The sequence below is a fragment of the Schistocerca cancellata genome, chromosome 3 (genome assembly GCF_023864275.1).
Source record: "Schistocerca cancellata isolate TAMUIC-IGC-003103 chromosome 3, iqSchCanc2.1, whole genome shotgun sequence".
NCBI classification, from domain to species: Eukaryota; Metazoa; Arthropoda; class Insecta; order Orthoptera; family Acrididae; genus Schistocerca; species Schistocerca cancellata.
Window position 1 is genome coordinate 810,012,271 of NC_064628.1, and position 824,293 is coordinate 810,836,563.

The 824,293-nt window shown below is 42.3% G+C and overlaps 2 protein-coding genes, 1 non-coding gene and 1 pseudogene across 4 annotated transcripts; 1 reads left to right on the top strand and 3 right to left on the bottom strand.

The window, feature by feature from the left end:
* Nucleotides 1–2,183: 2,183 nt before the first annotated feature.
* On the top strand, nt 2,184–200,574 carry LOC126177083 (uncharacterized). 2 transcript variants are annotated; one of them, XM_049924330.1, is made up of 15 exons: nt 2,184–2,316; nt 5,451–5,528; nt 45,397–45,491; nt 72,282–72,353; nt 72,446–72,586; nt 75,339–75,414; nt 91,969–92,156; nt 116,621–116,765; nt 116,842–117,066; nt 136,742–136,881; nt 148,236–148,368; nt 164,111–164,333; nt 173,867–174,056; nt 190,361–190,390; nt 200,431–200,574. In XM_049924330.1, the coding sequence occupies exons 1-15, from the start codon at nt 2,305–2,307 to the stop codon at nt 200,480–200,482; spliced, it is 1,800 nt and encodes a 599-aa protein (XP_049780287.1). In that variant the 5' UTR covers nt 2,184–2,304; the 3' UTR covers nt 200,483–200,574. The 2 variants fall into 2 exon arrangements, with proteins under 2 accessions (XP_049780287.1, XP_049780288.1); XM_049924331.1 differs by lacking the exon at nt 190,361–190,390.
* Nucleotides 169,414–169,530, bottom strand: LOC126177562 (5S ribosomal RNA; annotated as a pseudogene).
* Nucleotides 200,575–263,368: 62,794 nt separating the features above from the next.
* LOC126176587 (uncharacterized) lies at nt 263,369–805,213 on the bottom strand. The gene is made up of 33 exons (XM_049923748.1): nt 805,205–805,213; nt 804,167–804,441; nt 777,905–777,999; nt 746,251–746,420; nt 693,053–693,273; nt 600,092–600,294; nt 566,854–566,969; nt 552,012–552,201; nt 536,442–536,597; nt 516,844–517,162; nt 491,620–491,834; nt 479,861–480,082; nt 476,845–477,110; nt 474,344–474,506; nt 462,898–463,038; nt 458,559–458,777; nt 426,101–426,295; nt 415,389–415,631; nt 415,211–415,232; nt 413,908–413,947; nt 410,168–410,183; nt 397,286–397,322; nt 386,180–386,468; nt 372,752–372,949; nt 355,081–355,287; nt 342,606–342,851; nt 330,319–330,702; nt 322,922–323,395; nt 310,854–311,134; nt 301,316–301,570; nt 297,870–297,996; nt 271,954–272,057; nt 263,369–268,076 (listed from the first exon to the last, which is right to left on the bottom strand). The coding sequence occupies exons 1-33, from the start codon at nt 805,211–805,213 to the stop codon at nt 267,851–267,853; spliced, it is 6,324 nt and encodes a 2,107-aa protein (XP_049779705.1). The 3' UTR covers nt 263,369–267,850.
* On the bottom strand, nt 432,948–433,021 carry Trnai-uau (transfer RNA isoleucine (anticodon UAU)). The gene has a single exon. It is a non-coding gene; the product is annotated as a tRNA-Ile (tRNA).
* Nucleotides 805,214–824,293: the final 19,080 nt, after the last annotated feature.

The window sequence follows — 824,293 nt, forward strand, 5'->3', positions numbered from 1 at the left end:
TTATCATTTCTGTAGAAACATTATTCATATGATATGGACACCTTTCCTTCATCTGCAATGATAATATGACTGTGGATTGGAGCTTCTCTGTGAATGAAGTGGGTGTATTAGATCCCCATTGGGTTTAATATTTTCTGTAATTGAGTATTTAACAGGTTTTTTTTCTTTCTTCATTTGGATGCCTGCTAAGTAATAGTACATAAAATACCAAAATCAGCATTTTCAGAATCCATGCTGGCTGGCATTGAGGAGGTCATTCTGTTCAAGCTCTCAAGATCCCTCGTTGTGTTTGAGCTCAGAATATGTTCTAAGATTCTACAACAAATTGATCTCAAGGATACTGAACAGTAGTTTTGTGGAACACTTCTACTAGCCCTACCCTAATTGCAGAAGGGCACATGACCTGTGCTTTTCTCCAGGAACTGACCTTTGTTTTATGGTTGAGAGATCTACGATAGATTATAGATAGAAGGGAGTCTAACTCAGCCACAAATTCAGTAAAGAATCTGACAGGGATTCCATAAGGGCCTGGAGCTTTGTTCAGTTTTAATGATTTGATCTGTTTCTCAACACCACTGCCACTAATACTTATTTCATTCATCTTTTCAATAGTACAAGGATTAAATTGGGGAAATTTTCTTAGGTTTTCCTTTGTGAAGGAACATTTGAAAACAGAGTTAAGCATTACTGCTGTTGCTTTCCTACCATCAATTTCAGTTCCTTTTCCATTTGTTGGTGTCCCTAACAACCTTCACGTATGACCAGAATTTCTTTGAGTCTTGTGAAATATCATTTGACAGTATTCTACTACGGTAGTCACTGAAGGCATTATGCATTGCTCTTTTGTCTGCCAAATGCATTTCATTCAGCATCTCTTTATCTATAGCCTTACACTTTGTTTTACACTTGTTATGCAGTAATCTCTGCTTCTTTAGATGTTTCTTTAGAGAGACTGTATACCATGGAAGTTCCCTCCCATTATGAACTGTTCTACTGGGTACATATAAATCCAGTGCATGGTTAACTTTTGTTTTAAACGTGAGCCATAGTTGCTCTACATGCTCCTGACCTGTACTGAAATTTTCGGTGTGGATAACTTCAAAGAGGTCAGGGTTGCGTGTTTTGCCATTAGATCTGGTATATTTTCATCATGAGTGGGGTTCCTAACTATCTGTTCCAGGTAGTTTTCAGAGAAGGCATTCAGTAATGTTTCACAGGATGTCTTGTTACACCCACCACTAACAAAAATGTAATATTCCCAATTAATTGTTGGACAATTAAAGTCTCCACCAATGATTACAGTATGATTGGAGAACTTACATATAACTGAGCTGAGGTTTTCTCTAAAGTGTTTGGTTACATCAGGAGATGAGTCTGGTGGGCAATAGAGGGATCCAATTTTATGACCACCCCTGACACTGAGTCTTTCCCAAACACTCTCCCATACAGCTTCAATTTCTATCTTGGTGGATTTGAGTTTCTTGTCTACTGTGACAAATACACCACCTCAATTTCCCATTAGACCATCCTTTCGACATACACTTAAAATTTGCCCAAAAATCTCACTGATATAGACTTCAGGTTTCAACCAGCTTTATATACTTAGTATTATGTGAGCTTCTGTAATATTTTGTTAGCAATACATCTGAACACACTGGACTCTCACGTTGGAGGAGTAAGATTAAAATCCATGACCACTCATACAGATTTATGTTTTCCACTGTTCTCTTAAATCACTTAAGGTGACATCCAGAATGACTGCACTGAATAGGCCTCAGCCAGTCCCCTCCACCATTCTCATCCATTGTGAGCTTACACTCCATTTCTTATGACTTTGTTGTTGGTGGGATGTTAAATCCTAATATTATTTTCCTTCCATTTTTTCATGCTTTTGGAGTTTAGTGGCCTGTGATGTTCAGTGAATAGAGGTGCACATGGGAGGCAGTGGCTTCCATAACCATTACGTGGCTGGAGATGGTGCAGCTACTCAGTGGTTGCTGTTGTCTTTCACTGAATTAGTAAGTTGTTTGTTGCTCTGTGGCCAGTCTACCTGACAGGACCTCTCTCTTCAGCATTTTGTTGCACATAGCAGTTTACTCACAGCACTTACTATTCATTTTCTGGTACATGAAAAGCCCAGTACTTACGTGACCTAGAAGATAGAGTATCACATCAATTGGCCACTTGCTGTCTGACTGTGAGCAAGTGAGTTGATGTTGCACATCTTGTCTACCTTTCAGTTGCCCATCAGAGCAACAACCAATATGAGATTTGATGACAGTTTAGTCACATGAGCTATTTGTCATGATGACTGAGGTAGGAACACTCTCTCTCCAACACAGCATGTATCTCCTTTTCAACTGATTATGAGTTAAGAACATATTTGTGTGTGTGTGTGTGTGTGTGTGTGTGTGTGTGTGTCTGTGTGCGTGTGCATGCATATATGTTACTAGCTTTCAAACAAATACATTTGAGCCATGGTGCATTCATCATAAACCTACCCTCATTCCCCTGAACCCTAAAATGGAAACATTTATTTGCTACCAGTCCCTCTGACAAAACATAACTTGACACCCTAATCCCAGCATTGGAGCTTGCCTCTTCAGTTTATACCACCATCCAACTGTGACCCTCCCATCTCCCATATAACCCTCCTTAGTTACCTTCCAGGAATTCCTTACCTCCAATTTGGCCTCACCATCATTCCCCAAGTGCCTTGCCAAAAACACACACCTCTCAACAGAAGACAGACCCTGATTTAATCATCCTCCCTGCAGGAAAAGGCTCTACCACTTTTGTGACGAATCACAGTGACTACCTGACAGAAGGGATCTGCCAACTGACTCTCCACCTTCAAGCTTTGCCATAGTGATTCCCTCCCAGAAGTTCAACATAATCTCTAATCTCCCAGAATATTTCCCCTGAATCCATCTCCCTCCTCACCTCAACAACTCCCCACATACCCACCTTATAATTGCTTCCAGAAATCCATAAACACAACAATCTTGGACAGCCAACACCCAATAGCAGCTAGTTCCTATGCCTCCACTGAATGAATCTCCAGTCTTGTCAACCGACAACTCCAACTGATTGGTTGTACCCTAGCCTCTCATATTGAAGATGCAAACCACATCCTTCACTGACACTCGACCACCCCCACTCCAGTACCACTTAGTTGCCTACTTGTCACTGTTGATGCCATCCTCCTGTGCACCTACAGCCCCCTGCCCATGCTCTTGATGTTACTGAACACTACCTCTGATTATGTCCTTCCAGCTCTATACCCAATACCTCATTCCTTATACACTGAACCTGCTACATCCACACACACAACTACTTCTTGTTTGAGGCAAAGATATGTACACTAATCAGTGGCACAGCCATGGACATCTACATGGCACACTCCTATGCCAATCTGTGAACTATTTGTAGGAAACCTTCCTAGCCTCCGAAAACCCAAAATACCTCGTCCAGTTCAGGTTCATTTATAATTTTTTTATGTTCTGGACTTATGACCAAGACACCCTATCTGTATTCCTCCACAGCCTCAACACCTTTTCTCCCATTCACTTCATCTGGTCCTTCTCAGCCCACTGTACCAACTCTCTGGATGTTTACCTCCACCTCTCTGATGACTCCATCCATACCTCTATCTGTATCAAGCCCATTAACCATCCAATGTACCTGCATTTTGACAACCACTCTACCTTCCACACCAAAAAATTGCTCCCATGTTGCCTGGCCACTCATGGATGTGATATTTGCAGTGATGAGGATCCCCTTGCTGAAGGTCTCACAAAAGCCTTCACATACAGGCACTGTCCCTCAAACTAAGTCAAAACAGATTTTTTATGCCATATTCTCATACTCCAACCATATCCAAGAACCAGTTTCAAGGAGCCCTTCTCCCCCCTCATCACCCAATCTCATGCTGGATGGAGCAACTGAACTATGTTATTTTCCAGGGCTTCGACTATCTGCCATTGTGCCTGGAAATTAGGGACATCCTACCCATAATGCCTCCCATGATACTGAAGTGATATTCCACACCCAACCAACCTGCACATTATCCTAGTCCATTCTTATGCCACTCCCTGTCTCATCCCCTTGCCAGAGGGATCATATTCCTGTGGAAGACCCAGGTGCAAGACCTGCTTGATTTACCCACACAGTGCATCCTATACTAGACCTGTCACAGGCTTATCCTACTGATTAGAGGCAGGGGCACCTGTGAAAGCAACCAATGACATACACCAGCTCTAATGTGATTTCTGCACAGCATATTTTGTGCTCATGACCACCAACCAGTTGTCTACCAAATGAATCACCACTGCCAAATTGTGGCTAAGAGTAAAGTTGACCACCCAGTGGTGGAGTGTGGTGCTGAGCACAACACACTCAAGTTCAATGGCTGCTTCACAAACCATGTCATCTGCACCCTTCCCCCAATAAGAGCTTTTCTGAACTATGTAGATGGGAGATAACTGTTGCAAAACATTCTTTGCTCCTATGATCACCCAGACTCAATATCCACTAAACTACTGCACCCATACTCTCCACCCTACAGTCTCTCATACCTGTTCCTGTCATTCCCTTCCAGTTCACTTGCCCATGACACTGTCATCATGTGCTGCACAAAATCACTGGCTCTATTACCCATGTGTCACATTCCTATCCTGTGGACCTGTTGCATCTCTCTCCCACATTCCTATCCCACACACTTATTGCATCCCCATGAGCCATCAACCACACTTCTTCAAACCATGTTCCTGCTTCCTGTGTCTTTTCTCCCTCTACGCACCCCACTCCATGCAACCTGACACAACCTGTCACCCCAGTGTACGTGACTAACTGCAATCCTAGCATGGTGTGTTCAATTGGCATCATGTAGCTGGTTTTTGTGTGTGTGTGTGTTTGAAGGATATTTCCAAAAGCTAGTCAAGTTTTCATTCTTTCTTTTTTTTTGTTTATGCCTATCAGGGATCATCACTTCTAGTGTTTGGTGAGCTGTCTCCTCATTTACATTCTGCCACAGCATTCCTTATCATATTAATATTCTGTAGGTTGTAGCTGTTTGAGCAGTATAATTTTATAAAGCTTAAATACTTCCATGTAAAATGTATGTTTGTCATTGTATATACATTAACAAGAATGAGCAGCTGTATATGCTCTTTATACCTTACTGGTATGCAGAGCTAAATGGATAATACTTTTAGTTTGTATGGATTTTAAGGCAAATAACAATGTCAACTACAGCTTCCATCATTCTTTGTGAGCTGTCTGGAGAACTGTTTTCCATCTGTAATCAACAGAACAAATCAATGTGTTTTACTGCGGAATTGCATGATATATTAAGACTGCAAACAACTGATATCTTACATGTATTATTACTCTATGAATTTTATCTAAATGTGTTTATCAGGTCATGTCTTGATTGGATTGTTTTTCAGGTTTTGGAAGATTTGCTGAAGAAATTAGGCATTGAACATGTGGTCTGGTGCAAGGACAAGGTTGGCAATTATTTTGAGGTAAGCATTTCTCTTTCTTTTTCAGACTTTTAACTGAAGTTTGTCAGGCAATATCTGTGGTTAATCAAGTTAACTTAATGAGCTGTTATGTTTTATGCATATTATATGAGTGAACATTTGATTTCCCTGTCACTGAGCTCTCCTGACCAACTCATTTTGCTGTTACTGCTTCTCTACTGACACGACAATACTACCAGTGGGTCCACCTCCCTGAACACCAAGTGATCACTTCTGCATTGTATATTGGTATCCAGATATTTTTGATCAGACACTGTATCTCTCCCGTGGTTGGTCAACACCTGCAACAGAAGTACGGAGACTCCTCTCTTATATTAAAGATACCAGCCATTTACTAGTTTATCTGTAATCTGTGCCCATCTTACTCCCAATGCACACCTTGCTTGTCACCATTGATGCCACCTCCCTCTATACAACATACCTCATGTGCATAGTCTGTATGATGCTGAACAGTACCTCAAACATACCCACCTGATTCCACAATTTTTGATGTCCTTTCTGCTCACCTCAATCAACTTTCTGCTTACCATCAACTGCTTTACCTTTAAGGAGTGGAATACAGGTATATCAGGGTATGACCATGGGAAACAAGATGGCTCCTTCCTGTGCCAACCTTTTCATGGGTTACTTGGTGAGGGCTTTGCTGGGATCCATAAGCCTTTCAGTCCTTTGTTTAGTTTAGATACAGTGATGACATTTTTGCCATACAGACTAATGATGAGACTGACCTGTCGAATTTTTTGGAATCTCTAAATACTTGCTCCCAATTAAATTTCACATGTTCCTATTCCAAACCCATGCCACTTTTCATGATGTTGACCTCACTCTTGCTGATGGTCAGCTACACATTTCTTTCACATTAAAGCTACAAATAAACAACAGTACTTATATTGTTACAGTTGCCATCCTTTCCGTGACTCATTTTTCTGCCCAAACGGCCTTGAGATTCAAGGCAAATGTATTTGTTCATATGTTGACTCTTTACAGCAATTCTCACTCCAATCATCACTACACGTTATTATCCCACCAGTCTAGATGGCCCATGCCACCCAGTCAAATCCTGTTACTGCATATCCCTCCAAAAAACAACTTAGGATTACACCTTATTACTCAGTACTGTCCTGATCTTGAATGTATTAATCAGCTACTTTAAACAGGGCTAGGACTTCTTATAATTGTGCCCTGGCACGAGGTCCATTCTGTTGGATATTTTACCTTCATAATCTAGAACAGCTTCTTGTCACCTTATGCTCCTTCTGTAGCCATTTCCCTGCCCTGTGGTACTTATATCTGCGACGATTCCCACTGAAAGACTTTCCTGATGCACCCTCCTACAACCACTTAAATTTATGTTAAATTCTGTTGTACCTGCATTTCTTTTCGATAATCATTCCCTTTCCTTCTCATCCTGTCCAATAAGTCTCCCATGGCATGTGATTTTGGGTGACTTATCCACAACTCTTGCCATTTCCTAAACCTTATCTGTCTCTTTTCTTCATCCCTCCTTTTCTTTCAACCCTTCTGCCAGAAGGATGAGCAGCCAGCTTCAAAAGCTGATGCATTTCCACATCTTTTATGTATGTTCTGCTACCAACTGTTGAATAGATTTTCTTTTGCTAGCCCACCTAATCATCTGTGTTTCAATTATATCCACACAGCCCATAACTGAAACTTCCAAATAACTGATACAAGAAAATTTTATTTTTATTTTTTTAACTTCTTTCGGTACTTCTAATGTATTTTCCATATTCTGTGAAAATTATTCTATCACTTCTCTTCCAAGCAATTATTTTTGTTTGGCTGATTTATTTTTATGTTCCCTTTTTCCATGTTAGCCCTTTCTCTGTACTTTATATACTTTAGTTTCTTTTTTCAAAGAATGGAAAATCCAGGATGGAATGTAACAATATTAGAGAAGGAAAGTTGCTACTCACCATATAGCAGAGATGCTGAGGCATGATAGGCACAGCAAAAAGACTCACACAGTTTTAGCTTTCGGCCATTAAGGCGTTTGACAAAGGTGTGGTTTTGGTCTAGTTCACTCATGACGTACCCAAATTTGGCAAGGTTGCAGGTGACGTTACTGCTTAGGAAAATCACGTTACTTGTCTGAACCAAATCAGAGGGCCACAGGGCTGAAAGTGTGGCAGCCTGACCAACAACCATTGAGTGCTTGTTGCTGCTCATGTAACAGTATGAGGTGTTGTTGTGGTGACACCTGGTGCGCGCCAGTTTTCTTCAGCTGGCTTCAAGTGGGCAGAACTCATGTATGTGGGACATGCCAGTAGCTCAGTTTTCAGATTCTGGTTGCTAAGTAGCAGTTCTCCTGCTGTCTTTTGCACTTTGTTTGTGTGGTTACCATCTTGTTTTACAGCTAAGTTCTCATAACAGGGGAGGGAAGCACACACCAAAAATAACACAATGCACACAAAAAAATAAACATTCAAAGTTCCATGTAGTGTCCATGCATGACAACAGCCAAAATACAGAATTGTTCATTCATAAGACAAAGTTTGTCAGATCCAGTGTCAGTGGCAATGGGGAACACAAAAAATATAACAGAAAAGTTTATGAGCCAGGAATACAAATTGAAAACTGTTCAGACAAAAGACTCAAAAATTTATTTGCCACAATAACTGTTAAAAGCATTGTCGTAAGTTACATAGAAAGTTTTATTTATTAACTAATGACTTGTTTCAGACAACTCATCCATTATTAAATCACCCTCAAGAACAAAATAAAGTAGAGGCTGTGATCCATAGCAATGAAGGCTTAACAAAATACAAATATTGTTGGAAGATAGATAACATACCACACACATTACTCTTGCATTACAACCAAACATGCATTGCAGGCTACAAAACATGTAAACATGGCTCTATTCAATGTGGCAATCTTGCACAAATATTGCTGTGTGTCAAAATTAAACTGATACTGAGGAGTACCTCCAGTGACCAAGTAAGCTGAGCCAGAGGCCTCCAGTGGCAGATGGATCAAAGAATTGGGTTTTTTACTGTAGTACAAATATCTGTTTACTCAGTTGTTGGTAAAATACAATCTTGACAAGTTGTGAACAGTCTGCATTGATAAAATATTATAAAATATAAAATATAGTACATCAGGAGCTACAATGTAATGCATGGTGTACTCTAAAACTATCACACAGAGAAACAAGGAAAGGCTTCATAGTAAATCAACTACAATACAAACAGATTAATCAAACATAGCCTGATATAAGGCTTCTGTATAGATATTGATACTGAGGTGTACCTCTAGCAATCACATAAGCTAAGCCAGAGGCCCATAGCGATGGCATGCTGTAATACAAATAACTGTTTACAAAATCATTGGTTAATACAATCTTAACAAGTTGTGAACAGTCTACATTGCTAAAACATTATAAAATATAAAATAAAGTACTTCAGGCACTATGACGCCACACATGGTATACTCTAAAACTATCACACAGAGAAACAAGGAAAGGCTTTATAGCAAATCAACTACAATACAAACAGATTAACAAAACATAGCTTGATATGAGGCTTTTATATAGTTTGGGTATGTACGTCAAATGCAAACGGAACAATAAATTATCCTAAATACAGAAGAAAATATATAAAAATGATAATTAGATAATAATAATAAAATAAAAAGGAGGATTGTTGTAGGCAATAGAACCATTCTGCTAACAGTACAAAGCATAAAGACATATAATTACATAATTACTGTTGAAGCAGAACTATAAAAGTTAGTGAGAGTTACAAAGGAATATAACCCCCTAACTATGACATTTACATAAAATGCATCTCATACTGTACAACAGCATTTTTATATGACACTATATGATAAAATTGCATGTGTTACATAGTGTAAACCTGCTGTGTGCCCAAACATGTGTGGAGAAGTAACATTATACAGGAGAGGAGGGGATAACAATATACATGTACAATACGTATGGTTAAGGTAAAGTGACACATAATCATAAAATGGAGTTGCAGACCGTGTACTCATAGATTTGCAAAGTATAGCACCTACTGTACTTTTATTTTACACATTATAATGTTTTATCAATTTAGACTGTTCACACCTTGATAAGGCTGTATTTTACCAACGATTCATAAATTGTTATTTTTACTACAATAAAAAGCCCCAATCCTCTGATGCAAACCACTACTAACGGCCTCTGGCTTAACTTTTGTGTTCACTGGAGGTACCCCGGAGTATCAGTTTACATTTTGACATCCAACAATTTTTATGTGTGACTGCCACATTGACATGTTTTGTAGCCTGTAATGCATGTCTGGTTGTAATGAATGACTTATGCACAAAGTATGTTATCTACTTCAGGAAGTATTGGTATTTTGGCAAGCCTTTATTGCTATGTATCATAACATTTGCTGTACTTGAATGTTCAGAATGTTTGATAATGAATCAGTTGTCTCAAACTGGTCATCATTGAATAAATAAAACTTCTTACACAGCTTAAGATGGTTCTTATAATAGATATTGTAATCACATAAAAGTTGCTGACCTGTTCAACCCCAGCATACTCAAGGTACAGAAATTAGTTCACTAATAAGCCACTGTTCTTATGTGAGGATGTAGGTGCTATAGACAATTGGCAGTTCACTTTCTCTCATAACAATGAAAATTCATCACACCACATGTTAGCCTACAGATCATGTTAGGGTCACCAGTAAAACAGTAATATTTGGGTATCACCACTTCCAACTCAGCCATGTGGTGAGCCAGATATACTGCTGCATCCATGCACTATGTCCTGCAAGGAGGCCATAATGATGATGTGGTGACAGGAACTGAGAAAGAGGATGTTTATCAAATGTACATTTATTCCTCACAAATTAATACACAGCCAACTGATGACTGAGTTCCGTTTGTAAATACACTCATGATCGCATGGCTACAGTGAATGCTGTTGGCACAAATAGCTCACTCTTGTCGCATGCCACAGTGCTGGAGTACTGGTTCCTGAGGGTGTGTGCTCCACAGTGTTATGAGAGTATTGCCTGGTCGCATGATCATGGGAGAACAACAGGTTGTGTCTCACTCGAAAGTGAATGACTTTTTGCTTGAACCACTGGGCACAGTGTCTTTCACAGACACTAGAAAATGACACAAACAGCACGAAATTAAAGTCTCATGGAAGTTGGTGAGGAGTTTGTGGTAAGCTTGACTAAGGTGCATGATATAGTGGCTCAGCTCACACTGCTCATGTTTGTACACACCACACTATAGCCAAAAGTTCACATAATGGTAAAGCTTGTTTTGAGACAACTATGAACTGCCATTTTGCCATTCAATGTTTTTCTGCGGTGTGGCTACTGCAATCACTTTATGAAGTTGTAGTCCTTTTTTAACACTAGCACTGTGGCTGTGTAATCTTGAAACAGGGCCCATGTTCAAAAGAAGTTGAAGTATTTGTGTTATAATCTTCTGCTCCAAGATCAACATGAATCTACTCATCATTTGTTCCTGTCTGGTGCATGTGGTATGCTGTTCAACTTAATTTATGATATCATCAGAAGCATGCTAGATGGGTGAGTGTGATACTCATTGTACAGCAATTAAACACCTGATCATTATATTATGTACAAGCTGAAAGATCAGAAGGTTTGGCCACTGTACTGAAATGGAACACCATCACAATGAGACAGACATATTCAAAATGCAAATAAATTTGCTATATTTATTTTTTTAGAAGGTTGCCTAACTAGGATCAGTTGTAGGACAGTAATTTGGTTGCAAGATTCAAATCAAATCTGAATGTAATAATTTATTTTATTCACTCTAAGACAAGATTCCACGAGAACTGAATCAGTGCTCAGTAAAAACTATTAATAACATGGTGGGATTTTTTTTGCATTTTTTCTTATTTTTAAAAAATTATTGTGATTTCTGTGTAATTACTTTTGATTTGAAATTGATGTAATCTGAATAAAATAGTTGTTTTGTTTTTTAAATTTTATAAACCTTCAAAATAAATGAGGTGGTTCCGTCAAAATACTGAAATTCTTAAAAAGTTCCATCAGTGGCAAAGTCTTTGAGCACCTGGTGTATTGCAGTGAAACTAGTAGAAATTAATTTAAACAAAACCAAAATACATTCCCCAAAAGGTCTTATATTTAACACATATTTGGTGCACTAATTTACAAGTCTGACCATGTGATCAATTTAGTGAGATGCAGTATCTTGGTGACACATTCAGTGAAGGTGGCATAATCCAACTTGTACAGCACTTCTTAAGACAATAACATCCATTACACAAATATCATTAAGCTCGCTTGCACTCACTTGGCTCACACTGGCAAATACTCCAGGACATTATTCGCAGCCGGTGGCAGGCGAGATCTCCCAAAAACATCTGCAGCGCATACCACAACCACACAGAACTTTAAAAGAAAAACAAACAACACTCCTCCTCACTTCATTCACAGTAAGTCCACTCTCAAACCATAAATGCATAAATTTGTGCTCTCCTAAACTCTTAAACAAGTTGCCAGGACAAAAGCTTTCCCCCTAGAAAGAATGAATCCAACGTGTCACAACATAAAATATACAACACATCTTATATGGACCAGACATCAAAGGAGAAATAAATGAGGTCCTGTAGAAAATAAACACTAAATCCTTAGTGGGATAATGCCTTATGTTTTGGTTAACCTTAGGTAGCCTTCTTAACACTGAAATAAACTACATCAACACATCTTGACACAATTGCTGACAGTTCTTGGCTGTTGCACTTGTGCATTCTTATCTAGAACATTTGTAAAACATATATTATAGTAATACAGTTAAGGATTCTTTCTCCATGTTGATGTGAAATTAAATTGTATTTGCACACAGACCCACACACCTCAAATCATTGCATGGAATGTTTAAAAATATCCCTGCTGTACAAAACTGCTCATTCTTGTCAGGCTGGTCAAATGCAATCTGCAGCTGGATTTCTCAGTTCTGTACCGACAGGGAAAAACATTGCAACACCAGAAGATAGCCTCGTGGCATGACCGCGTGGTTAGAGGTGCCATGTCATGGATTGCGCGGCCCCTCCTGCCAGAGGTTCGAGTCCTCCCTCTGGCATGGGTGTGTGTGTTGTTCTTAGCATAAGTTAATTTAAGTTAGTTTAGTAGTGTGTAAGTCTGGGGACCAATGACCTTAGCAGTTTGGTCCCTTAGGAATTCCCACCCATTTGAACATTTTTAAACACCAAAAATAGTTAATGTAGAGTAATGAAATTTTTAGAATCCATTTGTCTAGATAACATATTTAAGCGATTAACATTGCAAGGCCACAGGTTAATGTAAGTATGAGATAAGCCATTGCAAATGTGAAATGCTGGTACATTAATAACCAGAGTAACCATAGAATGTTGACTGCAAGCATGCAGATGGGCATGCATTGTGTTGTACAGGTGTATGGACATCAGTTTGTGGGATGAAGTATGTAATCTACCCCCTCCCATTACAATATCCCCCTCACATAATTTGGAAATAATGCATTTACAATATTATGTGACTTACTATAAGGTTTGCCAAACAGTGTACAAAATGATGCCAGAAGATAGGGTACAGATACAGAAAATCAGATTTTCAGATCTGTGGAACATTCTGTCACAAGACAAATGATACCAAGTGAAAATTATAGTATAACAACACTGAACTATAGAAACAAGTGCAGAGTCAATGTAAATTACTAGAATTACAAATTGCAAGTTTACATCTATAAAGTCACACCTTCAGAATCATCAAAAGAGAAGAAAAAAAGTCAGATCCTAAGTGTACGACGAGTGAGCTGATGTGAAAAACTCACGATGACTGGTACAGACCAAAAGAATATACTCAATCACAAGTAGGAGTATAGCATAAAATCTATCAACTACATAAACCAGAGTATGTAAGGATACGTTGACTAATGAAGGTGAAAATAATGAAAAAATATTAGGACCTATGCTTATGATGTGGGGACCGACCCTTGAATCCAGACCACACCGGGTACACACCAGCAGAAATGTTTTGACACAACAAAATAATAAAGTTCATAATCATATACCAAAAAATTCAGTCATATGTATAGATAATTGTAGGAAACTTATAGTCTCAGTCAATAGTTGCACACTCTCCCCCTGAGTACACACACACACACACACACACACACACATTCGTGATGACAAGTACACAGAAGAGAATTGAGCATGAGTTTGCACACAACTCAAGTTCCACTGAGATACAATAATGCAGTACTGAGGATAAATACAGGTAATCAGAGTCATAAATAGCTTTCAATGATGACATAATCGATTAGCTTGAGGACCAAAATCGCTGCATGAGATCAGAAATGTATACATCTTGTTATACAGTCTATAGTCGTAAATGTCTTCTACATTATTTGCTAATTGTTCATTCAAACTAACCTATGTATATAGAAGCCTAGAAGGTTGATTTAAAATTGATAAAAAATATATACTGGATGTTGAGATAAGAAAATTCATGGAAATGTACAGCTGCTAACCTAACAGTGACTAATTTTATCAGATTCTGATAATTATTTACAACATGGTTCAGTATCATCTGTCATAGAACATCAGTCTTGCACAGCATTATTTAAAGTTACATAATGTATTAGGAAGTTAATTCCCCTACTTGCCGGCCGCTGTGGCTGAGCGTTTCTAGGTGCTTCAGTCCGGAACTGCGCTGCTGCTACGATCACAGGTTCGAATCCTGCCTCGGGCATGGATGTGTGTGATGTCCTTAGGTTAGTTAGGTTTAAGTAGTTCTACATCTAGGGGACTGATGACCTCAGACGTTAAGTCCCATAGTGCGTAGAGCCATTTGAACCATCCCCTAATTGAAAAAGACATATATTTATGTGGAGTAATACTGTCCATAGCAGTGACTACTTTTATAAACAAATACAGGGTGTCATTAACTCCAGGAACACTTTTGATTATTTATTGCACAAGAACCAAACATTTTATAGATATCATACATATGCCATTTTGAAGAGAAGCCCTGAAAGTTTTTTTCATGTATACCGCCACAGTGTAGTTTGTTAATTTGCTGATAGTCAGTGCTAGTGGCAAACGTGGCGAGTTCAGGTGCGGAGCAAGCTTTGTATCTGTTGGAGTGCAACAAAAACAAGTGTGCTACAGCTGCTCAATGGATGTTTAGAACCAAGGAAGGCCATTTACCTCTGGCACAACAAATTCATTATGACGGGTTGTTTGTGCCCAGCAAAGAGAGCAGGAAGTGAGTACCACAGTCAATGATGCCATGCTGGGACGGGTATGGCAAGAATTTGATTACCGTATTGACGTCTGCTGGGTCACTTATGGTTTGCATATCGAATGTTTCTAAAAAAAAAAAAAAAAAAAAAAAAAAAAAAAAAAAAAAAAAAAAAAAAAAATAATAATAATAATAATAATAATAATAATAATAATAATAAAAAACTTTCAGTCTCTCTTCAAAATTCGATATGTATGACATGTGTACAATGTTTAGTTCTTGTGCAATAAATAACTGGAAGTGTTCCTGGACTTTATGATCACCCTGTAGTTCCACAAATTCTTCATATAGAATAATTTCTTGTCCAACAATTTACAAATTTCAGTCACAAGACTCACATAGTTGACAGATGCTTGAGTACACTAGCCAGAACCTATGACCTCTTGTAAGTGAACTAGTTCAGCAAGGGAGCAGCCATACAGGAATGTGGGAGTGGATCCACCCACATCTCTCAGTTTCCTCCCTAGATTTCTCATCACATGTTCCAACTTATAGGTAACTTCCTGTCTAGCTTTCACATTGAATCTTGAAACGTTGTTTTGTGTACTAAGTATGCGGTTCAATACCTGCCTCACAGTACACAGGATTTACTGCAGAATGGATTAAAAAGTGTACACATATGAAACTTTAAGATTCTATTCCTAATATTTACAATACGTATGAATAAAGCAACTCTTCACTTAGTTTACCAAACATCCATGACTTTACCCAAGAGAGTTCGTGACAATTAAATTTTATTATTTTCTGCAGAGTACACAGGAATAATAATAATATTTAACACTAATAGCATTCTAAGATAAGAAATTTATTACTATATATTTAATGACACTGTCCCATTTCAAAACTGTAAAAGGATCTACTCATTTAGTCACATGGAATATATGTATCAAATTCTAAAGCACAAATCTGTTACAAAACAGAATTATATAGTTGTATGAACCTGCAAACAGTGTATATTTTTGAAACTTCATTATTCTTAAAGTCCACAAATACCTGATACCATTCCTCCAACAACATCACTAACAACACAAGTCTCATCTTCATCAAAGTCACTTATCTCACCTACTTTCATTTGCAATAAGCCATGAGTCTCAGACTTACCAACCTCAGTTCACATCAAATATAGTCATCACCTGATTTACATACATCAATAACACTATTTTACGACCAAGAGAAGAAATCATTAGTACATACTACACTCCTGGAAATGGAAAAAAGAACACATTGACACCAGTGTGTCAGACCCACCATACTTGCTCCGGACACTGCGAGAGGGCTGTACAACCAATGATCACACGCACGGCACAGCGGACACACCAGGAACCGCGGTGTTGGCCGTCGAATGGCGCTAGCTGCGCAGCATTTGTGCACTGCCGCCGTCAGTGTCAGCCAGTTTGCCGTGGCATACGGAGCTCCATCGCAGTCTTTAACACTGGTAGCATGCCGCGACAGCATGGACGTGAACCGTATGTGCAGTTGACGGACTTTGAGCGAGGGTGTATAGTGGGCATGCAGGAGGCCGGGTGGACGTACCGCCGAATTGCTCAACACGTGGGGCGTGAGGTCTCCACAGTACATCGATGTTGTCGCCAGTGGTCGGCGGAAGGTGCACGTGCCCGTCAACCTGGGACCGGACCGCAGCGACGCACGGATGCACGCCAAGACCGTAGGATCCTACGCAGTGCCGTAGGGGACCGCACCGCCACTTCCCAGCAAATTAGGGACACTGTTGCTCCTGGGGTATCGGCGAGGACCATTCGCAACCGTCTCCATGAAGCTGGGCTACGGTCCCGCACACCGTTAGGCCATCTACCGCTCACGCCCCAACATCGTGCAGCCCGCCTCCAGTGGTGTTGCGACAGGCGTGAATGGAGGGACGAATTGAGACGTGTCGTCTTCAGCGATGAGAGTCGCTTCTGCCTTGGTGCCAATGATGGTCGTATGCGTGTTTGGCGCCGTGCAGGTGAGCGCCACAATCAGGACTGCATACGACCGAGGCACACAGGGCCAACACCCGGCATCATGGTGTGGGGAGCGATCTCCTACACTGGCCATACACCACTGGTGATCGTCGAGGGGACACTGAATAGTGCACGGTACATCCAAACCATCATCGAACCCATCGTTCTACCATTCCTAGACCGGCAAGGGAACTTGCTGTTCCAACAGGACAATGCACGTCCGCATGTATCCCGTGCCACCCAACGTGCTCTAGAAGGTGTAAGTCAACTACCCTGGCCAGCAAGATCTCCGGATCTGTCCCCCATTGAGCATGTTTGGGACTGGATGAAGCGTCGTCTCACGCGGTCTGCACGTTCAGCACGAACGCTGGTCCAACTGAGGCGCCAGGTGGAAATGGCATGGCAAGCCGTTTCACAGGACTACATCCAGCATCTCTACGATCGTCTCCATGGGAGAATAGCAGCCTGCATTGCTGCGAAAGGTGGATATACACTGTACTAGTGCCGACATTGTGCATGCTCTGTTGCCTGTGTCTATGTGCCTGTGGTTCTGTCAGTGTGATCATGTGATGTATCTGACCCCAGGAATGTGTCAATAAAGTTTCCCCTTCCTGGGACAATGAATTCACGGTGTTCTTATTTCAATTTCCAGGAGTGTACATCAAAATTCCCACACCTCTCACATTCTGGCTTGTGGTTAGCACCATTATTAAATATAAAATTCAAAAATGTCACTGTTATTATTCTCTAATTGTAAACACAACTTGGGTGTCCTGTGCTTGTTATGTTTCCTCACCCGAAAACTGTGGACCTACATTGAGGTGAACTGTTGTTTCCCAAGTAGTTACTTCTATGATTGTTTCTTGTATTACAATGCCCATGGTTATCCCCATTATTCCTATCCTACTGAAGTTCGGGATTTCTCTCTCTATTGATCCTGATAGAAGTTACCCTTATCTCTGTTTATGTGACTACTGTCGCTACGATTTCTATCATTTCGATTATTATGGTAATACTTCTTTCTACTGCCCCATCCAGCCTGCCAACATATCATAAAAACTGTTCAAGACAATCATCAGGTCCTTTTATTAAATCCCACTGCAATCTTTCTGGTAGTCTCCTTTTAAGTGCATCAATCAATGTCATTTCATCAAATGGTTTGTCAAGATGCACTGATTTTTTAAGTTGGTTCTTACAAAACTCTTTCAAAGTGCCATCCCTATTCCTATAATTAGGACAATTCAAAAATTCACTTTTGATTCTCCCCTGTTCAGCTTCTGACCAAAATTTATTTAAGAAACTTTTCTCAAAACTCTGATATGTTTCCCAATGACTTAAATTTAAATTTACCCATTACAGAGCTTCACCTTCAAGAAATATTTTAACAAATTTAATTGTCATTTGTGCCTGTCACAATTCTCTCTCTGCAGTGGTGCAGAAAATAAACTGGATTTAATTATCTGATAGAAAACTTTTGATAGGACTGTTGGACCTTGCAATACCATTGTTTGCTCACAGACTTTGGTTTAGACAAATTTCCTGAACTAAAACAGTTACATTTGTTTGCATATTGTTTCCTACATTTAAATTTTTTTAAACGGGTGATATTTTGTTGAGTTTTTTCCGCTATGGTCTTCTGTACTCTGATGTCATAAACAGTTTTTGATTGTTTTGCCAACTCAGCTACAAACTCATTTTCCAAAAGAGTAAATTTATTTTCTAAAACATCAACTTTTCCATACACACTTTTTAACCCCTCTGACAACTCATTTTTTAGCTCTGAAACTTGATTACTAAGTTGATCTATCTGATATTGTACACTGTCCAATTTTCAATTGTTATTTGTCTTCATTTCCTGTATTTTTGACAAAATTAACTGCAAAATATCAGTTTTTACTGTTTTTTTTTTACTGACTACCATTTCACTCAGCTCAGACATGTCCTGACTGGATCCTACAGCTTTCATTTCTACATCACTCTTGCATTTGTCACTATTCATTTTGTTAACAAGCACATGAGTCCACAAACAAATCAACTTCACAAATAATTTGTTCTTATCTTTCCTTTTTGATGTCCCTGGTTGTACTTGTAAAGTCCTCTTCCGTTTCTTTTATCTGGTTCATCATTATTAGTGGTACATCATCACTGTTGGTGTGATTTTGCTTTGTGGGGCAGCCTTCGGTTTTTGCTTCATGTGACTGAAAATTTATTCATACATAAATTGTACACAAAATAAAGCACTTTCTTTTGTGTAACAGACAAAACTTCGTTATTAGTCAATTAATCATGCATGATGCCCCTACTTGTAATCTACCCCCTCCATCCTTGTTGCTTCTGTTGTTCGCCAATGTGCAAAGCCTTTTCTGAAGATTTGACAGGGGTGAGATTACAATAAACTTTCTAGTTTACAGGTCATTCCACGTCAAGTGTCCTAAAATAAAAAATGGTCCACACTCGACCATCTCAGATTTGGTTCAAAACTTGTTTTTGTATACATATGTATGTGTCTGGTCAATATGCAAAATTTTTGCTCAATTTTTATAGTGGTTCCAGAGCTAGGGCCACCTTAGTGGACCCATACCAAGTAACAAAGTGCACAGTGTGAAGAATTCGGTTACCTTGGTTATAACTTTGTGCATCTTCTGTGATACCTATCACTCTGAATTTTTGTATCCCAGTACAACTTTTGTTGCTGAATGCAGCTAAAGCATTCAAATTCCTTAGAAATGACTATCCATTATGCTACATGGTCTGAAAGTGCCTCGTAAAATTTATTGTGAAAGATTCAAGCTCTACTTTAACCATCCTTTACTATAAGGGAAGGCAGCCGGAACTTTGATTTTTGGGTTGCAAGCCAACAAACAGATGCTCACTAGACTACACCAGTATTCACATTTATGAGTAAATAGTTCTGATTTTATTGGCCCATCTCTTAAGTGTCAAATTGAAAACTGAAAATTTCTAATACTTTCAGGATCAGTTTTCTATATTGCTATCAACTCTGATCTTCTTTTTATTGACACCATTGAAAAGAGTACATTTTTTGCTACAAGGCACTTAAAAAAGTAGAATGCTAATTTTCCATATAAGGCTTTTAAAATAAATGAAAAGAAACCTAAGCTGTTATGCTTACAGTGTGTATTATCCTGTTGGCAGCTGCTGTGCTGGAGAGTGTCAAGGCACTTGTGATTTGTTAGTACTAATTATTTGCAGCAGGATACTTTTGTTCCTCTGATTTGGAGGTACAACTGTTTCATATATGGGTTCCAGAAACTTCTGGTAATTAGATATGCAGGTATTATTGTTTTATAACACAGGCATGGGTTCCAAAAATTTCTGTAAATTGAGATTCAGATATTTCTGTTTTATAACGCATGGCATGGATTCCAGAAACTTCTGGAAATTTGATGTGTTGCTATGACTGTTTTATAACAGATTCCAGAAACCTCTGGAAATTTGATATGCTGGTATGACTATTTAATAACAGGGCATGGGTTCTGGAAATATTTTGGGTATTTGATATGCAGGTATAACTGTTTTATAAAGCAAGTCATGGATTCCAGAAAATTATATGCAGGTACAGCAGTTTTATAACAAGGCACTAGAAACTTCCGGAATTTTCTGCAGTGTTCTGGAATGTTCTCCAGTATTCTCATTTTATACATTCACACTATATAAGATGTAATTTGATTTAGGCAATTTCTATGCAAATTGTCAATCATTGTATCATTTGTGGTTATTACCTGTGAATGTTTACCTTGCAGCTTGGTTGATTCCTTCAATCCATTGTTGAATCATTGCTGAAGCTACAACTTGTTATGGATTCAAACAATGGAAATATGGACCTAGAGCAGTGCACCATTGGACAAATCAACAAGTCTGTGTGTTATTCAACTAATTTCACCAAGAAAAAATGCCTTCTGATGTCAATTAGTGACTTCTCTGAGGAGGATAGCAATTTGCTGATTTGTCAAATTAGATTTAAGCTTGACTGTGATGCCAAAATATGTTTACATCATGAAGCAGGACTGTTGACCAGATTTCAGTATCTGTAGAAATCATGCTGTAATCCATGTCAAAAGAAGAATCACGTGTTCAATAGAGGTCTGCGTCCTATTGATTTTGCAACAGCCGACTTTTGAAACTACTTACAACATTGATGTTGAGCCTGGACAGAAGATTTGCCCTGCTTGTACAGTTGACATCAATGCAAAAAAGGCCAAGCCATTGCCATCTCTGATGATGGCAATGGCTTGGCCTTTTTTGCATTGATGTCAACTGTACAAGCAGGGCAAATCTTCTGTCCAGGCTCAACATCAATGTTGTAAGTAGTTTCAAAAGTCGGCTGTTGCAAAATCAATAGGACGCAGACCTCTATTGAACACGTGATTCTTCTTTTGACATGGATTACAGCATCTGATGAAGATGATGCTACAGTTGCTTCAGAGCACTTGAACTCTAGCTTGACAGCAATTGGTGTGCCACCACTAAAATTTCATTGAGTTTTAAACCAGGAATATAGTGGATATGCAAAATGAAAGATAAGGCAAGTTCAAATGGTTGTGCCTACGAAAATTGCTGAAACTGGTGGGCTTGAAGTAGATGATATCATAGAACATACCAGGTTAAAAATGCCATGATTGCTCTTCGTACAAAGTGCTCATCAATGAATTGAAAGCAAAGCTGGAGGTGTATTCAGTTTCTGAGACAATTACTATTTTAAATTTGGCCCCTAGCAGTTGGAGCATTAAAAAACAATGGAAGAATTCAATGTGTCTAAGCAAACAGTGTAAACTGAAACCAGATCCAAAGCAAGGAAAGGCTTTGCAAGAAGATATTAAGGAAAGTGTAGCAAAATTCCATGACAGCGATGAAGTCAGCCGAATCTGCCCTGGAAAAAAAGGACTTTGCCATAAGGACACCAGCTGGCCCAAAAGTTCATATGCAGATAAGTCTGCTGCTTTGTAACTTGAAAGAAGCCTATCAAGAATATTGCAGACAAAATTTACCAGAAGTTGGCTTTTCCAAATTTTGTGAGCTCTGGCCAAAGTGGCGCACCACAGTTGCTTCAGCAGGAACACACTCAGTTTATGTTTGTACAGCTCATCAGAATGTCAGGTTGATGCTAGAAATGACTCCAATTAAGGATGTCTACAAGAGTTTGTTAGCCAAAATGGTTTGCAACATGGGTTCAAAAGATTGCATGATCCAATCATGTGACCAATGCCCTGGGTTAGAAGTCTTGGAAAGATTTGTAGAAGCTGCATTTGAAGGGAATGACATTGATGAAGCAATTGAATACAAGGAATGGATACACACTGACTGAGATACCCTGTAGACAAAGCACTCAATGATGGAACGATTTATCCAAAACATTGTGACCAAAAATTGTGAATGTCTCGCCCCATGATTACATAGCAAAGCCTCAAAGCAACTACCTAAAAGAAACCAAAGAAAATCTAGAATGTGGAAAGCTGGTTGTTCAGATGGATTTTGCAGAAAATTATTCAGTTATTGTGCAGTACACTGTACAAGGCTTCCGTTGGGAAAATAGTCAGGCCACATTACATCCCTTTGTTATTTATTACAAGGCTCTGACTGGAAAGATTGAGTCTCTTAGCTTCTGCATCATCAGTGATTGCTTGTGACATGATACAGTTGTACTTTTTGTTTTCTGCTCCAAGCTCATTGATCACATGCGAACCCACATTCCAGTGCTGAAGCACATCAGCTATTTCAGTGATGGATCAGCTACCCAATACAAAATTTCAAGAACTTCATTAATCCATGTCAGCACTACAATGACTTTAGTATCAGTGAAGAATGGAACTTCTTCACCACAAGCCATGGAAAGTCTCCATGTGATGGTATTGGAGATACAACAAAGTGATTAGTAACAAGAACAAGTCTCCAACTGCCACCTTCAGATCAAATTCTAACACCAAGTGATCTATTCTGATTTTGTGATTAACAAGTTCACAGAATAAAATTCCTTTTTATCACAGAGGAAGAAATTGATGCTGCAAGATGTTTGCAAGAAAGGAGATTTGAAAATGATTGCATGGTTGCAGAGACCAGAGAAAACCACTGCTTCAGACCAGTCAATGAAAAACGGTTACAAATTAGCAGAGTTTCAAATGACACAGCATCATTTATTGCAAGTGTTGATCAATCAGCATACTTCTCGAGTGTTCTAATTGACAGCGTCCAATCTGGGCAATACATAGCCTACATTTATGACAGCAAATGGTGGATTGGAAACATCTGTGACACACCATTGGAAGTACAAGATGCCTTAGTCAGTTTCATGCATCTGCATGGTCCAACTAATTCATTCCATTGGCCTCTAGGTCAGGACACCTGCTGGATCCCAGAGCAGCAGATAATCGACATTTTGGTAGATCCAAGTGTCAATTCCATAGGTCAGAGTTATACTTACCCATCAGAGGTGCTGAAGAGCATTGAAGAGAATTTTAGAGCCTTGAAAATGGTTTCATGAACTCCAGCAACAAATTTACGATTCTTGGTTCATTCTGTGAAATTATTGCTTTTTTATGTTCACAACAATGTTGTTTATTTGCTCAGTTTTGTATGCCATTCATTAAAGTTATTCTGTGAAGCACACAGTACATGCAAAAGCTAAGGCATCTTTGAAGCTAGTTTAAAAACCTGATATGGAAAATTACCATTCTACTTTTCATGTTCCTTGTAGCAAAAAATGAGCTCTCTCCAATGGTGTCAGTTAAAAGGAGATCAGAGATGGTGGCCATATTAAAACCTGGTCCTGAAAAATGCTGTAAATTTGCAATTACCAATTTGACACGTGAGACACGGGTCAATAAAATCAGAAATATATACTCATAAATGCTAATACTGGTGTTGTATAGTGAGCACCTGGTTGTTGGCTAGTGGCTCAAAAAACTAGGTCATTACAGCTTTTCCCTTATAGTAAAAGATGCTTAAAGTATGACTTAAATCTTTCACGATAAATTATACAAGGCACTTTCATACCAAGTAGCTTAAGGGATAGCAATTTCCGAGCAATTTGAGTGCTATAGTTGCGTTCAGCACTAAAAGTTGTACTTGTGAACAAAAATTCAAGATGATAAATGTCAAAACAGATGCACAAAGCTATACCAGAGTTGGACAAATTATTCACCCCATGCACTTTATGATTTGGTATGGCTAGCTCTGGAACCACTGATAGAATTGAGCCAGAATTTTGCAGAGTGACCTTTTGAAATTTCACATTAACAAAGCCAAAATTACATTGTTCACCCAAAATAAAAAATATGTCCAATCACGTCAGAGGCATACTTACTATTTGACTTGAGTCTGTGGTAATAACAGTATTCCAAAGGGTTTACAGTTTATCTTGTCAAATTAATTGCTATTAGTTTCAATTATTATTTCATAAATGAATACAGAAATAATCATAATAAACACTACTAGACTGCATAATTAATAATAGAAATTCTAAGTGTGCCAGATATTCTGTAATTTCAAATAAAAAAATTTTAACCATACATTCAGAGCTAGGAAGCAGGAATAGCACAATGGGGTGTAGGGCTTTACGTCAGGAAAGAAATAGAACCCAGCGTAGTTGCAATAAGGTATGTAAACGAATGACTGATGTGGATAGATTTGACAGTGTCTAGCAAGAAAATTAGGATTGTGTCAGTATATTCGCATTGTGAAGGGACAGATCAAGATAAGATGGATAGTTATTATGAGGCACTCAGTGATGTAGTTGTTAGAGTAATGGACAAGGACAGTGTTCTGCTCATGGGTGATTTTAACCCCAGGATTGGAAATCGAGCAGAAGGGTATGAAAAGGTTATGGGTAAATTTGGAGAGGATATGGAGGCCAACAGGAACGGGAAACAACTCTTGGATTTCTGTGCCAGTATGTTTTTAAACATAAGAACATTCACCGGTATACTTGGGAAGGCAGGGGAACCAGATCTGTCATTGACTATATAATAACAGATCAGAAATTCAGGAAGGCTGTGAGGGACACACGTGTATTCAGGGGATTCTTTGATGACACTGATCATTATTTAATCTGCAGTGAAATTGGGATTGTTGGGCTGAAAGTGCAGGAGGTCAGGTCCATATGTAGGAGGATAAGAGTGGAGAAACTTCAGGATAAGGAAATCAGGCACAAGTACATAACAGCGATCTCAGAAAGGTACCAGTTAGTTGAATGTAGTCAATTACAGTCATTGGAAAAGGAATGGACAAGGTACAGGGACACAGTACTAGAAGTGGCGAAAGAATGTCTTGGAACAGTAGTGTGTAAAAGTAGGATGAAGCAAACAGCTTGGTGGAATGATACAGTCAAGGCAGCCTGTAAAAGGAAAAAGAAGGCGTATCAAAAATGGCTACATACCAGAACCCAGGTAGACAGAGAAAGTTATGTTGAAGAAAGAAACAAAGCCAAACAGATAATTGCAGCATCCAAGAAGAAATCATGGGAAGACTTTGGAAACAGGTTGGAGACTATGGGTCAAGCTGCTGGAAAACCATTCTGGAGTGTAATTAGCAGTCTTCAAAAGGGAGGTAAGAAGGAAATGACAAGTATTTTGGACAGGTCAGGAAAACTGCTGGTGAATCCTGTGGATGCCTTGGGCAGATGGAGGGAATATTTTGAAGAGTTGGTCAATGTAGGTGAAAATGTGATCAGTAATGTTTCAGATTTCGAGATAGAGTGGGATAGGAATGATGATGGAAATAGGATCACATTTGAAGAAGCGGAAAAAATGGTCAATAGATTGCAGTGCAATAAAGCGGCTGGGGTGGATGAAATTAAGTCGGAACTCATCAAATACAGTGGAATGTCAGGTCTTAAATGGCTACACAGGATAATTGAAATGGCCTGGGAGTTGGGACAGGTTCCATCAGACTGGACAAAAGCAGTAATCACACCAATCTTTAAACATGGAAACAGAAAAGATTGTAACAACTACAGAGGTATCTCTTTAATCAGCGTTGTGGGTAAAATCTTCTCAGGTATTGTTGAAAGGAACGTGCGAGTATTAGTTGAGGACCAATTGGATGAAAATCAGTGTGGATTTAGGCCTCTTAGAGGTTGTCAGGACCAGATCTTTAGCTTACGGCAAATAATGGAGAAGTGTTATGAGTGGAACAGGGAATTGTATCTATGCTTTATAGATCTAGAAAAGGCATATGACTGGGTTCCTAGGAAGAAGTTATTGTCTGTTCTACAAGATTATGGAATAGGAGGCAAACTTTTGCAAGCAATTAAAGGTCTTTACATGGATAGTCAGGTAGCAGTTAGAGTTGACGGTAAATTGAGTTCATGGTTCAGAGTAGTTTCAGGGGTAAGAGAAGGCTGTAACCTGTCTCCACTGTTGTTCATATTATTTATGGATCATATATTGAAAACAATAGACTGACTGGGTGAGATTAAGATATGTGAACACAAAATAAGCAGTCTTGCATATGCGGATGACTTAGTTGTGATGGCAGATTCGATTGAAAGTTTGCAAAGTAATATTTCAGAGCTAGAGCAGAAATGTAAGGACTATATGAAGATTAGCATCTCCAAAACGAAAGTAATGTCAGTGGGAAAGAAATATAAACGGATTGAGTGCCAAATAGGAGGAACAAAGTTAGAACAAGTGGACGGTTTCAAGTACTTAGGATGCATATTCTCACAGGATGGCAACATAGTGAAAGAACTGGAAGCGAGGTGTAGCAAAGCTAATGCAGTGAGCGCTCAGCTACGATCTACTCTCTTGTGCAAGAAGGAAGTCAGTACCAAGACTAAGTTATCTGTGCACCGTTCAATCTTTCGACCAACTTTGTTGTATGGGAGCGAAAGCTGGGTGGATTCAGGTTACCTTATCAATAAGGTTGAGGTTATGGATATGAAAGTAGCTAGGATGATTGCAGGTACTAGTAGATGGGAACAATGGCAGAAGGGTGTCCACAATGAGGAAATCAAAGAAAAACTGGGAATGAACTCTATAGATGTAGCAGTCAGGGCGAACAGGCTTAGATGGTGGGGTCATGTTACACGCATGGGAGAAGCAAGGTTACCCAAGAGACTCATGGATTCAGCAGTAGAGGGTAGGAGGAGTCGGGGCAGACTGAGGAGAAGGTACCTGGATTCGGTTAAGAATGATTTTGAAGTAATAGGTTTAACATCAGAAGAGGCACCAATGTTAGCACTGAATAGGGGATCATGGAGGAACTGTATAAGGGGGGCTATGCTCCAGACTGAACACTGAAAGGCATAATCAGTCTTAAATGATGATGATGATGATGATGATGATTCAGAGCTAGTACATATTGATTGTAACAACGAAAGTAAAGTAATTCCTTTTCATAAATTTTAGCTTGAAGTATAACATATTGCGTATAAAATTATATGAAATTTTTCAGAAAAACAGCTGAGATAATATTAATTTGTCTAAAATTCGAAAAATATTACTGGCATCAACTACTACTGTTGAGGAAAAGTAATGCTAGAGGAGGATGTACCTTTACAAGTTCCATGGCTGTTGCATTTGGTTGGTCAATACAGGGACGATGTTTTTGGACGTATACACATACAAATTTTTAACAGAATCTGAGATGGGTGAGTGGGGACCCCTAGGACACTTGATGCGGAATGGCCCTTGCTTATCTTTTCTTGTAGAGTTGGCTCCAATTATTCTTGTCTAGGGGTCTGATTCTTGAAGCTGAAATTCTCACATTTTAGGTTCTCATGGTTCAATTGATCTAAATAATTTTGTAGATTGTCGTTGCAGAATTTTTGTTTTTACGTTAATTTATTTTGTCATATTTTTGTATATCACACAGTTTTTTGAATTTTCACATTAACAAAGCCAAAATTACATTGTTCACCCAAAATACAAAAATATGTCCAATCACATCAGAGGCATGCTTACTACTATCTCATTCTGTGGTAATAACAGTATTCCAAAGGGTTTACAGTTTATCTTGTCAAATGAATTGCTATTAGTTTCAATTATTATTTCATAACTGAATACAGAAATAAACATAATAAACACTACTAGACTGCATAATTAATAATAGAAATTCTAAGTGCGTCAGATATTTTGTAATTTCAAATAAAAAAAATTTAACCATACATTCAGAGCTAGTACATATCGATTGTAACAATGAAAGTAAAGTAATTCCTTTTCATAAATTTTAACTTGAAATATAACATATTGCGTATAAAATTATATGAAATTTTTCAGAAAAACAGCTGAGATAATATTGACCTGTCCAAAATTAAAAAAAAATTACTGGCATCAACTACTAGCTAGAGGAATTGAGCTGACCAAGGCAATATGTTGACACTCTATAGAGCATGGTGAGTTACAACAGTGGTGTGTGGGTGAGCGTTATCCTGTTGGAAAACACCGTCTCAAATGCTGTTAATGAATGGCAGCACAGAAAGTCAAATCACCATACTGACGTGCAAATTTGCAGTCAGGGTGTATGGGATAACAACAAGAGTGCACCTGCTGTCATATGAAATTGCTCCCCAGACCACAAGTCCAGGTGTAGGTCCAGTTGTCTGTCCCACAGACAGGTTGGTTGGAGACCATCAACTGGCCTCCTTGTAACCAACACATGGCCATGCTGGCTCCAAGGCAGAACCAGCTTTCACTAGAAAACATAACAGACTTCCATTTTGCCCTCCAAGGAGCTTTCACTTGGCACCACTGAAGTCGCAAGTGGCCATGGTTTGGTGACAGTGAGATGTACGCTACAGGGCATCTGGCTCAGAGCATCCACTGAAGTAACTAATCTGTAACAGTTTGCTATGTCAGTGTGGTGACAACTGCTGCTCAAATTGCTGCTCCAGTTTCAGTACAATGCAACAGAATCATGTACTTAACATGATAGTCTTCCCTCTTGGTAGAGTCACATGGCCAGACAGAGCCCGGTGTTATTACAACTCTACATTCCCATGACAACCACTGCCAGTAATCATGTACAGAGGATACATTCCTCCAAGTCTTTCTGCAATATTGCAGAAGGAACATTCAGCTTCTTGTAGCCCTATTACATGAGCTCGTTCAAACTCAGTGGAGTTTTCATAATGGCATCTTTCTTACCTTCAAGGCATTGTCGACTAGCATCAACTCACCACATCTAATTTCAAAGGTAGCTAACCCTTGCGATCGTTACAGTTTGTATTTAAAGAAAACCTGTTTTGCATCCTCTTAATGGCATTACTAGTGCCTCTTATGCAACTGGCATAAAATGAGAATAGTCATCATCTTTCATCTGTAGAAACATGTCTACCAACTTTTATTTATGTTGTATGACTCCTTCTTGGTGCTACGATCTTTTCCCGTCTGTGTATTATCACCACTGCTCCATTTTCTCCTTCTCTTGGCTGCCCTTGCAAACCAGCTTCCTATCGATCTCCCTCTTCATAAAGTCTACACCTCTGGTTATGTCAGTTCGTTCTCTGATTTTGAGACCTACTATTACTGTTGCTCTCTCCAACATTCCCATTCATGTGCTAATTACCCCACAAGTTTCCACGTTGGTGTCTGTCTGATGTAGAGTCCACACTCTTCTCTTCTTACACACACTCATCATGGTCAGTTAAAATTAAACTGAATGTCTCCAGGTCATTCTTCTCAATGCAAATGAGGGATTTATTATTCTATGCTTGTATTATGGTTATGAATAATTGCAGCATGTCCTCAGTATTGTATGGGTGGTCAACTGATTCTGTTTTAAAATCATGTTGAAGTTTGTTGCATAAATTGAAATCATATTGTTATGAATGGCATAGTGTTTATGATACTCAGGTGCACCCAATTTTGCTCTGCAGGCAGACCGGTACAATGTCATAATTTCTGATTCAAATTCTTCTAATGTTGTGCAACTTATTATCGCTGGCAATACCTTTGCAATTACTTCATTACTTGTGTGACTGCTAATGAAGTTTAATTTCCTCTGAACTGTCCAGAAGTTCAGTAGACTGTCCATAAATTGTGCCATCCATGTTTTGATATCCAGGTCTCCGCTTGTGGTATAAGTAAGACATTTTCTCAATAAGAAAAAATGTTTATAATTGAAGTTTTTCCCATTACTGGCCATAAAGACTAATGCTGTGCTTGATTCTCTCACACTAATCCTCTTTGTTACAAATGATGGTAGGCCACTAGACTGCAAACTCTTGGAAATGTTTCACTCATTATTGTGCCTCGTTCCAGTGTCTGCTATCGGCATTAATGGCTCTATGATTTGTGGTCACTCTGTGAGTGAAATGAACACCTCTGTTTGTGCAAATTATACTGGTTCTGTCGTCTCTGGTACTGTTCACTCCTCCAGAGTTTGCAGTTTTTGACTTAATGATGTACTAATTTCTTCTGCCATTTGATATTGATACATTGCTGTACTGATTTCTTCTGCCATCTGCACCCTTTTTGAAAGGGAGGTGTTGGTTTCATCTCCTTTTCCAATCTTGATTCTGCCTGGAACAGCCCAGCCATGTTGCTGTCCACAGTTTTTGAAACTTCAACAATCCTTTCATCAACTTATTTCAACTGGGAGTCTAACTTTCTTTCTACCTCTGCCATTTTTTCCAAAATTCTTTCTTTCCTTCTTTGCTTTTTTCCTGTCTGCCTTGGCTTTTTGTGTCTCTCTCCTGTGCTACTTTCCTGTCTGTTTCTGCTTCTTCTAACAATTGTTTGAACCCATAATTCCTGAACATAAGCTGCTCAGAACTGCATTTGACACTGTTTTGCAAGCTACACCATACCACACTGCTTAGTTGTTAGTGCAGTTTCCTGTGTTTCAGGTAATAGACTCCTGCCAGTGTTTCTCCCTGAAAAAGTTCCGACATTATTTCCAACAGCTCTGTTGAACCATCCTACCTAGTGTTTTTTCTACCTCTCTAGGGCAGTCTTCTAGCACAATCCATATTAAACAGTGTAACTATAAAATCTGCTACTCAGCAAACAATCACTAACATCTAATTAGACACAACTAAAAAAACTGAAACACTCAAGAAAAATACACTCTCAAGTCAATAATATCTTCACAGGCAGCCTAATCGGATCCCCAAAAAAGTGGTCACATTACAAGCAAATAAAATACAGTTCATGCTAGGAATGGTGCAGCTGCTGAATAGTGTGCAAGTGAGACAAAATGGGGACCACAGATGCACTCACTACACTCCGTCTTCAGGCCACGAGTGGCCTACAGGGACCATCCGACCGCCGTGTCATCCTCCGTGGAGGATGCGGATAGGAGGGGCGTGGGGTCAGCACACCACTCTCCCGGTCGTTATGATGGTGTTCTTGACCGAAGCCGCTACTATTTGGTCGAGTAGCTCCTCAATTGGCATCACAAGGCTGAGCGTACCCCGAAAAATGGCAACAGTGCATGGCGACCTGGATGGGCACCCATCCAAGTGCCGACCATGGCCGACAGCGCTTAACTTCGGTGATCTCACAGGAACCTGTGTATCCACAGCGGCAAGACTGTTGCTGGGATCACAGATGGTTGCTACAATTGACTTTGCTTTCTATGATGTGTCTCACTGTGCCTTTCTGACTGCAGGACATCAGATGATTGCAGAAGCATCCTGGATAAGGGTCAACATAAAATGTTTGCATAATGATCTGCTGGATCAGCATGGACATCAAATGTACTCATCATTTATTTCTGTCTGGTGCATGTAGTATGGAATCTGAGTTTACATATGTTACCATGAAAAGCATGCTAGACAAATGAGTGCAATGCTTGTTATACATAAATTAAACAGCTGATCATAATATTTTCATATAAGCTGCATACCGTATTTACTCGAATCTAAGCCGCACTCGAATTTAAGCCGCATCTGAAAAATTTGACTCGAAATAAAGGAAAAAAAAATTTCCTGAATCTAAGCCGCACCTGAAATTTGAGACTCGAAATTCAAGGGAAGAGAAAAGTTTTAGGCCGCACCTCCAAATCGAAATAAAGTTGGTCCATTGTAATATGAGACACAATTTAGGTCGAATGAATGACGATACAGCTACAGTAGTTTGGTTCCAGTCGTAAGCTTAGCAGTTAAGCTTTACCACGTAGCCATTGCTATGCGTCAGGCGCTCCGTCTGTATTTATACGGGTACCCTTCCTTTTTCACGTGCTTCGTCTGGTTTGAATCGATTGCTTATTTTGCTTTGATCTGATAAATGCTGTTTTCTTTGTTATAGGTGTTTGCGTCACTCTTAAGCTGAAAATGCATTACTGCACTGTGTCATGCATTGTTTGTCGCATTCTGATACTGCGGGTTTACGGCCTGTCGCGGCTCGCGGCATGGCTTGCTTTTGTGTGCGCTACCGCCGCGTACAATAAAAAGAAGAGAGAGGAATCGTCTCATAAGCGAAACAATGAAAAGACTGCTATTTGTTGTTACTTATACTGCTGCTTTCTTTGATAATGATCAACAAGAATCAAATAATAGACTGCGTATGATAGAACATGTTCTGAACGAGAGTTAGGCGAAAATTTTTCTCCGTTTGAAAATCTTTGCGGCCGCTTCTTTATTACATCAAATTCTGCACAGAAATTAGAGTCATCTTAGATTTAAAAATCTAAGTCACTTGCCATGCTTCATTTCTGGCTGTATCACTATTAGGCATAAGAATAATACGAATATAAACATGAGACGATACGTATATTCTTCCGCGTTTGCTGTTGTCTCACTCTAGTTTCGTGGTTTATTAGGCAGACAGGATTTAAATGATATAGCAGAAAACACGAAAGAATACATGGCAAAATGTTTATATTCATATTATTCTTATGGTGAAGAGAATACTGTATGTGATTCAAATTTCATCAGGTTCCTATTAGCAACCATCTCTTCTCACAGATAGGAAAAAATTCAGAACGTAGAGTTGGCCATATTGACAAACATCCCAAACAGTCTCGCCAGTCAGATTTTCGTAGTACACTGAAATTGTGCTACATTCGAAGATGAACAATACGGAATTTGTATTTACTTCGTTGGATAATGTATGAAAATGCAGTGGTCAAAAGTCACGGCGGAGAAAAAAACCTCGTCTTCCACTTTTTTTAAAAAAATTATTTACTGACGCAGAGGTTTTGGCGCCAGTATTTATCTTTGTGCCTACAAAATTGCCTGCGTAGGGCTACATATATTCGATGGCAGAAGTTAGTTGTGGCGGCACGTACCAACATTTTTCATAACTTCCGCTTGCTTTGCACTCAATTCTAAGCCGCAGGCGGTTTTTTGGATTACGAAAACCGGAAAAAAAGTGCGGCTTAGATTCGAGTAAATACGGTAATCAGAAGGTTTGGCCTTTGTAGTGAAGCAGAACACCACCGGAATGAGATAAACAAATTAGAAATGCAGACCAGCTGAGTATATTTATTTTTGTAGAGTGTCCCCTAACTCTCCTCAGGGAGTCACACCTAGTGATACGTGGCTGGCGACCACGGGGCCCCGAGCTAAAAAAATGGCAAAGCAGTAGGTACAGATACAATACCGGGAGAAATACTAAAATGCTTGAACCACAATGGAATAAGAGAAATATTGAGGTTATGTAATAAAATATATGACAGTGGTGAATGGCCTGAGGACTTTTTGACAACAGTAATGATTCCATTACCGAAAAAACAAGGAACCAAGAAATGCAGCGAGCACAGGACAATCAGCCTCATTTCACATGCAGCCAAATTGATGTTAAGAATAATTAATAAAAGACTTGAAAAAGTAATAGAGGAGAATCTCAGCGAGGAGCAGTTTGGCTTTAGACAGAATACGGGCACCAGAGATGCAATAGGGCTCCTACGAATCTTGGGAGAAAGGTTTATTGAAAAAGGAAGAGACCTATATATGTGCTTCATCGATTTAGGAAAGGCATTTGACAATGTGGTTTGGGAAAAGCTGGCGACTATTATGAGGGAAAAGAGAGTGGACTGGAAAACCAGAAGACTTATAAACTCATTATACCTTAATCAAAAAGTTTCAGTTAAAGTGAGAGGAGAAAGTACAAACCGGATCAGACTAGGGAAAGGAGTAAGACAAGGATGCTGTTTATCACCTACTCTTTTCAACCTGTACTTGGAAAATATGATTGACCAATGCTCATTAGATGACAAAGGAGTAGAAATTGGAGGAAGAAGAGTAGGGTGCTTGAGATTTGCTGGTGACATGGTCCTTCTAGCCACAGAGGAAAAAGAATTACAGGATTTGGTGGACACCATTGCAACCAACAGAAAAAAATATGGAATGAAAATTAACACAAATAAAACAAAAGTATTGGCAATAGGAGGAAATAAGGAAATAAAAATTGTGCTGAATGGAGAAACACTAGAACAGGTGCAAAATTTTAAGTATCTTGGAAGCAGGATAGACACCGACTGGAAGTGCACCACAGAAATTAAAACAAGGATAGCAATGGCAAAAGAGGCATTTTATAAGAAAAGGAGAATCTTCTGCAGCGGTCTGGACAGGGAACTCAGAAAGAGACTCATAAAATGTCTTGTATGGAGTGTTCTTCTATATGGCGCTGAAACATGGACTATGAGGAAAAAAGACAGAGAAAGGCTGGAGGCTTTTGAGATCTGGACATGGCGGAAGATGGAAAGAATAAGTTGGATGGACAGAGTAAAAAATGAAGAGGTACTGAGAAGAGTGGGGGAGAAAAGACAGTTACTAGATGTAATAAAGAGAAGAAAAAGAAATTGGATCGGGCATATATTAAGAAAGAATGACGGACTGATAAAAACAGTTTTGGAAGGTTATGTAGAAGGGAAAAGTAAGTGAGGAAGGAAGAGATTCCAGATACTGGACGACATGATGGACGGTACAACATACAGCAGCCTTAAGAAGGAAGCAATGGATTGCAGAAAATGGAGAGGCAAAGGACCTGCTAATATAGCAGATAACTGATGATGATGATGTCTCCTAACTAGGTTCAGTTGTAGGACAATACTCTGATTCTGAGATTCAAACCAAGTCTGAAGTAATGTCATTTTACTTACTCTAAGATCTCAATGCAAACCACATTATGACAGGCAATAAGTTTCCAATGAAATGAACATAATGTCTCATAAAACTGACTGAGTAATTGTTCCATACAATGATCACAAAGTCATATAAAATACTGAAACACAAAACTCTCTATAAGCTAAATTTAATCAAGAATGTCCTGCTAACACTGTGGGAAGATGTGTAATTTATATGGAACACTTCTTGGGAAACACTACCAGCTTTCCTAATTTGTGCAGTTTGCAAATGCAGAGTAAATGACACTGAGGACCAGGAAACAATACAGTTAATCAGGCATAGCTAATCCTGCAAATTTTGACCTACTCAGGAAATGGCTTGCGCTAAAGTGAAATACAACACTTACTCAAAACTTGGCGAAAGTATGCTAGATTGTGCTGATCACCACCAGATCAAAATCACCCTAATTGGTGTTGGTGAGCATGTGCCACACTCGGCACCAGGACCAGAAGTCTCTCCTCCATGGCCGAACTGCAAATCTCCAAAATTATCCTCCTCTAAACCTAACTCCCCACTTTTTAGGAAATTCTGTGTGGCAGTGATGACTCACAGCTACTGCTAACCTGACCAAAGAAATGTTGCTTTATTTACAAATCAAACAATGGAAAACCCAGGAAGGAATGTAACAATATTAGAGAAGGAAAATTGCTACTCACCATATTCTTTGTCAATAATAGGCGCACGCATGGGCGCGAACACACACACATACACGCACACACATACACACACACACACACACACACACACACACACACACACACACACACACACACACACACACACACACAACACTGCAGTGTGAGGCAACTGAAACCACACTGTGAGCAGCAGCACAAGTGCATCTTGGGAGTGGTGACTGGGTGGGCTAGGTGGAGGCTGGGGCAGGGAGGGGGAGGGATAGTATGGTGGGGGTGACAGACAGTGAAGTGCTGCAGTTTAGACAGAGGGCAGGGGAGAGGGGGGGTAGTAGTGGAAAAGGAGAGAAATGAAAAGACTGGCTGTGGTGGTGAAATGACGGCTGTGTAGTGCTGGAATGGAACCCCCACCCAGTCTTTGTATTTCTCTCCTTTTCCACTACTTAACGCCCCCCCCCTCCTCCCCTTCTGCACCGCACCCCTGCCCTCTGTCTAAACAGCAGCACTGCACTGTCCGCCACCCTCACCATGCTATTCCTCCCCCTCGCTGCCCCACCCTCCTCCTACCCCCACCAAGTCACCACTCCCATGATGCACTGGGTCTGCTCCATGATGCACTGGTACTGGTGCTCGCAGTGTGGTTTCAGTTGCCTGAGATTGCAGACACGTGTGCGAGTTGCATTTGTGCGATTTTGTGTGTGTGTTATTGATTATTGTTGACAAAGACCTTAATGACCGAAAGCTATAATTGTGAGAATATTTTTGTTGTGCCTATCTGCGACTCAGCATCTCTGCTATATGGTGAGTAGCAACTTTCCTTCTCTAATATTGTTGCTTTATTTGCATGAATACAATGGAACCTTGCAGAAATTTCCCATCTTTGCTTACAGAATACAAGAGGTTGGTATTGGGTGTTAGCGATGTTCCACCCATTGGTCAATCCATTTGCACCAAGGCATGGTGGCGGGTAAGATGCATTTGATTGAATAACAAAATCTGGAGTGTAAGGCTGAGTGCAGGCAGGTGAATTTGTCATACTCATTGATATGCAAGTGTCATACAGTGGTTTAGTGGCAGACTGCCTTCAAAAGAGAAAACCACAGAGGATTTCTGCACCCAGTTTCCACAAACTGCAGAGCCATGGGGACCCACTTCCCTTCTCTAGAGCCTCTATGACTGACTTCCTGTGGTCAAGCCAAACCATGGTACAAATAGCTGTGGCCAGCTGTTTCTAACCAAAAAATGTGAAGCCTTCTTTCTGAGTTAGCAAGCCATTTAGTCTTCTCAAAAATATCAGTGAAATAAGTAGAAAAATAATCAAATATCACACTGTGATATGTGACTCTCATGCCACAACATGTATACGAAATCATACACTTTTTTTTAAGTTAATGTGTTGAGTCACAAGTATATCTTAAGTGGACAATGCTGGTGGCCGATTTTTGTACAATATTATGGACTTGAACTCTCCTGAAAATGTTACATAACTATTATTTGATCACTTGCTGATCACAAACTTACTGTTTTGGGATGGGATGAGCTGTTGAAAGACTGACATATGAACATATTGTGATTGCCTAAACTGCATTTTGAGGGTTAAAAAATACCTTTTTTAGATTTTGCTAATCCAGATGGACTACATATTATGATAATAATCTTGTTTACAAAATATGTGATGGGGTCAGGAAACACAAAAGATCATGGAATTATATTATGCATCCATGTTTGGATTAACTTATTTACATGTGCCATATTTAGATTTACAATCATTTACACCACTTTTAACAAATTCTTACTTAATGGCTTAATTAACTAATGAAGGGCTTTACTTGTTCCAGGAAATGTAGGGTGACAAAGCATGGTGGTATGGTAGCAAAAGCTAGAATCTAACAAGTACAATGTCTAAATTTGCAATGGAGAGTCTAGGTATTTTTGAATTTTAACATTATCTGTTAATTAGTGTCAGTAAACTCGAAATACATTACTATAAAGTCTGGATGTGGATCCTTCTAGTAAGTTGTGTCACCATTATCACATGTAGGCCTATCTATTAACTCAAAAAATTTTCCTCGTGATGTGCTGTAGTAGTATTTTCAAGGGCAAAACTTTTAATAATAATGGTTTTAAACAAATCTAATTACATCTTTGCAATCTGCTGATCTGAGACTGTAGCTGGCATAATAAAACTGAATGGGATCTGGTGTAAATAATAAATGGATAAATTCCTGCCCACACTATGCGACAACGTGGGGTGCTTGCTGTGTGATGCAAGCTGCCAAATTAATGTCTACCTTCCTCAGAATAGCGTCAGTTCACCACCTGTTACTCTGCATTCGAAGATACTATGTAGATGATGTGAAAAGCAGCGTTGAAGAAAACCACCATCCATATTTAGGATTGCAAAGTCCACGTAACTACAGTAACAAAATAAAGCTGTAAATCTCTAGTAATAATGGGCAAACGTGGATACTTCCTTATTTTGTTGAAAATGTCTACTTTGATTAATACAGTCAATACTCTGCTACGAAATGAGTTTCACACATGGTCTATTTCAGTGGATTCTTCAAATGAAGATGTTCGCCAAAAATATTCTGTAAATGCATACTGAACACACCATGCAGAATTCTTTACAAAGGCCAATGTTCACCAAAAATGTTATGTAATTGCATACTGAACACACCATGCAAAATTATTTAGAAAGGCTGATAGTTTCACATGTGGTTTTCTGTACAATAAACGCTCCAAAATCTCCCAAACTTCACAGAACTGTCCGTAACTGCATCTGCTTGAACAGCAATATAAAACAAACGTGATATAACAGTCATTTCTTCATCTTACAAATAATTTTTTTGGACATGTCTAATATGACCTTCTCGTCTGGCAGCTAGTCCATGACTGACTGAATGCCGTTGCTTTCAGGGCATATAACTCATCCCAATGCATGGGAAAGATTGGTTCAAATGGCTCTGAGCACTATGGGACTTAACTGCTGTGGTCATCAGTCCCCTAGAACTTAGAACTACTTAAACTTAACTAACCTAAGGACATCACACACTTCCATGCCTGAGGCAGGATTCAAATCTGTGACCGTAGCGGTCACGCGGTTCCAGACTGTAGCACCTAGAACCACACAGGCACTCAGGCCGGCGCACGGGAAAGACTTTACTCTCATTGATTGATCAAAATGAACAGCCAATCAGATTAATCTTTCATGATTATACTCGCTCTCAAACTGCTTCACTCCAATCAACATTAGCAGATGCATCTACATCATTTCATGCTGTAAGTATTATCGAAATGTTCCACAGAACTAAACAAAATGAAAACTAAGAGAAAACTATGCTTGAAATATGCTTTAGGACTTATTATTCTCTTACCTTTCTGGCTGCCATATTACAAAAGCAAACACTAATAGACATATGTCATACGCCAGATAGGGGGATTCACAGTTTTTCATGACATCCAGGTGGCATAACACTTGCTAGTTACGTAAGGTGTAATACAATATAGAATTGAAATTTGATGTATGTTCCATGTACACACTCACATTCACTCTCATTTACTCTCACTGTAACACAAAATATAAATATTAGCTTTTAAACTGTTATTTCCATTATGAATGAAAAATTATCAAAAGTTTAGAATTGAAAATCTTTATAAAACAAATCGGCTCACTAAGAGTGCTACTACTGTTTTAAAATAACAAAAGAAATATAAACTGTTTTTATGGAACAATCAGTACGCCGGGAAAGCTTTAAACATCACAATATAAACTGTTATTGTTACTATCTGAATTTGCTTTCTTAATAGGTTTTTTATATATCTGAAACTATTATAGGTAGTGATATCAAATTTTGACACAAAGCTTGTCTGAATAATAGAAGGTTATGTGCCAAATTTGGAACAAAACAGCTAATATTTAACGTAGTTATTTAGTTTCTCAGGCGAGGTGAATAAGTGATTTTAGTATGCGCCACAGTGACATTCTCACAGTCTGCTTTAGCGACAGGTGGGGCCATGACGCATACTGCAGGCCACATGCCGGCTGCCACTGAACGCTACTATACTGCAGACTTCCAAAACAGCTTGCCATAAAGTAACAAACTTACTGCAAAAATCTGCAGTTGCGTAATATCTGTGATGCTACAACTACAAATACATGTCATAGAAAATCAGAATCAAATAGTCATTAAAGAAAAAATTAATTACTGGCACAGGTGTAGTAAGAGCTGATGGAAGATTCCACCTTGCTCTGTTTCAACAACTTTCCAGTGTGGCTATCAGTTGCTAATACTTCTTCTAAACCATCTGTCCATGTAAAACACCAATGTTGTTGACCACAATACATTTTTGGAAACAATCACAAAGTTGCTGGAAACTGTTAGAGAAGAGTTCTTATGAAATCAAGTGAACCACTGATGTCACACACATTTAGGCATCTGTTAAAATATGAATGCAAACACCAGCACACTGACATGATTGTGGTTGGCTGACCTATTTAGTTTATTAATAAGTTAGTTATATGTTCCATAGATCATATTCTCAATAAACATTATGTTGTGGAACATCTGAACAGAACTATTTCGTAAATGAATAAATGTACGGTGAGGCTGTAATAATACTCCAAACTGCTTAAAGAGATGTCTGTAAGATGTACATGTGTGAACCTCACATATATTTCTAATGATGTCTTTTGTGCAATAAATACTACTGTGAACTGAACTGCTACCATTAAGTACCATGTCCTCTGACCATAATCGGATCACACACATTTAAATAAAACATCTAGCATTCTACAAATTCAGAACACTTCATTAGCTTACCCAAATCTTTGTAAACCATAGTATTAAAATGTATTGCTAATTCCCAGTTTCTGCAATAACAGTGCCAGAGACAGTCAACAATTTTGTGCCAGCGTCTCTTGCACTTACTTAATGTTGTATGTCGTTATTCTTGTTTACAGTCAAACTGAATTCGATACATCATCAGCACAGTTTTATTTCCATCCTAGAACCATTTGATCCCCCTACAATCACATATTATGATCAAGTCTTCAGTTACATACCCAGTGAATGATCTCTGTTATCATTTTATTTTTTGCTAAATTAAACACTGGTAGCAATCTTCACACTCATTACATTTAAGTGACTACTGCAAGCAAGACTGCATGAGCTTAGTGTGTTCAGTGGTACTCTGGACAGATATTCTGAGTTTTCTGTAAACTGCTTTAATCAAATCTCATGATGGTTTCTTTGAAGAGGATATCCCCGAATTCCTACTTTATCCTCCACCAATTCAAGCTTGTGCTCTGAAATATTTTCAAAATTTGCAACATTGCAGGAATAATTAAAAATGAATGTGATTTAACATATACTGTTAAAAACAAATGTTTCAATGTACATTGAAACATCACCACATGCCTTGTATCATTGTTTTGTGAAGGTGATAAAATATATGGCAGAAATCTCCTCACTTCTTGACACTGAATGAAACATGTTCTAATGGTGTCTGTGAAATGTCATTCTAAATAGTTCATAGTATAGTTCAAAGCTGTGCTGTATTATGTATGAGCTAACAACTGTATGTTAGCTGCTAATCAGTGAACTTCCAGACAGGTTCAACTGCTAAATTGTTATGTGAATGGCGGGTATATATGCCCCAGGACAACAGGGAAATCCAGGAAAAACCTGGGAATTTATTCATCTGGGAAAAACCCAGGAATTTTTTTAGAATTCTAGGAATTTTTCATTATTTTGATTCTCAGAGAAAGTTTTGTAATTTTGATTGTTATGAACTGATACTGTAACAATGAATTTTCCTTTAGCCTGCTACTATAGAATAATAAAAGATAAACATGAGAATCACACAAAAATAAAACTTTAGTGGGAATAAAATGAGCCATTTACAACAACAAAACACACTGCATACACAAGTGTCTGCCAGCAGCAAAATAAATTTTGGGACGAAGACCATGTAATACACTGAAGAGCCAAAGAAACTGGTGCACCTGCCTAATATCATGCAGGGCAATGGCATGGACTTGACTAATGTCTGAAGTAGTGCTGTACGAAATTGACACCATGACTCCAGAAATCCATAAGCATATGAGGGAGTAGAGATCTTTTCTGAACAGCATGCTGCAAGGCATCCCGAATATGCTCAATAATGTTCATGTCTGGGGAGTTTGATGGCTAGTGGAAGTGTTTAAACTCAGAAGAGTGTTCCTGGAGCAACTCAATAGCAATTCTGAATGTGTGGGGTGTCACATTGTCCTGATGGAATTGCCCAAGTCCATCAGAATGGACAACGGACATGAATGGATGCAGGTGGTCAGACAGGATGCTTATGTAGTGTCATCTGTCAGAGTCATATCTAGACGTATCAGGTGTCCCATATCACTCCAACTGCACATGAACAGTCCCCTGCTGACATGCAGGGTCCATAGATTCATGAGGTTGTCTCCATATCCATACACGTCCATCCATGCAATACAATTTGAAACTACACTCGTCTAACAAGGCAACATGTTTCCGGTCATCAACAGTCTAATGCCAGTGTAGAAGGATCCAGGTGAGGTGCAAGGCTTCGTGTCATGCAGTCATCAAGGGTACACAAATGGGCCTTTGGCTCCAAAAGTCCATATCGATGATGTTGCATTGAATGGTTCACACACTGACACTTCATTGATGGCCCAGCATTGAAATTTGCACCAATTTGCAGAAGGGTTGCACTTCTGTCATGTTGAATGATTCTCTTTAGTTGTCATTGGTCCCATTCTTGCAGGATGCCAGAGATTTCATGTTTTACTGAAATCCTTGTATTCACAGTACACTCATGAAATGGCCGTATGGGAAAATTCCCATTTCACCGCTACCTCGGAGATGCTGTGTCCGATGGCTTGTGTGCTGACTATAACACCACATTCAAACTCACTTGAATCTTGGTAACCTGCCATTGAAGCAGCAGTAACTGATCTAACAACTGCACCCGGCACTTGTCTTATATAGGTGTTGCCGACCCCAGTGCCACATTCTGCCTGTTTGCTTACCTCTCATATCTCTGTATTTGAATATGCGTGCCTATGCCAGTTTCTTTGGCACTTGAGTGTAGTTTGTAACAACAAACTGCTTTCAATGAGCATGACACCACTATTGTTTACGTTTCCAATAGACCATTGGAAAATATTGGGAATGGTGGTTTGAGAAGCCTTTCTTTCAAAGTTAATTTCATTTTACGCAGGATGAATTATGTTAAATGTGAGAGTATGTGATGAACTTCTTAAATCAAAGAGTGTTTGACTCTCATTCTAAACTTAACACTATTAAGACCAGCCAGTTAGAAAAATTTTGGACCCAGAAGACAAGAATTTTATGCCATTATTTAAAATTTTACTTATTGCAGTCAGTGTTTGGTTACTTTTTGTTGCTTTCATTAGATAGTGTCTGAGCCTTAGTTGCAGCTGGTCTATAATACTTTTCTCCTGAGCCTTAGTTGCAACTGCTTTACAGCATTTTTCTCCAAAAGAAACCTCAGCTTAAATGATTTGATATTTAACTCCAAGAGTGGGTTCATGCTTTCACAGAATGTGTGACAAGCTTGTTGGGTCGTCATCATCATCCTCTGTGCACACAATATTTGTTAAGTAAATGAAAGTTAATAATGTAATTCACATCATGTAGGGTTGTTGCACACAGAATTTTGCCCAACAGTGGTCCAGAACGCTTGGAAAACAGAGGATAATTTATGATTTAAATGGTATGGAATCATATTGTAATGTTGCTATAATTATCTTCACAACCAATAAAGTAGAGGAAATAGTAGCAAATAGAAAAAACATTCAAGAGTTGAGATGGGTTCGAGCATGTGACCTTCTGGACCTTCTGCACTGCAGACTACAACGCAACCTCTGAGCCTTCAAAATTAATGAAGCAGAGTTATGGGGTTGCTTTATTTAAAAATGCTTGCTTATGTTCTACTTACCAACACACATGGAATTGTCATAACAGTTTAAGGATTTGTGCAGTAGTTAAAAATTTAATACAAATTGCATAGTTACTGCTATCCGAGATGAAAGAGAAAATATACAAGTGAGGTTGAACTGTTATTAGCTGCTGTCAAAATTCCCATACTTAACTGTTCACTGCAAATATTTTGAATTTTCCTTTCTTACTCTGCTGCTAAGTGCCTATAAAATACCTTTGAACTAATCTCATAAATTATGAGTCATCTCCCAAGAGCTGTTATGAGATTGATCATTAAGGACACATGGTAGTCAGTAAGTTCCTTAACCTAACTTTCCAGATTGAAAAAAAAGTATTTTGAGCATCAGTGGTGTGGGAATGGCATAGTAACATATTTACTTGCTACTTTCTGTGTTAATAAAACTTTTTGTGTTATTGCAATTGGTTTGTGCTAAAAACAAAAGCAATGAATCATAGTGCCACTACAGTATAAACTGAATATTAAAGCTGAACCTGACTTTGAACTGTGAATTATGGCCAGTACTTCTTGGCTATATGATCTAGGATTAATGTTTATACAATGCAAATTTCCGGGTTAAGCTTGATCTAAGACCATTTCCATTTAACCTAAGGTTAAATGCCTTATACAATGCCCCAAGGGCCCTATACTCTGAATATCTGCTGTCACTGGCTGTGAGATCAAATGGCATGAGCTATTACTGGCTCACAAAAGCACATAGTAATCTCAGTTTCGGTATGTTGGAAGCTACCATGCTGTATTGGGTGGAATTTGTATTTATACTTTCATAATATGAAAATAATTAATGGAAAATCTCATATAAAGATGTGAAACAAATACTAACAAAGAGATAGAGGGGCTGGCCAGTACTTACCTCAGCTCAGTACAGCCGATAGATACACATAAAACATAAAACAGAACCGAAAATTACATTCCATTACATTACATTACAATTTTCGGTTCTGTTTTATGTGTATCTATTGGCTGTACTGAGCTGAGGTAAGTACTGGCCAGCCCCTCTATCTCTTTGATAATATGAAAATATGCAGTGCAAATGTTGCCATGCATCAAAGATCTTTCCAAAACCTTTTTTTCACTAATATACCATAAAGTTCAATGCTGGTGTTTAAAAGCTTTACCATTCAGAGGACTGATAAGTATCGCAGGTCCGAGGGAAATAATATTGTCACTTAACATGGGAAAAAATTTACTTTAACCTGAGGAAAAAGTATTTTAACTGGGAAATCTGGGATTTTTTTTCTCGTCTGTGTATACACCCTCCAGTGGCTGGACAGCTGTTTGTAACATCTTATGAGCACTGTTCTCTTGGCAAACAGCTTCAGAAATGCTATGACATAAGGTTATCATTTGAGCTTTGTAGCTTTGAGTGAAACCATTGGCAATTTAGACCATCACACCAGATCATCATTTTATTAATAATGCACTTCAAAACATGGACTTTTATGGTCTCTCACACATACCCTTTTTGTTTCTTGCTTTGAGTTTCCGAGTTTCCAGTGAGGTCCATATTGTACTGTGGTTTGTTTACTATACTACAGTTTTTGGGAGCATTAGTGTATCTCATGTTATTGGTGAGGGGGGGGGGAATCTTTGGATTTAGCCAGTATAGCTTGTCTTTATTTCATTATAGCTTACATCTTTCTCTTGCATGATCCAATATTCATGACAGTACTTTGTTTGAAAGAACATAGTTCAATAATTTTAAGTATAGAAAGAAATTTTCATCTCTAGTATTTTGCTGGGAAGATGTACAGAGATGGTAGCATAAAATTTGGTTAGTGTCTAACGGTATATTGGTGTAAAAATTATACAACATAAAAATTGAAATCAAACTATTTAATGTCTTTCTTGAAAGGTATTTTATATATTTTTTTGTATCAGGAGACAATAAAAAATATTCTTTTGTGGTTTATACAATTGCAGGTCTTCTTTCCCTTGGGGGCTGGAGATCCAACAGAAAATTGTTTGCATTGTCTTACAGAACTGGGTATTGGAAAAAAACACAACTCAATTGTGAGGTGAGGCTATATACAGCAACATCTGATTAAGATTATTTGCTTAGAAGAAAATGTAGACATCTTTAAAATGCTTGATTTGGTCCCTGTGCCTCATAGAGATGTATGTCTTTTGTTTCAGTCAGTATATAAAGTCTTAACTGACTACTGATTTCATGTTTAAATAACTGTACTTATTTACTGGTTCTAAATGTTTAGTTTTAGGATAAACCAGCCAGACACATGTCAAAAATCATATTACCATATCTGGCATTTCTAATCCATTCGTCATTCTGTGTGAGACATAGAACAACTCAAGATCAGTTAACCAATTTTAGAGTTTATCTTTTACTGTTAGTGAAAGGAACTGGACAAGTAATACTAATACCAGGTATAACCCCATTTCTTTGTCTTTTACTGTTAGTGAAAGGAACTGGACAAGTAATACTAATAACAGCTATAACCCCATTTCTTTGGTTTTTGTTATCTGGTTCATCTGCAGCTCACTAACATTGTAATTTGATTTTCCTTCTACTATAACATCTCTGACAGTATTCTGAAATGTTGATACATTTCAATTGATTTTGGTGATGTGTTCAACTTCTATTCTGTCAGAACTTGGGAACATCCAAAACCTGCTTCAGGTGTACAGAACTACTATTGTATGGAGCACTTATGTGTGTACGAAGAAACAGAACCAAACATGCATTTTAACTGGAAACAGACAATTATATTAATGGAATCCAAAAATATAAGCAAGAGGTGTGTAATTAAAGGTAAAACACAAATGGGAAGGCACAACTAATCCACAAAGATGATTTTATGAAAAGGAAAGTTGCCACTCACCATATAGTGGAGATGCTGAGTTGCAGATAGGCACAACAAAAAGACTCTGCCTATCTGCAACTCATCATCTCTGCTATATGGTGAGTGACAACTTTTCTTTTCATAATATTGCTACATTCCACCCTAGATTTTCCATTGTTTGATTTCCATAAAGATGATTAATTTTTGTAGGGTGACAGTAATGAACAGTAAAAAGTTAATCAAACTCTCATTGGGAGATTGAACAATGGAAAATCCAGGATGGAATGTATCAATATTATGAAAAGGAAAGTTGCTACTCACCATATAGCGGAGATGCTGAGTCACAGATAGGCACAACAAACAGACTGTTCCAAATAAAGCTTTCGGCCTGTAAGGCCTTCATCAAAAAGCAGACGACAAAAACACACACACACAAATATGCAGCTTGTGTGTGTGTGTTTTTTGTCATCCACTTTTTGATGAAGGCCTTACAGGCCAAAAGCTTTATTTGGAACAGTCTGTTTGTTGTGCCTGTCTGCGGCTTGGAGTCTCCCATATGGGAGAACTTTACAGGGCCACTTGAATAAGAAAAGCAAGTGCACTGCATATACTGTGCCTGCAGAATTTCTGTCCATATTATTTTATTCTGCAGCAGCAATTACATGAAGTTTATTTCTAGCAAAATCTTTACCTTAAACAATGGAAACTCCAGGTTGGAATGGCAACAAAGTAAGGAAAAGATAGGTTGCTTCTTCCTGCAAAGACGACGCATTAAGTTCCACACAGGCACAATTAAAAGGCACTTGCATATTAGCTTTTGTCCATATCCATTATCAGCAAAAGAAAGAGAAACACACACCATTCATTCACAGAAGCAAGCACAACTCATGCACACATGACCTCCAACTCAGGCAGCTCAAACCAAAATGCAACTACCATTTGGAATGGGAGCAGCAATGTGGAGGGGACAGGAAAGGGGAAGGGAAGTGTGTAGATGGGGGAGAGAAGAAAACTGTCTGGTGGAGTGTGCAGGGACAATGGCTGCCAACAGGCACTACCTTGGGAGGCTGTGGGGCAGAGAGATGATGAAAATGGAGTGAACAAGGAGAAGAGTGGGGAAAGATGAGTAGTTGTGTTGGCAGAGGGCAGTACCCAAAGAGATGAGAATAGGGAGGAGTTGATAGGACAGAGGGGGTGGAAACCGATAGGTGGAGGGTGTGGGAACAGTATGTTTCCATAGGTTGAGGCCGGGATAATTTCATGAGCAGAGAATGTGTTGTAAGGATACCTCCCACTTGCACGTTTCAGAACAGCTGATTGTGGAGGGAAGGATTCAGTGACACAACCATTGAAATAAAGCATGTTATGTTAAGCTGCATGTTGTGCCACAGACTGGTCTACTTTGGTGTTGGTGACAGTTTGGTGGTGGCCGTTCATCCTGGTGGACAGCTGATTGGTAGTCATACTAATATAAAGCTGTGCAATGATTACAGCAGAGCTGGCATATGACGGCTGCTTTCACAAGTGGCCCGGCCTATGATGGGGTAGGATAATCCAGTGACAGGAATGGAATAGGAAGTGCTGAGTGGATGGATTGGGCAGGTCTTGCAGCTAGGTCTTCCACAGGGGTATGATTCCTGTGGCAATGGGCTCAGATTGAGGGTGGCATAGGAGTGGACTAGGATGTTGTGACATTGGGTGGGTAATGGAACCATTTCAGGAGGGATGGGAAGGATCTTGGGTAGGATGTCCTTCATATCAAGGCTTGATGACAGCTAATCAAAGACCTGGCAAAGAAAGTGGTTCAGTTGTTCCAGTCTAGGTTGGTATTGGGTGATGAGGAGACACTCCTTTGTGGCTGGTTCTTGGGGTGATGGGAGGATTTGGTGTGTGAGGGGAAATGGCACAGGAGATCTTTTTGCGGACTAGGTATGGGGTATAGTACTAGTCTGTGAAGACCTTGGTGAGGCCCTTAGCATACTGGGCGAGGGAGTGTTATTATCACTGTAGATATGCCGTCCACCAGTGGCCAGGTTCTATGGGAGTGGTTTTTTGGTGTGAAAGATACCATAGCTATCAAAATGCAGATACTGTTGGTGGTTGATGGGTTTAATGTGGACAAAGTTGTGGATGGAGCCATCAGACTGGAGGAGGTCAATGTCCAGGAAGGTGGCATGCCCAGATGAAGAGGACCAGGTGAAATGGGTGGGAGAGGAGGTGTTCAGGTTGTGAAGGAATTAAGATGGGTGTCGTGGCCCTGAGTCCAGATCATGAAGATATCAGCAATGAATGTGAACCACACTAAGGGTTTGGTGTTTTGGGAAGCTAGGAAGTGTCATGCGGGTACCCATGGCTATGTTATGGATTTTTTTATATATCTTCCCTTTAAAATGGAAGTAGGAGTTAGGATAAAGTTAATAACCTGTGTGTGGAATGAGGTCCTGGGTTTGGAGTCTGAAGGACGGTGGGGAAGGTAGTGTTCAGTAGCGATAAGACCATGGGCATGAGGGATCTTTGTGTATAGAAAGGTGGCATCAACAGTGATGAGTAGGGATCCAGGAGGTAAATGGGTGACTGTGATGGAGAGTCAGTGAAGGAAGTGGTTGGTATCTTTGATGTTGGCGGCTAGACTATGGGCAGTTGGTTGGAGGTGTTGGTCAATTAGGGCTAAATAAGGGGATTGTTGGATTTGTAGATTTTGGAAAGCAAGTAGAGGGGGGAGTGTGTGGGTTTTTACAGGGGTGAGGTTCTGGGAAGGGTGTAATGTTTTAAGCATGGATTGTAGGCTATGTTGGACTTCTGGGATTGGATCATTCTGGCAGATTGTGTAGGTGGAGTTGTCAGGTAACTGTCAGAGGCCTTCTGCCAGTTTTGTAACTGATAACAACAGTGGTGAAACGTTTGTCTACAGGTAGGATGATTAGCTCAGGATTAGTTTTGAAATTTTGTATGGCTATTCTTTCTTCTGCTGAAAGGCTACTATTCTGAGGAAGGGACCTGGGAAAGGGGCCTGGTGAGGCCATGTTGGAAGTAAGGAATTCCTGGAAGGTGACCAGTGGGTGGTTAGATGGGAGGAGGATGGGGGGAGGGGGATGAAGATCATGGTTGGATGGTGGTATGAACTGGGAGAGGCAGGGTTCTATGTTGGGATTGTGTTGGCTTTAGATGGAGCACTTGGAGGCAAAGAAGTGTTTCCATTGCAGGGATCAGGTGAAGGAGAGTAGATCTTTGACAAGTCTTTGATAAATGAGAATCAAACCCAGATACTTTCTGTTCCAAAGTGTGCGCTCTAATGCAGTGTGAAACATCAGTTCAGAAGGCAAACTTATGCTGTGGCTGTGCTATATTCTGCCATACATGTGTGATATAATTCTGCTCAACTCACCATGCCTTTCATAAGTCCAAGCTTGGCTGTGACGTTTTGATCTGCTCCAGGCTGATTGGTTCAGATAAAAAACCGATTTTTTCATCATAACTTACATATTACACAATAAAAATGAGTTCTGATGTAACATAACAGACAATTTTGGCTGCTACATGACAATGCTTGAAATTATCCATCCCTTAGCATATCAGTCATTTTACTCTTATCTACCTTATAAGGTTTCTTTGTGCATTTCAAGTTTTCATATTCGGTTTGTCTTTGAGACATTATCCCCAGCTTTACTAACATGTATTGGAAGTTGAACTACCTCTCATTCGCAGTGACATGACAGGTTTTGTGGGGGGTGACTTCCATCAGCAAACACTGCCAACAGAACATTGTTCATCTTATTTTTGATGCTTATTTAGAAAAGTTTCTTGAAACAATGGATTAATTATAATCAAAGCCAGAGGCCAAAATAGCTTGCTTCCGACAACCAGTTATGCTTGAAAGATTATGATTTAATTTGTGTTAAAGTGTCAACAAAGACATATAACTTTCACAATACTTTCCCAAGATGAAATCCATTTATAGTTTGGTAATCCTCAGATATGTATGATTTACAAGACAGTAGCAATCTGTTTGATTTTTATTTTAATGTTTTTCTAGTGATTTTTACTTTTGTATGCTTTTGGCCCTTCCAATTCCGTGATCCTGATTCAGACAAAACATTATAATCACAATTTGCATGTGACCAGAGCAGGTTATTTGTGAAGGAATCTCAGTGTCATTTGGATATATTGAATTATCTGTATTATTATTCATCAGTGAACTTAAATTTGCACGATAATTTGAATCATCGGACATATCATAATTCTGATGTAGAGCTTCTCTGACACCAAGGGAATGGCCTCATCAGCCAGTAGAATGAAGTCAGTAGACACAGCTACAGGATGAACCTTCTTGGCTGTTGCTTCACTTGTATGGGAAGTTGTTGTGGTTAGTCTTGGCAGACACTTTAGCAGATGACAGATGTAGGTATGTTTCCAAGATGGTGATGAATTGTATTTGCCAAGGATGAAGATTGCAACAATGAGTTACTGAGGCAACAAGATATTTCGGTGTTCTTATCTCATGTTGTTGTTTCTGTACCGAAGAATAATAAACCAAGATTATTCAAAGTTTGTGGTTATTATTCATAAAGTTAAAAGATCACCTCAAACATACATATGAATTTGTGGACCTGCAACTCTGGACAACAATTGATTTCGAGTTTAAGTAGACCTCACACTTTCTTCCATGAATCCTACTCCAGTGAGGTATACACAAGAGCCTCTATAGAGTTTAAGGGGAGCTGGAATGCACTATCCCAACAATGTTAAATTTAGTGATTTGGCTTCCCTGTATTTCAGGAACCACTGTAGCCATTGACATGAAACTTTTACAGGACATTAAACTGTATGTTCCTAGTCTACTGCACTACAATAATTTCATTTTAACCACTGCTTTCGGAAATACAATTTTTTAATTACATGGTAAAAATTTTGTGTACTTTTTTGTACATTATCCAAAATAATTTTAATTATACATAACATTATGTTCTTCTTTTAGTTCAGTAGACTCAGGATATGTATGTTATTATTCCCTGAAAATTTGAATACTCTACTCAAAGTGATTTCTGAGATTTAGGGAAAAATGCAACAGAAAACGTAAATTTTCAGGAATGGCTTCTAAAGTTTCAAAAGACTGTAACTCACTTAATATATGCTTAATTTTTTGTTTTTAGTCATTCAAAAGCACCCTGCACCATACTATATATAATCCTCTTGATCTTTTTCCACGTTAATTCTTCTTTTCTTCTTTCTGGACTCCTTAGTTGCCAACTGTGCTGCCTACTCTGCTTTATCAATGCAAACCTTGTCCATCCGTTAAAGTTCTCTGATGCAGTGTGCTCCAGGATTAATTTCCATATGCTGTAGCACTTTTACCTTTCCAATAACAGCAAAGCAATACAGCATCACTGACCCCTCACTTTAGTGTCTTCATTCCAACAAAAACATTTTCTGGTAAGCGAGTCTATATAAGATTATTGAACGACTCATTGGGATTTTGAAGCTGACCATGCAGACACTTCTTTAGTAATTCATGACTTGCCAGGTCTCTGTAAATAGGTTTTATGATATCCATGACTACTGCTGGGATGGAATATTTATGGCTGTATGAACTGTTTCAGTACTGGGCATTGCATTAATTGCACCATGAATTAAGTCCAGGTGGGAAAAGGTGGTGTACTGGTTTTTCATCAGTTGACAGTCTGTGGAAGAAGGTAGCCCATCCTGCCTGCTTCATTTTCAACAAATCCTCGTATTATTTCTAATGGCCATCCCATAATTCTGCTGTAGTTCATCAATCATTTTGTCTGTCAGCCTGCCCCTCATGGTTTTACCATCAGAAAGTTCTTGTGTCACAAACTTTGTTTCAACTTCCTCAACCTGGTGCCCCTCCTCTTCTGGACATGACCTTTATAAACCACAGCAATCCACAGCCTTCTGTATAAAAAATTAGCATGAACCATGGACCTTGCCATTGGTGTGGAGGCTTGCATGCCTCAGTGATACAGATGGCCGTACCGTAGGTGCAACCGCAACGAAGGGGTATCTGTTGAGAGGCCAGACAAACGTGTGGTTCCTGAAGAGGGGCAACAGCCTTTTCAGTAGTTGCAGGGGCAACAGTCTGGATATTGACTGATCTGACCTTGTAACACTAACCAAAACGGCCTTGCTGTGCTGGTACTGTGAACGGCTGAAGAAGGGGGAAACTACGGCCGTGATTTTTCCTAAGTGCATGCAGCTTTACTATATGGTTAAATGATGATGGTGTCCTCTTGGGTAAAACATTCTGGAGGTAAAATAGTCCCCCATTTGGATCTCTAGTCAGGGACTACTCAAGAGGATGTCATTATCAGGAGAAAGAAAACTGGCGTTCTACAGATCAGAGCTTGGAATGTCAGATCCCTTAATCGGGCAGGTAGGTTAGAAAATTTAAAAAGGGAAATGGATAGGTTAAAGTTAGATATAGTGGGAATTAGTGAAGTTCAGTGGCAGGAGGAACAAGACTTTTGGTCAGGTGAATACAGGGTAATAAATACAAAATCAAATAGGGGTAATGCAGGAGTAGGTTTAATAAAGAATAAAAAAAAAATAGGAGTGCGGGTAAGCTACTACAGACAGCATAGTGAATGCATTATTGTGGCCAAGATAGAAACAAAGCCCATGCCTACTACAGTATTACAAATTTATATGCCAACTAGCTATGCAGATGATGAAGAAATTGATGAAATGTATGAGGAGATAAAAGAAATTATTCAGGAAGTGAAGGGAGACGAAAATTTAATAGTCATGGGTGACTGGAATTCGAGAGTAGGGAAAGGTAGAGAAGGAAACATAGTAGGTGAATATGGATTGGGGCTAAGAAATGAAAGAGGAAGCCGTGTGGTAGAATTTTGCACAGAGCATAACTTAATCATAGCTAACACTTGGTTCAAGAATCATAAAAGGAGGTTGTATGTGTGGAAGAATCTTGGAGATACTAGAAGGTATCAGATAGATTATATAATGGTAAGACAGAGATTTAGGAACCAGTTTTTAAATACTGTCAGATGTGGACTCTGACCACAATCTGTTGGTTATGAACTGTAGATTAAAACTGAAGAAACTGCAAAAAGGTGGGAATTTAAGGAGATGGGACCTGGATAGACTGACTAAACCAGAGGTTGTACAGAGTTTCAGGGAGATCATAAGGGAACAATTGTCAGGAATGGGGGAAAGAAATACATCTGAGGGATGACGTAGTGAAGGCAGCAGCGGATCAAGTAGGTAAAAAGACAAGGGGTAGTAGAAATCCTTGGGTAACAGAAGAAATACTGAATGTAATTGATGAAAGGAGAAAATATAAAAATGCAGTAAACGAAGCAGGCAAAAAGGAATACAAACGTCTCAAAATGAGATCGACAGTAAGTGCAAAATGGCTAAGTGGGGATGGCTAGAGGACAAATGTAAGGATGTAGAGGCTTATCTCACCAGGGGTAAGATAGATACTGCCTACAGGAAAATTAAAGAGACCTTTGGAGAAAAGAGACCTACTTGTATGAATATCAAGAGCTCAGATGGAAACCCAATTCTAAGCAAAGAAGGGAAAATAGAAAGGTGGAAGGAGTATATAGAGGGTCTATACAAAGGGCAATGTACTTGAGGACAATATTATGGAATGGAAGAGGATTTAGATGAAACTGAAATGGGAGATATGATACTGCATGAAGAATTTGACAAAGCACTGAAAGACCTGAGTTGAAACAAGGCCCCGGGAGTAGACAACATTCCATTAGAACTACTGACAGCCTTGGGAGAGCCAGTCTAAAAAAACTCTACCATCTGGTGAGCAAGATGTATGAGACAGGTGATATACCCTCAGACTTCAAGAAGAATATAATAATTCCAATCCCAAAGAAAGCAGGTGTTGACAGATGTGAAAATTACCGAACTATCAGTTTAATAAGCCATGGCTGCTAAATACTAACGCGAATTCCTTACAGACAAATGGAAAAACTGGTAGAAGCTGACCTCGGGGAAGATCAGTTTGGATTCCATAGAAATGTTGGAACACGTGAGGCAATACTGACCTTACGACTTATCTTAGAAGAAAGATTAACAAAAGGCAAACCTACATGTCTAGCATTTGTAGACCTAGAGAAAGCTTTTGACAATGTTGACTGGAATACTCTCTTTCAAATTCTAAAGGTGGCAGGGGTGAAATACAGGGAGCGAAGGCTATTTACAATTTGTACAGAAACCAGATGCCAGTTATAAGAGTTGAGGGGCATGAAAGGGAAGCAGTGGTTGGAAAGGGAGTGAGACAGGTTTCGCTGGCTCTCTTTGCTTTGTTTTATTATTACTCGCGTAACAACTAATATATGAGATAAAATATGTTGCTACGAAAAGAGCCCTGAGACACCTTTTAGTGACGCTGTGCTGTGACTTTCTTTGAATCATTAATTTTCAACAAAACAATATATATTATGTTCTTATTGTTCTGGATCTGGCTTTCTATTAAAGGAACATTTTTTTTGTTACTGTAACTTGCCATAAAGTTCAACATATCTTCCTGACTTTACAGTTATTGAGAAGGTTACTGAAAATTATTTCGTTATCAATACTGATGTTACAGTACACAATGTTTGTTGAACATCAAAATTTTGCAGTGGATTTTTGTTAACAGTAAAACACCAATAAGTACCATGTCTAACATGAGAACATGAGACTATTATCATAGAAAAAGATGTTTTTACTATAAGGTTTGCCAGACCAGAACTACGCACAGCAAGATTTCTTTTATGTTATGAAGGTAAATTATCTTTTTGCACTGTTAATAATATATTATCAGCAGCCCGAGTCAACCTGTAAAACACATCATAAAATTTGCTGCTCTGCTCTGCAATTCTGGAAGCTGAAAGAAATAATTTTAGTTTACTATTACCTGTCTGCTTCTTTGCGGTAGGATTGGTTTCATTTAATGCAGTTTGAATGCGCCACGGCAGCGGCTCGTTCGTTCGTAGGGCAGCTCTGCACCACGAATAATATTTAAATAACTGAATATGTCTTAAAGGGATGGGATAAAATGCCAGGCAAGCTTATTACAAATCATAATGCAAGTTTTCACTAAGTAACTCTATTTAGATTAGGAAATGAGACACTTAAAGTAGTAAAGGAATTTTGCTATTTGGGGAGCAAAATAATTGATAATGGTCGAAGTAGAAAGGATATAAAATGTAGACTGGCAATGGCAAGGAAAGTGTTTCTGAAGAAGAGAAATTTGTTAACATCGAGTATAGATTTAAGTGTCAGGAAGTCGTTTCTGAAAGTATTTGTATGGAGTGTGGCCATGTACAGAAGTGAAACATGGACGATAAATAGTTTGGACAAGAAGAGAATAGAAACTTTCAAAATGTGGCGCTACAGAAGAATGCTGAAGATTAGATGGGTAGATCACATAACTAATGAGGAGGTATTAAATAGAATTGGCGAGAAGACGAGTTTGTGGCTCAACTTGACAAGAAGAAGGGACCGGTTGGTAGGACATGTTCTGAGGCATCAAGGGATCACAAATTTAGCATTGGAGGGCAGTGTGGAGGGTAAAAATCATAGAGGGAGACCAAGAGATGAATACACTAAGCAGATTCAGAAGGATGTAGCTTGCAGTAAGTACTGGGAGATGAAGAAGCTTGCACAGGATAGAGTAGCATGGAGAGCTGCATCACACCAGTCTCAGGACTGAAGACCACAGCAACAACAAATTAGATATTGAGGTAACGCACATAAAAATTTTTACATTATCAACTGGTGTAGAATATATTTAAAAAATAAAATACTTCCCATGTGTGTTTATAAGTGATATATATATATATATATATGTATATAATTTTATTCAGAAAATTGCACAAAATCCAAAAATGTGAAAATTTTTTTTCCGTTCTAACTCCCCTTGAAAAGGGAAAGGTATGAGCAGATTGAAACTTCAAGGTTGGCTCTGAGGCATGTCTTAATAGCTCATATGACAAGAGAATTGTCCATGATAGATAATAATCTGAATTATAGTGCTGTTCAGTTAAGCTGTTTTAACCTTTCAGGAAGTTTTAAATGTTCTGCTTCCTAAACAGAGGTTGTGTTGCATTATAGAAAGCAGCAAATAAGATTTGGCCTGCTGTATCACACTTAATAAACTGCAAAAAATTAATTAATACCAGGTATGCTGAGAAGTCTCTCTTAGTTCTTATACATACAACTATCAAAATGATAACGCAACTGTATGTAGATGAAGTATTAGGATTCGTAAACACCAGTGACATTGCTCACTGTAGCTGTCAGCATCATCAAACAACTGTTGCACTATATGATACAAAAGGCATGATGGTTATTCAATATATATAAAGGTGTATATACAAACAAAGTGATACTTGGTTCAAACTTCATTGTGAAATGAGATAAAAATCCAAAAATGTGAAAAATTTTGTTCCATTCTAACTCCCCTTGAAAAGGGAAAGGTACAAGCAGATTGAAACTTCAAGGTTGGCTCTGAGGCAAGTCTTAATAGCTCATATAATTTTCTCTAACTACAACAATATGAAAACAATAAACACCATAAGGGTGATTAGTATCCTGCATCATTAAGTATAAATAGATTTGTGAAATCTATTACTTCTTTCCTTATAATTAAGTAATTAATAATCATCTGCTCTTAGTTGCTTTTTTCTAATAATTTTCATAGATAATTGTAAGTTGGATGCTAGTTACATTGCAGTAAGGAATTCATATGCATATCACAAAGGCTGTAACATGTTCCACCTAACCGCATCTGATTTTATGGGTTAACTCATCAAGCAGTAAAAATGCTCAAAGTATGAATCTTTCAAACTATTACTGAAGATTTATTTAACAATGATTTATTATATTGTTTGATGTTGAGTGTATTGTAGCTTCATTGTCATTTTTAGTGTTCAGCACAACATTAATAGTTCAATAATTTTCATGCAGCTTTACATCAATCACTTTCCCAAATTGTACCAAGAACTCTTCAACAATAGTACATTGCTGTATTATCATTGATTATCATACTCTAATTTCCAAAATATTTATTTATTTATGTATTTGTTGAAATACACAATTGTACAGTCCAAGTTCTACATCACATTCCATAGTTTACCATCTTATTGTTAGAAATTTGCCTTATAACTGTCAGGTGGATGTTGTGCACTTGGAACTGTAAGAAAGACCATATACACTCTGTGTTATTCAAATTTGAAGCTTTTGTGTACACTTAAACATTTATGGGTTTGAACAATGCATGGGAATTTACTATCTACATTCAGGTTCTTTAATACTAGAACGCATTTATAGGCTAACAGTTTATGAATGAGCTCCTCCTCATTATCACAAAGCAAGTCTGTATCTTGTTATATAGCTTCATTCCTGTATGTTTAAAACCTACATCTAGGTTTCATGGGAATAGATAGCTGTTCTGCAACAAAATGTATGTTGTTGTTTTACATTGCAGATGAGACTGAAGGAATGTCTAGTAAGAAGACAGTGGTTATTGTCTGCAAACTAATGTTTTTGATTTGCTACTCTAGATAGTTTGGTGCATAACTGTTCAGTGTGTTACAAGTTAGTTTGGGATCCAGTTGGATTCATAGAAGCCTAACAGTGTCAGACTCATTTACTTAGACTCATTTACTTTTCCATTTAGATTGTGCAGGAGAAATACACAGTTTCAGTCATGCTATTGTTTAGGATAAGCTTCTTATTGTAGAGCCATAGGGTGCCATCAGCATACTTTATGGACTTGCGAGCCAAGAAACGAGACAATTCATTCGTGTGCACCAGTAAGAAGAAGGGTCCAAGAAAAGAGCCTTGCAGCACACCTCTAACAACTGATATGGCATTTGGGCTTTTGATGGCTTTATTTACATTAGCCTCATGAATTCTGTAAGTCAAATATTATCCAATTATTGTTGGTTCATTAGTCTTGATATCATAGCTCTGTGGCTTATTTTGAGTATATCGTGAGACTCAATGTCACGTGCTTTGCTCATATCTAGTAGTAACACAAAAGTGAAGGAACTGTTCTCAAAGACATTGAGAATATCTGTAACAAGAGGTTGTAGCATATTTACTATTTATAAAACTGGTGTACAACCAAAGAGCAAAGAGGGAATCAGATTGTTTTCCTCAAAATAGTTGCAAGTTGTAATTTAATACAACTTTCTATTACATTCCCTATAATAGATATGAGGGATATAGGACAGCATCTTTCAGGTCTGCTTTTATCCTCTTTCTTGTAAACTGGGATGACAATAGTAGCCTTCAGGGCCTCAGGAAATTTTCCAGTCTTGAAAATATTATTGATATCAGAAAGGTAAGAAGATCTACAGGAATGACTGTTCATTTCAGGCTGGTGTTTCAGATGGAATAGAGATGTTCACTGTAAGAGTTACCTTAGTTTGTGACCACTTTTTATACAGTTGACACGTAACCTGTTTCCATTTAGAATGTAAGTTATTTAGGTGAAGTATCTTATAAGTGAGGAAGCATGGAATAAACCGTGTTCCTGTAACAAAACAGCAAGAAAAGGCGTGTGTTGGGTAAAGTGTAACAGGAAATTCCATTACTCGTGTGTAAATTCAACAAATAGAGTGAAAAGCTGGAAATGCAGTGATTGTTTTCGTACTGACAGTGATGATATGGACAAAATCAAAACAGACCCGTTAAAGATGTGTGTGTGTGAAAAGTTACAGAATGAACTCAGAATAGTAAGAAAGGAACTTAAGTATTCGAAAACAATTATATGTTTGCTAACAAACGAACTACAGAAGCGAGAATCAGGCAAGATAGAAATGTGCAAAAACTACAGATTTGATGCACCCAACATAAATCATGATTCACAACACAGTGTGCATACCACAACACAGAACACAGTTCAAAAAGGAAATCAATCTATGGGTGCAGCAATGAAAATGCAAACCTTTGCTCCTGAGAGTCAGTCAGTGAATAGGAGACCAAAAATATTCATTGGCTCAGATAGCCTTGGCAGAGACTGTGCAAGAAACATTTTAAACTTAGCTTCAAATAAATATGATGTTGAAGGGAAGGTGATACCAGGTGCCCCCACTAGTGTAATACTAAAAAAATGCAATGATCTCTATAAGTTGACAAGTGAAGGTTTTGCAGTTATCTGAGCAGGGGCTAATGATGTAGCAAAGAATGAAACCAAGTTGGCAATTCGTTCACTACATAAAGCCTTGTCAGCATTACAAAATACAAATACAAAAGTGATTGTAGTTGGTGTACCACATAGACATGACCTGCCTGAATGGTCTTGTGTAAACCAAGAAATTCAATCTGCAAACAGAAAACTAAAAAAAAAAAAAAAAAAAAATAGTGAAAGGCTTCCATAACACTTGTTTTATTGATACTCCTAGTAACAAGGAGCTTTATACAGCACATGGACAACACCTTAATGCAACTGGTAAAGAACTAATTGCCACAAGGATTTGTGAATCAGTGGAAACAAATAGGAAAGTGTACAAAACAGCAATAGAACTTAAATGGAAGGATACTGAAGTCTCAGATAAAGAATCAGTGAGAATTGTTATTGACACAACTCCAGCACAAATAACAACAGAATCCTTAAAAGTGAACTCTGTTTGTGGGGAGAGGTCAATTACTCAAGCAATAAACTTACCCAAGAGGACAGTGCAAAAGTTTGAAGAAGCAGCAAATGAGGTGGTGGGAAAGAAGGCACCATATAAGAAGAGAGACCTACTTGCAAAAAGAAGAACAGCAAATCAAGCTCAAGGGATGAGAATACCAACACGTGGAGTACAGCAGTCAACCCGAAAAAAGAAACCACAACCGAGGGACCAGGATTTTTGGTGGGATCAGCAGTGGTTTCACAGATGAAAGCAGTTAACAAAGTGAGTCATCAAGTGGATGAACAGGTATGTGACTATCATAACACACATGATCACAGTGCATCAAGATTAAAGACATTAACGGAACCTACAACTTCAAATATAAAGTCAAATTGCTCTCAGAGGAATATGGACAAAGACAAACTACTTACTTTTCTACAAGTTAACATACGTTGTATTAGAAATAAAATTTTAGAATTAGAACATTTATGTAACACTGAGCATGTAGATGTTATATGTGTATCTGAGCACTGGTTAACACAAGAACAAGTAAATATGTTCATTCCCCAAGGGTATGTTGTGGGAGACATGATATGTAGAAAACAGAGAAAGAATGGTGGGGCAGGAATTTTTGTCAATGAAGGAATAATGTTTTCCAGAATTGATGTATCTACATACTCCTCAGAGCTAGATGGGGAGTTTAGTTGTGTAAAACTAATGAATGAAAATATAGTGGTAGTTAGTCTATATAGGTCGCCAGATGGTGATGTAAATTTGTTTATTGAAAAATGTGAATTAATAATTAAAAAAATATTGAAGACTAAAACGAGAATTGCTATATGTGGCGATTTCAACATAGAAATGGTAAACACCCAGAGACCAGTTGCTAGGACATTTTTGAATATGCTAAGATCATTAGACCTCTATTGTACAAATAACTGTGCCACATGTAAGAATGCCTGTATAGACAATATTATTGTGAATTTCCATAGGGAGGATTTTACAGTTAGACTTGCAGAAAGTGGACTTGCAGATCATGAGCCATTACTCCTTACCCTCTGTAAGAGGCAGACAGTTAAAACTGAAGAATCTAAAGTAGTAGTGATACGAAGACAGAAGGAAGAGTATATAAATATGTTTGTTGATAGATTAGGAAGTGCAGATTGGGACTTTATATATAATTGTCAATCTGGAAAAAGGGAAGCTGAAATTAGATATCCAAATGAAATGAAAAAGAAAAGTCTGAACTGGTTCACACAAGAGCTAGTAGAAATTAGAGGAAACTTGTATATGCTGTACCAGATGCATAAACAAGCCTCTAACCATGGGGCAGAACAGAGTGTGAACATTCATAGGTCATATCTGAAATGCAAAAAATACTAGAAAGCTAAACTTCTTCTGGCAAAAAAGCAAGCAGTGGAGAACTATATAGAAAGAGCTCCCAATAAATGCAAGGCAGCCTGGCAAATAATAAAACAAGAGAATACACCGAAAGGTACAGAAACAGCTCTGCTTGATCCTGAAGAATTAAATGAGTACTTTTTAAACTCAGTTAAAGAAATAAGTAACAGTATCAAAGCAACAAATTCATCTGCAATGAACCTTGTTGGAACACCACTGCCTGTTAACCTGGCATTTCAATGGAGGGCTGTCACACCTGCTGATGTTATAAAAGCTGTATCCAAATTTTGAAGTTCTAATAGTATGGACTGTTATTGGTTATCAAATAACATAATTAAAAAGACAATACACTCAATCGCCAAACCATTAGCTTATATTTTTAATAAATGTGTAGAATTTGGAGTTTTTCCGGATGCACTCAAGGTATAAAAAGTTGTCCCAGTTTTTAAAAAAGGAGACAAACATCTCCCCCAAAGCTACAGATCAGTCTCCATTGTTCCAATATTCTCAAAGGTATTTGAGGCGCTGATACACACACAAATAAGCAACTTCTTTGAAAAACACAATATCCTATGTAACAATCAGTTTGGCTTTCGAAAGGGGAAGAACACAACAGGGGCCATCTTGGAAATCATTGACCAAACCTTAACAGCTTTTGAAAATAATAACATGGTATCACTGGTATTATGTGACCTAAGCAAAGCTTTTGATTGCATTCCTGTTGACATACTACTGGGAAAACTAGAGTTTTATGGGGTGAGAGGGAGCACTTTATCTGTGATAAATTCTTATTTAAGCAACCGAAAACAATTCGTTTCAGTCAGAAATTTAAATTCTTCCATCATGGAAATCAGCACAGGTGTACCACAAGGGTCTATCCTTGGACCCTTCTTCTTCATCGTCGCAATTAATGATTTACATAAAAATATAGCTCACCCTGTTGTGTGTTATGCTGACGATACAACACTACTTACCACACATCAGAACATTTCAGATCTGAATAACCTAACAAAAGAAACACTAGATAAGGCCCTGGACTGGTTTGCAGCCAATAAGCTCCTATGCAACCCTGACAAAACACAACAACTTTTAATGGGAACATCAAATGAAGTAGGCAATAAGTCGGTAAAACTCTTAGGTATTCACATTGACTCAAAACTATATTGGGAGGAACATGTCAATCATGTATGTGAAAAAATATCTCAGGTGGCATACCTTCTCTTGAAACTAAGAGAGGTAGTGAGCTTGGAGTACCTCAGGGTGACATACTTTGGGCTATTCCAGTCACATATTTCATGTTGTTGTGGTCTTCAGTCCTGAGACTGGTTTGATGCAGCTCTCCATGCTACTCTATCCTGTGCAAGCTTCTTCATCTCCCAGTACCTACTGCAACCTACATCCTTCTGAATCTGCTTAGTGTATTGATCTCTTGGTCTCCCTCTACGATTTTTACCCTCCACGCTGCCCTCCAATGCTAAATTTGTGATCCCTCGATGCCTCAGAACATGTCCTACCAACCGATCCCTTCTTCTGGTCAAGTTGTGCCACAAACTTCTCTTCTCCCCAATCCTATTCAATACCTCCTCATTAGTTACGTGATCTACCCACCTTATCTTCAGCATTCTTCTGTAGCACCACATTTCGAAAGCTTCTATTCTCTTCTTGTCCAAACTAGTTATCGTCCATGTCTCACTTCCATACATGGCTACACTCCATACAAATACTTTCAGAAACGACTTCCTGACACCTAAATCTATATTCGATGTTAACAAATTTCTCTTCTTGAGAAACGCTTTCCTTGCCATTGCCAGTCTACATTTTATATCCTCTCTACTTAGACCATCATCGGTTATTTTACTCCCTAAATAGCAAAACTCCTTTACTACTTTAAGTGTCTCATTTCCTAATCTAATTCCCTCAGCATCACCCGACTTAATTTGACTACATTCCATTATCCTCGTTTTGCTTTTGTTGACGTTCATCTTATATCCTCCTTTCAAGACACTGTCCATTCTGTTCAACTGCTCTTCCAAGTCCTTTGCTGTCTCTGACAGAATTACAATGTCATCGGCGAACCTCAAAGTTTTTATTTCTTCTCCATGAATTTTAATACCTACTCCGAATTTTTCTTTTGTTTCCTTTACTGCTTGCTCAATATACAGATTGAATAACATTGGGGAGAGGCTACAACCCTGTCTCACTCCTTTCCCAATCACTGCTTCCCTTTCATGCCCCTCGACTCTCATAACTGCCATCTGGTTTCTGTACAAATTGTAAATAGCCTTTCGCTCCCTGTATTTTACCCCTGCCACCTTCAGAATTTGAAAGAGAGTATACAGTCAACATTGTCAAAAGCTTTCTCTAAGTCTACAAATGCTAGAAACGTAGGTTTGCCTTTTCTTAATCTTTCTTCCAAGATAAGTCGTAAGGTCAGTATTGCCTCACGTGTTCCAACATTTCTACGGAATCCAAACTGATCTTCCCCGAGGTCGGCTTCTACCAGTTTTTCCATTCGTCTGTAAAGAATTCGCGTTAGTATTTTGCAGCTGTGACTTATTAAACTGATAGTTCGGTAACTTTCACATCTGTCAACACCTGCTTTCTTTGGGATTGGAATTATTATATTCTTCTTAAAGTCTGAGGGTATTTCGCCTGTCTCATACATCGTGCTCACCAGATGGTAGAGTTTTGTCATGACTGGCTCTCCTGAGGCCATCAGTAGTTCTAATGGAATGTTGTCTACTCCCGGGGCCTTGTTTTGCCTCAGGTCTTTCAGTGCTCTGTCAAACTCTTCACGCAGTATCTTATCTCCCATTTCATCTTCATCTACATCCTCTTCCATTTCCATAATATTGTCCCCAAGTACATCGCCCTTGTATAAACCCTCTATATACTCCTTCCACCTTTCTGCTTTCCCTTCTTTGCTTAGAACTGGGTTGCCATCTGAGCTCTTGATGTTCATACAAGTGGTTCTCTTCTCTCCAAAGGTCTCTTTAATTTTCCTGTAGGCAGTATCTATGTTACCCCTAGTGAGACAAGCCTCTACATCCTTACATTTGTCCTCTAGCCATATGGTCTTATTTCATATGGTCTTATTATATATGGGGGCACTCCCCTCACATCAAAAACATATTGAAATTATAAAAAAAAGTCGTACGTATAATATGTAAAAGAGGTCATAGGGAGCACTGTCATCCTCTTTTTTCCAGACTCAGAATACTTACAATTATAAATTTATACATCTATGTGTCTGTACTCTATATTAAAAATAATATTTCAGAATTTATTGCCAGAAAGGAAATACACGAACACAACACCAGGGCGAACGGTAATTTAAACATACCGTGCCACAGATTAGCGAGAACAGGAAATTCCCACAAAGTTAACCCACTCAAAATGTTCAATAAACTGCCAATTCATGTTCAATCTATGGATACAAATTCTTTTAAAATTAAGTGGTACAGCTGGCTGTCAGATCATCCATTCTATGACATTAAAGAATTCTTTGAGATGCCTGAGGAGAATAAGACTGTCTGTAGTTAAACATATTATTTTGTGCTGTGGTTAATCGTGTGTAATTACAAAGTTTATACTATAAACAATAAAATACCATATTATATTAGATTATAAGATAGCTTGTTGTGTTAGCTTTTAAAAGCTATCCTTTGTAATTTGGTACACTGTCATGCTTCAAATGTATTTATAATGTATTGACAGAAGTTTGTTTTGTTATTCTGTATGTACTAGTACATCTTGTATGACGAAGCCAATATCATTGTAAAATGGTCTATGGTGAATAAAATTCTTGAAATTCTTGAAATATGGAAAGTGCTTCCATATGTCACATTGTTTGGTGTGGATGTAGTAGAAACTTCACACATAGTGTTGTTTATAAAGAATTCATTTAATATTTTTGGTGGTATCATAGACTGTCAGTTTTTATGTTTCCCTGCTGTTCTAGCCCAAGAACACTGCAACTTTATTCCATGAAAAAGTATAAACACATAAGAGACAGAGTACATACAACAGACAACACACAAGTGGCTGGCAGAGCCCCGTGGTCTCGTCTATATAGTCATTAGTTTTAACAGGGAGTGCAGCTGGTTGGCTGCATGCAACTGTTGTCATACTAACAGACTGGGTGATCTCCAATGGCCAAATCAAGAACAACCTTCATGTGTGAACTGTGAAGTAGCACACACAAAGATTTGATAGTTACATCACTCCTCTTCCATTGCAAAGAAGTGAGCACTGTGCTCATGTACATTTCTTCTGTCATCATTGTTGGTTGTTGGGTCATGTGATGTGCTGCCACCAGTGTGTAGAGTTGGAAGTGGTATTAATGTGGGCAGGTGTGGTGCCCAACCCCTGTGAGAGAGCATATGGTAGGACAGGTATCACTGGCATGGCTTTCATTTCCATGTCTAAGGCTGCTGAACAGGCGGCACTGGCTGCATGAAGTTGGTAATGGCAGAGGTGTCAGTGGTGACAATGCTGGGACTGGTGTCCCACCTTGGCCCATCACAGCTGAAGGGGGCACCCACTGCAGAGGAGACAGTTGTGAAGGCATCAACAATGGTAGAGGAGAAGCTGAGGGCACCGACTGCATTGTAAGAGTCAGCCAGGCATATGGAGGACACGACGGCATAGCTGCCCACTTGAAATCATAGCTGGTCAATATGTTGTGACAGCCTCCCCTCAGAAGTGCAGGTGATGTAGAGGTGATGGCCATGGTGGCTCTCAATTACTGTTGACATCAATTTCGGTTGGTGGCCAAAACACAAACCCAAATAGCTGTGCCAAGTTTGAAGTGTTGCAGCGCCAGTGTTGGCAGATGTCCTTGCATCGATTGAAGCAAATGTAGGAGAGTCTCGGGGAGGCCATGTAACAACTCTGCTGAACTCTTATCTCCAAAGGGGTACACCTATAAGAACCGAGGAACTGGTCAAGAGCCACTTCACATGACACATCCAAAATGTATTTTTTTTTATCTGAGTCTTAAATGTTTGTACTAGTCATTCTGCTTCCTTGTTTGAGTCATGACATGGTTAAAACCGCTTTTGTTCCAAATCCTTCAAATTCCTGAGACATGAACTGGGGGCCATTATATGTAACTAACATATACAGAAGATCTTCAATTGTAAAAATTTTTGTAGAGCTGAAACTGTTATTGCCACAGAAATAGACAGACAACACACCACATACAGAAACTTAGAATATGCATCAATTATAACAAGTCTGTAAAAATTCAAAAAAGATCCTACTAAATGTACATCAATTCATTCCCAAAGCTACTGTGGAGATGGCCACAGTGGCAAAGATGTATGGTGGACACCTGATGGGTGGCACACTGTGGGCAGGTTGCAACAACTCATGTTATTTCCCTATTAATGTCTATCTGAAAAAAACATGTCTGCATGCTAACACCTTTGCATGAGAGACAACCCAGTGGTTCACCTGTAATAAGTGCATAACCTCAGGCCGAAGGATGGACAGGACTACGATCCAAGGAGTGGTGCCCTCTGTAGCTAACAGCAGAACTCCATCCTAAACAGAAAGATGATTTTGAGTGTAAAAATAATTTCTTAAAAGATCAGAAGTACAGCCCAAAGATTTATCCGGCCAGCTGTGTTTTACAAAAGAAACAACTTTACATAAAATAGAATCTGTGGCTCCAATTTTAGTGCTAGTAATAGGAAAACCAGCAAAAGCATTCTGAGCTTCCATGTCTAAATGGAAACAAAGGAATTCTTCTTTATCAAACTGTGGATATATATCAATCAGCAGATGTGATAGGGCATTAGCAGTTGCATGTTGCATCGTAGGTCGAAAATATATCTCATAATTGTAATGTGACAGGAAAAGAGCCATTCCTGTAAGTGATGTGCAGCTGTGTCTGGAAAGGATGACAAAGGATTAAAAAGAGATAGCAGTGGTTTATGGTCTGTGATCAGGTGAAACTTGGACATAGAAAAACATGAAATTGTTTTAGAGCATACATGATTGCTAAACATTCTTTTTCCATCTGAGAATAATGCTGTTGCTCTGAATTTTAGAGTTTAGAGGCATATACAATAGGGTGTTCTGATCTGTCCACATACAATGTCAAGGTCAAACTGAGAAGCATCTGTAGCTAACACCAGGTACTGGACTGGCTGAGAAGTGACCAAATAAGGGGCCAACTGCAGCTTAGATTTCAGCAACTTGAACACCCAGTCACAAGCCAGGGACCATTGGAGAGGAACATTGTTACATAATAATGCATTGAGTGGTTGTGCCACAGGATCAGTGTGTGCTATGAATTTGTGGTAGTACACAATTTTTCCCAAAAATGGCTGTAATTCCTTGATGGTCGTGGGGTGTGGTAATTCCTTGATGGCTGGGGGGTGCAGTAACATGGCAATAGCATCAATATGCAGGTGCCATGGTTTAATGCCAGCATGCAACACTTCAGAACCTAAAAACATAATAGATGGTTGAAACAACTGTGTCTTGTCCAAACTGCACTTCAACCTTGCAGACTGTAAAACAGAAAATAGAGTAGGAAGGTTCTGCAAATGTTCCTCTGCAGAGACACCAGACACTGCTGTCATCTAAATATGTGGTGAAGTGTGGAACTTATGCAATAAGTTGCTCTAAAAAGTATTGAAAAATGGCTGGTGCAATTGCCACACCAAAAGGCAAGTGCTGGTATTGATAAAGCCCAAATGGCGTATTGATAACTAGAGGACATTTAAATTCCTCACCAGATGGTACTTGTAAATGTGCATCTGCTAAGTCAATCTTTGAAAAAGATTTTGGTAACAGCCCATCACAGCTTAGTAAAGGATATATATCAGTGATTGAATGTGCATTCACTGATTTTTAAAAGATCAGCACAGAGGTATAATTTACCTGTCGGTTTGTGTACTAACTCCAGTGGTGTTGTTGGAAGAAATAGGTCAAATAACTTCAAGGAATTAAGGATGGTCTGATTCTGCTTTTCTTGGTCCCCTAAAGTTACCGTCACTGGGCAGGTCCAGAAAAAATGGGGGCGGGAAAACTGTTTCATCATAATATGAGTTTTAAATTCTGTTGCACAACCCAGTTCTGGAGAAAATAAAGAGGAAAATTCAGCACAGAGAGCATCTAACTGTTGCTATGGAACCTGACTGGAAACCAAATTCACTTCATCATCGATGGAGAATCCAAAAAGTTTAAAAGCATCCAAACCAAACAGATTTTCAGTGTAACTTCGTCCACAAATAGGAATGCTAATGAACGAACCACAGCCTTTTAAGTCACAGGTACAGGAAACAGACCAAGAATGGGAGCCAGAGGGAAGAACCCAAATCCACATAAGTTTGAGAATGCACCAACAATAATGTTGCATCCATGTCCACCTACATGTCACACTTCAATGTATAACTTGCTTGGAGACTCCATCACTGCTGACACAGTGTTCACATCTACATCCATACCGTCCTCACTCTGGTTTGGAAGAGAGTTACACACAGAAGCAATATGTCTTTTTTTTATGGCACCTATAACAAGTTGCCCAGTACTTGGGGCATGTTGTCCATTCGAGTTGAATGAAGCAGGACGGGCATGACAGCAGTTGGACATGAGGCTGTTGCTGTTGTGACATGGACTTTTGTTGTCGCAAACGATGATTAGCTATACGGCACTGAGATGTCCATTGGTCTGCTGCAATAGCTTCTCCATTACCTTATGGATTGACTGAAGGCTGGGAGGGGTGAGAGGAACTGATTTCTGGAACTTTGGACAAGGTTTATGTCTACCTGCATCTTATGAAACTTCAAATGACTGAACTACGTTTAATACTTTGGTAAGCATAGGATTTTCACTTTGTAGATCTTGCTCATGAGCTTCCCTATCAGGAGCAAGAAACATGACTGCATCTTAAACCATATGACCTGCCTATGATTACTTATGAACATTTGTCATAAAATTACAACAATGACTAAGTGCATGTAGTTCTGCTGCCCATGCCCTATATGACTGTTTTGACTGCTTTTGACAATGGTAAAACTCAACACGAGCAGCAATAATGTGAGTACATTTACAGTGATAGACACACATCTGATCTAAAGAAAGACTTGAAGGTTCTTGTAAGGGGCGAGCTGACACAACAACTGATACACATCAGTTGAGATCCATGACAAAAAAGAGCCTTGCACAAGTTTACACCTGTTACCCCAAATGCCAGGAAACATTGTCACAGGCATTTTTCATAAGTGTCCCAGTCTTCTGTCGCATTGTCGTACACAGGGAATGGCAGCACATATGTTGTGGATGGCGCTGCACGTTGTACCAATGTAGCTATTAAACTGGAAATAGCAAATTTTTGTGCCTGCTGTTGCTCAAGAAGAGATTTAAGCACTGCCTTCATGCAAATTAAGCACAAAGGACCAATCACTGAAATAGAACATGTGAAGTCAAATACCATACTCATTGCCAAAGTTTTCTAACCCAAAACCACTGTAACTTTATTAGATGAAAAAGCATAAACACATTAAAGACAAAGTACATACAACAGACAACACCCAAGTGTTCTGCAGAGCCTTGTGCTCTACCATATATAGTCATTAGTTCTAACAGGGGGTGCAGCTGGCAGGCTGCACATACTATTGCTGTCATACTAGCAGGCTGGGTGGCCTCTAGTGGCTGAATCAAGCACAAACTTCATGCGCAAACTATGAAGCAATACACATGCAAATTTGGTAGTTACAGCAACTGCTATTGTATTTATTACCTTCCAGGCAGCTTTGCATTTGTTGCCAGAATTTTCAATGAAAGCATCATTGGCTCTATGTGATTTTCTGTCTGTACTCTGGTCCTGTACTTTCTATTTTTTCCTATCTTCTTTGTATCTCTGCTTCAATCATAGGTTACAAGTTTTAGCCATTTTATGTGGACAACAACAATGTTTCTCAGGTTAGGCAGTTCAAGTGTGAACCACTTGTTCTGCTTTTTTGGTATGCTGTACCATCTGTTTACACCTTTTTGGTTATTTGTGAGCAACAGTTTTAATAAATAAGTTAAAAGCATTACATTGTCATAACAATTATATACTGTATCCCACTCAAGTTTTGACAGTTTTGACAGTTTTTGTCTTAGGTGTGTGATGTTGCCTGGATATATCAGTCTGATCCTCTTAATGTGTTTGGGTTGCTGAATAGAATGTTTTCACAGTTGACCATCAATTACAGGCTGTGGCAGTCATATAACATTGGATCTCTCCATACAGATATTTGTCTTTCATCAAACTGGAGATTAAATTATCCAGGCATGCATCTTATTGGGCTGGCTTGTCGTTCACACTCTACTGCATACATTAACCAGTATATTTTCATGTAAATATCTCTTACTGGTTAAACTGTCAGATCTCAGTTTAGCTGTCATAAGATGTTGCATTAGACATGTTGCTTTTAAACACTCAGTATTTGGGTTGATTAAAAATTTGTTTGCAATACCAGTTTCATTTCAGTAAACTGTTACCTTCAAAGATAAACTTTGATTGCTGAGTCTTTCATCAAAGCATAAGGAAGAAGAAACAATAAACAGAAATGGTGGGAATGTTTTAAAAATCTGTATTTCCTGAAATTAAATGAGAATGAAGTTTGTGCATGTCTCCTTATAAAATTGCATTAATCTTTTTGAATGTGAGAGCTATTAGCACTTGTGATGTAAGTAATGTTGTCATCTGACTCTTTTGAATACCTAACAGTATCACTGTAGTATCTTTATAACTTTCTATTCAGAGGCACTGCATATAAAATTTTAATCATTGATATTGCTATGTGCGTCCTTGTGACACTGTTAATATTAATTTGATTTTCATACTTAGGGTTTACACCAAGTTCATTGTTAGATGATAGTCTTTTATGATATAAACTATTTCTAATTTGAAGCTTCATGGCAGATTAAAACTGTGTGCCAGACTGAGACTCAAACTCGGGACCTGCCTTTCGCAGGCAAGTGCTCTATGAACTACCAAGCACAGCTCACAACCCATTCCCACAGCTTTGATTCCACCAGTACATCTCCTATCTTCCAAACTTCACAGAGGCTCTCCTGTGAACATTGCAGAACTAGCACTCCTGGAAGAAAGGATATTGCATAGACATGGTTTTGCCACAGCGTGGGGGATGTTTCCAGAATGAAATTTTTATTCTGCAGCAGAGTGTGTGCTGATATGAAACTTCCTGGCAGATTAAGACTGTGTGCTGGACTGAAACTTGAACTCGGGACCTTTGCCTTTCATAGGCAAGTACTCTACCAACTGAGCTACCCAAGCACATCTCACGACGCATCCCCACAGCTTCAATTCTGCCAGTACCTTGTTTCCTACCTTATAGACTTCATAGGAGCTCTCCTGCAAACATTGCAGAACTAGCTTTCCTAGAAGAAATGTACAGCACTTGCCCACGAAAGGCAAAGGTTCCTGAGTTTGAGTCTTGGTTCGGCACACAGTTTCAATTTGCCAGGTAGTTTCATATCAGTGCACACTCCACTGCAGAGTGAAAATTTCATTCTGGTATTTCCGATTTGCTTAAAAAATTAACATCCTGATAACCTGGATTTATATATTTTAAACTGATTTATATAAAAATATTAATCTGATATTTTTTGTTAGTTGTCAGTTACATCAGTCATACCACTAATATCTGTGAAATTACTTTTTCTGAAGTTTCTCCCATCTGGTTTTATATTTTATGTAGGCAGTATTCATAGTGACATTCTTTTTCTTATCACCATAATATATTAATTACACATATTTCATCTCATTAGCACATGAAAAGAAATATTTATTGCTGGAATGGTAAGTTTCAAGAGCATTTTTTCTTTTTCTTTTTTTTTTGTTATAAAGTTTAATTTTACCTAAAAGTTATTGTAGAGTTCTATATCCTTACTAAATCCTTAACTTTGATTTCTGGCAAACTTAAAATTAAAAATAAGTGTTGAAGAGTGACTTATAAATATTTTTTCCCAACAGTGTTGTACCCTCCAATGTTTTCTACCATGGGATGAATGACGGAACAGCGGACTTTAATCCGGATGACACTGTGTATGTAAAATCTTCAGCATTCATTACTCTAGCTGCTGCCTTGCGACTTAAGTGTATTCTGATTCCATGTTTTTTTTTTTTGTTTTTTACAGTGGTGAATTAATACCCAAGAAAAACTGGAATAATTTTGTGCAATCAGTTCGCTCAAAGCTTACTGTGAAACAGGTAGTTGACGGTGTAAGGAATGGAGCAGAATTATCCTTTGATTATCTTTTATTGGTGCTGACAGCAGAGTAAGATATTCAGTATTTTGTACATTTCTATTTTTAGTTGTTTCATAAAATGTAATGTAAGGTTTCAGTTGTATTAAAAGTTGACAATATCTTTTAATTAATCTGAATTATCTGTTACTTCAACATACATATAGATCAAGACACTTTATGGTGCATAATTGCAGTGGTTCATATCAAGCAGTCTCTTTCTCATTTCATTTAGGAACTTCTACTTTTTCCTGCACTACCTTGTCTTTAAGGACTTGTGCTAAACACACAAAAAGGGGGAAGAACAATTTTACAACCTGCTTCAAATACTATTTTTTTGTGTATTAGCAGTGTAGTCATAGTTCCTCATGGCTCTGCTAAGAGCCATGAGAAGTCAGACACTTTGTATCAGTTTAGATACTTGTCAAATAATTCATTCACAACTATCTTGTATGACCCTTTTATATTGTTGGTGATGATGCATGTGTTTTTCTGCCTTCTGGTAATTAGCCTGTTGAAATCTGTGTTTACTGTTGTTACTTGTGTGAGTACACACACACACACACACACACACACACACACACACACACACACACACACACACACACACACTCTATCTGTATAACTACAGTGTGCAGGCAGAATGCACTGTGCTGGGACTGCAGTTCTGCAGCTTGACTGGTGTGATGGATTGTATCAGGTGTGTCAGGTGAAGTGGGTGAGGGTAGAAAGGAGGTGGGAAGAGGAGGACGGTTGCATAAGGTGGTTGGCAGCTGAGAGGCAGGCGGTGCATGGAATAGGTATGCAGGAGGGAGAGGCAGCAGTTGCATGGATGGGACTACAACAGTGATACTGGCACTGATGAGTTAGTTCGAGCAGTGCACAAAGATGCAAAGATGACAATAACATGGCGTGGTGGGTTGGGAGGTGACAACAGAGCAGAGTAAGGGGAGACTGCTGTGAAGAGGCTGTGGACACAGGATAAATAAAGACAAGATTCCTGTGATAGGGTAGGGTGTGTGTGGAGCGGGGGACTAGCAGAGACTGAGGCCAGGAGAAGTATGGGAATGTATTGCAGGACAATTGGCACTCCATAGTTCAGAAAAAATGCCTTGGAAGCAAAGGTCCAGATGGCAGGTGTTGCAAAGCAGCCACTGAAACTGAAAATGTGCTCAGCAGCAGTTTTGCCACTTGGTGGTCAGTTCAGTTCGAGTCCACAGTTTGGCAGTGCCATTAGTTCAGATGGGCAGCTGGTTGATGGTCAAGCTCACATAAAATGCTGTGCAGAAATTACACTAGAGGTGGTATATGACATGACTGTTTCACTGGCGGTTCTGCCTTTCGTTGAGTAGGGAAGCCTGTGATGAAATCGGAGTAGGAAGTGCTGGGTGGAGGTATCAGACAGCACTTGCTGTGGTCAAACTTTCACTAAGGCCCTCAGAGACATGCACAATCCATTCTGGACTGAAAAAGCTCAACCACAATATTTACTAAGACTTCCACTATCTATAATAGTGCCTGGAAATGAGGAAAATCATAGCACAAACCTTCTGTGGGCACGGCACTTGTTGACAACTTAATGCCTCTTCCATTCGTTTAGTTAACTGCTATTTCTGGGAAGTTCAACCCTTCCTTCTCACACATTTTCACACCTTCTTTCTTGGGATTAATCCAGTTTGTGGTGACTAACAATAAAGAGAGATGAATACTTTAACTCTGTTGCGAATCCATGGGCTTTTAATTGTAACACTTTTAATAATCACATTCACAGTACTCTTTTTATGATATAATTTTGTAACTCATTTATTGAGAAGCGAACATTGCAAATTTGTCCAATTTAAGACATTCATATGTGCTAAATAATATTTTGACAGAAAGTCACCTCATAACATATAAAACAATGGAAAATCTTAGAAGGAATAATGACAATATTACGAAAAAGATATATTGCTACTCACCAAAAGAGGAGATATTGAGTCACAAACAGGTGTAAACCTGTGCTAGTTCATACATTCATCCACTTATCCCCTTCCCTCCACACACTCCAGAACAACACACAACTAATCTGTCTCCTTTCTTCCCCCCTCCACTACTTCTCCCGCTCCCTCCTCCTAAACCTCCCAACTCCACCTAGCAGCCCTACACTAACTAACTATCCTATCCTCACCACATCCTAGTGCTACACCCTCCATCTCTCCCCCCTACTATACCTCCCCCCTTGCCACCCCAGCCTCCTACTCCCCCCCCCCCCCCCCCCCACACACACACAGATTGCTTCTCCCATCAAACACAGTTGCTTGCAGTCAGGCCTCAGCGGCCAGAGACTATGAGTGTGTGTGTGTGATGTGCTTGTGTGTGTGTGTGTGTTTTTTTTTTTTTTACGTTAGAAGAAGAACTTCTGGCCAAAAGCACACACATATAGCAGCATTTTTGTTGTGCCTATCTGAATTTCAGCATCTTCTCAGTATGGTGAGTAGCAATCTGATTTTTTTTTTTTCTAACTTCAAGTCGTTCTGTGCCCCTATCTTATTCTGGGCAGCACTGTACATCTTCATGTTAGAATGCAAGTTAAGTAAACTGCAGTCATGAGGAGCTCAGAATTGGTGACACTTGGTTCCAGATTGTGGGCTCCTGTCATAAAATGCACTTATTTCTCCTTTTATAATACTGACGGGTACTGAAAGCTTGAATGGCAAACACTGAAGCAAAATGTCATTATATTTTTTCCATTGCTGTCATTCCATAATTTTACACAATTTTCACCTGCGACATTTGTATCTTATAGCATAATTGCTGCTGTTGGCCTACTGGAGAACAACTCTGTCAACATTGTAGCAGCTATGCTTGTCTCGCCACTTATGGTGAGTATTTATGGTAGATGTTACCTGTTAACAGATTTGAAATTTAATATATTAATTAATAGTTCTGGATAAATAATTCATGTGGAAAAAATTATATGATTTTATGTTGGCAGTATTACAGTTTTTCTCTACTAATATTTTCACATTTTTCCCACCTGGAAACAGACATTTAAACATTTTTGGAGTTTCATGAGGTGAGTGATAAGTGCAGTAAACTACACAGAAAAAAGAAACATTTATTTCTCAGTCTCAAACAGCTCAGTACTTGTGGTCCAATAATGTTACAATTGTTTTATTCTCTCAGGAAATGGATTCATTTTCTGTGTAGCTTAATATTAATTTGCAGTACAGACACCTTGTCATTCATTAAGAATAACAAAATTCTGCTGCCTTAGCTGGGTTCATCATCATCATCATCATCATCATCATCATCATCATCATCATCATTTGAGACTGATTACGCCTTTCAGCATTCAGTCTGGAGCATAGGCCCCCTTATACAGTTCCTCCATGATCCCCTATTCAATGCTAACATTGGTGCCTCTTCTGATGTTAAACCTATTACTTCAAAATCATTCTTAACCGAATCCAGGTACCTTCTCCTCGGTCTGCCCCGACTCCTCCTACCCTGTACTGCTGAATCCATGAGTCTCTTGGGTAACCTTGCTTCTCCCATGCGTGTAACATGACCCCACCATCTAAGCCTGTTCGCCCTGACTGCTACATCTATAGAGTTCATTCCCAGTTTTTCTTTGATTTCCTCATTGTGGACACCCTCCTGCCATTGTTTCCATCTACTAGTACCTGCAATCATCCTAGCCACTTTCATATCCGTAACCTCAACCTTGTTGATAAGGTAACCTGAATCCACCCAGCTTTCGCTCCCATACAACAAAGTTGGTTGAAAGATTGAACGGTGCACAGATAACTTAGTCTTGGTACTGACATCCTTCTTGCAGAAGAGAGTAGATCGTAGCTGAGCGCTCACTGCATTAGCTTTGCTACACCTCGCTTCCAGTTCTTTCACTATCTTGCTATCCTGGGAGAATATGCATCCTAAGTACTTGAAACCGTCCACCTGTTCTATCTTTGTTCCTCCTATTTGGCACTCAATCCGTTTATATTTCTTTCCCACTGACATTACTTTCGTTTTGGAGATGCTAATCTTCATACCATAGTCCTTACATTTCTGCTCTAGCTCTGAAATATTACTTTGCAAACTTTCAATCGAATCTGCCATCACAACTAAGTCATCCGCATATGCAAGACTGCTTATTTTGTGTTCACATATCTTAATCTCACCCAGCCAGTCTATTATTTTCAACATATGATCCATAAATAATATGAGCAACAGTGGAGACAGGTTGCAGCCTTGTCTTACCCCTGAAACTACTCTGAACCATGAACTCAATTTACCGTCAACTCTAACTGCTGCCTGACTATCCATGTAAAGACCTTTAATGCTTGCAAAAGTTTGCCTCCTATTCCATAATCTTGTAGAACAGACAATAACTTCCTCCTAGGAACCCGGTCATATGCCTTTTCTAGATCTATAAAGCATAGATACAATTCCCTGTTCCACTCATAACACTTCTCCATTATTTGCCGTAAGCTAAAGATCTGGTCCTGACAACCTCTAAGAGGCCTAAACCCACACTGATTTTCATCCAATTGGTCCTCAACTAATACTCGCACTTTCCTTTCAACAATACCTGAGAAGATTTTACCCACAACACTGATTAAAGAGATACCTATGTAGTTGTTACAATCTTTTCTGTTTCCATGTTTAAAGATTGGTGAGATTACTGCTTTTGTCCAGTCTGATGGAACCTGTCCTGACTCCCAGGGCATTTCAATTATCCTGTGTAGCCATTTAAGACCTGACATTCCACTGTATTTGATGAGTTCCGACTTAATTTCATCCACCCCAGCTGCTTTATTGCACTGCAATCTATTGACCATTTTTTCCACTTCCTCAAATGTGATCCTATTTCCATCATCATTCCTATCCCATTCTACCTTGAAATCTGAAACATTACTGATCGTATTTTCACCTACATTGAGCAACTCTTCAAAATATTCCCTCCATCTGCCCAAGGCATCCACAGGATTCACCAGCAGTTTTCCTGACCTGTCCAAAATGCTTGTCATTTCCTTCTTACCTCCCTTTCGAAGACTGCTAATTACACTCCAGAATGGTTTTCCAGCAGCTTGACCCATAGTCTGCAACCTGTTTCCAAAGTATTCCCACGATTTCTTCTTGGATGCTGCAATTATCTGTTTGGCTTTGTTTCTTTCTTCAACATAACTTTCTCTGTCTACCTGGGTTCTGGTATGTAGCCATTTTTGATACGCCTTCTTTTTCCTTTTACAGGCTGCCTTGACTGTATCATTCCACCAAGCTGTTTGCTTCATCCTACTTTTACACACTACTGTTCCAAGACATTCTTTAGCCACTTCTAGTACTGTGTCCCTGTACCTTGTCCATTCCTTTTCCAATGACTGTAATTGACTACATTCAACTAACTGGTACCTTTCTGAGATCGCTGTTATGTACTTGTGCCTGATTTCCTTATCCTGAAGTTTCTCCACTCTTATCCTCCTACATATGGACCTGACCTCCTGCACTTTCGGCCTCACAATCCCAATTTCACTGCAGATTAAATAATGATCAGTGTCATCAAAGAATCCCCTGAATACACATGTGTCCCTCACAGCCTTCCTGAATTCCTGATCTGTTATTATATAGTCAATGACAGATCTGGTTCCCCTGCCTTCCCAAGTATACCAGTGAATGTTCTTATGTTTAAAAAAGGAGTTTGTGATTACTAAGCCCATACTGGCACAGAAATCCAAGAGTTGTTTCCCATTCCTGTTGGCCTCCATATCCTCTCCAAATTTAACCATAACCTTTTCATACCCTTCTGTTCGATTTCCAATCCTGACGTTAAAATCACCCATGAGCAGAACACTGTCCTTGTCCTTTACTCTAACAACTACATCACTGAGTGCCTCATAAAAACTATCCATCTTATCTTGATCTGTCCCTTCACAATGCGAATATACTGACACAATCCTAATTTTCTTGCTAGACGCTGTCAAATCTATCCACATCAGTCGTTCGTTTACATACCTTATTGCAACTACGCCGGGTTCCATTTCTTTCCTGATGTAAAGCCCTACACCCCATTGTGCTATTCCTGCTTTGACTCCTGACAGGTAGACCTTGTATTCTCCCACTTCCTCTTCTTTCTCACCCCTTACCCAAATGTCACTAACAGCTAAAACGTCCAGCCCCATCTTACTTGCAGCCTCTGCCAGCTCTACCTTCTTCCCAGAGTAGCCCCCATTGATATTAATAGCTCCCCATCTCATTACCATTTGTTTGCCAGGTCGTATCTTAGGAGTCCCTGGTTTGTCAGTTAGAGGTGGGACTCCGTCACCTCCAAAGGTCCGAGGCATTTTTCTCTGATTGTTGCCAGCATCATATTTGAAGTACCAGGGAAGAAGGTTGCTAGCCTTACTTGCCCTGAGTCCCATTGGATTTTACCCCTAACGGCTGAGGGACTAACCGGTGGATTTGGTAGTCTTTGCCGTATGAGCACAAAGGTGACCACGACTCAGAATATGTCCAAGATGCCCAGCCTTATTCCAAAGAAACTGGTATCCCAACTGTCGGGACCACTTACTTGGCCACTTATACGTTGCCCGTGGTTCATGAACTAGGACATGACTACAGGAACCCACACCATGAACCACTTAACTGGGTTAGGAAACAAAAAAGGTCATGGGCCAAAATAAGCAGAATATGGTAGCTAGGGAATTATTTTATATTGAACAAGTATTGTTCTGCAGTTTGCAGATATTGGAGATACATCATATCCAATTCTTCTGTAGCCCAGCTCATGCAGTTTTGCTACCTCCGTGGTTGCCACATGTACAAATTCTTTGTCCTGATGCCAAAGCTGTTTTTTGTGTCTTAGTATTCATTGCTTCTACTTTAGTTTTGGAAATGTTACAGCAATATTGTATAGTAAGAGCCAATCAATGTTTGACCCATTTTTTTTTTTTTTGTAGTAAAAGTTGTTTTTGTAGTCTTCAGTTGAAGACTGGTTTATTGCAACTGAACATGATAGCCAGTACTGTGCTAGCCTCTTCATCTCTGTGTAACTACTGCAATCTAATCTACTTGAACCTGCTTACTGCATTCATGCCTAGTCTCCTTCTACAATTTTTATTTGCATTCTTTCCTGATATACCAAATTGATTGTTCCATGATCCTTCAGAATGAGTCCTATCAATTGATCCCTTCTAATAGTCAGGTTGTGGCATAAATTTCTTTTTTTCCCAATGTGATTCAGTACTCCTCACCAGTTATTCGATCTACCCATTAAATCTTCAACAATTTTCTGTAGCAGTGCATCTCAAAAGCTTCTGTTCTCTTCTTGTCTCAAATGCTTGTTGTCCATGTTTCACTCCCATGCAAGACTACACCCCACACAAAGACCTTTAGAAAAGACTTCCTGATACTTAAATATAAGTTACATGTCAACATATTCCACTTTTTCAGAAGTAACAGTATTATGAAAAGTAAAGTTGCTACACACCATATAGCAGATAGGCACAACAAAGAGACTGTCACAAACAAATAAAGCTTTTGACCATTAAGGCCTTTCAACAATAGACTCACTCTCTCTCTCTCTCTCTCTCTCTCTCTCTCTCTATCTCTCTCTCTCTCACACACACACACACACACACACACACACACACACACACACACATCATGACTGCAGTCTCAGGCAACTGAAACCACACTGTGAGCAGCAGCACCAGTGCATGATATGAGTGGCAACTGGGGGAGGGGGTGGGGGGGGTTAGGAGGAGGCTGGGGCAGGAAGGCCAGTTAGTATGGTGGGGGTGGTGGACAGTGAAGTGCTGCAGGTTAGATGGAGGGTAGGGGAGGGAGAAGTAGCAGAAAACGAGAGAAGTAAAAAGACTGCGTGTGATGGTGGAATGGTGGCGGTGTAGTGCTGGAGAGGGAACAGGGAAGGGGCTGAATGGGTGAGGACAGTGACTAACAAAGGTTGTGGTCAGGATGGTTCCTGGAACATAGGATGTATTGCAAAATTCAGAAAAGCCGGTGTTGGTGGGAAGGATCCATATGGCACAGACTTTGAAGCAGTCATTCAAATGAAGAATGTCATATTTGGCAGCGTGTTCAGCAACAGGGTGGTCCACTTGTTTCTTGGCTACAGTTTGTTGGTGGGTATTCATGTGGACAGACAGCTTGTTGGTTATCATGCCCACATAGAATGGAGCACAATGGTTTCAGCTTAGCTTGTAGATCACATGACTGGTTTTACAGGTAGCCCTGCCTTTGATGGGATAGGTGATGCTTGTGACTGGACTGGAGTAGGTGGTGATGGAAGGATGTATGGGACAGGTCTTACATCTAGGTATATTACAGGGGTACGAGCTATAAGGTAAGGTGTTGGGAGCAGTGGTTGTGTAAGGATGGACAATTATATTGTATTGGTTTGGTGGATGGTGGAATACCTCAGTAGGAGGCTTTGGAAGGATAGTGGGCAGTACATTTCTCATTTCAGGGCACAATGAAAGGTAGTTGAAACCTTGGCGGAGAATGTAATTCAGTTGCTCCAGTCCTGGGTGGTACTGAGTTATGAGGGGAATGCTCCTTGTGGCCAGACAGTGGGACTTTGGGAGGTGGTGGGAGACTGAAAAGATAAGGCACGGGAGATTTGTTTTTGTACAAGGTTGGGAGGATAATTACGATCTGTGAAGGCTTCAGTGAGACCTTCAGTATATTTCAAGAGGGGCCACTCATCACTGCAGATGCGATGATTATGGGTGGCTAGGCTGTACGGAAGGGTCTGCATGGTACAGAACGGGTGGCAGCTATTGAAGTGGAAGCATCACTGGTGGTTAGTAGGTTTGATATGGATGGAGGTACTGATGTGGCCATCTTTGAGGTGGAGGTCAACATTTAGGAAGGTGGCTTGATGGGTTGAATAGGACCAGGCGAAACAAATGGGGGAGAAGTTGTTGAGGTTCTGGAGTAATGTGAATATGGTGTCCTCACCATCGATCTAGATCACAACGATGTCATCACTGAATCTGAACAAGGTGAGGGGTTTAGGATTCTGGGTTTTTAGGAAGGATTCCTATAGATGGCCCTTGAATAGGCTTTCATATGATGGTGCAGTGCGGGTACCTATAGCCGTACCCCAGATTTGTTTGTAGGTAATGGCTTCAAAGTAGAACTAATTGTGGGTGAGGATATAGTTGGCCATGGCGACTAAGATGGAGGTTGTTGGTTTCGAATCTGTCAAGCATTGGGAAAGGTAGTATTCAATAGTAGTAAGGTCATGGGCATTAGGAATGTTAGTGTAAATGGAGGTGGCATCAATAGTGATGAGCAGGTCACTGTGTCTTAAAGAGACAATAATTGTGGAGAGTCATTGGAGGATGGAGGTTGGTATCTTTTATATAGGAGGGTAGGTATGGATAATAGGTTGAAGGTGTTGGCCTGCAAGAGCAGAGATTCTCTCAGTGGGGGCACAGTAACTAGCCACAATGAGATGTCCTGGGTGGTTAGGTTCATGGACTTTAGGAAGCTTATAGAAAGTAGGAGCACAGGGAATGGTAGGGGTGAGTAGAGAGATGGACTCTGGGGAGAGGTTCTGGGATAAGCCTAAGGATTTGAGTAGTGACTGGAGATCCTGCTGGATTTCTGGAATGGGGTCACTGTGGCAAGGTTTGTGGGTGGAAGTATCTGACAGCTGGCAGAGTCCTTCTGCCAGGTAATCCTTGCGGTTCAAAACAACAGTGGTGGAGTCTTTGTCCATAGGTAGGATTATAAGGTAGGGATCAGTTTTTAGATGATGGACTGCAGTTGTTTCTGCAGATGTGAGGTTAGTTTGCATGTTAAGAGATTTGGGGAATGATGGTGAGGTAAGGTTCGAGGTTAAGAAATTTGGGAAGTTAACAGGGGGTCATTTGGGGGCACAGAGGTGGATCACGGTTGGATGGAGAAGTGAACTGAGTTAGGCAGGGTTCAATATTGGTCTTTGGTTGAGTCTGATTAGTAGCATTGTTGGCAAAAAAAGCATTTTTCACTGTAGGGACCAGGAGAGGGACAGAAGATCTTTAACAAGCCCTGCATGATTGAATTTGTGAGTGGGGAAAAAGGTGAGGCCTTTGGAAAGGACTGATATTTCTGTGGGGCTAAGGCTTCTGGAGGAAAGGTTCATGATTGTGTTAAGGGTCTGTTTAGGTTCTGGATTCTGTGCAGTGGTGGGAGGGAGTTTTGGAGAGTGGTATAAGTGTAGTAGGTCTGCAAGACATGGTTTGTCAGCCATGAGGGGATGTGCGGGAGGTTTGGAGGTTGTTATAGAGGCGGTGGACAGTGGTACTCCAATGCAGTAGTAGGAATTGAGCAGAATGGAGAGCACTAGAGGTGGCTTTATTCATGCTGCTCAAGTTCCTGCAGGGCAAGAATTTCAATGTGTGTCATGGGTTCCAGGAATTTGGGATTGCATAGCAGGAGAATTTTGTGGATGAAGAGATGGTACTGTAAGGAGGTTTGGGCCTGGTTGATTTGGTTTTGCAGGACTATTTTGGTGAGTGCTAAGGATTGGTGGAATATGATCAGATGGAGGTCATTGTGGCAGTCAGAGATTGGTAATTTGATGGTAAGGCCATTTGGGGGTTTTTCATGAGCCAACCAACAATGCAGGTATAGTATGTGGGATTGGCATCTGGCTAGGGATAAGGAAAATTTTCTGTATTAACGCAGCTGGAAGGAGCAAGGATCCATGGTGATGGAAAATATGCCAAAAATCATGTAAATAATGTAGAATTATGTCTGATAAATTTCGCAAAAATACTCTCAAATATGTGGGAAAAATCATGAGAAGAATGAAACAGATGCCAGAGGTGGAAACAAGATGAAATTTGAGGGAGTCAATGATAGCAAAAAGTGTGAACTCACTAAAATTGGCGAGATGTCATGAGGATCAAAGTGGAGAATAAATTATAGATATATTACTGTTGGTAGCAGACCTGAGGGTGGATAAGAGTGAAGAAGGGGGATGGCAGATGTGACAGGATGAGGTGGAATTTTTTTGACTTAGATCTTTCAGTGCTCTGTCAAATTCTTCACACAGTACCATATCTCCCATTTCATCTTCATCTACATCCTCTTCCAGTTCCATAATATTGCCCCTTGTACAGACCTTCTATTAACTCCTTTCACATTTCTGGTTTGCCTTCTTTGCTTAGGACTGGTTTTCCATCTGAGCTCTTGATATTCATACAGCTGGTTCTCTTTTCTCCAATGGTCTCTTTAATTTTCTTGTAGGCAGTATCTATCTTACCCAGAGTGATAGATGCCTCTACATCCTCACATTTGTCATCTAGCCATCCTTGCTTAGCCATTTGGCACTTCCTGTGATCTCATTTTTGGTATGTTTGTATTCCTTTTTGCCTGTTTCATTAACTGCATTTTTATATTTTCTCCTTTCATCAATTAAATTCAATATCTCTTCTGTTACCCAAGGATTTCTACTAACCCTTGGTTTTTTTTACCTAGATGATCATCTGCTGCCTTCCATCCTTCAAACCTGCACATTCTTCTTCTACTATAGTTCTTTCCACTGTATTTGTCTATCATTCCCTGAAACACTCTACAACTTTCGGTTCTTTCAGTTTAGCCAGGTCCCATGTCCTTAAATTCCTACCTTTCTGCAGTTTCTTCAGTTTTAATCTACAGTTCATAACCAATAAATTGTCGTCAGAGTCCACATCTGCCCCTGGAAATGTCTTACAGTTTAAAACCTGGTTCCTAAATCTCTGTCTTACCATTACATAATGTATCTGAAATCTTCCAGTGTCTCCAGGCCCCTGCCACATCTACAACCTTCTTTCATGATTCTTAAACCAAGTGTTAGCTATGATTAAGCTATGTTCTGTGAAAAATTCTACCAGGTGGCTTCCTCTTTCATTCCTTACCCCCATTCCATATTCACCTACTACTTTTCTGTCTCTTTCTTTCCTTACTATCGAATTCCAGACCGCCATGGCTATTAAATCTTCATCTCCCTTAAGTAGCTGAATAATTTATTTTATTGGATCATACATTTCTTCAATCTCCTCATCTTTTGTGGAGCTAGTTGGCATATATACTTGTACTACTGTGGTAGGCATGGGCTTCATGTCTATCTTGGCTACAATAATGCATTCACTATGCTGTTTGTGGTAGCTTATCTGCACTCCTATTTTTTTAATTCATTATTAAACCTAAACCTACATTACTGCTATTTGATTTTGTATTTATAACTCCATATTCACCTGACGAGAAGTCTTGTCCCTCTTGTCACCGAACTTCACTAATTCCCACTATATCTAGCTTTAACCTATCCATTTCCCTATTTAAATTTTCTAACCTACCTGCCTGATTAAGGGATCTGACATTCCATCCTCTGATCCACAGAATGCCAGTTTTCTTTCTCCTGATAATGACGTCCTCCTGAGTAGTCCCCACCTGAAGATTCAAATGGGGGACTATTTTACCTCTGGAATATTTTACCCAAGAGGATGCCATCATCATTTAACCATGCAAAAAATTTGCATGCCCTTGGGGAAAATTACAGCTGTAGTTTCCCCTTGCTTTCAGCCTTTCACAGTACCAGCACAGCAAGGCCGTTTTGGTTAATATTACAAGGCCAGATCAATGAATCATCCAGACTGTTGGCCCTGCGACTACTGGAAAAGCTGCTGCCCCTCTCCAGGAACCACACATATGCCTTTCCTCTCAACAAATACCCCTCCCTTGTGATTGCACCTATGGTACGGCTACTTGTATCGCTGAGGCATGCGAGCCTCCTTACCAGCAGCAAGGTTCATGGTTCTTGGGAGGTGGGGGGATATACAAAACTGTATGAAGTGGTAAATTAAATGCTTGGTGCCAAACACTTCATAAACACGATTTTACCTGCTCCCTGACCCTTTGCAATATTTTTACATTGTATGTTGCACGTTAGGTTGCTAATGAGACAAAATTATACACATGAGTAAAAATGAATGTTATTTCATTTGATTTTACTTACATAACACAAAATTATTTTTATGTAGTGATTTCACTATGTTGTTGGATGTTGTCTCATTATTGAGCTAAAAATTGTAAGACACCATTCTAAAGTGAAAATTTGATTATGAATTAAAAAACAAATCAAATAGTAATATTTTGTGATATATGAAACATCTTGGAAGAATGTCTTTCTTAAGTGTCACAAAAGAATGCCTTATTTTCAAAGTAGCTAAAATTTTTCAGGCTTGAATGACCTAGTGTAATATTCCTTGAAATGCTCATATCCTCAATTAACATTGGTGACATATGCAAAATACAGTTATATCTTTTGGCCAAAGTGGTTGAAGTAAAATTCTCTTTATTTGCTCTCTTCTAATCTCTTATCACCTTCCTTGGACATTCTGTGATGGCATTTCTTGTTTCAGAACAAAGCAAAAACTCTAGGAACTCCAAATGAACTGTGTAAAATAGGACAGACTGCCAGTTTTTCATAGGAGTTTAGTCTAAGAATCAAAATCAAGATGTGGAGCCACTCACTGCAAAGGCCAGCTTGCCATAGATTCCATAGATTGTTGGCAGGAATTTGAAAATTGAAAAGTTCTTCAAGAGTTATGGCATTAAGTGCAGAATTAATTTTCATTCTATATTGAAATGAATGCTGATTTGAAACTCTGTGGCAGATTAAGTTTTTGTGATGGACCAAGGTTTGAACCTGGATCATTTGCCATTTATGAACAAGTGATGTACCAACTGAGCTAGCCAAGAACAAATCATGGCCCACAGTCACAGCCTGACTCCCTTCAGAACCTTCTCAACTACCTTCCAGACTTTTCAGAAGTCCTTCTGCATATTTTGCAGAATTAGCACTCCTGGAAGAAATGATATTGTGGAGAACTGGCTTAGCCACAGCCTAGGGGATTGCTTGCAGAATGAATTTTCAGTCTGCATCAGGCATTGATTTGAAAGTTCCTGACAGATTAAAACTGTCTGCTGTACCATGCACAGTGAAAATTCATTCTGGAAAAAATCCTTTAGGCTGTCTCCAAGCCAATTCTCCGCAATCTCCTTTCTTCCTGAATTGTTAGTCATGAAGATACACAGTAGAACTTCTGAGAAGTTTGTAAGGTAGTAGAGGAGGTACTGGTTGAAGTAGGGCTATGAGGGAAAATTTTGACTCATAGTCGGATAGCTCAGTCGGTGGAGCAGTTGCTTGTGAAAGCCATGGGGTCCAGGATAGAATACTGGTCTGACACATAGGTTTAAACTGACTTTAAGTTTGGTTTTCATTTACTGGCAAAATTCAGGTACCTGTTATGTTCAGTTAAAAATGAACTTGTCCTTATAAAATAGAGCATATAGAAGATTCCATGCTAGTGCAGAAAGTCCTTCATTTAACAGATATGTTGCCCTTTGCAGGAATGCTGAGCTGAATTCCATCAATAGATACACATAAGCCATTCTGACAAATCAGCATACAAGGGGCATTCTATGTTTTATGGGAGAACTGAAGATTTATCTTCAGCATCATTGTTCTGGGATTGTGTTAGTTAGGAAGCCATAGTACCTTTATGGCAAACATGCTAATTTACAAGGGTGCAGGATTGACATCTAGTGCTGTTTGCCATTAAATTAAAACTGAAGAAACAGGAACCTCTGATTACAGATCTGCTGCAGCTCATTGCAGAATTTTAATTTGGCTTTTTTTACCACAGCAATGCCCAGTACCACAACAATTGCACATGTTGCACACATGGTAGGCCTCTCCTGGGCTGCCAGTAGGGAGCACTGTCTTGAAACTCGAAGTACTTTTTTGTGCACACATGATTCCTGTTCATAGGCCCAATAAATCTGGACACTGCTGAGAAAATATCACCTGTCACATCTTGTGGCAGTAAATGCTGCAGGCAACTGACAGTGACAAACAGTTACTTCTGTGAAATATTGTGGGACTTAGCATTATGGAATCTGGCAGCAAACAAGAAAAGCATATTCACAACAATCAACCAGAAAAGCCTGAAAAGTCATAGTATGATTCTGTACCAAAGAGGCCTTTATCTTGTGTTATTACAGTAACGTCATTACTTACTGTATTATTAAACTCAGTTTGCACATTTGCATCTGTATATAAAATATCTTAGACATTATCAGTCCAACAGTTGCTGTGTATGTTCATTTTTTAAAATCTACTTCATTTGGATTGAATAACTTGTTAAATGATGATGATTCGTTGAAACTACAAAGGCCTTCATACTCAAAATTAGCCCAAATCTATCTCAGAACAACCTTTCGCTGAAAACAAGAGTGTTCCAAAAAGTAAATCTCTGGACCACTCACTGCTACTTTTCAGCTTTTTCACTTGAATCATGGGAAGAAATATGGTGCTACAGGAACTAGGCTTGTCACATCCTATATCTTTCTGTTCTGACAACTGGGAATTCTTTTCCAAGATCTTCACCATCTCATTCAAATGCTACAGATACCAAAGTCCTATCAATTATACCTCTTGCATGAAGTGTAGACTGGTGTACTATTACTTACTGATATAGCCATATTAAAACAGTTACTTCAAAATTCAGTAGGAGAAAATTCAATCTTTCTGCCACGTTTTGTCGCCAAGACTTATTCTTGTGTGAAACTTTGACAATATGTGTTTTTCTTATCAAAATTGTTGCGTTCTATTTTTAGATACACTAAGACAAGAAAAGAACAATATCTGAAACCAATAATGAACAAACATAAAGTAAAGTAAAAATTAACCAGTACAAGACTGCAGCTCCACCAACTGAACAGCTTCAACTTTGAGCAGCTAGTAAGAGACTGAGACAGAAATATAGACATCTACATCTACATCTACATACGTACTCCACTGTATGGTGCATGACAGAGGATAACTTGTACTACTACTAGCAAATTCGTTTTGTGTTCAACTTGCAGATAGAGCAAGGGAAAAACAACTGTCTATAAACCTCTGTAAAACCCTAATTTATCTTACCTTTTCTTCGTGGTCCTTATGCAGAATTTCTGTTGGCACCAGTAGAATCATTCTGCAGTTGGCCTTAAATGCCAAGTCTCTAAATTTTCTCAATAGTGCCTCATGGGAAGAACATCATTGCTCCTCCAGGGATTCTCATTTAAGTTCACAAGGCATCTCTGTAAGACTTGTGTGCTGATCGCACTTACCAGTAATGAATCTAGAAGCACACATCTGAACTGCTCTGGTGTTTAATCAGACCTTGTGGTGATCCCAAATGCTCAAACAGTACTCAAGAATGGGTCATTCTAGTGTTCTGTATGCCACGCCCTTTATAGATGAACTACACTTCCCAAAATTCTTCAAATAAAATGAAATTCACCTTCCCTATTACTAATCTGATTCCAATTTCATACCAATTTGTAATATTATGCCTAGATATTCAATCAATGTTATTGTATCAAGCAGCACACTACTAATGCTGTATTCAGATGTCACTGTGTTGTTTTTTCCACTCATCTGCATTAACTTACATTTTTCTATGTTTAGAGCAAGCTGCCTTTCATCACACCAACTAGAAATTCTATCTGTGTCATCCAATAGCATCTTATAGTCGCTCAATGATGACGCCTTCCCATACACCACAATGTTATCAACAAATAACCATGAATTTTTCTCACCCTGTTCATCAGATCATTTATGAATATAGAGAAAAAGAGCTGTCCTATTGCGCTTCCATGTAGCACTCCTGATGATACACTTGTTTGTGAACACTTACTGTCGAGGAGAATGTACTCTGTTCTATGACTTCAAAAGTCTTTGAATCACTCACGTACACTATGCGATCAAAAGTATCGAGACACCTGGCTGAAAATGACTTACAAGTTCCTGGCGCCCTCCATCGGTAATGCTGGAATTCAATATGGTGTTGGCCCACCCTTAGCCTTGATGACAGCTTCCACTCTCACAGGTATATGTTCAATCAGGTGCTGGAAGGTTTCTTATGGAATGGCAGCCCATTATTCATGGACTGCTCCACTGAGGAGAGGTATCAATGTCAGTTGGTGAGGCTTGGCACAAAGTAGACATTCCAAAACATTCCAAAGGTGGTCTATAGGATTCAGGTCAGGGCTCTGTGCAGACCAGTCCATTACAGGCATATTATTGTTGTGTAACCACTCCACCATGGGCCATGCATTATGAACAGGTGCTCGATCATGTTGAAAGATGCAATTGCCATCCCCAATTTACTCTTCAACAGTGGTAAGCAAGAAGGTGCTTAAAACATCAATGTAGGCCTGTGCTGTGATAGTGCCACACAAAACAACAAGCGGTGCAAGCCCCCTCCATGAAAAACATGGCCACACAGAACACCACCACCACCTCCAAATTTTACTATTGGCACTACACACACTGGCAGATGACGTCTACCGGGCATTCGCCATACCCACACCCTGCCATTGGATTGCCACATTGTCTACCATGATTCGTCACTCCACACAATGTTTTTCCACTGTTCAATTGTCCAATGTTTACACTCCTTACACCAAGCAAGGCGGCGTTTGGCATTTACCGGCTTGATGTGTGGCTTATGAGCAGACGCTTGACCATGAAATCCAATTTTTCTCACCTCCCGCCTAACTATCATAATACTTGCAGTGGATCCTGATGCAGTCTGGAAATTATGTATGATGGTCTGGATAGATGTCTGCCTATTACACATTATGACCCTCTTCAACTGTCTGTGGTCTCTGTCAGTCAACAGACAAGGTCGGCCTGTATGCTTTTGTGATGTACATGTCCCTTCACTTTTCCACTTCACTATCACATCAGAAAGAGTGGACCTATGGATGTTTAAGAGTGTGGAAATCTTGCATACAGATGTATCACACAAGTGACACCCAATAACCTGAACACGTTTGATGTCCGTCAGTTCTGTGGAGCACCCCATTCTGCTCTCTCACAATGTCTAATGACTACTGAGGTCGCTGATATGGAATACCTGGAAGTAGGTGGCAGCAAAATGCACCTCATATGAAAAATGTATGTTTTTGGGGGTGTCTGGATATTTTTAATAACTAGAGTATGTGGGAAACTAATCCTTATGCTTGGACCTTCATAAACAGTCTGCAGTGGGACATCATGTGAAATTCTGTCTGGAAATCTAGAAGTATGAACTCTGCCTGTTACCTTTCACTGATGCTTTGCAGGATAATATATGAGAAATAGCCAAGTGCCCTAAATCCATTCCGATTTTTAGGCAGAAGCTTTTTTGTCTCAAGGAAACTTATTACATTTGAATTAGAATGTGTTCAAGAACACAGCAGCAAGATGGTGTTAAAGGGTAGTCTTGTGTAATTATGTTAGTCTATCCTTTTACCTTTCATACATAAAGAGTGACCTGCACTTGTCACCAGTCACTTGGAACTTGACGCTGGCTTGGATTCGTGGCAAGATCTTTTACTAAGGTGTAACAATGGAAGTTGAATGCTTTGTGCAGCGATCTTCTTATGAATGCATGAACTTCCACTAACTTTTGCCTTTGAACATTTATAACTTCTTTTTTGAGCTGAGAGAGCAACAATCTCTGCTTTCTCAGCATTTTCCGAATTTTATGATTAAACCATAATGGATGCTTTCTATCCTTGGTCCACTTACATGGTACAGATCTCCAGAATGCGATTTACAATCAGTTTAAATTTTGCCCACAATTCCTCTATGTCCATTCATTCTCTAAAAGAGATGCTAACAACTGCTTACTTGCTTTCTCCAGCATAAATACTTTCCTAGCCTTCTTGATAGATTTATTAACTTCAGTAACCATTGTCCCTGTAATGGCATTATGATCAGTAATCCCTGTCTCTGTACTGACTCTGCTGTTAAGGTCAGACCTGTTAATAGCTACAAGGTCTAAAATATTTTTGTGGATCCAGGTTCTGGGTGACTTTTAAGAACTCTCCCCATTTCTTAAACTTCACCAGTCCCTTTCCTTCACCAGTCTTCTTTCCCCTGCAGAAGAAGATGAGCCACTTGCTCTGAAAGCTTGCAGATTTCATTTCCAACAATATAAGGAAAAGATAGATTGCTACTTACTGTAAAGATGGATGGGAATGTTGGAAATGGCAGTCATGCGTCTGAGGTGTGCTTACTTGTGTGACTGAATGTTTCTGTGTGTTTCCTTTTCAGATGAAGACTGTGGCTGAAAGCTAATGTTTAATTATCTTTTAGTTGTACCTGTTTGCAGCTTAATGTGCCATCTTTATGGTAAATAGCAATCTATCTTTTCCTTATGTTAATGACTTCCTAAACTGGAGCTTTCATTGTCAGATTTCAGTAACTTAATATGTGTGTTCTTCTGCCACCACTCGGTAAGTAAATTTTTTATCTATCCAATTACAGTTTATTTTTACAGTAATACCCACATTAAATTTTTGATAGATAAATTAATTCGCAACACATATTTTATTTACAAAAGGGTCCTGTTATGGCTATGACTTTTGGTACAATCATAGCTGACTGGAAACTCTTCAAGATTGGTTTACGCAGTGAAGCTATTGGGTTACTTCTGTCTACACTGTTTGGATTTATTTTTGGCCTTCTACTTGGTACAACAGAATCACCTTGGGGATATGGGGACTGGCCAACTGAAGAAATGAAAGGCAGGTATGTGTTGCTGATAGTAATGATGCCTAGAAAAATCTGATTTATAGAAAGAATGTATATGGTCCATATGTTTTACTTTGTGCTCACAGATAAATAAATTGTTGTACAGCCAACATACTGAGTGAGTTATCAGACTGATTAAGTCACTGAACTCACATTTGGGAGGTGTGGGGTTCAGTCCCCTGTTCAGTCATCCAGAATTACTTTTTTCTGTTGTTTCCCTGTATCACTTCATAGTTAGTTTGAAAAGTGTCAGATCAGTTTTTTTCCTCACCCTTGTTAAATCCAAACTTGTCTGTCTGTAAGGAGTTTACCATCCACAAGATGTTAAATCTTAAACTTTTGTCTTCTTTTTACATGTAGCATAATATTTGCTAACCAAATACATTTCAATTTTCATTACATAAAATTAAGAGGTGTGAAGACACAAAACACATAAACAATTAATGGAAAATCTCATATAAAGATGTGAAACAAATACTAACAAAGAGATAGAGGGGCTGGCCAGTACTTACCTCAGCTCAGTACAGCCGATAGATACACATAAAACAGAACCGAAAATTTACATTCCTAGCTTTCGGAACAAATGTTCCTTCATCAGGGAGGAGAGAGGGGAAAGAAAGGGAAGAAGGGAAAGGAGATTCAGTTACTCACAACCCAGGCTATGAAGCAACAGGGAATTTTCCTTTCCCTGTTGCTTCATAGCCTGGGTTGTGAGTAACTGAATCTCCTTTCCCTTCTTCCCTTTCTTTCCCCTCTCTCCTCCCTGATGAAGGAACATTTGTTCCGAAAGCTAGGAATGTAAATTTTCGGTTCTGTTTTATGTGTATCTATCGGCTGTACTGAGCTGAGGTAAGTACTGGCCAGCCCCTCTATCTCTCTATTAGTATTTAAAACACATAAACAAAAAAAAATAATCTATAACACATGATACGAGGTATAAAAATGTTTTTGCATATGGTTTGCATTCTCTTCTGATTTTTGCACTATTAAATTTTTTTCATGTGATGTTTACCTAAATACATTGATTGTTTGACATGTACAAAATATGAAATTTGGAAGTTGAAGTAATTTAATTCAGAGGAGCTGAGAGAAAAGATGGAGTGCTGATACTTCTTCTCAGATATAAATCTGAGGCTTTACCTTGATACCACCTAAATTACTTTGAAATGCTTAAGTAAAAAAATAGTTTGCTTGATAAAACTGTAAAAATTGCAAGGAGACAGAATATCTGGCCAGAACTTTTTTCCAGGGGCAAAATTTTGAATACAGCTGACAGATTACTGAAGTGTTAATAAAACAGCAACAGTATGAAATATCTATAATTATTGCAGTTACTTATGTTTTTGATTAGTGATTTGCATGGTATATCACAGTTGCCAGTAAAGAAAGTGTTTACATGTTGACTAAGATCATTTGTATTTACATATAAATGTATACGGACCATTTACGGATAGTTTTCTATAGTATTAGGAAGTAATTAATTTAATATCTGGTGTAAGTAAGTAATTATTTTTTCATACCAAAGCTACAAACCTATAAATAAAATTTCTATCAAACAGAAAGATTTTTCTTGAAGAAATTTTAAATTTTTCTCCCAAATTTAGCTCTCCAGTTTTTCTTAGAAGTTTACAGTGGCATCATTATTCACATCTTCCTGAGATTAAGTCAGACTGAAGACTGACAGTAATGAAGTTTATCCTTCTTCTAGGTTTATAATTATGGTCATTGTTATTATTTGTGAAATCAGATTAGTTATATACAAGTAAATTCCTGAAAAGAATATGTTTCACTCTGTTGCTGTTATTAACACTTTGAGGTCCTGCCACCTAGAAAAATTTTGGGTCCAGATAACCAGGCAGCTAGGCTATAATTTTAAATGTTACTGGCAAATTTGTGTCTGGTGTATGTTGAAGGGTAAAACACACTAAGAAAGAACAAGCTTGAAGATCTGTTTTTCATATTTATTTCAATTATTTAATAGATTAAATATTTTACGATAATGATGGCTTACAAAAAAGTGTAAGGTGAATTCTTGAGCAGTTTCACAGGTAACAGGGTTTTATATGGAAATGGTTTTCTGAATACAGCGTTGTAGCTGGCTCTATCTTCAGGGTTAGTTGCACGGTGTTAAGAAGCCTATGCCATTAAATAATTATGCAAAGATTATTGTTGATTATCACCAAATGTTGTTATTACTGTACAGGGTGTTACGAAAAGGTATGGCCAAACTTTCAAGAAACATTCCTCACACACAAATAAAGAAAAGGTGTTATATGGACATGTGTCCGGAAACGCTTAATTTCCATGTTAGAGCTCATTTTAGTTTCGTGATCAAATTGTAAATTTTCACAATCAACATGTGTGGGCTGACAAGAATCTACACGCATTTGTGCAATCACATCATCAACACAGATTTTCTGTGAATGTTTGGGCAGGCATTGTTGATGATGTCTTGATTGGGCCACATGTTCTTCCACCTATGCTCAATGGAGCACGTTATCATGATTTCATATGGGATGCTCTACCTGTGCTGCTAGAACATGTGCCTTTACAAGTACGACACAACATGTGGTTCATGCACGATGGAGCTCCTGCACATTTCAGTCGAAGTGTTTGTACGCTTCTCAACAACAGATTCGGTGACCGATGGATTGGTAGAGGCGGACCAATTCCATGGCCTCCACGCTCTCCTGACCTCAACCCTCTTGACTTATGAGGGCATTTGAAAGCTCATGTCTACTAACCCCAGTACCAAATGCAGAGACTCTTCGTGCTCGTATTGTGGACGGCTGTGATACAATACGCCATTCTCCAGGGCTGCATCAGTGCATCAGGGATTCCATGCGACGGAGGGTGGATGCAAGTATCCTCGCTAACGGAGGACATTTTGAACATTTCCTGTAACAAAGTGTTTGAAGTCATGCTGGTATGTTCTGTTGCTGTGTGTTTCCATTCCATGATTAATGTGATTTGAAGAGAAGTAATAAAATGAGCTCTAACATGGAAAGTAAGCGTTTCCGGACACATGTACACATAACATATTTTCTTTCTTTGTGTGTGAGGAATGTTTCCTGAAAGTTTGGCCGTACCTTTTTGTAACACCCTGTATACTTCTATGCAATGTATCTTCTGTATCTTAAAGACCATATGTGATACACTGCAACATAAATCTGTAGAAAATTATTGAATGAAAAATTGTGTTAGCTTATTGGGAAGAATTTGGAGCCAGGAGCTATGAGATACACTAGTTACACGAATTTTAAATAAAATGTAGAAGTATGTTTAGAAGAATTGCATCTTGTGGAGATTTGAGATAACCATTGAAATGTGCTGAGATGGATAGAAATGAGTGATAGTAACTTAAATAGTGCAGGCTGAACTTTGTAACATATTCCAATGAAATGAATAGCACCATCTCCATGGCAACAACTGCTTTGTTGCCATCAGGTCAGAATGGTATGAGAACATTTAAGAGGCAATCACTTATTTCATACTGAGTAGTTGATACGAAAGTAGAAATGCAGAATGTGATAGCATGAGGTTATTGCTGATACCATTAGAATGTTATGTGTTCTAGATGTCCATTGTATCAGTCCTTCAAGTGGTTGATAATTCTTGATTACTGCACCTCTTGTCTAGGTGGTTGTGTAGTTGAATAATGTGTTACAGTTTGGAAAGATGAGAAATGTTACAGTTTTGAAGGATGAGAAAGTAATGGAGGGGCTTTCTACACAAAAGTTGTTAAGAAATGTACCCACCAAGACAACACCTGTAAAAACACACACACACACACACACACACACACACACACACACACACACACACACACACTCTGCATAAAACAAAAATTATTGGCACTTCATATGGGACAAATCGCATGCTAGACTTGCAGCTGACCAAAGAGACCCACAATTATTTTAAATTTATTGAGTCTCAGTGGAGGTGTACTCTTAGACATGTTTTTTACTCAATGTTCTATTAAATTTTAAGTGAGTCCCATTAGGTACTGTATAAAATAACTCACAGATACATCCAAGCTAGGGGACTCTCTTTGTTACTGTGTGGCATTCACTGAGAGTATGCACAAGACCTTTTTATGAAATAATCATTATTTGATGCAGATTTTTGTGCTCTAGAGCAGATGAGAGTTGTAGTAACACACGCAATTGAGAATTATAAAAAAATTAATCACTTTTATGCTCAAATCATGAACACATTCAGTACATCATCCTTGTATATAGCTGAATTGGTACTGGTTTCACATGCAATGATCCATGAGTGGAATGAAGTTAAGAAGAGCATAAACCAATACAGAATGACGCAGAAGCCACTCTGCTGTGGATTTAAATGGAAGACATGTAACATTTCCACTAGGTGGCACTGGGTGGTGGCTGCATGCAGCGTTCTTGTTGCACGGCTGTCAGCATTGCCTGAAAATGCCACCTCCTGGCAGCTGAGGTTAACAGCCATGCTCCAGCATCCTGCTGCACTTTGATGGATGGAAAGATGCCATTGCGATTGAGATGTTAATCACGGTTTACCACTGCTGTCTTCTTTTTTCAGAAGACATGTAAGCTAGTGCCAACTCAGTGCCCTGCCCTCCCTCACTCCCCCCCCCCCCCCCTCCCCTCCTGCAGCATGCGATGGCACTTGGTGCTCAGGAAGACAACTCCCAAGTTTTCTGAGGCACTGCTGGTGGATGACCTCTGTGCTGCAAAGAGCCCTGTGTCAGCCTGTACTGGAGAATAACGCCAGAAATGACCCAGACAGTGATGGCATTGCTGTGGGCAGGTGCCCATAGGTGGGTCACTGGCTGTGGGGGTGGGATGGGAAGGCATGGGGGCTGGTACTGAATCAGGATCCGTTCCCTACTGTCCATGTGGTGCCTCTAGCTGCCGACCATACTCAGCCCTTGGTGGACTGGTGGAATGTGAGCAAGGCATAATATTATATGGGGGCAGAACCAGTAGCTGGGCCATTGAGAGGGGATGTGACTGAGGTACTGATGTAGGAAGAGCAGATGATCTCAGTATGTGCAGAGGCAGCAGAGCCTGGTCCTGCAGTCAGGGGCAGAGTTAATCGCAGTAGTGGCTCACTAGCCTGTCTTCCATCTGCAAAGTGAAGACACACCAACTGCACTGGCTGCAGATGATTGCCAGAATCCAACACTCACAGTGATCATAGTGTGAGCCCAGTCCAGATTCCTAGGCATGTAGTGCCTCATCAGAGGGACCATGGGAGGTTTTGGTGTGGAGAGCAGTAGATTCAGTACCATGCATGGTTAAAAAAAAATGGCTCTGAGCACTATGGGACTTAACATCTGTGGTCATCAGTCTCCTAGAACTTAGAACTACTTAAACCTAACTAACCTAAGGACATCACACACATCCATGCTCGAGGCAGGATTCGAACCTGCGACCGTAGCAGTCGCGCAGTTCTGGACTGAGCGCCTAGAACCGCTAGACCACCGCGGCCGGCGTACCATGCATGGATGGCAGCCATGAAGTAGCTCCACTGGACTATCCTCACCAATGGGCGTGGAGCTGAAGGAACTAAGTAAGTGTGTGAGTATCTTGTCCACAGGGCCGTTGCCAATATACCTCTTCGTCCATATCTTAAAATTACCTATTTGACTGAGGATAGAATGAGGGAGCATGAATATTGTGAATATGGTGATGGACATAAAAATCTGATCAAGTCTGAGGTATGAACAGTGAACCATTGTCAGTTATCGGGGCGCAGACGAGGCCTTTGATGGAGAAGATCCGAATGAGAGCCTGCACTGTTGCGTCTGCTGTGGTGGAGCAGCGGGTGACAATCTACAGAAATTGGGAGTAGGCATTGACCACCACCCAATAAGCATCGAAGAAGGGGTTGGTGAAGTTCATGGATCACTCCCAAGTCTGTGATGTATCAGGACATGCCAAATAACTTTGCCGGGGAGAGGCTTGGTGACCAGCACATTTAGGACAAGTAGTGATTAAATGTTCAATCTCTTGATCAATTCCAGTCCAGTAGATATGGCAGCAATCCAGCATTTTTGTGAGCAGGATGCTCTAATGACCCAGATGCAGAAGTCAAAGAATGTCGTGTTGGGGAGCTGCTTAGATTAGATTAGATTAGATTAGTACTTGTTCCACAGATCATGAATACGACACTTTGTAATGATGTGGAACGTGTCAGGTTAATAAAAGAAGATATTACAATAGACAAAATATTACATGACACTTTTTTTTGGAGGTTAATTGCCATTAAGAAATTCTTTTAATTTCCTTTCAAATGCTATATGGCTATCTGTCAGACTTTTGATGCTATTAGGTAAGTGACCAAAGATTTTTGTGGCAGCATAATTTACCCCCTTCTGAGCCAAAGTTAGATTTAGCCGTGAGTAGTGATGATCATCCTTTCTCCTAGTGTTGTAGCCATGTACACTGCTATTACTTTTGAATTCGTTCGGTTTGTTAATAACAAATTTCATAAGTGAATATATATGTTGTGAGGCTCCAGTGAAGATTTCTAGCTCTTTAAATAAGTGTCTGCAGGATGATCTTGGATGAGCTCCAGCAATTATTCTGATTACACACTTTTGTGCAATGAACACTCTTATACACAATGATGAGTTAACCCAGAATATGATGCCATATGAAAGCAGAGAATGAAAATAGGGGTGGTAAGCTAATTTGCTCAGATATATTTCACCAAAATTTGCAATGACCCTAACAGCATAAGTAACTGAACCCAAACGTTTCAGCAGATCCTCAGTGTGTTTTTTCCAGTTCAACCCCTCACCAATGCATACACCTAGAAATTTTGAATATTCTACCTTAGCTACCTATTTCTGTTTGAAGTCTATATTTATTAATGGTGTCATTCCATTTACTGTGTGGAACTATATATACTGTGTTTTCCCAAAGTTTAATGAGAGCCCATTTGCAGATTTTCTGAAAAACATCATTTACAATTTCACCAGTTAATTCTTGTCTGTCGGGTGTGATAGTTATACTTGTATCATCGGCAAAAAGTACCAGCTTTGCATCTTCATGAATAAAGAATGGCAAGTCATTAATATATATTAAGAACAGCAGAGGACCCAAGACTGAACCTTGCGGCACCCCATTCTTGGTTGTTCCCCAGTTTGAGAAATCACGTTTTTTGCAAATTATGTGAACTGTTTATTTCAAGTTTCTGCACTCTTCCCATTAGGTATGATTTAAACCATTTGAGTACTGTCCCTCTCATACCATAGTACTTGAGCTTATCTAGAAGTATTATATGATTTACACAGTCAAAAGCCTTTGATAGATCACAAAAAATCGCAATGGGTGACTTCCGGTTACTCAGAGCATTTAATATTTCATTAGTGAAAGTATATATAGCATTTTCCGTTGAAAAACCCTTCTGGAAACCAAACTGACATTTTGTTAAAACTTTATTTTTACAAAGGTGTGAAGCTACTATACAATACATTACTTTTTCAAGAATTTTGGATAAGGCAGTCAGAAGAGAGATTGGGCAGTAGTTGTTGACATCAGACATATCCCCTTTTTTATGCAGTGGTTTAACAATGGCATACTTCAGTCTATCTGGGAAAATACCTTGCTTCAGATGGCTATTACATATGTGGCTAAGACTCCCACTTATTTCTTGGGAACAAACTTTTATTATCCTGCTGGAAATGCCATCAATCCCATGTGAGCTTTTGTTCTTGAGAGAGTTTATTATCTTCCTAATTTCAGATGGAGAGGTGGGTGGAATTTCAATTGTATCAAATGGTGTGGGTAAGGCCTCTTACATTAACTGCCTTGCTTCTTCTAATGAACATTTAGATCCTATTTTCTCTACAACATTTAAAAAATGATTATTCAAAATGTTTTCAACTTCCGGCTTGTTGTATATCAAGTTTCCATATGCTTTGATGGAGATGCCATCATCCTGTACTCTTGGTTGTCCTGTCTCCCTTGTAATAATATTCCAAATTGTTTTGATTTTGTTATCAGAGGTATTAATCTCAGACATGATACACATGCTTCTGGACTTTTTAATAACCTTTCTTAATGTAGCGCAGTAGTTTTTATAATATTTGGCTGTTTCTGAGTCATTACTCTTTCTTATTGTTAGATACAGTTCCATTTTGTGGTTACAAGATATTTTTATTCCTTTAGTAAGCCAAGGTTTTTTGAATAGTTTCTTATAATTAGATTTAACTACTTTCTTGGGGAAACATTTGTCAAATTCTCTTACAAGTGTATCATGAAATAAGTTATATTTTAAATTAGCATTGGGTTCCTTGTACACCTCATCCCAGCCTAACTGCTGAAGATTTTCTGAAATTTCTAATTGTTGAGTCATTAATTGAATGCACAACTGTGGAGGGTAGTTTTGAATTACTGAATGAAACTATGTCGTATACTGTAACTGGCTGAACATCATGATCAGAAAGCCCATTCTCAACAGGACAAGAACAACTACCCGTGGAACAGCATTTTTTGTGGACAGGAAAATAACACTATTGAGGAGAGTGAGTCTGAACTTCAACAGAAAATAATTGATGATGGAATCTGATGCACAAGGCAGATGTTGCTAGGGCAATCCATTGTTGAATATGTCATCGCACTTCATGAAGAACAACTTTGGCAACAACAGCTTGAGTGATGTGAGAATTGGTGATAGGGAATCCAATACACTCACCATTGTGCTTCATCATTCAGATAAAATTGAAGTACTTCATTCTGATTGAAACCAAGGTCAGGTCCCATTGATAAATGTAAAGAGCATCTGCATTTGAATGCTGAGCCATGGGGCAAAAATTAATCTCATAACTATACTAAGGAACAGGGTCCACAGTTGAAGCCTATGGGCTGTCTTGTCCAGTAAGTGTGCTGTGGGGCTAAAGAGAGGCACTAATGGCTTGTGACCAGTCACCAAACGAAACTTAACACTGTATAGAAACACATGAAACTTCTTGACAGCATAAATAATAGCGAGAGCCTCCTCTGCTTGAGAGTAATTCTTCTATGCAATGTTAAGCATATTCAATGAAGAAACAATGGGCTGTTCTGAACTGAGAGCATGGTATTGAGACAATACAGCAGGCACACCTTACTCTTGGAGCTACAAGCTGGAGTCCAGATATATGGATGGCCAAATATAGGGCAGAACACAAACCATCTCTCAGCGTCTTGAACGAGTAGTCACAGGTAGGGGTCCATTTAGGTGCTGCACCTTTCTTAACGTGATTTAGGGAATATGAAACTGAAGGTGCCTGTGGAAGGAACTTGTGCTAATATGCAACTTTACCTAAGAATGCTCAAAGGTCCTTCACATTTGTGGTCCTGGGAGGGTTACAATAGCCGATATATGGTTGTCTGTTAGTTGAATCCCTCAACGAGAAGTAACATGCCCCATGTATTTTATAGAGGTTGGAAGGAATGTGAATTATCCAAATTTCACTGAAGACCTGTGTCATGCACAGACAAAGGTTACAAAGATGGTCCTCAGTGGCAGGACCAGTAATGACAAAGTCATCAATGTAGTTGATACAACAAGGAATTTGTTGAGTAAGCTTCTGCAAATAATTTTCAATAATGATTGTCACACTTGTAATGCTGGAAACAAAGAGGTCATACACCATATTAACAATAAGAAGCTGACATGAATCTTCATCTAGTGACAGCTGTAAATATTACCAACAAATCTAGTCTGCCTGACAGCTTCATCATAAGTTCAGAGTACGTATCGACCATGGACTGTGAAGTAAACATCGCATTATTAAGTCTCCACAAAGATGGAGTTTGGCCATCACCTTCCTATAAAGACTAACAGTGTAGCCCGTTGTCTAGATGACATGGTTTCCATGACTCCTAAAACTGTCAGTCTGTCTAATTCTTCTTCCATTTGAGCACGAAGTGTAAATGGTACAAACCTGTTATGAAAAAAATGTGGTCCCACCATAGATTTGAGAGTGATGTGCCTAGAACCACCTCCTTTGTACTTCACTGTTGGCACTACACATGATGGCAGGTAATGCTTGCCAGAAATTGACCAACCCTGAACCCTTCTATTGGCATGTCACCGGGTGTAAGTAATTTGAAATAGTAATCAGTCTTGATGGCAAATTTTTATTAAAACTTAAAAATAATGTGCCAGGGGTAACAAATTTCAATCATATCTAGATAATCATCAGACCATATCTCATAATTTGATGAGCAGAAATGACAAGCAGAGCAGTGACAAGTGTAAGAAGACACCCCCAGCAACTGCTCAGACATTATAATAAGAAGCACATACTGAAAATCCCATGTCTCATTGGACTCTTCCTCTCCATGTTGTCACCTCTTTGTTGAGGGATAAACTCATGTTTTTGTGGAAAAAATGTGACTGGAAGCTGTGTTTATGAAAGACAATTCTCATTCACAGCATACTTCCTCTCTGTCTTTATGAAAGGATGATTATTTATTCTTAGTTGTTTACTGATAGGACATTCTATAATGATGCATAGTTTCCTGGTTTGGAATCAGTCCTCCAAACTGATAGCACACAGATTTCAGTTTATCATGTTTTAAATGATGTTATTTTATATTCGGACAGACGAATTTACCACAATTCTGCCCTTTTTTTTAAACAAATGATGAGATGATGTTTAAGATGTTTTTTTAGCACATTTTAGAACACAGAACACATTTATAGCTTTACTGTTCGAGTGGAATTGTGAATGTGCATATGAATGTGAATTAAAATGGGAGAGAGTAAGTACAGTTTTTAATGAGTTTGTACTGTACACCTTTTCATGTTTAGACATTCTTAACAACATTTCTCTGAAAAATTTCAGAAAGGGCAATAATAACCTAAATAGTGATGAACATACTAAACTCTCTATATATCTGTATCTCTATCCATACCTCTCTCTCTCTCTCTCTCTATCTGTCATTCTCTCTCTCTTTAACTATGGTCATTCTATCTTGAAATTTTAGTCTGTATTTATTCATTATTTCAGTTAGAGGACTTTTCCACTGTTACTGAGGTATACATTAAATAATTAATTGCTTTGGTGGAAAACTGAGGAGTTTCAACTCACCAGTTCCATTTCTTGTTGCTTCTGTATGTGCTACCTCAGTGAGAACAACAATCTTTATGTCCAACATAATTATGTCAATTGTACTGAATGGGTCCAGTGGAAAATGGTGTCTGGGATGTGTAAAAAGAATGTACATTTTATTTAAATGTAATATAATGGATTGACTGAACTTTATGAACTATTATGGTGTTACAATGTTAATATTAGTTATTTGTAGAATTTTCTGTAACATCATCATATTCTAACTGTCTTAAAACAATGTGATAATTTACAAAGCCTAATGCCTTTGCTATATCACAGAATATTGTATATTCATTGTCTAATGAATTAAGTAGGCCTGCATTGTCACTGTATATGTTTTACAGTTCACAGTCTAGATAATGTTAAATTAAGTAAAAGTTGGCCAACAGATCCACCATGTTACCTACAAGATATGCCCCGGCAGGTTGTTCAATATATATGTACTCCTGTATTGGTCTCCTTCCTGTACTAATGTTAAGTATCTGAAGCTTTTTTGGAAGTTTTTTTGTCCTAGTATCCTTTTTGCCATTTTTTGTGAAAAGAGAAATATTGGGAATACCAAAAGACAATGAATGCATGTATTATGAAACCTCTTTAGTATGTTCAGTAACTAATGCCAGATATTAGTACTATAGCAGATTCGTATATTGTGAAAATATTATCTCAGTATGTTGAGTGCATCCAAAAATTTACTCTGTAACCCATTAGTGGATGAAAATATGCAGAATAAACTAGTTAACTAACTTTTAAATCACTTAATTGCAGTTATTATGGAAAGGTGCTTCATTAATTCTAGGAAGTAGGTTTTCTCTTTAAGATTGTGGTCTATCAATTGTTTCAAAAACTTAATACTGTCTATTTCTTGTATTTGATTGTTCCAATAGGCTATTTCAATTGATTGTTGAGTTTTGTGAGAAATACTGAATTGTATGCATTGAGTATTGTCAAACTGTAATGAGTGTCCATCTACTTAGAATTGTGTAAATATTTTTGAATATTTCATTAGCTGCCTTTTCAGTAAGAAGACTGGTACAAATTTTTTTTCATAGACTTGTATCATCTGCAAAGTGTACCACATTTATATCTTCTGGTGGCACCAGGTGAATATCATTTATGCATATCAGAAACAACAGACAACCCCAGTGGCACACTGAGTGGGTGTTGTCATGTGATTAATGTGGAACTGATGCAAACTGCTTTTGCCCTAGTAATGAGATAATGGCTGTGACCCTGCTGTGTATATTGTTCCATAATATTTTAACTTTTGCATGAGGACATTATGTTTCACACAGTTTCTCTCTGTGTTGCATGAAAAGGGTGCCCCATCTGTGGAGTGCAATGTGTTCTGCAGTCTCAGCTACTTGGACCTGTAATACCTCCGTAGGGTTTTCCACACTGGCATTTCCACCATGATGTGTGTGATGGGACTGATCTCCATGATTCTGTCCACCATTTGTGTGACATATGCAAGTCATCAGTACACAATATTGAAATCTTCTGTGCATCTGCCAAGAGATGTGTAGATCATAGTCCCATGATGCATTTCCCATTAATGTACAGAACTCTCACAGTAATTGTGCAGGTCTGAAATACACAAGTTATTATATGTGTGAGTTACAGCTCTTTATAAGAAAGGGTATGAAAAATGCTGTGAAACTTCTGTGGCAATAAAAATTATGTAGAGTGGTAATATGTAAACAGTATCTTAGTAGTTTGAGTGCAAAAAGACATATGATCAGTCACAGTTTGTATTTTACAAGGTTGAGAAGGCAATTTACATATGCAGTGACACTGCAGGCCTACTTAATTCATTAGACAATTAATTATATGTTATTGGTATATTCTGTGATATAGCAAAGGCACTAGGCTGTGTAAATTATCACATTATTTTAAGACAGTTAGAATATTATGATGTTACAGAAAATGCTTTGAAATTGTTGGTCTTATCTCTCAAATGGAAAACAATGGGTGTCAGTAAAAAAGCTCTTAGAGCAATTGTTGCATGCTAAAAGGTATCCTATTATGGCAAGCCCTTACAATCTGTCTTTACAGATATTATTAAAAATATTACAAGAAACTCAAAGTGTGAAGAACAAAATATGCCAATGAAAAAGAACAGCAACTGATGAGTGGAAATGCAACCAAAATTTTAACAGTGGAACATATGACTCATGTGTCACTATGAGGCAGCCTGAATAGGTGAGCAAGAACAGCCAAAGATGTGTTCTGTGAATATTACAGTCAAACACATTACATCTTGTCCACATTTTACTCCATCAGCTCCAGTGCAGTGATTTTCAAAGTGAGTTACAGTTTCCAAAAGATGTCTACAAAAACTGCAAAGTGATTCAAAATTTTTTAGGAGATTTTGTTTATGTATAAAGCATTATTTATAAACCATGGGCAGACCACTCTTCCCAGTATGCAATACTGGTCAGTTGAAAATGGGTAAAGAGTGAACTTGTTTTGTCAACATGTGATGTAAGCTTTTCATGAATCACATTGCTGATCCCTGCTTTATTGATGGGACTGTAAATAGCCACTAGTATCTACAGTTCTTAACAAATATAGTATTGCAACTATTTGAAGATGGCCCACTAGACATATGCAATTCATATGGTCCCAACCACATGTCCCACCCATCCTGAGCAGCTGATTATAGATATTCTTAACAGAACAATTGGTGATTATTGGATATGTTGTTTAGGAAACACAAAATGCCCATGTTTCATGAGAATTAACATATCTGGACTTTTATCTGTGGAGGAGAATTAAAAGAAGAGGGCTGCATGGAAATACCAATGATTCTTGAAGCCATTAAATAAAGTATGACATAGACCTTGTGCTGTGTTAAGTTCAGATAAAATTTATTCAGTATTGTCTGTCCATAATAACTTTATAGCATGGATAAGTGCTCAAGGTCAGCATTTTGAGCACTTGATATGTCATTTGACTTGAGTTGGTGTTGTTAAATTATGTTAGGTTGTGCTGTAAGTAGGACAAATCAAAGGATATAAGGCAAAAAAGAGAAGAAAAATAGTAGTGCAAACATACAACATTACAGACATACATAGCATACAATATTAGAATATAATTTATAATTATATCTTTAAATAACTTATAGCTCTACAAATTCATTCAACTTATATGTAGTATGGTTTATGAGGTATTGTTTCAGTTTCATCTTCCATGTATAAGGGTTCTCAGTGTTGGTTCTTATATTCAGTGGAAGTGTATTGTAAATTCTTACTCCAGACTTGATAACTCCTTTCTGTACTATGCTAAGAGTTATTGAGTCTCTCTGAAAGCTTTGCTTCTACCTTGTGTCATAATTGTGAATGTCACAGGTAGTTTTGAAAGTTTTATTGTTATTGATTACTAGTATCCTTAATGAGTCTATATACTGACTTGTGTCAATATTTCAAGGGTCTTGAACAGGTGCCTACGGGATGTCTTATTTGTAATACCAAATATCAACATAACAACTAATTTTTTATAGTTTCAAAACATTTTCCTCTTTTGCATCATTTCTGTAGAGTATTATACCATATAAGAGAAGGGACTAATATAAAAGAATGTAGACAGTATGACATTCAGAAGTTTGGGTCAGACTGGGGAGTGTGTATGGCTATCCAAATTGGCATACTGAAATTTAAAAATTGATATCTCCTCCAATACTAAAGTTAAAATGTTGAAACTTGAGACTATTATGTAGAACATAGTGTGTGATATTATGTATAATTTTTTATAGTATAATGTAAATGGGCAGATAAAAAAATCTACTCACCAAGTGGCTGCAGTAGAACACACATACAAAAGGATTTAACTTTTACAAGCTTTCGGAGCCAGTGGCTCCTTCTTCTGGTGGAAGAGTTAAAGGGGAAGGAAAGGGGTGAAGGAAAAGGACTTGACAGGTTTAGAGAAAGGGGTACAATTTAAAAAAGTCAGCCAGAAACTCAGGTCTTGGAGAGACTTACCAGATGGGATGAGAAGGAAAGACTGATTGTTGGGGAATGCACCAGACGAGATTTGAAAACCTGAGAGCTTAAAGATGGAAGACAGGATGCAAGACAGAGATTGCTACTGAAACATCATGCACAAGTCAGTAAGAAGGAAAAGCTAAATACATTGTATCAAACAGAAGTGTGAGGGGGAACAGCGAATAATAGACAAGTCAGAAAATGAAAGTTGTAGAAAATGAAACTAGAGTGAAGAAAGGAGTAGTTACTGAGAATAAATTCTGAGATGGGAGGAATTAATGTAAATTAAAGCTAGGTGGCTGACAAGACCCAAGGACATGTTGTAAGAAGTCATGCCCTGAAATGAGATCCATTCTGTATGAGATTTTGCCCACCACACCTAGAATAACTTTTTGTCACCCTCCCAATCTCTGCAGTATCTCTGCTCCTTCTGCATCCATCTCTCCACCCTATGGTTCCTACCCCTGTGGCTGTCCCCAGTGCAAGACTTGTTCTATGCACCCATCTACCACCACCTCTTCCAGCCCTGTAACTGGTAAAACATATCCTATCAAAAGGAGAGCCACCTGTGAAACAACATGTCATATACCAGCTGTTATGTAGACTCCGTTCAGCCTTTTACATCGACTGTTAAGTCAGGATGAACAGGCTTAGGCAGAAGGCGTATACAGACAACACACAATATCTTATTGGTTGCAGACTATGCTGTACAACATAACAGTCATGACATTGATGCCTGTTTAACTACCTGCACCATGTGTATTATTCTGTGTTAAAGTATTATATTTTACAAATTCAAAAGCATAAGTGAAGTCACAGAAAATCCCCACAGAATACCTTCTACAGTTCAGTTAGTCTAGGAATTCTTTTGCGAGACTGAATATTACCCTCTCTCTCTGGTTGATAGCCCTTTGCATAAGCCAAACTGGGAGAGTGTTAGTGAGCCCTTTCATGTTAGGTGTTCATATACCATTTCAAATATTTTTGAAAGAACAGGCAATGGAGAGATAGGTCAATAGATATTACATGTTTCTCAACATCTGTGTGTATTGGCACCACTGTAGCAATGGAGAGATAGGTCAATAGATATTACATGTTTCTCAACATCTGTGTGTATTGGCACCACTGTAGCATGTTTTAATCAATGGGCAAATACTCCAGGTTTCATAGATGGGTCATATAAATAACACAATATTTTACTGATTAGTGATCTATTTGATATTCTGTCATACTCGGAAGAGATGGTACGTTTTAGGGATCTGATGTTTACAATTTCGTTGGCTGTTATGGATTTCAAGTTAAGTGTTGTTGGTGTATGTTGGGTAAGATTACATAGTTTCATAGCTTCTAAGGGAGGCTGTGTGTATTGCATTCCTATATCTTCAATTACAGAGAGGAACAAGTCATTTAATTCTGAAGCTGCTCTTTTCAGATTATTGTTATGTGTTCCATTTTCCATGACATTTGCTGCACCCCATTCTAATTTTTGCCCCTATTTCTTCCAGATTTTATAATTTTCTACATGGGTTCTGATTGTTTGTTTGCCCTGTTTAATCTGCTGTGCATAATATATGTTTTTGCCCTTCCTGATTACGCACATGGTTGTGTACGTTTAATTTAGTAGGGCAGACATTTGTGGAACCTCTTCTTGTGATGGTGAGACAGTGATTTGTGTAGCTGTTATTGTGTTACTATTAGATCAAGCTCCTAGAAGGCTATTTCTAATGCCACAGAAATTGGTGTTTAGTTTCATTAGAAAAACTCTGTCATATTCAGCTGCTATGTTAAAATTTCCCTACATACATCAGAAAATTCAGCACACTGTCTGCTATAACTTTGTGAAAACTCTATCTTAACACATTCATGCTCACTGAATATATCTGATGTGGCCTATTTTCACTGCTTCAACCCCTATGTCCTCCTTACTGAAATTTCTTGTGAACATTAAGTCTCTCTTTCAAACCAACAGCTCAGTTCACTGAATCAGTAATGTAAATAAGGTAAGCTGTAGTGACTTAAAATCACTTACGGTGATCCAAAAAGTCATTCATTAGCCAGGAATAAACATTTTAATGGGTCTCCAGAATCTATAAAAAGGTTAGCTGCTAATAAAATAAAGTTTAGGAGAAATTTACAGGACATAATGGTGGTTATTTTCTTCTGCTTCATTGACAAATTTCTTAACAGAACCACTGAATATATATTTTATTGACAATATCAATTAATGTGTGTGCTGTGTAATATCTGACTCCTGCCCATCTTCAGTGATATATCTAAACAAACGTGATAAACTGTTTTCTCACATCCCCTTTCCAGCTAAGATCCAGCATATGCTCCCGATTCTCTCTGCTAAGGTCCAGTCATGTCTCCACTTTACCTACGCTGAAGTGCCAAAGAAACTGGTATAGGCATGTGCATTCAAATAATGAGATATATAAACAGGTAGAATATGGCACTGTGGTTGGCAATGCCTTTGTAAGACAACAAGTGTCTGGCACAGTTGTTAGATCAGTTACTGCTGCTGCAATGGCAGGTTATCAAGATTTAAGTGAGTCTGAATGTGATGTTATAGTCAGTACATGAGTGATGGGACACAGCATCTCTGAGGTAGCAATGAAGTGGGGATTTTCCCTTATGAGCATTTCACAAGTGTATCGTGAATATCAGGACTCCGGTAAAACATCAAAACTCGGACATTACTGCAGCCAGAAAAAGATCCCGTAAGAACGGGACTAACAAAGACTGAAGAGAATTGTTCAACATGACAGAAGTGCGACACTTCCACAAATTGCTGCAGATTTCAATGCTGGGCCATCAACAAGAATCAGCATGTGAACCATTCATTGAAACATCATTGATATGGGCTTTCTGAGCCGAGGACCCACTCATGTACTCTTGATGACTGCACGACACCAAGCTTTATGTCTTGCCTGGGCCCATCACCACTGACATTGGACTGTTTATGACTTGAATCATGTTGCCTGCTCAGATGAGTCTTGTTTCGAATTGTATCAAGTGGATGGATGTGTACAGGTATGAAGACAGCCTCATGAATCGATGGACCCTGCATGTCAGCAGGGGACTGTTCAAGCTGGTGGAGGCTCTGTAATGGTGTGGGGCATGTGCAGTTGGAGTGATACATCTAGATATGACTCTGACAGGTGACATGTACATAAGGATCCTGTCTGATCACCTTCATCCATTCATGTCCGCCGGCCAGCTGGACAAGCGGTTCTAGGCGCTAAAGTCTGGAACCACGCGACCACTATGGTCGCAGGTTCAACTCCTGCCGCGGGTATGGATGTGTGTGATGTCCTTAGCTTGGTTAGGTTTAAGTAGTTCTAAGTTCGAGGAGACTGATGACCTCAGAAGTTAAGTCCCATAGTGCTCAGAGCCATTTGAACCATTCATATCCATTGCGAATTCAGACAGACTTGGGCAATTCCAGCAGAACAATGTGGCAACCCACTACAGAGTGTGTCCAGGAACACTCTTCTGAGTTTAAAAACTTCCACTGGCTATCAAACTCCCCAGACATTAACATCGTTGAGCATATCTGGGATGACTTGCAACATGCTGTTGAGAAGAGATCTCCACCCCCTCATACTCTTACGGATTTATGGACAGCTCTGTAGGATTCATGGTGTCAATTCCCTCCAGCACTACTTCAGACATTGGTTGAGTTCATGTCACATTGCGTTGCAGCACTTGTGTGTGTTTGCATGGGCCCTGCACGATATTAGGCAGGTGTACCAGTTTCCTTGGCTCTTCAGTGTATAACCAGCCTGCATAGCTGTTCTAATTTGTCCTCTTAAATACTACATGCTCTGAAGTGGTAGCCAGTGATAGGCTTGATGTTACTTTAAGGTGAAGTGTGAGGGCATGTGAGACCTGGCTTATGTTGACATACCATTAGTGTGTCATTACGCTGTCAATTCTTGATTTGATGTTGTTGTATTATTTATGACTTAAAGTGTGTGATATCTCTTGCAAGTAATATATGAATGTGGTTAATTGTAACACTTTCTTTGGGACACAGTATTTAACATAAACAGCTTCTGAAATAAGCAAATAACAAATTAGTCCATGAATCAAGCAGTAACAGTTCTTGGAGCATTATCTTTCAGAGTCACAATAGGACCTATTGGGAGATCACTCCAGAGTAGGAGGACAAGGTCCCAGGCAATTAACTAGTTAATATATATTTCAAAGTTCCATGTAGGTGAGAGGTGGTGGAATCACAAGTTCAGGATCTTGTGACAAACACATGGAAAAAATCAGCACTGCCATGTCTACTTGTAGAGATGGTGGGATAACAGAAAATTGAGGCTGTGGCAGTTGCCTTCTATTTGGCATGCTATGTACACTCATGTGAACTTGCAGTAATACTGTATTTCTGTCACAGGCACTTCACATTATGTATGTGGTGTTACACATATTGATAGTTTGTATTATTCAGTTGCACATTTGTCAGAGTTATTAAGAGCCTCTAGCCTTGAATCAGTGCGTAGTGCCGTCACCACCTCAGTGAAGGAGATGACACACTGGAAGTGGGCAATAGATGGGTGATGTAATGACAGAAGGCTCCTAGGAGACATCTGAGGCTGCCAGTGACACTGCTTCTGGATCTGGAGCTTCTTTCATAAACCCAGAGATATCTGGAAGTGGTGGTGCTCCTGCAGGGCCAGTACATCCCAGTGGTTCAGCTGTTGGTAAGGCCAGATCAACTTACAGTTGCTTATCTCATAGCTTGCAGGAAGGAAGAACCAAGTGGCCATCCTCTGAGATTTATAAGTGAAGAAAACTATGGTGTGGCTGCAGTGGTGAAGATGGTGGATTTACAGATGAAAGAAGCCACAGCCCAGGTTGCCTCACAGCTGGTGTTGCTTGTGAAGTTGCCACAGCATCCCAAAGTGATGTAGCTACCAATACCATCTGGCAGATATGCTTTGCCATGGGTTCCAGGATCTAGCCTGGACTGTACCCAAATGTATGTGCCTACACCAAGACACTCATGTGGAGTGGCATGGCAGTGTCTTCTTTGTGTTCTGATGGTGTACACAGGAAATTCAGAAGCAAGGGTGCCCATGCAGGATCTTGACCACTGAAGTTCAACGACCTGTAAGAAAGTAACAAGGTGTTTAGCACTGAAGCCAATTTTGTATATCCTAAGGCTTTCTGCTTTTGCAGGTGTGAACAGTGAGCCAATTTGAGGCTGGATAGAAAGGGGCTATGGTAAGATGGCGACCTTTGGAAATTGTCTTCCATGAATTAGGGATTATCGTCAGTCACCAGCCTGTGGGGTGCTATCTCCATTCCAAAGACTCCACCATGGCTACCATTGTTATCAGCTGAAGGCATACAACATACAGGAAGTGTGAAAAAAGGTCCATGACAATTAAACATATGTCTCCCGGCAAAGAGCCCATGAAATTGGCATGAACCTTGTTCCAGGGCCAATAAACAGAATATTTGAAATTTGCAAAACAGGAAACCCAACAACAAAGGCTATGTGCTGTGTGCTCTGACAATGTGACCTTTGGTTACAAAAAATGACACGAGCAGCTTATGGTTGGTGATAAGATAATACCTGTGACAATATGAAATCTTCAAAATATATGGACACCAAAAATGATAGCCAGTGCTTCCATTTTTTTCTGAGAGTAATGCACCTGAGTGTGAGTAAGTACCTTTGACACAAATACAAGTGGCCTTTCCATTCCATCCTCTAATTTATGGATCAGAACCTCCCTTAATCTGTGTGGAGATGCACCTAGGGGCAACACTAATGGCAAATGGAACTTGTAAGTCACAAGACTGCAAGGCTGATTGGAAGGGTTCAACTTCTGAAAAGCATGATTGCACTCTTCAGACCATTGGAAAGGTACAATTTTTATGTAGACGGATGAGTGGACTTGATATGGAGGTTGCCTGGGAAATAAATTACATATAATCATTCATTTTTCCTAGGAATACTTGGAGATTCTTAATAGATTTAGGCACAGACATATTCTGAATACCTTTGACATATTCTGTGGTGGGATGAAAGTGTTTTTCATTGAGGGTACAACCTTTATAAATGACTAAAGGCTGAAAGGAGGCACATTTTTACAAGGTACACATAAATAATATCTGTGTAAGGATTGCAAAAACAAAGCAGAGATTGCACAGCATCCATGGTATGACCAATGACAAGAATTTCACCAAAGTTATTGACGCAGTATGGAATTTTGGCAGTAGTCTGTTCAAGAAAACTCAGGAAAATTATGTGGGCACTAGCCATGTCAAAAAGCATCCTGCTATAGTAATGCAGGGTGTATACGCGAACAAGGAAAAAAATTCCCAGATTTCCCAGTCATATGCAAAATGCCATGTTATTCACAACATTTCAGCCAGGGAGGGGCCAGACTGTCTTCAGATTTGTATGAGGACTTCCTCATCACCAGTGTTGTAACCCTCACTTTGGGCCACAATGTTTATTAACTTAAACAACTTCTCTAACATGTGAATGTCCATGAATCAAAGCAGAAACAGTTCTTGGAGGGATATTCATCAGAGTCACAAGAGGAACCCTTAGGAGACTGCTCTAGAGTCGAAGGATGATGTCTCAGTGTGACTAGCTGGTTAACATGTATTTCATAAGCAAAGTTCCACATAGGCAAGAGATGGTGGAAACCACAAGTTCAGGATCCCTTGTACCAAACACATGATAAACAATCAGCACTGCAAGTCTGCTTACGAAGGTGGTTGTATAGTAGCAAATTGAGGCTAAATGGCCTTTTATTTTGCCAACTCTGAACACTCATGTGAGCAGCCTATTGGCGATGTTACAAGTATCGGTATGTTTGTGTGATTAATTTGCACATCTGGCAAGGTTACTGAGTGGTTGACTGTTTCGTACTTGTAACAGAAATATGTATGAATTAAGGTAAAATGAATGAGTGAAGGAAAAATAATTCTGTTTCTATCATAATGGGAGATATTAAACACATCAATCTATTTAAACAGTTGTCTACATGGTTTTTGTGAGTTATTGTTTTCACCCACTATATTTGCTCTCACTTCTAACCATGTTTAAGTGTCCTTGCATATATGTACTTTGTTTTCTTGATGTGAGCAGCTTCTTTTTTGTTACCGTGGTCAGCTGACTTAACTTTGTGACGATTTCCAGTTCTTGATTTTCTGTTAATATACGAGGGCTATCCACAAAGTACATTACATTTTGGAATTAAAAATAAATAAAGTATTGGAAATTTTTTTTATTATATACAGATGGAAGCCACACTTAAATACTACTTTTCTACATAGGTGCCATTTAAATTAAGGCACTTATCGTAGCGATGGACGAGCTTGGAAATTCCTTTGTCATAAAATTCGGCCGCCTGCGCCTTCAACCATGTAATGGCTGTCTTTTGGGACAGAAAAGGTGTGATTTTTGTGGATTTCCTGGAAAGAGGCACTACAATAAACTCTCAAAGGTATTGCCAAACTCTGCACAACCTCAGAAGAACAATACAAAACAAGCACAGGGGAAAGTTAGGCTCAAAGATCTTGCTGATTCACGACAACGCCCGGGCCCACATGGCAAATGCCACTCGTGAAGTGGAAGTTGTTTCCTCATCCGCCGTACAGTGCCGACCTGGCACCAAGTGACTTCCACTTAGTCCCAGCAATGAAGAAGTGGTTGGCTATGCAGCGTTTTGATGACGATGCACAGTTTCAAGAAGAGGTAACCACGTGGTTGAAGGTGCAGGCGGCCGAATTTTACGACGAAGGAATTTCCAAGCTCGTCCATCGCTACGATAAGTACCTTAATTTAAATGGCAACTATGTAGGAAAGTAGTATTTAAGTGTGGCTTTCATCTGTATATAATAAAAAAAATTTCCAATACTTTATCTATTTTTAATTCCAAAATGTAATGTACTTTTGTGGATAGCCCTCGTGTATGTCTTTTCGGTACATCTCATTCCATCATGCAACTCAAATTTAAATCATCATCCACTTTTTTTATTATCAGAACTTGTTTCAGGACTGTGATTGTCAGACTGTATGGCCAAAGGACTCTTTATTATGATTTTTGTTGTATTTCCCAACTTGCTAAGAACTTTATAAATCTTCCTGAACTTTAATACTCATTGTATTTCTTCTAAAGATTCCAAAATCTTTTCCCAGCTCTTCATTTGAGCTTCTTAAGTCTTCTCTTCAAAATCTTGTATCTTGATTTTAAAAATTCTTATGTAATCAAAGCAGAAACAGTTTTTGGAAGGATATTAATCAGAGTCACAAGAGAAACCCTTAGGAGACTGCTCCACAGTAGAAGGATGATGTCCCAGTGTGACTAGCTGGTTAACATGTATTTCATAAGCAAAGTTCCACACAGGCAAGAGATGTCATCAGGTTGTCTCTTATTGTGGCTCCACTGCATAGTGCATTCTAATTATATTTAGTGAGCATTCACTTAATCATACATTATTTCTTGGGATTAATGTTGTTCAGCCACTGTTCTGGGATTTGATGGTTTTGACCTTATTAATGTCACATTCGTGTTTTATTTGTTGTTGGACTATTCTCAGTATTGGCCTTGTATGCCTGCACTTGTAATTCACTCATTCCAATTGAAGTTTTGAATCCTGTTTTACCCCTTGTCAAGACAGTTATTTAATCTGTTGTTCAGTTACCTTAGCTGAATGTGATAGGACTGCAAGATCTTTCACAAATGCTAAACAATCTCTGCATATTCTGACTTTGTGTCCTTTGAATCCAAGTCAGTTTTCAGTCCTTTTTTTTCTTAGAGGGATTTTTCTTAACTCCAGCATTGTTGCATTATTTTCAGAGTTGTAGAATATTTTTGTGCTATGCGCCAAAGATATCTTTGCCCATGTCATATGTAATAATTTGGCAAGCAAATAGAGAAAAACTGAGCAATAAATATTTTACTAAAAAATAAATACTGAGCACTTCTTATATGCTGAAATATTTGGGACTCCAATATTTCATTAACGGAAGACCAGTGCAAAAATTCCTTTTCAGTTCCCAGGAAGCTAAGTACACCAAATATTTTTAGTTTTGCTATGAATTCTGCATAATTAACTTTTACTTGCCAAGTTTACTAAACTTACCCTCTCAGCTTCTCTTTTCTTTGGGTCTCAATCAAAAAAGGTATGTTATTAGAAGCTAAATCTTCATTTAGATTTTTTTAAAATAGTGATGCTGTTCAAATTCTTCAGTTCTTCTGTTGCTGATGGACAGTTGCTGTCAATATCTAATAATTCAGGTTTTGTATTTATATGGTTTCAAATATAAACCAATGTTGTACATTCATGCTGGCTTTTGAACATGACTTTTTAATGTATTTAGCTTTTGAAATCCATGGACTTTTTTTCAGAGGGAACTATCGTTCTCTTTGGGTTGGTGTAATGTGGGCTTTACCTTCAGGGACTGGTGTTGCCTTAGCATTACTTCAAGGCAGCGCTGGACCACTGATTGGTGTTGCCATTTCTGCATCCTTGCTGCCACCAGCTGTAAATTGTGTAGGTATTTTTTCCTGTTATGTACTCTTGTGTTAAATTATTAGACAATATATATAATCTATTTTTTTCATTCTAGGGCATTATGTGGGCACTAGCATGTACTGTGGTGAATGATAAAAATTACACAGTGCTAGTTCTCCAGGGTGAAGACCCATCACAGCCCAACTTCACATCGGGATATGAACCAATATATTACCCTGACAGCAAAGCAAAAGAACTGTCTGTCATGGGAATTATTAGTCTGTGTCTCACTTTAATCAACATTTGTTGCATATTTATCTGTGCAATACTTGTTCTGAAGGTGAGTTCATCGTTCAGGTTAAATTTGTCCGTCATTATGTCTTACATAGAGATATTCAGTTTTCTGTATATTAATTTTAAGCCTTTATATATCATAGGCTTACTCTTCTCCAGCTTTTCAATAGATACTGAAAGTGTACCCACTTTTTTCAACCCAAATGTTCTTCACAATTGAAAAAACTCTCTAAACTAGAAAAGATATACCAGGCAAAGATGTCACAAACTAAACCATTTTAGAAATATTGCAACATGAAATACCAGTCTTTTGAAACACCTTAAAATTGATTTCCAATTTTCAGAATTGATTTCCTTTTCAGAACTAGAACCACATTCTACCATTTGGTTTATAATTAACTGGTTCAACAAAGTGCATTCATTAAGTAGGTTATCAATATTTATGGAATCTTTTATAATTTTGTTAACAACCTGTACACTTTCTTCTAAATCAGACCAGATAATTTCAGTTCATAAATTTATCGACTGAAAATTTCTAACTTTAACAAAACTCATAAGTATTGGGTACTAGGATTATTAAAATTGTCTACACTTGAGAATAATTTTTGTTCCTGAATGTCAACAACATAGGAAAAGACAGATTGCTACTTAGGATAAAGAAGACAGGTCAAGTTGGAAACAGACACAATTAAGAGACACATATAGCTTTCAGCCACAGCTTTCCTCAGTAAAACACACACACACACACACACACACACATACACACACACACACACAATGGTGTGTGTATGTGTCTCTCTTTTACTGATGAAGGCCTTGGCCAAAAGATATATGTGAATGTATTTTAATTGTGCCTGTCTACAACATGACATGTCTTCCCACCTGGAGTTTCCATTGCTTGTTCCTGAACATCAGTATTTTCTTTTAGAGTACATAGAAATTCTTTGGTAGGAGATAGCATAAAACATTAAACACACATTTTCTATTGCTAAACAGGAGGCGAAAAATAAATTGAGATAAAATGATCAAAAACATGTAAATGAGTTACTGTACACATGGTAACAACATTAGCACATTGCACCCGTTGGCATGCTAAATGACTAAATGAAAAGCTGTGGTGGACCTGATAGCGACACCTCCCCATCCATATCAGTGCTTACTCCTGGGTTAGCTGAGAGAGGCACAGCTGTAAGAGAAGTTCTAAAAATGTGATGTCAAACAAACAGGTCTAAAATTTAAAAAAAGTCCTTACCACTCAAAGTTCCCAAATGCCAGACATTTTTGCAATCCTGGAGAAATCTGCAATTTCAGACAGCACTAAGAAGCCTGAAGTGTCTGAGCTAATGCTGGACATGTGGTAAGCCTCCTTCTGAAACACACAACTTTTATTTCCACTATCCTCACAATTATCATGGTCATTCCCATATTACTAAATTTCCCTGTACTGAACTTAAGGTATGACCTAAGTATATCTTGAAGAGAGTTAATGGCATTAGGCAGCTTCTTTGCAGTGCCTTTGAGAACAAAAATTCTGAGGAAACTTCATTCACAATCTTCACTGTGCTAGCACCTTTCATATAAAATTGTTTAACAGTTTCATGGGGGTACTCAATAAGCCATTATTTTTCAGACAGCTTATCTTAGATGTTGGAGCCATGTTATAGGTCTTTTGCAAATATGTAAATGATGTGTGTGGTCATTCCTCTGAGGAGATAAATAAAGAGTGAAAAAATTCATTTTTCATAAAAAGACACTGTCAAAGCAAGTAATGTGTTATAACAAAGGAAAAAATAATAAATTAATGGTTCTCATTAGATGACTACATCACTTGGTGAATCATATATCATTGTAAAATGTGGGAACATTTATTTTACAAGAAGATAGAGTGGCTGGCCAGTACTTATTTTCAGGAGCAAAATTTTAGTACTGTCAATAAAAACACTTAAAAGCAGAAAAAATTATTCAAAGCTTTTGGAATGTTTTACATCTTCCTTAAATGAGGAAGAGGTTGAGAGGAAAATACCTATTGTGATGACACAGGCAAACATTAAGGAACAGCTACAGAGAGAATAGGAGATCAAAGGTAGATACTATGCCAGCTTCAGCTCAAACATGATAGAAGGGACACAATAAGAAGTAAAGGTGAAGGATAGTGAAAAGTTACTGAATAAATCATGAAAATCTACCTTCAGAAAATTGGGAGTTTTCTTCCAATTCTTAGTGAAATTATTCATTTCTCTTCCTCTGTAATGCATCTTCATTTCTCATTCTGTGGTCTCTAAATTGAATCTGGCATGGTGCTTACCTTTGACCTTCTACCTCTCTGAAAACTCATGTGGTCCCTATACCACCTGCATGGAGAACTCTGGTCTTGGAGTGTAGAACTTTATGCATATGTGTAACTTCCTGTTGCTTGCTTCATACACCATATTGTAATTAGGCAAAAACTTTTGACTGTTCTGCGTATGATGAGAATTACTTACTTATTTCTTGTTACAAACCTAATGCCATTTGAAGTCTTACTGCCTTGTTTGATGCCTATAAAATTTCAAGGGATTTCCTCCTCACTTTACTTCTTTTTGATCTATATCAAGAACTTCAGACAGTTGTAAAATGAGTGTCACAACTCAGATGAGATTAATGTTCACTTCATGTTTATTGTTTGTAAACATTTTGGGTGCAATATTTTTAATTTGAGATGTAATATTTGTAAGGTAATATTATAGGTTTTACAACACAGATCAGTAAGCTTCACATTCTGTATTTGGTTTCATATTGTTCATAAGTGACAAAGACAGATTAACATAGATGTTTGTGTAGTGATTATTGTTGAGCACCATCTGTCTGTTGAACATGATGAAACCAAAACACAGAAGGACTTCATAGTGCTGAACGTAAGATGTGTAGTGTCCATCAGTGTAATGAAGTAGATGAACACTGTAGCATACATCAAACACTGTAGAATGATTAAAGCATAAATGTATTTACCTACAGTGTATTCAGTATAAAGCGTACATAACTATGTATAATGTAGTCTCTCTCTCTCTCTCTCTCCCTCCCTCCCTCCCTCCCTCCCTCCCTCCCTCCCTCCCTCCCTCCCTCCCTCCCTCCCTCCCTCCCACCCCTTCCCTCTCTACCTTTGATTTCCTATTCTCTCTGTAGCTGTTCCCTTAATGTTTGCCTGTGTTGTCACAATAGGTATTTTCCTCTCATTTTCCCACTTAGTAGTAGTTATCAGTATTCACTAGAGCAATAGCATTGTGCTAGGTTTGTAAAGTTCTCACCGGCATCATGTTAGGTTTGTAAGATATTGTTGCACTTCCATCTTTATGCTTGGTGTGCGAGTAGACTGAACGTAATCTGAGGCTGAGCTCTTAGTGCAGTGATTGGAGACATATGTAGCGCTACCTGACAGCGTATAGTGAGAGCTCTATAACAGCAGCTTGCTGTGACTAATTTGAATGATTATTCTACAGAGATATGAGTGAAGCATGATGCACTGTTTCCAGTTGATGAAGGCACTGCTGATACCGCACAATGTGCTGCATTGAAAACAAGTTACTGACTCAAAACTGACATAGACGATCACAATTTTGTTGCTGGGCTGTGACTGACTGCAACTTTGTGCTTGACACCTGTTTACAAACATGCAGACATTAAAAACTAGCCTTTTCCTTGTAGCTTTATCTGCAAATGTGTTCGGCACATATATAATTCAAATGTACTCCTTCCCCTCTCTGTGTCCACTTCTTCCTTGCTTTCTCTGTCCACCTCCTCCTCCCACTTCTGTCTGTCTCCTCTTCCCCATACTCTCAGTCTCTTCCCCCTCTCTTTGTCCATCTCCTCCATCCCCTCTCTCTTTGTCTATTTCCTCCACCCCCTCTCTCTTTCCATTTCCAACTCCCCCTCTCCCTTTTTCACCAGACCACCACCCCTCTACATCTTCTATCTCCCTCTTATGCATATCCCTTTGTACATTTCCTCCTCCACCTCAATCTGTCCATCCCCTCCTCTATACTTCTCACCTTGTCCCCAGCCATGCTCATAGGCCCCTGCAACACAGTTCAGTAACGCAGGCCAGACTAGTCCCACAACATGCCTGTCAGACAGGTTAGGCTACAAGTTGGGGCCTGCAAAATTGTTTCTTTCCCCAGATGTAGGCTGCCCTGTGAAGCAGCTTGGCAGGCCGATACTATTCCCACACAACAAGCCTGTTGTGAGGGGCAGCCTGTATGCCAGTGGCTGAATTTTTTTTTCATATCTCTGCACCTGTTGGAGTTAGGAGGCTATAAACCCCATATTGCTTATAACTGTAAGGCCTGTTGTTTCTCTGGCAAATTTGGTTGAAATTGATTCAGGGTTTTGGGAGGAGATCCTGGAAAGCTATTAAATTTTGGATATTAGTGTAATTTAATTGATGAAAGGAGAAAATATAAAAATGCAGTAAATGAAGCAGGCAAAAAGGAATACAAACGTCTCAAAAATGAGATCGACAGGAAGTGCAAAATGGCTAAGCAGGAATGGCTAGAGGACAAATGTAAGGATGTAGAGGCTTATCTCACTAGGGGTAAGATAGATACTGCCTACAGGAAAATTAAAGAGACATTTGGAGAAAAGAGAACCACTTGTATGAACATCAAGAGCTCAGATGGAAACCCAGTTCTAAGCAAAGAAGGGAAAGCAGAAAGGTGGAAGGAGTATATAGAGGGTCTATACAAGGGCGATGTACTTGAGGACAATGTTATGGAAATGGAAGAGGATGTAGATGAAGATGAAATGGGAGATACGATACTGCGTGAAGAGTTTGACAGAGCAGTGAAAGACCTGAGTCGAAACAAGGCCCCCGGAGTAGACAACATTCCATTAGAACTACTGACGGCCTTGGGAGAGCCAGTCCTGACAAAACTCTACCATCTGGTGAGCAAGATGTATGAGACAGGTGAAATACCCTCAGACTTCAAGAAGAATATAATAATTCCAATCCCAAAGAAAGCAGGTGTTGACAGATGTGAATATTACCGAACAATCAGTTTAATAAGCCACAGCTGCAAAATACTAACACGAATTCTTTACAGACAAATAGAAAAACTAGTAGAAGCCAACCTCGGGGAAGATCAGTTTGGATTCCGTAGAAATACTGGCACACGTGAGGCAATACTGACCTTACGACTTATCTTAGAAGAAAGGTTAAGGAAAGGCAAACCTACGTTTCTAGCATTTGTAGACTTAGAGAAAGCTTTTGACAATGTTGACTGGAATACTCTCTTTCAAATTCTAAAGGTGGCAGGGGTAAAATACAGGGAGAGAAAGGCTATTTACAATTTGTACAGAAACCAGATGGCAGTTATAAGAGTCGAGGGACATGAAATGGAAGCAGCGGTTTGGAAGGGAGTAAGACAGGGATGTAGCCTCTCCCTGATGTTATTCAATCTGTATATTGAGCAAGCAGTAAGGGAAACAAAAGAAAATTTCGGAGTAGGTATTAAAATCCATGGAGAAGAAATAAAATCTTTGAGGTTTTCCGATGACATTGTAATTCTGTCAGAGACAGCAAAGGACTTGGAAGAGCAGTTGAACGGAATGGATGGTATCTTGAAGGGAGGATATAAGATGAACATCAACAAAAGCAAAACGAGGTTAATGGAATGTAGTGGAATTAAGTCGGGTGATGCTGAGGGATTTAGATTAGGAAATGAGACACTTAAAGTATTAAAGGAGTTTTGCTATTTGGGGAGCAAAATAACTGATGATGGTCGAAGTAGAGAGGATATAAAATGTAGACTGGCAATGGCAAGGAAAGCGTTTCTGAAGAAGAGAAATTTGTTAACATCGAGTATAGATTTAAGTGTCAGGTAGTCATTTCTGAAAGTATTTGTATGGAGTGTAGCCATGTATGGAAGTGAAACATGGACGGTAAATAGTTTGGACAAGAAGAGAATAGAAGCTTTCGAAATGTGGTGCTACAGAAGAATGCTGAAGATTAGATGGGTAGATCACATAACTAATGAGGAAGTATTGAATAGGATTGGGGAGAAGAGAAGTTTGTGGCACAACTTGACAAGAGGACATGTTCTGAGGCATCAAGGGATCACCAATTTAGTATTGGAGGGCAGCGAGGAGGGTAAAAATCGTAGGGGGAGACCAAGAGATGAATACACTAAGCAGATTCTGAAGGATGTAGGTTGCAGTAGGTACTGGGAGATGAAGAAGCTTGCACAGGATAGAGTAGCATGGAGAGCTGCATCAAACCAGTCTCAGGACTGAAGACCACAACAACAACAACAGTGTAAAAGGCAGAAAAATTAAAATGTACAAAGATGCAATTGTTAATGAACTAAATTTGTTCAACCAAAAGCTGTATGACTGCAAAATGGCAGAATAGTAGGTACTGTTTCATGAGAGAAGTTTTTAGGTACACTGGGATTTTCAAACACTGTCAAGAATTTACTGAAAGTTATATTTTCTTACTGGCATATTTTGTTAACTGACATGTTATTTTAGGAATGTTGCATCTTTTGGAAGCAGAAAAATTGAGGCTGCAAAACTGTAATACTGGATTTTGGAAAGAGTTACACTCGACTCTCGCTAATCTGGCCCTCACTAGTCTGCGCTCTCAGTAATCCAGCGCACATCCAAAAACATGTGCACAATGAATTATCATGTGCAACGATGCTTAGTTAAACAATGCTTTATATACTGTATCTGAAATTTTTTTACAGTTTTCTTTACAGTTTGGAATTATGTCTTCTAAAAGGAAACATGTTACGCTAGACCTCAAGCAGAAACTCGAAATTTTAGATAAGTTAAATTGAGGTTCTTCACAGGAAGCCATTGCTGCTGAGTTCAGTGTTGGATGAGCAACTATTTATGATGTCAAAAAGAAAGACATCATTCGACAGTATTCAATACAAATGGATAGTGACTTGGGAAAATGGAAGATTATGCAAAAGAGTGAGAATGAAGAACTGGACGTAGCTAGCTGTTTATAGATGGTTCATATAACAATGCAATAAAGGGATTCCAGTCAGTGGCCTGATTATAAAGGAAAAAGCAGCTGCATGTAACAAATGACTTGCCAGTAGTAACTTGTTTGCAGCGAGCAAAGGTTGGCTATCAAACTGGAGAAAAGAACATGGCATTCGGCATCTGACAGTCACTCAGCTTATGATAACCAAGATACAGAAGATAATAGAGGAACAAGATTTAACTGCTGATGCCTTGTATAATGCTGATGAAACAGGACTCTTTTAGAAGATGCTTCCTTCAAAAATATTAGCTGCCAAGAACAAGAAGGAAGCTCATGATTACAAGCAACAGAAACAGTGTGTGTTGTAATCCAAATGGGAGTCATAAACTACTGCTTGTGGTGATTGGAAAATTTCAACATCCATGTTGTTTTCAACACACTGACATAAATACTCTACCAGCACAGTATTGCACTCAGAAGAAAGCATGAATGGACAGACAAATATTCTCTCAGTGGTTCCATGAAACATTTGTACCAGCAGTGAGAAAAGAGCTAAAGAAGGAAAAGCTTCCACAGAAAGATATCCTTACAATTGACAATGCTCCCAGTCATCCTTCAGATGTTTCTCTAAAGTCCAATGGTATACATGTACCAGCACTCTTGCTCCCACCCAATGTGACAGCCCTAATTTTGCCCATGGACCAGGGAATTTTGGAATCAATTAAACATCATTATCAACATTCACTTCTCGTCTCCTTGCTGAATGAAAGTGACTCTCTCGAGACTATGCTGAAGGTGTGGGAAGCAATTAACATACATTATGTTGTTTTCCAAGCAGCCAAAGCATGGGATGAAGTGGAGAATGCTACCATAATGAAGAGTTGGAGTAAACTGTGGCCATCCATTGATGCCGAGTTGAACCCAGTAGTGAGTGACAATGATGAGCCAGTCAATTTGGAATTGTCAATTACTATGTACACTGACATGTTCCACAACCTTCCATGAGGAGAAGAAATTGATGATGAAGATGTTACTAAGTGGCTGAATGAGGTGTACTGTATATGGTCAGGGAAGGGGGGAAAAGGTTGTTACATATGCCTCGTGACAAAGGTGTGCAGGAGGCTGAGCGGTCAGGACTTGGGAGTGGGCATCCAGGGCTGCCATTAAATGACAGCACTGGAAATTAGATACAATAAAGAGAATATATTTCAGTGTATGACATACAAGGGATGCACCTAGGATCATAAGTTACCAGGTGTAGGCCAGTCTAGGAGGTCGAACAATTAATTGAAATGGGCAACAGAAGGGGAAGCGGTTCATGTTGACTTATGTTGGAGGCCAGTCATGAAAAGCAGAGGCAGAGGCTCTGCATTCCGAAAAGACATCTGTTCTACTCGAGGTCTGGATTACAAGAGAGAGAGGCAACTGTGTTCTGCACTGCAGAACACTCCAGTGTCCACGCATGTGACATGTATCCCACGCATGCTATTGGCTAAAACCAATGGCATGAATTCACTAGCAGCTTCAGCAGAGGTCTCAGGGCATCTCTTGTCAATAGCTTTAACTGGACAGAACTGCCTTGGTTTTGAAAGACAGGCAACTTGTGTCATGTAGGCACAGCATAAGTTGCTCTAGGAGTAAACTTGTAAACATTTGACTGGGGATTTGCAATAAATTTTTTAAACCAATTCCCTAAAATATTCCTTGACTGACTGCTACCATGTACATTCCTTCCTCCTTCCAGAGAAGTGGTGACAAACATTGTTTACAAAACGGCATCTGTCACTCTCCGGAAAGACAGTTTGCCCTAATAGGGGCCTTAATACTATGGGAGGGATCTGTTACAAGATTTCATTTAGTGTATGTAAGTGGGAGGGGACTTACATGCAGTCAAGTTTATCAAATTTCATGAGTTAATTATTCATGAGTTAATTATTCAAATTTTGTGCAGAAATACAATGTCTGAAATCATTAGTATAACAAAATACAACGGAAAACCGACGATTATAACAAAATATTTAATTCTATAGTAATCGAAGTACTTAAATAAGAAATATGATAAATCGACTTACTGCAGAGGATTAACACCTGGCTTGGTTGGAATTGGATTAAGTACATTTGAAAAAGAGTAATAACCTTAGTAAAATCTTGCTATGTCATCTGACTATTTTTGAGGGTAGTAGTTGCACAAAGTTGCTGAGTCTACGAAATATTAACACATTTTAGTAAAATGGAGGATTGATGTACAAAGTACAAGAGATGGGGTACCATAAAACACATATAATACAAACCTTATCCATGTTAAAATACAGAGTACAAAGCCTTTTCTTATATTAACAAAACACTGAAATTAAGGATGAAGTCAGGGGATAGCAAAGACTACACATTTAAATTACCTCTCAGGATAATATTCCTTATGCACATCACTTAATTTGTCATGTAAATTAATTAGTTAAAAGTGGGGCAAATGCAAATTAATGAGGTTGAAATGTGAGCAAGTTGTGGTCTGAATGGTTGAGAACTTCTCAGTCGTCAATAGTTTCAATTTTTTCTTAATAATATGACTCAACCACAATGTTTTACAAATCTGTTATGGTAATTATTAACAAACTGTTCTATATAGTAAAATTACAACTATAAAAACTGAAGAACAAGACCAGAACAGCCCTTGTTCGAATGCCAATTGCAAATGAGGACTGGTTACAGCCTTATTTTTTCGTCTAAAACGGCAATGTGCAAGAACAATATATGTCCCATCAACTGTTTTTAGAGTTTACTATTTTCAGATTATCATGGGACTGTCATGTGACATAAAATGAGCATGTAAAAAACAGTTATAGACATGGAGAAACACACAGGCAAAACTCTAGAAAAGGTAATTAAAATGTGTGTTTGCAGTGAAAAAACAGCTAACAATATCCTCATACTTTTCATAAAATTTCACATAAAAAAGGGAAAGAATGCAGTGAGTTTATAATCAGTTCATTAAATATGAAAAGATTCACATCTAGAATGTGGTTCTGTGCGACAGAAGCTCACACACTGTTTGTAAACAAACTTCGATTGATGGGAGAAGAGCACATGGCTTGCCCGGTGGGGAAGGAGAGATAAGCTTCTGTGACGTCAACAAACTTTAATGGCGCTTCTCTCTAGTAGGGCAATAGAGGGGATATTATCTGTGGTGCAACACACATGATGTGGGAGGGGAAAGAGCACAGAGGTAAGCACAAGGGATGAGAAAGTGTGAGAGGTGTGAAGGAGAAGAGGCAGTGGCACTTTCAGCACTTGGCACAGCACAGGTGTGCCTGCTAAGGTAATCTAGAAGAAAATGTGTTTTGAAGCTCAGCTGGTGGCATGTACCAGTGGCATAATGCAAAGTATGCGTAAAAACAGAGAAAGACAATGCTGGATAACAGATGGTCAAACACTGGTAATGATCGGCAGAGAGCGACACCAAATTTATACGTGAAGAGATCCTAACTGTTATAGGGCAAAATCAAATGCATGGCAGCACAGTAAACAACATTTAAGAAGGCTCAGTTAAGATTGTTAGTACAAAATGTGCATTAATTCTTAAATAGGTATTGGACAACAGAGTGCATCTCTGTGTTGATTTTCAGCAAACACAGAATTCATAAAACGCTGGCCATCCATTATAGGAATTGGTTGTCTGCATAAAGACTACAACAAAGTTGCCTCAAGATGATGAAAATTCTGACATGTAATGGTTGGAGTGTATGACAGGGTACTGCAGGACTTAATATATCATTCACAAGATGTAGGTAAGAAAAAAGTAAATGTTAATTTCATGGGAAACAGGTCAGGAAAGTTTTGTAAAGAGAGACTGAAGGGAAACAATCAATTTGGCAGACATGAGAGTTAAACTCACATAATCATTTTTAACCCTTAGTGACAGCTTGAAAGAAAACAGGCAAATAAATGCTTGTAAACTGTGAATGGACTTAGTTCATCTGCAAAGCAGTGGAACATTAGTTCCAAAAGTTAGATGAAACTTCGAAGTATCACAATCCATTGAACAATAAAAGACAAATAGAACAGACACCACAAGGTTTGCCAACAAAATGAAAAGTTCAATGATGTACGCTTGTAAAAAGTAGCATCGTAGAAAAACTTTAGTAAGATAAACTTGATGCATTATTTTGAAAGAAAAAACAATATCTTAGTCAATAGAAGAGATCTACAAGTGAAATACAGTACAACACCAAAATTCTGCAACAAAGCTGAATAATGCAAGTAATTTAATTCACCGCATCATAAAGACCTATACAGTAGTTGAGAGACGGCACCTTTAAACACCTCACATTCTTCAAAATACCTAAACTTCCCACATAATACAAATACTGTAGGTGTGCACCTGGACCATCCTTCTCATACAAAATTGTAACTGTTACTTATGATGACTTAATATTTATACTCTATATAATACTCTCCATACATTGTCACTCACAACTTATACAATAAATGACTTATAAATCATATTAAAATTAGACTTACTTACGGGGGAAGATGAAGAATAGGGAGAGAAGTGGTAGTGTTTGGGTGCGTGACTGGCTTATCACAAGGTGACAGCTGTGCTAGTCCATGTGTTTGCACCATGCTCTGCTTATAGTAAGTGTTCACTGGTAACATAACATGCAATTTAAATGACTCCAAAACTGTGTATCAACTGGAAACTCGCTGCATGGTAAAATGAATCATGGCTAATGGTTCTGCTCTGATCTCTGTGGTGGCAGTATAAAACAGACCATTTAACATAACCCACAACAACACACACAGGAACTCTTGCCTGTACATAATTATCTTTAACCACATGACCATAGGACCTTGTGCCTGCTCACAAATAACCTCAATAAAACAACCTATTACATATCTTCATATCAACAAAACTTTGCTGCCCTCCAGGGGTAACAACTGGAAGTCATCAATCCTCTATCATCTTAGAGGGATGGAACCAATCAATTCTCTTTCCTCATTATAACTTTTATTATGGTAAATCATGTAATACATCATAGCTTCAAGCATTGAGTTAACCAACCGAGGAACTACCACTTACGAAACACAGATGGCATGGACAGAAAAAGAATAAATGGCCAGGAAAGAGGATGCAGAGGGACAAGAAAGAAAAGGAAGAGAAGGTAGAAGAAGTTCATTCCTTTCGTTCTGCAATCTGACATGTCACACAACGTCCTATCACTTTCGGCAACACAAGTGCTAATCGTGTAATTATGACTGTGTACGTGCTCGGGGCCTAAAGTCGCCTAATCCCAGTAGTAAACAACAGACATCACCAGGACCGTCAAACTGCAATGGTTTGTTGCTTTTCTTACAAGGCCTAAATACTGATTTCACATCTGTGGTCTTGCAATAAAAACGAACTCTCATCAAGGTAAAAAGGTTTAGTGCACCATTGATTTCAGAAACGTTGCAGATGCGGTATGATGCCACAGGGCGTTACAGAGCCCTTAAAGCACTCGTGTCCGTGGAGCAAGGAGAAGGAACCTACTTTCACCATAGGGTGGAGAAATGATGCTCATAGGAAAGATGAAAGGAAAAAGAGTTGATCATAACACGAAAACGAAACAGAACAGCTGGGAGACTTTGTGGTTGCCTAACACATTGTGCAAGCTGCACTTCCCTGGAGATTAACTGATAGATCTCAAAAAAAAAAAAAAAAAAAAAAAGAAAAAAACTAATTTATAGTAATCAGACTCACAGAAATTCAAAGTTCAAATCGTCCTAGGTAAAGACACCTCCAAAAAACAGGCAATAACTGCATAAGATGCAAAATTTAGCTGTTTACTATAATTTACTGATCTCTTCTCCAAACAAATGACTGCAAGTGCCTCACTACATGCCAACATTCACAGTACAGTCATTGTGTCACAACGTGCAGAAGCAGCGGCTAAGGACCGTACGCACTGGTACCCGCATAGCAGTGGTGTGGATGGCGGGGTGTCTGGCTACACGGCGCTGAAAGAACACGCCCCCAGTGTTGAGGCCAGGACCCAAACACAGATGGCAATGGGGAACTGACCGGTGGCCAACATGGGGCAGCAGGTGGTTGGCGGCAGCGGCAGAGAAGCCACACCAACTGTGAACAGTGCACCAGTGCGCTCAGCGAGCCACGGCACTGGTGAGGATGCATTGCACATTTTCCTTTCGTGCTTCCACGCCCAACTCAGAGTCAGCTGACGGTGACTGAGAAGCTGGGCCAGTTGGACCATCAACTGAGGTCAGAACACACAAATTAAGCACGTGGCTGTGAGGTGTAGCTCGCTGTACTGAGCGTGCAATTGATGCTGCGGCACGCTGTGAGAGGCAGGCAGTAGACTTACCCCAGGTGCTGGTATGTACGGATGCAGCATTGGAGCGGCACCGTAGCTGATGCTCTGCAGCATCCAGGCTCGGATCGCAGCGGAATACCAGTGGTGAATACTGACCGACCACACAATGTCAAACATGAACTAAAAGTAAACGGCTACCCTATGGACTGAAAGGTGAGAATGATTCACAATTCTGACACCAATGTACTGTATATGGTCAGGGAAGGGGGAAGAAGGTTGTTATGTATGCCTCGTGATGAATCTGTGCAGGAGGTGGAGCGGTCAGCACTTGATAGTGGGCATCCAGGGCCCCTGTAAATGACAGAACAGGAAATTAGATACAATAAAGAGAATATATTTCCGTGTATGGCATACAAGGGGTGCACCTAGGGTCAGAAGTTACCAGGTTTAGGCCAGTCTAGGAGGACGAACAATTAATTGAAATGGGCAACGGAAGGGGAAGTGGTTTATGTTGACTCATGTTGGAGGCCGGTCATGAAAAGCAGAGCCAGAGGCTCTGCCTTCCGAAAAGACATCTGTTCTGCACGAGTCTGGATTACAAGAGAGAGAGAGGCGACTGTGTTCCACACTGCAGAACACTCCAGTGTCCACATACGTGACCTGTATCCCGTGCACGCTACTGGCTAAAACCGATGGCGTGAATTCGCTAGTAGTATCGGCAGAGGTCTCAGGGCACCTCTTGTCAGCAGCTTTAACTGAACAGAACTGCCTCGGTTTTGAAAGACAGGCAACTTGTGTCACGTAGGCACAGCATAAGTTGCTCTAGGAGTAAACTTGTAAAGATTTGATTGGGCCTTTGAAATAAATTTTTTAAACCAATTCCCTAAAATATTCCTTGACTGGCTGCCACCGTGTACAGAGGAAAACTGTGATATGGACCACACTTTAACAGATGAAGGAATAATCAAAAGTGTGCAAGAAAGTAATGATGAAAGTGATGAAGAAGAGGACACAGGAGGAGAGAGCATGAAGATTTCTCAGACTGCTGGTGCTGAAGCTGCCGTGTTCTTCCTAGAGTACATTATGCAACAACCAGATACGTGCAGTACTGATGTAGAGCTTTTAAAGCAGTTGTGTGATAAAGCACGCCACCATCGCGTATCACCATTGGGACAGTTAAAAATTAGGGACATGTTTCATAGTGAGTGATACGACTGTATAATTATGTACTGTATACACTTGAGGACTAAGTTTTCTTTGAAAATTAATGTATTTTTGGACTTAATAAAGTACATCCTCTATGTTTTAAAACTGTATCCTTCAGTTTAATAAAGTACAGTACACTGTGTCCCCCATGTTTTCAAAATAAATAAGAAACAAAATAAAACGATATAATATATTTCAGACACTCAATAATCTTGCACTTCCGCTAATCCGGCACCCATATATGCCAGGAATGGCCGGATTAGTGAGAGTCTACACTGAGTACATTTTAAATTTCGAATACAAATAAGTCTTGAAATATTAAGTTTTCTGAAAAATAAAATTATTTGTTTGAAAGGGGAGAATGAGGGCATTGAAATAAATTATCAAAAAGCAAACAATTATTAGCAGGGTTGAGTTTTGATGTGCACATGGTTTACAGGTATCATAATATTAGAATTTCTGTAAATAAATTATTTCTACATGAACTGTGTCTACCATCAACAAACTGTGAATTATCCCATGAATAATAAAGTTTATTGAAATACTGGGTGAATAAGAATTTGGGATTTTTTGTGCACATGGTATGTATATTACGTGTACAGTGGAAATCAGAAAAAAGAAGAAAAATTATTTAAGCAGTTGAATTATAGCCAATGGAGCTACTCTACCTTACTATGTCTCATGTTGACTAAAACAGTATATGAAGCAGGGAACTATTAGACAGACAGAAGATTGCAATGCTACATTAGATGCTCCACAAAGAATCAGAGTAATTCCATTCTCCACATAAGCTGAGAATTTTACATTTTCTCTTGTTTTCTGAAATTGGTAGCAGGAAAACATTGTTAACTTATTTAATTACAATTATGAAAGCACATTCAGTGTAGTTAATTGACATGTATGTGCAATACTGCTCCTGAAATCCATTTGCTGTCACATTGTACATGTATGTCTGTTGTCAAAAAAGACCAAATTTAGTACCCAAGGGAGGTGATTATCCTTCTGAAAACATGACATTTAATGTCATGTTGAGAGAAATACATTGTACATTTGAAGCACATGTTTCTATATCACAAAGTGGGATCAAAAGTGGTGGTAGGCAATACATCCCTTCAGACATGAAATACATAAAAATGTTCTTCACTTTGCGTTCAGAAGTAGAATCCCATGTGTAATACAAGTTTTTCCTTAAGAAATACTTGCATATCATGAATCATGATGTTGAGTATGTTCAAGGTAACACTGCTTTGTTACGAATGGTTGACTTTCCAAATTACAAGAGCATAAAGTTTCGGGTAATATAGTGTCTATTTTATCGATTTGTGCTGCATCTCATAGTGGTGTTTTGCATGACAGTGGGGTTGGTGACTAAAGCACGTGTGGAAATAAAGCAGAAACAGTTTTCTGGTCAACCTGCCAATGTACAGATCACAATCAAGTTTTGAAATGATGCAGCAGAACTGGTAGCAATTCTTTCACTAATTTTGAAACAGTTCAGTATGTTCTTCTCCATAAATACATTCCTGGAAATTGAAATAAGAACACCGTGAATTCATTGTCCCAGGAAGGGGAAACTTTATTGACACATTCCTGGGGTCAGATACATCACATGATCACACTGACAGAACCACAGGCACATAGACACAGGCAACAGAGCATGCACAATGTCGGCACTAGTACAGTGTATATCCACCTTTCGCAGCAATGCAGGCTGCTATTCTCCCATGGAGACGATCGTGGAGATGCTGGATGTAGTCCTGTGGAACGGCTTGCCATGCCATTTCCACCTGGCGCCTCAGTTGGACCAGCGTTCGTGCTGGACATGCAGACCGCGTGAGACGACGCTTCATCCAGTCCCAAACATGCTCAATGGGGGACAGATCCGGAGATCTTGCTGGCCAGGGTAGTTGACGTACACCTTCTAGAGCACGTTGGGTGGCACGGGATACATGCGGACGTGCATTGTCCTGTTGGAACAGCAAGTTCCCTTGCCGGTCTAGGAATGGTAGAATGATGGGTTCGATGATGGTTTGGATGTAGCGTGCACTATTCAGTGTCCCCTCGACGATCACCAGTGGTGTACAGCCAGTGTAGGAGATCGCTCCCCACACCATGATGCCGGGTGTTGGCCCTGTGTGCCTCGGTCGTATACAGTCCTGATTGTGGCGCTCACCTGCACGGCGCCAAACATGCATACGACCATCATTGGCACCAAGGCAGAAGCGACTCTCATCGCTGAAGACGACACGTCTCCATTCGTCCCTCCATTCATGCCTGTCGCGACACCACTGGAGGCGGGCTGCACATTGTTGGGGCGTGAGCGGAAGACGGCCTAACGGTGTGCGGGACCGTAGCCCAGCTTCATGGAGATGGTTGCGAATGGTCCTCGCCGATACCCCAGGAGCAACAGTGTCCCTAATTTGCTGGGAAGTGGCGGTGCGGTTCCCTACGGCACTGCGTAGGATCCTACGGTCTTGGCGTGCATCCGTGCGTCGCTGCGGTCTGGTCCCAGGTCGACGGGCACGTGCACCTTCCGCCGACCACTGGCGACAACATCGATGTACTGTGGGGACCTCACGCCCCACGTGTTGAGCAATTCGGCGGTACGTCCACCCGGCCTCCCGCATGCCCACTAGACGCCCTCGCTCAAAGTCCGTCAACTGCACATACGGTTCACGTCCACACTGTCACAGCATGCTACCAGTGTTAAAGACTGCGATGGAGCTCCGTATGCCACGGCAAACTGGCTGACACTGACGGCGGCGGTGCACAAATGCTGCGCAGCTAGCGCCATTCGACGGCCAACACCGCGGTTCCTGGTGTGTCCGCTGTGCCGTGCGTGTGATCATTGCTTGTACAGCCCTCTCGCAGTGTCCGGAGCAAGTATGGTGGGTCTGACACACCGGTGTCAATGTGTTCTTTTTTCCATTTCCAGGAGTGTATTAAGTATCTGATGTAAAAAATTGACATGAGCTCAGACTTGGAAACTATTCTCTTTTGTGTTGTAGTGACACTTAGTTTCTCACCTAATCACAATATAGTGACCATAAAGTACAAGCATATTTGGTCATGATGCTCAGACAACCAGAGAGAGGCATCCAGCTTTAGTGAGGATCACAGCACCTTCCCCTCCATATGTGTATCCTCTGCCCCTCAACTTGTATCCTCTGCCCTTCAACTTGGGGTCTGAGTTAGCTGCCCATCCTTCCAACTTCCCCCACCCAATCCTTCTTTTTACCCTAGTGGTGGAAGTAAAAAATTCTGAAAGTCTGGTGTAGTTTCTTCTATTTTTAAGTATTTAATTAGCAGTACTTGAAGATTTGTATTCTGAAAATAAGTACTGACCAGTCATTGTGTCTCCACATAATATAACAGTTTCTTAATTTCATTTTCCTGATGATGTATCAGAAAATTATTTTGTTGGACTAAAAGTAAATAACAGAGCAGTTCAACATTTGATGATCCAAAGAACTATGATAACTATTGTACCCTTAGAAGCAACTCTGCAGTGACCCTGTTGTGTAGTTTGTTAATCTGTCATCTTTACATCTTGTATATTACTTGTTGTATTGTTTCCTTCACACCGCATGTGCTAGTAGTCTGGCAGCCAGGACCAAGAAATGCACTTGCCATATTTGCATTCTTTATTCATGCAACAGTGAGAGGTAGTTAATTTCTCATGCAGGCAGGGATGTTAACAGATTGTGTACTCACTTTGAAAATCCGTTACTCATCTCAAAAAGTGTTTATTATTAATTGTCATTTTATTTGAGTTGAGTGTATTGCTGTACAAACATTGTTTTATGTTGTGAAGTAATACATATTGAAGTACTCTGCTAAGTATTGTATTTCCCAGACATATATAGCCTGAAACTGAGCTTTAAAATCTGCATGTACAACATAGAATGAATGAAGTAGAAAAAATTATGGTAATGATCCTATGAAAAAAAAAGTGGATTTATGTACAAGTATACTTTATCTTGTGTGTAGAATGTAGCAGATATCATAATATGAAATGTCATTACCTGATACTTTAATAGTAAGGTGAGTAATCTGTCATATGTATAAGAAACATTGATGATCTCTAACACCAAGGGAAGAACTCTCTTCTTAAAATTTGAGTGTGAACAGGTAAATATAGTTTTGAATGAACTGTTCGAAGGTATGTGTTTTGAGTAATTTGCACCAAAAATTAACATGAACAGAGAGGTTGCGTAAGCACCATGGGAAAAGTAATATCAAATAACTGCCAAGGAGATGGGTGGACATGAAAGTAGATTGAAAGCTTGGTGTTTGAAGAGAAAAAGAAGATAAAGGAACAATGTTTTGTTTCTGAGAAGCAATGAATCTGTTTTTAAAAATGATCAAATTTCAATCTACAAGATTCCAGAAAGGTACATATAGATTTAATCTAATGAGATAGGCTCATGTTAAGGTTGTTCTGGTATGCCTTACATTATTACAGAACACAGTTTCAGCTATAGACTTTTAGCTGGGTGGAATATACAGAAGGGTTGGAATTGGATACAGATGAGTGTAGTAATGCTTTCATGGCTGTCACTTAGCCTGTTCATTTTACCTTCACATCAGTACAGATATTTGGATAATTTTCCCCTGCCAGTACATGCCTTTTGCTCTGTGGATACTTCATAATCATCCATACCCACAAAACATTTCCTGATCCACTTCCTGTAGATGACACTCTTGGGTAGGTGTGTTTGGATATGCATCATAGGGGAAGTGGCCTGCAATGCAACTTGCCATATGCATGATGAAAAGAAAATGACTTAATTGCTGTATACTGTTACATGAGAGTGAAAGAACATCAAATGCTCCCAGTAAAGAATTGGTTAACTCAATATATTTGTTCACTGAAACCTGTGTAAGGCTTATTTTTTCTTATAATATGTCATCACAACTGGTGTTTGCTTAATTCGTGTCATTTTGAGATGTTACTTCATTAATTCCAGCTTTTGTAGCTCACTGTTATTATTTCCAGCTTATGGTATCACTTATCAGAATTGTGATGTTAATATATGTGAATGTAATGAATTAGTGCACAAATCACTACACAAATTAACGTTATTCATTTAAAACTCAAATTGAGAATAATAATGATTCATAATACTATAAATATCATGGCTGTACAAAGCAAACAAACTAAAAGATATATTTATAATTCAAAGAAATGTTCAACATCTATTTTATTGCTTTGTTGGTTAGCATAAACTGTGTATCTTTAGGTGAAGGAGGTAGCTGCACCTTATACATCATCACCAGACCTGCGAAGGTTTTGGGAACATGATATACGGATGGCTAGAGACGTTAATAGAGGGACTGTGGATGGTGCAAACACAATGAATTTCAGGAATACTAACAAAGAGTGAGTATCATTTCAGTAGCACTCTTTACTTCATTGTAAATGTAATGAGATATAGGAAGTTACTGAAGCATTAATTACCTCTTTCAGATATGAACCCATTAATCTCCAGAACCTGTTGACAGCTACGTTAAACATTTAGTTGTTTCATCATGATAACTTCTTTGTGCCTTCTTAAGTGATCAGAATTTTTTCAATTTTCCCTGTTAATGACTAAGTATATTACACTTCTGAGGTTTAGTTGTCAAATGAAATTTGTAGCACAATACAGAGTAACCTAGGAGGAATGCTCAATAATTAGGAATGTGGTAGGAAAGATCATTTGAAGCTAAAGAGTCTGGTAAACTTGGGTGCTAAAATACAGGGCATTTCAAAATTAATATACTGGTTGTAAGGCGTTGTAGCATTTATTATGTTCAACTTACAATTGTAAATAATACACTATATGAAAGAGCAACTCAAACAGTTTTGTTTGTATACTTGTGCACAATTGGAAGAGTATGGAATGACAAAGAGTGACTGAAAAACATGTTGAATGGGTGCGAGTCTTCCACGCTCAGCCCCAAGAAATATCCCTGAGGATAGTTTATGGGCCTTTCTTTTTTGGTGAAACAACTGTGACTGATGTTTTTTATCTTGCTACAGCTATGGCCCATGCCTCAATGGGAAGAAGCTGAACAACACATCTTTATTTGGGAGCAAGATGGTGTGCTGCCTCACTGGCATAACTCAGTACGCGACTGGTTTAACGACGTTGTATCCGACCAGTGGATTGGGCGCAAGGGGCCAGTTGACACAGCATTTTATGCATGACCTCCAGGTTCACACACAATCTAATGTGATCATGTGCATGTGCCTCTGATACCAGCTGATCTATCCGACTTCAGGAACAGTGTTATTGCAACAGTTACTCCTTACACATTGATCAAGGTTTCGGAAGAACTCGCCAACGACTCGGTGTGTGATCAGTGTTCACACTGAATAATTATAAGAAATACTGTTTGTGTTTCTCTTTCATTTGGTGTATTATTTATAAATGTAAGATGAATGTAATATGTGCTACAAAGCATTAAAACCTGTATATTCATTTTGAAACACCCTGTATATGCAGTAAGAGGTATGATCCCTTCTTCATCTTTGATACTGTGAAACAAATCGTTTCTATTGCTAGCTCTTTGCTTTCCATACTTTGGGAGGAGGTATCACGGACCAAACCAAGAAAAAATTTTCAAGTAAACATGGCCTCTAAAATACATACCTCAGGAGTTATGAGCCCTTGTTCAGTAGAAGAGATTTGTTTCACTGTAGCAAAGTTGAACAAATGCTCATAGTTCTTAAGCTATGCAATTTAGTCCTCATTCTTACTGAACACATTTTTCTTGTTTTGAACCATACTATCATTTCTCAAAGTATGGAAAGCAAAGAGCTTGCAGTAGAAGCAATTGGCTTCATAGTATTGAAGATGAGGAAGTGACCATAGCTCTTAAGGTATACAGATAGAGACCATGTATACTATACTTTTTTGCTGCTATATCCCTGAATATTGGCCGTTCCTCCTGAGACACTCTGTATAAAACTAACTTGATTATGTGTGAAACTAACACGAACCTCTAACCTAATCAAATGTTTTGTTAATATTGTCTGCTCAGTCAAGCAGAAGAATCTGTTTAGATCAAATATTCCCGCATCTCATTACAATTTATCAAACCCTAATGCTTTATAGAATCAGATCAATATCACTAAAAGTGAAACAGTGCTTGCAAATTATAACAACATTTATCATGTGCATCTCTAATCTGAAAGCATGTACTTTTAACTAACTCTGGTAAAAAAACTGCTACTGTATTTACTGTAAGTGATCATAGTTTATGACCACTTATGCTGTAATACATCAGCCCTTGTGTTTAACACATGTAAAAGATTTAATATTACAGTTTAGCAGTGAGATCGCTGTAGCAGTGTTGTGGTACAGTCACTACAATAACTGGCATGCTGTCTCCACTCTCACTGTAAAGGCAGGTTCACATCCAATGGCTAGATTTCATTGCTTATTTGATTGTATCCTGCACACTTGTCTCTTTCAAGATGTTAAGTGAGGCGGTGACTTTGAATTTAAATACTGGTGATGGATGTTACTTTAGTAATCTTTTTAACCTCTATGAGGTGCTTTTTAAAGCTTGCTTTTGTACTGAGTGAAGTGTGATTTTGGTACAAATCTGATTTCTAGCACTTTTAGCCTTTGGAAAATTTTGTTTTCATTTTTGTCTTTTATTTGTATTTTTATCTTACCTGTATTGTAGAGTCATGTTGACTGCATATATAAGTTATTTTTTATCTTTCATTTTTTCAGTTTTCATATGTCTTAGTCCCTTTAATAAAGTCTAGTTCTTTCTTTGTTTATTTATTCATCTGACAGTTTGGGATATTTTCTATTTGTATTTTTGCACCAGCCTCTTTACTGTTAGTTGCTAAATTAATCAGTTTCTATATTCAATGATACATCATTATGTGCTAAATCTGCTTTGATTTCATTTTGTTTTGATAGTGTACAAGCACCAGCACAAAACCTCACACTTATCTTGACATTTAGAATGTATGTAAAGTTGTTTTGATACGTTTTTGTGGTATAGTTTTGGAAAAGATGTATACATGACATAATTTGGTTTTGGTATTGTTACAATGAAATTCCCACAAGTGTGCATGAAGCGAAGACAAAAACATTGTAACATAAGGTATGGTACAAACAAAAAGTTAGATGCACAATGTAGTGCAGCTGGCCATCAAGACATGTTAGTTTGCTGCTACATAATGCAACTGTGCTAACTCAGTGAAATGTTTCAAAGTTGTTCTCTAGTATGCTAAATTTCAAGACAAAATAAGTAATTTTTTCCTGTTGTGAGTAGAGGAGTGTTTCCTCATTAAGGAAAATTCAGAATCGTCTTTGTGATGTTTACAGTACAGTGCAACTTGGTCCAAGTCAATGAAAATTTTTTTGGGAACTACTTCTTAAACTGACCCTAAATGTTAAGATCCACAATGAATTTTATAAGCTGGGCATGTTTGTCATTTGTGTGTAATCTGCAAAATACTTTACACAATCTCTATGACCTTTTGATGATAAAATTACTTGATTAAGCAATGACCATCATAATTACAGTGGCCACCACAAAAATAGGCAGCTCAAGGTCATACCTGCTGTGTGGTGTCTTCAGACATGTAACATTGTGATTTGTCCTCTTCACAACTTTGTTACCACATGCACACTGCAGCAGTAAAGGAGATCAGCATCAGCTGAATATTCAGAGTTCCCTTGTGATGTTATGTGATTTCCATTGTCCATATAAAGTTGCTTTGACTTGTGTTTTGCAGTGAGTGAAATGCAAGAGAAATGGCCTAATTGCAGTGCTACACCAGTTGATGTGCATAAATAATGACAGGACAATTGAAAGCAAACTAAGATTATTGTATCGAACATACTGAAGTTCTTTTATTGATCTGGCCAGCTGTGAGGAAGCCAGGAATAATATAACCAAAAGTTAGTGTGTAGAATTGTACTTGGTTATTATGACAGAGGAGGGTTTCCAATGACTAGTAAAATACTGGGCGATCTCCATGAAAAAATTAATTGTTCTGGCTCAGAGATCTTTATTCTTCATCTTTGCTTCTCACTTGGTTTTCAGTTTAGAAAATGCAGCAGTACGATACAAGAATGATGTCTCATGTGCTATCAAAACTAATTTTACACTTTTCTTAACAACTTTGTCGCTGGGAGTTTTTACAAAGCTCAAAAGAACATAAATTCATCAGCACTGATATTTCTAGTACACAGACAAGACAGTTCCACACCTCTTATGGTATTTCATTTTGTTTTATCTCAGAATGCTTCTATGTTTTCAAGATAAAATATGTATCACATGCATTTACAAACTTTGAGAATGTTCATATTTTTATTTTAGTTGTTCAGATGGGATGCAAATTGGTAGATGTGCATATACAGATTTATTCAAGAGAAACAACTTCACAAATTGAACAAGTCAGTAACATGTTCGCCCACCTCTGGTCCTTATGCAAGCAGTTTCTTGTAATGGCAGTGATTGATAGAGTTGTTGGATGTCCTCCTTGGGGATAGGGTGCCAAATTCTGTCCAATTGGCAGATTGGCAGATTGGAAGGTCCTGCCCATAATGCTCCAAACATTCTCAATTGGGGAGAAACCCAGAAACCTTTCTGATCAAGATAGGGTTTGGCAATCATGAAGACAAACAATAAAATCTCTCACCAGTTGGTGTTGGCATTATCTTGCTGAAATGTAAGCCTAGGATGTCATACCATGAAGGGCAACAAAACGGGACATAGACTGCTGTACTGCTGTGCTGTAGGGTGCCATGGATGACGACCAAAGGCATTCTGCTATGAAATGAAATGGACCTCAGACCATCACTCCTGGTTGTTGGGCCATATGCTGGGTGATGGTCAGTTTGGTATTCTGCCGCTATCTGAGATGTCTCCAGACACATCATTGCTGGTCATCAGGGCTCAATTCAAATCAGGACTCTGCACAGAAGTCAGTTCAACTCCATTCGATGAGATTTCAGGCCTAATGTGCCAGACACCACCGAAAATTGGCTGGTTGGTGTACAGAGGTCAATAGTAGTCAGTGCAAGGGGCACCATGAGCTCAGCCCCCTTTCTGTAAGCCACCTATTAGTGATTCTTGTGGTTACCGAAGCACCAGTTGCATGTTGGATCGATGGAAATGATCAGTCAGGGGCCTCTCTGACAATTGCTCGGTCCTCTCATTCTGTCATCTCTCTCGGATGACCGCTTCCTTCTTGATGCTATGTTTGGCCGTGGGTCACCCATTCCTGCCATCGTCAAAAAGTAACATCTCTATTATTCAAATGTCAGGTGATCTATTGATTACTCCAACTGGCTTCTTTAGCCCATCTACACATTCTCTCCAAATTCTGAAATCTTCATGTATTCTTCATGGGCCTGTCTATGAGGCATAGATACTTGCCAACTGAATACATGAAATGAAATTTGCAAAGACCTTACGCCCTGGTATCACCACGCCCTTGCCAACTGCATGCTGAAACTGTGCTGAAGCATCACACATTCATCCATCGGCAGCATTTTCTGCTGATATCTGTATGAATATCAATTTATGACCAATTTGCATAACACCTTCATGGTGTGTCATATTTTTGTCTTAGAACGTATGTTAGCGCTTCTGCTTTTTTCACAGACTGACATAAAAAAAAATCTTGAAAGTTTCTTGTAATGCTAGTTGTTATCTTGGTTTTTTTGTTTTTTGTAACAACTTTCAAGAATTTTATTTTGGAAAATACTCCATCACATTCTAGATTAAAAATAGAGATGTCTAATATTTTTTCAGACAATTATCACTAACTGGCAATGCTGTAAAATTATAAGATCACCTTGACGTGTCATCTTTCATGGTGGTTATTAAGGCCTAGGCTCATGTTTTGTAATCTTTTTTTCCTTTGGAGGGCATCAAAGTACGTTTCAAACTTTCATGGCACACTTACATATGATTTTTTTTACTAGATATAAACAACCAAAGACATAAAGTACATACAATACATTTTTAAAAATTATGGAACAACTATGAGATACAAATGTTACAAATTTATTGCATAGGCTCATGAATATGAATAAATTTTTTATGTTCTAGATGTTTTATTTGCAGAAGAATAGAAGATATCTTGCGATACACCTGACACTGATTTCAATGTATTGTGACACGGTGGTTCAGAAATGCCTGTCTAGGCCATGACAACCTTACTCACTGTTTCAGGAAAGCTAAATCAATGCAGTTCAATGAGAGCACAGTGAATTACACTCAGTGATATAGATGTATGTTAGTTGGATGTTGTATGCAGACATATTAAAGCCACACTTGACAAATAATTATGGTCATATAATGATGCCACTTCAAGGACAGAATTCCACAATGCACAAGGACTGTGTGTTGTGACCTGCTGGTCAAATTCTTGGTCAGAATCAGCATGTGCCATCAGCGCTCCAGACACAATATACTTACCTTTGCTCCCAGTGTTCTTGATAATGCTGAACAGCATAATTTGTGTCTTCATGATTTATTCATTGTTCTTGTTTCACATATTTCTCAGGATCACGAAATTTGCAACAAAAGTGCCAACATTGCACAATATCAGAACATATGGTGCATTTACACAAAATGTCTATTTCCTAACACATTACATTAACTTCTGTCCTTCCCGACTTAAAGATGGTGCACTCACTTGGAGGTCAATACAACTATTACATTTTAATCTCTTTATGCCAGTCACTAATAAATATTCATATTTATATTAAATATAAAACAGATGTTGGTAATTTTCAGGTAATATTTCTACATCTTTGTAATGATTTATAACTAAAAGAATATAATTTAGTATTCTTGCTTTTAACAGTGCAAGGAACTTGATTTGGGCAGTTGTTTTAATACTCAGAAAGTTCAGAACACATTTTAATGTTGACTAGTCTCTGAAAAGACTTTCCAGCTTCTAGATATTGTTTCAGTTTTACAAAAAGTCCATATATGTTGTCAGTAGAAATAGAGGTGAGAATTATGTGTGCTACAGAATTTAGATTTGAAACATAATTTACATGTTTAATAATTTGATTTTAACCCAGGTCAACAGTTTCAATGGGAATTAAAATGCACTGTGTTTGCTCCAGCCTCTTAAAATTCCTAATCGGCTATAAATTATCAAAAAATAATGAAGTTTTACAAATATGTAACTTTTGAAGTTAAATGTTTTGTCATATTATGTATCAGTTTGTATTCTGTAATTGGTTGATTTTTCCCATTTTTTACATGAGATGTGGTCATAATCAAAGTAAATTAAATATTACCTACCATTAAATTCGTTCTCAATTTAAATATTTTTATGTCACAAGTATGGTTGTAATTACAATTCGCTAGAAAATCTTCTTTCTTTTATTAACTAATGAGAACACAAACAGGTGTCAGAAATAGTACCATGATGTTTGTTTCTTAATTTATGGGTGTTGTATGCTAATATTTGAGAGTAAAAACTCCTATTGGAGTTCCCCAGACACAACAAACAGTGATGTACTGTCTAATTTGTGACCTGAGTCAGTATTGCAGTATCTGATGCACAGTGTATAATATTGTAGTATTCAGTGTCTTGAGCTGCTCCAAGAGCACAGAGCTGGGTTGAGCAGTTGCACAGCATTAGACAATTGGTGAAGACAAGTGGCAAAGGTGCAGTGTGTGTTGCAGTGGAGAATGAAAATGTTTTGCTTGTTGAAATTTCACCCAAGATGACCTGTGTGTAGCTGTTGTGTACAGACTGGACCTGTTAACCTACATCATGTAGTACATTTTGACATTGACAGACGGAGGCTAGGTTTTCTCCAGTAGGTTCTATTTATTGTTTTTTGACAGTTTGAAATAAATTCCTAAGCATGAAGACTTCATCTTAGGCAAATAGCATTTAGTTGATGCCTTACACATCCACAAGCATATCAGTCCATCATAAGGCATTGTTATCTGGTGTGGCTAAAATGCATTCAAGAGCTTGTATGTTGACTCGTTATTGTTCCTTCATGTAAATATGCTGTTTTATAATGAATATTTTCTATTGTCATCTTTTCATGCTCCTTGTGACCAGGTTGTGATTTTTTTCTGCCAGGTATGCAGTACCTCAATAACTGGTATCTCAAGAATTCCAGTCAGTTATTTGATACTTTCATATATTTTTTTCCAAAAATCCATATTTCCTTCACCTTTAGCATGTGTTTACACTTAACTCATATTCTAGAAATTAGTGATTGACTTCTTGTAAATACAATCTTCTTTGCAATTTCACACATTTGGTATCATTTCTTGTACTATAGTGCCCATACTAAGAAAAAAAGAATATTCCTCTTATTGCACAATGCTTTGGACAAGCATCTATCAATCAACAGCTGTGCTACAGGTATGTCTTCTTCCACAAGCTCTTTCCTTAAGTGAGATCAATATTACAGAAAAGATACATCTCCTTCCACTAACAGGATAACATTGGATAATAGCTAGACCTTCTCTGCTTCAGTCTTTCAACACTTTATTCCATTACAGTTTGCCTGTTAGATTTTTGTAGATGATATTGTCAAGATGCTTGTTGAAGAAACACTTTTTCATTTGTTCAGACATTAACACGTTCTCTTAAACTCATTTTCCCTAGTCCCACTTTCCCTGATAAGTGAGGTATCTAAGTGTCAGCCTCTTGTTCTACCTTTTCATTGACTTTATAAAAATCAACAGCTACCATCTCTTCTACACAATACAGTTCCTCCCATAAAACAAAGAATGCTCACAGAAACTGCTTATATAGTTGTGAGTAGAATATACATACAGACTCGTCATACTGTGTTATTCTATTTCGTGAAAATTCTTGCATAATTAAAATTCTTGCATCATTACAATGTGATGGGGGGTGGTTGTGGTAGGAAAAACTATCTATCACCAGTGCTTTGATTACCTTTTGTCATGTTTTGCAGTGAGAGATACCCTGCACAAAATCCTCATCACAGTCTTCAAAGTGGTTTCCTACCAACCAAATCTACATAATATCATTATGCAACTTTGCTCCAAACCATCAGGCCATGGTTAACATTTCTGAATGAAAACCTCTGATGTTCATTTCTTACAATTGATATATGAAAGATATAGCTACAAAAAATACCTAAATACTGTGCACTGTTTCCTAAGTGTGTAAGATAAAATATTATGTTCTCCATTGTCTTAATATCATAATACATATTCATTAATTCTGCATACTTCCCTTAGTGAAACCAGACTTCAGTACATGTTACAGTTTATTATTTCCTTGCACTTTGGCAGAAAATAGAACTCTTCTCCTTGTAGTCAAATCTGCTCTTAAGTATGATTTTCCTTTGAACATGGATATTGTTAATACAAACATGAATCAGTAACAATGATTTAATTTTCTCAATTTGTGCATAACATTTTAATGCACTGATTTCATTCTTTTTATTTATTTATTTATTTTGCATGTTAGAGTGAGAAAAATATGTACCTGCAGCACACTAGCTTGCAAGACAGGAAGGTGAGGCAGGTCTTGATTGAATGTGTGTAGCAGATAAATGATCATGACTTTTGCAGCGGCCAGCCTGAGTGTGTTTGTTATGGTGTTTCCCATTGTTGTTTAAGCAAATGCTGGACTGGTCTCCAATTCCCACCTCAGAAAGTACGATACACAAACAGTTAAAATATGTTCACACTTAGAAGAAAACTTACACAATCCACAGACAGTTGCTGCACAAGACTTCCCTCCCATAGGCTACTGATGACTGTGACGTCAGGGAGGGCATCTGGCCTCAAACTTAAATAAAATAAATTTGCTAAATTGTGAGTACAGCAGATCCTGTACAAGATGGAACTTAACACTAAGAAGAAGAAGAAGAAGAAGAAGAAGAAGAAGGAGGAGACCAAGAACTCTCATGGATATGACGGGGTTTCTAGCAGAATACTGAAGTATTGTTCTATGTATGTTAGCCCAGTTCTCAGCCATATCTGTAACTTTTCCTTTATGAGTGGTCGGTTTCCTGACCATTAAAGTACTCGGTAGTGAAGCCACTTTATAAAAAGGGAGACATTGATAATGTTGACAATTTTAGACCTATTTCTATGCCATCGGTGTTTGCTAAAGTTATCAAGAAGGTTGTATATACAAGGTTACTGGAGCATTTAAATTCACATAATTTGCTGTCAAATGTTCAGTTTGGTTTTAGAAATGGTTTAACAACTGAAAATGCTATATTCTCTTTTCTCTGTGAGGTTTTGGACGGATTAAATAGAAGGTTCCGAACACTAGGTGTTTTCTTTGATTTAACGAAGGCTTTTGACTGTGTTGACCACAAAATATTACTGCAGAAATTGGACCATTATGGAGTAAGGGGAGTAGCTTACAATTGGTTCGCCTCTTACTTTAAGAACAGAAAGCAAAGGGTAATTCTCTGCAATATTGAGAGTGGTAGTGATGTTCAGTCCCAATGGGGCACTGTTAAGTGGGGCGTTCCCCAAGGGTCGGTGCTGGGGCCGCTGCTGTTTCTTATTTATATAAATGATGTGCCTTCTAGTATTACAGGTGATTCAAAAATATTTCTGTTTGCTGATGACACCAGCTTGATAGTGAAGGATCTTGTGTGTAATATTGAAACAGTAACTAATAATGTAGTTCATGAAATAAGTTCGTGGCTTGTGGAAAATAATTTGATGCTAAATCACAGTAAGACTCAGTTTTTACAGTATCTAACTCACAATTCAACAAGAACCGATATTTTGATCGGACAGAATAGGCATATTATAAGCGAGACGGATCAGTTAAAGTTCCTAGGCGTTTGGATAGATAGTAAGCTGTTGTGGAAAGCCCATGTCCAGGAACTTGTTCAGAAGCTAAATGCTGCTTTATTTACCATTAGAACAGTATCTGAAATAAGTGACACTTCAACACGAAAAGTAGTCTACTTTGCATATTTTCATACGCTTATGCCGTATGGTATTATTTTTTGGGGTAATTCTTCGGATTCAAAAAGGGTATTTTTGGCTCAAAAATGGGCTGTTCGAGCTATATGTGGTTGTAAGTTTGAGAACCTCTTGTCGACCCCTATTAAAAAATCTGGGAATTCTGACATTGCCCTCACAGTATATATTTTCTTTAATGTCGTTTGTTGTTAGCAATATTAGCCTATTTCCAAGAGTTAGCAGTTTTCACTCAGTTAATACTAGGCAGAAATCAAATCTGCATGTATAATGCACTTCCTTGACTCTTGTGCAGAAAGGAGTGCAGTATTCTGCTGCATCCATTTTCAATAAGCTACCACAAGAACTCAAAAATCTTAGCAGTTGCCCAAACTGTTTTAAGTCTAAACTGAAGAGTTTCCTCATGGCTCACTCCTTCTATTCTGTCGAGGAGCTCCTGGAAGAGCTAAAAAATTAAGCAAATTCCAGTGTTACATTGTTGATTTTCTTCATTTAAACTTAAGACTTGTCACCTGAATATGTTTTTTTATATTTCATTTTATCTGTTTCTAATATCGTGTTATAATTTCGTGTATTGACTCGTTCCATGACCATGGAGACTTCTCCTTAATTTGGTCCCACGGAACAATAAATAAATAAATTTAAAAAAATAAATAAATAAAGAATGAAGAAACTGTAGCAGCCCACTATAAATTAACAACTTGATACAGCATTATTAGAAATGTCTTATGAGAATCTTACAGGCTAAAATACCATTGACTTAAATTATCATACTGGTTAATCTAAAATTTAATGCAGGTTTATGGATGGCCTTAACAAACTGCCACCAGAGAATTTGGGTGCAACACTGGAAGCAGCTGTTCGAGAAGCAATGGATGACCCTACTTTCCGCAAAGTAAAAAGACTCAGCTACTCACGAACTGCAGCAGATGTAAGTATATACTTGCAGTTCAGTATGTCATATTTAACACGTAATTTGTTGTGATGTTATCACTCCACAGTATGTAGTGCTTCAAATGGATTAATGAATCAAATAAAATGTCACACATAATATAAATATAAGATTTAATTAATTCTTATACCATACATAGCAGGTTACACTTTCAGATGAGAACAAAGTTTTTTGCAACAGCGTTGTTGTATAAAACATTTTCAGATTTCTTGGCTTATTGATTCAGGGTAAAACCTCAAAGTTTTGGTGGTTGATTATCAAAACTGGTACTGTGGTGGCCTTATGCAGCCCATAGATGTCTTCTAATTGGTCGGTAGTTACGTCTGCGCTGGTGGCACCACCACCCTCGCTGTATCGTAAATAGTGCTACAAATATCTCTGGCTCCTCTCTGCATCGCGAGCTTGCTGAAGGTTTTCTGACACGTTCTTATTTCTACAGCCTCTTTAATTATAGAGTACCAGTATGTGGGAGCCTGGAGCAAAACTTTTGTTGCATCAAACAGTATTTTATGTTTGTTTGTGATGCTGTGCTCAGCAACTGCAGATTTCTTCAGTTCTCAATTTTTAATATGCCATTGATGTTCGGCACAGTGGTCAGAAATGGTCGCAATGGACTGACTGATATAATTGCATCTGCACTCACATGGGATGTTGTAAATCACAGGAATCTTGAGGTTGAGACTGTCCTTAACGGGGTGTAGCATCTGCCTTATTTTATTAGGAGGTATGAAAATATATCTGATACCTCATCTCCCTAGGGCTCTGCCTATTTTGGTGGATGTGATACTGCAGAAGGAAAGGAATGTAATTGGTGGCTCATCACATGAATGTTCATCCTTTCCACATTTACTTTTCATGGAGAATGTTGACTTAATAACATGTGACCCATCCCTGTTCTTTCAGAACACATACTTCACATGATTAATTTCAGAATCCAAGTGGTTCTTGTCAAAAACAGTTTTTGCTTTGTGTACTGTTGTATTTAAGGCTGCTCTCTTCTGCACTGGATGGTGAAAACTCTGGGCACTAATGTATAAATTGGTGTGCATTGGCTTGCAGTACACTGAGTGGTTGAGATGTCCATCCAACTTTCAGTACCAGAACATCTAAAAACGACAGCCTTCCCCCTTTCCCTGACTTGATGGTGAACTGGATGTTTGGGTGCATGCTGTCTGTGTGTTCCAGGAAGTTCTCAGGAGCTTCTACACCATGTCATCAACATAACAATAAAATGAATATGGATGAATGGGAGCTGATTTTAATGTTTGTTCCTCAGAATGTTCCGTTAAAAAGTTGGCCATTGCTGGAGACAACGGTGAACCCATAGCGATTCCATCTGTCATTTCATAAAATTCTCCACCATGCAAGAAGTAGGTGCTCACCATAACATGATGGAACAAATTTTTGTTTCAGGACGAAAATGCTCCACCAACAGTTTCAATGGCCCCTCCATATGAACTCTTGTAAATAGTGAGACCATATCCAGACTGACTAAAATATAGTTTGAGCCAACTCTAATTTGTTTAATTTTCTCCATGAACATCTGAGAGTTATTGATGTGATGTTTGCAGTGGCCAGCTGTTGGAATCATCAACTTAGTTAAATATTTGGCCAGCCTGTTGGTAGGAGAACCAATAGCATTAACAATTGGACACAGTGGAATACCTTTCATGTGGACCTTACAGTTGACCTCAATGGAATACATTTCTTGGGGACTTTACGTAATCAGAACATCCTAGGAGGTTTATGAGCTTATGATCTTAGATTTTTGATGACAGCCTCTGGTATACCAGAATTCTTCAGGAGCTGTATTGTGAGAGATGCTGCACCTATTGTGTTCATTAGTGGAGTGGAACAGCCAGTGCAGAGTCTCTTACAAGGTACTGTCAATGACTTATGACTTCCCATAAGTCAGCTAAGCCAATGAAATCTAATGTCAGCAGAGCAGAGAGAGAGGGGCTTCGTGCATTGCAGAAAGATGATGATCTTGTGGTACTTCCTGCTGACAAGGAAAATGCCATGGTTGTTCTTAATACCACTGAATATCACTGCAAAGTGGGATCGTTATTGGAAGATAGCACTTACAAATGCCTAAAATGGGAACCAGCTGTGTCATACAGTAGAAAAATGGTGGAGCTCCTGAAGAGTTCTGGTCTACCAGAGGATGTCATAAAAAATCTTACAGCATGAGCTCATAGATCTAGGTTGTACAGATTACCTAAAGTCCACAAGTGAGGTATTACATTGAGGCCAATTGTTAGCACCACTATTTCTCCTACCTACAGGCTGGCCAAATATTTAACTAAGTTGATGTCTTTGAAAGTCGGGCACTGTGAACATCACATCAAAAACTAGATTTTAGTCGGGTTGGATATGGTCTCACTATTTACTAAAGCTCCTATGGAGGACACACTGAAACTGTTGGCAGAGCATTTTCCTCCTGAAACATTGTTCCAACATGTTATGGTGACCACGTACTTCTTGTACGGAGTAAGTTTTATAAATGATGGACAGAATGGCTATGGATTCTCTGTTGTCTCCAGCAATGCCCAACTTTTTTATGGAAGATTTTGAGTAATGCACATTACATTTGGGTCTCCTTCATCCCTCTTAATATTATTGTTAGGTTTATGAGCTCTTGAGCACTTCCAGGAACACATGAACAGCATGCACCCAAACATCCACTTCACCATCAAGACACAGAAGGAGGGAAGGCTGCCATTTTTAAATATTCTGGTAAAATAAAAGTGAGATGAACATCCCAGGCCCTCAGTATACCATAAGAGCCACCAATTGCACTCCTTCCCTTCTGCAGAGCTACATCCAGCAAAATAGGCAGAGTTTGGGAAGGCGAGGTATCAGGTCTGTTTTCCTATCTCCTCCCAACTGCTGTGCAGAATGTCGTCATGTTAAAAATGGACAACTGGAGAAATCTGCAGTTGCTGAGGACAGCCTCACAAACAAACATAAAATACTGTTTAACAAAGTTTTGTTCCAGGCTCCCACATACTGGTACTTTATAATTACAGAGGCTGTAGGAATGAGAATGCGTAAGAAAACCTTCAACTGTGATGGCAGATATAATCTTTGAGGTGCGTGGAAGTGAGCTCTTGATGCAGAGAGGAGCCAGAGATATTTGTTGCAGTTTTACATAATGGCAGGACTGGTGGCACCACCAGCGCAGATGGTGACACCATCTGAAATAGCATAATGTAACTACTGGAAGTGAAACATGGATGATAAATAGTTTAGACAAGAAGAGAATAGAAGCTTTTGAAATGTGGTGCTACAGAAGAATGCTGAAGATTAGATGGGTAGATCACATAACTAATGAGGAGGTATTGAATAGAATTGGGGAGAAGAGGACTAGAAGAAGAGATCGGTTGGTAGGACATGTTCTGAGGCATTGAGGGATCACCAATTTAGTACTGGAGGGCAGCATGGAGGGTAAAAATTCTAGAGGGAGACCAAGAGATGAATACACTAAGCAGATTCAGAAGGATGTAGGCTGCAGTAGGTACTGGGAGATGAAGAAGCTTGCACAGGATAGAGTAGCATGGAGAGCTGCATCAAACCAGTCTCAGGACTGACGAAAAAAAAAAAAAAAAGAAACTACTGACCAATCAGAAGCCATCTTTGGGCTGTGTAAGGCCATCATAGTAGCAATTTTGACAGTCAGTTGCTCGTGGCAAAGATGATGGTGGATATTGTTGAAACCTCAAGGTTTTATCCTGAACTGATGCAGTAAGAAATCCAAGAATGTTTTGTATTTCACTTTCAGATACTGCAATTATATTAGTGATATAATTCTTGTACATATGACCAGAAACAAAAGATGACAATTTTGGTATCAGTGGTAAAGCTTAAAAATAGGCTAAGCAATATTTTCTGTCTTCTAATATATTTGTTCACTGCAAATGACCTATACTGTTTTACATCTGTGTGACATGCATTCAGTGAGATTATTGACACATTCCTGAGAAGACTCACTTGTACTCATGAGAGGTGTTGGCTTAGCTACAACATTGTCACCTGACTGAATTCCATTTGGGAATACATACATTCTGATAGCATTGTAAGTATAACTTGACACATGGACATTGCAGCTGCTGTGAGAAACAGGAATTATCCATGTCTAAAAAATCCCTCCTGAATGGTTTTGGCACCCATTGGCACTGCATCTGCTGTGAGAAACAGGAAGTATCTAAAGATGCTGGTAGCATTGCCAAAGCCTTTGTGGTGCTGGCCATGTTGCTGTGTTCAATCAAGGCATCATGATCTTCAGGCAGATTTGTATGTACTTTGTATCATAAGCCCTCATTTCTAACCTGCACCTCAGGACTAAGAAAAGGCTTCTTACAAAAGATATGGATTACTTCGCTGAGCTTCTGCCATCTTAGTGTCTCTTCCTTGACTTCATTGGGGGTATGCAGCAAGTGAGTTAGGATTCAGAATGGCCAAAGCAGCACTTTAATCTAAAAATCTGTACAAGTTCCCCTGTGTTGTAGTTTATGGGTCAGTGGTTCATGTTATAATATTAACGGTCCTCATCCTCGATGTTCAAGATGCTTATGTACGCCAGCTGTCTTCCTTGTTCTTCTGGTGATCAGCAGTTTAAAATAATAATCTTGAGCATTATCAGACTGGAAGGGAAATAAAGGTAATGCCTTTCACTCACAGACCAGAAAGAATGGCATGAAAATGTTGTTTGTTAAGTTGTTGCATTGTATATGAATATCACAACTTGCAGTATCATGTCCCTGTTTCTCTTTTTGACACTAATGTACATTGAGAGTATATCTGCCAATATCTTATTAAAGCATTCTGTAAAGCCATTTGTCTGTGGGTAGTAGGCAGCTTTCATCCCAGGACCAGTTGCATTGCGAAGCTATTTCTGACATCAATCGTGTCCATAACACTATTCCACAGTCAGAGATTATTACACGTTGCCCACCTTGTTCCAAAATTATGTTGTCAATAAGAAACGTGGAGCATCAGTAGTCAGTATAGCTGACAAGGTAGTCATTGCACACTGTTATCCATTTATTCATGTTTGTCAATTTGAGAAACCTCCCCAAGAGGTCCAGTCCAAACCAGTGGAATTAAGCAACTGCAGGAGGACTTGGTACTAGACATCTTGAGGGTAACTGAGACACATGCTTCTGTAGTTAACATTCCTTTCAGTCTCTTACATAATGTCTGACAAACAGTAGAGACTCACCAATTATATCTGCTTCTGATTTTGTAGGGGTCTTTCCATGTCTCAGATGACCTAATGTCAGAGCATCATGAAAATACAAGGTATACATAGTTAAAGTTCCAGTTTCAAAATGATGTAGAAACAAAACCACAGCTCAGAATAATGTCAAATTTGAACAGCATGTTATTGATGCAGGGGGAAATATCATGCGGCAAAAGGTGATGAATAGATGATGCTGTAAGCATCAGAATAGGCACACAAGCATATATCCCCTCATGGGCTCAACATTTGTTTTCTGAGTACTGGCTTAACAACCCCGGGGTTCCTGAGCTGAGGACTGGTAAGCACCACTAGTCTCCTGTCACATAAGCTCTGGGCATGCTTCAACAATCACTGCATGGTGCGGCAGTGGAATGTTGTGTGTCACAGGGAATGGGGATCTTGGCTTGACTGCCTGGATTTTGAAGATGATGAAAACCTCTATAAAAATGCCTCAATCTCAAGGCGTGCTGCACACTGATGAGATGCATGGCTGTTGAGATGGAACAATTGTTAGCGAGCAACCTCTGGGAAACCTGCCATACATCAGTTGTATAAGGCTTACCTAGGCACATGGGGATCTGTCTAGGTGGACTTTCAGTTCCATAGCTGCTCGTGGGTTAGAGGGAATCAATGGAAGCTTAAAATCAGTCAAGGGCTTGTGAAATGGGACCCTGTTGGTAGAAACATCCAATTCCCAACAAGTCAAGAGCATCCAGAAAGAACAGTGCCTCGGGGAGGACACAATAGAAAGTGAAATGTACAACACCTTGAACTATAGCAAAGGTGTTGTGACTTGCAGGAATCTGATTGATGTTCTTCGAGAAGAACTGAGAGCTGATTGGTCCCAGGAAGGTGTTGTTGATGTACGGAATATAATGAAATGGGTGGATGGCGATCTCATGAAATTGGACTCATTTACACTGACTTCCTGCAGCACAAAACTTCCGGATCACATTAAGGAGGGTTTCCTCTGCCTCTGCATGCAGCCTTATTTGTCTTACCCGATGCGCTGTTTTACCTGCAAGTGCTTTGGGCACTCCACCTCTGGTTGTATGGGGGCAGCCACTTGTGACAAATGTGGTAAGGCCACCCATGAAGGTGTTGGTTGTGCATCTCCTCCAAAGTGTGTAAATTGCTCTGGCGATCACCCTGTCTGGAGTAGGGACTGAAATGTCTTCTTTGAAGAAAGGAAGACACAGGAAATTAAAACAACTAGACATATTTCATGTGAAGAGGTAAAAAAGATCTATAACACCATGCAGCCTCCAACATTTGCTACCTCCTTTGCATCCACTCTTAAACAACCAGTTCCAAAGAACGATGCTGCTATCCAAACAGAGGTTGCTAGTGTCAGCGCTAGCACCTGCATTTGCCAGTGCACTTTTTCTACTGCAATTCCTTCACATCCCACTCCCAAAACAACAGACAAGTCTGTTGTCGCTAATGTTGTGGAGCTCCCTGCACCTCCAAAGGTTCAGTCTGGTCCACTGTCCAGTGTTGGCACTACCATTGCTGCAGTTTTGAAGTCTACCCAGGGCAAAAAATCAAAGGAAAAGCATCCACCACTGACAGAGTCTGGAAGTAATCAGTCGAACAATGTGGACATCTTACTGTATGATGTCTCTCTTGACTCTTCCCTAGAAATAATGGAGCTTGATATCGGACTGGGGAAATTATCTCACCCCACGACTGAGCCTCCGCCTATTACTTGCTCCCCTCACTGGTGTAACGACAGGGTGAAAGTGTAGCCCCCATGATAGATGGCTTCCATATCACAGTGGAACATTAATAAGTTCAGGATAGGTGGAGGAACTGAAACTCCTAGGAGAGGAAGGCCCTCTGTTCTTGTGTTTACAAGAGACACATTTTAAAGTCACTGACTCCCCTGTGCTACATGGCTATACCCTTCACTGAAAGGATGACCTGACTGGGGACAGAGCCAAGGGAGGTATTGCTGTGTTTGTCAGTAACATGCATCACTCCTCTGCTCTCTCCCTTGCTACTGACCTCCAAGCAGTTCATATTCGAAGTTCATATTATCAACTCTGAGATTGCAATAACAGAAGAACAGGAAATGAGTAGCCATCAGGTGTACCCTGGGCAATGTCAGAAGACGCTACAAAGTGCACTGATGGCAGATCCTTTCACAGCTGGTCTCCATTCAAATGGCCTGCATTCTGACCGGTCTTTCTCAAGCCCATTTGTTTTTATTTCCATAAACATTGAGGAATTTTCCTGAGAGAAAGAAGCTTTAGCAGCAAATTTATGCCAAAAATATACATGTGACAGTCTGTTAGTCCAGGAAACACTCAGGGTAAGTACTAAAAACAGTCCAAGAATTGCCGGTATGGAATTAATACTGGAAAGGCCTCACGACTAATACAGCAGTGCCACCTTTGTCAGACCTTATGTGAATATCACACAAGCCCCACTGATTGAAGAATACAACTTCAAGCTCCTCACAATGATGTGTAAAATCGATCTACAAACCACCCGATGCCAATTTTAGCATTAAAACACCAGCCAACTTCAACGATCAGGATGTGAACTTTGTCATAGGTGATTTCAATTTCAGAAGCACATCACTGGGACACCCAGATACCAACACAAACAGAACTAGTCTAGAAACATGGGCTGAGGCTCATGACCTACATCTGATCCATGATCCGAAGCTCCCACCTTCTTTTAACAGTGGCAGTTAGAAAATAAGGTACAACCCAGACAACATCATTGTTTCTTCAAAGGTAGCTGTACAATGTATGAAGACTGTAGGAGAGCCCATCCCCCCGTACCCAACATAGACCAGTCATATGCACTGTGAATCCTGTAGTCGCACCTGAAGAGGTACCATTCAAGAGGAGGTTTAACTTCAAGAAGGCTGACAGGCAGAAGTTTATGAAACCATCACCAAATGCATCCAACAAGTTTCGACAAAAAATATTCTGAGAGGATGCAGAACTCGGTATGTTCCAGGCATGTCCAGTGATGACAAACTGTTGTTAGGAAGATACCAAACTCTCTATGAAGAGGATCCATTTGCAGAAGAAACGATCCAAGCTGGTGAAATGTTGCTGCAAGCCATTTCAGCAGCTCGCAAGACCAAGTGGAGTAACCTGCTTAAAAACCTGAGTGGTGACCCTGTAAAATCACAAGACAATTTTAAGAGTGTGACTCCTGATAAAGTGGCAACCTAGCTCCTGGAGAATGGCAAAATAAAAGGAAGGACTCCCAAAGAAGCTCTTCAGTGCATCCCATAAACAGAGCATTATTTTCTAAGGGGTCGCTTCACCATGGCTGAACTCAAAGCTGCCATCTCCAGCTTGAAGATGCATAAGGCTGCAGGTGTCGATGACCTTAGAGTTGAACAAATCAAGAACTTCACCTGTAAAATGATGGAGTGGCTACTAAGCCTAATGAACACACGTGTCGCCACGCTACACCCCCCCCAAAATGTGGCAGAAGTCTCGAGTCATTGCAATACTTAAGCCTGGGAAGGAACCAAACAATCCAAAAAATTTTCAACCTATCTTCATTTTATGCCACACCTTCAAGATATTAGAATGGCTGCTACTTAACCGAATCAGTGCCACCCTCAAAGTGAAGTTTATCCCACACCAAGCAGGCTTTTGTGCTGGCAAATCAGGCTGCAGTCAGATCTTGAATCTAACCCAGCATATCAAGGATGGTTTTGAGCGTGGTGAGTTTACTGGAGTCGCTTTTGTTGATATAACAGCTGCATAAGACACTGTGAACCATAGGAAACTGTTAAAAAAATGTATGACCTTACTAAGGACTACCAACTAACATCTGTTCCTTCAGAACATCTGTTCCTTCAGAACAGAAGATTCCAAGTTTCATTACAGGGTAAGAGGAGTAGATGGTGAACACAGAAGAATGGTCTCCTCCAAGGCAGTGTGCTCGCTCCAGCACTGTACAATATCTACACAAATGATCAGCCAATACCAGCAAGTACTAGGCTCTTTATCTATGCTGATGACACAGCAGTAGCTGTTTGGGGACAAACCTTTGGCACCATGCTAAATTTGAGAGATTCAGTGTGTTTTCTGGGCCTCATTTTTAATTCCAGATTGTCATGGTTGCCACACCAGAGAGACCTGAATGCCAGTACCCTGAGAGCACTGAATATCTTAAAGTGCCTTAGCCACAGGTCTTGGGGAGCTGACAGGGCACATCTCCTCCAGTTTTATAGGGCTTTAATGCATTCATGGCTGGACTACGGGTGCATGGTGTATGGATCAACAAGGCCTTCCTATTTGAAGATCATTGACACTGTCCACCATGAGGGGCTCCGGGTGCCACAGGTGCTTATTGAACCAGTCCCAAATTCAGCCTCTGCAGCCTCTGTGACGAGGCCAAGGAACTGCCACTTACCATCCAGTGTAAGCTGTTCCTGCTGTGCTAGGCATGTAAGTTCCTCACAGCTCCGACTTCACCCACACACCATACTGTTGCTCATCCGCCTCTGGAATGTCTTTTTTGCTACCCTCAGTGAGCCACAATGCCGATTAGCATCTATGTGCAATGTGTGCTGGCTCCTCAGAGTGGAGCCAGTATGGCCTCAAATCCAGGATTTTAACCGTCTGTCACCCTGATTACTGAAAAGACTCAGAATGATTTTAGATTTGGTGCGGTACAAGAGAGATTGCACTCCTGCTTTCATTTTTAATGCAATATTCTCTGAAATTTTATCTGAGCACCGCAACTATGTAGGTGTTTTTAGGGATGGGTCGTAACAGTGGGATTCTGTTGGTTGCTCTGTTGTTTTCACGGATCATGTCCTCAAGGTCCGACTGCCTCAGGTATTTACTGTCTTTGATGCAGAATTGTCTGCAATCTTTCAGGCACTGGAGCAGATGAAACATTCTTCCAATGCTAAATTTCTTGTGTGTTCCAATTCTCTAAGTGCCCTTCACTCACTGAATTATTTGTACCCAGCAGATAAAGTAGTCCAGACCATCCAGGATGCCCTCCCCCAACTATAATCACAGGGGAAGGAGGTGGCTTGCTGCTACCAGGGCACATCGGCATTGCTGGGAACAAAAGGGCAGATCTAGCAGCCAAGGAGGCATGTCTTGATCCTCAGATATTTCCTGCATGCTATCATTTCACTGTTGATATCAAGGGTCTTGCGTCAGTGGGAGGATGAGTGGCTGGAAGTTAGCAACAATAAGCTCTGTTTAGTAAAGCCCACAACATGGTTATGGTGTACATTATAGACTGGACAAGGCTCTCCCCACATGTCTTTGCATAGGCCATAGTCCTATGATGCATGGCTTCTTGCTCCAGTGAGAGGACCCTCCAATGTGTGGTGCTTCTGGTGTACAGATCACTGTGTGTGCCACATTTTATTGGACTGCATTTTATTTTCTGACAGCAGGCTGCAGGTGATCTGTCAGTGGACCTGCAATCTCTTTTAGGTAATAATCAAGTGAATGTGGTTAGGGATTTAAAGTTTTGTGAATTGTCCAACATTTTTACCAAGATTTTAAGGAGAAGGTTTTAATTTGTTTACAGGGTGATTGGCTCACCCATATTTTACGTAAGTGGCCAGATGGTGACAATTTCCTGTGGCATCTTTTTAGCTCCTTTCTCATTTTACGTATGTTTTTGTCTCTTGTATAGCATCTTCAGTCTTTTCCTGCTGTCTTTGCATGTATGACCACATTTTACTAATTTTTTCCACATTTGTTTCTTTTAATGTGTTAGGGCACTGATAACCTTGGCATTGAGTGCCCGTAAGCACCAAACACACACATAATATGCACTAGCAGATGTGTGGCAGGCTGTCGTTCCTCAGTTTGCTTCTGATATATCCAACTTGATTGTCTCCAAGAAGGATCATGTGCTGCTGGTAAAGTTCTTTCACACTGATGTTGAGTGTCTGCCAGCAGCCCTGCAGTAGTTCTGGACACTCAAGGGCATGAAAAATGGTGTTGGTCCGATGTCTGCTAAGGATCTGGAGAAAATGGTTACAAAATTCAAAAAGAAAGGTTCCTTTGAAGTGCATTGTAGCAGAGGGAGAAAAGCGGTTGATCTGATGCCTGTCAAAGATGTGGCCACATCATTGCAGGAGGTGTCAAATGGTGGTGTGCAAACATACAGCACACAGGAAATTACTCAAATTTTGGTCATGCCTGTAATCAGGGGCATAAAATCCAACAAAGCATCCTGCATTGCAATCCATATAAAATCACCCATGTTCAGGAGCTGCTTCCTGCTGACCTGCCAGCAAGACAAATGTTGACTCTGGAGTACCTTGCTCACATGGAAATAGGCAGTGAATGGCCATGGAGCATTCTGTAGACAGATTAAGCTGATTTCCATCTTTTAGGACATGTCAGTATGCAGAGTTGCAGACTATAGGCAACAGTAATCTACACACACACATCAGTCAGTACTAATTCATTCTACAAAGCTGACAGCAGTTGACAGCATTGTTTATCATAGGGCTGTATTTTTTGGAGGAGATGAATCCCCTTCAGTTCTTTTATCTGTACAATCACTGGTAAATACTGTGAGAATATTTTGCACACCAACATCATTCCAACACTTCAACAGCATGGATGAGTGGGAAAGTCATTTTTATGCAAGGTGACACATTGCACAGCCAGTGAAGTGGATGCTGCAGAGGCATTTAGGAAATACTGGAATTGTTAGCTATAATTTCCCTACAGCCTTGCCATACATATCACCTGATCTTAATCTGTCGACTTCCAACTGTGTGGTCGTCCAAAAAATGTGTTCAGAGCTCCAACTACAAACTGATGGCACACATGTACTATGCATTCTGAACGTGACCCCCAAGACACTATGATCTGTTGCTGAATGTGCTGTTTCTCAATTTCAACTTGTGGTAGAAAACAGTGTACAGCGTATCAAACATGCTTTGTGCCAGTCTCACAACAATAAAAACCGATGTTATTTTGCTTTTTATGTGGTTTTTAGCCTCAGGACTATTAAAAACCGATTTTTCCATCCAAAGTGCTACTATCGTGATTTGATGGAAGATCTTACCTAACTAACAGTGCTACAACTGTTGAGTGCCAAATTTGTGCAGACATGCACATTGAACAGTACAGTGGTGTAATGTCCAACTCAAATCATCTTGCATATCATATTGCAATTCACTTATCATTTGTAGCCAACCCATTTAGGTTAAGAAGCTTACAGCACCGTCTATTGGTAAAATTTTCCTTAATTTTTTTTTTCCTGCCTGTGAAGTTTCTCTGTGCATCAATAAATAATATGCTAGTCAAATGTGACGTCATTATGAGCAGTGGTTCTAGTTTGTATGGTGTTCTGAAACTGGAACTTAAGTTATGGACTCCTGTACTTCTATGTGGCTGACTGTAAATGAGCTGGGATAATGAGCAATCCTTTCAATTTTATTGGATTGTAATGTCTTTTATACACTGTTTCATGTATCAGTCTGAATTCTGTTTTGACTACTTCTTCCTCCTCTAAGATCTTTGTGGTCCATCACTAATACTGGATTTTCTCTTTATTATGCTGCAGTGCTCATTAATGCAGTGATGACTTAGATATCAACAGCACAGTAATGTTACTCCAGTTGATTCTGTAAAAGGCAGTTCATATCCTTATTCATACATGTACTATTCTGTGTTTTTGTTGATTACTGTGACCATGTTCCTGAAACTTCAGTGCCCATGTCAGGAGCATCCTCAGGCTTGTCAGCCAGCTCAAAGAATGGTGGTTAGTCACAATAGTGAACAGTCTGCCTTATAAATGAGGTCAGAACTTATAGGTAGACACTCTTCCTCAGCCTAGAATAACTATTGTTGGACTTGGAAGCTATTCTGGATGTGTAAACAATCACTCTCTCAGCAGTTTCCATAGCCATTAGCATCGCTGTATTATTCTGTCTTGATATCCTCTTCAAGTGCAGAGGAGTCAGAAAATCTGCTACAGTTCCTACTTTTTCTGCATCAGGACAGACTGTTACTGTTAACTAGGTGCTAATTCCTGGGAAGTAAAGAAGCACTTTCTTGGTTTCAGGCGAGGTCTTGCATAATGGACACACTTCAGCATAGCAGACAAATTGCTCAGATGCTCTTTATATGTCTTCGAGAAAACAACAGTGTCATCTAGATAGATTTTGAATAGGCTATCCAACATGGATTCAGAGGTGGCTGGAGCATTGCATAGACCAAATGGCATAACTTGGAACACATAGGGCCATCAGGTAATATGAAAGCAGTCTTTTCCCAGTCAGCCTCATCAACCTTGATCTGCCAGGGGCTAGTCTGCATTTCCATAGTTGAGAAGCACTTCACTCACTTAAGGCAATCCAAAGTGTCATCAGTTTGTAGCAATAGGTGTACATTTGTTTTGATGATTTCATTCATCCATCAGGAACTGACTTAAAAACGCTTATATTTTTTCATTGTGTATATGTCGTGTTAGTGATATGAGGTACTAACAGTCTTTCATGACTGCCATCTTTCTGATTCACTAGGACCACAGGAGAAATCCAATGATATTCTGTTGACTAAATAATGTTGTCTTGCATGTTTTCTCCACATCCCGTTGAATTATTTTTCATTCAGCTGTAGACACTCTATATGGTCACTGACTGATGGAGGGATGATACCCGATGTTGATATGGTGTTTCACATTGAGTTGTGTGTTTTGCTGTAACATCACAGTGGACTCGAATCCATCTGTAAATCAATGGGATGTAGCTAACACTTAACGAGAGTCGCATTTTGATCAAACTTGGATCTATTGGATGCTCAATAATTCGGCAGTTGTTAAAGGTGCCCATCTGTAGAGACACATACATTAGCACACTATGTCCAGGATTCTGCCAAGTATGCCAGCCCTGGACAGAATCCACCCGGAAGACTAACAGTGATGGCTGGTGAGTCAGCCTGCTGGAATGTAATTTTCAGGTGGTTTCTCACATTCAGCTAAGTGAATACTGGGCTGGTAGACATGTCCCACTTCACTTACACAATTAATAAACTTTTAGAACATGGTATAACACTAGACAGACAGATATCATACACAAATTCATCCCAGGGGGGAATGTGGAGACAGGAAAGCCATCCAGCCACCCTCTAACACTAACATTGCAAACTCAATTAATTAACTTGCCAACCCTGTGGAGGTACAGGATAAAGGCCAGGGCAGCGTCATGTTTCTTCATCAGTCCCAATGATCTGTCCTTTCTGGGATGTTCCCACTGTCCCTATCTATAGGGATGAATTCAGGTTGTTCATGGCAGGTAGTTAATCAGAGCTGTGCTTGTCCATCTTCAGTTGTTATGATTGTTGTTGGTATATAATTTCTTCTGTGAGGCTGAGTAACTTTTTGCATTAAATTAGAGTTTCACAATTTAACTGAGTGTCTACCCACTGACTCCTTGACTGTGGAGTATTTGTGTCTTCAGTGATAGATAATTGCACAAACAAAACTTTTGCTGTGTGAATTTGTTGTATTAGTTCATCAATCTTAGATTCCAATCTTCCATAGTCTGTGACTGCTTGTGATGCCTGCAAGAATACCCATACAAGGATAACATTATGATAGCATTCTGGTAAAACTACAAATTTGAAGAGCTGTGTTCTATAACTGATAGTTATTGTCACAACATAGTCTCCTGTCATCTGGATGTAATTTATGTTGGCATTCTTCAGCAAAATGATTTTTGAATCATGAAATGTAAACTTCTTTAGATGGTGACAGTAGGGATTCAGTACTGCAAAAAGTGTCACCTCAGAATTCGCTAATGTCTGGAAAGTTAGTTGTCATTGAAGGTGATTTCCCAACATCTTGGCAACTGTTGCCCATGGAAAATGTCTACACTTGGATACCTAGTGTAGTTTTCATGATATTGAAAATTTAGCAAGATACTGGAAACTATGACGCAGTGGGGAACAACTGTGGCTTGTTGGAGAATGACATTGACCAGGCTCTGGCAATGGGCTTAGTTCTGTAGGCCAGCTGTAATCATCTGCAGTTATCTGGTGAGCAAAGATTTGACCTGTTGTTGCGTTATTGTCACTGAACTTTTTGTTCTTCTTCTTTCTTTCTTTTTATCTTTCTTTCCTTAGTGTGACATATGACACGTCCAGGGTGTCCTTGACGGAATCATGGTGTGTGTCATGATCCATCTTCCTGATTATTGGAGCTGTTATGAGACATTAACAAGAAGTAGAGATTGTTAGCTCACCTACCATACCTTCATTTTTCTTCAGAGCATGTAAACACTAACATACACACTCATTTATGTTGTCCAGTTATTGCAACCAGACATTTGATTTATGTCCGTATCAACCTCTCAGTGCTTCCCCTGTGTCCATAGTAATTATCTTTACTGAACTCATTGTTTGTATTACAGACATATATTTTTGAGTATTGTATTAAATCCAGACTTGTCATATTGTGTGAGTGAAATAATGTAGAAGACTGTATCAAGTTTTTCTGATCTTCCAGCAAGTTACTCATTCGCTTGGGATAGGCAGTACCAACAAACGTCGCAGTCATGTAAGTGGAGATCCAGAAACACCATTCAGTGACCCTGCTACACTGGACCAGCTTATCCAAACACTTGTGGGCCAGCAGAAAGCTGCACAGGGTCGGACCAGTCGAGGACATTCAATGCAGCAGTCTGTGAGACGAGGGTCTCATTCCAGTCACGATTTGCAAAGTCCGCCAGGTTAGTTAAGCAAATGTTTAGTCCATATTCATATTTTCATATGCACGATGAACATATTGTTGTTAATTTTTATGAAAGAACTATATTTGGAGGTAACACTATAATGAAGCTAATTATGACAATTTAAAATCATTTCTGAGTAGTATGTAACATGTTTCAGTCTGTAGCAACTTTAATACTGACAAGTCTTGATTCCACAAGGCACTGGAAACATTGGGAAATCATGAGACCCCATTACTGTTCAACAATTTATGAATATTAGCTAGATCTGGGACTGTGTTGGAGCATCTCACTTTATCTCCCCCAGTAACCATTTATTTTCTCCAGATCATGCTGTGCTTTCTTTCCTTATCAAGAAGTTACTAATAGTTTATATGTTCAGCAGAAAAATTGTGTGATGTTTATGTGAAAGCTAAGCTAACAAGAAAGTCATTTTCTACTTTGTGACAAAGAGTAACAGGACCACTTGAAATAATACATGCTGATATCTGTGCAGAGATAGATCCCCCAATGTTTAATGGGTACAGGTATTACATGGCAGCATTAGATTTCATTTATTTTTGTGACTTATTTGTTAACAAGATTGCAGGATTTATGATAAAATATGTGTTAGAAAGTGAAAAATCAGTTCATTGTGAAAGTGTCAAAAATAAAATGTGATAATGAAGGTGAATATACCAGTCATGAGTTTAAGGATTGGTACAACAGAAAAGGAATTGTGCTAGACTATAGCATTCCTTATAGTACTCAAACCACTGGGAAAGCAAAGAGACTAAGTCTGTCAAAATGAACAAAGCAAGAGGTTTGATCTTCGATAATAAACTGAAGAGGGAGCTATGTGGAGAAGCAGTACTCACAGCTACAAATTTAATCAATGGGTGCCCAACTTTCAAAGTGCAGCACCAACAGAAAAGTGGTTTCATAGAAGACCAGATCTGTCATGACTTCATTCTTTTGAAACACGATTTTTTCCCAAAATCTAGGGCATTTGAAGAAACTAGATGAAAGAAGTAATCCAACCATTTTTGTTGCTTGTGCTCCATGTAGCTACAGACTGGTGCAGAAAGAAGAAATACAGTTGTGTAAAGAGATATCAAATTTGAGCTGAAAGTGCCAAAGAAACTGTACAGAAGTATCTCATTATTGGTGAATATAATGTAATTGGGTGGATAAAAAATCTAAGCGGCAGCAGGAGAAGACACATACAAAGAGTATTAAAGTTTGCAAGCTTTTGGAACAGATGGCTCCTCTTTGTGGCAGAAGGGTTCAAGGGGAAGGAAGAGGGATGACAAAAAACAACTGGATGACAGAAAAGGACTGCAGAGGTTTTAAAAAAGGGGTAGATTTTGGAAAAGTTGCTCTGAACCCTCAGTCAGGGGAGACTTACCATCTAGTAAGTGTCCCCTGACCCAGGGCTCCGGGCTACTTTTCTAAACTCTGTCCATTTCCTAAACCTCATTAGGCCTTTTCTGTCATTCCTCTTCCTTCCCATTCAACCCTTCTGTCAGAAAAAGGAGCCATTGGCTCCAAAAGCCTTCAAATTTTAATACTTTTTATAAGTTTGTTCTCCAGCCACTGCTTTGTGAGTTGACTTTTTATATATTCAATTGCACTACACTATATTTTCAAAAATTGATTATTGTCATTATCAGTGAAGTAGCAAATAACACTAACAATCAAGTAAAAGAAATTCAAGATCAAGGAAATGGAGGAGAAGAAAATCAAGAAGGCAGAAAGTGCGTTGAAGAAAGAAGATACTACAATTTTAGGTATAGAACCAAATGAGTGCCTGGAGACAGTGTCTATTTGTGTGTGACTTGTGCTTGTCTGAATATGTGGATGTTTTCTGCTTTGGCAGAAGGACTTTGCCTGATAGTGTAAAATTTTACCAGTCTTTCTCATTGTGTCTGTCTGTGACTTAATGCCTTCTCTATGCAGTGAGTACCAATCTATCCCTTTCATACACCTACATCTACATACATACTCCACAAGCCATCGTATCGTGTCTGGAGAGTTTACTGATCTCATACAGGTATGATTTTATGTTCCTTGACTGAAGCACATAGTGGAAATTTGTACCAAGGCCAGTAATCGAACCCAGGAAGAAGGGGGCAGCAGTGAGGGAGGCATGCCAGGGTAATCTGTGGAGTGAACCCCTGTGCCAAGGCGGCTTAGTGGCTAATGCGCCTGCCTCATAAGCAGGAGAGTCAGGTTTGATTCCAGCCTTGGTACAAATTTTCATTCACCAATTCAGTCAATATACATAAAACCATATCTGTATGAGACCAGTAATGTCTCTGAAATTGTCTCATTTCATTTGTAAATTAAATGATTCTAGACCATGTCTGAAAAATGCTGTAGTCTTCATTTTATCTAATTCACCGAAGCTGTATACTTCTGCACTTGTTTTTGTATCCATTTATATCTTTATTTGTATTGATGGCACAACAGCTTCTTGACCACTCTTTGTGAGCATCCTGAGAAAAATCAGGCATGTTTACCATCAATAAATCTAATATGGTACTTTTTGTCATGGCTGGATTTTCACACTTCATCTTCCAGGTAATTTTTTGAGTAAAAGTTGTGATAGTTTTACATGAAGTTTTCTTGTATCTACCATTTGTGATATTGTAATTTCACAATCTACTGTAAGGTGTTAAAAACATATGTAATGACACGGTGATCAGTCCTTTAATTGCAATCACCTGACAGACATTTTGTGCCCTGCCCGCAGCCAGCTGGTGGAAGTATATTTCCCCTCCATTGCAAGGCCTTTGTTTGTGTAGAACTGTTGCACAGGTAGCACTTGACTATTAGATAATGGGATACAGTGTATTGAGTGAAAGTGTTTCAAGTGAAATGGCAAAATCCAAGTATTCTGTTCTCTAAAGAGTATTCATGCGTAGAGAATCAGCATGTGCCACAATGAGATTATTTCAAGAGGAATCTCCTGATGTTCAAGTTCCTAATTGGAGTACAGATCATCAATTGATAAATACATTTAACGAAACTGGAATTGCTCTTGATGGGAAACATAGACAACCATGTACAGTACTCATAGCAGAAACTCTCGATACCACTGGTTGCACTGTAGAAAGGTCTCCTAGAAAACCAGTTCAACATATTTCTCAGCAAATGGGAATTTGCTAAGGCTGTGTTCAAATGTCTACAAAGTTACTGAAGTTACAGCCCTATAAAATAATTGCAGTGCAAAGACTTAAACTGGGTAGGCCTGCATTAAGATTGCAATTTTGTGACTGGATTTTGAATGGGTGCATGACAGGGATATTGTCCCTCACCTAGCTTTATTTTTGAATGAATCATGGTCTCACCTAAGTAGGTATGTTAATTCACAAAATAACCATTACTGGAGTTCTGAAAAGCCTAATGTAGTATTGAAGGAATGCATTCCCAGAATCTCCTTGTGTAATAAATATGCATATTTGCTTTTATTTTTAAGTGTTTATGTTAGAAATAATTTATGTGACAAACTGTAGTTTTATTAGAACCAAAAAAATACAAACGCTCCAAAAATATCCGACAGATGGTGCTTCATCTGATCAGAATAGCAATAACTGGCATAACAAAGTAAGACAAAACAAAGATGATGTTCTTTACAGGAAATGCTTAATATGTCCACCATCATTCCTCAACAATAGCCGTTGTCGAGGAATAATGTTGTGAACAGCACTGTAAAGCATGTCCGGGGTTATGGTGAGGCATTGGCGTCGGATGTTGTCTTTCAGCATCCCTAGAGATGTTGGTCGATCACTTGCAACTTCAGGTAACCCCAAAGCCAATAATCGCACGGACTGAGGTCTGGGGACCTGGGAGGCCAAGCATGATGAAAGTGGCAGCTGAGCACACGATCATCACCAAACGACACGCGCAAGAGATCTTTCACACATCTAGCAATACTTTGCTTTTTTTTCCTTTTTTTCCTAATAAAACCCCATGTCATTCCAAGCATGTGTGTCAATTTGTACCTCTCTATCTACATTATTCTGTTGTTTATTAAGTTTTCAAATTTATACTGACTTTTCGATCACCCGGTATTTACTGCAGACCTCTTGGCACCTGTGCTGTGGGCACAGCAGCAGTCCATGCTGGTCAGCTGCATACTGTGAATGTGGTTACATTAATGATTTATCACCCTGAGTTATGGTATAACATATAATGTTCATTCTAATGTACTGAGACATTTTTGATGTTTCCAGTTACTTCTGCCAGTGAGTTTAATGTCTGATAGAAGGATCCAACCATGGCTTGCAACTTACTCTTGGTAGTTAGTATTTTAATTGCAACATTATATGTGGATTAAGTTTCTACCTCAATTTATTTAAGTTTTGTAAAATTCTGTTTTTAGGTGCCTTGTACTCCATGGAAGAGGTTTTGTTATTATTATTTGCATTGAAATTGTGTAGTGTCACACAAAGCTTTCTGTCTCATTTGAGCATTGTTTCTGATCTTCCACAGCTCTCTGAGTATCGTTCTGTCTTCAGTCCATTTTATCCCTAGTGTCTTTGGGTCTTCATTCCCTGATCTGACATTCCACTTGTGTATCTTGTCTCTGTATATGTTTCTGTCTTCAGTTTATGTTGCATCAATTTGTGCTTTTTCTATTTCAAGTTTAGGTTGTGTGATTCATGGTGTTGTTGAATTGACCCTTTGTGTGTGTGTGTGTGTGTGTGTGTGTGTGTGTGTGTGTGTGTGTGTGTGTGTGAGTGTGTGTGTAAGAAATCTGTTCATGATTCGTGTTATGGTAGCTGACTTGCCTGAAGAGCCTTAACCTTCTTTTTCTGGCATCTGGTGCTAGATTTGACTTCTTCTCCGTGGGTTTCCTAAAGAGTAATCTAGATCTCTCTTCTGTCAGCTTTGGCACTCCGTCTTCAGGCCACAAGTGGCCCATCGGGACCATCCGACCGCCGTATCATCCTCAGATGAGGATGCGGATAGTTGGGGTGTGTGGTCAGCACACCGCTCTCCCGGTCGTTATGATGATTTTCTTTGACCAGAGCCACTACTATTCAGTCGAGTAGCTCCTCAATTGGCATCACGAGGCTGAGTGCACCCCGAAAAATGGCAACAGCGCATGGCGGCTGGATGGTCACCCATCCATGTGCTCGCCACGCCCAACAGTGCTTAACTTCGGTGATCTCATGGGAACCGGTGTATCCACTGTGGCAAGGCCATTGCCCTGTCAGCTTTGGGCCAAGATTTTTTTGCATGATTTTGCATTCTTACTTTAAAATGCATTCCATGTTGCTTTTCATACGGAGTGACAGTGTCTCACTTGCATACAGTATGTCATGCTTGATTGCTGTGTTGTACTGTCTGATCTTTGTGTTAATGGACATGCATTTCTTATTATATATGTCCTGTTTCTTGCTGTATGCTCTCTCCATTATTTGTCGTCAATTCTTCTGTGAGATCTTTTCTCATCCAGTTGGTTTGAGGGCTTTAGCTATGTATTTGAAATGTGCAACTCTGGTTATCTTTTTGTATTTTGTATCTAATTTTTGTATGTGAACAAAAGAATTCAGACTTCTGGAAAGAGATTTGCAGGCCAGATTTTTCTGCACGTTCTTTTAGTACTTCTGTTTGTGTGTTTGCTGTTGCTTTATTATCTGGGAATATGGACAGGTCGTCTGTAATAGCTTGGTTTGAGATTTCCTAGATGTCCTAGTCATGACGGTTTCCAGTGTCCTTTTTCACATTCCCTCATTACTTTGTCCAGTACTAGGTTGAACAGTAGTGGGGATAATCTGTTGCCTTGGCATACTCCAGTTTTGATCATGAAGGGATTTGGGATTTCACCCGTGAATTTAACTTTTGATTTTGTGTCAGCCATTGTCTGTTTGAGTAGTCATAGTGTTTTGTGTTGAATCCCTGTTCTTCTGAGATTTTGAACAAGGATTGACAGTCAATAGAATCAAATGCTTTCTTGAAATCTATGAAGGTGCAAATAATTGGAACATCCCTGATGACCTTGTATTTTACATGGGGGGTTCAATAAGTAATGTAATACATTTGTTCTCAGCCAATTTTGTAAATTGGAATTTGGTGTGGGACATTGTGGAATATTCCCACTTCAGCCCCTGTAGTTTCAAGAAGTTCTGATAGATGGTGGCACTTTATGTATCCATCAAAATAGCGTCTTTAACAGAGGCGTGCTCCAAGCAGAGAACTGTCATTCAGTCTCCTTTGGCGGAAGATAAGAGCACCGCTGATATTTGTGTGCATCTGCAGAATGCCTACAGAGACCTGGCAGTGAACAGAAGTGCGGTGAGTCATTGGTCGAGGTGTCTGTCATCATTGCGACAAGGTCGCACAAACCTATCTCTTGCATGCTGGCTGGAACCACACAGCTGTTACTTTGCAGTGTCGGAATGTGCAAATACCCTCAGTCGAGGTGATTGATGGATTACAATCAAACACCTCACTGCACAACTGGACATATCCATTGATAGCATTTGATACAATCGTCCGCCAGTTGGGGCACCAAAACGTGTGTGCCCACAGAATTCCTCATCACCTAGCAGAAGACCATAAAGAGCAATGAAGGCCCACCTGTGCAGAATGGCTTGCATGTTATGAGGCTGCTTGTGACAATTTTTTGTCAAGCATTGTTACAGGTGACAAAACATGGGTTCTTTACTTTAAACCAGAAACAAAATGGCAATCCATGGAGTGGAGCTGCACCATGTCTCCTGTGAATAAATGTTCAAAGCCATACCCTCAGCCAGTAAAGTTATGCCAGTGGTCTTCTGGGACCCAGAAGGGATTATTCTGTTTGATGTCCTCCCTCATTGTCCAATGATCAACTCTGAATTGTATTATGCTATTCTCAGGAAATTGATTAAACTATTTCAGTGTGTTCATCACCACAAAAATGCAAATGAACATCTCCTCCTGCGTGACAATGCAAGGCCTCACAGATGTTTGTGCACCCGAGAGGAGCTCACGAAACTTTATTGGATTGTTTTTTGTCATCCAGCCTACAGCCCATATCTCACACCTTCTGACTTCCATCTGTTTGGCCTAATGAAGGATGCACTCTGCAGGAATCAGTACGTGGATGATGGGGAGGTTATTGATGCAGCAAGACATTGGCTTAAATGTTGACCAGTAAAATGGCACAGTGCAGGCATACAAACCCTCCCAGTAAGGCAGCTAAGGCCACCAGATTGAACAGAGATATGTTGAGAAATAGTAATTTTTAGCCAAAAGAGTGGGGACTAATATAATTTATTGAAATCCTGAATAAAACCAACCTGATGTCAGAAAAAAAAGCATGACATTTTCTATAGAACAATCCTTGTACAACTGCTTTCGGATTGAAGATTAGTTCTGTGCCTGAATGACTGGGGTGGAAGCCTGCCTGGTTTTCACCAATTTTGTGTTGTAATTGTTCTTGCGTTCTCTGGAGTAAGCAAGCTGAGAAAATTTTGTTGGTGACTTGTAACACGGAGATCCGTCTGTAGTTGTTCACATTCATTCTCTCTCCTTTCTTGTGAGCAGACGGATAAGTACACACTTCCAGTTGTCAGTAAATCTTTTGGTTTGCCAGATGGTTCTGATCATTTGTATAAGTTCCTCTACAGATTCTGATCTGAATTTCTATAGTAATTCTGCCGGCTGTGATGGCCATGTGTTTCTAGGTGCTTCAGTCTGGAACCGCGTGACCGCTATGGCCGCAGGTTCGAATCCTGCCCCGGGCATGGATGTGTGTGATGTCCTTAGGTTAGTTAGGTTTAAGTAGTTCTAAGCTCTAGGGGACTGATGACCTCAGATGTTAAGTCCCATAGTGCTCAGAGCCATGTAGTAATTCTGTGATGATGCCATATTCACAGAATGTCCCGTTATTTTTGGTTTAAATATATATTTTGTGGATCTCTTCACATGTTGGTGGAAGTGATACTGGATGAGTGGAGGTGCAGTCCTGTATTAGAAATATTGTTTCAGGTTCAGGAAATTAATATGCCAGTTCCTGATAATTCTTGTAATTAGTTAGTGTGAGTTTTGCATCTTGCTTTGTGAAACATAAGTTCTGAGGTGTGTACCTGTGGACTTTTCTAGTAAAAGTCATATAGAATTCTCTCATGTTGTGGTTGCAGAAGTTTTCTTCTATAGCACTCAGTTGATCTTTCATGTACTTTATCTTGGTTTGACTAATGAGTTATACAGCCTGATTTCTTAATTCATTAAACTGATATAGGCTTTCCAGGGATATTTTAAAGTTGTATTCCTGGGAGCTTGTTTGTGTGTTTCTAGTGCATTTTCACATTCTGAGTCCCACCAAGGATGTTCAGTGTTCTTTTTCCATGGTACTAGTTCTTTTACTTTATGTCTGATCTTTGTATGGAATTCTTCCCATTTTTTCTTGTTATCTTCCCTATTCCTGCTTTATGTTGGATTCTGTAAACTTTTGCATATCAGACTTCTCTATGTGTGTTCTTTTCTGTTGGATTTTCTTCAATGTAAATTTGATTTTGATCTGAAATAGGTAGTGGTCTGAATCAACATTTGCATCTCTGCAGCCTCCTTCTGGACTGCATAGGAAATCAATGCCTACATAGTCTATTTGCAATTCGTCTATCTGCTGTATAGGTTACCTTCATGTTTTTTTTTTTTTTTTTTTTTTTTTTTTTTTTTTTTTTTTTTTTTTTTATGTCCATCCTTCTGATTGGAGGTTTAAAGGACTTCAGCCATTCATTGATATAATAAAATGGAACACCTACAACCGTCCTTATGATGTTATTTATTATATGACTACCAATTTCGGTGCTTCATGTACCACCTTCAGGTCTTAACTGTCGCTGAGGGGGATAACTCATGTCTTATACACAATTGCATAATTTGCCAACATGTATGAACTGGTTTAAGCAGACTAACTGTAACAACAATGTTGTGTCTCCAATCATCAACTACCAACTGAGTCAGTTGGTAGTTGGTTGGAGACACAACATCGTGTGTCACCGCTGGATTTCTTCCTCTGAGGCTTCATCAAAGACTGTGTTTGTTGTGCCTCTACCAAACAGTTTAGCTGACCTGAAAAATTGAACCTTTGCAACTGCCGTTGCATAAGTTATGTTCAATTTGTTGATGAGTGTGGGAAGAAATCGACTACCAGTGGGATATTATCCACATCCGAAATGGAAGTCGCATCAAACCAAAATTACACTTGACACTTTCATGTGAAACTTGGTGTTGTTTTCTACAAAATGTCACATCTGACAATCTGTGAGTTATCTCAATAAATTTCTGTGTCATTCCAAAGTTGTAAAGTCCTATTTGACTCATTCTGTATAATTACGTAGAGAAATTCTATACAAATGCAAGCTGCAATTCTGTCTTCTGTTACTTTTTACTTTCATTTTTAGCTGTTGTCAGTTTGACAATTAGTAATACAAACAAGTCTCTATGAGTGATTTGAATGAGCATGGAAGCAATGAGTCTACAAACGTATAGATACATTTTAAATCATTTGAAAATGAAATGCATTTCTAGCTCATTTGTTTCTTTTTTTCCAGCACAAACCCAGTCACCTGTGATGAGTGTCAATCTGGGACTGCCAACCATAATGGAAAATTCCAATGCAAGGGATTCATCAAAGAGGCACTCGAAAGTGATGAGCATTGTTCAGTCCATAAGAGATGTCCCACAGAGATTAACGCAGCCACCACCATCAGAAGAAACAACAAGTCTCACTGACAACATTCAGTAAGAATCATATTCTTGGTAGTTGTATCCATTTGAAGTTTTTATGTTGTAGATGCTTTAGGCATGAGTGACTACTCCAGAACTTGTGTGTGTTGGAGTACTGACTAGTAGTATCAAAAGAAAAATTCAGTTTCAAAAACTAGAAAATTATGAAACAGAGGTACTAGCAAACAATCACCTTCATTTGATGGAGTGTTTAGAACTGTCAATAGACTCATAACAGTACATAAAAATATTCTACAGCTTTACAGCTTTCGTAACTATTAGTTCTTTTGTCAGGGAGGACTGAGGGATAGGGTAGGGAATGTTAAAAAAGGGATGATGAGAGGGACCCACATGTTGTGAGGTTTAGATCAGACAAACTTTGTAGCAAAGGTCTGGAAGAATGTAAATACTGTAAGAGTAAAGGAGACCATTCATGAAAAAGCATAAATGTTGAGTTGTTAGTAAGCACACACAAAAAAGAAAACTTGCTAGCTTTTGGAATAAACCTTTTTCAAGCTAGAGTAAAAGTGTAAAAGTACACACACACACACATACACACACACAACCACACACACACACACACACACACACACACACACACACACACAAACACAAAAACCATCACCAGCAGCAACAACAACAACAACTAGAAACTCCTGTGTTCCTGCATGGCACTGGCTGGACACATAATACCAGTGTTGCATTTTGGTAGGTGGACTGGGGTGGGCTGCAGGTTGTGTTGGATGGGTTGGGTAGAGAGGGAGAGAGGCAGGAAGCAGGGTGAGGGTTTGGGATAGGTGGCTAGGAGCTTGGGGCAAGGGAGCCCATTTTCTGGCTAGGAATGTGGGAGGGATGTGTGGCAGGTGCATAGGCTATTCATGTCATGCATGGTTGTTGGAGGAAATGAGGAGCGAAACATGCTGAGAGTGATGTGGGGATGTGAAATGGAAGAGGGTGACAGAAGGGAGGGACGGGAACTGTTGTATGGAGCATATGGGGACAGGGGGTTCTTGGAGAATGAGGCCAGAACAGTTACAAGAGTCAAGGATGACTCCCATCTGTGTAGTTCAGAGAGGCTGCTGTTAGAGTGAAGGATCCAGTTGACACAGGTTGCAAAGCAGCCACTGAAACTGAGTATGTTATACTCAGCTGCATGTTGTGCCACTGGGTGGTCAATTTTGTTCTGGGCCACAGGTTGGAGGAAGCCATTTTTCCTGGTGGACAGCTGGTTGGTAGTCATATTGATCTAAAAGGCTGTGCAGTGATTGTAGCAGAGTTAGTGTATGGCCGCTGCTGCTTTCACTGGTGGCACAGCCTCTGATGGGGTCGGATAAACCTATGAAAGGACTGGCATAGGAAGTGCTGGGTGGATGGATTGGGCAAGTCTTGCAAATGGGTCTTCCACAGGGGTATGATCCCAGTGGGTGTGGCATAGGGATGGACTAAAATCTTATGGAGGTTTCTGGGAGATATAACACCACTGTAGGAAGGATAGGAAGTATATTGTGTAGAATGTCCTCATTTCGAGTCATGATGAAAGATAATCAAAGTCATGGCAAAGGATGTGGTTTACTTGTCCAGGGATGGTTCAGCTGTTTCACTCCAAGTTGATATTGGGTGAGAAGAAGGGCATCTTCTGTAGCTAATTCTTGGAAATGGAGAGGAATGGGGGTGTGTTAGGATGTGGCACAGAAATCTGTTTTCAGGCTAGGTTTGTATTGTGGTGTCTGTGAGCCTTCATGCGATCGTTAGCATACTGGGCAAGGGAATTCATTCTTGTAAATCCAGATATGTTGTCCATGGGTGACCAGACTGCATGGGAGGGTATTTTGGTGTAGAGGGGATGCCAACTGATAAAATGCAGATACTGTTGGTGCTTAGTGGGATTAACATGGCCAGATGTGTGGATGGAGCCATCAGAAAGATGGAAGTCAACTTCCAGGAAGGTGTCACATTAGGTTGAGGAAGACTAGTCAAAGCAGATGGGAGAGAAGATGTTGAGGTTGTCAAGGAATGATGATAGGATGTCTTGGCCCTGAGTTTAGATCACGAAGGTATCATCAATGAACCTGAACCAGATTAGGTGTTGGGAGGCCTGGGAGGCTAAGAAGGTTTCCTGTAGATGGTCCATGAACAGGTTGGCATAGGAGGGTGCCATAAGGGTGCCCAAATTTATTTGTATATGTTCCCTTCAAAGGAAAAGTAGTTGTATGCCACAATGTAGTTGATAAGATGTATAAGAAATAAGATAGTGTGTTTGGAGTCTGAAGAATGTTGGGAAAGGTAGTGTTTGAAATGGCAAGCCCGTGGGTGTGATGGATGGTGGCATCAACAGCGATGAGTAGGGACCCAGGAGCTAAAGGGACATAGATGGTGGAGAGTCAGTGAAGGAATATAATAATATGGGAGGTTAGACTTCATGCTGTTGGTCGGTGTTGAGTTGATCCACATGTGGATGCTGAAGAATAGGTGCGTGCTGAGACACAGAGCAAAGTAATTAGGAGCAAACATAATATGTATGTCACTCTTCACTTTACTGAATGTTAAGCAACAAGTCTGCAGAGAATCTTCACCTTGTCTTTTACACAGGTATCTTCATCATGAATAGTCACTCTAACAGAGAAGCAAACTTGTAACACTGTGAAGGCTCCAAGTGAACACCATGATTAGACTGGCTAGCTCAGTGGTGGTGCTACTAGTGCTTGCAGAAGAGGGAGTTTCTTCAGATGGGCTACGGATTGGCTGGGCAGTCACGTGTTCCTACCAACATCTGGATGTAGAATGCCTGACATGGTGTTGATAGTGTACTTTAACACATACCCCTTGCCCACTCCCACAAAAAAAAAGAATACTAAACTTTGTCACTGTCTACTGATACCGCCAGAAGCAGTGTCAAGGTCTGAGCAGCGACTGATGAGGCAGAATCTGAAACAGCAGCTGATAACAAGCCCCTGCCCATACCCTGGCATTTGTCTTGTGAATGGCCAAAAACAACCGCCAAAAAACCAGGCATAGGATTTACACATCATCTTCTGTTGGTGAAGGATGGTGACTGAAAGAGTCCACGGTGGCCAACAGGAAGGTGGCAGGACGAAGGGGGCCCACCTCTGATGGCTAGGGTTTCTGGCACTGTGGTGACAGCAGTGGTGCAGTGTTGATGGCCGTTGGTTCCCAGTTCAGTGCTAGCAGCATGGGACATGAGAGAGGTGAAGGTGGCTGAGGCTGCTGGTTTCTCCTAGGCACCAAATTTGCAAATAAAAACTTGTGACAGATGTATGTAGGCCACACAACCAAAGCTGATTCTGATTGCAGTTCCGCAGCCCAGTGAAAGAATGGCCAAAGACTTTGCTGATAATGGCTCATTCCCAGCACCTGTCTCTGCCAAACACTCTGAAAAAGATGACATCATTAACATTAACTTTAGAGCACTGCAGAGGATGACCAACTGGTGTGCAGCATGCAGCAACTGCAGCAGTATCCTATGTCAGCATCTACGCAAAATTTCTGCCAGTGACTTGCCGTTCTGTGGCTGGGCATAGTATGGTGGGAGGAAGGACACCAGTGCTCGCATCTGCATAAGAGAAGTGAGTAATTTGTTCATCTGTTGCTTGAATGTTTGGATAAAGTGTTCTGCTTCACCATTAGATTGAGAGTGGAACAACGCTGACATGACATTGTTAATGCTATTAGTGCCACAAAATTGCTGAAATTCTGCAGATGTGTAATGGGTTCCAGCATTTCTGGTACATCTTCAGTACAAAAAGTCAATGTCAGAGTCTTGATAGTATTAGCTGTCATAGTGGATTGCATGGGCACCCAAAATAGAAACTTGCTAAACGTGTCTACCACAATAAGCCAACAAGTATTCCAGTAGGGACCCACAAAGTCTTTATACAGACACTGCCAAGGTGATGAACTTGGGCCAATCAAAACATTTCTGAGTGGACCAGCCTGTCGTTCTGCACATGCCAGGCATTGTGAAGTCAGTTGTTCAGTTTGAGTGTCCATACCAAACTGTGTGCAATGGTGTCGGTCAAACTGTTTAGTGTCCTTGATGGATAAGGTGAAGAATTTCCTTCTGATGCAAATATGGCACAACCACTCAGGACTGTTCATTTTCTGTGTGTAATAACACTCTGCTGAACAGATAATTTATGCCAAAGAGCAAAATAATGGTGCACAACTGGATCACTAATCTGGTTAAATGAATGTGGCCAATGATGCAGAGATGCTGAAACAAAATCTTGAGATTGGAGTCTACAGCTATTGTCTGAACAATCCATTGGTAGTTGATGGGAAAAGCATCAAGTGTCTCATTGTCGTGAACATCAATGTGGAAACTTATCTTCAGAAATGTCGAATGTTGAATCAGCGATAACTGCAAGGTGAGAGAGAGTGTCTGCATTCAAATGCTTAGCCCTCGACTTGTACACAATTTTGTACTAATAATTTGAGAGGAGGAGAGACCATTGCTGCAACTTTAATGCTTTGCATGGAGGTACTACCTTGGTAGGGCTGGACAAGAGATGAGAGGATTTTGATCTGTCACCATGTAAAATTTTCTGCCATATAGGTATCAGTGGAATGTGGCCACCCCACATATGACAGCAAGAGCTTCCTCATCAATCTGTGAGTCATTGCTCTGTGCCTTGTTGAGGAGTTTGAATGCTAAGGCAACTGACCTATTCAGTGATCCCATGAAAGAACAGCACCAGTGCTGTAAGAGGATGCATCAACTACAGGCAAAACTGGTTTAGTGGGATTGAAATGTATCAAACAATAATTGCCCAGTAAAGCATCTTTTCTTTCTGAAATGTGACCAGATTGTCCACTCATACTTGAAGATGATGCAGTGCAGCTGCAATCTGTGCCATGTTCAGAATGAGCTGAATGTAGTAAGTCAGTTTACCCAACTCTGTGTGAAAGAACAGTTCCAGTCGTGTAGGAGGATGCATCAACTGTAGGTTTGACTAGCTTAGTGGGATTCACTGATATTCCTAGGATATTGGACATTGTGTCTGTTAATCACATATCCTGAATATTCAATCTCAGTCTGGAAGAAGGAGCACTTGTCTTTATTACAGTTTAACCTAGCACCTGAGAACACTTGAAACAATTTACTGAGATTGGAGAGATGGTCATTGTGAGTGTGAACCAAAATGATGGGAAGATATTCATTGGAAGTATGACCCAAAATAACTGTGTCATTCAAATAGTTCAAATAATAAGAAACTGAAGCAGTCAACTGTGAAAAATAACTTTGAAAAATTGCAGGTGTGGGCACACTGCTGAAGGGCAACCTCAAAAATGTAAATTACCACAGGTGGGTGTTGGTCACAAAAACTTGTTATGACTGTTTCACCAAGAGAACCTGCAAAGAAGCATCATGAAGATCAGTCTTGGAAAAGAAGTGACCTGCATTAAGTTTGTCTGCAAGTTCCTCGACTGTGGCAGAGGAAAACAGTCAATCACAGTCTGTGGATGCACTAAAGGTGATGCCCACTGACTGGCTGCTACAGAGGAAATCACACCATTTTCCTGTCAGAATAACAGTTCTTCTGCCACTTGATCTCAGATAGGATGAGGGATGGGCTGTACTTCATAAAACTGTGGCTGTGCATTGTCTTGGATGGTACTGTGAGCATTAAATTAGTAGCTTTGCCTAGGTTATCTTGAAAAAGTCACTAAATTTGTAACACAGTTCAACTATCATGTCAATAGGCACAAAAGAGTCCACAGAGATGCACTATCTTGAATATGCAAACCAAACAAATCAAAGGAATCCAGGCCAAACATGTTTTCTTTGTTACGTGAGCACAGAACCATGAATGAAACTGTCTTGGCAACGTTATGAAAGGTGGCTGGTAGGTTACAAGTGCCTAATACTTAGGCTTGCCTAACACTTCATAAATGCTTCTTTTCAACAGAGTAACTGAGGCACCAGTGTCCAGCTGCATGTGTATTTTGCATATGGCAATTTACAGAGTGGCAAACAATTTATGTTCCTGATGCTTACTAGAAGAAGTGTGTAACTTCTTCAATGCTGTGTTATACGAGAGTCACTATTTGGCTTTGAAAAATTGCATTGACATTCATTGACTGGGACTTTGGATAACATGCAAAGTGCATATTGGGCTTGCATTTTTTGCAAACATGAAAATGATTGTACTTGCCACAGTGATAACATTTAGCATTGTGACAGGGGCATCCCTAGTGTTTGTGTGCTTTGAAACACCAAGGGCATGGTTTAACACTGCTAGTCTTCTGTCTGGCACAGTGAATCTGTTTACGGTATGTCGCCATCTTGGATGAGAATTTGTGTGCTGCAGTGCACGAGCTATGAGCACAACCTGTTTAGTACTACTCTGTATGGCTCATTTAGGAGGGAAATCAAAGCCAACTACTGCAGTGTCATACAAATGCTGAGGCTCCTCTAATTCCAAAACCTGTAGGTCTTATATTGCAAATATATAGGCTAATGCCAAAGTGGTAGCTTTTGCTGTGGTGGAGGACACTTGTACCACACAGTGTAAATGTGAGTAGGTATCTGTTACTACCATCCATATACACTGTAGAAAGTTCCTCATGAAGTGTGAGTGAAAGTGGTCCCAGTGACTCTGTGGTAGTGGCTACGAATGACACTGCTGTTGTGGTGATGACTGCCACATAGCATACACCTTTCAGCTTGCAGTTACTAAAGTGATGTCTTGATTAATAAATTGCCTGTATACATACTGGTGAGCAACTTGTTTGCACAGAGTGATAATAGGTATTTGGCTACCTGCTGCCTTGTTCAAAAACCTCGATGGTCTTTATCTGGGATGCCTGCTGTTTGATGGTTGTCAGTGGGAATCTATTAAAGCTGATTCATTATCCCCAGAGTTTCATTTGATAACTGCCTCTTGTAAATTCTATACTTCTGAGTAGTTATTCAGACCAACAAATCAAAATATTGTGCTTGTTTACTGCATCAAATACATAAAATGTGGCAAGAAGCTTTTATTTTTGCCAGCATTTTGGAAGCAAAAGTTTAGTGGTGTGTTTTGTCCTTTGATGTGAACTACTGTATCTTGTAAGCCTACAAACACACTTGTTTTCATAGTAATTTATGGACAGACAATCATACCATGTGCAATCCTTGAAAACCTTCTGAACAGAGTTGTTGTGAATCTTTGGGGGTCATTGTCCCGCTTGTTGGTTACATTTCCAACTTGCACCATGCCCTTTCAAGACTTTTTTTTTTATCATTTACACTAATATGTTATTCACATTGACACACTTTCTTGATCTCCACATAATAATAATATTTTGAGAACAACACCACACTGGTTTGTACTATTTTTTAAACTTGCATTGTTTTTGTATAAACTGACAGTTAAGTCAACAGCATAAACTGACAGTTAAGTCAATAGCTAAGGCAAAGTTAAAATATTTCTCTGAAAATTTGAATCATAGTCGAGTTTAGGGGAATAGCACAAATTTACAGATATTTAATATCACTTTAAAATCCACCTGTATTGACACTATGTAGAACTGTCTAAGTTATTTGTTATTCTGATTCTGTCTCAGTTGTTCACTGGTTTGATTTTTTCCACTGTTTGTAGTTGGTATTCCTGGTAGACACCTCATTTAAAGAATGACATTTTCTGTTCTCTTGGAGATGCATAAATACATTGTAATCAAATCTCCTGTGTGTCCTTTTTAATCATTAAGTGATGCTACTCCTGTTTTAGTTTTAGATCTCACAAACTCCTTTATTTAATTATTTTTGCACCTTATGTTAGTGTGGTAATGTGCTTCTAATCATAGTAATTATATACTAGTGTTTTTATTGTTAAGTGAATTTACTACACTAAATGTTGTTTATATTGTGCCAGTTGATAAGAAAACAAATTCATAGGTTGCTTTTTAATACAACCTACAAAATATTTAATTTGTGGATATTAACTTATTCATGCATAATCCACAGCAGTTGCTATTCTTGATTTGGGTTAGCTTGATTAAGAGTACTGTTTGTGTAGTTTTCTTAGGAAGACACTATATTATTGTTTAATAAATTATACTGATGGATAGAAAATATGACTGTGTGTCCAGATTGAGAAGAAGCTGGCCAACATCTGCAAACAGAAGCAACTCACAATAAATGGAGCTGCTAAAAGATAGACTCTTGGGACATGTGTGTGAAGTACTGCAAGTTTTCCATTTATCATCAGCTTGCTGGCAATGCTGTCCAATTACCAGCAAATGAACAGTTATCTTCAGTGCAAGCACACATCACAACTGTGCTGACAGCCTTGTTTAGAAGGTGTGTGATGTGAGAAACAAAGGAGGTACCATTGTTCCTTTAGGGATACAGTCTGGCACATTGTCCAGTGGTGCTAGTGAATCTGGGTTGTTCAGTTCTACTTCTTCTTCTCCTCCTCTTTTTTTGTGGGGGCTATTCTTGTTGCAAATGAACATTCAGAGGGTAATAGAATTTTTTGATCCTTTAGTTGTATTCAGAGGGTAAGGGCAAAATAAAGTTTTGTCAGTGATGGGTTTGTGTGACCAGTATACAAGAACACTTGCTGATGAAATGTTAACAATCCACTTCAAGTCACACAGCTGTCATTAGGAAGAGAATACGGGGTCTGTTCAAAAAATTTTGGAAATTTGTCCACAAAATTTTTCTATGCTTACCTTTTACTTATTGTGCATGATTGCCTTCAAAATACTCTCATCCACAATTTATACACCACTCTCAATGCCATTTCCTCTTCCAGAAACAGTCTTGGTATGTTTCTTGCTGGATCACATGAAATGCCATCTGCAAATTTTCTTTTATCTCGTCTATTGTTGCAAATCTTCATCCTTTCAATGGGGTTTTGAACTTCAGAAATATAAACTTTGGAAATAAAAAAAGTCTGCAGGGGCCAAGTCTAGAGAGTAAAGAGGATGAGGAAGTACAGTTATTTCTTTTTTTGTGCAGTAGTCATTCACCGACAGGGATAAATATACGTGTGCGTTATCGTGATGCAAAAGCTGTGAATTATCTCGCCATATTTCAGGCCATTTCCTTCTCACATTTTCTCACGGGTGTTGTAACATGTGTCACTAGTACCATCAATTAGTAGTTTGTCCCTATGGCATGAATTTATAATGAGTTAATCCTTCAAAGTCAAAGAAAACTATCAGCATGGCTTTGACATTTGACCTGACCTGGTGAGCTTTTTTTGATGTTGGAGAACCTTCCCCAACCCACTATGAAGGTTAAACCTTGGTCTCAACATTGTAACTGTAGACCAATGTCTCATCAACAGTTATGATTATCTTAAGGAACATCTTTTCTAATTTGTGAGATGCAAAAGCTCTTCACAGATTGCGAGGCAAATGTCTTTCTAGTCTTTACTCATAGCATTGCTCCTCTAACTGTGCCATCTCAAAATTCGCAAACTGTGTGACACAATGTTTTACTCAATACAGCACTGAACAATAACTAGCAGACATACAACAATGAAACTTTTTGGAGTAACACATTAAACACGGCATGTGCAGGGATGTGAACTGCATTTCATTCCATCTTATCACTGGCAAAAAATTACTAATGTTCCAGAATTTTTTGAACATACCTCTTTTTTAACATCACTGAGATATGTTTCCCACAGACAGAGCAGGATAGAATTTGTGTGTACACTGTTGTGTCAAGTGTAAGTTGGTTTTTTTTAACTAATGGTTATCATCCTATAGCGCTCATGAACTGTGCATGAGGAAGGGAAATGCAAATGAATTTCTTGGTTACAAATTTTGTTGTTCAGTAGCTGTCTGTCTCTCTCTTCATTCTCATTTTATCTACAAAGTAATTTTACTAGAATGAATTATGCTGATATGAAGAGGTTTCACAGTAGATCACAGATGTTACACCAATTCTAGGCACTGAATGGGTTTTTCTGTTTTCTTTGTGGAGATACAAACTTGATATTCCACTTCATGATTTTTGTCAAAGTTTTTACTGTAGATTATCTGCCTTTTCTGGTTATGTGACACAATTAGAGACTCCCTTGTTAATAAAACTATGCTACTACATGTCCAGTGCGTGCAGATTTTACATATCATCAAACTTTCCAGACATTCCATGAAGACAATTACAAAACATGTCTCATGAGACTGACAAGTGTTAAACCATGCAAGAACATCAGAACTCAGAATGGGACTACCATTTATTGACTTAAAAGATCTATAAATGTTCATGTCTTCTAAATGATTGATGTTTATTGTATGTAAAGACCAGATTAGCATGAGTCAAGTCACTGGAACTCCTGACAATGAAAGTGAGTAGAACCCGCAATCACTGAAATGTAAATCACTGTAGAGTATGATCCATAAAACATGGAAGTATATTTTGACAGGACACCAGAACAAAAAGCTGCTTTTATTGAATATATGAAGGATATTTCAATTACTATCATGAAGCACACTTTTTGTTCATGCTTACATTGCTGGTGATGAATGTAACAGTTTGTTTAAGGGGCATGAGATGTTTGCTAGTATGACAGAAGAAGACATTTGAAAAAAATTATAAGCTTGCATGATCAATTATTATTTTGAAAGCCTTGTGTAAATATTTAAAAGACAATACCAGAGAAGGAAAGTTGCTACTCACCATATAGCGGAGATGCTGAGTCGCAATAGGTACAACAAAAAGATTCGCACAATTATAGCTTTCGGCCATTAAGGCCTTTGTCAGCAGTAGACACACATACACACACGCACACACACACCCACGCAAACACAACATGCACATATGTCTGCAATATAGTTTCAGTTACATTTGGGTGAGTGTGTGTGTACGTGAGTGTATGTGTGTCTACTGCTGACAAAGGCCTTAATGGCCAGAAGCTATAATTGTGTGAATCTTTTTGTTGTGCCTGTCATGACTCAGCATCTCCGCTATATGGTGAGTAGCAACTTTCCTTCTCTGGTATTGTTACAGTCCATCATGAATTTTCCATTGTTTGATTTTATTTAAAAGACAAAGTAGTCCTGAAATGGAAAAAGAGTACTCTAATACTGCAGTATATGAAATAACTACTCCGACAGATGAACACTGCTTGAAGAGACAGTTATGTAATTTTATTTCATATTCTCGCTTGTTACTTTTTAGGGTGCTAAACACAGTCTATGCATCAGTATTAATGTAAACTGCTGTATTTTTCCTGCGTACAATATTAGTGTGGAGTACATTGTCAGTAGTGTTACAAATAATAGTGGGAAAATATACTAGTATTCCATTCTGTGTATCTGAGTTATTTGCCACATAATATGCAGTGGAAGTTTTCTGTGTATTATTTGGGTTTGTGATGTACAAAATAAGTACTAAATCTATGAATGTCAACAAATATAACCTATACTCATAAATTTTAACCTTAAAGTGTAATGTTAATGTGTTTACTTGCCACAGATTTTTTGCACTATACTGTGTTCAGTGCTATTTTACAGGCATTCTTGCAAAAAGATACTGTTTTGTGTTGCCAAAATTACTTTTTAATTGTTATGATGTGATATATATGAACTGTTAATGAAAACTGTTTGTATATAATTTTCATGCCCTTCTGGGACCATGACACTGTGCTGTTATAAGCTTAAGTAAAATACACATTGTAATTTTATTAATAAAAGTTAAAGTGAAATTACTCCTTGTAATTTTATTAATAAAAGTTAAAATGTACTGCATGTTATTAGCATTGTTAATTCTATCAAACATGTAGTGTTACAGAAAGCTTTCTGTATTGGAATTCTTATTTTGGGACAATGTAGATATATTTCAGTCTGTCATTTAAATTGTAGTTGTGATGTTATGAAACATAAATGAGGGAAGTTTAGCATTTACCATAACAGTGCAGTGTGATCCAATGAGATGGCTGTCATTACACATTCTTCAGTTAATCTGCTGTTAATTTTGCATTCCTTGTGCTCTTTGGTGTGTTACATGACATAATTATTTTTTCCTATAACCATTTGTTTTGACAATTTCAGTTTTAATATTAAACATATATAGCATCAGAATGAATATGCATAGGTTGAAAGAAAGTTATAAGTAGTCTTGAGTAGCAGAAAACATATTGTCTGTTGTTAAGCGTACTTGAAATTACTGCTGGTAACTAGTGGTGATAGTTGTGTTCATTATTATAGAGCCAAAAGCAATTATTTTGATGTCTACTATTACAGGCAGTTAACATTCCACTTGACCATGAGTAACACACTATAATAACAAAAAGATTTAATTTAGAGCGATGCATTTTGAGACTATTTTCTCAGATTTTGTGAATCTCGGTGAATGTGTTTATGAACGCCCATTCCTTTTTGTCTTTGTATTTTGAGGGATGGAAGTGGTGACTGACCCACTGTTGTTGATCATTCATCACCATATGGGCATAGAAGACCATCTAAAAACATCAAAATACCAATTAATTATGTAAAGGTTATCAACACATGCTCAGTACATATGAGGAAAATCATTGAGGAAGATGCAGTGACAGTCAGTGAACAAGCAGATGTGTATGAGAGTCCTTATTTTTTCAGGTCAAATATAGTCAATTTAGACTAAGTAAGTCTAGATGCAAAGCAACTCAAGATCTGCTGATAAAGTTTCATGGCTGCAATGTTATTTGTTAGTGTCATAGAAAAATGACTGACTTATTTGAAAAAAAAAGGTATTATTTTCCTTGGCAAAGATAAACAACTACCACATTACAAAATGATAAATATCATTGTGTATGTGAATTGAGACAGTTGGTGGTGCTCTCAGGGTAAATTTATGAACTAACAAGATCATGTTTCATATGTTTCACACAGTGCTCTCTGAAATCCATACTGCACAAATAATGAGATCAGTGCTTGTTTGATCCCAAACTATGTAGAAGAAATGTGACTGAAGTTTGAAAGAATAGTTGACCACACACTGGATAAGTATGTACCTAGTAGAACAGTTTAAGATGGGTGGGACCCTCCTTGTTTTACAGCCAGTATAAAGAAACTTACATAGAAAGAGTAACTTCTTCTTAATAATAGGTATAAAACAAATTTCAAACACAATTGGCCATCAAGAAGGCAATGTATGAAGCATTTAGAGATTACAACAGCAGAATATAATTGAAAAATCTGTCGAAAATCCAAAGAAATTCTGATCAGTGGTACTAAAGTTTGTGCAGAGATGCTCATGGATGAGAAAGTGAAAATGAGGGTAAGAAAGCAAAATCAGAAATATTGGAAATACTGGACTCTATTTTCTAGTTTCCCTTTAATAGACAGATGCATTGCCATTGCACCATTTTACTTCCTGCACCATTGCAAAAATGAGTGACACAGCGGTGTTCAAGGGTGCTGAGAAATAGCTAAAATCACTGAAATTAAACAAGGCTCCAGAACCAGGTGGGATCCTTGTTAGATTTCATAAGCAATTATCAACAGAGTTAGCTCCAATTTAAACCATAATATACAGCAGGTTCCTTGAACAAAAAACTGCTCAGGGATTTGAAGAAAGTGCAGGTCACACCTGTCTCAATGAAGGCTAGCAGATATGATCCTCAAAACAACCCTCCAGTCTCACTGACGTCCATGTTTTGTAGAACCATAGAATATATTCTGAGTATTCAACTTGAACCTCCTCCATGCCAACCAGCAGGGATTCTGGATTGTGTGAAACCCATCTTGCACTTTTTCACATGACATTTTGAAAGCCATAGGAAGAAAATAGGTAGATGCGATGTTCCTTGACTTCTTAAAAGTATTTGACTCAGTGCTATATCAACATTTATTGTCCAGAGTGCAATGATGTGGAGTATTAAACAAAGTTTGTGACTGGGTTGAGTATTTCTTGGGAGGCAGGACACAGCATGTAGATTTGTATGGAGAATCATCAACAGAAATAGAAATAACTTCAGAGGCACCTCAGAGTACCGTAGTATTTTGGGACTCTTGTTCATATTGTATATTCATGATCTTGCAAACAGTATTAACAGCAACCTCTATTATTAGAATAGCAGCCATTCAGAATTAGAACCAATCAACTCATACAGATATCTGTGTATAACAATTTGTAGGGATATGAAACAGAATGATTGCACAGAATGGAAAGTCCAGGATAGAATAACAACGATATGGAAAGGATAAATTGCAACTCACCACATAGAGCAGGCACTGAGTCACAGATAGGCACAAGGAAAAAGACTACTAAAATATTAACCTTTCAGACAAAGTCCTCCCTGAAATCCTCCTTCTGAACTAGAAAAAAAACAACACATTCTCACATTTGCAGTCAGGCCCAAGAGATCAGAGACAATGGTCATGTATGTATGAATTGTGGGAATGTGTGTGTGTTTTCTTCTATTTTAGAATGATAAATTATCCTGAACGCTTAATATTTTAGCATTCTTTTTCATTGTGCCTGTGTATGACTCAGTGCCTCTTCCATGTGGTGAGCAGCAATCTGTCCTTTCTATATTGTTGTTAATGATTCAATCATAGGCAATGCGAGAGGCAGACTTTAGCTCACTGGTATGATACATGGAAAATTCAATCAATTTACAAAGAAGAATGCTTATAAATCACTTGTGTGCCTCATCTCAGAATACTTCTCAAGTGTGTGGGACCCATACCAAATAGGACTAATGGGGGACATCAGATGTGTACAATTATGGCTGTCACCAATTGTCACAGGATTGATTGATTCATGTTAGAACATCACAGATATGTTGAAAATATGAAGTTGGCAATCTCTTGAAGAGAGATGCAATTTATCCCTTGAGAGCATAGTTACAAAATTGCAAGATTGAATGTTGTATAAATATAGATTACATTTTGCTTGGAAACATCCATTTAGAACTTGGTTCTGAGCATTACATCTTATCTGATACTAAATGCATGCTTGTCAGATCATGTTGTATGCAACTCACAAACGAGGACAAACAAGCAATAACAACTGTCCTTTATACTCAACTTATTCTGTTTACACATATTGTGATAATTTCTTGTTTAGTTGAGTGATTGTTTCTATGTGTCACGGACATTAAGTCAACATCTAGTTTGTTCTTACACCTTCATCTTCATGCAAAATTGCGATATTCTTGAGCTAAAATTCATTATCTTTGGTTTCCTCAAAGTACTCAACTCTGGTTTCTCTGTCACCCCTCCTGTTTTGACCCAAAAGAGTATGGTGTGACTACAACATGAATTTTTCTCAATTGGTACAGGAAATCCTTATAAAATCTGTTTGGCTAATTCTCTTTTATATTTATTGAGAAATTGCCTGTTTTCCCTAGTAGAAGTCCATTGTTAGTAAAATAGTCAAAATTATTGTGTGGAATACTTGCAGAGAGGAGTAAAGAAAATCTCCTCACTACATAGTGGAGAATTGATTGTTGGATAAACATGTAAATAAGAACATGTGTTATACAGCACTGTAGTTTCCAAACACATTCTTCTACAGAGTGTGTGCCCCCCTCCCCACACACACACTTTTTTCTGGTACTGCAAGCTGAGTGGGCAAATATACTATTCATAGAGGCTGGTGTTAGGGGTGAAAAATCCAAATGTATGAGCTGCAAAGCAGCCATTGTAGAACAACAGGTTGTGTTCGAAAGTGTCAAAGTGTGTTACACAACTACGGTACATGGTCAAACTTGTTCTCAGCCATGGATTTGTGTGGTTACTTACAGTGATGGACAGACAGTCATACCCTCTGTAATAAAAGAGCCCTGCAGTAATTATAGCAGAATTGATATATGACATAGCTGCTTTCAAATAGGCCATGCTGGATGGCTGCATGGGAAAGGTCTTGAACATACCTCTTACACATATTTTGAGAATGGATTGGAGGCCTGGTGATGCTAGTACTGATAAGGATAAATCAATGTTTAGCAGCCCATGTAATATCATTTTAGAAGAGGTTGGAAGGATTTTTAATTCAAGTTATTCTATTGGAAATTGCATTGGATTATACTTCATGCTTCCTTCCAGAAGAAGCAACAGTAGCTTCATTTTTATGAAATGATCATAGAATATGAATATCTGAAGTATTTTCACTGAAAGTATTTTAGGGTACAGTTCTGTATGATGATACATATATGATTCTTCAAATACACTTTCTGATGTGAGTATTCCAGTTACATAATTCTTCACATTCCAAAATCACAGAATATGTGCCTCACCATGTGACTATTTATAATCTCTGTCATACAATTGTATAACTATAGGTTTCACATATTGATATTTTGGTAGATTCTACTGAAGTACAGATGTTTCCTGATATTAATAACTTTAAAAAAATTTGTTTCTGCCCACAGATTAAGGAATCCCAACGCTTATATTCCAGAGTAAGTGACTCATCCTGAATTTTTGACTTCTGCAATAGTGCCTATGGTGTTACAGAAATCAGAAACATGACAGTGGATTAAAATACTCATATGTGTGGACAGTTTTCAGCTGTTTTATCAGATTTGTACTACTGAAGATTGTTTTATAGTATTTTTACTCTTGTATATTCTTCTCTAATCCATTCACTGTTGTTTTCTAAACAAACAGAGTGGTTCAGTAAAATGGGCATAATGCAATGTTTCAAACAGAAAAGATGAGAAACCCCACTATTCTTAACTTACGACTGTTATCTGTTTGCATAAGTACAGCTAGAATAAATTGCTGAATACATCTTTACTCTTCACTGTTATGCTTATAACAAACCTTTTAGGCTGTGGAATGTAAGAGGCAGGGGCCTGCATCTCTGTGCTTTAACTACTGTGGCAGTTAGTTGAGTTTTCTCCATAACTGTTTCTGTATTAAATATCAGGCCCCCGTGATAACTGTCTAACCACTTTTAACAGTGAGAACAGTCTGTGATAAACGAACTGGTAAATGATTTCACACAAGTGCTACATATGAAAAAAATATGATAATCATCCATAATTAAAGTTCTGATTGACTTTAAAGATATGACCATTCTGTACTGAACAACTTTGTGTATGTACAAATTAAAAGGTATATTGGAAGGTATATGTAAATGTGAAAATGTGAATGTGTTACTACTTTTATGAGCAAAGCAAACAAATAAATATGTGATAAATTTATATATACACTTTATAACAAATAAATTCTGTTTATTTAAGTGATGGAAGGAATGAGTATGTATTTGTGTAATTAATGACTGTGATTGTTAGAAAAATGTAAGTACAGTATAAGTCTTTTTATTTCTGATTAGCTCATCGTGGCTTTAAAGCTGAATCTTTTGTCAGAAGTAATCATGTTATTGTATAATGACCTTGAGGTGGATAGAATCACCTTGGTTCAGAGCCTGATTCCTTATTACACACTTAAGTTTCCAAAAAATTTTTACTGGTGTCATGGCTCTGCCTAATTTCCCATAATGTTAAGAAATTTACCTAAAGTTGCAATGTCTCATAAACATCCTGACAAGTTATTTGCCTGTAGGGTGCTGTGGCCATGCTGATTTTGCTATTTTGTTTCAGTGACTGCTTAAGAAAAGATCATTGTGATTTTCTTGAGGATATGAGTATGGGTTTTTGGAACAATGCTGCTGTCTCCTCCTCCTTCTCCTCTCTCTCTCTCTCTCTCTTTCTTTCTCTCTCTGTCTCTCCCCCCTCCCCCTCTCTCCCTTCCCCTCTCACTCTGCATATCAAAGTGAGAGTCTCGGATTATGGATGGCTCATCTGATTCAGTAAAACTGAGTATTGGCGAAAGCATAATTTTAGCCTTCTTGTGAACATTTTCAGCTCAAAACTATATGTAATTCCTAGCTACTGAAGGAGACTTTGAATGATTTCATTAGACATGCTTGCATAACTCATTTGCAGGGAAGTGACATGAAAGGCAAGTATTTAGGTTAAAGTTCTGGTTGGCAGACAGTTACAATTTGTCAGGGAAATTTACATGGTCAGGAATTCTGTAGTATCAGTTAACAATGTTATTGTCACTAAATCTCACTAAATCTGGAACCCTATCCTGCAACAATCTGTCTTCTAGTTGATGACAAAGGAAGTTTGCATGATAGAAAAACTATACGTTATTTCAAAAGGTTGTCAGTCTTACATGTATAATGGCAATGGCACTCATAATCCAGTTATAAACTTACAGTAATGTGAGTAATACAGTCCTCCAATTTTCATAATTATTTTGGAACTTATCATCTAATAATGATTGTTTAATTTGCCTCTTCTATTATCTTGAGTATTTCTTTGGATTTTCTTAAATTTAATATCTTATGTGTGTCATTTGCACTTTTCTTTTTGATTTTTTTCCTCAATAAATCCAACCTGCTTTGCACTTCACAAGGCTAAGCAACAATCAAATATGGGTATATCTAGAGTTTTCTCCTATGATAATTCTTGATTGTCTTTGTTGATTCTACTATTTAATATAAGAGTCATTGATTTTCCTGTGAGATATTTTGCTTTGAGTTTCTTCTGTTGTATAATATCAGAAGCTACTAGTTATTTTTCTCAAAACTTTTCTCCGTTCCCATATTTGTGTCAGTTTCAGCTTTTAAGTTTACATCTTTTCTTTATTTTTCCTTCCATGTTTACTGATGTAATCTTTCAAATGTCCCACATTTAGTTACTTAATTACATGTTCCATAGGTAATTTGAATGATTCTTCTATTAAAATTATGTGGAATGAGTTAGTTTACAGCAGGATATGAATACATGATTAGTGTTAACATTAATAAATACATTATTATTTTTAGTCCTACTCATGCAACTCTCCCTCTCTAGGAGGAGTTATCCAGAAGAAATGATTCAGAATTAGATTTAAAATTTGCTTCACTATCTGTCAGACATTTCATGTTATTGGGCAAATGATCAAAAACTTTTTTGTTGCTGCATATTGAACTCCTTTGTGAGCCACTGACAACTCTAACAATGGGTAATAAAGGTCATTTGACCCTATAGTGTTGTAGGTATGGACATCATTGTTCATCTCAAATTATATTGGATTATTTATGATGAATTTCGTTAGCAAAGTATGTATTGTGATGGTGAGTTAAAATGCCTAGCTGCATGAAAAGGTACCAGCGTGATGTATGTGGGTAAATTATTCTAACTGCTCACTTTTGTGCAATCAATACTTCCTTTCTAAGTTTAAAAACCAGTTTTGTTTTATGAAAAGATTCACAATATTTATGAACCTCATGAACATTTTTGTACAGCTTTCATGCCTTCAATACAACTTAAGTTGAATTGTTTTTTTCTGTTGATACCACATCATTTATATTGCATGATTACAAACTGTTACATCAGTAACATGAAGTCTTGGTGCAGTACACAAATAGTGATGCTCCTCTGGTTGTTATATTTGCTACATTGATTGGCATATAATTAATACAAAGAAAATCCTTAGAAACTGTTCTTGAAATATATATTTCCACAAATATGCTGTTGTACTTTTTTCATATTGCATCTAACTCTAAAATCTATTTTTGTTTATTACATTACTAACAGAAACTAATTTTTTTTCGACTGCTGTACTACCAAATATGCACATTTTCAAGTATTCAGGCCTTTTTTTTATTAAAACAATTCCATTATCCAGTTATGTGTGCCAGACAGTGGAATTTCCAGGTTGGAATACCAGCAATATTATGAAAAAGATAAATTGCTATTCACCATAAAGAAGACACAATGAGTTGCAGATAGGACAGTGAATACACATTAAGCTTTCGGCCACAGTCTTATTCAGAAAAAAAAAAAAAAACACAAAAACATTCACACAAGCAAGTGCTTGTTTGAATGTATATGTTTTCTTTCTTTCCTGAAGAAGGATTTAGGCCAAAGCTAAGTCTGTAATGGTGTTTTTGTTGCGCCTGCCTGCAACTCAGTGTGTCATCTTTACAGTGAGTAGCAATCTATCCTTTTCCTAATATTACATGTATCAGAAGCAGAAATCAATGAGCACACACACTATGTGTGACATTTCTGGGTACCCAGAATGTGGATAACTTAACCTAAAATTCAGGTCTGCCTGCTTTCCACTTAGAGTTTTCTCTCTTTGTGTTGAGTTGCAAACAAGTTACCTCTCATACTTTCAGTACGTGATAGGACATAATCTTCCGGAGCCGGCCGGTGTGGCCGTGCGGTTCTAAGCGCGTCAGTTTGGAACCGCGTGACCGCTACGGTCGCAGGTTCGAATCCTGCCTCGGGCATGGGTGTGTGTGATGTCCTTAGGTTAGTTAGGTTTAAGTAGTTCTAAGTTCTAGGGGACTGATGACCTCAGTAGTTAAGTCCCATAATGCTCAGAGCCATTTTTGAACCATTTCTTCCGGACAAAGCAACTAAGTAGGAAAAAAGCATTTATTCTGAAGAAGTGTGCAATAAGAATATTGTGCCAAGTATATAATCAATCATCTTGAAGAAGCCTCTCCAGGGGCCTGGGTATTCTTAAAACTATGCACCAAAGCATATACTCCCTAAGGGTATTTACAGTTAATAATAAGAGTGATTTGGGATTAACTGCTATTCACAAAAAAATACTAGAAATAAAAATGATTTTCTTGTAGACTATGCATATTGCTCTAGGGTTCAAACTGAAGTTTTATACTTTGGTGCAAAAGTTACCAGTAGACATATGGTTGGAAACTGAAAATCTCCATATATCCATAAACAAAGCAAAAGAATACTGCATTAGCCACTACTTCTATAATTTATTAGACTATTTTGCGTTTAGGCATGTGAATTCCATGTCACTCTAATATTTGTTGTAACAATACAAATTCTGACATTGGCCACAATTGGGCACTGAAATGAGTGCAGTGGTGACAAGTGAAAATTTGTGCAGACTGGAACTCAAACCTGGATTTTCCACTTCACACAAGCGGTCACCTTAACTGCATATTACACACATCTTGAGTTTGCCAGTATATACAGAACTGATAGTGACCTGTGTAAAGGTCCATAAATACTTTAAGTATAGTATGAAAGTTCTGACCAAATGTAAATAACTTAGGAGTAAAGAGACCACTCTCTGAATAGCAGAAGCATTGAGTCACTGACAGGCAACACGAAAGAAAAAGAAAACTTGCTAGCTTTCAGAATAAATCCAGTGCCAAGCTGGAGTAGAAACACACACACACACACACACACACACACACACACACACACACACACACACAAATGTGCCACTATATTGTGGCAGTTGGGCACCAATGCCAAGACTGCATTTCAGCAAGTAGGCTCGGGCAGGCTAGGGAGGGGGTTGTGTCAGGTGGGATGAGTAGAGGGAGAGAGAATGGGTGGCAGGAAGAGAATTTAGGGGTGGGTAGCTAGTGGCTCGGAGGGAGGCAGCAGGTTTGTAGCTACGAATGCGGGCATGGGAGGTGGCAGGTGCATGAGATAGGCATCTGACACACAGGTACCAGAGCTGGATAGGTGTGGCAGAAATTACTGTGGATATGTGGATTAGGAAGGGAGGACAGGTCATAGGAAGGGGAAAGTTTTGAGTGGAGGTTGTGGGGACAGTGGATTAACAGAGATTGACACCAGGAGTGTCATAGGAGCAAAGGGCATGTTGTAAGCACAACTTTCATCTGCACAGTGATGAAAAATGTGTGGTGGAGGGAAGGTTCCAGATGGCCCAGACTCTGAAGCAGCCATTGGAGTTGAGCATTTTATGCTCAGCTGCATGTTGCACCACAGGGTAGTCAACTTTGATGGTGACCACAGTTTGGCAGTGGCCGTTAGTTCTAGTGGACAGCTGGTCATTGTCATACCAATGTAAAAAAAACTGTGCAGTGATTGCTGCAGAGTTGGTGTATGACATGGATGCCTTCAGTCTTCAACTCGATGTTGCCTATAGCGTTATACACAGTCGCACTTGAGCGACAATAATGACAATAGCGGCGCCCCATTGTGAGCCATTCAATGCTGTTGTATCCGTACAGCTCCAAGCCAGAGTTGTGGTGATATCAGCTCCATGAGGCTATTTCTAGCCCAGCGCCAGCCTTATCAACCTCAACTTCCCACCAGTTGCACAACCAGAAATGAATTTTTCTCTATCAGGGGCTTAGTAGTACTAGGGTCTGTGATGAGAACCAGTCAGTTCAAACTTTCTTTAAGTGGTTGTGCCATCTTTAAGCTGTTTCCTAACTGAACACAACATGTCTTTAACTCTAAGTACCTACGTTAACGATATATGGCTCTTAAGTAAGCTCTTAACAAAGAAAGTTATTGGTAGAGTCATGTTAATAGTTAATGATGAGTAATTTAGATGATCTTCTGGATAGTGATTTTCTGGTTAGTGATGTTTTGTCAGAAGATCCTGGTGTACCTGCTTAAACATTGTCTGGTGACTTCTTTGGTGTTCATGTTCATAACAGAGATGAGTATGGTGGTCATATACACAGTTTGCCTTCTACTGGTGGTGATATGCTAGTTGAATGTGGCCAGTGTGATCTGGAGAGATACCTTGATGTGTATCAGCCTTCTATGTCTGGTGTACATTTAAGTCAGTCAAGTGTAAAAGATGGTGCCTGCACATCTGGGTCATGTGACATGGGTGTTGTCCATGCAGGTGCAGAGTGCACTCTGATAGCAGCTTGGGTGAAGCTGCTTGGGGTCAGAGTGCCTAGTATTACTAGGCCCATGATGGAGAAAAATTCATTTCCGGTTATGCAAGCAGTGTTTGTGACTTAACTCTGTGTTATCGTAAATAAAGTGTTGACCTTAAATAAAAAGACTACACAATGATCTTGCCAAAAGCCAAGCAGCAATTCTTCTTGGTGTTTTAGCTCTCTGGGGTGCTCTCTGTGTCTCTGGGATACCCCTGTGAACATGTGTGTCTCTGTGTGCCATAACTCATTAACGTAGGCACTCGGAGTTAAAGACGTGTTGTGTTTAGTTACGCAACTACTTAAAGAAGGTGCAAGCACGTAAAGAAGGTGTTAAGGTGGTTGGGCTGGCCAGTTCTGGACATGGGCCATAGTATTACAAGGCCCGTGATAGAGAGAAACTCATTTCCTGTTACACAACTGGCAGGAAGTTGCACTACTGGGTTGTCAACTTTGTTGGTGACCACATTTTGGCAGTGGCAATTAGTTCTAGTGAACAGCTGATCATTGTCTTACCAATGTAAAAAACAGTGCAGTGATTGCTGCAGAGTTGATGTATGATATGGGTGCTTTCACCAGTAGGCCTGCCTCTAATGTGGTAGGATAAGCCTGTGATATAACTGGAGTAGGATTTGCTGGGTGGGTAGATAGGGTAGGTCTTGCACCTGCATCTTCCACAGGAAAGGCAAGGACTTGCAATGGGAGTGGCATAGGGATGAGAGTAAGTTGGGTAGGTGATGGAATATCATTTTAGGAGAGGTGGGAAGGATCTTGGGTGTGATGTCTCTCATCACCCAATATCAGCCTGGACTGCAATAACACAACCATCACTGGACTGGCACAACTAAACCACATCCTTCAGAAGGACTTTGATTATCTATCATCATGCTTGGAAATGAGAGACATCCTTACCCAAGAAACTTCCTATGTCTCTAAAGTGATATTCCATCACCCAACCAACCTACACAACATCCTTGTCCATCCCTGTGCCACTCCTATTTCAAATCCCTTGCTAAAGGTTTCATGTCCCATTGGAAAACCCAGGTGCAAGATCTGCCCAGTCCACACACTCACCACTTCCTACTCCAATCCTGTCACAGGCTTCTATCTCACCAGAGGCAAGGCCACCTGTGGAAGCAGCCATGTCATGTACCAATTCTGCTGCAATAACTGCACTGCTTTTAATGTTAGTATGATGATGAACCAGCTGTCCATCAGAATGAATGAGCACTGCCAAACTGAGGACAAGAATAAAGTTGGTCACCCAGTGGCATAACATGCAGGTGAGCACTGCATGCTTGATATCAATGACTGCTTCAGATCCCGGGTTATGTGGAACCTTCCCTCCACCACCAGCTTTTCTGAACTCCACAGATGGGAGTCATCCTTGCAACACATCCTTCTCTTGAGTAACCCTTCCGGCATTTTCTTCATTAACCCACTGTCCCCACACACCCCACTCAACAATTTCCCCTTCTCTGTCCTGCCATCCCCTCCCAATCCACATCTGCACATCACTTTCAGCTGTGGTAACCATGCATCACATGCCTAGCTGGTACATCTACCATCCCTCCCTCCCTACATGTTCCTAGCCCACATACCTACTGCCTTCCTCTGAGTCACTAGCCACCAAAACCAAACCCCTCTCTTTGCCTCCCGCCTCTATCTCCCTCCACCCACCCCATTCGGCACAATCCCCACTCCACCACTCTGGTCCACCTGCTGAATTGCACTCTCGGCATTGTGTATCCAGCTGGCACAATGTACGTGTGTGTGTGTGTGTGTGTGTGTGTGTGTGTGTGTGTGTGTGTGTGTGTGTTGTAGCTTGACAAAGCATTTGTTCAAAGATCTGGAAAGTTTTCTTTCTGTTTTTTGTGTGTCTGTCAATGACTCCTTCACTGAGTGATCTCAGTGATCTCCTTTACTCCTAAATTATTTATGTAAATGCTTTATTTGAAGTATTAGACAAGGACAACTGCAGAGTAGTATTAGTATAGGAGAAGGAGCAGCAGCATTTTTCAGACTAGGTATTTTCTCCTAATGTATATTTATATATAAAGTAATAACATAATTATCAGTGTGAGTAGACTGGAATTAGTCACTATTTGTTCTTGATATGCTTTATGGAAGTAGTCTGCATTGACTTCTTCTTCTCTTCCACATATAACATGAACTTAATCCACATTTCTGAAGGCTCTCCTTCATGATGGAAATGATGGAATTTATAGAACATAATATGTGAATGAATTAAAATGCTTTTATGATTTTCTTTTTCTTATTTGTTATGATACTGAACTTATCAGTATTATTTCACATGAGAACAACATGACTCTGGCACCAAGTACAATAAGCAATAATCACTGGATTCTGTGAGGCCAAGGTACCTTATATGCTACATGGCTTGCATTGTTGATATACTTTTTATATTTCATTGAAAGCCATACATTTAAAAGACTCTAGGCTCTGTTTCACTTGAAAAAGGACAGTGACTAACTTGACATACTGATTGGGAGGGGATAAGTAGAATGCAATAAATAGTTGCAGTATTGATTGCTTTATTTTTTAGGAAAGAAAATATGGTGACAAAAATACAATTTTTTACCTGACATTAATATGCAGTATTTTGAAGCTCATTATGCACAAATTACAACATTTAATTACTTTGAAAATCAATCAAAGATCAAGTTAAAAAAAGAATTGAATGCATGCATCAGATCATATCGCAAAACACAGCAACATGAGTCTGAGTTGTTCTTCATCCAGGAGGAACACAGATATCCCATTCTCTCACAAGAGTTATAAAATTATGGAGTGAAAACATATCTTGCTGTTAGCCACTTACATAAAACATTGCAACTATCATTGATTAAACTCTGCTATTTTTATTTTCTCTGTTTCTGTGAAATCAGGTCATAATTTCATTTTCCTCCTCCCAGTTCACAATTTCCTCTGCCTGCTCCCAGTAGCTGAATTGTCCATGTGACAGAATGTCAATCCTAAGGGCCTGGGTTCAATTCCTGGCAGGGTGGGAGAGTTTCTCTGCTCAGGGACTGCCTGTTGTGTTGTCTTAATCATCATCATTTCATCCCCATTGGCACGCAAGTCGCCGAAGTGGTGTCAAATCTAAAAGACTTGCACCTGGCGAACGGTCTACCCATTGGGAGACTCTAGTCACATGACATTTACATTTACAATTTCCTCTGTCTTTCAGACTTTTTACTAATTGCAATATTGTTAAGCTGTGAGGAAGGAAAATTCTATCAAAAGTTTTCTAGTATTTTCTCCTTCTCTTTTTATCCTCAGCATAAAATTTTGTTAAATGGTATTTTGTTATTATTCTTGTTGTTATAATTACATTTGTAAGTGTAAACTACTCTTCAGTTGTCACTGTTGTGTGTCAAATGCTTGGTTTTGTAGCTGCAATGTAATACACTTTAATAATTCACATTTCATTTGACTGCAGTGTAAAATGTAATGTAAGAGGTCAAGCTACAGAGCAAATTGTTGAAGAGTAAGGAATTTACTTGATCTTGTACTTCATAAATCTTGATGAGTGTAGAAAATTTTTATAGTTTTGTTACAATGATTAAATATTTAAAGTATGTGGAATGAGAATACTGGGCAAGAGAAATGTTTTTATTGTCTTTTTTGTCATAACTTTAATTTGTCTGCCACTTGATTTTTTTTAATGTGATCAGTAATATTATGTCTGGTGTGTATGTTTCCTCTAACAGTACTGGGGTAGATAGTACATAGTCCTGTGACATACTGCAGAATTTCATGATCCATCCTTGGCCATTTCAGATTGCCAGAAGAGGACTCTATGCAGGACATCCCCTTGAGAACAAAGCTGTGATTGAATAATGGAATAAAAAGACTATAACTATGTAGTAGCATTGTACTGCAAGCAGATATAAATAAATGTATTTTTTCATTCGTTAGACAGTAGACTACACATTAACAATTTCATTATAGTATTTGCGAAAGGAAACTGGCTCCCAGTAAAATAGCCATCTTTAATACATATATGTGGCTGCTTATGGCACCACCCCAAAAACTAAATAAAATATTTAGATAAAATGGAATCTGCTTTAAACAATTATTCACTCATTCTCAACATTCTTTATCTATAGTAACAACTTCTTCTGAAAGTCTATGCCTCCCTCTTGGTTGTGATTTCCTTTTATATATGTATAAGATATTAAAATTTCCACAAATATTCAAAATCAATTTCAAAAACTTCTAAAGTGCTTTTTCCACAGTTCACTTCATTAAGTAGTTTGAAAGGTCCATGTACAGTGGAACCTCATTCCCATTATGAGCATTTTGGATAACAAGCAAAACAAATTGTAAAAAAAGGACGCACTTAATGAGCAACATTTTGCATAATGAGCGATGACGATTTAGTGTGATGTCACCAGCTGTTTGCATGCGAAGGCAGAAATATTTAACAATATGAACACCTTTCATTGTTGGCAGTGGCATATGAACTGTGTCTTTAGTACATTCTGCAGTCTGGGTGTAGTGCTCTTTCTGCTACCATATTAGTGCAGCTTGTGCTCAAGATTTTTTTAAATTTCTTTTCACAGAGCATTTTTGTGTGTGCAAATTTTAATAACCTTTGTAGAAATGTCCTTGAAGATAAATCCACGAGAAGATGAACATAAGAGAAAGAAAATTACTTTAGAAATGGAACATAGCATTATTGAAAAACATGAATGTATTTTGTGATCATTGCTGATTTAGTACATCAACAAGGAAAAGATTAAGGAGATAGATGTTTCAAAGGGAGTGACAAAAGTATCTAAATAACTGTTTCATATTCTGGATGATGTCGAATGGTTGCTGCTTATATGGATAAATGAAAATCAATTACAATGTGACACTATTAACATCATTTATGAGAAGGCAAGAATGATTTTTGCCAGCTTCATTAAGAAGACATCAGGATTATCAATGGCCGAAGAAGTGTTTAAGGGAAGAAGTTTAAGAGAATAACTGGCATCCACAGTGTTGTGAGTCACAGTGAAGCAGTCAGCTCTGACACAAAGGCAGCAGAGAACTTCATCAGAAACTTTAAGATGCTCGTAGATTCTGAAGACTATCTGTGGCAGCAGGTTTTTAATTGTGATAAGACGGGTCTACTCTGGAAAAAGATGGCAAGGTGTGCGATTATAACAGTAGAGGAGAATATATTGCTCAGTCACAAGCCAATGAAAGACGATCTCACGCTGCTATCCCATGCCAATGCAAGTGGCGATTTGAAAATTAAACTGCTGCTTGTTTACCATTCAGAAACTCCATGAGCCTTCAAGAAGTGTAAAGTCCAGAGAAGCTGGTTAAATGTGCTGTGGAGGTCCAACAAATAAAAAAAAATTGCTGGAGGTGATTTTTCCCGAGGGCATGCAGCTTTATTGTATGGTTAAATGATGATGGCATCCTCTTGGGTAAAATATTCCAGAGGTCAAATAGTTCCCTATTCGGATCTCCGGGTGGGGACTACTCAGAGGCCATCATTATCAGGAGAAACAAAATTTGCGTTCTACAGATCGGAGTGTGGAATGTTGGATCCTTTCATCAGGAAGATAGGTTAGAATATTTAAAAGAGAAAAGGATAGGTTAACGGTAGATGTAGTGGGAATTAGTGAAGTTCGGTGGCAGAAGGAACAAGACTTCTGGTAAGGTGAATACAGGGTTATAAATACAAAATCAAATAGGGGTAATGCAGTAGTAGGTTCAATAATGAATAAAAAACAGGAGCATGGGTAAGCTACTATGAACATCATAGTCAATGCATTATTGTAGCCTAGATAGACATGAATCCCATGCTTACCACAGTAGTACAAGTATATATCCCAACTAGCCCCACAGATGATGAGGAGACTGAAGAAATGTATGATGAGATAAAAGGAATTACTCAGATAGTGAAGGGAGACGAAAATTTAATCATCACGGGGAACTGGAATTTGATAGTAGGGAAAGGGAGAGAAGGAAAAGTAGTAGGTGAATATGGAATGGAGGTAAGATATGAAAGAGAGAGCAGGCTGGTAGAATTTTGCACAGAGAATATCTTAATCAGAGCTAAAACTTGGTTTAAGAATCATGAAAGAAAGTTGTATATGTGGAAGAGGCCTGAAACATTGGAAGGTTTCAGATAGATTATGTAATGGTGAGACGGAGATTTAGGAACCATTGTTTTAAACTCTAAGACATTTCCAGGGGCAGATGTGGACTCTGACCACAATCAATTGGTTATGAATTGTAGATTGAAATGGAAGAAACTGCAAAAAGGTGGGAATTTGAGGAGATGGGACCTGGAAAAACTGAAAGAAGCAGAGGTTGTAGAGGGTTTCAGAGAGAGCATTGGGAAATGATTGGCAAGAATGGGGGAAGGGAATACAATGGAGGAAGAATGGGTGGCTTTGAGAGATGAAATAGTGAAGGCAGCAGAGGATCAAGTTGGTAAAAAGACAAGGGCTAGTAGAAATCCTTGGGTAACAAAAGAGATATTGAATTTAATTGATGAGGGGAGAAAATATAAAAATGCATTAAGTGAAGCATGCAAAAGTGAATGTTGTTGTGTTGCTGTGGTCTTCAGTCCTGAGACTGGTTTGATGCAGCTCTCCATGCTACTCTAACCTGTGCAAGCTTCTTCACCTCCCAGTACCTACTGCAACCCACATCCTTCTGAATCTGCTTAGTGTATTCATCTCTTGGTCTCCCTCTACGATTTTTACCCTCCACGCTGCCCTCCAATACTAAATTGGTGATCCCTTGATGCCTAAGAACATGTCCTACCAACCGATCCCTTCTTCCGGTCAAGTTGTGCCACAAACTTCTCTTCTCCCCAATCCTATTCAATACTTCCTCATTAGTTATGTGATCTACCCATCTAATCTTCAGCATTCTTCTGTAGCACCACATTTTGAAAGCTTCTATTCTCTTCTTGTCCAAACTATTTACCATACATGTTTCACTTCCATACATGGCCACACTACATACAAATACTTTCAGAAATGACTTCCTGATGCTTAAATCTATACTCGATGTTAACAAATTTCTCTTCTTCAGAAACGCTTTCCTTGCCATTGCCAGTCTACATTTTATATCCTCTCTACTTTGACCATCATCAGTTATTTTGCTCCCCAAATAGCAAAACTCCTTTATTACTTTAAGTGTCTCATTTCCTAATCTAATACCCTCAACATCACCTGACTTAATTCGACTACATTCCATTATCCTCGTTTTGCTTTTGTTGATGTTCATCTTATATCCTCCCTTCAAGACACCCTTCAAGACACCAAAAAGGAATACAAACGTCTAAAAAATGAGATTGACAAGATGGTTCAAATGGCTCTGAGCACTATGGGACTTAAGATCTGAGGTCATCAGTCCCTTAGAACTTAGAACTACTTAAACATAACTAACCTAAGCACATCACACACATCCATGCCTGAGACAGGATTCGAGCCTGTGACCGTAGCGGTCACGCAGTTCCAGACTGATGCGTCTAGAACCACTCGGCAACACTGGCCGGCTAAATTGACAAGAAGTGCAAAATGGCTAAGCAGGGATGGCTGCAGGACAAATGTAAGGATGTAGATGCCTATATCACTAGGGGTAAAATAGATAGTGCCTACTTGAAAATTAAGGACACCTTTGGAGAAAAGAGAACCACTTGTTTGACTATCTAGAGCTCAGATGGAAAACCAGTCCTAAGCAAAGGAGGGAAAGCAGAAAGGTGGAAGGAGTGTATAGAGGCTCTATACAAGGGAGATGTATTTGAGGACAACATTGTTGAAATGGAAGAGGACATAGATGATGATGAAATGGGAGATACGATACTGTGTGAAGAATTTGACAGAGCACTGAAAGACCTAAACTGAAACAAGGCCCCAGGAGTAGACAACATTCCATTAGAACTACTGATAGCCCTGGGAGAACCGGCCCTGACAAATCTCTACCATCTGGTGAACAAGATGTATGAGACAGGTGAAATACCCTCAGACTTCAAGAACAATATAATAATTCCAGTCTCAAAGAAAGCAGGTATTGACAGGTGTGAAAATTACCAAAGTATCAGTTTAATAAATCATGGCTGCAAAGTACTAATGAGAATTCTTTACAGACAAATGGAAAAACTGGTAGAAGCTGACCTCAGAGAAGATCAGTTTGGATCCCGTAGAAATGTTGGAACATGTGAGGAAATACTGACCCTATAAATTATCTTAGAAGATAGCTTAAGGAAAGGCAAATGAACATTTGTAACATTTGTAGACTTAGAGAAAGCTTTTAACAATGTTGACTGGAATACTCTCTTTCAAATTCTGAAGGTGAAGGTGGCAGGCATAAAATACAGAGAGTGAAAAGCTATTTGCAATTTGTACAGAAACCAGATGGCAGTTGTAAGAGTTGAGGGACATGAAAGGGAAGCAGTGGCTGGGAAGGGAGTGAGACAGGGTTCTAGCCTAACCCTGATGTTATTCAATCTGTGTGTTGTGTAAGTAAAGGAAACAAAAGAAAAATTTGGAGTAGGAATTAAAATCTATGGAGAAGAAATAAGAACTTTGAGGTTTGCCAATGACATTGTAATTCTGTCGGAGACAGCGAAGGGCCTGGAAGAGCAGTTGAACAGAATGGACAGTGTCTTGAAAGGAGGATACAAGATGAACATCAACAAAAGCAAAATGAGGATAATAGAATACACTCAAATTAAATCAGATGATTCAGAGGGAATTAGATTAATAAATGAGACACTTAAAGTAGTAAAGGAGTTTTACTATTTGGGAAGCAAAATAACTGATTATGGTTGAAGTAGAGAGGATATAAAATGTAGACTGGCAATGGCATATTTGTTAACACCGAGGATAGTTTTATGTGTCAGGAAGTCATTTCTGAAAGTATTTGTATGGAGTGTATCCATGTACGGAAGTGAAATATGGATGATAAATAGTTTAGACAGGAACAGAATAGAAGCTTTCAAAGTGTGGTGCTACAAAAGAATGCTGAAGATTAGATGGTTAGATCATGTAACTAATGAGGAGGTACTGAACAGAATTGGGGGAAGTGGAATTTGTGGCACAACTTGACTAGAAGAAGGTATTGGTTTGTAGGACATGTTCTGAGGCATCAAGGGATCACCAATTTAGTGTCGGAGGGCAGCAGGAGAGTAAAATCATAGAGGGAGACCAAGAGACAAATATACGAAGCAGATCCAGAAGGATGTAGGTTGCAGTAGTTACTTGGAGATGAAGAAGCTTACACAGGATAGAATAGCATGGAGAGCTGCATCAAACCAGTCTCTGGACTGAAGACCACAACAACAAACAATAGAGATGAGTCTGCCACTCCATGTCTTTCATGTTATGGACAATGCTCCTCCCCATTCTCCAGGCTTACAAGACCACCTCCTTGAAGAATTTCAGTTTATCAAGATCCAATTTCTGCCTCCCAACACCACTCCTTTACTCCAGCCTATGGATCAGCAGATTATTCCTAACTTTATGAAGCTCTACACTAAAGCGCTCTTTGAGCATTATTTTGGATTGACTGAAGCTACTGATCTCACTCTCAGATAGTTTTCGGAATATCACTTCAACATCAGTGTCTGTGTCAAGATGATCCAAAAGGCATGGGAAGGGGTCACCAAGAGTACTTGCCCTTTTGCATGGAAGAAGATAATCAGTACCTGTGGAGTCTGTAGTCAATGAGATTTTGCCTTTGGCCAAGAGCATGGGGCTAGAAGTGGATAACAATGATATCAATGAGGTTGTGGAAGATCATAGCCAAGAAATGACCACCAAAGAGCTATTTAGTTGCAGTTTGTTTCACAGCAGGAAGTTACGGAGAGGAGTTCTTCAGAGGAGGAGGAGGAGGAGGTAACAGCAAAGCATCAGTCTTCTGGCACAATAAGAGAAATGCTAAAAACATGGGAATCAGTTGCATCACACCTTGAAAATCATCACTCCAGTAAAGCAGTGGCTAAATGTGCTACAAATTTATTTGACAACAATGCTGTGTTGCACTTTTGCCAAGTGTTGAAGCATTGGCAGAAATGAATGACTGTAGATAGCTTCCTAGTAAAGAAGAATTAGTTATGTATCATTAATAATAAAGTACATAATACTGTATGTATAATTTTCTTTGAATAAATGGCATGAAGAAGTTAAAACTTGTAGCACCTTTTCTGCATGGAAATCAATATTGTATTTTAAATTAATTTATATGGGATAAATTGTGTCACTTAATGAATGTTTAGCACTGTGAGTAAGATTCTGGAACAAATTATGCTTTTTGTGTGAGGTTCCACTGTATTTCAGGGCACCACAACTATCAACAAAATGAAAATATGGAACACAGCTGTTCCAGCTTGGGGCCTTCCTGCAGTCAGCTGGATACCTTTGGACACAGGTGAAAAGGGGTGCACAAACAGCTCATGTAGGGAACCATCGCAACTGTTTGCCTCAACCAATCATCCACGAAAAGAGATGGATAAATGGCTTGCATATATGAAGGGCAAGGCATAAATGCGTAGCCTATACTACTTATGCTTGCCCATGGGAGAGCCGATGAGTAGTCATGGGTGTCTTGGCCTGATGGGAGGGTTTTGGAATAGCCTGATTTAAAATATTTATTTAATATGATTGCCTAATATAAATCAGTCATTTATAATTTTAAATTGTGCTCTCCTGCAGGCAGTTTACCAGGAAAAGATGTTTCACGAAACAAAAAAGAGAAGAGGAAGACTGTGCACAATGGGCTGTATGTGCTTCATTATGTGACACATCCATCCATACATACATACTACATACATACTTATGAAGTCTGTTAAAAATAATTCTGGAACATTCCTAATCTTGTGCCAATGGTGTGTTGGAGTGGAATGTGGTTCACATCCCTGCACATGACTGTGTTTAATGAATAGCTGCAAGAAGTTTCATTGTTGTATTTTTGTTAGTTATTGTTCAATACTGTACTGAGTAGAACACTGTCACTCAGTGTGTGAATTTCAAGCTGGCAGAGTTAGAGGAGCAATGCGTCTGCATTAAATATTGCATGAAACTCAAGAAAACCTTAACAGAGACACACCAAATGATGCAAGAAGCCTAAGATGATGAGTGCTTGAGTGATACTTAGTGTTAAAAATGGTTCACACGGTTTAAAAATGGCCAGACGGAAGTTAGAGATGACCCTGTTCAGGGCACCCTTCGACATCTACCGACAATGCTCATGTTGGGAATCTCAACAAAATTGTGCATACCAATTGAAGACTCACTGTCTGAGAGTATGCAGAAGAATGTAACATTTCAGTTGGATCATGTCATGAAATGCTGAAATAGCATCTTGGAATGCACTGTGTTGCTGCCGAGCTTGTCCAACAGCTCATGAGTGAAGACCAGAAATACCTCCCCTTTGCAATCTGTGAATATTTTTTGGATCATGCAAATGAGAAATAGACATTATTTAAGAGAATCATAAATGATGGGACATGAGTCTATGGTTATAATGTTGGGACCCAGGTGCACTCTTCACAGTGCGTCAGAAAAGGATCTCGAAGCCCAAAAAAAGCTCATCAGGTCAGGTCAAATGTCAAAGTCATGCTGATAGTTTTCTTTGACTTTGAAGGATTAGTTCATCATGAATTCATGCCACAGGAACAAACTGTTAATTGATGGTGTTATGCAGATGTGTTGCGAAATGTACTGTATGGAAATGGTCTGAAACATGGAGAGAGAATTTGTGGCTCTTAGATAATGATAATGCACTTGCACATTCATCCGTATTGGTGTGTTAATATTGCACAAAAAATGAAATCATCATCCATACACTTCAGACGTGGCCTCTGTAGCATTTTTTTTATTTCCAAAGTTAGAAACCCTGTTGAAAGGATGAAGATTTGGAGCAATAGACAAGATAAAAGAAAATGTACAGATGGCATTTTGTGTGATCCAGCAAAAAGCATACCAAGACTACTTCTGGAAGTGTAAATGACATTGGGAGTGATCTGTCAATTGTGGAGGCAAGTATTTCAATGAGGCCTTGCACAATAAGTAAAAGGTAAGTGTACAAATATTTTGTGAACAAAGTTCTGGAATTTTTTGAATCGACCTCGTACATATGTACATGGTACAGTACAAAAATGAACTTACCAGATAATTTACGAACAACTCCAGCAAAATGGTTAGTGATGATAGTGTCTCGTAGCAATAACTTTTAGCAACATGTTACTGTTTTTCAAGGTGTTATTTACAGAATGTGATGAACAACAAATTAAAATTATGTTTTGAAAAGGATGTGGTTGATTTCCTTTCTCTTCAAGTGCTCAGTCCCTAAAGCTCTCTTCATTGACTACATGTTAAACTCTAATCTTCTTTTCTTGAAATTGAAATGTAAACTCTAATTGCAAACTTGTCCCATTCCTCCAAGATTTTTCAAAATTTTCGGGAATTAGTCCAGATCCACTACTCAAAAAATAACTTATGAAATTGGAAGTGGATAGTACTGTAGCCAGTCGCATTTATTATTCTTCCTACTGCATGTTTTGAAAGACTATACATTGAACATGAGATGTATTTATCTCAGTTAATAAGGCATGGGTTATGTGTACATACAACTTTTTGATAACCACATGCTCTGTTTTTCAATGGTCACAGGTTGTTTTCTATCTACATCTACATGATTACTCTACAGTTCACAATTAAGTGCATGGCAGAGGCAACAGCAACAAGCTCTTTCTCTACTGTTCCACTCTCTAACAGCATGCGGGAAAAATGAGCACTTAAATCTTTCTGTGCAAGCTCTTTTTATAGAAAGGGTATGTAAAATGTAAAACTGGCAAAATAGCCTGTGATAGGGAAAGACAGTGGAATGGGTTATCCAGCAGTCATATGTACTCTAAATTCACGTGTTATTAGTTGACATAAATAAACCTGTCCAAAACAAGTGTCAGGAAGAATAATAAATGGTTCTGCCTACAGTAACTGTCCTAAAATGTTTCCTTTTTAACTTACTCATTATCTCAGTTTTTCTTTCACAAAGACTTCCCTATGGATGGAATTATGATACCTGAAAAACTAATGTGTTGGTATTTTCTCATCTGCGTTGATCAGCCTAGTACTCTGACTGTATCGTCCTTCAGGCAAAAATGCCATGATATTTTGCATTCACTCTCTTTTATCCTTCCCTCTGCCTATCCTGCTTTCAATCCCAAGACCCTCAGATTACATCATTGTGGCACATTCATGTGTGCACCAACTTCTATTGCTGCCCTGTCACTCCAATTATGCTATGCAGCAGAGGTAGAACCATATGTAATGGTTGCCATCTCTCCTGTCACCATCACTGTGACTAATGAATAGTGCATGGGCACGAGTATCTCGGGTATCCACAGTGATGAATCATCTGTGTCACCCACTTGTAAAGAATGTAGCTCAACATATTATATTTGTTCCTATCCCATTCAACCTCCCTTCAGTCACCTGTCTAGTCTGCTAGGAAGAGTTCTTTATTCTGATGAAAATGTTTTTAGCAAGTAATCCACTGATGCAAGCAAAAAATTGAAAATATATAAATATTCAAAACTAAGTTATATTCATGTCTAATTAGCTACTCAAGAAATCAAGTGCAATGTGAAACGAGATAGCAGTACTCTGTGGGCAGAGATATAATTGTACACACTTTGCAAATCCTTATTATCTTTATAAAAAGCATTATGCATTATCAGTAACCCTCTTTCATACTTTGTGTAAGGACTGTTATTACTCTACATAAGTGTTTTTCAACCTTTTTGAATATGTGACCCCTTTCCTAGAAAAAATATTCTGGCGACCCCCAGAACCATAATAAACATATGTCAGTGATTTTAAAGGCAACATATTTAATTTTCTTTCTGTTAATAGTATACCAATCACGAAATCAAGTACAATGTGAAAAGAGATAGCAGTACTCTGTGGGCAGAGATATAATTGTATTTTTTGCCGCAGTAGAGGTATGGGGATGAGAAGGGGTCAGTGGAGGCATAGTCATGCGTTTTCGATCACTACAATCAATTGTCTGAGTATGCCAGCAAGTATGGACATGATTATGGTCTTTGCACTTTTTTCTCCAGTGACCGCGACCCACTGAGCGAAGCTTTGTGACCCTCCAGGGGGTCATGACCCACAGGTTGAAAAACACTGCTCTACATTAATCATGGACTGTAGGGGCATCAGCAAAGAACAGGACTCTAGTGTTTCAGCTATTGTACTATAGAAGGATGATGGAAATTAGGTGAACTGATGCAGTAAGGAATTAGAAGGCAAAGGCAATAATGTGGTAAACACCAACAACAAGAAGTTGCAGGATGATAGGACCTGTGTTAAGACATCAAGGAATAATTTTATCATGTTAGAGGAAGCTGTGGAGGGTAAAAACTTTATGGGAAGACAAACATTGGAATACATCTAAACAGATAATTGATATAGGGTTCAAGTGCTACTCTGAGATGAAGAGGTTGGCACAGGAGAGTAATGTGTGATGAGCTGCATCAGAACACTGATGACTCAAAAAGTTAGTACACATTGAGAACTTGTTCAGAATATCGTAGTATACAAGTAGTAGATGAACAGTGTAGTTATCAAAGCAGCAGCTTCTGCTGAAAGTAGTAGATTCCACAATAATTATGTAAAACATTATTTTGCTTCATTTTGAAATGGAAAACAGTATCTTTGGAAAAATATAAAATTTAGATATCTTAAACAATAATAAGTTACAATTTAATCTAAAGAAGTACTAAACGATTCCCACAGCTCTGTGATGATAAGCATTTTGACTCACTGCAAATCTCAGCCCATTGTGATATGTGAATGAATAAGTGAATGCTATACACATTATTCTATAATTTTTGGGGCATGTATCCAGGACATTGTCACTCCCTCTTCTAAAATTTAGGATAGGAGACTTCCAGCAATTTGTGGAATTTCAACGTTTTTATTGGCAAAAGGACCAGAAACTTTATTTAATCTTGATATTTCCTGTCTTGGTTGTATCCACTTTTGAGTTACTAGTGACTAGTTTTCAATGTATTTTTCAGTTTCAGACCATTACCTTTGTAGTACTCACGTGGTCAGTGAAATAACCTCATAGCATTGTACATTTTTAGCTATTATCACCAGTTCATATTTGAATATTCTGTGTCCTTGGTGCTACTAGCTACTATACATTGAGCCATCAGTTAGCAAAACGTTGTTTGGAGTATTTGACAGGTGCTGTGTGAATTTGTTATGTACTCTTGTGCCCTGTCATCACACTAAAGTACTCACTGTGCTTCCAGCATTTGGGTTGGTGGCTGCCTGCTGAGTGTGAAACCACACCTGTCTATTCTCAGAGACCTAAAATTTGTGACACAGAGCTACAGTGTAGAGTTCTATGCTCCTGCATCACAGGTGACTTAGTTGATGCAGTAATGTCTGTCATAAATAAGGTGTAGGTATCGAAGATAAAAATGTTGCCAACACCGACATCTACATCTGCATCTACATGGATACTCTGCAAATCACATTTAAGTGCCTGGCAGAGTGTTCATCGAACCACCTTCACAATTCTCTAATATTCCAATCTCGTATAGCGGGCGGAAAGAATGAACACCTATATCTTTTCGTACGAGCTCTGATTTCACTTATTTTATCGTGGTGATTGTTCCTCCATATGTAGGTTGGTGTCAACAAAATATTTTCACATTTGGAGGAGAAAGTTGGAATTTCATGAGAAGATTCCCTCACAACAAAAAACGCCTTTCTTTTAATGATGTCCAGCCCAAATCCTGTATCATTTCTGTGACACTCTCTCCCATATTTCACGATAATACAAAACATGCTGCCTTTCTTTAAACTTTTTTGGTGTACTCCATAAGTCCTATCTGGTAAGGATCCCACACTGCACAGCAGTATTCTAAAAGAGGACAGACAAGTGTAGTGTAAGCAGTCTCCTTAGTAGGTCTGTTACACTTTCTAAGTGTCTCGCCAATAAAATGCAGTCTTTGGTTAGCCTTCCAATTTAAGTTGTTTGTAATTGTAATACCTATGTATTTAGTTGAATTTACAGCTTTTAGATTAGACTGATTTATCGTGTAATCAGAGTTTAACAAGTTCCTTTTAGCACTCATGTGGATGACCTCACATTTTTTGTTATTTAAGGTCAACTGCCAATTTTTGCACCATTCCGATATTTATTCTAAATTGTTTTGCAGTTTGTTTTGATCTTCTGATGACTTTATTAGTTGATAAATGACAACGTGATCTGTAAACAACCAAAGACTGCTGCTGAGATTGTCTCCCAAATTATTTATACAGATAAGGAACAGTGAAGAGCCTTGGGGAACACCAGAAATCACTTCTGTTTTACTCAATGACTTTCTGTCACTTACTACAAACTGTGACTTCTCTGACAGGAAATCACAAATCCAGACACATAACTGAGACGATATTCCATAAGCACACAACTTCACTATGAGCTGCTTGTGTGGTACAGTGTCAAAAGCCTTCCGGAAATCCAGAAATACAGAACTGATCTGAAATTCCTTGTCAATAGCACTCAACACTTCATGTGAATAAAGAGCTAGTTGTGTTTCACAGGAATGATGTTTTCTAAACCCATGTTAACTGTGTGTCAATAGACCATTTTTTTCTAGGTAATCCATTATGTTAAAACACAATATATGTTCCAAAATACTGCTGCATATTGACATTAATGATATGGGCCTGTAATGCAGTGGATTACTCTTACTACCTTTCTTGAATATTGGTGTGAAGTGTGCAACTTTCCAGTCTTTGGGTACGGATCTTTCATCGAGCTAACGGTTGTATATGATTGTTAAGTATGAAGCTAATGCTTCAGCATACTCTGAAAAGAACCTAATTGGTATACAGTCCATACCAGAAGACTTGCTTTTATTAAGTCATTTAAGTTGCTTCACTACTCCGAGGATATTTACTTCTATGTTACTTATGTTGGCAGCTGTTCTCGATTCGAATTCTGGAATATTTACTTCGTCTTCTTTTGTGAAGGCATTTTGGAAGGCTGTGTTTAGTAACTCTGCTTTGGCAGCACTGTCTTTGATAGTATCTTCATTGCTATCACACAGCGAAGGCATTAATTGTTTCTTGCTGCTAACATACTTCAGTTACAACCAGAATCTCTTTGGATTTTCTGCCAGGTTTTGAGACAAAGTATCATTGTGCAAACTGTTATAAGCATCTCACATTGAAGTCCATGCTAAATTTCAAGCTTCTGTAAAATGTCGCCAATGTTGTGGATTTTACGTCTGTTTAAATTTGGCATGTTTGTTTCATTGTTTCTGCAACAGTGTTCTAACCCATTTTGTGTACCAAGGAGGACCAGCTCCGTCGTTTGTTAATTTATTTGGTATAAATCTCTCAATGGCTGCTGATACTATTTCTTTTAATTCAAGCCACATCTTGTATACACTTACAATACTAATTTGGAATGAGTGGAGACTGTCTCTCAGGAAGGCGTCAAGTGAATTTTTATCTGCTTTTTATAATAGGTATATTTTGGGCTTATTTTTGGAGGATTTGGGGATTACAGTATTCAATATTGCTATGACAACCCTGAGTTCACTAATCCCTGTATCGGTTTTGATGCTCATTGTTAACTCAGTATTATTTGTTGCTAAGAGATCAAGTGTGTTTTCACAACCATTTACTATTCGCGTAGTCTCATGAACTAAATGTTCAAAATAATTTTCAGAGAATGCATATAGCACAATTTTGGATGATATTTTATGTGTACCTCCAGAATTAAAAATGTATTTTCGCCAACATATCGAGGGTAAATTAAAGTCACCACCAATTATTATCGTATGAGTCGGGTACATGTTTGAAATCAAACTCAATTTTTCTTTGAACCTTTCAGCAACTGTATCATCTGAATTGGGAGGTTGGTAAAAGGAACCAATTATTGCCAACAATGACCTCTGCCTGTACTAATTCACAGGAAGCATCTACTTCAATTTTGCAACAAGTTAAACTACTTCTAACAGTAACAAACATGCTACCACCAACCGTGTTTAGCCTCTCCTTTTGGAACACCGAGCATCAGTGCTTTCTATTAGTGCTTGGAGCTCTAGTACTTTCCCAACACAGCTACAACAATTTACAGCTGTATGGCAATGGTTCCTAGATCTACGTCCTTCCTGTGTCCGACCTGCACTCTTTAAGACTGAAGCCCTTTTTGTGTTTCTCCAAGACCCTCTAACCTAAAAACCGCCCAGTCCATGCCAAACAGCCCCTGCTACCCGTGTAGCTGCCTCCTGCATATAGTAGACGCCTGACCTATTCAACAGAACCTGCAACCCAACTACACTTTGGCACAAGTCCAGGAATCTGCAGCCTACATGGTGGCAGAACCATGTGAACCTCTGATTCAGACCCTCCACTCAGCTCTGTACCAGAGGTCTGCAATCGGTCCTGTCGACTATGCTGCAAATGGTCAGCTCTGCTTTTGTCTTGCAAGCAAGACTGGCAGCCTTTCCACTTCTTTTAGCCGCTTGAAACCAGAGAGAATCTCTTCTGATCCAATGTGACACACATCATTGGTACCGACATGAGCAACCACCTGCAGTTGGCTGCAACATATGCTCTCCATGGCATCCGGGAGGACTCTTCCTGCATCTAGAATGACTCCATCCATTATGAACACGGAGTGCACATTGGTTTTCTTACCCTTCTTATCAGCCAAGTCCCTAAGGGGGCCCATAACGTGCCTAACCTTGGAGCTCCCAACTACCCATGATCCCACCCTCTGTGATTGCCTGGATCATGCAGGCTGAGTGGTTTCCTCTGAAACAGGAGAGGCCACAGCATCTGGCTCAGCAACAGTGTCAGCCACAGACAGCACCTGGAAACTGCTTGTCAGACCAACCAGGAAGGCCTCAAATTCGGCCACCTGGGAAGTCTTTCACCGCCTGCTTCATCCCGGAGCGACCCCCCACTCAACCACAAGTGAGCGGTCAGCCTCAGTGCGAGCAGTAACTGGGTTGGCTACTAGTGAGGACCAATCAGAGGACTTGGACATGCTGGATGTCTGTTGGATCCCCACGGCTGGCCCACAACAATGGTGCCCATCTGCTGCATCCTCAAGCTGTGTAACCAAAGCCATCACAGCCTGAAGCTGAGAGTGAAGTGCCACCAACTCGGCTCACATCCGCACACAACAATCGCAGTCTCTGTCCATACTAAAGACCATGGAAAACTAAACTATGCAGATAAACAGACTATTGCCATGTGCTGCACAACTCTACTGTAGACCCTGATGAAAACGTAGGATTTATATGCAGATATTCAGAAACCTAACTACTGAAGCCCTCATGTGAAACTAAATAATTTGCCCATGATTAGGATCTCGTAATACATCAAAAAATCGGTTTACTTTCCAACACAAATGAAAATGCGAGAACAGTGAATATTAGATATTAAATTTACATTCAGAAACTCAATAAACTAAACTATTAAAGTACACAGATCATACACTCCTGGAAATGGAAAAAAGAACACATTGACACCGGTGTGTCAGACCCACCATACTTGCTCCGGACACTGCGAGAGGGCTGTACAAGCAATGATCACACGCACGGCACAGTGGACACACCAGGAACCGCGGTGTTGGCCGTCGAATGGCGCTAGCTGCGCAGCATTTGTGCACCGCCGCCGTCAGTGTCAGCCAGTTTGCCGTGGCATACGGAGCTCCATCACAGTCTTTAACACTGGTAGCATGCCACGACAGCGTGGACGTGAACCGTATGTGCAGTTGACGGACTTTGAGCAAGGGCGTATAGTGGGCATGCGGGAGGCCGGGTGGACGTACCGCCGAATTGCTCAACACGTGGGGCGTGAGGTCTCCACAGTACATCGATGTTGTCACCAGTGGTCGGCGGAAGGTGCATGTGCCCGTCGACCTGGGACCGGACCGGAGCGACGCACGGATGCACGCCAAGACCGTAGGATCCTACGCAGTGCCGTAGGGGACCGCACCACCACTTCCCAGCAAATTAGGGACACTGTTGCTCCTGGGGTATCAGCGAGGACCATTCGCAACCATCTCCATGAAGCTGGGCTACGGTCCCGCACACCGTTAGGCCGTCCTCCGCTCACGCCCCAACATCGTGCAGCCCGCCTCCAGTGGTGCCGCGACAGGCGTGAATGGAGGGACGAATGGAGACGTGTCGTCTTCAGCGATGAGAGTTGCTTCTGCCTTGGTGCCAATGATGGTCGTATGCGTGTTTGGCACCGTGCAGGTGAGCGCCACAATCAGGACTGCATACGACCGAGGCACACAGGGCCAACACCCGGCATCATGGTGTGGGGAGCGATCTCCTACACTGGCCGTACACCACTGGTGATCGTCGAGGGGACACTGAATAGTGCACGGTACATCCAAACCATCATCGAACCCATCATTCTACCATTCCTAGACCGGCAAGGGAACTTGCTGTTCCAACAGGACAATGCATGTCCGCACGTATCCCGTGCCACCCAACGTGCTCTAGAAGGTGTAAGTCAACTACCCTGGCCAGCAAGATCTCTGGATCTGTCCCCCATTGAGCATGTTTGGGACTGGATGAAGCGTTGTCTCACGCGGTCTGCACGTCCAGCACGAACGCTGGTCCAACTGAGGCACCAGGTGGAAATGGCATGGCAAGCCATTCCACAGGACTACATCCAGCATCTCTACGATCGTCTCCATGGGAGAATAGCAGCCTGCATTGCTGCGAAAGGTGGATATACACTGTACTAGTGCAGACATTGTGCATGCTCTGTTGCCTGTGTCTATGTGCCTGTGGTTCTGTCAGTGTGATCATGTGATGTATCTGACCCCAGGAATGTGTCAATAAAGTTTCCCCTTCCTGGGACAATGAATTCACGGTGTTCTTATTTCAATTTCCAGGAGTGTATAATAAAATTCGCTCATGGTTAGGAACTCATAAATGTCACAAAAGTGGTTACTTCCCTGTTGCTGCATCTGTCTCGATCGGCTACTACTGCCTGACCGAGTATAAAAAAAGCTCAAAGTTGCTGAAAGAACCACAAATCTGCATTGCTTATTAGTCAAGTAGTTGATAGTTCATATTGGTGGCAGGTGACTGAATGTCAGGCAGTAAAGACTCAACAGATTTGTCTTTGAGAGCAAGGAGCTGGTATGAAAGGTTTCCATGTATTTTCTAAAAGAAGGTCTCCATCCTGGATGATCAGTTTGTCAGACAGTTGTATTTCCATATTTTCTACCCAGTAGAATGCAAAACTGGTGAGGGTGAGGTCATTATTTGAATGCTGGCATCATTCATGAGTGTCAGAGTCAAATGCGGCTTTCGAGTTCAGTGCACCACTGTATGTAGGTTGTTCTGCATAACATTTACCATACTTGCTTAGAATTTTATAAACTCCCACCTTTTATAAATGCAGATCATCTGATACAATATCCAGGAGGACTATTGTCTTGAGAGCAGAAAGAATTTTTGCAGTACCTTTTCCCACATATGAAAGCATAGTTATAGCTTTGGATTACTCTCATATTCCTGTTGTTGGTAGTGTGACAGTTTGACATGTGGTGCATCTTTAACCTGATGTTGTGAATATCCATTTTCTCGAATACAGTCTCTAGGTGAATCAGCTTGCTGCAGAGGCTATTAGTATTAGACATTTTATACATTTAGTGAACTGAAGTTCTGACAACACACAGTCTGTGAAGCATGATGACACCTGCTCTTCTAGAAGCATAAATTTGTTTGGGTGGACTTACTTCATAAGTCCAAAAACTTTTGAGACTAGATGAATAAAAAATAGAGAAAAATTTAATACTTCAGATGTTCTTCATAGTCCTGTCCACTTGAGTGCAATGCACAGAATATACATACAACCAGCGCTGAGTTTCTGAGGTTATGATCAGGAATATGTTCCCTCAAACTTTTTTAATCATCAGAGAGGGGGAAAGTTACATTTTATTTCTATTAAAAGGCAGAAAGATTGTACCAATGACATTATTAGTAAAAGCAGATAATGATGATAGATTTCATCTGTGTCTGGGGCATTTGTAAACAGTCTGTTGGTAGTCCTTTTAGATGTCATGGTAGCTAATCTAGCAGCCTTTCCAAAACATGAATAGAATATCAACCTGTATAATATTACTGAAGTCACTCCATGTGTGAATTTTAAGAGTCACATAAATAAATAAGTCTTATGCAGTGGTGCATAACATTGTTTGTTCACTTCTGCATTCAGTGTTGATGAGATTAAGGTGAAGTGTGGAACTTTATTAGAGTTTCAAAGTAGAAATGAACCATAAGGTTACATGGGATTTCTCATCTGCACCGAGTAAAAAGATTAACTTGTTTTATGGTGGTGATGAAAGTGGAAGAGGAGATGAGACTAAGGAAAATAGGGAAACTGCATACCAGTATCCACCAATGAATGTGAGGGAAGATTTTCACAAATGAACCTTGTTTTAACCCCATTAAGACCATCACAGCACCTGAAGAATGTTGTCAACTTGATGTTCATCAGACTAGTGGGACCCCCTTTACAACTTTTCAACTCAATTCTCTGAGTGGAAGCCTGGGTGCTGAAAGGACAACACCTGGCTACAGACAGCAAAAGTAAGGAGCAGAAACAGGAGAAATATGATAGTGACATTCTGATGCTGATTTGGAACCTGCTTTAACCCATTGAATGCCAACTGGCTGCCAGTGGCAACAGCAGAACCATACACCTGGCACCATGTGGCCACCAACGGCTACAGCAGAGCCTCACTCTACATGCCATGTTTCTGGCCGGGCCTGGCAGTGGACTATCTATCACTAAGCATGTGACTGTCTATGTGTTAAACAATGAGGTTCATTAGCAAAGAACGTCTTTTAATTTTAATTCTAGATATTAATTATAAATATATATTATTTGCTTACTTTAAGGTACACATTAAAATAATGTTATAATTTCTTACAGTAAACACTTGTAAATCTTAGACTCAGAGTATCACTTAACTTCTTTCCACAAAACCAACATTGCATACAACCATATGAAACTGTAAAGTTCTACAATGACATGTGTTCTACCACAGTAATAGGTTGAGAGAAACTTGCACATTTCATCATATGATAAGCTGACCAGTTCTTGCAAAGTTGCAAGTTGAAACAACAACTGATACATATGTGGCAAAATCCCAGAAAGAAAGAAATCCCCACACAGGTTTGCATCACCCATGCAAAAAACCGGGAAATGTTGGTGTAACCGTGTCTAATAGGAGTCCCAATCTTCAACCAATTCATAATATGCCAGAAAGGGTGACAGCTGCAGCAATAGGAGAGTAATATACTGTGAACACACAGATGCCACTCAATTGAGAGTGGTGGCTAGAACCTGCTGTTGTTCTGTGAAAGCTTGCTGCTAGGCAATGAGATGTTGGAGTATTACTTAGACAAAGATGTTTGTTGAGCAACTTAGCACTGACACTAACATGGAGAAAACATAATCCTCACTTGTCATCAAGTTTGTTGCAGCAAATACAAACATGATGTGTGGAACATACTGTAATACCTTATAAGGCGACATGTAAGATAAAGGTTGTGCATAGCACTGACACATTGACCATACAACAGTAAAACAATGTAAAGAATAGACTGAGCAATTATTTGTGATCACGTAAATAATGTTTTTTCCTTTAGCAGCTCACCACAGTGTGCCAGGGGGCCAACCCATGTGAACTCTATAAGTGGGTCTGTGAACTGTATGGATGCATGCTCACTTGTATAGCATGTATCATGAGTGAAGGTACATCACAATATATGTTGCTTACTGATAAAACTGAACCAAATCGCTAGAAGTATGAGAACAACAAAATGATCTACAAACATCCATACATTCTTTAAACAGCCTACTTGTAATAAATAAAACATTATGCTTTTGGTAACATAAAAAGAAGCAAACTTTATAATAAGTGTAAACGTGCAAGATAGAACTCCTTTATTTCATTCAATAAATTCCCTTTATCAGATGTACAATGTCTTTTAATAGTGATAGTTCTTGGAAAGGAAAAAAAAGATAAGCCAACTAGTAGTGTAAAACAGGTTTATTAGAACTGTTGTCCTAGGTTTTAATAATTATAAAATTATCTTCTTCAGAAGAAAATTGTAGAAACCTAGAAATTATTCTCTAAATGACAGAGAGCAGCACTCAGTCATTGTTTCTGTTCTAGCTTTATTAAAGCAGATTCAGATTTTGGCTAGTAACTAGCCATTATCAATGCAATATTTCAGAGTTGTTGTTCGGCAGCTGTAGATGTACTAGGGCAGGTATAACAACTCTGAAATACTGCATTGATAATCGCTAGTTACTAGCCAAAATTGGGATGTGTTTGATAAGGCTAGAATGGAAACAATGACTTATTGCTGGTCTCTATCATTTTGAAAGTTAGGTATATCACAGTAATTGGGCACATTCTACTTTTCTAATGGAAAGTAATTTGACATAAATTTTTACAAATTGGTTACAAAAGGTTCAAATAAAACAAAAACAGCAAATATGGATGTTATATCCTAAGAGTACATGGTTATCTGATTACCATGATTTGTTATTTTATAGTTTTTCACCTGAATTTTTACCTGACAAGAGCGAAAAGGCATTATTCTAACATACAGTTTCAATATAATATGTAACAAGTGACTGTGTACCCTTGGTTTACAATATTTTATAGACACTTGCTGTTTTTGTTTTACTTGAAGCTTTTGTAACCAATATGTAATTTCTAGGCCATTATAATTTCCTCCTGAATAAGATTGTTGCAACTCTATAGTCTGAATGCACACAATCAAGCACATGATACCAGTCCACCATGGGCAACCTAGAGAGGCCGCTTTGCAGCCTGGACAAATGGCACAGCAAGTGCTGTGTCATGTGCACAATAGCCCAATATAAGCCTGTCACACTGGGCCCTCTGTCTCACTTAGGTTTACTTTCTTATTGTATGTTGTCTGCCTCCAGTAGCTGAGAGGTCAGTGCGACAGAATGTGAATCCTAAGGGGCTGGGTTTGATTCCTGGCTGGGTCAGAGATTTTCTCCACTCAGTGACTGGGTGTTGTGTTGTCCTAATCATCATCATTTCATCCCCATCAATACGCAAGTCGCCGAAGTGGCATCAAATCGAAAGACTTGCACCTGGCAAACGGTGTACTCAATGGGAGGTCCTAGTCACACGACTTTTCTTTCTTTCTTTTTTTTAATTGTATGCTCACCTGTGAGACTGTATATTGATGTGTTCTATAAATATGAGATGTTTTACTGTTATATAGTTCATTCAGTGCTACTGCAGATCTCTTCATGCAGAAGAAGAATAAAAGTTGGTTGGTGTTACTTCTGATATTGTGTCTGTACAACCTCACAAAATACTTGGCGATGAGGATGAGGTTCTACTTTATGTGTTTTGTTTTACTGGTTTGATATGCAGCCAGTATGTCACTGGAAGAAGTGCTTCAATCTCTGTTTGAGCAATGGCAAGTTCTCAGTAACCAGCTACAGGCTCTTGCCATGACACTAAACAGTTTGGTAACCTCACTGACACACCAGTTTCCACCACCGCTGATGCAAGCCCAACTGTTACCTCAATATTATGAGTCTGTGAAAGACTGGGATGCATATGAAAAAATCTTTTAGTAACATTTTCTACCTTTTGGGGTTGCTGACCCCCAACTTGTGCAATGTTTTATTTTTGTCATGGATTTATTCTTGTGTGTATCACCTTTAATATCAGCTAGCTCCTCTTCAGGAATGACCAGTCTATCTTTTGATGGAATTTGTCAGTTGATCTCTAAATATCATTGTAAACATATTCATGTTATTGCTGCTCACATTGAGTTCTACTGCTGTCGAAAGTAGCTGCAACAATTGTACAGAACTTGGGCAGTGGAACTCCATGGTCTTTGCTGTCAGTGCCAGTTTTTTACTGAGGCCCACTGGGACTCACATGTTGATGGTTTGTGATGATATAATATGCCCAGCCGCTCATGTGGAAATTTATAAATGTGCTTTACAATGTGAAAATCTCTCACTCATGGATGTTCTAAACTTTGCTCAGTCTTTTGAAGTATCTAGGGTAGCAGCCAGTCAGACAGAAGTGTGGTGTGAAGTAGCCAATATTACTTCCTCTTCTCCTCAACTGCCATCAGTTAGCTCATGGGGCGAAGACGACATCATGGCCGTGCAACTGTGTTCTCCATGCTGCATGGGGCAGTGCCATGCTAAGCAGCAGCAGTAGTCAGCATCACAACAGCAGCTGCATGCTCCTCTTCCATTGTGCCCTTAATTGTTTTGTTCAACATGAGTGGTCTGCAGTGCCCAAAGCATTGGGCAAAGTGCAACCATCGTAAAAAAAAAGGGATGTATTGTGTCAGTGTGTAATGCTCAACCTCCTCCTCCAGACTTGAACACGGATGTGAACAGTGTTTCCCAAGTGATGGTACCCCAAACAAACTCTACATTGAAGTAGAGTTGAGTTGAAAAGTTGTAAAGGAGGTCCCACTAGTCTGATGAACATCAAGTTGACAACATTCTTCAGGTGCTGTGAGGTCTTAATGGGGTTAAAACAAGGTTCATTTGTGAAAATCTTCCCTCACATTCATTGGTGGATACTGGTATGCAGTTTCCCTATTTTCCTTAGTCTCATCTCCTCTTCTACTTTCTTTTTGTCTTGTAGTAGTTGATGCTGTCTCAAAATTTCCTTCTATGGTTCATTGCTTGTCCACAGCAGCTACAGTCCCAGCCCCCTCAAGGTTTTTTTTGTTCCATAGAAGGATTGTTGAATATTTTTGTGACAGATAACAGCCTACAGTTTGCGTCTCAAGATTTTGAAGATTTTTGTACAAAGACAGGCATCTGGCATGTTATGGCTCCTCTCTCTCATCCCCAGTACAATGGAGAGGCAGAGTGGCTGATTCATGCATTCAGAACCCAGATGGAAAAATATGTCACTCCACCTTCTCCTGAGGAAGCCCTGGATAGGTTCTTGAGTTCATATAGGCTCACTCCTGTTGGTGATTATAGCCCAGCGGAGTTACTTCATGGCCACTGGCCCTGTATGCTGCTTCATCTGCTCTAACCAATAGCCAGCCAACTGCCAGTGTCTGCCTCAAAGCGATTCCAATCCTAGCTTCACACTCTGGGTCCACAGGTTTGGCCGGTGCCCTAAGTGAATACCAGCAGTCATCCATTGCTGCTGAGGCCACTGCCTCTGTGTCAGGCAGACCTCCAATGGCTTGGTATCATGACATTATGACCAGCTCTGTCCATGTATGGCCGACCACACTCTGGAGAGCCTTCTGCTCCTGTGGCAACATCCATCATCTGTGACAGCCTCCATGGCATGGTCTATACCTCCTCCAGCTCCAGTACCATCTTCACTTTGGGTGCTGCCAATTCCGGGTGGAGTAATCAGTCCTGGGCCACTTATATCTCTGCAGCTCCTGTCATCACCAAGATTGCTGCCTTCTCCATTGCCAGGATGTGGATATAAATACAGCACCATTATCAGCAGTGCTCCCTTATAGCCTCTCATGGGGGATTGGGAGCCACACCTGTCTGTGGCCATTCCATTTTAGACATATTCTCCTGTGACAGCACTACACCTGCTCCAGCAGTCATCAATTATTGATGAAGACATTGACATCTCCTCATTGAACACTTTTCCCTGAGGGAGAAGGGGTGTTGTAACCCTATAGGTAACCGTATAGTGTGAGCGCATTTAACCAAACAGTGCATGGCTAGAGAAGTCGCCTTCCAATGTGGACAGATGGTGCAGCAAGCACTGTGCCTTGTGCACAACAGCCCAATATAACCTAAGCATGCTGGGCCCTTAACTTCATTCATATTTACTTGCTTATTGTATGTTCACCTATGAGACTGTATATTGATATGTTCTATAGTTAGGAGAGTTTGTAGTGTTGTGAACTTCAATCAGTGTTATTGTGGATCTCTTCAAGGGGAAGCATAATAATTCTTGGTTTGTGTTACTTCTGATGTTACGTCTGTATGACACTACAATGAAGACAATTTTGTAATTATTGAAACTTAGATTGAAGGTTCTAATAAACTTGTGTTATACAGCTGGTTGGCTTATTTCTTGTCTTTTGAAGACTATCACTCTAAAGTTGCTGTTTACAGCCAAGTTCAAGATTTAGATGCATGTTATCATGGAGTCTTCAGTTCTAAGACTAGTGGAACGCACTACTCCACAGTAGTTTATTCTGTGCAACTTGTTCATCTCTATATAACTATTGCAACCTACATCCATTCAAACTTTTTTACTGTACTCCAGCTGTAGCCTCCCTTTACAATTTTTATTCCTCCACACTTACTTCCATTACCAGATTGATGACTGCTTGATGCCTAAAGTTGTGTCCTCAAAGCTGGCCCCTTCTTTTAGTTATATTTTGCCATAAATTTCTTTTCTCCTCAGTCTGATTCACTATCTCTTCATCAGCAATCTGATCTTCTCATTTAACCTTCACCATTCCTCTACAGTACTACATTTCAAAAGCTTCTAATCTCTTCTTTTATTGCTAATGTCAGGTTGCATTTTATATCCTTTCTTCTTCAGCCATCGTAAGCCATTTTGTCAGCCAAATAGCAAAACTCATCTTTTACTCTTAGTATCTCATTTGCCTAACTGATTCTATCAGCACCAGTTTGTGTGTGTGTGTGTGTGGGGGGGGGGGGGGGGGGGATGCAGGAATATCTTAAACAACTATGCATACATGTACTACAGCACACAGACAATGAAGGACATACAGAAACTTGGTACAAAAGCATGCACCAAAATTCTGATATCGGATAACTACCAGTTTCCAGAACTTTAAGAATTGTATCTGAGATTACTTGCAGAAATCTTGACACAGTTCAGAAAACACACATCAATGGAAGTACATTAAAGAAACTTGTAAACAAATAAGTGGCTCACTAAGAAGAAAAAATATCTGTGAATAAACATAGCTGGTGTTAGTAGACATGAATGTGAACGCAACAAATGCTAAGTTCTTGTAAGAAGCAGTGAAACACCAACAGCTAAAGTTATGCACAGCTCTTTTAGTTTCACTGTTTAAAACTGATATAGTTTTTTTTTTTCTCTTGATTGATAAGCTCTACATCTTTCCATTTTGCAGTAATTATTAAACAAAATGTTGAGACTTGTCCATACAGTGGAGATACACAACTCTACTTGTGAATGCCACAGGATCTATCAAAAGTTCTTCATTGGCCAGAATGAAATCAAGATTTATTCTTATTTGCTGCTCATTGTTTGATAACTTGCATTGTTTTAGAGTGTAGTGAAAAGCAGTTATAACATTTATGAGGTAGAACAGTTTTTCCATGTTGTGACTTGCTTACAGGTGCAGTTATTGCTGTCCCTGTTCTCCAGTATACTTCATGTATATCTTACAACATTACACCTCATAAAAAATGAAAATGCCAACCTGTGATATGAAAAAAATACTTTGTTGTATCACTGCTGAAACTTATACTTTGAATCAGTCTTAAACTGTTACATAATTTCATCAATTTATTGACACCAGTAAATGGTTAAAAAGGTATCTACATAATACAGAATGTTTATTAAGAAAGAAATTATCCATCTTGATCTTGAATATCTACTTTGTGTGCATATCTTCAGTGGTTCTGAATTTAAAAATGTGAACATTGTTGTTCTCATCTTAATTAGTGGCATTGCTAGTGTTGTGTAACATGTTACTTTGGTGAAATGATGTGTTGCACAATGCATACCAATGAATAACGATTGTTGTTGTTGTTGTGGTCTTCAGTCCTGAGACTGGTTTGATGCAGCTCTCCATGCTACTCTATCCTGTGCAAGCTTCTTCATCTCCCAGTACTTACTGCAACCTACATCCTTCTGAATGTGCTTAGTGTATTCATCTCTTGGTCTCCCTCTACGATTTTTACCCTCCACACTGCCCTCCAATACTAAATTTGTAATCCCTTGATGCCTCAGAACATGTCTGACCAACTGGTCCCTTCTTCTTGTCAAGTTGTGCCACAAACTCCTCTTCTCCCCAATTCTTTTCAATACCTACTCATTAGTTATGTGATCTGCCAATCTAATCTTCAGAAACGCTTTCCTTGCTATTGCCAGTCTACATTTTATATCCTCTCTACTTTGACCATCATCAGTTATTTTGCTCCCCAAATAGTAAATATCCTTTACTACTTTAAGTGTCTCATTTCCTAATCTAATTCCCTCAGCATCACCTGACTTAATTCGACTACATTCCATTATCCTCGATTTGCTTTTGTTGATGTTCATCTTATACCCTCCTTTCAAGACACTGTCCATTCCGTTCAACTGCTCTTCCAAGTCCTTTGCTGTCTCTGACAGAATTACAATGTCATAGGAGAACCTCAAAGTTTTTATTTCTTCTCCATGGATTTTAATTCCTACTCCAAATTTTTCTTTTGTTTCCTTTACTGCTTGCTCAATATACAGATTGAATAACATCAGGGAGAGGCTACAACCCTGTCTCACTCCCTTCCCAACCACTGCTTCCCTTTCTTGCTCCTCAACTCTTATAACTGCCATCTGGTTACTGGACAAACTGTAAATAGCCTTTCGCTCCCTGTATTTTACCCCTGCCACCTTTAGAATTTGAAAGAATTCCAGTCAACATTGTCAAAAGCTTTCTCTAAGTCTACAAATGCTAGAAATGTAGGTTTGCCTTTCCTTAATCTTTCTTTTAAGATAAATCTTAGGGTCAGTATTGCCTCACGTGTTACAACATTTCTATGGAATCCAAACTGATCTTCCCCGAGGTCAGCTTCTACCAGTTTTCCCATTCGTCTGCAAAGAATTCAGTTTAGTATTTTGCAGCCATGGCTTATTAAACTGATAGATTGGTAATTTTCACATCTGTCAACGCCTGCTTTCTTTGGGATTGGAATTATCATATTTTTCTTGAAGTCTGAGGGTATTTCACCTGTCTCATATGTCTTGCTCACCAGATGGTAGAGTTTTGTCAGGACTGGCTCTTCCAAGGCCTGGCTTTCCCAAGGCTGTATTTTGCATCCATGACTTATTAAACTGATTGTTCGCTAATTTTCACATCTGTCAGCACGCGCTTTCTTTGGGATTGGAATTATTATATTCTTCTTGAAGTCTGAGGGTATTTCACCTGTCTCATACATCTTGCTCACCAGATGGTAGAGTTTTGTCAGGACTGGCTCTCCCAAGGCCGTCAGTAGTTCTAATGGAATGTTGTCTACTCCCGGGGCCTTGTTTTCACTCAGGTCTTTCAGTGCTCTGTCAAACCCTTCACGCAGCATCATATCTGCCATTTCATCTTCATCTACATCCTCTTCCATTTCCATAATATTGTCCTTAAGCACATCACCCTTGTATAGACCCTCTATACAGGGTGTTACAAAAAGGTACGGCCAAACTTTCAGGAAACATTCCTCACACACAAAGAAAGAAAATGTGTTATGTGGACATGTGTCCAGAAATGCTTGCTTTCCATGTTAGAGCTCATTTTATTACTTCTCTTCAAATCACATTAATCATGGAATGGACACACGCAGCAACAGAATGTACCAGCATGATTTCAAACACTTTGTTACAGGAAATGTTCAAAATGTCCTCCGTTAGTGAGGATACATGCATCCACCCTCCATCGCATGGAATCCCTGATGCGCTGATGCAGCCCTGGAGAATGGCGTATTGTATCACAGCCGTCCACAATATGAGCACGAAGAGTCTCTACATTTGGTACTGGGGTTGCATAGACAAGAGCTTTCAAATGCCCTCTTAAAGAATGTCAAGAGGGTTGAGGTCAGGAGAGTGTGGAGGCCATGGAATTGATCCGCCTCTACCAGTCCATCGGTCACCGAATCTGTTGTTAAGAAGCGTACGAACACTTCGACTGAAATGTGCAGGAGCTCCATCGCGCATGAACCACATGTTGTGTCGTACTTGTAAAGGCACATGTTCTAGCAGCACAGGTAGAGTATCCCATACGAAATCATGATAACGTGCTCCATTGAGCGTAGGTGGATGAAACTAAAATGAGCTCTAACATGGAAATTAAGCATTTTTGGACACCTGTCCACATAACATCTTTTCTTTATTTGTGTGTGAGGAATGTCTCCTGAAAGTTTGGCAATACCTTTTTGTAACACCCTGTATACTCCTTTCACCTTTCTGCTTTCCCTTCTTTGCTTAGAACTGGGTTTCCATCTGAAGTCTTCATGTTCTTACAAGTGGCTCTCTTTTCTCCAAAGGTCTCTGTAATTTTCCTGTAGGCAGTATCTATCTTACCCCTAGTGAGATAAGCCTCTACATCCTTACATTTGTCCTCTAGCCATCCCTGCTTAGCCATTTTGCACTTCCTGTTGATATCATTTTTGAGATGTTTGTATTCCTTTTTCCATGCTTCATTTACTGCATTTTTATATTTTCTCCTTTCATCAATTAAATTCAGTATTTCTTCAGTTACCCAAGCATTTCTACAAGCCCTCATCTTTTTACCTACTTGATCCTCTGCTGCCTTCACTACTTCATCCCTCAGAGCTACCCATTGTTCTTCTACTGTATTTCTTTCCCCCATTCCTGACAATTGTTCCCTTATGCTCTCCCTGAAACTCTGTACAACCTCTGCTTTAGTCAGTTTATCCAGGTCCCATCTCCTTAAATTCCCACCTTTTTGCAGTTTCTTCAGTTTTAATCTACAGTCCATAACCAACAGATTGTGGTCAGAGTCCACATCTGCCCCTGCATATGTCTTACAATTTAAAACCTGGTTCCTAAATCTCTGTCTTACAATTATATAATCTATCTGATACCTTCTAGTATCTCCAGGATTGTTCCATGTATACAACCTTCTTTTATGATTCTTGAACCATTAGCTATGATTAAGTTATGCTCTGTGCAAAATTCTACCAGACGGCTTCCTCTTTCATTTCTTAGTCCCAATCCATATTCACCTACTATGTTCCCTTCTCTCCCTTTTCCTACTCTTGAATTCCAGTCACCCATGACTATTAAATTTTCGTCTCTCTTCACTGCCTGAATAATTTCTTTTATCTCCTCATACATTTCATGAATTTCTTCATCATCTGCAGAGCTAGTTGGTATATAAACTTGTACTACTGTAGTAGGCATGGGCTTTGTGTCTATTTTGGCCACAATTATGCATTCACTATGTTGTTTGTAGTAGCTTACCTGCACTCCTATTTTTTTATTCATTATTAAACCTACTGCTGCATTACCCCTTTTTGATTTTGTATTTATAACCCTGTATTCACCTGACGAAAAGTCTTGTTCCTCCTACCACCAAACTTCACTAATTCCCACTATATCTAATTTTAACCTATCCATTTCCCTTTTTGAATTTTCTAACCTACCTGCCCAATTAAGGGATCTGACATTCCACGCTCCGATCTGTAGAACGCCAGTTTTCTTTCTTCCGATAACGACGTCCTCTTGAGTAGTCCCCACCCAGAGATCCGAATGGGGGACTATATTTTAAAGCTGCATACACTTGGGAAAAATCACGGCTGTAGTTTCCCCTTGCTTTCAGCCATTTGCAGTACCAGCACAGCAAGGCCATTTTGGTTAGTGTTACAAGGCCAGATCAGTCAATATCCAGACTGTTACCCCTGCAACTACTGAAAAGGCTGCTGCCCCTCTTGAGGAACCACACATTTGTCTGGCCTCTCAACAGATACCCCTCCATTGTGGTTGCACCTACAATACGGCCATCTGTATCGATGAGGCACGCAAGCCTCCCCACCAACGGCAAGCCCATGGTTCATGGGGGGGAGGGAATGACGAGTACCACTATAAAATATTTATTTTCATAATGAATCACATAATCTACTGTTTAGATATAAGTTTTATTTATGTGTGTGTGTGTGTGTGTGTGTGTGTCATGACTAGATGGATTCAGTGCACCTGCTATCTGGGATGACGATAAACATCATACTATGTTTGTCGAACTGCTGGTCTTGTAGTTTATTCCATGTTGCCTGGTCCTCCCTCTCATGGTACAAGCCATGGAGGAAGAGTGGTCGTGACTATGCCTATCACATCACAGGGATAAGAGAAAACTTGTTATATACTGATTGAATTGGAATCTGTTAAATAAGAGAGACCATTTGTGAACTTAGTTCTTATCAATACAATTGTGATATTCCAAAATTTGAAACAACTAATGAATAATCACTGTATGCAAGAGCGGGATGTACAATAAATTGATTACACTAGCCAATGTAGTGTCTCCTGGCCAGTCGTCATAAAAAGCGTGTTATAGAATTTTTTCCGTGTGTGTAAGACCAGTTAACTTGTACCAATATAGTGCCATGCACATGGCGAAAGAGAAATAATTCAAACACAAATAAACATGACCAAATGAAACAATACAGCAAGACTGTGTAAACATTTCACGAATGTATTATGTGTGTATGTAGAACATTCATAATTATTTGATGTTTTATGCATTTTTTAGCTTTGAATCCATGATATATTATTATCTTGTTAAATGAATTAGTGATTATGATCTGTGCCTCAGATAAAAAGGGCAATTAAGCACATGTATAAATAGTAAAAAGCATTGTAATAATCTCTCTGTTCTCTTTGGGTTTCGTTATGCATAAAACTTGCGTGTTAAGCAAGTGTATATGCTAGCCATGAGTCTTTTGTTCATGAAGCTTGAGATCTGCCATTAGGCAAGTTGTTGTAAAAAGGTGTGTAAAATTAATGCATTTTTGTTTGAATATATAGAGTTTGAGCAAATATGTTTTTGAAATAATTTGTAAAGTTGCTAGCCATTTGTCCCATAAATAATTTAGACATTTTCAGCATTTAATTTAGTGGAAGCTGCTGTACCAATCTGCGAGGGCAATAGCCGCAGATTTTTATTTCAGGCATCGCAGTCACCTTGCCAGTAAAGTGAGGTAACATAATATTTAACATTTTCTTACAGCTTCCAGCAGTGCCGGCAGACTATATCATATTATTCAGTGCATTTCTCAGTTTGATTTGGAAGGTGCTGTGTGACATGTCCTATGTGGCCGCAAAAAATATAACGAATAACTGTGTTATGACTATCATTTTCACATTTTGTGGCAAGGTCTGCTCTGTGAAACTGAAGCAATATTTTACATTTTTTCCCTGAGATAAAGAGAATGCGGGCTAGCTGTGCGCCTATTCTAATTAACAGTATTCAAAAATCCACTGCATAACATAAACAATATTCAGTGCTGTAATGATCATTTGAATTTCATTACTGACTTTTCTAAATATGATGCGGGGTAGTGAGTTCAGATACAGTTTTGTTTCTTTCTTGATTACGTTACAGTAGCAAGTGAATGTTCCCTACATGATTATCCAGAGCAGATGTGGAAAAGCAATAATTTGATCCACGGTGTGCCACACTTATGATAAAAGTGTTTATTCCCTCTCCCACTCCATGTCTGAAATTAACATACACTCCTGGAAATTGAAATAAGAACACCGTGAATTCATTGTCCCAAGAAGGGGAAACTTTATTGACACATTCCTGGGGTCAGATACATCACATGATCACACTGACAGAACCAAAGACAGAACATGCTAAATGGGGGACAGATCCGGAGATCTTGCTGGCCAGGGTAGTTGACTTACACCTTCTAGAGCACGTTGGGTGGCACGGGATACATGCGGACGTGCATTGTCCTGTTGGAACAGCAAGTTCCTTTGTCAGTCTAGGAATGGTAGAACGATGGGTTCGATGACGGTTTGGATGTACCGTGCACTATTCAGTGTCCCCTCGACGATCACCAGTGGTGTACGGCTAGTGTAGGAGATCGCTCCCCACACCATGATGCCGGGTGTTGGCCCTGTGTGCCTCGGTCGTATGCAGTCCTGATTGTGGCGCTCACCTGCACGGCACCAAACACGCATACGACCATCATTGGCACCAAGGCAGAAGCGACTCTCATCGCTGAAGACGACACGTCTCCATTCGTCCCTCCATTCGCGCCTGTCGCGACACCACTGGAGGCGGGCTGCACGATGTTGGGGCGTGAGCGGAAGACGGCCTAACGGTGTGCGGGACCGTAGCCCAGCTTCATGGAGACGGTTGCGAATGGTCCTCGCTGATACCCCAGGAGCAACAGTGTCCCTAATTTGCTGGGAAGTGGCGGTGCGGTCCCCTACAGCACTGCGTAGGATCCTACGGTCTTGGCGTGCATCCGTGCGTCGCTGCAGTCCGGTCCCAGGTCGACGGGCATGTGCACCTTCCGCCGACCACTGGCGACAACATTGATGTACTGTGGAGACCTCACGCCCCACGTGTTGAGCAATTCGGCGGTACGTCCACCCGGCCTCCCACATGCCCACTATATGCCCTCGCTCAAAGTCCGTCAACTGCACATACGGTTCACGTCCACGCTGTCGCGGCATGCTACCAGTGTTAAAGACTGCGATGGAGCTCCGTATGCCACGGCAAACTGGCTGACACTGACGGCGGCGGTGCACAAATGCTGCGCAGCTAGCGCCATTCGACAGCCAACACCGTGGTTCCTGGTGTGTCCGCTGTGCTGTGCGTGTGATCATTGCTTGTACAGCCCTCTCGCAGTGTCCGGAGCAAGTATGGTGGGTCTGACACACCGGTGTCAATGTGTTCTTTTTTCCATTTCCAGGAGTGTATGTGTGCTAGTGTGACTCACACAGCCAAAGAGAAATATTTATCCAACATTACTCAAAGTTACTTGCTTTTATGAAGAAAGAATTACTAAGTAAAGACAGTGTAATAACATTGAATCAGAACCATAGCAGCTTGTTGCAAATAATTTTGTGTACTGCCATCAGCTCTCAGTTTCAGTTTTATATCAGTCTGAACATTGCAAATCCAAACATTAATATCATAAAGCAAAGTTACTAGTTACCATGTACCAACGTACTTGCTGCTACACATATATAATCATATCTAAATAAATAAAACCACAAGCTGAATAAAATTAATTTCAGTGGTAAAAAAGGTGAGAGGTGGAGTAAGGGAGATGGAATACCAACAAAATTCTTTTCTGTAACTGGCATGAAAACAACCAGTCTTTAAGTTTTTTGGTGTGCTGATAACAAAAATGTCATTGAAAATGTAAGATTAGCTCTTATATTGAAGCATGACAACTTCACATTGTTACTTATATACACTTATGCATGTATTTATCTTGGTGTTATACTTTGGAGGAAAGTCACTGAAAGCACAACCACTTTGCCTGGTGTTTGTAGTTTTCTGCTGTTGATTTTCTAAGTAGTGTCCAGTGGTAATCGGCTAACAATGATGCACTGCACTTTCCCTCTTATCCATTTCCATGTCCAAAATTTTCTGATGGAAGTGTTCTCCATGATCATCAGTTACAACACCACAGTTGTTAGAAAATAAGTCAAAGTGGGAATCTATAAAATGGAACTTTAAGGACATATTGTATCCCAGTCCAATGTAGCAGTGCAACAGATTTGTGACAGAATCCTTATAGTTTTATTTCCTAGAAAGTTTGTTGACACTGGGACAAAGACATCACAAACTATATTTTCATAACCTGTCAGGATTGGGTTGAAATGCTCATCTTTGTACAGTCTGTGTACCTGGGAACCCACAAAAATATCCCTGTTTTATTTTTGCCTCGCTAAGATGTGGAAATTTCTTGCACAATTAGAGAAATGCTTCTCCAGTTTTGTCCATGGCCTTAACAAACTATAATCCTTACAGTACCTTCACAGGTTCTGTGGAGTTCTTGACGTGATGTTGGTGCTGACCTGTGAGAGGATTTAGCAGTTGTGCCAAATGTTTGGCTATGGTGTATATCAGCGAGTTTACTGTGTTCAGTACAGGCTGCAGTGGAACCCACTCTTTATGTATTTTTAGGAGACCATATAGTCATGGTGGTGTTGGTCCCTACAGGAAAAGCTTTCTGATTGTGTTGCTATCTAGTCCTGAGCTGTTGAGTAGATTGATGGTCATATGTGCCCCATATGTCAACACATTCTTCCCCACTTGTTTGTATGCTGTGTTTTGCACTAAAGTTTGAATCTTCTGCCAGTAACCTTCTGATTACAGTGGCACTGTCACATTCCCTTTATCTGCTGCTAAGACCAACACATCTATGTCATCACACAGGGCCAGTAGCACCCTGTGCTCTGCTGCCAAAATGTTGTTCTTTGCCATTCTTGCCTTCTCGGGAACCCTGCATATTTCCCTTCTCACTTCTTCAACAGCCTTCAAAGGGAGTCCATGTATGGCATGCTCAATAATGCTGATAATATCATGTTTCAGTAATGTTCTTGGAACTAGAGTGAAGTTTAGGCATTTTCACTTCATGAAAATTGTTGGCTCATCCAGTTCTCTATTTGTCAGGTTGATGACAGTCTTAGCATTGCTGGTTTTGTCTTCCTGCCATTGGGTCCCTGTTAGTTGGAGGAACTTGTCACACTGTTTCCTGGTGGCTTTCTTCTTGTAGAGCTCACTGCTTGCGTCAGTGTTGTCATCCATCCACTCCCATGTATGTGCTGGGAAACTGGAAGCGAGGTACAGGTGTTGAGTGAGCAAATCTCTTGCATTATTGTTAAGTTCCAGTCTGGTAACATGGATATAATTCCATACAAAGGTCAAACTTACTTGTCATAATATGCATCTTGTCCTTGTCATGTTCACAGGAATCAGTAAGTTAGCAAACTGTGGCCTAACTTCATTATCCTGACAGTGTACCAAGAAGAGCAGTCTACTGAGCAACTTCACCTTCTTCATTCATAGTTTTTACAGCATCTTGAAGCTGCACTGGATATCCTCTCTGTAAGGGCATGATGTATGTGATTGTAGGCTTTCTTAGCATATTCTAATGATAGCATCTTCTCAGGTGATCAGCTGATTGGTGGCATCATCTTGTCACACTCATCATATTCAGGCAAAGTGTTGGGATGCTGTGTCCTGCATATTTGTATAGCCACTGAACCACTGACCCCTTCAGATTGGATGCCAATCACGCACTTCCAGAAGATGGTGCTGTGCTGGTGGTGGGGGACCATGCGCAGCTCTTTTGTGGGTGGCGGCAAGTCCCATTGTCTGTCCATTCTGCCTGCAAATGCCACCACCTTCAGAATGCAGTGATCCTGTCACATTTTTCCATTACAGAATTCCATGCTGTGCTGAATTGAAATCCTCTACCCCAGTTTATTAGGTTGTTGTGTAGACATATTTCAGCCACCTCTTTGACTACTGAGCACCAGAACCCATTAGCACTGCAGAACTTCTTCGTTTGTTCAAAGTTGAAGATATGTTCCTCATGGAGGCTATGCTCTACTACTGTGGACTTGTCTGCTTGTCCAAGTCAAATGTTTCTAATGTGTTCCATGTGGCATTGTGAGATGCATCGTCTGTGTCTGTCTGATGTACTGCAACACACATTCACACTCAATGCTGTTTATGCCCAGCTTCTGTAGGCCCAGCTGGTCTTTGGTTGAGCCAAACATGTCCTTAATTTTCCAAATTGCGTGGGAAATGGACTTTATTTGATATTTCTCCATTAAAATATAGCATCATTAGGAAAGTGTAGTGACACTTTGCTCTCGTCAAAAAGGCAAAAAACAAACAGTTATTTGCATATACAGGGTGTCCCAGCTATCTTGTCCACCCAAAATATCTCAGGAACAGTAACAGCTATTGCCATGCATATTATTCATTTCGGGCCTCTTGATAAGTATGGAAGTATGATTACGCATGTCAATCACATCGTGATTACGGGCAGCATGGGGTTCACGCCTGAGCCTCAGGACGTGCGCTAGCAGTGCATGTCGGGTGTTTCAAGCGTCAACTTCGCGTCTTAATATCTCGGGATGTAATGGGAATATTGCAATGCAATCAACGCCATTGTGTATGTGCTTTGTCATGCTATGGGTTGCTGAAGAAAAAATATAGGAGGTCCATTTAAAAAAACATAAGTTTGTGTTAAAAAACACATATGCTTTCGTTTTAGAATGTTTCCAAATATGTACATTCATGGGCCCCAGGCCTACATTGATACCGGTGAAAGTCATTTTCCAATAGCTGTTATCGTTACAGAGATATTTTGGGTCGACAAGATAGCTGGGACACCTGTAAAATGCAAAAATCAAGTGATGAAAGGTATATCGTGTATAAAGTACAACTACTGGCTACACGAAAAGTGCACGAAGGTAAACCTGAAGTTCATCATTGATGATAATTCATGGACATGCCAAGTTTGTTTATGTGCTGAAACAGCCAAACTTTTAAATAAAGTAGACTCAAAAAAATGAAGTTATAAAATTGCTACAAGAGGATACTGAGGCGTTAAAAACAGAAAATATGAAGATAAAGAAAGAAAATAATAAGTTAATACTCGAACAGTCCACAGGTGCACTGCCAGTCCATAGTGTCCAACAGGCACAATATTTCGGCGATCAGACATCTCGCCATCATCAGGTGCACTGACGAACTGAGCTCCTAAGGGCGGGCGGCTGTCCTAAATCCCCTTCCCCTGCAAGGCATTCTCTCCGCGATCCGCGCCCGTGGCCACGTGTTGGCGGTCGCTGAGAGGCTGGCGTTGGCGTCTGTGGTGGCTTCGGTGTAACTGTCTCGTCTGCCCTGGTTGCTCATTCGTTTTCTTTGCTGAGCCTCTTTTTAATTAGACTCAGTGCTGGTTCACATGCCTTGCTGAGGTTAAAGTTGCGATCTCTGCTGATGAGTCCATCCCTGTTACGAATTTTGATAGCCTCTCTAACAATGCTGTCTCAGTATTTAGATGTCTGTGCCAAGACCCTGGTATGTTGGTAGTCCATTACATGATTTTTGGACAAACAGTGCTCTGTGACTGCTGACTTGTTGGGGTACGTAAGTCGAGTGTGCATCTGATGTTCTCGGCAACGATCTTTGATGGTGTGCACTGTCTGTTCAATGTAAGTCTTCCCACACTCACAGGGAATCTGGTATATGTCGGCCTTCCGCAAACTGAGATCGTCTTTGGCACTTCCCAATAATGCTCATGTTTTATTGGGCGGGCAGAAGACAGTTCCTACTCTGTGTTTCCTCAATATTCATCCTATTTTCCCTGATAGTGTGCCAGTATACGGTATATAGGCGGTGGCTATCTCTCCCTCCATGACTTCGTCCATCTCCACATGCTGCACTGTAGAGGTGGGGCAGAGAGCGCGTCTGATCTGCCATTCCGAGTACCGGTAACATATCCCATGCTCCATATGAAGGCTCGAACTTCAAAAACAAAAACCCACTGCCTCTAATGAAGACACAAAAAAGTCAACAGGTCTAACATCAGCAGATAAATATAAGTGGAAGGTGGTGACATACACCAAAAGAAGAAAAAAGCCAACAGCTGTACAAAATAGCGAGCTTCTAGTAATAGGAGATTCGCTATTGAAAAATTTTGCTGACCCCAATTGCGAAATCAACATCCGACCTGGAATTAGAGTGCAACAACTCAGCAAACATTTCAAAAATATTGCAAAACAAGCAGCTACAGAATACAAATGAAATTACAAAGGTGTTTTTATACATGTTGGAACAAACTTGTTTAAACGCAGCAGCGAAGATGAATTAGTGAATGAAACAAGAAACATGATTTGTGCAGCAAGAAGTCTTTATGAAGGATCCAGGCTCATACTTAGCAGAATTGTAAAAAGGAGGTCAGTGAGTGACAAAGACATATCCAAAATAAACAGTGCCATCAAACAAGAGTGTGATTGTCTTGGTGCTATCTTCATAGATACAAACAAATTCCTGTGTGAAAATTGTCTGCGAAAGGATGGCGCACATTTAAATAGATTACATTCAGTAACACTCAGCAGAATGTGTGCAGATGTTTGTGAAATCATTAGAAGCAATGGAAACTAACATTGTATAGTGGGGGTGAAAAATCAGGAAATCTGATATTCACAAAAAAACCGTGATACTAACAAAAAATAATATAGGACAAAAACAACCATAGAATCAGGATATTCAATTATAAAAATAATGCACCAGAATATACAATACATAAAAAATAAGGTAATCCAATTAGAAATAATGCTAAATGAAGAAACTCCTGACATTCTAGCTCTGACATAACATGGTCTAAATGTAACAGCTAGTTCATACAGGAGGAATAGTATGGGTGGTGGAGCTGCTATACTAACCCATAAAATGTAAACAGAAACCATATAAAAAGCCTTGAATTATGTGAAAAATATAACATTGAAAATGTAGTTGAAGTGACAGGCCAAAAAAATAGTTTTAAGTAGTTCCTAACTGTACATCTTAAACATATACAGACTGCCAAAAGGATGCATAGAAATGTTCATTGAAAACATAGGAGAGCTCTTACATATCATCCTAAGCAAGAACTGTGCACTTGTATTACTAGGTGATCTAAACATAAACACGTTGCAAGACACCAATGACTGTAGGGAGCTCCTAAACACAATGAAAACATATGGCTTATACAATGCAATAGCTGCTCCAACAAATACAACTGCAAACTGATGTACTCAAATAGATCACTTCTTCACAAATTTAAGGGACTCTTAGTACACAAGTGAAGTTATAAAAACGATCCTGTCAGACCATGATGCAATAAAAATATGTCTAAATCATATTACCACAAATGAAACCACATCAAAAATATGGGAAAAAAGAAGCTTAAATGAACAAAACTTAACGGTCCTTAGGATAAAACTTGAAGGAGAAGGATGGGAAATACTGGAAAAAGACACTCCATCAGTGTATCATAAAGTGACTCATTTTATTGACACACTTTCCTACCATCTCAATATTACATGGCCAGTAATAAAAGCTAAAGCCAAAACCACAAATAAAAACAAAAAATGGATAACAAAAGGCATTTTGATCTCTAGGAACAAGATAAAAATGATGCATAGAGTGTATAAAACTAGCATTGATGAAAACTTTAAAGAGTACTACAGAAAATATAAAAGAATGTATGCTGAAGTACTGCAAGTAGCCAAACTACTAGAAGTAAAAAAAGTACATAAATAGTGCTGATAATAAAAGCAAGGCTTGTTGGTCTATTATAAATACAAATCGCAAACCCTCGAACTCACAGGAACACAGCAAAATACAGTTCATGATCATCAAAAAAACTATAACTGAACAGAATAAAATCATACATCTCTTCAAAGACTATTTTGCCACAGCAGGCCAAAAACTAAAAGAAAAAAACAAATAATAAAAAACACAATAACACCTGGAAAAACATTTATTAATCCCCAGGGAAAAGCAATGGTACTTTTCCCAGTGACAGAAGAAGATAATAAAAAACCTAAAACAAACAAAGTCATGTGAAATTGACGGAATATCAAGCATAGACATTAAACACTGTATGCAGAAACTCAAGAAACCTCTTACACAAATAATCCATTCATCATTCGTGGACGAAACTTTTCCAAAGTGCTTAAAGACAGCACTGATAAAACCAATACATAAAAAGGGGAATTAATACAATCCAGAAAATTATAGGTCTATAGCTCTTTTACCAGTCATATCAAAAATATTTGAATGAGCTAATGCACAGAGACTCGTTGCTTTTCTGATGAAATATGAAATAATCAACAAGAATCAGTTTGGCTTCCAGACAGATAAATGCACCATAGATGCAGTAATAGACCTCATCGAAAATGTCATAACAAACCTGGACTCTAAAAATAAATGTGTAGGTGTATTTATGGATCTAACAAAGCCATTCGACTGTGTATACCACAAAACTTAGTAGAAATATGAGGAGTATACAGCATAAGAGGAAATGCAGGAGACTGGATTCTCTCATACTTGACACAGGAGCCAATATAATGAAATTGCAAAAACTTCTGGTGAAAAAATAAGATTTAAAGCAAGAATTTTATACTTCTCTGTGCTACGAGGTTCCATTCTTGGGCCAATACTCTTCATTCTATACATAAATCACATCCCAAATATGATTAGGTATGGTAGTATAGTTACCTATGCAGATGACATAACCCTTCTATTCATGGATGAAGATGCAAGAAAGCTAGAAATGAAAGCCAATGTATAAGTAAATAATGCCATCCAACTATTTCCTGAATTAAAACTGCACAACAATATTACTAAAATACTTTGTGTAAACTTCAGACTTCAAAACTTTCACAGTGAAGATATCAGTGTATGCATAGATGAGTGCATAGAAGAGAACACCAAATATATAAAATTCCTTGAGATAATTAGCCATGAAAATGTAAACTGGGGTAAGCCTGTAGAATATATAAGGGGGAAACTTAGCACAAACCTATATGTGCTGCACAAACTCAGCTATCTGAAAGAAACAGGCATTATGAAAACAATATACTATGCTTTAATTCATATGACATTAAGTTACAGCGTAAGTCTGTGGGGAGGTACCTCGAAAACAAACATTAACAAAGTATTTAAATTACAAAAAAGAGCCATAAGAATGATAGCCAACCTTAAATGGAAAGATTCATGTAAACCACCATATAAAGCTCTCAAACTACTAACATTACCCAGTATATACCTATAAGAACTCCTCTGTTGGACAAAATTCAAACATTCTGCCAATACTAAAGATAACAACACACAACACAACCATGACATAAGAAAATGGAACATCTTCCATGAGCCTACACACAACACCACAAAATACAAAAAAACCCATCATACGATGATCCAAAAGCCCTTGAAAAACTTCTTTCATTCTTGAGGAAATAAACAATAAAAATATTTTCAAAAAATGTCTAAAAAATTTTCTAATAGAAAACTGTTATTACAGTGTTAATGAATTTATGTGCACTGCAGTTCAAAACAATTGCAATAATAGCAAAAGAAAATTGTACAAAATCTAATTTAATATGAAATAGCTGTAGAATAATTTTCTAATAAATTATATTTTGTTAAACAGTAGACAGAAAAAATTATGTACCAGTCAGTGCATGAAATGAAAATATATCTTAATCCATACAATGTACTTTGTCAAAGGATAAATAAATAAATAAATCTTGGCTTTCAGCAGCCATGCATATGGCAGGAACATTACATTTGGCTTCTTCTTCTTCTCCTTCTTCTTCTTCTTCTAGTTTGTGTTCCCTCCTGTTATCTGCTGTTAAGGTGTGCCTTATTTGCATATCGTTGTAATCATTTTTGCGGAAAGTATTCCGCAGATGCTGTAACTCATTTTGGTAAGGTCATCCTGTTGCAGGTGGACCTGGTTATGCACTAAAATGATTAATACTGAGTTGTGTTGTGCTGGATGGTGGAAACTCCAGTCATTAAGGCCAGGGTCTGTACACATCTTCTTCATGCAGACAAAGTGTCCCAACATGCCATCTGGACTTCTCTTGATCAAAATGTCCAAGAAGTTTGGCTTCAATTCTCTTATATCACCATGATGAATTTTATGCTGTTGTGTATGCCATGGGAATTATTTAGGAACTTACTGAATCACTGCAACAAGAGAAAGCCCTCACTCAGCTGATCATCCAAGAAAATTTTATCATTGAAATCTGTTGCTGAAGATCAATGGCCAAGCCAAGATTACACTCCAGTGTAAAATCAGTTGCTAGCAATGCAAATCAAGATTGTTGAAAAGAGTTGAGTAGTTCGTGAACAATTATTAAATGCTTTGACTATAATTATGATGGAGAAGAAAATAATTAGTCCTCAGGTCAGACAATTTTGATGTGAACTACAAAGGGCTTTGATTCTATTAATGTCAAGAAAAGTATACAACAGCAGTTGCAGCTGCAGTTCATCCATCTGCAGCAGGACAGCATCAACAATGCACCCATTTCCTGTGAAGCAATATGGCCTACATGCCTATTCAAGTACCCTTGGGAATCTACACATGGAGAGACTCTAGCAAGCTTATAAAATCTGAGTTGATTAGTTTCCAAAAGTTCTTTTTTTTGTGGTGCTGTTTGTGTTGTGGGATAAACTGCAAATGGTTTCATAACCAGAGTTTGTGGGTGTACTACAGCAGTGTAACTAGCCTTGTTACACTACTAAGCTGAAACTAATTAAACTTGTGTTATTGTAGATGCTGAATGCCCATGGTGATGAGGAAAGTGGATGCAGATAGCCCCACTTGTTTCAGAACATTTGTTGAGCAACTTTCTAATGATATAAGAGTTAACTGCCACACTCAGATAAACTAACACAACACTAGAGAATACTAAATCTGAATTGAAAAATGAAATGTAAATGACAAACACCAAACTAGTGAGTGCTAGAGCCATAGTAAAAAATTAAATAAAAATGACAAATACCACACTAGAAGGTCATATCAACGAATAGTGTAAGGAAAAGCAAGAAATAAAAAACAGCATATTACAGTTAGAGATGATACTTTCCACCTTACCAGAGGAAATATTGAAACAGTGTGATTTAGTCTGAAATGACATGAATGAGAATTTAGAGGTGTGAACAAGAATTTGAGACAATTAAAAGGATTAAGTGAGCAGGAATTAACACAATACCTGATGAAACCTGAGGCACACAAGTAAGGTTGAGAGCATTCAAACAAAGCAAAGATGAAGATAAAGCCACTATTCAAGGCTCTACATGTGATCATTTGGAAGGGCAAGTAGTTGACTTCACTGATAATAAAGTGTGATACATAATTGAATCATCTGTAAACACACTTCATTCTAATGCAGAAACAAGAAGAACAAAGTGTGAGCTACCAAAAATTTGGAACAAAGTAACTGGCTAAGGAAGGAATCTTTCAAGGGTCACATAATCTAAGCATTGATACCACAGCACAGATGGAGAGGTTGAGGAAAGAAAAGGAGAAGGATATTGGTGCCCTAAGGATGGAAGTTTCTGAAATAACAGATTCCTTTGAAGTAGATTGTAAGTAAACATTTACATATCCATGAAAGTGTACAAAAGTATACCATCCTTGGAAACCTAGTTTTGGAAAGTATTTAAACTGAAATGAGTATGCTGAGAAACATGTAAGCCTTGAGCACACTCTGTGTCAGGAGAGGTGATACAAGTGGATGTACCAAAGCAAATTGTGGTTTTAATTTTTATTATGAGGAGTATTTGAACAGAACTGTGCATCTAAATGGAGCACTATTCTGTGAAGTTGTTTTATGTAAAATATTATGCAGTTTATTATGTGTGGTAATAGGAAGGTTTATTTAGTAGTGTATGCTGCATAATTTTAAATATGCTCCCATGTGTAGATGCTTGTGATAAATAACAAGAAGTGAACTGTACAGTGAAAGAGTTAGAAGCCTAGATTCAATTTATGTCTATTGGCATGTCTGAGTGCACCACAGTACATGTCTGATGTGATGTGCCTCTCAAAAACCAGTATCTGAACTGCAAGCATTTTTAGTTAGTTTACAAAGCTGGTTAAGATTTTTAAGATTTTATTTACTCTTACCTGAGGCAATGGCATTATCTATACAGTTATTTGTTCATTGTTGAAGACAAAGGATAGTGAGAGTAGTGTTAAGATGAATTTGTGTAACATTAGCAAAATGCGGAAAATGCAGGTGTTTAGACATAATCACTGATTCGGGGACAAGGTATAAGATTAAAGTTAAGTTTATACCTCACATAAGATACAGATAATTCATGTAAATGCACATAGTTACTAGACTGGGATTTAATATGTAATGGTATTTCATTGTAGAGAAGAATTTTTTCATAGTGTGCAAGGCACCTTATGTTATGTGAATCTACATCATTATTGGTTATATAAATGAAAGAACATGTCACTTTGACCTAATGGCTGTTAGTAATGGATAGGATATTTATATTGAAGTTATTTAATCATAAGTGTGAAGCCTTGTTTATTGCTTATTTACTGTTAGCTGAAAGAATTATGTGAGAGATACGAAGATTTATATGCAGTACAGCCCCTGTAGTCCACCACTTTTGGGTGCTAGAGTATGGGGTGGAATGCAGGAAGGTTGTATTATCAGAAAATACAGAAAAATACAGATTTACACTAAAATAAACAACCTTTGAACTCAAAAATGACTACTACATGTATGTATATCATTCTATACAGTAAAAACATTGCAATAAACTGCACAAGTGCTGTTATTACTACATAATAAACAAGAGCAATGCTGTACAGTATGTATTTACCGTACTATACAGTACATATGTACAGTATTGTAAAAATTGAAGGTAGCCTATACACTATTAAAAAATTACTTCGGAAGAGAGCCAGTTACATATTTTTGTGTAGTAGATGAAATTCTAGATTTAGCTGCAGTGTTCCTCCATTTCTCAATACACAAAATGTCCACAGGTGTTTCCACTGACTTCTGTTCAATGTACTAAAGGGCAATATCAAAAGCATTCTTGGAATCAGTGAGTGAAATCCAGGTAGGTTGTTCATAATCATCACCATCTGAATCTTCGTTGACAGTTTCTTCACCACTGATTTTTTTTTTTTTTTTTAAAGAGAGAGAGAGAGAGAGAGAGAGAGAGAGAGGCAATAATCTGGTTGTCACTGAGCTCTTCACTGGCTTCACAGTCTTCTGGACAATCCACTCCTCAACTTCACTGGCAGGGACATTCGATTATATAGTTTGCAAATTTTTAACAATTTCCTGTGTGTTGTTGTTTTGCTCACCTTTGATCTAGTCACTTTTGGTCTTAACTTGCAGCCAAAGCTTATGCCAAGATTTTTGCAGTGTGTCAGTTTTAGTTCCTCTCATGTCTTTGCAATCACATACATAGTACCTTTGACATTGAGGTGTTCCATAGCTTCAAGTATGTTACAAGCTTCTTGAGACTTTTCTGAAATTGAGATGACGTACAACCTCTTCAACCATTCTGTCACTCCCTGATAGAGCAGATAAGTGATGTGATATTTGGTGGAAGGAAGATAGTTTTTATGCCCTCTTTCACTAAATCCTCCTCATATGGATGTGATGGTGCATTATCCAATAGGAATAGAGCATGAATAGGGAACTTTTTTTGTTTCAAGTATTTTTCAACCAATGGAATAAATTCATTGAAAACCAAAGATTTGAAAAGGTTGCAGACCATCCAAGCAGATTTTTATTGTGGTAATAAATTGGGTAGGAAAATAAGTTAACAGTGTTTTTCAATGCCCCAGGCTTCTTACATTTGTCAATAATTACCAGGAGAAGCCTGTATGTACTGTCAAAGAAAACTGTGAGGATATCCGCATGGGTACTAAAAGAAATCTGATAGATTTTGGGTATACAATAAATTGCACAAATCTAAGGGCTGTCAATTTGACTAAATCCCCAGGAATTACAGTTATGAGCATCTTAAATTGGAAAGACTACATAGATAATATTATGGGGAAGGTGAAACAAAGACTGCACTTTGTTGGCAGAACATTTAGAAGATGCGACAAACCCACTAAAGAGACAGCTTACATACACTTGTCCATCCTCTGTTGGAATATTGCTGCTCAGTGTGGGATTCTTACCAGGTAGGGTTGATGGAGGACATGGAAAAAGTTCAAAGAAGGGTAGCTCGTTCATGTTATCACGCAATAGGGGTGAGAGTGTCACTGATATGATATGCGAGTTGGAGTGGCGGTCACTGAAACAAAGGTGGTTTTCTTTGTGATGAGATCTATTTACAAAATTTCAATCACCAATGTTCTCTTCTGAATGCAAAAATATTTTGTTGACACCCACCTATGTAGGGAGAAATGATCTTCATAATAAAATAAGAGAAATTAGAGCTCGAACAGAAAGATTTAAGTGTTCCTTTTTCCCACACACTATTTGAGAGTGGAATGGTAGAGAAGTAGTATGAAAATGGTTTGATGAGACCTCTGCCTGGCACTTAAAGTGTGAATTGTAGAGTAACCATGTAGATGTAGATGTCAGTCTTACTGCAAGGAACAATGACTGGCCCATCTTTTTTAAGTTTTATTCCTGCCACAGTTTCATTTGATGCAGATGGTGTTTTGTATGGTAGTATTTTATAGTTTAGACCTGTCACAACTGTGTTATAGACTTGGCAAGGTAACAGTTCATTTTCTTTGACAATTTTATGAAACTTCACAGAAAACTCCTTATTCACATTGGCATCAACAGATAGTTTTTCACCAGAAACTGAAATGAACCAAATGCAATGACAGGTTTTCCAGTGATGAATCTAGCTTTCACTATTTGTGAACTCACTTCTGGCTTCTAGTTTTTTATGCAAAGTTATTGCCTTTTCTTTTATAATGAGCCCAGATAACAACATTCCTTTTCTTCTTTCTTGTTGGAACCACTTCCACAATGTGTTGTCAAGCAGTTCCAGTTTATTAAGAGTGTTTTCACCATCTGTCATCATGATTCAATATATTTTCAATTTATTCTCCAATCTTTTACTGTCATGATGTCTACATTTAGTTCCTTGGCCATTTTTTGCAGTGATTCCCTTTTGTCCGGTCTTTGTACCACAGCTAATTTTTCATTTAATGAAAAAGTAACATGTTTATGTTTCACTCCTGACATGTTGAAAAAACTCACATGTGTACAGTATGCACAATGTAAAATAAATATGTAAAGTATTGAAATGAACACAGAAGAACAATGTCATAAAACCACTGAACAGTAAGCACTGAAAACTTCACAGTGCAGTAATGGACAAAAAACACGGGCAACGACAGCAATGATATGAGAGATGATGGAGCCCTAAAATGGATAAGTGATAACAACAACCACCTGTAAACAACAATACAGTAAACAACATTGGTGCAATGGGGAGTGAGTCACCATCATGAGTTGGGGTAATTTTGGCTTGAGCACGGGTGCATCTTCTGAAGTGGCGGACCAGATGAGAGTGGACGAGAGGGGTTCAACCGTTTTGTTTTATGAAACACATGACCTGGGTACAGATGATCCTGGAGTTTCAGGTTATTCTTAATGAATTATCTCACTTTTCAGGTTTATTTTCCCCAGTAGGAGTGTTGAATAAAAATTTTGTAGGAGAATCATTGTTAAGATATTTTTCTTGGCCTGAAATAAAAAAGATAGCAACTAGTGAACTATAAGAAAAAGTAGAAATGAATTTAAATAAAAACACAGTATGTCAAGTGCAAGAACATAATTTAAAAGTAAGCATCCCTAATTTTAAACTCAATGACATGGTGCTAGTGAAAGTCTTTAATCACAGTTCACAATTAAAGAAAGAAATGAGCGAGTTTTTCCATCATTATGAAGGTCCTTACAAAATTATATTGATTCCACATTCAAAGCCTATTTTCTTAGTAAATCCTTTGGTTGGGAAAGAAAAAGGTCTCTATAATATGTGATCAAAAGAGGTGTGTCATAAGAAACATCCCTTCACAGCTAACATAGTTTTACATTAGTATGTGGCAAACAACATAACTTAACAAACTTTAGTCAGCAAATAGACTGCAGAACCTAGATGAGTTATTGCCTTTTCCTAATGGAGCTGGATGTTAGGTCCATTACTTTTGATGGAGGGATCAAGGAGAATAAACTTTCAGCTATGAGGTGCAAGCATCATGGGATGACATTCCAGGTATGATTGTTGCAGCACATAATAGGAGGACATTTGTTGAAATGTACAAAAGAAGGACATTGAGAGTTACAGTAGTGAATGAGTATGTGCAGAGAAAAATGATAAATATAGCACAGGAGACAGATTAAAAACTGGGTATGCATACAGACTACGTTAGGAATAGGTTTCCTTGATATAGATGTATAAAAGGACAAGATAGTGGTGTAAAGGCTATCAACAGGATATTGTACCCTAACCTGTATGTATCTATGGTGTGATGAAAAGTATAGGTGGACCTAGGGCAGGCGGTTGATCAATACCTAAGAGAAATAGGACAACATCTAAACAGGGACACCATTATTGTGGATAATTACATGACTGTGTAGAGATAATATTTTTGTGGAAACAGGTGTATATTGACAGTTACTACATAAGTTGGTAACATTAGTTTCAAAGTTCCTGCAAAGTAGATCGTTACAATGTTCCATATGTTAATTTAAAAATGACATAATAAAAAGGCAAGTCTCTGAGTGTTGCATGCTACCCTTCAGGAATGGGAAGGTAGGGTGACTGATCACAGAATGCCCATTAACAGATGCTTGTTAATTGTTTAAAATATGTAACTCCTCTGATATGGTGGCAATTTACGAATGCTGAAGCTGTTTGATGAGGAAATTGGCCTCTGACAATGAATGTGACATTCCCTGTAACATCTACTCAGGATAAGATCCCAGTACGTCTCTGTGAGTTTTTTAGTGTCTCATATACTACTCCTAGAGGAATCTCTCTCTTTTATTTTTTATTTTATTGAAGATGTTAAGCAATACAGTATAGCACACATACAGTGATTTCCAAAAGTTCTTGAAGCAATATATTTGAGTAGATGAAATAGACACTTAGACTAAACAGCTACTTGGACCATAAGCCCTGGTAATGAGTAGTTCACAAGAGAAAACATGAAAATATTGTAAGACTGGGTAATGATCCATATGGATTCATTATCTGAGCACCTTTACCCATAGTAAATGAATGATTACCTAGTAGAAATGTTAAGAAACTTAACCAAAGTGCAATTAAGGAAAATACATATCTATGACCAATGGTTCACAAAGTATTATGAAGCATTCCACAGTTAATAAACATGAATAAGTATATGTATGAAGATGGTATCTGTTCTTTCGGACAGTATCTGTCCTTTCGGACACGTCCGAAAGAACAGATACCATCGGTGACCATGCAGCTCGTTAAATGAAATTACAATGAAATGTATACCTCTAGCTGCATACAGGTGTTGATATAAGTCAACGGGGACAGTTGGAAATGTGTGCCCCGACTGGAACCCAAACAGGGGATCTCTTGCTTACATAGCAGACGCTCTATCCATCCACCGAGGACACAGAGCATAGTGCACACTGTAGGGTGAGCCTTAACTATATGTATATGAAGATAGTATCTGTTCTTTCAGACATACATAGTTAAGGCTCACTGGCCCTTTGACCATCTTCTTCTGTGCAGATGCACAAACAGTGCCTGAACTCTTACGGGAATCGGCAGTAAAGCCGCAAGTAATGAGTATAATAGGCAGGGGCACTATGAATATAGTGTGGGACAATAAGTTGCGAATGTGGGTCTCACAGGAGGCATGCCAGAAATAAGTCCCTGCAGTCGCACTATCCTCTGTGTCCTCGGTGGCTCAGATGGATAGAGTGTCTGTCATGTAAGCAGAAGATCCCAGGTTCGGGTCCCGGTCGGGGCACACATTTTTGACTGTCCCCGTTGACTTATACCAATGCCTGTATGCAGCTAGGGGTATTCATTTCATTGTAATGAATAAGTATATTTATTGCAAATGAGACACAATGTAATGTCAGCTGTGATTGTACATCAAAGATGCACTTGACATTGATGCTTGTAGGGTCAAGGTTAAAGCTAGTTTTGAACTTCAAATATTTATTGTTTGGTTAGCATTTCACAATGATGATGACATCATTCACCTACGGGGAGGAGTCTATAGTGCAACATATTACTTTGGTGAAATGATGGGTTGCACAAGCATTTTTCAAACTAACAAATCATAAAAAAATTATTTTCCTAATGAATCAAACGATGTACTGTTTGGATGTACATTTTGTTCACGCACATGTGACATGAATGAATGGACACAGCATATTTTTAAGTGAGGATGACAATAAACATCATACCACCTCTATACAATCTGCTCGTTAGGTAGTTTATTCTATGTTGTTGAGTCCTATCATGGAGATATTGCGTGAGCTTTGGAGGAAGATCAGCCATGACAATGCTTATGATGTCATGGGGACAACAGAAAATTTGTTATATACTCATTCAATTGGTATCTGTTAAATAAGACAGTCCGTTTGTGGACTTAGTCCTTATAGATGCAATTGTGGTGTTCTGAAGGTTGGAATAACTATATAATTAATGGTTGCTGTACACAAGAGTACAATATACAACGTGTTGATTATCAGAAGAATTATATTTCTTTTGACAATTGGATTTGGATTTTTACTCTGAACTTCCAGCAGTAAAAACAGAACTTTGAGAAACGAAGTTTAATTGGAAGAGGTTGGCGAGTGTGCTGAAATAGTAATTGAGCAAGATTGAATAATAGGAAGTCTTAGCCCCTGATCTGACTCTACTTCAGCTTACAATATCACAGTAGAGAACCAGCAGAAGGTTGCACCAGGAACACAGCGCTACTTCATCATGCTAAATATTAACACTCTACTACTAAAGATAGCACAAGCCCCAGAGGCTACTACGAAGCACAAAAACACAGTTTGATTTAGCAAATCACCAACAAACACCCCTACATATCCATGAGCCATACAGTGCAACTGTTTACTTGGAGCATGTGACATGTAACAGCTGCGAGATTTTACAGTTTAGGTCGCATTCATTTAAAGCAGGTGTACAGGGTATGTTTTACTACATACAGTGCTGACACCTTTTGCCATACAACAAGCATTCCCTACAACAAAGAAAATGTAGATGGACAAGTGGGTTATGAGAGGAAACAACTCAGTAGAAGAAAGGAAGAATTTCTCATTCAGTGAACCAAGCAGCTAGAAGTCACACCTATAAATCCCAAACCTGGAAATGAAAATTTTTAAAATTAATTAATTAATTATTTTTGAAGGATACATATAACTTGTAAGCAGTCTCCTTTGTAGACTGACTGCAGTTTCCCAATATCTTGCCAATGAGCCACAGTATACCACATGCCTCACCTATCAGCAAGCCTACGTGATCATTCCATTTCCTGTTCCTATGAATTGTTGCACCTAGTATTAGTAGAGCTGACTGATTCCAGTTATAACTGATTGATGTTGTAGTCATAGGATACTACTTTTCTGAGTTTTCAGTTTACAGTTTTACATTTCCAAATATTTAAAACAAGTTGTCAGTCTTTGAATCTCCTTGAAGTATAATCACATTCTTACTGGATATTTGTCAAGCTTCTTTTTTAGACAGTGCTTCATTATAGATAACAGCATCATATGCAAAAAGTTTGAAATCACCACTAATATAGCCTTCCAGATTCAGAATTGAGTTTTATACTTTGCTGCAAAAGTACATATTAACTTGCCGGAAGACATCAGACAGGACATTAAGAGAGTAAAGAAAGAGATTTAAAAAAGTGTAAGAATACCTCATTAGAGACTTTTTTTCTATTTGGAATTTGTAAATTCATATAGCTCTAGTGTTTGTATTAAACAGCTGTAATCTTTGTCAGTATAAAAACAGCTGCTTGTGGTCTGTGTAAAGGAAATGCATTGTTTGAAATACTAGATAAAAACAGCAACTGAGTAATATCAGAGGAGTAGTAGTGTTTGTATTTTCAAAATGGCTGTATTTTTCCCTAACAGACATATATAAAATGAACTTGAAGTAATACTCATAATTATAATTGTGTAAAACTACTAATAATAAGTATTCTTTACAGATGTAGCCAGCACTGCATGTGTCTGCTTGTTAATACACAACTTGCGTCTTCCACATCTCTGGAGCTCTCCTTCATGTTGATATTGATGGAACTGATGTGTCAATGATTTAGTAGTGACACAGCCACCCTAGTTTTGTCATATGACTGATATTTGTTATAATGATTTGTTTCATTTTCCTTTTACTAGGTAATCAAATTGTTTGCAACAATTGTAAGGTGAACCAATATTGTGAAAAATGCACACAAAATTACTTGGCTACACAGAAAAGCGACAATTGATGAAGTTATTCACAATACAAAGTGTTCAAAATTTTAATTCTGCCAGAAACTGATCTCAATTTGATCTCTATTCAGTGCCTCTAGATAGGTTCTTGATATTATGTTGTTTAACTAGTGACAATTTTCATTTTACTTGGGTATTTTCTTGTTCTTCTTCTGCTTCAGACTGGCCTACTAACCACATTACTATGCCAACGCCAGTTATGCCAATACCAGTCGGCGATGTGGATCTCCCGCATCGTCCCCTACACTTCTCGGAGTATGGGTCCTCATCTTCATCATCATCATCACCAGTTAAATATTCCAGTTACACATGAGTTCTCTAACTTATTTTTACAATTCTAGCTGCAAGCATGATAATTTATTCAATCCTTAGTTATACATCTTGAAGGGTTACCTGCACATCATTGTTGTCTACTTTCTGAATTCCATCCATGTTGCTTCCATGCACTTTGGTGAATATTACTGTAGTTTGAAACATCCGTGGTGATAATAGGATTTTGAGTTCTGACCTTCCTTCCTGCCATTTTTAATTGAATGGCTACTATTTTCCACATTACCACTAAGATACATTAAACAGACAATAATGGAAAAAGAATAAGAATTAATAATGGAAATGGAGAGGCAATACCTGCTCGCAATTCACTATATTATTTAATATAATTGGATGGATAAAAACTCTACTAGCCATGTGGTGGCAGAAGAACACACACATACATATAAAAAAAGTATTACTCATGCAAGCTTTTGGAGCCAGTGAGTGCTTCTGGCAGAAGGGTCGAAGGGGAAGGAACAGGGTTAAAGGAAAAGGACTGAAGAGGGTTAGTAAAAGGGTAGAGTTCAAAAAAGTCACCCAGAACCCTGGGTCAGGGGAGATGTTCGAGATGAGATGAGGAGGAAAGATTGATTGTTAGGGACTGCACTGGATGAGATTTGAAAACCTGAGAGCTTAGTGGTAGAAGATAAGGTAATCTGCAAGACAGAGATTACTGCTGAAACATCATGCATAAGCTAATAAGAGCAGTGATATCTGCCTTCATATCACCCTGTCTTCCACATTTAAAGGGAATTAGAACAGAATTTTTTTCCACATTTTCTGATTTTTATCTCATTATAAAATTTGCAATTTTCCAAATAAAATGATGTATATATCACTTATAAACTCACATGGGAAGTATTTTATTTTATTTTTTTAAATGTAATCTACGCCAAGTGAAAATGTTGAAATTTTTACTTGAATTACTTCAAGATCTAATAAAATCAGTAATTTTTATGCAGAAGGCTGTGGATTGCTGTGTTACAAAGGTTAAATTACCATTCGTGTTTGCATTGGTCATGTCCAGAAGAGGATGGGCAGCATGTTGAGGAAGTTGAAACAAAGTTTAAGAGACAAGAAACTTTCTGATGGTAAAACAGGCTGAGGCAGGCTGACAGACAAAATGATTCATGCAGCAGTATTATGGGATGGCCATTAGAAACAATACTGAGGATTTGTTGAAAATGAGGTAGGCAGTATGGGCTACCTTCTTCCACAGACTGTGAACTGATGTAAAACCAGTAAACCACCTTTGCCCTCCTGGACCTAATTCAAGGCACAATTGCTACAATGCCCAGTACTCAAACAGTTCATACAGTCATAAACATTCCAACCCAGCAGCAGTCATGGATATCATAGAACCTATTTACAGAGACCTGGAAAATCCTGAATTACTGAAGAAGCGTCTGCATGGTCGAACTCAAAATCTCAATGAGTCATTCAGTAATCTTATATGGACTCGCTTACCAAAAAATGTTTTTGTTGGAATGAAGACACTAAAGTGGGGGGTCAGTGATGCTGTTATTGCTTTTAATGATGGCAACATTGGCAGGGTGAAAGTGCTACAGCACATGGAAATTCATCCTGGATCAAACTGCATCAGAAAAATTGATCGGATGGACAAGGTTTGCATTTATAAAGAATAGCATGCAGCACAGTTGGCCACTAAGGAGTCCAGAAAGAAGAAAAGAAGAAAAAACTTGGCAAAATATCAAGAGGATGATATGCAGTATGGTCCAGGGTGCTTCTGAGTGACTAAAAATAAAAAATTAAGCATATATTGAGTTACAGTCTTTTGAAACTTTAGAAGCCATTCCTGAAAATTTACATTTTCTGTTGCATTTTGCCCTAAATCTCAGAAACCACTTCGAGTTTTTCATAGAGTAATAACATACATATCCTGAGTCTACTAAACTAAAAGAAGAACATAATGTTAGGCATAATTAAAATTATTTAGGTTAACATACAAAAAAAGTACACAACATTTTAACCGTGTAATTAAAAAATTGTATTTCCAAAAGCAGTGGCTGAAAAGCAATTATTGTACTTCAGTAGACTGAGAACATACAGTTTAATGTCCTGTAAAAGTTTCATGTCAGTGGCTACAGTGGTTCCTGAAATACAGGGAAGCCAAGTCACTAAATTTAACATTGTCAGGATAGGGCATTCCAACTACCCTTAAGCTCTCAGGTTTTCAAATCTCGTCTAGTGCAGTCTCCAATACTCAGTCTTTCCATCTCATCCCATGTGGTAAGTCTCCCCTGACTTAGGATTATGGGTGACTTTTTTTAAACTCTACCTCTTTTCCTAAGCCTCTCCAGTCCTTTTCCTTCATCCCTCTTCCTTCTCCTTCAACCTTTCTGCCAGAAGAAGGAGCCACTGGCTCTGAAAATTGGTTTGACTAGTACCTTTCTTTTTTATGTTTGTGTTCGCCTGCTGCTGCTTGGAGAGTAGATTTTACTATCTATCCAATTACATTACATTTTCAACAATTAATTTTTTTATTAGCATATTATTTGTTATGTACAACTCACTTTTTAATTTTTAGATGTGATAAAATATTTTTTTTTCTTTTTTAAAAAAATTTAATGTGCTATTAATAAGAAGTTAAATATGAGGCCACTTTTGGTATGAAACATAGCAGAAATTGATTTTCTTCATGTAGTTTTGATCTTATGTGAAGTAAAAACTCACAAAAAAATGAAATACTGGTAAGGTTTGTCCTTTAAGGTCAAAATGAAACAGATGTGAGAGGAACCTAAAACGAGTTCTTTGAAATAAGAAACTAATGGTTTCAAATGAACATTAGCTTTTTTGGATAGAAACTAATGGTTGCAAGAGGATATTTTGTTTAGGGATATAAACAACAAATCTCTCATGGCAAAAAACTGAGGTCATAGCAAGTGATCAAAGTGATGACTGCTAATCTCACGGCCTATATAATAGTGGCACATAAATTGTTTCAGCACTTTCTCAAATACCTCTGTAGTTTGTTGTACAACATAGGCAGACAGGATCCTGCCAATCAGTTCCTTTTCAGTTTCTTCTGGGGTTTCATACAATAATGAGTTAATGTAGCTGTATAGTTCTGATTTATAGGAGTAAGATCCAGAATTGGGGAGTATTTTTTCAAAACTCGATTAATGAAAAAAGTAAATTTTTGTGGTAACATGTCTTTCACATATCATACTGAAATACTAATTACATAAACAACATAACATTTACACACAGCTTTTGTAGGCACAATTGCAATTGACAGTTTGAATTTTCCAAAATTTTCATTGTTTATTTCAGAATGGATGGACAAAGTTTCCAAGTTTTTTTTCAAAAGTTGATAAACAAGTGAAGATGGAAGTTAAATGTTTTGTTAGTGTAGACATTCAAACTGATTTTTTCATTTGTTTTTTATCTTTTACATTAGTTGCAAAGCTACTTTATAGTTCATTTTGCATAGGAATGCAATATAGTACTACAATATGATTCTTTGGAATCATAGCTCTCCATAAATGATTGACAAGCAGAAGTGCATGATAGCAACAAATGCTACTGAAATACAATGCAAAATACTGGCTGCAACAATACTAAACTAAAAATCTAGTGATAATTTTCAACAGTGTCCTTCTAAAACTCTTCTGCTCCTTCTGGTATGTTAAAATACCTGATAAGTTTTAAGACATACTTTTTTCCCTTGCTGACAATGTTCTTCTTTTTCAAGGTAGCAGCTTTCATCACACCCTAGCTGCAGTTTATGGATTTCTGTACTACAGCCTCTATAGGGTTTCCATTATAAGTGTCTGATACTGATAAGAATACTTTCTTCTTAGACTTTTTGTAAGCCTTCACTTGCTGAGAACTTACTTTTGAAAGGCATCTTAGATTGTAGGGCTTTCAGTGTGCTGGACTTGAGATCCTCTGCAACCTAATCTTTATTTAGTATTTTGGTGATGCTATGTTGATCCAGCACATTACAGTATTTGGTCAGTGAAAGAATATCTTCCTTTTTCTGGTAGTCTTTATCCTCTGTATCAAACACTTTGCCACGATTATAGTTGTCAACACGAATAGGGAAGTAATGCACAAGCTTATTAAATTTTCTGCTTTTTTACACAAAGGCCATTAGCGTGCACATCAATACTGTATTTTTATTTAGACTGGTACAGGAATCAAAAAATAAATTTTGTTGCTGGGATGCCTCAAGGTTTCTAGAAAATCCAACGGAGTGGAGGCTACTTGGCTGTGTACTTTTGGTCCTTTGGTTTGAAGCCAAGCTTAAAAAGCAGTCCTTTCTCTTTTCTGTGACCTGGAATGAATCATAATGCACAAATTGTATAGCCAAACCTGTCTTGAGTAGAATACTTCACCAACAGAGAGCTCTGGCATCGACTGATTTTGTATTATATCAAAACATACTCTAACCACATTTGGATTTTCCTCCTCCATTATTGAATAAAGCTTTTTTTGTATGAAGTTTGTGCCTCATATGGTTTGTTATCAATTGATTATTTTTATTCAGATCTTGTTCCTTTTGAGAGCCTGCCTTTGGACATCCCCTATGAGGCTTGAAATGTTGCGGCATGTGCAGGTACTGCCACCTTTTTTCCCTATGCTCTACTTTATTCTTCCCTTTGTCTTCTTTTCTGATATTTGTTTTCCCTGACAAAGCTGGCTTGAACTGAGCAATAACCGAGAGCTAATGTTGTTGTGCAACCTCTAAATTATCTCAGTTGTTGGTACTGGCAACTAGTACTTGGCTAAAGTTTGCATAAAAATCTTTCACAATGATGTCCTGTATTGTTATTCTCCATTAACACCACTCAGAAGCAAAGCACAGTTTGCATTTATTGATTTTTGCTTTAAATGGCTGAGAGAAAATATCGAGGTTTGCAAAAACTTGTAGATTGCACCACCTTATAACAACAGCAAATATCAGCTTTTGGTGAAACTGTTTCAAGAATTCATGTGTGGCAACAAGCTTGATTTGCAACTACAAAAATCTAAATTTTGGAAAACAGTATTTATTGGCTTTTGAAAAACTCTCCTCAACTGTGCTATTCACTGGACAAGACCTCCCTCTCTAATCCAAGGATGTGGTTATCTTTTGTTTAGGTGTAAACAGACATTAATATCAAAGTAGAGGGGTGAACTGTCATGTTGAAACACATATTCTTGTGGTATATGAGAAGTACAGTCACCAACACTTGTGGCAGGACATCTTGAATGAACACTAGGTAGCATGCGTGATTAAAATGGGATGTTAGCAAACAAAGTTCTGTTATTATTTGTATTTCCATGTTAGCAGTCACAATGCAAGAGGTAGCAGAAAAATACAAATAATTATTCCACACAGTCACAGTTCCTAGACTTAGCCAGCGTGGCCACAATAAATTAAGGTTATTTTGTATCTGTATGTGTGTGACAAAACAGTCAAACCATCACTGATGGCAGAAAATACAGCTATACTAGCCAATAGTGGCTTGACAACAAACAGAGGAACTGAACCCATGAAGAGGGAACAAATCTTGATGTATAATTCAATCTATGGGTGAGCAGAGAGTCCAAACATCACGTAGAGACAAGCAAGGAGTGAAACACAACATGATTGGTGCAAGCAAATGAATAAACTAAGAACATTGAAAACAGAGCACAGCATGAGATGGAAGCCAGGTCCGATTTGCTGGTTGTCAGTGTAAAAACTGCCAGGCCAGATCTATAGCCGCCACCTGTCCCAACAGTGAGACAAAAGGTTCTGTTAGTTGATCTTGTACAATTCCATTACAGACAGTTGAAAACATCATCACAATTGAAACAGACCTAGCTGTGGAAAGAACAGCACTACAGTAGTTCTTGGTCCCATTAGCTGGACACTTTGTTTATTATTTGGGTGTAGCTGATGCTCAACCAGTACGCACCATATTGCATTCTTTGAAGTGTACACTTCACAGGTTAGTTGACATTGGTGAATCTTATCAGACATGTTTCAGCACCTTCTACTCCAGTTCTGCTGTACAAACAATTCTTTGTTAAGATTCTTGGCAAACTCTCTGTGGCTTGAATGACATGGTTTCTGTCTGGCAGAATAAATTTCTTAATCAGATTGATGATTGTTGCTAAACTTAACCTGGTACATTTGTCCAGCATTTATTCTGCAGCCTCATAAATTAACTACACATCTGGAAGGGTATGTAATGATTAATGTCTCATCCCTGACAACCAATCATGATGTGTAAACAAAGAGAAGCTCCCACATGGACTCATCTCACAAAGGGTTGCGTTAAGCAAAGTATATTCACAAAGGAGACCATATGAACTTCCCCTCATTGATTTGATTCATACTGAGAGGGTTTGCTGGGCATGACTAGAACTTCAACATATGTAAACCAATTTTGAGAATGTAGAGTATGAAAATTTCAAGCATCCTTATATATTAACAGAATTTTCCATCAGTTCTTGGTAGAAAAACATTATAATAAATAAAAAGCACCAGTTTGCTTTTATTCTACAATATTACTTTTATTGTTAACTGGTTTTTGGCTTACAAGGCCATCTTCAGACATTTACTGAGTAAACAATAAAAGTAATATCATCCTTATATACTTTGTAGGGCCACTAGTATTCCAGGAATCTGCAGACGAATGAATAAGCAATTAGTTTAATAAGGGTGAAGTTTCTAGGTCAAATATGGCCACAGGTACCTTTTTTTTTTATTGTCACGTAATTCTAACAATGGATTTATTATGATTGTACAAATTACCAGTATTAAATGATTCAGTTATTATGTACCTGATATTTATGTTCATAAAATATACAAAAATTGTCTTAACAGTATTATAAATAAGACAATGATGCACAATAAATTTCAATCACATCAGTACAGTCATTTTATTTATATTATACAGGGTGAGTCACTAACTATTGCTACTTAGAATAACTCCAAAAGTATGATAGTATCTGAAAAGTTTGTGGCACAAATGTTGCATGGGATAACAGGGGCCATAATATGACATAGGTTTTTTGTTGCTACGTGGGGTCATGTCAGAGATATGATCAACTTTGTTTCTTTAAAGTGGATGCTATAGTTTGGTACTTATTTTCTGATAGTGGCTATCAAGATGAATCCAATGATGTGTATCAATAAGGTCCCTGAAGGTCAAAAAGGTGGCATGAACATCCATTTACAGAAGGTGTTCAAAGTGATGACCATTGGTATCAGTCCAGTGCTGCAATCTTCTTATCATGGATTGAGTGGTATTCCTTATCACTTCAGCACTTATCAAAGCACATACTCTGACAATTCTCTCTTGTATATCATGCAAACAGTAAATATTCGCTGAATGGTGCGTTTCCATCTAACGTGCCACTGACATGTAAACACCATTCGATGGTTTCACAATATAACACTAACAGGAACGGTAAGACTAGTATTGTCAAATCAAGCGAATGTGAATGATGTATTCCTTCGAAGAACAAGTCAATATGCTTCTCATTTATGGAAATGCCAATGAAATTCAGTGAGAGCTTGAGACTTACACACTGAAAGATATCCTCATTGTACTGACACTACACGTCGTAAATTTAAATATGTGTATGATAAACTGAGAACAACTGGGTCTTTAACACATGGGAAACATATCCGGCAAATGGAAGTTACTAACGTGGAAACGGAAATTGTACTCTTGCCACTGTGGTTCGAGATCCTTGTGTTAGTTCACGTCAAACTGCAAGGGAATCTGGCATGAGCCAAAGTAGTGTTGTTTGTGTTCTGCATCACGATAAATATCATCCTTACCATATCAGTCTCCACCAAGAATTAATTGGTATGGATTGTATGCATCCCACTGAATTCTGCCAATGGGCTCAACTTCAGATTTAGAGGGATGACACATTTATTAATTTGATTTTATTTACTGAGGAGGCTACATTCATGAACCATGGAAGTGTTAACTTGCATAACATGCATTATTCGGCAACTGAAAATCCATGTTGGCTGCGGCAAGTTGCACACCAAAAACCATTGTCGGAGAATGTATGGTGTGGGATTCTGCAGGACAGAATTATAGACCCCTATTTCATTGAAGGAAATCTTAATGGTAGGAAGTACACCACAATAAATTGTTGGATTGGATGTGGAGGAGATGCGTTGAGGTCGGCTTGTTCGTGAGACTTGATGCCTCTGGATTTTTTCTTGTGGGGATCCATAAAACACATTGTTTATAAAGACATTCCAACTACATCTGAAGATATGCAAGAGACAATTGTCAGAGTATGTGCTTCATTAAGCACTGATGTAATAAGGAATACCATTCAATCCATGATAAGAATATTGCAGCACTGCATTGATACCAATTGTCATCACTTCGAACACCTTCTGTAAATGGACAATCATGCCATCTTTTTGACTTTCGAAGACCTTACTGTTACACATAATTGAATTTGTCTCAATAGCCACTATCAGAAAATAAGTACCAAATTATAGCTGCCCATTTAGAAAAACAAAGTTGACCTCCATATCTCTGGCGCGACCCCACCTAGCAACAAAAAACAAACGTAATATTATGGCCTCCGTTGTCCCATGCAACTTTTGTTCCATAAACTTTTCAGCACCTATCATACTTTCGGAGTTATTCTTGGTGGCAATAGTTAGTGACTCACCCTGTATTGTGGTGTATAGCATGTGTAGCGCATGATGAATTTTTTCAATGCGTTTGTTGCAAAACAAACTTGGTTTACATTCATGAACAGTTCTCGGTCTTCACACAATTTCATGGCATACCACACACATTTAAATGTATCACGGAATAGTGGTGCAGATAGCTCACAAAAAAAAGAAAGCATCTGGTACCAGCACTGAGTTTCGATCCAGCGACTGCGCTTATGGAACTAAGTGCTTGCTTACTAGGTTGTGGACTCCTTGGACACTTGTGACCCTACAAAGTACATGAGCCCCGGCGGGGTAAGGGATTCTCCCTGCCTCGTGATGACTGGGTGTTGTGTGATGACCTTAGGTTAGTTAGGTTTAAGTAGTTCTAAGTTCTAGGAGACTGATGACCATAGATGTTAAGTCCCATAGTGCTCAGAGCCATTTGAACAAAACTACATGAGTATGCCTAAAATTGTCAAACTGGAGTTCCTCAAAAACAGTTGAGAGTTGTGTCTTCATCTTTACACATGTTGACGTCTTAAGCGTTACCTACACGTCTTGTCAGTATATATCAAATCAGTGATGGGAAGTTTGTACAGTCCCCATGTCAGACAATTGTATATTATTTTTCAAGTTAAAGCCATCAGTGTCAATGCAACAGGTAGTTGTTTCTTATTAACTTGAAACATATCCAGTTTCCAGAAATTTCACACACTTAACTCATTCAGGACCTTCACCCCTTCAGTTGTTCATTTCTGATCATCTTAAAAAACTCAGTTTGAGATCATCTGCCATCTGTATAATTTTAACCCTAAAGGTTTGAAACAATCTGTACATTCTCCCGATTATAATTTTCATGTGCCACTGTAAGAATGGACTCATTTTAATACATTTAAAACTCATAAATATGTTAATAGCATCAGTGTAATAATAATTGTAATTTTTATAAAAAGGAAAGTAAGATTGTTATTACACATTCTGTTGACAAAAATCATTAAAGACAGAGTACAAGCACAGATAGGGATGGAAATCAGCCTTTGAAAGGCACCATTCTGACATTCACCTAAAGGGACATCGAAAAATCACAGAACACCTCAGGCTGACTGGAGAGGGATCTGCTGTCTTCTGAAATATTAGTCCAGTACCTAACTACTTTGTCACTTTCTTCAGTAATTACAGTTTTAACATGATACTAGAAAATCCTGGGTGGTACATAAATTATAGACTAAGGAATGGCTACTGCACCAGGACAATGTAGTCAACTTGCACAACACAGCCATTTGTGTGTCTGTACGTGTTTTGTTTGTTAGCTCTGAAAGATGATAATGTCTGAATGCTCATAAACATTTTTGAATCTTGGTTATGGGTTTTCGAATGTTCTACACATCAGCTTCTTCCAATAATTACTATTTCACAATGTAAATATCATAGAATTTGAATTGCAATTCTCTGTGAAAACAACTACTCTTTTAGAACAGGGTGTCTTTATATAATAAAGCACATTTGAGAACTTTCAGTCATTCCTTATCCTTTGTAACTTTATTCTGTTTCTATTCAGCCCTGGAGATTATGTAATTTTTGAGCTGTAGCAGTGACAAAGCAATGAAATAATTGTTGCGATAGCAAAATCGCTTAGGCGGAACATAGCGTTATTTTGTTTCAAATGTGTTGGAATTTTACTAGTAGTATAGTAACCAGTGTACAATATGAAATAGTTCTTGGCTTATGATGATGATGATGATACAAAGTTCAAATAATCAATAATCAAATAACAGAGTGACTGGATAACGAGGTGAAAAACATATGACTTTTACACAATTTTAGCATGAAATACATGTAATTCTTGCATTTATTTATTATAAAAACAGGACAAATTGAAAGATTTAGTATGATGATCAAAAATTGTTTGTTATGTCTTTGTTCATAAAATAAGCAAAAATTATTTCTGAGTAAAATACAGAACATTTTTCTCAGAGCAAATGAATAGATATAAAACAGATATTATTAACAACAATTATTTACAGCTGCAAATTTATTATTGTTACACCAAGAATGAGAAACTGAAGAAATTTTATGGCTTTTACAAATGTCATTACATCTGAATAATGTGCATAACAAGAGGATGAGTTTATGAAACTTTTATGAATGCAGTATGTGCTGAACATTATTTTCACTGATAAGATAAATATATTTATATCTGAATTTACAAAAATCTTAAAAATCTGTCCACACGGAAGTATTGCTGCAATAGAGATTTCAAAGTATACTGTTCCGTAGCCTGGCACGGTGCATATTTCTCTTCAAATATTTAGGATTTATGGGAAATCTTAGCACTTGTGGAACATTTTTCTTGTTTGAAATTAGTGTAGAATTTCATCAACATATTCCATAACAAGGATGAAGGCAGATTAATATTTACTCTGCCTATAACTTATTAGCAACAAGGTTAATAATGTGTGAACTCATGTTGTGCTTTTTATCACAGATCATTTTGAATCAGCACCTGCTATATGATTGTTCAGACCGTCACAGTGAAGAACAAAGGTACCTTTTCTCTGCTCCTGTTTTTGAAATTTTCTTCGTAGTCTTCAATTACGTAAGTGTAATTGATTACTATGTATAATATTGTAACCATTATTACTGATAATGTTGCTACCCGTATTAATTAGTAGATGATAGATTAATGATGAATATTTTTCACAATTGTGTGCCTGACAAATCACAATGCACTAGAGCAAGATAAAAACTTTCTATCAGCCTATCTAGAAGATTTATAGCTATTTTAAAGTGACTTTGTACAATTTTCATAAAAATAGCATATTAGTTTCTGCCTACCATATAATAATAAGAGAAAATTAGAGCCAATTTGAAGAAATATCTATCTCAACTGCTCTCATGAGTATGACAGCTGGGTTCTTATATCAGAAATCCTTCCATCTAAAGGCTGCACATGTTTGTCAGTTTATGAATGAGATGAAAGTCTAAATCTGAAATAAAATGTAAGATTCTATGCCTTCTGGAAAAAGAATACAATGACCTAAATGTTTTCATGAAATGGGATGTAGAGACTGGAAAATGAATTGAGAGAGTAGAGGGAAGTACAGTGGTCTATTATGTAAGTGATGAATTATGAATATTTATCTACAGAAAATCACAAGTACTTTAGCACAGCATACAATAACACTTTCTATCAAAATGGAACTTGCAGTAGCTTACATACAAGTCGTAGTTAAGAACAAGATTGAATTGCACCTCACTACAGTCAACAGTTTTCTCCCGGCAATCTTTAAAGGTTTGTATTTTAGCAAAATTTAAACATGATGAATAAGCATCCTGATCTGTAAAAACAAAATTAATTAGTTACCATGTTTTCAGTTTTATTAGTTATTTATACGTGATTTTCCTAGGGTCATAATTATTCGGAAATTGAATATTTATGCACGTTTTAATTTTTGTTTAATTTTTTGAATTTATTTATCTCAAAGAAATTACCTTTGCTCAGATGATCTGCTTTTAGCATATCTTTCATATATGTAATTGAGGACTTCACCAAACACATGTTAATTTGCGAGAGAACATTTCAAAAATTAATCTCTTGCTTTTTTGGAACTGCTCAGTTCAAGAAATAACAAAAATAAGTTTTGTAAAGAAACAGATAGCAGTTTCTGGCATTAAGTAATACAATATTCAAGAAAAATGTAAGAAATCATTAGACTGCATGGCACCAAAGGAGCACATAATTTTTTTAACTGGGATGAAATGAATGAGATCTGTACAACAATTTTTATTATTATAAAAATTTGTTATCCTCAAATGACTAGTTTCTGAAGTTCAGCTGGACTGATATCTTGAGAGCATAATTTATAAACAGAACAAAAAAGACAATGATGTAATGGATTATAGTGATCATATTCCTTATACAGTATATCCATGAAATTCATACTGAATCCATGATACTATTACATAAATATGTTGTAAATGAATTTGACATCCAGTATACTTAGTAAATATGAAACAATACATGATAAAAATGAAATTTTTAACTGGACAAAGTTCCTGATTAATAACAGTGTCAAGTATTCAAATAATCCACAGCTTTGGTGTTCTCCGCTAATGAGCAGTAGTCCCTGAGCCCAATATTGAATGCCACCAGTACTTAAAATGAGATCAAAACATCAAAGAACAACAATAGTACTCACAAAATACCTAGTTTCAGACACACTTGAAGTTGCTCTCTGGATGCAGCTCAATATTGGCAAAGGAACTATGACTGCAGAAATATGCTGCAGGACAAGCAAGACCATTAGTTTTAAACACAATCATTATAGCAGAGTTAATACCACAATAATTCACTTTTTTGTCAAGGCATAAATATCTTGTAACAAAATTAAATATATATATTTCAAAAAATCTTTTTTTCTCTTACTCCACAATTGATTGCTTAGCCTCTGGCAAAATGGAACTATACAAATAATCTTCTCACAGTTTGAAAATGTGTATATATCACTATGAATTTAGGTAAAAGTGTAAGAAAGCTGATGTAGATCACAGTACAGAGTGCAAGTATTCAGTTGCTATCAATGAAGTGAACGAGAATGACAATAAAGGTTAGTTTTTATCATTGCTCATCACAGTAGAATTAGAAGAAAAAAAAACTGATATTCAGTAATGCAGAAGTTCCTGTGTTTCACCTACTAGAATTGATAATGCTAGCAAATGGTTTATATGGATGTACACTGACTCTGAAATTCTAAAAGAAACAAGTTCACAAGCAAAAGTACTAAGCTTGACTGTGACTCAAGCATATACCTGAACAGATGAAAAGGAAAAGGAGTTGACTATTATCATGAACACAACTTGGGTATAACTGATAACAAAGGAAAGACATATCAAGCTTGGTCCACTCTCTTTTCTGGTCCGCACTACTCATACTTTGATTTTTGCGGAGAGGCACAAATACCCACAATGTGTTGCCAGTGAGCAATAACTCTAACGAGGATAATTACTGGTATGATAGATGTCATACCATGTATTTTAGTGCAGGAACACAGTATTTATTCATGAGAGACCAGAACTCCTTTGAAATAGGATATAGAAAACTCAGTCTATAATTGTCAGTGAAGTGCACAGGTTTATTGTAATCACTACTAGCTTAACTTAGAGTTCACTTCATAAACTGTGGTACCAGAGAACAGTTGCAAGCAAATTATATCAAAATAATTTTTTCTTCAAAAATAATGCTGTGACTTCTCTCAGACGACAGTATTGCTTCAGAATGGAGTTACGAAAATAATGAAGGTAGGAGCAGCACCACTGTAGGACACATAGTGCCTGAAAAAGTTTTTATACATTTTTCTCGCTATGCTGTTTTCACTCTTTTCCATGCTGATAGCTCGAACCACACAATCCACTGATGTATTTTGACAGTCGGTCCAGGAAGTTTGCAATGTTCCTGTTGGATTACATGTATTTATATAGAGTGCTGTCAAGCTGAGAAGGTTAATAGAGAAATGCAACAAGGAATAGAAAAAATACTGTCTTCTTTTTCACGTGGAAACATAATTTGCAATGATTAAATGACAATTGCTTTTGTGCCGATACAATAAATGGTATCATATTAACGCTTGCAGCTGTAGCATTGTTGATGTAAGTTACATAAAAATGTAAAAGGTTTGACCATCTTACCAAAGACATCACAGTTCATTGCCTGACAAAGTAAGAGCAAATAATGCTGATGATTAGTTTTATAGTAGCAGCAGTGATGCCATTTTGCCACACACATAACCTGTTAATAGAGAAGAGTTCCATGGACTAATTGTAACACTTCAGGCACCATCTGCACTGTGTCGATGAGGTGGTCTTCCTCTATAGAGATTGGCAGACACGACTGGTTGCTGGTGTGCCAGTAGGCCACGGTGGTTGCCGCACCGAGAGTCGGCGCTGCTGACGTGCAGTGACCCTCTCCCCTACGTTGTCACATCAGTTGCTCTGTCCGTTACAATTGTGTCCACCACAGTTGCTGTGTCCACCACAGTCTGCCACTGATGCTGATGACACAGAGCTTTGGCACTAGCAGTCAGGCTTTGTGTCACCACATCATCATGAACACAAGTTGTCTGTTTATGGAACTGGTAACCTGTCACTGTACCTCCAGCTTTGTCCATTACTGATGCCACTACTCTATAACTGGTCTGCCATTGTCTATCCATGTGTCATTACAACAATGTGATGCTTTGTGCTGGTGGAGATGTTCTGCTTATATGCAGGAGACACATCCTGTATCATTACTATGTCTTTCAGAGGCACTGGAAACCCCCAACATAGCACGAGATCCTCCCTCTGCACTGTCGTTTCAGATGCTTTATAAATGGTTGGTGCTGCTGTCCACAATCAGTGGCACCATTTGTGCAATCATATGTTGCCACATCACTTATGTGCTGTTAGGTGATGTGCATAAGCAGTTTTAAGTCTGCCCCCACCACATCAGTTACTATGCCCACCACTGGCACTGGTGACTCGTAGTTGTGGCACCAGCAAACCACCTTGGCGGCGCAGCCGGCGGTTGCGGTGGTGCCCGTGGCCGCTTGCCTGCAACTGTCCATAGCTGCTACTTTTGTGCAACAGTGGAGGCTCCTCTTCATCCAGACTGTCCGACGGGCTCACCAGACACTCACGTCGCTTCAAGCTCTGCTCTAGACGTCGCAGGAATCTACACAAAGGACACATTAATTTTTAAAATTATTTTACCACTCCTATTACATAAAGGAATAGTAGACTTATTTGTTACTCAGTTTAAGATGCAGATCCAGTGTTTAGTCATTGGGTGGAGGGGGGGAGGGATTTCCTATTGTCTCTCTCCACACCAAATACTATCCCCACCCCATATGTACAAGTGATTCAAAAGTCGCAAGACTCTGTTATTTGTGCAGATACTGAAAAATGATACAGGGCAAAATTGTTGGACATATGTTTTAAATCATGACCTCAATATTAAATTTGTATTTTTTTTCATTTTATCAGTAATCAATAACAATGTCCCCAGTACACAAATCAGGAAATGATGGAAATAGTTGTTATCCAAGGTGAAGACATGAGGAAGATGCGGAGGAACATCATGGACAGCATCCCGATCAACCACTCCCATATCATGTAACCATTGGTCATTTACTGGAGCATTCAAGGCAACAGGCAGTATCCATGATGATTGACGGTCTGGGCAGTCACGTACAGCAACAAATAATGCCACCACATTTAGCATACTGGCTAAGTTAACAGGCAGTTCGCCATTGTCAACAAGAAACGTGGCTCAAGAATGTGGCATCTGTCAAGCATCCATGTCCACAATATTATCCAGAAATAACTTCCATCCACATCACATGCATTTTCTCCAGGAACTTCCTGAAGGTGACAAAGATAGATGGGTGCAGTTGTGTGAGTGTTTTACAGAAATACAAATGCACCAGCCATACCTAGAAACTGATATTCTTTCAGTGACGAGTACTGTTTCCATCTGAACAGAACAGTGAATACATATAAAGTTGTTTAGTGGGCAACTGAGAACCCATACATTCCCGTAGATGCTCATCATCAGACTGATTCAAGGCTAAATTTGTGGTGTAGCATATGGAGTGATGTTCTCATCAGTCCCATATTTCTTAACAATAAGCTCACTGCTGAACTGTACAGGGAACATCCTGAGATGGCACTTCTGCCCTATTTGAATAATCTACCTCTAGCAAAATGATGCAAGTTTTTCTTTCAGCAAGATGGAATGCCACTGCAGTTTGGATGAACAACTCACAAACTGCTGAATGAAGTTTTGCCTGAGTGTTGGATAGGTCAAAGGGGTTTAGTGGGATGACCACCTAGGTGACCAGATCTGATACCACTTGAATTTTTTCTCTGGGACCATCTCAGATCTGTAGTGTACACAAACAGGCCCCAAACACTGTAAGAAAAATCAGAGGAGCCTAGACAGCAATAACATCCTTGGTGTCACATGAAGTGTGCAAGAGTTTCATGAACTGTATTCAGATGTGCTACCAGCAGGACAGCATTCAATTTGAACAATTCCTGAAGTAGTGTCGAAGCGATGCAGTAGCAGGATATGGCAGTTCATAATTAATTTGTTACAATTTGCCACTCCCTGAGTTTGGTACAGTGATTGTCAATTTTGTTGTTTAGTCATTAATAATGTATGGATTTGCACTGATTTGTTTGTGTTTGTTTCAGTTTGCAGTTTTGAAGTTTTTGTTAAATTTGCTATTTCAAGCAGCCTATGGTGAATCTTATTTCACAACAATTAAGCTCGTGATTTAAAACAATGTATTTCAAACAATTTTGCCTTCTATTGTTTTTCTGGTACCTGCACAAATAACAGAATTGTCCTATGTTGTTGGATTCTTGAATCACCCTGTATAACTTGCCATCTCAACTTTTAATGTACCACAGATACCTATGATTTTAATAATAATAGTAGTAAAAAAATACAACATCTTTAATATCAAACAATGGAAACTTCAGGTAGACATATCAACAATGTAGGAAAAGACAGATTGCTACTTAGCATAAAGAAGTACATTAGTTGCAGACAGGCACAATTAAAAGACACTTACATAGAATCTTTGGCAACAGCCTTAATCAGCAAAAGAGAAACACACATCATTTATACACACAAGCAAGAACACCTCATGCACACTCGACCACCAATTCCAGCATCATAGACCGGAATGCCTTCTTTAAAAGACGATTGTTGATACAGTGTGACTCAGCAATAGATGCAGCTTGAAAGGTAGTGACTAAACACAGGAAAGTAGAGAAAAAACATACACTGAGAGTAATGCTGTAGAGAAGAGTAACAAAGAAAAACATCACAGGGTTGTAGGATGGAAGAAAATCTGTCAGCAGTGCCAATCAATGGAAACTCCAGGTAGGAATATCGACAATGTAGGAAAAGTGGATTGATACTTATCGTAAAGAAGACATGCTAAGTTGATGGTCATGTGTGCATGAGGTGTGCTTGCTTGTGTGTGCGATGGTGTGTGTTTCTCTTTTGCTGATGTTTTAATGTAATAGTACTAAATTATTTGGTTGCAAAAACACAAGTAAAATGTTTTGATAATATAATAATGTGTTTAAATTGTTGCTTAGTACACCATTTTAAAATAACTCCCACAAAACTGCAATTTAGAGAAATGTGGTATCTAGAAAGCATACATCTGAAAATTTGAGAAGTACATGTGTCATGCAGTTGATTTAAGACCTGCAATAGCAACAATTTCTATCAATATTATCAGCATCATAATTTACAAAACTTAAAATGAAACCACCATTATCTGTATGCCACACTTAGCACTGCAATCCAGTCTGTAGGCTTCAGCTCTGCAAGTGTGAAAATGATGAAATTTGGTTTCTTTAAATCGTTTCTGCATATGCTCAGGAAGTCAGCATTTCTGTTATTTTTTTCTGAGTGGAGTGTCTTTCCTTACTAAACTCCTTACAGTTTGCAGCTCCTATCTATATGACAACCATACGCCTTCCCTACCTCCTCCCTCACACTCCTCCTTGGTTTTACATTTGGTCAATCTCATATTCCGGGGATCCCATTCACGATATCTTGCAATGATGTGTAAGGTATCAAATAGCTCACAAAAAGGATACTACAGAGGTGTCAGCTGAGACTGGTCTTTTGGGATGGAGGTTTGAAGCTTAAAGGAAGGGGGAAATGTCTATAGCCATTCTACTCCATGATGCCGCCACCATGAGGCTGTGATGTGTCATCTCTGCTGTGGGTTGTCTGATTCTTGTTTTGATCCATGCATAATTTTACACTCTTCTAGGATGTTCAGAACATAAGCAGTTTGTTCATACCAGCTCATGCTGAGGATGCTGTATTATTTTACATAGTTTGAAAACCAAAAGGATCTCACTCTGGGATTCTGTTACAAATGAGCACACACAAATTACATTTTAATATTAAATTATTCACACAGGTATATGCAACCAACTGCATGCCACTGAATACAGTCAGAAGGTTATCAGTAAACTGAAAAACAGCTGTGGCTTCCCCCAGTAAGCTGATAGGCTGACTGGTGCCCAATCCATATATTCTACCTGTCAGTGATTATTTATTATTGGAAAACATCTACATATTGTATCAAAACTATAAAATTACAAAGAAACAGAATGGCTGGCAGGTATGTATATTTATGATGCAACATTTCATTACTGTCTACAGACACATTTAAAAGTGTACTAAATCTCCTTCCTCATGGAGGATGGAGGGATAGGTTGGGGAAGGTTAGAAAGGAGTGGAAGGTCATTTACATTTTGGGTGAAAGACACCCATCTGTAGAGAAGATGAGCTTTACTCATGTCCTATCAACAGGTATGTCCCTTTCCCTTGGAGCTCTGAATGACCTGCCCTTACTTTCCAAAACAGCCACATCAAATATTATTTAACACAGGCATACATAATTTTTGCACTTAGCAACAATGCCATTTTGAGAGACACTGTCATCTTCTCTTGGAGGTATGATAAAATCAAGAGATGGATTTCTTCTGTTACAAACATAGTTGTACCTTACCTAATCTGATGACCGATAGTACGCAGTCGACTGATCTTCTTACTGGACTTAGGCAAGTCTTCCCCTCTGAGCAAGGTCTTAGGCAACATCTGGCTCATTACGTCCTGTTAACAGAAAAAGTAAAGAAAAAGCTGAAGTATGTTACTAGAGACAAATTACTTTCATAAGAATTATGTTCTAAACAGCTACATTTCTCATTACTACCATACAAGAGCTGAAACAGTTGGGTGTATAACAAGCAGGGTACAGGTGTAGGCCTTGATTAGTCTGTTAATAATATAACTTTAGCAGATTTCAATACATTACTGACAGTACAATAATCTATGAGAATGTAACAGTTTTCAACGTCATTGCTTGTTTAATTAAAGCTTAGGGAGCGGAGGAAGCATTGCTTTTTTAGATTAGCAGCCTACATTGCTTAGTACTTCTGTGCTCATTAATATGCACTGTAATTAAAAAAAGAAAAACAAGATCAGCAGACTAGAATACCAACATTTTGGAATTATTTCAACATACATTTCATTAACTATTATAAGGTATGCAATGCGAGGTAATTACTTTTTTCTCAAGCACGTAGGTCTACCTGGGGAATATCACAATTATTTCCATTAACAATTCTGGATTCTCTTATCATAACTGCTGTGAAGACACTGAGGAGCTAAGCTACTAGTATTAGAGAGATAATCTAAATGTGTTTCAGAAAACTGTTTTTAAGTCCTCATCTAGGCAAAACTAAATCTACACAAAAGGCAGGAATATGATCATTGCAACTTCCCAGCAGATTAAAACTGTGTGCAACATCACAACTCAAACCTGGAATCTTTTCATTTGGTGGGCAAAATGACCAAGTTATCCAAGCACGACTCATGACCTGCCCCCACAGCTTTACTTCCGCCAGTATCCCTCCTACCTTGCAAACTAGTCCTACAAGATGTGCAGGAGAGATTCTGTGAAGCTGTGAGGGTGAGTAGTGCTTGGACAGCTGTTAATAGAAGGTTTGCCCCCCAAAGGGAAAGGTCCAGGTTCGAGTCCTATTTAAACATATAGTTTTCATCTGTTGGAAATTTAAAATCATCACACACTTTGGTGCAGAGGGAAAATTCATTCTGGAAATATCATCGTTACTTAGATTCGAAGTCATGTCATGTCTGTGGATTCTTTCAGTTTGTTTTCTTCAAGCACAGTTTGTGTCTGAAATATGAAAATATTAGTTATATTACACGAACACATTATTTGAATGCTGTGAATTTGTCACATTAATGACACAAATTATGCTAAAATAACATATCAGTATTCTATTAGCTGGAAGGTGAAAGAAATGTCTTTGCATTCACAGTAACATTGAAATATGTCTTGTGTATTATTTTTTCTTAAAACAAACTACTTTTGACTTGCAGTTACTCTCCATTATTAATACTGTGAAATCAGGTCTGGTACGAGAACATTTTGCCAAACAAGTGACTTATCACTTGGTGACCCCCCCCCCCCCCCCCTTGCCCCCTGCACCCTCATACTCTTTCAACCATGGTGGCCATTTTTACTACTAATTGTGATATGTGTTGTATACCAATCTTGCACATTACTAAATTTGTGCTTGAGACCCCAAGCAGCTGTTTGTGTTGTGTGGGCTTTAAACCAGCCCTGTGTGCACTGGTACCTTGATTACCCAGTTGCAGCACAAAGCTATTCAGTTCCATCCAGCATGCATCACTTTAACAAAAATAAAATTTTGTGAATGAACATAAAAGTTGATAAGCAGATCTCATTCATGGGAATGAGAGCACAACATGCTCCGAAGTGGAAGAGACACATACAGGTTTCATGTGGGTCATAACTGCAACTCTTTTCATAAGGAGCAATCAAATGGAGATGTGACAGATGGAAAAAAGTAAACTGTTTATTATTTTAAAAATAATCGCCATAACTGTTTATAAACTCATCCCACTGTGAGACAAGATGGTCAACAGTTCGCAGTTGCCTTTGGAAACACAACTGTATCGAGGAGTGCACCTCTTCATCCAAAGGAAATCTACGACCACAAATGTCTTCTTTCAGGGCTCCAAAAATATAGGAATCACACGGAGTGATATCAGAATTGTGTGTACAATGTGTAAGGGCTTATCAGTGAAACTTCTGCAACGTAGTCTAAATAACCTTGGCAACATTCACATGTTGCAAAGTTTGTTTTAAATATAAGGCAGATTTTTTGCAGGGAGGCCCTTACACATCATCCATACACTCCCAATCTCTCTCCATGTGATTTACATATTTCTGGAGTCCTGAAGACAGACATTCATGGCAGTCAATTTGCTTTGCATGAACAGGTGATGCCTGTGTAGAGTCATTGTTCCGTTGGCAACTGCAAACATTTTTCCATGATGGCTCTGACCATCTTGTCTCACAGTGGTATAAATGTATGAACAGTTATGGTGATTACTTTTCAAATAATAAACAGTTTACTTACTTTTTTCCATCTGCCATGTTTATATTTGAGTGCCCTTTATACATTAAAAAATGTACTGCAATCATACCTAAGTAAACAAAATGAATAACACATAATGTTTGAGACTACAAATGCTGTCACAACCACTTAACTGAACAGACTATTCATTTCAAGATGTGGTTCTTTTATATTAGAATGTGATATTGGTTTATTATTTTGATGTGAATTCCACACATGTCTGACTTGTGTACGAAATGGTATTTTAGTAACACACTCTGCGAAGTGTCAAATGTTTTCATGTACAATTTGGGTCAGATAATACAAGCTTCCGGTGATTTATCTATTTCACTTTGGGAGAATGTGATTCCCTTTCTTTATTCGAAGTATGTTTAGTATAAGAAACTGTGAACTCATTTCCACTCACAGCAAATTTGTATCCATATAAGCTAACATACATATGTTGCACTGGGTACATGCTGTACCAGAATGACTTCTTTTCTTTGTATTCCGTTTGTGGTTTTACAGTATGCCGAAAGTACAGTTACTATGATATCTTTCACTTCTGTATAGGCACGAATTTCTGCACGCGATTTATAGTGAGAGAAAATAATTTATTTCCAGATTGTATTGAAATGAGGTTTCACGGGATTCATTTGTCATGAAATCTTGCAAATATTACGCCATTTGTCGTTACTCTGTTTGCAACTGAAAATGCGAACTGGCACTGGGATCCGAAAGATTCCAGCAGGGTTGTACCTGAATTTCGAGATGTTTTACTTCATGGTAACAGTAAAGGGGTTTTAGATTTAAGCTTTGTTTTGTATGGGAAATTGACTTTCATTTTATTTCTCATGTTTCCAAAATTTAAATTGTGCATATTATTTTCAACACAAACTTTGTACTTCAAAACATTTGGTTCAAACTTTAAGCTAACCCATCTGCTAATTAATGTTTACACAATATATTCTAATCTCTGAAATGCACATATCCCTGTGAATGATGCCATTTATTCTTTATTGACATACTATCCTTCCTGTTTACAATCTCTTTCCTGTAAATTCTATTTTTCGTTATATACAGACTTTCTTCTTTCAAACCAATCACAATTAAGTTATTATATTTATCAAGAACTTCATGTTTTTCTATGATTTTAATATAACTAATCAAATCTCGCACCATGTCTTTGATGTAAAATACATTTTTCATTGCAAGTGGAATTATGTCATCACTAACTGGAAAATAACGAATTATATTTCCTATTTTTGTTTCTTGCAAAAGCTTTACCCCCCAACAACATTTACATTCACAGGCTATTTTACAGTTAATCTCTCAGAAAAATAATGTCCTATATTAGCAACATGAACTGTGCAATTACTGTCCAATAACTAATCCATGTATACATCCTGGGCTGTACCTCCATTACAAAACTCCACCTACCAGTCCCGTTGTGTGATTGTTGATCATTTGTGCAATACCGTGAAATGGCTGATGGGTAGCAGAGTAAGATTTAAACCTAACTTAAAATCATTTCATCTGGACAACTCCTTCTATGTCATGCAAGAATTTCTATTTTGGAACTGGTAACCTGCAAAGTAGTGGCACGAATAGGGATAAAAAATAATGTCATTAATAATGTACCATATTGATTCAGTCTTCATCATTTCAATAGAAGAATCATTCAGATGTTCTGTGGGACATGTAACTAACTAACAGACATGATAGCCTCAGTGCCCTTGATGATGATCTCCTCTTGCGCCACACTGCTCACCATATCCATGTGACCAGTTATTGTCTGTTGATTATTTTGCTCATGTTGCCAACTGCCGCGACTGCCTCCTCGACGATGTCCACCACATGTCCATGAATTTGTGCTTGTTCCCGACTGGTGTTTTTTTTTTTTTTTTATTATTTATTTTGGTTTCACCACCCAGACTACAGAAAATAATTTTTAAACTAAACAAAAAGCAACAAGGCACACAAATATATGTTAATAGTTGTTACTCACAGCTGTGCTCATGCATCAGTAAAATGAAATGAAATGTGCATGTAGCTTTATTGGCTGTGAGACCCTAGTTGGGTTGATTGGACACTTGCTGAAGATTTTTTATTTGACTCCACTTTGGTGACTTATACGCTGATAATGATAATATTATGATGTGTACAACACACACACTGAGTTGTGAATGGAAAAAATCCGAGCTGGCTGGAAATCAAACCTGGGACCCCATGATCGAGAGACAGCAATGGTAACCACAAATCCATTGTTTCCCAAAATCTTTCCTCTACCAAGAAACACAATGAATTACAATGTTATACAAAAGTTGGTATATGACAAATCACTATCAAAGCATCCTTTAAATTGTTGCATTATTATATTTTTTAAATTAAATAAACATACAATAAAATAAGCTGTTGATGTGAATCTTACATGCCTTCGGAGATAGAGATATGTGATGCTAAGCAACTAAAATGTGTCATGCTCATGAGAGATATTAGGATGTAAGTATGGATTAAACACATAGAGGTTTATATAAGTATTGTATTCGTTATGTTGAATTATATTACATAGAACATATCAAACAATAAAAGCTTTTTCACATATATGATAAAGTTCAACAGGCAAAGAGTAAATAGCTTTTTCAAAGGCTAATTATTGTTCCATATTTCGTGTTATAGTTTTCAAATAAATAAATATGTTGTACCACAAACTTTCTAAAGTAACCTGTGTTCTTCCTTAGTGTTCAAGCTATCTCCATACCAGATTCCATCTCAATCAGTTCAGTGGTTTGGACGTGACAGAGTTACTTCACATTTGTAGTATTAGTATGGATATGGATTACAATATAAACATGGAATTTTGTACCCAATCTTTAGCGCTGTCTGTAAATATGTGGGTGTCGTTAAGACATCCGCCAGGAAAACCATACACATCACAACTTAAAATATGGTCTGTGGTCTGTTCCATTCCATAGTCACACTTGGGATCTTTGGCAACTGTTAATTGTCTGCATCGTCTAAATCCAATTTGCAATTGTTCAGTGTAGTCAAATGCCTCTGTGGCAGGTCAAAGCTGGCACTTGCACTGTTGGGCATCAGGCAGCTCTTCATGGCTATCCGCTGTTACTCTATTCCTTGGATGTTCCTTTGTCCATGTTGAAGGATTTCCTGGTTTGCCACATCTGTAACACTACTGCTCCTGATAGCTCATACTGGTTTTGTTTTTAGTGAGAAATGCACTGGATTTTACACCTTCATTTCCACCATTGTCTTTATACCCATAATTTGAATTTTACTTTTAATATATTAAACTGTCTGATCTTCTTTCAAAACATCGATTATGTCCTCGATATAGTTCAAAGATTCCAGCAAGGTTCTCAACTAGTAGCTTACCTTCTCCTTTTCTGTCACCGTCGTGCCTCCTAATTTTAATTCGTACACTGTTTTTTCAAAAATACAGAAGAATGTTTTACTTTGACTATAGTCTTTTAACCTTTATTTATCCAGCATGTTTCTGTAAACAAATGGCAGCACTGTTTGCTTATCATTCACAAATTCCAACTGATTGTTCGAACTCGGATTTTGTTCATCACAAATATGAATGTCTTCCATGCTCGTTTTTGCTATTGAAGCCACTTTATAGCTTTTCTTCATTTTCAGACTCATTTCCTTCATCCATTTCCAGTTCCTGTAGTCGTCTCCACCAAACACTATCTTAATGTCAGCCACGTCCAATTTCACAAAGTGCACTTCATGAATAACGATCTTTATCTTAGTTCACAACTGTTCTCTGCTTTTTCGAATAACTGTTTTCTTTTTTTTTAGTTAACAACTGCAGACTGCTACCATGTTAACAATATTTATTAACAACAAGGTAAATAAAACATACAACAATCTTTACACTGAGAATATTCTCTCAGAAAGGGACTGACTGACTGACTATTGTATGTATACTCAATGCTGAGAAGCCTCTCAAAACTGTTGATTTTCCCAATATAAATGCACCATATTTCAACAATTTTTAAAAAGTTGTGCTCCGTTTCCTTAACCTTCTTCCTTTCACATTAGCAATGCCACAGTGATGCAAAGTTTCAATAGCACATGTTTTGCACACTGTCCAGGTGGAATAAACTATGATCGAGGATGATCGTTTTACATGTTCATACCTGCATTTTCAAGTTTTAAGTATGTGTTAACTAACTTCTGTTTGCAAAACACTGTGGTACTGTACCATCATACAGACTTTTACACTTAGAATGACTATTTGTTTAGTGTCACGCTGAGACGGAAACTAGCAAAACATTATATGAAAACCCTTATTTTCATTAAAAATAATATGTAAACAGCAGTTGTAACTATACTAATGTGTACCCAGAATAGCATTTCACTAACAAAATTTTAATTGTAGACGTTAGTTTTCGTGAAATACTTCAGATTTTGGCAAAATGCCGTAGAGATGATTTCAGAAAGTTAGTGGAGAAGGTCTTAAGAAGATGAAGAAGATGTAGAAAAAAAAAAAATGTTGAGAAGTTAAATGAAGGAAATAACGGCAGAAGGAGAAGCTTTATGACATGAATTATTATTTATCGAGACTGGGAATGTATGAGAATAGCAGGAATACAGGTTTAGCTATAAGCGATTACTACAGAAACAGTCGAGAGTACAATTTTCAATAACACTCTTTGATATTGTTAGCTACATAATCTCTTATAACTCATTCAACATAAACAGCCTGACAAAAAAGTAAAACACTCAAAGACATGTTTTGATTACAGTGTAACTGGCAACGCATACACACCATCAGTGGGTATGTAAGTGATTACAGATGAAATTCTCGGCGGCAGGTAGAACAGCTACCACATTTCATTAGCGATATTAATGTTTAGTGGCATTACCACGCCTTGTCGGATGTGCAAGAGCGCGAAAAGTGTCAGATGTTAAGTGATAACTGTGAAGGACATGGAAATTCCGCGTAGTTGTGTGGGACTGCATTAGCAGCACCTGACAGGGTTTAAAAAGGAACTCATTGTGGATCTCCAATGGGTCGGCTGGTCGAATAGTGTATTCTACAGATTTGTGCGGCATTTGGATGGGACAGAACATGGTCCGATATTGGGCTACACTGGAACGTGAGCGCAGGCATACTAGTCGTCAGGTTTCCAGTAGACCACAATGGAGGATTGCAGCATTGTGCTCCAAGAACATAACACCTCCACATCTGCGTCTGTCGGCAATTAATGGGCTCTTTGCGACATTATGTGTCATCCTGTACCATTGGTCAGAGGCTAGCAACAGCTAGATTAGTGAATTATCAGCCAATGTGTAGGCTGCTGTTAACACCTCAACACAAAGTGATGCATTTGGAATGCTCCTTCTGGGTGCTTCACTCTTTTATCAGGCAGTGTAATGTTGTCACTTCTAGAGACAAATACTCTTATGAGAGTCATACAGTGTGTTATGATGTATAGACCCATTACATAACACGAAATAATGTCTAAAAGATAACGCCAAAAGCGTTCTAAATGAAAGTGCTTGCATACTCTTGATATCTGTCTAATGTCTTTCAGAAGACTGAATGACTGCTGTACATGCCTCGGTAGACAAGGTCAGTGAAGCACATTTGTGATATGGTACTAAATTCCAGAATAGGTGTTTCGATTCATGGCAGTGGACGAAAATTCATCGCCATTATGTGGCCAGAAGAGAGAGAATATCATTGGTGGTATATAGTTTCTGAACATGGAATTATGCACCCGATGAAAGGAGTATACTGGAGCACACTTATATGTGGTACCCGAATACAATAATAATATTAAAGAAAATAAAATGAAACTAATATATGATTTTATAAATTATGCATGCTCTGATAGGCTTTATAATGTGGATCGCTGACTGTGCACGACTGCAGAGCCAAAGATACAGCTTCTGGTCTGAGATAGTAGTGTTGGAGTAAGAAAGCGCTGGGCACATAGGATAGTTGTGTGTGAGTGAAAGAGTATGGAGTAGGCAGTTTTTGTGGTGTGCTCTGTGAAGCCACCAAGTGTCAGATTAATGCAGGAATTACGAGAACATGGAAGCAGAAGTCTTCATGCAAGCAAGGTAGGGATGTTAAATAATTATGATTTTCGGTTTGCCAGGCTGTTAGTATAGATGAGTTGGCTGATAATTTTTAATTGTTGAGTAACCCCAGAATGTACGTAAACTGATTGATAAAAAGGCTAGTTAGGTATTTCACTTTTGTAATGCTTCTAAGATTTGTTAACAAGGCTATATGTAATTTGATGATTTACATTTTTGCTGCATTAGTGAGGCTAGATGATACTTGCTGTAAAAAATGTAATTGTTTGTGGGTCAGTTAGTTGTTTTTGGCCAATCTAACTTCAGGTGTCAAATGTTTTTGAAAAGCCAAATTTAACTTGCAGTATAATTTCAAACAAATCAGTGTTAGTAATTCATCACAATCAGTACCGCCTTCCTGTCCAGGTGACATATTTTTCAAAGAAGTAGGAATTTCTTAAATGTTCTCGTTTATCAGTCAGAAGAACTTCATGTGCATTTCAAGTATTATGGCCAGTATTGCATGCTGCTGAGCCTGTAGATAGTGTTCATACTTTCGCTGCTTTAGAGGTAAGATAATTTAATTTATTGTTATGTGTACAAGGACCAAGGTTATCAGTTTTGAACAGGGCTGGAGGATTCAGTGCCTAAGGGGCTGAATGTGATTTTGCAGTTACTGTATTTCTTTATTGGTATTGGGAATTGCATTGCCCAACCAATGCATATAAAGTTTTTGCTAACAGCAACACAGAGTAAGCACACAACTAATTTTGCTAACAGTAACACTGAGTAAGCACACCACTGGGGTACATGAAAGGAACCACTACGAAGACTGCAATAAGAGAAGATCAAGAAATGAGTAGCATTCTGCTGTACCCTGGGCAACGTCAGAAGACGCTACAAAGTGTGCTGACAGCAGATCCTTAAGCAACCGGTCTCCATTCAAATGGACTGCATTCCTAACATGAATAGCACATTAGCCTCATTGACTGAAGACGACAACATCGAGCTCCTCACACTGCTAACTCCATTCTTCTGTGTAACATCGGTCTACAAACCACCCGATGCCAATTTCTGCATTAAAAAACCAACCAACTTCAACGATCAGGACGTAAACTTTGTCAAGGGTGATTTCAATCACAGAAGCACATCATGGGGATACCCAGATACCGACACAAACGGGACAAGTCGAGAAACATAGGCTGAGGTTCATGACTTACATCTGATCTGATCCGAAGCTCCCACCTTATTTTAACAGTGGCAGGTGGAAAAGAGGGTACAACGCTGACATGTTTGTTTCTTCAAAGGTAACTGTACAGCGTCTGAGGACTGTAGGAGAGCCCACCCCCTGTACCCAACATAGACCTGTCATATGCACTGTGAATACTGTAGTAGCGCCTGAAGAGGTACTTAACTTCAAGAGGGCTGTCTGGTAGTTCAGTGAAGAGCTTGACTCAAAAGTAATAAACATTCCACCGCAACTTGAAATGTACGTAACCTTCATCAAATGCGTCCAACAAGTTTCCGAGAGGATGCAGGACTCAGTATGTTCCAGGCATGTCCAGTGACGCAAACTGTTGTTAGAAAGATATCAAACTCCCTATGAAGAGGATTCATTTACAGAAGAAACGATCCAAGCTGGTGAAATATTACTGCAAGCCTTTTGAGCAACTCGCAAGGCCAAGTGGAGTAACCTGGTAGAGAACCCAGAATCAGAGCATTATTGTCTTAGGGATCCCTTCATCGTGGATGAACTGAAAGCTACCATCTCCAGCTTGAAGATGCATAAGGCTGCAGGTGTCGATGACCTTAAAGTTGAACAGATAAAAAACTTCGGATGTAAAACGATGGAGTGGCTACTAAGACTAATGAACACGTGTCGCCAAGCTAATCATCCCCAAAATGTGGCGGAAGTCTCGAGTCATTGCAATACTTAAGCCTGGGAAGGAACCAAACGATCCAAAAATTTTTCGACCTACCTCATTTTTATACCACACCTTCAAGATATTAGAACGGCTGGTACTTAACCGAATCAGTGCCACCCTTGAAGTGAAGTTTTTCCCGCAATAAGCAGGCTTTAGTACTGGTAAATCATGCTGTAGTCAGACCTTGAATCTAATCCAGCACATCGAGGACGGTTTTGAGCGTGGTGAGACTACTGGAGTCGCTTTTGCTGATCTAACAGCTGCATACGAAACAGTGAATCATAGGAAACTGTTAAAGAAAGTGTATGACCTTACTAAGGACTACCAACTAACGTCCCTTATTAGCATCTTCCTTCAGAACAGAAGATTCCAAGTTTCATTACAGGGTAAGAGGAGTAGATGGTGAACGCAAAAGAACGGTCTCCCCTAAGGCAGTGTGCTCGCTCCAGCACTGTACAATATCTACACTCCATCCCAGTAAAACTCAAGTGAGCGCCTTCCACTTACGAAACAAAGAAGCGCAGTAAAAGCTCGGTCACTGGTCGCATTGGGATACTGTGCTGGTTGGCAGCAGCTGGGGAGCCAATCCGCACCTCCAAAGGACTTCTGCACTTGCGCTTTGAGTATCAGCTGCTGAGTATGCTGCTGCTGTGTGGAACGCTTCAGCTCATGCTAAGCAAGTCGATATTGCGGTCAACGATACTGCAAGGGTCATCTCAGGATGCTTGAAGCCAACAATAGTCCGATTGTTGGAATAGCCCCACCCAACATCCGGAGGGCCACTGCTGCAGACAATGAGAGAACAAAGCAGGAGAATGACCGCCGACATCCTCTGCACGGTCATCAGGCAGCAAGATCCCGCCTTAAATCCCGCAAGGTTTGCGCCACTGGAGGGAGCACCAGAGGCAATTCGTCTTGCAACATGGAAGAGCTCACTGCCCGTAGACGTCTCACCAGAAGAAGAACTAGATCCTGGCGCAAACCTACAATACTCTGTATGGAGATCCCTCAACCGCCTAAGAGTTGGCGTTCTCCGATGCAAGACCTACCTGAAGAAATGGGGAATTCTTCCAGTGAGCGCTGACACCTTTTGTGACTGCGGGGCTGAAGAAGACCCAAGCCACTTACTTGTATGCCTCCTCCTGGACAACCCCCTGCACAATACGAGATGCTTACGAAGGAAATGACAAAGCTATCGCAGCTGCTATTTTTTGGAAATGCTGACCGGGCATGGAAATGAATGAATGAGCACACCGCTTGCAGTTACAACACGCTACACGATAGTTTGAGTAATGTATCCATTCTACGGTTCAGACGTTCATTCAACGTAATCTAAAGAAGTATTTTTTTAAAGAACGTTACTCTTGAAACTTCCTGGCAGATTAAAACTGTGTGCCCGACCGAGACTCGAACTCGGGACCTTTGCCTTTCGCGGGCTGCGAAGAGCAGGAGAGCTTCTGTAAAGTTTGGAAGGTAGGAGACGAGGTGCTGGCAGAAGTAAAGCTGTGAGTACCGGGCGTGAGTCGTGCTTCGGTAGCTCAGATGGTAGAGCACTTGCCCGCGAAAGGCAAAGGTCCCGAGTTCGAGTCTCGGTCGGGCACACAGTTTTAATCTGCCAGGAAGTTTCATATCAGCGCACACTCCGCTGCAGAGTAAAAATCTCATTCTGGGAACGTTACTCTTGGCGACAGCTCTCGCACTCGTTCGTTTTGTGAAAGCTTTGATGTTAAAATAGTCAGGTGGATATATTCTGTTCTCTCTACCGCTCTGTATCAATAATAGTAGTTAGATACTTTATGGCGCAACGCAATTTACTTAACTTGTACAAAATTTCTTCCACAGTTCATCGACATTCTTATGCCCCGCCTTGTTTTCCATTACTCTGATTGTTCAATATTTTTTATCTTTGACTTTGTACCCTGTGTTTCATTTACGATGCCGCGCAAAGGTGTTAAGGCTCCGGCGCGTAATCTGACAGTTAAAAATACCGAAATGGACGAATTTACGATTATTTACAGCAATGTTAAGAATGATAGTAACCACTCTGCGGTGCAACAGTTGCGAAGCACCACTGAAAACGTGATTTCCGCTTTACAAAATAATGTACAGTTTACTGATAATATGATTTCACTTAGTTTACCCTCTGCTCAGACTGTCTATTCCGGAATAGCGGACAAAGCTGAGGTAGATTTTCCTAACTCGAAGGTTCCAGAACAGTATTTTTTAACGAATCAATGAACATTCCAATTCTTGCACAGTCCATCAGAATGCCAATAGTGTGTCTGAGGACGCAGTAGTGCAAAGTACTGTTTTTAAAAATTCATCACATTTCATGAACGGTAATTATGGATATAATGCAACAAACGAGACGTCCATGGTTGTAGATGATGTCTCCACAACACGAAGCACAACACAGTAATATGGAAGCGATGCTTCAAAGTCTCATGCACTTGTTCAATGAACGATTTAATAACAATAATGAAATGATGGTTAAACAGAATAACAAAAATGATGAACAGTTGGCTAGCATAAACTAACTTGCAACAATAATGTGAACGGACTGCAAAGAGTGCGTGACACTGATACAAACCTTCTCAAAATCTACAACATGAAGGATGCGACTATAAACATTTCCTATCTGTAAAGAAATTCAACATGTTTAGAAATAACAGCACAGACCTGCATTCCCTTCCATTGGGTGCAGCAATTTTCATTTTCGCTGCCACCAAACTAGCCAGTGACGCATAAGCTGGAATTTATCTGTTGCCTCTTAGAGGGAGAAACTTCGATGCTTATGAGAGCCATAGCAAACAATGTCACTCCGTCGAAGAATCCAAAATGCATTTCTATCTGCGTATTGGTCGGAAACGATTCAGCGAGGCATTAAAGACCAGCTTATCAGTTTACCCCATTGAACACTCCTGTTTTCCCAATATCACCCAGTTTTTTGAATATATGTTCCAACAAAACCAGTACCTTACCGAACCGTATAGCCAATCTACGCCCATACAATTATGCATCTCTTGCCGGCCGCGGTGGTCTAGCGGTTCTAGGCGCTCAGTCCGGAGCCGCGCGACTGCTACGGTCGCAGGTTCGAATCCTGCCTCGGGCATGGATGTGTGTGATGTCCTTAGGTTAGTTAGGTTTAAGTAGTTCTAAGTTCTAGGGGACTGATGACCACAGATGTTAAGTCCCATAGTGCTCAGAGCCATTTGAACCAATTATGCATCTCAAAACCTCCGTGCTCATTACGAGTTCCCCTTCTCACCGGACAGCAAAAAGAAAGTATTTCGGCATTCAGAGACATTAGAATTATTAGAAATTCTGCAATACGACTACTCATTTGTCAATAAGTACGTTAATAACAGCAATCAAGGTAACAGCTCATTCCGTTACAAAACAGCTCATTCCGTTACAACGACCCCATTCCATAACAAGAGAAATAAAAGATTTCGTTTCGATAACGATTTTCACGGACATTTTAAAAAGAGACAACATTTTGATAACCAGTATGTTCAGCAGCAGCAACAATATCAGAATTGCGACGCCAACAGTTAGTTTCCAGCCGCAATTCTTGCCGCAGCCGCAGCAGCCCGGGAATATTCAACAACAATACGGTCTACAAGCTCAAACGAAAGTCAATGTGCCACCGCCCAATAATTTTACGCAACCGCAAGGGAATAATTTCTCCCACAAAAGCCAATGATCGCAGTCACATCGAAACGATCAACGGCAAAGTAATTTTCACCACAAATATAAAGGGAATAACCACCAATCTAAGTGTAATTCGGCAACAACAACTTTCATCACAATCAGCTTCAGCAGTCTCAGTTCATTCTTAATGAACCTAATGTTCGTTTCCATCCGCCGCAGCTATCTGCAGACCAAAACAACCGCTGAGTATAAATAATTGATCTACCATAGCAATCCTCTGCCACCAATCAGCGCACTAGTAATACATGACTAGAAACTACCGACGCTGTTCAATTGAAAACGAATTGTGTCATTCTGCTACAGCATGATACCGTTTAGTAAAACGTCATCACTTTCGACGACATAAGAGAAACACTTTTACAAGAGAGACGCCAAACTCAAAAGAATAATTCCAATCACATAGTTGAAATTAAAATTGGCTTGTATTTATTTTCTGCAGTGATCGACTCGGGTTCACCTGTAACAGTGATAAGTGAAACAGCACGATAATACCTGTTCTACCTTTCCACTTGGCAAAACGAAAGTTTGAGGCGCGGTCTCCAACAAGTGAGCAGATGTGGAACTGTAAACACACCTATATTTTTTACTTGCTGATTACACATTTCATGCTAATTTCTGGATCGTTCCCTTCTTAACAACCGACGTCATCCTTTGGATTTCCTTGTGGAACATGTCGTTGTTATCAACTTTAAGAAGTCATTGGTTACATTGATCTGATTTGCGGCAACTAGCTGTCACGTTTCATAATACTTCGTCAGCTGAGGAACAAGACATTAACAGAGCAGAGGTCACTTCAGCATCTATGAATACTACTTGGCATACAAAATTTTTTACAGACACGTTTTTCCGCAGTAACACAGTAACAACATCCCTGATAAATTTGACTACCACGTTGTCGGCGGCTGTGGCCGAGCGGTTCTACACGCTTCAGTCCGGAACCGCGCTGCTGCTACGGTCGCAGGTTCGAATCCTGCCTTTGGCATGGATGTGTGTGATGTCCTTAGGTTAGACAGATTTGAGTAGTTCTAAGTCTTGGGAACTGATGACCTCAGATGTTAAGTCCCATAGTGGTCAGAGCCATTTGAGCCATTTTTGACTATGACGTTGTGCAGACGATCAACAGTAAGATAAATGAATGTAAAGCTTCGACCGAGGATGAACGACAACAGTTGCAGAATATCTTTCTACAGCACTCTGAAGTATTTAACAATGTACCAGGAACCATGTCCAGTTCTGTTTACGAATTCCAAGTAAAAGCGCATAATACATTTAACGCAAAACGTTATTCCATTCCGTTCATCTACAGAGATCGAGTAAACCATAACTTCAGGCAATGTTAAACCAAGACATTCATTCAACCAGCCGTTAGTCTGTATATTAACCCTCTTCACATTGTTAACAAGAAAGATGGCACACTTCATCTTGTGTTGGATGCACGGCTCACTTCGTCTTGTGTTGGATTCACGTCAGATCAACAAAATCATCATTACTGAAACCGATCATCCGCAAACGCTGAAAGAGCTCTTGCGAAAATTTCACGGAACGTCAATATGTTCTAGTTTGGACCAAAAATATGGATTCTGGCAAATTCAACTGCATCGTAATTGCAGAAAATATGTTTCGGTAACTGCTACCAATTTTGTAAATTGCCTTTTGGTTTAACAACTAGTTCCTCTGTATTCATCCATGCGATGAATAATATTCTTCCCAATGAATTAAAAGACAGAATCACCACAGACACTGACGACATTCTAATTGCAGAACCTTCTTCGTCGGAACATAATTCTGTTATTCACAAGCTACTGCAAACTTTTCTTACAGAAGGTGTTGCCGTGAACCTCAGTAAATCTCATTTTGGCAAGACTCCCATTTAATTTCTAGGTCACGTAATTTCGGCAGACGTCATAACGCCTGAGCCCGACAAACTACAAGCAATCCGTGAAATTTCAATTCCACCTACCAAAAAATAACTTCGCAGCTTCCTCGGTTTGATCAAGTTTTTCGCTGTTTCATACATCACTCTGCACTAGATACCCCTAGATTATGTCATCTTACTGGTAAAAATACTATCTGGTCGTGGGATGCCCAAGAACAGACCAAGTTTCTCAATCTAAAAAAATGCTTTACTTCACGCTCCACTTCTATCACATCCTCACCCGAGAAAAGATTTTTCGATTGCTGCAAACAGCGCCAAGACTGCTCTTGGTGTCCATATATTTCAGGAAATAGAGGAAAGTGGTGCAACTCTAAAGAAAAACAACCCGTTTGCTAGTCGCATCCTCACATCTGCTGAAAGAAATTATTCTATCACCGAACTCGAAACAATGTGTTGTTTGGGCTTTCACTAAGTTTCGTCACTTGCTCTACGGCGGGCACGAACGGCATACACAGATCACAGAGCAATTCAGTTTCTTTTATCAGCTAAATTCACACATGACAGGCTTAGTCGTTGGAAACTTTATTTGCAGGAATTTGATTTTACGATTGTCCAAACCCCAGGAACCCAAAATACTGTAGCAGATGCACTTTCACGCTCACTGTCCAGTAACCAGCAAGAAATCGCCGCTAATTTCTGTCAAATTAATTTCAGCCTTCTCTATATTAAACAGGTAACTTTTGAAAATTTTATTTCAGCATCACTAAAAGACATCGCTAGGGTGCAGAGCAAAGACGACGTCTGGAAAGAGATCAAATGTCTGTGGCGTGACACGAGCCAGACAACAATCAGAACGAGCACAATAGCATTCTGTTTCGCCGCGCTCGCCCTGGCATCGATAATTGGACTCTCTGCGTACCTGAAGAATTTGTCAATAAATTAATCTGGTATACACACTTGAACTACCCCATTGTGGTGCTCGCAAATGCTTTTTGTCGTATGAAAGAACTGTTATTTCACAAATATGGAAAAGCGTATTCGATGATTTTTGGTGACTTGCAGAATTTGTCAAAAAGCTTAATCTTCTACAGTATCTCACATTGCCCCTCTGTGCCCCACTGAACCCATGAAATTAAGACATAAGGCAGCTGTTGCTCTATATGGATCAATTCCAAGAATTAATTAAGGTTTCTGTTACATATTCGTTGCTGTAGAACTAACTTCGAAATTTGTATTTTTCACTCTGTTACGAAAAGCCATTGCTACAACTATTTCTAAAGCTTTTACGAAACATTTTTTGCCTCATGTTGGACATGTTAAGAAGTAATCTCCGACAGTGGACCGCAATTTCGATCAGCATTAGGGAAGCGCACACTGCAAGCTAGCAATATTACAGCCATTTTTATCTCCAGACACCATGCTTCTTCCAGCCCATCAGAGCGCGTCATGAAAGAGATTGGAAGACTCCTTTCACAAAAAAACATATTAACTGGAACAAGCACATTTGAGATTTTCAAGACGTCATCAATTCCCTACCAAACGACTCCATCATGCTTTCGCCTTATCCTGTGTTGAAAAATCTAGATCCACCTAACAAAATTCGTGATATAGTTTCTTTTCCTAGTAAAAGAAGATTACGTCACCATGAAATTATAGACATCGCACTTAAAAATATAAACCGTGCAGCACAACGCCGCATACGTCAACACAAACAGGTGTCACTAGCAGGAATTTCGCATAGAACAAAGAAGTGTTGGTACACACTCACTATGTTTCCAACAGAGGAAAACGTATAGTTCACACTGAAACTTTCCGAACGAGAAAATCGTGAGGCATTCATCACATCAGCAACATCAAGCACTTTATAGAATAACGTAGCTAGATAGAATTTGGATGATCTCATACCACAACTACTTATTTTCGGCCTTTCAGCCTGATAAACAAAATATTTTGATACTTTTCAGGAACAATATTTGGAATTAGTCTTGCAGAAGTCGTTATTTGCACTACCAACAAATTTCAGTTTATTCTTATTTTGGTTCTACATGCGAGTCCACATACCTATAAAACACACCAAACCTTTTACTTGACACATTTCTCATTCTTATACAAATTCTATTGGCACCGTACTTTGTTTTCACATTTCCTTGATTATTTAGTTTTAATTTAGGAGGCGACATGCCCGATAGGCAGAATCTTGAAGGTCGGCTCTCTATAAGCATAGGCATTGCACATTCTTCTGTATTCGTAAGCATGTGCATGAAAACAACAATTGAAAGAGACACTGTTTATTTCGACATGTGTCCAGCGGATCGCAACCCTTGGGTGGTCTGGCCGCTGCAAATTGTAACTCATACTTTTTTTCGTAATAAGAATTTGTGTCCTTCTGTATATTGCCTCTATGTATCTTATGTTCATTTATTTCTGATGCCATTTTGTCTTTATTTGTACCATGAAATGTGGTATTTTTATGATACTATGCTACTCCACTTTGCCATTATTGCACTCCTTAAGCGAGATACTGTTACTACTGACATTTATGCTATTGTCTCATGAGATATTATTACTTTTTTTGTTAGGTTAGTCACTCTTTGTATTTTACCGATGTTGCATGACAACAGTGTAGCTAACAGTAATTGTTCAAAACAACGACCGGAAGTCTCAATGCATGTATTCCAATGGTACATGCAGTTCTGCCACTCTCTCTCAAAGATCACACATGTTTGTTATGCACTGGAACATGCACCAGATGTTAAACAGCCTACATCCCTGACCGCCAAACATTTTTAGTGTACACAACTTAGCTTATAGCACATGTGATACATGATGAGTGCATGCATCGCACCGGAGCATTAACCTGTTCCACACGGACGCCACTGTCCCAGGTGCAGTTGTCTATTGCATTAGACAGGTCCTGATGTGTTGATGGTGAGTTGGGTTACAATGCACAGTGCATCACGCATAGTCAAAGATGGAACATTACTTGTCTGGGCAGTTTGCATAAATGTATTTAACGTACGATGCAACAGGATGTAGTGCCCATAAAGCAACACACATATACTGAGAACTCTTTCCCAGTAGATGTCATACTAACTGGAGGAAGTTTATTTCTGTGGATACCAACTTACAAGAGACCGGATCGTTCATGCCACAAGGAGCCAGTCAAGGTTCACCCGAAGACTATGAGAGGATGCAGTTGGATCGTATGGCCGAACACCCAGTAACAGGCACCCGCCAACTCTCCCGTGAAATGCACACTTTGAAGGACACAGAGTGGAGAGTTCTGGTGGAACAGATATTACATCCCTATCGTAAAGAACATGTGCAAACCCTGGGACCAATGGATTATGAGCCCCATGTTCACTTCTGTCAATGGATTGTCCACTGCAGTGCTATAGTGCCGAACTTCATACTGTTTGGGTTGTTATTTATGAGTCCTAATTCACCTGTGATGGTGTTTCCAACAGCTGCAACAGCAATGTCTGGAGTGGGGACTATTCCCATGCCACCAACATCAGCGGTCACCAGCAACTATTCTCTGTCAATGTATGGGCGGGCAGTGTCCAAAATTACCTAAAAGGACATTATTTGCTGCCTCCCCATTTGACTGGTCCACATTACCTGATGTTCCTGAGGTGTGCCGCCACAGTTATTGGAGACTGTACCCCTTGTTGTCCGCTGAAGAATGTGGTTACAACATGACGGTACACCAACCCACTTCAAAGTCAATGTCTGTGAGCACGTGAACAACATGTACCCTCATCGTTGGAGTGGAAGTGGAGTTGCTGTCCATGGCCAGTGCGATCGCCAGATCTCATTCCTCTGGAATTTTTCCTGTGGATTTACGACAGACGTTGAAATAATGAAACCCCCATTGGACCAGATGAAGACCTGCTTGCTAGGGTCCAGGCTGCTTGTTTCACCCGGGATCTTCGAGAGACTGCGGCAAAACTTAATGCACCATTTCCATGCATTCACTGAGACTGGCGGTCGTCACTTTGAACAATTACTATGAGCTACGTTGTTACTATGAGGCATACGTTGTGTATGTCCATAACAGAATAAACATGCATTTCCGACCATTGGTTCCCTATCTAAATATAATGGGTTGTGGACTGAATTTGACCCAAAACGTTTGAGACACACTATTTCAGTGTTCAAAGAGATGTCAGCTTTGCTTTCAGCAGCTGCCGTTACAGTGGCATTTCTTTGACAGAAAGACAATATTATAATAAGACCTTGGAAGTAGCTTCGATCTTCAAAGAACTCTTCGGAAAGCCAGATCTGTGGTGAAAGCCTTCCGAGTAAACATTAAAAATTACTTGGACATAATGAGAAGCAAATAATAAATGTATTAAAGTGGAACAGTATTATTACTTTTCTTTTAAGAAAAGTTCCTCTACGTCAGTCATCATGAAATACCAAATCTAAAAATTTTTAAATTCTCTGTAGACTTTAGTTATTAGAAATATTTTGCTCGAAGGAGAATTTCAGTGCACATGTATACGAGATGTGATAAAAAAGTAAAGGGAATTTTTTAATTTTACAAGCTTTATGAGTCGGATTTTCAGATTTTTTTATCTCGCTGGTACATATGATCCTGATGTATGTTTGCATTTTCAGCTGTTTTGAGTATTTAGCTTGATGCTGACAATGCCGGCCGTTGTGGCCGTGCGGTTCTAAGCGCTTCAGTTTGGAACCGCGTGACCGCTACGGTCGCAGGTTCGAATCCTGCCTCGGGCATGGATGTGTGTGATGTCCTTAGGTTAGTTAAGTTTAAGTAGTTCTAAGTTCTAGGGGACTGATGACCTCAGAAGTTAAGTCGCATAGTGCTCAGAGCCATTTGAACCATTTTGAGCCATTTGTTGACAACTGGAAAGGTTATACTCGCTTTCGAGTTCTCGGTGAATTTTTACTTTCGAAAAAGATGGATCAAAGAATTTGCATAAACTTTTGTTTAAAAAATAGAATAAAGTGCAGCACCACATTCGAAATGTTGACTATGGTTATTGGCGAATCTACTATGCCTAAGACAAGAGTTACGAGTGATATAAACAACGTTGAATACGACGGTGCACTGGACGCCCTAGCACATCAGTTACTGATGACAAAGTGGAAGAAGTAAAGAAAATGGTTCTCGAAAGTTACCGAATCACCATCAGAGATGTTACTGATGAGTCGGTATATCTTTTGGCCCATGCCAAGCAATTTTATCGAATTTTTTGAGCATGAAACGTGTAGCAGAAACGTTTGTTCGGAAATTGTTGAATTTCGACCAAAAACGATGTTTCGTGGACATCACTCAGAAGTTCTGAACGGAGTCGAGAGCGATCCAGAACTTCTAAAGAAGACTATCACAAGTGAGAAGACATGGGTATACGGATATGACGTCGAAACCAAGGCCCAAACGTCCCAACGGAAACTGCGTGATGAGCAGAACGGAAAAAAAATTCGACAAGTTTGATCACATGTGAAGGTTCTTCTTACTATTTTCTTCGATTATAACAGCATAGTGCATCATGCGCCTAATGGCCGTACGGTCAATAAGGAATATTACCTGGAAGTTATCTACCATTTATGTGAAGCAATCCGAAGGAAACGACCAGAATTGTAGCAAAACTTCCTTCTATTTCCGAGGCTGAAGAGATCCATGAAAGGACGTCGTTTTGCCACCATTAATGAGATAAAAACAGAATCTCTGAAGGAGCTGAACACCATTACGAAAAGTGAGTTTCAGAAGTTCTTTCAAGATTGGAAAAAGCGCTGGCACAAGCGCATTATACCCGAGGAGGACTGCTTTGAAGGGACAAAGTTGATGTCGCTGAGTAACTAAAGATACTTAAAGAAAAACAAAAATTCCCGTTACTTTGATTACTTCTCGCATGTTCCGTCATGTGAGAGGCTATGATCAAATCCATGAAACGATGAAGTTCAGGCGTACGTATGTACAACCGGCTCGCTGGCGGCACATCGCTGTAGCTACAGGTTTGATCACTTGTGCAGAACCCGTGTTCTGTATGGGCTGGGTGGGAGGCAAGTGATGGTTCATCACAGCTCGGTATTCTAGCGATGTGTGCCAGTGGGGTCGATTGAGGAACACCGAACGTTTCTTACTAGAAACTGAAATGCACACAATTAATGCTCTGCAGTAACAGGCCTAATCATTTTAAAGTTTGTTGTGAACCTGCTTTCGGCTGTATAGCCCATCTTCAAACAATTTAAGACTGAGCAGAGAGTCTACTCATCAGCGAGAGCTTCTAGCTGTACAAAGGCAATTATTTCCAAAGATATGTGACACATAAATTGTACATCTATATGAAAAGCACTACACTGAAACTGTCTTTCCTACACGAAGACCGCTTTTTTTCAATTTTTAAGTGCTCAGCCTAAATCTAATGGAGAAGTGAGAATGTATTTTGTTTTGCTTTGTTATAAATTGTAGTTGAAAAATGCGCGCAGTACAAAATACGTAAATAAACACGTTTTTTTCCCACTAATTACCATATGCCTGTATAATAATTTCCACCATTGTAGTTTAGTCGGTGTGAGTTGATCTCTGACAGTTGCAGGCCGCACCTTCGCAGCCAATGTACCGCAACCAATAACGTAGCGCTGTTTTATAAACGTGCCTATGGCCAAATTTCAGCGTAATCACAGTTGTGTATATGGCCGTCAGGGATCATCACGGAACGATGCAAACGTGTGAATGCACCTTTTCAATAAGACGTTTGATGTTTGCCTATAGGACTTTGCTATTAACACAGAGCATGCGTTCAGGGCAGTTTCCTCTTACCGTGCGTATCCCTCGCTCTTCTGATAGTGGACTTCTCATGGCGTGACCATACTACCTTTAACTTACAGCGGAGGGTAATTTTTAAGGTGATGATAATTTAAAAGTCATTTGTCCAAATGAAGAATTTCGCATTCTGTACGTAATTAATTATCCTGTTGTATTAAACCTATAGAAATTGCTTAACTGGATGGTCAAAACAGCCGGTTAAATATGTCATTGTAATTAGCAGCACCAGTCCTCTGTTAGCTTTGGGATTTCGAACTTACAGGGAAACCTACCCAGAGAATACACTCCGCTTTGATCGGCTTTGAGTACGTTATAGTGTTGAGCAAAGCAAGTGAGGCAGATTTTGTTATATCTCACCGTACGGCCGTTAAGGAGGTGAAACACACTCAAAATTGAATTAAATATTTCTGAATGAATATCGTTGAAAGGGTAACACATATGGGAAAAAAATCAAATCAAAGTTCCATTGTTTTTAACGTACCGGTATGCTTCAATATTGATAGATTGATCCAAAAAATTATTTTTTTCGAAATCCCTTCTCCTCCACAATTTTGTTTTTCATTTTGACGTGTGAGTAATAGTAAAACACATAGCAACACCAACACCAAATTCAATGGTAAAGGATGAGTGGTATTCCAAAGACGAATTTTTCAGAACTAAACTAGAAATACCTGTGCATTCAGCATTTTTTTGACCTGAACAATTTTGTGCCTTTCTCATTATTGTACAGATTTACAATAATGTTACAACAGTATTGTACAAACAGTTTCAAATATAATATAATTACATATGAAGAGGTTGCAAGTTGAAAATAACAAAGACACACCAAATGTATAAAATAAAACACAAATGCAACACAAAATATTTTATATTCCATAAAATTAAAAGAATGTACAGGATGTTACAAAAAGGTACGGCCAAACTTTCAGGAAACATTCCTCACACACAAAGAAAGAAAATATGTTACGTGGACATGTGTCCGGAAACGCTTACTTTCCATGTTAGAGCTCATTTTAATACTTCTCTTCAAATCACATTAATCATGGAATGGAAACACACAGCAACAGAACGTACCAGCGTGACTTCAAACACTTTGTTACAGGAAATGTTCAAAATGTCCTTCGTTAGCGAGGATACATGCATCCACCCTCCGTCGCATGGAATCCCTGATGCGCTGATGCAGCCCTGGAGAATGGCGTATTGTATCACAGCCGTCCACAATACGAGCAAGAAGAGTCTCTACATTTGGTACCGGGGTTGTGTAGACAAGAGCTTTCAAATGCCCCCATAAATGAAAGTCAAGAGGTTTGAGGTCAGGAGAGCGTGGAGGCCACGGAAATGGTCCGCCTCTACCAATCCATCGGTCACCGAATCTGTTGTTGAGAAGCGTTCGAACACTTCGACTGAAACGTGCAGGAGCTCCATCGTGCATGAACCACATGTCGTGTCGTACTTGTAAAGGCACATGTTCTAGCAGCACAGGTATAGTATCCCGTATTAAATCATGATAACGTGCTCCAATGAGCGTAGGTGGAAGTACATGGGGCCCAATGAAGACATCACCAACAATGCCTGCCCAAACGTTCACAGAAAATCTGTGTTGATGACGTGATTGCACAATTGCGTGCGGATTCTCGTCAGCCCACACAAGTTGATTGTGAAAATTTACAATTTGATCACGTTGGAATGAAGCCTCATCCGTAAAGAGAACATTTGCACTGAAATGAGGATTGACACATTGTTGGATGAACCATTCGCAGAAGTGTGCCCGTGGAAGCCAATCAGCTGCTGATAGTGTATGCACACGCTGTACATGGTAAGGAAACAACTGGTTCTCCCGTAGCACTCTCCATACAGTGACGTGGTCAACGTTACCTTGTACAGCAGCAACTTCTCTGACGCTGATATTAGGGTTATAGTCAACTGCACGAAGAATTGCCTCGTCCATTGCAGGTGTCCTCGTCGTTCTAGGTCTTCCCCAGTCGCGAATCATAGGCTGGAATGTTCCGTGCTCCCTAAGACGCCGATCAATTGCTTCGAACGTCTTCCTGTCGGGACACCTTCGTTCTGGAAATCTGTCTCGTTACAAACTTACCGCGCCACGGCTATTGCCCCGTGCTAATTCATACATCAAATGGGCATCTGCAAACTCCGCATTTGTAAACACTGTACTGACTGCAAAACCACGTTCGTGATGAACACTAACCTGTTGATGCTACGTACTGATGTGCTTGATGCTAGTACTGTAGAGCAATGAGTCGCATGTCAACACAAGCACCGAAGTCGACAGTACCTTCCTTCAATTGGGCCAACTGGCGGTGAATCGAGGAAGTATAGTACATACTGACCAAACTAAAATGAGCTCTAGCATAGAAATTAAGCGTTTCCGGACACATGTCTATATAACATCTTTTCTTTATTTGTGTGTGAGGAATGTTTCCTGAAAGTTTGGCCGTACCTTTTTGTAACATTCTGTATACACTAACATATTTATCTGGGAAAGACTTGTTAAATGACTCATCATGACAATTAGCACTGAAGCGGACAGATACCTGGTGCGCATACAGCGATATAGAGATATTTCTAGCTCACTTATGACAAATGTATCTTTGGAATACAACTTCGCTATATACGACTGAATTTGGAATTAACGATGCTATACATTTTGCTATTAGTCAAATGTCGAAACGAAAAACAAAACAGTAAGGAGGCAGGGGATTTCAAAAAAATGGCTTTTTCGACAAATCGGGGTAGCTGTTGTAGCGTACATTAAAAAGCATAGAACATTTATTTCAAATTTTTTATGTCTATTACCGTTTCGAGGGTATTCATTCAAAAATTTTGAATAAAGTTTTTTCAAGGGGGTCGTTCACCTCCCTAACGGTCGGAAGGGCACGTATAAAAAGAGATGTGTCTCTTATTTTGCTCTACAGTACAACATACTCAAAGCTGATCGAAATCGAAGTATACCCCTTGGGTAGGTTTACTTGTGAGATATAACACTGTATCGAGTAAAACTGCAGAACGTTAGATAGCTGTCGTTTTTATACAAGTGAGGGACATAACAGAAGTAGGGTAGTGTGTTCAGATAGCGAGGTACATTACCTCTCCCGTGTCTTCGCCGGAAGCTTCTATGGACAAGCGCCGGCCCTCATCAAAGGAGCCGCCCGACCAGCAATGCCTCTCCGGGCACAACGCCTTTTCCGACGACGACAGCCGCAGCGTCATCTCCCTGAAAAATTAGGAAAAAATGACAGTGAAAAGTGGCAGACAAGAAACTGAAAACAAATGCAGTACTGTTGGAGACAGCTGATCAACTTGCAACGAAATTATCGCGAATAATGCTTGGTCCATCCATTCTACGAGGAAATATTCTAAAAATGTTCTACACTCCTGGAAATGGAAAAAAGAACACATTGACACCGGTGTGTCAGACCCACCATACTTGCTCCGGACACTGCGAGAGGGCTGTACAAGCAATGATCACACGCACGGCACAGCGGACACACCAGGAACCGCGGTGTTGGCCGTCGAATGGCGCTAGCTGCGCAGCATTTGTGCACCGCCGCCGTCAGTGTCAGCCAGTTTGCCGTGGCATACGGAGCTCCATCGCAGTCTTTAACACTGGTAGCATGCCGCGACAGCGTGGACGTGAACCGTATGTGCAGTTGACGGACTTTGAGCGAGGGCGTATAGTGGGCATGCGGGAGGCCGGGTGGACGTACCGCCGAATTGCTCAACACGTGGGGCGTGAGGTCTCCACAGTACATCGATGTTGTCGCCAGTGGTCGGCGGAAGGTGCACGTGCCCGTCGACCTGGGACCGGACCGCAGCGGCGCACGGATGCACGCCAAGACCGTAGGATCCTACGCAGTGCCGTAGGGGACCGCACCGCCACTTCCCAGCAAATTAGGGACACTGTTGCTCCTGGGGTATCGGCGAGGACCATTCGCAACCGTCTCCATGAAGCTGGGCTACGGTCCCGCACACCGTTAGGCCGTCTTCCGCTCACGCCCCAACATCGTGCAGCCCGCCTCCAGTGGTGTCGCGACAGGCGTGAATGGAGGGACGAATGGAGACGTGTCGTCTTCAGCGATGAGAGTCGCTTCTGCCTTGGTGCCAATGATGGTCGTATGCGTGTTTGGCGCCGTGCAGGTGAGCGCCACAATCAGGACTGCATACGACCGAGGCACACAGGGCCAACACCCGGCATCATGGTGTGGGGAGCGATCTCCTACACTGGCCGTACACCACTGGTGATCGTCGAGGGGACACTGAATAGTGCACGGTACATCCAAACCGTCATCGAACCCATCGTTCTACCATTCCTATATCGGCAAGGGAACTTGCTGTTCCAACAGGACAATGCACGTCCGCATGTATCCCGTGCCACCCAACGTGCTCTAGAAGGTGTAAGTCAACTACCCTGGCCAGCAAGATCTCCGGATCTGTCCCCCATTGAGCATGTTTGGGACTGGATGAAGCGTCGTCTCACGCGGTCTGCACGTCCAGCACGAACGCTGGTCAAACTGAGGCGCCAGGTGGAAATGGCATGGCAAGCCGTTCCACAGGACTACATCCAGCATCTCTACGATCGTCTCCATGGGAGAATAGCAGCCTGCATTGCTGCGAAAGGTGGATATACACTGTACTAGTGCCGACATTGTGCATGCTCTGTTGCCTGTGTCTATGTGCCTGTGGTTCTGTCAGTGTGATCATGTGATGTATCTGACCCCAGGAATGTGTCAATAAAGTTTCCCCTTCCTGGGACAATGAATTCACGGTGTTCTTATTTCAATTTCCAGGAGTGTATTTACCGTGAATGAATCCTTCCATCGACGGTTTACTCTCGCGGCTCCAACCAAAAGAAATTTCAGGGTTGTAATCGTTTGCTACGCCTCTCAGATCTTGGCATTCTTATTCTTCTTTTTCTTCTTCACTTCCTGTTTTATGCTATTTATTCCCTGTACCGGTTCTCATCTTTTCCGTTGTTTTGAGGGTCCTCATTTTCCTTCCTCTTTGTACCCTACTAGCCATTAAAAGTGCTACACCAAGAAGAAATGCAGATGATAATCGGGTATTCATTGGACAAACGTATTATACTAGAACTAACATGTGATTATATTTTCACGCAATTTGGGTGCATAGATCATGAGAAATCAGTACCCAGAACAACCACCTCTGACCGTAATAACGGCCTTGATACGCCTGGGCATTGAGTCAAACAGAGCTTGGATGGCGTGAACAGGTACAGCTGCCCATGCAACTTCAACACGATACCACAGTTCATCAAGAGTAGTGACTGGCATATTGTGACGAGCCAGTTGCTCGGCCACCATTGACCAGACCATTTTCAATTGGTGAGAGATCTGGAGTATGTGATGGCCACGGCTGCAGTCGAACATTTTCTGTATCCAGAAAGATCCGTACAGGACCTGCAACATGCGGTCGTGCATTATCCTGCTGAAATGTAGGATTCGCCGGGATCGAATGAAGGGTAGAGCCACGGGTCTGAAATGTAACGTCCACTGTTCAAAGTGCCGTCAATGCGAACAAGAGGTGACCGAGACGTGTAACCAATGGCACCTCATACCATCACGCCGGGTGATACGCCAGTATGGTGATGACGAACACACGCTTCCAATGTGCGTTCATCGCGATGACACCAAACACGGATGCGACCATCATGATGCTGTAAACAGAACCTGTGTTCATCCGAAAAAACGACGTTTTGCCATTCGTGCACCCAAGTTCGTCGGTGAGTACACCATCGCAGGCGCTCCTGTCTGTGATACTGCGTCGAGCGTAACAGCAGCCACCGTCTCCGAGCTGATAGTCCATGCTGCTGCAAACGTCGTCGAACTGTTCGTGCAGATGGTTGTTGTCTTGCAAACGTCCCCATCTGTTGACTCAGGGATCGAGACGTGGCTACACGATCCGTTACAGCCATGCCTGTCGTCTCGACTGCTAGTGATACGAGGCCGTTGGGATCCAGCACGGCGTTCCGTATTACCCTCCTGAACCCACCGATTCCACATTCTGCTAACAGTCATTGTATGTCGAACAACGCGAGCAGCAGTGGCGCGATACGATAAACCGCAATCGCGATAGGCTACAATCCGACCTTTATCAAAGTCGGAAACGTGATGGTACGTATTTCTCCTCCTTACACGAGGCATCACAACAACGTTTCAGCAGGCAACGCCGGTCAACTACTGTTTGTGTATGAGAAATCGGTTGGAAACTTTCCTCATGTGAGCACGTTGTAGGTGTCGCCACCGGCGCCAACCTTGTGTGAATTCTCTGAAAAGCTAATCATTTGCATATCACAGCATCTTCTTCCTGTCGGTTAAATTTCGCGTCTGTAGCACAACTTCGTGGTGTAGCAATTTCAATGGCCAGTAGTCTAGTATAAACGACGTTGGATTCAAATACAAACGCCTGTTTTTGTTGCCATTATTCAAGTACTTTATGTCCGGTTGCAGTTCCACTGCCCACGATGGATTACCAGAGACTGTGTAATGTATGTCGTAAGGGGGGCGGCGAAGTACCTGGCGGAGTCGAGGCTCTCCGAGGAGGAGGAGGTGGAGGCGGGCAGCTGTGACACGCGCGTGCGCGCGCGCTTGGGGCTCTGCTTGCGTCGCTCCCTCAGCGGGACGTCCAGCAGCTCCGGCAACGGACTCTTAGCGCGCGGCGGCAGCGACGGCAGCGGCTGCGCCAGCGGCTGCGCGGGCGACGTCGAGCATCCCGGCTGGGCACCGCTGCGGTGCCGGTGGCGGCGACCGCCGGATCTGTCGCGACAACATCTGCTGCACGCCACGTCCACGTCACACGAGGAACGTCATGTTTCTTTGCTCTTGCTCTCGTCTTGATGCCATCAGCCAGAGAAGTGGTTCGATGCAGTTGTCAAGGCTACTGTAAACTCGTGCAACCAAATATTAGTCTTAAGGTTAAAAGAAAGCTTTTGACAATGTTGACTGGAATACTCTCTTTCAAATTCTAAAGGTGGCAGGGGTAAAATACAGGCAGCGAAAGGCTATTTACAATTTGTACACAAATCGGATGGCAGTTATAAGAGTCCACGGGCATGAAAGGGAAGCAGTGGTTGGGAAGGGAGTGAGACAGGGTTGTAGCCTCTCCCCGATGTTATTCAATCTGTATATTGAGCAAGCAGTAAAGGAAACGAAAGAAAAATTCGGAGTAGGTATTAAAATCAATGGAGAAGAAATAAAAACTTTGAGGTTCGCCGATGACATTGTAATTCTGTCAGAGACAGCAAAGGACTTGGAAGAGCAGTTGAACGGAATGGACAGTGTCTTGAAAGGAGGGTATAAGATGAACATCAACAAAAGCAAAACGAGGATCATGGAATGTAGTCGAATTAAGTCGTGTGATGCTGAGGGAATTAGATTAGCAAATGAGACACTTAAAGTAGTAAAGGAGTTTTGCTATTTGGGGAGCAAAATAACTGATGATGGTCGAAGTAGGGAGGATATAAAACGTAGATTGGCAATGGCAAGGAAAGCGTTTCTGAAGAAGAGAAATTTGTTAACATCGAGCATAGATTTAAGTGTCAGGAAGTCGTATCTGAAAGTATTTGTATGGAGTGTAGCCACGTATGGAAGTGAAACATGCACGATAAATAGTTTGGACAAGAAGAGAATAGAAACTTTCGAAATGTGGTGCTACAGAAGAATGCTGAAGATTAGATGTGTAGATCACATAACTAATGAGGAGGTATTAAATAGGATTGGGGAGAAGAGAAGTTTGTGGCACAACTTGACTAGAAGAAGGGATCGGTTGGTAGGACATGTTCTGAGGCATCAAGGGATCACAAATTTAGTATTGGAGGGCAGTGTGGAGGGTAACAATCGTAGAGGGAGACCAAGAGATGAATACACTAAGCAGATTCAGAAGGATGCAGGTTGCAGTAAGTACTGGGAGATGAAGAAGCTTGCCCAGGATAGAGTAGCATGGAGAGCTGCATCAAACTAGTCTCAGGGCTGAAGACCACAACAACAACAAAGGTTAAAAGAGCACACTGGTCGCTTTGGAGAGCCATAGATGCTCTAAAACTAGTACCAAGTGAGGCAGTCATGTGATTCTCCACTGCTAACGCAACTGTTGAATACAGTTTCTGATCAAAAGTATCGAGTGTGCTGATGTACTCTGGTGCCAATACACCATGCACACCAGCACAGCACAATACAGCTCCCCACAGTCGTTTAATGAACAAAGTAAGAGCATATGGACTATCAGACCAATTGTGTGATTGGATTGAAGAGTTCCTAAATAACAGAATGCAGCATTTCATTCTCAATGGAGAGAAGTCTTCCGAAGTAAGTGCGATTTCAGGTGTGCCGCAGGGGAGTGTCGTAGGACCATTGCTATTCACAATAAACATAAATGACCTTGTGGATAAGATCGGAAGTTCACTGAGGCTCTTTGCGGATGATGCTGTAGTATATCGAGAGGTTGTAACAATGGAAAATTGTACTGAAATGCAGGATGATCTGCAACTAATTGACGCATGGTGCAGGGAATGGCAATTGAAGCTCAGTGTAGACAAGTATAATGTGCTGCAAATACATAGAAAGAAAGACCCTTTATCATTTAGCTACAATATAGCAGGTCAGCAACTGGAAGCAGTTAATTCCATAAATTATCTGGGAGTACGCATTAGGAATGATTTAAAATGGAATGATCATATAAAGTTGACCGTCGGTAAAGCAGATGCCAGACTGTGATTCATTGGAAGAATCCTAAGGAAATGCAATCCGAAAACAAAGGAAGTAGGTTACAGTACACTTGTTCGCCCACTGCTTGAATATTGCTCACCAGTGTGGGATCCGTACCAGATGGGGTTGATGGAAGAGATAGAGAAGATCCAACGGAGAGCAGTGCACTTCATTACAGGATCATTTACTAATAGCGAAAATGTTACGAAGATGATAGATTAACTCCAGTGGGAGACTCTGCAGGACAGACGCTCAGTAGCTCAGTACGGGCTTTTGTTGAAGTTTCGAGAACATACCTTCACTGAGGAGTCAAGCAGTATATTGCTCCCTCCTACGTATAACTCGCGAAGAGACCATGAGGATAAAATTAGGGAGATTAGAGCCCACACAGAGGCATACCGACAATCTTTCTTTCCACGAACAATACGAGACTGGAATAGAAGGGAGAATCGATAGAGGTACTCAAAGTACCCTCCGCCACACACCGTCAGCTGGCTTGCTGAGTATGGATGTAGAAGTAGATGTAGATGCGGGGTAAAGGTTGCGAGAAGATCGATAGAGGCCAATGACAGACTCGCAGGAAACGTGCCGCCAATGCCCTCTCCGCCGCCAGTATTTAGGTCGCCACCGCGGATCGGAAGGCCGGTCTGTCGCACTGAGTGTGTTCCAGTGTGCTATCCAGCGAGTCACTGAGGTTTCGCAGTCACAGCCTCTAGCTCAGAATCAGGCAGCACATAACGACCCGAATAGTGTACATCGCAGTCTTGTACTTCACCAGCACTAAGGCTAATGTGGACTATTACAGAGAGGTTGTTCCACACAACAAATAGCTTAAGTTAAGTAGATTTCTTATTCTTAGGAATAAAGAAACCAGTTCATATGTGCATGAATTTTGTGTTATAGAAAGACGATAGTGGCCTCCAATCAACGTCGTCTCCTTGCTTCCCTTGGTACAAGCCTACAAGAGACAAAGAGATGACGTAAGGTCCAGACACCCATATGCAATGTGGAACCGACTCCCGGACGTCACGAGGGGTATATCTGCAAGTATAAAAGGAGTACTGCGTTGTCACTAGAGAAGTAACAGCAGGAGAAAGGATCTGTTAGGAGAACTCAATAACTCCGAATGGTAACTAGTCATTTAATGTCACTTAAGCAAAAAATCCGTCAGACACATTTGTACCCTTCTTAAGCTGCCCAAGTCGACTGTTGTGACTGTGAAGCGGAAAAGCCAATGGAAAACCACCGCTAAACACAGTCCATCGAGACATCATGGATGGACAGGGACCGTCGAGCATTGCTGCTTGGAAAAAATCGCGTGATAACAGCGGAAGGAATCATCCGTGCGTTCAAAAGTACTACTAGTACTCCAGCTAGGACAATGATTGTGTGCAAGGAGTTAAAAAGAAGGGGATACAAGAAGGGTATACAATGGTCGAGCTGCACCTCATAAGCCACACTTTTTTGTAGCCGTTGATAAGCAACACTTGAGGTGGTACTGAGAGCGAGGCCAATGGACAGTGGATGACTGGCACGAGTGGGCTGAAGTGATGAGTCGCGTTGTATCCTGTGGCAGCCCGAAGCAGCAGTTTGGGTTCGACAAAGGCTTGGAGAACGTTATCAATCACCATGTGTAGGGCCAACAGTGATGTCGTCCTCTTACTGTGCCTCGGAAAACATTAAAGACAGGCGGGTGTAGACAGTTTTAATAGCATTGTGTACTGTGTACAATGGAGAAAAACTTCGGAGACGATGATTGTATCAGAACGACAATGTTCCCTGCCACAGAGCAGCATCCGGAGGTGATGGTTCGTAACTGGTTTCGGCTGTTGAGGAAGAATGGCCTATCCTTTTCCTCAGGCATTCAGACATTTCATTGAAAGACTCCCCAGCAGGGTTAAAATAGTCATAAAGGTGGACTAGCTACACATTAATGTCCACTAATAGGTATCTGGATACTTTTGATCACATTATGTGGTAGCCAGTCCCTTGTAAGGCATTAATACAGATAGACAGATTGACACGATGCCGTGACAGAATGACAGAAACGAGCTGTCTTGTTTGGAGGTACCCGTGAATGAACTTGCCCGATTGTTGGTTTTCAATGGGGACTGTCCATTTTGTCTAGAAAGAATTGATGTGCCACTTGCAGCCGTATAACACGGAGTGACAACAGTGGTCGTAAACAGATCCTAGGTGACAAGGACCAGAGACGTGTCTGACGTGTTACCGACAACAAACGGCTGCAAACCCCAAAGTAATTGCTGCTTCAATAAATGAAGGTCATTGTTACCAGTTTATGAGTGAGCATCGCGAAGGGAATCACATGGAATGGACATTTGAAGTCGGGTCATCGTTAAAGGCCCATAAAATTTCATTTTTCAGTGGGGCAAACAACACAGATACTGGAAGCGTGTACTGTGGTTCGACGAGTCACTGTTTTGTTTCTTTTCAAATAATGCAAGGCGATGATAGCACAAACCGCTCAGTGAAGCTTTTAACTCGCAGGGCATACAAAACGTATTTTAGGGTGGAGGTAGTTTTGTGGTATTTTGGGGCAGTTTTTCGTACCTGGGTCCACTTTTTTAGCTTACTATCAACGTGAACCATGATGTTTATTTCAGCATTCTTCGTGACGTACTGTTGTCGTTTCTTCTATATCTTTATGAAGAGTATGCTAAAACATCCCTGTCTTCTAAGATGAGGAAAGCTATGTTCACAGAATGGCAGTCTATCGTTACTCGATAGGACCGTTAAATCACCTGGCCTTAATCCCATAGAAACTGTCTGGGACTATTCAGAATAACGGGTGAAATGGAGGAGCCAACACCCCCATTATTCGGTAGTTCTGCGAGAACTAATGACCAACAAGTAGCTTCAGCTGAAAATGGCATATCTGAGGAATCTTGTAGACAGTGTCCCTTGCCAAATTGAGGCCATTATCAATACAGAGGTAGCGTTAAACAATATTAGCGTGAAAATATCTCGTGTAGTGGCTAATTTTTTGTCCCATGTGCTTATCTTGTGTAATTGTCTGAATATCTGCAATGCTGCTACACCGTGAATACACTTCAACCTGCTTACTGCATACAAATCTTTGTGCCTTTCTATTACATTACATTACATAAATACTTATTCCATAGATCATGAATTCGACCTTTCGTAATGATGTAGAACATGTCAGTTTAACATAAGTTTTCTTTAGACGATGTAATTTTTTCCTTTTTTTTTTTTACAATTACTGCTTCATATGTAGAAATTCATCTGCCGAGTAGGCTTTGTCATTCAGAAGTTCTTTTAATTTATTTTTAAATGCTGGTTGGCTCTCTGTCAGACTGTTATGCTATTTGGTAAATGACCAAAGATTTTTGTCGCAGCGTAATTCACCCCTTTCTGTGTCAAAGTCAGACTTAACCCAGGATAGTGAAGATCGTCCTTTCTTCTAGTGTTGTAGCTATGCACTTTGCTGTTATTTTTGAATTGGGATGGGTTATTAGTAACAAATTTCGTAAATGAATATATGTATTGCGAAGGTACTTGAATATCCCGAGTTCCTTAAATAAATGTCTGAAAGATGATCTTGGGTGGACTACAGCTATTATTCTGATTACTCGCTTTTGTGCAATGAATACTTTTTCTCTTAACGACGAATTACCCCAAAATATGCCATATGAAAGCATTGAATGAAAATAGGCATAGTAGGCTAATTTACTGATACGTTTACCACCAAAATTTGCAGTAACCCTAATAGCATATGTAGGTGAACCTAAATGTTTCAGTAGATCATCAATGTGTTTCTTCCCACCCAGAAATTTTGAATATTCGGCATTAGTAACAGACTTATGTTCAAAATATATATTTATCAATTGTGTTCTGTCGTTTACTGTACAGAACTGTGTATACTCTGTTTTCACAAAATTTAATGAGGGTCCCTTTGCAGAGAACCTCCTAAGAATTTTCTGAAAGACATGATTTACAGTTTCCTGAGCCAAATCTTGTTTATTGTGTGTGATTACTGTACTTGTATCATCAGCAAAAAGAACTAGCTTTGCATCTTCGTGGATATACAGGGTGGTCCACTGATAGTGACCGGGCCAAATGTCTCACGAAATAAGCATCAAACGAAAAAACTACAAAGAACGAAACTCGTCTAGCTTGAAGGGGGAAACCAGATGGCGCTATGGTTGGCCCGCTAGATGGCGCTGCCATAGGTCAAACGGATATCAACTGCGTTTTTTTAAATAGGAACCCTCATTTTTATTACATATTCGTGCAGTACGTAAAGAAATATGAATGTTGGACCACTTTTTCGCTTTGTGATAGATGGCGCTGTAATAGTCACAAACGTATAAGTACGTGGTATCATGTAACATTCCGCCAGTGCGGACGGTATTTGCTTCGTGATACATTACCCGTGTTAAAATCGACCGTTTACCAATTGAGGAAAAGGTCGATATCGTGTTGATGTATAGCTATTGTGATCAAAATACCCAACGGGCGTGTGCTATGTATGCTGCTCGGTATCCTGGACGACATCATCCAAGTGTCTGGACCGTTCGCAGCATAGTTACGTTATTTAGGAAAACAGGAAGTGTTCAGCCACGTGTGAAACGTCAACCACGACCTGCAACAAATGACGATGCCCAAGTAAGTGTTTTAGCTGATGTCGCGGCTAATCCGCACATCAGTAGCAGACAAACTGCGCGAGAATCGGGAATCTCAAAAACGTCGGTGTTGAGAATGCTACATCAACATCAATTGCACCCGTACCATATTTCTATGCACCAGGAATTGCATGGCAACGACTTTGAACGTCGTGTACAGTTCTGGCACAGGGGACAAGAGAAATTACGGGACGATGACAGATTTTTTGCACGCGTTCTATTTAGCGACGAAGCGTCATTCACCAACAGTGGTAACGTAAACCGGCATAATATGCACTATTGGGCAACGGGAAATCCACGATGGCTGCGACAAGTTGAAAATCAGCAACCTTGGCAGGTTAATGTATGGTGCGGCATTATGGGAGGAAGGATAATAGGCCACCATTTTATCGATGACAATCTAAATGGTGCAATGTATGCTGATTTCCTACGTTATGTTCTACCGATGTTACTACATGATGTTTCACTGCATGACAGAATGGCGATGTACTTCCAACATGATGGATGTCCGGCACATAACTCGCGTGCGGTTGAAGCGGTATTGAATAGCATATTTCATGACAGGTGGATTGGTCGTCGAAGGACCCTACCATGGGCCGCACGTTCATCGGATCTGACGTTCCCGGATTCCTTTCTGTGGAGAAAGCTGAAGGATAATTGCTATCGTGATCCACCGACAACGCCTGACAACATGCGTCAGCGCATTGTCAATGCATGTGCGAACATTACAGAAGGCGAACTACTCGCTGTTCAGAGGAATGTCCTTACACGTATGACCAAATGCATTGAGGTTGACGGAAATAATTTTGAGCATTTATTGCATTAATGTAGTATTAATTTACAGGTAATGCGTTCTCAGAAATTATAAGTTCACGAAGGTACATGTATCACATTGGAACAACCGAAATAAAATGACCTGTTACCAACTGTTCGTCTAAAATTGAGAGCCATATGTTTGTGACTATTACAGCGCCATCTGTCACAAAACGAAAAAAGTGGTCCAACTAAAACATTAATATTTCTTTACGTACTACACGACTATGTAATAAAAAATGGGGGTTCCTATTTAAAAAAACGCAGTTGATATCCGTTTGACTTACGGCAGCGCCATCTAGCGGACCAACCATAGCGCCATCTGGTTTCCCTCTTCAAGCAAGACAAATTTCGTTCTTTGTAGTTTGTTCGTTTGACGCTTATTTCGTGAGATATTTGGCCCAGTCACATTCAATGGCCACCCTGTAGAGTGGCAAGTCATTAATGTACCGGGTGATCAAAAAGTCAGTATAAATTTGAAAACTGAATAAATCACGGAATAATGTAGATAGAGAGGTACAAATTGACACACATGCTGAAACGTCCCCTTAGAACAATTTATACAAGACTGTGCTTAAACTGACACACAATATTTTTAGCGCAACGCAATCGTATTTACCTTAATAGTCATAATATATATAGCAGTTCATGACATCCATTCTTACAAATGTACTGTTTCTGATGCTCTCAAAAATCCGCCATCTCACTTCCCCACATCCACTACTGCTGGCGGGTCACCTCCAACTGCGCAACGCTACGCGCTGTTAACAGCCAACTGCCCAACGCTACAATGGCGAGTATTACAACAACGCCAACCAGCCACAGACTGCACACAGCACAGCCAGTGATTTTCATATAGAGCGCTATATGGCGTTCCCAACATAAAAACCTAAACAGCCTATTTACAATGCTTGGAATGACATAGGGTTTTATTAGAACCAAAAAAATACAAAAGTTAAAAAAATGTCCGACAGATGGCGCTTCATCTGATCAGAATAGCAATAATTAGCATAACAAAGTAAGACAAAGCAAAGATGATGTTCTTTACAGGAAATGCTCAATATGTCCACCATCATTCCTCAACAATAGCTGTAGTCGAGGAATAATGTTGTGAACAGCACTATAAAGCATGTCCAGAGTTATGGTGAGGCATTGGCATCAGATGTTGTCTTTCAACATCCCTAGAGATGTCGGTCGATCACGATACACCTGCGACTTCAGGTAACTCCAAAGCCAATAATTGCACGCACTGCGGTCTGGGGACCTGGGAGGCCAAGCATGACAAAAGTGGTGGCTGAGCACATGATCATCACCAAACAAAGCGCATGAGAGATCTTTCACGCGTCCAGCAATATGGGGTGGAGTGTCATCCTGCAAAAACATCATATGTTCCAGCAGGTGTTTATCAGCTAGGCTGGGGATGATGCGATTCTGTAACATATCGGCGTACCTCTCACCCGTCACGGTAGCAGTTTTGCTGTCCAGCGCCATCCGTCGGACATTTTGTGAACTTTGCTTTTTTTTTTTGTTCTAATAAAACCCCATGTTATTCTAAGCATATGTGTCAATTTTTACGCCTCTATCTACATTATTCCATGGTTTATTAAGTTTTCAAATTTATACTGACTTTTTGATCACCCGGTATATTAAGAACAATATGGGAGCCAAGACTGAACCCTGTGGGACACCTTTCTTGAAGACTTCCCAGTTAGAAGAACCTGCTGATTTTTGCAGACTATCCATACTGTTAATTTGAACCTCCTGCGTTCTTCCAGTTAAAAATGAGTTAAACCATTTGTGCACTGTCGCAGACTACAGTTTCACCCCCCCCCCCCCCCCCACACACTTCCCTCCACTGTTGCCTGTGTACTGACCTCCTGGGGCGCAGCTCTGTGGCGTGAGCGCCGGCCGTGGCGCACTCGTAGAGGCCGTCCGAATCGCCGCGCGTCAGCCTAGCGATTCCGGAGCCCACGAGGCCGAGGGCGAGGCTGTTGGCGGCCTTCTCGCTGAGCGGGCTGTCGCTGCGCGAGCTGACGGGCGACGGCGACTGCTCCTGGCCGTGCACCACGATGCTGGGCAGCTGCAGCGACGACCGGCTCGCGCTCAGCCCCAGCAGCGTCTTCCCGGACTCCACCAGCTCCTTCCCGATGAACACCTGCCGGCACCACCAGGCTCAGTGTCGTTGGCCTTGTACGTAGGGTCGACAAAAATTTGGGAACACCAAAAACGCAACACATTACCATACCCAGTTTTGTATAGGAAGACCACTGAATTCAAAACAGCTTCCAGTCGTCAGGTACTGTATGGTTTTCAGGAGAATCATAGACCACTGTTGCCTCAAAATAACGGTAAGTTCAAGTAACGATGATGAAGATGAATAGCGACCACGCATCCTTCTCTCCAAAGTGGACTGCAGACACTGAGATCTGATGACTATGGTGGCTAGGGAAATGCGATAATTCATACTCGAGCTCGCAAAATTAGTTCTGTATGATGCGAGTGTGTGAACAGGGGCCCTGTCACTTTGGAACATACGTTTTGGAATTAAAAATAAATAAAGTTTTGGAATTTTTTTTATTATATACAGATGAAAAACACACTTAAATACTACTTTTCTACATAGTTGCCATTTAAATTAAGGCACTTATCGTAGCGATGGACGAGCTTTGAAATTCCTTCGTCGTAAAATTCGGCCGCCTGCGCCTTCAACCACGAGGTTACCTCTTCTTGAAGCTGTGCGTTGTCATCAAATCGCTGCATAGCCAACCACTTCTTCATTGCTGGGAATAAGTGGAAGTCGCTCGGTGCCAGGTCGGGACTGTACGGCGGATGAGGAAACAACTCCCTCTTAAAAGATTCGAGAACTTCACGAGTGGCATTTGCCGTGTGGGCCCGGGCGTTGTCGTGAATCAGCAAGATTTTTGAGTCCAACTTTCCCCTGCGCTAGTTTTGTATTGCTCTTCTGAGGTTGTGCAGAGTTTGGCAATACCTTTGAGAGTTTATTGTAGTGCCTCTTTCCAGGAAATCCACAAAAATCACACCTTTTCGTTCCCAAAAGAGGTAACCACGTGGTTGAAGGCGCAGGCGGCCGAATTTTACGACGAAGGAATTTCAAAGCTCGTCCATCGCTACGATAAGTGCCTTAATTTAAATGGCAACTATGTAGAAAAGTAGTATTTAAGTGTGGCTTTCATCTGTATATAATAAAACAAAATTCCAATACTTTATTTATTTTTAATTCCAAAACGTAATGTACTTTGTGGATAGCCCTCGTAGAATCACTAATGGGCAACAATCATTGTGTCACAAGATGGATCTGATCAACCCAAACGGTCACATAATCCTTGGCAGCATTTCGACCTTGCAGGGTAACTATGGGGGCCTATGGAATACCACGATATGGCTGCCAAAATCATCACTGAACTACCACCATGTTCTATCATAGGACGTAAACTCGGGCAGAAGTTGGAAACAGTGCATAACAAGATTCATCAGACCAAATAGTTTTCCTCCATTGCTCCATAGTCCAGAATTCATGGCTCCAGCACCACGGTTTCCTGTTACCTTCATTTGCATCACTGATGAGTGGTTTTGGAATTCCAGCTCGCCTTGGATTCCCAGCTCCTTTCGTGTTGTTTTGGTGGTGTCAGGGTTCGCGAGAGCGACATTCAGTTCTGCACTGACTTCTCCAACTCTCGTCCTTTTATTTCATGTCGCAATCCTCTTCAGTGTCAGTCCGTCATCACCACTCAACACATTTTCGTTCGTGTTGTGACTTAGCGGATCTCGATTTTAGTATTTCTATGTATGTGATATAAATTTTCAGTACAGTACATCTTTAAACACCAAACACTTTGGATATGTAGGTCAGCGATTCTCAGCTTGTGGGGCGGGTCGCCGTAGGAGGGCTTGATAACACTATATGCAGGACACGAGGTTACCGCAAAGATAAAAATTTGAATTCAAAAACTGATTAATTTACTGAAGAAAAGCGAAGTAAAACACATTCTGACATAATAAAAAATTAAAATTCGCATTTACACTGATATTATGCACTTATAAATAGAACTGAATCACTATTGCTCAATGAATTCAATAATTAACTATTCAGTTCAGCATTAAATACAAGTTTAGTAATTATTAGTGTCTCCCTTGAGCCTGGTTTGCAGGGAAACGTTTTTCGAAGGCAGCAGCCATGCTACTTTCCCTTTTCCCCCACATCCCCCCGAGGTGATCCATCAACTTTTCACCTGCTACGTTTGTGACAAAGGGCAGAAGAGGGCTATCGATTTTGCGTTTGCCAATGCAGCGGATGAATGTTGCTAAACAGCAATAAATTTACCTATTCTTGGTACTTTGAAAGGTTTGTAACTTTGTAGCCTCAGCGCCAAAATACTCAAAATACATTTTTATATGTATTATTGTCGTCGTACGGAGAAAGAGGGGGGGGGGGGGTCGATAAAAATTATGATAGAAAATTGGGTCGTGAATACTGAAAGCTTGAGAAACGCTGTCCTAGGTTACAGAAACACCCACCATACGAGCACTAACAATTTATCCACCTACGAATGCACTGAGCTGTGACATGATGCACTCATAAATAAGCAGCACACTGTTCTGACCACGTCTGACATTTTCAGTCAGTTGAGGACATTGCACAAAAGCCGTTCGTGTTCAAATACAACAGCACAATCTGCAGGCTTGGCTAGCGTCTCCATTTGTGTTCAGGCATGCATTTTTCGCTGTGTTTCCATATTTTTCTCGACGCCGAATGGTAGTCATTAAGTTTTAATTATCGCATCGAAAAATCAAGTTAACTAAAATCAAGTACATATCTGCAGTACTAGTACACACTGAAATCCACAGATCATGGCACTCTAGCTCGCCACTAAAGGAGCGAAAACAAAATAACGCAGCCCGTTCATAAAATCGAGTATCGTGAAGCAATTCGTTTTCTAGACTTTAAGGGGAACAATTCTGCAACAGTACATGCTGAATTGGTAAAAAAGGTACGGAAACAATGCACCTCCACATTACAGGGTGCAGACGCTTCCAGTGGCGACGAAAACGAGTTTCAGTGACGAAGGACGATGTGAATCAAGGCCGCCCATACTTGCGGTCAGGGGAGGAGGGGGAATACATCTCAGGGAAAGGAAAAAAAAAAAAAACGATATTGTGCAGATTTTAGCAGGGTCAGAACTGGAACTTTTTGATGACTGCTTACAAATCGCCATTCGTCTTCCAAAATGTTAAAAATGCACCATATCCGCAGGAATAGCCATCTCTAAAAATTATCGTATATTCGCCCTTGATTTGACTGGCCGGGATCTGCAAGAGAAGTGGATGCCACGGTACTCGAAGACCGGAGTAGCACAATCGAGACGATGGCGGAAAATTAGTCAAGGATCAGTCTTCAGTATCTTTCATGATATTTTGAACATGGCGAAGGTCGCCATTCGCTTGGGTCCGAGACGGCTGACAATCTTTCATAACGTGCGCCGAACCGAGACAGCATCGGAAACGTTGAACCTGTGTCAAGCCATTACAGATAACTTCTTTATCCGCTTAATCACACGGACGAATGCTGGGTGCACCACTATGACCCACCGAAAAAGTAGAAGACGCAAGCACCTTTGGACAAGGTAATATTGAACGTTTTCTGGGACTGCCATGGTGTGGTGGTATCAGATTATCCCCGTAAGGGGAAGGAAGTTATGAAGAGGAAGTATCGTGAGAAGCTGTCCAAGGGGGTGTTTTTGCCTCATGGCAACACGCAGCTCATTCTGGACAAGACACAGTCCTACATGCTGCTTCTTTGGACTGCCAAGTTTTACTTTACGCTGCGTATTTTGCTGACATGGCACCAAGTAACTCCCTCCACTTTCCTCAGTTGAAGAAATCGTCGTTTGGTAGATATTTACAGAATGATGACGAAGTGAAACGTTCCCTAGACACCCATAATGCAGACGTCTACAACGAAGGTCGCCGCCAGGTCACTCATTGTTGGAAAAAAAAATGAGACCTACTGACAACATCAGCAACTTTCATGCTCAAAGCTTCATTTTTTTCCGAGATGGTAATTAAATCTACAGGGTGGGGAGGAGGGCGCTTCCAAAAAATGTGTGCGCTGTTTGTAATGCAATAATTTCGAAACAAATTAACATATATTTACGAGTCTCCCACATTTACCAATCTCACACAGAAGTGTAGTGTAAATATTTTATCGTGGTAACATAGTACTAGCAGTTCACGCCACACACGCGCGGTTGGTAGGAGTGGCGCGGTGAGCCTCTACAGTGGAAGACAGTCTCGTAGGAACAATGCCTGAGATGGGATGTGACGAGGCGCATTTCAAAAATGGTTCAAATGGCTCTGAGCACTATGGGACTTAACTTCTAAGGTCATCAGTCCCCTAGAACTTAGAACTACTTAAACCTAACTAACCTAAGGACATCACACACATCCATGCCCGAGGCAGGATTCGAACCTGCGACCGTAGCGGTCTCATGGTTCCAGACTGAAGCGCCTTTAACCGCTTGGCCACTCCGGCCGGCCAGGCGCATTTCAGACTTAACAATATTGTGAACCACCACAATTGTGTCTACTGGGTTCATGAAATCTTCTCGTTATTGTAGGTGAACAAGGTAATGAATCTACAGGGGCTTCATATGTGGTGTGGTCTGTCTTTACATTGTTTCATTGGTCCCTTCTTCTTCGAGGGTGCTTTCTCTTGATGTGCTACAGATAAGGATTTTGCTTGTTATTCAGACTCTGTACGTAGATGAGAAATCGCGGAGAAAAATCCACGCAAACGAAATGCGGAGGTGGTAGCAGCCAGTCGATTTACTTCGATTGATCCCTTCCCTATTACACAAGGAGAGGCACCAGCAGAGACGAGCAACGCCTCTGCAACAAACGCAGGACCTGCAGAAGTGACACAAGATCGAACTCCACCTCGCTACCATTTACCTGTCAGGCTGTATCTCGATGACACAGTATCCAGACAATGAAAAGGTTGAACGTGTCCTACTGAGTACACAATTTGCTCTGCCATCTCTCCCCTAGGGGGCAGGGACGCTGTATCTCCATACTTGTCCTAGGATGATATCTATAAGGCCGTACAGCCGAGGTGCACCAGTTGCTGTGCCAGCGGGTGTCCAACGACGGCACCAGTACACCAGCTGGTGGACACCAGTAGTAAATAAATATATCGGTTGCCATAGACACACAGCCGATATGTTTACAAGCTTTACAGATAACGGCGGCGCCAGCATCAACACCACTGGTGCCTATATCGACCACCGGCACACAGCGCACCAATGGAAGACGACACCATTGTGGACCACGAAATGGAAGAAACTGTGCCACACAAAGCGAGGAAGAAACGAAACAGGAAAACTAAACGAAAAATCCACAGGATGACGAGTTTGAGACGGTGCAATATAAACGCCGCCACCACCGGCAAAAAATCGCGGAGAAAAATCCACGCAAACGAAATGCGGAGGTGGTAGCAGCCAGTCGATTTATTTCGGTTGATCCCTTCCCTATTACACAAGGAGAGGCACCAGCAGAGACGAGCAACGCCCCTGCAACAAACGCAGGACCTGCAGAAGTGACACCACTACACCGCAAAATACCGCCAATTACCGTATACTCTTATTATACGGAAAATCATGTACAGTTCAATGTAACCTTCAGACAACAGCTAAAAGGTTCACTCAAAGCAATTTATATGGGAGACAGGATTAAGTTCCATTTGGAATCTCATGAAGATCATCAACGGGCAACGGACTTCTTTAAACAATACCAACTTCCGCTTTTCACCCACCAGCCCTCTGAGACAAAGGAAATGAAAGTGGTAATTAGAAGACTACGTGCGTCGGTTCCAGTGGTGGAAGTGACCCGGGCACTACATGTGAAAGGCTTCCCAACAACAAGGATACATCAATATAATACGAAGAAAGAACCAAACAGCGACTTGGTGCCAATGCCAGTCTTCGTTGTGGACCTTCCCAAATCGAAGGAAAACAACAAAATCTAGAACAGGCAGTATCTAGTGTATACAAGGGTGTGAACTCAATCATACCGAGACAGAAATGGGGCAAAAAAATGTAAGAAGTGGCAGAGATTTGAGCACACAGTTAATTACTGCTCGTTGCCAGCATGTTGTGTCCGATGTGCAGGGTTCCATGCGTCGAAAGAATCCACAATGCAGCCTATAGAAAAGACAAGATGCGCAAATTGTGAAAAAGACCATGCAGCTTCTTGTAAAGGCTGTGAAAAATTCCAACAAGTACGCCGCAACACCAAGACTAGGTAACCTAGCCGGCCGGTGTGGCCGAGAGGTTCTAGGAGCTTCAGTCTGGAACCGAGCGGCCGCTACGGTCGCAGGTTCGAATCCTGCCTCAGGCATGGATGTGTGTCATGTCCTTAGGTTAGTTAGGTTTCAATACTTCTAGGGGACTGCTGACATCAGATGTTAAGTTCCATAGTGCTCAGAGCGATTTGAACTAGGTAACCTAAGACACCAAAGCAAGTACAGACGATATAACCGAAGCTGGTGTTTGTACAGCCAAGCGGCACCGCCCCAGCAGACGCAGGCCCCACCACCGACGACAACACAGTCCTCAACTTCCAACACAACTGCTACAGCCGCAAGAGGCTGGCGGACAACAGTAACCTATCATGATTCATTCCACAGCCACCCAGGAACCCAGGAATCAGCAGCCGTTGCCTCAAGCCAAAAGTCATCGCAAAGTATTATGAATTAATTTTCAGTAGCTTTGACAGACATCGCAGCACAGCTCTCAACGCTCCAGCAGAAAATCATATCCGTTCTCGGCTTGGTGGAAGAAATAATCCAAGCGTTCGTGCCGCCTTAAATCGCCGCCACAAATTCCAACGAGACACCTCCGCTGTCTTAATTGGAATGTCAACGGTATTCGTAGTAAACAAGCGGAACTAAACGACTTCATAACATGACACCGCATCGACGTTGCGATGGTGATGGAAACCAAGCTTATGGACACAGTCGTCTTCCGTCTCAGTAATATGCAGACGTACAGGATGGATAGGATGGTCTGGAGCGGAGGCGACACGGCGATTTTCGTGCGAAATTCGAGACAACACCATATGAAGACACTACCACCGCTGGAGACTTTGGAAGCTACAGCTGTAACGGTCCACACAGCAGTTGGAAATATTACGTTGGTGGCACGGTACATCACCCCAAACCGCCGGCTCATTCGAGAAGATCTACTCACAATTTTCGACATATACCCAAAAATTCTTGTAGCGGTGATTTAAACGCCAAACACACCACCTGGAACTCTAGAAAGAACAACCAGAAGGATCTCACACTTTTCGAGCTTCAGGAGGATCTAAACTGCGTCTTTCACGCACCACTACATCCTTTCAGGATCAGTCACTCCTGGGGGAGGGGGTAAACAGATGATGTCCTCGACATTGCGTTGACAAAAGGGATTGATCCAAACGTACAGCTGTGCACCATATCATCAGACCACTAGCCAGTCGTACGAATCATCAGCCGCGGTAGATTGGTGACCCTACCCATCAACCAAACGGAGATAAATTGGGATCAATTCAAGAGGTACCTAAAAAATAAAGTTAGGCCTATACCTCTACATACGACAGCTAATACCAGCAAGGCAGTATAAACTTTTAACAACGAAGATCCAACAGGCACACTGGAGAGCTGCAAACGTCGCAGTGTTAGCTGACCCACAATTATCCGTCTTCCCAGGCCACTGGGAAGAGCTGAAGGCGCTACTCAACAAACAATTGATTGAGATATAGAGACCTGACTGACAGAATGAAGACAACAGACGTGGGGAAACATCATGACCTAATTTTTTAGGATTTGGTGTATGAATTCCTAAGGGACCAAACTGCTGAGATCATCGGTCCCTAGACTTACAGACTACTTAAACTAACTTATGCTAAGAACAACACCCACACTCATGCCCGAGGGAGGACTCGAACCTCCGGCGGTAGTGGCCGCGAACTCCGTGACATGGCGCGTATAACCGTGCGGCCACACCGCGCGGCGTGACCTAATTTGTTTCACAAACAAGAGAAGAGAGGAAGCTTGTAAATCGACTTCACAATCAGTTGCCAGCTAAGCGAGCCATTGCGGAACCAAACGGATTAATAAATGATGTGCAGGTTCGAATCCTGCCTCGGGCTTGGATGTGTGTGATGTCCTTAGGTTACTTAGGTTTAAGTAGCTCTAAGTCTAGGAGACTGATAACCTCAGATGTTAAGTCCAATAGTGCTCATAGCCATTTGAACCATTTTTGATATATGTTGCTACACAACAGGCCGAACTGCAGGCTCGAGCAAATGATGTCTCCGAACGTTGGAAAAGACCCCCGAGAACGACTAACAGACGATGATGAAGAAGACGAGGCCTTCATCACACGGTTGCGAATGGAACGGATTAGTGACCAACCTAGTCTTACTACTCCACGAGAGGTAGCGCAAATCGTCAGGAGGACAAACAACTCGGTACCGGCAATCGACCGTGTAACCAATGCTGGACTCCGGCACCTACCGTAGAAAGCCTTAGTCCTCCTCACGAGGATCATAAACAGCTACTTGATGACAGCATTCTTCACCAGCACCCGTCTTAACACCAACACCAAAATTACCAATTCTACAGATCGACAGATGGACATGGGCCTTGGTTTTTTGGCACCGGCCATAAGTTTGCTCACCAATCATTAAAAAGGTGCGCGTACCACGGCTCCTGGAACGAATTAAATGGTTCAAATGGCTCTGAGCACTATTGGACTTAACTGCTGAGGTTGGGGGTTGGGTTGTTTTGGGGAAGGAGACCAGACAGCGAGGTCATGGGTCTCATCGGATTAGGGAAGTATAGGGAAGGAAGTCGGCCGTGCCCTTTAAAAGGAACCATCCCGGCATTTGCCTGGAGCGATTTAGGGAAATCACGGAAAACCTAAATCAGGATGGCCGGACGCGGGATTGAACCGTCGTCCTCCCGAATGCGAGTCCAGTGTCTAACCACTACGCCACCTCGCTCGGTTTAACTGCGGAGGTCATCAGTCCCTTAGAACTTAGAACTACTTAAACCTAACTAACCTAAGGACATCACTCACATCCATGCCTGAGGCAGGATTCGAACCTGCGACCGTAGCGGTCGCTCGGTTCCAGTCTGAAGCGCCTAGCACCGCTCGGCCACCGCGGCCGGCCAAGCTAATAGAGGACGAATTAAAGAAAAGTCCTCTACAATACCAAATACCCATATTACAGAGAAAAATGATATCTCATTAGAGGAACAAAGGACCCAATGAGCGTCCAGTATAGTGTATAGCAAATTGTTAAATAAAGAGATATAAAGTTTTATTTTTATATTATTTACACGTCAAGTTCCCTCGGACGAAATTGATGAGCGAATCTCCATGGGACGTGTCAGTACACTAACTTACAATATAAAAGTAATAACAGAAAAAAATAAATGTTTTATGAACCCGAAAAAAGTCAGTCCATAAGTTTAAGTAAACGCAGTCAACAATACAACAAGAATCATCTTAATTTTTCAAGGAACGCCTCGACAGAATAGAAGGAGTGACCCATGAGGAAACTCTTCACTTTCGGTTTGAAAGCGCGTGGATTACTGCTAAGATTTTTGAAGTCGAGTGGTAGCTTATTGAAAATGGATGCAGCGGTATACTACACACCTTGCTACACAAGAGTTAAGGAAGTCCGATCCAAATGCAGGTTTAAATTAAAAGGAAGGTCAGCTTTGGCCGTAATTTTGATGTTTTATTGATAGCAGAATCGATTTTCGATCACATAGTGATCCTCTTCAGTGCTGTTGCTGTGTACCACGGAATGAAGAAGGAACAGAGGCCTTCATCGCACGATTCAGAATGGAACGGATTATGGACCAATTGGTTATTGTGATCGCTTCTCAGTTTTGGTTATTGATAACTTGATACCAGTCTCTGAGTTTAATTTGTACGGCACTGAAGATGATCACTATGTGATCGAAAATCGATTCTGCTATCAATAAAACATCAATATTACGTCAAACGCAGACCTTCCTTTTAATTTAACATATAGAGTCGCCAATCAATAAATGCAGGTTTGATTTTTGCTGAGTATTAACCGAGTTAAAGCTGCTTATTCTTGGGAATAAGCTAATATTGTTAACAAGAAATGACAGTAAGGAATATGTATATTGAGAGGCCAATGTCAAAATACCCAGACTCGTGAACAGGGGTCGACACGAGGTTCGTTAACTTACACCACTTATTGCCTGAACCGCCTGTTTCTGGGCCAAAAATATCCTTTTAGAATGGGAAGAGTTACCCCAAAATATAATACCATACGACATAAGCGAATGGAAATAAGCAAAGTAGACTAATTTTCGTGTCTAACGACCACTAACTTCAGATACCGTTCGAATAGTAAAAATGGCAGTACTAAGTCTCTGAACAAGATCCTGAATGTGGGCTTTCCACGACAGCTTACCATCTATCTGAACACCTAGAAATTTGAACTGTTCAGTTTCACTAATCATATGCCCATTCTGTGAAATTAAAACGTCATGTTTTGTTGAATTGTGTATTAGGAACTATAAAAACTGAGTCTTACTGTGATTTAGCGTTTATTTATTTTCTACAAGCCAAGAACTTAGGTCTGTAGTGCTCTATTTGAAACCGAGCCAGTGTTGCAAACAACATCCTTTAATACTAAGCTAGTGTCATCAGCAAACAGGAATATTTTAGAGTTACCCGTAATACTAAAGGGCATATCATTTATATAAATAAGGAACAGGAGTGGCCGCAACACTGATTCCTGGGGCACCCCCCCACCTGACTGTACCCCACTCAGACCCCACATCACAGCCATTATCAACATTGTGAATAATGACCTTTTGCTGTCTGTTGCTAAAGTAAGAGGTGAACCAATTGTGAGCTACTCCCCGTATTCCATAATGGCCCAACTTCTGGAGCAATATTTTGTGATCAACACAACCAAATGCCTTAGTCAAATCAAAAAATATGCCTCCCGTTCGAAACCTTTTGTTTAAGGGGGGTAGGACGTCAAACGGGCCGACTTGGAGCAGTAGATGCACCACAGGATATTTTAATTTCTACTGTCTATACTTTTACAAATAAATTCATAAAACTTTAACAGCATGACCAGAAAGGATTCAGGATTCATACTCATAGGAGTGGAAGCTCAAAAACGTAACAAAACACTTCTTTTTTTTTACATGTGAAATTTCATCATTTTTTTCACTTACTACTGGCTGCACTTTTTGCTATAGGTACACTTTTCTTCTTAAGTAAGAGAGATTCTTCGATGACTTTTGCACAGCGTACAAACCATAGTTATAGGTGTATGAAACTCTAGGAGTTATTTAATTTATGAAAAAATGATTAAACTGTTACATTTTAAACTTCATGTTTAGAAAAAATTCAAGTTTTATAGTTAATTATCTCAATTTTTCCACAGTTTTTGGAAAATTCTAGAGTTTCATACACCTGTAACTACTGTTTGTATGCTATGAAAAATTCGTCGAAGAATCTCTCTTTCTTAGGAAGAAAAGTGTACCTATAGCAACAAATGAAGCCAGTAATAAGTGAAAAAATGATGAAATTTCACATGTAAAAAAAGGTATTTTGCTACGTTTTTGAACTTCCACTGCGATGAGTGTGAGTCCTCAATCCTTCCTGGTCATGGTGACAAAGTTTTATGAATTTATTTGTAAAAGTAGAAATTAAAATGTCCTGTGGTGACTCTCCTGCTCCAAGTCGGCCCGTTTGATGTCCTACCCCCCTTAACCCATCCGGTACCTCACAAAGCGTGAAGTGTCAACTATCGCGTAATTTTAATCGGACAATAAAACGCGAATGACAGTTGTAGAAGCTGGAGATAAAGGTGCGTGTACCTCGAGCTCCTTGGCGCTCTTGAGTTCGCCCTCCTCGATCTTCTCGTCGATGTGGTCGGTGCCGATGCCCTCGTCGTTGGACTCGAGGAAGATGTCGTCCGAGAGCGTCTCCGAGTCGGAGCGCGCGCGCGGGCAGCCCGCCTCGGCGGGGGAGGCGCCGCCCCCGGCGCCCGTGGCGGTGCCGTTGCCGCCCCCGGCGGTGGTGCAGGTGCCCGCCGCCGTCCCCGCAGCCGCGGTGGGGGCGGCGCCGCTGGCGCCTGCGGGAGGCGTGCCGTCGCCGCCGGCGTCTGCGTCCGGAGACAGGACGAGGGCGGCGGCGTCGTGCTGCATGTGCAGGTGGCGCAGCTGCGTCGTGGGCGGCGCCTGCGAGCCGGCGGGCGGCAGCAGCAGCAGCGGCGACGCGCGCCGCGCTGACGACTGCCCCGAGGAGGGCGGCGCTGGGCCTCCGGGGCCGGTGGGCGGCGGCTCGTCCGTCTGCCAAAACACTCGCCAGTTGTAAAACTACCCAAGGCTATCCTAAGTAAGAGTAGACTACGGTAGGTTTCCTAGTGGCTTTGGTCAGTTAAGATCGTAACTGCGTTATCTGTACGTTAGGTGCGTTGCATGCCTATTAGGGATTACCTCATTTCGATCGCTTTGTTTGCGTATGCCATTAGTGCGTTACTAGAATCCCTGAGAAGCCGGATATGGTGAAATGTATAGAAACTGGGTGTGGATATGTAAAGGGCCGAGTAACCTACAGAACATTTTTGTTCTATGTAGTTATCCTCCTGTCTGTTACTTAAATGAACAGTACTCATAGAAAAAATTGAACTTTAAGGGGGGTTGGACGTGAAACGGGTCAACTTGGAGCAGGAAAGGCACCACAGGACATTTTAATTTACACTGTCTATACCTTTACAAATAAATTCATAAAACTTTGTCAGCATGACCAGGAAGGATTCGAGATTCACACTCACAGCAGGGGAAGTTCAAAAACATAACAAAACAATTTTTTTTTACATGTGAAATTTAATCATTTTTTCACTTGGTATTGGCTGCATTTGCTGCTCTAGGTACACTTTTCTTCATAAGTAAGAGAGATTCTTCTGTGAATTTTTCACAGCATACAAACCATACTTACAGGTGTATGAAACTCTAGAATTTCCCAAATCTGTTAAAAACTGTGGTAAAAATTGAGATAATTAACTATAAAATTCGAGTTTTCTCTAAACACGAAGTTTAAAACGTAACAGCCCATTCATTTTACCATAGATTAAATAAATTCTATCGTTTCATACACCTGTAAGTATGGTTTGTGCAAAATTCATCGAAGAATCTCTCTTACTTATGAAGAAAACTGTACCTATAACAACAAATGCAGCCAACAGTAAGTGAAAAAAATCATGAAATTTCACATTTAAAAAATATTATTTTTTCGTGTTTTTGAACATCCACTGCTATGAGTGGTTCAAATGGCTCTGAGCACTATGGGACTCAACTGCTGAGGTCATTAGTCCCCTAGAACTTAGAACTAGTTAAACCTAACTAACCTAAGGACATCACACACATCCATGCCCGAGGCAGGATTCGAACCTGCGACCGTAGCGGTCTCGCGGTTCTAGACTGCAGCGCCAGAACCGCGCGGCCACTTCGGCCGGCGACTATGAGTGTGAATCCTGAATCCTTCCTGGTCATGCTGACAAAGTTTTATGAATTTATTTGTAAAAGTATAGACAGTGAAAATTAAAATGTCCTGTGGTGCGTCTCCTTCTCGAAGTCGGCCCGTTTGACGTCCTACCCCCCTTAATTAAGTTTTATTTGAAACTTGTTGATTTGTAACATAAAACAGAAGGATGTTGTAGTAAAAAATAAACATTTTTCATAAAGCGCTACAAGGTGCAGTTTCTTCAAAAAAGGTGAATTAAAAAAATTCCATACAAAATCGCATCAAACATCGTTTCAGTACTTCGTGGAGCTCATATAAAACATGTTTCTGTTATTCATAAACAACTTATCGACACTAACAGGAAACTCTTGCCTTTAATCATGGCCACGAAGAATCTGGTGAGTACAAAATGACAACAATAATACATAGATTTTTTGTGTTTGTGCGTGGAAACTGTACCTGCATCAAAGGTAATTGTTCTGGTTACATAAAAGCCCATAATTTACGCGAGCAGCTAATTTTTTAGATATAAAATGTGATTTATATTTTGTAAGAACATAAAATACATAATGGACTAGCGCTGAACGATGTGCTGTTCTGTTTATCTGCAAAACAAACAAACAAAAAACAAAGAGAAATTGTCTGTTATCAGTTCCTCTCTCACACATTCATTTACGTTCCTTTCCCTAACAGTGTTACCAATACTACCGGTAATGCTACTATTTATTACGTCATTTATGTATTTTATCCAAACAAGCGAACCGTAGTTTTGGTAAACGCAGCTCTATCGTCTCATTGTCGACAGACATTTCGCAGGGCCTGTGCCTCACTTTAACTTACACACCGAAGTATATGGAAAGTGTTTCACAAAGAACAGTTTGATCGAACGTTACCAAACTCGTACTCCAAGTATTTCTATCTGTGTGCGATATGTTGATTAAAAGTTCATCCTTATGTGAACTTATTTACACTGTATGAAAAAGTCGTTTGTATATATGGAGAACGGTGCGACTGCATGACGGATATTTGGCGTGCTTAACGTTACAGGAATGAATAACGTTTTGAAGCGCGATTATAAAGATCAATATCAACGAAAGTAAAATAAAGATAATGGAATACAGTCAAATTAAATCAGGCGATGCTGAGGGAATTACATTAGAAAATGAGACACTGAAAGTAGTAGACGAGTTTTGCGGTTTGTGCAGCAAAATAACTGTTGATGGTCGAAGTAGAGAGGGAAAAAAAAATCCCACACTGGCTACAGCACGAAATGCATTTCTGAAAAAGAGCAATTCGTTAATATCTAATATAAATTTAATCGTCACATCCGGTGAGTTTACATCAGTTTTTGTATAACATTGCAATTCATTGTGTTTTAGTACAATAAAAGATTTTGAAAAGAAAAGCTAAGCGGTCAGCGCGTCTGAGTGTCATACAGAGGACCCGAGTTCGATTCCCGGCCGCGTCGGAGATTTTCTGCGTGCGGGGACTCAGTGTTGTGTTGCCCTCGTCACCATGTCATCACCATCGCCACGCAAGTCGCCCAATGTGATGTCACCTGAAAAGACTTGCAACTCGACGAGGGCGTGTTATGAAGTCTTTTCTGAAGTTATTTGTCTTCAGTGGACTTTGTACGGAAATGAAACGTGGACGATAAGTTGTTCAGACAAGATGAGAACTGAAGCTTTTAAAATTTGATGTTGCAGAAGAACGCTGAAAATTAACTGGGTAGACCGAGTAACTAATGAGGTGCACTGAATCGAATTATGGCATAACTTGACTAAAATAAGGGATCGGTTGACAGTGTACATCGTGAGGCACCAATGAATCGTCTGTTTGATAACGGAATGAAGTCTCTCTCTCTCTCTCTCTCTCTCTCTCTCTCTCTCTCTCTCTCTCTGTGTGTGTGTGTGTGTGTGTGTGTGTGTTTGTGTTTGTGTGTGTGTGTGTGTTTGTGTGTGTGTGTGTGTGTGATATGGGAGGTAGGTAGGGGGATATAAATTATAGGGGGGACCGGGAGACCGGGCTGTTCGAAATCCGGACCGATTTGTGACAAACAAACCATGTCTTGGTTGCGATGCGAAGCGGATACTGTTATACCAACCCCTTGCAAGTAATATTCATGAACTATCAGAGTATGTGTTTCAGGACTAGCAAGGAATTACTCATTATGACATTTGGAGGATATATGCTTGCCGGACGCTGTGGCCGAGCGGTTCTAGGCGCTTCAGTCTGGAACCACGCGACCACTACAGTCACAGGTTTGAATCCTGCCTCGGGCATGGATGTGTGTGATGTCCTTAGGTTAGCTAGGCTTAAGTAGTTCTAAGTTCTAGGGGACTGATGACCTCAGATGTTAAGTCCCATAGTGTTCAGAACCATTTTTTTGGTATTTGCTTCAATTCCGCAGCGAATACGAGAGTGCGAGAGTGTATTCGTGCCGGGGGCTAGAGGGGTAACAACTGATACTGTTGCTGATGATGGACATCACCGCCGAATGGAATGAAAGTTTCAGCATTCAATGACCGTTATGTGATGAACAATCCCACAAAGTTTGATAAATATTGGACATGTGTAACAATTTCCATTTCTGTCAGTGTATACACTCCTGGAAATGGAAAAAAGAACACATTGACACCGGTGTGTCAGACCCACCATACTTGCTCCGGACACTGCGAGAGGGCTGTACAAGCAATGATCACACGCACGGCACAGCGGACACACCAGGAACCGCGGTGTTGGCCGTCGAATGGCGCTAGCTGCGCAGCATTTGTGCACCGCCGCCGTCAGTGTCAGCCAGTTTGCCGTGGCATACGGAGCTCCATCGCAGTCTTTAACACTGGTAGCATGCCGCGACAGCGTGGACATGAACCGTATGTGCAGTTGACGGACTTTGAGCGAGGGCGTATAGTGGGCACGCGGGAGGCCGGGTGGACGTACCGCCGAATTGCTCAACACGTGGGGCGTGAGGTCTCCACAGTACATCGATGTTGTCGCCAGTGGTCGGCGGAAGGTGCACGTGCCCGTCGACCTGGGACCGGACCGCAGCGACGCACGGATGCACGCCAAGACCGTAGGATCCTACGCAGTGCCGTAGGGGACCGCACCGCCACTTCCCAGCAAATTAGGGACACTGTTGCTCCTGGGGTATCGGTGAGGACCATTCGCAACCGTCTCCATGAAGCTGGGCTACGGTCCCGCACACCGTTAGGCCGTCTTCCGCTCACGCCCCAACATCGTGCAGCCCGCCTCCAGTGGTGTCGCGACAGGCGTGAATGGAGGGACGAATGGAGACGTGTCGTCTTCAGCGATGAGAGTCGCTTCTGCCTTGGTGCCAATGATGGTCGTATGCGTGTTTGGCGCCGTGCAGGTGAGCGCCACAATCAGGACTGCATACGACCGAGGCACACAGGGCCAACACCCGGCATCATGGTGTGGGGAGCGATCTCCTACACTGGCCGTACACCACTGGTGATCGTCGAGGGGACACTGAATAGTGCACGGTACATCCAAACCGTCATCGAACCCATCGTTCTACCATTCCTAGACCGGCAAGGGAACTTGCTGTTCCAACAGGACAATGCACGTCCGCATGTATCCCGTGCCACCCAACGTGCTCTAGAAGGTGTAAGTCAACTACCCTGGCCAGCAAGATCTCCGGATCTGTCCCCCATTGAGCATGTTTGGAACTGGATGAAGCGTCGTCTCACGCGGTCTGCACGTCCAGCACGAACGCTGGTCCAACTGAGGCGCCAGGTGGAAATGGCATGGCAAGCCGTTCCACAGGACTACATCCAGCATCTCTACGATCGTCTCCATGGGAGAATAGCAGCCTGCATTGCTGCGAAAGGTGGATATACACTGTACTAGTGCCGACATTGTGCATGCTTTGTTGCCTGTGTCTATGTGCCTGTGGTTCTGTCAGTGTGATCATGTGATGTATCTGACCCCAGGAATGAGTCAATAAAGTTTCCCCTTCCTGGGACAATGAATTCACGGTGTTCTTATTTCAATTTCCAGGAGTGTATAATATATACAGGGTGTGTCAAAAAAATGTATACACACTTTGAACTGTCATAGACAATTTATTTCCCGTTCTACAAGGTCAAATATCTGTGAGAATGTAATGTTATGTTTCTTCAACAGGTGGCAGCAGGAGCAAGGAAGTAACTGCAACATGGCGGACGTGCGTTTGAGCTTTGAAGCGCGGAAGTAGATAATTAAGTGGTACTGGAAGTTTGAGAATGGAGCTGCGGTTCGAAGACAGTGGAGAAGTGAGTATGGTACAGAACCACCTTCAACGTTAACAATTACACGTCTACGAGACAAATTCGAAATTCGTGGAACAGTGTGTGATGTGCATAAAGGTCGATCAGGGCGACCTCGTACAGCTACAAGTGATGATTCTGCGGTCTTGGAATTGTTTCAGCGTTCGCCTCAAAAATCTCCAAGGCAAGCGGCACGTGAGAGTAAGTGCTAGTAGTGTGCTACGCATTCTGAAGAAAGGCAAGTTTCGTGTTTACATTCCAAGGCTGGTACAACAGCTAAGTGACGACGATCCAGATCGAAGGTTAGAATTTTGTGAATGTGTGAACCCAGATTTATGGGTAGCATAATTTGCTCGGATGAAGCCCCATTCAGACTCAATGGAACTGTCAATAGACACAATTATGTGTACTGGGCTGAAGATAATCCTCACATTACAGTTGAAAGGACTGTGAATTTGCCTGGTATAAATATGTGGTGTGGTTTGTCTGCAAGGTGACTCATTGGGCCTTTCCGCTTTGAAGGTACTGTTACCGGAGAAACGTATCTAACAATGCTAGCTGAGTCCCTATTCGCTGCCATTCGTGCATTATACGGTAATGATGAGTTTTATTTCCAACAAGATGGCGCCCCGCCACACTATCATAGTGACGTACGAGCATACCTGGATCACAATGTGCCAGGCCAGTGGATATGACGCAGGGGACCAATCGAGTTTCCTGCACGCTCTCCAGACCTCAAGCCGCTGGATTTCTTCTTATGGGGCACAGTAAAAGATGAGGTGTACAAACGTAAACCACGTAACCTGGATACACTTTGGATTGAGATTCAGGTGGTGTGCGCAGAAATCTCATTGGACACTTTGGTATGATGTACGGAATCAGTGGTGACTCGTACTCAGAAATGTATTGATGCTGAAGGCCACCAGTTTGAACATTAATCACATTTGCAAAGTACATTTATTTTTTCAATTGGACGTTAAGCTTTCCATTTCCAGAAATTTAACATTGTTGAACGGGAAATAAATTTTCTATGATGCTTTCAAAGTGTGTATACATTTTTTTGACGCACCCTATATATAATGCGCCCTCATTGTTCATATTATTTTATTTCTCTGATTTAGTGCAACTCCTTTCGGAGCTAATACGCCGTTCTCAAGGAATGTACGGATTTTTTTGGGCGTTACACGTGCGTCAGTGAGCCAAACAAAAAAAAAGGATCAAGACCAAGGAATCCTGATATAAAGTGTAAGTTTTTCATTGCCATAAATGTCCAGTTTTAAATATTTCATCGCTGCTAAATTGTTGTTGACTGGATTTCGTTTGTTCGAATCGAAACCACGAGAATGGGATGAAATGTTAGGTTTACCCAGGGAACCTATTAGACCTTACCTTAGTAGCGTGGAAAATTTCAGTAGCTTTACAACTAACGGTTTACGTGGCGCAAAACATGTCGAGAGGAGAAGGGGGAGTAGCGTACTCACCTCGCTGGGACAGAGCGGGTTGTTGGAGCCGCAGCGCGACGGCCCCGGGCTGGCCATGGAGCTGTAGCCGGACGAGCTGAGGTTGGACTCGGAGGCGGTGCGGTCGGCGCGCGAGCACATGGAGAAGGGGCTGAGGTAGCACATGGAGGGCGCCACGGCCGGCGCCAGCCCGGACGGGCCGCCGCCCCCGCCGCCCCCCGCGCTCGCCGCAGACGCGGGCCGCCGCCTCCTCGCGCCCGCGCCCACGTCGTCGTCGTCGTCGTCGTCGTCGTCGTCGTCCGAGTCGGGCTCGCTGAGGTTGCAGGTGACGGTGATGATGGGCGGCGGGCACGGCAGGTCCAGGGAGGCGGGCTTGTCCAGCTCCTTGAGCATCTGGCGGCGCTGCTGCGGGGGCGGCGAGCCGGGCGCGCCGGCGGACGTCGTCGACAGCGAGCGCGCGCGCGGCGTGGCCGGCGGCGACGCGTGCTGCACCCACAGCGTGGGCACCGACACGGCGGGGGCGGCCTGCGGGGGCGGCGGCGCCGCGGAGGCCGCGGCCGAGGGGTTGGCGGGAACGGCGGCGGCGGCGGGCGACGTTCGCCCGCCAGACGACTGCCGGCTCTGCTGGCACACCGACAGCCTCGTGTTCGTACTCTGCCACTGGGCTGTAGGCGGCGCTAGTTGCTGGGGTAAGCAAGCACATGTGTCGTTGACTACTGACCAGTTGCCCCGCTGAGCCCCAAAAATGATGATATTCTGGCGTCAGGTGTTATGTCCCACATGGTGCTCATTTCGGACATAGGACATCAGCTATGATTGTTATTAGTTTGATTAAACAGCAGTTCCTGTCCATGTTGTTGTTGTTGTGGTCTTCAGTTCTGAGACTGGTTTGATGCAGCTCTCCATGCTAGTCTATCCTGTGCAAGCTTCTTCATCTCCCAGTACCTACTGCAACCTACATCCTTCTGAATCTGCTTGGTGTATTCCTCTCTTGCTCTCCCTCAACGATTTTTACCCTCCACGCTGCCCTCCAATACTAAATTGGTGATCCCTTGATGCCTCAGAATATGTCCTACCAATCGATCCCTTCTTCTAGTCAAGTTGTGCCACAAACTTCTCTTCTCCCCAATCCTATTCAATACCTCCTCATTAGTTATGTGATCTACCCATCTAATCTTCAGCATTCTTCTGTAGCACCACATTTCGAAAGCTTCTATTCTCTTCTTGTCCAAACTATTTATCGTCCATGTCTTTTTGCTGCATCAAGAACTGGCTTCATGAAAATGGCCAAGGAGCCGAAACTGGTCGTGACAATAATTACGTTTTTATGCAAGTGGATCTTCCTTTTTGCTCAAATTCTGGTATTAGCTTGGGACTGGTCTTTTACTACCTGTGTAGGAATAGGTTTTAATGTTTTTAGATATGATACTGGAGAGAAGCACGACGTATGCACTGTCCCATCCAGATTGTGAGATACCTATTTAACGAGGAAAAGTACGAGCAAGAGAGTGAATCACGACGTATCGAAAAATATTACTCTTGTTTGTAATGAAGACCTGGGGTAAGAGAAGAGTTCATGAAGTGCTGAAAATACTTAAAATACAACTTCTTCGGTGTAACCATGAAGGCATTCACGACTGATTTGCCGTGTTAAATGTTCACGATGTACTTGACCTTGTCAGGAAAGAGTGAATGCAAACTGAAGGAAAACTACCCTTATTAACCTTTCTAGTTGAGGAGAAGCTGGACGATCGGCATGGACGTTCGGTGAATCGTAAACCGAGCCAAACAGGTGTCCCAACTGGCACAATTTACATCGTCCTGCACAAAAGAGTGCTGTGATGAGGATTCTGATATACAGAGCTAGAAGTACATCGGACAGGAACCGTATAAGTGCCCAAATAATCCGTCTAATCACTGTTTTGAAACAAAACGGATACTGGGCACGTGATATAAAGACAGCTGTGTCCGGAAAACAAATCCATATCTCAGCAAGTAACACAAAGATCAATACACGAAGTTCCTTTCGTTCTATGGAACATCAAGTAAAACTGAATGAATCTTAAAGAGGCATGGTATTAAAACCGTCTTTCGGTAACGCAAGAATATTACGCCCTATGCAGGATAATCATGACCTCAAAGTCCCAGTTGTTTACAGTACTCCATGTGAATATGACAGTAGCCACATGGGAAGGCCTGTTCGAACCGTTTTTCAGCGCTGTACCGAATATCAGCAGCATTTCGATACAGAAATATATAGAAACCTGCTTTTTCTGAACACAGCCTTGTGAAAGCTAGTTTGAGCAGACACGGATTCAAGCCCACACTTAAGACATCAAAGAGGCTGTGGCAACGGGAATGTGTCTCAACAACTTTAACAGAGACACGGGCTACGAACTCAACAGTATGCGAAAGCATGCACTTTATACCGAGAGACCATATATGTGCAATGCCTTTCATTCCCTACTCATGAGGTTAGAGTGCGCTGTTTGAATAATTAGAGACTTAAGGTATTTTCAGGACAGCGCAGGAGTACTGTATGTCCCGAATTATAGATCGTGATCGGAACAGAGACGTTACGATATACAGTCCATCGTCGACACCAACGTAATATCTGGTCATAGTGAGCACTGCAACATCTGTGTCACTCCATTACTTCTTCATCTACATCTACATCTAGGTCATACTCGGCAAGCCAGCTAATGGTGTGTGGCGGAGGGTACTTTCTGTGCCTCCAACCCTATTCCATTCGCAAATAACGCGTGGGAAGAATGATTGTCGGTAAGCCTCTGGAATTGCTCTAATTTTTCGAATTTTCTCATCGTGGTCATCACGCTAGACGCATGAGCGGGAAAATAATATGTTGTCCGACTCTTCCGGGAAAGTGCTCTCTCGAAATTTCAATAGTAAATCCCTCCGTGATGCACAACGCCACTCTCACAATGTCTGCCAGTGCAGTTTGTTGAACGTCTCCGTAACGGTCTCGTGCGGGCTAAACGATACCGTGACGAAACGCGCCACTCTTCGTTGGACCTTTTCTATATCTTCTATCAGTCCTACCTGGTAGGGATCCCAGGCAGATGAACAATACTCAAGAATCGCTCGAACAAGCGCTTTGTAAACCACTTCCATCATGGATGCGTTACATTTCCTTAAGATTCTTCTTATGAATCTTAGTCTGCCATCTGCTTTCTGCGCTATTTGTTTAATGTGGTCATTCCACTTAACGTCGCCCTAGATAGTTGCTCCTAGATATTTTATGGTAGATAGTGTTTTCAGCGGTTTCTCATCAATAGTGTAGCTGTTCTGTAGTGGATTTATTTTCCGAAGTATATTACGTTTATTTACGTTCAGGCTCAACTGCCAGAGCAATATATTGAAAAATCCGCCTCAGTTGCGAAAATTTTCTGCTCTTTGCCCAGGTTTCGGCTAGAATAATCTAGCCTTCTTCAGAAGCATAAAATTACTATAACATGACAGAGTAAGGCACAGTCAACATTAAAAATTAAAACCTATAGTACCGTGGTATCATGTCGAATTAAAACTATTGACCGACCGACCGCGTGGTGAAGTGATGCTGGGGCTGGACTTCAGTTAAGTAGTTTTAATTCGACATGGTTCCACGGTACTATAGGTTTTAATTTTTAGTGTTGACTGTGCCTTACTCTGGCATGTTATAATAACTTTATGCTTCTGAAGAAGGTTAGATTATTCTAGCCGAAACCTGGGAAACGACCAGAAAATTTTCGTAAGTGAGGCGGATTTTTCAATATATTAGTCTATCACAGTTGCTGACGGGGCCGCAATATGCTAAAAATTCTTAAACTGCCAGAGCCTTTACGATTCGTCAATTCTCTGGAGGCCAGTCTGCAAATCGCTACTATCTTCTGGCGTTACTACTTTTTTTTTATAGACAACAGCATTATCTGCGAACAGCCATAAAGAGCGTCCCATGCTTTCTACTAGATCACTTATCTATGTTGTAAACAGCAACGGTCCTATCACACTCCGGAAATTACCTTTACATCTGTCAATCGGTTATCTCAATATCTGCCATTTGGACGTCCGTACGATTATTGAAACGCGGGAGTATGCTACGATCTTCTGCGGTGAATTAATTTCGGAAGACCGAATTCAGTATTTCGGCCTTCTCACTGTTATCTTCCGTTTCGGTGCCAGTATGAATGAATTGATGATTGACCCATTTACAGATTTTACATACTACCAAAACCTCTTAGGATTTTTTCTCAGATCGATTGCAAAGATTTACTTTCAAAGGCATTGAACGCTTCTCTTATTGCTCTCGTGACGCTCATTTTCGCTTCGTTCAATTTTTGTTTAACTAGGTTTTTACGTCTCTTGAATCTGAGATGAAGTTCTCTTTGTTTACGTAGCAATTTTCTAACATGACTATTAAACCATGGTGAGCCTTCTCTTAAGACCTCACTCGGAACATACTCGTTTAGGGAATATTGCGCAATGCCTTTGAATTTTTTCATTTCGTTCTCCACATCTTCGGCTTCATCAACGAATATTGCTGACTACTCAGATACTCTGAAATTTGTAGCCTGTCATTGTTGCTAACCAAAAGTATCTTCCTACCTTTCTTAAAATTTTTGTAAGACCTGCTGTTATAGATGCTATCACTGCTTTATGGTCACTGATACCTTCCTCTATGTCAAGTGATTCAATAAGTTCACGTCCGTTTGTTGCTGGGAGGGCTAAGACGTCACCTTCTTGAATTGGTTCTCTATCTATCTGCTCAAAATAATTTTCGTACAAAATATCCAGAACAATGTCAAACGAATTCCAGTCTATGGCACCAATTTTGATAGCATGACACACCCAACCTGTACCTGGCAAGCTGAAGTAACCCCCCATTACAACGGATTGATCGGTTAAGTTATTAACGCCATTCTGCAAGTTCTGTCAGAAGCGCTCTACCACTAGAGCTCCTGAGCCACGCGGTCTATAAAAGCGTCCGATTACTATTTTTGACCGATATTCGCTACCTAACGTCACCCAGACTAATTCACAATCTGAATCCGTGATAACCTCGCTAGATTTTATCGAATTCTTTACTGCAATAAATGCGCCACCACCACTGGCGACTAACCTATCCTTACGACAAATATTCTAATCTGAACCTAGGATTTCGTTCTCATTAACGTCCGGTTTCAATCAACTTTCTATTCCTAATACTGTGGATTATAACCCGTAGTAAGCGATATTAATTCTGGGACCTTTCCTTGGATGGTCCTCCCGTTTCCTAAAATCATATTAACCTTTTCTATCTCTGATCTGCGACGACGAACATTCCATGAGGCACTGTGGTTAATTTATCAGGCAAATCGTTTTTGATCCCAAGGGAGATTTTCTCTAACCTAAAAAGGCCTCATGTGCACGCCATGTACCATGTTACCATAGAAGCTGCTTGCTGCATGTATGCATGCCTGATCTACACTCCTGGAAATGGAAAAAAGAACACATTGACACCGGTGTGTCAGACCCACCATACTTGCTCCGGACACTGCGAGAGGGCTGTACAAGCAATGATCACGGCTCAGCGGACACACCAGGAACCGCGGTGTTGGCCGTCGAATGGCGCTAGCTGCGCAGCATTTGTGCACCGCCGCCGTCAGTGTCAGCCAGTTTGCCGTGGCATACGGAGCTCCATCGCAGTCTTTAACACTGGTAGCATGCCGCGACAGCGTGGACGTGAACCGTATGTGCAGTTGACGGACTTTGAGCGAGGGCGTATAGTGGGCATGCGGGAGGCCGGGTGGACGTACCGCCGAATTGCTCAACACGTGGGGCGTGAGGTCTCCACAGTACATCGATGTTGTCGCCAGTGGTCGGCGGAAGGTGCACGTGCCCGTCGACCTGGGACCGGACCGCAGCGACGCACGGATGCACGCCAAGACCGTAGGATCCTACGCAGTGCCATAGGGGACCGCACCGCCACTTCCCAGCAAATTAGGGACACTGTTGCTCCTGGGGTATCGGCGAGGACCATTCGCAACCGTCTCCATGAAGCTGGGCTACGGTCCCGCACACCGTTAGGCCGTCTTCCGCTCACGCCCCAACATCGTGCAGCCCGCCTCCAGTGGTGTCGCGACAGGCGTGAATGGAGGGACGAATGGAGACGTGTCGTCTTCAGCGATGAGAGTCGCTTCTGCCTTGGTGCCAATGATGGTCGTATGCGTGTTTGGCGCCGTGCAGGTGAGCGCCACAATCAGGACTGCATACGACCGAGGCACACAGGGCCAACACCCGGCATCATGGTGTGGGGAGCGATCTCCTACACTGGCCGTACACCACTGGTGATCGTCGAGGGGGCACTGAATAGTGCACGGTACATCCTAACCGTCATCGAACCCATCGTTCTACCATTCCTAGACCGGCAAGGGAACTTGCTGTTCCAACAGGACAATGCACGTCCGCATGTATCCCGTGCCACCCACGTGCTCTAGAAGGTGTAAGTCAACTACCCTGGCCAGCAAGATCTCCGGATCTGTCCCCCATTGAGCATGTTTGGGACTGGATGAAGCGTCGTCTCACGCGGTCTGCACGTCCAGCACGAACGCTGGTCCAACTGAGGCGCCAGGTGGAAATGGCATGGCAAGCCGTTCCACAGGACTACATCCAGCATCTCTACGATCGTCTCCATGGGAGAATAGCAGCCTGCATTGCTGCGAAAGGTGGATATACACTGTACTAGTGCCGACATTGTGCATGCTCTGTTGCCTGTGTCTATGTGCCTGTGGTTCTGTCAGTGTGATCATGTGATGTATCTGACCCCAGGAATGTGTCAATAAAGTTTCCCCTTCCTGGGACAATGAATTCACGGTGTTCTTATTTCAATTTCCAGGAGTGTATTAAGGGGAACCCTACAATTATGTATCCGATAGGGGAGGTCGGGAGTCAACTGGTTTCATGAAGAAGATGACCCTCTGGCACAAGACGTAAAGTGGCTTGCGGAGTGTTGATACTGCCGAAATCTCGTATTATCATAGAGAATAACGCGATAAGTGCATCGAGTACATTTGACACAAGATATTTCATTTCTGTTTCACACAGTACATCTACATCTTCATGTACATTTATGCTCCACAAGCCACTCAACGGTGTGTGCCGGAGGGCACTTTACGTGCCACTGTCATTACCTCACTTTCCTGTTCCAGTCGCGTATGGTTAGCGGGAAGAACGACTGCCGGAAAGCCTCCGTGCGCGCTCGAATCTCTCTAATTTTACATTCGTGATCTCCTCTGGAGGTATAAGTAGGGGGAAGCAATATATTCGATACCTCATCCAGAAACGCACCCTCTCGAAACCTGGACAGCAAGCTACACCGCGATGCAGAGCGCCTCTCTTGCAGAGTCAGCCACTTGAGTTTGCTAAACATCTCCGTAACGCTATCACGCTTACCAAATAACTCTGTGACGAAACGCGCCGCTCTTCTTTGGATCTTCTCTATCTGCTCTGTTAACCTGACCTGGTACGGACCCCCCACACTGATGAGCAATACTCAAGTATAGGTCGAAGGGGTGTTTTGTAAGCCACCTCCTTTGTTGATGGACTACATTTTCTAAGGACTCTCCCAATGAATCTCAACGTAGCACCCGCCTTACCAACAATTAATTTTATATGATCATTCCACTTCAAATTGTTCCGTACGCATACTCCCAGATATTTTACAGAAGTAAATGCTACCAGTGTTTGTTCCGCTATTATATAATCATGCAATAAAGGATCCTTCTTTCTATGTATTCGCATTCACCAAGTGCCTATCCGCTGCAGATCTTCTTGCATTTCGCTGCAATTTTCTAATGCTGCAACTTCTCTGTATACTAAAGCATCCTCCGCGAAAAGCCACACGGAACTTCCGACACTATCTACTAGGTCATTTATATATATTATGAAAAGCAATGGTCCCATAACACTCCCCTGTGGCACGCCAGAGGTTACTTTAACGTCTGTAGACGTCTCTCCATTGAGAACAACATACTGTGTTCTATTCTAAAAACTCTTCAATCCAGCCACACAGCTGGTCTGATATTCCGTAGGCTCTTACTTTGGTTATCAGGCGACAGAGCGGAACTGTATCGAACGCCTTCCGGAAGTCAAGGAAAACGGCATCTACCTGAGAGCCAGTATCTAATATTTTCTGGGTCTCATGAACAAATAAAGCGAGTTGGGTACAGGAGCCCCTGGAACGATTTCGACTAAATTTGGTACACATATTAGATAAGATCTGGAAATAAAATTGTGGGGGCAAGAACCACCAGTCCCGAATTGGGGTGAGGGTGATAACGTGGGGAAAGATGGAGGGAGGAAGAGATGGACAAAGAAGGAGGGGGAAGGAGGGGATAGGCACAGATAGGGGGAGGGGCGGATGGACAGAGACAGGAAGAGGGGAAATGGACAGAGAGAGGGGAGAGGAGAAGATGGTCGGAGAAAGGAAAGAGGAGATAGATTAAGGGGGAGGAAGCGATGGGCAGAGGGAGAGAGTGAGGAGGAGATAGAGGGGAGGGAGGAAGTGGACAAAGAGGTTGGAAAAGAGATGAACAGAACGAGGGAGCGGTTGGAAATTGTTAGAGGAGGAGGAGATTTAGATGGGGAAGGAGGAGATGCGCAGAGAGGAAGGAGCAGATGGGCAGGGAGGGGTCAAGTAGATGGACAGAGGCAGCAGATAGACAGAGAAAGGGTTAGGATGAGACGGACAGAGAGAGGGGCAGGAGGAGAGAGAGGGAGAGTGGGTGGTGGAGGAGGCGGATAGAGAGAGGGTTTTGGAGGAGGTGGTCAAATACTGGGTGATCAAAAAGTCAGTATAAACTTGAAAACTGAATAAATCACGGAATAATGTAGATAGAGAGGTACAAATTGACTCACATGCTTGGAATGACATGGGGTTTTATTAGAACCAAAAAATACAAACGTTCAAACAGTGTCCGACAGATGGCGCTTCATCTGATCAGAATAGCAATACTGAGCACAACAAAGTAAGACAAAGATGATGTTCTTTACAGGAAATCTCAGTATGTCCACCATCATTCCTCAACGATAGCTGTAGTCGAGGAATAATGTTGTGAACAGCCTTTTAAAGCATGTCCGGAGTTATGGTGAGGCATTGTCGTCGGATGTTGTCTTTCAGCATCCCTAGAGATGTCGGTCGATCACGATACACTTGCGACTTCAGGTAACCCCAAAGCCAATAATCGCACGGTCTGAGGTCTGGGGACCTGGGAGGCCAAACACGACGAAAGTGGCGGCAGAGCACACGATCATCACCAAACGACGCGCGCAAGAGATCTTTCAAGCGTCTAGCAATATAAGGTGTTTTTTTTTGTTCTAATAAAACCCCATGTCATTCCAAGCATGTGTGTCAATTTTTACCTCCCTATCTACATTATTCCGTGGTTTATTAAGTTTTGCAATTTATACTGACTTTTTGATCACCCAGTAGATGGGGAAGGAGGAGATAAGCAGAGAGGGGAGAAGGAGGAGGTGGACAGAGAAAGGGCAGGAGGAGATGGACCAAGAATGGGTGGTGGAAGAGGTGGAGAGAGAGAGTGGTTTGGAGGAGATGATGAGAGAGATGGGGAAGCAGGAGACAGATAGACAGAATGGGAACAAGGAGATAGGCTAATAATGGTTCAAATGGCTCTGAGCACTATGCGACTTAACTTCTGAGGTCATCAGTCGCCTAGAACATAGAACTAATTAAACCTAACTAACCTAAGGACATCACACACATCCATGCCCGAGGCAGGATTCGAACCTGCGACCGTAGCGGTCACGCGGTTTCAGACTGAAGCGCCTAGAACCGCACGGCCACATCGGCCGTCCAAGCTAATAGAGGACTGGAGTAAGTACTAGAGCAATGCAAGGTACTCAGCTAGTAACACATACAAAAAGAAATAGAAGCGTTTAAGAGATAATGCTGCTGAAAATGCTGAAAATTAGATGAGTAGATTGGATAACTAATGAAGAGGCCCTCAGTGGCACTGGAAAGAAATTTATGGCACAACTTGATAAAAAGAAGGGATCGGTTGATAGGATACGTTCTGAGGCATCAAAGAATCGTCAAGTTTGGTAATGGAGAAAAGTGTGCTTGTATGTGTGTGTGTGTGAGAGGGGGGGGGGTGTTAATTTGAACAGGGAGATCGAGATTCGACTACAACAGGCACATACAAGTGGATGTAGGTAGTGAACCGGATCATCTTCATCTTTGCCTAGGTGTGGTGTGTCGTCTTCCGGAGCCTTGGCTTTCCTCTGCCACGATTGGTCCGTTTGCTTTTAAATTTCGGAGGGCGCTGCTTTCTGGTGCGAGACCTGCTGACGACGAGAGTATCGAGTACTGCTGCCGGAGTGAGACGGGGAGTTTAGTTTCCGGTTGTGTGGCAGCGCAATGTTGCGGGAAAGGCGGTATAACTTCCTGTGAACGCACGTGATTGCTACGAGCGTGTGTACTCGGGACGGCGGCAGTCGTTCTGGACGGGCTGTGTGATAAGGAAGCTCGGTGTGGCAACTGTTGACGCGGCGTGTCCGCGTTGCTATGGCGGAACTGGGGCGATTGACATAACTCGAGTTGGTGCTGGTTGCAACCTGTCACCGAATGCTTGTCTGCCTTCTGGACTAACGGTGAGAATTTCTTGACTTGATGTGTCTCACTCAATTTCTGCCCGTGGCGTCGGGTGTGTTTTGCTCATGGTATTTCGCAATTTTAGTAGGCTCAGGCGTGCCCGAAATCCCGATTCTGTCAAGAGTAACTATCACTAGAAAAGAGTGTTAACTCTCTGTGCCTTAATAACTGAACGTAAAATATTATGTGTGGTTGAAATTTTATTCTGACCCAATTGCAATAACGATCTTGTATTTTACAATTTGTTGAGTAGTAGGGCCTATTATTATTATTATTATTATTATTATTATTATTATTATTTAGTACTGGCCGTCACAGTTACTAAGTGGAAGATTTACGAAGGCCAGTGGGCGTCATTAAAGGTTCCTGCTTAGATAGGCATGTTGAACCATGTGTTTCAATGTTTAGTAATTTTTATTTTTTGTGTTGTAGAGAGTTGCTGTTATGATCTATGTGGACGATACGCCACGTTGGTGAAGTTTCTAGTTGTTCTGCTGGTCTGTGCCATATTGCTAAAGCAGGCAGTCCTAGCACAGCTGACTGTAAATTTTTCCTAGTGGTGAGGAGCATGGGCTGGTTTAAGTGCTAACCACTAGCTTGAACCAGTTTCAAATATTTATTACTACTGATATTCAGGCCCTTCAGGCTGAGTGGCGACGTCACTACCCCTAATTGGTTTTTAATTTTATCTTGTTAGCTTGCCCCATTTTTTAAAAAAAACCTGTGGTATATGAATTTGTCCTTTGGTCTTTACTGCTCCTTTGGACGAAGTAAATTAACTGTTGGTTTTGCATTCTTGTAGCATTATCAAAACAGCATTTGTGGTTATATTTGATTGGCCCTTCTTGCCGAATGATTCAAGTCATTCCTTTCAGTAACTTATTGTATTGGTCAATAATTAATCAAAAGCGTTGGGTCCCTCAGATCGTGATTATCTCTTATGTTGAATCTTAACATTCTGACATTACAGTTGCGAATGTTCAGCGGCCCTTCAGGCCTGGAGTTTAAAATTTTTTATTGTGATATATATATGAACAAGTGTTTTTTTAATGTTTAATAAAATTAAATTGTGTTTGAAACTGTAATCTCATTTGGGTCTACGCTTTCACTCCCTGCAGCCTTTGAGCTCTGCTTACCTTACGTTTTGGTTAAGTTTTCTCATACCACGACGTATCAGGTAGTAGTAGTTATACAAAAACGAAGAGGCTTGTACAGGATAGCTGCATCAAAGCAGCCTTCTGACTGGAGACCACAACAACAACAACAACAACAACAACAACAACGACGACGACGACGACGACGACGACGACTCTATGTACCCTCTGTCACACTTTATTTAGTGGCTTGCGCTGTAGATATGTAAATGTAGACACGTGTGTGTCGTCGTCAGGGCGAGAGGGTGCGTAGATTGAAGGGTAGTAGAGATGGTGAAGGAAGATCCCCGACAGCTGTCAGCGTTGTTGCCAGTTTTCAACTGTGTTTCGCAAAGCATTGCAGGCGAGACATTAGTGTTTTATAGAGCGACAACAACAGTAAGACGTTGCCAAAGAGACATATAGAAAATCGCGTAACGTGATTGGTTGAGATAGGCGCACAAACACAGTACAGCTGTCAGGGACCTTCTGTCGCCGAGTGTGCAGCAGGCAGCTGGCTGCGGGCTCACCTCTGCGTCGTCGTGCTCGTTGGGGGTGAGGGTGATGGCGGGCAGCGCGGCGCAGGAGCCGTGGCGAGACATGATGGGCGTGGGCACGGGCGTCGGCATCTCCGTGATGGGCGACAGGCACTTGGCGGGCAGCTCCAGCAGGATGCTGGGCGGGTGCAGCAGGTTGGAGGAGCCGCGGTGCGGCGACAGCGCGTCCAGCACCGGCACCTCGATCGTGTTGCGCATCGACGGCGGCGGCGACTCCACCTGCCCACCGACAGTTGCACACTCACTAACAACCGAAGTTCAGCATCTGGCAGTAGTAGTCCGATGGAGGCGCACGTTCGCATATGGATACGTGGGTTTTTAGAGTTGCATTGGTTCCTGATCTAGAGATGGGGGGTTGGGTTGTTTAGGGAAGGAGACCAGACAGCGAGGTCATCGGTCTCATTGGATTAGGGAAGGACTGGGAAGGAAATCGGCCGTGCCCTTTCAAAGAAACCATCCTGGCATTTGCCTGGAGCGATTTAGGGAAATCGCGGAAAACCTAAATCAGGATGGCCGGACGCGGGATTGAACCGTCGTCCTCCCGAATGCGAGTTCAGTGTCTAACCACTGCGCCACCTCGCTCGGTGATCTAGAGATGGTATAAGCCGTCTGTGGCATTAATTGTTTGCAATGCTGTTGCTGTATTGTGTTAAAGGGGGTAGGACGTCAAACGGGCCGACCTGGAGCAGGAGAGGCACCACAGGACATTTTAATTTCCACTGTCTATACTTTTACAAATAAATTCATAAAACTTTGTCAGCATGACCAGGAAGGATTCAGGATTCACACTCATTGCAGTGGAAGTTCGAAAACATAACGAAGCAATTTTTTTTACGTGTGAAATTTCATCATTTTTTCACTTACTAATGGCTGCATTTGTTGCTATAGGTACACTTTTCTTCACAAGTTAGAGAGATTCTTCGATGAATTTTGCACAGCGTACATACCATACTTACAGGTGTATGAAACTCTAGAATTTATTTAATTTATGAAAAAACGAATGATCTTTTGTATTTTAAACTTCATGTTTAGAAAAAACACAAATTTTGTAGTTAATTACAACAATTTTTACCACAGTTTTCATACACCTTTAAGTACGGTTTGTATGCTGTGCAAAATTCATCGAACTATCTCTGTTACTTATGAAGAAAAGTGTACCTATAGCAACAAATGCTGCCATTAGTAAGTGAAAAAAATGATGAAATTTCATATGTAAAAAAATTACTTCGCTATGTTTTCGAACTTCCGCAGCTATGAGTGTGAATTCTGAATCCTTCCTGGTCATGGAGACAAAGTTTTATAATTTATTTGTAAAAGTATAGACAGTGGAAATTAAAATGTCCTGTGGTGCCTATTTTGCTCCAAGTCGGCCCGTTTGACGTCCTACCTCCTTAATGCGTCTGGATTCCGTAACGTGCGGAATCCATCGTCTCTATATCTGCGTTGCAGTGCCCAGCACAACTCTCACACAATGAATACACACAATATTGTGTACACAGCATGTGCATTAGCTTTAATGGGAACTGATAACAACGGCACGGTAGCCTCCGGTTCCCAACCCCAAATACAGGAAACTGTCAGGATAAAACTGTTTTCTACAATGGTCACGCTCCAACCACAACACATTTTTTATTTGCTTTTACCAAGCAAGTGTTAAATCTTACACTACATATTTACACTAAAATGGCTACACTACAAATCGTCCCCAGGTAGGGAAAACCAACGCTAATGGAACGAAGTGAATGACATATACAGGGTGGTGCACGAAATGTGTTACCATTTTGTTTTTGAATATAAACTTTATTGTCAATACAATCTGAAAGGAACATATACTACAATGAAGAGCCGTCCATGGAGATTTGTTCTATCTCAGCACATGCTCAATATGTCCACCATTTCGTTTCCTAACTTCCTTCAAACGAACACTGAAGTTAGTGATTGCCCTACGGTACATGTCTTCCGTGATTTCGCTGCAAGCTTGAAGAATAAGTCTTCTGAGCTCCATTAAATCACGTGGATGTTTCGGAAAATTTTTTCCTTTAGGTACCCCCAAAGAAAAAACTCACATGGATTGAGATCTGGACTATTGGGGGGCCAATTTTGTCCGTCATTGAAGCGACCTGGAAACCTGAGTGAAATGATCCGGATGTCGAAATGTTTGTGTAAAAACTCCAACACAGTGTTTGCAGTATGTGGCCTTGCTCCGTCTTGCATGAACCACTGCGTGTTGAAGGGCAAGGCAGTAGCAAGAAGCTGTGGAACTTAATGGAGCTCAGAAGACTTATTCTTCAAGCTTGCAGTGAAATTACGGAAGATATGTGCCGTAGGGTAATCACTAAATTCAGTGTTCGCTTTAAGGAAGTTAGGAAACGAAATGGTGGACATACTGAGCATGTGCTGAGTTAGAATAAATCTCCATGGACGGTGCTTCATTGTAGTATACGTTCCTTTCAGATTGTATTGACAGTAAAGGTTATATTCAAAAACTAAATGGTAACACATTTCGTGTGCCACCCTGTATTTCACCAATGTTGTGCACCAATGTACTCAAACCTGTCTGCAAGCTTACAAATGTTGATGAAGACGTCTTGTATGTCCGCTGCTCACTAGGGAACAGGAAGAGCGATGTTATCTCCAGAGTGGCTCGAACGACGATTATTTGTTCCAGGTAATCGAGAGCGGAACCTTCCTCTACGCTATCTTAGTTTTTAACATAATTTTATAGTAATTAATATTCCCAGATGATTTGGTCTGGAACAAGCCCTCCTTTATGTCTTCAATATATGAATTAGTTTTTATAAGAAATAGTACGTACACCTTCCCCCCCCCCCCCCCCCCCCAATGAACCATGCACCTTGCCGTTCGTGGGGAGGCTTGCGTGCCTCAGCGATACAGATGGCCGTACCGTAGGTGCAACCACAACGGAGGGGTATCTGTTGAGAGGCCAGACAAACGTGTGGTTCCTCAAGAGGGGCAGCAGCCTTTTCAGTAGTTGCAGGGACAACAGCCTGGATGATTGACTGATCTGGCATTGTAACAGTAACCAAAACGGCCTTGCTGTGCTGGTACTGCGAACGGCTGAAAGCAAGGGGAAACTACAGCCGTAATTTTTCCCGAGGGCATGCAGCTTTACTGTATGGTTAAATGACGATGGCGTCTTCTTGGGTAAAATATTCCGGAGGTAAAATACTGTAGTCCCCCATTCGGATCTCTGGGCGGGAACTACTCAAGAGGACGTCGTTATCAGGAAAAAGCTTTTGACAATGTTGACTGGAATACTCTCTTTCAAATTCTAAAGGTGGCAGGGGTGAAGTACAGGGAGCGAAAGGCTATTTACAATTTGTACAGAAACCAGATGGCAGTTATAAGAGTCGAGGGGCATGAAAGGGAAGCAGTGGTTGGGAAGGGAGTGAGACAGGGTTGTAGCCTCTCCCCGATGTTATTCAATCTGTATATTGAGCAAGCAGTAAAGGAAACAAAAGAAAAATTCGGAGTAGGTATTAAAATCCATGGAGAAGAAATAAAAACTTTGAGGTTCGCCGATGACATTGTAATTGTGTCAGAGACACAGCAAAGGACTTGGAAGAGTAGTTGAAAGGAATGGACAGCGTCTTGAAAGGAGGATATAAGATGAACATCAACAAAAGCAAAACGAGGATAATGGAATGTAGTCGAATTAAATCGGGTGATGCTGAGGGAATTAGATTAGCAAATGAGACACTTAAAGTAGTAAAGGAGTTTCACTATTTGGGGAGCAAAATAACTGATGATGGTCGATGTAGAGAGGATATAAAACGTAGAATGGCAATGGCAAGGAAAGCGTTTCTGAAGAAGAGAAATTTGTTAACTTCGAGTATAGATTTAAGTGTCAGGAAGCCGTTTCTGAAAGTTGTATGGAGTGTAGCCATGTATGGAAGTGAAACATGGACGATAAATAGTTTGGAGAAGAAGAGAATTGAAGCTTTAGAAATGTGGTGCTACAGAAGAATGCTGAAGATTAGATGGGTAGATCATATAACTAATGAGGAGGTATTGAATAGAATTGGGGAGAAGAGGAGTTTGTGGCACAACTTGACAAGAAGAAGGGACCGGTTGGTAGGACATGTTCTGAGGCATCAAGGGATCACAAATTTAGCATGGGGGCAGCGTGGAGGGTAACAATCGTAGAGGGAGACCAAGAGATAAATACACTAAGCAGATTCAGAAGGATGTAGGTTGCAGTAAGTACTGGGAAATGAAAAAGCTTGCACAGAATAGAGTAGCATGGAGAGCTGCATCAAACCAGTCTTAGGACTGAAGACCACAACAACAAGAACAACAACAACATGTCAGGATAAAACTGTTTTTTACAATAATCACGCTCCAACCATAACGAATTTTTTATTTGCTTTTACCAAGAAAGAGTTAAATCTTACACTATTTATTTATACTAAAATGGCTACGCCACGAATCGTCCCGAGGTAGGGAAAACCAACGCTAATGGAAGGATGTGAATGACATGTATTTCACCAATGTTGTGCACCAATGTAATCAAACCAGTCTGCAAGCTTACAAATGTTGAAGAAGACGTCTTGTATATCCGCTGCTCACTAGGGGACAGGAAGAGCGATGTTATCTCCAGAGTGGCGCGAACGACGATTGTTTGTTCCAGGTAATCGGGAGCGGAACCTTCCTCTACGCAATCTTAGTTTTTAATATCATTTTATAGTAATTAATCTTCCTAGATGATTTGGTTGGGAACAAGCCCTCCTTTATGTCTTCAATATATGAATTACTTTTTATAAGAAATAGTACGTACACAATTTAAACGCGGTTCTGTGAGTCGTTAGTCCATTTTTAGGCACGCAGGACTGAATGGACCATTCTGTGGTGCACGCTGGTAAACGGTTTTTTAGCCTGGTGACTTGAAATTCGACTTGCCGCATTCCAACACATACTTTCACAAAGCGCTATCGTCTCTCTCTAAACAGTTGCCAAGCCTGGATGGCCCCTTTCCACTCCGGCATCCAACTCTCGTCAATTATTACCACAACCACAGCACCTGACGCTAAACTGGCTGTCTCCTTACTTATTTGTTCTGTTCTATTACAATTGTTAAAACAGGCACAAGTGTGCATTAATGTTGTGGGCACCTAAGCCTGTATCAGATCTGACAGTATATGCAGGGTCTTTCAGACGTAGTGTAGATCCACTTGTTCCACGAAATGATTTGTCTGTTTTTTTTTTTTTTTTTTTTTTGATAAAATGTGTTTTAGGTAAGCTAATTAGAGCGAATAAATGACGAACTTTTCATTGTCTCAAATCGGACGAATATTTTTGAAATACCCGATATTTTAATAGCGACAGAGGCACTGTGTCCACGAATTGTTCCACTGCTCCTGTCAGCGTCCCTTTTTCAAACCATTGTAATGCGCCTCATTGAAGATTTACTAGTCGATTTGATTTGCAGACGCAGCTGATAATGATTATAAAAGTGTTGCATTTCCTTTTTCTTCGAATGAACCGCGGAATGTACCAGACACGGCGCAGCTATTAGGACAGCGAACCAAACGCGATACATTCGGGAGGAGACATTAGCTCTCATCTCACTGAAGGACTGAACAACAGAGGGAGATACCTTTGGTGCTCTTGGAGTAGTTATGGAGAAGCTTTTTCTGCCTTGGGAAATAACAGCTTTCATGGTGACAATCAGGGCTTCAGTTATGACGTAAAATCACTGTGTCAGTGGGACATGTCAAAAGCAAAATGCAGAATTCTGACCCACTTCTCAATCCTAGCATCATTTACCAGCAAGAATTATGTTCAAAAAATATGAAACTAAATAATGAAATGAACTGAAATATTGACCAGGAGATCGAATGTAACGATGTCGCGTTTCAGACGTTTAACTGTGATGTTGTTTCAATGGTTTACAAGCCTCCAGAGACTAGATGCGTTGTACTATATTCTTACTGAAAAATTGGATTTTCTGTACAAAACTTAACTTCTATATAAAGTTCTAGTATCCAGTTAGTGTTTATGAGGCAATGCAAAGAGGGTTGAAACATCTTGTACGTGTCAGCACAGATACTATAATTGAAAACTTTGCATGCCTCTTGGTAGTAACAATCGAAACTTGCAGCAATACTAACCGGTATAATAGAAGATGACGCTGGTTCAACATGATTCACCATAAACACCGGGTGCAGCTACTCACGGAGTCCATTGTGGGCTGTACTTATTATATGGCAGCGTAACTAGGTAGATATGATGTGCTAATGCGGAACCGATCAACACTGGAAAAAATGAGCTCGAATTTTGGCCACCAGGTGCATACCTGGCGCTCTACAGCATCTGGTTGCCATCTCCGGTACTCACACTGAACAAATTGTGTATGTGACGGTTAACAATCAAATCAACATTATGCCTTTCTCAGTTGTTTGACCTACCTTTTCTGCTGTAGTCCAGTCCCTAATCCATTATATATGGAAATGGAAACATTCCTATACGTCTTTGTTGCATTGGGATTAATTTTTTTCCAGCGTAGATCGGTTCCGCATTGATGCGGTGGAATATCTTCCAACGTTGGACCTATGTGAGCAGCTGCTATTTAATTATGATCACCCGATATCTGCAAGCTCTAGGAAACCAACTACGGAAAAATTGCGTGTTTTTGTTTTTCTAGTACGTTCCAGATCCTCGAGGATCTTCTCTTTGTAAAGTCGACATCACATGGCTCGTGTATTGGATTGTTAAAGTGTTGTATAACAAGCTTCTGACGTCAGAGCTTGGAAAACTATCGTCGCCGAGTCTTTTCGAAAGTACAGAACAATATTAATCGGGTCAGATATTCTGAACGCGCATTCGAAGATGAACCAACGAACGACCGAAGTGGTGCAGTGGTTAGCACACTGGACTCACATTTGGGAGGACGACGGTTCAAACCCGCGTTTGGCCATCGACATTTAGGTTTCCCATGCTGTCCATAAATCGCTCTAGGCAAATGCCGGATGGTTCCTTTGAAAGTGAACGGCTGATTTCCGTACTCATTCTTGACACAATCCGAGCTTTTTGGCCTTGATGTTTACGGGATGTTAAAACCAATATTCCTTCCTTCCGTTTCTTCTGTGAACCAATGAAAACGACGGCACGCATCCCCTTCCTGCTCAGGGCACACCTTTGAACTATTAGGGGGAGGTGACGACGTATACTTCCATTGCCTAGACGTCTCACTACGTTATTCCAAGCCGGGATATACAAATTTCAACCAGTTTGGTTGTAACGATGATTCGCACATTGTCATTTGAATACCCCTTACACAATAGCGAACAGGATTAATACACATGGGCGGTCAGGAAAATATATGGTGTCCACATGAAACCTCCTCCACTTCCAAATGCAATAAAAAAGGGTATGACACAAAGATACTTGCTGTTGTGGCATCACGTAAAGCAACTCAAAAAGTTTTGTATAGATTTTTATTAAACGACTCCTTCCGTTTTGTTTCCGGTAATAAATAACTACCGGAAATGGCCACACCTTAAGTGGGAGCCCAATGCGTAGTGTGGTACGCGGAAACGAAATCACCCATTGCTGTCCAAAGAAATTTTCGCCAGGGATTTCAAAGGAAGCCACCAGACGTTAAGTTCCTAGCCACTGGGAGTGTAAACAGACAATGAGGTTCTGGCAGAAAACGCACATCTAATCAAATTGTAGAGGAGATCAGAGACCTCCCACAGAAGCCCATCAACGTCAGTTCGCGAACCGAGACCTTAAGATCCTTCGCTCAACAGATCACGAAGTGCTGCATCAACCGCTTCGCTGGAAACTTTACAAAGTCCAAGCAGTGCAAGTATTAAAGAGAAATGATTCCTAGTTTCGCCACGAATTTACTGTTGAGATGTTTGGCCGGATAGAGCGAAACCCCAACTACTTAGGTAACGTCGTTTTCTTTGATGAAGCAATCTTCCACACATGCAGGAAGATTACCTGGGACAATAACTGCGTCTAGAGTTCTGAAAACCCCACCGTTCCCAGGAATATGTCAAAGACAGGGAATAGGTGAACGTGGGTATGTGCTGTTGAAAAACAGCGTAGGTGGATCACTTTTCTTCACCGAGTAAACAGTAACAGGAAAAATTTATCGGTACGAATGTGACGTCATGCGCTACCTAATGTGTTCCAAAACGATGCGCACAAAACCTTGATTCTTCCGGGTCCATACCTCTGTTTCTGTTGGTGATGGGAAGGTAGGGTCAACTTTTTTGGATAGCCGTTGGGCTAGGGACCATTTGTATACCCAACAGGAGGATCGCCTTGGTATCACTATGCTACATTACAGGGTGCAAGTACGAATACTACACATTTTCTCTTGGTTAGGTAAGTGGAGAAACTCGGTTGGTTCTTTTTGCATCGCCGCTTCTTTAGAGATCCCCCAAAAATGCGTTTTTTACCGTTCTTTCGTACCAAAAGGGAGTTGGGATTCCATGACGGCTATGCACAGTAAATGGCTGAAATGTTTGTGCAGTATTCCTAAAATCCTGATACCGAACATCAGTGAAAATTTTCTTTGTATCTTTGTTCGTTTTCGAGATACAGAGGTTCAAATTTATCCTTCTTATACACGCATGTACAATCCAGTGTGAGGCGAAAACGTAGTGGCTTATCACAGAGTGATACGCTGTAAAGTGTTTCCGTTACTATGAGAAGGGTTCTGGGATTCCATGTTGTAATACTGAAACACATTCAGATTTTTGTGCACGTAAATTACCGGTCTGACGTGTAAAATTAGTCTTACATTATTTCAGTTTCACATAAGCAAACTATCAAAATTTTACTGATCCATAAATCTCTTTTCATATGACATGCTCTGCTGTGGCAAGGAAAAGAAGGAAATAAACGGAAAAGTGATCCTATCGCTGAAAAGGCTCTGACTGAAAATTGGGGTACTTCCTGCGTCATTCCTCAGCATCTTTAAAAATTTTCTCAAAAATTTTGGCATGCGAACATATTCGAGCTTTTTTGTGCAGAAAGAGGAGGAGATAGTGGCATCAGAAAAGAGATGGAAAAGTAATAAACACTCGAAGATAGTAGACAGTGGTTGTCGCGTAGAAAGAGGAAGGAGACAATGGCAGTGTGAGAGAAAGAGGGACACGCAGTGGCAGAGGAACAGAGTTGACAGTGACAGAAACGTGCTGGGAAAAGAGTGAAGGAGACAGTGAAAGTGGGAAAGAAATAAAGAGAAGGAGAAAGTGGAAGTGGGCGACAGTGTGACAATGAAAACGAGGAAGAGAGAGATAGTGACAGTGAGCAGAGGCAGTGGCAGTGGAAGGAATGAATGAGATATTAGCAGTAAGAATTACCTCGAAGGAACGGTCTATTGACACAAACATGGGTTTAGAAAACATTGCTCCTGTGAAACACAACTGGCCCTTTATTCACATGAAGTGCTGACAAGGGAACATCCCCATCGCACCCCCCTCAGATTTAGTTATAAGTTGGCACAGTGGATAGCCTTGAAAAACTGAACACAGATCGATCGAGAAAACAGGAAGAAGTTGTGTGGAACTATGAAAAAATAAGCAAAATATACAAACTGGGTCGTCCATGCATAAGATAGGCAATATTAAGGGCAATGTGAGGGGAGGAGCTCCGTGGTCCCGTGGTTAGCGTGAACAGCTGCGGAACGAGAGGTCCTTGGTTCAGATCTTCCCTCGACCGAAAATTTTAACTTTTTATTTTCAGTTTATGTGAAAAACTCTTATGTTTACATCACTTTTTTTGGAGTGATTATTACATCCACAAGAAAACCTAAATCGGGCAAGGTAGAAGAAACTTTTCACCCATTCGCCAAGTGTACTAGTTAGGTGGGTCGACAACATATTCCTGTCATGTGACGCACATGCTGTCACCAGTGTCGTATACAAAATATCAGACGTGTTTTCCTGTGGAGGAATCGGTTGACCTATGACCTTGCGATCAAATGTTTTCGGTTCCCATTGGAGAGGCACGTCCTTTCGTCAACTAATCACACGGTTTTGCGGTGCGGTCGCAAAACACAGACATTAAACTTATTACAGTGAACAGAGACGTCAATGAACGAACGGACAGATCATAACTTTGCGAAAATAAAGAAAGCAAAATTTTCAGTGGAGGGCAGATTTGAACCAAGGACCTCTCGTTCCGCAGCTGTTCACGCTAACCACGGGAACACGGCGCTCCTCGCCTCACATACCCCTTAATATTGCCTATCTTACGCATGGACGACCCAGTTTGTATATTTTGCTTATTTTTTCATAGTTCCACACAACTTCTTCCTGTTTTCTCGATTGATCTGTGTTCAGTTTTTCAAGGCCTATCCATTGTGCCAACTTATAACTAAATCTGACGGGGGTGCGATGGGGATGTTCCCTTGTGAGTGCTATTGACAAGGGCTTTCAGATCGATTCCGTATTCTTGGATTTACGGAAGGCTTTTGACACTGTACCACACAAGCGGCTCGTAGTGAAATTGTGTGCTTATGGAATATCGTCTCAGTTATGTGACTGGATTTGCGATTTCCTGTCAGAGGTCATATAGTTCGTAGTAATTGACAGAAAGTCATCGAGTAAGACAGAAGTGATTTCTGGCATTCCCCAAGGTAGTGTTATAGGCCCTTTTCTGTTTCTTATGTATATAAACGATTTCGGAGACAATCTGAGCAGCCGTCTTCGGTTATTTGAGATGACGCTGTCGTTTGTCGACTAATAAAGTCATCAGAAGATCAAAACAAACTGCAAAACGATTTAGAAAAAATATTTGAATGGTGCGAAAAGTGGCAATTGACCCTAAATAACGAAAAGTGTGAGGTCATCCACATGAGTGCTATAAGGAACTCATTACACTTCGGTTACATGATAAATCAGTCTAATCTAAAAGCCGTAAATTCAACTAAATACCTAGGTATTAGAATTACGAACAACTTAAATTGAAATAACACATAGAAAATGTTGTGGGGAAGGCTAACCAAAGACTGCGTTTTATTTGCAGGACACTAGAAAATGTAACAGACCTACTCAGGAGACTGCCTACACTACTTTCGTCCGTCCTCTTTTAGAATACTGTTGCTCGGTGTGGGATCCTTACTGAGTACATCGAAAAAGTTCAGAGAAGGGCAGCACGATTTGTATTATAGCGAAATATGGGACAGTGTGTCACAGAAATGATACAGGATTTGGGCTGGAAATCATCAAAAGAAAGGCGTTTTTCGTTGCGACGAAATCTTCTCACGAAATTCCAATCATCAACTTTCTCCTCCGAATGCGAAAATATTTTTTTGATACTGACGTACATAGGACGGAACGATCACGACGATAAAATAAGGGAAATTAGAGCTCGTACGGAAAGATATAGGTGTTCACTCCTTCCGTGCGCTATGCGAGATTGGAATAATACAGAATTGTGAAGGTGGTTCGCTGAACCCTCTGCCAGGCACTTAAATGTGATTTGCAGAGTAGAAGATGTAGAGGTAGAGAGAGCGAGAGGGAGACAATGACAGTGAGGGGAGACAGCAGTAGTAGGCCAGAACGAAGGAGGCTGTAGCTGTCAGATAGGAGATGGTGAAAATTTGAGAGACACTAATAATGATAGTGAGTTGGGCTGAAGGAGTGAGTGAGAATGGGCAAGAGGATGTGTGTGAGCTACTTGCAGCGGTGGACTATTGGGTATGAGCGAGCTACAGTTAGAGAAACTTGTTGGAGTGAGAGATGAACTGCATGTTAAAAAGAACGCAGAAGTGTTCGCATGCCAAAATGTTTTGAAGGTGCAGAGGAAAGCAGAATGAGACAGTTGATACCGCACTTTCCACTCAGAGCATTTTTAAACAGGAGCATATTCGCCTATAGCTCCCGATAGGAGCATTTTTCCGGTGGTCTGGACACGATCGTGCAATTTCCTATCCCTCAGCTTCTCCCTCTTCAGCCAACTGTGATCTTCCAAGATAATCGTATACCAGCGCACTGGAGTCTACTTGTTGGTGTCTTCCTAGACCGAACATTTCCACAGCGACGGATAGGATGTGATGGACCAACCAAGTTGTCACCTCACCTTTGCCTCTGCACTTACCACTCTGCAAATTTTAATGTGGGGTTATGTGAAAGGTATTGTATGTGCCTCGCCTTCGCGATCTCTGAAATTGTGTATGCAATGGCCTACATCATCCCAGCCATGCTTCAGCGCACATGGGTAGAGGCAGCGTATCGTCTAGACGTTTTACATGTTACGAAAGGAGCCCATACCGACCTGTAGTACCTTCCGCTCAATGTTTTTGAGGTACTTCGTATGATGCCGCAAAGAGTAATTTGCTATTGCAGTATTTTTTTAAAATTGCATTTGACGGTCGGTGAGGTTTCATGTGGACACATCATACGTGTTACAATCTAAGCTAAGCTTAAACAGAAGCACCGTGCCACTTGGTTGCGTGCGCGCTTACCGTGAGGCTGGAGGAGGGCACGGACGAGGTGGTGGAGGAGGCGTCGTCGTCGTCGTCCTGCGGGCTGGAGGCCGTGGAGGGCGTGGGCGCGCGCGCGAACGTGCGGAACATGGCCAGGATGGCGTCGGCCGACGGCGGCGCTCCCGTGGCCGCTGGGCCCGACGCCCGCCGGCGAGACACCTCCGCGCTCGACACGGAGTCGCTGCCCTGCACACCGCAAACAGCACAGTAAGCAGGGCGAACACCGCATATTTCTACATCTGTCCAAGGCGTTTGACACTGTAGGCGATAAATGTCTACTGGAGAAACTAAAAGAAACATTAAATGTAGCTTCAATCACCGTTCACAATGCAGAAGCACTAAAACTGTCGCGTTTCGAAGGGGCAAGCCATCGTCATCATCAGAACTATTCTACAAGAATCTTATAAAAGCGATAAAGATAAAAATACACTGGTGTTCAAAATTAAAGCAACAAACGGAAATTTTGCAAGGTTGCGCTTATTTTGTCACAAAACAGGGGATGGCAAAGTAAACAACGTAAAGAATACAGAACGTAAGCAACTGCAACATACATAGCAGTAGAGGAAAATGTTCTTCGTTTTTTCCAACTTAACAGATTTACCAGAATGAGATTTTCACTCTGCAGCGGAGTGTGCGCTGATATGAAACTTCCTGGCAGATTAAAACTGTGTGCCCGACCGAGACTCGAACTCGGGACCTTTGCCTTTCGCGGGCAAGTGCTCTACCATCTGAGCTACCGAAGCACGACTCACGCCCGGTCCTCACAGCTTTACTTCTGCCAGTATCTCGTCTCCTACCTTCCAAACTTTACAGAAGCTCTCCTGCGAACCTTGCAGAACTAGGACTCCTGAAAGAAAGGATACTGCGGAGACATGGCTTAGCCACAGCCTGGGGGATGTTTCCAGAATGAGTGCTAGTTCTGCAAGGTTCGCAGGAGAGCTTCTGTAAAGTTTGGAAGGTAGGAGATGAGATACTGGCAGAAGTGGAGCTGTGAGGACCGGGCGTGAGTCGTGCTTCGGTAGCTCAGATGGTAGAGCACTTGCCCGCGAAAGGCAAAGGTCCCGAGTTCGAGTCTCGGTCGGGTACACAGTTTTAATCTGCCAGGAAGTTTCATATCAGCGCACACTCCGTTGCAGAGTGAAAATCTCATTCTGGAAACATCCCCCAGGCTGTGGCTAAGCCATGTCTCCGCAGTATCCTTTCTTTCAGGAGTGCTAGTTCTGCAAGGTTCGCAGGAGAGCTTCTGTAAAGTTTGAAAGGTAGGAGACGAGATACTGGCAGAAGTAAAGCTGTGAGGACCGGGCGTGAGTCGTGCTTCGGTAGCTCAGATGGTAGAGCACTTGCCCGCGAAAGGGCAAAGGTCCCGTGTTCGAGTCTCGGTCGGGCACACAGTTTTAATCTGCCAGGAAGTTTCTTAACAGATTTACACACACATTGCGACAACTGGTTAATGTGTTCACTATGGGGTGTGACCACCTCCATCTACGTGATTACCCTGCTATTCACAATAAAGTGCCTGCCAGAAGGTTCTGGCAGCAATACAGGCCTGACAACGACGGAGCATGCTGTGAATGACGTCATTAATGTCATGTTGAGGCAATAGCGCCCATTCTTGCTGCGGAGCTTCTCGCAAATCTTGGAGAGTGGTTGGTGGATGCTGACGTGATGCAACCCGTCTCGCTAGTGCATCCCAGACATGCTCCATGGGATTCAAATGGGGAGAGCGAGGAGGCCACGACATGCATGCAGTATCTTCCATTTCCAAGCACACATCAACCACTAGTGCTCTATGAGGTAGAGCATTATCGTCCACCAGTACGAAGAATGGGTGCACGGCACCCCGCAACTATCGTACATGAGGTCCCACGACCTCGTCACGATACCTGATAGCAGATAAATATATCCGATTCATCCGTACAATTTCACGAAGAGATGTTCCAGTGATCAATATGATCCCTGCTCACACCATTAGTGATCCTCCCCGGTATCTGCCTCCTTCCGCAATATTCGGGTCTTAAAATGGTATTCCACATTCCCTGCAGATGCGAATCCGCCGAAAACCACTCTCCAGACCAAATCTGGACTCATTTGCGAAAATAACACTGGCCCACTGTTCGACTGTCTAGGTGGCATATTGACGACTCCACTCCATACAGTCCCTTCTTTGAATACGCCTCAGAGGCACACATACAGCAGGTCTCCGACAGTAAGGACTACGCTGTCGAAGCCTTCTCTACACCGTTTGCCTCGATACAACGCGTCCAATGGATGGTGCGCTGGTTGCTGCGCAGTACTAAGGCGGTACTGTCGTGCACTTACAGCCAAATAACAAATCCTCGCTTTCTGATGTCATACGGGGTCGGCATTGTCTTGGTCTTGGTGATACAGTTTCGGTCTCTAACTCTTTCCACATGCGAGAAACAACAGAACGATTTACGTCAAGTCATTGGGCCACATTGCGACTGTCCAGCTTCCATTCTTCCTATGGCCCTCCACCGCAGAGACTCTGGTAGGCGTCTTCTCTGTGCCATGCTGCACTGCCTGTGACTGTATACCCAGCAATCGTGCATGTGGGACTACCGAGCAAACACTGCTCCGTTTGATAGGTGTCCTGACGTCATCGTTGGCATTGACCGAAGAGCCATCTTCCGTGCAGAACACGATCGTTCGGATATCTGTTGGCAGTTAGTATGATTATATCGTGAATTACGAACAGGACGGGGAAATAGTGGTTTGTTGCTTTAATTTTGGACTTCAGAGTATGAATAAACATTAAAACTTTTTTAAATATAAAAATATACAGGATGTAGGGCTATTATAGGTACAAAAGGAAGGTGCAAGTAGAGGACAACGAAACGAGCAACTAATCCTGATAAAAATGGGTCGTCAAACCAATGCTCTCCCTTATACGTCATACAAGTGCAGCCACGTCAGTGTTACAACACTGTTAACGTCCAAGGTGCTGAACTGAGACTGCCTCCCTCTGTCTCAAAGAGTTAGAATAGAGGAAATTCAGAGAATAGCGGGAACAATTCACGGCTTGGTACTCATTTCTTGTTCTGTAGGCAAGTGACCCTTGAGTACTAGTAAATTAGTTCACAGAGCTGCTGAATGATTATTTAGGCCAAGTGGTCAGTAGTTAGCAGACTGAGTGACAGTGCAAAAATTCGTCTGTGTTAGAGAACCTTTCTAATAATTACTGAGAGCATCTGACATACTGTAAAGGGTTGTGGTCCGACACCTCACTAAGCAAACGTGTTCATTAGAACAATAAATTGACTAAAGGAAGAGTAATAACTTGCTACTTCAGCAAACCATCCTGCCAACTCCAAGAGTTACCAAGTTACCAAGGTTCTGTAATGCAATTGCTTCTAACCAAGGAGGTATACTGCCTCTCATCCCCGCTATAAAGGCTGTCAAAAAAAAAAAAAAAAGGCCACGCAGGTCACACCAAGACCAGTCTGACGTAGTGAACAAGGACGCAACATGTCATCTACTCTCCCATTTAATTTCTATCTATAACAGTCGAACACCCTGTACAAGGACTTAATAATGGGATATTGTCGTCCCGAAATATGTTCTGATAGTTAAATCACATATTTGGACAACTGGTGCGCCACAATATCCAAACTGAGGGCGCACTCCTTCAGAATACCTCAATTTCAGTGTTGTCACTGGGAGCCTAGATTTTAACACTGAGTTTAACAACCACTATTCGCATCCACCATTGACTAAATCGAAACTAGAACAATTGCAAGTAAGAGGAGTACCAAAAGATTGGCACCAATTACATGTTGAAAACATTCTACAGATGATAGATATAGTACGGTTCTCCAGTGAAGTGTAATTTTTAATGAAACATTTACCAGATCAAAAATGCATTAATGTATGAGTTCCTCAAGGTGGCGGTTTAGGATCGTCATTGTTCTTGATTCATTCTGAATGCGCAAAAGTCATGGCAAGACACTGGGACACGAGTTGGCCGTCGGTTGCTGACGCCTATTCAGCGCATTTGTCTCCAGACAGTCCTAGCAGAAACGGGTTCCTGACGACTGCAAACTGTCCGCAGTACAGCTTCGATCAATCTATATGGCGCTGCAGAAGAGACGTGACGTCCATTTGTCACACGCTTGTGGTTGGCTTGTGTGGCGGTTTAGCCATGTGGAAACATCTCATGCAACACTAAAGATCTACCCTAGAGACTGTTGACCCCGTGAACCCGAATCTTGTGTAACTGTCGAGTTGCTACGACCCAGCAAAAAGATTTCCCAGGACGCAAAGTGTCTGTGTGCTTAGACGGCGCGGTCGACAGTCTGCTGTATACACTGCCTAAGGCCTCACCTGCGGCCAGTAAGAGGCGCCTGCAAGCAGTCACTTGGGCTTAACGACATGCACGAAATGAAACCAGCCGCCTCGCCAACATGAGCTCACTTCGTATTGTGCTGTGCTCTAGTATCTACCTCGCTGACAATGTGCCCATGTGACCGAGCTACTTACTGGATCTCATCTGCGTTGTGAATACACGCATGCTGACGGACTTGCGTGACCAGACTATCGTGATTCGTCTCTTGGTGTGTGTCTACAACTTTACGATGATCAGACAGGAACTGATTCTGTGAACTGTCAATAAATTTTTTATTTTATTTTACACGTCTAGGTCCGTAGGACCAAATTAAGAGGTAAATCTCCATGGTCATGGAACGTGTCAGTAGATGAAATTAACATCAGAAATGGTAATAACGTATAAAATAAAATATACACGAATCGTATACAGATAACAAGCTGTTGAGTATACAGGTTGTTCATTTTATCTGAAGACATTTAACTATCTCCAAAACAACGAATTGGATAAAAAATTTACAATTAAAATTTGTTCGTCTTGGAAGTGGACATCCAATGATACCAAATTCAACCGGCCATTCCACCCCGTTTGTGGGGTTGGGAGGCAAACTTGGAAATCTTAAATGGAAACCCCATTTTTTATTGCAGATTCGGAGTTTACGAAAAAAATGCAGAAAGCTTGTCTGAAACGTATTTTTGGTTACACGGCAGAAGGCGCTGTAATCGGAAAATACAAATGGGTAGAAAATCACATGTTTCAAAATGCTATCCAATGACACATCAATTACCTCCCCCCCCCCTCCCCCACCCGCACGCCCCATGGTGCGAGGGTGGGGTGTGTGGTCGGGTTTGGAATCATCCGATGTCTCCAGAATGAGATTATCACTCTGCAGCGGAGTGTGCGCTGATATGAAACTTCCTGGCAGACTAAAATTGTGTGCCCGACCAAGACTCGAACTCGGGACCTTTGCCTTTCACGGGCAAGTGCTCTACCATCTTCTTTTTTTTTTTTTTTTAATCTCATTTTGTTCGCTTTCGTTAGTTGAATCTACTCGGGGCGGACGTCGTAAGACATCCGTTTAAGTTCGTTGTTGATCGATTAACTCAGTTTTTTTATTACAGAGGGCTGCTAACCCTCTGACCGCACACGCTGAGCTACCGTGCCGGCTACTGTACTCACAGCTTTACTTCTGCCAGTAAAGTCTGGAAGGTAGGAGACGAGATACTGGCAGAAGTAAAGCTGTGAGTACCGGGCGTGAGTCGTGCTTCGGTAGCTCAGATGGTAGAGCACTTGCCCGCGAAACGCAAAGGTCCGGAGTTCGAGTCTCGGTCGAGCGCACAGTTTTAATCTGCCAGGAAGTTTCATCCGATGTCTGTCTCCTAGACGAACATGTTTTAACAATAAATTGTTGGGAGCCGATGTGTAGTTTTCGAGATATTTCAATATCTTAAGATAAACTGAACACCCAGTAGAGTACCACAATCAACAACATAACACAATAATTTGCTTAATATTTGTCTAGGTACTTTCAGACAGAATAGAAGTGACATCATCATCATCATCATTTAAGACTGATTATGCCTTTCAGCGTTCAGTCTGGAGCATAGCCCCCCTTATACAGTTCCTCCATGATCCCCTATTCAGTGCTAACATTGCTGCCTCTTCTGATGTTAAACCTATTACTTCAAAATCGTTCGTAACCGAATCCAGGTACCTTCTCCTCGGTCTGCCCCGACTCCTCCTACCCTCTACTGCTGAATCCATGAGTCTCTTGGGTAACCTTGCTTCTCCCATGCGTGTAACATGACCCCACCATCTAAGCCTGTTCGCCCTGACTGCTACATCTATAGAGTTCATTCCCAGTTTTTCTTTGATTTCCTCATTGTGGACACCCTCCTGCCATTGTTCCCATCTACTAGTGCCTGCAATCATCCTAGCTACTTTCATATCCGTAACCTCAACCTTGTTGATAAGGTAACCTGAATCCACCCAGCTTTCGCTCCCATACAACAAAGTTGGTCGAAAGATTGAACGGTGCACAGATAACTTAGTCTTGGTACTGACTTCCTTCTTGCAGAAGAGAGTAGATCGTAGCTGAGCGCTCACTGCATTAGCTTTGCTACACCTCGCTTCCAGTTGTTTCACTATGTTGCCATCCTGTGAGAATATGCATCCTAAGTACTTGAAACCGTCCACCTGTTCTAACTTTGTTCCTCCTATTTAGCACTCAATCCGTTTATATTTCTTTCCCACTGACATTACTTTCGTTTTGGAGATGCTAATCTTCATACCATAGACCTTACATTTCTGATCTAGCTCTGAAATATTACTTTGCAAACTTTCAATCGAATCTGCCATCACAACTAAGTCATCCGCATATGCAAGACTGCTTATTTTGTGTTCACATATCTTAATTTCACCCAGCCAGTCTATTGTTTTCAACATATGATCCATAAATAATATGAACAACAGTGGAGACAGGTTGCAGCCTTGTCTTACCCCTGAAACTACTCTGAACCATGAACTCAATTTATCGTCAACTCTAACTGCTGCCTGACTATCCATGTAAAGACCTTTAATTGCTTGCAAAAGTTTGCCTCCTATTCCATAATCTTGTAGAACAGACAATAACTTCCTCCTAGGAACCCGGTCATATGCCTTTTCTAGATCTATAAAACATAGATACAATTCCCTGTCCCACTCATAACACTTCTCCATTATTTGCCGTAAGCTAAAATCTGGTCCTGACAACCTCTAAGAGGCCTAAACCCACACTGATTTTCATCCAATTGGTCCTCAACTAATACTCGCACTTTCCTTTCAACAATACCTGAGAAGATTTTACCCACAACGCTGATTAAAGAGATACCTCTGTAGTTGTTACAATATTTTCTGTTTCCATGTTTAAAGATTGGTGTGATTACTGCTTTTGTCCAGTCTGATGGAACCTGTCCCGACTCCCAGGCCATTTCAATTATCCTGTGTAGCCATTTAAGACCTGACATTCCACTGTATTTGATGAGTTCCGACTTAATTTCATCCACCCCAGCCGCTTTATTGCACTGCAATCTATTGACCATTTTTTCCACTTCCTCAAATGTGATCCTATTTCCATCATCATTCCTATCCCATTCTACCTCGAAATCTGAAACATTACTGATCGCATTTTCACCTACATTGAGCAACTCTTCAAAATACTCCCTCCATATGCCCATGGCATCCACAGGATTCACCAGCAGTTTTCCTGACCTGTCCAAAATACTTGTCATTTCCTTCTTACCTCCCTTTCGAAGACTGCTAATTACACTCCAGAATGGTTTTCCAGCAGCTTGACCCATAGTCTCCAACCTGTTTCCAAAGTCTTCCCACGATTTCTTCTTGGATGCTGCAATTATCTGTTTGGCTTTGTTTCTTTCTTCAACATAACTTTCTCTGTCTACCTGGGTTCTGGTATGTAGCCATTTTTGATACGCCTTCTTTTTCCTTTTACAGGCTGCCTTGACTGTATCATTCCACCAAGCTGTTTGCTTCATCCTACTTTTACACACTACTGTTCCAAGACATTCTTTAGCCACTTCTAGTACTGTGTCCCTGTACCTTGTCCATTCCTTTTCCAATGACTGTAATTGACTACATTCAACTAACTGGTACCTTTCTGAGATCGCTGTTATGTACTTGTGCCTGATTTCCTTATCCTGAAGTTTCTCCACTCTTATCCTCCTACATATGGACCTGACCTCCTGCACTTTCGGCCTCACAGTCCCAATTTCACTGCAGATTAAATAATGATCAGTGTCATCAAAGAATCCCCTGAATACACGTGTGTCCCTCACAGCCTTCCTGAATTCCTGATCTGTTATTATATAGTCAATGACAGATCTGGTTCCCCTGCCTTCCCAAGTATACCGGTAAATGTTCTTATGTTTAAAAAAGGAGTTTGTGACTACTAAGCCCATACTGGCACAGAAATCCAAGAGTTGTTTCCCGTTCCTGTTGGCCTCCATATCCTCTCCAAATAGAAGTGACCCGTGGGGCAAATTCTACAGTTTCGATTTTAGTCTTGCATTACTGCTAAGATTTTTAAATTCTTGTGGTATTCAACAGAATATTGCATCCCCTTCTGCACGAGAGTCAAAGAGGTGCGATCCAAATGCAGATAAGATTTCTGTCTACCATTAACTGAGTGAAGACTGCTATTTCTCGGGAATAAGCTCATATTACAATTAACAACAAACCATTGAAGAAAACATATACTCTAAGGCAAAAAAGAAAAACAAAAGGCACAGCACGAAGAAATTATCCGAATGGGGTAGAAATCGGTGGATATGATGTACATGTACAGACAAACAAATGATTAAAAATTCAGAAAAATTTAATGATTTATTCAAGAGAAAGAGCTTCTCAGATTGAACAAGTTTCTTCTGGCCATTATGCAAGTATTATTCGGCTTGGCGTTGATTGAATTGTTGTTAGATGTCTTTTTAAAGGATATCGTGCCAAATTTTGTCGAACTGGGGCATCAGATCGACAAAATCCAGAGCTGGTTGGAAGGCCCTCTCCATATTGCTCCAAACGTTCTCAAGTGGGGAGAGATCCGGTAATATTTCTGGCCATGATAGGATTTGGCAAGAACTAAGTCAAGCAGTAGAAGCTCTCGCCGTGTGCAGGAGGACATTATCTTGCTGAAATGTAAGCCCAGGATGGCTTGCCATGAAGGGCAAAAAACGGGGCGTAGGGTATCGTCGACGAACCGCTGTGCTGTAAGGGTACTGCCGACGATAACCAACGGGGCTGTGCTATGAAATGAAGTGTCACCCCAGACCACTACTTTCGGTTGTCGGTCCGTGTGGACGGCGACAGTCAGGCTGGTATTCTACCACTGCCCGGAGCGCCTCCAGACACATCTTCGACCAGGAATCTCATTGACTCGAGTAGAATCGTCGCCAGTGATGAGTCAACCTTCGAACTGAGCCCCAATGACGACCGGGGAGCAATGTCACACCGGCAAGTTAACTGCCAAGTTCTTTGTGAATTTCACTCGATTTTGTAGTCACTGCAGTAAAATCACATACCCTTCGACCCGTGAAGTTTCATTTCCTTTTCTCCTCTCCTTCCGGATGCTTCACTTCTTTGGTCAGACAGAATATTTATAATTATTACATTAACAACACTACCCATGCCCATGGAACAAGAGTCAAACGTAGCTTACATATACCGTAAAAAATTAACAAAAAATTTGAAACAGTATTTTCTGCCAGGGATCAGCCAGTATGATAATTTTCCACAGGAAGTGTCTGAGCTAAATAACATCAGTTAATGCGACAGTAGGGCCGACTTTGACCTTTTAATGGGAAACCATTCAAAAACAATGTCGTTCATCGAGCAGTTTAGAGATGTATGTTGGGTATCGCTAGGAGAGACGGGAAATAGAGTTCAGTGAAGATCTAATTGTGACCGTGGCCAACAAATGAAGGTGGCCGGGATACGCGGCCAGGTAAGTACACTGAAGCGCCAAAGAAACTGGTATAGACATGCGTATTCAAATACAGAGATATGTGAACAGGCAGAATACGGCGCAGCGGTCGGGAAGCGCAGTTGTTAGATCGGTTACTGGTGGCAGGTTATCAAGATTTTAGTGAGTTTGAAAGTTGTGTTATAGTCGGCGCAAGAGCGGTGGAACACAGCATCTCCGAGGTAGCGATGAAATGGGGATTTTTCCGTACGAAAATTTCACGAGTGTACCGTGAATATCAGGAATCCGCTAAAACACGAAATCTCCGACATCGCTTCGGCCGGGAAAAGATCCTGCAAGAACGGGATCAACGACGACTGAAGAGAGTCGTTCAACATGACAGAAGCACAACCCTTCCGCTGCAGATTTCAATGCTGGGCCATCAACAAGTGCCAGCATTCGAACCATTCAACGAAACATCATTGATATAGGCTTTCGGAATCGAAGGCCCACTCGTGTACCTTTGATGACTGCATGACACAAAGCTTTATGCCTCGCCGGGGCCCGTCAACTCCGGTATTGATGACTGGAAACACGTTGTCTAGTCAGACTAGCCTCGTTTCAAATTCCATCGAGCGGATGGACGTATAGGGGTATGGAGATAACCTCATGAATCCATGGACCATGCATATCCGCAGGGACTGTTGAAGCTGGTGGAGGCTCTATAATGGTGTGGGCCGTGTGCAGTTGGAGTGATATGGGACTATTGATACGTCTAGATTCGACTCTGACAGGTGACACGTATATAAGAACCCTGATCACCTGCATCCCTTCATGTCAATTGTGCATTCCGACGGCATTGGTCAATTCTAGCAGGACAATGCGACACCACACACGTCCAAAATTGCTACAGAGTGGCTCCAGGAGGACTCTTCTGAGTTTAAACACTTCCGCTGGCCACCAAACTTCTAAGACATGAATATTATTGAGCATATCTGGTATTCCTTGCAACATGCTGTTCAGCAGAGATCTCCACTCCCTGGTAACCTTAATGATTTATCGACAGCCCTGCAGGATTCGTGGTGTTAGTTCCCGTCAGCATTATTTTAGACATTAGCCGAGTCCACGCCAAGTCGCGTTGCGGCACTTCCGCGTGCTCGCGGGGGCCATTGCACGAGATTAAGCAGGTGTACCAATTTCTATGGCTCTTCTGTGTAGATGGTATGTAAACCAGAGAATTTCATGCTGGACTTCAAGAGATCATAAAAGGTCAAGATGACGGTCATATGGAAGGCAAGTTGATGGCATTAAGAAACATGAAGGAGCGGCACGGATGCGTGTTGTTGAAGCCCATAATACTTGAAAAACTATATAGGACGCATATATCTAGCGACGGATGTAAAATGACTAGATATATTGAAAGTTGTTAGCGTTCCTGAAATCATCATGAATCATCATGAAGATTAATCAGATTACTGAGCTGTCACAATACTTCTTTGTATCATAACATGTGTTTTTCACCCATTAGCTAAAATTACTATGAATTGTATCTTTATTAGTTACTGTATTGATGATCTCCTTATGTTAAATACACTCCTGGAAATTGAAATAAGAACACCGTGAATTCATTGTCCCAAGAAGGGGAAACTTTATTGACACATTCCTGGCGTCAGATACATCACATGATCACACTGACAGAACCACAGGCACATAGACACAGGCAACAGAGCATGCACAATGTCGGCACTAGTACAATGTATATCCACCTTTCGCAGCAATGCAGGCTGCTATTCTCCCATGGAGACGATCGTAGAGATGCTGGATGTAGTCCTGTGGAACGGCTTGCCATGCCATTTCCACCTGGCGCTTCAGTTGGACCAGCGTTCGTGCTGGACGTGCAGACCGCGTGAGACGACGCTTCATCCAGTCCCAAACATGCTCAATGGGGGACAGATCCGGAGACCTTGCTGGCCGGGGTAGTTGACTTACACCTTCTAGAGCACGTTTGGTGGCACGGGATACATGCGGACGTGCATTGTCCTATTGGAACAGCAAGTTCCCTTGCCGGTCTAGGAATGATAGAACGATGGGTTCGATGACGGTTTGGATGTACCGTGCACTATTCAGTGTCCCCTCGACGATCACCAGTGGTGTACGGCGAGTGTAGGAGATCGCTCCCCACACCATGATGCCGGGTGTTGGCGCTGTGTGCCTCGGTCGTATGCAGTCCTGATTGTGGCGCTCACCAGCACGGCGCCAAACACGCATACGACCATCATTGGCACCAAGGCAGAAGCGACTCCATTCACGCCTGTCGCGACACCACTGGAGGCGGGCTGCACGATGTTGGGGCGTGAGCGGAAGACGGCCTAACGGTGTGCGGGACCGTAGCCCAGCTTCATGGAGACGGTTGCGAATGGTCCTCGCCGATACCCCAGGAGCAACAGTGTCCCTAATTTGCTGGGAAGTGGCGGTGCGGTCCCCTACGGCACTGCGTAGGATCCTACGGTCTTGGCGTGCATCCGTGCGTCGCTGCGGTCCGGTCCCAGGTCGACGGGCACGTGCACCTTCCGCCGACCACTGGTGACAACATCGATGTACTGTGGAGACCTCACGCCCCACGTGTTGAGCAATTCGGCGGTACGTCCACCCGGCCTCCCGCATGCCCACTATGAGCCCTCGCTCAAAGTCCGTCAACTGCACATACGGTTCACGTCCACGCTGTCGCGGCATGCTACCAGTGTTAAAGACTGCGATGGAGCTCCGTATGCCACGGCAAACTGGCCGACACTGACGGCGGCGGTGCACAAATGCTGCGCAGCTAGCGCCATTCGACGGCCAACACCGCGGTTCCTGGTGTGTCCGCTGTGCCGCGCGTGTGATCATTGCTTGTACAGCCCTCTCGCCGTGTCCGGAGCAAGTATGGTGGGTCTGACACACCGGTGTCAATGTGTTCTTTTTTCCATTTCCAGGAGTGTAACAATCAACACTTCAAATAAATCACGTGCGATACAAGAAAAAAAAGAAGCATTAGAGGGCGCAAGAAAACCAATGAAAATACTGACTGCGTACTGCGAAGTGAAGAAACCGTTTGCTTCTCTGTCACGCACAGGTCACTCGACAATTAAGTACACTACCAGATAAAAAGTGTCTGGACACATATTGGCGAACAATAATTTCCACCCTTCGCTTTTCTGACAGCTTGAACTCTGCTGAGGACAATTTCAGTGAGATGTCCTAATGTCTGTGGAGGAATGATAGCCCATTCTTACCCAATAATCGAAACCACAGAAAATGGTGTAGGACACTGGGGTTTGGAGCGAAGTAGATGCTCTAACTCATCCCAAAGGCGTGCCATTGAGTTCCGGTAGAGATTCTGGGCAGGTCACTCCATTTCAACAACGCCATTGGCCACAAACCATTGCATCACGGACACTGCTTTACGACAGGGCGATTCGTTTTGCTGGTACAGTCGTCGTTTCCGAGCTGTTCCTTTGCTATATGCAGCACATAATGCTGTAAAATGTCATCATATCCTTCTGCACCTAGCGCTTTTTTAAGCGCAATAGCCTCTCGTCGGAGGTTCGAGTCCTCCCTCGGGAATGGGTGTGTGTGTTGTCCTTAGCGTAAGTTAGTTTAAGTTACATTAAGTAGCGTTTAAGCTTAGACATCGATGACCTCAGCAGTTTGGTCCCATAAGACCTTACCACAAATTTTCCCAAGCGCAATAAGGGCGCCACACCTTAATCTCCACATACATCTCCGTACCGCAACACCTCCTCCACCGTACTTCACTGCTGGCACTAAACGTGATGGCAGGTAACATTCTCCAGGTGTCCGCCAAACGCAGATCCTTCCATCGCATTGCCACTAGGTACAGCGTGATTCATCACTCCAGAGCACTCGTTCCCAGTGGTATCGGTTTGTACAGCACTTCAAGCGTCGTTTAGCATTGATTACAGTAATGTGTGGCTTATGAGGAGCTACGCAACCATTGTACCCCATTCTTTTTAACTCCCTACGCACAGTCACTGTGCTAGCTGGACTGCTGGTAGAACTTTGGTACCCTTTGTAGTGACTCCTTCGTTCGATTTCATGCAATGTTTTGCAACCCTCCGTAATGACCAAGGGTCCGTGTCTGGCCTTGCTTTAGCTGTTGTTGTTCCTGCGTACTTCGACTTCACAATCACACCACCAGTTGCCTTGGGCAGCTATAGAAGGATTGAAATGTCCCTGATGGGTCGGTACTCAGATGACTCCCAAAGCTCAATAGAAGTTCGAAGTCAGTGAGCTCTCCCGACGGACCCATTCAGCCTTTTACACTCGCAGGCCCATATCTCGTGACATCTGTTGGTCGATTACACATTAATAGGGTGACCGGATACTTTTGATCAGATAGTGTAAGTCTCTGACAAACTCTTGGGCTACACGTTATGTTTCGTACTGCGTAAAAATATTGTCAAGATACGATCGTTGTGACGGATTCCTGACAAAAATAAGAATTGCTGTTGTTTTACTGGCTATTGATTGCACCTGTGTGCTGCTGGTGCTGAAGCTTTGCGTGGAGCCTAATAGTGCCATAGAATTCATCTACGTGCTGTCGCATGGTATGAAATGTAGCAGTACGTTTCGTTGAGTGCATGCACTTGCAAATTCATAAGTAGATCGTGTGGTTAGCGACGTTTTACATTAGTACTGCGACCTGCTGATGATATGTAGCATTAGACAGTGTAGAAGTAAGTGGCATGGTTTAGACTATCTGATAACGTACAGGAAAGGGTACAGCCAAACTTGCTTTGGACTTCACATTCTGGTGAAGTGATACAGATGGTGCATAGCAGTGGCACGGAGTGCATGTGTCTAGTATTTTAGTGTGTTTTGGTGGAGGGGGAGAGGACCAGTAAAAGCAATGCATCAGAGCTATACAATGAGTTGACGAAAGACATGGCATACCTCCTAATGTGTCAGATCTCCTTTTACCCAGGATAGTGCAGCAGTTCGACTTGGCATGAACTCTACAAGTCATTGGATGTTTCCTGAAGAAGTATTGAACCACAATGCCACTATAGTTGTCCATAATTGCAAAACTGTTGCCGATGCCGGATTTAGTGAACGAACTGACTTCTCGATTAAGCCCCATAAATGTTCGATGGGCGCCACGTTGGGCGATTGTGGTGACCAAATCGTTCGCTCGAATTTTCCAGAGAGTTCTTCAAACCATCTGCGAACAATTCTGGTCCATTGACATGGCACATTGCCATCCATAACAGTTCAATTGCTCTTTGGGAACATGAAGCCCATGAATGGCTGCAGAAGGTCTCCAAGTAACCGTGAATATCCATTTCCAGTCAATGAGCCAGTTCATTCGACCTAAACACAGCCCACACCACTATGGACCCACCACCATCTTGCACAGTGTCTTGTTGATAACTTGGATCCATGGCCTGTTCTTTGGGAACGTGAAGCCCATGAATGGCTGCAGAAGGTCTCCAAGTAACCGTGAATATCCATTTCCAGTCAATGAGCCAGTTCATTCGACCTAAACACAGCCCACACCACTATGGACCCACCACCATCTTGCACAGTGTCTTGTTGATAACTTGGATCCATGGCCTGCGCTTCACTCGAACCCTACCATCAGCTATCTGCAACTGAATTCGAAACTCGTCTAACAAGGTCAAGGTCACGGTTTTTCAGTCGTCCAGGGTCGACGTGATATGGTCACGAGCCCAGGAGAGGCGCTGCAGACGATTTCGTGCTGTTAGCAAAGGCACTAGCGTCGGTCGTATGCTGCCATAGCCCATTACCGCCAATTTTCACCGAAATGTCCTAACAAATGCGTTCGTCTACGTCCCATATTGATTTCCGTGGTTGTTTAATGCAGTGTTGCTTGTCTGTTAGCACTGACAACTCTACTCAGCCCGCATCTCGTGGTCGTGCGGTAGCGTTCTCGCTTCCCACGCCCGGGTTCCCGGGTTCGATTCCCGGCGGGGTCAGGGATTTTCTCTGCCTCGTGATGGCTGGGTGTTGTGTGCTGTCCTTAGGTTAGTTAGGTTTAAGTAGTTCTAAGTTCTAGGGGACTGATGACTATAGATGTTAAGTCCCATAGTGCTCAGAGCCAGCCAACTCTACTCAGATTTACTGCTATCGTTCCTTAAGTGAAGGCCGTTAGCCACTGCGTTGTCCGTGGTGAGAGGTAATGCCTGAAATCTGGCATTCTCGGCACTCTCTCGACACTGGGAAATCTCGGAATACTGAATTCCCTAACGATTTCAGAAATGGAATGTCCCACACGTCTATCTGCAGCTACCATTCCGTGTTTAAAGCCTGTTAATTCCTGTTGTGCAGCTGTAATCACGTGGAAACGTTTTCACACGAATCGCCTAAGTACAAATGACGGGTCCACCAATGCAGTGCCTTTTAATACCTTGTGAACGCACTACTACTGCCATGTGCATATCGCTATCCCACGACTTTTGTCACCTCAGTGTATGTTGCTGGTTATACATTGTGGTCTGGAGTGTAGCAGTGAATACTACGGATTGTACTGTGTGTTTTCCATATTAACGAGTAGTATGAATCATAGCAGTGCTGTATAACGCGCATGTGTGATGGTGTGTAGCATGGGGTGTAGCAAGTTGTGGCATGAATTGCAACTACAAGTTTCTAGTGGTACAGTGCATTATGAAATGTACTGTATCAGTGTGCTGTATTATTGCATAACATAAAGTGAGTCGCAACTGTCCTGCACAGCAGTAGTGCAATCTATCGTAGTGTAGCATCGAGTATATTTCTGCATCCACGGACTGCACTTCTATGCTGTAATGTAATACAGAGTGTAGGTGTATGCGGTACGGACTGCACCAGTGTGCTGCAGATTAGGATAATATGAAGTATACCTGTACATGTTATGGACTGCATCTGTGCTGTAGAGTAGCATACTGTGGAGTGTAGTTGTACATACAATGGACTGCACCTGTGCTGTAGAGTAGTGGAGTAAAGAGTGTATTTGTACATGTGATGGACTGCAACTGTGTGCTCTAGAGTAAAATAATGAGTGTAGATGTATGTGCCATGGACAGCACCTGTGTGCATTAGGAGAGTGTAGTATGGAATGTAGTTGCCATGGACTGCATCCATGCTGTAGACTGTTGTAGTATGGGGTGTAGTTGTACATGGTCATGGACTGCACCTGTGCTGTAGAGTAGTACAGTATGGAGTGTAGTTGTCCATGCCCTGGAGTGAACCTGTGTGTTGTAGAGTATGGAGTGTAGTAGCACTGGGTATGAATGGCACCAGTGTGTTATAGAGTAGTATAGTATGGAGGTTAGTTGTAAACGTTGTAGACTGCTCCTGTGCTTTCTAGTTGTGCAGTATGGAGTGTAGCTGTATATGTCATGGTCTGGACCTGTGCTATAAAGTAGTACATATGGAGTGGAGTTGGATATGCCATGGACTGAACCTGTGCTGTAAAGTAGTACAGTTCAGTATGGGGTGGAGTTGTACATGCCATGGACTGGACCTATGCTGTAAAGTAATACAGTATGGAGTCTAGCTGTACGTGCCATAGACAGGACGTGTGCTGTAAAGTAGTACAGTATGGAGTGGGGTTGTACATGCCATGGACTGGACCTGTGCTGTAAAGTACATAGTACAGTATGGAGTGGAGATGTATGTGCCATCGATTGGACCTGTGCTGTAATGTAGTACAGTATGGTGTGGAGTGGACATGCCATGTACTGGATCTGTGCTGTAAAGTAGTACAGTATGGAGTGGAGTTGTACGTGCTATGGTTTGCGCCTGTGCTGTAGAGTAGTAGAGTATGGGGCGTAGTTGTTACGTGCCATGGACTGCACCTGTGTGCTGCTGGTGCTGTGAGGACTGCTGGCGGAGCGCGGCAGGGACGCAGCTGCTGCTCCAGAGGCGCCGTTGCTCCCAGAGGCCGCAGCTGACATCAGCCCTGACAGCTGCGCAGGCCGGCTCACCACCTCGCCGTCAGAGCCTCCGGAGCTCATCTCCGCCGACACTTTGCTCAACAGGCGTGCGAACGTCACCTGCAAGTGCATAAGCAGACAGTAAAATTTTGCAACGTTTTACATTACTACTGTGCTTTGATATTGAAGTGTGTAACGTCTGTGTGAGGTCAGCTGGGCTGGATACTAGACAGAGAAAGCAGACAGACATTTTGGGCAATGTAACTCCAAGGATGCGCTCTTCCCAGGTACTGTAAGTCCAGTGAAACTGGACGAGCACACAGAGTGTTGCAGATATCAGAGAAGGTAAGTACATTCAAGATTATTATGGGATTTTTTTAAGAAGGAACATTCTTGGCGACTCTGCTGCTTTTTGTGCTAGGAAAGAGGGGGTTGTGCAACGGCACTGGATGTTGCTAACAAATGATTCAATTGTTGTGAGGAAGAATCTGAGCTCGCCAATTAGATGTTGGGAAACCACATGGAAAATTTTATATACACTCCTGGAAATGGAAAAAAGAACACATTGACACAGGTGTGTAAGACCCACCATACTTGCTCCGGACACTTCGAGAGGGCTGTACAAGCAATGATCACACGCACGGCACAGCGGACACACCAGGAACCGCGGTGTTGGCCGTCGAATGGCGCTAGCTGCGCAGCATTTGTGCACCGCCGACGTCAGTGTCAGCCAGTTTGCCGTGGCATACGGAGCTCCATCGCAGTCTTTAACACTGGTAGCATGCCGCGACAGCGTGGACGTGAACCGTATGTGCAGTTGACGGACTTTGAGCGAGGGCGTATAGTGGGCATGCGGGAGGCCGGGTGAACGTACCGCCGAATTGATCAACACGTGGGGCGTGAGGTCTCCACAGTACATCGATGTTGTCGCCAGTGGTCGGCGGAAGGTGCACGTGCCCGTCGACCTGGGACCAGACCGCAGCGACGCACGGATGCACGCCAAGACCGTAGGATCCTACGCAGTGCCGTAGGGGACCGCACCGCCACTTCCCAGCAAATTAGGGACACTGTTGCTCCTGGGGTATCGGCGAGGACCATTCGCAACCGTCTCCATGAAGCTGGGCTACGGTCCCGCACACCGTTAGGCCGTCTTCCGCTCACGCCCCAACATCGTGCAGCCCGCCTCCAGTGGTGTCGCGACAGGCGTGAATGGAGGGACGAATGGAGACGTGTCGTCTTCAGCGATGAGAGTCGCTTCTGCCTTGGTGCCAATGATGGTCGTATGCGTGTTTGGCGCCGTGCAGGTGAGCGCCACAGTCAGGACTGCATACGACCGAGGCACACAGGGCCAACACCCGGCATCATGGTGTGGGGAGCGATCTCCTACACTGGCCGTACACCACTGGTGATCGTCGAGGGGACACTGAATAGTGCACGGTACATCCAAACCGTCATCGAACCCATCGTTCTACCATTCCTAGACCGGCAAGGGAACTTGCTGTTCCAACAGGACAATGCACGTCCGCATGTATCCCGTGCCACCCAACGTGCTCTAGAAGGTGTAAGTCAACTACCCTGGCCAGCAAGATCTCCGGATCTGTCCCCCATTGAGCATGTTTGGGACTGGATGAAGCGTCGTCTCACGCGGTCTGCACGTCCAGCACGAACGCTGGTCCAACTGAGGCGCCAGGTGGAAATGGCATGGCAAGCCGTTCCACAGGACTACATCCAGCATCGCTACGATCGTCTCCATGGGAGAATAGCAGCCTGCATTGCTGCGAAAGGTGGATATACACTGTACTAGTGCCGACATTGTGCATGCTCTGTTGCCTGTGTCTATGTGCCTGTGGTTCTGTCAGTGTGATCATGTGATGTATCTGACCCCAGGAATGTGTCAATAAAGTTTCCCCTTCCTGGGACAATGAATTCACGGTGTTCTTATTTCAATTTCCAGGAGTGTAGATGTTGGGAAACCACATGGAAAATTTTATATAATTCCGGGGGAACTTGATGTGGAGCACTTTGTTACGCGGCCTCATGTGGGAAACATCTACTACAGTGTGATGGTCACTCAGTACTTTGGTTCTGAGCTTGCAGTAAAAGGCGCGAGTGACTTTTGTGAGAACTGTACGTCTTTAGGCTCTCTCTGTTCGACATATCTACGTTTCTTTTGAAAAGTGTTCAGTTCGATTGTAAAATTAAATAATCTAAGTTGAGAGATCAGATCTGTTTTGCGTCGTCTTATTTTACTATTCGTTCACATTGACGGTAATTTAGCACATTCTCTCACTGTGTAGTACAATTATCACAATCATCGCGGAGCGGAAAATAAGCAAAATCTAGGCTTTTTTCAGAGAAAATCAGGGAACATAGCAAAGTGTGATTTATGTCGAACAATCATATTTTGTTCAGAGAAAGGTTCATATCAAATCTGAAAAAAAAACCGAACAAAATGTCAATTTACTTATGTCTGTTTCCAAAAGACGGCTTACCTACTATACGTTTCTAACCTTGTATTTCCCTCGTCTTCGAGTCAACAGTGTAGATGTGCTCAGGAAGGTATTAGCGGTAAGTGTATTGTGCAGTCTGAAAGCCCTCCTACAAAAAGTCAAGACAGACAAACCTCTCAGGCTTTGTAAAAGTAGTTATGAATATGGTAAGGGGAAGAAATGACTTAGTACTAAAACTGACTGTTAAAGATCTCCAGCCTTTTTCTGTTGTAGGAGACTCAAGTTATACTTAACTACTACGTTACCTGGGACCCAGTTACACAATTCCATTGTAATATTTACTGAGCACTGTTTTATCTGATGCTCCGTTTATCTCAACATGCCATTTTATGTCGCGTAATTTTAACAGATCATACCAAAACGACGCATTTTTATAGCTCTCCAGTGCGTCGGCTGCTAGAAACAGCATTTTTTAAATCACAATCAAGCTTCGACACAAAAAGCCTCCCCCCTTCAGAATTTTAAGATATATGAAATCAAATTTAGCAACAAAAAATAACTTCAACTGAGATTTCTTAGATCACAATATAACTAGTGAACTGTGCCCTCTTTGTGGCTGTCCTCGTGCAGAAACAGACCTCTGAGATATATTTCCTGTGTGACATTTTCTCGCCTTTACCTTCTCACTCCTTAAACTTTATTTCAAAAAATATGTTCTTACCAGTTTAATGTTTTATATGTCCCGCATAGCAAGTTTTTGAAGAAGTTGATAATAACTGGCGTCTCCACCTTGTCGTTGCATTCGGGCTACCTAATATGTCTGGATGATTTCAAGGAGTTCTGCCAGTCACTTGCCAGACGGCAACAGAATATTTTTCACAGAGGTGGGGACTTTAGTTCATCATACTGAGCCACAATGACGGAAAAAAATTACAACGCCAAAAAATATTTAATGTAGACTAACGACATTTCGGGAATATTTATTTAAGTGGTTAAGATCGCAAGATCACAGGTTAATGTAAGCGGGAGATAAGCCATTGCAAGTGTGAAATGCTGGTAAATTAATAACCGGTGCAACCATCGGAATGTTGAATGCAAACTCGCAGACGTGCATGTATTATATTGTACAGGTGTCGGATGTCAGTTTGTGGAATGGAGTTCCGTACCTGTTCCTCTTGCTCATGAGGTTATTGATGCTTGTGGATGACGTTGGAGTTGTTGTCCGATGATGTCCCATATGTGTTCGGTTGGGGACAGATCAGTTGAACTAACAGGTTAAGGCAAGGTGCCGACAGCCTGTAGAGCGTGTTGGGTTACAACAGGCGAGCGTTATACTCTTCGAAAACTCCCGTGGAATGCTGTACATGAATGTCAGTACAACAGGTCGAATCAGCAGTGACGTACAACTTTGCAGTCAAGTTGAGAAGGAGAACCACGAGAGTGTTGCTTCTGTCATACGAAATCGCACCCCACACCTTAAATCCAGCCATAGGTGTAGCGTGTCTAGCACGAAGACAGGCTGGTTGCAGGCAGACCATCAACTGGCCGCCTTCTAGCCAATCACTGGCACCGACGCAGAACCAGCTCTCATAAGAAAATACACTCCTGGAAATTGAAATAAGAACACCGTGAATTCATTGTCCCAGGAAGGGGAAACTTTATTGACACATTCCTGGGGTCAGATACATCACATGATCACACTGACAGAACCACAGGCACATAGACACAGGCAACAGAGCATGCACAATGTCGGCACTAGTACAGTGTATATCCACCTTTCGCAGCAATGCAGGCTGCTATTCTCCCATGGAGACGATCGTAGAGATGCTGGATGTAGTCCTGTGGAACGGCTTGCCATGCCATTTCCACCTGGCGCCTCAGTTGGACCAGCGTTCGTGCTGGACGTGCAGACCGCGTGAGACGACGCTTCATCCAGTCCCAAACATGCTCAATGGGGGACAGATCCGGAGATGTTGCTGGCCAGGGTAGTTGACTTACACCTTCTAGAGCACGTTGGGTGGCACGGGATACATGCGGACGTGCATTGTCCTGTTGGAACAGCAAGTTCCCTTGCCGGTCTAGGAATGGTAGAACGATGGGTTCGATGACGGTTCGGATGTACCGTGCACTATTCAGTGTCCCCTCGACGATCACCAGTGGTGTACGGCCAGTGTAGGAGATCGCTCCCCACACCATGATGCCGGGTGTTGGCCCTGTGTGCCTCGGTCGTATGCAGTCCTGATTGTGGCGCTCACCTGCACGGCGCCAAACACGCATACGACCATCATTGGCACCAAGGCAGAAGCGACTCTCATCGCTGAAGACGACACGTCTCCATTCGTCCCTCCATTCACGCCTGTCGCGACACCACTGGAGGCGGGCTGCACGATGTTGGGGCGTGAGCGGAAGACGGCCTAACGGTGTGCGGGACCGTAGCCCAGCTTCATGGAGACGGTTGCGAATGGTCCTCGCCGATACCCCAGGAGCAACAGTGTCCCTAATTTGCTGGGAAGTGGCGGTGCGGTCCCCTACGGCACTGCGTAGGATCCTACGGTCTCGGCGTGCATCCGTGCGTCGCTGCGGTCCGGTCCCAGGTCGACGGGCACGTGCACCTTCCGCCGACCACTGGCGACAACATCGATGTACTGTGGAGACCTCACGCCCCACGTGTTGAGCAATTCGGCGGTACGTCCACCCGGCCTCCCGCATGCCCACTATACGCCCTCGCTCAAAGTCCGTCAACTGCACATACGGTTCACGTCCACGCTGTCGCGGCATGCTACCAGTGTTAAAGACTGCGATGGAGCTCCGTATGCCACGGCAAACTGTCTGACACTGACGGCGGCGGTGCACAAATGCTGCGCAGCTAGCGCCATTCGACGGCCAACACCGCGGTTCCTGGTGTGTCCGCTGTGCCGTGCGTGTGATCATTGCTTGTACAGCCCTCTCGCAGTGTCCGGAGCAAGTATGGTGGGTCTGACACACCGGTGTCAATGTGTTCTTTTTACCTTTTCCAGGAGTGTATAAGAGATCTCCACCCTGCCCTCTAATGACCTCTTGCTTGACACCACAGAAGTCCCAAATGGCGGTATCAATGGAAAGCACGCCACAGGGCGTTTGGCCCGGAACTGTCCTTGAAGAAACCGATTTGCAACAGTTCGTTGTATATCTGTGGTGCCAACTGCTGCTCAAATTGCTGCTGCAGTTTCAACATAATGCGCCAGAGCCATACGCCGAACACGATAGTCTTCCCTCTGGATAGTGCCACATGGTCGTCCGGAGGCAGGCCTTCTTGTGAACGTGCTTTCTCATGACCACCGGTGCCAGCAATAATATATAGTGAAACTTCCTGGCAGATTAAAACTGTGTGCCCGACCGAGACTCGAACTCGGGACCTTTGCCTTTCGCGGGCAAGTGCTCTACAAACTGAGCTACCCAAGCACGACTCACGCCCGGTACTCACAGCTTTACTTCTGCCAGTACCTCGTCTCCTACCTTCCAAACTTTACAGAAGCTCTCCTGTGAACCCTGCAGAACTAGCACTCCTGAAAGAAAGGATATTGCGGAGACATGGCTTAGCCACAGCCTGGGGGATGTTTCCAGAATGAGATTTTCACTCTGCAGCGGAGTGTGCGCTGATATGAAACTTCCTGGCAGATTAAAACTGTGTGCCCGACCGAGACTCGAACTCGGGACCTTTGCCTTTCGCGGGCAAGTGCTCTACCAACTGAGCTACCGAAGCACGACTCACGCCCGCTACTCACAGCTGTACTTCTGCCAGTACCTCGTCTCCTACCTTCCAAACTTTACAGAAGCTCTCCTGCGAACCCTGCAGAACTAGCACTCCTGAAAGAAAGGATATTGCGGAGACATGGCTTAGCCACAGCCTGGGGGATGTTTCCAGAATGAGATTTTCACTCTGCAGCGGAGTGTGCGCTGATATGAAACTTCCTGGCAGATTAAAATGATTAGCTTTTCAGAGCATTCACACAAGGTTGGCGCCGGTGGCGACATCTACAACTTGCTGACATGAGGAACGTTTTCAACCGATTTCTCATACACAAACAGCAGTTCACCGGCGTTGCCTGGTGAAACGTTGATGTGATGCCTCGTGTAAGTAGGCGAAATGTGTACTATCACGTTTCCCACTTTGTTAAAGGTCGGATTGTAGCCTATCGCGATTGCGGTTTATCGTATCGCGACATTCCTGCTCGCGTTGGTCGAGATCCAATGACTGTTAGCAGAATATGGAAGCGGTGGGTTCAGGAGGGTAATACGGAACGCCGTGCTGGGTCCCAACGGCCTCGTATCACTAGCAGTCGAGATGACAGGCATCTTATCCGCATGGCTGTAACGGATCGTGCAGCCACGTCTCGATCCCTGAGTCAACAGATGGGGACGTTTGCAAGACAACAACCAACTGCACGAACAGTTCGACGACGTTTGCAGCAGCATAGACTATCAGCTCGGAGACCATGGCTGCCGTTGCCCTTGACGCTGCATCACAGAGAGGAGCGCCTGCGATGGTGTACTCAACGACGAACCTGGGTGCACGAACGGTAAAATGTCATTTTTCGGATGAATCCAGGTTCTGTTAACAGCATCACGATGGTCGCATCCGTGTTTGGCGACATCGCGGTGAACGCACATTGGAAGCGTGTATTCGTTATCACCATACTGGCGTATCACCCGGTGTGATGGTATGGGGTGCCATTGGTTACACGTCTCGGTCACCTGTTGTTCGCATTGACGGCACTTTGAACACTGGACGTTACATTTCAGATGCGTTACGACCCGTGGCTCTACCCTTCATTCGATGCTTGCGAAACCCTATATTTCAGCAGGATAAATCACGACTGCATGTTGCAGGTCCTATATGGGCGTTTCTGGATACAGCAAATGTTCGACTGCTGCCCTGGCCAGCACATTCTCCAGATCTCTCACCAATTGAAAACGTCTGGTCAATGGTGGCCGTGCAACTGGCTCGTCACAATACCCCTGTCACTACTCTTGATGAACTGTGCTATCGTGTTTGACTCATTGCCCAGGCGTATCAAGACAATTATTACGGCCAGAGGTGGTTGTTCTGGGTACTGATTTCTCAGGATCTATGCACCCAAATTCAGCGAAAATGTAATCATATGTGAGTTTTAGTATAATATATTTGTCCAATGAATACCCATTTATCATCTGCATTTCTTCTTGGTGTAGGGATTTTAATGACCATTAGTGTACATCCAGCTTCTCGTAGCTCTATTACACGACCTCTTTCAAACTCAGTGAGGGGTTGATAATGGCGTGTTTGTCGTCTTAAAGGCTTTCTTGACTAACATCAAGGTCCAGTCTCAAAGGGAACTATTGCCTTCGGCTGTTACACCATGTATTTAAAGCAAACCTGATTTGCCTCCTCATGGTGATGAGTCTTATGTGACTGGAGCCAAATTTGAACGAACATCATCTTTCAGATGTAGAAAGACGCCTACCAATTTTCGTTTATGTCGCACAACTTCGTCCTGGTGATGTGATTTTTTTCCGTCAGTGTATTAGTGAAAAGAGTATCAAAATCTCTACAGTAGTTCCTGAGATTATCCTGAGCTTACAGACAGAAACCGCAGTAGGGAACTTAAATTTATACATGTATTTACGCGTGTTTCAAATTTGTGCCGACAAACATCGAGGGGATGCAATATATGTCTTGAGGAACAAAATGACGATAGGAACCGATGTCCGGATACGTCAACCGACGAGGCTACGGTGTGTCGAAGTTACAGGCGCCGGTGCCTGTGTATGTATGTACACACACTGTGGTTCCGTGATGAGGTTACAAACTTTCAGATATGATGGAGAAGGATAAATGTATAAATTTAAGGGGATCTGGTTCGGAAACAAATGAGTCGAAAGTTAAATGGGAAAATCATTCTGCTACCTCTGGCAGTGGAATACATGTAATGGTGCTGTTATTTCAAAGATTTGAGAGTAGGAAACTTTCAGAGCTGGCATTATGGACCAAAACAAAAAAGGTCTCGTTACCATGGGCTCTAAAATGCATACCTGAGGAATTATGAGTACTTGTTCATCTTCGCTATCGTGAAACCCATCTCCTCTATTGAAAGGGCTCATAGCTCTTAAGGTATGCACATGTTAACTAGATATTATTTTCCTTGTTCTGGGTGACCTCTGAAAGTTGCCTATCCTATAATCTTTTGAGGTTAAAAATTGCTGTACTGACAGAGTAGTATGGGATGCCGCATTATCGTGATGCAGAATCCAATTATCAAAAATGTTGGCACGGACACGAAGAACTCTTTTACGAAGTCCTTTTAAAATTTCTTTGTAGTAATATTGGTTAACTGTTCGTCCAGGAGGCACCCACTCCTTATGAACAATTCCCTTGGAATCAAAGAAGCACACAAGCATGCATTTCACTTTTTCCTTTGACGTGAGAGCTTTCTTTGGTCTGGCTGATCCCTTTGAGCACCATTGCGAACTTTGGCGTTTTGTCTCTCGATCGTACTGAAAAAACCAACTTTCATCACCAGTGATAACACGGCTCAACAATTCTGGATTGATTTCCGTTTGCTCTAACAGATCGGCTGCCACATTTTTCCGTGTTTCTCGCTGTTGTGGTGTGAGTTTTTTGGGGACCATTTTTGCACAAATCTTTCTCATACCAAGATCTTCAGTTATTATTAAACGAACTGTTTCTCGATTGATGTTCAGTTCTTCTACAATCATTTTCACGGATAATTTTCGATCAGATCGTACGAGTTCACACACCATGGTCAAGTTGACATCCGTCCGTGAGGTTGATGGTCGTCCACGGCGGTCTTCATCTTCCATATTCGTTCTGCCTTCACTAAACATTTTATGCCAACGAAAAACTTGAGCTTTTGACATAACCTCCTCTCCAAAAGCCTTCTGAAGCTTACCGTAAGTTGTCGTCGCGTTTTCACCACATTTAACGCAAAAAGAAATGGCATACCGTTGAGCAATATTATGCGGTTCCATTTCCTTGACGAGAGACAAACACGTTTTAACTTATTACAGCACAACTCACGACTGAGCAGTTGCATCGATGTGCCGCTTGGATCACGGGGGTGAAAGCTATATGGGAGAAGAGGCAACAAGCCATGTAGTTCCTTCCAGACCACTAGAGGCGCTATGGGTCAAACGAAGCTGCAATTGACTAATGAGAACTGTCCAATGGCGGTTAGTGATATTATATCGTCTTGCTCTGTACTGAAGTCCGCGGTTACAGTCGTCTTTGTACATGTTTCATATTTACATACTACTCATCTTCATTATAAACAGGTTTATTACTTTAAATTTCATAAAGTTCACTGTGGAACTGAAGAGATTTCCTGCAGAAAAAATGTCCACAATTGATCCTAAGGTAAGACATTTAATTTTCAATAAATAATCTCGTAGCGTTTAAATGAAATATATTCTCTTCTGTTATGAATGAAGCTGTGTGATTTCTGTTTGCTTACTTAAATAACTTTGATATGTCAGTAGTAGTTTTATTTGATGAAGATTTTTATGTTTTTCAGAATATTCAACACAACAAATTGACCTAGAAATACTCCTGTAAATTCCCTGGCTGTTCATCTGGATATTACGTCGGTTCAACGGAGAAAGTTAGGAGCAAGCATTTCAACAAGTTTCCAAAACTATTTCAAGGATTTCTTCTGAAGCGGAAAAGTGTTGTAAACTGTGACCTGATGTGAATTGTGCTACTTATTTTGTTCGTGAAGATAATTTTTTCGAGGAAGATTTTATGTTTAAAACTAGGCAGAGGCTAAACAGAGGTGAGTTTCCAAAGCATGTGACAGGTGTTCCATGTGAAATTGTTAATATCAGTAGTAAATCAGGTGAAACTGTTGCTCATAGTGAAATTTTTATTGTTTGCTTAACAAATAAAAAGTAAGTTTTGTTTTCATTTCACTGTTTTTATCCACCTTTCCTATTTTTGGCACTTAATATTGATGTCTTCTTTTTTGTGTTGAAGCGTTTACAGTTGTAAGATGTAGGAACTTTTTTAAGAAATTGTCAGTAGTGCACGTTTCCTGGGTAATTACTCAGAAATTACAGTCCTGAAACATAGTTGTTACAAATTTTGGAGTTCTTCATTCATTAACACTGTGACAAAGATTTCTTAATTGAACCTCTTTAACTGCCGATTATTCTCTTAATAATAGTTTTTTTCTTTCATTGATCCCACAGCTTATGAGATGTCAAAGTATGATATTATTCAGGAATATATGTGGCTCAATTTATATGCAACAATTTTTATTTAGTTTGAGAGAGTTATTTAGACTACAAGCTTGTTTCGACTTACTGTCAATTTCAAGTGTTGCGTGTAGTTTTTTGACGCACAAAACGTCCTGGAGCTCTTATATGTTGATAGAAATCAGTATAAGTGTGTCAGTTTGCAAGTCTATTTTTGATGTCTGCGCCTGGCAGTTGCTGCTCAAGAAAAGATCATAGAAGCAGCGACTGTCAGACGCAAACGTCAAGAATAGACTTGTAAACTGACACACTTATATTGATTTCTATCAACATATAAGAGCTCCTGGATGTTTTGTGCGTCATAAAAACTAGACTCAACACTTGCAACTGACAGTAAGTCGAAACAAGCTTGTAGCTTAAATAGCTGAAGCTAAATAAAATTGTTGCAGCTAAAATGGACTACAAATATTTGTGAGTAATAGGTTGTCACTGCTGTATTGCAGTGTGCTGTAGCTGTGTTTAAATTATTTTATTATGATGCTAGCCAAAATAATTACATAGCACGCCCAGAAAACTGAGATAAGAAAATTAAAAGAAAAAAAAAAACAGCGTACATAAGCTAGGAGGGATGCAACTCGCAATGTTTATCCTTTTTTAGTTCATGTCCATACCACTAGAGGCGCTGGTATCGGTCAGTGTTGCCCTCTTTTAACACAGGAGTTGCACTTCTCTTTTCTTGTTGTTCTGTGGCTTGGACTAAAAGCAGCATACAGACCAAGGTCAAAGATATTGTTCCTATGCAAGCCTGCAGGGTTGCCACATCTTGCAAAGAAAATCAGTCTCATTACTTTATTGTCGCACCTCGTATGTAAAAGGTATGTCTAGCGACAATATAGCATGATACAAGATTTATTCCGTACTCTCCTTTCCGAACAGCTTAATTCCCGTCGCTCCGCAATCTTCCTCTCCCTGGACCTCGAATGTGCCTATGACCGCGTATGGCATTCCGGCCTCCTCTTCAAGCTCCAAACCTTCGCCCTTCCCATTAACTACGTCCGTCTGATCGGCTCCTTTCTCTCCCACCGTCCTTCCTATGTCATCGTCCATAACACAGATTCCTACACCTTTTCCCCTCTGCCGGTGTGCCCCAAGGCTCCGTCCTCTCCCCCCTTCTGTACCTTTTGTACACGGCGGACATGCTGCAACCGTCACCCCCCGTCCACCTTCTCCAGTTTGCCGATGACACCGTCTTCCTTGTCCTTGCCCCCACCCTGCAGCGCTCCCAACACCTTCTCCAATCCCATCTTGACCGGTTCACCGCTTGGTGCAACCAGTGGTTGCTCAAGGTCAATCCCTCCAAAACCCAGGCGATCATTGTAGGCAAAACCACCCCTTCCTTCCGCCTCCTTGATTTCTATCTCACCATCTATGGCCGTCCTATCGCCCTCACTCCCACCCTTAAGTACCTTGGCGTCACCCTCGACCGTCGCCTCTCCTGGACTCCCCATCTCCAGACAATCCAAGCCAAGGCACGCTCCCGCCTCAGTCTCCTCAAGCTCCTCTCCGGCCGTTCGTGGGGTCTGGACCCCTCCACCATCCTCCACACCTATAAATCCCTCATCCGCCCTATCCTTTGTTATGCCCATCCGGCTTGGATCTCCGCCCCCCCTACCTTTTACACATCCCTCCAAATCCTTGAATGCCATGCTCTCCGCCTCGCCTATCGCATCCGTCTCCCCTCCCCCACGCGGATCCTCTACAGTCTCATCCCCTTCCCCCACCTTCTCCTCTTCCTTGAAAGGATACGGATCCTGTACACCTCCCGAAAACTCGATCCTCCTCACCCGCTCGTCTCCCCGCTCCTCTCCCACCCCCGCCCGCTGCTGCGCCTGTATTCCCACGTCCCACTCGGTCTCCATCTCTCCACCCTCCTTACCCTCTCCCGAGGTGGCTTCCGCCAACTCCCCCTCCCTGATGATGTCCTCCTCCCTTCCATTTACCCCTCCTATCAACTTTGATCCTCCCCCTCACTCCCTGTTTCCTTTCCTTTAGGCACCCTCCCTCCCTTCTCTTTCCTTTTTCCCCCGTCCCCCGTCCTCCACCCCTCTTCCCCCGGGCTTCCCCTCCCCCTTCCCCCTCCCCCGCTCTCCACTGCCCATGGCATCTCTGCTCTCCCCTCTCCCTCCCACTCCCCCTCCTCCTCCTCCTCCTCCTCTCTTGGCAGGTCCCCGGACTCGCACCCGCTCTGTGAACATTCGCGCGCCGGAGATCATCGCCATCAGTGTCTCGTGTGTGTGCCTTCGTCTGTGTTTAGTGTTCTTTCGTCGTCACGCCTCCTCTGTTCACGTGTTCCGTCGCAGCCGTCCGTGTTTTGTGCGCCGTGTCAACTAGTGTCAGTGATGTTTTTTCGTCAGGCGTGAACGGCTCTGTGTTTTTTGTTTTTTGGTGTCTACATTGTTCTGCCCACCATTTTTTATTGTATTCTCTGTGTCCCCTCTATTTTATTGTAACTCTCAAGGCTGAAGAGCGGCGTACTCAGCTGCTGACAGCCCGCCTTGTGTAAGGTGATAAAAATTACAATAAAGAAAAAAAAATTATTCCGTACTTTTACGGTTCTAATTGTGGTGGCTACCAGGATTAGGACTATAGGAGCGGCTGCAGGAGCGCTCACCTTCTTCTCCAGCTTGGCGTCCATGATGGCGCCGGAGTCAGGGGTGCCCTCCGTGCTGCCGAAGGCGGTCTCGGCCTCCCTGGCGGCCGCGTGCTGCTGCTGCTGCTGCTCCTGGGCTTTGCGCTCGCTCAGCTGGATGAGCTCCCCGATGCTCACCTTGCGGGACGGCTGCTGGTTGATCAGCTGCTGCAGGATCTGCTTCTTCTCCGCCGCGTTCTTCTTGGTCGGTGTCGAGTTGTTGCGCTTCTTACGAGGCGAAGGGGTTCCTGGAAATCGAAGATACGTCAGGCTCGCTCACACTTCCCTACAACTATTACTGCCACCTACTCTGTGCACAGTGCTGTCTATTAAAGGAATGTAGTCTACCAGGTGTACGGGTGTGAAATGAGCGTTTTTTTTTGTGAAAATGAAGCACTAATTTTGAATTGAAAAGTAAAAAAAAAATTATTCAAAGTACTGACCATTGCTTTCTATACATTTTTACCACCTTTCTGGCAATTTGTGGACACCACGCCAATAGAAATGTTCGTCTTTTTGAAGCAAACCAATCAGACGCCCACTTTTCGACTTCTTCGTAGGAATCGAAGTGTTCCTCAGCCAATTCGTGTCCCATTGATGAAAACAGATGGTAGTCGGAAGGGGCCAAGTCTGGTGAATACGGCGGGCGGGGTAGCAGCTCCCAGCCAAGTGTTTTGATTGTATCCTGAACCAGTTTTGCTTTGTGTGCAGGTGCATTGTCGTGTAAAAAAAATTACTTTGCCATGTCTTCTGGCCCATTCTGGTCTTTTCTCGATTAATGCATAGTTCAAATTGATCATTTGTTGTCTGTAGCAATTAGTATTCAGTTTCACTGCGTTTTAGAAGCTCATGATGCACCACACCTTTCTGATCCCAACAAACACAGAGCATTGTCTTCTTGCCACTTAACATCTTAGTTCATCAGTCCGCTAGAACTTAGAATTTTGAAAACTACGTAAACCTAACTAACCTAAGGACATCACACACATCCATGCCCGAGGCAGGATTCGAAACTGCGACCGTAGCGGTCGCGCGGTTCCAGACTGTAGCGCCTAGAACCGCACGGCCACCCCGGCCGGCCCGAATCGATCTGGTTTTGCAGTCAATGTTGATGGTAGTCCCGGATTAACCCATAATTTTTCCCGTTTAGGATTCTTAAAATAAATCCATTTTTCATCGCCAGTAACAATTCGATGCAAAATTGATTTCCTTTTATATCTTTGAAGCAAAATTTGACAAATGGTTTTTCGGTTTTCCATCTGTCTTTCATTCAATTCATGTGGCACCCATTTTCCACACTTTTGGATCTTTACCATAGCTTTCAAACGGTCAGAAATGGTTTGTTGTGCAAAATTTAGCATTGCTGCCATTTGCTTCTGACTCAAATTATCATATTCATCCAATATTGCTTGCAATTCGGAGTCTTCGAACTTTTTTGGTGGTCTTCCACGTTCTTCATTTCTTACATCGAAATCATTATTTCTGAACCGTTGAAACCAAATTTTGCATGTTGCTTCTGATAGAGCATGATCACCATATGCCTCGACAAGCATTCGATGCGACTCTGCAGCACTTTTTTTCAAATGAAAACAAAAAATTAATGCTTTCCGCAAATAATCACTTTCTGGTACAAAATTCGACATTGTTAACACGATGAAAACCTATGATGTTGTTTGTTCCATGACTTGATGTATACTAAATACCTTTGAGAGATGTCATACCAACCAAACACAAAAAAATTAAGGCTCGTTCACAACAATTGTTCCCTATCGACACATTTCTATCTTAACGCTCATTTCATACTGGTACACCTGGTATTAATCTTTAAATATTTAACTGCTGTAGCAGAGAACCAGGCATCTGGCAGTGTCGGTACCTCAGTTTCTTGTCTTGTACGACTGAAGGAGGCATTCGTTGTTCTGAAGATTCTACAAATCTAATGTCTGAAATCTAATTTGGATAAGCACACTTGCTGAACGACCCTTTGTCGTGCTGTTGATACTCATGGTAGTACTCTGAGTAGCTAACAGGTCGAGTAGAAAGGGGCATGAAGCGTCACTATACTATGCATGTTTGTATTCCGTACTATCACTGCTAGAGGATCACTGAAACAAAAGAAGCCACCGCGTAGTGCTGGACATACACTCCAGTCATTTTATTGACGGAAAAGGGTATACGAATGCATAGGGCGTTTCAGCAAGATTCCTTCGGTTTCAAAAAACTATATCTTCTGCATGAATGAATGAAGACAGAAACATAAATTTTAACCAACATGTAGGATTTTCAAAAGAACCATCCGGATTTACAAAGACACAGAGGGTGAATCACCTAAAACTTGCAGCGCAAGTCTTGGGGAAAGGGATCCTGCTGTTGATGTAGGGTTTTCACAGAATGGATTGGTAATCAGGAGCTCGTACTGTTAGTCAATCAACAGATTCTAATAATACACTACTGGCCATTAAAATTGCTACACCACGAAGATGACGTCCTACAGACGCGAAATTTAACGGACAGGTAGAAGATGTTGTGTTATGCAAATGATTAGCTTTTCAGAGCATTCACACAAGGTTGGCGCCGGTGGCGACACCTACAACGCGCTGACATGAGGAAAGTTTCCAAAAGAGTTCTCATACCCAAACAGCAGTTTACCGGCGTTTCCTGGTGAAACGTTGATGTGATGCCTCGTGTAAGGAGGAGAAATGCGTACCAGCACGTTTCCGACTATCACCATTGCGGTTTATCGTATCGCGACATTGCTGCTCGCGTTGGTCGAGATCCAGTGACTGTTAGCAGAATATGGAAGCGGTGGGTTCAGGAGAGTAATACGGAACGCCGTGCTGGATCCCAACGGCCTCGTATCACTAGCAGTCGAGATGACAGGCATCTCATACGCATGGCTGTAACAGATCGTGCAGCCACGTCTCGATCCCTGAGTCAGCACATGGGGACGTTTGCAAGACAACAACCATCTGCACGAACAGTTCGACGACGTTTGCAGCAGCATGGACTATCAGCTCGTAGACCATGGCTGCGGTTACCCTTGACGTTGAATCACAGACAGGAGCGTCTGCGATGGTGCACTCGACGTCGAACCTGGGTGCACGAAAGGCAAAACGTCATTTTTTCGGATGAATCCAGGCTCTGTTTACAGCATCATGATGGTCGCATCCGAGTTTGGCGACATTGCGGCGAACGCACGTTGGAAGCGTGTATTCGTCATCGCCACACTGGCGTATCACCCGGTGTGATGGTATGGGGTGCCATTGGTTACACGCCTCGGTCACCTCTTGTTCGCATTGACGGCACTTTGAACAGTGGACGTTACATTTCGGATGTGTTACGACCCGTGGCTCTACCCTTCATTCGATCCCTGCGAAACCCTACATTTCAGCAGGATAATGCACGACCGCATGTTGCAGGTCCTATACAGGCCTTTCTGGATACAGAAAATGTTCGACTTCTGCCCTGGCCAGCACATTCTCCAGATCTCTCACCAACTGAAAACGTCTGGTCAATGGTGGCTTAGCAACTGGCTTGTCACAATACGCCAGTCACTACTCTTGATGAACTGTGGTATCGTGTTGAAGCTGCACGGGCTAGCTGTACTTGAACACGCCATCCAAGATCTGTTTGACTCAATGCCCAGGCGTATCAGCGCTACTGATTTCTCAGGATCTCTGCACCCAAATTGCGTGAAAATGTAATCACATGTCAGTTCTAGTATAATATATTTGTCCAATGAATACCCGATTATCATCTGCATTTCTTCTTGGTGTAGCAATTCTAAAGGCCAGTAGTGTACATAGAAAGCGTATTTCTTGTACAAACATACACTTTGAAGATGGAACAAAGCCTATTGAAGTTAACAAACTAAAAGTAGGGTAGATTAGAATATCAGCAGTGTTCGTTGCAGAATTCTAGTGCGAGTCATTATTTACGAGATACCGAATTTTGAAAAGTTGCCACGTTAAAGAACAACACAAGTGCATACACTAAATATGTGGACTCTTGCCAGTAACGAGGCAATTGACCATCACAGGTTGTGCTCAAAATGGCCAATGGTAGCGGCAATACATGCCTCCCGAATGGTATGCAACGACTGCTGCACACGTGCTAGCATTTCAGAGGAGATGTCCGAGCAGGCTGCAGTAATACGTCGTTGCATATCATCGGGTGTGATTGGTATGTCCTTGTAGAAAGCGTCTTTCAACTTTCCTCACAGATAAAGGTCTGCCGGCGTCAAATCCGGGGAACAGGCCGGCCGAGGTATTGGTCTTCTCCGTCCAATCCAACCATCTGTAAACAATTCATGAAGACATGCTGTAGTACTTCATGGACTATGGGCTAGACAGCCATGTTGGTACCACAGATTTCTCCTAGCCTTCAGAGAAACGTCTTTCTGCATCCGTGGAAGACGATTTGTTAGGAGGCTGCGATAATTGTGCTCGTTCATTGTTTCATCTATGAAAAACGGTTCTATGAGCTGATGATTCACTATCCCACACCACACTTCACACACTATGGACGCTGACATTCCACCCGGCGAAGCCAACGGGGATTGTCAACACAACAATAGTGTATGATTCCGCGGTTTACCCGGCCATTATTCGTGAATATGGCTTCATCAATAAACAAGATACATGATACATCTGGGATATCGTGCCTTAATGCCAATGTACGGAATTTAACACGATTCACATAATCGTTTCCATGCAGCTCTTGATGGAAAGAGATGTGATATGGACGGAATCTCTGTCGATGAAGAATGCCTAGGCCACTTGCCTGACTTGCAGCGGAGGTTCGAGTCCTCCCTCGGACATGGGTGTGTGTGTTTGTCCTTAGGATAATTTAGGTTAAGTAGTGTGTAAGCTTAGGGACTGATGACCTTAGCAGTTAAGTCCCATAAGATTTCACACACATTTGAACATTTGACTTGCGGCACTTCCTTGTGGGATTGCACGGGAGCTAACGTGCGGATTAACTGCAACACCAGCAAGGACATTAATTTCCCCTTTACTGTCGTCACTTTTTTCCTTCTGTTACGTTGTATAGGTGTTGAACTGGTTGAAGAGCTTGATAGATAACTGCCGAGATGGTTGACGTCTATTGGGATATCTTGTCCCATACACTGTACAAGAACGAACTGTATTCTTCCTACTCTCTCCATACACCATGAGCTTGTCGGCTTTTTCTGCATTGGTAAACCGCATCGTCCACTCACCACCTACTGCTTGGACTGTCACACGCTGACTAGCAACTCGCAATGCCCTGAAGGAACATAGAAGCACACTGTGAGCAAACGTAACAACTATGCAGGTCGAATGGCACGAACTAGTGTCGGTGTCGAAACTTTTCAAAATACGATGTCTTGTAAACGACTCGCACTAGACTCTTGCAATAAACACCTCTGATATTCTACTTTTCCCTTCTTTTAATTTGTTAATTTCAACAGGCACTGTTCTATTTAAACAAGTTATGTTTGACCAAAAAATACTCTCTTATGTACTACTAAAGTCTGTTTATTGCCTAACAATGCGAGTCCTTTACTACCAATCCATTCTGTGAAAACCGCACATCAATAGCACTTTCAATTTCGCGCTATTGCGATGTAAGTTTTGTGTGATTCACCCTGTATATGCTTGCCCAAGCAACCTTGGAGAACTTCTTGGAATAACGTTTAGGATTTAAATGTTGATTTACTTTACACTGGTGTCCAATGTGGCCTCCACCAGACGCACGATTAACATTTGCGAGCGTATCGTCTGGAGCTACAGCATTCAATGATGTTGCTATGCAGATCCATAGTCCACCCACAGATTTTGGAAGGCACATAGCGTATCGTGAGACAAGGAGACCTTGGAAGCCTATGGTGGAACGCCAGAGCAGTACACCCCCTATGGCTTAAGCTGTAGGAGAAGAGGACTCTCAGCGAAAATCACGCCGCACAATTGTAACTGAATTGCACCTGTGGAAATGGAGTATGCCAAATGCCTTTTGTTGCTGTGTTACTGCCATCTGGATTCGATGCAAACAGGGTAACAAGCTTGCGAGCTACTCCAGGGGGATCGCTGTTGGCACCCACATGAAGGAACAACTTGTAACTGGCGCCAAAATCCACTTTTAGTTTCGATGCCTAAGTTAAAATTGACCCCAAATTTCCATCATCATTTATTTAGAAGTTATCGTAATGTAAAACTAGTTGACTCTTTGGAACGTCCTCAACATCTGCCTAATCGTCCCTACCCTCGAAAGTTCCCAGAAATCACAATGAACTTTCTGTATAAGGCTTCAGACCATGAAGCAGGTGGTATAAAAAAGAGTCGACGGAGGGAATGGGGGCGATCTTAGAGCGGACACAATTGTATAGGGACCAAGAAAGAGAGTTTTATCTACGACCCAGTGACAGCGACATCACTGTGAAGTGAAAAAAATTAAGAAATCACTGAATCTTGGCAGTAATCCACTACACTTAAAACAGAACCTGGTACTGTCGGCTGATCATGATCATGCTGTAGGAGGAAAACAGTAGAAACGCTTGTCAACTACCGCGGGATGCTTCCGTTATTGACTAGCTACAGACAGACGTCAGGTGCAGTATTGACAGTCAAGAGGACTACAAAACTTGATTTTCCTTCTCACCATGCTGCCCAGGAATCTCTGTTTATATGAACGGATGTAATACGTCGTTTACAGTAGTGCAAACAAAGCCATGTCTGGTCTGTTGGACAGTAAAGTAAAACGGTACGTCATGAATGGTTGGGAGACGCAGAAGGGCAGGTTCAGCCACATACCTGGAAATCCTATCCTCCGTGGCCGTACTTTCCCATCGCGAAGTATGAGTGCTGAGTAAGTGTACCTGTTAAGTATAGATGGCTGTAACGGTGTGTGTAGTATAGTGTCGTGCTCATGTTGGAGACGATAAGGGAAGGGAAAGGGTGAAACCCGGTGCTAACATATAGCCTTCTCCTTTCGAAGAGTACCAAGGAGGGTATCAAGTGTTGAGCACTAAAAGAAAACTTTATGGGGTTGTGAGTTACGTTGGATGTTGTAGCTCTCAGATGGACTTCTGTGCATCTGTTTGATTCCTGGCGTCATGGACTGTGCGGCTGGTCCTGGCGGAGGTTCGAGTCCTCCCTCGGGCATGGGTGTGTGTGTGTTTGTCCTTAGGATAATTTCGGTTAAGTAGTGTGTAAGCTTAGGGACTGATGACCTTAGCAGTTCAGTCCCATAAGATTTCACACACATTTGAACATTTGACTCCTGGCGGCTGATATTGGACTTCTGCTGCTAAAGTCAAGTTCAGTGGGACCAACCGAGGTGACGCAGTGGTTCAGACTCTGGTCTAGCATTCGCAAAGTTTGGGGTTCAGTTCTCGTTCCAGCTGTCCTGGTTTGTGGGTTCTACATAAGGTTGATAGCAAAATGAGTTGTTTGGACGGCGAAGGTTCAATCCCGCGTCCGGCCATCCAGATTCAGGTTTTCCGAGATTTCCCTAAATCGCTTCAGGCAAATGCCGGGATGGTTCCTTTGAAAGGACACGGCCGACTTCCTTCCCTAATCCGATGAGACCGATGACCTCGCAGTTTGATCTCCTCCCCCAAATCAACCCATTTGATTTGAGTTGTTAAAGGACTTCGGCCCATTTCCTTCCACATCCTTTCCCATCCTGTGACTGTGATATATATCTAACGACCTGACTATCAGCGGAAAGTCAAACCCAACAGTTCTTTCCAAGTAAATTTAGTGGAGACAGAGTGCTGCTCTGGGGATGGTACCCCTCGTTTCGGTTCGAAACATCATTTTTCGTTAATGGTAAAGTGGTGGACATTTTAGAAAATGGTATGTTCTACCTGTTATGGCAATAGCTTGCCAATGCCCGCCTTCATCTGAATCGTCAGTAGGTCTGGCTACCATACAGCGTGCCCGGGTTCGATTCCCGGCCGGGACGGAGATTTTCTCCCCTGGGGGACTGGGTGCTCTGTTGTTATCATCATCATTTACTCATCATCGACACGCAAGTCGCCCAGTGTGGCGTCCGCTGAAAAGAGTTGCAGTTCGATGGCTGAACTTCCGCGGAGGGGGGGGGGGGAGGGGGGGGGTCTCGCGTTCATCAGTGCCGTACGATCATTCCATTTCTTTCATTTCATTTTGGACTCTGACGTTTTTCTGGACGAGCATCATAACATTTTCGTCTACAGAGAAAATACCATCAAATATCAGTGCGAAGAAAATCAGATGCATCTACACTAATAGCATACTAAACGCCCCGCCAAAACAAGTATAGAATATTATTGAAATGAACTAGGACACAACACATCTAGTCGAACAAAAATTCATTAACAACTATTCACCAGCCTCCAGGAATTCGTCCTTCAGTGTATCGCCGGCCGCTGTGACCGAGAGGTTCTAGGCGTTTCAGTCCGGTACCGCGCTGCTGCTACGGTCGCAGGTTCTAATCCTGCCTCGGGCATGGATGTGTGTGATGTCCTTAGGTTAAGATAGGTTTAAGTAGTTCTAAGTCTAGGGGACCGATGACCTCAGATGTTAAGTCCCATAGTGCTTAGAGCCATTTTTTCAATGTATCAGAATTTACTCGTGCAGACTTCTCGGAAGATGAAGCGCAATAGTAGTAGTAGATCAGCCTTTTCTAAGGCCTCCTTGACATTCTTTTAATTGCCGTTGGTGAGTTCTTTCAATTCTGTTCAATAGAATTTTTGAAAATATTTGTAGAACAAGTTCCCTGTAATTACTAATGCTTGTATTGCCGGCTTTATTATGAGGAGAATGTATAATGATTGTTCAAATGAAAAAGTACGAAACGTCGTAACAACCAAATTGGTTGATATTTGCATATGCCGCTTTGGGACAATGTAGTGAAACACTTAGGGATGAGAATACAGCGTTGTCACCTCCCACCAAAAACTTCAAAGTTGTGTAATCAGTAGGCAAGGAGATGCTCTCAGTATTTTTCGACGTCCGATACTCATTGGATACCTGGAGCACGAAGCAACAATAAACAGTGATGTACTGTGAGACATTCCGTAGTCTCCGGAAGTCCATCAGGAGAAAACGGCCTGGGCTGCTCACGGAGGGGTGATTCTGCTCCATGACGACACACGTCAACACGTCTCCAAGGTCACACAAAGCACAATGGTCAAGTTCAACTGGAAACAGCTTGAGTGTCCGAGGTAAGGCCCGGACACGTCGACCTGCGACTTCCACGTGTTTGGCCCGCTAAAAGAATATTTCAGAGGGAAGCATTTCGACTCGGAGGACGAACTGAAGAACACAGTGGAGGACGGGGTCCTGTCACAACAACAGGAATTCTGGGAATGGGGAATCCTTCAGGTCGTGAAACAGTGGGATAGTTGTGCTCAGACCTCTGGTTATTACTCTTCAATAAAGACTTCAATTATACCCACGGTGTTCTTTCGTAACTATTCTTTCGAACACACTTCATATTTACACGACTTTCCACTCCTCTGTAACCTTTTCCGTTTTCCGCATTTCTTCAAAACCCATTGCCAGATCTTTTGTAATCTTTGTTTATGATGATTCCGGAAGTTAGCTCAGCTGTTATGGAATCTCCCCTACTGGCTACGTTAATTTTCAGAGTTCTGATTGTTTCCCTGGCTGGTCTAACAGACGGTGGCACATCTTTACCTTGATTTTCATAGAAGTCTGGGGATTTGTGATTTACTTCTAGGCAGAACTATTTACAATTTTTGGTATTATTTAAGCTATTTCTATCCTCACATTCTTGAAACAAATACTTATTGCTTAGTGACACAGTAATCTATTCTTGTAGGTGTGATAAAAAACTCAGGATTTTTTTCAGATTGATATCTTCATCAGTATTTAGTTTTCCCTGTCACGACTGAAATACTCGGAAAATGTAGCACGATGTATGTTTTATAAACTAATGAACCGAAGTCCACGTCTAGCCCACATCGTACCTGGATGCTTGCCGTGAGAACTCGAAAGACAAGTGAAACGATTTTTCGACGAAACAGACGACTGCGCAAACAATTGACAGTAAAGTAATAAAACTATTGGAAGGATGGGGATGAGAACTTTTTGATAGTTGGCGTCTTCAGTGCAATAATAGTAGGTATGTGGGCAATTTTGGCCACATACGCTAATGAGATGAAGCATTTTGGTCGCATAGTTAATAGAGCTTTGGTCTACATTTGAAACGCAACACTGCAGCGACTCTGCGTGTCATAGAATCTACAAAGCCTTCGGAGGCTTCCGGAGGTGTGTTGTACTTGATGTCTACGCACAGGTCACGCATTTCCCGTAAATTACGGTTTGTGAGCGCGGTTCGCCTCTTGTAGCATCCCAGACGTGTATCATTAGGTTCATACCAGGCGAGTTCACTCTTCGAATGATTCTGGTTTTTTGACACGGATAGTTATCATGCTGGAAGAATTATCCGAATGGGACTGAAATCGGTAGATGTGATACACATTTACAGACACACAAAGAATTAGAAGTTCAGTTCTTTTTTAATAAAGAAAAAGTGCTTCACAAATGCAGCTAGTCAATGGTGCGTTGGTGCACCCCTGGCCCTTATGCAAGCAGTTATTCGGCTTGGTATTGATGGCATAGTTGTTGGACATCCTCATGAGGAATATCGTGCTGAAGCTGCCGAGAATTCTTTCGGGTTGTATGGCCATGGTCCATGGAACTCTTCTATCCCTGACGTTTCGCCGAAAGCTATGTTGGACCTGCGGAGGTGCTCCCGGTTGTGCTGAGTCTTGCCGACTGACGAGTCGACTTTTTTTTTTTTTCCTTTATTGAATTTCAATTCCCCCCGAAGGGGGCGGGCTGGCAGCAGCTTAGGACGCCGCTCTGCAGCCTACAGATTTTCTGACAAAGAGCAGGAGAATAAATAATAATAAAAAACAGGCGATAAAATCGGGGACTTAGTGAGTAACAAGGTGAAAAGAAAATGGGGAAATTAAAACAAACAACAGAGGGATGATGAAGCGAATAAAAAGACATACGGAGCAGACAGGGAAAACAATAGACAATTAAAAAACACGGCGACAGTCTGGATTCTGTTCGCAAAGTATATAAAATGCACACCCAGCGACAGCATGGTTTCTGTTCGCAACACAACACTGAATAGTCACTAGAACACAGCACGAAAAAGTCGGCAAAGGTGACACCACAGTCGAGAGCAGGTGACGAGTCGACGTCGAAGGACGGCCTAAATATCGTGGAAAGTGGGCGTGGTCTGGATTTCACGTGATAGCAGAGATAAGCCTTGTCAAGGATAAAATATAACTATCGATCATAGTACGTCAAAGATAAAAACTTCTCATCGATTCTGTAGCGCCACTGTCCATATATCGCTTAGTTTCATACCTTCTTCTTTTCTGTTAAAATTATCCCCATGTTTATATATTTCGATGGCTTCTCTATATAGGCGTGGATAATAGTTCGTCATAGTACATAAAACCTCAGTTTTCGATAATTTCACTACGTGAGTACCAAGTGAAGAGCGTGTTCCGCCACAGCTGACTTGTCTCTTTTCCCTAGTCCTTTTGTCTTCCTTCAACCGTGTATTCGCACTTCTCTTTGTAGTTCCAATGTAGACCCTACCACATGTACACGGAATCTTGTATACACCACTTTCAGACAGAGGGGGACGTTTATCCTTAACGCTTTAACGGAACGAAGTGCTTAGCCTATTTTCTTAGTTTGTCTGAAAATCGGTCGAACGTTATGTTTCCTAAAAATCTTGTCAATTTTATCCGTTACTTTTTTGATGGAGGGTAGAGAAACCGTGTTCTTCCATCGCTGTGTCCTATCGTTGTCCTTAGGCCTCCTGTTATTCGGTCGCAGAATATTTTTTTTCCTTACTAGAGTACCCATTCTTCTCAAAAGCGTGCTTTAGATGTTTTAACTCGGCGTCCAGGTATTCCGGCCCACAAATTCTTTTAGCTCTGTCCACTAGAATTTTAATTATACCCCTTTTCTGTTGTAGATGATGATTGGAATCCTTATGCAAGTATCTGTGGGTATGTGTAACCTTCCGAAAGACTTTATGTTTCAAGCTGCCATCAGTCTGTCTCATGGCGAAGACATCCAAGAAGGATATTGCAATGTCTTTCTCCATTTCCATGGTAAACTGGATTTTTTGATTTATACTATTAAAATAACAAAAGAATTCCTCTAAAGCTTTTTTGCCATGTGACCAAACCACAAATGTACCATCCACGTATCGATACCAATGACATGGTTTTTTATTCGCTTTATCCAGAGCTAACTGTTCGAATTCTTCCATGTAAATATTGGCGATCGTAGGACTCATTGGGTCACACCATCAACCTGCTCATAAAACTCATCCTCCCACTGGAACTGACTAGAAGTGAGACCGTGTCTAAAAAGAGCAGTGAAATCTGCTGGGAAAACATCTGCTTTGTAAAACATAACTTCGTTAAGCGGAATCATCGTAAATAAAGACACTATGTCAAAACTGACATGAATATACTCAGGAGCCATAGTTAGTCCCTTCAGTTTCTTAATGGTATGACATGAGTCTTCTACATAAGAATCAGTTTCCGCCAATATGTGGTTGTAAACAAAATGCCAGTCATCTTGCTACACTACTTGCCATTAAAATTTCTACACCAAGAAGAAATGCAGATGCTAAACGGGTATTCATTGAACAAATATATTATACTAGAACTGACATGTGATTACATTTTAGTCAAACAGGGCTTGGATGGCGTGTACAGGTACAGCTGCCCATGAAGCTTAAACACGATACCACAGTTCATCGTATTTTGACGAGTCAGTTGCTCGGCCACCATTGACCCAACGTTTTCAGTTGGTGAGAGATCTGGAGAATGTGCTGGACAGGGCAGCAGTCGAACATTTTCTGTATCCAGAAAGGCCCGTACAGGACCTGCAATATGCGGTAGTGCTTTATGCTGCAATCGATGAAGGGTAGAGCTAAGGGTCGTAACACATCCGAAATGTAACGTCCACTGTTCAAAGTGCCGCCAATGCGAACAAGAGGTGACAGAGACGTGTAACCAATGGCACCCTATGCAATCACGCCGGGTGATACGCCAGTGTGTCGATGACGAATACACGCTTCCAATGTACGTTCACCGCGATGTAGCCAAACACGGATGCGACCATCATGATACTGTAAACCTGGATCCATCCGAAAGAATGACGTTTTGCCATTCGTGCACCCAGGTTCGTCGTTGAGTACACCATCGCAGGCGCTCCTGTCTGTGATGCAGCGTCAAGGGTAACCGCAGCCATGGTCTACGAGCTGATAGTCCATGCTGCTGCAAACGTCATCAAACTTTTTGTGCAGATGGTTGTTGTCTTGCAAACGTCCCCATCTGTTGACTCAGGGATCGAGACGTAGCTGCACGATCCATTACAGCCATGCGGGTAAGATGCCTGTCATCTCGACTGCTAGTGATACGAGGCCGTTGGGATCCAGCACGGCGTTCCGTATTACCCCCCTAAACCCACCGATTCCATATTATGCTAACAGACATTGGATCTCGACCAACGTGAACAGCAATGTCGCGATACGATAAACCGCAATGGCGATAGGCTACAATCCGACCTTTATCAAAGTCGGAAACGTGATGGTAGGCATTTGTCCTCTTTGCAAGAGGCATCACAACAACGTTTCACCAGGCAACGCCGGTCAACTGCTGTTTCTGTATGAGAAATCGGTTGAAAACATTCCTCATGTCAGTACGTTGTAGGTGTCGCCACCGGCGCCAACCTTGTGTGAATGCTCTGACAAGATAATCATTTGCATATCACAGCATCATCTTCCTGTCGGTTAAATTTTGCGTCTTTATCACGTCATATTCGTGGTGCAGCAATTTTAATGACCAGTAGTGTATTTGATACATTGGGGAGGGTAGGGTTTGGCGAGCACGAAGACAGACAGCAGGAGCTCTCGCCGTGTGCGGGCGGCTATTATCTTGCTGAAATGTAAGCTCAGGTTAGCTTGTCATGAAGGCAACAAAACAGGACGTAGAATATCGTTGACGTACCGCTGAGCTGTAAGGGTGCCACGGATGAGAACCAAGTATCCTGCTATGAAAGAAAATGGCGCTCCAGACCTTCACTCCTGGTTGTCTGGCTGTAAGGCGGGAACCAGACAGGTTGGAATCTAACGGCTGTCCTAGCTGTCTCCAGACAATCCAAAAACTCTATCAATAACTGCTTGCATAAGGACCAGAGGTGGATCAACGCGTTATTAACTTGCCCAGACTGTGAAGCGCTTTTTCTTGAATAAATCATCCAATTTTTTTCCGAAAGTGTGATTATTTGTTTGTCTTTACATGTAACTCACATCCACAGAGCTCTGTCGCATTCGGATAGTTACTTCGTGCTGCGTCGTTCTTTTTTATTGTGTCTCAGAGAGTACTTGCATTACCGCGACACGTTCCCTCTGCGCCACCGGGCGGCGTCCAGTCTCGCAATAGTCGGTGGTCGTAGTACTCGTATTTTCTTTCGCCAGTCTAGCGTATTTCACCAAGTTATGAATTATAATAATAATTCTGACTTGTTCAACAACCTGTTGCGAGCCTTTCAAATGGATACCACATCTACATCTGCATCCATACTCCGCAAGCCACCTGACGGTGTGTGGCGGAGGGTACCCTGAGTACCTCTATCGGTTCTCCCTTCTATTCCACTCTCGTATTGTTCGTGCAAAGAAAGATAGTCGGTATGCCTCTGTGTGGGCTCTAATCTCTCTGATTTTATCCTCATGGTCTCTTCGCGAAATATATGTAGGAGAGAGCAATATACTGCTTGACTCCTCGGTGAAGGTATGTTCTCTAAACTTCAACAAAAGCCCGTACCGAGCTACTAAGCGTCTCTCCTGCAGAGTCTTCCACTGGAGTTTATCTATCATCTCCGTAGCGCTTTCGCGATTACTAAATGATCCTGTAACGAAGCGCGCTGCTCTCCGTTGGATCTTCTCTATGTCATCTATCAACCCTATCTGGTACGGATCCCACACTGGTGAGCAATATTCAAGCAGTGGGCGAACAAGTGTACTGTAACCTGCTTTCTTTGTTTTCGGATTGCATTTCCTTAGGATTCTTCCCATGAATCTATCTGGCATCCGCTTTACCGACGATCAACTTTATATGATCATTCCATTTTAAATCACTCCTAATACCTACTCCCAGATAATTCACGGAATTAACTGCTTCCAGTTGCTGACCTGCGATTTTGTGGCTAAATGATAAGGGATCTATCTTTCTATGTATTCGCAGCACATCACACTTGTTTACATTGAGATTCAATTGCCATTCCCTGTACCATGCGTCAATTCGTTGCATTTCCGTAGAATTTTCCATTGTTACAACCCCTCGATATACCACAGCATCATCCGCAAAAAGCCTCAGTGAACTTCCGATGTCATCCACAAGGTCATTCATGTATATTGTGAATAGCAACGGTCCTACGACACTCCCCTGCGGCACACCTGAAATCACTCTTACTTCGGAAGACTTCTCTCCATTGAGAATGACATGCTGCGTTCTGTTATCTAGGAACTCTTCAATCCAATCACACAATTGGTCTGATAGTCCATATGCTCTTACTTTGTTCATTAAACGACTGTAGGGAACTGTATCGAACGCCTTGCGGAAGTCAAGAAACTCGACATCTACCTGGGAACCCGTGTCTATGGTCCTCTGAGTCTCGTGGACGAATAGTGCGAGCTGGGTTTCACACGATCGTCTTTTTCGAAACCCATGCTGATTCCTATACAGTAGATTTCTAGTCTCCAGAAAAGTTATTATACTCGAACGTAATACGTGTTCCAAAATTCTACAACTGTTCGACGTTAGAGATATAGTTCTGCACATCTGTTAGACGTCTATTCTTGAAAACGGGGATGACCTGTGCCTTTTTCGAATCCTTTGGAACGCTACGCTCTTCCAGAGACCTACGGTACACCGCTGCAAGAAGGGGGGCAAGTTCCTTCGCGTACTCTGTGTAAACTCGAACTGGTATCCCATCAGGTCCAGAGGGATTTCCTCTTTTGAGCGATTTTAATTGTTTCTCTATCCCTCTGTCGTCTGTTTCGATATCTACCATTTTGTCATTTGTGCGACATTCTAGAGAAGGAACTACAGTGCAGTCTTTCTCTGTGAAACAGCTTTGGAAAAAGACAGTTCATGCTATGTGATCTTATATAAGTGTAATATGAATGTTTGATTTAAAGATTACAGCTCTTTTCTGTTCAGCCTGTGCTCCCTGGTTTACCACACCCATATCCTCGCATCTTATACAGTTTCAACATGTACACCTGTGATGATGATAAGGTCCCATACTCCGAGGAGCGTAGGGGACAATGCGGGAGACACGCACCGCCGTACTAGGCAAGGCCCTAGCGGAGGTGGTTTGCCGTTGCCTTCCTCCGACCGTAATAGGAATGAATGATGATGATGAAGACGACGACACCCAGTCATCTCGAGGCAGGGAAAGTCCCTGACTCCGCCGGGAATCGAACCTGGGACTCCGTGCGCGGGGAGCGAGAACGCTACCGCTAGACCACGAGCTGCGGACTGTACACCTGTACGAAACATTATAACACGCGTTTTACAAAATAACAATCGAAAAATGCGTATTTTTAACACATTAACCTCTAAGCGTTATCGCACATGTCACGTTACAGCTGCTGTACACTTCACAACAAATGTTCGATTACCTCACCGTCAGCTTCAATGCATTTGTGCACTCTTGGGGGAACATGTTGTGTACCTCTGCACGTTTCCTTATGAGGACAGCATCGTCCATGACGCGACCGAGCATTTCATCTCGCATATTCACCTTTCGTTTGTATACCTCAGATTTCGTCTAACACCATAAACAAAAATCTAATGGCGTATGATCGGCGATCTTGGTGACGACTTAATTGTACTACCAAGACCAGTACATCGATCAGGGTAAGTGCGGTTGAGATGTTCCCTCATACGTCAGGTAAAATACGGGGGTGCTCAGTCATGCTGGAAGTACATTGCAGTCCCCGTCGCCAGAAGTACGTCCGCAACATGTTCAACAAGCGAATTTTCCAAAAATGCAGAAATACTATCCCTTCGTTCGCTCTTCTAAAATGACTAGACATATGAACAAGTTGCCGATCATGCCGCAGTAAGCACTGATCGAAAGCCGCGCGGGATTAGCCGAGCGGTCTGAGGCGCTGCAGGCATGGACTGTGCGGCTGGTCCCGGCAGAGGTTCGAGTCCTCCCTCGGGCATGGGTGTGTGTGTTTGTCCTTAGGATAATTTAGGTTAAGTAGTAAGGAAGCTTAGGGACTGATGACCTTAGCAGTTAAGTCCCATAAGATTTCACACACATTTGAACATTTTGAACACTGATCGAAAAATAAACCCGGAAACTGGCTTGCATTGCAGCGTGAGGCCGCGCAGTGTTGCCTCGCGGTCTAGGCCCCTTGCCACGGTTCCCGCGGCTCCCCCCGTCGGAGGTTTGAGTCCTCCCTCGGGCATGTGTGTGTGTGTGTGTGTGTGTGTGTGTGTGTGTGTGTGTGTGTGTGTCGTCCCTAGCGTAAGTTAGTTTAAAACAGATTAAGTAGTGTCTAAGCCTAGGGACCGATGACCTCAGCAGTGCCGCGCGGAGTGGACACGCGCGGTTTGAGGCGCCACGTCATGGATTGCGCGGCTCCTCCCACCGGAGGTTCGAGCCTTCCTTCGGGAATGAATGTTGTGTGTGTGTGTGTGTGTGTGTGTGTGTGTGTGTGTGTTGCTCTTAGCAAAAGTTAGTGTAAGTAGTGCGTAAGTCTAGCAACCGATGACCTCAGCAGTTTGGTCCCTTAGGAATTCACACACATTTGAACATTTGAACGTTAGTAGTTTGGTCCCATAGGAACTTACCACAAATTTCCAAATTTATAGCGTGAGGATTTTTCTGCGACCACCGACGATTATTACATGTGTTGTTGTTCCATTTCCTGTAAAGATGGGTTCAGCAGTGAATAGTATGAATGGAAGCAAATGACCGTTATCATGACATCGAAGAAGCAATGATGGAAATAAAAGAAAGGTTCAGGAATGGAATTAAAATCCAAGATGAAAGGATATCAATGATAAGATTCGCTGAAACTCACTGGCAGATTAAAACTGTGTGCCGGATCAAGACTCGAACCCGAGATCGGGTCTCGGTCCGGCACACAGTTTTAATCTGCCAGTAAGTTTCATATAAGCACACACTCCGCTGTAGAGTGAAAAATTTCATTCTAGATAAGATTCGCTGATGATATTGCTGTCATGAGTGAAAGTCAAGAAGACTTACATAATTTGCTGAATGGAATGAATAATCTAATGAGTACAGGATATGGACTGAGATTAAATCAAAGGAAGACGAAAGTAATGAGAAGTAACAGAAATGAGAACAGTGAGAAACTTAACATCGGAATTGGTGGCCGCTAAGTGGATGAAGTTAAGGAATTCTGTTACCTTGGCAGCAAAATAAACAATGACGGTCGGAGCAAGGACATCAAAAGCAGACTAACACTAGGAAAAAGGGCAGTCTGGCTAAGAAAAGTCTACTAGTATCAAACATAGACCTTAATGTGAGGAAGAAATTTCTGAGAATGTACGTTTGGAGCACAGCATTGTATGGTAGTGAAACATGGACTGTGGGAAAACCGGAACAGAAGAGAATCGAAGTATTTGAGATGTTGTGTTACAGACAAAAGTTGAAAATTAGGTAGACTGATAAGATAAAGAATGAGAAGGTTCTCGCAAAATCGGAGAGGAAAGGAATATATGGAAAACACTGGTAAGGAGAAGGGTCAGGATGCTAGGACAGCTGTTAAGGCATCAGGGAAAAACTGTCATGGTACTAGAGGAAGTTGTGGAGGGCAGAAACTGTAGAGGAAGACAGAGATTGGAATACATCCAGCAAATAATTGAGGGCGTAGCTTGCAAGTGATACTCGGAGATGAAGAGGTCGGCACAGGAGAGGAATTCGTGGCGGGCCCCATCAAACCAGTCAGAAGACTGATGACACAAAAAAAAAGAGGAGCGCTTAGGAGACGGTGACTGATTGTATCAGCGTGAAAATGTACGCTGTCATAAATCAGTATCTGTGAGGCAATGGTTTGAGGACAGTAACATTCCTGAAATGGCCGACCTGAATCCAATGGGATGAGTCTGAACGTCGTCTTCTCTCCGGATCCCAGTGTACAACATCATTACCTTCTTTGCTTGCTGCTCTAGAGGAAGAATGGTCAGCCATTCTTTCACGGACACTCAGGTACGTCACTGAAAGTGTTCCCAGTAGAGTTGAAGCCGTCATAAATCTCCACTAACAGGCGTCGGGTTACTAATGATCAAATAGTGTCTGTTCGATACCCGACAAACAAAGAATCAACTCGCTTTTACACGAAACTGAAGAAATTTTCGGCGTTGCTTCCTCTGTAGGTGCTGCATGTGAAGGTTTCGGGAAAAAACGAAATTGCTGTCACCGATATGTTCGAACCAGTTCTTCTCCGTTAAATGAGTAGTTAGGGGTATGGGAACTAGTAAAATGCACTACAAAGTGACTTCTATGTTATGGCTGACGATCTAAAACGCAATGTGACTGATATGCTGTCAAATGATTTAACCAGTTATTTAATCAGGTTACCCTCCATTCAGAGGCGTTGTACGCAGCGACTGTTATATTGACTTCGTAAATAATAGATTTCAGCTATCAGTCATCCTTTGGAATTTTTATTGGCAGATCTAGATTTCAGCTAGAAACTAGCCATTCTCAATGCACTCTCATTCTTGACCAATGCATGTAATGCCCGTTGGTCAGGTTCAATGAGCTGTGGATGAAGCCCGACCAGCAGGAATTACATGCATTGATCAAAAATGATAGTGCATTGAGAATGGCTAGTTTCTAGCTGAAATCTAGATCTGCCAATAAAAGTTCCAAAGGACGACTGATAGCTGAAATCTATTATTTGCAGTCATATAGTATTAAAGAGAAGCATGAAAAAATTCAGGGGACATCTCAATATTTTTTAGGAATGTATCGCGCATGACGTTAGTTGCCACCGATGTCTTATTAGTGGAATCATATACAAGAATCTAGGAAGATTCAGAGGAAGCTACTTCTAGTGGCACGTGTTCCAAACACGTGAAAGAAAACGATCTCGTTACAGAAAATGTAAGGGCCGTACATCGCGAGTCATGTGAGAGATTAACGGGAAGGTGCGGCTCTTCGGAGAAAAAAAAATCGGGTCTCCTAGAGGGAAAACTGCAAGTCCATGCAAACCTCGCCTAACTGCTGGCTGACTGCGTCCCTGCGAATGTGAGTTCATCATCCTGATACTGTGCCCCATGCGTATTGGAAACCAGCGCGAATAAGAGAGTGAAAAAAGCTCTTTAAATCTACACTTAGAACACAAGGATCAAGGGAGAAAAGTATTTACAAACGGAAGGTTGCCAATATATCAGTTGAAGATACCACAGTTCGTGATAAACTGAGATAACAAAGGATTTGAAAACACGGTGTTGAAACGAGCCAGGATGAAAGAAAATTTCAAGCAGAACAGACAACGCACAGTGCAATCGCACATTAGAAACAAATTGTTAGATCTATAGTGGACGGAGGCTTGGGGAGAACCTAAGAAAGCTGGTAAAGAAAATCACACCGTTAAAAAAAAAAGACTGTTTTTATGGTTGAAACTCATGCGCTAGTAGGGTGATTGAAGCAGTATAGGCAGCTAATTTTTTTATTTAATTATTTATTTTTTTTGATGGAATATTATTTCTTGGACGTGTGTACTCATCGAATAATTATCTAAATGTTGCTGTCTACAAAAATGGGATGTAAGACGTTGTTAGACGACAAAGAGGTTAATATAATTTAATTTGTGATGTTTCCGCTGTATAGCTGAAGATGTAAGCTCATAATCTGGACCCGCATACATAATAATAGTACAGAATAATATGCGCCATAAGTAGGAAGCATAAAGAGTATGATGTATACTAACGTCATTATCGCTTTTGATTTGTGAACTATTTATCAGTTTCTGGTGATTTCAATCTTCTTTCACATTTGTTACAGTAATCGTAATCAGCAGAAAACATGCCAGTTGCTAAGTGCCATGTGAAGATTCTTGTTACGATCATGGCCTGTACCTGGGCCTCATCCGAAACGGATAGCGACTTTGTAAATAAAAGGCGGTTGTGGCGGCAAAAACCGATATATACTTGCTTCAACCGCGGCAATCTCCCTCTGTAAAAATACGATAAAAGGCGCATTTCCTCAAACTGATATGTTGTACTTATAAGATACATGCGAAAACAAACGCTGGTGGTAGATTACAGAATGAAATAATATACTGCAAATAAGTACCGAATTCTCTGTTTAAATCTGAGGCTGTAATCTGTTCGCCAGCAGTAAATACGGGTATACACGTTTTTTGAACCCTAGTTAGTATTTGAAGTGAAAAGTTTGGGAATGATAGCGGAAAATATTAAATAGGTAATCGGTACGACAGAGTACAGTCCAATTTATGATTCTGTCAACGTGAGGTTTACCTTTGCAGATGATTTCGTTACAACATACAAATAATCAGAAGTACTCCTGGTCACTACAGTTTTCTTACAATATGTCAAATCATGCGCCTTGCAGCGGAACGTTGCTCAGATGCGGAATGAAAATAAACAGTTTGCTCTCTCAAGTAAACAAGCAAGAAGTTTTACCGCGGACTGAAACCTTGCTTAATGCCTGTCGGTGTGACATTCGAACTAGAGGCGATGCTACATAGTATTAGATATTATGTGGGGTCACGTCGGTTTATTATGGAAACAAAACTTTTTTGTACTGTCCAAACATGTTTCTACACATCTGTTTTAGCATTATTTCATTCAAGTCTGTAAAATAAAAACATGTTTCAAGTAAGTAATTTGTATCTGTCGCGATTATTACATCATTTTTTTGAACGTTTGGTTCTGTAAGACCTTCTTTACATTATAATATAGCTTGTCACCTGCTGCGAAATGGTTCTTTGTGGGGTTGGTTGGCGAGTTAACAAATCACTTTACGCTTAGACTCATTTTCTTTGCGGGAAATTATTTTGGGTCTATATTTTGTGCTTACTCACATATATTCTCTTAGGTGCTATACTCATCAGCATGCTCATACACAAAAACATGGTATCTGTTTTTAATGCATAATCCTCGCAAGTATAAACGTAAAAATGGACAATGTTTCTGTTCTGAGCCAGGTTCGAATTTACAGATCTGAATAAAACTGATCACTGGTAACGACCGAAGATCCTGAAACTTAGTCGGGCAATAGAATGAAGGAAAGATGTGTTGGGCCGGCCGGTGTGGCCGAGCGGTTCTAGGTGCTTCAGTCTGGAACCGCGCGACCGCTACTGTCGCAGGTTCGAATCCTGCCTCGGGCATGGATGTGTGCGATGTCCTTAGGTTAGTTAGGTTTAAGTAGTTCTAAGTTCTAGGGGACTGATGACCTCAGATGTTAACTCCCATAGTGCTCTGAGTCACTTGAACCGTTTTGAAAGATGTGTTGTTACCATAACAGGCGGATCTGAATTCCCGTAATTTGACCTGCGAACACGACTACTGTTGGAGCCTCAGACCAAACAATGATGAATATTAGCTGTCTTTATCATGAGGCTTCTCTTTTCAGAGTACTTGCTGATGAGTAGAAGAAGGCTTTACAGGAGAATGTAACTAGTGGATCGTTTATCCGTCATACGTATAACATCTCTGAGTGTCAAGGTCCAGAATATCGGCGAACCTAACTCTCAGATGAATTTTTGAACAAGATCTACAAGTCTGTGTTTTAGTTCGCAACCTTCAGGAAAACGAAGCTAATCTAAGCGAGGTGACAGCACCCTGTGAAAAACGTTTTGTCCATAAAGGAAAACCTTTTATTCTGCCCACTCTTTCTCAAACCATATCAAATTCATCTCCCAGTCAATTAGATGAAAAACTCGATCTGAAGTGTAGCAACATTAGTGACACATGTAGAATATTAAACATAGATTTAACAACTCTTTTATGAAATCTGTTATTAAACTGAAAAGTTTATGACCAGTGCTATATTTTTTTGAGTACTATGGTTTAAAGAATGCAAACTTTGCTCTTCATCATTGGTGCAAGAATGACTTGCACTACTGCTAAATCTAAAACTAATTTCTAAATAATTATTATATTGCTGTGGACTAGGTAATACTGATACTGACTTGTATATGTCATAGTGGGTGTTGTTCATTTCGCTTTAACTTTTGTCAGACAAAAATTCAAACTATCTTAATTTACTGAAACAGCATTAATACTCTTATGCATTAAGAAGTTTAAATCATATGTTATCTGCACAGGATCACAGAAATTGTTTAAATTCTAGCTGTGTAAGTCAGTTCCATTGCAGATTACGTAGTAATGGAATTAGGGATGCATAATTGTTCATCTTTTCACTTGAAATCATAAGTAAGAAATGTGTTACTATATACACAAAAATAATGAGGGAAAAGTACACTATGAGACAAAAAACAAATACATATCAAAATTACGTGAAAAGACGTTCACCTAGGGTAGATAAACAAGACAATGCTCACTTAAAAGTGATTTCTTAAAAACCGATTTCAAATCTAAGCTAAGTCTTTGTAATTACTTCTACTAGTACCTCCTAAAACACAGTACACATTGTCAGAATCGTTAATTACTCTGTGGCTCCTTGCCAGTGATTATTGAATCATGTTAGCAAAAGAACTTATATGAAATGTGAATATCTTTAGCACAGCTGCCTCGATTTAGCTGTTACATTGATGGCTGCAAAATGTTTAACTTATTGAATGCAGTACTTTTAAAAGCTCTTGAATGCAGATACCTCTTTTGTAATACGAAACCGCAAAGATTATAGTTCTTATGGTTACATCTCACCAACTCATTTAGCTTTGTGGGAAAAGAACATAAAATGGAAAAATACTTATAAGACCTTAGAAAAACATTATTTTAATAGAATAAAATATTATTTTGCAACGATGTTGCTCTACTGTCACTCTGTTTCACTTTTACTCATCTGTTAATTCCCCATAAATATGAGGATGGAGAGTGTACAACAACAAATTGTGTAAATTTGAACTAGGCAAGAAATATAGTTAGGATAGTATTTAGATCTTAAAACGATAAACTGGCAAGTACAAGCACTATTCTGAAAAAGACAGTTGTGTGTGTATAATACACTGTACTACATAAAAATAACCTCTCATGAGAAAATCTATGACTACAATGTTTCTACCAAATTTTGTAAACTGGATTTAAAACAAAAACACACAATATGATGAAAGTGATAGATTGATATCCACAAGATTGAACGATACAGAAAATTTGATTCCAGGATGTGACATAGAGTGATTGTTGTGAAAACATAGAATGTTTTACCATACAAATAGGATCATAATGAACTCATATAAATGAATATGGAAGGAAGAGCAGATACAGAATGAGTTCTCATACTGCAATAATATTCCTTTTAATTTGAGAGTTCTGATTTGTACCAAATCAATAAACTACCCTAATGCAGCTATGGGACAAAATCTACTCAGTGAGGTAGTTCACAGGTATGGATTTGCCGAATTATTACTTATAACTGTGCTTATGTTTTGCAGCAGATGGAAATGGATATGAGCATTTGGCGTCATTGGCCAGGAGGCCCCTTGCAGGTCAGGTCCAGCCGCCTTGGTGCAGGTCTTATAACATTCGACGCCACATTGGGCGACCTGCGCGCCGAATGGGGATGAAATGAAGATGAAGACAACACAACAGCCAGTCCCTGAGCGGAGAAAATCTCCGACCCAGCTGGGAATAGCACCCGGGCCCTTAGGATGGCAATACTTCACACTGACTACTCAGCTATCGGAGCTTGCAGCAGATGAAAAATGTATTTTGAAGTATTTTTCTATGAACACTAATCAGTCATGGTTTGCTTGGTACCAGTAATGTGTGTCAATTGTAAAAGTATAAACACTTTTACTGAAACAGAAACAATATGGTGATAAAGAAAATATTAATAACCTACAGAAGTGTAAGCGGGTATAACTACCTCCTTAATGTTTAGTGAAGAGTACAGCATTATATTGTTCCACAGTGTGGGAATTTTAAATTAAAGTGATGTACAGTGAACATATTAATAGCTCTGTAAGACTTTGGTACCAGTATGATATTTCACATATTAGATTTTCCATAAGTAGTGCAACTGTAAAAATTGTGGTGTGAAAATTACCTGTAACAGAAATTTGTAATTGTTTAAAAGATTCCACAGGCTCATAAGAGTGAATAAAGAGATGTATAGGCTTGCACATTCCACCTACAGCATTGATATGAATTAAAATATTGCTATACATCGAACATAGTATTGTAATCATGTGTAATTTTTAAATGCAACAAAAATGGGTTTGTGAGGGAATAGTTACTGTACTGCTGGGAGTCCTTCTGCTTTCTGAACTTGTGTACTTGTTTACAGAGTCTACCACCAAAAAGAGCTTCTTTCACTCCAGGCATAGAGACACTAAATTTACTACATTTAATATCTCATCTGAACATCTTGATATGATGATGGTTGCAATCACATGCAAGAATTATACAATAGGTTAACTTCTACTTCTTACGTGAGGTTATTTAACATTTATGATCCAGTATATGCTTATTACTCTTACTCATTTGCTGTATGATAACAAAAAATTATTTAACTGAAAATTCAACACAATTTCTGTAATAATTTGTAATCTAATTAAAAAGGTGTCATTCTAAGAACCTATACTCGATATAATATTTGGTTTGGCAGAAGAATTATGTTATATAACCTACTCAGTTTCTTTCTTATGCAAGATAATTTTAGATTTGATCAGTTAATGTAGTTTTCTTGGCAGTACAAGATACAGTAAATGAAATTCTGTAGTGAAACAGAGATGGTTGACAAATACAAGCCAGTAACATTGCTATGGAAACTACATTAGTATAGATATTTATGCATTATTGCTATTTTTACAGTAAATTATTCATAATTGTTGACTACCCAGTACTCATACTTGTATAAAATATTATCACAATTTCCTTTAACGATTTTTATATCAGTAGTGAAAGTATATTAGGTACTGTGTATGGAACTCAATGCAGTATCATGTAAAATTCTACGAAACAATAATATCAAAGAAAATTTTCCTTCTATGTTAAAATGTATGAGAAACATATACAACTTGCACATGAAAAATTTTACATACTCACACTATCCTGTAAACTGTTTGTACTATACTGTATTGTTCCTATAATGATTGATGTATCATTTAGTAGATTGCTGCACTGTAGGAATCTGTTAATGTAAAATCATTAGTTTTGTCTCATCTATTTGTTCTTCAGTTGAGACTTACATCGATGTTATATGAATTCAGTACTGACACATTATTTTCTGAGTAATCCATTGTTAGCTTCAACTTCCTATAAGATATATAAATTTAGCTAACAAAAGTACTGAGATTCCCTGTAACTAAGTATCATTAAGTGGGTGTTGTAAATGTGTTAATCAATTAACTTAGAGATAGATAGGAGGAAATAAGAATGACAGCTGTACTCAAGTCACAGAGGAAGTCCTTCAAAATCTAATGCAATGCAACAACTCTAAAAGCAGCGTGCGTAACAAGCCAACTGTAAATGCTGCCAGTATTTGTACATCTGAGGAGATATTTTAGTTTTTGGGAATTTAATCAAGGATGAAAAATGGAAAAAAATTGTGATAGCATCCAAACAGATGCCAAAATATTATTACAGAGTAAAAATGAATGTCAGTTGAATTAAATTAATTCACATAGAAAATAACAGTAATTATTATTCTTAAGAAACTAAAGCTAAATGAAAATGCAGAATGACATTAATGGTGGGAGAGACATATAGGTAAACAAATGTGAAGTATATAAGCTTGGTTAAAGCTGTCTGAGAGGAAGACTTGTTGATTCAGATATTGACTGCAGTCAAGGCAAACATGGAGACATCATTTAAGTATGGAGAACAGAATGATTTAGAATAATAAATGATGAAACTTTAGCAATTAAGTTTCTTGTAAAGCATCTCATGTTGTGATACACATCACGCCTATCTAATGAGTCATTAATTGCAGTATTAAAAATAAATGATTTATAGTATGGCTGAAATGGTTTGCACTAAAATACTCTGAAATTTAATAATATCTCGTTGCTAATTCTATTCTTTCTGTCCATTCTCTATGGTTCTTCTCTGCTCCTTATTTAAAATACTGACGTCTTTCTAACATACATATTAATCATTTGCTAATGTTCCTATACTTATTTTTCCTTGTTGCATCATTTCATTCATCTTTGGATTAAGTGTCTACATTTTTCATTTACTTCATCCCACCATTTCCCCATTTGACAATATGTAACATCAAAATACATCAGCCAGTGGTGGTTGCTGTGGGTAGGCCAAATTATGAACTCTTGACTTTAAAGGAGGAAATAATTCTGAATCTGCTCATTTCCTTTTTTATGTTGTATTCAGGCACCATGCAAGGTAAATAGCGAAGTACCAACATACATAGATGAGTTTGCCCCATCAAATGTGTCATTTCACTTCACTTCTGAAGTGACTAGTTTATGAGTGCTGACAAAGACATCATGAGTAGTGAGTAGTCACAAAACACAATGAGTAGAATAATAGAATAACAGCAACAGCTAGTATATCTACTGTGCACACAACACCCAACACACAAGGCCAAGGTAGTCACATTCTACTGATATGGGAAAAGCATTCATAGCATACAGTAAATATATATGTGACAGGATATTGAATGTTACATATGTGCAGAAATTTATCTCATTTTTTACTGACACATTGAGATAGTCATTACTTAGAGGGAGTATCTATTAAAATATTTTTATAAGATCTAGTGCTATAATTAAAAACGGCAAGAAGCATTCAACAAATGATTCTGTTGCCAGAAAGGTATTTAAATATAAACTACTAATGCTTCTTAACGTCTTCTATGTTTTGTTGAATTGGAATCATTTTCTTATTAAGTACCGTCGTTTCTGAAGTCCCTCACGTGGGAAGGAGCTTAAATTTGAACTTAAGAATAAGTATGAATTCAGAGTGAGCTGACATCTCTTCAGTGATGCAGTATTTATATCTTAACTACGTATTTAACTCTATTTACGTAACAAAGTTTTGCTGTAGGGTATAAGAGAGTCATTTTAAGAGTGAGAAGAGAGGAAAAGGAGACATTATTTGAGTTAAATGAAGAATTAGATACTAATGGTTTGTCAATGTTCAGTAATAATGAGATAAAGTCTGCATCTGATGAAACATTCAGTTTGATTTGCAGGTCACTCATGGCTCTAAAATGTGAGTGGCGCACAGGAAAACATCAATAGCAAACAAAAATGTTACCAGATCATTCCAACATTGAAAGCAGACGTTAACTTACAAGCACAAAAATTAAAAGGAAGTCTGTTATGGGGTCTAATATGCAAAGGAGGGGAATGATTATAATATACATATATCACTATTAGATTTGCTTAAATACGTCTGTGGCGCATTTTTTTTTACCAATTGTCAGTGGGTTTGTTTTTGAAAGGCAATTCTCAAGTATTTACAGAATCAGTCAAAATTACGTTTACTCCACTGTCCAGACAGAAACATGCACAGGAAGAAGAAGCTGGGTTAGAAAAGGTACGTGGTAGACATAATAAAACTGAAACTTTTTGCAGACATCGTTTACAATAGGCATACACAACTGTCAAACAAAAGCAGAATTCAGTAACGATGTGCTCAAGAACAATGAAGGGAGACTGGGATTCCATTCAGGCACGGTCTATGTGCAGATGGCTGGCATGGCGGCTTCGGGCAAGCTGACGTGAGTGGAAGACACTGGTGGGTTCTTCCACTGTGAAGCAGGGGCACCCCACGCATTTCCCTGGAGGCGGGAGACACACACCAAATAAAACTGAGGAGTGCACAAGAGACACCCGTGCAGTGCCTGGACAGAAGAGCATTAAATAAAGAGAAGGCAATAACAACAACAGTAACAACAACAACAACAGGGGGCAGAGACGAGCATGTTGCGAGTGCAGACACGAACGACACGAGAGAGAGAGATAGAGTGAGAGAGTGTTTCTCCGGCGGACGCCTTACTTCTGGGTGGTGGTTTAAGCAAATCGTCCAAACTAAAGGTTCTTGCTGTGGCAGCAGATGGGTGACTGTTGTAGCCGTGTGGGCTGGTGAGGCTTAGGAGCGAAGGTTTGCGGATACCCAGGCGGCCTAGCAGGGAGCGAGGGCAGCCAGGCTGCGGGCTCGGCACCACGACGACGGCGGCGGCGCCGGCTCCCGCCAGATGGTCGCGCACCGACGGCGGCCGCGAGTGCACACCTGCGAACACCACACGCCCACACTTGCACGGGAGCGCTCGCTCTGCGCCGCCGCACCACAAATTGTCTTCAATCACATTTAAGCTACTTACGGAGCACCACACAGTCCTGTATGGCCTTTTGTGGTAGAGTGGGAAATATTCAAGTAAGAAAATAATAAAAGTGGGCCACATATCGATCCCTGAGGAATACCAGTAGTTATTTGTCCGCAATAATGCTAATTTTGGAAAGATTTAAAAATGGTTTATGGAAAATCGTTATCATTAAAATTTTCAAGGACTCTGCACACATGAACTCACTAATTTCATATAATTACTGAGCTCGTACACAGAGACGCATTTTCTCAGGTGTTTCGGAAGATATTTATAATTTAATTCCTGCAATGTGTAGCCCAAACAAATGCTGCTGTTTACTTGTTTCATGTGGGTCACAGGGTCGACAGAAAGCGTCGGTTCTCCCGTTAAAACGAGATAATGTTTAATGTGGGATGTTATATGCGCATTCGATTGGCTGGTTCCAAATTAGTCTCGTTCAATTTTGTTTTACCAATATGTATTAACAAGGGATGTAAAATATGAAGAATAACCAGAACTCCAGCAGTGACTGAATAGCACTGCTGCATGGTGGTAGCAGTCATTGTTAGCCTGGGTGGTGCCCTCGACGCTGGAGTACTATTTGTTTTTTAAATTTTACTGTCCCTGTTAATACTTATTGCTAAAACGAATCTCTCACTTTAGACTAATCTGGTCCCTTAAAATTCCACTTCAAAATATATTGATTTGAAATGGGGAACTAACCGGTGGTTTCTATCGACACTGGGCTTCGAAAGAAAGACGTGATGTTCAATATTTGTTTGGGCTGACTCCAGCTGCATCCCAAAAACGAAATTGTAAATATCTGCCGAAACGACAGAGAAAATTCGCCTGACGAGTCTAAGGAGGGACAGCCAGTACACGTCCAATTCAAAGAATGGAATACAAAGAGGAGTCTGAGCCCAGTTTTTTCTGTTACAGAAAGATGGACATAGATTGGCAACCTCGCATTACGAGTTTCGTAAGACTTACATCTGAACTTCGAACTTTGAACTTAAAAAAAAAATAACATTGTATTTTATGAGGAGGTAGTTTTGGTGGCGACGTTCTTGGTTAAATGTTTCTCGCTATTTCTAGCAGAGTTACATTTCTTTATTCTGTCATGCTTCCAATGACTTCCTCTGTCGTTGCCTTCAGAAGTTAACTGTGGTAGGTGGTGGTGGTGGTTAGTGTTTAACGTCCCGTCGACAACGAGGTCATTAGAGACGGAGCGCAAGCTCGGGTGAGGTAAGGATTGGGAAGGAAAGCGGCCGTGCCCTTTCAAAGGAACGATCCCGGCATTTGCCTTAAACGATTTAGGGAAATCACGGAAAACCTAAATCAGGATGGCCGGAGACGGGATTGAACCGTCGTCCTCCCGAATGCGAGTTCAGTGTGCTAACCACTGCGCCACCTCGCTCGGTTTAACTGTGGTAGGACAACTAACAGGCTGTGCGGCAGTTTGGTATGTAGTTGGACGAATTACGTGAAGGAGTCGTTAAAAAGTCACCGAACCTCCATATGATATCTGTGATGGAGGAAGATCAGTAGCGATGCTGATTCTGTTACATGATGTATAACTCAGTTTATTTACCTGCAGCCTTTCAGCATCTGCAGTGTTTCAGCATCAAGCTCCCAAAAGGGTACAGCCACTGTTCCAGTTAAAGTTGTTGTTGCACTTTATGACAACAAAATTTTGACGATGTTGGCAGAGGAACTCGCTGAAAGACTGATTTTACAAGCAACTCTGAGGGGATAGGAAAACCGAGAATGCTTCTTCCAGCTTTGTGCCACGTGGACTAGTCGCACGGTCTAGGGTGCCTTGCCACGGTTTGCGCGGTGCCACCTCTCGGAGGTTTGAGTCCTTCCTCAGACATGGATGTGTGTGTTGTCCTTAGCGTAAGTTAGTTTAAGTTAGATTAAGTAGTGTGTAACCCTAGGGACCGATGACGTCAGCAGTTTGGTCCCATAGGAAACTTACCACAAATTGCCAATTTCTAGCTTTGTATTTTATCAACTCTTTGACAGTGCATATGTTCACTGATGTTCTCATAAAAAGTGCAAAGCGTGACTAAAATATTAGAACCCAAAGCAACAATTATATAGAATTAGAAGTTTTAAAATTAACACATGAAGGTGTCATATGCATGACTGCATGTACAGTCAACAACTTTTCACACCATATTAAATGTCATGTAGGTAACAAAGTGGAGCTCAAGAGTGAACTAAAGAACTCATTAGGTAATACCTTCTACACTATTGAATAGTATCTCCACAGTGGCTGTGGAAATTAGTGTATTGAGTTTTAGAATAATTAACATCAGCAGTGTAACACTGTAATATTTCATAAAATCAAATAGTCATGATGTACTGTATTAAAAAAAAAGACATTCGTAAAGTCTTTTCACACCCCAGAAACATCTATGTTTGGGGTTCTTGCTGTGTGATTCGAGTAAGATAATGTAGGCTGATGCTCTCTATGGCAGAAGATGATCTGTAATTGCATGGCAGCTACATCCCACTACTCAGTACTGTGTACCAAAACCTTGCCACATTAAATGAAGTATTGAAAGATACACTATAAATAGAATTGCTACACCATTTTTTTCATTTTTTTACAACTTTAGGGAGAAGTGAGAAATACAAAAACATTTATCGGCGTCTGATAGTCAGGTCCAGCACTCAAAAATCACAACATGTTTGAGGCACAGGGGGCGTATGGGGTATGGGGGAGAAACATCATGAAATGAGAAAAAAAAGAAAAAAAAGAAAGGCTGTTTCTTTTGTACAAGTTATTTTCTGTTTTGTGTCTACCAGTGATACTGCTCTGATGAAACAAGGTGCACGAAAACGATTTTCAGAGAGAAATCCAAACAGCAGAGAAGGTAGAAATAGGATAAAAAACATCGCAAGTAGTACAGACAAGATACAACTACAATGTGAAAATTTATGTTGAAACATTTGTTTGGAATCCGAGACAGAACGTTTCTTCAATATTTTACAGATTGTCACACACTGAAGAAGTATAGTCTGCTTCATAAATTCCATCCTCTTTGTTAATACATACAGGACATATATTATGGTAAGTAGAAACAAAAATACAGGGACTGAAATTACTTGGTGGCCTGATATGAATTATGCTAGTAGAAACGTCCAGAAATAATAAATGTAAAAAAACTGGAGAAGATGTCATTTGTGATGAAACAAAATCGTAACCAAGATTTACTGTACAAAAATATTAATTTGTGGAAGATGTACATCGATAAATTTATTTAGCAAAAAGGTAAGAGGTGTAACTTTGAGATTGATTAGCAGATCAAGTGCTTTTTGGGATGATGAGATGGATACAAAGCTCCCTTACTTGCCTATGACTTCTTAACTGACTTAACCCAAATGGAGAATGGCGTTACAGCACTGTCAGTAACCCAATGAGGCACACAAACGAGTACTCAACTTACTATCTTAAAAGTAAACACAAATGACTAGAAGGTACTGCAGTGCTGGTGGATTCCTTACAGAAATTCACATTGACCACATTACAATATCATGGTATGATTACTGTAACTCATGCTTGATACTTGTGATTTTTTAGTGCTGGGCCTGACCATCAGAGGTAGATAAATGTGTTTTTATTTCTCACTTCTCCCTATTGTTACAAAATTTTTCTGTTAGTACACATTAAAAAGTATCATCAGATTGGGGAAAAATTACTACTGGCATGTCTTAGGGATTAGTAGGTCTAGTTTCATTCTTCTTGCATCGCATATGCCCAGAAAAAATTCAAAAACGTTTGATGATATTAAAACAAGGTTTCTGATAACTCTTAGTAGGTGAAGTAGCAAGTAATTGACTATACACAATGAAGCAATTGATTTACTGTATCGTTACTCACATACAGATACAACAGCATTTTTTTTAGAAATAGCATTTCTTTTAGAAATGCCATTTTATAGCTCTTGATAAGAGAGATATGGTGATATAACATTCATTAAAGATTTATTTAAATTTATTTCACAAAATCAGGCAGTAAATGTGTTAAATGTGAGTGCCTTTCTCGTAGGCACAAAGCAATTTCACTTCTTTCCATTATCAGCAGCACTTAATGAAGCATAGACTCATACCTTGGTTTTTATTATCACCACTGTTCCAGTTACTTCTGTGAAACGCTTCATTACAAACATTTTACTGACAGATATTGCAACAAACGCCTGATGAATTTATTGAAAGAGGTTAACATAGTATAATTTTTATGTCACATTGGTCATATAAGTACATACACTTATCTCAGCTACATTTATTTGCATTGTTTCTTGCCTAATAGGATATGTAACTATATTTCAAGAATACATTAACACATGGTATAGACAATGCAAAACATTGTAAATTCTTTGTAGATTATGTTATCAGTCGTAATTATTATTATGTTTACTCATATGTGAGATATTTATTTCCTTTTCTGGGAGTAAATTATCAAGCCTGGTATCCATTTCAAAGAACAAGAACAACTCATTTACTTATAACAGCAATTTCAGTGATCAAACAACTGTAATTTGGAATGGTCTTTTGACACAGATATTACTTGACACATGCGGAATTCTTGCAGGAGATGTGGATAAAATAAGAGGCCCGTTTGGCATGAATATATTAATAATGTTAAAAAATAGCTTGCCTTTCATCATATTCACATATCTCAGCTATATTTAGTTGTAATAGTTCTTATATCATAGGCATGCATAACTAGTTCAACACACATTTACACATAACAGGAATAAAAACAGACCAATAATTGAACTCTGTGGCACACCACTAATAAATCAAATTTGTCCAGTCTGCTGTTGATTCAGTATGGAAACTGTCTGTATCTACTTACAATTGGTAATTATTGAGAGCTTGTTACCACTGCACAACTAGACATTAAGGTAAACAGAAAAAATAGAGGCAAATGTATTCATTTGGGAAGTAATTACAGAAACAATAATCAGTACATGTTATATAATCTTCCAAGGGAGATGGCAGACAGATTTCGAGTACACTGCGTCTCCATGAGCGAGAGGAAGCATAATATCTCGTAATTTGCAGATGGAAGATGGGCTAATCACGAACTTTCTATGAGAAACGATTAGAACGTAGAACTGTGACATTCCATGGAATGATAATGACATTAAAATTATCACATTGAGCCTCAGAAAACTGTTGAGATGGAGACAACTTGCTTCTACCCTTTTAAGATTTATTAATGACTATCTGAAAAACCTGGAATTGCCAGGGAATTTATATAGCTGCGTCAAAGACTTTCTACAAATGAAATTTATTTTTGATTGATAAAGCTTTTTTGTATACAATGTTTGAAGTAGTATGACTGAGGAGGTGAACGAAGAGCTTGTTTGCTTCATTAAAATGACAGAGGCAGTGATGCAGCTGTGCAAAAACGTTGGGAACTTTGGTGGTTTTCTGTGTGAGTAAAGGGTTTTGACGATAGAGATAATGCATGACATTATCCATTAGAGTTACGTCACGCCTCACATGTGGAAAGCATTTCAAACAAGGAGTTACAGCCTGACATTCTAAACCACAGCAGTTTTCATCTCATGATGTCCATTGGATTCCTCAGACCGCAAAAGCTTCAATCTTTTATATGTTCTGATGTACTCAGAAAGAATTGTTTCCTAGAAATTTTTATTCTTAAATATAGCGATATAAAAATATAATTTTTGGAAACCCAAATCTCAAAGCAAACTGAATAAATGCATTTCTCCTGCAAAGAAGGGAAATAAAACCTCTCGAAAGGAGTTAAGCAACACTAAGTATTTTAATACGTAAAGCGAAATCTGTAAATCCCATTATCATAGGGAAGTAAATTCAATGTCAGTTTGTATTCGTAAAGATAAAATGGCAGTGCGTAAACTTTAGAAATGACACCTGTCACAGAGCTAAGAAAAAACTAACATCGTCATCTGTTGATTCTTGGCGAACTACGTCGTGATGAACACACAATTTTAGATACAACTTTAAATTACGATATTTTTCTGTGTTCCGCTTTTGATGAAGTAAAGCCTGAATGTGGCCACAAGCTACTCTCAATTTACGTGAGAAAACTCCGCGAGAATTCGTCTCGTAGTTTTGGAAATAAGTATATTCAGACAGACAGACGCGACTATTTCAGATAAAATTTTATATTACGGTATATTTTTTATTCCAGGTTCTGATTTTCATGAAATTAAGCCTGTATATTGCCTCACTCTATGCTCACGTTGTATATGAGAACCCGCTGAAATTTCGTTAGTAGTTACAGAGATTAATGTGTTTAAACAGAAAGAGAGACAGATATGACTGTTTTAGATAACAGTTTTAAATAAAATTTTTTCCCCGTGATCCGATTCTAATAAACGAAAAGTATACGTTGCTCCAAGCTACACTTAACCCCATAAAATGATCTACTAGTTTTAGAGATTAGTGTGTGAAACAGATATACAGACTTATGTAACAGCTTTGCAGTCCTATAAAAAGTAAAACTTTCATCTACATCTATAGAATTGTGGTTACATCTCACTACTGTTTGATTATATGGGTTAACTCCGAAGTGTGGTAAAAAATTTAATACGCAACTTAATTTTTTACAAAACAAAAATAATATTTCTCAGAGTGATCTACATTTAGTTTGATGAATTAAATGCAGAGGCATTCTGATATCTTTGTTTCCCAAGATAATAAACACTGATTTCAATTAATACTGCATTGTAGCACAAACGACCTGTTATTCAATTGAAGTTTCTTCTGTACATGTAATAATTTGATATTAAGAAAGAGAGGCCCATTGTATGCAACAGGGCATATTGAGATCCATTTTGCACACCTTTGCCAATAGTAAGGACTCATATGTGAGCAAGCTCAAGTACTTCATATCAGTCACTCTATGGTATAATCAATCACACTTCATAATTCATTTTGACTATAGGTTTGGATCCAGGGGTCAAAGTGGTCGAAATTTCGTCTACAGTCTCATAACGACGCCAGAAGCACAGCTGTTATCTTTGCGTTTTTCCATATGTGATTTAAAAGTGTCCTTCCTTGAATGTTTTTTGTCTGGAATTTACCAAAGCTGTACTAATGGATAGCAGTTCTGTCATCATTTCTTCAAAAGAAACAACTGGCCATCTGCAGCCAAATCAGCAATGCTCATAGAACAACATTTAAATTAGTTTTTCTACAATAGCAATCTGTAATGGTGTTTCAGCCCCCACCCTTCTCAACCTCCCATATCCTGATGTGCATATGGACTGTCGTTAACTTGTTTAAAATGAAAATATTTTATTACTTCAAGATACTCAGCACTAGTCATTTCTATGAAAAGTGTGGCATGAGCTGCATGCTTTATCAGTTCAAGTATGCTTACCAATAATCATAACACTTGTCAGAGTTTCTTGCTGTTTTGTAAAAATTTGCCAGACTTATTAATCTAATTTTATGAAACAATTTTTTTAATTTTTTGATTATATGTAAGGGAACTGAACAGAGGGCACAAATTCTTATGCAGTTATTGATTACTAACTGACACACACAGATCATGTGCAATGAATAAAGATATGTAGACAGCAGACAAAGCACTGCTTGTGTTCCACAGGGATCAATACTGGGTCCATTTCTATTTAACAGGGTATCCCACATAATCTTAATATATCACAAAAGTTTTAAAATACCGACAGAATAGCTCTGGAGAAATGAACACAGACATAGGGGCAAATTCTTTGTGCTTAGTTAAATACTCGTTTCTTTTTTGTTGTGTAAATACTTGAAATTTGAGTCAAAATCTGAAACTTATGAACCAGATAACTGAAATTCAGTTAAATAGAATAAATTAATTTGTGACTGAGCGACTTATCCACTTATATTAAGTGCTGAAAGTACCTAACTCTAATCAATTTACAAAAGTAGAGACACTTCAATTATCTGCAGTAATTTTTTGAAATATGTACCAACTAGAGCTGATGATCAGCTCCAAGGACTCAGAATGCATATCACAAAGGCCATTACGCATGGTAGCAATAATAACTCAGAGCAGATGAGTCAAATTAAAATATATTGCAATTAGGAATTCCTTGTGTCTCATTTACACAAGGACAGCGTTTTCGCCTGTTAGTGGAACAATTTAGTTCTGTGTCTGAGAATCTTGCAGACAAGTTTATGATACTACAAGTACTAAAAATCAAAACTGAACTTGTAGATTGAAATTCAGTCACGTGTTTGATAGATGAAAAGACTGTATGACGCCACTGTACTTAAGAAAGCGATGGTACATGATACTTGATTATTATCTTCCATACTTTGCTAATGCTAGAAGCTATTATTCCACAGTTTCATCAGCTATTCTGTAACTGAGAACCTACATCACTCAACAGTTTCTGGTTTTAAAATTGTTAATTATAACATAGAATAATTATATAACTGTACTTCAATTCATTATGACTCTTTGGAACTGAAAAACTCTTGTTTAGTGAAATGGATAAGCAATTTTCAAAGTTAATTATTTTTGTGGAGAACAGTAAAAAAACTTTAATTATTCAATGATGTAAATCATTCTTTTCTGCTTTGTTGTTCTCTTAGAGAAATGCATTTCCCAAGTTCATGATTTCTTCGTTAATCTTTACTCCTCTGTCAAGCAGTTCTGCTTTATAGTAATATACACAATATAAAAATCTCAGATCAGTGTTCAAAACAAATGAATTTGTGTATGTAGTGAATGTCTAATTCTAGAATAGCAACAAAAATTTATTAAATAATAAAATAAAAAGGTGAAAAATATTAGTTTAAAGTATATGATATGTCATACCATATATAATAACAAGTAACAAGGTACCATGCATAAGTTACTGATAGTAGCAAACTCTATCATAAATGTATTTACTTGGTATTAACTGTCTTTATCACCTTGATATCATATCATTAAATGTGTTTTCCAAGTACAGCTATGTTTTCGTTCACCAGAACATTTGCATTTTATAGTTTGAGAACACTACTACTGTAGCTGAAATGGGTATTACTTGTACAGCCAAGATGATGTATCTGGTGCTCTTATTGAGGATGCTGAAAGTAAAACTGGATTTATTACAAATATAAAATTAGGTTTAACAAAATGTGCAAAATGCTAGCTTATTTCTTAGATAATTTGGCACACTGGTCGCTGCAAAAGATATCAAGCAAGAGGTTGTGAAGTAAATTTGACTGAAGAATGAAATACAAGGCATTCCAATAATTTGCATTGGTGCATGAAAAATAAAATAAAATTAGATGTGAGGGGAAATGGGTAAAAATGAAAGTGCATTATATTTGTAGCAAAAAACTAATCGAAAATTCTTTATTAGACAATCAATGAAAAATACGTTTTACATATGATTTCGCTACACTTCATTTACATAGGAAAGCGATGCGATATTATGGCAGAAATTATTTACCTGTACAAAGTGCCTCCAGTAGGTACACAAAATACTATTATCTTCTCTTACCTACATTAGATGACAGCGACATTAACCAATCTAGCTTTGATCCTTCAGGATATCATAGAGTACAGCCTCTGCACCATTTTTGTTGCACACAGTACTTTACACAATATATGTCTGAGAGTTAGCTTCACTGTAAAATACAATTATTCGAAGACAGACGTCACTCAGAGTCATTGAAAGAGACGTCATATCACTCAGTAAATGTATATGCGTCAACATTTATTTCTCAGAAAATATTGAGCTCTTAATTACATAACCACAAAATAAGTTAAGTTGAATTTTCTTTGAAATCCTGAAGGAGGAGAACGATTTCTGTCATTACTCTGTACTGATGAATTACAATCTATATTATTATATTATTATTAAGATATGAAATTTAAAACTTACTGAATATCCGTTACAAGAAAAATAATACAGAAGTAAACTAAACCCAGTTGACCAACAATTTTACAAAGAGATGACAGAAAATAAATAGAAAGAGCTGCTCAAGAAACATATAAAAGCTACATAAAAAATGCACTCGTAAATTTACAAGATAGTGTGTATTATCTTTCTGGCTCGAAAGATATACAACTACAGACAGGTAGTCTCTGGTTTTCAGTTAGCATATCATTAGCATGCATTTCATCTGAGAGAAATGGCGTAACGTATGACAGTACAGAATATCGTCAAAGGTATAGTCTGTACAATTATGACATAAAGTTTGACGCCGGTTCTCGGCCACACAGAACTGCACACGAAACTTAAAGTTTGAAAGAGTAGAGGCTGAGAGAGTGAGTGCGTGAGTGTGTGTGGGGACCACTATCTTGCAACACTGAAAACGGTCATTCCATCGACAGAGTCCGTGCAGCGGTAGCGTGCATGTCCGAATGCGAGCGAGCGGGGAGTCATGTTGAGCTTACTGCGACTGCGGTCGGCCTCCTCGGCCAGCAGCTTCTCCAGCTTCTCCGGGAAGTGCCGCTTGGCGCACCACACCAGCCCGATCAGCAGCAGCACCACCGTCACCGTGATGAGCCCCAGCCAGAACGGCTCCTGCAGCATCCGCTCCGACAGCGGCTTGAACGGGATGTGCATCATCCGCCGCTCGCACCTCTGTCCTGCAACACGCGCGCACCCAGCCGTACACCACAAGTCGCAGCTGCTCTACCTCGTCACTGCGCTACGTAAGAAGACATACTGTATACAGCACTTCGCTCCGTTCAGAAAGACAAACACACATACACCATACTATGCGGTGCCAGAGACCTATTCAAGTCTCAAACATCTATGATGTACACAGGGTGGTCCATTGATCGTGACCGGGCCAAATGTCTCAAGAAATAAGCGTCAAACGAAAAAACTACGAAGATCGAAACTTCTCTCGCTTGAAGGGGGAGACCAGATGGCGTTATGGTTGGCCCGCTAGATGGAGCTGCCATAGGTCAAACGGATATCAACGGACTTTTTTTAAAATGGGAACCCCCATTTTTATTACATATTCGTGTAGTACGTGAAGAAATATGTTTTAGTTGGACCACATTTTTCGCTTTGTGATAGATGGCGCTGTAATAGTCACAAACATATGGCTCACAATTTTAAACGAACAGTTGCTAAAAGGTATGTTTTTTAAAATTAAAATACAGAACGTATTTGAACATTTTATTTCGGTTGTTCCAGTGTGATACATGTACCTTTGTGAACTTATCATTTCTGAGGACGCATGCTGTTACAGCGTGATTACCTGTAAATACCACATTAATGCAATAAATGGTCAATATGATGTCCGTCACAACAATAGCTCTGAGCACTATGGGACTCAACAACTGATGTCATCAGTCGCCTAGAACTTAGAACTACTTAAATCTAACTAACCTAAGGACATCACACACATCGATGTCCGAGGCAGGATTTGAACCTGCGACCGTAGCGGTTGCGCGGTTCCAGACTGTAGCGCCTAGAACCGCTCGTCCACCCACGCCGGCGATGTCCGTCAACCTCAATGCATTTGGCAATGCAAGTAACGACATTCCTCTCAACAGCGAGTAGTTCGCCTTACATAATGTTCGCACATGCATTGACAATGTGCCGACGCATGTTATCAGGCGTTGTCGGTGGATCACGACAGCAAATAGTCTTCAACTTTTCCCACAGAAAAAAACCCAGGGACGTCAGATTCGGTGAACGTGCGGGCCATGGTATGGTGCTTCGACGACCAATCCACCTGTCATGAAATATGCTATTCAATACCGTTTCAACCGCACGCGAGCTATGTGCCGGACATCCATAATGTTGGAACTACATCGCCATTATGTCATTCAGTGAAACATACTGTAGTAACATCGGTAGAAAATTACGTAGGAAATCAGCATACATTGCACCATTTAGATTGCCATCGATAAAATGGGGGCCAATTATCCTCCCTCCCATAATGCCGCACCATACATTAACCCGCCAAGGTCGCTGATGTTCCAATTGTCGCAGCCATCGTGGATTTTCCGTTGCCCAATAGTGCACATTATGCCGGTTTACGTTACCGCTGTTGGTGACTGATGCTTCGTCGCTAAATAGAACGCGTACAAACAATTTGTCATCGTCCCGTAATTTCTCTTGTGCCCAGTGACAGAACTGCACACGACGTTCAAAGTCGTCGCCATGCAATTTCTGCTGCATAGAAATGTGGTACGGGTGCAATCGATCTTGATGTAGCATTCTCAACACCGACGTTTTTGAGATTCCCGATTCTCGCTCAATTTGTCTGCTACTGATGTGCGGATTAGCCGCAACAGCAGCTAAAACACCTACTTGGGCATCATCATTTGTTGCAGGTCATGGTTGACGTTTCACATGTGGACGAACACTTCCTGTTTCCTTAAATAACGTAACTATCCGGCGAACGGTCCGGACACTTGAATGATGTCGTCCAAGATACCGTACAGTATACAAAGCACACGCCCGTTGGGCATTTTCATCACAATAGCCATACATGAACACGATTTCGACCTTTTCCGCAGTTGGTAAACGGTCCATTTTAACAGGGGTAATATATCACGAAGCAAATACCGCCCGCATTGGAAGAGTGTTACGTGATACCATGCACTTATACGTTTGCGACTATTACAGCGCCATCTATCACGAAGCGAAAAAAGTGGTCCAACTGAAACATTCATATTTATTTACGTATTACACGAATATGTTATAAAAAATGGAGGTTCCTATTTAAAAAAAAACGCAGTTGATATCCATTTGACCTACGGCAGCGCCATCTAGCGGACCAACCATAGCGCCATCTGGTTTCTCCCTTCAAGCAAGACGAGTTTCGTTCTTTGTAGTTTTTTTGTTTGATGCTTATTTCGTGGGATATTTGGCCCGGTCACTATCAATGGACCACCCTGTATATGGAGACTGAAACAATGAATGAAAATTTGTTCTAATGCCGAGATTCGAACCTCGGTCTCCTGCTCAGGAAGAAGAAGCACTAACCACTGACACAGAGGCTTTGCACAATGGCATGGACTTTCCGAGTACGCCTCCCTCCTCAATCAAGTCCCAGATCACTTCAGTCTGCATATTCCTGTAACAAACTTTTAGGACCTGTAGAGGGGAGTGAGTGCGTTATGTTCTGAATAGGAAACTTTCTCCGGAAACGTCTGCCAAAAGCGCTGCAGAGCGTTAAAATTATAGGCGCCGGTGCCTGTTAGTATATGTACATACAGGGTGATTCCGTGATGAGAGACAAACATTCAAGAGCGATGGAGAAGGATAAATGTATCAGTTTGAGGTAAGGGCCCCTGTACCAGAAACGAAAGACTTGAAAGTTATAAGCGAAAACGGTTCTAAAACATCTGACATCAGAATACATGTACCGGTACTGTTTTTGCTAAGATTGTAAGTTAAGCAAGTTTCAGAGTGTGCACTAAAACAAGAAAAAATGTCTATTAACCATGAGCTCTAAAACGCATGCGTGCGGAGCTATTAGCACTTGTTCATCTTCAATAGTGTGAAACATATTTCCCTAATACAAGGGGTGTTTGAAAAGTCCGTGCAAAAATAAAAATTACTTACGTGTTTGGGGTAAAACTTTTTTATTTTTCGACATAGCCTCCTTTTAGACTTAAATACTTCATTCAACGCTGTTCTAATTTGTTGATCCCTGCCAAATAATAGGAATTGTCCAAGTCAGCAAAATAGCTATTAGTTTCTGCAATCACCTCCTCGTTTGAATAAAATCTTTGTCCCGCCAACCATTTATTTAAATTGGGGAACAAATAGTAGTCCGAGGGAGCCATGTCTGGAGAATATGGGGATGTGAAACGAGTTGGAATCCTATTTCCATTAATGTTGCGACCACAACTACTGAGGTGTGTGCTGGTGCATTGTCGTGATGGGAAAGGACCTCTTTGCGGTCCAATCGCCGGCGTCTTTCTTGCAGCTCGGTTTTCAAACGGTCCAATAACGATGAATAATATGAACTTACACTTTTCCAGATAGTCGATGGGGATTATCCCTTGCGAATCCCAAAAGACAGTCACCGTAACCTTTCCGGCCGAAGGACTGGTCTTCGCCTTTTTTGGTGCATATGCTCCCTTGGTAATCCATTGTTTAGAATGTTGTTTGGTCTCAGGAGTATAGCAATGTATCCATTTTTCATCCACAGCGACCAAACGACGCTTAAAGTCCTGCAGATTCTTCCTGAACAGCTGCAAACCCTCCTTGCAACACTTCACTCGATTCCGTTTTTGGTCAAGCGTGAGCAATCGCGGAACCCATCTTGCGGATACCTTTCTCATGTCCAAATGTTTATGCAAAATATAATGTACCCGTTCATTCAAGATGCCCACAGCACTAGCGATCTCAAGCACCTTAACTCTTCTGTCATCCATCACCATATCATGGATTTTATCAATGATTTCTGGAGTCGTGACCTTCACAGGGTGTCCCGAACGTTCAGCATCACTTGTGCCCATGTGGCCACTCCGAAAATTTTGAAACCACTTATAAACTGTTCTAATGGAAGGTGCAGAGTCACCGTAATGTTTATCAAGCTTCTCTTTAGTCCCCTGAGGCGTTTTGCCTTTCATAAAGTAATGTTTAATCACCACACGAAATTCTTCTTCGTCCATTTTTTGACAATCACTCGACTTCCTTGATTCACACGAATGCCAAACACAAAGAAATAGACCAATATGGTTGAAACTTGGTGTACGTTCTTTTCAAAGATGCTGCTACATAAACATCACCTCGATACGCGCCGGTGGTGCCATCTCTCGGACTTTGCATGGACTTTCCAAGCGCCCCTCGTACACTACCGTTTGTGGAAATTGCAATACCAAGAAGGAAACGCATGAATTCAATGAATTTAATACTACAGGTTAGGTAGATGACAAGTAACAAATGTTTACCTTTTCAAATCTATACATGTTATTTGAGCCGTACTATTCAGTATGTCGTGTGGTCACCATACGCTGCAATTAGAGCTGCTATACGCCGTGGCATTGAATCAATAAGGTTCTGAATATGTTCCTGAGGGATTTCACTCCAAGCAGTTTGTATCCGAGCCCACAAATCCGTGACACCAGTTACTGTAGGACCGTGACGCACCAGGTGCCGACCAACTATATCCCAGACATGTTCGATGGGCGACATGTCTGGCGAACGTGCAGGCTAGGGAAGTAATGGTACCCGTCGCTCTTCGAAGAAGTGGCTGGCATTGTCCTGTTGAAATGTGGCCTGTGGAGATGCCTGAAGCAGGGGGAGTACCTCAGGCCCCACAAGCTTCGTTAGGTACCGGTTGCTGTTCAGTGCCCGCAATACGAACCAGGAGAGATCTGTTGTTGTAACCAATGGCGTCCCAAACTATCACACCTGGTGTCTGTCCGCTATGCCGCTCTACAATGCAGCCGTCCAGGTTGGGCTCACCACGGTACTGCCGGGCACGTATGCGGCCATCACTGTAGGACACGTTGAAGCGGGACTCATCCGAAAAGATTACATGTTGCCACTTATCACCCTAGTGACGTTGTTCACGTGCCCATTGCAGTCGGAGGAGCTTGTGGTTTCTGGACAATGGAAGCCGACGTAAGTGCAACCAGGCCAACCTGCAGCAGACGGTGACGAACCGTCGATGCACACAAGTTCACACCTGTTGCAGTGCTCCAGCGACGACCCAACACTGTGGATGGCGCTGTACGGTCCGTAATGACAATGCGGACAAGATGACGGCCATCCCGTGCTGTGGTCATGTTCCGTGGTCCAGTTCCCGCTCGTCGGTGCGCACAACCTACCTCTATCCACTGCTTCCACACACGCATTACTGTTGTAGCAGCATGCCCTGTGCGAGCCGAAATGTCACGGTATGACAACCCAGTTTCTTGGAGACCGATCATTCTGGCCGGTTCGAACTCTCTCGCATGGCGATATGGCTCCCTTTCACGTCGACGAGGCATACTGACACTCACTGTATTGTTTCCACCTTGTGTGACAGTTCTGCATCCCCTATATCAGTCGCAACACCGACCCTGTCGGACCGACACGAGAGGGCTCTGCTCGGCCTACGTGTACCCCATCTCGCTGCAAAACGTTTCACGCATTGCTTGCATACCCTTTGCCACTTCCACAAAGTGTGGCACTATTCGGGTAATTTCTTCTCGGTGTTGCACTTTTCACAAACGGCTGAGTAAGTGCTCACAGCTCTTAAGGCACACATTCTAGAACTAATTTTATCTTGTTTTTGTCCAACAGCAGTACTAGTTCATGGTATATGTAGTACCTGTCAGAGGTATCAGAACGGGTTTTGCTTATAAATTTCGAGTCGTTCGTTTCTGGTAGAGGGACTCTCACCTCAAACTGATACATTTGTACTTGGGTCGTCCACAAAGTAAGTTCTGTTTCTATCCGCGGCAGCGCTACGATCGCAGTTCCGAGTATGCGCGACAGTTACTCTGACTCAAGGAGAAGACATGTACGCCATTTTCAGATCGCTGCTTTGTAGTACTTCTTTATAGTGTCAGCCGTAATTGAAAATGCCACCGCGTGTGAAATCAGATCTGTGATTCGTTTTCTAAATGCAAAGAAAGTTAAACCAAAGGAAATTCATAGGCAAATCTGTGAGGTTTACGGACAAAATGCTATGAGTGATTCAATGGTTAGAAGATGGGTCACACTGTCCGATGAAGAACGTGATCAAGTGCACGATGAAGAAGGAAGTGGACGCCCGTCTGTGGTTACTGATGAACTGGTTCACACAAATGAAGAGAGGATTCAGCACAACCGTAAGTTTACACTTAGTGCCCTCGCTATGGAAGTTCCGCAAATCGCACGATCACTAATTCGTGAAATTGTTACTGAAAAAATGAAATTTCGAAAACGTTGCTCACGTTGGGTACCCAAAATTCTCACTTAACAACGTAAAAAACAACGGATGGGCAGTGAACTTCAGTTTCTGACACGCTACAATGAAGAAGGATAGTCACGGGGGATGAAACTTGGGTATCGTGCGACATCCCTGAAACAAAACGGCACTCAGTGGAATGGAGGCACACGTCATCCCCAATGAAAGTTTAGCATAAGCAAATCTTGACACCTCGTAAAGTCAAGTGCACCGTTTTATTGGGACATAAAAGGCATTTTGCTGATTGATTTCTTACCACGAGGCCAAACAATCAATGCACATGGTTACTGCGAGACCATTAATAAATTGAAATGATAATTAAATCGATACCTTAAGCTGTCGAAAGGCGTTGATATACATCAACGGGGACAGCTCGAAATGTGTGCCCCGACCGGGACTCGAACCCGGGATCTTCTGCTTATATGACAGACGCTCTGTCCATCTGAGCCACCGAGGGTACAGAGGATAGTGCGACTGCAGGGATTTATCCCTTGCACGCTCCCCGTGAGACCCACATTCCCAACTTAATGTCGACACACTACATTCGTAGTGCCCCCGCCCACTACACTCATTACTCGCGGCAGACAATCTTACCGAGTCCCGTAAGAGTTCAGGCAATTGGTGTGCGTCCGAACAGAATAAGAAGGTCAATGGCCGGTTAGCCTTACCTATATGGAGATGGTATCTGCTCTTTCGTACATGTCCGAAAGAACAGATACCATCTCCATATATTAAGAAATTGCGCCGCGCAATACAGAACAAGAGCCGAAGATTACTGTCGCCCGGCCTCACATGGCGAATGTGACCACACAACTCTTACGGGAGGCTGGCTCTGAGCACTATGGGACTCAACTGCTGTGGTCATTAGTCCCCTAGAACTTAGAACTACTTAAACCTAACTCACCTAAGGACATCACACACACCCATGCCCGAGGCAGGATTCGAACCTGCGACCTCAGCAGCAGCGCGGCTCCGGACTGGAGCGCCTAGAACCGCACGGCCACCACGGCCGGCTCTTACGGGAGGTTCGCAGGAGAGCTTCTGTAAAGTTTGGAGGGTAGGAGACGAGATACTGGCAGAAGTAAAGCTGTGAGTACCGGGCGTGAGTCGTGCTTCGATAGCTCAGATGGTAGAGCACTTGCCCGCGAAAGGCAAAGGTCCCGAGTTCGAGTCTCGGTCGGGCACACCGTTTTAATCTGCCAGGAAGTTTCATATCAGCGCACACTCCACTGCAGAGTGAAAATCTCATTCTGGGAACTCTTACGGGAATTTCACTGGGTCGCGTTTGATCATCCTCCGTACAGCCCGCACCTCGCTCCTAGGACTTTCATCTGTTCTTACACCTAAAATCTGTCCTTGGTGGTCAACACTTCAACGATGATGATGAGCTGAAAGGACATGTTTCCACATGGTTGAATACACAGTCGGAAACCTTCTATGAAGAAGGCATACAAAAACTTGTGTCACGCTATGACAAGTGCATACAAAATTTCGGAAGCTATGTAGAAAAGTAGTTTTACAGTTGTTGAGTTTTGTACAATAAATATTTTTTCTGTATCTGTACATGTTTGTTTTATATAACCAAACGGAACTTACTTTGTAGACATACCTCGTATGTCTCTATCATCCCGAGAAATCTTCAAGTTACTAACATCATCGTGGAGTCGCCCTGCATATACACTCCTGGAAATGGAAAAAAGAACACATTGACACCGGTGTGTCAGACCCACCATACTTGCTCCGGACACTGCGAGAGGGCTGTACAAGCAATGATCACACGCACGGCACAGCGGACACACCAGGAACCGCGGTGTTGGCCGTCGAATGGCGCTAGCTGCGCAGCATTTGTGCACCGCCGCCGTCAGTGTCAGCCAGTTTGCCGCGGCATACGGAGCTCCATCGCAGTCTTTAACACTGGTAGCATGCCGCGACAGCGTGGACGTGAACCGTATGTGCAGTTGACGGACTTTGAGCGAGGGCGTATAGTGGGCATGCGGGAGGCCGGGTGGACGTACCGCCGAATTGCTCAACACGTGGGGCGTGAGGTCTCCACAGTACATCGATGTTGTCGCCAGTGGTCGGCGGAAGGTGCACGTGCCCGTCGACCTGGGACCGGACCGCAGCGACGCACGGATGCGCGTCAAGACCGTAGGATCCTACGCAGTGCCGTAGGGGACCGCACCGCCACTTCCCAGCAAATTAGGGACACTGTTGCTCCTGGGGTATCGGCGAGGACCATTCGCAACCGTCTCCATGAAGCTGGGCTACGGTCCCGCACACCGTTAGGCCGTCTTCCGCTCACGCCCCAACATCGTGCAGCCCGCCTCCAGTGGTGTCGCGACAGGCGTGAATGGAGGGACGAATGGAGACGTGTCGTCTTCAGCGATGAGAGTCGCTTCTGCCTTGGTGCCAATGATGGTCGTATGCGTGTTTGGCGCCGTGCAGGTGAGCGCCACAATCAGGACTGCATACGACCGAGGCACACAGGGCCAACACCCGGCATCATGGTGTGGGGAGCGATCTCCTACACTGGCCGTACACCATTGGTGATCGTCGAGGGGACACTGAATAGTGCACGGTACATCCAAACCGTCATCGAACCCATCGTTCTACTATTCCTAGACCGGCGAGGGAACTTGCTGTTCCAACAGGACAATGCACGTCCGCATGTATCCCGTGCCACCCAACGTGCTCTAGAAGGTGTAAGTCAACTACCCTGGCCAGCAAGATCTCCGGATCTGTCCCCCATTGAGCATGTTTGGGACTGGATGAAGCGTCGTCTCACGCGGTCTGCACGTCCAGCACGAACGCTGGTCCAACTGAGGCGCCAGGTGGAAATGGCATGGCAAGCCGTTCCACAGGACTACATCCAGCATCTCTACGATCGTCTCCATGGGAGAATAGCAGCCTGCATTGCTGCGAAAGGTGGATATACACTGTACTAGTGCCGACATTGTGCATGCTCTGTTGCCTGTGTCTATGTGCCTGTGGTTCTGTCAGTGTGATCATGTGATGTATCTGACCCCAGGAATGTGTCAATAAAGTTTCCCCTTCCTGGGACAATGAATTCACGGTGTTCTTGTTTCAATTTCCAGGAGTGTACATGCGTTTACAGGCGCCGGTGCCTATAACTTTGGCGTTCTGTAGCGTCTTTGGATAACATTTCAGGAGATGTGTTCCTATTCAAAATATTATGTATTCACTCTTCTCTACAAGTCCTGGAAATTTGTAATGGGAGTATCCGAACACCCTGTATCCACCATGCATGTTTGGAATTTGAAAAGGTCTCTAAAAATACGTAGTTTCAGGTGATTAAAGCACCTAGTTTTTCTTGTAATTAAGAGTGATCTAAAAATGGCATGAAATACAGATGGTACAAGTAGGCTTGATAATGACGCTTGGTCGAAATTAGTAATCACACGATTAAATAAACACTGCATTACAGCCTACTACGGACGTTGTTTACGCTTATTAATCTAGAGCTGGATTTAAGGCAGGGCCGCTTGTGTCCTTCGATGCCGAGTTTCTGTTCCGATGCAGTTGGAGAGCCCCTGCAAGGCTGTTCGAGTTTAAGGGGAATACCAATTGGGCTGTTGTTTGGGTGGGAGTTTGAATTGAGGAGGGGTGTGTGCTAGGACAACCCATGCAGTTATGGAAAGCCAGTGTGCCAAGATGGCAAACGAGACACGGGTTCGAACACTGGCCTTGGTATAAATTTTCATTTGTGACTACGGTCTGTACATCACACTCTGACAATCAAAGTGACACAACTAAAAAAATAAGAAGCTAGTAATATTTCATTATCAGTTTTATATAATTTATTCCTCAAGTCGTGATTTCTCAAGTGCTGCATTTCTGAATTGTGTCACTGTTCCTGCCGGGGTGCGATACATACGACATATATACACTTTATGGAGATGAAGAACGATGTCTCAGAAACAAATAAATAATGTTCCAATCCCCTGTTTCGACCAAAGTTTCCAATGGGTTTCCCTTTGTTGCAAGGTGTATGGCAGAACTGATAAGCCCCTTCCATTTATTCCCAGTAGAGATCCCCGTCAACCCCGCTACTAGCTTTTCTGATAATTGCCTGAATAAAATCGTGACTCTTAATAGGCCGGATCTTGAACAGCCAGCTCCTTTCCTTGGAGTGGAGGTTGAAAATATTAAAAAAAAGAGGACATTCTATATGACAGCGACACATGTCGAGCAAACCAGCGAATTTATTCTGTACTGTATATTTCTTATGTGTACTACTCTGGGGCCTCTTCAAACTGTATGAAATGCATATGATTGTAATAATAACCCATCAGAACTGCTTATGACTCATTCTCAAGCGGTACCTAGAGTACTTCGGCAAGTGTTTATCATTTAGCATTTAGTTTTTATAATATGTAGATGGAGTTGGTCCAAGCAAATACTGCACATCACGTCTTTTATGAAATGCTCAGTGTCAGTGGATAGGATCAGTTTGTTTCCCATTACAAACAAAATAATTTTTAAAGAGAAATTTTACTTGCTCAGGTTAGTCTAGTGCCATATAAATTATATCGATATGTATTAACAGGGACAGTAAAACATGAGAACAACCAGTACTCCAGCAGCCACTGAGCAGCTCTGCTGCATTGCGGCAGCAGTGAGGGAGGGCCAGGACGGCACACGAATCGCTGCTGGAGATCAGGCTATTCTTCGCATTTTACTGACCATGTTAATACACTACTGACCATTAAAATTGCTGCACCAAGAAGAAATGCAGATAATAAACGGGTATTCATTGGACAAATATATTATACTAGAAATGACATGTGATTACATTTTCACGCAATTTGGGTGCATACATCCTGAGAAATCAGTACCCAGAACAACCACCTCTGGCCGTAATAACGGCCTTGACACGCCTGGGCATTGAGTCAAACAGAGCTTGGATGGCGTGTATAGGTAGAGCTGCCCATGCAGCTTCAACACGATACCACAGTTCATCAAGAGTAGTGACTGGCGTATTGTGAAGAGCCAGTTGCTCGGCCACCATTGACCAGACGTTTTCAATTAGTGAGAGATCTGGAGAATGTGCTGGCCAGGGCAGCAGTCGAACATTTTCTGTATTCAAGACCTGCAACATGCGGTCGTGCATTATCCTGGTGAAATGTAGGGTTTCGTAGAGATCGAATGAAGGGTAGAGCCGCGGGTCGTAACACATCTGAAATGTAACGTCCACTGTTGAAAGTGCCGTCAATACCAACAAGAGGGGACAATGGCACCCCCTACCATCACGCCGGGTGATACGCCAGTATGGCGATGACGAATACATGCTTCCAATGTGCGTTCATCGCGATGTCACCAAACACGAATGCGACCATCATGATGCTGTAAACAGAACCTGGATTCATCCGAAAAAAATGCTATTCGCGCACCCAGGTTCGTCGTTCAGTTCACCATCGCAGGCGCTCCTGTCTGTGATGCAGCGTCAAGGGTAACAGCAGCCATGGTCTCCGAGCTGATAGTCCATGCTGATGCAAACGTCGTCGAACTGTTGGTGCAGTTGGTTGTTGTCTTGCAAACGTCCCCATCTGTTGACTCAGGGATCGAGACGTGGCTGCACGATCCGTTACAGCCATGCGAATGAGATGCCTGTCATCTCGACTGCAAATGATACGTGGCCGTTGGGATCCAGCACGGCGTTCCGTATTACCCTCGTGAATCCACCGATTCCATATTCTGCTAACAGTCATTGGATCTCGAGCAACGCGAGCAGCAATGTCGCGATACGATAAACCGCAATTGCGATAGGCTACAATCCGACCTTTATCAAAGTCGGAGACGTGATGGTTCACATTTCTCCTCCTTACAAGAGGCATCACAACAACATTTCATCAGGCAACGCCGGTCAACTGCTGTTTGTGTATGAGAAATCGGTTAGAAACTTTGCTCATGTCAGCACGTTGTAGGTGTCGCCACCGGCGCCAACCTTGTGTGAATGCTCTGACAAGATAATCATTTGCATATCACAGCATCATCTTCCTGTCGGTTAAATTTTGCGTCTTTATCACGTCATATTCGTGGTGCAGCAATTTTAATGACCAGTAGTGTACATATAGATATAACGTATATTGCATTACACTAATCTGGGACCGCTCTACCGAATGGGCACGTAATATCACGCTTTAAAAATAATTTTATCTGTAAAGGGGAGCAAACCGACGCTTTCTGCTCACACCGGGCATTATACGCAAGGCGTGATGAACAACATTTGTGTGGACCGACTCCATCTACACACTGAAAAAACGGAATTGCAGATATCTGCAGAAACACCAGAGGAAATGCGGCTGATGACTCTTGGGTATGACAAGCGGTGGATACCAGGTGTCTCAAAATTACACCAGCCAACTTCAAGGGGCAGTAGAAGGTGTCTTGAGGAACAAATCGAGGATACGAATCTGTGGCACATCATCCATGAACACTACAGAGCGTCGAAGATATAGACGTAATTTCCTGCCACCAGTTCACCCCTTCAGCAGCCAACTTGACTTGGGCGCTGACGGACCGTAGACGGAACGTCTCGCAGTGTTGCTTGTTATCCAGCGATCGCGTCTGATTTCAACTATTGCCAGTGGAGGAGGTTAACGTAGATGCTATGTAGAAAGGCCTTGTCTCCTAAGAATGTGATGCTCTTTTATCTTGGATGACGGTTTCAGACATGGTTTTCCATCCATAGTTTATTTTTATGCTGGAACCTCATATATTTTTCGATACTCAGGAGAGAAATGAATTGGAGATGGAAATCCATGTCTGCAACCGCCATCCACTGAGGCAAAAGAGCACTGCATTCATAGGAGACATAGCCTGTCTCCGCACCAGCTAGTTCCATCTTCTTCACTGTCCATCTAGGCAATCAGTAGCGATCACTGAATAACAAACAACACTGCGAGACGTTCCGCCTACCGTCCATCAGTGTACAAAGTTTCGTTTGCTTTTGAAGGGGTGGCCTAGCAGCAGGGGCCCATGCGTATAATTTCGAGGCTTTATACTGTCATTGGATGGCGTTTACGAACACAGGTTCCCGTCATCATTCTGTTTCTGAAGGCACCTTTTGCATACCCTCGCAGTTTGTTGGTGTAATTTTGAAAGACCATGTACGGACGCCGTTTTGGTTGTATGTATGAGTTTTGCTTGCATAATAAGATATTGTATGTATTTATTGTTTTGTCACGTTTGTACATGACTGTTATAATAATGGTTCAGAGATATGACCTGTTATTAAAATAATGTCTCTGATGAAAATTGATTTGTGTAACGTGTTAAACTTAGGACTCTCTTTTGTCCTGAATTATCTCTCACTCATAAGAATTTTATCGAAGTTCCCAATACTTTTTTGTTTGTTTCTGAGTTCCGTTCGTTCGTTTCAAAATGTTATTTGGACTTTTTGCCAAATATGTTCAGATTTCTATTTTCTCCAAGATGTTCATGTACATTCCTTCCTATACTCCGTGAAGAATGGAATTAATGATGAGGGGAGCTGAAGAGGAATGTAGATGAACAAGGGAGCGTTCGACTGATCACAAGCGAAGTTGGAAGCCTCTGAAGTGTACCATAGTGAGAGTGTGTGTGTACGTGAACCAAACAGGTAAACCAGTAGTGTAATATGCCCTTAAGACAACTGTTATCTCTGGTAAAAACTTTCACACTTTACAAGCAACGAGATTGCCACATAAAGTAGTCAATAAAATTACGTTCAATAATATTTATGTGTAGTTAACCACTTCGTTATGCTGCTTTATAGACTAAAATTTCGATCCTTGTTTCAGGGGCCTTAACCAGAATGAGTAAATACGAAGAGCCTGGTGAAGGATTAAATACCACTATACAGATGAAGACCTCTTTCTTGCAACAGGATGCGAAATGTTGGTATATAAAAACAAGATGCTAATGTGGTTATATGCCTGGAAACATGTTGTTGAAGATGACAGTGGTCGTAGAAGACTACTCTAGCACATATAAAAATTAAATTTTTATAAAAACTAATCTTTCATTTCAAAAGAACAGCGCTATGCTTTTAATGAATGAGATTATTTATAAATATTTTTATAAAAACTAATCTTTCATTTCAAAAGAACAGCGCTATGCTTTTAATGAATGAGATTATTTATAAATACAGGGCGTTTCAAAGTTGTTGCAACAAACATCTTGTCATGGTAGATCACGTCTAGGGGAACAACTTCTGTTAGAGACAAAACGTTCCCGTACGATTGTTGAAGCCGCGTGGGGTACTTTTATTGAATTTGTCGGCCGTGGGACGACGAAATTTCAGCAAACTAGCACTGTCTACTAAACAGGTATGCTACATTGCATAGTCTATAAAAATCGACTGATTACAGCAAGAAAATCTGAAGAATGAGTGTCTCTAAGTGGAGAAAGATACACTCTAAGAAGAAAAAGACGAACTACACTCATGCTCATAAATTAAGGATAATTGCAGAATGTGGTGTCACACAACGTGGCACTACATAAAACTGGCGCTAATAGCATAGGCACATAGGGAAGTCACAATACATAGATCTGTAAGTCCACGGTATTGGTGATAAGTTGAGAAAACCGTCCCGAAATACATGTGTTACAAAACGCCACTGTTTCCTGCGTATGTACCCCGACATCATTATGGGATATGATCACCATGCACACGAACACAGGTCGCACAACGGGTTGGCATACTCAGGATCAGGTGGTCGAGCAGCTGCTGGGGTATAGCCTCTCATTCTTGCACCAGTGCCTGTCGGAACTCCTGAAGTGTCGTAGGGATTTGCAGACGTGCAGCGATACGTCGACTGAGAGCATCCCAGACGTGCTCGATGGGGTTTAAGTCTGGAGAACAGGGGGCCACGCCATTCGCCTGATATCTTCTGTTCCACGATGGCAGCTTGGTGGGGCCGTGAGTTATCATCCATCAGGGGGAAGGTGCGACCCACTGCACCCCTAAAAAGGCAGACATACTGGTGCAAAATGACGTCCCGATACACCTGACCTGTTACAGTTCCTCTGTCAAAGACATGCAGGGGTGTACGTGCACTTATCATAATCCCACCCCACACCATTAAACCACGACCTCCATACAGGTCCCTTTCAAGGACATTAAGGGGTTGGCATCTGGTTTCTGGTTCACGCCAGATGAAAGCACGGCGAGAATCACTGTTCAGACTATACCTGGATTCGTCAGTGAACATAACCTGGGACCACTGTTGCAATGACCATGTACTGTGTTCTTGATATCAGGCTTTACGGGCTGTCCTGTGACCAGGGGTCAGAGGAATGCACCTTGCAGGTGTCCGGGCGAATGAACCATGTCTGTTCAGTGTTCTGTAGACTGTGTGTCTGGAGACAACTGTTCCAGTGGCTGCGGTAAGGTCCCAAGCAAGGCTACCTGCAATACTCTGTGGCCGTCTGCGGGCACTGATGGTGAGATATCGGTCTTCTTGTGGTGTTGTACACTGTGAACATCCCGTACTGTAGCGCCTGTACACGTTTCCTGTCTGCTGGAATCATTGCCATAATCTTGAAATCACACCTTATGGCACACGGAGGGCCGCCTGCTGTGTGTGACCAGCCTCCAGTCGCCCTAGTATTCTACCCCTCATAACGTCATCAATATGTGCTCTTTGAGCCATTTTCAACACACAGTCACGTCTGAAAACGTCTACACATTTACTCGCTACATCGTACTCTGACATGCACCACCACATCTCTGCGTATGTGGACTGGTGCCAGCGCCACCGTGCTACGACCACAGGTCTAATGCATAGCATGGTCATACCCCGAGGTGATTTAAACCCGCAAACCTCCCACCAGAGCGTTGTTTCACCATGTATCAGCATTATCCTTAATTTATGAGCATGAGTGTTTGTAGAAATTATGCGAATGGGAGGGAAATCGGTAGATGTAGAGACTAACAAATTATTAAAATTTAAAAAAAACATTGGATGATTTATGCTAGACAAACAGCTTCACAAACTGAACAAGGATATTGTGGAGACATGGCTTAGCCACAGCCTGGGGGATGTTTCCAGAATTACATTTTCCGCAATATCCTTTCTTTCAGGAGTGGTAGTTCTGCAAGGTTCGCAGGAGAGCTTCTGTAAAGTTCGGAAGGTAGGAGACGAGGTACTGGCAGAAGTAAAGCTGTGAGGACGGGGCGTGAGTCGTGCTTGGGTAGCTCAGTTGGTAGAGCACTTGCCCGCGAAAGGCAAAGGTCCCGAGTTCTAGTGTCGGTCCGGCACACAGTTTTAATCTGCCAGGAAGTTTCATATCAGCGCACACTCCCGCTGCAGAGTGAAAATCTCATTCTGGCAAGTCAATAACGCATTGGTGCACCTGTGGCTAGCATGCAAGCAGATATTCACTTTGGCATTGACCGACAGAGCTGTTGAATCTCCTCCTGAAGGATAGCGTGCCAAATCCTGTCGGAAAGGCGCGTTAGATCGTCAAAATCCCGAGCTGGTTGGACGGGCCTCCCCATAATGCTCCAGACGATCTCAATAGGTGAGAGCCCGGCGACTTTTCTGGCCAAGGAAGGATTTGGAAAGCACTAATACGAGCAGTAGAGACTCTCGTGGACATCATGTTGCTGAAATATAAGCTCAGGTTGGCCTGCCATGAAGGGAGAGAAAATAGGGCATATAATATCGTCTTTGTACCGCTGTGCTCTAAGAGTGTTGCAGATGACAACCAAAAGGATCCTGCTATGAAAAGAAATGCCCCGCCCCCAGATCATTATTCCTGGTTGTCGGGCCGTACGCTGGGCGACAGGCAGGCTGATATCCTACCACTGCCTGGGACGCCTCCAGACAATCCTTCACTGGCCAACGGAACTCGTCACTGAAGGCAATTTTGGTCCTCTCAATGAGACCCCAGATCGAAGACGCGCCTGGAGATGCCCCAGACGGCGATGGGATACCGAAGTAGATATCCTCGCAGTAACGAAGCAGCTTAAATCGCTTAATAAAGGCAAGGCCTCCGGTCCAGATTGTATACCAGTCAGGTTGTTCTCAGAGTATGCTGATAAAATAGCTCCGTATTTAGCAATTATATACAACCACTCGATCACACAAAGATCCGTACCTAAAGACTGGAAAATTGCTCAAGTCACACCAATACCCAAAAAGGGAAGTAGGAGTAATCCGCTTCAATACAGGCCTATATCACTAACGTCGATATGCAGTAGGGTTTTAGAACATATACTGTATTCGAACATTATGAAGTACCTCGAAGAAAACGATTTATTGACACATAGTCAGCACGGTTTCAGAAAATATCGTTCTTGTGAAACACAATTAGCTCTTTATACTCATGTGCTATCGACAGGGGATGTCAAATTGATTCTATATTTTTAGACTTCCAGAAGGCTTTCGACACCATTCCTCACAAGCGTCTTCTAACCAAACTGCGTGCCAACGGAGTATCGCCTAAGTTGTGCCACTGGATTCGTGATTTCCTGTCAGAATGGTGTCAGTTCATTGTAACAGACGGAAAGTCATCGAGTAAAACAGAAGTAATATCCGGCGTTCCCCAAGGAAGTATTATAGGCCCTCTATTGTTCCTGATCTATATTAACGAGATAGGAGACAATCTGAGTAGCCGTCTTAGATTGTTTCCAGATGATACTGTCATTTACCGTCTTCTAAAGTCATGAGATGATCAAAACGACTTGCAAAACGATTTAGATAAGATATCTGTATGGTGCGAAAAGTGGCAATTGACCTTGAATAAGGAAAAGTGTGAAGTTATTCACACGAGTACTAAAAGAAATCAGCTAAATTTCCGGTACGCTATAAGTCACACAAATCTGAAGCCTGTAAATTCAACTAAATACTTAGGGATTACAATTGCAAATAACCTAAATTAGACCGATCACACAGATAATATTGTGGGTAGAGCAAACCAAAGACTGCGATTCATTGGCAGAACACTTAGAAGTTGCAACTGGTCTACTAAAGAGACTGCTTACACCACGCTTGTCCGCCCTGTTCTCGAGTATTGCTGTGCGGTGTGGGATCCGCATCAGGTGGGACTAACGGATGACATCGAAAAAGAACAAAGAAGGGCAGCTCGTTTTGTGTTATCGTGAAACAGGGGAGATAGTGTCACAGACATGATACGTGAATTAGAGTAGCAATAATTAAAACAGAGGCGTTTTTTGTTGCGACGGGATATTCTCATGAAATTTCAATCACCAGTTTTCTCCTCCGATTGCGAAAACATTCTGTTGGCACCCAACTACATAGGGAGAAATGATCATCGCGATAAATAAGACACATCAGGGCTCGCACAGAAAAATTTTAAGTGCTCGTTTTTCCCGCGTGCCGTTCGAGGGCGGAACGGTAGAGAGTCAGCTTGAAGGTGGTTCATTGAACCCTCTGCCAGGCACTTTATTGTAAATAGCAGAGTAATCATGTAGATGTAGATGTTTGACTGTCGCCCGGCAACCAGCCCATTTCTTTTCATACCAGGACCCCTTTGATTGTCATCGCGATACCCTTACAACACAGCAGTGGGTCGACGATAGTCTACACATCGTTTTGTTGCCCTTCATTGCAAGTCATCCTGGGCTTACATTCCAGCAAGATAATGTCCGCCCGCACATGGCGAGAGTTTATAATGGTTGTTTTCGTGCTTGCCAAACCATACCTCGACCAGAAAAGTTCACCGGATCTCTCCCCTATTGAGAACATTTAGAGCATTACGGGCAGGGCCCGCCAGAAGCTCTTTCTCTTGAATAAATAATCCAGTTTTTCTGAAATTGTGTATCGATCGATTTCTTTCCATTTGGACTATTCATTCATGGCGTGTGCTTTTCTTTTCGTTCAAAATGGTTCAAATGGGCCTGAGCACTACGGGACTTAACATCTGAGGTCGTCAGTCTCCTAGACTTAGAACTACTTAAACCTAACTAATCTAAGGACATCACACACATCCATGCCCGAGGCAGGATTCGAACCTGCGACCGTAGCAACAGCGCAGTTCCGGACTGAAGTGCCTAGAACCACTCGATCACAGCAGCCGCCTTTTTTTTTCTCTTAGAGTGTATTTTAAAAGATCGGCCAATGTGTTTGCACATGGTGCAGATGACTGGCTTATAGGCAACAGATATTGTGTATGAACCCCTCAGATTGCCTACGTCCTGCCGCCTCTCAAGGGTATAATGACTTAATCAATTCTATGAGACACCTAGCGTCGTCGGGAAGCATCAGCGAACATTTCGTCTCTAACAAAAGTTGTCCCGCATGCCTTGATCTGTCACTCCTAGGCGGTTGTCGCAATGACTTTGAAACACCTTATCAGACACGGCAACTTGTTTATTTTTATTTTTGCAGGACACGTATCAGACTACTCGCCCATTTTAGTCATCACGTGATTTATTTTTGTGCGCTCATAGCATTTCTGCAGATGTTTTTGGAGATTTTTATCTGATTGTCAGCACGTCCTCATTGTCTTACGGATGAGGTAGTATGCTTCCGAATATCAGCTGGTGTTATAAAGCACGCCGTCTCCTGTGTAGCACATCCCTCTCTACAAGGACCAGACGGCCCAGCTTACTCCGAGAAGGGGATGGCAGAGCTTATGGCCACAACACTTGCAGCGTCTTTCGTGCCGAATCTGGCTCTTCAGACCCAGTACTTACACTTGAAACGGACGAGTTACACAACTTGTAGCCCAGCACACGAGCGACGAAATCAAACGTACTAGTACAAACGATATTACTTGGGTTATCAAACATGTCAATGCTAGGAAAGCCCCTGGGCCCGATGGCATTCAAAACCGTGTCCTCCACGAGTTCACAGATAGAGCCGTAGAATACCTTGCACACATAACGAATGGCATCTTGAAACATTGCCGACCCATCACTCTGCTGTGCTCGCTCAGCAAGACTGTTGAGAACGTAATACTAAAGCGCATCAGTAGGCTCTGCATTGCCAATGACACCTTAAGACCGGAGCAGTTCGGCTTTAGGAATCATAACTCAACAACACAACTCTTCCGTGAGGTCGAACATACACTCCTGGAAATTGAAATAAGAACACCGTGAATTCATTGTCCCAGGAAGGGGAAACTTTATTGACACATTCCTGGGGTCAGATACATCACATGATCACACTGACAGAACCACAGGCACATAGACACAGGCAACAGAGCATGCACAATGTCGGCACTAGTACAGTGTATATCCACCTTTCGCAGCAATGCAGGCTGCTATTCTCCCATGGAGACGATCGTAGAGATGCTGGATGTAGTCCTGTGGAACGGCTTGCCATGCCATTTCCACCTGGCGCCTCAGTTGGACCAGCGTTCGTGCTGGACGTGCAGACCGCGTGAGACGATGCTTCATCCAGTCCCAAACATGCTCAATGGGGGACAGATCCGGAGATCTTGCTGGCCAGGGTAGTTGACTTACACCTTCTAGAGCACGTTGGGTGGCACGGGATACATGCGGACGTGCATTGTCCTGTTGGAACAGCAAGTTCCCTTGCCGGTCTAGGAATGGTAGAACGATGGGTTCGATGACGGTTTGGATGTATCGTGCACTATTCAGTGTGCCCTCGACGATCACCAGTGGTGTACGGCCAGTGTAGGAGATCGCTCCCCACACCATGATGCCGGGTGTAGGCCCTGTGTGCCTCGGTCGTATGCAGTCCTGATTGTGGCACTCACCTGCACGGCGCCAAACACGCATACGACCATCATTGGCACCAAGGCAGAAGCGACTCTCATCGCTGAAGACGACACGTCTCCATTCGTCCCTCCATTCACGCCTGTCGCGACACCACTGGAGGCGGGCTGCACGATGTTGGGGCGTGAGCGGAAGACGGCCTAATGGTGTGCGGGACCGTAGCCCAGCTTCATGGAGACGGTTGCGAATGGTCCTCGCCGATACCCCAGGATCAACAGTGTCCCTAATTTGCTGGGAAGTGGCGGTGCGGTCCCCTACGGCACTGCGTAGGATCCTACGGTCTTGGCGTGCATCCATGCGTCGCTGCGGTCCGGTCCCAGGTCGACGGGCACGTGCACCTTCCGCCGACCACTGGCGACAACATCGATGTACTGTGGAGACCTCACGCCCCACGTGTTGAGCAATTCGGCGGTACGTCCACCCGGCCTCCCGCATGCCCACTATACGCCCTCGCTGAAAGTCCGTCAACTGCACATACGGTTCACGTCCACGCTGTCGCGGCATGCTACCAGTGTTAAAGACTGCGATGGAGCTCCGTATGCCGCGGCAGACTGGCTGACACTGACGGCGGCGGTGCACAAATGCTGCGCAGCTAGCGCCATTCGACGGCCAACACCGCGGTTCCTGGTGTGTCCGCTGTGCCGTGCGTGTGATCATTGCTTGTACAGCTCTCTCGCAGTGTCCGGAGCAAGTATGGTGGGTCTGACACACCGGTGTCAATGTGTTCTTTTTTCCATTTCCAGGAGTGTATTACACACGGCTAAAACAAGAAACCAGGCCACAGGTGCCGAAAAAGGTTTCGATCGTCTCTGGCACAATGACCTTATATGCAGACTGAGCGATGCTGGTTTCCCCGACGGACTAGTACGTCTCATACACTCATATCTCACAAAGAGATGTTTTAACACTGACGTGCAGAGCAAACAATCGACACATCCCGGCATTCAAGCTGGAGTACCCCAGGGAAGCATCCTGGGGCCCATCTTGTTCAACCTCTAAGTTAATGACTATCCAGCAAAACAAAACATGACGTTAGCCATCTACGCGGATGACAGAGCCATCCTTGCGCAAGATTGTAAACCATTGAACATAAATTCACCAATACAGACAGCGCTCAGAACTGCCAAGCCTTGGTTGGAATAATGGCGTATTAAAGTAAACGTCGCCAAGTGCGAAGCAATTCTGTTCACAGGCAGACCGAAGCTACTGCGCAAACATCAACAGTGTCGACAGGTAACAACAAACACGTCCAATACTGGTTATCACTGTTAGCATTCAACCGCGATTCTTATACATATATTTTAACAACGCGTTTCAAGAGGCAATGCTCCCATCATCAGGTTGTAAAATCTATGTCATGAAATTAAACGGACTAAAAAGACAAAATACCATCATAAATAGTTGGGAAATCCGTAGAGTAAAACAGAATTAAAAGTATATTGGACTGTGGGTCCTCGTCTTACATTGAAGTTGTTGACATAAGTCGAGTGCCGTTCCATAGCTACGAAATATGCTGTCGCACTGTGCCGGCTCGGGAGCTGTTGTGGACTGACCTGCCTAGGTGTTGTGGCGATGTTACAGCCGTGTGCTTGACGGTAACACTATGCTATTGGGCGCCTGATTTCCTTATTGCATTGGTCTGTCATCGTTAGCCTCTCGCAACTACGTCAGTGACATGCTACAAGTTTAAAGTCGCATACCTACCCTAAAATAATTCTAAAAACCCGCTAAAAAATCTCATTTCTTTAAAATTATCTTGTGAATTTAGAATATTGCTTTGTTTCTTTTCATGGATAGCTATCTCGAATTCCTCTAATAAATCAAGTTTCCTCCCTTTCTTTTCTACATGCAATATTTCTACGTTGTCTTCTATGCTATTAAGGGGATGGCCTGTTTCATATATATGGTTCGCAACAGCTGATTTGTCATAATTTCCTAAGCTGAACGCATCTTTGTGTTCTTTATACCGGATCGCGAATGATCTTCCTGTCTGCCCTATATATTCTGCATCACAAGTTCTGCACTGAATCTTATAAACTCCCGATCTTTCAAACTTATTTCTCTTCTCGCCAATATCGTGCTTAAGGCTGTACCTCACTAGGTTATTAGACTGAAAAGCTATTTTAACATCGTATGGCTTAAAAATATTTGCTATCTTTTGTGAGACTGTTCCGTAGTATGGCATCGTGATAATTTTCACTTTCTCTCCATCAGGTTTTTTCTTTTTGCGCTTATTACTTTTCCGTAACAGTTTTTTATCCATATCTATTCTGTAACCGTTGTTCATCGCTATTCTCTTAACGGTATTAATTTCAGTCTCCCTATCTTTTTCGTAGGTATATTGGTTGCCCTATGCACGAGACTACGGAAAGCAGCTTCTTTATAAGCCTGCGGATGGCATGAATCATTCGGGATCACGGCATCAGTCATAGTTTGTTTTCTATAAACGGAGAACGCATGTTTGTTGCCCTGCTTGTTTTTTCCAATACGTTTCCGAGAGAAGTCAGAAATCTCGGTGTCTGGCAGGACCGGAAACTTACATGTGGGGACCACATCGAATATTTTGCCAACACAAAACACAATAGGCTCAAACAACTCTACCCAGTGCTCAACAAGGAGAGTACACTGAATAGGAAGGTCTCGAGGTCCATATAGATGACACTGATTAGACCTCTGATGACGTATGCAGCTCCCGTCTGGGGATACGCCGCTCCTACACGTCTGCGCGGCCTGCAGATCATACAGAACAAAGTGCTACGCAGCATTAACAACGCTCCACGCTACACACGCCCCGTTGATCTTCACAATGAATACCACCTTGAGATCCTCAAGGAAGTATTCAAAGAACACACCACACGACTGTACAGGACTTCGAGATACTCGAATAATCCTTTCATCCTTACTCTGGGAACCTACGATCATAACCATAGGTGGCAGCATCAGCGTCCAAAGACACTACTAGCTAGGGCATAACCACCTATGGCAAGCTAACATACACCCATAAGCGACAACATCGGCAAGCCCCTGCATATCAGCAACGTTGACTGGCTATACCCGCTGCTATCTAAGCCCATCAACAGGCTACAGCAGGGAAACCGACAAGCTCGCACACTGAAGCACAAACAAACCGCCAACATTACCCCACAGTTACAGGTATGTTGACGCTGACCGAGAGATCAAAACCGTCACCCAGCAGCAGCAGTCGAGTAACACCAACGCACAACGACAAAGGTATCGACCTGCATTACTAACAAAGCCTACCCTTGCAGACCAGTCGCAGGCAGCAAGAAAATCGCTACTGCTCTTACAACCCGACCCAACTATCTCAGACGTTTTTTTCCCCTTGTTCTTGCGTCAGTACTTTTTTCCCTCTGCGTTCCAAACCACTACCCTTCGTTCAACTTTCGACCCAGTCTATATCCAGATGGGCGTGTATTAATGGTTAACCTTGATCAGAAGTACGCAAACATCGCAGTGCCCATATCCTGTGAGACCTCTACATCTACATCTACATGGTTACTCTTCAATTCACACTTAAGTGTCTGGCACAGGGGTTCATCGAAACATTTTCATTCTACTTCTCTACCATTCCACTCTCGAATCGCGCATGGGAAAAAGGAACACCTAAATCTTTCCGTTCGAGCTTTGATTTCTCTTATTTTATTATGATGATCATTTCTCCCTAAGTAGGTGGGTGTCAACAAAATATTTTCGCATTCGGAAGAGAAAGTTGGTGATTGAAATTTCGTAAATAGAGCTTGCCGCAAAGAAGACCGCCTTTGTTACAGTGACTACCACCTCAGCTAGCGTACAATATCAGTGACACTCTCACCCCTACTGCGCAATAACACGAAACGAGCTGCCCTTCTTTGTACGTTTTCGATGTCCCCCGTCAATCCTACCTGGTAAGGATCCCACACTGCGCAGCAATATTCCAGCAGAGGACAGACAAGTGTAATGCAGGCTGTCTATCTAGTGGGTTTGTCGCATCTTCTAAGTGTTCTGCCAACAAAGCGCAGTCTTTGTTTCGCCTTCCTCACAATAGTATCTATGTGGTCTTTCCAATTTAAGTTGCTCGTAATTGTAATTCCTAGGTATTTAGTCGAATTGACACCCCTTAGACTTGTGCGATTTATCGTATACCCAAAATTTATCGGATTTCTTTTAGTACCCATGTGGATGACCTTGCACTTTTCTTTGTTTAGTGCCAATTGCCACTTTTTGCATCATACAGAAATACTCTCTGGATCATTTTGTAATTGGAATTGATCGTCTGATGATTTTACTAGACGGTAAATTACAGCGTCATCTGCAAACAATCTAAGGGGGCTGCTCAGATTATCACATAGATCATTTACATAAATCAGGAACAGGAGAGGGCCTATGACACTACATTGCGGAACGTCAGATATTTCTGTTCTACTCGATCATTTACCGTCTATCAGTACGAACTGTGACCTCTCTGAGAGGAAATCACGAATCCAGTCACACAACTGACGACGAGATTCCATATGCACGCAGTTTGGTTAATAGTCGCTTGTGAGGAACGGTATCAAAAGCCTTCTGGAAATCTAGGAGTATGGAATCGATCTGAGATCTCTTGTCGACAGCACTCATTACTTCATGGGAATAAAGAGCTAGCTGCGTTGCACTAGAACGATATTTTCTGAACCCGTGTTGGTTATGTATCAAAAAGTCGTTTTCTTCAAGGTGATTCATAATGTTCGAGTACAGTATATGCTCCAAATCGAGGTCAGTGATATGGGTCTGTAATTCAATGGGTTACTTCTATTTCGTTTCTTGACTATTGGTGTGACCTGTGCTACATTCCAGTCTTTAGGAACAGACCTTTCGTCACGTGAGCGGTTATATATGATTGCTAAGAAAGGCGCTATTGTGTCTGAATACTCTGAAAGGAACCTGATTGGTATACCATCTGGATCGGAAGACTTGCCTTTCTCAAATGATTTGAGTTGTTTCGCAACACCTAAGATATCTACTTTTATGTCAATTATGCTAACAGCTGTTCTGGCTTCGAATTATAGAATATTTACTTCGTCTTCATTCGTGAAGAAATAACGGAAAACTGTGTTTAGTAACTCCGCTTTAGTGGCACCATCATCGGTAATATTTTCATCGCTATTACGCAGTGACGGTATTGACTGTGTTTTGGCACTGGTGTACTCTACATACGACCAGAATCTCTTTGGGTTTTCTACCATATTTTGAGACAATGTTTCAGTGTGGAAACTATTGTGTTGTATTGTATTGCATTGAATGTGAACCGGGGATCTAGAAACGACGCACAGGCTCCGCCCCGCCGCAGCCGCAGCCGCAGTTGTCCACAAACCCACGAAGACTACCGCAGTGCACTTCACCCCTCTGCCGCCCCACACCGAACCCAGGGTTACTGTGCGGTTCGGCCCCCGGCGGACTCCCCAGGGAACGTCTCACACCAGATTAGTGTAACCCCTATGTTTGTGTGGTAGAACTATTTTGCGCAGCAATCGCCGACATAGTTTAACTGAGGTGGAATAAGGGGAACCAGCCGAGGCAGATGGAAAACCACCTAAAAACCATCCACAGACTGGCCGGTTCACCGGACCTCGACACAAATCCGCAGGGCGAATTCGTGCCGGGGACCAGGCGCCGCTTCCCGCCCGGCAAAGGCGTGCGTTAGACCGCACGGCCAACAGGGCGGACTGTGGAAACTATTAAACGCATATCGCATTGACGTCCGCACTAAATTTCGAGCTTCAATGAAACTTAGCCAAATGGTTCAAATGGCTCTAAGCACTATGGGGACTTAACATCTAAGGTCATCAGTCCCCTAGACTTAGAACTACTTAAACCTAACTGACCTACGGACATCACACACATCCATGCCCGAGGCAGGATTCGAGCCTGCGGCCGTAGTAGTAGCGCGGTTCCAGACTGAAACGCCTAGAACCTTTTCTGGAGACTAGAAATCTACTCTGTAGGTATCAGCATGGGTTCGAAAAAGATGATCGTGTGAAACCCCGCTCGCTCTATTCGTCCACGACACTCAGAAGGCCATAGACATGGGTTCCCAGGTAGATGCCGTGTTTCTTGACATCCACAAGGCGTTCGATACAGTTCCCTACAGTCGTTTAATGAACAAAGTAAGAGCATATGGACTATCAGACAAATTGTGTGATTGGATTGAAGAGTTCCTAGATAACAGAACGCAGCATGTCATTCTCAATGGAGAGAAGTCTTCCGAAGTAAGAGTGATTTCAGGTGTGCCTCAGGGGAGTATCGTAGGACCGTTGCTATTCACAATATACGTAGATGACCTTGTGGATGACATCGGAAGTTCACTGAGGCTTTTTGCGGATGATGCTGTGGTATATCGAGAGGTTGTAACAATGGAAAATTGTACTGAAATGCAGGAGGATCTGCAGCGAATTGACGCATGGTGCACGGAATGGCAATTGAATCTCAATGAAGACAAGTGTAATGTGCTGCGAATACATAGAAAGAAAGATCCTTTATCATTTAGCTACAATGTAGCAGGTCAGCAACTGGAAGTAGTTAATTCCATAAATTATCTGGGAGTACGGATTAGGAGTGATTTAAAATGGAATGATCATATAAAGTTGATCGTCGGTAAAGCAGATGCTAGACCGAGATTAATTGGGAGAATCCTAAGGATATGCAATCCGAAAACAAAGTAAGTAGGTTACAGTACGCTTGTTCGCCCACTGCTTGAATACTGCTCAGCAGTGTGGGATCGGTACCAGATAGGGTCGATAGAAGAGATAGAGAAGATCCAACGGAGAGCAGCGCGCTTCGTTACAGGATCATTTAGTAATCGCAAAAGCGTTACGGAGATGATAGATAAAATCCAGTGGAAGACTCTACAGGAGTGACGCTCAGTAGCTCGGTACGGGCTTTTGTTGAAGTTTCGAGAACATACCTCCACCGAGGAGTCAAGCAGTATATTGCTCCCTCCTACGTATATCTCGCGAAGAGACCATGAGGATAAAATCAGAGAGATTAGAGCCGACACAGAGGCATACCGACAATCTTTCTTTCCACGAACAACACGAGACTGGAATAGAAGGGAGAACCGATAGAGGTACTGAAGGTACCCTCTGCCACACACCGTCAGTTGGCTTGCGGAGTATGGATGTAAATGTAGATGTAGAACCTCTCGGCGACAACGACCGGCAAACTTAGCCAGTCTAGTGGTTTTGCGTTATTCTGAATTTGGCATGCACTTCAGTGAAAACTAACCCTTATGCAGAGATGGCAGTAGACCTTTTGCGTTGGCCATCATGGCGGTGTGGGCGTGGAGGGAGTCCACCCCTATTTAAAAAAGATCTGTAGCACAACGGGGACGTGCTGACAAAAAAATCAAGGTTAAATCTTCAAAAACACCTAAAGGAATTCTATGAGCACAACATTAAATTAAATGATCGCTGAAGATGGGTATTGTAATGGTACTTGAATTACGTAACCATTACGGCACCTCACTTCAACCTCTCGATACCAGCAATATTCTGCTGTGTTTCTGTAAAATAGTTAACATATTTCTGGGACAACATTCAGATTTGATTTCATTAATGTACAGGTACTTTGATACATCGATATGTTTATATTACAATGAAATTATCCTTATGAGTATTCTTTCTTTTGTCACTACGATCTTTGTCGTACTTGTAACTCTGATTTTTGCGCGCGTAAGCGGTTATGGGAGAGTCAAGTGTTGGTCGTCATGTTGAAAAGACGCAAATTGTAGTCAGTTTATGAAATGCGAACTTTAACAGTGAAGAAGATATTTTCAAGTATGTTTTATATTGTTAAGTGATATTGCTACAAAAATAATAAAAAAGAAGTGTAACTTAAATTAGGAGTGCTGTTTTTTTTACATCACCTTTGTGCTAACTTGCAAAAGTGTAATATTCAAGAATGGTTTATGAAACGCATCTATAAAATAATTTTTAACATCATAAGACAACGCGAAAAAGGACGACGACTTTAGTAAACACAAATACTCAAACCCAAGATCAGACCAAGAAATGGTTGTCGGTTCCTTATATAGGTAATGTCTCCTACAAGATAGGGCGCCTGTTGAAAAATTCAGGTTTTAAAATTTCCTACTCGACGAGTAATAGTTTAAAGCAAAATTTGGTTCATTCCCTTGAGAAAGACGGTGACAAATCAGCGAAATCAGGCGTATATAAGATTATGTGTGATGGTTGCCCATGTTATTACATAGGTCAAACAGGCAGAGCTATAGCAGTAAGGTTTAAAGAACATCTTCCAATAATGGGCGTAGGAACACAGGGGTCAGCCTTTGCGGGACATCTGGTGCAAATGGCTCATATACCTAAACCTTTACGTGACATAGAGCTACTACGTCATGAAGTTAAGGGATATAGACTCGACACGCTTGAGGAACTACAAATTTATGCACACCTAATTACAGATAGAGGCAATTTACTGAACGATCAACTGTGTCTAAAAAATAGGGCATACTTCGAAGGCTTCCAACCTATACTAGGTTTACAATAATTCATAATGCATGTGACCTCACAGTTTCTGTAATAACAGATCCTTTCCTACAGATGTTCATACGAGATTTGTTGGTCAGTTTAGAAAGCTCTGTAGTAGAATGTAAAACGTAGTCATGATGGATATTGTAATTAACTTACAATAGTAAAATATAAAATTAATTCATAGCAAAACGGTTATCTGACGCGTGCGTAATAAGTTTGACTCTATACGTCTCGCGCATGCGCGCCGCCCTCTGTGAGGCAGACCGCGAAGCCCTCGCGGTCCGCAGTCTCTAGTCACAAGTTGAGGCCCATACAACGGGCTTAAAGTGAATTTCTACAGTTGCTTTGTTAGAAGTGACAAAACCTTACGGTTATGCATAAAGTTTTATGAAGTTGACTTAGGACGTGGCCTGTTGTAGGCAGACATTTAAATAATAATTTATGTAAGTACTATACGTTGCATCGTGTAGGATGACCATATCTAATATAATTTGCTAGCGCATTATAATATTAACTTGTTGCAGGTTCTGAAGTGACATCTACCCTTCCTTCCAACTATAACCTGGCCTTGTCCACCCCCCCCCCCCCACCGCAGGGCCCCCTTTTTTCCTCTTCCCTCCTTCTCCCAGAGCGGATTTTCCTCCTTCCCCCCCCCCCCCCCTGAGACCCTGTACCCCATACTTGCCTCTTTCCTTCCCACATGCCTCCCTACCTGGCCCTCTTCAGCGCGCCCCCCGCTCATCTCCCCCATCTCTTCCCTTCCCTCCCTTCTTCCGGTCACCCTCATCTCCTTGCGCCTGGCAGATCCTCCGTTTTGATCATCGTCAGTGTGCCACATCAGTGTTGTGTTTAGTGCTGTTTCTCCTGTGCGTCACGAGGTGTGATTTTAATTGTGTACTGCCTTGAGGTTCGCAGTCAGTGTTTGTTATGTGCTACGCCATCCGTCGATACCTTTTATGCTCCAGTCATACTGTGCCTTGTGTTCTTTTAATCGTCGCAGTGTGTGGCTTTTTGTGTGTGCTACTCTTAAACAGTTTTAACAGTTTTTTATTTCCATTTTACGGTCACCCCGTTTTTTGTCTGTTGCCTTCCATGATGTTCCCCCCTTTTTTATATCTATGTTCGCCATATTCTCTCCTTTGTTATTTTTAAATGTCTTCTATTGTTTGTTCTATGTCTTTCGGCTGAAGAGCAGCGCATATGCTGCTGCCAGCCCGTCCCGATGGGGAATTGAAATACAATAAAGAAAAAAAAAAAAGGTTCTGAAGAAGACGTTATTAGTAACGTTGAAACCTAGGTAAACGATAAAGTTAACCTGCAACTGTGGGCTATATATTCTTATATAAGCATCTATAAAACTTTTGAATATCGCAGAATAACACCTAGGCCTCTTTGCATCCGAGCTTGGAATCATCACTACCTAGATTTTCGACGATTGAGCCATGAGTTCACAACGAGACCAGCGTGGTAAACACGAAAATATGAGTTCCTAGTTTATCCATTATTTCATGAAATGACTTTATTAACTGTGCCCTAATGATACGGGTAGCATTCATTTCACGCTAGGTGAGGAGAGCCCTACGTCATAGTGACGTAGGCACGCGTCATCATGAGTTTCACGTGTTGTCCTATCGACTGTTGTGTGCATTCTGTATATATCGACTATTGTGTGCGTCTTGAATCTGCATTGTTATTTGTTTATGTGCTTTCATTGTCCTATTGTCCGGTGTTGCTAGTGTGTTCGTCGTTCTGAACATGGGCTCTAACGGAGATGGGAGAACTTTCGAGCAGATCCATGAAGATAGTCTGAAAGATTTCACTATCTTTCTTAGTTGATTTACAACACGAAGGCAATATTAAATGGAACTAGATGGTTTAATGTATCTAGCAACATTCGGAATTATCTTCAGAACCACTAACGTTTCTGCCCACATGAATTATGTACAATTCATTGGATTTTATAAAAATACGAAACACTTTAATTTCTTCCTATTTCACGTTTTTATCCACATGATTTATTCAATATTAATCGGATTGATAACATGACTAGACCCTTTCTTAACTTTCGTTGTGGTTATGATTCCTTCATTCAGATATTCGTTACGTTCACGAAACACACAATAACATCCCACATTCTTTGGATTGCAGCTTAATAATTAATTACTTCACTTTTCTGTCCACACGATTTATGCACGATTCATCGGATTTAAAAAGAATGGCAAGCTTTTTTTTTTATTTCGTTATGGCTCCTTCGCTCAGACATTAGTTATGTTCATGAAATACACAATAACATCGCAAATTATTGGGATTACATTTAACAATTCATTCAGCTGGGATGAGCATATCACACAACTCCTACCACTTCGTTTGTGCACACGTATTTACATTTAGCTTTGACGTTATCGGTACAACTGCAAAGTCGATTTAGGTACTCATTTAGTCGATTTAGGTTAGTTACGTCACGATGACGTAGCCATACGTCATTATGACGTAGGGTTCTCCTCACCTAGCGTGAGACGAATGCTACCCTAATGATACTTGCCACATAATATAACTTTGTTGTTGCCCGAAAATGAAATATTTAGCAGCGTGAGCAACACTAGAATTATAATTAATTTTTGACCTTTGTTGTGGTAGGGTTGTTAGAGTATGTAACATGATACAAGCTTGGTAAAAATAAAGAAAGAGCATCGTGTGGCGAGTGGGCGCTGCTTGTGCGGAGTGAGGGAGAGTAAGGGGCTGCAGCCGCGGCTGACCTTCCCACCAGGCGTGGCAGCGGCAGTGGAAAGCGTCTCCGCGCTCCAGGCACTCGCCGCGGCCCTCGCACGGGTTGTCGGCGCACGGCCGCTGCTTGCGGTCGCAGGTGGCGCCCGTGAAGCCGGGCTGGCAGTGGCACGCGTACCCCGTCTCCGTCAGCCGGCACTGCCCGTGCAGGCACGGCTCCAGCTCGCACAGCGTCAGCGCGCAGAACATGCCTGCGCACCACGTAAACACACTCAGGCAAGCAGGCCAGCACATACATTTACACGACCTCTGTGTATGAAACAGAGAACGAGGCAAGAAAATGGAGGGATGGGTGGGAATCCGTACAACTGTACAGGGCACTGTGGTATTGCAATGACGAACGTTCAAAATTTGTGGCGCAACTGGAGTCGGGTCCGGATTTACTGCTTCTCGTGAGCAGTTAAAAAAAATGGTTCAAATGGTGTGGGTTGGGTTGGGCTTTGTTTGGGGAAGGAGACCAGACAGCGAGATCATCGGTCTCATAGGATTAGAGAAGGATTGGGAAGGAAGTCGGACGTGCCTTTTCAGAGGAACCATTCCGGCATTTGCCTGGAGTGATTTAGGGAAATCACGGAAAGCCTAAATCAGGATGGCCGGACGCGGGATTGAACCGTCGTCCTCCCGAATGCGAGTCCAGGGGCTAATCACTGCGCCACCTCGCTTGGTCGTCCGGTGTAGCCAAGCGTTGCTGCTACGGTCGCAGGTTCGAATCCTGCCTCGGGCATGGATGTGTGTGATGCCCTTACGTTAGTTAGGTTTAAGTAGTTCTAAGTTCTAGGGGACTGATGACCTCAGATGTTAAGTCCCATAGTACACAGGGCCATTTGAGCCTTCTGAGGTCATCAGCCCCCTATACTTAGAACTACTTAAACCTAACTATCCTAAGGACATCACACACATCCACGCCCGCGGCAGGATTCGAACTTGCGACCGTAACGGTCGCTCGGTTCCAGACTGTAGTGCCTGGTACCGCTCGGCCACACTGGCCGGCCATGAGCAGTTACCTTGGCCGCTTTCGTCATCCATACAAGGTCCCTGGCCGACTCAAGTAACCAACTTATCGCATGCTCCAATACAGCATCCATTAACCCCTAATCTCATATTATTGATTCTCATAGGAGTTCGGACAATATTAGAACACCCGCACTGAAACAAACGTCTAGGAGCCGCTGCGCTATTACAGAAACGTATACAGGGTGGTCCATTGATCGTGACCGTGCCAAATATCTCACGAAGTAAGCGTTAATCGAAAAAACTACAAAGAACGAACCTTGTCTAGCTTGAAGGGCGAAACCAGATGCCGCTATGGTTGGCCCGCTAGATGGCGCTGCCATAGGTCAAACGGATATCAACTGCGTTCTTTTAAATAGGAACCCCCATTTTTGTTTCACATATTCGTGTAGTACATAAAGAGATATGAAAGTTTTAGTTGGACCACTTTTTCGCTTTCTGATAGAGGGCGCTATAATAGTTACAAACGTATAAGTACGTGGTATCACGTAATATTCCGCCAGTGCGGACGGTATTTGCTTCGTGATACATTACCCGTGTTAAAATGGACCGTTTAACCATTGCGGGAAAGGTCGATATCATGTTGATGTATGGCTATTGTGATCAAAATGCCCAACGGGCGTGTGCTATGTATGCTGCTCGGTATCCTGGACGACATCATCCACGAGTCGGGAACGGTCGCCGGATAGTTATGTTATTTAAGGAAACAGGAAGTGTTCAGCCACATGTGAAACGCATACATAGCAACCATTTCCCTTGCAGAGCTCACTGATCCAGAAGAACTGATTATATGCATTCAAGTTAAAAATGTTTAATGCAGGAAGATCAGTGTGTGGTGAGTACAGATATCTTACGCGTTTTGTGCCCAATGTCTCTTAAATATTTGAAAACAAAGTCATATTTCAATCAACAAGACATACTGATAAATAATTCGAAATCACAACTGGTTTCAGTCTTCAGATTACGCTCAGGTGTCCTGAAGTTGTTTACAACAGCTTACATACCAATATAAAAACTGTGTTGTGAAATAATTTAATAGATACCACACATCTTTTTATATTGTTCTGAGCTTCATTCAATTTTGATTTGAACAGTTTTTTTTTTCTCATGGTAATGATTTCCTGAATTCTTTTGGCTATCTTTATTTTAAAATAATATTTGTAACTATGTACTTAATTCCTCTATGTTTATTAAATAATTCTTAAAGATGGGTTCATTCTCTAATGATTCTGTCTAGTTTTGTTTTTATCATTTGTATTTATTCATATGTTAATTTAAATATAATTAGATATAAATGTGTATTGATTATTTTTCTTTTAGTCTGATTTAGTTTTTGTATTTGTTTTTTAATGCTTACTGCTACAGTTTGTGTTTATTTATATCCTTACCAAACCATTTTTTTGTGTTTATGATTCTGATTTTAATGATCATCTTCTATTGTTGATGTCCAAGATTGAGTTTATTATCTTTTTATGGAGAGATTTGTTCCTGTTTTACTTTTAATTTTAGGTTGAGATTATCAACATGAACGCATTCAGGCTGATGTTTGTTAATTTTTTGTACTTCTGTTGCTAGTTTACCTTCAATGTTAGTATTATTTAATGTTTATGACTTTGCTAATGATCTTTATTTTCCTTCATTGTTTGATTGGTTGGTTGGTTTGGGGAAGGAGACCAGACTACGTGGTCATCAGTCTCTTCGGATTAGGGAAGGATTGGGAAGGAAGTCGGCCGTGCCCTTTCAGAGGAACCATCCCGGCATTTGCCTGGAGCGATTTAGGGAAATCACGGAAAACCTAAATCAGGATGGCCGGACGCGGGATTGAACCGTCGTCCTCCCGAATGCGAGTCCAGTGTCTAACCACTGCGCCACCCCGCTCGGTATTCATTGTTTGACTTTGGTTCATATTGTTTTATGCTTTATGTTTTTATAATTCTGGCATTTTAAGTTAATATTACAATGTTTTTGTTTGAATTATTTTACTGCCATTTGACTGTATAATTTCATTTTGTATTACTATCATGATTTTGGCCTTAAGACATGATCAAGTACAACACTGAAAAAATTATTTGTACAAATGTGTAGAAAGTGAGAAGGATCAAAATCTAACATAAGTTTTCCACTCTAATGTTAGGTTGAAAATAATCGAAATAATACTACTTACCTATTGGATATAATTACAATTGGTTAAGTGAAGTAGTCAAGATCTATTGACTTGGGTGTTCCAGCATGTAGGTAAATACTAAATCACGGAAATGTATGGCAGACAAGTAAGAAACATATTTTCCAGCCATACAACAATTAAGCCTTAGCATGAACATCAATACAGTAGATACATCAGCAGTGGAAATGATCTGGAAATATACTATCGAAGTTATTGGTTGATTGGTAGCGCGAAAATATGACAGCATGCCGAAAGGAGTGACCTACATCATAAACTGGTTTAAATAAGAAACACCCATACGTCAGTGCAGCGTAGAACAATTATAATTATGACAGAACACACCTGTCGAATCTTATTATAAAGTGGGTCCATGTGTTACACAGAAATATGGTACAGAAAATTACGGAAGTTTGCCATTCAGACATTATATGTCATAACCAGTATATTGTAGAAGAGATATAATGCATGAAATATAAGGTGTTAAATGTACAATTCATGTAATGATCGGATGTTTGTAAATGTGGAATGAGGTGTGTGTGTGTTTGTGTGTTTGTGTGTTTGTGTGTGTGTGTGTGTGTGTGTGTGTGTGTGTGTGTGTGTGTGTGTGTTATAGGATTATAAAAGAGAAGTAGTAATTACACAAGGTGGAACTAATGGATAAGCACAAAACTCTATTCAGGATTAAAAATTAGCACCAGCTAAAGGAAGTGTGGGGCAGGGAAGTGGGGAGGGGGACAGAAAGGTGAAGGAGGTAACATAAGACTATATCAAGCGTGCTTGTTTCTATACAAATATATACCAAATGCCATGTGACAGAGTCGCAGAGTATACACCAATCTCTTTGGTTATATAGTACAGTTGCTGAAGGTATAAAATCAGTCAAACGTTATGACAGGCCTGTGGCTCAAAAATATGAAAAGATTAACAATGCTTTTGGTTCATTTTTGGCTTTCTAAGGCTCATGTGGAAGCTTTCATTCCTGGCAGAACGATTTTTGCTGGTGTTTTATTAAAGTTAAATGGGTATGGTGCATTTGTTGTAATAAAGGTTAGTTCTAGTTTAGGTTTGAAGTTTATTTACTTCCGGTTGTCGCGATGTGTTACTGTAAGGGCTGGACATGGCTATGAACCGTGTACCTGTGTAGTGGCTGGTACACTGGCAGGAGTGGCGGTTGCCACTGCTGAGGCAGCGGCCTCCATTGAGGCAGGGGCTGGGGTTGCACGACTCCACGCTGCCGTCCTCAGAACCTCGCAGCAGCTTCAGCTTGTAGTTGGCGTCTGCAACAAATCGGTCATCCGAGCTATACTGTTAACAGCTTCTGTACGCTGTTTGCAGTAGTCTACACTGTTTATATGTTAGGAAGGAAACTGAAAATTTCTTGCTCATCCCAACGCTTGCTTGTGTGTGTGTGTGTGTGTGTGTGTGTGTGTGTGTGTGTGTGTGAAAGAAAGAGAGAGAGACACACACAGAGAGAGAGAGAGAGAGAGAGAGAGAGAGAGAGAGAGAAATTCCAACTTTCTCCTCCGAATGCGAAAATATTTTGTTGACACCGATCTACATAGGGAGGAACGATCACCACGATAAAATAAGGGAAATGAGAGCTCGCACGGAAAGATATAGGCGTTCATTCTTTCCGCGCACGTTAGGAGATTGGAATAATAGAGAATTGAGGAGGTAGTTCGATGAACCCTCTGCCAGATACTTAAATGCGATTTGCAGAGTATTAATGTAGATGCAGATGAGAGAGAGAGAGAGAGAGAGAGAGAGAGAGAGAGAGAGAGAGGAGCGAGATTGAATTTGGCAAGGTTATCAGTACCATTATCAAAATAATTAGAAAGGAATGGCGTTAAAAAGTCTAAAACGTTGAAAGGAGGTAAAGACATTCTTGCTTAACATAGCACGCTCTCTCCTCTAATGCCTGTGACGATCATCCGCATATTCACACAATGATACAACCTTTAAAATTCTGTTAATTTGGTGAAATATTCTAAACTTTCCTTATAATTTATGGAAGTTAGGAGAGTAAAGCTTCAATAGCAACAAAGACATGCGGCCAGCTGATCGAATACAGTAAACATGGGTCGGCCAGCCTCTATGATATATTAAACACTACTCCCTGACATATTCTGAGAAAAAAAAATGCAACGCAGAGCGATGCAATTATCTGAATGGGACGGAGTTCGGTAGATGTGATGTATACGTGCAGACAAAGAAATGATAACAGTTTATCGAAAATCGGATGATTCATTCAAGAGAAAGAACTCCACAAACTGAGCACGTCTGTAACACGTTGATCCACCTCTGAGCCTATTGCAAGCTGTTATATTGCTTGATGGACTTGTTGGATATTCTCCTGAGCGATATCGTGACTAATTCTGTCGAAATGGGGCGTTAGGTCTTGCCCATAATGTTCCATACAGTCTCAATTGGGGAGAAATCAGGCGACATTGGTGCCCAAGGTGGGTTTGGATAGTACGAAGAGAAGCAGTAGAAATTCACCGTGTGTGGGCAGCTACAATCTGAAACGTAAATCCAGAATGGCTTGACTCGAGGGGCAGAAAAACGTGCCGCTGTGCTGTTAGGGTGCCGCGGATAACGATTACAGGGGTTCTGCTATGAAGAGAAATGGCACGCCTGAGCATCATCCCTGGCTGTCGGGGCCATATGACTGGTGACAGTCAGGCTGGTGTCCCGTCTCTGTCTAGGGTGTCTCCAGACACGTCTTCGGCCTGGAATCTCACTGACTGGAGTAGAATTCTCTTGCTTGACGAATTCCACATCTAATTGAACTCGATGATTAGCAAAGACGTTTTAGTAAGATAATGCCCGCCCGCACACAGCGAGGTTTCTACGACTTGTCTTCGAGATTGTCAAACCTTACCTTGGCCAGCAAATTCGCGGGATCTCTCTCCATTTGAGAACGTTCGGATCATTATAGTCAGGGCCCTCCAACCACCTCGGGATTACGACGTTTCTAACAAACAAGTTAGATAGAATTTGGCACGATATTCCTCACTAGGACATCCAACAACTTTATCAAAAAAAAAAAAAAAAAAAAAAAAAAAAGGTTCAAATGGCTCTGAGCACTATGGGACTTAACATCTGAGGTCATCAGTCCCCCAGAACTTAGAACTACTTAAACCTAACTAACCTAAGGACATCACATCCATGCCCGAGACAGGATTCGAACCTGCGACCGTAGCGGTCGCGCGGTTCCAGACTGAAGCGCCTAGAACCGCTCGGCCACTCCGGCCGGCAACAACTTTATCGACTAATGGGAAGCCGAATAACTGCTTGCGTAAGGGCCAGGGGTGGACCAACATGTTATTGATCAATTTGTGAAGCTCTTTCTCTTGAATAACTTATCCCATTTTTCTGAAATTTTAATCATACGCTTGTCTGTACTTGTACATGTACATAACATCCATCGATTTACGTCCCATTCCAAAAATCCCTTCGTAGAGCGTCGCGTTCTTGGCTTCGAGTCGGACGTTTCACTAAACATTAAAAGTCGAACCTCATTAATCGGATTGTGAGGTAAAATAAACACCAAATATGGAAGTAAATTCATCCCTGCCCTCTTGTCTGAAGATGTTGTTGTTGTTGTGGTCTTCAGCCCTGAGACTGGTTTGATGCAGCTCTCCATGCTACTCTATCCTGTGCAAGCTTCTTCATCTCCCAGTACCTACTGCAACCTACATCCTTCTGAATCTGCTTGGTGTATTCATCTCTTGGTCTCCCTCTACGATTTTTACCCTCTACGCTACCCTCCAATACTAAATTGGTGATCCCTTGATGCCTCAGAACATGTCCTACCAACCTATCCCTTCTTCTAGTCAAGTTGTGCCACAAACTTCTCTTCTCCCCAATCCTATTCAACACCTCCTCATTAGTTATGTGATTTACCCATCTAATCTTCAGCATTCTTCTGTAGCACCACATTTCAAAAGCTTCTGTTCTCTTCTTGTCCAAACTATTTATCGTCCATGTTTCACTTCCATACATGGCTACACTCCATACAAATACTTTCAGAAACGACTTACTGACACTTAAATCTATACCCGATGTTAACAAATTTCTCTTCTTCAGAAACGCTTTTCTTGCCATTGCCAGTCTACATTTTATATCCTCTCTACTTCGACCATCTTCAGTTATTTTGCTCCCCAAATAGCAAAACTCCTTTACTACTTTAAGTGTCTCATTTCCTAATCTAATTCCCTCAGCATCACTCGACCTAATTCGACCACATTCCATTATCCTCGTTTTGCTTTTGTTGATGTTCATCTTATATCCTCCTTTCAAGACACTGTCCATTCCGTTCAACTGCTCTTCCAAGTCCTTTGCTGTCTCTGATAGAATTACAATGTCATCGGCGAACCTCTAAGTTTTAATTTCTTCTCCATGGATTTTGATACCTACTCCGAATTTTTCTTTTGTTTCCTTCACTGCTTGCTCAATATACAGAGTGAATAACATCGGGGAGAGGCTACAACCCTGTCTCACTCCCTTCCCAACCACTGCTTCCCTTTCATGCCCCTTAACTCTTATAACTGCCATTTGGTTTCTATACAAATTGTAAATAGCCTTTCGCTCCCTGTGTTTTACCCCTGCGCTTTTCAGAATTTGAAAGAGAGTATTCCAGTCAACATTGTCAAAAGCTTTCTCTAAGTCTACAAATGCTAGACACGTAGGTTTGCCTTTCCTAAATCTAGCTTCTAAGATAAGTCGTAGGGTCAGTATTGCCTCACGTGTTCCAATATTTCCACGGAATCCAAACTGATCTTCCCCTAGGTCGGCTTCTACTAGTTTTTCTATTCGTTTGTAAGGAATTCGCGTTAGTATTTTGCTGCCGTGACTTATTAAACTGATAGTTCGGTAATTTTCACATCTGTCAACACCTGCTTTCTTTGGGATTGGAATTACTATATTCTTCTTGAAGTCTGAGGGTATTTCGCCTGTCTCATACATCTTGCTCACCAGATGGTAGAGTTTTGTCAGGACTGGCTCTTCCAAGGCCGTCAGTAGTTCTAATGGAATGTTGTCTACTCCCGGGGCCTTGTTTCGATGTAGGTCTTTCAGTGCTCTGTCAAACTCTTCACGCAGTATCATATCTCCCATTTCATCTTCATCTACATCCTCTTCCCTTTCCATAATATTGTCCTCAAGTACATCGCCCTTGTATAGACCCTCTATATACTCCTTCCACCTTTCTGCTTTCTCTCCTTTGCTTAGAACTGGGTTTCCATTTGAGCTCTTAATATTCATGCAAGTGGTTCTCTTTTCTCCAAAGGTCTCTTTAATTTTCCTGTAGGCAGTATCTATCTTACCCCTAGTGAGATAAGCCTCTACATCCTTACATTTATCCTCTAGCCATCCCTGCTGATCTGAAGATAAAACACAGTAAACTACAATGTGGTGCAGTGTGATCAGTACATCAAGAGCGCGACATACTGGAACGTTCTCTCGCTGGAGCAAGAAGCCATGGGTCATAAGGTTGTGTTCTGAATGAAGATCAGAGAGAAGGACCTCATCTCATCTGCGTAGTCGGAAGAAGGTACGCCGTGGCCACATTGCTGACCAATCAGAGGTACTGTCCTTTTTACTTCCAAGGTATTATACAAATCCAGAAATCGCATTGGTAAAATGTAGTAGACCTGTCGTGGGGAAATTTCACCTCATCTTTTCGAAGGGGATCAAAGCTGCGACATCCATGCAGAGTTAGCGGGCAGTTTACGGTAACAGTACACCATCGTTTGACACAGTGATTAGGTGAAGTAGACGCTTCAATTTTGGTCAAACAAGTCTGAAACACGAATAACGAAGTGGCAAGCTATCTCTCTGTGAAGAACTGGGAATCATAAGGGAAGTGGAGGTCCTGGTACTCAACCATAAGCGTATCACAATCGAGGGGACAGTGGATCGGTTTTCAGCGTGCTAGCGGAACATGCTCATAAAGGGCAAAAAGTCGCAGGAACATTCTAGGAACATACTACCAAAATCTTCTGACAAGGTTACAGTACTCATGACGAAGTGTCGCAGGAAGCTATCCATGGTGATATTAAACTTCCGGGCAGATTAAAACTGTGTGCCGGACCGAGGCCTGAACTGGGAACCTTCACCTTGTGCGGGCAGTAGCTGTAGCAACTGAGATACCCAAGCAAGACGCATGATCCATCCTCAAAGTAATACTTCGATCAGCACCTCATCTCCTGTGCTCCAAACTCCACGAAAGTTCTGCTGCGAAGCTTGTTGGACTAGCAAAGCACTTACCCGCGAAAGGAATAGGTCCCGAGGTCGAGCCTCGGTGCGGCATGCGGTTTTTATCTACCAGGAAGTTTCAGATCAGTGCACATTCCACTGCAGGCTGGTGGTATTGCTGCTCCACGACGTCCAAGCTCATTGCGCTTCTTTGGATTGCCTCGTCCCTCGTATTCTCCTGGCATGGCACGGAGTAACGTCTTCCTGTTTCCACGATTGAAGAAACCATTGCGTTGCAGGCATTTTCAGTGTGGCGACTATGTGTTTCCGAGATGGAGTGTTTGCTGAACGGCCGAAACGCAGTCTTATGAAAACAAGGCCTCTACCAGGACATTCGTCGTTGGAGAAAATGTGTCGCATTGAAGAGTGAGTAAGCAGAATGTGGCAAACACCATCACAAAATGTCATGGTAACAATTAGATTTTTTTCGTAGTGCTGATTAAATCTTTAACCACCCCTCGTAACATACTGACAGGGAAGTTTCATAATGAAATAGGTCGTCGTTAAGGGTCCTCACTTGTTACAGGAATGAAGGGCTGAAGTCAGGAGGCTTTGAAGGTACCGAAGCCAATTACTGATGCCAAGCACGAACGGTCACTATTTGCACGTTACTTTTGTTCCGACACTCACCATATTACCCGACCATACTCTCGCAGAGTCTTTTTTCTCTTCACAGCGGGCACTGCAGCACTTTCTTCTTCCACACTTATTCTTTTTCAGTCGCTTACTTCACTATTTCCTTGATGGGGCCACTTTAATGGGCGTACGTTCATAGATACATGTATAGCATAGCAGACCCATATGATGCGGTCCTGAAACAATCGGTTTTCGGTTGTATCGGTTTTTTCCCACGGTAGTTTAACTTGACTGTTAAAACCTCTTGGAACAACCGGTTTCTGGAATAACCGATTTTTGGTTTTCTATTCCTATTATTTCCTACAGTAAATATAGAAATCGGACAAAGTTTGAAAAAAATTGACTTACTCATTTTCAAGATACATAGAATCCAAATATTTAGTTAAATAGTCTGTACACGGTTCGCTGTTTCTCTCCAAAAGTGATAGGTGTTCGAATACTACAAAAAATCACCAGTACTCTCTTGCCGATTCCAGTTGCTTAAAATATTGCCCAGAGCTCATTTTGTAATAAGGAGTCATACCAACAATCTGTATATTGAGCAAGCAGTAAAGGAAACAAAAGAAAAATTCGGAGTAGCAAAATCCATGGAGAAGAAATAAAGACTTTGAGGTCCGCCGATGACATTGTAATTCTGTCAGAGACAGAAAAGGGATTGGAAGAGCAGTTGAACGAAATGGACAGTGTCTTGAAAGGAGGGTATAAGATGAACATTAACAAAAGCAAAACGAGGATAATGGAATGCAGTCGAATTAAATCGGGTGATGCTGCGGGAATTAGATTAGGAAATGAGACGCTTAAATTAGTAAATGAGTTTTGCTATTTGGGGAGCACAATAACTGATGATGTTCGAAGTAGAGAGGATATAAAATGTAGACTGGCAATGGAAACCGTTTCTGAAGAAGAGAAATTTGTTAATATCGAGTATAGATTTAAGTGTCAGGAAGTCTTTTCTGAAAGTATTTGTATGGAGTGTAGCCATGTATGGAAGTGAAACGTGGAGGATAACCAGTTTGGACAAGAAGAGAATAGAAGCTTTAGAAATGTTGTGCTAGAGAAGAATCCTGTAGAAGGGTAGACCACGTAACTAATGAGGAGGTATTGAACAGAATTGGAGAGAAGACGAATTTGTGGCACAACTTGACTAGACGAAGGGATCGGTTGGTAGGACATATTCTGAGGCATCGAGGGATCACCAATTTAGTATTGGAGGGCAGCGTGGAGGGTAAAAATCGTAGAGGGAGACCAAGAGATGAATACACTAAACAGTTTCAGAAGGATGTAGGTTGCAGGAGGTACTGGGAGATGAAGAAGCTTGCAAAGGATAGAGTAACATGGAGAGCTGCATCAAACCAGTCTCTGGACTGAAGACCACAACAACAACAACATCCGCAACTTGGGCATTACACAGAGTGAGTGCTAAAGGGTGAAAACTGAGATTTAAGAATATTTTTCTTGTTAATTTGCTTGTTTTCAAGCGCTACAAGCAGATAAAGGTATATCATGTAGACAAAGGCAACATATCAGTTACTTTCTGTTTGTACTGTATACTATGACTGAATTGTTATTAGGTTTTAAATTTGTTACTGTTGCCATAATTTCCTTGCCCTTTTATTATTTCATAGAAATAGTAGATTAATCTTTAATGTTTTAAAGCAAATGAAACATTGTATTTCATTTCTACGTCACTTCATAAAATTATTTCCAGACTAGGGTTGGTGCCATTCTGCAATACATCAGATGTCCAGCGACAACAGCGAGAAAATAGACCAGGTGTGGACAAGTCTTGGAACACTGCACGTACACACGTACGTTAAACCAAAGCACACTGCAACAGGGATATTATTGTCTCAGCAATGCTGTACCAGTTCTTAAGCCACATGTTCGTTGCTCGTTTCTCTCGGCATTGCTACTTAAATAACACTGATTTCTGTCCCTATTTTCTATAACAACGCGCGGTTTCAAACTATTACAAATTATACAAATAAAAATTAGTTCTTATTCAAAAGGGGTTTATTTAAAAACGAGAAAATGTTAGTAGTGCTGCTATCGCTGAAATGTAGGACGGTCACTCCAAAAGAAATGCATACTATTTTTGTAAAAATACAGTTTTCAGCCTGCATGTGTGACAGTTTTACAGTGTGTAGATACATCCTTCCCGCTTGTTTTCAAACTTAGTTCAACCTGTTCCCGTAGTGGCGCCGTCTCAGCGTTTATTCAAGATGGCTGCTGCACTTGACGTTCGTCAGAAGCAACGTGCTGTCATAGAATTCCTGTGCTGTGAAAACGAGGCAGTGGGAAACATCCACAAGAGGTTGAAAAAGGTGTATGGAGATGGTGCTGTCGATCGCAGTACAGTTAGTCGGTGGGCAAGCAGGTTACGTGATGAAAGCGGCTACGGCAATATTGAGGATTGTCCTCGCAGCGACAGGCCTCGTACTGCACACACTCCAGACAATGTGCAGAGAGTTAAGGAATTGATGACTGCTGACAACTGCATCACAGTGAACGAATCGTCACGCTACGTTGGGATAGGGGAAGGAAGTGTTTGCAGAATACTGAAAGTGTTGCGTTAAAAAGGGGTTGTGACAGGTGGATTCCCAGGATGTTGACAGTAGCTCACAAAGAAACAAGAAAAACAGTATGCAGCGAACTTTTGGAACAGTATGAGAATGGTGGAGATGAATTTCTTGGAAGAATTGTGACAGGCGATGAAACATGGCTCCATCATTTTTCACCATAGACGAAGAGGCAATCAGTGGAGTGGCATCATACAAATTCACCCAAGAAAAAAAAAAAAAATCAAAACTACTCCTTCTGCTGGAAAAGTTATTGCTACGATGTTTTTCGATTTCGATAGGGACGCGCGGGATTAGCCGAGCGGTTTGAGGCGCTGCAGTCATGGACTGTGCGGCTGGTCCCGGCGGAAGTTCGAGTCCTCCCTCGGGCATGGGTGTGTGTGTTTGTCCTTAGGATAATTTAGGTTAAGTAGTGTGTAAACTTAGGAACTGATGACCTTAGCAGTTAAGTCCCATAAGATTTCACACAAATTTGAATATTTTTGATTCCGAAGGACTCTTGCTTGTGGACATCATGCCAAGTGGAACCACCATAAATTCTGATGCATATGTGACGACACTGAAGAAACTTCAAGCTCGACTGAGTCGTATCCGACCACATCGGTAAAAGCAGGATGTTTTGCTGTTGCACGACAATGCATGGTCACATGTCAGTCAAAAAACCATGGGAGCGATCACAAAACTCGGATGGACAAGACAGAAACACCCGCCTTACAGTCCTGGCCTGGCTCCATGTGACTGTCATCTCTTTGGGAAACTGAAAGACTCTCTTCGTGGAACAAGGTTCGAAGATGATGACTCCCTTGTGCACGCTGCCAAACAAAGGAAACGTTAGCGACAGCCCCCGTTCATTTGCACAAGCCCCGCCCATTCAACCCCCTCCACACCTACCCCCGCCACACCAACCAAGAGCACATCAATATCATCTTTGGTAGTCCTCGTCGCTGTCGTGTTTTTGTTCGTCGTTTTTTGTTTTACCGCGGTTGTTCATACTAGCAGTGTTGTGCTGTTAGTACTTCTTAGCAGTTTGTGTAATACTGTCAAAATGACACACAGATATGCACTCTCAATAAAGTTATCATACACAAGGACCCTAATCTTGACTGTTGTGGCCAACTGCTGTCAAAACTGATATCTAATAGACATTAAAGTACGATAACATGTGTTGGAATGACACTGACAAAATTCATATGTTTAACAGTAGGCTGCTCTAAAGCTCTCAAACACTGAAGAAGAACTCAAAGTAATCTCGTGTCTGCTATAAGCAAGCAGTCATAAGAGTTCACAAGTAAAAATTCACCCATTACACAGGCAAATATTTATGAAGAATGTCACTGTATAAATATCTGACACCTTGCATTACGCATTTCTACATTATCCCACTCATATATTCTTTAGTCTTAATGAGGTAATCAGAAACAAACCAAGACATCGACTTTGCCTTGTTTATGCACAACATTGACTTTAGACAATCTAGATAATGGACAGCATCTTTGGCGATACTACCAATTAATATTTCCCAACAGAATTTCTTACACTACGCGAGGTGACGGAAATTTGCGATCACTGCAGTTAACAAATATCAGATGTTTTGATACAGTGCAGATGAAAGCTCATGAAATAAAAAAGACAGTGTGGATACCATTTTTATTTTTCATTCTTATTGATGATTTTTCAACTAGCATATTCAATGAACATATTTCTAATTATTTTCACAATGGTACCGGAAAAACTGTATTTCATACTAACTACTGATTTTCTCCCTTGTTATGACTGGCATATCTGTGATACGAACAACTTTGATGTTGGAACATGCGGCAGACCATGGGCGGAGCTTAGGATATGGATTGGTGTGGCGGGGGGGTGATTGGGCGGGACTTGTGCACTGTCCGGGGCTGTCGCTAACGTTACGTGCCAAACAGTGGCTCCAAAAGACGGATATACAGGCACTGGTTCCAAGATGGCGTAAGGCAGTTGAGAGGGATGGAAATGATGTGGAGAAATGAAAATATTGTTCCTAAAGGATGTTTTTTTTTTTTTTTTGGTCATCAGTCTACTGGCTGGTTTGATGCGGCCCGCCACGAATTCCTTTCCTGTGCTAACCTCTTCATCTCAGAGTAGCACTTGCAACCTACGTCCTCAATTATTTGCTTGACGTATATTCCAATCTCTGTATTCCTCTACAGTTTTTGCCCTCTACAGCTAGCTGCCTTTAGTACCATGGAAGTCATTCCCTCATGTCTTAGCAGATGTCCTATCATCCTGTCCCTTCTCCATAGCAGTGTTTTCCACATATTCCTTTCCTCTCCCATTCTGCGTAGAACCTCCTCATTCCTTACCTTATCAGTCCACCTAATTTTCAACATTCGTCTATAGCACCACATCTCAAATGCTTCGATACTCTTCTGTTCCGGTTTTCCCACAGTCCATGTTTCACTACCATACAATGCTGTACTCCAGACGTACATCCTCAGAAATTTCTTCCTCAAATTAAGGCCGGTATTTGATATTAGTAGACTTCTCTTGGCCAGAAATGCCTTTTTTGCCATAGCGAGTCTGCTTTTGATGTCCTCCTTGCTCCGTCCGACATTGGTTATTTTACTGCCTAGGTAGCAGAATTCCGTAACTTCATTGACTTCGTGACCATCAATCCTGATGTTAAGTTTCTCGCTGTTCTCATTTCTACTACTTCTCATTACCTTCGTCTTTCTCCGATTTACTCTCAAACCATACTGTGTACTCATTAGACTGTTCATTCCGTTCAGCAGATCATTTAATTCTTCTTCACTTTCACTCAGGATAGCAATGTCATCAGCGAATCGTATCATTGATATCCTTTCACCTTGAATTTTAATTACTATCTACACACTGTCAAACTTTCAAACATGTTGAATAAAAGATGGTTTAAAAAAATAGTGTGCATTTTTTTTGGAGTGACGCTCGTATTTCGGGTTTTTACTCGGTTATTAGTAAAAAATTAAAAAAGTACCTGTTATGAGAGAGACCAAACAGATACTGCAAGATATCGGTTACTGAAAACTAGCATACAGGTAGGTTTTCCCTACCCCTGAGGTGCAGTAGGAGATGAGGCAGCAGGCAGAGTACTGACCGGGCTGCACGCGGACGGTCGCGTTGAGGGTGACGCCCCTGCCCGCCCCTCGCTGGCGGACGGTGAGCGTGTTGAGGTAGGAGGCGATGGCCAGCGGCGGCACGTTCTGCGCCTCGCACAGCAGCCACGCCGTGCCGTTGCTGTCTGCGTAGCTGTCCCGCACCTGCGACACGCAAACACTCTCACACCTAGCCGACAATCTATACAGTAGAGACCAGGACGTCTCAGTAACCATAAGTATCATACCATATAAATACGAGGGGCATTCAGTGAGTAATGCCACACATCCTTTTCTCGGCCAATCTCGGTTGAAAATATGCGGAATTAATTGTCGGACATCGTGGAATATAGAATGAAATTTTCACTCTACAGAGGAGTGTGCACTGATATGAAACTTCCTGGCAGATTAAAACTGTGTGCCGGACCGAGACTCGAACTCGGGAACTTTGCCTTTCGCGGGCAAGCGCTCTACCGACTGACCTACCCGAGCACGACTCACGCCCCGTCCTCACAGCTTTAATTCCGCCAGTACCTCGTCTCCTACCTTCCAAACTTCACAGAAGCTTCGCAGGAGAACCTTATCAACAGGGATGCGGGATTTCAATTGAGTACAGCCTGGAACCCTGCATTGGCTGCTGTTAAATCACGACGAGAAAGCAAAGAGCTTCCGATAATAGACCCGTCATAACTTTGGCAGCATGTTAGTAAACACAGCGTCAGCGCACGCGCAGAACGGCCGCTCTGCGTCTGCGGCAGAGGGCGTTTGAGTCTGGCGCCATCTATCTGCAAATTTTTGCGCATGTGTGGTTTCCGCGCCTGCGCAATCTTCACGCGCGTGCTCTATATACAGCGGCGTCGACTTGCGGATCTTGTCAGTCGTACCTAGCCACCAGCGAGGTTCAACCACCTGATGATATCGGACAGTTGCTCCGAAGAAATATTGTGAGACTTGCACAACGTCATCCGGCGGCACACCCGTGAAGATTATTTAAAACATATCCGCCGGGAAAGCTGAATAGTCACATCATTTTGTTTCTTTAACATTTTTTGATGGTGATCTTAATGATCCGATAAACACCTCTGGGATCTGTACTTTTCTATCAACGAAACTACGCTTTCATCCAATCGCTCCGTCACCACGCAAAATCAAAATAAGCAACACCAGCAACACGTTGCGCACGAAAAATAGAACATTGTGGCAAAACGAATGAGCTGTGTATATCTTCGAAGTTAGCGCCGAAGCGGAGAGGACACTAACTTTCTTTTACTATTCGCTCTAAAACTGACACCTAGCTGATCACAAGGGAACGCTTGCGAATGCGACCCACACAAGGCCAAACACCACTCGCCAGTTGTTTACACCAGAGAGAATTCTCGTTCGCTTTTGCGTGTTCGCTTGTGTTAGCTTCGGTGTAAAGGGAGCTTAACATGAGTACACTGAGATGACAAAAGTCATGGTATAGCCATACGCGTATATAGAGATGCCGGAAGGTATAAAAGGACAGTGCATATGCGAGTTGTCATTTGTGCTCAGGTGATTCATGTGAAAAGGTCCGACGTCATTATGCCCGCACGAAGGGGACTAACTGACTTTGAACTAGACGCATGGGACATTCCATTTCGCAAATCGTTATGGAATTCGGTATTCCGAGATCGATAGTTTCAAAACCGTGCCGAGAATAATAAACTTCAGGCATTACCTCTCACCAGGGGCAGCTCAGCGGCCGACGGCCTCTACCTAACGACCGAGAGCAGCGGCGTTTGCGTAGAGTTGTCAGCGCTAACAGACAAGCAGCACTGCGTGAAATAACAGCAGAAAGCAGTGAGGGACATAAGAAGAACGTATCAGTTAGGACAGCGCGGTAAAATTTGGTGTTAATGGTCTTGGCAGCACACGACCGACTGGAGTCGGAGTGTGGGGCAAACACCACGGACCAAAATTGTCAACAAGGAACTGTGCTAGCTGGTGGTACCTCCATAATGGTGTGGGCTGTGTTTACATAGCATGGACTGGGTTCTCTGGCCCAACCGAACCGATCATTGACTGGAAATGGTTGTGTTCAGTTACTTGGATACCATTTGCAACCATTCAGAGACTTCATGTTTCCGAACAATGATGTTATGTCAGTGGGCCACAATTTTTAGCGATTGGTTTGAAGAACATTGTCTACAATTCGGGAGTGAGTTGGCCACACAGATAGCTCGGTATGAATCCCACTGAACATGTATGGGATATAATAGAGAGGTCAGTTCACGCTCAAAATACTGAACCGGTAACAATATTTCTGCAGAGGATTTCCAACGATTTGTCGAGTCCGTCCCACGTCATGCTGCTGCACTATGCGGGGCACTAGGACGTTCGAAGGAGGTATCCCAAGATGTTTGTCAGGTAAGGGCAAGTACAGTAAGGTACGATCTGTTCTCGTATGTAGTTAATTGGCAGACTGGGGAAATTGTAACCTTTTTACGTGTGGAAGTCGAAGTAACTGGGAAGTGCTTACCTCGAGTATCCCTGCACCGTCGGGACACGAGGGGGTGGCGGCGTCGGCGGTGCCGGAGGCGGGGGGCGCGGCGTCGGCGGCGGGGGTGGGCGCGAGAGCGAGCGCGACGTGGTGCAGCTCGAGCAGGATGGTGTGCGCGGGCGGCGCCACCAGCAGCGTGGCCAGGTCGACGTGCGGGGGCGGCGGCCGCGGCCAGTTGAGGTGCAGCAGAGAGCCCACCGCGCCGCTCGCCAGCCGCAGGACGCGGCGCTCCAGCGCCGCGCCCACTGCCAGCCACAGGTGTGGTAAACGTCACGTGATACTAGTTTTACACAAGCTCTGACCAGTACAGGTGTCTGTATCGTCCAATAAGTGAATAGAAATAATAAAAAAATATCTGTATCTAAATAAATTCTCTGTAGGCCGCTGTACACTGTGTGGTGGGCAGTACATCAAACCAGTATTGTTTTCTGGCATATATCATTCTCGCATATTTTGTACTAGCTGAGTAACCGAAATTGCCTGGGTATGTAATTATTCCAATTCTATTAGCTCATCTCCTCCTTCCTCCTCCCTTTGTCCATCTCCTCCAACCCCTCTTTCCGCCCACATCTTCCACCCCACCACTCACTGACCATATCCTCTTCTTCCTCTCTCCATCCATCTTCTCCTACCCTGTCTATCTGATTTTGCCCCCGTTCCTGTCCATCTGTTCCTTCCCCCTCTGATCTCCTCCTCCCCCCTCTGATTCCATCTCCCCCTTCGCTCTCTCTCTCTCTCTCTCTCCCCCCATCTCCTCCTCTTCCCTCTCTCTGTCCATCTTGTAATCCCCACTCTCTCTGTCCATCTGCTCCTGCCCCATCTGTCCATTTGCTCCTTCCCCCTATATCCAGCTCTTCCACCTCTCCCTTTCAGTCCTCCTCCTGCCCCTCTATCTCTTTGTTTCTCCCTTTATCCCATCCTGCCCGCCTCTCCCTGTCTGATCTCCTCCGCTCCCACCTCCTGTCCAACTCCTCCACCTCTCTCTCTCTCTCTCTCTCTCTCTCACTGTCTATCCCCTCCTCCTTTTCTCTGTTTATTTCCTCCTCACTGTCTCTCTGCCCGTCTCGTCCTCCACCATTCTCTACCAATCTCTACCTCTTCCTGCATCTGTCTATCTCCTCCTGCCCCCTCCATCCACTTTCCCCTGGCCCCTCGCTATCTCCATCTCCTCTTCACTCATATCTTTGTCGATATCCTCCTTCCCTCGCTCTGTACACCTCTTTCTTCCTTTTCTCTCTCCAATTTATAATCCAGTCCCCAGTAGAAGGTTGCTGGCTCTTACCCCACAGTATCTCTTAACATACAGTAATACGTGTGCCTCGTTTGCTTGTAATCCATCCAGGTGCTTGGGAGGAGCTTTTTAGCCACAGCTATGGCGGAGTACACACGTCACTGATGTTTCACATATATTAAATATATTTCACACATATTTGTTCACATATTTCACCGGCATCTGTAATGAATCTTGTTTTCCAGTTTCGATTTGACGTAGATGAGTCTCCACGACGTCATATCTCCTGAACAATGTGTCGTGCCATGACAGAATTTCGTGGCTACATTCCGTGGTAAATTTTTATACTGTCTGCGAAATTAGAGTTAGCAGTAAAGACATAATAAATTGGAAGGTTATGCATGGTACTGCAGGTTTTCACGCATCTCAGTATTTGTGACGTCATATCTCCGGAATTATGTCTTATACAGATATAACTTTGCCGGTAGATTTCGTGGTATATTTTTATACTGTCTACGAAATGTGCTGCCAATAGAATAAGCAGTAAAGGTGTAATAAACTTAAATGACATGCAGGATGCTGCAGCTTTTCACGCAACGCAGTGTTTATGACTTTGTATCTCCGGAAATATGTGTTGTACAATAATATAATTTGGCACGTACGTTCAGTGGTACATGCGAATACTGTCTGCAAAATACGCTGTGAATACAGTTAGTGGTAAAGAAGTAATAATATGTCACGCCTAAAGCAACAATTTCACTGTGTGAACGACGAAAATGTACTAAAGGATAAACCTTTTTTCGTTTCATCGTTCCGTAGAAGTTGTCGGGGTGAAAAAGTTTCGAAAGGATTTTGAAATTATATTTAAAGTTTGTTGCAAGTCATTAAGTGCTCTCTCTGTCAAGAAACTGGATTAATAAAATCTGAGAATTCGTACGTCGTGAGTTACACTGCCTTTTCACCTCTAACACCGCACCTTGACTGGTAGGTGGTTCCCACCCCCACAGCGATTCCATCTAGACAGTGAGCGATACGTCAAATAACTTTCACTGAAATCGGTCCAGTGATTTAGGAGCAGACGTTACCCGTACATACATATACACAATACTCATTTTTATAATATGCATGGATATGCCTTTTTAGACGCTGTAATTTCTCTAATCTTTTTCTCAAGATCCATATGCGAGACATGCATGTTTTCCTGTCTATGTTCACCACCTCAAATAATGTTCTCCCCAAAAATACATAAATAAAATAAAAAAATAAAAAATATATCAAGTAATTATTGTTTCGCTATTAAAGAGACATTAAGCAATATGAGTGCCTTTCTTGTAACTTCGCTCGTTACGAAGACATGGACACCACTAAGCCTTTTTTAAGCAGGATTCTGTATTTTTTTATTTGGTAGTCCACTTCATCGCCTCAATACTTGTCCAAACTTTTATCACTGAGCACCATTTACGCAAACTTGACGTTATTGAAAACTTAACACAAAACTGAATTTGACTTTCCTACACTAGCAGACGATACAAGTACCAGGGGTAACGTAACTTGCTGGAGCTGATCGTAAATAAATGAAACGCAAGGAAAATGCACACCAAACATACAGTCAACCATCCCCAGTCTTCATTCCATGTTACTAAGACTGTGCAGGCAGTGCAACACAGCGCCTGAAAATTATTTAATTGGCAGATAAGGTCTTAAGCAGCAGCACACCATCTGCGAGAGCCACAGAGGGCGGCTAGTGCTGAGACACACGGGTACCTGTCCTGTAGACGGCGCTGAAGCCGGCGCCAGAGGGCCGGTCGGCGGTGCGCAGGCGCACCTGGAGGCGCTCGCCGACGGAGAGGAAGACGCCGTCGGTGAGGTGCGTGGGAGACTGGAACGGCTGGAAGGCTGCCTGCCCGCCGCCCAGGTCCACCTCCAGCAGCGCCTCGCCGGCGCCGATGGAGAACTCCGAGAACTCCAACCATACGCGTCTTCCCGCTGCACAAACGTTAACAGAGACAACCTACAGAACAAGGATGAACCTCCCAGTGTGCACTGGGAATTAATTCTTGGGGAGCAGTAAATTGGGATGTCGAGAAAGGATAACTGAGCCGTACGTAGCTCGCGTTCCCGCCATAATGTATTTTACACCCTGTTTTTAACGTACTTCCACCTCACTACATTAATTTTTACTCTACTCCGTGGCCGTCCTTTTGTTGGGTTTCCGACGTATCAAGTGTAGCTGGGCTCACCACCTGTCTCACTTAAGTGAACAAGGGCAGATCGACCCCGTGGAGGCTACTGAGTGCTGTTGTCTTACTTAGTAGAGTACTTACTTAGTAGAGTACTTACTAATTTCACTGAGTTGCTGCTTTGCCTGAGCGTGACCGGCGCTAGCAACGCCTATCGATATATCCGCTCTCGTACTATCTTTGCTCCACTACTATTACTTCCCGGTTGTTGTCTGTCGTAAGGCAGTTCGGGTCGCGACTTCGGGTCTGCCAGTCAGTTGGAACACATCAGTCGGGGAGTTGCAATGCGGCACTAGTGCAGTCGGCTTGGAGTAGCAGTGAAGTCTGCGTCGACGTGGCTCGCATGACCATTGCCGCCACGTATCACTTCAGCCGGGCCACGGTCTTGGTGGATCGTCGGTCGGTCGTCCTACCGGAAGAAGCGTTTTGGCTCGCCGATCGTTCATGACTCGGCTATGTGTGTGTGCATCGACTCCCGATTTGTCTTCGTGCGTGCTTAGTTACTGTTGGGTATCGTTCAGGTCTTCGTGCAAGTGTTTGTCAGGTTGTGTGTGTAGTTGGCGTTATTTCCACTGACAACTATTTTAGACGTTGTTGGCATTCTCAAAGGAGTCGGTCGGTTGCTGCGGACCAGGGAAGATATCTCCGCGCGGTGCAGTCGGCTGGGTCTGCTGGCGGTCCCTGCGCAATGTCGGAGCGTGTGTGGAACTGTCCGATCGCTACGAGGTTCGTGGCTCACCGACCCAGGACGTCAAATATGAGTGGTGTTTTAAGTACCCAAGCCACGTCCATTTATGTTGTGTGGTTCGTTTCAGTGGTTCGCTGTTGGGGAGGTTTTCCTGTGAGCAACACCGAGTGTTTGTATTGCTGAAATTTAGTAGCCATGCGGTTGAATTAACTATATTGGATGACTACAATTCAAGTGCACCAGCAGTATTTTCTGCCTTGTGGCCGTTAGTGTTTCGGTTACGTCGTAACTGCCGTCTGCTTCACGTCTGCTGTGCAGCGAGCTACCTTAATTTAAGTATTAACTGTATTTTTCTTACTTGTCACTTCTTCTTGCGTGTGTATTTGCTTTTAGGAAGCTTTAATTGTCGGGTGCTATTAATAGTGTTCGATAGATTTCGTGTTTGTTTTGAATACAGTCAGAGAGAGTCCCTTTAGTCAACCATAGTGCCAGTAGTGCTAGTGTTTGTTTTCAATACAGTCCAGAGACAGGTAGTGCTATTTTCATTGTTTTCTACAAGAAGTGGCTAGCAACCACAGTTTAGTGAATAAACAGCCGCCTTTAGAGAATTAGCAGTCTAGTTAAAGGTTGATTAACTCTCTTCAGTAAATTGATTTCTTAGGATGGATAGGATGTGTGACTGCTGTGTACGGACGCAGGAGGAGCTGGCCACTGTTCGCGAACAGCTGAACGTGTTGATGGCCGTGGTCAGCCGTCTTCAGGCTGCTGCCTCGGAGTGTAGCGTTAGTGGGGAGTCGGGAGCGTCGCAAGGTACACCCCAGGTGTTACATGCTTCACACACTGTCCCTGCTGTCGACACATCTTCGCGGGTACCGGGCGCGGTTGGGCCACCCTCTCCCCAAGGGGAGTGGCGGGTTCAGCGGCATTCGCGGCGCACGAGGCGGAGGGTCAATGTGGAGGCTGGCCGTGTGGCATCGCCCGCTCTGCCTGTGAGTGGACATGTAGATGCTCCTTCAGTTAGGTCCGAGCAGGCACACGGGGGGAGAGGTTTATTAGTTATTGGGAGCTCCAACGTTAGGCGGGTGATGGAGCCCCTTAGGGAAATAGCGGGAAGGTCGGGGAAGAAGGCCAGTGTTCACTCTGTCTGCTTGCCGGGGGGTCTCATACGAGATGTGGAGGAGGCCCTACCGGCGGCGATAGAGAGCACTGGGTGCACCCGACTGCAAATTGTTGCTCATGTCGGCACCAATGACTCCTGCCGTCTGGGTTCAGAGGTCATCCTCAGTTCGTACAGGCGGTTGGCGGAATTGGTGAAGGCGGAAAGCCTCGCTCGCGGGGTGGAATCAGAGCTAACTATTTGTAGTATCGTTCCCAGAACCGATCGCGGTCCTCTGGTTTGGAGCCGAGTGGAAGGCTTAAACCAGAGGCTCAGACGGTTCTGCGGAGATCTGGGGTGCAAATTTCTCGACCTCCGCTATCGGGTGGAGAAATGTAGGGTCCCCCTGAATAGGTCAGGCGTGCACTACACGCCGGAAGCGGCTACAAGGGTAGCGGAGTACGTGTGGAGTGCACATGGGGGTTTTTTAGGTTAGAGAATCCCCTCCCTAGGCCCGACAAGACGCCTCCTGAGACGCGGCAAGGTAGGAGTAGGCAAAATGCAACAGGGAATAACAATATTAATGTGCTAATAGTAAACTGCAGGAGCGTCTACAGAAAGGTCCCAGAACTGCTCTCATTAATAAACGGTCACAACGCCCATATAGTACTAGGGACAGAAAGTTGGCTGAAACCAGAAGTAAACAGTAATGAAATCCTAAACTCAGATTGGAATGTATACCGCAGAGACAGGCTGAACAGTGAAGGGGGAGGCGTGTTTATAGCGATAAGAAGTGCAATAGTATCGAAGGAAACTGACGGAGATCCGAAATGTGAAATGATTTGGGTGAAGGTCACGGTTAAAGCAGGCTCAGACATGGTAATTGGATGTCTCTATAGGCCCCCTGGCTCAGCAGCTGTTGTCGCTGAGCACCTGAAGGATAATTTGGAAAATATTTCGAGTAGATTTCCCCACCATGTTATAGTTCTGGGTGGAGATTTTAATTTGCCGGATATAGACTGGGAGACTCAAATGTTCATAACGGGTGGTAGGGACAAAGAATCCAGTGAAATTTTTTTAAGTGCTTTATCTGAAAACTACCTTGAGCAGTTAAACAGAGAACCGACTCGTGGCGATAACATATTAGACCTTCTGGTGACAAACAGACCCGAACTATTTGCAAAAGTTAACGCAGAACAGGGAATCAGCGATCATAAAGCGGTTACGGCATCGATGATTTCAGCCGTAAATAGGAATATTAAAAAGGGTAGGAAGATTTTTCTGTTTAGCAAAAGTGACAAAAAGCAGATTTCAGAGTACCTGACGTCTCAACACAAAAGTTTTGTCTCAAGTACAGATAGTGTTGAGGATCAGTGGACAAAGTTCAAAACCGTCGTACATTATGCGTTAGATGAGTATGTGCCAAGCAAGATCGTAAGAGATGGAAAAGAGCCACCGTGGTACAACAACCGAGTTAGAAAACTGCTGCGGAAGCAAAGGGAACTTCACAGCAAACATAAACATAGCCAAAGCCTTGCAGACAACCAAAAATTACGCGAAGCGAAAAGTAGTATGAGGAGGGCTATGCGAGAGGCGTTCAATGAATCCGAAAGTAAAGTTCTATGTACTGACTTGGCAGAAAATGCTAAGAAATTTTGGTCTTATGTCAAAGCGGTAGGTGGATCAAAACAAAATGTCCAGACACTCTGTGACCAAAATGGTACTGAAACAGAGGATGACAGACTAAAGGCCGAAATACTAAATGTATTTTTCCAAAGTTGTTTCACAGAGGAAGATTGCACTGTAGTTCCTTCTCTAGATTGTCGCACAGATGACAAAATGGTAGATATCGAAATAGACGACAGAGGGATAGAGAAACAATTAAAATCGCTCAAAAGAGGAAAGGCCTCTGGACCTGATGGGATATCAGTTCAATTTTACACAGAGTACGCGAAGGAACTTGCCCCCCTTCTTGCAGCGGTGTACCGTAGGTCTCTAGAAGAGCGTAGCGTTCCAAAGGATTGGAAAAGGGTACAGGTCATCCCCATTTTCAAGAAGGGACGTCGAACAGATGTGCAGAACTATAGACCTATATCTCTAACGTCGATCAGTTGTAGAATTTTGGAACACGTATTGTGTTCGAGTATAATGACTTTTCTGGAGACTAGAAATCTACTCTGTAGGAATCAGCAGGGGTTTCGAAAAAGACGGTCATGTGAAACCCAGCTCGCGCTATTCGTCCACGAGACTCAGAGGGCCATAGACACGGGTTCACAGGTAGATGCCGTGTTTCTTGACTTCCGCAAGGCGTTCGATACAGTTCCCCACAGTCGTTTCGATACAGTTCCCCACAGTCGTTTAATGAACAAAGTAAGAGCATATGGACTATCAGACCAATTGTGTGATTGGATTGAGGAGTTCCTAGATAACAGGACGCAGCATGTTATTCTCAATGGAGAGAAGTCTTCCGAAGTAAGAGTGATTTCAGGTGTGCCGCAGGGGAGTGTCATAGGACCGTTGCTATTCACAATATACATAAATGACCTGGTGGATGACATCGGAAGTTCACTGAGGCTTTTTGCAGATGATGCTGTGGTGTACCGAGAGGTTGTAACAATGGAAAATTGTACTGAAATGCAGGAGGATCTGCAGCGAATTGACGCATGGTGCAGGGAATGGCAATTGAATCTCAATGTAGACAAGTGTAATGTGCTGCGAATACACAGAAAGATAGATCCTTTATCATTTAGCTACAAAATAGCAGGTCAGCAACTGGAAGCAGTTAATAACATAAATTATCTGGGAGTACGCATTAGGAGTGATTTAATATGGAATGATCATATAATGTTGATCGTCGGTAAAGCAGCTGCCAGACTGAGATTCATTGGAAGAATCCTAAGGAAATGCAATCCGAAAACAAAGGAAGTAGGTTACAGTATGCTTGTTCGCCCACTGCTTGAATACTGCTCAGCAGTGTGGGATCCGTACCAGATAGTGTTGATACAAGACATAGAGAAGATCCAACGGAGAGCAGCGCGCTTCGTTACAGGATCATTTAGTAATCGCGAAAGCGTTACGGAGATGATAGATAAACTCCAGTGGAAGACTCTGCAGGAGAGACGCTCAGTAGTTCGGTACGGGCTTTTGTCAAAGTTTCGAGGACATACCTTCACCGAAGATTCAAGCAGTATATTGCTCCCTCCAACGTATATCTCGCGAAGAGACCATGAGGATAAAATCAGAGAGATTAGAGCCCACACAGAGGCATACCGACAATCCTTCTTTCCACGAACAATACGAGACTGGAATAGAAGGGAGAACCGATAGAGGTACTGAAGGTACCCTCCGCCACACACCGTCAGGTGGCTTGCGGAGTATGGATGTAGATGTAGATGTAGATGTACCTGCCCTGGCCACTAACGTAATTTCAGGGCAGCGTCCTATCCTCACCTGTTGTCGCTGTCCAACATGGTGTGTAGTTTTGACAGCTTAATACATATTTCATTGTGGATAATGATGTTCGTAACATTTTGTGTTTGAGTTCTCATGTACCGATTGGTGGCAAGCAAGTAGTTTTTGTCCGTCGGTCCGTGGCTGTCCCTTTGTTGGGTTTCTGACGTATCAATTGTAGTTGGGCTCACCACCTGTCTCACTTAAGTGAACAAGGGTAGATCGACCCCGTGGAGGTTACTGAGTGCTGTTGTCTTACTGTTTTTCTCACCAGTGTTTAATTGTCTATTTATAATCTATCATAGCCAATGATAAAAGAAAATTCTTGGTTTTACTGTTTTTATGTAAGTACGTTTGAATTCCGGCAAGTGGATATTTGCTCAAAGCTTACTGCCATTGTGTTGTCTTTTCTTTTAGTCCGATTTCAGCAGCTTAAGTCTTAAGACTTATGGTTATATATTTTTTAAAATTTTGGAAAATTGTGAGCCTTCAGCCTTGGAACCTTATTCTTAAAATTACCTTTCCAGCTTAAACATTGCGGCCTTCTGCCTTTGAAAGGTTATGGTAATTTGTTTTAAAATCTTGAAAATTTTATTGTGGGCCTTCAGACGTTTGTATTGCATCTTGTTTATGTTTGTCTATCCACCCTTGCCTTGAGGCTTTCAACCTACATGCCACACACACACCTATAATTTTATTTGCAATTTTAACTGCATTTTATCTTGTTGCCTTTTAAGATTTCTGTTTGGAGGCCTTCAGCCGTGAAAGATGGGGAGTTTGAAACTCGTAGTTGTAAAAGTTCAGCTATGTGCTGCTTCGGTTGTAAATGTGTTATTAAATGACAATAAAGTACAATTTTAAGGTGAAACTGACCGCCACCTTACTTGGCCCTTTCCACAATCTTAATCACCTGTTCTGCGCAGCGGGTTTAGCGGGCGTATCAAACTGTGTGACGTAACATTTACCAAACGCAAGTACGGTAGCGAGTACCAGAAAGTTGGTGTTTGGGCTTGGTAAGACGTAAAAACAGTGTGCACTTAACGCTGGTAAGGTGTTAGAGATCTCGAAGTTTTCCAGTAGAAAATCCAAATAATTGAGACTGGTGACGTGTGAGAGCCAAGTGCTTCGAGGTACTTACGTGGCTCCAGTGTAGTCGTCAACGTGGGAAAGCGCGAAGCTGTGACAGCTGTCTGCAACAAGGCCCTTACCTAGTACCAATAGGGCGGTACTCGAGTCGAGATAGGGAAGCAGCAAGTGCTGGGGCTGGTGTATAACGACAGTTTGCACAGAAGCTCTTATCTGATGCCACTGTGGCTGTGGGGACAGCAGGAAGCACTGTTTGTTGTGTTACTGAGATGTCGCGACAGTTTCTGCAGAGGCACTTAACTGTAGCCACTGAGAATGGTAGCACAGTTAAAATTTGTCAGCGGGAATTTCTGGGGTTGGTGTGCGACAGCAATTCACACACGAGCACTTATCTGGCGCAAGTAACTGTTATATTTCCACTAGAATGGGCCATGATTTATCTGCTGAGAAGTGATAGTATTTTGCACTCTTGCATATTAACTGTCGCCATTGGTGGTGGCAGCGCAATAGTGGCGCGAGTGCAAGATCTAATGGAGCTTGTGTGTAACAGTGCGCCACTATGGTGGTAGCTCCAGTAGGAAGTTGTGACAATCTTGAGCAGACTCTTAAGCTCACCCTCAAAAGATCAAACTGGTCGCTTTGAAGCACTGTAGATGGTGAGAAATGCTCCCAGATGGTCATCTGACACTCCACTGCTGACGTAAATTATAGATGTAAAATGACGTGTGTGTGTGTGTGTCAGTAAGCTGTATGAAATCAACGTAGTAGGATGTGACCACGTGAAAACTTACACAATGGCAGAAATGAGCTATCGTGTTTAAATTTGGACATGACCATGCGGTGAAAGAAATTACCCAATTTGTATGGTATACCAATGCTGACTGTCCACCGTATCCAGAAAAAATAATGTACCACCTGCAGGAGTGTAACATGGCGTAAGAACTGCGATAGTAAAGAGATCGGTACTGTCAGGGACCAGAGATGCCTTGACAATGACAATCGGTTTCAGACATGACCGAAGTAGCTGCTTCTGGTGAAGGCAGGTCCAGCTGAATCAGTTTCAATTTACGGAAGGATCTGCAAAAGGATGTACGTTTGGAGTCGGATACCTCACAAAAGGACATTTTTCACAGTGGCACATAAAGCTCTCAGTCTTCAGTGGGCCAAAAAACACGAAACTCGACGGTTGATGACTGCTGGGTAGTCTGGTGCTACGAGCAACGATCTTGCCACTATTTAAATGATGCAAGGCGTCGAGTATATTGATGACCTAATGAAGCGACCAGTCTGTGATGTGCAGAGGGTGTGACTCAGACCTTAGATGTTTCTATGATGTTTTGGAGGTGTTTTCTATACCATTACATGGGCCCATTCATTCAAGTTGCCACAAATAACAACCAGGGTATTTATTTCGACAATATTGATGATTAAGTGTTACGCTTTCTTCTACATCTTGATGATTAGTATGCTGTGCACACTTTTATCTTCCAAGATGACCTCAACTGTATTTACAGGGCTACACAGATACGTTCATGGCTTGATGAATAATTAGGCCCTGAATGGTTATCTGAAACTTCCTGTCTCAATCACACGAACTTAATCGCATATAGAATGTCTGGGACTACTTGGAACAGCAGGTGAACCATACTCACTACTTGGTAGCTCAGTCGGGTCTAATTGTCAATAGGCATCAGCTGGATAAGGGATACTTGAAGAAACTTGTGGGCTCTCGTCCGTCCTCACTGAGCTGTGAAGATTATTAAGACTACAGTTTGCATTACACCTTATTAGCGTGAATCCCGGGGAGGTCTAACTTCTTGTTCAGTGTGCTTTCCTGGTACCAGTATGGTGATAGTGCAGTGAGGTATGTCAGCTAGAAGAGTCGGTAGTTGATCCGGTGCAGAGTGATAGCCGTGTGGGTGGATGTACTTACCCGAAGCCTGTATGCTGGTGGTGCAACCAGGAAGTGTAGGTAGTCGTCACCTGCGAGGTGTGACACTATATTGCCCACTTACCTGCCTAGCAGTAGCACAGTAGGGGAGCACCACCAGGAACCAGATTGTTTGGGCTGTAGGGATGTGAGGCTATATTGTACATTTACTTTGTGCCAGTTCAGTGACAGTGCAGTCGATGTGTGACAGCAGGAAGTGCAGCTAGCTGGGACCTACAATGTGTGACACTATGTTGCCTGCTTACCTGGCGACAGTATGCTGGTAGTGTAGTCGAGGTGCACCAATGGAAAGTGCAGGTAGTTGGGGATGATGCGGTGTAACACCGTGTTGTCCACATACCTGGTGTCTGTATAGTGGTAGGGCAGTCAAGATACACTAGCAGGAAGTGTGGGTAGTTGCGGCTGGCATGAGGGAACACTATATTGCCCATTTACTTGTTGCCAGTATGTTGGTAATGCAGTGAATGTGCACCAGCAGTTGGATGATAATGATATTTGTTAGCTGTGTAGTTATCAGCAGACATGCAAATTCCCAATATTTTCACTGTCCAGTCTTGCCACTTTCCCAAATGATGATGGAATGATGAGGACAACACAAACACCCAGTCCCCCGTTGGAGATACCCCCGACCTGACCGGAAATCGAACTGAGGACCCCATGATCCAGATGCAGCAATGCTAACCAGCAGGAAGTGCAGATAGTTGGCCCTGGTGATGTGTGGCATTATATTGCCCTGTTACCTGGCAACAGTGTGAAGGAAGCACATTGAAGAGCACCAGCATGATTGGGTTGGGTTGATTTTGGGGAGGAGACCAAACAGCGAGCTTATAAGTCTCATCAGATTAGGGGAGGATGGGGAAGGAAGTCGGGTGTGCCTTTTCAAAGGAAGCATCCCGGCATTTGCCTGAAGCGGTTCAGGGCAATCCGGAAAACTTAACTCAGGATGGCCGGACGCGGGATTGAACGCCATCAGGAAGCGTGGGTATTAGTTCAGATTGCTGGAGCTGGCGCGATGTGGCACTACATTGTTCATTTACCTGGCGCCAGTACAGGGGTTGCGCAGTCCAGGTATGCCAGCAGGAAGTACAGATGGTTAGCGCTGACGTGTTGCTACACTACATTGCTCACATACGTGGCACCACTACGACGGTAACGCAGCCAACGCACACCAGCAGGAAGTACAAGAAGTCACACAATATTGCCTACTTATGTGGCGCTAGTATGGTATCTCAGTTGACGTGTGCCAACAGGAAGTGCGAGTTGTTGGAACAAACGTGGTGTGCCACTGAATTGCTCACATAACTGGCGCGAGTATGACGGTAGCAGAGCATAGATGTGCCAGTAGGAAATGCACGCAGTTGGGGCCTGCGAGGCGTGACGCTATATTCCGCACATACAAGTGGCGTTTGAAAATCCGTGCAAAGTCCGAAAGACGGCACCACCAGCGCGTATAGAGGTCATGTTTAGTTAGTAGCATCTTTGGAAAGAACGCACACCAAGTTTCACCCATATTGGTCTATTTCTTTGTGTTTGACATTCATGTGAATCAAGGAAGTCTAGTGATTGTCAAAAAATTAACGAAAAAGAATTTCGTATGGTGATTAAACATTACTTTATGAAAGGCAAAACGCCTCAGGAGACTAAAGAGAAGATTGATAAACATTACGGTTACTCTGCACCTTCCATTAGAACAGTTTATAAGTGGTTTCAAAATTTTCGGAGTGGCCATATGGGCACAAGTGATGCTGAACGTTCTGGACGCCCTGTGGGGATTACGACTCCAGAAATCATTGATAAAATCCATGATATGGTGATGGATGGCAGAAGAATTAAGGTGCGTGAGATTGGTAGTGCTGTGGGCATCTCGAATGAACGGGTACATAATATTTTGCATAAACATTTGGACATGAGAAAGTTATCCACAAGATGGGTTCCGCGATTGCTCACGCTTGACCAAAAACGGAATCGTGTTAAATGTTGCAAGGATGGTTTGCAGCTGTTCAGGAAGAATCCACAGGACTTTAAGCGTCGTTTCGTCACTGTGGATGAAACATGGATACATTACTATACTCCTGAGACCAAACAAAAATCTAAATAATGGGTTACCAAGGGAGAATCTGCACCAAAAAAAAGGCGAAGACCATTCCTTCGGCCGGAAATGTTATGGCAACTGTCTTTTGGGATTCGCAAGGGATAATCCTCATCGACTATCTGGAGAAGGGTAAAACTATTACAGGTGAATATGATTCATCGTTATTGGACCGTTTGAAAACCGAGCTGCAAGAAAAACGCCGGTGATTGGACTGCAAAAATGTCATTTTCCATCACGACAATGCACCAGCACACACCTCAGCAGTTGTGGTCGCAAAATTAATGGAAATAGGATTCCAACTCGTTTCACATCCCTCCTATTCTCCAGACTTGGCTCACTCGGACTGTTAGCTATTCCCCAATTTGAAGAAATGGCTTTGGTGGGACAAAGATTTTATTCAAACGAGGAGGTGATTGCAGCAGCTAATAGCTGTTTTGCTGACTCGGACAATTCCTATTATTCGGGAGGGATCAACAAATTAGAACAGCATTGTACGAAGTATAAGTCTAAAAGAAGACTGTTTCGAGAAGTTGATGATGAGCGTTTGGCGTCATTGGCCGGGAGGCCCCTCGCGGGGCAGGTCCGGCCGCCTTGGCGCAGGTCTTATTACATTCGGCGCCACATTGGGCGACCTGCACGCCGGATGGGGATGAAATGATGATGAACACAACACAACACCCAGTCCCTGAGCGGAGAAAATCTCCGACCCAGCCGGGAATCGAACCCGGGCCCGGAGGACGGCAATCCGTCACGCTGACCACTCAGTTACTGGGGCGGACTTTCGAGAAGTAAATAATGTTTACCCCAAACGCGGACTTTTCAACCGCCACTCGTACCTAGCACCAGTGTAGTGGTAGCGCAGTCGAGGTGGACCTGGTGGAAGTGCAGGTGACTGGGGCAGAGGGTTGCGCCACACGTACCTGGCGCCAGTATGGTGGTAGCGCAGTCGAGATGCGCCAGCAGGAAGTGCGGGTAGTTGGGGCTGGTGAGGCGGCCCTCGCGCGCCGTCAGCGTCTGCAGGGGGCAGCCCGACACGTCGACCGCCTGCCACGACGCCGAGAACCCTCCTCCGGACACCGAGTAGTCCGAGTGGAAGTGCAGCAGCGCCTCGTTGCTCTCCGACACGAAGTTCAGTCTGCGAGAGACAACAGCTTCATCATACACTGAAAATGCTTTACCACATTTACGTAGCTGCCTTCTGTAAACGTCTTTCTGTCATACAAGCACAAATCGTCTTTCTATATTTCCGAGCTGGGATGACTTAACTTCACATTGCTGCTGAATACTGGTAAAAGTCTAGAATAGCAAGTAAAAATTGGAAGTGTATGGATACATATAGTTAACAAAACAAACGTAACACAAATTAATGTGTGTAGTAGGTTAACCAGTGTAAGTAAGAAAGTATGAATTTCTTTGAAGTTTCTTTTTCATATACAACATAAAATCCCATTGCAGACTATTTAGATGTACGTAACAAGAAACCAGTGTTATATTTGTTCATATGGACACATACACGCCCATCTCTAGCCCTTATGTTAGTAACATTTCGACAATTACTGTCAAATATTAAATTAAATGTGAGACGAGACAGACTTTGATTTTCAATCGACAGCTCAGGAAAATGTTATCTTGTTGCAGGAAATTAAATATAATCAACTCAGATTCCATTTGACAATTTTATAGAACTTTAAAAATCCAGCAGCCCTTTCTTGTTGTGGTAAAAGCCGCTTTTCATTTCCTACCATTTTTTTCGCAACAGCGTAAAATATCAGGCATTCTCCATTTATTTAAATCTAATTTACGTTTCGCTTACTGTTAACGTACGTCTCCAAGAAACAATGCTGCTCCTGTTATACTGCATTACTAAGAATTAAGGGGACCACACCGTGATTCAGGTCGAAAAAAAAACGATTTTCGGTTTTCATCATATGTCGATAGATTAAGGTTTTATTTAAGTACTCTGAAACGGATTTTGTTGAAAAAATTTTTTTTTTCGGGCATTTAAAGAGCATTTTCCTACCACGTGTGTTTATGTGCCACGCCCACTTTTCTGTCACCCACTGTCTTCTCTAAGCCATAGGAAGATGCCATTATTACCAAAATAGAATGCGTAGGCCATGTTCAAAAATTTTTGGGATCAAGGCTGGGAAAACACTGTTGATATGACAGGAAAAAAATTAGAAGATGGAAAATTGTTGACCGGACAGGGTCAGTTAACTAAAACTGAAATAGAATACTTGCAGGTATACTATGGGCAGGAAATAAGGAGAAACAAAGAAAGTCTGGAGGCAATGAAGAGAGATGTTTGGGCCATATTCTTCCATAAGTCCTCTACTGATCATAAGCCATGTCATGGATTGTGTCCATCAGGAGGAAATTCGTGGTGCAAATACATAGGCTTCAGGCAACTGGAGAATCTTATTCTCACCAGCATTCTCTTCCTGCTACCGTTATTGCAGCAATTAAACCTATTTTCAGAGATTTGGCTCATCCTGACCTTCTAAGGAAATGTCTGCATGTGCAGACACAGAACCCAAATCAATGTTTCAACAGCATAATTTAGAACCGCCTTCCTGAAACTGTATTTGGAGGCATGCATACAGTGAAACTAGGAGTTCATGATGCTGTTATTACATTCAATTGTGGTAATACTGGAAAGTGTTGGGTACTGAAAAATCTGGGAATTAATCCTGGTGAAAATATGATCACTGGGCTGCAACATTACGATAAAATGAGGACAGCCGATGCAGACAAGTCTGCATCTAATATGGCCAAGAAACCAAGGATAACATCCAGGAAGGTGAAAAAGAAGCTGGAAGACCTACTAGAGGCCAAAGAAGGGCCATCACATGCAGCAGAACAGTTTTAATTAACTGTGAGTGACAAATTTCAAAACTTTTTTCTTTCAAGTCAATTTCCCACAAACTAAAATTTTCAGTACATATACCCCATTATATCAGAAAATATCATAGATAAATGAATGAAATTTTCAGAGACACTGCATAACATAAAAAGCCACCTCTGGTACTACATTCATTAATATTCCCCCATTAGGAAGTTTACAAAAAATATTTTCTGCATAAAAAATTAATATTTTTTGTTAATAAATTTGAAAAAGTATTTCTTAAAAAAACTCTCAAATGGATATAGTAGATTTTAGTACAGTTGGCTCTATTAGCATCATGTAACATACAGTAAAAATATTAAGGTCCTGCATCAAATAGTTTTTTTCAGAAATGAGTCAAATACTTGCGTAAATTAACATGGGTTAGATTCACCTGCCGCGTAATTCACTAACACATTTCTCTGATGCTAAAATTTTCTTGATTTCTTCGTGTATTATGGTTCTTTTCTATTTTTTATGAGTTATGCTAGCCGTTTATAGACACACTGATGGTAATTCGGTAGCTTCAGAAGTAATGCAATACAGAAGCGAATTGTTAAGAACAGAGAAACTGGTGCAGGGGTAGGCGTGATAGTGTTTTAAAATCCAAGTATAACTGAGGAAATGCTCAAGCTTATGCCATATGTAATGAAGTCAATATCGGTGGGATGTTAAACTCCATCCCACCTTCCTACCTTCCAACTTACTAGAACTAAGGAAAAAGCAAGATTAGGAAAGATAAGAGAAAGGAAATGAGCAGACGCAGAGATGTGAAAGACAGAAGGCTAAGAAGGAAAGCGTTAATGGGATTAAAAAGTAATGTAATTGTAGATAATTATGAGCTTACGTTATATCCAAAAATGAAAGGGAAGAATGGAATGGAGACTAGGATTGAACGTCCTGTCGAATGCGAGGTAATTAAGGATGAAGTACCCGCTGTAATTACAGTGAAATTACTCACAGAGGTCCAGCGTAGGCTGCAATTATCTTATGGCAGTGAAACTTGATAGATACGCTAATGAGTTAAGGCGGAACCGGTTTACGCTGGAAAAAAGTTCCAGTTTTGGTAACCAGGTGCAAATCTCGCGCTGTGCAGCCTCTCGTCGAGGTCCCCGGTGCTCATATTGAACAAACTGTGTAAGCGGCAGTTTATAATAATATCAAAATTATGCCTTTCTCACTTGTTTGACCTTTTCTACCCACGTCCCACTCCTAATCCATTACATACGGAAACATGTCTATACTTCTTACTTGCATTCACACCGCCAGATTTGCACCAGGTGGCCAAAGCTGGAACTAATTTTTTCCAGTATAAATTAATTCCGCTTTAACACATTAGAATATTTACCAAGATTCTCTGCCATACGACGATTGCAACCCATACTGGACCTCTGTGAGTAGCTGCCACCCAGTACAAGCTCGCATTTGAAGAGAAATCATTCGTATCTTTTTCAAACGACCATTAAGGCATTAGTCTTAAGAAATTAAAGAAAACCAAGAACAATCTAAATTAGGATGGCTGGATGCGTATTTGAACCGCCATCCTCCTGAATATGAGTTCACTGTCTTAATCATTGGTTCACCTCTTTCTACCCAGTACAAGAAGTGAAATAATAAATTTAATCTGCAGCAGACAAGACTGCGTGTAATGGGACGACAACACAAGACGTAAGGAAAAGAAATTGTTGCAGAAATGTAAATACTCTTCAATAAAAAGTTCTTGGGTGACGAAGCAGACGGATATCGTCACTGTCTTCGTGGAACAATTTCGCTACATCTACCAATAAGAGCAACATGAAGTTCAGGATTTGGTGCCAGTTTCGTCCCACAGCACTTGCTCCATCTCAGGTGTCGAAATACGAGGTGCATTCAAGTTCTAAGGCCTCCGATTTTTTTTCTCCAGACTGGAAAGAGATAGAAACATGTGCATTGTTTTAAAATGAGGCCGCGTTCATTGTCAATACGTCCCAGAGATGGTAGCACCGTACGGCAGATGGAATTTTACCGCCAGCGGCGAGAATGAGAACTGTTTTAAATACTTAAAATGGCGACGTTTTCCTTACTTGAACAGAGTGCAATCATTCGTTTTCTGAATTTGTGTGGTGTGAAACCAATTGAAATTCATCGACAGTCGAAGGAGACATGTGGTGATGGAGTTATGGATGTGTCGAAAGTGCGTTCATGGGTGCGAATGTTTAATGAAGGCAGAACATCCTGTGACAACAAACCGAAACAACCTCGGGCTCGCACAAGCCGGTCTGACGACATGATCGAGAAAGTGGAGAGAATTGTTTTGGGGGATCGCCGAATTACTGTTGAACAGATCGCCTCCAGAGTTGGCATTTCTGTGGGTTCTGTGCACACAATCCTGCTTGACGACCTGAAAATGCGAAAAGTGTCATCCAGGTGGGTGCCACGAATGCTGACGGACGACCACACGGCTGCCCGTGTAGCATGTTGCCAAGCAATGTTGACGCACAACGACAGCATGAATGGGACTTTCTTTTCGTCGGTTGTGACAATGGATGAGACGCGGATGCCAATTTTCAATCCAGAAACAAAGCGCCAGTCAGCACAATGGAAGCACACAGATTCACTGTCACCAAAAAAGTTTCGGGTAACCGCCAGTGCTGAAAAAATGATGGTGTCCATGTTCTGGGACAGCGAGGGCGTAATCGTTACCCATTGCATTCCAAAGGGCACTACGGTAACAGGTGCATCATACGAAAATGTTTTGAAGAACAAATTCCTTCCTGCACTGCAACAAAAACGTCCGGGAAGGGCTGCGCGTGTGCTGTTTCAAGACAACGCACCCGCGCATCGAGCTAACGTTACGCAATAGTTTCTTCGTGATAACAACTTTGAAGTGATTCCTCATGCTCCCTACTCACCTGACCTGGCTCCTAGTGACTTTTGGCTTTTTCCAACAATGAAAGACACTCTCCGTGGCCGCACATTCACCAGCCGTGCTGCTATTGCCTAAGCGATTTTCCAGTGGTCAAAACAGACTCCTAAAGATGCCTTCACCGCTGCCATAGAATCATGGCGTCAGCGTTATGAAAAATGTGTTCGTCTGCAGGGCGATTACGTCGAGAAGCAACGCCAGTTTCATCGATTTCGGGTGAGTAGTTAATTAGAAAAAAAATCGGAGGCCTTAGAACTTGAATGCACCTCGTGGAAACACTGATGGAGGACATCACTTGTGACGACCTCAAGGGTGTGATAGCAAGGGTTGCTGGTGTGGATGGTCTTCCTGTGGAATTTTACCGGCCTTTCCAAGATTTCGTGGCTCCAAGGCTGACCACAATGTTCGAAGAACTGCTGACGACAGCCGCCACGGTTCCGCCGCCATCAGTATCCCACAGGCCATCGCAGGGGAGTACAGTTGCGCATCACCGCCCCCTAACCTCACTCAGTGCCAACTACAAGATATTTGCACGTTTTACGGCGACACGATGCCGTCGGATCCTTCTGAGTATAGTATCCACGGAACAGACGATTCCAGGTGGACCCACAATACCCAGACGGCCGCAGGTTAACGTGAAGGCGAGATTGGTCTAGTGGGCTGTGTGCAATATCCATGCACCACTGGTAGCCGTAACTTTGATAACACTTTTGATTGGGTGTGACATGGCTACCTCTTTGCTCTCACGGATCGGATGTGCCTTTCGGTCACCTTCACTGGTACCCTACGACGTCTCTATGCCAGTTCACTGCTCCCTTGTCCAGGCTAATAATCATATCGCATGACCGGTACTGATCCGCTGGCTGTTACGTAACGGATATTGACTATCAATGCTTCTCTACAATCTCGCCCTGGAACCACTTATTGGCAGTCTCAGAACGCACTTGTCAGGATTCACACTGCAGCAATACACGTTCCACTCTCATGCCTATGCAGGTTTCTGTGGTATACTCACAGGAAGAGGTCACACACATACTTGATCTGATCTCCACGTATGGGGACGTGGCAGGTAATCCTTTGAGTGCTGCCAAATCTACAACGATGTCAACTGGCCTCGGACTCACTCGATAAAAACTGGCTCCTTTACCTTGCGTCCAGAGCTTTCGATACCTTGGAATCGTCTTCACTTCCATCACCCATCGGACCCTCCAGGCTAGCTGGATGACCTTTCGCCAACATCGCCTCCACTGCCTTGATGCACTGTAGTGTGTGGAATATCTGAACGTTCATGTAGTTTCCAGCTGGTGCACATAGACCACGACCTTCCGATGTCGCCGGCGGTTGGTTGCAACATACAGGCTGCATTGAGTTACTTCATGACGGCTTGTAACATTTTTAAGTTAAAATATAACACACTCACACTCCCCTGGAAAGCCAGGGGACTTAGACTCACCAAGGTCCAGTGTCACGCGGCGGTCTTGTATCTGAGAACCATGAACAAACAGTGATCGGACACAGGGAATCCACTCACGTAACGAGTCTTGGGCATTTACACACCAGCCTCCATCTGTTTGCCGGTCTCAGTACGATATGTTGTGCCTCTATTTGAACGCTTGTCTGTCTTTTGTAGACCTGAGCTACGTACATACTGGTCTCCCATGTACGATGCACTCCGCACTCTGTCCACGTCTTGTCTGAAGGATTTCTACATTCAACTGGTGCGTGGTGTACCTTGCAACAACGTTGAGATCAAGTATCCATTAACAAGGTGGTGTGGCGTAACTTTGAACAGCCATACCTCACGACATTAGTCTGAGCGGCACGGTATTAAGTCGCTTGTGGAAAATTCCCCACCAACCAGCAGTTACATGCGATTAGTTTGGTGTGAAACTTCTTTATGCTCCACATGTCACTCAGTGGACGATGACGTTTATAGCCTGACCTGAGCTGGTTTTCGTGAAGTCTGGACGCTGGGGCAGCAAATGGTCGCCTGTTACCTCCGCGCCCCTCCATCCATGGTAGAACAGTATGCTTTCATTAGCCCTGGAGGACGTGTGTGCCCGCATCTCGTGGTCGTGCAGTAGCGTTCTCGCTTCCCACGCCCGGGTTCCCGGGTTCGATTCCCGGCGGGGTCGGGGATTTTCTCTGCCTCGTGATGGCTGGGTGTTGTGTGCTGTCCTTAGTTAGGTTTAAGTAGTTCTAAGTTATAGGGGACTGATGACCGTAGCAGTTAAGTCCCATAGTGCTCAGAGCCATTTTTTAGGACGTGTAAACACACCCAGCCATATCTCACGCGATAGTCTGGGTCAAAGGATGGACGGTCTCTTACCTTTATGGAGATGGGGACAAATCGCAGCTCGGTCGTTGAACCCTCCTACAGAATGAACATCTGATGACTGAACGACACCCACGCTACATCGCCTATTTCGCCTGTTACCTCCGCGGGGTTTTCCGCGATCCTCGCTCAGCTGGAACGTTTCTGGCGCGGGTAGCTCGACTGCTCTCGAGGTGCACTACTAACAACCCCTCACCACACTTCAAACCCGTAGGAGGCGCAGCGCCTGACGCCGTACAGTCCTTGTTTTCCACTCCCTTCTCCCCTACCTACCACTGCTGTGTCACACGGTGAAATTTCGTGGTTGTAATTATATCCTCCCTTGACTGTCCCTTCTTGTTGACTTCCGGTTGGTTGGTTGGGTGGTGTTGGGGATGTCGTGGCCAGGTCTCATGTGTTCGACCCCTGCCCAGTCCATCTGCCGCTCTGCCATCGAGATGGAGGCGGCCTACACGTAATCATCTCCCGTCACCCTATCTTCCGTCTGCTTACGACGAACGGCCAATTTCCCAATTGGCATTTTCTGACTTTATCTGCTCATTTGGTGTATTGTCTCTTTGGGAACATAGTTTACATTTCCCTCATATGTTCCACTAAAACAATAAAAATAAATAAATAGATAAATAAAAGTAGAGTGCTGGGAAAAAAAGAACATACTAGATCAACATGAGCTCACACATTGTCATACGAGATGTAGAACTCACTAAAAAATAAAAATAAATCAATAAAATAAAAAAGTCGAAAAAAGAAGAAAGTGGTAAAGCGCCAGACTAAAAGAAAAATCACTTCGTGTTCAGGCCACAAGTGGCCCATCGGGACCATCCGACCGCCGTGTCATCCTCAGTTGAGGATGTGGATAGGAGGGGCGTGTGGTCAGCACACCGCACTCCCGATCATTATGATGGTTTTCTTTGACCGGAGCCGCTACTATTCTGTCGAGTAGCCCCTCAATTGGCATGACGAGGCTGAGTGCACCCCGAAAAATGGCAACAGCGCATGGCGGCCCGGATGGTCACCCATCCAAGTGCCGGCCACGCCCGACAGCGCTTAAAGAGCGCCAGACTACAAATCCAAAAACCTTAGGTTCGATTCTCGGTCAATCCTAGGATTTTTCTGCGTCAGTTATTACTTCTTTCACCTCTGGTAATGGTGTTCGATGTGAAAAATGCCGATTTGCTCCGTGGTTCGGAATCCACGTTAAACTGTTGGTCTCCTATAACTGGATGGGTAAGTGAGCTGAACAGAGATTGGCATTCACCCGTTCAGGTTTATTCGGCTCAGCTCAAATAGCCGCGATCCCTTTTTCTTTGCGAGAAAATTTTTATTTCTAGATACAGCAGGGAGTCCCCTGGCAGAGACATCGCGTATATTATGCACGCATTTAAAAATCAACTTATGATTCGTCCATAAATCAACAAAAATGTGTTCAAAAATGTTCAAAAGCAACAGGGATGCGTCTCAAAATCGTATGAATAATCGACAGACCAACGTGCGCCGGATGCTAGGCGCTTTGTGAATCAAGACTTTTTTCATCAGGAATATGAATTTGGCCCCCACCCTGAAAATGCCGTGCTGGGCAGATACCCCGGTTTGCCACTTCCGATTAACCAGAAAAAATTGATGATTTACTGTCGCGTGTGGCACACGCACCTACAGAAAACTAAGGTTTCTTTCGATCATGTACTGTAAATAATGTGAACAATGATGAGACAGAGGAACTTCCTTGATGTGACTGTTACAATGTAATATAACTTATTAGTCTCAGTTACTTGCAATGTATGTATAAATGTGTAAAAATATATATATATCGGTCACTGTATAAGAGTAGTTCGAAATAAATCGTCACAAATTTGTATTTCTTGTTTTAAATTATTAATTCTTAATTAAACTTACTCTAAAATTAATACCATGTAGCATAAAGAGAGTTGAGTATTTCATTAAATGCTTTGCAAGTGTTATGGAAGTGTTTGAAGTACAAAGAAGGTTTCTATGTTGTATTAAACATTTTTAGATTTCCAAGAAACTTTAAACTTGCAGTATCTCAAAACTAGTTTCATGTGGCTTATGACCCTTCATATTTTACTATATACTACTCAGGTGACACCCTGTGATTAGCTCACGTTCGATGGCAGTAATCTCTCCGGACGGACCCATTCTGCCATTACTGTTTTTTTACGGACTACACGATACTCCCTGCCTCCTTTTATATGGCGGATCCACTTCTCGTGACGTATAGTGGTCAATTCTGCATTACGTAGTAATGTCCGGAGTCTTTTGATCAGACAGTATGAAACGTCCCCTTAGAAAAAATTATGAATGATTGTGCTCGTAAACCCCGTACGTTATTTGATTTTCAAAGAGCTGAGCAAAACTGAATATGATCAGACTTTTCGCTCTTTACCTGTTCTGATCAACACTAAACTGACACACAATATTTTTAGCGCAACGCAATCTGACTTTCAATAATCCCTACAAAAGAATGGCCCTGACTAACATTAACCTATACCTTTCACAAATCACTTACCTCACAAAAATCTTCGTTACTCGAACTACTGCAATACAGCGAGCGCCACTATTGCCAGCTAAATAAAAGATTCAAACTACTGAAGGCACTAACTAATGATAGGCATAGTTAGCAAATGAAAGATTTTGATAGAGACCAAACAATGGATTTACCTTAATAGTATTCAAAAGTCGTAATATATACAGCAGTTCTTGACATCCAGTCTTACAAATTTACTGTCTCTGATGGACACACGTCCAGATCATCCGCTCTCAAAACTCCGCCATTTCTCTCCCCACATCCACCACTGCTGGCGGCTCACCTCCAACTGCGCAACGCTACGCGCTGTTAACAGCCAACTGCCCAACACTACAATAGCAAATTCCAACAATGCAAACCAGCCACAGACTGCACACAGCACAGTCAGTGATTTTCATACAGAGCGCTACTTGGCGTTACCAACATAAAAACCTAAACAGCCTACTTACAAGCAGCATGTACAATTACGATCAAGATGAAACGAAATTACGAGGGGCTTTCAACAAGTAATGCAACTTTTTTTCTGAAAGGATATTGGTTTTATTTCTTACTCTTTTGGCTTCAAAATACTATTTTTCAACACAATCTCCGTTCTATGCGACGGCCTTACGCTACGTTACCATGGTAGCATTTAAAAGCCGGCAGGGCGCTGATGACCTCGATGTTGAGCGCCCATAAACCCCAACACACACACACACACACACACACACACACACACACACACACAAGCCGATGTCGGAACCAACGTATTGCTGCATCAACAATGTCCTCATCAGCCACTTACTGCTTCCCACGGAGTGCATCCCTCATCGATCCGAGCAGATGACAGTCGGAAGATGCAAGATCTGCGCTGTATGGTGGAGAACACTCCAGTGGAGTTTTGTGAACTCCTCTCTGGTGCGCATTCTTGTCTGAGGCCTAGCGTTGACATGGAGAAGGAGAAGTTCGTTTGCCTTTTTGTGGCGACAAAGACGTTGAAGTCGTTTCTTCAATATTCTGAGGGTAGCCCTATACACTTCCGAGTTCACCGTTGCACCATAAGGGAGGATCTTATACAGAATAATCCCCTTTTAGGGTCCCAGAAGACCGTCACATTTTTACCGGATGAGTGTGCAGCTTTGAACTTTACCTTCGGAGGAGAGATGGTGTGGCACCACTCCATGGACTGCCGTTTTGTTTCTGGTTTGATGTGATGAACCCGTGTACCATCGCCTCTTACAATGTTCGACAAAAAATTGTCACGGTCAGCCTAGTAGCCGGCCACTGTGACCGAGCGGTTTTAGGCGGTTCAGTCTGGAACCGCGCTGCTCCTACGGTCGCAGGTTCGAATGCTGCCTCGGGCATGGATGTGTGTGATGTCCTTAGGTTTAAGTAGTGTTGTGACTTGGCAAGACAGCCAAGCCACTATGATTGGTAGCCGAAAGGCACGCGTCTAAGCTCACGCAGGCTGGCGTGAGGTCTGGAACAGGACAATGTAATTAACATAGCCAATAAGGTACGTTGCTGCTGGAATACTTAACTTTAATCTATAATTGGTGTACATCGGTCTGACGGTACAGGCATCACAAGATAAATAGCAAATGATAATGGCGCCTTGCTAGGTCGTAGCAAATGACGTAGCTGAAGGCTATGCTAACTATCGTCTCGGCAAATGAGAGCGTAATTTGTCAGTGAACCATCTGTAGCAAAGTCGGCTGTACAACTGGGGCGAGTGCTAGGACGTCTCTCTAGACCTGCCGTGTGGCGGCGCTCGGTCTGCAATCACTGATAGTGGCACACGCGGGTCCGACGTATACTAGCGGACCGCGGCCGATTTAAAGGCTACCACCTAGCAAGTGTGGTGTCTGGCGGTGACACCACAAGTAGTTCTAAGTCTAGGGCAGTGATGACCTCAGATGTTAAGTCTCATAGTGCTTAGAGCCATTTGAACCATCAGCCTAGTGATGCGCATATATTTCCGCACAGATGGTCATTACTCTTTATGGTCTTCTGTTAGGCGGTAAGGAACCCAAAGGGCACACAGCTTTGAGTAACCCAACAGGTGGATAAATATATCAGCACTGTCAACAGAAACGTCCAGCTGAGATGCGAGATATTTGGTTGTGATCCTTAGATCGTCTCGAATGAGAGTGTCCGCACGTCCCAATCTATCGAGAGTCACAGCTGTGTGCAGATGACCATCGGACAGGTTTGCACGACCTTGTTGCTATGATGACAAACGCCTCGCCCAACGACTCATAGTGCTTTTATTCAATATCAGGACTCCGTAGGCATTCTTCAAGCGGCTATTAATATCTGCGATGCTCTCTTTTTTCCGCCAAAAACAGTAAGCCATTTGGAAGGCTACCTATAGCGCCGCCTCCTATCTGAACTTCATGAAGCTATAGGGAGAGAAGCGGGAATATTCCACCATGTCCCATATCAAATTGCGCATTTTTCCAACCAAAACTCGCCAAGAAAAAGTACACTCCTGGAAATGGAAAAAAGAACACATTGACACCGGTGTGTCAGACCCACCATACTTGCTCCGGACACTGCGAGAGGGCTGTACAAGCAATGATCACACGCACGGCACAGCGGACACACCAGGAACCGCGGTGTTGGCCGTCGAATGGCGCTAGCTGCGCAGCATTTGTGCACTGCCGCCGTCAGTGTCAGCCAGTTTGCCGTGGCATACGGAGCTCCATCGCAGTCTTTAACACTGGTAGCATGCCGCGACAGCGTGGACGTGAACCGTATGTGCAGTTGACGGACTTTGAGCGAGGGCGTATAGTGGGCATGGGGGAGGCCGGGTGGACGTACCGCCGAATTGCTCAACACGTGGGGCGTGAGGCCTCCACAGCACCGCCACTTCCCAGCAAATTAGGGACACTGTTGCTCCTGGGGTATCGGCGAGGACCATTCGCAATCGTCTCCATGAAGCTGGGCTACGGTCCCGCACACCGTTAGGCCGTCTTCCGCTCACGCCCCACCATCGTGCAGCCCGCCTCCAGTGGTGTCGCGACAGGCGTGAATGGAGGGACGAATGGAGACGTGTCGTCTTCAGCGATGAGAGTCGCTTCTGCCTTGGTGCCAATGATGGTCGTATGCGTGTTTGGCGCCGTGCAGGTGAGCGCCACAATCAGGACTGCATACGACCGAGGCACACAGGGCCAACACCCGGTATCATGGTGTGGGGAGCGATCTCCTACACTGGCCGTACACCACTGGTGATCGTCGAGGGGACACTGAATAGTGCACGGTACATCCAAACCGTCATCGAACCCATCGTTCTACCATTCCTAGACCGGCAAGGGAACTTGCTGTTCCAACAGGACAATGCACGTCCGCATGTATCCCGTGCCACCCAACGTGCTCTAGAAGGTGTAAGTCAACTACCCTGGCCAGCAAGATCTCCGGATATGTCCCCCATTGAGCATGTTTGGGACTGGATGAAGCGTCATCTCACGCGGTCTGCACGTCCAGCACGAACGCTGGTTCAACTGAGGCGCCAGGCGGAAATGGCATGGCAAGCCGTTCCACAGGACTACATCCAGCATCTCTACGATCGTCTCCATGGGAGAATAGCAGCCTGCATTGCTGCGAAAGGTGGATATACACTGTACTAGTGCCGACATTGTGCATGCTCTGTTGCCTGTGTCTATGTGCCTGTGGTTCTGTCAGTGTGATCATGTGATGTATCTGACCCCAGGAATGTGTCAATAAAGTTTCCCCTTCCTGGGACAATGAATTCACGGTGTTCTTATTTCAATTTCCAGGAGTGTATTTGTTGCAGTACCTGTTCAACGCCCCTCGTATGAAAGAACGTCGTGGACAGATTCCAGTGCACTGGCCGCCACACAGCCCAAGGAAACGTGAGACAAAACGCTTGAAACTCATTCGCCAGGCGCCTGCTGCAGACTTTGTTTGTCCGCAGCCGCGGCAGTGGGGAACACGTGCGGCGCGCCCTCACCAGCGCGGCTGGTGCAAGATTAACGCGGTTGCAGATGAGCGCTGGGAGGCGGCCGTATCAAAGATGCAGCGCGCCCGGCACCTGTGGCCGCACAGGCAGCCGCCGACGGCGTCCCTGCATTATTCACACGCAGGAGGCGCGCCCTTCCTCGCCTCGGCTCGCCTCCACTTCCGCAGCGTCATCACCGTCTCATCCCTGTCGCTGATACTACCTTCCATCTTCTGGGTACCCGGCACTCACACACAAACTGATTACGACCTAGTCTTTGCACGGCAGTAGCAGACAATATTTCCAGTGTCGATGCCCTCTACGGTAATTACATCTACATCTACATCTACATCTATACTCCGCGAGCCACCTTACGGTGTGTGGCGGAGGGTACTTATTGTACCACTATCTGATCTCCCCTTCCCTGTTCCATTCACGAATTGTGCGTGGGAAGAACGACTGCTTGTAAGTCTCCGTATTTGCTCTAATTTCTCGGATCTTTTCGTTGTGATCATTACGCGAGATATATGTGGGCGGTAGTAATATGTTGCCCATCTCTTCCCGGAATGTGCTCTCTCGTAATTTCGATAATAAACCTCTCCGTATTGCGTAACGCCTTTCTTGAAGTGTCCGCCACTGGAGCTTGTTCAGCATCTCCGTAACGCTCTCGCGCTGACTAAATGTCCCCATGACGAATCGCGCTGCTTTTCGCTGGATCATGTCTATCTCTTCCATTAATCCAACCTGGTAAGGGTCCCATACTGATGAGCAATACTCAAGAATCGGACGAACAAGCGTTTTGTAAGCTACTTCTTTCGTCGATGAGTCACATTTTCTTAGAATTCTTCCTATGAATCTCAACATGGCGCCTGCTTTTCCCACTATTTGTTTTATGTGATCATTCCACTTCAGATCGCTCCGGATAGTAACTCCTAAGTATTTTACGGTCGTTACCGCTTCCAATGATTTACCACCTATGGCATAATCGTACTGGAATGGATTTCTGCCCCTATGTATGCGCATTATATTACATTTATCTACGTTTAGGGAAAGCTGCCAGCTGTCGCACCATGCATTAATCCTCTGCAGGTCTTCCTGGAGTACGTACGAGTCTTCTGATGTTGCTACCTTCTTGTAGACAACCGTGTCATCTGCAAATAGCCTCACGGAGCTACCGATGTTATCAACTAAGTCATTTATGTATATTGTAAACAATAAAGGTCCTATCACGCTTCCTTGCGGTACTCCCGAAATTACCTCTACATCTGCAGATTTTGAACCGTTAAGAATGACATGTTGTGTTCTTTCTTCTAGGAAATCCTGAATCCAATCACAAACCTGGTCCGATATTCCGTAAGCTCGTATTTTTTTCACTAAACGTAAGTGCGGAACCGTATCAAATGCCTTCCTGAAGTCCAGGAATACGGCATCAATCTGCTCGCCAGTGTCTACGGCACTGTGAATTTCTTGGGCAAATAGGGCGAGCTGAGTTTCACATGATCTCTGTTTGCGGAATCCATGTTGGTTATGATGAAGGAGATTTGTATTATCTAAGAACGTCATAATACGAGAACACAAAACATGTTCCATTATTCTACAACAGATTGACGTAAGCGAAATAGGCCTATAATTATTCGCATCTGATTTATGACCCTTCTTGAAAATGGGAACGACCTGCGCTTTCTTCCAGTCGCTAGGTACTTTACGTTCTTCCAGCGATCTACGATAAATTGCTGATAGAAAGGGGGCAAGTTCTTTAGCATAATCACTGTAGAATCTTAAGGGTATCTCGTCTGGTCCGGATGCTTTTCCGCTACTAAGTGATAGCAGTTGTTTTTCAATTCCGATATCGTTTATTTCAATATTTTCCATTTTGGCGTCCGTGCGACGGCTGAAGTCAGGGACCGTGTTACGATTTTCCGCAGTGAAACAGTTTCGGAACGCTGAATTCAGTATTTCTGCCTTTCTTCGGTCGTCCTCTGTTTCGGTGCCATCGTGGTCAACTAGATGGTAATCAAAATTTCCGGAAATATATGAATAAAAATCACAACGTCGTACCTAAATCTTACCATTCATCGTGAATACACCGATACACAAATTTCTGGCACTTTTGAAATGCAATACGGATGTCTTTCTTTGTTAGGGTGTTTAGTACCCACTAGGGTTACACTTGAATCTCTTCCACTGTATCAAATTTACGCCCTTTCAACTTTATTTTCATCTTGGGGAAGAGGAAGGAGACACTCGGGGATAAGTCTAGTTGAGTACGGCAGGTGGGAAACAACTGTCATCTCTATTCATTAAATTTGTGGACTCGTCGCATAAACTCCATTTCTTCTAATATTTCTTTTAATATTCTGGCCATGGGTGAACAGGCAGAACGTAGCTGTCCCGCTGTCGGCTAACACTCATTTCACAAGACTTCCTGCAAACGACACCAATATCGACAATCTATGCGGCAGGCACCATATTCGTTTTGGTATATTTAGATGTTCTTTTATAATAATGCTATGCTGTTTCAACGCAATGGCGCATTGAACCACGTCACCCTTATCATTAAACGTGTCAACAGTAGAAGCCTTCCAGAGATGCTATGATAACCGAGACATGAGACAAAAATCAGACGATATAGTTGCAGCGGTACGAATAGTGTTATGGTTCCTGGAAGTAAAGGATGTAGGTTCGCATCCTGTTACATGTTAATTTTTTTTCATCGTAGCATTGTAAACACATTCTGAGACTTTCAATGAATGTAATACAAGTATGTTCTGCAACATCCGATAATATTTAAGATTTTCATCTGGTTAAAGAACGAAGGATAAAATAAATATTTGGCGTTTTATATCCGAATATATGACGATTTCCGAGTGTGTTGTTAGGCAGGAACCCAAGAGGACATCTTTAATCGCTACCATTCAAACGAACAGCAATAAAATTCATATTCTTCTTCGTCATAAATACTCTACATGTAACACTCATTTCAATAGCTTCCTGCAAACCAAACGCAGCCGAAAGTCGATAGCAGTTCCTGTAGTTGTTGGTAATGTGACGTCAAAATATCGTCACGTTTGCAGGAATTCCTGTGAAATGAATGTTAAGCTCCGTCGGTTTAAACTACAGAAACGCAGTCGCCAAACATGTCGATCGGCGGAAAAGAGTATGCAGCAACTGACACTGTGGCTATAAGGTCGATCTTTGCTGAGATTTCGATGTGTCATTGTTAGTTGCACTGTAACGATGTCTTTGTGAATTTATTAAATTAAGTGTCACATTCCAAGATCTTTTCAGGTTGGAAATGCTACGTTTATTAATTAAACATTAGATTAGGTTCAGTTTTCGTTCCAGTGACCCAAAAAATTAAATGAATCTGGTGGGTGTGGAACATGTCAGACCATTTGAGTATATATAATACTTGATCATATAAACCCTGATAATTTGTCAAAAGATTGTCGAAATAGGTGAATAAAATGCGGTAAACTAGAACAGCTAATATTTACAGAATTAATATGCTATCAGAATGAAACATTGTTATGCACTATTAATAAATTTATCATACACAAAATACGTAATCTTGACTGTTGTGACTAAGTGCTGTCAAAACTGAAATCTAACACACATTTTTACTTAATGTTGCTTAACAGTCTCTGTTAAGATATTCATCTATAGAGCAGATGGAGTTGCCTATCAAAAGTCTTTCAAACTCTGTTTAAACTGAACTTCATCTGAAACCAAGTTTTTAATGGTTGCTGGAAATTTATTGAAAATGTGTGTTACTGAATATTGGACCCCTTTTTGGACCAAGGTAAGTGATTTTAGGTCTTTATGTAGATTGTTCTTATTCATAGTATTGATACTACGTATTGAGCTGTTGGTTGGAAATAGAGATATATTACTTGCAACAAATTTCATTAAGGAATAAATATAGTGAGAAGCAGTGGTTAAAATACAAAGTTTCTTGAACAGGTTTCTACATGATGTTCTTGAATTTAAACCACAAATGATTCTTATCACACGCTTTTACAACTAAAAACTTTTGCTCGGTTTGATGAGTTAGCCCAGAATATGGTCCCATACGACATAGTAGCATGAAAGTAAGCAAAGTATGCAAGTTTTTTGTATTTACATCTCCTACATCTGACATCATTCTCATTTGTTTAGGCGCTTAAGCAATTCTGTGGTATACTCTTCCCAACTGAATTTATTATCGAGTTGTAACCCCAGAAATTTAACACTATCAACCGCTTCGATCTGCATGTCTTCATATGTTATACACATGCTGGAAGGAAATATCCTACAGATTCTGAGCTGCGTATAGTGGGTCTTCTCAAAGTTTAATGACAGTAAATTAGCTTTAAACCATTTATTAATGTCATCGAAAATTTGATTAGCAGTTATTTCCAAATCAGTACTTGACTTGTTATTTACTGCAATGTTTGTATCTTCTGCAAACAAAACAAACTTAGCACCTGGCAATGTTACAGACGAGCGGTCATTAATGGCTCTTAGCACTATGGGACTTAACAGCTGAGGTCATCAGTCCCCTAGAATTTAGAACTACTTAAACCTAACTAACCTAAGGACATCACACACATCCATGCCCGAGGCAGGATTTGAACCTGCAACCATAGCGGTCTTGCGGTTCCAGACTGATGCGCGTAGAACCGCACGGCCACACCGGCCGGCAGAGGTCATTAATGTATACAAGAAAAAGCAATGGACCCAAGATGGAACCTTGAGGGACACCACATGTAGTTAATTCCCAATCGGATGAAGACTGCTTACTGCACAGGTATTTCGCAATGACACCCTTTGTTTCCTGTTAGATGGCTAAGACTCAAACCACTTTTCAGCATTGCCAGTGACACCATAATATTCTAATTTATGTAATAGAATGCTGTGGTTCACACAGTCAAAGGCTTTTGACAGGTCACAGAAAATGCTAGTAGCCTCTAATTTATTATCTAATGAATTAAGTACATTCTCACTAAGTGCAAATAGCTTTCTCTATATCAGAACCCTTAAGAAATCCAAACTGTGACTTGGACAATATATTATTTGCAGTCAGATTCTTAAGTAGATGCTTGAACACAACCTTTTCAAATATTTTTGAGAAAGCAGACAAAAGTGAAATTTGTCTATAGTTTGATGATATCTCTTTATCCCTCTTCTAGTAAAGACGCTGAACTTCAGAACACTTTAGCCCATCTGGAAATGTCCCGCTGATAAGAGATTGATTACACAAATAATTAAAATAGAACTCAACTTGCATAAGCACTCTTTGATTAACTTCGATAACATGTTATCATACCCACTGGAATACTTATATTTTAATGATTTTATGATGGATGCTACTTCTTCTGCTACGTCTTCACTAAACGAATTTCAACTGCTTCTTTCACCACCGAGTTCCAAAAAGATAAAGTCTACGGAAAAATTCCGACATTTTCGCGCAATGCATCGAGACCAGTTACTCTGTGTGGTATGAAAATGCAATTCTAGTGTCGACTTAATCTTTATGGCACTAGATGGTGAAAGAAGCAGTTGAAATTCGTTTGGTGAATACTTTACTTAATAAACGTAGTGGTTCCAACGTGGAAAAATCATGGAATCTGACGCTTTCTTTAATTAACTTGCAAAGACGTCGCCACAGTGCAGCTAATAATGACACATCGATATCACAGTATAGATCCACCGCCTAGCCACAGATTCAGTTGGTGCATACAGTTTGCCACCGCTCAGCGTGTCTGGTGCTTGTGTTTCTGTGGTTTAAAACGACAGATCAAGTACTAAAGTGTACTGTATCTTTAACCTGTTAGTTCAGTCTGAAGACGGCCAGAACGTATACGGCCGAAATATTAGAAGAAGTAAAAACAGAGATTATGCGACTCTGCTCCCGAAATGCAATGGATCAATCGTTACCCTGCGAAAACATCAAGATGCACAACTTTCATTTTCCTTTTAATAAAAAATTCCTCAATAATGTAGGCCGTACGCGGGCATGCGTTAACATTGTGGAGTATCCATTGTTCATTCACATTATTAGGTTAGTTTTCACTCCGTTTGTTTACATGGCTTCTGATGACAGTTCCTCTTGTAACGGGACATCCTCCTCTAGCATTATTTTTCTTCAACAGTAGTTGTCGATACCATTATAATTTTTAATTTTGGACAGGTCAGTATTATCTCAGTTGCTTTTCTGAAAACTTTTGTATAATTTTATACACAGTATGTTATTTTTCAAACTAAAATTTATGAAAATCAATTACTTTATAAAATGTTTTAGTCTCGATATTATAATCGATATGTACTAGTTCTGAATGTACAGTTAATTTTTTTTAGAAACATTTGAAATTACGAACTATTGGCACACTTAAAATTTCTGTTATTAATTACGCAATACTGTACTGGTTACTACGTTTATTTCTCGATTCATTCATGAAATGATAATCAAAATTAATAATGTAACAGAAACTAATAGAAATTCATTTGTCAAGAGAAATTACAAACCATTTGGAATATAGTTATTTTCGCTGAGTGAGACAGTAGTAAGCATGCCTCTGATGTGATCGGACATTTTTTGTATTTTGTGCAAACAATGTAATTGCGACTTGGTTAATGTGAAAAATCAAAAGACTGTATTATGTACTAAAATGTGACAAAATATATTAACGTAACAACAAAAATTCTGCAATAAGAATCTTCAAATTTATTTACATCAATCCAACAGTGAGGACCTCAAATGTGACATTTTCAGCTTCAAGAATCAGACCCCTAGACAAGAAGAACTGGAACCAACTCTACACGAAAAGCTAAGAAAATTAGGAAGTTTATTGTAATCTTTGCTCCTCTCAGATTTTTCATAAAAGACTTTGCTTATTGTGGACAATAGCTGCAAGTAGGAAGGACGGGGTAGATTACGCTCTTCTAAGTATATACCTAGGTATCGTATTACCGTTGCATGTTTTAAGGATGTGAATGTCAATCGTTATAGAGTTCGCCACTACTTATTCCGCACTATTAACGGTACTTCCTATAGATGGGAGTAAATACTAACGCAAACCCGTCAGGAAGAATCAAGTTGTGTGCCCAGAAAGGAACATTTGTTCCCATCACACCATGTCTACGTTCTTTGTTAGTATCGAAATGATGAGTTTCGTGATGAGATGTCGTTATTCACTGTTTAATGTCTGATACATTATTCAGTACTGTCTTTTAAGTTCTGAAGTAACCATCACCTCTCTTAAATTTAAATTATATACTGTCTTGTAACTAAACGCCTAGCTAATACCTGTTGTTGTCGATTGTTATAGTAATTCCATGTCTTAAAGTAAATTAAATTCCTAGACACTGCGTAAGAACTGATACTTCCGAGACTCATTTGATAATCGGCACGCGGACGATGCCTGATTCCTTTCGCTGCTAATGATACAATTCCACTACAGTGCACACGCGACAGGCAATTAAGGCAGTCACAGAACCATTATTCAGTCGAAATTTCTTCTAGGACAACAAATGTTTATTGTGTTGCATGTTACGCCATATTTAGAACACTGCATTCTTCATATGATGCGCGCTGGATTGCAACCCTCCTTTATCCCTTCGGACGTGTCAGTCACGATCTTATTTCTACAGATCTACAGAATTCACTGTCCAGTATAAAGTAACTGCACATCCACCAGTGAAAGGGTAGGTGTCTCATATCGAGTCAAGAAACGTGGTGGAAAATGGTGTACAAATAGAAGTGGAAATACCTGATTTCCAGCTTTGACTGTCGACTGGTAAACCAAAGACCAATAATAATAATAATAATAATAATAATAATAATAATAATAACAACTGAAGTACTGATATAGGCTGCACATGAAAAATCAATTGGAACTAAAGTAATCAAAGTCAGAATCGAGAAAGCGGCAAAAGACTCAAAGTGTAGGGCCTGCAAAAGAGCTGACGATACAAATGATCATGTCACCAGACCGATTACAAGCAGATGCACAATGTCGTGCCATGAAAGAGCCAAATGGTTCAAATGGCTCTGAGCACTATGGGACTTAACATCTATGGTCATCAGTCCCCTAGAACTTAGAACTAATTAAACCTAACTAACCTAAGGACATCACACACATCCATGCCCGAGGCAGGATTCGAACCTGCGACCGTAGCAGTCGCGCGGCTCCGGACTGAGCGCCTAGAACCGCTAGACCACCGCGGCCGGCCATGAAAGAGCCACTGGAACTTATGCTATAATTACCGTCTGCCAAGGACAAGGAAATGCTGGGAACACAAGCCAGAAAAAGTTGTCTGGAACGAACTTGCCAAATTACTCTGGGATTCCGACTTTAGACAGGTCGAATGCTGGAACAAAGTACACAAGACTTCAAAACTGTGGAGAAGCAAGCGTGACACTGCCATTCCAGGTGATAGCAGAATCGACGAAAAACAAGTTGAAAACCTGTCAGATACGAGGACTCGAGAGTCAAACTACAGCGATTCGAACCAGTGAAAATGCTACCAGCGGTTCTCGACACAACGGGAAGAGTGCGAAAAGATCATGCTGGACACTTGAAAACCATTGGCAATGATGAAAGTATCACTTAGCCAATTACGAAAATCAGCTTTACTGGGATCTGTACGAATTACCCTCTGAAACATCACGCTTGGAAGCAGTCCGACTACTGATGAAATACGAACTCAGTGATGTACACTGAAGAGGCAAAGAAACTAGTACACCTGCCTAATATCGTGTAGGGACGCCGCGAGATCGCAGAAGTGCCGCAAAACGACGTGGCATGGACTCGAATAATGTCTGAAGTGGTGCTGAGGGAATTAACACCATTAATTCTGCAGGGCTGCCCATAAATCCGTAAGAGTACGAGGAAGTGGAGATCTCTTCTGAACAGCACGTTGCAAGGCATCCCAGATATGCTCAATAATGTTGATGTGTGGCAGTTTGATGGCCAGCGGAAGCGTTTAAACTCAGAAGAGTGTTCATAGAGCCACTCTGTAGCAATTCTGGAAGTGTGGGATGTCGCATTGTCCTGCTGGAATTGCCCAAGTCTATCGGAATGCAGCATGGACAGCATGATCAGACAGTATACTTTCGTATGTGTCACCTGTCAGAGTCGTATCTAGACGTATCAGCGGTTGCATATCACTCCAACTGCACACGCACCACACCATTACAGAGCCTCCACCAGCTTGAACAATCCCCTTCCACCAGCTTGAACAATCCCCTCCTGACATGCAGGATCCATGGATTCATGAGGTTGTCTGCATACCCGTAAACGTCCATCCACTCGATACGATTTGAAACGCTCCGAAAGCCCATATCGCTGATGTTTCGTTGAATGGTTCGCACGCTGAGAATTGTTGATGGCCCAGCACTGAAATCTGTAACAATTTGGGGAAGGATTGCATTTCTGTCACGTTGAACGATTCTCTTCAGTCGTCGTTGGTCCCGTTCTTGCAGGATCTTTTTCCGGCCGCACCGATGTCGGAGATTTGATATTTTACCAGATTCCTGATATTCACGGTACGCTAGTGAAATGGTCGTACGGGAAAGTCCCCACTTCATCGCTATCTCGGAGACGCTGTGTCCCGTCGCTCGTGCGCTGACTGTAACACCACGTTCAAATTCACTTAAATGTTGATAACCTGCAACTGTAGCAGCAGTAATCGATCTAATAACTGTGGCAGAAACTTGTTGTCTTATGTAGGTGTTGCCGACCGCAGCGCCATATTTTGCTTGTTTACATCTCTCTGTATTTGAATACCGATGCCTGTGCCAGTTTCTTGGCTGCTTCAGTGTGTTTTCCTCACTGCAGTTGCTGAAAAATGGAATCATAAAAATCATAAATTAAATTTTCTACTAAGGGTGTCGGAAAACATTACAAAGCAAGTAATGTTATGGTCGAGCGTGTAATGTAATTAGGCTTCTCGGCTAGGTGTTCAGCAGCTTGTGCCTCGTCGCCGTTCCTTTATTGGCTTTTCTTACGGGGTAAAGACGCAGTTATACGGCAGAACGCGAACTTAGAGCGCCGCTTCATTGCAGTTCCAGCCCCGTACTCTGTTATTTTCTCGAATGATGGCTCTAGGTCCTAATGGTTGGTGCGTCATCGATACAGAATATGCAACATGCAACGCTATCTGTGAGACGATATTGACAACATAAACTTGTTGACAGAAATAAAACTAATTAAGGCTGCATTTACATGTTCCGGTAACAGACGGTGTTACTTCATTACTTGAGATAAGCTCGTAACAGTATTCTGCAAAATCGGGATCAAACTGAGTCTTGTCGGGATTTTGGGACACGAAGAAAGCTGCCACATGTACTTCCTGTTAATTTTCTATGCTGGTCTGCCAATCGTTGTTTTTGCCAGAATGTTGTCTTTGTAGCCGGCAGTTCATGTGAGGAGAGATGAACAATGATTGGAGCCAATTAAGGGCTGTATTGTGGGTGATCAAACAGTTCGCATGGGAAACGCCGTAAGTGCGTCATCATTGCCCCTGCAGAATATGGCTGAAATTGTTGTGAAGAAAGAAACGCATAACATTCATGTTATGTGTGCTGCATAGCTACAGGCAGGGATGAACAATGGAGGGAGCCAAGTAAGGTCTGTAGTGTGGGTGATCAAAAACTTCCCATGGAAAACGCCGTAGGAGCGTCATAATTGCCCCTGCAGAATATGGCTGAAATTGTTGTGAGGAAAGAAACGCATGACATTCATGTTATGTGTGCTGCGTAGCTACAGGCAGGGATGAACAATGGAGGGAGCCAAGTAAGGGCTGTATTGTGGGTGATCAAAAACTTCCCATGGAAAACGCCGTAGGAGCGTCATAATTGCCCCTGCAGAATACGGCTGAAATTGTTGTGAAGAAAGAAACACTTGACATTCATGTTATGTGTGGTGCACAGCTACAGGCAGAGATGAACAATGGAGGGAGCCAAGTAAGGGCTGTATTGTGGGTGATCAAACACTTCCCATGGAAAATGCTGCAGGAGCGTCTTCATTGCCCCTGCAGGATACGGCTGAAATTGTTGTGAAGAAAGAAACGCATGACATTCATGTTATGTGGGCTGCGTAGCTACAGGCAGGGATGAACAATGGAGGGAGCCAAGTAAGGGCTGTATTGTGGGTGATCAAAAACTTCCCATGGAAAACGCCGTAGGAGCGTCATAATTGCCCCTGCAGAATACGGCTGAAGTTGTTGTGAAGAAAGAAACACTTGACATTCATGTTATGTGTGGTGCACAGCTACAGGCAGAGATGAACAATGGAGGGAGCCAAGTAAGGGCTGTATTGTGGGTGATCAAACACTTCCCATGGAAAATGCTGCAGGAGCGTCTTCATTGCCCCTGCAGGATACGGCTGAAATTGTTATGAAGAAAGAAACGCATGACATTCATGTTATGTGGGCTGCATAGCTACAGGCGAAATCTCTCACAAAATCCACGTACTTGGTGGAAGGCAACGTTATTTTACGCTTTTCTATGCGATCACTTTGCGCTGGGGATCTGTTTGAGGTGCCGTGTTTTACCTGTGCAGGTCGGCGTCGTCGTGTCGGCCGCAACGGACGACGCGTGAATCCGGCGCGCGCTCGGCGTCGGCGTCGGCGTCGTCGTCGCCGGTGGCGGGCTGCGGCAGCAGGGAGCGCAGCTCGATGTAGTCGTAGAGGCAGTCCTGCTGCGGCTCCAGGTCGAGGCGCGTGAAGCGCAGCACGAGCCGCGAGCCCGCGGGGCCCGCCAGCCGCACCCAGTAGTCCAGGTTGGGCCCGTAGCCGCCCGGGAAGTTGGGCGACGTGAGGAAGCCCTCCGTGCCGTTCACCGTCCGGTTCAGCTGCACCCCGCCCTCCGTCACTGCCGGCCGTCACAATTCGTCACTACCTGGCGCTCGCAGGGGCAAAAAATCAGTCTACGACCAGAGGCTTAGCTTTGTTCAAATGGCAAACAAAACAGTTTCCACGTCAGTCACTCGATCATTTTGCTACTACGCGTTTCCATGGTTCACACCATCATCTTCAGGTAGAGAATACTTATTTACATGGCTGGTATTGGTGAAGAGTTCAGACATCTTTTCACAGTCGCAGACCGAGGGCAGTGTAGATTAATTTTGCGTAATATGCTAATGATAAAAGTTGTTTACTTAGAAAAGATATTTTTCCAAGCAAACAGTTTTCCCGAAAGACTGCACCTGCGATTGTTTTCTTTTGGAGTTACTTAAGGGAGAGAGTTCAAGCATCCAATGCCTTCAAAATCTAGGAATTGAAGGTGAACGTTCAACGAGAAGTCAACGTAACTACACTACTGGCCATTAAAATTGCTACACCAAGAAGAAAAGCAGACGATAAACGGGTATTCATTGGACAAATATATTATACCAGAACTGACAGGTGATTACACTTTCACGCAATTTGGGTGCATAGATCCTGAGAAATCAGTACCCAGAACAACCACCTCTGGCCGTAATAACGGCCTTGATACGCCTGGGCATTGAGTCAAACAGAGCTTGGATGGCGTGTACAGGTACACCTGCCCATGCAACTTCAACACGATACCACAGTTCATCACGAGTAGTGACTGGCGTATTGTGACGAGCCAGTTGCTCGGCCACCATTGATCAGACGTTTTCAATTGGTGAGAGATCTGGAGAATGTGCTGGCGAGGACAGCAGTCGGACATTTTCTGTATCCAGAAAGGCCCGTACAGGACCTGCAACATGCGGTCGTGTATTATCCTGCTGAAATGTAGGGTCTCGCAGGAATCGAATGAAGGGTAGAGCCACAGGTCGTAACACATATGAAATGTATCGTCCACTGTTGAAAGTGCCGTCAATACCAACAAGAGGTGACCGAGGCGTGAAACCAATGGCACCCCATACCATCATGCCGGGTGATACGCCAGTATGGCGATGACGAATTCACGCTTCCAATGTGCGTTCAACGCGATGTCGCCAAACACGGATGCGACCATCATGATGCTGTAAACAGAACCTGGATTCATTCGGAAAAATAACGTTTTGCCATTTGTGCACCCAGGTTCGTCGTTGAGTACACCATCGCAGGCGCTCCTGTCTGTGATGCAGCGTCAAGGGTAACAGCAGCCATGGTCTCCGAGCTGATAGTCCATGCTGCTGCAAACGTCGCCGAACTGTTCGTGCAGATAGTTGTTGTCTTGCAAACGTCCCCATCTGTTGACTCAGGGGTCGAGATGTGGCTGCACGATCCGTTACAGCCATGCGGATAAGATGCCTATCATCTCGACCGCTAGTGATACGATGCCGTAGGGATCCAGCACGGCGTTCCGTATTACCCTCCTGAACCCACCGATTCCATATTCTGCTAACAGTCATTGGATCTCGACCAACGCGAGCAGCAATGTCGCGATACGATAAACCGCAATCGCGATAGGCTATAATCCGACCTTTATCAAAGTAGGAAACGTGATGGTACACATTTTTCCTCCTTACACGAAGCATCACAACAACGTTTCACCAAGCAACGCAGGTCAACTGCTGTTTGTGTATGAGAAATCGGTTGGAAACTGTCCTCAAGTCAGCACGTTGTAGGTGTCGCCACGGCGCCAATCTTGTGTGAATGCTCTGAAATGCTAATCATTTGCATATCATAGCGTCTTCGTCCCTTCGGTTAAATTTCGCGTCTGTAGCACGTGATCTTCGTGGTGTAGCCATTTTAATGGGCAGTAGTGTAACAACAGTGATTTGCCGTGGGCAATGACAATAAGCCAAGCACACAAATGCATCGACACTACTCATGGGCATTCTGCACATCTTTTTTAAGAAAAATGTTAGTAAGTGTCACATTTAAATTAATATCATTTATAAAATTTCATACCAGCATGATCTATATATTCTGCAGTGACTATGCTATGTGTTCGATTTTATGTTCTCCACCTCGGATTTAGAAACGTATGCTTTCATTTCCTTCTGTCTCAAAGCATGGAATGCACTCCGTCTTCAGGGCACAAGTGGCCCATCAGTACCATGCGACCGGCGTGTCAACCTCAGCTGAGGATGTGGATAGGAGGGGCGTGCGGTCAGCACACCGCTCTCCCAGTCGTTATGATGGTTTTCTTTGACGGGAGCCGCTGCTGTTCTGTAGAGTAGCCCCTCAAGTGGCATCACGAAGCTGAGTGCATCCCGAAAAAATGACAACAGCGCATGGCGGTCCAGATGGTTTCCCATCCAAATGCCGGCCACGCCCGACAGCGCTTAACTTTGGTGATCTGACGGAAACCGGTCAAAGCGTGGAAGGTCTGAATATAAGAGATGTGCGAGAAAAGTAATGAGACAGATTTTTTATTCACCAAAGCTTTTAGTTTTTTCAAACATCAATATTGTCTCCTACAAAGTAGTTCTCTTTGGCAGTTGAGTCGTTGTCCCTAGTCTTCGTCGCAGTACTGAAACGCTTGAGCTGGTGGAGTCGTTTAACAAATAGGCCACATTCTGTTGACTTTTCTCCAGAGTCCCAAACTGATGTCCTTTTAAGACTTCTGAAATTGATGGAAAAGAAAAAGGTCGCAAGGACTCAGATCAGGTGAATAGTGGGGCTGTGAACAACAGTAATGCCTTTTGAGGTCAAAAATTCAGTGATGGAAGTGGCCGTGTAATGTGGGGCGTTGTCATGATTCAGCATCCATTTTTCTGCGATGTCCAATCTCACTCGATTCTCCGTTTCTCTGGGCCTTTGAAGGATATCTTTGTAAAACACTTAGCTGACAGTTTATCCTGGAGGAACAAATACTTTATTAACTATATCCCCACTGTTAAGAAAGCTAATCAGCAGCGATTTTATTTTTGATTTGCTCATTCGAGCTTTTTTCGGCCGAGGAGATGTCTCAGTGTGCCACTCCTTACTTTGCCGGTTTGTCTCACGATTGTACACAAAAATCCAAGACTCATCACTTGTGATCACACCACTGAACCAATGGTGGTCATTGGCAGTCCTCTCAAGATCAACGCACACGTCTCTTCGAGTGTCCTTCTCCTCAGCTGTGAGGTTTTCGGACACCATTTCGGCACACACCTTTCCCATTTGCACGACTTCGCTCAAAATTTGATGTACGGTGAAAGTGTTCAAGTTTAACGGCTCACCCATCACCCTTATTGTTAAACATTGGCCTCACGAGAGCACGCACAAGTTCTCTAAATTCCTCTGTTCCATTTTCGTAACACACAACAAAAACACAACTTCACTGGCGGCACTCACAAAAATCAGGTGGTAAGTGTAAGGAGATAAAACTCAGACTGAGCATCTGGAAGGGAAGAACACACCGCTCTACACAAGTAGAACCACAGTAGAACTCGCACTGTTGCCAGTCTCCTTACTTTGCTCATACACCTCGTAAACGATGCAGATCGTACACAAAACCGTTTATGTCACGAGTAAGGATCCTAAAGATGCATGTCGGCTTTTTGGCTATCTACTGTTGCCTGATGCTAGAATTGTTAAGTACTGGAGTTCCAAGCGAGGAGTATTTTCCTAGATTGCAGCAACTGATACGATTGAGCACGGATGACGCAAGTTAGGGAAAACTGAAGAAACGAAGCGCAGAACCTTCGCTTTGTAAATCGTTTTGTGAAACTCTGCTTTGAGTTGCGAGAATTTCTCTTAACAACCAATGAACAGACTGTTTATAGAAATTAAATGTACCGGGTGATCAAAAAGTCAGTATAAATTTGAAAACTTAATAAACCACGGATTAATGTAGATACAGAGGTAAAAATTGACACACATGCTTGGAATGACATGGGGTTTTATTAGAACAAAAAAAAAAACAAAGTTCACAAAATGTCTGACAGATGGCGCTGGACAGCAAAACTGCTACCGTGACGGGTGACAGGTTCGCCGATATGTTACAGAATCGCATCATCCCCAGCCTGGCTGATAAACACCTGCTGGAACGTACGATGTTTATGCAGGATGGCGCTCCACCCCTTATTGCTAACCGAGCGAGGTGGCGCAGTGGTTAGACACTGGACTCGCATTCGGGAGGACGACGGTTCAATCCCGCGTCCGGCCATCCTGATTTAGGTTTTCCGTGATTTCCCTAAATCACTCTAGGCAAATGCCGGGATGGTTCCTCTGAAAGGGCACGGCCGACTTCCTTCCCCATCCTTCCCTAATCCGATGAGACCGATGACCACGCTGTCTGGTCTCCTTCCCCAACCAACCAACCTTATTGCTAGACGTGTGACAGATCTCTTGCGCGCGTCGTTTGCTGATGATCGTGTGCCACTTTCGTCATGCTTGGTCTCCCAGGTCCCCAGACCTCAGTCCGTGGGATCATTGGCTTTGGGGTTACCTGAAGTCGCAAGTGTATTGTGATCGACCGACATCTCTAGGGATGCTGAAAGACAACATCCGACACCAATACCTCACCATAACTCCGGACATGCTTTACAGTGCTGTTCACAACATTATTCCTCGACTACAGCTGTTGCCGAGGAATGATGGTGGACATATTGAGCATTTCCTGTAAAGAACATCATCTTTGCTTTGTCTTACTTTGTTATGCTAATTATTGGTATTCTGATCAGATGAAGCTCCATCTGTCGGACATTTTTTGAACTTTTGTATTTTTTTGGTTCTAATAAAACCCCATGTCATCCCAAGCATGTGTGTCAATTTGTTCCTTTCTATCTACATTATTCCGTGATTTATTCAGTTTTTGAAATTTATACTGATTTTTTGATCACCCGGTATTTTCAGTCTGTCGAATATTGTTTTATGGATACACGACAGTGATACTGCTTCTGTGAAATGGCTTTATATGTGTCTAGGATTATGACCTAAAGATGGACGACAGTACCTGGAACTGGCAGTCTTGAGACAATAATACAGTAATCGACAGACTGAAAATAAGTTTATTTTCCAGAAATAACGACGCGGATCCCTCCTTACTGGCAAGTATGTCCAGTTCTTTTTTTATTCATATTTACCTGGAAAATTCGAATATTTCTAGAACCGTTCAAAGAGATTGTCATTCGTTGTCACCCAGAGCAAACGTAACAGAGCCCACTCTACTGTACAGTATAGTTTACCCTCCCCCTTTTATTTAGTCACCTGATGTGTTTGCTGCGGCCCACCATGAAATCCTCTCCTGTGCCAGCCTTTTCTCTACGTCGTCAATTATTTACTGGATGTGTTCCAATCTCTCTTCCTCTCTAGTACCAAGGAAGTTATTCCCTGATGTCTTAACAAATGTCCTGTCATCCTGTCCCTTCTTTTTGCCAGTGTTTCCCACATATTCCTTTCCTCTCCGATTCTGTGGAGAACCTCCTCATTCCTTACTTTATCATTTCACCTAATTTTCAACATTCTTCTCTAGCACCATATATCAAATGCTTCGATTCTATTCTGTTCCGGTTTTCACGCAGTCCATGTTTCACTGCCATACAATGCTGAACTTCATATGTACATTCCCGGAAATTTTTTCTTCAAGTTAAGGCCTGTGTTTGGTACTAAAGGACTTCGCTTGGCCAGGAATGATCTTTTTGCCAGTGCTAGCCTACTTTCTATATATCTACACTCCTGGAAATTGAAATAAGAACACCGTGAATTCATTGTCCCAGGAAGGGGAAACTTTATTGACACATTCCTGGGGTCAGATACATCACATGATCACACTGACAGAACCACAGGCACATAGACACAGGCAACAGAGCATGCACAATGTCGACACTAGTACAGTGTATATCCACCTTTCGCAGCAATGCAGGCTGCTATTCTCCCATGGAGACGATCGTAGAGATGCTGGATGTAGTCCTGTGGAACGGCTTGCCATGCCATTTCCACCTGGCGCCTCAGTTGGACCAGCGTTCGTGCTGGACGTGCAGACCGCGTGAGACGACGCTTCATCCAGTCCCAAACATGCTCAATGGGGGACAGATCCGGAGATCTTGCTGGCCAGGGTAGTTGACTTACACCTTCTAGAGCACGTTGGGCGGCACGGGATACATGCGGACGTGCATTGTCCTGTTGGAACAGCAAGTTCCCTTGCCGGTCTAGGAATGGTAGAACGATGGGTTCGATGACGGTTTGGATGTACCGTGCACTATTCAGTGTCCCCTCGACGATCACCAGTGGTGTACGGCCAGTGTAGGAGATCGCTCCCCACACCATGATGCCGGGTGTTGGCCCTGTGTGCCTCGGTCGTATGCAGTCCTGATTGTGGCGCTCACCTGCACGGCGCCAAACACGCATACGACCATCATTGGCACCAAGGCAGAAGCGACTCTCATCGCTGAAGACGACACGTCTCCATTCGTCCCTCCATTCACGCCTGTCGCGACACCACTGGAGGCGGGCTGCACGATGTTGGGGCGTGAGCGGAAGACGGCCTAACGGTGTGCGGGACCGTAGCCCAGCTTCATGGAGACGGTTGCGAATGGTCCTCGCCGATACCCCAGGAGCAACAGTGTCCCTAATTTGCTGGGAAGTGGCGGTGCGGTCCCCTACGGCACTGCGTAGGATCCTACGGTCTTGGCGTGCATCCGTGCGTCGCTGCGGTCCGGTCCCAGGTCGACGGGCACGTGCACCTTCCGCCGACCACTGGCGACAACATCGATGTACTGTGGAGACCTCACGCCCCACGTGTTGAGCAATTCGGCGGTACGTCCACCCGGCCTCCCGCATGCCCACTATACGCCCTCGCTCAAAGTCCGTCAACTGCACATACGGTTCACGTCCACGCTGTCGCGGCATGCTACCAGTGTTAAAGACTGAGATGGAGCTCCGTATGCCACGGCAAACTGGCTGCTGCGCAGCTAGCGCCATTCGACGGCCAACACCGCGGTTCCTGGTGTGTCCGCTGTGCCGTGCGTGTGATCATTGCTTGTACAGCCCTCTCGCAGTGTCCGGAGCAAGTATGGTGGGTCTGACACACCGGTGTCAATGTGTTCTTTTTTCCATTTCCAGGAGTGTACCTTGCTCCATCCACCTTGGTTTATTTACTTGCGAAGGTATCAGAACTGCTTAACTTCCTCTACTTCGTGATCCCCAGTTCTGATTTTAAGTTTCTCGTTGTTCTCATTTCTACTGCTTCTCATTACTTTCAACACATCCTGTAACTCTTCATCGCTTTCACTGAGCATAGCAATGTCATCAGCTACTGTATTATTATTGTCCTTTCATCTTCGATTTAAAGCCCAGTCTTGGTACTTTATTTTATTTCCATCATTGCTTCTTGGATATGTCATTTGAACAGGAGGGCGAAATATTACATCCATGGCTTACACTCTTCTTAATTCAAGCACTTCGTTCTTGGTCCTCCAGTCTTATTGTTCCCTCATGGTCTTTCTCTAAAGCTTATACTTATTTTTCTCAGAAATCGACCATCTTGCACTGTTTTACATTGCCGAAGTCTTTTTCCGGGTCGACAGATCCTATGAACGTGCCTTGATTATCTTTAGTCTTTCTACCATTATCGACAGCAACGTTAGAACTGCCTCTCTGGTGCCTTTACCTTTCCTAAAGCTAAACTATCGCCTTTTAACAGATCGTCAATTTTCTTTTCAGTTATTCTGTAAATTGTTCTTGTCAATAACTTGGATGCATGAGCGGTTAAACTGATAGTACGATAATCCTCGCACTTGTCGGCTCTTACTATCTTCGGAGTTGTGTGGATGATGTTGTTTCGGAAGTCTGATTGTATATTGCCAGCCTCACACATTCTACACACCAATATGAATTATCGTGTTGTTGTCACTTCTCCCAATGATGCTAAAAATTCTGGTGGAATGTTATGTATCCATTCTGCCTCATTTAATCTTAAGTCGTTCAAATTTTTTTTTAAATTCTGTCTCTAGTACTGGACCCCCTAACTCCTCGATATGGACATCTGTTTCTTCTATCACATCATCAGGCAAGCCCTCCCCCTCATAGAGCGCTTCAATGTGCTTTTTCCACGCATCCGCTCTCTCCTTTGCGAGTAACAGTGGAATTCCCATTGGACTCTTAATGTTACAGTCTCTTTTAATTTCAACGAAGGTTGTTTTGACTTTCTACATGCTGAATCAGTCCTTCCGACAATCATTTTCTTTTCAATTTCTTCACATTTTTTTCACGTAGCCATTTCGTCGTAGGTTACCTGCACTTACTTTCAATTTCATTCCTAAATGACTAGTATGTCTGTATTCCTAACTTTCCCTGAACATTTTTATATTTCCTTTTTTCTTCGATCATTTGAAGTATTTCTTCTCCTATGCAAGGTTTCTTCACAGTTGCTTTCCTTGTACCTGTGTTTTTCTTTTCAACTCCTGTGATTGCCCTTGTTAGATGATGATGATGATGATGATGATGTTTGGTTTGTGGGGCGCTCAACTGCGCGGTTATCAGCGCCTATATAAATTACCAACTTTTGCTCAGTCCGATCTGCCAATTTCATGAATGAGGATGAAATGCTGAGGGCAACACAAACACCTAGTCATATCAAGGCAGGTGAAGAACCCTGAACTCGCCAGGAATCGAACCCGCGACCCCGTGCTCGGGAAGCGAGAACGCGACCACGAGACCACGAGCTCCGGTCCCCTTGTTAGAGATGTCCATTCCTATTCATTTGTACTGCCTACTGAGCTATTCATTATTGCAGTATCTATAGCCACTGAGAACTTCTAGCGTATCTCTTCATTCTTTTGTACTTCCATATTCCACTTTATTGCGCATTGATTCTTCCCGACTAGTCTCTTAAACTTCAGCCTACTCTTCATCGTTGCTAATCTGTGATCTGAGTCTGTATCTGCTCCTGGGTACATTTACAGTCCAATACCTGATTTCGGTATCTCTGCCTGACGGTGATGTAAACTGGATTCTTCCCGTATCTCCTATCCTTTTCCCTTGTTATACCAGAAATAATGTTACGAAAATCAGTTTCATTTCTACTGCTAGTATTTTAGATCTGAAAGAAAAGTACCCAACGGCTACTCAGTTTCTGAAATTTGATAAGTTATTTGGGAGTAATGCAGCATTTATAATTTGAGAAATCTCTTTTTTGAAGTTCAGATTTATTACAATCTTAAGCGGGAGCTAATGATCTCATATCCAAATAAGGGAACACGTGCCGGTGAATGAAGACATAAATCGTTGTACAGTTACTGCATTGTCTCAACTCCTTTTATACAGGTATCGCGCAGTTTCAGCGTAGCCGCTACCCTTCCTCTCCTCCGCTCCCCTCTTTTCACCCACTCTCCCCCTCCACCTTGAACATAATGGTTTACGGATTTTACGTGTTGTAGACGGTACCTAATGTCCATCATAAGCATGAGCTTCTATCACCGGTTACATAGTAGAGAGTACCCATTCCCATATGAAATTAATATATTTGTACCATTCTTACATTTTGTACTCTGAATCACTCTAAAAGAATTGTATTTGTTGCCAGTTAGCGGGTTGTTATGATCCTATCGTCAGCTGTGTGTAATGTGAAGATCCTTACACAACTTTTTTTAATCGTTCAATGTACACCTAAATAGTGAGAAGCAGGCTGAATGGAATGCACTCAAACCGCAAAGAAAAAGACAGGATACTGAATGGTAGCGATGTTTACTTTTGTTGCACTGTTTGGTGTCATGGAAAAAATATATGCTATTTCGTGTAACTACTTCTAAGACTTGCATTTTTGCCTTATAATTTTTACGAACGCTAAATCTCTGAAATAGATACGTGTCTCAAATCTGTAACTGTATTGAATACTCCCTCGAAGGAAACTGAAAATAATAACTAAAACTCTACAAGACTATTGCATTTGCAAATGTTTCAATGGCCAAATAACTTTTTCTTTTTTTATGCAAGAAATATCAATCGGTTGCAACAACATTTCTGCAATGTCCTATAACTGATTCATTGTTGAATATTCCATGACGTCGCTTTGGATAAAACTCATTGGCTGAGATGTTTGATATATTTCATTGACAGCCCCTCCATTGATATTTTTCCTCAAGAGAGAAATGAATATAAAATTTGCAACGTGAACATCTTCGCTGTCTCATGTGCTTCTGCCTGTGCTGATATAGAGTGCACATCGAGCTTTTGACATCGAACTCTTGCTAAGATTGCAGCAGCTACGGCCACTCATGAGAGTAATTAACTGATTTCCTCATTAGCTGAAAGGCATATACATTCAATACCCGTAACATTCGTACCGAAAACTAATGATGCTTTTAGCTTTCTAAAGTAGCAAAAGTCCATGCCCCCATTCCACTTTACCGCTCTCTCTCTCTCTCTCTCTCTCTATCTATCTATCTATCTCTCTCCCCACACACACTCAAATTAGAAATTATTTACAACATCCACCGTCTATGTTCTAAAAACGGTAATTACTTCAGGGACTACATCACTTTGAGCAAATAATTTCCTTCCTTCATCTTTAGTACCTTCCCCGATCTACAGTCAGTTTCTAAATACAGCGAGCCGAAGTATAATTCAGCCATATTCAGATTTGAGCCACAGGTTCAAAATAATTGTTGATATACATCGAAATTAATCTGCTGACTGAGAGACCCTTGGCATCAGCTGTATTAGGTACAGATCTATTACTCAACAGTGACATACGAAACTTTGTGCTGGGTCGGGACCTGAACCTAGGTACAGATCTGTTACTCAACAGTGATATACGGAACTTTGTGCCGGATCGGGACTTGAACCCGTGTTTCCCTCTCACCGTGAGTAGTCACCTTAACAACGTCGGCTATCCGTGCACGCTTCCTGGATCGACACAAACTTCCATATGTCACGTTGGATACATACTATTACCGTATTCCACTAAATACATCACTTAGATTCCCGCAACGCGGAGAATGAGACCACAAGGAACTGAGACCAATATTGTTATTGTCGTCTGTCCAACTATGATTGTGATACTTACATGCATGTCTGAAAGAAGTTTTATCAGATGTGAAAGCTGCTTGAAGGTCTTGTAGGAAAAAGTTGTAACCTTTTTCATCATCTGTTAATTACTCATAAAATTCTTTCAAATTTGTCATGAAACTTGTGTATTGACAGTCCGGGCAAAAATTATTGGCCACACCATACGATTACCGGAAACGACACACCAATCACCAATTTTCTCATCGTGAAGTGGACGCTAGAACGTGTCGGGACGATTGCCTCCATTTCAATATCTGATGTTCCGCCAATTAACATGGCCAGATAAATGAGACAATACCTAGTCTGACAATAACTACTTTGGGTCTGCCTGTCCAGCAGTAATGTTTTCGAGAAGTCAGTTACAGTAATCGGTACGTTTCAGTTTTCCTGGCTCCTCCAGTTCAATTTCAATTCATGAAGAATTTTATGACAAGATTTGTATACATGAGGGTTATAAAGAAAGTAAGTTCCGATCGGTCGTGAAATGGAAACCACTTGGAAAATCCGGTAAAGCTTTGCACAGATGAGATGGACCGTGTCTCTAGTATGCCCGTCGATCGTGTCGCCTCGCTCTTTTCAGTTTTGAGTGAACAGTGAGTACCTAAAGATGTGTAGGGAGTAGCGTTTCCCGCCAAGTATGAGGGCCTGTTTAGAGATTTCGCCTGCATCACACAACCCACATAGCACAACTGTCGAGCAGTTCCTTCTCCATGCCAATTCTCGGCCGCACACTGTAGGGGCAATAAAGACTCTCCTGCAGCGTTTCCGATTAGAAGTATTTGATCACCTGCAATTCAGTCCGTAATTGGCTCCCTCTGAGTCCCATCTCTGTTCACAAGAACCTCTGGCTATGGAGACAAAATTTTTCTACAGACAACGAGCTGCAGACCAGTGCAGATAATTGGCCGACAGCACAGGCAGCTGTTTTCTATGACGACCATACTGGAAAGTTGATACAACACGACGACAAAACTCGAAGTTGGAGCGGCGACTATGTAGCGAAGTAGGCGGAAGGTGTACCTAACAGTTGCAAATAAAACGTTTCTGGTTTTCACTGTGGTTTCCATTTCGTGACCGATGGGAACTTAACTTTCTGGACAACCCTCGTATATGGATGTGTGGTGTCAGTTCTTTCGGACATGTCCAAAAGAACAACCACGCATTCAGATAACTGATTGCCTCGATGGGCAATGAATCCACCACCTTCAGAGCGGTTGGACAGTTACGTTCGACCTTCTGCGGGAATTTCGAAGTAGTGAATGTGGAGGACATGGACAGGGACTGTGGATAGGCGGCGCTAGGTGGGAATATAGGTAGGCCGAGAGGCGGGCCAAGATAGTCCTCGCAATTGCAATAAAGGCTGTGACTGTATGATGCAGTGAGTAACATAACTGCCTAGTTAGCAGGTTATCCCAGGCTCGAATTCCGGTCAGGTACAAATTTTAACACGTCGCCGCTGATTCCTCATGAAGTCCCGATGCAGCTGTCATCAATAGTTTCTTCATTTCCCTTTCCCCACCCTCCATCTTCGGTTTAGATAAGAATTATATTTAAGAGCAGATTGATGGGATATTGATTTTTTAGGACTGATAATTATTCTCTTTACATTATCGGTAAAGACCTGTGGAGCCGTAAAGGAAGCTTGCCTATTTCGTTTTGCATTTGAAAGCGAACCTGTCGTACGCCATCTTTTAACTAAATCGTGTGTACTATTCTTCGCTGGGATACCGTATTCGGAAATTTTTCAAAAAACACTTTACGTTTTTTCTTCAAACGAATGAGTAAGAAATTAGGTCTCAACTACGCTAACATCTCGTGGACTGAATAAGCCAATTTACACAAGCACTACAACACACAGTAAAGCACTGCTGTGAAACGTAGCCGTACAATAACATGTAACCATTCATCAGAAGGCAGCAACAAACAGCAGTAACACATACATTTCCTAGTCGCGCTAGTTGCATGAGGGTCTTTCATAAACAGTGTCGGGTAGAGGTTTCACTACTCTGTAGTCCAACAGAGACGATCGCTTTTATTGAATTGACAATGCGCCTCTCCATCCGTCTAGTCTCTATGATTCAGAAAAATTATAAATGAACGAACACAACAAAAATTTTATTGCGAATTTAAGAATAAACGTCTCTCGAAAGTCTTTATTTCGTTTTCTTTGTTTGTTTTCCTAGCTCTTGAAGGAGATAACACAATCTTCAGGGCTTTCAAGATTCACTTGAGTCATTTCGTTATTACGTGGCCAAGCAGTCAAACCTATAAATTGCGAGAATCCACTCCACAGGTGATCCATTTCAGTGCTTTCATAATTCAGTTTGTAGGCGATGTATGTGCAACGAAAACAAAAGAACTTTGGGGTACTGCGCCAACGGGCAAATAGCGAAGCATATTCATGCAATATACAGGTCAGATTGCTTGATCAGGTCGTCACGAAAAGCCTCACGTGAATCTTGAATTCTGATGATGGGGCTCTCGTTCTGAAATAAATATCGGGAATAAAAACCTAAAATAACGAAACAGACAGACGAAGGATTTTTATTAATGAAATATTTATATTTCACAATATCTGTTTCCCATGCTAATCCACAATTATTTCTTTAAAAATAGAATTTTACTTTGTTGTTTGTATTTATTTTTTCATTACAGAAACGTAGGGAGACGGATGTCAGTGTCATTAATCCAGAAACACTTGCTAGAGGGGAAAACTAGGGTTAGACGGCCTAGTTTGCAGCACACAAAAATGGCTCTGAGCACTATGCGACTTAACTTCTGAGGTCATCAGTCGCCTAGAACTTAGAACTACTTAAACCTAACTAACCTAAGGACATCACACACATCCATGCCCGAGGCAGGATTCGAACCTGCGACCGGAGCGGTCGCTCGGCTTCAGACTGTAGCGCCTAGAACCGCACGGCCACTCGGCCGGCTGCAGCACACAGCTTCTGTTGACTGCCACCGTGGTGCTACAGCGCTGCGGTTGTGCTTCAGTTTGCTTGGAAACTTCACAGAGCAAGGACCCCGTTTCATCATTTTTCTGACTGGTGGACAAATTTTTTAGTCGTAATTTTTTTCTTTTGTACATCGGGTTGAGGCGCTCCTGATGGCGGTTTTCGAAAGAGTGAATGACTATGGTTGCATGAATGTTATCATAATCTTTTGTTTCTGATATATGGCATTATGTGGTACTGATTTTGTTTCTCATATCCATTTGGGGCTAATTGGCATAGTTAGTTATGGGATCAGATGGCGTAGCTATACCAACAGGTCACGTCTAAAAAGGCCAACAAGGAATGCCCCAGATTCTCAAGGGCCTCCTGATAGCCTGGTTACATTTAAATCGCTTTGGTTTGGTGAACTATCATGCCCGTCAGTAGCCTGGGAAGTTTGTCGAAACCGATGCCAGCGAGAGTCTCGTTTCCACGATGGTCGAAAAGTGGAAAATTGCAGATAGATAGACAGACGAGGATTATTCAATTTGGTACGAACAATGTAAAATTGTGCAAAAAAATTGAAACCATTTGTTCAAATAAACGAGCGCCCTACTCACGATTGATTCAAAACAATGAACTAATTTGAAGTTAAAATCTTCTGGGTTATTAGACCACGTCATGTTTCTTCTAAAATGTTCAACGTTTCGACCCCTGTGCTGGGATCTTCCTCAGGATCTTTTGGTGTCCACTACTGCTAGAGCAGCAGTCGAAACGTCGAACATTTTAGAAGAAACACGACGCGGCCTAATAACCCAGAAGATTTTAACTTCAGTGGCAACGGCCACGAAAGCCTGCAGACTTAAATGAACTAGCTTTTTTGAATAACTACAGGTAGCTATAACAGTAAGCAGAACTTATTTTCCTTGATTAATCCATTGTTTGCTCATAAATTTAAGTTCATAGTATTGTTTATACATTCGAGCAGAATTTACTTTTGTTCAGGTATTATTTCTTTAAGAGGAGTTTGTGTTTTGAAGTATTTATTCTTCGAAAAGGAAGTTACCCCGATTTGATTAAATAAAAATTTATTCCTCGAATATTACTGTTTTCTGCGTAAGTATCTCTATCCAAATCAGATTGCGCCAACTAACCTCTATGCCATCTAACCCCGATTAGTAGTAAGCTTTTATAAAATGTATTTTTGGGGTTTCCGGAACACGTATTTAATTAATGGGTCCTGCATGATTTTGCAGTCAAAGTGTCAAGCTTCCCGCCGCATCTATCAGAATCTCTCCAAGCATTGCGCAGAAAACAGAAAAATCAAAAACTCAAAATATGTGCCAACTAGCCACCGTCTCCCCTATGACCACATACACGCTGCCAAAGGATAATTTGAGCAACGCTCTTCTTTTGGAGTTATGGTGGATACTTTACTCGTTGAGAGGTCTACTTAAATTAGATTTCAATGACCGTTTTCGAATACAACGTTTAGATGCACCGAGGAAATGAAAAATCGAACACCTAGAACGAGATGTGCGACATAAATGAAAGTTGGTAGGCATCTTTCTACATCTTAAAGATGGTATCTATTAAATTTCGCAAAAGTAGCGTAAGACTGGCGCTAGTAGCGCAACTGTGAGGGAGCAAATCAGGATTGCCTTAAATACACGGTGTAACGGTGGTGAGGGTTAGTTGACTTTGCGACTGGAGGTGGTGAGTTGGTGTTAGTCAAGAATGCCTTTACGGCAACAAAGACGTCATTATCAACACCTTACTGAGTTTGAACGAGATTATGTAATAGGGCTATGAGAAACTGGATGTTTCTTCTGGAATACTGCAGAAAGATTTGACAGGAACGTAGCCACTATTAGTGATGGGTGGTAGCGATGGTCAGGAGAATGTGCCGTCGAAAGAAGACCGAGCTCCGGGAGGCCACGTGGCACTATCGAGAAGGAATACCAGGGCCCTGGAACATCGTATTGCATCTGCAGCAGCAATTTGAGCACCAGTTGGCGTCAGAGTGTCACAATTAATTGTTACAAATTGGTTACTTCAAGGTGTAACGGAACATATTAAAGGCTTTACTGTACCGAAGTATGCGATACCCTCCAAATTCAACCAGTTTAACGAGTATTTATGATTATAGAAAAGTTATTGTGTATGTTAACAATGATTGCATAACATGTCGGCATAAACAGTCAACCCATTAAATTATACTGAGTAACTGACCCACACAAAAGTTTATATCACTTGATCACTGATACAGCAAATGTCATCATGTAAAAACACTAAGTTCATCTTAAATAATTAATATGAAGTACGAAAAATAGTGGCCAACTTAGGTATTTTGGATCTCCTTAAATAAAAATCACCCAGTGAAACCTATTTGTTCACTAGGAGAGTTTTCACTCAGTATTCACGAAATCAATCCTGTTTTAAACGAAAACCAATGTAATTCTTAATAATTCATGTTATTTACTTATTTATGCAAATTAGAGAAGTCAATTGACAAACTTCTAAAAAACGGCCTTTTTGTAACAAAGAATTATTCTGTCAAGTCAACAAATCTGTCTGTCATTTTAATAACATGTTAAATTATGTCACTCGATGCAAATTAATAACTTTTCTGCACAAATTATGATAACAGATGTACATGTGACTTATAAACTATATCTCTTTTTAGTAGTTCTTTGACAATGTTATAAATACGAGCAGCAAGAAGGGTCGGGGGGCAGTCGGAATGTCACTTTGGTAAAGTGTGTTTGTGTGTTATTGTTTGAGGTGGATAAACAATGCAAAGAACATGTAACGGAAGTTCTACTTTGTGTTGAGTCATGGTCTTTGGTGGACAGTGGAATTAAGATGGCCACCAGAGTAATAAATATTTGAAGTTTACATATTTGTTGGTTTCGCTCGTTCTTTATCATCAAAAGCACATAAAAATCACGGAACATCATGTTTTTAACCCTAGACAACCAGATTTAGAGCCAGCATCAGCATCGAGACACAGCAGCGATCCAGCAAGTAGCAGCGATTACCACAGCACAATGCATTTTAATGGCGCCAACCTAACATCAAGTGCTAACAAGCTCCGTAAATGGGAGTGAAATAGTGCGATTATAGCAATTAGCTATATCTACGACCAGGCGACCATTACAAAGGGCAGCTCCGAGCTAGACGCCCTGTAGCGTGCGTTTTCACTGACCCCAAATCAACCGCCATATGTGACTCCAGCGGCGTCGAGCTCATTGGAGGGTAGGGTGGTCTGTTGTATTTTCTGATGAAAGCTGATTCTGCCTCGGTGCTAGTGATGGCTGTGTGCTGGTTAGGAGTAGTCCAGTTGAGGTCCTGCAATCAATCCCTCTGCGTGATAGGCACACTTAATCCGGAGTTACTGTCAGCAGTGCGATTTCGTATGACGGCAGGAGCACCCTTGTGGTTATCCCACACACACTGACTGGAAATTTGTACGTCAATCTGGTGATTCGACCTGTTGTGCAGCTATTCATGAACAGCATTCCAGGGGGTGTTTTCCAACAGGACTTGCCCGCCCACATACTGTTGTTGCAACCCAACATGGTCTGCAGGGCACGGTCATGTTGCCTTGGCCTGCTCGATTGCCAGATCTGTCTCAAATCGAGTTCATATGGAATATCATCGGACGACAACTCCACCTTCATGCACAAACAGCATTCACCATCCCTGCATTGACCGACCAAGCGCAACAAACACGGAACTCCATCTCACAAACTGATTTCCGACACCTGTGCAACACAATGCATGCACGTTTGCATGCTTGCATTCAACAGTCTGGCGGTTACACCCGTTATTAATGTACCAGCGTTTCGTATTTGCAATGGCTTATCTCACGCTTATGTTAACCTGTACCCAGTACGTTGTCCTCGATGGTGAGTGTTCATCGGAAGTGAGGGTATCATCTGGAGTGCCCCAGGGAAGTGTGGTAGGTCCGCTGTTGTTTTCTATCTACATAAATGATCTTTTGGATAGGGTGGATAGCAATGTGCGGCTGTTTGCTGATGATGTTGTGGTGTACGGGAAGGTGTCATCGTTGAGTGACTGTAGGAGGATACAAGATGACTTGGACAGGATTTGTGATTGGTGTAAAGAATGGCAGATAACCCTAAATATAGATAAATGTAAATTAATGCAGATGAATAGGAAAAAGAATCCATACTCCATTAGTAGTGTAGCGCTTGACACAGTCACGTCGATTAAATATTTGGGCGTAACATTGAAGAGCGATATGAAATGGGACAAGCATGTAATGGCAGTTGTGGGGAAGGCGGATAGTCGTCTTCGGTTCATTGGTAGCATTTTGGGAAGATGTGGTTCATCTGTAAAGGAGACCGCTTATAAAACACTAATACGACCTATTCTTGAGTACTGCTCGAGCGTTTGGGATCCCTATCAGGTCGGATTGAGGGAGGACAATTCAGAGACGGGCTGCTAGATTTGCTACTGGTAGGTTTGATCATCACGCGAGTGTTACGGAAATGCTTCAGGAACTCGGGTGGGAGTCTATAGAGGAAAGGAGGCGTTCTTTTCGTGAAGCGCTATTGAGGAAATTTAGAGAACCAGCATTTGAAGCTAACTGCAGTACAATTTTACTGCCTCCAACTTAAATTTCGCGGAAAGACCACAAAGTTAAGATAAGAGAGATTAGGGCTCGTACAGAGGCATATAGGCAGTCATTATTCCCTCGTTGTGTTTGGGAGTGGAACAGGGAGGGAAGATGCTAGTTGTGGTACGAAGTACCCTCCGCCACGGACCGTATGGTGGATTGCGGAGTATGTATGTGGATGTGGATGTGTTCTTGTAATGTTAATCGTTTAAATCACATAGACAAGTGTATTCCAAAAATTTCATTATTCTGAGTTAATTGTATTTTGGTGCTGTTATTTTTTGCTGTCGTGTAATTTGTTGCAAAATGTGAAACATAGCCATTGATAATTACTGGGAGAGCTTGGCTGCGAACCTGCCTGCAGGTGAAGACATTTCATTCGGGGATGCGACTGGTCAAAGGCTGTGCTAGACAGAGCGTTCGTGATCTGCGACCATTCTGTGTACAGCGTGGTCGTTAAGTCATTACACATCTACTGCATCAGACACGCTCTCTACAGGACAGTTATCGAGTTCGAGAGAAATTGCAGGGTAGCGGTTGGGAGCGAGTTGTTTGTTATTAGCGTGCGGTCGTTGCACCTCGGGGTTGCTGGAGGTCAGCGAATGGCACGGCGCATGCGCAGTCTCTCGGTAGCACTGTGGACTCCCCGGCTGGGGGTGCGGGCGGGCGCTCACCTTGGTTGCTCCTCTTGCAGACGTAGCCGCCCACGGCGGTGCAGCGCTGCCGCTGCCAGTACAGGCCGCTGGGCACCTGCGGGTTGGGCGAGCTGACCCACTGCAGACCCAGGCATGCGCCCGACTGCGGCGTGTGTTCTTGGTCCCGCAACCAGCCTGCCCGAACCAGACCAGACATTCACAATATATTCAGGGTGTTGCAAAAAGGTACGGCCAAACTTTCAGGAAACATTCCTCACACCCAAATAAAGAAAAGATGTTATGTGGACATGTGTCCGGAAACGCTTAATTTCCATGTTAGAGCTCATTTTAGTTTCGTCAGTATGTACTGTATTTCCGCGATTCACCGCCAGTTGGCCCAATTGAAGGAAGGTAATGTTGACTTCGGTGCTTGTGTTGACATGCGACTCATTGCTCTAAGTACTAGAATCAAGCACATCAGTACGTAGCATCAACAGGTTAGTGTTCATCACGAACGTGGTTTTGCAATCAGTGCAATGTTTCCAAATGCGGAGTTGGCAGATGCCCATTTGATGTATGGATTAGCACGGGGCAATAGCCGTGGCGCGGTAAGTTTGTATCGAGACAGATTTCCAGAACGAAGGTGTCCCGACAGGAAGACGTTCGAAGCAATTGATCGGCGTCTTAGGGAGCACGGAAAATTCCAGCCTATAACTCGAGACTGGGCAAGACCTGGAACGACGAGGACACCTGCAATGGACGAGGCAATTCTTCGTGCAGTTGACGATAACCCTAATGTCAGCGTCAGAGAAGTTGCTGCTGTACAAGGTAACGTTGACCACGTCACTGTATGGAGAGTGCTACGGGAGAACCAGTTGTTTCCGTACCATGTACAGGGTGTGCAGGCACTATCAGCAGCTAATTGGCCTCCACGGGTACACTTCTGCGAATGGTTCATCCAACAATGTGTCAATCCTCATTTCAGTGCAAATGTTCTCTTTACGGATGAGGCTTCATTCCAACGTGATGAAATTGTAAATTTTCACAACATGTGTGGGCTGACGAGAATCCGCACGCAATTGTGCAATCACGTCATTAGCACAGATTTTCTGTGAACGTTTGTGCAGGCATTGTTGGTGATGTCTTGATTGGGCCCCATGTTCTTCCACCTACGCTCAATGGAACACGTTATCATGATTTCATACGGGATACTTTACCTGTGCTGCTAGAACATGTGCCTTTACAAGTACGACACAACATGTGGTTCATGCACGATGGAGCTCCTGCACATTTCAGTCGAAGTGTTCGTACGCTTCTCAACAACAGATTCGGTGACCTATGGATTGGTAGAGGCGGACCAATTCCATGGCCTCCACGCTTTCCTGACCTCAACCCTCTTGACTTTCATTTATGCGGGCATTTGAAAGCTCTTGTCTACGCAACCCCGGTACCAAATGTAGAGACTCTTCGTGCTCGTATTGTAGACGGCTGTGATACAATACGCCATTCTCCAGGGCTGCATCAGCCCATCAGGGATTCCATGCGACGGAGGGTGGATGCATGTATCCTCGCTAACGGAGGACATTTTGAAAATTTCCTGTAACAAAGTGTTTGATGTCACGCTGGTACGTTCTGTTGCTGTGTGTTTCCATTCCATGATTAATGTGAATTGAAGAGAAGTAATAAAATGAGCTCTAACATGGAAATTAAGCGTTTCCGGACACATGTCCACATAACGTATTTTCTTTCTTTGCGTGTGAGGAATGTTTCCTGAAAGTTTGGCCGTACCTTTTTGTAACACCCTGTATATTCACTTATGAAATTTGTTATTAACAATCCGAACGAATTCAAAAGTAATAACAGTGTACACGGCTACAACACTAGGAGAAAGGATGATCTTCACTGCTCAAGGTTAAATCTAACTTTGGCTCAGAAGGGGGTAAATTATGCTGCTACGAATGTCTTTGGCCACTTACCTAATAGCATCAAAAGTCTGACAGATAGCCATATAGCATTTAAAAGGAAATTTAAAGAATTTCTGAATGGCAAATCGTTCTACTCATTAGTTAATTTTTTGGATGTAGTAAGTGGGTAATTTCCCCACCCCCTACCTCCCACGCAAAAAAAAATTAGGTCTCATGTAATATTTTGTGTAATGTAATATCTTGTATATACACATTTTATTAACCTAACACGTTCCACATTATTACGAAGTATCGTATTCATGATCTATGGACCAAGTACTAATCTAATCGAATCTAATCAGCAGCAGCACCACCACAACACCTCACCACACTACACTACAACTCTACCCTTCACATCTACATACACTGTAAGACAAAAGCAAAAAAAAAAAAAAATCGAAATGTACGAATTGGCATTAATACAGGTTTCGACGCAAAATGCATAGTTGTATACTCTGGCGGCCGATGAATGGCAGTGCTCAATGACACAGCAGAATTGCCGAGGATAGTAAACAGGTGACATGTCGATACCAGGGCATAACGTGTTTGCAAATTTCATTCCGTAAACTCACAACGGGTTGTCACGACGTTCAGATAAAGGATTTACTTCAGACTTCATACAGTTTTAGTACTCCATTAGGACAACGTAGAGTGCGAGTAGTAAGGTGTACTACTTAGGCGATTTCCAGAAAATCAGAAGAGATACTTTAAGCGTCAGTGATGTACCGGTGCGTTGGGACCCTAAGTACGACATGGTGCCGGTTATGCTGTTAGCGCTCAACCTCCGTAATCGGGGGATTGCTGGATCGAAACCCGCTCATTTTTTTTTGTAAATTTATATTTTTCCAACACTAGTGATATTATTTAGTTCATGTTATATTTAATATAATAAAAAGACAGCTGTATCTGCATAAACTTTATTGAATTTTCAATATTATTTTGCTGTTTACTTATTTTTATTATTACAACAAGTATCATCCGACTTTTATTTCTCTAGGCAAGATAAAAAACTTTATCTAGAGTCTTCACAAGTCTTCGTATTTGACTGACAACGAACGAGAAACTGCTTCTCACGAGGATGCTATCAAAATACATTCAATCGTACTTCGACAGTTTTCGGCAGGATATTTGCCAAACTGTCTCGTTACACGTGGTTTGCAGCCAAATTGTCGGAAGACAGAGAAATTTTCCAAAACGCCAGTGAGTTTCGTTTTTCCTTAGAAACCCTGAAGATTCAATGTGCTTTCGGAAAAACTGCATTCACTGAATGTAGTAGATGTAGTTGTTCTTATTCAGCTCTACTCAACCCCTCGCACTAATACAATCGTAGTGGTCATCTTTATTTATGTCTTCTTTAAAGTCATCAGTCTTCTGATTGCTCCGATGTGGTCCGACACGAATTCCTCTCTTGTGCCAACTACTTCATCTCAGAGGAGCACTTGCAGCCTACGTCCTCAATTACCTGTTGGATGTATTCCAATCTCCGTATTCCATTACAGTTTATACCCTTTACAGACCATGGAAATTGTTCTCTAATGTCATTACACGTGTCCACCCAAGGTCCTCAACTGTTGGATGTAGTCCAATCTCCGTCTTCTCCTACGGTTTTTACCCTCTACAGCTCTCTCTAACAGCAAGGAAGTTATTCTCTGCTGTCATTACACATATCCTATCATCCAGTCTGATCTTCCTGTCAGCGTCTTCCATGTCTTCTGGTATAGGAGTGAAGTGGCAAAGAAACTGGTACACCTGTTTAATATCGTGTAGGGCCTCCGCGAGTACATTGAATTGCCGCAACACGAAGTAGGAGGGACTCAACTAATGTCTGACGTAGTGCTGGAGGATATTGACACCACGAATCCTGCAGCGCTGTCCGTAAATCCGAAAGAGTGGAGATCTCTTCTGAACAGCACACTGCAAGTGCAAGGCATCCCAGATATGCTCAATAATGTTCATGTCTGGGGAGTTTATTGGCCATCGGAAGTATTTAAATTCAGAAGTGTGTTCCTGGAGCTACTATGTAGCAATTCTGGAAGTGTGGGGTGGTGTCGCATGGTTCTGCTGGAATTTCCCAAATCCATCGGAATGCACAATGGACATGAATGGATGCTGGTGATTAGACAGGATGCTTACGTACGTGTCACCAGTCAGAGTCGTATCTAGACGTATCAGGGGTCCAATATCACTCTAACTGCACACGCCCCACACCATTACAGAGCCTCTACCAGCTTTACCAGTCCGCTGCTGACATGCAGGATCCATGGATTCATGAGGTTGTCTTCACACCCGTGCATGTCTATGTTCTCGATACAATTCGAAACCAGTCTCCTCCGACCAGGCAACATGTTTCCAGTCATCAACAGTCCAATGTCGGTATTGACTGGTTCAGGCGAGGCGTAAAGTTCTGTGTGGTGCGGTCATCAAGGGTACCCCAGTGGGCCTTCGGCTCCGAAAGCCCATACCGGTGATGTTTCGTTGAATGGTTCGCACTTGTTGATGGTGCAGCAACTTACGGAAGGGTTGTACCTCTGTCACGTTGAACGATTCTCTTCACTCGTCATTAGTACCGTTGTTGCAGGATCATTTTCCGGCCGCAGCGTCGTCGGAGATTTGATGTTTCACCGGATTCCTGATATTCGCGGTACACTCGTGAAATGTTCCTACTGGAAAATCCCCACCTCATCGCTACCTCAAAGATGCTGCGTCCCATCGCTCGTGCGCCGACTGTAACACCGCGTTCAAACTCACTTAAATCTTGATAACCTGCCGTTGTATCGGCAGTAACCGATTAAACAACTGCGCCAGACACTTGTTGTCTTGTACAGGCGTTGCCGACCGCAGTGCCTATTCTGCCTTTTTACGTATCTCTGTATTTGAATATGCATGCTTATACCAGTTTCTTTGGTGCTTCAGTGTATTTGCTTCTTCCCGGATTCTACGGAGAACGTAATCATTCCACGTCTCATCGTTCCATTTAACTTTCAGTCTCTTCTATAGCACCGCATCACTAACGTTTCTGTTCTCTTCTTTCGCGGTTTTCCTACAGTACACGGTCCACTTGTATATGCAACTGTGCTTCAAACGTGCATTCTACAAAATTTCTTCATTAGATTAAGGCCGATACTAGCAGACTTCTCTAGGCCAGCAGAGCTCTCTTTTACTGTTCTAATCAGCGTTTTGTGTCCTCCTTGCTTCATTCGTCATGTGTTACTTTGCTTCCACGGCAGCAGAATTCTGTAATGTCGACTACTTCATGTCACAAATTTCGACGTTAAGTTTATCGTTAATGTCACTTCTGTTACTCTTCATAACTTTCGTCTTTCTTCAGTTTACTCTCAGTGCATATTCTGTACTGATTGGACTTTTCATTTCATTTAACACGTCTGTTAATTATTCTTGACTACTCTGAGAATAGCAATGTCATCAGCGAATCTTGTTATTTATATTCTTTCGCTCTGAATTTGTATCTCGCTCTTGAACCTTTATTTTATTTCCGTTATTGCTTCTTTGATGTGTAGATTGAATAGTCGGGGTTAAAGACTATATCCTTGTCCTAGATCCTTTTTAACCCGAGCACTTCGTTCTTGATCTTCCATTCGTATGTACATATTGTATATTATCTGTTTTTATCTATAGCTTAATTCTCTTTAAATTTCCAGCATCTTGTACATTTTACATTGTCGACCGCTTATTCTAGGTCGAGAATTACTCTGAATGTGTCTTGATTTTTTCTAAGTCTTACTTCCTCTATCAATTGCAATGTAATTGATGCCCTCACGTTTCCGAAATATAAACTGATTATCATATAACATATCTTCAATTTTCTTATGCATTCTTCTGTATATTGTCATTGTAAGCAAATTGGCTGCATGTGCCGTCAAGCTAATTGTGTGACACGTCTCGCTCTTATTTGCTCTTGCTATCTTCGGGAATTTGTGGATGATATTTTCCGGACATATGACTGTATGTCTCCGTACTCAGAGATTCTACAAACTATCTAGAATAGTAGCTTGCTTGACCTGTCTCCCAATGATTTCAAAAATTCCTACCTAAAGCTTTCTATCCCTTTTGCCTTATCTGATCGCAAGCCTTCCAAAGCTGTATTAAACTCTGATTCTAATACTGGATCCCCTGAGCTCATTCACATCGACTCCCATTGCTTTCTCAATCATGTCATCTGAACAAGTCATTCCCTTCACAGAAGTCTTCAATGTACTCTCCATCTGAAATTCCCATAGCACTCTTAAATTTGACATCCTCGCTTTTAATTTCACCACAGGTTGTTTTGATTGTTCTACATATTGTGTCAGTCCTTCCGACGACCACTTCTTTTGCGATTACTTCATTTTTTTTTCCCCGCAGTCATTTCGCCTCGACTTTGCTGCGCTTTCTGTTTATTTCATTTCTAAGTGTCATATTTCTGCAGTCCTGAGTTCCTCTGAACATTTTGTACTTCCTTCTTTCGTCTATGAGTTGAAGTACTCGTATTCCTTCTGTACCCATTACGAAAGACACATGTGGGACGAGAGTATGTGCTTCGTCCAAAATGGATCTTTTACTCTGTAGAGGAGAGTGCGCCGTTTTGAAACTTCCTGGCAGATTAAAACGTCGCATCAGGGCGAGCTCCGAAACTGGAACCTTGTCTCTGGCGGATAATGCTCTTACTAACCGAGGTATCCATTCACGACTCACAGCTTCGGTTCTGTACCTCTCCCATTAGTCCGCAGCTCGTGGTCTAGGGGCTTGCGTTGCTGCCTCTGGATCACGGGATCCAAGGTTCGATTTCCGGTGGGGTCGGGGACTTTATCCGCCCGGGGACTGGGTGTTTGTGTTGTCCTCATCATCTCATGATCATTCGGATAGTGGCGAGACTGTAAATGGAAAGACTGGAAGTTGTACGGGCGCTGATGACCAAGATGTTGAGTGCCCCACGAACATCATCTTCGCCTCTCCCCTTCCGGATTCGAGTTCCGGCCTGCAAGACAGTGTTAAGCTGCCAGAAAATTTTAATATATTTCTTGGTTAGAACTGGAACGCGGATTCTCGGAATTTTGAGAGTATGCTCTCCACGATCCACAACGCCTCTCTCGTGCCGTCTCCCGATAGAGGTGCATTTCTGTGACGTTCTAGGCCTACATAAAAAAAACACTGACGAACCATAGTGTTTTTCTCTAAATTCCTGCATCTCTTTCATTAATCTAACTTGATAAAGATCGCGGAACGATGAACGAACACCAGTTGAACGATCATTTACGTAGCGTATTAGTTTGGACATATTTTCAATAGGACGAAATTTACGAGATGGTATCCAAAAGTTCTCATACTTTCAAATTTGCCCGCAAATTGTTAAGAGAACACAGAAATACCGCTCCGTGTCTCGCCCACACATCCCTCTTGAATCAGTACTGCAACTGATGGCGAGGAGAATGACGCGATGTTGAGCGGCCTGGGTACGTGAGCTCAGGCATGCTCCTTATGGAGGTTGGGATTCACGACGTCTGACCACCACAAAGGAGGATTGCCGTAGTGTACATTAAGGACATCGCAACCCCCTCACAACTGTGCCTGCCGTGTGAGAACGGTAAAGGACATCTGCAACATTCTCTGGCAACCCGCACCATTGATCACAGACTAGTGGCAGCCGGATTAGGGAATTACAGTCCCATGCGTAGATTGCCGTTAACACAGCAACATACGCGGTTGCGTTTGGAATGGTGCTGTTTCCGGGAAGCACGGGCTGCTGATGAACGGCGTCGCACTGTGTTCAGCGAGAAATGGCGGTTCTGCACGACTCTGGATGATCATCGTCGGCGAATATGGTGGCGCTCTGGGGAGAGGCTCCATTCTTCCAATGTTTTTGTTAGGTACAGCGGTATTGGCACTGATTTCATGTGTGGGAAACCATCGAGTGTAACTTCAGGTCACAACTGATAGTGATCGAGGGAACTCCGACGGCACAACAGTGCGTCACGGATATCCTACGTTCTCACGTGCTACGTCTCACGCGACAGCTTCGTGGTACCATTTTTCAACAAGACAATGCTCGTTCATATACGAAACGTGGTCAAAAAGTAACGAGAATTTTTGTTTTTCTTAAAGTTTCATTATTTATTCATCAACATCAACTTTGTCCCCTTCAAAGTAATATCCCTCAGATATAATACACTTGTGTGAGCTTTTTTACAATCTTGGAAGCACTTCTGGAACTCATTTTTCGGTATGGCGTCCTTTCATTGTTCTCTTCAGCCTCGGGAATATAGGGAAATCGCATGGGGCAATGTTCAGCGAATACGGTGGTTGAGGCAACATAACTGTTTTTTCTTTGCCAAAAAACAACACGAACAACCGTTTGAAGTATGAGCGGGAGCATTATCGATATGCAATTTTCACGAGTGCTTTACCACAATTCAGATCCTTCTCTTTAGACTGCTTTACGCAAACGGCGCATATCTCCCGGTAGTATCCCTCATTGACCGTACGACTATAAGGCAGGAACTCATGATACACTATCCCACTGAAATCGAAGAATTTTCACATATGATCGAACTTCTCGAACTTTTTTCGGTCTTGGCTTTCCAGACAGTTTCCATTGGGATGGTTAGGCCTTGGTTTTAACGTTATACCCGTATACCCATGTTTCATCAACTGTTAAAACCTTCTTTAGAAGTTCTACATCGTTGTAGACTTCTATCAGCAATTCCTGAGCGATGCCTCTACGACGTCGTTTTTGGTCGAAATTGCACAGTTTCGGAACAAACTTTACTGCTACACGTTTCATGTCGAAAGTATCAGAGACGAAGGATATTCCCACATTATCACTAACCTTCCTGATGGTGATTCGGCGTTCTTTCACAACCACTTTATTTACTTCTTCGTCATTGTCGCCAGTAATTGATGTGCTAGGGCGTCCAGGGCGTTAGTCATCTTCAGTCTTCTCGACTCTCTTTGAAACGTTTATACCACCCGTAAACTCTTGTCTTATTCATAATATTGTATTGTATGTTAACCGGGTGCCTGGATACAACGGAGGGGCTCCGTCTCTGCCGCAGACGCAGTGGTCCACGACCCCACGACGACTACCGCAGCCCACTTCACCCCTCCGCCGCCCCACACAGAACCAGGGTTATTGTGCTGTTCGGCCCCCAGTAGCCCCCCCCCCCCCCCAGTAAACGTCTCACACCAGATGAGTGTAACCCCTATGATTGCGTGGTAGAGTAATAGTGGTGTACGCGTATGTGGAGAACTTGTTTGCGCAGCAATCACCGACACTGTAGCTGAGGCAGAATAAGGGGAACCAGCCCGCATTCGCCGAGGTAGATAGAAAACCGCCTAAAAACCATCCACCGGCTCACCGGACCTCGACACAAGTCCGCCGGGCGGATTCGTGCTGGGGGCCAGGCCCTATTTCCCAATCCGGAATGCCGTGCGTTAGACCGCACGGCTAACCGGGAGGGCCTTATTCATAGCAGTCAACATTTAGAGTGGGTTGCTGCACTTTATGACGTTTTAAAATCAGAATTAAATGTAAATTCTTTTATCCATATTTTTCCTAAGTATTTTTACTTTCACCTAGGACCCGAAATCACGCATAACCTTTTCAACGGTCAACTAAATGTTGAAAACAGCTGAATATGCAAACATTCATCAGGAACATGTGTACCAACAACGGAAAAATGTTTTGTAAATCGGATGTATAAAGCCCTCGAAACTAAAAAATTCCCGTTACTTTTTGATAGCGTCTCGTATGACGTCTCTTATGCACTGTCTGCATGATGTTGAAGTACCCTCATAGTCGTCGAGATTCCCATGTACACTATGTCTAGGATCAGCTCAGACGTCAGCTCGGTCCCAGGGTCTATAACCAGGATATCACGGACCAGTTACAACAGTCTTGGGCTTGCTTGCCTCAGAGAAGATATAATGGCTGTATGACACCCTTTTCCAACCGAATTAGTGCTTGCATCTAGACCAGAGTGGGCAGTGTCAGACTGATAAATGGTCAGAATCTTTGTAAATTTGGCTCGATTTTGTAATCACGGAATTAACGTCACATACACTCGCAACTGCTTCATCGCTTTCTGGGTGATTCACTTCTTTTTGCCACACAGTGAGTGATACAGATAGGTCATACGTGAACTTGAGTTACCGAGCGAGGTGGCGCAGTGGTTAGACACTGGACTCGAATTCGGGAGGACGACGGTTCAAACCCGCGTCCGGCCATCCTGATTTAGGTTTTCCGTGATTTCCCTAAATCACTCCAGGCTAATGCCGGGATGGTTCCTCTGAAAGGGCACGGCCGTCTTCCTTCCGCATCCTTCCCTAATCCGATGAGACCGATGACCTCGCTGTCTGGTCTCCTTCCCCAAAACAACCCAATTGAACTTGTGTACTCTAGGAAGCATAGGATGACGTTGAAGAACGAGATTTTATAGCGGTGTTGGGGTCTTCACTACGTCATGTATCCTATGTATTATAAGAAGCTAATATAGACTCATGTTCAAAAAAAGCAGGACATCTTGAACGACTAGAGATAGAACGTTCATATTCACCGGACATGTACATTAGCATGTTGTGCAGAAAATGAGGCACCTCGGTTCAGCACGTGTCCTGCTGCCTAGTAGGTAGAGGGTCCTCCATGGGTCCTGACAACTTGTTCAATTCGTGGTGGCATCGACGCATATAAGGCGCGAATGGCATCCTGTGGTATAGTCGTCCATGCTGCATTCATCTCGTTCCAAAGTTCATCTGTAGCGGTCGGCACTGGGTCACAGCGCTGCACCCGTCGTTTCTCTCTGTCTCGCACATTTTTGATTAGCGACAAATTTAGTGATCTGGCGGGCCGGGCGAAAAGCTGAGATCCTGTGGCACCAAGAAGGGACGTGATCGTGCAGCAGCACTTGGTCGTGCATTGTCTGGCTGAAAAGTGGTGTCTGGGGTGCTGTGCAAAATGGGTATGGCTACGGATCGCAGGAAGCATTCACATAGGTCACGGAGCCCTGGACACGCAGCAACTGTAATTTGTGGTTATACTCAAAAGCACGCCACACCATAAGGCCTTGAGTTGGTGCTGTATGTCTTATGCGAATGCAGTCACCTGTTATGCCGCTCCGCCTGTCGGAGACGAACTAAAATGCGGCCATCATTTTCAAACAAACAGAACCTATCTGATGCCATTCCTGTCCCTGTGACGTTGTTCCATACACCATTTCCGTCTAGTGCTTTTCTACACATTAGTCAAAGGTAGGGGAAGAAGTGGACGAGGCGCACGTAACTAATCCCGTAATAAACAGCGACGGATTGTAATCTCCCCACGGAAATTTACCCTGTACCGCGCAATAATTAATAATGGTCAATCAAATCATCCACATTTATTCACTTTTAGAAAGTATCTGATCGGATTTCTAGTAATATATGCGCCGACAGCCCGTCGACGCCAAGGTATTTTTCTAGTAAGATTATTATTTGGAATAACAGAGATACATAGATGTATTCTCCATGGTTATTATAGATAGAAAGAGAGAGAGTACAGCTTCGGAAGTATCTGTCGGAAGATTGTCGGGTTGCTAAAAGAGATATTTGCTCTTCTTCTCGCTAAAACGAGCTAGTAAAGTTTGTGCCACTAGCGTGTTATTGGTGGATAGAGAAAAACGGTAAACGAAAATTACGTAAGACTTGGAATCAACAGAAAACGGAACATGTAATGGAGATGGATTGAATATACTATTTTCCTCAGAAATAAGGTTTGTGACCCTTTTATTCTAGAGTGAATGACGAATGAGTTCTCTGTCTGAATCATTGATGATTGCCTTGGCCCTGTAATTAGTGGGGAAGTTTCAGCTGTGACGAAGAGAGCCTGCAGTCACCCAGTTTTGATAAAATCGTCCAAAAAGGCTTCGTCCACATCTGAAATTCTAAATCTGTCGTAAAATGAACGAACTGTTCAAACGATCGATTTTTCCCAACTGAATGCAGCGCTTAACAATAATAACAAATGTAAAGATCTTTTCCAGCAAACCAGCCGCTGAATATTAAGACGAAGGGCTCCACCAGAGATTCTATTGGGCTGATTCCACGTAAATAAAATAATCTATTTAAAACTGTACACAGATAAAGGACAGAGAGAGAGAGAGAGAGAGAGCGAATGAAACTCGAGAAAATACTCAGAATCCTCAATTAGCATAATTGTTTGCCTGTCTTATCACGGATAAGCCCAAAAGATAAAACAGGAGGCCCTAACTGTATTGACCGAGCGAGGTGGCGCAGTGGGTAGACACTGGACTCGCATTCGGGAGGACGACGGTTCAATCCCGGGTCCGGCCATCCTGATTTAGGTTTTCCGTGATTTCCCTAAATCACTCCAAGCAAATGCTGGGATGGTTCCTCTGAAAGGGCACGGCCGACTTCCTTCCCCATCCTTCCCTAATCCGATGAGACCGATGACCACGCTGTCTGGTCTCCTTCCCCAAACAACCAACCAACCAACCTAACTGTATTGTACCGATTTATGTGTGAGAGTGAAGGGGTAATAAAGGCGACAGATACACCTCTGTACAGATAAAACATTACACCAAGTTAGCGGCAAGCTGCATTCACATACTTTCATCAATTACAGTAGAATTCATTATAGGATGTCACTCCCGATAGTGTACAACGTTACTAAAATGTAGACTTTCATAGCCGGAAATATCATGTCCATTATAATTATCCGGTATGTTATGCCGTGATCGGTTGATGAATTCTGTGTCAATTCCCAACGTTTCGTCCCCGTCTGCGGGGGACATTTTCAAGGAGGTCTGTAGCTCGATGGAAGGACCAACACACCCACTGGCTCGCTACTGACTGCCGCTAAGTTCCGTATCGCCGCGCTGCCGCACCGAGCCGTGACGTCACGTGCTTTGAAAACGTCAGTGCAATTGGCTGCTGTCCGTCGCCGTCGATCGCCGTTACCATCACCTAGTAGTGGACGAGTGGTACACAGCTTCTTCAACACCAGCGTTCGTATACTGTTTAATTTCACGCCCTCCTCCTTTCGATTGAAATTATTGGGGCGTTTGGCGATTTCGATTGCCTCCCTGTAGAGCCTTTCGTAATATCCGCTTGTGGCCGCTAGTACTTGCGTCTCCTCGAAACGAATATGGTGGTTACCTGGCTGGAAGGCATGCTCCGCAACAGCTGATCGTTCCGTTTCTCCTCTTCTACAATTGCCCTTGTGCTCTTCCAAACGTTTTGAAACAGTTCTGTTGGTGGTACCCACACAAACATCTCCACAGCTGCATGGGATCCTATACACTCCAGCTTTTTCCAATGGTTTGCGAGCGTCCTTGGCAGGCTTAAGGTATTCCTGTATCTTCCTGGTGGGCTTGTAAATTACGGTAATATTCCGCTTCGTCAAGATCCTCCCTATTCTTTACGTTACATTTTTAGCAAACGGCAGGAAAACCTTAGATTTTGGAGTAGCCTCTACGTCACTATGATTTCTGCGTGGCTGTCTCAACGCACGTTTTATTTAGGCGGACGAATATCCGTTCTTCATTAGTGCATTGTGGAGATGTTCCCTCTCAGCGTCGAGCAACTCGTTGGGAATGGACACAGAATTCATCAACCGACCACGGCATAGCAGCCCGGATAATTATAATGGACAGTGTACAATGTGTTCACTGTTGCACCAGAGACGAGGAAGACGTACATCTGTTCTGGGATGCCATTCGACTGAGGTGTCGATCTTCTTGGAGGGCGGAGGGGAAGGGGTGTCTGGGTGGTCAGACCTGACCAATCTCGTCGTGTTGTACGGCCTTCCATGAACCATTCTGCACACAACCGTTGCACTGCGGAAATACTTCGTGAAACACGAGCAACAATTTCCCGGACGGATGCATCACTTTCCCTCGTGCGAATAATATGCAGTTCTTCAAACCCACTGATTTCACGATACGGTTCGCGCTTACGTCTGCGAGGCATCCTGCACGATTGCTCAAGTCACACTGATCCGTTGCCTTCGGTTAATGCACTACTGGCCATTAAAATTGCTACACCAAGAAGAAATGCAGATGATAAACGGATATTCATTGGACAAATATATTATACTAGAACTGACCTGTGATTGCATTATCACGCAATTTGGGTGCATAGATCCTGAGAAATCAGTACCCAGAACAACCACCTCTGGCCGTAATAACGGCCTTGATACGCCTTGGCTTGGATGGCGTGTAGAGGTACCGCTGCTCACGCAGCTTCAACACGATACCACAGTTCATCAAGAGTAGTGACTGGCGTATTGTGACGAGCCAGTTCCTCGGCCACCATTGACAAGACGTTTTCAATTGGTGATAGATCTGGAGAATGTGCTGGCCAGGGCAGCAGTCGAACATTTTCTGTATCCATTAAGGCCCGTAGAAGACCTGCAACATGCGGTCGTGCATTATCCTGCTGAAATTTCGGAAGGATCGAATGAAGGGTAGAGCCACGGCTCGTAACACGTCTGAAATGTAATGTCCACTGTTCAAAGTGCCGTCAATGCGAACAAGAGGTGACCGAGACGTGTAACCAATGGCACCCCATACCATCACGCCGTGTGATACTCCAGTATGACAATGACGAATACACGATTACAATGTGCATTGACTGCGATGTCGCCAAACACGGATGCGACCATCATGATGCTGTAAACAGAACCTGGATTCATCCGAATAAATGACGTTTTGCCATTCGGGCACCCAGGTTCGTCGTTGAGTACACCATCGTAGGCGCTCCTGTCTGTGATGCAGCGTCAAGGGTAACCGCAGCCAAGGTCTCCGAGCTGATAGTCCATGCTGCTGCAAACGTCGTCGAACTGTTCGTGCAGAGGGTTGTTGTCTTGCAAACGTCCCCATCTGTTGACTCAGGGATCGAGACGTGGCTGCACGATCCGTTGCAGCCATGCGGATAAGATGCCTGTCATATCGACTGTTAGTGATACGAGACCGTTGGGATACAGCACGGCGTTCCCTATTACCCCCATGAACCCACCGATTCCATATTCTGCTAACAGTCATTGGATCTCGACCAACGCGAGCAGCAATGTCGCGATACGATAAACCGCAATCGCGATGGGTTACAATCCGACCTTTATCAAAGTCGGAAACGTGATTGTACGCATTTCTGCTCCTTACACGAGGCACCACAACAACGTTTCACCAGGCAACGCCGGTTAACTGCTCTATGTGTATGAGAAGTCGGTTGAAAACTTTCCTCATGTGAGCACGTTGTAGTTGTCACCACCGGTGCCATCCTTGTGTGAATGCTCTGAAAAGCTCTTCATTTGCAAATCACAGCATCTCCTTCCTGTCGGTTAAATTTGGCAGCTGTAGCACGTCATCTTCGTAGCAATTTTAATGGCCAGTAGTGTAGCAACAACGAGAGCAACAGGCACCACCGGTAGGTGGTGTTGCGCCGCGATATCGATGTTCACCTTGAAGCCGCGGGTCAACGTAATTCAAATGCTAATCATTTATGCACTACACAGTAATGTACATGTCCTGTGAATATGAACGTCCTGTCTGTACTCGTTCAAGGTGTTACTTTTGTTCCTGATCGCGAGTGTATTTATGCACGATGCACGGTGGGTGCCCTGCATTTGTTGAAGTGACAGCAGATGATGTGTACTGACCGGAGTAGGAGATGGGCGTGCCGTCGGCCCATGCCCAGATCCATGCGCCGCGCCCCCTGGAGGGGTTGGCGGCAGGGACGGCGCGCCCTCCCAGCCAATACACGGCGGCCGTGCTGTACTCCGGCGAGTTGCGGATGCTCGCAGTCACGAAGCTCTGCTCCTCAGGGCTGCCGATGCTCGCCAGCTCCGCCTGCAAACACCACACGTGCTCCTCAACTACCTTAACTCTTTGAGGGGCAGGTAAACACCACTAAAATTTATCCTAGGGGGGCAAGAAAAATTATTTGAAAATTTCAAATTTCTTTTACTTGTAACACATTTGTTTTATTGTTTTGACATGTTCTATACATTGAGTTTGTAAAAATTCACTTAAACAACAATAAAATATTAACGTTAAATGTGGTCACTACAGGTGACAGTATAAAAATTCTATATTTGATGGTTGAAGTTTGAAATAACTAGTTTTTAATTTTCGTGGTATCTCTTGAAACAGTTCTTGCCTGCTCTCAGACACAAAGGTACTTTGCACACTGAACACATCCACACTGTTCGCACTGGATTTTTCTTTGAACTGCAAACTGCGCATCTTCTAGATGATGAGTGAATTGGTTGTTGTTTACTGCTTTCGTGGCGAATACTTTCGTCTACGTATGGTTTGTGTGATTTGGTCTGGGTTGCTATACTACTTTGGGATACAGAAGCAAAATTAGCTGCTACTGAAACTATTTTTGGAGCGAACAAGATTTTGTACACTTCTCGACGGAAGTCTTTATTGGAGAAGTGCTGCATTTCGATTTCTTTGTGCATAATGGACGCGTTCGTCACACTGCAGTCCAAAAAGGGAAAAAACAATCTCATCCACCATTTCTTGCTTTTCCTATCAATAGCGTAGTCTGACTTCAGTCGATCAAAATTATCCACATAGTTCATACTGGAATTGTAGCCTTTCGATACAGTTGGACAAGTGATATTGGTTATAGTTCCATCTTTCATTTTTCGAGTTACTATGGACACATCTGATGGTGGATGACATGTTGAAAGCAAGTTGACTGCCGTGTTACCTTTCCATCTACAGATTACTATGCCATCATTGCTTATTTTGTAATCACATTCCCCTCTTTCCAGTTCCTTTTCCTCCTTGAGTTTTGGCATGATTTTCCTTCTGGGATTTATTGTTCCACAAGCGTACTCACCATTGGATTTTAGGTCCCTGAACAGATCATATGATGCAAAATAATTGTCCATGAAAATAATATGATTATTTCCATGAAGACCACTGGTTAAATTTAGAACCACTTTCGATCCTAGCCCCACTACTGGAGAATGTGAAGCTTTTCCTGTATAAACTTCGAATTTGAGGTTGTATGACGACTGATCACATAACATCCACACTTTGTACCCCCTTTTTGTAGCTTTGTCCCTCGTTTATTGTTTGAGAGATGATCTGCCTTTGAATTTAACCACTGCTTCATCAACAGCAAGTTTTTGATGTGGTTTATAGCAATCCTGGAGTTTCCTGTTCAAATGGTCTAGAAATAGTCGTAGTTTGTACAGTTCATCATAATTCTGACTGTTTCTGTCAGGAGCGACCGAATTATCATTGAGATGCAAGTTACTCAGTAGCCAACTAAACCGTTTTACTAGCAACAGCTTTGATATGTAACTTCCACCAAGATCTGGATCAGTGTTCCATTAATCTCTGTAGCTAGGCTTTTTAGTGATACCCATATAAAGACTTATTCCAATAAAAGTCTTAATTTCAACTTCGTTGGTGGGCACGAAAGTTTTGCCTTTCTGTGTAGCGTACAAATTAGTTTGGAACACTATGTGTTTTATTAGTGTTTCATCAAAAAATTCACAAAACAAGTCAACTGGCTTTAGATTCACTTTGTTGTTTATTTCTGCGATCAAACCACCTTCTCCAACAAATAATGGCACTTGGTCAACACTTGTCTCTTGGCTCCAGTTTACCGTCACTGTTGATGGAACAGTAGATGGTAAAATATTATTTTCACTGACTTCATCAATTTAACTGTCATCCCGAGATTCACTACTGCTCGACACACGACTGCACACAAGACTAGAACTTGCGCGGCTTATCATGAATGTGATATCATTTCCTTCACTGCCATCTCTGTCAACATTGCTGTCACTAGAAGGTATTTCTTCAAATAAAATTCGGTAACATTCGTCCTCAGTTATTCCTTTTAGGCTAGACATATTCGATGGAGACGAACAAAATATACTGGGTGGAGCAGAAGGGCGGTGGTTAGAAGCACTAACCACACAGAAATTTGTCTGTAAAACATGGAAAATTCTATTTCAATTTAAAGTTACATTACACGTAGACTTATATATGTTTAACACATAAATATAAGCAATTACTTACCAAAAATAGTCGTATAAAGAAGAGCTACAGAGAATACTGCACGCCGCTTCCAAGAACAGTGCTAACAATGAAGAAGTATCAACTATTGTTCTGAATACGCGGCAAAAATTCGTGCAGAAGACCTGCACTGCCATCTAGCGGCATTTTAGGCAACAGTTAGGTCGTTGGCAGAAAGACTACTCGCCCCTGAGCGGTAAAGGGAGAAAATATTACGTGGATAGCCAGAGTGACCACCGCCCATTGAAACCGTCTACGTACGTGGTTAGTTACAGTTTTGCCTGCCCTTTAAAGAGTTCGGAGATCGAGCTCCATAACAAGGTCTTAGCTTGTATTTCTAAACACGAAAATAAGTCAATATTTGCGAAGTACGCTGCACGAAAGAATTAAAGGGTCATCTTTCTGAAATTCCTTAATTTTCCCCCATTCTACATCTACATCTACATATATAGTCCGCAAGCCGCCGTATGATGCATGGCAGGCGGTACCCCATACCAATACCGGTCGTCTCCTTTCCTGTTCCACTCGCAAATAGAGCAAAGGAAAAACGACTATCTATATTGCTAGTCCTTACGTGCAACGTATTTTTGCGGCAGTAGAATCGTTCGGTAGTCAGCTTTAAATGCCGGTTCTCAAAATTTAACCAACAGTTCTTCTGGAAAATTTTACTGAAATGCAGGAGGATCTGCAACGAATTGACACATGGCGCAGAGAATGGCAATAGAATCTCAATGTAGACCAGTGTAATGTGCTGCGAATACATAGAAAGCAGAACACATACACGTATGGCGTGGACTGGGCGGTTTTTTAGGTTAGAAGGCCTCGGGAAAGTACGGGGTGGGCTGCAATCTCAAAGGGTGCATGGCAAATACAGGACGTGCTTGGATCAAGGAACAGTCGGAATTGTAGTTGTAAATTGTTGTAAATTGTTGTAGTTGTGCTGGGAAAGTCCCTGAGCTTCAAGCGCTAATAGAAAGCAGAGAAACTGAAATCGTTATAGGTACACAAAGCTGGCAAAAGCCTGAAATAAGTTCTGCAGAAATTTTTACGAAGTCTCAGACGCTGTTCAGGAAACATAGATTAGGCAGAATTGGTGGTGGAGTGTTTGTGTCTGTCAGTAGTAGTTTATCTTGTAGTGAAGTCGAAGTAGATACTCCGTGCGAATTGGTATGGGTGGAGGTTATACTTAACAGCCGAAATATAGTTGCTGAACAGTTCAGAGAAAATTTGAGTCTCGTAACAAATAAATATCCCACTAATACGGTTATAGTTAGTGGGGACTTCAATCTTCCCTCGATATGTTGGCAAAAATACTTGTTCAAAACCGGTGGTAGGCAGAAAACATCTTCCGAGATTGTCCTAAATGCTTTCTCCGAAAATTATTTCGAGCAATTAGTCCACGAACCCACGCGAATTGTAAATGGTTGCGAAAACACACTTGACCTCTTAGCCACAAACAATCCAGAGCTAATAGAGAGCATCATGACTGATACAGGGATTAGTGATCACAAGGTCGTTGTAGCTAGGCTCAATACCGTTCTTCCAAATCCACCAGAAACAAACACAAAATAATTTTATTTAAAAAGCGGATAAAGTGTCACTAGAAGCCTTCCTAGAAGACAATTTCCATTCCTTCCGAACTGACTATGCAAAGTAGACGAGATGTGGCTCAAATTCAAAGATGTAGCAGCAACAGAAATTGAGAGATTCATACCTCATAAACTGGTAAGAGATGGAACTGATGCCCCCATGGTACACAAAACAGGTCCGAACGCTGTTGCAGAGGCAACGGAAAAAGCATGTGAAGTTCAGAAGAACGCGAAATCCCGAAGATTGGCTAAAATTTACAGACGCGCGAAGTTTGGCACGGACTTCAATGCGAGATGCCTTTAATAGGTTCCACAACGAAACATTGTCTCGAAATTTGGTAGAAAATCCGAAGAAATTCTGGTCGTATGTAAAGTACACAAGCGGCAGGACGTAGTCAATATCTTCGCTGCGCAGTGCCGATGGTACTGTTACCGACGACTGTGCCGCTAAAGCGGAGTTATTGAACGCAGTTTTCCGAAATTCCTTCACCAGGGAAGACGAATAGAATATTCCAGAATTTGAAACACGAACAGCTGCTAGCATGAGTTTCTTAGAAGTGGATACCTCAGGGGTTGCGAAGCAACTCAAATCGCTTGATACGGGCAAGTCTTCAGGTCCAGATTGTATACCGATTAGGTTACTTTCAGATTACACTGATACAATAGCTCTCTACTTAGCAACCATATACAACCGCTCACTCACCGACAGATCTGTACCTACAGATTGGAAAATTGCGCAGGTTCACCAGTGTTTAAGAAGGGTAGTAGGAGTAATCCATCGAACTACAGACCTATATCATTGACGTCGGTTTGCAGTAGGGTTTTGGAGTATATACTGTATTCAAACATTATGAATCACCTCGAAGGGAACGATCTATTGATACGTAATCAGCATGGTTTCAGAAAACATCGTTCTTGTGCAACGCAGCTAGCTCTTTATCAGCACGAAGTAATGGCCGCTGTCGACAGGGGATCTCAAGTTGATTCCGTATTTCTAGATTTCCGTAAAGCTTTTGACACCGTTCCTCACAAGCGACTTCTAATCAAGCTACGGGCCTATGGGTTATCGTCTCAGTTGTGCGACTGGATTCGTGATTTGCTGTCAGGCTGGTCGCAGTTCGTAGTAATAGACGGCAAATCGTCGAGTAAAACAGAAGTGATATCACGTGTTCCCCAGGGAAGCGTCCTGGGATCTCTGCTGTTCCTGATCTATATAAATGACTTGGGTGACAATCTGAGCAGTTCTGTTAGGTTGTTCGCAGATGATGCTGTAATTTACCGTCTAGTAAGGTCATCCGAAGACCAGTATCAGTTGCAAAGCGATTTAGAAAAGATTGCTGTATGGTGTGGCAGGTGGCAGTTGACGCTAAATAACGAAAAGTGTGAGGTGATCCACATGAGTTCCAAAAGAAATCCGCTGGAATTCGATTACTCAATAAATAGTAAAATTCTCAAGGCCGTCAATTCAACTAAGTACCTGGGTGTTAAAATTACGAACAACTTCAGTTGGAAAGACCACATAGAATAAAGAGACAGCTTACACTACACTCGTTCGTCCTCTGTTAGAATATTGATGCGCGGTGTGGGATCCTTACCAGGTGGGATTGACGGAGGACATCGAAAGGGTGCAAAAAATGGCAGCTCATTTTGTATTATCACGTAATAGGGGAGAGATGGTGGCAGATATGATATACGAGTTGGGATGGAAGTCAAAGCAAAGACGTGTTTCGTCGCGGCGAGATCTATTTACGAAATTTCAGTCACGAACGTTCTCTTCCGAATGCGAAAATATTTTGTTGAGCCCAACCTACATAGGTAGGAATGATCATCAAAATAAAATAAAAGAAATCAGAGCTCGAACAGAAAGGTTTAGGTGTTCGTTTTTCCCGCGCGCTGTTCGGGAGTGGAATGGTAGAGAGATAGTATGATTGTGGTTCGATGAACCCTCTGCCAAGCACTTAAGTGTGAATTGCAGAGTAATCATGTAGATGTAGATGTAGATGTAGAAAGAAAGATCCTTTATCATTTAGCTACAATATAGCAGGTCATCAAATGGAAGAAGTTAATTCCATAAATTATCTGGGAGTAGGCATTAGAAGTGATCTAGAATGGAATGACCATATAAAATTAATCGGTAAAGCAGATGCCAGACTGAGATTCACTGGAATCCTAAGGAAATGCAATCCGAAAACAAAGGAAGTAGGTTACAGTACGCTTGTTCGCCCACTGCTTGAATACTGCTCATCCGTGTGGGATCCGTACGAGATAGAGCTGATAGAAGAGATAGAGACGATCCAACGGAGAGCAGCGCGCTTCGTTACAGGATCATTTAGTAATCACGAAAGCGTTACGGAGATGACAGATAAACTCTAGTGGAAGGCTCTGCAGGAGAGACGCTCAGTTGCTCGGTACGGGCTTTTGTTGAAGTTTCGAGAACATACCTTCACCGAGGAGTCAAGCAGTATATTGCTCCCTCCTACGTATATCTCGCGAAGAGACCATGAGGATAAAATCAGAGAGATTATAGCCCACACAGGGGCATACCGACAATCTTTCTTTCCAGGAACAATACGAGACTGGAATAGAAGGGAGAACCGATAGAGTTACCCAAGGTACCCTCCGCCAAACACCGTCAGGTGGCTTGCGGAGTATAGATGTAGATGTAGAAAGGACGTCACTTCCCCTCCTGGATTCCCGTTCGAGTTCCCGAAGCATCTCCATAACACTTACGCGTTGTCCGAACCTACCGGTAACAAATCTAGAAGCTCGCCTCTGAATTGCTTCGATATCTTCCCTCAATCCGACCTGGTACGGACCCAAAACACTCTTGCACCATTCAAGAATAGCACCAACGTCCTATACGAGGTCTCTTTTACACGTCAACCACTCTTTCCTAAAATTCTCCCAATAAGCCGACCATTTGCCTTTCCTATGACAGTTCTCACATGCTAATTCCATTTCATATCGTTTTACATCGCTGAGCTCAGATATTTAAACGACTTTTCTGTGTCAAAGCAGGGAATTAGTAATACTGTAGCCGAACGTTACAAGTTTGTTCTTCCTACTCATCCATAAGCGATGCAGAAGTGTGAAATTTGTCTCAGAGGTGCCTACAACCTTCTTCTATAATGTTTCGAAAGCGTTTTCCACTAAACGGTGTTCGAAATTCCCGTTACAGTCCTCTAGGACTTGTAGAGGGAGTCAGTACACAATACACATATCAAAAAAAGTTTTGCATCACCCCATTCCCAAAACTCCTGAAGACTGACATTGACTGTTGATATTGTACCACAGAAACAGTCCCTTTGACTGTTCAGAGATGTCACTAAACCAGCCCAAAGATGTAAAAAATCATGCATGAGCAAGGCCTATTAAACGGAGGGGGTCCGACAGCCGATCAGTTACAGTCATTCCATCAGGAAGGAGGTACACGGCTCGTGTTGTGTGTAGTTCAACCATGCACGGCCGGTCAATACCGCGGTTCGATCGCATATGCATTCTTACTTTGTGCCAGGAAGGGCTCTCAACAAGGAAGTATTCAGGCGTCTTGGAGTGAACCAAAGCGATATTTTTCGGACATGGAGGAGATAGAGACAGGAACTGTCGATGACATGCTTCGCTCAGGCCGCCCAATGGCTACTACTTCAGTGGATGACCGCTTCCTACTGATTATGGCTCGGAGGAACCCTGACAGCAACACCACCATGTTGAATAACGCTTTTCGTGCAGCCATAGGACGTCGTGTTACAACTCAAACTGTGCGCAATAGGCTGCATGATGCGCAACTTCACTCCCGACGTCCATGGCAAGGTCCATCTTTGCAACCACAACACCATGCAGCGCGATACAGATGGGCACAACAACATGCCGAATGGACCGCTCACGTTATCTTCACAGATGAGTGTCGCGTATGTCTTCAGCCAGACAATCATCGGAGACGTGTTTGGAGACAGTCCGGTCAGGCTGAACGCCTTAGACACACTGTACAGCGAGTGGAGCAATGTGGAGGTTCCCTGCTGTTTCGGGGTGACATTATGTGGGCCAGATGTCCGCCGTTGGTGGTCATGGAAGGCGCCGTAACGGAAGTACGATACGTGAATGCCATCCTCCGACCGATAGTGCAACCATATCGACAGCATATTGGCGAGGCATTTGTCTTCATGGACGAAAATTCGCGCCGCCATTGTGCACATCGTGTGAATGACCTCCTTCAGGATAACGACATCGCTCGACTAGAGTGGCCAGCATGTGTGAATCCTATCGAACAGGCCTACGACTGATTGAAAAGGTCTGTTTATGGATGAACCTATCCACCAAACACTCTGAGGGATCTACGCCGAATCGCCGTTGAGGAGTGGGACAATCTGGACCAACCGTGTCTTGATGAACTTGTGGATAGTATGCCACGACGAATACAGGCATGCGTCAATGCAAGAGGACGTGCTACTGGGTATTAGAGGTACCGGTGTGTACAGCAATCTGGACCACCACCTCTGTGAAGGTCTCGTTGTATGGTGGTACAACGTGGAATGTGTGGTTTTTATGGTCAATAAAAAGGGCGGAAATTATCTTCATGTTGATCTGTGTTCCAATTTTCTGTACAGGTTCCGGAACTCTCAGAACCGAGGTGATGCAAATTTGTTTTTTTTTATGTGGGTAATTTGAATAGTAACCCATGTCCGGAAGGTACCGTTTCCGTTCGACGACGATTTCAATTCAGATTTGTAAGGCGTCCACTTCTGCTGAGGGAAAGAGAAAAGTCTGAGGTACGCGCTTGGCTAGACAGGATGACGTGCGCTACGTCAGATGGTCACCTGATGTCACTTAACGCCCGCCTTGCTACGAGACCTGTTCAATTCCTGTGTTTCTTCGATACAATGAATGTGGTTTGGTACAAGTTTTCGGAATACACAGACATGCTCGTTGTGTACGGCGAAGCTCGGGGCAACGAAAGAGCTGCCTAGTCATCTGTATCACGAACATCTGGCGCAACGTAGCACGCCATCGCATAAACTTTTTGCGCAAGTTACACAGCGGCTCTGAGTAACATATCTCCATGGTGAGGAGGCAGGACTGTGGCGCACCACGGCAACGCCGCACGCCCGAATTTAAAGAAGCATAGCACTGAAGGGAACCCGTCGATGAGTACTCAAACAATTGCGGGCGCAGTGAGTGTTAGTCACAGTATCGTCTGGGGCGTTCAACGTGAGCAACAGTTACATCCGTACCACTTACAAAGGTTACACGCTATTGGTGCAGTCGATTGTCCACAACGCGTTGCCTACTGCACGTTGTTCCTGCACCGCTGCATCTACACATCCTTGCTTCCAAGTCGATTTCTGTTCACAGACGAGTGTCAGTTCACTAGGGCCTGTGTTCTAAATTCGCGAAACAGCCATGTCTAGGCAGACGAAAACCCTCGTGCCATACACGTTCAGGGATTTCAACACCGGTTTGGTACTGACTTGTGGACGGTCATGTGATTGGGCCATACCTCCATCCACTCAAGCTTACTGGTCCTCCATACTTGATATTCCTGCAAAACATATTGGACCCGCTCCTGGAAGCTGTGCCACTGAACGTGCGTCAATAAATTGGTTTCAGCGTGATGGAGCACGATCTCACTTCTCACGTGCGTTTCGGAGACACCTCAAGATGGATAGATTGAGGTGGTCCAAACGCGTGGCCCCCGCGATCGTCGGGCATAGCTTCTATGGACTATTTCTTATGGAGTCGTATGCAATTCTGACGTTACGGCTAATAATGGAAGCAAGGCTAAAGAAAAATCAAGACACTTTCATAGGATTTGTCGACCTGGAAAAAGCGTTCGACAATATAAAATGGTGCAAGCTGTTCGAGATTCTGAAAAAAGTAGGGGTAAGCTATAGGGAGAGACGGGTCATATACAATATGCGCAACAACCAAGAGGGAATATAAGAGTGGACGATCAAGAACGAAGTGCTCGTATTAAGAAGGGTGTAAGACAAGGCTGTAGCCTTTCGCCCCTACTCTTCAATCTGTACATCGAGGAAGCAATGATGGAAATAAAAGAAAGGTTCAGGAGTGGAATTAAAATTCAAGGTGAAAGGATATCAATGATACGATTCGCTGATGACATTGCTATCCTGAGTGAAAGTGAAGGAGAATTAAATGATCTGCTGAACGGAATGAACAGTCTAACGAGCACACAGTATGGTTTGAGAGTAAATCGCAGAAAGACGAAGGTAATGAGAAGTAGTAGAAATGAGAACAGCGAGAAACTTAACATCAGGATTGATGGTCACGAAGTCAATGAAGTTAAGGAATTCTGCTACCTAGGCAGTAAAATAACCAATGACGGACGGAGCAACGAGGACATCAAAAGCAGACTCGCTATGGCAAAAAAGGCATTTCTGGCAAAGAGAAGTCTACTAATATCAAATACCGGCCATAATTTGAGGAAGAAATTTCTGAGGATGTACGTCTGGAGTACAGCATTGTATGGTAGTGAAACATGGACTGTGGGAAAACCGGAACAGAAGAGAATCGAAGCATTTGAAAATTAGGTGGACTGATAAGGTAAGGAATGAGGAGGTTCTACGCAGAATCGTAGAGGAAAGGAATATGTGGAAAACACTGGTAAGGAGAAGGGACAGGATGATAGGACATCTGCTAAGACGTAAGGAAATGACTTCCATGGTACTAGAGGGAGCTGTAGAGGGCAAAAACTGTAGAGGAAGACAGAGATTGGAATACGTCAAGCAAATAATTGAGGACGTAGGTTGCAAGTGCTACTCTGAGATGAAGAGGTTAGCACAGGAAAGGAATTCGTGGCGGGCCGCATCAAACCAGTCAGTAGACTGATGACCAAAAACAACATGCAAAGATTAATTGACCAAACTTCTGTAGAGACAGAGGAAGATGTGCTGGTACGAGTTCTCGGCGCTGCACTAGAAACTGAGGAGATACTATGTAGGATATAGTGTGTGTACCAGAACATGCTTCGTAGGTACGACGTCTCTAACAACGTTGAAGGTTGTCACATCGTGCCGCAGTTGTAATGCATGTAATGCATCATTACTGTTCTGTACGTACGGTATACTGGATTCTTTTTTATTTAGGAATAATACAAACAAATAATGTTTACATGTTAATATAAAAATGTACTTAAGTGATAAATGGATGTTTCGCTATATTTACTTTCGAATTGTTATCTAATAATTGTAGGCCCTACCGTGTCATACCCAATTTAATTCATCAAGCACAAGTGGATAAGTAACACATCTGAATTGAAACTGTCGTAGAACGGAAACGACACGTTTCCGGACACGCGCTCCTGTTGAAATTATCATGTACTCACTCCCCTCTAAAAATCCTTGAAGTTTGTAATGAGAATTTCCGAACACCCTGCATAACGTCACTATCTGTCTTGGTTGTGCTTCAAAAAGCAAAGTGTCTATACATGCGAGAAAAGGGCAGGGCTCAGTAGTTCACCAAAATTCTCCCCATCACCACCATAACACGAAGGGAAGGTACCCGCCACATCACCCTCTTATCCACACGTCACCACTTCTCTTGACACCTCTGTGATGCAGGTCAGAAGAGAGACATCCAGTGTTGAAATCATGCGGATTTCTTATAGGTGGATGAAGAAAACATTTCAGATTCACTGCCGCTCAGAATCGACTCGAAAAGCCTCAAGAGGTGGAGTAAATGGCATCAATGGAATCATCCTTTGCCTTGGGGCGTTAGTTTAAACTCATTTCACGGTCGAAAACGACATTTTGCGTTGCGACGTGCTACAGAACGATGTTCTTAATGACCTGGTACAGATGGTACAACCACCAGCGACCTGTTACAAATAGTACAACCTCCAGCAACCATTCAAAACAGTTCAACGAAATCCACGATTACAAAGGAAGATTGTAGGTATCTTTGAACCATATTTAACACTTCTGCATCGTAATGGGGGATAATGAGAGGTTTTCAAAAATTAGCCTTCAATTATTTTGCGCTATGTATTATATCTGAAAGAAGAAGGGATAAAATGGAAGGAGTAAATTTGGAAATTTGTGGTAACATCTTATGGGACGAAACTGCCGAGGTCATTGGTCCCTAAGCTTACACACTACTTAATGTAACTTAAACTAACGTACACTAAGGACAACACACACACACACACACACACACACACACACACACACACACACACACATGCCCGAGGGAGGACTCGAACCTCCGAGGGTGGGAACCGCGCGGACCGCGACAAGGTTCCCTAGACCACTCCGCTACCGTGCGCGGCCTACGCAAAGAGCGACGTGTTGTCTGTAGGTCGAACAGAAATCAGATGCGGTTTTAAGAGTCGAAGGATATGAAAGGAAACATGTTGTAGAGATGTCAGTGAGTCAGAGTTGTAGCCTAACGCATGATATTCAGTCTATACATTGGGCAATTAGAAAAGGAAACAAAGGAAAAATTTGGAAAGGGATTTAACGTTAAGGGAGAAGGAATAAAAACTATGAAGTTTGCCGAGATTGCAATTCTGTGATATATGGCAAAAGAAATGGGAGGTCATTGAACAGATTAGATAGCGTCTTGGAAAGAGGCTACAAGATAAGTATATCGGCAAAAGTAAAACAGTGGTAATGGAATGTAGTCAAATTAAATTAAGCGGTGCTGAGCATAGCCGTTTTCTTCTTCTTCTTCTTCTGCTGCTGTTCGATGTTTGAAACTGAACCAGTCCATCTTCAGTTTAGTTTCCAAAGTCATTGCATTCTGAGTCTTCCTATGTGTCTTCCTGCTACTGGATATTAAAGCATGGCCTGACGTGGAATTCCCTTTACACTCTCTCTTTATATTTGATGTTTCCATGGAGTTTTATTTTCTTCACTCTTTTCATTAATGTTACAAAAATCTAGTTGATTCTTAATATCCTCATTTATTATATGATATTATATGGTAATACTTTTCGTTTATGATAGTTGCAGTTTACTTTTATCACATTAAAAAAAATTTAAGTTGTAGACCTGCTCAAGTGGTACATTAACAGTTATCATTTTTGTGCGGATGGGGTATTTACCATGAAGAATACATAATGATTACATTCCTTTCTCCTACATGTTGTTGTCTATATACTACTTTCAGCAGCTCATCTTCAGTTTCTTCCAGAATTGTTACATCATGTACATCCAAAACGATATTAACATATTAATTTCTATTAGTGTGTTTACCTAGATTTACTTCCTGTCTCCAAATCTTGATAAAGTAATTTATGTATCTATTAAATAAGGTTGGTTACAGGTAGCTTAGGTCCGTTAATGGTAATAAGACAATTAGGTTGGAAATCACAAGCCAGAAGTTTTAGATCAGTTTTACTATTTCGGAAGATGATGGCTGAAGTACAGGAGACATCAAATGCAGATCAGAAGTAGTAAGAAAAGAGTTTATGAAAAAGAGGAATCTGCAAACAATTAATAGAAATTTAAGTATTAATATTCTCCGTAAGCATTTGTTAGAAGTTTAACCTTGTAAGGAAGTGAAACAAAGGCGACAAGCAGTACAGGCAAGAAGAGAATGGAAGCTTCTGAAATGTTGTGTTACAAAATAATAACTAATGATGAGGCAATAAATCGAGTTGGCGAGAAAAGAGCAATATGACACAACTTGATTACAATCAGCGATCAGTTAGTAGGACACATCCTGAGGTATCAAGGAATAGTCAGTTTGGTAATGGAGGGAACTGTGTGTGTGTGTGTGTGTGTGTGTGTGTGTGTGTGTGAGGGAGGGAGGAGGGAGTAAAAGTTGTAGAGAGGAACAGCTTGTAGGTGTTGTCCTGACAGAGGATTTCGATGTTCTGGATCATATGAAGTAGGTTCAGGTTGGTTGACTTTAGGCCAAAAGTGTTTTGTGAAGGCTGCTGTGACATTACACACTACACACACACACACACACACACACACACACACACACACACACACTATGTGCAGGATCTCCTTCGAAACCCCCAGATCGATTTCAGTCAAATTTGACAGACGAAAGCAGTGCTCATGAATATCAGCACTGTGAAGTTCATAACCTCCTAGCTGCTACAGTAGTGGAGTTATGGCAAAAGCGTTTGTTTGTCCACCTCTGCTATATAAGGTGCCCTGTATGACATGCATGTTGTGTGGTAATAGTATCAGCATGCCTTAGCGACCTGCTTTTGCAGGGAAGCCTGCATATCAAGTGCAAGAAACGTTTCTACAGCCCTCAACACGTAGGCTGCCCTGCCCAACAGGCGTGTTTTGAGAGATTCACTGGACTGCTTTGTTGATCTGTTTTGCAGGGGTTACATCTGCAGATGGGCACAGCATGGAGAAGTTTGAGAAGGATGGTGGAGGGATGGACAGAGAGAGAAGGTAGGAGGGGATGACACACACACACACACACACACACACACACACACACACACACAGAGAGAGAGAGAGAGAGAGAGAGAGAGAGAGAGAGAGTGAGAGAGAGAGAGAGACAGAGGGAGGGAGAGAGAGAGAGAGAGAGAGAGAGAGAGAGAGAGAGCGAGAGAGAGATAGAGGGGGGTGGGGGTGGGGAAGGATGGACAGAGAGAAGGGGAGGACGGAGGAGGAACGGGCAGAGAGAAGGAGGAGGAGATGTGTGCAATATGTGTGTGAGACAAGTACGGAGTTGAGGCCACCTGGAGAAGATTAGTAAATAAATGAATAAAAGTCCACATATGGTGAGTAGCAGGCTAAGCCCAGACGAAAGGGATGCCCCAAATGCTAGAACGATGTGGCCCTTTTTTCTGTTACACACCAACCTGTGACTTCGGCGTTTCAGTGCGACAGGATCTGTGCATGGACGCCTATGTTTCGAAAAGTTGGGTGACACCCACCTTCCTGTCCTGGCAGGTTTGCCTGGCCGTCTGCCACGAGACCTGCGGGTAGCTGACGAACAGGTAGCACGAGCTGTTGAACACCTGCAGCCGCTCGTCTGCGCACTCTACCGCGGCTGCAACAGAAAACAAGCAAACAGACTCACTGACAAGTAGGGGAAAAACAGCAGTGGCACAGGTCACTCACAGCGGCAACTCAGATATGTCGTGCTCCCCATTTACACTACTGGTCATTAAAATTGCTACACCACGAAGGTGACGTGCTACAGACGCGAAATTTAACCGATAGGAAGAAGATGCTGTGATTTGCAAATGATTATCTTTTCAGAGCATTCACACAAGGTTGGCGCCCGTGGCGACACCTACAACGTGCTGACATGAGGAAAGTTTGCAACCGATTTCTCATACACAAACAGCAGTTGACCGGCGTTGCATGGTGATGCGTTGTTGTGATGCCTCGTGTAAGGAGGAGAAATGCGTACCATCACGTTTCCGACTTTGATAAAGGTCGGATTGTAGCCTATCGCAATTTCGGTTTATCGTATCGCGACATTCTTGATCGCGTTGGTCGAGATCCAATGACTGTTAGCAGAATATGGAATCGGTGGGTTCAGGAGGGTAATACGGAACACCATGCTGGATCTCAACGGCCTCGTATCACTAGCAGTCAAGATGACAGGCATCTTATCCTCATGGCTGTAACGGATCGTGCAGCCACATCTCGATGCCTGAGTCAACAGATGGGGACCTTTGCGAGACAACAACCATCTGCACAAACAGTTCGACGACGTTTACAGCAGCACGGACTATCAGCTCGGAAACCGTGGCTGCGGTTACCCTAGACGCTGCATCACAGACAGGAGCGCTTGCGATGGTGTACTCAACAACGAACCTGGGTGCACGAATGCCAAAACGTCATTTTTTCGGATGAATCCAGGTTCTGTTTATAGCATCATGATGGTCGCATCCGTGTTTGGCGACATCGCGGTGAACGCACATTGGAAGAGTGTATTCGTCATCGCCATACTGGCGTATCACCCGGCGTGATGGTATGGGGTGCCATTGGTTACACGTCTCGGTCACATCTTGTTCGCATTGACGGCACTTTGAACAGTGGACAATACAATTCAGATGTGTTACGTCCCGTGCCTCTACTCTTCATTCGATCCCTGCGAAACCCTACATTTCAGCAGGATAATGCCCTAGCGCATGTTGCAGGCCCTGTACGTGCCTTTCTGGATACAGAAAATGTCCGACTGCTGCCCTGGCCAGCACATTCTCCAGATCTCTCACCAACTGAAAAAGGCTGGTCAATGGTGGCCGAGCAACTGGTTCGTCACAATATGCGTCACTACTCTTGATGAACTGTGGCATCGTGTTGAAGCTGTATGGTTAGTTGTACCTGTACACACCATCCAAGCTCTGTTTGACTCAATGCCTAGGCGTATCAAGGCCGTTATTATGGCCAGAGATGGTTGTTCTGGGTACTGATTTCTCAGGATCTACGCACCCAAATTGCGTTCAGATGTAATCACATGTCAGTTCTAGTACAATATATGTGTCCAATGAATACCCGTTTATCATCTGCATTTCTTCTTGGTGTAGCAAATTTTAATGGACAGTAGGTAAGCAGTGCTTTAATATCCGGATTCATGACACACAAATGTTATCCGTATTATCAAAGTAGTTTAAAGCCTCATTGAATTTGGATTACATTGTAATCTGTATCCTTAATGCGATCTGAATTGAAATACCTTCTAATGTACATTAAATTTACATTGACGAATTCATGTAGTAACGCTGTCTGACTGCGTTGTTAATTCAATATGACAAAAGAACAGAAGTAACTTACTTTGCATAAAGTACTAATAATGGGCATAAGTAAATAGTTAACATAATTGTGTGAAGCTTCTGAACTGAGGTAAACATTCACGTGAATGTTGTCTTAGCTCTTGGGTTTGTACCTATGTTCTATGTGTAGGGTATGCTTGGCTCAGTCTGTTAGCATATCGTTCCTCTTCTGAAACCTGAAAATGTAAGGCGTAAAGCAACACCATTCACGCTTTATTTTAAGTAATGAACAGCCCACTCCCTCAGCAACTGCGGCGACAGACATAGCTTCAGTTCTCTTAAATCATGCAGAAAAAAAGATGAAGCGATTTGCTGAATCCAATTACTGAAATACGTAATAGTTCGCAGTGGTAATTTGGGAAATTTACTGGCTTTGCTGAAGACACGAAATAACGTGATAGCATATTACGCGGAATTCCTTGATACTGACTGCGAAGTATAACTCGGCCGGAAAGACATTAGAATTTGAAACTAACAATGAGGGATCACAAGTGACTATTAAAATGTTTCAGTGGGAAAATATATAATTGAATTTAAAGTATGATTAAGCCAAGGCACACACAGCATACGTGTACGTAGCGCGTGGTACAAATAAGCACAACACGTGAAGCGTTACAACAAAAGAAAAGCTATACATGTCAGAAAATACTGAAAGAAGTTCACTAAATGGGAATGTGACAACTTTAAGTGCTCTGATATTCGAGTGAATTGATGGAAACTCAATTCTGTACCGTTGTTTACTAATCACCCACTTTACAAAACCACCAGCGCATCATATCGACAATGGAATCACTCACTAAAGTTCTGAAAATATTCTGCGAATATCACCACTCCAAGTCTTGCAGTACGAACCAGAAAAAATGGCACACAGTAATTTTAAGACGTCTGCGAGTCAACAGCAGACTGTGACTTCAATTGTACTCAAATTTCATATAAAGAATTTTACCACACCTGCCCATCTCAAGACGCAGCACCCAACTAAACTGGACACCACACAACTCTCTGTTTGTCCATTCAAACGCACCTTTCTCTACCCGGACACGTGCGGCGCCCGTTTCTCACCGGCTCGCGGATATCGGAACCTCAAAGAGTTTGCTCCTGCCATTTTCTGAACGTGTCAAAGTAAATTGTGCTTTCAGAGATCGAGAGCTCGGTACAGAATATACCTTTGAAGAGTATCTGCCATTTAAAAAGAAGCGAAATATATTCGTTATTTCAAGTTCTGAATGTGAAAGACAACTTTCAAAATAAAGGAATTTTCATTTGAGTAAAGAAAAATGAATTTCATTGAAGCGTACAGTAGAAAATTTCATAATTATTTTGAATTAAGACAGGTGTGGAAACTGCACTGACTGGCCAACGGTCGTGTCAGAGCAGTGAATATGAACATTGTCCGTCGGCAGCCGAATGCTACGCACTGCATTTCTCTCCGTACAGTCGTGGTAGAAATGCGTTCCTGACGCCACACATCCCAATCGGCGGCGATCTGACTCACAGAAGACCATCGACTCCCTCTTACGGTTTTATAGGAGTGACGTGGCTTCCGTTTGCCAAACACTTGTAACGCTGTGCGGCAGTTAACGGGTGTGGAAACGTTGTCTCTTCCCTACTGAAGATGCAATCTAGATGCTGTTTACGGTAGAAGCCTGATTATTATGTTATCTACGACATGCTATGACCCGGTGTGCGGACATTTGCCACGCAGGACATTTGCCACGCCGGACGTTTGCCATGATTTTACCTGCTCCGAAGGGTTGGGTCCCTCGTCTCCCCCTCCTCCTCCTCATCGCTGTCGCGCAGTAAAGATACTTACTGAGCCTTTCCGCTGGTTTACTTCACATGGGACCAGAATCTCTTTGGATTTTCCGCCACATTTCTAGAGAGACTTTCGTTGTGGAAACTATTAAATGCATCTCGCATTGCCGGCCGTGATGGCCGAGCGGTTCTAGGCGCTTCAGTCCAGAACCGCGCGACTGCTACGGTCGCAGGTTCGAATCCTGCCTCGGGCATGGATGTTTGTGATGTCCTTAGGTTAGTTAGGTTTAGGTAGTTCTAAATTCTAGGGGACTGATGACTTTTGATGTTAAGTCCCATAGTGCTCAGAGCCATTTGAACCATCTCGCATTGAAATCCACACCAAATTTCGAGCCTCAGTAAAACTTCGCCAATCTTGGTGGTTTTGCGTTCGTCTTAATTATACGTGCCTTTTTCGGTACTCCTGCAGCAGCTTTCTGTCGTGTTTTGAGTACCATGGGGGATCAGTTCCGTCTCTTATTAATTTATTTGGTATGAATCTCTCGAGTGCTGTTGATACTATTTCGTTGAACTTAAGCCACATATGGTCGTCACTTACATAGTTTGGAAGGATTATAGACTGTCTCTTAGAAAGACGTCAACCGAATTTTTAGCTGCTTTTATAAATAGATATATTTCGCGTTTGGTTTTGTTGAATTTCTTTGTTACGGAATTGAGCCTCGCTACGACTGTGTTCACTGATCACTGGTCGTGATGCTCAGGATTATTTGTGGTTAAGAGGTCAAGTGTGTTTTCGTAACCATTTGCAATTTGAATGGCCTCGTGAACTGACTGTTCAAAATAATAAAAAAAATTATTTAGAACAATTACGGAAGTTGTTTCCTATCTACAATAGGGTCTGAAAATGTATTGTTGTCAACATACGGAAGGTAGATTGAAGTCACTGCCAACTGTAATTGTATGAGTAGCGTACCTATTTGTGATGAGACTCAAGTTTTCTTTGAACTGTTCAGCAACTGTTTCATCTGAGACCGGGGGTCGGTAAAAGCAGCCAGTTATTAAGTTATTCCGGTTGTCGAATATAACCTCTTCCCGTACTAAGTCACAGGAACTATCTGCTTCAATGTTGCTTATGAGCCTAAAACACATTACATTATTTTTCCTTAAGTTGTGCTTCTTGTTTCTGTTGTAGTGCAGATCGTTACAATTACGACTTTTTCCTCCAAAACCTAGGATGCTTTCTCTGTGACCCTGAAAATACCAGAGGTAAACAATGTAGGACAACAACGTACCTTACAAGCATAGCATTCTGTATTACTTCATTTCCTTATTTCTAACATTTTAAAATTGTACGTCGACCTTAGATGACATGTCAATCATAGATTTTCTTATCTCTATTTAGTGAACGTATTTTCAGTGATGTTTTGAACATTGTCCCTCTGCACTTTACTAACTAATGTTCCGCCGCAAAGGATATCGGATTTTAGAGATTAAATTAATATGGAGTATGTCGTTCTTCTTTTCGAACATTCCCATTCCCATTTCTTCTTTCCTTATTGTCTTTTGGGCATGCAGTTGTAGTAATTAAAGTAGGCACAAATGCAGTAATCAAGAAGAAACGATTAGCGTACATTCACATTCTCTTTACATCCTTTCTTGTTGCTCCCCTGCCGATGGACTGTTTCTATCGCAATCAGTAAGCGTGAAAGGAAGCTACCGTACAGACAGAGGGATCTATATCTATACTTGGCAGAACTAATTACATACTGGCATAATCGTCGGTATAGCTTTCGTTTCCCAAAAGTTATAAATATTTCGATTTCGGAAAAGCAGCTCTGTATTTCGCCAAGATGTCGAAGAAGAAGGTCCCTTACGTACTGGTTGCATCGACTAAGATGTGGAGACGGCGGTTTGAAAGCGGACAGAAGAAGTACGAGGAAGGGCGTCCCTTACCTGAGGGATCGCTACTCAAGCTACCTGGCGAAGGCGCAAGTGTGGCAAATGTCCGGCGTGGCAAATGTCCGGCGTGGCAAATGTCTGGCATTCCTATGACCCCTGTGTCTTGCACTGATTGTCAAGCCACATTCAAAATCGGTTAACTTGTGACACGTTGTCATTCTTGCGCTATCACGTATCGATACCTCTCCACAGGCGTCCTAATGTTGGCAACGGAATTGCAAGTTCCTTCCGACGCCGATCGCGGTCGTGTTGGGTCTGGCGGAGCCAATGGTGTGCGCCCACTGAGCCACGTGTGCAGCGGCTCCGTACCTTCTGTATCACGAGCGGCCTCTGCCACCGCGATATAAGGAGGCCAGCGGCAGCCACACAGCCCATTCGCACTCGGAGCCACTTGGCTACGTGACGTCACATGGGCGCCCCCTGGTCGTGGCTCCGACACTATCGTTCGTGCTTTAGTTCAGAAAAACCTCATCCTCGTTGCTGTTGTACGAGCCGGTCTCGATTTCTTGGGACACTATTTATAATGAGTCTTTGTACACTAGGGGAAACACGAGTTAATTCATGTTAGCTGAATCTCCCGTCGGTTCTTGGTAGAACAATATTATAAGAAATGAAAAGCACTAGTTTGCTTTTTTTCTACAGTATTACTTTTATTGTGTTAGCCTGTTTGCATTAAGGTTTTTTCCTGTTTACTCAGTTTGTATTTATTTACTGTTCAACTTTTTGCTTTTTACAGTGCATTACTACCACACTGTCTAAGATGATATTTACTGTATGTTTCTGTTTCAATCTAGATGTGTAACTTCTTTTCCAATACCGTTTACAAACATTGTAACTTCTTTGGCAACAATAGTCAGTAAATGTCTGAAGATGGCCCTGTAAGCCAAAAACCGGTCAACACAATAGAAGTAATACTGTAGAACAAAAGCAAACTAGTGCATTTTATTTTCTGTACAAAATCTGACAACTATGAAAACTTTCATTCATCGCTTCAGTCTGGATGTATACGTCATAGATTTGAGACTTGGAAAGGTCTCTGGAGCTGTATAGTTCGATCTGATACATAAATGCTACATTAATTTATTTGTAGGAATCGAAATAGACACACACTATGGAATAGCCTACATAAAAATATTATGTTAACACTCGAACAAGAATATTGTTGTTGTTATTGTTGTGGTCTTGAGTCCAGAGACTGGTTTGATGCAGCTCTCCATGCTACTCTGTCCTGTGCAAGCTTCTTCATCTCCCAGTACCTACTGCAACCTACATCCTTCTGAATATGCTTAGTGTATTCATCACTTAGTGCCTCTTTACGATTTTCACCTTCCACGCTGCCCTCCAATACTAAATTGGTGATCCCTTGGTGCCTCAGAATATGCCCTACCAACCGATCCCTTCTTCTAGTCAAGTTGTGCCACAAAATTCTCTTCTCTCCAATTCTATTCACTACCTCCTCATTAGTTATGTGATCTACCCATCTAATCTTCAGCGTTCTTCTGTAGCACTACATTTCGAAAGCTTCTATTCTCTTCTTGTCTAAACTACTTATCGTCCATATTTCACTCCTATACATGGCTACACTCCACACAAATAATTCAGAAACGACTTCCTGACATTTAAGTCTGTAATCGATGTTAACAAATTTCTCTTCTTCAGAAACGCTTTCCTTGCCATTTCCAGTCTACATTTTAATTCCTCTCTACTTCGACCATCATCAGTTATTTTGCTCTCTAAATAGCAAAACTCATTTACTACCTTAAGCGTCTCATTTCGTAATCTAATTCTCTCAGCATCACCCGATCTAATTCGACTGCATTCCATTATCCTCGTTTCGCTTTTGTTGAAGTTCATCTTATATTCTCCTTTCAACAGCTCTTCCAGGGCCTTTGCTGTCTCTGACAGAATTACAATGTCATCGGCGAACCTGAATATGAGTATGAATATTACAGTAAAATAAATTTTCTAGATCTTGAAATCACAAGGAATGGACCAACGTACGGACTCAATATCTACGATAAACAGACAACTACAGACACTGTAATACACAATAGGTCTTGTCATTCAAAACACACAAAGAAGCATAGTCTCGAATCTGCGTAAAGAGACTAACAAGTATCCACTGACTAAAGGAAACATAGCATCTGTATTAAAAACACTAAGAAGAACAGTAAAAAATGATTATAACTCCACCATTGTTGACAAAATTTGTAACAGAAAACTACACAGACACAAAAATAAAACTAAATACTACATAATCTTAAAAGCACAAATTATAGCAAAAATACACAGTTCACCGTCACATGAGACTGGGGAAAAATTCCACATAAAATCAGACTTGCACATCAGAAAGGCAACCTAAAAATAGGCTTTAGATCACTGAACACATTGATATCACAAATTTGTCGTAACATAGAACAATCCTCTTATTTTGCACGTTCGAGTGTTTATAAGTTAAAATGCGATGTCTGTTACATAATTTACGTAGGACAAAATGGAGCAAATTTCAAAACACTATTTACAAAACCATGTGAACCTATGTAAAGGTTTTTTAAATTACCTCTACCAGTCACAAACTTTGTCACCTATTGTATTACTTATTTATTTAGCGACGTGTTTCGAGGGAAAACTTCATCTTCAGGCTAAATGGCATTACAAAAACAACTTTACAATAGGTTAATGCTGATGTTACATAGTCTTTTCGTAAATGCTGTAGTCATCCTCTGGAAGAAGAGAAAACAGCATTTACGAAAAGACTATGTAACATCAGCATGAACTTATTGTAAAGTTGTTTTTGTAATGCAATTTAGCCTGAAGATCAGGTATTCCCTCGAAACATGTCGCTAAATAAATAAGTAATACAACAGTTGACAAAGTTTGTGACTGGTAGCGGTAATTTAAAAAAAAAACCTTTATATATTTCTCGAGACAGTCACGGTCGAAAAATAGTCAAAATGGCTTCAAATTCATGTGAACCTAGCTGGCATTCTTTTCAAGCTCTAAACATCCTGTTCAACTGATCCTAAAGTTCTTTTCAGTCTCTTACAGAACTGCACTGCTATCGATAAACTTTAAAATTTTTAATTCTTTTTCTCTGGACACTAAACTTTTTCGAAGCATCTGTTTAGTTGGTTTTAGTTCTTGACCATGGCACAGGCTGAATAACATGGGGATGCATTACAATCCTTTCACAGTTCCTTCGGTATCACAGTTTTATTTTAAATTTTTGTTTTTCCGAAGAGGCTGATGACTATTCTTAGGAACATCCCTGTCTCAGTCCCTTCGGTATCACAACTTTCTTTAGAATTCTTGTTCTTCCCGAGAATCTGCTGACTAATCTTGAAAACGTGTACAGTACAATTTTCGAGAAAGGCGCCTAAGTTTCGTACTCACAGACTAAGACTGTAAGATTTAACCGCACTTTACTCCTGATTGTAGCATTTTCCTTCGGGCCTACGGAAATCCCCAAAGAGACAGTGCTTGTGGCGTTGGCGCTCAGAGGGACGCCGACAAAGGCAGAGAGAGAGAGAGAGAGAGAGAGAGAGAGAGAGAGAGAGAGAGACAGACAGACAGACAGAGAGAGGTGGGAGGGGGGGGGGAGTGGAGAGCGTTGTCGTAGCTGCGAGACGATTTTCGGAACAAAGAGGCCGAATCCGAGAACTCGAAGCATCTGCAGCGCTGCCTAATGACGGCTATCACGACGGGGCGGCATCCGCGCTGCAGTATTAATACCTCGGGATCGGGGCGGGCGAAAGCGGTAAGCAGGGGGACGATTTAATTAAAAGGAAAAGGGCCGGATAAAGAGCGCAAAAACCGACACCGCTTCAAAGGCGAATAAAGCGCGCATCTCTCGCCGGATTCCGCCATTGTGCTACGCTGCAGAGGAAGCCGTTTAGGCGACGCGGTGGTCGCTTCGCTTCGCTTTTAAATCACCTCCGCCTCCGCCTCCGCCTCCAAACGGCCCAAGCTGATGCGCGACGCAAATGGGATGCCGCGGTGGAATCGCTGCCGTTCTCGACCGGTATTTTTCAATTAATTGGCCACTCAGTATTCTCGCGTTGGAAGCCACATTTTAACTGCTACTTTACGATTTCATTAAAACTGGGACCTTTACTCGCAAAATGTTTTACACTGGACTGCTACGGTTATTCGTCACTATTAGAAAGAAAGGAAAGAAAGGTATTTATGATTTCCTCATTGATTCACAGTTTCAGCGTAGCAGAATTAGGACGGCTGGAGTGGCCGAGCGGTTCTAGGCGCGGTTCTAGGAACTGCGCGACCACTAAGGTCGCAGGTTCGAATCCTGCCTCGGGCATGGAAGTGTGTGATATCCTTAGGTTAGTTAGGTTTAACTCGGAAGTTAAGTCACATAGTGCTCAGAGCCATTTGAACCATTTTTAGCAGAATTAGCGGTCAATATCCGGCAGTTATACAGCAAATTAAGGATGAAGTAAACAAAATACTGCTTAGGATAATCAGAACAGATACTGAAGACTGAACTCCCTGAATATTCACCTGCTACGACTGCGATAAAGAATACAGATGTCGAAAGGGTCGTAATTTTACAATACGTTTCAAAGAACATACAATGGGTGTTGCAAGTAGCAGATATTTGTTTCGTCAACATTTGGAAGAAGGTAAATACTCAGAAGGGTCAATCAATGACGTAACGCCTCTAAAGGGTTTTTACTAGATGCACTCGAAGAAGATTTATAGTCGACATAAAAATTAGTCTTAAGCTAGTTGAATGAAAAACTCAGTTTCAACGAGAAATATTTTTATGATATTGTCACGTAGAAGAAGGTGTAATTAGATGAATGGCGAACATTAACTTCACTTAACGAATGTTTATTCAGCACTTGCACATACAAGAGCGCAGAGAGAGCTGCCTCCGGCCTGAACAAAAAATATGGTTCAAATAGCTCTGAGCTCTATGGGACTTAACATCTATGGTCATCAGTCCCCTAGAACTTAGAACTACTTAAACATAACTAACCTAAGGACATCACACAAACACCCAGTCATCACGCGGCCAGAACACTTACGGTATATACACAGCTACAGAACATTCCAGTAGAATGATTCTTGACATTTGTGGATACTTTTAGAATGTACCCGAACCGAATATAGAAATTAAAATTGTACAGTCCTGGTGAGTTATGAACTCACGTTCCTCCATGTGACAGTTTAGTATCATAACCACTACACCACGGTGCTACTCAGCTTCTTCTGCGACAATACATTAGAAGACTGTTATAAAAGTCATGCTGCTCTTCTGCTTTTCAAGATTTTAAAGTTGTATGTTTTTCATATTTTAAAGTTTTACATTTTTTAACTTGTCAGTCTCTTAACTGTCTTGCTGTGCTTTTGAGATTTTACGATATTTAGCGCATTGTTAACGCTTGCAGACGCATTGTTGGAATATAGAATTTGCTGTACATCTTTGCAGTTTTTCACAAAGGATTATCTCATTTAGTACAAATTAAATATTAATATTGGAAATGGCCTTGCCGCAGTGGTAACACCGGTTCCCGTCAGGCCAGCGAAGTTAAGCGCTGTCGGGCTTGGCTAGCACTTGGATGGGTCACCGTCTGAGTCTGCCAGGTGGTGTTGGCAAGCGGGGTGCACTCAGCCCTTGTGACGCCAATTGAGGAGCTACTTCACTGACAACTAGCGACAACGGTCACGAAAACTGACAAGTCACGACCTTGGACACACCTGTAAATGTGCCTTCCCCCGCGAAATCCGGCTTGTCCCTCTTCCGGCCAGCAGGTAGACGGAGCGCGCTCGGTCCTACAGGCGGCCACAATGGGACGGACCGGTTCCGGTGGCGGGCTCTTTGTGGCCCACGCGAACGCTCAGTCGCTAACGGCTCACTTCGACGAGTTCTGTGACCTGTTCTGCCAATCGCTGTTCCATATTATCCTAGTCTCTGGAACTTGGTTGAATCCAAACATTTCTTCCGACGCTATCCGAATCACTGGTTACTCTCTCCTAAGGGCAGATCGTGAAACACGACGCGGGGGTGGTGTGGGTGCCTATGTTCGCTCTGATCTGAGACCTACTATACTATGCACATCGGATGTAAAGGGCGAAGGAGAAGCAGAGTTCTTGTTTTTCGAAATAAATACATAAAATCAGAAACTACTAATTGGAGTAATCTATAAACCTCCAAACGTCGGTGCTATGTCCTCCTTTCAGTCTGCCCTGTCCTCGCTCGTGACACTGTATGAACACATAATCATTATGGGCGACACAAACATCGACTTACAGTTAAAATCTCCCTCTGCAGAAAAACTAAGGAGACTGTTCCACTCCAATGATATGAGTTTAACACCGCTGGACCCAACTCATCACACGCCACACAGCCATACACTCATAGATATAATTGCAACAAAGCGACCAGATAAAATAATTCGCGCCAATCAGACGTCCGCTCCAGGACTCTTTGCTCATGACGTGATATTCTTAAATTACTCAGTGCATAGAAAAAAAAAATGTTACCTTGTAACCTAAAGAAACCTAAAAAATGTTAACCATGACGCTCTTCAAAAGGATTGCTTAGACATCCCTTGGCATGATATAAGCAATGAACCGACTTTAGACGGAAAAATTCGGGAATTATGTCGCAAAATTATTGCACTGTATGATAAACATGCTCCTCAACGCACTGTCAAGGTATAGAGAGCTCCCGCTCCGTGGCTCACCACTGCATTACGCCAGTTAAAGAATAAACGTGATGCTGCACATAGGGCCTTCAAGCTTAACCCAACTCCCGAGGCGTACGAAGCTTATAGGAAACTCCGAAATAGAACCAAGCAAAGCGTGAGGAATGCCAAAATCAGACATGCCCGCTCTGTCGTATGCGGCATATCAAAACCTGCTGCACTGTGGAAAAAGCTGTCCAGTTTCGGTATAGGGAAGCGAAGATCTGACTCTGTTTATCAAGCGTCTGCAGAAGAATTAAACGATTTCTTCTCAACAGCTGTAAACTGCCACGCAGCGACAAATTACCAGCCCCAAGATATCAATCTCTCGAGAGGCAAGTTTTTCCTAAAACATGTCACTACCGGCACAGTACACAAGGCAATTATGAGAATCTCTTCCGAGGCAGTAGGAAATGATGGAGTGAGCATTGGCATGATTAAGAACGTCGTAGACACTATTACTCCAGTTATCACAGACATCTTCAACCTGTCTCTTGACAGTAGTACATATCCTACAGAGTGGAAGCAAAGTTTAATTCAACCTATACCCAAGACTGACAACCCTAAGTCGCCAGGTGACTATAGGCCGATCAGCATACTACCTGCGATATCTAAAGCCCTAGAATACATCGTCCATGAACAGCTGACGGATTACCTCAAAAATCATAACATCAACGACAAATATCAGTCAGGCTTTCGAAAGCACCATAGTACAGCAACTGCGTTAATCAAAGTAACTGATGACATTAAACATGCTATGGACAGACGTGACGCTACCATCCTAACACTGCTTGACTTTAGCAAGGCTTTTGATACAGTTGACTTTGATATATTACTAATTAAAATGAAGCAGCTGAATTTCTCAAACAGCGCAATACACTGGTTCGACAGCTACCTCAAAAACAGAAGTCAACAAGTCATTTGTGGGTCGGAAAAGTCATCATGGAAAAACGTGCGCTCTGGAGTTCCCCAAGGCTCCGTCCTTGGTCCATTACTCTTCTCACTGTACATTAATGACATTTCTTCAGTGATTCACTCCTGCAACTACCATCTATATGCCGACGACATCCAACTGTACATAAGTGCAAGCCCCAAGAACATTGCTGACGCAGTAGCGAGTATGAACGGAGATCTTTGTTTCTCGTTGGGCACAGAACCTAGGTCTGAAACTAAACCCCAAGAAATCCCAGGTCATACTTATATCTCATCCAAAGTTAATCAGTCGGTACTTTCACGAAACAGTCCCTCAAATACTCCTCAATGGTACCCAACTACCATACCAAAAAACAGTAAAAGAACTTGGAATAATCTTGGATGAACACCTAAACTGGGAAGAACAAACAGTCACAGCTTGCCGGAAATCGCTCTCCTCCATACATGCAATTCAAAAATTTAGAAAAATATTTCCAACGCATGTTAAACAAAAATTAGTCCAAACACTAGTCTTGCCTAATCTTTACTACTGTGATGTAGTTCAACACGTCACAAATAGTGAAAATTCGAGACGCCTCGAGCTAGTGATGAATGCTTGCGTTAGATACGTATGCAATATACGGTTGTATGATCATATCAGTCCTTCATACTCCCAGCTAGGTTCGATACGCCCACATAAGGCACGCGATATCCACACGATGTGCTTACTTCATCGATTTCTTAGCCACTGGTGCCCCTAATACTTATCTTCTCACATTAAACATCTATCATCATTCCACAACCGCAATACCAGATCGGATACGTCTAGCATCTTGGCTGTACCTTTACATAACACAAAATCTTTCTCCATCTCAGCCATACGACTATGGAACGCGCTCCCCTGTGATCTGCGTCTTATCCAGAACCACTCAACATTCAAGAGGGAACTCAAAACTTACATATTAGGGACGCTATACCCACCATTGTTGTGCCCCTCTCATCTTTTTCTTTCTCCTCTCCATCATAGCTTCGAATTTTACCATTCTATTTTTCTTCCTCTAACCTATCTACCTCTTCTATATCTCTTTCACTCCATTCTATCGTCTTATGTCTCTGCTTGATGAGAATAACTCACAAGCTGCAAGAATATAACGAGAAAATTCCAAACTAGCAATAGGACTGACATTCGTAAAAGAAAAATATGTTTACTTCCATATACATAGTCATTACTATTGTTGTTGTTATTGTTGTCTTCAGTCCTGAGACTGGTTTGATGCAGCTCTCCATGTTACTCTATCCTGTGCAAGCTGCTTCATCTCCCAGTACCTACTGCAACCTACATTCTTCTGAATCTACTTAGTGTATTCATCTCTTGGTCTCCCTCTACGATTTTTACCCTCCACGCTGCCCTCCAATAGTAAACTGGTGATCCCTTGATGCCTCAGAACATGTCCTACCAACCGGTCTCTTCTTCTTGTCAGGTTGTGCCACAGACTCCTCTTCTCCCCAATTCTATTCAATACCTCCTCATTAGTTATGTGATCTACCCATCTAATCTTCAGCATTCTTCTGTAGCACCACATTTCGAATGCTTCTATTCTCTTCTTGTCCAAACTATTTATCGTCCATGTTTCACTTCCATACATGGCTACACTCCATACAAATACTTTCAGAAACGACTTCCTGATACTTAAATCTATACTCGATGTTAACAAATTTCTCTTCTTCAGAAACGCTTTCCTTGCCATTGCCAGTCTACATTTTATATCCATTATTCTTGATTGTTATAATTATTTTTTGATTGTTATAATTATCATTGTACTACTTTTATAATCTCTATTTTTTTCTTTAACATTAATACTGTATAACATGTTATATGTCCTTAATGTTCTGTAGAAACTGAAATTTGTTGAATCTGAGTATGCCTGGTTAGATGTAAGAGAGGGCCTGAAGGCCCTAATCTTGCCAGGTAAAATAAATGCATAAATAAAAAAAAAAATAAACAGCTGGGAGAGCAATGTGCTGACCCCATGACGCTTCGTATCTGGGTGTGGTGATGCCTAAGGGCTGAGGGCGACACGGTGGCCGGTCGGTACCGTTAGGCCTCCAAGGGCTGTTCAGACGATGTTTGTTTTGTAACTAATAGTGTTACACTTCTTCATTACATTTTTTATCTAGCGTCACTTATAAATTGTTATTATCTTGCTGAATGTGTATTTTCTTAACTAAAAGAAGAATTTTCAATAAGTTTCTATTTTCAGATGTATTATTTTGTCGTTTGTATATGAATTCGCTGTTCTCGTCTATGTAAATGTTTCATAACATATGACGATGCATACGTCGTTTTATTGGATGGAAAAGGGACGCATGTTTACATCTTGGCGACAGGCTCGACTAGTTTTATGTATTAGCGGGTAAAATGGGGTAAAGCGGATCACAAGGGTAAAGCGGATCAAAGACACAATGTACGGAACCAATGCCATCTGGGTAACGGGAGAAAGAAACACAAAAACTGAGACGTATTTCGAAAGCTGTGACCACTGTGTTTCTTACCCGAGTCATGAGCTACACGAGAAACGAAAATCGGGGCAACCAATTACTTAAATCTTTGTCATTTCAACGAAAACAAACTGCTGCAGTGCCCACAGGTGAGAAACTACACCTATTTTTCAGCTGAATTGTATCAAAGCTGTACAGTATGTGCAATGTACGTGAAACTCACTTTTTATCGTACTTTTACTTTTCGTTATTGTGCCAAACTTGACTTTTTTGTAAACGCGGGGCTAAAGAAAATCATACCCTGGAAATATAAAGGAGATTGGAGCAGAGAAAAAAGATATTATAATGAAGTTTAAGTACGTGAAGCAGTGAGAAAAGTAAATAGCAATGTAATGACTTTGCGAAAAGCTTCTGAAATTCATTATAACAAAGGCTACTACGTCCTCGCTTCCTTAAACATTCATAAAAGAGATAGATGTCATGTAGGAAAGACTGAGAAGGCAGGTGAGGAACTGCTTTGAATAGTTTTTTAAGAAAAAGAGATGGCAAGAAACAGACACATTATGTGTATCGTGATGAAGCTGAATTTCAAAGTTTCCATATTAAACGTCATTTGTAAGGTAAGGGGAAAGATTTGAGAAGGGGCCGGTATGATGTCGCAGACACTTATGTGAACATTGTTGAGTAACAGAATTGCCATATGTGATTTTGTAACATTATTATGTTGTTGGATCTGTGTTCAAGTTTTTAAAAGCACTGATCATTTAACGGTAATTTCGATGTTGAACGTATTTTTATTTAAAGCTATGCCATTATTTCTTTTAAAATATCTTACAATGATCTACTTTCGACCTTGAGTGGAATAAAGTAGTTTAAATAAAAAAATCCGCTTTACCCAAAGTAATGAATTAAAGCATATTAGCCCCTTTAAATTTGCATGTTCGCAACCGTGTCCTGTAAAAGTACAAGGTTTGTGACATATGAAAGATCATAAATGTAAATTAATAGCTATTTCTTGTACATCATCGTTAAGCATTCAAGTCCTAATTTCTTGAAAAAAGAAAAAAAACTTCAAATTTTCATCCACTTTATCCCAGTTTACGGACACACATAAGGCACTACTTCTTATCCTAGCCTTTTTCATGCTTTTCTTTTTTCGTTTTCTCTTTTAAATTTCTGTCAATGTTCTTTAGATGCATTTATACGGTTTTAAATTCGTATTGCGCGAAGTTTCATGTGAGACATACGATAGTTATGGTGTTTTAATTCTCAACGGTTTCTTCATTGATCGCGTGCAGAACGATGGATGGAGCTTCTCCTTTATAACACGTAGCATTCGCATGTTACACAGCAGGTGACGACTGGTGCCTCCCGGCTAGGGCTGCCATCCGTCACCGTTATGGACCTTCGTGTCCCAACATCTCGAAAAGACTCAGTTTGATCCAGATTTTGCAGAATACTGTTACGAGCTTGTCTCAAGTAATGAAGTAACACCGTCTATTAGCGGAACATGTAAATGCAGCCTTGGTTAGTTTTATTTCTGTCAAAAAGTTTAAGTTGTCAATGACGACTCACAGATAGCGTTGCATGTTGCATATCCTGTATCGATGACGCAACAACCTTTAGGACCTAGAGCCATCATTAGAGAAAATACGGGGCTGGAACTGCAATGAGGCGGCGCTCTAAGTTCGCGTTCTGCCGTATAACTGCGTCTTTACCCCGTAAGAAAAGCCAATAACGGAACGGCGACGAGGCACAAGCTGCTGAATACCTAGCTGACAAGCCTAATTACATTAGACGCTCGACCATAACATTACTTGCTGTGTAATGTTTTCCGACAGCCTTGGTAGAAAATTTAATTTCGGGTGTGAACCCTACTTGATGATTCCATTTTTCAGCAACTGCAGTGAGGAAAACACACTGAAGCACCAAAGAAACTGGCACGGGCACGGGTATTCAAATACAGAGAGATGTAAACAGGCAGAATATGGCGCTGCGGTCGGCAACACCTATATAAGACAACAAGTTTCTGGCACAGTTATTAGATCGATTACTGCTGCTACAGTGGCAGGTTGTCAAGATTTAAGTGACTTTGAACGTGGTGTTACAGTCTGCGCACGATCGACGGGACACAGCATCTCCGAGGTAGCGATGAAGTGGGGACTTTCCCGTACGACCATTTCACTAGTGTACCGTGAATATCAGGAATCTGGTAAAATATCAAATCTCCGACATCAGTGAGGCCAGAAAAAGATCCTGAAAGAACGAAGACTGAAGAGATTCGTTGAACGTCGCAAATTGTTTCAGATTTAAGTGCTGGGCCACCAACACGTGTCAGGGTGCGAAAAATTCTACGAAACATCAGCGATATGGGCTTTGGGAGCCGACTCGTGTAATCTTGACGACTGCACGACGCAAAGCGTTACGCCTCTCCTGGGCCCGTCAACACCGACATTGGACTGTTGATGACTGGAAACATGTTGCCCGGTCGGACGAGTCTCGTTTCAAATTGTATCGAGCGGATGGACGTTTACGGGTATGCAGACAACCTCATGAATCCATGGACCCTGCATGTCAGCAGGGGATTGTTCAAGATCGTGGAGGCTCTGTAATGGTGTGGGGCGTGTGCAGTTGGAGTGATATGGGACCCCTGATAAGTTTAGATACGACTCTGACAGGTGACACATACGTGATTATACTGTCGGATCACCAGCATCCAGCCATGTCCATTGTGCATTCCGACGGACTTGGGCAATTCCAGCAGGACAATGCGACACCCCACAAGTCCAGAATTTCTACAGAGTGCCTTCAGGAATCCTCTTCTGAGTTTAAACACTTCCACTGGCCACCAAACTCACCAGAAATTAACATTATTGAGTATATCTGGGATGCCTTGTAACGTGCTGTTCAGAAGAGGCTCCACTCCCTCGTACTCTTACGGATTTATGGACAGCCCTGCAGGATTCATGGCGTCAATTGCCTCCAGCACTACTTCAGACAATAGTCGAGTCCATGCCACGTTGTGTTGTGGTACTTCTGCGTGTTTGCCGACTCTCCAACGATATTAGGCAGGCGTGCCAGTTTCTTCGGCTCTTCACTGTATTTAAGCAGTGCCACGGGGAAGAATCGGGCTGTTCCCATTTGAATAGCGAACTGATAAGACAATTCTTTCTAAATGTAATACGAACATCGAGTGCAACTTAGTAATTTTTGAAGTGTTCACTGCCGGCCTCGGTGGCCGAGCGGTTCCAGGCGCTTCAGTCCGGGACCGCGCGACCGCTACGGTCGCAGCTTCGAATGATGCCTCGGGCATGGATGTGTGTGATGTCCTTAGGTTAGTTAGGTTCAAGTAGTTCTAAGTTCTAGGGGACTGATGACGTTAGGAGTTAAGCCCCATAGCGCTCAGGGCCATTTGAACCTGTTGAAGTGTACATTATGGCTACATACGACGTGCATAGAGTTTTATAAATACGAAAAAGCGAAGAAAGACATACTGAAGAAAGCGAAATCTTTCGAAAAATATGGTTTACCAACTACTACTTTCGCAAGAAGTTCCATGTAATTATGTTGTAAATAAAAAGTAATTATATGAAACAAATTTTTTACTTCATTTCTACACCACCATCTCAGAGGGTCCCGACGAGGTCTCCGCTAGATATGGCGACTCTATGTCCGGCGTATTCTACATTTCTGCTTATCATCTACGAGTGTGACCAATGAGTGTAATAAATTTGCATTCTACATGATCGCAAATGTCGTTTCATTTAATTACTGGTGACCGGTTTAAGTCTTAGGAGGAGATATTCAGACAATTGTGAGGGATGTCAGGAATTCCACAACTATACGTACACCTTGTACATCAGTCCCAATACAACAAAGTTTTTTTTAACTTGCTATCACGACTGATTATTTTCATTTAGGTACCGAAGCCTTTTGAGTGACAAGCTATGCTGTATGCTGTACCAGAACTAATCACTGGATCACTGCTGATGTGGGCAATGTCCTTTCTGCCCGAGCACTGATATACTCAAAGCTTCAACTTACAGCAAATCTCTCCTCTTTCCTCTCAAACTTGGAGTTACTGTCAACGAGGAGTACATTCGACATGCAGCAGGAAAGTTAATTCTCGCCATCAACGGTGAGGCTGTGGATGAGGAAACTTCCCACTGTTACCTTCATCTCGGTGGTGCTAATTTCACAGCGCCATAGTGTTGAGTTTGAGAGAAAATTGGAGTCTGCCATTAGTTGAGACTTCGACTCGTATTTGGATGGTGTACCTGATAGCTCACAGGCCGGTTCCAGGACACAATTTCAAGTTGTCACATGCGTTCTATCCTATGTTTACTCCGCACAGAACAAGGCAATAAATTCTCGTATAGAAACAGAATGCTCGTTGCAAACAGAAATCAGTTCGCCGTTCTCAGTCATCAACAGAAGTGAATGGAGCGCTGGGTGCACCTCAGGGATAATTACTATTCACGGTATACGAAGATGTTTGATTCAAGTAAATGGCCGGGTAGATGGCATCTGAATCTGTGTGTTGTTTGTAGACGCCGTAGCTGAGTACGGGATGATTATGTCAATAGAAAAGTGTTAAGTGATACAAGATGCGTAAATAAACGATGATCCCCAAATAAATTTCGTTTAACTATCTCTGATAGATCCCTGAAGTCCATTATGCCGTTTGCAATGTGTAAGCTTCCACGGGCTCATGTATTTTAATTAAAACTGTGTACAACGGATTAAATTAAATAGAAGAGGCTGGCCCTGATAAAACATGAGTTATGAATCAGCCACATAGCAATATGTAATTCATTACAGGGATATCATCTGCCTACGAAATGAAATAGGATTCCAAACAAAATTAATTTATTACAATAGTCTGCCCTTTAAATACTTGAATACGACTTTGATTACAAGCTCGCAATGAAATTCAGGAACGTGAACAACACAGAATGAATAATCGCTTAGCGAGAAATGTGCAAAGGCCTTGGCAAAGAACGGATGATACTAGGTAGCTGTTAGGTGGTCATCTAATAAATTGTGAAAGTACAAATTAGCTGTGCATGCTCACTAATTGCGCGATTACGCCGAAAGAATGGTTAACTAAAACGTGCATACTACGTTAAAGGTTGAAAGTGAGTCCTAGGAATTTCGAAGAATTTGCAAGGTTCGCAACAGTTTCTCGTTTCTATCATATGGCAGACGGCTTCAACAGTCAGTTAGAAAATATTTGAAAAGAGTTTGCTAGAGCGCAGCTAGCCATTTTTATCAAAGGCGTTAACAGTGAACTTGAGAAGAGCTCGATTTCTTAGGAATAATGAGGAAGATTCTTATCACCCGTTGAAGAAAGTGTAGGAAATGTATTAGGTTCTGTTTCGAGAGGCAGAATGTCAGCCGTGTTGTAAATAAATAAATACTCGTAGCTCAAATGAAAGAAAGAATGAAAGAAATTCCAGTAGCCAGTGAAATCAGAGGTGATCTCTGCAAGAGCCATCAGGGGAACCTATGTGCAAAGAATGTCACTTTTAAAAATGTAATGAGTGTTATTCGTGCAGCTGACGATACACGAGAGCATGACTTCAACAACGCCAGTTAGAGAATTTCTCTGTAGTTATCGAAAGCTAGCAAAGAAGTCCACCGTATTAGAGTAGGGTGCACTGGCTTAATCGGAGCTCGTTATTAAATCGATTATTTTTTGTCTTTTAGACGAGAGAGATATGTTTATGAAAATGAGTAACGTGTGTATTTCTGAACTGAAACAACCTTTATCGACTAGTGACCTTCCATTCCTTAACGATACAACCAGCCTCCGAACGACTTGAGTATCTTAGGTTAAAGATCTGCTGATAATGTATTTCATCAGCCATATACAACCATTCGAACTGAAATTGTCATTTTGGGCAGAAATGAATAGAAATTAGAGTTCGTTTTCCAAAGTTGTGTACACTGAAGGACTTTGTTATTAATAAATTTTGAACGTTATCTACCTATTCCACTTAATCTTAAGGAAAATATCCAGTTTTGACCGCAGTACAAAATGACTTGCACCAAAATGTTAAAATGTGTGTGAATTCATAAGGGACCAAACTGCTAAGGTCATCGGTCCCTAGACTCACACACTACTTAAACTAACTTACACTAAGGACAACACACACACCCATGCCCTAGGGAGGACTCGAATCTCCGACGGGAGGTTAAAATGGCTCTAAGCACTATGGGACTTAACATCTGAGGTCATCAGTCCCCTAGACTTAGAACTACTTAAACCTAACTAAGGACATCACAAACATCCATGCCCGCGGCAGCAGCGTGGTTCCAGACTGAAACGCCTAGAACCGCTCGGTCACAGCCGCCGGCCCGGCGGGAGGGACCGCGCGATTCGTGACATGGCGTCTCTAACCGCACGGCCACTCCGCGTGGCGACTTGCACTCCTTTTTCTCTCCATATTCAATGTACTGTACATGGGTTAAATTTGCTTTGCTCTGCAACTCGACGTAACTTACTTTCAGTGCAGTAGGGAATTGAAGGAAAAATTCAATAACAAGAGAAACATTCCTGATTTATACAAGCATTTTCCTCAGCATCGATTACTTCGGTTATACAAGATGGTTGCAGGAGGAGAGGGGGGAGGAGATAAGCGGATAACGTCTCATCGACAACGAGGTCATAAGAGACGGAGTACAACCTGGCATTAGGGACGGATAGAAATGGAAATCAGCCGTGCACATTCACATGAACCATCCCGGCATTTTCCTTAAGCGATTTAGGAAAATTACCGGAAATCTAAATCAGGGTAGCCGGACCCGGGTTTGAGCAGTCGTACTCCCGAATGCGAGCCCAATGTGCTAACCACTGAGATACCTCTCTCGATAAAACGGCTGCAGGCGCAGTACGAATGTGGCATTTCACGTACGTATGTGAACAACTACTTTCAACGATGAGAAACGATAACAAACGTTTGAGAAACTCATCTTCAGGCCGAAAGCTAAACTGCGCGCCACATATACAATACGCACGAACGCTCATGCGAAAGGGAAATAGAGCAAGAAGATCGAGAATGCGAAAGTTGATTAAAAAGTTTTACATGTGTAATTACTGATTAAGAAATGTGAGAAATGTGTACCTATTTAATAATGAAATAATGTGGCAACATTATTTTTTTAGCTTACTTGTTTCATTTATGGCAATGAAACATAATATACAGTGACTTACAGACTTCTGGTTGTAAAAATAACAAAATTAATTAGAATGAGAAATGGGCGATGTCCTCTCTCCTCAAGACTTCAACCCCCTTTTTCTGTGTGCTGTGACGACGGAAGAGAGGGATACAGTACAGTACTCACTAGTCGCAGATCCGCAATCACCATCTACTCGCGGAACAAGTTGGCTGTGAAACCCTAGCACCGGCCGGAGTGGCCGAGCGGTTCTAGACGCTACGGCCGTAGGTTAGAATCCTGCCTCGGGCATGGATGTGTGTGATGTCCTTAGGTTAGTTAGGTTTAAGTAGTTCTAAGTTTTAGGGGACTGATGACCTCAGAAGTTAAGTCCCATAGTGCTCAGAGCCATTTGAACCATTTTTCGCAGCACTCCGTGAAGAATGGGCTGTTATTCCCCAAGAAATCTTCCAGCAACTGATCAAATGCATCCCTGCGAGAGTGGAAGAAGTCATCAAGGCTAAGCGTAGGCCAACACTATACTGAATTCCAGCATTACCGATGTAGGGCGCCACGAACTTATTTTCAGCCAGGTGTCCAGATGCACATAGTATACTTACCAAGCTCGTCTACGATAATTTGATGTGCATCTAATTTTATCTGAATTTTTTCAGTCACCAATGCGCTGCTCCTGTCACCTGCAAATTTACTTATTAAGTTGTAAATTTTGTACCGATTTTTATTTTACCGGATCAGAGCAAGAATTTCGTAAATTAAACACTTCCTCCTTGCGTGAATCTATTTTGTATGTCTCTCCTGTTATTCGCGTCTTGGATCCGTAGCAATCCTAAATAGTGTAAACGATATTATTCTTCCATACTGGCTGTCAGTGGTCGGATTAAGATACCCCGTTCTTACCCTTTGATTTACATTTTGAGACGGGCATGTACTATGTTCCATATTCATGTTGCTTGTGTTGAGGCGATATACAGTGTCCAGTCACATTAACGTGACCACTTGTCATAACCCTGAATAACCAGCTTTCACAGCGCGGACCATTGCGAGACGTTCAGACGCTGCGCTAGGTTTCTCGGGCGAGTATCCGTAGTAAGTAGTCCACAGATTCTCGATTGAGTTTAAATCCAGGGAGGTTGGTGGGCAATGGCGTAATATAAACTCATCCTAGTGCTTTTCGAACCACGCAAGTAAACTAAGAGCTGTGTGACACGTTGCATTATCCTGCTGCTAGATGCTATCGTGCAGAGGAAAAACAAACAGCATTTAGGAGAGAAGCATGCTTATGTTGATGCACTGTGCCTTCGGAAAAATTTGTAAATTCGTGGTAACTCCTAATGGGACCAAACCGCTGAGGTCATCTGTTCCTAAGCTTACACGCTACTTAATCTAACTTAAACTAACTTACGCTAAGGACAACACACACACACCCATGCCCGAAGCTCTGACGGGGGGAACCACGCGGACCGTGACACGGCATACGTCCGAGACCGTGCGGCTACCCCGCGCAGCCACTGTGCCTTCCAGAATGACCAGACCACCCAGGGTATGCCACAAAAACTTTCCCCATACCACAATACTCCATCCTCCGGCCGCGAGACACACGACGATTGTTGTAGGGTGTTTGTTTTCAGACGTTCCACGATGTATACGCCAACGGCCATCTGCCCGATGGAGCATAAAACGTGATTCATCTGAAGAGGCCACCTGTCGCCACTCAGTGGACGTCCAGGTTCGGTACTGACATGTAAATTCCAGCCTTCATCGCCGGTGACCAGCATTCAGCATGGGTACACGAACCAGACGCCTGCAGAGGTGGTCCACATGCAGCAACGTTCACAGAACGGTCGTTAAGGAGATACTGTTGACTAGAGTTGTGGCGATTCGTGAATGAGTCGTTCATTTGAACGACTCTAAATAAAGAATCGTAAGAATCGAATCGTGATACGGACGAATCGTCGTTCAAAAGAATCGCAAGAACGATTGCGTGTTTCCGAGTCGTGACGATTCCAAGTTCCAACGATTCATCGATTCTTAGTACGCTATGCTTCGAAGACAACTTCCCGAATCATGCCGAGTCGTGCCGAATGATTACGACCGCCAGATGGCAGTCAAGTGGAGGATGCGTGTGAACAAAGGAAGCTCGGAACGAACAAACGAAGTTCGTGGGCCGTAATATTACTCGACGTGAAAACCAAGCTGACACTTGGCGGTGGCTGACGGGAACGAGCGTAAAGGCATTTCCCATTTATTATCCCCCATATAGTGCACATACGCGGATTCGTATTATCCTACGTTTTTCTGTGCTCTTTCCAATTCCACAGCACCTTATATTTCACAATAAAGCAACTGTCAGCCCTCACACACTGCAAATTTAGCTTAACTTTTGTTTCGTCGAAATACAAAGCATAGGTATTTTGCTTTTAATTTGTTTGAGAACTTGCTTCAGCCACTACTATTTACGTGAGAAGACGACATACTTCTAAAGTGTAGGATACAATCGTATACAGCGACATTACTTCACTGCTAATTTGCTAATTCTGTTAGTTCCACATGTCCCACCACTAAATGGCTGTCGCACTAGACCAATATTACAGAGCCTATATAGAGAGAATATAGGCTCTAACCAATACCTTTCTTGGCAAATCGCCGTGTAATACCGTCTTTAAACAAAAGCTTTTTAAATAATAATTACCAGTTCGAGTTTCCAAATGTTATCCTGTTCACATTCATATTAAATTTTAGTGAAGTAATGTCGACGTATACGATTGAATCCTATTGTTTAGAAGTATGTCGTCTTCTCACGTAAACAGTAGTGACAGCGGCAAGTTCTCAGACAAATTAAAAGCCAAATACCTATGCTTTGTATTTAGAAGAAATGAAAGTTAAGCTAAATTTCCTGTGTGGGAGGGCTGTCAGCTGCGTTATGAATTACAAGGGTGATGTGGACTTGGAAAGACATCTTAGCACAGGAAAACTTAGAATGATATGAGCCAAACCACGTCTGCCTCACTGCTAGATTTTGTTATTATAGAACAGACGTCTGCAGTTAGACGCGTTCAAGCCACACATCCAGACTGGCATACCACGTAATTTTGCACCACCTTCCGCACAAATCGACTCCTCTCTCCTGGCATACTGAAATAAAACAATAGATGCAATCAAATCAAACGTGACCTTTCAACAATTAAGGCATTACACGTATAAATCGAGAATCGCACTTGTAACGTCATATGCATGTTTACTCATATACAAACTATTTCTGGCATATCTTATCAGTTCGATTCTAACCCCTTTGACAGTTTTAGACCTGTCCTGCCATCTGTGAGTAAGATGTAGAACTTTTTGCATTCCGTAAGAATCGTGCCATCGCAGACTAGAATGAATCGTGAAAGAATCGTGAACGAATCGTAGGAATCGATTCGCAATGTGAGATTGAATCGTAGGAATCGAATCAGGAAAAAGAATCGTGTTGCCCAACTCTACTGTTGACAGCCTCCTGGTTGATCTGCGCGGTTAGTTGGTAAACACGTCTATTCGCTCGTACATATCTCTGCAGCCGTCATTCGTCCCTGTCATCTACGATCCGTGGTGTACCACAATTAACTCGACGCCTGTTCTGGATGGCTCCTATTTGCCGTGCACCGTGCACTTTAAACACGGCGGCACGCGAACCGTTTACAAACTGCATTAAGACAACGACTGCACTGTTTCCCGCGTTTCACCGACACGCTTTTATATACTCCATTCCTAATGCTGCCACCTACTGTCTATGCGTGGTCATTGCACGCTGACGCTGAACATAGGCATTGGTCGTGGTCGTATTGATATGACTGGACCGTGTATATCTGCGTGGTTTGTCCGCTTTCTGAATGTTAGCCTGGGGCCCTAACTGATTTTGGAATTTCGTCCTTACGGCTAACAATGTTCGACTCGTTTTGGTCTACAATGTGAACCGAACTCTGTTGACGTTTCAGAGACTTTTCCGAATTTTTTAGTAGTCGTCATCTCCGGTGGCTCAATGTGGTGTAATAATGCAACCACAGTCAGATTGCATAATCGTACGACCTACACTCATGCTCATAAATCAAGGATAATTGCAGAATGTGGTGCCACACAACGTGGCACTACACAAAACTGGCGCTAATAGTATAGGCACATAGGGAACACACATGTCACAGATCTGTAAGTCCACGGTATTGGTGATAAGTTGAGAAAACCGTCCCGAAACACATGTGCTACAAAAAGCTACTGTTTCCAGCGCATGTACCCCGACATCAATATGTGATATGATCGCCATGCACACGTACACAGGCCACACAACGGGTTCCCATACTCTGGATCAGGTGGCCCAGAACCTGCTGGCGTATAGCCTCCAATTCTTGCACCAGTGCCTGTCGGAGCTCCTGAAGTGACGTAGGGGTTTGAAGACGTGCAGCGATACGTCGACCGAGAGCATCCCAGACGAGCTCGATGGTGTTTAGGTCTGGAGAACAGGCAGGCCACTCCATTCGCCTGATATCTTCTGTTTCAAGGTACTCCTCCACGATGGTAGCTCGATGGGGCCGTGCGTTATCATCCATCACGAGGAAGGTGGGACCCACTGCACCCCGGAAAAGGCGGACATACTGGTGCAGAATGACGTCTCGCTATACACCTGACCTGTTACAGTTCCCCTATCAAAGACATGCAGGGGTGTACTTACACCAATCATAATCCCACCCCACACCATCAAACCACGACATCCCTACAGGTCCCTTTCAAGGACATTACGGGGTTGGTATCTGGTTCCTGGTTCACGCCAGATGAAAACCCGGCGAGAATCACTGTTCAGACTGTACCTGGACACGTCCGTGAACACGACCTGGTACCACTTTTCCAATGACCATGTACTGTGTACTAGACACCAGGCTTTACCAGGGGTCAGTGGAATGCACCTTGCAGGTCTCCGGGCGAATAAACCACGTGTGCTCAGTCGTCTGTAGACTGTGCGTCTGGAGACAAATGTTCCAGAGGCTGCTGTAAGGTCTCGTACTGTAGCGTCTGGACACGTTTCCCGTCTGCTGGAATCGTTGCCATAATCTTGAGATCACACTTTGTGGCACACGGGGGGCCCGTGCTACGACCTGCTGTGATTGACCAGCCTCTAGGCGCCCTAGTAATCTACCCCACATTACGTCATCAATATGTGTTCTTTGAGCCATGTTCAACACACAGTCACCATTAGCATATCTGAAAACGTCTACACCCTTACTTGCTGCACCGTACTCTGACATGCACCCACAACACCTCTGCGTATGTGGACTGCTGCCAGCGCCAGGTCAAATGCACCGCATGGTCATACCCCGAAGTGATTTAAGCCCGCAAACTGCCGACCAGAGCGTTGTCTCACCATGTATCAGCATTGTCCTTAATATATGAGCATGAGTAATTTCCGTTGCTGCGGCAACAGCTCGACTAGTATCGTTGCGCCGCCCTTTCACTGCATTCATACACAAGACACATATCAGTGAGCCTGTCCATACTGCTGCTTGTAAGTAACAGTCGCGGGATCTGATGAGTACGAATACTAACGTTTGTACTGATCTGTAACATAATTTGTACAACAGGGAATCTATGTTGCGCCATTACAATCTACAATAACTACAAAAAGATACGACATTTGTCATACATTAATTTCCTAAGAACCCTGGAACGTACGAAACGGTACATTACACGGCACATCATTTACGATTCTCTTGTAACGTACAGTTATTTATCGAATAATGTCATTTTCCTTTAACAGCAAAAAATTGTTGGTAAATACCGGAAGACCTGACACTTTGCAGAAAGACGTTGTATAACAAGAAAGTGGAGTTTTGTTCGCTACACTTTCAGCCAAAACAGTGAATTTCAAACATAGGAATCCTACGTGGACTGTAATAACTACATTGTTTAATGTGTGAAATAAGCCACAACAGCTGTAGCGTAAGACAAAACCGTAGGCAAGTGATGATAAATCGTCAAAAGCAATAAAATTGTTTCCCAAAGTAGGGTAAACCAGTTCTACAACTGTTTCTAAGTTTGAGCTATAAATGGTAAGAATTTTCAACACATTCATTTTTGAAGTGGAAGTAATTACATTTACAAATATTACCCGTGTATTAGAAAGCCGAGTGAAGTGTAAGAGTGGACGGATCATTAGACTCCATAAAAATTTTTAAGTGTCGAGAAGAGTGTCTGTGATAACAAAAACAGATAACAACATCACTATGGGTTTCGCATGCATGGAATAAATGTTTATATTATTTTCTTCCAGCGGCGTAAGCTGCAAATATACACATATTCGAAAATATGTTTTCATAAACAAGCTATAGCTTATGTCATTCAGTTAGTGTCATTCGGCTGGTTTTACCTGCATTTGATGATAATTCATGTTTTTTCGTAGTTTACTAATGCAGGGAAAGCACAATTATGGCAAGTATTTTATTAATGAGTGAGTGAGTGCTTTCTCATCGCTTGGAGCGCTAGAGTCGCTCCGGCCGTCAAACGGTAACAGCTTCCTAACCAGAGTGTGTCGTAACTGTATTTATTAGACTGTGGTACAACTAACAGTACCGGAAAAAGTTGAGTCAGAAGCGAGCAATACTGATAGCAAGCGTAATGATGCAGAATAACGTGGGAACACATATTGTCGGCAGAAAGTACTGTCAGTGAATGGAACAAGTTTGTTTCTGTACAAGATGCAGAGCCTATACCTTCGAAATTTGTGCTATTGTGCAAATACATTAAGGGCAGTACAGCTGCAGAGGTAAATATAGGTAAGAAATCAAACGAAACCATCTCAGTTTGTAGCTAGCCACTGGACACCATGAGTTTCTTACACAAAATGCTATGACAATATTCTTGAAAAACGTATGAAATTATACAGATGGAGTTTGGGATTGCTCTGTGTGGGCCCCTGTCTTCCGCCTTTTTGTTATTAAAGATTTTAGTTTTATGCAGTTATTATTATTGCTACGGTTTCTAAGAATAACAAAGAGAAATGCGTGTTGAGACAAGCCTGTATTCTTTTAACGTACTGGTTTCACTGTCACTTTTATCTCATTCTGGTTGTAACATATATGGTTGTATGAAACTAATTAGGAGCCTGATTTAAGTCTTTTTGTCTGTTTACTTTTTCATCTGTTATATTGAAGTTTTTCTTTAGTACTGCTGGTAAGAAGGAAGACAGAAACTGATTCTGTAAGTATTTTTCTAAAAAATTAACAAATGTTGATTTTAAATATATAGTTACCTACATTTCATCACGGTGAAAGTGAAAAAAACTACAAGAAAACACACTTTCTTCGTTCTTAACAACAACAGCAATGAATGAACCTTTGGATAAAAAGATCAAAAGTCATAAAGGAACTTCGACCTGTCCGCTTACGCAAATCGACGCATTATTTGTAGATAAGTATAGATTCAAAACTCAGCATGTATCAAACTTTTTCTACAACATCAGTTTAATCCAAATAAATACGACATAATGCTTACAGGCAATTTTCTATATTCCGTATCTGAGTAAAACAAAATTGCTACTGAAGTGATAACGTTTTTTACCATCATAACTGTAGTTACGATAATACCGGTTTTTTCTACATCGAGAGAAGATGAACAAATGACGAGACTATGAACCTTGTTCACAGAATACAGGAACCCTAATCCCTCTTCCCCTTGTTCCATTCATAAGTTGCACTGTGTCACTTTATTAGGGTAAAAAGTTTTATGGAAAATTATTTAAACGACACATAGGTCATATGCTGTCGCGCAGCTGACCACGAGGAAAAAGTCTAGTCACTCTTACACTTCTAGGCGGTACGCTACGTCACTGCTGTCCAAGAAGTACTTGTTATTTCTGTAACGCGGCGATTTGTAAACTATTTTGCTATATAATCTTTTCTTGGTTGTATGTCCACCGTTCCTAAGTCTTCTTAACGTAAGTTGAATTTTATTGCACACTGTTGTGTGATATCAAGAGTGCTTGAAGTACACCCCCAGGATGTCCATTTGATACGTGAGGCATTAAGACCTCTTATGGTTTCGACTAAAAAACTAATGTTTGATTTATATGTTGTATTTGAAATACATTACGTCTGGTCTGTATTTCAGACAATCGTCTGCAAACTGCTAAGCGGCCTAAACAGCATAGTAATTAAATGAAAGTAAAGGGATATTTAATCCATTCAATGGCAGCTAATGTGGCAGCACGTTTTCATTCAGGCAGAGAGCAAGCAGTTTTTGAAGATGACGTAGTTAAGTCAAAACTGATAATGGTAAAAGGTATGCTGTTAAATGTGTATGTAACAAGCCTTCAAATGAACTCTGCTTGGCTAAGTATGGAATATGGAAAAGAATTTTTCGGTAAAATACCGGATGGTTATAATTAAACTTTCCATATTTAACACGTTATAACACGGAAACTAATTACCGTACGAGTACCAAACTCGGTAGCATTAATCTCAGGAAAATGGGGAAGAAACGAATCAATTCAATTGAAACACTTTTAATGTGCTGCTACGATGAGTCATAACATAGCATACCGGTACCATTACTGCTAGAAAAGTGGCTCAATGTGGCGCCCATCAGTGTCCAGAAGAGTCTCAAAGCTCAGGATTGCATTCTGCACAACAGAACGAAGGTATCCTGGCTTCCTCTATTGATATGCTGCAATTCAGATCAGCACATGTGTGAACGTTTCCCTGATAAACCCTGCCCTTCAGGTAAACCCACAACCAAAAATCACAGGGAGTGAGATCAGGTAATCGTGCCAGCCAAGCATTTGGAAATGATCGGCTGATAATTCAGTTTTTCCCAAATATGTTTCGGAGAAGCAGGTGATCTTGTACGGCTACCATTTGAGAATGGTTCGAAGCACCTTCAGTACAGTGGTCCATTGGATGTTCAACTGTCGTGACACAGCACGAGCACTACCTGACGATCGGGAACTGCGCGCAGCGTTTTCTGCCATAGCAACAGCGGTTCCATCAACCACCTGTGGTGCAACTCGTCGTCGGTCTCTTCACGGAGCGACGGCCAGTTCTCCAGTTGATTCGAATTTCTTCATGACGCTCCGCACAGTAGGTGGAGAAAGAGGACCCTTCCGTAATCCTATCAGTCGGCGATATTCTCGTGGTGCAGCTGCCAGCATTACTGCTGTGTTGATAATAGAGCTTCACCAATAATGTCCTGCTCCGTTTGTCCAAGCCCACGATGGCACGTGAACAAGTGCACTGTGACTGGTCAGGAGTGTGAGACTATGAATCATGATGACTGATAACTTCACGTGGCGCCATAGTTGTAATTGGACGGTGGCGCAATGACGCATGGAAATCAGGCAGCCCTTGCTCTGTGCATTAATGCTACCAAGTTTGGTAGTTTAATTATGACAACCTGGTACTGTTATTAGTAACGCCAAAACATAGCACATCGATACAGAAGATTATTTCAGGGTTGGAGACCAGAGATACTGTTTTCTTCAGTTAAAAGAGGAAAACAAAGTAACAGACAGTGAATGAGTGAATCACCGAATGTGTGACAGACTAAGTAAGTGAGTGAGTAAGTGAATAGGGCAGACTGTGAGTGAGAGACTGAATGTGTGAGAATATGAGTTATGAATTCCAGCGAGGGAGAGAGTGACTAAATGAGGGTTTTAGTAAGAATTTGAGCAAGTGCAAGGCTGAGTAAGCGGACGTGTGAACGAGAGACTGAATAAGTGAGAGGGAAAATGACTTAATGAGTTGTTGAGTGAGCAAATGGAAATGCCGTGTGGCTAGGGCCTCCCGTCGGGTAGACCGTTCGCCGGGTGCAAGTCTTTCGATTTGACGCCACTTCGGCGACTGGCGCATCGCTGGGGATGAAATGATGATGATTAGTACAACACAACACCCAGTCCCTGAGCGGAGAAAGTCTCCGACCCAGCCGGGAATAGAACCTGGGCCCATTGGATTGACATTCTGTCGCGCTGACCACTCAGCTACCGGGGGCGGACAGAGGGTGAATAAATTAGAGATTTAATTAAGTGAGAGGCCGCGCGCTTCCGTGCAAGTGCGTGCGTGCGTGTGTGTGTGTGTGTGTGTGTGTGTGTGTGTGTGTGTGTGTGTGTGTATGTATGTTTTATAAGAGAGAGAGAGAGAGAGAGAGAGAGAGAGAGACAGGGAGGGAGGGAGGGAGGGAGAGAGGGAAAGAGAGAGAGAGAGAGAGAGAGAGAGAGAGAGTGAGGGAGGGAGGGAGAGAGGGAAACAGAGAGAGAGAGAGAGAGAGAGAGAGAGAGAGAGAGGGGGGGAGGGAGAGAGTAGTATAAAATAATGAGTTATGACAATTAAAATATTCAACTGTTAACCAAAACTTGATGTACGAACCTTGTTCCATGGAGATGCGCGCCTTGTAGCCGCTGTAGTGGTGCGAGTAGTCGGAGAAGAACCTGAGCTGCAGGGCGGGACCCTGGCTGACGTAGCGCAGCTTCTTGAGGCGAGAGCTCCAGTCTCCACAGAGGCGTCGCGTCGCCACGCTGCTGTTGCTGTTCCCCACTGGCTCCAGGATCTGCAGGTAGTCGTAGCTGCATCTGTCAACAACACATACACAAACACCTCTGGCAGGCATTCTGTATGCATATCACACCACAAGTACACTGATGAGACAAACCATGATGACAAGACTTTATGCCGCTTTGTAGTGTTACTGGTACGTGGTGCGATACACTGAGGTGATAAAAGTCACGGGATACCTCCTAACATATTGTCGGACCTCTTTCTGATATCAGATGAATTTAAAAAAAAGAAAGAAAAAAGAATAAGGATTATTTGAAACTGCTTTCGCTGAAATTCCTGTAGTGTATATTTATAGCCCGCTCGCTAGTCGCGCGGTCTAACTCGCTGCTTCCCCAGTCGGAAGGCGTGCCGGTCTCCAGCACGAATCCTCCCGGCAGATTAGTGTCTAGACCCGGTGTGTCGGCCAGCCTGTGGATGGTTTTTAAGGTGGCTTTCCATCTGCCTCGGTGAATGCGGGCTGGTTCCCCTTATTCCGCCTCTGTTACAGTAAGTCGGCGATTGCGGCGCAAACACTGTCTACCATGCAAACATTTGAGGTTACACTCGTCTGGTAGGAGACGTTTCCGGAGGGGTGGTAGCGGTGGGGGGGGGGGGGGAGGGTGTCCACTGGGGGCTGAACCACAACCTGGATTCGCTGTGGGGCGGCGGTGAGGTGAGTGGACGGCTGTGGCCTGTTGTGGGGTTGTTTTCGGAAAAGTAATCCGTTATACATGGTTTACCGCGAAAGTATTGCCAACGCTCGAAATCTTAACCAGTGTTGACGACCTTTCTTTCCCGAGTGAGATTCATACGAAGAAACGTCACGTGTGGAATGTCGGATGGGTTCTGGACCCCTAATTTGTTTCGAAGGACCGGGACTGATTGAAGCCCATACCTTCTGTCTGAGATGTGGGGATTGGAATGATGGGTTTGGAGTGCGTCATGAGTGGTGTTTCGTGATAAAGTGGTAGGATGATAAGCGATGTGTTTGATAATTAAATGAGTAGTGTTTCATGATTGAATGTTAGTCGGATTGTTTGTTTTTAGACGTGAAATTGGCGTGTGAGCGTCATTTTCGGGTATTTTGCTGTGGGGTTGTCGGGAATGATTCCTAAGCTTCTGATGGTTGGATGATTAGAAATGGAGGCTGAGGCAAAGAATTTTTCTGATTTTGTTTTGATGAGTTGGGAGATGGGCTCGATGTTTGCCAATAGGTACAGGTGTCTGTTTGGCAAATAGCGGGACGCATTTAGTGCCAAGCGCAAGAATCTATTTGGCACTGCTTGAACTTTTTTGATGTTCTTGTTTGAAGCCAGTGACCAGAGTTCTGAACCGTATAGTATGGATGGTAGCACTACTGACTTGTATAGTTTTAACTAGGTATTTACTGTTAGTCCTTCTCCTTTGAGGAGGGGGTACAATGTACATATGTGCTGTGACCCTCTGTTGCAGACTTGGGTGACATGTTCGCTGAATGTCAGTCTTTCGTCAAATATTATGCCTAAGTATTTTACATGGTCATTCCATTCTAAGTTTACGTTGTTAAATCTAATGGCTATGTTGGGGCTCATTCTCCTGTGGGTGAACATAATAGACTGTGTTTTGGCACTATTTATGGTTATCTTCCACAGGTTTGCCCAGTTCTGGATTAATTGTAGATGATCCTGGAGTTTCCTGGCGATGAACAGTAAGTTTTTACTGCTCCTGTACACCGCAGTGTCGTCAGCAAACAGTGACAGGTGGCCCCCTGGTTGCTTTGGTACGTCGTTTGTATATTGTGAGTAGAGAGCTGGGCCCAATACTGAACCTTGGGGCACTCCAGCTTCTATTTGTCTGATGTTACTTTGGGCACCTGATAGTTTCACATAAAAAGTTCTGTTCCTAAGAAAGGATGCCAGGATTTGAATGATGTGTTTGGGACAGCCTTGTAGATTGAGCTTGTAGATAAGGCCCTGGTGCCAGACCTTATCAAAGGCCTTCTCTATGTCAAGGAAGACTGCCCCTGTGCTGTGCCTGATATTTCGAGCTCTGCAAAGTTCGTCAGTCAGTCTCATCGATTGGTGAATGGTGCTGTGTTCACCCCTGAAGCCGAACTGTTCCTGTATGATGATGTTGTTTTCTGTGCTGAATTTCTGGAGCTCCTTGTAGATGAACCTTTCTAGGACTTTCCCCAAGAAACTCAGTAAGGAAATTGGTCTGTGGTTCTGGGGGAAAAGGTGGTCCTTGTTTGGCTTTGGTATAGTTATCACCTTAGCTTGTTTCCAAGCCATGGGAAAATACTGCAAGGTTAGGCAAGCGTTGTAGATTGCTGTTAGAAACTCTAGTGCGTTTTGAGGTAGATGTTTCAGTTGAAGAGGTAGGATGTACGAAGAAACGTCACTATCTCAAATTGCCTTTATGGGATGCTCGTGGTGTTCGGAATAACTGTGTTTCGAATGTTTCTACGATCGGTATCATCCAAGCGAATGCATTAGATCTTCCTGAGAAATAAACATATGAAAAGAATATAAGAATTGACAAGAGAATGAAATATCAGGATATGAGAATTTAAAAAGGTTATAATCACCAACCTATCATACACACACATATACAGGGTGTTACAAAAAGGTACGGCCAAACTTTCAGGAAACATTCTTCACACACAAATAAAGAAAAGATGTTACGTGGACGTGTGTCCGGAAACGCTTAATTTCCATGTTAGAGCTCAGTTTAGTTTGTTCTTCCACCTACGCTCAATGGAGCACGTTATCATGATTTCACACGGGATACTCTCCCTGTGCTGCTAGAACATGTGCCTTTACAAGAACGACACACCATGTGGTTCATGCACGATGGAGCTCCTGCACATTTCAGTCGAAGTGTTCGTACGCTTCTCAACAACAGATTCGGTGACCGATGGATTGGCAGAGGCGGACCAATTACATGACCTCCACGCTCTCCTGATCTAAACCCTCTTGACTTTCATTTATGGGGGCATTTGAAAGCTCTTGTCTACGCAACCCCGGTACCAAATGTAGAGACTCTTCGTGCTCGTATTGTGGACGGCTGTGATACAATACGCCATTCTCCAGGGCTGCATCAGCGCATCAGGGATTCCATGCGACGGAGGGTGGATGCATGTATCCTCGCTAACGGAGGACATTTTGAACATTTCCTGTAACAAAGTGTTTGAACTCACGCTGGTATGTTCTGTTGCTGTGTGTTTTCATTCCATGATTAATGTGATTTGAAGAGAAGTAATAAAATGAGCTCTAGCATGGAAAGTAAGCGTTTCCGGACACATGTCCACATAACATATTTTCTTTCTTTGTGTGTGAGGAATGTTTCCTGAAAGTTTGGCCGTACGTTTTTGTAACACCCTGTATAATAAATTTGTGACACTTATTGTGAAATCCAGTTATAATGTTACAATTAATATGTTGCCCTTGTATCCCCTGATTTGGCAAGAAGCATTCGTGTAGTAACCTTCTACGGACATGGATAGGTACATGAAGACAATAAAAATTAATAAAAAACAGTTATCGGGTTTCGAACACTGTGCACAAGAACCTGAGATGCTAAACACTATGCCACCACTGCTTCCGGGGACACAGTAAAAGGCATGGAAAATACCTCGAAAATTTTGACCGTCGTTTTTTCAGAAACGGTCGTGAATCTACCGACAAGCCGAGACACGCTTATTTTGAATCGTCTTCCACTGACCGAAGTTCCTGGGAAATCGGATTATGGAACTTGCCATGTTAGTTCCTCGTTAGCTCCTGTGGTAGCACTACGGGCTTCGATGTGAGTTCGTGAAAGCTCACCCTTCAGGAAAAGCTGTGTGTCACAGAATGATGATATTCGTCCCGCCTGGAGTCTCCTTCACGATGTCCCCGGCGAGTGATATTCCAGACAGTTTCTCTTCACGAATGCTTTGCCCTCTACAAGGAACAGCTCTTGTGCTGGCAGGGCCACATTGCCCGGAAAGCCGTTCTATGGCGCTACGGAGCCAACATAGGCACATTCCCTCGCCGCTGCGTGAGTACCTTGCCGTCGCATTCCCAGCGTGGCAGCCACTCGAGTGCTGGCGAGGAATACTTCTCGCTTCGCCCTCTCTGAAAGCAGACGTAAGCAGCGTTGAGTAGACTAAAGGCTTCTCGACGGAAGAACGTGGAAAGCTGCCTTGAATAAACGAGAGGCCACTAGACAAAAGAGCGTAAATGACAGATGAGAAACTCTGATCCGAGTTTATACCGAGCATCACTTCATTGACTTATCCTCTTGGAAGTCTGCTCCAGGTTCCGGAAATTAATCTGGGATTTTGTGGCACATGTATCTAGATCGGAGGCAGCACCTACATCCACATCTACTTGACTACTCTGCAGATCATATTTAAAGTGCTCGGCAGAGTGTTAATCTTGTTTTCCTGATTTTACGTCTTTTCACTTGAGGGTTTCTGTACATATTGTAAATATCCTTACGCTCCCTGTATTTTAGCCCTGCCACCTTCAGAATTTGAAAGAGAGTATTCCAGTCACCATTGTCAAAAGCTTTCTCCAAGTCTACAAATGCTAGAATTGTAGGTTTGTATTTTCTTAATCTGGCTTCTAAGATAAGCCGTAGGGTCAGTAGTGCCTCACGTGTTCCAACATGAAAGGGAAGCAGTGGTTGGGAAGGGAGTGAGACAGGGTTGTAGCCTCTCCCCGATGTTATTCAATCTGTTTATTGAGCAAGCAGTAAAGGAAACAAAAGAAAAATTCGGAGTAGGTATTAAAGTCCATGGAGAAGAAATAAAAACTTTGAGGTTCGCCGATGACATTGTAATTCTGTCAGAGACAGCAAAGGACGTGGAAGAGCAGTTGAACGGAATGGACAGTGTCTTGAAAGGAGGATATAAGATGAAAATCAACAAAAGCAAAACGAGGATAATGGAATGTAGTCGAGTCAACTCGGGTGATGCTGAGGGAATTAGATTAGGAAATTAGACACTTAAAGTAGTAAATGAGTTTTGCTATTTGGGGAGCAAAATAACTGATGATGGTCGAAGTAGAGAGGATGTAAAATGTAGACTGGCAATGGCAAGGAAAGCGTTTCTGAAGAAGAGAAATTTGTTAACATCGAGTATAGATTTAAGTGTCAGGAAGTCGTTTCTGAAAGTGGAGTGTAGCCATGTATGGAAGTGAAACATGGACGGTAAATAGTTTGGACAAGAAGAGAATAGAAGCTTTCGAAATGTGGTGCTACAGAAGAATGCTGAAGGTTAGATGGGTGGATGACATAACTAATGAGGAGGTATTGAATAGAATTGGGGAGAAGAGGAGTTTGTGGCACAAGTTGACTAGAAGGAGGTATCGGTTGGAAGAACATGTTCTAAGGCATCAAGGGATCACCAATTTAATATTGGAGGGCAGCGTGGAGGGTAAAAATGTAGAGGGAGACCAAGAGATGAATACACTTAGCAGATTCAGAAGGATGTAGGCTGCAGTACGTACTGGGAAATGAAGCAGCTTGCGCAGGATAGAGTAGCATGGAGAGGCGCATCAAACCGGTCTCACGACTGAAGACCGCAACAACAACAACAACAACACTTGAAAATGTATCCATAAAGTGACAGCAATCTTACATGAATGGTGTGCTGTGTAAATAGATGCATTATTTTTTAGAAATGGGTCAGGATTGTATGACATCCCTGTAACATGGACTCTAAAGGATGGTGTTTCGTATTTTTTGAATTGCTCTGTCTGTTTCTCTCCGAAGCACAACACAGCACACACTCGTCACAATGTGGATGGCTAAGTAGTTCGTCTTAAGCACGATCCACACTTGACGGAACGGAATGGGATTGAATGGAATGTAAAAGTAATGCGCAAGATGCGCAACGCATTTAAAGTGGCATAATTGACACAGATCTTCAACGTAACTGAACAGAACGGAAAAGGGAGTCGTTGTTTTGACGCTGACGCAGGTATGTGGTAGGGAGAGAGAGAGAGAGAGAGAGAGAGAGTCGCTGCTCCTAACATCGATAGTTAACGATTCCTTTCCGCTCCCGGTCACTTACGTTATAGCAGTCGATTACGTTCTTTTTTGTCTTCTTAGTGTTTACTTGATTGTTTGCTTTTTTTCCATTACACTTTGCCAAGATTCCATGAGGTCGTCGATATTATTCCGAGCAGGGTTCTTCTACAAAAGTAACTAAATATCTAAAATAGAAAAAAATAGATTTTATAGTACCTAGGAGATGGGAAAAGCTTATATTTTGAGCAAATAAGAACGTAAATTGATGAAATAATTTTTATTTAAAAATCATTTTAACAGTAAAAAAGTCAGCTCATATAATAAGAAAAATGCAAGTGTTTCTGACGATAACTGACCATTAGAAAGAAATCAAGGCACGATGGATAATATAAATAGGCTATATGTATTGTCTTCTAAATATTGTTTGATGTGTGTGTGTGTATATATTTTCGCGATCAACCAATTTTTGTCAATAACTTCTGTTATGAATTTTCTTTGTTCATTAATAACCTCTAACAAGACAGTTCCTTAGTACTCGAAGGTACCTTATAACGTCACTTTCACCTTTCCGTACGAAACGACTGGACAAGCAACTATCCTCTCAATATCCGGGTCCTCCGGTCCCGAATACGAGTGATTAGTTTGAGTTATTGTAAAAAGTATGATTTTTTTTATGTCAAGTGAGTACATGGCCTCAAAATTATTATTGAGTGAATAAAACTAGCGCGTGCATTATTCGAACGAATAAATATTGAGATTATTTCACCTCCAGTGGTTTATTGAAAGCGTAACGATAACTGATCCAAATGAATAAACTGAATATACATAGGGCCCATCCGCTGACCTTGTACGTCGGGGTCCATAATTAAAATAAATTATCTTCGTAGTTACGTTCGTGAAAAACGATCAAATGAACATGTTTTTCTTCGGGTATTGAAGAAAATGGAGACCCTTTCGCACTTGTCAAATGGCCTTTTGTAAGTTGCTTAGATATGAAAGAATTACCACGAGGTAGGAAAATGTGGAGAATCGCATCAAATCAGTCGAAAGACCGATTTTATATAAGTCTAGGGACCGATGACCTGAGCAGTTTGGTCCCTTAGGAATTCACACACACACCCACCCACGCACCCACCCACACACACACACACACACACACACACAATGAAAAAGATTTGTACCTACCCCATCCTAGATAGAAAAAATAGAAGGAAATGATCGTAATAAATACGAGGACATCAATAATAAAATACTGACCTTGTCTACAAACAGAGACGCTAAAGGTCAATTCAGACTTGATGTCAAGAGAACAGAACCAATTGGAGGGAAGACAATGTCACTGTCAAATGGAGGCGTGGGATCACGTTCGACGGTATGTTACACTCCCCCCCCCCCCCCTCCGCCCTCCACCCCTCCCCAGGCATCCCGCCAAAATCTAACGGACCCTCAACCGCTCAATATTTATTGCGAAGCACTGAGTATTTGGCAATAATATTGATAATATGAGATAGGTATTGACGGTTTGCGCAATATTTAGAAGATTGTTGCAGACCTTTTGAAAACAGTAACTCTCGCTCAGTGTATTGTACCGTGCAAGAGTGGTACTGCGTAGTACACGGCAGTTCCTGCCGACAAGATGGAAAATTCTGTTATCTCCGAACGAACTTCCCGTAGAACTGAAAAAAGTAAATGACAACAGACATGAAAGTTGGCTTGAAGACGTATATGAAAGCCCCACTTGGCACTTTGTGAAATGAAATTCCTGACTGACCAGGAAACTCCAGATATCTCGTTGTTCATAACAGCAGAGGAAACTGAAGATCGTGGTTTGATGAAAGTAGGCGGAATTATTTGTTATATTTTTAGCAGTCCTAAGCATTGACAAATAAAATCAGCTTTTAAGTGAGCGTACATGTTTGTTTATCTTGCAACAGTTGTCACAGCACAGACCGAAGATAATGTAAGTTGCAGTCAGTACTCAGTAAGCCATTGTTTTATTTCGCTTGCAGCAGTTGTTACTTACTGCAAGGCAAACAGCTCAATTACAATACGAGCGACATCGTCGAGCACCGACATGTTCGCTATGAAGGTAAATTTTTAACTGAAGCTTACCGGTCATAAAATTGCACGGTATTATTGTGTCAATAATATTGAGCATGCGAGGGAATCACAAAATACGGGACCCTGCCGTATTCTGCAACTAAAGACGCTTGATATCTCTGGCCAGCTATCACCATATCTATTCAGAGATGCAAAGGTATGGAGACTGACAACTGGCGACGTTATGAAAGTTGCTAGCGGACTGCTGTAACAGTTAATAGCAGGAAAGGAGCTGGAAAAACATGACATCAGCCTGCAGATGGTCGGTCATATCTCTCATTATGTCTCATATTTTTACTCTTTTAATATAAAGGGAGGCAGCTGACGCGTATCAGACTATTACACCCAACATCGACCATATACTGTTTTGCATACTCTAGTCTTTCGTGCTCTTTATTTTGTCTCTTTATTCTGCTCCCTTCAGCGATAAATTAACTATGCCTGGATTCCGCATAATGCATCCCATTTTCCTTTCCCTTCTTCTGAAAACACTCTTCCACAAATTTTCGATTCCCATACATTATATTGAGAACTTCTTCATTTCTTACTTTATGTGTCTGTGTGCAGGATTCGGTTGATTTGTCTTCTTGTCATCAAAGGTTTGGGGTAACCATTCGAAAGCCATTTCCTTTCGGCTGCTAATAGAGTAGTTGTGCATTACCAACTGTCATTATACACTACTGGCCATTAAAATTGTTACACCGCGAAGATGACGTGCTACGGACGCGAAATTTAACCGACGGGAAGAAGATGCTGTGCTATGCAAATGATTAGCTTTTCAGAACATTCACACAATGTTGGCGCCGTTGGTGACACCTACAACGTGCTGACATGAGGAAAGATTTCAACCGATTTCTCAAAAAAATGGTTCAAGTGGCTCTGAGCTCTATGGGACTTAACAACTGTGGTCATCAGTCCCATAGAACTTAGAACTACTTAAACCTAACTAACCTAAGGACATCACACACATCCTTGCCCGAGGCAGGATTCGAACCTGCGACCGTAGTAGTCACGCCGTTCCGCACTGCGCGCCAAGAACCGCGAGACCACCGCGGCCGGCTCCGATTTCTCATACATAAACAGCAGTTGACCGGCGTTGCCTGTTGAAACGTTGTTGTGATGCCTCGTGTAAGGAGGAGAAATGCGTACCATCACGTTTCCGACTTTGATAAAGGTCGGATTGTAGCCTATCGCGATTGCGGTTTATCCTATCGCGACATTGCTGCTTGCGTTGGTCGAAATCCAATGACTGTTAGCAGAATATGGAATCGGTGGGTTCAGGAGGGTAATACGGACGCCGTGCTGGATCCCAACGGCCTCGAATCACCAGCAGTCGAGATGACAGGCATTTTATCCGCATGGCTGTAACGGATCGTGCTGCCACGTCTCGATCCCTGAGTCAACAGATGGGGACGTTTGCAAGACAACAAACATCTGCACGAACAGTTCGACGACGTTTGTAGCAGTATGGACTATCAGCTCGGAGACCATGGATGCGGTTACCCTTGACGTTGCATCACAGACAGGAGCGCCTGCGATGGTGTATTCAACGGCGAACCTGGGTGCACAAATGGCAAAACATAATTTTTTCGGATCAATACAGGTTCTATTTACAGCATCATGATGGTCGCATCCGTGTTTGGGAACATCGCGGTGAACGCACATTGGAAGCGTGTATTCATCATCGCCATACTGGCGTATCACCCGGCGTGATGGTATGGGATGCTATTGGTTACACGTCTCGGTCACCTCTTGTTCGCATTGACGGCACTTTGAACAGTGGACTTACATTTAAGATGTGTTACGACCCGTGGCTCTACCTTTCATTAGATCCCTGCGTAACCCTACATTTCAGCAGGATAATGCACGACCGCATGTTGCAGGTCCTGTACGGGCCTATCTGGATACAGAAAATGTTCGACTGCTGCACTGGGCAGCACATTCTCCAGATCTCTCACCAAGTGAAAACGTCTGGTCAATGGTGGCCGAACAACTGGTCGTCACAATACGCCAGTCATTGCTCTTGATGAACTGTGGTATCGGGTTGAAGCTGCATGGGCAGCTGTACCTGTACACGCCGTCCAAGCTCTGTTTGACTCAATGTCCAGGCGTATCAAGAGCGTTATTATGGCCAGAGGTGGTTGTTCTGGGTACTGATTTCGCAGGATCTACGCACCCAAATTGCGTGAAAATGTAATCACATGTGAGTTCTAGTATAATATATTTGTCCAATGAATACCCGTTTATCTCTGCATTTCTTCTTGGTGTAGCAATTTTAATGGCCAGTAGTGTAAGTCCCTACCTTACACGTCGCTGTTGCATCCGGAAGTTACTGCACGACACAGGAACAAATTTGAATACAGCGAAGGCGAAAAAAATTGCACAACGAGGTTTGAACACGGGTCGCTCATTTGGCAGTCCAACACCGTCACCACTTATGTTGGATGCCTTTGCTCTTTCAGGCTGTTTATATTCTGCCTTTTTTCTTTACAGTGCAGTACACCTTTTTCCTGTTTTTATCTTTATCTGTGTTCAAGTTTTGACGGCCTTTCCACTGGGCCCTCTTACAACTGAATCTGAGGGATGATGATGATGATAATGATGATGATGATGATGATGATGTTTGGTTTGTGGGGCGCTCAACTGCGCAGTAATCAGCGCCCTTACAAATTCCCAACCTTTACTCAGTCCAAACTCGCCATTTTCATTAATGATGATGAAATGATGAGGTCAACACAAACACCTAGTCATCTCGAGGCAGGTGGAAATCTATGATCCCGTGAGAATCGAACCCGGGACTCCGTCTGAATCTGTGGTTAGGGGAGCGGGGGGGGGGGGGGGGGGGACACACCATGGCGAGTTTCCCTTATAAGTACGCCGTATATTTGTAACATATCATTTTCTAGCTAGCATTCGCACTAACTCTGTCTGCTTTTGCATTTATCTCAGCCAGTTTCCGTAGCTAGAGGGTAAGAAAGATCTTGTTACGCCTGAAGGTTGTGGACTGGTTTTCCGTAATCCTCCTAAATGGGTGGTGGTCCGAGCCAACTAGACGGATTTTAAGGGCAAGTAGTTTCTCCAGGACGGCCGCTGTTTCCAACACTCTTTGCAGAGTGACCTCTAAAGGTCCTGTCAGAAAGCAGCACCTTACGGAAACCCATGAAAATGTCTACATTCGGCTGCTCAGTCTAACTGGCTGACAGGCCTGAATGTCGAATGATTTCGCGGAGCAGTTTGGAGTTTGCAAAACCTAATAGCCAGCCGGCAGGTGTCGAGGGGGTGTGCTCAGGCTTGGAGGTGGCGCTTTCATTTGTGAATTTTTAAAGTCAGGGTTAGATGATCCTACGTGATCAAGAAAGTTACTTAACGCGGGACAGAAGACAGACAAAAATGCGTTCCAATGCGTGGGCGTCGGATTCTGCTTAGATAGTTTCCCGTTTTTCTCAGCGAGTCTTGTAGATGAGTAAGCGTGGACTTAAAAGAGGTCGCAGAGGAGGGCGTGGACCATCAGCTAGGTGGCACTGGCGATGGGTAAAAATAACTAACTTGGCTAGTGCCAAATAGGAGCGTCCAAAACCTTTTTCTTTCTTTCCATTGTTAGTTCACCCTCAGTGATCTACTCTTCTGAATTAATATTTGATTTAACCTGTTTGCACATTAGCAAAAATTAAGCCCCTAGCCTTTGGATTTCATTGTACAAGGGGCAGTGAAACGCATTCGGGACAGATGAAAGTAAACTCTTTACTATTTCAAAAGTAATCACCGTAACTACTAACACATTTATCCCAGTATGAGACAATTACGGGCAGTGCCTTCACGGAAAAATGTTTGCGGCTGCCCATGAGAACACGATTATATCTAGGCGAGCAGCTCATAGTCCGATGCAAATCGAGGAACACGAATGTGTTTCTGCAGGGCTCCAAAACTACGTATACTGCATGGGGAGAGATCGGGACTGCGTGAAACATGTGAAAGGGCTTCCCAGAGAAACTTCTGCAGCATACTCGAAGTAATATCTTCAATACGTGTACGCGCCCTTACACATCCTACATACAGTCCTAGCCTCTCCCCATACGATTTGCATATTTCTGGAGACCTGAAGAAAGATATTCATGGCTGTCGATTTGCTTCGGATGAAGAGGTGCATGCCTGCGTACAATCATGGTTCCGTAGGCAACCGCAAACATTCTTGCATCTACATCTACATCTACATCCATACTCCGCAAGCCACCTGACGGTGTACGGCGGAGGGTACCTTGAGTACCTCTATCGGTTCTCCCTTCTATTCCAGTCTCGTATTGTTCGTGGAAAGAAGGATTGTCGGTATGCCTCTGTGTGGGCTCTAATCTCTCTGATTTTATCCTCATGGTCTCTTCGCGAGATATACGTAGGAGGGAGCAATATACTGCTTGACTCCTCGGTGAAGGTATGTTCTCGAAACCTCAGCAAAAGCCCGTACCGAGCTACTGAGCGTCACTCCTGCAGAGTCTTCCACTGGATTTTATCTATCATCTCCGTAACGCTTTCGCGATTACTAAATGATCCTGCAACGATGCGCGCTGCTCTCCGTTGGATCTTCTCTATCTCTTCTATCAACCCTATCTGGTACGGATCCCACACTGCTGAGCAGTATTCAAGCAGTGGGCGAACAAGTGTACTGTAACCTACTTCCTTTGTTTTCGGATTGCATTTCCTTAGGGTTCCTCCAATGAATCTTAGTCTGGCATCTGTTTTACCGATGATCAACTTTATATGATCATTCCATTTTAAATCACTCCTAATGCGTACTCCCAGATAATTATAGAATTAACTGCTTCCAGTTGCTGACCTGCTATATTGTAGCTAAATGATAAGGGATCTTTCTTTCTATGTATTCGCAGCACATTACACTTGTCTACATTGAGATTCAATTGCTATTCCCTGCACCATGCGTCAATTCGCTGCAGATCCTCCTGCATTTCAGTACAATTTTCCATTGTTACAACCTCTCGATATGCCACAGCATCATCCGCAAAAAGCCTCAGTGAACTTCCGATGTCATCCACAAGGTCATTTACGTATATTGTGAATAGCAACGGTCCTATGACATTCCCCTGCGACACACCTCAAATAACTCTTACTTCGGAAGACTTCTCTCCATTGAGAATGACATGCTGCGTTCTGTTATCTAGGAACTCTTCAGCCCAATCACACAATTGGTCTGATAGCCCATTTGCTCTTACTTTGTTCATTAAACGACTGTGGGGAACTGTATCGAAAGCCTTGCGGAAATCAAGAAATACGGCATCTACCTGTGAACCCGTGTCTATGGCCCTCTGAGTCTCGTGAACGAATAGAGTGAGCTGCGTTTCACACGATCGTCTTTTTCGAAACCCATGCTGATTACTACAGAATAGACTTCTAGTCTCCAGAAAAGTCATTATACTCGAACACAATACGTGTTCCAAAATTCTACAACTGACCGACGTTAGAGATATAGGTCTATAGTTCTGCACATCTGTTCGACGTCCCTTCTTGAAAACGGGGGTGACCTGTGCCCTTTTCCAATCTTTTGGAACACTACGCTCTTCTAGAGACCTACGGTACACCACTGCAAGAAGGGGGGCAAGTTCCTTCTCGTACTCTGCGTAAAATCAAACTGGTATCCCATCAGGTCCAGCGGCCTTTCCTCTTTTGAGCAATTTTAATTGTTTCTCTATCCTTCTGTCGTCTATTTCAATATCTACCATTTTGTCATCTGTGCGACAATCTAGAGAGGGAACTACAGTGCAGTCTTCCTCTGTGAAACTGCTTTGGAAAAAGACATTTAGTATTTCGGCCTTTAGTCTGTCATCCTCTGTTTCAGTACCATTTTGGCCACAGAGTGTCTGGACATTTTGTTTTGATCCACCTACCGCTGTGACATAAGACCAAAATTTCTTAGGATTTTCTGCCAAGTCAGTACATAGAACTTTACTTTCGAATTCATTGAACGCCTCTCGCATAGCCGTCCTCACACTACATTTCGCTTTGCGTAATTTTTGTTTGTCTGCAAGGCTTTGGCTATGTTTATGTTTGCTGTGAAGTTCCCTTTGCTTCCGCAGCAGCTTCTTGCCTCACAGTGGGATAAATGTAGTAACATTTGTGACAACTACTTTAGAAATTGTAAAGTTTACTTACTTCTTCCCATCTGTCACGTTTTCATTTGACTGCCCCTTATAATAACATTGCACCTTACAATACCACAAATCGATCTTATTTCTACGCTGTTTCGATAGTATAGATTATTATCTCAATGAGTTATTGGCATTACGATATATACTGAAGAGCCAAAGAAACTGCTACACCTGCCTAATATAGTGTAGGTCCCCGCGAACACGCCGAAGTACCGCAACACGATGTGGCATGAACTTGACTAATGTTTGAAGTAGTGCTGGAGGGCATTGACACCATTAATTCAGTAGGGTTGTCCATAAATCTGTAAGAGTACGAGAGGGTGGAGATCTCTTCTGAACATGCTGTTCAGAAGACATCCCAGATATTCTCAATAATGTTCATGCCTGGGGCGTTTGGTTTCCAGCGTTCCTGGAGCTACTCTGTAGCAATTCTGGACGTATGGGGTGCGGCATTGTTCTGCTGGAATTGCCCAAGTCCGTCGGAATGCACAATGGAAATGAATGGATGCAGATGATCAGACAGGATGCTTGGGTACGTGTGACCTGTATCTAGACGTATCAGGACTCCCATATCACTCCATCGACATACGCCCCACACCATTACAGAACCTCCATAATTTGAGTAGCCCCTGCTGACATGCAGGATCCATGGATTCATGAGGTTGTCTCCATACACGCACACTCCCATCCGTTCGATACAATTTGTAACGAGACTCGTCCCACCAGGCAACATGTTTCCAGTTATCAACAGTCCAATGTCGGTGTTGACGGGCCCGGGCGGGCGTAAAGCTTTCTGTCGTGCAGTCATAAGTGGTAAACGAGTGGGCTTTCTGCTGCGAAAGCCCACATCGATGATGTTTCGTTGAATAGTGCGCGCGTTGACACTTGTTGATGGCCCAGGATTGAAATCTGCAGCAGTTTGCGGAACTGTCGCACTTCTGTCACGTTTAGCGATTCCCTTCAGTCGTCATTGGTCGCGTTTTTGCAGAATCTTTTTCCGGCCGCAGCGATGTCGGAGATTTGATGCTTTACTGGATCCCTGATATTCCAAGTGCACTCGTGAAATGGTCGTACGGGAAAATCCCTACTTCATCGCTACCTTGGAGATTCTGTGTTCCGTAGCTCGTGCACCCACTATAACGCGACGTTCAACCTCACTTAAATCTTGACAACCTGCCTTTGGAGCAGCAGTAACCGATCCAACAAATGCCCCAGCCACTTGTTGTCTTGTATATGCATTGCCGACCGCAGCGCACTTTTTCTGCCTGTTTACATATCTCTATATTTGAATACGTATGCCTATACCAGTTTCTTTGGCTTATACACTCCTGGAAATTGAAATAAGAACACCGTGAATTCATTGTCCCAGGAAGGGGAAACTTTATTGACACATTCCTGGGGTCAGATACATCACATGATCACACTGACAGAACCACACGCACATAGACACAGGCAACAGAGCATGCACAATGTCGGCACTAGTACAGTGTATATCCACCTTTCGCAGCAATGCAGGCTGCTATTCTCCCATGGAGACGATCGTAGAGATGCTGGATGTAGTCCTGTGGAACGGCTTGCCATGCCATTTCCACCTGGCGCCTCAGTTGGACCAGCGTTCGTGCTGGACGTGCAGACCGCGTGAGACGACGCTTCATCCAGTCCCAAACATGCTCAATGGGGGACAGATCCGGAGATCTTGCTGGCCAAGGTAGTTGACTTACACCTTCTAGAGCACGTTGGGTGGCACGGGATACATGCGGACGTGCATTGTCCTGTTGGAACAGCAAGTTCCCTTGCCGGTCTAGGAATGGTAGAACGATGGGTTCGATGACGGTTTGGATGTACCGTGCACTATTCAATGTCCCCTCGACGATCACCAGTGGTGCACGGCCAGTGTAGGAGATCACTCCCCACACTATGATGCCGGGTGTTGGCCCTGTGTGCCTCGGTCGTATGCAGTCCTGATTGTGGCGCTCACCTGCATGGCGCCAAACACGCATACGACCATCATTGGCACCAAGGCAGAAGCGACTCTCATCGCTGAAGACGACACGTCTCCATTCGTCCCTCCATTCACGCCTGTCGCGACACCACTGGAGGCGGGCTGCACGATGTTGGGGCGTGAGCGGAAGACGGCCTAACGGTGTGCGGGACCGTAGCCCAGCTTCATGGAGACGGTTGCGAATGGTCCTCGGTGATACCCCAGGAGCAACAGTGTCCCTAATTTGCTGGGAAGTGGCGGTGCGGTCCCCTACGGCACTGCGTAGGATCCTACGGTCTTGGCGTGCATCCGTGCGTCGCTGCGGTCCGGTCCCAGGTCGACGGGCACGTGCACCTTCCGCCGACCACTGGCGACAACATCGATGTACTGTGGAGACCTCACGCCCCACGTGTTGAGCAATTCGGCGGTACGTCCACCCGGCCTCCCGCACGCCCACTATACGCCCTCGCTCAAAGTCCGTCAACTGCACATACGGTTCACGTCCACGCTGTCGCGGCATGCTACCAAAGACTGCGATGGAGCTCCGTATGCCACGGCAAACTGGCTGACACTGACGGCGGCGGTGCACAAATGCTGCGCAGCTAGCGCCATTCGACGGCCAACACCGCGGTTCCTGGTGTGCCCGCTGTGCCGTGCGTGTGATCATTGCTTGTACAGCCCTCTCGCAGTGTCCGGAGCAAGTATGGTGGGTCTGACACACCGGTGTCAATGTGTTCTTTTTTCCATTTCCTGGAGTGTATTTAGTATAGTTGATGTAATAGTTCCGCTTTACGCACTAAACATCACACAACATTCGCGTCTTACGCACCCAGCCTTGTACGGGAATTTAATGTTTCCCTATGTCTGAATGTTCGGTTTGAACTATCTTCAGCGCTTCTTATTATTAACTGTTATATCTGTGTCGACTGTCTGCAATATGCGCAGGGCCTGGTCTCTGACGTTATACCGGATCACCTTGTCAGCATGAAATCGCTCCGTACCGCGCTGTCGTCAAGTATCTCCTTACACCTCGCTGACTGTGCGTGCGTAACTGGGCTACTTAGTGATCTCTCTTGGACACATCCTTGGGTTACGAAATACATGAATGGTGGCGAACTTGCGAGACCACAGACTATATGGATTCTTCTCTTCATATGTGTACACTACTTAACGACTACCCGGCTATGTCTGTTTTTGTGAACTGTCAACGACAATAAAGAATGTTTATTGCAGGTGTTATACTGACTGCGCTCGTTTGCAAAACAGGTATTGGCGGTGTACAGGTTAGTTTAATGCACACGCTTCCGTGCTCTCGTAGCTGATTGCTGTCGTTTTAGAGTCTTAACTGCACAACTTAAGGTTATCTGGAAAATTTTAGTTGACTGGACGTCGTCTACCCAACTGCTTATCATCAGGTTGTTTTTCTTCGCCCTGTAGTATGTGCGCGTGTGCGTTTTGTGATCATTGGTTCATATACTGCCAGTCTCATGAAACATGAAATATGGCACTGCGTGCCGTTTCGTTTCGAGACCACAAGGTCAGACGGGTCCAGGGTCCAAAGGTCAGCATGGCGGCGTCACTGTCCCGCTGAGATAGTTGTCCTTTTAGGACACTATCTGGGCAAACACCCACGCTAGCAAAAAGTTGGCACGAGCGTACCACAAGCAAAAATAATAAAAAAAACTCGTCTTAGCAACACGATCGATATTTCGGTATATAAGGGAGAGAAATTGTAGGTCCGTGCATCACGAGCTCAGCTTCTGCAGTTGCCGGATCATCGATAACAGAGGAAACCACTACAGTGAGTATACTTCTTCATAATGGAATCTTTGTATAAACTTGCACGTAGTGTCATTTGTGGAAACCTTAATAATGCAATTGATGCATTAGATCTTGGTTTACCACATACTATTGAAGACGATATTTTGTTAAATTTTCGTTATGACAAACTGAAATTTATGTTGGACGCATATCGGTTACCAGAAAGTTATATTTTTAACGAGAGTGTCAATGTACCTATGATTAGCGAAATAATTAATGATGCTCTTCAAGCAGGCGAAAAAATTAGGCCGGCCGGTGTGGCCGTGCGGTTCTAGGCGCTTGAGTCTGGAACCGCGTGACCGCTACGGCCGCAGGTTAGAATCCTGCCTCGGGTATTGATGTGTGTGATGTCCTTAGCTTAGTTAGATTTAAGTAGTTCTAAGTTCTAGGAGACTGATGTTAAGTCCCATAGTGCTCAGAGCCATTTGAACCATTTTTTGAAAAAATTAGACTTAATACACCAGTTCCATGGCCAACAATATGCTTACTTACTATGTGCAATTTTCCGCAAAGCACATTTTGGCAAAGCACATTCAAAATTACTGTTCAGTTTATTGACATTTCATTCAAAGAATATATTTGGACAATTTGTGAATTATGAAAAAATCACACTATCATGTGTCTTGATTGTATGGCAAAAAGGATCAAAAGATGTGTTGTTTGCCCATAGGAAAACATAGATGCCATTGTTTATAAACGGTATGTGTGTTTGCTGACAGATTAACACTGGTCTTCCAGTACCAAGTCATCAGCAGAAATCAGGAGGAGAATGGCACTTCTCAAGAGTAACTTATGGAAGAAATTTAAATTGAATTTCCAGAGAATTTCGCTGTGGGTTCAACATGATAGCCCGGTGTAGGGGGAACATTACACCCGAGGAGCCCGTGCCGTTACCTCTCTTGAAAAGGTTTCGTTTCAGTCAAACAGATTCCCTGGAGGGGTCGCTATAACATGACGGCCGAATTGTATTTATCAGATGAATAGGAGGCCCGGTAATCTCGCCTCGACACCAGAGCCGCTTCACAAATCACTCGCCGAGCACGGCCGATGGCGCCAACAGCGCGCGGTTGCAATTTCAGTTAAATCCCGCGAGAAATTTAATCTGCGAGATAACTCTCACCGTTCCGCTCCCTCAAACGCTAAGAGGAAGGAAGAAACAGTTGCGCGGCTGGAAAGAGATGGAGGGAAGAGGTGGAAAAAAAAAAGGAATGAGAGGAGCAGTTGGAGTGGGGTTGTTGAGTAGGGAGAGGAGTGGGAGAGGGGCAGGGGTGGGGATGGTGTGGCATTCTGGGTGATGGTCGCGACTCAGATTAGAACGGCGGAGTGTGCCGCACCTGTCGCGGCGTACGCGCAGTGGAGGGGGAACAGAGGCAGTGGTGGGGGTAGAGGGTGCTTGCGGAGTGGGGGATCAGGGAGTGCGGCAGGTGGAGGGGGAAGGGGGAGTTTAAACACTTGTCGCTTCTCGCGGTCACTGAGGCCGTGCAATCTGCGTGCCAGGCCGCTACATGCAGCACCGACGTTTTTATTTCTTTGCACTCTCTCGAGCTGCCAGCTGGCCCTTTGCGTAACTCTTCTGGTGGGTATTTTTCACCATTCTGACAGCATCTGGCGGCGAGAAACGCCAGCAAGTAAAGCCCTCTTTTGTTTACTGTATAAAGTTTTATTCCGCATGAGTCATTTTTATTACGCCGAGAACAGGAATTTCCTCTTGATTTTGGACGCACTCGCACTCCATTCCAACACATTACTCTCTTATCGCCACGAGATCTTCCCAAATCCCAAAGCTGACTTATGTCTGCATTTTTCTTTCTTAGAATTGACTAGAGCAGTAACATTTTTATTTTTATATCTTACCACATTTTCCACAGTTAGCATTAATATTATTATTTATTAGTACTACTTTCGAATATGCATTTTTCAAAAAACTTTTGAACTTGATTCGTCATGATTTGCTTTTAGTCCTTCGTTCTTTCCAAGTTCTCTTTATGTGCTCGTTGTGTTCTCCCTTTGTTTAAGTGTGTACTTTGGCCAAGGGACGTCTTCTAGGATACTGACCTCAGGAAGAAATTACTGAGCATGTGCATTTGGAGCACAGCATTGTATAGTAGTGAAACATGGACTATGGGAAAAGAACAGACGGAAGAGAATAGAAGCATCTGAGATGTGGTGCTACAGAAGGATGTTGAAAATTACGTGGACGGATAAGGTAAGGAATGAGGGGGTTCTCCACGGAACTGGTAAGGAAAAGAATATACGGAAAACACTGAAAGAACAATGGACTGCCAGCCGGGTTGGCCGATCGGTTCTAGGCGCTACAGTCTGGAACCGCGCGACCACTACGGTCGCAGGTTCGAATCCTGCCTCGGGCGTGGATGTATGTGATGTCCTCAGGTTAGTTAGGTTTAAGTAGTTCTAAGTTCTAGGGGAACTGATGACCTCAGCAGTTAAGTCCCATAGTGCTCAGAGCCATTTGAACCATTTGAAGAAGGGACAGGAAAAGAGGACATCCATTAAGACATCAGGGAATAACTTACATAGTACTAGAGGTAGCCGTAGAGTACAAAAACTTTACAAGAAGACAGAGATTGGAATACACGCAGCAAATACTTCAGGACGTAGATCGCAAGTGCTACTGTGAGATGAAAACGTTGGTTCAGGGGAGGAGGTCGTGGAGGGCCGCACTATAGTCAGAAGACCGATGACTCAGAAATGGTTTTTATATAATGTTTCTGAACTGTTCTAGATTACTTACGTTATCTTGTATTATGCTCACTTTCTTAACATCTTCTTCTGCTTCAGTGTTCCATTTTGTTTTGTTTTTGTTGGTGTTAGCTCTTCTTCTTCTTTTCCGGCCTTATTCTGTATATTCACAGGATATGCATGAGTCTGGATTTGGAAATGTTAATGGTGAAGCGTGGCCGGATGCCCTTCCTTTCGCCACTCTTTTCTCTCGGGGACGGAATATGTGTATCCCATATTACTGCATCTGCGAAAGTTTTAGAACGTGACCGAAATGGTTGTGGAATGGGTGCCACGGTACTATCGGTTGCAGCAGTAGGACTTGTTCATGTATTATTGGTTAAACTAATGCTTGTACACGTTGTATTGGTCAGGAGCATACGTTCGTATGGTTTCCACATACAGGGACTTCAGTCATCAATAATATATTCTCCTTCGCTATTTGCAACAGTCTGCCTACGCTGTTAACTTTTCGATTCCGCTAGTGTAGAAATCACGTGGTTTTGAGGCGGAGAACTCGTCGAGCCATGTTCATCTGGAAAGTAAGTTCCTTGAAGGTTGTTCGATAGGGAGAGGAAAAGGTGAAAACCCGAGGGCGCAAGATGAGGTGAATAATGTGGATGCGGAATGGCTGCCCAACACAACTCCTATATAGTGTTTTTTTTTTTTTTATTAGTGTAGAAGAACGCGGGTGAGCGTTATCTTGGAGTAGCATTACTTCTTGGATTCCGTCTGCAAGACGTCTCAGTTGTTGATAATAAATGTCGGCTGTGATGGTTACATGCAGCACATCACACCGCCGCTGTTTCATAAGTTGCACATATCATCTTTTGTGGACGCGCACAGCTCTTCTGCACGGGGAGTTGGGCTCAAACATTCCTTATTTTTCCTCATGTTAGCATGAAGACATCATTCCTTGTCACCAGTAACGATACAGGATAGGAATGGTCGGTGTTGTTCACGAGACAATTGATAACGAGCATGTAGACATGTACATATGAACACCCGCTGACTTTTGTGATTTTGGCTCAGAGCATGCGGTACTCATAGAATCGATTTCTTAAACTTCCCCATTGCAAACAAATGTCGCACGATGTTGGAGTGATCACAGTTCGTCACATCTGCAAGCTCTCGAGTACACTAACGTGAATCATTGTGGATTAATTGGTTTAAGCGATCTTCGTCAAACCCTGAAGGTCTTCCTGAACGTGGAGAGTCGCTAACGTCAAAAGGCTCCTGCTTAAAACGAGAAAACCATTTTCTTGCCGTACTCTGTCCACTGACGTTATCCTCATACACAGCACAAATGTTTCTGGCTCCCTCCGCTGCTGTCACTCCTCTACTGAACTCAAACAGAAGAATACGTCGGAGGTTTTCCGATTTCTCCACTTGGCACACCATTTTCTAGCGTCCACAGCTCCACTCAATGTCTCCAAATGAAAAAAATGACGGTATGTAAACTCCGAGAGAAACAGTGAACTACAAATAAAAAAATGGCTATCGATAAACAAACCCATAGCAACCGGACTACCAACATGCAAAGAAAAAACGCTACGAAATTATGCACGAACGTAATAGTTAAGGCGCCATTAGAAATTATTTTACATTTCCATAATTAACTATAATTTCAGTCTGAATTTTATGACGGCATGGATCTGGTATTCTGTATGTTATCTTACTGGATTCCTTCTCTTTTAGTTACGTCTGTACTCAATCTGTATTACTAGTCTTACAACAGAGAGAGGGGAGAGAGAGAGAGAGAGAGAGAAAGAGGAAGCGAAAACCATACAAGTACTAAGGGTTGCTCGGCCATCGTCGGAGAGATGGGCATTGGCAATTAATTGCAGAGTGTGGAAAAAATGGAGCAATGACATTGGGGAAAAATGATTTTGGTGTCCTACGGTTTTGACCTACTTCTGGTTATATTTGGATCACCCATTCCAAAGGTGCTTTCAGTTTTGCACTATCAGCTCTAGTTTTTTAGATGCAGTTTATTCTAATTATATGTCAATCTAACCATACTGGTCCGCTAATGCAACTACACAATTCACATACAATTAAATACGGAAGAAGTTTGAATGAATTAGGCACTTCCTTGCTACAAATGAAACTATTTGGCTCCAGAGACATTTTCAAGTTGCAAACATCTGTTTTATATATATATATATATACGAATGGAAAAAATGGTAGAAGCCGACCTCGGGGAAGATCAGTTTGGATTCCGTAGAAATGTTGCAACACGTGAGGCAATACTGACCCTACGACTTATCTTAGAAGAAAGATTAAGGAAAAGCAAACCTACGTTTCTGGAATTTGTAAACTTAGAGAAAGCTTTTGACATTGTTGACTGGAATACTCTCTTTCAAATTCTGAAGGTGGCAGGGGTAAAATACAGGGAGCGATAGGCTATTTACAATTTGTACAGAAACCAGATGGCAGTTATAAGAGTCTAGGGACATGAAAGGGAAGCAGTGGTTGGGAAGGGAGTGAGACAGGGTTGTAGCCTCTCCCCGATGCTATTCAATCTGTATATTGAGCAAGCAGTAAAGGAAACAAAAGAAAAGTTCGGAGTAGGTATTAAAATCCATAGAGAAGAAATAAAAACTTTGAGGTTCGTCGATGACATTGTAATTCTGTCAGAGACAGTGTCTTGAAAAGAGGATATAAGATGAACATCAACAAAAGCAAAACGAAGATCATGGAATGTAGTCGAATTAAGTCGGGTGATGCTGAGGGAATTAGATTAGGAAATGAGACACTTAAAGTAGTAACGGAGTTTTGCTTTTTGGGGAACAAAATAACTGATGATGGTCAAAGTAGAGAGGATATAAAATGTAGACTGGCAATGGCAAGGAAAGCGTTTCTGAAGAAGCGAAATTTGTTAACATCGAGTATTGATTTAAGTGTCAGGAAGCCGTTTCTGAAAGTATTTGTATGGAGTGTAGCCATGTATGGAAGTGAAACAAGGACGATAAATAGTTTGGACAAGAAGAGAACAGAAGCTTTCGAAATGTGGTGCTACAGAAGAATGCTGAAGATTAGATGGGTAGATCACATAACTAATGAGGAGGTATTGAATAGAATTTGGGAGAAGAGGAGTTTGTGGCACAACTTGACTAGAAGAAGGGATCGGTTGGTAGGACATGTTCTGAGGCATCAAGAGATCACCAATTTAGTACTGGAGGGCAGCGTGGAGGGTAAAAATCATAGTGGGTAAAAATCATAGAGGGAGACCAAGAGATGAGTACACTAAGCAGATTCAGAAGGATGTAGGCTGCAGTAGGTACTGCGAGATGAAGAAGCTTGCACAGGATAGAGTAGCATGGAGAGCTGCATCAAACCAGTCTCAGGACTGAAGACCACAACAACATATATATTGCAGCGTGTTCTTCTCACAAAGCAACTGAGTAACTGAGTGACTAATTGAGATTGACCTACATTTGTTCTCATTGTACATAAGGACACATTAGGGTCGTGTTTCAAGCTATATATATAGGTCTCTCTCTCTCTCTCTATCTATCTATATATATATATATATATATATATATATATATATATATATATATATATATATAGAGAGAGAGAGAGAGAGAGACGTAGGTTCGACTCCCAACCATGGTGCAAATTCTCATTCCTCGTTTCAATGTGCATATATATTCTTTTTTGTTTATTAAGAAATTGAATCAATTTAACCACCCCTACTTATTACACGTAAGTCGCATTTGGTTCATCAATTTTCTTCCCTTGAGTTACTGAATCTTCGTTCCTGTGATTTCCTCCGATGTACTGATCTTGTACATTCACGCTAGATGCCCCAGCAGTACTCCGGCATCATATCTGTATCCCATCGTTCTCAATACTGTTATTCCAGTGAACTTATTTCCTGGTGAAAACGCTTACCCTGTCCCTCATTCACTCACATTTCCAAGGTAATCTGGAAATCTACCCAAATGACTGTGCAGGTAGTATAATTTTATGCTCATTTTACAACCAAGGGCACAAAAAGTAATGAGCGTATTTTTCACTAGTTCTACACTACCATACAGAACAACGACGAGGCAGCTGCATCGGTATCATTAACTGAATCTTGAAATTTCAGGTGATTTAAGAGTTGGCGGATTTGTGATCCATCAGATATACTTATTTTTATTTGTAACATACTCAGTGCAGGAAATTTTGCACATATGTAGCCAAACAAGCTCCATCTCTATTCAGAGCCTTGATTGGCTGCTTCAGAACCTAAGTTTGATATGCACTAGTTGCGATATGATGTTTCTGTCAGCCAAAGATTTCGTGATGACCTTTTCTTGTCCAAGGATCATGCTTTCTTTAACAGGCCGCTGTCTTCTGACCCAGTTTAGATCTACAATTACATAGACACATGCAGCATGGGTGTTTGGTGTAATCCCCCTTCTTGTCCTCTAAAGAAATTCACCATTTTGAGATCGACCCAGGTAAGGATAGCCCATTGATGACTGCGATAGGAGATCTTCTCTATGACTGATGCTATTGTAGCTTGTTCTTCTCACAAAGCAACTGAGTGACTAATTGAGATTGACCTACATTTGTTCTCATTGTACAAAAGGACACATTAGGGTCGTGATTAAAGCTATCTATAAATCTATCTATAAATAACCGTTATTCACTTGGTGTGTGTTTTCTTAACCCAGTTTCATTAACAGTCCTTCAACGATGGTGCAGAAAAGAAATTAGTCTGGTGTTGTGAAGAATGGCAGGAAATCTGCTTCCCTTTTGCTGTAGAATATGACTTTTGTTACCGGTAACAAATGGTGTTTCTCTGCCAGCCTTGAAGCTAACATTCCCTAGAACGTTTTTTGGAAGACTTAGATCTGTGATGAGGGCATTCAGTTCCGCTTGGTTAAAGCCGGTTGCAGCTGATGAATGTCTTGTAAAATCACTGTGACCTAGCTGAGTGCAGCTTTAAGCCGATTCGTTCTCTTCTTCTGATGAGTCAGGAAGACTGGTAAATGCCAGAACAGGTATCTCCTCTGAATGTGGAACAGGGCGTCTTGCGGAGGGTAGATCGAGACACAGCCACCTTTTCCCGTTATTGCAACTGGTACCCTTTACATTCAGTCAATACTTTGGTTTATTTGTTCTTGCCATATCTTTGGTAACCCGAATTTCAAGCACTTCCGTTTCCCATTTTTCCACTGGTGCTGATTCACATTGCACGTTTTATGTACTATGCGCAGTGCCCAAGCCTGATCCTGGTATCCCATTTTACTTTGAAATAAGCCAAAAAAAAAAAAAATCTCTTCTTATGAAACACATTATGGGTTCTTTTTCCTGAATGAATGCGTACTCCCTACAGATGAAACGAAACACATGAAGATTATTCATACATTTTCCTCTTGATGAAGTCATGTTACTGCCTACAAAAAACAGAAGGAAATGTCAGAATAGTTAAATTACGTATGTAACAACAGCTGAAGAAGACAGCGAATCACGCCGTCAAAATATCGTGCGAGGACGACGTGAACAGAAGACCAGATTATTGAACATGTAAACACATTGGCGGGAAAGTATGAAGAATTACAACATGAACAGATCTTGAATAAAATCAATTGGTGTTATGCAGACAACCAATTTACAAACTGTAAGACAAATGTATATCATTAATAAGTCATAAACTAGAGCTGATGGAACAAAATGGATGGCATTTTCGGAATCAGAAGCACCAAAACACCACAGAATCAATTCAAAAATTTCAGGCACCAGGAAAAAAAAGTTTTGTTCCCCTTTGTAAGGAGCGTAATGGCTGTAATGAATATTCTAGCGCCTGGCTGGTGCTACCACAAGCCAAACAGCCGAGTGCTGCGGGTAGCCGCCATGTCAAGACGCCTGCAACTCAACTTCAGCTGACCTTGACTGCGACAACCACTGCGCTATTGGGTGCGCCATATCCACCGGTGGAGCCGGCACTATCTCACGTCCCCGAACCACGAGCTATTAGACAACTTCACGATGTTCCTCCGCCGGGCGGCCTTTATAGAATATCGCCCAGTATCTCGCCAATCTGTATGCGTCGTCATCAACGATCTACTTTAGCAGTGCCGCGACTGCATTCCTCAGGGTGCAGTGCATGACACCGAATCTAGGATATTGGCAGTGTAGTCTATATCGATCGTGTCTGCGCAGTGGTGGTCGATCGTGTCAGACTAAGGCCCGATCTGTTCCTTTAAGAAATGTTATCGTACTAGTGACAATCTTTCACAGCTGATAAGGACGATATTTATATTGCCTTCACTAGGAAGCTGTTTCAGTTGCTCAAAGTTATCGTGTACCTTCTGTGTTGTCATAAATTTCTATGGCTCTTGGCTATGTGGCCATCTTGTGTGTGCATCACCCACTACGGGATACTACAAAAAGTGGATAGAAGTGGTCGAGACAGATAACCAGGCTAATGGCTGTTATATGATGAAGAAACTTCTTCACTGGATTCCAAATTAATACGAGAAGAGCGAGACAATGGCCTGTAAAGGTGGGGAAATGGAAGTAGACAACATGAAGGAGCAGAATGGCGGAACTCTCACCTACAAAATTTCAAGAAATCATTTTAAGTGTTGAATCCAATAGTATATAGCGACTCTCTAAGAGTGGTTCCTCTATGGACTGTGAAAAAGACGTTAGATTAGTTGCATCATGCACAACGGAATATGAGCAATGCAGTAAGAAACTGACGGATACGATGAGCGGTAATCTGCGAGTGTGTATTGATGAGCTGTGGCGTTCTGGAAAGTATTGTCCTTGAGTGACTGTAATAGCATATAGGATGACTTTAACAGAATTTATATTTGTTGTGTACATAGTTCCGTGTAGTCAGCGTGTACACAACTTTTCCACTAGAGCGCGCCCCGCTAAGCACAACAGCGCAGGCGCAGCGCTCGTCCGTCTCCGCACTATGAGATGGCGCTGCCATAGAGACGGACCAAATTCTGCTTCCGCCGATCCGCGTATTAATATGTAATGCAGCCAATGAGATTCTTACGTAGAACCTTTTCTCCTCGTGGATCACACTCGTGCAGTGATACATGAATGTGTGAGGTATTGTAACGAGTGTACAGACCTCCAATTAGTCAGTCTGCATTAGTCTGCACCCGTCAGTACCAGTCTATAGTCAAGTTTCAGTCTGTGGCTAATAAGATTATCGTATTCCTGTACATAGCCATGAAGATAAATGTAGAGACACTTTTGTCAAGTATCAGAGATATATGTGAGAATAAGATTAATGTACCAATGCCAAAGGAACTTCAGATTGTCAATTTTAAATAGCATCCAGAACCAAGTTAAGTATTTTTTATGTTTGTTATTATTTTAATAAATGTGTGTGAAAATTAATAAAGTTCTGTTTCAAGTTGGTCACCGTCAATCTGCTACTCTAAGTGTGCAAGTGGCATTTCTATCATCTGACCTAACGGCAGAAGATAAACACGCCACGATAAGACCACGAGACATATTGCTGATACTCGCCTACTTCGTTAGAGCGACAGGTCAAATAATTCGATGGTGTGTGTACTGAAGGTCTTACAGTACGCACATCACAATATTTCATGTGATGAATGACCACTTGCTCTAAATGTAGGAAAATAAATGTTACTGCACATGAGTAAGAAAAAAAGACCTTTAGCTTTCGAGTCCGGTATTAATGTGTAATACTTGATACATTTACGTATTTGCATAAGGATATGAAATGGAACGAGCACCTAAGGTCGGTAATAGAGAGTGTAAGAACCCACATACCTAATCAACACAGTAAGTGGGCGGATTATGTGTCAATCTTTCAGAAGATTCATAATTATCTGCCACATATCGCGAATCGCGAATGGCTGCTTACTAGGTAGGGAGGAAAGAAACGAATGAATTGTACCATTACCTGGCTTACCAAGGATAGGAAACTCGAAAGAACAGAGATAGAAGTCTTGGCTAACTTATCTAAGTGTGCCCAAGCAAGGAAATTAAAATAAGACCGTGGTGTAAAGAATGCACTATCGTTTGGAGTAAATGATTTGGTATTGTTAAGGACTCACACAAAGTCATCTATTATGCACAAAATAAACAAGAAGTGGGAAATGCTACATGGAGGGCCACACAGGATAATAAGGATACCACGTGGGGTGTATCTACCAGTTAACTGGTACCAGGACAAATAAAGTAAAGGGTTTGTATGCCTACAAAGACTTATAGAAATGTATACAGTAGTTGTAAGTTGTAAATAGTAGATATAAGTTTATGGTAATTAGTGTTTTACCAACCCTTTTCATGTGAAATGTGTTTTGTGTTTAGTATGTATGTGTGTGTTACTTGGCCACCAGGCACGAATGAACATTTTCAGATACAGGAAGAACTGTCTTCAGCAGTATAATGTACAGTAATTTGCCAAAGGAAGGCCTACATAGTAGGAAAGACGTACTGCAGATCAAAGTAAATATTGAATTGAAAAGTTATGTAAAGTGCCTTAAGCAATAATTAGGCTATAATGTTTGAATGCCATATAGGGAATTTGAAATTCTTGTGTAAAGATTTTGTATTGTAATACCCAGACTGCTTGTGTGCATTGTACAAGAGTGAAACAGTATAGGAAAAGTGTGTGTCTTCTCCACGCACAGGCCGCCCCGATAGTTGAGTGGTCAGCGCGGAGGCTTTTCACGCCAAGGAGCCCGGGTTCGATTCCCGGCTGGGTCGGAGATTTTCTCCGCTCAGGGACTGAGTGTTGTGATGTCCTCATTACCATTTCATTATCGTCAGTGGAAGGCAACGGCAAACCAACGCTGGAATCACTTCCCAAGACTCTCATGCGGTGGACCTCTCTGACGAGGCTGCCCCATGACAAGATTTTTTCTCCACGCACAACTTCATATGAAGGACTTATTACGTGGATGAATAGCCATTATTTTTTAGTGTCAGGATTCGCATATGTTGTTGTAGTAGGAAACATACACTGTGGTCGTGCGGTAGCATTCTCGCTTCCCGCGCCCGGGTTCCCGGGTTCGATTCCCGGCGGGGTCAGGGATTTTCTCTGCCTCGTGATGACTGGGTGTTGTGTGATGTCCTTAGGTTAGTTAGGTTTCAGTAGTTCTAAGTTCTAGGGGACTGATGACCATAGATGTTAAGTCCCATAGTGCTCAGAGCCATTTGAACCATTTTTTGAACATACACTGTCATCCTAACGAATTAATATCCAAATGGATTTAACCTAACAGTAATTACAATTAGGATTTGACTATACAGTACAGATTATTGTACAGTCAGGGCAGGATCGGTAAACAGGACGTAGCACTCATGTTCTCGTCCTTAAGATGAATAAGAGTCAGATAAAGAAAGTAAAAAAGTTATCCACAGTCTGGTTACTAAGAAGAACTTTAAAGCAAAAGCGTGTTAGTGACTTGAAACTGTGATTCACAATATGTATGTGCTGAAGAATGAATACTCCTTGGTAGAAAACAGTGCAATATTGAACATTATGTGTAAAAACCCTGGCTACGTCGAAACGTCGATATCAGCCTGTTGTCTCGTAAAACCAAGCTATGTATTAAAGACGAGCGTTCGAAATCTGTGTGAAAGTGGCAGTGGAAATAGTATAGGCAGTGGTTACGTACGGATGAGATGAGGTCAATGTGTGTGAGACTGCTGAAATGCACTCGCAGACAACAGTCCGCAAACCTCACTAACTGTCGGTGATGAGGCGCAGGCAATGTACGATCGCAGCACTGAATGTATACAGAACGCAGTGTACCCGCAAGCGTCGGCGCCCTATGAATTTACAAACGATAGAAAAGTCATATGACATCGGGGTGTTTACGTCTATCAAATTCTGCGTACCGAAAACAGAGGCATGTTTGATAAATGTGGAAGACGTGTCAAAATAAATCGGTGAGCCAAATAATCTTGAGAAATGGTCCTGAATGAACAATAATAATGGATAATCCTCATGCCATTCATCGCACAGCATGCAACATCTAAGTTAATCTGTGTGTAATTCTGTACTTTAAACATTTTAAAGGACACACATGGTGGAGCTGCGCAGTCGAAACCAGTCCAAGTTCGCGAGCGCGAGGCAGAGAAAAGTTGGCGGCAGCAGCTAAGCAGTTGTCTCCTGGGAGTTCGACCCAATGTTCCTGCCGGGTGTTTCTCAACATATACACCTACACTGTCCCGGTCTGCAACGACGCGGCAGCAAAACTACGCCTACGTTGTCGGGGACTTCATACGACGGAGAATGTCGAAGAATGTAAATTATTTGCACCGTAAAATTGGAAAGCCACTCTGTTTGGAGAAATTCTGTAAAACTTCATGCTTGTAGCAAAAAATAATTATGCATTCACGTTTGATTCGTGCATTTATACATTGCTCTAAAATGTTAGCATAATAGCTCTCATTGAATCAAATGTTTTACAGATGCTAGATGAAAGTAATACTTTAGCCAACTGGGAGTTTTCCACAATAGGGCTCGCGTCAACAGCAAAGAGAAAAATAATTGAGTATTGTTTTGCATACCATTAGATCACTGATAGATGTCAAGAAAAGCAACGGACGGAAAACAGAGTCCTATGTCATTCCCCGCCTCCCCTTCCCCGTCCCCATTTTATCTGACTCCACTCTGATTCAAACTTCTATTTGTTGACGCTGGAGTACAACCTTCTTCTTCTTACTTTCTAGTGTGTTACAAATCCTTCGAATGTGGTAGTCTTAATTTTATTTAATTGTTACAGTAGCAAATCGTTGTACTTGTACACAGAATACGCACGGAGAATGCAATAAAGTTCATACAAGAAATGCAGTATTTGCAACAGCGATCTGAAGGCTGTGTTTGAGCATCACATGTTGTTGTTGTTGTTGTTGTGGTCTTCAGTGCTGAGACTGGTTTGATGCAACCCTATCCTGTGCCAGCTTCTTCATCTCCCAGTACTTACTGCAATCTACATCCTTCTAAATCTGCTTAGTGTATTCATCTCTTGGTCTTCCTCTACGATTTTTACCCTCCACGCTGCCCTCCAATACTAAATTGGTGATCCCTTGATGCCTCAGAACATGTCCTACCAACCGGTCCCTTCTTCTTGTCAAGTTGTGCCACAAACTACTCTTCTCCCAAATTCTCTTCAATACCTCCTCATTAGTTATGTGATCCACCCATCTAATCTTCAGCCGGCCGGTGTGGCCGTGCGGTTCTAAGCGCGTCAGTTTGGAACCGCGTGACCGCTACGGTCGCAGGTTCGAATTCTGCCTCGGGCATGGATGTGTGTAATGTCCTTAGGTTAGTTAGGTTTAAGTAGTTCTAAGTTCTAGGGGACTGATGACCTCAGTAGTTAAGTCCCATAGTGCTCAGAGCCATTTGAACCATTTGAACCATCTAATCTTCAGCATTCTTCTGTAGCACCACATTTCTAAAGCTTCTTTTCTCTTCTTGTCCATACTGTTTATTGTCCATGTTTCACATCCATACATGGCTACACTCCATACAAATACTTTCAGAAACGACTTCCTAACACTTACATCTATACTCGATGTTAACAAATTTCTCTTCTTCAGAAACGCTCTCCTTGCCATTGCCAGTCTACATTTCATATCTTCTCTACTTTGACCATCATCAGTTATTTTACTCCCCAAAAAGCAAAACTCCTTTACTTCGTTAAGTGTCTCATTACCTAATCTAATTCCCTCAGCATCACCCGATTTAATTCGACTACATTCCATTATCCTCGTTTTGCTTTTGTTGATGTTCATCTTATATCCTCTTTTCAAGACACTGTCCATTCCGTTCAACTGCTCTTCCAAGTCCCTTGCTGTCTCTGACAGAATTACAATGTCATCGGCCAACCTCAAAGTTTTTATTTCTTCTCCATAGATTTTAATGCCCACTCCGAAATTTTCTTTTGTTTCCTTTACTGATTGCTCAATATACAGATTGAATAACATCGGGGAGAGGCTACAACCCTGTCTCACTCCCTTACCCAACCACTGCTTCCCTTTCATGCCTTTCATGCCCCTCGACTCTTACAACTGCCATCTGGTTTCTGTACAAATTGTAAATAGCTTTGCGCTCCCTGTACCCCCCTTTCCTTAATCTTTATTCTAAGATAAGTCGTACAGTCAGTATTGCCTCATGTGTTCCAATATTTCTACGGAAACCTAATCTTCCCCGAGGTCGGCTTCTACCAGTTTTTCCATTCGTCTGTAAAGAATCCGCGTTAGTATTTTGCAACTGTGACTTATTAAACTGATAGTTCAGTAATTTTCACGTCTGTCAACACCGGCTTTCTTTGGGATTGGACTCTTATTTCGCTTATTTCGCCTCCGACGCCTGTTGGGAATCCCCCACAACTCTCGGGCCCCATGCCACAATCTCCAACCAACGAAGCTGCGCGTTTTTATGCGGAAAGTTGGTAGCGGCACCGGGCTTATCTCGCAGAGTATTCACAAGACTGCCCGAGGCGCATTGTGGCGTTGCAAGGTTTCTGGAAAGATAGAAAGGGTCGCAACGCAGCGGACATATTGAGGCACGGGTTCTCCAGCGCAAGCTTATCTCGGCTCTGCTCGGCCAGCAGGGCTGATACATACCGACTTCCCTGCGTTTAGACTCCGAGTCTGACGCCATCAGTTATTCTCCGCGTCCGTTGTGATCGACGTCACGGCGCAAGGAAAGGCATACAGTATGAATGTTTTGAACATGGCTGCACTACAGCAACGGTTACAGGATAGCAGATATAACAAACAGCCAACAACTGACAATAAACGGTGGTTTTCAAATAATCTTTACCATGGTTTCAACGGACTCAAACCCACCTTCCTCAGAAAGATTCAGTCGCCGTGTCGCTACTAAAACGGTCTGTTTTAAGAGACTGGTTTCAATGATGTGATAAACCCTTGATTGTAGGGGCCTTAATTTTTGTATATGGGCATAAAGACAATTGCCGATACATATGTGGAGACAGCTTTACTGACTGGTTGGTAATGCGAAGTTTGTTTACCCTTGTGAGGAGGACGGGTTTAAATCGGTCGGAAGGTAATAAAGGTTATTTGAAAACCACCATTTATTGCTACTGGTTGGCTGTCTATTGTACCTGTTATACAGAATGAGACAATTACGGGGCATACATTTGGTCTTGGAATTTTGGCATGACTTTATTGACTTCACTGCTTCTATTTTTTGTCATCGTTGCGTGTACTCACAAATTTTTGGTGACTTGTTTCGAACACAATGTTGATTTCTAGACACACTATGAACAGTTTACATTTGTATACACCGCCTGGCTTAAAAAAAAAAAGAAAAAAGAACTACCCAGAAGGGGTGGGGAAGGGGGAGAAACAAAATGTAACTTCATGGGTTGAGAGGGTATGTGATGTTATTTGAGTGATTACAAAATTGAGTCAAATTTACGGAGAACCTGTCAGTATCAGCCTATTTATCAGTATGGCGTTGCGTTCCTTACGGCATGGATGCATTCACTGATTCGGTTAGGCTCTGGCTCTGAGCACTATGGGACTTAACAGCTATGGTCATCAGTCCCCTAGAACTTAGAACTACGTAAACCTAACTAACCTAAGGACATCACACAACACCCAGTCATCACGAGGCAGAGAAAATCCCTGACCCCGCCGGGAATCGAACTCGGGAACCCGGGCGTGGATTCGATTAGGAGGGATATCATAAGACCGTTGTATCCACTGTTGTAACGGATCCTTGATGTCCTGAATATTGGCATCTTGTGAGGTTGCAGTTCTTATTTCCGTGATCGTTAAGAAAATTGGATGAGGAATTCCGCAATGGCGGCGAAAACACTGTGCAAGTTTGAAAAATCGCAGAAAATGTCTGTGAAACTACAAAAGTGGTAGAAATCTGCGTGTTATCAAACCACAAACAAAGCAGACTAACACCACGACACAAAAGCATGACAAGTTGTGGACTGTGTAGCAGACTCACAGCTACCTACATAAACATTCAATCGCTTCATGTAAGGAAGGGAATAAAAGGAATCCACTGAAGATAGCACAAAAAATGCTGAAACAGGTCTAGGGTAAAACAAAATTCCAAAGATGTCTTGCATAAGGCGTAATTCCTCATTCAGTATGAATACTGGGGCTGGAAAGGAGTTGAGGTCCGAGCTGATCCCACACACGTTCTATCGGGGAAAGATCTGAGGGTCTTGCTGATCACTAGAGTAATTCATCATTAAGCAGACAGTGCCATGCGTGGACGAGCATTGGCCTGTTTAAATGTGGCACCAAGATACTCTCACATGGGAGGTAACACATTAGGAAGCGGAATGTTCTTGAAGTACCGTGATGGAGCCAGAGTTCCTTCAATCATTACCACTCGTGACCTCACGTCATTCCCAATCGCCCCTTGCACCTTGACGCCAAGAGTAACACAGCTGTCCCTTTCCAAAACATTGGAAGAATTAGACTAGTCCTTAAGCCACCGCCATAAACGTCGACAATGTTCATCCAGGGTAGTGCAGAGCCGCGTCTCATCGCTGAAAATAACGTGACCCAATTCATGAGCAGTTCATCCTTCCTGGTGTCATCACTATTGCAAATGAAGCCATATGTGTTGTTGTGTTAACAGCAGCCTACTCTTGGGATGCTAATTCCGTACTCCAGATGCTGCTATTCTCCGACCAATGGTGCAGGATGACGCAGAGTGTTGCAAAGGGTTCATTTTTTCTCGGATGGCAGCTGCAGATGTGAAGTAGTTAGAATGTACGTGATGGAGAATACGACGGCCATCGATTGTGGTGATCAAACACTGTCGACAATGCCACGTAGTCCAACATCGAACCATTGTCGCATCCGAGTCCCAAATAAATCTGGATATTGCAAGATTCGACCAGCTGGCAAATGGAGACCCACGATGAGATAAATTTCAAATCATATCAGGTTGCTGATAACGCTGTATCACACCAGTATGCAGCATCCCCGTGTGCTTCAGAATGATCACTCAACAGCTGACGGTGTTCAAGCTGCTATATACCCTACCAGGCCTGGTAACAACGCTAAACGCGAACAACACTAGTACACTCTGGTAGGCGTTCTACCAATCACAGAGAATTGCAACGCCAATCATTTACATACCTGTCGATGGTGTGTACGTTAGACTGATATTCGTCCATGTCTTCTGTGTGCTTTACATTTTTTGTCAGACAATATATTTCTCACGCTGAGGAGCCAAAGAAACTATTACATCTGCCTAATATCGTGCAAGGCCCCCGCGAGCACGCAGACGTGGCATGAACTCGACTGATGTCTGAATACTGTTGCAGGGGACTGACACCATGAATCCAGCAGCGCTGTCCATAAATCCGTAGGATTAGGAGGGGGTGGAGATCTCAACAGCACGTTACAAGGCATCCCAGATATGTTCAATAATGTTCATGTCTGGGGAGTTTGGTGGGCAGCGGAAACGTTTAAACTCATCGTGTGTTCCTGGAGCCACTCTGTAGCAATTCTAGACGTGTGGGGTATCGCATTGTCCTGCTGGAATTGCCCATATCCGTTGGAAATCACAATGGACATGAATGGATGCACGTGACCAGACAGGATGCTAACGTGCGTGTAAACCTGTCAGCTTCGTATCTACAGGTATCGGGGGTCCCACACCAACTGCACATACCCCACACCAATACAGAGCCTCCACCAGTTTCAAAGTCCGCTGCTGACGTTGTAGGGTCCATGGGTTCATGAGGTTGTCTCCATACCCGGACACGTCCATCCGCTCGATATAATTTGAAACAAGACTCGTCAGACCAGGCAACATGTTTCCAGTCATCAACAGTCCCATGTTGGTGTTGACGGGTCCAGGCGAGGCGTAAAACTTTGTGTCGAGCAGTCATCAAGGGTACACGAGTGGGCCTTCGGCTCCGAAAGCCCATGTCGATGATGTTTCGTTGAATAGTTCGTACGCTGACAGTTGATGATGGCCCAGCATTGAAATCTGCAGCAATTTGCGGAAGGGCTGCACATCTGTCACTCTGAACTATTCTCTTCAGTCGTCGTACATCCCGTTCTTGCAGGATCTTTTTCCGAAAGTAGCGATGTCCAGATTCGATGTTTTAGTGGATTCCTGATATTGACGGTATACTCCCGTCGTAAGGGAAAACTCCCACTTCATCGCTACCTCGGAGTTGCTGTGACCCATCGCTGGTGCGCCGACAATAACATCAAGTACAAACTCACTTAAATATTGATAGCCTGCCATTGTAGAAGCAGCAACCGATCTAACAACAGCGCCAGACACTTGTTGTCTTAATAGGCGTTGCCGAACGCAGCGTCGTATCCTGCCTGTTTACGTATCTCTGTATTTGAATACGGATGCCTATATCAGTTTCTTTGGCGCTGTATATAGGATGAAGCAACCAAGAGCGATCACTCCGACAGCGGACGATGTGGTCCATTCTCTGATTAATGAAACTAATTTTTAACGCTCATGTCTGCCAAATTAGGAAAGTTTCTTAACAGAATTATATACTTTTTCTTTGGTGTTGTAAAGAGAGTTAGAAGAGGAATTAAGGACAAAACATGTGTGTAAATCGATTGAATAATAAGAGAGCAAGAAAGCACCGTCCGGCTGTCAGGAGGTCTCAAAAACGTCGAGCAACTCAGGTAGGGTTCGCATGTTTATTATTACTGCTGTTCTATCAAGTGCCCAAAATGTTGTCCTAGAATACTGGTAAAAGTTGAAGAGCGATTCCAGGTGGGCACCACTGTGCATCGTATTCCACCTGGAATTACCGTGGCACAAGCGCGTGTTATAGGTCATCACATGTTTACAGGAGTCGTCGGTGTTTTCTTGCTTTATTTTTCCCCATAGGAAAAATTTCAGAAGCATTACGTCCTGAGCATTGCCGGCAATTTTGCGTTTCCCGAACGACTGGTTCAGCGCTTACCAATGTTTTGGTAAGAAAATCCCTAAAAATTGTAAATTTCATACAGCACTGTTCGTCGAGATATCCCAGTCGGAAAGGATGTTCTTCATCCGCGCACATTGGTCTCTTCCCCTCCTTATGGAGCTTCGTTTGTTTGGTGCTGACTGAGTTCGTCAGCACGACCTTCAGTTCTGCAGTGACTTTTGCACCTGTCGTCCTCTTATTTTTCTTCACAGTACTCTTCAATGACCGTCTGTCACAGCACTCGAACACTCAACACACACTTTGGTGCACGTTGTCACTTAACGGATGACTTTTTTCCACTGTACCTGTATGCGCTATGAATCTTCGTAGCAGTGCCACTTGAAACACCAGGTACTTGGGTCACCTTGGTTACGGAATCATCCACCACACGAGTACCAACAACTTGCCTACTTTCGAATTCACTTACGTCCGATGTAATGCTGTCAGAAATACACATATCAATGTTCTGACCACGACTAACTCTTGTAACATATTGTGGTGCTATTTATGGGCTTGGCTACCATCTCCATGTATGCTGAAGCACGCATTTCTCGTGACGTTTGCATGTGTTTGTCCAGCTACTGTATTTCCCTTAACGAATTATAAAAGTGGCCTTGTATTGTCACAATGTAATGTCTACAGTCCCTGCAGTTGTTTACGTAACATTGTGCTTCTCCTACCAATCCAATGAAAGAAGTAAACAGAAGAGTAGAAGTAATCTTGAATGCTTGTTGTACGCTACGTAAGGTTTTAAAAACCGTGATATGTCCAAGGAGCAAACTTTACAGTAATCATGTATCACCACTTTTCACTTATTACAGTGAAATATGGGCTTTCAATGGGAAAACCATTCAATATCTGACAGCTGGTTAGCGAGATACGGGGAGACACATGTTGGGAATTCCTGGGCTCTTCCAGACAAATGATTCACGCACCAAACTGGAGTGAAAGATGTAACTATGTAAAATTACTTTTTTAGTCAAAAAGTTTCCAGAAGTGTCTGTGAGCCGTAATGTTGCTAAGAGTGAACTATCGTCATCATCATCATCATCATCATCATCATCATCATCATCATCACCACCCTCATCACTATCACCTTACTATCATTAGAACACTACCAGTAATAACAATAAAAGTAATAATAATAATGATAATAACAACATCCAGAACAGAACAGTTTTTAACTTAAAATCGAAAATTCTCCACAGAATGTTAACTAACAAACCTATAATAGTACTATTTATTGATTTCAAGTAAGCATTTGTTTGGCAGACAGAAACGCAATATATAAATCATTTGAATTAGAGAATTTGGAATTAAAGCAAATATAGAAAACGTAATTTCAGAATCTCCACTTAAAATCTAAAGTTAATTTTACTGGAGAAAGACCTCAGCCATTTGAAATAAAAACTGGTGATAGACAAAGGGACGGCTGGTCGTCTTTACTGTTTAAATGCGTTTCAGAAAAAAAAATTACAATGATTTGGAGGTAAAAAATCTCAAAATTGAACCGATAATTCTAGGAAGGAAAACACATGGAATTAACGTAAACCGCATCGCTTTTGCAGACGATTTTGCAATACTTTCAGAAAATCTGACAGTACGATTTGCTCAAATAAATATTCCGAACAAAACGGCGAATAGAGCTGGTCTCAAAATTTCAGCTGAAAAAGGAACAAATTCATGACAAATATAAAAAGTGCACCAAAATAAATAGAAACAAAAATCAGTAAAATAGAAGAAGTTGATAAATTTAAATAGCTTGGAGAAGCTATACAGCAGAATGGACTATAAAAATTTGCAATAGATATAAGAGTTCATAAAATGGAAAAAGTATATTATCTGACAAAAATTTCATATCTAGAGAAACAAAAACATAACGCTATACAACAGAGATAAGATCAGAGAGTTTGTACACATGTGAAGCTTTAACGATGAACTATAAGCTGACTAGAATAGAGGTACTTGAAAGACGGTTTATTAGAAAAATAGTGGGTGCAATGTAAACTTCAGAAGTTTGGCAAATGAGAAGTGATAAGGAGACCTACGGAAGGAATGGAAAGCGAAGATAAAAGTCAATTGGTCACCTCTACCGAACGAATTAGAACAGCTAGCAAAACAAATATTACTGGATTTCTGGAAAAAGAAATCGGTATTAGCATGGATTATAGAAAAAAACTAGAAAAGAACTGAAAAGAAACAACACTAAAGAATCTGAAATAACAGAAAGAGATCCTTTTTAGGAATAAAATACTAAATTTAGAATGTAAATATTGAAGGTGGAGGAGGAAGGAAGGAAAGGAAAGGGAGGGAGCTAATGATAACAGCTGCATCAGGACATGATGTGAAATCAGCGGTGATGAGTGATAATGTGTGCCGGATCGGAACTCGAACCTGGATCTCCTGCTTACAAGGCAGTTGTGTTAACCACTCCATCATCCGGACACAGTGTTTATCACAAATGTGCAGACTATCTTGGCACGAACACTGGCTGACACACACTCCCACCTAGTGCCACCCATCCATAGTCTTTGTCCATGTTCGCCATACTCGTTAATTTTAGATTCCCACTGGAGGTCGAACTAAATGTACATCATCACTGCAGGTTGTGGATTCATTGACCATCGAGGCAATTATAAGAATGTGTGGTATCTGTTCTTTCGGACATGGGCAGGGACGGTCGAAAAGAATGTCTCTGAAAGAGCTAGTCTGAAAGACCACACATTCATATTATTGGGCAAGGAATCCACAACCTTCAGTGCTGATGAACATTTATGTTCGAGCTCCAGCGGGAATTTAAAATAAGCAAACATTGAGGTCATGGATGGAGATTGTGGGGAGGTGGCTTTAGGTGGGAGTGTGTGTCAGCTGGGGAGAGTGCCGAGATATTCCGCGATTTGCCATTAAACAATGTGTCCAGGTAGCGCAGTTGTTAACACAGCTGCCCAGTAAGCAGAAGACCTAAGTTTGAGTCCCAGTTTGGCACACATTACGCATAAAGTGCCGATGCAGTCGATGTCATTAGCTCCTTCGCTTCCCCTTCCTTTCTCACCCAGCCATCTTCAGTTTACATAATATGTATCACAGCTGCAGATTATGCATTTATGTAAGGGAATTTAGAAAATTTTCAAACCGGATAAACAGGACAAGGAGGGCAGCAAGGACAAAAGAAAGGAACTGACAACATTGGGAGAAGATAAATGTGTACTGAAAAAATAGGAAATAACAGAAGAAATGAAGTAGGGGAGCGAGGGGCTTGTTGTAACAGTTTTCATGAAAACTAATATATCTTGAGATCTATTGATGAAATTGCTACTAAATAAAGATGGATGGATGCTGTAACTCTTCCTCTACCTAATCAAGTAAAAATAACACCATAACTATTGGTCATTATTTTACAATCAATTATTTGCTAGAAGAAGTGCGGTTTTACAACTTACCTCGTGCTTGGGGCAAGTATTAACGTCTACCGGGGCAAGTAGTAACGAAAAACATTGTTTCATCAATGTTCCATATTCGAGAAGCATTAAACTGATATTTTTGGAGAAGTCGTTGTTATATTGAAAAGAGTTAATTAACGTTAGTCTTATTGAACGACGTCGCTCGACTGAAAGAAGTAGCTTCTGGTGTCCTTAAAGATAACTGTGGATTTTTGTGTATAAAGTTTTGGAACCAGTCAGTACCAGCCAAGAAAGAGGAATGTTTTTAGCATTAAGCTGCACACCGCATTGGTAAGCTAGTTTCCTTACTTCTATAGGAAGTAGTCCAAAATATATTTCGGCGCACTTGAGTAGGTAGGAAGCCATCTTACCCTCTTCTTCTGCAGTTAATACCTGTCTAGGCTTAACATAACCAACTCTTAAGCATTCATTATTCTTCTTTTTTATGTATCTATAAAGAGAGACGTGATATAATCCGAAAGTCTGACTAGCTTTCCGAATACTGCATTTTTTTCTACAACTTCAGCTGCCGCTAACTCGTACACTTCTTGGCTTTGTGTTGCCTGCTCTGACTTTCTTTTATACACCCTCATTTCAGAAGAAAGGAAAAAAAAAGTAGGTATCTTCATCATAAAGAGGGGCATGTTGTAACACGTTACAACAAGCCCCGGAATTTTGTTACAACTAACCCATGGTATGATTTTTGACATTTATCAAGATAACTATTTAAACAATTTAGCAATCTGAAAAACTGTTACACATTATCAGAGATGGATAAGTTTGAATGTAAATAAGATATATAAAGTTTGCAATTACTTGATAATAATAACGCAAACCAAAATGTTACGACAGTTCAATTTTATATTACCTGGCAAAAGTGAAGCGCGTGCTCACTTCCGCTCACTGCGCCGGTATGCGGGACACTGTCTATGGCAACATGATGCGGCGCGGTTTATAGCTCAAATCGAGTCAAAGAAATACGCTAATATAGTTTAAGATCCTATTGAAAAGAGCCTGTTACTACTTACCCCTGTTACAACAAGCTCCTCGCTCCCCTACTTATGTAATTCCAGTTGGTCAACACCAAGACGATAATAATAATAATCTTCCAAGAAATCTGGCAAAGTGAAAAACTCCCAGATGACAGGAAATGTGCACTCATCCACCCACTCCACAAAAAAGGAAACAAATCCGACGTAAATAACTACAGAGGAATCTGCCTCCTCCCCGTCCCCTAAAAAATACTCTCCGCCTACCTCCTACAACGCGCAGAAGAACAGCTCGAGCCCCTATTTGGTGAATACCAGACAGGGTTTAGACAACACAGATCATGCACTGAACGAATTTTCAACCTGAAATCCACATTAAAACCTCGAGCCACAAACAATCTCCCAACCATTTTCACATTCGTCGACTTCAAGAAAGCCTACGCCTCCATCGATCGACAATCCCTCTTTAATATACTCGAAGAAAGCAATCTTGACCCGGAAACACGACGAATGATCCAGCAAACCGTAACCGACACAACTCCCAAAGTCAAGCTCAGCGGAGAAATCTTCCTACCTTTTATCAAAACCGGCGTCCGACAGGGTGACAGACTCCCCCCACTACTCTTCAACATCGCTCTCGATAAGGTCATCAAAGAATGGGAAAAGGAACTGAAAAACAAAACAGCAAGAGACCAATCATGCAAAGAAAAAAACAGAATAATATCAATGTTACATGCTCAGTCTTCGCTGACGGTCTCGCGATCCTCTGTGAGGTTGAACAAACAGCAATTCGTCAGATCGAAGTACTCAAAGAATGTGCCGAAAGTCAGGCTCCAAATCTCTTTCATAAAAACTGAATTTATCGCCACAAAACATGTCAAAATAGATAATTTGATCACAGAATACGGCACAAGAAATAGAGTCAATAAGATTAAATACTTGGGTAAAATCATCGAACCCATAGGAACAGAAAGATTAGCCCAAGAAGCACGTGAAGTCAAAATGAACGTATACGGGAAAGTGCGAACATCTACAACAAAAGGTGGGTGAATATCAAAACAAAAATTGGACGCTATGCGACTGTCACCAAACCCGAAACACTGAATGCAAGCGAGAGCCTAAACGTCAATTACAAAGGGGATCCCGAATAGGTCAAAAAAGTTGAAAGGAAAATCATTAGCAAAATCGTTGGTCCAAAGGTCACAGACGACTGATATCGGCTACAATGAAACACGACAACATTGAAACAGACTTCCGCAAACGACGACTGAAGTTCTATGGACACATCATGAGACTGTATGACAACAGATTAACAAAGAAAATTCTAATACACTCACAGAAACTAAAAACGACAACAGTCTGGATCAAACAATTTCAAACTGATCTCAAAAATGCCAACATCGTATCCGACGTCGCAGATCGAAAAATCTTCAGATAGAAGATCTGCTGGTGGGAAGTTACACCAGGAGAAAAACCCAAAGAATCTATGGGAAAATGGACGAAAGAACGTCGAGCTAAACAGAAAGGGAGGATGAAACAATTCTGGAACGACAAGAAAAATAGAACCCACAGATCGTAGTTCGCTTTGTGTGGTCCTCCATGGGTCTAATTAACTTAAATAAATAAATAACAATAATAAAAGTAATAGTAATAATTACTTCATAATAAATCTGAAATCCAGGGCTGGGTAAAGCCCCCGCTAGCTTTTCACTGCATTATTATTTTCACTTAAACTTATGCGCAAAAGTCATATGATCGCCTTCCACTGGCTCGTTGTTTAGGCTTTTCTTGGCTCCCTTTCCTTTTGCAGTCCACCAAAAAAAACTTCCTTGGGGCACATTTCTTGACATCTCTTCCCATGCGTCTGTTCATTTTTTCGGTACACGCATTTTTAACAAACGTTATTTTGTAGCTGTGCGTGAAACTTTGTAGGCAAACTTTATGTTTTGCACGAAGAGGCAGGTAGTTAGGTAAACGGACCTCTAGGCACGAAGATAGCGCAGAATGTCGTCTATCAGGATGTCAGGGGGTGCTCACCCCAATTAGGGACGGTTAGCGGCCATGTCGCCTCATTACATCCACCCCCGTAGTGGCGTGCCGTGAGGCGGGCCCCTTCAGAGTCGGCCACCCGCCACAGAGCCCCGCCGAGCAGCCCCTGACCCACTCAGCGCGGCGTTTTCCGCTGCAGATACACAACACAGTCCTCTACTACTCCCATCAGATCACGCCATCAGTTTGACAAAACACTAGCCGCTTCACCATGTGAGGCTGAGCTGTTTCTCCTTTGATATTACAGAGATATTTTCTTTACGATAGGGTTCACAACCCACTAGGGACATCACACACATCCATGCCCGAGGCAGGATTCGAACCTGCGACTGTAGCGGTCACGCGGTTCCAGACTGTAGCTCATAGAACCGCACGGCCACACCGGCCGGCTAAAACATCTACGGCCCATTCACCCGACGGTCGAACTCACTTATTTAAAAAAGAAAATACCGTAAGATTTGAATCGCTGTCAACTACAAGATTATTAATGCGTAAACAATTATCACATCTGCACGTGTTTGTCGCAAAGTATTTGTTTTGTCCGTAACGTCACGATACCAATGTAGGCGCAAACATGTGATTGTTACGAATTAGCTTTGTGTAAAGATATAAACTGGTGCAGTACCCAAACGCGTCTAGATAGCAGGCTGATTCGGTATCACTGTGAAGAGCTTGTAGAGCTCTGCTTGGACAGAAAGTGAGACAATGACGACATTCTCTGTAATACAGGTGAAAATGGATATTAAATTGAAAATTACAACCTAATGAAGGATAATGTTTCATATGACTCGCAAATATGCCCGGAATGATAGAAAACTGAAGTCAGGGGGAAGCTCGCGTCGAAATGAACGCAAAAAGCCTGAAAAGGCCAGTGGCGAGCGAATGCGAGAGTTACGTCAGCGTCGAAAAGCAGAAGGAAGAAACAGCGCAAAGTGGTTATCCAGCCAGCCCGTCGTGCATACAGCGGCATGCGACAGTCCAAACCTATGACTAATATATTCTATAACCATTATACTACTCTGTGTAACTACTATATTAAAGAGATTGATAATTATATTACATATTAATACGAAATGCTTGTTATGATTTAACCCCGTCGTTTTCAAGAAAATCTGCAGCATGGCCTCGAAATGTTCACACAGATATTTTTAGTGGTCTGCTAGTGGTACAATACGCCGCTTGTTGCCCGCATCTCGTGGTCGTGCGGCAGCGTTCTCGCTTCCCACGCCCGGGTTCCCGGGTTCGATTCCCGGCGGGGTCAGGGATTTTCTCTGCCTCGTGATGGCTGGGTGTTGTGTGCTGTTCTTAGGTTAGTTAGGTTTAAGTAGTTCTAAGTTCTAGGGGACTTATGACCACAGCAGTTGAGTCCCATAGTGCTCAGAGCCATTTTTGAACGCCGCTTGTCAGCAACACGCATTTAAACAAATAGGTTTAAAAATGTTAAACAGATAAAATATTGACATGGTTTCATAATTATTTAAACGATGATTACAGGAAAATGTTACGAAATCAAAAAAATTAGATGATAGTTGAAAAGACAGCATAAAAAAGTCAAAATAAATTTCGGTGAAAATAAAAGCAAAGACGTCAACATTGAGAGTGCGAAAGCGATTTCATTGATAAACGCAGAAGGAGAACGGATAGGTGCAATGAGTATAAGTACTTTGAAGGCTTCTATGAGCGGGAAGAATTGCTTGGTGATGATGTAGGAGAAGCAATGGAAGTCCATTTGCCCGCAGGAGTGGCCATGCGGTTCTAGGCGCTACAGTCTGGAGCCGAGCGACCGCTACGGTCGCAAGTTCGAATCCCGCCTCGAGCATGGATGTGTGTGATGTCCTTAGGTTAGTGAGGTTTAATTAGTTCTAAGTTCTAGGCGACTGATGACCTCAGAAGTTAACTCACATAGTGCTCAGAGCCATTTGAAGTCGATTTGGAAGACATAGGAGATCAAGTATTAGAGCCAGAGATCGTCTGCCTGCCTTAAATAATGCAGGGGGCAAACATAATATTAGTTCTGAAATTATAAAGCTACTGCAGGAAGTGGTAATAACACGGTTATTCAAGTAGGTGTGTAGAACCTGGGAGAAAGGAGACGTACCTTCAGATTATCTGGAGAATCTCGTCCACATAATCCAGAAGATAACTATCACACAGTCATATATCCAGATTACTGCCAAGAATAATATGAAGAAGAACTGAGAAAGAGTATGATTTATATGATGACCAGTTTTACACAAGAGAGGCTGCCCAGACACTCCGTTTTTTAATGGAGGCAAGACGTAAAAAGTAACAAGACCCGTTCATCGGATTTTTCGAGTTACACAAAAGTTCGATAACGGAAAATGGTGCACAATATTCGAATTCCACAAAAAATAATGTATTGCGTGGTATCTAGTGGTATCAAACGACCAGTTATATACAATATGTACAATAACCAGGATGGGATAATAAGTTGAGAGACCAAGAGAGAAGTTCTCGGTCTGAAACGGCGTAAGTTCACAAGGGCTTGGCGGTAGTGTCTTTGATTAGTAATCAAAACGTCCATGGTCCCAGGTGATTCAGGAAGTTCACCATATTGTCCGCTGCAACTCACCTAAGAGTACTCCACAATACGTCCTGTATATATATTTTCTTTTTCGTTGGCCTGTCGTGTCTGCCTCACCCTTTATAGTCTGGGTTAAACTGTTGCGTGTGCAAACTTACGTGAGAGTCTCCTTATGCAGTACCATAGAAATAAAAAACGGAAACGAAATACCAAACGCTGGGACATAGCTTTTTAATTTCTAATAATAATAATAATAATAATAATAATAATAACAATAAGGGAGCTACATCCAACAGACGAATCATGATCAACAGTGTCTCAAGTTACACGGACCTCCCCTACCCTCTCATTACAATGGTTATTCCATTAAACAGATGCTGTAATTCTTCCCCAAATTCTAGAGAGCAATTTTGCATGGTACAAGACTTCTTTAGTTTTGTTACTACTCAAACATGATTCAGCATTTTAACGCTATCTCCGTTGGGATTTTTTGTTTATTTTCTTTCGTTCACAAGTGATGCTATTGGTTGTGTATGCCGGCAGTTTTATTACTACCATGCTTTGTTAGGTTGTCATGCTTTTTTATGCAGTGGCGTCGCTTCTCTTGTTTTTTTGGTGTTGTCATTTCTTCGTGGAGAACGTGGAAAAACTGAATCATTTGGATCACGAATAATTTGCACAAAACGTGCAGAATCATGTTTGGGTTATAACGAAGCTATAAAACGGTGCCTTGCGTGAAGCGGAATTTCTCTTCGGTTTTTCTTAGCAAACGTGGAAAATAGGAGGAGCTGCAACATTTACTGATGAAAGCGATGTCATGAGCGAAGCTTGTCATTAATATCCGTTTTCCCTGAATTTTAGTCGAACTTCTGAACGTTGGTTTTATTTCGAAGTTAAGGTTGAAAGGTAGGGAAGAAATACTGAGCTCTTGCTTCATGTTTTTTTCTATTCAGAGCAGTTCTGTCTTTGTTTTCCATTCTTATTTTTCACTCTTTGTTCACTTACGTTCTGTATCCTGTCCGTCCAAAAGGTTCCGAGACTGATTTCATTCCCGGCGTATGAGCGATGTCAGCGCTGCGACTATGCTGACAACTTGAAATAACTGTAAACAAAAGATGTGCAGTCGACCAGTCGCCAGTGTTACATAGTGGACATTGGGCCGCAGCGTGACATCGTTTTTGCACTAGAAAACGCAATGTAGCAACATCTCTAAGGCTAGTCTTCAAGACGTTCTCCAGAATGTTTGGAAGAATAGACAAGCGTATGCAAAGTTTGTCCCGCACTATGTAACTCATTAACAAAAACAGCGACTCGTGGACGCTTCCCACGACTTGATTGAAATGTAAAACGAAAATCATCACCGGAGACAAGATTTGGTGTTATTAGAACGAACCTATCACAAAATGACAAAGTGCAGAAATCTTACAATAAAACCGATATTGAATCCATTGCGACGCGCGAACTTACGAGTATCCCAAAGAAGGACTTTTCTGACGGTTTCACATGGTTGTATGACGTTCTACGCGTTGTACTCAAGTGGAAGGAGGCTATGTGGAGCATAAGAAGCAGTAAAACCACCATGTCAACTTTCCTCTACTTTTTATTAATCCAGCCCTGCAACTTTTTGTACTGACGGACTGGGAGGGGTATATCATTTTTACCTATAATTTATACGAGTTTCTCCAACAACGGCAAGTAAAACGTACCATTTTCTGTTGTCGAACTCTTCTACATGTCCTATGAAAGATTACATTTCAGTCTTTTCTCCATTATCTAGCGTAATGTCAGAATTGCCTATCTGATGCATTTACCATTCCTAAATCCAAACTGATCTCATTCAACATATTGTTAATTTTAATTTCCATTTCTCCATATACGCTCTATAAAACTCCATCACCATTCACTGGTCATCTGGGCTCAGTACGAAGTGTGACTCATAATTCAAGAAAATTCTACTCCAGTCAATGAGATTCTACCCCGAAGACGTGTCTGCCAAACCCTGCCTTGGCCAGCAAGGTTGCTGAATCTCTCCCCAACTGAGAACCTTTGTAGCATTATTGGCAGTGCCATCCAACCATCTGAGGATTTTAACGATCTAGGGCGCCAGTTGGACAGAATTTTTCACGGTATCCATCAAGACATACAGTAACCCTACCAGTCAATGCCAAGCTTGCTTAAAAAGCCGGTGGTGGGCCAACAAACTTGGTCAGTTTCCTCATGAATGAGTCATACAATTTTTCTGAAACTGTAAAATTTGTTTGCCTGTACTTACAGGGCGAAGAAAAATTCGTGCACTCGGACTTTGCAGCACGATTCCTCACATACTAACAATACAAAAAGTCTCACAAAATTTCGTCTGCGCACATTTACGGATGTAAACGGACGTTAAAAATTGACAATCTGGCAACACTGTAATCACACGTACAGTAACAGCCTCTGCCAGGGCACAGGTGTTTTTCTGTGCAGGTGGTGCAGTGGATAGCGTTTTGAGTTGGCATGCAGAAGATCGAGGGCTCTATTCTGGATCGAGATGTGCTTTTTTTTATTTGCCAATTTCATTCTGCCATATAATACTGTAGTATACACGTTATTTTAAGCCACACGTGTCTGACATTCACATAGTACATTCATAACGAAATGTAATGAACCTGAACATAATAAGAATACCATCTGGTACTAATCGATGAGTCAATTACGGGAGGGTGCACAGAAAACAGGTTTGGAATCTAGCAGATGCAGTGGTGCGGAACAGTTGGCGTCCACGACCTGCAAACGACTTCTTTAAAAAATGACCAATGAAAACGATTGTACTTCCGCTTCTGTGCTCGTAGTACGTACGTGCAAATCTTTTGTAGAAGATCCACCGTAATCGCTGAACGACGATTAAAACGCCAGATACCGTACCATGCAAACTACATTTAGCAAACAAAAACAAATTCGCCACGATCCAGAATCAAGCCCTCGACGCCCCGCATGTTAGTCCAAAAGGCTGTTGACTACACCAACGGCACAGCACTACTCCGACATGCTGACAGAGATTGTTACCGTACATGTGATTACGACGTCGCCAGATTACCAATCTCTGACGTCCATTTACTGCCGGAAATATGCGCAGGACGAAATTCTGTGAGAGACATTTTTGTATTGTTACTATCTGAGGAATCGCATTGCGAAGTCCGAGTGCGCGAATTTTTCTCCACCCTGTATACATCACATGAACCGACTTCCGTTCCATTCGGATAATTCGTTTGTGGTATATCTTATTTTTTTTTCTTAGAGCGTATTGTTCTTGTCAGCAACTTGGTTGCATGTGCTGTTAAGCTCGTTGGTTCTCTCATTTGTCTGCCGTTACTGTCTTCGGCACCGTGTGCGTAATGTTTTCCTGAATGTGCTCACAGGTTCTACACACAGGTTCTACACACTTGCTTGAATGGCCATTTTGTTGTCACTTCCTCGAATGATTCTAGAAATTCGGATGGAACTTTATATATGCCGGTAGCCTTTCTTGATCGCAAGTCTTTCAGAACTCTGTAAAGCTCTGACTTTAATAGTGTAGCCCCTATGTTTTCCAAATCAATACACACTTCTTCTTCTTCTTCTTCTTCTTCTTCTTCTTCTGTCACGTCAGCAAACAGTTCATAATCTTCGTAGATGCCCTCAGTGTGTTCTTTCCACCTATATGTTCCCTCCGCTGCGTTTCATAGTAGAATTCATTTTGCACTCTCAGTGTCGACGCATCTGCATTTAATTTAACCTAAAGTTATTTTGACTTTTTAATATGCCGAATCTCTGTATGTCCATCGTTTCAAAGACGGTTACGAAACTCGGGTGTTCAGTATAGAATGTCAAATCAAACGCCTTTCATCCGTCTAATTTCCAAACTGTTATTTTATTTGGTTACCGGTTTCGGCGATTTATTTCGCCATGACCGAGGTGTACGACGATTCCAACCGCAGTTACGGTCAAACTGGGACCAGATTGGTATCTGTAGATGTCTGCTTGGTACAGCGATCACCTTGTATCAAGCAGAAATCTATAGATACCAGTCTGGCCCCATTTTGACCGGAACCGAGGTTGGAATCTTCCCACACATCGGTCAGATGACCTGAAGATGGCGTAATAAATCGCTGAAACTAGTAACCAATAGAAATAACAGTTTGGAAAGTAGACGGTTGAAATGTGTTTGATTTGACATATGCCGAATCTGTCCTTTTGGCGACAATTTATTTTTCAGATTCTCCATATTTTACTGTATCAATTTCGCTTCAGCTCAGTTGCACTTACTATTGATTTAATTTCCAAATTACTTGTATGGGGTATGCCTTTCTTTTCCTGAATATTTTTTTTGTATTTACCTTTATCACTGATCAAGGTGAAATACGAGAATTTGTTTCTGTTACCCTAGTTTTCGTCATATTTACATTGCCTGTATCTATGTTTGTCTGTCCGAATCCTGTAATTGCCATTCGCACTGAACTGCCTAACGCAGCACTCACTGATAGACAGATGGATGGATAGACAGATATTCAGCGATGACAGGCCCTGCAGAACACGCGCTGCTTCCACGAACTGCTCCCATTCCTTCCTGTTTTGTGCCCGGTTCCTCCAGGTGTCTTCAATTCCCAGGGTTGCTAGGTCCTTCGCCAGGTCGTCCATCCAGCGCTACATTGGTCGTCCAATGGGGCGTTCGGCGCTTGGTTTCCCCGCTAGTGCCATCTTGGCCTGTCTTCCATGTGGCATACTGGCTACATGGCACCCATTGTATTCTTTTGCTCTTTATCTTCTGTAGGATAGTTGGTTGTCGCATCAGAAGGTAGATTTCCTCGTTTTTCTTCCTCCTCCATTCTCCATTATCTAAAACTGGTCCCCACATCTTCCTCATTACTCTTCTTTTAAATATTAATAGTTTTTCCCTTTCTCGCTTAGTCATGCTTCATGTTTCTGAACCGTACATTACCGCTGGGCATATCACTGTGTTGTAGACATTCATCTAAGTGTTCACTGAGAACGATTAGAGCGGAGCGTCTTTCTGAGGGAATGCATGCATTTCATTCCCACAGCTATTCTTTCCTTGATGTTCATTTTTATGTTGTTGTTCTTGGTAAACCAAGATCCCAAGTATTTGAACTGGTGTACTCTCTTGAACCTCTTGCCATCTATCTCAAGAAATTCCGCTCTTGTCTTCTTCCCAATTGCACTAACTGCATGAATTCTGTTCAGTCTCGATTCACATTGAGCCCCACCTTCTGTGCATAATTGTCCATTTTCTGGTACATTTCTTTCAACTTGTGCTCTGATTCACTTAGTAGTACTATGTCATCTGCATAAGCGAGACAACTAAAGTTACCGTCCATCTCTACTCCAGCCCACTCTTGTTGCCTATACTCTTTTATTACTTTCTCTAAGATGACATTGAACAGAACACATCAGAGAGCATCCCCTTGTCTCAGGCCTGTCTCAATCTTCAATGTGATTCTGATGTGGCTCCTCGGAAACGTACTGCTGCCTTTGACCCTTTCGTACAAGCTTGCACCATTCTCACTAGCTTCTCAGGGATTCTGAAGACACGCATTGCATTGTATAGGCTATTTCTGTGGATGCTGTCATATGCACGTTGAAAATCGACGAACAGGCTGTAGATATCTTTATCATATTCCTAGTGCTTTTGAAACAACTGTCTGTGTGAAAATGTGATCTATTATCGACCGGTTTGGTCGAAAGCCAGCTTGGTACTCCTGTATGTTGTTCTCTCTGAATGGTGGCAATTTTCTAAGGGTAATGATGGACAGCACCTTATACGTTTCATTCAACAAGCTGATTTCTCTGTAGTTACCGCATTCCACTTTTTCTTCCCTTCTTGTATACTGGACATATTATAGCCAATTTCCATTCTTCTGGCAGTGTCTCCTTCTTCCATACCTATTGGATCAGTTTATATACCTCTAAGTGTAAGCTCTCACCTCCTTTCTTGATTAATTCTGATGTTATTCTGATCTGATTGCGATCTTCACGTCTTCTTCACTAACTTCCCACTCTACTTCATCTTTCCTTTCCTCCGTAGTGTTTGCAGGTAATATCTCATCTTGGTCTGGGCGATTCAACAGTTCTGAGTATTCTTTCCAACTTTCTACTATTCTTTCGTTGTCATTTATCAAGTTGTCATTCTTATCTGTAATGAAAAAAATTTAATTTTAATAATTAACAGCCCCAGTTGCACCGTTTACCTAGAATTTACCTAGGTTTCAGTCGGGATAACCCAACCTTCTTCAGAATAACAGTAACTACCGTTTGTCCACGGTGGACATCGTCAAGCTAAAACTACAAATCCAAAAATCATCATCAGACTATAAAACTTATCTGGAACTGCGTCGGCCCCACTTCGCGACCGCGATGCGGCAGCCACTAGTGCTGTACTGGAACTGACTGTAGCGTCATGAGGCCCGCCTAGGCGGACACAGTACCTTGTGCCTGCGCATAAACTGTATGATCATACACGTATGCAAACGGTGCAACTGAGGCTGTTAATTACTAAAATTAAAATTAGTATTTATACAGTTGCTGACAGGGCCGCGAGACGTTGAAGATGTTTAAGTTCTAACGAAAAAAGCTGGGCTCTGAAATCCACGATTCCGATATTTTATGTATTGGAAGAATTGCCTTGAGTTCTTGTTTTGGCTCTCTGCCTCAACACGTTCTAGCAAGACATCTCACTGGCTGATTTAAACTGTTTAAAAGCTCCAAAGCTCTAAAATCATTGGTGGAAGTGGCAACAAAACGACTGTTCACGTTGGTGTGTAGAAATATGAGTCTGGCGATTACCATCTGACTTTCGGAAAAGCATCATCCACACAATTCCGAAGACGGCAAGAGCTGACAAGTGCGAGAATTATCGCACAATCACCTTAACAGCTCATGCATCGAAGCTGCTTACAAGAATAATATACAGAAGAATGGAAAAAAATTGAAAATGCGCTAGGTGACGATCAGTTTGGCTTTAGGAAAAGTAAAGGGACGAGAGAGGCTATTCTGACGTTACGGCTAATAATGGAAGCAAGGCTAAAGAAAAATCAAGACACTTTCATAGGATTTGTCGACCTGGAAAAAGCGTTCGACAATATAAAATGGTGCAAGCTGTTCGAGATTCTGAAAAAAGTAGGGGTAAGCTATAGGGAGAGACGGGTCATATACAATATGTACAACAACCAAGAGGGAATAATAAGAGTGGACGATCAAGAACGAAGTGCTCGTATTAAGAAGGGTGTAAGACAAGGCTGTAGCCTTTCGCCCCTACTCTTCAATCTGTACATCAAGGAAGCAATGATGGAAATAAAAGAAAGGTTCAGGAGTGGAATTAAAATACAAGGTGAAAGGATATCAATGATACGATTCGCCGATGACATTGCTATCCTGAGTGAAAGTGAAGAAGAATTAAATGATCTGCTGAACGGAATGAACAGTCTAATGAGTACACAGTATGGTTTGAGAGTAAATCGGAGAAAGACGAAGGTAATGAGAAGTAGTAGAAATGAGAACAGCGAGAAACTTAACATCAGGATTGATGGTCACGAAGTCAATGAAGTTAAGGAATTCTGCCACCTAGGCAGTAACATAACCAATGACGGACGGAGCAAGGAGGACATCAAAAGCAGACTTGCTATGGTGAAAAAGGTATTTCTGGCCAAGAGAAGTCTACTAATATCAAATACCGGCCTTAATTTCAGGAAGAAATTTCTGAGGATGTACGTCTGGAGTACAGCATTGTATGGTAGTGAAACATGGACTGTGGGAAAACCGGAACAGAAGAGAATCGAAGCATTTGAGATGTGGTGCTATAGACGAATGTTGAAAATTAGGTGGACTGATAAGGTTAGGAATGAGGAGGTTCTACGCAGAATCGGAGAGGAAAGGAACATGTGGAAAACACTGATAAGGAGAAGGGACAGGATGATAGGACATCTGCTAAGACATGAGGGAATGACTTCCATGGTACTAGAGGGAGCTGTAGAGGGCAAAAACTGCAGAGGAAGACAGAGATTGGAATGCGTCAAGCAAATAATTGAGGACGTAGGTTGCAAGTGCTACTCTGAGATGAAGAGGTTAGCACAGGAAAGGAATTTGTGGCGGGCCGCATCAAACCAGTCAATTGGGCTGACACTTCAAGCTGCTGTTTGATCACTGGATCTCGGAGCGCACACCACAAAGTTTTGACGATAGCGTTGCCTCCTCCAACGCCAGACAGACAAGAAAGAGACGGGAACAAGACCGAGGAAGCACTCTTGCGACACTACAAATGGTGAAAGATTGTAGCGCGAGCTGCTGCTTCCACGCAGACGACCGTAGCAACGTTGGTTTCTGACGTAGAGAGACAAGTCCCCATTCTGGTGGGAGGAGGACCCGCTAATTGCTGGGGGAACAGTTGGCTGCAACGGGAGTGTTTGTGCGCCGCGCAGCCGAGATTAATGACTCACGAGCGCCGGCGACGCTGACGCAGACGGGACGGCGGGCGCGCTGAATGGCGGGCGGCGCTGGCACGGGGGCAGCCAGAACAGACCACTGTGGCTGTTCATTAGGGCGAGCGCTGTCAGCCAGATTAATTACTCGCAGGGGCGCGAGCCAGATAGCGGTGAGTAAAAACCCCGCCACTCGTGACCGTGTGCCGTGACCTTTACGGCGGCGTTCGCTGGCCGCCTCCTCATGCAGGAGAGCGAAGGGTCGCGCGGGAAATCCTACCGAATCTTACCGACCTCTATCTTATTGCAGGGTCACAAGCATGCATAGATCTCTGTCAAAGCTATTCATCGATGCTGATCGGGTGCGCGGAGCCGTTCGATGGCTTGGTTCAAATGGCTCTGAGCACTATGGGACTTAACATCTGTGGTCATTAGTCCTCTAGAACTTAGAACTACTTAAACCTAACCAACCTAAGGACATCACACACATCCATGCCCGAGACAGGATTCGAACCTGAGACCGGAGCGGTCACGCGGTTCCAGACTGAAGCGCCTAGACCGCACGGCCACACCGGCCGGCTGGAGCCGTTCGAGGTACAGTTCGCGCAAAATATCGTGGTACCGCAACAGAAACGCATTCTCATCGTGAGAGCGGGGCGATATCATCCCCTTCTTCCGAAGTGGCGGTCACCTCAGTTTCCGGCTGGTCCCCACGTCCCGCCTCAGTTACACGACTCACAGGCATTTGAAACACATCCGCACTTTTCCATGCTTTACACTAGACGCAGACAGATGAGGTACTCTGATTCCGTCCCAGGGGGTACGGGATGGTGGCAGGAAGTTCATCCGGCCACCCCTTCCAATTAACATGCCAAATCCGATTTCACCACGCCAACCCCGCGCAAAATGCGGGACAAAGGCGCAAGCGATAGATAGATAGATATATAGATAGATAGTGGCGCTAAAGTCTTTGCACACCATAAGAGAAAACAAAATCTCTACTACTATTCTACGGCGTGTAACGGATATGAGTGCATATATTTATGCTGGTGACTGAGGATGGTGAACATTACATCACTATTTACATCATCTGCTGACTAATAATTATAGATGTTACAAGTCATATGTTTTTAGGTATGCGTGGCGGGACGGATGCAAAACAATTAAACTATACCGACAGGTATTGTCCACTTAGTGGTTCAGTTACAACCATGCGGGAAACATCAAGTCGTGAAGTTTGTGGGAATACCGTTCGATGCAAAGAAAAACCAAAACCAACAAACTGACGTGTGTGCATACCAAAAAAATTTTGGAAATTTGTGGTAGATTCTTATGGGACCAATCTGCTGAGGTCATCGGTGCCTAGGCTTACAGACTACTTAATCTAGGTTAAACTAACTTCCGCTAAGGACAACACACGCATCATGCCCGAGGCAGGACTCGAACCTTCGGCAGGAGCAGCCGCGCGAATCGAGGGAAGGCAGCTGAGACCGCGCCGCTATCCCGTGCGGATATACATACACTACAGGACATTAAAATTGCTACACCACGAGGATGACGTGTTACAGACGCGAAATTTAGCCGACAGAAAGAAGATGCTGTGATATGCAAATGGTTAGTTTTTCATACAAGGTTGGCGGCGGTGGCGACACCTAAAACGTGCTGACATGAGGAAAATTTCCAACCGAGTTCTCAGACACAAACAGCAGTTGACCGGCGTTACCGGGTGAAACGTTGTTGTGATGGCTCGTGTAAGGAGAAGAAATTCGTACCATCACGTTTCCGACTTTGATAAAGGTCGGATTGTCGCCTATCGCGATTGCGGTTTATCGTATCGCGACATTGCTGCTCGGTTGGTCGAGATCCAATGACTGTTAGCAGAATATGGAATCGGTGAGTTCAGGAGGATAATACGGACCGCCGTGCTGCATCCCAACGGCCTCGTATCACTAACAGACGAGATGACAGGCATCTTATCCGAATGGCTGTAACGGATCGTGCAGCCACGTCTCGATCTCTGAGTCAACAGATGGGGACGTTTGCCAGACAACAACCATCTGCACGAACAGTTCGACGACGTTTGCAGCAGCATGGACTATCAGCTCGGAGACCAAGGCTCCGGTTACCCTTGACGTTGCATCACAGACAGGAGCGCCTGCGATGGTGTACTCAAAGACGAACCTGGGTGCACGAATGGCAAAACGTCTTTTTTTCGGATGAATCCATGTTCTGTTTACAGCATCATGATGGTCGCATCCGTGTTTGGCGACATCGCGGTGAACGCACATTCGAAGCGTGTATTCGTCATCGCCATACTGGCGTATCATCCGGCGTGATGGTATGGGGTGCCATTGGTTACACATCTCGGTCACCCCTTGTTCGCATTGACGGCACTTTGAACAGTGGACGTTGCATTTCAGATGTGTTACGACCCGTGGCTCTACCCTTCATTCGATGCCTGCGAAACCCTACATTTCAGGAGGATAATGCACGACCGCATGTTGCAGGTCCTGTACGGGCCTTTATGGATACAGAAAATGTTCGACTGCTGCCCTGGCCAGCACATTCTCCAGATCTCTCACCAACTGAAAACGTCTGGTCAATGGTGGCCGAGCAACTGGCTCGTCACAATACGCCAGTCACTACTCTTAATGAACTGTGGTATCGTGTTGAAGCTGCATGGGCAGCTGTACGTGTACACGCCATCGAAGCGCTGTTTGACTCAACGCCCAGGCGTATCAAGGCCGTTATTACGAGCGAGAGGTGGTTGTTCTGGGTACTGATTTCTCAGGATCTATGGACCCAAACTGCGTCAAAATGTGATCACATGTCAGTTCTAGTAATATATATTTGTCGAATGAGTACTCTTTTATCATATGCATTTCTTCTTGGCGTAGCAATTTTAATGGCCAGTAGTGTATTAAGGAACCACACATAAAAATACCCGTTACAGCCCTATATTACCAGGTCACAGTAGCTCGCTGCCTGTTTAACAGCTTCAAAAGGCAACCAAAATTTGATATTCACTACTTCCTATAATTATTTTCCGAATTTTGCTGTCATAATCTACTAATTAAGACATGGATGGTGAAGAATTTAGAATGCAAGCCGTGCTTTTGATCACATGCCGCAGCTGTCTCACCTGGTTACAACTTCCTCCACTGCCATACCACAGTGTCTGAGTGTGAGCAGGGCTTCAAAATGGTTCAAATGGCTCTGAGCACTATGGGACTTACCATCTATGGTCATCAGTCCCCTAGAACTTAGAACTACTTAAACCTAACTAACCTAAGGACATCACACAACATCCAGCCATCACGAGGCAGAGAAAATCCCTGACCCCGCCGGGAATCGAACCCGTGAGCAGGGGGAAGAGAGGCAAATTGAGAAAGCGACATCTTTAAATGGTAATGCAGTCGCACTGCATACGACTAGATCTCATATTTCTCAATATCAAACATCAGAAAAAAACAAATTTTCAGCATTATTTCATTATTTTTCGGGCACTGAAGACGTAATATAATTACGCATAACGATGGCATACGGACAGACACAAAAGATTTCACAGATTTTCGCACTCATGTTGGCACGTAATTATGACTTATTTAGTTTCATAATCGAAACAAGCCTCCCACTCATATGTGTTGTGGAAAGTCTTCCCAATGAAAACAACATAGACCACCTGGACTGTTTAAACGTAAGCCGATTTGTACTCAAAACAGGAATTACCTTGCAGATTCTATTGTATTGAACTGGGGACCTAGAAACGGCGGAGAGGCTTCGTCCGCCTCGTGATGACTGGGTGTTGTTTGATGTCCTTAGGTTAGTTAGGTTTAAGTAGTTCTAAGTTCTAGGGGACTGATGACAATAGATATTAAGTCCCATAGTGCTCAGAGCCATTTGAACCATTTGAACCAGAGGCTTCGTCCCCGACGTAGCCCTCAGCCCCACACCGAACCCAGGGTTATTGTGCGGTCCGGCCCTCAGTGGATGGACCCCCCCCTTCCCCACCCCGGGAACCTCTCACACTAGATGAGTGTAACCACAAATGTTTGCGTGTTAGAGTAATTGTGGTGTACGCGTACGTGGAGACAGTGTTTGCATAGCAATCGCTGACACAATGTAACTGAGGCGGAATAAGGGGAACCAGCCCACATTCGCCGAGGCCGATGGAAAATCGCCTTAAAAACCATCCACAGACTGGCCAGCACACCGAACCTAGACACTAATCCGCCGTGCGGACTCGTGCTGGGGCCGGCACGCCTTCCCGCTCGGGAAGCAACGCGTTAGATCGCGCGGCTAGCTGGGCGGGTTGTACCTTGCAGATTAATCAGTACTATCTGGAAATACACGGTGGCGCTTTGAAATGAAATGGCAAATGGCGTAGCAGAGAGCTCGAAAACAGATGTTAGATTGAAACCTTTAGAAAAGTATCCTTGTAATTCTTTCAAAGCCACAATGAATTCTTCAAAACTCTCGTTTTCTTTAACGCCATTCAGCTTAGGGAATAGGATTTTTTTTTGTCAGAATTTATCCTTTGCGCAATGCGATTTTCTTTATAAATGCACCACCATCAAATCAGAAATAAGTTGTTTCTTGCCTTGCATTGTCTTAGTATGGGCAGTGTTCGTCAAGATCACTTAAAATACTAAATTTGCATGCCCCTTCACTTAACCAACGTACATTGCCGTAACATATGGTACAGTCTCCATACTCTTATTTTATTTCTCTCAACGGAAACTGTTGCAACTGAGAACAGTGGAATAGCTTTCACAAATATTAAATCGTTGGGTACAATTTTTCATAGTTTGGGAAGGAAAGGATTAAATGGTATAGGGAAGAGATGCCTCATCCGTAATTAGAAGGCCCAGGTGGGAATGTGAACCCTGCTTCTTCTCCCCGTCACAAATCCTGTGTCTTAACGATGTAGAAACGTCGGGCAAGTACATTGCAACGTAACTTTAGTACTGGTGGTGGTATAGTTAAGGTTATAACTCGCCATGGTAGGAAGATTACAGTTGCTTATCATGTGGCTCTGAGCACTATAGAACTTAACTGCTGCGGTCATCAGTCTCCTAGAACTTAGAACTACTTAAACCTAACTAACCTGAGGACGTCACACACATCCATGCCCGAGGCAGGATTCGAACCTGCGACCGTAGCGGTCGCGCGGTTCCAGACTGTAGCGCCTAGAACCGCTCGGCCACTCCGGCCGGGGCTTGTCATGTCCTACAGCTCCTACAAGCTACTCTCTGTAGTAATGGTTTATCAGATTCATGTGGTCCACGAAATTACAGGCCCCTGAGAGTTATTGCCGGGTATTAATAATTTCTAGCGGAAGGTTTAACCCAACCGGTAAAAATTAGAACGCAACGGATAACGCAATATTTTTTTAGAACCACTACAGAAGGGACCTACGCAGGGCTTAATAGGGAGCATAGAGCCATTATTTACTTTCATGACCCAGCATTCAACTGTGGTACTGACTTTCACCTATTCTTTATGACGAAGGGAGGATATAATCAGTTGAGGGTATAGGTTAATTGATATTTATTCAATACCGATGGCATTTAAATAACTAGCCGTTTGGCTGTTGGAATATACGTCATCACAACTGGTCTCTCTAGTTAACATGATTCACTTTCGCCACGTAATTACGGAAAGGGAGAGGGAGAGGGGAGCGCAGACCTGGCTTCAATGTAATTTAATGCAGGGACGCGATTATACCTAAACTCATGCTTATTGCAATCAATTACTATAGGTCACGCAGAACAAGTTCAGCAAAGACACTAGAAGCGAACTCGGTCAGGGCGAAGGAGTATTTGCTTAAATATTTCAATTTTAATTCAAACGTGCGCTGAAGAAGGGGTAGCAAGTGGTTCACTTAACTATGAATGGTAATTTTGGTTTAATCTTGCTTTCAGAAACACCACGTTACTGAGCTGGAGGGAAAGAAAATTTACTATCATATGGCAGGAAACTTTTGCTAGTCTTTAATCCATCAATGGGCATTAAAACCTGAACTTTCCAAGTGTTTAACCCGTATATATTACGTACCGCACTTCATTGTGAGCAAATCAGATAGTTATGGGGGGCACAAGAAACATCAGTACTATTCCTCACACTTGGCCAAGTAGTTGCAGCCAACAGAAATTCAAAAATATAGACACACAAGATCATTACTTCCCTATCTTACTATCAAATGGTCATTCACTCGTCTTCTATACATTTCCAGACCGAAACTACAGTTTACTAATGTGGTAGTTGCTCCAACCGACCACGTGGCAGAAAAGAAAGAACACAAAGGAAACATACGAAAAATAAATAAAAATCTCCCAAAATATTACTGTAAAAGGAAAACCACATTAAAATACATTAAATGCCGTTATAGGCAGAGCAGTAATGCGACTGTGAGGTTAAGGCCCATGGTGCGTGGCCTGACCAAGGCACCAACGCAAAGTTCTTACTGAAATTTGACTAAATTATGGAATTAAACTCCCTTATGGGGGTTTGGTGGTAACCTCACACCCGATTTCAACATCTGGACTTTATTACTAGCAGTTTTGAGACATTTTGATATCTTTGTTAACATTACCAAAATCGAGAGCTGCACCTCCACGTCTGTCCAGCGCCGCTACCCAGGAACAAGTGGACCAGTGGACACCTCGCCTAACCGTTGTTTGTTCAAAAGGTGGTTCGCCAACCTGACAGAGCCAATACTCGTGCCTTCGCCACCTCTCTGTTCTGACTTGCACACTATCTTTGACAGATTTGTTCGCGTTTAGGGGGTTGGTACTGTGCTACCACAGAACCACTCTACGCATGCAATGCTACGACCTCTGACCAAAACTTTCTGCTACTTCACATAATATCTCATTCATACAGTCCAAGGTCACATATGGTAAAGGATGCAGGGAAACGTGGCACACACGAAATAAATATCAATGAATAAATAAATAAACACCGCTTGGTCCATTCTCTTCTGCTTGTTACCCACAGACTTACTTCTGCAGAGAACAAAAAACTCTCATTATAATTGTCCTGTACCGGGATTTATTGAGAAAAATATGGAACAGGACAACAAGTTCCGTTTCAACATGATATCGCAGTACAGACTGCAGATTACATTTAAGACTATCGCAGGACGAGAGGAAAACGTCTAGATTAGTCGTCAAAATACATTGATTGAAGTGGAACCTGCTACATCTTGAAGCACCTGCCCGATATTTGTCAGACTTTGTAGAGATGTCCATCATATAACGTGTAACTTATTACATGATTAAACTTTAATTCTGTTCGGAACTGATGTTTACCTTCAACGTTCGTACGAGGTGTCATTCTCATGGATGTCCATATGCTCTGTGGCATGAAAGGCTGTGAATGACATCTTGAGGAATTTCTACAGCTACATCTACGTAGATACTCCGCAAGCTACTGTATGGTGCATGGCGCACGGTATCTTGTACCACCACTCCTCGTTTCCTCTCCCTTTCCACTAGGAGGTAGAGCGAGGGAAAACGACTGTCTATAGGCCTCAGTATGACTCCTAATTTCTCGTATCTTATTTTCATGATCCTTACGTGAAATTTATTTTGACAGCAGCAGGCTCGCTCTGCATTCAGCTTCAAATGCCGGTTCTCTAAATTTGCTCAGTAGTGTTCCTCGAAAAGAACGTCACCTTCCCTGCAGGGATTCCCATTTGATTTCGCGAAGCATTTGCTTGTTGTTCGAACCTATGAGTAACAAATCTAGCAGCCGGCATCTGAATTGCATCAATGTCTTCCTTTAGTCCGACCCAGTGCGGATCCCTAAAACTCGAGCAGTATTTAAGAATAGGTCGCCCTAACGTCCTATATGCAGTGTCCTTTACAGATGAACCACACTTTCCTAAATTTCTCCCAGTAAATCAAAGTCGACCACTTGCTTGTTCCGTTTCATGTCGCTTTGCAACGTTACGCACAGATATTTAAACAACATGACTCCGTCAAGCAGCACATTACTAATACTGTATACGAACATTACAGGTTTGTTTTTGCTAATGTAGTTTTTTACATTCAGAGCTAGTTGCCATTCATTTCACGAACTAGAAAGCTTGTCTAGGTCATCTTGTATTATCACACAGTCACCCATCGTCGACACCTTCTCGTCCACCACAGCTCTATCAGCAAACAACCGCACATTGCTGCCCGTCCTGTCCGGCAGATCATATATCATACTGGATTCTATTGCTTAAGAAGTCGGTCTCTAGGAAATTTATTAGACCATGTTCTAGAATTTTGCAGTAAACCGATGTTAAGGTTACTGGTCTGTAATTTCTTTGCATGTCTGAAAAACCTGCTGTGTCATTTCATTTCATGAACATTGTTGGCAGGTGGCTGGTAAAGTGTGTCCTTCCACCGCATTTGACGTATGATTTAAGAGAGAAATCAAGGATCAGGCAGGCCAGTCAAGGATCCATACATTCCTCAAGCTGTTTTTGGTGTGGGGATCTTCTGTTACATTGCTAGAATGTGACATCTGGTATCCTGCTCATGAAGAATAAAGCAACAGGTTTACCGTTCCTGTCATGGACTGAAGAGCGAGCATTCAGCCTGCTTTCAAACGATAAGCAAATCAGTCTGTTGTTCGATCTAGTAACTCCCCATACAACGATTCCAAGAGTTGCCGAGGCATTGCTTCCTGTGACATTTCGCCAGGTCATCTATTTGAAAGTGTACTTACTGTAGCAGGTCCCTCCCACGGAATACTCGTCAGGCATATTCAATTTAGGTTCAGTTTATGTAGCAGTTTGCTTTTCATAAATAATAACTGGAAAAAAGATTGTCTAGGGAACCATTGTCCACTGACTTCGTTTTACCGTCAGTTTGGTGCATAAGTTCGTAACGTTCAGATTGCTAAGGGTTTATTTATCAATTGTAATTTTTTATTTCTAATTCGCTGTTGCTGTTTGAATTTACATATATTGCCATTTTGTCATTTGGAGACCGTAAGTGAAGCTGTTAACGCTAGAAAATAGTGTGTCAACTCAGAAATCGGAACATTTTCGACATATTCTTCTGTATGAGACGGATGACAGAAGAGGAAGCAGCAAGAAACATTTTCGCCGTATATAAGGATAATACTGTTGTACAAAGTACGACAAGAAAATGGTTTTATCGTTTTAAAGAAGATCGTTTTGACGTTAGAGACTCTCCACTTTCAGGAAGACCATCGGGCTTGAGGAAGATCGTTGAAACGCGTTAATCGACGGTGATAGAAGTCAGTGCACTCGAGAACTGGCAAATTTGATGAAATGTGATCATTCCATCATCGTGCGACATTTGCATACAATGGGGAAGGTTCAAAGATCAGGTGTATGGGTACCGCATGCTCTAAGCCAAAATCACAGAAAACAGCGGGTGGCCATTTGCGCATCTCTGTTTGCTTCTCATCAATTGGATCGTGAGAAACACCGACCATTCCTGTCTTGTATCCTTACTGCTGCCAGAAATGGTATCTCTACGCTAACAGTAGGAAAATAAAGGAATGTTTGAGCCCAAACAAAGCAGCAACTCACCGTACAAAGACCTGCGCGCTTCCACAAAAGATAATGTTATGCATCTGGTGGAATAGCGACGTTGTGGTGTGTTACCAACTGCTTCCCCGATGTGTAACCATCGCTGCTGACACGAACTACCAACAACTGAAACGTAGTCAAAGAATAAAGACCAGGAAGACGGCGTGCTGCTACCCCGCGATAACCCCCCCCCCCCCCCCCCCCGCATTCTGCGAGACTGACAAACTCTATACGAGAGTTGGGGGTTAGGAAGTCATGCCGCACGCATCTTATTCATTTGATCCTGCGCCCCTCCGATTTTTAGGTTTTTACCTCTCTATCGAACAACCTTAAAGGAAATTCCTCTCCGGATGAAAATGCTGGTTGGTTCAATTGGCTCTGAGCACTATGGGACTTAACAACTGAGGTCACCAGTCCCCTAGAACTTAGAACTACTTAAACCTAACTAACCTAAGGACATCACACACATCCATGCCCGAGGCAGCATTCGAACCTGCGACCGTAGCTGTCGCGCGGTTCCAGACTGATGCGCCTAGAACCGCTTGGCCACACCGGCCGGCATGAAAATGCTCTCCGAACACGGATCCACGAGTTCTTCAACTCAAATTCATGTGATTTCTACAGTCCGGAATCGAAAAGTTACCTCAGTGTTGGCCGACTGTTGTAAATAGTGAATGAAAATGTATAATTGATGACTAGAGTGTCTGTTATGATCATCTGTTATGTTTGATAGACTTATGAAAAAACACCACGAACTTACGCACCAACCCACATCAGCATCCTGTGTTACTCTTTTGCTACACATCACCTCAGCAATAAGCTCTTTAATGCGTGGATGAATGAGTAATTAAACGTTCAGTTGTAACCAGAGAACCAGAGTAGCTTGCCTTATTCCTTCTTCGTAGAGGCTCAGTAATTTTCAGTTGGATTTTATTTTTTACGCCTGGCTTGTGGTATGAGCTCGCCGTAGGCAACGAACTTTCCGCTCTTTTTAAAAAGTACACTCTGTGACTGGTCAAATAAAAACAAGCGCGGGAAGCTGTGGAAAGTTCCACTGACTTTCCTGTTCGAATATTGTTTGGTAACTTCGATGGGAACAAGAAAGCGAATTTCAGGCGGTTTGCTGACGCCCACCGGATTGTACGAGCGCCTGGCATTGCCAGGTAGTTTTGGTGACAGACCGACCTCTACTCTCTAAAGACGTGCCGGTCAAGAGGAGGCTAATGTAAATATTTAAAATGTTTGAAGAGAACTGTTAGGTTATGACCATGAGGTCAGCAAGACCTCTCACGGCCATTTCTAACTGCATTCTGTTTAGTTCGGTTTGGCCGCGCGGTGTAGCCGCCCGGTCAGGGGCGGCTTGCACGGTCCGCGCGGCTCCGCCTCGTCGGAGGTTCGACTCCTTCCTTGGACATGCATGTGAAAGTTGCTAGATTTGGACGGGTTACTCCTGTAACTGAAATATCAGATCTGAAGATGGTTCTGAATGAACCGAAACCGGTCATATAAATAATAAAAAATCTGCAATCAAGACGGATTTTAAGTAACATTATAAAAAGGACTATGATTACAAACATGGTTTGCCAGCAGCTGTGATAAATGCAATAAAACCAATTTTTCATGACTTAGCACAGCCAGAACTGTTACACAAATGTCTACATGGAAAGACACAGAATGCTAATGAGAGCGTAAACAATTTGATTTGGAAAGTGATTCCTACAAGGGTGTTTGTAAGCATAAAAACACTGTACTTTGGCATTTATGATGCAATAGCAACCTACAACCAAGGGAACAGTGTGAAGTTCTGAAGGCATTAGGATTTACAGCAGGGGTGAACACTGTACGAGCACTAAGAAATATTGACAGAGAAAGGATAAGAGGAGCAGAAAGAAGAGAAAGGCATATGAAGTATGATGGAATAGCAGGCTTGAAAAGAAGACAGAAGAGGAAGCTTTTGGAGGATGAAGAAGAAGACCCTGATAATCCATCCTATAGTGCAGGAATGTATTGAGAAACTTTGATAGCCATTTCCCGTAAATTAGAATTTTTCGAATATAAGGAACATTTTCTCAAAATCCACTCAAGCTAGAGAGATGAAATTTTTATACAGCACTCCTAGTGGTCAAACGTACATTGTAACACAGCCATTTGGCAATATGTTCAGTAGTTTCATTTCAGTTTAATTATAAAGCAATTATTTGTGAAAAAATTTGGGTCATTAATAAAAAAAATAATTGGAAGGAAACTAGAAAAGATACTCCCAAATCCCTCTGTCATAACTGCAGTAATAAACGACTCTATATGTTAAAAAAAATTCAAATTTTTCTATTTGGTAGTTTATTCATAAATGTTCCTCAAACTTAGTGATTTTAACATGGGTAGCATAGGCACCTCCGGCTCCCCTTAAGTAGTGAGTTAGCTTAGGGACCGATGACCTCACCAGTTTGGTCCCAAAAGACCTTACCACAAACCTCCAAACTTCCAAGTTAGTTTTGGTTGTTTTGTAATTCAACGTAGGTGTTTATTCAGTTATTTAAATTTAACTTCGAAGAATGTTAATATCCACTGGTAACACGTGCAGAAAATAATTTTGCTAAGATCCATTGCTTTTCCGTTTGTAAGGCGTGAGTGCAGTGTTTTGAATCAAACTATCAGACTAACGATTAATCTAAACATTCTAAACCGGCTAGAACGAGTACCAAGATCGATATCTAAGTCTGTGGCGACTTCCACGAATTATCTCTGGTTTTTTTCTCAGAATGACATTTAAGGTGTCCGGTTGCTCATAATACTGCCACAGCGTCTTTTTCTACACCAGTTCTTGACAATTATGAACACAGGCAAGACGGGGAGACAGTTGTAGTTCGAGAATCTGCTGGAATTACTAGAATCGCCATGAGCAGTGTGAACTTTGTCCTGGGGTTTGCTTTTTCATTCGCCTCTGATGGGATTACCTCCTGGTTGTGAACTTTCTTCTTGTAATTTCTTGTGTAAATGGTTCAAGTGTCGGGATGTTACAAGTGTTTAGAGCTTATTACGTTAACAAGTACACCTCCATAATGATCCTTTGCCGAGGCTGATATTTGTTGGAAACCCACACCCGTCCCAAAGACCAATTAATGTTAAATCTTATTTAATTCAGTTTTCGTTCTTCGCCTCCCCCCCCCCCCCTTCCCTGCACATGCATTCCGCCACCATCTCACATCCTCTGTAAAATTAGTATCATTAGCCGGCCGCTGTGACCGAGCGGTTCTAGACGCTTCAGTCCGGAACCTCGCTACTGCTGCGATCGCAGGTTCGAATCCTGCTTCGGGCATGGATGTGTGCGATGTACTTAGGTTAGTTACGTTTAAGTAGTTCTAAGTTCTAGGGGACTGATGACCTCATATGTTAAGTCCCATAGTGCTCAGAGCCATTTGAACGAGTATCACTAGTAATAACAATACCTGCCTGACATATAAGAAGAGTATTTTGATACGCTCAATCCCGTTGACAGTCGTGTGAAATCGTAATGAGTTCCGCTTTTGATATGATTTAATGGGTCATATCCTGTTAACGGTTTCACATGACATTGCGCGTCAGTAGAATTAGGATGTAGAGAGGCTCTGCCTGCTTACCAAAAGAAGTTTCAACAAGTGCATGCGCTATGGAAAAAAGGAAGACTCGATAAATAACGAGTAACAGGAATTAAATTCTAAAACCGAAGTAAGGGGCACGTTGGTTTCGAACTGAACGCCGGAAATGAAAGCGAGACTTGTCGCACTGTCAGATGTCCAGTCTGACTATGGTACTATGCCATAAAAATATCTGTTGACTGTGGCGTAAGCGGCAAATGATGCGCAGCAACTCGAGATCGGAACACAGTTTCCATTAATGTGTTCTCGACAGTTCGCGGTCACATTCTGCCTGTAACCTCCACCTGGATTTAAGTTGTTGGTTTTCGTATGTTTGTCAGAGCCGGTGGAACAATGCTATGTCCTTCTCAAGAGATATTTCTGTGCAAGGACCCGTATCTACTCTTCTTGCCTCTCTTGTATCCTAAGTCCACCTCATCACTAGCCGTTGCCTTACAGCCAACAGACTGTACGATCTGTATGATGTTGCCGTGCTCCCTATTATTCGTCCTTCCGCAAAGAAATGGCGATCAGCTGCGTATGCATGATCTCTGGCCTTGCTGTGGTGTGATCTCAACCTGAAAGGTTCTAGTGCACCCAACGGCCATTATACAGTATGACCTCAGTTCCGTTAGGACTGCTTGTGGCCGGCCGCTGTGGCCGAGCGGTTGTAGGCGCTTCAGTGCGGAACCGCGCTGCTGCTACTGTCGCAGGTTCGAATCCTGCCTCGGGCATGGGTGTGTGTAACGTCCTTAGGTTAGTTAGGTATAAGTAGTTCTAAGTTCTAGGGGACTGATGACCTCAGATGTTAAGCCCCGCCCGCATCTCGTGGTCGTGCGGTAGCGTTCTCGCTTCCCCCGCCCGGGTTGCCGGGTTCGATTCCCGGCGGGGTCAGGGATTTTCTCTGCCTCGTGATGGCTGGGTGTTGTGTGATGTCCTTAGGTTAGTTAGGTTTAAGTAGTTCTAAGTTCTAGGGGACTGATGACAATAGATGTTAAGTCCCATAGTGCTCAGAGCCATTTGAACCATTTTTGTTAAGCCCCATAGTGCTTAGAGCCGTTTGAACCATTTTTAACTGCTTGTGTGAAATTCCAAACTGCAACGCTATCTCGTGGCGAATTTCGACGTTACGATTCTTGACGTTTCAACAGCAGCCGTGTAGAAAGTCAAAGGCCTTCTAACGTCGCTGTAGCGATTCTGGCCGCGAATGTCACAGTACGTGTTGTAATGGGACACCCTCCTCCAGGATTGCTTTTATTTTTGTATCTGTAGCCGATGTTAGGAATAATTTCGAATCTTGCATAGGTGAACCTTATCTCAGCTATTTAACTAAATTAATTTAATATGATTTTTTATACAATGCATAATATTTCAGGCTAAAATGCATGAAAAGAAATTAATTTGTTACAATCGATATGTAAGGCTAAAATTACTCTTCTTGCAGAAACATTTGAAATTACGAAATATCTGGCACACTTAAACACATATTATTAATTGCACAATCTAGGACTAATTATTAAATTTATTTCTGGATTCATTAATAAAATAATATAACTTGATGAAGATTCTTCTTTTGTCAAGAAAGTTTGTAAACCCTTTTGTTTTGAAAACTCTTTAGAATTTGTTACTACCGCAGAATGAGTTTAGTAGTAGTGGGTATGCCTCGGATGGAATCGGAAATGTTTTTATTTCTGGTAATAACAATGTAATTTGTGGTGTTATAAAAGTGGAAATGGTAAAAACGGTACGATATTGAAAAAAATGTGACAAAACATAAAATTCAAGAGTAAGACAGGAAAATCTTCAAACATTATTATGTCACCAGAATGAGATTTTCACTCTGCAGCGGAGTGTGCGCTGATATGAAACTTCCTGGCAGATTAAAACTGTGTGCCCGACCGAGACTCGAACTCGGGACCTTTGCCTTTCGCGGGCAAGTGCTCTACCAACTGAGCTACCGAAGCAAGACTCACGCCCGGTACTCACAGCTTTACTTCTGCCAGTACCTCGTCTCCTACCTTCCAAACTTTACAGAAGCTCTCCTGCGAACCTTGCAGAACTAGCACTCCTGAAAGAAAGGATATTGCGGAGACATGGCTTAGCCACAGCCTGGGGGATGTTTCCAGGTTCGCAGGAGAGCTTCTGTAAAGTTTGGAAGGTAGGAGACGAGGTACTGGCAGAAGTAAAGCTGTGAGTACCGGGCGTGAGTCGTGCTTCGGTAGCTCAGTTGGTAGAGCACTTGCCCGCGAAAGGCAAAGGTCCCGAGTTCGAGTCTCGGTCGGGCACACAGTTTTAATCTGCCAGGAAGTTTCATTATTATGTCAACTGGAAGTTAAAAGCAGAATCTATCCCTAGACGTGACTGCAGCCAACACCGAGAAAATAAAGATAAGCAAAAAAGTGTTTTTGTATATCTTACGCCTCTTGAAGCTTTTGAAACTAATGAAGATACTGGAAAATTTAATGTTGATGTGTGGGAGGGTAAAATGACAGTGTCTAACACTCGTCGGAAAATGACGGTGGAGCAATGAGGCAACATCAGCTCTTGTGTTAAGTCTTGTGTTTGTGGGCAAGAATTCATCGAATTCGACCCGATTACCGAGACGCAGATTCCTAGTCACTCCTCCATGACAACGCCCTGACCCACAAAGTGAAGGTCGTGCGCGAGTTTTTGGTTAGCAAACGCTCCACAGCTCCGGGTCACCCTCCGTTTTTCGCCGTATTTGGCGATAACCAGCTTCTGGCGGTTCTCCAGATTAAAGTTGACAATGAAAAGGCGCCGTTACCACGCAATGAAGGACAGCCAAGAAAATTGTTCTGCAGTATTAAATAGGTTCGAATCCTGCCTCGGGCATGGATGTGTGTCATGTCTTTAGGTTAGTTTATGTAGTTCTAAGTTCTAGGTGACAGATGACCTCAGATGGTAAATCCCATAGTGCTCAGAGCCATTTGAACCATTTGAAGAGCCAAAGAAATTGGTACACCTACCAAATATCGTGCAGTGCCCTCGCGAGCACGCAGAATTGCAGCAACACAACGTGGCGTGGACTCAACTAATGTCTGACGGCGAATTCTGCAGAGTTGCCTATAAATCCGTAAGAGTACTAGGAGGTGGAGATCTCTTCTGAATAGCACATTGTAAGGCATCCCAGATATGCACAATAATATTCCTGTCTGGGGACTTTGGTGGCTATCGTAAGTAGACTCAGAGGAGTGTTCCTGGAGCCACTGCGTAGCAATTATGCAGGTTTAGGGTGTCGCATTGTCCAGTTGGAATTTCCAAAGACCGTCGGAATGCACAACGGACATGAATGTATACAGGTGATCAGACAGGATGCTAACGTTCGTGTCACCTGTCAGAGTCATACCTAGACGTACATGTGGTCCCATATCACTCTAAGTGTACACGCCCTATACCATTACAGAGTCTTCCCTAGCTTGAACAGTCCCCAGCTGACATGCAGGGTGCATGGATTCATGAGGTTGTCTCCATACCTGTAAACGTCCATCCTCTCGGTACAATTTGAAACGAGAGTCTCAGACCAGGAAACTTGTTTCCAGGCAGCAACAGTCCATTGTCGGTGTTGACGGGCCCAGGCGCGGCGTAAAGCTTTTTGTCGTGCAGTCATCAAGGGTACATGAGTGGGATTCCGGCTCCGAAAGCCCATATCAATGATGTTTAGTTGAATGGTTCGCACGTTGACACTTGTTGGTGGCCCAGCACTGGAATCTGCAGCAATTTGCGGAAAGGTTGCACTTCTGTCACGCTGAACGATTCTCTTCAGTCGTCGTCGGTCCCTTTCTTGCAGGGTCTTTTCTCAGTAGTTGCGATGTTTTACCGGATTCCTGATATTCGCGGTCAACCTGTGAAATGTCGTACGGCAAAATCATCATTTCATCGCTACCTCGGAGATGCTGTATTCCATCGCTCGTACGCCGACTATAACACCACGTTCAAACTCACTTAAATCTCGGTAACCTGCCACTGCAGCAGTAAGCAGTAACCGATCTAACAACTGCGCCAGACACCTGTTGTCCTCTATAGATGTTGCCGACTGCAGCGCCGTATTCTGACCTTTAACATATCTCTGTATTTGAGCTCGCATGCCAGTATTAGTTTCTCTGGCGCTTTAGTGCATTTTACTCACTTCTTCTTCTTCTTCTTCTTCTTCTTTATCGTCGCCTTGTCCCACGTCACATAGGGTCGGCGTTGCTCTTCTGGATCCTTCTCCTCCATAGTACTCTATCCACTGCCTCTTCCTTCTTCCATCGTTTCTCCCTTAGATCCCCGGATATCTTATCCTTCTATCTCATCTTCGGTCTTCTTCTACTTCTCGCTCCTTCAGTCTTTATATCTTCAACTCTGTTTCCGATATACTCTTCCCCTTTTCTCTGTAAGTGTCCGTACCACCTTAGGCTGCTCTCTTGTACCTTTTTCTCCATGGGTCCCACATTCACAGCTCCTCTAACAAATTCATTGCTAATCCTGTCCTTCCTTGTTACCCACACATCCACCTCAGCATCCTCATTTCCGCCACTTCCATCTTCCTTTCCTGGGCTACTCTGGTTGGCCATGTCTCTGCATTTTCCTCACTGTAGTCGCTGAAAACTGAGTCATCAAGTCGGGTTGACACCCGGAATTAACTCTTCTATTGAGGGTGACGGAAAACTTTACAAAGCAGGTAATGTTGTGGTCGAGCGTCTAATGTAATAAGGCTTGTCGGCTAGGTGTTCAGCAGCTTGCGCCCCGTTGCCGTTTCCTTATCGGCTTTCCTTACGGAGGTAAAGGCGCAGTTAGACGGAGAGCGCGACCTTAGAGCGCCACTGGCCCCAGGCAGCGTGAAAACTCTCCGGCGGCGTGGCGACCATTAGCAGCCGTGAGGCGGCACATAAAGAGCACCTTTACGAGGACGGCTAAAAGCCGCCGTGGCAGACTCGTGTTTCCGGCCTGCTTTCGCGACGCCGCGTAAAAGCGCTCTAATTCGCCGGGCCGCTCTCTCGATTTTACTGCCGCTGTAGCCCGGTGCACGCCGCTTTATGCCGAGAGCCACTTACCAAACTCGGTTTTACACTCGCTCATAATACTTCACCACCTACAGTCATTTCGCACACGCGAATAATAGTCGCGTGCTGATAGTCTACATGTTTCGACAGCACCAATGAAAAGGGGGAAAACAATTTTCGTTTGATGCCATCGAAAGGCTGAATTATACCCTGCCAGAAAAAAGGATACACCTGGAAAGTCAACGTCGATTTTGATCCGATGATGGCATATGCCACCTGGGGGTGATACATGTTTCAATGTCATCTGCCAACAGGTAGCGTAGTGGCATAGTTACCAGAGCGCCAGCTGTGGCTACCCATTTATACTCACAGCCAGAAGGCTCATCTGTCCTCTCCCCTCTCCTCTATCTCCTGTACAAGGCAGACTACCCCCCCCCCCCCCTTACTGTCCAGTACACCTCCTGCAGTATGCTGATGACATCGCCTTCCTTGCCCTCGCTCTTACTCATCAACGGTCCCAACGCCTTCTCCAGTATCACCTTGACGTTTCTGCTGCATGGTGGCTCCTGAAAATCAATCCTTCCAAGACCCAGGCAATCATCGTAGATCGTACCACTCGCTCCTTACCGATCCTTGCTCTCTCCCTTACCATCTGTGCCCGTCCTGTCTTCTCCCCCCACCCTCACCTACCTTGGCCTCTCCATTGACCATCATCTCACCTGGATCCCTTATTTCCACTCTATCCAATCCAAAGCCCACAACTGCCACCCCACTCCTCTCTGGCCAGACATGGGGGTTGAACCCCTCTACCGTTCTCCACACCTACAAATCCTTAATCCATCCGATCCTCTGTTGTGCCAGTCCCACCTGGATATTCCCTCCCCCCCCCCCCCAAATTCTGTAAGTCCCTCCAGATCCTTGAGCGCCATGCAGTCCGCCTTACCTTCTGTATACACCTCCCATCCTCCACACGGATCCTCTACAACCTGATTCCTTTCCCCAATCTGCTTATTTTCCTCAAACATATCCGCGTCCTCTACACCTCTCGCCGCTTTGATCCCCCTCATCCCCTGGTTGCTCCTCTCCTCCCCAACTCCCACCCACTGTTGCACCTTCACCGTTGTCCACCCTACCCTCCACCTCTACACCCTTCATCTCCTTTCCCAAGGTTGCTTCCATCGACTTCCCCTCCCAGATGATGCCCTCTCTCTCTCCATTTATCCCTCCTATCAACTCTGACCCTCACCTCCCCTTCCCTTCCTCTGTCTTTTTCGCGGGCTCCCTCTCCCCTGCTTCCATCCTGTTTTTTCCCTGCCTACCCTGTCTCTGCCTCCCTTCTCTCCCCTGAATCCTTGCATTCCCCTCCTCTACCTTTCCCCACTCCCTCTTGCGTCTGCCCTGCCCCCCTTATGAGTCCTCTCCCCACTTCGTTTCTCCTCTCCTTCTCCCTTTTTCTCCTCCCTCATCTCTCCAGGTCCCACCCCCCCTCCCATCAGCCCTTGGCTGTGGTGTGTCATCTTCGTGGCAACTTTTTAGTGCAGTGTTTTAAGTGAGTGTTAAGTGTTGTGCGTCTTTTCCGAAGTTTTGCAAACAGAAATCATACTATCGCTGGGTGTGATTTTTGTATCTCTTGCGAACAGAAACTGTCGCAATGTTTTTTTTTAATTGTCTGTCTGCTGTTTTACCTTTCTGCTTCCTGTGTATTTTATTAGTATCGCCAACCTTTTGATTTATGTTTTAACTTCCACAATTTTCCGCCATTTTACAATCTACGTCACCGTTTTTATCGCCTGCTTTTATTGTTTATTATTATTTTCTTCTGTTTTAAAAATTCTGTAGGCTGAAGAGCGGCGTACTAAGCTGCTGCCAGCCCACCCCCTTGGGGGGGAATCGAAACTCAATAATGGAAAAAAAACATAAGGTTCCCTTGTGGTGCACACGTGTGAAACAAGCAGGCAGCCATAACACAGAGACGCACTCGTGCTTCCTACAGCCTAATGAGCGACTTTAAAAGGGGTCAAATTGTGACCTTCCGAGTGGTGGGATGGTCCTCCTGGAGAATTGCCACCCAAGTCGGAGGTGCTGCGTCAGTTGTTCAACGACGCTGGTATAAGTGGTCACATGAAAATTTTTACACCTGCAGAGGAGGTCCTGGACGCCCATGCAGCGCAGACGCCCGCCAGTATAGTCGTATTGTAAAGGCAGCAGCGGCAGATTGAACAGCTACCACAACACAGATAAGAGGGTTTGTGAGCCCAGACATGTAAAAACAGACTGTTGCGAACTGGTTATTAGCAGTGGAACTATAGGGGTGCACAATTCTACATCTACATTTCATCTACATTTATACTCCGCAAGCCACCCAAAGGTGTGTGGCGGAGGGCACTTTATGTGCCAATGTCATTACCTCCCTTTCCTGTTCCAGTCGCGTATGGTTCGCGGGAAGAACGACTGTCTGAAAGCCTCTGTGCGCGCTCTAATCTCTCTAATTTTACATTCGTGATCTCCTCGGGAGGTATAAGTAGGGGGAAGCAATATATTCGATACCTCATCCAGAAACGCACCCTCTCGAAACCTGGCGAGCAAGCTACACCGCGATGCAGAGGATGTTTAACAAACTCAAGTGGCAGACTCTGCGTTTGTTAAACATCTCCGTAACGCTATCATGGTTACCAAATAACCCTGTGACGAAACGCGCCGCTCTTCTTTGGATCTTCTCTATCTCCTCCGTCAACCCGATCTGGTACGGATCCCACACTGATGAGCAATACTCAAGTATAGGTCGAACGAGTGTTTTGTAAGCCACCTCCTTTGTTGATGGACTACATTTTCTAAGGACTCTCCCAATGAATCTCAACCTGGTACCCGCCTTACCAACAATTAATGTTATATGATCATTCCACTTCAAATCGTTCCGCACGCATACTCCCAGATATTTTACAGAAGTAACTGCTACCAGTGTTTGTTCCGCTATCATATAATCATACAATAAAGGATCCTTCTTTCTATGTATTCGCAATACATTACATTTGTCTATGTTAAGGGTCAGTTGCCACTCCCTGCACCAAGCGCCTATCCGCTGCAGATCTTCCTGCATTTCGCTACAATTTTCTAATGCTGCAACTTCTCTGTATACTACAGCATCATCCGCGAAAAGCCGCATGGAACTTCCGACACTATCTACTAGGTCATTTATATATATTGTGAAAAGCAATGGTCCCATAACACTCCCCTGTGGCACGCCAGAGGTTACTTTAATGTCTGTAGACGTCTCTCCATTGATAACAAAATGCTGTGTTCTGTTTGCTAAAAACTCTTCAATCCAGCCACACAGCTGGTCTGATATTCCGTAGGCTCTTACTTTGTTTATCAGGCGACAGTGCGGAACTGTATCGAACGCCTTCCGGAAGTCAAGAAAAATAGCATCTACCTGGGAGCCTGTATCTAATATTTTCTGGGTCTCATGAACAAATAAAGCGAGTTGGGTCTCACACGATCGCTGTTTCCGGAATCCATGTTGATTCCTACATAGTAGATTCTGAGTTTCCAAAAACTACATGATACTCGAGCAAAACACATGTTCTAAATTTCTACAACAGATCGACGTCAGAGATATAGGTCTATAGTTTTGCGCATCTGCTCGACGACCCTTCTTGAAGACTGGGACTACCTGTGCTCTTTTCCAATCATTTGGAACCTTCTGTTCCTCTAGAGACTTGCGGTACACGGCTGTTTGAAGGGGGGCAAGTTCTTTCGCGTACTCTGTGTAGGATTTAGAGAAGCCCGTCTTCCACTCACGCCACAGCAGTGACGTACAAGACTCGACTGGCGCCGTCAGGGGATATCTTGGAAGATGGAACGGAGCGCGGTGGTCTGCAGCGGTGAAAGCAGATTCTGCCTGGACGCAAGAGATGGTCGTTTGTGCGTACGACCTGGTGAAGGCTAGCTCATTGAGTGCATTCGTCCAAGACACATTAGCCAAACCCCAGGCCTTATGATCGGGAGTGCGATAAGCTACAACTCTCTTTGATCTTTGCTGTTTCTATAGGGAACGCTAACCAGCGCTCGGTACGTGCAGAGAGTTGTTACACCCATTCTTTTGGAATTATTGCAACAGGAAGCTGATGTGATGTTCCAACAGGATAATGCCCGCCCACGCCGAACCGTGGCTGGCTCATGTTATGTGTTGGATTAAAACTTGGGTGCTATTCTGTGTTTAGTCTCCCGCAGTTATTGCGATTATGCTGTTATCCTCTCTCTCCGCGAGTGGCAGCAGCGGTGTGTATCGATATTCGCATCTTGTACTATCCTTGGCCTGGCGGTGACGGTTTCCGGCTGTGAAGTGTACGAGCAGTTGGTCGGTTGGCGTGGAGCAGCGAGGAAATCTCCGCGGCGCGTATTTGGGCCGAGGCCGCAGCGGCATCAACGCGCGGTCTGAGTGTGTGGTGCCGTTCCCATTGCTATGAGGTCCGTGGCTCACCGATCCTCGACACGAAAGTTGAGTTTTGACTTAATCTACCAGCAAGTCTCGACTGTTCACATTGTGTTGTTTGGATTTCGTTGTCGGCTGTTGAGACATTCCTGCGAGCAACGACGTGTGTTTTCAAGTTGACAAATTTTAGCAAACCTCCGGTGGAGTTTAACTATACTTGGTTATTTTGAATTGAAGTGCACCAGCGGAATCTTCTGCCTTGTCCGTTAACGTTCCGGTTACCTGCCTTGGCCGCTGACGTAAATTCTGGCAGTGTATTTTCCTTATCGTGTTGTCGCTGTCCAGCACGGTGTGTAGTTTAACAGCTCAATGTATAAATGGTTGTGGGCGCCAATACCTTCTACGTTGTTCCATTGAACTCCCTGGTCGGGTGGAGCGGAAGTCATCTTGTCGGTGGGTCCGTTGACTGTCTGTCGGTTGGGTTGTCGTCGGATCGAGAATGGTTGGGCCGACTGCCTGTCTCACCTAAGCGAGCGTGACTTAGACAGCGTCATTTTGAAACTAAATCCACTATTTGAACCGACGTTTCGAGTGTCTTTATAGTCTCCCCCTTCAGCACGACTAAACAGCCAACTTCTGCGGATGGTTTTCCCTCAAACTGACCCATTTCTAAAAGTGACACTGTCCTTAACATCACAGGACATTTCAAAGTGAAGATGCCTGTGGAGGCGTGTTTGTAAACGAGGCTATTGCCTGTGCTGCTCCTGCAAGTGACTGGGCAGCAACAAAAAATCGGGGCCTTACATACTGAAAGACGTACATTTCATGTGGGTACATCTTTCATTAGAGTTTATCCTATCAACTAGGTTCGGTCTTTTACCCTTTTTATATGCCATTTTCATCAAATTCTACTCGGACCACTGCCTATAGGAAGTGATCTGTGGGAGATGTGTTTTATTTAACCCTTAACTTTCCCTTTACAAGCAGTAGCGCCTATTTCATGAACACTCCCTGTCTTGCACGAAACCCATCGCGTTAGTTTGGCAGTGGGATAAGGCGAATTTACTGCTCTCTCCGAGCTTGGAAACGTAGAGCTGACTCGTTGGAACCCGCACAGGATAATAGCACGAAGAAGTGGGGTGGGGTTCAAATGGCTCTGAGCACTTCTGAGCACTCTGAGCACTCTGAGCACTCTGAGCACTTCTGAGGTCATCAGTCGCCTAGAACTTAGAACTAATTAAACCTAACTAACCTAAGGACATCACACACATCCATGCCCGAGGCAGGATTCGAACCTGCGACCGTAGCGGTCACGCGGTTCCAGACTGAAGCGCCTTTAACCGCACGGCCACACCGGCCGGGCCGGCCGCGGTGGTCTAGCGGTTCTGGCGCTGCAGTCCGGAACCGCGGGACTGCTACGGTCGCAGGTTCGAATCCTTCCTCGGGCATGGGTGTGTGTGATGTCCTTAGGCTAGTTAGGTTTAAGTAGTTCTAAGTTCTAGGGGACTGATGACCTCAGATGTTGAGTCCCATGGTGCTCAGTCATTTGAGCCACACCGGCCGGCTGTGGGGTGGGGGAACGAGAGAAATGATGGCAGAGGTCCGCACGCCTCTCTCTCTTGGCGTACGTAACTTGGAGCGCGTAGGTGCAATGATCTTTCCCGCCAAAATTCGTGGGCATGTATTTCCGTCGGTTACCATCAGTTCGCGTTAGAAGCTTCGAGTTCTTTCCAGAAACTCTGTCAAAACAGACGAACAAGGGATTCGTAGGGCACACTTTTTGACGCGAACCGATGGGGCCGTTGTATTGCGCCTGGGAGCTAGGCCCGTGATTGGCCGGAATATGCGCCAACAAGTGCGACCTCTCGGGGGTGTTGAGGAGCGAACGGTGGGCAGTTGAAGCGGGGGCGGGCTGCAGGCTGGACGTGCTGGAGCCGCTGTCGTCCGGTGGGGGCTGCGGTACCACGAGGCGAGGCGGTCACCATGAAACGCAATGCAACTGCTTGCTGGCGCACTGTTACTCGGGTCACGGTCAGAGCCTGTTCGCAGTAACAGTGCTTTCTACTAAAATCTTTCCGAATTGCTGAAATCTGTGCCACATGTGTCGTAAGTGTCAGATGAATGATGATCTGTCTTCAGTAGTGACATGGGCGAAAAACCTGGGGCTTAAACTAAATGCAAAAAATGACGCAAGTAATCTTAATAGCCCATCAGAAATTAATAAGTTCAGATTTCCGCCAACGGCTACCTCCTATTCTGCTCGACAGTACCCCAATACCATATCAGAAAACAGTGAAGAACTTGGGTGTAACTTTGGATGAGCATCTCAACTGGGCGGAGAATACAGTCGCAGTGTGCCGAAAGGCGTCTGCTTGTCTCTATACTCTCAAAAAGTTTCGGAACATATTTCCACAGGACTTGAAACGCCAGCTTGTGCAAGCACTCGTTCTACCGAACCTCCACTATTGTGATGTGATTCAACAAGGCACGAGTATTGAAAACAAAAGACGGCTAGACCTAACCATGAATACCTGTGTGCGTTACACCTGCAACATTCGCCAATATGATCATGTTAGTGCTTCATACTCCGAGCTAGAGTGGCTGCGGCCGGGCAAATTGCGTGACTACCACACTCTATGTCTACTTCACCGACTCCTCGTCGCCCAAGCACCCCAGTACCTTGCTTCAGAGATTAAAAACCTGTCATGCCATCATAATCGAAACACGAGGTCACTCTTATTTGGTATCCTAACTGTGCCCACTCACAAAACAAAAACTTTTGTAAACTCCTTCTCAGTTGCCGCTGTCCGCCTCTGGAACAAACTGCCCCTTACCTTGCGCAAAATTCAATCTCCTGCTGCTTTTAAGAAGAAGTTGAAGCATTTTCTACTATCATCCTTATAAAGTTCTCCACAAAATTAATGTACCAGGCCAATCCTCTCATCTGTCAAATAGCAAAGCTAGCGTCTCCTATCTTGCTCCTGATATGCCTTCCTCTTCATCTATCTCTATTAGCCACGCAATCTTCTTTTCCTTTATATTTCCTTAATTATGTTTCATCATGTCTCTCTATTCTTCTCCTCCCTTCACCCTGAGTCTTCCTCATACTCCCTGCTGCCAGCACTCCTATCTAAAATTTTTCTCTTCAATAATGTCTAATTATAACAGTACTTATGATCTACGAATATAAACTCTATATGTATGTATTTTTCCAGGTGTACCTTTCTAATTGTTTATTTCACTTTTTGTACTAGATGTAGTTTAACATGCCTACTAAAACATATGAATGTAAAATAAGTAGAATGCCTGGTTAGATGTAAGAGAGGGCCTGATGGCCCTAATCTTGCCAGGTTAAATAAATAAATAAATAAATAAGTTAAATTTTTTACACCTTCCTGTTTTAGACTGACCAGGATGTTCGTTCTATAGTTTCAATAACTGCAACTCATATCCACTTTTCTTTCGCTCTGCTCTTGTTCTGTGAAAATCAGTTAGCGAAACTAAGTTTATCAGCTCCGAGAATCTCTTTGATTGAGTGATAGCAACTTTCCGTCTTGAACTTTGCCTCCGGTAACCTTATCTCTGTTGCAGCAGTACGATCACGGACACGCCTATAAAATCCTTTCCCTTGCTCCCATAGGGGTCCCCTGCCCCTCCTTCCCCGCTAATCATTTTGTCTACTACGTTACTGTCAGGTCTTCATTTCGTAAGGGACAGTAGCATTTAAGAACATTGCTTGTTACGCAATTGAAATTTTCTCACCCTCCCCTGGTCATTTTCAGATGGATCAGGCAATAGAGTAATCAACAGATGACGTCTGAACATTGTTTGTCGCCATAAGGCCGCACTGTGCTGCCTGTTTCCATTGCGTCGCGTTAAAGAAATTGTTTTACACGTTTTCAGGGCAGAAATTCCTCATACTTTAACTAACCACAGTGCGGCCATTGCATTTATGGGGTATGACACCATCATTAGTGGATGTGTTAAAAGAACAACCGGAATCAGTGATTAAAGGATTACTGTCTCACTTTTGCCTGTTTTCAGCCAGAAATACAGCTTGAGATCAGATCTCTCCATGCCACCAAACACTAAAATCAAAGTCAGCACTTTATATTATTTCAGTAGATACGTGAGGTAGTCTGGTTGCTCTAACTGACCTAATAAGAAATAAGTGTTCAGTTGCATATGGCATACATGAAAAACTTTGTGGACTCCGTTCCTCAGCGCAGTGAGACCATTGTATTGTATTGTATGTTAACCGGGGACCTAGAAACGACGGAGAGGCTCCGTCCCCGACACAGCCGCAGTGGTCCACAACCCCACGACGACTACCACAGTCCACTTCACGCTCCGCCGCCCCACGCCGAACCCAGGGTTATTGTGCGGTTCGGCCTCCGGTGGACCCCCCAGGGAATGTCTCACACCAGACGAGTGTAGCCCCTATGTTTGCGGGGTAGAGTAATGGTGGTGTACGCGTACGAGGAGAATTTGTTTGCGCAGCAATCGGCGACACAGTGTAACTGAGGCGGAATAAGTGGAACCAGCCCGCATTCGCGGAGGCAGATGGAAAACCGCCTAAACACCATCCACAGACTGGCCGGTTCACCGGACCTCGACACAAATCCGCCGGGCGGATTCGTGCCGGGGACCAGGCGCTCCTTCCCAGTCCGGAAAGCCGTGCGTTTAAGACCGCACGGCCAACCGGGCGGGCATTGAGACCATTAGTAAGATTAGAGTAGGTCTTACACGGTATTATCGTGATGTCTCCTGCAGGTGACTAATTTTCTGTTCGGTGCACTTAACACCTGTGTGGTTGCTGCTCCATACAAAGCCGACAACTGTCGCTCGAGTGCGAGGCCGTCATATATCACGTTAGCAGCACATCCCTTACGAATCACAAGTGAGAGGTATTAGTAAAAGTTCTTAGGCACTGAAAAATTATTAAGACATTCCACGGAGTTTTAGGGCTGCAGCCGGCTGACGTTGACATCTTGTCACCATATTTCGGCTGACAACCATTCATCCATCTTCAGGCGAGTGATTTAGATTAGAGACTGCTGGTAAACGTGGGTAACTTTATACAAAAAGTTGGCGCGTAGAAGCATGTGTATAGGCAGACGCTACATGACCGCTCTTTGTCGAGTTTAGCGCCCTCTTCGAATACTGCTCCATCTATGGCGCGCAGACGCATATGTATGGGTGGTACTATATGAACGCCCTCTGTCAGAATGCAGGGTCGCAGAGTTAAAATTCCAATGCCAAGTTAATTAAATTTGTTTCATTAGAAGATATGTATTCACAATTGCGAATACGATTAGACTTCAGCTGCACAATTTATTAATGACATGTTGTTATTGTTGTTGTTGTGGTCTTCAGTCCTGAGACTGGTTTGATGCAGCTCTCCATGCTACTCTATCCCGTGCAAGCTTCTTCATCTCCCAGTATCTACTGCAACCTACATCCTTCTGAATCTGCTTAGTGTATTCATCTCTTGGTCTCCCTCTACGATTTTTACCCTCCACACTGCCCTCCAATGCTAAATTTGTGATCCCTTGATGCCTCAAAACATGTCCTACCAACCGATCCCTTCTTCTAGTCAAGTTGTGCCACAAACTTCTCTTCTCCCCAATCCTATTCAATACCTCCTCATTAGTTACGTGATCTACCCACCTTATCTTCAGCATTCTTCTGTAGCACCACATTTCGAAAGCTTCTATTCTCTTCTTGTCCAAACTAGTTATCGTCCATGTTTCACTTCCATACATGGCTACACTCCATACAAATACTTTCAGAAACGACTTCCTGACACTTAAATCTATACTCGATGTTAACAAATTCCTCTTCTTGAGAAACGCTTTCCTTGCCATTGCCAGTCTACATTTTATATCCTCTCTACTTCGACCATCATCGGTTATTTTACTCCCTAAATAGCAAAACTCCTTTACTACTTTAAGTTTCTCATTTCCTAATCTAATTCCCTCAGCATCACCCGACTTAATTTGACTACATTCCATTATCCTCGTTTTACTTTTGTTGATGTTCATCTTATATCCTCCTTTCAAGACACTGTCCATTCCGTTCAACTGCTCTTCCAAGTCCTTTGCTGTCTCTGACAGAATTACAATGTCATCAGCGAACCTCAAAGTTTTTACTTCTTCTCCATGAATTTTAATACCTACCCCGAATTTTTCTTTTGTTTCCTTTACTGCTTGCTCAATATACAGATTGAATAACATCGGGGAGAGGCTACAACCCTGTCTTACTCCTTTCCCAACCACTGCTTCCCTTTCATGCCCCTCGACTCTTATAACTGCCATATGGTTTCTGTACAAACTGTAAATAGCCTTTCGCTCCCTGTATTAATGACATACGAAAAATTATACTGGACCAGGATCCGGATTTTACCCCAGTTTGCGGTTGCAGTAAATTTTAGCAGACCATCGCTATTTTAAATTGATTTCATATTTAGCATTCGACTGTGTACGGCGCCTACACTGGTTCTACTTGCAAGAGGTCCCTGATTCTTTTCGGTACTGGCAAACGTGGGAATAATCACAACCCGAATAACCAATAAATTGAGAATAATAAAATATTGATATATTCTGAAATCAGAATCAAGCAAAATACAATATTTGGCCAAGAACACTGATGTTGCACAGTGGCAAACGACGGAAGTACATGTACTGAAACGATAGCTAAGTGCGTAGAACTATGATAGAGCCGGAGACAGACTACTGAACCAAGAGAGCAGATCACGGTGGCAGAGCGGGAGATTCCGGTGAATTTTACCACGTGGCTGGTGCCATTGGTTTGCGGAGGTAGTAAGAGATACTTGCACTTACTGAACGACGAAATGGCGTGTGTATGTGAGTGACACTGCTGTATTCTATTTAAGATGCTGAACAGCTAAATTACTACGAACTACAAAGTGGTAAATGCCTGGCGCAAGACACATCTGCGAGAATGAAGAATCTGCAACTGATGGTGTAATCCGAAGGTCAAACCAAGCGACGTGGAAGAGTTTTCAGGACACTTATACTGCATTCGGGAGGACGACGTTTCAAATCCCTGTCCGGCTATCCAGATTTAGGTTATCCGCGATTTCTATGAATGGCTCCAGGAAAATGTAGGAATGGTTCCTCTGAAGGGTTGCGGCCCACTTCCTTTCCCATCGTTCAAAAAACAATCGGAGCTTGTGCTCCGTTCCTAGTGAGTTACACTATTGTCCATTAAAATTGCTACAAAAAGAAGAAATGAAGGTGATAAACGGGTATTCATTGGACAAATATACTAGAACTGACATGTGATTACATTTTCACGCAATTTCGATGCAAAGATCCTGAGAAATCAGTACCCAGAACAACCACCTCTGGCGGTAATAACGGCCTTGATGCGCCTGGGCAGTGAGTCAAACAGAGCTTGGATGGCGTGTACAGGTACAGCTGCCTATGCAGCTTCAACACGATACCACAGTTCATCAAGAGTAGTGACTGGGGTATTGTGAAGAGCCAGTTGCTCGGCCACCATTGACCAGACATTTTCAATTGGTGAGAGATCTGGAGAACGTGCTGACCAGGGCAGCAGACGAACATTTTCTGTATCCAGAAAGGCCCGTACAGGACCTGCAACATGCGGTCGTGCATTATCCTGCTGAAATTTAGGGTTTCGCAGAGATCGAATGAAGGGTACAGCCACGGGTCGTAACACATCTGAAATGTAACGTCCACTGTTGAAAGTGTCGTCAATGCTAACAAGAGGTGACAGAGACGTGTAACGAATGGCATCCCGTACTATCAAGCCGGTTGATACGCCAGTATGGCGATGATGAATACACGCTTCCCATGTGTGTTCACCGCGATGTCGCCAAACACGGATGCGACAATCATGATGCTGAAAACAGAACCTGGATTCATACGAAAAAATGACGTTTTGCTATTCGTGCACCCAGGTTCGTCGTTGAATACACCATCGCAGGCGCTCCTGTCTGTGATGCAGCGTCAAGGGTAACCGCAGCCGTGGTCTCCGAGCTGATAGTCGATGATGCTGCAAACGTCGTCGAACTGTTCGTGCAGATGGTTGTTGTCTTGCAAACGTCCCCATCTGTTGACTCAGGGATCGAGACGTGGCTGCACGATCCGTTACAGCCATGCGGATTAGATGCCTGTAATCTCGACTGCTAGTGATACGAGGCCGTTGGGATCCAGCACGGCGTTCCGTATTACCCTCCTGAACCCACCGATTCCATAATCTGCTAACAGTCATTGGATCTCGACCAATGCCAGCAGCAATGTCGCAATACGATGAACTGCAATCGCGATAGGCTACAATCCGACCTTTATCAAAGTCTGAAACGTGATGGTACGCATTTCTCCTCCTAACCCGAGGCATCACAACAAAGTTTCACCAGGCAAAGCCGGTCAACTGCTGTTTGTGTATGAGAAATCGGTTGGAAATTTTCCTCATGTCAGAACGTTGTATGTGTTGCCACCGGCGCTAACCTTGTGTGAATGCTCTGAAAAGCTAATCATTTGAATATCACAGCATCTTCTTCCTGACGGTTAAATTCCACGTCTGTAGCACGTCTCCTTCGTGGTGTAGCATTTTTAATGGCCAGTAGTGTATTTTGCAGCGTCTGCGTTTTATGGTGTACTACGGAATGTCGCTTCAGACATGCATGCATGTTTGAAGCAACAGACACTGCTACAGTCTACAGCTGTATCACATAGAAGAAATGTATTTGCGTCTGTGAATACGATTAGACTTCAGCTTCACAATTGATTAGTGGCACGTGAAAATTTGTGCCAGACGGCTTCACGCAAGCGGGCTCCTTAACTTCGACTATCCGAGCACGTCACCTGGACCGACGCAAGCATCCATATGTCACCGTGTGTCCACGGCCTCCACTCGCCCATTTGCCGATACAGTCAGAGGCCTATTTATTACTGTTGCCGCCTGCATAGGCATGTAGATCACAGAAGTGTCTGTTCCTCTTGACATGCATACATATTGAAGGAAACAGCAGTGAACACTACAAAACACAGACTCTGCAAAATAGGCCACTTGTAACGGAGGTCAAGCTCGGTTTGTTTTATGAATGACGGGAAAGGAAACCGGCCGTGTCCGTTTAGAGGAACCATCCCTACATTTACCTGGAGCCATTCATACAAATCATGGATAACATAAATATGGACGACCGCACAGCGACTTGAAACATCGCCCTCCAGAATGCAATTGCAGTGTCCTGAAAACTGTGCCATGTCGCTTGGTCTGAGCCTCGAACTAGACCATTAGTTGCAGATTCTTCATCCTCGCAGGCGTGTCTTGCTACAAGCATTTGCCACCTTGCAGTTAGTTGCAGGTTAGCTGTTAAGCACCTTGAACAGATCACAACAATGTCACTCACATACAGACGCCACTTCGTCGTCCAGTAAGTGCAAGTACTTCCTACGTCCGTAAACCAATGGCACCAGCCATGTGGTAAGACTCGGCGGAATCATCCGCTCTGTCACCTTGATCTGCTCTCTTGGTTCAGTAGTCACTCTCCGAGTCGATCATAGTTCTATGCCCCTAGCTACCGTTTCAGTACATGTACTTACGTCGTTTGCCTCTGTGCAACATCAGTGAAGAATGTTCTTGGTCAAATATTGTGTTTTGCTTGATTCTGATTTCAGAATATATCAATATTTTTATTATTCCTTATTTATTTCTTATTAGAGTTGTGATATACCTCCATGTACCGAGTATTGTAAAGAATCAGAGACCCCTGTAAGCAGGAACACTGTCGATGCCTTACACGGTCGAATGCTAGATACGAAATCAATTTAAAATTCCAGTGGCCTGTTAAAATTTACTGCAACCGTAAACTGTGGTAAAATCCTTTCACTTTCGCTATCTGGGATTGCAGCGTCTGTGGATGACAGCGGGGTGTCGTACGCACACGTGTTTACGGAGAATTTCTTCTTCCGGTGAAATGAATGGTAGTGTAAAGCGTTTAACAGTGAGGAAGGAGAAGGTACAGTTTCTTATTAAAAGATTAGTGGCGAACATTTTGAGCGCGTCATAATATTGAAATATCTAAATACCAGGAAGTTTTATGAAATGCAACCGTAAAGCAAAAGCTGTAATAGATAAGGCGACTACAAGGATTCTGGGAAAGTGCAGGGTATTTGCAAGGGAAATCGGACTCACGACGCTAGTGCCACTAATTCTACAACACTCTAGCGTTTGGAGTTCTTGTCAAACAGACATGATAAGAGTCATCGAAGGAATTTATTGGCGCGCTGCTAAGAGTGTAACAGGTCGGTGCAGGTCATAACAACGTGTGATATAGATGCGCTGGGAACTTAAGTGGAAATATTTGGAGGAAGGATGACGTTCTTCTCGCATAACTTTTTAGGATAAATTGTAGTAGTTAGCAAGAAAATGCCTGTTTACATGCCGCACATGAAGTTTAATGGAGACACCCAGAGGTGTTTCGCTATTTTAGGCAATCTCAATAAGTGTCGCCAAAATATCACATGAATTTTTTGTTTTCATCTATTGATTTATATATTTAAAACAGCTCACGTAAGTATTTTATAACAAAATGAGAAGGGACCTACAATAAAATGTCTAATTCAATACCTGAATAACAAACAGCTATCCGATATGCGGGAAACCGTTTGAAAGTCTTTTTCTCGTGGACAGTACTGTAATTTCAGAACATAACATTAATTACACTGTTATTTTCGGTGCCTAGTGTGTCATTTTCTTCTGTCAGTAATGCCAGCTCTCCCAGTTTTTTGTTATTACCTTGGAGTGGATGTGCGTGTGCGTGTGTATGTGTATGTACACATAAGTAACATAAGCTATGTTTAAGGAGTTTAGGATTATGCCGAGATGAAACATGAATGATAATCAGTTCAGACAAGAAGCGAATAGAAACTTTTGGAAAGTGGTGCTACAAAAAAAGTGAAGTTTAAGTTGGTAAATCGAATAACTAATGAGGATGTACTTAACTGCACTGTGGAAGACCGGAATTTACGGCAGAAATTGAGCATAAGAAGGGGTTGGCTGATAGGACACAGCCTTAAGCATCAAGCGATAATCAATCTGCTAATTGAGCGAATATAAGAGAGTTAAACTTGTAGAGCGAGACCTAGGCATTAGATGTTCGGTTGTCCTATGATCCATTTCTCCTAAATGTTCCACTTAACGTGAATAGCTCGTTCCATACTTCCAGGCTTCGATAAGTTTTTTGTACCTGGTGTCAAAAGTTCTACTGGCTTTAGGATAAATCAGACAACCGCTACCTGAGGAGACCTGTGTGACAAATCTGCTGCTACAATCGTACGTTTCGCTTAACTTTTTGATCCGATTTTACTGGGCTTTTCATTGAGGCGGAAGTCCCACGCCGGCGAGCACCTGTGGTCTGCTGAGTTACAGTATGAACAGGAGTGTAAAAGCGCGCCTGCCGGCCAACAGTCTATCTAGAGACTCACAGTAAATGTCATCTAGCACGCAGGTCTTACTGTGGAAAAAAAATTCGCTTGGAAAATGCCACCGACATGGGTAAATAAACAAAATGTAAGTTGATCACTGTTCAATAGTGGTATGCTCAGAAGACAGCCTCCAAGGAACGACCAGTTAGAGAAGCCACGGTTGGGTAACGCGAGGAGAATACAGTGATTCATCGAGTACTTTATTTGAACAACGTAAACGTCACCGTGTAATGCGGCTGCCATCATCCGAAGGTGGGAATTCGTCTGATTGTTCAGTAAGTGATCAAAGTACACGGAATGATCCTCGAGGCAATCGCCTGAACACTGTGCATTTACGAGTGGCCTTGGTGCCAAAGTGAGTGATAAAAATGTACAAAAGTGTAACAAAGTCGAAGTGTTTCACGAACTTTGACGAAAGATGAAATATTTGAAGACATCAGGGAACAAACAAACAAATACTTATCCTGCAGAAACGACAATAATTTCCAAACGTTCGGATCAATAGGTGCCAACAAACAAGGATGAAATGAGGCGGTTGTTTGGATTGTTTTTGAGGGGGGGATTGGCGAAACTTTTTTCCATATTGGTTCTAGGATCCACTGATTACTCAAACATTCCCACGAAAGGTAATGTGTAGAGATAATTTTGAAATTGTATTGAGAATGGTGCGTTTTGCAGAAAATACGAAAGCTGATGCTTTAGATCGTCTCTCAAAAGTTCGTTTCATTATCGACGATCATTTTGGTATGTGAGCGCTATAGTACTGGTACACTAGTGGCCCCTCATGTTGTTCGCAGTTGGTAGCACCTGAAGATGAAGCTTTCTGCTTCGAAACTGGTCGTTGATTGGTTGGTTGATTTGGGGGAGGGGCCTAACAGCGAGATCATCTGCCGAAACTGCTTGTGCAATACATTACGAAATTACTGCCAACAGAAGATGACCGTATAAATATATTCCACAGTTGTGGATGTTCAGCTATCAAATATTTTGCATCGTCGACGAACTGAACATAAATAAATTAAGTAAATAAATAAATAATTTTGCCGAAATACTATGTATGGGTGAATCTCCAATACCATTCAGAGGACAAATCATATTCAAGCAGTGTTTAAAACAAAAGCCTACAGTTTTCGAATTCAACACTGTCAAAGTTCTTGATGAAGAAAATACCACGCCAACAAATGTTTGATGATTTTGTGTCAAGATTTATTCAATAAGGGTCATATACAAGGTACCGATAACTGGTATACCAGTGTAGATTTGTTAAGTAAATGGATAAAAAAAAGTACGCAGTTGGTTAGTACCCTTCGACTAAATCGAAAAGGAATTTCAAATTGAAAGGCGGGGAAGTGATTACAAAAGAGAAGACTCAAGGAATTACATTCTTCAAACGGAAAGACAAAAAAAGACGTTTTGGTTTTTTTGCCCGACATTCGAGTAAAATGGAAAAGGTGACAACCAAAAGAGGGGTTTATAGAAAACCAAAAATTGTTACTGAGAATAAGAACGGAAAAACTGCTATTGACCTCTCTGATCAGGAGAGTGCTTATAGCAATCCATTTTTTTTTTTTTTTTTTTTTTTAAGTCCAGTGTTGTCAGTGCCCTGTATATATTCGGAGAGGTAAAATATCCATCACAAAATTTCGGAAACAGTTGGCAGATACACTCATAAGGCATTTACGTGAAGGAACTCCTGTCATTGCCGATATAAGAAGAAGCAAACACCAGCTGGAAACAAAGGAAGGTGTGCAGATGTTGTTCTGTATGCTACAAGACAACACAAAAACATTCGGGCGCAATGCAGCTCGAAAATTAACTAAACAGGTGGTTGGCTTTTGTATTACGTGCTTATCTAACTTCATCTTTGTACTGAATGTTTTAACAAATTTCATTCAAATTACGTTTGTTTTATAATATTGCCACTGTCACGCCATGCACTTATGTCGTCCAAACGAGAAGTGAACTCAGTCCCCTCGGAGTGACTTCGTCCAAACGAAAAGTACACAGCCGGGCGCAGGGGACTGACGGCAGCCAAACGAACAGTCCACTGTCAGGCCTACGACGCACACAGGGCATGTACAGACATTTTCCCATCTCTGAATATGCGAATGGTACGCGACAGATGGTCTCTCCGCCAGTTTAGGAGGTGCATTCAAGTTCTAAGGCCTCAGATTTTTTTCCTCCGGACTGGAAAGAGATAGAAACATGCGCATTGTTTTAAAATGAGGCCGCATTCATTGTCAATACGTCCCAGAGATGGCAGCACCGTACAGCAGATGGAATTTTACCGCCAGCGGCGAGAATGAGAACTGTTTTAAATACTTAAAATGGCGACGTTTTCCTTATTTGAACAGCGTGCAATCATTCGTTTTCTGAATTTGCGTGGTGTGAAACCAATTGAAATTCATCGACAGTTGAAGGAGACATGTGGTGATTGAGTTATAGATGTGTCGAAAGTGCGTTTGTGGGTGCGACAGTTTAATGAAGGCAGAACATCGTGTGACAACAAACCAAAACAACCTCGGGCTCGCACAAGCCAGTCTGACGACATGATCGAGAAAGTGGAGAGAATTGTTTTGGGGGATCGCCGAATGACTGTTGAACAGATCGCCTCCAGAGTTGGCATTTCTGTGGGTGTGGGTTCTGTGCACACAATCCTGCATGACGACCTGAAAATGCGAAAAGTGTCATCCAGGTGGGTGCCACGAATGCTGACGGACGACCGCATGGCTGCCTGTGTGGCATGTTGTCAAGCAATGTTGACGCACAACGACAGCATGAATGGGACTTTCTTTTCGTCGGTTGTGACAATGGTTGAGACGTGGATGCCATTTTTCAATCCAGAAACAAAGCGCCAGTCAACTCAATGGAAGCACACAGTTCACCGCCACCAAAAAAATTTCGGGTAACCGCCAGAGCTGAAAAAATTATGGTGTCCATGATCTGGGACAGCGAGGGCGTAATACTTACCCATTGCGTTCCAAAGGGCACTACGGTAACAGGTGCATCCTACGAAAATGTTTTGAAGAACAAATTCCTTCCTGCACTGCAACAAAAACGTCCGGGAAGGGCTGCACGTGTGCTGTTTCATCAAGACAACGCACCCGCACATCGAGCTAACGTTACGCAACAGTTTCTTCGTGATAACAACTTTGAAGTGATTCCTCATGCTCCCTACTCACCTGACGTGGCTCCTAGTGACTTTTGGCTTTTTCCAACAATGAAAGACACTCTCCGTATCCGCACATTCACCAGCCGTGCTGCTATTGCCTCAGCGATTTTCCAGTGGTCAAAACAGACTCCTAAAGAAGCCTTCGCCGCTGCCATGGAATCATGGCGTCAGCGTTGTGAAAAATGTGTACGTCTGCAGGGCGATTACGTCGAGATGTAACGCCAGTTTCATCAATTTCGGGTGAGTAGTTAATTAGAAAAAAAATCGGAGGCCTTAGAACTTGAATGCACCTCGTATTTACGAAACATATGTGTAGATTAGATATAGCCGAGGACGGCTGCAGGCTGTGCAGGCTGTGGTACTCACGTGGGTTCGTCTTCGAGGACGAGTTCCTCGAAGTCGACGACGATGCGGTAGCCGTCCGGGGCGGCGACGTCGACGAAGCAGTCGGCGTTGTCCGGGTAGTGGCGGGGGAAGCCGGGGGAGGAGGCGGTGGCGCGCGGCGCCTCCCGCGACAGCCGCACCGACCGCCGGCACGACGCCGCCGCCGCCGCCGCCGACGCCGCCTCCGTGTCTGCGCCGCCCGGCTGCACAGCGCACCAGCACAGCCTCACTGTTATATAGTGTCTCTCTGATACGTGCTACACCGTCGTGAACATGCTACTTCGGACAAATGGTAAATTTTTGTGGTAAGTGCCTACGGGAGCAAACTGCTGAGGTCATCGGTCCCTAAGCTTACTCACTGCTTAATCCAACTTTAACTTACGCTAAGGACAACACACACACACCCACGCCCGAGGGAGGACTCGAACCTCCGACGAGGACAGCCGCATGAACTGAGGCAAGGCGCCTCATACCGCTGGGCTATCCAGTTTGGCTCGGACAAATGCATTGGGTTCTTCATTTATGTGGTCATATTGTCCTTAATTGCTCTACAATTGTGTATCTTGATTCTGTCTTTGCAACTACGAGAATCTGCGTGTTTTGTCAGTAAACGCTTTTCGTTTCACTGAAATGGAACATCGGCGAGTGGTCTATAATAAAAGACATTTACAATTTGACTTGCATTCCAGATCGAAGAACAGTTTATTACAAGATGTTGATTTTTACTTACGGCATTCGATGCCTTGTTTTTCGCTCACAGCACGAAACACCGTCTACATGAACATTTTTAGGTTATTTCTTCGCCTGGCATTGTTGATTCTGGCCTAATCTCACACTGGTTTGCAAAACTATGCTTTTTTATGCTAAACACAACGCAATGTAGTACTACAACTGTTTATTCGTGCCTCTATGGCTACATATATGTATAGGCAGACATACACTACTGGCCATGAAAATTGCTACATCACGAAGACGACATAATTTAACCGACAGGAAGAAGATATTGTGATATGTAAATGATTAGCTTTTCAGAGCATTCACACAAGGTTGGCGCCGGTGGCGACACCTACAACGTGCTGACATGAGGAAAGTTTCCAACCGACTTCTCATACACAAACAGCAGTTGATCGGCGTTGCCTGGTGAAACGTTGTTGCGGTGCCTCGTGTGAGGGGGAAAAATGCGTACCATCACGTTTCAGACTTTGATAAATTTCGAATTGTAGCCTATCGCGATTGCAGTTCATCGTATTGCGACATTGCTCCTCGCGTTGGTCGAGATCCAATGACTGTTACAGAATATGGAATCAGTGGGTTCAGGAGGGTAATACGGAACGCCAAGATGGATACCAACGGCCTTGTATCACTAGCAGTCGAGATGACAGGCATCTTATCCGCATGGCTGTAACGGATCGTGCAGCCACGTCTCGATCCCTGAGTCGACAGATGGGGACGTTTGCAAGACAACAACCATCTGCACGAACAGTTCGACGACGTTTGTAGCAGCATCGACTATCAGCTCGGAGACCATGGCTGCGTTTACCGTTGACGCTGCATCACAGAGAGGAGCGCCTGCAATGGTGTACTCAACGACGAACCTGGGTACACGAATGGCAAAACGTCATTTTTTCGGATGAATCCAGGTTCGGTTTACAGTAACATGATGGTCGCCTCCGTGTTTGGCGTCATCGCTGTGAACTCACATCGGAATCGTTTATTCGTCATCGCCGTACTGCCGCATCACCCGGCGTGATGGTATGGGGTGCCATTGCTTACAAGTCTCGGTCACCTCTTGTCCGCATTGACAGCACAGTGGACGTTACATTTCAGATGTGTTACGACCCGTGACACTACCCTTCATTAGATCCCTGCCAAACTCTACATTTCAACAGGATAATGCACGACCGCATGTGGCAGGTCCTGTACGGGCCTTTCTGAATACAGAAAATGTTCGACTGCTGCCCTGCCCAGCACATTCTCCAGATCTCTCACCAATTTAAAACGTCTGTACACACCATCCAAGCTCTGTTTGACTCAATACCCAGGCGTATGAAGGCTGTTATTACGGCCAGAGGTGGTTGTTCTGGGTACTGATTTCTCAGGATCTATGCACCCAAATTGCGTCAAAATGTAATCACACGTCAGTTCTAGTATAATAATTTGTCCAATGAATATCCGTTTATCATCTGCATTTCTTCTTGGTGTAGCAATTTTGATGGCCAGTAGTGTATATATTTAGCCAGTAGAATACAAATAAACAGTGGTAGTACTACATTGTGTTGTGTTTTACTTTAAAAAATGCGTAGCTTTTCTAAGCAGTATGGGATTATACCAGAATCAACAGTGCCAATCGCAGATATAATCCAAAAATGTCCTTGAAGAGAACGGATCCTTGGGGGGGGGGGGGGGGGGGAGGGGGGGGTCGTAAATTACACTGTTTAAGTAATCAGAAAACTGACGGCGGTAGTACTGAGTTCGTTCAAGTGCAGTGTGAGCATCCAAAACACGGTACCAAACAAAAAGTCGGGCTTGGAGTGCGCATCGTCGCTGGAGAGGTATGCAGTTGTCAGACCCTTGAACCGTCTGCTAGTGTGGTGCTCGGTAAGTGGAAAATGTGTGTACTCTGGAAGGAGAAAAAAATTGCGGCTGACAGAAGTTGGCGGGGCACAGAGGTAACATGCCAGTATCCGTTACACGAGTCACCAGACATCGTGTCTCGACGGGCATGTGAGACGATGATCATTAGTATCCTCGCTGTGGCAGCGAGTATATAACGGTATGTCGGCCAGTCCACTATGGTGTAGTCGCTAGTTTGTCAGGTTTATACCATTGATGACGCGGTGCCACGGGGCTCGTGCATCGGTTGCAAGGAAAGGTACATGGCCGCTCTTGTACACTGGTGACCAACGCATATCTGGGCCGTGGTCCTTGAACATATTACGGTGGAAGCGTTGCGAAAACAACTTGTAAAAGTCTTCCCCGTGATGCGCGCGTGGTCAGAAGCGCATCACGTACAATACTGAGTTCGATATGTGGGAATACTAAGGTCGATTTGTGGGAAAGTGTTGGGTCAGTGTGGGCTGCATTGACCGATGAGACAGGTAAGGCCAGCATAAGAACCTACAAGAGGCTGCGCGTAGGGGACGTGGAAGAACAGCGCCAACGCCTTGTCATAGCAGTTAAGTACAGTATAAAGCGGATATCCTGGCTCTAACATGGACGACACCGAGTCGTCCTGCTGGAGATGGTGAGGGTGTCGTAGCGAACCTCAAAGATGGGTGCTGTCAATACGAAGCACCCAAAAGATGACTGAAACTGGCATCCTTGGACTATAGCGGATGGAAAATTTGGGCGCCACATAGGTGTCGACGTAGGCGGCTCACTGGAGCGGATTCAAGCTGTGGCGGAGGCTGCGTTGGATGTTGGCTCGTATCGTCTGAAGCAAACGGCGGTTGATGCCGTCGTACGGTGGGTATATCCGGTAAATGTGATACCTATGTAGCGGAGTTTGTCCATTATGGGCGTCAGCTGTGCCCCATCCGAGACCACGACCGATGTTCATAATCGCTAATTTAGCCACATTAGGCACATTGAGAATGTTTCCCGAGGTTCTTCCATACCGTCGGTTCAAATCAATGGCACTGAGTATTTCCTTAGGTGTAAGTGCAAGAGCAGGGGGTCATCTGGGTATACCCAGAAATGGAAGGTTTGGCTGCATAGGGTGAATCCCGTAAGGCGAAGTAGGAGACCTGTGATAAGTGGTTTGAAAACGATCGAGAACAGCACAGTGGACAGGCGATAACCATGTCTGACGGAACGCTGTACTGGAATCGGTCCCGCCTGTCGACCGTTGACGAATACTTGATGTGGCACCGGCACGCACGTGTCCCAGGCTGCCGATGGATAGGAGAGCTATATGCTTCACCACCGACAGAAAGTACTGGTGTCGGACCTTATCAAAGACACTGTCGAAGTCGATTGATTCCAGTGGCGTACGGAGACCGTAGGACATGGCGAGCATGACGAGATCCCGACATTCGCCTGTGACGGTTTACAGGCTGGCACGACGGCTATGTGACGTCTGCTCCGGTCAAAGGAGTCTGGATAGTACAGTGTGTATGCTTGCCGCCTGTAGGCGCACATAGATCTTATGATACTCACTGAGAAGTGTAAGCTAGCGAAAGTTTATGATCTTTGGACCTCGAGACGGATTATGTACTGGAATTAAAATGCCTGTCACAAAGGCCGTTGGTATTTGGAATTTGGGGTTGAGCAGCTCCTGGAGCACTGGTTCACTGCTGGATCATCAGGTCACGCAACACTCGGTATAATTCAGCCTGGGGGCCATCTGGATCTAGCTATTTGTTCTTCGTACATCCATAATTAAAATGGAGGGCAGTGGGACGTCAACTGGTATAAATTTATATTTAAAAAATGGTTCAAATGGCTCGGAGCACTATGGGACGTAACTTCTGAGGTCATCAGTCCCCTAGAACGTAGAACTACTTAAACCGAACTAACCTAAGGACATCACACACATCCATGCCCGAGGCAGTCGCGGTTTATATTAAAAATGACGAAATTCCTCAAGCTGTATTTAATGTGTCGATTTTATTTTGGCAACTAGTTTCAACGTTGTAACAACGTCATCTTCAGGTCCATACACTTGTTGACGTCAACTGCACGTCCATATCTCACCACTGAGTTCTAGTATCAGCCGCACACAGTCGACGTCAACAAGTGTGTGGGCCTGAAGATGTCGTTGTTACAACGTTGAAACTAGTTGCCAAAATAAAATCGACACCTCAAATACAGCTGGAGGAATTTCCTCATTTTTAATATAAATAGCTATTTTTTCGTCTCACTTTGGCGATAGCGTCTGACACCTCGTCTGTAGTAACTGCCGCCGCCAAAGATGTAGCCTTTTTAGCGTCAAGAGTACGTGTGACGCGTCTGAGAATGTCCTCAGATGTCGCATCGACTACTTTTCTGTCACTGAACATTTGTGGACAGTGGCCTAGTGGACAGCAAAGGTGGAGGCAATATTCGCTTGCGTGTTGACACGCCTATCGTCTTGCTTGAGGAGAGTGGTAATAAGCTGTTGACGACCATGACGATAGTCAAAGTTGTATGGAGCGTAGGTGGTTTTACCTCAGGCGCGATTTCCTGGTTGTGTGACCTCATCAAATGGTTCAAATGGCTCTGAGAACTATGGGAGTTAACATTGGCGGTCATCAGTCCCCTAGAATTTAGAACTACTTAAACCTAGCTAACCTAAGGACATCATACACATCCATGCCCGAGGCATGATTCGAACCTGCGACCTTAGCGGTCGCGCGGTTCCAGACTGAAGCGCCTACAACCGCTCGGCCACACCGGCCGGCGTGACCTCATCAGCATACACTGTAGCTTACAGCGTGTCGTGCTTGGCTATAATGCGTTGTTGGTCCCTGTGGGTTCCGGGTGTTTTAGGTTGGATGTCGTGTTCCCGTAGCATGGTGCGGTAATAACTGATGGTCCCGCACTGCCACGCAGCCGACCCTTCTTGCACTGGACCAACTACCTCGTGGTAATTGGTTTGGCACAGCTGAGACACAACAAAGGTCTAGAGGGGTACCCGGGAAGGCTGTGTTCACAGGAAGTCCACGCCGCTGCGACACGCTGTTGACAAACTGGGTCATGGAATGGGGACATGTTAAGCTTCCATGTTCGCGGTTGCGCCAAACTGACTGTGGTGGTAGTATGGGAGAGGTGATGAACAAGCAATAGTCGGAAAAGGTAATTTACCATTTTTCCGCAACGAGCACTCCGCACTGGAGTGTGTGGGAGACGTACATGCTAAATATGCTGCTTGCAGAAACACTTGTAAGATGTGTACGGCCAGGGGTGTCGCTGCAGACTTTCTGCCATGCGTCAATAAGGCGGAGTTCTTCCACCATTGTACATAGGGCCGGGCATACTGAGTAGCCGGGATGTTGGCCTTTCGGACGCAATAAGCAATTAAAGTCGCCTCCAAGAACAGTGCGGTCGAAAAGACTAAGGAAAGCAGGGCGATGTCTACAGAGTAAGAAGTAGAAGCTTGACGTCGGCTGTATGTGCCTGACGGAGCATATAGATTGATGGCATGCACTTCGAATATGGTAAGGACAATGTGGATGGGACTATGGTCACGTCTATGGCGAGTAGCCCCTCTCGGACGGATATCACCACCCTGCACCCGGCGTGATTACCAGTGGAGTGATACAAGTCGTACACTACTGGCCATTAAAATTGCTGCACCACAAAGATGATGTGCTACAGACGCGAAATTTAAGCGACAGGAAGAAGATGCTGTGATATGCAAATGACCAGCTTTTCAGAGCATTCGCACAAGGTTGGCGCCGGTGGCGACACCTACAGCGTGCTGACATGAGGAAAAGTTCCAACCGATTTCTCATACACAAACAGCAGTTGACCGGCTTTGCCTGGTGAAACGTTCTTGTGGTGCCTCGTGTAAGGAGGAGAAATGCGTAGCATCACATTTCCGACTTTGATAAAGGTCATATTGTAGCCTATGGCGATTGCGGTTTGTCGTATCACGACATTGCTGCTCGCGTTGGTCGAGAACCAATGACTGTTGGCAGAATATGGAATCGGTGGGTTCAGGAGGATAATACGGAACGCCGTGCTGGATCCCAACGGCCTCGTATCACTAGCAGTTGAGATGACAGGAATCTTATCCGCATCGTGCAGCCACGTCTCGATCCGCGAGTCAACAAATGGGGACGTTTGCAAGACATCAACCATCTGCACGATCAGTTCGACGACGTTTACAGCAGCATGGACTATCAGCTCGGAGACCATGGCTGCGGTTACCCTTGACGCTGCGTCACAGACAGGAGAGCCTGTGATGGTGTACTCAACGGCGAACCTGGGTGCACGAATGGCAAAACGTCATTGTTTCGGATGATGCAGGTTCTGTTTACAGCACCATGATGGTCGCATAGGGGTTTGGCGACATGGCGGTGAATGCACATTGGAAGCGTGTATTGGTCATCGCCATACTGGCGTTATCACCCGGCGTGATGGTATGGGGTGCCGTTGGTTACACGTCTCGGTCACTTCTTGTTTGCATTGACGGCACTTTGAACAGTGGACGTTACATTTCAGATGTGTTACGACCCGTGGCTTTACCCTTCATTCGATCTCTGCGAAACCCTACATTTCAGCAGGATAATGCACGACCGCATGTTGCAGGTCATGTACTGGCCTTTCTGGATACAGAAAATGTTCGACTGCTACACTGGTCAGCACGTTCTCCAGATCTCTCAGCAATTGAAAACGTCTGGTCAATGGTGGCCGAGCAACTGGCTCGTCACAATACGCCAGTCACTACTCTTGATGAACTGTGGTATCGTGTTGAAGCTGCATGGGCAGCTGTACCTGTACACGCCATCCAAGCTCTGTTTGACTCAATGCCGAGGCGTATCAAGGTCGTTATTACGGCCAGAGGTGGTTGTTCTGGGTATTGATTTCTCAGGATCTTTGCACCCAAATTGCGTGAAAATGTAATCACGTTTCAGTTGCAGTATAATATATTTGTCCAATGAATACCCGTTTATCATCTGTATTTGTTCTTGGTGTAGCAATTTCAATGGCCAGTAGTGTATTTATAAATTTCGAGAATCGTTGAAATACGCGCCTCCTGTAATACGGAGCCGTCGACATGTGACGTCATAAACCTGTCTCGGAGTAACTGTATCTTCACCTTACTGCGAATCCTATTGGTGATGATTGTGTCCACTCTGTACGCTTGTAGTGGTGTTGCTGACAGTTGATCCACCATAACTGAGAGATGCGGTGGCTTCAGCCAACGGGTGACGTCAACCCCCCTCCCCTGGCTGCCGGGGGCACACTTGTAAATCATTGGTGAGTGGGGCTAATTGGGTGCGTCGACCGCAGTGCGATCACCGACGTGTCTTCTTCATCATCTCCCGATGTCGTTGTGGCGGGGCAGTGTCCATACGTTCTTCCCCTGTGACGGGGTGGTTGTACGATACCGTATACTGCTTCCATTCACGCGGTTTTCTTTACGCTGTTCGCAGACAGGACGGGCGCTGGCCGGATCGTTGTACAAGGTTGTCCGTCACTGTCACCGTCGGCTAACATCATGAGGTGGGCGTCGCCGCACGCGTGACGTCGTCATCCTCGTGCATGGTATAGTCACTGGTTCCTGGTGTCGACCTGTACCTCCGCTTGCGTCACCGTGGTGAACGTTGTTTGCAAACATATCCTTCTGCTCAGATAGCATCGAGTCCTGCCATCTCTGCTTCCATCGGCACCACAAGGGAACCAGGTGCTGATATAGTGACGACGCCGGTCGTAGTGTTGGGTGGAGGAGGCTGCTGGGTGGTGGCCTCGTTTACTGCCCTTTATTTTTGGTCCCTTCGCGTCGTCCAAACCGTCACTTTGTGATGTGTGATGGGGCTGGGGAGGCTAAACGGCAGGCTTCGTGAAATTGTGGTGGGGTCAAACCATGCTGCATACGTCGCCGGTAGAACAGATGGGTTGTTAGATGAGTCACGACCATAGGGGGTGATTGTGCAATCTGCCACTGTATACATTCCGACCGAATTTGTCCTTAGTTTCCTGATCCCGAGCACGTACGCCGTCCGTCGTCGTACATGATAATGGCTTTGCAGCCCCTCAGTGCGAAGGTAGGAGGGGACATTGCTACGGAGATTGATATGCACTTGTCGGACACCATTTAAGACAGGATATGTCTTGAACTGTGCCTTTTTCTAGGCTACGTGGTTGCAAACAGTGCCGTAGGGGTGGAGGGCGGATATCACAGCTAGCTCAAAAGGCAGCTCGAAAACTCTAATTGTTCGGACGCCCAATCATGCGCGATCGTTGGTCACAGTGCCTACATTGCCATCCGCGTGGCAGAAGCGGAGTTCTTGACTTGCCTCCGTGATGGTCTTGTCACACATGGCACCATTAATAATCTTCACGTACATTGTGCTGCTTACGATGGAAAAAATGTACGCCTATGATGTCCGATGATGGCCTCTTTATCTTGTCTCTTAAAAGCCCTTCCACATCGAGTGCTCTTGGTCGTGCAAAGTCGGTATAAAAGATGAATCGCAGGGATGCTTTACGAGATTAGGTCATTGTGTGGTCTTGCCAGTACAGCCGCCGTGCGTGTAGCGGCAGATATACACTCCTGGAAATTGAAATAAGAACACCGTGAATTCATTGTCCCAGGAAGGGGAAACTTTATTGACACATTCCTGGGGTCAGATACATCACATGATCACACTGACAGAACCACAGGCACATAGACACAGGCAACAGAGCATGCACAATGTCGGCACTAGTACAGTGTATATCCACCTTTCCCAGCAATGCAGGCTGCTATTCTCCCATGGAGACGATCGTAGAGATGCTGGATGTAGTCCTGTGGAACGGCTTGCCATGCCATTTCCACCTGGCGCCTCAGTTGGACCAGCGTTCGTGCTGGACGTGCAGACCGTGTGAGACGACGCTTCATCCAGTCCCAAACATGCTCAATGGGGGACAGATCCGGAGATCTTGCTGGCCAGGGTAGTTGACTTACACCTTCTAGAGCACGTTGGGTGGCACGGGATACATGCGGACGTGCATTGTCCTGTTGGAACAGCAAGTTCCCTTGCCGGTCTAGGAATGGTAGAACGATGGGTTCGATGACGGTTTGGATGTACCGTGCACTATTCAGTGTCCCCTCGACGATCACCAGTGGTGTACGGCCAGTGTAGGAGATCGCTCCCCACACCATGATGCCGGGTGTTGGCCCTGTGTGCGTCGGTCGTATGCAGCCCTGATTGTGGCGCTCACCTGCACGGCGCCAAACACGCATACGACCATCATTGGCACCAAGGCAGAAGCGACTCTCATCGCTGAAGACGACACGTCTCCATTCGTCCCTCCATTCACGCCTGTCGCGACACCACTGGAGGCGGGCTGCACGATGTTGGGGCGTGAGCGGAAGACGGCCTAACGGTGTGCGGGACCGTAGCCCAGCTTCATGGAGACGGTTGCGAATGGTCCTCGCCGATACCCCAGGAGCAACAGTGTCCCTCATTTGCTGGGAAGTGGCGGTGCGGTCCCCTACGGCACTGCGTAGGATCCTACGGTCTTGGCGTGCATCCGTGCGTCGCTGCGGTCCGGTCCCAGGTCGACGGGCACGTGCACCTTCCGCCGACCACTGGCGACAACATCGATGTACTGTGGAGACCTCACGCCCCACGTGTTGAGCAATTCGGCGGTACGTCCACCCGGCCTCCCGCATGCCCACTATACGCCCTCGCTCAAAGTCCGTCAATTGCACATACTGTTCACGTCCACGCTGTCGCGGCATGCTACCAGTGTTAAAGACTGCGATGGAGCTCCGTATGCCACGGCAAACTGGCTGACACTGACGGCGGCGGTGCACAAATGCTGCGCAGCTAGCGCCATTCGACGGCCAACACCGCGGTTCCTGGTGTGTCCGCTGTGCCGTGCGTGTGATCATTGCTTGTACAGCCCTCTCGCAGTGTCCGGAGCAAGTATGGTGGGTCTGACACACCGGTGTCAATGTGTTCTTTTTTCCATTTCCAGGAGTGTAAAAACAAACAAGGCAAGCGTTGCCCACGCACGGAACGCAGGCACGTGTAGGCCCTGTAGCACAGCCGATGGTAGACTGGCTTCGTTATACCACAAGCTACTAACAGGAAAGTAAACTTCCTGACAGATTTGAACTTGCATGCCAGACCGAGTCTTGAGATGTGGGGACGGGTCCGACAGACCGTTCTACCCCACCACGACTCGCGACTCGTCCTCACAGCTCATAGCTCCTCTTCCGCCAGTATATCTCATCTCTTACCTTTCAGACTACACAGAAGTTCTCCTGCCAAACTTACAGCTCTGGAGACGGGTCCTGCTTCGTGTTTGGGTAGTTCAGTCGGTAGAGTACTTGTCCGCTAAAGTCAAAAGTTCCAAGTTCGAGTCTGGTTCCGACACAGTTTTAATCTGCCAAGAAAGTTCCATATAGCGCTCACTCCGCGGCTGAGTGAAAAATTCATTTTGCTGCAACTGCAATTGTTGAAAAAGAGGCAGAAAAAAGAATGAAGACAACGTGTAAAACGTGGTAGCCTTACAGTCTAACATTCTGCAGTATCTGATGTACACACGGCTCTAAATAGGTATTGAGCACAAGCCACTGTCAGTTTGTAGCCAGCAATCAACAGGTGAAACACTACACAAGGTTCTGTTTCTTGAAGTGTGTATAGAATATTCCATCACCATTCGTGCAGCCGCGCGGGATTAGCCGAGCGGTCTGGGGCGCTGCAGTCATGGGCTGTGTGGCTGGTCCCGGAGGAGGTTCGAGTCCTCCCTCGGGCATGCGTGTGTGTGTGTTTATCCTTAAGATAATTTAGGTTAAGTAATGTGTAAGCTTAGGGACTGATGACCTGCAGTTAAGTCCCATAAGATTTAACACACATTTTTGAACCATTCGTGCTTTCATTCGGGACGACAATATTTCTTCGTCCGGCATTTCAGCTGACAATCTGCTCAACTGAGACGTGGATTTACAACTCAAAAAATCTTGTAAACAACTCATTTTATGTGTACATCTCACAGAAATTATTGTTCTGAGTCTTCACTGCGTAGCATTCCAACAAATAATAAATAATCACATTATTTCTCGTTAATATAAAATAATTAAGCAAATAATTCATAAACACTGTGTGTTTGCTGACTGTGCAGTTGCTACGTTTTATTCTCTGACGCATATGCCGCTACAGACTTACGCTGTATGTGGCTCTGAAATCGGCGCCGCCATCTTAGATACTCCAGAACGTCAGCAGATGATTTCTTCTTGTTCTTAATTTCTGCCTTGCGCACGCAACATTTGTTTTAAATAGAAAATGTTGTAGTGCATTCGTGACTCACACAGGAAGGCATAGTTAGACGCGTGCATATTTGATCCAGTTATACGACGCATTTCGCTTCTTTTCGTTATAAGTTTCCAGTGCCTAACCAAGAAGAGAAGCATGTGATACGAGAAAGGCCACTTCCGCACTTTCCCTTGATACAGACTGACGAAACTGATGTTCGATCTATATCATCTTCCCGAAAAGGTTGAGAACATATTTTGCTTTATTTCGTCGCCTTCCAATCTTTCCTTCTCGCAACGTTCACCCAAACAGATTTTCGACTCGGACTAATAAGAAATCCCAAGTCAATTGACAGAATAAAAAAACCGCGCAGCTCGTTCCTATAAAGAATACGATTGAAACGTGATTCCTTTACGCTTTAGATTATAATCAGAACGATTAGCAGATGACGCAAGCTGGCATTTTTACCGAAACAGTTCCATTAGAAGCTAATGTTTGGGGTAACTAACGTGGGGGATATCGGCTTCAAGTTTCTGACTTAATGACATCTCCCCTTATTATATCTCCATATTTCTGACGCACTGGCTTTTATCTCACAGGATATCATTGCGCCAAGTGGTTTTAATTCAGACACCGACTCACCTCGAAAGTGGTTGTACGGTTATTAGCGGAAATACTGGAAGAAAAAATACTGCTGTTTCGGAAACTAACTTCAAACTATTTCTCTGCCGTTCCACTCTCGAAGAGCAAGCAGGAAAAACCAATGCTTATTTCTGTGCGAACTCTGATTTCTCTTATTTTATTATGATACTCATTCCTGCCTGTGTTAGGTGGGCACTATCAAAATATTTTCGGATTCGGAGGACAAAGTCGGTGACTGAAATTTCCTGATAAGATCCTCCCGCAACGAAAAACGTCTTTCTTGTAATGACTGTCACCCCAATTCACATATCAGATCCGAGGCACTCTTCCCCCATATTTCTATGACCATTTTCGATGTTCTCTGTCAATCCTCTCTGATGCAGACCCTATAGAGCACAGCAGTACTGCAGGAGAGAGCGGAAAAGCGTAATGTAGGCAGTCTCTTTAGCAGACCTGTTGCGTTTTCTAAGTGTTCTGGCAATAAACCGCACTTTTTGATTCGCTTTACCCACAACATTATCTATGTGATCGTTGCAACGTTCAGTGTGAATCACTATTATTTTCAAGTCAATGTGTCTCTAGTGGTCATTATGTACAGCTATACACTATGTGATGAACAGCATCCAGACACCCCAAAAACATACGTTTTTCGTATTAGGTGCATTGTACTGCCACCTACTGCCAGGTACTCCATATCAGTGACCCCAGTAGTCATTAGATAACGTGAGAGAGCAGAATGGGGCACTCCGCGGAACTCACGGACTTCGAACGTGGTCCGGAGATTGTGTGTCACTTGTATCATATGTTTGTTTCCGATGTGATAGTGAAGTGGAAACGTGAAGGGAGACGTACAGCACAAAAGCACATAGGCTGACTTCGTCTGTTGACTGACAGATATCGCCGACTGTTGAAGAGGGTCGTAATGTATAATAGGCAGACATCTAACCAGACCGTTACACAGGAATTTCAAACTGCATCAGGCTGCACTGCAAGTACTATCACAGTTAGGCTGGATGTGAGAAAACTTGGATTTAATGGTCGAGCGGTTGCTCATAAGCCACACATCACGCCGATAAATGACAAACGACGTCTCGCTTGGTGTAAAGAGCGTAAATATTGGACGATTGAATAGTGGAAATACCTTGTGTGGAATGACTATTCACGGTATACAATGTGGCGATCAAATGGTTCAAATGGCTCTGAGCACTATGGGACTTAACTTCTAAGGTCATCAGTCCCCTAGAACTTAGAACTACTTAAACCTAACTAACCTAAGGACATCACACACATCCATGCCCAAGGCAGGATTCGAACCTGCGACCGTAGCGGTCGCGCGGTTCCAGACTGTAGCGCCTTTAACCGCTTGGCCACCACGGCCGGCTGTGGCGATCTGATGGCAGGATTTGAGTATGGCGAATGCCCGGTGAACATCATCTGCCAGAGTGTGTAGTGCCAACAACAGTAAAATTCGGAGGCGGTGGTGTTATGGTGTGGTCATGTTTTTCATGGAGGGAGCTTGCACCCCTTGTTGTTTTGCGTAGCACTATCACAGCACAGGCCTACATTGATGTTTTAAGGACCTTCTTGCTTACCACTGTTGAAGAGCAATTCTAGGATGGCGATTGCATCTTTCATCACGATCGAACACCTGTTCATAATGCACGGCCTGTGGCGGAGTAGTTAAATGACAATAACATCCCTGTAGTGGACGCCTACACAGAGTCCTGACCTGAATCCTGTAGAATACCTTTGGAATATTTTGGAACGCCGATGTCATGCCAGCCCTCACAGACCGACATCGATACCTCTCCTCAGTGCAGCACTCCGTGAGGAATGGGCTGCCATTCCCCAACAAACCTTCCACACCTGATTGGACGTTTGCCTACGAGAGTGGATGCTGTCATCAATGCTAAGGGTGGGCCAACACATATTGATTTCCAGCATTACCGATGGAGGGCGCCACGAACTTGAAAGTAAATTCCAGCCAGGTGTTCGGATACTTTTGACCGAATAGTGTATGTGAGTCAATCGGTGGTGAGCATTAAAAGAATAAACAAACTAAGTCAGTTCGTGATTAGTACTCGGTGTGTGAAGTTATATGGCAGCCACTTGGCGCCCAATTTCATGAGGTGGAGCTTCGTGTCAATCAGTGATACGCATAATCCATCGATAAAAGTCAGTTTGTGTTAGCACGAATTTTGTATATTTCTGTGTCAATCAGCATATTTGCATGTCGTCTAGCGCTATGTAATTATCGATTTTCGTCATTTGTGTGTAAGGTTTCTGAGCTGTAGAATGAAATTTTTGAACACCAATCTACAGCTGACCATCATCATGAGTGATAATACTGATAAACATAAAACAGAAAATTTCATCCCATGATGAAGTGTGCACCTAATTTAAAACCACCACAAAATATCAATGGGCGAATGAACTGTGAAAAGAAGAAAATTATCGAGGAGAACAACTGCAGGCTTAATAATCTTTCAATTAGATCACGAAAGGGGCTTCAGGCTCGCGCGTTTTTCGACATCTGAGAGTGATCTAGATGGCTACGCACATCACAGTTTGGAAAGGAAGAAATTCCCGTGGAACTACACCCGGCTTGACAAAACAACTGCCGGAAGTCACAGGCAGCTGGCGCGCAGTTACACCAACTTCAGAAACTGAGTCGACAGCTTTTTGTCGAAGGAAACTGCGGCACATTATCTTCGGTAGAACTGGATCTCGCTGTTTAATTATGAAGTTCCAGTTCGCCAGATGTGAAAAGAAATTCCTTTTTGTCGCTCTAGATTTTAAATCGGATGCTGCGTCTCACGTACTGTTTTACTGACTCCCTTCCAATACGTTTGCAACATATGTAAAACAGTCTGTACTTTAGAGACTCTTTGTCTCACCATGGTGTCCATGTTTGTTCTATAAATAATTAAAGTAAATAGTTCTAAAACATCTTAAGTAATTTAGAAGAATATTTGGATAGAACATACACCTTCATGAGAATCAGAACAAATTTCGAAGTATCCGCGGAAATATTCGGAGGAATATGACAAATGTTTCATGAAGGGATATACGCATATCAGTTCTGTTCCAGTTCATACATACATACATACATACATACATATGAGTGAAAGTAAAGTACAAATGTATAAACACAAGATATGACTGTGACAAGCAAATATGAAATTTTGAATAATAATTGATGAGTATATTTCTTTCTTTCTTCGAGAGAAAAAGAACATTGATATTAGAAAATTGTTTGAAACAATTAAAACCTCAAATGATTGTCATAAACTTCAATGGATTACCGGAAGTAGCCGGAAGAGCAAGCTGTAAAACAAAGGAATGTAGGAATCAGCACTGAAATGGGCTTTGTTGTTTTGAAGGTGAGTTGAAGTGTATCAGTAATATAGTGCCAGATGATTCGTCGTTCCCATCGGTGTGTTTGTTATAATGTTTGGGGCAATGTAATGCAATCGACTTATCAAACGGTGACGTAAGTAACGACACTACGTCGCTTGTCGAAAACAGATTATCGATCAGTTGCGACAAAATGCAGAGCATGTATTTACTGGCGATGACCATTGGTAGAAGCCTTGGTTTATTATCCGCGGATGACAAAATAACTGGTGTAGACAAACTTTTGAAATTACTGGACGAATAGTAGGCAATACAATTTATCGGAAGTATTACTTTTAGGTTCTTGTGCAGACACGGAGTGCTCCTGTCTTCACCACAAGAAAAGACTCCACTATCAGCGACAATAAAATACGGAATCATGTTTCCTTTGAAACTTCCTAGAAGATTAGAACTGTCCGTGAAACGCAAAGGTTCTGAGTTTAAATTTTCGGTCTGCTACTCAGTTTTGATCTTACAAGAAGTTTCAAATCAACGCACTCCGCTGCAGAGTGAGAACTATTTCTACCTTTCTTTTCTTACTTTTATTCTGTTCATTTTTATGGTGCCATATTCGAAACTGCCTTAGAGCTGTCAGAACGATTCAGGGAGTTCACAGACTGCTAACTATGATTCTATGAACAATGTCATGTCCGCTTATGTTTATTAGAGGCAGCATAGATTATGCACCATTGGACTACATAACGTTCCTTTTCAAATGTATTACGAACATATTCAATCGGCTCTATCAGTTGTGGCAAAGTCTTGTAAATAAAGCAGGAGCAGTGGTCAACGAATACACATTTAAATGTTTTTAATAATACTCGAGTGGTTGGAATTGATTTAGAGAAAGATGTTTCTTCTTATATTAACGTGGAAGTGCTTCTGGTCCTGGTCGTCTATGGTCAGTCCATGATGCGAACTAGTTGGTCTCTTACTCTCGATCGCCAAACAGGTTAAAATATGCCACTGTCAAGCCTCTCTACAAAAAATGGGGATTCCACAGATGCCAATAATTACAGGCCAGTGTCCTTGCTTACAGTATTTTCAAAACTCGTCTGCCCACATAATAGAGTCTTTAAATAGTAAAATGTCAACAACCGGAATTTTCTGTGACTTATCCAAAGCATATAAGAACGCAGGCTTCCGTGGCCGGTGTCATAGTGATTAAAATTCTTCTGGTTATTATGCCGCGTCATTGCTAAAAACTAACAACTATAATAAACTAAAACTAAAGAAGGCCGTTGCAATTTGGCTGAAACGTCGGTTCTAGTTTATTATTGTCGTTAGTTTTTAGCAATGACGCGGCATAATACCCAGAAGAATTTTAATCATTATCAAAAGCATTGATTGCGTGAACCGTGACATTATGATACAGAAATTACAATTCTGTGGTGTAAATGGAACAGCATATGAGTGGTTTAAGTCATTTGCACAGAACAGGAAGCAAAAAGTTTCTTTCTATAGTTTAAGTGATTTAAGAAAGTTTCCCACTTCGTCCAACTGGACTGAAATATGGTCTTCCACAGGGTTTGATTATGGATCCCCTTCTTTTCTTGATATATGTGAATGACCTCTCTTCTTATCTGGAAGAAAAGCTGAAATGATACTGTTTGCTGATGATGCAAACGTCATTAATAACCCACTAAAAGAAAAAAAATGCAGGTAATGTATTTGGAAAAGTTATTCATTGATTTTCTGCGAATGGGCTTGCTCTGGACTTCGAAAAAACACAGTACACCCAATTTTCTGCCACAAGGAGTACAGTTCCTTCCGTAAATGTAACATATCAACAGAAGTCAGTAGCCTGGGTAGAGCATACTAAGTTTTTCGGTGTACATATAAATGAGAATTTTAACTGGAAAATTCATATTTTGGATCTCCTAAAGCGACTAGGTTCAACGACTTTTGCCACCAGAATAATTGCCAATTTTGAGGATATAAAAATTAGTAAGATAACGTGGGGTACTTAGGCGAAAAGTATTCACTACTCAGAGGAGAATGGTTAGAATAATGTGTGGGGCTCGTAGTCGCACATCTTGCAGGTATCTGTTTAAAAGGTCCTTACAACAGCTTCACAGTACCTTTATTCAATATTGAGATTTATTCTCAGCAACATGGACCAGTTTAAAAACAACGGTGACATTCATGATTATAATACCAGAAGAAAGAAAGAAAGAACTGTCCTCTACTTAACCTATCTTTGACACAGAAAGGGGGTAAAATATGCTGCTGTAAAACTTTTCAAAACATTACTACATGTAATAAAATGTCTGACAGACAGCACTGGTAGTTCCAAACATACATTGAAATCATATCTCTTTGACAACGCCTTCGATACCATAGATTAATTCTTGAATGAGAATAAATAAATGTATACATATAATATATGCATTTCGTGCCATTTAAGGGAATAGGGTAGGTGATAAAAATTCTAAGCTTTTTTTTTCTTTTCTTTTTTTTAACTTGATTTATGTGTGCATTTATTATGCACTTGACAGGTTCCACACCATAAAGCTCACCGAGAGATTCATCAATGGAACGCGTAGTTGACTAACTAACTAACCAACTTCTTCAACTACCACTAAACAGAAGCTTAGATGACAACTAAACAATGACAACGAAACTAACATAAGCGGCAGCGGCTACCAGTTCACTTCTACATGTAAAATCGACTTGCAGCGTGTTAGAACAATGAATGGGACATACAGCTAATGCAAAATACGCGCGAGTGACGATAATTTACGAATACTCGTGCCTCTCACAACCGGAACACTACGGGCACATGCGAACGAGCAATTGACACAGAAAACTTTAATTCAGTTGCAGCTGAAACTGCAGCCGGGAGAAAACAGGAAAGCTCCGTCCGAACAGGCCTCGGAAGGCCAAACGGTACAGACTGACCGACGGGCGTGTTGTTCATAGCCGATAGGGTTTACTGGATCCGGAGATGGAGGGGCATGTAGTCAGCACACCGCTCTCCCGGCCGTTGTCAATTTTCGTGACCGGAGCTGATACTTCTCTATTAATTAGGTCCTCAACTGGTGTCGCAAGGGCGAGCGCAGCCGGCTTGTCTAAAACGCTTGAGAGACCCGAACGGTCATCCAAGTGTAAGCCAAGCCGGACAGCACTTAACGTCAGTGATATGACGGGAACAGGTGTTACCACTGCGGCGAGGCCGTTGGCCCTTGTGCTAACCACGAATCCAAAAATGTGTAATCCTGTACAAACATAAAACGAGGTCATTACACAATCTGTGAAAAACTACATGTTTATCTCAGCCGAATACACATAAGCAAATATCGAAAGGTAAATGAGAGCTGTCAACAAAACTAGAACTTAATTGCAAAGAACAGGAAAGAAAACAAAAACATTGGAAATAAAATAGAACAAAAGCTGAAGATCTACTGATTACAAAAGATATTAAAGCAGATACAGCTGTGAAGAAGCATTGGATAGCTGAAGCATAGTCGGAAAAGTAAAATTACACCCCCGCGCCTGCAGTATGATCCAAAGACTCCCTGGTCTGGTGACTTGACTGTTTAGACGACATCCATGAATACACAAACATACTGATTATCATAAATGTAAACATGGTATCTTCAGCACAAAAACTGATATTCCTCGAAGAATTTGTGTCAGTACTTTGCAACCATGACTTATTAAACTGATGGTTCGATAATATCCACATGTGTCAGCAGATGTCTTTTTTGGATGTTAAATTTTTATATTCTTCTTGAAGTCTGAGGATATTTCGCCCGCCTCATATATGCCACACACCAAGTGGAAAAGTTTTGTCATTTCGTTACCGAGGAATTCTTGGTAGCGTGTTATCTTGGATGCTGAGTCAACGACAGAAGCAGCTGTAAAATTAGGGCTAGGCCTGGAAAGTGTACTGGAATTCTGGTTGTTCATGTTGTGCCTACATCTACATCCGCGTGACTGATCTGTAATTTATACTTAAGTGTAATCTGTTTTTCTAACGAGCCGGAGACAAGAACATTTAAATATTTTCGTGTGAACTGTTTTATTTTATTATGATGATCATTTATCCCTGTGTACGTGGATATCAACAAAATATTTTCCTATTAAGGGCTAACACTGGAAACTGAAATTCCATGAGAGGATCTCGCCGCAACGAAGAACGGCTTTGTTTTAATAGTAGTCGCCCCCAATTCGCCTTTTGTATCCGTGACGCTCTCTCTTCCCCTTCGCGATAACGCAAAACGAGCCGCCCTTCTTTGAACTGTTTCGATGTCCTCCGTCGATCTTATCTGGTAAGGATCCTATATCACACAACAATACTCTTGCAGAGGACGGACAAACTTCGTGTAGGCAGTCACTTTAGTAGATTCGTTGCATTTTTTTAAAAGTGTTCTGCCGATAAAACGCAGTCTTTGTTTTACCTTCCCCACAACATTATCTATGTAATGGTTCCAATTTTTCGTTATTGTGATTTCTAGGTATTTAGTGGATAGGAGAACACGTAACTAATGAGGAGGTACTGAACGGAATCGGAGAGAAGAGGAATTTGTGGCACAATTTGACTAAAAGAAGGGATCGGTTGGCAGTACATGTTCTGAAGCGTCAAGGGATCACCAATTTAGTATTGGAGGGCAGCGTGGAGGATAAAAAACGTAGAGGGAGACCAAGAGATGATTACACTAAGCAGATTCAGAAGGGTGTAGGTTGCAGTAGCTATTTGGAGGTGAAGAGGCCTGCACAGGATAGAGTAGCATGGAGTCTCTGGACTGAAGGTCACCACAACAATAGATATTTAATTGAATTGACAGCCTTTAGATTAATGTGATTTATGGCGTAACCGCAATTTAACGGATACCTCTTACTACTCATGTGGAAGATCTCGCACTTTTCAATTGCCACTTTTCGGACCATACAGATATATTGTCTAAATCAGTTTGCAATTGGTTCTGACCTTTTGATTGCTTTACTATACAGTAAATGACAGCATTATCTGCAAACAATCTAAGATGGCTGCTCAGATTGTCACTTAAATCGTATATGTAGCTTAGAAACAGCAGGGGACCTATAATGCATGCTTGGGGAACGCCAGATATAACTTCTGTTTTACTCGACGACTCTCCGTCAATTACTACGAACTGTGACCTTTCTGACAGGAAATCGCCAATCCATTCGCAGAACTAAGACGATACCCCATAAGCACGCAATTTGATTTGAAGCCGCTTGCGAGGAACGGTATCAAAAGCCTTTTGTAAATCCAGAAACATGCAATCAATTTGAAATCCTCTGTCGATAGCACTCATTACTTAGTGAGAACAGAGAGCTAGTTTTCTTCCACAAGAACAAAATTTTCTGAATCCATGCTGACTGAATGTCAACAGATCATTTTCCTCGAAGTAATTCTTAATGTTCGAACCCACTGTACCAGTATGTTCCAAAATCGTACTGCAAATCGATGTCACTGGTGGAGGTCTGTAATTCATTGTTTTATTCCTTCTTCCTTTCTTGATTACTGGTTTGACGTTCGCAATTTTACAGTCTGCAGGTATGGATCTTTCGTCCAGCGATCTAATGGCAGTACATTCTGGACCAGAGGATTTGCTTTTATTAAGCTACTTTGCTATACCGAGTATGTCTACTTCAAAGTTACTCCTGTTGGTGGAAATTCTTGATTATGCATTATTTAAATTCTCTTCTTTGCTGAAAGAATTTCGGAAAACCATTTTTAGTAACCCTGCCTTAGTGGCATTGTCATCAGTAACATTACCATCGCTGTCAAACACTGCAATTGATGATTGTCTCTTGCCGCTGGTGTACTTCACATACAACCAGAATCTCTTTGAATTTTTCGCCACATTTCGAGACAGAGTTTCGTTGTGGAAATTATTGAAAGCATTTTGCACTGAAGTTCGTTCTAAATTTCGAGCTCCTGCAAAATTTACCCCATTCTCGGTTATTTTTGCGTTCTTTTAAATTGGATGTGCTTTGTTCTTTGCTTCTGCAACAATGTTCTGATCTATTTCGTGTGCAATGGGAGTTCAGTTCTGTCGCTTACTAATTTATTTGGTATAAAACTCTCCACTGCTGTCGATACTATTTCTTTGAATTTAAGCTTCATTTGGTCTACACTTACATAGTTAGCTCAGAATGTATACAAGTTGTCTCTTAGGAAGGCGAAATGCGAATTTTTATCAGATTTTTCGAATAAATATATTTTGCGTTTATTTTTGGTTGGTTTAGATGTTACACGGTCTCACTACAACGAGCTTTTTGTGAGCTGTATCCGTCAAAATTCTCCCTATCTGCTTAGGATTATTTGTTCGTAAGAGGTCGAGTATGTTTTCACAAACATTTACAATTCGAATGGGATTCTGAACTAACTGCTCAAACTAATTTTATTTAACACGATTGCGGACTATGTTTTGTGCCTACCATCGACTTTAAAAAAGTGTTTTTACCACGATTTCGAGGGTAGAGTGAAGGCACAACCAAGTATAATTGTGTAATAGGGTACTTATTTGAAATGAAATTTAAGTCTGCATCCAACTGTTCAGCAAGTGTATCATCTGCGTCGGAAGGTCGGTAAAAGCAATCAATATTATTAATTTGTACCTGTTGTCAGGTATAACTTCGACCCACACTATATCACAGGAGTTATCTACTTCAATTTAGCTACAAGATAATTACTTCTAACAGCAACAAACACTCCAACACTAACTGTGTTTAACCTGCCCTTACTGAGCACCGTCAGGTCCTTTGTAAGACTTTCGGCTGATTTTATTTCCGGCTTTAGCTAGCTTTTGGTAGCTACAGCGACTTGTGCTTCAATCAGTACTTTCTCTTGGCGCCTGGAGCTCTGGTTGTTTCTCAACACATTTACAAAAATTTATCACTATAATACCTATGGTTCATATATCAGCCCTTGTCATTTGTGGCCTGCACCAGTTGATAGTGAAACCATTTTGTTGCTTTCCGAGATCCTCTAATTCCTCCCCCCCCCCAAAAAAAAATAACAGCCCAGCCCACGCTACACAGTCCCTGCTACCAGTATAGCTGCCTCCTGTGTGTAATGGACAGTTGATCTATTCCGCGGGACCCTATACCCGACGAACATATGGCGCAAGTCGAGGAACCTGTAGCCTACACGGCCGCAGAACCATCTGAGCCTCTGATTTAGACACTCCAATCTGCTCTGTACGAAGGGTCCACAATCGGTACTGTCGACGATGCCACAGTTGGTGAGTCTGGCTTCATCTCGCAAGCGAGAAGTCTTTACCGATTCAGACAGCAGCCGGAAACCGAACACACAAACAAAACAGCACACAACATTAGTACTGACATGATCCACCACCTGCACCTGGCTGCACCCTGTGATCTTCATGGCATCCAGAAGAACTCATTCCACACTTGGTATGACTCTGCCTGCATGCATATGGAGTGCGCACTGTACTTATTCCTCTCTTTGGTAGCCCTTTTGCCGAGGGGCTCCCTTACGCACCTAACATTGGAACTCATAACTACCAAAAACCCTACCCTCTGCGACTGCCCGTATCTTGCAAGCTGAGAGACTTCCGCTAAAACAGGAAAAGCGACTACATCTGGCTCAGGATTTCTTCAACCAAAGACAGCGCCTTAAACCGAACCGAGGAGGCTTTTCGATCGACCTCCCCCCCATGAACCATGGACCTTGCCGTTGGTGGGGAGGCTTGCGTGCCTCAGCGATACAGATAGCCGTACCGTAGGTACAACCACAACGGAGGGGTATCTGTTGAGAGGCCAGACAAACGTGTGGTTCCTGAAGAGGGGCAGCAGCCTTTTCAGTAGTTGCAAGGGCAACATTCTGGATGATTGACTGATCTGGCCTTGTAACAATAACCAAAACGGCCTTGCTGTGCTGGTACTGCGAACGGCTGAAAGCAAGGGGAAACTACGGCCGTAATTTTTCCCGAGGGCATGCAGCTTTACTGTATGATTAAATGATGATGGCGTCCTCTTGGGTAAAATATTCCGGAGGTAAAATAGTTCCCCATTCGGATCTCCGGGCGGGGACTACTCAAGAGGATGTCGTTATCAGGAGAAAGAAAACTGGCGTTCTACGGATCGGAGCGTGGAATGTCAGATCTCTTAATCGGGCAGGTAGGTTAGAAAAAGGGAAATGGATAGGTTAAAGTTAGATATAGTGGGAATTAGTGAAGTTCGGTGGCAGGAGGAACAAGACTTCTGGTCAAGTGACTACAGGGTTATAAACACAAAGTCAAATAGGGGTAATGCAGGAGTAGGTTTAATAATGAATAGGGAAATAGGAGTGCGGGTAAGCTACTACAAACAGCATAGTGAACGCATTATTGTGGCCAAGATAGATACGAAGCCCACACCTACTACAGTAGTACAAGTTTATATGCCAACTAGCTCTGCAGATGACGAAGAAATTGAAGAAATGTATGATGAAATAAAAGAAATTATTCAGATAGTGAAGGGAGACGAAAATTTAATAGTCATGGGTGACTGGAATTCGAGTTTAGGAAAAGGGAGAGAAGGAAACGTAGTAGGTGAATATGGATTGGGGCTAAGAAATGAAAGAGGGAGCCGCCTGGTAGAATTTTGCACAGAGCACAACTTAATCATAGCTAACACTTGGTTTAAGAATCATGATAGAAGGTTGTATACATGGAAGAACCCTGGAGATACTAAAAGGTATCAGATAGATTATATAATGGTAAGACAGAGATTGAGGAACCAGGTTTTAAATTGTAAGACATTTCCAGGGGCAGATGTGGACTCTGACCACAATCTATTGGTTATGATCTGTAGATTAAAACTGAAGAAACTGCAAAAAGTGGGAATTTAAGGAGATGGGACCTGGATAAACTGAAAGAACCAGAGGTTGTACAGAGTTTCAGGGAGAGCATAAGGGAACAATTGACAGGAATGGGGGAAAGAAATACAGTAGAAGAAGAATGGGTAGCATTGAGGGATGAAGTAGTGAAGGCAGCAGAGGATCAAGTAGGTAAAAAGTCGAGGGCTAGTAGAAATCCTTGGGTAACAGAAGAAATATTGAATTTAATTGATGAAAGGAGAAAATATAAAAATGCAGTAAGTGAAGCAGGCAAAAAGGAATACAAACGTCTCAAAAATGAGATCGACAGGAAGTGCAAAATGGCTAAGCAGGGATGGCTAGAGGACAAATGTAAGGATGTAGAGGCTTATCTCACTAGGGGTAAGATAGATACTGCCTACAGGAAAATTAAAGAGACCTTTGGAGATAAGAGAACCACTTGTATGAACATCAAGAGCTCAGATGGAAACCCAGTTCTAAGCAAAGAAGGGAAAGCAGAAAGGTGGAAGGAGTATATAGAGGGTCTATACAAGGGCGATGAACTTGAGGACAATATTATGGAAATGGAAGAGGATGTAGATGAAGACGAAATGGGAGATACGATACTGCGTGAAGAGTTTGACAGAGCACTGAAAGACCTGAGTCGAAACAAGGCCCCCGGAGTAGACAACATTCCATTGGAACTACTGACGGCCTTGGGAGAGCCAGTCCTGACAAAACTCTACCATCTGGTGAGCAAGATGTATGAAACAGGCGAAATACCCTCAGACTTCAAGAAGAATATAATAATTCCAATCCCAAAGAAAGCAGGTGTTGACAGATGTGAAAATTACCGAACAGTCAGTTTAATAAGCCACAGATGCAAAATACTAACACGAATTCTTTACAGACGAATGGAAAAACTGGTAGAAGTCGACCTCGGGGAAGATCAGTTTGGATTCCGTAGAAATGTTGGAACACGTGAGGCAATACTGACCTTACGACTTATCTTAGAAGAAAGATTAAGGAAAAGCAAACCTACGTTTCTAGCATTTGTAGACTTAGAGAAAGCTTTTGACAATGTTGACTGGAATACTCTCTTTCAAATTCTAAAGGTGGCAGGGGTAAAATACAGGGAGCGAAAGGCTATTTACAATTTGTACAGAAACCAGATGGCAGTTATAAGAGTCGAGGGACATGAAAGGGAAGAAGTGGTTGGGAATGGAGTAAGACAGGGTTGTAGCCTCTCCCCGATGTTATTCAATCTGTATATTGAGCAAGCAGTAAAGGAAACAAAAGAAAAATTCGGCGTAGGTATTAAAATCCATGGAGAAGAAATAAAAACGTTGAGGTTCGCCGATGACATTGTAATTCTGTCAGAGACAGCAAAGGACTTGGAAGAGCAGTTGAATGGAATGGATGGTGTCCTGAAGGGAGGATATAAGATGAACATCAACAAAAGCAAAACGAGGATAATGGAATGTAGTCGAATTAAGTCGGGTGATGTTGACGGTATTAGATTACGAAATGAGACACTTAAAGTAGTAAAGGAGTTTTGCTATTTGGGGAGCAAACTAACTGATGATGGTCGAAGTAGAGAGGATATAAAATGTAGACTGGCAATGGCAAGGAAAGCGTTTCTGAAAAAGAGAAATTTGTTAACATCGAGTATAGATTTAAGTGTCAGGAAGTCATTTCTGAAAGTACTTGTATGGAGTGTAGCCATGTATGGAAGTGAAACATGGACGGTAAATAGTTTGGACAAGAAGAGAATAGAAGCTTTCGAAATGTGGTGCTACAGAAGAATGCTGAAGATTAGATGGCTAGATCACATAACTAATGAGGACGTATTGAATAGGATTGGGGAGAAGAGAAGTTTGTGGCACAACTTGACCAGAAGAAGGGACCGGTTGGTAGGACATGTTTTGAGGCATCAAGGGATCACCAATTTAGTATTGGAGGGCAGCGTGGAGGGTAAAAATCGTAGGGGGAGACCAAGAGATGAATACACTAAGCAGATTCAGAAGGATGTAGGTTGCAGTAGGTACTGGGAGATGAAGAAGCTTGCACAGGATAGAGTAGCATGGAGAGCTGCATCAAACCAGTCTCAGGACTGAAGACCATAACAACAACAACCCGGAAAGTCGGCCTGCTAGACCACGGACGACTTCCCACTAGCCCACAGGTGAGGGGCAATCTCAGTGCAGACAGTAGCCAAGACTTCCACAGTTGTGGACCAGTGGGGAGACACGTTGGCAACAGCCTCGAGCTGCGTGGCCAAATCCAGCACCGTCACGAAATGGGAGCGAAATATCACCATCTCAGCCTGCATCCGAATACAGCAATCATAGTCCCTATCCATACTAAAGACGGCGTAACTCTAAACTACACAGCTATTAAAACGCCAGACTATGCCTAGTAAGCATTCAAATAAGAAAGAAATTTAAGAATTAAACTACTAAGTACAAAGGTAACTGAAAACAAGTCGCTCCTGTATACGTTTCGTAAAAATAATTTACGAGGTGCATTCAAGTTCCAAGGCCTCCGATTTTTTTTCTAATTAACTACTCACTCGAAATGGATGAAACTGGCGTTACTTCTCGACGTAATCGACCTGCAGACGTACATATTTTTCACAACGCTGACGCCATGATTCCATGGCAGCGGCGAAGGCTTCTTTAGGAGTCTGTTTTGACCACTGGAAAATCGCTGAGGCAATAGCAACACGGCTGGTGAATGTGCGGCCACGGAGAGTGTCTTTCATTGTTGGAAAAAGCCAAAAGTCACTAGGAGCCAGGTCAGGTGAGTAGGGAGAATGAGGAATCACTTCAAAGTTGTTATCACGAAGAAACTGTTGCGTAACGTTAGCTCGATGTGCGGGTGCGTTGTCTTGGTGAAACAGCACACGCGCAGCCCTTCCCGGACGTTTTTGTTGCAGTGCAGGAAGGAATTTGTTCTTCAAAACATTTTCGTAGGATGCACCTGTTACCGTAGTGCCCTTTGGAACGCAATGGATAAGGATTACGCCCTCGCTGTCCCAGAACATGGACACCATCATTTTTTCAGCACTGGCGGTTACCCGAAATTTTTTTGGTGGCGGTGAATCTGTGTGCTTCCATTGAGCTGACTGGCGCTTTGTTTCTGGATTGAAAAATGGCATCCACGTCTCATCCATTGTCACAACCGACGAAAAGAAAGTCCCATTCATGCTGTCGTTGCTCGTCAACATTGCTTGGCAACATGCCACACAGGCAGCCATGTGGTCGTCCGTCAGCATTCGTGGCACCCACCTGGATGACACTTTTCGCATTTTCAGGTCGTCATGCAGGATTGTGTGCACAGAACCCACAGAAATGCCAACTCTGGAGGCGATCTGTTCAACAGTCATTCGGCGATCCCCCAAAACAATTCTCTCCACTTTCTCGATCATGTCGTCAGACTGGCTTGTGCGAGCCCGAGGTTATTTCTGTTTGTTGTCACACGATGTTCTGCCTTCATTAAACTGTCGCACCCACGAACGCACTTTCGACACATCCATAACTCCATCACCACATGTATCCTTCAACTGTCGATGAATTTCAATTGGTTTCACACCACGCAAATTCAGAAATTGAATGATTGAACGCTGTTCAAGTAAGGAAAACGTCGCCATTTTAAGTATTTAAAAGAGTTCTCATTCTCGCCGCTGGCGGTAAAATTCCATCTGCTGTACGGTGCTGCCATCTCTGGGACGTATTGACAACGAACGCGGCATCATTTTAAAACAATGCGCATGTTTCTATCTCTTTCCAGTCTGGAGAAAAAAAAATCGGAGGCCTTAGAACTTGAATGCACCTCGTACATATGAACGCTGTACTTACTTGCGCTGTTGCATTAACGGAAGCAGCTGCATGTGTATTAATGACCTGGCATATAATATTAAAAGTAACCTCAGACATATTGAGTATGATGCAGTTATTTAGAACGAAATTCTGTCGAGAAAGAATGTACACAAATATCCAGTCAGATCTTGATAAGAGTTATGCAAAGACTGTCAATTTGTAATACATGCACAAAAAAGTAAATTTATGCTGTTTACAAAAGCAGGTAGTATCGTATGAAAACAATGTCATTGATTCACAATTAGCATCAGTCATCTCATACAAATACCTGGGCTACTAGACTAAGGGGGGTATGAAATGGAATGATCACGTAAGCCTGGTCGTAAGTAAGGCAGCTGACAGGCTTTGGTTCACTGAAATGCACTGATAAAATGCAGTCTACAAGGGACACTGCTTCTGTGTCCAATCTAAGAATATTGGTTAAGTGAGTGGGACCCAACCCAAACAGGACTAATCAGGGAACTGAACATAGAAAGGAGGGTGGCAAGAATGGTCACGGGTTTTTTTGACTCACATTGAAGTCTTACGGTAATGTTGGGTAAACCTAAATTTTGCAGGCTCTTGAAGATGGACTCAACTTATTTCGCGAAAGCCTTGTTACACACGTTAAAGAACCAGTGTTGACTGAAGAATACAGAGACATTCTTCATCATCTTACGTGTCACTCCCGTAGGGATTGTGAAGACAAGATCAGATTAATTACGGCAAGGATCCGGCTAATTTAAGCAGTAATCTTCGCCATGCTCCACACACGAATAGGGAAGAAACAGATCATAACATGTGGTACCATTCTAAGTATCATGTGCTGTACACTTCACAATGGTTTGCAGTGTACGTCAGGTGTTTCGAAGTCTTTGAATGCAACATCTAGGGGTGATAGATCACATTATGGTGAACAACGGAATGGTCATTCCAACACAGTTTCGAGAAAACTATAAAAATATAACTACACGTAAACAATTCTTTCTTTTTCTCTGAAAAATATCAGTAATGCACACTATTGTTCTGAATACCAGGGTTCATTTCACATTATGAAAAATAAAAATTTTGCACATAAAAAAGTTTAAACTTTGATGACTGAGGTCCTTTTAGCACGTTTCCTGAGGTTCTTTTAGCTCGTTTCGGGATTTCCTGTAGTAGACACTGTTTTTTTCTTTTAGTGAACGCGTTCAGCCGTGGCTTGAATGATACCCAATTTTAACAAATTTCTGGCACAATAAATTTAACCAGCTACACTCGGCCAATAGTAATAACATTCTCGATAGAATATACACACTTTTTGTTCTGTCCTCAACACTTCTCGTATTATAAGTTTAATTCAGTAACTAATAGAGCAACGCTCTCCAGAAATTTATAGAGAAAGTTCATTCTCCGCTGGGCCCTTGTTTTCCACTGCCTTCGTTTTATATATATGCACTAGCCTCCCTACGTTCGGAAATACCAAGCTGCGTATTACAACGAAGCAAGATGGGAGTGATCTATGTGAGTTATGCTGCTACCTGGACTCAGGTAGGCGCGTTGGCCCCGGATCGAATCCACAAGACGAGGGCCAGTGTGTTGACCAGCCTGGGTGTGGCTTTTAGGTGATTTTCCACATCCTACTAGGTGAATACTGGGCTGTATTGTACAAAAAATTATAGTACATATACATACATTTTGGTATGTATTGGTTTTGCTCTGTTTTATATATATGCACTAGCCTATGCTGACCAGCCTGGATGTGTTTTAGGCGGTTTTCCACACCCCACTAGGTGAATACTGGACTGGTCCCCACGTCTTGCATCAGTTACACGACTCGCAGACATTTGAAACACTTTCAGACTATTTCATGATTTACTCTAGACGCAGACATCTGGGGTACACTGATTCCATCCTGGGAGGGGGGGAGGGGTACGGGGTGGCAGCAGAAAGAGCATCCAGCCACCCCTTCCAATTAACCATCCCAAGTCCGATTGTAGCCATGCCGACTCTGTGAAAACTGTGGGACAATGGCACTAGCTAAAGAAGAAGCTCTGTTGTATATAAAATGACTTTATCTGCCCAAGCAGTACCACTAAACACGCCAGGCGGCGCCGGTAGACGACACGATTCTGTAGAGGTACGTTGTTTGCAGTCCTGTTCACTTGTAGTTTCGTTTGTATGAAGGTAAGACACGCCATGAAAGAAGGTAGTACACGCAGAAAAAGTAATTGCAAATGTCCCCATAATGCCAGATTTCTTATCTTTCACGAGGAAAAAACTCACTTTGCACCAAGAGGGCAACAGTGTCAGACAAATATGAAAGAAACTGAAGATATCCGGTAGCGTAGTTGTAAGGACCATACACCGAGATACAGGCTCCTATGTTGATGGTCCTCGCTCCCATAAATATATCACAACACCAGGAACAGTATCTGGTAGTGACCAGTGAACGTAACAGATTCAAAATCAACTGTTAATTGACTGCTAAACTAAAGACGACTATGGATGCAAGTGTGCGTAAGTCAACAGTGAGACGACGCTTGGCAGAAAACAACCTCCAGGCTCATGTAGCACCAAGGAAACCATTGTGGCGACCGGTTAACATGAAGAATAGAATTAAATGGCCTACGACATACCAGATTTGGACAGCGGGGTTTTGGGAAAGAGTCTTATTTACTAATGAATCCAGGATCGAATTATTTAGAAGTAAAAGCCGTCCATTCGCACGCTGTTTGCACCATGAGCGCTTAAATTCTCAATGCGTAGTTCTGTGATGGTAAGAGCACCTTTGGAGGGACTAAAGTAGGAAATCTAGTGCAAGCAGATGGAAAAATAATCCAAAAGGATTATAATACTATTCTCCAGCGGTATGCTAAGACATCTGCTTTGCATCTGATTGGGGAAGGGTTTGTCGTGCAGTAAGACAACAACCGGAAACACACATCCCGATTATGTCAACCTATGTTTCTAGAGGTTCAGCAAAGATTGGAAAACATTAAATGGTCTCCCCATTTGCCTGATTGTAACCCAATCGAGTTACTATGGTGTGAGTTGGACAGGAGGAGCCGAAAACGGGGAATCATGAGTGAGAGACACTTGTGGAAGGTCTCGCTGCAAGAATGGAGAATAATTCCAAAGGGAAACCTGGAAAAAATTATCCTTCGCATTTAGAGATTGGGCAAGGCAGTGATTAAAACAGAGGGTGGTCATGTTGAGGAATCTAAAATTTAATATTTGCTTTTACCTTTGAGCTTAATAAACATTTAGAAAACAATGAAATGCAATTTTACAATCTATTTCCTTCCCATTGTCCATAATCACTTGGTGTTTCCAAACTTTTGGAGGGCAGTGTATACGTGTACATACATTTTTTGTAATGTCATGAATACAAAATACTCCAGCTGTTAACTGTCGCAGATAAATTGTATGCGGGGCAGAAATCTGTGCAATCTGGACATTTCACACGTAGTCAAAACTAATAGCAGATTGGCCTTCATGGGGCTCGTCGGTCCTTCTGCTGTAAGCTTAGTATAAACTTTTGGGCCGTCTCTTCTGAACCCTTCGCTCTCCACTAGCACATCGCTATGCAACATCATTAAGGTGAGGAAGGACTTTTCATTTTCTCTTTCATCTCTTCCCATGTGCAGTAGCAGTGCATTGAGGGCCTCCGAAATACAAACTGAAATTTTCCTTGAAAAAATGTTGCATGTGAGGATGTTTCTCCAAGAACAATTTACGCATCTCTAAAATGTTAAGCTTGCTATTTAAATACTTTATATCCTTTCCGGCTTAATGACTACCTTTTAAGGGAAAGCATCGTTGTGTTGCCGGATAGCTTGTTTCTGTTGGAAAGGCCCCGTTTACTTGCTAGAAGAGCTTCAGTCACTGATGTCCTCATAGCACACAACATGATTTCTGTAGCTCGTTCCTATCATACCCAATCATCTGATTAAATGCCTTCTAGCATTAAAAGATGCTGCTAACCTTCAGCAGCACATCAATGTTTTTATCTCCATTTTAGATATTTCCTGACTGATGCCCTATTAGCGCGGTGGCGATTCATCTTATGTTAGAGACGAAATGTCGGTTGACGCATCCCGGTAACACTAGGCGTCCTTTTGTATTAGTTATGCTCCTGAGAGGGCAGTGCGTTGCCTACGTTGCAGTGCGTTGTCTGCGGCGTGCAAATGCCTAGTGTGTTGTCTATAATTCTGTCGTCTGCTCTATATGAAAGAGGGTGGGCTCAGTAAGACTAAAGTTGCTTCTAAAATATCTTTCTCTGCTTAGAGACACTCTTTATTAAGGTTTTCGGTTTGAAAAATCATTCTATCAGTTTACTGAATAGGTAGTGTGCAGCACGGCTGGTTAGTAGACTCTGCTAGTTCGGAGAAATCTCTTGGAGCTAGCGTAGCAGGGAAGCATCAATGGACATTTCGTCTCTAACAAAAATTGTTCCTCATGACGTGATCTCGAACCCCTAGACTTTGAAACACTCTATACATGTAGATGTACAGGTGACTTAAGGCAATATGAACATGAATATGGTATTTTGCACTCCTCACGTAATGTACAAAGTGTTCGTTAATCAAAACTCCAGTAATGTCGCCTTCCCACAAACACGTGTTATTGACAGATGACACCTACTTTACAATTGCGAGTTGTTTCAACTGTCGGAATGCTCACAGTTGAGTCTAGTAAGTGTACTTCAAAGAGCCTCTTGCCACCCTCTACGGTACTGTGGGGTCATTTCTGGGAGATATCAAGCATGTAATAAGTTACAATGAAGACAGAATGGACATCTATTGTAAATATATGTGAATACGTCATTAATAATAGTTGCTCATAATATTTGCTCTTCACTGTCAGACGTTAGAAACGTTTTGCTTCTTTTACTCGTAAAAGTCAGCTTAAAAAGAATTATGTTCCTTAACAAAATATCATACACTGTCTGTGTGCAATAGTGTGTCACTGAGAGCCGCAACATATTTCTCATCCTTTTCTTCTTGTTCAGTATTAGACCACGAGGTCTGTAGCGAGTTCTTCATCCATCCAACTTTTCTTGGAAATCATCCCTAGTGTAGTAAACATCCTGCTGGGGCAGACCTTTAAAAACTCCGTATTATTTCAGCCACGAATAAATGAGAAATTAAAGAAGTGTCGAGATTTTCATACTTTTTACCCTCTATTTTATGCAAAAGTGAAAATGTTTGTCACTTTCTGTGTAACAAAATGGAAATACAAACATTTGGTGTTTTGCAGACGGTCGAACAATAAAAAAATTTCCCAAACACGAGAATAAATAAAAACACGAGTGCTACAATTCAGCAAGAAAATCATTTCAAAACCATACGAAGCACTTCCTGTGAAGCCCGCTGTTTCGTTTTTCTTGTGATTTAGATACAAAACAGAGAAAAAAACTGAAGTTAACAGTATTCCTATACGTATTCTAAATTACACGGGTAAAAGACAAAATATTTTTCTTAGGTAACAGCTTAATTTGAAGATATTTTTTGTTACTGGATTCGTATACGATCTCAGTTACGCCACAACGTGATTTCGTTATAAACAAGAAAAGGATAGCAAATGCATGAAACTGTAATGAAAGTTAATTTAATTTTTCACTATTAACATAAACATTCAAATGTTATTGGCATTGTGTATCCACTGGTACATACTTTCTTTCTCTCTTCTCCTTAAGTCATCTAATATAAATTTGGTCCGATGAACTGTCAACGGTACGTCGCGGTGAACTAATACAGTGAAGTTCGTATTCTTGATGCGATCTCTCTATCATTTCGATGCACTGGTGAAAGCGTACAGATTTTTGAGGGCAAGGGAGGAAGAGGGGGGGGAGGAGCAATCAAGGTGACTGTTAAAGAAGTGACTCTTTATGTGCACAAAAATCCTAACCTATTTCACTTTTCTAGCATGTTGCCGCAACAACTGTAATATGAACTTTTTTTTCGAAACAGTTATGAGATACAGTAACCAGTGCAGGCACTACCACCGAAATTTCAGCTTGATATTAACTGAAATTGTAATATATCAATTTGAGGAAGAAGTTTCTGAGAACGTAAGTTCTGAGCACAGTTTTGTATGGTAGTGAATCACGGAGCATGGGAACACCGAAAAAGAAGAGCATCGAAGCATTTCAGATTTGAGGCTACCGATGGGTTCTGAAAATTTTGTAGGCTGATAAGAGGGAATTATGAAGTTCTACGCTGAATCAGACATGATAATAACATATGGAAAACATAGACAATAAAAAGGGACACGATGATAGGAAATGTGTTAAGATTTCAGGGAAAAACTTACACTGTGCTGGAGGGATCTTTAGAGGATAAAACTGTAGGGGAAGACAGACTCTGGAACACATTCTACAAATGATTGAGGACGTAGGGTCAAGTGCTGCTCTAAGATGAAGAAATTGGCACATGGTAGGAATTTGTGGCGAGCGGGCTCAAACTCTTCAAAAGACTGATGACTCAAAAAAAAAGGTATCGCTAAGTATAGTAGTCTTAATTGTAAAAATACTGTCGTTGATACGGCTACGTTATTATTATATTATGATCCACTACACTAAAAACCTCAATAGTTAGCCACTGTTATTGAAAAGGTCTTTTTATAGTTGGTTTGTCTTACTGATTACTTTAATTCACCGAGAAAGTCTGTTTAGGTTGTAAGACATGCCTATCATATAGCTTTCAGGTAATATAACACATTAGAGCATGTTGTTGCCAAATTGTAAACTTGTACAGGACATAAAAAGAGGCAACAATACATTTATTGTAAGATCAATGAGTACAATCTCGTGGTGAAACCTCAGGGAATTTTTTTTTATGAAGGAATTTGAGATTACTCCACATGCCAGAGGCCAGCGTACAAAGAAAGGCTTGTATACGGAAGGACAATGGCCTGTGGAGATGCCCTCCACTAAACGAGGGCTTTTCTCCTGGTAAATATCCGCGCCGCATAAACCGGGAAGGGGTCACCGCTGTAAACCTGCTTATTAGCCACGGCTCGTCCAAAACCGCGCACAGCGGACGGTATGCATACGGGTCATTATTAGCCATAAACTTTAGAGGCCCGCATCAGCTTTTTGTCCCGCAGCGTGAAAGGTCAAGCACGCAGAACGTAGATGCGTTCGTGGCGAGCCGACGAGATATGAATATGCGTTGCTTTGTGCGAGCGTGCACCAACGTGCAATCTCACGTAAAAAACATCCCATCAACATCAATGCACCTCTCGTTTTCTACTTCTTCTGTGCTTGGTTGTTTCCACTGGTACCAGTTACGTCAAAATGTTATAGTAGTAGCTTATCGTCCGGCCTTCCAGTAGCTTTGAAAGTCTACGAACGGATGTTTTGCAAATGGAACAGATTCAGGAATCCTAACGTCTCCAAGCAAAACCATTCTGCATTTGCTTCGTATTTTTTAATATCATAGATGACATTTTTATGATACTGGCAGAGAGAAATAACAGAAGAACTAAGGCCCTCGATGGATTTCAAACACACATACCACAATTTTTTTGTTTAGGCTTCATTTGCGAAGAACTGTTAGATGACTGCCTGAAAAGACAACACGATGCTTTCCATCTTTTTCTTGTCTCATTAGTCTTCCGATTAATTTGATGCAACCCGCCAAGAATTCCTCTCCCTTGCCCACCAATCTCAGAGTGACACTTGACCCTTCCATCAAACGTCCTTAGTTGTTTATTGGACATGTATTTTAATATCTTCCAACCATGCTGTTTTTATACAGCTTCCTCTATTACCATGTCTTAATACATGTCCTGTCATTCAATCCCTTGTCCTTACCAGCGATTTCCACACGTTCCTCTACTCGCACATTCTGCAGAGAACCTCCTCACTTCTTATCTTCTGAGTCCACCTGATTTTCAACATCCTTATTAGCACCACATCTCAAACATTTTGTTTCTATTATATTCCGATTTTTCCACACCCTCTGATTCAGTACTGTGCAGTGTTGTGCTCCAAAAGAGCATTCTCAGAAAGTCCTTCCTCAAATTAATGTCAATGTTTGATTCTGGTAGACTAGTTTTGGCCAGGAATGACCTCTTTGCCTGAGCCAGTCTACTCTTAGACTCCATGCTTTGTCCGACATATATCATTTTCCTTCGAAATTAACCGCGTTCTATCACTTCGTTGACAGATGTGAAAATTACCGAACTATCAGTTTAATAAGTCACGGCTGCAAAATACTAACGCGAATTCTCCACAGACGAATGGAAAAACTGTTAGAAGCCGACCTCGGGGAAGATCAGTTTGGATTCCGTAGAAATGTTGGAACACGTGAGGCAATACTGACCTTACGACTTATCTTAGACGAAAGATTAAGGAAAGGCAAGCCTACGTTTCTAGCATTTGTAGATTTAGAGAAAGCTTTTGACAATGTTGACTGGAATACTCTCTTTCAAATTCTGAAGGTGGCAGGGGTAAAATCCAGGGGGCGAAAGGCTATTTACAATTTGTACATAAACCAGATGGCAGTTACGAGGGCTATCCACAAAGTTTTGGAATTAAAAATAAAGTATTGGAAATTTTTTTAAATATATACAGATGAAAGCCACATTTAAATACTACTTTTCTACATAGCTGCCATTTAAATTAAGGCACTTATCGTAGCGATGGACGAGCTTGGAAATTCCTTCGTCGTAAAATTCGGCCGCCTGCGCCTTCAACCACGTGGTTACTTCTTGAAGCTGTGCGTCGTCATCAAAAAGCTGCATAGCCAACCACTTCTTCATTGCTGGGAATAAGTGGAAGTCGCTCGGTGCCAGGTCGGGACTGTATGGCGGATGAGGAAACAACTCCCACTTAAAAGATTCGAGAACTTCACGAGTGGCATTTCCCGTGTGGACCCGGGCGTTGTCGTGAATCAGCAAGATCTTTGAGCCCAACTTTCCCCTGCGCTTGTTTTGTATTGCTCTTCTGAGGTTGTGCAGAGTTTGGCAATACCTTTGAGAGTTTATTGTAGTGCCTCTTTCCAGGAAATCCACAAAAATCACACCTTTTCTGTCCCAAAAGACAGTCGCCATCACCTTCCTTGCCGACATTGTCTGCATGCATTTCTTGGGTTTTTGGGGGGAATTTGTGTGCCCCCACTGCATTGACTGCAATTTTGTCTCGCAGTTCACATGCTTAACCCATGATTCGTCACCAGTAACGATGCGATCGAGTAATGAGTCGCCATCTTTCTCGTAAGCGTCCAAAAACTTTAACGCTGCAGCCATTCGCTGATTTTTGTGAATCTCTGTCAAGATTTTTGGTATACATCTTGCACAAAACTTGTGGCAACCAAGTTTTTCGGTAATGATTTCGTGCAACAAACTTCGTGAAATTTGTGGAAAACTCATAGAGAGTTTCGTTATTGTGAAATTACGGTTTTCACGGACCGCGGCATCGACTTTTTCGACAAGTTCGGCAGTCACTATGCTGGGTCTTCCACTTCGCTCTTCGTCGTGAACTTTAGTTCGGCCATTTTTAAATTTTATGACCCATTGACGCGCTCCACCTTCAGTGATTATGTTGTCCCCATACACTTCACAAAGCTGCCGATAGATTTCTATCGGTGTACAGTTTTTTGCAGTCAGAAACCTTATTGCAGCTTGCACTTCACACTTCGCGGCATTTTCAATTAACGCTGACGTTTCAAACTGTCACAGTAACTCAACGGTGTACAGCACGAACCTCTCACTAGCACGGCAGGATGCCGACTGAGCGGCGGAATGCCATGACACCAAGATGGCCGCGCTAGCCCCACCCCTAACGGACACAAACGAAAACGTTGTACTTTGTGGATAGCCCTCGTATAAGAGTCGAGGGGCATGAAAGGGAAGCAGTGGTTGGGAAGGGAGTGAGACAGGGTTGTAGCATCTCCCTCACGTTATTCAATCTGTGTATTGAGCAAGCAGTGGAGGAAACAAAAGAAAAGTTCGGAGTAGGTATTAAAATCCATGGAGAAGAAATAAAAACTTTGAGATTCGCCGATGACATTGTAATTCTGTCAGAGACAGCAAAGGACTTGGAAGAGCAGCTGAACGGAATGGACAGTGTCTTGAAAGGAGGATATAAGATGAACAGCAACAAAAGCAAAACGAGGATAATGGAATGTAGTCGAATTAAGTCGGGTGATGCTGAGGGAATTAGATTAGGAAATGAGACGCTTAAATTAGTAAATGAGTTTTGATATTTGGGGAGCAAATTAACTGATGATGGTCGAAGTAGAGAGGATATAAAATGTAGACTGGCAATGGCAAGGAAAGCGTTTCTGAAGAAGAGGAATTTGTTAACATCGAGTATAGATTTAAGTGTCAGTAAGTCGTTTCTGAAAGTATTTGTATGGAGTGTAGCCATGTATGGAAGTGAAACATGCGCGATAAATAGTTTGGACAGGAAGAGAATAGAAGCTTTCGAAATGTGGTGCTACAGAAGAATGCTGAAGATTAGATGGGTAATCACATAACTAATGATGAGGTATTGAATAGAATTGGGGAGAAGAGGAGTTTGTGGCACAACTTGACAAAAATAAGGGACCGGTTGGTAGGGCATGTTCTGAGGCATCAAGGGATCACAAATTTAGCATTGGAGGGCAGCGTGGAGGGTAAAAATCGTATAGGGAGACCAAGAGATGAATACATTAAGCAGGTTCAGAAGGATGTAGGTTGCACTAAGTAGTGGGAGATGAAGAAGCTTGCTCAGGATAGAGTAGCATGGAGAGCTGCATCAAACCATTCTCAGGACTGAAGACCACAACAAGAACATCCTCCGTTACATGAACATCACAATAGACATTTGAGCCGTGGTGCGCCTTTTCTGACACACCAGCTCTTTGGCACGACTATCGATTACCCAGCTGCATAACGCTCTTTGCCCCTGTTGTGATGTGGCTGCGGGTATTGGCGGTCGGGAAGGCGCTAGGACGTGCCTGAGGGGACGAAGGAGCAAAACACGCAGGCTCGGCCAGCGGCGATGCGGACGGTCTACCTTGCAGGACGGTCACGAGTTGGTGGTGCATCTGCCTGATGTCAACTCCGGACGCTGCTCGTCGCATTGCTTTGGTGCCTGTTTTCTCGGACAGATCCGTTCCTCGAGACCATCTCGAACAACGCTCTCCATCGGAGGTGTAAGTGGTTTTGTTGCTCTGGTACCGCGCGTCGCGGAATTTGAATCCCCACCAGACGTCATTGACGTCGAAGACCCCTAGAGGTCTCTGCACCATCGCGCCTTAAGGGGCTCCGGAACGCCCTATACTTGCAATGTTAAAATAACGCTTATAAATTACATCTTTCCTCACAAAGTATGTGAGGTAGGAAGTTGAACTTTTTACAGATTATTTATTGGAATATGAGCTACAACTTAACACAGGGATTTTACAAAATTTTAGTTCAGTTATCAAAGATGATTTTTTTCAATTGTAATGAAAATTCACAACATTTTTTTGCAATTTTTTATTTATATATTCAAAAATATACAGTTTTTTGGAAAAAGGCTGTGTTAAATTATGCAGAAGGTACTGTGTAACATTTACTGAAAGTTTGAAACAAATATGTTTGGAAGATCCTTAGAAAACATGTAATTAGCATGAGAAAATAAAAGTTTTGGGAATCGAGCGACAAAGATTGGATTAACTTTTTAGTGCATTCCAGGTCCATAGGATGGATTATCTTCATCCTCTGCAAAATCCTCCCCCAGCTTCCTCTTGTTCCTCCTCCTGTTTACTCTTGCTTGTATTTCTAGACTCTTTACAGCCCTGTCTGCAGCCCGAAGGCGTTCCTTGTCTAAAGCAAGCATCGCTCGTACCATGTTAGAACCTATCTTCATTCCCATATTTCTAAATACCTTGCACCTTACAATGTTGCCATCATTGAAAGTCGCAACAGCATCATACACACCAAAGTGAAATGTTTCTATTCCAACAACTACAGTCTTGGGGATTCTCGACCATATAACACTATTTACACTTTCATTGGGGTTTTGAGTTTTTCCGTGAATACACTTTTTCAACAGTTCAGGTGCTGCTAAGTCTCTGAAAATAGGTTTTATCACCTCCATTATTGCATGAGGCAGACTATGCTTATGAGTGTACACTTCACCAGTTAGCAATCCTTTGTTATATTTACACCAACTGTCTTCTTCTTTGGGACACAAGCTATGTTGGGTTGAAGAAGTATGAAAAAAAAGAGCCCAAACAGCCTTCTTCATTTCGTCGACACTTCAGAGGATTTCTAATAACTTTACTTTTACTCATTATTATACTTCAACAAAACAGAGACTCAAGAAACAGAATTAATTACGAATATTTTCGAGATAACGACAGAGTAAATAAACATGAAACAATCGACAATCACACCAGCGATATATATTGAACCATCACAGGTTAGCCACAACACATACTTTATCCCACATCACTAAAATGTACCTGATGAACACGGACGTTAATAATAACACCATTTGACAGCAGTTTAACAGCGCCACAGTGGGTCACGCCCATGTAGAACACATTTCAAAAAAAAAATTTAAAAATAGTTGTAGTCTTCGGAATTGAATAAATTATATATCTATTAAAAGGTAATAGTCTGCAGATTCAGAAAACGCAAAAAAGTAAAAATTGAACTTTTCATGATTTTGAGCCTTTCCGGAGCCCCTTAAGCTGTGGCGTCGCGCGCCTTCTGGTCCGCTTTTAGTGTGAGGGCGCCACACTGGAACACGTGGTTCCTGCGGCCAATAGCGGCGCCCCAGATAGAGTACTTACGCGCCTGCCTGTCGCTCAGCCAGCCAGTCTAATCTCGCGTACGTCTGTGTACACATCGCCTCGCATTAGACAGCTTACATACTTTCTTGTTCTGTGTACGAATGGACGTGTTTGTTAGGTTTCCTTGTGACTCCGTTGTTCGATCTTGTTGTTGTTCGTTCTGTCCCTAGTTGGTCGTGTCCGTCCTCTCCCGTTGTGTTGTTCTTCGCGGGCCTCTCCCTGGGTCCCGCCGCGCTTTCCGTCATTTCAACCCCGCGACTGTCCCGGTCGCAGTTACAACAGTTGCCTTCGTTTCGTGGAACTATTTGCGCTGTAGCGACTGTCAGGTGTTGGTTAGTTGCCCTAATGTACGTGTTGTTGATGTAAGAGCAGCCGCCAAGGTGTGTTATCTCATGGAAACCAGCAGTCACTACTTCCCTTAAGGAAATCTGTGTCTCCAAAAGATGTAGTAACTGTAAGGTATTGAACATATTAGTCTAGTTCTGATTTTCTGCATATAAAGCTTACACAATAGGCACTTACATGGCAGACCTATGCAACGAAATAAAGTGCACAAACCTAACTTCCTGGCAGATTAAAACTGTGTGCTGGACTGAGACTCGAACTCGGGACCTTTGCCTTTCGCGGGCAAGTGTTCTACCAACTGAGCTACCCAAGCACGACTCACGCCCTTTCCACACAGCCTTACTTCTGCCAGTACCTCGTCTCCTACCTTCCAAAGTTTACAGAAGCTCTCCTGCGAACCTTGCAGAACTAGCGCTCCTGAAAGGATATTGCGGGGACATGCGTTAGCCACAGCCTTGGGGATGTTTCCAGAATGAGATTTTCATTCTGCAGCGGAGTGTTCGCTGATATGGAACTTCCTGGCAGATTAAAGCTGTGTGCTGGACCGTTGTGGTCGAGCGGTTCTAGGCGCTTCAGTCTGGAACTGCGCAGCTGCTACGGTCGCAGGTTCGAATCCTGCCTCGGGCATGGATGTGTGTGATGTCCTTAGGTTAGTTAGGTTTAAGTAGTTCTAAGTCTAGGGGACTGATGACCAGAGATGTTAAGCCCCATAGTGATCAGAGCCATTTGAACCATTTAAACTATACTATTTTACAGCATTCCATTTGTGTACAAGTCTTAGTTTAAATGTCTTACAGCATTGATATTGCTGCAAAATTTAACTAGTTTCCATTGAAAGCACTTATATTTTTTTAACTTATATTGTTTATTGATCTCTTAACTTATATTAATTGATGTTTGCTTGGTGTTTGCCGTGTTTTCTGCAGTCTGTTTACGTTCCAGTTTTCTGCGAGACTGGGGGAGTGGCACAATGTTCCGATTCGGTGCACAGAAGCTGTTACGTGTCGTCTAATGGGAAGTGACGCCCGGTCGGGCCCCGGCGTTTAGATGTTGTTCTGGACGGCTGGTGTGCTGCTTCCGGCATTTTAAGTTACGTCACCTTTTGTCCAGGGCAGCCTGGACTCACTGTCCATTTGATAAATATCTAACATCACTCATGTATTTAAAAAAACATTATCTTTGCTTGCCAATGAATTATATGAAGTGTAACGTATTGTGCTGGTTGTGTATAGCTATAAAAAATTTTATCAGAGCCACCTTTAAATTACTTGAAATTTATTGTTCATTAAGTAATTCTAATTTGCTGCTTGCGTGAGAAGGAAGTTATTGGTCATTTTGGATACTGTTTATAAGACGGCCACGTGTCGATTGTACGTTAGCTGTTTTATACATGTGGTCTTGAATAAATTGTTAATTTATTAATCTACTAATTGTTGTGTTTAAGGAGTGACGTTATAGGGGCCTTGACCTTCTATGCTAATCCTGACTTCCTAAGTCACAACATTCAAGGCCAGTCAGGTAAGAGATAAGTGCGTCGGGCAGAGACCGCTCCTGTTGCACAGTGAATGGAATATCACCACCTAATAGCGATGTCGTCAAACGTTGTACTGGCACTCAAGAAGAGCATCGTTTTAAGCTATGCAGCGGGTATTGTGTTCCCTTATTGTCCTGCTAAATTTGCTCTCTCCTTAGATCTAATAGGCTCGATTTCCTTTCCGCGCCAATCGCGTTATTTGTTAGCGAATGTCTCACGCTAAAAGTACATCCTTACTAAAAATATTCTCTACTAAATGTACACAGTTGATAGATACTGTTCAGTTTGCTGGTATCTGAAAACCAGCATGTCCTGCAGATTGCAACGACATACGACTTTTTCTTATTGATTGTCACATCAAGGCATCATACCTGTGACACTCTTTACATTATTTCAGAATAATAAAACGCAAGCTACTCTTCAGATGTCCCCCGGCAATTTTATCTGGTAAGAATTTCATGCCGGCCGGAGTGGCCGAGCGGTTCTAGGCGCTACAGTCTGGAATCATGCGACCGCTACGGTCGCAGGTTCGAATCCTGCCTCGGGCTTGGATGTGTGTGATGTCCTTAGGTTAGTTAGGTTTAAGTAGTTCTAAGTTCTAGGGGACTGATGACCTCAGCAGTTAAGTCCCATAGTGCTCAGAGCAATTTGAATTTTGAAGAATTTCATACCAAGCAACAATACTCCACTACAGGACAGACAAATTAGATGTAGGTATTCTCTCTAGTATCAGTGCACAGGCTTTCCTGGGGCAGTACTTATTGGCAATTTGTTAGAGCTTGCTGTGGGATCTTAACATCAAAATTACTCGATGTTTCAGCGTTCCATCTATCCGCTATCTTCAGGAAAGACGCTGCAGCTGCTGAAAATCGATTCCAAACCTGGAAACGGTCGTCCTGTATTGGGCGCATTCACAGTCCAACACCTGCGCTGCCCCCAAAGACGGATTGTGGCACCGCCCGTTGTAAACGACAGCGTTACAACGTATCGCACTCAATCAGCAAACACTCGTCCCGACCGCACCAAAGAACGTTGTGCGTTCATGCGGAATAAAACAGAGTTGCACATCCTACTGAGAATAAAACCTTTGTCTCTGTTATCAAGTTATCTTCCGACCCAATTTCAGTTGGCTCCTTATAAACACGTTCTGGAAACCGGACGCACCAGCCACTATTAGGGTTGCGTCACACTTTAAACGTATATCTCATTTAAACAGTGCTCCGCTACCGCCGATTTTTCAGACTGTTGTACCCTCGTATGACGAGAAGTTCCACCCACCGGTCCTGAACTGTGTGCATTACCTGCCCTTCTCACTATGACACGGAATTTTGTATACGCGGAGCTACCTAGGTCCCAAATCTCCAAGTCTCAAATCTCAAATCATCCTTTAATTAGTTCTCAGTTCTAGGCGACTGATGACCTCAGAAGTTAAGTCGCATGGTGCTCAGAGCCATTTGTGAAGAGTGATCTTGCTAGGATAATGATGGAAGCAGCAGAAATGAATTAAAATTTGTGCCACAGCTGGGACTTGAACCATGGCCTTCTTGCTTGCTAGGTAGAAATGCTGACCATTAAACCAACGCAGTACTATGGTCAGCTTTTGTGCATAGTAAGCAAGAAGACGCGGGGTCCAAGTCACAGCCATGGCACAAATTTTAATTCATTTCTTCTGCTTCCATAATTATGACTTCAATGTCTTGGGGAAACTTTAATTATGAGATCTACATGATCTTGCTAGATTTGCACTGCTCGTCGAACATGAATCTTAATATGTTACTCATTATACAGTATTCTTCTAGCAGACATTTTCACTTACTGTAATAAACCAATAAAAATACTATTAATTCTACAGAGCACAACAAGCGTAATGCTGAATTAAGAATGCAGATCACAGACTGAAGAATGTTTCGTGTCAGAAATAACTTGGTGAAAGACACAAAGGAATTACAGACATTTGCTGCGAGAGAACATTGATTTAAAACAGTGGAGAAGTTGAAAATTGCGCCGGATTATTTTCTTTCATTTTGGTCGTAATTGCTCTAGCCGTTTTGTCTGAACGGCCATCACATGACAGCCCTTTAAGTTCGTCGTTGAATACTTCACACTTTTTTTTTTAATTACAGAGGGCAGCCAGCCCTCTGACCGAACACGCTGAGCTGCCATGCAGGCTTGATCAGTGGCGCGTACTTAAGGGTTCAATGACCTACCGAGACTGACTGCTTGAGCCATCCGGACACAGTGGTCATCGCAACTGTTCGGACTGCCCTAGCACGCCGCCCCCCCCCCCCTCCCTCCTTTCTGACGCGAACTATCAACTCAGCCAAACATTACTAATGTGGTGCCCCTTGCCCATTATCCTCTTTACTTGTGGCATCTCGCCGATTCCCCTAACAGTCCGAATCTGATGTACATCCGCACCGAAGAGACTATTAGCCGCCCCTTACAGAACCTGCGAAATGCTGCGAATAATGAGGATAAGGGCGAGGACCACTATATTAGTAGTGTATGGATAAGTTGAGAATTTGGGGCCGACAGGGGGCGTGGTAGGGTAGTCCGTGAAGTTGCGGATGGCTGTACTGGCACGGTAGCTCAGCGTATCCAGTCACAGAGCTCGCTGGTCTCTGTAATAATAATAATAATAATAATAATAATAATAAACTGAGTGAAGGGGTCAAGAACGAACTTCAAGGGATGTCATGTGACGTCCGCTACGACCAAATACAACGAGCAAAATGCAAATAGCATCCACGTAGTGAGCCGGAGACCCAAGTTGGCATCCCGGTCCGGCACAAATTTCCAAATTTCCCCATTGATTTAAATCAATGCCCACTCGCAGCCAGTGTCTGTAACTTCTTTGTGTCTTAATTCGTAGTGGCTGCTGGATCAACATGGTGTCTGTTCTTTCGGCCATGTCATATATACACATGATGTTTCCGTAAGAGCGTGAAAAATGTAACAGCAGAATGCTTTATTGAAGAATTTGAGGTTGGGAACCTGTGGTCGGAGAAACCAGCTTAAGGAGATATGGAAGTAAACTTGACTACTGCTGTGTCTATAAGTACTATTTTCCAGTTTATCTACAACTAACATGCGTACAACTTTACAAGTAGGAGGAGGAGGAGATTAGTGTTTAACGTCCCGTCGACAACGTGGTCATTAGAGACGGAGCGCAAGCTCGGGTTAGGGAAGGACGGTGAAGGAAATCGGTCGGGCCCTTTGACAGGAACCATCCCGGCATTTGCCTGAAAGGATTTAGGGAAATCACGGAAAACCTAAATCAAGATGGCCGGAGAAGGGATTGAACCGTCGTCCTCCCGAATGCTAGTCCAGTGTGCTAACCACTGCGCCACCGCGCTCGGTAAGTTTACAAGTTCTGTGCTGTTTATTTAGATGTACATTCTTTATTTCATGCAAGGAAACCAGGAGGACGGACCTGATTACTGGGAAGTATTTCCTGGTCGCTGGATTGGAAGGGGAGATCCTATTCCATAGCCTACGAGGTCACCTAACGTGAGTCACCTTGATTATTTCCTTTGGTGATGTATAAATCCCTTGTGTATGAGACCCCAACGGATACGGAGGTGGAATTAGTTGGCAGAATTGTAGCTGCCTGTGCTGTTGTACGAAACAACCCAGGGATATTTGTCAGGATGTGTCAGAATCTTGTTTGCCGACGTCATACTATCATTGAGGTTGATGGCTGTCACTTTTAGCACATTTTGTAAGATACAGAGCAAATGGTACGTTCGTTGTGTCAATGATGGTATTTGAAGTTAACTGTAACTGAAACGTCTTTATTTAAATGATTGTGTCTGTACTTAAATGGCAGAATGACTGAGAAGGTGAAACTTCTACGTTATTTGATTCTGAAACAGCTGAGTAAAACTGAACGAACTGAACCTACTTTCTCTTCGCTTTTTCTTATCATGTCAACACTGACGCACAATATTCTAGCGCAACGAAATCCGACTACTCAAAAAAATTACAACCTGACTTCAAATAACTTATTCAAAAGAATGGCCCTGACTAAAAATAAATCTTAACAATAACCTATACATTTCATTAAGCACTTACCTCACAAAACTCTTCATTACGCGAACTACTGCAAGAAAGCGAGCGTCGATACTGCCAGCTAAATAAAAGATTCTAACTATCAAAGTCACTAACTACTAATAGGAAGACCGGCCGGAGTGGCCGTGCGGTTCTAGGCGCTACAGTTTGGAACCGCGTGACCGCTACGGTCGCAGGTTCGAAACCTGCCTCGTGCATGGATGTGTGTGATGTCCTTAGGTTAGTTAGGTTTAATTAGTTCTAAGTTCTAGGCGATTGATGGCCTCAGAAGTTAAGTCCCATAGTGCTCTGAGCCATTTGAACCATCCGAACTAATAGGAATATCGTTACCAAAGGAAAGATTTTTTTGCAAACCATATATTTTTTTACCTTAATAATGTGACATCCAGTTCAGACAAGAATATAAACCGTCATTGACATCTAGTACAAAGATATATAATCATGAATAATACTGGTTCAAATGGCTCTGAGCACTATGCTACTTAACTTCTGAGGTCATCAGTCGCCTAGAACTTTTTTTTTTTTTTTGTCATCAGTCTACTGACTGGTTTGATGCGGCCCGCCACGAATTCCTTTCCCGTGCTAACCTCTTCATCTCAGAGTAGCACTTGCAACCTACGTCCTCAATTATTTGCTTGACGTATTCCAATCTCTGTCTTCCTCTACAGTTTTTGCCTTCTACAGCTCTCTCTAGTACCATGGAAGCCATTATCTCATGTCTTAGCAGATGTCCTATCATCCTGTCCCTTCTACCTATCAGTGTTTTCCACATATTCCTTTCCTCTCCGATTCTACGCAGAACCTCCTCATTCCTTACCTTATCAGTCCACCTAATTTTCAACATTCGTCTATAGCACCACATCTCAACTGCTTCGATTCTCTTCTGTTCCGGTTTTCCCACAGTCCATGTTTAACTACCATACGATGCTGTATTCCAGACGTACATCCTCAGAAATTTCTTCCTAAAATTAAGGCCGGTATTTGATATTAGTAGACTTCTCTTGGCCAGAAATGCCTCTTTTGCCATAGCGAGTCTGCTTTTGATGTCCTCCTCGCTCCGTCCGTCATTGGTTATTTTACTGCCTAGGTTGCAGAATTCCTTAACTTCATTGATTTCGTGACCATCAATCCTGATGTTAAGTTTCTCGCTGTTCTCATTTCTACTAATTCTCATTACCTTCGTCTTTCTCCGATTTACTCTCAAACCATACTGTGTACTCATTAGACTGTTCATTCCGTTCAGCAGATCATTTAATTCTTCTTCACTTTCACTCAGGATAGCAATGTCATCAGCGAATCGTATTATTGATATCCTTTCACCTTGTATTTTAATTCCACTCCTGAACCTTTCTTTTATTTCCGTCATTGCTTCCTTGATGTACAGATTGAAGAGTAGGGGCGAAAGGCTACATCCTTGTCTTACACCCTTCTTAATACGAGCACTTCTTTCTTGATCGTCCACTCTTATTATTCCCTCTTGGTTGTTGTACATATTGTATATGAACCGTCTCTCCATATAGCTTACCCCTACTTTTTTCAGAATCTCGAACAGCTTGCACCATTTTATATTGTCGAACGCTTTTTCCAGGTCGACAAATCCTATGAAAGTGTCTTGATTTTTCGTTAGCCTTGCTTCCATTATTAGCCCTAACATCAGAATTGCCTCTCTCGTCCCTTTACTTTTCCTAAAGCCAAACTGGTCGTCACCTAGTGCATTCTCAATTTTCTTTTCCATTCTTCTGTATATTATTCTTGTAAGCAGCTTCGATGCATGAGCTGTTAAGCTTATTGTGCGATAATTCTCGCACTTGCCAGCTCTTGCCGTCTTCGGAATTGTGTGGATGATTCTTTTCCGAAAGTCAGATAGTATATCGCCAGACTCATGTATTCTACACACCAACGTGAATAGTCGTTTTGTTGCCACTTCCCCCAATGATTTTAGAAATTCTGATGGAATGTTATCTATCCCTTCTGCCTTATTTGACCGTAAGTCCTCCAAAGCTCTTTTAAATTCCGATTCTAATACTGGATCCCCTATCTCTTCTAAATTGACTCCTGTTCCTTCTTCTATCACATCATACAAATCTTCACCCTCATAGAGGCTTTCAATGTATTCTTTCCACCTATCTGCTCTCTCCTCTGCATTTAACAGTGGAATTCCCTTTGCACTCTTAATGTTACCACCGTTGCTTTTAATGTCACCAAAGGTTGTTTTGACTTTCCTGTATGCTGAGTCTGTCCTTCCAACAATCATATCTTTTTCGATGTCTTCACATTTTTCCTGCAGCCATTTCGTCTTGGCTTCCCTGCACTTCCTATTTATTTCATTTCTCAGCGACTTGTATTTCTGTATTCCTGAGTTTCCCGGAACATGTTTGTACTTCCTCCTTTCATCAATCAACTAGAGTATTTCTTCTGTTACCCATGGTTTCTTCGCAGCTACCTTCTTTGTACCTATGTTTTCCTTCCCAACTTCTGTGATGGCCCTTTTTAGAGATGTCCATTCCTCTTCAACTATACTGCCTACTGAGCTATTTCTTATTGCTGTATCTATAGCGTTAGAGAACTTCAAACGTATCTCGTCATTCCTTAGTACTTCCGTATCCCACTTCTTTGCGCATTGATTCTTCCTGACTAATGTCTTGAACTTCAGCCTACTCTTCCTCACTACTATATTGTGAGCTGAGTCTATATCTGCTCCTGGGTACGCCTTACAATCCAGTATCTGATTTCGGAATCTTTGTCTGACCATGATGTAATCTAATTGAAATCTTCCCGTATCTCCCGGCCTTTTCCAAGTATACCTCATCCTCTTGCGATTCTTGAATAGGGTATTCGCTATTACTAGCTGAAACTTGTTACAGAACTCAATTAGTCTTTCTCCTCTTTCATTCCTTGTCCCAAGCCCATATTTTCCTGTAACCTTTTGTTCTGCTCCTTCCCCTACAACTGCATTCCAGTCGCCCATGAATATTAGATTTTCGTCCCCCTTTACATACTGCATTACCCTTTCAATATCCTCATACACTTTCTCTATCTGTTCATCTTCAGCCTGCGACGTCGGCATGTATACCTGAACTATCGTTGTCGATGTTGGTCTGCTGTCGATTCTGATAAGAACAACCCGGTCACTGAACTGTTCACAGTAACACACCCTCTGCCGTACCTTCGTATTCATAACGAATCCTACACCTGTTATACCATTTTCTGCTGCTGTTGATATTACACGATACTCATCTGACCAGAAATCCTTGTCTTCCTTCCACTTCACTGAGCCCTACTATATCTAGATTGAGCCTTTGCATTTCCCTTTTCAGATTTTCTAGTTTCCCTACCACGTTCAAACTTCTGACATTCCACGCCCCGACTCGTGGAACGTTATCCTTTCGTTGATTATTCAATCTTTTTCTCAAGGTAACCTCCCCCTTGGCAGTCCCCTCCCGGAGATTCGAATGGGGGACTATTCCGGAATCTTTTGCCAATGGAGGGATCATCATGACACTTCTTCAATTACAGGCCACATGTCCTGTGGATACACGTTACGTGTCTTTAATGCAGTGGTTTCCATTGCCTTCTGCATCCTCATGTCGTTGATCATTGCTGATTCTTCCGCCTTTAGGGGCAATTTCCCACCCTTAGGACAAGAGAGTGCCCTGAACCTCTATCCGCTCCTCCGCCCTCTTTGACAAGGCCGTTGGCAGAATGAGGCTGACTTCTTATGCCGGAAGTCTTCGGCCGCCAATGCTGATTATTTATCAAAATTTAGGCAGTGGCGGGGATCGAACCCGGGACCGAAGACGTGTTGATTATGCATCAAAGACGCTACCCCCTTTTTTTTTATACAAATGGATGAAAGGAAGGCCGTTCCTCTTCGGCTACATAAACAGAATAATAGGAAGTCGTCCCGTTACGACAAAGGATGCTCCATACTATAGCCCGCTGCGAATTTTTCGATGACTGTCTTCTCGTTGCTGTGTTGTTTCCGTTGTTTGTTCAAATCTCATTAAAAAAAAAGGAATTGGGAAGAGGTGCTATGGTTATCTTCTCATGTCATCGATAATCCAGCTGCGAGGCGGATTATGGAATGCGCTCCAAAGAAAATTAGAAAAATATTGCCTATATTTAGGGTTCCTGACGATCGCACATTGTCGTTCGTTGAGGTAATACCAAAAATCGGGTACTGTCTTTTCGCCATTACCGAAGAGGTAGTGAACAGCGTGGCCGCCGATCCACGTCACAGAGTTCGTTTTTGCCCTGGGGAAATAAGTCTCATCGGGGAAAAGTAGTGATCGGGTAGTTATCCTGTCGGGAGTCGTGCGTGTGAGAAAAGCCAATATCTGACGCACCAAATACCAAACGTCCTTTGCCGACCCGCATTCGAAACGATGTTCATCCGTGTCAATCACTTGGCATGTGGCACACAAGGGTGAATCAGCTAGGTGGATGTGATGTAGGCGGGACTGGCACAACTGTTTCCCATTAACAGTTACGTACCATGCAGATTGCACGTCAGTATCAAGGGTGGTGGCATTCACTGCCTGCCACACAGTGCGCCACTTTGTAGTGGGGTGTTTGCTTTCAATCACATTCGGCGTCCTGTTCATTTGCATGGCGCCCCTAGACCACGGGTACTTACACTAGAACTTGGAACTAATTAAACGCAACTAACTTAAGGACATCACACAGATCCATGCCCGAGGCAGGATTCGAACCTGCGACCGTAGCGGTCGCTCGGCTCCAGACTGTAGTGCCTAGAACCGCACGGCTCCTCCAGCCGGCTGAATAATATTAAATCTCCAAGTCGAACATGAACAGATCGTTAGCCTACGCTAAGACTTCCATCAATGCTAACTTCTCACACCTAACATCCATTACTGCTGGCTGTTCACCTCCAACTGCCCAACAGTACCTCCATCATTGCTGGCGACTAACTTCCAACTGCCCAACAGTACTGGCGATTAACTTCCAACAACGAGTCCGATCAACCACAGAGTCTCTTAAAAAGAAAGAACAGTCAGAAATCCAATGCAAAGCGCTAGACAGCGCTGCTAACACAGAAGCAGCCCACTTACATTTTCAAAAATTATTCAGATGTGTGTGGAATCTTATGAGACTTAACTGCTAAGGTCATCAGTCCCTAAGCTTACGCACTACTTAACCTAAATTATCCTAAGGACCAACACACACACCCATGCCCAAGGGAGGACTCGAACCTCCGCCGGGATCAGCCGCACGGTTCATGACTGCAGCGCCTGAGACCGCTCGGCTAATCCCGCGCGGCGTTTATAATTCTTTGTATGCTTTTACAGCCTGTAAGGTAAGTCAGCATTGCCGAGACTACGAGACTTCGTGCTGTTCAAGATTATGTTTAACGTGAGTGATATATTATTTAATGTTTTCTTTTTCCCAGCCCATTTACGTAACTAATGCAAATCCCTGTTATCTCCTTAAGCTGGCCTCTCCGACCGCAGGTTCGCTACCTAAAATTGTTCAATGGAGCGTCCTCTATGTTCCGATAATTTTTGCACGCTCTTACGGAAACACCCTGTACAAAATTATGCCCTGTCCGACTGAATAATTCTGCTTTCTCAAGAGATATTCACCCGTGTCTTCCCTGTTCACCAACAAATCCTCATGACCTTCCCCCCACTCCCACCCCCAATGTTGGGAACCACTGATATAGATCACCAGCAACAGGCCTATAACAGTACTCGTTTGGAGAGCCCTTGATATCACTTCCCATTCATTAAATGAGTTCGTGTCAGTTACTACGAACTGTGGGTTTATAGCAGCAGATCACGAAGCCAGTCACACAACTGAGACAGATCACCACAGGCGCTCGCGCCCTCGAGCAGACAGTCTGCGCTGGTACGGAGCGCTACTTACCTGCTGCTTGGGAGTGTCGCGCCGGCGCTGGCAGACGAAGGCGTTGCGGACGGCGCAGGAGCGGTCGTTCCAGCGGAAGGAGCGGTCGCGGTGGCCGGCCAGCGAGCGCCGCACCTCCACGCAGTTCTGCTCGGCCAGCGCGTCGTCGTTGGGCTGCTGCGGGAACCAGTCTGCCGGCACCACACAACACGGGCACGCTGCCGTTACTTGCAAACACTACCTAGTGTGCTTCTGCACATGAAGCCAATCTTATACGACCATAAGCCAAGATTTTAAATACACTACTGGCATTTAAAATTGCTTCACCACGAAGATGACGTGCTACAGACGCGAAATTTAACCGACAGGAAGAAGATGCTCTGATATGCAAATGATTAGCTTTTCAGAGCATGCACACAAATCTGGCGCCGGTGGCGACATCTGCAACGTGCTGACATGAGGAAAGTTGCCAACCGATTTCTCATACACAAACAACACTTCACCGGCGTTGCCTGGTGAAACGTTGTTGTGATGTCTCGTGTAAGGAGGAGAAATGCGTACCATCACGTTTGCGACTTTGATAAAGGTCGGATTGTAGCCTATCGCGATTGCGGTTTATCGTATCGCGACATTGTTGCTCGGGTTGGTCGAGACCCAATCACTCTTAGCAGAATATTGAATCGGTGGGTTCAGGAGGGTAATACGGAACGCCGTGCTGGATCCCAACGGCCTCGTATCACTATCAGTCGAGATGACAGGCATCTTATCCGCATGGTTGTAACGGATCGTGAAGTCACATCTCGATCCCTGAGTCGACAGATGGGGACGGTTGCATGACAACAACCATCTGCACGAACAGTTCGACGACGTTTGCAGCAGCATCGACTATCAGCTCGGAGACCGTGGCTGCGGTTACCCTTGACGCTGCATCACACACAGGAGCGCCTACGATGGTGTACTAAACGACGAACCTGGGTGCACGAATGGCAAAACGTCATTTTATCGTATGAATCCAGGTTCTGTTTACAGCATCATGATGGTCGCATCCGTGTTTGGCAAAAGCGCGGTGAACGCACATTGTATGCGTGTATTCGTCATCGCCATGCGTATCACCCGGCGTGATGGTATGGGGTGCCATTGCTTGCACGTCTCGGTCACCTCTTGTTCGCATTGGTGGCACTTTGAACAGTGGTCGTTACATTTCAGACGTGTTACTACCTGTGGCTCTACCCTCCACTCGATCCCTGCGAAACCCTACATTTCAGCGCCGGCCGCGGTGGTCTCGCGGTTCTAGGCGCGCAGTCCGGAACCACGCGACTGCTACGGTCGCAGGTTCGAATCCTGCCTCGGGCAGGTTATTTAGGTTTAAGTAGTTCTAAGTTCTAGGGAACTGATGACCACAGCTGTTAAGTCCTATAGTGCTCAGAGTCATTTGAACCATTTGAAGCCCTACATTTCAGCAGGATAATGCACGACCCCACGTTGCAGGTCCTGTACGGGCCTTTCTGGATACAGAAAATGTTCGACTGCTATCCTGGCCAGCACATTCTCCAGATCTCTCGCCAATTGAGAACGTCTGGTCAATGGTGGCCGAGCAATTGGCTCATCACAATACGCCAGTCACTACTCTTGATGGACTGTGGTATCGTGTTGAAGCTGCATGGGCAGCTGTACCTGTACACGCCATCCGAGCTCTGTTTGACTTAATGCCCAGGCGTATCAAGGCCGTTATTACGGCCAGAGGTGGTTGTTCTGGGTACTGATTTCTCAGGATCTATACATCCAAATTGCGTGAAAATGTAATCACATGTCAATTCTAGTATAATATGTTTGTTCAATGAATACCCGTTTATCATCTGCATTCCTTCTTGGTGTAGCAATTTTAACGGCCAGTAGTGTAATTTCGTTACTATTTTTTTATAATTATGAATTATTTAAGAACAACCATTTCAAAAGAGTAAGTAGTGTATGTATGTATGAAACCGGGGACCCAGAAACGACGGAGGCTCGGTCCGGCCGTAGCCCTCCGTGGTTCACAACCCCACAACAGGCCACAGAAGTCCCCCCACTCCAGTGCCGCCACACACCGAATCCAGGGTTATTGCGCGGTTCGGCCTCAAGTGGACCTGCCCGGGAAAGATTCACACCAGGCGGATGTAACCCCAAATGGTTGCTTGGTAGAGTTGGGTTTTTTGGGGGAAGAGACAAAACTGTGAGGTCATCGGTCTCATCGGATTAGGGAAGGTTGAGTAAGGAAGTCGGCCGTGCCCTTTCCAAAGGAACCATCGCGGCATTTGCCTGAATAGATTTAGGGAAATCACGGAAAACCTAAATCTGGATGACCGGACACGGGAATGAACCGTCGTCCTCCCGAATGCAAGCCGAGAGTGCTAACCACTGCGCGTGTTAGAATAATTATGGTGTACGCTTACGTGAAACGGTGTTTGCGCAGCAATCGACGACACAGTGTAACTGAGGCGGAATAAGGGGAACCAGCCCGCATTCGCCGAGGTAGATGGAAAACCACCTTAAAAACCATCCAGAGGCTGGCCAACACATCGGACCTCGACACTAATCCGCCGGGCGGATCCGTGCCGGGGACCGGCACGCCTTCCCTCTCGGGGGGCAGCGCTTTAGACCGCGCGGCTAGCCGGTCAGGCGTAAGTAGTGTACTAACAAGGGAACCTCCCCATCGCACCCACCTCAGATTTAGTTATAAGTTGGCACAGTGGATACGCCTTGAAAAACTGAACACAGATCAATCGAGAAAACAAGAAGTTGTGTGGAACTATGAAAAAATGAGCAAAATATACAAACTCAGTAGTCCATGCGCAAGATAGGCAACATCAAGGATAACGTGAGCTCAAGAGCGCCGTGGTCCCGTGGTTAGCGCGAGGGGCTGCGGAACAAGAGGTCCTTGGTTCAAGTCTTCTACAGTGTGAAAAGTTTACTTTCTTTATTTTCGCAAAGTTATGATCTGTCCGTTCGTTCATTGACGTCTCTGTTCACTGTAATAAGTTTAGTGTCTGTGTTTTGCGACCGCATCGGAAAACCGTGCGATTAGTAGACGAAAGGATGTGCCTCTCCAATGGGAACCGAAAACATTTGATCGCAAGGTCATAGGTCAACCGATTCCTCCACAGGAAAACACGTCTGATATAGTCAATACGACACTGGTAACGGCATGTGCGTCACATGACAGGAATATCTTGTCGACCCACCTAACTTGTACACTTGGCGAATGGGTAAAAAGATTCTTCTACCTTGCCCGATTTAGGTTTTCTTGTGGATGTGATAAACACTCCCAAAAAAGTAATGAAAACACAAGAGTTTGTCACATTAACTGAAAATTAAAAATTAAACTTTTTACTCGAGGGAACAGTTGAACCAAGGACCTCTCGTTCCGCAGCTCCTCACGCTAACCACGGGACCACGGCTCTCCTGAGCTAACATCATACTTGATGTTGCATATGTTGCGCATGGACTACTGAGTTTGTATATTTTGCTTATTTTTTCATAGTTCTACACAATTTCTTCCTGTTTTCTTGATTGAACTGTGTTCAGTTTTTCAAGGCCTATCCACTGTGCCAACTTACAACTAAATCTGAGGGGGGTGCGATGGGGAGGTTCCCTTGTAAGTTCTCCTTGACGTAAGAAGTTATACTAACATCAACTTTTGTATAAGTCTATAAACAGTCGTGGCAATACTGTCTCGATCTCTTTTTGTCATTTTCTCTCAGCTAATCTTGTCTAACGTTGCCTGTATTGTGTTAGCTCATGTGAGAGCGTATTGTGGAAATATGTAGTATGAAGGTATTTAAAACTTTAATTTAAGAAGTACCTTCCACTTTATGTGAAAGTAATTATCTTTGTGAGAGGGAAAACTTTTGCTATTTAAAAGAAATGATAATTTTTTAAGTGAATTCAGTTAAGTGTGATAGGGAGTTACAATGGACAGAAGTTAATTCAAAGCTTAAACTGTGAGAACTTCAGTTACTTTCGATCGCTACTTTACGCTGCCCAACGCAGCAATCGTCATTTTTTAATAAAATCTGACTAAAAATTAACGTAGGCATAGGATCTTTGACTGCCAGAATTAATGAATATTGACTTATAACTCACAAAAATAACTTTTCACGTGAATTTAGCTTACTTGCAAAAGCGCAAAATTAATTTGGACGGGACTTGCTTAAAGATTATCGTATTCATTCATTGATTAACCAATCAAAGTTAAATAGAGAAAGATATTACGAAATATTCAGTTCTACTACGAATCCTGCTTTACGACAAATTTTAAAGACAGTAATTTTTGATGTCTTCTGAAAAAAAGTAAAACTGTTACCACGCCCTCAGATTTTTTATATTTTTATTTTTTGTTTTGTTTAATTTTTTTTAATTGTAAATTATTTTCTCTGCCAACCGTTTTTTTATATATGGAAAAAGGCGTCTTTCAGTTACGACAAACAAAATTAGAATGTACATCCGTAGCAACAACAGAACAAGAGTTCCTTCTAAACTATGAAATAGAATTTGAAACTAATAGTGTCATGATAGATAATAAAGAAAGAAAAATGTAACCAAATCCCGCACGCCATTCCATGTACATGGCCCATCTGCGTACAGATCCCATGTTCCAAATTGGTACAACATTTCGCAGCGTGTGGAGCCCCATGAAGGCGGTCATCCTCTGCCCGGTACTCCCCAACTGTGAGGGGGGTTATCGAAGACACTGCGCAAATAGTTCGCAAATAGTTGTCGGTATCGAGGTGTACCCTCAATTGTGCTCTGACTGTCCTGGAGAAATTGCCAGTAATCATGCACCATCTTCTCATCATCTCGAAAGAGGTAGTATATGGGCATGCCTTTAAACCATGTGAGAGCGTGAGTCTTCGCAGTTGGGAAATAAGTATCCTCTGGACAAAGGAGGAGCCGTGGCTCAATTGTGCGAGGCGCGATACGTAGGTAGCAGGCGAGGATCTTCTGCACTAGCAGCCTTATCTCTAACGCCGATCCACATGTTAAACGGTGTTCGTCAGTATCCACGAGGTGGCAACGTGGGCAAAGGGGGGAATCCGTCATCCCAATAGCGTGCAGCCTTTGTCGTGTTACAACATTACCGTTCACCACCTGGTACCGCGCGGCTCGTACCCGCGTGGAGAGGAACGGCTTCTGGACCGCTCTCCACACTGCAGGCCATAGGGTCGTAGGGCTCTTCCTCATTGCGAGAGATGGACCTTGGCAGCAGTCTGTAAACGTCTCTCGCCTTGGGAGTGCGAGTGTTGGGAAGGTCTGGGTGCACGTAACTATACTCAAGAATAAATGCCGAGAGGTGCGAGAGTGAGGGTGTAATGTGCGCAAGCGTGACAGGTGGCAGAAGAGACGCCGGCAGCAATTCCTCTAACAGACGTCCCGTAAGGGAAGCATCTTTGTGGGTCCACAATTTCATCATTGTGCACAAGTATAACGCTGTAGCTCTCGCTCGTACATTTATAAGTCCCAGTCCGCCATCACGCGGAGGGAGGGTGAGTGTTTCGTAGCGGACTTTGAATAGGAGTCCGGCGGTAAGGTAATATCCAAACGCTGCTTGCAGTCTGTGTGCCATCGCTGTCAATATCGGTAGGACCTGGGCCATGTGGATCATCTTAGTCGCCACGTGAAGGTTGAGGTATTCCACATGCTGTAGGAGGTCCATCCGTCGAAGTAAGTTCCGGCGAACTTCTGTGCGTATTGCCTGTAGTAATCGTGCATAGTTCATGGCAGCCGTTCGGCGCACATCCTGTGTAAATGTTATGCCCAAGAACCGGATCTTGTTAATTAGTGGGAGTGGGGCTAAAGCGTCCTCCTGTAGACCTCTCCCAATGGGCATCGCTGCCGACTTGGCCACATTCATGAGGCTGCCCGCTGCTAATCCATAGCGACTGATCCATTGTATCACCGAGCGTATCTCGACACCAGATCGGACAAGTAATAGAAGGTCATCAGCATATATCCTGCAGTGAAAGGTGTGATCCCTCAATGACATGCCCGAGAGCCTGTTTTTCCACCCTCCGACAAGTGGTTCGAGTGCGATCGCGTAAAGGATCATGGAGAGTGGGCATCCTTGGCGAACTGACCGTCGAATCGGAAAGGGACCCGCAATCCGTCCTTTCATCAGTACAGTAATTGGCCTGTAGTCCTCGACCGTCCGACCTCTGGAAGGCTTGTGTATCGGTACAAGGAGACATTCCACGAATGCAGGTGGCACGTGGGAACCGGGGGGTCATTAGTTCTTGGTACATGATGATCCATCGGGGCATCATTAGATCGCGGAAAGTCCGATAAAACTCGAGCGGCAGTCCGTCTGGCCCGGGAGATTTGTTGAGTGCTCCCTTGTTAAGCGCGTCCTCGATGTCGTCCCGTGTAATTCCACCTAACAGCGTCGCCGCTGCTGCATTGTCGAGGGTGTGCGACACGTGCTGCTGTATGTCGCGATCGTCCGCTTCCTCGTCCTCTGTATTCACCTCATCGTAAAACCGGCGATCGTGATCTGCAAAGGCCTCTGTAACCGCCGCCCGAGTCCTTACGACCTTACCACCTGGCAATACGAGGTCCGTGATCAGCTGCTGTCGGCGTCGGCGGCTATCGAGCACGATGTGATGCATAGACGGGTTTTCTCCTTCCACTCGGTCTTGACGTCGCGATCGCACTACGACCCCCTCCAGACGTTTCCTCGTAAGAGACAATATTTTACCTTTAATTCGGCGGCTTTCCATTTGTCGGTTTGGAGATGGTGGTTGGCTGTCGAGTTCGCGAAGCATCGTGTAATAAAAGTCCAATGTGTGACGATGCCAAGCTGCGATATGTTTTCCGAATTGTGTTAGCACACGCCGAAACGCTGGTTTTGCACAGTCCACTCACCATGCTAGAGTCGAAGGGTATCGGGGAAGACGACGTTCGCAATCCAGCCATGTGTTGACGATAATCTGAAGGCATTCCGGGGCCTGAAGATGTGCCACATTCAGCTTCCAGGATCCTCGGCTGCGCCATATCCGCTGCTGTTGTAGAGTAAGTGTGCATATGAAAACGCTATGATCGGAGACGGCTAGCGGCCAACGTTCGGCGTCCAATACTCCCGGCGCTAGAGCTCGTGAGACATAAATGCGGTCTAGGCGACTGGCTGAGTGACTAGTAAGGTATGTCGGCCCGGGACGGTCACCGTGCAGTCTCCCACGTGTCGGTGAGAAGCAGATCTCGAACCAGGAGCCGGTTTTTGAAAAGTTGAGAAATGTGGGACTTGGTCTTTGGGGTGGAGCACACAGTTCAAGTCGCCGCCGAAGATATATTGATCGAAGCGGCTGATAAAGAGGGGGGCGATATCCTGCGAGTAGAACAGCGATCGTTCGCGGCGTTGGTCAGTTCCTGATGGAGCGTAAATGTTAATGATGCGCGAGCCCAGTGCTGTGATCGCCAGCCCCCTTCCTGATGGAAGGTAAGTCACTTCATCGATGGCAATTCCGTCGCGCACTAGTATTGCCGTACCGCTGCCATTCCGGTCCGCCGGTGACACATATGTCACATAACCTTAGAAAACGGGGAGGGCCGCTATATACACTTCTTGCAACAGGGCAATGTCAACATCCGAAGAACGAAGCATCTCACGCAGCAACTGAATCTTCACTGCCGTTCGTATCGTGTTGAGGTTAAGCGTGGCGATACGATAAACTTGTTGCCGAACCGCAGGTGTTAAGTTATCCATTAAGACTGGAATTACCTATGACGCTTCTGACTGTATTGACACGTCCGCATCCCCCCAAACCTCACCTGCAGCCCTTTCTAGAGAGCCGGCGCCAATGGCGTGGGACCTGTTGGCGTAACTTGCATGGTTCCGTCGTCGTCGTGGTCATCCGCCCACGTCGGGGAACTCAAAGCAAGATCGGCTTCCCTAGCTTCCTCAGCACACGGCATGGGTGCTTGCACTCCAGAAGGTGATGGGCAGCATCTGTCCTGCATATCGGCATCCGATTTTTCCACTGTAGAGATATGTGGTTTGTCCTCAGTTCCGTTCGGTGGTGCCACACTGCAGCAAATGGCGGCTGCCTCTGTGGTAGCGTCGTCATTGAAGCTGAAGTCGTCGTCCTCTGGAGGCTGTGTCGCATCCCGTTCGAAAGTTGCTCTTCGCCTCCGCTTCCGTCGCTTCGGAGAGCGTTACTTCCTGGTGTGTCCTTCTGTGTCAGACGATGGCAAAGATTCACGACGTTCCGGCACAAAGGCAGCCGTGGGCACAATAAGCGAGTCTACGGCCATGCTATCGTCATGTATGTTGTTATCCGTCGACGGGGGCGGCGGTATCGGGGTTGAATCCGTAGCTTGTGGAACGGGTGTGTCATCATCGCCCTGTATTGGAGGATGGAGCCGCGACCCAACAGTGGATGTCCGCTGTCGTGGTGAAGTGGTAGCTGTCGAGAGGGAAGCAGCGTCCGCTGCGATGGCGGGTCCGCGTCAGCCGGCGGCGGTTGAGTGATTCAACGTTGGATACATTCTGATCTGAGGTGTCCCTCCTTCCCACAACCAGAGCAGGACTTCGGTTGCCCATCGTAGATGACGATGGCACGGCAGCCACCGATATTCAGATACGAAGGTACATGTCTTTTAAGTTCTACTCGGACCTGGCGGACTCCGTTCAGCACAGGATATGTCTGGAATTGCGTCCATTTTTCCGCAATATGATCATGGACCGTGCCGTGGGGGCGCAGCGCTGTCACGACGTCCTCCGCCGGTAGTTCGAAAGGAAGTTCGAAAAGTCTGATCGTGCGAAGTCCCATGCCAGAATAATCGACCTGCACAGTCCCCACATTGCCATCAGCATGGCAGAAACGGAGGCCCTGTTTCGTGTCCTGAAGGATCCGTTCACATGTTGCGTCGTTGATGATCTTGACATATACGACACTACTCACAATGGACAAGTTATTGCCGAGAATGCCGGTCGCCAGGATTTTAACTTCTTCTCATAGAAATCGTTCGACTTCGAGTGCTTTGGGCCGTGCAAATTCGTTGCGGAACGTAAATTTGAGAACGATTTTCTGTATTGGTGCGCCATAGTGATCTATATGCTAAGTACGGCACGCGCGAAACGGCCGAGTACGATGTATACAACACGAGCGCTCGCTCCGCGGCAGGAACACAAACAGCGCGTCCTCACCGCAGCACAGCCAAAGGTCAACTGCTAGATTTGAACGAATAGAACGTTAACGCCGACTAACCACTACCATCTAGTCAATGAATATGAAGATTACGAGAACCGTCACACACAGCGCCTCATACATATACTGCCTGAAAAAAAAGTGAAGCGCCAGAACACATGGTCGGATGTCAAAGTAACCATCGACAGAAATGGAAATGATTATAGAGCTGCAACTCACTCTGAATTGTAGAAAGGCCACCTAGGAGCATTGGTGTTGCTCATGTTCATTGTTGTTAAAAGGTCTGGTAGTCTATGTAAGGTGCGTGAACAGCGTCAGATGCTGAGTGATCACTGTGAAGGACACGGATACGCCGCGTACTCGTGTGAGACAGCGTTATCAGAAACTGACAGAGTTAGAAAGTGGCCTCATTGAGGGTTTCCATTTGGCCGGCTGGTCGAATCGTTTAATTTTTGGGGCATTCAGATGTGACAACAGCCAGATATTGGACTGCAACTGTCATCTGAGAACGAGTTGTGGAGTCGCTGCAACATTCTTTTCAGAAATGGTTCAAATGGCTCTACGCACTATGGGACTTAACATGTGAGACCATCAGTCCCCCAGACGTAGAAATACTTCATAAGGATATCACACATATCCATGCCCTAGCCAGGATTCGAACCTGCAGCCGGCCGGAGTGGCCGTGCGGTTCTGGACGCTACTGTCTGGAGCCGAGCGACCGCTACGGTCGCAGGTTCGAATCCTGTCTCGGGCATGGATGTGTGTGATGTCCTTAGGTTAGTTAGGTTTAATTAGTTCTAAGTTGTAGGCGACTAATGACCTCAGAAGTTAAGTCGCATAGTGCTCAGAGCCATTTTAACCAGCCATTCGAACCTGCGACCGTAGCAGCCGCGTGGTTCCGAACTGAAGCGCCTAGAACCGCTCGGCCACACCGGCCGGCCGACATTATGTGTCATCCTGTACCAATGGTTGGAGACTAACAGCAGCTGGACTAAATTACCGTGTGGGCTGCCACACACTAACATAAAGATCTGCGTTTGCAATGGTGACGTGACCGGGAAGCATGGAATGCTGACAAATGGTTTCGCACTGTGTTCAGTGACGGATGGCAGTTCTGCACTACACCGGATGACCATAGTTGGTAAGTGTGGTGGAGAACTGTGGAGACGTTCCTTCTTGCAGCGTTTTAGAGAGGCACCGTTGTATTACTCCTAGCGTCATGGACTGATGAGACATCGGGTATAACTTCACGTCATGGCTGGTAGTTATTTAGTGAAATATGAGGACACGCTGGAACGACACGGGAATCCTAAGTCCTCATGTGTTACCTTTCACGCGAAAGTATCGTGGTGTAATTTTCCGAGAGAACAATGGTCATACACACATGGCGTGTATATCTATGACTCGTCTGTGTGACGATGACGTACTCCAGTGGCCTGCAAGACCCCGAGGTCTGTCCCTGATAGAACATGTGTGTGACCTGCTAGGGCTTCAACTCAGTCGCAGTGCCAGTATCCAGGATATCATTGACCAGTTACAATATTTGTGGGCTAACTAGCCTCAGGAGGTGATATGATCTCTCCCAACCGAATGAGTGTATGCATCCAGGTCACAGCAGATGCAGTGTCATACTGATATGTACTATAATACTGGCAAGACATCGGTAAATTGGACTCGCTATTGTAATCATTGAAATAACATCAGACACCCTCTCGAAAAATGGCTCTAAGCACTATGGTACTTTACATCTGAGATGATCAGCCCCTAGACTTCGAACTACTTAAGTAACCTAAGGACATCACACACATCCATGCCCGAGGCAGGATTCGAACCTGCGACCGTAGCAGCAGCGCAGTTCCGGACTGAAGAGCCTAGAACCCCTAGGTCACAGCGCCGGCTACTCTCTCAAGCTGTGAAGATTCATTTCGTTTCCTCGTCCCGTTCTGGGTGTTTAACGCCAATATTATGGGAAAACCAACAAGGAAAGCGAGTTCATGAAAAATATTTGAACAAACATAGTACTGTTTACTCCTGCTGCAGGAAAATAAATAAGACAGCCTGAAACTCAACTGCTATACACTGATGAACCAGAACATTGACCTCCTGCGTAATGGATTGTTTGTCCATCTTTGGAACGAAATACGTTACTTATTCTGCGAATCAGGGATCAGACAGTGTTTGGTAGGTTTGTGGAAGTATGTGGCACGATTCACAGGTTGTGTAATTCGCGTACATAACGGGCCACTTCTTTGCGGTGATGGCCCCCGATAGCGACCCAAATGAGTTGCACAGGATTTACGTCAGGTGAATTAGGCCGCCGAGACATCAACGTGAGTTCACTGCACTGTTCCTCAAGCGGCTGTAGCAGGTTTCTGGCTCCTAGACACAGACAATTACGCTGCTGAAAGATGACATCGCCGTCGGGGAAAGACACCAAGCGTGAATGAATGCAGGTGGTTCGCAGCTGTCAGTGTGTTTTCGAATACTACCACAGGTCCCACGTAAGGGCAGGAGAATGTGTCCCATAGAATAATATCACTCCCACCAGCCTGCGTCCGTGGCGCGTTGGACTTTTCGAGCCGCCTTTTCACCTCGATGACGGCGTTTGTGGAGACGACCATCGACGTACTGTAGCAAACATGTGTTTCTCCTGAAGAGCCGACACGTTTCCATTGGTAGACGGTCGAATCCCGACGGTCCCGTGTCGACTGCAATAGTAAATGATGATGTTGGGTCGATATGTGAACACGTAGGTGTGGTCTGCCGCATAGCTCCATGTCCAACAATGTACGATGACTGGTGTACTCCGAAACATTTGTGCATGCACCATCATGTGCTCTTTCGGCAGAGATGCCACGGATCACCAACTATCCTACTTTACAAATCAGACAAGCCTCCGAACCACACGCTTTGTTAAGAGTCATAGACATCCAATCTTTTAGCACCTAGTGGTAATTTCACTGTCTTTTTACCTCTGTCTGCAGATGCTCAAGAGAGTAGCACGTGAACATTCGACCAGCTTCGCCGTTTTCGAGATACTCGTTCACAGGCTCTACGCAATAATAAACTGCCCTTTATCAAAGTCGCTTATCTCAATGGATTTCCCAATTTCATAGGGTGATCCCTCGTCCGTGCCTGATCAAATACAAACGTTTGTTACCGCTGCACGTGCCCGCAAACCACCAGGTGGCATCAAACGTTACGGTGGGCAGCTGCCATAGAGTTTTGGCTGATCAATGTATAACCAACAAGCCCAATAGACAAAATACTGGTAGTTCTCTTAAAACCAGCACACTGGTCGCTTTTGAGCGGTACAGATGGCATTGAACTTGTGTAAGGCGTCCGTGTGACTCCCTACCGCTGAAGTCGTGTTAGTAGAGTGGTGTGTGTGCCGACTGGGCAGTATGGAATAATCGTAGTTGGGTGGGTCGACATGGAGACGTGACGGAATGCCAGAAAAGAGCAATCGTGTTTAGACATTCGCCTGGCCACAACGTGAATGAAGTCGCCAGAACTGATAGTGTGTGGACACAGACTGTCGAACGTGTCTACAAGGAATGATGTAAAACTCTTAGCAGTGGAACTCGGTTTAACAAAAACGGCTGTAAAAACGACCTAACCGACAGCGAAGAGAGACGAGTGTCACGCCGTATCGATGGCAATCCGGACAGGAATTGCTGTCGTCTGTAAACGTAGGTCCATTTCAGCCAGTCTCGGAGCGAACATTATGGCCGAAAGTGTCTGCGATGGACATTTGGTGTCTGGTACGTCGGAGACGGTTATTGCTCATGGCGGCACATAAAGCTGCACGTTACATTACGTTATATTACATTAATATTTCTTCCATAGATCATCAATGCGACATTTCGTAATGGCGCAGAAAGTGTCAGTTTAACATATGTTACCCTTAGACGATAGAATCTCAAACTCTCTCTCTCTCTCTCTCTCTCTCTCTCTCTCTCCCTCTCCCTGGCTCACATCTAAAAATTCCTCTATTGAGTAGAAAGAGTTGTTACTCAGAAATTCTTTTAATTTGTTTTTAAATACTGATTGGCTATCTGTCGGACTTTTAATGCTATTTGGTAAATGACGAAAGGTTTTTGTGATAGCAAAATTCACTCCTTTCTGTGCGAAACTCAGACTTAACCCAGAACAGTGAAGATAATCCTTTATTCTAGTATTGCTGCTATGCACTTTTCTGTTATTTTTGAATTGGAATGGATTTTTAATAACAAATTTCATAAGTGTATATATGCGTTGCGAAGGTACTGTGAATACCCCGAGTTCCTTAAAAATGTGTGCAAGGTGACATTGAACGCTTTCCTGCAATGAATACTTTTCTCTTAATGATGAATTATCCAAAAATGTGATGCCATATGAAAGCAGTGAAAGAAAATGGGCATATTAGGCGAATTTACTGATACGTTTATCACCAAAATTTGGATTAACCCTATGAGCATAAGCAGCCGAACCTAAACGTTTCAGCAGATAATTGATGTGTTTCTTCCAGTTCATTTTTTCGTCAATGAGAAATTTTGAATATTCTGCCTTAGCAAAAGACTTCTGATCAAAGCCGGTATTTACCAATGTTGTTACGCCATTTACTGTATTGAACTGCATATTCCGTGTTTTCTCAAACTTTAGTGAGAGCCCATTTGCAGAGAACCGTTTAATAAATTTCTGAAAGACATTATTTTAAATTTCCTCAGTTAATTCTTGTTTGCTGGGTGCCACAACTGGCCAAACAACACAGAAATCAGACAGTAGCTGACGAGGCGCCTAATGTCTCCGACGCCTCTCGATCTTATCTCTTTTCAAATTATGCAAGACGTCGAGAGCACCAGCGGGTCGAAATCTGTGACATTTTGAGGCTGTTTTCCTAGTTACTTGAACCCATTCATTCAGATTACCGTGAACATGCAGCAGTATGTATATTTTAACTCTCTCCGTGACGAAGTGTTGGCTGCCTTCTACCTTTTCATGAGTATCCTGTGGACATTTGCGTTTTCCAAGATGACAAAGCTATGTTTAAAGAGCTGCGCTAGTATGATTTTGGTCTGATGGATATATAGGCACTCTCTCTTAACTCTACAGACGCGCTGAATCACACAATCTGATTCCATAGAAATTGTCTCCAGCTATCTGGAGCAGCGGGTGAAGTGTAACAATAAACATTTTCGCAATCTGGTAGCTTTACGGGATCTTATCGTCAATGAGTGGCTTCAGCTTGATTTGCGTGCCTGAAGTAACTTCTATTCTCTCCTTCTCGCTTAACATGAGGCCATTATCAAGGGTGGAGACGGCGTTATTGGTATTAGTCAATTTTTCAACTAGTGTGTTTATAGCATGTAATCAAGAATATAATATCAGTAACAGTGAAACACGGATAACAAAGTGTAGTCGAACTGAGTGAGGTGGTGATAGTGGTGAAGGTGTGTTCTGCCCATAAGGAAGTCTTTTCGCTGTAAGTTCAGCGGTCTCCATTCCTCCCAATTTTCCGCATCCTTTTCGAAGCTGTCGTCATTCAAATTTTGTATGAATCTTCCACTCACCCTCTCCCCAATCATCAGTCCTTTTAGGGCATTCTTTAACATGCAGTCTCGCCTGATGCAGTGTCCTAGAGACTGCCTTCTCCTCCTCTTAACAGTTCCAGGATTTGTCTTTTCTCATTCACCCGATGGAATACAAACTTATTTCTTATTTTATCTATTTATTCTACATGTTTAATTCTTCTCCAAACACTCATATCAAAATCCTCCAAGCATTTCTTCTCTCTTCGTTGCACCGTCCATGTTCGATACCATGCTTAGCAACACATCATACAACGCACTTCAATAATCTTTTCCTCACTGATCTGTTTAATGAACTACAGGCACCACTACTTCTGTGAAACATTTCTTTTGCAATAGCTATTTTTATGGTTGTTTATTGCTAACAAATCACGTAACTGGTTACTTTGCATAATAGATACCTGACTAGCTTTTCACTTTTGTCCCTTGACTGCCTTGAAAAAAATTAGCAAAACATACCATACTCTTTTGCAAATGTATTTTCTTTCCATATTCTTCACTTCTGAAGTTCAGCTGCTTTAACATACTGTTAACTGGTTATTCATTTTGATTTACTAGTACTTTGAAATCCGCAAATCTTATACATTTAATTATCCTTTTCCTATTGCCCTACAGACTTTTTCGGTTAAAGCAGTATCAAATTAATTACCTAAACAGACATTTGACAGATTAGGTGAAAGACAACGGCCTGGTCCAACCCGTAGCTCAATTTTAATTCCTTACGTTATCTCATCTCATATCCTTTCCTTATTTTACTTGTTTCAGTTTAATCATGTGATGGTGAGAGAATTATACTAGGAAATGAGACTCTAAAACTAATATATAAGTGACGACAACAGAAGTAAGGTAAAATAAAATGCAGAATGGCTGTAAGAAGAAAAGATTTTTGTAAAAGTGAAGTATGTTAACATCGAATATAAATTTTAAGTGTTAGTCAAAAATGAAAAAAGAATCGTAAGAAATCTTAGAATTTAGAGTCCCGCTTATGACGATGTCAGAACAGACGGAGAACAGGATCGGATAGAAAAAAGAAGTCATACTTTCCCTTTTCACTGGAACCATTCCGGAATTTGCCTTAAATGATTTAGGAAAACCTAAGTTTCATTGCAAAACTTGAATCTGAACGCCGCCCTCTCCAGTGCAATCCAGATTCTTTAACCACTATGACACCTCGCTTCGTCGTGTCAGGGATTCTTTCCTGAAACTTTCCAGAATGAGATTTTCACGCTGCAGTGGAGTGTGCGCCTATATGAAACTTCCTGGCAAATTGAAACTGTTTGCCGGGCCGAGACTCGAACTCTGGACCTTTGCCTTTCGCGGTCACGTGCTCTAACAACTGAGCTACCCAAGCATGACTGACGACCCGACAGCTTTAATTCTGCCAGTACCTCGTCTCCTACCTTCCCGAGTATCGGTCCGGCACATAGTTTTAATCTGCCAGGAAATTTCATGAAACTACTCGTATTTGTTTGGAGCGCAGCGATGTACCCAGAGTAAAACGAGGGTAATGAACAATACTGACAAGAAGCTTTTCGTATTCTGTGTTTCGGAAGAATGCGATAGATTAGACGGGTTGACCGAATAATTAATGAAAACGTACTGAACCGAACAGAGAAGAAAATACCTTTATAGCACAAGCTGACCGAAAGGAGAAACAGGAGAGTATGAATTAGTAATTAGTAACCGAGGGATTTGTGTGGGGCAGTTAATATTGCAGAGAGAAAACCAGGCTTGAATACAGTTTTTAGGGAAAAGTGGAAGAAGGTAGCAGCAGTAATGCAGAGACTGGAAGTCCTCCAAAGGACAGAGTAGCCTGGAGAGCTGCGTCAAACCAGTTTTCGTAATGAAGAATACAGCAACGACAATGTGCAGACGACACATCTGTAAGAAAACAGTACCAATGAAAAATGAAATGGTAAAATCAACTGATGTGTTTTCGCTTTTTGTGTAGCTCTAGACAGCGGCTGGATTAACGGCCATAGACTTGATCAGAAGAATAATAAATTCGTGCACCGGTTTTGGGAAATAAACAGAGTTTTCGGAAATCAATTGCCAATTCTTCCGAAGTGGAATGTTTACAATGACTGAGTTACAACAAATTTGACTTATGGCAGGGAGACTTGCACTTTCAGTGCGAATAACTTTCAAAATATGGGGACTGTTTAGCACATAATAGGAACTGGAAAGACACACAGAAAACAAACCGATGGATGAGGGAATTTTTTGATTGGGAAATGTACTTGTAAGTGTAATGAAAATGAAATGTATGTGGTTCGCAGATGTAGCCAAGCAGATAGCATGTGCAAATGTCATCTTTGAGTCATCAGTCTTCTGACTGGTGCGATGTGGACAGCCTCGAATTCCTCTCTTGTGCCAACATTTTCATCTCAGAGTAGCTCTTGCATCCAACATTCTCTATTATTTATCGGACATTTCCCATCTCTATCTTCCCGTCCAGTTTTTGTACTCTACAGTGGCCACTAGTACCATGGAAACTATTCGCTGGTATCTTAACAATTGTCCTACCATCCTGGCCCAAATTCATGTCAGTGTTTCCCATATGTTCCTTCTTTCGCTGATTCTGCGGAGAATCTAGTCAGTCCTTATAAGCCCACCAAATTTTCAAGAGTCTACTACGGCACCACATCACCACATGTCAGACACTTCGACACTTTTTCCCGGTTCTCCTACGTTCCATGATCAACTACCATACAATATTACTCACCAAATGTACAAACTCAGCATCCTTTTCCTCATAATAAGGCCGATGTTTGAAACTAGCAGACTTCTTTTCTTGTGCTGTCCTACGTATGAAGACCTGTCTGGAGTCGCATGATGTCAATCAGAGGAGAAGCAGACAGTTTCCTCAGAATTCAAATGATAATGCAGGAAAAAGTGTCCAATTTATTTGGACCACCCATCAATTAGCATGAAAGCCTTCGTTGTAGCTTTGTTTTTTACAAAGATATGACCAGCGGTATGACTTTTTTAAATGGTAACCTGTAATTTTTTTTGGTAATTCATTTCCTCTCCTAAAGACCTTTTCAAAAATGTATCACAGTGTACCATTCACTGAAACACAACGTTATTACTTACATAACACAACACTGACGTTGACGTTCCCAGCGCTTAGTGCAGGTACTCGGGGTAATGGAACACATCCACGTGCCGACGTTGACAGAGGACAAATGTAAACATAAGTAGAATGCACACCAGTCATTCCGTCAACCATCGTCAGTTGAAGAGTTGTGTGAGTAGAATGTACGCCAACGAAGAGAAGGTAGAAATGCTACTCATCTATGGGGAATCTTCGGTAGCAGAACAGTAATTGCTATACTGGTTTCTTACGTACAGGTACATTTACTACAAGTCCTTTTAAATACTGTAGTGTAGTGTAGGCATACAGTAAAGGCTGTCCTTCGTACCAACTGCATCGACAAAACGTTTCTTTTATTGTTGTTGTTGTTGAAGGTAGGCGAAATTATACGCAGGCAGCGGAACTGTACGGGGAGCGATCTCCTGACAAGAACCCACCTTCCCGACGGATGTTTTCTCGTCTTGTTGCGACGCTTCAGGGAAGTTTCAACACACGACAACGCAATCGTCGTAGGACTCGCACAGACGAAGCTACCAAAGTTACTGTTCTCGCTTCCGTTGCTATGAATCCACGTGGGAGCACACTACAGCTTGAACACGAAACTGTCATTCCTAAAACCAGTGTACATCGTATTCTTACACGTTACCGGTTCCATCCTTACCATGTACACCTACATCAAGAATTGAATGGGAATAATTTCCAGAATCGTGTACAGTTCTGTCAGCGGGCACAGCAGCAAATCCTCGCCAACCCGAACTTCTTCTCCAACGTTCTATTTACCGATGAATGTTCCTTCTTAAACAAAGGACAGGTAAATACAAGGAACATGCATTATGGGTCCAGCGGCAACCCACGATGGCTTAGACAGGTGGAACATCAGTGTCAATGGAGAGTTAACGTCTGATGTGGGATGCTTGGTACTACACTTATTGGCCCTTATTTCATCAATGGTAGTCTAAACTGCACCGCGTATGCCAACTTCCTCACACAAATTCTTCCTCCTCTTTGGATGAAGTGCCGCTAAGAACCAGAATGCTTATGTGGTATCAACACGATGGATGTACAGCACATAATGCCTTGCTTGCAGTCGTGCTCTGAACCGATGGTATCCTGCCAGATGGATTGGCCGAGGAGGAACCGTTACTTGGACTGCTAGATCTCCTGATTTAAATCCTCTGGACTTTTTTCTTTGGGGATGCATAAAAGACGTTGTCTATCGCGATATTCCAACAACTCCAGAGGACATGCAGGAACGTATCGCGCTTGCTTGTAATTCTCGTCAGCAGACAACACTGGAAGCAATAAATATTTCTTTCATTCAACGAGTGCTCCAATGTATCGGTGTCCAGGGTGACCACTTTGAGCACCTTTGAATCTTCAACTCCTGTTCAATGGTACAGGAGAGTCAAAGTCAATTTTGTGCTATGTTTTTACTTGGTTTTCATTTGTTTTCTGACTACTCCAGCAAGTGGACGAGTTTGTGATCGCGGGCTCAGAGGCAATGTTGTGTTATGTAATTAATAACATTGTGTTTCAGTAAATGGTACACTGTGATAGATTTTTGAATAGGTCTTTAAGACTGGAAACGAATTAGCGAATAAAAAATACACGGTGCCATTTAAGAAGTCATACCGCTGTTCATATCTTTGTAAAAATCAAAGCTACAGCGAAGGCAATCATGCTGATTGATGTCCCCCTGACGGCTAAAGAACATTTGCTTGAAATATTTTGTAATTTGCATCTCGACAAACAGTTATTTAGGGGGGTCAAGATAAACGGGACATCCTGTATATGGTGAAGCGAAATTCGCGAACTCTGGCTTCGCAGCGCGACCCCTCACATGCCAGAGATAAAAAAAAATGTCTCTCACAAAATTTCGTCCTGCGAGTAATCCGTCAGAAAAAGGTGTAGTGTCACCGGCAGACACCACACTTGCTAGGTGGTAGCCTTTAAATCAGCCGCGGTCCGTTAGTATACGTCGGACCCGCGTGTCGCCACTATCAGTGATTGCAGACCGAGCGCCGCCACACGGCAGGTCTAGAAAGACTTCCTAGCACTCACCCCAGTTGTACAACCGACTTTGTTAGCGATGGTTCACTGACAAAATACGCTCTCATTTGCCGAGACGATAGTTAGCATAGCCTTCAGCTACGTCATTTGCTACAACCTAGCAAGGCGCCATTACCAGTTACTATTGATACTGAGTCATGTACAGTCAAGAGCGACGCCTATCATTAATGGATTAAAGTTAAGTATTCCACCAGCTACGTCCGTTTTTCTAAAGTCTAATTTCTCCTGTTCCAGACCTCACGCCAGCCTGCGTGAGCTAAAACGCGTGCCTTTCGGCTTCCTCTAGTAAATCGGTGTTGGCTCTCCTGCCAGTCCACAACCAAAGGGCGTTAATGAATGGTAATCTGGCAACACTGTAACCACATTAGTAATTACCTCTGTCAGAAAATGGCAGTCGTGCTGTACATTTGGTGCAGTGGATACAGTTTTGGGTTAGCCTTCAGGAGGTCGAGGCTTCGATCCTGGGTTGGGATATATTTTGTAAAGCGAACATAAGAAACACGTGGTTAGACAAATAAGAAATAGACAGTTGAAACAAATGACCTATCATACAAATTTCGAGATGCTAAAGATAACAGCATAGTAAAGTAACACATTAATGTAACATATGAAACGCCCCCTTAGAACAATTGTACACGACTGTGCTTAAACTGACACACAATGTTTTTAGCGCAACGCAATCTGACTATCAAAGATCCCTGCAAAAGAGTGGCCCTGAGTAACATTAAACTATACCTTTCAGAAATCACTTACCTCACAAAAATCTTCGTTACTCGAACTACTGCAATACAGCGAGCGCCACTATTGCCTGCTAAATAAAAGATTCAAACTACAGAAAGCACTAACTACTGATAGGGATAGTTAGCAAAAGAAGTGCAGCCTGTGATTTTCATATAGAGCGCTACGTAACTTTGCCAATAAGAAAACATAAACAGCCTACTTACACATATTAATGACCGCATGACTTTCACAACAGAATAAGTTGTACTCAGAACAACAGATGCTCAAAGCGACCTCCCTGCACGTCCAAACATTGCGCAACCCTCCGGATCATACAGCTCTGGACCCTTCCCAGCAAAGCTGCGTCCATAGTAAAAAAGAGCAGCGTGAACACGCTATGCCAATTCTACCACATTCGTCGGCCGAGTGGAGTACACGTGCTCCTTCAGGTGTCCCCACAGGAAGAAATCCAGGGGATGTAGCTCAGGTGAATACGATGGCCATACAACTGGACCTCCTCGTCCGAGCCATTTCCCTGGAAATTTTCCGTCCAAATGCTGTCGCACATTAATTCCAGAGTGTCGAGGTGCACCATCATGTTGGAACCATATCCTCTGCCGAACATGTAGTGGACCTCTTCCAGAGCGTCAGGCAGATAGTTTGAGGGGAATGCATGATACCTTCGTGCAGTCGTCAGGCAACATATAGGGGCCCAAACACCTGTCGCCCAATATTCCGGCCGAGACGTTGATACCGTAGCAAACTTGGTATCCACGGTTGCGAGTGACGTGCCGGTTAACCTCACACTAATGGTGGGCATTGTGATTATTGAAGACACCCCTCACGAGTGAATGCTGCTTCATCCGATCATCTACATCTACATCTACATCTATACTCCGCGAGCCACCTTACGGTGTGTGGCGGAGGGTACTTATTGTACCACTATCTGATCCCCCCTTCCCTGTTCCATTCACGAATTGTGCGTGGGAAGAACGACTGCTTGTAAGTCTCCGTATTTGCTCTAATTTCTCGGATCTTTTCGTTGTGATCATTACGCGAGATATATGTGGGCGGTAGTAATATGTTGCCCATCTCTTCCCGGAATGTGCTCTCTCGTAATTTCGATAATAAACCTCTCCGTATTGCGTAACGCCTTTCTTGAAGTGTCCGCCACTGGAGCTTGTTCAGCATCTCCGTAACGCTCTCGCGCTGACTAAATGTCCCCATGACGAATCGCGCTGCTTTTCGCTGGATCATGTCTATCTCTTCTATTAATCCAACCTGGTAAGGGTCCCATACTGATGAGCAATACTCAAGAATCGGACGAACAAGCGTTTTGTAAGCTACTTCTTTCGTCGATGAGTCACATTTTCTTAGAATTCTTCCTATGAATCTCAACCTGGCGCCTGCTTTTCCCACTATTTGTTTTATGTGATCATTCCACTTCAGATCGCTCCGGATAGTAACTCCTAGGTATTTTACGGTCGTTACCGCTTCCAATGATTTACCACCTATGGCATAATCGTACTGGAATGGATTTCTGCCCCTATGTATGCGCATTATATTACATTTATCTACGTTTAGGGAAAGCTGCCAGCTGTCGCACCATGCATTAATCCTCTGCAGGTCTTCCTGGAGTACGTACGAGTCTTCTGATGTTGCTACTTTCTTGTAGACAACCGTGTCATCTGCAAATAGCCTCACGGAGCTACCGATGTTGTCAACTAAGTCATTTATGTATATTGTAAACAATAAAGGTCCTATCACGCTTCCTTGCGGTACTCCCGAAATTACCTCTACATCTGCAGATTTTGAACCGTTAAGAATGACATGTTGTGTTCTTTCTTCTAGGAAATCCTGAATCCAATCACAAACCTGGTCCGATATTCCGTAAGCTCGTATTTTTTTCACTAAACGTAAGTGCGGAACCGTATCAAATGCCTTCCTGAAGTCCAGGAATACGGCATCAATCTGCTCGCCAGTGTCTACGGCACTGTGAATTTCTTGGGCAAATAGGGCGAGCTGAGTTTCACATGATCTCTGTTTGCGGAATCCATGTTGGTTATGATGAAGGAGATTTGTATTATCTAAGAACGTCATAATACGAGAACACAAAACATGTTCCATTATTCTACAACAGATTGACGTAAGCGAAATAGGCCTATAATTATTCGCATCTGATTTATGACCCTTCTTGAAAATGGGAACGACCTGCGCTTTCTTCCAGTCGCTAGGTACTTTACGTTCTTCCAGCGATCTACGATAAATTGCTGATAGAAAGGGGGCAAGTTCTTTAGCATAATCACTGTAGAATCTTAAGGGTATCTCGTCTGGTCCGGATGCTTTTCCGCTACTAAGTGATAGCAGTTGTTTTTCAATTCCGATATCGTTTATTTCAATATTTTCCATGTTGGCGTCCGTGCGACGGCTGAAGTCAGGGACCGTGTTACGATTTTCCGCAGTGAAACAGTTTCGGAACACTGAATTCACTATTTCTGCCTTTCTTCGGTCGTCCTCTGTTTCGGCGCCATCGTGGTCAACGAGTGACTGAATAGGGGATTTAGATCCGCTTACCGATTTTACATATGACTAAAACTTTTTAGGGTTCTTATTTAGATTGTTTGCCAATGTTTTATGTTCGAATTCGTTGAATGCTTCTCTCATTACTCTCTTTACGCTCTTTTTCGCTTCGTTCAGCTTTTCCTTATCAGCTATGATTCGACTACTCTTAAACCTATGATGAAGCTTTCTTTGTTTCCGTAGTACCTTTCGTACATGATTGTTATACCACGGTGGATCTTTCCCCTCGCTTTGGACCTTAGTCGGTACGAACTTATCTAAGGCGTACTGGACGATGTTTCTGAATTTTTTCCATTTTTGTTCCACATCCTCTTCCTCAGAAATGAACGTTTGATGGTGGTCACTCAGATATTCTGCGATTTGTGCCCTATCACTCTTGTTAAGCAAATATATTTTCCTTCCTTTCTTGGCATTTCTTATTACACTTGTAGTCATTGATGCAACCACTGACTTATGATCACTGATACCCTCTTCTACATTCACGGAGTCGAAAAGTTCCGGTCTATTTGTTGCTATGAGGTCTAAAACGTTAGCTTCACGAGTTGGTTCTCTAACTATCTGCTCGAAGTAATTCTCGGACAAGGCAGTCAGGATAATGTCACAAGAGTCTCTGTCCCTGGCTCCAGTTCTGATTGTGTGACTATCCCATTCTATACCTGGTAGATTGAAGTCTCCCCCTATTACAATAGTATGATCACGAAACTTCTTCACGACGTTCTGCAGGTTCTCTCTGAGGCGCTCAACTACTACGGTTGCTGATGCAGGTGGTCTATAGAAGCATCCGACTATCATATCTGACCCACCTTTGATACTTAGCTTAACCCAGATTATTTCACATTCGCATTCGGTAATAACTTCACTGGATATTATTGAATTCTTTACTGCTATAAATACTCCTCCACCATTGGCGTTTATCCTATCCTTGCGGTATATATTCCATTCTGTGTCTAGGATTTCGTTACTGTTCACTTCCGGTTTTAACCAACTTTCCGTTCCTAATACTATATGCGCACTATTTCCTTCAATAAGAGATACTAATTCAGGAACCTTGCCCTGGATACTCCTGCAGTTTACCAATATTACGTTAACTTTTCCTGTTTTTCATATTAGGATGTTCACGAAGTCATCGTTGGCTTCCTGTTGTTGTTGGAAGCATTCACAGAATTTGCATCCGCTGATGGCGATCTGCAGGATGCAGGTGCTGCATGAAAGCATAATGATAGGGATGCAGCCGATGTCGTGCAGCACGTTAACGACCGTGCGTTGTGAGACACGCAGCTGCCTCGCTACGCTACGTGTACTTCGCTGGAGCTCTTCGTGTATGATATCCAGAATAGCTTCCTCAGTAGCTGGAGTAAGTCGAGTCCATGGACGACCTCTGCCACGCGATGGTGGAAGGAGAGAACCCGACTCCCGAAGGCGCAGCTCCAGCTGACGAAACACATTTTTATCTGGATGGAGTTGACGAGGATATCTAGCAGTTTACTCACGAGCGGCAACACCAGCTCGGCTATCAGACGCAACACGGACCAGCAGCATACCCACTTATTCATCGTTTATGTATGCCATATGTACAACAACCAAGAGGGAATAATAAGAGTGGACGGTCAAGAACGAAGTGCTCGTATTAAGAAGGGTGTAAGACAAGGCTGTAGCCTTTCGCCCCTACTCTTCAATCTGTACATCGAGGAAGCAATGATGGAAATAAAAGAAAGGTTCAGGAGTGGAATTAAAATACAAGGTGAAAGGATATCAATGATACGATTCGCTGATGACATTGCTATCCTGAGTGAAAGTGAAGAAGAATTAAATGATCTGCTGGACGGAATGAACAGTCTAATGAGTACACAGTATGGTTTGAGAGTAAATCGGAGAAAGACGAAGGTAATGAGAAGTAGTAGAAATGAGAACAGCGAGGAACTTAACATCAGGATTGATGGTCACGAAGTCAAAGAAGTTAAGGAATTCTGCTACCTAGGCAGTAAAATAACCAATGACGGACGGAGCAAGGAGGACATCAAAAGCAGACTCGCTATGGCAAAAAAGGAATTTCTGGCCAAGAGAAGTCTACTAATATCAAATACCGGCCTTAATTTGAGTAAGAAATTTCTGAGGATGTACGTCCGGAGTACAGCATTGTATGGTAGTGAAACATGGACTGTGGGAAAACCGGAACAGAAGAGAATCGAAGCATTTGAGATGTGGTGCTATAGACGAATGTTGAAAATTAAGTGGACTGATAAGGTAAGGAATGAGGAGGTTCTACGCAGAATCGGAGAGGAAAGGAATATGTGGAAAACACTGATAAGGAGAAGGGACAGGATGATAGGACATCTGCTAAGACATGAGGGAATGACTTCCATGGTACTAGAGGGAGCTGTAGAGGGCAAAAACTGTAGAGGAAGACAGAGATTGGAATACGTCAAGCAAATAATTGAGGACGTAGGTTGCAAGTGCTACTCTGAGTTGAAGAGGTTAGCACAGGAAAGGAATTCGTGGCGAGCCGCATCAAACCAGTCAGTAGACTGATGAAAAAAAAAAAAGGTATGCCATACGTCTGCCACACTGTTTTAGAGATTTACAATGAGAAAATTCGATACGCGTACGTATGTACATTGCAGTCTGTCACGGGCTCGTTACTCCGTTCGCCACTAGTCTCTCTCTGGTGGACTGCGCATAATGTACAAGCACGCCGTCAGTTGTGCACGCTGTTCCACCTAACGCGCCTTACCCGTCTGACAGATATTGTTCTGCATGATTCATCCCGAGACCGCTAATTGTGAAATGTTCGGTTTCGAATTACACTGTTTCCCTAACGGTAAATGGGAATGCCGTGTGACTAGGGCCCCCCGTCGGGTAGACCGTTCGCCTGGTGCAAGTCTTTCGAGTTGACGCGACTTCGCCGACATGCGTGTCGATGGGGACGAAATGATGATGATAAGGAGAACACAACACCCCCCTGAGCGGAGAAAATCTCCGACCCAGCCGGAAATCGAACCCGGACGATTAGGTATGACATTCCGTCGCGCTGACCACTCAGCTACCACGGGCGGACTCTCTAACGGTAATAGACGTGATGTTTCCACAATATCATCGATAGAATAATAATAATAATAATAATAATTCACTGATATACGTCCTAAACAGCATGCGGTTACCAGACTCAGTGTTGAAAGGCATAATTAGTGGGACCATAGTGATAATACATACAGAGTTTGGATATTATTCGCAAAGCATGTTGCTAGTCGTACTGGCAGTATAAGGCCCTAACGAAACGTAATAGACCTGGACGAGGCAAAAATAATAGTTGGTACTAATCTATGGGACCAGTGGGGTAGGGTACGAAGAAAACAGGTTTCGCATCTAGTAGATGAAGTGGTGCGAATAAATTCATGCCCACGACGTGGAAAGGGCTTCTTCCAAAGCTGACCAATCTTCCATTTCTGCGCTTGTAGTATGTAAGTGCAAATGTTTTCTAAACGACCCGCTGCAATCACTGTTGACCAGTAAGATGCCAGATACCGTACGACCTGGACTACATTTACCAAATAAAAAACATATGCCCCAACGCAGAATCGATCTATCGACCTCCTACATGCTAACCCAAAACTCTATCCACTGCACCAACTCTACAGCACAGGTGATATGCGCTGACAGAGGTAGTTACCATACATGTGGTTACAGTGTTGCCAGATTGTCACTCTGCAACATTCTTTTTCTGCCGAATGTACTCGCCGGACCAAACTTTGTGACAGACATTATTTTATCGCTGGCATGTGAGGAGTCGCGCTGCGAAGCCCGAGTGCGTGAATTTCGCTTCATCCTATATATATATACTGTAAAAAGCTAGTTTAACGTAAAATTATTGAAAGCTGGCAGCTACGATAGAACTATCTTTTCATTCGCGATGGTTTCCTGTAAAAAATAAAAATTTTAGCATACTGGACGAATAGAGGAATGTACTTGAATGTGTGAGTGTGTGCGTGGGGGTGTGTTTGTGAGGCGGGGACTGGGGGGAGGGGAGGTTCAGTTTAAAGGTGCTGTATGGTGAGGGGTAGGTGTGTGGAGGGAGGGGGGAGGGCTGGAAGTGTTCTCCTATTACCGGGCTACGCGTATGGAACAGCAGGCGCCGTCGGTGTATTTTTTAATGACCGCCGCTGACATATTTCCGCACCGCAGAGAGGCGTTTGTGGTTAAATGAAAAGGCAATTACCGTGGAATTGGCAGATTTATTCCTCCGGCGCTAATGTCCCCGTTTTTAATTACATTTGCCGAACAATAGTCTCTCGCGGTATTCAGCCGCAGGTTGATGGAATGGATGCCGCACTCAGCTTACGGGAATTTGTCACACAGGACAGCAGTTAGCCACCGGAGGGTATTTCGACACCGCTGTATGAACGAAAGGACAAAGGTGTTTTCTGAAGTGTAGGGATGGGGTAACTTATAGCTACCATTGTCTTGTTTTCTGCAATCATCCAAGCAACTATGGGATTTCTAGTACGAGTAGCGTTCAATAAGTAATGCAACACTTTTACTCGCGCAATTTCGGTAGATAAAATAGGGAGGCTGTTGTGGGGAATCGTGGAATATCCGCGCTTCAGCGCCTATAGTTTCAAGAAGTTCCTATTGGTAGGAGTGCTATTAATAGCCTTCAAAATGGTCTCTGTAACGGAGGTACGTTCCAAGCAGAGAGCTGTCATTGAGCTTCTTTTGGAGGAAAACCAGAGCACCGCAGATATTCGTGGGCTCCTGCAGAAAGTCTACGGAGGCCTGACAATGAACAAAAGCACGGTGAGTCGTTGGGCGAGGGTCTGTCATCATTGCAACAATGTCGCGCAAATCCGTCCGATCTCCCGTGTGAAAGCCGGCCGCACACAGCTGTGATTCCTGCATGTTGGAACATGCGGACACTCCGATGTGACTGACGGATCACAATCAAAAATCTCACTGGCCAACCGGATGTCTCTATTGGTAGTGCTGACACACTCGTCCACCAATTGGGGTACTTAAAGGTGTCTGCCCGCTGGGTTTATCGCTGCCTAACAAAAGACCGTCGTTACAAGGCGATTTCTTGTCGAATATCGTCACAGGCGATGAAACATGGGTTCAACACTTCGAACCGGAAACAAAACAGCAATCTACACTCATGCTCATGAATTACGGATAATGCTGATACATGGTGAAACAACGTTCTGGTAGGCGGTTTGCGGGTTTAAATCACCTCGGGGTATGACCATGCGGTGCATTCGATCTGCAGTCGTCGCACGGTGGCGCTGGCAGCAGTCCACATACGCAGAGATTTGTTGGTGCATGTCAGAGTACGGTGCAGCGAGTAAGTGTGCAGACGTTTTCAGACGTGCTAATGGTGACTTTGTGTTGAAAATGGCTCAAAGAACACACACTGATGACGTTATGAGTGTAGAATACTACGGCGGCTGGAGGATGGTCAAACACAGCAAGTCGTAGCACGGGCCCTCCATGTGCCACAAAGTGTCACATCAAGATTATGGCAACGATTCCAGGAGACAGTACACGTGTCCAGGCACTACACTATCGGACGTCCACATTGTACAACACCACAGGAAGACCGATATATCACCATCACTGCCCGCAGACGGCCACGGAATACTGCAGGTAGCCTTGCTTGGGGCCTTACCACAGCCACTGGAACAGTTGTATCCAGACACACAGTCTATAGACGACTAAACAGACACCCTTTATTCGCCCCGAGACCTGCAAGGTGCATTCCACTGAACTGCTGGTCACAGGAGAGCCCGTAAAACCTGGTGTCAAAAACACAGTCCATGATAATTGGAACAGTGGTCCCAGTTTATGTTCACGGACGATTCCTGGTATAATCTGAACAGTGTTTCTCGCCGGGTTTTCATCTGGCATGAGCCAGGAACCAGATACCAACCACTTAATGTCCTTGAAAGGGACGTGTATGGAGGTCGTGGTTTGATGATGTGAGGTGGGATTACGATTGGCGCACGTACACCCCTGCATGCCTTTGACAGAGGAACTGTAACAGGTCAAGTGTATCGGAACGTCATTTTGCACCGGTATGTCCGGTTTTTCAGGGGTGCAATGGGTCCCTCCTGATGGATGATAACGCACGGCCCCACCGAGTTGCCATCATGGGGAAGTACCTTGAAACAGAAGATATCAGGCGAATGGAGTAGCCTGCCTGTTCTCCAGACCCAAACCCCATCGAGCACGTCTGGGATGCTCTCAGTTGACGTATCGCTGCAAGTCTTCAAACCCCTAGGACACTTCAGGAGCTCCGACAGGCGCTGGTGCAAGAATGGGAGGCTATACCGCAGCAGCTGCTCGACCACCTTATCCAGAGTATGCCAACCCGTTGTGCAGCCTGTGTACGTGTGCATGGTGATCATATCCCACACTGATGTCGGGGTCTATGCGCAGGAAACAGTGGCGTTTTTTAGCACGTGTGTTTTGGGACGGTTTTCTCAACTTATCGCCAATACCGCGTACTTACAGATCTATGTCGTGTGTGTTGTGGTTGGCAGGAGAGCCAACACCGTGTTACCAGAGGAAGCCGAAAGGCACGCGTTTTAGCTCACGCAGGCTGGCGTGAGGTCTGGAACAGGACAAGGAAATTAGAATTTAGAATAAACGGACGTATCTGGTGGAATACTTAACTTTAATCAAATTAATGGTGAACGTCGCTCTTGACTGTACATGATTCAGTATCAATAGTAACTGGTAATGGCGCCTTGCTAGGTCGTAGCAAATGACGTAGCTGAAGGCTATGCTAACTATCGTCTCGGCAAATGAGAGTGTATTTTGTCAGTGAACCATCGCTAGCAAAGTCGGTTGTACCACTGGGGCGAGTGCTAGGAAGTCTCTCTAGACCTGCCGTGTGGCGGCGCTCGGTCTGCAATCACTGATAGTGGCGACACGCGGGTCCGACGTATACTAACGGACCGTGGCCGATTTAAAGGCTACCACCTAGCAAGTGTGGTGTCTGGGGGTGACACCACAGTGTGTGTTCCCTATGTGCCTATGCTATTAACGCCAGTTTTGTGTAGTTCCACGTTGTGTGACACCACATTCTGCAATTATCCTTACTTTATGAGCACGTGTGGTGGTGCCACTCCACATCTCCTCCGAAGAAAAAATTCAAAGCCGCTACCTCAGCCTGGCGACCGTCTTTTGGGACTCCGATGGGGCTATTCTGTTAGATGCCCTCTCTCATGGTGCAACGGTCAACTCCGAAGTGTATTGTGCTACACTCAGGAAACTGGAGAAACGACTTCAGCGTGTTCACCACCACAAATATGCAAAGAAAATTCTCCTTCTCCATGACAACGCAAAGCGCCATACAAGTCTGCTCACCCGACAGGATCTCACAAAACTTCATTGGACTCAACCTCTTCCACCCTACAGCCCATATCCAGCACCTTCCTACTTCCATCTGTTTGGCCAGCAGTTCGTGGATGAGGGGAGGTTACTGATGCAGCAAGACGCTCGCCCTGACGTCAACGTATACGGGCTCACAGGCTCTCCTCATAAGGAGATTATATTGAAAACAGCGTTTTTTAGCCAACAGAATGGGGAATAGTATGTTGTTTTGGAATCCTGAATAAAACCAACCTGCTTCGAGAAATAAATGCGTTGCGTTACTTATTGAACGCCCCTTGTATATCTGTATCGTATTTCTTCACATCCGTAAGTGCCAAAACGCGAACCATGCGAACTAGTACACGAATTCTGAACACGGTTGATTTAACGCAGTGGGATGTTAAGTAGGTCGATCATGGAAACGATGGACTTAAACTTTACGAATACGGGACAGACATATGCGCAATCCTTAAATGTAAGAAAACGCCGACCTCGAATTTCCGTCCGGCTGTCTTGATTTAGGTTTAACGCACTTTTCCCAAACTGATTTAGGGGAACACAGATAGGGTTTACTGTTCCGTTGATGACGTGGTCCTTAGAGACGGAGCATCTCTCGGATGAGCCCAGGAGGTGGAGGAAATCGGTCGTGTCCTTTTCAGTGGAATCCTCCCACCAATATCATTCACAGACTTAAGGCGATTACGGAAAGTCCAAATTACTCTTTCTGAATGCGAGTCTTGGTTCTTAACTACTACGGCATCTCTCTGAAGCACTCGATAAATGAAGTAGCGTACTGCTCAGAGGCTTTACCAGCAGCAGAATATGCTCCAGTATCAGTCCCAAGGAACGAGGTATTTAGGTGGAACATAGGATCGACAGATTGAACAATTTATCTAGCAGTATGCCAAATACCGCGAATGTGTGATGGTGATGATGCTGCTGCTGATGATGATTATGATGATGACGACGACGTCGTCGACGACAACGATGATGATGATGATGTATCAAATGTGTTAGTGTGTTAAATGACGCTTTACAAATTGCCTTTTCGCTCTTCTCTGGATATTAAATGTGCCATAAGCTGCAGTACTCACTGGAATACTGGAAGGGCTGGCCGTCGCTCCAGTGGAAGTCCCCCTCCAGCGTGCGGTCGGTGGCGCCTATCCAGTAGGCCACGTCAGCGTCCTCGCTGCACACACAAACAAAAACATGCCACGTTACTGCTTTGTCAGCATAAAGTGAAAAACGCTTTCACCTCCTCTGTTTCGCTTCACTCGATCCACACATGGTGAACATTCGTTCGTTTTTTTTTTCTTTTTTCCTCCACGAATAGGAATACTTTTCCGCTTATAGACCGATGGTCCGCGAAAGTGGACCTTATAGTTCTAAAAACGGTGCGAAGCACATTGCAAGGTACTATTCGTACTAGTTTATAGCAGTTCTTTCGCAGACAATGATTACCTATTCAAATCGAAAAGGTATGTAAATAATTGTTGTGCTGATTACTAGGCTGAGAATCTATGTTTTTCCTAACGATCTCCAAAAATCTAGATACTGAGAATTAGTTCAGACGTGTATAAATTTTGTTCGTTACTATGTAAAAACTCATTTTCTGTAGATCCACGAACGTGGACCTCAGGTTGTAATGCATATTCGCTACTATTAATTTGATCTTCGATAATGGAATACTGAAATAACTTATTTCTATACTCTACAAAAATGCATGAAATATTGACTGATGAGGAACTAGAAGCTCTTTTTAATGACAAAATCCGGAATTATCTGATTGCGAGGATGACGAATTCTTGTTTTTGACTGAAGACTGGACCCGTTGAGCTTGGTGAAACTGGCTGGTAAACAATAATAACGTGAAGATGTCGTGCCAATAACTGGGAGAAAGAGGACATCCTTGCACAGTGAATTCCTCTGATAGTGAAGATGAAAATGCTATAGAAAATATAGATAAAATGCCAAGAAGAGCTCTGTTGCAACAAGTTTCAGAAGTAAGGCTTTAAGAGTAGTTTTAGTGCATCAACAAAAACCTGCATTGGAAGTCATATATTTAAAATCCAGTTTTCTTTGTGCATTAGCATATACAATTTGCTACACACACACACACACACACACACACACACACACACACACATTGCAAACAGAAAATTGAACTGAATTTGTCCTAAGCAAAGACTAGTACAAATGTTGATGGTGTTGGGACAGCAACAGCCACAAATTTACTTTCAGTTCCTTTATTCAAAGGGTACCGTTACCAGTTTCGAATCGTTGTGATTCATCCTCAGACTGTTTACATGCTTTCTTTATGACATGTGGTGTGTTTTTTACAGATTAACTGTCCTAAAATATAAATAATACATAATTATAAACACGCCACACACAGATGGTTGCGTTACAGATTTTCGTTGCATGTGACTTACGTGAAACGTCGGTTTGGAGTGTTTATTTTCATAACATTCGTCCAACAGATGTGAATACATTCCCGGTGCATTCTTGTTGTTGCACACGTAAATTTTCCTCACTGAACACTTTAGATTTGTCATTGAGAAGATTTCTACCACGCACTACATGTTTTGATATATACAATCAAAGATGTTATATATTGTAATATTTGACGATGATGTCCTATGTTTAGAAAGGATCATATATCCATTTACGCAACTGTAATGCCTTTTACACTAGTACAGAGACATTGATTTTTTGAGTTGATATTGTTACATTAATTATAAAGTGTTTATATATGAGCCGTGTATCGACTCGTGCTACACCTTGTGTTTAGATTGCATTGGTTTTCCTTTTCTTTCCCTGATATGTTTGTTTGATATGCTGTCTGTCATTAAGTGGCTGCTTGGTTGTCTTTCCCTCTGCTATCGATATCTGCGATTTTGCTTCCCTGAAACTGCTATGGAGGAAGTGAGATCTTTGACCAGTTGTAACCTCGTGTGGTGGCGCGGAAGTAGGGGCGTTGCGCGCAGAGAGAGTGTGGTGGACACGGGAGGGCAGTGTGGCTCTCCAGCGCGAAGCAGGCGTGGTCGGTTGTACCGAGTCGCCACGTGATGTATGTCGGCTGTGTGAAACAAGAGGGTCGAGTAGACGGAAGAGCTCCCCGCGTGTTGGTTGTATACAGAACCGCCCCACGAGTAGTTGTTGTTCATTTCGCCTTGGTGGGACGTTAACAAGCTTCTTTAAATCCCCCATTTCAACACTGGACTTTAAAAGGAGACGCCTAACATGAAGGAGCGGTCACTACCCGTCAACGTTGCAAAGAAGACGTGAACTCCAGTGACGGAGCGTGTTGTCGTGTGACCGTGGCGTTTTGGGCACGCTGTCGACGCGTGCGCGGTCGGCTGTGTGGATCCTTGCCATCGGAGGTCGTGTACTGCCTGTTCGAGCATAATTGCAAGTTAAGTTTGTGGAAGGTTTAATCATTAAGTAATAATTTTGTGCAACCAGCGTCTCTTCTGCCTTGTGGCCTCCGGCGACCGGGTTTCCTGTCCCCAGCACCGGTGTAATTAGTGATCTTTCCTCCTCCTCTCGTTACTGTCCGATGGGAGGTGTAGTTTTGGCAGTTTAATTGTTTCGCTATTCTGTCGTGTGTTATGAGTAAATTCATGCTTCTTTTTGGTTGATCATGTGGTCGCTCATTCAGGACTGTGTGGTGTAATGTTTCCTTGCACGAGGTTAGATCTAATTCTGTCAGCAAGTTAAGCCATCTTATAACAAGTTTTCGCTGGCTAAAAGTCGGTGCAGTGACCAGCCTGAGAGTGGCAATTGTGTTTACGGGCGTATTTAAGTTGGTCAGTATTCTGCCTATCCTGGGCATCCCTGAGTGGGTGATTTGTGGCCGCCTTACACGGGTCCGTCATATCTGTTTAGTTCAGATGATATTCCAGGACACTTTTGTTTAAAAAAATTTTTAAATTCCTCCAAGTTTGTCAATTCCTTTGATTACCATGAATTGTGTTTGTTGAGACCTGTTTAATTTTTTTAATGGCGGTGTTGGTAGCTTCACTACCTCACCGTACTTTATTAACAAAGTTCTGTATTTATTTTTGTAGCCTGTTTGCTAATGTTCTTTAAATTTTTAAAATTGTTGTATTGCTTTAAATTACGTTGATTGGCGTTAGTGGCGTGTTTTAAAAGGTAGTTTATTGCCGTACTGCTAGCTTCTGTGTTTTTCTTAATTTTTTTTCTTAGTTGTTGTATTGCTATAAATTACTTGATTGCCGTTAGCGGCGTGTTTGAAAGGCTGTTATTGCCGTACTGCTAGTTTCTGTAAGATAGCAAATTTATATGTTACTATAATTCTCATGATGCTAAATGTAATTAAATAATGTACTATTATATATATTAAAAAGCTCTTTATAATTAATGTAACAATATCAACTCAAAAAATAAATGTCTCTACTAGTGTAAAAGGCATTACAGTTGCGTAAATGAATATATGATCCTTTATAAACATAGGACATCATCGTCAAATGTTACAATATATCATAGCATCTTCGGTATTCATATGTTTGTAAGCTCTTTCTATAGATCAAAACATGTGGTGCATGGTAGAAATCTTCTCAGTGACAAATCTAAAGTATTCAGTGAGGAAAATTTACGTGTGCAACAATAAGAATACGGTGGGAATATATTCACATGTGTTGGGCGAATGTTATGAAAACAAACACTCCAAACCGACATTTCACGTAAATCACATGCAACGAAAATCTGTAACGCAACCATCTGTGTGCGGTGTGTTTATAATTATGTATTATTTATATTTTAGGACAATTAATCTGTAAAAAAACACACCACATGGCATACAGAAAGCGTGTAAACAGTCTGAGGATGAATCACAACGATTCGAAACTGGTAACGGTATCCTTTGAATAAAGGAACTGAAAGTAAATCTGTGTCTGGTTTCTGTCCTAACACCATGAACATTTGTCTTCAAACAACAGCCACGGTATCCATCATGTCATCATATGACAAATTTGCAAAAAGACTAGTACGTTTTCACGTTAGGTGAGACTTGACGTCAACATATGTGGACCACGATTTGTGCCTTAATGAATCATCAAAAATATTTCATTTGCATTTGTGTCGTGCTTGTATATTAGTTTGGTGGACAACGTGATAAGAAAAATTTCCTTCAATTCTTTTATCTCACGAGTGAAGAGGTTAATGTTAATACTATGGAATGTGGTACAGTATATCCGACACTGACGCCTATGTAGCGAGCAAGACCAAAGTGCTCAGTACTGCACCCCACTCGAGTTGAAACATCTCGCCTGCCAAAGACGCCACACGAGCGGAGGACTTCACTGTTCGTAACAATTGCGATGAGAATTTTCGAACCTGAGTGCGCCTATCGTGGGGCAAGTTCTCCTCGAGTGTCTTCAACAAAGCAGGGACAGGCTGGCTCCCATGAAACAACGACAGAGTGCTCTGAAGGATTCCTTCTGGCGATCCCCGTATAAACTTTTATTTCAGAATGCCGCCATTCTGTTAAAAAACCTTGTTTTAAAATATACCTTTGTACTACGTTAGACATTGACATGATATCGGTTTGAAAGCAGGTTGAAACTTGTGTCGTCCAGAGCTCCCATCAACCAACCTCGCACTAGGCGAATATCTTCCGTCAATGGCATGTAGTGTCTTATAGGTACAATTTTTTTAGCCAAAAAGTACACAGTACAAACTTAAGGGTGTGCAGTAAAGTTCTAGAGTCGGTTTTGTAATTTTTTTAGTTATTTTATCGAAAATAATCATGAATATCGTTTCCAAAATCGAGCGTCATCCTTGTCTGACCCGCTCAACGAGGAGTAGACGAGTAGAAATTGTATCTTCAGCGACTACACTAATAACGTGCTTAGTAAAGTAACGGATCCGTCTCGTCAACCCATTTATTCTTCTTTTGGTCTCCTTAGGAGGTGGTTCAGTTGTTTCAAAAATTGTATTCCTTAGAGAATCATCAAGAATTGCAGTTTTCTCGCGTATATGGCGGTATATGATACATAGAAAATCATCGTATAGACTAGCATTGAACAAGTGCCACAAGACGTACAATCAGTCACATCAGGAGTGGTTGACAGATTGACAGATTTACGGAGTCTAATCTGTGGTTGTAAATCTTCTCGCCAGAGTCCAAGACTCCAAGACAACGAGTCACGCAATTCCCATGGTTTTTTTTTTTTTTTCAACTTTGTTGGCGAAGCGCTGCCAAACGGCTGGACTTTAAACCCGCTTCGAAACGATTTTACGTTGTATATATGGAGTGGAAAGCACTTTCAGAATGCAAATGACATAATATTTTAAAGCTTATTGTGGTGCTATAAATATGGAAAAGCTTTTTATAGCCTGGGATTAAACTTTTTTAAACAGTGTGGTATAGATAACAGACAGAAATGGAAACCCACTCTCTTTCTTCAAAGCGAATCAGTACAGAGCGTACTGACAGAATTGTGTAGGAAATAAAATCGGGAAAGATGCAAGGCAAGGCAAGGATGTTCACTGTCGCCACTAATGCTTAATTTGTACACTGAAAAGGCAACGAGGCACGTAAAGGATTCTGATTGTTTCTCAAAGACAGAAAAATTAGCACAGTTCAATGCACTGATAATGCAGTAGTGATAGCCGAAAGTGATCAGAAATTGGGTTTTATGCTAAATGTAATGGAACATGTGCATCAGACGTGAACATGATAGAGGACTTAATGTTACAGACGGGATAGAGGATCTTGAAGAGATATACAAAATTGATACCTGGGAAGCAGAATAGATAAACATGACAGGCGTAAGGTATAAAAGAAACGACATCCCAACAGGGCTTTTGTAAGAAGATGTAGAGGCTAACGTGCGACAGTGTTAAGAAACTCGTGCCTAGTTTTTAATTATTACAATATGTCTGAAATCCACAAAGAAAATCGCGAAACGTACTACAATCGGCGCAAAGCATTAGAAAGTATGTGAAAAGCACAAGGATATACTCGTAATTAATTCCTTTTGAACTTAAACACTTCAGGTTACAATTCATTTCTTATCTTAAGGGGAGAAGGTATCTTGTATCTCCTCCATGTTAAACTGACAGTTTTCAGCGTACCTTTTCTCAGGAAGTGCTAACAGAAGAGTACTGAAACTTTTTTCACTTACATTTAAACTGTTTGCTAACGATCTGACATTTTTCAAGACTAGTACATTAAAATTATAATTTTTAAAAATGTTCCATTTTTCAGGCAAATTTTTAAAATAAAAAAGACCATACGTTCGTTTGTAATATAGCTAGAAAGCCAAAAAATATCACTTCTTGCATGTGCACAACGGCAGCTGACTATTAGAATTTCGTTGCTGCTACAAAAAAAAAGAAGTTAGTGGAATTTTATTTCAAAGTTTTATTGCACTTACAAAGTCATTCCTGCAACGCACTCTTCATTTAAATTCACGGCTTCCCTCACTGTATCTGCTATAAATTACCATGCCACTGATTTGCAAGCAGCGTGAAGTGAAGAATTATATTTCTGAATTTTTGTGCAGGCCATACACAGACCGTATATTGTTTTCACTATATTCACTGTTTTCTTTCTTCCATGTCCTTCAGATCTTTTCTTGATAATTTTGGAGGTCGATCTCAGCATTTTTTGCTCAGAAGCAAAAAAAAAAAAAAAAGCACTTCTTGCGTTTTTACTACAGGAAACAATTGAATGCAAGACAATAAACAATGTAGCTAACGAAACTTCCTGGAAGATTAAAACTATGTGCCGGACCGAGACTCGAGCTCGGGACCTTTGCCTTTCGCGGGCAAGTGCTCTACCAACTGAGCTACCCAAGCACGACTCATGCCTCGTCCTCACAGCTTCACTTCTGCCAGTACCTCGTCTCCTCAGTCTCAGTTTTTAGAGCACTTGCTCGCGAAAGGCAAAGGTCCCGAGTTCGAGTCTCGGTCCGGCACACAGATTTAATATGCCAGGAAGTTTCATATCAGCGCACACTCCGCTGCAGAGTGAAAATCTCATTCTGGAATGTAGCTAACGACTGCTATCTCAAATCAACGGAAAAGAAAAACGCCTAGCCTTACAAATAAAAAGAAGTGAAGTGACGGAGCAACCATTAGGCTTGCTAACATTGCAAGCTGCCATTTGAATTGACGTTTGGGAGCTTTAAATAAGGATCTGGCCCAAAATACTATTTTATTCGCACGAAGCAGACTTTAAACCTTCATAACCATCAGTAAAAAGAAATTTCACATTTTCATAATTTTCAAGGTAACTGCTGCCCGAAAATGTTTTTCGATGAAACGATTGCATTGCGCTCAGATTTCATTAATATATGTCCACATTAGCAGAAGGTGGGACGTTAGTTTAATTTCGTTTTCCTATTCTTATTGGAAAACTCACCGCCCTAATTAGTGAATGGGAAATATGGAAGTAACAGCATTACAACAGCAATTTTCAGCTTATATTATGCCATAATTTTGTTACTACAGACTAGCCGCTTGGAGCGTTAGCGTCGCTGCCGGTGTCAAAATGCTGTATTTTTTGCCTTGTAGAACTTCGCAGCTGTATGTCATAGGCAGTGTTTCCACCGCGACTATCCCTCCTGCAAACAAGTCTACAAGATTACAAGACAGCGTTACGCGCCAACGGCCTTGCCGCAGTGGTAAAACCGGTTCCCGTCAGATCACTGAAGTCAAGCGCTGTCGGGCTGGGCTACCACTTGGATGGGTGACCATCCGGTCTGCAGAGCGCTGATGGCAAGCGGGGTACACTCAGCCACTGTGAGGCAAACTGAGGAGCTACTTGACTGAGAAGTAGCGGCTCCGGTCTCGTAAACTGACATACAGCCGGGAGAGCGGTGTGCTGAGCACATGCCCTCCATATCCGCATCCAGCGACGCCTGTGGGCTGAGGGTGACACGGCGGCCGGTCGGTCCCGTTGGGCCTTCATGGCCTGTTCGGGAGGAGTTTAGTTTTTAGTCTCCGTTAGGGTAATTCGCACAAATTATTAATCGATCTGTTCGTAGGCCACAGTCACTTTCCAAATGGACACGAGTGTCTCAACGTCACTGGTCAGTTGGCACTCTCATCTTCGGCTCGGAATTTCTGCGTTAGAAATAAACATTACAACTCATTACAACTGTCACGTCTTACGGTGGCCACAGCGTTCCGGTACCAGACCTGTGTCGAACAGAAGCGTCATGTAAAGAGGTTGTCAGAAATATCTCTCTATTTGTTATGAAGTATGCTGGAGTAGAAAAAATTTTCGTCCCGATGCACTCAAAGATTTCGGATTCTCTATACAGGAATCAGTGCATGCACTGGCGTCAAACGTTCCGTATCAGGACCTGGAAAATGCTCAATTCGAAGGTCTATTCTCTAGAGATTTAGCGTGTGCAACGAAAACAGAAGTAGAAATTCACATATCCTTATCGGCGGCACCACGCTTTGCCCTGTCTCTGTCCCATTCGCGTTACACGACTCTGTGACACGCTGCCGGCCGTTCTGGCTTAGCGGTTCTAGGCGCTTCAGTCTGGAACCGCGCTGCTGCTACGGTCGCAGGTTCGAATCCTGCCTCGGGCATGGATGTGTGTGATGTCCTTAGGTTAGTTAGGTTTACGTAGTTCTAAGACTAGGGGACTGATGATCTCAGATGTTAAGACCCATAGCGCTTAGAGCCATTTGAACCATTTGGTAGATTCGTATCGATAACATCAAGTCGTTTGAGCCATGTTTATTTTTGCCATAACAGAAATGTCACGTCACGGCAGACATCCACTTGTTTTGATTTATTTATTTATTTGTCTTTTGGCTTTGGGCAGCAAAGACCATAAAGCCAATAGTAGTTACAAATGTGCCATATTTACATAACTGCAATATCCACGGTAGAACAAAAAAGAGAGTTTGATGAATACACATAAGTTCTTAATGTAAAATAAAAAAGAAACATTTAAAGACGAACAGTAGACAGCCAGAAATATTTACAACAGTGCCAAGATAGCAATAGTGCAATTTTCACAATGGAACAATGCTAAGAGTATGAAGTACAGAGATGAATTACTTATATGAATTACAAAACACAAAATTACGATACGGGGTTCGAAATGAGTCGGCTCCAGAGGAGAATTACACCCTCAGTAACATATAACTGAAAGCTGGATAACGGCGTTGTTTACAGAGATAAGTTCGTAATGCAAAGTGTAAAAACACAAACAGACTTTCCAACATTTGAACCAGGCTGGTTCCATAATAGGACAAGATCCACAAAACTTATAGGTCAAAGCTGGATAAAGGCGTCTTTTAAATAGCAAACAGTATGTACATATATAGAACCAGGGAATTAAAGCAGTTGCACCTGTTGGGAGGGGGTAGCCTCACACAACGAGATTCTTGTTCCGGACCTCCTGTATGGCCGAGTATGTGGTACACGACAGTATGACGTGGTTCAGATCCGCCACACCGTTGCGTCTTGATCATAGTGTCGAGAAGTGATGATTTTCAACTGGTATAGGTGGGCGGGGTAGCACCCGTGTCCCAGCCTCATGCGGATGGTAGGGGTCACATGACATCTGCTAAGCTTCACCGAGGTGAACCATGGTTGAATTTCGGCTCTATGGCCACCAGGTGACCGCTCTTATATTGCTGTTAAGTGTGATATTCACAATTCCAGTCGTGATAAGCAGCTTGCTTGAGCGTCTAGTTGAAATCCATATACGGGATTGGTGTTGGGTGAAACTGTCCTTGCCGGCCGCGGTGGTCTCGCGGTTCTAGGCGCTCAGTCCGGAGCCGCGCGACTGCTACGGTCGCAGGTTCGAATCCTGCCTCGGGCAGGGATGTGTGTGATGTCCTTAGGTTAGTTAGGTTTAAGTAGTTCTAAGTTCTAGGGGACTGATGACCACAGATGTTAAGTCCCATAGTGCTCAGAGCCATTTGAACCATTTGAAACTGTCCTTCCGTAACGGTCCTTTTAGCGAGGCGGTCAACAGTGTCATTGTGGAAAAAGCCTCTATAACCTTTTACACATAGTAAGCGAACGTCAATACCTAACGTCCACACGTCTAGTATGGTCTCCAGGACATCCCGGAATATCTGTTAATCTGTTCATAGAACCCCAAATGTTGTAGTTTCTGCAGCACACTTTGTGAGTTCGTGAGAATCAACACGGACCAGAAATTCCGTTTGTCATAATAAATAGTCTCTCTGACGGCCAGTAACTCCGCCGTGTGGATAAACGATTCAGTCGGCAGTGCAAATATTTAATATGTGTCGTTAGAGGAGCCAAAGGAGGCGTATACCACCCCCACCTCGCCTTAGAACCAACCGTATAGATTTAAGTATGCTTTGGCCAATGTCGTGTAAGAAAGTGTTCCAGGTTGTGATTAATGTTCGTCCCTGTTTTTAAATCGGAGTCCTTGATTTCGTTCGGGGATCACGGTGTGGAGAACAAACTTTGGACACATCTTTTTCTTCTTCTAAATACTCTGAAGACAGTCTTCCATAGTTCACTTGCAAATTTCTTTCTGCAAACGACATGCTATAATTCGCAACATTAACTTCCAAACCTCATATGGCCTAGACAGGAAATCATCTTTCATTGTTTCATATGTAAAGTTAGTTACATTTTTAGCGTATATAAAAATAAAGACGTCGTTACTAATAATACCGTTCTTTTTTCTTCAAAGAAGGCAAACCACAAGTGGTTATTAATACCTCTTACTAAATTTCTGCAATCGCTCAGAAACAATTTTATTAATGAAACAGTTTACTTTAGAAATTATTTCCTGTCATTAATAAACCGAAAATGGTTCGTTGATGCACCTGAATGTATAAAAATATTCACAGTGCAAAAATCTGGTAAGTAAGCGTAAACAGCTATGGAAAATATTTCAAGATAATTGAGAGTGTTAGGAACTGCTTAATATTATTTAATGTACGCCTCGATATTAGGGGTGTGGCTTAATGGTATTCGATAATAAGCTACATTTGAAATCAGTTTTTACCTTCAAATGTGTTTGTTTGTGGATAACGGGAATACCGGATGGCGGAATGCGTTTCATTCCAAAGCTGGCGCTTCGGATCGAAGTTATTAAGGACGGGTAATATTTTTTAATTTTCATCTCCTGTCGGAAATAGTCTCTTAATGCTCCTCTGACTGTTTGTCTCCAAAGGCGAAAGCTGCGATTTTTAATCTCAGGGATTTAATTAAATTGGAAAAAATTCTCCATTTTTTTTCCCAACACATTGTAGAGATCAGATATTTTCACGACTGACGAGTTTCCTCTGTAGGGCACCGTGGTGTGGAAAAACAGCCTATTGTTATTGTTTGAAATTTTTTTTTCGCTAGAACTGCATTTCAATTTTCAGGCATAGTTAACGCAGTAGGTACACTATGAAGTTCAGAAATCGCATGAAGAATTCTCCACAAACGACAGGATGCAAAGTATTTGAGGATGATTTTGTCTTTCGAATTTATTTGGTGTGCTTTCTGTAAAAAGAAGGATATGGAATTTTGTCAGCATATTTATCAGAAAATTAAGCATGAAGTGAGGTATTGCTGAAACATTAAATTATTTTCATGCACTGGAAAAAAGATAAACAGAAAGAAGGACCTTTGGCGAAGTGGCCTGTTTCAAGTTTTAAGTCTGGCATCAGTTCCTTCTTCTCACGTTTTCTGTAATAGACGACAAAACTAGTGAAGTTCTTGTGGCAACTATTCGAAGACCGGGAACGAGAAGCGGGGAGGCAGATAAAAAACAAATAAGTGAAACTCAAGTATCTGCTTCTAGAATGTATAGCTGCATCGTTGTAATGATTCACATTTACACTGATAAGCCGATACATAATGACCACTGGTCACCGCAACGTTGGATGCAGCCTGGAGGCGTTGCGAACATGTGACGCGGTATCGAAAGTACAAATCTGAGCAGACACGGACAAGGGCTCACCGTAGCGAAGATATGGGTTGCAAATGGGAAAATCCATTGAGATAATCGACTTTGACAAAGGACAGATTGCTATTACGCAGAGCCTATGAAGAAGTACACTCCTGGAAATAGAAAAAAGAACACATTGACACCGGTGTGTCAGACCCACCATACTTGCTCCGGACACTGCGAGAGGGCTGTACAAGCAATGATCACACGCACGGCACAGCGGACACACCAGGAACCGCGGTGTTGGCCGTCGAATGGCGCTAGCTGCGCAGCATTTGTGCACCGCCGCCGTCAGTGTCAGCCAGTTTGCCGTGGCATACGGAGCTCCATCGCAGTCTTTAACACTGGTAGCATGCCGCGACAGCGTGGACGTGAACCGTATGTGCAGTTGACGGACTTTGAGCGAGGGCGTATAGTGGGCATGCGGGAGGCCGGGTGGACATACCGCCGAATTGCTCAACACGTGGGGCGTGAGGTCTCCACAGTACATCGATGTTGTCGCCAGTGGTCGGCGGAAGGTGCACGTGCCCGTCGACCTGGGACCGGACCGCAGCGACGCACGGATGCACGCCAAGACCGTAGGATCCTACGCAGTGCCGTAGGGGACCGCACCGCCACTTCCCAGCAAATTAGGGACACTGTTGCTGCTGGGGTATCGGCGAGGACCATTCGCAACCGTCTCCATGAAGCTGGGCTACGGTCCCGCACACCGTTAGGCCGTCTTCCGCTCACGCCCCAACATCGTGCAGCCCGCCTCCAGTGGTGTCGCGACAGGCGTGAATGGAGGGACGAATGGAGACGTGTCGTCTTCAGCGATGAGAGTCGCTTCTGCCTTGGTGCCAATGATGGTCGTATGCGTGTTTGGCGCCGTGCAGGTGAGCGCCACAATCAGGACTGCATACGACCGAGGCACACAGGGCCAACACCCGGCATCATGGTGTGGGGAGCGATCTCCTACACTGGCCGTACACCACTGGTGATCGTCGAGGGGACACTGAATAGTACACGGTACATCCAAACCGTCATCGAACCCATCGTTCTACCATTCCTAGACCGGCAAGGGAACGTGCTGTTCCAACAGGACAATGCGCGTCCGCATGTATCCCGTGCCACCCAACGTGCTCTAGAAGGTGTAAGTCAACTACCCTGGCCAGCAAGATCTCCGGATCTGTCCCCCATTGAGCATGTTTGGGACTGGATGAAGCGTCGTCTCACGCGGTCTGCACGTCCAGCACGAACGCTTGTCCAACTGAGGCGCCAGGTGGAAATGGCATGGCAAGCCGTTCCACAGGACTACATCCAGCATCTCTACGATCGTCTCCATGGGCGAATAGCAGCCTGCATTGCTGCGAAAGGTGGATATACACTGTACTAGTGCCGACATTGTGCATGCTCTGTTGCCTGTGTCTATGTGCCTGTGGTTCTGTCAGTGTGATCATGTGATGTATCTGACCCCAGGAATGTGTCAATAAAGTTTCCCCTTCCTAGGACAATGAATTCACGGTGTTCTTATTTCAATTTCCAGGAGTGTAGTTTCGATTCTGGGGTTTGTATGCTCTGTAAAGTAGTGCAGATGGTGATTTGCGGCATCTCTGCCGAAAGAGCACAGTGTTCACATGCTGACCCAACGATATCGTCATTTACGATTGCAGGGGGCACTGGACCGTCGGGATTCGACCGTCGATCAATGGAAACTTGTCGGATTTTCGGGTGAATCACACGTTTGCCACACTAGGACGATGGTCGTCTCCACAAACGCCGTGATCGAGGCGAACGGCGGTTCGAAATGTGCAGCACGCCACAGACGCAGGCTGGTGAGATCAGTATTATGCTATGGGAGACAGTCTTCTGCCCTTGCGTGGGACCTGTGGTAGTAACCGAAGACACGCTGACAGCTGCAAATCATAGGCATCCCTTTGTACTAGATGACTTCCCCGACGGCGACGTCATCTTTCAGCTGTATAACTGTCCTTCACTCCGAGCCAGAAACGTGCTACAATGATTTGAGAAGTATTAAAGTAAACTCAAGTTGAAACTTCCTGGCAGATTAAAACTGTCTGCCCGACCGAGACTCGAACTCGGGACCTTTGCAAAGGTCCCGAGTTCGAGTCTCGGTCGGGCACACAGTTTTAATCTGCCAGGAAGTTTCATATCAGCGTACACTCCGCTGCAGAGTGAAAATTTCATTCTGGAAACATCCCCCAGGCTATGGCTAAGCCATGTCTCCGCAATATCCTTTCTTTCAGGAGTGCTAGTTTTGCAAGGTTCACAGGAGAGCTTTTGTAAAGTTTGGAAGGTAGGAGACGAGATACTGGCAGAAGTAAAGCTGTGAGTACCGGACGTGAGTCGTGCTCCGGTAGCTCAGTTGGTAGAGCACTTACCCGCGAAAGGCAAAGGTCCCGAGATCGAGTCTCGGTCGGGCACACAGTTTTAATCTGCCAGGAAGTTTCATATCAGCGCACACTCCGCTGCAGAGTGAAAATTTCATTCTGTAAACTCAAGTTGATGTCTCGGCGACTAGATTCGCCTGATGTAGGTCCTATGGAACCCCCCTGGGTCGCTACTGGTCACCATAACCGCGTACGCAGAACAGCGGCCCGTTATTTACGCAAAATACATGACCTGTGCGTAGACACCTGTTGCCATAGATCTCCACAAACTTATCAACGAACTTTCGGATCTCTGATACGCAGAATCAGTGATATATTCTGGTCCAAAGGCGACAAACAAGATATTAAGCAGGTGTTCATAATGTTTTGGCTCATCATTATATACTGACATTTAGGGTTCAAATGGTTCAAATGACTCTGAGCACTATGGAACTTAACAGGTAAGGTCATCACTCCCCTAGACTTAGAACTACTTAAATCTGCCTAAGGACATCACACACATCCATGCCCGAGGCAGAATTCGAACCTGCGACCGTAGCAGCAGCGCGGTTCCAGGGTTCCAGACTGAAGCGCCTAGGATCGCACGGCCACAACGGCCGGCTGACATTTAGGAAACATTCGCCATGAACAACGAATATTCGTAGAGAATGTATGATGCTGTGATTCACGAATATCAGTTATGCCACAGTAAAACAGACTAGTAAATCTTACATAAATGCTCATGTTATGTAGTTTGTGAGCGAAGAAGGGCGTGGTGTTACGAAGTCAGACTCGTAACAGCGTGTAACGCCGGAAATGCATATCCTCCCATTTCCATCTATTGTACTATTATTTTTTTCCTTGCTTTGTTACCTCAAGATATGACATTTCTGTCTCTTTGTATATTGTAATTGTTTTACTGTTGGTATATATATATTTATACATTTATGTCGATGTATAATTGGTTTGTTTCGTGAATATTATTTGTATTTTTACGCTGGGTCTTGCCTAGGGAAAACTGCTATCGAACGATTACGTCGATAGGTCGTGTGAAGAATCAAAGTGTGTAGGATCTTTGGTAGTGTGAACTCTGCCGCGTGGAGCGCGGGCTGGGCAGAAGGAGTCTGGCTGGAGTAGCGAGTGGAGCAGGTGCGTTGTGTGAAGCTCCCGCGAGTTGCCGCGCTTTCGGGGTTTGGCAGCATGTAATTGCGCTCGACTCGCGATGATAGTTTCTGACATGGTGTCGCGGACGGGAAGCATTAGCTAGCGCACATCAAGAGCCCGTTTCGTCTGGTGACCGTGTCGAGAAGAAGGCGCGCCAACATCCAGCTTCTGCAACAGCGACGGCCGACAATGAGTGACTGTCACCACCTCCTCGACCGACGGCTTCAAACCTTCAATCAACCGACGAGGAAGACTGGACGCACGTAAAGTTTTAGAACTGTATGGCAGACCTCAGCTTTTCAAACTGTTCCATTTTCGTCACTATAATTACAGCAACTTAGCATGAACTTTTGTTGCTCATTGTCCCAATTGCATTACCAAGCAGAGTCCCTTCCTTTTCCGAAATGAACCCGAGTGTCGTTGAAATTCAAACGCCAGCATTAAAGTAATATAGCTAACTCGTTTTCACTGCTTTAATTTCAAAGTTCAATTATGGCATTAATAGCTGGCTACAATATTCAGATTACACAAGCACGAATTAAGAGTGCGAGCTTTGTTACCGTATTTTAGCTTACCTGTGACTGCAGCTCAGCTTGGTACGTACTAAATTTTACTATTGTTAATTGTTCGGAATCATTTAATTCAAGTTCAAAGTTAAATCTCTTATTTCTAAATTGCGTAGATTCAAGTAGCTTTTGAAATGATTGTTGAGGTAGTCCAAGACTAACCGTATTTTACTGAATTTCGATGTGCTTCAGAAAGAAAGCTCACTATTAACTTCAGTCACTAAATTAACTTTCGATTTTCCGATTTTATTAATTCTTTTGCTAAATTAAGTCAGGGTGTAGCGAAATTTATTACTTCTGACATACTTTCAGTTTTCACACTACACGTGTCAACCTTCAGTTGCCACGCTTCTAGTGCTAATTATATGTGTAATAACCTTTCTTTTTCAGTTACTATAGTAATTGTCCTTAGGACTGGTGACCGTGATTTCCCCCAAATCTCAAATACCTAATTACCGCTAGTTAATTGTTAACGTAACGGCTGCACATTTACTTACTTTATTAACTTTACCCCTTTTCAAAATTAATTTCCACCAGTTTCATTAGCACATTTCCTTTCATTTAGATGTAACCCTTTCCTCCCTCTTTACCGACAGGTTAACTTCGGTGACGATTGCTTTTCCAAAACTCCCATTAGGTACACGCGGTTTCATTTTTTACGGTCATTAAGGTCGGAAAGTGAGGGGGGAGGTTACAAGCGAAAGAGAAGAAAAACAAAGAAGAAGAAAAAAACCGAAGACAGATGATGAAAAATGAAGTGGAAAGAATATAGATGGCTGAAATGAAAAAATAACACCAAGACGAATAGTATTATCACAACAGTAAGGAAAGAAACCTGATAAAAAAGAATAGATACTATTTCTCACAACTGGTTGCATTGGGGAATCTTCTGTTGTCTGGCTAATTTGTCGTATTTCGCCAGATGTACATTGTCAGTGTTTTGCTCGAAAAATAAGTTCAGAATGGGGTTGCGAATTCTAAATCTCGCCGAGTGCGAGAACCGTGCTTTGAACATGGAGAGGACTTTCTGGATGAACAGTGACTACAGTTTATTTTCGTAAGGCGCTCGATACTGAAACACCATGTTCGCTACTAACTAAGATACTACCATATGGCGTATCGTCTCAAGTACGTAACTGGATCGATGAAAAAATAAGTAATAGAACCCAAATGGCCTCCCCAGAGGATACCGCTTGTCGAAGGCACCTTATGTGCCGGGCGGGATGGCCTCTGAGCTCTGAAGAAGCTGTGAGCTGTAACGGCGGTAGCGTAGCTTCTGGCAGGATCACCCATGCCGGATTGGCCCCAGCAGTCGAGCCAGACGAAACTTTCTCCACGCCATAGGGCAGGAGGGATTCTAAAGATTAGATCGTCAACCCCTCTAGAGAAGCTAACCCCGAAGTGAAAGCCTGGTCCTCCAGGTTGGAGCTAGTGCTTAGGGCCGATACCCCTGCCTTGTAAAACGCCTATCATCGAATAATTTAACAAGGAATGCTGGACTGCCCTTACGAATACGGATTCCGACAAGGAACAGGAATGTGGATATACCGGCACTTAAACTTGGAATATGGAAAGTGCTTACACTGCTGCATATAGGAGCTATGAATAGTACTGCAGAAGAGAGAGACACTAAGGTATGGAATGGGAGTTGTTGCACTTTAGGAAATCAGGTGGAAGGGGAAGGGTGAGATTCATAAGCATAAATTCTCCCTATATTATTCAGGCAAAAGACGAACGACAAGGGGAGCTTGGAGTTGGGTTTGTAGTCTCCAAAGATATGTGAAGATCTGCCATTGCTATGACGGGTGCCCATTTTACTCTGCGAATAAAGTAAAGTCAATAAGTACTTGTTTCCCAAGGAAAGATACCTACAAAAGGACCTGGAAAATACAAGGAACAATTACCTGATAAGGAAAATGTGCGCAATTTTCCAAGGGCTAATTCAGATCCACACCATTATGTAGTAGGAGTCAAAATGAGGCAGCAGCTTGCTGTGGCTACCAAAGGAAATTGTACCAGAGTAAAGAAATGGAATATAGAACAACTGAAAGATGCGTCTACTGTTTAAGAGTATCAGAACACAGTGAGACAGGAGTTACAAACAAAATATGGTGAAGACTATATAGGCAAAGAATAGAATTGTATCAAAAATGCTATTCTGACAATAGCACATGAAATAATGGGAAAAACAAGGAGGCTTAGAAAGGAAGATAGGTAGCATGATGAATGCGGACAGGCAGTGGAACAGAAAAAGGAATCAAGAGTGAAATGCTTACAGCGAAGTACATACTCAAATTAGGCATTACAAAAAGTCTTGTAAGAAAATTAAATAAGCAACTTAAGAATACAGTTCGAAAATAACTGAATGTACGGGCAAAGAGGGAAATTTGCTGACAGATAAACAAGATGCTCTGGATAGATAGAGAGAATACTTCAAGGGATTTCTGGAGGACAGTCCTACCTGAAGTGTACAGCCACTCTATTGCACTGCAGATCCAGCGATAGAACAACCCACATTAGAGGAGGAACAGGAGGTAGTGCAATGTCTAAAGAAATTTCAAAGCACCAGGAACTTATGAAATAACAGCAAAACTGTTGAAAAATAGAGGAACTGGTCTCCATAATTGAATCCACAAACTAATCAAGCTGGTACAGGATTAGGAAAGAATCTCAGAAGAGTGGACCTTAGGGGTAGTCCACCAATCCATAAGAAAGGAGACAATACTTGTTGTTCGGATACACTGGTGAGTGTAATTTGTAAGAGTCTGTCGAGAACTCGTAGACAGTATGCTGCTTGATATTTTATTTTCGTATGTAAGCTTATTTCGTCTTTATTGCCTTCATCAGTACAGACTATGACATCGTAATGCACATATGTCAATTTCGAATACACTATTACTGCTGTCTGTAGTTGTTGGATATAATATTTTTTTTCAGTATCGTTTGAAAGTTGTTCGATAATTTTTTGTTGCACAAGTATTATAATAAATTTTTTATTATTTTGACAGTCGTAGAAACTTAAGTTTGACAACTAGTTGTTTACTCTGAGATATTTTCAAACAACTAACTGTCAAAGAAAGTGCTGCATTGCTAAAAATTATTTAAATAAACGCCGTCGATAGCCGAGAAGCACACGGAACTTGTTGCGATCCTCATTACAGTCATTATCGGTGCTATCAACGGATCTACGTTCGTGTGATATCTTCTGCGTAAGGGACATGGCTATAGAAGACTCTACGTAAGTGGAAAGAACATTCGCCATGTGCCACCTGCAACTCCCGAGTGAAATGTCTGGCTGTTTAAGCCAGCCCCCATAATTATGTTGTCAACAGTAATGACGAGTGGAGATGTCGCATTACGCTATGTTTTTTTTTTTTTTTTTTTTTTTTTTTTTTTTTTTACTTTTGAACCTTGTAACGTTCCAGCTATACACGTTGCTTTATTTCTCGAAGAAAATAGTAAATTCAAACGTAATGATAGGATTATGAATAACAAACTGTTTCTTAACATTAAGAATGTTAACTAGCAAAAATAATTTAGTTAGTAATTCTGAAAAGAATTGTTTCACGTAAACTGAAATTAATACCTGAACTGATACACAGCTTCGCCTTCTGAGGAATGCAGTACGTGTGACACTGATGTGGATGCGGTTGTTGCACGGAGCTGTGACCCAAAGAGGAGAACATCCACAACCCTTCTTTGGGATGAAGAAAGGAAGACTAATTTGACATCGTAATGGACAGTCGTTGTATTGTGTTCTTTCTGGAGAGACCGATGTATATTGGCGCAAGAGCTACGGCAGCTATGACTGGTATTTTTGAAAGACTGCGAGTTATTTCAACGAAGGGCAGTGTCTGTAATAATATTCCGAGAACATATTCTGTGTTTTTAATTCAGTGAATAGTGGTTTAATTTTACATCGTGAACTGAAATGATACTATTCTCATATTATTCTCAGTAATTTTGCACAATATAATTTTTAAAAAAAATGGTGTGTTAAGCTGAGACAAACTTTTTCTCTTCAATTTATCAGTTGAAGAGAAGAAAATCCAAACGTTCCAAGTGCTATATTTTTCACAAAATGCATTTTGAGTGCTGTCGTACTGTTGTGCTGTTGGTAGTACGTAGCACGTCCCCACACTTATTCCAAGTGCAAAATAAATGAAAACAAGGTTTCAAACATTCATTATTTGATGGTGTGTGGTCTTTGTGCCAAGCACTGCTTCCCTATGAAGTTCCAAGTGCCTTACGTCAGAGTCTTTAAGTCTCCTCCATTTAGTTGATGTGATGATTGTATGGTAAGCTCAGTGCGTGTAAGCTTATGTCTATATCAATAAAAAGTCTTTGCAATGGAAGGGAATAATTTCGGTTTCAAAACTAGTAAAAAACTGTAAACAAGAAAGGTACGCAAGGGTTTTGTTCCACAAGAGTTACCAAAGACTGTTGAGTCGCCTGAAACTGTGAACTTATTCCACGTTCTTTTAATACATACAACCGACGTCTTGAATTTTAAAGGTGCTGCTGAAGCATTTTTGTCAACTCAGGCGCGTAAGATATCCAAATGCAGTATAATAAAAACCTGTCTCAAGTTCATCCACGTAGAATTGTTACTCCGATACAGAAGACTGGAAAAATGTCAGTGTATTCAAAAGAAGAAAGACGATAACTTCTATTTGCCATGCAGTACAGCATCTAAAAGACCAGCCACATTTATCAGTTGCACAACACAAAGACCTGTAGACGATGTTGCCATTTAATCCTCAACAGCGCAGTGAGTTCTGTAGCACACTTTACCCCAAGAACGGAGTTCCGGAAGAAACAGAAGTCAATACTGAGAGATATTTTTTTAATTTAATTGTGTTAGCTTCTTGTAACACATTTAAAAGGTTTAGAAATGGTTTTGGCTGAGTATAGTTCTGCTAGTTAAAATGTTAACGCTGCATTTCTGAACTTTTATAATTACAAATAAAGTCTAGTGCTCGATTATTAACGGAACTTCAAACAAAAATATTTTTGTTGGCACTTAGAAATAGTCAGTTTCATGGTAGAATATCAGTTCCCTGCTACAATGGTAGCACTAAATTATTCATCATCTAATTTATATCATTACTTTTTGCGCTGATTAGCTGAGCAGAATAATTCCGAGGTATCTTAATATCTTCTCTTTTTTTTATATAAGCGAATTGCCTACAAAAAGAGATATAGTGATTTTTTATTCTCCCGACAAATGTCAGATGTGGCACTGACCACGTTTGACATTTCTGCTCTTTGTTTGCTATTATTTGGTTCGTCTAGTGGTTCCCATAGCAAACGAACGTTATTTAATGTAGTCAGATGCGAAATCTAGGACGCCTGTTGCGATTTTTGTAATAAATTAAATTTACCAGGAAATTTTTGTTTTAGGCCTCTTACGGCAGTAGTTCACCCAAGAAAAACTATAACAACTTAAATTTTACCGAACTTCGTGCTATGGATTGGAGACAAATCTTAAAATATTTTTAATCCTGCCGCTGCTATGGACGTGCTCCCTTCATTCTGTGCTGAGGTTGGCATCTGTTATGGCTATGCTGTCCGCTAAATTCTAGTGTCTGTGCTGAGAAACCGCGTTCCGACCGATATGGAATAGTATCATCCGATTTTTCGAAAACTATTATGGGAAAAATTTGATTTTTGCACATATAACAGTTAGATATCTTCACTCGATAAAGAATTAAGCAAAACATTGCAGAAAATTTTAGAGAGTTAGCAGAGGTGAAAATGCATTGCGTAAACGGTGCATATGTTGATTTTCGCTCGTACATTGCAGTTAATGAAATGTAGATAAGATACCGAAATTTTATTTAAAACTGAGAGCAGAACGAGATCTCATTTCGTTCTCGAGTTATTGGGCTTTATATTCGACGGTCGCATGTGAAGTGTCCTTTCACGTCCTTGGACATTAGTAATCATCTGATCGTAACAACCTTCATATCTCACAAACAATTCAAGACGTCTCATACGAGTTTTTTTTTTGTTTTGTTTTTGTTTTTTTGCACTCAGTGAAGCACACAGAACGATCAGCGAGAACATTATGACCACTTGCCCAATAGACGCACGTCCACGTTTGGCACTGATAACAGCAGCGACGTGTCGCGGCATGGAAGCAATGACGCCTTGGTAGGTAGCTGGAGGGAGTTGGCATCACATCTGAACACACAAGTCACCTAATCCCCTTGAATTGTGGGGAGGCGGAGGTGAAGAGCTGTGACACGACGTTCAGTCACATCGCAGATGTGTAGAATCGGTTTCAGATCTGGCGAGTTGGGAGGCCAGCACTCGTCGCTGTGTTCCTCGAACACCAACATCACACTCCTGGCCTTGTCACAGGCGCATTATTCTGTTGGAAGATGCCCCTGCCATTGGGAATCGTGATCGTCATGAAGAGATGTACCTGGTCTGAAAGCAGTGTACGATACACCTTGGCCGTCACGGTGCCTTGCACGAGCTCCACTGGATTGTCGATGCCCACTTGAATGTTCCCCAGAGCGCAATGGAGCAGCCGCCGGCTTGTCTGAGTCCCCCAGTACAAGTGCGAAGCAAATAGTCCCCTGGAAGATGACGGATTCGCGCCTTCCCATCGGCATGATGAAGAAGGGATCGGGGTTCATCACACCATGCAACGCTCTATCACTGCGCCAACGTCCAGTGCCGATGGTCACGTGCCCGATTCAGTTGTAGTTGCAGAGGCACATGCATGGGCCGTCGGCTGCGAAAGCCTATCTTTAGAAGTGTTCGGTACACACTGTGTTCAGACACACTCTGTTCAGTTGATGTTAGTTCCGCCACAGTTCGTCAACTGTTTTACGAGTCTGCCCAGCCTACGACATCCGATATCTGTAATGAGGGTTGGCCGCCCAATCCCACGATGTGTGGTCGTGGTTTCACCTTGATTTCACGACATGTTGAAGACACTCGCCACAGTACTCCTCAAACACTCGACAAGTCGGGCAGTTTCCGAAATGCACATGCAGAACTTCTGGGCCATCAAAATCTGCCCTCTGTCAGAGATATATCACGCGCCTTCCCCATTCCACACACGGACAGCACACTCACTGATACTACGAGTTGCATTCAAGTACTAAGGCCTCCGATTTTTTTTCTAATTAACTACTCACCCGAAATCGATGAAACTGGCGTTACTTCACGACGTAATCGCCCTGCAGACGTACACATTTTTCACAACGCTGACGCCATGATTCCATGGCAGCGGCGAAGGCTTCTTTAGGAGTCTGTTTTGACCACTGGAAAATCGCTGAGGCAATAGCAGCACGGCTGGTGAATGTGCGGCCACGGAGAGTGTCTTTCATTGTTGGAAAAATCCAAAAGTCACTAGGAGCCAGGTAAGGTGAGTAGGGAGCATGAGGAATCACTTCAAAGTTGTTATCACGAGAAACTGTTGCGTAACGTTAGCTCGATGTGCGGGTGCGTTGTCTTGGTGAAACTGCATACGCGCAGCCCTTCCCGGACGTTTTTGTTGCAGTGCAGGAAGGAATTTGTTCTTCAAAACATTTTCGTAGGATGCACCTCTTACCGTAGTGCCCTTTGGAACGCAATGGGTAAGGATTACGCCCTCGCTGTCCCAGAACATGGACACCATCATGTTTTCAGCACTGGCGGTTACCCAAAATTTTTTTGGTGGCGGTGAATCTGTGTGCTTCCATTGAGCTGACTGGCGCTTTGTTTCTGGATTGAAAAATGGCATCCACGTCTCATCCATTGTCACAGCCGACGAAAAGAAAGTCCCATTCATGCTGTCGTTGCGCGTCAACATTGCTTGGCAACATGCCACACGGGCAACCCTGTGGTCGTCCGTCAGCATTCGTGGCACCCACTTGGATGACACTTTTCGCATTTTCAGGTCGTCATGCAGGATTGTGTGCACAGAACCCACAGAAATGCCAACTCTGGAGGCGATCTGTTCAACAGTCATTCGGCGATCCCCCAAAACAATTCTCTCCACTTTCTTGATTATTTCGTCAGACTGGCTTGTGCGAGCCCGAGGTTGTTTGGGTTTGTTGTCACACGATGTTCTGCCTTCATTAAACTGTCGCACCCACGAACGCACTTTCGACGCATCCATAACTCGATCACCACGTCTCCTTCAACTGTCGATGAATTTCAATTGGTTTCACACCACGCAAATTCAGAAAACGAATGATTGCTGTTCAAGTAAGGAAAACGTCGCCATTTTAAGTATTTAGAACAGTTCTCATTCTCGCCGCTGGCGGTAAAATTCCATCTGCCGTACGGTGCTGCCATCTCTGGGACGTATTGACAATGAACGCGGCCTCAGTTTAAAACAATGCGCATGTTTCTATCTCTTTCCAGTTCGGAGAAAAAAATTCGGAGGCCTTAGAACTTGAATGCACCTCGTGCATGCACCATCTGTGTCTCTGACTAACAGCCATTCCTCGCCAGGTGAGGCTGCCATCACCTGGACAGGTTTATATTGATAGTAGGTCGGTGGTCATACTGTTCTGACTGATCAGTGTATGCTGTGATAAATACTCGAAACCTCTCATTCAACAACTACCAAACAATAACACATACGTGATTTACTAAGACACGAAGAGACTTTTGAGACTCTGAATAACCTGGCAAATGAGGTATCACATAAAATTCTGACTGCATACCTGAGGGACTTTCGCGATTAGAACCAACTACTGAACATGTCCTAGTGCCCTAATCATGTACCGCATGTGCGTGGACAGGTCGACTTGTTAGTTAGAACCTGCCACGTGCAGGGCTAGGGGGACAGGTACACCAACTTCACGATTGTGACAACACCGGATTTGACGTAGGTTAGTTAGTAGTTAGTAAGATTAGAAATAGATACTAAAATAGGAACCTGCAGCGACTAGTAGTTTTGGCCTGCCCAGTGTCAGGGGCATGCTCATCGGGATTAGCTCGATGAGCAAGGCCTTGTAGTAGGTTTGTATCTATACTGACACATCTGTAACGCTGGAGGCACTTGGGATTACTAACACGTAGGTAATAGCGTATAGTTTAACAAAATCGTAAATTTGCCCTTTAACCTCCACTGCTCACACTGTCTGTAGCTTACAAATTAACTGTAATAACTGCAAATAACATACAACATTGTATTAACATTAGAACCCACTAATCATTAAGGTGGTGGGTTATTTTCTATAATTGTTATTATGTTTTGCAATTGTTGTGTACATAGTTCTGCATAGTCAGCGTGTACACAACTTTCCCACCAGAGCGCGCCCCGCTAAGCACAACAGCGCAGGCGCAGCGCTCGTTCGTCTCCGCACTACGAGATGGTGCTGCCTTAGAGACGGACCAAATTCTGTTTCCGCCGATCCGTGTATTAATATGTAATGTAGCCAATGAGATTGCTGCTAACGTAGAACCTTTTCTCCTCGCGGATCACACTCGGCAGTGATACCTGAACATGCGAGGTATAATAACTAGTGTACAGACCTCCGATTAGTCAGTCTGCATCAGTCTGTACCAGTCTGCATTAGCCTGCATTTGTCTGTAACAGTCTATAGTCAAGTTTCAGTCTGCGCCTTATAAGATTACCATATTCCTGTACATAGCCATGAAGATAAATGAATAGACAATTCGTCAAGTATCAGAGATATGTGAGAATAAGATTAACGTACCAAGACCAAAGGAACTTCAGATTGTCAATTGTAAACAGCATCCGGAATCAAGTTACGTAAAGTCTACGCTTTTTATTATTTTAATAAATGTGTGTGATGATTAATCAGGTTCTGTTTAATGTTGGTCACCGTCAATCTGCTACTCTAAGCGTGCAAGTGGGATTTCTATCGTCTGACCTAACGGCAGAAGATAAACATGCCACGATAAGACCACGAGACATATTGCTGACACTCGCCTACTTCGTTAGAGCGACAGGTCAAATAATCTGATGGTGTGTGTACTGATGGTCTCACAGTACGCACACCACAGCAATAAAGATTTTTTTTAAAAAAAACCTCTTATTCAGTCAGATAAGGAAGTAACTCGTTTGATGCTGTAAGCTGCTCAGATGCACACAGTTTCCACAGCACTATAGGGAAACCCAAGCAGCGCATGTTTACACGTCCACAACACCTGTGGCACAACGCAGCAGAAAGTATATACGGCAGCGAAAAGGTAAACGCAAACTTCATTTCTAAGAAAGTGTGCCGGCACAATGTTTTTCTTTAAATATCTCTGGTTCAAGGGCTGATAGCCCAATGCTGAGTACGCGGGAGGCGAAGGGACGAAGTGAATCCACTCGCGCACAGCGTGAGGCGGCAGCCGCCCACGTTGCCACCCACCTGTGCGTGGCGCGCAGCAGGCGGTCGAGGCGCAGCTGCGCGGCGGCGGAGGCGACGCTGACCAGGTGTCCGCGCAGGTCTCGGCAGCGCTGCTGCGCGCGCGGCCAGCTGAGGCGCTGGTCTGCGTCGGCGGCGGCCACGGCGGCGGCGCACCGGCCCTCCGACAGCGCCGACCAGCCGTAGCCGCAGCCCGCCTCCAGCTCGGCGTCCGCCACCGCGGCGTAGCGCAGCCGCAGCGGCACCGCCGCCTCCAGACCCGCCGACGACGCCAACACCTGCCACAGCGCTGCGTCACCACACTCACCACTGCCTCCGAGCTTGCAGTCTTGTGCAGGTACGGCGAGGGCACAAACCACAAGATACAAGATTACACAAAAAAAACATGCGATTTCACAAGACTGTGCACTGCCTGATCAAAAGTACCCACTTACCCCCACCCAGAGTTTTGAAACTACCGTAGGCTGCAGTAGTCTATCATAAGTAAGCGTAGAAAAAAATGGTTCAAATGGCTCTGAGCACTATGGGACTTAACATCTGAGGTCATCAATCCCAGAGACTTAGAACTACTTAAACCTAACTAACCTAAGGACATCAAACACATCCATGCCCGAGGCGGGATTCGAACCTGCGACCGTAGCAGCAGCGCGGTTCCGAACTGAAGCGCCTAGATCCACTCGGCCACCGCGGCCCGCAGTAAGCGTAGACTTCGGAAGTTTTCTTTTTTTCTTCTTTATGGCTATGTCATCTCCCCTAGCCACCCCCCCCCCCCCCCCGAAAACAAAAAAACAAAATGTGTGCGGATGGATGTTTGGAAGAGGGTTGGGGAAGAGTGGAGAGTGATGCAGTTGCGAACCATGACTTAGAAAGTGGATGGAGAGGATTGGATGGGAAGGGAAAGAGAAAGGGAACCCTAACAAGGGGTGGATAGTGGGGATCTCCTATATCTGGAAGGACAGTTAGAGCTGACGAAACTTCTTCCGAGTTTTATGGCCGTGGTCCATGGAACTTTTCTATCCCTGACATTTCATCCAAAGCTACGTTGGACATCTTCATATGTGTTCCGGGTTGTTCTGAGTCTTGCACCTCCAAAGATATCCAACGTAGCTTTGGACGAAACGTCAGGGATAAAGGAGTTCCATGGACCACCGCCATACAAACCGGAAGAATCCTCGGCAGCTGAAACAATAAAAGGTTCAAATGGCTCTGAGCACTATGGGACTTAACATCTGTGGTCGTCAGTCCCCTAGAACTTAGAACTACTTAAACCTAATTAACCTAAGGACATCACACACATCCAGGCCCGAGGCAGGATTCGAACCTGCGACCGTAGTGGTCACGCGGTTCCACACTGAAGCACGTAGAACCGCACGGCCACACCGGCCGGCCCAGCTGAAACATCCGGTGGTGAAAGCCTTCATTGTATGATTAGGACTGTTATACATCAAGGCGGATTTCATGTTCGGGTAAGGGAAGGCGATTAAATTTTCGTTGGGAGAGCATGCGGGGGCTTAGTGTGGAAGTTTACGGTGGTAGAGGCGCGGCAACGTACGTGGACTGGTGAGCAGGGGGAAACTAGGTGCGGATTACGCGTAACGTAGGATACTCGGAGGCGATCAAGATGGAAGATCAGATTGGGGAACTTTGTACATTAGTAGAGCATGTTGATGGGAGAGGGTAAGAGGATCCCAAAGGCTACGGGTAGTGCACGGTAGTTTTTATAGTATCTTTGTCATTTATGATGGTAACTGCGTTGGTGTGTTGCATACTTGACGGGCGCTACCTCATTTCGATCGCTTTGTATGCGTATGTAATCAGTGTCTTGTTAAATATCCCAAAAAACCGGAACCGATGAACTACCTAGAAACTGCTTGAGGCTATATAAAAGGGAAGCGTGGTCTGCGTAACATTTTTTTCTACGTACTTATATTCCTACCTGTTGCTTACAAATGAACTGTCTTTATAGCAAAATTGACTGTCAATGTCAAATTCAAGTTTTATTCGAAAATTGTTGATTAGCTACTTGTAACAGAAGAATGTTGTAGTAAAAAGAAAAAAAATAGACACCACAGTTTCCTCGGAAAAAGATAAAACTAAAAAGACAAAAAACAAAAACATAACACCACTACAGTACTTCGTCGAGCTTATACAAAACATGTTTCACTTATTCATAAACAACTTTCCCTCTCATCTATAATACCAGGAAATTCTTTCCTGTGATCATGAATGAGAACGTTCTGTTGAGTACAAGGTGAGAGAGAGAGAGAGAGAGAGAGAGAGAGAGAGAGAGAGAGAGAGATTCTTACTTTTGTGTGTTCGTGCATGTGAACTGTACTTGCATCAAAAGCAATTGCTTTGGTTACATAAAAGCGCAGAAGTTACGCGATTAACTAATATGAATTACTTATAAAATGCAATTTCTAGTTTGTAAGGATATAAAATACACAATTTGCTAACGCTGAACGATGCGTGGTTGTAATTGTGAGCGCCGGCCGCTGTGACCGAGCGGTTCTAATGGCTTCAGTCCGGAACCGCGCTGCTGCGACGGTCGCAGGTTCGAATCCTGCCTTGGGCATGGAGTGTGTGATGTCCTTAACTTAGTTAGCTTTAAGTAGTTCTAAGTTCTAGGGGACTGATGACCTCAGATGTTAAGTCCCATAGTGCTCAGAGCCATTTGAACCATTTGAAGCAACTGTCGAGCACTATGGACTGTGGTTGCAAAAAATCGCATGAAATCACCGGAAGCAAACACTCTTGAGTTCCAGTGTGCTACCAGCAGTCCATCTAGCACAACACCATTTGTAGGTAATCAAAAAAAAATGGGTTACCAAGGTCGAGAAGTCATGATAAAGTTACACATACCCGTACCTAATGTTATGCAACGATTGAGGTGGTGTGAAGACCGGCACTTTTGGACAGTGTACGGCTGGGAAAAAAATGGCTGCAAGCACTATGGGACTTAACATCGGAGGTCATCAGTCCCCTAGAAGTTAGAACTACTTAAACCTAACTAACCTAAGAACATCACACACATCCATGCCCGAGGCAGGATTCGAACCTGCGACTGTAGCAGCAGAGCGGTTCCGGACTGAAGCGCCTAAAACCGCTCGGCCGCAACGGCCGGCAACGACTGGAAATGAGTGATTTGGTTTGATGAATCACGCTATATCCTACGACAATCCGATGGGAGGGTTTGGGTTTAGCAGATTCCTGGAGAACATTATCTGTTAAGGCCGGTCTAAAAAGTGAAGTACAGAGGAGGTAGTGTTATGGTTCGGAGTGTTTTTCGTGGTAAGAATGTGGTCCTCTTATAGTGCTTAAGGCGTCGGTAAATGCTATGAATACATTTTACAATATTACGTGTTGCGTACATCAGATGAACATCTATATCTACAAGTACACGATTACTCTGCAGTTCGAAATTAAGTTCCTGGTAGAGGCTTAATTGTATCACCTTCAAGCCATTTCCCTATCGTTCCAATCGAACAGCGCGGGAAAAATGAACACGTAAAGGTTTCCGTGCGATCTCTGATTTCTCTTATTTTATGATCATTTCTCCCTATGTTTGGGGGCGCCAACGAAATATTTTCACACACTGAGGACAGAATTGCTGATTGAAATGTCGAGAGAAGATCCTGCCCAACGAAAAGCGCCTTTGTTTTAATGATTGCTTACCATATCCGTCGCACTCCCTCCCCTATTTCATTATAATATAAATCGAGCTATCATTTTTGGGACTTTTTCGATGTCCTCCGTTAGTTCTATCTGATACGGATCCCACACCGCACAGCTAAACTCCAGAAGAGAGCGGACACGCGTAGTGTAATAAGTCTCTTTAGCAGACCTGTTGCATTTTCTAAGTTTGTGTAAGTATGTTCCTTCTATGCAACTAACTGAAGGCGGTTTTTTTTATTACCATACGCTTTTCACCTCTATTTGTGATGCATCTTCAGTGGCGATTTCCAGCGCTGTTGGTCCATGTGTGTGGTCCTTGACATGTGTTCATTAGTCTCCATGTTCCACTTGTCCAATTCTACATCTACATTTATACTCCGCAAGCCACCCAACGGTGTGTGGCGGAGGGCACTTTACGTGCCACTGTCATTATCTCCCTTTCCTGTTCCAGTCGCGTATGGTTCGCGGGAAGAACGACTGTCTGAAAGCCTCTGTGCGCGCTCTAATCTCTCTAATTTTACATTCGTGATCTCCTCGGGAGGTATAAGTAGGGGGAAGCAATATATTCGATACCTCATCCAGAAACGCACCCTCTCGAAACCTGGCGAGCAAGCTACACCGCGATGCAGAGCGCCTCTCTTGCAGAGTCTGCCACTTGAGTTTGTTAAACATCTCCGTAACGCTATCACGGTTACCAAATAACCCTGTGACGAAACGCGCCGCTCTTCTTTGGATCTTCTCTATCTCCTCCGTCAACCCGATCTGGTACGGATCCCACACTGATGAGCAATACTCAAGTATAGGTCGAACGAGTGTTTTGTAAGCCACCTCCTTTGTTGATGGACTACATTTTCTAAGGACTCTCCCAATGAATCTCAACCTGGTACCCGCCTTACCAACAATTAATTTTATATGATCATTCCACTTCAAATCGTTCCGCACGCATACTCCCAGATATTTTACAGAAGTAACTGCTACAAGTGTTTGTTCCGCTATCATATAATCATACAATAAAGGATCCTTCTTTCTATGTATTCGCAATACATTACATTTGTCTATATTAAGGGTCAGTTGCCACTCCCTGCACCAAGTGCCTATCCGCTGCAGATCTTCCTGCATTTCGCTACAATTTTCTAATGCTGCAACTTCTCTGTATACTACAGCATCATCCGCGAAAAGCCGCATGGAACTTCCGACACTATCTACTAGGTCATTTATATATATTGTGAAAAGCAATGGTCCCATAACACTCCCCTGTGGCACGCCAGAGGTTACTTTAATGTCTGTAGACGTCTCTCCGTTGATAACAACATGCTGTGTTCTGTTTGCTAAAAACTCTTCAATCCAGCCACACAGCTGGTCTGATATTCCGTAGGCTCTTACTTTGTTTATCAGGCGACAGTGCGGAACTGTATCGAACGCCTTCCGGAAGTCAAGAAAAATAGCATCTACCTGGGAGCCTGTATCTAATATTTTCTGGGTCTCATGAACAAATAAAGCGAGTTGGGTTTCACACGATCGCTGTTTCCGGAATCCATGTTGATTCCTACATAGTAGATTCTGAGTTTCCAAAAACGACATGATACTCGAGCAAAACACATGTTCTAAAATTCTACAACAGATCGACGTCAGAGATATAGGTCTATAGTTTTGCGCATCTGCTCGACGACCCTTCTTGAAGACTGGGACTACCTGTGCTCTTTTCCAATCATTTGGAACCTTCTGTTCCTCTAGAGACTTGCGGTACACGGCTGTTAGAAGGGGGGCAAGTTCTTTCGCGTACTCTGTGTAGAATCGAATTGGTATCCCGTCAGGTCCAGTGGACTTTCCTCTGTTGAGTGATTCCAGTTGCTTTTCTATTCCTTGGACACTTATTTCAATGTCAGCCATTTTTTCGTTGGTGCGAGGACTTAGAGAAGGAACTGCAGTGCGGTCTTCCACTGTGAAACAGCTTTGGAAAAAGGTGTTTAGTATTTCAGCTTTACGCTTGTCATCCTCTGTTTCAATGCCATCATCATCCCGGAGTGTCTGGACATGATGTTTCGAGCCACTTACTGATTTAACGTAAGACCAGAACTTCCTAGGATTTTCTGTCAAGTCGGTACCTAGTATTTTACTTTCGAATTCACTGAACGCTTCACGCATAGCCCTCCTTACGCTAACTTTGACATCGTTTAGCTTCTGTTTGTCTGAGAGGTTTTGGCTGCGTTTAAACTTGGAGTGAAGCTCTCTTTGCTTTCGCAGTAGTTTCCTAACTTTGTTGTTGTACCACGGTGGGTTTTTCCCGTCCCTCACAGTTTTACTCGGCACGTACCTGTCTAAAACGCATTTTACGATTGCCTTGAACTTTTTCCATAAACACTCAACATTGTCAGTGTCGGAGCAGAAATTTTCGTTTTGATCTGTTAGGTAGTCTGAAATCTGCCTTCTATTACTCTTGCTAAACAGATAAACCTTCCTCCCTTTTTTTATATTCCTATTAACTTCCATATTCAGGGATGCTGCAACGGCCTTATGATCACTGATTCCCTGTTCTGCGCTTACAGAGTCGAAAAGTTCGGGTCTGTTTGTTATCAGTAGGTCCAAGATGTTATCTCCACGAGTCGGTTCTCTGTTTAATTGCTCGAAGTAATTTTCGGATAGTGCACTCAGTATAATGTCACTCGATGCTCTGTCCCTACCACCCGTCCTAAACATCTGAGTGTCCCAGTCTATATTTGGTAAATTGAAATCTCCACCTAAGACCATAACATGCTGAGAAAATTTATGTGAAATGTATTCCAAATTTTCTCTCAGTTGTTCTGCCACTAATGCTGCTGAGTCGGGGGGTCGGTAAGAGGAGCCAACTATTAACTTAGTTCGGTTGTTGAGTGTAACCTCCACCCATAATAATTCACAGGAACTATCCACTTCTACTTCACTACAGGATAAACTACTACTAACAGCGACGAACACTCCACCACCGGTTGCATGCAATCTATCCTTTCTAAACACCGTCTGTGCCTTTGTAAAAATTTCGGCAGAATTTATCTCTGGCTTCAGCCAGCTTTCTGTACCTATAACGATTTCAGCTTCGGTCCTTTCTATCAGCGCTTGAAGTTCCGGTACTTTACCAACGCAGCTTCGACAGTTTACAATTACAATACGGATTGCTGCTTGGTCCCTGCATGTCCTGACTTTGCCCCGCACCCGTTGAGGCTGTTGCCCTTTCTGCACTTGCCCGAGGCCATCTAACCTAAAAAACCGCCCAGCCCACGCCACACAACCCCTGCTACCCGTGTAGCCGCTTGTTGCGTGTAGTGGACTCCTGACCTATCCAGCGGAACCCGAAACCCCACCACCCTATGGCGCAAGTCGAGGAATCTGCAGCCCACATGGTCGCAGAACCGTCTCAGCCTCTGGTTCAGACCCTCCACTCGGCTCTGTACCAAAGGTCCGCAGTCAGTCCTGTCGACGATGCTGCAGATGGTGAGCTCTGCCTTAATCCCGCTAGCGAGACTGGCAGTCTTCACCAAATCAGATAGCCGCCGGAAGCCAGAGAGGATTTCCTCCGATCCATAGCGACACACATCATTGGTGCCGACATGAGCGACCACCTGCAGATGGGTGCACCCTGTACCCTTCATGGCATCCGGAAGGACCCTTTCCACATCTGGAATGACTCCCCCCGGTATGCACACGGAGTGCACTTTGGTTTTCTTCCCCTCCCTTGCTGCCATATCCCTAAGGGGCCCCATTACGCGCCTGACGTTGGAGCTCCCAACCACCAGTAAGCCCACCCTCTGCGACTGCCCGGATCTTGCAGACTGATGGGCAACCTCTGGAACAGGGCAAGCAGCCATGTCAGGCTGAAGATCAGTATCAGCCTGAGACAGAGCCTGAAACCGGTTCGTCAGACAAACTGGAGAGGCCTTCCGTTCAGCCCTCCGGAAGGTCTTTCGCCCCCTGCCACACCTTGAGACGACCTCCCACTCTACCACGGGTGAGGGATCAGCCTCAATGCGGGCAGTATCCCGGGCAACCACAGTCGTAGTCCGATCGGGGGATGCGTGGGACGAGCTGGCCGTCCCCGACAAACCCCCATCCGGACCCCCACAGTGATGCCCATTGGCAACAGCCTCAAGCTGTGTGACCGAAGCCAACACTGCCTGAAGCTGGGAGCGAAGGGATGCCAACTCAGCCTGCATCCGAACACAGCAGTTGCAGTCCCTATCCATGCTAAAAACTGTTGTGCAAAGAACGTCTGAACTAATCTACAGAGAGCGCAAACAAAACGACACAAAATTGAAACGGTTATTAAAATACAAGATTGCCTAGTAAATGCAGTAATGCTACCACTTGCGCACTGCTGACACACTGCTCGGCGGCGGAAGGAGAGTAAGCGATTTAACACTATTCGAGTACTAAAACGTGATGCTACAACTCTCAAATACTATAATACGCCCGAAATTTATGAATTAAACAATGCGAGTACCAAAAACACGCAAAGAAATTAAGAATTAAACTATGTAACAAATGAGTGAGCTAGGAGTATACGACTTGCTGCTGCAGCTGCTTATCCAACGGCGGCAGGGAGCACACTGACTGTGACCGACCGACACTGGCCGTTCAAAACAAAAACAGATGACAGACGACTACGCGAATTTACACTATTCAGGTACTAAAACGCGATGCTACAACTCTCAAAAACTATAATACGCCCGAAATTTATGAATTAAACAATGCAAGTACCAAAAACACGCAAAGAAATTAAGAATTAAACTATGTAACAAATGAGTGAGCTAGGAGTATACGACTTGCTGCTGCAGCTGCTTATCCAACGGCGGCAGGGAGCACAATTTCCGGCGTTCTTTCATCAACACTTGGCTCAACACATCACATACATCACTTGCATTTTACATTTTATGTTCAACATGCCACATGTTCGCAGTATACTTTTGCTTTGCGTTAGATAGTTATGTGTCTACGTTAGGGTAATATTTACTATTTCATTTACAGATTTATTGCAAATTACAGTATAACAGAAACCTAGCATATTGCATCACAGGTAAATGAGTATAAGCTTCGAATTGCGTCGTTACCAGTAAATGACCTACGTTTTTGTTACTAAGTTAAATCCGTGAACCAGAATAGGAGCAACAAAAGGAAACAAACATAAAATAATAACACCTTTTCTTGGATGGAAATGGCGGGTGGCTAGAGCCTCCAATAGGGTAGACCGTTCGCCTGGTGCAAGTCTTTCGAGTTGACGCCACTTCGGTGACTTGCGTGTCGGTGGGGATGAAATGATGATGATAAGGACAGTACAACATTCAGTCACTGAGCAGAGAAAAATCTCCGACCCAATCGAGAATCGAACCAGGGTCGTGAGGTATGACATTCCGTCGCGCTGACCATTTAGCTACAAGGGCTGACTTTGCTTAGATACAGATAGGATAATGATTTAGTAACTTCTACGTTTACCGCATATCACACAAAAGGTGTTCGAGAAAATGGCAACCTAGTGGAGCGATGTGTAGCACTCCCCTCTACCGCTGAGGATAGGATCGACGAGCCCAATCGCTACACGTGTGACGAGATACATTGTCTGGCGACGTCGCAAGTTCAGCAGTTATCATCCATTTTTGGGTCACTTCCCGACTTCAGCGGCGCCACGTGTCTCACATTACATTACTTGTCTCAGCGTCAACTACATTGCTTCGTGATTTTTGAACGTTAATAAGAATCAGTCCGCAGCTCGTGGTCGTGCGGTAGCGTTCTCGCTTCCCGCTCCCGGGTTCCCGGGTTCGATTCCCGGCGGGGTCAGGGATTTTCTCTGCCTCGTGATGACTGAGTGTTGTGTGATGTCGTTAGGTTAGTTAGGTTTAAGTAGTTCTAAGTTGTAGGGGAGTGATGACCATAGATGTTAAGTCCCATAGTGCTCAGAGCCATTTGAACCAATAAGAAGCACTGTGTATGTTGCTATATTGTACAAAACATGTACTGAGACAATAATGATAGTTAAGATCAAATACTCCACATGTCTGAGCACTTCAGGTCTTACAAAATTCCTCGAACCATTGCGACAACAGGTGGAAGCAGCGTGAGATGGTATCTCCTAAGGTAATACTCTTCATGTATATGTGGTGTCACCGCCAGACACCACACTTGCTAGGTGGTAACCTTTAAATCGGCCGCGGTCCGTTAGTATACGTCGGAACCGCGTGTCGCCACTATCAGTGATTACTGACCGAGCGCCGCCACACGGCAGGTCTAGAGGCACTTCCTAGCACTCGCCCCAGTTGTACAGCCGACTTTGCTAGCGATAGTTCACTGAAAAATTACGCTCTCATTTGCCGAGATGATAGTTAGCATAGCCTTCAGCTACGTCATTTGCTACGACCTAGCAAGGCGCCATTACCAGTTACTATTGATGCTGTAAAACATGTACCGTCAAGAGCGATGTTCACCATTTATGGATTAAAGTTAAGTATTCCACCAACTACGTCAGTTTTTCTACAGTCTAATTTCCTTGTCCTGTTCCAGACCTCACGCCAGCCTGCGTGAGCTAAAACGCGTGCCTTTCGGCTTCCTCTCATAGTGGGTTGGCTGTCTTGCCAATCCACAACAGTATATGTTATGGTTATGTACTTTTTTTTTTAGAATTTCAGTGTATCAGCAGTAAGATATCGAAGATAACGATGTGTATGTTGTGTGAGAGAACTTGTCCAGAGACAGCACTGTCATTATGGTTACAAACAGTCTGTACGATAGGCGAATAAAAATTCATCCATTTGGGACCATTGCTGCTGGGTGATCGTTTTTCGTTTTACATTAGTGTGCACGTGCTCGGTACGCAAGTATCGAAGTGGGTGCCGCGAAGCGCGGGCGCGGGTGAGACAGGCCTGTAGCGGAGCTGCAGCCGCAGCGAAACAAAGCCACCGGGCGCCACCTGTTGAGTCTCCAAGGACACCCACGCACGTGAACACGGCTCTCTATTGCGCTACTGACACCTGTACATTAAATGCCCCCGTGTCACAATTCCAAAACAGCGCCATCATTTACTCGCTTCTACTCCAGGAAATCAAAATGAGTATGGCGTAACACAGTGTGAGATGCTGCAATATAAGGCGATAAAGATTTAATTTTGACACTGTACTACACAAGCGGCTCGTAGTGAAATTGCATGTTTATGGAATATCGTCTCAGTTATGTGACTAGATTTGTGATTTCCTGTCAGAAAGATCATAGTTCGTAGTAACTGACCAAAGGTCGTCGAATAAAACAGAAGTGATTTCTGGCGTTCCCCAAGGTAGTGTTATAGACCCTTTCCTGTTCTTTATCTATATGAACGATTTGGGAGACAATCTGAGCAGCCGTCTTCGGTTGTTTGCAGATGACGCTGTCGTTTATCGACTAATAAAGTCATCAGAAGATAAAAAAACTTTCAAAACGATTTAGAAAAGATATCTAAATGGTGCGAAAAGTGGCAGTTGACCCTAAATAACGTAAAGTGGAGGTCATCCACATGAGTGCTAAAAGAAACTCATTAAACTTCGGTTACACGATAAATCAGTCTAATCTAAAAGCCGCAAATTCAACTAGATACCTAGGTATTAGAATTACGAACAACTTGAATTGGAAGGAACACACAGAAAATGCTGTGGGGAAGGCTAACCAAAGACTGCGTTTTATTGGCAGGACACTTAGAAAATGTAACAGACCTACTAAGGAGACTGCCTACACTACGCTTGTCCGTCCTCTTTTAGAATACTGCTGCGCGGTGTGGGATCCTTACCAGATAGGACTGACGGAGTACATCAAAAAAGTTCAAAGAAAGGCAGCAATTTTCGTATTATCGCGAAATATGGGAGTGTCACAGCAATGTTACAGGAATTGGGCTGGAAATCGTTAAAAGAAAGGCGTTTTTCGTTGCGACGGAATCTTCTCACGAAATTTGGATCACCAACTTTCTCGTCCGAATGCGAAAATATTTTCTTGACACCGATCTACATAGGGAGGAACGATCACCACAATAAAATAAGGGAAATAACAGCTCGTACGGAAAGATATAGGTGTTCATTCTTTCCGCGCGCTATACGAGATTGGAATAATAGAGAATTGTGAAGGTGGTTCGATGAACCCTCTGACAGGCACTTAAAAGTGATTCACAAAGTATCCATGTAGATGTAGATGTAGATATCATTGCCTCTCGGCCGGTACCTGCTTGAGTATAGCGTTTCTATTCGTTTCTCAACTATATTACGTTTATTACATGAAAATGTAGGCTTTCTGGGCTAATTTCAGTGATGAAGTCGTTACGGGTATCCGCGAAGTGACGGGGTGAGCTTGAAGCACCGAAATCTCCAGGCAAAGTGTCGGTGTCCTGTGGGATGGAACATTTTATTACTACTGGACCGGGTACTCAAAGACACGGTGAACATGCCAGTAGCCGAGCGGTCTAAGGCGCTGCAGTCATGGACTGTGCGGCTGGTCCCGGCGGAGGTTCGAGTCCTCCCTCGGGCATGGGTGTGTGTGTTTGTCATTAGGATAATTTTGGTCAAGTAGTGTGTAAGCTTAGGGACTGATGACGTTAGCAGTTAAGTCCCATAAGATTTGACACACATTTGAACATTTTGAACATACCAGTAAACAACCATCCTGTCTAACGTGACAGCGATTATAACTAAGTACCGCAAGAAAAAATACTTCGGTGTGAGAACGGCGCAAGCAGCCGATTTACAGGCATAATCATAATCAGCACCACTACCACCGCCACCGCCACAACAGGCCGAACGCACTTTTACGGCGGCAAGTCACTGGCTCACACAATATTCCTTCGGTGGAAAATGCTGCCGCCTACTAATTGTGAAAGACCACATCCCACAGGAACCTCATACTTCGGCTATAGGTACAGAAACGGAACACGCCGAAATGTAGCTTCAAGACGATGCCTCAACTCGGCAGATAAACCGAGAAGAATTTATCAATTATCTTAACTTCAACTATAAATATAAGCAGACTTTAATAATAAATGAAAAGCACCAGTTTGCTTTTGTTCTCCAATATTACTTTTATTGCTAACCGGTTTTAGGCTTACAAAGCCATCTTCAGACATTTACTGAGTATTGTTTTATTTGTTGCAGTTGTCTTTGTATTCCACATAGGCTGTAGTTTCAATAGTTAAGGGTTTCCTTTTAACTTGTACTTGTATTACTGTCCATGTTTAACTCCCCTTATAGTTGTCTCATCAAATACTGTTCATGTTTTACTTTGCTCATTTATTTAATGAAAACGGGTACACAGCCACTGCATTGATTATAATGTTAATGTTAAAATGCAGTACCACCACACTCTCAAACTGTAGGTTCCCTCAAACACCTCCATTTTCCTGCATTTATTAATTTATGTTTATCTTATTGATATCGCTTAAGTTCCTTATGTATTCTGTATTTACTTTGACAACTGTCTCTTCTTTTTTAATTGGTTGTGTATCACTCTCTATGTTTCATACCTATTGATGCAGCCTTGTCTAGTAGTAATTTTATCTTATTTTATTAGTTTTGTTAATTAATAGAAACTGTTTTGTAGGCATGCTATTCCTATTTTGTGCTAAAGTTTTTTCTGTCAACTCCATTGTTATTTATGTACTGTTCAGTTTTTACTATTTCATTGCAAAGATGTTACTTACTGTATGTTTCTATTTCATTCTAGATGTGTTACTCCTCTTCCAATGTTGTCTGCTAACATTTAACTTCTTTGGTGATAATACTCATTAAATGTCTGAAGATGGCCTTGTAAGCCGAAAACCGGTTAGCAATAAAAGTAATATTGTAGAACAAAAGCAAACTGGTGCTTTCAATTTATTATAATGTTGTTCTACCAGGAACCGACGGAAGATTCTGTTAATATGATAAGTAGACTTTCTTTTTTCTAACTGAAATTTGTTCTAACATGATCATGATCGTGAACATAGCACAAAACAATGGACACACCAGCAACACAGTACAGAAACTACATGATCGCATTGAAAGAAAAATACAGGCAGAACAAAGCAAAATTAAAAACAATGCAGGTATACTAATAAATAACAATAACATAGAATGAGATTTTCACTCTGCAGCGGAGTGTGCGCTGATATGAAACTTCCTGGCAGATTAAAACTGTGTGCCCGACCGAGACTCGAACTCGGGATCTTTGCCTTTCGCGGGCAAGTGCTCTACCAACTGAGCTACCGAAGCACGACTCACGCCCGGTCTCACAGCTTTACTTCTGCCAGTATCTCGTCTCCTACCTTCCAAACTTTACAGAAGCTCTTCTGCGAACCTTGCAGAACTAGCACTCCTGAAAGAAAGGATATTGCGGAGACATGGCTTAGCCACAGCCTGGGGGATGTTTCCAGAATGAGATTTTCACTCTGCAGCGGAGTGTGCGCTGATATGAAACTTCCTGGCAGATTAAAACTGTTTGGAAGGTAGGAGACGAGATACTGGCAGAAGTAAAGCTGTGAGACCGGGCGTGAGTCGTGCTTGGGTAGCTCAGTTGGTAGAGCACTTGCCCGCGAAAGGCAAAGATCCCGAGTTCGAGTCTCGGTCGGGCACACAGTTTTAATCTGCCAGGAAGTTTCAACAATAACATACAATGCTCGACTCCTAGCTAATCAGGGCGGAGGAAATCACGTGGCTGTGCTGGAGGTACCTTGCCCCCCGTCGGCCGAAAACGCTCTCTCTGCCGCGCGCCCTGTGGCTGAGAACATCATCTTCTCCTCCCGGTGCTGCGGTGCCGAACTCTTTGTTTCTGTAGCCGCCACGCCATTCGGACTTGTCTGAATAGCAGCCACCACTTCTCTTTAACTTCGCCTAAGTTTGCTGCGAACTGTGTTACGCCCACCACTACGTCTTGGCTCACCCTCGCCTCCCCAGGACTGTCTCATGTTGCCCATTTGAATTCCCATCTGTTGGTTTTTCTGCCAATAAATGGTCTCATCTCAAGAAAAGGTGTCGGGACAATTTCTTTCAACACATTCACCCACAGCCTTAGCCGCTCCTATCAGAGCTGCACGAGCACTCTATGCATTCGACAGCTAATGCAGTGCTGTGTTTGACAAAGATTGCTGAGGAACCGATTAGTGTGTCGTTTCGTATGGTACGTCTACATGTCTGCAAGCCACCATTTGAATGCTTGCGATCATGGACGAGCAGCCGGTCAAAGTGTCTCAACTGTGGTCACAGTAATGGGTGTGTCCAAAAGGGCGCTGAACGTGGAACTGCTATTTCGAAAGCATGCCGGTGGTGATAGACGGACACTACATAGCAAGAAGATGGATACTAAAGAGCAGACATGTCACTCGAAGGCAGACTGCTGCAGACCTTGCCATCGTCACCAGTACACGTGTCTGTGGCAGAATTATTTCGCGGCAGTTACACCGGGCTGGTTTGTACGGTCGGAAGACTGTTAAATGCGTCCCCCCAGAAGCACGCCAACGTCGAGAAAGAGTTCGTTGGTGTAGGGTACATACTGGTTGGGGTTAGCAACACTGGTGCAGAGTGATGTCCTCTGACGAATCCCGCTTCATTGTGGCAAGTGATTCTGGCCACCAGTTAGCCTGGGGCAAGAGGGGGACACGTTACACACCACATGTTCGTCAATGTCATCGATATAACCTACACGTTATGATGTGGGCAGACATTGAGCACAACGCCGAACAGCGCTGCATATCTTTGTGCGAGCTACTATTACAGCACAGGGCTGCGGTAGGTCCAGAATTTATTTTTAGGGACGGCAATGCCCATTTACACAGGACATCTGAGGTGTCGGACACACTGGAAAGTGAAGATATTGAACTATGGAATGAGCTGCGTACTGGCCGGACGTAAACACTATAGAGCATGCCTGGGATGTTCTTGACAGACGCATTTCTCCATCTGCCCGAACTATGTAAGAACTGAAAACTGCCTTGAGAGAGAAATGGGATAATATTCACTACGAACTCCCCAACAGTTTGGTAGCCAGCATGAATAACAAGTGCAAAATGTTTATTAGTGTCCGAGGAGGGCATATTCCATACTGAGAATCCGATATCGACCTTTATGTTGGGAGTCTGATGTGTGTCAAACATGAACGTTATTTATATCCGTTATCCTGCTATGTCTCTGTTCCTTGGCAATTCTCAGGCAGTGTGTTAATTTCACACGACCTTGGACAATCAGGTATTGAGTGTGTGCTTGCATTTTGTAATATACATATGCAGCAGTGTGAAAATTGTCAGCAACTTTCGTAGTTTTAAGTCATAGATTAAAAAGTTGACGAGTTTATCTTTGCTTTGTCCCTGTTTGGATTGTGTCTTGTATAGAAATAATCTTCTTGTGGTTGAAGCTCTTTTGTCCGTTTTGTTTCTGGAGAGGGTCTGTCTTGAGGAAAACACAATTTTTATCTTTTTTTTTTACTTCCCAGACACGTTTCGCTGAAGTTTCAGCATCATCAGTGAACTTATTGTTTTTCTATAGAACTGGAAAAATACTCTTTAATACTTGTACTTTTAAGGCAGTATTTATAAATCTGACAAAAAGACAAAGTTTTGTATGCATACATTGTTACCGCATGCTGTCGTTTTGATGAATTTTGAGGTTTGTTATTGCAGTTGATTCTTTCTTTGTTTGTTATTTGCAGTCATACAAAATTTACTGTAGAACAGTTATCTACATCAAAATTTTACGACTGGAAATGTTACTGTTATGCTTAAAATTAACTAAATCTGTGTGTGTGTGTGTGTGTGTTTGTAGATGAATGGGTGTGGGTTTTGTTTAGTTAATTACTACATTTTTATTTAAAGAAATGAAAAATATAAACAGTAAAAAGTTAGAAATTAAATAAAAAACATCCATTAACCTACACACACACACACACACACACACACACACACACACACACACACACACACACACAAAATCTTCCACATAGAATTAGTTAGTGTTAGGCATAACCATGACATTCCCAGTCGTAAAATATCGAAGTAAATAACTGTTCTATATTAAATTCTGTGTGGATGCAGATGACAAATTGTGAAAGTAAACAACTACAATAACAACCATAAAAATTCAGGAAAAACGCAGCATATGGTAAGAGGTATGTATATACGCCGTGTGGTTATAATTAAACCTTCCCTATTTAACACGTTGTAACACGGAAAGTAAATACCGTACGAGTACCAAACTTGGTAGCAGTAATGTCAACGACATGCAGAATCAATTCAATTGAAATACTTTTAATGTGCTGCTACGGTACATCATACCATTACTTACCGGTAGCATTACTGCTACAAAAGGGACTAAATATGGCGTCCATCAGTGTCCAGAAGAGTCTTAAAGCGAAGGATTGCATTCTGCACTGCAGAACGAGGCATCTGTGTAGGTGTCTTGGCTACCTCTCTTGGTATGCTGCGCTTCAGATCAGGACATGCGTGACTGTTCCCCTCGTAAACCCTGTCCTTCAGGTAGACCGACAACCAAAAATCACAGGGAGTGAGATCAAGTGATCGTGCTGGTCAAGCATTTGGAAACGATCGGCTGATAATTCGATCGTTTCCAAATATGTTTCGGAGAAGCAGGTGAACTTCACGAGCAATGTGCGGTGAGGCCCATCTTGCATGAAAACTTTTGAGATGAATGCGTCTCTCTCCTGTAGGGCAGTTACGAAATGCTGCCGAAGCATATCGCAGTAGCGCTGGCCAGTCGCACTGCACGTGTTTAGTACTGTGCAAAAAACAGTAGACCAATGATGCACGTAACGGTGAAGCCACATCATACGGTGGAACTTCATGCACAATGACTGGAGATGAAGATCTCCACACTAGGAAATTCAGTGTGTTCACCTTACCCGTCAGAGAAACGTGAGCTTTTCTGTCCATAGGATGGTCCAGGGCCAGCTCTCGTTAACTTCAATCCTTGCGAGAAAGGGGAGAGCGAAGTCAACATCACGTTGTGCAGCCTGCGGTGCAAGCTGCTGTACGATATGGACCCTGTAGGTTACCATTTGAGAATGGTTCGAAGCGCCTTCCGTCCAGTGGAGCACGAGGTGTTTAACTGCCGTGACACAGCAAGCGCACTGTCTGACGATAGGGAATTGCGGTCTGCCATAGCAACAACGGTTTCATCAACCATCTGTCGTCGGCCTCTTCCCGGAACGACACCCAGTTCTCTAGATGATTCGAATTTCGTCCTCATGCTCCTTTCAGCCGGTGGTACTGTCGAAGTGCAGCTGCACCATTACTGTTATTTTGATAAAAGAGCTTCACCAACAATGCCCTGCACTTTCTGTCCAACTTTATGTTGACACGCCAATAACAGTACTGTGACTCGTCAGGTGTGAGAGGCTATGAATCACGATGACTGATCACGGTATCTGGTGGCCATAGTTGGAACTGGACGGTGGTGTTGTGGTGCATGGAAATCATGCACCCCATACTCTGGGCTTTAATGCTACTTTTGTACTCGTACAGTTGTTAGTTTAGGTGTTATAACGTGTTAAATATGGAAAGTTTAATTATAACCATCCGGTATAAAACTTTCTTTTTCAAAACTGTAAATTCTGACTTAAAAACTCAAATTTATGTGAGTAAAAGTAGTAAAGAGCTTTTTCCTGATTTGTAGAAAGACATAAAGTCTACTAATGACGCTGAAATTTCTGCAAAACGTCTCTGGCAAAAAGAAAGACAAGGTACACTACTGGCCATTAAAATTGCTACACCAAAAAGAAATGCAGATGATGAACGGGTATTCATTGGACAAATATATTATACTAGAACTGACATGTGATTACATTTTCACGCAATTTGGGTGCATAGATCCTGAGAAATCAGTGCCCGAAACAACCATCTCTGGCCATAATAACGGCCTTGATATGCCTGGGCATTGAGTCAAACAGAGCTTGGATGGCGTGTACAGGTACAGCCGCCCATGCAGCTTCAAAACGATACCACAGTTCATGAAGAGTAGTGACTGGCGTATTGTGACGAGCCAGTTGCTCGGCCACCATTGACCACACGTTTTCAGTTGGTAAGAGATCTGGAGAATGAGCTGGCCAGGGCAGCAGTCGAACGTTTTCTGTATACAGGAAGGCCCGTACAGGACCTGCAACATGCCTTCGTGCATTATCCTACTGAAATGTAGGGTTTCGCAGGGTTCGAATGAAGGGTAGAGCCACGGGTCGTAACACATCTGAAATGTAACGTCCACTGTTCAAAGTGCCGTCAATGCGAACAAGAGGTGACTGAGACGTGTAAGCAATGGCACTCCATACCATCACGCCGGGTGATACGCCAGTATGACGATGACGAATACACGCTTCCTACGTGCGTTCACCGCGATGTCGCCAAACACGGATGCGACCATCATGATGCTGTAAACAGAACCTGTATTCATCCGAAAAAATTATGTTTTGCCATTTGTGCACCCAGGTTCGTCTTTGAGTACACCATCGCAGGCGCTCCTGTGTGTGATGCAGCGTGAAGGGTAACCGCAGCTACGGTCTCCGAGCTGATAGTCCATGCTGCTGCAAACGTCGTCGAACTGTTCGTGCAGATGGTTGTTGTCATGCAACTGTCGCCATCTGTTGACTCAGGGATCGAGACGTGGCTGCACGATCCGTTACAGCAATGCGGATAAGATGCTTGTCGTCTCGACTGCTAGGGATACGAGGCCGTTGGGATCCAGCACGGCGTTTCGTATTATCCTCCTGAACCCACCGATTCCGTATTCTGTTAAGAGTGATTGGATCTCGACGAACGCGAGCAGCAATGTCGCAATAAGATAAACCGCAATTGCGATAGGCTACAATCCGACCTTTATCAAAGTCGGAAACGTGATGGTACGCATTTCTCCTCCTTACACGAGGCATCACAACAACGTTTCACCAAGCAACGCCGGTCAACTGCTGTTTGTGTATGAGAAATCGGTTCGAAACTTTCCTCATGCCAGCACGTTGTAGGTGTCGCCATCGTCGCCAACATTGTGTGAATGCTCTGAAAAGCAAGTCATTTGCATATCACAGCATCTTTTTCCTGCCGGTTAAATTTCGCGTCTATAGCACGTCATCTTCGTGGTGTAGCAATTTTAATGGCCAGTAGTGTAAAAACAGTGCTTCGCTCAGGGCGAACACTGTCCAAAGAAAAACCTTTTGCGCTGGAAAAACGGCTTATTACGTGAAACCTACATTGTACAGTAAGAATAAACTTAGTAAAAGGAGATTAAAATGCTTCGTTTAGTTAACAGAGAATCGTGCCACGTTCACTAAGGCACGGCTAGGGTGCAGAGTACTTGCTTGGTCGGCTCACCCTGAGCGTGGCGGCGTTGGCGGGGGCGGTGAGGACGACGCGAACGGGCGCCGTCCCCGGCTCGGCACACAGCCCCCAGTGCAGAACCCTCTGCTCGCCGCTGCCGCCCCCACTCGCCTCGTCGGCGCCGGCCTCGTCGTCGGCGT

Bases quoted from the DNA above. Each gene is read 5' to 3' on its own strand.
- LOC126177083 (XM_049924330.1), top strand. The intron at 116,766-116,841 runs GTAGGTATTTTT...TTTTCATTCTAG, and splicing joins TGCCACCAGCTGTAAATTGT to GGCATTATGTGGGCACTAGC. The intron at 190,391-200,430 runs GTAAGTGACTCA...TGGCCATTTCAG, and splicing joins CCCAACGCTTATATTCCAGA to ATTGCCAGAAGAGGACTCTA.
- LOC126176587 (XM_049923748.1), bottom strand. The intron at 413,948-415,210 runs GTTTTATTTGGT...TGTGCACAGTAG, and splicing joins TGTCTCTTGTGCACTCCTCA to ATATACTAGCTGTTGCTGTT. The intron at 301,571-310,853 runs GTCAGTACACAG...GGCGTGCAGCAG, and splicing joins ACAGAGCTGCGCCCCAGGAG to ATGTTGTCGCGACAGATCCG.